Here is a 1,136,827-nt window from a genome sequence, read left to right as displayed (position 1 = left end):
ATAAAACTTATTAACCTTCTTCTGCACACACAGCATACTCATGCTAGCAGTTCACATGGCATTTCCAGATAATTCTGTGCATAGTGGCCTTGCAGGAGCAAAAGTTCTGCACGGTAGCACCATGAGCAAAAACAGAATTAATTTTTCTGCAACAGATCCGGAATAATTTTGGTAGAAAGTTCTGAATAATGCAAGGCAACAGAATGTTTCAGATAGCAATTCCATCTTGCTTCTGTCTGAGAAATTAAAATGTGAAAAGAAACATGTAATCCAGTGCTTAACAGATTAATTTAACGTGAACTGTTTTTGAAACTGGGTGACAAGTCATAGATAACGGTGATCAATATAGTACTTTTGATGAAAAAAACAAATTTCCCTGGTACGACATCACTTCTTGCATTGTTGTAGCAGCCCTTAAGCTAGGCATCCCCATAGCTGAAGAGAAAAAGGCATGATGTAAGGAAAAGAAATGATATCTCTAATTTTTTTTTTAAACCTCTGTGTTTCAAACTGAGGTTATTTCAGTCTCAGTGTTCAGACGAGCCACCTGAAGTTTGTTGAGTCACATGTGAACATGAGTTTTGAATTTAACTGCAAGTTACAATTCAAGGTTGTCTGGTTACTTACTTCAAGTAACATTGTTTTCTTTAAAGTCAAGGTTGAAGAAATTAATTTACTCCTGGTTCACATAGCAGCTGCCTTCAGCTTTTTATCAAATATATGGTGTTTGAAGACTGTCAGTGGAAGCCTCCCTGATGCTTCTGTCAATCTGTGGAATTCAAACTTTTCTGGAAATAATTGCTTCTAACCCGCAGAAAATATTTTAAAATGTAGCCGGTGTGCCACTTTCTTGAGTGTTGTCTTTCCAGCCAGCTTTCCAGGCGAGTATCACCACAAAGGTCCCTCACGTTGGTTGGCTTTCTGTCAAGGTAAATATTGTCACTGGGAATTAGGAGTAAAAACATGGGAACCAACATAGCTGCTCCTTCATTTGAGCCATGTGATTGTGTCACTTAGCTCGACATCTATTGCACAGTGCTGGTGGGATCTTGAGGTACATCTAATTAGAATTAAATGAGGCAGACATTAAACACTTGCAGTGTTTGTTTGATGTGCACTATTGATCTGATAGCAGTTGCCTGGAGAGGGTTTTACAAGAAACAGATATAAACAACATTGCTATCTAAGTTCTTCAAAATGACCGTAACTATGAAGGTGAAGTTGAGAGTGAGTTCAAGATGTGCTTTCTTTGGTTGTATTTGCCACATCCTTCCCTCAGGTGATGAAAAATAGGTATATTTAAGTAGTTATATCTCTGTCTTGACAGTATAGATGATGTTCAGAGATAGACAGAGATAGACACTACACATCTGGTGAAAGTTTTGCTCAGTGAGGAGAACTAAAAGGCCACTAAATAATAACACTATGAAAATAACATTTTGAACTCTTACACTGCTTCCCATCTGTGCCAAGCCATTACGTTTTCCGAAGGTATTTTCATTAAAGGGCAAAACTGGCTTAGGTTGTTACATTGTATAGCAGACAGGGATTTTGGTGGGTGGGGAAGTTTGATAACTCTCCCGAAGTCACAAGGGAAGTTGCTGACCACCAGGAATAGAAGCCATGCATGCTGACAGCCAAGTCTCTGTGAGCCACAAGACCATCCTTCCTCCTGCACACAGGGAAGCATTGGCATGAAAGGGAAGTACTTTCTGTGGTTTTAGAGAGGCCTTTCCGGTGATTCTGACACTATCAGCAGAAGGACACAAGGTTTTTATGTGAAGGTTTGACTGTATGGCTCAAATTATTGTGTAACTCTGGCTGCTTTCAAACTGGACTCATTTCATGAGGGTTGGCTAAATATTCCCCGTGCAGGAAGAAGGCCAAAGATTAATGTATCATTTTTGTAGAGAGTAATTGTTGAAGGGACTAATGAGGGGGGGGGGAAAATCCACATAATGCCTGTCCATCCTGAGGTGTGAAGCCCTTGGGTCCGTTGCTGTACCAGGCACATGTGCAAAGGAAGAGCTTGTAAGACTGGCAAGAAGAAATGTTCTTTAATGCCAGCTTTTAAATCTAGCTCTGGCATAAGTCATGGATAAGATATATAAATTATGTTCAGCTATTTATTTTATTAGCAATTCTCATATACTCTCATTTTTTTTCATAATTAACACCACTTACCGATTTTCAGTAGTTATTTGTCAAGCCATCTTATCTCCCTCCACTCTCCTTTCAGGCTGCACTGATAGTAATTCCAGCAAGAACCAACAGTGTAAGTACTAACACTATGTAAGCCAGACTGGAGAAATAGCAGTTAACACTCCAGAGCAGTACTTAGAGAGAGTCAGCTGCTCACTAGCCCGGGTCTTGCTGGGTGGATGCAGCTGAACTGTTTGTGATGGGGAGGGAGAAGGCAAGGAACACAGCCCTTCCTGCCCCACACCAGGGAATGGGTGCTGCCCTGGGGGGTGGTGATTGTGGAGAAATACCTTTTCCTTCCTCTGATAATTTCACCAGAACTGTGGGTTAGATTTTAGAAGTGTCAGGATGGCTTTTGCAGAGCCTGGTCATGGCCATATGCTAGGCTGTATTGATATTAAAAATTGGCTAGTCCGTCTTTCTGTAATTACTGGAAAGACAATAGTAAAATAGCTTTCTCTAGAACTTTGTTTATCCATATAAATGTTTTGGTAGATGAAGAAAGTTATTTACCCTCTTGTGGTATATTAAATAAACAGTGTGATTCTGCAGTAATTCTGTACTGTCATCTTGGAATAAGGTGGGGATGATTAAAAGAAGTGGCGTTTAGTCATCTGACAAAATACACTTTTCTGGCACATGAAACAGAAGGCAAAAAGATAATAAATTTAAAATAATTATGTAACATTAATGTTACAATAGTGGCCAAAAACCTTAGCTAGGTTGGAGGTCCAATAGCTTTAGATGTTGTGCAAACAGTAAGTAAACATTTCTGCCTTTAAAAGCTTACAAATGCCAAGAGTTTTTTTAGACAAGTCTTCTGTGAGTACATAGGGGTTTCCTGCTCAGATATGACTTGCAGTAGTCATCTTGAAATTGTGAAGGAAGCACAAACTAGAGTAAGTGCAAATGAAAGTTGAAGAAACTGGTGAAGAAAATGCATTTATGGAATAAAAAGCCAATAAGCACAAAAAAGTGCTGAGCACAACTTGTTTAAATGGAAACTTAGCTTGTATAGCAACTGGTAAGATCCCGAGGCATTTCAATTCCCAAATGTACATCATACTCTGGTTGGCACTGCAACTTCTGATGTGGGAGTCCACCAAGTTTTCTCTGAAACAGGCTGAGCACTAAGGTACATAACTCCCCCTCAAGCTCCACTGTGATTTTATTGCAGTGAGAGAAAAGAGACTCTTCCAAGTACTTAGGCCCAGATTTTTTGCATGTTAGATCCCTGAATCTTAATTTCTCAGTTCTGCAGTCTTTTAATAGTGAGTTTTCGATATCTTACTACATTAAAAAAAAAAGTAATCTGTGCCTTACTACATCAAATTGGATTGATATTTACATATGTTCCCTTCTGGCAGCTTTTCTTCTGTTAATGTGGCTCTGATTAGCTGTAAAAGATTGAAGAGATATTCTTGAGATAGGTTGTTCCTAAGGGCTGCTCTGATGCTTATCCTCTTATAGTATGGCACAGCTTGGAATGGCAATTTGCTCTTGGAACAGGTTGACCAAGGATCAGCTGCAGTATTAAAAGATTAGTACCCAATAATTTTCAGCGAGCTGTTCTGTAATAGACTCAGCATGTTGATGTGGATTTTCAGTGTTTGAATGTCTCCTTTACATAACATTTTATTTCAAATCTAGCAAAAAAAAAATTCCCTGTATTCTATGAATTTACACTCTGCTGTTAAGAAACACTTTGATTTTAAACTTTGTAATTTATGTAATGATATCCATGTTTGGACATCTGGACAACAGCTCTAAGAAAGCAAACAAGCCACTCTTAACTAATATGTTGCTGTGCTACCAGCCAGAACAAATGAGAAATATATGGACTCAGTAATAAGGAAATCAACCAGTTAATTTGTTTTCAAGGATTATTATCATGATTCAGTCTTACTTATTAATGACTTCTGTACGTACAAAATCGAATACAGCTGTTGTAACAGTGTTTGTATTTATCTAGTGACCCTGCTGTAAGCCCCTATCACTGATAGCATTACAGATCCACTTATATCTTTTTCCAAAGTGCTTAGCTGCTGCATGATCAAACTGATTTCTAATGAACCCAAGACTGTATTCTGTGCCAGTAGAGAGTTAGCAAAACTCAGAAAATCTTAAGAAGGTTGTTTGTAGTCTAAATGCACTGTCTCAAGGAATCTGAGAGAAAATGGACTTGTATCTTTAGTCAGGAAATCCTACCCCAATACTCTCTCTGTAGCAGTTTTTAATCCGCTGTTCTTCACAATACCACATGTATTTACTGCAGCACATAAATTAGGTTCAATGTAGGCTGCTGTTTATGGGATAACAACAGCAGCATTACAATTATTAGCATTTAGTTCATTGAGTGTATCAGCACTATCATTCACTGTTGCCTTCTCTATTCTTCAGAGTTAGAGATGAGGACTTGTGTGGGTCTTAAGCACCATACAACAAATTTTCTGTATAGGAATTTGTAGGCAAGAGGTTTGGCAGTCTGGTGTCTTGAATTCTGATGGATCTTTTCCCACTGCCTGGATACAACAGCACTTTGATGTTACTTTGGATTTTAGCCATGGTGAATGCTACGGCTCTGTTTTTCTCCTGTGAAAATATGGTGTTTTCTGACCAGTTCTAGTCAGGTGTTTAATGTTAACTTTTATATGTACCACCAGCTACGAAAAAAATGGAAAAATGCCTTTGCCCTCAGGGTGACTGTTTCTTTAGCCTATGAGCAACACAAGTTTTTGGCTCTGGGCCTTGGGAGCTGTCACAATGTCAGCAAGAGTTATGAGATGCTTACACTGACTTTGTACTGTGTCTACAGTGTCTCTGTGCCCAGGACACTGGAGTGAGTGATTACAGACCTTCTATAGATGCTGCAGCAGCTTCTTTTGAACTGCAAAAAAGTTGTGCCAGATCTGCTGAAAATAATTTGAAGTGTGCTGAATCTGCTCACTCGTGCTGTGTGTGATGAAGCTGAATGTGTGCCTTAGTTGAAAAATCTAGATCTGGTGGTGATTTAGGAGGTTTTGAAGCACTAGATATTGCACTCACAAGAGCTGATGTGTTTTCATCTTTTAAACAGGAACATCTCTGGTTCATGTATGTTAAAAAGTAACGCTATTTGTACCAATATGCATTTGCTTACTTTTCTATGGGTTGTTTAAAAAAGTCTGTTCCTGAAGGGTTGTTTTCCTTGTTTGCATGGCTGGCTTGTGAGGGCTTTAGTAGCTTGGTTCAGGTTTGCTGCTGCCCCACTTAGCATCTAAAACGTCTTGGCAAGGAGCATGAAGTGTTTTTCCTCTTCTTCCCGGAGGCTCTACAGAAGCTTCTGCATTGGCTAAGCCTGCCCCTTCACTGCAAGTTTCAAAAAGAAAAAGCAATTACCCCTGTTGACAGGCAGCCGGGGAGTAATGTGCCTCCTTGCCTCGAGAAGGTTCCCAGCCCCTGAGACACCCTTTGTGTAAGGAAGTTGGGCTCATAACATTGCAAAATAAAATCCACAAGGGTGCCATCAGCCTGTGATTTCTCTGAAGGTTGAAAAAGCAAGGAATTTAATGGAAGAAGCTCTGAAGTCAATAAAAGACTGTGTTTTGCCCTTGCTAGTCTTGGCTTGAGATAAAAGTAACTGTGGATGATGTATTGGATTGGTAGGAATCACACACAGTGGAAAGCACATTAGCATTTCAGATTTATAGTATTTCTAGTCCAGCACTATGTGTCGAATAATAGCCAGCAATTTCAGCAGCAAAAGTAAAATCCATGTGAAAATTGATTAAGTACAATATGTCTGGGAGGCAAGATATTTTGAGTGAGTAGTTGGCCTTTGTCCTTGCTTAAATGTTTTTAACCCTTACAGTGTTGTAAGTGGATTGTAGGTATACTTACAATGTGCATTGGTATTTGTGGTCAAACAGAAATCCTGAGCTAATGTTAGAACTTATTAAATAAGATGCAGGAAGAGATATATCAAAATGGATATATTTTTAACATGCAAAATAGATTTTGTTCATTGTATTCTAGAAGACAACCCCCCTCACACACATATTGCTAAGATAAATACATCAAGGTCAGTGTTGAGTTACATAAAACTTAACTTCAAGTCAATACTGTTTAGTCATGTTGTGAGTATCTGAAAACAGAGCTTGATCATTAGAAGACTGCCAAAATGTCTGTTAAGCATCCTTAACAGTCACCACTACTCTGAGCCTTACATTGAAATGTGAAATTCAACCTCTCGTGTTTCCTGTTTTGAGATGCAGTTGTTGAAGATATTTACTGTATGTAAATTTTACTGTAACTTAATGTATCTAATTGTTAATTACATATTGTCACCCTGCTGTACAAAGCCTTGTAACTGAATGTCAGGCTTCAGTAGCTTTTGCTGGGTTCAGCAGAAACTCTTCTCCCAACCTATTTTAGTTGCAGCAGCTGCTTCTCTTCTGACAAAAGTGTTTTTGAGGAGATGGCTTCACAAAGGCGCTTCTCCCACTCTCCCCAGGAGGCGAGTACCTGGGAAACTGAGCACAGGGGAGGGATTCCCAAAGGACTTAGTACATTGTAATGCAGAAGGAGATGAGACTTCTTGTGGTGGTCAAACCTGTACCTCTGAGAACTGTATTGTGCCTTTGAGCTTTGTAATCTGGAAGTGAAAATAGAGGAATTGCCTCCTGCCTCACAACTGGGTCAAACAAGTGCAGCAAAGGCTGCCTGCATTGTTTCCTTAATCATCCATCTGCCTGAGAGGACATTTTCAGTTTAAGGGAGCCTGTGGGGTATCTTAGGTCATCTTTGCCTCACACTGAGTCTTGTGTCTGCCAACAGACATTCACAGCATCAGGGCTTAACGTGTTTATATAACACTCAAAAGAAAAAAATTTTGGAAGTAACTGGAATCTTTCCTCCGCAGTTTTTTCAACTTCAGTGTTGCTCTGTCTCATAATCTCCATTTTGCATAATGATGTTGTGAGATAATAGAAGTTAAGAATTTTGGCCATGACCAGAACAGTTGTATGAAGAGTAACCTAAAAAAGAGGTTTATAGGCTGTTATATTCCCTCCTAAAATCATTGTGTGTTTACCCACCTCTACTACCACTGAAGTAATTAAAAAGAAAGAAAGAAAGAAAACCAAAACTTTGTCAGTTCAGGTGGAGAAGTGAAAAAAGAGGGTTGATAAGATATTGTCCTATGCACCTGGAGCTACAGTACTGAGAATCAGACAGATACTAAGGTAGAAATACATATTGTTATATACATGAATTGTAAATTGCTTGCAAACATCAACAAAATGCTTGATTGTAATTGGAATTGGGGAATTCCTTGTCTTTTCGTATAAGCAGCAAGTGATTTAGGTCCACAGGTGTAAGTGCTGATGGCTCTTAGGGGCTGCACCTGGTTTCCTCAGCGGAGCTATGTGGACAGCTGCTCCGAGGAGGCATCTTCCCAAGTTATTTTAGTTACTGTCTCAGTTTTCCAGGCTGTGTCTTTACCATCTTTCTTTGCTAGAATTATAACAGCAGCATAAGGCAGAGGTGTGCACTGTTTCCCAGCAGCCAGCCCTCACAAACCCCAGGCTGTACCTTCCTCTGTATCAGAAGAGCTGCCTGAATGCAAAACCAGACTTCTCACATGGCTGTCCGGATTTCTCACAGAAATTTGGTAGGAATTAATGCCGAGCAAATGTGTTGCAAAATTTTAGTACATAATGCCTGCACGTTGTGGTTGATCCTTGCTTGCCTTGAGCTGCATGCCACCGTTCTCACAGGTGCAGAGCAAGATATAGGAGTGGGAATTGCCACCAACTCAAAACCATAGCGCTTTGCACATAGGTGGAAATTACTAATCAAGGTGCAAAGCAACAGCTTTCAGAATGTGGTCTTGAGTTATTAATAGAACCATGGTTTTGCTAGGTCAGGAATGGCACAGCTGTTTAATTTTTTTCTTGTGCTCCAGCGAACCAGTAGAAATAAATTCGCTTTATTTTTTTAATCTTTCTCATAATCTTGTTAATTTTTCACTAGCTAGCATGCATCTTGGTGCTGAATCCTGGGCTCTGCTTTGATATAGCTAATGAAAAAATTGCCACTCCTATCTGCATCATTAGCCTAATGTTAGTTGACAATACTTAGTATTTTGCACAGTCACTCCTATCTTCAAAGCACTTAACAGTTATTAACTAATTAATCCTCACAACATGCCTGTGAGTTGGAAGGTAAATAAATATTAACATTCCCCTTTTAGCAAGGGGGAACCAAATAGGAAGATTAAGTGATTTGCATGGACTTAGTGGCAGAGCTGGCAAGAGAACTCCTGTGCTTTAATGCTTGTGCTTATCCTTCCAGCAGCACTGGCTCAGTGTGAATTAAAATCTTCAACATTATCCTGTGTAGCCTTTCTGAATACTTTAGTACCTTTTCAGATCTAAAGTTTATGTCACATCTCTGGTCATAACTGTCCTACTGAAGGATGGCTGCTGCCCAGTGGTGCAGACCTTCCCATGTCCCGTCACAGAAACTGGGCAATACCAGGCACCCTCCCTTGTGCCACCCCCAATAAATCCATACCAGGCCTAAATTTAGAATGAGACTGTTCAGAAGAAAAATACTGAGCATTCTCACTAGACCTGGTTTAAATATATGTAATACCTGACCACTGCTTTTATGGAAAGATATTATTAATGCTATTTCACTTGATACTAAATCAAAGCCGTAGCAGCAAAAAATGATCTTTCTGTGGAGACAGTGTTGTCAATCACACAGTCTTCAAGAAACATTTGTGAAACTGTGGGAATTCTGACTGATATGCTTAAATATACTGAATAGTTTAAAATGCTGTAAATTATTTTAAGCAGTGTAAATTTGTTGTTCACCAAGGCCCTATACTCTCCTCAAAGCTTCTGTGTTCTGAGAGATCACATCTTAAGTGACTCCAGAAGGCTCTGGGTAAGTTTTTACATTGACAAAGCCTACAAACAGAAATGTGGTCTAAATACTAGAAAAATGTTTATGTAAGTGAACATAAAGAATGTAATTTTTAATGGATATGTAGTTCAAAGCTCAGCTTCCACCTTATCAGCTTCTCTGCTAAGAATCACTTCCATACCTTTAGCAGAAGGTGGGGCACAGTAAGGGGAAATGCCTTGGCAATTGCTTTGGCTCTGAAGGTGTTGCATGAGGATGTGCTCTGGGATCCGCTCCAGCAGCTGCAAAATACTCACATAGCTCAGTCCTAGCCCTCCCTACCCTGAGATATCCTTCTGTGCATTCTCTATGCTACACTTTGGAGTGGGGAAGGCTCCTGCTGACAGCTCCCTGCCACACAGAGACACCCTGCTGAGGGTAAAGCTGTGATGGATTCCCTTTGCTCGCAGTCAGCTATCACGGGTGCACTGAATGAGGAAATGTGGCCCTGCCAACCATCATACCTTTCACTGTGACAGCATTTGATCTCTTTCTGTCTACTCTGAGGCACATCTTGGGGGCTCTTTCACAGCTGAGAGAATTAGTACCTTAATTTTACTGAGCTTTTAAACCTGATGGCAGAGATATTTGTGTCCTCCATTCCCTGTGGCATCACTCTTTGTACTGGTTTGTGATGTACATGCTGAAATGTTAATAGCTGCCAAGTTGTGGGACAGGGAGGTGCCAGGTAGCAGATTCTCATGTCCTCCAGTGTCAGTTTATCCTGATCATCACAGCCTGTCTTTAACCAAATTGCTCCTGTTTGCCGTTTTGATATCTGTGAGAAAATGGGTCAAAACTGAGCTCAATGTTTTGTTGAGATATTATCCCTGTTTCATACTTGTTAATTGGGACACTTGAACAAGATATTTGCTCTAACACAAAAATGGCAGTTTGGATATTTTTTTCCTGTTTTTCTGATTATAAGAATACTTTGCATTGAATGAGAATGTTGTGGATCTTTGTGTTGATACCAACTTTTGGTATTTCAGCCACTAGACCAAAAATTATGGTTGGCACATCCTAACTTGTTAGTCAAGTTCTAAGTTCATTTATCATATGCATCTATGTGGGATTATTCCCATCTTTTTCCCCTAATGGTTGCTTTGCTGATGAGCTGCTTTTGCTCAGAGCAGTATATCTGTTGCTTGTACTAGATTGTTTCTATATGGTGGCTGTGTTCCTCTATACAACCCAGAGGAGTTTAAGAGGATATTCACCTCTCACTCTTTAGACCACATTGGGCTTTTTAAAACTGCACTTCAGTTCCCACAACTCCCGCTAAGCATCCTGCTATTGGCTAGAGGGACAGGGTGTAGAGAAAACACAGTGGCTTTTTACAAAATGCTCTCTTGATTTCCCACCCACCTAACATCAGAAAATGCTTTTCTGATTCAAATACATATTTAATATTCTAACTTAAAAATTCTCTATGCTCTATTGAGCCAGTCTCAAATCTCCATGGAAGCAGCTTTATGTTGCTTCTTAAGAGTCCACATGGCTGCATTTACAAATGACATAATTTTTTCATGAGAGTAGGTGCTGTCAGCAGGATCTTCAGAAATTGTGGGCTGAACGGTAGCTTTATTTTCAACTCTTGCTATAACTAATAAATTGGTTTTTGTGGATTTTCAGGGGAGCAAAATGATCTCAGTGATCTTTCTTAGCAAGTTGTTCCTTTGCCTTAGCAAAGTAGGACAAGTATTTGGCAGGGGCAGCTACAGAGCTACCAGCGGACTCCAGGTCAGAGCTGGAGCTGTGGACTGTTGCAGCAGTGCCTGAGGCAAAATGAAAAATTTGATTAAAAGGAATTTTCAAACACATGCTTTTGTTCTGCAGATTTCAAAGTATGAGAAGGAGGGAGGGAGGTGTTCAGGTACCCCCTCACTTTCTGGGATGAACACTTGTGTGTTTCTTGTGTGTTTTTCAAATTCACATGAAGGTGAAGTCCTCCTCTGGCTGCCTCAGGACCAGTCATGGGTAATACATTATGGTAGCAAATTTAGCAGGTGTGCCATCTGTAGTCAGCTGACACAGTGAGTCTTGCATCCTATTTGCCATAGGTGATGCAAAACTGTATTTAAAATGGCAGTTGGAAAATGCAGAGTTTCCAAATTGTTTTCTTCTCTTTTTCTGCTGTGATCCCTGATTACCCCTGGAAGGGATGTGTAGATGCTCTCAACATGTTGTGTCTTTGTTTCCCAGGTGTGGCACCTGAAAGTATGAGACAGTGAATGCTGCCTTATTGTTTTCCTCACACAAGCAATGGTGGGACCATGGTAATCTTTCTTTCACCCTGTCCAAAACCAACTGCTCTTCTTGCTCAGGCACATGCTGCTTGGCCAATTATCCACAGCCAGTCATCCAGTTTTCCCCAGTTACTGGTACGTTTTGAACAAACACAGATGAGGGGAAGTATGAGACACCATGTTAAAACACTTCCTGCACAGTCCCCCAAAGAAAGGTCCTTGTGCAAATGCTTGACATACAGATCATATTCGACCTTTGATCATCTGTCATTTTATTGTAAGAAAGCATGCCATCATTTGCCACCGTTTAAAATAGACCCAAAGGAAGTCAGGGCTTAATCTTAACCTCAAACACATTGAGCCCTGTATTTCCTATCCAGCCATACACCGTGATATCTGGTTTCCTACACCTCGGGCCTGCTAAGTTTAGTTCCTTTCAGCCAGCTGCTAAGAAGGAAGGGAAACCGTGTTCGCTCTGGATAAAGCATTTGCTGTACTAAGCTGTAGACAGCAATACAGTTTTGAGGTTTCTCAGTTCTTTAAAAAAATATATTTTGAATTATTTTCTCTCTCAGTCTTAATTTGTTCTTACTCTTAATTTGTTTTAATTCTTCAGCTGTTCATACATTTAAATCTTTGATGACATGCTTTCTTGGCCTTCTCTAGGAAGAACTTGTGTGCTTAGGCATAGTCATTTAGCATTTATGACTATCATGTGGTTATACCATTGCTAAATTAAACATTGGAGCGTTATTCATTAATTAATATTCGATCAAACCCAGTGCAGTCACTCAGGTCTTTCATCTTAGACAGTAAATGAATGAGTGGAATATATAATGTACCATACAGAAATTGAGATTGCCTCACCAGAAATCTTTATTTATCACAGAAAGTAACTGCATAAAATAGCTGAGATAAAATTGACCTATTTTCCCTCTATATCAGTATGATTCCTTGTCTGTTTGCTTCAGGCAAGCAGATTTTTATCATGGAGGAACTGGCTGATTCTTTCTTGGGGGTAGTCTCAGGCCGTGCTATGAAAGCCCCAGACCTGTTTCAGTAGTGTGTCTTCTGAGGACCTTAAATATTCATTAACTCTATTGCTTTCCCCCCCTAATGTTTAGCAGAATTATGATAGTTTTGACATAACTGTAACCACTGGGTTATTGGGCCACATCTGGCAGCCACATGCCACGATGTGCAGATGGTTCAGCATCCACGAGCTGGAGCTGGCTCTTGAGGAAGGATTTGGCAGGACTGTACCCCATCCACACAGCAATGTGTTTTCCCAGTGATAGCATGAACTTCCTGGCAGAATTTTAGTTTTGGATTATTTACAAAGCAAAAGTCTTAGCAACATTAATATCTCTGTGAAACCTACAGGACTGAGAAAACTCACTCTTTGTCCCACCTGATTCTACTAAAAATTCCTCTTTTCTGTATGTCACACATCTCCAACATTTCAAATTATGGAAGGGGAAAATCCTTCTGATGAAAAGGATTTATAACACTGTTACAAGAGGCAGAAGGGGCTGAAGACCTTAATTCAGTGCTTGTCTGGAGCTGCTGTTTTTCTTTCTTAGAGTTGCACACAGTTTTATCTGAGTTGTTCTGATGTTTCCATAACGTTATATCCTTCCACCCCTGCTTGGTCCTTGCTTTTGAATGGCAGCACTCATAAATTCAGTTTTGAATTTGGTATCAGGATCCACTTACCTTCTCTTAGGGTGAATGAAAACATCCAGTCAAACCTAAAATACAGTAGATATAAGTAGAATATTGATGTATGACGAGAAAAGGTTAACTTCATCAAACGTAAAATGGGGTAGGAAATGTTATCCTTCATTTTTATTTTAATACATGGATGGATCTTATTTCTCCCCACCATCCCCTCATGTAATTATATCATTCTTCTCTCATTTTAAAGTGGGATAATTCGTAAGCTTCAACATTCCCTTTTTCAATTAGAGGCAAATTGGTCCTGATGTCTGCATACATTTTTTAAATGAATTATTTAAATGTGTTAAGGAAAAAGCAAAACATAAAGTTAGTACAGAGCATTGCCCTACAGATAAGGACATAAGATACACAGAATGGGGATGTAAAGCAAATGCTTAAGAAAAAGTTGTCTGGAGCGTGTAATTGAATTTATGTAATCCAGCCATGGAGACAGAAGAGCCTGTCAGTACTGCTGTATTAGTCTGCTCACAGATGGCTGAAAATATAAGGTGAAAATATTTGGACGCTCCGAAAAGGTACTGTAGCAAATCTTTGATCAGTCAGGACTACTTAATACAAAATTCAAAGCTGAAGGCCCTTCTGAGCCAAAGGAGACTTCTGTGATGAGGAAGCTCCTAATACACTGAATAACCTTGGCAATTAGTTGCCAAACTTCCTGAGATGCCCAATGAGAGTGGGAATATTTGTCTCATTATTCTCACAAGTGTGAAGATTCATAATCTGCCATCTCTCCTTTTTGGTGTATGTAGCTCATCTCGCTGGCTTTAATGCAAAGTACAGTAATACTCCATAAGGATGGCTAAGCAGCCCAGATTAAGGAGCTTTAATAAATGTTTGCTCCAGGCCCAGCTGTGTTGGTAGCAGCATCTCAGTGACACTTCCCAATTATTGTAGACTCAGAGAACTGTTTATTATAGTTATGTAATAAATTACAAAGGCATTGTGCTGTGGATTGCAGCAACATCTTGGTTTATATTGGTAATCTTAACACTTCATCTGTATTTCACTTAATGGATTCAGGAACAGACACCTCCATTCCCTGGGAAAAAAGATCAGCAGGAAAGCCCAAATCCATCCTTTTGTCTGTCATGTGTTGAGCAAATGGTGCTGACACCAGGAAATGTGCAGCACTTGACACGTGCATTCTGTAAGTGCTTGGATGCAGCTCACAGGCACCGTGTGCCGTCAGCGCTTCGGAGTGCTGACAGCAACCTGGCAGGTCCTCATAGTGGACTGAAAAGAGGATAAATGACTATAAAAAGCATATAATTGCATTTTTATGTGCGTAAACACGTACATTAGTGAAGACTTCAAAAAATTAGCAGCTATCACAGACTAATGTATTATTTAAGCAACTTTTTGAGGTGTAAATAAATTTTAAACTATTTTAAGAATACGGGGCTTTTTTAGGATGATAGTTCAGACTTTGAAGGTACCTGTGGGGAGGCAGAGGAGCTGTGCAAGTTGACTGGTGAGTTATTGTTCTTGCAACTTCTATCCCCTTTGTGACAAGAGATGAGTGTGGTATCCTCTGCCCACAAATGGAGGGGCAGTTTGGCAAACTGGAGCAGCAGGAGACCCCTGAGCAGGGCCAGTAGTTATGGGGTTACTAGACCATGGCACTAAGTGCCACATCCACTCTCATCTTAGAAACCTCCAGGGATGGTGAATCCATCACCTCTCTGGGCAACCCATTCCAATGCCTGATTACCCTCTCTGTAAAAAATTTCTTTCTAATATCCAACCTAAACCTCCCCTGGCACAGCTTAAGACCGAGCCCTCTTGTCCTACTGCTGGTTGCCCAGGAGAAGAGACCAACCCCCACTTGGCTACAACCTCCTGTCAGGCAGTTGTGGAGAGTGCCTTAACCATCATCCCACTGTCTACACCTTCTTTGGAAAAGACAAACCCAGGTTGTCTAATGCAGCCAGAGGCAGGCTGGAGTGAGCCAGGGCCTCTGTCCCACTAAGCTCTCCTCCAGTTTTACCTCTTCCTGTGACATCTGTGTTTTGGTTTGGTTGCACTCTGCCTGCAGGTGGGAGCGAGCTGGGGCAGCAGCCAGCTCACTGCCATGGGTGCTATGAGGATTTACCTCCCGGACTCCGGCACTCAAGGGGGTCCTCACAGAGATTGCAGAGAATGACCCTCAGAGCTGAAAAGAGTTTGATAAAAGATTTTTGAGACCTGTGTAGGTAGTGATGTGGAACATGTATGTGTGTACAACATCTAGCTATCCATTAGAAAAAACCATGAATGGACTTTGATGGCAGGGCAGTATTCCTGACATTACAGTGATGAGTTACTGTGCACATTGCATGACATCCATGCAGAGCCTTGAGCAACAGATGACTAAGTATCATCTGATTATCTGTTAATAAGAAGTCGGTGAATATGCATGTTTCACTAAGGAAGGAAATGATGAAACTGGGGCAAGATGCTTGGAAAGAACTCCATTTGAAAACCCCTTTTTCCTTTCCAGGGCAAAGTAGACACTGCTAACAACTTTGGTGGGGTTGGGAAAAGCCAAAATTATAAGGAAGCACTCTTTTGCTTTTAAGGCTTTTGGAGTTACGATAGTGAGATAATGATAGAAATTTTATTGTACGTGTTTACAGTGCAAAACTATGGAACAGGCAGAAGATTTCCAGCTGCCTTTAATAAGTATTGGGTAACTCAGATGCATGCTCAGCTGTGCTCTGAATTTAGAAATCAAGCATTGCTCCCAGCAGTGACTTTTTAAAAAATTGATTTTCTTAATGTAAATCATCTTCTAAGGTGACCTTGGGTGAGGCAAATCAATACAGGACTGCTGAAAGCAGCACTTGCTCTCAGCAGAAACACCGACGCCAGAGCTGGGCAGCCCCAGCCACCCTCTGCCCCATGGCAGCCCTGCACACACCTGACCCCGGCCCCTTGTCCTGGCCCTGGGGAGCCACCAGCCCCCTCACATGCAAGGAGGTAACATGGAGGGTGGTTTGAACACGTGGAGTCCTTTGGTGGTACCAAAGCAGCAGGCTCTCAGGGAGACACCGCAGATCTTCAGTGTCGGGCTGTTTTGTGGGATAGGCTCACTGGGATCCCCTGAGCAGGAGTAATGATCTTCAATTAGTCTGTAGGATCAGTCTGGCTCTGGCAATGCATCGAGAACGATGCACAGCCATCACTCACTGAAGGCCTCTGTTATTTTAAACATGAGCAGGGAGAAGAGAAGCTTTTATTACTTATACATATATGCAGGCTTAACTTGTTTATGACTTCAAATATTCCTGTGAAAAGCACAGGAAATAACAGAAATGTAAAAAAACCACAAGAACTAGATAGCCTGTGTATCACCATAGTTTCCATTATTTCCTGGATTTAACTAGCTCAGAAATGCTGCAGGAAGTGCTTTTTCTTGTGGTACTTTTGCTTCCTCTCCAGAAGAGTGGAAGCATTACACAATGGCATGTGAGAGGGACCTGCACCGCCAGTGGGTTGGGTTATGGGAGCACTGGATTTCTGCTTTCCGTGGCTGTTCCCATCTCAGCAGTGGAGGGGTGAGGGCTGAGGGCTGGTGTGGCAGCACTCACCAGCTCTCAACAGCCAGGAATGCTGGTCCTCTTTGGGGAGGGTGGCAGGGGAGCAGGGGGGTGGGCTGTGGGCAGGCACAGGGCTGGCAGGAGGGCCCTGGGATTGCTTCTCTCTTCTTGTTACTCAATGCTTGCAGAGAAGCTGATCAACCTGAGGTGGCCGCTTTGCAGCTTTGGGCCAATTTTTACTCTCAGTTAAATGGTTCAACACCCATAGACAGCTTCATAAACACCCAGGAGGTTGATCCAGTTCTTTGTGTGTACTTTATTGTTTTGACACATTTTGAGGTCTCATTTAGAGATGCAAAATGCCTGTGACCTCCCTCCCTCCAGGCTGCACACTGACCAGTCAGCATTTGGTCTGGTGAGCCAGAGCATACGTATTAAATCCCGCATTAAAGCTCTGCCGATAACATTGTGCTTATTAAATAATACAAACATTTTTCCTGTTTGCCAAACAGTGGGGATCCCTAGTGCACACTGGGGAAGCATGAACTCTAAAAGCCTCTATTCTTTTTTAATTAGGCTGTATCTAATTAAAATTATTGCCTGCCATTACTAGCATTTATAAAGTATTTTCCAACTCAGCATGACTCATGGGGTTATATGGAGACAGATTGCACTGCAGTCTATTTGGGATGTGTTTGCCTGTGCTGTGCAATCGCCCTTTATCATCACAGGCAGGCAGTGTTTGTCTGAGTTATTATTCGGTGTGTACTGCCAGCCATCCAGGCCTCCACAGTTCCTCTTATAAATTCACTGATTAGCCTACTTTGCATATATATGAAATCTGGGTTTGAGATCCAGCTTGGGGCTCTGAATGGACAAATTAATTTGAAGGTAGAAGCAGGACTGTCCCTCGAAGTTGCTGATGGGGAATTTAACAGCTAAAGATGCTGGGCTAGTTAAGGAGTCAGCTATTGCAAGTGATGTGGAAAAACCTGCAGTCTTTCTATTAACCTGTGTGGGAATGGGAACCACCACATGTGCTCCAAGCAGCCTGCTCAAGCTCAGCCCATAAGAAGTGACTGTTTTGGAGGGAAGCAAAGACCCTGGCAATGATATGTCATAGCCTGCCACTGGCAATCCTGGTAAAGCCAAGATTAGCCAGCAACACCCGCTGGAGTGGAGCCAGGTGTTCTTCCAAGGAGAGAGCAACCAAGAGCCCGCCTAGAGCAATAGGAAGAGGTTGTGGCCAGCAGAGGTTTTGCCTGCATTTGCCTGAAGAATAAAAGTATGTCTGAAGAGGGTGTGGAGGGTGGCTGAGCGTGGCTGGGGGGTTCTGGGCTCAAAGGGAAGCAGGCCAGGAGGGACCTGGACCAGCTGTTTGGTGCAGGGCAGGAGCAGTCTGCAGGCAGTGGTGCTGGCTCAGCAGTGAGGGATGGGGGCTGCTGTGGGACAGGGGGACACTTGGGGCTTGGACAAGTAAAAGGGAGCTGCCCATGGAGCTGAGGACAGCTGCCTCAGGCCAGGCAGTAGCACTTGGAGAGATCATGCTGGTTTGGCAGGATCTTGGCTGGAAACATGCAAAGTAATGTGTGTGTGTGTGTGTGTGTGTGTGTGTGTGTGTAAGCCCCAGATTTCCAGGGGCTGATTTCCAGGCATGGAGGACTGTGGGTTTGGTGGCTACAGGGTTTACAGCCACAGTTCAAAGGGGGGAGACATCCTCCATTCGGGAGGTGTGTCCGAACTGGAAGGATGCAAGGAATGGAGCAGAGTAACCCCCATAAGAGCCTGCACTCCAGGGGGCAGGGAGGCAGCAAGCAGTGCTTCTGCTGAGGGATGTGCAGGGCTGCTAACCTTCCCTGCCCTCCCCAGACCCTGCTTCATGCCCCCAGCCCCCTCACCCCCACTCCGGCTTTTGGCTCCCTCAGATCGGGTTTGAACGTGGTGCAGATGTGAGGGGTGAGCAGGGGGCGAGGAGATGGCAACAGGACACTACCTGAGGGGACATAATGGCAGTGGCAGCCACTGATGGAACAGCTGAAAGTAAAAGACTCAGCTCTGCAAATCACAGCTGAAGCTGTCGCTATGTCAGTGCAAGGTTTACAGTTATATTTCAGCCCTTGTTCTCTTTCACTTTCTTTTCTTCCAAGGGTTATTACAGTGCATGAAACGTAGGTGTCTTTCCTTTAAGTCAGTTCATCCCAAGTAAGACATGACAAGACATGGAATTAGGTTAAAATTAAAATCTTACCATATAAATTTAAGTTTTTAGTATAGGCTTGCCCATCTGAGATTATACCATCTTTATTCTGAATGCTGTACCTAATACAAAATAAGATGTAATACCTGCTCTGTGAGCTGATAATCTAAAAGGCAGGGCCTTTAAAAAGAAAAGGTAGTATTTTCAGCTTTATTTTATAGGTAAGGAACTGGGACAGAGGGAATCAAATTACTCCCATGTCATACAGACTAGGAATTACCATGTATTTTGAATTTCCAGTTTCATCTTAACCACAGAAACAAATTTTCTCTTTGAGTAGGGATGGTTTATTCTGGATGTTAAAACATTTCTTATATGGAGTGCTAAAATAATTTAAAGCTCTTGCTGTGCTGTGGTTGTTCCCTTGATGCCTAGACAATTAGCTTTATGTCTGCAGCATTTTCTTCTCCCACTATAGATCAAAATATAAATTTCTTACCTCATTCAAGACAGTCTTTGCTACGAGTCCTTCTTTTCTTCACTGTACCTTGAAGAACAGTTGCGTGCATCATCCAAATATGAGCTTTGCACTATTTCTGGTGTTGAAACAACATCAATAAAAACAAAAACATCAACCAAAACAAAAAATGTGCTCTTTCCCGCAGACGAACACCATGATAATTAATGTGAATACAGTTATTCGTCAACTGCCACTCAGTTGGCTTTTATGGGTCATTCCTGTGCTCTTTTATTTCTGTTTAATTACATGGTAGAGAAAGAAGAAGCTGAGGTTGTGCATGGGACAGGGCTTGTGGTTGCCAGCTAAGAGGGATGAGTTTTGGACTCATGTTTTCCTGCTGTAGAAGATGAAACAAGACAATGTTTCTAACATTGCTAACACCCAGGTTAGGTCCTTCTGCCATGACTGGCAGGTTGGTTTCCTCCTCCAAGTTGCTGCTAGAGCTGAGTTTTTTTTCTGAGCTGCTGCCCTGTAGAAGCTCATTTGAATTGCTGTGCTCATGTCCTGCTGGAAGCCTGATTTGCCTTCAAATTTAGGATTTGCATCTCAAGAACTGAAGGCAGCATCTTGGGCAGATTTTCGTAAGGGCAGCTGTTTTTACCAGCAGAAGGCACTGGGTTGGATTGTCTGGATCCTGATGCCTTTTCAGCAATTTGTTTCTCATTTCTTAACGCAACAGTATTATTCTGGATACCTGAATTTCTCACAGGAAAAGCACTGGGAGGAGTGTGCTAAAATTAAATTAGGGGGATAACAAGTTTATACTTGTTTCTTCTTCTCTTTCCCATGCATGGCTATAACAGGCAGGAAGTTAAGTGAGATCGACCTTCAGGCTGGGCTGAAAAGGTCATTCGCCTCTTTGCATGTCACAAAACCAAGCTCCCTCACACCTGAGGCAGGGTAGCAGCACTTACCCATTGCTCGCCTGTGTGGTGTCTGGGTTTGCTTTCCTTCCTGAGCTGAACTTGGGAGTTAAGGAGAGCTCACACACCAAAGCATAAAAGAGAATGGTAAACCTGCCTGTTTGGTTGCATCTGGTTTCACCGGTTTGCAGCCGAGGTGAAAAGGGTTTTCAGCCTGAAACAGCACGTTATAGCAGAGGAGTCACTTTTCAGTGCCATGGAACACAAAATGGTTGCAGCTCTTCTGAATAAAGAAACCCAGCTCACCTCTCCTCCAGCTCTGGTCTTCCATGGCACCATTGGAATGACAGACCTGCTTTAGATGGTCTGGGCTTTGGCCAAAACTATCTGCATCTGAAAGGGAAATACTGCCAGAGCAGTTAAATTTAGCCTTATTAATTATTCCTGGCAGCTCATGCAGCATCAATTAGAGAAGGATTTACATTCCCCAACAATTTTAGCATCATTTTCACTTTAAATCTGTTTTAAGTCCTAAATATGCAATCTGTCTATTAGAAGATGGTCACTTCCCCAAGTAATTTAAATTCGTGTTACTTTATGAATTAAAAGAAAGGACTTCTTTACTGTCAGAAATCATTAGTATATGTGCTTTTAGCATGTTTTTTTTTTTTGTTAGCTGCACCATCACCATACTACCTCTTGTTTGGTTACTTTTGTTTACCTGCTATCAGACTCTAGAGACCCTTTAACCCTAGCTTGTCTACTTGTCAGACTTAATGTGGGAAAAAATAGGGTTTGGTTTTGTTTTTTTTTTGTTTTGTAAAGTGAGGAGTACAGCAAGACCACAGGCTGTGTAACCACTTGTTTGAATTGCACAGGAGCAGGACAGCAATTTGAATGGCTGAAGATAACAGGAGCTTATACTCAGGTGTGGGGCTGCCCTGGCTGGTCCTGAACCCTTCCAGGACACGGGTGTAGCCATGCAAACCAGCAGCAGAGCTGTGTTGTCACCTTGTCCCACAGTGTGCTGCATGGACCAGTGCTGTGTGCCAGCCTCAAGCCCCGGGCGAGCGCAGGAGCTGCATCAGCCGAATGTCAGGCACAAGGCTTGGTCTGTGGGTGACAGATGCAGGTGGCATTTCTATGGTGGACTTTTCTGTCATATTTATTACCAAGACTGAAGGAATTTCTGTACTGGCACCCATAGTGGAAGTGAGCTTTGGGAATCAAAGAAGGCATTGCCAGCAGAATTATTGCTATGTTATAGCGGCATGACTATATCATTGCTGTGGAAAGTAATGTGACAGTCAATGAAAATAATTCAGGTAGCTAATTCTCCTGCCTTCCATGCACTGTCTTGTATTGAGTTAATATTAATAATATTAAGATTCTAGTCTTAGCAATGATAAAAGCATATCTCTGTAAGCCAATTCAGCCATAAAAAGGGTAAATGTTTATGTGCAGTAACTAAGCAGATGAGTAAGAGGAGCCCTCAAAGCAGAAAGTCTAATAATAATGTCTAAGAAACATTAAAGTCACTGTATAGAGCAGGATTGCTGCTGCCCTTGAAGTTAAACACTCACTTAAGCGCTCACATCTGCTCTGTGCTTGCCAGCATATTAGTACAGGGAGAGCACCAACTTGTGAAAAACACCACATCTTTTATAGCATTTCATAAATATTCAGAATTTCCAGACATAAAAGGACTAACGATTTTTTAATAGCAGTAGAATTTCTGTAAGACAGAAAAAACCCTCTGCTATCCAGGGATCTGCTGGCTGTGATGGCTAGGCATGCAAACATGCTCTGGAGACATCAAACATAGGTGTTATGGACACCCAGTACCTTGCTGTTTCAGGAAACTGCTCCATACCTGCACTAAGGTTTAAATCATAATTACATTGATAGCTGTAATAGCTTGGTGAGTGTAACTGTGAAGTAAATACAAATTTGTGTCTCCTGTGAGTAGGTAAAGCGTATAGTGTGTGCTGAAAGACAGAAACAGATGTTTCATGTTGCTTAGTAAACATGTTCCCAGGCTGTCACTTCTTCATCCTCTACATGGACCACAAGAGGATCAAAGTATAACATCTGTTTGTAAACATGATCAGGTGCAAGTCAGTAAAAGGAAAGCACTGCAGTATGGAATTATAAACTGCCCATTTATATGCTCATCTACCATAATAGAGTATGGTCTGGGAAGAACTTTAGCTAGAAAAATCATCCCAATATCTAACAAAGGAGCCTTATGCCTCCTCTGTACACTGCAGGCTCCTAGGTTATTTCTTTGTGGAAAACATACAAATGTATGTTTCCTTCACAGTCACACCTGCAGCGCCTTATTATTACACTTTTTGATGGCAACTAACATGAAGTAAGAGCTGGTATCTCCCAAGAAGCACTTCCTTTATCTTCATCAACAGCTTCATTTAAATATCTATTTAAATTTAAATGATCACAATGACAGTAAAAATAGTTATCTCCCTAAATTCCTAGCGTTTCAAGCAGTCCTTTATCAAATCATCTGACTCTGCCAATGTGTGTCTTGTGTAGCTGTCTGTGCTTGTGTGGAGGCTGCTTACATCTCTTCTGCTTTGGCAGCCTGTGTGTGAGGTGTGCAGCAGCACCCAGAGGGATGAGATTTTAGGGTCAGAAAGGTCAGGAATTAAATTATCTTGAGAATTTTTAGCTCTTGCTTTGAATCATTAACTAACTCTGGTAGTAAGAATGGACAAAAAAGCCCCCACCTGTCTGTTTGAACAGCTCTTTAAAACTCTGTGTGGTCAACATGGAGAAAGGACAGCTTTTAGCTGTAGTCTCCTTGAACAATCCCTAGTACTACAGCTGAAGATTTCATGCAAAGTTTGTTGTTATCTGCAACATTTGGTTGCAAGTTATTATCTGAGTTGGTTGTTGTTCTTAGTCAATGGGCTTTTAGAGCTAGAGGCAGCATCAACAAAAGGGAAAGTGATCCCTGTTTCACACCCCACATTGTACTTGGCACGGCCGAACAATGCAAGAAATGTACCAAATACACATGGTGAACAAAGGTTGGAAATAGGTTGTCACTCACTCTTCAGGCAGATCATGTGTCAAAGATGCAGTCGGCTCATGTGTAAAAGGACAAAAACATCCTTGGCTCCCCTGCAAATGCAGCAAAAGCATTTTCAGGCTCCCTGAAAATTCACCAGTAAAAGCTGTCTGTGCCCCAACAGATGATGGACAAATCCTCATCTCTGAGCTCATTGCTTGGCCTTGCATTTAAATATTTTCAGTTTTCATTTATTTACTTTTTGCTAGAATAATTATTTTAGTTTTTACTGTCCAGGTGGCATTTTACTTGAATGGCATACACTTGTGTGACACTTCAAAAGCCTTCCTCCTCCATTGCCACTTCCAAAGGTTTCTGTGCCTTTTGATTTTTGAGAAGTCCTGGGTTGGTCCTTGTTCTTTGATTTTTAAAGTACCTGGTTATTGTCATCCATTGTGTTTAGGACTGGAGGTCAATGCAGCCAAGGCGAGATCACTGATCAGTGAACACGGATTCCCTTCAAGGCAGCGCACATATCACTAACGTGTGTTAGGTGGCATCTCATACTAACAGTGTTCTTAGACATGGACTGTGGTCACTGCAAGGATTCAAATAATCTTTATTTTTGACATGAACTTTTTTTTGGCTTTAATAAGCAAAGCTCTTTCCTGTGTCTGTCCTGTAAAGCCAAAGATGGCTTGCTGTGAGCTCGCATGATGAAAGCCAGGATTATTACAGACTCACACCCAAAGTGCAGAGGGACCAGGTTAGGTCCCAGTGTCATTCCTGACTCTACAGCTTGATCCTGAGCAACACTTGTCTTGACTTTGTTCATCCCTGAGATGTAGGCCTGGCTGGCCATGCCCATGCTGTAAATGGTGTAGGAGCCTCAGGGTAAGGCGCAGCAGACATTCTGCCAAGGAAAACCTTACACTTAGAAACACTGTCTTTAAATAATGTGTCTTAGTTCTGTAAACTTGCAGTAGCATTACGTCGGATGCTATTCCTTGTCAGAAAGTTGAAGGTGGACAACCTATGAGAGATAGCCCAGTATTTCCCCAAGAATGATACAGCTCCATGTTTTGCAGCAGTATTCTTCAGAGTCACCTGTATCAGATGTCTTTTGTTTACCTGGCTGTGCCTTGCAAGGGACTGCAGATTGTCAGCTTTGGGATTTCTCTTGAAAGAATTTGCTGTGATTGAAGAGCATCGTGAAACCTCTTTTTTTTTTTTTCTGTAGAAAGATGAGGGAATTTGGCAAATACTGAATAACACGATCAAATAATTTACAAGTGTGACTTTGAGTTTGTTTCCTTTCCCTGAGCTATTTATGCAGCACATGTTTGAAGGCAAGCTGTGAGTATTATGCAAAGAAATCTGCTAGCATGCAATCTCCAAAAGGAGATTTAAGATTTAATTTCAGGCAGGATCTGGATCACAGCAGCTAATAGGAAGAGCTGTTTACAGTACTCTGGCAGCCATACTAAAATTTTAGTGTGTTTAATGCTTATATTTCCATGTTCCATTTCTGCTGTGGTGAAAGGCATTTGCATGCATGGACTGGCTGAATGAAATGCCCATGGAAATGAAGTGCCACATGAAATCATGTTTTGTCATGAGTTGCAGAAGCTAAGGTGAATGTAAGAGGGAACATGAAAGCTTCATCTCACCCACCAATGTTTATTGCCATAAACCAGTGGAATTCTGCTGGTGAGCTCTGGTGAACTGGCTGTTCTCCTGTGGCAGCGATGCCCCAGGACTCTGGGGTCTCACCCCAGAGCTGACAGGCAGCAGAGAGTGAAGAGAGAGGTCTGGTTTCCATCTGCCCACCCTGCACGAACATAAGTGAATGAAATTCTCTTTCTCTGGTTACAAACCTTTACTGTAGCAAGAGCATGAGATTAATGCAGTACCCTGGGCTTCACTGCTGAGTTCACGTAGTCTAGCCACAAAAAGTGAATGACAGTGGCTTCTTCTCCATTTTTGTGCTGTATATGGTGCATTCCCTTCAGCTACCTTCATCACCTTGCTGGTGATGAAAAGCAATAATGCTCTGTTTTTAAAGAACAATAACTTTGCACTAAAATACCCCTTAGTTGTGATCTCAGCTGTGGTAGAGAAATGCGAGCAGTACTCACTACTCAGTCCTCACTCATCATCAATATTATCTTTTCCAAGGAAACAGCTAGATTCCCTGAGATCCTGTGGGCTGTAGCTGACAGGGATGCAAGCCCTGGCAGCGGTGGAGAGCCAGAGGCCCAGGTTAAAGGTATTAAAGAGGCTCTGCTGAGCTGGCAGCTTCCTGCTCTGCCTGCCATGTGTGGCTCTGAGGGTTTGCCTTCCCTGCCTGTCGAGATAGAGGTAATTTTGGGGTCTTAAATCTCTGAGTACACAGAGAATTTGACAACTGCTCTGAGTTTCTGTTAGTGCTGTGCTTGGACAAAACCCAGTATTTTGTGACAAATGCCATAGCCAAGTGCATTCATTAAGAGAAAGTGGCTGCTTCCCCCTCAGAGGTAATGCAGTGTTCCTTCCAATTGTTCCCTGGTACTTGGCTTGTGCTCTGCTCACTGCTGGCACAGCAGCCAGGCATTGACCTGCTGCTTTCACATGTCCTTTCATGACCTGCCCCACCACTTTGTCCACATCAGTGTCTTTCAGCTTAGGTTATTGCATAATCTCTTGTGCCTGTCTCTGACCACCTCCTTTTCTTCTCATTTTTCCAAAGCCCTCTTTTATCTCACTTTCTTCTTTATTTTTTTCCTGGCTACTTAGGCTCCCAGACCCTCCTTCTGCTATGAAACACATGCGAGAACATAATGGCAATAGTCCATGGCAGTTGGTATGATAAAAAACTCTAAATGTTAGGATGATATTCCTGAAATTAGGGATTGCATGATTTACTTTTTTAGTTCAGGTGTATTTGAGCATTTCCAGTGAATGTGTTCAAATACCTGAAAATAGAATTCTTTCTGAGAAAATTACTATTTGTCTTGATGTAAACCAGCAGAAGGATACAATCCAATTAAAAGGGAGAACTCAGGATGTGGGATATCTGCATGGCTGAAGTCAATGTCAAAACTCCAACCGCCTTCAGTGGAGTCAGGATTTCTTAAATAAAGGAAAGGTGCACTGCTAAATCAAACTGCCTTGATTGCTTTCACTAGAAGTTCTTCTTGATTAGGCACAACAGAATTTGTCCTGTGGAAAAGGATCAGGAGAGGGAGAGAGCACAGCAGAAATCAGCCCTGGGAAAAAAATCTGATTTTAAGAGATGACTTGAGCTCATATACACAAGACCTTATTAAATGGAGACTATTCAGTAACACAGTTACAATGGCTATAATGAGGAAGGAGTTTTTCATTAATTATTCAGCAGAAGGGAGATCTATATTTTGCCTCAGACTGACACTTTTTACCATCTGCTTAAAACCTGTCTCATAACAACTATTATCGACATGGGTTTTTTTCTCCCCTTTTAGAGTAATCATTATGCTGAGCTTCTAGATTGTTTAAGGTATCTGACGTCCAAGTATGAGTCTGCTGTTACAAATAGTTGATACTTATAATTGCTATTCATTTTCCTATGTTTGACTCGCAGCTGATTGGTACATTTGTTTTTCTCAGTTGTAATTGTGATGCAGCAGTGGCCTTGATCTTGCTAACTGTTGTATCTGAGTTTAACTGCAGTCCTGTAATACCAATAGGCTCATTTTAAAAGGACATAGTGACTCAAATTCATGCCTAGTACAACTCTATTGAAATTAGCACTTTTCACCAGGGATGAATTTATCTACAGGTATCTACAAGTGCCCTGAACACCTAAGGAGGGGTCGTTAGCAGTGGGCCCTGAATGCAATTCCACAGCTGAGCAACCAGCCACCAAACTGCAGGCTTTGAAGGGGTCACTTAAACGAGATTTTCTGTGTTCCCCACAAGGCTTCCCACCCTTGCTCATAGGAAAAAATCCCAAACCAAGCCCCTCGAAAAAGCACATGTTCTGCCTGCGGTCATTGAGGGAAAACTCAGATCTATTCCAAAATCCATGAGCAGTGCATCTTGAAAATGGGAAGGCAATTCAGACATTCGCTTTCATAAGCACCTAAATTCCAACAAACACCCCTTATATGCCAAGAAATATTTAAAAAGTCTAGTTAATTTAAACAGAAATTTGGGGCTCTTGTATGGTGAGTGTTGCAGCAGAGGACTACTAGCCTCTTCAGTCCTGCATTTTTAGCGTGTTTGCAGTTGAGAAATGTGACATCCAAAGGGCCAATGACTCTGCAATCAGCTAATCCTTCATCCCTCCGAACACCATCCCACAGCGTGCAGCGCAGCCAAGACAAGATGGTAGTAAACTGGTCATACCATTGAAAATCTTCATTTAATTTGTAATCATAAGGGAAAATAGCACTGTAAGCATATAATTGTGCATATACTTTTGTATCAATTTTCTATCCTTTTTAAAATCCATTTTGTATTCTTTCCTCTCCTGTTAGTGAATTTGTAAGTTCTCTCTTTCTTGCACACTGGGCTGGAATTCTAACCTACGAGTTGGGACCTCATTATCAGACATTGACAATGCAAGGCAGTGCTTACTTAGCCAGCCAAACAGCAGCTGAATAGCACCTTATCAGCTGAGATCAAACACCGCACATTTCACCACCCGGGTGGCTGAAACGTGCTTCTTTTCAGATACCTTTTCAGATTCATTGCAGACTCTTTGCATATGCACCACCTGCAGACTACAGCTCCTGAGTGACTGCTGTCCATAATTCCGCTGTCTCCAGCGGCAGAGAATGAATGTCACAGCTGGTAGAGTTAAAGGCATCGATAATCACTGTAGTACCCATAATTCTCAATAATTCTGCATCAGTACAAATCGTTGTATAATTGCATTTATAGCGCATAGAGTGAAGAAAAAACCCCCAACCCCCTTTATTTCCATACGAGGATGATGCTGACAAACTAGCAGGGCATACAGATTTGTGGAAGACTTGCCCATCACCAATCACTCCAAGAACAGCCTTCAGACAAGTTTAACCTATCTTGTGTTCGCTCAGACACCCAACAGGGAGCTCCGTAAACCCACGTGAATCCTGTTTGAGGAAGTTAAGGCTCCCAGAGCAGTTAAGCTCTGGCTGGGCCACCTGGGCACCATTAGTTTCCCAGGAGACTAAAGACTGGCTTTGGGGGCTGCCTGATGGTTTGGCTGGCGTCATCCCGGGATGTGTGCTGCCTGCTTCCGGGACTTCTTGGTGGCGTGCCTGGCGCTCGGTATTCCTGCCTACTCAGAGCTGGTTCCTGCTCCAGGGACTGCATGCCAGAACAGCTTTCTCTGCTGCCAGACCTTTGCCTGGCCTTTTGCCCACGCTTCATCTACTCTTTGGCACCTGGCAACAAGACAAGTAAGAGCTAAAAAATCAAACGCTGTAATTCCACCTGCATTCATTTGTACATCCTATTTGTAAATCAAGTGGAGGCAATATAACACAGCTATTTGAGAATCGCTTGTGATGGTTTATTTTTCTGAACTGAAGGTGAAGGCTCATAGCCCCTGTACTTTCAGGCCCTAATCTAGCTGTTGTCACTGGTGCTGCAAATTCAATCCCAATGGCCTGAATAAAAAGCCCCTTATCTCTTAAACCTCTGCTGATCCTCAGTCTAGTGTTGACCCAGTCTCATTAGACAAGCAATACCCTGGGACACTCACTTATGAAAGGTTAAAAAAAAGTAGGTAGCAGAATGTGCTGAAATATTTATGTTCTTTATTCTTGAGGTGAGACAAGTATGGGTAACTTTAGAGATGAACCTTCACTGCCTGCTGAGTCTTTAGAAATACTTTGCCTGCTGAGTTCTCTAAAAATAAATTTGAATGTTCTGCTTGTTAAAAATTAGTAATATTTTTGACTTGTAAGCATAAAAGGAAAGTTTTATTTACTAAACTTAGATTAGTATGTATATACAGATCTAACACTGTAAATGTAAAACTGGAACAGCGTCTCAGAGATTCTATTTGACTGCCCTATTTATTGTAACAGTTAACACAGCATGAGTCTAGAGGCTGTTAGTAAATTGTGCCTTTAGGATATGAAAAATTCAATTGCCTAATAGTAGCAATTTTGAAATAAATATTCTATTAGTAATAGAGTTAGAAACATTACTCCCGGTATTCTTCACTGTTCATGTAGGTATTTCATGAATAGCACTTTTCAGTTCAAGTAGATATTGAATGAATGACACTTTTCAATTTTTCCAAACTTTAGGTAGAGTGAAGACTTTATGTGAAGTTTTTTTCCCTGGTTTTCTGTATATTCACACCTCATCCAGTGCACAGTGTTTCCTGCAAATGTCACGCTTTCAGTGATTGATCCCTTCTTTCAACAATGTGGGAAGATCTTTCTGGATTTTTGGTTTTGTGTCCTGAATAGACTATGAGAACACAGAAAAGATGTTTTCCTTGCTTTAGGGCTTACTTTCTAGCCAATTTCTAGCTTTTCATGTCTTGGTTCTATGCACTTGAACACCTTGACTTCTCATAAAAATATAACTTTTTGTCAGCTGAAACCACACAAATTATTTTCATCAGCATCTCTTTTCCTTCTTTCTTGAGTGAAGGGAGAGTTTTTCTATCCTGTAACCCTGTTATCTGATCTAGTTTTGCATTAAAAGCATCATCAAACTGTTGAGAACAACCTGTGGAAAATGAGAAATGGAGATGAACAGGGGAAAGGGTGCATTGCTTAGAGGTATTAAAAATATTGATGAAAATTGAACAGGACCTACTAAGGTGCGAGGAAGGTTATGATTTTATTTATTGTTTCAAGTTGTTTGGCTTCTTAAGAATTCTTTTTTGATACTTCAGTTAAAATACATAGAGTAGTACATGACAATTTCCTTTCTTTTGTCTGACCTAAAATGTTTTCCTTATCAAAAATACCATGGCTGTCTGCAGGCAGGAGGAGAGAGGCTGCCTGAGCCTGCCTTCCCTTTTTTTTCAGCACAAACAGGTGGCACATCAGCAGCTTTCTCCTTTTGCATGAATGGTTTTTAGAAAGCTGAAACTTGGCCTTCTGGAATGCGAATATCCTCTTTTAGGAATTCAGTATAGGATTCTGGACTCAGTAAAATGGGACAACTTTCTGTTGGCTTCTTCTGAAAAGGACATTTCTGTCGAGTGGGTGAGCCGATGCCTTCTACTCTTAAGATGATTATTTGGTAGTTATTTGTTAGAGCTAGGCAGTCTGTTTGACTGCTTTAATGTGTTATTTTGACATTGACTGGTCTGGGTGGATCTTCCCTTGCAGCATCATTGATTTCTCAAGTGTTCAAATGCATTTTACGTATTCAGGCAATTTTATACTAAAAAGAGTATCTTGGTGTTTGTTCTGCCTATTGGCATTTAGAATTCCTTTCGGTTTATAGCTAGCTATACATTTATATATCATGTTGTCTGTCTGCATTTTTCAGGATTTTAATGAAAAGCAAATACTCAGCTCCACTCAGTTCCATATGTTCTCTTAGCTTATTATTTCCATTTTATCATTTTGTCTTTTGTTTAGATTAATTTAGATTTTAAGTCACTTGTCTGTGACTTCCTCCATGCTAACTTGACACAGTTATTTGAAGTAAAATATAATTCAGATGGGATTGTTATTTTAGAATTGATTTTTTAAGTCTATCTGATTTGTAATAACCTAAACAAATAATTAAGAAGAATCACTGAAAAGTAGCACTGCTTTTTGACTTTCTGCCACAAAGTTCCCAAACTAATTCTGAAACTGGACCCTGTAGCTATATGATACAGCCAGATGCATCTGGGAGATCTCAACCTATATTGATGCTCACGTTCATCAGCAGCAGACAGGAATTACTGAAGAATTCTGGTCGGCCTTCCTACTCTCATTTACCTTTACTGCAAGTTAAGCAGGCCACTTAGGAAATGCTGCACTCTGGCCACCTCCCTATTATTCCCATCCAGCCAAAAAGAGAGCGGCTCAAGGGAGGCTTCTGGCCAGGAGCCGTGGTAGCCTTATGTATTTCTGAACAGGAGTAAGATACAAATGGCCAAGGCACAAGACTGCATGTTCTCACTTGCAGAGCATGTGGAACTTAATTTTCTGACCGGTATAACTGAGTGGATCTAATTGGGACGTGCTGAGCATGAGCTCAGGGCTGGCTCAGCCAAGACTTCAGTGGGCCTTTGGTACCCATGAATGAGGGCAGTTCTTTGCTCGGCCTTGCACTTCTTTCTGCCTGTAGCATTCAAAAATGTGCTCAAGAGCGATCGTCAGAAGGCAGGAAAACTTTCAGCACCAGAACTGATGAACCCATTGGTGATGGAGGGAGCAAGTAGGAAAAAAAAGTGAGGAGCGATGCTCTTTGGGAAGAGATCTACCATTTTGTTATTGTTGTCTGGCATCTCACACAAGCAGGGGTCTGTGCCTGGGGTTCATGGCCACTGCTGTATCTGCAAGAGTAATTTAAAGAGGGAATTTATGTACATTTGTTGTTTTCTTTTTGTATTTTATCTATTAATTTTTCCAAAACTGAGCAGTATAAGTAATTTAAATGTAGCAAGTGTGGTGACACCAGGAAGTAATTATTTCCGAAAGCTTGCAAATATGCCCTTATAAAACAAATTGAGGTGGATTTTTTTGTTCCTTTGTTTTAAATAAAGCAACAAGAAAAGAGTTGGAAAGTTGCCATCTTCATAGGATGCAGCATAGGATACAAGTAAAGAAAAAAATTTATGATAGTATCTCCAGTAAGGAGACAATTGTCTCCTGCAAGGAGAAATAAAACATGCAAAAGCTTGGGTTTTTTTGTGTGCCTTTTGGTGAACAATTCTCCTTCAGACCTGCTGTTCTTGTAGTAGAGATTTCTTTTTTTGTATTTGTCACTGCTTTGAAAGCGGGACTGTGTGTCTGAAATGTTTTCTTTATAGAAAATCAGAAGAAAAAACTACTACAGCAAATGGCTTATTGATGTGTTAATAAAAATGGAAGTATGTCATGTACATTGAACCTTTTGAGCAATCTAAGCTGAGATCTATCTGCCAGGACAACCTGTGATAGTGCAATTGGAGGAGATGGACTGAGATTACTTAAAATTGGCCTCCCTTTCAATCCAGATAGATCTATGGAGTATGAGGAGAAGAACAGGATGGATATAGGACAAACTTCCAGTATGTCTTCAGCATGGTTCATTTAAAATACTTCATGTTTGAGCTATAGAGTTTGTGGTTTTTTGTTTGTTTGTTTGGTTTTTTTTAATCTAGTAATAGCAGAAAATAAGCCAATGTAAAAGTAGCTTTTGAAGAGAAACAAATTTCAGGATTGAAGGAAAAGTTGAACCCCTTCCAGTAAATGACTGTGGACAATATAGGAAGGTGAAGAAGGTTGTTAAGAGTACTCTGAGAGAAGGAAAGTGAATGTGCAAATATTCCTGGACCTCAGTAGCAGTTAGCCTTCTGCTCTAGCAAGATTGTGCTGACCATGACTTATGACCATGAATCCATTTGCCCCTTCCCTTCTCTCAGCTATGTGACTCTTTGTAGAGAGCTATTTTTCTGGAATTTGCATGGATATATGGATTATTCTCCATGTGGAAGAATATCACTTGATTAAATGAGGTACAGCAGAGAAACCATTGTATTTTGAATGAAATTTGTTTCTTATATTGCACTGTAACAGTGCAATATAAGAAACAATTTAAAAGAAACAATTTAAAACTGCAGTGTAGGTTTTCCAGATATTTAGAATTCCAACCACCACCTTTAAAGGATATGTGTTCTTCGGATGTTTGGATTAAGGAGTGTTGGATTGCTCCTATTAACCATGTAAAACAGATTAGATCCATTTGAGCAATTAGCCTGAAGTGTTTTTCTTGGTGTTTATGAATGCGAACAGGGCTCCTTTTTCTGTATCTCTGCAAAGGCATCCCAACTGTTTATGTTGCTTTCGGGGTGCTGTACCACCAATCCTGGCTGGGGGCAGCTGAAGTGGGGATGTGGATAACGTGGTGCAGATGGTTTTCTGTTTCTTTTATCTGTTTTGTTTTTCTGCCTTCCACATTTGCTTCAGCGTTATGGTTGTTGTCAGTCTGAGAGTGGATAGCTTGTGGGCACAACTGAATTCTTACTCACTTATCACTTCATATTTAACTTGTCATAGATAAAAATATGTTTCTATGAGACAGTATTTTACTGTATTCTTGATCAAACTGCTCTGATGTTCATTTTGATGGATGATGATATCCAAATGATCACAGTGAAGACTGTTATTTTCAGTCCCTTTTGATTTAAATTAGGAATTAAATTCTCTCTAATTCTGCCTGGTTGTAGGCAGTCTGATAGTATGTTTGCATTCCAAACTGCCCTCTCCTCCAGCTGCTCAGGCATAAAACAATCAAATATTGCTCTGGGTAGGCAGATGTACCTGTTACTGGTGAGTGAGCTTTGGGCTGAGGTGGTTAAACAGAGAATTCACATCTCCTGAGAAATGGGAGCTGCATGACTCGGGCTGCCCAGGTAGCTGTAGAGCAGGAGGGACCTACAGGGAAGGAGGCACTGCTGAGGCAACTCAACCTGAAGTCACACTCTCCCATGTAGGAGTTATTTTAAAGAGTTAAAGCTTAGCTGCACTAGCAACAATCCTTTGGAATAAGGATTCTTCTTCTGATTGATGCAAACCTGCTTACTGCTAACTGGAGTTTGTATTTTGTTAAAGTGTCTTTGTGGTCTGACAGGCCAGGCCTGTACAAAGCAGCTTTGGGAGCTCTCTCTGTGCTGGTCAGACTTGGGAACCCCTTTGTTTTGCCAGCCCAGCTAACATAAGTAGAGATCTGAAAACCAAACCAGGTGCTTGCAACTCTGTGCATCTTCAAGTGGAACCAAATGCTGTTCCCAGATGACCTGTGCCTTCTAATGAGGTAGTAAATCACACCTGTCTCATCCCATCACCTGCTGGGATGAGACAGGTGTTACAGATCATGGAGCTGGATCCTACATTTTGGGCCATAATTTCCTTTGTCTTTTTGAGTGAATGCAACATAAAATGGTGAACTGTACTGTGGCAAGTCCTACAGGCCAGTGGTTAATACCACTGTCCGCTCAGGAAAATGCCTGGAATAGCAAGCATGCTGCCTGTTTAAAGAAATAAAAAAGTTATTCAGCATTTTAAGCTTAATGAAATGTGCAAATCACTTGCTAGGCCTCAGTTTCAGAAAAAAAATTCCCAGAACTTCTCTATTAATTCTTTCAGAAATTATTAAAATCTGAGCTCAGACAGCAATGTGAGGCTTTTAGCAGAGGAGATGTGAAAACCAGAGATAGTTGTGGACTGTCTTGAATAACCATGTTAGTGTTTTGCACTTGGAGGCTTTCTCAGCCTGGACTGTTTGTTGTTTTGTTTTTTTTTTTTTTTCCCCTCACATAAATTACACATTAATAGTACTTTAAAAGGGTTCTCTGCTTTAAAAAAAAAAAAAAAAAAGAGAATAATATTTTAGTAGAGGATAAAACCAGGTTTTGTATCCTTTAAAGTGATTTTCTGTTGTGAAATTAGGTTTGCAGGACTGCTTCAAAAATCCAAAGGAAATAATAGCTTTTGAGTTGTGGAGGATATTGTCAACTATGGGTGTTCATATTGTCTGGTTTTGGAGTTTGTCACCTTTAGTAACTTAAAACCACTTGTGGTTCTTTTACTTGAAGCTGCCTGAATGCTTGTTGGAAGCTATTACGGTTTTTTTTAGCATTCTTTAAAATGCAAATAAAATTTAAGTCAGTGGAAAATACTTTAGGGAGAACAGAGGTGAAAACAATGCTATGCCATGATGTGCTCTCTATAATTTCTAGGAGTAGCTAAGAGTATGCTGCTTTTTGCTCGGCGAAAGGACAAAAGCCTGACAACCAGGCAGAACGTGCCATTACGCTGTTCACACACCTGCCCGTCACCGCTGCGCCTTGTGCCGCAGGTGCGCTGTTTATGCCATCAGCGGGCGGGCGGACGGGACAGGGACCTTCGCGGACGGGCCCCCCGAGCTGCCGGCCGAGCGCTGGCCGCGGCCGCGGTGCCCGAGGTTCCGCGGGCGGGGCAGGGGCGGGCGAGGGGCGGTGGGACCCGCCGGACCCGCCTCCCGGGGCGGTGCGGACACGGGGCGGGCCGGGCCGGCCGCGGCGGCGGCGGGAGGGCGCAGCAGGAGCCGCCGTGGCCGCAGCATCGCGGCGCGGTGGCGGGGATGGAGCCCTGGAAGCAGTGCGGGCAGTGGCTGATCAGCTGCAAGGTGCTGCCGCCCAACCACCGGGTGACCTGGGACACGGCCCAGGTCTTCGACCTGGCGCAGACGCTGCGCGACGGCGTCTTGCTCTGCCAGCTGCTCAACAACCTGCGCAGCCACTCCATCAACCTCAAGGAGATCAACCTGCGCCCCCAGATGTCCCAGGTACGGCCGCGCCCCTCGCGGGGTCCCCGCGTGCTTTGCCTGCGGCTCGTGGCGGCGCGGAGCGGGACCCGCGGGATACGGGAGCGGGATGCGGCCGCTGCCCGTCTCCAGCGCGGAGCTTGCGCGCCCGCAGGGAGGTGAGCGTGAGTCGGACCCGGGGCAGTCCCCGCCGGGCGCCTTCTCCCTGCACGGGGTGGCCGCCCGGCCCGGGCTCGGCGCGTCCCGGGCGGCGGGGCAGGGCTCAGCTGCAGCTCCGGGCTGGCGGCTCCCGAAGCCCCCGCGAGGGGTCACAGCCTGCGGCGGGAGGCGGGTCGGGCGGGGGCCCCCCGCGCCTCTCACGTTGAGGTGGCCGTGCTAAGGAGAAGTTCCGGCAGTACTCCCAGAGTCAGCACTTCAACATCTCTGTGTGCGTTGCTATTTCATGTGAGCAGGTTACAAATCAAATTGACCCCTTGCTTCTAGTTTTTCTGGCTGTACCTAGGTGTGTGATGGGTAGGGAGGGCGAAGGGACCGGAGCCTGGGAGGCGAGGGCGGTGGAGCACACCGGGCGGCGTGGCCGGGAGCGGAGCCCGGCCGGAGCGGCGAAGGCAGGGCAGGGGCTGGGGTGAGCGGCGGGAGAAGCCCTGGTAGCGCCTGTCAGCTGCTCCTCCGAGCTTCTTGTGACCTATGGAGTTGAATGGCGAAGAGTGATTAATAATGAGAAATCGTGTTCTCGATAGCTGGCCTTTTATTTCTGGCTTTTTAAGTTGATATTTTGTAGTTATTATTTAATAACTAAGTATAATTCCAAATTCAACCCCGTTTAAATGCGGTTTTTAGTTCGGACTGATGTTTTGGTACTGCACCTCGAAGTTGGTTTCAGATATCGAGATAAGATTATATTAATAATTCAGGAAGAAACTCTATATATACATGACTTCCTGTCACTGCTTCGCTCACACCTATGTCTCGGCAGAGACGGTGGCAGCCAAGGAGATGTTGTCTGCAAGGAAGCTAACTTATGAGCCTTTCATGTGTTTTAAAACATTGAGAAACGGATACACTGTAACATTTAGTGTTATGGTTCCGTTTTAGGTTTATACAAATACAACTTACCATTCACGTTTAGGATACTGGCAGAAAGCAGTAGTGAATTACACTGCTTTGTCTGTCTTTGTCCATGTTTACTTACAAACCCAGTTATTTTGTATCTTTTTAATTCTTTCTTTTAGCAACTGTGTCTTGCTACCAAGGTGATGTTTTCTGTAAGCCCACAGTGCAAAAAGGGAAAATGTATTTCAGATACTCAGAGTAAAAACTCCCAGACCCTTGCACTAGATGTGAATGGTACAAAGGTTGTCCCCGTGTACTTGAGAGCCCAAGTGCCTGCTTAAATGGCATATGCAGAGGCAATACTTTGTCTGAGTGATGGAGCAGCACAGAGGGTGGGCTTGTCCGAATGGAAGAAATCCAGATAAGTTTTCTCTCTGCGTGGTTAAAACCTGTGAGAGTTCCAGGACTTGCTAAACAGGAGCCTTGGTTTATATTTTCATTGTAGTTAGCCTGATTGCTTCCAAATTGACCCTTTTTCACTTTAGCTTGCAGAGCTTTAAATACTTCATCTATGAACTGTTGGAAATGGTCTCCTGCCCTGCTTAGAGTAGATAAAAAGCATGGAAACAGATTCTTTCTTCCTTTTTTTTTTTTTTTTTTTAAATGAACTGTAAGGGTGTCCTCATGACATGACACAGTATTTTTGAGGTGGCTAACTCATTGAATCAACTTCAATTAGAGACTAATGTTGCATGTCTGACAACTATTACTTAATTTTATTTTTGATGAATTAAAACCATGGTGGTCTCCTGTCTACTAAAAATAAGTACCAAAATGCTATGCTGTCTTCTGTCTTAGAGTAGATTTGGAAATCAAGATTACTATTTATTTCTCTAAGTGTGTTTGAACTACAGATTATAATTGTAGATCTTGGTTTATAATGCATCTTTTGAACTTTGTATTTTGAGCTTTATATATGTGCAGTGTAGCTTCTGGACTTGTTTCACAGCTACGACAGTTGCCTCCTTGTCTGTGTGTCTGCTCTATGCCTGAGGAACCTGCACTCCATGGTGCTGTAGAGTGCTCTCTCCAGTGGTGCATTTCTCTGCTCTACACTGATTTCACCGTTTAAACAGGGGGAACTTTTGCTGGATCAAAACCTATAATGGATAACTCTATGCAGCATTAAATTTACTGGAAATGTTACCTTTGTGTTCTGTGAGTTCAGGATTTTGTGATTTTAGTAAGGGTCTGTGGGGTTTATGTAAAGCTTCTTGGAGGACACTCTTTCTGATCACTCAGTGAAAAATGTCAGTAAGTGTTATTAAAAATGTAGGTTGAAACTCTGCAAGTTGCTTGCAGTTTGTGGGAAAGACCGTAAAGAGCTCTTATGCAGAATTTATGCAGAAATCTCAGTGGCTTGGATCTCAGTTGGTGAGATCTGCTTGTAGTTGAGCCCTGAATTGTGAGTTTTCTCAGAATACTACTTGTCAGTAAACTAATACTGACATCATAGTAAATTTGCATCATAAATTTGCTGCATCATAGGATCTTGGGGTCTTGTAGAAAAACTAGCTAAGTCACCTGTTCCTTCTGGGGTAATGATTTATAGACACTGGAGGCATGGAGTGCCAGAGCAGAGTTGGCATTAGAATAGAAACTGTCTTGGCCGCTGATTTTGCAGTCCATCTGACCACGGTGCTGTGTCTGTACTGCTCAGCTGAGCTGTTTGAACTCAAATGGCCCTTATCCATCATCTTCTAGAATTGAGATGCAGTTCCCGTACTCCCTGATCTGATGTTGTTTTCTGCCACTAGGTCTTAGAATGGGTCATGGAATTCTTACTGCACAACTCGTGCTCAATAAAAACAGAGACTGAGAAGGGTAGGCTTGATGAATGGGCCTTGTTGAGGACAGACTCATTTTGGTCTTGTCTCTTACTGCTGTTCTCTGTGAACCGAGCTTTCATGTCTTAGGGGTTGTTGTAAATGCAGCAGCTCCAAAGAATGGGAAAGTGAGAGGTGCTGCCTCAGGCAGACCTGGGAGTAGGTGTCAGTTCTCTGACGTTTGAGCAAGTCTCTTTTGTTTTGTTACCTATTTATTTTTTCAGAATGAATGTGGCAGATCACGCAGTGATGCTCGTCAGCTTTGCTCAGTGGACCTTGGTAACCCCTTACAAGCTACATGAAAAGTGTAGTGATTGTGACTGATGCTGTGGCTTCAGATGCTGCTTTTTGGTGGAACATCATTCATTCAAACAGGAACACTATTGCTTTGCTTTGTAAGCAGTGGGCTGCTGATGGCTCTTGGGTCAGGAATAGAAACTGAGACTGATGATGCTCAGCATTGCAACACAAATGTGTGCTTGACCAAATGGCAGTAGGTATGTTCTCTTTTATGGGCTGGCTAGCACAGGGACCTGCATGCCTTTGTCCCACCACCAGCTATGAACCTTGTGTCATAACTGTTCTCCTGGCTGGGCTTTTTTATGCATTTGAGAGCTGTAGATTCTGCCCCCCTACCTTTTTGGAGATAACAATGCCTGTGCAAGAGGAATGTCTCGGTGGTTTTGGACTGCACAACATTGGGTTTAGAAGCTGTTTGAATGCTGGCTGTTTCCATTTGCATTACTGTAAGTTTATGAAAATATGTATATTTGGTTAGTGGAAGTTGTCCTTTGAAGAACAGAAGCTGATTCAGTCAGTTACACTTTCCAGAAAGTGAGCCTCAGATGTGAAAGTATAAACCTTGCATATATAAAGGATGAGTAGGATTGTTGCTTTGCCAGTGAACCTTTGTCCTCCAGGTTGCCAGTTCACTGCTGCCTGGCTCCTGTCTGAGAGGCTGGTGTTTGTGGTGCAAGATTGCCTGTGAAAATTGGGCTTTGTATGAGATTGGAAATTGAGGTTCAGGGACGCACATGCCTGGGTTTTGTTTGTTGTGCTCCCCCCCTCCCCCCAACAGAACAGGAAAGTGTTGGCTCTATTAAGAACTCCTGTGTCAAGGCCCAAAACCATTTTGCTCTTTGAACTCCTGTGAGCTAACACTTCAGATATTTCAACCTATGCATGTGCCATCAGAAAAGGAAATTTAAGAAATGGATCAAATAATGCCTTTTGGCCTTTAAGTGTAGGGCAGTCTGCTGATTCAGACTTGTGAGTTGGTGTTGTGAGGGTGGTTTTAGTGCAGACACCAAGACTAAACTTTGTAGCCACTGGGAATGGAGCTAGAAGAGGGAGTGTGCTGAATGCATAGCAGAGATGTGACTGGTGTGCCAGTGTGTTGCAGGGTTTCCCCCGAATTGGAGCATCAGTCCCTGGTGACAGTGAGAGGGAGGATGGAGCACTGTAGCTCAGCATCTGTGTCTTCCAGAGCTGTAGCCATTCACTCTCCTCAGATGCTACCTCTTGGCTAATGTAGGCTGGTGAGAATAATAAAAATAGAAGTGATCCATAACAGAAAGTACTAATCCTAATGTGTAATCATAATCATACAAGAACTTAAGTAATTTATCACCAGAAGTATGAAACCTAAATGAACAGATTATGATGGATTTGCAGAAGATGTCATCTGTTTAATGCTTATCTTTTATCTTTAGTACTTTGCAAACTAGTTTTGAAATGGTTTTTGCAAGGCATTTAGTTATCTTGTGAGAGATTGCTAAACAGGAAAGCAGCGCTTAATGCAATACTGGCATGGGAGTTTACTAAAAGGGATGTTGACATGGATTAAATATTAAAAATAACTATTTCCTATTATTCTAATAAAAATAAACAAAGTATCCCTAATTTAGTATTAAAGTTAAAATGTTTTCTAATTTTAGGGAGTTACTTTTTTTGGTGTGACCATGTAGTCCAAAGGAAGTTGATTATCTTTGTCATCCATGTAATATTTTGGTGTGACAACAGAGCTTTTGTGAAGGAGTTTATTTTTCTTGGTTACAGTTGTACCAGGTAGTCTCAGGATGTGGGTGTGCCAAGCAAGACATACCTCTCCATTTCCTCTGATCCTGCCTTTGGCTTGGAGCTTCCCTGTCCCCAACAAATGATAACCCCAGTCTCCTGTCCCTCGCTCCGTGCATGTTCATCCCACTTCTGTAAGCTTCCCACAGGTGGGGATGCTCCCCTGTGCTTTCCCCCATGCATGCATCTGTGCATCCCTTCCACTTCCCAGCATGTCAACCCTTGTGTGCCATGTGGCTCTGCAAAGGAGGAAACAGGAATAGTATCTTGACCCTGCATGTTACCTAAAGGAGAAAGATTGGGAGTGAATTGATGTGCTGACCTCTGTGCCTGAGGATGTAGTTTAGGATCTTAGGAGGGACCAGATGAGCTAAATAAGAAAATAAAAGGGATTTAGAGTGGTTCTTGTGACCTTCCCCAGGAGCCACAGGATATCAGTAGTCTGTTTTCCTTTGGCAGAGAGATCTTTGAGAGCACTGGAGTGCAAAATAACTTGTGGGTTTTTTGTTGTGTGAGGTGCTAGGATGTACCCCAAAGATACATTTAGATAATATAGTTTTTCTGAAACTGTAAAACTTCTTGGGCTTGAACAAGAGTTTAGAAACTGGTTCAGTTTTTGTCAGTGTGTAGAAACAAGATGTGTTTAATCCCCCCCTGCCATTTTCTTGAATTATTTGAAACTAACTGTATGTTCTCATAGAATTAAAAGAATTCAGTTATTTTAAAAATATTTTCTAAATTTTCAAATTTTGTCAGTCTCTTTGCTTACTTGCTGGTGCTTTGTTCTGCTAAACATCTTCTTCACATTTAATTTTATTTCCATGATTCTTTATCTTATGGCCAATACAGTTTTGATTTATATTATCCATAAAAGGTATGTTTATCCATATATGTGATATGTGTACATATACATATCCTGTATGTTAGACTTGGTAAAATATATTGAACAAATATTGTTCAAAGTAAAACCTTAATATGACCTCTGTTTTGTTCTAAGAAAAGCAACTGATGAAAAATAGTGACCTAGTTTTCCTAGGTAATTCTTCTTACCTTATGAAGATGGAGAAAATAGTGCTTGAAAACTGATGTAATGATTTTAATTGATCCACATTGATTCTTTCTGGTTGGAAGGGAAAACCACGGTTGTACTGTATGGTAAAGCTTATTTAACATATTACGTTTATCATACAGTTATTAAATGCAGCACACGCATCTTGCCAAGAATTGTCTCAAATGTCTCCTCCTGCACAAAATATTAGTGTGCTGGCAGCTGTCTAAAGCATTATTAGAAAAATATTCATACTGGTTTCTCGCAGAGGCTATAGTGTATGCCAGTAGTGGATAATTTAAGTTAGTGTCTGTGTATGGCATGCTGCTGCTGTGTCATGTGGGAGAAGCCAAATTATTTTCTGAGCCTTGTCCAACAAAGGCGGGAGACCCATGATAGTGGCAAGTTGAAGGACTGCTTATGAAAAGAAACAAATAAATAAAAAGGGTTCAAGGAAGGAGAGATGCATATGTAAGAAATAGGAGGAAATAATCAAAAGAAACAAATATTAACTAGAGAGAATGGTCAGAAGAAGTTGGAAGCTGTATTGAAGAGGGTATCAGCAAGCAAGACACTTAAAGCTTCTGAGTTTTATCCTAAGAAGCAATCTTGGATATGCTGTGTTATTCTTTAATATAACAGATAATGGCACTATGTTATAACATCCTTCCTTAGGCCTGTGAGTGCAGGAGGTGATTTTCCAGGCTGCAGCACCAGTGGGTTAGCATAATATAGTGGTACAGTTTGTGCACTGGTGAGATAGAGGATCTTGGATTTCTCACATGCCTCCCTTTCTGCTCTCCTTTGAAGGTCAAAAGAGTTGATTAAATCATAGTTGTAAGGGAGGAAATGCAGAGGGTAAGGAAAGAAAGGGCTGCAAGGTGAGAGAGAGGCGAGGCAGCTGCCAGGGTGAGGGGGATGATCCTGCAGGGAGTGTGGTGGTGCATCCATCCTGGCTGTGCCAACAGGGGTCTGGCACCTCCTGGCCCTGGCATAGCTGAGCCTGGGCTTCACTGGGGTGGGTGTTGGGGGGGAGGGTAACTGGGAGCAGCAGCTGGCAGGTTGGTGGGAGGCATGGGCAGGAAGGACTTTCAGAACACGGTTTGATATTGGTAAAATACAGGCAGGCAGGGAAGGAGACCCTTCTGCTGAAGTAACATTCACTCCCTGACCAGCAGCTGATCCATGCAGGAATAGGACAAGTGCCTGTGGGTGCAAAGGAAACCCCCTGGAGTGTGCTCCCCTCCATATGCCTTCCACGAGTCATTGCCTGTTGCAGGCAGGGAAGTACTGGCTCATGCCCTGCATTGTGTGGGTATCTCTGAGTACAGAGGAATATGTATTGTTTTATTAGATCACTGACAGTTTTATCTTCTTTAAGTTTTACTTGATATAGAGGTGTCAGTTTTTGAACTCGTTCCCTCAATACTAAAATTGTATCTATGGTTCTTTAAAAATCAGATTGAACAAAAACTCCCATCACAAACCTTTGATTTTTTTTTTTTTTGTTCTCCTTTCTACTGCTCTGAAACAATGTTGCAGTACTTCCATGTCATTCCATAATACTTCATAGCAATATTCTGTACTACCTTACATTGTATTATTTCAATATTTCAAAAACTCTTTTTCACAGAGGAGTACAAATTGATGTGTACTTTGTCAAATTGGCTATTAATTTTTTTCCCCTGCACTTTCCAGTGTACTTGGCATTATCTGGAGCTACCTTTTCTTTCCTCTTATTTTGCTTTGACAAGCCATGTTTAAGACTTGAGGCATTGTGAATTACCAGCTGTTTGCTAAGGCTTATGATGTGTAAAATGAAGTCTGAACTGACATCTTTATAGTAAGGTTTTGAATTTTTATATATAGGAGAAAGATGTTCCCTCAAAGCTCATTGAATGCTATTGGCTTCAGTTCACTACATTGTCAAGTGAGAACATATCTTTTGGAAAAATATCAGTCAATGACCCTTTCTTTTATCCTGTATTACACAACAATAGTGAATGTCTTGGTAACGTGAAACACTGAAGGACTCTTAGTAGGATATTTGTTTCTTTGTATATTCAGAACATGAAACATTAGTCTCAAATTTCATAATATAGTGCTATTGTAGCAATTTGTATAAAAGCCACTCACGTACTATTTAAAATGTTCTTGCAGACCTATGGGTATTGTTCAGCTGTTTTATATTACAATCCAAAATATTTTGGGCCTCTAAATTGCCTTTACTTTCAATCAGAATTTTATTTTATAATTGGTTAGTAGGTATTCAGTTCCTCTCTCAATACCTGTTTTTTCACTATTCTATCCCTCTAAAAGTCACTTGAAACTTATTTTAAATTATGCAGCGAATACAGCATGATTGCCTTGCAGAAGCAAACAATATATATATATATATGACACTGTTGCTGTAATAAAATATTTTCTGAAAAAAAACCCAGCAACAAAACCTCAGCCATCAAAGCAAAGCATTTTTAAAGCATGTTTTTAACTGCTAATGCTTAGCAGGACAAAATTATTTGTATTTCCAAAATCCTTAGATATGCCCTTTCATCCTTGATACCATCAATTTTACCTATTTCTTTCTGAGTTATATAAGGGTATGTACTGTACAGTCTGTAGTTAGGGTACTTTTTATCCTTGCTTGTTCCTTCATTCGTACTATTTCTGCATGGAAAGCAGCCTTAGAATCAACTCAAACAATGATTAGAGCTTGGCCCCTAAAAATTCTAATCATCAAAGCAGCCTCACTTCACTGTTGGGTGGGAAATTTGATACATTAAAAAATGAATGTGTAATTTTGCCTGCCCACACTAAACTAATAGTGTAATAACTACAGCATCATCACAGCTTGTGTAATTCCTTATGTCTTCCTTGCATGTTGGCAGTCAAGATTTAAATTATGCTTGCATGCTCCAGTGATTGACTTCAGATTCTCATCAACAACTGCCTCATGTAGCTGTGTTGCCTTATATCAGCTGATTAAAGGCCACGAGGGCCATGGTATTTTTCCCTCTGAATTCTTCAGGATCTATAAGTGAGTATGTCTGATTCCAGCACAGAGACAGTTAAAGGTAGATGGAGGACCACACCTTCCCTGCACTAATGTCCCCACAGATTTTGTGTGTCTGTGGATGGAGGTATGGTGATGACATAGTCCACCATGTGAATTGTAACTCGAGGTGAACACTCATTAATCTTACTTATCTCTGTAGAATTTAAATCAGGCTTTGAATTTCTTTTTCCTGGAAAATAAGTAGAGTGTAGGAAACACCAGAGAGAATGTTCAAACTATTGCTGTTGCCTGCAGCATCTTTTACTCTCAAAAAAGAGTGAGACTCCCTGAAGTGCCCTTGCAGGCTGCTGCCTTTGGGCTTATGGTCAGTTGATTTCTGGTTGGTTGAAAAGGGATTTCTGCCAAGGTTTTAAAACCTAACTTATATTGAGGTGGGTGTTTTGAAAACTTCTTAATGCTACTTTGCAGCTCAAGTTTCGCATTTCACAGCAGTACCAGTTTTGCTATTTCATGAAGTTGTGTGAGGAAATAATTGTTTCACTTTCTCTTAGTGATTGCCCCTCCATGTGCACAAAGTGCTGCAGGATTTCAGGTCGTATTGCATACCTTTCTGCTTATTTTTAACTGTTGTTGAAAATTCCTGCTGAGCTTTGATTTCCCACCCTCCTTTTATTTTTTTTTTTTTTTGTGGATCTCGCCTACGGTTTTGAATGCTTGATATGAAATAATAGTTTTTGGGCGATACCTAGAGGGCTTGTTTGGGATGTGTGTGTGTTCTCTTAGGGCTGTTCAGTTCTAGGGGATTTTGAGTGCATTTTTATATTAAAATCTTCAGTGGTCTTTAGCAGGTGTTTATTGTCCTGAGGTTTTATATCTTAAACAAGATTAACTTGAGCTATTTTGTTTTGAGTTCTGCCTGTCCTGATTTTCTTTTTATCCATCTCAAAGAAGTGCTTTGCCTTGATGTTAATCACTACAAGGAGTCATGAGAAAGTTATTCAGGGTCTGCTGTTCATTCGTTTTGCATTTGTGGCTGGCAGCACTGAATATGGTGATGCATCTTCTCTGTGGGTTATGCTGAGGCCACTGGTTTCACTGCAAGTGTGCTGAACAGATGGCAGTCTTTGTAAAAGCTGAGGTTTGACTTCACATTTGTTGTTCTCAGTGATGCCTTCAAGCAGTGTTGTTGGTTAGAAGGACTGTGCCTCAGAAAGCGCTGGTAGCTACTGTCACTGTACTGTTGCAGGTTTCATGAAGCTTTAAGGAAGTGACACCTGTAATCCTATTGGAATGTCTCTGGTTGTATCAGAGGCCTATAAGTTTTCCCTTTCTGCTGAAGACCCTGGTAAACTGATTAGCTGAGGTGAAAGGCTTTGCTGACTGGGATGGGTATGATTTGCATGTGTATGTGGACATGGTGATGGGAGAGGGTGCAGATGTGGGAATGGCAGAGCCATGCTGGGTACAGGGTGGGCTGCTCCTTGTGAGAAGCTCCTGAGCAGCAGACTGGAGCGTATTTCAAATTTGTATCTTCCTAGCTATAATTGCTCAGATTCATAGACCCCTGGGGAATCTGATTAATTTAAACTGTATGCATTCTCTTTTCTGAAAATGTAGGTTTTTGTAGCTTGTAAGCCCCATAGCGCATCACATTATTTCAAGAGCACAAGCTCTAGCAATATTAATGTAATGTGGATTATTCTCTATTGTTAAAAATACCTGCTGTGAAGTAAAACAAAAAATGACTTTTTAAAAGAGATTGTAAGTTATTTGCCATGACCAATGGGAGAAACATAAGAAAGCTAATTAAAAAACTCCTGAAACAAGAGGGGGAATGTGTTTTGTAACATTCTCTTAGCGCACCTCACTAGGAATAGGCCTGAGGAGTAAATTCTTACATCTGTAGTATTACAGTGGTTGTGAGTTCATGTGATCTCTGACTAGCAGTGAAGAAAGGTTGAGATGTTCTTTTTTGGGGCAGAATTGGTGTTTTGGTGGAATTTCTCTGTGTAGTTTTTCTGACTGTAGTTGTCATATTAATTAAAGACTTGGTCTTTCTAGCTCAGAACTCATGTCTCTTTCCATGCAATGGGAGGGCAAGCATGGGGAATGGCTTTCTAAGTCTTAAAAATATTTTTCCAAATTTGTGGCTCAACATGCAGGACCACAATTATATTTTGCTTAATTCTTTAGATTCGGGAATAACTCCTAAATGATGTATCTTTTAATTCCAGTGAGGAACAGTGATTTCATCTAATGTGTCTAATCTAAAATTTGTGGTTAAGCAGTTCAACAGGAAAATTAGTCCTCAAAATGTTTTGCAGCAATGCTATTCTTGGGAGATGTTCTTAAAACTATTTGGAAAAGAAATGTGGTAGTATTTAGCTTTTCCTGTTTAGTGCTGAATAGCTTTAGAGTTTGACCTCAAAATCCAGTGTTGCAGTAAAGTCACGTTAAAGTTTAATGAACTTAAAATGCCTTTCATCTTGATTTGAAAGAGCAGCAGAATTTGAAATGTGAGGATTTCTGTTGGATATTTCATTTTCCTGACAGGTCTGCTAGTGACAACCTTTTTTCAATTTTCCCCTTGAAAATGTGTTTCTCACATTTCTCTACCTTGACTCAGGTGGCTCGATCTTCTCTTTCAGAAACTCAGACTGCTCTGTGATTAATAAGAGATACTGCTCTGACAGGTCTGGGCTATTTTTTTAATTATTTTTTCTCTCTTCTTGTCTATAATTCTCACCCATTTTGACTCATCTCTGTTCTGCAACTTGTGCTCTGTCCTCTCAAACTGAACTGTATTACTTTCACCTTCTACATTTGCCTTCCCCCTCCCACATGTATTTCCTTCTCTTGCCAGTGCATCTGTTTCCTCTTTCACTTCTTTCCTGATCCTCTTTCTTCCTTCCAACTGTTTTCCCTGCCCTGTTGACTTCATCCCTCCCCAGATTCTCTGAAATATGCTTCCTACATGGGTAAGAGCTCATCTCCTCCGGAAGCTCTTTCCTGTGTAAGGGAGAGTGTTGGGCAGGAAGGTTCCAGTGGAGGTTACATTTTTAGGACCAGAGAACACGGAGGTTTCAAGGGATCAGACAGCTCTTGACCGATCAATCACATGTTGGGCTGTTTTAAGCTGCTTTTCAGTGACTACGTTTTGTAAATGGTGATTGTTTTTGCTTTTACCCGTTACTTTAAAAACTTCTGCCTCCTTCCCGTTGCAGTCAGAGGTTTGCAGCATATGTGAGGGCGTCCCCAGAATTGTTTTGCTTCTTTGCTCCAGATGGACTGGGCAGAGAACTCTGGTGGGGAGTGATGAGGATAAAAGCTGGTGCTGGAAATTTGCAGGGTGAATCAGACTGGAAACTTGGTCTTTTCAAAAGCAGCATCACTTCAATCCTGCCCTTGCCACCAGCCTCTGGAGGTTTGTGCCTCCATGGCAATGCTTAAGCAATATTATTCAGGGGCTGTGTCCTCAGGGAGCAGGTGGAGGTGGGAATGGTAGTTATTTTTAACCACTTTTCAGATTGATTATCAGTGTTGCTTGCAAGGCAGAAATAGGCCAGTCCTACCAGCCAGCACGCTCATCCTGCAGCTCCCTCATATTGGGCATCAAACTCCATGTTTTCTGTTTCTTCCTCCAGTTAGCTCCACTCACTCTTCAGAGACTGATAGACATGATAATTTTATTTCTTCTTCTCAAGCCGGAGGTGACAAGACTATTTACACTCAAAGTGAAACAACCACTACACTGTACTGTGTACACTGGTATTGTGAGATGCAAGCATCTGCAGCACAGTGGTGTCCCTGAGGGATTACCTTGATGGCTAATGGCAGCTGTAAACTGGTTAGATGTAAATATAAGAGTAACTCTATCAGAGATTCCTTAAACTTTTTTTTCATTTTATTCAAACTACAATTTTTCTTCAGGTTTCTGGAGTTTTGCTTGCTTTCTGTGGATGGACACAGTCTTTATAGGCCCGATATAATTCACAGCACTTGCAGGCAGAGAAGGAGGTGATGCCCAGCTGGTTTATTCCACTGAAGTTTGTGGATGTGCTGTAAATGAAAGCTCAGTAGGGTCAAGGCATAAACAGCGAGTAACTGTTCTGTAAATGTGCACCTCTTGTCCCCATTTGTTCATGTTATTTCTATGCTTGTGAGGATGAAGCAGTTCAATATTACCATTTAAGAGTTATTTTTTAAAGGTTCTCATGGGACTAAATGAAAATTTTGTCATACATTCCCCAGTTTAATGGAGAACATATATTTGAAGAATAATTATTGTGATACTCATCCTACTATACTGGCTGATTTTATGGTTTCATATGATTTGAAGTATGTAGAGCAGCTCCAGACTATTTGTTTAATGATGAAATACTGATGAGAACTTAATCGAGGTCAGTTATTTTTTTATTTCAGTGTTGGATCTTTCCTAACTTGAGAATAATTTTTCCCATGTACCCTTTCAGAATTGAAATAGCTGCTGTGAAGGAAGTGACTTTCTATTAGTTTTCTATCATGAAGGTTTTAATTGTGAAGTCTAGTCTGCTCTTTTATGCTTCCTTCACTTTATTCACTGTTTATAGTTGTGAGAGTGATTTTTAACTAGGGAAAGTCCTTTAAAATTTTTTTTTCTACTCTTAGTCATATTCTTTTCCAACCATTATCATGTCTCTCTATTCACTTATTGACTGTTAATGTCCCAAGGGGAAAGTAAGCTGGAGATTTTGAATGGCTACAGATTGGCTGGAAGGACACAGGATGACCAAATAGTTTGTGGGTTTCTTTTTCATTTGTTTTTTTGGTCAATGTTAAAAAAAATATTTTGGTTATGTCTACTCCCTTGGTATTAATGATAACACACTGATGGTTGCTTTAGGGTGACAAAAACCTTCTTTGGAGTAGAAGTCTTCAGCAATTAGAAGGAACAAATAAATGAATGGCAGATGTTTCATTGACGAAAAGAAGTGATTTCCATACTGTTGTGTTAGGAGGTTCTTGAATTTCCTATGCATGTTCTTCAGTGTCCTCTATTCTGTTCAAGAAATTACCACATTTAGCAGACAGTAACTTGACTTGTTTTGACAGACATGGAGATGGGACAATTTAATTTTTGCTACCTCTCTGCAGCTGTCAAAAAAATTAATCAGGAATACCCTTGAGTGGCAAGGCATAGTGGTATTAAAAAGGCAATGTCATTTGAGCCAGAGGATCTAAGACTTATTTTCTACTCCAACTCTCTGATGACATTGCAGGATTGACCTCAAATATATTATTTTCAGTCTACTTTTTAGCAGCAGTCGTGCTAATGGACCTTCCTTTAAAATATGCTTTGAATGTATCTCGGAGGTTTTAAAAGTTTAAAATCTGTTGAGGTTGAAACTGTTTCCTGCTGGTTAGATCTACTGATTTACAAAAATGAAGTAAAAACTATTGTTATGTTTATCACTTATTCCTTATGTAGGCTGATAAGTATTACCCCTAATATCCAATTGATGTGTTTGCTTGTGTTTTACTTAAAAAATAAATTCTGCGTAGAGAAGTTGCATCTCTTAACTCTGGTGTTGCTGTCATAGGTGGATAGAATGTGGACAGTTTATTGGCACCCTGCCATTCTTAGGGAGTCATTTTCTCTGTGAGTTACAGAGATCAAACTTCTTCAAACTGTAGTTTGTGTTGCTTATTGGTGGCAGGGTGTGCACTTAACAGGCTTTAGCAGATGTCTGGATAACTTGTGTCTCAAGTCAGAACTACTGCCCCTTTCTGCCCTGAGGAGACTTTTGAAACTGGTGGGAAAACTTGAGCAGAGTGGCTGTGGGAGTGTTTGCCAAGAATTTGTATGGAGATGCTCCACTCCTGATGGGGTGGCCTCTTGCTGGTAGCGGTTCTGCACACAGGTTTTGGTGGACCTGTGAGTCACGTTCAGAGGCTCAGTCACTTTTTGGTCAGCCGTGGGTGGCACAGCTGTTTGCAGCCTCGGAACAATGAGTCACAAACTCGTGAGTTTCCAGTCCTTGGTAAAGAAAATACCCCTGTAGCTGCTCTTGTGTTTTCATTTAGAAATAAAAGAGCAGTGCAAGAGATAAATAATTAGGCTGACTGGGTCAAGTACTTATTGTATAATGACTTCTTTCTTTTTAGGAACACATATTGAGAAGTAGCGTATTATTGTCACTAATAGAAAAATGCCAGTTCCTGAAAAAAGCAAACAGGATCTGAATACAAATATTTACTGAATAATAGAGCCAGAAAAGTAGTTGCAAGGGTCTATTCTAATTGTTTTGCCCAATTACTCTCCTGTCTTTGTTTCACGTAACCTCACTTATTCTGATCCATTAAAAGACCATTGCTCAATAATTTTTCTGTCTAGTTTTCATACTCTATTATCATCTTTCAACAAATCAAACAAGTCTGTCTTTTGCTACAGACACTCCATGCTGCTATTCTACTTATCTGACTGAAAGCCAAGAATCAACCTTGCAGTATTGTTGTGTCCATTTGTCTGAAAATCACTATTGTTACTTCTGTGCTGAGAACCATCTCCACAGAAGGGCAGAGGAAGATCTGTCATTGTTATAAATTCCCAATTACATATTGCATATATATTGATTTTGTTATTCTTTCTAATCTCCACCTGCTTTGCTGTCTCAATAAGCTATTATGTCTTTTAGAAGATAGTAACTAATCCAGGATCATATTGTGTTTCATTTAGATTTTGTTTTATTTGGCTTGAATAGTCTGTGGAACAAAGCAATACTGAACAAAAGCAGATATAAAACTAGGCTTCCTAGACAGAATTTGGACTTCTTAGATATTCTTACAGCTTAGCTCCCATGTTTTCATTCAATATGTTATTTAAAAAACACCTAAGGACTCATTTGTGTTAGAGTGATGGTCTGTTAGGCAATTAGTAAGCTGATGCCTGTTCAGAGGTCTGGAAATATGTTATAGCAGCTGCTTGTATTACTTTTGAATGTGTTCTTTTGTATAATAGGTTTAAAAAAATATTTGCCTACAGCTTGCAGGTAGATGCTTTCACTGTCCCTATGTTAGGTTTCTGTGTTTTCCTTTATGTATGCATCAGTGCTACAACCAGTAATGGGTTACTGCTCATGTAGAAATTTTTAGCCATGACAACAGTGAGTGTTGATTTTTATGTAGATTCATGCAAATAGCCAGTGTCTTGCTATGATTTTGGAGTGCCATTTTAAACTTAATGTTGTTGATGATCCTACATTTAAGACAATAGGGATGTATTTGTAACACCAAGTTAAATTCTTTGTCATGCTATCATACACTGCTGCGAAATAGCTAAGAATTTGATTTGTTCTGCATGTATGACCACCTTAGATTTTAATAGGATTAATTTTATGAATAAAACAGGTAGGATCCAACTCTCTTGATTAAATTCAGAAGATCAGCAGAGGACTTCCTAAGATAGCAGTTCTCAGGTCCTCTTGGTAGAATATTTCTGGCACTGATGTGTATATTATTTGTAAATTTAAAAACCGTGAAAATACAGGCATGAAATTAACAGTAATCAGTTACACAGCCCTTCTTCCAGGGTTGAGGAATACCTTTTACAGGTGTGTTTAAGAGTGGTTCAAGAAATTTTGCTTTTCATGAGGTCACCAATATATATATATAGTGTTGTTCTAAAGTCATTCAACTGTAAGTCAGTAGCATAAAGACTGGCATGAGTTCTTTTCTTTGAATTGATCCTTAACACAGTTCATCACCTATGGACACTTCGAATAACGTGCCCAAACTCAAAGCACATTGTACTCTCATCATTGGAATTATTATTTTGGTAGAATGTTCTGTAGTTCTTTTCCCAAGGTGGTCATGTAGCAAGAGGGTGAAAATATCTGGTGGCAAGATAATTGTACTTGACAAGGTATAGGAGGCAGAGTTCCCCAGGTGGTTATTGAAAGGGGGCTCTTGTGTGTGTGACATCTCATTCTGCCCCCTGATCTGAACAGCTGCTGCTGGGCTTCATCAGCACCCTTGAATTCTGTAGTCTATATTGCAGGAACTGCCAATATACAGTAAAAAGAAAGCATCTGCTGGTCTGCTGGTTGCCTTTTACACTGCTGAAGGATTTAATTATTATGGGAACTGAGACAATGCACTGGAGGCTGTGTGGAGGTGTTAAACTTGCTCTGCATCTTGGGCTTCATACTGCTCTCTTGTTGAAAAGGCAGCTTTTGTGTGTGCTTTTGTAGGGTCTCCCACATTAAAAGACCAGGTCTTTTAACAATTATGTTGAGTTCTTTACTAAACCTGCCTTCATGCTGATTATAATGAGCTGTTTGAAACAGCCATCTATGTTATGGTAACCGAAGAATAATTTCCTTAATTGAATTGTAGAAAAATATGATATTAGTATCTTAAGACTCAGCATGTGGTATGGTTCAGTAATGCAGACTTCTCACTGGTACCCACATACTCAATTTAAAACCCTGATCGTACTGCATCAAATTACTCAGCAGACTAAGAGTCCAGATAATGCTAAATTATACTCTGCTGCTCAGCTTTCAAAGTATTTGGTTTATTCAGAATTTGATTGTTTTAGGCTATCTAATAAATACTGACAGTTGCTCTAGGATTCTATTTTTTTTTCTTCTTTTCATAAATATCCTTCATTCTCATGAGACCATGCTCATGATTGTTTTACTTTGTGAGATGGCAAATGGATATCCTTTGAAATAGTTTTGGACTGTTCCTTGGTGTACTTCACCTGTTACTGTTAGGCAGGGTATCAGTATGATTTAGATGTGGCATGAAATGGACCACATATAGAGGTGACAGTTGAATTTCCATGAGCATTCACTCACTTGCCTCTGCTGAGATGATCACAGCTGTTGATTCATACTAGTGCAAGTAGATATTTATGCAATTTTGACACATCTCCCACACAAATTTGGGCTGCCTTCAATGATGCGTTTCATTTTGGCAGACAGCTTGGGGTGAGTGAATGCAGCCTTTTAGACAGCAAGTGTCTATGATGGTGTACAACTGAAATGCTTTGTGTCAGGTTAACCTTTCACTGTTTGCCAGCCTTCTTAAGGGAGGAAACCTACTGCAGCTTCATAAAGAGTCATCTGATTTCAAGTCGGTGTTGTAAATTAAGGTTGCTGATGGTAGATTTGTTTTCAAACTTATCAATTCTTGCATTATACCAATACTTCACTTTCAATTCCTTAATTAGGAAGGTTATATATCACTGAAGATAGGAAGGGTAGTTTGCCTGACACTGGCTGAATTTCAGAGTGACATAGTAGAAAACAGTTGTGTGTAAAAAGATGTTAGTCTCTACAGGTTTAGAGTTGTATTTTAACTGTCTTAGAATTTTTGGAAGTTGAGAACTCTTTTCTTGTATCCTGTTTATCACAGGAATTGCAGTTGTTGATCAAACCACTGTTTCATTTACTTGAGTATCTCATCATCATCACCTGGACCAGATTCTTCAGAAGAGAAACCCTGTAGATAACTGTGGAGGATGTAGCACGCCAGGATATCTTTACTTCCAATCCTGCAAATTTACTGATGAGTTTGTTTTCCATTCGTGGCTATTCCCACTGGTTTGTGATTTGGGTTTCTGGACTTATCTGTTCTACTTACTTGACTTGCAATCCTTGAAGTATTCCCTGAATATATTGGAAACCCCTGTCCTTGCCACGGAGAGCATGGTCTAATAAACTGCAAACCTTAAATGACACAGCAGCAAAAATAGAACAGTGGATTTTTCGAATAGGTAACTAGAGGACAGTTGTATTCACATTGGCAATTTGTAGAGAGCTGTAGTTCCTTCAAGTCTTGCTAGGAATTTATTCCCTGATGATAAGAGTTTGGAAAAGAATACACATATACAATTCCAGAAAATATTTGAGGTGTTTAATGAGTCATGTATGTTGACACTAGTGAATGTTAATAAGAATACAGTTCCTTTCTGTTGGAAATTGTAGACCTAGTACCTGATCTGTGATCTGCTGGTAAGAAATGGAAGAGCTCAGGAGTTATTTGGGTTCAGCTTTAATAGATAGTGACTAACCCTGTGAAGGTCATCAACCCCCCCACTTGTGTTGAATTTCCAAAAGAGTCAGTGTTGACAGCTTTTGAGACTTTTTAAGTGCTTAGAAAAGAACAAGTTAGTCCATGCTAACTTAAAAAATGATTTTAAAGCCACACTGCAGGTATTTGTAAAGGAATTATATAGCTGAAGTCCGGGTCTGACTTGCAGAGCCGGTGTCCAGGGTACTAGAGCCACAATTTATTCACAGAGGAGATCTAGTTCAAATGGTGATTTCAGTGCTGCTTACTTTTAGGTGTGGGATAGAAATAGGGAAAGGGATTGTGTTTCTGTAATGGAGCTGGAGTCAAGTGTGGATCCTTCAGGTGAATTGTGTGCCTTTAGTCTGTGTGACAGCCTCTTGTCACACCTTCATAGGGCTCCTTACACCCCAAAATTAATTTTCTTTGTACAGATATAGGGAAAATAAGAGGTCTTGTCATATTAGAGACTTTCTAAAAACCAAGCGTGGACATGAATAAAAGATACTAAGATACAATGGAAACTGCTTTTTAATGTGCCAAGCTACTGATATGGAACAGATGCTTTGGATGTTCTCTTTAGCACAGATGTGAAGATTTGTTTCATACTGTAGCTGTAAGGTTTTTCATGCTTTCAGTGTGGATATAATTTTTTTTTCTCTGATTATAAAAACACCGAGTGCTAATTTGTTTGAGGTTTTCTATCCCTTTTTCTTTCAAATGTATCAGCAAGGCTGTAGGCCTTAGGGTCCCCTCCCACCCTGAATAAGTTTAAATACTTAAGGTAGGTATGAGTTTTGAGGTTTCTGACAACTGCTAATTTTTCATCAATTAAGTTGAAATGTGAGTGATTAGGAAGCCTAAGTAGGGACCAATGTCAATACATCCAAGTAGAAAATCAGTGTCCTTTAGAGTTCTGCCTCTTACAGAAGCAGCTTTCCATGTTAAAATTGTACCTTACAGCACAGGGACCACTGTCTTACTTTAAATGCCAGTTTCATAAATAGTTTTGTCTGGAGCATTTTAACACCAAAATTTTAACACATTTGTTTTCCCGCGGTTTGGCTTTTATTTCGTGTTTCCCATAATTTAATCGATAGTGACTCAAGTCTCCTTTTATATTAGCATTCTTTTCCCCTTGATCTTTCTCTCCATTGTCTATTTTTATTTTCTTTTTAAACTTTTGTTACAGTGTGTGTCTGTCCCTTTCCTGTTCCTTTTCCTGTGGTCATCTTTTCATTTCCTTGTTGCTGTCTTCCTCCTATTCATGTTCTCCTCAGGACTATTTTCCATGTTCCCTTTGTCTTCCTTCTTTTTGCATTTGTTTGTAAGACACTGAGATCTTCAGTGAAAGACATTTTAGGGGTGTAACTTCGGGATATAAGGCAGGTAAGGCTAATTATTTGAAAAAGTAACTAAATACAGGAACCCCCTAGGTAATCTCTGTGTGCTTTATATGTTTAATACTGTGTTACAATTGCTATTTTTTTTGACGAATACTGCAGAATAGATTTAGGTAAATCTTGCTAGTGGGGAACAAAGGACTACTCTAAAAATTGCCCTTTGCAAACAGATGCTATCCTGAACTCTCCCACCCATGCCTCTTGCCAGTTACATTTAGGTAATTCCAGTAGTTGAGGTTTTATGGCCCAAATATTCCCATCTGTTTAGTGACTGTGTGCTTTCCTGAATCTCTCTTAGTTTTCATCTTGCAATAGTAAAGGAGAAAAGGTTTCTTGTGTTTTCAGGCAGCCCAGTGATTCCTGTTCTGATGCAGGTGATAGGCATCACCTACGATAGGTGTTTGGTCAATGTGTTTCTGTGACCACTCAGTAGAAGTTGCCACCTTCATGGCTTGTTGGAGTATTTAAGGGACACAGAGAATTTAAATGCTTCTTCACCCTTTCTTGCTCAGCACTGTTATAGTGCCAGCATAGCCAAGGAGAGAGCTAGGAATGCAAAACAATTCCTAAACTTCTTTTTTCCTGCCCTCTATTCACTCCATATCAGTACTAATAAAAGCTGAGCATCCTTTGTGCTTCTTCAGCTTTTTTCAAGTTTCAATTTCCATTTTCTTTCTTTGAAGCACAGAGAAGAACAAATGTACATAAACAAAACTTCATACTCAAGCCAAAATGTAATAGACACAATTGAATAGTAGTCAGGAATTTTAAGAAGAGCTTTGGTATGAATATTTAATTACTACATTAACTGAGCAAATAAAGAACATACTATTAATATTCATACAGTGTTAGCAGTGGTTCAAAGGAATTTAATATGTTTTATAGTTCATACAGCATTTTATGTATTGTGTAGGCCTTCAAAGAATGCACACATCTAGAAAGGTAATAACACTTCAGATCTCCTTAGCTATTCCTTAGACCTATGAATTAAGAAGTGTCTGTTGTTCTGTGCATAGCACATTTCTTAGTAAAATTCTTCACAGTATTGTAATGGTATCAGTCTTGAATGCTTTGTTACCCAAAAGTGGTTCTTAAGCAATTATACAAAGAGCTAAGGTATAGGCTGTAAACTGGTGAGATACTGATAATGAGCCTACCTCTTCCAGGACTCAGTGTGCTGTCTCCTCCATATTTATTAGTGTACCTGCTTTGTAACTTTTTGGAGAGCAGAGTTTAGGAGGTATTTAGCATTTGACTTCTTTGCTTTTGCTTAGAGCTTTAAAAATATTGATCATCTGAATGATCGAGATGGTGTTCGCAGAACGAGAGACCAAATGCAGAACCTAAAACTGAATTCCTTTGCTGTGGGTGATGTGTTTTTCCTGTGTGCATTGGTTTCTTTTTTAAATATAATTTGCAAATTAATAGGTTTTACCTAAGAGTGGAAAAAAAAAGAATAATGCTGACTTGGGGTATTGTGGCACTTAAATTAAAAAAAAAAAATCTCTGGAGACAACCTGGTAGCTTTCATTTGCTTACTGAAGATAGGAGCACTCCTCCTCTCATGTTGACTTGGTCTTTAAATTCCTTGTGACCCTTTTGCCTACACTCAGTAAGACTCTGGATTTAAAAAAAAGACTCTAAGAAAAGCTGCACACATGAAAAAGAAAAATGTTACAAATGCTATTCCTGACTCTGATATTGCTCTTTTCCCTCTTGCTGACTTATGAAAAGACATTAATAGATGTTGAATTAAGACTTCATCAGTGGGTCCATACTTCATTCACTTAGAAATCCTTACAGCTTTTTTTTACTGCATATAGTGATAATTACTCCTTTTGGCAGAGCAGAACTAATCTAATGTACTTTGGCTGCGGAAATCTGTGAAGAAGCCAGGAATGATTTCTGTGTTAACCCCGAATGTGCAATTTTGTCAGTATCACAGTGGGCCTTTGTCTGATTACCTAATAATCTGATGTTAATGAACGCACAGGTCTTAAAAAAAAGTGTCATCTAATAGAGGTATAAGGTGCTCCTGTTTTGGTAACCCTGCTTTTGGGATTGTTCTGTCAAGGATGGCATGTGCTGGGGAACCGTCCAGCCTGGCTCACAGAAAGGAGCCCTTGATAAATGAGCAGCTGTATCTCTAAGTACCTAATTTCCCCCCGTTATTGGATGTGATTGAAAGAATTTTAAGGAAGCTAAACATTTCCTGTAGGAGCTGATGAAACCCTTGGGTCTGTATCTCTAGTTACTGTTGCTTTCTCCTTTATGTAGGTTCAAGGTACAATTTTGGTCTTGCTGCTGTATAGCTTTGCTGTGGTCACAGTATCTTCAGTTGCTGACTAGAAGTTATGGCACTGCTTGGTCACAGTAGTCAGTTCTAGGATCTTTCTCAAATTTGGACTTAGCAGGATTCAAACAACATTTTTGTGGAATTGATATTGTTCCTATCAGCACAGTTATTGCAACAAATACTAAAACAAGTGAGAAAAGAAAATCTACAACCCTCAGGGCATTAACTAAGTTCTTTGAAAGAAATTTTGAAGAGATAAGTTCTTCTGTTTCGGTGCTTTCTTTCACTGAAACAACTTCACATATGAATCTTGGTGACAGAATGTAGAAAACCAATTCTTCCAGTTAAATCCATTATGGCAATTTTCACATTTCTCCTCATGCTCAACAGGTATAAGTGCATTATTTTCCTTTTTGCATACATTCTGAGGAACAGGATGGAAGTCAAACTGAGAGATTCCCAGCTAATCTGTTCTCATCAGCATCCCAGAAACAGACAGGGAAGGTCAGGAGCTCATGTTTTGCAGTAAGCACTGAGGGTGTAGAAAAGAGCATTTAAGTGTTATGGCAGTGATCTGTTCTATTCTTCTACCTTTTATCCTTGTATAATTCTGCTTTTCTAAGACCACAAATTACCAATAGAAAAACCTCCCATATTCACAAACCTGTATGTGACTCCTTGTGTGCAACATCAGGTTTTACAAATTAAAAAAAGAAAGCAATTGTACCTTCCGAGAAGTGCGAATTGAAGCCAAATTTGCTCATCTCATTATTTCCTATTTATATACTGGTTTCAAATGTCTGGCCTTTCCCTAACTATTTTTGCCATAAAATGCTGCTGTTATGTAAAATGCTATCACTTTTTGGTTTTGCCTCTAAGGCTCTTTAAAGACTAGGCACAGGCAAATAGCTGCAGCAGTGTAGTTTATAAAGTGGTGCCATTTAGAGGAGGAAGAGGAGGGGAAGATTTCTTGACTTTCTGTCACTGACATGCCTTGTCTCTTCCACAGGAGCTGAAATGGATTTAGTGGACAATGGGCTAAGTAGAGTCCTTTTTCCTGTGTTTTCACTCTTTCATCACATTATGATGGTGGCTTGGAGCAACTGGCCTCAGTTTTCATACAGTTAATGGGAGGCTCCTGATGTCTGTGTGGGGTTGGAAACACAACATGCCAAAAAACAGTGCAGTGATGAAGGCATGGGTATTCAGTGTCAGCAAAAGTGAATCACAATGGGAAAAAAACACCTTCCCTGACATTGAGTGATGGTGATCCATTTTGGTTTTAATACCCCTTGTACCCGAGCACCTGTTTAGACTGTCTTAGATCACTCAGGCTTTAGTATGTTCTCTAGTTTGTCCTAAATGCTGTATGAATGTCTGATCCAGATACAAATGTAAGGGAACTGCCAGCTTCCCAAACTTGTGACTAAATAACCATGCTTGTGACTCAATTGCCACAATAAAAAGGAGGTGGAAGTTGAAATGAATGCAAATAGCTTTTTTTTTTTTTTACTACTCTTGGTAATTAAAAAAAAGGTGAGTTAGAACTCTGTCTTTCCTGAACACTTGTCATTTCTTGGCCCTTCAGTTTTCACTTGCCTGACTGGTGTTGCTATGTTGGAATTTCGTATAAATGTCTTGTGGCACAATTTAATCATCAGAGCTCTTTGTGCTGGTTTCTGAATGCCTGTAGAAGTGCTTTTAGTACAAAGGATACATCTAGATAGTGTATATTATGGTCTGTACCAAACAGACCTGTATTCCATTGAAGTACTTCAGTGCTAAAATACATTTTCTGAGAAATACCACTTAGATTATATGAATAGAGGCTATATGACTATTATTTTCTTTCTTTTTATTTTTGCATTTTATCTTTCACTTCATTAGAGGTCTGGTTAGAGAATTCTGTCTTCCCTGTGGGCAGCTAGAGCCCTGCCTGTGCTTTTAGTGTCTAATTAGTCATTTCTATTCTGTACCCTTTGTAAAATATTTCTATGCATTTCTGTCAGCACACATACCCATGTCCTGTGTGGAAAAAAACTCAAAAAAAATGTTTCTTTTGTGTGAAGTGGCAAATATTATGGTAGAAAACAGCATGCTTTTTCTGTGGAACTTGATATAATTTGATTTGCTCACTCTCTTGTGCTTAAAGTTCAGACAAATGTAGCCCCAATTATATAAACCATACCTTCTTTTTTTAGGTGGTAGACATTTTATTTTTTTCAAACTTGCTTTTCATTTCAATGTGTTCAGTTAGTGCCTCTTAAAAAAATTAAATTCAGTGCAGAATGGACCAGAGGCCACTAAAACTCTAATTTGTTCCATAAAAACACAGTGGTTTATCACAAGACTTATACCATTTCAACAGCCCTGACAATGACAACATTACAGGTTTGTAGTAGTATGCCTTATGCTGTGAAACATCAGGATGATTTAGAAATATCTTGATAATTTATAGATGTTAATATTGAAAATTGTTCTCAGGATCCTGAACCCCAATCCCAGGATCACAGGATAGGTATGGATTGTGATTTCTGTCCCTCTGTGTGCTGGATGTGCTCTCCTCTCACGGTTGTGCCTGCAGGTGAGTGAGGGAGAAGTTGTGTTTTCCACTGGTGTTAACATTTTTGGACTGATGGCTTATACTGCCCTACTGCAATATTTTTACTGATCTGTATATTAAGAATTCTGGACTGCTGTCTCCTGATATAGCCCTGTAATTAAAAAAAGGGAGGCAGAATGAAAAAAGGCATCATGAACTTTTCCAAGGGAATGTTTTTAAGTTACGTTATTTTTTTTTTTTAACAAAGAGAGACCAGTTCTTGTACTGAAAGACAATGTTTCCTGTGGAGAAAACTTTGAGAGATCAGACCAAGTGAGAGGTACTTTGCACTTCTTGCATCTCTGAGAACTGGGTACCCAGCTGCTCTAATGATCCCTTGCGGTGTGCCAAAGGATAATGTTTTCATTTGAAAAAGAAACACAATAATGCAGTAGGTTTCCAAGTATCCCGAGGACTGTACTTACTAATGAGAGACTGAAGACTGATGGTGCCTTTTTCTTATTGCCAGCAAGGAGAGTTGTCTTTTATAGAACTTCCTAGATTTTAGCAGTATGCTCTTTTTTAATTTGGAGGTTTCTCTTACTAATTTGTACTTCTTCATACAGTAACCACAGCGATAAAAATCTTTGTTTTCAATGAGGAAAATTGTTTCTTTAGATGATTGCATTATAAAGTTTTGGAAATATTTCTGAAAGTTTTCTGGCTAATATAATCCAATAACTTTTCCAAAACATGAGTAGCGTATAATGAAGGGGTTTTTTAAAGTGTTTTTTTCTCATACATTTTATTGAAAAATGAATTAATTTAAATATTAACATGTTTTTGGTTTTAGTAGTCTCACAGTTTTATCCTTGTAGCTGCTGTGGTTAGCTTGATAGTTAGTAATAAGACTTTCATTTTACAAGAGAAAACTGATGGATACTGAATCATTAGATGACCAACTAAAACTCACTAAGCAGTCTTTGAACTCTCATGAGTTAGACTATTATGTCAAGATGCCTATTCTGCTAAAGGCACTGGTTGGCACACACTCATTGATGATGTGGTCCCTTCTCAAGTGCAGGCAGATTTGACAAATGCTTACTCTTTGGTTTCTAGAGTCCACAAGACATGTAATATAACTGCTGTGTTGTCATTCGTATGGTTATTGAATATTAGATTATAATTATATCAAACCTGTTTAATGTAATGGTACAGGTTAACATAATGAATTAATATTTAAAAAAAAGTGGGGGACAACAGGGGACAACAGTCTTCTTTGGTCTCTCTGTTAGAATATTCAAAATAATTTAATTTGTTACTTACAGTGTAGGTGCTTTAGCATTTCCTTTAAAACATGTGGGCTTGTAGTTTCTTGTAATATGCTTTCTAATCGACTCACATATAATTCATAGTAACGATAAATTAAACAAAAGGCCAATTTCACAAAACTGCCTCTGAATTTGAAGAAATTTGAAGAAACCAATAAATGTTGTTGAAAAAATGTTGCCATCTTTATCTTTCATTGTAGGAGTCCTCTGTTAAGAATGGTTGGAGACATTTTGCAGAAGGGAAAGGGCACTTTGTGCATAACTGCTGATCCATTAAACGGTTCTTTTAGCTCTATGGAGAAGCTAAGTGCAACTCACTAAAATGCTCTCTATAGCGAATCTAGGTCAGATTTTAGACCCATGACAGCTCCTGTCTCTCCCTTAACTTCTTGCTCTCTTTAGAGGTAAACAACTTAATGCAGCTGTAAGCTTTCTTTGCACTGGCAGACGTCAGCACTAACTAATCTAAACTCAAAACTTAGGCTTTAAAAAGGTAGCTGAGTTTTCCAAGTAAGGATCACATCTGTCAGTGGTTTTGAGAATTTTGATGTAAGAAAATAGATGGGTGTTCAAGTTTAATCAGTATTGTGCATTGGACAAACACAGTGGCCACTGATAGCTTTTAAGACAAATAATAAAAAGCCTGGGGAAAGCAAACAGGAAGCAGTCATCACTTTGTTTGTGCCACCTTGTTTTTAAAGCTGCAGAGTCCCGAGCCAGTTCCTCTTCTGGTTCCTTCTGCCACTCGTGGTGGAAGAAGCATGTATGTTGTACATGTCTTGGCCTTCTAACTTTGCAATTTTGGTGTCAAAATTATAATCTTTGCAAAACCAGATAAGCTTCCATATTGACTGAGCAAGCTAGACTAATTTTTAAAGTTCCACTAGGCATAAAAGCAGTCTGGTATAAATGCTGCATTGTCCTTCAGCAGCCCAGTATGTAGCCCAGCAGTGGCTGTCCCATGTGAGCTGGGAGGCACAGACTGAGGAGGCTGTTTGGAGTGGGAGAAAGGATGGAGGCTACAGCTCCACCTGGTACATCTGGGACCCTTTACACTTGATGTGCCAATTACCAGTCACAGGTGCCTTCCTGGGAGCTTTGGTTTGCACAGGGACTGCTTTTGTGATGCTTTGCAATGAGTTTGTTGGCTGTTGTCCTGATGTCCACAACCATCTACGAGAGCTGTTGGCTCTTGTAGCTTCTGTTGGTGAATCAGTGTTTTCATTTGTGTAACCTTGCTGTAAATCTGGTCTCTCACGTGCTCTGTTTTTAATGTCTGTCTAGATAGTTCTGTGTAAGACATGAAGTAGGGCTCCGTGTTGATGCTTTGTTGTCTCATGCTAAAGGTAAAGCAGTGACATATTTTGTCTGAGTCAGCAGTTTGGGTATTTATTACATGGCACTCAGGAAGGGTATGGCTGTGACACTCAATATTAATATCAGAAATACTGCTTTGATCAAAACATTGAGTTGGAACAGATAGCAGTTCTATAATCCATTGTAATTTAAGTAATCCTCATGAATCCCCTATAACATGGAGAACTCTAGGAACTCAGTTTTAATATTGAGTTGCTGTATCACTTCTTTTAAAATGCATATTGAAAGCACAGTACTGGGTCATTTGAAATACCATTGCTTATAAATATTGTATTTGCTTTTGAACTGTGGATCATAAAACTCTACAACAGCATCTTCGTGATACTGATGTCCTCATAAGTTGCTAGTACCTTAGAGTGCTAATCATTATCAAGAATAGATATTGCCCTTTTTAGCTCTTCCTCTTAAGTTATGGCAATGCTGTCGACAGCTACTACCTTTTGTTCTGGTAAGGTCTTTAAAATGAAAAAGTCTACAGGAAAATGCAATAAAAGCCTTTTAAGGAGAGCACCGTGGCAGAATCTTTATTCTTTTCCAGACTCAGGTGATCATTGATGCATGTGGATTCAGTACAGAAATCAAAGTGGTCTGAGTATCTTAAATCTCTACTAGATAAATTGTAAATGACTTCTCAACTGCAGATTTCATCTGCTCCTGTGCTCCAGGTGGAGAATTAGTATCCATAATGTCTTTAGTGTGTTAAAACAGGACACATGTGTTCATTAAACATTCAAACTAGACTTTTAACAACTGAAAACACTTGGTTTATACATGAAGAATAACTTTCATATATTGATATAATTTTATTCAGGTAAATTATTTTGTTCTATACTGTCTGTAGGGAACTGGAAAGTACATCTGTTTTTAGATTAATATGTATCTGGTAGCATATTGCCATGTTTCTTTGTTTATGTAAAATGAGAGAAAATAGTTTATGTTCTCAGCGTCTACTCAGAATTTGGTTAACACTTTTGAGTCTGAAGGGAACTTCTATGGCTGAATTAGAACCAGTGGAAGATCACAGCATAGTGTAAGTACTGACTTACAAGTAATTGTATCACTGAATTATATAATGTGTTTGTGACCAATGTGAGCACATAAGTTGCCAATAGACACACTTGACACTTAATATTTTTATTTTCTTTCTCCTAGTTTCTTTGCTTGAAGAATATAAGGACTTTTCTTTCTGCATGTTGTGAAATATTTGGAATGAAGAAAAGTGAACTTTTTGAAGCATTTGATCTGTTTGACGTGAGAGATTTTGGAAAGGTAAGGATCCTTTGAATTATATCCTGAGTAACACCTGTGTGCTGCTTGAGTATAGAAGACTTGTATGGCAGCTGCGGCGTAGGAGCTGTGACTAATGAATGAGCAATCATTACTGAAAAAACGGTGGGGAAGAATTAAGAAAGCAGAAAAATTAGATTTGTATTGCAGGGGCTAATAAAGAGTAGAGAAAGATCCTGTGTGGGAAAGTTCCGAGTCTGTGAAAAGCAAAGATAAATTAATGGAAAAGAAATGGTTTGAAAGATGCTGAGTTAAAGGTAAAGGAAATGCAAGAAGATGGCAAAGGCAAACTGTTGGTGAGTGCTATCTGGTGAAATCACTTTGGCATAAATAGTGTGGATTTGGAAACCCTGGGCCTGTACATTGGAAGACCACATGGCACAGAATGTGCTTCTTCAGTCTCAGATGCTTGACATTCACCCAGGTATTTGCCCCTGTAAACTTTTTCTTTGACAGTTAGTTGGTTTTTTTTGCTAACCTACTGTAAAGCTCAGACACATCTGTGGTAGGTTAATGTGGCTGTTCTAATTTACACAGTATATTTACAGTATAATCTGTAAGTTTGTGATTAGTTGCTCTATATGTAAAAGCTTTTTCCAGTCTGTTGCTCACAGCCTCCTACGTATCTATTTGATCTGTCATTGCCAACATGTGTTTAGTTCAGCTTCAGTTTCTTCTTTTGACTCATAGGGTATCATTACCCCAATTTCACAGGAAAAAGTCTAAAAATTACCTGAAGTAGCACTAAAAATAGTTATTTATTCAAATTTAGTATATTTGAAGCATTATTGCTTTTTTTAAGAGATCTTAAATTTACCGCCTAATTTTTATGTACTGCTTTTTTTGTGAGTAGGCATAGAGGTAAAGATGATGTAAGAATGCAAGCGTGAATCAGGACTGCAATATGATTGTTTTAAATGGCTCAGTGATTACCATTAACTAAAATATTGAATTATTTTTCTGAATCTTTTGTCTAGTTTTAAGTCCTTTGAGCATAAAATTAAGTGATCTGGTAATTCCACTTGTTCTTTAATTTCGCTGAACAGATTTTGTTCTCACAAATCATATTTAAGATAAAGCTTTTGTTTAAATATGGTCCTTTTATAAAAATTTAGCTTATTAAAAATGAGATTTTGTTTGATTGTGCAAGTACAGAAGATTAAAAATTAGTTTTTTTTTTTTTTGCACTAGCAATGTCTTATTTAGGGTGTTTAAGTCAGGTATCTTAATGCTTACTTCAAATCTTTGCTACCTATGCCTAATGCACAGAATTTTTAAAATATTGTATGTTCTAATTGACTGCTGAGAGTTTCACATTTTGTGCCACATAAAGATATCTTGCTTTTAATGTAGTCTAGTTTTGAAGAAATAATAAAAATTTTTTTTTGTTGCATCAGTGAATACCCCGTAAACAAGTTCTGAATTAAGGCTGAATTTAACTGAAAAAAGTGTTTCTGGTACTCTTTAATTGTAATTTTAACAGACTTCATTTTGGAATATAAATAGAATAATTTGGTTTAAAAAAATACTGTGTTCTATCCACTTACTTAATATTTAATGTCTCTTCACAAAGTCAATTTGGATGTAGAGACATGGTCTGTTTTTGTTTTTTGCTGTTTGTTGCCTCAATACAGCAGAAATAATTGTTCCTGGCACTGGTTTTCCAGTTTTAGTGATTTAGTGTCTACAAGCAATGGTTTCTCTAGTCTAGGTCACCTTTCTTGGAAAGCTACCAGGTAAAAATGCAGTGACAAATTTGAAAGACACTGCCGTGTGGGATTCTTTAGCGAGACAAACTCTGTATGTGTGGGAGCAGCTGCCTGTGCAGAGGTGGAGATGCTGAGTTGAACAAGCCTGTGCAATCCTGCAATAGGAGCCATGCTTTAGGTGCCTCCTGGCTGTGCTCTTCAGCCCTTTCCAGTGGGTGCTTGTGTGGAAACTCGCCACATGCGACTTGAGGTCAGAATACGCTGTATTTAGATGGGTGAGCTGTGTGTTTTACCAGCCTGTGCAAACGAACATGTGTAGACAGCTTCTGAAAGCACTTGGTGAGCTTGAGGCCACTTGGGAAAGTGGAAGGGGAAATGACAACTGTGTTTAAATTAATAAAATTGCGTTAATAAAATGTGTGCTAAGTTATTTGTGTGCCTTTAAGTGTGCTGTTTATACAGTTAGTGGAGAATATCTGTAAGTATCATGGGATTTCGATTGCATGTCTGATAATGTACTTATTACTTAGGAAATTCTGATTCTTAGTAACAGTAGTGAGAATAAGAAAGTGTATCTTTTTCAAGTTGTTCTTTGCTTTTCAACTTTCCCCTTCATTATATTTTCCTGTGAATAACAACTCCAGGATAGTTGTACATCTCCAGCTTCCTCGAACAGAAGTTGTATATATGCAAAAGGCCAAAAAAACAGTGCTGCAGATTTTTCGTGCTACTGCAACCATGTCATTCTGCCATTTCCAAAAGAATTATTTGAACTGCTCTCCCTAGAGGTGTACAAAATACAAATGATCTTAAAATGATGACAGGTGAAAACAAAAAGGGGAAAATATGATTTCGAATCACTCTTTTCCAAACTGATGCTCAAATAGGTGATGGAATGAGTGTGTGCAATTTCTACAGCCTCTGACACATTTAAGCATAGTGGAAGCTGTGTTGAGATGTCAGAAGCTGGCAATTACTTATTAGTGGTGAGAGGTAAATAAACTATAGCTGGGGTGACTCTGTAAACCCTATCTCTTACTTTTCAATGCTTCAATTGAATTTATGAAGAAATTGTTTTTGAATTTGTCATCTTAAGATGGAATGTTCTGTTTCATATGACAGATTTCAATGGCTATTTAAGCATGCTAGTGGAGGGAACAAGAGAAATGTGTCAACTGTAAATGAATGTGCCTTCAAGGAAATAAGATTGAAGGGAAAAATGAGACACCTGGTGAAGGCAACTGTATTTTTTTGTAAATATTCTGATTTTTTCAACTCTTTAAAGAAAATGGCAGAAAAACCCAGAGTGTGGTGGAAGTAGCAGCTGTATACTGCCAATATAGTCATAAAACTTAACAGCCTTGTGAAACACAGGTTACAAAATGTTTGTAATGGTGAAACTTGCATTTAATAGTTAGAGGTAAAGGAGCTGTTTCCAGATGCTTTGACATAACATATGAAAATTTGACTTGAACTTTGTGCTCTACTTTGCAGAGACTTTGATCTCTCAAAGATTAGAGAAAAAGCAAGGTGTACATGGAATGGATGGGAATCAGAGGGGAAGCTCTGTAAATAGCAACATGTAAATAGCTACAGAATAGGTTAAGAAATGAAAGCAGGTAACCTCATGAGTATGTTTAATGTGTACATTCTGTATGAATATTGATATCAGCTGTTACAAGATGAGGACTTTCTTCTGTTTCAAGTACAATAGCACAGATTTTCTTATTTTCAGACTGTGCTTGAAAAAAGAGGGGCTTCATTACATAGAAACAGGAATGTTCTTAAATCATGCTCTTTAAAACTATATATAAGTTGATTTTCCTGGAGATCTGCAGTATTCACCCATTCCCCCTCACCTTTCTGTCAGTAAATTTCATTGTTGCTGCATTGAGAGTTCCTGACAGAGCATGAAATGCCCTCCCACGCACTCAGGGTGCCAGACAGTGTTTTCGTTATGAATTCCACGCTGGAGAGTCATTTTTCACTACCTCAGGGTTGTCAGATTCTTCCTTTCTTACCTGTGTGCCAGAATAAGCAAATAATGTTGGTACTTGTTCTTTGGGCTCTGTGAGCCCTGCACGCTCCTGGAACAGCAGTCTTTGCTGCTTAGTGCACCACAACAAATTGTGCACTATTCTCTGAAGGAAGCTTGCAACTAATGTGTTGCAGAAATTGGAATCTGAGGGTTAGTTCTCATGTCTGTTATGGCAATAGATGCTCCCTGGTCTCAGAGAGCTGGATTTGGGGTCCTGTGGGGCGTTCAGATGGTGTTCAGATATTGTAAGAAAAAAACCTTTGTGTGCTCTGCTTTCAAATATTCTAAAGAATGTGTAACTGAGCATAGTGTTTTTATGATATAACTGATCTAATATGAACATAGCAGTAGACCCTCCCTAGTAGGGATCCTGTAACAGATGTCTTGAAATAATGTACAGTATTCAATTGTGATTTTAAAAAGACAAACAAGGAGATCAAATATCAACTGCCACCAATGAAATAAGTATTTAATTGTTTAAAAGCACATAACATAATGTGTAGTGTAGCTAACTCTCTGGTGACACTTAAAAGGCTAGTTTATGTAAAAACAAGCAACTGCTGTGAAAATACTGAGTGCATATACTCAGGTTATATAGTTTGTGATCATTTTAGTCACTCTCTTACTGCAAAGGAAATCCAGGCTATGATGCAGGAGAAAGTCATGCTGAAGTAGAGAATACTGGTGTGTTAGTATTCCCTCAGGTTTAACAGATTCTAGGAAGATTGGGCAGATGTGCAAGAGATACTCCAAAATCAACACAACAAAAAGCAACTGTTGCTATAAAAAGTTGTATACCCTTCCAGGAGGAGAGAGGAGGAAAAATCTTCAATAAAACTGAAACAGTTGAGATTATCCACAAATCTTTCATGTTTTATTCACTGAATTTATTCAGTGAGATAATAGAGCAAAATATATTCACTTTTCACTAATAAAGTCATATTAAAACTGCAGAACATGTGACAGTGAAATTGTTCATGACCAAAGAAGGGTAGGCAACATGGTTTTTTTGTTTGTTTGGCCTCCATCTTGTGTAAAACCTGGAGGCTTCCAAAGAGGAAAAGCACAACAATTTTCTGTTAGTACAGCAGACAGATGGCAGGAGTTGAGGGGAGAGGAGAAGTTGAAGCACAGTCTATGTAAGTTGTTCCATCCTCTCTCATGCTTGCACTATATCTAATTTTAAGGGAATCCCTCTCCCACTTTGACCTAGATTCTCCTGCTTGCTGCCTGGGTTCTCTGCTTATCTTCCCTCTGCCTGTGCTAGGATTTTGAGATTTAAATGGCACAGGTATAAAATCATACTGTCTCTAGAGCCAAATGGTATATGGCTACTACAGTTACTTGGGCCTATTGGTCACTGATATTTTAGTTACCATGTGAAAAGCCTTAAAAGGCTGTTGGCAACATTGTTTTTTCCACTTAACTTTAAATGGCTTGGTCTTAGATTTTTGGACCAATGTGCTGCTATTTTTGTCATCCACAGTGAAAATTAAATATTCAAGTCAGAGATAGAAGTCAAGTGCAGTTGTAGAGCTACAGGATTTTTACTCACTTAATGATCCTGCACTGCCTCTTTTGAGTTGGGGGCCATTTGCTTTCAGTTGATAATCCTCACGTCTGCTTGTAAGTATTAAATGTGAAGTAAAAAATGAAGTAGATGTCCTGGTGGTTTATTTTCCTGTCTTTTTGTTTGGTTTTGTTCCTGTTTTAATTATGTTTTATAATTTGTGAATGATGAAGGAAAAAAAGAGAACTTGGTGTCACTGCATGGTCTCAGCTCTGGGGAATACCATTCATTACACATCAGCCTTTTATTTTCCTAGCCAGGAATTGGGTAAACCCAGTGTGATCATTGGTTGTAGTTTCATAACTAATTTCCCCACAGCCTAGGTAGAGAAGACTTGGTCTGATCCATGGAGTCGTGAGCTTATAGCAAAGGCTTATAGTAAAGTTATGTTAACATGTACCATTACCATTCGTTGCTACCCAAAGTACCTGGATGTTTTCCCATTTTAATTAATTTTACCTCATGGTAGTCTCAGACTGGACTTAGCATTGAGTTCAGAACTTGTTTTATGAGAGTGTATGTTTTTAAGGTGCTCTCCATTTCAGATCTAAATCTGTGTTCTTCATTTATATACTAATTTTCTGGAACAGTGCCTTCTGACATGGTTGACTGCACATTATTGTTAAAACCATGAGAAAACACTTGCAAGTCGTGTTCAGGCTTTGCTTTGTCTCCTCTTTGTTTACAATTTATATTAATAATTCTAGGGACAGAATGAATGGTCTGGACTACACTTTCTGTCTGCTTGTAACATAGTCATATGTATTCAAATCTGATATTTCAATAAGCCATGTGGTTTCAAGTATAGTCTTTTTACAGGGTTGTTTTGAACACTTGACTACTCTTGTATCTTAAGAAATAAACCACTATTGCTATTAAATGATGGCAAGAGACAAAGTGACAGAGCAGTTTTGGTTATCATATTTAAATGTAAGCAGGTCAAGGACAGCCTGTGTTCTTGTCTGATGTGTTGAACTAGTACAGTATGTTCAGATTTTCAGGTAACAGGACAGCAGGCTGTACAGGGTGCTTTAGTGTTGATGCACTTAAGAATCGTAGAGTAGTTTGTGTTAGAAGGAACCTTTAAAGGTCATCTAGTCTAACCCTCCCCTGCAGTGAGCAGGGACATAATCTGCTAGACCATGTCGTGTGGTGTCTTGTCCATCCTGACCTTGAATATGTTCAGGGATAGGGCATCTACCACCTCCCTGGGACAACCTGTGCCAGTGCTTCAGCACCCTCACTGTAAAAAATTTCTTAACTTCTATTTAGTCTAAAGTTGCTCCTTGTCCTATCACAACAGGCCTTGCTAGAAGGTTTGTCCTGATCTTTCATTTAGATCCCCTTTAAGTACTGAAAGGCTGCAGTGAGGTCTCCCAGCAGTTCCATGTCTTTGCTGTGTTGAGAACTCCAGACCTGGATGCAGTGCTCAGGATCTCAGGAAGGTGGAGTGGAGGGATAGAATCACCTTCCTTGACTCTCTGACCATGCTTCTTTTGATGCAGCCCAGGACATGACTGGCTTTTTGGGCTGTGAGCACACATTGCTGGCTCATGTCCAGCCCCTCATCTGCCAGCACCCTCAAGTCCTTCTTGGCAGGGCTCTCCCAACCCCTTCACCCCCCTGTCCCTCAGCCATCTCAGGTTAATTATCATGCAAAATGGGGTCTACTATTATTGTTGAAAAATGCATACACCACAACATTGCTTTGGATTTAAGGACTGTATCTTCATGGTTTGTAGTTGGTGGCTATGTTTACTGTAAAAGTATTCATTTGTCACTTTAATATATGTCTTATCTCTTATGTTTGTTGGGCCTTTATGCTCTTATCTGGTTTTATCTGCCTCAACCCATTTTTCTTCTGTTACATATTTTCTGGTTTTGGACCTATCTAAATCAACCCATTTGATATACTTCCATTCTAGTTGTTTACTTGAGACTTGATTAAAAACTACAGTAGAGATTGTGAGAAGATGTTTGATCAAAAAAACCCCAGAAGTCTGTCTTGAAATAACCCATATAAGGCTGCGTTCGAGATACAGTAGGGTGCTTATTCAAAAGTAGTACTAAACTGGGCACCCCCTTTAAAATGGGAAATGATTTTGTGCATGACATAAATAAAAAAATATTAAGTTCCTTATTGGTTTATCCTTGAAGAGTTTTGATTACAACAAACTTAGCTTAATTACTATGGTACTGTTAAACTGTTCTTCCCTGACGTTCCTTGTAGTTCCTCTGTGCGTGGCCTTTTGTCTGAGCAAGAGACTGACCCAAGCAGTATGATGCAGTACCTGCTTTTCTTACTGTTCCCTGCAGTTCACTTCGAATCTTATCTGACTGCATCTTGATAAAAATCAAAGATTAGGAGGCAAAGAAGCACAAACAAATGAAAATGATACTAAGAACTGAAGAATCTGAAATGCTTATCAGTCCCCATGTTGCTTGCCAAATGTTTCTTTGTTGTGTGCATTAATGATGACAACAGCAGTTCAATTGGCTTGATATATTATTATGCATAGTTTTAAAATAGTAAATTTGATGACTTTTATTGCTCTATTCTAATATGAAAAAGTTAAATAATTACTAAGTGTAATTGCTAAAGTTCTCTAGTATTGCAAGATGTCTCTTAGCCCTACCCTTTCCTCTCTGCCTCTCTTCCCCCATCTCTCTCGATATCATCAATTTAAAACGTAATTGAATGGTGTCTGTGCTAAACCTCTACCAGAGAGATTTGGGCTGCTCTTGAACTCTGAGAGGCATGAATTGCAAGTTAGAGAGATGTGTCTTAAACCATCACTTAGGCAGTGTTGGAGTTTCCTCTGGAGAATCAGGCATGTGTAAGTTTTCTCAAAGACAATCTGCCAGTGACATCATGGGGCCACACCTGGGAGATGTTTGTGTTCTGGGGGAAAGCCAGAACATGACTCTTCTGCTCAGTCCTTAGAGTTCCCCCACTTCATGCAGGCAAGGGGGAGGCTGCCTTCAACTGTTTGTGGTTGGTAGTTGTGTGTAAAGCAAAAGTGTACTCGAGTGAAAAGTCACAAATAATAACCTGTTTTCAAAGACAGTGAAACCGTAGTTGCTGTTTGTTTCTTTGTAAGTATCCAAAAATCAGGGTCTATTTAACCTGAAGAATGCTCTGGTAGTTAGATTGGTTGTAATTTTATTCACCCGACTTGTTCTGTCCAGTTTCAGTAGAAAGTGAAACCTGAAGTGAATGGTTTGCAGCAGAAAACACCATTTGAGTATTTCATAAAAAGGTATGAGTTAATGAGAAATGTTCACAAAATGTGTTAGAGGGCTTACACTTAGCATGTTGGTGACAAGGCTAGAGAGGTGTTTGCTAATTAAGGATTGTGTTCTGCAGTTCTTAATTCTGACACAGTAGTTGTGTTATGAATAAATGTCAACTGCACAGCTGCACATGCTTTTGGAAAGGATGGATGCTTGAATAGTTCAGTAATGGAAAAATAAGTCAGAAGAGTGTATTCCAAGGTATTTATCTATAAATCTGAAAAGCTTATATTGTTTGTAGGTGATTGAGATCATCAAGACTATCTTGCTAGGAAAACTAATGCATCTTTCTGTGCAAACACTGAACATATTTAGGGATGTGGCTTTTTCTTGTCAAAACATGTTATAGTATAAATGTGGGATCTTAGGTTTTGGATCTTGAATGTTGTTAACTTTGTATGAAATGAGATTTTTTTTTTTTTTTTGGGAAAAGCTCTATTAAACAGATTGTTTGCATTTTCATGGCTTTCTTTATGAGATTTTGAAGGTGCATCATTGGTTATTGAATACTGAGGATTTAATTTCCAAAATAACCATTCCATAGCTAAATAATTCAGTGCAAAATTTTATGACAAATGTATTAGCTGATAAACTTGGCAACGTATTTAAAAACAGTTGTAAATAAAGACAGTTGCTAAGTAGAAAGTAGTATTACAGAAGAAATAAAAGTATTGTCAAATAAAATTATTAGCAAAAGTGAAATTAAATGGTACATTTTAGCTACTGCTAACCTCTACAAGTAAATAAGTTCTTAGATTTCAATCAGCTACAGTTTATGTAATATGCCAGCATAGATCTGAAGAGCAGTTCATAAAGAGTCTTAGATAATAGGTACACTGTACCATGCAGTGATGTAGTATGATACTGAAGGAGCTGACAAAAGTATATTATTTGAATTTTTTGAAAGGTACTATTCTGATCATATTTTTGCATGCCAATTTTAATATGATAAAATTCCCAAATTAGGGTTGCATATAGGTTTGAATAAGTTGCATATAGATCTTCAAATGAAACTGTGAATGTGTAAGGAACACTTTACAGAATTACTTCAAAAAACCAATTCACATAAGTATAGTTCACATAAGTATATTTCATTTCCCAAGTCAGCTTTAAGATGCTGAAAGGTTTGAAATGTTTCTAAAGTAGAACTGATTTGTGCAAAAATGCACCAGAGACATGGTGCAACCACATGATGTGTGGCTAATTGATACTAGCTGAGTAATTCAGTGTACTAGGTAATCCATTTTTTACAAAAATATGTGAATTACTTGAGGGAGGATTTACTGCTTGTGCCCTTGAAGGAGAGTAGAGCAAAAAATTGAATGTAGGTCACTGGTGGGTTGGGGAGTGTCACACAAATTCCCATTCAGCCTTCACTGGGGTAAGCTGCAGTCCAAAACTCACAGTGCAGTTTAAAGACATGCCGTTGATTTCATAGTGACTCAGTAGGGCATAATGTAGCTTTTCCTGCCTCCAGTACTAGACAAAAATAGATTAATCTTCCTGAGTGCTCTGAGGTACAACACTGTGTTTTTAACTGCATGCCCTTGGGCTGATGTACCTGAATAGACCTGGGGAGTTGCTTCTGGCCTTGGGGAGATAACTGGGAGGTGGTATCAGGAAACACCTCACAGAAGACTTGGAGAATAAAAGAGGGCACGAGGAAAGGAAACAGTGCCAAGCTTGTGGCAGCCCTGTCCCAAAAAGTTGTCTCTACTTGTCTAAATATTATCACTATCAAAGTCCTGGTAAGAGGATGTAGTTTGCATGCAGTATAAGGATCCCATACAATGTATTCTTGCCTTCAAAAGCAGGGGAACAAGGAGTGAGATTTAATCTCTTAATTTATTTTTTTTTTTAAACCTACAAGTTCTCTTTCAAATGCTTTCCTCACTTGGACAGGCAATAAATAAGAAATAAATAGCTGTTTGAAACAAATGACCAGCCAGAAATAGCTGTGCAGATTTTTAAGATTATTTACTTGGCTGTTGCAATGTCTTAAGCTTTTGTCTTATCTCTTGGTCACCACCAGTTTGTTTGAAAAGTACTATGTACACTTATGTACATATATTTACACTTCTGTTGAGATTTAAGCACTTGTGTATATGGCAGCCTCTCTTAGAACTTATTTGCTCTACTAAATATTGGTAAGTGAAGTAGTTCTGGGTTTGTTTTGAGACCAAGTGTTAACATGTTTTGATTTGGGGAGAACCTCCCTTAGAACTTTTCAACTAGCTAAAAAGAAATTTGAGACAAACTGAGTACTCTACGTAGTGGATGGATACAGTCTGTGATCTTTGGGAAACAAGTTTCATTATGAGTCTTAATGCCATCATACCGTTCTCAAAGTGGCAAATACATTTTGTATGTACATACATTTTGTATGTGCTCGCTTGGAGGCTGGATATAGGCTGGATATAAGATGGTTTTTCTCAGTTCCATATTTTGTGGTGAAAAGTGTTTGTTGAAAGCATGATTGCACCTTATTAGAAAATGAACAGGTTTTTCCTGGCCAAATTAGTACAAGGTTGCTTTAAATTAGGACGAATATTTTTATTTATATTAATATTAATAACACATTTTAGCATGTGGTTTTTCATTGAAAAAGAGAATTCTAAACCAGGCATATGATTTAAAATAAATAATTTAAAATCTGTCTCACTTTACAGACATTTTCTTTATAAAATTAAACAAATTGGAATATGAATTAATCTCTTTTTCAGACCATAGGAAAGAGTTCCTATATCTAACAATATGATATTAAGATAATATCAACCAAAACTTAGGGAAAGAGCTTGAATACTAGGAACTTAAGCATAACATGCACTTTGATTTTGAACTCTTACAGAGTAATTCACATTTACATTTTGGTGTTTGTTTTTTTTTTTTTTTAATGGAGATTTGCCACCCACAGATGGGTGGCATGAATTTGGAATATGTAGGAGTCACAACTAGACCGATTTTGAATCTTGCCTTTGTGTGTATTATTAATTAGATTAACCATGCTCATGCTGAATGTGGAGTTACATGGGAGTGCATGAGAACATTTCTATTCAAATTGTGGGACTTTTAGGTAGTTCCTTCTGTCTGTTGTGGAAGTGACTAGTCCACCTGTGCCTTGAATAGTCTGCTAAACATCAGGGAAAGGTGCTACTTTCAGACTTGACATTAACAAAGCAATAATCATACCAAGTAGCAGAGTGCTCTGTCCACGGGCCATGGGCTCTGGACAGCAGAACTCCCAGTTTCCTTCCTCTGTGCTTGGCTTTTGGTGCTGGCCTGTGTTCACCCTTGCTCTAACTTTACACCTAAAGAATGTAATCTGTATGATCATTTCTACTTAATTAATTATACTTCCATCACCTAGTGTTTAAAATTGTTTTCTTTGGTTAGTTACTCTTTACTCTTCATCACTGCCTTATCTCCTTTGTGGCTTTCATTCCTTGCCTTTCTCACCACTCTGTCTTGCAGTCTGGTGTATGTCCCCCTCCCTACAGTACTTCTTGGGCCTTTTCTATTTATGCATTTCAGATTTGTTTCTGCAGTGTTGTTTTGTGTCTTGGTTTTTACTACGAGAGTGGTCCTGTTATTCCTGTGCTTATTTAAATATGTCTTCAGATTTTTCTGTGTAGCAGGTAAGTACTTGCTATGCATAAGTAGGGAACTATAGCTCTCTTGGAATTCCTGCAATTCAACTTCTCTTCCTCTTGAACTTGAATATGAGGGTATCTTCCTTCATTTTTGACCTCTAAAGAAGGAAATATTCAAGTTTGATTTTGTTTACTTCCTCCTGTATCTGATTCAGAGCATGGTTTTATACATTTAACAGTACAGCGAGACCAGTCTTTGATGTTGTCTTGCACCAGCGAAACTCAGAAAAGGAAAAAGAGTTCTTAGCACTGATATTCTGATAAAGTTTTATTTCCTTTGTCTATACTAAAAAAACCCCCTGACCCAGTACTCTAAAATGAAGTTGCAAAGAAGCAACTTAGAATTTTGACACAAATTGTTCAATAAAATTATATTAAACAGTACTCAATGTATGAATATATGAACTGCTGTGATGTCTCGGGAAGTCAGACCTGTACCACATTCACTTTTCCTGAATTTCTCAAAGTTAATTTATCAAATTACAAGATGAAATTAACTGATTCCTCATTTGACACTCTACTATAGAATCTGAGAGGAGGGTTTAGCTTTTGATTTCTAATCAGATCAGTACTCACAAATGTGACTGAAAACTGCTAGTGGTGTTCGAATACAGAAAACAATACTTGTGTCATAGAAAACAAGCCAATAAAAAGTACTTGAGCATTAGCACTTTTTAGAAGCCTGGATTATGAACTCCAAGAGCTGATCAAGATCTTTATAGAGACAGTGCTACATAGAAAGTAGCAAGAGTCTTGTGCCAATGCACAGCTCTGGGCTGACCCAAAAGTGCTGTGCAAGGCAGGGAAGTGTAGTGTGCTCTGTGGTGTGTTTGTGCTTTTATGGTGCATTTCTGCTTGTGTGTGTTTACAGCATCAGAGACTCCAAGCAGTGCAGCCTGAGTTGTCTGAGGCATAAAAAGGAAAAAAGCCATGCACCCTCCCTCCCCCCGAGAGTGTTACAGATGTACCAACTTTTGGGAGTGAAACACTTTGGTGTGAAGTCAGACTGCAAGGCCATTGTGGTGACTCGAGTTACTTTGCGTGGAGGAGGCCACAGCTTGGCTGTTCAGACCCTTAAGTTATGACCACCCTGGCTTTTTTCACTGGGGCTGCTGGTGTGTGTTCTGCTGTAGCAGGTCCTGCCAACAAGGGCTGCCGTGCTCTGCTGCTCCTGCTGCTGTTCTGTCCGCTAGCGTCTGGGCAGCGCCAAGGGGCACAGAGAAAGGTCTTGTCAAGTGTATGGGTGTTATGGTTCAGGGCTAGTATGGTTTCAAATCTCTGCCTGGTTCAGGGGGGACAAATAGTGATATTTGCTGTAGAAGCTAATTTGGATGCTGAGGCATTGGTTTGTTTAATTTGCACACCTGTGCCTAATAATAGACAGTTTGATGCTAAAAGGCAGGGTTCATCTCCTGCTGTTGACGTAGATGGAGTATGTGCAAGTAAACCACCAGGGAATGTAGTCAGGATGTTTCTGGTTATGACTAAAAGAAAAGATGTGTCTCAGGAGAGTGAATAAGAGTTAGTGAGTATAAACTTTTTTTCTCCTTAGATATTTTTCTGGGAGTCATGAAAGATGCTTTATTGCATCACTCTGTTGAGAATGAAAAGCCAAAAAGCTGTTATTTTCTGAGTCATTTCCCAGAAATGGAAAGTGAAGATGAATACAGGTGCTGGTTTAGAGGCAGCTGTTTTCACAAACTTGTGAGAGAAAGTATTGCTTTTGCCAAGTAAAAATAATGTAAGCTGATGTAGAAATTGACCTGCTTTCTATGCAGGTTCTAAGTTAGAAGATTACTTGAAAAAATTTTCAGCCCTCCAATATGAAGCTAGGAATCTAAACTTATCAATATTAGATCTTGTTCTGCTGTTTGTGTGCACATTGAAAACGGGTTGCTCAGGCAGTGAAATTGGTCATTCCAGTAGGTGTGGTATCAGAGTAACTACTGTGTCCTTGCTTGTTTGCAAGTGCAGAACTCTGGGTATGCAGGGGAATTCAGCTATGAATTTGGTAATGTGAGGTAAAATGTTAAAAGCAGTCAGCATTCTCAAACACGTGTTGTGGCTTGGTGCCACTGTATGAAAGCTGTTCAGTAGGAAAGAATCCATCTGACAGTGCCTCAGACCTTACGATGTCTTTAAATTGATCCATGTTAGTTCACTTGGCAGACTGAAGTCTTAAGGGAAAAAAAAATGCCCTTTCTGTGAAGCTCCTCTCAGACAGAGGAGCCCTGAACTAGCAAGGCAGTGAATCCTGTCAGAAGCCCTTTTTCCTTGATGTTCTGTTGGATTTTAATGAGTTGTTCTGAAGCTGGAGACCATGTGGTGCATGTTGTGAGTGTCACAGGCATGGGAAACCTAACTACAACGGTAATCAAAGATCCACTGAAAAATGAAACTTGTACTACAGTAGCCTGGCCTGTTTGTTACATATGTGGCACTTAATTTTGACTGAGAACTAGACCTTCATCTTAGTATAAAATCAGTAGTTATCATTTGTTGTAGGCCTTAAGGGCTTTTCTCCATACTCTACAGTGCGAGTGATAATAAAAAATGTTGTATAGGAATGTTTTTAATGGCTATATTATTCTTGAACAGCAGTAATTAAAAATTTGCAAAAGTTAAATCTAATTTTAGAATAAATGCTGTGCCTTTTACTGAGCTGATACACATAGCTCACAAAATCCACCTTGTGTGTGCTCTGCATGCTGTAGGTACCTCAGCTACAGCAACAAGCTAACAGCATTAATGCAGCTAAAAGAGGAGGTTTATATGTTAATGGTTTTGTTCCTTTTTGTGGAAAACATGGGTCATCTTTGTAGAAACAAATTACCACTTTCTTTGTTCTCATTTTATATTTCATTTGCTTTTCAGGTTTGCTTTCCCTTTTCTTATCTTGTTTTCTATTTTGAGGTAATGTTTTTGTAATCTCAAACCCTTTCAGAAGCTGACAACATCAATGTCTTTGAATGAGATTCTTCCTCTTCCTCCATTGCCTCACGCTCCTTCCTTCAACTTTCTCACATCTTACTCCTTACATCTCTCATATTTCTCAAAACTTCAGTCTCTCCAAATCCTCTGACTTTGCTGTTGTCTGAAGATTACATTTCATGCATCTGTCTCAGTTAAGCATTGCTTTATTTCACTGGTTTTGATGCTGTCTCATCCTTACTATTTTCGGTATGAATGCAGTAAGGGAATTTCTGTGCTGTTGGAAATACTTGTAAGCAGTAAAATTAGTGCTTGCCAAGTAGAAAGGGAGATATATTGAGGGACACAATTTTAAGGAACATTACAGGTAATGTGAGATAAAATGACAAGCTGTAATGCAGAATAACTTTTTTTGAAATTTCACCATTAAGGCTGTTTTTCTCACTTTGTTTAATATTCTTTATCCTGTGTACATTTTAACCAATCTCGGTTTTAGATCTGACGTTTGATATATAAAAAAAAAGAAGGTAGAGATGTAACTCAGGTTACATATGAACTACAACTTTCAGTTTGAAATTCCCCCACATAGACATTTGACCCGCGAAAATTTAATGCTCTTTAACAGAAATATTGCTTTTCACTGAGACCATAATGCCTGTGACAAACTGCCAGGAGAATATTGGTATCCTTTGAGGTTTATCTTTGTTGTTGTATGCCAGGTAAAACCAGAGCACTTACACAAAGTTGGTTGGTTGCAATGTATTTCTTCCCAGCGTCATCTCCCCAAAATGACTTTGTGCTTTAGCTGCAAAAGACGTGGGGGCCTGTTGTTCATAAAGCACAGCATAGTGTGTTATCCAGGTGCACCTGCTGGCCTGCAGTTGCTGTTGCATTTGTGCAGTGTGGGCCACTGCTGTGATTGACTGTAGTGGAACTAAATAACACTTAGGATATTGTGTGTGGTTTGATCTCACTGTATTGGACTGAAATGCCCAACTAAATTGTGTCAAGGGTTTCATTGGACTCTTATGTGCTACTGATGTTTTTATGATGAACAGTTAGGACTGAAGTTGACCTTAGATGAAGTTTTATGACCTGTTACCAGTCTGGGATGTCTTCAGTTCTGTGCTCTTTCAGAAATATTTTCAAGCACAATTCCAGAACAAAGGTTTGGAAATGCCTGTAAGCCCTATAGAGTGAAATGGAGGTACAGTCCTATGTGCCCTAAGAGGCAATCTTAATATCAGAAGTTACTGCCTCTCCTTTGCTGCCTCTGTCATACCTCTTGATGTGGCAGAGCTGGGAAATAACAGAGGAGCTTACCTCCCCTTCAGAATAACATTTTAAGAAATTGGTTCCTCCCTCTCTCTGCATATCATTATGACATGACCATGCTTATGGTTGGGTTAGAACAGCTCAGACAGTAGCAAACTGAAGTGCAGGGCAGAAACAAGTGGGTAAAGAGCACAAGGCAGAGGACAGAACTTCCTGAAGTCGATAATGCTGGTGAAATCCCAAGTGACATCTTAACAGTAAACATAACTGTACGGCTAGTGATAGGTATCTGTGGTTTGCTCTTATTTATCACAGTATCTATATCTAAAATACATAGTATGATCCCCATTCACATATTTTAAGAACTCAAAATTTTCTTTCAACCTCCGGGCAAATGGAAGCTAAAGAACAACATTTTTAAAAATACAGAGAAATCCCACTCTCTCTTGCTTGTGCAGTTCTGCAGTGGCATTTTGGAAGTGTAGTAATCTTTCCGAGGGGAAAGATAAGTACACAGATAGTACAACCTGAAAACTACTGCATGTTCAAGGCAATAAAGCAGGAAAATAATTAAGCAATCTCAAATAAAAATAGCAAGTTAGTTTCTCTCATTCATTTTGTAATTTTCGGTATAAGGATCCAGCTCAAGGAGAATTGGGTACAAACATGATGGGAATGTAACTATTTCTTCATATTTTCTTTCACTACTGTAAGCATAGTTATATTTTTTCGTCTAAATGAACAGATGATTACGGAGAAAACCAAACCACAGTGCTTATCAGGTTTCTGTAATAGAAGCTGATAATATGACCATTTCCATTGTAGAATGTCTCCTCAAGTTTGATTTTTTTTTTTTAATTTTGTATCAAAGGTGTTTATTTTTAAAATGAGTGGAAGACAGTGGAATGTCAGTTATGCCATCCAGTTTACTGCGTATCCTTTTGTAGTGTTGAAGGCATGTGCAATGCTTTTCAGTCAGTCTGATCCAATCCCTTGTCTCTTCTGATGGAGTAGAGAGATCTCTAAGAGTGTGAGGCCTGAAAGATAGTTGTGGGCTTTTGTAAGCCTCTGAGTGAGTTGGAGGGTAATTGCATCAAAGAGAACAGCTCACTTCCTTTTGCACTGCCCACTACAGCAGGGCAATTTTTTTTCTTGCAGAGAATAAGGGGACAGACAATGTGTGTTTACGCCTCATAAATATTCCTATCTTCAGAGATTGTGTACTGGAGTAAATTCAGTTCATGATTCAAGTGGGACTCAGTACTGTTCAGCAAAACCAATGCTAATTGGATTTATATAGTCAATGGTTAAATTAATTTCAGAAAAGGGAGAAGCGTGGCAGTGACTGGTTCACTCAAGACAGGAAGAGAAAGATCTTCCTCTGCTTTTAGCAGAAGAGAGGAAGAAAAGCTCCATTGCACAGCCACCTCTGAATATCCTTCTTACTAGGATCAAAATGGATAAGGAATCAGTTTAAATATTGAAGTGAAATAACACAGTGGGAGTGAGGAAACCACATGTCACTTAAACTACAGGATGCATATCCAAAACAGTATTGGAGGTGCAATCAATAATGAATATGAAAGCACTAATTTCCTTCTGAAACATTTGTGTGCCAATATTAAACATCCAAAGTCAAGAACACCCACAGTGTGTATATAGATAGTGTATAAACTGGTGATTGCAGTTTAGACAATTTGCTTGTGCTTTTCAAAATGTGTAAAAATAGTCTTCTGAAGTCTGTTAAAGGGCAGTGGCAAAAGAAATGTAATTTTGGAGAACATACAGCACTGATATACGTCCATTCCTATTTAAAGAAAACTGTTCAACATCCAGTAATCGTTGGTAATTCACTGCTCAGTCATTAGGGATTTTGGAAAGAATGCTTATGTTTAGGAAAAAAAAAAGATTGTATTAAAAGATCATGTTCAAAATGCAGGAAAAAGCTGTTTTTTCCATGATTGACTACTGTTTTGACCCATATAAAATATGGTAAAAAGATCATGGTATCATCAATAAGAGTGCTCAGAAAACACTGAAAGCAAACACTTGATCAAAGCTGAATACAGTTTGAAGATGCTGTTTGTAAGTATAGGTTATCCTACACTATCCTATTCAGTCTCCATCTTTACAGGGGTAGTATGCTCCAAGGCAACTTGCACTCATGCTGTTAATTACAGTGTTCAAGTGCTCTGTTCATACATAACACAGCAGTACTTAAAGTAAGGTTGTCATTCTTTAAGCAAGATCTTAAAAAGGAAAAAAAAAACCAACAAAACAACGGAAAAACCAACCCCAAATTTAACCCCCCTGAAGGCATGGTGAGGGCTGGAAGGTATTCATAGAATCAAAACCATGAGCTGCAGACAGGAAGCAGCTGCTAGAACTCCCTCCCCCTGTGCCTGCTTTGGGGAGTCTCTGGCCCTTTTGGACAAAATGAACCAAGAGATGAGCAGGACTGTGCTGCTTGTGCAATTTGGACTTTTTCAGATCCCTGTAAGAGCAAAACTGTCAAGGGAATCTTTCATTCTTTTGTATTAGCAACTGTAACCCCGTCACTGACCTCAAACTTGGAAAAGAATGGGATTTTAAGCATGATTTGTGTTTAATGTGCATACATTTGTGTCCATAATTGGATATTGATTATTAAAGACTTGCTCATTATGGTCCTAATAACATGGCATTGAGTTTTACGGATTCTTGGAGAGCATTTGGTTTTGTTTCTCCTCCTTTAATGTTTAGGATTCACGTGTGCAGTTAGTTATGTCAGCCAGTCCCACTTTTCTAGTTCAGGAGTTTGCATGATCAGCCTTATCACCCCTGATAAAAGGGATAAAATGTTAAAAATGTTTGGTGTGCAAAAGGGGAAGGAAGGCTTTGGTTAGTGAGGGGTCCAAGCAGCCCTTTGCTGTTGTTGGAAACAACATTTATGTTTTTAACTAGTGACCTAGAGAAAAACGCTATAGATACTTTACATCTGTAATGTAAACATATGACATCAAGTGTTGCTTGCTCTAATTTAGAGATGTGAAAAGAAAACAACAGAACTTTGTTTTGGATATTTCTAACTTAATGTCAGATGTTCCGTTTTTACTAAAAGAGGTAAATATGCTTGCCCTTAACTTGTCCTTTTGGATATCAGGTCATCTGTTCTCGTATCTTCCAGGGTGGTTTTTAAAAATTGCGTTCTCCTGTCTCTCTGTCTCTGCCTGCCTTCCTGGTGCTCAGTTGCCCTCCTCACCTCTGGTTCTTACAAGGCTTTGGAGAAAACATTGCATCTTCTATAATTGTTGATTCCCCAGGGCTTTTGAAGTCCCAGCAGTTTGCATCTCTGTAGTTAGCTTATCTACAAACAGAAAGAGGCAACACCCAGGAGGTTTTTTTGTCTTGGCTACTTTTTTTTTTTTTTTTTCCTCTGGAAAAGCTTTCCTGCCACTTTGTTGTGAAGACACTGTGGAGGCACTGGAGAAAATGGGTACTGGAGGAGGCTTCCCTAGGGCAATGCGTGTATGATATGAAGGTCGGCATGCCTGCAGCCAGCAGCACCTCTGAGCTCTCCTCTCACAGCTGGGAGCTGGGGCTCAGTGCTCAGAGGAAATGTGCATGACTGCCAAAACCAGCTTTTACAGCAGTCTTACCCTTGCTGCTTCTGCATGAAAGCATTTGGCACCTGGTTGCAAACCTTTTTTTCCAGAGTTGCTGGCAGGCTGCTGTCAGTCACACAGACTTGGCTCTGGGTCGTGCATTTCTCTGCCATGGGACAGTTGGTCTGTTTTCCTTACTGCTACTATGCCAGCACTAAGCCTTGATGGGAAAGAGGGATGAATTAGTCCTCAGATGTGTTTCCTGAGGATGTAGCCCAGTGGAAATGGAAGAATGGACATGGAATGAGAGAGGCCAGAATCAGGGTAGCTGAAGGTGGTGTCAGTGGGAAAACAGGCAACATCCCACAGCCGGCGATTATCCTGGTGGAAAGTAAATCTGTTGTAAATCTGACAGTAAATCTGGCTTTCCTTTGGGTTGCACCTATCAGTGCTCTACACCTAAAGCTTGCATTTGATTATTTGAATGAGATGAAAATCGGTATTTGTTTAATGAGACCCAGACCATTACATGTCTACCTGCTGGAGGTCTGCAGTCTGCCGAGTTCCTAAGAAGATGTTGGTGCAGGTGCCAGTTGGTGTAAATTGTCTTTCACATCGTTGTGTCTGTATGACTTCAATTCTTCAATGCATGCTATCACAGTATTTAGTAAAGGTATATTTGCACAACTGGTATTTCAAATTTGCTTTTTGTTTTTAAGGGCCTGTTAGAGGTGCCAGTATGGAAGATGAAGGCTTGCTTTTAGGTCATGGTTTTTCTTCCTTTTTTTTTTTTCTTTGTCTCTTCTCCTCCCCCCCCCCTTTTTTTTTTTTCCTTCTTTCTTCCCCCCTTTCTTTTCTTTTTCACAAGTTTTCATTTGTTTTGCCTTTTGGAAAAGCCCTCATCCTTTCTCCTTCCCTAGAGGCTTGTAGTTTGATTAAAACTAACCTGAACCAAAACAGACTACTAACATAGTACCCGAACAAGGCAGATGGAGACAAAACGTTCAATTTAACTTATGAACATGCTTTACTTGGAATAATATGCTCATTAGATCAGCAGCTGTGTAATCACCCTGGAGTTGTCTAGCTACATCTCCTTTTTTTTTTTAACATCTGTTAACCAAGTCAAATGTAAATTTAGCAGTTCTTAGAGGTCTTTTGGTTCAAAAGTTAGTGGTGAATTAGTGTAAAATATTAATATATATTAATATGTCTTCCCCGCCTCCCCTTTCCTCCCCTCCAAATGAAGTATTGATCCAGGGCTGTCCAGAGCCTGGTAAACTCCACAGTAGCAAATGATAAACCTTCTTCCTTAATATAAGTAATTTGAGAATATGTATAGCATTTTTATCTTATCTCTGAGTGACAGAGACATAAAATGATGATTTCTCTTTCTCCTCCTCCTCACCAATCTGATGTGTGAGTGAAAACAGCTTAATGGAAACTCACTCAGCATGTGGGCACGACTAGCGTTTCTGGCTTTAAAATGTCCTGGATATGTGGCACTGAAAATTGGCCTCATAAGATTCCTACCCTTGTGATGCAGAGCACATATTACTTTGTGTTCTGTAGGAACATGGGAGTTCTATTTGCATTAACCTTGATTTTCATAATCTGCTAAGTGTATGCACATATCCAGATAATTAATATGTGCATGTACACATCTCAAGACTTCCTACCTTTCAATAATCCTAATTTGAGCCTCTAAAAGATTCTATGGTGAATTTCTCCTGTGAAATTAAACCCTCTTATATTTTTCATGCCAAAACCAATATACCCTTCTTTCAATCAAAGGTTTCAGGTTATAAAAGGAGGAAAAAAACCAGAAAATGTAACATAGCCCTGATAAGTAGTCTAAAGTATGTGTAAGCATTTTATATTCATGGTTTTCTTGCTGATAAATTTTACTTGGAAACCATTTGGAAGCTTATGTAGTATTTTTCTCATATGACAACACATCCTTTATTAAATGAGCAAATGCCTTTTTTACAGGCTTTCGAAGAAATTGATTCTTGAAATGACACTGGTTACTTACACTGATACTGCATGCACAAGTGAACGGTGCTAAGATCTTGTCAAGCATGGGGGGAGTAAAGCATCCTTCTTTCTGGGTAACAAATTACAGGTCTGCTCACTTCCCTGAAAAAGCAAATAGCAGCCCTGTAGTTTCCTTTGAGAGGGTAGGTATCTGAACCAGTGTTATGCAGCCATCAGGCTCTCTTCATGGCTAGAGTTTAGCTTAAGAGTAGGATCAACTACATGTAAAACAGGTATTTTTATAATCTTCTTACACTGCTACACTTCATTATAACTCAAAGTCAGCCAACCAACCAGTGCTATTTTAAAGTCTTCTGATAAGGGGGCATATTAATGTAATTACAGATTTAAAGTTTTCTTGAACATAAGAGTACTCTTCCAACCCAGAGGCTGGAATGGAGACAGATAATGACCAAGGAGCTTATCAGCTCCTCCGAAGGATTAATTTTCCTATATAGTTGAAGATTTTTCTTCCTCCAAAATTTGATGAAGTAAAATAAGACCTGTTTATGAAGAAACCCATGTGAATGTGTCAAAAAGTAGGTTGGTATTGGAAACATTTTTCGTTGGTGGATAACTGCTTTATGTTATGCTACTATGTTTCCATGTGTCTGCTAGAAAAATTCACTTCAAGGGAGGGAGTAAAGCTAAGTTTTCAACAAATTGCAATGCTCAACTACTAAGCTAGATGCCCAGACTTTGAAAAACTACCTGATGCATAATGCAGTTGTGAATTCTTGGTGACTTTTACCATGTCTTAAAAACACATCCTGATTTAAGTGCCTACATAGAAGCAACTGCTTTGATAATCTAACCACAAGTCTTTCTAGGTTTTACTGGCATAATCTATGAAACTGTTGGCATCAACATTTGTTGATCACAAAATATTTTCAGTTGAAGTAAACATCAGAAATACAAATATGGGCCTAGTCCTTACAGCAGCTGTCAGAAGCAAGGAAATGTTGCCTGTTTGGGGAGACAGTGGGTTGCAAAATGATTTACTTCTGTTTCTTCTAAAAGTGGAAAAGTACTTTTAAAATGTACTTCATCTGTTTTTTTAACTGCATGATTTGCAAGTTCTTCTTTAAAGAAACAAGATTAAAAAGGGACACCACCAAAATATAAAGACACATTTCAAACTCGGATGCACCACTGCTATGGGAAGAAGTAAAATAGTCCCTCTAGTGCACTGCTGCTGTAAGCAGGCACAGGAACATCTGATGTGATTTTCTGAAGAACATGACTGCAGGAAATTACAAAATAGTGTTTTGGCAGGGGGTATTAAAGTCCTTGCATAAATTGGAGACTCTGACCTACAACAGTAAGTCAAGTGAAACAATAATAAATAATAAGCTGAAAAAAATGCACTTAGAGTAATTAATGAAGTAGAGAGTTAATATGTAGTGTGAGCAGTGCCTGAAACATGAATGAGGAGCAGAGCCACTCACCAGGGTGTGGGCTGAGGTGTGCTTCCTCTTTCAGGGCCATAGATTTGAATTTCATGTTGTGTTTTGCATAAACTGGCTATGTACTGAAAAACAAACTTGGATGTTCATATCTTCTTGAAGTGAGCGTGACTTTGATGTGACTTCTAAAAACTTGCTTAACCTCTGTCTGATGGTGTTAGGCAGTGCAAAGGAGCTGTACTGAGGCGGGTGCAGTGAGGCTTCCTTTTATATCTGGAAGTATCTTGCTAACATCTCAGTGTTAGGTTCCCTGAAGGAGAGTTACAGTTACTAAGTTTTCAGTGTGCAGGAATGTAGATGTTGTAGAAACATTTCTTTTTTCATGTGTCAATGCTGCTCTTTACTCAGCATCTGTTTTTTGCTGACTGTTCCAAGTAACAGTGTGTGCAAAGGCTCTGCAGCCCTTTGTGCAGTTGTTTATCACAGAGCAAAGCCAGGCATGGAAGCCCTGTTGTTTTGAACTTTGTACAAGCAAGAAATGCTACTTTTGCACTTAAAATCAGATCCAGTTAAGCCTCATTCAAAGGTGCAGGAGCATCGGTCAGAGTCCTTGCTGTGGAAGAAAAGTGGGCAATCGTTTAGGGTTAAATGGGTAAAAGGGATTAAAGCTCTGCTGAAAGGAAGAGAACAAGGGAAAAAAAGCACATGAAAAGCATTAAATTGAATGTTATGGCCTTTAATGTGTATGGTACATAGTAATTTTGGAGTTCAGAATTGCACTATATTATAGGCTCCCTCATGCAACTGTACAGGGCTTCAAACTAGCACTGTTCTGAAAACCTCCTGAGTCTTTTCTTTGTGAGTTTGAAAATCAGACATTTTTCTGGATTTAATTTTGTTTTGATGAATGACTATTGAAATTCTGATCATTTATCTGACAACTCAGCCCATACATAACAGCAACCATGCACATGGACCTTGAAATTTGGGGATGCTTAGTTGTTCCTGCAGTGGCTCGGAATCAAACAACGGAAACTTTGTGTGGAAGGAGAAGCTTTCTTTTCCTCACTTTATGTTGGAGCAAAGACATTTACATGTATGTGATATGGAAATAGTGTGTTGCCCAGAAGTGGTAGTTTCATATGTGATTACTGGTGTGAGTATTCTGGACATTTTCTCAGAATTCTTTAAGGAAACCATAACTGTGAGAAACACACCCCTCAGTAGGCACGGTTCTGTTCCTTGACTGAGTACTGTCTTAAGGTTCAGTTTAGTAAAAGTAGTCAGTGGGTGAACATTACCTTTTCTTCTGTGGAAGTTATGTCTGTATTTTAATCTTAACTTAAGACTAGTGTGCTTAATGGTTTTAAGTTCTTAATTGTGTTATTTTGAAATAAAATAGTGATCTCTGCCCATTACCTTTCCCCTTTTTGTGATGCCAGTGTGGCCACACTTTGTCACTTAGTTCTGGAGAACGCAGTGTGTCTCTGGTGAAATGCTGACAGCTGTTGTGTTGATGACCATTTTCTTCTTACCAGATTATCCAGTGTTCAGTTTTCGATAGAGATCTGTCTGTTGGCTTCCTAGCTTGTTAGTTTGCTCTTCCTGCAGTGCCAAACCACCTCCCTTCTAAGAGCAGTGAAAATTATTAGTAGTCTTTTGTTGTCTCTAGTCATATAGTTCCTTTCTCTGTCCTTTTCTGGGTGCATATTCTTGTAAACGCTCCTCTGGCTTCCTCAGTGTGTGTGAGTGTCATCGTGTGTCACCATGCCCATCCCCTCCAAGTTTTCACATCAGTTCCTGAAAAAGGTTTTCTATTCCTCTTAATTTATAAATTTTGCTTTTGTTTGTGTTCGTATTGATAGCTGTAAAATGTGATTTGGCGGTACATTTTGGGAATAATATTTGCTAGTTACTTACCTAAAATTCATAGTTTCATTTGTACAGCTTGGTTTTTTGTGTTAATTTGAAGCAACCATAATTAGCTGTGAAGAGTAAGCTGTACCTCTGCTGGGTTTGATTATTCTAGATAAGTGAGAATCCCTCTAAGGAAAATGGTCTGTGTGGGTGGAACAGTTTGCAAAAGATTTTTTGTGTGCTGGGAAGTAACATGTTAAAACAAGAAAGGGATATTCAGTTCACCAGACTTGCCCCCCTTTGTTTTTAGCATTAAACCTCTTTTCCCGTGATTTTGCCAATTAATGTCCACCCATCTGTTAGATCATTTTGCCAGCTACTGAATTTTCAGTTAACTTCTCATACTGTCTTGTCTCCTGTGGCTTAGCAGTCCTTGCAACCCTGCACTGGAATTCTTGCAGGTGTGCAGAGGCAGGTTCTGGTCTGGTGTGGAAACCGCAACTCCCCTGCAACAGTAACACTTTGTAAAGGAGTGTTTTTTCCCTTTTGACCTTTTGATTACTGTGAAATAGTTTTTAATTAACTTTGTAATTCATTCCGTCAACTTTTATTCACAATTTCTAAAACTTATTCTAGACCATGTTGCAATTCTTCTGTTCAAATGGGAATATGTGCCCCAACCTTTGGTTATGTTCATAGCATATTTATTTGTTTTTATAATTCTTTGTCTTTGCTGTAAGGCAAAATCAGTTTTTCTGTGACATTCATTTTCACAGCAGCTTACATGAACCCCAAATGTGCCTTTCACAGGAGTAATATAATGTTAATTCTTAATTTTACTCATCTCATATGAGATATGATTCACTTTGGAGGCTTCGTTACTTCAGTTTAAACTCTGTAGTATGTGATTATTCTCTGTGGTTTTTACTTTGTCATTCTCCTGTGTAAACATGTAATTTTCATTCCTTTGAGAGATGCACTTTTAACTCTCTTTTATGGTCAGGATAGTCTTGTAGTTAAAATTTCAAAAATAAACAGTTGAATTTGTAGACACTATTCCCAAATGCCTGTGAAATGTAGAATTGCTGTACTGAATTTTGATACTGCTGATAAAAACCTTCTTTGGAGATTTCAACCTAATATGAATTTTAAGTTGAAAAGATCCAAGCTGAAACTTCTGGGAATTTCAGGGGAAACCTTCATTTGAAGCATAGAAATTCAGACAGGGTGTCATTTTGGGTCTTTTTCTCTCTCTAGCAAACAAGACTTGCCAATCTGATAGTTCCCAGTATACCAGAAAATACTTGTGACATAGAGGACATGCTGGGCAGAGTCAAAATAGTTCTTGTATTATTACAGTTGCCAGCAAAACAACTCCACCTTTGTGACTGTATGTGTGTGTATCCAACATTCCTTAATGCTTCCCTCTCTTTTTGCATAGCCTTTAGCACTTATAGGACGTATTTTCTTAGAATGACACCTTCCATACTGCTGCCATATTCTAAAGAAAAGAAAGCTTCTAGGCTCCTTCGCGCAGCTTTGGCTGTGGGGCCGATGAAGAGATCAGTGAGATCAATCCGTGCCCTCCCAGCCGGCCCTGCAGGGCCGCCTTCTGCCTTGGCCTCTGGCTCCCTCTGCGGGCCACTGTGTGCCGAAGCTCAAATCCATACGATTTTCCTTCTGGAGCTACAATAAGAATCCCAAATATTTAGCACAGTCTGTGAGATAAAATTTGTTTACAAGTGCATCCAGGTCCAATTGCGAATCGAATGTCTGATTTGTGACATATATCACCTGGTTTTAAATCCACTTAAATTAACTTTTACTTGTAAAGAAGAGTTCCCTTTTCTTCTCTTTGCGGTTCCGACACATATACCAGTACAAAAGCACCTAGGGCCAGCTAGGGGGAAATCCGTGGAAGTTCGGTGCACTCAGTGTTTGACACAGCCAGATTCTCTGTTTATGTAATTTGAAGTAGTGCTGCTGATAATGAAACAATAGAAAACAAAATGTTTTATTGCTTCTGTTCTCCAACTAATCACAATTTGTTTCTTTCCTCTCCAGGTGATAGAAACACTTTCAAAACTTTCTCGCACTCCTATTGCATTAGGCACAGGAATAAGGTATGTTATTGATGTAATGAATGGTGGGAGTAATGCCTCTGGCATGGTGCTCCTTGGAAAGGTTGTTAGAGGCAGTAAAGACTGTGTCCCCCACTAAGAATTTCTCTAGTTGTAACCCAGAATACCCAGTGGCAGCTAACCAAGGCTCTGGACCTCTGAGGAGTTACGAAAGGTATCTGCTACCTCTGGTACATTTACTGAAGTGCCTGAACTCTGTGTACTTCTCATGCTGAAACTTGAGGTGAACAAATGAGCAGCTGGTATTGCAGAACTTGTGTGATAGTAGTGACACAGGATCACAAGTCAAGCTGATGCAATGCTGATTTATGTAAAGACAAAGGGGTTTTCTCTTCTTTCTTCCTCCAAGTTTGTGAAATTCTCATTTTCAAAAAGAAACCAAAAAACCCACAACCAGACCTAATGTGACAGTTTTGCTGATTTTCCCCCCCACACTTGAAAAATGACAATGATGTATTAGTAGTGATTTATAACAACTCCCTCCAGTAGGATGTTTATTATATTAAGTGTCCGTTCACATATAGGAGTCTAAATACATATATACTGTTCATCAGAGAAAGAGAGAAACATACAAACACATTAGCATGCAGTGTGAAAATCTTAGAAACCAAACAAAATCCCACTGTATGACTAGGCTAGTGCTGTGTATAATTAATGCTATATTTCCTTCTATAGGCCCTTCCCTACAGAAGAAAGCGTTGATGATGAAGATGTCTACAAAGGTCTTCCTGATTTAATAGAGTATGTTGTAAATATTTAATTAATGATTTTGGCTTTCAGTTGCATGCTGTTATTTATATGATGTTATAGAACACATGGTGTTAATGAAAATGGGATATTTATTTGATTTAAAAATATTTTGTTAGCAATTATGCTGACCAGGAAGAATTAATTATGAAAGCTTGTTTGAATAAGCTTAGAATCAGATTCTATGTTTCATGGAGGGGGCTGGTAGCAAAGTAAATAAACAAATGTGTTTCTAAATTATCTTTGTACTATGAGAATGCTTTCAGAAAGTTGAAATATCAGTTGTAAGAGACCCAAGGAAATTTACTTGAACTTGCAAACAAAATGCATGTTTGGATCATAATTCAAGTGGATTGTTTCCCTAAAGTCAATGAAATTGTGCATATGTATGCATTTGCCTCTTTTGGGTGTTTGCAGGATTGTCAGGATATCCTTGTATTCTGTGGCTAGGACCTCTCAAGGTCCATTGGGAATCATGTTGGACAAGAGCTCAGAGCTCAGTGCCCCAAAGCTCGAAGTTCCTCCACACTCACCTCATTAGTGCTGCCTGGGCTCTGGACACACTGTATGTTGCTTGTTGCAATGTGGTGAAGGAGCTGCTGTTCATATCAGGGATTTGTTTCCTTAGTGCCTGTAAAGAAGGGAAACACCACCATTATTAGCATTGCTCAATTTACCACTTGCCCTGCATAGCTTGTCCTTGTTTCCTGCAGCTGTCTCATGGATAATTGCTTTTCACTCTGTGTACTTGAAGGTGCAGAAGGTAGGAGTTGCAGTCTCCTCTGAGAGATCCAAGTGGGCTAGAGATGATGTCCTCATCTCTTAGATGTGGTGGCATTAGCACTGCTTGAAAATAATCTTTCTACCAATTCTTAAATAGGTATATAAATTCAGTACTGGAAGACAGTCTTTTTAAAAAAAAGTTAATAAACCAAATAAATTGATATTCGTAACTCTTCTTTTGCATCAAATGACAAATATTATTAACTGAAATTTGATAGTTGCATGCTGTCTCAACTGTGGAGAAAGCAATTAATGACTAAGAAACAAAAGTGTCACTGAATGATGCAAATGGTCCACATTTTTTACTTTCTCTTAATTATTAGTGAGTGTATTTGGCTGAAATTAATTTAATTGTCCCTGAATTTAAATGGTGTCTGAAGAAGTCTTTTCAGAAAGAGCTGCAGTAGTTAAAGTACTCTGTTTTTTGCCAGCTTTTGTTCCCTGGAGCAGAGGTGGTAAAATAGAGTGTGTCTGCTGCATCTGACAGCTGCCAGTGGAGCTGGCATACCATCACTGTGAGCTGAAATGTTAGACTAACCTGTTGGTTTTTACTCTGAAGGATTTCAGTGTTGTCTTCCAAGAGGAAAAATCTTAAAATTGTCAGCACATCTGATCCAGTTTCTGTATTATTATTGTGACTGCAGTGCTTTCAATATCTTTTAGAGTTCTTTTGTAGATATATCCTAAAAAATAGGAGTAAAAGATATTATGGGCTTGATACTAGCACAAAGTAGGAAAAACTCTAGCAGGACTAACTCTAATGAAACCTGAATTAGCTGAGGGTAGAGTTGAGCCTTAATTTATGCCTTATTTTTGTAGTCTGGATATTAAGAGAACATTTCTGGTGAACTGTCTATAATTTTCAGTTTGATAGGTTACTTTTTTAATTTTCAAGTAGCTGAAAGTTGCCATGCGATAGTTAAGATACTGCCTTATGGAGTGGAGGGACAGAGTCTTAGGTGCTGGCTCTGCAGCCTTTAGTGTATTTTCACAGAATCACAGAATAACTGAATCTTCTGAGTTGGAAGTGACCCACAAGGATCACTGAGTTTAACTCTTAAGTGATTGGCCCATATGGGGATCACAAACCTACACCTTGGTGTTATTAGCACCGTGCTCTAAGCAATTTTACCCCAGATAATCCTTTCTTTAGGCAGAGAGAAGACCTGTAAAAGCACCTGGCATCCCAGTGGAGAGGCAGCTCCTGTTCACTGGATGTGTTGGGAGAAGGGTCAAAGAGAAGAGGACATCTGGATAGTAGCTCATGACAAAACTGTCCTGATGTATTGCTTTTGCTGTATGGTTTAGGTCCTGCGTGGTTCTAATTTCATGTAGTCTTCAGTATTGTGTTGATTTTGTACAATTGTATTTTAAATGCATTGAAAAAAGAAAATTAATGGACTTAATTTCCCTTAATGAGTTTTTTTCATTAGATATTCAAAGAGTTAATCAGTTTGTTTACTGTGGAAACTTGTTTTATGAGAAGTAGTCCCTTGCAGCTGTGCTGCAGCTTTTTCCTCGTCTTGTCTTTTCAGTGAAACTGGTGTCGATGAAGATGAAGACTTGTATGATTGTGTCTATGGAGAAGATGAAGGTGGAGAGGTTTATGAAGACCTAATGAAAGATGAAGCAGCACAGCAACCTGTATGTTTTCCAATTCCATGCTACTTTGGAACAATAGCAGTTATCTTTTTGAAAGTTGAAATTATCTCTTTATAGCTAGTTTCATTGAAACTTGACTCATGCTCAGCTGCATCCTGAGTTCTCATGTCCAGTGCTTTATCTCCTGTGTAAGACTTCACAGGCTGTTTTGATAAAGGGTCAAATATTAACTACGGTAATTTTTTTTGAAAGAAATATAATTTTTTTAAATGAAATACAGTAATTTACCTGTCTCGTATTGGCCTCATAAGTCACCAACGTGCCTGTAACAAATGTGGATAGAGCCTTCCCAAATCTTCGTTCGCGAAGCCCAGCCATGACAGTAATTTAAGTTGGCTAGTTATGAGTAGAAAAACTTACCATCTGTTTTAAAAGCAATTAATGGAACTGCTTACTTGAAAGTGTCTTGCCTCCAAAATTGTTAAAATATTGTGAAATGCTGTTGTTTGAGCCATAATTTGGACAACTTACTTAACAAGGACAACAGAATTGTTTCATACTGATGAATTTCCTGCTTATTCAACCATGTAGTTTTTGTTGATCATTAGGTTGCCATTATCTTGTGAAGTAAACTGTACCACTAAGTTTTCTCTAGCAGTAGCTGACCTTTGAAAGCAGTTCTTCTCATCTGTATTGCTACTTGCACATTATTTCTTATTCCCTCCCTCCTTTTTTTATTGCACTCAAATTCTAGAAGTTTATGGTACAGATAGAAAAATTGATATGTTAATTTCTGCCAAAAGTGTCTGTGAGAATGATCTTTTTGGGTTAGGTGAGCGCAAAACTGAAGCGAATGGTTTTAAGTGGAATCCCAGGATTTGTTTGCATTGCACATATGAGAGCTGGTGAACAAAAGCACCCACGTTTTGTGAATGGATATAAGATATTGAGTACAACAGTATTGGGGCAAATACTGCAAGGCATCTGAACAGTACTGGGCTCACAGAGGTAGAGGTGAAAAATAACTGAAAGTCTAAATAACATCAAATTCTAATACTTTATTGAGATTAATTAACTACAGTTAACTGTGACAATGTCTGCTTCCTCCTACCAAAGAACTTGGGACTAAAGACTTGAGATAAGGGTGATCGTCAGATGATGATGCTTGCAAAGTACAGTTCTTCTGATAAGATTGTATTTTTGCAAAATGGTTACTTGTGTCTGCATCTGATGAAGATGGCACCTTAACATTTGTTATGGGAAAATTAAAAAACTGCATGAGCTTGGTTTTCAAGAAGCATTTCTGAGATTGCAGCACGTGGTAGATGAGAGTGAGAAGCCATTTCCACCTGCAGGAGCTGCTTGTAGAGTCGTGGAGACAGAGAAGAGTAAAGGAGATTGGTCAAAGCAGCAAACAAGTGTGAGCAGTGACCAAGCTTTCTGTGCCTGATTTGCAACTTGGCATCTAGTTGAGGTGGTAGGAGTACATTTCCTACTCTACAGAGGTGATCAAGCAGTGTCATAGGGGCTGTATGTGGCTCATGGACAGTTTAAGTGTGGCTTGCTATTTGCTGTGGTGTGCTTAGCATGTGTGTCAGGTAGCTCGGTAGTAGAGAGAGGGAGTGGAAGGAGTCTAGCTCTTGAACACAGAAGTAGCTAATTGTTAAAATTTCAAGTTTAAAAGTTTTGCTGCTCTTAGAAGACAGAAGTGTTTTGTTCAAAAGTCTCTTTTTGTTTGTTTTGTTCCCCCCCCCCCCTTAAGTGGAAAGAACTGTAGTACTAAATTTCTAGTCCTGATTCCCTCTGTATATGAATAACATCTAGTCATCAGGTGTATTAACATGTAGCAATATGGATTCCCTACACTGGGAGAAAATAGGTAAGAAACAACCAGGGATATGCTGAAGGATAATACAAATCCATAAATAGGTTTCAGAAAGGATGTGATAGTACTATTGCTTATTGGTTTAGGAGAAAACACTTCGGATTAATTACTGCTTTTAATTGCAAGAGCCTGTCCAGTTACCATGTGAGGTCTTCAAGCTGACCTGTATATCTCCATATCTTCTAAATCTTGCTTGACACAAATGATTCCATATCTTCTTCCAGTTGTTTACTCTTTTATTTGAAATCAGATTTTATTGAGGCTTCAAGTTATTGATGCTAATGCTGTAAATCTGACCTTTGGTAAGACTGCTTGTAAACTATTTTTTTAGAGTTCTGGGCTGATAATTACTTCAATTTTCTATGAGTCTGGTGTTTACATGGAAAACTTCCAGGGTCTCTTTGGAGACACACACATACATATGTAAGAGCTGAACTTGGAGGTCACTGCACTTCTGATTTGAGGACATACTCCTATTGTGTCTGAAGAGAAACCCCCCCTTGAGAACTAAAAGGGAAAAAACTGTAAATAAGTGCAGGGATTAGACCGAATCCAATATTTATGGCAATGCAAAGTTGCTTACATGATTTAGCCCCATTAAGTTTAATGGAATTATTAACTGCTGAGTATTTTAAATAAGATTTCTCAGTCTGGATGTAAATTAAATGTGACCTTGTGTTTCAGCTTCCAAAGTACATGCAGTTACTTCAGCATTTTATGTCTAAACATTAACTTTTCATAATATTATTTTTATTTTACTAAAGTCATCAGCTAATTGAACATTAAAATATTCTAGGTTATTGCTGTCATCTTTGGAGGCTGCAGTACTCAGAGAATTCCAGGAAGCAGTTATCCTAATTGCATAATTCTAAACAAATAAAAATATTTGTTATCCATTAGGTGCCTGTTAATGACTTAAACTTGACTCCATTGTAATTGCAGAAATATACTGAAAATGACATAAGAAGCTGTTGTCTTGCTGAAATAAAGCAAACGGAAGAGAAATACACAGAAACTCTGGAATCGATTGAGAAAGTAAGATGTGACTTACAGCGTTGTAACATGCATTTTCATAGCAGTCTAGAAAATACAAGTACAAAAGCCAATGTTTATGTAATTTCTTTTTCTTGCAGTTTTTCATGGTGCCATTGAAAAGATTTCTGTCAGCATCAGAATTTGATACTGTTTTCATCAATATTCCTGTGAGTAATTGCATATTTAATGAACAGATATAAGGCTCAGAGCTGATTGCGATATATTTGTGTTGTATGTTACTGTACAAAACGATTATTTGAAATACAGTGCACAGTGTGTTTATGTGGATATTGGATGATAAGGGTGTGCACTATTTAATTTTTTCTTTCTGCTTGAGGGAATAGGGTAAGATAAATAGTATTATCCTGTCAGATAGTGAGTGATTAAAAGCTAATAATTTCTAGAAATGGATTATCTTTAAATAAATGCTGGTACTTTAGTGATGGTACAAAGTTGTGAGTGTTAAGTTACCTGTCACTGTGTCTTGACTATCTGTAGCTGCTCTGCAAAAGCTTGTAACTGCTCTGGCTCTGACATCATTGAAGACACTAGAAAGTTAACATAACTTGGTTTTGGATTTGGAATCTGGTGCTAGGCAGGATAAGGAATTCCTGTGTGAACTATCTAGGGGACCTCTTATTTGACTGAAGTAATCATGGTTTCTGTGATTGGTACTTTGTCGCATTTATTTTTGGCTTAATAATAATCTTATGACAATTTACATACATTTGTAGTTAATATAAGTATTCAGCATATGTCTTTACTCTGTCTGGTTTTAGAGGAAGACATCAGACATGGTCTGAAGTCTCTCTCAACACAGACAAATGAAAGTAATGTTCTTTTATGAGGCCTACTGTAAAGAAAGGGTCCCCTGAGTGTGGCCGATGGGCCACATCAAACCTGTATTGCCTATAAAATATCACCTCTGTTTTGACCATCTCTGGTGTGTCCAACAGGTTCTCAGAGTTGTAGGAGGAGATCTTGGGGGTTTTATTTTATCCTGTGGGAATCTGGTCTGTCTGTAAGAATGTTTTAGTTGCTGTTCCAGCATTGTCCTGATAGAAACTGAATTATGACAGTTATTACACTGATGATGATACCTGACCTTTTGCCACATTTGTCCCACTAGTAAGGTTTTCACCCTGACTCTCAATTGCTGTTATTTCCTGACTATTAGTCCAAAACACTGCCACAGATCTCGGTAACCAACTTGTCTTCTTGAATTACATCAGCTACCCGTAGAGATCTCTTTGCTTTTGAAAACAAATTTATATTCTGTCTTACATTAGTGTTTTTTATTCATTACAATACGACCATGATGTGCCCTACCTAAGTTACTGTAAACCTCTTTTCTAAGGCTCTGTGTGCCCAGGCATGTTGACTTATGTTTATTGAAAGACCTAATTCCAGGTAATGCGAAACACAAGGGTATGAAAAAGGCTTGCATGCTGTAAGCACAGAGAGGTCAACCTACTCACTACTCCTTGAAGATATGTAAGGGGATCACAGAAGAACAGTAAAAAGAACAAAACCTGTTTATTTTAGTCTAGGGAGACATACAGTAAAAGTTCAAGTTGTTTTACTTTGCTTTTTGTTGTCAGCATTCAGTATTCTGCTGTTAGAAGATGGTGCTTATTTCTGACTCCAGGAGCATTTCATAGGCATCCAATAACCTTAAAAGAAATATAGGACTTGCCTAAACCAAAAATACTTGCAAATGCTTTGTCTGATCAGACCTTGTCTGTGTGGCAGTTCCTCAGCAGGAAGGCTGGAGGGCAGTGGAAGCTTGTTTTAAAGTAAAAATAACTGTTACACAGAGCTCTGCAGCAAACTGCAATGTGGAGAACAAGTGCTGTGTTCTCAGAACAGGATGGGTTTTTCTCTGTTAAAGGGTTGTGGTGAAGAATCGTTTCCTTAGGTTGATGCTATATTCATTAAATCTTCTCTAAAAGATGTTTGCTGGACAAAATCAATTGTTGATGTAAAAATACTTTATTTTTAAGAAAAAAAAAACAAACCCATTACTTAGAAACGCTCACCAGTCTAAAGAGAGTGCCTTTCACTAGGGCTCATATTTCAAAGTTTTGTCCTATAAAATGAGTGTATGGCTCTATGTTTGTGTATTTCTATGTCTATTTATATATATGTGTATTTGTATGTACATCTGTGTATATGCATGTGCACTTATGGATGCATTTGAATGATATATAGGGACATACAGAGAGAGAGAGAGATGAAAGTGCATGTAACAGATACCGAAGTGTTGGAACCTACATTAACTGTGAATGATGTTAACATCAGTTTAATTTAAAGCCGTACTTTGAATTGGAGATAGAAACTCAAAAAGACCTGTTGTCCCTGTAGTATTAAGCTGTTTTTCAGGGATATTGCTTAGATGAGTCCCTGTGTGCTCCTGAGAAAATGTGCTCCCATAATATATCCTTTGGGAAGCATTTCTGTAATAATATCTTTGTACTGTCACTTAAGGTTCTGAGGGTATGTCCATACAGTTGCTAGCAACTGATTTTGATCTGTCTCAAGATTTTGCTCCCTCATCAGTGATGTGATTAACCTTGTATGTACTCTTAGTCTTCATCAGTGTGAAATGTTTTGACTTAGTTCACGACTCAAAATTGCATATTATTTTTGTAGTATATAATTTACTGCATTAAATCATCTTCAGTGGTTTTCTCTGTTAAACAGTCCTCTCTTTTTCCTTGCAGTGGCATGTACACTGCTTACAGATATCCTGATTTCAAAACTTTCTAACCTGTTTTGACTTAGTTTCTTGTGAATTCTCTAACAGTATCCATACAGTGTTAAGGCTGATGCAATCTTCTGTAGTCTATGTATAATAGTGAACAAGTAAGGTGAGTTGCAACTATAACCAGAGAGCAAATCTTTCTGCAATATTCTTTTCTTTCACTCAGGCATTAGTTGCGTGCTGTATTGGGAAACTCATTATGATTGCAGTTAATTTAGCATTAGGACATCACTAATTGACCAATGTAATGTACAAAACTAATTTTTCACAGCTCAGGGACATGAATCATTACTTCATCTTGTCACTAAAGCATTTACTTGACTTGCTTAATTTTAAAATTATCATTATAAAATGAAGGTGAATTAACAGTGCAAGTCAAAGCTAGAATAAATTAGTCTCTAATAGGTAGTTCTTGGAGTTTAGGTTTTTGTGTTGCAGTATGTAGAACATGTCACAAACCTTGAAATTAGATTCTAGTCTCAAATGATCTGTTTTCTGATTTATTGAAATTAATGGCTCTAACATGAAATAATTTATTTTTTTTTAAATTCAAAGCTTTAAGCCATTCTGTTTTTAAAAGCTTTCCCCCTCCCCCTTACTGTTTTTAAGGATTTGGTGAAAATCCACAGGAATCTTACACAGGACATCAATGACTCCATTGTTAACAAAAATGATCAGAACCTATATCAAATTTTTATTAACTACAAGGAAAGGTAAGATTTAAGCACTCCTACTAATTGTGCTAATCTGTGCTCAATTTGGTATTTTACTGTATTTTTGTTGTATGAATATTTCTGAAACAGGATTAAATTCCATGTCGGTGTCCTTATTAAGCTAGTTTTGGTGTTTTGAGCCTGGAAGTCAAAATGTAACATATTGTTATATGAACCTCCCTCTTCTTAGCCCAGTTTTGGCAATACTGTTACATAGACAAGTAACATCTATATTTCTAAGGAAACTTAAATATCTTATTTTGCACAACATTTTTTCACGCAAATAATCCCAGATATTTTATGGCATGTATCTGTATTGTTTAACAGACCAAAACAAGGATATATATTAGGCATATTTTAGACTAAAGAAAGCAGAAGAGGTCATAATTAAAAAAAGAGAAAGCAGGTGTAAAAGAGAAGAGAGAAGAGACTGTGCTCTTACCTTACCCTGCAGTCCAAAGTGTGACAGTAAAGCAAACACCCTTTGCCTTCAGGGTGTGAAAGCAGCCAAGCTGGTAACAGGGGAGCCCTTCAAGCCAACTGCCAGTTTGTTTTACCCACCTTTTCAGATCGTTCCTTCCACCAGCACTGAACAGCTGTTGGACTATATAGATGGACTTACATGCCTGTGGTACAGGGCTGAAAAACACTTGTACTGTGGGCTGCAGTGCTGACCTACCTTGAAGCAACCCTTGGGTTTTGGTTAAAAACTGGTTCATTCTGGGACCGGAGTGGAAAAGACCTGCAGGTGATGGGTGAAGGAGGACTGTTGCAGTCAGAATAGGCTTGTGAGAAATTGGACAGCAGCATCTGGAAAACGTTAGACAGGAGAGTTTTCTGAGGGAGGAGGGTATCCCAGACTGCTCATAAACAGACCTGTCTTCAGAGACCCTCTGTCTCAGCTTTTGGTTTGGAGCAGGACATAGTTATTTCCCAGGCTGTTAGACTTTCTGCTGCTGTAGGAGAGAATTAAGGAAGAAGTAGTTGTTCTGGAAAATGCTTATCTCTCAACAGTCATTCTGAAATGTGTGCAAAAAGGGGAACAAAGGGCACTGAGAAGAAATATCATGTTTATATTATAAAAGAAGGAAATAGACAGAGGTAGATTGTCTTAACTATATAGTGATTAAAAGTAATCAGAAATGGTAGGTTTTAAATCAATGTCATCACTTTAGTGTGAAAAAAAGAATTAAAAGAGTGGGTAAAAGTTAGGTGAGAGAAAAAGAAACCTAGGAGACTACAATGCAAGGCTCATGGGAACTCCCAAAAAAGTATCCTGCTGAAGAATACAGAAGGATATATGAAGTAATATATGAAGTAATATATGAAAAGGTGAAAGAAAAGAGCACTCTTTGCACTGGACTAGGAGAAGGAAGCACTCCATACTGAGGCAGGAAACTCCTGTCATAAACCCAGGCTCATTCAGAAAGCATTGCTTCACTTGACAACTGTTAAAAATTTCTTGAGGTTTCATGCACTATTATTTTGATTTGAGAGCTCATAGGATATAACCTGATAGAAACTATGGGATCAGTGTGGATAAACATACAGGTTCTTTAAAGGATGGCTGTAATTAATCTTATTAAGCCTGTGCTACAGAATTTATTCTTTACAACCTTAGAAATCTACGTTGTTATAAATACTGTTAAACAGTCTAACAGACTGTTGTTCTGTTAAACAGAAGTTACTCTGCTTTTTTAATGAATCCTATATTTATCAGAACATATATATATGTGAATATTAAAGGAAATTGCAATGATTTTAGAGCATTTTGAAGGTAGGGCAAAATATATTCTCTTGAATAATCTTCCTTATATTCATGCTGTCTATTGAACACTGGGTAAAATCAATTCTTGCTTATTTAGGCACTGCTCCTTTTGAAAGAAGGATTGTTAACAATTATTTGTGAAAAAATGATCAAGGATTGTTCTTAAGCAAATGTTCCTTTTATTCTTTATCTCTTGCTTTGACTTAGGTTGGTTATTTATGGACAGTACTGCAGTCAAGTGGAGATAGCGATATCGTGCTTAGACAATATCTCTAAGACAAAAGAAGATGTTAAATTGAAGTTAGAGGTATCAGTATTTTTTAATGTGCCCATATACATACATAAAATTGTGTGTTTCTGTGAATATGCCGTGCTTTCATTGAAGTAAAAAAACCTTTATGGTGACAAAAATTAGTTGGACTGATAAGTGAATGTGTTTCTGGTTCTTTTCATTCTTTTGGAACCTCTGATCAAATGAGTGTGTGCACTGTTGCAGTACACATCCTGGTGCTGATGTGAGTGCAGTTCTACCACTGACATTGGCAGAGTTAGGGTTTCCTTCCAGGAGGTGATCATTGGTGATACTCTTCTAGTTATCAGGACATCTCATCTAGAACACAGTTGCAGAATCGTGCAGGTTGGGAGGGACCTCTGGGCTGAACAAACCCTTGTCCCATGGCCTCACAAGGTTGTCTGCCATGACCCCATGGTCATTTCCAGCAGAACTGCTCCCCTGCTGAGCCCTCAGGGTGAGCATGTCCCCGGTGAGTGCGTACCAGGTGGAGGGCTTTGCCTTAGTGTGAGGTTTCTGTTGGACATGCTCTTCAGAGTGTCAGCTGCACCTCCAGTCTAGTGGTGTCTGCGGATCTGCTGTGTGTAATGTGTGCCTTTTCCTGCAGATCATTGCTAAAGACACTGAAAGGGGGGGGGGGCCCTGGGCAGAGCCCTCAAGAACTCTACTTGCAACTGTCCCTCAGGTCGTACAGGAAATATTAGTCACTGCATTTTTTGAGCCTCATAATCTAGTCAGTTTTTTATATACCTGGAGCATAACATCCCAACCTGGATATTACCATACTGTAAGAGATGATGTTGAAAGACTGAGAAAAGTCAAGGTAGACTCTCCCCACCCATTTATAGATCTAGCCATTTCATTGTGGAAAGCAGTCAAGTAGGTCAAGCATTGATTTATCTGTGGTAAATCCATGCTGGATATTCCCATATACCTCCTTCATGTGCCCAGAAGAGGACTTGCTCCACAAGTTTTGCAGGAATTTTTGCAGAGGCTGAAGTGAGACTGACTGGCCTATAGTTTTCAAGATTACCTTTTTACTTTTTTTATTTTTTTAAATAAGTGTATATACAGATATATTTTTTTTTAAATTGCATGGAATAACTGATTTCTGTTGTCTTTGTTCTAGTCTCTCATGCATGTTCAAATATCTAAAAACAAGTGCTTAGACCCAGTCGTTTTTTGCTTAGCAATTATTGCCATGTTAAATGTTTTCTTTCATTTTGTTGATATTCTTTATCACAAGTTTAATATAGTTACTTATATGTCACTGAATTGTCACGTATATCACGTGAATAGTTTTGTTTTCTTGCTCTATTGTCTTATTCTTTCTTCTGCTTTGAACTAGGAATGTTCCAAGAGGGCCAATAATGGTAAATTTACGTTGCGAGATCTACTAGTGGTTCCAATGCAGAGAGTACTAAAATACCACCTACTGCTCCAGGTAGTTTATTTTTGAAATTTAAAGGGACTGAGAGAAAACTGTGATTGTTTATTGTCAGTGGATTGTAAGAATGAGAGCTAAATGTCTTTATCAAAGGAAGGTGATTGATGTTTCCCTAGATTTTTACAAAATAAAATTCAGTCAAGTGCAAGGTTTCTCACAGAGATGGTTCTTCAGAGCTGAAGCATACCTGGGGAAAAAAGAATAAAATACAATTGTTTCCCCCATATCTGAACCTTTAATTCTTGGTATGTTTGAAATGATTAGTGGTACCAAATTATAATCACGGTACTTTGAAATGTGAACCGTTACCCCCTAAAAGAGGAAACTGGACCATACATATAGTGTACTTTTAAGATATTTCTTTGCTGTCATAAATTACAATTAAGCCATATTTATTTTGAAATGCTTCTTGTTATAGCCCACAAAGCATTAGCTTTTGCAGTTAGTCCTGTAATAAGGGTGGAGAGTCTTATAAATTTAATTTGATAGCTGTGCCAGGAGACTCATTAGTTCAACTGCAAAGAAATGTATTACTATATTAGACTGTCAACTCTGCTGATGCTTGTAAAATGTCATTTTAAAAAGATCTACCATTTCTATGTGGAGCATAATTTTGACTGCAGAACAACATGCATTCTGCAATATTAAATTCTTGAAATACTTCTGTTAATGAGTCATCAATATTTTGATCAGTGGAAAATTGGAAAAAACCAAAATGAGTGGCACAGTTTCTTAAAAAAATCTTGCGATGTGATTAATGATTTTATAATCAATGTATATTATGAAAAGATTATATACAATATGTCATTGTGCTGTGTGTGACACTATATTATACGTTGTACAAGAAAGAAATATTTTATGGACTTGGAAAGAAAAAAATGAGTAAATTATTCAAATTGTAATGTGAAGTATTGATACTTATTATTTAATTTCCCATGATTTTACTAACTTATGTGAGCTGAAATGCATGATTCTTTTCTCAAATTACAAAGATGGAATGACCTGTTTCCCCAAGATGTTACGTTTTCACTTCATAAAGCCCCAAAAGCCCCTGTATTTTCCATATGGGAAGTGACTAAAAGAATGCTTTGAACATGTACCTTTTGATTTCAGTATCTCTTCTGAGTCAGGTTTATCTTAGGTTTAATGAGACAGTGACTTCTTTTAAGCAGTGCACAATTTAGCTGAGGTTTTTTTGCCAGCATGCATCCATCCCTCTCAGCGGACAAGTGAGTGCTTTGGAATGGGATGATGTACCATACAGCAATGTACAAATGAACTCCAGTGTTTACCTGGGCTTTCAGCATGCACATACAGTAATGATCTGATTTGGCAAGTTTTAAGTGCTAGGCAGACCAAATTAGCTTCTCGTGATGGTTCATTAGCAGCTAAAGTCAGTGTTTAGGCTGTACAGCAATCATTCTTAAACAACTTGCCAATTATCTGTCTGCAATAGTCCCCACTCAGTGATAGGCTCCTCACTGTGGAGATGAAAATGCCAGTTCTTGGGTTGTGTTTTCTGGTTTTGGCTTTTTTTTTTTTTTTTTTTGGTGGGGATGAGCAATGACAATTTCAATGTATAAACTGACAAATAGCGAGTGGAAAGTTTTAACTACTCTGTCCACAGGAGCTGGTAAAGCACACTACTGATCCCATGGAGAAAGCAAATCTAAAGCTGGCCCTTGATGCAATGAAGGTGAGTACTCGTGGCAATGAAGTATTTATGTCTATTGGCACTTAGAATGGTAGCTCAGAACTGTATTTCTTGGAGGAGATAATGTTCTTTACACAAATCAAACATATTTTCACAAATCACCGTGAGCTTTGTGTGTCATGGCAAGTACATAGTCAAGAGCTTTGCTCCAGTCTAGGAAACAAGTTCAGTAGTTTTCTGAAGTAGAGGGTTTACGAAGTGGAACTTCCCCATTTCAGTTCACTTTTGCATGATTTTGCTGTCATATAATAAGATGAAAAACAGCTGCTTCAATCCTGTTGGTCTCACTTCTGAAATTTAGGAATATTTCTACCACTGTAAATCAATTCAAATCAAGGTCAGTAGTTTCCCAGTGAGATGGAGAGTTATCTTTGTTTACGAGACTTGTTTTTTTCATCTTAATATGATCTCTGTGTCTTTACCTTTGAAAGCAGTAGTGTCTCCCTGGAGGTAGAATATCTGTCACCGTACCTTCACCTGCAAGTGGTATAAACAAATGCTTTATTGAATAGCTGTGCTGCCTTATGTTTATTACGTGTTCTTCTGCACAGCTTCAGGAAGGAAGCACAGTTCTGCTTTAGTTAGCTTCATGGCGTGAATGGTGACATTCATGTGCTGGAATTGGGAAATTTTTTCAGTCTTTTGTGGGGAAAGGGGGAAAGAAGCCAACATGACATAAGTTACGTTTGCTTCTGTTGTAATCTGTATGGTCCACAGAAGATGCTGAAATCAGACTAAGTTAGTTTTGGGTCACACAGCTGTCTCATATTTTGTGACTGTCTTGAAAGCCTGGAATACAGACCAGCTTACAAATGAGATTTTGTTTTCCCTTTTTGTTATCCATTTTTGTGCAGTGAATGCAGAGAGAGGGACACCATGATAATTTCCTTTGGAGAGATGCCTGAAAATAGATGGCACTGTATTGCTTCCCTCTAGTGGCAAGCTGTACATCCTGGCTGCTGCTAATTGGCTAGGAAAATAATTCTGGTTTTTATTTATCCCCGCTTTTTCATTCCCATTTGCTGCCTTGCTTCATTGTTGGTGTCTGTTGGACTGAAAATCAAAGAAATCTCTCGCCAGCCTCTGGCTGTGGCAGATTTGTGCTGGCCGGCAGGACATAACCAGACAATTAAAAAACAAAAAAAACCCCACCCCCAATCCCTCCCCTTCCAAACCCCCAAAACCTCCAAGGTATGAGCATCTCTCCTTACGGTTGCAGCATTGTTCCCATCCTGATTTACTGTAGTCCTTGCCATTGTAGTTGAAGTAACAGTGTAGCACTGGTATTTTGCTTCTAACAACCCTGGTGTCTCTGCTTGAAAAGAAAATGTCTTTGGAAAAACTGCTTGCAAAGTGGTACTACCCCTAAGGAAAGAAATTTTTAGGAAGGATTATGCTGTTGGATTTCTTCTAGCAGCAAGAAAGGAGGTTATTTAATTTCTAAACTAACTTTAAAGACTGACGTGAATGTATCCTGCACAGATCCATTTGGGAAGCTAGCATAATGATTGTAGCTATTCATAGATTCTGATTAAAAACAGCTTAGGAAGAAGATGTATCGTCCTCCCACCCTCCAAATTTGTGACCATATTGAAGGGATACTTTAAAAGCAAGCTAGGAAGATCTGAATGCCTTTTCTAGCTGCTGCTCTCAGCATCTCTGACCTTACCAATTACGTCTCCTGCTCACTCCTCATCTCTAGCCATAAACAGAGAAGCCCCAGCAAATTGTCACTATTGCTTAAGCATGTTCAGAGCATTTTAAAGGCTTTAGTGAAATGTGGACGGTACATGTTCTGGTGAAGGGCACAATAATGATCTCAACCTGTGACTTCAGGTAGTACATCCCCTCTAAAGCCCCTTTTAAAATCTGCTGTGTAATGACTTCTCTCTGCTGTGCAACAGTAAGAGCAAAATCCTACTACTGGAGCTGCAACTGCTTCTCTTCTAATGAGCACACAGGTTTATGATACGTTTACACCTTACATTCTGGTTTTGAGATGCCTTACATACGTTTTCTGCTCTATGCTCTATTTACCTTCTATTTATGCTTCTATTTACCTCAGATATTCAGTGTTGCTAACTGCTTTTTCAGCAGTGTGCTGCAGAAATTACATTTCCATCTTTAATCTTGTAAATAAGACCTTAATGAAATTCAGAAAAGATCAGACCTTTTTTACTCTTTATTACTAGTTTCCCTCTTTCTTGATACTAAATGTATGTTTCAATAGATATATTGAAGAGAGTTGTAAATATTTATTTAGGCACCTAATTCTCAAGAATTACCTAATTCTGGTAATTCTTGAACATTAATTCAGTAATTTCAGAAGAAATTACTAAATATGCTGATAAGTCAAAGATAAAATTAGAAATAAATTTGTCAAAATAATGTATTAAATTAACCTGTTATAGAAAATTATTTTTCCCTCCTTTTTACCGTTGATACTCTAGGACTTGGCTCAATATGTAAATGAAGTAAAGAGAGATAATGAAACTCTTCGTGAAATTAGACAGTTTCAACTATCAATAGAGAACTTGGTATGTGATTTTTTTTTTAATTTATATGCCGTTTTTGAATCACTGTTGATCAAAACTATTGATAGATGCATTTTTTCCAAATTTCATATGAGATTATAAGTACTCTTGTTAATATTTAATGTAAATGTGCTTTGTTTGGTTTAGAATGACATGAATATTTAAAGTACAGAAATCTCTGCTATTTTGGGTGCCTGTAGTTAAATATTTTTGCTTAGTTCAAGATATATATTTGTATAGTGACTTGGATGTTTTTGTAATGGGTAAACCTTTCCCATTTGAAGACAAAAATAGAATGGACTGATTCTTTATAGCATTTAGTTTAGATGGTAGCGAGGAAAAGATGATGTTTTCTGGTCTGCATAGTCCTTTTTTTGGGGTAAAAGGAGTGAGTGGTCACACTTTTGCTGTATTGAATCATACATATTACTTCTGTTTCAGAATCATTCCCTCTTACAATATGGAAGACCTCAAGGTGATGGGGAAATTAGGATAACGACATTAGACAAACGTGGGAGGCAAGACAGGTGATGGCACAACTTGTGGTATCTGCTGCTAAAACCCTGTAAAGTAAATTTTGGTAGAGTTGAGGTCACCTCAGTGATTCTTGAGTACTTCCCATTCACTGTGCATTGACAGAGCTGATCTTCTGTTTGCCAAGTGAATTTGCAAAGTGATTAATAGAAAATTAGCTATTACATTATTATCTAAGATCACTAAGTCCCTGGCAAGTAGTAAGTCTTGAGCAAAAGGACTTTCAATGTTTGTTGTTTTATTAGTCAGTAGTTTAGTTCTTCATCTTCAAAATTTTAAGTGCCACTGGCAAAAGTGTGTAAAATAAGACTTTTGGTGTTAGCTTTCTGGAGTATTTTTAACCATCTTTATGCTGTATTTTTGTAGGCACATCTTCTTGTTTGATCTAGCTGTAATTGTTTGCAAACGAAGAGGTGATAATTATGAAATGAAGGAAATAATAGATCTTCAGAAATACAAAATTACAAACAACCCCACTACTGATAAAGAAAATAAAAAGGTAAATATTTGTTGCTAATTCAATTAAAATGTATACTTTTACTAACAATTTGAAGCTTTTTGCAGGAGTTTAGAATGTAAATACAATTTCTTTAAGAAACTTTGCTTTATATGTAAGCTGAAGTGAATATTTAGGAATTTCAGCTTTTGCTTATTTTGATGTAATTACATAATTTGAGTAAGTCATTCTCAAGGAACATAAAAATGTGATGTTGCTGTTCCCAAAATGAGTGAATTAAAGGACATACAAATGCTTTATTATTTTTTCATTTTCTTTTCCACTTTCCTTTCTTTAATACTGATGACCTTTGTATTGCAAATCTTTTTGTGCAGTGGTCTTATGGCTTCTACCTCATTCATATCCAAGGTGAAAATGGTTTAGAAGTTTATTGCAAAACTAAAGACTTGAAGAAAAAATGGCTTGAACAATTTCAGATGGCTCTGTAAGTATTTTTATTAAGGTAGAATCACATTCATTAGTCATGTAAGGATATAATTTAAATTATACTGAACTTCTTTCATGTGTTAATGCAGCGTAGTTATCTATTTTAGTTGACATTCTGAGAAACAGCTGATTGACATCTTCATGAATAGAGTATTTCCCTGAATTTCCTCTTGGAAAAGAAAGAGGGCACTCTAGACTATGTAGTACTTTCCAGCTTTGCTGCTAAAACTGTTTTAGTAATGCTGTCTTAAGCAACCACGGGGAAATATTAATTACGTTAACAATAAATATCTATTATAATAGTGACATTTTTTCCTCTCCCATTTTAATTTTTGACTAATTGAAGTGTGTTTCTGAAGGTGATGCTGATGGTTTGAGAGCGGATCCTGGCACCTTTCCTAGTGGCTTTTAACTAATTTATTAGTTAGTATTTGGATCAGGTTGCATGGCATATTAAATTTAGTTTCAAAAGGCTGATTTCTTCTTGTCAGAAAGGCAAACATGATTATTGACACCTCAGGTATTCTGATTAAATTTAAAACATGCGAACAAGGGAATTGGATGACAGGGTGATGCTTGGTTTATGGAAAGGAAAAATGTGAGGGGGAATGAGGTAATCCCAGTGCAAACAGACAACATTAATAATGAGGGTTTGAGATGTGGTTGTAAAGGTATGTGGATTCAGGAGAAAGACTGTTATGAACTGATTTGAGTGAAACTTGTTTATAAGCTGTATACAATTTTTACAAACCTTAGTACGATGAGTGCTAATGATTTAAATGGAAACATAAGGGAGGAGAATCTGGGCTGGACAGATATAATAAAGCCTGGTTATGAGGATTCCCATCTTGCTGATTTTTGTTGAAGATAAAAATAGCACATGTTTTGTAATGAAAACAGATGTTTATTTGCATGTGTGCCTCTTTTTGTCCCTGTGATCTCCCTGCTATACTTTGTGTAATGTCATAATTATACTTAAAACATATATGAAAAGTGGGGATCTCAGATTTATCAATTTCTGCATTGCAACTATTCATCACTCTTTGGGTGTCATGGCCCAGTGCACAAGAAAACCCAACCAACCAAACCAAAACTCAGGCAAGGAGCTAAGGAGAGACGGAGAGCGCTATGGCTTTTTTCCTGTTTCTTTCCCAACATTTCTATAGTTCTGTGCAGGACTGTTCCCCCTGCCCCTCTTCATGTGTGATGAGTGAGTGCAGATCTTACCCTTATGCAGTATAAGGTGCCAACCAGTACTGCAGCGTGTCTCTGTGACCAGGGGGTTATTGCTGCCGCTTGCCCTGTGTGAGCAGAGCAGACAGGACCTGAATGGTTGACAAGATCATGTGCCACTTCTTTCCTCTTTCCATTTTCAGAGGGTTTGGCCTTTGAAAATGGGGTGTGGTGTCAGCCTTGTTTTGCTTGGTTGGTTGTCCTTTTTGTAAACCCATGCCTCTATTTTAAGCTCTTTCTGTGTGGCTTAAAGCTGTAATGCAGAGGCACAGGAACTGGAGCAGCAAGATCAGGGCTGAGGTGCAACATGATATAGTGGCATTATTGCTATATCCTTTCTGAAGTTTTTATTACTTACCCCCAATTCCATTACATGGGCTTGATTTCATAGCACATTTCCCTCAGCACCTCTCCCAAAACATACCTTGGTGCATGTAACAATAATTATGTTCTAATGCATGTTGAGACATAAGAATTTGTATTTGGGAATAAACTAAGCCAAGTGTTTTGAACAGTTGCTTGGTTGCTTTGATTTGTTGTTTTCAGGGGTCTTATAGTCTACTGTGTAGATTACCTCTTCTGCTCTGAAAAGTAGCCATGACTGAAATTAGGCTCTTACTCATCCTACTCAGTTATAATTGCTGCTTCTATAGGCAAAATACGTCTCATTACTTAAAAATTTGACAAGACTTCAAAACCAGCACTGCTGAAGGGGTGAATGACATTGGGTTTTGATTATCAGAAATGATATTGTTTACTGAGGTCAAGCCAGTAATTTCAATGCAGTTTTGTTGCCTTTGGAATAGCAGTCTGTATGAAGTCAGTTTTGTGCAAGTGTTTATCTAAGAATGTAATAAGAGAACAAATTAGGATCTCTCTTATTATTTTTAAATTAAGAATTAACCCTGTTGCCACTACAACAGTCTTACAGGCATAATTGTTAGCTAGGCTGTACAATTTTTTTTTTGATCTTAGATGTTTATACCAGTGTATGAAGAACAGTGATGATAGTTATATTGACTGAAAAAGCACCTACCGTTGAGATGCTGTTGTTGAGAAGTATGAAACAGAGGAGAACACTGCTTTGCTGGCTGGATTTAGGTTTGGAGGGCAGGAATACATTAGGCATACTTGATATGGAAAATCTCTAAAGGAGGGATGGATGAAACCCCAGTGCAATTTCCAGAGCGTTTCTTTTCAGACGAGTAAGTTTCTTTGAGAAAGCTGGTTTCACAAAGCTGTGAACCTATTCTGCCTCTTAGCCAGCTCTGTAGTGTGTGGTGAGTTGTTTTGTCATGAGGGAGCTTGGAAATGCTGGGTTATTGGTCATAGGAAGCTGAGTAAATTGTTTTTGTTCATATGGAAGCTCTGTTGCTACAGTATGTATTTGCTGTTTTACTGAGACTATTGCTTTATTTAGCTATGGTGTGGCTGCACTGAGATTCTTGTTGACCTATACACTGTTAAGTTCCACAGCTGAGGCTGATCACTCACCTTCTCCCCCTGCCCCCCAAAGAAAAAAGGTTTATTGTCTGCAACCTTCAAAGTTGCTGGTTGTTTGGGAGAACTAGATTTTCTAGATCAGAGTAAAATGAAGCAGGACACTGGGGCAGCACAATTAATATTGCTGTCAGGCTGTTGAAGTTGAAACTGTGGTTGGACTCAGAAATCTGATTAATTGTGGAAGTTTTTGTAAAGCTGACAGGGAGAGACCAGCAGACAATGTTTTAACAGGGGCTATCATATCACAAGTGCCTGAGTTCTGTCTTGGTGTGCCTCTTCTTTCACTGATATGAATGGAAGTTCACATGCACAGGGGCAGTGTAACCTGCTTATTCCCTGGGATGAGATGTGATGCTTAACTGTGACAGTGGCCAATTTGAGCAGTTCTATTTTGTTCTTGGAACTTTGTTCATAGCAGTGGATGAACCTGTAGCTCTATAGGTAAATAAAAATCTTCTAAGATAGTGTTACAAAGACTTTACTGTACTAGTGGAATGCTTAAATTTGGTCAAGCATGTCAAATAGCAGTGGTTTAAATGCAGAGTCATTCCATATCCAAGATAATATTAATAGAAGTGTACAGCCAAATTACTGTAGTTAAATACTCATCCAAATGAGAGACATCATGTATTAAGTGAAAGTTTGTCAGCAGTGTGATGAAGTGCATGGTTTATTTGCTGTAACTAAGTAATTTAAAACTTCAAAAACTGATTGTGTGACTCAATTTTTTTGTGTTTTCTAGTAGCATAGCTTGTCTAATCCCTTTCCTCCTGTATTAAAAACAACCAGAAGTATCAGAACAAATATGTAATGTCTCAATATACCTTCAAATTACATAAAATGTTAGATCCTGTCATGTTATTCAGCTTATGGTAAAAGGTAGGAGTGTTGACTGCTTTTTTTTTTTTTCAAGAAAGCTCTTCTACAAATGCTTTTTTTGGTTTTAAAAATGCTTATTTTTAAAAATAGTTGACTGATATGTGTGTCAATGAATTTATGCTAACCATACTTTATTAAAAGAAAAATTCTTTGAAAGGTGAGGTTGTCCTCCTCTATTGTATACATATTTTATGTATGTACCTCAGTTATATAACTTTGGAACTACTTAGCTGACTAATTAACAGGCTTAATTTCTTATTATGTAGCGACTCCTATTCTCATCATTGTTATGATGAATTTAATTCTTTTATTTCCTCTCGAGAGGACGGAATAAATACTGAAAGAAAACTACAGCTGTCTCACGCCAGCACTTAACATTTGCTTCCACCCACTAAATATTTCTTTGTGTGTAGTTTATTTCTTGATCACAGTAGAGCATGGAGCAGGTGTGTGTTCTCTTCCTCACAGTGGCAGAGATCTTCTTCCATGAAAGGCCACAGATTGTTTTCCCACTGACAGGATTTGAATCCATTAGTGTAATATGACATACAATATCTTATGCTGGTTTGTGCTAGATCTGTTTTGTCATCATGATGCCCAGTTTGCTAATTTAATTAAGCCTTTCTCTAGTTTCTCAATTATGGTTTTAATCTGCTCTAAAAATGACCATCAGCAAACTTGACTCCACTATAGAACCGTCTTACACATATATGCAATTTAAAGAAGAATTTAGGCTGGAGGGGTGTGTGGAAATTGTTGACCTCAGTCTTCTGCAGGGCTTAGCTTGCTCAGGGCTGTGTCATCTTGAGTTTGGTCCTGCTGATTTTCAAGATGCTTGGAACCAATATTGCAAAGTCTCTTGCAACAGTGTTCTAACGTGCTTTTTAATTAGGCTTTACTCAATATCTCCCTTTCACAAACTGAGAAATGTATGAAAACATCTTGCAGGCAGAGAAACAGGCCTTTTGTCTTAATGTACTCAGTTAAAATTTCACCTTCAGTAACTGAAATAGCAGTATTAATATCATGTCTAATTAATAAAGCCTGAAAAATCAGTGGGAAACTCATGAATATTATAGTGATTAGGGTATGCATTAATTGTATGGAGTTTATGAATCTGGGGGGCTTTTTTGTTTGTTTTGTTTTAATACTGAAATAAAAGCTGTTTCAGACATGTATGGTTCTCAAAAAGCAGTGGTTTTAGTTTTAATCACACTGTACTTTGTTTTCGGTAACTAGAGAGTTTGTGTAGCAGCTCAAGTGTAGTCTAACATGTTTTTTAAAAATTCCTGCTTCGGTTCAACATAAATTCACACCTCATAACTCAAGGGACACAGGACGTATAATCCGATACTGAGGAAATAATCCCCGGATTCATTGATTATCAAACCTGGTAGGTGTGCAGACAACAGTTTAGATTAGGGGGACTACGTAAATTGTAGATAGAACTTACTTGTTTTCTTAATTTTAAAGAAAACTCATACAAGACACAAGGTAGCTGAAAAGTGTTCTCTTACCTATTATCATATGTATTTCCAAATTTGCTTTGCACTCTGACTAATGACATTGGTCAGATTCAGCTCAAATAGATCTGTTCCCTCAGTGCATTAATAATGCATGTGCATTAAGATTTCTTCTGAGAGAATATTTGAGCTCTGACATACTGAACACAGACATATTAAATTAAAGCTTTCTTATCAGACAATTTTAAAAGCCTTAGATGTCTACTGCATTTTTCAAATAACCTGCAAAGGTGTTTTACTTGTACCAACCTCACATAGGTTACCAAAGCAATAAACAAACATGTCTGCCTGGGCTTTTTCATCAGTATAAATATTGCAATACTGCAAAAATGAATGCCAAGTTGATGTCTGCCAAAGAGGAATGGTTGCCTGTTCTTTGCTGTGACTTCAGTTGGTTTTGATCAAGTGTTTTTCAGGGTTATAAGCAATCATTCACAACATATTTATAGTTATAAAATTTCTTTAGATTATTCCAGACACAGCAAGAACTGTGTGAAGATGCTGTATATGATTAAGAGCACAGTGTAAGGACAGCATAAAATGTGAAAGCAAACCAGAATTTATGAAAACAGTGGGTAAACACTTGGAGATGATAAATATACTGTGATATTATGTCTTCTGGTTCACAGAAGTCAAAGCTATCCCAGTCCTAATGTTTTTACAACTTACCTTACAACATGTGAGGTATATTACTATGAAAATTAATGTGTTTGTTTAAATTCCATGAAATAAATTTGTAGTGACACTACATCATAAAAATGAAGTACCACCATCTAAATATTGAGGGGTTTTGTGCAAGAAGATTTTTTTCAGTGTTAAAATATGGAATGCTGCATTACATGTTTGCCTTGATACTTTGGCTATATGAATAACTTCTCCCTGCAAACCAATGCAGCCTTTCTTCTTAGCAGATACAGGTGTTTGTCCAGTAATTTTAAAGTTTATGGCTTTATAAATTCTGTATTTTCATGTTTTTTCAGTCCAAAACATATACATTTGTCTTCAGCTAAGTGTAAATACGTAACAAAATATTTAAAGCTTATCAATACGAGCAACTGGTAAATTTGGATTTGTAAGACTTAGAACTTTCACAAATAAGGCTCAACCAGTGAATATTAAAGTATGTAAAGTATCGATGCTTTTGATTTACAAATACTGATGTATGACAGAGCTTTGTTCCGATCAGGTAGTGTTCAAAAATGTTATACGAGAATAGATTAACTCAAAGCAGTCCATCTCCCACGCTTTTCAGGGAAGTTGACTGATAAGGAAGAAAAGGAGAGCTATTATCTTGTTTGAAACAATGCAGTACGTTTCCAAAAAGTTAACAAGATAATTTCCTTGATCTCAAAAAAGCCACTCATCATATGATCAAATAAGCAAATTTCCTAGCAAATTCTTAGAAGTTGTGCTTTCTTGATCAAAAGCACAATTTACTTGTGATATGGTTAATTTAATTATATAACATGTCTTCTTGATGAAGACGCTTTGATGTGACAAACCAGAATGTTTGAGTATTAGCATATGGAGAATTGATTGATTGATTATTTCAGTAAATAGCATCTTCAAAGATGATTCTGAAATCTAACAGCCTAGCTGGAACAGAAAAAATGAATTAGCTGTAAGTAATCAGCATTGCTTCTGAGAAGAGAAGGTAAATAAGAAGCTGAAAATCATTCCTTGTGAAACGGCATTGCTCACCTCTAGTGAGAGTATACCTTAGGAATGCCATTTTTTTTCTTCACCTTTTTTGGTAAATAATAAAATCCTTGTAAAGATTCAAAAAGGAATATTTATTAGTGGTTTTCTGTCTGCCCTCTTATTTTGTTATTATGCAAATGCCTTTCTGATAGATGACAGCGTGTTGTATCAAGTGATGAGTTGAAATGGTCGTAGTTGCACTGAGCCAAAATGTTTCAAGTGGAGAGTGAGCAGAGTGCAAATGTGAGGCTGGTTCTGCTGCTTGTGGGGAGTGGGATTCTAAGGGCAAATCTGCTGCGTACCAGAACAGGGAGTGAAGTTGAACATCTCTGGGGACCAACTTTGCATGCAAGTCTTCATATGAGGTTTGGCTGAGAGCTTTTAGTTTTGTTTGATAGTAACATACATGGTTTTCTGTTTCTTCTACTGTCTGGGTTATTACTTAAAACATATGTAACAATGGCTATGTAGTATTGCTAGTAAAATTTTCAAAAAATTTCTGAGATACTTAGTACCAGTTGTCATGGCTAAATTTTAGGGTGGTTAAAATTTTAAAAGGAGGTCACTTTGGCACAAGCTGAGAAATTTAACTTAGGATGTCTTCATAAGTAATTTCTGTAAGCAACTAATAACTTAGAAATACTTATGTTAGATCTAGGTTTATTGATGCATTTTCTGCACTGATGTCGATTATTAGTACAATAAGTAAATCTGGAATGCAGATTTTCAGTGTCCTGAGGTATTAACCTGTGCCATTTTCTTTATAAGCTATACTGCATGAATACAGCATCAGATTTCATGTCACATACACTTGAAAATGATCTTCAGCAGTTTGTGCTCAGGGTGTCCATAATTCTGAACAGTTCTGTATGAAGCATTTTAAATTATCAGAAGCATAATATGGAGCGCAGAATAATATCAGCTCTGAAATGCAAAAGGTCTAACTTGAGGTTGAGAGTTGAGGAGAGTTCAAGGTATTGAGTTTTATCTGAGCTCCCTGTAGTATTTCTTCTTTTAATACTTAAAACAATTGCAATTCACTGCAGACTCTTTATCTGATATTTCGTGCATCTGCTTATTTGTTATGCCTCTGGGCTCACAGGTGGGCACACATATATTAACTATTCTCTAAAGCCAAGTTTTAATCAGGGGAAATGGCTACTTAGTTTCAAATATAATAGATTTTAAAAATGCCTGACTTTGCAAGCATGTGCTTACAACTGAACTCTGTGTAATTTCTTGTGCCAGGATTGCATTTCTTGAAGAGACTGATATGGGAAAATGATCTTCAAAACCTGACCTAAATAGCATTTCTGCAAAAAGGAGTCAAAACCAAAAAGAAGTATCATTAGAACTTCCTTGGGTGTTTTTCCCTTTTGGGGAGAACTGTCAACCCCAAAGAAAAGGCAGCTGTCTCACCATACTGTTATGCAGAACCTATGACCATTAGACAGCCTGTTCCCAACCCAAGAGCATCTGTATCTGGGCACTTGCTGCTGTTTTATGTCACTCAGAAAACTATTGTGGGATTGCTAGTGTGGGAAGAGAGGGTTCCTCTTCTGTCCAGGCTGACAGTCCCACTGAGCTATGGCAATCTGGAGGAACATCCCTGGGTCTAAATGATACCTGAGAGGTTTGTCATCAATCCTCTGAGCAGAATTGATGTCTCTTCAGTGCTTACAAGGCCTTTGCTTTCTTTGTATCTAACAGAAGTGATCTACTCAACAGTCTTGGTCAGCACCTGCTTTTGCTGATTCTGTGTCTTGTTTTGCAGCCAATTTTCTTTTGAAAGGAGTTTTCTTCATCTGTTTGCAAAGGGTTACTTTTGCATTTTTATTTTGTGTGAAGTATTCTTTCTTTTCCTGTATCTTTTGTGATTCCTGCAATTAAGTGGGTATGTGCTTTTTGTGGTGGAAAAATGGTGTGCATATATCCAAGGAATATCAAATGTTTTTCAGGGTTTTTTTTCCCCCTCCTGTAATACATATCCCCTTCCAGTTTAAGAAAACAATAAATTTAGTTTAAAAATACTTGAAGTTTGCGAAGGAGAAGTTGAGTTTTTAATTAAGTACTCCAGAGCAGCAATTCTTCTACAGTAATTGAAATGTTTTTAATGGGTATAAACAACACATTTTCAGTGGCCTAGACCCAGGGAGGGAGGGGAAATCTTAGAGGTCCTAATTGCTGAAGTCAAACTAATGTTGAAAAGCTGCCAGAGAAGCAATTAAAAGAAATGGTCCTCAAAATACATCAAGAAGGAGAGAAGAACAGGTGGAAGACAGCGTTGGACCTTGCAGGTTTTTTAGACTATAGTTTATAACTGGTAGCATTAAATGCAATAGTAAGTAGATTTGTAATAGAAGAAAGAGGAGAATTCTTCTTTGTGCTGTGTTCTGAAGTCTCTTTTGTTTAACTCCTTGAAGGAAGTGAAGCCACAAGATGGTAGATTTCCAGTGCTCTGTGCTGCTGGATGCCTTCTTTTTGCCTGTTCAGTGCTATGAGATTGACATCCATATCCAGGAGCTAAAGGCTCCATATTCTATTTTCTTCTACTCTTTGCATTTTCATAAGGCCCCTTTTTCTCTTTTGTACACTTTTTTCCCAGTAAAGGCTGTGTGGTTTGCGTTTTATTAATTTCCTATTTAATATTTAAACTTGCTGTAAACTTGCTGACCAACGTAATACTTCATTTTATAAATTATATTTTTGTTAGATTTGTTGACAGCCAGTAAGCTTTCAGTAATATGTCCACACAAGACAAACTAGAGACAATAGTTCTTAGTCTCTTGAAATATGTGAACGGCAAAACATTCAAGGGAAGATGTACTCAGTATGTCAGAATTTATGAAATAAGATTTTTTTTCATTGTTTTTATATTTAGAAATATGTCCTTTTTGGAAATGAAGACTGAGATTTTAATATGTTTATTCTCCACCTGGGAAAATAGGGGGAAGGAGCTCTTAGCCCTTTATTTATTCTTTTGGGATACATCTGTAGTAATTACATATATAGTAGATAAGATTGAGTTTTGTGGCTGAAAGTTTAGTAGTTTGCCTGTTGCATTTTATTTTGTAAGCCTTAATTGTGTAGAGGAAGTTTAACTGACAGTAAAAGAAAACATGTTTGTGCCCACCCCACTGAAGATATTACAATACAATTAATTTATTTAGTCCAACCTGTTGTGAAAGGCGCTCTGTTTAGTTTTTCTAGAAGGAAACAAGCATGTAAGAATGCTGATAAAAACCTAAATTGTTGCTCTGAGGGAACCAAATGCCTGTTGGATGCTATTGCTCTTCAGACACATTCTGATCATAATGTTTTCTCATTGGAATATGATTTTGATTAAGTAAAGAAGTGACAGTAGCAAATCTTATCTAAACTACTTGATATTAGTGACGTTCATTGCAGCATGCACCTTGGCAACATGTCAGACTGAAGGTAATCAAAGTTCAGTTTTGAAAAATGGGGTATAGAATTTACACTGGTGAATATGTCAAGATTGCCAAGGTTCACTGCTTTATTTTGACTTAAGTCAAATCTTTTGATTGTGACATGTTTGTGTCTTGAGGGTTAAGAATGACTTGAAGCCTTTGATGTGCTATTCCAGCCTCTAGTATTAGAAAACTGTAGTTTAAACTGTTTCATTTTACTGAAATGCACAATTATTGTAGTGTTTTGAGGTTGGATAGTTGAGAGAATTTATTCCTTATTCTATAGGCATAGAAATAAGCAATTTTGACAACACAATTTTGGACCATCCTATATCATTACTCTGTGGTCAGCTGTGCCATTAATCTAGGCAAAGATGATTGCTAGAATGAATTCTGACTGCAAAAGCTTGTGGGGGACTGTTGATACCCCGACACTCTGAAACCGTTTATAAAGGTGTTGCATTATGTGGGTGGCTGATGAGATTGGCCTTTGATCAACTTACTCTTCTGAGAAGTAAGAGTCAGTAGAAAAAAGTGGCACTGCAAATGTGGAGGGAATATTTTTAAAAGAGGAATATTTCACATGCACGAGGCGTGCTCCAAAGTCTGTGGTATCAAGGGCAACTGAAAAAGATACCTGGATAATTGTTTTCTTTACTGAACTCTGCAAGCTTTACAGACAAAGGGTTTGTTCAGAGATATGGGATTGACTGAAGGAGGTGGTCATTCTGCTCCTTGCACAGTGGCTCCGATGGCTGATGCAGAGACAAGAATTGTGTGTCCGAGTGACGGAGACTGGCAAGATTAGCACCTGCAGGTCTCTGGGTTGGTGGTGTAGCAGTGAATTGGTCCCAGTGGGACTAATATTCTGCAGGTAACTTTGAAAGAGAAAGCTTTGTTCAAAAGGCTCAGGGGCAGCCCAAGGACATCACTGTAGTGACTGGAGTAAATGTGGTTATGGGGATCCAGCACTGTGCAGGAGAGGGCACTCATGGTTGTCCCTTACAAAAACTCTAGTGCTGAATGGAGGAGAGAATTGAAAAAATTGTCCTAATAACAGATTCATGATGACATTTTGTCTCTGCTAGAGTGTAGGAGCTAAAACAGCCTCGTGAAAAAGTAAAAGAGAGAAAGGGAAACTACTTTTGACTACCTACATTGCTGTTGCTTGTAAAAATGACAGACAGTTTTACCATAAAATGAGGAATGTGTTCTCTGTCATTATTTACCTGAGATTAAGTATTTCTGGTGTATGGGTATCTTCCTGCTCTGGACACTTGTCAAGATTGTTTGACAGCAGACATAGAGGAAACATTTCATTTGCAGCTGGGGGCACCCTATGATAGAAGTTGTGGTTGGAGTGACTGGGGAGTCTGCAAGAGGGCTTGACTATTCCACTGTGATGGGGAAGGAACCTAGTTTAAACCCAAATTAGATTTTCTTAATTACTTCAATATGTTTGAAATTTGATAAGAATCGTGTGTGGGTTCCTTTTATTTTTTAGTTCCCCAACAAGAAATTCTTCTTTTAAAGAGGAAAATTATTATTTTCCTAATATTTATACTAATATTAGTACTAAATATTAGTATTATGCTCAAAATTAATGTTAACATAATATTCAGCTTTTTTTTTTTCTATGTCTTCCAGTGTACCCACAGGTTGGGAAGTAGAAGGGAAAAGATTTGAGAAAGATGAAATGTTCTGTTTACTGTGTTGTGAGAACTCTGGTCTGTGTTCTGTGTATCAGTGTAAGGTTTGCATGCTGTAACTAAACGAGCTTCTCTAGGGTTGGACATGGCTATGGAAAGTTGTATGCTATGTCATGACATTTTTTTCATTGACATTATCAGCTTTATTTACTGTATTTAAAAACTCAAAACATAGGATGTGATATTCAGTGTGGAAGGTTTTGTGGGGAAAAAATTTCCTATGGTCCTTGTGGTATTTGGACTTAGGCAGTCGCAGAGGAGTTGAGCTCGACCTCTAGTTAGAAACTTGCATGTGTGCAAGTTTGCTATTTTTCCATTACTTTTTATTTGCTGAAAAGAAAACATATTGAAAACTAAAATATCAACCCCCTAGATTCATCAAGTTTCGGGCTTTACATGGAAAGAGTTGCAGTTTGATATATACTGTGCAGTGTCTTGTCTCAGACTTGGCTGATACGATGGGTATTGTGACTGCAGAACTGGATGTGCCACAATGCAGCATTAGTGATCAGGTGCTAGAATGTGCAAGAGTTTTCCTGTCCATGGTTAGCACTGCAATCTGTGCTTTTCTACAAAGCTTTCCTTATTCCACCTCTACATTTATAGTAGACAGTACACATTCTTTTTATTTTAATGGATTTTGTTGTATCATTATTTATCTTTCTTTCTTGTGCCTCACTTTACAGCACTCTTTCTTCAGAGGAAGCATACAGTTTCTTATTTTGCACTGTTCTTTTCTAGTGCCTTTATCAGGATATTAATAACGGGAAACTGCATCCTCATAACTGTGAGTGCTTTTTTTGGAGCAGTGATTAAATGCCTTGTCTAACAGGAATCAACTGATAACAGTGCATCTAAATGTTAATATTTTTAGTATATTATTTCTTCATAAAGAGAATAATGAGATAATGGATACAATACTGATCTTTTTCAGATGTGATGGACTCTGAGATTTGAGAATATAGTTTCCTGACATGTAAACTGAAATCAAGCACGTGACATTTTCCCACTCCTGTTTGACCTCAGTCTGAGACAATTAGGATTAACTATCAGAATCAGAAAGGAAGAGACAAAAGAAAACTATTCTGAGTGGATGCAGTGACATGGTTCATTTTGAGACATCTTCTAAGTCTGCACAAAAAGAAAGGTTCAGCAGTAGATTAAGTTTCTTCTCTTGTTGATTCCCTCTTCCTGCACGGGATCCTCCATTATTTGCTGAGGCTCTAGTCCCTTCCAGATTCATTTAATCTGTGGCTGATGTACTTCAGTGGCATTCTCCTTTGATTCACTAAACTTTTGTTGTGAGGGATTTTTGGGCTTTTCATTTTGGGTGATGTGTCTTTGGGGGGAAAAAAGGGGGATAAATTATATATTTTCAGTGGCAGAAGAAAGGGCTAGCAAAATTGAAAAGGTCCTTTTGGCTTATGAATAGTTTCTGGGTGCTCCTAAAAGACATACTCAGGCTCATGTCTTTAAAGAAAAAAAAAAAAAAGCCGTTTTACAGGATCTTTGTGACAGCTTGGCCTTATCCAAAAAGGAAATACATGAAGTTAGATCTTGGTGAATTGATAGTGAATATGAAAGATATGTAGGTGGTGAAGAAGGAAAAGTTTTTTTTAGATAGGGAATTCTTTGAAGTAATTGCTAGTATCTTCAAATTACCAAATTAAAACCTGGTGGGGTTTAAAGAAACTGATGAATTTGCTCTTTGAGACGTTTTTGTGCTCCTTAAGAACTGACCAGTACTTGGAACCAAACTAGTTCTTCTGTAATAGCGGACAAGATAAAGTGAAGTTTGCATTCTGTTCACAAGTTTGTGTTGTGTTATGTTTTCAGTTTTGTATTCCTCTACTTATGCAAGTAGGACAAATATATCCAAGTTTTAGCACACAGTAGATCAAGTTGAAAATCTGTTGATCTGGATAAAACTTTCCTCTTTTTTGGGAGATTATATTGTCCAATTTAGACCACAGGTGCAATAAAACAACTTAGAATGGAAAAAGGTGAAGGGGCTTGTGACAGCTCTTCTGTGGGGCATAACTTCATTCTTTGCCATTTTAGCACTATGCTTTTTTCCTCTGAAGAATAATTTTTTCCGTTAAGAACTGTAAAATGAAACTGAATGGCTTTGTAAAATATAAAGAAACTCAAATGTTACTTTTAATATAAAGAAGAATGAATATGGTGTATCATCTTTGTTCTGTTAATAGGAGTTACATTTTCAGTAGTTCATGCATTTCAATCTTTGTGGAAGATAGCCTGAGAGAAGAATGAAAGAGAATTTTTACATATGGAAGGAAGTTGTGTAGTCATATGCATGTGTTAAACAACTGTCTGTATGAGGCTGTAATTTTTTTTCTTTTGATCCACTATGCTTATTATTTTTGAAGATTGATCCTGTTCTAATGAAATTAATGGAATTTTTTCTTTGGTTTGTTCTTGAAAAATGATCAGGTTGTTAGGATTAATTTGGTATGCTTTCAGTCTCTGCACATTTTGCTGATACTTTGAATGTGGTTCTGCAAGATACCCTGCTCAGAACCAAATGGTCACTCAAAATGAGCTTTTGTTGGGAGTGTGAATACTGTAACTTGTTCTAGGGAGTTTTGAGGATTGTTTGGAGTGTAGCCTAAGAAGTTTTGGCAGCCCCTTGACAAACACGTTGTGAAATACAGGCTCTGCCAAGTTGAGCCTCAAAATAATACTTTTTCTCCTGGTTTAAGAAGTTCTTTACCTTTTTAAGGTTAATTTTATCTGTCCCTTCCTGCTGTGAATGGGTCAAATGCCATGCCAGTCTCAGTTAGCAGCAGTTGTAGTATTGACATTTTGCATATCATAGCAGAAAGGGAGACACAAGTGAGGTAGTTAAAACAATACTGATTGTCAGGTTATTCTCAGGCATAAAAGCAAAATCTCATTTGGTTTTTGAGTGCAGTTTCATTTTCAGCACGTTCGTTTTCAGCAGGCAGATTAGAAGACTGACCTCTCTGACACTGGGTACTTAAACAGATCCTTTGAATGTGTTGGTTTTTTTTTTTTTTTTGTAAGCCTTTTCATTCAGTCCCAGAGAGATTGAAGCTTGCATGGTTATCTGTGTTTCATTGCAGTTTGTGACTGGTCTGTGTTTTAGTTTAGAAGTTGTTTATAATATGTAAAAATGAAACTTATAAGTATCTCCAACTTTAACGGGTGAATATGTAATTTTGTGTGTCAGAAAAGTTTCTGGGTTTTCCTTTGAGTGCTGTAGATTCTTGCATTCTTACCCTCAGGATTTTTTTTCCTTATTTAATTCCTATGCATCGTGCATTCTTATGTTCTTCCCATAAATATCTGGTGTTTTTCTAGCATCTTAAGCATTCCAATATAAATAATATTTAAAAATACATTAACCCTTGCTATATATATAGTCTTCTCTGATACAGTCTAGATTAATATTAAATTATGAACCTGGCTTTTCAGCATTACTGATTTTGACAGCGTTTAGCTAGTTTGGGGATGTTATTGAATTAAAAAAAAAAGAAGAGAAATCCATTGAAAACTCCTGTTGTCCTACACAGTCTTGGAAATGGGAGGAATGACAGAAAAAAATTAAATAGAATACTTAATAAAATTTAAATAAACCAGGAAACTGGTGCAACAAAATGATCAATGGGTCATTTTTAAATTATACACCTGCTTTTAAAAGGGAGGATAAACAAAACACATGTATGGTAATGGACCAGTGCTTTGTACATAAGTCTGATCTTTGGAAATGAGCCTGCTAATAGAGTCTTGGTATCTTAGTAGTGTGAATAGTGATCTTTTATTTTATTTGTTAAATTTCCTGTGTGTAGCAACAGCAGTACGCATTGGGCAACACAATTGAAAAAGACTAACCAAACCCCCGTGAATATTTTCTAATTGCTTTTGAAAACACTCGTGTTATCCAGTATATTACTGCATAGTTACGATCTAACTGTCCTAAATTTGCTGCTAATGTTTCAAATATGGTGGTTCTCAGGGTGTGAGCTGCTTTTCCTTGTACATTCACATAACAAAATATTTTTGAGAAGGAAAAGGTGAGCATTCTTTAGGTTCATAAAATGATCCTAGTTTATCAAACAGGAAATTTGTTTTGGTGTTTAGTTTTCTATTTATTGTGACAGCTAAGGTAGTTACAGGGTATATTTAAGAACTAGGTCTGCATAATGTTATAATTCAGGTTTCATTTCAAGGTGTATGGTAAACTCCATACTTCTGGTTCTTTTCAGTGAAAACCATTAAAGTATAAATAAAACTAACTGTTTGTGGGTTCAGATTTCCTCCTCTGAATGTTGCATTGTGCTCTAGATTTCATTAGTTTAATGCAAATTTTCAAACTTTTTTTAGGTCAAATATACGACCAGACTATGCGGATACAAGCTTTCATGAGTTCAAAATGCACACCTTCAGTCGTGTGACATCTTGCAAAGTCTGCCAGATGCTTCTAAGGTAAGATTGTAAAGGTTTTCATGAAGTCGTACCTAGTGTTTCTTGTTGTATTAGCAAGTTTTTGTAATCAAATTTCCAAATATTAGCAGGAGTGCTGTTAAAAGCTGAAAACATCCAGATGCTTCTCATTTGTCAGAAGATGGCTTTAGCATGGTTCTTATGTAAGAGTAAATGGCAACCATTTTGTACAATTTTCACCATGATGACTCTTCCACAGAGTCCCTTGCTGTAGACCAGCAGTTGCAAAGGCAGATAGAACATTGTTTCAGAAAATCAAATGATGATGATCCTTATAAATGTTTGCTATGGAGAGATTGCTTTGTGAGACAGAAAATAACTGTGAGGCATTAACAGGCATTTCTGAACCAGATCTGTAGACAAATTGAAGACAGATATTGCAAGGCTAGGTAAGGAATGCTAGCAGATAACTGATGCGTTCATAAACAAGGATTTGTGAGACCAACAAGCTAAGAAACTCCATGTATTCTGCCTCTTTCCTTTATGTGCAAATATAAAAACACACATGCTTTTACATTTGTAGTTTCTCATTCATTTTTGAGCTTTTATGACCTACCATGGTTTTTTTTGTAAAGATGACATGTCCAGTGGTATGAAGGAATGTGCTGACGCCAAATTTCATAGTGTTAAGTTGCAGATGCAAAAGCTTTCTAAATTTTGGCCAGTTCAGGTGCTCATAACTGGTTGCCCAGACAAGTTGTGGATACTCCATCCCTGGTAGTGTTCAAGGTCAGGTTGGATGGGGCTTTGAGTATCCCAGTCTAGTGGAAGATGTCCTTGCCCAAGGCAGGAGGAGTTGGAACTAGATAATCTTTAAGGTCCCTTTGAACTCCAACCTTTCTGTGATTCTATATTGCATATTATTGATATTTAAAAAAATATAACCACAGCATTTTAGCAAGGGCATCTGAGTATGGGTAGTGCTATTGTTAAGCACAGACATGGAATAAAATAACTTCAGGTATGTTCCTCCCTGTCATAGATTTTTTCCTTTAGCAGCCTTTTTCCTGAACAGTTAGACTGACCTGGATTTTCAAAGATTTTTTTTTTTCTCAAAACAATAAGATCTAAGTGGCTATGAAGAATGGTGCAGGCATTCTAAACTTGAAGACAGGAGGGCTAATTTCTGAATTTGAAGCAGTATAGCTGAGTTATTGTGTCTGTTACTGCACTACCTGCTGTTGCTGAGAAACAGCTCTCTTGCATTCAGGACACAACCCACATGGTGCTGTGTTATTCTCCATACACGTTGCTTGAAGATAGCTTGGGTATCCCCAAGTGCTGTCTTGTGGTATATAGACATTTACAGTTATTGGCAGCTCTGAATATAAACTGAAGTGTACCAAGGTATCTGTTTTTTAAAAAATGAACAAATTTAAAGTCAAGAATGTTTGCAATATAGCCTATAAACTCCTTAATGCTTAAATATATATTCAAACTTACAACTCTCTTGAAATGGATCTTATTTGTCGTGGTGCCTAGGCAAATCCCCGTTGAGATGAAACTAAGTGTAGATCTATAGAAGGATAGATGCATAATGGTACAATTTCAAGTGTACTGTTCCAAAGTTGCTTTGGATTAAATTGAAATGGAGATTGTTGTTCTACTAGTAGTCCAAAAGAACTATCTGGTTGTAACTTTTTAGTAGTGGCAAAAAGCGGATGAGCTGCTTGTTTGTCAGTTGTCACTTTTTCTCAAACCTTTAAGGACTATCATTATGCAGAACAGCAAATGACTTCTAATACCTTTGCCATGTCTCTTATGTCCTTTATGTGTGGAATTTGTCACCTCTAATGTATCACTACTTAATTTTATTTTACAGGGGAACATTTTATCAAGGCTATTTATGTTCTAAGTGTGGAGCTGGAGCACACAAAGAATGTTTAGGAAGACTAGACAACTGTGGCAGGGCTAATTTAGGTGGTAAGTCATTTTTATTGTTAGAATACCATTTTTAATTAGGACATGAAACTTGTTAGATATAATTAAGGTTTAATTTACTTCTAATTTGCGTTTATTGTAACATGCATACTTGTGAAACTTCCATTTATAAGCACAATTAGAATTGCATTTACGATTCATAGGGATTTTTATTGCTACTAAATTGAAATGTTCAGAAGCAAGAGAGAACTGTTACAGGTCAAACCCAATTTCTTTGTCAATGTTGTATACAAGAAGGAATTGCTCTCGTTTCAATTGTAGTCTGCTCATACGTAACACCTACTGTACAGGACATCATCTATCATCCTTGTGGTTCTCCCTTTATATCTATCAATTTTCATATTTTCCTTTCAGTTCCTAAAGCTGTATGCGTTGCCTCAGCTTCCTCTTTCATCTCTTTGGTTTCCATGGTTTCTGTCCACTCACAATATTCAAAAAAATGTGATTGATGGCTCTCTACTTCCCACATTTAAGGACTGGTTTTTTTCTTCTTTTAATCGATTCCTGTACTCTGTGAGTTTCTTCCCTGACCATTGTCACTTTGCACTTCCCCTGTTATTCTGCTCTTTGGGACCTTCAGGGCTCTTTTGACTTCAATTATCATTTGGCCTCCCTCAAATGACTCAAAAAACTTGACATCTTCCCTTTCTACTCATTATTGTACCTGTAAATTTTTCTGACATCTTCTGGATCTCCCCCTGCTAATGCTAAATGTTACCCTCATCTTTTGCCACTCCTTCCCTTCCCTGTACCTATGCATTTGGTGGCAGTGAGTTTGTTACACTATAGCTAGTTAGTCATGTAATTGTACTGCTATTTGTGACTCTTCCCTCTATGCCTTTTTTTTGATTGTGTTTGAAAGAGAATTCAATTTTGTATATGCTGGGGGAGTTTCTAGTCCTTCTCACTTCTCTAAAACATGCACATTCCTTTACACAGTTATTTCATAATAGTTTGTGAAGTTTCTCATGTCTCACCTCACATAAGCTACAGCAATCCCTTCCATTGGGTTATTTTCTTTTTGACATTAGTATCTACAATCTTTGCAAAATGCTGTTGCAGAGATAATCTTTCTCCCACGGCTTGAATTACATGATGACTTCATTCACTGTTCTTTACTAAGCTGCTGCTTCAAGATTTCAACTGTGGCTTGCTGTTCTTTTCAATATAAGCTTGTTTCTGTCTTTGTCTCTGTTTGCATCACTTCCTGACTTTTACTTGGCTTTTGGCTCGCAGTGCTGTTTACCTGCGTCATTCTTTCATGAAATCAACAGGATGGCAGGTATTGACTTTTGCTGCAGTCAGTGAACTTCTTTTTTCTCAGCTGCTTTTCTGTACTGGAGATCTTCCATGCTGTCCTGCAAGTTTGGACTCTTTAAAAATAATCTTTTGTAGATCTAAAAATCATTACAGCAATTACAGTATTTGTGATTGAGATCCTTTTTGGAACATAGTTTTTTCACTGAACCTTCTACAGATATTATAAAGACAATAAATATGTAAAATTATTTAAAAATTGAATGTTTTAAAGTAATGGCATTTAAATTATAGAGTGGAAAAACAAACACATTGTTCTTCACTGGAGAACTATCTTCTGTGGTATAAACCACCCCTACTTCTACGTTTCCCCTTTGCTTTTAATATCACTTCTGTAGTATTTATTTTAATTGGATAGCTGGCACTCTGGGGGAGCAGGAGTTTGTCTTTCTATTCCTCTGTAAATATCTGTGGACACATATGGTGCAACATGTATCAGGCCTAGGTAATAAAAGGTCTGATTTCTCGCAAGTTTCCTGTATACTTAAGCAATGCTGTGCACTTCATAGAGAGAACAACATAACAACAACAAAATCACATTTCTCCTTCTTTGTAAGTGGAATAAATTATAATTTTAAAAATTTTAAGGAGCAGAATGTTATTTTGGATTTTACTTTAAATCATCTTCCTGATATTTGTAAAATGATAGTGCTCTGAAAATTGGAAGCAACTGGTTTGTTAAGATACTGTTTTGTGTTACAGGTTTTGCTTACATCCAGGTGTTCTGCTCTCGGTGCTCTCTTCAAACTTCGCTTTCTCTTCTCAGTCTATTTTTTCTTCTATTCAAAGGCTCCCAGATTCCTGTTGCTCTAGTCTAAGACAGGAGAGTTGTGATCTTCTATGTGCTCATGAGGCAGAAGGACAGCAGCCTTTCCTTACAGCCTGCTCTGAGATCATAGCTGCTAAAATGAACTCTAAATTACAGCTGCTGCCATAATTCCCTCTTGCTTTATCAATTAATGAGGATGGAAAGGACAAAGGGCTTTGCTTACTTGCCTGAAAATGTGTCATCCCTCCACCTGATAGAGAGACTTTGGCCAGAGAGTAGGAAGGAAAATCCTCAGATTTTTCCCTACTGTTTTCTACTTTTACTCTTTATTTACCTTTTGAAAGAAAGAAGTGTTGATTGAGCAGTGCTGCCCATTCATAATGTGCACAGAGTAAGGAAAGGTTTTAGGAGTAGCTTTACCATTTTCTGCTTCCCTATGTGGCCAAGAAAGGAAAGGGACAGTTCAGACTCTCTGAAATATTGGTTACTGCAACTTGAGTAGGAATTGTTTTCCAGCTGTGCTGAGAAATGAGGTCTCCCATAAGTTACTTGCTGTGCCTGCTAAGTTATGAAATATTACTAAAGGAATGCAGACATAAAGACATCATGTAAAATTCAGTATTTTCACTGCATTTTGTGCAAAAAGTAGGCTCTACATGCACAAAATTTTAACATGGTTTTAATTTTGAATATTTTTTTAAAATATTTAGAGAAATTAATTTATTATAAATGTATTTTTTTTAACGGTGTCATTTGCTACTTCTCTGAGAAATCAGCCTGAGAGTGCTATTAGATAAGAAATTGTGGAGCATAGCTGGAAGGCTTGTAGCAAAATACCAGGAACACTTATTGTATTGCTGTATTTGGATTTTTTTTCTTTTTGTTTATTTGTTTCTAAGGGACTATTTCAGCCTCTTTCACAGGGTTTAATGGACATGAAACACAATTATCCTTTTGGGAAACTGGAGATTATTATTCCGCAGTCACGTGGTATTAGTTATGGCCACAGACTTGGAATATATGTGTATGTGTGTGTGTGTAGATATATGTGTTTTCTTTTTAATCTGGTGTTCTGTCATTCTGCCAGTGCCATTCCAGATGCTTCACAGCAAAGTGCAAATCCTCTGTGTGGTAGACAATGCCTGGGAATGATGTTCCTTGCTTGATCCTGTTACATTTTCTTTCTATCTTTTTTGATGTTTGAAGAGTTTTTAGGTCTTGTTAATGCTTTGGCATAGATCTTTCCTGTTTGGAAGTATCTAACTCAACAAATGTTAGAACAGTGAGTTCTCTATGCAGCACTTCTCACCTAGGGTTTTTGTGAGAAGAGTCAATAAAAGTCTTGACTGACTGCTTCTCTATGATAAATTATTTTATAACTTCTCGTGACCTCTTAATAGTATACTCTCTGAACTCAGTAGCTTCTTTTTTTGTTATCTTTTCATAAGTGGAATTTTTTCTATGCTTCAAATAATTTTCATTCCCATTCTGTAGACCTCTTGTATTTCTAGAGGTCTATTTGAAAAGAGGTGATCAGAGTTCAAAACACTGCAATGGGAATATACCATTAGGTTTCTCAAAGGTATTTGAGTTTTCCTCAGCATTTTCTGGTTTTGTACAGTTTGAGATTGTTTTCTTTATAGACCATAGCAGATGTTTTTTGCTAGCCTTTCTGAAATGATACTTAGAACCTCCCTGAGTGGATTAAATCTTTTTATATTTCATTCTGAGTTGCAGTTTGTGAAAATTCAAAAGAGAGACATCCAAAGACAGATGAAACCTTTTGAATGACAAAATTATTAAGTGTCAGATTTAGATGATACACTTATGAGAGAAACATTGACAAAATCTGAAGATAAATTGCTGTGTTCTCATGCTATGCCTTATACACAAATGTATGCCAGTTCTTCAGATGTTTTGCTTCAAAGAAGGCCAGTTCAGCAGACTGTAGAAATTGTAGTGATAAAAGATGCAGAGTTAATTAGTTGAATTAATAAATAGAACAAAATGTCTGCATTTAGCCCTTGGATTTTCTTGGTTGCTGTTCCTGCCCTTGTTGCTGTAAATCGGCAGTGCTGGTTGAAGTCTTCTATGTTTGTTTCTGTCGTTATTGATTTAACTTCCCCCCCCCCTTAAATTTTGTCCTGTGCATGCTCAAGTAGTCCTCTACATTTGCATGTATTTTACTGTTTTCCCTATCACTTAGTCTTTCTGTGAGTTGAAATCCTCCATGCCCCCTCTTTTTTTTCCCCTAATGTTCTGATGGACTCCTTCGAGTCTGATTGCACAATCTTCAACACAAGACTTTATGAAATCCTTGAACACAAGGATTTTAAAATGGATGCACATATTTCTCTGACAGGCCATTTACAAGGACATATGTGTTGTTATTTTCTCTGGCGGCTGATGAGGAGGTCTCCTTTCCCATGCTGCCTCTTCTGGCTTCTCAGCTGCATTCCTCTCTCTTCTTTCATGGCACAAGACAATTTGACTCATCTGGTGATGCTTTTCCACTAGTTGGAAGGGTTAACATTTGGGAATGGTTGAGTGACACACCTTTAGTAGACAAAAGGAGAAGCTGTATCCCTTATTCCCACTTCTATTGTATAGGTTGTTCTGTGCCCCTTGCAGTTCCTTCAGAGGCTTCAGGACTGATAAAACAGAATCACTCTGCACAGAACATACTGTAGAACTGTAGTCTGTTTCCTAGTCTAAACCAGCAGAATTAACAATTCATTTCTATTTCCAGACTGGAATTTTTCCAAGTCCATCCAATTATATTGAATTAAGTATTCTCAGGCAAATGTTTGCTGGTTCTACACACTATTGAATATTTCAATTAGAGAAACCTCCTATAACGGTTCTAGAATCTGAAAATATTTTGAATATTTTAAATATAGTGCCACACCCACAACATTTTCTTCTTTATATTGCTTTTCCCAGGGAGTGTTAGAGACATGTCTCATCAGGTCATAAATGGATTCAAAAAACATGAACGGGTCACTTTTGTAGTAAATTTTAGTTAACTTATGCATGATTTCTATCTTGTTCAGATAATTCCATTTGAAAAAGTACTGTATTTCCTTAGGTGGAAAAGAAGTTTCTTCCACTGTATGATGAACTTGAAAGAAAATGTTGCCATATGAATGGGTTAAGTTTAGAGTTGCTTTCATGTGGTAATGTATATGCCCAATAATGTAGTCCATGCTGTTTATGTAATAATTGCTTGCTACAGCACATTAGAGATTATTCATGAAAACCGTGGGGTCTTGACAGCTAAAAAGAAACCAGCAACTTTCACTGTTTACGTTTTTGCTGACTTGATCAATAGTTGCAAAGTTGCTGGCTTTCCTCCAAGCCTTCCATGTCAAGTGAATTGACAAGTAAGTGCTCAAATCACAGAAAGTTCATTGGAGTTATGCCACTTTTTTAGAAACTGCAGCAAAGGTTGAACTGTACTGTTTAACTATTGATTCTTGCTCAACCTGAACAAAAGCTGCTTAGGGGGCTTGATATTTTTCAGGGTCCTACACGATGATACATCTAGGTCACATTTCTAATTTTGTTCTGATTATGCAATGACTGGCTAAATTACTGTAAAGGAATAGGTAGTCCCACAACTCCTTCCAAGTGACTTACTTTGCAGTTCCCGAGTTTTAAATATTTTGAGCTTTCTTTTAAAATAGAAAGGTGAGTAGTTTATTACGTATCCTTTTTGTTTACTCTCCATGTAGTTAGCATGTAAATCCAGCTGCACTGTTGCATCCCTGAGGAGCAGTTTATTCCCATTTTCTGATCTCCCTCCCTCACTTACTGAGGCCAGCTGCTGCTCTTCTTGCTTCTGTAGTAAAATATAATTATCAAAATGTGACCCAGTGGTAACATGGCCTCAGTGAATAAACAAAAAAACCCCCAAAACTGTGCTATGACATTGAAGTAGCTGGCTGTCAGAACTGAGGACCCACTCGATAATTTCATTGGCAAATTAGTAATGAGCAGGAACTTGAATTAAAGTTGTCATGTGTAAAATATCTGCTGATGGGTATCCGCAGACATTACATTCTTTTTTTCTAAGAATAGAAATGAGGGTTTTCTTGCTTTTGTACTTGTGCAGTGTTTGAGAAAAAAGGTGTTTTGTGAGGAAACAATTCACAGAATTCAATACGAATTCTGAAATATGAGAGTATTTGAACTGTGTTGAAATAACAAGACAAGAATGTCTTACTTTTGAATAGGCTTTTATGTGGAAATACAAATACTGGATATTTTTTCAATTACTGAAGTGTTGATAGTGAAGCCACAAATGGTGTTTTGGTCCATCAGTGTTGGTCTTCTTTTTAATCCAAGTCTCCCACCTCCCTTTTAATGAAATTTATTTTGCGTGACTTATCAGGAATATTTATTACCTTCCTGTGTAGTTATTTCTTGAATCCATTTATTCAGTTATTTAACAGTTATCACAGAGTTTCTTAATTATTTATTATGAAAACTGCTGGGATGTTCTGATGGGATGCTCTGATCAGATGGAACTCATTGATCTAGCTGGGTTTGGGATATTTCCTAGAGATACAAATAATATTCAACAGCAACCTTTAAAAATCAGATTCATTCATTCCCACTGGAGGATAAATGACATTTCCATTTTAGCATTTTGATAATAGATCTGCTAAAATAAACATAGGCCTTTTTTTTTTAAAGGAAAAAAACAAAAAGAAAAAAAACCTCCCTGAGTCTGGATTTGAAGTTTTGGCCTCCTTTGCAAGTCCTTACCTCTTTGACTTCTCTTCATTTGAAATCATTCATAATACTGACATCAAACATTCAGAAAAGGTGGTTTTATTCGTATTTTGGCAAAAATTTTTTAAAAGGCATATCAAATTGTGAAATACCAAAATTGTATTGAATTTCAGCAGTACTTTGGCAACTAATTCCCTCAGGCTCCTTAGAAAATCTGAATATACTATCTGCATCTCCTCCTTTGGGCGGGCTTATTTTCCTTCTCTTTGCTCACTATAAAAATGCAAATTAATACTTTTGGAAAGGTTATAATCATAAAAGCGTTTTCTGTGGATGACCAGATGAGGTGTCTTTGGTGTAGTGTGAGAGGGGAAGCAGTGACTGAAGGTGTACGTGAGAAGAGCTCTGCCAGTGGTAAAGGCTGTGCTTGCCTGGCCCGGCCCAGCGTCCGCAGCTGGGGTGTTTGGTCTGGGCATGCCTTATCTTTGCATTAAGTGCTAGAAAGGCAGAGATTTTGTTTTCCCACACTTTACTGTTTAATGTAACCTTTTTTTAGCAGAACAAAATGTACTTGCAGTTAAACTTTTATTATTTCTTTTACTGTGAACGCGCCTTCCTGTTTAGAAGACATTACAGTAAAAGTTTTCAAATGTGATGAAGTTACATGAAGACCAGGCACGTGCAGTTTGGGCTTTGCCTCAGCAGCGCGTGTAGTGCTAGAGAGTGCACACAGGTAAATACAGCTGTGTGTGCTTTGCTAACGCACCAAACCAAAATCTAGAGTACACCCAAATACCTGTTATCAGATCACACACTCAAAGACATGTAAGAAAGATATCCCCTTTTGTGTCTTTTGTATGTGTGGTGGCGTGTGTATGCTGAATTGTTAGTCTTTACGCAGTCTTTCTGATCTCCTACAGGGTTTTATTTGTTTCATAATTTTTAAAATAGTACCATAAAACTTATAGTAAAAAAGGCAAATAAACCACCAATGGCTTCAGTCTATGATATGCTAATGCAATGCTGAATTGAACTTGAAGACATGAAATACAGAACACTTCGAAGCTAAAGGCGTATATATATATGTATCTCGATATATGTTGACATACTCTTGAAAAGACAGAGACAAGAAAAGGTGTAAACTCGACTTGCAGCGAAGAACTGTAGCTTTGAATTCCCAACGAGTCAGTGTTTACCAAGTGTTTTTGAAACGTTCTGAAAGTTTCCAAGGTGTATTGTCTGATCCTGCCGTGCCGCTGCCGGAGCGTGCCCCGCAGCCAGAGCCTGCCCAGGGCCGGGCGGGGTTTGCACAACGACCTGGCGCGGCCCCGGGCGCTGGGCGGCTGCAGGTATCAGGTAGCAAAGGGAAGGCAGCAGTGTTTTGTTTAATGCCACGCAGCACAGACTGAGATTGCTATAGCAAAGGTGTACAGTTTGCAGTCGCCAATAATGCCAATTTTTACTTATGTTTCAGAACACGGAAACGTGAAACATGAGGTAAGGATATTTTTCCTTTGCATGTGATGTTTGTTTTGTTTGTGATATAAGAGTTCCTTATTATTTTGTGCACGTGCTGTTGGAAAATATATGCTTTTCTTCTGGGTTTAGCAACAGATTTATTTAGAGTGCTGTAGAAGTTGTCTAAGCAACAAGGTATTCGTGATTAAATATGAATGTCTTCTGTTCAAAATGTGAGTTAAACTTGCAGAGATATGACTTAGTGCTGAAAGCACTGAAAGGGGTGGAGTTTTTTTTTTAAGCTACAGGTAAGAAAGCATACATTGCTTCACAACTGATGGTTAGATCCTTACTGTTCCTAGGCAAAATCTGGCAGTAAAGTTAAAAGTCTTCTTTTTTTTTTTCTCTGACACACCAGGCAGAGAGGGTGATGAAAGATCAGCAGGGAAGTGTTCACCTTTTTATGAGAAAAGATTGTAGATGCTGAGGTATCCAGTGATTATAGAGTTTATGTAATCTGGAGAGAATGTTAAAATGGGACCTGGACAGAGGAGCTGCTGTGATGCACATAGGTACCTTGCCATCAGCCCAACAAGGCTGCAAACCCACCCTAGGTAATTTTCTGGCCAGCTCCTGGTGCCTCTCCACTAACATGTGGGAGAGCACAGCAGCTGAGTTTTGACTGCCAATTCTGACAAAGAGATGCAGCACTTCAAACCTAGAGCATAATAGTTTCTAGCATCTATTTTAGATCAGAAGCTTATAGTAATTTAACTGCTTAAATGACTTACTGGGTAATGTAAGGATGTTATTGCTGACATGGCTGGTATGGGGGTAGTCGTGCAGGGCTGAGCACAGCAGTGCTCTCTGATGTTTGAGCTGTTGGGGTGTCACTGTGACCCCAGGTGGTGGTGGTGGTGGTGGGGGACAGGTCAGGGCAGCTCTGCACGCTGTGGTGAGCTGCTGGGCTCTGGAGGTGGGCTCTGGGCCTCAGGTGGGCTCTGGCTTCTGGAGGCCTGCAGGGGAATGGCGAGTTCCGGGGAGCTCTGGCTGGGGACTGGGGTATGCTGGCATGGCCCTGGCTCTGCCCAGGCACTGCTGCCTGCCTGCTCTCACTGCAACCTCAGCTGTGCCCCAGCCAAGAGCTGCCCAGCCTTCTAAGTCTCTGCCTGGAAAGGTCCGCTAAGTAAGGGCGCTCTAAAATAAGGGAGTCACAGCATGGTCCATTTGCCTGATGCTTTCCCAGTCCTGCAGCCAGCAGGCATGACTGGGGAGCTGTGAACAGGTCAAGTACTGGGCCTCATGGGCAAGGCTGCCAGGCTCTGTAAAGCTACTATGGTGAACGTATTGTGGTGAACACTATGTTCACCATCTAGCTGGATGAAAAAACATGTATACTGTTTTTTCTTGTGAGAGATGAAAACCCCTTCCTTTTTGGAGCTATTGATTTGCTGTTGCCTCTTGAATTGATCTAAAACATCAGGGTTACTTTCATTTTTACCAAGACTATTAAGTGCCTGCTTTAATTATCTCTGTGCTGAAGGAAACTTGAGCATGGATGAAGAACTGTCATTTTAGAAAACATGGATTTATATTTTGTACCAGTAATGTAAAGAATCTGCTGGTACTGCAATATGTTTAAGGGTATTGAGCATGTTTTCGTACGACTCAAGAACAATTTCCTTAAAACTTTTCCTTCTGATCCTGTCATGTATATGACTTAGGTTGTCACAGAGTCACTGTATTGCTTGCATTTCAGTTAAGCATTTCTTCATCTCCCTTTGGACTTCCTTTACCCAGTCCTGCCCCTTTCCCTCCCTTCTGTGGTTACTCACCACTCTGCATCAATCTGTATCAGCAATACAGCTTCCACCTATTAAAAACATGGTAGGATATAACTGAGCTTTTTGTTTTGAGTACTATTACCTTCATTGTGGCAGAAGTTTTAAATTTTTCTTCTTTCCACTACAGATGAAACAAAACTTGCATCCTTTCTTTAATTAGAGATGTGGGGTGCAGAGAGAATATGTCCAAGGACTCGAGAGTTTGAAAGCTGTTTTCAAACCAAGCTTTTCATTTTGCTTGCTTGCTACAGGGCTTGGTAATTTGGTTATGCCTCAGGTTACTGCTTTCTGGCTTGCCTTGGTGTGTGTCCTGCATCAGCTTATATCAACTGCGAGTAAATCAGAGCAACCTAATTGTTCCTTTTGTTATGCAACGTGCTTTTCTCTGCTTGGTTTGATTAAAAAATAAATAAATGCATGAGCCATCATGCAAGTTACCAGTTAAAACAAGCCTGCAAAAGCAGATCAGTAGTTCAAGATGTGTTATTTCACATTGAAATTTCCAGGGATCCAGATTAAGTGTCTTAGAATATAAAATGTAGAAAAAAAAATTAAAATAATCTGAATCTCGTCAGAGTTTCTGATTTCATACAACTCTGGTTCTTCCAATTGAAAAGAGAGAGAGAAGTTACTAAATGTATTTAAGTACTTGCCCAGAAAATAAGAAAATTAGGTATTCCATAGGGAATTCTAGATAGCTTCAGTATAAAGTAGAAATAGTCAAAGTTTCTACCTTATTAAACAACACAAGAGGCTTTGACTTTTGTGTTGGTGGACGTGATCTGGGGCAGATAATGCCAGACTGCATGGTTTTCCCTTATCCTATTCGTAAATTATTAAAAAATACATTTGTACATGTTATCAAAAATGTTGATGTATGAACAAACCTCCTATGAACTGAGAATCTTTTGAACCTAGTGTCAGAAAAAATGGGATATATGAAAAAACTGTGTACATTACTAAGAATATTTTTCAAAGTGTGATCTTTCTACAAGATAAAGATAATTGTGTTCGTGGTTGGGGGAAATAACTTCAGAAAACCAGCTTTGCCTAGTAGATTGTGGGAATGAAAGGAGTGTGATGTGCCTACATGAAAACATGTTTATTCATATCCTTGATTTGTATTTTTCCTTTGCAGAAAAGAACAAATGGAATTAGAAGAAGCTCTAGACACGTGGACCCAGGTTTGTGTCATGACTTTTTAGTATTTAAACATTAAATAAAAAGTGAGAAACCTGTAACTCACTTGTTCAAGTTGCATTATGAATGCTGTTGTAATGCACAGTGTTGAGAACTTTATTGCTGAAGTCATGAAGGTCTAAAGTGAGTGCTCTGTTTGTGATTTCAATAATAAGGTCAGCTGGTTGAACTCTAATTTTTTTTCCTTGTTTGTTTTTTTTTTTTTTCTTTAAGCAGAGCTTTGGTTCTATTTGAGCAACAAAATGCCTCTGGGCTCTCAGTTAACGTGACCTACCCTAATGTGCTCTGCAGCTTTAAAAGAAATAACTAAGTGATGAAAAGCAGACTGTTGCTTTTGCAGCTTAGGTTCTGTTTCTCCAATTTGCGGGTATTCTCAGCTCTTAATTGTGATGGTGTGCAGTGCTTAACTGTATGAGTTGTTCTTCTGAAATGCATAAACCAATTGCAGTTTTATGTTGAATTTCAAGGTGATTTTGTTCTTCCTGTTAGTTTATAGTAGATACTTTTGTGGAATCGTGGCAGCAGCAACCTGTAAGAAAATTAAATGCTTGCTTATAGACTATATACTCAAGTGGGTGAACATTTCCTCTGGAGACCCATTATGTGTCTGTATAAAATACTCAATGGTTTTCAGCGTAACTGTGTGATATTTTTAGTGTCATTTTTTACAGTAATTACATTTCTGTCCTTTATGTTTCTTGTATAACTTAATTACTAGAGATTTGTTATGCAGATTATTTGGAATAAAACTAAGCTGTGGATTATTAAATATTTCTAGATGTGGACACCTGAGAATAGTTGGAGTTAAACATTACATAGGATGGCAACTCTGTACACCACATTAGCCTGGCAGAGCTAAGTACTTTTCAAAAAGTAGGAATGCTGGTTGTGCCACTAGCATTGCAGCTGCCTTGGCTCTGAAAATCTCAGTGTTGTAACTATGAAGCAGGCCACACCTTTCTTACTCACGTACCTTTGACATGTTTGCGAACACGTATCGTCACTTTGTTCCCTCTAGCAAAATAAACCTGCTTCATGATTCTATAAATTGTTCTGTGTGTTGTGACACACATAAAAGAAAAAAACGAACACCTTGTAACTCTGAAAATTAATACAGTCAGAGGGGAAAATATCAAGCACAGGAATTAAATCACACAGAAGAGGATGAGAATACTTCTTTCAAGTGTTTGCTAACAAGACTGAGTTCTTCCCATTCAGTGCTGTATGTTGCAGTGAAGTGTAATATGTGCTTGCAGAATAGTCCATATAGGTCCAGATCTATAAACACAGCTGTCTCATGTAGAATTCAACTCTGAGAAGCTTTTGGGGATACTGGAGGGTTTACTGACTGTTGAAGTCTGAGAGAAGTATTTGCATGACCTTTATATGCAAGGATACTTTAAAATCAGTTTTTATTGAAAACTAAGTACCATTGAAATTACCAAAAAATTGAATTAATAGGTGTTTAAAAGCTGTATGTAACCAGTGCCTAAAATATGCTTCTGCTTCTCCTCCCCCCTCCTCCCCCAGTCCACTTACATAGAACAGTTCTGTGAATTGTCGGGGTAGTATTACTGAATAAAGTTCTTGGTGCCCATAATATTTTTGAAAGCCAATAGAATTGCAGAACATCTGCAAGATGTTCAGGTCCCTTTATTAGAGACATTGTTGAACAGGACTTCTTACAGAATTGTTTATGACATTACAAATGTTTAAAATTAATAGTAATGAGAAATGCATTATACTGTCAGTTTTCAAATGAAGTGAGCTTTTTCATTTACATTTTGCCAGTATAGGCATTCTGTGTCCTGCTGTAACTTGGTGGAGATAGCTTTTAAAGACATGAATGTCTTTGCTAACCACTTGGCATCTATTTTGCATAATCTAAGTACTGCTACTCATCAGATTGCACATTACCCTGAGAGACAGAAGATGCTATCCAGAGGGCAGCACTTGTAAGAGATCAGTTATTTCAGGCATATGTTATTCCTAAGAGCTTTTCAAGAACACTGGCACATAAATTTGCTTTGTTTTTAGGAGGTTTAGTATGCTGCTGCTACCAGTGTTGCATGTTATGGTGCTGAAGCATGGGTACTAATTTAGGAAGCAGATGTTTGCTGTGAATCAATGACCAGCACCTACAGTGTCTAAATATTGAGAGGAGTTTGATATCACCAGTAAAGACAATTATTTTGGGTTGCAACTTGTCAACATCATATTCTGTCATATCTGTCTTTGGCTGTTCTAGTGAAGAATAATGAATGCAGGAGGCATAGTGTAGTCAAGTTGATGTGTTGTGCTTCTCTTTTATGCCTATAAGAGTCAAATTCAACTTTTGCTGACACAACTTAGCCCAGAATCAAAAGTCATTTGAGAAGTGGTACAAGTTGGAAGATGGTCTAAACAAAACGTGACGATACTGGATTAAAATATCTCTTGTCTTCTGCTGGTAAGGCTCATTGAGGAAGAAACCTATCTAGCTGAAGTACTCTTAAAAGCAATAAGTTTACTTATGGATTTTTCATTTGTTTTTCTTTGAAGTTGGGTTAAAAGTTTTGACAGTGACAGTTTCTTCCTTGAGATTTTCCTTGTGCTGAATAAGAAAGAAAGGTAGAAGGAAAAATGATTAATGGATGATGAGGCAGAGAAATTCCTGGGAAATGAAAACAGTCATGAGAAAAACATGTGCAGATACTGTTCAAAAAGAGATGCGTGTAGAAACTGTACAAGTGGAGAACAAATTGGAAATCATAAGAAAATATGACCTTGTCTTTATGCTGTGATAAAGGCTATCCCGTCAGCCTGTGGTCCAGTTGCAGAGAGCCTCCTGAATTGCTTCATCCATTAAGTTTTAGTGGGACAGATTTTAAATAACCTTTCTTTGGATTAAGAAATAAAGATAATAAATGCCATTGACAGAATGAACCGGTTAATACATCTGTAGCTGTAGAGCAAGGAAAAATTTGGTGTACAGCTTGCATTTGACTATAGAACAACATGATTCTGCTTAAATGCATTTGAGAAGTGATCAGACTAGTGTCAGTTTTTGTGTAGAATGGGCATGTGAAGTGATAGTTATGTGACATTTTATTCTTGTGTAGGGAATGTCATGAAGACTTTTCTGCATGTGTTTAATTTTAAGCATTGTGATTACTAAGCATGTGATTTGCACTATTGACTTAAATTACAAATGAGCCATTCCTGTGTTATATTCATAAGCATAAATTCTTATTATGTGAATTCTTGAGAAGAATGATGCAGTTTGACCACTGTTTTTAATAGAAATAATTTTGTATGTATTTTAATAGGAGTAAAAATTACTGTCTGTCTCGGCTGTCGAAATAGTACAGTGTATGTTTGCTGTCTTTTTTTTTTTTCTTTTTTTTTTCGGTGTAAAGAGTCTAAATATGATAGATTCACAGCCTGGTGTTTTTAAAACTGGTTTTACCCTAAGCACTTCTGCTAATATAAACATTGGAACTTTAATCTCTAGAAGTGTGAAAAAGTGTGAAAGTACATTTTGTATCAGAAGGATAAACTTGGTAAAAATAGAGCACTAGAAGCCTTATAGTCAAGATTCATTGCAGATTAAACTCAAATCTGATCTGTGAAAGACCGTTGCCGAGCATGTTCTGACTTCTTAAATAGCTGATTTCTTTATAAGCATGGATTAAAGATTAGAAAAGCTTAGTTCTGAACTGAGGGACAGAACCAACATGTTTTTTTCTCTTCACAGAAAGTAAAATATTGTCTGCCTTTTTTGGGATGGAGGTACACATAGTACTAGCAAGTAATGTATGCGATGCAATTGCTTGGGTAGATGTATTTTTCAGCCCAGGGATTCAAAGTCCAAATACTAATTTTAAGAAGTAGTATTTGTATTTCTGGTTGGTGTCTGGTCCATACTTGCTTTGTGAAGCAACCCTCTAATGCTGGTTTTACACAGATCATAAAAAAAAGGATCTGAAGAGAATAACTGGGTTTATGGCCTGAAGTATATACATTAAACAGACAACAAACAAAAATCTCTGCATGGAGAAGTACAATATTGGAGATATGTTTATTTCATTAGATATAGTGGATATAAGCTACCATGTGCTTCATATTTTGTTGAAATTGGATTTTTGAGACTTTTAACTAGGTTGTGTCATTGTTATATGCATGTGATTACTAAGCAGTGAAAAAATAGTCAAGTGTTTGTGTAGTGTGGTAATGTTTGCATCTTGTTTTCACAGTAAAAAATAGAGGATAGTGTCATATTGGCAGTTTAAATTTCCTTTTCAGGTAAGAATGAAGTATATTAGACTGTGAGATATTTCAACAAATTCTGACACAGTGTGCTCTGTGATATGCAAGTCTAACTCTTATTTCCATTTTCAGTGCCACTCCATCCGTATGCTCAGCCAAAAGCAAAATCTGGCTCAAACTCAAATGCTGGGATATCCCAACCTGCAGATAATTCTTTGCCAAGCATGCAGTTGTTATAGATAAAACTACTCTCTTTAGCTGAGGATTTGAAGCATGTCTCTCATTTTCTTGTTTTATTGAGCTATCCAGGCAAGTCTTTAATAGTCCTGATAGACTGTTGTCTTTCAGCCCAGTATAGGGAATACTCAATTTCATGGGTGGGAAAAGATAACCTTCTGCAACATGAAGCCCAGTGCTGAAAACAGGTATTCAGGAATTTATTTCTCCATTTCAACAATGGCTTTATGTCCCTTTGTTTTAGTTTTTGCAATTTCTTATTACGGATAAAAATGCAGCCCATGGCTTAAAAAATGAGACAGAGAGAAATTACTATTTTAGAGACTTGAAGGAACTCAGAACATATATTTCTCTTGAAACTAAAGTGTTTCTAATAATTAACAACCATAACAAAGTGTATATGGTTTTGCATATTTTCCCTACAAATAATTTTGTAATGTTTGTGGAGCATTAGATTTGCTAAGTAGCTGAAGACTTCTCTACACAGTAATATTTTAAGCTACAGATCTGAAAATGAGCTTTGATTGTACGTATGTGACACATGTTTAACTTTTGTGTGGGTTTTATTCCACTTTGGATATTTCTTTCCTTCTCTCTACACCATCTTAATACTTTGTTTGAGGTACCTATAAAGAACACAGTGCATGTGTCCAGGAATCTTTGTGGCCCAGGTGAATTGCAGGTAAGAACTAGTTTAACAGGGCAGCTGGGAGCACATGTGCTGCAAAAGGAGCACTCCTTAACAGGACAGAGGCGATGCTTTTACTGACATGCTGTGTGATTCTGAAGATTCTGGAGTCCTTCTAAGGACTTGTTTGCTCTAACCTGACCATCTCTTAGTATTGATAGATATGTTTTAACATGTTTTACTTCATGTGGCTGGGGTGGTGTTGATGTTTGAGACCAGAGTCAGTGGATGTCCTTGTGGTCACAGCATCCTTATGAGCAGTTAATGGGACAGCTTCCCCCAGGTGGACCTCAGCAACAGGGAATTCAGAGAGATGCTGAACTGTGTGACCTAATTTGTGAGATCAAATTAATTTATCTCACGTGCTTATTAAAAATATATATTACATTCAAGATCTTTGCCCCCCCTTTTTTTTTTTGTACTACTGTGCTGATGCCATGTGCTTCACAAAATAATGAATTCATCTTTGTTGTGATACAAGAAAGAACATGTCTAATGTTTTGCACCAAGAAATTTTCCACTAATGCATTTCTGGAAGGCAGAGCAGAGTTTTGTCTTCCAATGAAGCATTTCAAATGCAGTTTAATGATTTTTATTTGGGTTGTTTTATTTTAAATTAAAATTATTTTTACATTCCTGTTGGGAAGAGGTATTTTGAGAGGTGCCTGTCCCCTTGGCACCTCAGCAGTGAGCTAACATTCAGAGAACATAGCCTTTAGCCTTTTCTTTTAATTAAACATCAGAAGACCCAGATGCCAAAGGGTGAAATGTATTTATTCTGTTCAACTCTTTCATCCTTTCTGGTTGGATTGCAAGATCAGTTTGTAGTTTAGTAGTTTAAAGTCTTTTGTCTTAGTGGATGTGTTTTTGGGACTGTCTCTGTATCTTGAGCAATTAACATTTTATTTTGCTCTTAGAGAAATAATGGTGTTTAATACATGCTCAGCCATGTATTAGCATATTTTTATAAGTTGAGGTGGGTTAAAAATACTTCTGTATCTTTGTCTTTTTCTGTATAAAAACATTGTCAACATTAACTGTTCTAAGCAAAACATCACTGTTTATAGATAATTGCAAGGGAGTTGGCAGGCAGAAAAAAAAAAGAAAAAATTAAATAGAAGTGGACAAAATGGGCATACAAGTATAATCAATAAAACAAAAAAATACAGTTTTATATTTTAAACATGCACAAAAATAGTACAGTAGTACTTAAAAAAAAAGAAAAAGGCATGTGCAGAAGTTATATGGCCCGAAGTTGCCTTTACTTTCCATGGCAAGTAGAAGGGAATTGCATAGTATTTTGCTAAAGTTCATTGGGACTTAGAAATCTCTTATTCATCTTCAAGAGGAATATTGCATTTACCCTTCTATTTTCCTATCTGATTTTAATCCTCAGAGTGCTGTCATTCTCAGAAGGCAAAACAAAGATAATAAGGCAATGAATGATTAAAAATAGTCAAAAGTTACTGAATTTTAACAGTACTCTAAAGCATATGGTTTCTTTTTTTGTGGCTCACTCATTTAACTAAATCAGTATTTGATCACTACTTCAAAGTAATTCTCACACAAAGAATTTGGGAAACATTGTAAAACTGAAAGCAGCCATCCCATGGGAGAAAAAAGACTACTGAAAATTCACACAAGAGAAGCTCCCAGAACTGCCTCTGCCTTCTGCCTGAGGAAGGTTTTAAAGCTTGGTAGAAGGGGCCAGAGGCGAGAAACTGATGCTGCTTTTCAGGGGAGATTTTAATATGCTCACTACTTGGAGATTTCCCAGAGAAGAGAACAATGGGGCTGAGTTGGGCTGCAGGCCAAGCTTGCTCAGGATCCCTTCAACAGTAGCCAATTCAATGGATGCTAAGGGATAGCATATGGGGTAAGATGGTGTGGTGCTTCCTGCTGTACCTTGTAGTTTCGTTTCTTAGCTCTTAACTTTTCTTCCATGTATTTTTATTACCACTTTTTGAACCAGTCTAAAATCTTGGCATTCACAACATCCTTTAACTGTCACTTTCATAATTAGCTGTGTGAATAAAACATGTCTTTTTGTTTGCTCTAAACCTGCTGTCTATTGCTTTGACACCTGTACTTTTTTGAATTGAAAAAATTAAAAATAAATGAAGAAATAATGAGTACTTTTTCTCTGGTCACTATTGTGCCACTCATGAGTTGTCTCTGTCATACCCCTCCAGTCACATCTCCTCTAGCCTGAAGAGCCATTGTCTGCTTAATTCTTCTGATACAGAAGCTTTTCTGTATGTCTGACCATCCTGTTTACTTGTTTGCATGCTTCTAGGTCCAAGAGTCATCAGTCTTCCTAGTTCTGTGTCTGCTCCAAGAAATTTCTTAGCATTGGTACACAGCAAAATTGGATTATGATATAAAAGAACCAACTATGAAGGATACTTAGCAATTACTCTGAGATCTTTTGTCTATATGGTGGTAGCTGTTTTACACTCCATAATCATGTATATTCAATCCATGTGTTACGTTAAGTTAAATCTTCCATGAAGGTATGAACAAATGATTTCCAAAGGTTCTTCCAAACAGTTATTCTCTGATTTTGAATCCTGTTGTTCAATAACGCTAACTAATTTTTTCAACAAGGAAGGTCCAAGCAGAGATTCCTTTGGGTGACCCTTTTGTACACCACCTTCTGTTTGAAAAAATATTGTTTCTGCCATTTATTTTCTGTCCTTTTGCTGTTTATTTATCTGGGGGGGAGCTTTGCCTCTTATATCATATGAACTGGAAGAGAGCCTCATAGTGAATCTGGTTAAAATTATTTTGTTAATCTGCATTAATATATAATCATGTCCATCAACCTCACTGCCTGCTTCAAAGACTCTAAACAATGCCTCTGACTTTCCTTTAAAAAGTATTTGCAGTCTTTACATTCTATTTATATATATACTTGCAAATTCTGTTTCTGTAGTAGGCTTTAACAGTCTGCCTTGTACAAATGTCAGGTATTGTGTTGGAATATCTACTGATTATAACTGAGTTGCTTGAAAACATTGCCTTCACACCTTGGTACTGAGAATGTTTTAAGAAATAACTTGTAGATCATAATTAACAGTTCAGCACTGGTATTCTTGAATTTATTTAGTACTTAGTATTTTCAAGTTGTGACAGTATAAAAATTAATCTGATGGAGTTTTCAGTAGAATCAATTCATTCACCTCTAGTCTTTTTAACCCTTAGATGTGGTTTATTCAGGAAAGAAAGGTAAAGTACCTTTATAAGGGATTCGGAGAAAACACTTGGAGTTCAGCCCTCATTGCTGCTCTTGCTGACCTGCAGATAAATAGAAGATGTGTTCAGTCTTGCTTCTCATAACCTGCATTTCTTAAGCTTCAGCGTATAACAGGGAATTAAAAAGTAACTTCATTATCTAATATCTTGCAAATGTGCTTTAGTCCATTAGCCTTAGATGTTATTCTTTAACCAGCCTGTTTGGAATAGGACGCATGGGAGAGCGGAGACCATGAGGCACTGTCTTTTAGTTCAGACAATAAAGCAGCATGTTTACTGTTCTTGGACTTTTTCCTTAATTGGGTTTGACAGTAACAAATAGCATGAAATACGATACAACAAAAGCTGCATGTATGGATCACAGCTTTCCTTCCAGAATAACATCATACTCCTGGCAGTAGCAGTCTTTCTGCAACTGTCAGGGATCATTTTAGTACAGTGGAATTCGCTTAATGCTAGCACATCCTCTACAATGTTTTTTTTTTAATTTCTGTGAGACCCCTATAGTTTTTCCCCTCCCATTTTTGGCTTGATTGCTCTTATCCGTTGTGTGCTGGTTTTGTTATTTGTCCATTTCTGGTGGTATTGGTTTAAATCCTGTCATTGTACGTCACTCTGCACATGGCTCTGGCATCTGAGAAACACGGAATGATCAACTAAGCTCCAAGAGCTGATGCTGGGATTTAAGTTTGTTTTCTTTGCCAGGGCAGTATTTTTGGGCGAAAGAACCGAGTCTGGGTGTTCCGCTGGTGTGAGTTTGATCTCTGATGATTCTTTGATGTAACTACAGGCTGTTGCCACAGGGTGTGGTGCTTCATTCCACCCAGGTGTTCCCTCACTGCCTTTGTTTTGAACCTAATGATCATCCGGTCACAGGCTATGTAGCTTCAAGGAGATAACAGCAAACTGGTCATGGGAGGCAGCAGTGGCAGTGGCGATGGGGAAACAAGTGGTTTTCCTTCTGACTGGGTTGCTGGACCAACTCAGTCCTGAGGCTGCACAGTTAGTGGGGTGTGATGGGTTAGATGGGACCCATATACTTTATTGCTTTCAGGTATGGTTTATGTCTTTACAAATTTCACACTTTTCTGGAGTATATAATCCACATTTAGATTGGAACAGGACATAGGAGGAGAACCTTCACTATTGCAAGGATGAATATATGAGTGTTTCCCTGACAGGAAGGGAAAGAAACAAAAATATTTAAGACAAAGCGTGGTTATGGCAGCACTGACATCTTGATGGGGAACTAAACTTGACTCCCATCTTTATTGCCTATGATAATTTACCGATAACATCTTGATTTTGCAACAAAGATCAAGGGATCATGGATGATTTTATTGTATGTTTTCATTTTTGTCTTTGAAACAACACTCTTTTACTGCTTATTATTTATTTTTCTGTGAGCCATCTTCAAGTTCAGGTCTTATTTATATGTTGGCATAGAAAATTAAGCTATTTCCATTTTTTTACTTTCTAAAATTTATACTAAAACCTGAAAATATTGTTCTTTGATAAAAAGGAAGTTTACAGAAACATTAGTGCATCAGAATAGAATGTAATTTTTTATATACTAGTCATGCTAGAAGAGAAAGAGTAATTTGTAAATGAAAACAGTGAAAACAATATGTAAGATATATACAGTTTTATACTGAGTGGATATTTAAACTGTAGTCTGAATGCCTTTGTCTAGGTATGTGGGCTGATTGAGGCCAGGGATACTACACATTCATGGCAAAGCTGGAGGTATCACAAAATACAATGCATTTTGAATTTCACAGATTGCCAGTGCTTTAAATGTGCAAAGTATGCAGCATAATAACAAAATACCAGGTATATACTGTTTAGAGATAAACAATTTTAACTACATTGTGGTGGTAACAGTGGAATACGTACTCATGCTTTTTTACTTTTATAACACAAATACTTTGTAATAAAGGCAAGTTTTATTCTCTTTTCCCAAAGAGAATAAATGATTTGCTGTAGCCTATAGAGACCAGAAATAAGTAGGTGTATTTTTTAAAAGCAAATTTGTTTTAGCCAAAGCAACAGTGTCTTTTCATTGCTTAGTATAATGCCATAAGTCTTGGCAACGTTTGTCTACTGATGCTTGCATGCAAAGAAGGTCTGTAAGGCCTGAAATTTTTTTTCACGTAAGTTAAGAACTATCAGTTAAAAAGTAAAAGAGGAGGTGTCTGCTATAATCAGGGTAGAGGCCACAGAAAAGAAAAATTGCTTGAAGAGTAAGATCACAAGAGTGTTTAACTTGAAAAGCTGAAGGATTATGTAGCATTATGAAGAGGGTGCATGCAGGCAAAATTACTTGTCATGTGCTGGAACCTGCCTGCTTTGCCAGTCATCACCCACTTCCCCTTTGTGTTATGTAATAATTTAAAATGCCTCTCTTGCTAGAGAATTTAATTCTTGTAAGTAACAGAAATGGAGACTAAGGCCTTTCATCTTAGAGGCAGATGCTATTACTCAATACTGAGCACAAAAGAAATTGCATGAAGGGTAATTTAATTTTCATTTTTGCAATGCTCGATGAATAAAATGTCAGCACGTTTGCAGCAATACGTGTTTTTAAATTTGATACCTGTGAAAGATTCTAGGTGGTATAGGTGTTTTCATGGGTTATTTGTTTTTAAAATTATTCAGTCTGTGAATTCTCAACAACAGAAAAAATGCCTATGTCCTGTGCAAGATTCATGACAGTATTAAATTCAGTTTCCAAAGTTGGGATCCTATTCTCAAGTCTTTTTTCTCTTACTGCTTGCTGCAAAATCATCCCATGGCAGGCAGAAATTAATATTAAAAATACAGCTCAAAATAATTACTTTTGTGGAATAATGGATTTCTACCTTCCCACATTTGTCCCTTTTTTTAAGAGCCTTTTGCTGCACATAATCTGTTGTCTGGACACACCTTCCTAGCTCATCTATAGTATCTGCTCAGTGCAAGTTGTTAGCTCCTCAGGGCAGGTACATGTTTGAACAAATACATGTGTTAGAATGCCATGCCTGTCTATGGCATTACATTAAAAGATGTGATAATTAACAGTGGTTAATTTTCATGCTGTGTGCTTTTATAAAAAGCAGCACCACATGTACCACACTTTTTAATTCATGTGCCAAAACTCCATTTTACTTAATTTTAAAGAAAATAAATAAAGCTTCTTAGTTTTGAGACAGGATGATTTTTAAAATTTATATCCCTAATTCACCTACTAGACTACATTGAAATGATGAGATTTCATTACTTTGTCAAAACAAATGAAACCTGTGTTTTTGAACCTGGTTATTCTTTATTGTTTATTCACATAAAGCATTTAGTGCTCAGCCATTTCTAATGTTTGTTCAAAGTGCTGAGCCTCTTTTCAATCTAGGCAATTCCAAAACTGCTTACACTCACAAGAACAGCTGCCTATGTCACTGCAGGTAAGGACCAGTTGCCTGAATAAACATTTGAAGTTAAAATAGTACAAAACACAAGAACTTATCCTTAACACTTTTTTGGAGGAAAACATGTTGTGAAAGGGAAACTGAGGTCTGTCAGTGAAATAAAAATAGTTTCACTCTTAATTAATCACAAAAAGTATGTAGCTATGACCATTATGAAGTCAGTGACTTTGTTAGCTCTCTTCCACTTTGTTTCAGTGCAGTCCTGGAGAGAGTCCTCTCCTTTGTGAAAGTGCTTAGGCTTGAGTATGAATACTAACACATGATGTTGGAATTGCACACAAAATTAGTTATTTTAAACATACTTTCTTGCACTGGCAATCCACAGTTATCAATCTAGGGCATGTCCAAGTTTTTTAAATTGATGTGCCAAAGTTTCTGTGTCAAATTTGGAAAGTAAAAAATAATGAAAAAACCTGACCACTTAAGTTGGAGCTAGTGGTACTTGATCTTTCTAGTACTTGGTACTTGATCTTTCTGAAAATGGCATCCCTTATTACTGCAGTTACATATGGATCTCCAAAAAACAAATATATATATTATAAGGGAAGACTGAGTGTTTGAAAGCTGTCCAGGACAGTTTGTGTGAGATTAGCTCAGTTAGTTGCAGCTTGGTGCTGATAATATCAAGGTTGTGGGTTCAATCCCTGTATGGGCCATTCACCTAAGAGTTGGCCTTGAGGATCCTTGTGAGTCCCTTCCAACTTAGAATATGCTGTGATTCTGTGAATATGCTTGCTGTGCAAACAGGAATGTGTTGGCATTTGTATGTCAGTAGATTCTTTCTGCAGTGTACTTGACTAATTTTCATATTTCTGTTGTTGTAATATTTTGTCCCCTGACTTCCCAAAATCTTCAGTTTCTTTTCCTTCAGTTTTGAGACGCAAAAGTAAATTTAAACCTCAGGACTGAATCCTTGAGAGTTGTGAGCAGAACCACCTTTAAGGGCAGGAGAGACAAATGGTCATCAGTTATCTGAGTAATAATAGATTTATTCCTTTCCCAAAAGGCAGCCCTTATGGGTTTCTTTTCTGAAGTTTAAAAACATGGCTCATCAGAAGCATTTTTGTAGTGCCTGTTTTTTCTTGCACAGAGTAAGCTTCCAGATTCCTTAAAATGAGTGACACGATGTGCCAAATGTCCCTGCTTAAGAGTGAAGTAAGAAAATGCCTTCTGTTGGAGTTCCTTTTCTAAATTAAAAAAAATGGTGCTGAAACTTCAGTTTGGATTTGGAATTTTCTTGGCTAAATGGTGCTAATAACACTAGGGTTGTGGGGTTTTTCCCTGTATGGGCTATTCACTTAAAAGTTGGACTCAGTGATCCTTATGTATCCCTTCCAACTCAGAATATTCAGCAATAAACTGTGAAATTACTTATTTCTGATAAAAATAAGTCCTAGCTGTATTTATAGGACCATGAAGCTGACCTTGACTTGGAAGACCTGAAAACTTAAAGCTGCTACTGAGAGCCTCAGTGAATGTCCATATTCCTGTGCCATTAATTTTATTAATGCTGATCATATTATCACTAAGCAGTTATCCTCAAAAACCTTTGCTGACAAAAACATTTAAGTGGAGTGAAGTCAAATACTGATGTTCAGAGCAGGGGGAGATGTCCATTTGTCTGTGCATTGTTTTTAAAGCAGAACAAACGACTAATATAAGAAAAATATGTAGAAATATTTCAGAAATAACAATCTCAAAAATGCAACCTTGTGAATTGAACAACATTGCTAGACTTGTTTATTTTCCTCGTAATGAACTCCTGCTATGATCTGCAATGCAGTTCCAAGTTTTGTGTGGATCTTTACTGGAAAATGGAGATACAGCTACTTATCAGTGGGCTTTTTGCTAATGATCAGGTCTACAAAACCCGAAGAAGCAAAAGGACTTCCTGAGTTGTGTTTTTCTGTTTCTCATAACAAGTTGTTGATCAGACTGTTAGCAGACAGATTTTTTTCCTCCCACACATCTTCATTTTGGTTGATGGTTGACCATTTTTGCAGAGGTCTCTGCCAAGAATACAGTTTATATATGCAGGATTAAAGAGAAATGGTGGAAAATTGAGTATTTGAAAAACTATAGATTTGGCAGGTAGCAAAGGACTGGAAGGAACCCCAAATGCTGCTTCAGTAAGGTTTTTAAGAAGGACACAGTTTTTGGAGTAGTTAAGGGAGGACAGTCACCGAAAGCAGGGCTAGGACTGTGAATTTTTTTTTCCCAGTAGTTTTATGTGTTCTGTAGCATAACAGTCCTTTAACCTTCCATTTCTGTGGAAGAGAAATGTGAACGTTTATCAGTTGTGGTTTGGAGTGCGTTACAGATTTGTCATCTAAATTATGAGATAGTGAAGATTATTTTCCCTCCACATCCTTCCCCCCACCTTTCCCCCGTGCATGTGAGTTCTCTGTTTATGGAAGAAAGCCCTGCCCTGCCCCTGAAAGGGTTGCTTTAGTTATGTGTCTATGTAAGCAGTAACCTACACAGTTGAGTTAAGGCTTATGGTAGCTGTTAAATGTTTTAATAATCAGCCTTCTGTAGTTTTTTCGCTTAAAATTGAGTCAAGTGGCAAACTCCAGAGTTGTGGTTAATCACAGGACAAATAGTAAGACTTAATGGAACAGTAATCAAACGCAAAGCAGTTAAAGAGAGGACAAGTGAAATACTCCAAACTGAGTCTTAGGCACTGTCAGCATTTCAACCATCTTACCTTTAAACTGAGAGAGGGAAGGTGTAGATTGGATGTTAGGAAGAAGTTCTTTACTGTGAGAGAGGTGAGGCACTTGCACAGGTTGCCCAGAGAAGTTGTAGATGCCCCATCCCTGGAATGGGATTCCATCCCTGAAAGCGTTCAAGGCCAGGTTGGATGGTGCTTTGAGCAACCTGGTCAAGTGGAAGGAGTCTCTGTCCGTGGCAGGAGGGTTGGAACTAGATGATCTTTAAAGTTCCTTCCAACTCAGCCCATTCTATTATTTTATGAATATAAGGCTTATAAGCAATAACTAAAATTAGAACTTCTAATTATGATGACATACAAAAATAATAACTTAAGACTGGGAGGATTAAAAGTTCAATTAAAGTGTCTTCTTTGAGGTATGTCTATGTACTTATTGTGTTAATTTTGTCCAATACTAATTATTTAAATCATTGCCACTCTGAAGACTGGACTTAAAAGACTGTGCTGCATCTTCCATGTATGTGAGATCTTTAATTTGTGTCATGAGTACTCAGCCTAAAAGTTAAAAACCCCTCACCCCAACCTAGTTTCTTTTGAACCATTAATAGACATTGTCAGAAAATGAATGTAAGTGGGTTTTTGAAAGTGATAATGTAGTGTTGCTTTTCTCCTGTCTCCTCACCAGCTAAGTCCTTCTAGACAAGCTTTGCTGTTGGCAGTAACTGTACAAAGCCATTGACTTCCACTGGCTGTGGAAGTCACTGATGAGGAATTGATAAATGCAAGAGAGGACAATCAAGTTTACTATTAATTCTGCAATAAAATTATTAGAAACAGGAGTTTTAAACACTGAAGGTAGCAGAGCTGATTTGAAGGATATACACAGAATGCCAATGGACTTTTTTTTCATATAGCCCATGCTCAGATTAGAGCTTTCCTTTAAGTAGCTTTTAGTATTAGTGGTGGACCTAGATGTTGCCAACAAACATATCAAAAAGTTGTGTTTTTTGTCTCATGAATGCTTAGATTGTGGGTATTACGGTCCATCTGCTCTTACACTGCTGTCCTTATCAACAGATCTGTTTTCCTCTTTCTCTTTTTATCATAACTCCTTGTTACTTTATTATCTGCAGTTACACTTCTTGATCTGACACCTTCTCAGTCTAACTTTACTTACCATGTTGTAAATACTAATTTTTTTCTTTCTTTGCTTTTATTTCAATCCAAGTTCCCCTTCGCTTGTGTCTCTTTAGTTTCTGCTGTTAAAATTATCTGCGATACTGTGGGTGTAAAGTAAAATATATGCAGGTATCTTCCGCAGGAATGCCAAGGCAGTGGAAAGGGTTCAAATGGGTTTTATTTTGGTGGCAAAGACATTAAAACTTACAAACCTCATGGCACTGCCAGGCAGCACAGGGTCTCAGAGGAAAGGCAAATTCCCATGCTCTTCCAAGGCTTTTTATCTGCTCTCTGTCCTCCCTTGCCCTCTCAGACCTGAGGGGGCCCTGTATATGTCTGCGAGCATTCTCTCTCTTGCATACCAGAGAGAGAGAGTGAGCTTACTTTCGGGTCTCCCTGCAACTTTCTCTGAAATTTAGAAGGAAAAGGGAAAAAAAGCTTCCTAAGTGAAAAACGAGTTCTAGCTTCCTGTTACAAATTCTTTTGAAAGCACAACTATCCCTACTGTGGGTCACTGTTCAGACATCTAGTCCACCGAGACACTGCCATGAATTACTTAGCCCTTACTTTTTGGTTGGGGGGTAAAGATGCCTGGGGACGTACCTGCTTTGAGATTTGAGATGGAATATTTCTCCTGGTCTTTACTATGGAAGGCTAAACAATCACTAAATGTCAGCTTGTTTCTCAGCAGAACTGCATTCCCTATTTTTGTAGCTACAAAGATATAAATGAAAAAGGGTTAAAGCGAGTTCAGATTCCAAACAGACACCCAAAAGATGGGTGAATGAAAACACAGAATTAGGGAGCCTTCTTGTTGTTTCCTATATGAAAGGCAAGTGGCACTGTCTTGATTCTGGAAACATCAAGATGTGACCTTGTCAGATAGTCTAAAATTCTGTTTCAGATTCAAAGCCTCATGAAGTCAGGAGGCTTTATTCCATTTCATTTGTGGGTTTTTGGACCGGGTTATAAATACTTTGTGATTAGACCATATTTTCCTTAGAGAAGAAGAAAGTCTTCCTTCATATTAAGTAGGAAGGGATATTTAATGCAGAGAAAGCTATTTTATGTCTTTGTGCTAATAGTATATAGTATATCCACAAATTCACCTTTGAACCCGGCTCTCCTGTATGCTGTGTCATTATTTTGTATGTTAAAATGATCCCTGCCTGAAGCCTAAACCACATTCTGCATTGCTTGGAAATAACAGATGCTGGAATCAATTTTGGCAGATAGAGGTCATCATAGGGCATGCATTATGCATGTTGTTAGCAAAAAATAACATTTTTGAGTCTCTGCATGAAGCTCTGAGTGTCATTCAATGTGGCTCATAAACAGAGAGATGCTGTAAGGAATACAAGTACTTTATATGGGTTTTTTTGTTTCATGTATGTACTGGGTATTCTAACTTATTATGTACTATGTTAATTCTAAAATGTGACCTCCTTCCTTGACTCATAATTATGAGATGAAATACTCAAAAGCATGGTATGGTTTATAAACGGTTTTATTTTTCTATAATGTAGACGATTTAGTACTTTGTAAATCTTGACTCTACCTTGCTTTCTGTTTTTCTCATGAGCTACAATTTAGATCATCAGTTTGTGTTAGTTCTGTGACCTAGAGCTAGACTATGAAGACTGTTCTTGGAATCTGGGAATTTTTCCTGGTTTTCAGTTATTTATTGGTGTAATAAATGGATAAGTTTGCTTTTTTATCGCAAAGCTGGAAACTGCCAGGCTCTTCTGTATCTTTAAATTAGAAAGTTTCCTGATTAAAAACTTTGTCATATGGAAATCTGACTTCATGGAAACCAATGGAATTAGTAACATTAATGATAATAATGCATGGATGAAATCCTGACCTTGTCCTTTGTGTTGGAATTTTACCTGCTTTTGAACATGTGAGCGAGTAACATTTTTGTACCAGATGTGTTTCCACAAGTTTTCTGCAATTGTCAGATACTGTCAGTAGTGCAACTATGTACCTTGCAATGACAGTGCCTTTAATGCTTATTGAATTTCACGTTTTAGTTATTAATACATAGTAGTTCTATACTGTTTCTGTCACAAATGATCCATAATCATACTCTAAAACACTTCAGGTTTCTGTAGCATATCACTTTTTCTTGTATGCATTATTATATTACAGCGAGCACTCAGGATTCTTAATGATTATATTTGTTGTGAATCCATGTGCCAATTAAAAATGAAATGTCAAGATAGACAAGGAAAATATTCTAGATCTTGTCTGTCTGAACTTCTGTAAAGCAGTTGGTATACTGCCTCAGAGGAATTGATCTGTTATGAGAGGAAGCTGAAAGAACTTGGCTCGTTTAGCCTAGCAAAATGAAGGTTAATAGGGGTATGATTGCTCTCTTTAGCTATAGTACAAAAATAAATGCAGGCAAGGAAAAGAACTATGCAAGCTGCTGCCTCTGTCTGGATGAATATAAGTTGGCCATGAACTAATTTACACTGAAAAGTAGAAGATTCTTGTTGTGGTTTAACCCCAGCCAGGAACTAAGCACCAAAGTGAGAAAACTTGTGAGTTGAGATAGACACTTTAACAAGTAAAGCAAAAGCTGCACCCACAAGTAAAGCAAAAGATGGAATTCATTCACTGCTTTCCCTGGTCAGGCAGGTGTTCAACCATCCTAAGGAAAGCAGGACTCCATCATGTGTAACAGTGACTTGGAAAGACAAATGCCATCACTCCAAAGTCCCTCCTTCCTCTGTCTTCAGCCCATTTTATATACTAAGCATGGTGTCATATGGTATGGCTTATCCCTTGGGTCAGTTGGGACCAGCTGTCCCAGCTGTGTCCCCTCCCAGATTCTTGTGCACCCCAAGCCTACTGGCAGGGTGGTACAAGAAGAAAAGGCCTTGACACTGTGCAAGCAAACCCTTTTTTCAGCACAAATTCAAACCATAGGTAGCCTCCTACTACCTACTGTGAAGAAAATTAACTCTACCCCAGCCAAGGCCAGCGCAATTCTAAATGCTCGGAGAATATAGTTCTAAAATGAACAGCAGCAGCAAACAAATGACTTTAAGGATAAGCTTGCTAAACAACTGACAGATTGATTGAGACGGTCCCTGTGTTAACAATGGATAGGACTTGATCCCTCTCACCCTACTGTTCTTTGTATATGTTAGGACATGAAGACTGACCAGTTTCCATCCAGTTAAATGTACACCAGCTCATTGTTAATCTGCTAAACTCTTTCTGAGCTACTGTAATCAAATTTGTAATTAATGGTGAAAAGGAAGGTAGGTATTCTGTTTGGAGCTCTTTGATTGATTCAAAGATTTAATTTAGTCTTTTGTTTCAGAAAAACTGATTTAAAAAAAAAGTTTAAATCATATAACAGGGACAGGTCCTTTTGATATTTTCATACAACAAGTAAAACGCATTAGTTGTGCACTCTCCACTTTTGTGTCTTTGATCAATACAGGCTGTCTATGCATGTCTGGTATTGCTGATACTGAAATGAATATTTTTATTACTGACTCAAGCACTCTTGTTGTTAGAGAGTGAATTTATCTTCAGTTGTTTTACTTTGAGGTAGAAAGTGCTTTTCAGAATCTGAGTAAAATCTAATGTGTGCTAAAATAATAAGAACAAAAAAATAATTGCACTTGTTTCTACATGTATTTTTTATCAGTGGCCTTAAAAATAGCATGCAGTAGCATGAAAGTAGTACAGAACAACATTGCAATATCATTGGCTACTGTATTGTTGCAATGTATCAGAATCCTAGCCATGTATCCCTCATATTCCAGATGCTGGTTTGTGTAAGTCTGGTGATAGTGCATATACATTGTGCTGGGGAGTGTGTATTTGCAGCAACAACATTGAGCACAAAGAACTCCTGAGTAGACCAAAGGAAAGACTTGGATAAAATTAGGTAGTAAAATTACAGTAGAAAAATAAGATTTGGTGGTCACTATAGTAGAGACCAGCTGTGGCAAATAAACACTATAGTTGTCACAGTTTCTGTAGGCATTACAATAAACAAGTTTTAAGAAGGGATCTGAAGCAAGTCAGTAAACTCCATTAGGGCTAAGACTTTAACCCAAAAGCCTATTTAAATGAATAGGATTATTTCTAGTGATGTCAAGAGGTGTTAAATCAAAGCTTCCAACGTTGTATCTGCCTAGGTAATTTTATCGTCAAAATTGCTGTCAGATTTTACAGAATTAAGCATACCAAATTATACACAACTATTCTAGGCATGATATGTTTTAACAAGATTAATTTTGTGTTATCTCTAGAATAATTCTGCTGGTTGACACAGCACAATTTTTTCCCCTGTTCTCTTGACCTGGTTTTCGGAGATGCCAATAGTCATAATTACCAGTGAAATAGAAATAAAAAGTGCTTTTATTCATGTTTATGATTAATAATTTCAGCAGTGTAGTACCTTAAAAAGACCACCAGGATTTGCATTCAGAAGTACATGAGTATTTCTTGAGCATCTTCTGATAAGATCAATATGAGTGTAGGGTTTTAAATATATTATATCTGCATACTAAAAATGTCTTAAACTAAATCACCCAATATAAGGTTTTATAATGTGAATAATTTTTTGTGCATTTGTTCTGACTTCCATGTATATCTCCAAGATATACATGCTTACAGTTTGTTCATCACATATGCAGAACTATCATGGGTATTGTGATGAGGGAGTTTCCTTGCATTAGGACACAGTCATCAGCTCTGAGAGGACACTTGTATGCAGCATTGCTTCTATTTGCCATGCAGTGCATAAAGCATTTCTTGATGCTGAATCAGTATTTGAAAGCATGACAGCCTTCAACTGAGAAACAAAGCAAGACCTAGTATTTGCATAAATGGAATAATGGCTTACTAATAATTAGGTGCTCATTTTAAGTATGCCAGATAACTTTCAGAAATAGTAAAACTTAGGGTGTAATTTCGGTTGAGTAACATAAGAGCTGGTATTACTTTACCTAATGTTTCATCAGCACTTGGGATTAGTATTTATTCATTAATACAGAGGATAGTAATTATTGAAGATGATCTCTTTCATGTTTTGTACAATTTAGAGGAGATCATGGTTATTTGTGTTTATTGCCTCCTAAATTACAGTAGTGATCTTGCAACAGAAGTAGATCTTTTGTGGGCCCACTGATCCTTTGTTTTAGAATTAAGTTAATCATGACTCTCCACAAGAAACATGTTAAATATGGCAGCCCAGCAACCTTGACTTTTCATGCTTTCACTCTTGCCTGTATTAATTAAAATATATTACAAAAACCTTACTTAACCAAAAACTTTCTGGTTAAGATTTTGAATCTATATGCTCACTCAATGGTAGTGATTTGAACATCCCACGTTCAGTTAAAAATAGTCCCTATAGGCATGAAATCAACTTTACCCCAAGAAGAAAGGAGGACTAAGATGTTTTTCCGAAGTAATTATTTTCTTTTAGGTTGTGCATGGTACAGTACTAAGTGCTAGTGCCTTAGTCATGTACCTGTTAAAAACCTAGTGTTTCTTTGCTCGATTGCTTTTGTGGTCTTCAGATTTTATCAATTGTCATTAAGTAAAAATAAATTTTGGCTTATGTTTTGTCTGTTTCTTTTCTTTTTGTATGTGTTTATGTTTGTTCAGGTTTACCAAAAATGCAAGTAATTCGAAACTACAATGGAATACCACAGCCAGCAGCACAGGATGGTCCACCATTGCATATCCAGATTGGGGACACTATTGAACTACTTAAAGGAGATGCACATAGCTTATTTTGGCAGGTACTGTATAATTTAGCAAATGGCTATATTCTTTTAGTCCAGATATTAATTTCTTATTGAACTAATAATTGTAATTTTTTTCTTTTTGAACAACAACAAAAAATCTTTTTTTTTTATCCGAACCAATGTCTAATTACGACTATTTTTACTTTTAAATTGCCAGTAGTTCCTATGTGGTGTAAAACTTCATTCTTGCAGTCTTAGAGTAAAAGCCCCAGTGAATAAATCTGCAAGAACATGACATTGGTGGCAATCCTTCTAGTGAAATTGTAAGAGTTAAGGAGAATGTTTGGCATAAACAGCAAATTCCTGTGACTTTTCAGCCGCTGCTTCTCTAACATGGCAGAACTAAAAGCTATGTTGAAAAACCCCAGTTAAGGAATATTAGGTTTATAGGGGAGAGAAACAGCTCTGCAAAACAGAGCTACACCTAAACTTCTTGAAGCCCTCTCAAGTCAGTTAAGTGATAGGATTTTAATGTACATGGCAAAAGTATATTCTATTGATGGCAAAATTTGCTGTTGCATGATTCACATCACTACTTCTGTTACTGAAATTTCTGCTTAATTGAGAACTATAAACATTGAAAATACTGACTTACATTCACTTTAACTATAAATGCATTAAAGTGTGTCTCATTTTTCTTGATTGCTTTCTTAATTGTTGATATTATTGGATAAATGGAAATAGAGCTAAATAGAAGAATTTTCAGGATATTAATAGAAGAACAACAGTTGGGAAACATCTGTCATCTTGAATTGTTGTTCCTGTGTTTGTCTTCATGATTTTCTTTTTTCTTTGAGGCTACAATAAGTTAATGAATATATATAAAAACTGCTTGCTCTGAGCTGGGTTATACTTTTTCGTTTTTGTTTTTTGGACTACAGTTAGGATTAAATCTTCTTCAAACTCTTCAGGTCTGGATCAGTGAGCTCCTCCTATGTCACTGTATCATTCCGAACAACATTTAATCAGGGGAAGTAATAAACAATAGAATTGCTTTATCTATTGAAAAATATGAAAATAGGTGTAATCCAGCCGCCTCACCCCCTCCCAGAAACCCCTCCAAACCCAACAAAAAAATCAACTCTGCTCCAAACCCCCCCAAACCTGTTATTTAGCACATCATGGATATTTCTCATCACTAGAAATAATTTTTTTCAAATGCTGATTGACAGAGTTTGGCCTTTACAGTTTTGTGTGCAGGACTTGGTTTTGCAAGTCCTGATATTCTGATCTGGAGAAGCATTTAAGCCTGCTCTTGACTTGGGACTGGCTAGAAGGTAATCATCTGACTAATACAATTAGTACAAGCCTGAATTATTGGCACCTTGTGGGACTGATTCTATTGCCATGTTCATACACATCTGTCAAATCAATCTACTGGAAATTGTCTTAATTGTTATTTGTGATTATCATGCTGAAGAATCTAGCTAGAATCTCCCTGTGTTTAACTAGCAGAAACCAGAGAGTGTGTGAGGCTTTTCCCCCAGAAGCTTTAGTAATAGATTTGAATCTTAATGGAAATTGTCATTTCCATTAGCATCATTTGGGAATATTTTTTTCCCTGTCTTGTCACAGACTGCTTAATGCAGATTTTTCTAAGTCTTTTAATGACATCTACATTTTAAAATGCATATTAAGGAAAAAACCCTGTGAAATGCAATTTGTATTAAAATCTGAAATAATTCAAGAGGCCTTTTAGAGTAATTTACAGCTGACCTGCAAGTCTAATATTACAATGGGTTTTTAACTTGACTGTTGCTCAGTTTAAAAATTGAAGTGATTGTAATAGATATATATGTGTGGTTTAGGTATAATTTTTTCACTCTTTACAGCTCATCAAATAAACAACACAGATTACTAAGCGATGCTTAAGCTATAGCTGAAGTGGGGTCAGACATGTTTTGATAGATGTTAGTATGTTTTATTCAGTGACTGATCTTATTGAGTGTGATGCCACTTGCTATTCAGGTATGATTAGTATTGAAAATAAGTATCACTTAGATGGCAGACTGTTTCACAGAGCTCTGCTTAAAAGTCTATACTTCAGAGGGATTTGTGTTTCAGGAGTAAATGGAGTATGGGGTGCAAAGGGTAACCTGTATTCAAGTAGGGTCAAAGGCAGCAAGGAAGTGAAGGGGCTAAACAGAGATTCAGATCTGTAAGACTGTCACTTGTTTGCACATAATTCTTTTTAAAATATCATTGCTATAAAGCATATTTAGCTTAAGTGCTGCCTGCCTGCTTTCCTCTCTCCTCTGCCTCCCTTGCACTTCTGTGTATATTTGGTAAAGATGGCAGTTACTGTGTGCGATAAATTGCTTAGTGATCTCCCTGGGAAAATGATGCACTCATTTATTGTACTTAGGGTAGCACCAATCAAAGAATGTTTTCATTTTTTTGTAAACATTCGTTAATTTTTTTAGGTTCAGCACCACCCTATTTGAATTTGTTGAATTCTGTTTTGTGTATTAGGGTACAATAAAAGTTAGTGTTACGGAAACAAAATGGACTAAAATCCTGAAGAAATTCCATGTCTGTTTATGAAGATTTTTCCCTTTTTAATGTTTTTTTTTTGTGTTGTAGCTATGCCACCAAAAATAAAAAATAAATGTATTTTTTAAGATTTTAATGTTTGTAAAGTACTCATGTTTACTTTCATTGCCAAATGCTGAGAATATATGATGTTCACAGTCAATATATTAAATTCAATGGAGGTTAGGCATTTTTGTGTCTTTAATGATCTGCTAAATGAAAAATTTTGTTTGCCAAAATACTCGTTTTGCTGCCCTCAGTTTATGTATCTGTGTTTAGAAATTTTAACTATGTGCTCTGTTCTACCATGAAACGTGATCTGCTTGGTCACAGCCGAATATTTACTAGGACTAGAAAGGTGCTTGTATTTTGTTGTTCTGTCTGGCTGAGGAGGTGTTCTCTAGTTGATGTTGAATTGTGAATTGCTGAGGGATGGATCTGTGATGATCAGGTCACTTCGGGTGCAAATTGGTGGTCCTGAAACTTTGGGGGGCCAGCAGTTGTGTCGCATAAATGGCTCAATTTAGGCCATTTCTGCAGCTGGTCTCCCATTGTGTGGATGGATCTATAGCATGTGGTGACAATATCATAGACAGAGAATTGATCTCTAGTTCTGTTGGTGTTCTCATGCCCACCTGATTTCCAGTGATTTGCATCACTTATGGAAACCCTTACCTTTTAGCATCTGAGTTGCCTGTTGGATTACTACCCTTAAATTCCCAGTGCAGTTGTCTTGATCTGTTGGGTGCTGTGAGTGCCACAAATCATTCTGGGGATCTGTAATGTTGCAATGGGGCAGCTTTCTCTAGATTGACAACTTAGGAGAAAGTAGCTTGAAAGGACATAATTAACGTTAATGAAGATCTCAGACAGTGGCAGACATTGACAGAACTGGGAATCACATCCTGGTTTCTGAGCTCCCTTCTTGCCTCTCATCTCTCAGAGCTCTCAGGTCCATCAACTATAATTATTACTCAATTATGTTAAAAATCCCAACAAAATAACAATGAAACCCACACAACTGTTTGGCAACACTTTATTAGAACAGCACTTTATTTTAAAGACTCTTGGATATACTTATTGTTCTAAATCCCTGTGCATGTATTATCATTTACTATTAGTCTCCATTATGTCTCAAAAATGGAAAAATTTGTGTTTTTCTTTTTTCTAGGGCAGAAATCTAACAACAGGAGAGCTTGGATTCTTCCCAAGTGATGCAGTAAAACCTAGCCCATGTGTAAGTACAATTATTTGTCACCTTACAGAAAAACTGCCTAGTTCATACCATTAATAAAGATTAATCTTACCTTCAGAAAATTGTATTTATTCTAGTTCTTTTGTGTTTTCATGGTATGTTCAATATTGCTTAAAACAGAGCATTCTTTTGGTTATTGAATGTAAATAGGACAAGTCAAGAAAACATGGTTTGATAAGCAGGTTTAACTTTTGGGAATATGAATAAATTAAACTGTCTAAAGAGTTTCCAGAATGTAGATCAAATACATTTTATGTGAAAGTGCACTTTCTCCCTTCCCCAGCAGTAAGGTGAGAATGCTGTGGCTCTAATCTATTCCCCAGTCACTTTGGGTTAGAGAGAGGGATTACATCCTAAGTAGTGAGTTTAAAAATTGTAAAACTAATATAAAACTTTGAATTTTGACTGCTTGGTAAATTTTCTTCTTTCTTTAGATTCTTACCTGCCTTTATTTCACACAAGAATGATGTCATTTTGGAAAAGTTTGGGAAAGCAATAAGAAAAATAATTTTGTAATATCTACTGAACAGTTTTGTGTACAGATGTGAAGATACATTGGTATACTAAACATTTGCCCCTTCTCTGCCCTCTGTAACACTATGCATGAGATTACTGTAGGTTCCTTTGTTGAGATTAATTGATGAAAAACCATAAAACCACTAATGAATTATATTTCTTACTTTAAAACAGTTTTCACTTATTTTAGTTTGATTCACAACAGTTTAATTTATTAATAGAATTGCTTTTGTTACAGCAATCAAGATATGCCACTTAAGTGGCTTATAAGTAGATGGAATCAGCTGCTAGTAGCTGCATTTTGATGTGCCATTAGGGCTTATGTTGTACCTTAGTTTCCAGAACAAATATCCATGTGATCCTAAAGGATATAAATACATTAGTATATCATAGGATATCTTTAGTACCCCATATTTCTAGAATTTTGTTTGAAGAGGGATGCACAGAATATTTGTGGGTCCGAGTTGTGTTATATTGGGTGAGAGAACAAATCTGAAATAAAGATGAAAATGTTATGTGAACTTAGCTTTCATCCTTCCACTCTTTGCTTATTGTTAAATTTGTGGATTTCCCACCCCTGGCTTGTTCAAGTGGTGAATTTCCCGTTCATGATGTCACTGTCCTGGTCACAGGCAGTGCCTGTTACATCTTGGCATGAGCAACTGTAGCAACGTTTCAGGAATTACCCCTATACTTTAAAGCAGAGGCAGTGGCATATCCAAAGGTAGGCAAAACACTACTGGGGTGCTCTGAAGACTGCTTTCTAGTGGGAAAGCTTTCTGCTAAATTTAAAATATACTGTTTAGAGGAGTATTGAAAATAACACAGTTTTACGGAATGAATAAATACTATTCATGAAATGTTACCAACCGGTGTCAGGATCAGAACAAAAAGATAAATTGATGCTTTGCCACTGTTAACTTGGAAGGATGAAATATAAACATCTTATTATGATAAATGATGCAGTTAAAGATACTGAAACATCAATTGGGTTTTAAACATGCTATAACTTTTACTGTTATTATGAAGTCTAACAGTCTTTACAACCCTCTGATATAAAAATGCCCAGAAACAGTATAAAATCCATATATCAGAAGACCTCAGGAATGAATATTGAATGAAAAACTGCTGAGCTCCAGAATATCTATATTCTAGACTTTTCACAACTGTACCTATAAACAATGTTTTCTTTTTCCAGTAAGTAGTGTATATCAGCAGACATTTTCTGCACCATATGATTAATTTCTTGTTCTTCCAATCTTTCCTCCATTTTTCTAATTTCTGTAGAGGCATTGGGTGTATAGCACAGTAGGAACCAAGAGCTTCTGGAATAATATTTGATTTTACTCTGTTTTGTGACAACTCTTGTTATGTATATATATATTTGCCCATTCAAAATTTATGAAAAGGATTACTCATCTATCATTTAACTGCTCTGGAGGATGGACTTAAACCATTTTTGAATTTTTATATCCTTTCCAACTTATTAGGACTACTTGACAAATTCAGAATATTTAGGAATATCTTACAGCATGTCAAAGCTTTGTAAGTGCCTAGAAGGCCTTGAAATGTGTCGTTTGGTTGCTCCACTAAAATATTTCTCACAGGAATTATTTGTCAGCATATCCATAACCTGTTAACTTTTTGCCAGGTCTCCCCATTAGAAGCAGAGATGCCTGGGTAGCACCATCAGTAGCTGTAGGGATAGGAAAGAGCCACTGCTGCTGCCTGTGGTAGTCCCTGACTGTGTGAGGTCCCCTGCTCTTCCAAAGTGTTCACATGCTACCAGCACTACAAATGCTGCTGTTTGAGAGCCCTTTGTCCACACTGTTTGGGAGTAATGCATATTTCTTTTTTCTCTCTCAAGAACTAGGCTAAATGACTGTTGTAATACCTGGATAGATTCACTGTTATGCAAACTGAACATGTGACCTTGGTATCATCACAGAGAATTTTAATGTGTTCCACACTAGTGTCTGCTTTATTGTTTGGAAAAAATTTGAGTTTTGGCCCTTTAAAATTCAGAATTTTTCTTATAAAAGCATTGGATCGAGAGGAATTTAAGTAAGGGATTGTATATTTAATTTGAAACACCAATAAGCAGTGAACTCTGCAAATTTGGTTCATGGAAATGAGTCTTAACAGGGCAGGGATGGAAGTTAGGTCTGAAATAAATTTCAGGTTAGCCAAAATCCTATCCTATCACAAGAACCTGAGTAGTTTTGTTAATCCCTGTGGAGAAAGAGAAGTCGGAGGAGCTACTAATTTAATTTCTAAGTAAGTTTTTTGATAACTTTCTCATTTCAAAAGTGTTCTGAGGTTCACTAAGAATGTACTTAGTGTTTCTAGTGAAGCATTTGTACTAAGTGCATTATATAACTACTGTTGGAGCTTCTTAGCATGAAGATGACAGTCTAAAAATGGTGAAATTGTAACAATTCTTGTTACAATAATGTGGTATTTTTGCGTTCCAGTAACTGTGCTTTTTTTGAGGAGGTTGCAAGATATGTTAACAACACAAGTGGTTGTAAATATCTTATTGCTCTTTATGTTTCCACAGCTCAGACTGTCTGCTGACATCTAGTTTACAGTATCCTGATGCACTAACTGCTTCATAGTTTCCTATTGCACTTTTTTTTTCCATCCAAAAGCTGCCTATTAGTACCTCAGCAGTACTTCTAGAATATACTACAGCTTTTTGGAGAGCTTAACTCAAAAATTTTGCATTAATTGACTCTTGCAACTTTAACTCTGAAATATTGTGATTAAATATGCAGGGAGGTTTGTTTGTTTGTTTTTCTCTTTAGGTATTTTTTTTTTAATATATGATTTGTTTTGAGTTTTTTGTTTGGGGTTTTTTTTAGGGTGGGGTTTTGAGGAGTGGGATTGTCCCATTATTGCAGTTTATTTCAAGTTCAGTTCTAGAGATTTGATGAGATCTTGGTTGATACCTAAGGTCAAGTTAGTGGGACTTGTAACTGATTACAATTTCAATCAATTTAAGTTTGTAGGCCTTTATAATAATATCTTCCTGAGTCGATCTGTGCTTGGAAGTCTCTGTTGAAAACATTCCATATATCATGAATAAAAAATTGTGAGAGGAATGTTACTGTAATTTCTTTCCTGTTAGAGTCCAGAAAATAATAAAACATTCTCTGGTTTTACTGGAAGAAAAAAAAAAATCATTTGCTTATCTAAGAATATATGGCCTTAAGTAATAAGTTTATGAGGTGTATGACAAGCTTTCACTAAAATCAATTTTCAGATGTTTTAGAAGAGTAGAGTAATACCAAGTTATTTTACACCAATGGGAGATGGTCAAGATGAAATGCTGATTTTCATGGGAATTGCTGTACTGGGCATCTTGTGCATGAATAAACATTATCTATGCACATGTTTATGCATACATATAACATCCATTTTGCAAGCTGATTGCAGTTTGCTTAATTTTTTAAATTTAGTTTGAGAATCGAATTACATGCTTATTAAAATACAGGACAAGAGTAAACCAAGTCAAATACAAATGAATGAGTGACGTCACACAAGATATGGGTTATCCTCAGGTTTCTCAGAAGAGTAGACTGTATTTCCCACTAGACAGTCTTTCTAAGGCCATACAATCCTGAATACATGAAATTAATTTTATATGCTACTGTAAATTGGTTACACATTTTAATTATACTTTTCAACAATACGTAACATTGGGCTATTTTGTGTATGAAATCTGAATGTAGGCACTGTCAGAAAAGCTTCCAGCAGTTCTATAAAGTAAAAAAAATCCAAACCAAACTGTCACCTAAACTATTCTGTACTACTTTCAGAATGATACGGGGTATTTGTCCTTTATTGTAATTTCTTTTAAAGAAAAGTCTTGCAGACTGATTAGATCATCTGTTTCTTTTGACCTGTTTCATCTGGATATTGACAGTTAAGTCATTGCTGTCTAATTTGTGTTTTTTAGAAAAAAAAAAGCTTGATCCTCATTCTCTTGTATCTTTTGATATCCTAGGTTCCTAAACCAGTAGACTACTCTTCACAGCTGTGGTGAGTTTCTGTCTTGTCTTAAAAGAATCTCTGAAAGAAGCAGTCATAGAAATCAACTATAGTGTTTACTATAATTGAAATTATATTGGTTTAACCTTTCTGGGCTTCAGAAGGTGGCATTGTGTAATGGTTGGGGAAAGCAACCCCATACATTGTCTAAAAGCATTTGTGATGTAATGAAGTGCTTAATGATTTTTACATTTTGTTTGCCAGTCTGTAGCTGTACAGCTTCAATCCAAGAAGTCTGAAATAGAGTAATAGGAGATGAGTATAGTATGAAGCATGGAAGTATATGTTAGATGTTAAGTGAATAAAAGAAGTAATAACATTAAATACATCTGGTATCATGAGTAATTCTGCATTTCCTTTAAAAAAACCCCACCAACATTAAAACTGCAGAAATACAAGTGGCACTTTGGGGTATGGTTTAGAGGTGGTTGTGGCAATATTGGGTTGATGGTTGGACTAGATGATCTTGAAGGTCTCTTCCAACCTTGATGATTCTGTGAAAAGGCTGGTGTATCAACCACTGCTGGTCTGAGGCTTAATTAGTGTGTGAACTCTTTACTGGAATTCAGTTTGCTTCTGGAAAAGACGTGGTGATTCTAAGAGAACAGAATAAGCATCACTTTTCTTCTTTCCCTGATTTTATGCTTTGTCATTTAGACATGAATTCTGATTTCCTCTAGCTTGCCAAAAGTGAGATCAGGATTGCATCTGAACAAATACTGGTTTTCCATAACAAGGCAAATAGAATGTTTAATATTTAGAATTGGTATTTTGAATTAATTTCTAATGTTTACTTTACTTATAATTTTGTTAGAAGAAAATGTCATTGGCATCAGTCTTTATCTTCTCAGGATTTGTAATAAATAACTGGTTTTTTTTACTTAAAACTCCATTCTAATTGGTAGTGATTTATTAGGATGAAATTTTACATGGTAGTGGTCTGTGATGATGACTGTGATGGCAACTGCCTTTATACTACTTTGTAAAATGGTAAGATAGGCATAATTTCCCTGGAAGCTAGATCACTTTCTCCAATTAACAGTTTAACCTCTAGCTTTGCAAGTAAATGTCTGCTGACAGCCTTTCATGACATCCCACCCAAACCAGCAAGGCAGAGCAAGGACACAAATCTGCTTATGCAGTCAGGCTGCAGAATCAGTGACTTGTTTGTCTTAGCTTTTAACACTGAGCATCAGCTTTTTCAGATTTTGATGTATTAGGCTGATTTTTTTTCCCCTGTGGATGTTGAGTCTGCCCATTGTACTTCAGTCTTTAGAGGTTACGCGTAATTATGAAACCAAATAAAATAGTGTGTTTGTGGAAGTAGCAAATTTTTGTGTAGGTCTTTTTTGAACTAATACACTGTTGGTGGCTGATTCTCTGGCCTTTTAAGATAAATCCCACTGGAACTCAGGGAAGTTCTAAGGTTCTGGACCACTGTTGTATTGTTTCACTTGCACAAATGATTCAGAAAAAACATTTGATTTTATGAACTTTTCAAACCAGTAGTCATTCAGCTTATGCTCAGGCTCTTTCCTTAGCAGACATTGTATTCAACATGTGCAGAACTACCTTTCTAATTAAAAATTCCCCCCCAACAGTGGAATTGTTTCATGTTTTATTCTTCATTCACAGGATCTGTAAGTGGTATTCAGTTGCAACTGATGTATTTTTAGGTTCCTGTCATATGTAGAATGCTGGGACTCTGTGTTACATGTTTGATAGACCTCTGGAGTTTGGAAAAAAATCACAAGCAATTTTTATTGTTCTCTGTTACAGGTTTGCAGGAGCAATGGAAAGATTGCAAGCAGAGAGTGAACTTATTAACAGAGTAAATAGCACTTACCTGGTGCGGCACAGGACCAAAGAATCAGGAGAATATGCAATTAGTATCAAGTAAGTGGGAATGGAATAAGATCTCCTCAAGAAAGCTTTCCTGTTTTCATTTACCTCTAGATAATATTTGAAATAAATAAGAAAAATTAACCTATACTTCCATTATGGAATTATATACAGCCTTTAAGAGAGTCAGTATAGGAAAATTGAAGTTCCTGACAAGAATATTCAGGATTGACAATAGGAAGGTAGCAATGGTTTTATAATGCTGGTATAGCAAGTGGGTCTACAAAAGTGATGGTCTAAGATATTGGATAAGAGTAAGCAGTGTTTGGAGTGTAATGTGATCTGCTACTATGAAGTGAATGAGAATGTTTGATTGACTCAGAACTTGTCAAAGCCTTTTGCATCTCAGACGTTTCAGTAAAGTGGTTACTAAATTCTGTGGCTGCAAATTATTATGAGGGTCTTATTTGCTTTCATATTGTTTATCAACATGAGTATAGAAGCAAGAAATACGTGGGAATTCCCCATTAGAACGAGCAGTTAGTTGTGACTTTTTTCTGATTACAGATTACTTCTTTAGCTGTACTTTAATAAATATATTTGGTTGATTAGATGTCAACTTTGTTTTGGCACAGATATACATTTTGTCTTAAGAATTTATTTGTATGGTGTTACTGGGGCTTGTCCTCAGGTAATTATTGATTGTGTCTGATTAAAAATGCATTTATATTCATAAGTTATTCATTGCCCACAGGTATAATAATGAAGTGAAGCACATTAAGATTTTAACAAGAGATGGCTTTTTCCACATTGCAGAAAACAGAAAATTTAAAAATTTAATGGTAAGCATTGATTAGATTTTTAGCAGTGTGAGATTTTTAACGTGTTGCTGTTAATGAGAGCTGCTTTGGTTTGTGAAATTACAGAAAGCTGTGAGAGTGAGAAATTTGAATTGTGTCCATACCTGCTAATAAGATACATTTTTATATTTATGATTTTAGCTCTAAGTGATAGTGTTATGTACTTAGAACTGTGTATTTATAGTTAGAACTGGACTGTCCTAACTGGAGTATGCCCTGCAGTCATGTGAAAGAGAGGAGGAATTGAATCCCATACATTAGCCCACTATGGAGTTACATTGAATCTTGAAAGGAGAGTTTGATGTCTTTGAAAATCTTTATATAGTAATGATCCCTAAAAATAGCTGGTTGAAGGTTCCTTTGCAGCCCAGCACATGTACAAATGTACTGCTGAACATAATGATGCTGGTGCAACTGTGTCAGAGAGCCCAGAAAAACTCAGAAAGGGCTGGTGTTTCTGGTTCTGGTGCACCAGACAAGGCAGAACAGGTAGTGGATGGGGCTATCTAAACTGCTAATAGCTTAGAAATATATATGGGAAATAGCTCTTTTCCATAAATAGGAGTTTGGTGTTATTACTGGTCAGTGAGTTTTGAATGTTTTGTCAGTCATCTTGTACTGGAAAGAAATTCCTTTATTTGAACTTTAATTTGAAAGAATTTCTAGTTAGCTCATTTTGCTCAGACAAGGCTGATAAACATGGTATCTGAATAAATTACCTTAGCACATTGGTAAAATTTTACTGCTTAAGCATTTTCTGATGCTTTGTTAATGGAAGCTCATTCAGCATGTTATATTTAGTGCAATCAATTGGATTAAAACTTATGCTGCAGCCTTCCTGCATGCATACTGAAGTACTCTAAAATGCTAAATAAAAATGAAGGATAATGCAAAACAAGAGTAGGGAGAGAAGCTTTAAAACTAGGAAGCCTTAAAAATTTAGCCGCTGATACTCTGTAACACCAGATCATCCTACAAGTGGTGAAAGATTAAATGATAATCTATGCTTTACCTGGCCTTATTTGAAATAAGTACTCATTAGAACGGGAAGAACATACATTTCCTGATGGAGAATGCACCAAGCTGTTTCTGTACTCTGTCTTCATTTCATACTTAAAAACCAGTGCTTAATGTTAGGGCTGGGGACTCTGAGATCTTATTATTGGTAGAAATCATGGTGTTGCTCAGATGCATGAAGGATGTGTCTACTTAGTCTGCAAACACTGCAAACTCATTGGAAACTGGTGAGAACATATGATCACTCTCAGGATCTTGACAAAGCATGTCAGCTGGAGTCACATGCTGCCAGGTATTTTCTTATGGCAGTGATGCAGTTTAATGCACCGGTGCAGGTTTCAAAGTAGAGCTCAATGATCAGAGACAGAAGTAAAGAACAAAGTTGGAGTAAAAATGAGAAAAAGAATATGCAGTGCAGCACAGAGTTGAGAGGACAAAAGACATTTCTAGTGTAAAGGCCTCATCACTACCAATTTAGCCTTGCTAACATTCAATTAGAAAAAAAGTATTTTATAATACAGTTTTAGGGTGTTATGAAGTGTGCCCTTGAGAGTTAAATAGACAAGTGGTAGCATTGTAGTGTAACTACTGTTTGTACATGCTGTGGAACAACTGCTTTGTCCTGGGTAGATGCAAGAGAAAAAGTAAGTGTCTGAAAGAAGAGAGGAACAAAAGGAGTCTGAGTAGAAGTGGGAGCTGAAGAGAGACAAAGCCAGCATCCATGGAAACCTTAAGTAGTGATCTGCACTGACACAGTGTTCTGTACTGCCTTGGAGGTAAAACAGTAGAAGAGCTCTTGTCCGTACTTTTCATAGTACATTTAAAAAACTTTCACAAGAGTAATTAAAATGGGGTGAGTGTGTCAAGCAGGCCAAGGTGCAGTGAAAGGTCAGTTCTGCTGCTGCTGTGAATTGTGGTAATATGGCAGACTCCTGAGGAACCCCATCCATGCTCACAGGGACTGCTTACTTTTATCTGTTTGTAAGCTTGCTACTGTGGTTTTGCTATGAATGTTGTAGAGGGCAGTTGTTTGTCAAGTGGTTTCATGCAACAATGGTGTTAAAAACTAAACTTTTAAAGGTGACTAAATCTTTGTGACCCAAAGTAATTTTTTTTCTCAGTTTTGGAAGCATTTCAGTTATTTTGCCGACAAATAAAATCTGTCCAATTGGAATTCTTAGTGTCTTACCAAACAACGTAATTCTTACAGACTTATGCTATGCAAAAAGATAACAAAAGTTTTATACCAGTTAACTTTCCATTTTTACAGAAGTCCTACTTTGAATCCTGCTTGCTTACAAGTCACCCTCGCTTTGTACTTTGAATGCCAGGATAATTAGTGATGATATGTGACATAAAATTTCATTGCTGACATTGTAGCTTGTATGATGTGCTGATATGAAACAGCAAAACCTTTCTGCTTTGCTTTTTTTGGCCTTTCTACTTCCTTGCAGTGCCTGGCAGGTGTGTGATTATGAACTGTTAAAAGCAGGCATAGATTTTGCTTAGCTTCGGACTCCGCCTTAGGAGCAGTTTCAGAATGTGCAACAGCTCACAGTGTTGAAGAGTGAAGTGCTCCAGAGTTCAGAAAATAATCTTCAGACCATTATCAAGAATTTAGGGGTTATGCATTAGATCTGAGGCTAAATAATTTGAGTAATTTTGTTTGGCTGGAATTAAAGTATCACTGATGTTGGCTAAGAATTGTGGTAGGGTTTTGTGGTGTTTTTTTATTTGCTTGTCTGTTTTTTCTTTGGTTCTGTTTGTTGGTGTGGTTTTGTTTTTTTTTTTTTTTTTTTTTTTTTTTTTTTTTGTTTTTTGTTTTTTTGTTTTTTTTTTTTTTTTTTGTTTTTTGTTTTTTGTTTTTTGTTTTTTTTTCATTTAGTTGAAGGAAATGATTAAGCACAGTACGATTTCCTTATTTTGACCTAAGCCTGACTTGGTCTACTTTGAATTTGGAAATCTAAATATAAGTAAGTGGAAGGGAGTGAAGGGTTTACTTGTGCTTGCATTTCTGAAGAGTGAAATTCCACATTTGAAGTATTATTAATCAATTGAAGTACATCTGCTTTGAATTGTCTGGTCTCTTTTAATCTTATTCTAGGCTCTGTGTACAAACTGTGTGATATTGACATTACTAGAGCAAATTCAAATGGAAGAGATAATGTCAGGGGTTGAAGATTGCAAAGGAATAACATGAGCCATGAGCTGTCAGTATTTTGATGGGTGTTGCCTTTTTTAGAGTAGAAACTCAAGTAACTTGTCTTCTTTGCTACATAAGCTATTTGAGCTAGTGTTATATATTTACATACAGAAATTTGTGCATATATATGTAAAATATTTCTGTGTGTAACTATGAATGTTTATATATATGCACATATATAAACACAGATCAAATTTTTGGATTGGGTACAAGGAGAATGTGAAATGCTGGATTTTTCAGACAGTGTGCACTGTCTGACACCCACCCACTCTGCCCCACCCTGAAAGTTTTACGTGATCAGTGGATCTGCGCATTAAGTTGCTGTTGATTTATACACTTATGCACAAACCACGTGCTTTATTTCAGATCTGTGTGCTTACAAATACGTTTTTAGGTAAAGGTCTCTTATCAATACAAAAGTAATTTGAGGAAACAGGCATTTAACACATCCTTAGAAAGCAGCTGACCTTGCCTTCTGCCTGACTTCAAAAAAGCAAATACATTCTCAGCATGACTTAAAGAAGCAGTAAATGTTGACTCTGACAAAAAGGTTTTACTTAACTGATTTTGATGAGGCTTTTTTTTTTTTTTTGTTTGGTTTGGTTTGGTTTTGGGATTTGTTATAAGTGGCGATATAAAAGCTGTCAATTTTTAGGGTACTTTATTTAAAAAAAACCAAACATGTACTGTTGGATGTTGTATTATGAAATAAGGTTACTTGTGTAATAAAACTGTCATTGACTGTACACCAGAATGTTGAAAAGTATGTGATTTCAATTTACAATGACATAGTGTTTTTCCTTTCTGAAAGGAACTCGTAGAATACTATAAGCACCACTCTCTCAAAGAAGGCTTTCGAAGTTTGGATACTACTCTTCAATTTCCATACAAAGAGTCTGAAAACTCAGTGGGACAAAGGAGTAACAGAACAGGTGGCAATGGTGAGGATTATAGATTTTTGTATATTACTTGCTGATATATATGTATATATGTATGTATGTATATGCATTAGAAAGACAAGGTACTTTGAACATCTTCATCTTCCGTTTTTGACATACAACCAATTACTATGGTAATGCTTTTAGCTAGGATTTTTTGAAGCTAAGCAGATTTGGATCTGCCAGGAGATTTATAAACATGTCTAGCAAGTTTGTCTTGCTGCCAAACTTAAAATCTTCCTGATATTCAAAAATCTATTAGGCATGCTAGTGAGAGATTAAACTGCATCTTGCCTAATTTCTTCAGACATTTGCATACATGCAGCCACAAGTGTTAAAATCTGTGACAATTTCTAATCCTTAAAAGGGGATTTAAATAAATCCGTCTTGTAGCATAGCCCTATGAGAGAGCATCTTAGTAATACCAAATAATTGTCTAAAAAAGGTAAAATAATATTTATTATATCATAATTATTTTATGCCTGTTTTTTAACATTAAATATTTATTACAGTCCAGTTACTAAGCTTCTGAAAGTTAATGAACTACTGTGTGATGTAAATAGCAGTTAAAAAGTTTACAGTTTTAGAAATAAACTGAGAAGGTTTACAATGCATGTGGTGTCCTTTATTTAACTTATTACAATTCAAGTGGAAGTTAGCATGATTTTTAGGACATGTACAGGTTCAGTGTCAATGATAAAAGGTACCACATGGCTGGCCTTTGGAAAGTGTATAATGTTTCTGTCAAAGAGCAAATATTAGATTTGCTGTTCTGCAGACAATGGCTGCATCTTTGTACTGCAACAGATAATAAGAGGAAAATAAAAATTAATGGGGATTTTAACAATATGAAGACTGCTGTGGAAGCCCATAAAGTCCAGTCTAGTCTTTGTGAGGATGGTGATAGCTTTGGTACTTTCATTTACTGTGTTTGTGAGCTTTTGTTTACTTGCTTGCTTCTGTTCCATAAAAATTCTGTAACTTTGGAGACTTTCTTCCTCCCCTAAATAAAGATTAGATAAAGATTGAAGATCATTTAGAACAGATGATTGTAAGAAACCAGTGTGTCTCTTTGCATTTAATTTACTCTCTCTCTCTATCTTCCAATTAATCTTCCTTCCATTTCTGTTCTTATTCACTGCTTCCCAGGACTCGTGTCAGTTGTCTTCTTTCTATGCTGAACATCTCCATTCTTGGTGAATTTTTCTGTCCTGTCCTTTCTTCTCCCTTTAGCTTGTGATCTCCTTGTGTTTCTCTCTTCCTTTTGTTCTCTCTTGTGCTTTCCCCATCCCTTGCCTCCTCCACAAGCACTGAGGCTTTAATTGTTGAGAGGACATGTCCTGCTTAATTTACTTTGCATTTATTTGAGTTATTAATGACTGTGAGCAGAGTCAGGTTGTTTCCTTTTCTTTCTTAGGCCAGTTAGAATGTACCTGTACTGTCCACCAATTTAAGTGTGAGAGCATTCGTTTCATCACTTCATGCTTTCCAGGATACAAGATTTATGGTACATCCTCAGTAACCTCAGTCATCATACAACAGGAAACATCTTCTTTTACAAGATCTTTTAGGCAGTATTGGAAAAAGCAAGAGAAATGAGTGTCATGGGCTCTCATTTTAGTCAAAGGGAGGAGGAAGTGCACCTCTGCTACAGTAACTATCAGCCCTTTAGTGCTACAAACTATGCTGCTGGAAACTGGCAGTTTTTGTTTTAGGCCAAACTGATATAAAACCCCTCTGGATTCTCAAACTCCTCATGTAAAATCTAGTAGATTTCCATGATTCTAGCTAGCTAACCTACCTAGATTGACTCTGAATGACACTTCCATTTAATGGCTTTCACAGGTTTCCTTTAAAGTATTAGCATGTTCCGTGAGTGTGGTGGTTTATTTACTGTTTTTGTTTTGTTTGTTTAACCAAAATGTCCATCTGTGCATCACGCTGCTCAGTTTTAAAGTTGTCCTGTTTGGTTTTACCGAGTTGATGTTAGAAAAACCTGTATCTAGGCTGTGTGAACCCTGCTATGCTGAATTGGAAAGAAATTGGGAAACTTGAGGCTGCAGTTTGGTTTAGTAGAGGAAGCAAAGAAGTCGTGGGGCAGCACTGGGCATGGAGTTGACTTCACAGCCCTCAGTGAGGATGGCCACACAGCTGATTTTTTTGACCTCTTCCCACATAATCTGAGTGCAAGAAGAACAGTTGTTGAAAGGAAGCCGGACAAAGTAGCTGAAGAGAGAGAAGGCACTGTCCTTTTTTTTTTTTTTCCAATTGTGCAGCTACTCAGCATGAGGCTGAAGCTAGTGAATATAATGGGCTTTGGCATTTTGCAGCTGATTTTAAGAGGGATTTAGGTTTGAACTTAGCATTTTGCACTATACTATTCACATGACTGTATCTGGATTTTTTCCATCTGTGGAAAAGACATCAGTTTCTTATTCAAAACAACTGATCTTTAGGGTATGTAGCTGACAGAATAAGTGGGAAAAGTATTTCTAAGAAGCATGAGTTGAAGCACTGTAGACTTTGACAGAGTTGTATAATTTTCTGCTGCCAAAGTCTTTGAGCTGCTGTGAAATTGAATGGCAATACATAATTGACTTTACTTCCCAGTTAAATGTGAGAATGGAGTATGTTATTTTTTTTTTTTTTGCATTTGTCATGTTTTCATTTACCCATTGGGGGAAAGAAAAACAACTGGCATTTCATTTTACTTGTAATTTATAATATGAATCATAAGCTATCTTGTAACTTCTTAATTTTTTGGGAAATTTGATTCTCCCTTCAGCATCTACTAGATCTTTAGAATAAAAATCTGTATTTTAGGGAGATAGTTAATTTGGCTTCCCATTTTTTTGGCTTCCCACTTGAATTAGAACTTTACTTTTCGGTCTCATGGTTTTGCAGAAGTCACCCATACTGTTCCGGTATTCATTGTGCACTTCTAATGTGGTTGTAGAAGTTGTCAGACATTTACTTTTCTCAATATAGAATTTCAAGTTAATTGGGAAGATTTTTGGGAAACGGTCCATTCTTTCTTCTTAATTTTTCAGTCCTAGGTTTTTCTAGACACAGTATGATCAAATTTTGTTTTGCTACACAGAAGAATACTAATTCTTACATTAGATTAGAGAGATGATCGACCATTTAATGAAATAAAGGCAAAAATGGAAGAAAGGTGGACATTATTCTGTGGAGTACTTCTTGGCACTTTATTCTCATCTGCTGATGCAGAGCACAATCATATTGAAAAATCTGAATCTTTATGAAATTTAGATTTTAAAGTAAACTAAATCATGAAACCAAGTGCTATTTGAGTGACTATTTTTCATTGTCTGTTGACTAGGAATAGGCGTATTAACTAGTTAAGTCATTCTACTGCTTAAACTATTAACTGTGTAAAACTATCTGTTGATAAAATAAATGTCATCCCAACCCTGAAGGGATCAAAATAAATCAGCCTTTCTGCTTAAAAACCAACACCAACTCCCTTATCAGTGAAGCTGAAAAACAGATCAGTTATCTGTAGAAATCTAGTAGGATTTCCTTGCCCACATAGGTTTACTTGTCCAGAATTTCACACATAAAACCAAACCTCCAGCTATATCAGAGAAAAATTAGGATGAGGTGTGGTCTGATAGGGACCAGGCACCCCTTAAATGCCATCTAATCTGTCTTTATTCCTGTATGCTGTTGGTGCACACTATCATTGTGCTTCTGCAGAAATAAAGGCAGTTATTTTGCCTCTAAGAATGGGCACTACTTGGATCAAGTGGTCCTTTTGGTTTGTGTGATGTATTTCCACACAGAGCTGTCACCTGGAGTTACTAGCTCCAGTATAAAGAAGTTCCTCAGGTAACCTCAAGCATTCCCAGAATAATCCATTTAGTATTAGAGGTGGAGAAAGGATCATCACTACTGAGGATCAGAAGGAAGTTTCCAGAACTCAAGAGGCCATGGAACATGTCTCTCTTGTACTATGAGTTATTAACCTAAGCTGCTGTTGGTTTGTGGTGTAGGATTTTTTTTTTAAAACGCATGACCTATAGTCAATGAATGTTAAAATATGGTATCAGTCCTGTTTATTTCATGTATGTTTGTAGTTTCATTGTCACAAACATATCTATTGCAATCCAGGTAAGATGCACAAAACTGTATCATTACCTCCACCGTGGATTCTTGCATAAAACAGCTCCAGTCGTCATTCCTGCAAATAGCCATTTTGAAGGAAAATTATTTTGTTTCCTGTGTAGTTACAAGAACAAATTCAAAGCAGCAGCTGTATGTGATGAATGTAACCCTGCTACATTTTTAAGGAAAACTCTTGTTCAGTAATTATAGATATTATTAGTCATAATTTAGGGGCTACATTATCATTTGTCTAGTTGAGATGGATGTCCCTTTCCAAATCACAGCTGGGAGCAAAGATCACAACTTTATTAGACATCCATACTATATATCTTCAAAAGAGGCACAAAATGTGAGAACAGGTCAATAAACTGTAATCTCACTTGAAGCAATTCTGGATCACTTCCTCTAATTTTGTACTTAAGAATACATTGACCTTAATTCTGTTGACAATAGAGTAAATGCACCTGTAAGCTTTCGCCCAAGGAAGCTGCTGTCAGGGCTAGGATGATGTGCTGGTTCTGTCTAGGCCAAACTTAAACTTATTTTGCTTGCTCAAGGGGTTTTTCTCAAGTAAGGGAAAACTGAAAATATGAGCAATACTGGGCCTTGGAGGATGTAGTTTAGCTGTGGAATTCCTATTGATGCTAATGATTATCAGGACAAAACGTGTACTTTTCCCTATGCCATAATATGGAACTCTAGTTCAACTGGTACTTAAATATTTAATTAAGGGCATGTAACGAGTTTTCCTGGGCTCAAGAGGAATTCTTATGTATGCATAAGTTCTTGCTTTTTTAATGTTAAGAAGTGGAGCACACAAAGAATTAAAAAAATTTTTGTTAAAACTGAAGATATTTGTAAGAGTCTGCAGTTACAATTTACTTCTCTGAAACCCTAAATGGGTGTCTCTTTCTGCTTAATTCTTTGAAAAATGTAAATGTTAAAAATTAAATCACAGATCCAAATTTTCTGGTTATTACAGTCAATTTCCTTGCAGACATCCTTAGTAGGGAACCTTAGTTTCCTTATTATCAATGAATTATATAGTTAAAAAACTATTATTTAAATCTTATGCCAATATTTCAATGTTCTTTTGCTTTTCTCTTTTTCTCTTTTTTTTCCTCTAAGCCCCTTCTTTGTTCTGTGGGTTTTCTTTTGTAACTCCTCCAGACTACAGCTTTGTTCCCCCTTCCTCCACTCCTTTCTGGTCAGGTACTGCTTTATTGCTTTTATATTTCTTCTAAATTTGGTTCTGTTGTTTCTGTGTGGAGCAAATGAGGGAAGGGACGAATCTAATACTTCATTTCTTCTCCAACTCCAAAAGCTGAGTTATTACATGTTATTCTTGGAGCGTAACAAAAATCAAACTCTTAAATTTTTGAATTATTATTGCTTATTACAATAAGCAGTTTGAATAGGTGTTTCAAAGCTCAGTAGTTGCAAGAGGTTCTATCAATGACCACTTGATCGTTAATTTGCTATGTAGTTGACATCTATGAGCTATGTATTTTTAATGTATTTGTTCAAATGCACAAACATGAAAATTTCACTAGGTAAATAATATATTCGTCCCATCCCTGCAGCAAACCATACTGCAGTAGCATCTTAGAATACAGTAGGTTTTTTTGTAGAGAATGCTTTCTTTAAATTCTGCATTAACATTGTTAATTAATTTTGCCCATCTGTTTTCTAAATATTGTTTTCTTTATTCTCATTTAACCATCTCTGGCTTTAATTGATGCAGTCATTTTAAACTAAGAGACTGCATAAAAATGCTAAAAGTTGTAGCAGTGGTAGCCTCAATTAGTGCATCAGTGCTGCTATGACTTGCTGTGATCTCTAAGATTAGCCTTCAAGGGGTGAACTGCACGACTGGACAATATCAAGAATTTCACTAGTAGGAAGGTGAATGCCTTCAAGGAGCATAAGGAAGGAGCTACTAATGTGGACAGTGCAGCATTTGCTTACATTACACTGGCCTACCTTTGTGTACAGGGGGTAGAGACATTGCTTAGGGTGTACAAGTCGGGATTGGGGCTGGTTTTTGTGCTAGAAAAAGGGAGGTGTCCAGAATGCAGAAATGCAGATTAGCCGTCAAGATCTGAGTAGGCAGTATCTTTTAAACCTGCCCCACAGAGGTCATCCAAATTGCTTAGTGTTTTGAGATGGATTCTTAGGGCTTTCCATAGTTTCTTGAGGGGAAAAAGGATGGAGATGGCAGCTCAGTAGTAGAATGGCTAGTGTGCTTACTTGTTCTGAGAGTGTCTGTGGTGACTGTCTCTTGATTCACACCAGGGATTTCAGTCTCCATGTCTTATACTGCTCTTTGATGCTTTTCCCCTTAGTTGTTCCCTGTTTTGGAGTCAGTTTCTTCCATTTCTCTCTTTATACATAGATTTTTCTGGGGCAGATACTTTTACTTCCTTTCAGTAATCACAACACTGAAATTGTTGTGATTTTGGTGTAGCTGTTTACCCTGTACTCATGACACTCAGCTGGACTGTCTGAAGCAGTCATCTGATTTGAAACAGAGAACACAAAGGAGTTAAGTTTTAGCCGTTCGTTAAAGGTAAATACTGAGTTTCTGTCCTTTTGGGTGAGGATAGGAGATGACATCTTGCATTCAACTGCCCAGTACTTACTGAAACTGGTATCTGGTCCATGAAAACAAAATGATGAAATGGCCTACAGTGATAGAACAGCAGTCAAGGCTCAGGGTTACTTTAAGCCTATCATACATTCACATATATTCCCATATGTGGTTTCCACAAATTAAAATTACATTCATTTTATTCATATGAAAAACTGCTTTATTGGAAAATTCTGCAGTAACTATAAGTAAAGATTCAATGTCTCACCTTTCGCAATATGCTAGGTAAAGTATTTCATTATATAAGCACAAAATATTAAAGGAAAATATTGATCTGTAATTCTTAATCAAGCTTGTCTGCCTGTTTGAGTAGGATTTCATATTCTGATTGATAAGCTACATTGCTTCATATGTTCTTAGTTAAACAGTCTTTTTAAAAATAACCAAAGAATGTGCTTACATTAAAAAGAACAAATACTTATTTAATGATATTACAAGTATTTTCTTTTTTTTTCAAAAATACCTTCAGGACTGCTTCAGTTCAGCTGATGTGGAAGTTGATAGCAGAGAGGGAGTGTTAAGCTGATTGCTTAACACTTATTGGAGGTGCTACCTGTGCCTGTATAATAGAACTGAGGTTTCGTGCAAGTAAATCTCCTGCTTCAGGGAGCATGGAAACTAATACACAAGAGCAACCCTTAGGGCACATGGCTGCAGATTTATGAGGAGGCCATACCACGAGGAGAGAGAAACAACTGCTCACAGCTTTAATAATAGAACCTTGACCTTTGTGGTATTTAAGCATGCGAGCTAGACCAGCCTGCTGTGAGCACGTGGAGCCTCTTTTGTTTGCACCCTAAATCCTTCATCAGCGTCTCAAACTAGTATTAAAATTCATTTGCAGCACATCTATCTCACTGTTAATGTCCAACATACTTTGTAAATCAAAGCTGACTATAGTTCCCTGTCATCATCTTCTGTTTGCAGGAGGAGAGGCTAGATTAAGTAAAAGTGAATTTTTCTCATTTACACATACTTTTTATTAACTTCATTCGGATTTCTCATTTTATTTCCAGTTAATTCTCTGAGTATCTCCCTCCCAATACACGAAGTTTGTTTATTATTACTTTCTCAATAGTTTCTTTTCTAATTTATCACTTTCTCTTTTTCCCCTTCTTTAGTTTCTCATTCACGTTCATTCTCCTGTTGGGCCCTTTGTTTCCATCGATTTCTGCTGTTAATCCCATTCTCTCTCTCCTCATTCTCCCTGTAGATATCCTCTTTCTGTCCTTCACTCAGTGTTTCTTCTCTCCCCCAACTATACAGATGTCCTTTCCATGTGCTGTCTTTCCCCAAGTTTTATTTATCCTGGGACAGCACTAATTGGGAATTCAGGGCTGATAGTCTCTACTCAAGTTGTGACTGTGTCACCAGAGAAATATGGTTAATGCTTTTTCCAAAATTAGCACTGTCATTTTCCTGTATTCCATCACTCATCTGACTTCCTTTTATATGTTTCCTATCATGAGCATCACTTTTATTTGAAAATATGAATGTTGGATTCTAAATTAATCTAAATTCTGCTACTTTCTGCCTCAAGACTTTTGAAGATATATGGTTTTGATTTCTCTTGCTTCTTTCTCCTATTCCTCTCTGGCTTTACCACTTGAAAAAGAGTTCAAAGTCCTCCTTTCCCCCAGATGTGCCCCTCCTTCTTTCTCTATCCTAATTGTCCTCGGTATTTTCCATCTTTATTATTCTTCTATGCATTGCTTCCCTCCTTAGTTCTTTTCTTCTCTGTTTTCCCAAATTTGTTCATCTTTGCTTCCTGTAATCTTCTTCCTTGCCCCTTTATCTCCTTTCTAGAATTTGAAATTATACCCTACTCCCTAGAATTACTTCTTTCATCCTGCAGTGGTTCTCCAAATCTGCCAGTGGTATTGCTGCACACCTGTGAATGGTTACTTACCTTACGATCAATAACTGCTCCATTTTTTTTATTTCTCCAAAACAATTGCTGCCCATGATGTGCTCTTTCCCTGTAAAATTGATTACTGCAGTGCTGGTAAGGTATAGGATATTACATTTACATCAGGATCTAAACAAGTAGTGTTTACATCTGACTTGCTTAGAGGGGAAAAAAGTATGTCTGAACTTTAATGTACTTAGTGTATCACCTAGATTTTTACAACATCAATACAGGCAATAAATTCAGAGGCTGATTCTGTTTTATATGGCATCCGTTACATAATTTATCAAGTGTCAGATAAGCATACTCTACATAAGCAATCAGAAATGTTGGACTAAACTTTAGTGACATGATATAAAAAAGGGGATAATCTGTTGTCAAAACAGTTTTTTAGGCCTTCAATTTTTATGATATGTCTAGTAATATTTTACACATACTCTTTGTTGTTGTTTTAAAATAAGTTGCTTGTATTGTCTCCATAAGCTAACAATATTTGAACATATAATGATTTTCAGGTATTTAATACTATTATGTAAAAGCCTATGTATTTATGACCCTGTGGGGTCACAAGAAATCTTAAACACAAGCAGAGCTGAAACGATCAAGTTTCAACATTTGCCATGTTTTGTGTTCCTGATTTAAATTAAAGGCAACTAGCTATGAATTTTTAGAATTACATAGTTGGGGGCATTGCTAAAACTAGAATCTTAATGGTATTTCCTAATGAAGATTGGGCATTTCTAAGAAATCGGAAAGGGTGCTGAGAAAACAGATGATTCTATGTACATTATATCAAGTCATCCACGATGATCATGTGAATTCTTCTGAAATCTTTTCAGTAGGAAGCTTGCTTGTGCTGGTGAACTCCAATCTACAGTGACTTAAAGGAAAACAGTGGCATTAATGAAAAAAAAAATCTAAAAAATGTTTTGTCCGAATGATCCAAATACAAAATGCAGCAGAGAAGTAGATGTTCCTTCTAAACTGCTCAAGTCAAAGGCCTTTATCTGTTAGGAACCGTGCCCACTGTCCTCTCATTGCCCTCACCCTGGAAATGTTGAGGATTTCTTTTGCAAGTTTGGGTATTCTACATCAGGATTGAAAACATAATTTCTGGTAAAACTATTTGGAAGAAGGGGTTGGTTTTTGAAATGAGGCTTTTTGAACCTTTGCTTTTTAAAAATATTTAACAGCCCTTTATTGCTTAAAATGTCAGGGCTTTACATTGGCAAAATTCTTCTATATATTGATGTGTCTTAAAATTTTAAAGTATTCATTTCACTGAATCCTAATTTTATAGAACAAATTCATTGGTGATTCACAGAATAAACTACTGAAAAGAGTAGATTTGCATCAGTCAATATTCATGCACATTGTGACAAATGATCCGTGGAAATTTCCTGTGGAAAGTCTGTACTTTTTTGCTCATGCTAATGTTAGCTTCCAGTTTGAAGTGCATTAATATTTAACTTGGGAGTTGTTTTTGAAAGAACAGCACTTTATTCTGTTTGTTTTGCTTCATTAGAGGTCTGAAGTTAAATCAACTGTAAATGCTAATAATTCTTTTGGAAAGAAACTGGTGACCTGTAAAATATGTTGATGTATGTAACTGGCAGCAAGTTTTATTATGAAGCACAAGAATACAATAAGTGCAAATGTATTTAGCAGTTTCAGGGTGGGGGATATTTTATTTAGTTTATTTATCTAGTTTGATTTTTTTCTAAGAATAAAGAGGACTATTCAAGAAAAAAATCCCCAAATTCCTTCAACTTGTACAGCATCCATCTGTGTTTAAATCTTCTTGGTTTTTGTAGTGCAAATGTTTACATAAAATGAATGCCAGTGTATGTTGTTGTGAAATCATTGTTTTATATTTTACGTTATTTTTATTTACATTAGTATGGTAGCCTTCAATTAACAAACTGTAATAATGTCACTGTCTGCTCCCTTTCAGTTCTAAGCCCGAAGGTGATAGGCATTGCCATAGCCAGGTATGACTTCTGTGCACGAGACATGAGAGAACTGTCCTTATTGAAAGGGGATGTTGTAAAAATTTATACAAAGATGAGTGCGAATGGCTGGTGGAGAGGTGAAGTAAATGGAAGGGTAAGACTATTTTTTTTTTTTCTTTCCTGTGTCTCATTTCTGCCTTCCCTGACAGTGATTTTGTAAAACAAATAAGACATGTTCCTACACGATAAACCTTCTTTATGTATTTGAATTCACAAGATGCAACGTGTTCTCATCTTTGTTTCATAGGAGCCAGACAGAACTCTTGCCAGGTAGCTTTCCCAGCATCTAAATTAATTGGTTATTTAATGTGACCTACCAGGCTGAACATTTGGACAAGATTATAGGGTTGGAAAATAACCAGGATTAATAGTACCGCTACAGTTGACCTTTCTTGAACTGTTTTGCACACGTATTTGGGGTCAAAAGCTCAGGTTCCTGGTGCTGTGGAACTCTCTTCAGCACTTTAACACAGAACAATTTCCCACAACTTTCTGCCAGACCACAGTGCAATGGACTCGACGACCCTTTTTATAGGAGTCTGCTGCTTTGATCTCTAAAGATGTGACTTACATGAAGTAAACCACATCTCTGCTAATATTTAGCAGAGATTTTTACGAAGTCATTTTACGCTGCACTGAGATCTGCATGGAAGTGAAGTTTCAGTTTTGACCTATAGAGGGTTTATTGTTTCAGTCTTAGTTTATTGCTTTTTAATGCAGATTAGTTGGAAGTATTTGAGGCTGCTGTTTCCGTGTGTAAAGAGCTGAGATGCAGGGTCAACGAATGCAAGGTGGAAGAAAGCTGATTGTTCAGAAGCTGGAAATGATAGTTGCAAGTCCAGTTGAACTGGATGTCCACATTTACTACTTTATACAATTTGGAGAACTTTTTTTTTTTTTGAGGTACATGAGCTTGGCTATGATCTTAAAATGAAGTGGACAATTAGACAAGAAGAAATAAGGAAGCAGAAGAAATAGTGATAATCCCATATGCATTTTACATGTGGAGGAAGGTGAACAACTCATTCTAGTGCAGCTACCCACGTTGTAAAGGATGCCCTGTTACATGCTAGTGTTCTTTCTGATAACTTTCATAGCCTGGACTTGAGATCATAAACTCACCTCTAGAGATATTTTGGTAAGGTAGTCTAGAAGAAAATTTATGCTGTTATTCTTTCTAGTCATGTTCTACGTTTGGTTTTCAGTGCTTTCATGAGTGTTAAATTGACTCTAAATATAAAGAAGTCTAAGTGAAAAAAACTAAAGCGAATAGATAAAATAATAAGAAATACATGACATTGCTTCACTGTATGTCTTATATAATCCTTATTTGACACATCATTAATTTCAGAATGGAGGTAGCATTATAACTTATGAAGTGTAACACACTGGACTCTGCTGTCCAGTTCTGTCATATGTAAAACTTGTTTTGATAGCAATAGAATTTAATTCCATGTAAAGCAATCAAATCAGTCACTTTTTCCTCTGTAAGAGGATTCCCTGGACCTGACTGAAGCCCGTTAGATGTTTAACTCTGCATTGAAAAAATAGCAGCATCCTGACTGTAGTAAAACTACTTCTGCTCTTGCCATTTTTCTAAATGCAAAAGTTTTTTAGTTTTTTTTCTGTGAAAAAGTGGGGTAGAGGTTATTGGTCTCCCAATTGTTGTATCTGCAAGTTATTTTTTCATTAAGGGTACTTACCCTGTCTGTGTCAGGTCAGTCAAGTTTATCTTTGTTACCTTGTTAATATATTGACTGAACAGATCCATCCTTGTTTTGCCTAGTTCAGCCGTTTTAAAAAAACCTCTGTGCATCTCATGGATTTTTGTTCTGCTTTTCCCCTTTTTAGGTGGGCTGGTTTCCATCAACTTATGTTGAAGAGGACGAATGAATTGAAATCTTTCCTCTGCTGACCAGCAGTTTCAGGGATTGTAAAAATTTAATATCATCAATGTGTTATTGGTCTTGATAAGTATTTAAACAGCAGCATCTTTGTCTGTCTGAACCTGCCAGTCTTAATGTTGGGATTTATACAGAAGTTTGGGCTGACAGATTATTACCTTACCCAGAGCTGTGCAAGAAACAACCTGCCAGTTTGCTGTCACTGGGCATCAGTACCAAGTCCAACCCTCACCTTCCCAAAAGATCTCTGGAAAACCAAGTTTCTTTGTTCCTTTTCATTTCACCTCATACTACACCATGAATACTAGCAATGGCTGAATATTTAATGCCTCTCTTCTATTAACATCTGTGATAGTACAAGGAGATGGAGGCTTATTATTCCTTATCATTGCATGGAGAAAGCAGATTTCAGTCATTCTGGTGGGCATAAAGTACAGTCAGTAGACTTGTCTTGAGACAATCAAACTGCTTTGCTTATCAGCTTACAAACCATTTTACACTCACAAAAGCATACTGAAGGAAGTATGTAGTAAACATGAGTAGCATTTATGCATATGTAATTAACTAACTACTACTTTGAGGTCCTGCCTAAGTCTTCTGACAGTCTGTTTAAAGACATTTTATAAAGGTGTAATGATGCAGTATTGCTTTAAAAAACATCCTCAAAGTGGAATTGTGGGACCTTTCTTTGTTATCTTAAACCTTTTTGTGAGGTTTTTTACTTTAGGCAGCTGACCATAAAAGTGCAAGTGAGGGTAGTCACGACAAGATGAGTTTTAAGATTTTTAGCATTAACATTTAATAAATATTGTAACCTATTCTAAAGGAGAATGGACTCATACAAGATGATGTCACTTCTCAAGAACAAAACTGTTTATCTTAACTTCTTGATTGATTCAGATGACCTTTGTATACTTACAACTCAAAACTGTCTTTTCCTAGTTAGGCAGAGAGTTTCTATCTCCTTTTGTGAATGCAAATAGAGCTTGCAGACTTTTTTCTGCCATTTCCTTCCAGGTTCCTTGGGGTGTTAATGGCAGTTCAGTGAGTAAGTGGTCTTGTTGCAGTGGTCTGAACGTCACCAAGTTAAAATGTGTCTAGGTTAGCTAGCTTGAAAGATCAGTCCTTGTAAAGTGGTGTCCACCTCTTGGTGAGGTAGTCTTTTAATAGAGGGGCAGAAGTGTTTTAGTTATAAGCTAAAATAAATTTGGGTCATGTCTTCAGATGTGCAGGTTTGAATATTAAATAATGTCAAGAATGGATTGAAAACGTGAAAGAAAATCAAGCTCTTAAATGCATTTGATTTCTAGGATAATGTTGACCAATCAAAAGAGTTAATTTATCCTGTCCCACATCCTCTCTTTTGCTTTTCCCTGTTCTCTTTTCACATAGGCATCTTGCAATTAGTGTGCACAGACACTGCACAACTTAATGCTGCAGTTTTTTCCTAATCTACAAGCAACATAATATCCACTATTTGTCCACAGAGCAGAATCTGCTACTACATTTTTGAGTGTCTTTTTGGCTGCCCCCAGTATTCTTTGCTTCTTTCTGACCTCCTAACCATCAAGAAGAATCAAGCACAACACACAGGATTCACAATAATCCGCTTCATCTCTTCAACCATCTTACCCATCTGCTACACCCAGCACACACTGCTGTGTGACAAGGTGAAACAGAGGATCTTCTAGTTAGAAATCCTCTACTTGTGAGATTCAGCCTTGCAGATGAAATTCTGCCGATGCTCTAACTTTTCAAGGATTTACCTCAAAATTATGTAAACTGTGATTATGTTGAGTACATTACTTGATGGAACAATTGAGAGCATTTGTAAATATGTAGAATATGCATAAAAATTTTGTAAATTTTGTGTACAGCAGTATAGACTAGAGTATACAGTCTTTGATCATGTTTTGCCATGCCGTTTGATTGTCTGTTGTGAGCTTGATCCTATATTCCTTAAGCAGACAAGTTGATTCTTTCGCGGTTTTGCCTGCTTAAGGGGTAGAGGAATAGGCTCTAGGTCTGTGAAGTGTTTAGTGCTTTACTGTCATATAGTTTTGAGAAGAGGCAGTTAGATTCAGTATGAGTTGAAAAATATTCAGCAGCTTGGGTTTAGAATAATTTTGAATAGTCTCTCCATCCTAAAATTGCTGTAAAGCTTTTAAGCGATTCCTGAGTCCAGTAGTCACCCTTTGAGAAGAATAAAAGCCATAGGTGAACTTTACTTTTGTGGTATTAATCTACATATCATAGTCTGTGTTTAATGCCCTGTATTGATTGAGTTAATGCTGCATCTTAAACTATATTTTGAGTACCAAAGACTTCCTAAATATTCTGGAGTGTCTCTTTCATGTGCTGCTTTTGCCTGTGTGGACGTTTTGTTGTCATGCATTAATGGAGTTACAGTACTTTAATTTGTACTATTTTGTAAATATGTTAAATATAATAAACAGATTAATTTTTTTTGTTTAATGGTGTCAAAATGTGTAGTTGGCTAATATGAAGGTTATGCTTCGTTTATCTCACTGCCTTCTCATTGTGAGAAGTTGATAATGTTCTGGATTTGTTTCCCAGTTTTATATAATCCTTATTTAGCTGTAAAACTGAGCTGTCAATGTAAACAGGATGGTATAGCTTTACTTGAGAGCTTTTTATTGTGAGGATAATTTGCCTTGTGCCCCTGTGCCACATCCAACAAGGTGGTGTTTTGTTTTATTTTTGTTTGTTTGTTTTGTTTTGTAGATTTTAAATTTTTATTATTTATTTTTTTTTTAGCTATAGAGTACCCTGTGGAATCAATCATATACTATGGATTTTTGTCAAAGATACTTGTAGGTTTTTTTGGACTGAAAAGAAGTGGTTCATAAGACGTTTTATGTATCATTTTTCAGAGCAATGTCTTTTTTCTTTCACCTTTTTTCTCCCTCTGTTATATGTAGATTAACATACAAATTCAGGCTGAATTGAGCTTGTTTGAAAATGCAGTCTGTCTAATTTCATGGGCTACTTAATAACCTTTTCATGATGTAACCCATTCACGCATTTTTTACAATGTAACATTCATTATTAATAGGTTTATAAAATAATTTCTGGACAGGTGAATTAATTCAGCAAGGTCAGTGATGATTCAATTGCAATGTTGTTTTTTTGTGTCCCTTCTATTTTTCAGTAACAGAGATTTTCTTGTGGAACTGCCCTTCTAACAGATAATTATTAAACTTAATGAGGCATTTACACATCTCTGCAGATGGAAGGCATAATTTTCCTGTCATCCATGAACATATCACATAACTTAGAGTCACACCTAATGCAGGATGCAAAAATGTGTCTCAATTAAATTCTCTTGTTAACAATATCACTCTCGGTCACAGACGTTCTCCTTTCCCTTATAAGCAAGAAGAGATGTGTGTCCTCCGATGGGTGAGAAATTGAAAAAGCACTGTAATTAGGGCATAAGAACCACTTGTGACTGTGTTCTGAATAATTTTTCCAGTTGTAAGGCTTAGAAGCTTATTTGAAAATCTCAGCTTGAAAAAAAATCCGTCTTGAACAATGAAAAATGATGCCAACCAGGATTCCTTTTCCCTTTGCCTCACAGGCAAATTTGAGATGCTCTGTGAAGGAGAAGGACAATTCTCATGGTTTTAGCAGTTTATAAAGGTGAAGACAGAGGTGCTGTCTAAAGTGGTGCTTGTTTAAACCAAATGCCCAGTCTCAGAGGCAGGCTTTGCTCCACTGGCTTAGATGTTCAGTGCAAAAATATTTGTTTCTGTTAAATCTGGTCTCTTAGCTAGAAATTGGGCTGCTGAGAGCCTTACATTACTATTTTGTCTGAAATTCAAATTGTTCTGTCCAGAGCACTGCTTATTTAATTTGAGTGACAGAGGAAGCACTCCCTCCCTCTCCATTTCGTTGCTGAGCATGGCATTATATGACATGGAGTATTTCTTTGGTTAGTTTGGGTCATCTGTTTTGTGTCCCCTCACAACTTCTGTTCATGGAGGGCATGGCACAGAGTAAGAAACAGAGAAAGCCTGGATTCTCTGCATTGCTGTTCAACAACAGCTAAACCCTCAGCAAGTTGTCAGCACTGGTTTTGTCACAGATGCAGAAACCCAAGACTGTAAGAACTGGAATGATGAAACTCAGCACCATCTTGGGCAGAGCCAGTAGAGGAGGCGTAAAGGGAAAGCGACAGGTGGAGATGCTGCGTGTATGTGTGATGCGTGGTCAAGTAGCAAGCTGCTTCTTGAGGTGTGCTGTGGAATTTTGACTCTTTCCTCCATGTCCACTAAGTGGAGGAAGGGTAGTTTTGAGTCATTTAACTTGATAAAGCTGTGAGATGAGATGTTAATGATACCCACTTTTTCACAAAATACTGAAATGTATGCTGCATGTATAATTAGCTAATAGAAATATAGAAAGGATTAAGCATCAGAAATTGAGTGTGGAAGGGTGATTCATTGCATTATCATAGCAACTTCCTTTTGAAGAACAAAGAGTCGTTTGTTTTTATAGCAAATGAGATTTGGGTTTCTAATTTAATTTTATAATTCTTGATCTGCTGTAGTGTATTCTGCCCATTCATTATAAGGATCTCTGCTGCTTACATGACTGTGAAGTTAGATTTTGTTTAATAACCCTACCGAAATGTTTGAATTATTGGTGATTTTTTCCTGCGTTATGATTTTCTACCTGATAATGTGCTTTTTGGAAAATATGTGAGTTTATTTTAAAATGTTGCAGTTTGACCTTAAGTAAACTCATAGTTACAACAAATGGCAGGTTCAGAGGTGGCTGTTTGCCAAGGGGCATGAGGCTAGTTTACTTCTTTCAGAACTGGGTTTTTTATATTAATAGGTAACATATGGCTTTAGGAAGAATCGAAATAGAGAAGATCAGAAAACAAGTAAAAAGCTGATACCACACTATATGTAGTAGAAACAAACTGGTGTTGATAAATTTTCTAAATGATATCCCAAAATATTAAATGTCTATTGATAGCATTGAATCGGAAGTAGAAATTCTCTGATGTTTCTGTATGGGAAAACATTTGCTAATGTGGTCCTAATTAAGGACCCTTGCACTTGGTTCCAGTCTTACCAGATAACTCTCCAAATCTGTCTTCAATTAACTGTCTTTTTTTCCCAAAGCAATTAAAAGGTTTCCTCAAGGTGTTGCAGTACTATTAGGCTTATAATTCTTACTCATGCATAAGGCTAATGAACATATGTGTAATTGAAGAAACATTTTTCTGGTAGTTTTACAATCAATGTCCCTGTAGCTTGTAGCTTTTAGCAATGTGGAATGTACCAGGAGATCCCCACTTTACTAAGTTATCATGTGATATACAAAGATCTCTCCTAACTTTTCTCCCTTCTCTGTTATAAAATACAGCTGAGGTGTGGTACAAGTCAACCTGTCCAATCTTGTAAGTATTTAAGTCACTGTAGGTTTTTCAGATGTGGTTAGCTAAATGTTTGTCAGGAATAGTTATATATAGTTAAAGATGTCCAAGATCCATACCACATGTTCTTTTGGGAGAAGTACCTGTCTGTAATTGCCTTTCAGCTGTGCAATGCTTCAGTCAACTGCTGGTGTTTACCAAAATGTCATAGAAATGTTATCCCAATATGTAAAGGAAAAGATATATGAAAGGTAATAAGGTGAATGTCCAACATAAAGCTAGCAGGCTGTTAAATATGCACAGAGTTTGAAAGTTTATGAATTGAAACAGTTTGTTCAGGAGATGCAGTTTAGCTCATAGTGTAAAAATGCTGTAGACCCATAGTCTTTAAGACTTGGTTCACAGAGAGAGGCATGAGCTAAAGAGCATTATTGCAAGTTTACAAGTTTATTTTTGATAGAACATGCTGTTCCCACAACATAGTAGGGTTGTCAAAATCAAAACTTTTCTTAAATATGCGTTAATTTCAGGGAAGGTTAACAAGGAAGGCAACTCAGGTACCATGTCGTTCTACTCAGCTCTGAACCAATGTCAAATGGAAGATGTGAGGAAGATATGATTTTGCTTCAATCATCCTTCCCTCAAATCATCATAGACTTCATTTTTATAGAAGAAACCCTGTTTGTTCAGTTCTTGGACAGAATTTGCAAAGGTACTATAATCTTGAAATCTGTCCATAAAAGAGAGAGCATGGCAAACAAACAATCAGTTTGACTCTACTCTTTTATAAAGTCAAATGATTCGATACTAGTGCTAAGACTAATTCCATCTGGTTTCTGAAGGTATCTTTTTCTCTTTTGACCTTTTTGAGATAAATAACAGTGTTAGCTCTTGGCATGACATTCTTTCTCTCTGTTCTAAATGTGCATAAAGAGATACAATGGTTTGTTTTACATGCAGCTGAATTTAGACTCACTTTTTGGATTGTAACTAGTATTTTTTACTTAAAGTGAAATGAATCAACAGGCAGAGAAAACAGAAATTTTATTTGTAGTCCAAATAAAATGCATTTGGTCACTAAGAACTAATAAACATACCGATTTTCTGTCTCTTCATTAGGAATGCACTGTGAAGAGAAGAGTTTTATTTGAATGTCACTGCATGAGCAGTTCTAATTGCTAATAGAATTCATCAAACAATCTAGTAGTATAGTGACATTAAGTAATAATTAATAGACCATGTGATATGTGGCTGCATGAAGTGACAATGATTAACCTGTGATACAGCAGGATGTGCCCAGAGAACAACTGGTATACAATGTGACACCCTTTGTTCTTCCTGGTGTCATTGGAGTTTGGACAGTCTCCACTCACAAAATAACCGTGGGTTCAAAATCCAGAACCTGTTAATGTGAGTGGTGTTTGGAGCATATACATGTTCTGCTGCACTTCAGCCTGAGTTTGATGTGGCTGCTTATTTTGGAGCTGATATGGATGGGTCCTTGTGTGGCTCCACCCTGCCTGCAAAGAGTTGGCAAAATGTCAGGATTTGCTCCACTGTTAGATTAATTTTGTAATAAGTTGTAAATCCTGTGCTATCTAGACACTGAAGTTATAGCTATATCTGTGTGATAAGATTATGTGACGTAGTGTGTTCATACAGAATATTCTTTGTCTTCTATGTGATTAGCCAGTATTGAGAATCTTACTGCTTCTAGGAGAAGAAATATGGGTGGAAAAACAAGTATTTCATTGGTGCAGCCACTATACTTACAAAGAGCATACAGATTTTTCCATTTTCCAGACCAAAAATCAGTTTTCTTTCCAGAGACAGACACTTCTGGCAAATCCTTTGTTTAAAAGCCCCACCCTTTTAATCTCATTTGTGACTTTTTTCTCTGCCTGTATAGGACTTCCCTGGTTTCTTATACTTTTTTTGTATCCTTTGTTTCTCCCTCTCTCCTCTAATGACATGAACAAAAGAACACTTCAGTGTTCTCATCCCTGTTTTAGGAAGCAGTACCAAGAGGCTTTTTGCCAGCCTATGTTAAGTTTTCACATGGAGTGTACCTTGCCTTGGGCAGTGGTTTCTTATTATGCTTATGAGTGCAAGAAGCATGTAACTTTTTTTTTTTTCCATATAATCAGTGTGAAAAATGCTTAATAGAGCACTAACTTTAACTTGTTGAAGTGTAGGTAATAAAGCAGCTCTCAGAATGCTTTCCAGCACAGTAACAAATGTGGTGCATATATATAAATATAAGAAACTTTATGGAATACAGGTAGTAGCAAATTCAGTGGCAAAACACACAGTCAAGTCTAATCAACATTTTCTCTGGGTTTTTTGAAAGCGAGCATTTCTAGTATATATTGTATTTTTCTTTTGTTCTTCTCAAAAGTTTTCATGTTCTATATTGCATGTTTTGATAAGAACAGAATTCAAAGTAGAATTACCATATCACTTACTCAATGGTGACTTTTTTTAATGTAGGAGTTTATAGGACCCTCTAGGTTTGGCTTCTTGTGAGGCTTGGAGGAAGTTTGTAGTAAGAGGGAAGTGAAAACTCATTTTAACAACATTCTGTTGAGTAATGGAACTTTCCAGAGGTGTTATATTATTTCAGAATATTTTTTATAGTTCTAATTAAATGATGCATTGTGATCATACAAAAAAATAGGTTGTTATAAGAGGGGGAAAATTTTAAACTGAAATATCCTTTAAATGTATCTGATTACTTTCAAGATTGGAATTCACTATTACACTTTCTAGCATAACACTGGAATCATGTTTTCTTTTAAGCTTCTGAGATGAAAAAATTGTCTGAAGCAGAGACCATGGAGGATGTAGAATATAGCCAACAACCTCAGAAGAAGGTCAAGCTTGACCAGAACAGATAAGTTCAGTTGTAACTGTGGATCTTTCATTCTCAAAAAGACATTGACTGGTACAAACTGAAGCCATATGATTCAGTCAGGATATTTGCTCTTGAGAATTATTCAGCTGAATGAGTTTTAGTAGTGATGGTGCCCGAGGCCATGTCTTAGAGTTAAGTCATAGTTCTCTGGTGATCACATAAAATAACTGTCCAGAAAATTATATTCCAGCTGTATCTCAACCAAACTGATCTTCAGTGCATAGGGAGGACCATGTCAGCATCTCTGTATCACGTGCATGAAAGACATAACCCCAAAGTTGCACGGAGACCTCAACCTCAATTACTGCAGTGGGAGGTAAGCATTCCTAACCCTGAGCCTAAAAGCTACAGTAATCCTAGTGTCAGAAGTAAAAGGTCAAGATCTATTGCTTTTACCCAGTCCATTAATGGAAATGCTTTGAGAACAACTTTTTGGAAGTTGGATACCTGATTTTTTTTTTTTTTTTTTTTTACAAAACTCTCTGGGATGAAGAATCTGCTGAAAAAAAAGTTTGAAAAGCATTAATTGTGACTACCTCCTCACGGTTTACTATTACTTGCTTGGAGTTTCTGACTCCAACAGTAAATGCAGAAGAAACCCAAGTATTTTCACATTTCTTCAATTCAGTTACAACTTATTCAAAGAGCAGCAAAGCCCTATTAGCTGAAAAGATACTGCTTTGTTTCTCTGTTCTTGAATTCTTGAAACTGAGAAGTGAACATCAGTTTTATTAAGCATGTTAGTATCATTAATTTAAAAATCCAACCCTCCACCTACCTACTTTCATAGTAATAAAAGATGCTCAACAACTGTCCTGTGTGTAACAAAGTCAGAAGGTTTAAACTAAGCTTACACCTCAGTCCAGACATACTAAAACCATGAACATGCAGTTAACAGTACCAAAGAGCTGTAGATCTACTGTAGAAATGTAATGCACTAACCAGGTGAACACAGGTTAGAAACTGGACAGTTGAAGTCTATGGATGCTCAGGCAATTTTAGTGACTTGAATGGCACCAGGAGGACTGATACTGCTGTTACAGTAGTCTCAGACAAGGCAATGTTTGCTTTTAAAGACACTGAATATTGCTGGGAAGTTGCAATTTATGGGTATTGCAGACAAGGATTTTAAGTCAACAAGAATTCTAAGATGTTCTGTCTAAATCCCATATAGAAAAAGTTATAAACTCTCCAGGATAATGGTTGTGATGAAGATCCACTTGCAGTGACTGGTTCCTTCCTCTAAGTATGGACAGAAATGCTCAAGGGCAGACTATTATTCTTTCAATGGCAGAAAACTTTTGACTAGTGAGTGATGCTCCATGGAGTGTCTTGGACCAGTGAGAGCTTGTTGGTTAGTAGTTAGATAAGTGTTTTCATGTTTTTAGAATTCTGCATGTACCTGAGAATCTCTAGTAGGTATACAGAAAGGATAACACAGCAGAAAGCTGTCTGAATGGTAAATGATCATGTTTATCAAATTTCTTTTATTTTTCTCTTATTTCCCTTTCCCTAATCTTCCTCTTAGGAGCTGTTGGAAAGCTTGTTGTCTTTTGTGTTTGTTATATTGTAAGATTTGCAAAGTTTCTTACCTCACAAAGAACATGGCTTAGTGGTTCCTATGTGCTGTATGAACTTCTGATGTGTTTAACTCACTTCCTCTGGGGAATGCAGATATGCTATACTGCAGTCGTGACTGTTTACTTACAGTATTCACAGTAACTATGAATTCCTTGTAAATAGTCAGTACTTTTCCCTGGTATTACATATAAATCAATAGTCTTTTTGCAGCTGAGCAGATCATGTAATTTCTAATATAACTAAACAAGCAGTGGCATGAAGATATTATTGCCTAAAAACAGGTGCTAGAACAAAACAAATGGTTTTATTGATTCTCCTAGGTTTAATTAAAATTTCAGAAAATTCCCACCCTGTCACTTCCTTTGGTCTCATGAGTCATTGATACAGTGTAGGCATGGTTTCCTTATTAGTTTCTGGTACTTTAAGAACAGGTAACATCATGCTTATACTTAATATTTTGCAGTGTTTATACATGAGAAAAATAGATCCTTGTAATCAAGACATCACTGTCCCAAAGGCTTTTTCTCTTTTCAAGTCTCCCTCTGCATAATAGTGTTGGAAATGGATTGATTTAGATATTTGGAGAACTTATTGCTGAAGAAAAGCATAGTATTTGTGTGGGTTGGAGTGAGGGCTCTGTGTGTGCAAGAAAAATTATGTCTGTGAGTACCAGTGATGAAACTATGGGTCTGAATGACAGAGTATTTTAAAGATTGGGTAGAATACAAAGAGATATTTTAAATTCACCTTTAGGAAAACACCTAAGTTTCCAACTATGGCAAAACAGGTAACAGTTGATGTGTAAGGTGATGCCTAAGTCAGTGGGTTTTGAAGAGCTGCCCTAATCGTATTTCCATCACCCATTTGCCCTACAGCTGGCACAAGGGTCTTCTGACTTGTGTAGCAATGGTTAGTGGCTTGTGTAGAAAGAACAATCCCAAAGTCTGGATTGCCCAGTACTGCAGATAGGTGAGCAAAATCCTATTTCTAGCCTCATTTGGATCCATTTTTCCCCAAGGGGAGACAAAAACTACAACCAGTGCATTTGAGTGTAGGAAATTAGACACTACTCTCTTATAAATGTGTACTGGAAGATGTTTGTCCGTTAACTTGTTATGCTTAGTGCAGTCCTATAGAGACAGGATTCAGGAGAACCTTTTGATCAATATTCCAGTCATAGCTGTGGTGGAAAAATTGCTAGCTGGAGAGGCAGAGATTGCTGCTAGGGCTGAGGAAAGGAAAGATCAGTTCAGGGGCAAGCTGCAGGGTACAACCTAAACTTATACTAGAAAGAAAGAGACATTTTAAAAGAATGACATATACTTCTAGCACACAACGTCCCTGTAAGAAATACAAGTCAAGTGCACCAATAAATGAAGGAGGAAAATGCCACAGAAGGCAGTAAATCAAAAAGTAATTGATTGGAATATTTAGAGAGTTTAATTTCAATTACTGGAAGTGAGACAGTGGCATACTGCAAATGTCTGAGGTTTGGAAGGAGAGACTTGGAGTACTTACTGTTCAAACCTCTTCTTTATTTCCCAGAAAGGGTGTGCTGGAGGAGCACAGCAGGTGACCCTGAGGGACGTAGCCTTATTCCTCTTTTTGGTACAGTGTATATAGCTTATGTTTGCAATAGTTTGACAGTTTAAAATTAGTTTAAAACTGAAGCATTAGGCCATTAAGCATTAGATTTGGTGGGAATGGAAACCCTCTAGGAGCATGGCTGTTCTCTGGTTAGCACTGAAGCTCTTGGGCACTGAGGGCACTCCAAGTCTCAAAGCACTGTAACTACCATTTCCATTTGCTTTTGTGGCTTGTACTGTACTGAATGCTTATTAGAACTAAAGCAATGGCAGTCAAACTACTGATAATTCCAGTAAAGTTACGCACTCCTGTCATCTCTCCTACATTTTTCACTAATAATTTCAGCTTTGATTTCAGTTATATTTTAACATTTTCCATTGAAATGGCAATTATTCCTTGTCAGAACCCAGCCATTACTCTTGTCGAAAAGACATATGATGCATTAGCTTAAGGGCAATTGCTAATAACTACAGAGGTGACATTTGGTTACATAGGATGGGCAAGTCTACATATATCTTTGTCAAGTGGTAAGAGTTTGCATGTCCTGTAGTTTGCACTATATGGGAATGCTGCTGAACTAATCAAGCAAAACCAAATCAAATTTCAGTTTGGCTTTGATATGATTTTGCTATAATTAACATCTGCTCTCTCCTGGTTTTATTGAAGACTTTTTTGTTGGTTTATTATAACTGACTGAAATAAGCTTGCTGAAGAGGGGTGGAAGGGAGAACATTTTGTTGCCATATAGTCTCCTTAAACATTTGTGATGACAGAGCTTTCTGATTACTGGGAGGCAGGGACCAAATGATGTTTTCTTGCACCATTTCAGCTTGTGCAAGATATCCTTTGCTTTTTTCAACCCTGCTGTCCTTCCTGCTTATGTTATGCTTGCTTTCACTTGTTACCTCTCAAGAATGATTTAGAACATGATAAAACATCCTTTGTTTTGTTTTATTGCTGCTGGACCCGGAGGCCAGATTTTGGATGCATTTGGGAATTCCACATCATTTCTGCGTCTTTGGAGCTTTGAAAATCCAGTTCCACTAATGCAGCTGAAAGAGGCTCTGGTGTTTTCTCTGTTATAACAAGAAGAGTGGGAGTTACAGTCAGCTGTGCAGGGGGAGGGAAATAAGCTACTGTAATGGTACGATGCAGATGTATTTTATTTTCCTATGAAGAGAAAAATTATTATGGTAAATAATATTATCTATTTATTTATTTAATACTGAAGTATGCAGTGTTCCTCCTGTCTTAACATCTGGCAGGCCTCCGTTCTCTAATGGAGTTTGACCTGATACATTTTCTGGATAAAATTGTGGCTACATTGAAGTCAGTGACAGAACTCAGGAAAGTTCAAAAAAAACATGCTAAATACAGATGCCTGTGTTTTGTAATTCTGCTTTCAATGATTAATATACAGGCATTGTTACCCCTGTAAATTGCCTCTAATTATGTGCTTTTTTGCCCCCTTTACCTCTGAACAAGGAGAAGGCAAACAATGGATAATTTTACTTTGTGGGTCCTTTTTGTTTTCTGCCTGGTCTTACACAAGATTTCTATACTGGAATACCAGTCACCACAGGAGAGTGTTAAACATTGTAACACTTTAAGTCCAAGCCAGCAATGAACAATGTGAAAATTACCTGAGCACATTGTACCCATAACTTCCCTTTAAGGCTTCAGGGGACTTATATGCCCACTGCCCTCTCTGTTCTGAAGAGATCCTCTGCTTATCAGCTTGTGCCTTTCCAAGTGAGAGGGTTGGATTTGCTAGTGTTTTGTGCATCTCCCTGTGCTGCTTGCAGGAAGCATGTCCCACACCCCTCTGGGTACTTACCGATGTACCTTCCTAATTCCTAGTAGTACCTGTCCAGACCATGCTGTCCTTTGGCAGTCTGTTGTCAGCACTCACCCAGGCTTACTGTGTGGGTGTAGTGCAACACCATAGCTTGTCTCTTTACAGGGAGTTCAGGGTATGTACAGACCATTTCTCCTTCTCAAATCACATGATTACTGACCAGTTCCTGCAATCACTTGCCTTCTAAAAGAAGTGTTCCTTATTTATGCTTTTAGCTATCTAAGGCAATCTAACTTTGGCATCTAAATATTTAAAATGTCCCTTTTGGAGGGTAGCAGCTTTCAGCTGATAACCAGAGTCCTTTGTTCATCTTTAACGCTATTTTCCAAGTAATCATCCATATGGAGAAGACTGGTCCTCAGATGTACACACTGAGAACCTAGTGGCAAAAAATCCCCATGGACAGCACTGTGGGTATACAGGATGATTTCTTCCGAGCTGTTATTGCAATGTTTCCACCAGCATGTTTCCACCTCAGATCACCTTGAATTTGCATCAAGAAAGCATATCCTTCATGAAGGAATACCACGTGTGTCTTCTGCAACAAGACACACAAGTTGTGAAGACAAACTGGCTGCAAAATTCGCACAGATACCGAGTTCCTAGAAGTGCAAGTACATATAATTTCCTTCTTAATAAGATATGAATGGGTAGTAAATCTTTTGTTTCTGTGTCTTACAAGAAGCCTCTCACTTGCAACCAGAGCAGTTAAAACAAACCCCAGAACTCAAAGGCTGTGGCAGCTTTTTTGTCAGTATTAAGTAAGGACCTTTTTTTTCCTTTTTTTAATGAACAGAAGCTGTAATTTATTGTAATGAGGCCATTTGAAAGCTGGGGGGCTGGCTTTCCAGCCAGTCCTTGCCCTCGGGGAGTTTTCCTGAACCTGTGACTGTTGTTTTCATCTGGGAACACTCATGTCCCCCTTTTAGGTTTATTCAGTCAGTGGTACGTACATTAATGAGATGCAAATTTGTAGTTGCCATGTCTTGAAATCTATGATCATTAAAGCTTAATTAACAAACAAGCAGAAGTTCTTATTTGTTGCGGTTCTTCTTAAAATTGTTTGTCACTGGAATCTGTTTCACAAAGAGTGAAAACTCAGAGCTGTTCAGTGAGCAGCTGCACAGCCTTACAGTACCAGCAAGGAGATGAAGTGGAAATTGTAGGCTGGAAGAGGTGAAAGTGCAGGTTTGTAACAGAGTAGAAAAAAAATTTCCAGCAATGTTTTCTGGCTCTCTCTGAAGATAATGAGTGCAGTGATACCTTAACTGCAATGGAGACAGGAGCAGACCCCTAGAGAAGAGTGGTGGGATCCATAATGTAACCCCCCCTGCTAATAACTGTTAAATAGCTTTGGTGTTGACTACAGAAATACCAGCTGCACATACTCTTGGCTGGAGAAAGAGTTGGGGAGATGTGAATATATGTGTGAACATCTGGTGTGGAAACTAATCAAATGCACAAATTATTTGTTGTTGATTGTTGTTCTCTATGCCAGTAAAGGAGAACAGGAGGTGAGTATCAAACCTCTTCAGGCAGTGTAGCAAATCCTCCTAAAAGGAAGAATCTTTTTCTTCCCTTGAGTTTCAAGTTATTTTTCTTGAAAATGAATCAATAGACCAACATTTTTAGGAAAAGAAAAAGCAGTTACTCTCCATAGAATGGGTGTTTCCCTTTTCCCCTCTGCCAGCCATGTACCCATGCTGTGCCTGTGTATATAGGCAAAACCACTCTGTTAGACACTTATTTCCTCCTGTTGTCTGCTGCACTCATGTTCTGCTCTTGCAGCAGGAATGGTTTTGTTCCTGTGGCAAAAAATCAAAGTAATATTTAACAATATAGAAGAACAACTGCAAATACCCTGGAAATTCTTATTTCAGATTAGATAGTTTTATAGTTTTGAGCAATATATCATCTGCTGTAGTGAACTACAAAAGCCAACCAAAGCTCTGCATTAGGTGTGGTTTGACCTTACAATTCTTTGCCAGTTTGTCTTGTGAGAACATGATGCTGACACCACATCACATCTAATTAAATGAAATTTGTGTTGCATTGCTTAAGAGCCATTTTGTATTTGCCTAAATTATACAGACATTACTATGCTTATGCATCTCTGGGTGGTATTCGGGTGTTTGGTTCAGCAGAGTGTTATGTTCCTCATAGCCACAAGATGTCAGGCTGAGGAGCAGTGCTGGGGCTTAGAGTACCGTGCGTGAATCTGCGTGTCTGTATATATATGAGTAAAAATGATGATGATGGTAATGATTAAATCTTGGATTTTTAAGGGCAGCTAAAGAAAGAAGCCAGACAATCGGTTCTTTCTAAAGCCCAAAGACCTTGGTACCCACTTTACTTAGAATTATTTAAAACTCTCAGCCCTTCTTGTTTTGTGCTAAGACTTGATTAGGAAGAAAGTCTGCACAGTGCCGAGTTCTGTCGCTGAATGCAAGGATTTGTAGTTTGCCCTGTTGTTTTGAGTCAATGGCCTCAGTGACATCAGCTGGGAGTGGAGGTATATGAATAATGAATCTGAAAATGCAACCAACATATGGTTCTACCCCCCACTTGCTCAGCACTGTTCTAAGAAGTTTAGAAAGTTCTAAGGTGTGTTAAAAACAAGATCTGTTTTTCTAGATTGTGCAGGGGCAGAGGGCAGGTGGCTGGTTGTTTGTTTTGGCGTTGTTGTTTTTGAGTTTTTGTAAGACTGGCTCCATGGCTCTTTTAATTTAGGAGAGAAACATTAAGCAGGCAGGACTCACTAATCATGACCTGACCTGCTCTTGGGAGCAATGGTGTGCAGCAAAAAATTTTAATTAGGGGCTAAACTAAAAATTGTTTACTTTTGTGAATGTTACTTGTGATGTTTTTAAAAAGTATATCTGTTTCCCCCTTTGACTTGCTAATAACCATAATTTCTTCTGTCCACATTACTGACTTTTTCACTAGCCCTCTATCCGTGTGTTTGCTCTCTCTACCTCCCTTCCCCTTGCCCTGGGCTGCTGGTGTGATCTCTGAGGTCCCTGGTTGACAGGGGATGGATGCAGTGGCTTCTCTGTACTGTGCAGGCTCAGCCTCTGAGAGGGGCAGATTTGGTTGCACAGATGAGCACCCCTTTCTTTCTGTGTTTTAATTAATACGGGTAACTGGTCAAGGCACAGGCTCAGACTGACAGAGACATTGGTTCATAAAAATGTCACAGACTGTGGGTATACACTCAGATTTTGCACAAAATTTCATCTTGCATTTGTGCCATCATGCCTTTATGTGCTGCAGCTGTCATTTTTGGTGGAAAAGAGTATTTGATGACTCTTATATTTAATATTTCCAAGGTACATTGCTTTTTTCTGCTGCAAAGGACCATATCAATAAAACAGATTCTGTTGATGAGGACTCGACGGTCTCTAAATCTTCTATACTAAGAAGCAGATAATGGGCAGAAAAACATCCTTAAGCTGTGAAAAAGTACTGAGGATAAGGTCGATTTAACTTGGAAAGTAATTTGCAAATGAGGAGGTGGGTAGTTACCTAAACACAGTTATTACCTGTGTTATGTTCACATAGTGTGCAAATACTTTCCTGTGTAGCAGAATAGAAATATTTGGAAAGCCCTTTAAGATCTTTGGTTAGCAAATACTATAAGCACATGAGCACGTATGTATATCTAGCTACATAATTCCAGTGCATGTAAGTGTGTATTATTTACATAATGTACCTACAGTTAAGTTCCTCTTTAAAGATTGCCTTTGTCCTGCTTGTCAAAAGTCTACGCATGCCATTTCTTCCAGGTTTTGTCATTTCGCTCCTTTAACTTGAGCATTTTTGCAGAGACTAGCTTTCCTAGCCCAGTGTGACAAGATTCAAGGATATGTCAGTTAAAAGTAATTGAGGATATGTGCTATATCTTGAACTGTGTCACATAGTTTGAAGACATCTATGTGGCAAAGAAGCTTTGAGACAGATCATGCAGGAAGAACGGTGAGAAAACTAAAGGGAGACACACTCAAATTTTCCTATGCTGGTAAAAGTACACACTCTGGATGGAATAGGAATTTTAAAGATGTGGGAGAGGGTCAGTCCCAATCTGTTACAGAGTAGTGACTCAAATTGATGACTCATTACAACTTTCAGTGTAATTTATGAAATGGATGTAGGTCTTTGAGTTCTTTCGTAAATGAATATGTGTTTTTGTCACTGAGGATTTACATGTGGTACTAACTGGTGAAGTGAGAGGGAATTTGAGACTCTTGCTTCTCAAACACTTTGGTAATTTTGATTTATACTGTTTCCTCAGTCTTCATTTAGTGTCAGTCGTGAAGCAACTTGGGGGACACTGTGACTTCCAATACAGATCATTTGGTGTTGGCTCACAGTGTGTATGTCTGGGTACTGGTTTCCTAATAATACAGTAGCAAGCAAGATACAGAGAACATGAACAAAAGCAGCTCTTGATTTGAGTCATTTTATCTCAGGTCCATTTAGTTGACTTAGTCGTGGAGTCATGACAAATTGGGCCGGAAAGGAGAAGGTTTCATATATCAGCCTGACAACCTGAAATATCATTATTTTCCTTGTGTTCTCCTGAACCCTTGCTGATTTTGTACTGCTGCATGTGTCTGTCTCTGTTCCTTGTTCTCAGTGGACACCAAAGACATGCTAGGAAGCCTTTTACCAAGTTTTAAATGTTTCTATAAGAAAAATGATGCAGGTTTAACAGCATGTGCAGGTATTTGTAGAAAAGCAAATGTGTTTCCCTCTTGGCTGTTTAGTTGTCTGTAACAATAATGTCATAAATAAATAATGTTTCCATGAGGGAAAAGAGGAGATGTTTATCAGATAGAATATGTGCCAGTTAGGATAACTCTGAACAAAATGTTAACACGGATTAAACAGGAAAACATGCTGCTGGCAAACAAATTGTTGGTGAAAACAGCTTCAGCTAGGGAGTTCCTTTCTCTGTTGGATAGAAGTGGTGCCTGCCATACAGACCAGCTTCTAAAATTAAGACATTTGTCACCAGAACTGCTGGGTCTGTGGAAACATTCAAATGAGAATAATTTAAGTGCTGCAATAGAATAATGCACAATAAATAGTACATGGAACTGTACAAATGCTGCAGATTATAGTAGGATCAGAGAGATAATGCCTAAGGGATTACTTTTTCCTTTCCTGAAATTATTTTTCAATCTAATTTAAAACCTGAGTCTGTTTTGTGGAAATCAAGGTGAGGCTTTCCTTTGCATTTAGTGGATTCTGGAGCAGGTTGTTAACAGATGGAAAACTGGTCAGTCCTTGGAGAATGAATCCTGATTATCAACAGGATAGAAGCACCATTTTCATTGAAGTTCTGTGTTTTCTCATACTGTTTTTTAAGTCTATTTGCTCCTTCTCTGAGACCTGGTTTTGAGATGTGCAAGGCTAGCTCATATTCATTCCACTTCCCCTTGGCTTCCTTTTCTAAGACTGACAGCTGGGAAGAAAAAAAACACTGATAGCTTTTAGTTTTCAATGTGCAGATCTCCATTAGCAGCTGATCTAAGACTGCTGACTAATTGCCACACAGGAGTTACCACTCAGAAACATAAGTCTGCAGAAATAATGACAAAGCCATGCCTGTTTTCATTTGTTTGTTTCTTTGGTTTTTGTGTTTTGTTTTTTAAAGTTGCAGAGGGCTGGATGACCAAGAGCATACAGCTCCCAAGTGATGCTGCCTCAGAGCAATCCTACCTTTTCTTAGCCATTTTAAGCCATTGAAGGAAAAGAAAATTGGCATATAGATTAGGAAGACAAAAATACACTAACGGGGACTTTGGTGTTATTAAAGTACATACTCTAAGTTCAGCAGTTGCTTACACTTCTTTTAAAATATGGTTGCCATTCTGAACTGACTTCTAATTTAGTCTTTGACATCTGTTACAGGAATTATACATTTGCTGTTTTTTGTCTCCCCCCTTAGAGACATTTTTTGCTTGAGAGTTGGCACATTTTTAATATCAGTAAATGGCCCTAATAATGTGAAAATGAAAAGCATGTAAGAATTCTTACTACAGAGTCAAACTGATTACTCTATGCTTATCTGGTTATTGTTTATTTATGTACTTTGTCAGCCCACTGCACTTGGTTTAAAACACAGGAAAAATCTGGTCTTTAATAAAAAGTATGCTTATTGGTTAAACTGGTTTAAATATTTGAAAAACAGAAGAGAGAAAAAAGTGGCAAGACAATGTTTGAAAGCATTAGAAGAAAATACAGAGACATTGGAGATAGCTGAATTATGAAGAAAGTAAGTACATTCAGTTGTTCCCTGTTGGCTTGAGGGTAATCTCTGCCATATTACAATGTACTGATTTATGGACTAATTAGTTGTACAAACCAAAAATATTTAAAGGAAATGTTTCTCTCAAGCAGCCAGCAAACCAACTAAACAATAGCAAAATGGATTTTGTGTATTAAAAAATTAAATTCAATATATATTTATGAGCCCATTCAAAATGTAGAGTCTTTTTGCTACCAGATTTCCAGTAAGCAGAAATATCTATGTATCAAAACCTAATTGTATCACTATCTAGGCATTTATAGAAGAAATTAAATGCCTAAGCTATAGGTATTTCAAGCCATAAAATGTTATATATTAATTTATAAAGTCATAATATTATTATTATGTGAACTTTAATTATTCAGTTAAGAGAAAATCAGACAAGGAGGGGGGAAAAAACCCATAACAATCTCTTTATTTTGGAAGAGAATTTTAATGCTCTATTTTTTTTTCTGTATGCATGTCTTTTAATTTATCAGAGCATTAAAATGCTTCCAGTTATTTTGTCTCATGTTTAACATCCCTTCAAAAACAGTAGTTGTGGTTTCCTTCTGGCCTTGAACTGAGGTGCCAGAGAGAAAAACCCAAACCAGCAGAATCACATGATTCTACTTTAAGTATTTAAGTATCACAACATTGAAACTCCAATGTTTTGGGAGATGTAATGTAAAATAGACTTGGATGAGATAATCTGAAGTAAGTGAGTGGCAAATACATGCAGATGGAAGACTATTTAACTTCAGATTTATGTAATTTGGAGTAGACAACTGTAGGTCTCAGTACTTATTGCTGTGGATGAGGTGTCAGAATTAATCACACTTTCTGTAATTGACTTGGTAAGTCTCTCAACATCTTCAAGCTTTGGTCCCCATGAATAAAATAGAAATATAGCATGCTTGCTTGCTTTGCAGAAGTGTCGTGAGGCCAACCTCAGTACAGTCTGGGACATACTCTGACACTGGATATTGTCAGTAAAAGAGAAAGCTGTCAGAAAATTGTTCACTTCTAAATCTACATAGTTTAGTCATCGTTCCTTACATCCTACTCAACAACAGAATTGTAAAAGTAGTTGTGACTCTATACCAGATCTGGGGAGGCAAAAGAGCACTGCCAAGACTAATTCATAGGTACCAATCCACCTACTTTTTGCCTGTGGGAGATCTCTAGAGCAAGTAATAAATATAATTTATGAGGGCATAGAAAAAACTCTGACACGAGGGAAGAAAGCAAGCTGTAGTATAGCAAAAGAAAGCAGTATAATAAATGGAACTACCAGAGTGTTCTACATGCCAGTTCTCCCATCCTAACAAGCAAAACTAATTAGGGGTAAGAGCTGTTAACAAGACATGCATTGAAGAGTCAGTGTAGCCATCCAGGGCATAGTTCAGTCTCTTGTGGAACATGGTGACTGCAGATGCCAATAGAAGGCCTGGAGGGAAATATTGTTTTCTGAACACATTTCATTTTCTGTGTCCTCATAAGAATTACATGTAATGATTTTGGAGGTGTGTGGTGAAGAGCAGATGTAACTGCTGGCATTATGCAGGTCTTGGCAAACAAGGTTTTTCTTGCACTGCACTTGCTCTGCTTTGGCCTGAGCAAGGTCTGTGATGTGTTGAGAAGCGTCTGCTTCATGCACACCTGGATGACCAGACTAGTGCTGTGGAGTACACAGCTGGAGCCAAGGTCAAAGCAGAGGTGCTGCTGACAGGCCCAGGCTCTTCCAGCAGGTAGTGAGCAGGAGGTGAAATCCTCAAGTGAAGATTGTCTTGTCTGTGCAGGGCTCAAGTCCTGCAATTTCCAAATCAGAGATTACAATGCCAAATTCTGTGCCTACAGATTTATGAGAATGCATGTAATATCTAGACTGGCTTTTCCCCTGAGATCCTAGTATATTTTTAGCCTGGGGACAGCTTATTTTCTCTTTCTTTTCACTCTCCCAATGTTGGGTTTTCCCCAAATATTGTAAGTCTTGATAAAAGTGAATTTTTTTCCCATTTTGCTTTATTTCCCTTTGGATTCCAATATGTGTCACATACACTTCTGTTTAGGACTGAGGTAAAATTTGTGTCTGATTGATAGTGAGAACAAAATTTTTAGTTCTACTTCATCTTGATCTTGCTGGTCTATGTCTTTAGGAACCTTTAGTTTCTACACTGTGCAGCTGAAGACTTCGTTTTAATATTTGAATTTAATTTTCTGTGAATGATTTTAAGCTCTATTGGATGAGCAAATCTCAACTTACAAATGTGATTGGTACTGTTTTAGCGTATTGGTTTTTGGCATATATGCCAGCTTTGAGGGGGGCATGTATTTAGCAGACCTGTTTTGCAGGAAGAATGTAATAGAGTTATTATGCATAAGGTCAGTAAAAGTAGCAAAAAGTAAACAATAAACTAAGTTATTTTAGTGCTTGAGGTCTAAATTTATTGGTCCATTTTTGTAAACACATTAAATTCTCCAACCATTAAAATGACTAATATTAAGCTGTAGGAAATAATTTATGAGATATCATAATAGTTAAAAACATGATTGCCGTCTTTAATTTATCATCCACTATATGCTATTAATTCTCATTAAAATGCCAGTATACAAATATTATCTTCTTTATGACCTCGGTGCTCATAACGCTTAATAAAGTGAAGAAAGAATGAAGTTAAGTAAGAATAGTGGCCTGTTCAGGCAAGGAGTACACTATTTAGGATACATCTGTTTGTCCTGCCTGTCACTTGTGAGGACAAATTCATTATAAAATGAGGAGATGTGAAGTAGTATTCTCTAATTAGTAATGTAGGTTATGCATAATAATATTATATGTATAGTAATGCTATACATAATGGCAGTTATAGCCAAAACTACTAAAAAGTTTTTCAATATTCTTGTAGTGTAACACTTTATTCATATTCAACGTGCTGTGGAGCTTGAGCATGTTGAACTTGTTCTTTGCCTTTGGTTTTTTGGGTTGTTTCAGGCAACTCCATTTACCTCTCTGGGTCACAGTTTCTTCATCTCTATTAAAAGATATCTGAAGTATCTGAATACTTATAGGCTGCAGAGAATAACAGTCTAGCCCTATTGTCTCGTCTTTGAGGGTTTTTGAAGTATCTCAGTAGTGATAAATGGAAGTGGTTTGACTTTGAAGGTCACAAGAATCTTGTAAGAATGACTTTGCCGCGTATTTTACTTAGAGTAAGCAAATACATTTTTTGCATTCAGTGTGTTTACAGAATTCAGTCACAGAGACCCAAGCCTTTGAAGGAGATTTCTTGGTACTGTCAATTGCAAAGAACTAATAAAGGCAGCAGTCAGTAATTTTGCATCTACAGTTATTTGCAGGTGCAAAGCTAACCACATTCCCTGTAGATGTACAAGGCTTGAAATATTTTCATTTACATGTTCAGCTAACACTGAATACAGCCACTGAGAGTTGTGAAAGCATCAGCTAGATCAAGGCCACTTTAAAATCAGGGAACTTAGAATATGTGTTGCACAAGATGTCAAGAGTAAGGGCCTGAATGATCTGCATCTTGTGATGTGTTTTTGCTAATTGTGTGGAGTGGTGTTGCACTTCGGAATGCAGAGAATGCATTAAAATCAAAACAACTGATATCCCAACCAGAAAAAATGATTTAAAAAAAAAATACATTCTTGCAATGGAACTGAATCAGAAATCAGTGAATTTTTCCTTCTTTTTTAGATTTGCACTAATCTTCACAATACTTTTAAGAATCAGGCAGTTTCTATTTAGAATTCTGAGGCTTCCAGTTTAGGGAGATTTTGGCTTCAGCGCTGGGGTGTGTATATATATATATTCTAGTTTTTACACTTAGATATAGGAATTCTCAAGTCCATTTCATGCATTTCAATGCCCTTAATACTGCTTTTTTTTTTGAAGAGTGCTCTGCCGTGAGCCTTAAACTGTAAAGGCTGCCAATATATAGGATCGAACTGATGTAATTTGTGAGAGGTCATGTTAAGATGTGTAAATGTTAGAATTAACTTACTAGTTATTTGTTCTCGGATGTCACAAATACCTGCACAGAGTAATCAAGCAAAAATTACATTATGTGATAAACAGAAAATACTCATCCAAAACCAGTCTCGTTTTCTCAAAACAAACAAGCATAGACCCAAAACCTACCTCTGACCTTCTTTTCCCAGAATACACTGTTGTTACTCCAGTTTCTCAACAGTGACTTGCTTCTAGTACAAAAAGTGCATTTCCAAAAAGTGACAATAGTAGGCTTGACCATGTGTACAGCAACTCCATCGGGCAGCATCGTGTAAATAGCAGGTGTCTTACCAACCGTAAGTGGAATGTGCGCATCTGTAAACACAGATGCAAAGGTTTTGACGGAGGGGCGATGCCTGGGTGTGTCCCCGGGTGAGACGTGGTTGCCTCTGCTGACAGATGCAGGGCAAACGCCATCCTGTGGAGCTTTCTGTAACCAGGCTGTCGCTGGTTCTGTGAGCGCTGTGGAACTCTGCTTCAGTGAACTTCCACGGTGTGATCTTTATCCCGGTCCTACTCAGAGATGAGCATTAGCTAGCAATGTGTGCAGGAATTCAAGCCTGAAGCCTTTAAATCTGCTTAGGTCTAGATTGCATAACATTAGTCTTCTCTGTACTCTTTGAGACTGTAAAATGTCTCAAGCAGGATTTCATTGTCTATATGTTTGTGTCTGTATAGATAATGATGGCCAAAAAAACAATAAAGGGGAACATATGCTTTGTACTGGAATTTTATTTATTGCATATGGTGGCAAAAATGGTGCCTCGGTGAACATACTGCACTGGTGATGAACTTTGATTTCATTAAATGAAATGCACCATATGGTGCAAAATGCTGCTGTTCCACTTGCTTGTTTTGCATATACTTACATCCTCTTCTTTCTGATACTGTATGAGGGTGGGAAAGGTATTAAGATGGTTAATATAAAATTTCTGATTTATAATACTTGATCTGCATTTTATTGGATAAATATTTGCATCCATAAATAATTAAACTTACAGTTTTTCTTGGGAATGAACTGATTATGTTTTAATATTTGCATCTGTAACTTTGCATTTGCAAGGACAAACATGAAGGCTAGGCTGAAGGTTGCCTGAAAATCTGGTCTTGCATATTCTATGAAAAATATTACTCACATTTCTCACAGGTGAATAAACCGCATGCATGGATGAATCTAGTTAATTCAATGGTTTAATAAACCTAGAATCCCAATGAGGTTATAACAAATCCCTCTGGCATCTTGGAGTTACGAGCAAGATGTACAAAATTAGATGTAAGCAGAAGAACTCTTTCTGAATTTGAGAAGTCTTTTGTGCATTATTTTTTTGTTCTGTTCACTACAGGAAATAACTTCTCAGTGGCTCAGTCATGATCAATTATTATTTGATGGCAATATCTGGGGTCAATTTGCATCTGACTAGATTTTTTTTTCCATTTGGGTAGTTTGTTTTTGAAACAATTAGGTAACACTAAGACAGATGCCTCTCTCTTAATTTCCCTGTGAGAAAGATGGCTAGCGTGAAGTAGAAATTTCTGCAACTACCTTGTCAGGGAGCAGCACCTTATCATAAGCTGCCCCATTTTCAGATGTTAAACACGTGTGGATCCTGGATCAGAACCAATTCTCTAGTTAGAAACACAGGAATTGCAAGCTGACAAGGACTGACTGATTTAGCAAAGCAACTGGAACTGATATGACTGGATCAATCTAATGATGAATGCTAATTTTAAGGTCGCTGTACTCTGAGCTATAATCTGGACAACTAAGCAATGTGAAACCTGATCAGTTCTTGAATGCTAAACCTTCTAGGAAAAAAATATCAGTCAGAAAATGATAATTCCACATTAGGAATCTTGCTGCATTTTGATACAGAACCAAAATCCTAGGTTAGTGATTGTGTTGCCCTTTTTCAATATCATGAATGTATTGTTATTTTACAGGAGAGGATACCCACTCTAAGAAACCTAAATATGTTGGAAGGGGTCTATATTTTCAGGTGAAAAAGCAGACACTGAGACTACATGTTATCATGAAGAGATCCTACTGTATGTTCAGGAAAATAAATCTGTTGTTCTTCACAGCTTCTGAAATGGGGAACAAGTTCTGCCTTCATTTTACACTGAATTTAATTTAAAAAAGCAGATAAAGCCATGCTGAGTGATGTAAATCTCCTCTTTCAGAGATGCACACATAATTTTAGAAATATACCTGGAATACAGTAGCAGAAACTGTTACTCAAAATTCTCAATTAGTGAAGTTCTGTGGAGTTCAGAGGAAAAAATAATGAAACTGAAGAAAAGGGTGATTGATAAGAAGATTTGCCACTGAATATACTCTTGTATAAAACTGTAATTTTATTAATAGGCGAGGGAGGATAAAATGCATGAAATGGCAGCTAAATACGTGGAAAGCCATATACTCTGCCCTGGTTTAGAAGATCATAAGTATATGAAATTGGAATGCAGCTGAATTGATTGTGACCTTACATTCATTATACTTCAGCACTGCTGGCAGAATCCCTTCTAACCAAATATGCATAACATGCTTGCTTAGCACTTTCACAAAGCCTTGAGTTTATAATGACAATTAAAGCACATCTTTTCCAATAATTACACAACCTGAATTGGTCTGTGCTAAAAAGCTTTAAAAAAACTTAAATTCCACATTTTAATATCAAAAATCCACTTAATTATAGGTAATCTCTGACTCTGTATGCCACCTGTATTAGCATTTATATTCCTCATTGAGTCTGCTCAATATAATTTTCTGTTTATTGTCGAGAACGTACTTCTAAAATATACCTGCAATCTCATGTAGGCCATGACTGGCATCCAGCCAAACACTTAATTTATCTGTGCCTTATCTTATGTAGTCCATAAAAGAGAGTGGCAGAGTGAACAGCAAACATTCTACATTCAAGGCAACAGCCTGAAGAAGCACCGGCTTGTTGTCATCAGCCTCTTCATAGGATTCTTTTAGAATTCTATTTCTTTTTAGAAAGGAAGACCTGGTTTCCCTACCCACTTCTGGAGGCTGAGTACTGTCCTGAAAAACTTGCTTCCTCACAGAAAGAGGTTATCTGAGAAGGGAGTGTTCTCAATTCTGGGCTGTTCACCATTTGGAAGAGACAGTCAGGTAGAACGTATTTCTTTCCAGACTTTTTCTTTTGCCCATTAATTGTTTTCCTCACTAGGCTATTATGTTGGTAAAATATTTATAAACATTATGATGAAAATTGGCAGGAGATGAATTCACACAGTCTTGCTACCTTTTGATTTTATTTTTTTTTCCCAGGTCTTTGAAACACTGCTGTGGTTTTGGCTTGCCTCTCTGTTCTTGCTGTCCTTTTCTGTCACACTCAGTAATTGGCCTAATAAAAGGCAGAAACAAGAATTTATTACACCCTGGGCAATACTTGAAAAAAACTTTATTTGCTGGAGCAGCACTTTTTACCTATTCACTGCTGTATATTTTGACATTCCTTCTAAATATTGAATTTTACTTTATTAAAAGTTAAATCTTGGCTTTTTTGTGATTGCTGCTGTTTTTGCAGTTTCTTAAGCAGACTACTACATATATAAACATATCATTTTAATGAAGCTTTTGGAGAAACAATATAAGCTGTGGTTATATCCACTTCATTATTGCCATAATCCGCAAAAATAGTGTGAATTAAAGACTAGCTTCTATGATACCTTGTAATTTGGTGTTGGAATAATGTCTGTGATTAATTGAGAGAACAAAGATGAGAGCTATTCAAGTTTTAATACCTTTTTCAGTCTTAGGATTTGATGAAAGCTTCCTCAAGTAAATTATGTCCTTTACATTTAAGGTTGCTTGCAGGAGTATGACAGTAGTAACAATAAAGCCAGGTTAGATTGTTATGATGTAATTTCCACTTTTGAATCTGGGTTTCTTCCACACTAGGTGGTAAAATCATAAATATTTTGTTTGTTTTTTGTTTTCTAAAAAGGCCTTAAGAAATAGCAATGCGTCATCCTGGAACTGTTTATGCAGGAATTTTTATTCTTTGAAATCTTCCAGTGTTAAAGCAACAAGAAAACATTTATAATGTCCTTTGGTGGAATCTTATTACACTTGTTATATATGTAAACTGATATTCTTTGATGCCAGCACGTTGCCCATACAGAGAAATCTCTGCACAATTAAATGAAAGGAAAAAGAAAAGGACTAAATAAAAAGTAATAGTTTTCTCTTATCTGATTAGAATTAAATACATTAATAAATTGTCTGGTAACACAAATAGGCAATAATACAAAAAATCTACATTGTACATTATTTCAAGAAAAATAACTTCATTTGAATACAAAAGGATAAATACACTTTTTGTCCTATAGCCACTCTTGTACAGTAGGTGAACACAGCATCTTACTGATGCAGTGCTTCTAAGGTATACAAGGATATGACTGGCTTGAGTTTTATTGAGGGGGCTGTTACACATGTGCATCACTAACATCAGACAAAGAAATCTTTCAACCAACAAGGGTTACAGAGCAACGTTCACTAAAGCACAGGTTGGGAAGGATTTGGGGACTGAAGCAGGCCAATATGGCAGCTTTTACAGATTTCCTTATATCCACAATGCACTGACAGCAAAGAATGCCTTTATTTGGTCGGTCCACACACCGGGCAGAGGTACAGTAGCGCACCATATAGGAGTAGCAAATGTTGTTTGAATTCTCTTCCCATTCTGGGGGCCGTCAAAGCCGTTTCAGTCCTGTGTAAGCTTTGCAGCCGGCATTGATTGATTTGACAGAACAGGCAGCTGCCAACGTGTCTTGAGCCAGAGGTGAACAGTCTTGACTCAGAGCCCTGTCCATAACTGATTGATATGGCTTAGTTCAGTTAGGCCTTCTTAGTCTGTATGTGGTTATTTTTTCTCTCCTTTTTCCTTTTTAGATTTCAGTAGCAAACGCTTGGGTGTTGTCCTGTTTTTGTGTGGCACGTTCATTTGAAGCAGTCTGAGTGTGATGCCATCCAGCACACGGAGCCTACCACGTGCAGAGTCCTGCTGCTGCCAGAAGAGCAGTCAGCAGTACGAGAGGCCTGTGTGCCATTGCCCCCTGGCCCGAGTTCTGGCCGCAGCCTCCTGGATCCCTCTCACACTTCAGCTTCTCGCACAAAATGCCAGTGTAAGCCGGAGGACACTGGCACCGCACGTTGTTGATGCACGTCCCGCCGTTCTGGCAATGCAGTAGTTCATTGTCACATACGTTTGCTGCAAGATAGCAGGGGAGGGAGGGAAAGAAAAGCAGAATAAATATAAGTTCATCTACAGGTGAAACTGCACTAAAACCGGAATTAAAGCTCTACCTCCCTCCTCGTCCTGTGACATGTAAACAGGGGATGTATTTTTTCAAACACTTGAATTTTTATTTTATTTGATATTTTTTCATCCTTTATTTTTTAAGGCTGTAGTCTTGGAGAACTATCTTGGCCACTTAAGACCACTGACTCTGATATTAATTATTTTATATGAATGATTAATTAATAACAAAATAATATGAATACTAATACATTCCTTGTAGCAATATCTGCATCTTTATAGTTATTGCTGAACTGAAACTGTAGCTGGGTGTGTTATTATTTGAAAGGGGAAATGTATCTAGAGCTTTTGGAAACCATGACCAGTGGTTACAAATGCAATATGGCTTTGCTAAAGTAAAATGATCTGCATGAGAAGGCAAGGTTTTATAACCAAGAACTGCATGTATTAATGATCTGAAAAAGTTATGCAAAAAAGATAAGGCAAGCACAGGCAGGAAATTCAGCATGCTATTGGATGGGGGTTATATGGAATACACATCTGGGAAAAAAGATAATGTTATTTCCATTATAGATCAAATATTTCATCTTAATTAGATTTGCTACTTTAGTTCATGGCATCTTAAAGCTATCTTAGATATTGTAGCCTGATAACTTCAGAGATCAGATCTGACAAAAGAGTTAAGAGAAAATAATACAGCCTGCATAATGTAATAGTATTTGACAAATTGACAGCTTTACTTTGTATTATTTAATTGAAGTATTTAATGGGTAAAAATGCAGAGGTATGAGAAACATACTAATTAAATGTATCAATCTGTGTTTTATTCCAGATGTTATCACTGGAATATGTGCTGGATTAAGCTCTGCCTTCCATAGGAGAGGCAGTTTTAGAAAACACCTTGAACCTATCTAGGTAGAATGTAACAGTAAAAATTTTAACTCAGAGAATTAGGGAAAAGATTATTTGGTTTAGAATGAGACTCAACATTATATGCTGTTTATGTGTACCTTAGCCTGGAAATACCCTAAATAATTCAGAATAGGGAAAATATTGTTAATTTTACTTTAAACGTTACTGTTTATTGCTACAAAAAAGTACAATTTTACAAATATTAATTCACTTATTTTCAAAAGCAACCCAAATATCAAAAGAATTACAATTGAAATAGTCCAAGTTCTTAAGTGATGCAATTCTACATAAATCTGTACCATTTTAGTGCACCAGTAACCTCACTAGTAATCTTATCTGTCCTGGCTTGCTTTCAGAAAAATAATTTTCTCACTCTAGAAGGACTCTCTGACAAATGTTCTGCATCCAAGTGGGACAAATAATAATGCAGTGTGTTAGAAACCTGTAGATGCAATTGAGAGAGAACAGTTAAATCATTATTTCTTTTAGTGATTCCTCTAGCAATCAAAGATTTTTACTAAGAACTATGGATTTTACATTGTTGTCCAGTTTCTGAATTGTAATGGAAAACTTGGAATATTAAGGTACAACAAACAACACGTTGATGATGACCCTATATCTAAATTTTAATCTTAATGTTCTATATATGCATTACAAAAAGTAGTGTTTCTCTTATGTATAAGAAAACAGTAGGTCATCACCTAATAAATGTGATGAGATTAACAACCCAGAAAATGTAACACTTAACAGGCAGAAAAAATGAAATGTCTTTGAAAAGTCAATATTTGTATTGCAACTCTCATAACTGAGACTGTATCTTTGATGTTGACTTTATTATTCATATTGTATATATTTAGCTGTCTCAATATGCAAAATCAAAGTACTTTATCTGATGGTACAGCTACTGAATCTACATGTTCTAGACTAGTTATTGCTGGGATGCTTCCTACAATTTAGGCAATGAAAATGGTGAAATATCTGTCCCATCAACGTAGACCATTGTTTGCCTTCACTGAGTGGGATTCAATAGTTCATTAAATCCCACTTAAACAGCAAATGAGATGTTTCACATTTTTTGCCTGGAATAATTTATCCAAATTTTCCCAAGGATGAAGTAAACAATATTTATTTATTATAAAACAAATACCTTCCCTATTTTTAAACTTATTTTGATGACTATAGCCTGTTATTCTAAGAGGCCCTTAGCCCAGATGTGGTTTGTAGTAAGAGGCTGCTGAAGTGTCGTTTTGCTCCATGCTGGCTGTTCTGCCTGACACACTGATGTGGGCTGCTAGCAAATGCCTCTAAACATTGCTGTCTACAAAATTCTGGATACAACATTATAGATGCTGATTTCTAAATCAGACCATTTCTTTCTCATTAGAACGTTTTTAAAATGTACTTAATGAACGGATGGATCAAAGGCTTCGTCGTTATTCCTGCATCCTTTTAAGTGTTTGCCCACAGAAACACATTAAGGTAAAACAGGTAGATTTTATTGTTCTCAGCAAACTACTGTGTAGCTGAAAATTCTGGAACTGTTAATCTTGTATTTTCAAGGCTTTCTTTTTCTTAATTTTGTGCTTGTATCTCTCTTGCACACACATATGTATGCACATATATGTATCAAGTAGATGGCCAATTGTGATTTGGAAGTTAAATGAAACAATTCTGAAAAAGTTATGAAATCCCATTATTTATTTTTTGCCAATTTTGTTTTAATTTTATTTTAACCAACTCTAATACCATTTTTACCTTCCTGAAAGCATGGTCAGGATTACTTTTAAAACTTTAATATTAACTAATTATGTTTATTCAGTTTAGGAATTGGATTAGCTACAGATAATGAGTGTAGAACATCAGCAGCACAAAGGGAAGTACTTTCACTGGAAGTTGAAACAAAATTTATGCTTTAAAAGTAGTCGGCATCCTGCCAAGTCCAAAGCAAGGCAAGTATATTAGTTGTTGTTATGAAAATTAACAATGTTTCTAATCTTAACACAGTATTTTTCTAAAATACATGTTATAAAACATTTCATTTCACAAGAAGCTCTAGGCTTTACCCAGAGAAGGCAGTGACCCAGGAGCTGCTGAGCAGGGCAGGAAGGGTCAGGATCTTGCTGCCCCTTGCTCTGTGCTGAAGGCCAAGGGGAGCGGCTGCAGCTGGTGATGGTGGGCACAGGTAGGGCTGGTGGGCACAGGTAGGGCTGGTGGCATGTGCCTGGCCATTGGCTTTTTTGTTTCCCCAAGCAGCAGCAGCAGCCGACCTGGCAATCCAGGGCTTTTCTGCCTGTTGCACCCCTTCTACTTCTCCTGCCTGCCATCACCCTGCCCCTTCTTATGCTCCAAGCAGTGAAATGTTGCCTCCACTGCAGAGATGTGTTGAACGAGCTCTGCCTTATCTTCACCATCACAAGTAATGAAAATGAGTTTGAACTCATCTGAACAGCATCAGGTATCAAGTTCTGATCAAAGAATGAAACACAGAAAAGTCATGCAAATAAAAGACCTAATTCTGAAGTCATCGCACATCACTGTTAAGACCTGTGTGCCTGAACTAGCTGTGAGATTGCTGACAGGCCTTTGTTAATTAGAAGACAGAGCATCAAACTGATCACTTACAAACCAGAACAGATATCTATTTGGAGAGATTTGCAGGCCTTTTTGGGGGATATTTCTGAGCACAATCTCCAGCTCTGTGCTACTGTGGGAAGTGAAATATTTAAAGCAAAATAAAGGAAATAGGTTTTAAGTTATTTTCACAATTCATCAATTTACAATCTAACTATTGTCTGATTATGGGATCCTTAAAACACTACCTAAAAGAGACAAAAAAAAAGCACATGGAAATGGATGGCCATTTGGATGGCTACTTGAAACTTTTCTGTCCTTGGGACTACCTCCCCCTCCCCCTTCCCACTCAAGAAACCCCTGAAATTAGTTGATACTTTTGGAAATGGAATAAAAAGGGAAAACAAGAGGAAAATACCAGTCTTTGAGCCTGCTCAAGTGGTTCAAGGGGTAAACGATGTGCTAGTATTTCATAGAATTTATATTGGTATTTAATGAAATACTGAGAGTAAGACTCTTTGACAAATGTCTACTTTCCTCTTAAACGTTCAAATCTGAATAATACATGAAAATTTCTGAGTCTCTCCAAAACTCAGCTTTAATACCTTTGCAGCTTCTTGAAAGCAAGGAGTTTAGACAACTGTGGCTGATTTTTAGTTCTGAAGCAGCAATACAGAGAGGGAAGCACAACTGCAAAGCATTGTTCTCTTTGATCTGGAGGGGCACCTCAGGCACAGGATTGTGCTGTTGGCTTAATGGTCTTTCTGAGCACTGTGTCTGGGCAGCTTCAGAGCACATGCACAAGGCTTTTAGTCTGCTGCTGCTCAGACAGAAAAACAATGTACTACTGAACTTAAATACAGTTTTGCTTAGACTCCTGTCTTTCCCAAAAGCCATCCAAGCACAGAGAAAATACATTTTGTACGTTTCTTTGTGCTACCTTTATTTTTGTACAGCTTGCCTACAGTAGCATCTGTGGGACAGGCTTCTGACGTTAAAAAAAAAAGCACATATTCAAAAGCACAACTTTTTTGAGCTGGGATAGGTGGTGGTTATTTTCTGCATCAAAATTTGCATTTATGATGACATTTTATTGTTTGTGGGCACACTATAAAGATTATTAATGAAAAAATCACAGAAAGATAACTTTTTATTAGAGGTCCTTGTTTCCTTTCTTGAATTCTGAAGACTTTAACTTCAAGCAATGTTTTCTATGTTATCTTCCATCACTATTTTTCTTCCGTGTGCTCTTTTTGTGGCATCATTTGTTACAGCCTTCTCTCTTCCTCTCTTCTCTTTTTAAAATCATTCCTTTACTTTTCTCCTTTTTGTTTCCCAGATCATGAGTATTATCATCCCTGGACAAGTTGGTGGGTTGACAGCTCTGAATATATTATACAGCATTTTTGTCTTTTCTAAAGCACTCGATGGCAGGCTTTGACCCTACTTGTGCTGCAGTGAATTTTCCACACTGTTTGTCAGTGGTTTGTGTGACTGGCACCACTGAAGTCACAAGAATTTTTTGACCTTGGATTCCACCCATTATTCATAACTTTGAGAGTGTGCAGGTCTTGTGGCTGAAGAAATTATTTTTGGCTGTTTCTTTCTCTAATGCATTTGTTTCCTTGGTACTTCTTGAGTAAGGAATGTTACTTGAACTCCTGTGTGAGGAAATTTTCAGCACGCACGCTAACAGAATATTCTGTCTGCATAAGTGAGTAAAAACCCAAGCACAGTGAAACCCATGTTTTCAGTAATGATGTTCATAGGTAGCTTCAATACATGCAGTGGTTGTCTATATATATAGAGCTGGGAACAGCATATTGAAATGTCATGAAAAGATTAGGAGGTTTCATCTCACTACATAAATAAGTTCAGTAAATTCAAGCCAAACACAAGCGATTTCTTGTCAAATACAGAATTAGTTCCTATGAATACTATGAAGAGTCTGTAACTAACATGCATTATTCTCTAAAAAAGTGATTATTTAATCAATAAATGGTAAAAACAATCACAGAATATAAAAGAAATTGCACTGAATGAAGAAGCTTGTGTATGCCTAATAAGACTATGAACATCTACACATGCATTTAGCAAACGTGCACAAGAAAACCTCTGCCACTGGGAAAGTATATTTTCCCTACAATTTGTCAAATAGACAGTAATAGAATTGGGAAATGCAAAACACTTAGTCTCATTCAAATACAAAGGTGTAAAATTGTTTCCACTTGTATCCAGTTGCATATTCCAGTTGAACATAAATGACTACAATCAAAATATTTTTAAATTGTCAGAGTTAGCAACAACAAAGTATCTCCATTATTTGGAAACAATCCTAAAAATACAATACATACTTATGTGCTGAAGATCTCTATGTGGAGCTTCACTGACTCATGAGATTTCACCCATATAAAGCAGATATTAGGGAAGAGGATATAAGGGGATGGGGAAAATTTTTAAGTAGTTTAACCTTTCTTCTGAAAGGTTACAGCTCTGGCTGTTACGGTTAGTGTTGCACAGCATATAGTAAAAACTCAAGTTTTTATAACTTAAGTATCGTATTCATTTGAATAACCAGTGGGTAATAAATGAGTTGAAGGTTTTGTCACTGACATTTCTTCCCCTGCCTGTCTTCCAATTAGAAGTACTGTTAGATTATTATTAGAATTTAATTTATTGTTACTATTTATATTATTGCCAAATGTCTTTACAATGTTTTGCTACCATGCACACACGTCAGTGTTGACCAGACTTGTTTGGTGGTTTTAATCCGCATACACACCTGATATGAAAAACAGCTATTGCTCTTTTAAATGAGATATTCCTAATAATTTCTTTGTTTGGAAGTGACAGTAATTCAACATTTGCTGTAGGAGTAAAACTACCTTCAGATACTGTCAAATCAAGACAAGGTAGATGCTTTGATAGCATGAAAAGAAAACTAGTTTGCACTTATCTACCAAAGCACATACTCAAGAAAAAAATAAATCACTGTAGACAAGTACAAGCCTAAAGCGTATCTTAGTGTGTCAAAATTATGGTCATAAAATGACAACCATTAATACAAAGATCTCTGGTGCAAAGTTGAAACAATGTTGTGATTAATTATATTGCCAGCAATACAAGGAAACAAACATTGACCAAGTGAGAGTAGTTTCAAAAGGCAGACATCTCCATCTTGACTTGTCTTAGAAATGCCTGGTAGAGGCACGATTGAAATGACAATTTTTTTATCAAACCTATTTTATTAAGTTATCAGAGAGTAAATCAGCAGGGGGTAATGGAGATACTGTGTCCACTGAAAATTTCCAGTAGATCATTTAGATTGTTTGCCGATGTGTAATTTCTGTTCTTTCTGCAAAACCCTCACTTCAAAGCTAAGCCAGTTCTAATCACATTGCAGGTGAAGTCTTCAGAGTTTCTACATGAAGATGCAGCTATGATTCAGAGTTCTGGCCAGCACACAGCCAGAGAATGGATGGTAATTCCTCTCTCCTGTAAATGGGTACCAATTTATCCTGGCATCCACATGGGTAAGCTTAATTGATTATGTTTCACTACTGAAAGTGCAAAATCCTCTACAGAATAATTTTTTTTTTAAACCATAGTATAAGGGTAGCAGAGGTAGAAAGTCATTGTTTTTCACAGGTTGTGTCTGTGCTTTCTCATTTTTCATCTCTAAAATCTGTGGATTAAATTAATAAAAGTAATGAGAAGACATACATCAAATCTGTCAAAAGGACAAGAGGGAGAACTGGGTTTTGGAATCGATACTCTTGCATGATGGAGAAGCCGTAGGAGCTTCGGTAGAAACTACACAAGATTGCATATTATAATGGATGAAAACAAATCCAGATTTAGTTATCTAAGAATTTATAGTTGAGCTAATACCTTTCAATCTTCCTTGGTTTCAGGAAATGACTGATTAACCTTTCAAGTTTCCTGATTTCGATGGTTCCAATTTTATACTTCTACAAAAGAGATGACTCCCAAAGTGGGGGGAAAAAATTTCCCTATTCTTTTTATTGCTTTACTTCTGGAGGAGCACCACTGAATTGGTATGTCCCTTATCATATTTTAAGCTAATCTCAGGAGAGCAATAAGCTACAATACAGCTTTACTTGCTTAAAAGGGACTACATACCCCTATCATTCATATTCCACTTACAAAGCTGTAAGCTGCAGTGCCATTATTTCTATCTTCCTGGAGAAAAATGAACATCCTTACATGATCTGTCTTCTCTTTCCTTAACTAGGAAGAGAAGCAATTGCAACTACAGAGTTTTTTTCGTCTGTTGCCAACAGCAAGGTCAGGGTTTGAATGTAACCACTATCAATAAAAACAGACTAGGCACAAACACTCCTCAGATACAGAAGATGAAGTCATCAAAATGCCCTATGAACAGTTGGGGGAATGGATTTAGTTCTCTAAATCCGACCAGCTTCTGCCATTAGCAGTGCCAGAGGGCATTTCAGACCTGTGGGAGATTTAAGCTCTGGGAGAGGTGGTGGGAGGCCTGGCAGAGGATGGCCCCTATGTCAGGCAGCTGTTGGCCCCTGGTGTGCTGGCAGGCTCTGGTTGTTGCAGACCCTCCAGCTGAGGCACAGCTTCCCTGCCAGAGCAGCTGTGCACTGCTGGACATGGCCATGTGGAAGCCCCTAAGCCGTGAGCATGACCTGTGAAAAGTGTCATCTGAGGTTCCACCAAGGACCCTTTGCCTACCGCTCTAGGAGTGCATTTGGACTCAGGCCCTTGCCTGTGTCCTTGCCCCTGTGACCTGGTGGGGTCTGCCCATCCTGGCCCTGCAACATTAGACCTCCTGGTGTGAGCCCAGACCCGCCTCAACACTGGAGGCTCGTTTGTCAACCTGCAGGCTCTGAGTGACCCTGTGACTGCCACCAGAGCTGCTCCGCTCCCCTGGTTTGGGTGCTGCAGGAGGGACTGTGTACTGGGGAAACTCCCTGTCCTGCTGTCCCCTACTCCTCTTCCCCCCCCCCACTCCTCTCTTGTTCCTGGCTTCATGACACTGTGGAACCTCCATCTACCATTCCTCCTTAGCAGTGGCACTAGACACCTATGGCCAGGCAGTCCAGTCCTATCCAAAAAGCTACCAGGATGGCCTGGCCTGAACAGCAGCACTTTCTGCTTCATGCATGACAAGTGATTACTTCAAACTTCCCAAGAACTATTAAACAGACCTGCAACAAGTATTGCTTTTACAGAGCACAAAAAGACGGGAGAAAGCCTGGAAAACAAACCAAAGCAGGATCATGCAAAGGTCAGCAATTCAAATACATGATTATGAATGACATAAAATGTTGAAAGAATCCTTGACTGCTAGGGTGTTTGACTTGTAATAATGTAATGGACACAAAAGAATGCAAATAGCTTCTCTTTGTTTACAGAGAAAAAAGTTTCTCTTCATGCTATTCTTCCAATGAACATTACATTGAAGACTTTCAGAATCCGTGAACTAGTCCCACACACTTACTACTTTATTTGTCAGCAAAACCAGGCAAGATAATCACAACTGAAAATACTTCCTAATGATTTAGGGGATTAGAATTATTCTAATAATTATTTTCCTAAAATTTTTAGGCAAGTGGAAAAAGAGAGTAACAGAATGTGTTGATGGCTTCTATTGATAATCAGTGCTATTTTAAAGTTATTTGTGATCTAAAAGAATATGAATGTTTCAAACTTTCTTCTCACTACTTTGCCCTAAGACCAATTGCATGGGACATACTGAACAATTAGTAAAAAAAATCTACTGGAAATGTATGTTATGATCAACTTCTAAACTACATAAAACAGCATTTGTAGTGGAAACATTAGCACTCTTTAACTGCACTGTGATAAATATCAAAGATATTAAAATGGGACAGGTATGTAACTAAAAAAAAGGAGCCACACATATGGAAGTGTGACTTATCAGCTATGTTACAGTGACCACAAAGAAACTTAAAGCCAAGTTTATATTGACATGTCATTATCTATTCCCTCTGCGTGCATTTTTCAACAGAAAAATTTAAGATATCAGTATAATGTTCTATAGAAAACCAAAACACCAATGAGCAAAGTTAATGGTGTAAAACCTCTGAGGAGATGAACGTGCAGAATTTATGTGAACATTAGTTACAATGTAAAGGCAAAGGTAAAACACTTACATAGTTCTTACAAAACGTATGAAATGAGGGATGGGGCTTTTTTTGTTAAAGTAACAATGCTGCAAATGAGGAGATCTTCTTTCCGAATCTACACTGATTTATTATTTTGAATGTGGGTGAAATGATTCAGAGTGCTTTTGTTGAGTTAGCTCTAGAACAGGGATAAAAACTCTGCCCTGTAGGTCTCTCAACGCTCTTCAGAGTAAGAGTTGTTATTGCCAGTGAACAATAGAGAAACTGATGCCAAGGAAAGTCAAGAGTTGCCTTTGCTAACAAAAGGAGGGAATGATGCAAGTCCTGTGAATTCCTGCTCTATTTACTAGATTGCACTGTTGATTAGATAAATGCAATAGCAGAGTTATTACTGTTTCCAAGGGAGTTTGCTGACATTAGCTATAAAAAGGTTTATAAACTGTGAAGTTTAAAAAAGGACTATGCAATATTGTTTTAAGTGTCATATGTGATTCCACAAGATGTGGAATGTTCTGTGGAATATTCTGACAATTAGAAACACCAATGCATGTATTGTACCTCCTTCTAATCTTACCAATCAGAACTTCAGCAGCTTTATATTCATACAAAAGGAACATGATAGAGATTTGTAAATGCTTTTTATCCCGTCTACTTTATCAGCCCTTTAAAAATATTACCTGTTATTATCTATTTTTTTATTAAAGTAAAAAAAAAATGACACTAACAGGCAGATTCTTATATCACAATTCCTGTCTGAGATATAATGGATGCTTTTCTGTGAGTGGGATTTTAATTGGCGCTATGCTTTACTTGTCCACTCTTATCATCAGAAAACAGCTGACATGTAGCACTCAGCAAAATTAAGAACTAATAAATTAATGTATCAAATAATTAAAGCTATTAACTGCTTCATGCTAGTTTTCATCAACAATATTTATTGCTACAGGCAGACTTGCTTCAGGTATCACTGTGCATTTATCTTCATGACAGAGCAGCCATTAGATGGGAAAACCCAGATAATAGATGCTCACTTTCCAACACAATCTTCTTCAGGCACACCAGTTTTCCTGCAATGTGCCACCCAGGTGTAACCAATGTGACAGTCTTAGCCTGTGTTTTACCTGAAAACATTTTTAAAAATGATTTATAATATCACACAATTCAACAAAAATGCCCAAAAGATGCTCACACCAAAACACAAAATAACTCTTTGTTTGTCTAATTATATTGCAACTTAGCAAGATTTAAAAGGCTCTAATTATTTATTTATCTTTTCAAAAGTGACGCTTTGGTAAGTACGCAGGTAGAATTCATAATTCGTTATTACACACTGACCAAAACAAATGAAGAATGCATACAGGTAACCTACATATTTTTCAAAATATTAATTTGCAGGCTACTACTGTTAAGTTATTGGAATAGTAACAGAATTGCACTAGTCTAATTTAATCAACCTTAAAGTTTTGCCACAATGTAGAAAAACATCTGAATAACAATAGACCTGGCTTAGACTTAGAAAAAGAGCGCACGGCATGTGTTTGTTACGGTTAATGTCTGAAAAGTTCTTTCTTACATGCAAGTGAGCTTAAAGATAATGTTTCTAACCATAGATGTTGATAGTGCTTGCTATGAAAAACTGTTAAGATAATTCAGGATATTAAAAAGTCCAGAGTTGAAAGACTCTGGTGAGTAAGAGCTGTTTCCCTCTGAGCTTTATATGGTTCTTGCATTACTTTTGACATGCTGATTAACGTACTTAAATTTCTGTTTATCAATTGTAATGCACAAAGTTGTTAAAATTTAATTATTAATGAAGACTGAAATAACCTGGGATCCTTGAGGAATAGATAACTGACAAATGTGATTTCACTTCAAAGTACTTTCTTTATATTAGTTAAAATTATTTTTTCCAATTTTTAGTTTGTCGAGTCATTCCAGAGTTGAAAAATATCAAATATATCTCCATTAATCTAGACCAAATAAATCGCTCTAACATAAATTACTCTAATCATGCTAGATATTTATTATTATTTATATATATATTTTTATATATATATTTACATATATAATCATACTCTATAATGCTATATATCTAAAGATATATTATATCAATATCCTTAAATTTAATGATGGATAGAACTAATTGTATTACTCAAAAAGTCTTCTACCTGCACTTAAGACTGAGAAGCCAAGCCCTTGGCCATTTTCTCATGTTCCTGAGCAGCTGTGCATATAGCAATGTTACAAACTCATATGCTCACCTCTGGTTTAGAGAGGGGAGGGTCACACAGGAAATACTCAATTTTTATGAAAATGTACTTTTAGTATGTTGTATATTCCTTTAAAACATAACGTCTGACTATATTTCTTTGTAGAACTCTCAGAGAAAAAGGAAACAAATTTCTGCTAAATAGAATTGGGATGATTAAGCTGTATTTCCTGACAAGTTTATCTCATGGAGCCCAGTGCTGTCCTCTGCCCCGGGCAACCCCCTGCCTCACATGCTTGTCCTTCTCTTTCAGCAGCCTTGGCAGTGATGGCAATGGAAGTCTGACTTAGTGGATCTCAAGGCCTTGAGAACTGTTTGTATTCCTCTCCATTGCCTCCTATGGCGGGAGGAGGTGTTTGCCTGTGTAGTGCCAGCTGATGGCTGCATGTGATAATGGAGGACAAGAAAAGGCTGGAATTCTGGCTGTAAATGCCAGCCAGCACATAAGGCCAAACTCTGATAGATTTGCCGTTTTGGGCAGCAGTGACTCCAGCATGGCTCCTGCTCAGGTTTGAAACACACATCCAGTGAAGTGAGAGTGAGAGGAGGGTGAAAGGCAAAGATTTTATGCTGCCTTTGTGAGATGGCATTTCTGGAGTGGTAACATGGCAGAGCTGAGTGGGATGCTAGTTTTCTGAGGACTGCAAGAAAGCTACGGAATGAGTAGCTGTTTAGCTAAAACAGAAGGAGGAGTGCTAAAGGGAAGTGCTTGGAACTGGAACAGAGGAATTTGGGCTAAAGCCAGGATGGGTGGGAGGAGGTGAAGGAGGTGCTCAACACATCTTAGCTGGCTCCAAGTTTTGTATTTGCAAAACAGTCAAGGTCTTCTGATGGTGCAGTGCAGTGTGGGCTGCAGCATCATTGCTAAGTTGTCATGTTGCCACTGAATAAAGGAGAAGATATAACTGGAGTACACTTCTCTAAGCATCTTTTCAGTTGTGTTTTAAATCAGTAACAGTTTTGCATGAACTAGCAAAGCTCTCAGGTCATTGCAGAAAAATTGTTGCAGTATATGGCTTTACTTTGATGGGTGGTGTAAATCTTGACCCAAATTTTCAAACCTTTGCAGAAGTTATGCAGTGTACGTGCAGACTCATGTTCCTCCCCAGCCGTGTACTGAATGGCACACGTGCATACGTAATTTGAGGCATTTCAAAATATCTGGCTCAATTTTTGAGACATTTGTGTGGCAATACACTATTGTAACCTGTCTATAAAGATATGTGGGATAGGACGCTCTTTCTGAGAACTGAAGCCTCCTTGCAGAGAGCTGTGCTTTGCTGCATAATGTCAACATAACAGAGCTGATTTAAGGATGCTATGTTTGCCCTCAATATTAATTTCCTTGCCCTAATGGCCTCAGTTTATATCTCATTGTGGGATTCTCCAGTTCTTGAAATCAGTAGGAAGCAAGCCAGATTTTTGAATCTTGTGAGAATCAAGGAGAATCTTCTTCTCCTTGGATGCTACTAAGTGCTTATTGCCTCATGATCAAAATGCAGCTTTAGCTCTTTAAAGAAACAACTACATGTGGTGAAACTCTCTTTACTCTCCTTGGAAATATAATTCTAAACTCTTCAAAGTAAGAGTCCTGTTTCAAGGATCTTTTGGCTTAAAAAGGAACTTCAATTCCCATTTAAAGTATGTGTAACATTCAGAGCTCAGTGATGCAGCATCTCATTAGCAGAACACCCTGTTGAACTGTCTCCTATGGATTGCTATTTCTATACTGAGGACACTGGAGTTGTTTGTTCCTCCTGCACTTGTCAGCATAGATGGGGACTGGTTAGTGTACATGGGTAACAAACCTGGTAGCTCTTTATTTTAGCCCCTGTGTACCCCTGATCTATAGCTGCTTGGTGCTATTTCTTAAGGCTTAGTTAAATATCTATTCCAGTGATGATGCCATTGACTGTAGTTCAACATGAGAGAACAACAGTTTCTAATCAACAAAACTATCTCAAAATCGTGCAGGGTTGAAAGAAATTGAAAGAACAATGCTGTTAATATTTTACATCATGGTACTTTTGTATGGGCTATCAGTTCCCTCTAAATTTATACTGACTGAAATATTACAGAATCACAGAATATGAAAGTATTTGCTTTCATAGCTGTTATTCATATGAATAGCTTGACTAAAATTTGTGCCGTAAAGGGTAGTAGTCAAAGATCTGACAAAAAGCTGGACTGACATTTTTAAGATCAAGCTTTTGTTCCTGATTTTGTCATACCATGTTCCTTGTCAAAATCTGTACTTGCATGCTTAACTTGAAGATATATTTGTAGTTACTGGAAGGGTTAGTCCATGTCTCAGGGGTATGGATCTAGAGGAAGAGAAGATGATCATGTAGACACTTATTAGAAAGAAATTAAAGGAGCTAAAGGGGTAGAATGCTTGCAGATGATTTGGTGAGCTTGTTGTATTAGAAGTGCAAAATGAGTATCAAAAAAAGGACTATTTAAAAGGATTATTATAAAAATTACATTGTTAACAGCAGAGTAAAAGAACTTTATAAGAAAATACATTTACAAAGGGTAAATATTGCTGTCATTGTGAATCGCAAGATCTCTTGGGAGAGTTGTATTTGCACATGTGTAAAGGAACTGAAAACAATAAATACTGAAGCCCTAATAATCAGCATGTGCTGGTGTCAGCAATGCCATCGGTTGCATCAGTGCCAAGATAGGAAGCATGGGCTATCTTTATTTGCCTCAGGTCAGTAGTTTTTATCTGCAGTTAAGTAGGATGGAGAGTACTTTACTTACTCCTTAATGGTCCTTTTAAGGCCCCTTCATAAAAACATCTCATCTAGGTGTGTCTGTGGTGCTACTGAATCTCTTTATTCTGTCCTCATAAAAACGCAGTGAGCAGGCAAATTACATAGAAGTTATGGCCACTGAGCAGGCTTAAAAGAAAAGCATGACAGATTTTTCAGAGGAAAAGCAGTCCTGCTCATCACTGTTCAAATGAACATTTAATAATTCATAACAACTGAGTTATAAGTTTCCCCTTCAATACGTTTCCAAATGTGAATAGATTAAATGGTAATTGCTATCAAGCTTTATGTTCTATTTCATGTACCTAATAAAAGTTTATCTAGTGGAGCTTACTTTGTATCTTTTTGATCTATTCCTAACTGACTGCAATATACTCTATTAAAATATTTATCATTGTGCTATCAAATATTAACCATTTTTAAATCATCTGACTAAAGAAAACAAATAATGTTACTTGCTTAAGTTTTCATGAATTTCCTAATATTTAGTTGTTCAGAACTCTCCCATGATATAGCACCAAAAATACCAAAGACCCTAGAATTGTATTCATTCTTTTAAAATTGGGTTGTTTTGAAATGCACTCTGCTCACATCCATCACTGCTGTCCGTTTTGGCTCTGCATGCAGAATCCTAGTTTTGTCGTCTGTAAAACGTTATGATTCTGCTTCAGTACAAGAGAATCTTAGAGAGTAGTTGGTTTTTCTATAGGTTAGTACAGAACACTTTTAAGGAAAACATTCTTAGGAAGTTTCCTTAATTATCCACCTGCTCATCCACCTGAAATTATGTGGCTTTGTCAGGTAAAAATACCAGCAACTTCCTAGGCTATGTCAATGAAGTAATGGTGGAAAGAGGAGAATACTTATCCCCCAGATGTGCTACAGCTGCAGGGCAGCCCAGCCTGATTGCCAGGGCTGCGTTGCTCCCCAGCTGAGCAGGTTATGCTCTCCCAGGGTGCCCCTGCTTGTTCAACCCATTGCTGATTCATATCACAGAACAAACACAGCAGAAAACTATTCTTTTTTTGGTTAGCGTCCTGCTGAGTTAGATCTGAAATCGTTCAATGAAAGGTCAAACAAGTGCCTGAGAGATTGCTGGGGGTGTGGGACTAAATAGTAGGGAATTGGGAGAAGAGGGATTGCAGCACTTGCAATTAGAGCAGTTTAGACAGCCATGAAATAGCAGCTTTGAAGCTGACACCTGGGCAAGATCAAGAGGCGAACACCCTCTTTGCTCCAATCCAATCCCTCACCTTGCAGGGGAAAAATTGTTCTATTAAAGGTCAGGTGTATAAATGGTGCTACTGAACCATTTCTTTTCACTTTGGAGAAAGCAAGTCTGATCACCAGGTTATCAGAGTAAATCTCCTGAAGAGCTGCAGTCTGTTAAGAGCCTGGTGCCTCTCAATAACACGGTAACTATGCTAACTAGCCCCCTTTTCTGAGCCTCACTCTCTGCTTATGACCTATTATTTCCTTTGGCTTCTCTGCACACAGGTATTACCTAATTCACAATCCCCATCCTGTTCAGAGAGGCCTCCCAGCACAGACACGCTGAGATAACGTTCTTGAGCTCTCACCAATGCCCCTCTAATCTATTGCTTCTGCAGTTTCTTCCACTTCCACAATATCTCATACACGTTGTAGGCAGTGGTGCTAAAAGCAGATTGAGACATGATCCCCAACTGAGACATGCTACAGTAATTATGTAGATCTGTATGATAACTATCTAGAGAGAGCATCCTGTGTTTTCATCTTCTCCTCTGTGCTCTTCATAGAGGAAAGGTGCCTCACTTAATCATTTCTGTTAATATACAGTGTTTGTGTTCTGACATGTTTACCCTGAATAAAAAATATCCTCTCCCAAGGGAGATATCAACCTTCTTTTCCTCCTTCAAATCCAGTATCTCATGAAAAAATAATACCATTCCATGATAATCATACTTTGGTGCACAATTTTCTATGTATCCCAGTATCTGTATGGTTATTCTGTGGGTTGTGTATTTTAGAAAGAATGCATTAATAAAAACATTCACATTGTCTTTTCTCAGGTTTAAAAGACCCAGGATATGAGGATGGCATTACACCTGTAAGTCATCAGCATGCTTCCCCTGAGGCAAGTGGAATCACTGCTCTGCATCATCTGAGGATCAGGACTGATAATGCTGTAATTTTGTTTGTAGTCTTGCCTTGCTTGTCTTACATCTGTAAACCATATTTTGCCTTGAGTTGCAGCAGTGGGATTCTGGATTGATTTAAGGAGAATTATTCTGGATTTGAATTTGGAGCCATTTGAAAGAGAGTCTGTTACTCTTGCATCCAAACCCCTGTACATACGCACAGTTTGTTTAGTCTGCATAACAGTCATGTAAGATAGGTATTGTGAAATCAGTATTTCATGTATAAGGACCATGGGCAGGTTGTTCCTTGGGGACAGCAATGTTCAGCCCCAACAGAGCTTTATCTTTTTCAATGAATTCTTTCTCTGTTTTACTTCCCTCCAGCTCCAAGCACAGCAGTGTGCTTATTGGTACCAGTCCTGGCACCAAAACACACCAGAACTGAAAGTGTACATAGCACCTGTGCAAGGGGGAAATCCCCCTGTATCCTGACCAGCTAAAAGCATTAAAACTGCTATTGGTAAAAAAGATGTAAAAAGATATAAAAATATATAGATGGCTCCCCACACAGGTGGTTGCAATGGTGAACTGGGAAGCAGGGCATCCTGGTTCTGAATTTCTATTTCTTTTTTTTTTGTATTTTTTCCCAGGCACAACTTCAATGTGTAGGTATTGGAGGACTCATCAGATTCATCTGAGTACAAACATGTATAAAAATCACTAACCTTCAATGAGGAGACAATTGCATTTATATATTTAACCTGTTTAGAAAGAAGTGCATGATGTATTTTTTTTTAAATGTTGTTTTTTTAACAAATAGGTGGTATATATCTTTTCTTCTTTTCTTGCTGATTGGTAAACACAATCTTCCAAAAGCAAAGGTTAATTTAAGTTCCGGGTTTACAATTTCAAGTTTGATTTTCTTTGGCAATTCAATCTGCATGACGATTTTGATCAAATGCCTCAGCTTATAACATTTGTAACACATGATAAAATCCACCCCAAAAAAGCTCATATTTAAATAATCATGTAATAAGTTGAAGGCACACTGTGACAGAACATGAATTATCTAACAGGCTGCAGACTAACACCAGTTTAGTCTGGAAGACAGATACAAGCACTGAGTGCAGTTTTAGCATTGAAGATAAGAGTGTAATCCTTTGCCTGTTTCTATTTAAAATCAATGAAAAAGGGTAAAAAGATAAATTGTTCAGAGCTTGATATAAGGCATGTGGCTGAAAACTCATTCGCTAATTGTTTAAAATTTGCACCATTGAAGGAAAATGATTTAAAACAGAGGTTCACAATCAGGTGCACACTACCATTGGTAACTCTTCTACTCGCTCTAGGCCTTTGTAGTGCTGTGGGTTCAATGTCTTTATTTAGTCTTTGACTGCATGAAGGGAGATAGGGAATAATATTAATCATTGAACCTTCCCTCACCTTTCCCTTGTGAGGTGATCATGACTAATGAAAATCTGAGCTATGCTGGTAAACTGATATTGGCGAAAGAGTCGCTTTTTCTTTGCCTGATTGGATAAATATGCAGCTGGTTTTGGAATCAATTCTTCTGTGAGTGAAATTAAAAGGTGTTACTTTAAAATGCTCCTGTATATATGCAACAGAATTTAGTCACCAGAAATGTTATGGCCAATAAATACAAAAGATGCAAGACTGTAAGCAGTAAACGTAGAAAATCAAGTGAATGCTCCTGCTTAATATTTTGGCTTCATCCATTTTTTAAAAGCTCCGGTGGTGGTTCTGTGTGTAAATGTTTCTACCTTTTGATACAGATTCCTTTTATCACAAAGCACTACGTTCAGTTTAAGACTGGTCCAAAACAACTGTAGTTGCTGGTTAAATTTCTTGCCAGGCTTGAAGCTTTTAATTATGTTCTTATGTTCATTTTTAAAGGAAATAGTTTAATTTCTATAAAACGGAAAAATCAAATATAGCTGTGTATTTTCTCATGTTCCAGGAATTCTAAAAGGGTTTCAAGACCAGACTGTTCTGTTCTTAACTCATTCCCTGTGCTTTGATCTATGTATGCATGCTGGTGAGAAAACCATTGTGGGTGCCTGGCAGGGAGGCCCCCAGCACTTCCCCGCACACACAGCGCCTGCAGCATCCACGGTTCTGGGGGAGGGCTGAGAAGTAGCACAAGGCACAGTTGCATCTATTGTACCTCTTTTTCTGAGGGCAACAAACCTTCCTGTACCAACCAGACCCTGCTGACCGCTACCCCTATGCAGCACAAACCCCGAATGCAAGAAGATAACAGCTGTTATCACAGTGCTTTTTATCTGGGAGGCAAAGTCTAAAATTGCATCTGACCTCTGTGTGCACAGAGACGCCAAGTGATGAGAGCTCTGCCTAGATCCTCAGAGGTTTTAGATTAGATCAGTAAGAGTGAGGTACCTAAATTAATAGTTCTGGGGATAATAGCTTCTGTGTCTTCTACCCATGTGTGGTACAAAGTAGACTCCAAACTGCAATTTATCAAATGATATATTGTGGGCCTTAGAAAACACAACAGGACTTTTGTGTTGGTTTTTTTTTTCCCTAATGGGTTTACTAATATATAAAATTACAACACTCCATTTACTTATAGAATCATACAAGTAATTAAACTAGCTATAGTATAGATTTAACTTATTTATCTACAAGTCAAGCTTCTGATTGCCCTAGGTCAATGGTTTTTATCAACAAAACTCCGTAATAATAGATTTTCTTAATAATGCCAATAGGGTATGTATAACAAAAAATATACAAACACATCTGTCTGTTAAGTGTGTGTGTATGTATCAGTCTTTGCATAAATACATTTCTATACAGCACAGGCTCAGGGAAAAACAGATCAAACAAACATGTTATGTGTCTAGAGAAATAATAATTTTGAGCTTGGCTAAGGCAACAGAATGAGTTCTTATTTTTCTTGAATATTGGGGTCTGCTTGCTTGCCCAGTCATTTGTTTAGATTTCAGTGGAAAAATAGTAATACATACTAGAAAATTAAATTAATTGGAATTCTGTTCCTCCATGATAAGACTTGAAATGAGATTTAAATCAGCGTGCACTTGGTAAAACGTGGCAATTTGATGTCTGTTCCATAAAACTGACAACCGCATCTAGTTGTTTTTCTTCTGAATTTGATCAGATAATTTGGTCAAAACTTGGAGAATATCTAAAAGTTACACAATCAGACAGATTTGTTCAGAAAATTACAACATAGTGAGGGAAACTCAATTAGTTTTGTCAGCAAATATAAAGGTACTAGCTTGAACTTCCAGAAACTGTCCAAAGCTTTTACAAATACTCTTGATTTAGCTAAATCAAGCTAATTATATGTTGGGCTCAAAAAATCCTCATTAAAACAACATTAATGTCCAAATGTCATAATGTCCAAACCTGAAAAGATAGGAAATACTGCAATTAGTAAGCAATTGCTCTGACAAACTGGTGTGTACATATATATATATATTTTTAATCATATGACTGTAAAATTTGCTCCACAACCTTCCAGATGTGTTCAATACCTCAGTTACTTAATATCTTTTTTAGACCCACTGTATGGACATGGTGTTTACTTTATTCAAATTCTACTGCAGAGAACCATATTGATTTCTTTTTTCATTTTTTTCCCCTATAGTTCCTGTCACTGCAATATTTCAATGCTTCACAAACTAATGTTTTCTTTGCCAGTACCAAAGGTAAGGTACAGGGTGGTGACAACCTTCTTCTGCATAAGGGGTGCAAGGCAGAGGGAGACCCTATGACTTCTGTGTGCTTTGTTTGGGAGATACCTAGGATCTGATTTGGCAAAAAATTAATAATAGAGAACTTTGAGACTTGAAACACTACTTCACCTGCTCTCTGCTGCATCTCTAAGTGCCCAATAATTTTGTGAATCAAAACTCAAGTACAGGCATCTGGAAAATGAGAATACAATTAACAACCATGTGTGAAAAGTATGGTTGAAATGACCTGCCAAACATAAAGAGGAGGTTTCTGGCAGAAGCTGAAGAAGTAAAATTTTCTCAGGTAGCACTGAATAGTGTTGCCCACGCAAATGTCCTTTTTCTTCATATACTCTCTTTAATGCTAATCGGTTAATTATCACAATCTTTCCTGAAACTATTTATGGTTTTCTTTCCAGATAGATTTGTTGTCACAAGTCCAGCTTTTCTACTTCAGAGGCACTCATCACTTGGAGAGGCAGCGGTAATCTCTAGCTTTACTCTTTGTTTGTTTCTTTTTAATTTATGATATAAGATTTGTATTTGTTTTAGAGTGTTTAGAGCATTTGTATGGCTACTGACCAATTTTATAATATTTGGCTAATTGGTGTCAGTAATTACAATTTCTGTGTTTCTCAGTCTTAAGAATCACAAGCAAGCTCTTGTAGAAATATGTCTTTAATGTGTGTGTGTAAGAATGGAGAAAGGCAATGAGAAAACGTGAAGGAAACACATAAGAGGACTCTCCAGAGCTTCTGGAAGTAGATGATCAAAACAGTTATAAAAAAAATGTTAAGAATTTACCACAAACAAAATTTGCAATAAAGGTCTAATCCTCTATATGTTGAAGTGGTATTTCCACTCATCTGTTTATAAGACCTGTAAACCAAAAGAGAAGCTAAATATATAACTAAGCATTGAAACAACATCTGCCCAAGCACCACTCAAGAAAAATTTCAGCTCTTCTTTTTAAGGATGTTAAGTATACCTCCATTTTTTTCAACCTTTAGCTTTCATCTAGTTTTCACTAATTATTACAGGTAACGAGCCAGTGTTTTGCAGTTATTGTCCAGGGACAGTTTTAAGGTATGAAAGGTTAACTTATTCAAGAAGCTGAAGTTTAGGACAGAAAAAAAGTGAATGTGCAGAGAAATCACCTTTTATCTTTTAGGAAGAATTTTGAATTTGAAGTTAATATGCTGATGTTTTAGTATAAAAAACTTATTTCACAGTTGTCAAGACGTGTGTTTACATAGCTCAGTGGGAACTCCTTGAGGTGTTAGTGAGAGAGAGAGAAGACACTGAAAGTGCATTGAAATAAATGGATGGCACAGTCAGTGTCCTCAGCTGGGAGTTTCCCAAAAGGTTCAGGCATTATGGCATTCTTACAGCTCATAGAGCATTTTGCTCATTTTCTGCTCTTCAGTAGCTGCACATGATAGCACACAGACCCATAGGCAGCAAAGTTGCATGAGAGGGGCGACTCTCAGAGTTACTTACGTTGACAGCCCAAGCTGTGCCAGATATATCCCGGCAGACATTTATCACATTTAGGCCCTGATGTTCCCTCCTTACACTCACAAAATCCTCTGTCATTACAGCGATCATGGACTGAACCAAAAGGGTTACAATAACAGTCTGCAGAAACAAGACAACACATACACACTGGATTCAGGTCTACATGTGGTGATAATTCATTCAATACCAATAAAGGGTGCATTTCCAGTGCTAAAGGTAAAGGAAGACTGTCTATTATGGATATCTAGAGTAGTGAATATAACTACTACATGTCCATTTATTTGTTTGCATATGTCATTTCAGGAAGAGACGTTTTATGATGTGAAGAGAAAAAGTAAACAGAAAAGATATAGAGGCAGAAGATACCATGGGTCTTTGAGGATAAGTGATTGTAACAGATTCTCTTCTGGCAAAAATATTTTTGACAATTTAATGAACATTAGAAAAGTTTTGTATAGTATAGATATATCAATGTGCCATCAAGGTGAAAAGATTCACATTATTAAAATAGGCTTATCTGTGTTACTCAATATTTTCACAAGTGCTGAATGTCTTTACAGGGCTATATAAATGCACTTTACTTATTTCCAAGATAGTCTTCCTTTATGGTTTTGAGCAGTATAATAATTTTTGTGGATATTTACCATTAAGTTGGTGAGATTGTATTTATCAGTGACGTTAATAAACCTGTTACGTATTCCACAATGGAATGCTTGAGGTGAGCACCAATATACAGTAAAACTTATCAGAACTGGCTCTATGCTGCCATTTTAATTTCTCTCACCTCCCAGCGTGCAGATGGAAAATGCAGTGAGGCTCATTCCCTGCTGTATATTTTTCACATGTGTTCAGCTAATTAAAGAATAAGTAGGGAACCCATTTCCTCCCACAACACTTACTGTGTTGTTCATTTACAGCCCTTTTCTTCAATGTGATTACAATATCTGTGTTCAGCTTTCAGCTACCTGAACGAAGGCAAGACAGTAGCTGGCAGAGCTCATTTTTGGCACTCCTGTTCTTCAGCTTGGTTATTTATATATTTTTTTCCTCCCAAATGAAGGGCTGTATATGTATGTAGACCCATGTAGACCCAGAGTAACTTCCCTGTCAACTGAGACCACAGACACCTTTTGGCAGCATCTGATCTCTGCTGCTTCTTCAATCTGGGCAACCTGCTGGGAGTCTGGATTTATACGTCTGTGAATCGGTACTACTTTGATGACTACCTCTGGCAATTGTTCCCCAGCATTACGTTAAACCTCAATGATATCATAAATGACAAAAAGGAGTGGAACTCGGAAGTTACATATATATATATATATATGTATGTATGTATCTATAATGGAAAAACTGTAACAGAAAAAATATTTCCAGAAAGACGTTTGTCATCTGTTGTCTCACTGTTTATTAACTGTAAATTACAGATGGCACTTTGAACATTTGGCATGCTGAAGAAGAATGCCAAACAGGGTTCCACAACAATAATTGAGTCAATTAGCTAGCAACATTCATTAATGAAGTTGAAAACTGACATGCCAAAAATACTGTGCAAGGCTGAGTATTATAGCACAGTGCGTGCCACTTGAAAAACTGGGAATTCTCATGTTAATCAGATGTATGAAATGCTTGTATAAACAGGCATAAAACTGAGATACACTTTGAATGCAGGAATTAAATTTTGCTTGAACAGTGTTTATAGAAAATCTTGAAAGACAAAAACTTGGAATTACATTAGAAACAGAGGGCCCAATTCTTGTTAAATTAGCTTTGTTAGATCTAATGTAGTTACAGTGATTTAAACAAGTATTTGTGAAAGAAATGTATAGCCTGTGATACTGAATGTTATAGATACATAATATTTTCCAGAGAGCAATACTCTGACCCTGAATGAGTGAAACCTTTCCTACTGAACTCTATCACATAAGCGTGTTGGTAGTACCAGGCCCAAACTGTGCTGTTTAATGGAAAGTAGATAGTAGAAAGACAGATTAAGCCAGGCTCTTTTACAAAATTACCAGATCAAATCAGAACACCAGACCCAGCAACCTTTAGTAACTGAATCTAGTCTTCATCTTTCCCAATACACAACTGATAACACAGTAATACGACCTACAGAGGTCCACAGAACATCCAGGATCATTGTCCAACGCAATATCACAGGCTGTGGAACACTTCCTAAGACCTTCCAAATACTTAAGACATTAAAAAACTCAAAGGTCACAATTTCAGTGTGCCCCTTACAGCAACAGGGCAACGCTCCCAGATCGTCCTAATAAGCAGACCACACACAGGTTCCAGGGTGGGGGAAAAAGCCCTGCAGATCTGAACTTGGAAGGAATTTTCCTCCTAACCTCTGTTTGGTGACTGTTTGAAAGGATGGAAAGATTAACAGAAGTAGTCATCTGTTTGCTGACATTCACTATATCAATGTGATGCTGCCAACAAAACACAATGAAAATAAGTAAAAAGAAGGTGGGCTGCAGGCTTGCTGCTTATCAGTCTGGGTTGACAGTGGCTAGAGGACAACCCTCGGGCGTCACTTAATCATTTATCATTAGGGCTTCTAAAAGTTTCACAGATGTTAATTGAAGTTTAAGCCTAACTGACTGCAAGGCTGGCTTTCCTAAAGGTGTGACAGCAATCACCATTTCAGTATTTATTTTGTAAGGCAAAGGCCATGTTTTATTACTCTGGGTCTACTTGGTGGTTTTCATGCTCTCCATGCTTGCCAGTGTGGGAATTCACTGAAATAGTTATTAGGGCTTTATCAAGAAATAAAAAACTTTTCAAGATGTTAAATTCTTTTTCATGTCAAATTAATGATTTTTAACTTCACAACACCTTGATTTATTCAGAAACTGCAGTTGCCCATGTGAGGTAATTTTTCCAGTTAACTTACAAATCCACAAATATTTGATATTTCATTTTAAGAAATAAAATTTATTTTGCTTCTAAAGAAATTAAGGGCATCGATAATTTAGATTTAAGCCCACTGTATAATGCATTGCATATAGTTCACTGGTAAAAACCTTCTCAGTATTTGAATTCTTTAGTTTTAAAAATTAAACAATTTACATTTTCTCCATTTAGTTAGCATCAACTAAGATTCACAGATTTGTTATCCATGTACTTACCATATATATTTATGAAAACTGTGTAAGCAGTTTTGATAAATCAGAGCCAAAGCCCTGTTAGCTGCCATTAAATTAGCTTATCCAAACATTTTTTTACCTTTCTACATATATGGCTGAAGAGGAAAGAATTAGCCTGGCAAAATGACTTTCATACGGGAAGATTTGCACATGTCACTGGAAATCTGCTTATTAAAATGTTCATGTCAACATTTCACTTGTACTTAAACCACAAAAAACTGATTTTAAACTCAGCAAAAAGAGAAATGAGCGTTTCCAATAGAGCAAGACTGTGCTTGACCTAGAAGGGTGGTGAATCCATCAACTCTCTCAGAGGTGAAAATACACTACATTTGCCAGGATTAAATCTCAGGAGCCCCAGTTCAAGAAAATATTTTAGGCACAAGCTTCTCTGTTTTCTGAAAAGTGCTTAGGTATCTTCCCCATTTTGCTGATTTTACACATGAAGTAGTATGAAAGACTTCTCAAGTTGGCAAATCAGCGAGGATACGTACATTAGGACATATACATTTTGTATGCAGTATGATCACTGTGACCATGAAAACTGTTTTAGTCCAACAAGAATGTTATTTATTTAAAATAATTACCTAATATGTAGCAAACCAGGGTTGGAGCCTACAGTCATTTCACGTGGTACAATTCTCATGGGAGCCCAAGGGAATTCTGCTTTCATTAAGGTGGAAAGTCAACAAATGTTTCACATTGCCTTTTTTTCCCCTCAGACTCTTTTTAAATTAAAGGGTTTTAAATTTTATTTCTGCAGAGTCTAGGCAACTGCAAAGTGCACACTTGTTTTACTAAGACATTCTAAATATATCAATTGTAAATTAATGTAAAAATTACATATTTTTGACTTCTCATTTACTTACTTCCTTGTCTTATGTAGCTACAGCTGCTGCCTTAGCATTTCAGTGTACATGGGAAAACAATGTACTGAATGAGCAGATGAAAAATTCCAAACAGAGTAATTTAGTCATATTCATTAGGCCTATTTAAGCAGCTGAAATTATACAGCCCTGGTGTCATACCAGTGATGTCTGTCATCTACATCAAACAAATATGTGGGACAGTGTTTTTTTCCAAGAACATTTGATTGTGTTAATCTCCTCAGCACAGTCATACAAAATCATGACTTGCCTACTAAAGTTCTTATTAGCTCAGACTAATTACTGTCAAAGGAGATCATGCATTTTCTGAATGCGTTGCCAAGCAAAGTTAAAAGGACACATGAAATGTAGTGCGTGGATGGATCTGTGTGTTTAATCACAAAGTAAAATGGTAATCTGTCAAGTTACAAACTGAAACAAATAATAGAAACCTAAATAGTTTCTGGCTTGAATCTCAGCAATGGATTATAAAGAATATAAAAATATAATTTATTAATCCATAGTCTATTTTGGCATTAAAATATCTGCTAACTACTCTTTTTGCTTCCTGGAAAATGGAATGAAAAAAATCACAATGATAATCCAAAAAAGGTCCTACTGATGCTTATAAGAAACATTAAATAATTAAATTCTCTACTTCTGTTTGTTATTAGAACAGTGTCTTTTGTGGCTACCTGTTAACTACTGACCATTGTAGAAGGCTTCCTTTATTGGCTATGTCCAGTCTTTACCTGAAGTGTCCTCATGTGTGCTATATATTGTCTGTGGTGACATGAGAATAATGCATATTCTTCTAGTGTGATAAAGATCTTAATGTTTTTACTAATATGCTTCTCTTATTATGTTCGGACATTTTCCCTAATTCTGCAATTTGAATATTTATAGCAGATGCTCATTCTAAAGCACTGTTTTTATCTCAGGATTCCTTTTCTAAATTGACATCATGTTGAACTGGTTTGACAAATTCTGTTCCTAACCTCAGGGATATAATTTCAGTTTCTCCTCTAAGTAGAGGGGAGGTAACACTGCATTTATAGCCCTGTGCCTGGGAGCAGAATTACCTGCAACATGAAATTTAGTGAATAAAACGGGTTAATAAATATCACTCCCCACATCCTCTTGCTGCAGCTGGCAACTTTTGTGGGTCTTCAGGCAAGTATTCAAGAGTTTGCACTAGTAATTGCAAAAGTTGGACTGGGAACAAGTCCATTTAAGACTCAACCCTTTAGTTTTCACATGTGTGACCCCAGCGTGGCTCCCTCCTGCATAAGGACAGCACAGCCAGTTTCTCAGGGACTGCTGGAATAAGGACCCTTAGACAGAGAGTTTCGTCGTCATATACGGATTCAAAATGCCTCCTTGGGGCTACCAGGGCAATGGAAATGAGGCAAGAAGTCTACACAGATGTTCTTATCCATTGAAAAAGCTCATTCTGGCTTAACTGGCAAGTAAGCAGCAGTGGTCCCTAGCAGCTGCCAGTGGCTGAAAAGGCACAGAAGAAAAGCCGCAGTTATCCCGGGACTGACCTATGCACACATTTTCATCGTCCAGCTCTGCAGAAGCATTTCTGAAGTAGCCCAGCCTGCATAACTCACAGTGCTGACCTCTAGTGTTGTGCTTACAGCTCACGCAAATGACCGTATTGAGCAGCTCGATGTAACTGCACCGGTTGGAGTGCCCGAAGCATTCACAGTCTTTCAAGGAAGAACAGAAATGTATACAAAATGTATACAGCAGCAGAGTAATAGCACATTACATGCTTAGTAAAAATGAACGACGAGCAGAAATATGAATGAATGGCACATACATGTTAATCAATGTAACATGGACAACAGCAGATGTCTATCTGCAATGAAAGTGGAGTTTGTTTCAGGCAGGTTAGCGTGACCCGACAACCATGGCATGACGTCGAAGGTTGGCTGTTGTTGGCAAACCTGATGGAACTGAAGCATTTGCAGTTGTAAACCTTTCAGGGTTACTGGAGGCTCTATAGTTTCTGCTGATAGAAATGCACATATTTTTGCACATTTGAGATGAGTATAAATCAAGACCCAGGAAAAACTTCGTCATATTAAAAATGTTAAATTCAGTGGACAAAATTGTCAAACTTCATTGTGCCTAAATCCACAACTGTAAGTAAAATATTTTTCCTGACAGAAATGGTGAGTATTCAAAAATGCTACTGAACTTGGGGTGCTATAATTGATAGGCACCTTGGGAACCAGACTGTTCTATTTCATGACTAAACAAATCTCTAGTTTGACAATTTTGGCCAGCGCCTCCTAAAATGATAAACAGAGAAGAAAAGGAAGGAAGAGTTGTTAGTTGAGAGCTACTTCCACTGTACTTTTCAGGTAAGCATTAACCCATTTTTGTATTCTGAGATGAAAAACAATTGGGCCAGAAAAGATCATGAAAATTCTGAAATGTGTACTGAATAGAAAGCATGCTTACTGCAGCCATCTGAAATGCAGTTGGCATGACAGTCACTTTTAAAAACCCCCTTCATTAAACATGGAATGCTAGTACCTTTTAGTCTTTAATCACAAGCAATGCTTGGCTTTATGCAGAATGAAAGAGAAATTAGGAATGTATCAATAACATTATAGAAGGCACAGCTCCGCTCTGTGGTGTAAGCCTGAGCACTCAGCCCACAATGAATACAGGAAAGGTTATCAGGATGATCAGAGAAGTAGAGAGTCTATTTAAAAAGAGAAGACTAGGATAATTTTGCTTGTTTAGTCTAGGAAACTGATGATTGAAGATATCAATGGGCTATAAATACATCATGAGTTAGCCTTCTGCCATCCTAATGGACAACACTGGCACAAGAATTGGGTGTTAACTGGCAGTTCAGAAATTTCAGCTGGAAATTACGAGATGGTATCTAGCCATTAGGGCATCGAGGTTCTTGAACATTTTCAATTTGTAGCAAAACACACTGATGCTTTAGAGATGTAGTTTATTAACTGGTGGAACAAATTACAGTATGTTTCCTTCAGTAACAGAGCACTGGATGCAGTGACTTGGAAGGGTTTCAAGGTCTTGAAGGTAACTTATCTTGCAATTAGATAAAGCTGTAGCAGAGGGTGTAAAATGTTTCCATACATGACAGAGGCAAAGTACTTTGTGCTGCCTTTCCTCTGGTATCCTCCTAATTATGCTGGGATGCCTAATGAGCCCACTGATTGTTGGAGGTGGGCATCAGATACAATATTTGTGCCTGTCTATATTTGTATAAAGAAATAACAGTCCTCGTACATTTTCTGAGCATGCTATGCCCACCTAATACATATATTTCTTTGGCTTTTTTCTGATGTAGTGGACTGTAAATAGACTGCATTTTTTCTTAGACATTTAGCACAACATATGTTTCAATCTTGAGAGCTGCCTTTCTCCTGCCAGGAAACATTAATTAATTTTACATATACGCATTTAGTTAACATGTATTTCTTGTTCTCTTTGATACTATACTTCTAAATCAATGTTTTGTGGTTCATGCCAATCTGATAATTTTGATGCCTATAAGTGCTGGAGTACAGGAAAACATTTGGTGTATCTGTCTCACTTGAGACAAATGAGTAGGGATGAAAAGTATGTTAATGTTTGTTGTCTTTTGCAGTTGGTCAGTGTGATTCAGCATCTCAAGTGAGAACTGGCTGTGTGGGGCAGAGAAGAGAGATGTAAAAGTGAAAACTAGCACTAGAAAATAGGAATCACAGAAAATTGTTAGGATTGTAAAAGTTTATGTGACTGGCTAGTGATAAGCAATCAATCTGATCTTTCTGAGTTTTGGATTCAGAAGCAAGGCTGTCTTAGTTTCTCTGTCTGACAAAGGACCTGTCTTCTACTACAATTAGACAATTTATTTTGGTGAGATGATACTGTATTGGTATGTTTGTCAGACTTGCTAAGCATTTTCATTCTGTAGGTGAATTTAGAGGAAATAATTTACCTTGTTTTTCAAATCAGTAACAGGCAACCCAATACTACATTCTTATGTTTCCAAAATATGCAGACTATAACAAAAATCAGGCTATGTTACACCGTCTTTGGTGTTTAAAGTAGCAGAAAGAAATGGAGAATATTCTGTGAATGAATGACTGCACTACTTCCACTCTGAAATTTTGATATGACCTTAATTAATATTACTACTACACATAATTACAAGCACATTACAAAAGCACATGAAAAAAAAGCTGCGCATTAAGTAATTCACTCTGTAACAAGACTTGCTCCAAATTATGATTTGGAGTGAAGAAGCATCTGATAATTATGAAGGACTTGGATGTACACACATGCTCCTAAACATATGCAAAATGACCACCCAAGTTCAGACGTGGGTCATCGATATTAAAGGTAAACGATGAGACCAGTTCTTGTACTTGGTTGCATTTATATGGGTACTGCTCTTGTAACAACTGTGCTGTGTGAAAGAAAGTCTTTGTCTGAAAGTTAACTTATGCTAAGGTACAGGAAAGCTCTAGGAGTCTTGATCTGACTAGTAAATGCTACATGGTGTAGAAAAAACCACAGTTAACTTGAAAACAGTCTAACATCTCATCAAACATTAATAATGGCAAAAGGAAAAAAAAAAGAGGCATGGCAAGTAATGATTAAATCAATTTTGTGGTAATGTTTCTTTCTCCCCTGCCTCCTCACCATTTTGCTAGTGCAATAATTTGCTGCTGTTGGCCTGATCAGTGAATCATTTTTACATCCCTCTGTGTTTACAAAAATAAGCTATGTAAAGAGTCCTCATATGATTGAAATGGAATTATTTTCTCTACTGGCTACATGAGGTGCTACACCACTCAAACATTGCACATAGAATTGCATTCACCATCATGCCAGCTGGGAAGCTAATAGTTGTCAGTGCTGTATGGCCTGTCTACCTTATCATGTGGTTCACCTTAACCAGAAAGTAGCCTGCTTGTTAGAATGGTCAGAAGCACAGCTTAGGTGTTTAGACACACATCTCTGGTCTAGCAGCCTAACCACTTTTCATGTGCTGGCAAAGTCATGCAATCACTGAAGGAGATGGGGAAGAAGTATCAAAATCAGGCTGCACATGGTTTACCAACAGTGGAATGACATGAGTGTCTCACAGAGCTAGAAAATGCTGCTTTCAGTTTTGAGTACCACGTGTCAGGAAAGACACAGATAAGTTGAATAACAATAAGGAGTGAATGGTTGGAAAACTAAAATCTCGGAGGAGAGGTAATGATAGCTAGATAGGTTTAATGTAAAGGAAAAAGGGAGAAGAGACCACCATGTTAGATGTGATCATTGTCTTTGGATGATTCAGGAATTGTCAAATCCCTTGCAAACTCATGGAAGCATTGACTCTATCAGCCTTTAAAAACTATTTTCCAATGTAATGATTCTATTGCAACAATCTTGATCCTCTTGCATAAAGTATGATAAAATTACCCATTGAAGGAGGCTCATGAAGAGGTTGATAATCTAATTGTTTTGTTTCTATAAATTGAATGCATTTTGCCCCATTACATCTTTGAGATGACATACTGTTGTTGTGAGGATGAGGTTCAGCTGAAGCTTCAGCTGCAACCAGTAAAACATGAAATGCCACCACATGAAACAATGGTAAACGCACATGGGAGGGTCTCATAGTTTATAAACTAAGACAGGTAATGCACGAGACAGCTATCAGTGTGACTTTCTAATTAAAAGCACAAAGCATATTTCAAGAAAAGTGCATTCAGAAATCATTACATTATTTTTTCTTTTTCATTCTCCAGTAACTCTGTGTTCCTCCTCCATACACTACAGCAACTCTGTGTTCCTCCTCCATACACTACAGCAAACAAAGGAGATTTCACTGTAACCTTAGAAATTACCTGCTTCGTAACAAACAGTATGGCTCATTACCATGATCTCATCAAATGGGTCAAACTAAGTTCAAACATTTTTTAATAACCCTATTCCTTGTTAATATGTATTTCATGAATAATGAGATATTCACAATAGCTACAGAAAGACAAAACATCTTCATACATACTCTTTACAGATAAATTGATGAGGAAAAACAATAAAGAGATCTCAGGGTTCAGACTGTGAATGACAGATATGCTAATGAAACGGGCTGCCTGTACATCAGAGAGAATATTGGCATGCTTTATTATGCCTATATAATTCCACTTTTTTGATGAAACATTGAACAGTTCAAAATGTAATGCCTACACTCTGAATTTGCACACTTACAATAAAATGAAGATGTAAGGCACACTTACAATGCATTAGAAGACATAACAATGCATTACACTCCATGGCATTTACAGATACTTTTTGAGGACATGGACAACTGATGTTTTCTGTATTGTTTTCCCTCAACTAATCTGCTTATGTTTCTTCTTTTACAATTTATGCATATCAGTGAGGAACACAAGACTCTAGTAAACATCCTTTCTAGGCAAGGATCTGAATGGTCATATTCATACATTTTACTCCTTTAAAAATAAATGCCATGTCACTTTATTTGCCAGACACGACTCTCTAAGAAGCAGATTTATTTTTCTTTGTATGGCCTGTGTTTACGCAACTTAATGCTTCTGTTCTATTCAATGAAGATGCCTCACTAGTAAACTAATGGGTACACTTCACAGATATTCCAGATTCATACAGTGCAATGTTTTCACAACACAGAGCACTATGGAAACACTGTATGAATCCTAGAATTCCTACCTCTCTTGTGGTTTGCAACTTGAACAGAAGAAACAGTTGACATAGCTAATTTGGGAGCAACTGGATAGTAATAAAATGAACAGTAAGTTAGAAAAGATATCACATAGGAACAAATTGAAAGATTAAAATAAACATCTTTATTTTCTAACTTTTAAATTAAATTTAACAATGGTTGTTGTTTTCTAAGGAAAGAGTGAAAGATAGAGAAAATGAGTTATATGCTACCAACTATTGAATCATTTGAGCTGTAATACCCAAGATCAAGACGGGGAACGTAATTCACATCGACACACTTTGGCAGTTTTGAGTTAGAGATTATTTGGTGATTTCTCCCAATCCATGACAAATGAGTACATGGTAACCAGAGTGGTCTGAAAAGGGTTTTATTGAATTTGTATGCGTATTTATTCTGGCCAAATAGTATGAACATGAACCCCACAATAAAACAATTAGATATAGGCAGATTGCTGTAATTATTCTTTTCATACACTATCCTTAACTGAAGTATTTAATCTACAATAAATGTTAAACACTAACAAATGCTGCAAACACGCATAAACTGAATAGAAATGCTTGTAACTTTTTGTGTTTTATGTTCCCTAACAAAACATCAAAACTAAATTTACTTAAACTCTTTATTTTTGGGGAAGAAACATTGAATAATTCTGTGCTGTTCGAGATGTATTTTGCAACAAAGTCTTAGATCACTCACAGTATAATTAAGCTATGAAATCCATTAGAAATGCTAAGTATAATTTAATTGGGAATGTTTTGATTTAAAATTCCTGTGAATAATGTAGGCTAATCCTTACAGAAAGCAGAGGAAAGGAGATCAATCTGTTTTTTTCTGTTTGTTTAAGGAACACATGCAAAAGCTTGGAAAACATAACATGGGCTAAATGAAGTTGCTGGAATGCTAAGTATCACTTTATCAGGGATATTTAGTTTAAAATACATATGAATAATCTGAACTATAGTACATTGTTAATTCTTGTTGAGAGCAAAGATTAATTAGTATTTTCTGTTTTTTTGGGCACATAGAAACTTGCACATATAACATGGTAGATTTTACATGCATGTGTTTTGATTTGGTCATTGTGATCCATAGATTTAATTACAGTCCTTCCAATGTAATTCCCAACACATCTTGTTCGGTTTAGTGGCTCTTTTTCTAGACTGCCTTTCCATTAATTTTATTCTCCACCTCTATGTGTTACAGCACAGAAAGGACACCTTTGAACAGTGAAGGCAAGCCACAGGCCAGATTTCTGCAGGGATTTTTGAAGAGGAAAGCGCAGTAAGTAAGAAGAACAAAAGGACATTATTTTTATAATGAACAATAATTCTGAATGTGAAGTATGGCTGAATACTTCTTCAAACAACAAAGAACCTTACTTTTATTAGTCATAAAAAGTAATTTGTTTCTTTCAATGCTAATCAATGTGCCACAGTCTGTGAGTAATTTTTCGTGTGGCGCTCAAATTGTAGAAAACCATGAGTCTGTCCTGCAGAGAACTTGCTTGTATTGTGGATGGCATGAAAGCTGAGAATGCTTCTCAGCTCACTTGGGAAAGCAAAATGGAAACAAGACATTATAAATGGGTTTGATGTAGACAATGACAATCTTTTACACTCAAAAATCTCAAAACTTACTCAAAATATAGACTGTGCTGTCTAAACAAGTCCAACATTATCTAGGGCTTTGTGTATATCAGTGCTGTGTGTCTACTTTTCCAGACTTTTTGCAGTCATGTGTACAGTCTGATTGCTGGAAGACTCCTTTTTCAGATAAGGTTTGTTTTATAGTTATTTTCTCACAGGATAGCATTACTTAGTATCAGAGAAAAGTGAACTGGATTATCATCGTTACTACTTTTGCCACCATGTGGGACTCAAAAGCAATTTCAGTAACTTTAGACCACTAGGAATTTTACAGCATCCTACCTTGGTTTGGTTTAGAAACCTCAAGGGAAGAAATATTCGGCCATATCCTATCAAACTTTGGAGGATCTGCATGCATCAGGAAAAATCAGGTTTTGTTATTTACATCTGTGTTATTGTTCTAAACAGGCAAGCATATGGACAAAGACATAGATTACAAACATCTATTACTGTACTAGTCTAAGTTGCACTTGAACAGTACATGACTCCACAGTGAACAAGAAAACAAGCAATTGATGATTCCCAAAACACCAAATGGACATAAAATACTGTGCATAACAATTCATCCTCTGTGGTTTAAAATACAATTTTTCATGATGAGAAGATATCCTAGGGCAATATATATGGTTCCAACACCAGGAACAAAACAGGAACATATTCTGTTAAATCTGCTCTTCAGAGATAAAATGACAGTATCAGACAAATATGGATTTCTTATCAAAGACACATATCTTACCTTATCATCCTGTTTTAGGGCCTTTTGAGTGAATTACATATCTGTTATAGGAAGAAATATATTTACCAGTAGAGTGGGCCTTTTCTTCAGCTCTCAAAGCTTTTTGTGTTTCCTCTATTTCCTATCACCTCTGCTGATATATTTTACAGCTTGATTTTTTTTTTGGCAAAACATTAAATGTCTACATTTCTTAGAAATCCTACATAACGTGTTACTTGCATGAAGCATCTTGTGTCCCAGCAAAAGAATTATCTGTGTTTCTTTAGAGCTTTATCTCCTTTGGTTAATGTGTTACAGGGCTGGAGTAGTGGGGAGTGACAATCCTCAGCGGAAGAGTGCTGGGTGTTGGAGCTGAGAATAAGTGAAGGGGATGGGGGCATTGTGGAGGAAGGAAAGAAAACTTTTTTTATTTTCCATTTCCATCTGCCTTGTTTTAAACATCAGACTTGGACCATGCTTTTATTATCTTCTCTGAGTACTGCAGTGGTTGTGCTTTCTCTGAGTCGAACATAATTTTTCTTAATGGTTACATCAGCCTACATATGGCTACATAGCTCTCTACATAAGAGAGCTATTCCTTCACTTCCATCTATGAGGAATTCAGTTGGGTAGTTGAGTAGATTGCAGTTGTCACAACTTGGTTGGGCATCAAGGGCCTAGGCTTATATGTCTTTGTAAAGAAAATGTGTTTCACTGTTATGTCCATCTTAGTGGGAGACCTGCAGTGAAGCTGTGGCAAAAAGACTGAGGCTTCAAACATCTGATATGGAAGGAGGACATCCCAAAGTTTCTTGTGACCCATTTGTCAAGGGTGAAGAGAAATTGGGTGGGTGAGGCTGTCTGTCTCCAAAGTCCTCCCACACAGAGAACAATTCAAGGAAAGGATGATGACCTGCACTGTGCCATTTACTGTTAGGTAGTCTTCTGCAATTGAATGGGTCAAGGTGTAATCTAATCACATAATTACATCAGATTATTGCATTTTTGTGCTTTTTCCTTATCAATCAAGAAAATAGAAAAACTGAGTTAGTTTGGTAGATTCTCAGTCTATATATTGATTAAAAATAACCTGCCTCTACAGGTCAGATCCACCAATTCACACACATAGGAAGTGCAAACACAACAGTCAGGGTGTATGACAAGCTGTACTTATTGAGGTGGCATGATAACCCAGCCCTTCCACTGAAAGACTCTACTACCATGCACTTGAGAGACCACCTTTCTCCTCCTGAAACACTGACTGACTGGTAATAGTAAATAAGTTTCAAGCATGCACAGGCAAATTATTTGCACAGTTAATTCACTGTTGAAATTCTGGTAGCTTTAGGAACACTTAGGCTTGACCTAAACATTTTAAAGGGACTGGACATTAGAGAATACATATAAAAATATATTAAAAAAGCAAAAGCAATCTTTATGGACTACATTGTCCTGCTGTTCCCTGAGCCTTTTTCTCTTTTAGCCCTTGTGCAGCATCAGAGTTATTGCAGGAAGCTGTTAACATTTCAGACTGGAGCTTCCAATATCCTCCTTGTGTTGTTAAGTACAGTGTGGCGCACCTAATACAAAAATTCACAGGTATAGTGGTCTTCAACTGAAAAGGCTTAGGTATTATCAGAGGTAAAAGTAATAGTGTCAAAGCTTTGTAATGCCTTAGGACTAACCCTCTGTAATATGTCATTTAGTAAACTGCAGGTCCTATATAGGAAATCAGACACTGGACATAATTGGACTCATATAATCAGTAATATTTCATATATAATCTATTCTCATTATAATTTCTCCAAGTAATCTCATGTCCAAATAAAACCACTGCTTGTAAGGCAGAAAAAAATCAGTGTTACCTATTTCTTAGTGATCCTGTAAATGTTATAGATCTGTGCTTGTTTTAGCGAACTTAAAATGGCGGTTGTGACTTACCACAAAATAATTAAAAATTCCCTGACCCTTTAAATTAGATAACACTGAGCTGAGTTTCTTAATGGACACCCAAAACAATAAAGAACATATTTACAGTGCCTGGAGATTACCAATTAAGCATTATAACTAGTGATTATTACTAGTTATTAGTGATAATTATAACCATCTTAGAAGGGACTTCTGGAGGTCATTTGTTTCTTATATTTACTCATGGCAGGGTCAACGCTAAAGTTAGATGAGGTTACTGAAGGTCATATCCAGCTGAAACCAGCTGCTGCTTGGTAATATGAAAGACTAATGAGACTTAATGCTTATATTATGTGATTTTTTTCAATCTTTGGTAAAGAGGATATCTTTTTCTCATATCCTTATTCACGGACTGTATCATCATCAAGATTACAGGTTTCTTGATAAAGGTCTTTCTCCATCTCTTGAATTTATTAATTTTTTTTAAGGGAGATGACTTTAAATGCTTTATCTAAAAAGATATGTGAGATGTCCAAGTCAAAGAATGTTGACTGTCATTCCCACATGTATATTGGAGCAGATGAGTCATCCTTTGAACAGCCACTGGGAAGATTCATTTAGCAGCTAGTTATTCTTTCACAGCAACCTGTGAAAATATTTCTAGTCCTTGGAGATTACCATGAAGGATTTTATTTATAGAGAAGTTGACTAGATAAACCAATCTTTTCCAGAACACTGCTATGACTGCACACTGTATTTTGTAATTAGAGTCATTATTTGCCAGAATAATTAAAGAATTCTGGTGTAGGTATTCTATAAGATATCCTATGTAAATCTACTGTAATATATTCCATGACAATTATTTGGGCAAACAAGGCTACAGAAATGTGAGAGTTTCTGAATGTATGTTTTAGTGTTATTATTTAAAATTGAAGCTACTGTAGCCACCTTTAAGAGTGGAGGTATGTGAGCTGTTCAGGTAAGCAGAAAATCAGATATGACATTTTATATTTGCATTGGAAATTTTTGCATTTTTAGTTACTATTGTTCTAAAGCCAATTATATGTAGAAAATAACTATGGGAAAAAAATCTTTCATGAAGTAAGGAAAAACTGATTCCATTATATTTATTAGATGTATGATAATTTCCTTTTTCCCTTCCCTATTTTTTTTTTTTTGGATACACACTATCAGAATTACTTCTGATACTAAACAACAAAAAATCTGTCTCAGTAATTCACTGGAAGTGCCGTCTGCGCCATGGGCTACATCATAGTTTCAGATCAGGGAAATAAAGGAAATGAACAGGTAGTTTCAGCCCAATTCCAACCAGGCAGCTGCACATGAAAAAAACCTGTCATGATCTCGGCAGGAATTCATCAGCACGTTGTTGGTTTCTCACTCCAACCAAGTAATGAGCTGACATTAAAAATAAAATGCATTCCCACTGAGAGGGGCTATCCTTCCTCAGGGATGAAGAGCAAGGGTGATAGAGTGCATGAACACAGTGATGGGCATCTGTGCTCTACAGCAGAGTAGCGCCTTGTCATCTCCTAAACTGTGTCTGCTGACCCAGCCCACAAACTATGCATTTGCTGTAAATTACTACTAATAAATCAGTAAGTCTTAAATCATGCTCACTAATGGCAAACAGGGAGCACTTGTGTTGGCAACTATAATTATTAATTTAATTTTTAATAACAATAAGGAACCCTTGTGAAATAATCTGATTAATGTGCTTTCTAACTCTCCTCCCATTTAAAACACAAAAAAGTATAAAAAAAATTGTCAATGTAAACTTGATGATTCAGTAGAAGTTCATGTTTCCAGCCATAGAAAGCTGCCCTTGCCACTGCCTTTTTTAAACCATGAGTAAGCAACAGTAAATAGCTGTTCTAGGATATTAAAAAATATATGCTGGGCACAGTGGAGTTACGACAGTGGTTTTAGGTGTTAATATTGAACAAAAAAGCTAGGAATAATAAAAAATAATGTTCACTGAAATCAATGGCATATTTAGTAAGTGATAGAATAATTGGGTGTGTTTATATCAGATTGTGTTCCACCACTTCTTGCAAGCATCACACTATCATTATTACAGCATTTCTATCTCCTTTTGTCTTTTTGAAGTCATGATAACCTACCTTACATAAAATTTGCCTTTCAGCACTTTCAATAAACTGCCAAACTGAAAGCATTGAAAGAGAAGAAATGCTGATTTTTTTTTTTAATCACCCCTTTATTTCATTAAGTTTTAAAAAAATACTTGCCAATATTAGGCAATCTTTCTTGGAGCAATGTAGGAAGTTTCATACCTGTTCCTTTGAAGAAAGGAGAATTCTGCATAAATGTGAAGATGTGGTTGTTTTATGGCAGCTCCTCAGCCATAACAGCTTTTATAACTGTTGGAACAATTTAAATGCAATTAGTCCTATATGTGTCCACTTGTTGTAGACTAAAAGAAAGTGATCTTTTTAGAGGATTTTTAAAAAAAGATAAATCTAGCTCTGAAAACTTTCAGATATCAGAAAAAAAGTCCATTGACTTGAATAAATTGTTGGCTGATTCTCAAACTAATGAGAGTTGAGGGAATTCTTCAATTTTAAGTATTTCCACTAAAATGTTTGTAGAAGTGCACAATGAATCAAAGCCTTTTTTGAATGAAATATTTAGGTACAAATCTCATGAAACACAAAGTAAACAATTTTGGTGATAGTTTCCAGGATTGCTCCTTTTTATTTGGATTGATTCTGTTTCTTCCTACAAAAATGCTGAAATTGGCTGGTCAGTTGGGATTATTATACAGTAATACACAACTGATGAACAAGAATTCAAGACCTTTTTCTTAATAATTGCTATGCTGATTTGGAAATCTCATTCTTTCCTTATACTCTGTGAAATAAACTGATTACATGTCTAAGGGAAAGAAAGAAAAAGGTGAGAGGGTAATATCTAGAAGTATATTTTTTTTCCCAGCAGTTTCTCCCTAAGCTTTATGGCTAATTAGATTTTAAAATATCTTTGTGGATCATGCCTGCTCTCTATAAACTTCCTTGAGTAACTGAGCTAAACTTGCATGTTGTGCTATGTGTTTTGCATGGGTACCATGGTACATATTGAAATGTTGATATCTTATTTTCTATAGTGTCCTATCATTTCATTGTTTATTAATGGTTAAAACAAAGATAACTGTCAACTGAATAATTTTCCCTATATTAAAGCAAATCAAAAAGCATTGAAAACACTATTTGACTGACAGACTGTTTTTAACTAACCCATGATGATGATGGTGAACTGGAATGAAGAATGAGAAAGAATACTAAACTGTCAGTGCCCGTGTCTACGAGACTGGTGAGAACAGCTCTTCTTATCTGTTAAAATTGGTGGATCTGGCAAAACAAAAACTGAAACAAAGGCTCTCCCAAATCCCATCCCAATAACCTGTCAGTGCTCCCTGGAGCAGCATTGGTGGTTTCTGACCCTGCACTGGAATCACTCTGCTGGGATGTTTTCTGCTCAGCGCTGGGGCCAGTTTTGCTTCCTGAACTTCAAGGGCGACATCCTAGTTATACAGAAAAGAAAATGGCCTTGTTGTGAATCCTACCAGGTAAAACTACCCATTATGTCTTTTATTTGGACTGTTAAATTTCTTTCAGATCCAGTGTTCAAATGAGTATATCATACCATAAAGGCTATCCATATTTTCTTTCAGCTCAGTAATGTTTTAATATTTTTAAAGCAAAAGATTCTGAGTGCTTCAAAGTACTAGAGTAAAAGAGGGAAAACAGATACTGTTACCGGCTTGATGTTATAATCAGTTATTTAGATAAAGTGATTGTCTTAGACTAGGAGCCTCATTAACAGTATTATTTATTAAAAGGTCAGATTTGGATAAAACGGAATTGCAATTAGAACATTTTGCTTGTATGTCCAAAATAATAGATATAGTCTGCAGACAATATTTAAATGTTCTAAGGAGATAAACATCTTAATGGTCTCTCAACAGTACAGCTTTCTGTAAAACTTGACCTCAAATAATAATAGAAAAGTAACGTAAAACCTAGTTATGCATGTTTATATCCCACTGACATATGTGGGTGTTGTGTATACGCTGTAGTCCAGAGCTTGGCATTGTAATAGCCTTGATCACATGATTGTAGATTTAATGAGAGAACTTCTTGGTTACTGCAAGGGGGCAAAATCAGGTCCAAAATACCTTGTGTTGTTATTAAAAAGAAAAAAAATCTGCCAGTATTTGCTCTCACAACCTTTTAAGACAGGTACTTACCACATTCAAATTTCATAACAAATATGTAAAACAAATAAAGCTACACTCATCTGTGCACAATTTTAGCTCCAGAAAAACAACTACTAGATTTTTCAAGGTTAAGAAAACAATAAAATAAGAGAGTGCCCATTTCGTCTTTTTTTTTTTTAACTTCTGTGTCTGGCATTCATTATCATAAAAAAAAGTTCTCTTCAATTGAAATTGGCTATAAAGAAGAACAAAACCACAGAGAACAAAGCAGAAAATACCGTTTGATTATTGTGATTGCATCTTGCACTTGGGTGCACGGTCTGCCTCTAAACTCTGACTCATCTGCCAGCAGCAGGCTTTAAGGTGATAATCACCCACACAGAGATATTTGCACATCATGTCTATCCTATCCTGTATCTAATTATACCCTTTATAACAAACTGTTTAGCATAATTAGTGGAGTTATGCTTTACAGGAAAAAAGACAAGCCATAGTTTAGAAGATTCAACTTTTTGAAGGCACACATGTTCAGATTAGTGACTTTGGTATTTGGTCACAATAATGAACATTTTGATGCATTGGTCTATGTAAAATTGTACAATCATTATTTTAGCAAGTAAAATAATGTACTTTTCAGAATATTTACATATTGTATGTAAGCATTGCTTAAAATTATGAAATGGTTTTGGGACTCATTAATTGCTAACACTTTCACCAGTATTTTTCCAGACAAGGCTGAAAAATGCTGAAAGGGCCAGCATTGTAATCAAGAATGCTGGAAATTATCAGAGAACCTATTATTCAACTGATAGACAACAGCAGGTACAAATGACCTTAATGGGAAAGCTCTGATTTTTTTAGTTGTTTTGTTTCCTTCTAGATGATCAGAAAGGATGTTTACTAATGACCACTCTTTCTGTGTGTTCAAACTTTATTAATAAGCTGCTTTAACACAAGATCTTTTGAGGTAAAAAAGGAATAGAGAATAATACATATATGTGCACACAGGAATATATTTATTTTTCTTTGTTTGTTTTCACTGCAGTCTTAAAAGTGTTAGATGAACATTACTGATGTTGGCATCTTCTTTGTATGCTGGCAATTTAGTCTTTCTAACCCCCTTGCCCCAACCCCATCCTCTTTATATAGTAGGAAAAGCTGGAAGCACACAAAAGCCAATACCCTCCCGTAAGTGTTTGTTGCCAGGCAAACTCAAACTGCATCTCCTAAGAATAACCTCCTGTCCCCAGATGGGGGAAAACTGCTGATATGAACACAAATACTGTATTAGCATAGACAAAAGAAAAAATCATGCAGAATCCATTAAAGCAGCCACAACTAATTAATCTTGTTTGAATTTGCGTGTTAATTGTACTTCTGTTGACTTCTCTTTGAGACCAGGATAAATTTATGGATTCTATCCTTGTTTAACAAAAGTTCTGCTATTTCTGTATTATCAGAAAGATGTTCAGAACATTGTGCAAGTAGAATTATTTCCCCCATGAGCTATTTAAGAAAAAACACATGGAAAAAAAAAGCAGAGTATCAGTATTTACTTGAAGAGATGCTCATGCTTCACTCTTCAGGAAGGCAAATAAATTTGTTGAATTCTACAACATATCATTCCAAGACATTTACAGCAGACTAATGATAAAGCATAGACTTGCAGAAACTCTTGTATTTCCTATGGAATTTTAAATGGAATTTTCTCCATTTGTAATAAATAAACTGTACTAATCACTCCAGTGTAAAATACAAAGAGGTCAACAATGCATCCTTTCAGCTCACCATTGTTCAAAAGGTATTTGAGTTTCCCTATTAAGTTTTCAAAGGCCAACATCTGCTGATGCTCAGAAATGGGAGATGTGGAGACGAAGGCTGTATGGAGTGTGAAGTGAAAACACAACCATATAGACCATGCAACACAATACTAAGAAACTATAGCACAACCAAACTCCAAAGACCTATTTTCCCATTCATCCCATTTCTATTATTAATGGCAGGAATATTTCTGACATAAATTTCTCTTTCATTTAGTTCTTTCTTTTTTGTTGTTATAAAATATACGTCTAAACACAAAGTTTTGAAAACAGCATATCACTATGAATTTGCAGTCATGCAAATACCAAAGGAGACACTAGAGCAGGAAAATGACATTTTTAAGATTGAAGGCTTTCATTTGCACATTATTGTCATTGATGCTGTTCCACTATTTCAAGCTGCAAAACAGATGCCGTGGTGTTCAGCTTTAACACTGCTCTCACTTGCAAGGGAGATAGTTTTGATGGCATTTAACTTGCTGTCTAGAGCTTAACAAATCAGTGCCATTCATAAGCTTAAGTAAACTGACTTGATTTATAAATTGATAGACCTGACCCTACATCATAAGAAGTGAGACCATTTTACCCAAATTATTAAAAACTTTTCAGTTGGATACTGGGCATGGCAAATTGCATTTTACAACTGTGATATTTTATAATTGAGATAGTTCTGCATTATACAAGTTGTGTCTAAACTATCTGCAAAGCTGAAGCTGTGGGGAATATTCTTTCAGTCAGCCACAACAGGATCCCATTTCTGCCTCCCTGCTTTATTTGTAATTAGCTAACGTGCCATGACTGTGTGCACTTCTTTGCTATGGAATTCAGCTGAGACCCACAGCTGAGCTGCTGTGCACTTAGTCCCTTCAAGTGTTATATTTAAGTAACCATCTATTTCATTGATATAGTGGTCCTTTACATAACAGTGTCACGGTTTTGTTATAGTTTAAGTATAATATTTTGGTCCTTTAATTGCATATAGGAAAGCATTTTTTCTGTGAAGGAATACAATTCTGTTTATTTTGTGGAGTAAAGCCAAGTTCAAAGACCACTAGAGGTAATGCAGATACCAGCAGATACGCTGTATTTGCAAATCTACTTCATAAAAACGAAAGCTATTACATTTATAAACTCTTCCATTTGCTCTTTGGATTTACACAGGGGTACATACATGAAAATTAATGGTCCTATACTGTTATTAGCAAACACTTTTTTTTTTCAAGATGCTCAACAAATATTTTCTGTGCAACAGTGTCTTAATTCTTTGTGTAACACTCCGTTTCATAAGACTCAGTCTTTATCTGGTGATAAAAACCAATCAGAAAATCTGTGGTTGAGTGCAGATGAGTTGTCAGGAGTGACATTGTCTCTGACCACATAATAACAGTTACATGTTAATGCAACAGAGGAAGGCCAGCATGGAACCCCTGCACTGTAGGGCACCTAGTCAGAGAAACATTATCTACAACAGAAAGGGATGCTGGGAAATTAGATCCATGAAGCTGAATGACAATGCAAAACAATACTGGTTTTATTACTTACTACCAATACTGGAAATACTGGGTATACCTGTAGAGAAAAAAAAAACACAAAGAAATATAGTTAGCTGTTTGCTGTAGTTGGTTGAACTATTACATCTAAGATTCTGAAAACAATTTTAGAATACTGTGGTGGCAACTGCCAATATATACCCAGACCTTCATAAATGCAGGGTCTTTAGATTCTTCAGTATGGGGCTGCAGGGACCACTAAAATGCATTGACAGATGGGACCTACACCAGCTCTCTGTACTTCATGAATTTGTTCAGAACACTTTTGTATTCCAACTAACCAGCCATTAGGTTTAATGCTCTAGATAAAAATATCAGTCATGCATGTATTATGCAGATCTAGGAGAGTAATTTTACCCAGGGATAGATGCATTGCTAACTGCTTTGGCCAGCTGCTTAAGTCAGTTGATACCTTCTGTTGCATTAATTGTATATAGCTATTTTTTCCTCTTTTACCTGACGGTTATCTAAATTAAGCTATGTAAAAGAAATGCAATTGAGTGAAACAATCTAATATAGTAGGTTGGCCTTATTGGCTAAGCCTCTCATTGATTTTTTTTTCCTCTGTTCATTTCATTCCTAAACTGAATTAATGCAAGGAAACCATTCTAGAGGCAGGTGACATTTACCATAAGAGGTGGGGCTGCAGAGGAGTAAAATTCCTTTACTGGATAAGCAATGTGGGATCTCATGTTGTATGATGCAGTCCCAAGATAGCTTCTTGTCAGGTCTGCCCTGAAATGTGTGTAGCACAAAAATATGGACATGAATCTTTCCTGAAATGCCATTTACTTAAAATTAAATGCCATTGTTAATGGACTATGGCTAGTCAGTATTTAAATACTGGATATTTGCATCTTCTTGGTTAAATACAGTTTGCCCTTTTTAAGTTTTATTGACTTTTGATGGCACGCATTTTGCTGCAGAAATCTCTCTGTTAATCTCTATTAAACATCTGCTATACTTCTTTCAACATCTATCTTGAAGTTCTCTCTTGGTCAGAGGTGGCCCCATTCTGCAATTTAGCAAACTGGAGTGAAGGAATGTCTTGAGGATTAACGATATTCAATGTACACAAGGTTGTAAAGTCAAGTTGGGAACACTTCTAACTCATGGCATGGCTAAGACAATGCTGAAGTAACAGAATTTGCAGACTGGGGACAGATCTGTTATGTTTCATCACATCAGTCCTGGGGCATATGTCAGAATTGCAGCTCTCTGGTTTCACATCCTATGGCACCTGTGGTCTGGCAGAGCACACTGTAGACAGCACCTGCTTCTCACCCAGCCCTACGCTCAGATGTTGTTTACAAACTTAATTATTTCCACTTCTGCTGAGATTAATGTGTATTTTCCAAAATTTTAGCATCATAAGGTATTGAAAGCTAAATGAAAATATCATCATAATAGAACAATACACTCGTAGTTCTAATAGTAACAAAAAGAGTTTTTTTTCAGTTAGGATAATGTAAGAGAACTTCTATCCCTTTCTCTTATATGTCAAAAAGACAATCAATTTTCAAATCATTTTCCCTGAAGTTTCAATAGCAGCTTGTTTAAACTTTTGCAAGTCACTGTAGCTGGTTTAAATTAGCAGGATCCGTTTTTGTTTATACACTCATGGAACCTACACAAATATTAGATAAAATACAAAACCTATGTTCTCGCACCGACACTTTCACTGTGAAATGGTATTTGTATTTCCTCTAGGTATACTCCCCCACCTCAAACCTCTCTGTCTCCTACACACACACACACAAATATCCTTTCCTTTCTCTCCTGAACAGATTGTAGCAAAAGGAGAGGTTTTCCTGCAAGTCTGCTCTCCTCATTTTTACTGTATTTCAAAATTTTCAATGAATTCATAGTGATAAATGCTTCCTGGGCAGAGAATAATGAACACAAGGTGCCTGCTAGTCTGAGGGGCTCTGGATTAACCTTGCAAAGGTGTCTTCAGGTTCTGTTTCAAAAGCTATTTCTGTCCTTTTTTTATTTCTGAGTTGGTGTGATCTTCTGTAACCAGACTGATTTTTGTAATACCAGGTATCCCTGTGTGTGGTGACTGGCCTTGATAGTGCACTACTTTATGCCCTTCTTACTAAAGAGAGTGAGAATGACACCTCTGAGTTTGTCTGGAAAAGAGCTGGTTATGTAGGGCCATGAAGCAGGATCTATTAACACACTGTGAAAACCGCACATATGATGGGAAAATTATTCTTAGAACGAGTGTTTTTGTGAGATGTGGAGTTACATATTGAGGCTAGCTCTTACATTCAGCTGAGCTGTATTTGGTGCAAGTCCTTAGGTAATGAGGCACAGGAAGTGTGATTCTTTCTCTCCCTCTCTGTCAGTGTGGAGGCAGGTGAAGGCCTAAGCACACATCTCCTCCTGTGCCACTGCTGCTGGGGACACCAACACACTGCAGAGTCATCCCACCACTGCCGGCCCTTTGGATGGAGCTGCTATGTTATGTGACATGGATCATTTCCAGTCAGCCTTGTATTGAAATCTGTGAGTACTTTGCAGCAGCAGTGAAGTGATGTGAAAAGGTTATAGAGATGAAGGATCAGGCCCGTTATGTCCCTTGATGCACAACTCTATTCAGCCAGGCATAAAGAGCAAATAAAACCAAGTGATTGAATTCACATATATTCAGTTGTTAAACCAAAGCAATGTTCAGTCTAAATTATCTTCCAGTTGAAATCACTGGGATGGTTGTTAATGGTAATAGTTTTAGAGTGAGGCGACAGTGAGTAAAGCGTGCAAAGAAAGTTCAGGGGTAGCTACTGGCCCCAAAATGGCAAACATTGCAGTAAAATGTCACTAATACTATTTATTATTTTTGACTTGACTTGAGGGTGGTGGTTTAGTATATTACATGTTCACTGTAAGTGCATCTAAATATATAGGCATTACTTGAGAGGAAAAAAAATCTGATGTTTTCCTTTTATATGATCTTTTGAATCTGCCCTGTAATTTTCTCGTTTCCCCTACTTCCAGAAATGGGTTGTTTTAGCTCTTAGCTACCATGGAGCTGGCTATTGAGAATGAAGAAAAAAGCAAATCACATGCTAGCAAAGAGAGACAGTTTTTGATTTCTTCTATAGTTTGTGTCAGTGTGAAATCCATAACACAAAGTAAAAGGATCAGGATTTCTGTGAGAAGGGTCAGACTGCTGCTTCCAGTCTCCTACCCTGCAGACCCTCTCAGCACCTTCATTGTCAATTCCCATGTGAGCGTCTGCCAGCAGCACAATTAATGTAGCCAGGCTGCACCTCTTCCTGGGCAGGGAGTGTGTGTGGAATAAAGGAATTATTCTGTCAATTCAGTCTTGGCTACCATCTTTCCCATGGGCTTGTCTGTCTCTTCTCCATCACAACTTAAATGTGCACCTGCCATATGACAGGGAGCTAGGGACAGGGCTCACAGCTCACTCACATTCAGGAAAATGGTGTCACCAAGAGCTCAGTGAATTATCCAGGTGAGATCAATACAACCCAGAGACTCAGAATTAGGACTGTCTCCCATGAAGGCATGGCTGGATATGATAGTAAATAATGCAGTCCAGGTATGAATCTGTATTAATTGCTGATCAAAGCTGTGTGAGAGCTTTTATGATAAAAGAGATGTCTTTATAACTACACTCCACACCACACATTTAACTCTTCAACAGGAACAAAATATAGAGCCTTTTATAGCAAAGAGTCAGAGCAGGCAGGTCAATGCCACACCCAATCTTTTGGTAGAATATCTGTGCTGCAGCATCACAGCACTCCCTGCAGTGAGTCTTTCTTCCCTCTGCAACTCCTTCACTGAGCCACGATTGCAATATCAGATCCTCAGCATCAATATCAGAAGTTTTGAATTCTCTAGTAATTTAAAGCTCTGAGAAGCTAGAAGATCCTGGCATCTCGTAACCCCTCAAAGGGAGTGATCATTATGATCACAGGACTAAACTTTTCATGTATTGCTAAACCTGTTTTCAAACAAAGAACCACACTCTGTGAAAGAAAATTCTTAGGAAATTTCACAGGTTTCATTCAAGGGCCCTGGAACTCCTGCTACTGTTAATTTTGCAGTTGTTTGCTCTGTAAAGATTGAAAATCTTTCAATGCCCAGAAAAAGAGCTGCTTAGATGAAGTTTGTTATCCCTCACCTCTCCTTTCTCCAGTGATATTACCAGAAATAAATGGGACAGAGGAAATACTTAATTATTGCTTTATTGGGCAACACCTTTTCAAATTTGGACTTTTTCTTGTTATATTTTAGTGAGTCCAAACCAGTATTGAAAACTCTGTCTGGGAAACTCCCAGTGAGATCAAAGGATTTTTTTTTTAAGTAATTGTAATTTATTGATAGAATATCAGAAACTTTGAAAAGCCCGAAACTTAGACCACTTATAGCACCTTGAGCATCTCAAAACAGAAACTTTGCCTTCCCATGCTGCTGCTGCTGCTTAAAGACTAGAACTCTCTTTCATTTCACCTCTTCACTGTATATGGCAAAAATAGAGTTGTTTGAAGCCAGTGACGTATGGAAGCAATTCATTTCCCAGCAACAGATGCCACCATAACCAGCACAAACAACCAACTCAGCAGGGTCATGCAAGAGGGTAGAATGCTGAAGAATAATTTTTCAAGCCCTATTTAAAAAAAACCCAACACATTATTTATAGTGCATTGTTTTTCAGTACACACCTGCAATGTTTTGCTGGCTATTGCACTGGATACCTAGGTGAACGGAAGTTAGTTTATCACTTGCAGTTTTTCCTGACATTCCTGTCTACCTGAATGCTCTTGATACACTGCAGTTTTGCCCTCACCACTAGGCTCCCCAGCCCTATACAACTTTTGTATATATGTTCCTGTGGCTTTATATCTTCTGTAAACTTCATGGGCTAAGATTAATATGTAATATAAAATGGGAACAATAAGAAGCTTTGCTGTTTTTTAACTTAATATTGATTCATATCTTCCTTTTTCTCTTTGAAAGATTTATCAAAAGCATCAAGGAGCAATATTTTACACCCTAAGTGTAAGTGTCCCACTCCTTCAAATTGAATTATGAAGTAGGCACTGGAAAGCTCTTTCCAGTTATTTGGGAGAATGGGACCCTTAGAAAATGGGACACTATCTACTTTGAGTCTGCTTTGACAGGACAGTAGGATGTGTGATCCTTTCAGTTAGAGGGATCCATGCTACTTAGATTCCTGAACAGAAAGGACAACTTTCTGGCCAACTTCATTTATGCTGATACTTTAAGATGGTTTTGTGTCAGCAAATATTTACAGGGAAAACTGCGAACCAAGGTGAGGGTAACCAGTGCAGTTCTGTAAGCGCCATAATTTTTGCCAGAAACTGTTTCTGTCACAGCTGTGCCACAGGGACGCCTCGTAAGTCTTTTCCCATTCGGGGGGGATTAAGGCTGTGCTGCTGTGATGGAAGCTGTACAGTCGGAGAGGGACCCACTGCAGGAGAAATTCAGTGAACTGACTGAGACTGCCTAACTCTTGACTGAAAAGAACTACCAGTGTTTCCCACATCCTGGTCACTTTTGTTTCATGTTGAACTATGAATTAGGAAAGTCATGTAACAGCTGGGAGGTGGTTTTCCCAGAGTGTTTGGGCACTTCTGGTACAGGTTATTGGTTGTGAAGGGATTGACACAAAGTGAGCAGGCTTTGATGCATGGCAGCTCAGTGCAGTCTTAAACAGCACTGTCTGAAGAGAAGTGCCAAAGATGATCTAAACAAGAGGAAGAAGAAAAGGGCTAGTGCTGTCAGACACATACAACTGCTGAGGAGAAAAGCTATCCTGTAATACCAAGTATAGAGAAGTTCAATAAGTTCACTTTGTGTGTCAAAACACATTGCAGAAAAAACTATCCACAGAATGTGGCAGCAAAATGGAATGAATGTAATCACAAAATAGTCAATAAAATAGAGTGAAAATATAAAATAAATGTTAGGTGGAGACAAATGCAGAAATACTCCATTTGTTAGTGCCAGTAAAAACAGAGTACTCACTATCTTTCACAGGTAAATCATGGAAAAATGTTTTGCATTCTTGTGAAAAACTCATGATGACTTTAAATGAGAAGAACACAGAAAACAGTTTTATATTAAGGTTTATGCTTTGACTGCAGAATAATCTGGAATGGCTTGTGTTTCATGAGCTGTACCTTGAAAAGGTATGATAAAGTCTTATTGGTCACAAAAAATGGCAGAAACAGAACAGTGAAAGTAACAGAAGTTATAGTTGGGAAAGATTTGGAAATGGACATTATGCTTCTTGTTGAAGCTGAGCAAATTTCCCAAGTTCAGAGAATCTCAAGAAAAAGTATCTTTTTATTTTGTGAAAAAGAGAAAAAAGTAATTTGAGTGTTTCATTTATACAACCATTTTTAACTGTATCTTATTTAAGATACATTCACTCCCTTAGATGGAAAAAACAGACTTTTAAAATTGGAGAAAGGATGTATTACTGGGACACTGTATTACTGGATTATATAAAGTGTCCCCAGGGAATTGAAGTAATATATGAAGGGAAGTTTAGGCTCAAACCAGATAAGTTACTTCTATCAACATGTTCCAGCAACTATTTACAGAATTCACACCTGAGTAGGGAGGGTATAATGCTAGAGCTGCATTGCTGACCACAGGATGGAGATGGTGACATAAAGTCAACAGAGTAAGGAAAATTACATTGGCTGTGCAGAGAGTTTACACAATACTGCAAAAGTTCATATGCTCCAACACATAAGGCCTTAAATCAGAAAGTGACAAAAGACATGAAGCTTTTACATACCATAAATGATGCTGCTTGTAGCAAGTAATCAGACAACCCACAAGAAGAGAAGCTGATTTAGTTCTGGAGTAGGTACATAGGACCCAAGTCAAGAAGTAGTTATCAGAGAACCACTTCTGGACTGAAAGTCAACATGTTTTTGAGAAGGAAAAGGATAAAAAAAAATCCACTGCAGTAATATTTAAGCTTGAGAGAGTGAGCAGCGAGCAGCTTAAAATGAGGAAGTTAGCTAAAAGAAAAATGAAAAGAACATCTAAAAAGATATAATGCAAACAGCATGGAGGCAGGCTGGAGACAAAGTGTATGAGAGACTCAGAATAATCACATATAACTCATATATTTTTTTTCTTAAATTATAAAAATCAACTCTCTTTTAAGCTAAAAAACCCAAACCCCAAATTGAAAACAGCAGAATGTAGATGATTTTGGAAAGACACCCTTCAAAAGTGTAAGTCTTCTCAATGAAGAAAGATGGGGGGGGAAAAGCATAAAATCTGTCAATTTAAATATAAACCACAGTATTTTGAGAATCAACTTTCTCCAGACACAAAAGTTAATAATTCTTTTTTTTTAAAATAACCACAGTAGAAGCAGGAGGCCTCCCAGAGAGATGACTAGGAAGACAAGCAATCAAGGTATTATTAATTACTATTATGGTTAATTAATAATTTAATATTGAATCAAATGGTTTAATTAACATTGAATTTAATAATTTAATTGAATTTAAATTGATATTGAATTTAATTAATTGTTTTCACTGATGTTCACAACAAAGAAGGTTAGAGAGATTCTCACAATCTGAGGAATCTTCTCAATGTTTGTCATCATCTGAAGTAAATGATATCTAACAACAAGAATTACCATAAGGAGATGTACACCTAAGAAGTATTTTGAAGGAACTTAAGCATGATGTTTCTGAACTAACTCCTGTAGCATATAACCTGTTCCTTATGCCAGCCTTGATGCCAGAAGAAATGTTTTAACTGTGGTACCATCTTAAAAAAGGACTCAAGGACTATACTATACTCCTTATAGTAACAAAATATAAAGCAGACAAATTTTTATGCTATTGTAAAAGAGCCATGTTGTTGTCATGTCTACAGTATTGTGTAGTTTTAGCCTAAGCAAATAAATAACAAAAAAAATAACACCATGGACCCAGAAGAGACGAAGAAAGCACAGATGACCAGAGATGTGACACAGTTTTATGGTAAGATGAAACAGACCAGGATTTGTCATTTAGAAAATTGGAGTGGATAATGTCACGTCTCTGTCATGATACATGGTATAACAGAGCTAAATAGGGGTGTGTTATTCTATGTTCCTTCCTATCTAAGGAGGTACAGGCTTAACCATTTAAAAACATTTAAAACAAACACCATACCTTTCACTCATTATCTCATTAAAATGTGAAATGTATTGCCATAACATATCACTGAGATCAAGCTTATATTAGCTGGGTCTCTCCCGCTGCTCAGCAGTGAGCAAACACTGCGATTATGATGGAGGGTCCAGCTCAAAAAGCCAGCTTATTGCTGGTGACTGAGAAGGCAAAGAATAAATCCTTCCTGCTTCTTCCTGTTTGCCATAAATTCCTGCTGCTGATCATTGCTGAAGTCAGGATTTGAGGGGACGTGGAGTGTTCGTCAGCTCCAACAAGGTTCCGTTTTCATGATGTTATCATCATAATAGTAATAATAATAAACCTCAGAAATGACTGCCTGTTATTTGTGAAATGTTTTGATTTTTGACAACTGGGTATCTGATGAAATTCACTAATATGTTTTTAACATAAAGTTGTTTTAACAGGCTTCAGACATCCTTTAGGTGGGCACTAATTCCACTGTTCCGTCTGGTGTGTGCTCAACTGCCTGGAAAGGAGGTAACTGACACAGCAAGCTGCATTTAGCAAGATCCCTGTTTTCATGTTCAGATGTACCTTGTCACTAGGTTAGATGAGAAGCAGCTGGAGTAGCAGCTGCATTTTTTTATGTATACATATATTTATAAAATATGTATGTATGTGTATACATATGTATGTGTGTCTATGTAAAAATATACAGATAAAATATACAGGTAAATTCACAATTTTTCCCAAACATAGCTTTAAACTATTAATTCTGTGAGCCACACTCACTTTTTGTATGTGAAAAAAGTGAATACTCTTACAAAATGTTTTTCCCCAGCTTCTTGGAAGTTCATTTTTTTTTCTGCTCAGTAAGAATTTTATCATAATTTCATGCCCCCACACTTCATGGTCTGTTACTTGGTCTATTACTCTCACATTTTACTTGATAAGGTCCTGCTTCCTATGATCTTCATTTCTGAGTTTTGATTCTTCACAGCTGCTGCTTTGAAGTCTTAGATAACATTCTGAGCATTGCACACTGTTCTTGGTTTTAAACTTTTCATTCAACTGCAGTTCATAGCTCTGTTTCTCCCAAATAATTTTTCAATAAATGTTACATTCTAATATTCTAAAATGAATGTTTTGCTTTTAATCAGGGCAAAACTGTGCACTCCTTTCTTAAAAAATAGCTAGTAACTTCTGTCAAAAGGTTTATTCTCATTTTCAATCCTTTCTTCAAAGGATTTTAAGTCTGTTGTTACTCAGTTCAGGAGGATTCTGAGTCACTGTGTATTTCATATGTGCAGGAAAGTGAGAACTGACGCTCATACTTGTCTTTGTGCCCTCTCTTTCACCACCATATTCTTTTTGACCTAATCCTGTCCAGGACCTGGCAAAGCAGCTGTCAGTAACTTACTCCTCTGGATAATATGAAAGTGTGCTGGAATAGTGAGTATGTGTGTTGTTGAATGGCTGTTAGCTGGAACCAAGCAGACATAAAACCTCAGGTTTAGCCCTTGCTTTCCCTCTTGATCTACAAGATCTAAAAGAGTGCAGATGAATCTGGACTGCAGGTCACCATCAGGTAAATATTTCCCAACCTTTAGATCTTTAGTTATTAATTTGAAAAAATTGGTCTGTGGGTTTTTTTTCACTTTCTTGAACGGACAAAATATGAGCAAGGACCTCATCTCACATGTTGAGCTGAGGGTGTTTCCAATCTCAAGGCAATAAGGATGTATGAATGGAGAGCCGAGGTCACTGTGGCTGGAGCAGTACTGCAGATATTTGCACTGTTTTCTCTCCTCTGTGTGTTTTTTCTGGGAAGAGTCCTAATTTTTTCATACCTTAGACCTTTCTGTGCAGTGTCCACAGATATGTCTATGGATACAAACATGCAGTTCTCATGTAAGTTATTTACAACCATGTGAGAGCACAGATGATGCATACTTAGAATTAACACTTGCAAATTGACACCTTGTTCAATTACACACACATAAAGAAATGACAAACTTTTGCCAGCATTAATCTTTCTTCAGAGTCATGATATGGGGCAGAATTATAATAATGAAATATCCTTATTATACAAAACTACTTACAGATATTAGCAGTGCCCTTAGGTATAGGCAGATAAGAACCAGGGCTCCATGGTCGGCCCTGGTAATTCTTCTTGCATTTTCCACAGTCTGGGCCAGTTGTGTTATGCTCACATTCACAAAGCAGTCTTTTGTTTTCTTCTTTACAGCCAGTAGCATGAAGGTTGCACTTACACCTATTTTTAAAAGGCAAAAATAAAACAAAGTGGGATATTATTTAGGGGTGAGGTAGGTTTGAGTTCAGATCATCTTAGAAAAGCATGTTCTACAGCAACCACTTGATCTCTGTGTTGTGGCTGTAGTATTGTTCTGCCATGCTTTGTAAATAGCAAGTTGTAGTATCTTCAGCTTGCACAGACCTAAAAGTAGAAATTTCACCACAGCTCCAAGATGCTGAATCCTTTCTTGTTTTCACTAATTCAGCTCCACTGAGAGCAACTAAATTATTCATAATTTTTACTACAGACTGGTCTATAATCTTGTAGGAATTCAAGAGTTACTCACTATTCCCAGGAACAAAACAAGTGCTCTGCTCATGTCCTTAGAGAATCTGGCCCAAATTAAGATCCAAGTTAGGCCCTGAGAAAACAGACTTCAGTTAAATATCCTCTGCAATGCCACACTTTGGTAGAAGGGAAGCTCACTATAATGATGTCTTGCCATTGTTGTTCAGAAACTAGTGTCTTGCTATTCTTGTTCAGCAAGTGCTATTCTTGCTCAGCAAGTACTATCTTGCTCTGAAAGGAAAAAAAATTTCCTGCTGTAATTTGATATAGCTGTAGTCGCTGAAGGTCAGAGGAAATATTTTGGTAGGCACACTTAGTTTTACTTGGGAAAGAACACCTAATTGAACCTTGTGACAAAATCATTAGATAAACCGGATTCTGCATCTGGTCTTCGAACAATTGTATTTTCTTTAAATTCCCCTCTTTCCCTGAAACTGGGACACTTACAGAATGGGAAGTTAGTTTCATAAACAGTAAGGCATTGTCACCTCTTTCCATCCCTTTCCAAGAGATGTCAAAGTCAGCTCAAATCTGTTTCTGTTGGGGGCTGGAGGGAAAACTAGTATTTAACGACCTTTCCTGTTTGTTTTCCTCATGATTGTATATTTAGTGATTTAAAGGGTTCTCATGTGGGCATTTGTCACCTGTTCCATACAGTGACCAATAATTAGAGCAAAACAACACATGGAATGACCAAGTGCAAATTAACAGCTGTCAAACTGACTTCCATTTGGAAGGAATATGACCTGAAGCAATTGGCCACGTACGTTTATATCCCCAGGGTAAAACAAGCTTGCAGTTGTCATAAGTGGCTGCTGGAGAGAATCCCTAAGAATATGTAATACAGTAGATGGTGGATCATTCTCCTCAATGCTAGAAATGAGACAGATGAAACTGCTGTTATTTGAGCAATGCTCATTCTAAAGAAAAACATGTTCAGCACCTTTAAAATTGAAATTGCCAAAATGTATTGAATATGCTAGACAACAGAAAGAGCGAGTCATTTTTATACACTGTCCAAAATATTGGTGCTTGAAGACTAAATCAGTTGTGGATTTTCAATGACTGGCCACTGCAGAATGAAAGATGCCTGTCTGGGTGTCTGTGGATGAGATATGCCTATTCACATAGAGATTGAAGATTTTGGTAAATGGAACTGCTATTAAGAAAAGCAATGGGTGATTTTACTGTCCACACAAATATGAAAATGGAAGACTCCAAACAGGAGAGATATACAATAATAACAAGACCAAAAAATAGGGTCAGAGGAGAAAAGCAGGAGAGACTGTGGAGTCACTAGAAAAAATGAGAGAAAGGAAGAGACTGGATTTCTTTCTGTAGGAGATTTCTGTTTTATTGTAGGGACTCATCAGTGTCAGAGGCAGCAAACTGTTCTAGGCAAGAAGAAAAAAAAATGGCTGATTCTGAGGAAAAGCTGTAGTTCCTAGAGCTCTGAAAGGGTGCTGCAGACTGGTAGGGGAACAGAGGTGGGGGAAAATAAATGTATGTCCATCTGCTAATGGGTGTAAATGTGCACAGCTCTTTTAATAAGCACCCAAAAATAAAGAATGGTTGTGTCAGAAAACCTTGTACAAAATCTCTTTGCACTTCTTAGATGCTGTGCTTGTCTTGTTCCTGGAGAGACAGACTGATCCTTCTTTGGTTTTGCTTGTAGACAGTGCTGACACTGAAAGAGAACAAAAAGCATCTATAGAAAGTAACGTGGATGGTACCACGTCTGGGGAAAACTAAGCCAGCATCAAATTCTGTGGTGTATGTGGAGCCTTTCTTTAGGAAGGCTGCACTAGGAACTGGGCAATCTGTCCCAGGGACCTCATCAGAGTGTACATATGCACAGTCTTGGAGACTTGCAAAGAGAAATGTCTGTTGTGCTTGAGGGACTGACTTCTCTGAATGACTGAAAGAGGTAAATGTGTGTAGCAGGGCTAAGAGATGACTAGAGTACAATAAAAAGTTAATTCTATCTGTAGGATAAGCAGTAAGAAAAATAGAAATATTTAAGGTTACAGAAAGAAGACTATTTAGGTAAAAGTACCATCCAGATGGACCATGAGAGAACCACTCTAGTAATGAGATACACTGTGGATTGTGAGTGGTGTGAAAACAAAGCAGCAGTCTGGGCCTTTGGCATTTCAGCTGTCAATCACCTGAGCACCACTGATCTGGTAGCTGACTTGGACTCCAAGCAGATCACTGTCAGGATGAGGACATCAGCTTCCTATGGAAGACTGCCCAAGTTCAGCTCTTTTTTAAGGAAGGTTACCTTTCTTTTGTACTCCAGAGGTAAGGAAATATTTTGTTACCTTATAGAATATCCATGATGATAAATTATTACTGAAAATCCTAGGTACCATTAAACACTTGCTTTGAAGGCAGTTCCTAGCTGTTATTGCTTTAAATCTGAGACAGGAACAAATGGTTTATGAGATTTACATACAAAGCACATTCAACGCCAAATTTCATATAGCCTTTGTTGATCCTCCCATTAGCAGAATGTTGTCGCTTTGGCTGCATGTATAAGAATGGAGGAGTTCTGAAAACCTAAAGAACTGATTTGACATCCTGTGTATTGAGTTCAAGATGACGATATTTTTTGTGCCTATACAGCTCTTGAAATCCAAAGAAAAAAGCCAAAGTCCTGTGTGAGGTATTACGTACACACGCCCAGAAATGCAATTCCTGGGTAGCAGTGGGTGGGTAGCAGCTGCTTGGCAGACCAAGTAGGTTTGCCTGTGCAAGAAGAAGGGACGACAGAGGGAGCTGTAATAAGTACAACAGGTTTGAGAATACAGGTTAAGGTCTGGCAATGTGGGAGGACGTATGCTGCAGCCTGTGCACTGCACTGGCAAACAGCCTAAGGGCAAAATATCATGTAAGGACACAGCAAATGTTAAGGGCAAAGTGCAGTTTTGAGATACAGTACATGCTCACTGTAAATGGCACTGCTGAGGTCTAATGCTTGTATGACTTTACAAAGAATGTCGGAAGTCCATGATTATAAATATCAACAACTCCATGGACAATTAGGTCACATATGGGGAGATGCAGGCCTTGAAATAGCTTTCTACCTGAAGGGAAAAACTATCTGCCTATTATGTCTGGTGACAGTTTTTCCAGACTTTTGTTTTTTTTATTGCTCCTGGTGGGGGGCAGCTCTGCCAGTGTTGAGCTTGTGGAAGTGAGTGCCTCTGCTCCACAGTACTTGCCTGCATTTGGAAACTTCCACCCTGATGTTGCTACAGCACGGCTGATATCCATCTTTCCAGTTCAACCTGTGAGGACTCTCCCTGCTAAGCAGCCTGGTTACAGCACACTCAAGAACACATTTCCCTCAACGTGCAAATTCAATTTGGAATTGCTGGAGATTGATATTGCTGTCCAACACTATAAACTCTAATTGTGTGGGAGAAAAAATTTGTTTTTCTGACCACTCATCTCTGACAGACTCATTATTTTGTCATAAAGCAATTGAAATGATATTTTTGGCAGTTACATAAGGCGCAAGAAGCACTCTGGCGTGCTGAAGGAGCAGTGCTGTTGTAGTGGGAGCCCTGGGTGTGCTGTGTTCCTCACAGACTCTATTTACATACAGACAACTGACATTAAAATGCTGTAAATATCACCAAGGTAATTGCTAATAGCGTGCTGACGCTCGCATGGGAGTGCCAACCAACAGACTGGGGGGCACGTGAGGGGATCGTTTATGTTGAAGAGATCATTCATGAGAAAGAAAGACAAGAGAAGCTCTTTGATACATTTTTAACGACTAGCCATATGTTCCTCACTTAGAAACATCTTTGAATCATTCTAGGTCATTGCCAAAGTTTGGAAAATCAACTTAAAACCAACTTGGAAGACTTCTGCCCAGACCCTTTGCTTTTACATGCCACGAGTTGGCTCTCTGCTCCCAGGTAAACAAAGCCTGAACTTGCAGAGGAGTTGGTATGTTTGCTCTTCACGTTCCTGCCCACATATTGTAAAATACCATTTTACTGCACAATTTTAATTAGGCATTTTAAAACACTCAGGAATGTTAGGAGCCTTAGTCAGCTTCTCGGTGCTAGCAACTACTTCCAGCACCTTGTTACAGTGGTCCTAAAGGACTCGGCCATGCTTTTCATGACATCAAATGTGTTAAGGCTGTCATCTACATTATGCCTCTCAAGCTTACTAATGACCTTAAGGCAGCTTCACCAGTGAGAGTTCTAATATGATCTAGACAAAGATGAAAATTCCACATTACAAATAGATTTGAAGTAGAGAAGAGATGTAGGTTGAGAAAGTGAAAGTCAAAATATAAACACCCTTACAATATACCATGAAATCTTTTGGGTAAAACCAGCTTTGCATTATTTTTCAGATTTTAAATTTTTGACTCTTATGAGGCAAATTCAGCATAACTTGAGAAACTGTATGTACAGGTAAATTACAAAACTTTTGCACCATTGAGTGTGCAAGGTAAACAACATGAAAATACTTAGATAAGTCTGATTTTCCTTTAATTTTTTCTAACAACTGGAACATGTTTTCATTGAGGCTCACATTTGCTGAATATTATTATTCATTATATCGTAAGATTTTTCCATGTCATGTCAAAAAAACCCACAAAGTGTGCTGGTCCTTATCCTAATTTCCAAAGCTTAATAGATTTTGTGGGGATGAAAACAAGTATAAAGGATACTGTCGTGAAGAAATAAAATGGCTGCTGGCCAATTTATTTCTGCAAGGATGCAACAGACAGTGAGAACACGCTTACATAAAAGTGATAACAAGACAATTACTGCAATCTCTGCTACCAGTGCTCACTGTAGGGACTACCCATCTGAAGAAGTTCTGAGCTAAAAGGGTAAAAAAAAAAAAACCTAAGGAGGGTTGACAATCAGAAAATGGCATGGGTTGCGGCTGCAAGTAGCACTGCTGAACAAATGTTCATGTGAAGCAGAAAAGTAAATGCTGGTTTCTATTCTCTTTTTTTTTGATTCATATGAATATCTCAGGTCCACGCTGCTGTAAGGAAGCAAACTCCAAAGAAGGCACTACATATTTTTCTGGAATTTAGAAACAAGATCCCTCTGGTCTGCTGGTAAAATGTAGACACTGTAGTGAGAGTAATGAAATGTGAGTCCTCTTTTTCACTTGTTTATTTCTGGAAATGCCTTCTGCTGGTCACCAGTCTTTTTCCCTGTCCTTTTCCCTGAATTTATCTAATACATCATAATCTCCCACTGAAAAAAAAGTCCTTTGTGGAATAGGGCTAAATCAATAATAAAGAATAAACAAATTCAGTAATAACAAATATAACGTTGTATAGGTAGATATATTATTCTTTCATTTGCAAAGCAAGGACTAATGTTGGATCAGGTTTTTAAGCTTCTTAAATCTGTAAGTAGCTTTGTGGCTAGAAAAGAAGTTTAACCTGCGCTCAGTAATCCTGCTGCACCTTAGTACCTTAGAATCCAGAGATTTACAGAAGCCTCTTCAACTTTATTCTTCACTGTTTCGTTTTCACTGCTAAATTCGGGAGGAAATTGAATTAGACTCCCACAGGCAGTATGGAAAATTGGGGAAAATAGCTTCTTATTCTCCCTCAGCTGAATATAATATATCTAGTGGGGAACAGCAAAGCCTAGGCACAGAACATGTTTGCTTTGCTTTCTCAGTGGCCTACTTCCAAGCAGTTCGGAGAGCTTGAAATTAAAAAAAAAAAAAGACAACAACAAAATCCAAAAGGGCAGCATAATTCCCTTTCCCGCAGTCCCAAGGCTCACAGAAAGCATTCAGGGCATAGTATTGCCCATTGTTTGCACTAAGCCAGCCCAACATTAAGAGAATGCAAGTGCTAAATTTAATATAAGATTTATTGTGTTCATAAGCTAGTAAACATTTCTATATACTATCAAGTAAATCCTGGCCAATACAAGTAAGAACTATCAGATCACTACTGACCAATTTATATCTCAACCTGTATTTGATTAGTACATTGTCTGATGCACACTGTCTTCTTTCTGAAGGGGAACATTAGTGGGACAGGTCCTTCTGCCTTGCTGCTCCTTTTCCCCTGCCACTTTCACACAGAGGGCCACAAGCTACCATACCTTGCCAAATAAACTGTAAATGTTTCTGAAATGCAGTAGTTTACCAGATGACATCCTTCCAGACAAACAGAGGCAACTGAAAATGTTTACAGGCTACATCAACAGCACTCATCACAAACACAGAAAGGAGAAGGCAGTAATACTGAGTAAATACTGAGGAGCAAACTCCTCAGTATTTAAGCATGTGAAACTGTTCTGATTTTGTGGCTAGATAAAAAATGTTACAGATCAAGAGATATGAAAATAATCACTTTCTTCAGTCTCTTAGATCCAAAGTCTAAAAATAATCCACTGTTGCTTATGTCTAGTAGAATAGAACAGCTAATTCTGAGTTATTTCAGTTTACCACATAAAAAAATACTCATCCTTAATATTAAATACTTGGATAAACCTAGCCAAGTGGAATGGGCACATGCTTTTTCTAACTTTGATTTCATATTCTCTAAGTGTTAAAGCAGAAATAAATGTCTGAACATATACCCGCTGTTAGCTGCTGAAGAGAACCAACTTCCATTCCCTTCCTAAACATTCATTTTTGCTTTTTTTTTCTTCAGAGATATTAGTTTTCATTGAAATGTGTCAATAAAGAGAGTGGCTATAAAATCTGCTAGGGTTTGCCAGCAGCATATTCTGCAAATAATTTCACTTGTGAACACAATTTGCCAGATTCTTAGCTGATGTAAATCCATCTGGCTCCTGTAGATTCAATGAATTTATGTTAGTTCGCACTGCCTGAAATGAGGCCTAATTTGTTTCCAGCTTTCATTCGTATTATCCTAGGCTTGGTGGCTGTATTTTTAGATAATGGCAGATAATCTTTTTATAATTTTCACTGGCAGGTCCAAGATCTTGAATAAGCCTGGGATGGAAACTGGGAGTTAGTGGAAGATAAGGAGCCCAGGTGTGATGTGCTTAGAGACAGGACTGCTGAGAAGGTAGGATGCTTTACATTGTTTCTATGCATCTATTTTGGTCTAATTTTTAACTTCATAAATAGGAAGCTTTTCTTATCTACATGAAGGATGCTGAATGGGAACAATGGCAGTCATGTCTCTCTCAGAGTGGAAGCAAAATCTCTTGTTAAGATGAAGACCAATAACGACAGTTTCTTCCAGTGCTACCAACTGATCATTTAACACTAGTGGTTGTTTGGTAGGTTCCCAGACTACCAAAGAAGAATTGAGATGTACTTAGAGTTTATATCCTTTGCTTTTTCTCAAAAATTAGTTTTTCTTTTTCCTTCTCTCTCACTTGAGATTTCCTTCTTTTTCAATGGAATCTCTTTAGTCTCACCCACTAAGTTGCTTTATTTCACACTACAATCAATGTCTTGATACATGGAAGGGATGAGATGGCAGAGGGGGAAGCACGTGTTGCAGAGGTACTACACAGCTAAGGTGTTCTGAGTTGTCATGATGTATCTCCTGTTTTCATTAGTTTGCTCCAACTATCAAGAAAAGCTAGGAGACACTAAAAACCTGAATAACCTCACTTCCCATACTGCTGTGTATCAGAGAGACAAAGGCTACTGGGACAGGAATGCACTCTCTCTCCACCAGCTGGAATAACAAAGTCTGCTTGGCAGTACCCTGCCATAATCCATCTGATAGTGCAAAGAAGTTAAGAAGCACAGCATCTGAGATTTGACAACTGCTCATTGCTATCAGGATATTAAGGAAGAAAAGATTTTATTATTTTAAATTTTTTGCTGCTGTCCAATATCCTGCTTAGCCAGCCTTAGTTTGCCATCCATTATTAGGCGGTAAGGCATTATCAACAAGTCTATAGACACAAACAGATACCCAAAACACACTTTCTGTTTTAATTGCTATAATACCACCTGGCAGAATTTAACCACTTTATCACAACAAGTGTAAAAGTCTGTACCACAACCTGGTAGATATTTAAGAATGTGGCACACAAACCTCAAATAAATGACAGATCAATATATCATTGCAAAGTTTTATAGCTTACAAATTTAAAAACAGAAATTAAGAAGTCTTTAGGAGTCACTGTTAGTTTTCTTTTCTCCCGATACAAATCTGAACATTAGACTGGAAATTCCCAGCATTTTGCTAATGTGCATCACCACTTTTAAGTTTATTGAGAAACCAATTTTCCTGGGTTTAATTTAATTAATAAATACCAGTCTTACATCTGCTCAGCAGCAATCCCAAGAAAGCTGCTCTAAGATGCTAGTGATTACACCAAACTTCCTGTCTTTATTTGTAAGTAGTATTTCACAGCATCAGCTGCCAGCTGGTATCCTGAATTCTTTTTCTCAGCACAACACTGAAAAAGAACAATTTGTTGTGTGGGAGGTCTAGAATTGTGGTCATTAAATTACCATCCAAGCGGACATGCCTACAATACCATTCAAAAATGTTGTTTAACTGTCTGCAGTGGGGGAAATTTTATTCTCTCACGCAGCAATACCCTAAAGTGAGCTGTTACAAATTTGTGTCCACAATCGATGTTGGATGGACCTGACTTAAGCAGAAATACCTTTACTTTAAGCTTAGAGAATGACTCAGGGTGTAGACCTATTGTGTCACAGTAGGGAATAAAGTATTTTCATGAGACATTGGCAGGAGAGCAGCATTTCTGCTACATGAGAAACAAGGCAGGTTAATTTCATACTGATTTTGGTAACTTTTTGAGAACTATAATAGAGAAAAGCAGCATAAAAATATCCATGGTGCGCGCAGAATTCAACACCAGGGAAACCAGTTCTGTGAAGCAGTACATCTGCTGCTCTTTTCAAAAGATTTTAAAGCATTTCTGTTTAAGAGACCTCCCATGGACTCATTTAAAAGCTCAAATGTGCCCCTAGTAGTCACTGCTGCAGAGACGGTATATATGGAATAGCGGCGTATGGACTGTAACTGGTTGCCTCCGAGGGAGAGACAATATGCCTTGTGCTACTCTGAGGAATACTCCTGAGAGGAGCAGTGGGTGTAAGCCCTGGCTCAGGGCAGAGACACCCTGCTGTCCTCAACGGGTGTCCTGCACAAGGACTGGCCCCTGCAGCAGCTGGTAGGGCGGGATCCTGCATGTGGGTAGGGAAGAGGTGCAGAATAGCCCACCTCACATACACTGATTTTTGGACACCAGGCATCACTTGACAAAGCAAGATCTCTGATAGCTTTAATGCAATGAGTAGCAAGGTCCTGTTCCTACTGCAGTCAGTAACAGGAAAGGTTTTTCTCTGGGTGCTGATTATCAGGATTCAGTGAGGAACCTTCTCCCTTGCTCATTCTCTGATAGGCATCTGCTGTGACTAGCTCTACTTTTAACCCCTCTTGTTCTGTTTAAGTCTGCAGGTGAGGGGATTTTACAAATCAAACAAAGCTCTGATGAGACTTCCACCTCCTTTCCAAAAAAACACCAAGACCATGGAAAAATTCTTTCCAAGAAGAAGGTGGGTTGTAGTTGAGAGAAAAGCAAACACAAAGCAGAATAATTTACAGAGGTTGTTTAACCCTTTCAGAGCTGCTGGTTCAAGCCAACTCATGGCAGCTCCTGTGATCCCCAAACTGGGCAGGCTCCTGCAGCGACAGGATTCATGCAGGACTTGCAAGGAAATGGAGCTGGAGCAAGGGATAGGAGCCAGCAGGAAAGATTTGGGCAGTTGATCAGGAGGTTGCACTTCTGTTTAAAAACAGCCAGAAAGGAGTCAGACTTTTCTCCAAAGATAAAAGGTCTATTGAAAATATCCTTGGTTTTTTTGCTACATATGTTGGCTGCCTTTTACTTCAGGTGTACCACCAATACACACAACCAGCAATAAAGCACACGTAGAGAACAAAGGCTGAGTTCTCATTCCAGTAAGTTCTGTTAATAAATAGCTACATACAACCTAACAGTCCCTGAAAAGCCCAGGATTCAAGTGCTTTAAATAGAAAAAGTCAGATTTCTTTTCTTTTATCTGTCTTTTTCTATAGGAGATATATTGGGGAAAGGTAAAGAAATATTTATAAAAGCACTCTTTTATTTTCAATATCACCATGAGATGTCTAGGCACTAACTGGACATTTAGAAAAACCAGGGTAAGTGAGGGCATAAGCAGAAATGTAATTCAGGTTGTCTTTTGAGACTCCTGAGAATCCAGATGTGAAAACTTTTCGCATATGATTTAATGGCCTCTTCACGGATATTTTTCCATTACAAATATGTAAATTATCATTAAATTATGAGGACACAGCCTAGCCAAAAACTAATGCTTGATTCCGATAAACAGCTTAATATTCATCTTTTCAGACTTATACCTAGCTCCTCATCTGCACAGAAGCCATTGCCCAAGATTTATCATTGCAACCATTCTGAAAGGCACCTTTTCACACAGGTAAACTGTGTCCTCCTGTTCCCCTCCAGTGGTTTGCTGTTCTGCTGGTTATAGCTGATATTACTCCTTGGTGTTCCCGACTTTAAGGCCTTGGAATCGCCCCTCTCCCTCTGCAGTGCTGCTATGGTTGCCAGGAAGGAAGGAGCGCAAGGGCAGCTGCCTCATCCCACTGCGCTCTGCCGGGTCCTGCCGCTGCCTCCACTCGATGCCGCTCACACGGGCGAAGGAGAAGAACGTGCTTACTGCGAGGGCAGGTTAATTGATCCCTTTTTGAAAAATCATGTTGCTGAACTTGAACTTTAAGGATAATTATAAGGCATAAAGCAGCTCTGTTCTTTTCTGGAGCGTGTTCCGAGGTATTCATGATTCAACTATAAAAGCCGAGGGTGCATAATGAACTGTTCAGAGCAACTAATGCTGACTAAATATTTCAAAAGTGGTTTTGTTCTGGTGTTTTCTTGTGTTTCATTAGGGTTGATTTTCAAAAAGCTTAAGCCTCACAGCTCCTAAAATAATTAGGAATTGGTAGTTGCTTATTAGCAAAGCAGACACTCCCAATCCACTTTAAAATATATACAACTTTTATTGTCCCTTTTTTATTTCTTTTTCTTTTCTTTTAGTTTTTCATCTCAATTGGAGGTCCTAACTTAAAAGAGAAAAGTTAAAAAACCAAACAACATTTCTCATTGTTAATCATGCTAGCCTCAATTTTTTAACTTTCAAAATCCATACAGTATAAGCTCCTTGTCCCAGAATAATTCCCTCTGGAATTATTATGATAAGAATTATTTGCAGTAGTGCCATGTAAATAATTGATTTTTCAGTTCACTGACTGAACTGAAAAAAACTGGGGGAAAAAAATAATTTGTGTCAAATGAAATGCGTTGTTTTATTTACAGATTTTAAATCCCATTTTAGAAATTATTTTCAAAATTTTTTTTTAAGCAAAAATATTTCCAAAGGAAAAATTGTGCCTTTTTTTGAGTTTTCAAAAAAGTTAGTCAAAGCTACTTATTAATGCGAGTTGAATTCTGATACTTTTAGCCATCCCAGACAGAATTTTCTTCTGTGAATAATTCATACTTCAAAAATACTAATCCTTTCTCCTGCTGAAGAAAACCAGATGACAAGCGAGCTGTGGAAGCATGCCAAAAGCACTTAACATCCTCTAGCTAACTTAGATACTGAAAAAGAGCTGTTGGGTCACTTTACCTCTAGCCTTGTTGGTATAACAACTGGCACAATGAAATTATTTGTTGTGAGTAATTTTAAACAGTTCAGGAAATGAAGTTCTAACTGTATCTTTTCTTTTTAATTTGGGAAAACAATTCTTCTTTCATCTAATATACTTCAGTTGCTGACTTGGTGTAGAGAAAGATTACTTTCTTTTTCAAAAATACCACATGACTACTGTTTAATTATAGACACTACTTATTGTTATCTTGAAGCCACTAAACTGGTTAGATTTGCAAATGTTTTACTATTTCATATTAAAGCCAGTGGAATTAAACAAGACAGGAAAATTTTAAAGGCTTTTTAGTATTAGAATACTTGAGATAATCACAGAAGCACAGAATATTCTGAGCTGGAAAGGGCCCACAAGGACCATAGATGGTCTGTGAGTATGATTCCTAATGGATGACTTGGTCTTCTTGGAGCTGGGTGGTCAGAGCTAGGCAGTCCTATTCATTGATCAGAAGCAGCTGGAAAGGAGCTCTTGAACCTCAAATGGTGAAAGGAGACCTGGCTTCTGGCATTGGCCTGGGAGCAGCAAGCAGGTGACATGCACAGGCCTGCCTATCGTGGTACCACCAACACTGGTTTTCCCCCAGGACCAAAGTAGGTCTGCCACTGGGGTTAATACTTGCCCTAACCCCAAACTCACATGACATGGGACAAGAGGCTTTGTGTACGTCTGTGAAATGGGGTTGATGACACTGCTTTGATAAGTTTAGGTGGCAAAGGGCTGGTAGTTTTAAAGCAAAGTCTTAAAATTCTGACCTAATGTCAGATGCAAATAAAATAATGATTGTTTTTGGCCTTCAAGTGCACTGAAACATTTATTATTCATGTTTGTTTTTAACAAATACTGGGTAAATCAAACAATGTTCACACAGAAGTTGCACTGTCCACTGAGAAGCTGCGAACATGTTTTTGTTGTCTACAAAAACAGACATGCTGGGAGGTCGAATTTGATCCAGTGACTATTATTCCATGTACCAGAAGAACTAAACAACTTCATTTATATTTTAAATGTTTCAAATCAATACTTCCCTTCATATTGTGTGACCCCCGCCAGGAAATTCTTATAACTGAAAATTTAAGGAATAGATTGCAAGTTATGAATAATGTAAGGCTGTCATAGGGGAAAGCAAATTGTGAAATACTGCTGACAGAAACAATCAGTACATGTTTATACTGAAGAACAAACTTTAGCAATTCTGTCTTGCATAACACAGTTTTTAAAATCCCATACAAACTTTTCAGTTTTCCCTGAAATGTCAACCAGGCTTCCTCAGCATCAAACTCCACTGGAAAATATACAGGCTGTTTGTGTTCTCAAAGAATGAGCTAATCTGGAAGTAAAATGCTCATATATATATATATATATATATATATAATATAATATATATATAATAAATAGCTCTACGAAAAATAATGGAGAACTACCAGATGCAGGTAAAGAAAGAGCCTGGATTTGAAAAAAAAAGTCATTAATACCGGGATGTCTAGCAGCATCTATTTCTCAAGCAGCAGGCTATTACAAGGAACATATCTAGCAAGATGGGACAGGATCTGATTTGGGGCACAGACAGTCAGATGGTGAACAAGAGCTTCCTTGCATTAAAGCATTCTTTAGGGCATAAGGAGAGTGCTGTTCAAAACGAATTGGGTTTTATTTGCACACGGACAGAGAGTTGCCATCAACTGAAAATAAGAAGTATTTGTCCTGAAGACCTGATGAGTAGGAAGAGACAAGGTGCCCTGAGAGTGTCCTTATAAGAATGCTTGCATGACACAGAGCTTTATCTTTAATGAACTTAGGCATAATTATGAGAAACCTGAATTATAAATAAAAAATCAAGAAAAAAACCACAATGACCACTTTATTAGAAAATATTTTTGGAAGTAATAACTCTGGGGATGAAGGAGTTGGTGTTTGTGTCTGATGTGTTTTATAGCTGTGTTCTCTCTCTCGGACAGAGTTGCAGAGAAGAAGGATGGAGAAAGCTCCACTGGGATTTAGGATGGTGCCCATGGCAGTCATCACCTCCTGTCCCCACCATTATTGTTCATTGTTGTTCCTCATTTATTCTCATGCCTGCTCAGCATTTCCTTCTGTTGACCTACACAAGCCAGGAGGGGGGAGCATTACACAGGACATAGAGTTGCCCCCAGATCTTGTTAAAGCTGTTCTCTGCTTTCACACCGAGCAAAAAACCTCAGGAGAGGAAAAGGGCAGCACTTGTGGATTTTCTGCTATATACAGATTTATCATGATATATAGCAAATGGACTGAACCAAATGACTTAGTGGCCAATATAATCATATCATAAAGGTAACAAGCTTCTGGCACCTGTTCAAGCTGCTTCTAACAGAAGTTGAATGTAGCTTTCAGAATACAACATTTCTATTCCTTTTTTTTTTCCTATGCAAATCACTCCTGTGTTTTGTCTCTGTTTTACCCCTTTATGATATTGTCTGGGTTTTCAGATGCTGACCTACCTCTGAAGATAAAGAACTTGATAAAATAAGAGAAAAAAAAGTCTTAGATTCAAACCACGACAGTCTGTAACAGGATTCTGTTGAGATGCATGCACTGCAGACTGTGAATTCCAAGAGCAGCCAGGACAAAACAGTTGTTGCCTTCTCGGTCTTACTGGCCCTGGCTCCTGTGGCTGCAAGGCAGGACAAGTGCCCTGGGCTGTTGCTGGCAAATTTCTTGGGATGAAGTCTCCCCTACACCTCAGGGCAATTCTTTCTCTTTTTTGTTTGACTAATTTAGTTATAGCAGCTGAATTTTTAAACCTGGTTTCTTTTAAAATCTGCTAAATTTATGAGGATATGAAAAAGTACACATTTTATGTGTTAGGAGTTAGAAGGAAGCTCCTGTATACAGAGCACTGAGTCTGGACTTTGTGTTATATTAACTATGTTTGCATTGCAGCAAATATTTGCACAACTCTCCAAAAGGTCTCTCTTCTGTTACAACATACACTCAGCCAAATTTAAATTGCAGAACCTTTTTCTTTGGGAGTAGGCCTTTTTTGTGGTCTTAATATGGGGAAGACATTTTTCAAAAGCCCTAGTATAATAAAACACAATCAAAATTTAAGAAATCCCTAATTTTTTCCAAGAGTCAGCCCTAAACCACCTTTAGGTCATTTAATTTTGAATGCCAAATGCCTCTAAAAATCTAATGTGATGCTCTTTGGATGAAGCCTTTAGAGCATATATCTCTCCTCTCCACAATTCACAAGCAGGCTCCATGTCAGCTACACTCTACTTGTGCATTTGTTAGTCAAAACCTGGGTATGACTGTACAGTGAGGAAACCAATGAACTGTGTTAAAACTATATATTGCACCTGCTTGTGGAATCATTCTGGTGGTATGGCTGTCTTGCATCCCTCCTCTTTAAAGCATCTATATTTTATGAAGCATTAACAGACAAACAAACAAACACATAGACCACAAAATCCAAAGTCTGCATTAGTCTCCAAAAGTAGCCATTGGAAAGAAGAGATATTTCAGAATCTGATCTCTCAATATAGTCATTCAGTATCTGTAAAAAACAAAAGTGCAGATGTATATTTTAAGACATCAAGTCTAAAACATGAGATATTTGTACCTGTCAGAATGGAGGCTGTTGTGGTCATCTACCTGAAAGGATTACTACTGGAAGGAATCACCACGTTGATAGTTACTTCTGCAGTGACTAACTGATATATCTGATGAGAAGGTAAAATGATACAAACTGGTTTGGGTGTGTAAGGATTCTACACTGTTGAAACTTTCTTTTGAGACATGTACAGTAGAGGAGAAATTAAATGTTATTTTACTTTTCCTTTCATCCAACTGTTTCTCCACTTCCCCTTCACCATTCAGGAAAAAATCAAACGGGAAAGGGGGATGAAACCCTTTACTTCTCTCCATCCCCCACTCCCTCTCCCATCTAGCTTTTGGATTGGGTTAAAAATTTTCAGTAGCAGAATATTAGCAATTAATGACACTCAGATTGTTTGATCTTTACCTCATTAATAACTATAACACACCATTCTGGAACCACAGCTTCCCACCTTTTAATTTTTCTCCTGTGTTGCAGAGAGGAAGTAGCTGCCCTTGCTGGCAGACTGCAATTCCTATGGGACACAAGTCATTAAAAATGTAACTGGCTCCTTGCTGTTTTGCTGTCCTGCTGGAAGAATTATTTCAGGGGCATTCAAAGGAAGGGAGGCATGGTTCCATAAGCACAGGATCTTTAATGAAGCTTGCTAAATGATAAGCAATTTTCTGCATTGACAAAGTATAATAGGTTTACTTTTTCTTTGTAAATTGAGATGTTCCTGCTGAAGGTTTCAATTCCTTCTTTGAGCCACATGGGCAGCGACTCCCCACGCACTACAACTAAAGGAGTCATGATCACCAAAGACAGAAACAAAGACAGTGAGAAATGAGCAGCTGGAGGGATGCAGGGTGTGGGAGGAGGGAAGGAGGATTTCTCAAAGTGGGTCACTGACAAAACAGATGCCTTGTCATACTGCAGCTCTGTCCCCTGTCCCAGCTGCCCTCGCTGCACCCTGTTCCTGCCGTCTCTGCTCCCCCAGTGGAGCAGAAGGTTGTGGGACCTTCTGTGCTCTAACTAGGGGGTGGAAATGGCAGGCTTTTTAAAAAAAATTTTCAATTCATGGTTGTGCTTACATGACACAATCAACAGCCTCAGTTCTAACTGGGAAGAAACAGCTCACAGTTCAATAAATACAATGAGAAAAATCTAAGGCCAATTAAAAGGGATCAGCCACTGAGGGAATGAATATCATGTTCCCTCTCCTGCACAAAATGCTACCAGAGTTTCCTGGACTCCACTTCATGTTCATGTGGCTTAGACTGACTTTCTGAACAGGCCTAAACAAAAGCTCTATAGAAGCATTACCAAACCAAAGAAGTTAAATTACTGTGTTTATGACAACTTCAGTAAACACCATCCCAAAGTCTAAAGATTCTTAATGCACAAGAGAGTTAGAGGGCAAAATGAGTAAAATCAGTTTTATCGAATATAAAAGTCAGAAACAATAAACGGTTCTGCAACCATTCTGTCTTTGGTAACTTGCATTAAAATATATATAAAGTGTTCTGGGAACTGAAGCAATGCTTCAGTTCAATAAAACTAATGCAATTAAAGAGAAAGAATCCTGTTTTTCCTCTGCTTGCAATTTCAAATGAGAGCTTCCTAAAACTTGTGACCATCGCTGGAATCCAATTCAGGACCTCAGCTTATCAAATTCCCAGCTCTGGCACCATGCCTGTGAGGAATTATAAAGTGCTGCTCATCACAACATCTCTGTCTATAAATGCTCCAGATAACTCTGAAGTGCAGACACCCCATTTTGAAACAGGTAAGTGTTCACTGTGAACCAAAATGGCGTCACCAAACATGTGCAGCCTTCAGCCAGTGCTTCTCCTTTTGCAAGGCAACAAAGGAAAACGTGTTAGCACGAAAGGTCTCCCTATAACATTTGTTTAAACTTGGAAAGCTTTGCAGGACAGCACACCCACACAAAGCCACAGGTTTTCTAGATCCTGTAGACCAAGCATCTTATTCTGTAATCCATTCCAGGGATGAGAAACTGCCAGGCTAATGAGCTCTCCTGCAGCCTCCTCCCCCTGCAGGTGCTTCCCTGGAAGGATAATCTTAAATCAGACACTGCCATGCCAGATAAAACTCCCGCAAAAAACACCAACCCTCCCTCCCAACATAGCTTGAGCAAGCCTCAGCAGCATCTGACTTTGATGCAATCACAAACTTCTTTTCCATTCAGACAGTCGGAGCCAAATTAATTCCTCAGCATCTTTAATGCTGAGAGCCATGTCTTGGGAATTTAGTACAGGAACATATTAATCTCTCTAATAGGTGATAGTGCAATATATTACTGATGGGGGAGCCAGTATGTCAGCACTGTGATAGTGACCCTGACCAGCAGATGACTGAATGGGTAAGGGGAGGAGGAACTTCAAGCTCTAGCTTGAAGGCACAGCCTCAACTTTGGCAGGCAGTTCTTCACTCTTGTCCTACTACTAATTTTCCAATGCATTACTTTGTCGCTTGGGTATCCAGAAAAGCTCATTACGAAGGTATGTGACAGCCCCTGATAATACATGTCTGTGGCAAAATAATTGATCCCTCTTTGCAGCAGTGATCTTTAATGCTCATAGGGCATGGGAGGTTATTAGATGGCAGGCACCTTTTGCTGGTCTCTAGTGTAATATGTTACCAGACAGCAATGCGCCAACTATCTATCACTTACAAAATAATGTCATCCCTGAAGAAGGGCCTGGCAGCTGAGGTTAGGGGAGGAAGAGAGTTTAATTATATTTATGGATGAAAAGATGTCCTGAGAAGAGTGGGCAGCCTGTTTATTTATTGGCTGTTCAAAAGGGCTCAACACAATATAAGAAAAAGATCAGGCTTTGCGTTACGGTGGTTCACATTGCTGTTACAGACTACAGCCTTGAAATCAAGTTCAAGATGAAGAACAAAATTACCTCTTACAATATGTGGTTTACTTCTGCAAATGAAAAGGGTAAGAGATGTATTAGTAATGCTGGCATTAGTGGAGGCAGCTGGTTTTAGCTATTTGGTATTTCAGGGATGTGAGTTTAGCATCGTTACTAGAAGTACAGGTTACTATATTCCTATGCTAACTTTCCAACAGTGAGCAGATGGTTACCCTATTACCAACCATTTGCATTTAACATATTGTAATGATTTATATACCACATGTCACCGAGCAAAGTGAAAACAGTAAATGGTAACTAATTAATTGAGTGTGAAGACGCATTTCTCAATGTATATATCCTTATTGTAATAAAATTTTATCTTTTTGGTTGTTAATAGATTTAATGTGCAGTGTAACAGAAATACCGGTGGCAGTTAAATGGGAACCACCATGTCACTCTACGTTCAGGACAGCATTGCTATCATTAACATTTGTAGCACTACTCCCTTCCATGCCTGTTTTATGAGTGATGGTGCACAGAGGACAGATTATAACCATCCACTGTGCTTCTCTACCAGTCTTTCTTAAATGTATTTCAAAGTACTTTATAAATCTTAATATATCAGATACTGACTAATATCATGGAACAACACACATCTGGAGAGGGTGGAAGTGGGCATGCTACATGGCAGAGAGGAAAAACACTGCATAACTACCTCAAAGGCACAAATAGATTTAAGGGAGAAAATGAAAAGAATCAAAAGTCTTCCAGGGAGTTTACAAGGAAGAAGCAGACAACTACTGACATTTTCAAAAACATCAAAGTCAGAAGATAAACTCAAGGGTTCAAAGAAAGAGCATAATTTTAGAAAATTGCCCTCCAGCACTAGAATAGGGGCTTATGTATGTACCATGTATTGCATTATCCACGGTATGTCCCAAGACCTGATCAGACTTAACCTACAGTATAAAGCTATGGATTATCAGTCCCTTCCTGAAATGTTTTTGTTTAGTTTTGGCTTATTTTAAAATGGTGTCCAACACCCCAGAAATGTCAAAATAATTGCCAGTGAAGTACAGCTATGTTACTCCAGAGTATAGCAGCATTTCCAGCATAAAGGTCTGGATGAACTGTTGTGAGAGGAACCAGATGCTGTTCACGGACAGACTCCAAAGCTCCAAGGACTCGCTATGCTGCAAAAATTAAAGGTGGTCTCACTCAGGAGTGGCAGCATGTCAAGAAGTTTCTGCTCCCTCCTAGTGTCATTAGGACACCTCTTGCTATTCAGTATCCTTTTATTTCTACTGTGTCCCACAAATCTAACCAGAACACAGCCTGTTTTTCTGTGAAGGGTTGCAGCTAACATTATGCTCTTCTGAATGTATCAGCAGCCAGACTTCCTCTTGGGAATATTACCTGCAGCATAACTCCTCATCTTTTCCCTGACCATATTGCTGCCTGCTAAATTCACAGCATTGCCATTTGTTTCTGTAGCTCTTTCCTTAATTTTCCATGAACAAGATTATATTCTATGAAAACAAAATTACAGCAGTGTTGAAAAATTACCCTGTTGTTCAACCCAGTTAACAAAATGTTAAACCCGTGCTTTACTGAGGTTTTTTGCACTACAGCCTGCTGTGATCAAGTAGGGACCATGACAATTCCCTTTGTACACGGGTCACTAGTACTGCTGAGGCACATTAATCCCAGAGATGGACTCAAGAGTGAATGGGAGGAAGGGTTCTCACAAACCCCACATAATGATACTATTAGACCTTGACCTTTACTAACTCCCTTTCCAGTTTCTGAATAGGTCTTTCCATGTGACTGTATCACTGGACTTGGGGGACCCCTGGTGGTCTAGTGGTTAGGATGCAGCACTCTCACCGCTGTAGCCTGGGTTCGATTCCTGGTCAGGGAAACTCCCCCAGGCAGATGGAGCTCATCAGCCCTGTAAGACCATCCATCTAAGAGAAGGTCACTCTAAACAAACCTACGTCCTGAGGATCTCACTGCCACTGTCCAAGCTTGCTTGGCCCCAGCAGATGAACTTCAGGATTAAAGGGTGGGCTCAGTTCAGCGCACAGTCTCTCACCTAAAAAATCCACTGCACAGGCTCGAAGGGTAAAGACCTTTCCCAAATCTTCGCTTGCGAAGACTGGCCATACTATCACTGGACTTAGCAGAACTGTCTTGCTTTACATCAGCCTTATTATGCAAAGATGAGAGAGCATAAAAAGGCTGAGAGGTGTGTTTTTTTTCCTGATTTCTTTTAAGCAGAAGCTGGGATACCCTTCTTCCTTCTGTACTCCTCCCTCTTTTCTTTCTTTCTTTCCTTCCTTCTGTCTACTCTTCCTTTCCATCACTTGTTTTCCTTTGTTCCTCCTACATGCATTTGAAGCTCTCTGGATTAGTACAGTAACTTCACTAACACTACTCTGGAGTTACAGGATTGTATCTGAAACTAATCTCATTTGAAACTAGTCTCGTTTCAATACTTCTCATAACACACAGGGAGTGATACAGAGCGTACTATGGCACTGTTCTAAAGGGAAGTAAGAGGACAGACAGCAAAGTTTCAAATATTTCCATATATCAAGAAAAGCCGAATGAGCGCTTATTTATTACGGATAACAAAAAGAGATTAACAGAGTGTCAGGAGAAAGCACGTGGATATTTTGGTTTCAACTACTACCTCCTGTGGCACTTCACACACTGAGAAGTGTCCAGGAAAAATCAGCTCCTAAGCACATGTAATTAGGTACTGAGATAGCAGGTAATACCACCATGCTGAGACCCATGGAAAGGATCAGAATGGAAACTTAAAAGACCCCAAATAAACACACACCAAAAAGTTGGTAGTTCCTGTTACTTGTGAAATAGTTGGAAATTTTTAAACTTTTAATGTGATAATATGTTGTACCACTGCAGCTTTAACCTCAGTCTGAAGGACATTCCTGTGCCAGGAATCATTTGTGTATGTGATCCAGGAGATCCTTAAGCTTATTTCAGTGTTTGCATTAAATTGAACTCTTTTCAAATGAAAAGCTTAAAGGAAAGAAAGTTTCTGCAAGCTATTGGAATCAATGAATTTATTCAGAAAGGCTCTTTGGATAGCTTTTCAGCATACAAAGCAACACAGAAAGAAAAATATTCTCATTTCTTTCATCAGGAGTTTTATCTCTACTCCTTTAATATTCAATGGCAAAATGAATTATACTACAAAAAGGCTTGGTGCATCTCCTAAAACCCCCCGATCCTGCACGATACTGAGCTTCCTTGAAAGACAGCTGGGGGAAATCAGTATGGAAATACTTGACATCTTGCAAAACGAGCCAAGAAAAGATGATCAAATGCTAGTGAGCAAGGGTGGTGAGTGAAACCTGGTGATTTAAACCCACTAGTTTCAAAAGCATATAGCAGAATGAGAGTCCCGGACAGCATTCAGGCTCTACTGCTCTGCTCCCCTTCCAGTCACTCTGACAGACCACACTGAGCTGATGGACAGGACATGTGTTGCTGTGATGGAGGGTGGAAACCAGTATTATCTGAACACAGGCAGGAGTAAAACCCACCCAGGACACCTATATTGAGTAAACCACTGGAGACTGCTCATGTGTGAATATACACTGTGACCATTTAATTATTTCAGTTCCTGATGATCCTAGATTTGTTTACAGAAAATGATGGACCATTTTCCTTAGTGACATATTACAATATATTAAAAAAGCAAATTGCATTTGGCAGTTAAAGATAAATTGACACACTCTTAAATACATACATTTCTTTTTCTTTCCTGTTCTCTAATGAGTTCATAATTTAATCAGAGAAACTGCTAGATTCCCTCCAAATACTAGTAGAAATCTCAAAGGAGAACAAGCTGCTTATGCAAGTGTTCCTGTAAAACAAAGACTATTCAAGTACAGTAAATAAATATTAGAAGCAAGAATGGTATTCAGTTGTCTCCTCAAAAGCTAGGAGCCTATGTATCTTAATATTGATGGTCTGGTTCTGGGCTAAACACCAATGAAAACATTTTCTATTATAAATAAAACGACAGCATTTCTATCTATTATCACTTCCCTAGGGAAAAGTTCTGGTTTTGGGTAAATTACAGAGGGATATTATGCCAAGTGTATGACAGAGTAACATGCAGTTTTAATCCAAGTAATCCATCCATAGACTGGATTGGCAGAACAAGCAAGAGGATGAAACCCAGCAGAGCCCAGCCTCCCCTGTGGGACTGCTGAAGGTGGCAGGGAGAGCTCCCCACTCAGGGGAAGGGCACTCACCCACCCCAAACCCACCACAGCCTCACTGAGCGGTTCAGGGTCATAACTGGCAGGAGGGGTATGCTGACTAAGAAGACAGAAAAGTCCCAAGCCCCTAAGTAGAAAGTATACTTTCCTTTGGAGTAATTTATTCAGATACTGAGATGGATTTAAATTTAGAAGAGATAATGTGAGAGCAAGAAAGTGTTAAAATTGAGGTTACTTTTCATTTGTGTACTGTGAGTTAGAGGTTTCTTTTGCTGCTGGAACAGGAATCGTAGCTGAGATGGGGTCAGAAAACCCTGGGGCTTAAATACAGAAGCTTCAAGGCGAGAAGAGTATATAAAAATAAATTCCAAAGGGCTTAATAATATTGTACAGAGGCTGGATATTCTGGTGTCAGAAAGAAACTGGTGGCTCTTAGATCAAAACATAATCATTCAAAAGCAATAAGAGCCTTTGTTTTAGCCAGCTAGTCATTCTGTTACCCACTGGGACAATGTTTTTTTTACTAGCATCCCAAATTACAGTTAATTTACAGTGTATAAATGTACATGTCACTAAAAATATAACAGTTAGAGCAAAAATACTTCAAAATTAACATTGTTAAACCTTTAGCAGTCTGATCCAAAATCTGCTAGGAACCTTTTGCTTGACTTCAAAGGAATTGTTATCAGCATTTTAGTGAACTACTTCTACCAAAAAAAAAAAAAGTTTAAAAATCGGACCTGTACCTCATGGCTTACTGCCAAGACTGTTCTTCACAAGGAGTCAGAGACAGGCAGAGCCTGCAGACAGCTCAAGCCACCTCTGCAGGCAGAAAAGTGAGAGAAACCTTCCTGAGGTTACTGCACAGGACACCCTCTGATCCTCTGCAGCAAGGCTAGACCAGGGGAAAAATGTCTGCTCTTTCTTAGCTTCCCATCCCAGAAGACTTTCTTTATGCATTAGTTGACCTTTCTAGTCGTTGCACCATCTTGCTTCAGCAGTTAATTAACACAAGTGCCATAATTTAATACAGTTAATGCTACTTTATGCCCTTTAATGTACCTTCCATTAGTGATATTATTGTAGTATTACCCTGTAAATTAAAATAAGATCAAGACTAAGAGAGGGTCTCTTTAATTAAGGTACTGGCACACTACAACGTCCATTATTCACTAGAAAAAATTACCCTGATTTAGTGAAGCAGACCATCAGTAAGTCAGAATTAGTTCACGTGGATTATTAGGTTTCTTGAATAATGTCAGCACAATGGGGTTGCTGAAATTGCTAACAGCCATGTTTCCTTTTTTCATCACCTTAATAAATACACAATGGAAGTGGTAAATTGAAGATGAATAAACAGGTGGTAATAGAGAAGGGAAGACGTTCATTGAGAGGACACAGGTCTTCATCACTAATGCAACATACATCAGCCTTATTTCACAGCAAAATGCAAACCAATGACAAAACAAACCCTATATTAAGTGGGCAAATCAATAATTCATTGTGAAGTATTAACCACCCCAGTATCCCATATATTTAACATAGTGGCTTTAAGATAGATGCTTTTCCCTGTCATTGTCCCTTAAAACACATTATGAAACAAATTACATTTTATGCTGCCTTTAGAAATATGCTATTATGAACTTTGGTGATTTTAACCATACTTAATCTACAGGTTATGTTTTTCAGAAAAAGGACTAGCTTTAAAGAGTGTCTGCTAGCATCACTCACCCGCTACATGTCAAGTTCCTTGGTAATGTCCCTTTGTATCCTATCTCCATGGAATAGTCTGAGCTATCTTTACCAAATATATACAAATATCTGGGTCTCAAAACCCATAATATGAAACATTGTAGCAAAATAAAATACATTTGTAACAAGGAGGGTTCACAAGATACTGAAGGAAACGGCACCAAATCCCTAAAGAGCTGTTCTCATTAGCAGAACAGTGATAAGAATTCACATGAATCTAATCTAGTGAGGTACTATTACCTATCAGATATTTCTTTTAAAGCATGTGTCCAATTACTGCAGCATTTAGACAACAAGCATCAGCATCAGATAAGTTCTCTGTACAGTCACGCTTCATTTCTATAGATAATTTTTCACAAGATTGCTGAGCCCCAGATGTTCTCAGAAGGTTTCTGTTTCTAATTTGCATGCAATGCACCCTTTTTTAATCCTTCAGATGCTTTCTTTGATAAAGCACTGATAGTCTAATTGAAGTCAGACTAAGCTCCAAATGGGTTTTCAGATGGGGAGCAGGCTTTCCTTAAAGCCTAAGGATCTTCAAATCCTGAGCTTTGATATGATGCCTCAGTAGAGCTAACCTATGTGGAACCCAGTGGAGAAAGGATACACATTAAACAGAACATAGGTGTAATTTTTTTTTCTACACTGAGACTAATTTTATCAAACTAATTAAAACAGTATCTTAAGCTGTTTACATCCACTTAGCCCTCCCAAAAGACTTCGGAAATATTATTTACAATGTAACTAATGAGTATTAAAAGAAGAATTCTTAAAACAGCAACATTTATCTTATACTTTCTAATGTTAAATTAGTGATCCTTCATGTATGGGTATGTATTTGGTGTGGATACAGAAGACCGTAACTACATACTAAATCTACAGTCCTAAGAAATGTATTTTGATGATTTTGATTTTTCACCACAGGAATAATAAAAATATAGTCACCAGTGTTTTATATAATCACAGTCGCTATTTTTTTTCACTCAGTTCTGTGTCTGCAATGAGAGCCCCTGGCCTTCCAAGGTGCATTAGCTTTTCCATTTGTTTTGATACTTAGCTTCTCTTAAAAAAAAGAAAAAAGTTTTTTAAAATGGAAGACTTCAACTCTCTACAGAAGAAACAGAGGAGAAAGATAAGGTATATTAGAGAGGTGAGTGAATTGCTAATAGAGATGATCCCATTTATTTCTTCGGAACAAACTGGCATCCAAGACACATGTAAAAGGATCACCCTCCTGCTTGAGAGCATCAGTCAATTGCTAGTCTGAGTTGGGAAGACAATTTCCTGATAGGAATGTCATCACAAGGTTATTATTTTTGGGACTACAGCACCTGACACTGGCCACCGCTTGCCCTAGAGGGAAGTCTTTGTCTTGACTCCAGCTGAATAATCATCTTTGTTATATTCAAATCAGTCTCTCTAAAACACTGTTGCTTTTTTTTCCATTTTAAATCAGCTTCACTGCATTTCAGAGCTAATTAAAGTACAAGGAATGGACTCTACTCTCTGCTGCCCTCCTTGTTCACAGCTGGACCTAGTGGGAAGGGTTCAGGCAAGAGCTGCTGTATCAATCACAGCTTACATTAAAGGCCTGGAAAAGTCAAATGATAAAACAGAATCTCTGTTTTTAGTTAACTGTTCTCAGAGCAGGCTCCAACTACATAAAAGAAGAAAGTGTCTCAATTCCAGGGTGAATTCCTGAGCCAACATATGAAGCAATGCTATCCTGCTTGTGAGACCTAGGGCTCAAGATCCAAGGCTAGTGCCTGAGAACATACGGGACTTTGTCCTGTGAGAGTCAGAAACTTCTAATATGACCAGAAATGGCCTTCAGGTGAGCCTGATTTCCAATGAACATGTCTTCACAGAAAATGTCACCATGTTTAGGGAAATAAACAGTTTTGAATAACTTCTAAAATCAAACACATGCCTGTTTCTAAACTTATATATTCACTTACCTTCCATATACTCTTATGTCTGAAATTGCATAAAAGTAGCGTGCCAGGTGTTGCTCATCTACATATATTTCACCCGTTGCTGGCCTAAGCAGTCTTATCCTCAGATCCGTGATGGTAAAGAAATCTCTTAACTTCTTGGTTGTGTCAAGCTGGCCATAAAGAGAAGCCATGTTATGAAGCCGAGGTCCAGCAAAAAAAGCAAATCTATCTTTAATTTCAAAGTGGATTATTTTACTATTTGTCATGTACCCAGTAGAGTATTCCTCTGTGCAAATGATTTCTAGGACTGTGTGCTGTGATAAATCCCTCACTGATTTTGGATCCATGTGAAAAGCATCTAAGCAGTCTGTGGCATAGTATTGGTAGGGCTGCCATGTTCGTCCATAGTCAAGTGATTTCTCCAGGATCATTTGGTCTGGACGGCCAGATTCAAAAGTGATAACTATGTTGTCTGTGAGCTCAATGGTTTTGTTCCAGGAGAGCGTAATATTAACATGAAGAGGCTTTGGATAATCCTTCCAAGTTGTGGACTGCCAAAACGTGGAGGGATGTCTTCCTTCAAGATCAAACATCAGTTCTGGAGGATGAGCCAGTTCTTGGGTACTTGCATCACATTCATTATTGCACATGTAGGGATTCCCCTGAAAAAGAGCAAAACAGTATTACAAGAGGCACAGTATAGGTGACTGTGACACATAAAGATGTTTCTTGCCTGAGAACTGCTGCTTTTTCTCCAGGAGTTAAACCAAGAGAGAAAAAAACAAATGCTTTCAAGTAATACCTTTATCTTAATGAGATTTATCCTGGCCGTTTTACCTGTCAAAGTAAATGTACAAAAGCAACATATAGAGCATCCCTGCTTCTGTAATATTAACATTTTTCTTAGTATATGCTAAAGAAAGAAAAAACCTTATTTACCCTGAATGGCTCAGACCAGGGATTGAGTCACAAAAGACTGAGAACAGTAGGCAAGTCTCTAACAGTTCAGTAACTCCAACTCTTAGAAAGTGCAGTAGCCAAAGAGAATTCCTTTTCAAAACAAGTATGTTCCTCAGAGCTCCACCCATGAAAGAAGTAATTTTTAGGGCAAGTGTTTTCTGGTTAGCAGTGCAGCCTGTATGTAGTCAGTATGAACCAGTATTCAGTACACCTTCAAGTTTCCTTTCACCCAGATGTGAAATTTATCATGCTCAACCATGCTCCCAGCTCAACGCCACCTTGTCTTAAAACCTTTGCACTTGCTACCAAAAGCCAGTAGAAAAACAGTCTCTGTCTGCTCTGGGGCTTGATTCAGATATCTGCCATCTTATTACAGGGTACTGAAGTACTTCAGGAAAGACTTTTCATGAGGCACCAGCTTCAATTTATCAGGACAAATAATCCAGCACTTGATTAGGTGGGAGATGTCAGCAGCTTCAGCTGGAACATTGCCAAGGTGGCTGTAGCTCTGAACTGTGGGTTGAGTTAAAAACAGCAACAAAAAAAGCTTGCCAATAGTGCACAGCTTTTATTGCTGCTTGTCCTCTGTAGCAAGGTGAAAGTGAATTATTCTCTTTCTGGCCTTTTGATGCATTAACTTGCACACTACAATCTTCTGCTTCTTCACAAAGGCTATTTTGTCTGCAGATTGGGGATATCTTGTAGCAGTTGCCAAGATATCAGACCCCGTAGGCTGCACTGAATCACGTATGTCTAATTTCACCTTTCAACAGTGCATTAGTATTTTGCTACTTGTTCATTCTGCGTTTGTTCCAGAGAGCAGCCGCTGCTCTATATCCTTCCCTCTGCCTGACATACAGATGGTGGAAGAAGCCATGCCTCTATTCACTGATGGTCAGCACTGCTGGGGAAAAATATGCACATCCCTATACCTAGCAGAGCTCGATGAGGTTATAAGTGTAGCTATTATTGTCATTAATCAGAGCTCCCTGCACCTACCTTGAAAACAGAAAAAGCCCCAATATGATGATCAACCTTTTCTTTTCTTATAATTACAGTTATGCTTCTCTCCACCTCAAAGCCTCAGGGCAATGAAGCAATTCAATGCTATCCACTGTGGGAAATGGGTTTCAAACATCAGTTTCCACCTTGGCCACTGCTCTGCTCCTTGACATACTCCCACAAAACACAAGCAAAAGAACTTCTGCACTGACTTTGCCCTCCCCACTGGCAAATTCCTCTTACCTGGGCTGGAAAATAGTATTTTCTTTCTCTCTCTCTTGTTAATACAGCTGAATGCTAAAACTGACAACAATTCACCGGGACTGGAAGTTATGAAAGAAAACTACAAGACAACAAAAAGGGTTATTTGAAAAACAGCATGCTGCTGACAGCTTCAAAGCATGCAGCTGTAACTGGAAATACTCTGCAAAATATTGTCTATAATAAGTCCCTGTTACAGCTCTGATTTTAAGCTCATGGTTGCTATTTCTATGCCTTCCTTTTGAATAAAACAGTGAAAATTAAAACTAAGTTTCAATAAGAATAGAGAAAACACCGAATATTTTAATATTTAGGTTCCATTTAATATATCAGATAAAAATGCCAGAATTTGCTAACTTACAAAGGCCTTTTTTTTTCCTCAGGGAAAATATACACGTTGTGAAATCTGTAAGGTTCCAGACCCTTTGGCTATATGTAAATACCAGTTTTTCAGAAAATGCTGAGAGTTGCGTAAATCACACCTGTCTGAGGTTTCCTAGAAAAATCTGGTCCCTTCTGTACCCAATGCCACAAAGCTGCCTGTGTACCTATAACCTATATGCTTCTGCCCTTGCTTTCGTAAAAGCAACTTCACTGGGAGGTCATGGGTGTTGAAACCCAGCAAATAAATGCTCCTGTGTAGCCAGTGCATTAAGCAGTGCTGAGGGATGGCTTTGTTTTCCTTTTCCACAAACAATCACTGAGTCTGTTGTGATTCTTCGTGTTAAAAACTAAAGCCGCTCTGATCCACTAGTCCCTGGATGCTGGAGAAGGCATGTTTTATGACTTCAGCGGGTAACCCAGATTGTATGGGATGTAGTCTTTCTTTCTGTATATTAATTGATTTATTTTGCTCTCTTTGCCTTTTATCTTTTGCTTTTTAGCAAAAGCTGAGGTGCTAACAGAATCAGAGAATAACTGGGAGAAGGGGCTCTAAAAACCCCACAAGGTAATGTGAATGAAGTAAGGTGATAGAGCTGGTTGCAATAAGTTACCTAAAAGAACGGCACAGTGAATGCGTATCCTCCCAAATAAATGGAATTATTGTTTTACTTTTATGGCACACAATTCTATTTTAAGAGATATATGATTTGATGACACCAAAATAACCTGTGTGAAGTTCAAGTACTCCAAAGAGAAAATTAGGAGAAAAATAGCTAAGCTGATATAAGCTGATAAAATAAACATCCTGAATTCTAACACTGGGACGAGGAGAGAAATTATGAGCTTAGGTAAGTTCCCCTCTGTCTGACATGGCAGTTGCTGATGTAATTTTGAAATATTTAAAATAATTATTGCTTCAGAGGCTTGGAGTCAGGTTCCCATTTTCTCTACCAGGAACTTGGCTTTAAACTGCTTCTAATTAATCTTAAATGTAATTTGCATGGTAAGTCATACTAACACTACCGAAACAGTGTAAAAGGGTCTTACTCTACATGAATATCCCTTAGTACATGTTATTATGAAAACAATTAATTTAAATGTGATTAGTTACATATTTTAATATCTTGATCTCTATAACAATCCTCTTTAAGACTTCTGTCTCAGTAAAATGAATACAACAAAGATAAACTTTCCCCAATTTGTGAAAACTAAGCTCAGTCTGTGTTGGGGACATCTAAAGGACCAGAGCATTAACAACTGTAAGTAATTTTGTGACTAGCAGGCAGCCATAAGCAGATCTTCATTTAAGCCTTCCAAGGAGCAGCTCTTCTGTTGGACAAGGTGGAAAATATTTATAACTTTATAAAATTATATTTAAGCCATTAGGAGAGTTCTAAATAATTAAACACTGATAAATAGTTCTAAACACTTTACTGCCAATTAGCATAAAAGGTAGCTGAGTCTTTCTCAACACCACAAACATCTAAAAGAAACCCACTATTTTCCTGTACAGTAATTGGAGATTGATATTAAATAGCTCCTTGCAGGCAGGCAAATAAGGTTGCTATTTATTTTGGTTTTGGCTGCTCACGGAATTAAAAATATTACCAAAACTACTGACATAGTCTAAAAGTTTTGGCTTTAGGAAGAGGGGTACCTGTTTTGCAGGCACAGCAAAGGCACATGGCTGTATTATGACTTGATTACGTTCAGCCCTGGCTGGAAAAAGCAGTTACCTGAGAAGCTGCTGAGTAGGGCTGACTGGTCCCAGTAGGGTTTCCCCTCAATTAGCTGGATTTAGTTTGTTTTAGCACACAGTAATGTCTGTTTGTGCCAGCCAGCTTGAATTTCCATAGTGGTGTCTGAGGTGCTCTGCAAGTGTCCCTGCCTGGGACGGGGCACTGGGGCTGGCCTTGTTCCCACTGGGCAGCACTGTCTTACCAAGTGCCTCCTTAGGAACAGCTCAGTGATGGATGGGACAGTGATCCCAGAGTGAGGATTTTGGTTAAAAACAGAGGTCTAGCAGTAGTATGACTGTTGAATGTCAGCAGGGGAGCCAGCAGCAGTGCTGAAGCTGCCATTCAAGGGTTAAAGTTTGAGTGCTGCTGCTCAGGTGAAGCCTCTGGTCTCTCACCAGTACAGCTCCTCAGTGACACCCACACAGGCTTATGGTTTGATTGAAGATATTGCTTCTTTCAATCTATTCCCTGTCCACACTAACACCTCATGGACTTTTTCACTCAGGAACAAAGACAGAGGGGCTTAACCCTTCTGTAGCATGAATATTGGAAGCTGTATCACAGATTACATGTTGTAATAGACACCTGGCTAAATCCCTGCGGAGGATTATAACTTGCGTTTTCAAATTGGGGAAGCCTGCTGAGGTCAAGCAGGCCAAGATTTTAAGAAGAAGCAAAATACATTTTCAAGAAGTGAATCACAGCAACTGATTTTTATACTTCTGCCTCAAGGTAATTAGCTCAGATGCACCAGACAAGAAATAAATACAGCCTGACTCACATTTGGAGAGAGGCTGTGTGGTAAATTACTGCATTCAAATCACACTTTTGGAAATAATAGAGTATTTCTGTTTTCCTTTTCAAGAGATCATAGAATTAGTTCACTTGGTGCCAAGCTGTACATTGTCGATGACTAATTAGACAGTAATAGCTAATAGCAGCAATTGATCTAATGCTTACATTTTGCATGTGGTTTCTAACCAGGAATTACTTGTTTACCATGAAAGAGCCAGATTATGAAACCATTAATTGTGGGATACTACTCATTAGGTTGTTGTCCTACTAAGGGTAAACAGTGTGGTGGAGGATTGGTAAGGCATAGGATCTGTTGAATGATAATTGATGTTATCAAACTCACTACATCCATTAGCTGGTTTGAGAGCATCTTGGTCAATGTCTGCAGAATTATTGTTGTGATGAAGACAGGAATGGCTGTAGACAAGAACATTTTACCATCAATAGCCTTTCATCACTGCAATGACAGCATTTTAAGTTAAAGTGATTTAAGTTAAGAAAGAAAAAGTGCTAAAATTTCAGTGGAAGATTTCAAGCTCTTTCACAGAGCTCCCAAGTGAGAGGCATCTGGATGGCCAGACAAGCACTTTGAACTCTGAGCTGCAGGCTGAACAATATAAATTCTTCAAAACCAGTAAAAAAGAAAATAAAAGCATATTTAAATCAATAACTTCTGGGGAGACTTAAAAAGATTAAACCAGAGAGGATGTGAATGGCCAAAAATAGATAATAATGCTTAACAACTTCGTGCAGTTTTAAGCTTGAAAGTACATTGCAGATTATGGCCCTGATCCTGCAACAAACTCGGTGCAAGAAGGCCCATAAAATTCAGATTTAAGAAAGATATTTAAGCCTCTGAAGATCTGGCACTTTGCCTTGTGGAACACAAACCTAGCTAATTAATCTTCATGACAACACCTCTATGAGGTATGGAATTTTATCCCAAATTTACATATAGATGCAGAATTAGAGAGAAATGGTTTAGCATGATGAACTCTGTAATCCCTGATTATATTGTACTGTTTCTTCCAAAGCCTTTTGGTAGATCATGTGAAGGCATTCTTGGCACTCAGAGTAGTTCTCAGATTATTGCCTCTCTTCAATACTATGAACTGAAAATGTATAATAGGAAAACATTTTAATATTTGCAGCACAAATTTGGTGCACTTGCCAAAGGCATTTAATTCCTAGCAGAACATTCTCTCCTTTTAGATACTTTAGTTACTTTTTGGAAATGCTTTTTCAATTTACTTTATGAGGCAAATGGAGTTTTGTTTCCTCTGAAATATCTCTACCCACTTTTGAGGGGTGAAAATTTTATTAATTCCTAGTGGGTGGCTTTATGCTTCTCAGACTATCTTTGACTCGGCAGCCTTGCTGATGTTATTTTGACCACTTGATCCTTCTGGCATAACCTTAAGGCAGATCTGCTGGCACTGATCCAAGTGTGGTTTTGGTATTTCAGAAGCTCAATATTGGTGTTTTCCTCCTGTATCAGCAGCTATCTGGCAATATAATCACTTTCCTATTTATAACACTTTCCTATTTATGCAGTGTCATGACTGTGTAACACTGGGACCCCACTGTGCTGAGCTCTGGCTGAACAATACGGCAAGTGTTCCAAGAAAACCTGAGTTTCTTTTACACCGGATGCATATCTGGATTTGAGAAACTGACATCCCAAGGTATGTAGAATTCCCTTCTCCCAGCACACTGGCTCTCATCCTGGGTAAGCCAGCCCATCCATGAGAGCACTCCTTGGACAAAGCAGTAGAGGGTATCAATCTGCAGCATCATGCTCAGCTCACATCAGTACATTTTCATCTGACTCACTTTTCCAGCCACCTTGCTGCCCTGCAGGAGTTCTGGGAAGGAAGTCATGCAGGAGATACAGGTGTGTCCTCAACTGGGAATAGCTTATACTGTCAGTAACAACCACCTTGGGTGTCTCTATCTTAGATTTTGTGTTCTGATACAGCTCTCACCTTGCTCAGTTTTTTATTATTTTGGACTATCCATGAATTAGAATGGGTAGTAAGAGGTAGAAAGGGTAGAAAGAATGAGATGTCTGAAAACTACAGTTGAAAGGTGTCATCCTTGGGCAAGGAAAAGCCAGCACAGAAGTTGGTCCATTATCATGAAAAGATGGTATTGGTGATTGCAGAGATAATGGAGGGAATTAAATCACCTTGGTGACAGCAGGAAGAATCAAGGTTCTGGAAACACTAAAATTAAATAAATTTTTAAAAAACTTTTTTAATTTATTTGTGGTTATAAATTGTTGTGTTCAGATTTTTGATCCAAAAAAGAAAATTGTGGAAAGCAAAACATCTGAGAAACTACGGAGGACCCCAGCAGGCTTTAATATCTCTGGCCAGCCCCACCTGAGCAGCAGGGGTTGATGTCTGTGACCAGCCTCAGCTGGGCCCCAGGCTCAGGCCCTATTAAAGCTCAGGCCGAGCTCTCCATCTGGCCTGTTCTCCTGGGTGGGCTACAGGGTTGTGTTGCAGTCCTGTTTCCTTCTGGCCTTCCTAAAGGGAAGGCTGATGGGCCACTGGTGTCCCCTGACACCACGTGGGATGGCATGTGTTGGTGAGGGCATAGCTGGTGCTGGGGTGGGTCTCCCACATCTGGGAGAACCCTCCACATCTGTCCCTGCACTGGGTGACTGTTCCTGCTGCTCCTTGGCCTCCTGCTCCCTGCTGATGATTGACCACTGTGGGCAGGGCTTGGCTGGTGCTCCCTCTCAGTGGGTGAGTTGTGTATGAGCGGTAGAAGGGTCTCTGCTGGTACATGACACAACTGAAGAAGTAAATGTGACTAGTTCTGTGTTTCTACTGCCCACAGGCAATAGAAGAAGAAATGTGCTTTGCTGGAGGCAGCTGATTTGTGATGGCTGTGGCTTCTGCAAAAGGTTGTTCATAGCTTTCTAACTGGTTCCCAAGAAAGCTCCACCTTCTGCCCCTGTGGCCCCCGCTCCTGTGGTAAGGGTTTTCTTGTCTTCCTGGTGGACAGCTCTGGACTGGTAATGTGGAGGCTTGTGAAAAATATTGATGCCGCAAGTCCTGGTCACTGAGTACCTTCAGGTACAGGCCATGAATTTCAACCTGATTTTTGTGTAAATCAAATGAAGTGAGCAGAACAGAGCACCAGTGTGGTGTTTAACTGATGAGCTACAATGGTGTTCCGTGCAAATCCTGTCCTATGCTAATTTCAGTAAATGCATCTTACTTGGACAGCTCTTTATGCAGAGCGTTCATCACAGCTCTAAAAAAGTCATGCACATACCAACTCTCATGTGAGGTTAGAAATGAGTAGTACAGAAACATAAAAATACTGAAGTTAATGAAAAATAAATGTACAATGTTGTAATTACTTGAATGAAAACTACATGGCTCTGGATATCTCCATTAAAGGACAACTATGATTATTGCATATATAGTTTAAATGGAATTTGAATGAAAACTTTTTTCACTGATCAGTAATTGTTATGGTAAGATGTTATATATAACAGGATGGATTTATACTGCAGTTTTTAAAAACCTTCTGTCCCTAATATATGTGGGCTACACTTCTCCATTATCAAATTGCCCCTTAAATATCTTAATGATAATGCTGAATGCATTATTTACTTATTGAGAAAGATGTACAAAGCCCCTTATTCTTTTTTCTCTTAGCTATGATATTTTTCAATCCAGAAGCTTTATAAAATGCTATGTAGGTCATTAACATGGCTTTAATAACTATCTGACTCTCCACCAAAGCAGACTGCCATAGCTTTTTAATACCATGCAGCTATTCTGCAGCATTCAAATACTTACAGAGTAGAACTGCTGCATCTGATTTAAACTTCAAAAGTATTTTACATAAGCACGTACAAAAATGTAAAGTCAAAATCAACAGACTATTTCTAAACAAGCAAAGCTTTTTTGTCTATTCCAACGTATTTAAGTATGGCGTAATAAGAAAAGTCCACACTATTACAGGCAGTTACTATAAAGCAAATTACATGAAGAAATTTTTTTTTTTTTTAAATAATGTCCACTTAACCTCTATGTTACTGATTTCTGTGCAGGTTTGAACTAGGTAGTAGAAGTCTGAAATGCTAATGTCCCTCTAGGATTATGTAGAAACAACTTCAGCACTTATATATGTAGTTGACACAATAACTCAAGTTACATGTTAGACACGGCAGATTGAACAACGATAGGTAATATGTATATCTATGTATGTATAATTAATGTTTAAAAATTTGGGAATTTTCAGATTCAGTAAAGCTCGAATTATGGTTACAAAGCAGTATCACATAGTTTCAAGTGGGTGGTTTGGAACGTAAGGGTGGGTGTAAGGCTACATGTACACATAGGGAGACAGAGGGTTCCCAGCCTCGCAGCTGCTCACTTACTCTCTTCCTCACAGCACAGCAAAACAGACTAGGGTCTTCCAGTCACTAAAGGTAATTTTGCACTAAATTAAAATGAGGCTACTCTCTAAAATGGCACAAACTTAACTCTCCTGGGTTTGAAGGGGGGGCCTTGAAAAAATTGGAAAACAATTTAAGAAATACCATTGTGCTACTTTTCTGGTCCAGCAGCTTCCAGCGTATCGCTTTCCTTCAGGGTTGTACCTTTGCTATGGGCTCAGCCCTGCCTCAAGCGAGCATCAGCCTGAAATGTGCTGCTTGCTCAGCCCTCTCCCTATTTGCGTCTCCCTGCACTCCTGCTGGGGAGCTGATGGTTTCTGAGCTAGCAGCTTCTCTCTAAAGACAGATTTCCTACAAACTTGGGGGATCCCACCTTTGTGCCTAGCAGTTATGGTGAGCTGGATGTGTCTGGAAAGTAAGCACTTTTTTCCCCAGTCTTAAGATTTTCACTGAATCAAGCCTCTGATCTGACATACTGCTTGGCCAGATGAGTGCTCATACTGCCAGAAGGGATGCAACAGCTGGGAAGGAAGTGAAGCAGTGCAGATAGATTGACTGGCTTAAGGGCAACATGAAAACACACCTAAATAGTGAACAAAGAGTGAAATTAGCCTGTGCTGTCATACTCATGTTTATCTGTTGAAAGGTCATTTACATATAAAAGTAGTTACTTGCATGTGCATGTGTTATTTATACTGTAAAGGACGACTCAGGGTGCATACATGTGTATTGGGCTTAAGCAAAACCATTTCTGTCCCCCAAAAAAGAATTTCAATACATATGTCCCCCCAAGGCATCATTACAATTTTATTTTTACGAAGAACAGCAGGATTTAGGACAACAGGTTTAGATTATTTCCTTTACGACAGATGTAAAGACCTGCAAATGCTACCCAGGTCTGCACTGAGGGTACTGCTGTTGCAAGCTCTACAATCTAAATTCAGGTATGAAGATTTTTGTTTCTTCTACTGGCAGGTGTTTTTTTTTTCCTCTGTATGTACACATACATGCAAGCATGCTTTACATTTTTAATTTGCTTTATTTGATAATTTTATTCTTTCGTAAAAGTGGAACTGTAGAATATGCTACACCTGGGAAGTACAGCAGAGTGTGATGGAAGGTATGTCATGTTATGTCCTTGTGACTGTAGGTTTTATACTGGTAGTCTATATTACTGAAGACTGAGATAGCCAAATGCACTGTATATCAGTGCACATATCAAGATATTCTGATTGACAGTTTACATAAGACTATTTTCATGCACTGAAACACACAACTCCTGTATGAGGAAGTTAAAAGGGAAACTAACAAAACCAAACCCAAACCTTAACCAGCCTTGTAAAGACAGAGTCCTTGTTTAAGTATTCATCCTCAGAAACAAGATCTTACCATTTATTTCCCACTTATAATTTCCACAACCCATCTGTTAAGATGCTATTTGCTTCCCTAAATGTGCAGCTACACAGTCATTCTGCAAAATCTCTGGGATATCAACTATAAATTATGGCCAGACAATGAGCAGAAGTATACTAAATCCTCCATGGTATTCATTAATGATTGCCTGTGACAAACCACTGTCAGCTTTAATAGTTTTCCGGGGTAATTCCTGCATCCTCTGTGGGAGACTTTTCAGATTGTTAAAGAGGATTCCTAAGTAGCACCAACAGTTAAGTAACTTTTGTCAAGTGTAATGCAAAACATGGAAAAAAAAATCTTTAATTTCATTTTATTTCTTCCTAAAGAAAGTAATCTTCTTAGAACAGATGGTTTAATCAAATACCTATACAGCCTAGACTGAGTAATGTGTATATTGATGAGAGCACTACCAAAATGTAAGTTGATGTTTTACTAATCATCCTAATGAGAGAAACACTGAGTACCATTCAATAAACAGTTAATTTCCCGAAGCTGAACAACCTTTTACTTTGTTATTATTGAAATTAGACAGCTTTGCTAAGCCAAGGTAGGTTGTCTTCCCCAACTCTGACAGTCCTTTACTTTGCATGCTGTCACACCAGTTTCAATAAGCCACCCATGTAATAGGATGTAGTGTACTAGCTATGAATAAGGGTAGCAAAACAGTGTCAGCTGTAAAAAAACTTTCAATCCATGTTAATGTAATGTTTTGCATATTAGTTTTTAGCTCTAAATCTCCAAATGACTTACAAGCAGGTGTGTTCAGCTGCCCACAAAGTTACAGCTGGGGGAGATTAGACAGAGAAGTGAAGTAATTAGAGCTCAGACAAGTGGTGGCTAAGCCAGACTCTTTTCCTTTGCTCCACAGGCCTTTTTTTCAAAGAGAATTTTTTTTGTCTTTGTATTAATTCTATGGCTAATGCCATAGAGAAAAGAGCCAGACAACAAATGAAAGGGACCAAAGAGACAGAAGAAATTCTTTTCTTGTTGGGGATGTCTCAGCTGTGCTTTTGGGACTGTCTGCATCTGTAGGCACTGTTCAATAACACTCCAGAGTGTTATTGATTCTGTGCTCATGGATCTCATGCAAAATTGTATTTCTACAATAACTGTAATTTTATTTCTGATTCTTAATGTCAGTATTATTTTTGACAATTTCGGATCTGCTCCTATATTACCAGTATGTCTACTGCTGCTTTTAATAAGTTTTAGAGCCAATGGATTAACACTGAATATCAAACACCACAATTAGAATTGCTGATGTTATGCAGGAACACTGCTCTAAATATATATATAAAAAAGTCTATCTTATTATCACTACAGAATCTGCACTCATTTCTGTTGTATTTGATAATTTTTGTTACAGAATTCCCAGGCTCAGAGGAGTCTTGTGTGTATGTGAACCATTTAAAGGAAGAATGAAAAGGAATATAAACAATAATGACAATTGTAAGTGAAATCCAATTTCACCTCATTTCTCTTAAAAGGTGGGATACATTGTTTTCCCTTCATTTGTGTTTGTCAGGATGATAAAATAAATATTTTTAATGAATCACAGTGTATACCTACATAACAGGGAATTGTTATAGAAACAAATTTAAATACTGAATTTCATTATACAGTGAAGAGATGTCTTATTAGTATTCACAATGAATTGTGTGATGTCTCTCCACATTCAAATTATAGCACATAGTGCTTTGAAAGAGAATGAAGACACTCATCAAATCCACATTAGGATACTGCTCCAATATAAGTAATTCAATGAAAAAACACCATTCAGTATCTTTTGAGGAAGGGTTGCAAACTTTGTGATAAACTAGTAATTTGTTCAGTTCTGTGCTGGAGATTGTCATGTAATTTCCTTTGTTACATATGTCCATAATAAAAAAAATAACTGTATAGCTCTGAAAAATATACAGTCACTTTTTAAAACAGTTAATACTAAGACTGTTATCTGCAAATTACACTTCAAGCATGGTGTGTGGTTGCGCTGTCTCCTAACAACCTGTCATTTTTAAAATTTATTTCATCATAGCATACTGAAATATGGAGAAGCCCAACTGGCTGGATAGCAGGGCTGCTAAAAGGGAAAGGAAAGCAGCTGCTCCTGTCCCATGCTGAGCAGGAAAGTAATGTCTGCATGATTCCTGCTGCTGCCTCAGATGGGAGACTCAGAGCAATGGGAATTGGGGGTGAAACCGGTCCCCAACAATATTTCATGGCCTCAGGTACTGTCCCAAATGCCATGGAGAACCTCCCAAGCCTGAATGAGAATATTCTACCTGAAATAAAGCAAGAACATCTCTAAGTGCAAGAAAGGCTTCTGATAAGATAAGTAATACTTTCAATTAACTCATCAGATGTGTAGCATGCAAGCAACTCCCTTGAACTGAGGCAAACTTGCTTCCTGAGTTGATTGTAAAGTAATTCAAATCCGGAGATGAAGAGGCTTCTTTCCCTCTAGAACTGTGGCAAGGCTGCTGCAAGGTGAGGTTTCTCTCTGAACCTCTGCATGCCTCCACTACAACCAGGAGTTGTCATCAGCACATTAACTGGGCTAACTCAGGCAACCTCGTTAGTAAGACCAGGGCAGCCTGGGCCATGTGGTGGTGCTTGGCATTTCAATGCTGTTTGCCTGTGTGGAGGTTGTGCTGCCAATTCTTTTTGCATGTTATTAAACCCCTACAGAGATTGAATCTGGGTGTGTATGCCAGGATGAGACGACTGTAACTCATGAACATTGTAGAATGAATATATCCTAAAAAGCATTTGACTTTTGGTAAGCATTAGGTGGAGAAGTTTCTCACAAGAAGAGACTGAATGTAATTTTTCTATAGTGGTAAAAATAGACTTTCTACAATTGCCTGCTGGGATGCCTGAAGGTAAAGTTTAAGGACAGAGATTTCTTTTATCCTAATACACTTCAATATATTACAGAGTAAGATGATAAGAGAAGCTCTAAGTATGCTGCTTTCCACTGTATCACCCTGGGAAGAAATAAATTATGGCATATTATGTTCCCTATCAGTTCTATCCATCACATGTCTTACTGAAGATGTGATGAAGAGAAACACCTTGGATAGAGTAATGCAATTAACTGCTGCCATTTGAAATGTGAAAAATTACATTTTTTTTATCCCACCCTGTCCAGTTGTTCAACTATTTTTGAGCAAAAATGCTGTTTTAGGACTTGCTGGTTGACTGTAGGACTACTTTCCAACAGACTCTGCTTCTCACAGTAGGTATAAGAAAGGTCAAAACCTTGCAGCAGCTGCCAGTATCCTGGCTGTGCAGCCCAGAGGTCAGGGATGCTCAGGGACAGGAGTGTACCAGGATAGCCCAGCTCCATCTTCAGCAGCCTCTGTGAGGGGCACAACAGCAACATGACCTCCCTAACACTTGGATGTGCTTCTGATGTCTGATGGTAGCTGGGCGAGGCAGCACCTGAAGCCAGAGAGGGATGAAGTTGCATTGCCACAGTGACAGATATGCCTCCACGTGTTCCTACAGGTACTCTATAATTTAAACAGTCTAGTACTGTTCAGCATTTATCCTTAAATGCAATTTTCGGTTCCAGTTTGTACTAAAGGCGCTATATGAAGTGCACTTACTGGAATGAAAAATATCTGCTTATAAAATGAATCAGTTCTTGCAAGGGTGCAAAAATAAAAGACCTCAGAGAAGGTGAAGTATTCTTTCCTCTGGCACAAAATTTAAGGCTGTGCTATGCTACAAGCCAAAGCCATATGCCTTTTTCTTTCAAGGTACGCAACATTTACATTTTTTTACCTAAAAAAACTTTGCATATACCATCTGAGTATTTTCAGGCCCTAATAATGTGTTTTAAGGATAAGAAATGGCATAGCTCTGCTTATAACAATGTCTTTAGAGAGCATACAAAATCACGCTGTTCCACATGGCTATGTGTGATATGTTAATGCAAAAATATAAAAGAAAAAAGCAACTTCAAAAGATATGCCCTTGGATTTTTTTAATTTTCATTTCTCCTAATTTTTCACTCGGCTTTTACTGAAAGTGCTGCAGTGAGATCAGTGAAAAACAACTCTTGATTTTAGCTTACAACTGAAGTGAACATAGAGTTGTAAGTAATTTTAAATGGATTTGAGGTTATTTTTGTGAATTCTGTTACACAGCATTTGAATACATTAGTTAAATAATACTTCATGGGCATGAAAATGCTGGAAATTCAGAATGTTGACCAATAATCAAAATGTATATAAGAAGAAAGCAAGTCTGTTAAGGTATCTTTGATTTTAATAACTCATAGTGACATAGTAAGGTTATGGAAATGACGTATTAGTGTAATTTATTCAAGAAGCTGGAGAGGTAACTTGTCTTTGTCATAGAAGCTGTTAAAGAAAAAAATCTGCTGTTTATCTCTTGCCTCCTTGCAAATGTTTGGGACTCTATATCTCAACTTATCTCTCTATATTCTGCAACACAGTACTGACTAGCTTTAAATTAAAAAATCAGTTCCTCCATCTGATATTATGAATAGTGAAGTTCCTCTCTAAAGTTTTATATTTCTTACACTGCTTTTCTGGACTTAGTTTTGTAAACATTATTTTGCAGATGTAAGAGTTAGAAACTTAGAATCACAACTGTGTGTATATATATATATATATATATATATATATAAAAAAGTTTGCTAATAGCTTTAACTCTGACTTAGCATTTTCTTTTAGGGTTCTGTACCCCCCAAACTTGGAGAAATGACCTGTATACAAATTGATGACAGGACTTGGCTGATGCCAAAATTTTGGATATGATGCTCAAAAATAGAAACTTCTGACTTTTTTTAAATCTGCAAGCACATAAGAAAACCATTTGAAACTGTATGTTTTATATATGAAGAGATATTTAAATATTCTTTTAGAAAATAACCTTATGCCACAGAAAATATTTTATTAGGACTTTATGGTTTATTTAAATTCTCTAAAGTTCCTTTCAATGAAGCAAATCCTATCCTGAGATTCAATTAATTTAATTCCTACACAAGATTTCACTGAAACCAACAGATGTTCTTACTGAATAAAACCTGAATAGCAATTGAATAAAAGCTCCAGGAGGTATCCCAGTGCTTATGAAGTCCCAGATCATCCTGTCACTTCCCAGCAGCTTTTAACTCCGCATACATTGCGCTCCTCTGGAGCTGGCCTGCTTTGCCATCAGCTGCTCTCCCCCAGTGTCAGTGGAGGAAAACGAGGAGGAAGTTTTTGAGTGACAAAAACTAAAAGACCCTGCTCTGCTCCTGGAGCTTGCAGATGTGGCAGGGCTTAGGACAAGATCCCTGTGGCATCCAGGGGCTGTGGGGACCACGTGAAACCGGGGAACAGAGGCCACAGCCCCACCTGAAGGCAAATAAAAGGGCAGTAAACAAATATGTGACTCAAGTAAGTTTGAAGAGTAATTGTGTTTCTCTGAGTGTAAGGCAAGTGTTTTCCATACCAGTGCTTGCCTTCTCAGGTATCACCTTTGTTAATTAAAGAAATGCTTTATAATAGAATAGTTGTCATAGATGATATAATGCTAACACTTTGATATCTTAATTAAATTACACCACAGGCTCTAAGTCCTTCAGGGCACCTTCATTTACGATCTCAATGTTTGTCAGTCACCACCCTGAATGGGATCATGATTTTTTTCAATACCTACACCTATAAATGCATGGCTTTATTAGTTTGAGTCTAGGCTAGCAGGGCTAAGTCAGGCATGGGACAATGCAACTACAAGAGATAGACTGAAAAGGCAGATTTTCAGGTTCTGACTAGCTTTTATAAAATAATGGATCCCATCATCCTGCAGAAGACTTTAGCATAAGTTATGTAGTAATGGTGTTCAAATTCTGATCCTGTACTAGATAGCCCACATTTGTCATTAAAAATCACGAATGTCAAAGAGTTTAAACTCTGTCTCATCCCACTATTCATTCTTATTCGCAGCTGAGGAGCTCATTTTCAGCTTACCCAGTGGTCCAAGGGACACAACTGTGTTGAATACCATAGGTATGTGTAGAGTGTTTATAGTTCAGTTACATGAACAAGATTTATGTAATGGTTTAAGCTAAACAGAGAAAGAACAAAGCTTTCTGCTGGGCTGTTGAATGTCTTAATTACTGTTATTTGTTTACACATTGCTATTGCAGTGGCATGTCACGGAGTGGTCCGAGCCCACAGCTTGCTGAAGGGCATTGCCCAAACAGGGATGAAGACAACCTCTGCCTGGAGGCATTCCCTATCTTGACAGCATTTTGATATATCTCATTGTCAGTTTTATTATTTTGTTGATGGCCAGCTGCTCTTTTCTCACCTTTACAATGACGTGCTGTCAAGCATGCACTGGTCTCAGCAAAGCTCAGGTGTTCCATTGTTGTTGTGCCTTGGAGAGGCGGATGCAGAACAGCCACATCCTACACTCCTGAGTAAATCCAAGTAGGAAAACTTCAGGAAGCAGCACAAAGAATTATATATATATATATATATATATGCATGTATATGTATTTGGTGCTGTTACTCTGGCATTTGTGATGGACAAATCCTTCATGTTTCTCTCTTAACTCCCACTGAAGGCTGTGGGAATCTTCACAACTGATTTAAATTGAAGCAGACTTGCTGCTAGATGTTCCCATTATGTGAACAGCAGCAAGAGTCTCTAATACAAAATTTTCTCACAATAGCAGAAAAAATAATGAAGGGACACACTGTGTCTGATGTAGGACACTGTGGGTAAAATCAGTCTCTTAATGATGAATAATTGTAAAGGTTAAAAGAATGACATTATTGCAACAAAAACTGTGCCCCTCCAATCATCTCAGATGAGGACTGATCTCCCACTGTGTTTTATTGTTTGGAGTTATTTTATTTCTGGACTTCACGTAATATTAATTACTCCCTAATATATCTGCATTTAAAAAAAAACCAAACACCAATTATGAATTATGACATTTAAAATAATTCACCAAGTGAATTTAATTAAGTTACAAACAGAATGTTCTGCAAATAGAACTGCTGCTTTGAGAGCAGGCTGCAGCATGCTGCCTGCATGGCATTAGCCAAACAGGCAGTAATGATGCATGTGTGTGCTAGACTTTGGAAATGAAACTTTTCTGAACCAGTGAAATACCAAGAATAATAATTGTGAGGCTGATCTGTAAGAAAATGTACTGTTCATCCATAAAGGCAGCACCCCAGACTGCAGTCTCCTTAGTGGTTTCATGTTTTGTATTTTTAAAATACTTCTTTAAAGGGCAGCTGCATTATAAGCCAAGTCAATGGTGAGAAGGCTGCAGGAAGGATTTATTTTTGGTTTTGAATCTGTAGTAGACCAGATGAGTAAGAAGGGCTGGAAGGCTTATTAATTTTTGGTATGATTCAAGATGAGAAAGTTCTGGTAAGAACAATACAATTCCACTCTTTCAGTATAGTTGCTTTTTCAGTTTTAGAGAAAACTCGTGGTTTTTTCCACTCCTCCGTGATATGGAAGAAGTTACATAAAAAGGACACTCTGTGCTATGTTTGTAAACTACTCCAGAGTTTTAGGGAAGATCATCTCCAGCTTCCTCAATGGTATCAACGGTGTCTGAAAAAAATCTCTGGAAAAATACACATTTACTCTTTTGTGCTGTGAAAATCCAGTTAAAATTGGACTATATTGCTTACATTCTCATTTTTAATGAAATGTTATGGGAAATCTGTGTCAGTCAGGATAAAGTGGGAGTAAATTTTGTGACTCCATTAAAGCTGCAGTAGACAAAAAACATTAAGAAATTATGTCTTCAAACATGTATTAGGTTATCCTGCAGTGTCTTTAATCAAAATCAATTTTCTCTGAAAAATACATTAAGACTTCAGAAGCTGAATATTTTGATACTCAAATATGTGAACAAAATTACGTTTTGGATCCCTGACCAATTGCAACTGATGCTGGCATCATTACTGGGATTTTTACTTTTCAAGATGCCACAGAGTGGTTAACTGCAGCAGAAGTGGGAAGTTTCAGGGACAGAGCAGCAATGCTCAGGACACGTTTTTCTCAGGTAGCATTTACGGGCACATTGCTGTTACGAACCTTATTCTTTGGAGAATAGAATGTGAATTATTTATCCACAGCTGAGAGCCTTTACTCCCCAAAGTAGTGTCCCTGAAGTCACCGCAACTGTATCTGAGAGCCAATTGTGTGAACCTCCTGTGATGCTGTATAAACGGGATCAGCGACCGGAGTGGCGTGGGAGTGCCTGCTTACAGGAATGGCACTGCAGTCCTTACTCCTGCATTTCTACAGGTAGGCTTTGGGGTGTGTCCTTGGCTAAGAAGGTAGTCTGAAAAGAAAGCCATTGGGGGGGACAGGAGGGGTGGAAGAGTACAACTAAATTTTGAAAAAAGTTGGTGACAACTGTCGAGAACACCAGATAAAACTGAAACAGAGAGGTGATAATGGTATGAAACAGGAAAGGAGAAGTGTGAAGAATGGAGGTCATAAGAAAAAAAAAAAAAGGCAAAAAGCAAGTTTAAAATAGATAATTTCTTTTTGTTACTGTTTTCCTTCTTCTTAGTCCTCAATTATTTCAGGTCATTCCCTGAATACATGTCATGGTTTAACCCCAGACAGCCACCAAGCCCCACACAGCCACTTGCTCCCCCCCCACCAGGATCAGGGAGAGAGTTAGAAAGGCAAAAGCCAGAAAACTTGTGTGATGGGATAAAGACAGTTTAATAGGGAAAACAAAAGCTGCACACACAAGCAAAACAAAAGAAGGAATTAAATCACTGCTTCCCCTGGCCAGGCAGGTGTTCAGCCATCTCCAGGAAAGCAGGGCCCTATCACGCATAATAGTTACTTGGGAATACAAACACCACCTCTCCAAACGTTCCCCTCTTCTGCCCTCGACTTTATATACTAAGCATGCTGTCATATGGTATGACATATTGGTCAGTTGGGGTCAGTTGTCCTGGCTGTGTCTGCTCCCGACTTCCAAAGCACCCCCAACTTCCTTGCTAGTGTGGCAGTACAGAAAGCAGAAAAGGCCTTGGCTCTGTGTAAGCACTGCTCAGCAACAACTAAAACATCTTAATTATCATCACTGTTTTCAGCACGAATCCAAAACATAGTCCCATACTAGCCACTGTGAAGAAAACTAACTCTACCCTGGCCAGAACCAGCACAATATATATGCCAGGAAGTCACAGCCAGGTCTTTCTTCCCTAAATGATAAAACGATGCTTGGAGTCCTGCTGGTTCCTCTTAAAACTGATGGAGAAGGTGTGCTGTTAATGCAGGCCTAATTATTTGCTATGAGTACACAGAAGGTCCAACTTACCAAGCATTATGAGTGAACTACCCAGAGGCAGTTTATTGAACCATGCCCAACTATGCCAGTGAGACTCTATCCTGTGTTGGTAACATTAGCACTTAAAAGTGTAGGGTAATAGCATCACATATTACTTGGAGTTTTCAGAGGTCTTGGCTTCTCATTCCTAACTTGTTCTTTCTTTTTTTTTTTTTTTTTAATCTGCACTAACATAGTCCAAATTGCATAACTAGGTTCATGCACAGAAAATCACACCTTCATTTTGCTGTGTATGAGGTAAGAATTGAGTGCCCAGTCTGCAGGCAGCAGCCTATCTACAATGAGGAATTTTGCACACAAGAAGAAAAGCAAAAGGAAAAACAAGGTCACTGTCTTAAAATGGGTAAAGAAAATGGGATGTAAAAGTGCTAGATTACAAAAAAAATTACTTACCATTAAGTCATTTTCCCTAGTGCCTAATTTTCTTTCACTCCTCCATCTTAGTAGACATTATGCTAAATGACAAAACAAATGGTAAAGACCAGGACAAGAACTTCTTCATGCAAAACAGCCAGAAGTATAACTTTGTAAGTCCTATTTTCCTTCCTTTTTGCCCAAAAGTCTAAAGATGCTCTTATAAAGAGTATATGTTTGTTACCAGAAGTGGGCTCTTAATGGAACTTGACCATAATTTATTTTTATGGCTTGTAATGTTAAGTAATTTTACTTAACGTGCCATTTTAAAACCTAAATGCATAAGAGAAGGAAAAGTATGAGACATAGCAAATGCACTAAGGAAGATTTATACATTTCCACTGAAAAATGAACTGATGATCTGGTTCACTGAAACTACATTTCTCCAGTATTAGGCAAATGTAGCAGGTAAGTCTCCTTCAGAGTTTGACCAATAAGTCTATCTGACGCCTCTAAAATATTTTTTTCAGATGAGGGAAAGATCCCTTAGTTTAATATCAATGTCCTTACTGGATGGACCAGTGTGAGGATACACACTAAGCACCACATTAAGAGTGGTATCACTACACAGCATTTTGTTTGCTGGATGCAAAGCAAGTCAAAACTAACTTGTTAATTATCTGTTTGGTACTATGGTGTCATATCCATCACCACCACATCTAGTACCCTCTACTTGACAGTTTATCTCAAAACTACTAAAAAGGGTCCTCATATGCTCTAAATCATTTCTGACTAGAGCTGCTACTGGCTCCACCAGGAAAAGTCATAGGAAACAGAGCTCCTGTTTGCAACACGACCATCTTTAATGCTTGCGAAGATCTTTTATCAGGCTCTAGTGATTGTATTTAAGTTTAAAAGAAATATTTTTTCTGCTTTATTAGCCACTCAATTGAAGTAAAGTGAGTTATATGAATGAACAAAGACAAACCTCTGTTGCAAAGTTATATATATCCTTATACCTTATTCCTATTATTATCTAAGCATTGTATTGCAAGTCACATTTTAAAACGTATTCAGAGCATGTATGATTCCTGATCTATTTATTTTACTTTTTTGTCTTCTTTTCAGTACCTTGGACTATTATTGTTGTAAACAGCTGTTTATGATCATGTGTTTGGACAGAAAAGATGAAGAACAGGTCAGGAAATATGGATTGTGAGTCTATCTGTTTACTGGTTAATTAACATATTTCAAGAGGGCTACAAGAGATAAAGGAAAATCTAATGGTTCAAATTTGCCTCTACCGTTCACCAGGTCTCCTAATTTAACTTGAATTTATTCTTGGATTCCTTTAAAGCTAAGGTTCCTAAAAATACCTGTAAAACCTAGATACTAATTGGAAGATTGTGCTTTTTTTCCACAGAAAGCTTCATATTCCCACTTCTGCCTCAAACCAGATAATTTCTAAGAGAAACATCAAGCAATTCATTCCATTTGCCTGCGAAGCCTGAGTCACTGCTGTGAAATGATGAGGTTCAAGGCCTGGAAACTTGGATTTTTGCAAATTGCATGACAGGTACAGCCAGGATTCAGGTGGGCTCTTTTATAAATCATTTGTCTCATCTACACAAATCTGCCAATTGACATTTTTCTGATAGATTTTAATTTCTTGTCCCTCATTTTAACTATGAGAGGTACATCAGTGCCTCATGCTATGTTACTATCTCTCAACTCAGGCACTTTAAAATAAATGCCTGTTTTATAAATCTTCTACTTTCTGGCTTGGTATTAATGCAGATGTATGTCGTGGCTTCTTGATGTGGCAGGTGTAGGTGTCCTCACTTCTCAGTGGCCCTGCCTGGCCTCAGTATGTTTGCAAACATTTAAGCCTAAAAGATGTTTTCCCCCCAGAAACCACAAGGTAAATGTAACGAGTAATCAATCTCCTGAACAGCAATCAGAAACCTCCTAACAAACATCCTACACAAACACCATAATTAATCTAAGCTATGACCTGAATTGCAATGGATATAATCGGCTTCAAATGGTGTGCATATTGTACTCATTTTTTTGGCTGTCACAGTCTGTTATATGCAATACAAACATATTGGTTTGTTTTGAAGAATACTAATTTCAGGAGGGAAATGTGACACAAATGTTGTATGCAGATCAGGTTTCCTGTTCTTACATGTTCAGACTAAAGCAAAACACAATGTCAATGTCAAAGCAGAACAAAAAGGATATATATACTCAGAAACTAAAAAAACCCAAGCCACCAAACCTAACACAAACCACACAGCAAACCCAGCCCTCTAACCACAAAGCCTCAGAAAGCAATTGAGGTCTGTGAACATTAAGTGGCGGAGAAAGAGATGTGCTTGGGCACAGGTTCAAATTAGGCAGTGTAAGCTCTTCTTTATTAATTAGGAGGACATCTCAGTTGAAAACTGCAGGCTGATCTTCAGTCAGTGTAAGTCAGCCTAGTGCCATTTCACTCATTTAGTGCAGCTGAAGATAGTAATGCAATTTTTTTGAGACAATACACTTTTTTGCCTGAATTAGTAGGGAACATTTGAAAATTTTACAAAGGAGTGAATTTCTTGTTCACTTGGCATCCATGTTCAGCAATAAAAGCGGGCAGGTTTCACTCCCCAGCAGGCAGGCTGGGAGGCTACTGTGCACAGTAATGTTTACAGGGCAGCATTGTAAAGCTGTTTTTAAATAGGAGCAGAGGTGTTTTCCCTAAGGATTAAAATAATGCACCTTCTAAGAGACACACTTCTAACAATCTTTTCTTTTACACAGATTTTCTTTTTACAAATCTACCTACTAAAATTAATGTTGGAAATGCCTAAAGAAATGTGATCAAAAAAAAGCTCCTCCTTGGGCAAAGACAGGTGACTTACTGATTGTCACTACTAAATATATAAGGATGGGATTTATTAATACTGTTTATTTATTTAGCTTGGCTGTCATTTCAAAATGATATGGGGGGAAAAAAGAAAAAAAAATTCTTTGTGCTTTTTCTGGTGGTAGCTCAAACTAGTTGAGATTGGGCAGATTCTCCCTAGGGACTGTCAAGAAATGATCATCAGGACATTTTTCTCAAATGACACTGAAATTGTCTTGTGAGTCATTAGATTCATCACTTAAATTTAAGTCCGCATTATGCACATTATACCAGGTACATGAAAAGGTAGGGCTGGCCAAAGGATGGCAAAGTCTGACAGGCAACTGTTGAACAGTTACACATTGAGAAGAAAATCGCTAATAATAACCTCGCTTCCTCACAAAGAAGGATCATGAGGAGCAATGGAAAAATAAGTGAAGAAAACCACAGAAGATGAATGGGGCTAGAGGGAATACAAGAACAGCAACACACTAACGATGGTTCAAGAAACACCTTAGCACAACTACTAAAATGTAAAATACGTTTTATTGAAGATTTTTCCTCTTCAATAATTATTTTCTGCGCTTCTCTGTGTTGTCACCACTGAGAGCCTGGTTTTTATTTCCTCTGCCATGGTTCAACACACACCTATGTTTTCTTTCTCCATACAGTATGAAAGTAAAAGACTTATTTTCCTAATTTCTCAGCTGTTGAAAGAGCACCTGTTGCCATTTCCACAGTGGCCTACACTTTTTTTGCCCTTCAACACAGAAGGAATCAGCAACTCCCAAAGCCAATTTTTTTTGCCCTCCATTCCACACCAGATGTAATCTGTAGAAAGCAAGCCTCCTCCTTTCCTCTGTCTTTCTTGTCTCACAGAGTTTGGCCACTTCCTTTGGATTTCTCTGTGGTCACTCTTATCTGTTAGGACCAGCAAGAGCTCCTTCTGCCTCCTGACTCCCACGGCATGGTTCACATCCAGGTCCTGCTGCCCTGGGGAGCGTGGCAGCCGCACTGTCCTCAGACAGCCTCTGGGATTTTCTCCTCCACGCTCCGAGGCATAAGGCAGGCAGATGGGCTCTCAGATGGTGACAGGGACAGCAAGGCACAGGATGTGCAGAAGCATCTCTCTTGTAGAGAGTGAATGGGAACAGACTGTGAAAGGGGGGTCAGGCATTTTCCAGCCATGCTTTGCACAGGACAGAAATTGCAGCTAGTGAGTTTGAGGTTTCAAAGCCTGGGCTCTGAGCTGGACATAAAATAGAAAATTTTAAAATTTCACTCAAAAGAAAATTTCCACCAATAATAATTTCTGTATCTAGCATATATAAGTTTTTAAAAATATTGACACAAAACACTTTATTTTGGGGTTTTAGGGAAGGAAAGAAAAAACAAGAAAAAAGTGGGATGCAGAGAAGTGAGAAATAGCAGCACTAGACAGACTGTGACTATTATTTGGGAGATTTTCACAGTTGTGACAAAATAAACCTGACTTTTTATTTCAACAGCTAACATCATATTTTAAAAACCAAATAAAGCAAGCCAGATCTACAGACTATCTCTAACCAGTTCAGTTGCTATGGTATAAATTAATAGATTAAGTATGTTGAGGGTATCCCTGCTGAAATGTAAAATGCAAGTGCTGAGAAGCTAGCCAAGCCATATGAAAGCATACCAGCTGGGCTGGGACAGGAGAGGAAGAAGGTCAGGAACTCTGGAGAGAAAGAGGATCAATATCAAACTCTTGAGAGGAATGAATTCGAGTCCTACAGAGAAAAAGAAAACTACCTTAGGTGAATTGTCAGAAGCAGCTGCTTGTTCTAAAAATAATAGTGCTTGCTCTTTTGCTCAAGTTTCTTTTTCTTCTCTTTTTTTTTCCTTCTCATTTCCTTTTCTTCTCTGCTTTCCCTTGATTGATAACAGAAAAAATTGGTGCCTCTATATGCTATTGCAAAACTGCTGAAATCTGGCAAGAGCAAAAAGGCTAGAAAAATAAAAGATTAAAAATATTAAAGTACATTCAGCAGCCGGGAAGCTGACCCAAAACTTCAGGTAACAAGTTCATGCAGGTGTCAACTTCAAGTTCAGATGGATCAGCATTTCAAGTGAATTTTCTGCAGGGTTTTTAGAGAGAAGGGTAAGAAAGAAAGTAATACAACTGTAAGAAAGCTTTCAAGCTTACTTTGGGCATACAGTCCTCTCTGCAGTTCAGCTTAATGGAAGAGATATTCAAATAGTCTAGATTTTTTTTCCTTCTGCAAATTTCTCAATTAGAAATGGTTTATTAATTAATGGAAATTAGGGATAAATCCCACTAACTAATCATAGACCTTCCCCTCTGAAAAATGGCTTGCTTTCCCCAGGCTTAGCATCAAGGAGAGCTCCAGTACCAGTCCTGGGCTAGGGGCAAGGTGCAGAAGGAAGGAGGGGAAGCACAATACTCACCCCATCTCATCCCCTACTCTCACATCTCTCTCTCTTTTCTGAGGCTCAGGTTTTGTCTAAATGCTTTGATACTCTTACCATAGTGGGGCCTGAAAAATACTAATGTCGATAGAGAAAATGAAAGCAAACCTGTACAAATTCTGCTAAAGCCACCGATGTTAGTCTGGATTTAACTTGTGCAAATCAGAGCACTCTATGGACCTGAACAGCTGAAGAATAGAAACTATTGTACAAAAGGCAGCATTGTGTAAACCTAAGATCTATAAAGTCTCTTCATTCAAATCTTTAGCTCTAAAGAGTCTCTGTATTTTCAACTTAGTTACAGCTATGAAGTGTAATGAGATATGATGCATGCTAAAGACCTCGGCTATCAATTAGTAATAGGCAGGAATGAAAGATGAATATCTAATGTTTCACTGATATGGTCTCCAGTGAGAACCGCTGGGTATTTTAAGTGCATGCCTGCATTCCTGGGGAAGACACAGTGAGCGGCTTGATGCCCACAGCAGTTGGCACCAAACAGTTGGCAGCTTCTTCATCTCCGTCTCAGGAGAGCACCCGCTGTACACTAGGGTTTGGTTTCATGTTTAAATCTCACACAGAACCTGCCATGGAGAATGACACTGATGGTTGTGGAAAAGACATTCAGCAAAGGCACCACGTCAGATGTGGTAAGAAAGAAATGTTTTCTATGCAGTTGAAGTGACTGCTCAGAAATAGGTTAAAACTCCTGTGGCATGGTCACTTGTGGATTCGATGGGGCCTGGGGGGCTGTGCAAACACTTGCACGGGCAGGAAGAGCCTGTCCCCAGCACAGGAGCACAATGAGTGTGGCCACTCTCCATCCCCACTTTCTTAAGCACCTCTGCTCAGAGATAGTTATATCTAATGGGGCTTAATGCTCTGAAGCTGTGAATGCAAGTGCATATCATAGATCTGTTGATATTCTAAACCCTCAGGTATTTAGACATTCTTTTAAATGAACAGCTCACATAATGTTTAGACACCTGAGATGGAGACCAATGGAGCTTTTCTACTAGAGAAGTTGTTTTTAAAGTACACTTCATTACAAAAAGCCAAAAGCCAGCAAGATTGTGTTCCTTATAAGGGTAACAGCAGCTAATGCATACAGCACAAATATATCTATTATTTACTAGCCATCTCAAGTCCTACCAGCGCCGGCGGCAAACCAGACTGAATCTTATCAGCAAAACTGCTTTGACACCAAGCTGATTTTCTCACGGATAGTTTTCCTGGATTCTCCAGGCTCTGCAATGAGAACTGGAGAAAAAAGCAGGATGGCATACAAGCTCTCTGCAAACAAGCCTACAGAAGCAGCCAGTGCTAATCATCAGAGCTGCTGGCACACTCTTAACCTTCTTGCCATCAGCTGTGCAATTATTCTTTTTTTTCAGATCTGATATAAAAGAATCACAGTTTTATTTTTTCCTCAAAAAGTTCAAGCAACAGTGATATGACCTTTAGGGGAATGCTATAGAAAATGAGAGAGATAATGGGTCCTTTGAAACAATGAATCAATGGGGTGAATGTATTTTCTTACATAATCCATCACCCTGATAAAATTTGCACTTGCTCTGTTAGGGAATAAATTGGCTATCACTCTGTGGTGGGAGAGTGGCACTCATGCACACTGCAGTCTTTAATGAGGACACACAACTGGGGATATTTTGAGCTCAACGATTTACATAAGCCAAGAGTCCTGTGCATGCAGGACTCCAGAGCAGTGGAGAAAGCAGGGAAGCAAAAGAAGGAATCGCCCAACTTTCATGTGTCCCCATGATGTCAGTGTTGAAAAGAAATGAATGGAAGATAAAGAGGCTGTGTGTGTCACCAGCCAGAGGGATGGCACAGGGGGCTTGCTGGGGCACTGCCACTTCGCTTTTCTGCCTGCTGGTCAAGAAAAATACACTGATCGTTGTGAAGAAGAAAACTTGCACTTGTTGTTCTTCTCTGACAGTTTAACACACCTTTTGAGAGATGTTTTGGAAACTGTTTATCACAACTGAGGGCTTTTAAGTAGGGTTTGTGGAATTTGGTGGCAGTCAACAGAAACACCAAAGGTAACTAGAGCAGCATTAATTTAGATTGTCTTGGACTGTAGATAATAGTCATACAGTTACAGTAACACCTTAATAAAATACCTAAATATTACAGGTATAGAGAGCATCAACCAATTTCAAGATAAAAAGAAGCATCTGCATATCAAGCCTTCTGTACAATCCCATAGCTGTCATCTTCTTGCAAAGCCAAAGTCCTTTGGGAATCAGAAATACTTCATGCTTTTAAAATCTCGATGAATCCACTATGAAAAGAAATCATAGCACAGCAGTATATGCCTAGGAAAAAATCTCCAAGCTACTATTCTTTTTAAATGCTGACAAAATTAATAATTCAGGATAATAAAATTCAAAATCATTGCACTTTTTTTGTCCTTATAGTGACATTATTAAACAAATAAGTAAACCAACACTCAAATTTATTTTTGCTTGGTTATTTGAGTGAGTTTTAGCCAATTACTGTGAAAGATAAAACCACCATATTACTACAAGCATAAAATGAAAATAATAATTTTTTTTTCTCTGCTTTCTCACCCTTTCATCATCTATATGCAGGACAGTACTTTGGATATAGTTCATCTCACTGCTGCCACTGCTGGTTTGCCCACCAGTTAGTCAGGCTGCTTCTCTTGTGCAGGGTGTCAAACAAACACAAGAGAAATGAACACAGTGGAAAAAAATGCTTTATGGTTACACTCATGGAAATTGCTGAGAGGATTAGGCAGGCATCACAGCTGAAACCGTTTTTGCCTTTTTAAAAAGCTAATGTTTCAATTTGATACTGTCACTTCAAAACAAAAAAGGCAAATTAACATTTCCTTGAAGAAAATAGTAATTTCTTAAAAGACTAGTCTTAAAGATGTTGTCTTTTTGGAACTGGAATAATTCATAGCAGAGAGACAACATGCTGAAAGGTACATAGTTTGTTAGTAGTAAATAGTAGTAAATACAATCCTGTTCTCTCTGTTCTGCCATTTATAGTGAGGCTGACTGGGCTGCCAGCTCTTCTGTCCAAGAATCATTAGCAATTCATCAAAAAAGCAAATGTCATTATACACGGGAAGCCCAGGGAATTATTTTGCATTTGATTTCCAGCTCTGATAGCATTGTTATTGATTAAAATATTCTCCTGCATAACATGAGCTAGACACAAAAGATCATTGTATTTTTGAACTTCCAATCACAGTAATCCTGAGTTGCCCAAATACTTAAGGGTTTAATAAAACTGAATACACAAACCTCTTAGGTCAGACTTCTAGCCTGTTAACTAATGACCTTCCTGGGAAGCTGCCAGACCAAGGCACAATTTCTGAAATACCTAAGAACACAATCCTAAAATCATTGTATCAGTATACTGTATACCAACAAAGCCAGGAATCCTTTACTGCAGAACTCTGTTTTAGGTAGAAATTATGAAAATGAGGAAGGAAATATTTCCTTGTGTTGCCTGTCTCGAGTAAATAACAGGACAGTGAGGTCAGCACAGTGAGGTCATGTGCAATCACAGCTCAGCCTCCCCGAGGGAGTGATACAGGGCCTTCCTGTGAGTACAAGCCTCTACCACTTCCATTAGAAACTTTCATTTTATGAGAAAAATGGCAAAAGACCAAGCAGGTCAAGAAGAAACATGATAATTTTGTCTTAAAGTGAAAAGGCTTTTAATTGTATTTCTTGAAAATGCTCCTTTATGCTTTACATAAAGCACAAAACTATCTGGCTGCAGTGCTGTGTGTACAACTGGGAGTTAGGCAGGTGTTGGTACACCTGAGGCGTAAGAAAGGTGTTCCTCTGAATGTCTCCAACTGACACCATGTGTCTCAGACACCCCTGACAGGACCTGTCATTGAGGTTGCCTACAGTACATGGCCAAGACATCTTCAAGGATTTCCCAAACTTCCTCAGGAAGCTTACAGTGCTGCAGAAAACAAAGACTCATGGATAGCTTTTGGTCCCCTTGAAGAATAAACAACATTAAGTCTTCACCTGAATGGGAAAGAGACTTGGCAAAAGACCAGGCCACAAAACAACTTTGACAGCAGTTTGCAAGATATCCAGAAGAAAGATGGGGAGTTGTTTCTGCAGCCAGTGAGACACTATATTCTACCATTTGTGGGACAGGCAGGGCTATGGCTTGCAGCAATTTAAGGCCACATACGGATTTAAATCAACACAGCTGCTGAAGAAACCAGGAAAAGGAAACAAAAAGATCTTATGGCTCCATGTGGGCATATCTGAGAGGATCAGCTGGGATGTTCCCACAAGGCTGAAATAAAATGAGTGTGAGGACTTGGTATAAGAAAGCACCAAGTTTACTATTCAATGGTTAGTCTGTCTGTAACTAGTACTGGATACAGAGGAGAACTGGTACTGAAGGAATCTGATCCCTCTCTCTGTAAATGCCAAACCAACAAGCAAACTGAAGGAATTTGATCCCTCTCTCTTGTAAATGCTAAACCAATAAGCAAACAAATAAACAAAAAATCTACCAAAAACCAGAGGAGCTTTGTTTAGATAAATGCATCCATCCAAAGCTAACAGATATGAAGCACTGCTGGACTCAGACACAATGACACTTCCAGCCCATGAAGGCCTTTGACATCTACTCCCCAGTGACTGTGGCTGAAGGGATGAGTTCACGGCCCCTCCCTGGAGGTCAGAGTCCCACAGCAGTTGGCAGACTGGACTGGCTGCTCACATCAGTGCAGAATTCATCAGTTTAGCTGACTGATCTGGCAGCTTGTGGTTAAGAGCTAAACCAGGAGACCTCAGGGCTGAAGCAGTGGGGGAGTCCCCTCTGTGGCCTGTGCTGAGGGGAAATGGGCAATAACCACAGCAAGGATGGAGAGGAGGAGACAGCAGCAAAGAACAAGCTATCTTGAGCCATGTGGTGAACACATCAAAGTTTAAAAGACACTTGAAACATCAGGTTCTGGGGAACTAGAAAACCTCCAGAGGTGGTGGTCAGTAGAGAGGACAATAGTGGCAAAGATTACCACCTCTCTTCCAGATGCCTCACTAGATCAGCTTCTGCTTTATTGAAATGTGTATTTAGCTTCAGCTTCCATTGCTGGAAGTGATGGAATCAATCTGAACTTTATCAGCAAAGAAGGAGGACTGTGGTTCCAAAATAAGAGAAGACAGGACATGTACAGACATGCAGATTACTGCTGTTTTCCACACCCTGCTGTCATAGCTCAGCTTTGTCATATTTAGCCATAGACAGGTCACAATTATTTTCTGTTTCCTTTTCTTCTCACCTAGTGAATTACGCTGGAAAAGTTTAGTTAATCAGAATTAACTTGTTTCTGCCACACTGGTAATTACATACATAACTGCCTACATGCTATATAAAAATTCAGTGATCTCAAACCTAGAAAAACACATGTATGTGGGCTAGGGAAAGAGTGGGCTGAGGACAGGTACAAACAGCATGATTTAGTTAGCTTGACTGAATGTTAAGTTTCTGTGTGTTATTCTAAGATACCTATTTATTTATAGGTTTGGATTTTTACCATATCAAATATGTACTTTTTTTATAAAATTAAAGTATCCTCTACTGAGAAAGCATCAAAAATCCCACTCCAGATATTTAAGGATGACAGTGGATTTGCTCTGCTTGATTTATTTATTGAAGTTTTATCCACCTACATCTTTCTCAGGTGTTACCGTTCTGCTTCCAGTTTCACATTTTAAAAGGAGTATTATCCATCTAAAAAGAGGCATTCTTAAATCCTATGTAATCTTCACACTAGACTGTTACTTCTAAACATGTGCCTAAAAATGCAGTGAACTAATATATTTTTCATTATATAAAAACACAATACTGCTGAATGTTCCATTTCTGATTAATTAAAGTGTGAGTATTGTAACATGCATTTTTTTTAACTCCATTTTTTAGGTTCACTTCTTTTGAAAGCCATGGTGCAAGCTTTGCCTCACTATGGACCCAGCTTTCAGAAATGAGGTGATAATTAGGTGTGGATGAGTCTTCTGTTTGAGAACCTCCACAAATTTACCCAATTAAGGTTGGTAATGCTGGTCGTTTGTTAACTAAGAGCTTAAGTGAGCATGTCAAGGTTAGTCTCCTGGTGTTGCTAAGCCTGTGGAAGACCGTGATGGCTTCTAGTCAGTTCTGAGCAAGGTAAGTTCCAAATTACTTGTTTTTTTTCTACTCTCCTAGAATTCTGTGGCTGTTGATTTATGGATAGCATTTTATGATTAGCCAGTATGTTTATTTCTAATGCTGTGGATACCTGTTGAAATTGCTGTATGCTACCCTCTGCTGTGTGTGTTAGTGTATGGTCCTGCTGGAAGTGCCCTCAGCAAGTGGTGATGGGGAGGTCAGAGGAGCACGTTGATAGGACAGAAATTGCTTGTTTGCTGTTGAGTTACTGCTGGAGCTGGTACTAATGCTGTGGATCTGTTCTGGACGCCCTCCAGTGGAAGTGCTTTGTCTGAGTTATGCAGCAGTGTTGGTTCTCAAAGTCTCAAAGCTAAGGGATTGTGGGGTTGTGTGCTGTGCCCTTTTGGTTCATCAGGGAAGGCTGCAGCATGCTGGGAGACACCAAATCAAAAAGCAGGCCTGGTGTGTGGGGCAGCTGCAGCAGCATGTGAAAAGTGCTAGAGTATCACCACCAGAATTTCTCTTTTTCTGATCTAAAATTTGACATGTACTGTGAAAGAAAAAGACTTTCAAACAATATGTGTTTTAATAATTTGCTAATGAGCCACTTAAAAATAAGTTTAAGTAATAAAGAACTCTATATTAATGAAAGGTTACCCCACTTCATAAAAAAATAGTAAGAGACTGCACTTGGTATCAGATGCTCTAAAAGCACCCGGCTGCCATACAAACTGTTTCCAAGACGTTACAAGCATGTGACTCATACAGTAAGCGATGTAAAATATCAATTGCCAAAACTTCCTTAGAAAAGCTTCTTCCTAGATAAATTTAACAATGTCCATATTGTATTTTGCTTAAAGCTGATTTCAAAGTATCTTAGCTTAAGCTTTGAGGAGTCCAGTGCCTACTAAACAATTTTTAAAGTATTTTCAGTGGTAAACTAAAGTTCTTTAAAGACTATAAAAGAACCTAAGACAGCACAATGCATATGGAGCAGAAACTTCTATGGGGAAAAAAATTTCATAATATGAGGATGCAAAAAGAACAGGACAGAAACATTGGAAATATTGAGATGTCACTCCATAAATCATTGTTGTACCCTCTCTTAAAATATATTTTTGCTTTCTTCACCTGCCATAGGACATTGCAGAAATAGAAAAGATTCAATATCGTGATAGAGATGATTAGATGTCTGGGCTGACTTCTACAGGGGGGAAAAATGAGAACTTGGTATTATTTAGGAAGAAATACAACAGTATAGTGTGACTTGCTCAAAAGCAGTAAATGAAGTGCTCTATTTGTTATTTTACCTAATGAAGTGAGGCAAATCAGTAAAGAGGCAACATATTTAAAATGTATTACTGATGGAGCTTAATCTTATGATGTTTAACTGAAAGCCTGGTCATTTAAAAAAAAAAAGGTAATGAACATGTGATGCAGAAATGCAAAACACCATTTAGGTCAAGCTAGATTCTGGATTTATGTTGGTTGTTGCAGACAACAGAACTTAGTATTGAAAGAGAATAACATTGCTACTTAAAACCTGAAAAGAAAAAAAAAAGTAACAACTCTGTTTCAAAAACCATTTTCAACTCTCAAAAGGTCAAATTCACCCCAGAACAACAGCTACAAAGTACACACAAGCTGAATTTGGTTCTAGATGTGTATGACTTTATCTTTCATCTCCAAGGTTTTACTGAAATTTATTTTTTTTAAATTTTTGTTAAAAGCTCAGACTGAGTTGTTATTCTCAGCACAGTCCAATATTCTTTAATGGGACTATCATATTTTATTTGTGCATTTTAGTCAAATGCATTAGTCATGTATCAGAGATGACCTTGTAAGGGATAACTTTGAAAGCAGGAGAACATTACAATATTATGAAAGGAAATCTAATTAAAATAATACAAGTTAATAAAGACAGAGCATTAAATAAAAAACAAGAAAAACATGCTCAGGGAGGGAGCTAACTAAATGGAAGTATGCAGTGAATATTGCCATTCTGAATTATTTTGCTCTAAGTATGTCCCTTGTTATGGGCATTTGCAACTGAATACAGTTAATATGTTCCACTTTGTCAAATACAGAGCAATCTATTTTACACTGTCTCCTTTTTTTGAAAGAATGAAAAAAAAATAAAATTTGCCCATTAGAAAATACTTAATCAATAGCAATTGCAAAATACAAGCCAACTGAAATAGGAAATAAAATAAGAAATTGCTACTTTTCCTAAGAAAGCTCGATGGGCTTGGTTATCTATTTACATCAGTGCTACAGGACTGTGAGACACACGTAAAACCCTAAAATGCACAACTTGCTACACAATGCAGGCTCTAACCCACTCCCTTGGATTTGGATGGAAAACAACTTCCACATGCCAGTGATGCTCTTGGAGGTGCAGAGCAGCTGTGGTTGTCAGTGACGCCGAGCAGAGCTGTGGGGAGCACAGGGTTAGCATAGCTAAGCTAACAAGCCCCGCAGGAGGGTCAGTGGCGTGGCTGTTTTGTTCTGGGAGCACAACAGGCTCGCCATCTTCTCTGTACAAGCTGATAGAACCAGGCTGGCCCTGCTCTCGCTACCAAAGGTGTGCGTTGTTGCGTCTGAGCCCAGAAAGCACCACAGGCACTGTGAGCACCGGTTCCTGCCCTAGGCAGAGCTGTACACGTATGATGCACAGCACATACAGGGAGACTCTGCTAATGGGACTGGAAACCCAAAGAGAAGAACAAAGAGATGTATTTATATCCACTGCCAAGGCAGAGAAAGAAAATGTACCTAATTCTGGCTCCTAACTTGCACTGAAAACTTAGAAAATGCCATCGTTACAGTTCTTATGTACAATATTGCCTGAGGATGCAACCATGGCAATTTGCACATCCTCAGGAAAGCTAGTGATTATCTCAATGTGGCCAGAAGAAAAACTCCCGACAAAACAAAAATGGACCCCCCCCAATAACATAAACACCCCCAACACATGATTCTGATTAAATGCTGCCCTCACTGAGGAGAACTGAGCTTTACATGCAGAAGCTATGCTATGTCCCAAATGAAGACTCAAGCTATTTAATCCAAATATGGTTAAACTGAAAATTACATTATCCCCTTTTTAGCCTAAATTATGGGCAGACCTTGGCACATGAAGCCTGACTTTGGAAACGTGCCGATCGCATGTCGCTGCCTCTTTGTGATGTGATTTGATGATGTGATTTCGATTAGCACGCGGCAGTGGGAGAGGGATGCTGATTGTAAAGAGCAATCCCATCACCTGACAATAGCTCTGTGATGAAATCTCTCACACAGATTAAAGAGGGAAGGGCAATAACTCATCAGAAAAAGCAGAACTGTCTGCTTAATTACTTGAAAAATGTCTCAGCCACTACCTTTTATGACACCTGGTAGGCATAAACATGTCCGCAGTTTTAATTAATTTTACCTCCTTTTTCATTGCACCTGTATAGCCTGGAGAAATGGGATTCTAATGAAATTACAATCAAGCTTTTCTATGGAGTTTGAAACACACTTTGGCAATAACCAGAAAATGAGGCATTTCCATGGATTTAATTAGGGACAGAAAGTGTACTTGGCAAAAATACTTCCCTACAATTATAATTATTCCAAATCAAGCCACAGTGTAAAGTCCCATCTCTTAATTCATATACATTGCTTTTTCGTGTCCATTTTAATTTAAAAAGATAATGGAGCAGGCTTTTCCCTGGGGTGAAGCGGAGTTACAGTGAAAATCCCTCTCTTGGCATTTTAAAAGCAGCAACAGCATAAGCTCATACCTTTGACCTTGCAGTCCTGTAACTCTCATTTAAAATTAATGAGTGAGACCCTTGAATTTATCCTGCTGAAAACAACACTTTTTATAATGACTTTTATAAACATACCACTAATTGTTCAGCATCCTGAAGTGCCAGCTCTGCAGAAAAAGGAAAGGAGCAGAGGTCTTTCTCACCACCTTTTTCTTTTTTTTTTAATTATTATTTTATTATTTTTTAGTTTTTATTTTATCTTTTGGGGGAGGCAGGAACAGGTTTGCTTGCATTCTTTGGGGACACTAGCTAGGAGCTGCTGCCTTGTCAAACACAGGCCGAGTCTGTGCTGAAGCTTACGAAAAGATACCTTGTGTGTTCCCTCTTTCATATCCCTCTAGGGAAGTCATGCTCATGCTGGTCTAAAGCAGATAAAATTGAGATAAAACCCTGAATACAAATTATAGATAGAAATCCAATGTTCTCTAACACAATAGTCAGTCACAACATGTAACCCTCCTGCAGCTGAAATCTTTCACTCCATTCTGTGAATTTGTCATGCATCTTAATAAAGCAAGCGCTTTAGTGGGTGAAATCCATGTGGATGAAATCAGGAGAAATTAAGGAAGCAGGATAAATACCGGGGGAAGCAGAATCCAAAATATGCATTAACAATGCAGTCACAGCAATGTTGTATTGACGTTTCTAGCACACCTCAAGCTCCACAGCTCGATAGTTTGGGTTGATGTAGGACCAGCACTCAGGCACCAGCCAGGATATTCAGTGTTCCACAGCACCGCTGACAAATACAGTGCAGGCCTCTAGCTTGGCTAGTGCTGAACAGAACATTTTCCATGAGCCCCAGCCGTAAAAACACAAATCCTCTGAACTGGTGAGGTGTGGTTTAAAGTTAGTGACTCAATATTATTTTTCTCTTGTCCTTAAATCTCCCATTCTGTGGACAGATATTTCATAGCAAATGTAGCTCCAGTTTCTCAAAAACTGACTGACTGATATTGTTTAGCAGATTCACACAGGCATTTAGCTAGGTCTTATTTTATGCAATCAAGCACATTACACTTGTTTTAATTTTTTCCTTCAAAGGCTTAACATCTGGAAGTGACAGAATTAATAACTCTATGAAAATGTCATGCAAGTATATGAAGTATTTTTGAAAGTAATATTGCATCCTGGCTATTCAGAAAAAAAAAATCAGTATACTGATGGTAGTCAGATGCAAAGTACCATAGCATGAATTTGCAAGGTTTTTGACACCATTTTTAGAAGCATTTTGGATTCCATGTTTTCCCCCATCCAGGTTGCCTGTGTTTATCAATTAGCATCACTGGAAAGCTCTCAAATATTATCACACATATAAAATTCTTTATCGAAAATGCATTGAATGGTTTGGGCCTAGGACAGAATGTGAGGAACCTGTACTAGTGCAGACTGGAACTACCAAACGACTCCAAGACAGGCATGTCTCGGAATGACTAGTATATGCTTTGGGAAGTGGGTATCTGAAATCCTCATGTGTTTAATTGCCCTGAATAAAGCCACAGAAAACCTGACATGCTGAGGCCAGAGAAGTGACAATATGCCACTTATGAGAAATACAGCAAAACAACAGATTCAAAAGATATGTCTGTTCCTTTGAGTATGTCACTCTTCCCAGTGCCTGTCATCCCTGAGCAGCCATTTTTGTCATGACAAAACACTGTTTGCACTGGAAGACAAAGTAGAACTTGACCCTCAGTTTTAAAAATGAGGTACTGGGGGAGGAAATGGGATTGCTGTAGTGCAACTGATCAGCAAGAGGAGAGAGGCTGTGACAGAAGTTGATAACTGTGAGTCAAAAACAGGACTGCAAAGAAGAAAAACCAGAATTGCAGGTAACATTTCATGAAGAATGACTTAAAGTGAGCAGGATCTACCTGTCAGGTGGATTAATTTGGAAAGTCACACTTAGGCTAAATATGTTTGCACTGTATTTAGTTGCACAGAACAGAGAACTGAGCTGAACTGTTTAGATGTTCTTGTGATAGTCACAAACCCGATAGCTTGGGTAGCAGCAGCCTAGCTTTGGCAGTGCAGTGCTCATCACGGGCTAATTGGCCTTGCTGACAGTGCACTGGCTCTGCCAGATGATTTATGGCTTCCATGCTACATCACTATCGTATCACTACCATACAGTCTTTCCTATCCATTCTCCCAGTTAAACTCTCATTCAGGCTCTCGCCATACCGTGTTTTGATTACAGCAACAACCTTTTCTCTGGCTTTGACAAATGCAATCTTGCTCTGTTGATAACCATCCAGAAATCCAGAATGCTTCTGCAAAGATCATTTCTCTAGCTCACTGCATGCTCTCGTCACATTCCAGAACCAGCTACTCCTTCTCCATCACATCAACCATCAGCTGTTTGCCCTCACTTTTGAGACCCTTCACAACCTATTCCTGCCCAACTCACCTTGTCCAGTTCAGCATCAGAAAGCCAGTGCTGTCCCCATATTGTTGTCTGGTGACAAGAGCCTTCAATCCTTACTTACTTATTTATTACACAGGCACCCTTGTACTTTCTCCCTTGCTGTTTTCACACTTGGGAGGAGTTCTCCATAAACATCAGTGAAATGAGATCATTAATCTCCTCAAAAGAGTCTCTGTTTTGCAGTGATGACTAGTGGAAATATGGTACTAAATACTAAGTGTTTGTCATGCTGGCTAGTGTTGAATCCTTACCTCCTTGTGCTTCACAACTTGTCTACTCTTCTTGTCTCCTTAAAAAGAGAGCTTACATTTGGTGCAAGAGATCATCCAGTTGCTTGGACAGCATGTAGTTAGCACGAGAATGACTCATAAATACATGTTATCCTAAATAATAGTTGTATAAATAATTTTTACATAATAATTAAATAATTTTCTATAGTGGTACTATAGAAACTGCTCACTTGGGAATCAAGCAGTTAAACCCCTATCTTCACTAAGTTTATGGAAATGATGCATCATTAAGTGCCAACGCAGAGTGTAATATTACTCTCCGCCTGACTTCCTCTGCAGACTCCTACAACATTTTAGATATTGTTACTGCTGTTATTCTCACATGCTATTTTGACATTCAGAGAACTCTGATTACCTTGTGACAAAGAAGGATAAGAGGCGTGAAAAGATTTTTAGACAAAGAAAATCTGAAAAGGGTGGACTGTTTAGCTGAAGAAGGAGATGGATAGAGAGGTGATACACAGCAAGTAGATTAAGTTGTTACAATAGCATCATCAACTTCTTAAAAAAACTACTTGGAATGCCTGAGTTATAACAGTAATCTCCTAAATTTAGCTGGCACGGCAAACAAGTGCTGTTCCTTGAAACTACCACACTGACCGACTTTCAAGAATTCTCTACAAAAGCAGGAACTTGAATGCTCTGTGATCCCCTCTAAAGCACTAAAAAATGTATTTAATTCTTTTGAAGGTACCTAGAATGAACAGTGAGATAGTAAAGGAAGTATGAATCATGGTTTTCCATAATTTTCTTATATTAATTTTCCTCTGGGAAAATCCTTAATTGCAGTATTCATTAGGAGCTTGTACACTAAAGCATTTAGAAGCAATGTGGTACTGTGGGAAGTTGCCAGCTCATCCATGGAACTAGTGTGAGATAAGGTACAGGTGTTAGCTCCTGTTCACTGCACATTCCTGCAAGTACGTAGATTGTCACAGGCACTTCAGATGAACTGGAAGATCATGGTATAAATCATGTTATTTGAATCAGAGATCTTCAAGTTTTAGAGAGTACCCCATCATGCATTTGATCCACTACATAAATATTACGTGCAATGAAAGTCCATCAGAGGCTGCTCATCTGCATTTCTCAGCAGCAGTCCTGCAACTCTGCTCTGTGCTTCAGCTCCTGGTAAGACACTGTAGTGCAATCAGCTACCACTGTACATGTTTATTTCTAGTCCTTGTAATTTAGATTAGTTCATGCCTCTCTGGGATTTCTGTCAGACACCCTGGTTACATGTGAGTCATTGCTCTGGAGAAGGGACCAGCTCCATGCACTCACAGATATCCACACTGATCACAGCAGAACACCTACAAATACTTTGGTCTGCTGTGAAGGGCAGGAAGCAGTGCTGATTTACATGCTATAAACTGAAAAGAAACAACATAAAGGGAGTATTTTAAACTCTAAGATAATGCTATTCTTGGCTGGCAAGATCCTTCTCAGATGCATAGCCAACAGTGAGCTATCTGGCTGCACGAATCCCCCTGCTTTTCTTCTCTCTGTTAAATCTGTGATTCGAATGCATGCTACAGTACTTGGGAACATTATGTAGATTTGCAAAACTTTCAGAAAGACTTCCTGTCCATTAGCCATTGGCTGCTTTACAAAAAGGCATAAAGATAGCATTTTCCTCTTGTAACAGATGTAATCTCCTTGCAGTGTTGTTTGTGCTGCTTGAAGCAAAGCAATATTCCCTTTCTCTTTTTACTGAGATAGTGGTATCTCTCAACATAAACTGAAAATATACTTGGAACTTAATTTGACTCAATTTTCAGACTTTCACATGTGAGGGATGAACAAATGTGGATCAGCTTTCTGTAATTAGTGAGACATGTTGGAAGGGCTGGATCCTGTAAAATCATCTGTGCTGCAAACAACTTGTTTTTGTAGTGTCAAGAAGCACCGAAGATCTGTGTCCAGTTCTAAGCCCCTCACTTCAAGAAAGACATTGAGGTGCTGAAGTGTGTCCAGAGAAGAGCAATGAGGCTGGTGAAGGGTCTAGAGAGTAAGTTCTATGAGGAGTGGCTGAGGGAGCTGAGGTTGTTTACCCTGAAAAAAAGGAGTCTCAGGGGAGACCTTATTGCTCTCTAAAACTATCTGAAAGGATGCTATGGACAGGTGGGGATTGGCCTCTCTCCCAGGCAACTAGATACAGGACAAGAGGGCTATGCCAGGGAAGGTTCAGGTTGGACATCAGGAAGAATTTCTTCACTGAAAGGATGCTTAATCATTCAACTGGGTTGCCCAGGGAGGTGGTAGAGTCACCATCCCTGGAGGTGTTCAAGAAACAACTGGATGTGGTACTTAGTCCTATGGTCTAGTTGACAAGGTAGTGTTTGGTCAGAGGTTGGACTCGATGAACCTGGGGGTCTTTTCAAACCTTAATGATTCTGTGATTCTATTCTATCTGCTCTTGACGTGACCCACTACACTGAAATTTTTATTTCAGTTGTCATTCTTGAAGCTTATTTGAAACAGCTTTACTTTTTGAATTTATGAACATACTGTAGAAACTGTTACCCACAGTGTGGAGTGAATTAATGCATTTGATTTCCAATTTATGCTCATCACAAATGAAGAGGGAGAAAAGTAGTCCTAGAAAGCATACCATCCTGATTAAGACTTGGAACAAGTCTAGGCATAATTCAGAGCATCCTAAAGGCTGCTCCAACTCGTGTTAGTTACACAAGTCCCAGTGTTCTTACTGTCTGAAAGGGTTTTTCTCAGGTCTGCTCCATGTCCTCCAGTGGCTGGCATGGTCCATCTCGTGAATAAGCTCCTGAAATGGGAGGAGGATCAAAGAGCATATAGCATTGAGCTTATTTTGCCAATCCTCTGACACTGGAAGAAATTTTGCGGTGCCAGTAAAAATCCCCTGCTCCATCCTAAAGCCTGCTTTTTTGGCTAATTGACATGGTGAAGACAGTATGGAGAAAGCCAATCAGGGTCTAGGTGCTTCCACAGTGATTTCAGTGGGCTTGCTCCAAACTCTCACAGGCACTGCTGAGGGTGCAGAGAAGCCCATGGCAGATAAAATAGGTGGTTCGTAATGAATGAGTCAGAGCTGTGCAGTAAATTCATCAGGGACACTGCGGCAGGCCCCAAAAGAGAAAGAGGTCTAATATCCATTGAAGAGTGCTGATAAAAATAAATTTTGAACAGATGCTCTCCTCACTTTGCACTAGACAAGGACATTTTTAAGGGTGAATGTTGTTTAGAATAATTTAAAGGCTTCTGCACAATGGATTATCCATTTTTTCCTTAACACACTTCCAAATAGCTACCCTGAGTTGTATCAAAGGACTGTCCACAACCATATTCCTAAAAAAATCATTAGGAAGTACTCTATATTTTAAAATCTGAACAAAGTGCTTTAAGAAACTTCACAGTGAAGCAGAAGCAAGCTGCTGGGTGAGTGGTGACAAGGTGTTTCATAACTGAGGATCTGCAAACCCTTGCTGACAGCAAGATCAGCACAGCGGGACCAGTGTTCAAGGAAAGATATTTTAAGTCTGGCAGAAATTTTACGGCTCTTCTACAACCTGAATTGTCACAGAATCAGTTAAGGCAATTTTTATTTCTGAAGGGCAGCATCTGGCCTATTTGGCATGCTTAAAAACTTCAAATGTGTGTTTTTCAAAGCAAAAAGCATAATGAAAATACATAATTCAAACTGGCAGAACACTATACTTTGGATGACATTTTGTAGTTAATAACAATTTAATATACCATAAACTGTATTTCTGCTGCACTTCAGTCTGATGCAACCTCGTAAAGCATCACACAGTTTAGAAGAGACATGCTAAAAGTTCATTTCAAAGCAGTGGTGCAACCAGCTTCTGCTGCTCTTGCAGGAGCAGTAGCATTTGCATTATTATTAGTGACTGGTTTTAGCATTTGATACTTGTAAATGGACAAGATTCTGGAATCATAAAGGAATATCAGGCATAACATCATTGTCATGGGACTGCAAAATTTATACTATGAATTTGTCTATTCACAAAATAAAAATCCTGTACAAACTTTAGAAGACTTGCACCAAATTTACTACATGGAGTTTGACTCGTGTCCCCATTCACATAAAAAGGCCTCCCTTGGGCTGAACCCAACCTTGCCTTGTGCAGGACTAGCTCAGGTTCCTCACATTCATCCCTCACGTTCCGCTGCCCTGGTTTGTATTGGGTGTCACTCATACTTTATTTTCCTTTCACAAACTGCCCAAACATAATCTGAGCATGTCTTAGAGAGCTAAGCTGTGCCTGAGCAATGCAACTGAGCACCAGCTGCCTTTGTTTGTCCTCAAGTACCATGATACTCCTCCACTTGGTACATTTTGGAAAAATCTTCAGTAGCCCCCCACTGTGCCTGGGAATGGCCAAACCCCGGGATGTGTACTCACACCACAGGCTGGAGGAAAGCCAGATTGGCTAATTTCTCATTTGTGTTGATGTAGTTAAGCTTCTTCCTAATGATATTTTGACCTGGGTAGAGAAAAGGAGCCATATGGCGTCTTCTGCCCCTGACAACAACTGCTGTTAGTGCAATCAGCACATTACCTGGGTGATTTGTTTAGATTCAGCTGTCACTAACTTGTGGCAAACTCAATTATAATTAAGTTGTGTATTAGGCAGGGTCCTAGTATAAACTGGTTTCATTTTCATATGCCATTTCGATTGTATTTTCTGTTGTAACCCTGCTTACAGATGAAGTGTCCTGACCAACTGCTCCTTGGGTCCACTGCCTTTCCCATCTTCTAATTCAAGAGCCCAACATGAATCTGTCTAGCATGGCACCCCCAATACATCAGACAGCTACAGCATCAGCACAGAGCCATGCCATAATTACAATAAAAATAATGCATAGTCATCAGTCTTAACACCTTATCTTGCCCAAGTCAGCCTTGAGAGCCCCAATTTTTTATTGCTTTTTACACTTGTGGTTCAATTATACTGCAAGCAATTTAAAATGGGGATGACATCTTTCCTTATTTTTGTACCATATCCAGCCCAGTGCAGCACCAGGCATAACTAAGGGCATTCAGAGTCAGAATAAGCCACCATTTGTTTTTGCAATTCGCTGTCCTAGGAGGTAAATGACGGCTCGGGGAATGGCTCTGAGTTTCAGCAGCACTTTTGAAGGTGTTTAGCATGTACATTTTCTCTAAAAGCACTGATGAAATAACAAATACTAGTTCAAGTCTTTCAAAATTCCCAATTCCCCCAGACTGTTTCCTGCGTTTAGTAACAGAATGAAAGAGCTCAATAGTGCTAAACCCACCCCTTCAAAATTGAGCTTCCCCCTGTAACACCCTGTGGGTAGAACAGTGATAACCCTTCCTTTTTACAGCATAGATTTCTGAATCAAATACTAATGCTAAGCTAAAGCTTAGAAAGGAATGAAACAATGCTGAAAGGTATCTATGCCTATACTATTTCTCACCTTTACTGTGTTAACATGTTAGTTAACAGAAGGCATGTAGTTCTTAAAGCTTACTGCTCAAGAATACTGAATGGCAAAAAAAAATTAGAGATACCGTCAGCTCACTGCAGCTGCTTTACTTTTGAACCATAACCTCAGAACAACAGGGAAAAAGATCATAATATTCCAATAAAAATAATGATTAGGTATTGAGTTATGGCTTTGATAAATACTTTCAAAATTGTAATAACAAACAAATTAGCACTCTTTTACTATGCAGTAAATAGCCACAATTCACTATTAAAACAACAAAAGGATGTAATTTCTGTAGGTATTTAAGGTAAGTGCAGGACAAAATACAGGGCAGCAGACAATGGAGACTTAATCCCATATGAACACTATTAATATCATAAAAATTCAGCAATTCGGCGAATTCTGTACATCCTCTGCCTGGAAATGGAGACGACCAGAATGAGATGCAAATCAGTGCATTTATCTAATGAATAATGCAAATGAGCGCTCCTCTTATGGCATGGCAGTCTGCAGGAATCCTCTCTGCCTCACCTCACATTTCGTGTGGATTTAAGCACCATGTGTCAGAAGAAATTAGAGAATGGAATTGCCAAGAAATGACAAAGCCTTGGAGCCCCAAGTCAGTGCAGACAGCTCGGTACATTAAGATGCATAGTACAGAAGAAGAGAGAGCAGACATCTCATTAAAAAGAAAATGTTGCTATTTTCCCTTCACCTAGTTAATCGAGTTGTATGACACTTTAATCTGCAGTTATTAGTGTGGCTACCAGTCAGAAACACCCTCTAAAATGATACCGAGGTGGGATCTCAAAACCTTGACAAAATCTTTCAGGGTTTGATTGGTTTTTTTTTTTATGCTAGTGCTATTTCATCTCTCTGATATCAGTTAACTGCATCAGCATTTTTCTTGTAGCATCACAGAGCATCCTGCATCTTATCCATTAGTCACAAGCCTTGCTGTAACTTTCCCTTAGCATCTAACATTACCCTCCAAAAATATTCTCAAGCAAACAAATCTGAAGGCATGCAAGCCCTGAAAATTAACTCTCTTTTTCCCTAATTGTTATTTTGCCTGAATGCATCTATGAGTCAGAAGCCAGGACAGATTTCCTCTGCTCCATTAAAACCTCTTAGCATGCAGACCAGCCATCCTCCCACAGCCATCATCAAGTCCCTCCTCTTTGTCATTGCATTGGGTCCCCAGTCTGGGGATTTCTGAAACAATGCTTTTCTGACAGGTATTCTCTTAAAATACAGAGTAGGTAGACACAACCCAACAAAACCATTTGCTCCTCAGACAGCTTCTCAGTTATCAGATACAGAGCGGTAAAGGAGCAGCTCAACCACGAAAAGGATATCCCAAGGATTTGGGATGTGGGGAGAGGACCCCTCATCACTGAGACACACAGAGTCTACAGGTCTGAGACTGAGATTTGGCTAGGTTCAGTTCATTTTGGGGTGGAGGAAAATTGCCTCTCACTTGAAAAGAGATGAGCACCTCTAAGTCCTGAACTGTAAAGCTGAGAACTTAACACAATCATTAAACTTTGGAGTGCCAATTGTATACAATGCAATCTTAGGGCTGTGTTCCTGTTGTTCACTGAGCTATATTGCGAACCAGCAGGCGAAAAATCACTGTTTTGAATCAGTAACCCACCAAACAGATAAATGTATGTATTAAACAAACAAAAAGATTAGAGACATATTACTACATGTCCTTTCAGGAAAGGTGAAAAAAAAACAAACCCAAAATCCAACCCTTTTTTCTCACAAGCTGACAAAGACATCATCTTTATTTTTAGTTGTGCTTCAGTTCATCAGTTGGAGGCACACTGCAGAAGATGCTAAAGCACTAGCGACATTGCTACTAAATTAAGAGCTTGCAGCTTCTTTTTAATATTTGAAAGCAAAGCTATTTCAATATTTTGTAATATTGGAAAAAAAAGGTATATTATATTGATGGATTTTTCTCTCGGGTCAATCCTAGTGAATTGAGGGGAATTGCCTGGAATGCAGGTCTACAAGGAATTTGGTGTGAACTCCATAAAAATGTGACTTGCAATCAATAGCATTTTCACTCTCTTAAATTAGAAGGACATGGGTAGGTTCTCTGCTCCTGTTCCTGTTGGCAGTTACCATGCCAGGAATATACAGAGAGTTTAGGTTTCTTATAGCAAGGGCAACTGTAACTATAGAGAAAAAAATACTGATAAAGCAAACTAAGCAGTTGATTTGAAGCAGGAAGACAATTAAAGCACAGCATTTCTGAAAGAGTAATAAAAATGTCACTGCAAATGACAGATTGTTACAAGTCCTTGGCTTCTTCCTAGCACTGCAATAGAATACGGTGTTAAATCAGTTCTGAGAGATTATTAGTGGTATATGTTATTTTCCCAAACTGAAGGAACTGAGCATCATTTCATAAATCAACTGCACGATAAAATTAGATTTTTTTACAACTTTACTTCTGTGACCCTTGCACATACAATTAACAAAGAAAATTACAAAAAAGAAGCAAAATAGTTGAAATGTGACTCAAACTGAGAAAACCTAAAAATATTCCACCGAAAACCCAAACCAAGTTGGGAAACAGCTCTTTTCTACAGTTGCAGATCTGCTCAAAGCCTGTGAGGTTCATGGATTGCACAATAAGATGTTGAGCCACAGGTACTGTAGGAAAAGACTCTTTCTCATTAGTTTCAGGTTCTGTAGATTCCCTGTAAAGTGTGCCCTTATTTTGTGTTGTGCTTACCTTCTGTACTGCTTTTCTGCATAAAGCCTTAAGAAACCTAGGGCAGAAAACTATAAATAATTAAAGTTGATAATAACTGAACCCAACTACCTGACATGTGGAGGTCTATGAAGCGCAGGGTTGAAATAAATATCTATGTTATCAGGTACAGCAGTATTGTAGGCTCAGGTATAAGTTTCTCTGCTTCATGTGTTTATGGGCCAGATAATGTCTTCTAACAAAGGCTGTGTGACAAAACCGTTAGAACCTCATAAGCATTTCTCATATGGAGAAAAGCTGATTTCTACTGGAAACAAGTTATCCAAGAATTCTCCAAGTTCTGCATAGAAATAGGAGGGATCTGTGTCATCTTCTGAGATGCAACATTGCTATATGCTTCTCTGAATGTGCCATGGGTTGTTTAGGGGCTGCAACACCTTCTGGGACACTCCGGGTGTGTGTAAGATACAGGGCAGCGTCTGCCACTGAGACTGGCATCACCTTGTAGGCCATCTTCCTAGCTCAAATGAGGTTTATTGCCCTCTTCTTCAGCAGCAGCCCTTTGCTATAGCTGCACTGCTACGTGTTCACATGTATTTCTCAGCAAAATTCTGTGCATCTGATCCTTGGTTCAGAGGGATATTTTTGAATTTCAAAAATATTCACTATTAAAAACAGTTTTTTGCAATTTATGATTTATTTCATCACTGTAAAAGTAAACTTGTTCTGCTCTTCCAGCAAGACTTCATACAGTTCATAATTATAAATTAAACAATTACTAATCCAGAGTAAAGGCAGTGACAGCAAAGGCTTGCTCAGCATGGCCGTTACATTTACTTTCTGAGGCCTTGGTGTTTGGCTAGGATGAAAGACAAAAAAACCCAACTGTGGCTTATGTGACAGGAGTTGAGAGAAGCTCGTATAGGGTGGTGTCATTAAAAAAAGTGTTAAAACAGGTAATTGAGAGCACAGCTGCCATTCATCTCTGCAGTAATTTGTGAAGAACATTATTTTTTTCTTGGTCAGTTCCTGTAAATCTTTTGGAGTATGAGAAAGAACTGGCCTGGCAGGAGGAGGATCTTGATAGTTGCATTAGTACAGATGCAATGACCTTGAGGATGGGAACTGAAAAAACCCCTGAGACTAAGGTTAAATCCAGTGGGGCCCTGCTGCTTTCTGATTTTTGTTTCTGATCTTATGCACAATTTCATCATTCCAAGCCCATTACTTAGCAGTATGAGGCCCTTAACAAGATACATTCACCAGAATGACATTTACTCCAAATTCTTATCCAGATTATCATTGATCAGAAGAGCTGAACGTGACCTGTAAAAAGACTGTGCCTGCTTTCTCTGACCTCCTGCAATGTATTCACTGTCTTAGAGAGTGTGCACCTAGGAAAAGCAGCACAATGAGGGGTTCTTATCCACGGATCCACATTTCAGCACACACTTCTCCCATCCTACTGTTGAACTATTTAATCTTTAAATTTGGAAAACATTTAGAAAACACTACACCCGTACCCCCATCTAAAGTCCCCAGATGAGGTCTGTATGGGTCTGCACCCTTTTCAAAGAGATTTTTACCCAGAAAAAGTAGAAGTCCAAGAAAGAACAAACCCATCAGCTCTGCTAGCTTCTTAAGGTGCGGAGCATTTAAGGTATGACAAGACAGGGATGCAGTGAGGAGGAAGGCAGGCTCTTCTGTTCTTTGGAACAACTCTTCATTTCTCTCATTAGTCTTTTTTCTCCCCACCATTTTCAAGAGCCTACATTTTGGGGTGAATGGAGAGAGAGGATGGCACCCAGGAGGGGTGCATGGACAGCACAAGGGGCAGATGTATGGGAGCTATCTTTTCCACTATGCCACTAAATGCACACACACCCCTTTACATCAGCTGAGGACTTGAAACAACTTGTAGAAGGAGGGGAAGCAAATGTGTATATGGCTTCAAAAAACCCAAACAAACCCCACATGAATTTCAGACATCAGTCCATTGTTTAACATTGAAAAATGGCATACTCTCTGTCAAGGCTTAAAATTTCATAAAATGTTATGCTGAAAATCCCACCTTTTCTGATTAACAAAAAGAGGCAACTTGTAGTGTTTTTTTAAAGTTTTTAGGTTTAAAAAGAAGTCTCAAAGTTCATAAATGATGATGGTTAGCTAATGTTCGAGTGCTGCAACCAATGATGATGCAATTATGGAGAACTACGGGAAGATTAGTAATAATAGTAAATAATGGAAAAGGACAGAAGACAAATAAGCCATGAGATACACAACACTGAAATGGTATATCTTAATATGGAAACCCTCTTATGTATTCTATCTGTGTATTCTAGCTGGCATTTTCCAGCTAGATGATCTAAAATATGCTTTCAGTGTATTCTTCTATGCCCCAAAACTGTACCCAAGAAAAGATGGATAATACCCCGTTATCCAAATCCTGTCCTGTTACTACAGACAATCTGCCCTGCACTGAAGCTCACTTTACATGCCTTTACTTAGGATGGTTTTAAGGTTTCCAGTTTGAGAGTTTCAAACCAGTACAGTACAGAGGATAATGCACACTGCTAAGGAAGCCTTATTTTGTCACCATCCTTTGCTGTTAGGAGGAGTCCTTCTGTTGTGCAAAAAAGGACCCATTAATTTCAGTGGAAGATCACATTTCAAGTCCTGTTTATGGAAAGTCAAACACTAGTGTTAGGCACAAAATATAAATGCTGATTCACTTCCACCTGCCTTTTAGTTATTGAAGGACACCTTTTTTAAAAAATCAAAACCAGTGCTTTAGATAACAAAAGCTTCTATGCTCTTAACTGTTTATTTTCAAAAGCTTATCTCACTTCTTTTTCAGAAAAAAGGGGTTTTTGGCTGCAAACTACTGGCAAAAATTTACCCCACAAATTTAGTGAGGAAAGCTACAATGCTTGAACCCCTTACACCCATTACTTAACACGTCTGGAAGTCTGAGTCAACTCTTGCAAAGCAAGACACCTTGCTAGGATATTTCTGCAGGCTATTCCTACCACTTGGCAGATCCATATGGTCAAGGAAGCCAAGAGGCTTGTCAGAGTCTGGAAGCCTGTGATAAAAATAGATGGGGAAAATAGCACGTGTAGAAAAAGTTGTTTTAGCAGTTAGAAAATTGCATTCTGTACTTTTCTTCTATAGCAATGCATATTGCTGTTTTTAAAGGAGGAGGGCTTCTGTGTAGTTGTTTGCTATTCCTCTTTATTTATTTATTTTTTAACTTCCCTCCTCCCCAGTCACTTGTAAATGTCACCCACAAGTAACTCTGTTTCTAATTTTCGCTAGAGGAAAGCGCCTTATGAGCAGGTGTAGCTGGTAAAAATCAAATTGATGAGCTAAAATGTGGCTTTTGACAGTTTTACAGATAAAAATCTAAAATGCACCAAGATGTTGGAAAGACACAGTACGTACATGTAAGAAAATGCTCCTTTCATCATAACGGTGTCTTCTTTTAAAGGTTTTACAACTACTTAGCGATAAAAATTCTCTCTGGGATGAAGCCTGACATAAAATATCCCTGATATAGTACAATTTTTTGCTCGTAGTAAACATAATTAAAATTCATTTGCACCCTTTTCTTTCCTCTCCTTTTTTGTTCCTAAATTCCACATAAACAATCTGCGTAAAGAACTAGAAGATAAGAAATAAACCATTTTCCAGAAAACACAACACAGCAAACATCAAAGCTACATGAAATCACTTATGCACGTTGCCAAGTCAGCTCAATGCCAAGGATTTTCATGTCCCTAGCTATATTTGTACTTGTAGATCAAGATGATGTCACTGCAAGTGACCTGTGAAAACATAAACTTCCATACTTAAAATGTGTATCAACAGTCATTGTTTCTACAAGTAAATTGGGTACAGAACTACTTCCTACATTTTAGCTAGGGAGATTAGCATTCCAGTGTACACAGGGATCTGTATCTCATCAGTCAATGATCTACATGGTGTCTGGGATATTTTTTACTTTTTAGATTCACCTAGTACTCATAGGCCTTGAAAAATGTAAAAAAATATTTGGTTTAATCTCTCACCTGGTTTTAGCTACTCCTAAACAGGTATGCTGTTTTATGTATCAGAAATGGCAGCTTTGGCAAAACAGTATCGGTATTGTATTAAAAAAAAAAAGTGTCAGTGGCACTCATACTAAAACTGACCATGTCCAGCAAATTCAGGAAATTCAGCCCTTTCTAAACTCTGTGGATAAAAACAAACGACAGGTTTTCATCCTTGCATAAGGAGGTGGGTAATTTCCATACTCTGTTAACAGGGACTGCTACTGTTTGTTGGTATGTCTCCCCCTCTGCTCCCCAGCATGGAGCAGAAGGGATGGAAGAGCATGATTGTTGTCTCAGTTTGTTCATTTAATTTTTCTTGAACAAATGAAGGTGATTTGGGCTGTATATGGGACTGGATCCTTTATAAGTAATATAAATCTCTAAATGTTAAAATCATTACTTGAGAGTCAACTTACTGACTTCTGCCTTCTCAAAGGACTTTGGGGAGCTCAGTAACCAAACTGGTTGTCCTGACGTACACTAGGTTTGTAGAACTGCTGGCTGAGTTCACTTGGCTTTGTTTCAACTAAGATGCTTACACATGGAAATTTTAATATATGGAAGTGCCTCAGGAACCTGCATTTGGTTTCCAGTGATTTTTAGCCATTACAAAGTATAAGCTCTGCAAGAAAGAAACATGAAACTCTGCGGTTTAGAGACATACAAGAGACATAAATGAAGAGGGAAAAACATGTTTATGCAGATAATTTGGACAAACTTGAGCAGCGTAAAACTATTTCTGCTTAGTTTTGCCAAGTAAATCCAAAATTCACACTCTGAGACTTGTCCATCACAGCAGGAAGAAATATAATATCACACTCCTTGTACACTGTCCTCAAAATAAGACAGCAGCCTGGAAAGCCTAATGCTGCACAGCTCACTTGGGGCCGCAGGACATCGTGCCCCCGACCAAAACGTGCGAAAGCAAACTGGCTGATTGCTGTGAGGGGGGTGATCCTGCACCACCGCTCCTCCGGTTAGAAACCAAAGGTCACTCTGCTGAAAAGAGGATTTACCACCCTGGAAAAAATTCTCAGTTCAGGGTTTCTAGCAAAGAAGAAACAGGGTCACCCTGTGCCGCTTCCCCTGAGCCCGAGAGGGATGTGCTGTCCTGCCCTGGTTGAGGAGCACCAGTCCGGATGCTGCTTTACTGCATTGGCTCTGCACCCCAACAAATCTCGTTAGGAGTCTTCCTATAGTGAGCCACAAGCTTGAGATCACCTCTGCCTCGCCAGAAGTGGTTCACTTTACAATAGGTTGCTAGTAAAGATTTTATTTATAAAGTAGTATTGTTTTACTGCAGAAGATGGCACTAAAGGTGTTGCTGAGGGGACATTTCTGGTCAGTTGCATTGACAGCAAGCCACTCAGATTCCCCATGGATGTCTGGGTATTCATTTTATAGGGAAAGTTGTTTATTTCTTTATAATATTGGTGTTGCTGGTTCCACAACCAAACAAGGCCAAGGCCAAGCTCCCGAAGTACTTGAGCAGCTCCCCCCAGATATCCACCTGGTGCTCTAGGGGGCCTGGAAGAAGGGGAGAAGGGCAGTCACCAGCTCAGGTATTTGTAAGAACCTCATCCACAGAGCCACAATCACCCCCAGAGCTGTTCCTTGCTTTTCAACATCAATTGTTATTAAAATAATTGTCTAAAAATATATACTATTCTCAGCTACATTCAGGGGGAGAAAAACAAAATAGAAGAGCAAGTACCAAATGGAATAAAGGCAATGTTAGAAAATGCTTAACAGCTGCTTTTATAAAGTGTCTTTATAAAATATATATCTCCTTAAAAGGATGCACTTCTACACATACTAGTGATGTGCTTTAAAACTCTTCAACTGAAAATATGTAGAAGTCCTTGACTTTGTTTAGGAACCCTGTTTTAGCCCCAAATATATAGTTTTAACAACTTATGTACTTTGTGGGCATGCTTTTGCTTTGTTTAAGGCTTGAAAACATTCCAGTACCCAAAGTGTAACTGAGAATAAAAAAAAAAAGCAACTGGCCAGAGTGTTGTTAATGATTTACTGGGGAATCTTGATGTGTGATAATGAATAAAATGCAAATCTGTTTTACTGCCAATCCTCAGTTTTGATTTAGGAGCAATTATTAATTTTTAGATTGCTTCCAGTTGGAAGAAAACAGAGATTTTTACCAAGCTATTTTTTTATTCCTGCTGTCGTTAATTATACCCCATTTTTTTTTTTTATCTTTTATGAAACCAAGAGATCCTTTCCCACGAGGACTGAGGCGCCTTTGAAGTGTCTGCAGTCGCCGCTGCCGAAGGCACAGGTAGGATGTCGTCTCCGCGCTGACCAGTGGGAGGGCGCTGGGGGGGACGGCAGGAGCAAAGGGCACGGTGTGTGCTTCTCGTGTGCTTCTCGCTTTCCTCTCGTCCTCACAGCTGCTCTGAGGCTGCTACCTACGGAGCTAGGTGGTGCTTCGGCAGGAACAGACATATCAGTGGGGTGGCTGAGGTGTCCTGCCCTACACAGGGCACAGGGGAAGGGGTTGTAGCTCGCCATACGAGTCTCAGGGTATTAGAAATGTAATTAAATATTCAGTAATTTAAGAGGAAACACCAAAATAAAAACTCTGCTCCCTGAAGGATAAGGTGCTTTCCTACAATGACAAAGCAACACTTGTAATAACTACATGTGCTCAAAAAGAATTCAAATTAGATGAATGCAGGTGCTGCAAATAAAGTCTGCAATAACTTTGAGCTGTACATACTTTTAAAATATACAACTATAAAAATGCACTTTAAACAAGATAGTAGCAATAGCCTCATCTTTAACTCCCTGCTCCCATTCTACCCTGCTATCTAATAAGATTACACAGACAGAATAAAAATGAAGAATTGTATATTCTTACTCAGCCCATAAAAGAAAAGAGCTTTTTTCTTAACAGCATCTCTTAATGATATTGCTCAACACTGTTTTAAAATGTCTTTCTCGAGAATGCATGTATGCATGCCAAAATGCTTCCAAAACCAATTTTTATTTCAAATTTTGATTTATACATTACTCAGAAAAGTATCTGTTCATTTAATTATTTTAGTAAACATAATAATGGTATCACTAACTATGCTACACAGTATTTTCCCTTTTTTAAGGAATATGAGCCTACTTGTAATTAAAGGAATGCTATATTAATGATGCTGAAAGTCTCAGAGGGAAAAATTTAATGTCCACCTCATAATATTATGCCAGAATTACATGTGCAGAAGACTTTTTAATAATCTTTGTTTCTTAATTTAGTTTTGATTGGCTATGAAATACAGAGGAGCACTCAAGGGCTCAAATTTCTACTGTCATCAGCATTTCTGCTCTATAAATTGTACAAATGCTCAGGACTCCCATCTGCAGGCTTCTTTTCAAGCTTCTGTTTACTCTATGAAGGAAATTAGCTACAGGAAACTATAATTGATGGTAATTTCATCATTTTTTAGCCCTTGGGATGAGGGATGGTGTTACAATTTTCTGTTTGGGTTTAGACCTTGCTAAACTGCAAATACAGGTCGGTAACATAAATTCATCTCTAGTTTGCAAATTACAGCAATAGCCACTAGGAGTCTCCTGGCTAAATTCATGATGAATTTGCACACTAATGCTGGCTAAGGTTTGGATGCAAACTTCGTGCTAAAGGCTGGATTTCAGGAAAGAGGGCTAGTCCGTGTGCAAGGCAGGTGTGAGTGGGGCGATGGGACCTCTGAGCTGTGAGCATCATGGGGTTCCTGATGCTTGTACCAGTTGTATAGACAGTAAATGCTTTAGAAATAAAGAAACCAGAAGCCACTCACGTGCTGTTCTTGTAGGGCCAAAGATGGTGACAGTCGGAAGAAGTCAGATTTGTTTATTTTTATGACTGGACAGAGTATTGTGGAATTGTTACAAGTGCTTACAAAGAGGGAAGTAGATTTCACCAACTGTTAGTTACTCCCAGGGATTTAAAGCAGATTTGTTTAGTAAATGGAAATGCTGCAAGCCACAAGAACTAGCACCACCAAGTACTTCAGAATTTGCTTACAGTATCTCTGCAAAGTGAATCCCGCAGTTCTGCAAATGCAAATAGCTTCTTTCTCTTCTCTCTTTTCCTTCCTCTTCCTTCCCTCTCCTCCCAGGCCAACTAAGCATAAGCGTACGGTGCCAGACACACTCTTAGCAATGCCAAGTCCTCAAAGTTCATGAATTACAGACCTGCAGCAATGGTCACACTGGCTCAAACAATGTGGCTGTTCAGTCCAACTCTGTGACTGACAAAAGATAGCCAAATTTCCTTCAAAGAATACCACAGAAAGCAGACATGCACCTTCTGCCAGCATTTGTGCCTCACTCTAAACAACTAAAAATTGCTTTAAAACATACAGGGAAGCCAGAGGTGACCAGTCAACCCTTTCCACAGGGAGCTGGTTATCCTGGCAGGATGAATACTAATTGTGGTAGGATGCTGTCACATCCTCCTTACAGACACATGCAACTCCATGTCTATATACTGTTCACTGCTCTTAGCAGTGAACCACTTATTTGTTTATAAGTTTCTTTCATGCATCTCTTCTCTTGAGCAAAATCCTTTCCAAGCTGTAAAAATCCTGAGTGACTTTAAATAGGATGAGATTTTAAACAAATAATAATTTGAAGGGCTATTTATTTGGCTTCTGCTTTTTGAGCTTCTTGTTTTCATTTCCAAACTTTTCCCTGCAACCAGAAGGACTAAGCAAATAAAGATGATGTTTTAAATGAAAGCTGAGAATCTCACATAATCATAGGACTCCAGGGGCTTGAGGTTTCAGAATAATCTCAAGAGCTGTCAGTACTGAATGTCACCAGAGACTTCTATGTTATTCTCAGAATAGATGCATAAAAGCAACTGTGGGGTAGTTTTCCTGCTGCGTGTTCCCCATAATACCTACAAATGTTTTTCTAGAGGGACAACCCAAAGGTACCTGCAAGTGGTGAACTACCATGTGCTGGGCTTAGATGCCAACTAGGAGTGGTGAATTTTGCAACAAATCTACGTATGCAAAACCCTGTTATACAGTCTATAAACTCAACAAGCTCATTAAGTAAAAATTCATAATGGACTAGGAGGATCATCTAATTCCATGGGGAATATGCTGAAATAAGTAGGAGGCAAATTTACCTGCCCATCTCCTCTGTATTGTATGCTTGTGCATGACTCCATTGTGTGTTATTGCAGATTATTATCATCTCCCTCTCACAGCCTGCCTTAGGTTCTACCATAATCTCCCAGCAGGACTTGGATGAACCTCTCAGTCTGGTTTGTTTCAAGGATATAATCTATACTACAGCGAAAGCTGACAGAGACTCAACAGCTACTACCTGAGTCCATATAGTCTGTGGTGAACAAAAAGTTACTAAGCCCGATCCTAGAACTGATATGGAAATAAAACAGAAGGCTGCTTCAACCTCCTTCTCATCCTGCAGAAACAGACTTGGCTGTTTCGTACCCTTGCTTATTGTTAGAATTATCAGAAAGGACCCTGACTTTCTCCAAGTCAGTGTTAACCTGATTTCAAAAACAAAACAATGATATAGATTTAGCAGGCAAATATTCAGTACTCACAAAACCAAGCATTTGTGTAAGTTGGTTTGGCACTTCACCATGCTGAAAAGAAACCTATGCATCTCTGTCACTTCAAATTTGGGATTTTTTAGCACAAGAACATGCCTAACATGAAAGCACTCTTTTTTCCACTGCCCACCTTCTCCAAGTATGTCAGTGCTATCTTCTTAACTCATTTTCTAAAACTGAAAATGAACACAAAAATAAAAGATCTCCTCAAAAATGCCAAAGGCATATGTAAAAGCTCATTTTGAAGGAAACGTCCAATTCCTACATGGAGCTATAGTACAGATAGCTGTGAAACATTTCTAGGGATGAGAGTGCTCTGCTGTGGCCATGGACAGTACCCTGGGAATATCAAATATTTCTGTCATTTTCCTAATGTTTCAAATAAGCCAAGCCATTACCAGTGTGCATCTAAATATAGTGTGTATGTACAATATACAGCTATACTGGAAACAAATGCAAGGGTTTACGACGTAGGAGTCAGTCACTCTAAACTCACGTCACTAAATATACACCCTCATTGTGCGGGCTCTCTCTCCCTCTCCTCCAGTTGTTTCTCTTTCTCTGCTTTTCCTGTGAGGATTGTTGTGCATCTTATGCATCTCACAGGCTTAAGCTGCAAGGGAGCTACAGCTGTAACCTCAGGTCATTCCCAAGCAAACTTTCATCCCACATCACAGCATTGATGACCTTGCGAGGTCAACTGTTTTCAGGAGGAGTTCTGGCACCATTTTTAATACTTAATCAAAATGTCTTTTGTTTGGTTGGTTCTTTTATGTTTAAAATCATTATTCTAACTAGAGAATGGACTGATAACAAAGGCCTTCAGAAACCCGAGGAATTACTTGAGAGAGGAACTGCTGCAATGTTTATCTCCACCAAAGGGAAAAAAGAAGTTTTGCTGGACAGTTTGGGGTTTTTTTTTTCATTAAAATAACAACTTTTCATATTACATGATGAGTTTAGTAAACATCACTGAGGGCTAAATCACAGCTATTACTATTCAGAGGGAGAAAATATATTTCAAGATTGAGAAAATATATTTCAAGATTAAGAAAAAAGAAAAGATGATATTATGTGGGGCACATGGCTCTTATTTGTTTCTAAACAGTGGCTGCTTGAAACTGCTTGGAGGTTTAGAGTGTCAAAGCCATGTCAGCAGAGATGGATTAGTGGGCAGAGAGCAAGTGGTGCAGTCAAAGGTTCATAGTGAATGTAATTTATTCATGTAGCTCTGCAATTTATCACGTGGCTATTACCATAATGTATGTGGGAAGCAGCTGCACGCGTGCAAATAATGCCCTAAATGGATGTGTGGTTGGATCTGAACTCCTTACAGAACAGTAGTGGTGGAAAATGATGCCACAAGGCATTTAAAAGCAAATTTCCTTCCTGCGGGGATGCTGTCACCCAGCAATGATGATTTGTACACAAGCAAATAGGTATCTTGTAGACTCTTCTCAGTTATCATAACCTCACTTACCAGAACTCCTTGGTTTTTCAAATCTAAATTACGTAGGTAATGTGATGTAAGTTTCTGGTGCTGCGTTAACAGATGTAAGTACACATGTTTTGTATCTCAAACTCATATTTTCTAGTCAAAGAACACTGTATTTTCCACTCAATATTTAACAGAAATATTCAATGGCAAATAAAATGAATCCTCTAAGTTTGTGAGGAGAAAGAAGTTGAAGATCTCCTTTAACTCAAATGACCTCTCACAGCACGATTTATCAAACACTTGGGAGCAGCACAGCTGTAAAAGATTGATATACATACATATATCTGTATATATAGTGTCTGCCTGGTTTCTCATACCTGTACAATCATTTACCATGCCAAACATTTCCAAATCCGGTCTCTAAATTTAGGACCATCTAAAATAAGGAGCTTGACTTTAGTCTCTTTTAGGTTGCTCGAATGCCTACAGTTCCAGTTAAGAAGAAAGCTGTGAGTAGATGGTGGAGCTGGCCCCCACTTGCAGGGGTTTTTTGCTGGATTGTCCACCTGCATAGGTACGGATCTGCTGTGTGCAATAGCAAGGCTCTAGCAATGCTCCCTATGGCTGTGTGGGCTAGCTGGAAAAACTTTACCAGCTCAGCTCCTACTATCACTTTTAAGCTTCAGCAATTTGAGTTCAATTGGTCTCATTGTTTGGAAACTATGCTTAATTATACCATGCTATGATGCTTTAAACTGATTGTATTGGAATCAGTTCACTCAAGTCTTTCTTGATGCAGGCAAAGACCACCCTAGCTATGGGTTAGCGCACTAGCAGTTTTATGCTGCTTTTGACACATTAAAAGTTGACCTAGAGAGACACTGAATTCAGGCAAAGTCAAGTCAGGTACTCATAAGCAGAACATCTCGTTGCCCAGCTTAATGTACTGCTCAGCATTTTGTTCAGCAGAACTTTTCACATTTTGGAATACGATTTTCTTGGATAATTTCATGTGTGCTCTAGGGCTTCCATTTTGAAGCCATTTATCACAAATATACACCCACTAATTATGCAAAACGAAAAGCTTGCCTTACCATTGCACAGAAGGTCTCAGGAGGATCTCCACATGTTATGTCTGGAGGATCCAGAGTCACTTTTACATATTTGATCATATCTCTGGCTTCTGGCTGGCAGGCCATGTAATCCCATACTTTTCCTTCTTCTGTGTAAATCTGAGTCTTACACACATCATAGTGTCCCCACACAGAAGGGTAGTGCTGCATCATGGAGGAGACAGTAACCCAGAGGGCGTGAAGTGACAGGAATCTTGACCAATACATTTCTAAATCCTTTTATGTCACCTTCGCAAGGATGTTCAGTGCTGGCTTACGTGCGGTCTATAGATTATACGTACATATACATGTATATATTTATAAAAAAGGTTCCAACTCAAACGTGAAGCATTAGGATAGGATGTTTATTTCACTATGTTAAAGACTTTGGTAGAAGCCACCCAGGCCCTGATGACAGCCTTTCACAGCAATGCAGCGCTTGTCCTTTGTCTTATAACTTATCTGTCAGGCTTCTTGTAAAAGATGTCCAATAGCAGATAATAATTTGTGAAGTTGCAGGTCTTCAGCTACACTGTCGATAACCCTGAGTGATCCTCTGTGTTCAGGGCTCGCAGGGGATGCCCAGACACACTGATAAATCAGTATCCGAAGCAAAAGGATGAGTGTCTACAGGCTGGTGTCTGTTTCCCATCAATCATTCTTTTCTTCTGGCACCAGCACCCTTTTAGAAACAATAAAAATTAGAGTTATTGTCCAAGAATCGATGCATTACAAAATATACGATATGTTGACATTTTGGAGGTTTGATACAATATAAAGCAAATTGGTATAATATGGATAACCTTTACTGTGGGTGCTGTGCTAGAATGAACAAACTACCAAAATCATTCACAGTAAAAAGTATTTTGACATGAAAGGTTTAACTCTTCTCTAACAAAGACAAATTTATAATGTTCCAGGTGATTTAGAGGTTCCTGCTTCCAAAACTGTATTTTTACCCTAGCAAAACGGGAGAGCAAACTACTGAATTCAACCACTGCCCAGATGGTGCAGGCAGGCAGGGGAGCAGGCAGCCCAGCACCGTGGGGCAGCAGCAGGAAGGTTCTTTTTTTAAAGTGACACAGAGTTGGGTATCAGGACTACCAGGTGCTGGTAGTTTCTTGGTCAAAGGACCTCAATGAGCTCCAAAAGCCTTACGCATTTCTTAGATTTTTTTTAAAAAGTATAACGAAGATATGGCAAGCACAATTCAATTTCCTTGAAATTCCTCATTTGCATTGGAAGAGCTTTGCTCCTTTTTTTTTCTTTGCACTGTGATTTACTGACTACACTGATGACAAACTACTGATAAGGATAATGGCTTATTTGTAGTTTATTATAAGGATGTTTTCCCCCTCTTACTTTCTTAGGTTTGAGTGTGGCTGTACCTGAGTACTCAGCAATTATTTCACAGCAGATATATGCCCTTTCCTCTCTTCAGAAAGGAAATAGAAATTCCCTTAGTTTGTAGCACCTCAGTCACACTATTACAGGTATAAAATGCTATATACAACTACCTAATTATATACTAATAATATACTATATACTATAGTTATATACTAACTATATAATGCTATCACAACATATTAAAATATATATTTCTTAAAAAACACAGGTAAAAATACAAATTATGTACAAGAGAAACGGCAAAGACAGAATAAGTGCCCTAACATGGACAAGGAAAATCAGGGCTAGGAACTCCAGCTTGTGCCTGGTGTCAGCCCATGCCACCCGAGGATGGGCAGCCAGGGCACTGGGCTCTCGGCAGGATGAGGATTTCAGCCAACTGCCACAGCACCTCTACAATTCCTTTGTCTGGATGCTAAAATCTAAGCAAACCCATCAGACAGATGTTAAGCAAAAACCGTAAGTCGCCGCTTTCTGCAGCCTGCTTTGCTTCCCAGTTTTAAATTATGCCCAATGTCATGAACCCTCCTATACTCCAAAACCACGGGAAGCAGTTTGTGACCTGGTAAGCTCCTTAGCATGTCACATTGGTAGTGTGCATTTTCAAAACTTATCTTCAAAGCTATTCGCAAGCAACCTGCCTATACTTAAATAATGCTTCATCCTAAACTGAGCTAAACTACAGACACCATGAAATGCCAACAGATGGTTGAATTGTGTTTCCATAGCAAAGTAATTTACAATAATTGCTGTATGGACGTAAATGCAATTTTCCATTATATTCATTTTATCAAGTGTTACCATATAACTCTCATGTATTTTATCAGAATACGCGGCAAATATCTGAATTTTCATGCAATAATCATTCTCAATTAGTTCAAACATATTTAAGCTTCAAATCTGAATTTGACACAAAAGCAGAAATATCTAAGACCAAATTAAAATTAAATCTTTTCAAGGAGCACACTATGTAGTACCGTTGTTTTTGTAGGAACCTTAGACTGTAGTTTTTTGTTTTCAATGGGAGCGTTTACTTATTATTTTGCACTTCAGTAATTCAGAGTACACTTTCCATATCATTCTAAAGACATCTCATACTCTTCCCTCTGGTCGGTCCTTTCCAATGTATTTTACTATTTTTAAGGGGAAAAAACCATCCCCAAGACTCCCTAGCTTAGAACAGTCATTGTAAAAAAGGGAAACAATTACTCTGCTAGAAAAGGAGCCAAATTATTTTAAATTTATGGCAAATAAAATACTCTTTATTGGAGAAGGCTTGATCATAGCTGGAATAATATTTTTCTGTGTGTGTGTAGAAAAAAGAAGTTATTGCATTTAATTATCCTTAGACAACAAGCTTACGTATTCAGGCAAAAAAAAAAAAAGAAAAAAGTTTGTTTTCTTTACTATCTTCCTTGCTAGCTCTTCAGTTACCAATAACCTTTTATAAATACTGAGACCCAGATCCACTAACAAACAGGACTGGATAGGACTAAATGTTAAGCAAGCCACTACCTTAACACACTGCGCTAAACTACTTCCCATATAACGAATTCTCATTAAAGTAAGCCAGTCATAATGATGGTCGTTACACAGAATTATAGACTATAACATCGATTGAATTTAGTGTACTGACAAGGAAAAAAGTGCAGGGGAGTGCAAGACATCCGAGCATTAAGCAGCTGTAGCAGTGTACGACAGACATTCCTGACAAGAAGCAGCCAATTATAGCTTAAATTTCTGGCATATAACCAGTTCTGATTAATAGTTTTCCATTACATTACAGACATATTATTAATGTATTAAAAATGTCAAGCTTTGGCAAGAACTAGTACGGCATGGCTCAGTTAGTCTGCAATATCTTCTTCTAATGAGCTTCCATTGATACAAAGAAAGATATTGACCAAAGCACATTAAAGATCATGTGCTGAGCGCTGCCGGGTTTTTTCTGATGGAGCTATACAATTTGTCTTGCTTATATTTATTCTTGCAGCGTCACTCACAATATGCACTCTACATTTCAGTGCTCTATTGCTAAGGAATATCTATTTGAATTATTCTGAAAAAAAAAGGTTTAGAATAACGTTTCTGAAGTTTACAGCTGTACCCTAAACCTCTAGCTGTGGGCAACACAAAGCAATGTGGGGTTTTTTTGTCCCCAGTAATGCCTGTGCATTTGACTTTCCAAAGAGGTAATCAAACAAATCAGGAATAACTAATGCTCTGATCCCCTCCACCCTGCAGTGCTTTGCTAGTTGCACACCCTGGGTGTTGGGGGGCCATGGAGGTGACAAAGAGGGATCAGCTTCCCTGCTGACTGAGAGCGAGGGAACGGCAAACTGCTGGAAGGACTTTAGCTAATGTATGCAAAGCCTCCAGTGCACAAGGCTCCTGGAGATCTCCTTTGTGGAGCAACAGTGGTATGAACTGCAGGACGTTCTGGGCCTTGAACATTCCCATGTGCCACAGCCTCTGCAATATGGAAAACATTGGGAGGCAACGGTGCAGAAGGCCACATCTGCTGCTTCTACGTTCCCCTCTGAGCACTGCTCCATCTGGGAAGTGCTGGATGTTCTGGCCACAGTGAGTATGTTACAGCCGTTTGAGAAAGAACAGCATGCAGCTGACCCCCAGACTAAAATCAGCTGTGAAGGAGCTCTGAGCACACCCATCCCTTTCCAGGTGGAGAAGTCATACCTCGCATAGCATGCTAATTCTGCTGATGGAGCATATACCCCCTTTGCAGAACAAATAAAATGTATCTTGGCAGAATCAGTGCCAGCGAAGAACTTCAGATCTCATCAGGTGTTGCTAGCAAACACTCCTTCCGTCACTGTGAAAATCCACCCCTTTCCCCAGATAACTCCCTCCACACAAACCACATCGGCTGGATGCCCTGCACGAGCTCCTGCTGGGAAGTCACTGTGCAATCCATAGGGGTGGGCTCCGGGCCTTCCTCTGGCAAATGCAGGTACGTGAAGGAGGTGATAAAATAACAAGCCATCACCTCTCACACTGCCCATGCATTGGATCAAGTGCACCCTGCCACCACGCACGAGCAGGAACGAGAGCCAAACCCAGTGATTACAGTGCATGGCGGCCCGAGGAGAACTGGCTAAAATAACGAAGGCAGGCAAGGAGTGCTGGCTGTCACCTCCTGGCAGCTGCAGAACAGATTTATCCAAAAGGAAACATGTTTCAAGTTTGTTATCTCTAACAGTTTCAGCAGATGAATGTATCCAACAAGCCCAAGTAAAAAGCTCCTTTGTGTCCACTCCAGGTATTAATTATTTAAAGTAAGTTTAGAACATAGGAAATAATGTGTATTACAAAACAGAACTAACTCTCATGCAACCTACATTTAATAAACCTCAAGTATTTTTTACCATGCTACACCTAGGCAACTTGAGAACCTGGTACATATTCAAACTGACCCCTTTCATAAATGCAAAATCACTCATCTATGCAAAGAAGGAGGGCACCTGTATTTAACAATATACATTATTTCTGTCAATACTTGTATGAAATGCAGCATACTCAAACAATTGCTTTGATGTCTTTAGACTCAAATGCTGCTCCAAACAAAGTTTATGTTCTATTATCCAGCTTATTTAACTATTTAGCAGAGAAAAGCTTTTTTGCCTCAGGAGAAATTTAAAATGTCAATACCTATTGGCTGAAGAAAAGAAAATACAGCATTCTGCTACCAAAAAACTGGGATTCCGCACTATATTTGAAATACTTTTGGTTTTCCCACATTATTTTTTCCTGAGTGACACATCATACTACCACTGCTATTACTTGCCAGGTATCATCAGCTGTCAGCATATGGAGTAAAATGCACTTCAGCTATTTAAGTTTTAGAGCCTTAGTACGTAGTTGCTTTTTTTCCTCCAGAATCTTTATGATGGGGGCTTACTGTCTTCAATATCTCTGTACCTAGCATGAATCTGTTCTGCAAGTATTTCCTCTGGGAATTTAAGTTAGCATTTGGAACAGTTAATTTCTTTTTTAATTATTATTATTTTTCACCCTCAATAAGGTAATACATGTTCCTCACACAGTGTATCCAGGGTACAAGGGCTACCAAGCTTTCAAGTTAGGGTGTGAGCTGGTGACTTTCTAACTGAAAGTTCTTAGCCTCAAAAATGAATGCCTACTGGTCACTGAATTTGTTCTGTGCTAATGCTATATTTTACATACGTAGCTAGAAAGTTGGTGCCGCTTCTTATCAGTGTCAGAGGGCTGAGGGTCGATGGCAAAGTTCAGAACTCTATCCGACTATCGCCAGCAACTGCTCGAAACTCTCTGGTGATTGTTCTTTCAAGGTCCAAAAATATGCCAGAAATCAAAGTTTATTTTTTTCCACATGAAAAAACCAAACCAAAACAACCCCCCCCCACAACAACAGCAAAAAAAACAAGCCAGGGGAAGCTCTGCTGTGGTTTTATTCCCTTTGACGGGCTTCCCAGGCCACAGCTGCTCATCCTCAACCGCATTGTCCCTAGGCAAGACAGTGATTTATTCCCTCTTTAAAAGCATCTCCACGGCTTGTTCCACTCACTGTCTCCGATAACATCTCTGCAGAAGTGAGGCTGGCTCCTACCACATCAGATGCAGAATACTGAAAAGTTGATTGCAGAACAATAAAAGTATATTCAGCAGAGGCCAAAAACGCAAATGCACCAACTTTGAGAGTATAAAAGCATCTGTTTTATCGGGTTCAGCCGATCTGCGCTGCTCACCGCCATGCGGGGTTTCTTTTGGGGGTTCTGCGTGCATGTGAATGTTTAGGAAAGCCGCCTGCAGTTTCCGATGCAAGGGAGCAACTGTTTCCAGGCTGGGTACCAGTGACCTGCCCGCCGCTCCTCGCCGGCGGGGCGATGCCCTGCGCCGCCGCCCCCGCCTTCTGCGCACCGGGACCGCCGCTCTCCCCCGGCCCCCGCGCGGGTGAATCCGCGCTGCGAGGCGGGCGCCGCGCGAGGGACGCGCCCCTCCCTCAGGGCTCGCGCTCCCACAGGACTCTCCCACCGCCCGCGACCCTTCAAAGCCCGGCCCGGTCCGAGCTCCGGCTCCGGCGGAGGAGGCACCGCGCAGGTACCGCCCCGACCGGCCCCAGCCCCGGCCCCCGCCGCGCTCCGCTCCGCGCGGGCGGCAGGGGGCGCGCGGCCCGCGCCGATCCGCCCTCGGTCGGCGGCCGGAGCCCGGCGGGGGGACCCCGCACACATCCCCGGCACACGCACCGGCCCCTCCGCGCCGCGCTGCCCCCACGCCCCATCGCGCCCCGGGCGGCGGGCGGGCGGTACTCACCCTGCGGGCTCGGGCTGCCCGAGCCTCACCGCGGGGCGGCGCGGAGCCGCCGCGGCGCCGGGACGCGCTGGGGCTCCCTCGGCGGCGGCATGAGGAGCCGCGGGGCGGGCGGGGCGGGGGTGCTCCTCCCCGGCAAAGTTGCCGGCGGGTCGCGGCGGGGCTCGGCGGGGCCGCCGCTGGCCCCGGGCACTTGTCGGCGTCGAAGTTTGGCGGGGCGCGGGCGGCGCGCGGCGGGCGGGCGGCCGCACTCCTCCGGCGCTCGGCGGGGCGGCGGGCGGGCGATGCCCGCGGGGGCTCCCCGCCCGCCACCGCCGCTCAGGGCGGGGGTGGCCCCGCTCGGGGCGCCGGCGGCCGCGGCATGAGGCGCGGGGCGAGCGGAGCGCACCCCTGGCCGGGGCTGCGGCGCAGAGGTCTCGGGCGGCGCGGCCAAACTTCGGGGGGCGGCGGCAGCGCCTCCTCACTTCGGAGCGACCTCCCCGCGACTGCCGGCGAGCGGGGCGGCGGCAGCTACCCCACCTCCGGGCCCGCGCTACGCGCGGCCCTAGCGCCGCCGCCGCGCCCGCCCCCCCGCCGCCGCGCTCCCCGCCCCACCGCCCCCGCGGGCGGACCGCCGGCGCCGCCTGCCCCGCCGGGGGGGCACCGGGACGGGACCCTCCGCCCCGGCCCGAGCCGGAGCCGCCCAGGAGCCGGCGGGACTGCGGCCGCTCCCTTCGCCTTAATTTTCCCGTTTTATTTCGGCTTCAGCCGGGTAGCGCACGGGCGGAGATGCTGTCACTGCTGCTGCCGTCCGAGCCCCGAGCCCGGTGCGCTGACTCCAGCGCACCAGCGCTTGGCCGCGGGGACAGGGCAGCGTCCCCTCCGCCTCGCCGGAGGGTCCCTCCGCAGTGCTGGGCGGGCCGGGGAAGCGCCGGTTCGTCCTGCGCCCGCAGCACCTAAGTGCCACCGAAACAGGGAGGGAGAGCGACTTGGGCTGTGCTGGTGTTGCCGTGACCGCCCTCCCCGTACCAGCCCTTCCGCGCTCCTGAAAGACGTGAAAACTCCGGCCCCGCGTTCTGCTGTGCTACCCGGTTCCCTCCTGCACGTCCTCTACTTCTGTCGCTTAAACGAGAGACCCACACTTCTCCCTTTCATATTTCTCCTAGCTACAAAACAGTACCTAAAACTAATAATGACTAGTGAGTCCCGTGTAGGAATTGTGCTTACTACTGGCAACTATTTGGTTACGGAATTTGACCGACTGCAGGTGCCCAGGAGCGCTGGGCAGTGGGATACTGGCTGCATTGTGAACCCTCAGGAGCCAAGTTTATCGTTTGTTTGCGTGTTTTGCATGTTAAGAGGTGTTAAATATGTTTATGTAGGCAACAGTGCTATTGTATTTTGTTGACAAAATTTTACGTTTACAGTGCCAGTAGATAACTAGCTGAAACGAGGCAGGGGATTTCTGGTAGAGTAAGAGATTTGTTCTCCATCTGAGCCGTGGAATTTGGTAGGTTGTGTAAATAACTGGCAGAAGCCATTAGAAAGGACGTTTTAATTCTTTCTCCTATGCCAGCTAAACCGGCAAAGTAAAAAAGATACCTTCTAGTTCCTCCCAGCATTTGTTTCTCTGTGTGGGTAGTGGTGTTTTGCCCTTTTCGTTCGTTCTCTGGAATCTTTGTGGCTGTCTTAGTGCAGGTACCACATACATGGAAAAGTTTTTTGTGTGGGAAAACCAGGAATGATCAAAGAGGTGGGAAAATTCAGCTTCAGGGATTTTCAGCCCCCATAGTAGTTCTTGCTTTGCTTGCAGCCTTCTGGTCCCTGAAGTGGTTCAAAAGGATAGAAGATGGAAATCAGTAATTTTTTCATTCCACTTGAACTGGAATGTGTCAGGCATCGCGAGTCCATGGGGTCTTTTGTTAAGAAGAGGGGCAGAGTTTCACTGCAGTTGGAAGAAAAGGGTTGTTTTCCTAATTACAAGACAGATGGAGGGCTGTACAGCAGAGTGCAAGAGACCATAAGCACTGAGCCAAGTCCCTGCAGTGGCACGTGTGGATGGACCAGCTCCACTGCCCGTGACAGCTGTGGGGTTTCTCTGCCTTGGAGGTGCTCCATGGGTGGTGGCTTTGTGTGGCTGTGGGCCAGGCTGCAAGGTGAATGGTGTGGGAGCACTCAAGGAGTGCTCTCTTGCTTTAGACTTGAACTGGGAGAGGATACCTGCTTTCCAAGTGTGGAGAGCGTAGGTCTTCATGTCCCAATAATGCCAGTGACAGTGGTGTACGTGGTGGAGGGCAGAGCTGAGTGTGCCATTCACACCCAGCCTGTACCTTGTGCTGTTCTGGGCATGTGCCCTAAACCTCGCCTACAGGGCTGTGTTGGAAGTTTTCTCTCCTCCACACAGACTCTTTGGCCTCTCTGCTGAGACCATTACCTGGCTGGTGGGACTGGCTGGCCGCAAAGATTAAAGGCAGGACTGCATCATCTGATATGTCAAACATCATTAAGTTCTTCATGCTAATGAGCCTCTTCTGTATCAAAGCTAGAGCAGCTGGTTTCAGTGCAGTGTCACCAAGACTGAGATTAGATGTGCCTTGCTGGTAAAAATGATGGCCAAAAATCAGATCCACTCTGAGAATGTGGCCAAATTCACAGCCAAATTTTAAACTCATCAGAAAAAAGGGATCTGATTTAAATTCTTTGTCAAAGGCTGTTGAAAGGATGGAAAAGCAGATGGAATTCAGCAGCCAGAGAAGACTTGTCTGTGTTGTTTTTGTTCTTTTTAAAGTCATAAGATGGAGTTAAATGGGGAAAGGACGATGCTTTTATAACCAAACTGAAAATATTGCACCAATGCCTGTATTGAATTTCTGACAACTCCTTTAGTAGTGAGTAATGATTGTTCACATGTAAATGGACTGGGTAACTTGCTGTCACAGCACCTTGAGGCTGGACTTTAGCAGGATTCCTAAAGCAGATTTGATATGTAGACAGAAGATAAGATTAACTAAAGTTTGAAAGGAATATTTGAAAACATACAGACCACTGCAGGTCCCACTGCTGCCTTACAGGATTGGAAATTGACTAACGGGAAGATTTAGACATTTGCTAAATACCAAAGGATGGAAAGTCACAACATGGGTAAAGTGTTATCTTGAAAGTGCTTCCAGCAGTATTTCTTATGTCTTCTCAGTAATAGCTGGCATTGGCCCCTAACAGAATCAGGGAAAAGGATTAATTTTTGATTACTGGCCTGAACATGGGAGCACCTATGCCTATTAGGACACTCTTTGCTACAAGGCATAATTTACACTGGAAGCAGCATAAATTGCTGGTACAGAAGTGATATCGCTGATCGCAAACTTTTCTGTGAAACACCATCTGAACTGCAAGTTTTTAACCAAGTCCTAAATCTAAACAAGCTTTGCATGATTTCAAGCTGTGGTTTGGCTATTTAGTGCATCCCCTCATGTGCTATTATGAATCTTTTATTACCTGCTCTAGTCCGAGTTGACCTCTAATGATACAGCAGAATTATTTTATTAATGCATTTCCCCACAGCAGAGGACTGCTGCTCTGGGCAGTAGCAGAGTACCTGGCTTTGCCTGAAGTAGTAAGTGTCCCTGGAAATGTATCCAAAGGCAATGGGAGCTTTCCTGCCTGAAGTCCAGTGTTTCAGCATAGTGGTATCTGGGGCCCAAAGTGAAATGTGCAGATGTGATGTGATGCAGCAGCTGAGGCCTGCTCTCTAAACAGAGAGGCTGATCGCGGTGGGGCTGCTGCCCTGGCATGGCAGAGGAGAGGAAGCAGTGAATGCAGGTGGTGGGGGCTGAGTGCCATCAGGGAAGGTCTTGCTGTGCAGAGAGTGGATTGGTGCTCTTGTGGAGCACTGCCTGCTCCATGTGCTGCTCTGCTCCTCCATTACACTGCATATGTATTTCTGACCTCTTTTGCTGCCAGCTGAAGGAGGTCTTGTGAAGCAGCAGGCAAAAGGTATGAGAGACAAGAACAAGAGTAGTGCTAATTTGCCCCTGCTTCCCCTGCTGAGCTGAGTCAGGGGTAGAAATGCCAAGAAACAGCAAATTCTCCCAGGGGCAGAGCTTGTCTGTCCACTTTATTGCTGCATTGCCCATGGTAGTTTAACCTTCTGTAAAGTCAATTGGTTGACTAGAATTTGAATTTTGGTCTGGGCTTCCACCTTTAGTGCCTGCAGCGTGTCATTTACAGGAGCATGACTGGAAAACTGTATTGAGATAAATGACAAAACCAAAAGGTTTCTGCATTAGAGTTGGAGTTGTTCAACCTGGAAAAGAGAAGACTCTGGAGATACCTTATAGCCCCTCCCAGTACCTAAAGGAGGCTAGTAAGAGAGCTGGAGAGGGACTTTTTGCAAGGGCATTTAGTGATAGGACAAGGGGGAATGACTTTAAACTGAAAAGGTGTAGGTTTAGATTAGATATTAGGAAGAAATCCTTTACTGTGTGAGGATGGTGAGGCACCGGAACAGGTTGCCCAGAGAAGTTGGTGATGCCCCATTCCTGGAAGTGTTCAAGGCAGGGTTGGATGGGGCTTTAAGCAACCTGGTTTAGTGGAATGTGTCCCTGCCCATGGCAGGGGGATTGGAATTAGATGATCTTTAAGGTCCCTTCCAACCCAGGCTGTTCTATGATTTGTGCAAGCAGGGAGACAAATCCTGACTCTGTTTAGTGAAGCACTGAAAACACAGATATCCCTAAGCAGTGTTTTGACACTGCTTGAGCTTCAACACAGCTCAAGGGCACAGGACAAGGAGGCTACTGAAAAAAATGTCACCCCTCACTCTGAAACCTCCATCACAGTACAGTTTGCAAGAGGTTTTCTCTGAGCAGGATGGATGACAGATGACAGAAGAAGCCTGCTGGCAGCTACAGGTGCCTTGTCCAGACCAGGGTTTCCATCACAATGCTCTGCACAGAGTGGACCCAGCTAGCAGCACCGGGAAGTTTTAATGGAAAAGGCTGGTGGAGGCACGCCTCTGAGTAAGGTAATCTGGGCAGCCAGCTGGGAGTATGATGTTACACTGATGCACACTACATAAAGAGATATGCCAGTCTGACTCCTGCCTCCATTTCCATATAGCTTGATAATGACTTTTTCTCCTTAGAGGGTAAGGAGATCTTTCCCAATCATATTTCAGGGCTGAGAGCTTCTTTGACCAGGACATCGTGGTCTGAAATCTTGAAATAGGGTATATATGAAATCTGGGAGGAAGACTACCTCATCAGCAGGGTTATTAATGTGGCTGGGACTATTTCGTGCTAGCTGAGAGTGGGACCCCATTACTCCTTCCTCAGGTCTAGGATAGAAAATGAACCATTTCATGGTCTCCTGGGAGCAGTGTTTTTGTAATTCCCATGCAGTTCCCCAGGGAATGCAGCAAAGGAGTTCCACAGAGTGTGCCCTCGGTGAGAAAACAAAGTCAGTTCTTTTTACACAAAATCTTGTTCTTAAGTATTGGACTTGTTGATTCAGAGATGCACGTAAATTATAACCTGGATTTCCACTTGCAGAATGAAAAATGTTTTGTTCTAATAATAAATACTGAATCTCTGCTGTTCCCATTTACATAACACACATGACACAATGTGTAAATCCTCAACAATATTTTTTCAGAATTTAGCAGCTTGTTTTTCTGCAAACATAAACATTTATTTTTGGTGTTAATAATTAATAATATGCCACATGCCCATAATAAATGCAAAATCTAATCTTGTATAGACATAAATGTGTCTGCCAAAGTGGTCTTTCTGTGCTGTAAATGACTTTCACAAAGTGGTAGCATATATTCTATTTTCAGTCACTGGTGTTTTGTTTTGTGAACAGATATGTCATTAAATTAAATGCTTTCTTTTGCAAATAACAAATACTTCACACATCTATTTTTTAGAAAAAAAAATGGTTGATAATTATTAAAAAAAGATAAGTGTCTAATATAAAAGTCTTTGCTGCTGTATCCTAAGCAAAATATAGACAGAAATGTGGAAAATGCCAGCAATGCAGGGAAGGAAACATCAGTTATGAGAGCATCGGTCCTCAGCTCTGCAGTGAAAAGAAGGAAATTACCTACTTGGGGTCAAAGTCACTCCAGCAGTTGGACAGAGAATGACTCTACACGGTGCAGAACCATATACTAGAGCGGTGCAGGGTAGCAGATATAGGTACATCCTTTTCTCACCTATTGATTCCTCCCTTCAGAGCCCAGTTTTTTCAGATTTCATCATTTCCTAGAAACCAGAAGCTGAGAAGCCTCCTGACAAAGCCTTAGGGTTGTATTGCTGTTAATGGCTGTCCCACCTGGGGCCGGCAGTGCGGCACGGTGTGACTACTCTTCCTTACGGTGTGGGCACAACTGGCAGCAGCTGCTGGGCTGAAAGCTGTAGCTGTGCTCATGACCCCTGCTTAACAAATTGGATCAAATTTTAACACTGATTTCTGGTACTAGGTGGAATGTAGTTTGTGACTTCATCTTCAGTGAAGTCACATATAACTGTGGTTTGCTAAACTGGACAGGAAATTGCCATCTTTCCAGAGTAGGCTGAGCTGACTTTTTGGGAAAGGTAGTGATATGCTAACACCAAAGGTTTAACAAAGCATGAAATGTTCTGTTAGTCGCTTTTGTACGTACTTCTTATTTATATATTTGTTCTGTTTTTATTTATACTATTCCAACCAACTGTTAACTCTTGTCTTTGTTGACACTTTAACTAGTCAGTTCATTAGTTGTGGTTAGTAGCGGTGATGACATGAGGGTCCTCAGAAATTGGCCAAACCTTCCAGAAAAAGTAAACCTTAATATTCCACCATGAAATAAGAGAGGAGATGGAAGAGATTTATCTGGAGCATTTTCATGCTATCATTATGCATTCTGTAGGAGACAAAGATCATAAAAGTCCAGGTGCTATTCATGAGCCAATACTTATTAATCAAATGCAAGTAGGGTGCTCTAATAAGGATGGGTTTAAAGTAACTGGGCTGGGATGACTCAGCCATCTTTATGGTGACAAACTCCCTGAGTGGAATTGTCCAAGGTGCTTTGGAGGAAAGTTTTCAAAAATTTCCTGTATTCTGAATTTCTGTCTGCTCAGTTCATCTTCTGCTTGGGCACTCTTTCTACTGGAAACACACAGGCATACAGAGCTTCACTGAGGCTTATGTTGCTCTAAAAGAACTGAGTTCTGGGTGAGCCTACTTACCTGCATGGGTGACCATAGGGTACAGCTGTCAATACAATTGATCCACAGTGTGCACAGCAAGGTTTTTTTGTACTTCCAAAAAGGCTTTTAGGAATGAAATATTCTATAGAAATGACCAGCACCAATGCAAGCTTCAGCCATTTTTCAAATATAATAGTAAACACAATATATTATAAATAGGAATAGATTGTTTGTCAAAAAATATTGAACCTGTTTTTGAAATGGAGGCTCTCTCTTTTGATTCTATATTTTGAAAATATTTCATATACTTGGGCTTTTTTTTTAGCAGATAGATTTATCAGGACTTGGAGTCAAGGTCTACTGCTTGCCTTTGTGTACAGAAACTAACATTGCTCTCATTTGAGTTATGCATCTAAGGTTGGACTTGCTGCATAAAGTAATACAGTAATTAACAGTAATTCATCATCTGTCATCAGAGACCTTCTAACTGTTGATACTATCCTAAATGTATTTCCTTTTAAAAACAGCTTTTTTAAAGACATGGAGGTCTCATAGTATGTATGTGATAACTAGCTGAAACAACCAGCTAAGCTGAATTCAGTTCCCAGATGGAACCTAATGTTTGGACACAATGGCTATTACATTTGCTGTGTTAAAGAACCAGCTATATTCTGTTCCCTCAGCAGGGCAAAATGCATGAGTTGAGAATTACTGGTTATTTACCCAATCACGTATGTGTTCCTACACAAATATGGACATTACTTAGTACCACTTTTAATTGGTCCAATATTTTAATATTGAATAGAAACACTCCAGGGATAATTTCCATTGTTCTGTTGTTGATGGATTCCTTTCATGAAGGAAAAACATAATTTAACATTGATGAGGGAGTTACAGTAGTGCTCTGACATGGGATAAAAACACAAGAACAATGGGCAAGGATAGTAGTACTTGCAACTACCTTATCCCTCCCAATGAAAGGGACAAATAAGTATATAAAAGCATTTACTACTTGAAAATTTGGATTATGAAGAGCAGTTCTGGGTGTTCATTTGATAGAAGTGTGGAAGTCCTGGAGGGAGAAGTAGGGAAAACTCAGTTTTCATGTGACCAAACCACACTTTTGTCAGGTAGCCATTAGCTGTGATTTGTGGTATACCGTTCTGAACCAGTGAAGGGCAGCACTATCCAACTGTTTCAGGTAACTAGATAGATCACTAATTATGTTTTCAAATTTACAATGATGAAAACATTGTGCTTGACTGGATTTGCTATGAAAATGGTTGTGTTGCTGTATTACTACAAAACAGTAACTTCAAGAGCATTTTGTAATCATCAGCAGAATTCTGCAGCTACAAATTAACAGCTTACTTGTAATGGGTTTTAGGAAAGGGCATTGCATTTATTGAAAAGATGAATCTCTTGCTACAGGTATGGTCAGTTCAATTGCTTTATTAGGTTACAGCATAGGGTCTACACATCAAAACAGATTTTAGCAGATTGAATTGTGGTTTGTATCAAAAACACATAAACAATACATAAACAATTTGTATAAAAATACATAAACAACAATACAGGTGTTTTTGTAGTTCAGAACAAAAAGAAGGTATGCTTTTCTACACAAATTGGTAGATGAGATTAGTTCTTTTATTTCTGAAGTTTCCTTCAGCTTTTTTTTAATAGGAAATAATGATTTGTGTGTCTGATACTCATATTTATACTCAATATAACAGGATATTGGAAAGAACTTTCATTGACAATTTTTTTTTTCTTCACGTCTGAAATCTAGTTGTAAACTTAGACAAACTCTTTCAAAGTTTTATCTTATTTACTATGGCATTTGGGAGGGAATAAAATTAAAATGTGGTCTACTATTTAGTCTAATTTAAATATTATAAACCCATGTGCACATTTAAAAATTACTTTACAGCTTTTTGGTTTTTACCCTCAAAATAATACCTTGACTTTCCAGAGGAAGCTATGTTATGCTACAAGTTCATGCTAACAATAGTTCATCTATTTACTTGTAAAAACAAAGCTATACATTGTTCTGAATTTGAAGCATTCTTCGTGGCTGTGGAAAAATTGGTGAATTTGTCCTGTTAGATGATTAACTGAATACCCTATAAGTGAAGATCTTCACTGTGATTTTATAGTAGAGAAAGGTCTCTCCATGTATATTCAAATAGCAGTCAACAGTATTAATTTGCAGCCTTATTCCTTTTTACAGAAAAAATAATTATTTTAATACTAGGAGTATTTTACTGCTGAAAAGAACACGAGTTCTTGACTCAGCTCATAAATGCAAGTGTGTGCGAAATTGAGCCTTAATGTGTCCTTCCCATCCACGCTGGCCAGCCATTCTGCAGTGGGCTTGTGCAGACCCAGGGAGGTGCCAAGGCCTGAAGAGAAATGGAAAAATGTGTCTGGGGTCTTCAGGAGCAGTTCCAGGTGGAGTGCCTCCCACTGACCCTGTGGACAGTACACTGCTGATTAGCTTTTTAGAAGTGATAAAGATTAGCGTAAAGCCCAGCCATAGGGCAAGCCACTGCCGACTAATCCAGAAGCCTCTATGTTAACCTCAAGAGTTTAATCCAAAAGCCTCTATGTTAACCTCAAGAGTTTAATCCAAAAGCCTCTATGTTAACCTCAAGAGTTTTGGGGTGTGACGTACGTACGAATAATCGTTGAGTATGCATCTGCTGTAAGCAAAATGCAAGCTTGTGAAAAAGTTTTACATAGTTGCTAGAGTTAGCAGAACTCCTTTTGCTTTATCTGGAATTATTTTTGTTGTTTTATCCACTCTGAATATTTGAAGTGGTAAAGTGAATTCAAATGGTGACACTGTGTCCTTGCAATGTTTTGCATGATGTGAATGCTTTAGATTTTTTAAAAAATGTCTTTCTGGCATACTGCAGGCCTTTCTGCCAAAAAAAGTCCAACTGTTGTGTAACAGAGTAGGAATTTCCCCACAGTGCTTCAAAGATAGAAAAGTAGGCACTTGGTCTGAGCAATTTACCTCGCTAGTCTGAGGGGATTAGATAGACAAGGATTCATTGTGTGTACGAGATCTGAGTTAGTGAGAATCCAGCTGGGAGCTTTATGGCTTAGAGGTTGGCTCCAGGTGAGTGATCTCTTGGGCACTGTCTCTGCTAAACCACATTTGGGAGAGGTCCTGGCTTTATTTCCTTATCCTCTTTTTTACACAAACGTACAACTCCTTCAGCCTCGCAGTACTGGAGAGAGGATGTCAGGGCCAAGATGACGCTAGTTGTTTTCTTTCTCTAGCAGACTTGTGTACCAACTTAACATAATTATCAGGAAATTCACATTCCTATAGCCAACACCATTTATTTATATTTTAAAGTTCACCTACATTGCACAACATTTATTACTATATTTATTGTGCAAGACTGTGTAATTAATTAATGAAAAATTCCCCTTCTCTTTTTAAGGAATTAAAATAATATTTTATGGGATGTGTCTGGGGCACTGGTTACAAATTAAAATGGCAACATTTGCTGCAATAATGGTTTTTATGTTGAAGAACCAGACCAATAGATCAGATTATAGAAAGACAAATGAATGAACAAATGAATTAAATGATTAAAAGCTGAAGATGGCACTGAAGTTTATATGTTTACTCTGGTATGTAAACCATCTATTGATCTGAAGTTTGATCAGTAATATTTACAAATTTATTCTCATATACATTGTTATGATTGTATTCTCTGGCATTAAGAGTGTGCCAGATTACCTGAGTAGGGCTCTGGCACTTCACCTTGAACAATGATTACTCAGGCTGCTGCAGCTTCTCAGACATCTTGGGGAGCTCTGCTTTCCATGCATTGGTAGGGCTTCCACCTGAGGGGAAAAAAAAAGAGCAGGAGGGAAAATGCTCCTCCCAGGTGAAATTATACCATATGGATGCGTCAGTTCTCTAGTGGTGGTGTGTGCTGTGTCTGAAAGCACAGCTGAGAAGAGGCTGAGGAGAGCTGGTGGGGCTGGCCCTGGGCCCAAGGCATCTGTGGCTGGAGAGGGAGGGAGAATAGTCTGGGGCTCTCAGCAGTGCCTCCTCCTTCAGGGCAGGGTTGTCTTTCTGAGCAGGAACAGTGGGGTGGGGAAGGCCACAGGGCAGTGACTGCATGAGTTTGGCAATTGGCACGAATAAGAGAGAGAAGGCAGAAGGAGATCCGACCCATCTATAAGGTGGACCCCTGTCAGGCTTGTGAGCTTAGACTGCAGGGCAGTGTGTCTCTGGAGATTTCTTTTGTTTGTTTTCAGAGGTCTGTTTCTTCAGGGCTTTTAAGAGTAAGGTTCCTGAGGGTAAGCATTTCTTTTCCTAATCCCTTGTTCCTCATTTCCTTTATATATGTTCTGAAAAGGCATTCTATTAAACATCAGACATGCGCTCCTTTGCATCTGGACATTTTGAGGGGTCCAAGGACTGATTTCAGGATCTAAGAGGATGGGAACTCGCTGTATTATGCTCCAAAAAGGCATGTACAGAGAGAAAAAGATGTGAACCTGGAGGTTTCTCTTATAACATAGATCTTAAAAAGAACTGTGAACAATAGGCAAGTAATTCCAGAAAAGCAAAATTGGATCAAGCTGATCCAGGTGTTTGTTAAGAGTGAAAAGCTCATGGGCAATGGATATGGTCTGCTGATAAAAGAGAAAGTACAAGGAATCTCTGAAATCAAATATTTTAACAGAATTATTTTTTAAGACTTTTATGGACAAACACATAAAAGGGATTAGAAAGAAAATTTCTGAAATCAGAAGTTAAATGCCAAGAGGATGCATCTAGCATCCATATTGTAGTTGATGCTAAAGCTATAGCTGCCTTCAGGGGGTGCAGGGTTCAGATTTGGCTCTTTCAGAGATGCCTGTCATGTGTCCTTTGGACCAGCTACCCTCTTTGGCTCTTTGATTTCAGCAGCTTTGTTTGCAGATCTGGGGCTGGGTTCTCAGAGACTGAGAGCTGGGAGAGCACGTTCTGATATTAGCATCTGTCCCACTGAGGAATCTGGCCACCAATTTCCAGTCCTGCCCAGCATTTCATGCAGATCAGAATCAACATCAGCTAAAGCTGTATCAGGAAGTAGTGGCCATGTATATCTTTCTGACTTTCCAGTTTGCAGTGCCCCTCTGTATTTTTTCCTAAACAGAAAAATGGTAATTAAAATTATATGGGGAACATACAATTGGAGGTTGAAGCAGTAGAGCACAAAGAACATAGTCATGTCACTTATGCAAGACTATAAACAAAAATACTTGTTCTCATTTTTCATATTTCTCATCTGATGGCTGAAATCACAGATAATATCCAGAATGAGAAACACTGTGCACTTGACTAGTACATATTGCAACTTTTAAAAAATATATTTTATACAGTTGTATTATTTTTTATTTGTAGATATTTATTGGCATGGATCTGAATGATATTTTTACATATATAAATGTGGAAATATAAATGTGCTGCTCTGATTGGAGTCTCTAGTGATCCTACTGGACCATTCCATAATGGGCACCACCAGCAGGCAAATCGGGTCACAGGAACCAGCAGGAAGGGTGTGATAAATACTCTTAGGAGAGTCAAGGCAGTACAGCTTATAACTGCAGATGTTAAAACCTGTAAGTAACTTTATTCAGGGAAATAATTTCATATTAGTTCTTAAGGGTTCTTTTGTCTTTCTAATTGCATTCTCATGTAAATAAATATGTAGGTTATCTTACCAAACAGATAACACAAAGTCTTTTACAATCTGAAATTTAAATATTTAGAGCTGTGTCATGTCATAAGTTGTTGCCTGAGCACTCATTTACTTCCAAGAAACTTGGTCCAGCTACCCTAAAACAGCTGCTTACTCCATTCAGGTTCTTATTAAAAAACTCTATTTAAAATAGGAATCTGAACTAGTTTTTGTTATGTTTTGGTTTTTTTTTTTTTTTTTTAAATTTTGTTTTAAGGCCCTGTTTTGCTCAGCCCAGCAGTCTGAGAGTCAAAAGATATGCACTTCTTAACATAAATAACATGAAATTTATTTGAAAAGAAAACAATTAGAAACATTGTTTTCTAATCCATTTCACAGTTTATTGATGCTGACTAGTGAAAAAAATACATCCAGAGTAATTTTGTCACTGGACCATCATAGAAAGTGTGATTAGTGTCATAATGAATAATAAACAATATGCAGCTGGAACTGCAGGGAGGAAGTGTGTGCATGACTGCAGTAGAGGTCTCATGGGCTAATTGTGGGTGTCAAGGTCCTCTTCCCTCCTTCAAATGAAGAAATGAGCATCTAGCAGCACAAACAATTGCTGTTCTGTTGTCTTTCATACCCAGGCTGCTAAAAGAGCATGGGAAATTAATTGAGATATGTGTCAAAAATGACACTAATATGGAAAGTCTATTTCCTTGCCATGGGGCTCTCTAGGATAACTTGTGTGTGGTTGTCTCACTGCAGCTGTGGTCTTATTATCACCATCGGATGCATCCGCTTGCTCATTTCTGTATTCTTTTATTCACCACAGATCAAAAACAGAAGGTCCATTTCAGCTGTGTGCATGTTCTCCAGTCAATGCAATAATTTCTGCAGTTTTCTCCTGCAGATAGGCTTCTTCGCTCCCATCTGCTGTGTAGATCTTTAAAGTGTTGTGGGAATTGCTTAAGCAACCTCGGTGTATCAGATGAGAGATACATTCACCGTCGAACAGATAGAGAACTTCTCTTTGCTTTTAACAGTTTTGAATCATTTAGTTAATAGCTGGTTAGTGGTTCATGTAGCTTTATGGCTTCTTGGCAGCTTCCTGAGAAGGTGGGAATCCTTGGATGGTGTTATTGCACCGTGGTTACATAATATATGTGATGTCATCCTCTACCGCAACAGTTGTTAGCAACCGTATGGAATTAATCCAGCAGCCTGGGGATTTCCGGAGAAACTATTCTAGTTTTGTCCTGGTGGATACTGAAAATATTAAGGGATAAATAGGATGAAGTTTGTGTTAATGTCATCTTTGCTCCACCCTGCATGGTATGTTAACATACATCAATCATCTGTCTATATCTGCATTTCTCAATCCTATTGCAAATTACTGGAACCAGCCACTCTCCGTATGTATTTTAGAAATTAGTCTCTGATTATTAAATCATGACTGCATGTTAACACACATTATTTTTATAAATCCAGTGCAGACTCCCATGCATTATAAATAAATTGTATTAACTCAAGTTCATATGAAATATTTATAAATATTATGGAAAGGGCTCACTTTCTGTGCATAGTTATTAGACATTTTAGATTATAAAAGATTGCAAATGGTCAATTATGTAAAATTATGAGAATACAAACTTAAAACTAGGCTCATAATCCTACAATGAGACACAGAAAACCAAGATTCCAACTGGGTTCAAGAAGAGTGGCATGCTTTATGTTTCTTAATTATCTTTATTTCCCAGTAGTATTGCTATTGCCAGAGCTCAATTTACTATGTGCCAATGAAAGAGTAATAAGTTGTAGAAACACTTCTATATCAGATGAGAGAGTTTTACTCTCCTCTGTTTTCAGAACATAAACTCATAGAGGACAGATGATTTTAGCTATACCATGTTTGACTCAGAGCAATTTTAGAATTTGGGCAAGAATCAGTTGTGAAGTAAACGGTTCTTACCAAAAACCCTTCTGGAGATGGACAATGAGGCTGTTGATGTCACTGAACGTTAAGCAGCTAATAGGAATTACAAATTTAAATATTTTTATAGACCTAGATCACTACTACTGAGGCTTTGAAAAGATAACCTAGCATGGTGATAAAACCCAGAAGCCACAGCAGGACTACTGAGGCTGCTGGTTCACAGTGCTCTAGTTTATGGACTAGGGAAGGACATGGCTGAGTGACAGGAAGAAGTTTTTAAAAATATTTGAGGTTCCACTGAATTCAATGAAAAGCATCTTTTCTTCTCTCTGAGAACCTGAGGAGACCAGTGACAAATATCTTCGAAACCCTCAGCCTGGTGGTCCGAGCTGGCCTTCATAGAGCTGCCCATTAATTTCCCCAACGAGGATTAGAAGCTTTTGAGATGTTTTACCTTTTTATTTTGGTGAAGGACTTCTAAGAGGACTCCGTATGGTCTTTTACATAAATATGATAAACTTGTTTACCCAACCTCCTCTCATCCACAGCTTTCTTCTAACTAAATCTAGGTTATGTCCCTAGTTAGAAAATTTAATTAATAAATAAGTTAAATGTTTGTGCAGCACCTTGAAGCTGTAAAGTGCTGTCTAAATCCCAAGCACTAGCAAGTCTCTCAATTACAATACAGCGTGTTTATACAAATATGTTTCACGTCCTCAGAACATTTGGACTAAGTGGAGCATATTTCCTGTTGAGAATAGATTTTGCTAGTTGGAAGCCATGCCTTATGAAATGCAGACTGCTGTCACAGCATCCAGTTCAGGAAAAAACCAACATAAAGAATCATAATTTGCTGCATTAAACCCACATTTTCTAAATATTTGGAAGCAGGAGTAAAACATTTCAAAGAATCTCTTCTTCCTGGTTTAATCTGAATTGTGTTGATTTGCTGATTACACAAGCACCTGCAAGTTTTATTATAGTGGCATTGCATTTGACTGTAGTTAGTGGTCTGACTATTTTCATTATGTATTTTTATGAGTTTATCGTTTGGACATTTTAAAATGAAAACATAATGGAAATCTAATAGAATTAGGAAGCTATTCTCTAAAAGAAGAGTTTTCTCCATAGCCAATGGAGGAAACTACCAATACTAATTTTCCAATCTCAAGCAAAGGAGAGTGCTGGCTTTGGGAACACTGGGATTTGCTGTGAGGTCCAGGACTGCAGACAGGGAGAAGCCTTTCTCTAAAGTAGTCTTCTGTCACTGTAGTTGCAGGAGAGATATAATAAGATGCATGAAAAGACTTAAAGAAAATGTAGTCTAAGTCACAGTTCTCTTCTCTTTTTACACTTAAGACAATGACTTCTCTCTGTATATACCAGGCTATACATTATAACCATAAACTTTCTTTGACTTAGATTATCTTTAGCATTTTGATTCTTGAGTGTTGAAGCTGTCAGGCAATGCCTCAGCAAGCAGAATCTATTTTTTCAGGGAAGTATTTCTCATCATTACAGTGCCTTTCAGCCCTAACTAAGGATAGTTTATGAATTACAATGTCGCTGCTAATGCCAGTAAAGAGGTCACATTTTGCTGTGATGGAGAAGAAAAATTGTGCCTAAGGACTCCAGAGAATGCACGTACATTTTGGGTAAAGAGCTGTTAGACTTCTAACAGCCATGTCAGAATTCATATGCTTGTAGTTGAAAACTGATACTGGATAATTAAGACCTGCCAACAGATAGCCTCAAAGATATGCTACCAAGGATACAGGATGCTATTCATGGCATTAAAAAAGCCTTAAGGTAGAAAACTCTGAATTGCTCACCATTAGGCTGGCTCTGCTGCCAATATAGTCAAAAGTAGAACTCCTGTCATCCTCCCCAGGAACCATGCTGCACTACTGACACACATGTCAGGTAATTTCATCATTAATTGCATGACCAAGTATCTCACTTGTAAATCTGACTCAACCTTACCCATCAGTTAAAAGTATAGATGGGCTAAAAAAACAATTGTTTTTGCAATGACTATCAAGCCTTCAGCGTTATGGAGTATTTTTGCCAAATTAAATTGAAGTTGCGAGGAGATAGAGAAAACTCCTTTCAGAATAGTGGTCTGATAAGACACAGCTGCTTATGCAGTGATTAGGAAGTCACCTAAGTGATAGTTAAGAGAATGATTCCACATCCTTGAGCACTAGCCTGCTTATGTGTTGCTTTCCATCCACTCCCTGGGAACAACAGTGCCCCAGCAGAAGCTATAAATCACATCAGGCAGGGCTGCAAGAAGCTGTCCTGGTCCCCATCATTTGCCCCTCCTCTGCAGGGTCCCTGTGTGCCCCACTCCATCCCACCTCCCCTACCTCTGGGCTGTGGGCAGCACCCACGTGGCATAACTGTTTTCATTGGCAAAAACTACCCACCCTAAAACTCTTCTTTTGCAGCTTCACCATCTTTTGTCATGCTACGTTCTGAGTCCATGATTAATACCCATCTTTCATGTGAACTGTTACCCTGAAAAGCACTTCTGAATGATGCTCAGGTCCCTGGGAGCTTCCCCATCCCAAGGTACTGCTATTCACTTTCTGCATTTGCTCTTCATCAGCCAAAGGCAGTTTATTCTACCTTTTTTTTTTTGCTTTTAGGTCTATTTTCTCTGATATTTTCTATCCTATGGAAATCAGATGATAGGCAGAACTACGGATGGAATTGAACTGAGTAATGCTGGAATTCATTATGCCAGACTTCTACCTATGTTTTGCATATCTGAAAGCTGGTAATGATTTTTTTGTGGATAATTTATCATTGACGCAACCTTTACTTGTCTCACCCTTTTGCCTATCTTGTCAACCGAGACCAACCCTGTAGAATAGAAAAATCCTCCACTTCCCTGGCCAACTCTGTACTGAGACCTGTTGGTTTCTCTGCCTGTGATCCTACACCTGCTGCATTGCTGGATTTCCCTTAACTATCTCATGATTTTTCTGTTAAATGCATAAGATGGTATTGCAGACAAGTCGAGCTCCCGTAACACAGCGGCCGTGGGAATGGGTTGCTCTGTTTTAGCCTACTCTGTGTGTTTATCCCATACCTGCTTAATTGCCTAAATGCCTGATTTTATTTTTACTTTAAATCTGACTTTGCAGGTGAATTTTTTGATGTGTTACAGAGTGGGTGTAGAAGCTTCTCTTCTTCTGTGGGTCTCTCTCAGTTGAGGTAGCCCATCAGTGCAGGCTCCCTGGTCCTGTGTGACCTCAAAGAACTTTTGTCCATAGGAATTTCAAATCATTGTTTAAGCTGATTAGTAAACAGCATTTACTATAGATACTAAAAGCTTAAGAGATCTTCACACTGCATAGGCTGTTATGCAATACCTACACTGTTTGTGGTTTTTTGTCTAAGATAATCATATGCCTTATAATTTGGTTCTCACCAGGAGCAATCTCCAGTGTTGATCAAATGTTTTCTGGTGATTCCTGAAGCTTTCTGGCTGACACCTGCAGACCCAATATGTATTTTTGGTGTATGGTATGCAATTTCCTTCTTTAGAATGACCAGGATTCCTAATATGGAGCTGGGAGATTGCAGTGTTTTGTTCCCAAGAACCAGGCTTCTTCACCCACCAGGTCGTCCAACTGGATGAAGTTGCAGCTAGTATCTAAACTACCTGTTTGGTTTGATGGGGAAGCGATGGATGATCACAGTGTGGATACTTTCCTTGTTTCTTTAGTAAATATTAGGACTTTTTCATGCTTTACTGGGTGAAATCCTATAATCCTTTACATGAATGTAATAGTACTAATGTCCATTGGATTTTGTTGTTAAAATTGAGCTGAATTTAATTTATTACATTTTATTAAATTAAATGCAATTTCTAATTAAAAAGTAGTAGTTCCTATGATACTCTTTGCATTCTTTGTAGCATGTGTGTGTTTTAAAGAAACATACAGTGTTTATTGAGATCATACTAGCTGGCATGAGGGTTACCAGACCAATAGCTTTAACTCAAATCTACAGTAAATAGAAGAATAAGCCCCAGGGTAAATATTGGTAGCTTTATAGCTCCCATAGCACAACAGGGATTGCTATAGGAAAGCAGTCAATTTCTGTACAGGCTTTCAGTGTTGGTTTTCCAGCAGTTATAGCAATTTGAAACTGAAAATGCACAAAAATATTGCTTTCACATAAGCAAAATATTTTCTCCAGCACTCTCGTCCAATTGCCTGATGAAGAAATGGCCAGTGAAACAAGTAAGAGATCCCCAAGCTACAGCTCTGTTGACCTGGCTGAGATTAGGCTCCCTGGCATGTCTGTGTGACACTGGGCAGTGTAAGACTCCCTGCCCACCCCAGCCAAGGTGTTGTGTCCACAATGCGAGGTGGGCTGGATCCCTGTGGGAGCAGGGGGTGCATCTCAGACTTTTCCAGAGGTGAACATTGCGTCTCTGCTTGCCCCTTTGAGTTGTCATGTCTAAAGACTTTTTAAAACCTTCCTTTGTCTGGTTCCAGTTCTAGTTCTCCAGCTTTATTCTTCTGGTACTATGAAATACTTATATATATATATATATATATAAAATATTCCCTAACCAAGTATATTAAGAGAATTGTACTTCCCGGTACTTATCAACATGTTATCTGGATGTGACTTCTGGATGTGAGTTACAGTACAAATATGCATTGAAATACATGAAAGATTTAGCTGTGGAAATATTCTTAATTAACAAAATTTACGATATCCCCTTCACTGACCAGTGGAAGAAAGGAATCAAGCATGGGCAAGTGAAGCTGTCTGATTTTGACAAGAAGTATAAATCGCACTTTCTTAAACTGGAATGCTTCCCAGTTTCCTACCCCACACTGAAATTCATAGTGCAGGGCCGAAAGGATCTTGAGATTGTCCAGTCAAACCTTTTCTTTCTGTTACACTGTTCAGTTACTCTCTGTTTGATGTTGGGCTCAATAGCTCACTGAATTAGTAATTAAAAATATGTTATTAATTTTTAGTTTGAATTAATCTGCCTTCAGCTTTTGGCCTTTGCTTCTTGTTACACTTTTTTCTGCTAGATTAAATGTCCCTTTAGTGCCTGGTATTTTTTCCCCACAAGGTGCATATCTGTTGTAATCAACTCACCACTCAATCTTCTTCTTGATAAGATAAACAGATTGAGCCGTCCAGGTTTCTCACTGTAAAGTATTTCCTCCAGCCTAAAATACTGTATGTGAGTCTCTTCTACACATTCTTCTTTTTTTTTTTTTTAACATCCTGAGCCTTACAAGGCTTCTTATATCTAAAAGGAGCAATCTACCACAAAAATTGCTTCTCCCCCTGCCCCCCCCCGAAGAACAATCATCATACAATGACCCTATGCAAGCCACAAAATAACAAGAGCTGGATTTCTTTTGACAGCATTCATTTATTAGGCAGTGAGGGCAGCTGAATGTATCTGAATCTTAGTGCTTCATTTTTGGGTGAACCAGATTGCAGTAAAATCCTCTGATTCACTGAAGGGGAAGGTGAACAGTGGCTCATGCCTCCAGGAGAGGCCACCTTGTCATGTCACAGCTGCTGCTGTGTTGGACTTAAACCTGGAAGCTTTGTGGAGGGAATAGGAATTGTGTTCAGCACCAGAACTAGGGATCATGTCATGGCCAGTCCTGATATACCAAACCTGGGAGCGAGTTCCTTTAAACTCAGCATATTCTATGATTCTGTGATTTGGTGATATTAAGCATATCTGATATCAAGCAGTAGCAAACATATTGTGGGTGCAGAGGGCTCGGGGGAGGAAGGCAAGTCAGATGAGTAGTGCTGATACTGCTGCCTTTGGGGGTGGGGAAAAGGGAAGGTTTATCCTGGTTGTGCAGGGAAGGGCTGAGAGCAGAAGGAAACTGCTTCACCACTTGAAAATGCTCAAACCCCTTGTTTACTACTCCTGTGGTATTGTTGGTAGTGATGTGGTCCAAGGTAGTGGTATTGTTGGTAGTGATGTGGTCCAAAAACCATTGCTATCAGCATTTGCATTTGCTATCAGTATGCTTCAGTAAGTTTTAAAAAAAATGTGATTTGCCCCAATTTGGTAACTACCTCACTTTAAAACACAGAATAATTATATAGATAATTAAAAAGGCAGTTTTAGGGCTAGTAAAAAGAATAGCAGAATAAAGGACATACCACTTAAGTTTCTCTTTGTTTACCTGGTGGAATCAAACTCCATTTTAGAAGACAAAGTAAATTACAGGTGAGTTCCTCCTGATGCTGTTTTACAGAACTTTGCTTTTCTGCTGTTTGTAACTGCAAACCTCCGCATGAGTGCAGGAAACTGCCCACAGAGGCTTTACTGCGTGGTCTAAATAACAAAAAATTCCTGCACTCTTATACAGGAATGCTATGTGTGGTGAAACACGTGGCATTCCTGCCTTCAGCTGCTGAAGGATGGAGGAGATGATGTGGTGGGATTTCAATAGTTGTCTATGACTGAACAGTCATGGTTCAATAGTTTTTCCCTGCTGTTAAAAAAAGCTGTTTAAGAAATTGCTAATACTTCATTTAAAACCTTGATCCTTTTGATGTGATGACAGGGGGTCAACCTTGGAGGCGGTGTCACCAACAGAAAGATATGAATGTTCGGCATATAGAAGTATTCATTAGTGACTCATAAGCAAGTATGCCTGGCTACTAATTGGAGATTTTGTGCAGAACGATTATATTTAAGGGCTCCATACAATCTAACTTATTTTTGTTCTGCTGCTTGTAAGGCTATCTTTTTGGCAGGAAGAACTCATTAATCAGAATCCTTCCTTTTGTAAATGACAGGGTATTGAGAGGGTGGGGAGAGAGGAGGGCAGGTAGAATGTGCATCTGAAATGCCAGAGAGATTTTGCACTGATACAGCTCATACCACCAAATAGCAGAAGGGATGTCAAAAAAGAGGAAAACCTCTATTTTAGTGCTCCTTATGTCAGTGCATCATTGGTGAAAACCGGCTCTACTTCTGCATGTGAAATGTGAAGTTGCACTTTTATGATCCCTTTCTATTTGTTTATTTTTTTAAGCAATGCAGCTAAAATCCAGTGTGCTTACCATCAAATTATTTGAATTAACATCTTAAATTTTACATTCTAAGCTGACTTCTCATTGTCTAAGGGTTCTTGTTGGAGTAAGGGTTTGTGGGGAGCTGTGGGGTTTGTGCAGGGAGCCTGATCCTTCTCCCACTGGGTATGGGAGTATCCCCTTTCTGCCCTTGTGCAGGGGTTGCTCTCCAGCTACCAGAGGCAGTGCAGCCTGGAGAGCCCACTGCCCAGAGCAGAAGTGGAGTTCACAGGGTACCTAGAAATAGAGAACAGCTACGTATGTGCCTGACAAACCTTTCCTTGGCAAGTTTCCCTTTGAGCTAAGGCCATTGCTGTTTTCACATTTTATTGTTCTTGAGCAAGAAACAGATATAACTTAAACAGCTTGAAATGTATCTCCGCCCTTTCAAAGGACTCAAATATGCATTCTGTGAAACAGTTTTCTTGGAACAGAAAACTTGGTATTTAAGTCTTTTTGCTTACTCTATATCATATGGTAAGAGGTAGAGATTTCACGTTTCTACTGGCAGAACCACTTTTTATCCTGTTCTGGCAAGGCCAGATTAATCTATTTTTTAAGATAATAAATATGTCATTGATCCTGTCTGCTACCATACTTTACAAATTCATTAACATTTTTCTATGTTGTATTATTGACTGTGCTACACAGCTATGCAAAGAGAGCTCCAGCCATTGTACTGTAAATCACTAATACACAGGCTGAAAGCAGTTGCTGTTAATGAGATAGCTCACCTACCACTCACATGTCAGAGACATTATTAAAAACAGTGTGATGTGCACAACTTTGGTGGAGGCTGAATTTGTGTCTGTAATAAATGGAGGAAAAATGGACAGGATGGTTGGCCACACACCTGAGCAGACTGTCTGCAATGCCAGCACTTTGCAAAGAACATTAGAGAAATTAACAGAGATGTCCTTCTGATTAACCAGCTTTTCCAAGTCTAGCATAAGCTCTTTACTCTTTGGAAGGAAATGCTTCCAAGGAGGATAGAGAATTGTTTTTAATGGAGGTAATCTTCTAATAAATTACTTCTGGCCAAGGGAAGACTTGGAGGGGCAAGGTAATCCCAGAGTAAAGTTGATTTAACTTCTCCATTATCCTCAGGAAGGCTCTGGGATTGGAGCTTTGAAGAGCTGTATGTGACATTTTTAAAAGGTTTCAGCAGAGGCTTAAACTCCTATAATGTTAAATATATTTTCTGAAGTGATGAGATTCTCATGCCAGGGGCAAGACATGAGGAATATTTTTGTGTGTGCACTAAAGCAGATGACATTGGCTTTTTGACAAGGTCACAAAATGCAAAAATACGTGGGTTTCTTTTCTTCAGAGTACAATCTTCTACTTTCTCAATTAGTAACAAGCAGAGTTTTTTCATTTTTCTCTGAAATTCACAAAAGGAACTTATGATATTTGTGCAGTTCCTAGTGGACATGACTGCACATCACAACTGTGTCTGATGCAGCCTCTGCCTGTGTACTTTTGGTCTGGCATGGAGCATGTTTGCAAGGCTCATAGTGTAGCTAGCTGCCCTCCCTGGCCTGTGCATAAAGAGAATATGACTTTGCAAGTCTTAAGAACCGGCACCTTTTTCATTCAGGTACAAGAAGAAAACCTGAAATTGTCATTTTTCGACAGGATGTACTGATTTGCATTACAAGGCTGGGAAGAAAACATGCACTTCATCTGCTTTGACAGTTGGCCTTCTGAATTACACTTATCAGCTGTATCAGCCCCGTGGCCTTTGGCAGAAGAGGAGCAGGGGTTGGTAGTGTTGTTCTTGTCGATCAGGGACAATGCATGGCTCCAGATTTCTGCATTCCCTTTGGCACTTTGGTGGCATTTATAAATATGACAGCTGTGAATTAGCTCAGCTATTTACAGGCTGGATTGCACATGGCTCACCGACAGGGAAGGTGCAATAGGTTTTTTTCTTCTCTTTAACTTACTGTGTGATTTCCACCAGGAAATCTATGGCAGCCAAATATAATAGCAGTCACAAGCCTCAGTAAGACTTATCTGTTTGCTTTGCTAATTTCTGTAGACAGCTATGCTTGCATCTGTGGTTGGTCTCGGCAGGAGGATCTTCCTTTACAGCTCCATGTGATTGTGTTATGGCATAATGAAGATAAAGGAGGCTACACACCTGAATTCCTGCTCTTACAGAGGACCATGTCTCTGCCTTATAGCTGTTCAGGTGCTAGTTGTGCTTCTACCTTTCCCATGACCTGTTTGATGGGTGTTCCCTGCTGGATGGGCTCTGTAATGAACTGCAATGCATGGTGAGCAGTTCATGTAGCTCCTGCACCATTACTTTTTCTTTCTTAGTAAGAAACCACTTTGCTTTTATTTTCAGAAGTTTCTTTCTATATTCCACCTAGCTTGAAAGTTTAAACTTTTGCTGAATTTTTCTGCTGTCATAGAAATGAGCTTTTCCTTAGACTGTGCTGGCATGTCTGTATATGAGGGTGTGCAGAAAGCACCCAGTGTTGTGATAGAAGAGGGGAGGGGAGCTCAGCTGGAAAGACAGTGGGGTAGAGAGCAGCCAGAGCCTCAAATCTGCCTGGGATTTGAGGGGAAGAGCAAAGGCTTCTAAAACCCTGCTTTGCCTTGCAGCAGGCTGTGTCCTGGTGGGGTTGAGGCTGGGCATTCACTCAGACTGGGACACTGAGTGGCTGTCATATTCTTGCCTACTTTTCCTTCTCATGGAGAGAGTTCCTGTAAGCCACCAAGAGGTTAAATAGGGAAGACACGTTCCTTCCTCCAGACGCTAAAAGGTTTCACTGCTGCCTTCTGTATCAGCCATGAAATTATGCATGTCCTTATTGACACTGGTGAGGTTCCCCGTGCATCACAGTGTCTAAGGGTCTTAAAACAGGGAGATGATTTCCCCCTTCAGCTCTGGCGGAAACCTGGACTTCTCTTGCCAGACTGAGACTCAGCAGCACCTCTGCAATGCCTTGCTGTGTAGACGTAATCATATGCCTCTGACGTTATTTACTGTGGGTTTGTGGTACAGATTAGAGGATTGGTGTGGAAAACTATTTTATGTCTTATGATTAAGAATTATTTCTGTGATAGATGCATGTTTCTACACACACCCCCTCTTCACATTGTTACAGTGGTCTCTTTTAATCTCTTCAATACCTCCTCTACAATTCTGCACAGTCACCACCAAAATCAGTTATCATGGAAAATCCTTCCCCTTCTGCCCCCTCCCATTGCTCAAATCTAATTTCAGCCTGGGAAAAAATGATTTAACGGATTCATATGGGCAGGGTGAATTTTGTGACAGACTGGTCCAGAGCTCCGTCCTGGAAACAGTCCTGTCTGTCAGCTGAGCCACTGCAGTATCTGTAATTTTTATGTATTAGAGATCTGGCACCTTTCTCTGGCATTTTATGCTGTGCAAAATAAGCCCAGCATATGGTTAGTGTAAATCGGAGGGCATAGGTTTGAGTAATGAACAAACAGTGACTATGTTAATTGGCTTCATGGGTATGGAGTTTGGTGTCTGTCGAGTAGAATCATCTCAGCTGTTTTACAATAAATAAATAATAAAAATGAGAGTCCCTGATTTGGCAATTTATTTTTTTTTCTTTTTGTCTTGGCAATGGTAAATATTTCTAGCCTCCTAATTATTGTGATTAGAGTTTGTGTGCAGCCCTTACAAACAGGTGAGCCAACATCTTTTTCCTCTAAGTTTTTAATGTAGCTGCAGTTGATAATAAAGATCAGCACATCCAAAGGTGTTCGTCAAGTTATAGCATCAAAACGGTAAGGAAAGCTGTGCTCATAAGAGCTGTAAATACCTCATAAAACCGAATATCAATTTTCAAAAAATAAAGCTTGCTATAAAAGGTAAACCCCAGAAAGATATATTTTACAATAAGGTATATTTTATGATTTTCTACTTACTACAGCGGTTTCCAAACTTGCCAGGCTGAATTATTTTTTTTTTCCTGCAAGTGTTTTAATGACCCTCATTCTTCCTCTGCCTGATCCTAACTCTGCCGCCCGTGGTCACCACCAGCTTCTGCACTGGAGCGACCTATGGCACCGGCAAGTGCTGAGTCAGCAGCAGCACTGCCTCCCTCGCCAGCCCTGCTCCTAAATCCCGGCTGGCAGAAGCACCCCATTGCTGCAGGGCTGAGTGTGTTCTTCGTCCTTCCAAAAATCGTGGGCCTTGTTGGTTGGGGAAGGTGGATCTGGCACGGAGTGGGAAGCTGGAACACCTTTGGGAAAGTGTTTGCTGCCATTTAGGTGCCTGTTCTCGGTGCAGGAAGGTCTTGCCAAACACTAGTGTTGGGATTTAGTGCAGAATGAAGTTGTGCAAAGTGAGTGCAAGCAATTTCAGCTCTCCTTTCACTAAAAAAAAAAAGATGTGGGAGAGGGAAAAGGAAAGAAAAAAGATGGTTTTGCCATGTGAAAGCTAGTTCCTTGTGAGAAGATGTGCTTTCTCAATGCTGTACAAGCACACTTCAGTTCTCACATTAAATTTTACAATCTGTGTTTTTGGGAACACAGAAAGTGATCCTCCAAATGAGGCACTTTGGCTTTTAGCTGTGGCTTTTTGGGGTTATGAGGATATTCAGAAATTGCAAAGTGTGATCTGAATACAGTCTACAGAGCACTTAAGCTGCCTTCATTCCTTGGGTTGGTTTTGAACACCAAGTACCTTTATTTAGATGCTGTTCCTGTAGTTTTAACTGTGAGTAAATGGAGGAATTTGATAGTCATATCTATCCTTGATGAAAGGTAGCTCTTACTTAAACATGTTCCTTGACTGGTTGTAAATTATAATTCATATGGATTCATGATAAGCGAGCTAGAAAAATTCTCCTTTCTGTCATACCCCTCCTCAATAATGTGATGATCAGTACTATGCTAAAAACCTTAAGAAATACCCTAAAAAATCTGCTTATTAATACAAGTTTTTATAATGGAGATATATGTATATTTATATATGTATATGTATATATAGGTATTAAACTTTAAGCAAAAGGTTAATAGTACTGTTGTTGTAGTGCTGATGTTCTAGGGATTTAAATGGGCAGGATTTTTAGGATACTGTTGCAGATCATTAGATCAGCAGTTTTAGTTGGGAAACTGGTAAATGCTGGTCTTAGTTCTCTGTCAGCCTTGTAGCAATACTTCCTCTTTACTGCAATGCTCACACTGTTGCTGTCATTACTTCTGCTGCAGCTTGGATTCCTCCTCTAATCATGATCAATTAAAAGCATATTTTTGTTACTTTACACTGCACCTTCTGTAATTATCTGTGGGAATGAAGTCCCGACAGTGGGCCCTCTAGCCAGGGGCATGCTCACAGTACATGTTACTTAGAGATTTCCTACTTATGCTTGTCCAGAAACTTCTTGATTATTTCTCAGGTATACTGCTCTTTTCTTAAAATTGAATTGCAGAGTTCTTCTCATCTCACAACTCATGCAGTAGGATCAGGGTAGCAGCAAATGCTGTAAATCCTAGCCAGTGTTTTATATCACTGGCTTATCTGCTCTCTGTTAGAGGAGTGCCTGTTTGTTAAGGTCCATGTACCTCCATTGGTGAGAAATGACTTCATCTGCTGGGAGTGCAAGTAACCTAATTTTGAGTAATTTTTAGAACAGATATGGCTAAAATCTCCTGTTGGCTTTGATATCTCCAAGATTTTATGAAATAAAGGAGCTAGGACTGTTCCACCTCCCATGCACTGACTTCTGTCTTAATAACTATCTGAAGACTAAGAGAAGAATTGGATGGCTGATGTCATGATAATGAAAAATTTATCTAAACATGAGCAGAGACTTTAAAAGCAAAAAAATCATGATCTACACTTCTTGTTTTGCCTCTCACGCAGTTTTCATGAGTTCTTACACACAGCACATGCAACAATAATGTGTTCTTTATACTCTGATAGATGACTGAGAACAGCCACTTACTCTGAAACCTGAGCATCAAACACTTTCACCCTTTCTAGTAGATAATTTTTAATTCTTTTCAAATAAAGTTGTGCAATTCAGGCAGTACAAAGCTTGGTAGGTAGCATGATGATGAAGATTGAACAACTTAATTGTGTTCTAGGTAGAAAGTGCCAAAAGGAATCAATGATATAGGAGGCAGTAAGAAGCACAACTCGGGCAATTACTCTCTTACTTTCCATCAGAGAACAGAGTACTCTGTGATTTAGTATTCTTGCATCAAATGTTTTTTCGTTTTCTTCCATGGAGGTGTTCATAGGAGAAATTCAAAAACTTTACAAATGTTTAACTACAGTTTCAGGTTTTCTTTAATATTCTTCTGTTTGTATGGGTATGTCTAGTGAAACACTTTCTTTTTTTGGTAGACTTTGGTCCAATGTGTAAACTGTATCTGAAAAGGCTTATTCAATTTAACAACTGTCTACATATCCTAAAAGAAAATCACAAAGTAAAGCAAATTAACTGCTTTTTGCAGGTCACAATTAGAAGCTTGATGCACAGCACTTTGCTATTCTAATACTTTTACCCGATTTTGTTTTTTTTAAAGAAATTAAGCATATACTTTTAAAATGTTTTTAATAACATAATATCTAGAAATTTCACAGTATCCTTCCAGTAAGGACATAGCTTACTGTTTTCAAAAATAAATAGAATCATACCCTTTATGTTACATGCTCAATGTGTTCCATCGAAGGCCAAGGGTTACAGTGGCAAATCTACAAGAAAAGAAACAATAATGAAGAGAAAAATCTTTGAAGAAGATAAACACAGGTTTCCATCTGGAACCTCTCTGCTGTTTCTTTTAGAATATAATAGATTTATAATAGATCTACTCATCCCAGACTGAGCTGATGGTCACCCCCTTATAAGTACTGTTAGAAATAGTCAAGGATACCATAACAGCACTTCAGTCTTACACATTATTGCTTTAATTGTATACAAAATAGAGTTAATAGGTATTATATCGACTTCTACATTTCAATTTTAGCTGCTCTGTGAATTAAAAAAAAAAAAAAAAAAAAGAAAAGAGAGAAAAGATGGAGAATGAAAAAAACACTTTCCTTACCAAGGCAGAAATCATTTCATCCGCTTCTGGTCTGGGCCACAGCAGTTCAGAAATATCACAGAACAATTTGGCAGAGAAAGAAAAAATAATTCTGTATCTGACTCTAAATCCAGCAATAATTTAGTTTATCCAAATTGAAATTTCTCCTGGATACTGTTATGTTTAACAGTCCTGCACTCTCAGACAATGCCGTGGGCTCTTTAGCAGTCACTGTCCCTGAGACCCTTGCTCTATGTTTCCCCCAGAAGCTGGGCTGTGCCCAGCAGCACAGCCACTACCCCCCGACACAGGGCACTGGGGTTGCTCCTGAAAGATTGTGTTGGGTCTCTGAGTCTTCTCACAGACTTTACTGGAGGAGAGTAGCAGGATTGCCCCTGCCAGAACTGAAACATCTTGTCACGGCTTTTGTTTGTGGTGTTACGATTCTCAGGTGTGCCAGGCAGGGTCCCTGCCTGGCAGTGGGGCAGGAGCTGGGGGAGAGGGGCTGGGGCAGTCCCCCTTCCTGGCCTGGGTGCACCTCAAGGCTCTTGAGGCTCTTGCACATTGCCTACCCTGTTGGCAGCTTTGCTTTTATAAATGCTGTGCTGCTCTCTTGGCAGGCAAATACTTAGGAATCAGCCCTTGGAGGGCCCTGTTTGACCATGACCACCTTCCCTCTTCCTATGCCTTTCTGAAGCCGAGCAAGCAGGAAGTTGGAGTGATGCCCTGTGCCAGCTGCCCGCCCCTTCTCTCTTCCCCGGCCTCTAGCCATGTTCCTGATGAAACAGTACTGCCGTGGCAGATCCTGTTTTTGGAAGAAGCTGTCTTTCCTGGTGGCTCAGTGGCACAGTTTTCAGGAGCTGTTTATATGGTCTCCTCTCTGCCTTGTGCATCAGTGAACTGCAGCGAGCTTTGAGTGTGGTTTGCCAGCCCCTGTTTTGCTGGTAACACTTGCAACAGTCTTGGCTGGATGTGCCTTGAACGTGAAAGGGTTTGTAGCCAGGCTGGGCAAGTGTCCCCTTGCAGGCATTGTAGAGCATTGCTGACTCTTCTGCTTTATTTCCCTAAGCTAATTACATGCAAAATGGAAACCTGTGCCTTTCAACACTGAGTGTAAACTCTGTATTAGTCTGGCACTGGAATAAACTCTGCACATAATCCTTATTAAAAAAGGCGGTCTGCTCAGGTGAGACATGGAGATGAGTATATATGGCAGCAAGAGGCAAAAAGTCAGAAAACGAAAGCAGTTCCTGTGCTCTTTCATTGCAGCAATTGACTGTTTCCTCCCAGCTCCTACCCTGTGCCTGAAACTGAAACATCCTTCCGTAGAAAAACAATTATAATTTGGTAGTACCTCAGGTTCAAATTAGAATGAAACTTGGTAGTTTCAAAATTTATGCAAGACAAAAATGTCCAAAAAGTTTTGGATCAGAGATGCCAAAGCAGAAGGTGCTTACTGCTGCATCAGTCAGGGGCAATTTCACATGTTAAAATCAAATCTCAACAGTGTTCCTCCAAGTAATGGTGGTGAATAGCTCCCATGTCTCTGCTGATGGCAGAGTCATTCCTGGAGTCCCCCTGAATCTGAGACAGCCACCCAGCTCCAGCCTCTCTTGCAGTCAGTGCTGGAGGGACAGGTTTACACGGCTCTGCCCTCAGATGTGAGCCCACTGCCCAGTGTGCCCTACCCACTTTGAGTTGTTCATGGGGAAGAATGAATATGACCTGGTTAACCTTGGCTTTCTTTAACTGCCAAAATGTGTTGGTTGATAAATGTTTTTTATGCTTCCTGCTTACTGACCAACAAATTGTGGTGGGGAAAACCTCTTGCAAAGCTGCAGAGTGCACTGATTGACACTGCTATGTCTTGGTTTACTAGAAGCAGCATCAACTTGCTCACTAATGACAAAAAATCTAAATTACACTTTGGCAAATGGTAAGGTTCCCTTGGATGAAAATCTCACTTGAGGAATGGAAAGGGCCAGGAAGATGGCAGCTTCCCTGGGTAATCATACGACGAGCTAAATTAAAAACACTTGTAATTTAACAAAAGAAAAATAGATTCACTGTTTGAAGTTTATAAAATGGGTAGGGGAGGAGGCCAAGAGAACAGCTAAGAGAAGGACAAGAGCAGTTTTTACAGTACTTAACTATAGATTATTTCCACCAGTGTACATATGTGCTGTGACTGTGATTTCATCTTTGAATTTTGGTAACAGAAACCAAAGTCTTGAGCATCAATGCCACGGTTGCTGCTTGCACCAGAATCTTGAGCAGGAATTAGAAACTTGTGCAGGGATGAGCACATATTCCTCCTAGTGTCCTCTCAACTCTTTTAAAGGATTCTGGATTAAATGCATGCTTAACATTTTCATATATTAATAGAATGTATAAAAAAAAATTATATTGCTGCCTATGTTGTTTGCACTGTACTGCTGCAATAAAGGTGTCAATATCAGGACTATACACAACAGAAGTCACTGTCCTGATGTCTTGGTTATTAGAATAGGTATAGGCCCACACAGGATGAAATGGGAAGTGCTTCTTCAAAACATGGTGATTGATCTTATGTTTTAATGCTTCCTACTATATATGCACTTGTTTTTATTACAGCATAAAGTACTTTTCCATGGAACAATCAAGAGAAATACAGCACATGCATGTGTATTTATCATATTTTTGGCTGATATACTTCTGGTGAAAATTAGGAACAGAAATAGGACTATGAATACTAGGGCAATGTGACAAGTAAATTTAGAACAAGTAAGCTGCTATCTGTGAGTAAACTTTGTATAAGGGTTTTCTTTGTAAGGATATAAGGATAACTCTGAAACAATTCCACAGAATTTATTAGGGTGAAAAACAAATATAAAATTGAGGCAAATAAATCCCTGAGTCCTCACTAGTTTGGGGGAGAATTTTGGAGGGTGCAATTTAGGCCTAATTCTCATCGGAATGTATGTTCAGGTATAACTGTTTATAGCTGAAGTCCAAACCCAGGAATAAAACCAGTGTGTGGCCTGAATTTATATGAATTATTTAATTACATCTGTAGTTATAAAAAAATTGGAAATAGTCTAAATTTTAAGGAAAACAGCCATTATTCAAATCCCACTTTAATGTAGTCCTTGCCAATTTGCCTTCCATAACAGATGCTACTTCTCTTGACAGTTTATTGTGGCCAAACCATTTATTTCTAGCCAGAAAATTAAATAAATTATAAAAGCCATAATGGAAAAAGATATATATTTTTATCAACAGAAAGGCTCTCTTTCCCCCCAGGATGATGCTGGTTGCACAGGAGATTGGGTGCATACCCATGAGTGTGTGCAGACACCCCCATTTGCCTTGTTTTTCACGTGTTCATTACCTTAGGACTTGTTTGTTCACATCTTTGCTCCTCTAACTTTTTTTTTTTTTTTTTTGTTTCCTCAAAAGTCTGGACATACAGGCACAGCCAAGCACTGAGCACTGCCTTGCAAGTCTGAATACAGGATCCTGGCAATGGTTTGCAAGAGTGAACAGAACCCTTCTGGCCGAAATGATCTGCGTAAAAGTAAGATATTCTTACTCGTGAGACTTTTACAGATTCCCTTTGTTACAATTACTTTCACAACATGACTGAAGAGATATTCTGCTAAGAATAAACTTGGTGCTTGCGCTGTATTATAATAAAATTGAAGATAATTTTCCACAGAGAAAGAGAAAGAGTAAAAAGAAACATTTGTGTCTTTACTGATGGCATAGCAAACTGCCAGCTGTTCAGCCTGCCTCCAGTTCTATACTGCTGTGTTACAAGGGAAGGAGGCAAAGGTTGCATGCACTTTGAAACCTTTAATTTCTCTGAGTAAAAAGCTCATTTTGCATTATTTGTAATTTTACACATTTCGTGGCTTGTCACAATCTTACTTGCATTTGAATGCAGTTTCTACGTGTGTTAAATGTAGCCTTTTTAAATAAGTGACATTTCCTGTATTTTACACAGTGACAAATTGCAATTGTCAAAGTAAGGATCTTAAAAATATAAATCACATGCATAACAGGCCAGTGAAAATAGGTATCTTGGTGTTTCAGCTCTTCTAAGGGATTCAAGCAATATGTAGTCCATATTCAAGGTGTCAGCAAAGACACCACTGGGTATCACGTAATAGGTATTGTTGTCTTATTTCTCTTTGTGCCTAAAACTTGGAGCTACAACTTGAGTTCAGTGTGTTCTTGGGTACTCTGAAAAGGCAGTCTTTGCCCCAAAGGGTTTGTGATCAAAGCCAAGCTTGCTCTGATTTTTAATTCTATATTTTCTGGAATATTATAGATAAGAATAAATTTTACTGCCAATGGTGCAAATAGTTTCTCTTGATTTTTCTGTATAAGCACTGAGCATATAAAGTGAGCTATTTTTTATCACGTTTTGGAAACATTTAACCCTAAATTTTCTGATTCTATCCCACAGCTATGCATACAAGGAACCACCAAGAACTGCAGTATATTTGCAGTATTATAATTTAGAAACTGCTGAACCAAGTTTTTCCCTCTGTATGCCAAGACAACGGATTTTACTTTCTTTGGCATGGGAAAAAACAAGGGAAAACTTTGTTCAAAATTTGTGAGTAAAAAATCACTAACCATCCCTAACATCATGGATAGGTGCAGGCCCACATTAAATTTAAAAAAAGCAAAACCAGACTTGCACACATTTAAGCTCCAAGATGATTCTAAGTAGTATAGCATGTCTCTATTGCATATTGCTTTATCTTGTTAATGTCAGCCTGAAAGAGTTCCAGGCAAATCTGTTCAGAAAAAGAGCACAGTATGTACGAATCTCTGATCTGAACAACATGGGATGCTGCTCACAGGTATGCAGTTTACAAGGCATGGAACATATGCTGAGTGAGGAAAACAAAAGGAATCGTAATCATGTAGCAATCAACCATCTGAATAAACAAGAATGCTGTAGACAAATGTGTTTCATCACTTAAATGATCACAAAGAGTGGAAATTAAACTTGCATTTTTAAAAGACTTTATTGACATATTTGGGGACTTTTTTGCCTCTAATGCCATTGTTTTATATTCTATAGCAGTACTATTCAAGGGGACATGAAACAATCAGTATAATTCATGCAGACAACAAGCAAAAGTCTTATTAAACTAATAAAAAAGTCTTAATAGACTCTAATTATAACAAAATATCTTGATCAAAATATCCCAACACCCCTAACCTGCCAAATCCAACCTGATTGCAATAGTAGGTTTGCCAGCTGTTCACATGGGAATGGGCCAGAATTCATCATTTAAAGTAATACCCAATTAATGCTATTTTGCAGCAGATGTCGAGCATTTTTTTCTAGACCTGAGTCTGCCTATAACTTCTATGTCGTGTTAAACATGTCCTCAGAATCCCATTTTTGACCTCTGTTTTAGTACAGCCCAAGCAGAACTTGCCATGAAGGAATAGCTGTGGATCACCCTGATGTTCAGACGTGCAGAAGTCAGAGCAGGGAGCAGCGCTGAGCGCCGGGGCTGCTGTGGGTGTGTAATACACGATCTGGGTCACAGCCGGTCACTTGCCTCAGCTGCACTAATTCAGCTCTGTGGCCTCCTGGGGTCTTAGGACAGCAGGAGGCCAAGGGCATAAGACTGTGGTGATTGTTTCACCTCGGTTTTGTCCATTTATGGGCCAGTTAGTTCAGCCTGTACACTCCTATGACTTTTATACCACTCGCGTTCCCGATCAGTGCCTGCGGAGAGGCTGTCTGGGGCAAGCCCGTGTTTTAGCCAGGCAAAGCAAAGTGAGTCAGCTGCAGCCTGCATGGCAGTGCTGAGCTGTATCTCAGCAGAGCTAGTGATGTGTCTCAGGCCTCCCACTGCAGGTAATTTTTGTTCTGCAGTCAAGAGAATTTGCTACAATTCACCCGCCTCCAGTGATTTCCCTCTGCTGCCCCAGCTCCCTGCGCCGAGCTGCCGTGCGGGCACTCCGGGGCTGGCACTGGCAGTGCTGCTCCTGAGCAGTTCAGGGGGCCTGTATGGGCTGTGCTTGCCAGGGATTGGCACAGTGCTGGCACACTTTTGTGTGCCATCGTGCACCTTTCTACCAAAACCACAGCTTATCCACTGTGCACAGGGAATTATTCACATGGATGTCTGTGGAATTATATAGAGAAGTCCCATTCTACAGACTGAGACAGAAAAAAACCACACCCAAGCATATGAAAAATGACAAGGAACATGAAATGGGTGAAAACTGGAGAGACAGTGGAGAGTGCAAGGATAGGGGAGGCAAGTCTGAAATGCTGCATGGTTTTATTTTCTCTCTCATCTCATCTGCTGTCTAACCTGTAGCTCTTACAGAAAGAATTAAAATACAGCTTGGCTTGTGGAAGTAAGGAGAGCAAGTTTTGAGTTGGATATGGCCTTATACATCTTGCTTTGCATAGGGCCCAAAATTCTAGAAGTAACAGTGTAAGCCATGGGTTGACACACTGGAGTGAAGCACAGAAATGGGCATGGGGGGATGCTCAGTAGGGCAGGCTTGATATTTTTAAAACAAAGTACAGTAACAAAAGGCAAGTTAACATGTGTCTGTATGCACATACCTGACCTTACCCCTCAAAAAAAAACCCCCTCCAAACAGAATTTTGCAAGTGTGACCTGAAATTTGAAGCTCAAGGAAAGACTTCTACTTTCCTTGTCTAGACATTATTCTGCTTCAGTTGAAATGTGGAAGGGAGGTGAAACAAAAGTGGAGTCAACCTATTTTGTAGCGGGAGCAAGATTATGCTTCTACAGCATGACAGCACCTGTTAAGGCTGATGTTCATGAGCTCCCTCTTTTTTTTTACTGATGCTTTTAATTATTCAATGGGCAGAGACTAAACTGTTTGAAACTCACAAATGCCATGGAGACAACGAACTTTGGGGTGTACAAATTGTGGGGATATTTTAAAGGACTGATTTCTGGAGTTTAAAGTCTCTTGAATTGAGACATTAAAAAAAGTGCTTTGACCAGGAAAGAGTATTTTTCTTTATTTTGAGCTTTCCAGCTTTTGTTAGCTTAAAATGTGCAGAAGTATAATAAAAATCTGTTTGGCATATACCAAGACGCTTTAAAATTTGGTGTAAACATACACCAAATAATTTCTTTTGAAGAAATTATTTACTTTTAGGAGCTCTCCCTTTCTTCCTTGCTCAGTTTATATGAATGCATGGGGAGAATTTAAAAAATGAAAACTTTGTGATGAGAGGATAGCTTGCTTGACATTTCTCAACAAAAACTGAGCTCTTGGTTTCAGGCTATTTTTCTAGCGTGAATGAATTTTTATAGTTACTTCATAAACCTTCAAAAATCATAGTTCATAGGGAAAAGAGTGATACAGCCTTGGTTATGATATATAATGAGTTGCCATTCTAAAAAAAAAATTGTTAACTCCTTCTGGGAACCTGTGACTGTATTGTGATGTTCATGCACCATCTGTTTGATTATATTCCAAAAAAACGTGATGGTGAAACATGTATAGTCTAAGTGTCAGTTTAGATTAACTTATCAGCTCCATGAACTACAAACACAGACACACACCTACGCAGCTAATCAATCTAGACTTCATTTGTCAGTACAGCGCATTGCATTTGGAGAGGAGAGAACAATTGCATATGTTTAGGATGGTTAACTTTGCAATGAGAAGGCTTTTCCTGATCTATATGTTTTCCCTGGGCTATAATTCTGTTTTGGTAATAAAATTTGGTGAGTGCTGATGTTGGCTTAGAAGTCTTGACTTTTCAATTGTGAAGACTTGGAAAACTTTTTGATTAGTCTTTGATTTTGAGGATTTGTGTCTTAAAACCAAAATAAAACAAACAAACCTCTTAAAAACATAGCTATGATTTTCATAAATTAGCAGACATCCAGGGGCTGGGACTTTGAACAAGTTCTAACAATTATCAATTATTTTGACAAGGAAACACTTTGAGCAGTAAGATAATCAGAATCTGCCCTCTGACACCACTGATGTGTATCAGACAGTAGCTTGGGCTGCGGTGTTGAACAGTTCCCCATCATTCACTGCTGCACTTCCACTGTGCACATGCTGAGCACTTGTGGGTCTCAAAGCTGGCAAGACAATCAATACAAGGAAATTTTATTGTTTCAGTATAGCTATCAAAAGTTATTGGCCAAAGAAATCTCAACAGCTGAGGATGGATCTGTTAGAATTACTGGTTAAAAATAGCGAAAAGGGTCTTCCTCCTCCCAGCTCTGCAGAAGAATGAGTGAAGCACAGGGATTTCAGTTAAAGTTAATGCCATGTTAACTGACGCACAGGCAGCTTCAGTTCTCTTTAATTAGTACAGCGTTAAGTGACAAAGTATTTAATCAGCAAGCTAACAAGTGCAGCAGCTGATTGCTCTGTGCACTTGTGTGGGGGCGTGACTGAAAAAAGTAAATAAAATTGCTTTCCTTGCTTTAAATGAAATGGGATTCCTAATTTTATTACAGCTGCAATTGGTTTAGAGCCATGATAGAGCAATAAAAATTGATTCTATCCTGGTTTATTCCTTTAACAAAGTATTTCATTTAAGAAGCTAATACTGTAGTTTAACTGTTTACTTCTTGAGGTATGAATTTAAGCCTTATTTCCACAATGTTTCTCTCAAGGGAATGATCCAGCAGTCTTATCTTGATGTTGTACTGTTGTATTTAAAGCACACGTATTTCTATTTGCCACTGATCAGATTGAAGATTGAGCCCTCTTTTCTTAGAAAGGTCTAGAAATCATGATCCAAGTACATAAGCTTATTAACTTTCAGTATTGCATCTCATTACATCGAGGTCTTAAGATAAATACTGTGAAAACCCTCCAACTGCTGCAAACCATTTACTGGCTTAGTAATGCAGATTACCATCAACATGTCACCCTGGGCTACACTGCCTGCTGTGTAGGCTGTGATCTTCCCCTTGAGGAAGGTCCAGTTCACAATTTCTGGGTTAGATCCAAAGCCCTCTGCATAGACCCTGAAGAGAACCTGTGAGTTCACCACTCTAATGCGCTGAACTAAGAACATGTTAACTGGCAGAGGATGGCTTTGTTGCCACTGAGCTCATGGATCTCACAGACGTGAGCTGGAAATGGCCCATGGGCCAGTTTCAGACTTGTTAGTTCTAAGTGAAATTATTGCTGTACCTGGAGCTCCAGACACAGAGGGGACCCCATGGGACCCCAGGTACCCATGGGTCAGAAAGGCAAACCTTGTCCTAAGAAATTTCTGAAACTAAATCAGACAAGAGGCAATGAAGATAGGTGGAGGAGCTCAGAGAATTAGTGGGTCTGTATTAATTTGTATGGCCATTAGTATGAGAACAGTAGGAACTCAAGTGGGCTTTGAAGTAAATGAACCAACTACTTTAATATTAGCTACTTTACTATTCAAGAACTTCCTTTGTAAGTCTCTACAGAAGGAATAAAGAGGCTTTTCAATTAGTTGGTAAAAGACATGACTCACAAACGGAAAGCGACCCCTCCTAGTTGTGTTGAAAATCCTAAAAATTCGTTGAGGTTGTTGTCATTGGTTCAAAGAACTCATAATTTCAGCTATAATTGATAATTTATACTGGGGGCCACCGCAGAAACACAGTTTGAGGCCAGCAATGGGGGCTGAAATAACTCAGGTGTCGGGGCTGAAATAGCTCTGATGTGACTTGATGGTTTGTGGAGGAGTGTGATGCAGAGCACACCACCACCCAGCCCTGGGGAGCCATGGAGAGTGGCTCATATCCACAGCTCTTCCTAAGACCATGCATGAGGTGGTGGAAGTCACCAAAAATCTGTAGCATTTTCGTCACTCTTTAGCAACAGCAGCACTCCTGTGAGCTTTGTTTTTCAATTTACAGTAGAGTGCTGAGAGAGGTTAGCTTGGAAAGACAGACATGGAAAACAGACCCTTGAATATGATGTTGACAGGTTTTATTTAGAAAGCCGGCATATGCACTGGCTGCATTCATATCTGCAGTGTTCCCCAAACTGACAGGCAATCTAGAGTATGGTGTATATTAAAGAGAAGTAGTTTTGAACTCAGATTTTGGTTCACTTCGTACAGTTCCTGTAACACTGAACATTTTTAGACAACTACTGGTTTTGTTTTTCAGTAAAACTATGGATTCAGTTTCTCTCATGGCTTTTTGTTTAACAGCTCACTGAAAAAAAATGTGTTTTAGCATAAGTCTGGCTGCCTACTTAGGCAAGTTTACTTGCATTTTTTTCTGTGAAAGTAAAATACTGTCAGAGTTGATCATAAAGCCCTGCCTGAGGAGATTATATGAATTCATGACAAAGTTGTTTATGGTTTTAATATAATCTCAGAAATAATATCCAGCAAGCAGAATACTCTACATAACTACATAAACAATATTCCCATATTCAGAATTCCTTTGAATTTCTCAGTGACCTTAGGAGGATGGGTTGATGCCTTCCCTTTGAGATGACAAACAGCCTGTTAATGGGACCTAATGTAGAGTTATTTCTTCTCAGTCACAAAGAGTCATATGTATAAGAAATATATGATTGAAAACCATGTGCTATGGACCTCAATCAAGTCCTGACTCAAGGAAATATTTTTGATAGAGGACTTAAAAACAATGCATGTGTTTACATGCTTTCCAGAGGAAAGATGGGCCGCAGAATGTGTGCAAGTTCTTTCTTGAACTAAGATAGAAGAAAATGCATGTAGTAATGTTTGTAAATCTTCCTAGAATGAGAAAAATTAGGAAACCTAAAAAACCCTGCTAGAAATAATTGTTGTAGCATAGTGGTCCAGAATCAAGGTGTTGCTAGATCTGTGTAATGAAGTGTACCAGGTTGCACTTTAAATGTTGCATTTTAAAAAAATTTCTTTCAGTTATTAAAGAAGTGGTTCCCACACAAGTCTTCCCCTTGTGTGTAGAGTGTTACTGGAGACCCCTATTACATAATTTCTTAACCTTCACATGCAAAATCTGACTGCACACAGAGCACACCATCACCACTGTGCTCCTTCATGAATGATCCTGGAACCAGAGGACCAGCTGCTGGGAAAGATGTAGATCCTGGGAAAGTTACTGTACAGTTCTGTAGATTACCTTAAATTTGTTCCAATAGTTAAAAATTATTAACTATTTTAGAGCTATTATAAAGTAGTAAATAGAGAAGCCTTCTGCAACTTTAAACTTAAACCAAACTCAGAGATTACTAAAAATAAAACAAAAATAAATGGAAATTAAAATTATATTGTACAAATTAAAACAATTTATATTCCCCATTGGTCTCTGTAATATTTGCTTTCTTAGACTTATATAGACTTATCAATATATCCCATGATATATCTCTTACAGAACTTCATTATAGTGATTCAGTGAATGCAAATGTGAAAAGAACAGAAAATAAGCATAGGGCAAAAAATGAATTATTAGGATTTCTCCTAAAGTAGGGGCTTAATGGATGTAAGTACTAGCACATGGAAATAACCCCAGGTGTTAAAGACATTTAGCTCAGGAGACCCAAAGTCTGGCAGCTGATTGACTCACTCAGGGTGCAGGTGAAGGTGATTTTGCTGTGGCCAATCAGGCCATTTTCCAAGTAATATCAGGGAACCCTCAAGGCCAAGTTGGAGATTTTAAGAAAGGGCTTTAGAAAGCAAGGAGGTTTTTAAGGGATGCAGTTATGTAGTTCTTTGGAGTATAAACTATTTTAACTTCTGGATGCAGCTACAAAGCCTGAATAGCTGGAGGAGTTACAGAATGCTGATTGTTTGTTGACTGGTAAGAGAAATGAACTTGTTGTTTTAATCCAAATCCTCTAAGTGTGTGTTCAGATAATAAATCCTGCAGCTATTGCTACTTCTGGTAGTTTTGGTGATCTTAAGAGGAAGTTCCCTGGAAGTGTAGTTTGAGACTGAGGCTGAAATACAGAAAATAAGGGTCAAGAAGGTTTTCACTTTCATTTGTCCACTAGGTGCTGTTTCTGTTTATAGCAAACGATTGCTCATAGTAAAGCAAAAGGAAGGGCTTTCTGTTGAGAAGCATGCTACTGCATGGTCTGAAAGGTCTTAAATGAGCTTCTGGGAACATGAAGAATTATTCCCTGGCAGGAAAAGAGAACTTCTGGAGAACCCTGGACTAGGAGAGAAGGTGTTAACAGTGTTTTGCCTGTTAACAATATAAGTATCTATCTGCTTTCTGTGGACTGAGTTCTGGCTGCACTAGCCATGCAGATATATGGCATCTTGATGACTTCACTGCCTGCTGTGCAAAACTCGGAGCTGGTTTTTGTTGAAAACTGAGTACAGCAACACAGTGAACAGAGATGCAAATAGAAGTGAGAAGTACAAGTGGAAATGATAATTTTGGAGTGATCCTTTCCTAGGTCTTTAAGGCTCTTGCTGTACTGCATTGAAATACCACTGGTATGTAGGAAATATTTTTAATATATACTTGTTTTTCTTTGGTTAAAATGAAATATTTAATATAGCATGTTAATCTGTCTATGTGGACAGAAGGGAGTAAACAAAAGGGGGACAAGGACAGGGAAAGGGGAGAAAAGAATCTCTGAAGAAGCTGAGGAGCTTTCCAAAAAACAAATAGTATGATCTACTTTGTGGCTAAACTGATTAGCTCTCTTATAATCACATCTCAGCTGATGAACTTTGTGATCTTCCTCTGTAGAGCCCTCTATGGCTGTTCTATTTCATTCTTTAAGAAGATTAAGTGGGTAATCCCGAAGCTCCACAAAACCACCTGTTGTTTGGGCTGCTGTATAAGACGGCTTTCAAGGCAATCCTTTGACAGTTCAACAGTAGGATTGTGAATAGGCTCACTTATTTGTGTACCTACTGGTTCCAGTCTGTGTGGAATGGTGTGCAGGTTTCTAGCAGCGTAAGTAGCTGACTCTCAGGAAAACTGGACCCAATCAACCTATCCTCTCTCCCGCTTTTCCTTCCCAGTGGACAGTTTCTGTCTGCAGCAGCACTGCTTTTGTTGTTATAATGACATTTGCAGAGAGTCTGTCTCTTTACCATCTGAATGTTCCTGGGTGTAAAATGTACCAAGTGTTGGTGAAGTCATCCACTTCATCAGGAAGGGTCCCTTGCAGCGTATCTAGAACAGAATTATTAATAAAAACAAAAAATAAGCTAAAAAAGATAAATGCATTGGAAAGAGAAAGAGGTAAAACCAGGAAAGCCAGTCAGCTGCAGGTTGAGCTATAAACAACAGTTATGCCAGAACTGGGTCAAAATCCTTGTTCTACATAATCTGCTGGGACACAATGGTAGCTGTTCAGGCTAGGATGTTTTCCTGCAAGCCACACTACCTGACCATCCTACTCAGATGTCACTCGCTACAAGTGAAATTCCTTTTAAGCCCACAGCCTTCGCTCCAAAGAAATGTAGGAATTACCTTTTTTTTTCCTCTGAAGAGTTCAGAATCCTGTGCTGATAGAATGTATTTGTAAGGTATAAGTTAAATATTCTGGATTTCCTGTTTTTCTGCTCTGCCAATGTTAAGAACACAGTCTAACAATATGTTAAGCTGGTGCTCAGTTCTAAACATCTTAATGATCTGATAGTAGTAGCCAGTAGTGTGGCTGTTTGTCTGCTTTGATTTAAAGACTTCCTTAAATGCATTGCTGACTTTGGCCTTTTCCACCGCAGGTTAATACATTATGATTAAAAATGAATAAGTTCAGTCATATCATCATCCACAAAACTGTCTTTGTTAAAATAAGAATCTTAAAATAAGATTCTTCTCATCAATATGTTTATTCTTTTCCCCCTAATGAAGCCTGTGAGGGGAGGAAAAATAATTTTCAAGTTTTAAATCTTATTTTAAGTGGTAGAAGTATTTCAGGAAAAAGTCTTATCTTAAGAATGTCTTAGTGGCTTTTCCTATGAAAATATAGGACAGTCAATTAAAGTAGTTCTCTGATGTCCTGCTTACATATCTGTCTTTCTGCCCTACTAGGAGTCTAGCAACCCTAAATCACTGTGTGTCAGTCAGAGGATTTTTCAGCATCTGGAGAATACATCCTGGGAGTAACAGTTGCACACTGCTCATGTCTTCCCTATGAGCCATGATGACAGGCAGAGCTTCAGTTGTATGCTGTGGTTTGATTACAAACACATAATTTTGTGAGCCATGGGTGCTGAGGAAGTCATGCAACAACTTGTCAGTGCTTTTCTGACTGTGGCAGTCTGATTGCTTAAAAAACAGTAAGCATATGATTATTGTGTTTGATTAATCTGTTCCTTCACATTCCCTGGAAGTAAAGGAGGGGTCACCAGACCTGAGCATAGATAAGTCACTTCTGGTTGCCCTTAAATGTGATCTCTAGTAATAACCATTAATGTTGGTGCAGCTTAATTGAATGTTTTATATTGCAAAATGGATCTGTATGATTAGCACTTTTCGTGGTTGAAATAGCTCAGTAGAAAATAATCTGAAAAATGTTTTTGACACAGTGTCTTAAGTGGCAGAGTGAGGGACTAAAACAAAAGATTACTGTTGTGAGAATCAATTTGATCAGTGGTGCTAGGGGTAGATGGAAAATGGATTAATCATCCCATTCCTGAGAGTGCAGGGCAGAGAGGGTTAATAACAGGAGTATTCTTTCACAGTGCTCTTCTGGCTGAGGAAGTTCAAGGAAACCAAATATGGGAATAGGAAACCATAGGAATATGATTTGATTGACAGTTTATTCATCAAGGCATTGATTGTTTCATGCCATTCAGCTTGAAGACAGGTTGTTGAGTAAAGGACAACTGTCTAATTAAAATTCCTTTGTGGTGCAATTCCCCTAGAAAGGCATGAAACCAACAGTCGAGACAGCAGAAGAATTTAAAAATACTGTTTTCCAGGATTTCAAAGTACCTGTTTTGCATGATCAATTTAGAAACTTAATTCTGGGGTTTTGTCCTTCTATGTGGTTGCTTAGGTGTAGCTGCCCTGTGAAGTTTCAAGGCAGGCAAATGCCTTTGCTTTCCTTTTTGCTTTTGGCTAATGGCTTTGTATTTCCTAATGACAACTTGCCAGGGAAGAGCTATGATAAACTGGATCTTCTCTCAAGATAAAGAGAAGATAAACAAACTAGAGAATTTACTCTGGTTTTGGTTGAGGAAGTGAATTCGAGTTGTTGATGGCTTCTTTTCTTCCCTAGAAATTCACACACAAACTTGAGTGGAAGAGAGCTTAGCTGTCTGAAGTGTATAGTCCATGATACAGGAAAACAGCTATTTTGTATGTAGCAATTGTGTAAACAGCAGCGTTTGTGAAGCGTTAATGAACATTAACACTCCAACACTCAGCATGCTGTAACTCAGCTTTGTAGTTGCTCCCATTGTACTGATAGTAATTTGCTGTCCAATAATCTTTGTAAGTGCAATATTCTCAATATTGGAGACATTTCCTCCTGTGTTACTCAAAGAATTACACAGTTTCCCAGCCGTCCTATCTCCCAAAGGAAGTGTTAGACTAACTAGACTGTCACAGGGATAGTAAAATCCCAAGTGTGTTGTATGAAGAGGGCTTTTAAGTTGTAAATTAATGCTGAGCAAGCGTGACTTTTTATAAATCTCAGTTGTTCATCTTGTAATCTGTAAGACAGTAGAGAACCATTTTTCTTAGAAGAGAACTCTAAATTTAATCTTGCAGAATTGCGGAAGAGTTGAGTGTCATTACATTCCAAAGTACTGAGATACAGGTACCACACCCTCACAGGAGACAGAAAGGGCTGTTGTATGTGTAAAAAGTGCTAAAGGAAAGTTAACTTTTCCCCCCGTGAATTACTAGTTTCTATTCTTTAGCTGGCAATGGCCATATTTTTTTATTGTAATGAAATATAAGGATAAAGACCCATGAGTGCTAAAGTGACTAACTGCATTAATACAGGTGTTTACATGTTCCAGATTATAAAAGGATCAAATGAGACTTATTTTAGATCAGCATAAAAGGATCTTTCAGTATTGTGGTCATTAATTCTGGATTTTACATAAAATACTTGTAAGTCAAGCAATTTTTCTTCATGTCTAGGTATTTCTAGAAGCTGGCTGCAGTGTCATTGAAGTGTTTATTGGAAATAGGGGGGAAATATGAGTTGTACAGCTTGTGGCTGAGAAAAGTCTAAAAGTTACCTCTTACAGAAACAAGACCTGGACAGATGAAGAAAATAAGTTATTGGATACTTTATGTCTTATTAATCTGTATTCTCTAACAGGACCATTTCTGATTATTTTGTTGTAATACTTTCATGAGGATGAAAGTTAACTACAAACTGCAATCCTCCTAAATCTGTAGGGGCTCTGATACAAAGCAGCAGATAGAGCACTGTTGTCAGTGGCAGGAGTGCTATACACACATCTGCTGCTAACTTTTACCTAAAGAAGTTGTAGCAAACTTCCCTTGCTGCATAAGCAAGATAGAGAAGAACAAGCCACAGAATTACAGGATTTGCTGAGTTGGAGGGGACTCACAAGGATTGAGTCCAACTCCTGGCCCTGCACAGGACCATCCCCAAGAGTCACACCCTGTGCTGGAGAGTATTGTCCAAACACTGCTTGAACTCTGTCAGACTTGGTGCTGTGACCACTTCTCTGGGGAGCCTGTTCAGTGCCCAACCACGCTTTGGGTGAAGAACTTTTTTCTAATATCCAACCTAAACCTCCCCTGACACAACTTCAGGCCATTCCCTCGGCTCCTGTCACTGGTCACCACAGAGAAGAGATCAGTGCCTGTCCCTCCTCTTTCCCTCACGAGGAAGTTGTAACTGCAATGAAGTCTCGCCTCAGTCTCCTCCAGGCTGAATGGACAAAGTGACCTCAGCCACTCCTCACACAGCTTCCCATCCAGACCCTTCACCATCTTAGTTGCCCTCCTTTGGACACTCCTATGGCTTAATATCTTTCTGATATTGTGGTGCCCAAAATGCCACAATATTCAAGGAGAGGCCACCCCAGTGCAGAGCAGAGCGGGACAATCCTCTCCCTCAACCGCCTGGTGATGCTCTGCCTGATGCCCCCCAGGACACGGTTGGCCTTCCTGGCTGCCAGGACATTGCTGACTCATGTTCAACTTGCCAGTGACCAGGACTTCCAGGTCCCTTTCCATGGCACTGCTTTCCAGCATCTCATTCCCCAGACTGTACAAACAGCAAGGGTTGCCCCATCCCAGGAGCAGAATCTGGCACTTCCCTTTGTTGAATGTCATATGGCTGATTACCCAGTCCTCTGATTTGTCAAGGTCTCTCTGCAGGGCCTCCCCTCCCTTCGAAGGAGTCAACAGCTCCCCCGAGTTTTGTGTCGTCTGCAAACTTGCTTAGTGTTCCTTCCAGTCTCATGACCAAGTCATAGGAAAGATCTGGATTTATCAGAGTATCTAGAAGTACTTACTTTTAATTTACTATTTTCCTAATGGAAGATGGACTTCAGTCCCAAATGTGGCAAACAAATTATTTGACTATATTTGGGAAAAATGTAAATAATTCTGTGGTGTGATTTATTATGTGCCATTGAAAGCAATTTTAATCAGAAGTCATAGTAAATACGTAATTAAAAATTTATCAAAATGTATGGGTTAAAATGTCACTTAGTATTGGTTTGTAACAGCTTCATTTGTCCATTCTGTACTTGGGATTGTATGGCAGGGCACAATCACCATGTATAGCACAGTGATTTATAGAACTGAGAGCAGACACTAATGAGAAAAAGCTTTTAAAATAAAGACTTCTATTATATCATTTATGTAGCTATGCCCATAAAGGTCAAAAAAAAAAAGACTGACCAGATAGGTTTCTAGGCTTAAATGTGAAAGTGTCCAAGCTTATATCCTTATGGATATAAGAATTATAGAAGGAAAGAGTTGGTAATAAATTTAGAGGAAAGCTGATCTTGCTAAGTGGCACTTCGGAACTGATATTAATTCTACAAGCTAAAGTCAAACTTGCCTTTTCCCTCCTTTCCTTAAGCAATGAGGAGTTTGGTCTTCAGCTAGTGTTTGGATTTTTTGTGTTGTAGATGAGCAAATACCGCTTGCATATGCTATAGAGAAATTGTTCAGGGAGAAGCCTGTTATTTAATACAATACAGGCAATAAAGTTTTTCATAAAAAATTTCTCTAAAGTATTTTTGTGGCAGTGAAGGCAATGCCCAGCTCTGAACAGTACAAGTTAGTACAGCAGTGCTGATATTAAAAGAACAGGGTTGGCTTTCATCTACTGCAGAGGTGATACAGCCCATCCTCTGAGTTATAGCATCAGCTTTTGTTCCTGTCTAGTAGCTGGGTAATATGGGAAGGCACTGGCAACCTGGAAACCAGTTCTACACACAAGTAGGAAACAACTGTGGAGGGAATATTGCTGCCTGCTTGTCCCAACTTGTGTGGACCTGCTGCCATGCCTGTCTGCTGGGAGTGATCTGGGTTTGAACCATACTGTTGCCTCCCATGAGCAGTTGTGTCTCTATCAAAAAGTCCTGCTTATGGTTTTGAGCTGAAAAAGGTTTTGCTAATAACAAAAGGAAAAGGGAAGAAGCAAATAAATTATAAATAACATTTCTAGTAGATAACTTCAGCAGCAAGGAATATCTTGCAGGAGAACCAGGTGATTTGTTATCTAGGTACTTTCATGTACAAAAAGATTCCCAGTTCTTGCATCTCTTTACAAAGGCATGTAAGGTTAGCTGTTTTTTTCCTGACTGACATCTAATAACTGACTCAGTAATACTATACTGTTACCAGAACACTGCTTGTAAGAGTATTGCAGGGCACTCTATGGGTTTAATATGGCTTCCATAAGTAATGCTGCAACAATTACAGTGCACTAGCTCAGAGCAGGGCCAACTTGGGGTCCTTCTCCAAGAGGGAGTTGAATGATGGTAGGTAAACATCCATGATTACAGAAACCAAATGAGCTTCTACCAGACTTTTTTCAAAATTCTACAGAAAAAGAAACCAGAAAAGGAAGAGCTGTGTTCTGGGACTAGTTTCATTGGGAAGGAATAGGAGGGCTTGTTTTCTTTTTTAATTGCTTCTAGCAGCAGTATTGGGTAGGAAGTTATGTGAGAAAGTGTAGTAAACCTCTTTGTAAACCAGGAATAGACATATAAACCTAGTTCCTACTTGTGGCTTCATGGCAGGAGTCGGAGGAATTGCTGGAAAGCCAGTAGGGTGGATGGCCTTCCATTTGGGTTAATGCTTCCTTTCACTAGAAACTCTGTACAAGGAAGAAGACTCATGGCCCAGTTACATATCATGATGAGTGTTGCCTTACCACCTGGGGAAGACCTTGCCTGCCTCCCCAGGTAAACTCTCTGGGGATATCACAGCTGAGGAGAGGAACAACCAAGTCTTTTGCCCAGTCTGGGAACCTGAGCCAGGCTGGAGGCCAGTGCCGAGTGTAGCATGATGAATGACTGCCCATCAGCTGGTAAAACCGTTGCCTTGTTCAGGTATTCGAAGATGTAGTTAGTCTTATTTTGGCACTGTATTTCTGAGGCAAGTAGTTTGGAAAGATAGTCAGAACCAGCCTTTCTGTGAAGAGCAGCTACTGTATTCTCAAGTACAACCTCTAAATTTTCTGAACCTCAGGAGTTACTTCAGCCACGGGGACCGTTTTGTGTGGCATAAAGCCTAGCGGGATTTCTTTGTATAATATACCATGGATGGGCTTTTAGAAGGAATATTAGTAGAAACAGTAATATTAATATACTCATTAGTTCACATACCTGATGAATTACAAGTTGTTCTAATTATAAAGCAATTTGTCTTTCTTTTTTAGAACTCCTCTCTTAGAGAAAACTACCAGGAGACTTATTTTCAGCTAATTAATAAAAAATGCAGTATGTCCAGAATTTGTTTTTTGCTTGGTGTTTGTTAGATTAATAATTTACTAAATATAGTGGAATGTGTTTAATGCAATTTTCTCCTCTTTAAAATCTTCTTGTATGTAAAAAAAAAAATCACTTTTATTTGTGCTTTCATGAAAAGAATCTCATTTTTCCTGGGGGGTGGGGGAAAGGCTTGAGCAGCCAGGTTGTTCAAGAATTGCTGTCAGGTTTGAAGAGCCAATGCAAATTATTTGCTCTTCATAGTTCACATCTTTGTAAGTACTGTGTCTCTCACCGTAAACTTTAACTGAAGAAAGTTTGGCAACAGTGCTGTGGAAAAACAGGTATTAGGTAGGTCTGGAAGTGTCAGTGAGTATGAGGACATCTGGGAAGCAGTCTGCTCTTGCTTTGCCTGTCCCCACATAGACATAGCAGAACTGCAGTGTTGGGTGGGCTGGGATCTGTTCCTTTGCTGCTCTTTGTACAGTGTGGGGTTGGGGTGATTCCAGGTACTAGTGCATGGACAGCTGGGTGCATCTCTGGCTCTTACTGGATTCTCCTGGCCTGCTGCCCTTTCCTGCTTCCCAAACTCTGCTCCTTCACCGTGCTAATACCATGAGCTGCTCCAGTCACTGCCACAGAGGCTACAAAGGATTGATAATAGTGCTGTTGTGGCTGTCAGCAGGTGACCTTCCCTTACGTGCCTCATGGGCTCCAGAGCAGATTGTGTCAGGGGGAAGATAAGGAAGGAAGGATATGGCTATCCACCCACCAGCAGCTGGGCTGAATCAAACATTGCATTGGACAGGTCTACTTCTTTCTCCTGGAAATATAAACAAGCAGTAGGCAGGAAATTAGCAGTGGTTAGCAGCAAAGGATACCATCTCCTTTTCCCTAGAGGCTGTCCAGCACATGATTTGCTACTGTAGGCTCTATGCTCAGCAGCCAAAAATTGTCACTTGGGGAACAGATATTAAGTATTTTTCCCTAATTCTCCAGAAGTCCTACTGGAAACTAGAATAGGAATTATACTCCCTGGTATGTAAATTATATGTTAATTAGCTCCAATGTTTAATCAAAACCCCCCAAACCTGTCATCTTTTCACAACTGGAATGCAGAGCAGAATATTCAGGTAAAAATAATTTATGATAGTAATTATGGTATAAACTGACTTGTCAGCAACTAGTTGTTTAAATTCCTTCTTCCCCACTCCAGACTTATCAAACCTGTAGGGAAATCACTAAGAAATACTTCTACCTGCTATATTCATACAAAACAGGATGCTGTGTTTCATTATACACTTAAATGTATAATGAAAAAAGGGCCTCATATGCAATGATTTGAAGTATCAAGAGGTCAACCAGTTTTTTGAAACTAAGCTTAATCTTTACTGGCAACATCTAGTATTAATTACTAATGCTCACATCTTTCACCATTAAAATCTGAATATTTATGCAAGTAGCTTTGAGACATCTAATGGCTCAGCAGCTTTAATTTTTTTCACTGTGTGTATTTCATTTTGTTTAACCATGAGAAAACTGTACTTCTGTTTATTATGGGCAAAATTGATTCAGAATAAATCCTGACAGTTTGAGTTACTTCTGAGCTTTTGTATTTAATGGAAACACAGTATGAAATCCCTTTCTGTGCTCCCTGTGTGGGAAGGGGGGATTTAACAGTGGGAGAGCAGATATCCCCGCTAATGGAAGTGACTGCATGGCAGGGTGGGACAGACACATGTTGCTTAGCTCTTTTTGCATCAGGACCCTTCATCAGCAGGGAAACACCAGGACCCACATAGCACATTGTTATTTAAGTGCAGTTCTGCTCTTGCTGCCTTACTACAGATACACTAAGAGTGGTTCCAGCAGGCAATATTAGCTGTTGTGCTAAGTGTGCAAGATTGTTGCCTTTGCACCAGGGCTTTCTGCAGACAAGATGTAGTCCCTAGATGATCAGATGTCCCTTCCCCAACCATCTCTTGATATCTCCAGGCAAGCTGAAGCTTGTATAGTAGTTGCAGATACTGCATTCAGAAAACAAGCATTATTTGGTTGAGCTCTTCCTCATTGCCACAATAACCTCACGGAGCAGCCCCTGAGGTCTGGTGCTTGCTGGAGTTTAGCTGAAATACTCAGTCTGGTGTGATCAGCGTGGATGCCAACTGGATAATGTATTTATTGCTGCAAAACTGGAAAATGGTCACCAATGCATTTCACACTGGCTAATGGACAGACACCACCTAAATAGAATGGCATAAACTTGGTTTGGGATTTAAGAAAGATCCATTTTGTAACCACTGAGAAACAAAGCATAAATGAAATGCTGAAGGAGGCTAGTGGAAGACAGTGCAAGGCCCCAAGGGAATTCCTTATAGGGGAACAGTTATTGCAGGAGAGTTCAGAAGTGGTAGGGAAATGCTCAGCAGCAAGGAGAGAGTGGAAAGAGTAGATGAACAGTCCTTAATAGGACTGTGACTATTAAATAGGAATTTCTGCCATTACTTGCTTTTCTACCTTATTTTTTCACTTTGACTCAACATGAATAATAGCTTAATAACTACTTTCATATTGGTATTCCCCTGACACAGAAGTACTATCAGGCTGGATGAGTTGTGAGAAATTGTGGACTCAATGCAGAGGTGGCTCTGAACTCAGGTGATGAAACTTGGTCCCTGCCCTCTGTAAGTAGTCACTCCTGCTCTCAGTGTCAAAGGGAAGATTTCTCCTCATCACTTCTCTGACACTTTTCAGTCTTTAAGACTGTTTTGTAAATCATGGATGTTGTGAGTATATCTAAGCTGTCTAGAGCTCGGGCTCTTGTGCAAGGAGATTGCTTGACAGGGGGAGAAATCCTTCATAGTCCTTACCATGCACTAACAGAAGACAGTGAGCAGGAAATGGTCTGATAGTTAAAACAGATGGTTTTCTCAGCAAAAGCCTTCTGTGGCTTGTATTCTCTGCAATTTTTTTTTTTAGTGGGACAAACCAGCTTTCCTGATATGACAGCTTCATTACTGTGCCTTGTGGAAACATGCTGCCACTTATACTAATTTTACCTTGTAAGAATATAACTATGAGAGCACATTGGTAAAGCAAAAAAATCAATGTTGCTGTGATTTAAGAGATTCCTTTTTTTTTCTGCATAAATGGTTACCAATAGAGGGAAGCAATTTGTAAAACTATACAGAGAATAATGACATTAAAATAAAGATAGACGTGTTCCTGCTTCTCCTGATTTTTACATACGCATACCATGAGCCAGTGCAGTTGCTGAACGAGTGCTCCCTAAAAGGGCCATTCTATGTCTACATGGTTTGTAAATGACAACAGTAAGGGGAAAAATAATGAAGACAAACTTATTCCAGAAGGCTGCAATAACAGGGTTTAGAGTCTGAAAATAGGGTGCATGTAAGTGAATGCAGAGCACTAGTGTTAGTTAAAGGCTGGAGACTGCTGCTAGCAGGGCTGTGGAGCTGGGAGGTGTGGGAGTGGGCTGGCCTTCTGGAGAGTCAGGGGGAGCCAAGGAGGTGGTGACATATCTGACCTTGGTTTGTGCAGAGCAAGGGAAGGAGAGATGATTTTGCCTTTCCTCTGAGGGCGTTATAAAGCAGGAGCATAATGATTCAGTGTCTTTTCCTCTAACTAGCGCATCATTTTACTTCGTGTAAATTGGAGATGAAAATAGATAATTGGTTTCTTTTAGGCTGTATTGACTTCCATTGAATATATCCAAAGGTTTCAGATTAGAGCCTGACTGTACACTGAGGTCTGTCTTCCTACAGTGCCACAAACAAGGTCTTCCTACAATGCCAAACAGTGTCCGTGTTTCTTGGGGAGGGGTCATAGTGGTACCTGATTCAGGCTTGTCCTTAGAGTTATTCTTTTTTGGAGTGATTTGAGGTCCCTGGAGGTCAAAGTACAGGAACTAAAGCTAATAACCATCCACAGGAATTCAGAAACAATCTCTGGAAATGGATTTGGTAATTCTCTGGTTTCACCATATTAATTTTCGAGAGAATAAGAATTCTGAAATGATTGTGTGTTCATCATTCACATTGAAGCACTATGAGACTGAACTCATTGATTTCAATTGCATATGTTTGCATGGTCTCTTATTTTGGGGAGGAGTTTAAGGTGAAATCTAATCTGCTCTGCTGAGAATATATAGAATTCAAAGATAAGGAGTTAATGGGGTCAACTATTGCTCACTCTTAAGGCTGCTTATTTGAAATCAGTTCAAGAATTTCAATGATGGCAAACAAAAATTCAATTAGTGCTGTGTGGTTCATTTCTCCAGAATGTCAGTTAATCCTTTTCATGGAAGGCATTCAGCATAACTATGCTCAGAAGCTGTGCGCTGGTTTCTCTGTGAAGAGAAATGACTGAGAAGGGACTGAATCACAATCTGTACAGTTTCACAAGTGAAACTTTTTTTTTCAATGCCACAACACTGGCAAGGAAGAGAACTAATTTGGTCCAGTGCCTTAATTGGTTTCTGTTGCAGATGTGTAGTAGGAAAGGACATGAAATGCTGTAGCTGATGTACAAGCAAAGAATGGTTTTATAGCCTTATATACTTATAAAACAAGCCATAGGGTCTAATCATTAGAGGTCAGCATAAGAGCTCTGCACACTCATATTCTAACAAGAGAGTTTGACTGGTGTATTTTATGACCCTGTAAAAAGGAGAAATAATTGTGTCAAGCTGTTTGTATCTCAGAGCTGTTTTATATCTATATTGGATAACATCTGGAAGGCAAAAGACAACCTTCATATAGCCACAATCAATTAAGTATGATTTTGAGTATTATAACTGGGAAGGAGAACAAAATATTCTGACCTTATGGACCAATGCATGATTTTTATAGGATTGTGCTGGTAGCTGTAGTGTCTCAATTACCTTAAGTAACTTTTCTATCTTTAAATATACTGAAACACCGAACTCTGAGCACCCCTACTGGAGCAGTGAATGTTGCAATGGTTCTTCAGCCTGATTTGTTTCATATTCTGTCAATCTACTGTCTCATTATTGACCTTTCTATAGTCAGTTTCTCTTTTCTTATCAGTCTTTGTCAAATTATATTTGATTTCCAATAGCTTCCAAAACTTCGGGACCAGAAATGTTCCTTGAAGGAATGTGATTCTCCTGAGACTGAGACTCCTTAGGGCGAGTCCCTGCCAGCACCCATCTCCTGTAGGACTTGATGAAAGTGGATGTTCCTCTCCTGCTGTAGGTCACCCATCTGCCTGAGTGTTCCTCAGGAACATAAGGAGCAATATTAACACATCCTTTTCCTGTGGTGGGTGGGCAAGAAGCACCTTCTCTCCTGCTTTGGGATCAGATCAGTGTTTGTTGGTGCAGCAGTTGGGGCTGACAGCATGTCACCTGGTCTCCCGTCTCACCTGGAGGAAGCCCTAACCCTTCTGAGGAAGATCAGTTCTCTCCCCGATACCCAGGGTCTGTCCTTGCACAGCAGTCAGGAGAAGGTCACATCCTGTTCACATTGAGGTTTTTTAGGCAGAACAGTACTTGCACATACTGTTGACATGACAGTAAACTAGGTAATACCACCACAAAGGGACAGAGCTCCTTAGAAGAAAAAAACCTGATATATAGTGAATGCCAAGGACCAAATATTTCCTCAAACTTATTTTTAATTAAAACACTTGACCTCTCTGAATAATGAGGTGGGAAAAAGAGAACTGGTCCTGGTTTAAAGTTACATGACACATTCACAAACAGTATTGCAGAGACTGAAAATGAGCATTTCAAATAAGTCTACAACATCCACGTAAAACTGCATACACCTGAGGAATTGCTTGTACCTTTCCTCACAGTTTTTTTGTTCCTCATTTAAACAAAATAAACCTTGCCCAGAATTCTGAAAGCAATAATTTTTGTCAAGGCACATTGAAATTCAGTTTCTTAAGACACTTTCAGTCACTTGACCCTGTAGTAGGAATCTAAATGACAAGTTGATGATGTCATGGTAACTTCTTATGTAATAACTGGTGAAGCCATGAACACAAGACCTAACTGACTAACCTATATGACTTCAGACCAAAGAGAAAAGTTCTTACTCAAAAACATATCTTCAGTAGCAGGGAAAACACAGAAAATTACTGTCGATGTAAATTGCATTTTGTATGAAGGCCATCTCTTTTCAAGTTTGCCCCAGCATGATAATCCTTCTTTATTTACTGGTGTTACCCTTTTCTTATTAGAGACCTTTAGTGAAGACTTATTTTATATTTCATGTATCATTAAAGTGACTTAAATGATCAAGGATGTGGTAGGCCTGACATTTATTTTTAATTACTAGCATAAAAAAAAGAGGCATCTCTATTCCACACCTGCTGCAATTATAAGAATATATTTTCTTAATTTATAAAACAAATTATGTGCTTCAGAGAGTCAGCCAGAGAGACAAGGGGCTGTTATTTTTGGTAGTCTCTGGATATTGTCAATGTTTATTAGATCTGACCGCAAAGGACCAACAGTGTGATGATGTCACTGAATTCATGACTTCGATGCAGTTTCTGGGAAGGGTATCTGCATAGTAGTGAAAACAGAACTGTAGAAGAAAAATACTCCGGAAGTGTTTTATCATAGCCTCATGTCTACACTGCTGGGCAGCACAGCGTCAGGTACTGTATCTTTTCTGAAAAGACAGGTTTGGTGAGAAATGCTTTATTGGTCACCAAAAACTTAAGCTAGAACAGAAAAGAAGCCCCTTCAGCTTATAGGCATCATTTAAAAACCACTTCAGTTGAAATTTTGATCAATTTAAAGCTGAAAAATTTTGTATGACTTAAAAAAGCTGAGCTATGTTTTGCTGAGCATTGCTTTCCATTTTTCATTCCATTTGTACGTAGAAGTCAGCATTAATTATAAAATGTATACATAATCACATTTTTATAAAATACAATAACTTCACTTAATCTAATCTGACTGCCTTTGTCAAAGTACTCTGCTTTAATAGTTCATACTCCCTTCTCATGCAGGCTGTCATTTCTTTTTTCTTTTTTTTTTTAAACCAAAAATCTATCTTGAAATAGTAATGGTATTTTCATGCTCTAGGCAAGACTGACTACAGCACAACAGTGGAATCAACTGGTTACAGCTAAATAATTCCTCTTTAAATTGTGGTGCTGTAGGTTAAACAGCCTCATCTAACAAAGTTGAGAGAAGCTTTATATACTTTTCTGTTTGGTGGAAAAAGGAAACCATCTATTGTAATATAAAAGAGGCTATTTCCAAAGTTCTTCTTCCTGTTCAACGGTTAACTAACTTCAGTGAGTTGTGCTACTGTAAAGGAAGTGAAGATTGTCTTACGTTAGGATTTTTTCTGTCTGGAGACTTCTTGTGATTCCCCTTAGATGTAAGGGGATTACACTCTGTCTGCTGAAGTCTGTGTAACTCTTAGTCTCTGCTGAGGCTTCCCCAGTTTATAACATGTCACAACCCTTCACACGTCTGAAGATTTTTACAGTACTGGGTGTCTAATTTGACATATTTGCCTCTTGTGACATACCAAGTGCAAAATATTATCTGAATACTTTTTGATAAAATAAGATATGACAGCAATTGGGTAATTTAGTGCAAATTCATAAATTTGTTGTTTAAAAGTTAAGTAATTAGTTAAAAGCTTTTTGATTAATGATAGCTAACAGCTTGTATGTATGAATATTATAGTGCTGAATGGCTGAATTCCAGGTGAAGTGATTGATTGTGTTCTAGGGGTGCACATATGTTCCTGGGTGCATATAAATTATTGTTAGTTGTGCAGTTTCACTAAAAGGATTATTTCCAGTGATATCTCTTCCATTTTAATGTCTTTGCCTTTCAGTCTGATTCTAGATATCCAAGTCTGCCCTGTCTTGCATCACTCCCTTTGTTCCCTTGTTCTCTTTCATGTAACTGTCATACTTCAGGGACATTGGCAGCAAGAAAAATGAAAAGAAAATATATTTTGATGTCTTAATGGAATAGCATTTAGACCAAAAAAAAAAACAAAACAAGACCACAACACTTCATATTTTAAGGAAGTAAAAGGTCTCCTGACTGTTGTGACAAGGCAGTTTGGGTTTTAGGGTAATGCTTTCACATACACTCAACTGCCACAAAGGTAAAACTCTTTGGATGTTTGTCTTCCATTTGCTTCAATTTGAGATAGGAATTCAGACCATATGGTGAAAGAAACTGGTCTCTAAAACATTCACACGACTTGTTCCTCAGGATGTAGACCTCTATATCACTTGATATTCAATGAAACTAGTGTTCTTTTGCTACAAAAATATTTCTTGAAATTTTATTTGAAGGTAACAAACTGAACTGCATGGGCTTAGCTTACCAAGTGTGTTGCAGCTGCTCTGGTGATTTTGTTAACTCAGATAGCCCACCTGGCATCTCTGGCTCATACCAAGAGATCTGTGTGAACACTAAGCCTCTAGGACACAGTCAGAGCCAAAGAGCTTCAGTGGAACTTTGCTGCATCTTGTTAGATATCACCTTGACCCCACTGGGGGTTTTGACAGGTAATATAAAACAAACTACGAGGGGGGCAATTTAATACCAAACCAGCACAGGCGAGAGGGAATGCAGAGGTGGCATCAGTTCAGTTTTGGCCCCAACCTCTGACTTAGGCAAAAGCTCTTTGGCTGCAACCCACACATAAAGAACTATATAATATATTCTCCTGAAAAACAAACCCAATGCACTAGACTGACAGCAATTGCTGTGGAGTGCTCAATTGTCTCAATGATGCAACTAAAAGGCAGCAACCAAGCATGTCTTCTGATGTTCTCCATGCCTGTGAAGCTCACCCAGGATTTGCCAAAGCCAATTTTAGACATAAAGGCATCCTTGTATCCTTTCAGGATTTGGCCTCTATGCTCAGACTGTCTGGAATTTTGTGGGGAGGATGCCTGTCTCCCGCAGACCAGACTGGGACCATCCACTAATTTCACACAGGGAGGAGAGCAGCTGTCAGACAGTAACTGCTTTCATTCACTGACCCTCTCCCTCTGTTATTTGCACATTACTGTCATTTCTGCCTCTCTTCTCCTGTGCAGCATATCTGCTTCTAGATGTTCAGAGCAGTTTCTGTATGCAGATCTGGAGCAGGTTTCCTATCAGAAATCAATATTTTAAATGATGTTTTCCCCAGAAGATTATTATCATTGTAAAATCAAAATATTTTGCAATTCCTGAAAGCTCCAAGAATATTCTGTGTATAAGCTGACAGGAAACCGTAATCAAATTGTCAAGCAATTGCTTCTACTGTGGCAAAGTGAGAATGTTAGATTACATGTGTCAGCATGTGAAGATAAAGACTGTGTAGTGAACAGCACGCTGAAGGCTTGATAGGAGATGGGAAGTTTATCGCTGTGTACTGTAACCTATTGTAGACAGTTCTGCTGCCTCAGCAGTCCTCAGTTTGCATTAAAAACTATGATCAATAAAATGCCTCAGTTTTGTCATTCTACCAACTTTATTTAGTCAATTAAACTGAAAGCTAATTGCTATTCCAAAGGGTTAAGTAATAAAAGAAGCGGAATACTAATACACGTTCACTAGTTGTTTACTGAATCTAATATTATTATCGCTGCTCTAATTTCTTCAAACAGGCACCAAAATGCATGCTGCTGTGATTATTTGAGTAAGAAGAATGGCTCATTTATTCAACATAAGCATTGGCTGCTGGTCTGGGTTTTTAGATGTTTAAAGATTTATGTTCAAATTATTTTTCTCCAGTTTTCCTGTCCTTTTACCTATTCTTCTGTAAACTCTTCAATCTTCCTGTTTTCTATGGTTGCTCTGTACAGTGGATATTCACTGAAAACTTATCACCCAAGTGTTTGGTTCTGAGCTTGGGGCTGTAACCCAAAACCTGCCAAAGACTTGAACTCTCATTAAATTCACTGAGAATTAATGACTCATCATCTTACAATTGCTTGGGGGAGCATGTTCTCAAACAGCCCAATCATTCCTGTAATAAGATCAGAAAGGAGATTTGCAGGAATGAAAGGTTTTTAACTCTGATAATCAGATTGTCATTTGTGGTGGTTATTTAACTGCAGCACAGAACAGGTAGTTAATGTCAGTTAATAAATTAATAACCTTAGAAAAGTACAGTATTTAGCCACTTAACTAGCACAATCTTCTTTGTCTAACTCTGAAGTAGTTTGTAAATCCCTAACAAAATTTAAAATGAAACAAACAGTGATACGTGATCGGAGAAGGAAAATAAATAGTATACAATCAGAATTAGATCACCAATGGTAGGTGAAACCAGTATTGTACATTGGCAAGGTAACAAAGTGAATGGACTAAATTTTATCATTTTGGTTAGCAGGAAAATATTTGGAAGGGTATTGTTTAAAAGAATATGGAGGGGAATATAATGGGGAATCACAAACACACTAGAACTGGAAACATCATGTTTATTTAATGCAGATATGAAAAAAAAAGAAAAAATGGATAAATTGTGACTGTTCAGACTGATTTAGAAATAGAGTTTTAATCTTTCTGGGGTAAGGCCCTGGAGCATCCTTCCAGCAAGACTAGTAAGTGGGAAATCTACTTTCACTTGTAGCCATATGACTTGATTTCCTCTGACTTGCACTAGAAAGGGCAAAACAGCCAGTCTTGACTGTGCCTCTGCTTTTCTGTCAGTGGGTGCAGCAGGTGGACTGTCATCTTAATACCAAAAAGGAAGGTAGATTTACTTTTAAACTGGAAATTAATGAGATATTGAGACAATCATGTAATGTGGGTTTGGGACTAGATGGGTATCCAATGAGTGAACTCCATTTCACTAGTCTTGCACACCTTATCCTAAAGAGCACATTATTTCTCAGAACTATTCTATGTCTGGTAGGTGCATTTAGTCACAGATTAGAGGGCAAAGTCTGTGCTTCTGTAACCAGTATATCTTCTCTGCTGCTTTAGAGTGTATAATTTGAAGAATATGTATTATGGAATGATTTGGTCTAGGCTTGTACATTTATTTAGTACCTACCAGGTGAAATGTCTAACTCTCTAGATTTGAATTCCTTTGCTCCTTCTGGGGGTCATATTTATAGCTGAGTCCTATCTCCATTAAAGTAGTAGGAAGACTACAGATGAGTGATAGTAACCTTTTTCATTTTCATATATTTATATTCTATTTCATGGTCTTGAAAGCTTATAAAATGCTAAAGACTTAGATAAACAGAAAGACTGAGGCTGTGACTGATCCAAGATTCAAGTGCAGTGCAAGACAGGGGAAAACTCTTACACTCCACGATACTAGTTTTTGTAAACGAGCACTTCAGTGTCTCATCTCTTCTTGATCCCTCTCCAAGATAACACTTTTCCTACAGTGGGCAGCAAGGTATATCTCCCCAGCATAAACAATTTGAGAATGTTATTGAAAAAGGCATGATTTGAACATGCATAAAAATGATCATATATGTTTAGTATTCTGGAAGAAGATTGAAGTTTGAGGTACAAAAAGAAAGTTAAGAAAACCCTGTGGTCTGAAAACTTGCTGTTGATGCAAGTTCAGTATGCACTGGTTTAGTGGTCTGAAACTTTTGTTTGCTAGCAATCTATAGGTCTCTTCATTAGCCAATTACTATTCATGTTCAATCACTGTTTCCTCATCCTAAAGGCTTATCAACTCTATTCCACTAAGCAAATCTATCCCTTCAGTGAAATTTGTTGATCGTCATGCACTTGCAGCTCAGAAAGGCAGCCGTATCCTAGGCTGCATCAAAAGCAGTGTGGCCAGCAGGTTGAGGGATGTGATTCTGTCCCTCTACTCTGCTCTGGTGAGACCCCACTTGTGCTGCATCCAACTCTGGGGTTCAAAACAAAAGAAGGACGTGGACCTGTTGAGGCGAGTCCAGAGGAGGCATAAAGGTGATCAGAGGGCTGGGGCACCTTTCCTGTGGAGAGAGGCTGAGGGAGCTGGAGCTGATCAACCTGGAGAAGAGAAGGCTCAAGGGAGACCTTATAGCACCTTAGAGTACCTATAGGAGGCTAAAACCAGGGACTTTTTACAAGGATGTGTCGTGGTGGGACAAGGGGGAATGGCTTTAAACTGAAAAGGGGTAGGTTTATATTAGATATTAGGAAGAAATTCCTTACTATGGAGGGGAAGAGGCATTGGAATACGTTGCCCAGAGAGGTTGTGCACTCCCCATTCCTGGAAGCATTTAAGGCTGGGTTGGATGGATCTCTGAGCAATCTGATCTAGTGGGTAGCATCCCTGCCCATGACAGGTTTTGGAACTAGATGATTTTTAAGGTCCCTTCCAACCCAAACCATTCTATGATCTTGGTTGACAACTAAGCAACTAATCAGTTTTATGTTACTGTACTTAAGCAGTGAATCCCCACCGGCTACTTTGTGCTGCCACACTGAGAGCTGCAAATAAATAGGAATTAAGTAATAGTTACTGTTGCTTTAACTCTTGTTTTGAAACTGCTTACTTATGGTTTATTTTTGCATTGCCCTCCAAACTGCTTATCTGAAAAGGCATTTAAACTGTTGGTTGTATTGCTGGGAAGGATAGCCTGCCAAGGGCTATTATGATGACAAAGTAAATGACAGTGACTGTACTTAGCCAACAGAATATTGGGCTATAACTTTTTCTTCAACAGTTTACACAAACACTATCTGAATGGAAGATGGCAAGAGCATTGAGGTGAAATGCCGTAGATTCAGAATTCCCCCTTGACTGGCTCTGCTCTTTCCTGGGAGGACCTTAAGTACACATCTTCCTGAAATGAGTCTTATATGGGATCCCACTTCATCTTCCTGCCTGCTTCAATTGCTTTGATAATGAGAAAAATTTTAGCATTAGAAGAATGTCTTTGTAGTATCACTCAAGGAGGAGTCTTTGTCATACATTTAATAATTTATCATGCTCTTGATAAGAATTCTAGATGAGTAGATAAGAGTAAACAGACTCAGGGAGACAGCCCTTTGATGCTGGTGTTGTTAATTTTGCAGCAACTGAATTGGTCTTCTGTCATTACAATTTAGGATGCAAACTTGGAAGATCATAATTTTGGGAAAGTTACTACTGCCAAATATTTTACAAAATGTTTGTTAATTAAGTAAATACACCTTTCCTTACTAACACATAAGAGGGGGAAAAAACTGTAGTGTTGAGACCTTAAAACATTTATAAATGAGGAGAAGAGTGAGCTGCAATCCCTATGCTAAAATTAGAAAGAGTTTTTTTGGAATATAACCAAGCCATTAGAAATGGGCAGACTAGTTCAGATAAAAATAGAATGAAACTGAACCTATACTTAATATTCAAAAATACTGAATGCTTGAGAAATTGATAATAATTTTTACATATCTCAGTAACTGGGATTAGTAGGGACTAGAAAGCAAAGAAATATGTCATAAATCAGGTAATTCTGGAGAGAGAAGTGATTTAGTGATCTAAGCTTAAGTATTTGGGAGTCTCTATGTGCTTTTTTTTCCTGATCATGTCTGCTATAGAGTTTAAAAATACCTATAGTAGGGATCCGTATGGAAGAAGAGCTCTGAGAGAAAAAAGTGCTTGCAGTTGCTTTTGAATGTGGCTGCATTTGGGAATGGTGCACTTTGTAATGCCCTTTGTCAGAGATAAAAAGAACGTGGTGGTTCTTAACTCCCTCTGCTATGCTCCTTATGAGACGTGACAGTGGAACTGAGTGATCTGTGAAAAAGGAGAGCACAAAATCTGTGACTTGTATCAAGTTTCTCCTCAATGGAATGAGAACAGCAAAAATGGCTGCTGGATGTTACTTAGTGTCTGCTTCTACCATATTGTCATACTCTTCTTTAGCTACTGCAGAATTCTTGCTACTGGCTAAAAATCCATTTGGGAGAGAGCAGACAATCTTAGCTGAGGAGATAAAGCAACAGCATTATGGAATATTTTAGGGAATTTGAGGAAATGGAACCAAAATCCCCAGGATCAACCCTCCAAGACATTTAACAGTTTTGGAGCACAATGTAAGGAAATGGTGCAGAGGGTTGATTTATTTGATATTATTATGCCTGTTGAAGAAAACCAGAGCTTAGGTTCTGGTCTAAGATGCAGTGGTAGAAGCCAGGAATTACTTTTTAAAAATAAAAGGTGTTACAGAAGTTTAACAAAATCTAATCTTGTGGCTCTGGTGATTTGGGTTCTGTTTGTGGAGTTATGTTTGCTTTTAAAACATATTTTAAAATGTCCAAGCATTTACCTTATTACTGTGAACTGGCTCTGCTTTTACCTGTAGGCAGATATCTAGGAACAGGCAGATGTGTCTGTTGATCCATTTTGACTAGACCAGTTTACTGCCCAAAGGCAGGAGAAGCCTGGCCCATAAATTGGCTTCTTTGTGCCTTTGTCATCCAAGTCACTGTTCCAAGAGCACTGATTGCCTGATAACATTTCTGGTATGAGGACAGCAGTAAAGACAGCTATTACAGAGGAAATGGAACTGAGCACAGCTAAGTAAAAAGCTAATTAAAAATGAAGGGGATGAGGAGCCTGGAAGAGGTAATGGTCCTACAAAACATATTGGTCCTAGAATAAAGGTTTACTTCTGATAGGTTTTCTTAAAAGCATTGTCAACATAGGTTCCTTCAGTTTTGTAGAGATCTTTCTGTTTTGGGTACCTTTTACAAAAACACTTTTACTCTGTAATTGTTGCTGTCTTATCTTCTCCACCTGGATGTTTTCTCTTCAAAGTGATTTTGTTTCAGTAACATAGCTATTCTATGGATCTTCTTTCTTGCATTCTGTAAGAACTCTTGCCCAGTGCTGAACCAGGGTTGAAGCTATCCATTATGAACCAAACACAATGCAGCTTCACAGACAGCATTATCGAAGAGGCACTTTGCATTATTTGAAGTACCCACTTTACTAACATGTGTCTATTCTCAAGAGTAATAAGGGCTGCATTTGATTCTCTGCAAACAATTTGATGGTCAGGGTCTAGACTCAGTTGTGCTGAGACAAATGCAGAGGAGCATCACGGAAGTCAGTTGTTGTTATGGCTTTGTATGGCTGGAACTGAGATCGAAATGGATTTCTCTGTATCACAAATAGGGCTCTCCCAAGCCAAATACATGGATTATATTTGCTGAGCACTTACTACCAAATAGAAGAAATAAGTATTTAACAACCTTACAGAAATGAAAATAGGATTTAGTAGTTTAAGATATTAACATTTTTTTTGTCAGTCTTCAGTTGTTTGTTTTCCCTTTTTCTCTAACACTGTTATTACTTGCAGCTTTCCATTCTATTTGGGCTAAAAAAAAAAAAAGAGATGAGAAAGAGGAGTAATATCTTCCAACATTTTTATAGTAACAGTTATGGTAATTTTAGAACATTGTCATGCCAGTTGGTGTGTTAAGGTAATTTGAAAACATTACAACAAGATGAAAAAAAAATCTCTTATGCTGATGATGGCTGATTTACTCACAGTGGAAGCCTGGGTTTTCATCACTGTTAGTGTACCAGGCCTGCTGTTACACCTGCCTCACTACTTCCCAAATAATATATGATGGGCTTTTTGGAAGAGGACTGGCAAACTTAAACAAGGAGTATAGCCCAGTATAATTTCTGGGTTTGGGACATTCTTGACTGAACCCCCACTGCTGAGACCAGAATCTGACCTGTCTGATGCTGCACAACAATGTGCTGCATTATTTTATTGAAGAGGACTGAAGGCAAAGCGATTAAAGGTATTTTGCTCCAAAACATGTAGTAGTCTGTGCCAGAGAGCCTGGGCTCTGTTGAGGCTGCTGAGACAGGCTTCTGGTATGCATTCTGGGCAAGACAGTGTCTCCCCCATCTTGTGCCCTGTCGCGCCTCCTTCCCAGGACCTGGCTCTCCTTTTCTCTCCTTTTCTCTCCTTTCTGTCTTAGTGTGGGCAGGAAGATGTGGTTCCTCTGAGTTGAAAAGAAGAATGTCACTTTTTCACTTTCAGAATTTTAATGAGCATGGCAGGTATAGGAGGAAGGCTGGAGCTGGCTGAGGGGCAGAGGTTGCTGTGGGATTGCCTTAGGATGTTGAGGTGGCACAATGGGCTGTGCTCTCAGCCAGGGGCTCTGCTGAGGAAGAATTCTAGCCCAGGAGACAGGAGACCTCATCGTCACAGAAACTGCTGAACCACAGGGGCTGATCAGTTCAGATGTGCTTTTGGTCCAGAGTAACCTCTGCCTTGACACCATTTTCCAGGAGAGAGCAATGGGGTGAGCCATGTGGCAGGAAGAGGAGAAAGGGGCCAAGAGTTTAAGATAAGGGCTTTAGGGATTTGCAGGGAATGTCCTCAGAAGTAAGCTGTTCCTGAACCAATGCTTCCTTACCGAGGTGAGAAATAACTGCTCCTTCCTAGTGAATGCCTGCCTCTGGCTTAATGCCAGTGTCTTTGTGCCTGTAGGGTTTAACCCAGTCAGCGGGCTCCAGCTCTTGACCTCTGGCTGTCTTGGAGAACCAGGGGGTTGGCTTTGCCTGTCTTGTTCAGCAGGACAAATGCAGAAGCTCTTGAAGGAAGCTGGTGGCTGGGGCGCTGTTCTCCTGTAAGGATGTGGATGTCCACAAGAGCCTTTCATAGCTACTCAGGGAGCAACGAGGAAGGAGAAACAGTAACAGTCTGTTCAAAAATTAAAGCTTAAAACATCCTTAACAGGAGAGTGGGAGTGTTTAATCTCTGAGTTTTACCACTCTCAGGAGACGAGTGGAGGAGTGAGGAAAGTACATCATGACATACTCTGTGACATGACAGAGGAAGGTACTCCCCTTTTTTCAGCATTGCTGAGGAGCACGTTATTGACTTGCACTCTGTTGTAGCCAGGTACTGTACAAACACAGCAACTCCCCTGTAAACTCCTTGGATAGGGGCTGTCTTTCGAAGCCAGGGAGTACAGACTCCTTGTTTTAAGCTCTGACAAGCTGGCTTTCCTGCAAGTCAAGCACTATTTCCATAAAAATCAGAAACAGGTGCCTGTTTCACATATTTTTCAAGTGGTACCTGGTTTTCCCTGCCCTCTCTAAATGTGTGCATGTGTGTGCCCCAGAGAGCTCAGCATCTTTTTCTGCAGTGAATTACCCATTGGACTCATCTGAAGTTCCTGTGGTTTCACAGCAAATAACTGAGTAAAGCATTCTCTGAGAATCAGTGATTTTTATTCTTTGTTACAGATCCTTAAATTTATACACTATTTATTCCAAAAAGGTAAATTTCTCGATGAAGATTATTATAAATATTATTACACACTATTTATTCTCATGATACAAGTGATAGCCATTCAATGTTGTCTTTTCCATAGCTTCTGGTACAGGGAAGAGATGAGCAAATGGTCCATTTTGCCTAATCTTTGCTCTGAATGACACTTCAGGTATGTCTACACAGTGTACAATTCTCATGAGAAGTGATTACTATGAGCAAAGAGATTTGTCTCTCCCTGCCCACCTCTTTTCTCTGATGGTTGGTGATAGTTCTTGGTTTGCAGCAGGTGACCCGATGGTACACATGTGTAAAGGTTACAAACTTGCTGCTGGGCAGCACCTGGCCCTGATTAATGCCTGCTCCTGTCAGTGCAAGCAGCATCATAAGCAGGAGCAACCTGTTGAGAGTTTGATCAGGTCCTAACAAAAATTAGATAGCTACTGTGGGAGACAACCTGCTGCATTGAATGCCCAGGATAGGATACTCACATCCCCCCAGCTGGCTACTGGACAGAGATGCAATTTCTCTTTTTCTCTTTGTCCTTTTGTTGTACTTTTTTTCCTCACCAAAATGACTTTAACCATTAGAGACAATGTATGCCATTAGCTATGGACCTTACTAATGAATCTTTGTGCATGTGAGCCTGTCTCAATGTTATGTGTGCTACAATTAGTGTGTTAGGACCCAATATCAGTTGAAGTCTTTGTTAGTGATAGTAATGCAGTAATATGATATCACAGAGCTCATTTGTAAAGGCTGTCAGGTGTTACTGTAGTGCCACATAACCCCTTCTAGAAGGACAGGGAGACCTGAGAATTTTACAAATAAACTGAAGAGGAAAAACTACAACTTGTATTCATTTAGAGTTAGAATTCCTGGCCAGTGCACACTTCAGATAGAGCAATAAGCTTTCAGCTTCCATGTAACTATGCACAGCAGGTCACCCGCTTGGTCTGTCTGGATTTAGATGAGAAAGGAGGTTCTTATCAGAAATCCAAAGAATGCTCTATGGACCAGATTTTTAAAAGAAAAGTCATTATACACAATGTGAGCCAAACTTCCTTCAAAAGCTTATCCCCAGTTTAGGCACCAAAACAAAGTGACCATATTCAACTGAAGAGCTCAGTGTTGTGTGTGCATGCAGAGTTCTGATCTCTGTGGCACTGCCAGGGCAGCGGGGGGCAGCTGCTTCTTGTGGATCTAGCCATCATGAAAGTGTCTAAGAATGACCTTGGCATATTGAAAATCTGTCTGTCCACAACTGGGGGTGCTGAGCCCTTGAATATAACTCCCTGGGCTCTCATATATGTCTGGCCCTGCATCTGTTTGATCTGGAAGGGCTGGGAGGCAGCTCTTGCTATGCAGATTCACATTCCTTGTTGAATTAATTTAGAACTGGTTATCATGTTTTGTAATTATGCTGTTAGAAGCATAAATACATTTGGGGGAGTAAGAAAATTATTATTAATTTGTTAATACAATATTACAAATCTCTTTGGTGTATTTTGCATTATTCTCTGTTTTGTTTGAAGCGTGAATCTTTTGCAGCAAATTATAGTTCACTTGATTAAATGCTGGGAGAAATTTTGCTTCCTGTCAGTGGACCAGCCTTTTTTACTAAGACAATGGTTTTTCTACACTTTTCACTTTGTCTAACTTCAGAGAAGTAAGTCTAAGAAATAATTAGGAGTATATTGCATCTGAAAAAATTTCTAATTATTTTTCTTTCTTTTCCATAGTTTTTGGCTTTTCTTCCTTATGATGTTGATAAAACAGCTCTGTTCAAACCTCTTTTAGCTTCAACATGTCAGGAGGCCACCACAGGGCCTAAGGGTTCTCTGTGGCAGACTGTGTTCTGCCTTTACCCAATTTATTATTTCTAACATTATTATTTTTAAATTTATTATTTCCTCTGTAACAACTCAAAAATTCTGGGATGTTTTAAGGAGTTGCTAAGAGCACAAGCCTGCGTGCAGGAGAATGCAGGCAAGCTAACAGCTTGGCTGATGTCATGCACAAAAGCCATTGGTACAATTGAGAACAAGCATGAGCCTTGCAATCAATTATTTCTTCAGTGTTTTTCAGAATGGAAGCCCACTTATGCAGGCAGTGGGTTTGTGCCATGAATACAGACAGTAAAACACTGTGATCCTCTGACTGGAAGAGTTCAATCCAGATGTGGAACTGTGGTTATTATTAATGATACACTTTACCCATTGTTATAAATAATTTGTGGTTTTGCTAAAACAGTGCTTTGACTCGTTGCAAACCATAACATACTTTCAGTATGTACTTTCAAGACTTCAGCTGTAATCTTTGAAAACTTTTAATTTTGTTCTGTAGATGTTTCCAAGCATTTTGAGTATAAACTGCCACATACAGATTATGTGGTGTGCATTACTTCTCAGTTTCTATTGCATTGTTGAATAATTTGCCACAATATAGCCAGTACAGTAATTGAGCAGAACTTACTGCTCCACTATCTCTGATTTGCAGTAAGATAAACACTGGGAGTCAGATTGCCTTCTGGCACAGCTTTAACCTCACTGGATTTATCCTAATGGAGAATATCGTCCTTTCTACAGAGACGTACATTAAAATGATCATATTTTTTTGTCTGTGGATATTCATTAACCTAAGGGAATGTCCTAAACTTGTCCTATGGTGAACCTTTTAACACTAGGAGGAACAGGAGTATTGAGAGGATGACATAGCTCTGATAAATAAATATTCATTCCTCTTGATACCTGGGGTTTGAAGATTAGGTTGTCCAGCTTAACCACTAATAATCTGCCATCCATTAAAGTCAAAGACCCCCTTCACTTGTAACCTGTATCCCTGTATAACATATACCACTCTCAAAGTCTGTGCATGCCATGAATAGCCTGTGTTGTATGAAAGTTACATATAGTCTCTTCTGTTTCATGATTTCTTTTTTTTGTTGTTGTTGTAGAGAAGAGAAATCATATTGCTCCTCATTTCTGCAGTTCCTTATTGAAGGGGGAAGATTGTCAGTGGAATAAGTTTATGGTCCCATTTCTCTCTTTAAATAAGAACGTGCAGTAAATGGTGGGTGACTTTGTTACTCAGCAGCATGTGTGGTCCTGGCTGGCACCTGGCGAGAGCTTTTTCTCTCAGAATCTCAGGCCCTTTGCAAACACTGAACAGTGCTGTTAACTCTATTTTACACACAGACACATGAAAGACAGATATTATTTACAACTTTTTATTTAGAAAAGTAACTTGTGATGTTTGGGTGCCTCAGTTTTGTTGTGGTTGAAAAATGACCTCTACCAAGAAATCCCATAGAATTTTATATTCTTGTGTACATCTGCATTTTTAGGTCTTAGACTGATCTTTCTAAGTAGATCACTACTTAAAAGGGTTGGTTTTGTTTTGCTTTTTTGTTAGCTATTATTACTGGGTAATACCTGTAAAAATCCCATTCTTGGGGTTTTAGTAGAAGAATGATAGGGAGAGACTTCATCTTAGTTTTCAGCAGTAAAATATGATGAACAAAAAATAAAAACAACAGTTTGGATTTGGTATTTCACAGAGGTAAGAGATTCACATCTTGTTTAATGCTGGGTTTAATGCTGACATAACCCAGGGGCACTTACAGAAGGCAGTGAAAATCCTGGAGTGCAATGTGGATTCAGGCTTTTACTGACTTGAGTACAGAATAGGTAATAAGTCAACATGGACATTGTGGACAAAGAAAACAAGAAGCGAAGGAAACCAAAATACCATTGAAAACAGAAACAAAAGTGTTTGACAGGCAAGAAACAAAGTCATGATTTCATTCATAGTCAGCCTTGAAATGAGAGGATCTAATCCCTAGGTCTTCTATTGTTGCAGTTTGATTTCAAATGCACAACATAAGGCTTCCCTGCCACTGTTTTTACATGTGATTTTGACATCTGATATAAAAATGTTACTAAAATACTTTACCATATCTTTTCAAAAGATGCCATCATGTCATCTTTTTTATTTTTTTTCTCCTGAATGGCTACAATTAGCTTGGAAAAACATCCATGATAACTTTTTAGAGATTGTTTTGACTTACGGTATTATTTTAGTTGATTAATAATAAAATAGCCATTATTGTTACTACATAAAAATCTTGAAACAAATTAAGTTTCATCTTAAGAATATCAGATAGCTCTGACAAATGCTTGAGACAAGTGTGTCCTGATTTGCTTTTGCTGTTGGCAAGAAAAGAGAGGGGTTAAAAAATTATATCTGCAGTTATTCCTTTCCTGGGGAGCAGACTTGAAGAATGAGTCCTGTGAACACCTGCAGCAACACTGTATTTTTCATATACTCAAAATTAGCAGACACTCTAAGTGCTTTTGCACTTTTTGTGGAGACACATCCTCCAGTGAACTTAGACAAGAACTATAGATATCCTCCAATAATGAGAGCTAGGGTATACCTCCACAGGTGATCTAATGTGCAACAGTCACTGTTTATAGACAGGAATCCTTGTCACATCTGCATGAGCAATGCTGTGCATGCTTAATGGGTACTGAGCAGCTTGTGAAATGGTCTGTCTCAAGCTCATCTATAGAATGTTTAGGGTTGGAAGGGTCCTTAAAGATCATCCAGTTCCAAACCTGGGTTCCTCAAGTACTTCGGGACCATACTTCTGCACTTCTGTCTTTGTTTTAAGCATTTCCATTTTGGAGGCATGTGACTGGAGGCTTGGAATTAGTGGCTCATTTGTAGAAAATGTTTATAAATGTTTCCTTATTTCAGGAACCAGGGCCGACTAGATCATCTGTAATCCATTAAGTAAAGAAAGCATTATTTTTTATTTCTTTAAAAATAGTCAAGATATTAATTGAGAAGCTTTATAACACCACCTTAAAATAAGCAAAATAGATCCTATGGGTGCATTCATAGTGTTAAACAGCATTTAACAAGGCATCTCCTATTAACATCAAAGGTTACTGTCTGGGAAAAAAAAAAGCAGCAAGTAATGGGAAACAAAATAAATCAAACAAATGCACACTGAATCTTAGCTATGAATCTGGCCTTAGGCAGTTTGGCACCAGTTTGCACCCTTGGAGAGCAGCTGCATTGCAGAGGAGCTGCTCTCTGATGTGAGGGTGGCTTTACAAGTCTGTTCAAGGCTCTGCTGCAGCACTCTGCCAAATGAGTTTCTTCTGCCCAGGGACAGGTGCTGAATCATGTCTCTCTTGGTCAAACAGAAGCCATCTGCTTCTGTACCAGCACTGTCCTTTCGTGGTGGAGATGTTGGCCTCTCCTCTGCAATGGAGAGGCTGCAGGGTAATTGTGATTCTTGATCTAAGAAAAGGGATCAATGCCTGAGTAGTGAATCTAATCCTGTGTTCTAAGTAATTTAATCTTTTTTTTTTTTTTGTCAACACTAAAGTAGTCACTCATTTCACTAACTAGCCACTGGCATGATATCTAAACCTTTGGTGGCGATATAAACTTATGCATTTGAGCAATAAGCGCTAGCTGAGAGTACCAGTTAAACAGGATGATAAAGTCAGGCTTATAATAATGGAGGAGAAATCCCGCCTGCCTGTGCATCTTGGTTGTTCCTACAAATCCCAAAATAGGCTGAAGGAGCTCACATGCAATTTTCAGTGGTAACGAAGTGCAGTAAGCCCAAACCTGGGTCCTGTGTGGCTTCATGTGTAGTAGCATTGTTTTTTAAACCATCCTGCTTTGGTTCCTTCTTAAAGATGCAAAAATGACTTGTGCTCAGGTACTTTTGTCACAGAAGTTTTTAAACCAAGGCTGAAATTCTGCAGAAAGGGTGTTTTTCGAGAAGGTGGTTGAGTGTGGCCTAAAATAAATGGCTGGTCCCAGACTCCCTAAAGCAGCTTGCTTTCCTTGGACAGCACAGGACGGCAGCGCGCTAGGCTTCAAATACTGACAAATATTTTTGAAATGCTACTAGCTGTATTAAAACTGCAAATGCTTACAGTAGCCCCATTTTAACCACTTACCTTTATTTTTTTTCCTGTAGTCATTATTTGTTCCCATCGGTTTCCTGTGGCTCAGCAGTTCTCTGCCATGAAAATGGTACACAGAAACAATATTGACAAAAAAGGGGAGAATAGATTGAAAATATATATATATATATATATGTAAACATTTAAGCATCCCACATTAGCTATTATCATAGAAAATGCCAATTAAACTAGTCTGCATTGATAACTGCTATATAATTACTTGAAAATATTGCAAACCAGCAACTTGATCTGTAAAGGGCACTGAAAAACAAATGCAAGAAAGCATTCTGGAATGGGAAAGTATATGTTTCATTTTAAGGATGTTTAAACAGTTGCACTGAATATCTTAGGACTCAGATACCTATTTAAATGCTTTACTAAATCATTACCTAAAGCTTTCCAGCTACCTAAAGTTAAGATTAAAAAGAAATGTGTTTAATAAGCAAAGGATTTTAAAACAATAAAATGTTGATGCTGGTTATGTTCCTGGGATTAGAGAAAGACCACTGGCCTTGGCCATCCATTGATTAATCCAGGAGGAATTAGATGAACTTTGGTTGTCACCCATCTTTTTTGAGATGAAGAGTAAACCCATACTGCTTACAGGAACTTGTTAAATATCTCCCTTTACCTTTTATAAGTACAGAGGTGTTCTTCCACTCTAGGGAAAAGAGAGATTGGATCCTTAGTTGTTTAAGACCAGCCTAAATTTTATATTTTGCCAGCCTGAACAAGGACTGATATCTGTCCTGGGCTGTTAATAATAAAAAAATACTTTATTTCTCAAAAGGATGCTATTTTTATTTATTGTAAAACAGTTTAGTACATTTTGTATGTAAATAAAACTTGCATTTGAATAGGTATTAATTCTTACTGACAGTGATGAAAGAAAAAGTAAGTTGTTCTTAAGTCATTTCTCGATACTATTAAAAATGGTTTGAAACTGTTTTAAAAAATGAGCTTCACACCAGAATACTAACCTTCCATAAATATTTTTGCCTATAAAACATTCAATAGCTAGAAAATTCTGGCAAAAAAAAAAAAAATTAGGTTGTTGTCAACCAGAGCAGAGTGCCTGCCAGAAATATTTAAAGCAGATATTGATTGAGATACCATCTCTCAGTCTTGGCAGCTAGATAACTTTTACACAGAACAGGGAAAGCCAAAAGGCTAAATTCTCTGAAGAGTAGGGTGTTCAAAAACCTGCCTAGGCTTATGACCTAAGAGCAGTCTCTTCAGAGTACTTCTGAGTGAAATAGTCTATTATTGATTCAACAGGCTTTCTTGCTTTCCTCGTCTTTAGTTTCTTTTGCTGTCCTTCAGTTCAGTCATTTGAGGCTTTTCAGGAAATCTCAGAGAGGAAGTGTGTAATCTCTTGCTTTGCAATTTCTATTATTCCCAATCAGAATACCGTGTTAAAGTTCTAAGAAGTTTAAGAACATAGTATTAATTGAAGGATGTAGAGCATTAAAAGAGTATTGTATGCATTTGTGTATATAGTGTGTGATTTTTTTGTGTATTTATAGATACACATATAAAAATATATCTAAAGCCCTGCAGTATTCTCACAAAGTTTAAAATGCATTCCAATGCACTATCAAGACTGAATGTCAATGAAACTAGAGAATTCTGAATAATGGAGGTGCATGGTTAAGGTCACTCCTGCCAACTTTTGTGCTGTTCTTGTTACTGGGACTATAAACAGCCTTTTGCATAGTTTAGGGGATTAACCTGAGAGGAGGAGAAGCTGCACTGTAATGCGAGAATACTGTTGTCTTATAAGGAGCTCATAGCAAGTTTGCCTGAAGCATAAAGGCAGATTTTCAGCTAAGGCAAATTGGTCTCTTTTCTTTAGAAAGCCGTGTATGAGCTGCTTGTGTTGGCTGAGTAATCGAAGTCAGTTTTTATGAAGAAATACTGGGTTCATGTGGCTGCTGCTGCCTCACGGCCAATGGAGTCTTAGTTGTGGTGTGCATTTTTGTTTGTTAGCTTGTTGAGGTTTTGTTGTTGTTTTGCTTTGTGGGAGTGTTGGGCTTTTTTCTGGATTGATTTGGTTTGGTATTTTTTGAAGAACAGCTCTATTCAGCGAGGATTGCATTCACTGAGGTCAGTCAGAACTGTAGCTCTTGCTAAGCTTCTTAGGAAGGTACAAACACCTCTTTGGGAATTGAGAAAAACGAGGCAAATCAAATGCCCAAAGACTTTTTTTTTTGTTTTTTCTTCCCTGTTTCTGAAGGACTGAGTTAAAAAATGGCAAACACAAAATGCATGTATGAAAAGTGCAACGGGGAAGAGCAGTGGAAAAGTTTGGAAGAGAGGGATGGGGAAGAAGCGGATTTGAGTTTTTTAATGGTCTTTCTGGTTATGATCAGATTTGTTATAATTTCAAGCACTTAAAACTATACAGTTTATATTTACTTCTTAGTGTTGTCTAAGGAGAGAAAATATTTTGTTATTTTGGATTCACTTCATTCTCAATTTCCTCCTGTTTCTATTGAAAGACCTTTATTTTACTACAGGTTTCTGGACCAGAAATATGTAAACTTTTAAGTATATGTTTCAGTTTAAATTGACCCTACAAAACAAAGAACTTGAAGACTTACACTAAAACTGGCTGGGTACATTTAAGCCTCCATCTTTAACAGCACATCTGTGCCCAGTGTGGGTTATTCTCTGAGCAACCCAGGGCAAGGCACAAACAGTTTTATGAGGGCCTGACTTGGAGCAACTCAGCCTGGGGCTTTTCCAAGTTGCCATTCCCGCTCTTTCTAGATCTTAGTGCTTTTTAGTCCCACCTCTTTTTATAGGCCTATTCTTCTTCATAGAAGGTGTGAAACATGTAGCAGTATTTCTGACACTTCTGATTATTTATTATTTACTAATGGTTGATGCTAAGTGGGCACACAGGACAGGAGCTGCTTTTTCCAGCTGCCATTTGACACAGTCCCTTACACTGTAAAATTTTCTAGACACTATGACTCCATGGGGATAGACTGGTTAATGAATTTTCCTATTTCTTACCATTTTAGTATAAATCTGTATACTGGGGTATTATTTTATAGTGCTATAAATCCATTTAAGTTATAATAATCCTATTAATAGCTGTCTCTATCTGCTTAACTCTAACATGCTTAGTAATATGGTCCATGGACTGAAGATCTTAAAATATAAATAATGTGTTGTATTCAATCCTCGGAGATAAAAGGTTCAGTAGATTTACTACAGCTGATCTTCCTTAAATTTCTGTCATTTACTAAATTCCTTAGAATTGAGACTTTGCATTCTGTATAGGAAACTTTAGAATGATTTCCTGGATGTAATATAGCGAGCCAATTATATAAATTCATTCTTTTTTTGGTGATTTGCTACTGACTGCTTATTGATCTTTGATGAAAAAGTGTTATGAAAGGAAATTTATGTGCCCATAAACTTGATGGCAACAGGATTTGCATGCAGGCATAACTACTGCTTGCATTCCCAGCAGAAAGATTATATTGCTTCACTCCACATGATTTGAAGGGAGAAATACTGTTCTACCTTTTAGATTCATGAATTTGAGGATGGGAGGGTGTCTGTGCATGTGTGCATGCATGGAATATACTCATCATATGGTATATTAGAGATGTTTACCTCTTTCATTTACATTTAATGATTGCAAAACATATCTTGAGTAGATCAGGCCTGGCAGTCCAGACTCTGTGCTACTGAAACATTTTCCATACAGGAAGTGTCCCCCTGTTTTTCAGGCTTCCCACATCCTTTCCACTGGGGCATTATCTTCAGTGGGCTTCATCTTTTCTCAGTTTTTCGAAGGGGGACAGTTGGTTATTATCTGTATAGTTTATTCTGGGGTTGGAGGTATCACAAATTGAGTTTTCTTTGAGGCTCTTACAGCTAAATATTTGGATTGGTATTGCTGAAAAACAGGGATTAGTTGTTGGATATGAATGGATATGAACATAGGAAGATGGTACTTTAAGGCTTCCTATCAGCATGGAGGACAGGAGATAGTCAGAAAACCTTTGCAGAAACCTCTGGTGCAAGGCTTAACCAAATACAATGTGGTATCAGCAGGGGCTACCATTCATTGCCATGGTTTAAAGTAGAAGTCATATGAAAACTGGGGGCTTATAATAACCTTGTGATCCATCCTCAAGGTGTTAATCATCCTCACAGTACATTAAACAGTCAATTTTATCTGTGCATCAATCTCTCACCCACAAAATGTTGGGAAAAACAACATCATAGTAAGACAGCCCAACATAATAATTAATATGCAGTATTAAATCTCTCATAAATGGGTAGTAAGGAAAAGAAAGCTCGATCATTACATTGGATTTAATTTGCTGAGGGAAACAGCCTTCACACCTGAGCCACAGTCACAGCTTGGTTTTCTCTCAATTAAATCCATGCTTGTCTAAAGCAATGAGGTTTTGGAGGACAAGATCAGGGCACATGCTAATGAAATTCCCTGCAGAACAAGGGCATTATGCAGAAACTGTTACAAGGCAGAGACTACATAATCTGTTTTTAAAATTCTCTCTAAAGCAATGAGTGTAAAGGCTTGGTGAACATTAGATATATACCATCCTATTAATAATGAGAATTATTTTTTCAAATTCTAAAATTATGAAAGTATATTTGTAACATGCTTAAGGACTAAAAATTGGGAATGTTTATATTTAAAAATATTTACTCATAAAATATGGGTATTTTTAAGTTATAGCATTAAAATATGGCTTTTTCTGTATGATATTGCCACTCGAGTACTAATCACGAGATTTATATTTCTACATTTACCCTTTTGAAATCTAAACAAAAAGTTGTTGCTCACTGCTATCCAGATCCTTTTTGAATTCTTCCCTTCATGCGCTATGTTGTTGGCCAAATCAAGCTATAGCACTATGATCTACTGCAATACTACTCTACTAATTAGGTTTTCTTGCCAGAATGTTAGAATTTCTGGCAGTATCACAATAGCTTCCAGAGAATCTCTGGGCCTTCCAGAAAGTTGCTGGTAGTTACTATTACTGATCATTTACTGAAAACTGTGCCTTGGAAGGACGGTGAGCAATTGCATTCAAGAAGACTTTGAGCTATGCCTATAAAACTGCAGAATATTCTTCTTTTTTTTTTTCTCAAATATGGTAAAAAGTTTTCAGGAAGTTTTTCAAGGTTCTTTATAAGCGAGTGCCCCTATTAAATAGTTCTCCACCATATGCTTATACATTCACACATTCCTTCCCTGAGTGTTTCTTAAATGAATAGAAATTGAACTGTTTCAAGTCATTCCTAAGTAATCCCTTTCTCCAGTGCTATATATTTGGCTTCTGTCTGTAGCTCTAAAGAGAATGTCATAAAAGAAATTTCAAGTAGCTTAAGAAGTTTGTTAAAGCTAATGCTTTAACATTTAAGAATGCTTTCTTTTGCCTTCAAAATATTAATTCTGACAGTGGTTTTGTTTATTTGTTGTTTGGTTTTGTTTTTTTCCTGAGCCCAAGTCATGAATCTCAAAATTTGCATTAGAGAAATACAGCATTACAGGTTTGCAACTCTGGGAATTTTATTTTTAACTGGCTTTACACCAGCTTCACTCCACATAGTTTATTTAAATAAAATATAGTATAATAAAATAATCATAACTGATTGGAAACAGGAAACCCATTTTCAGATTTTGTTTCTATGGAAAATACTGAATTAAAAATATTAGACATGAAAAGAGAGGGTCTAAGAAGTCGACAACTTTATCTTTTCCCTGCTATCCCTAGGTTTCTCTTGAGTTTACCTAGTTTTGTGCAGGGGGTCTAGATGACCTATTTCCCCTCTATCTCAGGATATTTTGTCAGCTATTCAGCTATTTTTATCATATTCTTAATGGGATCCAACTTGTACTTGTGTCATATGTCACATTTCTGTCACTGCTATTTTTTGTCTGGTTTTGCTGTTTATATATGACAAAAAACTTCCTAGCTGAGCCTACTCATTGGGCTCCTGTCCATAAACTGAATTTCAAAATAATGAGTTGGGTTTGAAACAGGAAACAAAACCCTTAAGAAATGATTAAAAAAATCCCCAAACCAAACAACCCAACAGAAACACCGCCATATGTTGATAGCCTCTTAGGATTACATCTTTCGAACGCACTGAGGTACTTCTGCCATGAACAGTGCTTAACTAGACTGTTTAGAGGTTTGCTATTTAGTAATTCAAGAAAATCTCCTAGTAATTTCCACTTTGGTGTGACTTTCTGATTCACGTGGGATGTTTTTTGATAACTTTCTGTGTGGGTTGGTTTTTTTCTTTTTTTTTCTTTCTGACCTTGTCTGGTTTGTGTAATCTGATGAGTCATCAAGAAATGGACTGTGAACTCTGTGCTTATGTTGTTTTATTTGCATATAAAGACCAAAGTAGCAGTGGTATGTTCACAGATTCATAGAATATCCTCAGTTGTAAGGGACCCATGAGGATCACTGAGTCCACAAAGGGCAACATATTGTTGTATTAAGAGCCCTGTCTAAATGCTTACTGAGCGCTAATAAGCTTGGGGCCATGACCACTTCCCAGAGGAGCTTGTTCCCGTGCTCAAACACTCTCACATCTCCTTTGCATTGAGTGTTCTGAGTGCTTTGTGTTCTTCCAAAAGTAAATGGTCCATCACTTTTTTCTTTCAAAGGTGCTATCATAACTACAGCATTGAAAATTCATGTTGGCAGAAGAAAATTGAAAATTATAAATTCTTCAGACTATGAAATGTGTACAAGCCAGTCTCAGGATGTTTATAAAGGCAACCCCGTCCTTGGCATATTGTGTTTATGCCACTTCCATGGAATTGTCTCGAATATCATAGCACTACTGATAATAATTCCCAGTAAGACCTGAAAACAAGCTTGTGTGGAATAAATAACTAATGCTCTCAGGGGCCCTGTGAATTCTGAGATTGATGGGTATGGCAATAGCCAATACATGACTCTGCAGATTTAAATATGCAAAGATAAGCAGAGTAAGAGATGTTAGAAAATTGGCAAAAATTAAAGACCTATTAAAAAAAAAGTCTCAAATGATGGAGTGCTTGTAGCATAAATGGATTTAATGATTAAATTTAAAAAACAAGAAGTGAATTAACTCCTTTTTCATCCTAAACTGAAAATAAGACTCAGGTGCAGTCTCTCTAAGTCAGAACATGAAAAACTGAAAAAGGACGTTCCCGTAAAGGATTTTGCTGTTGCGCATAAATCCAACCCTCAATCCCTAACCCCCATATCCAGTATTAAAAATTATCTTAGAAATAGAAGGATAATAATAATGTGATATTGAAGCAAACTTAGCAGTGTGACTGGAAGTCTGGCCAGTATTAGTGGTCACAATTAAGGAATCGGTTAATACAGAGTAACAGATCTGTGCAAAATGTTTCTATGTTAGAATTGGACATTAAATAGTTGGCATGTTTTTACTGTGTTCTGCTTTTCCCTTCTGATGCATAGATGTTGGGATAATACAGATCATTACTCTTTAATTCACTCTGATCAGAATTACCTCTAAGGGGATCTAAGAGCAGGAAATGGTGCCTTATACCCATTGAGGTTTGGGTTTCATTACCAGACTTAACCATGACAGACACAACAAAGTGGGGGTGGGAGTAAAGATTTGGTAAGAAATGGTCATGATGGGTACATAGATTATGGAATCAAGCTACGTGTGTGCTATAGCCTTGATGGATTAAGGATCTGAAGAAGAGTGTGTCGTTATAATCTCTGTCAATATAACTTAATATTTCAAAACTGTCCTAGTCTTTTTTCTTTTTTTCCTTTTTAAAATTTAAAGAATGGTCAATTATTTTTTTTATTACTAACTAACTAAATAAAATATGACATATATGGAATGATTGAAGGTGTTTTTTCATATTATGACAAATTCCATATCTTGGGAAGGGGAAAAAAGAAAACTAAAAAGTTAAGAGTAACTACGCTTTAGTTTTCAAAAAGTGAACCAAAAGATTATCCTTTTTTTTTTCTTTTTCTGTGGGATTGCAAGGACAACTGTCCTCCAGCCTTTTTCCTTCTGTAAGAGAAATCCAAGAAGAGGGCATGTAAGCTGGTAATTAAGTCTGCTTCACACTGTGTGGTTCAAAATGCAATGCTAAAGCAGAACAGAGAGAGATCCCTCTGCTGCACCTATTGAGCTGCAGAGAATTAAATTCTTTTTGAGCACCTAGTTATCTCAAAGGAAGGACTGCTTCACAGAAAAACCCAAGTAAAATCCCAATAATTACAAAAGCTCAGTGGTTTGTAAACAAGTTCTTGTAATGGGACTAAGGCATGCGCAAAACAAATTTCAGTTTAGGCATGGAAAGCAGTCTTCATGCTTATTGCCATGTTAGAAAACAACATTTGTGACTGGCCCGGACTACAGAAAGTAAGCTCAAGGTGCATTCACTCAGCTGCAACTGGCCGTGTTTTCCTATTACTATTATCAAATGAAACATTTAAATATGAAACGCAATATCGAAGAGTATTAGCCTAAAAAGTAAGAACCAAACGTAAATGCGTCCAAACCAAAATAATTTCCCAATACCCCCCTCTCTAAAGCAAAAGAATCCCCAAAACAATGAGGAGCCAGAATGAATAGAATATAAAGTGATCTTATTTCTGAAGAGATCATGAATAAAAATTCTTTTTTTCTAACCAAGAGACTACTTCTGTCAGTGCCTTTTCTGACAAACATTGTCTCTGAAGCCAGCTGTAGAAAGTTATAGCAAGATAAACTTGTTGCATAGTAAGAAACTGGTGATATTTTAATAATAAGCTTGCAAAAGAAGCAGCTCATAAGGAGTGGCACAGGCAGGTGACAACTTCAGTAATGATCATTTCTGAGACCCAAAGTATTACTGGAAACACTATAAGTGGCTTCTATGGTTCATAACTTAACTATGCAATACATCTGATTGTAATGGCTTTAATTTTATGCAGAGGTATGTAATGGAGAGAAGTGCATAATGGATGGAATGCAATGGGCAGGTTTTAAGGAGAGAGGATTATGAAGGACTTTGGCAGCCTGTGTTCAGCAGGGGCCCGTGTCAGTCCACTCCCATGTGAAGGGATCCAGGGTTGTGGCCCTGATAACCTGAGACACCTAGTGGGATGCTTGATATGGAATAATCTTCTCAAAAAAGAAGAAAGGAAGTTCAGGCTAAAGAAGTGATGTGACAGTAAATGCCCCCAGTAGTACTGGGGCAAGTTTTAGCATGTTCTTGCAATGGTACCTTGCCATTGCAAACTGGTAACTGATTGTTTAGGAAGTAAGGTTGTTGTACTCTGATAGGTAGAATTGAGGTACAAGGATTAGATGATTTGATCTGTATGATGGAAATTGTGAGGGAGGAAAGGAAGCAGGTAGCTGAGCCTAAGTTAATCAGGACATACCATGACATGTACCAAGGCTTCTACTGGACATTTGTGGGTTTTCTGCATGGACAAGGTATTGCACAATGAGAATATGTGGGTGTGAGGATGTTCAAATACATGACATGGACAGAAACTGGAAGTTGAATATACTTGTGGATTATCTAATTATTATGAAAGAAAGGGCTTATCAACATATAAGACAGTAACCTACAAAAAACATACTGTATGTATTACAGTTTATAAAAAGACAAGCTTTATGTCACGGGTATTGGTGCTGGGCTGTTGGATGGACAGACCCTACTGTGTAAACTTCACTTTCTCATTTGAGTTACTGATTGCCAATTGCTTAACAGCCATGGACTGACCCCTCTGAGGTGTCAGGGTAAAATTTATATGCTGTGAAGGAAATTAAGCCCTTGGACTTGTTTTACAGGGTACTGTGGGTGCTAAATATGATGGAGCAAATTCATGTAATTAAAAATCTCATGGGGGCTATTAATCTATAAATATCCCTTGGAGCCCAGGAAAGTGAGATTAGCTAGGAGTGGACCAGCCAGCCCTGATAAGGGTGACCTAGGTCCTGTTGTGAAAGAGTCAGAGCCCCAAAAGAAGAAATGATGAACTGTTATTTCTTGGATGACAGATGGGGAGGTGGAGGAGAAGAACTGTGCTTTTGCCGCATTAGGTACTGGATAGAACTTGCTGTGTTATATATGTTATATAATTATATCACATACAGTACTTAATAGAGTTCATGCACTAAATTAATTATATAGCCTTGCCAGATATGTTGTTTTCAATTACATTTCTGAACAGAGAGAAAGAGATGTTACTATGCAAAGAGCAATGGGTACAGTGCCAGACATGGAATTATTTTCACAGGAGCATCCTGACTGGGTGTGAGTAGGATGCAAGCCTGAAGAAAAGGGCATCAGAGTAACTAGAAGTTGAGAGGACTAAACTCTGTCCAACATTGCTTGGAGATTGCAGTGATTATAAAGAGGGTGGTTCTCAGCTAAAGGATAGGGAGTTCCACCAGAATATTAAATTTGCTGAACTTGTTTTTATATTTTGACTTTATAAGATTATGCAGTAGTAGCATAACAAAACTGAAATGTAAGAGAACAAAGAGAAATTGCTGTCGTGTATCAGGTTGCACCACATCATAACTTGTTACAATGTGGGAACTTCATTTTCATAGATTTTGTTGTAGTTATTTTCCCTATTCTTAGGCATATCAGCATTGTTTGTTGCTTCTGTTGTACCTTCTCAGTGTGAATTTCCCACAGCAGCTAGAACTTGGTTGAGACTTTAGTGATTAAGATTTTAGCTTGCCCTTTGTACTACTGAGCCCTTATGTCCATAGCTTTGGATTGCCCGTATCAAGACCATAACTAAACCAGCACTTGGGATCAAACCAGCAGGCATAAGGGCTGAAGACAGTAAGAGCTTTATGGAATCACCAACAACAAATATGTGAGAGCTATCAGATGACTAGCTAATGTATTAAAGAAAATGTGACTAAAGTAAGGTCTGGAATAGGGCTGATCTTTAGAGATTTTTGCCTTGGAAGGACAGGTTTTAAAGAAAAATGGACAAAGCAAACAAAGCCATATTTTTGTGTGTAGATATCTGAATTTCAAGATTTACATTTTCAATGTAAAATGTAAAGATCGGTTTGCTAGAATGTAAGGAAAAAAATTACAATTATGAAGAGTTTTGGTTTGTTCTTTTTCCTTTCAGGTAAACTACTAGACAGATATTAGTAACTGTAATACTTAGAAGGGTGTATGGGGTAGAAATCAGGCAGACTTCAGATATTTCACATACAAAAACTTTTAAAGGTTTGGACTTGATAAATTCTAGGCAGGTAAAAGTATCAGATTGACTGTCAAGTATGTGTTAGTTATTGAATAGGGATAAATCAGTGCTATATCTAGTCATTTGGCCCAAATCCAGTAAAATCTTATTTTATCAGATTTTTACTATATACTTGCTAAATTAATTTCTGTGAAAGCCACCAACTGGAAGAAGCAGTAGAAGAAGTACATGGGGGAGGTATGCTACAGCATATGCTCTGGTTCTGCCCTTGAATAGGATAGTTCTGAAAACAAATTATATAATGTGTTGACAGAAAACTATAATCCCTGAGGTAAATTTGGCTTTAGAAAATATTCTCCAAGAATCATTTGACAGGTCCTTTGAGAACGACAATATGGTAAGAATGGTATCTGATGCACTGTTAGCAGATTTGAATCTATCCAATCTCTTTTAAGGGACCTGAGGTATCCATGATTTATAGTAGATATAGGCAAATACTAAAATATTTGCTTAATTTTGAAGGGAAAGCTTTTCAGTCTACAGGGTTATGTTCTAACACATTTGTTCTTGATCCTATATCTAGCAAAACGGGTGCAATTCTGCTGAGAGTCCTGCTGAGAATTTGGTCAAATTTAGCTCTCAGCTGAACTGCTAGAATTCCAGAATAACTGCTTCAGTTAGTAAAGTCTATGTGAACTTGCACAGAAAATTACTGTTAGAAGAACCTGACTCAGTCAAGTATTATCAAGTGGTGTGTATTTTTTAAATGACTGGTATCAGACTTACAGTTTCCTCATTGATGTAAGCTGGAAATATAATAGAAGTGGAGGAGAGTGCGTGGTGCAGGGTCATGGCTCATGCTTCAATGGATTGTTTTCAGAGGCTCTTATGTGAGACTGTTTTAAAGAGAGCGCAGTTTCAACAAGGAAGGTTTAATACAGTTATTTTGGTACTAGCTGGATTCCACTGAAATGAAAACTGAATAACCCTTACATTTTAAACCCCTTGTTAGTCATATGAAGAGTATTATATACTACTATATTTACAACATACACCATTTAACCGCTCTTTGATATGTGAGCCTGGGATTGAGAAGCTCGTTTACATGACACTGTTATCATGACAAAGTCACGGACATGGCTGATCTCTGTCAGGACTGATCACACATACAAGTGTTCTATGGCTGACTAAGTATGTCTGAGGCTTCAGGTTTCATAGGAAAAACAGAAATTCACATGACAGGCAGTTTTGGGTGTTTCCTTCGTAAAAGGAGGCATTCAACCTCCCAGTGGGTTAATAAACTCCCAAGGGTTTAGTGGAATTTGTGAATAATTATTAGTGCCCTCCAGAGAAGGTGAGACAGTTCCGGACAAGGCCAGAGGGTTGGTGGCTTAAGCTTGCTCATAGAAACATGTGCATTACTTTTTCATACTTGGCTGCATGATAGCGCTGTTTGGTCTTTGATCATTCCACTGGATTAAATGGCAATTGAATACCACTGGGAAGCATTTGTTTTAGGTAAAACAGAGAAGTATCATGGTTCACATGCAAGTTCTTGCATGCCTGAAATAAAGGAAGATCTTACCAGTCTTTGGGTCCATGTTTTAGTTTATCCATACTTACAAACTCAGTATTTGATGAAATATTTTTTTTTGTTATTAGACACTTATTTAGCTCACTGAAACCAGCTATGAACCTCAAATATAGCCCAGCTTTGAAAGGAGTGCAAAAGGATGAAGTTCCTTTTACAGACCTTATATATAACATATCAGAAATATTCACGTACCAAGGGAAACTGTTTCTTCCTCCATAGTCCCTCAGGAGAGATATTTCTATTATTTCTATTTCAGTTACTATTTCACTAAAATATACCTTTTAAAGAAGTGGGAGCAGAACATTAAAGCACAGCAAAACAATACTGGCTGTAGTCTATTTTGCAGAATCAAAAAGATTTTTTTTTTCTGATTTTTTTTGTTAATTTTGTTTGTTCAATGTGAAATACTAAAAGGATTAAATCCTTCCTGGCAGTTTTAACAGGAAACTATTATTCCTTTTGATAATTTATATTTGCAAGCTGGCTTTTGCTGCCCATACATCCTCTTGTTGCATGGAGAGCTATCCACTTTGGCAGCCTGGGGCATCCTAAGTAGAAGGAAGTCATTTTTTTTTGCCTCATTTTTGTTTGACTTTTTTATAATTTTATATTTCTTTTTGTTTTCTCTTCTAGTTTTATTCTAGTAGTAACAACTGTTGCCCTACTAATACCCTGCCCTCCTCCAGCAAAGAGAGCAGAAGTTTTTGCTCTTGATGCTACATCCAGATTAGTAGTCAGGAATTATATTAGGAGCTAGGAAATTGTCACACTTCCTCCATTGTAACCAGTGTGTATGACCCTATCTCAGATACCACTAAACTTAATTCTCCCAGGGTATGGAAGGCTTGAGTTTGTCCTTTTGCCCTGGTATTGTGACTACATCTGGCTGCCCTACTGAGACAGCAAGACTGTCAGAGCATAAAAATCTTGCTTTGAGAAATGTATCCTGTGTTTGTGTGTTAAGTACTGGAACTTTAAAAAAAAAGTTCTTTTACTTTCTTTCACTGTTCTGTTCTTACCTACAATATGTTTCCACTCTGCACTTGTGAAGTCTTCTGTGACATTCATTTGGTCCTTGCAGGGAAATCTTTTACCTGCACAAATTCAAAGCAAGTCAAAGGCCACCTTGAGGAGACCATGGTGGATGAAGTTGTGGCATAACAGTATCATGCTCAGAATAATGATCCCGCTTCCATTTTCAATAGAAATCAGAGGTACTTCTCTGCAACGTAGAATTTTCATTCTGCTCACATTCTTTATTGATTTCCAGTGCTCGAATCTGATTTTATTGAAGTATCCTCCCCAGCAACTGTAAAATGTCAACATAGTTTACAAAATTTTCCATCTTTTCTATCATCAAATTCTATTCAATTAAATGTATAGCATCAGCAAACATTAAAACTCCAGAGCTTTCTGGAGGAAATAATGTAGTTGAGTTTTTTAATTTTTTTTTTTTTTTTTTTTTTACTGTCTGAGGACTTCATTCAAATGCAGTAGATAGATGTCAATGACAGACAGTCTTTCCAGCAGCTGAAAATAACTGTGGAACTGCTGAGTATTATTTGTGTTTTAGACCAAGTTACTCTTAGATAATTATTTAGCCAAATTATGTGACTTGGCAATTTATGTGACTCCCAGGGATCAGAGTAGCTGTGAACAGGATAGTACTTATCCACTGTCTATGCAGGGACGGATTTTTGGTCTGGTGTTTTTGAAATATCTTGATTAAGAGCTAAATTCTGCTGCTTTATTAACGTTAACAAGTACTGATACTGTGTGTTCAACAGCGTTTAAAGAATGAGACATTGCTTAGTGTGAAGAGAGGTGGTACAGTCATGCTATACAATATGAGCCATTCATTCCTATATCAAGAAAATCTAAATGTCATTAAAAAAAGAAATGAAAAAAAGAAATATTTTAATTTTTTTCTGTGTTTGGAATATTCAGCAAGGATCCAAATGATCCTTGGAAATCTATTCAAAAACACAAGTAAGCTGCAAAGGTGTGTTAAGATGACTGAGGACTGGCAAACTCACACCATTTGAGCATCTTAGTCCCATGGTGCCTGGGGCAAGGGTGTTTGTGTGTTTGTTGGCAATTAGTGAAACTGGTCACTACAGCTCAGTGGGTATGAAATGAAAAATTTTTCCTGCTGAACCTCACTCTTCAGATGTCATTTTAATTTTTTCCTTTAAGGATCACATATATTTGAGTCCTACCTCTAAAACTGTTCTTGTTCATTGCCTTAGTAGACAGCCAAGTTCAAGTCACGCTATAATAAATCAGGTACTTAGAAAGGAACAAACAGGTAATCTGAGTCAGAGCTCTTCTCTTGCAGCAGACACAGAGCATAGCCCATCAGCACATTTTTGTGGCTTCAGGCAAACATCATCAGACCCACATGCATTCCCTCCTGAGCACACCAAAGGGATGCCCCTTTCTGCCCCGGAAGAAGAAAAGAATAGAGATATAACCTCTAGAGTTCAGAGCTCCAGTTTCTAGCTTTCTGTACCACTTTCCTGACCCTGTAAAGGGATTTTGAAAAGAATTGCTTAGGTAGTGACTCAGACTTGTTGATTTAGAGTCACATTGGATCAGCCCACAGGAACTTGAGAGCAACATATATACTTTATCTGACCCACTTGAGAAGATCAGATTTAAAAGGAAGATGACTGAAATATGGCAAATGAGGGGAAAAAAAAGATGTGAGAGTCTGACCTATACTAAATTTTTCAGTGCTTTTTCACTTAAATTGGTTCACTTTACATAATAGGTCAAAGGAACTACGTAATCTTTGCAAGAAAAGCTTGAATTTTAACCTTTCTCTCCTAACCTGAAATGAGACACAAGCTTTCCTTTGTACCTTGCTGGTTTCTAATGACAAACAGGACACCCATTTTTTAGTTAATTACTTCATATCTGGGGTCTAATTCACTTGTTCAGATTCTATGACCAATTTAGACAAACAATACATAGTAATTTTATTTTATTAGCTCTGTGATCCATTTTTTATTACTCTGGACTTGATAATGATAATAAAAATGAGCGTGCATTAATAAATATTGAAAGGCTTTCAGTCACTCATACAAGTGATACATTTCCAAGTGACTGAAAGACTCTCTTCAAAGTCAGGGAAGAGAAACAGAGGACCACCCCATTGGAACTGCTGCTTCAGGTAAAGAAACAGCTCCTCATTTTTTTTATAAGATCTCTGTAGAGTCTTTAAAATGATGGAAACTTTTGTGAATAGTGTAGACAGTCTACTATTAATCATGTCAGGTTAGGTGGGAGGAATCCCAGGTCGTGTGTTTTGAAGATTTTGTTTATTGTGATACCTCCTGAAAGAGCATTTGTGGTGTTATTGACTCCCCTTCAGTTTATGAACTTGCAGCAGCTCCCAGACTCTTCCCTGCAACACGGTTGCCTAGGCAGGCACTTTGATTCTCACAGATCATCTCCCTTGCCCACATATAGCAACTTGTATTTGTCACTTTGGAATTCTGTCGTCTTTTTTCCTCTGTCAAGATTATTTCAAACTCTAATCCTGCTTGTCAATGTTACCTGCAGTCCCTCTTGGCTCTGTGTCAGTTATCTACTTCATTTTACATCCAGCTAATAGTAATTTTACTTGCATCATATTTCTAAAGCTTCCCTATGAGAATGTCATGCAAAACTGTCAAAAGCTTTACTAAAACCAAGGAACATGACACCTACTCCTTCTTTCCTGTTCACACAGTCTGTCTTGAAAGAAAACTGGGTTGGTTTGATGTTTGTTATTAACTAACACACTGGCTGCTGTTAACCTCCTTGCTGCTGTCCAAGGGCTTACAAATAATTTATAAGTGTTCTGGATTTTTCTGTACATTGGGCCAGTTCACCTAAAATTGTCCAGTTCTTCTGGTTTCCTCTTAGAATCCACAGAAAAAGAGGTCACATATAAATGTAGAGTTTATGGTATAATAGATCAGAAGACGAGAAGAGTGATGGCTTTTTTTCTTGGTAAAATTCTATTAGTCAGAATTTGGGTTTGTGAAAGGAAACTGCTCAGAGGCAGGCTTCTGTTTTGGTCAAAACCCTTTGATTTAAATGAAAGAAACGACTAAATAATTTGAATCTGTGGGCAATACTACAAACTTTTTTTTTTTTAAGCAATGTGGTCTTTTGTAAGAGTCTGGTTAGCATGAAAAGTTATTTTCTTTCAGAAAGAGCTATGTGATTTAGTACTAGTACTACAGGATCTAGGACTGCTGTTACAAACAATTTTGCCAACATCTGAATTGATTATTGCCTGATACAAAGCCAAACTTTTAATGTTTGCAACAAATAATACCTAGTTTTAGTAAATAATCTATATCTAAGAATATGGCCAACAGAGAGAAAATCCTATGAATTTTATTTTTTTCTGGTGCTTTGTTTTTCACTGGAAAATACTGATGCAAAAATGCCAACTATTTGCAGGTTTTTGCAGCAAAATAGAGAGGTAATGAAAATTTTCATGGGATGTTATAAAATTTTTTTTTGTTTCAGTAAGTTCAAAACATGCTATTGAACGCTATAATTTCAGGTTTGATACTAAATATACATTATATATAAAACATACCACACAATACATGCAAGATTTATAAAATGCTTGACAAGAAAGGGTTAAGATATTGTATTTGTTTAGTGCAGAAAAGAGAGTCTGGAGGGAGAAGTTTCCATAGTTTCTAAGAATTAAAAGGCTATGAAACAGGGAGTAATTACCTTAATTTTAAGAAAAGCTGATTTAGATTAAGTAAAAATGTTTTAATTATACGGATATTTAAAAACCAAAAAAGGCTACATGTGGAGGCTGTAAAATGGCCTTAACTGCAGAATTTTAATTGTAGGTTAGACAAATATCTTGCATGGACAGCATATTTATACTTGATCTCATATCAAGTTTTGGGGTGTAAATGGGATGACTTTTTAACGTTCTTTCAGCTCCTTTATTATTTTTGTAATAATTATCAAAGAAGTCACATTTAAATTAAATATTTTGAAAAAGATAAAGTGACATAGATCTGGTATCTTCGTGCATCAGTTGATTACAGAACTAAATCTCAGACTGCATTATAGAAGAAAAACTGTAATTTTTGACTAGACCTAGTTAGGATTTGGAGAAAAATTCAGCCTAGGTTGTATCTATTTGTAACAGAATTTATAAAGCCTAGTCAGTAAAATATACCTATTTTCGAAAGAGCTGTGACTCTACTCCTGCTCTGATCTTTCTTACTGCAGCTCTGTAACAGCACTGCTGAATTCCATTGAATCAGGGTTGCTGCTTATTTTCACCTTGTGAAAGTGGTTTGCTTTGGTTTCTTGTTTTCTTATCCTCTGTTTTGTCGTTACTGAAACCCCATGGATCATACCAAGGCCTTACCAAATTATGAAAGAAGAATTGTGTGTAAATTCCATCCATAGTGTAGGCAATCTGGTTAAATGCTGACATGTATCATCCCACTGAGTGAAGGAAGACTAGCTATTGTCAGATACTGGGAAAGGAAATTCTGAACATGCAAACCAACGTGAATACAGGAATATAATATGTAACAATGTAAAATGACTTTCAGATTCTCAAATGGACTTATGTTTTCTTACATGCAGCCCTGCTGCAATCAATATTGCTTTGTCTCTGTCTATTATTTAACACGTAATTTAGGCTTCTAAAAGCTGTAATTAAAAGCATTCTTCCCACAAATAGGTCTTGAACTAATTAGCTGTCTTTGATAAAATTTACCTAACCAAAACCAAATGACTTCAACTGTTCAGGGACACATGGTTGCATCTTGGATGAATGGGATCAATCATGTTTTACCAAAGAAAATTAATATGATGCATTATTATTTCTTGTTTTCATGGCACCAAGAAAGACCCAGGTGCTATTAAGGTAGGTAATAAAACAAAAGAGAATGAGCTCCAAACATAAATGATCCTGTTCTGCACAAAAGTGGATCCAGGCATAAGAAAGGAATGAGCTGAAAGAAAAGCAATAAGTAGTTCTTAGCCTGAAGACTCAGCAATTATTATGTGGAACCCATTAGTGCTGTGATGTACCAGGGTGCAGGATGACATTACAGGGCTGATCCTCTGAATCATTACAGAGGTGATGGCATCTCTGCAAAGCTGAGCATGTCTCTTCTGGAAGCAGTAGTTATTCCAGCTGAAGGTGGACCAATATTTATCAAAGGAGAGAATTTGAAGAATCATGCACATGTGTGTGCAGAATCATGCACATCACAGTGAATGTATGAATAGAATTGTTATGAATACACCTATCACGACTTTAATAGTCAGTGATTTACAAAGAAATGAAACCTGAACCCATGCTTTATAACTGCAAAACCAGCATATAGCCAATATAAAAACTTAGAAATAAAAATGCAAAATTGTTATTAACTGTAATTTCAGTACCAATTATTAGTGATTTATATTACGACACATTATTTTCATGGTATTAGGAAGAGTGTGTAGAAATATCATGAGCTTGCATTTGAACCAATCAGAGCTGAAAAATTAAAAAGAGTGTAGGACAGGAAAGAAACTGCATACAATTTGTGTTTTTAATACATTTAATCTGCTTTTTGGAATGCAGCTTTGTGAGCTAGAAATGAGGCAGAAGACAGCAGGGAAACTGTAGCCACTGACAAACATTTAAAAAATTAATAAATACCATAAAATTGAGCCTGTAACTTGTAGGATGTTTTATAAAACTTCCTGATATTTGTAATGGAGTTTTTGAGCTTTTAAGGGCATGTATTTTCAGCTTTTCTCTGTAGGCTTTTTCCTTTTTCTTGTAAACTAAAGTTTGACCTACTCAGAAAATCACCAAATTCTAGCATATAGAAGTTTGCTCAGAGTTATAAAACACTGAATGTTGTAAAACTGAGACACTGGGCAATATTAGCTTGAAAATCATAGGATTTAAAGGCAAATATGCCAAAGCAGGAGGGGGAAATGGAAATAAGGGGAAAAGAAAGTGTCAAATTCAGAGATGAAATGTGTAATTTGCCCTATATATAGTTTACCTGGTTGTTGGCCACAAGGAACAGATACCTCACACCTAAAAACCAGCACAAAATTCTGAGTGTAACCTTTTGTTAAAGCGCTGCTTCAGGTAATTGTCCCTGGTTCCTCCACACAGTGATTTGCAGACCTTTCAGGTGTTTCTTTTTTCGGCCACAGTGTGAGCCTTTTCAGTTCTCCTTGCCTTTGAGAAGAACCCTTACCTTCTTCCTTTGCAGTGTCCCTTTCTTGTGAATCTCTGGACTTGTGCCAGAGTGCATCGTGTACCGAAAGATGACTGATTGTATTGGGGACGCTGGTGCTGCTGTTGGAAGCATCGAGGACACGCTGTGTTTGTAAGATAGAAGAGGTGAAATAGAGGAACAGACTGGTGACAGGAAGACAAGCCACCCTGCTGCGTTGTTGTAGTAGGAAATCAAGGAAGTAGGTTTTCTGTGAAGCTTCAAAAGAATGACAGCTTCCCAGTTTTCTTCTATTCTAGATGCTGCTGTGGGCCTCTGAACTGGAGAAATCCACTTGTGAAATACCAAGGTTGCTTGTAAAGATTATCCTGATTCAGTTTCAGAAACTTTATCTGACCTTGTAATAGGGTCAGATAAAGCCACTAACCCCTATGACCCACCCAGGTAAGGGAAACGTTGAGTAATTAAGAGGCAAAACTACCAACACAAACACCTGACTTGGAAAACATCAAAGCCTAAGTGCTGCAAAGTGCTGCATAAAGTACTTGACACGAGACAGTAGACATTCTAGGCTCCTGCAGATTTATATTTTGATGGGCAGTAATTGTAATTTTGAAGCAGTGACAGAGCAAGTCACAGCAGGCTGTAGTGTTCATAAACTGCCATGTTCTTCAGATCACTGAAATACAAAATGTTTTCTGTTTTACAGAAACTGATTTCAGTAACATCATCTTGTTTTGTTTTATAATGGCACGCTGGGAAACAACTCTACCCCATGAGGGGTGTGGTTAAAATAGCGCAGTGCCAACTGTGATAGTGCTGAAAAATATCACTGTTTGTATATATGATTCATACATTGTCTTTCACAGGGTAGAGCAATATGAAAATAAATTAATAGTTTTAGCAGATAAATTATCTTTCTGCTCAGGAAGTCTACCTGTCTAAATGGGCTTTTAAGTAGACAGGGAAATAGTAATCATACTTTTCATCTTTAGTGATGGTACCAGAATAATCTAAAAATATGGATTTCATAAAACAGCTTGATGTTATGGAATACAGACAAATTGGATGATAAATATGTGTATATAAATTAGTTACTTCTCTGATTATTTAAAGGAGTAAAAATTATTGAGACTACATCCTCAGCTGGTGAAAATTGGGTTGGCTTAATTGGCTTAAGTAAGCAGTGTTGGTTTACTCTGGTTTTCATCATCAGATTTAGTGGTCGTAGCTTTTAATCAAAGCAGGATAAGCAACAGAAAAGTAATATGAACACTTTGTGCTGTCTAGCTTCAGAGCAGTCACTGTAATAGCGTTGTTTATTCTGTTAAATAACCCATGTACTACCTTTTAATATGATTACCTAAAAGAAAACCCCAAAAAACAACCCGCAAAAAGCAACATGGAAAGAACGATGTTGGGCTTCTCTTCTGGTTCACAAGCAAGTATGGTTCCATGCAAAACAGAGTCTGAAAACTTCTCAAGTTGGTTTTGCACAGCACTGAGGGCTCTGTGCTGTGCCTGGGCTTCGAGGGCCCTGTGAGGTGTTTCTGCCAGCTGGGGCCAGGGAGGGCCTGGCCAGGGGGTGTCACGGGGGGTCTGGTGCCTTCGCTCTTCAACTTCATGCATAAGTATTGTCTCTGTCAGCCCCAGGCCAGGTTCCTAGGAAGGGAAAAAGCAATATATAAGGTAATGATGGTCCTATAAAAAAAAATCTCTGACTTGAATGGAAATAGAAGTATGGAGAAAGTTCTGCCTGCTTTTTAATTTGCCCTGCTTGTGTACAGACTTTCAGGGTTATTTTACGTCAAAATTTTTGTTCTTTTTTTCATCTGCACTTCATTTTAAGTGCTGTTGGTTTTGCTATATATTTGCTATATATTTTGCTATATATTTGTATTCTTTCCTGCAGAATTAATGGACTTAGAAATATAGTAGAGCACTTTGTGTGGCAGAAGCTAAATTTAAAAAAGCTGTGACTCTTAGAAATTTCATTTGATTCAAGTCAATGAAAGACAAGAATTTTACTTCAAAACCTTTCTATTGCAAGATATGAAGGCTGACACATAAGTTTATTTAAGGCTTTTGAGATCTGGAAATATGTGTGGGGGTGGTATTCCTGTCTTGAACTTGACAATTTCTGAAAAGAAGACCACTTTCTGCTAGCAACCTTTTAAGACTGGGTTTTCTGTCCATGAGTTTCTGTTAAAAGTCTGACATCCATCTTGGCTCCATCTGTGGGATCCATGAATTAGGTGAAAGTGTTGTTTCAACCAATAGCATAATTATTTCATTATGACCTGTTTTTAAAAAAAAAAAACAAGAAAAATAATTGGGAAAGAATTTTTGCACAGAGCTTATCACATATGCCTTCACAGGCATTGTGGAAGTGTAATGCAGTAGGAGGTTAAACTTGCTTGTGGTGTACAGAATCAATATTTTTGTCCTAACTACTTAGTGTCAATAAATCTTGTCATAAGCCTTATATATGAAAACCTCATTTTTTTAGTCAATAACCCAATATCTAGTAAATATCTATACATGTTTTGTAAAATATTTCTTGAACATAACATTTCTTGTTCTTCCTCTGTTTTTAACAAGAAAGGAATTTAGCAAATTTCTACAGTGCTTAACTAAATGCAGAAGTAGTGTAAATAACAGCTTGATGGTGTAACTTTAAATGGAATATTATAATGCATGTGATATTTGGGGATGTGATGACTGAGTTACTTCTAGTTTTGTCTGATTTCTGTGTGTTATTGGATTCTTCTTTCATGCCTATGTCAAGCAGAAAGAAGTAGTAAATAGGAAATAACCAGGTGAAGTGATAGTGCTTCATCTTAAATCCTTATTTTTGTTTGCTCTTCTGCTGGAGCACCATCCCTTGGTTCAGCTTGGGAATTACACCATTCATGAGCTTCCTTATATCAGTGCAGGGCTTGAAATTAAGGTCTGTGGGGCAATGATAGTACGATTCTGCAAATGGTGTTGCCTCTTGACCAGAGTAAAAAAATCAGAAATTTTGTAATTTTTTTTATAATGAGTTCAGAGACAGAGAATGATAGCAGGTCAGTTTTCAGATCACCTTTGATGTCTTTGTTAGGCCTCTAGAAAGCAAGTCTATAGAAAGCAGAGTTTTGTGAAGTAATTTATGTGACAGGTATACTAATACTTGAAGAAATTATTCAACAAAGATAAATACTGTAAAAAAAAAAAAAAGGAAAACGAGTCCTGCAAGGAAAGAGGCACTGCTCTGCATATCAATCTGCACATGTTCATTTCAAAGCATAGATCAAGGAGGACAGAAAACCTGTGAAAGAGATCTTTGGGTGACAGCTAAAAAGAAGAACAGTGATGAGCACTATTGGTGTGATGGTTCACTATGAACTGCCACGCTGTAAAGACCAGGTGGAAGCTGTTGGCAAGCAGTAGACAGGGTAACCCAAGCCACATGATGGTCATGAGTGGGAAGTTTAAGTGGCTGAGCTGGGAAGGGAGTATAGTAGTGTACAAATCAGTCAGATTCTTTAAATCAAATGGTGCCTCTTCTTTTACTTCATAATAGAGAAGAAAGATTTAGGGAGAGATACTTTTGTAGACTTGATTGTACCTGCTAGATAAATTCTGGCTGATTAGTATTAAAGTCAGAGGTAGTTTGGATGAGGACAGCCAAGAAATGATAGTCTGTGATCTCTGAAAGCTGCTTCCCTTCCAGAGCAGAAACAACCTTATCCTCTCAGGCAAAAAAAAGACTCCAAAATGTGCAGTAAAGGAACCAGGGTATTTCACAAAGATCATTTTCCACTGTTACATAAAACTTTTAAGTACTTTTCTGAAAGGCTGGTCCAGTTGAAAAACAGTTACAATGATGTAGCAGATCTTGCAAGGAAAATAATTTCAGGATACCCTAGGGAAGCACAATGTTACTGCAGACAGGTGTAAACCTTCTTGGAAATTCATATCCAGAGGATTGCTTGGTGATCCAGAATCAAAATGGAAGGCCATGTTGAACAGTGCTGTTCAGATATTTGTCCTGAGTCTGATTATTTTCTGTGTGCATCTATTTAATTTTTTTAATGAATGAGCTAGAAGATAGAATAGTGTGCCAGCTTTTTTAATCTGGAGCACATCTGGGAGGGAATTTGGGAGGGAATTTGGATGTGTTGGAGGATGGAAGTAGAATCCAAAAATTATACTGAAAAATTGGAGAAATACTGTGGAGATGCTGGATTAAGTCTGATGGTTATGCTCTGTGGGAGGGAAAGCAGAAACAGCTGGGTACCAAGTTCTGCAGGAAGCAATGGTGGGCTTCCAGTGGACCATGACACGAGCATGGCTCTAGTTGGTCTAAAAAGGCAAACTTGCTAGTTTTGCTATGGCTGGAAAGAATTATCATAAGAAGTGTCAGTGAAACATGATCCAGATAAGGCTGTGAGACTGATATGAACAGAATGCACCCTGCCAGATGCATGAGGTAACCTGAGTCACTGAGCAAGCCTCAACTGCAGTGCAGTTGTTTGCACACTACAAGACAGATACAGTCAAAACGGGAGATACTACAGAAAAGGGAAGAGAACTATTTGGAATATAGAAATAAAAGCTTTACAAAGAAAAATTAATTGGGAAAGACTCAAGAGGGTCATCTCTTCAAAGATGTAAAACGCTCCTGCAAAGCGGAAGGGAATGAGCCATTCTCCATCTCCGCAGTGAATAGGACAGGAAATAATCATCTTACATTGCTGCAAGAAAAACTGACATTAGGAGTGGGGATGAATCCTGTTAGTGTGAAAACTAGACAGTTTTTACATGGGAAATGATTGCCTTTGTAGGTTGTAGAATGGCAGTGATGGAGACTTACAGAAGAGAAAGCTGTCAGGGCTGATGATGGGGCCCAGCAGTACAGTAGATGATTGCTTGAGATTGTCTTCCAGGCAAGTGTTTTAAAACATTCCTTTATCATTTTTATGATTCTATGAAGAAAGCACAGAAAAAAAAAATTAAAAATGAAGAGGTTTTGCAAGGCCCAAGCTATCCTTTTTTATTGCTTCTCAGTGTTCCTGTCTCTTAGGTCCTAAGTTACCTTGTATCTGATTTTACTGAGTTGGTGCTGTAGCTGTTAGTGATTGAAATGGAATTTCATAGGATTTTTTTTGCATTTACATTCAACCAAAGAGTCAGTCTCCCTATAATGACTACTTTTATTTACACAAGAAATATTAGAATCAGAAAGTTTGAATTTAGTCTGCAGTGATCCTACACTTTTTTTTATACATAGATTCAGGATTAGGATAAGCCGAACTTGCCGCATCCAGTTTGGGATATTAACCATTGTGCAGCTTAATTGTATGGGATTTATCCACATATTTATTCAGGTTTTTTTAAGATTTGGAGTTTCTAGAAGTTACCTATGTTCTGTCATGTCTGGTCCAATTCTGGCTTAGCTACTGTTTGTTTGTTTGGGGTTTTTTTATTGATTTTTTGGTTTTGTTGAACATTATGATAGAAGACTATGGAAAACACTGATCACTTGATTGTGTGAATCTGATAGATTTGCTAATCAATTTCAGCTGAACAACATATCATTGGACAATAAATCTGTCCAATGATTTCAAAAGCTTAACACAGTCTTTTTATACAAACAAGTGATGCTAAATGGGCAGCTGTTATCTAGCATGGAGGCAGTGATCTAAGTCCTGCAGAACAGTAAATCCACATTTTTATTGAAGGATTATTTAATAAAAGCAACAGGTCTTGATCTTTGGCATTTTATTACCCCATGCTTTTCAGATAATATTTCATTGAACTTGGTAAAGATTGTTTAGTATTTTTAGTCATTCACAATATGCATACTTCTATGTTCTCATGGAGGCAGAAGTGCATTCATCATAAATGATACAGAGTTTTGAGGGTATTTTAACAAAAATATCCACACCATACAGTCACTTAAAAACAAATTTGCAAAACATTGTTTTTCAACCAAAATGAAAAGCTGAATACAGGCACAATATTTCATCTGTGGCAGATTCCACTTTTCCTTCTTAGTTGCTAACATTATTGTTACGAGCTGTCATATATAGCTGAGCTCTCAGTGGTTCTGGATCCTTGTTATGGTGCATACAATTTCTGCAATGAGCTTCTGCATTTAGAGAAGTTGAGTAACACAGAATTGAGAGTTGATTTCTTGATTCCTTTTATGGTTTTTAATTACTAGAAGGGATCAGAAGTTGATTAAATTTAGATTTGGAGCAGGGTAAGTTTTAAAATTAGGATGAGGGAATGAATATTCAGAGAGACTGAGTTTAAAAGAGAAGCTTCAACTTCTGTGAAAAACACTTGGAGAGGGAGGAAGGGGAGGGTTTTTCCCCACTAATCCAGAACCTAATTTGCTACTGGAGGCTTAAGCACATCCTCACATCTCTGATATTTGTTACCAGCAGTTAGGATGGTTTTACTTCATTTTCTAAACCAGGCAAGGACAGTTTGGAGTAAAGCTGGGACTTACCCTCCTGGAGCCAGCTGTGCACCAGAGTGCATACTCTGGTTTACTCTGTACCTTTTAGGATCAGATGAATGCAGTTCTACTAGTAGGTGACCACAAAGAGCACTTAAAAATCAAGGCACTGATAACCAAACTTAGATTAGAGCAACTGGTACAAAACATTTCTAGGTGTGCTGACGCATTTCTGGCAGTCTTGACACAGTGCAGGAATACTTTGCTTTTGTGCACATGAAGTAGTTTGATGGGACTTTTGGGGTTCTGTTTTTTCATATTTTTTTTTCTCTGATGTTACTGATGAGAGTACTGAGTTTTACTGTATCTGCTAAACAGATTAACAAAACTGCTACCTGCGATTAACAAAACTGCTCCTACTTTCCATTGCTATAAGGATAAGGACAATCTGATCTATTTTGTTTATATCTGTTTATTCTTTAAAGTGAGTTTATATTTTAAAGGAATTGCAGAGTTGGAATTAATTTAAATAACCAGTGGGCATTGATGCTGCCTCTGCCACAGACAGAAGCAGGCGTATTTCTCTGGCTGTTTAAATGAAAGCAACTCTAGGTCCAGAAGTTCCTAATAGTGCAGTTTTGGAAGTGTGCCTCATGTTTATATTCCCTAAAAGTTTTATTTTGATTTTAGTATTCATAACCAGCCATTGATTTTTCCAACCTAATTTCCTCCCTGACGTATTTAATATCAAGCCAGATCTGCCATCTATCTACAAATCACCCTGGCTTTACAAGCCAGCTCTGCTATCCATCTACAAATCACAATGACTTTAGTCAGGAAATTAGAAATAGGCTTAATTTTTTTTGAAAGCAAATGATTCTTAAACCACTTACTTCAGCCCTCTCTTGTGACTCAACTTGTGATTCTGTTTGTTGCAGTTCCTGGCTCATGGACTTCACCAAGTTATAACATACAGCATATTGTAGCTGATTCAAATTCTGATAACCAGAATGGTTGCTTGCTTTTCTTTTTTTTTTTTTAAAGATAGAGTCTTGATTTTTTGGGTAATAATTCTATAAATATGCATTTTAATGACTAGGTGGAATCAAAATCAATTGTATTAGAAGGAGGGAACATATACTGTAACAACAATATCTCTTTAACAGAGAACTGGAAATTATTTAAAATTATTATTATTATTAATTAATTACTGTAATTATTTCCTAAATTTTCTTGATCTGATAAACTCCATAATCAAAACCTTTTTTTTAAAGTCCTCCCAGAATATATTACCAGAAGTAAAACTGCAGTTATAGTAAGAATAAAAATATTAAAGTTCAATGATCTTAATTTCTGACAGATTTTAAAGATGATTCAGAAGCATCATGATTGTTCCAGTTAAGCATATACCAAAGACATGGCTCCCAGTGTGTTTCAGCCATAGAGGGATGATTCCTCACCTTTGTGTTTGCTGCTGTGAGCAGACATTTATGAAGTCAGTATTTGGGGAATTTACATGGCCTCACTGTGCTATAGAATTCAACAGCAAATTTCAAATGCTCTGTTGATATTGATCAATGTTTAAGATCACATTAGAATTATGTTGTTATTATTATATATTAAATATATAGTATTACCTACAGAATATTCATCACGATTTATACAATCTCATGTACTCACACTTCAGTTTCATATGACAGTATATTTTTATGCTACTTTGGGGGTGGAAAGAGCAGAGAACTACTTTTAGAAGAGGTAGGTATGCACTCGGATTTTCTAAAACATCTGAAAAAGAGCAAAGTCCTACCTTTAAACTGTGAAAAATTTTCTAGATTTGAAACCGTTGTAGGGGATATCTTCATGTGTTTTAAATCACATAGGGTAAGGGACAGATTCTGTTTGTGTCTTTATGATGTTTTTGCTAAAGAGGTACCTTCCCTGCAAATAGCTCCTCTGTACCCTACTCAACATGGTACCTTACAGTGTTCACCCATCACAGAGCCTTGCAGTACATCACAGAGCTACGTGTTGTCAGAAGAGAATTATCTTGAACTTCTGCACAAAGATTAAAGCATAGTAGACAAATTGTAGAATTTTTAGCTTATTAAAAAAAAACACCCTCTAAATAAAGTCATGAAAGCTACAAAGTCTGAAAAACTGTCTGTGTCTGAGATATTAAGAATTAAGAAAGGTACCACTTGAAAACAACTAAGACTTACTGAGCAAACACCAGATCTATGCACCTGGAGTACATGAGCATCACTACCAGGAAATGTCTGTCTGTGGTGCAAATCAGCTGTAGCAGGCAGCTTTTTTGGGGCTGTTGTCCTTTCATTGTTTTTCCTGAATGACTAAATATTCTTACTGTTCCTTATATGACGTCATTGAATATTTTTACTTCTACTTATAGGTTGTGTGTATAACTTTTACATTCCTTATAAACTAAAGATGTCCTACGGAGATATTTACAAAGATAACTCAGTTTAGTTGTATTTTGACAGATTTCTTGTAATGTATCATTTATAGTGAAAGGAGAATTCATGTGATAGAAAAAGAAAGTTGATGCTCTACAAAGTGTGTTTTGCTGCCAAAAACTTCATGCATATGGACTGGCTCTGTGTTTTGACAGTGTGTGAGGGGAATACCAGATGTCAACTGATCAATGTATACAGCACTCCAAAAATGCTTATTTACCAATAACAAGTTGTGTTGTTTTTTTTTTTTCTATGAGTTGCTGGAATGAGCTGTTCAACAACTCCCTTTGGCTGTGGCTGGGGCTGTATCTTGAACTGAAAAGGAAAGGATGCTACTGGAGATAGAAGTCTTGTCTCCTCAATGGGAACATGAAGTCTTGGGAAGTTTGATAAGGATGTTGAAAATGCATCAAGGGAAGGTTTAAAATGTTGTTATAAATCACTACATAAAAAGTCAGTCATGTTCAACACCTCAGGATTTATAGATCAGAAGTATAAATTTTAAGCAAGCTAAAACTTTGTTATATAAAGAAGAGAACGGTGGATTTCAAATCAGTTGGCTCTACACCAAAAAGGTTGAAGATTTTAAATAGTTAGCAAGATGTACCTTTTAACCTTCACTCCCTCTGCAAAGCAGCCTAAACTCTATCCAGATCATTACATTAATCCTTAGTGGCCTCTGCAAAAATCAAAATTTCGGTTCTTTAGCATGCAAATGATACTATTAGTGCATGAAAATATACAGTACAAATAAGATCATCCACCTGTGTAGTTTGGTCTTGTTTGAAATCTTCAGCATAATTAGGCTATGGACCCATTATATAAAATGTAATTTAAAATTTATTATTGCAGTTAGATGACAACAACTAGCTTTATTTGAAGGATAAAAAGATCAGTCTTTTAGTCTGATTTATACTGCTGGAAAACATATGTGGACACACTGTAAACTTGTATAAAAGAAAAAAGTATATTGCCATGAAAGATTTTAGATTTAGAATTCTACAGTTAAGTTTTGGGATTGCCTCTTTTAAAACAGTTCAGGAAGGTCAGCTTTAGAACAACGGGGTTGCTGAGTGCTTCCCTCTCTTAGAGAACTTGGTGCCAAAGGAGACCTGGCAATGACCCTGGCCTCCAGCTCAAGTACCCTGGTTCACCTCCTCAGCTTCTTCCTTGGGTTTTCAGCAGCACCAGCTCCGTGAGAGGGACCTGGAGGCTCCCCACCCACGCTATGGGAGCCAAGTGCCTGGTATATCCGTGGCTGTGTTAAACTGCTTTCTTTTAGCTATCTTCGAGTGCATCTCAAGGAGGTGTCCCATTCTGGAGGACCTAAGGTCTGTGTACAGGGGGTCTGCTTGGCTGATGCTGCAGCACTCCAGTGTACCCCTGGTAGGGCCTGGGTTAGGGTTGGTGTCTTGCCTGTGCTCCCCACCCCTCCTGCAGCGTGGGGCTCACCCCCACACACAGCAGTTCTGGTTACCCAACAGCTACACCACTTGGTGAAAGGCAGCAGTGGGGTGTCTGCCACCTTCTTTTAATACAGTTATTATCAGTGGCCACTTGAGTCTGAGCCTGGAGCACTACCAAATTCAGCAGCCAGAAACATGTATGCCTGGGCCAGCAGCACGACCTGGGAAGGGGAGCTGAGCAGTCCTTGCAGGTGCTGCTCCACTTCTGGAGGCAAGTGCACATCACCATACTACGTATTTTTATCCTGGCTGTTGCCTTAGTTTCAGGAGACATGAGTGGCTGAGGAATGGCCTTGGGCAGAGGAAGCACTTGTCCCACAGTTATCAGCAGGGAGGTGTCAGCAAGGAGCAGGAAACTGCAGCTCCTGAGGGATGCATGAGGGTCTGGGCAGTCTGCTGTAATGGGGGAGAGTGCCTGGAACCAGCCTAGAGGCATGAAACTCCTGCAGACAAACCCCTTCTGTTCTGCTTCTGGTCCCTGGTCACTTTGGCCTTTCTCTGTCCAGTCCAGCCACCTTGGCTTTCCTCCACCTGAAAATATATTTTAAAATGTCTTACTGTATTGAATTTAGAAGCTCTTTAGTCATCTGCAGTAAAATTAGAAAGTCCAGGCAGGTCTAATTAAAACCTCAGGCCAACCTGGAGTCCTGTCAGAAACTGTCAGGTGGTTAAGCTTTCACATAGTTAAAATGAGCAAAGATGATGACATGAGTAATTGAATTATGTGTAGGGGAGGCTAGTGTTAAGTGACCTGAAAGACATCTCTTGTTGAATGGGTTCATATTCTGTTTTTGAGACAGATTCCATATTTTGGGAAGCTTTACTTCAAATCTATACAGCCTGTGATCACTTTTCTGCTTGATGAACCAGAAAAAACCCTAATGGAGTTATTGTTAAACTAAATCAAAATACTGTAATTGCTTCAAGAGAGTTGGAGTTGAAGTGCTTCAAGACTTTAGAATTTTAGGGAATTACCCTTTACTCAGGATTGGACATCTTTGTGATGTATTTTTGCATGCTAACTTTCCTTCAAATATTTACAACACTTTCAAGAGAAGGTGAACTAGAGTATTGTTGAAAAATAAGCAAGAATATCCAAACAACGCGTGCATGTTACAGTGGATTGCTTCCTTTGTCAGCAATATTCTGGCATCTTGTAAAATACTAATACTTCAAAATACTTAGCTCAGTAATCTAATCTGCTAGTATTTCTTCACTTATTGATTCTGATAACAATATAGCTATTCTCTCATATCCCAAAAGTAATATAACATTCTGTGGTAACCTAGAGCATGATGATCTAGGGAGGAGCAGAGAAGGCATGATTGGACAGAAAAATGTTCTGGTGCTCTCCAGCCTGTACTCAGCTCCTTACAGACCACAACAGTGAGGTCACCACTGATGTAATTGTGAATGTGTTTGTGATGGTTCTGCTTTCTATGCTGAGGTGATCTCAACACTGGGGAGAATTTTTACTAAGCAGTTACTTGCATAATGATATTTTATGAGTAGGTTTTAAAGAGTCCTGTCAGGTGGAAATGATTTTGACTGTTGTTTTACTATATAAATCTTTTATGAAGACCTGAGAAAAATTTTTCTTAGTTCTTTTCCTTAACAAAGTAATTTTAAATAAAAGGTAGTTATAGTGGTTTCAGTCTCAAATGTGCATGCACATGTAAGATCAATATTGTTTTGGGAAGCATATCTATGAATACATATGCAGGCTTGAAAAATATGTAGTTATCGAAGCTGAGCAATCTGAACTGTAAAAGTACTTTCCTTCTGGAAAGTAGGCAATTTCTTATTAAGGAAAATTATTGGAATTACATTTCTGATTTATTGATGAAATAATAAAAGCAAACATGTATTTGGTCACATTGTCTTTTTAAAATAGCTTTCTTTTACTTGTCCCCATGGATCCATGAAGGATACAGAAAAAAATTAGGAAAAAAATAGGACATCCTATTGTACTTACAGCAGGGAGGATTTTCAAGCTCATCCTTTCCACAAAGCAAGCAAGCAACATTTTTCTTACATTTGTAAGAAAATGATCTTATAGCTATGAAATGATTTTCAAAATATATGTGGTAGCATACCAGCAAGTCATGTTATATATTAATAAAAAAAACTTTGAAAATTTATAATATTTGAGTGTGAGGAAAAAAGCCTAATTTAGTTCAAAGCTTTACACAAAGCAATGCTCTTGTTAATGTCTGAACTCAAATTTAACTGTGTAATGAGATACAATTCAAAATCTATGCTTGTCTGTATTCCCAAATCTCGAGGATAAAAAAGAGGCACACTCTTATGTCTGAGATCTGGGAATTATGGTTTTTGCCCTATAAGATTGCACTGACTGCTTACTTATTTTTTTCTGAAGATCTAATGCTGTTGGCAAGTTCCACAACTTTTTGAACAATCACACTGTCATGGTTTGAGAGCCTCAAAATCTAATTCCCCAGTCCAAGCCCCCTCCCACATCTCAACCCAGTGTGAGATGGTTTCCAGACACCACACGAGACTCAAAATGCTCCAAGCACAAGCACACCAAGGGCTCTCCCCTACACACTCAGGCTGATTAGTGACTGCAGACAGTTGAGCAACTGCTGGGAGAGGACACTGGGACAGCTGCCCTATGAATGTTTACATCCCCGGCCCTGTGCTGATGTTTATTTACATTTTGACTAATTTCAACATAAATTATATGTGGGAGAAGAGGAACCAAAAAGCCTCTGCAATGAGTTTGGAAAATGTTCCCTGATTTAACATGTAATGAATGAGCATGTGTAAGAGGCAGTTAAACTTTGCTCATGGGAAGCAGTTGCTTAATTCAAACACAGCTTCCATCAGACATGTTTAGGTCAAGAGCAGCACCAGGTCTCTGTGAGATGGGAGGAATGCTTCTTCTCTGCTGTGGGTTGGGTAGATACAAAGCAGAATGGAGTATGTGGATTGTGTATAATGCAATTGTGGATGTGGTAAGATGGACCATGGGTGAACTAAGAGGTTCCAGACAAAACTATGAGCTTCTTGTTCATGCTGTTCCCCTTTCCTCCTCTTAGAGCAAGTCTTTTGGTAGGAAGAAGGGATTTAAGAAGGTCCAAAGAAAGTAAAGGAAATGAATTATCTTTGATATCACATGGTTCCCAGCAAATAATTTTACTGTTCATTGGAAAGAACTAGTTTTGGGAATGCTAAAGCTATGATTAGAGGAGCAGATGAAAAGAGGAATTTCTCTGAATTTTTATGTAGCTGGTATGGAGGTAAAGCATATTACTCCATGATTAAATTTAAAACTTTGAACTGGTTTAATATGGAACAAATTTATAAATTTCAACAATATTTCCATAGTTGATAAGCAAATATTAAATTCAAGTAAATTTGAAAAGAATGTCAGTATTCTTTTATGGAAATCAGTGGAAACAAGCTTCTCTTTTAATTTCGATTTTCCATGGCTGCAGAAGCATTTCAAAAATTTCTGTAAAGAGAGACAAGATTGTAATTTATAAAGAAAAGATTGAGTGGAGAAAAACTTATACATGAGAATTTTGAACATTTAGGAGAAATCTCTACATTCAGGGTCTTGTTCTGTAAGGTGTTGTGTTATTCAAGCATGGGGCAACACATAGCTTTACATACACATATCTAGATCATTCTCCCACCTCCTGCCTAGCAGTTTGCCAGAGGTACTATGCTTTATGTAAATGGAATGCTTTGTATTATTCTTTACTTTTAATGTAAATAACAGAACTTACTGTGTACTAGTACATGGAGAGAGTCAGATTGATATTTTATAGCCTTGATAAATAGCTCATATTAATAACCCTACTAAAGACAGCAGCTGCTCTCCGTGTGAATAACTTCTGTATGACTTGGCCATTTTTCTAACACTTGTACAAATAGCATGGAATATGTCAGAGTACCAGGAGGTCATATTAGTATTTCTTGAAAGACCTTATTGTGAATATTAATCCATATTAACCTGTGATTTGACAATATGTATTTCTAGAATGTTCCTTGAAGGAATGAATGAAAACTTGAAGAGGTTTTACAAAGATGAAGTCAGTGAAGCCTCACAACCCTGGTCTGTGGTACCTAGTATTATTGTGCTTAATGGATAAGGAAACATCTGGAGATACTTGGGAAAGTTCCAGCAGGCCTGTGTGACTTGCCCAGAGTGTCACAGGAGTCTCTGACAGAGAACCAAAATATCTTCTCATGCCTCAGGGAGAGGATGACTGTAGCAACACCTCCCAGTCCACACCTGCTTGGGAATGTGTGAAGGTTACTCTCTTCCTGGGTGCAGATCAGTGGGAACTTAGGGGCATTTTGATTTTCTCTGCTTTACCATAAAGGGGTAAATGGGATTTAAGACCCAAAATTTGTAGACTTTTTTTGCTGAACTAATCCCTAACAGATCACCATCCATGAGTAACTGCTAGTAAATTAACCTGTAGGCAACCTAAGGAATTTTTTTTTTTGCATCTCTGTGCATTATGGTGGGGATCAGCATCTTTGGGTTCACGTCCTGTGTCAGCCACAGGTTATTTTTTTAAGGTCATTTTCCAAGGAAACAAAATGGATTTTGTACATTAAATTTCATCATTAGTGAAGTTTTTTGTGTATTTATCTGAAGCTGAAAGTTTTAGCACTATAGTCAATCAATGCTTATATGTGAATTTCAGAGGTATATGAATACTAAATTGGATTATCCACAAGTGTAATAGGATGAGACTATAGAGTGGGTAGCTGTTGATACAACAGCAAGACAGTCCTATGAGTTAAGATTTCAATTTCAAGGTATTTAGAAATTAAAAAGGTATTCTCTATTATTTTTCCATTACAATAATTGTCATAGGCATCACAATGATTAATGTTTTCATAAGAATAATATTAATTACTTACAAGAGCCCAGTTCCTTACTAGACCCTCCAATCATTTTTTCTAGTTTACACAGTCTATTACTCTAGAGAGTGAAATCCAGAAGTCTACACTCAATATTTATGCAGTCTCAATTGAAAAAGAATTCCCAGCAGCTTCAAAAGGACTTTTACCTAAACCAATTTCTGAATAAGCACTTCAGAATCTGGACCCTAGTGGAAATATGTAATCTGAATTTAAAAAGAATTGCTCTGAGTATACAGAAAGCTATAATGTTCAGCAGCTGAAGAAGAGAATTCACAGCATCCTAGGTTTTAAATTATTAATTCCTATGAATTTGTTATCCTCTACTTTCCTTCAAAACTTTTTACTGCAAAAGAAATTATCCTTGTTGGCGTCGGGTTTCTGTCACTCAGGCTTGCAGTGCTCTTCCTCCAGCTAAGGAAACGGTAGGGTTTGGTTACTCTTTCCAAACCTGTCCCTTTCTTATGCCACACAAACCCAGTGAACCCCAGATCAACTCTAACTTGTTGTGGTAGATGAAACAATCATCTATGAATTTTATTTGTGAGTTAGCACAGAGCCAGGGCTCTTCTGTTCACCTCAGGTGAAGGCTGCCTTTTGACTACATTTGGACTTTAAATGAACTACTTGAAGAATTAAAATTATGATAAATATTATTGGGCCGTATGATAATGCTTCTGTGTTTGTTGTCACCTGCAATATTTCATGTCTTATTAAAGATAGTGTTCAATATTTGATCTTATCTAAGACTAAGCAAGAAGAGAATTGTGTAATAGATATTAATGTACACTTTGTCACCCTTCTTTGTCCTTCTGTCTTCCATATTTTCAAGCAGCAGTGATTTGAATTTTGCTAGAAGAGTATTCCTTTGTGTGAATTATAATTTTTCAAAGTAGTCTAAAATAAGACTGGATTAACATGGAATTTCCTGTCTTTTCTGAGTTTCTTTGTCTGTGACAGTATTCACTATGGGCAATAGAGCTCTGGTCCAACTAAGTGACAGACTTAATATAGGTGACACATTTATACAGAGCCCTGTCTGGGTCACCAAATTACTGATTTGATCAACTGATGATATCCAAAGAATATCTTCCCTTTGCCTGATGCCTTATGGAAGCATGTTCTCTCTTAGGGTAATTGCCTCATGAAGGTTCAACCTTTCTCCAAAGTCAGGGAAGAGAAAGGCTGTTAAGACAAATCAAATTAGCAAATATAATTGTTTGATTTATGTAACGTGTTGGTTTTACTCTCTAAAGGTTTCTCGATATATCCGTGTTGGAACAATGGAGTAATTCAGAGTACATTAAATTATTAAAAAATCAAAATTACCAAGGAAAACTTTATTTAATCAAATACTGTGCAACAAAAGCTACTGACTATGGCAATGGTCCCATTTTCCATGGCATGTCCTTTGTTTATATTTTATGTTACTTTGACTGCTAAATTTTATATTCATATGGGATGGAATGGGTGATAAAATAAAATGCAGGAGTAAATACTATCAGTATTTGGCATTTAGAAACCAAAATACGTCTATTTTGATTAAGCATGAATGTGACTTGATATATTTATTTCCCACTTCTAGAAGCATAACTCACCATATTCTTTTTTTTTGCAGAACTCAGTCTCACAAATTCAGAATCCCAGGTCCTAAATGCTTGGGGTTTAATGGGTTCGTATTTTTGTCTAGAGAAATAAGTCTTGCAAAAACTTGTGTTACAAGACCCTAGTGGAATAATAAGTGAAAAAATGGACAGAATGGTGAGGTAAGCATAGCCTGTGCATATTTGTTTAAGAATTTGGATCTAAATGTGTTGCTGAAAATAACAACATTTAAAGTGAATATGCAGTATTATTCAGGGAACCATTTGGTGCTAACACCTTTGCTACTTGGATCAGTCTACCACTCAGATTGGCAAACAAGTCAGAAAATGGAGCTTGATGGTTTCTGAAGTTAGTGAGAGGTCTGGTACTGAGTTTGATCAGAAAAAATAAGACCTTTGCTCCCTGCCTGATACTTTCCACAAAATTTCTGTATTTTGAAAAGTGCCGTGCTGAGACTTAACATCTTTGAAAATTTATGTATATTTAGAGAAGTAAAAAATCATGACATGAGAAAACAGAAAGAAAAACCCACAAAACTAGAATAGTCTTTAAGGCCATGAGGGAAAAGGCCTTTATTTATAGACAATGATTACGGTTTATCTTATGATAAACCGTTTTTAGTAGTTCTTTCAATCCCCTTGGTCTTAAATGATATCAGTACTACAGTATATAATCATCCTTTACACATTAGGAAGCTGTAAAAAATAACTGCCTTCTTCATACTTTTTGTAATAAACTTAAATTAGAAGTGTTCACCATTCCTTAGTACAAATAAAATAGGGGAACCACATTTTTAAAACAAAGTAATTTTTTCAAAATTAGTTGTTAAATTGAATTTCCTTTTTGTTATAGTCAGCTGATAAAATCAGCTAGATCTATGAAGAGTTCTCTTTCGGCAGCATATGGAATCCTTCATAATGACCCAAGCAATTAATGAGCAGTTACAGTTTCTTTTGACATGAGGCCATTCCTTCTGAAGACCATCTTGTCCTGTACTGGAGTCAATTAAAAAAACCTTTAAAGGACAGAAGCAAAACATAAAGACTGGAACATTACTGGTCATTTTTCATTAACTGTGTCTCTGCAGTATGGGACTCATGTAATGACCAAAAATTGCCTAAAGCCTCTCATATAAGCTATGTAGGTGTTACAGAATCAAAGTTAGCATACTGAGGGAGAATTTGATCCAAAATGGGAAGATAGGGAATGAGTTCTTAAAATCATACTTTTCTCTTGTTTTCCATAGATAGTCTGTGGATATTTTTAAATTCCTCCCACTAACCTGCCAAATCACAGTATGGGGTTACTCAGAGTCTCCTCTCCTTTGAATGTTTTGCCATATGAATACTTTACTCTTACCTCTCAGTGTATTTTGTTTTCTACTTTGTAAGTATTTTGCTAACATGTTAAACTGCAAGGAAACTTAATCATGTAAATGTGACAGAGTTCAGTCACAGGTCTGATGTCTTGTTCTAGTGGTACATTTCTTATCTGTATGGTTTGATGATGATAGGCATTGTTTTCTATCTGCAAACTAAAAGCAAAGAAAACTAACTTGTATAGATTGTAATTATAATGGATTTTTTTTCTCCTCATTGTGTAAGGATTAGAGCCAAATTGAATTATAATGTCTCTCTTTCTTTTCTTTTCTTTGCGTTAGGGATGGAGGAAGGTTAAACATATCCAGTAATGTTTTCTTTGTGGAAAGAATCTACCACAGAGTGAATTGCAGATGGAAATGAGTGACACCAAAACCCCTTTTATCCTGACTCATAGCTCTAGTATCAATAGCTATTATCCCTGGACTAGTAGTTTACAGTTAGTGTCAAAATGAGTTGACATGTTGCTGGAAGCATGAAATAGATCAGCTGATAATGAAAATTAGTGCTGGCCTATGAAGTTTCTTGATGTAACTATATTAATAATTCCTTTGAATGCAAATGATTTTGTCAGAGGCAGTTTGAGTATAGATGTTTAATGGGACATAGGAGATGAAACTGTTCCACTGCACTAGAGTAGCAGTTTCAGAGCTTTCTTGATTAGTTTGATTACTTTGAAATCCCAGCAGATTGAATGAATGCTGAACTCATTGTTATTATTGGGTCTATTTCTGCTGATTTAAATAATCTTACCTAGAAGTAATTAAAAAAAAACAAAACCAAAAACCCACACTAAAACCTGCACAAAGAAGAATTCATATTGTTTCAAAAGACTAAATAAGGAACTTTGGTCTTCATTTAAAAAAGTTATGGTAGGGTATTTCATAATTTTTCCCTTTTTGTGGTTCAAAATTTATTTAATAACTTTTCTGCTAAAAGACTCAAACTTAGAATTTCTTTACTATTTAATGCCTGGTTAAATATTACTTAATACCACTCATATTTTTATTTTATTGAAATTTTATTCTTATGTTCTATTAGATAAATTTAAGATATCACCACTCACTTTCATTAGGCTAGAGTATTTCCTGGATGATACTGCAGGTCAAAATGAACTGGTGCTTTTCAGTTTCATTTCAATATTACAGAAACCCTCCAAAGGCCTTTCTACCCTATAACCTACAATCTTCTTAAATGAAACTTCTTTAACCTCAGTAAAGACATAGGATTTTTACATAGAATTTAAATGAATTATAGAAAACATTAAATATGACTTCATATTTTCCCCCTTTAGTTTGCATTGAAGAAATAAAAGAGGCTCTGTATTTTGTATCAAGCCAAACCTATCTTTATAATCCTGTAGTTTCATCTAAGCCCACAGCAAACAGCAGATGCTGAGCAACATTTTATGTTCATGGTAATCTCTGACAGATTTACTTTAATTTGTCAATGATTTGTGTTTGACACAGACTTGAATTAGCATTAAGAGTATTAAAAGTACAGACAAACTTTTTATTTTTAAAATCAGGATGCTAAACAGGCAGGGAGTTGAATGCCTCTAGCCAAGACAATATATCAAAGAATGTTCCTTGAGATAGATCCAAAGATCGAGTGTTCTTGCTATGAGGGAGAAGAATTTGTTTGGAAAAAATATATAAATAAAGCCAGAAAAACTGAACTAAAAATGACATTTATTCCTCAAGAATGGGAACTGCAGTAAAAGATGACTAGGTTTGCATGCAGTGGACATAACCAGACTGAGACATGATGAATTAATTCACAGGCAATTTCTGTAGCAATCATTAAACACATCAAAGAAACCAGACAAACACAACAGAGGAGTGTCTTTTTTCATAAAGAGACTCTGGGAACAGCAGCTTGGTGTCTGGCAAAGGGTCAAATGAAAAAGTGACCAGATGAAGTTCTTTAAGTCCAAGATTTTGGTGACATCTCCCTCTCTCAGGGATAATGTTGGAAGCTTCGTTGGTTTCAGATCATCTCCATCTGAAATCAGTTAGTTATGGAGAGGGTCTCTGTTGAATACCACAGATGTTTAGAGGGCTACTTTTGCTTCCAGATCCAGCAGACCGCAACTGTGCAGTATTCATAGAAGAGAGGAGGATTTGTGTGTGTTTCCCAGCCAGGGAACTCGCCTTCAGATTAGTACTGTATTAGTTTTTCCTTTTAACTAGATAGAACCAAGAACTCGATGATACTATTTATCAGCATGTTATTATTGTGCTCCATAAGCCTGGCACAGGAAACTGGTCTGCCTGGTTATTGGGTGAATGTTTACTGAACTAAATCCGAAATAATGCTTGTTGACTTGTACTTGGACAAGTATCCAAATGAAGCTACGGCAAATTTCCCCTGAATAACTGCTTCTGAACTTTGTCTGTTTTGCTTTGGAGAAATATGGGTTGGAAATGTTTATACAAGAGCTATTTTGAGGTTCCATTAAAATGTGGAAAAAAAAGCAATGCCTGTCCCCCAGGTTTTTACAGGAAAAAAAAAAAAGCTATAATTTCCAGAAGCAAATTATAGTGGTTTTGTTTACCTATTTTCTTTTCAAGGTTGAAAGAATAGAACATACTGAAGTAGGGAAACCTCAGTGTTGGTGTGAGGTGAAGTACACGAGCATTGCATTTCTGCACCAATCACAACTAATAAGTTCAAAACCACATCAGAGAAAGTTGTACCCTTGACTTGAAATATAAAAGTTAATGCACTTGCAGTCACTTAACACTGTTAAACCACTTCCTGATCACATATCACTAATGAAAAAAAAATAATTTTAAGAGGACCCCTGGTGGTCTAGTGGTTAGGATGCGGCACCCTCACCCTGCCACGGCCCAGGTTCGATTCCCGGTCAGGGAACTCCTCCGGGCAGATGGAGCTTGTCAGCCCTGTAAGGCCATCCATCTAAGAGAAGGTCACTCTAAACAAACCTACGTCCTGAGGACCTCGCTGCCACCGTCCAAGCTTGCTCGGCCCTGGCAGATGAACCTTAGGATTAAAGGGTGGGCTCAGTTCAGCACACACTGGGTCTTGCCTAAAAAATCCACTGCGCAGGCTCAAAGGGTAATGACCTTTCCCAAATCTTTGTTCGCGAAGACTGGCCATGAATGAATGAAATGAATTTGTGACTGCAAGTTTGGTTATGTAAATTGTCAGATCTCTTCTGCATTCATACAGTATGAACAGATAGCAAAAATACCAATGTTGTGGTAATTTCTGCACTTTAGGCTAAAGAAATGCATATATTTTCCTTTTTACTCAGGAAGAATTGCTAGCAAATCAAAAAAGAAGACACAAGCAAACAGAAGAAGGAATATTTGAAGTAGTACATGCAAAATAATTATTCAGCACTGCAGACTAGTCTTTTGCAAAGCTTTAAATAATATATGCAGAGAGATTAGAAATCCCTGTGAGGAAGTTGTGAATTTTTTCCTATGTGCCCCTCCCCAATATTTTCTTTGAAGCTTGCTCAAAGTTATAGCATGGCATATCTTTTAGTCTAATGCAAAATGGTGTTTTTACATCAAAAACTGTAGCCAAGCCAATACTTTTCCTTAAACTGGTTGTTCAAAGGGGAAAAATTGTTAAAATTTGTTGTTTAAAAGCATACTGTTTCATGACAGTTTAGGTGCAATGCTACCTTTTTCATACTTCTTTTTTTTCCCAAAGAAAACCAACTCAGAATGTGTACATTGAGAAATTTTAAATGACCCTTTTGTGGAATGGTTTTGGAAATCAACATCTGTCCACACAATATATATTTTTAGAAGGTATTTTTATCTCTGTATTTCTTCCAGTGTTATATTTAGTGAAAGTATTTTTGCTCTACAACATGATAAAAAGATGAATATTTTTCTCTAGGATATGGATGTCCATCCCCTGGTTAAAAATCCAGCAATTCTTGGTTGGAAAGTACTAGTAAATAGCATAAACTTTTTGTGTTACAAAATTCTTTATCTGTATTACAAAGTATGTGAAGGAAAGTGCAGAATGATCAGGAGTTAGAAACAAAACTAGAAAAACAAAGGTATAAAGACATACTATATTAAGCCCTGAGGCAATGCACCTTATTTATACAACAGAGAATGTCTACAGAATAGGCAACCAGCACAACAGAGGTATGACTAATAGATAGGTATGAATCAGGAGATTTGTATTCTTCTCACATGTTCCTCTTCCCAAAAGCAGAGAAAATTAAAGAACCCCCCTTCTGTGCATTCTCATCCATTCATCCTTTTCAAATCTGATACTCACAGTTACAATAGTTAAATTTTAAATTTGGGCAACCCAGGGTACTAACCTTGCATGACTTCTCCCAAATGAAATCATGCCCTTATGACTCATTTATTTTCCCTCTTTTTTTTTTCTCTTTGAGGAAACTGTATCTGAGGTCTCTCTATAGCAAAATAATAACGATTTTTAAAAAAAATGTAGAACCTATATCTTGTTGCTGTCTAAACATGAAGAAGTAGAGCATGGGTTTCCATGTTGTGGGATCTGGATTATTTCTAGCTCATAGTTTTCCTGCTTCAATTTAGTTGCATGGAAGGGCATTTTCTTAATATCGGTTTTATAACTACCCTTGTGTGCCAATAAATCAATAACTAAATGCAGTGCAGTTAAAATAGATAGAAAAATTTGTTTTTAAGGTTCTTACAGGGAGGCAACTACTAGGAGTGGAAAACACCATCTCTGCCATGATAAAATACTCTCAGGAAAACAAGTTTATACAAGCTCAAGGTGACCAAGAATTCAACATTCCAGCAAGTGGCTTTGTCTCTAAAAATATCCCAGATATTTTATCACTAATTATCCATGTAGGTTCAGATCTTCTAGCTTTTTTGCACATGTAGTACTTACAGGTTACTTGTAGGGTATGTGTATAATTTTGAGCCTTTCACCAAAACACAGCCCCCCCCAAGAAAGAATATTTGTATTTGTTGTGCTAAAAGATATATATTGCTATAACCAGTTTGTGCATTTATGGCCTTAAATGTGCTTTTCTGTGCAGCTGGGGTTTGAGAAGAACTCCAGTGATTCATAGGCCTTGTGCTGGATCTTGTACAATAGCACATTAACTTTGGTGGAATATGTTCAAAGAACAGGGTCTTGACCTTGCAAATGTTACTGCATGTGCCAAGCTTCCCCTGTGGGACTCCCTGCATCTCCCCTGGATAATGTCCGAAACCATATATGGGAGTATTGATTTTGCAGAGGGAATAATGTTAGGATACAAACCATATTCTGCTACTTATCTGCCTTTTCAATGTAATGCAAAAGCACTGCAATCTGCTTTCAGCTGTGATTGGAGTTAAAAGATTAGTAAAGTGGGCTTGTATAAAGTATTTTTGCTTTTACCCAACTTCCTTCTGCTTAGCTGTTCTTGTTTGCTTCTGTAATTAATGCCAATGTGTTTTTCTCATGTTTCATATCTATGGTTGGGTAATGACAGACACAAATGCCAGATCTGATGAACCTGAAAGGGAAAGTAGGTGGGAGCAAATTTACCAAGAGCATTATTCTAGTTGACAGGTCTGCCTCTTGTGACATTAATAATGCTTCACAAATGTTGATATAAATCAAGATAAAGCCAGAAGCAAACCATAGACAGGATAGGGAACCATTGGCTCTGCTGTTTTAGCATCCTTAGAGCAGCTTTCAGCTGTGAATACCTTCATCCTTATCCCAGAAACCTGTACAACGAACAGGTTCCACATGTGCATGTATATAATGAATCACATCAGGCATCCCCAGGGCCAAATTAGCAAACTTGATTTAAAGTTTGATCCAAAACACAGTAGTTTAAAAAATTAAGCCTTTTCATGGACTTTGGTGGGCTGAACCTCAGCAAGTCCCTGAAACCTACTTTTCTAGCTACTTTTATGACTTGGTAGGTCCACATTTCTGGAGCACTTTGAAATCAAAATACCAACTTGGTCCTCCAGTTCTTATATAAAAAGGCATATAATAAATATCCACAAATAAGAATGTAGCTGGGATTCTTGCAGAGTTTATGTGCAAATTAAGTTGTTTAGAGGCCTTATGCTGCTTTTGCAAGCAAGGACAAATATTGGATCTTCTTGGCATTACAGAGCCCCTGTCTAGTTTTTTGTTGGTTGTGAAGTGCTCAGTCCAAGAGATTAGAGAAGAACAGAGCAATCTACAAGGTACATAGTGGAGAGGAATGACTGGGGAAGTGTTTGCAGTACTGTGCTGGAGTCTCTGCCTAATGACGAGGTGCCTTTGGGGAAACGAAGGGCGTTGCCTTTCCTGAATGTAGCATTCTGTTCCTAAAATATGTCTTCCAACACCTGCAGCTGCTGATTATGCTTTTCTGATGTTCCATGGTTAAGACAGCAAACACCAGAGGATAAAATATTTTGGCAGGAACTACTCTGCCTGCACATTTTCTTCCATGAAAGATGTACTAAGGTCAAAAGATTCCAAGGCAGATTTTGTGGACAAGAGAGCTGCATATTCCCATAGTGGATGGTGGATGCCACAGTAGTATAAAAGAAATTAGGATTATTTCCCCTTTTTTTTTTTTTTGGTACATGTTCTTACAAAGTCCTTGTTTTCCACTAGTGTATGGGATTCTCTCCTGACAGAGAAAATTTTTTAACTCTAAAGACATTTGTCCCTTCTAGATCGAGAGTCAAACTCTGGTCCCTTAACCTTCTGCCAGCTCCTCTCTCTCCACTGCTTCTTTTTCTGACTGGTCCACTGCTTCTTTTTCTGACTGGTCTCAGACTCTTTCCTCACTTAAGTCCCCTTGTAAATGGCTCTTCCTTGCTTTTATATGATTTCCGACAGCTTTTACTACTTTAATCTGTGTACAAACTGTTTCCTGGCAGCCTCCTTAGCTCCTACTTTGCCTTGCTAAATGTATAGCCTGCACTACAGCAGTATATATCTCTAAGCAAAGGCATGATCTTTTCAATTAACAGTGAAATTTTATATAAATTCTAGAGGAGTACTTCCCTCTTTGATGTACTTGGTGTCAGCATCATTTAGATCTGTGTACCAAAGAGGGATGTTGCTCCAAATCTGAACACTATGGATACTAAACGTATGGAAAGAATGCCCTCTAGACCTAGGTCTTCCCAGGATACCCTCATTTACTTCCACCAGGGTATAGAGAAAAAGAAATTAGATGGCTTAACATCTGCACTCTCTTTGCTGAACTGTAGTTGCTGCGTTAATGCAGCATTTGCACCTAGTAGAATAAATCAACTGTGCAGCTTGTTGAGCTTCTGATTATAATAAGATAGGACAATAACCTGTAAGACATGAAGCTGCATCTCCAGCAGTGTGATAAGACTCAGACAGAGGAAAAGGAAAAAAAATATTTAAAAAAATCCCTTTATCCTTGAGGAAAATGGACCTTGTCGAGACCTTGAAAATCCATTTGGCCATTCTACAGTAAAGCAAGAGAAGCAACCCTTACTGAATCTTTTTTGGACAAGATTTCTGATCACAACTATTACAGAATGCTGAAGCTCCATGGCATGAAAACTTCTCTCTACTTCTCTGTGTCTGCCTTGATGATAAATATTTGGAATACTGCCCTCGAAACACTTCTTTGGGTTGTACATTTTAGTACATTTTTTTGACATTACTAGACTTAAAATTTATGTTTTTCAGATGTGGGCAAGTTTCTCCTACATTCTTGAATTCGAACCAAGTTCCCTCCAATCTTAGTTTATCTTCAGCAGGTCTGTATGTTTTCAGAGAACAGACTATACCAATTTGAAATGGTTTTAGCCTCATTTAGAGTTGTCTACCAAACTAGGCCTTCTTCTGTTCCCCTGACAGTTGCTTCCCCCCTCACTTAATAAGAAAGAAGAATTTGTGACTTATTACTGCACATATTATAGTGTTAAATTGTCTTTTTCATGCAGACAGTCTTCAAAAATGTCGCTATTTTGTATTACTAATTTATTTTCTTTTTCTTTTTAATGTAAATAACCCCCTCCACAACAACATCAGTTGATGGATTCTCTTCATTTATATAACCTTGACTTTACCAGGTGCATTTATCCTAGAAAGGCCTGGCAAGCCCCAGGGTTCTCATTTTTCTTGTAACCTCCTTTCATTGGCATCTAAAGTGGCATTAAGCATACAGACATTTTGACCTTGAACACTTCTTGATAGAACAGAAAAGAAGACCCCTTAAATAATAAAAGAGGCAGTCCATAGTTTTATGATTATAAAATAAGATCCCATTTCTTTCCAAATGCTGTGGTGCTTTTTCAGTGTCTACATTTACTGTCTCTTTGGAGAGTTACATGTTTGTTTTTCACCTCCTGAAAACACAACTAAAGTCTAGAAGGCATTTTCTTTTTTAAAAATATACCCCTCATTTTAATTTCTGGGAATACCCATTCTCTTTCCCAATCTTTATCCTTTTGTTCTTTCAATAATAACCACTCCTCTTTTTCCTGTTACTTTTTCTTTCCTTTTTCTTGATGAAATGCTTTGTGTTTCCTACTGTCATGCTCCCTTTTGACTAAAGATCCTGTAGCATTTTGGATATTCAGTGTTAGTCCTTAACTGCTTGGTGCACAGACTTCATAAATACTATATTAGCTTTCTCTTTAACAAAAAGAGCCAAAATGTCCTATTTTTATTAAGAATACAGTGATGAAAACTCACATAATTTACCTTTGGTACAGTCTCTCATTAAGAGAAATTGAAAGCTGATTTTATAGTCTGAATCTGTACCTTGATAATATAATAGCATATGTCTCATTGACAGAACACAATGAAATATATTTCATTGATACGACACCCCAGTTTCATTTTAATAAGTAAAGAGTTCACAGTATTCCAGACAATTCATTCTGTGATCAAAGTGTTGTCAGAGACTTTTAAAAAATGTTGCCTGCTGGACATATTCTCCTACATTCCTCTGTGGTGCATAAAGCATTTAGGACTAATTACCATTGTCACCTTTAGAAACCATGGCTTGGGAAACTGGAAAGAGAAAAATTCAGATCCTGCCATTGGAGCTGTGTGGCAATGGCTTCTCTAGGACCTGGGAGCAGTAGCTTGTCTGTGCCTCTTCAGGATGGCCCCATATCTTCAAGGCCATGACTCTATCGCAGCACAGTGAGGCAGAAACCTCACTGAGAGACCTCACCAGGAACAAGTTTAGCATCTCAGGTGCCTCTTCTGGGGAGGGCTGCAAGCTAGAAAGAACTGATTGCTTTTAAAAGGGACCCAGATGTCTGGGTTTTTTGGGTGTAGCAGATTGGTACACATGACAAGAGGATACAGAAGGGTGGAGTGGGGGGTTTGAAGAGCCTGCAAAATTGTATTTTAGATATTAGTGAAGGTTTATGAGCCAATTTTTTGATGTAGTAAACTTTTCTTGAATGAACCTTCTCCTGAAGCAAACTCCTTGCCAGGTTATCACTGAGTGAGTTTATCAACCCTCAGAAAGTGATGACGGCACAGCTCAGTGGCCTGTGTAAGCTTCTTGTCCTTAAATGCTAATGTAGGAGAGTTTTATATTCTCCCTCTGTGCTTGTCTTTTTCTCCACTCAGTTGTTCATTCTTCACATTCTCAACTCCATTTTCGTCCTATTTCTCACTGGAGTTTCTCTCTGTTTCCTCGCCGATCCTTCATTTGTAGTCTCTCCTAAGCAGAATAACAATCAAGTTGCATTCAGTTTTGTACCAACCTTTTCAAAACAGAGTGTTCCAGGTGATTTGAAAATAAACAGCTTGAATATACTATTTACATATCTGTACACAGATATGAAGATAAATGAAAATTAAAGTATTTGAGGAATTGTTTTTAAAATGCAGCATACATATGAAATTACAAGAATAGCCCTTAGCCTTGAAAAAACCTTCACTGGAATTAAAATTTTACAGCGAACTAATCCCACTACAGGATGCCCAGCAGATAATATGTAATTTTTAATATTGCAGAATATGGACCTTACCATGATACATAGGACAAAACTACAGAGATTGGGTGTTTACCCTGTGCCATAAATTTATATCCAATTATATTGTTTGTCCATGTTTTTGTATGTCTGTTAGTTAGATATACATAAAGATTAAACATACAACATTTGAATAGGAATTTGTGTGCACATAGAATTCAATTCCACAATACCACCAGAGACAGTATCACTGTCTCCAAACTACCCACCCATCCTTCTTCAGCAAATAATTTGATAAGTGTTTAAGTCCTTCAGTTCCATTTCAAAGCATCCTTCTAAGCACATGCTTATGTACTCTTATATAGACAAAAGCGGTTTATAACCTGAATGAAGATATATGGGCATGGTTGCTTACCACTGAAGTCACTGAAATTTAGTTGTCGAATTTAGGCATCACGTGAGTATTAATGTCTGAAAGCTGAGACCTCATTTATACCTGCAAATTCAGTTAGTCTTTCCCAATAAAAAATTTTAGGTGTATAAAGCTTCATCTGCAATTCTAAAAGATATTCTTAAAATGTGCCCGTGTCAGAATCAACTCCCAAAGTTTTATACAAAGTCAGATACCTCTTCTAGTGTGTCTAATAGTTCTGAAAGAGTGCATGTATTAGGAGTTATAGGTATAATAATTCTGGCTTATTTCACTTGTATAACACTACATTTGTGAGCTAAAGGCCTGGATTCTATGGTGCATGTAACAAGACCAGGGTAAATCCTGAGAAATGCTTTATCCAAACTCATCTTCTCTAGATAATTCATTTGCATTAAAGCTACTTCCATGCTAATGTCTTCAGAAAAAAATTTTTCAAACAGCCATTTGGATTTTCATATGAAACAACTCATGCAATTTTACCTTCTCACACAAAACTTAAATCTCTCTTAAAAGACATGGTTAATTTTTAATGATTTTTCTCCAGAACCAGCCAAACTTTTTAAAATTACAGCTGATATTAGCCCATGAACGAATGACATCAATTGAAATGTACTTTTTTTTTCTTCAAGTTGATTGATGTAATTCTGTATTAAAGTGACCTTTTTTAGAAATGTTTTGACTGTAATGATTTCCTGTCCTTTTTACTCAGCAATCAGAACAGCAGAACTGGCATAAGCCTGTTTCAGCTGCTTGATGTTAATGCTTGAAGAGAAGCGAGCTGCACAGTGTGCACGCCTGTAGGATGGTGGCAGAGAGTACAGATAAGTGCCAGCACCAATGAGTCAACTGGGAATTTAAAATCCTAACTTGAGAGGTTAGTAAGGAAGAAAACCTGGACCTCACACAACTGAAAATACAAGTTGCTATCTTGAATTTAATTAGCGTACCTTAAATTTCTCAGCAAGAAGTTTTGTTCTCAAGTGAATTGCATTTCTGAAAAGTGTATGGGCTGATTCATGTTTTTATACAGGTAGACTGATCTTCATTGTGTTGGAAGTCTGGCATCTCGAAAAACTGTGATTTATGCTGTGAATAATACCTATTATATAGTTACAAAAATACACCTGCATCTGTAAAACTGACTGAAAGCTCCTTATATGAAATCATCTTACTATGAATGAGTAAAAGTAAAAAGGATGGCAGTAACCTTTCAGAGTCCCTGAAAGAATGTTGTATTAAAGATATTTTTTATTTAAAAAGGATAAGTACAGTTAAATTTTACTGCATGAAAACTTATTATAAAAAGCATAAGTTAAAACTTTATACTGTTCAGGAAAACACAGTTACAAAAAACAAACAAACAAACAAAACATCTATACCTACTTGGGAAAAAAAATAAGAGTAGCCCTAAAACCAAGGTGAGATAGGTGGTTGGATTAGATGCTCCATGTGACCCCTCTGGTTTTAAATTGTGTAGGCAGTATTGCAGGCTTATTTTCATTTGAACACTGTTAAATATCATATACAACAGGCAGAATACTGAGCAAGACAAACTCACCATGGAAGATTTTATTTTTTCCTTCTTAATTAATTTTCTTAGTTTTCACTGTAGAGAAGAAAATAATCTTTTGCATGTAAACCCCTGTTTATCCTCTCCTGTTTGTCGGAGGAGATGTAGCAACATTATTGCCACACTATTCTTTCAACTGTGAAGTGTACTTTTTCATAATAACTCTGTGATCTTAATATTTTAGTAAATAAATCAGAAATACAGACTATAACAGAATTAACAGGATCTGTTTAAAAATAAGGTTGTAATTACAAGCTATCCTGCTACCAGGATTTATTTCATAGAACATATGGCTTCTCTAATTAAGAGGAACACTTTTATTTTTTTATCTTTTAAGCTGCATATAATACTCTAAGTTCTATTCACATACTGCCAAACTTGTCAAATGTGCCTGCTTTTGCAGCTGAATTTTTGCTCTTGTTCAACCCCCCTTATTAAGGGCTGACATTACAAAAAAAAAAGGCACAAAATATAGAATAGTATTTGGCTTTGAAATTAATGCTGAACTTTCTTTAAAATTTTTTTCGTATTCTATCTCTTAAGTTTACTATCCTGAAGTTTAGTGCTTCCATCTATTTAAAAGTGTTCATCTGACATTTATCCTTCATTTATGGCTGCTGTCTCCTATTTTTAGGCCTATAGGATGATGCATTTATTACGTGATTATTGCCATGTCAGGTATTCTGAACATGAATAATAACATTAAGAATGGTCATGGTTGTTGCATTAAAGTAATAGAAGGTAGTTTGCCAATTTAGAAAGCAACATTCTGCCTTTTTCTCTATTGTCTACATAGTAAGAAAAATCCAAAGAGTATAAGTAGACTAACAATCTAGGAACTGTATTTTAGGAGAAAAATAAGCTAGAATTGACTTCAGAATTTTTCCTTGCTTTGCTAAATATACCTACTAGAAGGCCCAAAGCTTGCCAGCTGTTAATCAGAATGAATACTCGGTGGCCAGATTATGTTGTTGTTTATTGTCTGTGAAGAATGGAAGAGGATTAAAGGAGCATTTTTTTCTCATGTGTCTGACTTCAGCTATCAATAAGATTTTGGTGCTGAACCCAGTCTTGTTGGGTCATGGAACAGAAAGGGCATTCCAAATTATAATAAACTAGGAAAGAAATTGGCATAGCCCTGGACACCAGGCTTTAGGAAAAACGTCTCTCATTGATGCCCCGCTCTGTGTTCACTGCTCTTCACTGCAGTGTCTCTGTGAGTTGCACACTGACCAGCAACCCCCTACAGGGCAGGACCAAAGATGACACAGCTACAGACATAGCCCTAAAAGAAAAAAGGCCTCCAAATGCCTCAGTCAGGAGATCTGGAGAATAAGTTTTGACACGTGTTTCTTAAAGCTGATCCTATGACATCTTGAGCAGCTGCTGCTGATCCTCTGAGGCTTTTGACAGTTCATATAACTTCTGGAGTATTTAGCCTTTTACAGCTGGAAAGTACTGATGCCTCTGGGAATTGAGGTTAGATGCTACCCAGAAGTTTCCTTTGCCCTTCCACAGGAAGCAATGGATTTATCAACTGTCTTGCTTTGTCTGCCTCCAGCCTGCTGCCCTTCCATTAAATAGCACTTAGTGCAGAAATTCTGTTTTCAATGGGATTACTCATGTGAGTACCATTCTGCATAGGAAGAGGGATGAGTTGGCATCTAAATTGCCCACAACCTGGTTGTTATGACATGAAAGTTTATTGTCTTGGATTTACCCACAACTGTGTTGTTCCAAATTGTGGGATAACTCTGCTCAATAGAAAGATTTAAAAACAAAGCCAAAACCAACCAACCAATCAAGAGTAAAAACTTGCTCTTGTTTGAATTCTAATGTCCTTTTGGTTATTAAAAAACCCAAACCAAACCCCCAAGCAAATAAACCGTGCCCCTCCAAAAAAAAAACCCAAACCAAAACCAAAGAAAAATAGAAAAGTAATGGAAATTTCAGATTATTGATGGCTTTCTCTTATTATGTGAGGCTGTTTGTAAAGCAAACCTAGCCACAGTACTCTTATATTTATGAATTAATATGCTGGGCATTCTTGTAATGATTTTTTTTTGTAGCAACAAGTCGAGCCCATTTTCTTTATATTTATTCTGTACACTGGTATATCAATAAATCATTGAAATGATCTTAGTCATCTATTGCAACGTGAAGAAGCTATTCTCTGTTTCTGCTGTCAAATCTGCTTCTAAAGTTATCTGTTCACAGGTACATGAATACTTATATAGATGGCATTTTCAAGGCATATTTGGCCCTGGATTCTTAATTGGGAATAATATTTCAGTTTAAATTAGTTAAAATTGTTTTAATTTTGTATGAAACATTATCATTGCACATAAACTAACAATTTGTTGATTCATTTTGATCCCCAATAATGTTATCATAAGCAAAAATTATAAACAAGCTTAAACATTGATGGATTATATTTGAGAGCAGATCTAATAAGGTGCTCTTAGGTGCTAATTGCCATCTTAAATTGAAATCTGAAGAGTCATGTAAGATGTCTTTAAGCAAAGTCATGTAAGTTATAAATTTTGTGAATATATTCTTTAATGGTGTCAGTAAAGAGGAAGGAGGCATTGAGCTGTGTTCTTAACAACACTGGAGCTGCCAATGTGTACAGTTAAAGATTTACCCAATTATTGCAAGATATTATGGATTTAACATTTGATTCCTGGATCTGATCATGTTCCTTTTTTAACACCTCAGATTCTCACTGGGCAAAGGGCTGTAACAAACGTTGCACTGTGATCTGTTGAAATGTGTAATGATTGGTTAGTTTGCTGTAAAATGTACCAAGGTCTGCACAGGAATGGCACTTAGGAAGTTACAACATATTCACAAATAAGTGATTTTTTTTCAAAGGAAACCTTTAACAAAATCCTTCCAGTATGTTATCCATTCTCTGCAGCATCTTTAAACTTCATGCTCAGGGTCATCTTCAAAAGCTGAATTTGTGAGCAAGCATGAAACAGATTTGTCAAGCTGCTGTCCACAAAGTACTTAACAACCTACATGGTGAAAGGTGGAGGAAAAAAACAGATGCTTGTAACTTGAACTTCCATTAGATTTCAACTCTCAAATTGTTTAAAAGGGGATTATGTTGTTTAAATAAAGTAACATATAATTGGGACTCAGGAACTGTGCCATTTGATCATATTGAAATACTACAGAGACAATATTTTGTAGTGAATGTGTGTATATATATATATATATATATATCAGCAAAATACAATGGCTGAAATTGATGGCTCTATAGCATCACAGGGCCTGTGGAGTGAACTCTCCCTGAAAGGAGCCTTTGTTTCCATAGGCAACAGAGCTGCTGTGGCACTATGGATCAAACACATCCGGATTTACTTTTATGCCTCTGAGGTAAACAGTTGCCTGCTGCACTACATAAATACTGAAAGAAAAACTCTCTTTCAGTAAAAGACCTGACTAGCATGAACTGAGGGTAACTGCATGCTGCTGAGGGGAGCCTGGTGCAGGAGGCTCCTGGGAGAGTGCTACATGCACTGCCATTTTTGCCTTTTCTCTCATTTAGTGCTCCGAATTTTTTGTTGTGTGTTTCACAGCTTAAAACTGATAGAAAAAAATCTTAAATGTGATCGTTTTTCCTTCCCCCACATCCAGGGTTGTCTTGTTATAACGAGGCTGGAGATAGAATTATCAAATGTTTCTGCTTTTCACTGTTTGAAGTGCAGAATTAACTGCAGCCTCTTGTCTCAGCCATCTCAAACTGTTTTGGACACAGCTAAATGGAGAGTTTTAGAAGAAAGTACAAATCTTGCTGGTCTTTTGAAAGCATACCCTTTCCATTTTACCTGAGTGAAAGACATTCAAGCAACATGTTATAGGTGAAGTCACATGAATAATGGCCTTTAAATAAAAAAAAATAAATTAAATGTCTTCTGATTGTTGTTGTACAAGAAAAATTAACCATCAGGATCAAAGAGAAATGTTAGCTACTGATAAGTTATCCCTGAGTTTGCTGAGCTTGCTTAATCATCTAATTAAAATTATACCATTCCGTGCAATCTTTTATTTTACTTTGCATTTCCGATTTATCTTGCTAATGGTTTTGCTTTCTAAAAGGTGAGCTTCCAGAGGTGCAAACCACAGAGGCCTAGTACACTCCAGTGATTCAATGCAAGTGAAGCCTAATCCTGAGTTAAGTACATGACATTCTACAGATATTGCTGAGAGAATTTTTTTCACTGATTTGAATGGTATCCACTGTCACAGCACCGAAACCACTTTTAACCCATGAAATAATCAAAGCCATCATGTTTCTGTCTCTATGATATTAAGACTTATATATTTGTTCTGCTGCTAAAAATGCTCTAGTGCCTGCTTAGGCAGCTTAATGAAAAGTGAGTCCTTGACCTGTACCCAGAGGTTTGTGAAAGAGTGTTCAGAAGCATGGAAACTGTTGTCAGAGGCTGCTTCCCTCTTACAGGCATTGATTTGTCAAATGACTGACTCCTGCACCGCACAGATTTGGCACCATGCAGGTACCTTATGCTGAATGAGCTGCTCCCCTGCCTGCTCAGCCTCTCCCTTCATGACCATTCCACTGGGCCTCCTTTTGCCTCCTGTTTCTGCTGGGCTAAATTCTCTTCAAAAACAGGTGATGGAAGACGCCTTTCTGTCTTTGACTTTCTCTCTCATAAGAGGTCAGGTATGGAATATTTTTATCTCAGCTTCTCTTGTCACAGAAGTGCTCCTTGAATTCACGTAAATCTTCTGTTTATTTGTTCTGATTAAGGCTACTGAATAAATTAGTTATTGAGAGCAACATTGAAAATGTCATTTAAAGGTAGAAATATGTGATAAATCACAAAGTGAATATGTGATAATCACAGTGATGAGCACAGTCTGGATGGCAATTTTCTGAGTTCTGTGTCCTAGGCCTATACAATCTTTTTTAGTTAACATGAAAGCTTTTCAAGGTCAGCAGTGCCATACAGGTAATGATGAGCCCAGAATAGGCTTATGTTAAATGTGTCCTCAGTGTTCAGGTTAATCTTTTCATTTGTGAATTTTTTTCCATAAATGGATACATGGAAAGCCATTACCTGTGTTACAAAAGTGATTTTTGTACCTTTAAATATCATGATGGTTTATTTTTCAACTAGGAGATTAACTAATGCATTAAAAACCATAACATTCATTAGAAACTACTAACTTAAAGCACTTTATTTAGCAAAATGTAAACTCTGGGTACTTCCAGGTTGTACAGATGTAAAAAGGAGAGGGATAAATAAAAATAGCGCAGCTTATCTGCACTTTTACCTTTAATCCAAAATTACGTGTTATTCTTTCTGACCTAAATAGGTGGAAAAAATAAGTTAGTGAATCAAACAGATTACCAGTGTCTTGAAAGTGGAGATCAGTTTAGATACTGCTGGGCTGAGCCCTGCAGTCCTTATTTGATCTTCTGAGCTCAGCCTGTTACCTTCACTTTCCATTTATTTTAGTGAGATGCTGATTTTCGTTAGCATGAGTAGCATTTGGTGTTATTTTGTAAAGATTTACAGGGGCCAACATTTGCCAAAACAGTTTCAGCTGCTAGGAAATCTTCTATTGTTATTCTTTCCTCTGATACTGTTTTGTCTTAAACAGCAATCTGACTTGTTTCCTAGGATTTCCTTCTTATAGGGGTCCAGGTGTTATATATTTCCCTGTGCATGAAACAAAACATAATAAGATAAAAAATCACTGAAAAAATATTTTTAGCCTGTTTTTCTAGAAATAATATTTTTGCACTTCTGTATGACTGTCTAAACTTCTTGTCTGATAATTTTGAACCTTCTGACTGGTGTCAACTGAATTTGACACGAGGGAAGTAGTCCCAAAGATAATTGAGTTTGCTGTAGCATTGTAAAAATAAGGACCCATAAGCATTTTGACTGAAGGAAAGACAGCAGTGAGAGCTCACATTTTGTGAGAGGTTATAAATTCCCATTCCAGAAGAAAGGCTCAGATCAGAGCTTAAATCATGAGATACAAATCCACGGGAAACCAAGCTGCATTTATTTCAGGCTTCATTGTTTCACTTTTGTTTCTAATAACATCTTATGGGATTTAGAGATCAAAAATTTTTAATCTTGTGTATTTGTCATTATTTGCACTGTTTATTCAGTTTTCGCTGTCCAAATTTATTGATGAGAGGTTATTTTTCTCTTTTTACTTTTTGTCAGCATAAAATAAAGCTTCAATTTATGGGAGGTGCAAATCGTTGTATTTGCTCTTTAATTACTTATTTCTATTCTGTTATTATGTGCTTTAAAAGAATTACTCCACTTTTCTTTTTTTTTTTTTTTTTAGTGCAAAAACTATATCGTAATCTTTCTTTAAAAATTGATTTGAGAAATCTGCAACCAGTGAGCTGTGGAGGGTACTCCCCTCACTGACTTTGTGTCTTTGCATTAGACCTGGAAAAATAATTCTGAGCTGTTGTTTATTTACAATAGGCATCCTGCTTGCCCTAAACATGGGAAAGGGTTTGACATCAGTGCTGTTTCTCTCTACTGATATTGTGATTAAACTCCCAGATTTGAGCAGGTGTTTGAACATGCCAAACAAATCCTTCACCTTTTCCAGTCCAAGTCTTCCCTGACCAAAGGCCATCTTTGTGCCTACTATCCCAACAGGAAAGGGACCTGCCCATTCTGCAACACCTTTCCTGTGCTGGGGAGGGGAAGACCCCTGTGAGAAGACAAGAGAACCTTTGGTAATTTGCATTCTCAGTGACTGCCCACTTTGGTATAAAGTTACCAGTCTACACCCTTTTTCTTCTGAAATCACCTTCATGTGTTAGATAATGTCAAGTAGGTAAGGGGGACCATGAATTCCTGCTTTTTCCTGTATTTATTCTGGCAGGAAGAGCTGTGCAAGCGAGTGTACTCTGTCCTCTGAGTAGTGTTCTCTGAGTCTATTGACAGTATCATTGTAGGTAGAGACTGTGCTCTCTGAACAGTACTTATATGTGTGCTAAAAAATTAAGCCAGATAAATTATCCTAAAATGTTATCGTGTAAGTATATATTCAAAACAGTGTTTTTAAAACATTTTGCACTTGGCACAAGCATTTGTTCAAAGTGAGTAGGAACTGAGAGCAATCAAGCAAAGACTGGAGGTTTTTGGAGTAATCTGCATGCCTGTCATTTAAGTGACTGTCATGTCACACATCTGCTTTGTTATTGTTATATGTTACTGCCATTCTATAGCATACCACATCCTAAGCAGTGTGGTGAGTGACACCATGTCAGTCACCTTGCTGTCATGCACGGAATGTGGCTTGTAGTACTGAAACCTTCTCAGGCAGTGGATAAAAAATTTAAATTTGCTCCATGTTTTCATGGAGAGAATGCTGGAAGAGTAGGAAGAAAAGCATATTAAAGGAAAAATGAGAACAGACTTTCACTTGTTGCTTGCTTTCTGTTACCAGTTAGTTGTAGTCCTGTAAGCATATGTTTTGCACCAGTTTGGTACCCACTGTCCTTTGGAAAGAAGATACTACATATTGGAGGTATTCAGGAGCTGGGCAATTCGTAAGTGTAAGTCAGGGTTCTGACAGATTAGGTCTGACAGATTTAGATGCAGTGATAGAATGCTTACACGTTACACCTTGCTTCTCAGCTGGAAGTAAGTACCTGAAGAGCAGGGGCAACAGGATGCATGTGTGATGTAGCTCTTAGTCCAGTGGCATAGCTTGCACTGCTGATGAAGGTAGAAACTTCTAGGCTGGGAAGAAGCATCCCACTTTGTAGTACTGGGATAGAGGTGGGTGCAGGGAATATTGTAAATCACAACAGCTGGATGCTTGAGGCAAATGTGGACCTGCTGCTGAATGGGGCAGGGGATCTGATGAAGGACAGGGGAAAGGATCTGCTGCTGAATGGGGCAGGGGATCTGATGAATGACAGGACTGAAATACAGGAAATTCCATTAAATATAGGGAAAAGCTTTTTACAGCAGAAATGATGAAATACAGGAACAGGTTTTCAAGAGAGGTTGTGAAGTCTCTGTCCTTAGATATTCAAAACCTGACTAGACCTGGCCCTGAGCAACCTACTCTAGCTAGCTCTGCTCTCAGCCCAGGATCGGATTAGACAATCTCTTCCAGAAGTTCCTCCCCACTGTGCCCAGTCTGAAAGTCTGTGATTCTAAAGCTCACCCATCACATTCCCCAGCTGATAGACCTGAAGACACTTGTGCTTTCAAGTTTGTTTGCAAAGTTGCTTTACTTTTCTTTGATTGCAAAGAGAATATGACATGCAAAATACACTAATGGGCAAATGTTTGCTAAAGATTCGTACAACCTCAGGCTAATAAAAGAATAACAACAGTATGGTGCAAGTCACAAGCTGGCAGTTTTACAAGCTGTTTACTGGAGAGAAATTCTTTATAGGTACGTGTTCAACATTTTCTTACAATTCTGCAAGATAAGTTTCCTTTTTACTTATGCCTTTAGACAGATACACTGCCTTGAAACCAACCATACTGGAATTAAGTTTCTTCAAGCCATTACAAACTTCATACTTTTTTTAAATTTTCTTCTCTTAGAGACCCCTTTAAGAGATTTGACTTTGAAGCCTTTGCCCCCTTGAATATGATTGTCTTTTCAGCAGCAATTTGTAACACCCAGCATTCCTTTTCTACTGCAAATATGAGTGTAAGACTACATTATTTATTCTTTCTAAAGTGAGGAGGGAGAGTTTTAAACTGCTGAATTAAAACCTGCAGTTGCTGAGAGGCAGGAACAACTTAAGAGCTATTTAATTGTAGATGTTTTCCTCCTTTCCCCTTTAACTCTTTCCTCAGGGAAGGATAAACACAACAGGCAGTTGAACAATAAAGCAGCTGTTCTAGAGATAGAGACAAGGAGGGGTAGAGAAGGTCAGAATGAACTTTGCAGCTAGGAGGAAAAAAGACAGCCATAGTATCTGCACATCCTTAGAAAAGCAGGTATTTGAAATTAGTACATTGAGTTACTCTGTTCAAGCTTGCAAATGTGATGGACCTCACTCTTAAAAAAATTAAGTTTTGGTTCAGCCTTGGGAAGGAGTTAAAGCTGTTGCATAATTGTTACTGGGTGAGCATGAAATTCCAGCACTGCCCTGCACTGGCCCAGCCAGCTCAAGACAGAGAATTTTATGAAGGAAGCAGATCCGAGATAAAGGTGGAATGAAGCTTACAGGGGGTCAATATATCTATTCAAAGGGTATAGTCTCAGACCAGTCTATGATGCCATAGTTACAGTCTTACAGGTATTTTTTTACCTGAGAATGTCATCACGAAAAGCAAGTACAACTCTGGAAGTGGTACAGATGCTTTACAGGTACTTCAACTTTCTTGGAATATATTAATGAAATTATCAGCCTATGTAGAATGACAGAAAGGCTTAAAGAGACTGCTGAATTGGTATGAAAAACCCCCTCCTTAAGTGCTTTTTTTGTCCCTTCCATTATTTGTTTATGACCACAAAAACTTCTCCCTGTAGGGTCCCTCACTGTTGTTTCCACAGTAATATGGATGTAACCTGCCTCCTAACAGTGAATCTCCACAAGGTGTTGTCTCAGAAAACTGTGTAATCTAGAGAAATTTAGATGCCTTACACCCACAGTTAACACCAACACTAATCCTGAACTGCATGTGCTGCAAACTGTAGTGCTTGACAGCAGGGTGAGCTGTTTCTGTTGACTAAGAATATTCTACTTTTTATTTAGAGTAAAGAGTGGTTGAAAGGGACTTAGAGAACCACTTATTTTACCATTTTCCATAACTTCATGTTAAAAGCAGTACAAAACTGCAACCTTTTTACCTGGCTACCTGCAACTTGAGAGGGACAACCCTTGAAGCCAAGAGCTTTTGAAAAAGACATGGATAATATTAATGCTATTACCATGGTTGAAAGAGAAGTGGGCATATTCTTCTGTTGTTAGCTTTGTGAGAATGCTGTATTTTCTATTAACAGCATGAGCAGTATGTACTGCCAGCTAAGAATGACTTTTTATTTGTACACGCGTTACACACCATGTCTGTGAAGTGCACAGGCATTTTTGCATGACACTGCATGCTGCATTTCTGCAATTCCTGAACATAGCTGAAAGAAGGAGATTTACAAAGAAGATACAATTTAGGCACTTGCAAAAAGATTTTTCTTAGGTTCTCTTTCTGAAATGGAAGTTCTACAGATTTGCCAACACATTAGTTCATTATATGAGGTGTCTGATATTTTTTGGATAATCTGATTATACCTCTGGTCATCAGTCTGTTAACAAAAGTCAGAACGTGTACGAAAGTATTTTAAATATTATCTTGCCTTTTTTTTTTTTGTCTCATTTAATTGACTTCTCATGTATCAATCTGTAAACTAAAGAAAGTAGGGAGACAAAAAAAAATGTGGTGGTTTTTTTTTTTTTTAAAAAACCCACCAAATCCATCTCATTTTGATGACAAGTCAAATATAGGTATCACTGGTTTTGTCTGAACTACATACCTTGAGCTTGTTTCCTCTAAAGAAGAAAATTATATTATATCCCTAAGTAGTGTTAGTCTGGACAAATAAATAAACCTAGTTCACTCCGTGAGGGTAGGTGGGGGTGAATATATAACAATAGAAGATAAGGGAGACTTTTCTATAAGTGGCTGAAATATACTTGTGGAGCCGTATGCAGACACACTGCTGCTGTCACTTTATCTGCCTTTCCTCATGAAGAAAATCCTCAGAAAACCTGGATGTTTAGAGCCTTCAATTTGACTAAAAACTGGAATTGTCAATATGCTCTACTATAATCAACTCTGCAATGCTCAGTGACATGAGTCCTTGTGGCCCTTGCAAGTTGAACAAATTTTCTGACAGGACTTGTCCTTAACCTTCTGAGTCTGATGAGATTTTTATCCACCTTCATCCCATCTTTATGTGGCTTCCCAACTGCCTCTGGCCTTTCCCTCCCCATTGTTATGTTCCAGATGCTGTTGCCCCGACGTGGCTGACAAACCTCTGGGGAACTTACGAACAGACTGTACTAAATCAGGGCCATGTAAGAATTAGAAACAAAAAACATCTTTAACCAATGATGTAGTAAAAAAACCCCTGCCATTTACTGAGAACAGTCCCCACCCATAAAGAGCTGTTACCTTCGAATCCTATTACTATAGAAACGTGTTGTATTACTTTAATAGACCATTCAGGAAGAAGAAATTGTTTTCTTTTGAATCTACATCTCCATTCTGCTGTTACCTCAAACACAAAAATTTACTTTAGTTTCTTTGTAGTCCTGTGACTTATTTAAATAAGGCTGTGCCTGGAATTCTACTGTTTTTTATGCCAGGTCCTCACCCCTTCTGACATGCCCTTCTTGACACTAACAGGGTACAGAATTAATGAAAAGTGCACTATGTGTGTAAGTTCTTTCTTCCAAGTCTTTCTGTATGACTTAGGTTCTCCTTCTGCTCACTAGTTCAAGTGAACAGTTTTTCTTAGTGTGTGTACAGGGACCTTAGGTGGGCACACCGTCCATTACAGGAGACAGATCGTAACTGGGACATGCTACAGCAACAAGTGTGTTGTTAGGGCTAAACAAATTACCTCCCAAGTCCACATATTGAGTTTCCAAAAATTCCATCCTTAAGTGATTTAACATTTATTGATTGTGTGAACAATCTTAATCTGAAATAATACTACATAGCAGTTCTCTTCATAACAGTCACACGTTGGATTTTTCTGTTCCCTGAGTGCATGCATCACTTTCATTCTGGGATATAAATAAATGTACTATGAAGGAAAAACACTTTCTATTGATGACCAAGAATATAAACCATTGCTTGGGAAAGAATATTATTGCCTTAATTTTTTTCCTCAAATGGTATTATATTTTACCTCACTTCCCCTTGTACTTGGTTTATTTATCTTCGATAGCAGTTCTCCCTATCCTGAGGGATTAGGGTAGCCTGACTTGCCTTTCTTTTCACTTCTTTTAATGTCTCTGTTTCATGTCTGTATAAGGAGGAAAAGAAGCTCTCAAAGACTCTTGCTAGATTAACAGCATTTTAAATACTCAACTAACTTTTTAAAACCAAGTAATTTTTTATTAGCAAAAATTTGAAACACGGACACTTTTTCCCTATTTTATTTTCCTAAACCAAACTGTACCAGCTCTGTAGATATTTTATGCATAGAATGTCCCTATCAGCTTCCAGTAAGTTTACAAAGATGGTTCTCAGAAGGAAGGTAAAGATCAGATTCAGATGGACGTTGCAATATAAGGCACAAAGCTATTGAGCATGGTATGGTGGCACTGAAAGAATTCCTAATTGTAAGAACAATGTATCTATTAAACAGTAAGTAACTTCTAAGAAATAAAAATGCCAGTTTACTTATGGCTTGCTTGGAAAAGCACTAGTTTTTTGCTAACCAGTAATGCTGTGCTAATGAATTAAATAAGACCATTTCCCTAAACCGTTGTTGATGATTTGACAATATTATACTTGTTAAATTTTGGATTAAAGCTTCATAAATATTTTAAATATTTTAGCTCTTACAGTTGCTGTCTGTTCCCAGTTTGAAATTACAAGTAAGAGTTAATTCCCTTACTGCCTTACAATGATAAATATAAATAATCCATTGCCAGCATTATTCGGTTGCATTAGCTTTAATGGGTTGTCCATTTTGAATAGTCATGTTTTCATAAAACAGAAGTAGCATTCAAACATTGTTTAAAGATAATGTTACTTTTAAGTAGATGAGTGTTGTTATTACGTCTTTTTGCAAACAGGGAGAGTGAGACACAGAGGAAGACAAGATTGTCTTCCTCTATATATATGTTTGTGAAGCTGCTGACCAGTTATAGGTCCAGCTGAACACAGTGGGAAACTATTTTCTGCCTCTGGAAAAACAACCCAAATGACAGAGTTATGTGGGAATTTGCAACAGGGGCTGTCTCCACCTCATTCCCTCATATAAATATTATCAGTAAGGGCTATGAAAGGAGGGAGAGGAGGGATAGATCTGTTCAGTTTGGTGCCATATTCATTTGGGGAGAAGATTACTTGCAGTTATTTTTCCCAAAAGCTAAGTTTAAGACAAAATTTTTTTTTGAGAAGGTGAGCTGCTTGTTAATAACATACAGTTTTAAGAAACAATTAATGAAGAAGCACATATATTTAAACTGAAAATTATTTCCATATCACAATGTGACAGAATATAGTTTTAGTAATATATGGTCGCTCTGAGCAAGACAGTGACATTTAGTCATAATGCATACACCTAATTTGAATCAAGGTTGTCTGTGTTGATGAGAAAGCAAGTAGGAAGAGCCACAGTTGTCTTTCAAATTTTGATGGATATTTTGTGTTTGGGTAAGGCTCAAATTCTGTTCATATATATATTTTTATGGGAATCCATATAATCAGTGGTGTTAGATGAATGATAATAATATGTGTAGGTTTGTCCTTAATTACAAATACTTCAATAGAGAGAGGGCATCCAGAAGAGAGCAACTAAGATGGTGAAGGGTCTGGAGGGGAAGCTGTGTGAGGAGTGGCTGAGGGCACTTTGTCTGTTCAGCCTGGAGGAGACTGAGGAGAGACCTCATCACAGTTACAACTTCCCTGTGAGGGGAAGAGGAAGGGCAGGCACTGATCTCTTCTCTATGGTGACCAGTGACAGGACCCAAGGGAATGGCCTGAAGTTGTGTCAGGGGAGGTTTAGCTTGGATATTGGAAAAAGATTCTTCACCCAGAGTGTGGTTGGGCACTGGAACAAGCTCCCCAGGGCAGTAGTCACAGCACCAAGCCTGACAGAGTTCAAGAAGTGTTTGGATGGTACTTTTGGTGATGGTCCTGTGGACTCGGTGATCCTCATGGGTCCCTTCCAACTCAGCATATTCTGTGATTCAAATTTATAAAATATAACAAATATTTTACAATATGTGGTTTATGATTATTTTTTCATCTGGCCACTCTCAAGTTATTAAAAGTCACTTAACTTCCAAATTTTTATGTAACAAAATTTCTCAGATTCTTCATTTAGTTTCTGGTTTTGGATAATATTTTTCTGCAATCTTTCATTTCAGGTAGACACAGCAGGCAGATCTTTGTGATTAATTTGTAATACATATAATATCAAAACTGAGAACATGTGGGAAGAAAAATACACTCTTCTGACTTTGCCTATGAAAAGATTAGAATTAATTGTGAAGCTAAAATTCTGATTAAGGTCACCAAAACAATTCAAAGGGAGGCCTTTTGTGAAAGGGCTGCATCTTAAACCTGAAGGGAATTAAATAAATGGAGCTATTCACATATTAGATACTTTAAGATAAGTGTGTGCATAAATGTAAAGGACATGGACTTCTAAAATAAATTTAGACCCTTTCTTTTGATTTATTTCTTATAGCAACCAGAACCTGATCTTAAAATGAAGAAATAAGTCAGGAAATAGTTCCCCCCCCTTAACTTCTGGGTTTTTTTAGTAAAACATTGTTATTTGTGGTGTTTATATAATTATATTCCAGTGTAATTCAAGGATGTAATGACATTTCTCCAATGAAAGCATTTAAATAACTCAGGAAATTGTTTTACTGTTCTGTTTCCTGACTTAAACCCCATTTTGTCATGGTCATTTTATTGTCCAATCTATCTGAGCTCATCTAGATATATTCTACCCTATACAGAGCAAAATAAAATATTTACTAACTGGTCATCTCATATATGTGTATATATAAATGCACATCACATTAAAACTATTCTTATATATATATAGTTATTAACCATTCTTATACAAATATAATTATTATTTTCACCCCTTACTGAATTTTAGTTTATAATAAAACCAGAAATCTCATGCATAACACCAGAATGTGACTAGAATATAATAAAAAAGAGTAATCTCAGGTAAAGGAGTATCAAATAATAGATCTATTCATTATAGAATAAAAATTAAGAAAACTAAAAATGACTTTAATTTTTCTTGTAGTGCCAATCAAACAAAGTGTTTTTCTTAGCATTTGGGAATATGTTAAAACCATTTTTTGTGTTACAGCTCAAAAGGACTACTTTGTTTAGCTCCATAAAATGGAATAGTTTGGTATAAAGGTGGTATTTTCCAGTGAAAAGGGGAAAATTTACCAGACTTGCAGCAGAACTGAGTCTTCTTTTACCCTAAAGACCCTTCTATGAGTCAAGTGATAGGTTAACTTGTCTCATTTTTATCCAGACCTTTTTTAATTTAGTGGATAAGATTAAAGTGCAAGCTGAATACCACAGGTGTAGCTTGGGTTTTTAATCTGCTTGACTCGAGTTAATCTAGTTCCTGAATGGGGCTACTAATAATATAGTCCCTGAAATGAAATAGGAAACCTAAGTAGTGCAATGCTTTTATTCAGCTTTGAATAAATCAGAGAAGCATAAAATATACTGAAACAGATTAAATTTGATTCCTGCAGGAATCAAAGTTTAAGAAGTTATAGAAGAGATAGAGAGAAACTCAACAGAGGAGATCAGATACTGCACGGGGGACAGTATCTGCCAGGGTGCAACTGGGTCCAGAGAAACCACCTGGGGGGCTGCTACAGGGCTCTGAGGATTTGGCCTGAATAAACAGCTTAGTGAGAGTGATGCTCCTGGTGTTCATGCAAAGAATAGAAACCAGTGAGATTATGGTGCTTATTTCTGTGTTATCCTGCCCTGGAAAATATGTCACCATGCTCCAGGACAAAAATGAAAGGAGAAGCAGATAAATAGCCTGAAATAATTGCTAGTATATAAGTAGTGTCTAATTGGGCACTACCATAAATTCATAGGTGTCTTTTTTGTGTTAAAGGCACTTTAGACTTTATGTATTCCAAGCCAAATTCTTTAGCCTTTGGGTGAGCAAAACTCCTGCTGCTCATGGTGAGAGGTCTGCTCAGTTAAAGAGCACAAAAGCTTCATCCTGTGTTACACTGAGAGCTTTGATATTTCTGCAAGTTTTCAGATTTTTTGAGTTGAGGAGTCACAAACCCTTGTGTGTGTCATCAAGCCCTGGAAAGGCAGCAGAGCGAGCCCTGCCCCATGGCAGCACCTGCAAGTGGCACAGGCCCCAGCTGCACTGCACCCCTGGGCTGGAGATCACCTGGTGGGGACTGGAGTAAGAGAGGGAAGGTGAGAGAAAAAACCATTGTACTGGTGATAATAATTTCAGGATGTAATTCAGAGGAACAGTGGGTTTTGTAAAAGCCTTTCCTTGCCAAAAAGCAGCACTGGACTGTTTAGTTCACCCCCAGCCCTGGCTTGTTCTGGGATGCCACAGGGCTACAAGCATTGCCTGGAAAGAGCTCTGGGCATCTCTGAACTTGTAGGAGGGAGAGCCAGTCCACATGTTGCACGGTGACTGTGGTAGAAGGGTGTATGCATTAGCCTGGGTTGTAGAGATTCTACCTGAAGAACTGATAACTGCCCTCAAAGTTAAGTGTATCCTGAAGTGCTGATTCTGTGAGTGCTTCAAAGTTTTTCTGACATCTTACAGTTCAGAAAGAAATGTGAACTTAACTGATTTTGTTAAGAAATCTGTGTTTCATGATTAGAATAAGCTCTATTTCTTAGGTGTTGACTTTGAATTTGGCAAAATAAATCCCCTGGATATGAGCGTAACTGTGCTGGTGCAACTTCATCTTAGATTATTATCCTATTCAGAGTTTTTAGTATTTAGCTCAGCAGTCAATATATGCTTGCATGTTTTAGACAGTACTCATTAATGTATATCTAAATGCAGTCTTTTTTTTGTCAGTCTTCAAGTCAGGAAAGTAATCCCTTCTTTTAACTGTGTAATTTACAGAATTTCTTGAGAAAATTCTGAGGTCTGAACAAGCAAAACCTGTTGTAACATTGATGGGCTAAGGCACTAACAGAAACTTGAGTGCTTCTCTAATTTCCTTGAAGAAGATAACTGTAAGTATTTGAGAATCAGTGTAAATATACATCTTTAAATAAAAATACATGCATAATCATCTCATGGGAGTCCTAGCTTCCCTGGGCACTTGCTTTGTGGTGAACACTAATTACTTGCCATTAAAAAGGTAGTGGATATATTAATCAATTGTGTGCTGTGGCTAAACCCTCCTGCTTATTTACTGTTTAGATAATAATTTTCATTAAATCAAGAAAACATGCTGGTCCTCTTCTTAGCACTGTAAGAGTGCAAGATGTGACATAGTTTTTAATTTTCTATAGCTTAATCCTATTCTTCATATTTAAGAAATATAAATTCTATCACTGCTTGGCAGGTATTTATTACAAAAATCTTTAGAACTGATTTCTGTATAGGTGCATTCTTACAGACTGCATTATGGAAAGAAAAGGTTTAGGTGATAGATTAAGGTTAGATCTCATAGAAGAAACTGCATAAATCTCCCAGATGGAGTGATGTTAACTATTCAAGGCTAACCCCCCACTCCTTAACTGGTACAGATGTTTGTAAGTGTTGATTTTTTTGTGACCTCTGTTCCTGTGAGGAGTTCAAGTTTAAAAAGTGTGAAAAAATATTGAAAAGACTTGCATTTTTTAGTTCAGATATCATCTATCTAAAAAATACCATGTACGATGGTCTGTGGTGTCCCTCTCAGATAGAGCAGCTGGGGCCAAGAGGGCTCAGATTGTTTCCCTGTGTGATCAGTTATGACTTACTGTATTTGTGTTAATTGTTCCTAACTTAAATCTTAGTTTTCAGTGTAGTTGCTGGATTTATCTTCCATCCCTCAGTGAAAGATTTCTTAACAGAACTTAAACCGCTTTTTTTTCATTTGTTTTGAAGGGGCAAATGCACATTTACATGAGATCTGTTCAAAATCTGTAGGAGGATGAGACCCTCCTGGCTTCCTTTAATTCTGGATTATAAACTGGCTCACTCGTGATTAAAAGTGCATCACTGAAACTAAGTTAGTTAAATTGCTAAAAAAGCCATAGAAATCTCATTTAAATATCTCAGTAGGTGCTTCTGAGAGAATAAAATTTGTTCAAGAAACAAGAGATACTCCTAGAGTTACTCATGCTTGAAACATATTGCAGCCTGATTGTTAGAAAGCCCTAAGGGTAAAAATTGTGACTCCATCTTAGCACCTCTGGGGAGGGAACATAGCATGTTTTGTGTTGTTTCCTCACTGGAAAGTAAGTTGTGCAGGGTTCAACATCCACTATTTATGGGGGAGTCAATGAGCCTCATCAGATTCTGCCAAGTGTTCTCTGTCTTGCACAGGGCAAGTGGTTAGACAACACCTCACTCTCTGACAGTCGCAGATGTGATGTAGGCTTCAGTGTGTGAGGAAACAGAGTTCAAATTCCTTTTGTGTCTATATTTACAGAGCTTCTGTGAAAGTCTTTGTGAACAGAGCCTGGGCCTCATTGCCTCAACCTTGAGGCAAAAGATGTGATGGAAAAGGGGAGGCCTATAAAAGACACACCCTGGAACAATTGTTCTCACTCAATTGTTCTAAGGTTTCAAGTAAGTAAATAGTAAATGTAATCTATCAGCAAAAGCCATGCTGTATTTGAAACAAACAGGTGAGACATGTAGGTGTCAATGAGTACCATAACTTTGCTCTGCTAATGACAAATTCCACCTGGCTGCGGTTACTTGACTATTATACAAAACTTTTTAACTTACTTAACATACCTGCCAACTCACCCAGCTGTGCAGGAGCTGTCATTACAAACTTTCAAAGTCCATCAATGCTTTATAGGATTGCCCTTCCAAGAAAAGGAATCTCTACAAAAGTTATTGTTCTGACCACAGGGGCTGAGGGCAAGTTGGATACTACCTACAGTATATTTTTCCTTTCTACTCTAAATATCTTGGACAGAAAATGTAAAATGAAATTCATGCAGTAAGCACTTCTAAAGTGAGACCAGGTGCAGTGTTTAGAGCTGAATCAGGTGTGGATGATTAGCTTAAACAGGATTCAGCTGAATCTGAGTTCTCATCTGCTATCTATCCCATCCCACCACCCATTTCCTCTCTCATCCTCCATGCATTTAGCGTCTTACTGAACTCCTAATGTTTTCCTGCCAGCTATAAGAGCTATTTGGTCGTAAACGTGGCAGGCATGTGCTAATGTCTTTGGAAAAAGTTCTTCAATGTTTGACGTTTCCTTTGGTTATAGAACTATAAAGCTTCCAGAAGATGTGGTAAGTCTTTATTTCTGCTTTTTCTGGATTCACCTGAAACTCCAGCTGTGTTCTGCAGTTGTCTCTAGCAAGGTAAAAAAATTCTAGCTGTGTTCTTTTCCTGGCTTTTGTATCTTATGTTGTATAACAGACTTAAATACTTATTTGACAGAATCCTACACAAGAAAAATTTTGAACATACCATAAAGTTTTGGTTCTGTTCTGCGCTAGGCAAAAAAAGGTTTACTTGAAACTGTGCGTCTGCATCTCTCATGAGAGATGGTCCTGGTCATTTTGAATAGTGAACTACATAAACACATGGGCAGACTGTTTCTTAGTGTGAAATATGTAAGAAAACTAAATGTCAACTGTTTTCCCTGTAGACCATGAACAAATAAAAGTTCAAAGTTTGGTTATTAGCTTTCTTGCCCCAAATTCTCTGATTCAATGTCATCTATTGTGCTATTAAAATAAAACAAAACCCCCTTAATATTCTTTTTTTATATATCTCTTACCTAGAGATGAGCATTATTTTTAATGCAGATGCCCCAAATGACTTTATTCATGTGTGTGTATAAAGCAGGAATTGTCAATTCCAATAGATAAATGTATATTATGAAGGTTGGATTTTAATTTTAAGATTTGCACACTGGGTTTTTTTTTAAATTCAAAGACATAGTGTTTACTGAAGAGATGACTTCTTGTGGAAAAAAATGCTGTTTTATATATAGCTAATCAAAGAAAGGATATTCTAGAAGCTCCTTTTCAGAAATGCTTTCAAAGATTTTCTGTTGATGAAAATAATTGTTAATATTTAGAATTTAAATGTAGGAGTCCAAATAGAATAGAATGCATGAAAATAGTAAATTCATGGCTAGAGGAACTCTTAATATAAAGATCAGCTGATTATTTTTTTAAAAAATGGACAACATTTTTTCAAGTTAGGTTGGGGGGTTGGTTACTTGGCTTGCAGTAGAAAGCTGTTACTGATGGTACAAACACTAAGCAGAATACTGAAGCAGAAACTACTAGCATCTTCCTCTCATGGAGAAGGTAATGAACACATTTGTGGAGGTAATATTATCTGGAGGCATAGAAAAACTAATCTATTCCCTTGCTAAATGGGAAAGGTATTGGAGACAGCTCTGATGATATTCCTGTTGCTCTAGCACCATTATCTGTGAACTTTCTTGCATTTGGGTTTATCTGTCCTTTAAGAAAGCTATGGTTACCTTTTCCTGTGAAAATCCTTGTTCCTTCTGGCCCAGCAATCTAGTACAGTCAACTGCTTCTCTGATGTTAGAAGACTACAGTAGCTCTGACATCAAAAACAAAGTTGAAATGTAGCTTTTTAAAATAATTCCATGATCTCTTGTATAAAAGCATTTATATCTATGTTTGTGTACATTAGATTATATGGATGATGAGCACAGATGAAGTCTGTGTAAAAAAACAAACAAAAAACCCAAAAATAAAAACCCTCAACAATTGCTGGATAGACCTTGGCAACTAAAGCTTCTCTAATGACAAATTGCCATTACTTTTGTTGGAAGGTACTTGAAGGGCAAAACCTGGAAAACCTCAACATTTTGAACTACAGAAATAACTATGCATTTAGGTGTACACGACAAACATAAGATGTAAATTTAGCATTATAACCACTTTTTCTTTATACTTTTTGAACCCCTAAATTGGGGTTCAAATTCACATGGAATTTGAGATTATTTAGAAGCATGGGTGATATCTGGCATTGAATTGCTTGATCTTTGTTTTTAGGTGACTGGATTTTAGTTTATTTGGGGTAGTTCCAGACCTTAAATTAAAAGATATTAATCCAGTAGCTCTGGATACTGATGTATATATTTGAGTTAAAATGCTTCTCTTATTCATGTGGGACTGTGGCACAACCAGTATGTGGAATATTGATTCTTTAACTACCTCTGTAACTTGCACATGCCTGGTTTCTCTGCCATTTTCAAGCTGTTATGATGTGTGATTTCTTAAGGGTTAATTTATTAAAAAACTGTAATCACTGTCACTTTCTAAAAGAACAAGATGATTTGCTTTTGATTTACTTGCCTTCATTTTGTGATATTTTCACTATTGTATTCTGCACAGATGAATCCTATTTTCAGAATAATGATCATCTTGCAAGAAAACCTAATATAAGAGAACAACATCAAACTGACAGGAAGATTGAATGGGTAATATATGCCCTCTTCTTTTTTTATATAGGGTGTCTTTATGATACTGTAGCCTACAACTTTGACCCACGTCTTTCTTTTTAGTTAACCTCCATCAACTATTTAATATAACTTCACATGTTTGTCATATGAATTTGTAATTAATACCATTCTATTCCTCGTGTTAATATGTTCACTGAAAATGACATAGAAGGAAGGGCGCTTAGATCTACAGAGAATTAATTAGCATGTAATTTTCAGTATATCATCTAGTGTTAATTAGCAGTTAAACCATCTTCTAGTGCATGACCTGCTGATTTAAATACAGCATTCTGTTACAGTGGCCCGGGGGGAAAATGTCTTGAAAGGGTATTCTCTAGAAAATGGAGCTCTCTACATTTCTCTCTTTCTGTTTCTTTGTACCTTAGCATCAGATCTCTCTCAGCCCTTTCCACAATACAAAAGGCCATGTGCTAAAGTGATAAGAAGCAGCAATTTTGATATTAATCAGGAAAGATAATGATAGATTTAAACATGCCAAATTGATGTGCTGCCTGATGGAGGTGCGGTAACTCCGTTATAGGAGGGTCACATCCTCCCTGATTGGATCTCTAGCTATAGTAACTTCAGCTTTGCTATTTCTCTTTAAACACATAAAATTCTACCTTGAGCAGCTGTAATACTGGCTAGTTGAGCCATTCAGGAAGTCATCCAAAATCTCTCTTTAAATAGTTGTAGTGTTTATGCTTATGTTTCATGTGAAAAAACAAGTACCATATTATATTTTAACCATCTAACTTAATCTGCTTATGTTTTCCTTTTCCTCTTTCCTTAAGTAGTGAGTGATCCTTTAAATTTTTTATTTCATCAGTGTAAAAATATCTAAGGCTCTATTTTGTTGAGCACTTCCATCATCCTGAATACCTTTATTGTACAGCTTTTGAGGTCTTATTTTTCTATGCAATCCAATTCCCTTGACCTCAGAAGAGTATTCATTCCTAGTATCCATGCTCTATATTATACAGGCTTTACCCTGGTGTGTCATCAAAGCTATTGCTGTGAAGCGGTGAGTTTTAGTACTACAAAATTGAACTCTTCCACAGTGATAGAAAACAACTGACCCTACTTCTTCAACTAGTGGATGATGGATTAAGAGAAAAAACTAAGTGAGAAGTAAGTTTCTTGTGCTGCTTTTTGTGCTGCTGATTTGGTTTTTTTGGGGGTTTTTTTTGGAGTGGGAGGATTGTTTTTCTGGTTTTTTTTCCAAGGTAAAGTAATACAGTACAGAATGTTATTAGGCTGAAAAGAAAATAGTCTCTTGAACACAAAAATGACTTATCCTGAAAATGTCCACCTTTTGAATTTCTAAAACAAGAACTCTCTCAATAACCAAAAAAAGCAATCCCCTCAGTTGTCACAAGAATTGTGCAGATTCTCTCAATAGAAGTTATCAGATGTGCAATACATGACAGACACACAATATAATTGTCTTGAAAGACAGAAGTCTCAGATATTTGCAATGAAATTTCTGCGTAAATCAAAGATGGACTGTAAATCTGTTCACTGCCATTATGAAGTGCTTTTGCAGGCCAGTTAGAAATGACTGTAGTTTCTGATTAAGTGGTAAATAACTTAGTGAACTCTTCAGATCAAAATTTCCTCTTCTTTGCAAATTATTGCATTGTCCAAGAGCTGACTTCAACTTCTTCAATGTATTCATTGTTCAGTTCTCCTAAAAGACTGTCAGTATGGATTGATGAAGAATTTAGTGCTGAGAGCTAAACATGGCTTTAATTTGCTCTCCATTAAGAGTGTTGAAACTGCATTTGATAGAATTAATTTCTGACTAAAGATATATCCAACCTGAACTACTTTGGTGTTATAAAATCACTGCCTACTCAAACAGATCAGTCTAAGCTATTAGTGATAAGTTTAAGTACTGATGTTTCCCTAAACTGTGACACATTCAAACACTTTTTCCCCCAGTCATCTTAAATTGCTTTCAAAATAGCACTGGCCTTTGAAATTAAGCTCAGAGTATGGAAACTATTTGCAAAGCTTTGTGGTTTGATCCTTATACTGTTTCATGTGGTGTGTTTCTGGCCTGGCTGCCTCTGGAGTCCATTCAGCCAATACTGGTTGGGCAAGGAGGAGGCATCAAAAGGTGATTATCCATGGTGTACCTTACTGTGGGGCTGGGAGAGCTGTTTAAGGTGAATTGGTGGGAGAGTAGTGTTGTGCTCTGGTTGTTTATTTGTTCTTTGGCAGAATTTGGGATATCAGTGTTTTCAGGCATGGCAAAAGAACTGAATAGCTTCCTATTAATTGTGATTATAACATTTATCAAGCTTTGGACATTTCAGAGTTCTGATTTCTTATTTTTTTTTTTTTTTTATGACTGGAAAATAAAGTCTTAGTCCCACCAACTAAAAAAAAATAAATACACAACCTTTAAAATACTTCTAAACTTTTCTGTGTTCAAGACGAGTGGAGGGCAGTGTCTGAGACTGAGGGACACTGTTCTTACTCTGTTAAGTCTCTTAAAAAGTCAGGAGTAGGGGATATCTATTTTCACACCAGTGTTCACATCAGTATATATAAATATTTAATGATCAAGTCCAACTATGTTTTATATACAGTGAAGTAACACCAATGTTAAAAATGTTCAAGTATGTTCAAATAACCTGTGCTACTTCTTCCTTAGCACAGAATTAGCTCTCTTTGCCAGATCATAATGGATTTCTTGAAATCTTTTCTAATTATGAAACCTATCTAAAAAAGCTTGGGCCAAAGCTTACTAGAATGGTTCTTTCATTATGGTTCCAACGTTTTTTTCTCTGCAAAAATTTCCTGTAACTACTTCTCTCCTCTAAAATAGCCAGTCCCTCTTTCCCTGGTGTTCAGGGCCTATTATGAACCCTCTGATTGAAAAATCTTGAGTTCCCACTGTCAGCAACTGTTTCAATTCCCAGTTTCTAGGTCACATTAAAATACTATGATAGTAGCTTTTATTCATCTTTCCCTGTTTAAATGTCTCATTTTATGGGTTCCTGGCACGGCATTCACACTGAAAAGTGTTACTGCTTGTATGAGTAAGTGGCACAAACAGACTTTGCAGAAGCCTGGAAGCCATAATTTGCTGAATGATGAAAAGGGAACATAGAGTAAGGTTGGTCCAATATGCTCTGTTTCTCACCAAAGGCTAAAGTGTTGAGAGCAAGAAAAAGAGAATATTGCAAAGAAATCTTTGTTGACTGCCTAATGATCTAGAAATATAATGCCTGCTAAAGTTGAAGATAGTGGTTTTTCACATTTTGATGTTCATTGTGTCATTGGGGGCAAGATGAATCCTCTCGGTCTACATAGGAATGAATTAAGTTATTTGAATAGATTTTGCTGTAGTAATTCTCCTTATTGTGAAATGTTTCTGATTAGTTCCTAACTAGATGCTTATAACTAAACTACAGGTTTCAGAAAGAACTGGAATCTGAGCATTGCATGTGGGGTTACCAAAAGTAAAAAATTTACAGCCAATTGTCATGTAACACCCCAGTGAAGATGGAGTTCAGAAGTTTGGACCATGTCCTACTCTAATAAAAATTCCAATCTATGATTAATTACTTAGTGGATATATTCCTGTATTTATGGTGCTATAAAAGTTATTTATGATACTATGCAAAGATGAGGCGAATTCTTGAGAGCATATGCAAATTAAAAGTATTTTTTAATTGTGTAGTAAAACCTGTAATTATTAGTTTAGCTGGACAATAAAACCTGGGCTTTTGGAAAACATGTTTACATATTCTCTTGCTCCAGTAGCAAGAAACACTCCCTGGGTCAGAAGGTGCTCTTTCAAATGTTTAGGCAGTTTGGAAGGATGTAGGAGCGGAGCTGTGTCTCTTGAAACTCACTTCAAGAGCAAACAAAGGTAGCTGGGGCAAGCTGTGGCAAAGAGGTTGCAGGGTAGGACTGTGACAAGCCCTGCCAGGGACTTGTGATTGGGATGATCCTTATTAGTCAGAAGCTACTGTTCCATCCCAGGCAAGCCCTGTCATAATGAGCTTCCTTCCAAAGCCAGGTCTGTTACTGTTGTTCTGGAGTACGTTGGAAAATGGCTTCCCAAAATTGTTGATGTGTTTTCATTCTCTTCTGTAGCAGAGAACATGAGCTCAGCATCTGATTGATGAATGTAAAACTCCTAATCTTGATTTGAAGTCTGCACCTTTTAGATTTGTTTGTGATATTTCTGGTTTAGATTGGGATTGGTGTGAGAAGCTGCATCTACAATGAAGAACACACTTCTATTTCTGGTCTGGTTCACACAGACAGCCTGAAAGACTTCCGCTCTGATGGAAACAGGTCACATTTCATCCCAGAGCAATTGGAATGACAGTTACAAACTCTGTAGAAAGTTTATAACAAGTCTGCTGAGAGATACTCAAATAAGGAGAACTGGAGGCCAGCAATAGAATGTTCATTATGGCACTCAATGTACAGATCTTGATCAGATATAAATTCTACCAACCTTCCTCACTGACGCTAGCAAGTACTTTCATTAATAAGTAGCCCAAGTGCAATCCAAAGTAAGACATCAAATTAGAAGGAGAGAAAGTCAGGCCTCTCTCTGCCTGTCATAAAATTTGCACCTGTTCTTATGCTATTAATATATTCCAGGAATGGCATATATTCTACTACGTGATGCAGTCCTGTTTTTTCCTTAACTGTTCTTACACATGCAGATTGTTCTTCAAATTTTGATTTACTGCAAGCGTATTTTGAATGTCCTCTGTTATTTGGAGCTGGGTACTGGAAAAGAGAAATTAGATTGGAGCAAGTAAGATGATTGCCTATACTGGGGGCAATTTGAGTATTAATGAACTAGTGAAAAAGTGTACACTGTGTTTTGCTCTCTGGAAAATCCTTGACTGAGAACAGAAAGTGCCAAACTGCTTATGAGGCCCTCCAAAAACCAAAACAACCAGCATAAAGGTGTTCCTTTATGATCTCCACATAGTTAAGAGAATTTCTGAATTGAGAACCTCTAATGAAGAACCATGTGCTCAGCTGTTTTAACAGGATCAGAAACAGTAGTTGTGATTTAGGTACAGAGGAAGAAAATTATCTACTTTCTGTTTTCTGTTAAGGCGCCTTGGATTCTTAATCACTTGATGTTGGGACCAGTGCAGTGTTCAATTAATGCATTCAGTGCCTGTTATTAATCTGGTTTTTTCAGAGTAGTAAAACTATTACTTATTCTACTTTGGTACATGTGTACTCGGAGTTAACTCACACTGGAGGCAATCAAAACTACACATAAGTTTTTAGGGGCATAATTTGATATTCACAGTTTAAATGGGGACAAAATAATGACTGAATGTAGTAAAGTGGGAAAAGCTCTCTTTTCAGAAAACCGTAAGATCAGGTTAGTAGCACTTAAGTAATACTGGGGAGAAATTTAATTCTTTTTAGTAAGTCACAGTCTCTTAGGAGTCTGTCAATTTGACAGGATTAATCCCTGATTGTCTAAAATCAGATGGACCAACTGTGGTTCATGGATCACCAATAGTCCATGGTGGTCCATCTGTTATAAAGAGATCAGGGAAGAATCCATTAATCTTCAGGCAGCTATGCTTTACTATTTGTTTTAGGGACTTACAGAATCTTCAGAAATGATTCTTTTTCATCTTACTGATGAAAATAAAGATATCAAGCATCTGCCTGTCTTGCACTGCAATGTCTTCCTTTCCTGGTACCTTTCTGCAGGAAATTTGAAACGGAAAGAGGGGAAGTGAGACTGCCAAGACCAACCTTGAATCTCAAAACAACCAGAAAAATTTGAAGTTGCTTCTAAGAAGGAGGGAGGTATGGGACTCATAAGCCTATGTAGTCAGGAAAAACTAAATATTACAATTTCATAGGCATAACCAAGCACAATAGACTTCATTACATCTTTTCTCTATAGAACTGTCCTACTTTGATGCATAATACATTAGGATGATCACATGAGGAAACATGCTGGTTTGTGGGTGAGAGTTTGAGAGCACTGCTGGCCAGGAAAGGAGATCTGCTTTAAGAAGTGGCCTGAATATGAAATAGTATAAGATCTTCTTTTAAATACTGCAATTTCACCAGGGCATAAATACTGATTAGCAAAGAAGTCACTAAATTATTACACTTTACAATTGTGTTGTTTGGACATGTAACCTGCTTCCCCTTACTCAACACTGAAGTTCAGGTGCAGATCTTTGGTCTTAACTTTGCTAATTGTGACTCAGATACTTCTCCCGTAACTTCTAATAATTCTTTCTCCAGTCTTGAGGAGTCTTAAATAAGAGAATACAGAATTTCATACAGATATTTTTCTAAGCTCTTGGAGTTCTAATAAAGTGGTATTGCAAAAACTCTATGTTAAAATTTGAATGGTAGGAAAGAAAAATAGGGGCAGGAGGCAGTAAGAAAAAAGGACAATGGAGGATAAAAAAAAAGAGGAGATAATGGTCTATAAGCTCTTTGTGGCAAGGAAGAATTCCTGGTATATATGTGCAGACCAGCACACCTGTGGACCTAATTAATGCCTGTTGCTTGCCACTTAAGACATACTGAAACTGTTAGTAAGAAACAAAGAGAAAATGAGAGGAAGAAAAGACAGCATAAATACCTCCCTTGAGATAATCTAAATCCTGCTTTAGACTGTATGAACTTCTTGGAAGCAGAGACTGCTACAGCTGCATGGTGACAGTGGCCACAAATTGGGGTACAACAATGTTGGGATGGGGAAGGGCAGAATATCTTTGCCTTTTCATGTCCCATGGTAGTCTCATCATGGATTTATTACAAGCTGATTTAAGCTGTGGGAGCTGGTAATAGGCTTCAAGAGGACATGCCAGTGTCTGTGTGCCACTGAGACTGAGAAGGAAAGTAGAGCGGAGCCTGGTTTCTCTGGCTCTTTGCAGGTTCAGAATATATAGATATATAACTGATATAGAGTAGGAAGTACCTGAAATAGAACAACTGTTCACCGTTCAGCTAAGCATTGTTTTAATGAAAAGCTATCCAATTTTTTGGAAAATTTTTATAGTGTATTTCAGGTTTTATGCACTAAAAGAGTGTTCAGATTTTAGTTACAATTCATAATGTTACAAATAATTTTTCTAGGCATTGTTTTATAGACAGACTTATTTTTAAATGATTGTTTATATGTCATCTGAATTGTTGCTGTGAACTTACCTAGTGTCACGTTACCAAGTGTGAGAGAATAGTCTGATCTGTCTGAATAATGGTGGAGCTGATGTGAAAGCTGTGTAGACCAAGGACTTCAGGACATTTATCTGGCAGGTATCATGTCATATACACACCGGGAGGGGATCACAAATTTCGGAAGTGGACTTTGTTCTTACAATTACATTTAAACTCATCTTTTAAAGCAAGAGCAATATCTGATCAAACTTATAGCTTTGTGCTGGTGGAGGTACTCACCACTGATATGCAGAGTGAACTCTGATGCCTCAGTGCTTGTACATCACTCCAGTTCCTCCATATAGATGGCTTGGACAAAGAGCTACTGCTTCAGGAACTGCAGTAGAGATGAGTAGTATGGCACTCCCACTTTGGGGTCTGCTCATGTTTCACATGCTAAACTGGAGGCCTTGTTAACTTTTGGCCTAAAGGTAATCCATGATTTACAGAAGTTGATGCATATGGTCTTTTATCAGCCTCATTCACATGAAAGACCTATAATTTCACTCCAATTCCAGTGCATTGTGTATTAGTGGTATTAGGGATTGTTTTTTTCTTTGTGCTTTGAGAGGGCATAAGGGTGTAAAGGTATGTGAGAGTTTGTTATACTCCATACTATGCATTTGGAGATTGAGCTGGTAATGTTCTAGTTAGCAGTTTTACATAATCTCATTGACTCTTCAGCAGCTTTATCCTTTTCTTGCACTATAAATGAAAAAGACTCAGTCCATTAACATTTAAATTGGGGATACAGATTCCTGATGTAAACCGTTCTCAATGACATTAATAGTGGGCACAGCCCATTAGTGTGAGCTCATATTAGCAACATCTTAATAATCATGACAGAGCTTTTTTTTAAAGTTATGGGAATTTCACTGTAGCATATAATTAAATGTGTATGGAATTTTTATTGGTTATAATTAAGATGCATGATCTTTGTTTATTATAGCATTAGAAAGTACTATAATAGCTCCGAAAAGCACTGCTTGTCATGTGGTACTGCTTAATTATGGAAAAATACTATAACACTTCAAGTTGGGCTGATTAAAGCAATTAGCACAAAATTATAATTGGATGCTATTAAATTATATAAAAATATTTACAAGCCTCCTCATGACTATGGGAATAGGGTCTTAAATGTTGCTCTTCTTAAGATGATGATGCAATTTGTATTTTTACTCTTACTATACAGGAAAAGAAAATATTAATCTGTCAGCTACTTTTTGGGCAATGTTACCAGGAACTTTTAGGTGTGCATGTATTTAAAAATTTTTTCAAGTCCTTTAGAATCTGAAGTTATGTGTGTTGTTCTTATCCGCAAAAGCATTTTCATTTGTATTCCTCCAACCAAAAAGATGAGGTGTAGAAATTTGATCCTTCTTCTCTTACCAGATCCACAGTTCATGTTCCTGACTATAAGACTGCCCCATTGTGTCTACTGATTTTCACTTAATTTCAGTCTTTAGTACTATAATTATAATAATGTTAAATTTTTTCACTCACTTTTTATATGGGCAAATATGAAATGTCTGTTCATCCCTTCTTGTTATGATGGCTTGGGTTCTGTGTGAATCCCAGAGGTATTCAGCATTTTAGGGTAGCTGTAACCAGCAACAACACCTCCTAAAATACACAAATCAAGAGGGTTGAGGGAATAAGGCCTTTAATTTTTTAATTAAGATTATTCTGTTACCTTCTGGATTTTGAATCTTTGGAGTGCATTTAAGTACAGCTTCTCTTCACAACCAAGCACAAAAGGATCTCAAGTACTTAAAAATAGCAAATAAAATAAACTAAAATGTTATTGGAAGCGCAGGGAGAAACGTTTCTCTCTGAGCTGTCACTTCTTGGAAATATTTTCTTACTGTTTGCACAGTAACCTCTCCATTTCATTCTTGAAGCCACTACTCCAGGGAAGCAGGGAGACTTGATATGAGAACAGTTGTGTAAGCAGTAAGTAATGGGGAGGTTCCAACTGTTATAATAAACAGGTAATTACTGGGTCTCAAAATTATTCCTCCTCATATGCATTGTGCATTGAAATCTTTCATTCCATTTTAGTTTTTCCTAAAAGAAACTCTAAGACATTTCTACCTTACATCTGCCTCAGTAAGGAAAGTGGACTGATGTTTCAGCTCGGAGGTGTCCCATTTGTTATGATAAGAAATCATGTTTTCAGGGTTTTCATTCTATTATACTCACCAACTTTGAGCATTTGTGTAAGTGAGAGATGAAAATTATATGGCAAATTGTGAGATGTGACATTTCCCCTCAGCCAGAGATGTGTTCCCTAAAACTGTGTTAAAATATGTTGTGCTTTTCTTCAATGTTCCGTGTCAGTGGCTTGCTTACCACTAAATCTGTACTTTTTTTCCTGTGGATTTTCTGTTCTTCTCCTCTCAAAATTGGGGAGTCTGAGTTTCCATGACAAACAGATGCCAGCCATCTCCATCTCCATATGCTACACAAACAATTTAATCTGAATGTAGGTTAGTGGTTCTGGTGAGTTGTTGCAGATGTGGGGTTTGTTTATGTAAATAATATAAATCCAAATCATGAGGCTAAACCAAAATTCTTTCTATGTCTGCACATCATATGGGAACTTACAGGTTATGTAGACACCATCAACTAAACTGTCTCGTGCAAATGCGTCTTCATTTGTTATCATTTACCGTTGCTCATTAATAATAAGTAACTTATGGGTGTTCCCGATGATTACTTCAGTTTGTAATGTTAGGATGCTGACAATTAAATATTTCCTTTACTTATTTAAAAATATTACTTAACTGATGATATAAATTCTTTCAAATGAGATAATCTATTATCTGTGCATTTTTGTTACATTGGGTATCTCTTTATCCAAACTCAACTGTGGTGACTCTAAGCTGTGCAGGGTAGTTCTTTAAAAATAATGTCACTATTCATCTCAAGCCATAACTTTCTCAAAGCAACATCCCCAGTGAGGACATTCACTTACATTTCTCTGTGTGCGCAAGGGGACAGACTGGGCTGAGCCATGATGCTCAGCCAGGGTAGCAAGTGGGAGAATGGAAGGCGTAAAACCATTTTATTGGATGCTCTTCAGTCGATGAATTAATATACTTTGGAATCTTAAGTACTGCTTTCTACAAACCCCACCAGCATGACAAAAATTGAAGCAGCTAGAAAGATGGACTGATTCTGTTGTTTGGGTTGCTTTGATTTTAATTTTGTTTTTATTTTATTTTTGCACAACCTCAGTTGCGCCCTTTTTAGTGTCAGTTGCATATCTTTGTTGGGAGTAGCTCAGAGCAGTCACTACACAGAAATAGCCTCCTTGCTGGTCGAACAGCTTCTGTCTGTCTTCAGTGACAACTCATCCAAACTCCTGCACCTTTATTTCATCTCTTGTGCTTCTCTGAAGTGGCATCTTTCAGCAGTTCCTCTTTCAGGCTTGTATGCTCATCCTGGCACCTGAGGCCTTTCACAAAACAGTTTCCTACTGTGTATTTCCAATTCTGGTTATACATCTACTTTGAACTTGTGCTGTCTTTGATTTTTCAGAGCCAATAAGTGATGACAATGTAAATTCTAAAACTAAATCACTGTTGCTTTCTCTTGTAGTGCATTTCTTTGACCATTTAGATAAACAGGTTGTTGAAATTATTTATTTACTTTGCTCAGCACTATCTCATTGCACTTACGTGTTCTCTAATTTCTAACTTGCTATGTTTCTTGTAAAACTCACTATTACTAAGACAAATGAAGCTAGAATAAGAGGGCAGACATACACTAGAAAATCAAGCTAGCTAATGGGAACAAGAACAGAACCAAAGATAAGCAGCAGCCAGAACTCTAGTGAGAAACTCCTCTATTCACTCATATTTGCACTTTGGTATAGAGATTTTAACTTTTCTGCAGACACTGGCTTGATTTTTTTTTTTTAATTTTTTTTTTTTGACAGAAGTTTGTACTACTTTTTTATTAAATAAAATAAAACAAAAAAACTCCAGCTATTTTTACAGGTGTTAATGAAATAGGGATTCTTTGCATGCCAAGCTGCTGGTATTATGAAATTTTGCTTTGCAGCAAGAGCAGTAATAGCCCAGGGACTATTCTGTAATCACTAGATATACCTCTCCCTTATTCATGGATGAATTGCTTAAACGAATGTACAATAAGCCCTTATAAGATTTTAGGATGAAGTACAAACCAGCTGAGACAAATGATGTTGAGCCATCTAATTGCCTAGATTAACTTTTTGATTCTTACATTCAATAGCAAATCTGTGAAGACACAAAAACTTGTCCCCTTCTGCCTGTCTCAGATGTTCAGGTTTTGGTCTTCAATATGATAACTGGCAGTATCACAATGAGAACAGAATTCAGCCACTGATATTTACTGGTTTCAGCAGCTCTGTCTCACTGGGAGGGCTTTGAATTTTTCAATCAACTTAGCAACATACTCTTTGATACATTCTTCATTATTAAGCTAATAGGGAGGCTCGTGGAGGACTTTAAAATGGATTCAAGTGTGAAACCTGTAGGTAATATACATAATGAGGCCATTGCTACAGCTGTGCTGCTTTGTAGTGTTAAACTACAAAGAAACTTGAAATTGGCTCTGGCTTGAGTTAGACCTGCCCCTGTGAACAGCAGAGACATTGGGAATATCAAGAAAACAATCTGAGATGTCTTAATTGACTGAAGTCATCTATGTAAAAGTGATCTTGCGCAGCTGATTTGGGGGGAGGGGAAATAACTCTCCCCTTGTTTCCTTTTTTGTTTTTCTTTTTTTTCCTGAGACTTAAATGGCAACAAACCCTCTGATGTGTATTTCCCCCATCTATCTCTTCTGAGGTTCTGACTATAAACATGGTTTCTTCTGTCCCTTACTTGTGTGTGGGTTTGGGGTTTCCTTTCATGTATAAATTATCACAAGGCTTCTCATGGTAATATAGTAGTATGGTATGGATCTGCCTGATAGTGCTGACTGGGTCTCATCTTGCAAATACCTGACTGTTTTCAAATTTCCCTGTGGTTGTCAAAGACTTGCTGGTATAACAAGGCAATTCAAAATTAATTTTTTAACTTCTCCAAGTCAGTCCATGCATCTGTAATTGGGAAGCCATAAAACGATGTCCGGCCTTGTTGTTGTGAAAAGATGGATGTTCTTGTGGCTGACGCCGGTGAGGGGAGAGCAGAGAGAGGAAATAAAGACTTGATTCTTATCTCTGTCAAACACTTTCCCTGTCTTACAGCACGTCACTTTGTGTATCTCTGTAGGGATCTTGTAACTACTTGTACCTGTAGGGATAATAGCCCTTCTTCTCTCCTCTTATCCATCCCATTGTTTTGGTTTGTGAACTCTTACTAGTAAAAGACTGTTTTTTACACAGTGTGTATTGTAATGAAATGATATCTATATTGTTTCCTTCAAACTGTGCTGCAAATATTTTTGAGAATCATCTGTCAAAATATCTTAAAGAACAAAAAAATCATGGTGTAAGGAAAACAGTGTTCCCATGGTTCTGTGGTTTTTTTTTTTGTTTGGTTGGGGTTTTTTGTTTGTTTGTTTGTTTGTTTTTTTCTTGTAACCCACCAAGAAAGCACAGTCAGCATTTCCTGAATTAGTCTGTGGGATTTTTCCTTGAAATGTTTAATTTTGATATGTTGCATTTATTATAAATCTACAGAACTTTATAGTCTGTGAAATAAGCAAATTGTTATTGAATTTATATATAGAATTTAAACAAGCAGTGATAGAGAAATTTCAAGGGGGACAAAAGTTCTGAATTGGGGCACAAGTTTTTTTGTTTGTTTTTGTTTTAGGAGGTTTTTCTGGTAAGTTCTGTTTGGTGTATTTAATGCAGTTAGCATGGACAGTGTGATGTAAGTACATAGCTATTCCAGGTTACACTTACAGACTTGCAGAACTAACACACATATAATAAAGAGAATCCGTGCCTGAGGAAATGCAAGTGATTATGCAGTTGTGAAAATGATCACCAACCTGAGTTTACTTCTCTCAAACAATCTGGGAGACCCAGTAAAATAAAGTGTAGTTGCTGTAGTGCTGCTTGAGTTCATACAAAACACTTTTTAGGGTTGTATATTTGTGTATAAGGAAGGTTCATGTCTCAGGGAAATGAAAGTTTTGTGGCCTTTAAAGGACAGGAGGAAGGCATCTTTTGGGGTATCATAGTCAAATATAAAGAGAAGCCTAAGATTTATGTGACTTTAATCAGTCTTTTCTTAAACCAGTGAGCTTTTTGTCTTGTATTTGTTACTCCATTAAAAAAAAAAAAGAAATCCAAGCCTTGTTTCTGATGGAACTAGATAAATTCAGGAAGTTCTAATTCTGGGAGAAAATAAACTTTTTAACAAAGTACAATAAAAATAGAAGAAATCTGAAACTAAGACCTCCCCCTTTGCCTAACACAAATTCTGACAATTGGCCACACAGTGTCTTTAATATATTTTTTAAATGCCCTGAATTGTTCAATGAAGTTTTTTTTTCAGCTTTAAGGATAGGAGCATATCCCAACACTCTTGAACTGAAAGTTGCAATACCAGAAATCCCCTAAGGAAGTCTGTTCCTGCCATGAGATCCTGGGCAGAGTGACTTGAATAAATTGTGAATGCTTCAGGGCTCATCCAAACTGAGCGAACTCTGAACCTTTAGAGATTCACACACCAGTAATTTCTTTGATGTGAAACAGTTTCTGAGGCAAACCCAGGAAAATGTATTGTCTGTGGAAGCCTTTTGCCATGGCCCAGCTGTGGGACTGTGCCTGGCAGTGGTGTGGGAGCAAGACATGGGCAGATGCCTTCTACTCTGATGTGGGGCCCAGCCACTGCTGAGCAAAAAGAATGAGACTGGACCAGAAGTCATGTGAGTTCAAAGCAGTGCAAGGTTTGAGCTAATTCCTAATTCTTTTTGTTCTTTTTATCGTAGGAGAGAGGGAGCCAGGGCAGGCAGGTGATTGCCTTTGATTGCTGCTGTATTGCAATTAGAAAAACAAATTTGGCTGATTTTGTTCATTTAATTTTGTTTCATATTGTCTTAATTGTTACAAGACAGGTTAATCAGTGTGGTGTTTCCTACTGCTCACAGCAGCCCCAGCACATCAGCTGTCCTCCTTGGCAGCTGGTCTTGCCTTGGTGATTCCCACTGTTACTGGAAGCCTCCTTATTGCCCTGGACCTCTGAAGGAGTAGCTCCATGTAGTTTTAACTCATTCTGCTTCTCCTAGCTTTATGTTGCTGAAGTTTAGGTATGGAGGAAGAGAAGATGGGAAAATTACTCTCTTTTCTTTAAAAAACTGGATTAAATAGCAAGCAACTGAGCTTCTTGTGCCGGTGTTGAGTTCATGGGACAGTTAGTCCTGGATACCCATGTGCTCTGAGCTAGGCTAATCAACCTAGTGATTTTTGTTCAAGGAAAATAAAAACATGTATCTCTAAATATTCTGATTTTTCATATTTCATTGACCTTTTTTTTTTCTTTTTTTTCGCATTCAGCTTCAGATTCTCTGTCATGTGTAATGGGTAAACGCCCAGTATGAGCCCTAATCCCACCAGAACCAGATCCTAACTGGTTCTGTGGTACATGTGACACTGGACCTTGCTGAAAGCATCATCTTGTTTGTTTGGCCTTATTTACTAGCTGATGTTTAGCCACACACATCCCTCCCACACCCCTGTGGTAAAATTCAGTTGAAAAGAAAACATTTTCTTGAAGCTTTTGAAGTTAAAATTTTGCTTCATTTTGGCTACTCTTCTGCTTTGCTTTCTTCTTCTGTGTATCTTATCCTTTTTTATTGTATGAATCTGTGTGTGTATGTATATGGAGCCCAGCTGAAAGAGAAATTTCCACGTTTGCTTTTCACTTTTGGCTGTTTTTAACTTAAAAATCATAGTAGTCTGTCTTTTCAATGCAAAGATTTTGAATTAGAAATTGTCAGGGATCAAGTCATAGTAAAAAGTTAATGTTCCTTCTTTCTGCTTTGATCAATATCACTAAATAAGTCAGCAGCTTCAATTTAGTGGGAAGGGTGAAAGCTTCATATACCAGGACATTTTGTGACTGCACTAGCTGAAAACTAAATTAACATAATAGACCTTCTATTTGTGATTATTCTATTAGATTTTTTTTGGTGAAGAATTATAAGGGCATAAGATAAATAGTGGAAGTGATGGGAAATTTTGAAACTTTATTTCCTAAAATTAAAATGCTTTACATCAGGACTAATAAGTTTTGAATTTTACTGTAAAGATTGTATTCCATTACATCTGCTAGTTCTGACTTGGTTCCTTGTAGGAGTTGCAACACAAGTAAATTAAAATATGACTAAATATTAAACTGGGAAAATTCCATCTGTTCCTACCAGCAGCAGTTCAAAACCATGTAATGGACGTGGAAACATTAAGCAGGGACACCTTAGTAGCACACTTAGGAACACAAAGCTTGTAGCAACACGTACAAGTCCATTATTACTAGGAAGTTAAGGGGGGTTTTGACCTTAATTAGACCATACACACACCTGTCTAAGGAGTTTGTACTAGTGGCAGGTGAACTCTACAGAAGATTAAATACAACTTTCCCTGAACTGTAATTAAAATGAATCATGTTGTTTTCTTTTTATACGATACCCAGGTAATTTAAAAATGCAAATCTGAAATCTGCAATCTTGTCAATGGAATCCCCTAGGCCTTTTATTTTGCATCTGGATTTCTAGTTCTTACTATGGAGAAATTGGATTTTTCTAGGCTTTGAATTGGGAGCATGTGGTATCTTGCTTCCTCTGGGACAGACCAGCCACTACTAGAGCGAATTAGACCTTGTACCTGCTGCTGTGTACTGGTTTCATGAAGGAAACCTCTTTCCTGTGCTGGCACTGCTATGCTTTGGGTTGTTCTGAGCTGAACACTGTGGTTTATATGACTTCTTTTACCTGAGGCTCATAATTATTTTTAAACTCAGGAGCTGGACTTCTAACAAAACACACCATTTTCCTGAAGAATTGCCTTTAGTGCCAATGCACAGTATAAGCATTTTTTCTGCTTTCTGATTTTGTATCTATTGATGTGTGTGTAGAAAGAGAAGAAATATCACGACAGTTTAACTGAAGAATATGTGCTTCACATATTGATTTTAGGTTGAGTACAGGGGGGAGCTCTTAATGCTCTTCACTTTGTCTGTCATAAGCATTCTGAAAAAGTTGTCATCTCCAGCAATGAAGCTGGCCACACTGATTATGGTGTATTTGAACACTGTATGTTTTGGTTTTAACTTAGATCTGTGAAAGCTGGCCTCCAAATCTTTTTACAAGTGGGTTTTTGAGGTGAGTTTGTCCAAATCTGACAGAGGTTGCAGTTCTAACACTTATCATGTGAATTCAATGTGATGTCTTTGCCCTGGGCAAAATAACAAATTTTGAACAAATTCATCCCAGTGAGAATTTAATACTATTTTCACAAAGAAATGTACCTATTTTTAGTGTGAATCATACTTGGTTTTTTAACTTGTGAAATAACAGTTCTCAGTCTTCAGAAATATTTTACATTTGTAAGCACAATAGTGAAAATTTAGTGTTAAAGATTTCATTTTTCTGTGGAAGTTTCTTATTTTTACCAAGTCAGGTGATTCCTCTATCTTTTTTGTTTTCCCCCCCCTTCCTATGTGTTAGCTCTGGTTTGTTGATGATGTTTCCTCCTTTTGTGCCCTTTTTCTTTTTTCTTAATTGTTTTGTTGTTTTGGTTTTTTTTTGTCAATAAGTTAATCCTAAGTGCTGACAGAAGAGTTTTTGATAGGAAGTTTATCCTATCAGTTGTTGATAGGGCTCACTGTTAGTTTAAGTCTTGGGTCAGGGCATAATCCAAGATCTGAACTGCAAACAGTGTAGGCTGGAGTAAACAGATTTGACTATCTTATACCTGCCAGGGATTTGGCTCAAATATTTTGGCTATGATGAGGAAAAGTTATGTTGATTCTTAATTAGCCAAATTTGAAATATTTTTCATTCATCTTTGTCTTAATTCAGAGTTCATTATATTTTATATTAAATCCAATCACTACACTACAATAATGGAACATTTACTAATAGCTTAAAAGCATCTTATTTAAAGATAAATGGTCTTTGTACTGGAAATAAAATTTTAAATTGTTTAACTGTATGCTGGCATGCTAAAAGAAGGAAGGACTGTGTACAAATGGCTTTAGCATCAGTTTTACTAGGAGGCCTGCAATGAATATATTTATAATATATTAGCAGGGACTTTGAAAGTACCCCATGAATAATATAGAGTATCAAAATAAGATGGTGCATCCTAACAAAACAAACATATATTTAATATTGAAATTCATTTGTGAGTGGTGTGTATCTGTCATTTCCATTCATACAATAAGAATTCTCAAGGGCTATCATCTGCTCCAATTTTTTTTTCTCTGGCTCCTGTTCATGATTCCCAGTATTTCTAGCTCTTTTAGCAACCTTCTTGAAATTTTTCTCATCTCTTACAGTGCATTTGCCTCCCACTTCTTCCCTGCAAGGTGTTAATCATTCTTGGTGCTTCTACTTCACATAAGACGTTTACATGCTAATTTTCATTTTCCTTGATTTCTTAAAATGCTTTTTAAAAAATCCATATCTTTATGAAGCAATGGCATTCCGAAATTGTTAATACATTTTTTTGGTAAAATGCCTTGTAGGAAGCAAAAAAGGCAATAAAACTCTTAAGTGGCCATGGTTATGGAAATAATGTGTACCTGAATGTATGAGCAACTACTTCAGATTTCTGGGTACAATGGACAAATCCTCATCCTCCACAAACAATATATTAGTTTTTATCAGAAACATTCAATGTGATTAAAATTTTAGGAGTACAGAAGAAAATGACTTTTAGGAAGGCTGGGGGGGAAGAGTCTTCCTTCTCAACCTGCTTGCTTTCTACCAGACTGATTCCTACTGCATTGTGAATTCATGTCCTTGAAAACAACACCTGTAATGTGGGTTATGTTTGTGTGTGTGTTTTGTTTTTTTTTTTTAAATCTGTTTTACTTTGTCTGGTCCCAAACAATAGTTAGCAATAATTGCAGGCAGAGTACAGGACTCAACTCCTACATCCCTCGAATGCAGCTGGACTTGTGTCAGGTTTCCATCCAATGCAGTTACATTTCTTATGAATGAATTCTGAAATACAAGGTGTTGGTTCACTGTTCCTCTGAGCAGTTGGAATAGCTCAAGGTCAGGGTGGTGCACACAGGTAGGGAGGGAAAGGAAAAGGCTGGAGGAATGGGGATAAGGAACTGAGGCTGTTATTCTAAATCTTCAAAGCAGCTGCTCCCAAACTTCTCCACCATGGACCACTGTAGATCTTGTATATCCTTACAGTTGTGTACCAAAATAAGGTTGTTTACACTCAAATCTCAGCTCTCAGCATAAACTGATAACATGTTCCTTGCTTTATGTACTGTGCTGTGCTTTTAAAAATCAAAGGCGGTGGTGTTGGTGCTGTACCAGGGGAAAGTCTGTGCCACAGTTTGCCTTAGTCCTTCAGGTTGTGGGAGGAGGAGCGAAGGCTGGGGGAGCCTTGCCACTGATGTTAGTCACAGACCTGCTGGACTCTATGCTGGTGCTGTCACAGAGTTACAGAATATGCCCTCTGTGGAGGGGGCTGTTCTGTGTTTAAAGACAACATTTATATGAAATCAGAGTGTGATAGTTTTGTTATCATGAGTTTTGGTTCCAATTGTGCTCAACCTGTGAGCGGCTGTGGCCACAGGGGCAGCTCATGGGTCCTGGCCTGAGCCTAGGGAGCCCTCCCTGCAGCACTACCCCAGCCTTGGGCACCCTGTGAAACCCAGCAGAAGCACCAAAAATTATTATTTTTCCCCCTTCTGTTTAACTCTCGCAGTGGCCCTGCGAGGCTGATGAATTGTGTATTACTGCCGCAGGCTTATCCGCCTTAGCTAAGGTGGTTTTAGAGGAGCCAGCAGCTCCTTGGCAGGCTGTGCCCACAGGAGCTTGCTGAGCAGGTACTGCCCTGCCTTGGGCTGCCCCAGCAGATTTGGGGTGCAGACCTTGGCCTGGGATCTATGACTCCCAGATCCCCAGTGCTCCTGAAGGATGGGAGCACTGTGCTGACCAAAAGGTGCTCATCCTTCCTCTCAGGTGTGTTTAACAGCCAGTTATACATCCTTTGTTTTATACCTGGCTGTGTTTCTGTTTTTGTTTCTCTACAGTCAGTTACCTGCTTAAGAAAAGTAAATATTTTAGGTACAAGGCTTTAGAATGTTTCATGTTGTTGCTCACCAAAAGGTATGTGCTATATTTTTTCAACACTTTTGCTAAATGCATATATAACTTTTATTTTTCTATGAAATGGAATCTTTTCCCTAAGGAGTTAACTAATATCTGAAGCATTCTGAGGTTAAGATTTGAGAAGTCTTCAATATATGTCCCTGATTTTCTGACTCCATTGCTTATTTGTTTAGGCTGATGGGAATAGGCTTTGTCTACTGCACTTGAAGAAGAAAAGAAGATTTTTGTGCTCCTGGGAGGTGAAGGCAGTTCTCACTGGCATTTTAGTGAAATATTAAAGGCAAAGCAGATTTGGAGGGACACACTGCAAAGGCTGTCACAGTGATCAGAGAAGCACTGGAATGAGGAAAGGGACAACTAAATGTGTAGGTGGAGAGTCAGTCCATTTGTGCAAAGGTATGAGTAACCGAGGTTATGAATTAGTTGCAGATGGGAGCTGGCAAGCAAGAAAAGTGGAACAAAATTATATTGACATCCCTGTGTTGTCTAAAGACCACTACAAGACCATTAGTATTGCTGTGTAACCAGCAGGGAGGCCCTGTCAGGGTGAGATTTTACTTAGGCAACTGGTATTGATTTTTGGTCTGCCGCCAAGATGTAGGAAGGAAAAGATTTTTTCTTTCTTTCTTTTTCTTTTTTTTTTTTCTCCTTTTTTTTTGTCTTGTGTCCATATTCATGGATACAAAGCAGTGTGTCTGGACTTCGGATGTAGTGTTGAGAGTGGCTGTGAACTGTCATGACTGACTTTATTGAGGGAACAGACTGACTTTATTGAGGGAAGGATGATTGAATCATCCTTCAGACTTCTTGCCTCGCTTTTGCTCCTCTCTCCTCTCGTGTTTCCTATAAGGCCATTCTAAAAGGCAAAATTAAGAATCCAACACGTGATCATGGCTTGAAGCATCATGTATGGCAAACTATTTATTTTTTTTTACATCCTCTGAATGAATTTTGAGTGACTTTCAAGTATCTCTGAAATACCTAAACTGACAGCCCTGTGCTTGCTCCCAGGGTAGCAGCAACCAGAGCCATGAGGCTAAAAATGGGCCATGTGGCAGCTCTCAGGCCAGGTAGCAGCTCATGTTCTTGGGTCTCACTTTAAATGGCAACCTAGAAGGAGAGTAGCTTCGTATTTAGTGATACTTCTCTTCTTTATCCTCCTGCATTGGAGGTCTGCCAGTACCAGTTTCTCTTCTGTATTTATGAGTGCTCAATTTAACATGTGTGCAATAAGTTTATTTCCCTACTTTCTCAGAGAAAGCCAGGCAAAGAGAAATTTCTGGCAAGAAATTTTTTTCTGTGTGAAAAATGGTGGTCTACAGTCTGCTTGTAATAGAGACTGACCTGGCCTTAAATCACATAGGATCCTTCCTCATGACGTGTGCTAGCTTCTAATATATTGTTATTAACATGCTCCTTTAGCAGAGGAAATTAATCTGATAGAAATATATTTTCCTTCACTCTATTGCATGTGTAATAAACACTTAGTTAAGGGTACCTTTTCTTTAAAATTTAAATACCTGCGCACAGAAAATTGAGACTGCTGAACTGTTAGAGAAACAAGCACTAAAATAGAACAGTGTTGTTTAACTGCACTAGATGAATTAAATATCCTGTGCTATTGCATCCCTGTTCATCTATGTCCTTACCTTTCTCTCATGTTGTGTAGCCTACTTAAATGTCATTCTGCTATTTGTTTGACAGGAGATTATTCCTATGAAGGGTAGGTCTGACCACTGCTTGATTCCAAGGGGATAAAATGAAAACATTCCTTTGGGAATTTGGCCCTTTAATTGTGTGTATTTTTAAAACCAATTAGTTTTGATCGCTGAAACACAAAATTAAATCTTGGCATCGATTGTGGTCAGTTCTGTTAAGCCACCAAATTTTGTGTTGTCTTGTGGTATAGGCAGCTGTTTGTCCTGAAATTTCTTTTGCTGCTGCTTTATTTATACTCTTTCCTACTTCAACTTGGGCCACATAGCTGGTTGGGAAAAGAATTATAATCAAGAAAACAAAACTCCAATCTGGATAATATAACTTTTAAAGTTGTAAATATTTTTAGTTTTGCCTCATTCATAGTGATTAATTAGAACTTTTTGCCAACTCTGCGTGTATTTCAGTGTAAAATGGTGATTAAAGAGTAAAAAAGCCACTTAATAATAAGTTCTGTTGCAGTGCTAAAGCACTTCTGTTCTAAATCACAGCAGAAATTAAGTCCTTAGCTCATTGTTTTTCCTTGGCACTGCCTCCAGGACCTACTTAGATTCTCTTTAGCTTGACTTTTACCATGAGGTGGAAAATTATCTGATACTGTATTGGGTTGAATCACCAAGAATTATCCTTGTTTGTCTGTGGAGGGTATTAGCCTCTTATAGAAGAATGACATGAGCAATTCCAAATTAGAGCTTATTTGCTTAGGTCTGTCAAGATCCGGAGTATACAGTATTGTATTTAATTTTACTGTTGAATTCTTAATTCCCTCCCCACCCCATGACAACCCAACCTTTACCTGAGCTCAGTCTAGTTAGGCTATGAAGTAGTCAGAAAAAGGCTAGTGGGTTTTAGTTGCTGAGAAAAGCTGATGCAATATAAATAATGGTTTGCAACACTGTGTGTGCAATAATGGTTTTATAAGATGTAAGCTTAATGTCTATTTCCCTGAGAAATCGAGGTGTTTTATGAAGACTTATTAGTGTAATATAGAAAATTTTCATCAGTGCATTTTGCTAGAAAATGCTAGTGGAGGCTTGGATGTCACTTAGATGCGTGTTATTTGTGAGCGTGGCTGTTTTTTTTTTAATCACGCTTTTGCAAAACATCAAGGCACCATTTATTTCAGCAACATTTTCATACAAATAAATAACTTGAAAATTTTTTTTTAAGTCTAGAATTAATTTTAGAATACTTTGTACACCAAAGATCTTTCCTTTTGTCTTAACACACATGCATGCAGTCTAGTCACCCTTCTAAAACCTTGAATTTTGGGCTCAAACCCATAAATTCCTTAAGCTGAGCACAGTTTCTTGACTTTATGCAGAAACATTTGCTAAATTTAGAAATATAGACAACAGTTCCAGGAAATGCTACGTGGAATCCTTACTTTACAGCATTAGCTGACAAGTAAGTACCCACTTGCAAGCCAGTAAGATGGGGTTGTTTTCCTCGTTGCTGTTTGACAGCAAATGATTACAGATAAGCTATAGGGGTATCCATTTATTCACAAGGACTTTGTCTTGCAGCTGAAAGAAACATTACCAATTCAGAAAGCTCTCTATGTATGGCAATCAATTTTAACTCTCTGCCTTTCTGCTGATAATGGAAGCTTCTGTCTCACCCTCTGTCTGGCTCGTGCGAACTGCCTCTTCAACACGTTCTGAGCTTGACAAAGTTGTTTAAGTCACTTTATGGTAACAGAAGATATCGTTAAGCTGGGAAACAGAAAGAAATAAATACACAAGTGCCAAGCTGCCTTCAGTTATATCTATTTACTACCCCACATGAATGCACACAGTGCTTCATAAAACTCCAGCAATACTTTAATAAGTTACATGTTTTGGGAGAGGGAGAAGCCGTTGTAGGGACCGTGTTAAATAAACCTTCATGCTCAGAAGAGTACAGAACACCAATTAAGGAGACTTTTGATCTAAAACTGCCCTAATTTGCCATGTGAGCCAGGAGAATCTTTTATAAGATGGCTTATAGACTTTGTATGCTAGCTGGTGCAGGGTGACATAAACACAGGCAAGTGCATCCACTAGAGGGTATTGGCACACTATATAAGGTGGCACATTATAGATAACATCTAACAGGTCTCATTTGTTATGCCTTTGTATGAGACCTTTAAAAGTCCCTTCTCTTGTAAAGACCGTATTTCCCAGGACCTCTTCCATTTTCTGGTAGCAAATATGTTCCCACTATTAGCTCAATTGCCATTAGGAGGAAAAAAGGGTGGTAAGCTGCTCATCACCAAATTATCAAATGGCTCGTGCCCAGGTGGTGAAAATGTGTAGTGTGTGTGTAAGGTTGAAAATATCAAGTGCCTCATACAGGTCTGATTCAAAGTGCACTAGAGTCAATAGAAAACTCTGGTACTTCCATTAAAAATTAAAAAAAATCTTATTTTGTGGAAAACACTAAGAAAAATGAAATATTATCTGCAGTTAAGGACATAGTCTAGTGGTGGACTTGACAGTGTTAGGTTAATGGCTGGACTTGATGATCTTAAGTCTTTTCAAACATAATAGAGTCTATGATTCTATGGAATTACTTGCAGTGTTTCAAGTCTGTCATTCTTTTGAAAATTTTAAGGTCTTGGGGAAAAGAGCATGATAAATAGTGATTCAACTATGCAAATTTTGCATCAAGATGTGTTTATATTATATTAATACCTGTAAATTCCATGTCCTGTGAGAGACTGGGCCATATCCGTCACCAAGGGAACTTTCTGACTGGTATCAAAAGAGTCAGGCCTGGAGATGATAAAATGAGCCACGAAAGTGAAACCAACAACAAATATTACATTGTTCGTGTTACAAAAGCCATTGTCTTTCTTTCCCATGATGACCCACTGGCTTAGGGAATTGATGATAATGCATATGAGAATGTCAGGAAAGCATTTTAGTGAGAAGCCCTTTATGTAATATCTATTTTTATTCAAATTGGAGATTGAGGGATCAAGTAACAGGATGAGATATTCAAGGATTGATCTGTCAGAAATCATTTTATTGTTGTAGTCATTAATGAAAATGTTCTCCTTAAATATTTAAACATCCACAGCAGTATTAAAAATTAATCTATATACTGCGTACCAATACTTGCTAAACTTTTTCGTGGAAGGTAAATTTAAAAGAACTGGGTGTGTAAAGGAAAGTACTTGTTTAGGTAGCCTTTTTTTTTTTTCTTGTAGCATTGATAGTAATGTTTGAAAAATTTATTTAAAATTTAGGGAGGGAGAAAGGCTGCTTAAGTTTGCTGATTCTTCTTCCAAATTAGAGGTTTACAATAATGTGCAGATTCTAGTGCTCTGCCTAATCTAACTTAAAATTATCCAAGTTACAAGTGCAGGAATGTAAATATTTCTTTTTTTTAATGTTTTTCAGATGTGCATAATGCAATGATTTTAAAAAGCCCGCATAATTTTATGTAGAAATTTGTTAGTGTCCTATTTCATTGTGAACATCTATATATTCACTGTTTTCTATCCATTATTTCTTCTTAATGTGCTCCATTAAAGTTATCTATATATTTTTTTCACATAGTAGGCCTTGTTTTCCATTAAATATTTTTCTTCATTGAATACCACTTTTTATTGTTTATGAACTTTTCTAATTTCTCAGATTTACTTATTTCTGTCATCACGGACACATCGTTATTTCTGTAATCGCTTTTTAATACAAAATTATTTTCAAATTTCAAACCAATTTGTTTCAATTGCTCCAAAATAATTAATAATATAGAACAAGACCAATAGGCTTTACATTCCTTAAATAAGTTCTCTAATCCCTTTTTCACGTAATTCTGAGGTATAGCTAAGCTAGGCTGATGAAATGTTGATATCTGATAGTATTCTGAGGAAAGTGTTTTAGCTCTGGATATTTTGCATCTTTCCTAATACTCAGACTAAATTTTATTGTTGCACTCTGAAAAAAGTCGTAATTTTTTCTTGATACTAATTTCTGCTGTTAAAAAATGTGTCAGCTTCACTGATGTATTAACCCTCATTTCCCACTGTAAAGTAGGATGAACAATCAAATAATAGAAACAAAGCTGTATCTTCCAGCACTCTCTTAACCCAGAGAGTGCAGGGTCCTTACATTTGCATTTCTTTATCCAAAGGTAGTTTAGCTTTTCTGTTCTGCATTACAGTAGCCTACCAATAAAAAACCTCCTGAATATCACATTAATGGATTGAAAAAGACTATTGTAGCTGATGATTTTTTTTTTTTTACTTAAATTTGGTATTATCAATTTGGCATGACTTTAATTTTTTTTCTGCTTTATGACTCTCCTTACGTTGGGTTTGTGGTATGACGATGTGGTGTTTTTATTGAACTTTAGGTAAGTTGTGGGACTAATTATGTTTCCACTGAAAATTTCCTGGTAAAATCACTTTTTTGTTTTAACACTTTGAATTGCTGTAACCCCAACAATTGCCTCATGTTGATACTCAGATATAATGTTTTACTCATATAAATGTTTAGCTTTATGAATAAACAGCAATACAGAAATTCATCCCGTGTTAGAAAATAACAACTCTGTAGAACCATTTTCCAGAACTTACCTTAATAAAACAATGAGAAAAGCACACCCCAAAACCCCCAAACTATGGAATTTGATACTCTTGTTATCACTTGGTATTGGAGAGATGAATTTAATGTGGAAAAAAAATACTTCTGACTTACAGGGACTTTAGGTTTTTAGTTACTTGACTTGGGATTACCAGCCATATTATGGTGGTACTAAACCAACAACTGCTGTGATTCTGCCAGACTGAAGATACAAAGTAGGGCTGGGCTGTGCTTTTCTCTTTAAGCCTGCATTTTTGTGGGTCTGTCACACTGTACAGAGAGAGGTAAAGTCTTTGAGGAACATAAACAGTGGAGTATAGAAATGCGTATGGTACGTATGACTCTATGATACTGACATGCTCTTAAGGTGTAAAGCAACTGTTTAAATCTAAGTTTTGTAATCCAAATTTCCAATGACAAAAATGATATGTAATTTTAATATACAGACATTTATGGAAATAACTTCCTCTTCAATTTCAAACTACCTTTCCTCATTTTCCTTCCTTGTTTTGTGCATGTAGTTTTGTGTTTCCCCATGAAGATCTTTTTCTTCATCTTATTGTTTTCTGTGTTATTTGTAAGAAATTTTGGGCTGGATACTTTATACATGAGAGTAAAATTTTACAGATAAGTAAGAAAGTTACTATTGCTTCTACTCCAGTGGTACATTTCCTATAGCAGGTGAAACACTGCTACACACATTAAGCTGTACTAGATACATGGGAAAGAAAAAAGAGCAAACATAACTTCCATAACCCAAATTCGAATCAGTTTTCTCAAATGAAGCAATTTGTATTTGTGACACAGCCTAGAAATAAAAAGCAAGCTTTATGCGTATATATCTACAACTTAAAAAAAAGACTGTATTCAACATATTGGTGATACCTCATCTATAAAAAGCTTGCAAGGTGTGTCAAAAATATATATTTCTTTAAGATCTTACTATTTTTAGAGATGTTTGAGAGGAGGTTTTTTTGTTATGGGTTTTGTTTTTCCCCTGTCCCCCTTCCCAACTCCAGTGTCAATGCTCACATTTTGTATAGTCAAGGTTACCTTTGTATAAAAGTGATTTTTGACATACAGCCTCATGAAGCTTCTTTAGAAGGTCAAAGCAAGTGGAAAACTTTTTGCTCATACTTAAAGAAGCTACTCAAGTATGCATTTAAATCAAAACAAGACAGATGTTGGTGAATACATATTTTAGATGTTCTTTTTTGGGGATATTATGCTGCAAGAGCACCTGTCCTGCCAAATGAAAACATCACATAGGAATGAAGTGGCACTTGTGCTGGTTCAAGCATTTTAAAGCAGATATACTCAGCTATCGCTTAACAAAGCAGCATCTGTGGCACAGGGGAAGTTTGAAGTCATGCTGCTTATTGGGCTTGCTTAAACATGTTTGTGTCTGTTATTCCAGTTTGTCTGCCTGGTGCCATGAAAAGATGTTTCAGGGACTTTGGGAAATGAGGTATAAACAAGAGTTTTGCTTATTGAGCTGAGAGCTGAGACATCTAACACAGCTCCTTCTTAGGGCAAAGAATATAGGAATCACAGTGGTAAAATATGTGTTTTATCTACACAGGTGAGAGTGTGTTTGCATTCCTATCTCTGTATGCTTGACTTGGAATTCATAGGAATTACTTCAGTAGCTCTGTCATATTACATTTGCTGATCTGTAGGATTGGAAGGTGAACATTTCCAGGTTAAGGAATTATATTTTATTTATAAGAAAGTTCACTTACCGAAGGCACAGGATTCGTCCAGTTGTTGTACACTGTTGCACAGCAAGCCAAACTTTCTTATTAAAAACAGTGGAAGTGCAAGTGGTAATTTTGACCTTCTGTGAATATGTTTGATCAGGGACTATAGAGTTGGTGAAACAAATGTGCTCTTTGGTTATTAAATATCAGTTTGTTCTCCTTTTACCTGAAAAGCATGAGAAAAAGTATGTGTCCCATCACATTGTTTTCCTTTCATCTAAGAAATGTTTTTGTATATGCAGTATATTTCTGTAGAGGATGTCAAATCCTCTGAAATCAGCCTTTTTAATTTAGCTGTGTGGTGTGTAATTCAAATATTTAATTTAAAATCAATTTACAGTTGTACTTTGGTGAACTGTTGGTTATTTTTCTTCTCTATGGAATTATTAACATTATACATACTTTGTATAAACTATCTTAACTGTAAGTTAATGCAATGGTTTAGGTTTGTCGTTTAATTAAAATTGTTTCCGAAATGATACTGGTATGTTTACATTTATCAGAGGAAGAGTTATCCAGCTGACTTCTGGATTATCTAGGCTTTTTAGTTAGTTAGTTAACTGCCAGTAAATAGCTAAAGGTGTAAGTTATCATCAAATGTTGAAGTTTTTGGCTCTGAAGCAGTAGTCAGGATCATAAGTGTTATGAGATGTACTTTGTTGTCGACTCAGGGGACACCTGAAGTTAATTTCTCCCCTAGAAGCACAGGCTGGGATTTGCTTTCTATCAGCACCATAAAATATGAATGATTCTTAAAAGTATTCCTAATACCCCAAGCTTTGCAGTATACAAATACCAATAGGGTTGTTGGTAGTGCACTACTAAGATGCCAGACTTCTAATTCTGTTGTGCCTTGAAAGTAAGCAGCTTTGAGTTGTATAAAGATTAGGAATACCCAATCTGTAGAGGGATGTTAAAAACCTCATTTTGCCACCCTTTGAGTTGAGCAGCTGACCAGCAGAAAAAAACGTGCAAATATGTGTTCAAAAGAAATAGCCAACGTGTGGTCCTTGGTAGGAGTAAGTATTTGAGTCAAGAGAAGTTCTGATCTTTGCTTGCTGTTTATCATTGTATTGAAATCAACAAGGCAAATGCAAACATTCTTCATTGTGTCATTTTATTTTTTAATGTTTCAGACTTTTTTTTAACTGCATACTTAACTTTTACTAGTGATAAACTGAACACTGCAATATTGAGAACCTGAATGTAAGCAGTGGAATTAATTTTCTTAATTTTCACTGTCTACTTTAAGAAATAGTCAGAAATGGAAGGCGATAAATAGAAGGAAAAAGTTTGGGTTTTTTCTTTCACTTTGATTTATTGGAAGAAGACTTAGACCAAATAATATGTTACACGAAAAGTTTGGTGTAATAAATAAAAAGGTTACAATTCTGGAACAGCAATTTCCTTATTTAATGCTGTTAATGAGAAAAGTTGGAGATATTAATTTGTCAATTACTTTTGAAATGCATTAACTAGACACAAATAGCTCAGTCAGAATAGACACTGAATAGCTCATTACCCTTGCATATACTGTACTGCAGCCCTAACCAGTAAGCACATGCTAGTAAAAAGTGACAAGCAGTTTAAAATTTGCATGCAAAACTCTAAAAACTCTCAAGCTTTCTTAGGTTGGTTACACATACACTCCTTTATTTTTGCTCTTTTCTTTTTCCCTGATATGAAGCAGGTTAAATGAATAAATGCATCTGAAACTCTGTGAAGTGTATTGAGCTGCACTGTATATCTATAGTTCTAGCTATAATTAGTTTTTAGAAATACTGCAAAAGATAACGCAAATAATGAAATTAGTAGGAAATCATAGCAACTCTGAAAGGGATTCTGAGTCAAAAATCCCATCTAATTTCAAATGGAGCCTTGTGAAAGCTATCATCTCTCTCTTCTATTAAAAGCATTGGTCTGTGAGGGAGAAAGCAGAAAGAGGTGAAGAGATCTGGGTAAAAAAAGTGGAAACCTATAGTTTGAACACCAAGTTATGGATTACTCTTTGTTAAGATTTCATTTCTCCAGTATTCTACTTAGATAAAATCTGCAAATTTTTTCATTGATAAAAGCTACAGAAGAAAATTATATTAAAAGAAAGTCTTTACTGGTGATTTTGTGGTCTTCAGTTAATTGCAGTAAATGTTTACTCATGTATATTTCTGTTTGGAGTACCTACATTTAAATTTCTGTCAGGAATCCTCTCCATCAAGAAAGTGGTGTTTAATTATTAAGATACCTTGCAATGTGACCTGTTTAATAATATAATATAAACTCTACCAGTATTTAGTTTTTCCCTACCAGTATTCACACAAAAAGTTAAAGTTTATCCATGCGAAATTTTTGCTTCAAAATCAGTAAGCAGGTAAAATTCAGCAAGTCTGCTGCATTGCCACAACTGTTATATGACTTTCTTTTTGAAAAACAGAAATGTATGCAAGAAATCACACATATCTTCTGAAGAAACCAAAACAAGCTTCCTTTCACCATTCATTGTGTCATCTGATTTTGAGAGAAGAAACTTAAGCTTTGAAAGTTTCTAATTATTTTGCTTTGTAAGCTTATTTCAAAGCTGAGCTCAAAATGAAATGTGTTATAAAAACTTGTAGCTGCATGTTGCAAGAGATTTTTATCAAGAATTTCAATGTTAAAAACTCCAATCCATTAGAGGATATTGAAATTCTCATAAATATATATATTTGGATTTTTGGAACCTTATCTTGAAATAATACTTTCCCTCTACTGTGATTCAGTGCAGGGATGCATTTTACTTGAGCCTCTGTCATTGTAGCCTTGTCGCTGTGTCATAGAAAGGGTTTCAGCATACCATGAACTCTTTTATTATGTTTAGTGTTTACTTGTGCATTACTCCGAGGGTTGACATCAAAGAGCAATATGAGTACAAAGACTTTAAACGTAACTTTAAGAAGTCAAGCTTTATTTTATTGCCTTCTGCAATGTTGATAGCTCTCAAAACAAATCCCAAGTCGTCTCATGTTCTATGTGTGCATGCCTCCGTTTTCCACAATAACTGACATGCAAAACAACATCTCTGAAAGTAGAGAAAACACTGGAATTAATGTTGATCAGGAATAATAATTTAATTTACTAGAAAGAGACAAATGCAAATGCTGTTAATAGAGGGAAACCCTTCAGAGAAAGCAGGTGTTTTATGTTCTTGCTTTCTCCAGAGTCTTCTGGAAGTTCTTCTGCATCGGTGATTTCTGATCATGGCCTGCAGGGAAACACCCTTTTTGCAATTTGTGCAGTAGTACTGTGAAGTGGTACTGAAGTTTCATCCCTCAGCAAAATGAGATGTTCCAGACAATATCCAATTTGTTCCCAGGGCATTTCTGGGACAATCTGACAATGTCTCAGATATCAGCAGTGTCTGAACCACAGCTAATGGACCTTGCACCTGGAAAAGTGGTGTTTGCCCCTGAGTTTTTCACATTATGGCTGTCATAAGTGCAGTATTGCACTATTTTTTTATTGAATAGGAAGATAATTTTTGTTTTCTCTTGTGTCATAGCAGGAGGTTTTTCTTATTTATTTATTTAGTGGTAGTTTGACATGACACAGTGCAAAAATAAGCCTTTTGAAATTTTGGACATGTTGTGTTGCGATATGGAGACACTGATTGCAAGTCCAACTCTTTAATCTCTCATCTTCTCTTCAATCTAATTACACCAAAGTCTTTGTCCTGTTTGAACAACAGGATGGGCTGTAGACTGGTAATATGTGGGGAGTGGCTGCATATTTTAAATATCACTCTCGGGGCTGTAAAGCTGGGGGGAATAAAGAAACTTCATGCTCAGATAGTGTGCTCCAGTCAGGTGCACACCACTCTGAGCATCAGACATGCTTGGACAAGATTATGGCAGTACAGGGAGGGGGTCAGATAGATTTACAGCTGCAGATCACTCTTTTCTGTGCATATAACCACCTGTAAATATTGAATCCTTTGCATTCTAATTCTGTGTTAATGAACAAAGTCTGGTTAATGATGGTATGCTGCAGTTTTGCCCTCAAAGTCAATACAAGAGAAACAACTAGAGATTTTCTGTTAAAGTAATGATATTTTATAAATTGATTATTGATTAAGTTGGCATGATAGGGGGTTAGTTATGACCTTGTGATAAATGTCTGCAATTATGGGTACCTTTGTTGAAGGCATGATCTGAAATTTAATAATAGAGTTTTAGTAGGTTTACGTAAACTTACAACTTGATTTAAATTATCAGGCTGATCACAAAGAGGTCCATAACACATCAGTTCCTAGACTAATGAACCATACATCCTTGTCGACTTTAGTAATGTTTTGATAGTTTTTGCCTCAGTGCCTCTGAATTACAAGTCCGTAGAGATGTATTACTTACTGCTACAATAGGTCTCTCCCTCAGGATATGGTAGGTCACGTTTTCTGAATCTGAATTGGTTAACTAAACAATGACAACTTCTATAATGCTTTAAAAGAAGGCTACAGTTGTTTATTATAGTTGTAATTGCAATTTTTTTCACAAGGAGAAATATCAAAAGAATGACATTTTTCAATTTCATACATTATTTAACTCTTCCAAAATCACACTTTTTGAGTTCTTAAAATACAGAGGATTTATATAGCAGTGTGATTAATTCTAAGATGGTAGAAAACTGCTGTTGATCCTTTCTTCACAAACAGAAATGCAAAATAATTCAGGTTTTAAAATCAGACTGTCTTTACCTTCTAACTAATGAATATATTATGTGCATAAAACACATGCAACAACTGTCTTATACCATTTACTTTTTTGAGTTTGTCCTCTCAGCTAACCTTGTTTAGTATGGATATTTTTCATAAATATGATCTTTTTAATCCTGCATTATTTAGCTGGTTTTTCTATAGTTGGGAAAAAAGCCTGGATTGCTGTATGTTTGATCTTTTTTATAAATTTCTTACTGTTTTCTGGACTTCATAGGAAGAAAACCAGACAAATACAGGAAGGCAATTTCAAAAAATGACAGATGATATTAATATGAAATGTCTAGATTTTCTAATATTGTCTATTTTACCCCCTTTAGAGATGAAATAAAGAGGGACTTAAATGCATCCTTAACACTGAGGTCAGTTCTCCAATGAGGGTGGAGTATTATTTAATGTTTTTGAAGTATTGCATTACTTTATTACTATGTTACAGAAGGAAAGGCAAGGCAGGCTTTAGTAAACATTGTGACCTCCTGAAATGGAGACTCATTAGATTTACCTATGGTGTTTTCAAGTACAGAAACCATGAGGAATGTGTCTTTTGGAAACTTGCGAATCTTATGATTCCCAGGATGTTTCTCTAGGTAGGGTTATATTAGAGTGAAACATGTTTTATGATGCATCATCATTTAGTTACTCATGAGAAGGTTTGGGAGCAATGATCTTGGGCACTGCTGCGTTTTGTTCATATCTGCTCACATTCATGACCTCTGAAAGGGCTGTTGTGGGTGCTGGAAAAAGGAGGACTGCTGTGTTGATGATGTCATGTATGTCCACTGTGTTTTCTTGCTTCCTTGTGGAAGCTGAATGTAGCACAGGACCTGTTGTGTTCTTTGTTAAAATCTGTTATATAAATTTCAGAATAGGCATAATAGTCCATATCATAGATCATAATTCCCATTACTGCCCATTATGAATGTGTAGTTATCCATTCAATAGTCCTTTATTGTACCTCTGAATTAATTTTCAAAATGCAGCAAAATTCAGTCTGACTCATGTCCACACAATGAAGGAGAAGAGTGTTTTCTACAGTTTGTATATGTTTAAAATTACTCTCTTCTTTTTAGAGCCAGGTGTTAGTCCTGCTGAAGCCATGCAGGACCTCTTAAAAACCACAGCTTTTCTGTATTTCCCCTTTGCACTGTGTGCCTGATGCAGGTCAGTGTCTGAATGGTACAGAAGAAAAATAATGTGGTTCTCCAGCTCTTATGTACTTCTCCCAATCAACTTTTCTGCCTCTCATTTTATGCTATAGGGAACTTGCAAAATGTGCGACAGAGAGAGCTTAAAAGGAAAACCCTGATGGGCTGAAGTCTTGTTCTTTGTTCCTCAGCCCTCAGAGATTTCCTGCTTAAGAACATTTCCAGTTAGATTTAAGAGTCCCTGCAGCAGAACAGAAAACTGTGTGGGTTAATCAATTGCAAAGATGATGCAATGTTGGCTTGGTCCCTGTGCAAAGGCATTCGTGTTGTTGCTTAGTCTACAGAGCTTCAAAAGACCATTTAGTTATGGTAAATAATTGACAAATTATTAAACCTAAAGTAAGGCTGCAGATTAAGTCTAATACAGATGAATATGCAGTGTATGGGTCGCTCCACTTGGACAACATGTGCAGTGGTAGCATTTTTTTCCTTTTTTTTTTTTTTTTTTTTTTTTATTTCACACAGTTTCCTAAAGCTTCTTTGCCCATATTATGATCTACATACTTGTCATAAATTAAATAAGGGTGAATGCCTCTCAATTATGGGCATTGTTCTTTGAATAGCATCTTTATCTTTTCTGCGCTCAGAGGGGATGGGACGTGGGAGCAATAACTTCTAGTCTTTCCACAACCATCAGATGACTGCAGTCATGCTGTGGACAAAAAACTCTCACTTTCAAAAGTGACTTTTTTATTATGTAGAAGATAATGTAGCTTCACATCAAAGTGAAGTCAAAAGGATGGCAGACCAAGACTTTGACTTCACTTTGATGAAAAGAAAGGTGAAGTAAACAGCTGAGCTAGTCTTTGCAAAGATGGATCTCTTCATAGCAAGCATTAAATCTCAGACCACTTTAAATACGTTTTGTGCCTTAGGAAGCGTAGGTGTGACCATTATTGCTGTAATTTGTAATGGTTGATAACATGTATTAACTAACTCTGGTACAACTTGGCCTGTATTTTCAATACTACTATGTGCTACTAATTGCATGTAGTTGCTTGGCAGCTCATATAATGACTGAGAGCTGTGTCTAATGGCACAGTTAGTCCATGCCAGGTGTCCATCCTCCATTGCAAAAGTCTCAGTGGTGCTGTCATTGTCCTGTGTGACTGGGACCTCCCCCTGGTCCTGTCATGCTACTTGCTTTTGGGAGAGTACATTTCTCTCAGATGAAATTACAAAAAATATCAGCACTCATGTAGCTTTATCTGTGTTCTTGCTGGAACACTGGGAGGGTGCAGACAGAGTGTGTGAATGACCAAGCTCCGTATGAGAGTGAGTTAAAACATATGGAGGTGCTGAACTGTGGCAGTGGGGTGGATGCCCTCTTTGCCGGGAGGCATTTCTCTATATGTGGCACCAGTTCATCATCATGCTGGTATTATATTAAATAGTTCATTTTAATTTAGTATCAAAACAGGAAAAGATAAATCAGAAACATCAACCAAAGAAAAAATATACTTTTTTTGTTGTAGTTTTCTTGTCTTCAAGGGACAATGACCCTGCCTGTTTCAATATTAGCTCTCAGACTGTTTACTGTGTCCCCCCCAACCCCAGCCCACTATTCTTAAACTACGGGTTATTTTAAGCTTATTACTTTTAAATTGCAGAGCATTTAAGACGTTGCAGGCATGTAGAATTAGCTTGAACAGTACTGAAGGTCATGCTATAGAGAACTAAATTATAATGACAGCTGGATAGTCTTCGTGATAGTCTTTTTATCTAGCTAATGTATCTGATTCTGATTTTATTAAGCAGTGCTTGTTCCTTCCTACACTGGTAATAATACTCCAATACTTCAGCAGTGACATTTTAAACCTGCATTTTTTGTTAAAATTTTTGTCTTAGCAAACATCAGATTTATTACTCATCTAGTATAGTTTAAATGTATTTTACCATAAATTTTCCTCGAAGTTAAACTTTTCTGTTGTTTCGTTTTGCAAATGCTGTAATAATCATTGACGTGGTGATAGATGAACAAAAACACTGGAGGCATAGTCTTTATTTGTTACATGAAGTTTGAGAGAAGATGGAATTGGACAAAGAGATGCAACTCATCCTGGTGTTGCAGCTGTTTTCAGTTAATGGTGGCATTAAAGACTTCTCACATTGTAGTAGCTTGTTCAAACAAAGCTGTGCCTTATCACTGTTCCTCATGGGCTGGGAAGCACACAGGTTGGCAGTGGCTCCCTTTGGGTTTCCTGTTTTCTTGTGAGCATCAGCAGTGGTGTGTTCTTGTACAAAAAACACTCCGTCCTCCTGCTGTATGTAAATGGAATGATAGATATGAAACGTGAAAGCAGTTGTTCTTCACTCATTGCTGGTGGAGTCTCGGATAGAGTTGTGTTCGCTCCCATCCAGTAACCCGAACCGTGGCTCCAGGTATCATAGGCTTGCCTGTTTGGAGAAGGACTTCTAACGTTTTCCATCATAAAGCTCTTTGAGGATATTTTTATTTGTTAGTAGTTATTAATCATTTAATAGGCTGGTTTCAAAATCTAATTAATATCACAATTTTACAATTGGATATATCTGGAAATGGCACATGCAATTGTTCAAGAATTATTTGAAGAGTAAGGCAATTGGTATTCAAAACAATTGTTTTGTGAAGGCTGAAATCTAGATCCATTGAGAAAATCTGTAAAGAACAAACTGCAGATAGACTCCCTGCTGCTTCTCTTATGAAAAATCAAAAACAGAACAGAAAATGACAGCACATAATTATAATGAAATAGATCCATTTCTTAACAGTTCTATGGTGAAATTTTGTTATTGGCACTAATAACAATATAAACATTTGCATTCAGCTGAGGGCGTGCAGTGATATTTACAATGGGGTCAAAAATGTCCCTGATGAGTTCTCAGTAAAAGGAGCATTGCTTTAAATAAAACCCATCAGGCTACTGAAGAATCTTATGTTGCTATTGTGTAGCTTATTCCTTTTTTTCTCTTAAGGCCTATTTCTCTCTACAATGTTTTCCAGTATTAAACACTTCCACAGAACTTAAAGCTATCTTCCAAACATATTTTCTAATCTGTATTTTTAAACTGCCTTTTTAAGAACACAAATGCACGTTACAATTTATTTACTGATTGTTCCTAAAATTCTGAGTAGGCTCTTTGAACTGAAGTAGAATAAATTCACTAAATTGTCTGCAAAATGTACAGTGTTTAGTGAATTGCTGGCTACTAATGAATCCCATGAAAAACATACCAGAATGAAATAGGGTATTGATATGAAAAAGGAGATGTAAACAGCGTCAGTAGAATGCTGTAGCTTGATAAATCTGGTTTGAATTACCAAAAAAAAGAAAAGACAATAGGCCCGCTTCTGACAAGCAGAGCTGCAGCTGGTCTCTGAGGGCCTGGGTGGTACATGAGCCAGTGTTTTCCCATAGCAACTCCACCACCCAGCCCTTCAGAAAGAGCTGGTGTGAAGAACTGGGAGATGTGACATCCTGGCTTCAAGAGGTGCTGGTCATAATAAAGAACACCCCATCCATTGCACTGTAAATTCCAAGTGTTGATAATTCTATATGTACACCTAATTTGAGTAGTATGGGATTCCTTCTGCTGAAGATCTTGCTGCACTGAAAACATTATGCAGGCTTTGCAGTAGAAACATTCATATGTCAGAAATTCAGCTGAACACTTTTTGGATTTCTGTGTGTCTGAACTCCATGGAGATGATGTATCCATCACAATTGTACAGCTGCTGCAACTGGTAATTTTCTAATCAGATGAGGCATAAGAAAAAAAATTCCTCATTACATACCTTTAAGCTATTGCATTTAACATCATTTCATTACCGTGTGATTATCTTTTCATTCCGTAGATCATGTGATAATTTCCAAAGCTGTTTGTGTCTGAAAATGAAGTTGTGGTTGTGACATGCTTGGAACGGTCTTTCTTCAGTGACCTAAACTACTCAGCTCTGGTAAGTATTCACAACAATAAAAACTATTTATGAAGTGGTGACCAGTCTTCACAAGTTATCCAAAACAGCACCATGACAAAAAGGGTCTGTACTTTAAGCCTAATAAGTGTCAATGGCTGTGAATTTCTCTCTTTTTTGTAAAAGTGAAACTGGTAGGGTAACCTCTCTCTGTACAGTGGTTGCATTTATGATTATTGTATCCATTATAGAAAGCAAAAGGTGAAGTTGTGTTCTAGGTCTGTTGTTTTCAATTATCTTTAAGAAGGACATAGGGAAATAGTAGCATTTTCATGTCAGAAAAGTCTTTGTTCATTTGGAGGAGATCTGAACAACACAGAGGAACCTAGAAAGTAAACAGTAGTAGGAACCAGAGGAGTAGATAAAATGTGGAGAAAACTAAGAAAATTTTTGTGGTGTCTAAGAGGCATTTGAATTCTGTAAAAACTCTACATTAATAATTATACTGCTTGTTAAAAGGATTATAAATTATTAACAGCTATACATATATTACAGCCAGATAAGAGCATTGTGTGGTAAATAGTGGTGCTCATCAGGGCCAGTAGAAAGTGTTATAATCATTTAGAACTACTGATTCTGTAAGCAATCTGTTAAACAGACCACTGGTTTGCTTTTTAGTAAGCCAGCTATTAAGAAATAATTAATCTTTTAATAACTGCTTGTGGCGTTAATGTAAAATGTATCTGAGTCTTCTCATACTGATGCAAAAATAAGATTTATTGTAGTTTTTCAGACATTTTCTCCTTTCCCTCTCCCCAGTGTTGAGAAGGATGCTTTAACAGAGAAAAGAGATTGTTAAGTTATTAAGTTTTGCATATTTGGCTCCTTTTGTGGTCATTATTTTATGTGGGTTTAATACTTTGTAGGCTCCGTCAATTGTCTTGCCATAATATGAAGAAAATATGTTTCTTGTTTGAGGGGAAAAAGAAAGAAAGTATCAGTGTATGGGTGTGTAAGCTGCGAACAGCTAACAGCCAAAGGGCAGTAACTCAGCCAGAAATGGATATTGTAGCGCTCAGAGAGCAATCACCTTGGCAGTTATTTCCCTAAGGAATGAGATAACAACATTTTGAAAATACAGACACCCTGTATGTGCTTCTAACCAGTTTGCATTTTCCCAACCTACCTAATTGCAAATCAAACCAAAGTTAAAAGATTAACCTGCCTCATCTTAACTCTTTTGAGACATATGCATGTCAATATTCCTTTTCCTTTAAAAAGTATTTTCCACTGCCTTGAGTCTGCTTTTTGTTTACTACCCAACTTCCACAGCCTCCTGTGTGGTGGTGTGTCAATGAGAAAGTATCAAGCCTGGGGAAATGTGGCTGGAAATTCAGTGAAAATGAACGGTGTAGTGGGGGGCGGGGGGATGGGGGAGCTTTTTTCCAAATAAGCAGCAACCTCTGAGGGGACTCAGCATGCTCCCTGCTGGGAGTGTGGTGTTGGTACACTCTGCATTCTCATGTCTTCAACAGAAAAATGACTGAACTCGTAAGGGAATTGGAGATTTAGAAAAGCTCAAATATCTGCTGAACTGCTGGACTTTGTGTCTGCTTTTCCTATTGATTGACCAGTGGAGAAGGCTAGTGTAGAGAAATATGACAGTACAATGACATGAGATGAAATATTTTTTCAGTTAGGAATGACCTCGTAATTCACAAATGGCAGTATGAAGTGGTACTACAGATGAATTATATGGGGACATCTTAATGAGTAGGAGTTGTTTTTGATCAAGTTCTAGCCACTACAGAATTTCTAAGCTTGGAAGAAATGTATTTCCTGTTGCAATTCACCGTATGAAGACAAAATTGAGAAAGCTTGCATAGGTGGAGCTACAGGCTGCTTTAGTTGTTTATCCTTGAGGTAATAGTGCTGTTTAACAAGAGGGGTTGCATAGCACCATGGCATTCAAATGTTCAGGTGAGTTCAAGACCATGCACACTTTGTCCATGCTCCAACTTTAGATCATGAGCTGCTCTAAAATATATATTCATTTCTTGCAGAAAAGCTTGGGGATTTAAATACATCTATATTTAATTCCGATGATTTTTTTTAATTACATTTTCATAGACCTGATTAAGCCAAGCCAATAGGAACCATATGTGAGTCGCTCTTAAGAAATATGTAAGGTTTTTAGCTAAATCATTGCTTAGTTGAGGTTTCACTTTTAAAGAGACTTAAAGGACTGTTTATGTACAAGTCACATGACCAGTGGACATAAAATATGAAAAATATTAGCAAGAGCTTTTCTCAGATTATCTACAATGTTTTCTGCAGAGAGCTCTGTGAAGAATAGAACACTTTTCACAGTTTTGTCAGGACTCAGTAACATGGTTCTTGCAATGAGATGGATGTAAGTACCTTGAAACTGCTTATGTAAGAGAAGTAATTTCATAAAATCTGACCTTTATTACAGTTCTCTTCTTCATGGGTGACATAACGAGGTTTTGTTACCTGTGACTTTTATTAACTCACACAACTAGTCAGTTTGAATGATGCTCAAAATTTCTCCTTCAAAAGGCTGTAGGAATGCAAAGGCTAAACATGACTTTAAATGTGTCACTTTCTAGCAAAATACTTCCACTGTGGAAAGGAAACATAAGGTAAGCAAAACCTGCTTAACTTGAAGCTTGTAGTGGACTCTCGTATGGCTACTTCAATTCCCTCTGTGTAGACTGGAAAAGCTGCAGTATTTTCACAGCAAAATTTTGCTTTTACCAGACATGTACCAAGCGATGAGTTGTAACGGCAAACTGTTATATAAATGTAGCTTTCCCTCATATGAAGACAATGAAAGTTTTTTTTAAATTATGCAATATTTTATTTGGAATTATTTGCTGCCTAGAATAATTTCATGAGGTGCACCCTTTCATGAAAACCTCAATGTAAAGAGTCAGAGAAGAACCAGCAATACTTAGAAAGATAAGAACTTAGAAAGAAAGATCAAACTACTTCCAGGCCTCCAGTCCTAATTCCAGGGATGCCTGGAAAAGATCAGTTTTGATGTCATGTTGCTTTCCATTATTGCTTTAACTAAAAAAGCCTCTAGAAATAACGTGTTCAGTCAAATTATTTAAATCCGACACCTGAAATTAATGTTATAGAATCATTATGATTGGCAGAGGTAACATCACCAAGTCCAACCATTGGTAGGTTAGTAAAAGGTTATAGGCATTTTGGCAGTAATGGAGAATCAGGTCTTTTAGCACTTTTAGATTTGGTAATTTAAAACAAGTTGAGAGATCTCAACCTGAATAAAGTCACACAGCATATGTGAGATTCATTGGGTACTGCAAACCAGGCAGCATATGCTGGAGTTCACAGATGTGTTAATGTTGCAAGTAATACAACAAAAAGTGAGAAGGGGTCTGAATACTAATATTGATCTGGTTTTGCCCCTTTTATGTTTATTTAAAACATGTTTTCTTAGGAGTTAAACAGCTCTGAAGATGCACACCAAGTTAGGCCTGGGGAGCTAGGGGCACACTGCCAGCTGCCCTTGGCCCTTGTGGAGCCTCTTCCCTGCTGGCAGCATTGTGCTTCAGTCACGCTGGCTCCTGGCACAGATGCAATGGGGCAGAAAGCAGCACTCTAAAGTGAGATGAGCTGCTGTGTTGGTTTGTGTGCTGGGCTACTGAAATGATCAGGTGCAACTTTTCTAACTGCTGTGAGTGTGACCCTGATTGTCACTGCTTGGGAATGTGCCTTAGATTTGTGCCTTAGGTTGTCCTTTCATGGCCCTGAATAATGTTTCGTTTTACTACCTGAAGCTGATAACTAGGATATACTGACATTTATATGTCATATTTGGTCCAGATAAATGCTGGGGGGGGGGGCGGAATATAGGTGTGTGGAAACGTACTTTGAATTTATGATATATGTCTACATTCTCTGAAGGGTTGAGATTATCCTGCTATAATTATGTAGCTCATCAACTGGCCACCACTCATGGTGCTTACCTTGTCCATTGCTGAATTTGAAGACCCATACATTAATTTTAACTCTGATAACAATTGGCTGCAATGTTCCCTGTTGTCACTGCAGCCGTGGAGATCAGGCCTAATGATATGCCAAAAAATCAGTGACAGTTTGCATACAGGCATGGTTTACTCAGGTCTCAGCACTGCCATTCTCAGAAGATGAGGAGGTATTGAACTGTCAAACTGAGACTGAGCAGGTGACAGCTGATGCATTTTAGATCAGCTGCCTTCATGACTGATTTAGTAAACCTAACTGAGAGCAAGCAGACTTTTTCTCCTTCAATATTATACTCTTCTAAAGAAAAATAAAAAGAAATTGAAGCTGTGAAAATGTGTATTTTTATTTTTAAACACTACCCTTTATACCTTCTTTTCACTTTGAAACCTTTAAGTGTAAAAATTATAAGGATGCAAGATCTGAGAGGATTTTTTTTTCTATGGAATGAGTTGAGGTAGAGAAGTATTCTCATCCTTTCCACAGCTATGTGGCAATTTAACATCTGACTCTTTCAGTCAATCACTCTACCTGCTGTCTTCTATACATCATGCAACTTCTTTAAATAGGTAATACTCAAAATAACATAGACAAGCAACAACATGGGGAAACATATGTGATGAATGTAACAATGTATTTCCTTCTCTTCCCTGAGTTTGTTGCTTCCTAATTTGATAACATTGATTAAAAAATAAATGTTTATTTCACAGTACAGTCAGGGTTAGCCCAGGATGAAGCCATTCCATAAAACAGAGCAAGCTTCTGGCAACCTGTGAATACAATGTTGAGATAGAACAAGTGGCATTGCCACTGCAGGTAGGTGCTCATAGAGCTGATTACTCTACCATGAAAGAATTAAATTTTCTTGTGTGCACAGAGAGATGTTTATGGTAATTTCTGGTTGATAACACTAAAATTTGAAAGGTCTAATGGGGTTTTCAAGTGGCAAATTCTTTCTTGTCCATCACTGCTTTACAGAATGTCCTTTTGGCAAAGCAACTGCATACAGAAGAGGTAGAGGAATTTTGTAGATGTCATTTTGTTGGCAGTATCCAGTTGCTCAGAGCACTTTTTGTCTCTTGTGTCTACTGGTAGGCAAAAGGACAGGATGTGGGAAGAGACCTCTTTTCTGCATCTCTTCTTTGCCCTCTTTTTGACTGAAATATTCCCCTCAGAAAAGTTCTGCCATTGCTTTCTGTGGCCATGGGAATGCTCTGTTGTCTGATTTGACTAGCAGGGAATACAGTGGATAATATATACCTTGGGTTCAGAAGAAAAAAGATTTTTATGTCAAGAAAATTTCTGCAGTTTTTCTTGGACAGTGAAAAATGTAAAGATGAGATGCTAATATGAAGAGTGTGAAGTGTATTTCTAAGCAAGTTGGTAATACATTGCATATGTTTGTTTTGTGTGTATTATATTGTTTTTGAGAAATCATGTTTGTGTTTTTCAAATCTGTTAAATACTGGAAAACTGGAACACTGGAGCAGTGAGTAAACTTTGTGAATATAATGGTTAGAGATGTCCAAACCCTTCTGCATTTCTTTTATTCCCCCCACAAAGCTGCAAGCTGAAAATAAAAGTATTTATGCAGAAGTCACATAAATAGTGCTTTTCCTTCATCACCACTGCAGCTGGGACTGCAATATTTCTAGTGATGACTGACGTATTCTCTCACCTCTTTGTCCTCTCCTCATGAAAATGCTTAGCTGCTCCTGAGAAACGCGAGCGTCGGACAAAATGCAGAGTCCTGGGGTTTACCTTTGGGAGCTCTGAGGGAGGAAAGAGGCCATCAAGGAGATGAACAGAGCTGTGTTGGATCAGATATGCCAGTCACTAGAAGAAAGGTGATGACCCAGGAAGGTGGCAGTGCCAAATCACTGTGTGGCTCAATCCTTTATAGCACAATTCTCTAGTGGCTGTTGTTACTGTTTTCTTGGAGTATTAAAAGAAAGAGCGAGGGGGAGCGGTTGTAAAATGCTTTAGAAATTAGACTTTATATATATGTATATATATGGAGAGAATTAGCACTAAAAACAGCCTTAAAAAGGTAATAACCTCCAAAATACTTCACTATTTCCAAGTAAGTGTGTGCAGGGGGGAAGGGAAATATCTTTTAAATCTCTGTTATAGCTTCAGGTTAGAGAAATGCCTTACAGTTCTTGCTGCAGGCTCACTTCCTTATATGCTCAAAACTCACTTCAATATTTATTGAAATTTAAGGTTCTGTTATTGAATATAGTACCACAAAACATCATTCCAGCAGAATGTTTTCTCCACAGACTCCATACTACACAGTCCTGCATCATCAGAAAAGAAAAGGTCTGTTTGGATTATAGACAACAATAATGTTATCAGGAGGATACCTGTGAATTACTTTCTATCAATTTCTGTGGTATTATTTTAACTGTGTATGTATTTTTTAGATTTTGATTCTCTGTAGGCTTCTCGTGTTTTCTTTAAATTATTCAAAATATTAATTTTTCTATTGGTAGGAAGAGTTTTTTTCCTATCTCTTATGGGTTTATTAAAATCCATACCTGGCAATGCTGTCTCTATAAGCTACATTCTACTTGATTATTGGTACCATTTATGTGTGAATCAGGGACCCAGATGCTATGACCCTTCACTTAAATCAAGATGCCACCCTGGGACTGGGCTTTTAAGCTCTGATGGCTCTTAATGATTCAGCATCCCTGCCATCAGGGGAAGGAGATAAACACAGCAGTGAAATGGGCAGAGGGTGCCCTAATGAGGGTTGTTAATGAGGAAGATAGTTTAATGATGCAATAGAATTCTTTTCCTCAGTTCGCTCTTTCCTTACACTAGTGTATGGTTTAATACACAGAAATATGCACTTAGGATCTAGTCACCTGGAGAGAAATATTGCACACCTGGGCTATAAGTATTTTGCTTCCTATAACAGACAGAATGAGAGGTTTATCTGGGTGTGGGGCTTGGGGGGGTCATGAATGAGTGAGGGGAGCTTCCCTTCCTGATGAATTAATGAACATAACAGCTAGAGAGAACAGTCTGCAGGGACTGTGCTTGTGGCATCAAGAGTTCATCCTGAAAGAGAGAAAAACAGTGATTTCAACTTCTCATGTTATTTTGCTTTCTAGACAAAACCAGCAAGACATTGCAAAATCAAAGGCACGCTGGCGGATTGGGTAACCCCACCAGCACAAACGTGTTCCCATGACAGTGCTCCCCAGCCCAAGGCATTACAGACATCTTTAGTGGTATATGGACTGCAGCCACCCCCTTGTTGTAAGGCATCTGTTTGTATAGCTCAACGAGGAAGAAGGAGAGAGAAGCTCATTGCATTTGCAGCTAGAGTGACATATTTAGATCTTGCTCTAAAATTATCAAGTCGCTTCAACCTTCTTGTATTTTACTCTATAGACTTGTAGTTTTCAACCTTTTTTTGATCTGTGAACCTCTCAACCTTTTCCACTGAAGATACAGATCTCTGTATATTGAGTTAAAGCCCCACTGACAATCAGCTTGAATTTTTAATGTTTTCTTTTCAAGTTGTCCTTACAGATATCCCTAGATCTTGAGTGTCTGGTGGACTACCTTGTGAAAACCATTGCCCTGAGGTACCAGTCAGGTTGAGCTGAGCCTAAACCTGTTAAAAAGTTGAAGATTTTGGCTGAGAAAAAACCACTCTGTTGAGGGAAGAGAAAAATAGCAGTTTTGATCTGAAGAGTTAAATATTTTCAAAGATAATAGTATTATGTTTTTCCCTTGCAAATTTTAAGCAAGCTGAGACTTGGATGCTGATGTCTGAGTGCCAAGTGGTAAGGATGGAGCAAAGACAGAGGTAGCCGTGGAGGAGGGGTGTGAGTGATGCTTGCCTCTACAAGGTAGGAGCAGGTCACAGACCCTGAAAGACTGGAAATTTTAGACTAGGTTTTAGTGTATGATCCTTTGGAAAACCAAGCAAATTTTCCATGAGGACTTAGAAGTTCATTGAAAGAAATGCATTTCAGGAATCAGTGTTTCCTGACTGGACATTCTTTTTCTCAGTCAGGTGTTCACTCTAGCTGAGGAGTAAGCTCAGATGACCCAGGTATTTTAGCACTGAGCCTGAACTTATTGGTTGAAGGCCATTTAGAGAAGTAATATGGGAAGGGTGGCTGTCAAAGGGAAGTGCAGTCTGATGGGATGATGATGAGCAAATAATTCTAATTATTCAATTAACTGACTTTAAAAATTACTATAGAAGTTCATCAGGAAAAAAGGGGCAAATAAAGTCAGCACAGGAATCAGCCAACTAAGTGAACATCATGGTTTTATTTTCAGGTTTCATTTTCCTAGGAGAACTTATCATTGAAGACAGTAACTTTCTTTTTACCCACAGCCAAAGAATAATTTTTTGTTTGTGTTTATGTCTGGATCTTCCTGCTGGCTGTGAGCCGTCCTTTGATAGTATAGGTAGGGACAAGTTAGAATTACATGGTGCAGAACACCTGCTTGCTCTAAGATGCTAAACTGCTGCTTAATAGAAAACTTGATGTCTTACTCGTGTAGTTCTCAAAATGAATCTACTATTTTTTTGACTGCTGGCTATGTGTGATGACTTCTGTAATAAGGAGGAATGGCTAAAAATCAATGGAAAGCTGTTTTAAAACTTTCACGCGTGAATTGGTATGTGTGCTTGGCATAGATTCTCAAACAGAGTCAGAGGAAATTAATGGAAGGGGAAGGATGTTGGCAAGGAGGAGGTGCATTAAAGAAGCTTGGATTAGATGATGTTAGGTAAAGTGTTTTTAAGCAGCATAGGGAGTCACTAGTATTTTTTATTTATTTATTTGTTTGTTTTAAAGGAGGTGTTTTTTTTTTCCTGTCTGTACTTAAACAAATCCTGGGAAAACAGAGTAGTGCCAGGCATGTTTAGACTTTTGGGATCTTGAAGAAGCTGGCAGCAAATCATGTGCGTTTTATCAGTCGGCTTGTTCCAGAACTCTGGGGTCCACATAGGAAAGCAGATTTGCTTTTTGTATTTCTGGCAGACAGAGATGAATTGCATCCTTTACATGGCCAAAGGGGGAAGAGACGCTCTCTTTAAGGGGACAATTTATTTGGTTGTCTTTCTTTGACTGGAGCGTTGCTTTTAGGAGGAGGAGGAGGAGGAAGCTATGTTAGCTGGCATAGACTTCTTGGAAAAACATTACCTCAAATGATGTGGAGCCTGCCAAGTTGTTGGGAGAGGGATGAGACTGAGATACAGAGTGTCATATTGCTGTTCCACGCCTTGGAAACTTGAAAGTATTAAAGTGTCTAGCAAGTGCTATTAGACAACAGCTTTTGGAGGTCTGTGTAATGTAAACCCCTCCATTTTAGTAATGTTGAAGTGAAAGTTCCTCTTGCCTCAGAGGAACTACTACTAATGATATTAACATTAATATTTGCACTTCTTAAAGGGAGTGTACTCCCTTCCTTCCCTTGCAACATTGCTACCTAAGTTTATAGTTGGGTTTTCATATTTTATGATCTCATATACTCTGCTCAGCTTTCTTTCAGTGTTTGAAATGTGCCTATGATAGCGCAAAAGCCAAAAAGTATTTGGCAAATTACGAGCTGCATTTTGAGTGGTCTATACGTGCTCATGCAAATACATGTAGAAAGGGAAGTTTTAGTTCATGTGAATATTTGTATAAACAACATTTTGCACCCATAGTTAAACCTTGTAAATGGAAAAAACTGAAACCAGCTATCTTTGAATTTCATCTGTGGGTTTGGTGAGGAAATGTACATTTTAACAAAGAATGAAGTGAGGGGGAAATAGAAGAGAGAAAAGATAAAAGAAAACAGTGAAGAGGGAGGAGAAAGAGATAAACAGAACCAGTTTACCTGGTGAAAGAGTTTAGGCCTCTCAGCAGCCTTATTGGCATTTCATAAGGATTAGATTATGTTTTAAATATTGCATGATGAAAGGTGCTTCAGCAAGAAGCTTTTGGAAATGAAGTAATATTGGTATAGTACTTCATCTGTTTTCTGTAGAAATGAAATAGCTTCTAGTTCACTTGCACAGCAGCTCCCTGCACTAGTGGGGATAGACATCAGAAGTTTCTTGGTAGGGATGGTTTTGTACTTGTTAGGAGTGGGAGAAAACTAACTGCAAGTCTCCAAAGGGTGCTGGTAGCATTGCTTCCTTTAGGGATTTATCTGGTGTATTATAGGTAGAGGAAAATCTTTGCAAAACCAGGTATATTTTATGAGAGTAAGAGAGATTATGGCTGCCTTGGTCATCTGAGGTTGATCTTCTGTCCCCCCAGGTAATTTCCTATCTAGATGTGCCCCTAGATACCACGGTGAACTGGCAATTCAGCAACTGTTGCTGCACTCCAACATTGCTAGTTAAAATACAGTACAGTATTTGCTAAAATTATTAAAAACAGGTGCAGAAAGCAAAAGTGTGTTTGAGTAGAGAAATGTATTTGTGTAGACATCTAGCTTCCTAGTTGTTACTATCTTTCTTAAGGCAAGGAGATTTCAGTTGTTGAGAAAAATCTTAGGAAAAAAATCCTTTCTGGGTCCTTTTATTATGGGCCTTATATCAAATTGTAGACAGGCTGAGAAGTCTTTCAGGGAAGTGGAAATGCCTCAGGAATAGATCAAAAGGAAATCCCATTCTGTTGCTCCTCTCTCTCACCTACCAGAAGTTGGAGGAGTGCAGTCTGGTCACCACGCTGCCTCCCCAGCACGTGTGTGTGCTCACTGGCTCTCCAAAATAAGCATAACTGAGAGACAGTCCAGCTCAGTGCAGGAAGAGTGACAGGAGTATTTGGTAGGATGGCCAGTACAAGTGGCCCGTGACGGATACCTCTTCCAAGTTCCAGTGTGCAAAGTAGGCTAATGATGTAGCCTAATGTGTCGTTGGGAACTGGCAGTAGTGACAGGCTCTCGTTGCACATGGAGCAGCTCTGGCCAGGTCTTTCCTTTACTGCTCTGTGTGAATGAGCTGTAAGTGCACACGGGGCTGGTGCTCAGTTTCCTCTCCTTGCCCACAGCTGCCTGTTCCTCATTGCAAGCTCTGTTTTCGAGGCACAGCTGCAAGATCAAAAAGAATAATCAGACTTGTGACATAGGACCAAAGATTTAGTATTTTGAGAATCTACTCTGAGCAGTACTTGCACAAGGGTATTGTTAATTTATAGTATTTTGGGAAAAGGCATTAGCTGGAGAGCAGCACTACCAGTTAGTGTATTTTTAACTTGTAGTCTTAGTCCTTTATTTTTCAGCTCTAGTATGGGCTTTTCCCCAAATCCCTAGGTACATAGTTCAAAGAGATGAAGCTATTTGATTTTTGTCTCTCTCCTGTCAAGGAGCCTGCAAAATTCTTCCTAGAACCAGAGTGCAGAAGCTGCTAAATAGAATGATTACGTTACAGCATATGTGTACAGTTAATGTGAATGTAATTATTGAAAACTAAATTTAAGACAGAAGGTCTTGCCATAGTAGAAGAATATCATAGGTTGTAGGCAACACTCTTTGTATTTAAGTTTCCTGAAGAGAATTTTTCCACTTCTCTTCATACTTTACAAGAAGGATCTCAACTTCTAAGTGAATCATTCTACCATCAGTTTCTTCTACAGACAAGGAAACAGAAACAATACAAATACCTGTGCATTGGTGTCATCTGAGTCACTGATCAGCACTCCTTTGAACAAGGCAACGTAAAAATGTACAGCGAGAGTAATCTCTCCACAGGTTTAACAAATACATAACAAACAATGCATATAGTTTATAATATACATATATTCACTTTCAACATCCCAGCATATTCCTATGTTGTGTCTACAGACAAATGAAGTGTGTTGGGCAGCACTTGCAATGAGCAGTACATCCATACTCAATTCACAGAGTTCTTTATATCTAATGAGACCTTTTGTTGCTGTGTTTTGGAATTTATATATTTTTTTTCAGAATCCAGTAACTGGGTAAATTCCCTTATAAATTTGAGTGGTTTATGTAAGAAGATTCAATACCAATCAAATGTAAAGATGAGACTTGTAAAATGTTTTATTTGATGAATCCGTAGAGAAAACCTGTTACCAGCCTCAACTAATCATGATCTTTGAGTAAGACCTGAAGGGAGGTTCTGAGGCTAATAATAAATCAGTCATATTGTCAAAAATGCTTCTAGCTACATAGAATATTAAAGGAAATTATTAAATCTGGAGTCATGGAACATTAGAGCTTTAATATGGCACTGTACTGGCAAATTTCTGGGTTTACTAGGCTTCCAAACTTGCAGTGAGTTTAATTAGAAATGTTATGTTGCAAAGGAAATCAGAAAATGCAGGAGTAACAAAGTAGTTTTACTTTTTTTCTCATTTGCTGTACAATTTCTTTTCAATTTCTTCTCCCCCCCTGTAAGCATTACAATAACACTTTAGCATTTTCCATGGATAAACCATCAAGAGATGAGACTCGGTATTAGTTCCAGAAAATGTTATCGTTGCTGTTATCTCTGAAAAGTGACCCAAAGAAATGTGAAACACGAAATTTTTTCTTATGATAGCTTGTCTTCCATGACAACGTATAAAGAAGATGAGAACAATTTTGTTTTTTCTTTTCAATATGAAATATCTCCCTCTGAGAACACAGAGAAAAGATTGGCTATGTCCCCAGACTTTAAATGAGAAACGAGGATGATTAATCTCTTTATAAAAAAAAAAGACTTGTTCTTTGAATAACATGTTTGATTTTCAGTTAAAGAACTGTCGAATAGAAGTCTAAGCACTTTCAACAATTTCAATACAATTTCAAAATTTTAACTAATCTCACATTATGCTGGCTATTATAATTTGACTACCTCTCTTGACTTTTCTAGGAAGACCATAAGAGAGAAGAATAATTTTTCTGTTGTGATAAAAGATACTACTGCCCTATCACATATCTTCATCCACTTTTGTCTACCAGAATATCTCTAAATAAAAGCACTTTATTGGTTTTGAACTTTCTCTGGGTTTTTCTTTCAGAACAATATCCATCTTCAGCAAATTCCTCATCCAATGTCGTGTTGGAAAACCATCTACTTATCTGATAAGCCATGATGATTTTGGAATAATGCCACTTATTTCATTGGAATTGTAATTCAAATTGTAAGGCAATCTTTAAGAATCTTCTCTAGAATCACACTTGATTTCTGCATGTGTGTGTTTGGGGCTTCTCTAGACTGACTGCATCTCTAAACTGACTGCGTTTACTGGATACATGCATATGATATTTTTATTAATGTTAAGAATATATTATGAATTCTAGCATTATTTTGCAAACTGCCCATTCCTGTGTTGTAAAGGTGAGAATTAAAGCTCAGAAAATTCAGAAGTAGGTGGAGTGAGAAAGATCAGTCTGACAGGAACCACACACCCAGAGCCCTGAGAGTAAGAGATCAACAGTGTGCAAAGAAGTGGTAACACTGGATGTATTGTTTCCAATTGTTTTGTTTTGCTTTGTTTACATAAACTTTTCTAGTTCCACATTCTCCTTTCAGGAAAGTCTGATCCTTAATGCAATTATTTACAGATGATCTTTTATTTTAAACCCTGAGATTACCTCAGTTAGTTAGAGCATGGTGCTAATAATGGCAGTGTTGTTGATTCAATCAGTTTATGGGCCAGTCACTTAGGAGTTGGACTCAATGATCCTTGCGGGTCCCTCAACTCAGAATATTCTGTGATTCTTTCTTGAGGAAGATTTATAATGGAAAGAACTGCTGTATTCCTTTTTGAAATTCTACTTCTTCAGACTTACTTTCTTCTTTCCATCATTATAGAAGTATTAAGGTATCTCACTGAATGTTACTTAAATAGTAATTGATCTTTATACCTGTAAGTCCCCTTTCTGATAGCAACCATGTTTAGGGCCATTGTGAAACCTTTTTGACCTGATTATGTGATTTCAATCAGTTCTGCACTGAGCTTCCCAGAGTGGCAGCTGATGGAGTAGCCGTGGTTTAGAGGTCAATTCTTGCATCACTGAGATCAGCTACACACAGGCAGGCAGAGGTTGGTTTGGCCTTTCATGGGGAATTTGGGTTATTTCTTATTTTTCTTTTTCAACTTCCATCTTTTTTTTGAGACTGTACATGTTCCCAGTTGCCTTTTATATTCAGTACGAGTTCTTGCTGCAATCATCTCACTCGGAATGTCTCTTGCTGAATGAGACTTCAGTAAAGTTATCTTTTTGTACTTTAAATGTGAATTTCAGCCTTGGTTAAGCAAGAAATTAATTCTAACCTGCCTTCTGTACCAAACCTGCCAAATGAATGGCTATTAACTCTGGGCTATTAAACCCCAAAAAGCTTTTCTGCAACTTCTGGGAGCTGACCTGGAACTTCCTTTACAAAAGGGAATGAAAAGCTAATCAGAAGCTGCAGAGGATTTTTGTGGCTTTTTTGGGGGCCTGGGAATAAGGGAATGGATAATATAAATATTAGAATATCCTGTTTTCTGGTTAATTTTTTATTTCCTCAATTTTCTAGCAAAGGACTTGCCATTGTCTCTAGGTTCAAGGCAACCCAAGGTTTTCAAGTTCTTGCTAAAGATAGGTTAGATGAACTGACAAATTTCTGGTTGTGGGCAGTTGTACCCCCAGGCTTGGTTTAGCACAGCGAAGTTTTGTTTTCAGGGTTTATTTTTGTTTGGTTGTTTTTTCTGCATGTCACTCTCTGCAGCTGGAATAATTTTCCTTGTATAATTATGCTTTTTAATGTTGGATGTATATTCAAGAAAACAAACAAGTAAACCCTCTTCCAAAGGTAGGTAAATAGCTCTTACACAGACCCAAGACCTGCGGGTGGACATTCTTGCTTGCTGGGCTCAGCACCCCATGTGTGTGTGCACCTTCTCCTCCTCCAGCTGGGCCTTCTGGCTGGACCTGCCTGGCTCCAGCTCTGCAACTCTTGTTGACTGATGTTCTGTCCTGCAGGTTCTTTCCTTCTACCCCTTCGCTTCTATGATATTGAAAGAATTACTATGGTATTCTGAATGTAACTGGAAATAATATTTATTGTGTAGGCAGAGTAACCTATATCTCTACAGGCAGACTAATAGAACAGTGATATTTAACAGATACCAAGATAATTGATTGATGCTATTAATTATAGACAGAAACAGCTAGAGAAAAATAAAATATACACTTCAAAACTGTCAAGCACATGTAACACTAACATTACTCAGCAAAGCAGAGGAGGGATTGTTTTGGAGTGTTTGAACAGTGACTGTATGATCTAGTTGTTATCTCTATTATCTATTTACTAAGCTTTTTACACAGAGATATTCACTTTGCTCTGCATATACTAAACATTTGGTTATCCCTACCTAACACTGGTACACTGGAAAACCTTCTGTATACAAGGTGAGATGGGCAGGCTGTTTGAAGGCCCAGTGATTGACTGAGCTGTAGCATTCTCAAGGCTTCAAGAAAGGTTTTTACTTGACACGCTTTCCCGCAGGAGTTCACATTTGCTGTTTTATCTCTGGGAGTGAGCTTACTGACAGACACAAGCTGAGAGTCACACAGAAATGCCATGGGAGCTGCTTAACAGCATTCAGATGCAGAGATGGCATTTGATTCCCAGGTTTCTTTGCTGCAGCCGCTTTATAAGAAATCTAAATCGGGAAACTCTACAGGGTATCAGGAAAGCCGACCTCTGATCTGCATGCTCTCATCGTTAAAAACCCGAGTCCTGCTTCTGAAACAATAAGTAAATCTTATTATTGACTAACTTCTATTCATTTTGGTGGAATCTGTGATCTGGCAGAATAGCAGGTGTGTAGTCGTGCTACTGCGTGCGATAGGACCACAAGAGTTCTCTGACAAGGTGTTAACAGGTTTCCTGACAAACTCACTGTAGCTGTTTTCATTTAATGTAGGAATTGTGTTAGTCTAATTCCTACATGTTGTTCAGGCAAAATGTTCTGGATGTGTTTAAAAGCAAGTGCCAATCCTTTGAAACAGTTCCCAGTACCTGCGTTATAGACATCAAATACTCTGTTAGAGATAGCAGAGCTTAAAATATTTTTTGCATTTTATTTTTTATGCATTCATTTTAATTTATATTTATAAATATCTGGAGGTGAGTAATTGAAACTCAGCAGCAGTTTTTTTTCCTTTCCCTTTCGATGTATAGAGCCTTAAAAATCTAAACCGCCTCGCGAGTAGACATGCTAATGTTTGTGTTGAAACTTTGCCTTTCATTCAATGGAAAGGTAGTTTTTTTGTGATTCATTTGGTGCAGTGAAATTAAGGAAGTCACCAGAAATAAATGCAAAAACAAATGGCTAGATGGCAGAAACGATAAAAATGTAAGCACTGCAGCTGTAAGATAAGGTACTTTATGATGTCAGAAATGTGAATTGTTGATGAAGTTTGAAGTAATCCCTTTTTGCATAATATTTTAAAATTCTCATATAAAACAATTGATTTAAATGTGGAACCTTTGAAATACAAAGAATTAACCTCACCTTCCAGACAAGATGCTTAAGGTTAAAAATAATAGAAACATAAATCTTGTGTAAGACTTATTAGAAAAGAAACATCTACACTATCTGACTTAGATTTCTTTGAACCAAAAACTCCTATTCTGAAATGCTACCCTTCTGACAGTGTGACAAATTGCTGGAAGAAATGCTAAATAGTTAAATGGACAAGTGATGGATGGCCTCATAAGCCTTGCAGGGCAGCCTGTGTAAGATACTAATTGGTTCTGTGGAACTGGTTTTGGTCAATAAATTCACTTGAGATTTTTTTTGTGGTATGTGTGTGTTAGATATCTTTCAAGAATGCAGTGTTGTAGGTGACAAACCACTAGCAATGTATTAGGCCACCAACAACTTTATTTTTGTCTGTTATACAATCTACCTTCTTTCAAGGATATAACCTACTAAAAATCTATTATTGATGCACTTCTGTCTCTCAAATGCTTCTGAATTATGAGTTTATTTGGAAGCCTCCAGAATCTTCTGATGCTAAAAAATGCCCTTGTTAAATTTTCCACAGTGTTTGCAATTGCTCTTTTTTTTTCCCTTCCCCTGGAATAGATTCTGCCCCCATTGCTCACTTTGAGCGATATTTTCTAGTTCAGAGAGTCTAAATATTAGTGAACTCCCCTTGTGAAAAATATTGTCAAGGTGAGTAAAGGCAATTAGACTCTGGACTTTGGGACCTATGTCAGGAAAGATCTGAGCTGCCAGTTCTTGGTCTAAACTTGGAGATAAGGGAGTAACTGAAAATGTGTTTGAAATTAAGCCCTAGTTGCCCTCTGTTCTGAAATCCCTAGAGTTCACTGAGCTCTCCTGGTTAAGCTGTGGCGTGGGGAGAGGTATTCATAGTGCTGTGTCTGTGCCTAGCCCAGAGCATCCATGTCCTGGGCAGGGGTTTAAGTTTGAGCTACAGGTTACATCTAAGCTTGAGATGACTGAAATCCCAGGAGGTGGCTTTGCACACTGTTGGCTGATTCACAGCACAGGGTGCTGGATGGGGTGAACACAGGCAGCTGGACCCACATCTTCATGGGCAAGACTCCAGCTGTTACACTGCACCAAAATCTGGAAGAGGAGCTGGTTGCTTCTGTTCTGGTCCTGAGCAGATCAGCTGAAGGGTTGAAAGTGCTCACCCCTTTGTTTCCCAAGGATTAGTGGCAGGTTTCTGTGAGCTCCCACCCAGCAGTCTCAGCTGCAAACCCTGTGAGAGACACCTGCCCTCTACTGCTCTGCATTGGATTGCACAGCCCATCCTGTGACCTGCTGCCTTCACATCACTGCCAGGCACTGAAAAAAGCCCTGGAGCAATTCTTTCAAGTCCTTCAGTCCTTTGTTGAATCTGGCCCAAAGTGATTTCAGTGGAAATATGAGATGTAGAGTTTGTTTTTAGTTGCTTTTGGTTTGGAGGTTTTTGATTGCTTTTTTTCCCTCTCTCAGTGTCGTTATTTTGTTTCTTGGGTTGTTCTTTTCATTTTCATTAGAGCTAAGAAGAAATTTTTTTCACGGATGCTTAAAAAATGCAAACAAAACTGAAACCAACCTCAATAAGTGAGCCAGAGGAAGGGAGAAGGGTAGAGATGGTTTCACAGCTTTTTCCAGATAGCAATTTCCTGTTTTGTAAGTTGGAATTGATTAATTCTGAAAGCATCAGGGTTTAGAAGGCTAATCTTTATGAGATAAAGGAAAAAATCTGAAATTAATTTAGAATTTAAATAATGCTAAACATAAAAATATATTATGTCTTTCTGGTTGCTTTGCAGTCTTTCCCATACTCGCATATATGAAATGTTTCATAATTAAACTCTGTATTTCAACTGCTGTATACTTAAACCAGATTTGACTGGTAACACATACTAGCTACCTTAGTGGCAGTGTTGAAATAGTTAGATAGAGCAAATGAGGTATTTCTAGAGTGATCTGTAAGCATTAAGGGCTGCACTTCTCTCAGTGCTCATACTTAGGTTGTCTAATATATATGAACTTCAAGAAAACTTTCTGGGAACACAAATTTGTGCAACTGCCTAATCATAGAATCAACTGGGTTGAAAGGGACCTCTGAGATCATCAAGTCCAACCCTTGATCCGCTACCGCTGTGGTTACCAGACCATGGCAGTGAGTGCCACATCCAGTCTCATCTTAAAAACCTCCAGGGATGGAGAATCCACCACTTCCCTGGGCAACCCATTCCATGCCTGATTACCCCCTCTGTAAAGAATTTCTTCCTAATATCTAACCTAAACCTCCCCTGGCACAGCTTAAGACCATGCCCTCTTGTCTTACTGATAGCTGCCTGGGAGAAGAGACCAACCCCCACCTGGCTACAACCTCCTGTCAGGGAGTTGTAGAGAGTGATGAGGTCTCCCCGAGCCTCCTCTTCTCCAGGCTAAACAGCCCCAGCTCCCTCAGCCTCTCCTCATAGGACTTGTGCTCCAGTCCCTTCACCAGCTTCGTTGCTCTTCTCTGGACCTGCTCCAGCCCCTCAATATCCTTCCTGAACTGAGAGACCCAGAACTGGACACAGCACTTCAGGTGTGGCCTCTCCAGTGCTGAGTCCAGGGGAAGAATCACTTCCCTGGACCTGCTGGCCACACTGTTCCTGATCCAGGCCAGGGTGCCCTTAGCCTTCTTGGCCACCTGGGCACACTGCTGGCTCATGTTCAGCTTCCTGTCAATCCAAACTCCCAACTCCCTCTCTGCCTGGCTGCTCTCCAACCACTCTGTCCCCAGCCTGTAGCGCTGCTTGGGGTTGTTGTGGCCAAAGTGCAGAACCCGGCACTTGGCCTTGTTGAACCTCATCCCGTTGGAATCAGCCCAACTCTCCAGTCTGTCCAGGTCCCTCTGCAGAGCCCTCCTGCCTTCCAGCTGATCGACACTCCCCCCCAGCTTGGTGTCATCTGCAAATTTACTGATGGTGGACTCAATCCCCTCATCTAAATCATCGATAAAGATATTAAATAGAACTGGGCCCAACACTGATCCCTGGGGGACATCACTAGTAACCAGCTGCCAACTGGATGCAGCAAATTTATAATAAATAATGTAGTTTATTAATAGAAAGGATTGTGACTATACACAGAACAAACAAATGTTATGCAGTCTCTGATATGCTGATCTCTGTTTATGCTTGTGTGAAAGCCCAAGATAGACTCATTTAGGACGTTGAGTCATAAAGTTTAACTACTGAATCGACCAAAGATGATAGAGTAGAAATTTTGTGTGTAACCGAGACAATTTTTATAAAAGAATTTTACTGTATTTTTTTCAAGTTAATTTTGAGCTTAAGACTTTGTACGTTTTTTTGTGTTCTGTAATACAGCACACTTCGCTAGATATCACATGTAATTAATTGTTTACATCAACCTGAAATACCCACAATGGAACCCCGAAAATGCTGTTACAGGTAATCTAGAGATCTGCAAGTGATGCTGTGCCAAGCGAAGAGGCCTTGCAGCACAGAGTACTCCAGTCAGTGGTCACAAGGCCATAGATTAATTGTTGTGAAGCAGATTTTCAGGTTTAATTACCAACATTCTTTTGCTTCTAGATCAACTGGAGATGAGAGTCTAATGCCCATCTGGACATTAAAAATCTGGCCTTTTAATTCTTAATAAACTTAGATGTTGCAAGTGTGAAGCATACAATCGGGTGTAAAGAACCTGTGAATTCCTGTGGAAACCTATTCGTCACCTCAGAAAGGAAGGGTGAGCTGTACCTTGGATACAGTTGACGAGGAAACTGCTCTAAAAGCATCCCTCATTATCCAAAGTTTCCCAGCTAGACTTGAGTTTTAAAACTTGAACAGTTTTAAAATCAGAATTTAGTTTCAAATAGCTTATGAGACTCACAGGTGATGAGCTGCTACTTTGTCACACTTGTATATTTAAGAAGCCATGTGTTTATAAATTGTTATACATCTGTGGGAGACACTGCAGCTGCTCATAATTTTGACTCTAAGAACTCTGCTAACTGCTGGATTCCTTAACAGTTTAGAGTCATTGCTTAACCTTTCTAAAAGATATTCTTAAGGGTTTATGAAAGTATCTCTTTTCAGAAAACCTGAATGTGTGATATTAGAAGAGAAAATGGAGAAAATGAAGGAATAAAACTGCCAAATGTCAAACTTGCAAGGACCTACTGAAATTCAGGACCAAATCCAAGTTCAGGTAATTTCTTAAGTTACCATCTGTTCTTTTCACAGGTATCTTTTATATACTATAAATATACCATACTGTAACAGCTTCCCAACTGTGAAGAACCCATTTGCCTGACTGTTCTTTTAATTCCTCTATAAAACTTTGGTTTTGAAGTTGGCCATCTGCCTAGATGCCAGTGCAATAGGCATTAATAAAATACAATATAAAGAATAAATTAAAACATCTGCAAAAATTAATATGAAAAAGTTCTATTTGGAACAGTGGGAAATACAGTAGCAAAGAGAGACTGAGCAGCCTGAATTGGAAATCCTAATTTTGAGATATGGAGCTAATGAAGGAGGCACTTGGGAGCTGTCCAGCAAGTGCTTGCATGCTTATAGTGTTGGACTATAAGCCTGTGAGTAACCCCATTTTTGGCTTACTTGCACATAAACCCAACAGCAAGTGTGTTATCTGAAAGAAAAAGTTTTTACATTCTGGTACAGCTATATAGTTATGGAAGATTTATTTTACTATTGAGTATAACCCTTAGCAGGTGCAGTTTTATTGGAAAGGTAAGAAGACTCTATTTCCCTGGGCTACAGTTTAGAATTGTAACTATGCAGCCTCCCAGAGCTAGGTCTGGGCTACATGTGATTCCTCCTTACAGAGAAGCAAAGAGCAGGCTGCTTGTCAGGATTTCCCCATGAAGTATTTTATAAGCACGTATGTGTATATTTTACCCTTGTAAAGAGGCAGCTGGAAGAACCTGGAGTTGTCTGGGAGTGCCAGGTATTGAAACCTGGAGTTGTCTGGGGGTGCCAGCCTGCTGCCAGACCTAAGTGATGTATTTCCTGCAGGCTGAGAGTGTACCGTACTTTTAATATAGGCAACATATAGACTATACTGATTATACTGCTCCAGCAACAGCAGCCTGGCTTGGGTTAAGCATGGGGAGAATTAGGGAGACGATCAATGCAAGTTCATCTTGCAGGTTGCAGCTGGTAAAGAAAACAAGGACCAATCTGGGAAGTTCAAGCTGGACATAAGGAAAAGCTTCCTTGTGAGGAGGGTGTATGGCACTAGGAAGGATATGGTGTATTTCTTCATCCTTAGAAGCTCTTGGGACTTGTTTAGCCAACGTTGTGGCTGGAAACTTCTGGAAACATGTTCCAACTCACTTGTTTGAGTCAATATTTGCTCAGATCAAAGCTTTCTCTCTAGCAGAGATCAGGACCAGGCACTTAAGAAAAAGCAAAAGACAAGGCATACATATTTGTTCTCAATATTCTACTATCACCTGGCAACAACAGGTCAGGTATCTCTCAAATAGAAAATGTTGTCTTTGTATTTATTTAATAAGTATGAAAAAGTTTAGTTGAGACAATTTTTTTATCCAGTAATTATTTCAGTTCTGAGATATAACAGAATTGACATTGTTTTAGGAACAGTTTTGGTTTTGATAGTTAATGAATGGGTATTTTTATGAGAAAAATATTATGTATTTAATTACATTTTTCTTGTGCACTCTGTCAGCTCTGTCTTTTTGCTACTTTTTGGGTAGGCTGGAGAGGATATTCAAATTCCTGTTTGTTGGTCAATCACTTGATTTCTTCTGCACTGTTTCTCGGACCTCTCTGCTCAATCCCTTATATTGGCTAGCTTGGGAAAATGACCTTTCACATTCTTGATCAGCCACGTAATCTATGCCTCAGTTACTGGAGTAAAACCAGGTGGTTGTTATATAATTTCTAGCATTAAATATGGGCATCTCTGATTCAGTCTCTTCTGAGGCTTAGCTGGGATTTTAAAGTTTGCAACATGTTTCCCAATTGCCGAGCACTGTATCCTTTGTGTGTCTCCTCCTGTCCCATGTATTTCTTTAAACTGGACATTGTTTCTAGGCTTGTTTCTGGCATGCCTCAATATCTGTCTGTTTGATTACATCATTTTAGAAATCTGCTGTGATTATTGCCTAATCACTGTGCTCATCTCTTGGCCTTCTGGAAACGGGGATTAACCTTGTGTGGCATTTTTAAACTAACTAGCTATGGAATATGAATAATTTCTGCCACTGCTAAAAGCCTTTGAGCTGTATGACATCTGCCTTCAGAGGTGCAAAGCCCTTCCTTTCTCCCTCCTGTTGCACAGCCTGATCTGTGCCATGCCCATTTTGGTGTCATTGTCTCTAGCAGTGATTTCTGTGGGACAAACACTGTACTGTGCAGCACCAGTGGATCAATGCCGCAGACTGCAATGCCTTGGGTGCTCACAGCAGCCACTTGTTGCACCTGGTCAGGCTGCACATCCACCCTCAGCAGAGAGCTGAAGGGTCTGGCTGGGCAGTGAACATCAGTCACCTCTGCTGGGCTCTGCTAGCAACTAATTTCATGTAGGGGCTGCTGCCAGGCCACTTCCTGAAGCATCATGCCCAAGTGCAGCACTGTGACACTGGAGGAAAATGCCCTGTTTATGCTTTGCTTTACTCGCTGGTTGCTCATGCTCAAGCCTCTGTCTATTCCTCTTATGCAGCAGTGTATGAAAAGTATCTCGAAGGTTTCTCTCTGTCTAAAAATCTAAATCTAAAAAGATACCGCATGCCTCTAATTATGATCTGAACATCTCTCTTTTAATTTGCTTTTGTCTGGGCTTTTTCTTACCAGCTCTTCATCCCTTGAAAAAAAACCAAGGTCCCTTTGAGATGACCAGAATGTTTCATGTAGGAAGCATCAGTTGTGTATATTCAGTTCTAATTCTAAATATTCAGAACCTAATCAATTCCTTACAAAGGCTTATGGGAACTTGGTGGATATTCTGCTTACACACTTATGACCAGAAGCATACTTTAGGAACTATCAGATATATATATGTATATAAGTACACAGATACATCACGCGCTTTTTTTTTTTTTTAATCCTTCCCTTTTTAGCAGCCTACTTATATATTTGGTATCATAATGGTGAAAGGTTCATAGAAAAGTCTTAATGAAGACCAAGGATGGAGACAAATAATGCAAAAAAAGAAAAACAAATGAAACAAAATCATAAAAATCTGATCCAGGAAGCTGAAGCCTCATATGTAAAATGGGAAAGACCACTGTGAAAAGTAGCTATTTTCTATAATTTTTTTGTGTGTTATGGATAACTTTTAAAGTTATTGGGTGGGAGGTATTCTTGTGTGTGCAGGGAGTCTTTTACTTCGGATAACATAACTTTTACTGTCAGTGTGTGTTGCAGTGGCAGTCAGTACCACTGCGCTGGTTAAGGGTCTGTGAGGAGTATTTCTGTTATAAATCAGAGATTATATCTCTGTCTTCTCATATTGCATCATCCTAAAACTTGACAAGTTGTCAGTGGAGAGTCAATTATTTCTACCAAAACATGGAGAACATAACTTATATTTCTAAGGTATTCAGTGCCATTAGAGTGTATAGATTTAGGAGAAAGTGATGAGGTTGTTGGGATTTTTTGCTTTATTTTGCCCCCCTACTATAAAATTTCCATGTTGAAACTAAAAAAGTGGTGTTTTTCTTGCTGTTAGTTGAAAATGAGGTTTAATTGTATCTGTCGTTTTCAAGGGTGAGGGAGAGGGAATGACACAGTCGAAGCCCTAAGAGAGCTGAAAAAAACCAGTGGAGCTGGCCAGAAAATACTCTTCTATCCTATGAGGGAGAGATAATATTATTTCCAGTTTGCAGGTTGTTGTTGATTTTGAGAGCAGCTGGTGTTAGAGGAAGAGGCTGCATTTCCCAGGGATGACTCACTGGATCTCACGAGCAGTGGGGATAACGGGTGTGAGGAGAGCCCGGAGCGGCTGTTAGGGCTGGGAGTCCAAGACTATCAGCTTGTTATTTTTACTTTGCAAACTCCCAAGAAAAGGGTACATTTTGGAAGAGTGAGACAAAGACTAGGGAGCTAGGAGAGCAGAAAGCGTGTTTGAAGGGGCAAAAGGGGTCTGTGAAGAAGAGGGAAGGTGCCTTTCAAGTTGTCTGATAACGAGTTAAAGGAGTACTTTGCATCAACAGTGAAATGCATTGAAGTGATATGAATAGTTTAACCAATTGAAAGTAAGTGAATTGCAAATTCAAAATTCAGATTACCCTGTATTTCAGGATAGGTGTTTAGTTCTTTATCGTGAATCACCTTTAGCAATGCTGTTTATTGTAAATGGATGATAACAGTTTTCTTATTAAAAATCTCCAAGGTAAAAAAATTCTTTATTTTCTCCCTTGCTGTGAAATTGAATTTGAACTTTCCTACCTCCTTCCCTAAAAAATGGAGGAAATGAATTTGAATTATTTCCCAGAAGTACACTTCTTGGGAAAGATGTGGGAGTTGGATTCACGTTACCATAGTGGGGTGTCTCATTTGCTGCCTTGGAGTCACAATGCTTTCTTCACAGATCTCTGCAGAGTAAGCAAGGTTAATTCTTAGGACATGGAAGAGCCAAGTTCAGTTCTCTGCTCTACCATTCTTATGTGTCTCATATGGCCTTGTACACCTTTCCTTAACCTTGGACTCTGCCTCAATAATCCTGTTGTAATAGTTTTGTTTAATATTGGTCAATGAAATAGAAATTTGACTAAGAGTTGGAGAGATCAAGCTAGATTGTTCATACCTCACATCACTACAGAGGGCCACAGGGCTACTGACCAACATGCAGAGTGATTCTTAGTATTTTGAGGAATATTCTGGTTTTAGAAATGTTTTGTGAACTTTCCCAGTAGATATTGAGATACATTTGGGTCCCCACTAGCATTATTAGTATTTTTATTAGAACCCTAAATGGCAATTGCAACTACGTACATACAAGTCTTCAGAGAATTTTCAGAGGACTTAGTAAAATTTGTTTTCATTCTTAAATCAAAGGAAATAAATGAACAGAAGTATTTATTTCTCACAATCAGGTATGACTTACAATTTACATCATTATTCTGCTGAAATGCATGACATACTGAAAACAGACTGACACCATGTCGTTTGTGCTGAGTGGATGGGAAGCAGAAACAGTTTGGGTTTGGCAGGTTGCAGAGCCTGGGTGGTGAGGTCAGGGTTATCCCTGATGCTTTGGCTGTTGTATCTGTACGTATGTCTTGAAATCATGAAACCATTTTCTCTGGTTCCTCTACCTTGTTCATCATTTTCCTGAAGAAGAGTGATCAGCAGCTTAAAAGAATGAGGTGAGAAAGTCTGAAGATATTAAGTAGCATCTCAGACAAGCTGCTGGAGTTCGTGAGTGCCTGGGGAAGCTGCACTAGTACATTTATCCAAGGAGGTGCAGACACATTCAGGTTTTTGATGAATATGACAACCAATACTTGTTTGCTTAACAGCTGGACCCTTCTTTGCCAGCTTCATCACCACTGTAGCAGTGTTTCATACATGTGCCATGTAGTGTAAACACCAGATTGCCTCCCTGCCTGCCAAATTCCCAGGACACTGGTGCCTGTGAAGTCGCTCCGAGTGCACTGAACAATCATGATGGCGTTTGCTCTGTCAGCATTTGTTCACAGGACCTGAACGTGTTGAAACAAGAGTAGTGCATTAACAGCTCAGTGTCATAGTGAGGTTGCCACTGTTAGCATGATCTTACACCCTGCAGAAGGTAACACTGATCTCAACAGGGCTTAAAAGAGAGCCCATCACAATTAATGAGGGTGTTAACCTCCTTCTTGGAAGATGGCTGAGATCCACAGAGACTCCTTCTCATGAAATGACAGCAGCTAGTAAGAAAGAGAAATAATTGCTGAATTTTGAATCTTGTGGCTATTAAGAGCTTCTGTATACTTGGCAGTCAAGCTGCTTGTATAATGGATTTGCTCCATGTTTGCCGTTGATCCATTTCCTGAAGTTCCCAAATCAGCAGACTATGGCTATGCCGAGATCTTCTGCGTGCATGTTTGATTTGCATTTTTTTTTTGTAATTAGGTTTTTAACTTCAGTGGGCTTCCAGGAGTACCTTTCATCATTCTTATATTAGTTCCCAAAAGCTTTGCTTTTGGACATCTTTTGTGTCATTTTCTCCAGGGATAATATTTGTCGGCAGTTCCTATTTTTGTAGAGAGTAATAGATGTTATATGCAATTGCACCTGTACGTAGAATTCCCTCCCCTTTCATTTCAACATTGCTTTTTTACTCCTGGGCTACCTGGCAATCCTGAAGAAGTCATTAGCAGGCTTAAGAGCTCTTCCACAAATTCTTAATAATATGAAATTTTCTCAATTGTGAAATGCCTCTTGACAACAAAATTGAATCCACATCCTAATTGGAATTTAAAATAAGTTCAGTTACTGGTAATCTAAACAGAGGTCCCTAAAACTAAAATGGCTGTTAAAAAACATAAGCGGACAGGATGTACACAACTGCTCTGGTTAGAAACAGTGTAATGTCATCATGTGCTATTTTTTTCGTATTATCTCCCTATAATTCACAACACTGAAAACTTAAAAGTGAGAAAAAAGAAGTGGGAAAACTGAAACTCTGCAGAAGTAGAAACTCAGGATGCACAGCAGAAGTTCACACTCTTTCCACCTTGGTGTGCTAACACTTCTGATTTGAACCGCTAATTGCTTTTGTGCCTTTAACTCTTTGGCAACCGTTGCTTTTAAGTGTCTATTACAGTGGGGAAAAATCATGACTTATTATGAAAGGACTGAGGGAAATACTTTATTGCCTTTTATTTCTGATGTCTTTTTATACACAAAAATTTAGACACTGTATCTTGCTTAAAAATCTCTCTCATACTGGATTTTCAGCTTAGCTGAACAGCAGCTACTTCTAAAAAGTGACTATGTCCCTATGATACCTACCTTCTAAACAAGGCTCCTGCAGTATAGACTCTGTTATTGCCTGAGAGGAAACTGGTAAGAGGGGAAAATTTGCATTTCTGTTATCCTTGTTTAGCCAGAAAAAAACAAGAACATTAGCTGGATATTACTCTAGTCCATACAACATAATCAGAGTTAAGTAAAAAATAAATAGTGCACTAATTTACACCTAGTGAAATCATACAGTCTTATCTTGAGATGCACTGAGTTTCTCCTCAGATTACTGTAGGTCCAGGGACCTTAATATATTTTCAGGCCAGGTTTACAGGTTTTACACTGGAATGGTGATAATGAATGCAAATATGGCCTCAGGTATCAGACCTTAGCTTATATTTATGGGAGGGGAAAAAAAAGAACAGTAAAGATAAATCCACTTATTTTTATGATAACAAACTTAAAATCAGAAAAAAACAAACTAAAACCCTCATTTCGTATCGTCTTTTCCTGGATTTCTTTTTTATTGTAAATCCCTATTTTTAAATAGGCAGTAGTGGCTAACTCAAAAGAAATGTGTTTGCATGACTTAGAATCTAAAAGTGCGTATTCAGTCATGCTATATATGACAGTTTTCCATAGAGAAATTTTATGTCAGGGACTGTATGTGTGAGTGATCTGTAAGAGAAATCCATGTTTAGCGTTCAGCTAAACTAACTCTTAGATCTTGGTAAGTTGTCTGCAATTTGTGAACTTGTTTTCCATCTGTGTAGTGCATAGACACAGGCAGCAGCCTACGGAGCCAAACGGGAATTTCACTGCTGTGAGGAGTCTCTGACATGCTGATTCTTGCACTGCCTCGTTGGCAAGACTGTGAAGAAGATACATGACCAATGTAAGAAAAAACAGATTATGACATGCATTAGGCTTCAAGGGACATAGTTTACATCAGCCCTGAGAGATTAAAAAAAATATCCAAAAATAGGATAGGAAGACATAACTGGCTCTTACATTGCTCCTTACTTTTATCTGTGATGTACATTTAGCTCAGCAGAGGAACGGGCACATAGCAGTGAAACTCTTCACTGTAGACCTGTTTTTTCATCTCAGACTCTCCACAGAGGACAACTTGGAAGCAGAGACACGTTTGTGTCTGTGTGTGCGGGTCACAGACTGCTTTCTCATCAGGTATGTTTTACAGGAATGAAGGCACAATTAACAGAATTGGTATGTTTTCCTTTTTGACATTTTTTGGTCCTAATTAAATGTAGTAATTATAGAATAACTCAATTGCTTCTTCAGCATAGTTCTGATGTTTAGGGATAGCCAAGACTTTTAAAGGTTCTCAATGCCAGAAATACCCATTTTGTTGACTTTTTTCTTTCATTAGTGTTATAGGTAGGTTTTGACCTTATGGGACAGAAGAAATTATTCAGTTTTGTCCAAAAGATGATGTCAAATCTGGGTTTCATGGAAGTTCTTCCTTTTTGTGTGTGTTTAGGAATGCAGTGGGGAAGGAGAGAGTGAGGGGGTATCACAAACCTCATTTTTATACCTTTTTTAAGGAAAAAGCCTCCTACTGCCCTGAAAAAGTAAAGTTAATTATTATACTGGGTTTGAACATGTGAAGTGTACATATAGAGATTACTAGTGAGCAGTGCATGCCAGGTGGTAAAGAAAAGCAAACCTGTGTAAGCTGATGTAAATTCAGTTAACAATGGTTCACATTTTGAATGAAAAAATTTCAGAGGTCTGCAGACTCTCTGGACTAGTCTGTTGCCTGGGAAACTGCACTCTGTAAATTAGGGTAAGGGGAAAACATGGTTATTAGATATGTATTTTTTATAATTATTACCATAATTTTCCCAATAAACGTACACACCAGGACTTTGCAATGGACTTGATAAGCCTTTTCATGTTTATACAGCGCTGAAAATAAGGTTGGGACATTTTTTCGTAAGCAATACATGGTTGCATAGGAGGTTAAATACTGAGCGAAAAATAGTTCTTTTCCAAGTGTGTCAGAGTATGTGTTATAGCTATAAAATCTCTTCCTGTTGGTATTAATGACTTGCTCTGTCTGTCTTATATGCAGAATGGACCACTGGAGGAATGGTTGAATCCCTCCCTCCCAAACCTGGCATAATTGAAAAAGCCAAGAGAGAATAAGGATTGCCTGAACTTTTATAGCTCTAATCATTTCTTATCCTGTAGGTGTCCCCTCTTTTCTTAGCATTCGTACTTTTCAAGAGCATGAGCTTAAATTTTTATAAGGGATATATAGCAGACAGATTTACTTAATATATGGTAAAGTACAGAGCATCGACTTTTGAAATTGTTAAAATAGAATACTTAGTCAGACTGGGCACTCTAGACACTGAAACTTGATTTGCATACTATTTGAAAATGAGAGTTTTGAAATATGTTAAGAACATAAGATAATAAACGCATCAGTGTGAATCTCCCCTAAACAAGAGAAGAAAGCAAGATCATGTTAAAATCCTAAGCAGTGCCTCCTGCTTTGGCTAATCAACATGACAAAAAGAAATTGTTTTTGCAGACCCTGGTTCCTTGGGAGGCACTAACAGGACATCCTTTGCACTGGGGAGGATGGAGAAAACGAAGGGAAATGTACCTTCTAGTTGAAACTAGGTACTCTTATAGAAATGGTGACAGCTCAAGTGAAAATGAGTTTCAGGGAACTTCTTTCCTCTGAAAGTGTCTCATGAGATACCTATTCCAAAATAAAACCATAAGGATATCTTTTATAAGAGCAGCCATGCCACTGTCTGGACAGCAACAGTTAGATCCAGTACCAGAGCACATGCTCCCAGTCACTGTTTCCAGGTCTGGTCCTTCAAGAAGCACAATGCATGGTCAGACCAGCTTTTCATGTTTGTGGTCCCTTTCTTGGCCTTGGCACACAGCTTCTGGCACTCTGGGTTTCCTTGCAGCTGGGATAGATCCCTCAGAGGCCACCTGCCTGCTTGGTTGTGATGTCCTCACTTGTACTGACCACTGGCTTTGCTCTCTGCACTCTTAGGAGAGCTGTAGGTTGCTCAAGAGCTGTTTTTCAGCCTCATCTCTATGTTTCCTCTTGCTGGGCTTTTGCTTTTAGAGGTGAAAGGAATTCTTTGGCTCAAAAGGAATTACCTTTAAAAGTGACTCTGGAGTGTTGCAAGAGAAATTGCTGTTTTTGTATTAGTGCCTGTGCAGCAGGAATCCCAGACTCTTACTCTGACAAGTTTCTATGAAGAAACTCACTGAAAAGCTAATGGGTTTTCTGATAGTAAATCCCTTTTTCTGAGGTTAAGCCATTCAGTAACTGTGGGCACTGATCTCTCTGTCAGGGTTTTCCAGACATGGCCTCTGCCTAAGTGTCAGGTTGCTGCTGGAAAATGAATGCTTCAGTCCACAGTAAAGATTATTTTCCAAGTCAAATGAAATTGTGGAATTGAGTAGTTGACATGGGCATAGTCTCCAAACTGTCACACCTGTGTACAAAAAGTAATAACACAGGACACAGTGCACTCTTCTGGACTGCCAGAGTTTATTTTTAACTCTGTAATTGGGGTAAGTTAGGAAAATTTGGTATTCATTACCACTCAGCTTCCTCCTCAACTCCCTGGTGGTAAAGATCTACTTCTCTTGGTTGTTATTGTACTATATTTACTTACACTTATAGACTTTTTTTTTTTTTTCCCCTCAGACTGATTTATTATTTTTCTGCATTCAGGAAAGTTATGTTATGTTAGATAAGTGTTAAACCTGAACTGCTCCATCTAGTTCTACCAGTGGTCCAGAGTGGTCCAGAGTGCTCCCCTTAAGAAAACTTAGCAGACTGTTCCCCCAAAGAACACTTAGCCGTGTAACTATATCTTATAGTTTGTTCTGTCATTTTTTTCCTGTGGGAAATTTGCATAAATGTTGCAATGCTTTTCTGTGACAAGATGTTGCTTATGTTTGTGCAGGTTTGTTATTTCTGGGTGTGTTAGAAAAGGTGGTGTGGAGAAGAGAGCTGGCTTGCTTCCTTGGCTGTTCTGAAATTTCATGCCAGTACTAGTATTGTTATCCTCTCAGGATTCTCATTTGCTACCCAAGCCATCTTTGTTACTGAGCATAGTTACTGACATGATAGAATACACTTGTTTGTGCTTTGAGAGGTACTCTTAAATTGTGTTTTAATATCCAAGTCCAAATGGGTGTTTTGGAGATAAAATCTGAAAACTTTTGGATAGCTTGATGTTTCCATAGATCTTTGTTGTAACACCATGTATAATAGCTTGTGGACAATAGCAAATGATAAGTTAAAGAGTGGTCTTGATTTGTAATGTAATTGTCTAAAAGTAGTAAAGAAAGTCAGTTAAGTTACTTAGTAGAAGTGGCTTCAGCAAACTCCAGATAGATCAGTGTAATCCGTTGAATACATCAAAACCATTAGTAAGAAGTTCCACATCAAATTTGATTTCAGGTGCCTTGTTTAGCTTTGAAATCTATATTCTAGGTTTTGAAATACTTATGTTACAAATTTTCCTCATCTTTGTTGGTAACATGTAGAACAAAACTGGTTTTTCTTTTACTGAAAAAGGGTGCTTTAGTGATGAATGTTGCTCAAATATTAACAGTTTCACAAACTACAAGTTGTATGCAGCTTTCTTGTTCACAGTGTCATTTCTTTTAAACAGAATCTCAATTTATGATGGAGAATTTCAGAACTTTTTAAAACTTTATTTTCTAGTGCCATGATCTTTTACTTAAGGCTTTGTTACTATGCATCTCTAGGCAAGTATGGACAGGTCTTATTCCAGCTTGTTTAATCTTTTTTTATTGAAACTACTAATTCTATCATATGTTTATGATGTCTTTAGAAATTTTTTTCTCTGAAAAAATGCAATATATTGAGTTTCTAAAGAATAAGCTTCAAAGGCATGAGGAAAAAAAAGGCTTGGGAAATATAAATGATTACTTGGAGCACATATAGAGAAGCCATAGTGCTGTGAGTTGACCACACTTACAGGGAGATGAGAAATTTAACATGAAAATATGCTGAAGAAAAAATACAAGAATATCTTTTTTTCTCTTAAATTATGAAAGAAAAAGGTAAACACCTTATTAAAAAATCCAGTATATCTCTCAGCCAACTGAATTGCTTTCTGGAAACACATTCATTCTGGGCTCTGTAAGCAGCAGTTATTAGCGTTCATAGTCAGTTTTATCCAAGAGATGTATTCTCCAGGAGGCCTATACCAATAAAACTCTGCTTCAACTAACTTTTACATTCTGCTTATACATGTCCCATTTGCTTAGAGTGTCTCAGCTCTTGTTCCTAAAATGATTTTCAGAACACCCTGTTTTTCACCTCCATTTTTTTGGCGTATCAAAATTTATTCCTTGAAGAAGCAAGGGTTGAGTCTACCTGAGTCTCAATCAGTGTCAAACATTAGCATGTACTTAACTGAAAACTCATTTCTTATCTTGATTTAATTGTAGAAATGGAACAATGGAATAATCCAATCTATTCATTATTCTAAATAATTCAAATTACTTTATTCAGATTCCTAAGAAGTGGCTGTCAGCAGTGTGGGATTTGAAATAGCAAGTATTGCTTTATGCTTAACAAAACACAGATAACTGACAACCTCTTCAAACAGGGAATGGTTCATTTTGTGATGCAAAACAGATAGCTTGGTTGGGAATAATATTGTGTATCTATATGCAGGATTAAATCCCAGGTAGAAAGCATAGGCAAATGAAAAAGATCGTATTGCTAGTCTCCTTTTTTCCTTTCAGTAAAACTGAATATTTCACAGCCCTCAAGAGAGTAAGGCAAGTGACTGGTTAATGCATTGGCAGCATTTGACGTAGTTTATGACTATTTTTGAACTTTCAGCTCCCTTTTTTTAAACGCGAGCAGATTGTTGCTGTGATGGAATTACTTTCCCTAGTAAGAATCTTGTGATAGGAGATTTACATGTTAGAGAACAGTGTACCTCCAACGTAGGTAAACAATATTCCTGACACGGTTGATAATCAAAGTGCTCAAGAACTAGGCAGTTTTCTTCAGCAAAGATTGCCTTCATCCCTTTTGTCAGTTATAGGAAAGGCTTGATTTCAGTGTTCGGGTTTCTTTTTTTTAAATTTATTTGTTTAAAGTGGTTTGATATGCACATTATGAGAAGCTGAGATTTGCATTCTTAGAACTTGTGGTCCATGGAGATAACTCTGATAGTCAAAGTAATAAGATGGTGCTTAGGAGCTTATTAGTCCAGCTCTTTGGTATTGCACTGTATCACAATGGTGAGTTCATCAGTATCTGTCATTTGTAAACCTGCCAGCATCTTAGTGCATGAAACGTCAGTGAAACATTTCTGGGGATGCTGCCAAAAGGAATGGCTTCATGCATTTGGCCCTTTTCCTCCCCTCTGGATGGTGCTTTCTGAGATGACTGCTGGAGATCAGCCCCGGCGATACACACGTATCTGCCAGGCGTGGATGGAGGCACACATGGAGGGCAGGTTTACTTGTTCAAATAATTTCCAGATGGGTCATAGCGGCACCTTGCCCGTCAGCTGGGCTGCCATGCTCATTATCTAACTGATCCAACAGCCACTTAGCACATGAACCCTGCTAAAAGGAACTGTTAAACTGGTGGGTTGAGTGAACTCCCACTGACGTTACATAGGAAATGCCTTGACAAACATTTCAGAGCCTCAATGAGCTAAAAAACAATCTATGCATTTTGAAAGTTGCACTGAAGGGGAATATGATATTTTTGTATTCTTGCAATGAAAGCTTATACTTGAAGAGTTGTTTAAACTCGAATCAACAGGCAGGAGAAGAGTGGGTGGCAGCTTTGTATGCTTGGGCACAACTCCTTTTGGTGGTGGGAGATCTTTTGCTGGCAGGTGAAGGGGTTTTGCCTTGAGTTGTCCAAGAAGGTGCTGCCAGTTCACTGTAGCTGGTCACATTCAGTTTTACTTGGTTTAAAGTATATTTGTCCAAAGCTACAGGCAAATACTAATCCTTCAATCAACTGTTTTATTAGATAGCAAAAAATCCCGAAGTTCATAGAACCACAGAATAATGTACTGTGGAAGGGTTTCTAGAGGTTGTTTCCAGACAAATTCTGAGTGTCTCCAGAGATGGATATTTCACAACTCTTCAGGTCTTTCCCGTTGCTTATCTTATTGTGAAAATTTTATTTAAACCACAGTTGCATTACCACAAAAGTACAGTATTCCCACATTTCTTGTTCTAGTACCCTTCTCTGTCAGCCAAGGGATTAAACAGAAAAGCTAATAGGGAGTAAAGAAGCCTTTAAATGTGACTGTAACCTGGACTCAGAGGATATTAGATCTTATTTCAGTACAGATTATTTCTTATTTCCTATAATTCCACAATAGGCTTTTGCATTTTTCTATTTAAACTTCTAATAGCTGCATCATGATTCCTAAATAGTCTACTAAAAATAAAAATCTATTCTGCCTTGGAGAGGGAAAAGAAGGGTACTTTTCAGGGTGGCAAAATAATTTGATTTTGATGTGATTTCTTTTTAGATATCTTACTAAGTACTAGGGATTTTATGCATTTTTTTAAAATTGATCTTGAAAGCCAATTTTTAGTGGAGAGAATCTGGCAAACACATTAAAAAAAATGAAGAGCTTACAAATGTATACATGCAGCAACATTTGCATAATGTTCTGTTAGAGCAACGTAGTATTAACACTGAATTTAAGTGACCAGGATAACTCCAACCATATTTATTTGCTAAAGGTCTGGAATACCTTTGTTGAGAAGTATAAAATGGCTCTGGAATGGTCAATAGTGTGTGCAGAACAGATGAGATCATAATGGAAAATATGACCAGGTCTTAAACAATTTATGTGGGTTTAGGTTTTTCCTTTATTTCATCTATTTGATTAACCTCAAGTTAAGTTATAGACTTTTTTTCCAGGTAAGATTGTTGATGCAGCCACATAATAATTCTCTATAGTTACAGGTAAGTGTTGAACACTTTCTGTGATGATTAGGTAAAATAATTTTTTTTTAGAATAAATTAACTACAAGAAACAACTATATGATTTTCTTAACAGCTTAATTATGCAAAGTGTTAGTACTTTATGTTAGCCAATTCAAGGTTTCCATTATTGCTGCAGTGGAATCAAAATTGCAGTATTTGAGTCTACAGTGAACACTGAGGTTTTGAGGAGGGGAAGATTTGATTTGAGGAATGAAAACCTAGAATGATGTTGTTGGTCTCACTAGAAAATGTAATTCCTTTGAACTTGTTACATATCACTAACAGGCCTGGGAATCTGACAATATTGCAAAGCAAATGAGAAAATGCTTCTTCTCCAGGTTTTTGATTCCTGGTCAGAAATAGAGGCTTTCTGATGACAAGTTGCTCTCTCGGTGAGTGTGTAATAATTTTCAAACCAGTTGTGTGAGCCCAGCTACCATCTCAATCATCAAACTTGAAAAGGAAGCCACCCACATTTACTAAAGTGTGTGATGAGGTACGGAGATTATGAGTGAGTCTGAAGTCCCACCTGGAAAAAAAAGAAGCATTTTTTTTAAGATAGCCAGAATCTGGAGGAGCAAGTGCAAACATCTAACTTTTGCCCCCACAGTCGCCATTCGTAGGACTACTTTGAGGCTCTTTGGAAAACTGAAATCAAGTGCACCTGGGATTTTAGAGATTTGGTGGATTAATTTACAGAATGCATTGAAGTAATGATGTTAATTCTCACAACAGCATCACTGGAGTTGCTCTCCAGACAACTGGAGAGATTTGCAGAGATTTGGATGATTTTTCTGAGTAGTGAAATAACATGAAAGGTTTCCGGAAGAAATGTGATCAAAGGAGGCAGGCAGGGGCTTGGGCTGCAGAGTGCCTCTCTTGTCTGCAGCAGAGGAGACAGGAACCAGCTGGTTTGGCCACAGGAGCAGTGCCCACCATGTGTTTCCACTGATAGCGAAATGGTTCAGCAGGCTGGAGGGCACCTGGTGTTTAGAGGATATATCCTCACCTACTACCTTCTCTGGTGACCTCCTCTGACATAGACTTGGTGTCACTCCCTCCTGGCACTGAAGACAACCTGCAGCCAGGTCTGTGGTCTGCCCTCTGCTGTCAAGCCTGCCTTGGACACCAATCCTGGCCACTCCATGGAGTGGTGGCACAAGGGAAGCAGGCAAGAAAGGTTACTTGGGGCAGGAGGAGAGAGACAGGTTTGCATATTGACAACAGACACTCAGATGTTGCTTGAAATTCAGACTGAAATATGATATTTTCTAATAGAATTTTAAGAAGTTACTAACTTTTTTCAGTATTAGATGATTTTTGGGGTTTTTTGACTGTCATCTTTGTCAAAGCATTGCTCAGTTCTGCTTAATCACAGCCTTTTTGAGGGCATCATTCCTCCTAGAAAAAGTATACAAAATCCTTCAAGGCTCTTCAATGAAGGTGGATTTTGTCTGTTTTGGTTGGTGGCCTTAACTTACTGTCCTATTTTTCTATCTAGTCCCTGAAGAAACTTCATAGTAACTGTGATCCTAGGCACTCTGTGCTCAATAGCTAGAGTGTAAAAATCTTGTTGACAGTGTAGACTAAAATCTGTGTAATCTACCTTATAAAAAGCTACCTTTTACAAAGCACAATTTTGTATTCTGCATTTCTGTGAGGGTAAAAATTCAAGGGGAAGCTCAAATGCACTTTATGTGTTCAGTGGAGGAAAAGCTTCTTGCTAGTATTCAGTCCTGCCCTCTCACTGATTCTGCTCCCCAACTCTTTTATGTTCAAGGAGTCGTCCTGCCTCTACCTTTCCATATTTTCTGATCTCCCTCCTCCGTACCTGGATATCCTGTTTGGGCAGTAGCAGGAAGAAGTCCCAACTCATGCACGTGTGCTCCTGATGAAGCACCATGTTCCAATGCCAGCATCTGTGCCGCAGGTTTACGATTGCTGCATCGATCGGTGTCTCAATTTAAATGATTTATCTTTGCTCTTGGCTTGCTGCAAGCTTTTCCATGAGCTACAAGGAAAACTGATTTTATATATGTGGCTTTTAACAAGTTACTCGGCTTGTTATTCATGTTATCTGAAGGAAATGGGACCAAAACTGAGAAGCAGAGCAGTTGGTACTAAGGTATGTGCGGAGTCCTGGAGCTACCCTGGTAGACTGCCTTGGTGGGGGTGGCTGAAGATTGTTGTTCCCTCTTCCCTGCAGCAGCTGAGCCACACCTGGGTCCAAGGTATATGAACAGACTGATGCGAATTAGTCTGCTTGGAAGGATGTGTTGCTACAGGTTTTGGAAGGCATAAGGTTTGAGGTATTTTAAAGCTGACAATTGAATAAAATCCCTAGTGATTAATCCATTTTGGGGATATCAAAATAAGTATCTTTTTCTTATGTAATCAATCCTAGCAGGATAAATACTTTGTCATCCATTCCAGGCAATTTACTTCTGTGATTGGCATCAAAAAGATGCTCTATGGTCAATATAATTTGCGTATCACACATTTAGCTGCAGTTGCGCATACTTTTTTCATTTATTAAAAACTATGGTTCTATTTTCCTTTTTATTTGAACTCTGAAACCTCTTTTTTTTCTTTCCTAATTAAAAAGTACGTTGTTGAGACTGACCTGGAATTACGTTAATCAATAATGTTACACAGAAAAAGAGAACAAATTATGCCTCTTATTTGCATAGTGGACAAGATCTAAAATGAATTCCTCAGGTTAATGAGTGTCCTTCGGGTTGTTTGTGAGGATATATAGCCAGTGACACCAGTGTGTTGCCAACTGAAAAGCAGTGCTCAGAGTCAAAGAAAAGAGATGAAAAAATCAGGAGGAAGCTGGTTGGGGGACTCCAGCATGAGCTTTTACCTTTAGTGCATTGATTTTTGGCTGCCTGCATTGAGCTCCAGCACAAGCTGAGGATACAAATTCAGATTTACCCTTGCTTTGAGGTTCAGACTCAGTCTAATCTCAGCTGGGGTTTTGGCTAAAATGCAGCTGAGTCCCCAAATTTCTGTCATGCTGACATGAGGTTATCTTTGTCTTTCTCAGAAAGAGAACAGTGCTCCCCAGAGGGAAGGAAACATGAACACCCTGTGCAAGAGGTTATGCAGCTCTGTTAACTTAGAAGAGCCTGAATCTTAGATGAGACAGTCATGGGGCCAAAAATTGCTAGAAGCAGGCAGTTAGAACAACATTAAAATGTCTCATATTTTCTATTCTTTTTCTGCTCCATTACCTTTATCCTCTTGTTCCAGGCATTTAGCTTCCTCTTGCTCTTATTAGCTTGCTGTGAAATGGTAACATGGCTGGAGGAGCACAGGTCACTGCCACAGGTGGCCATTCCTGCATGGAGAGGAAAAAGGATAGGAGGAATCTCGATTTGGCTGGAGTGTAAAGTGGTAACAGCTCTGCAAGTAGAATTGCTTTTGGAAGCTTGTAGTGTCACTGCAGTTGGATGTGCATTTATGGAACTGGTAAGGGGTAAATTCAAGGCAGAAGAGAAGACCAGTTACCTCCTCACTCAGTGCAAAATTTCCTATTCCAAACAGCAGGAAGCTGGTGCTACTCAAAGTTCAATTGAGGACATACAAAACAAATGTTTAGTTCTTAAGCTTCATCCTTGCTAATGAACTACAATAACTAACTGAATTTTACCTAAACTGTGCACCACGGAAAGGTCATAAACTACTGAAGAAGAGCTTCTAATACAAAAATTAAATGATCTATTAGTACATTTCACCCAATTTTTACAGATCAAACACAGCGCTATGACTCTTGCTTTTTTTCTGTTTCATATGCATCTTCAATATTGCAACATAAGAGATGAGCTCATTTAGAGGGTTGCTCTGAAGGAGGGAAAGTTCAATGGTCAAGTCAAGTAGTTTTCCAATTCACAGTACAGTGACTTGTGGAGACAGGCCACTCTTGCTTCCTTGTCATCCAAGGATCTAATTGGAAAGGCATCTGTTTATAGTACAGTTGCTGCAACCTGTGAGGTTCCTATCACTGGTGCTCTGATACCCCTCTCTCACCAGTGCAGCCTGTTTCTGGGAGTTCAGAAGCAGACGGGCCTTTTCATCTGCTGGAACATTATTGTGTTTATCAAGGCTTGGCATACCAAGAGCTCCATGTTTGAGGACAGATACTGGGAAGTTAGCTGACCATATGGGATGAAAACAATTGGCCTGATTCATGAACAAAATCAGAATTTGGATCTTCTGTGCATCACTGTCTTCTGTATGTGCTGTTAGACTGGGCACATAGGGCAAGGCCTGACAAGATGGCATGAAGGGATCAACAGGTTCCTCCAAACTGAGCAAGTGGAGTGGTCAGGTCCTGATGCAGGAGGCAGAGCTGCAGTGGAGTGGAGAGCATGGACTGTGTGAGCTACCCAGCCAAGCCCTGGGGCACAAGAGGAGTCACTTCCCTCATTGCCCTGCAGTCTTCTGAGGCCAGCTCTGCTCTCCCAAACTTCCCACGGGAGGCACAGCTCTTCTTACCTGCTGTGACTCTTTCTGAGCCATTCACCATGGAAAGGTAGCAAATGACTGATGAAGAGCTTCTGATGGCTATTTGGAGGGTAATGATTAGGAACACTTTAGGAAATAAATCTGGTCTTCAGCAACTCTTTATTTCGGCTTAGAGAAAGGAAAATGCTGCACAGGAAGCTATCTAAAGAAATGACACATTAAAGGAAAGCATTTTGTGCTTGAATAAAAACCAGTATAACTAAGTAACATCTACATGATCATATTGGACACTGGTCTTTAGATCTCAGTCTGCAACCCTAACCCTAATTTATTTAAAAAACATGCTCTGTTCTCTCCATGGATCTATTATGTCTCAGATGACAAATCCTGAAGTGGGAAAGGTAATGAGATGCTATTCCAGAATTACATATTTTGTATTTACAGAGATCTTCACTTTTTAATTTTTTTTAACTGAGGTTAACTGACTTTTTCAAACAACTGAATAACTTACGTATTTTTTTTTATTCTTGATAGATATAGATTAAATATGATACATACTTTTCAAAACAATAACTAGTTTGAATTAATTTTGATTGAGGACATTCAATTCTGTAAATAATTACTGTAATTTCATGTCATACTTTGGTGTTTTGTTACCTCAGGAAGTAGAAAAATTATGTCCTCATTTGGCCTTCACAATTATTTCCTGCCCTTTCTTTTGTGTCACCATAATGCTGCAGGATAGTCTCCCTGCTACCATTTCTTGTAGTCAGTGAAGATGAGAAGCATTGTTATGCTAATGGTCCTTTCACCACAATATCTCTGAAGATTACAGTTGTGAATGATGCCCTTCTTAAAACAAGTGCTGCTTCCCCTTCTGACCATATAACTTGCCCTTAGCTATTACTAAGGGGAACAGTATGATAATTGTTCACTGTATTCATTTTCCTAAACCCCTGAATTATCAAAAGAAACATGATTGGTACCTTTTCTTTAAATGGCAAAAATTTTCATAAGATGCTATGTAATTGAAATTGCATATAAAAACATGTCAAAACCCCCATGCTAATTGTGTCAAAAATCATTTCAGAGTGATGAGATGAGGAAATGATGCCTGCCATGGACCTTAAGTCACAGGGGATGTCTACGTAAGTAGGTAACTTGAGGTGTCAAACTGGTTTTAGTCTTTAACCTTCTGTAAAATGGCCTGTTACCAGAGTTTGTGACCTTAGAACCAGAATGACTTACAAATACAGGCCCTGCTTTTGCAATGCCTGGGATCCAGCCTCTCTCCCATATATCTCCTAAGGGACTTTGTGCATTGCCCTTGTAGGGTGGCTGGGACCTGGGGAGGATGGACAGGGTGCTTCCACAGGAGGAGCTGGTAGATGTGTTGCTGCACAGGCAGCTTTGGGAATGAGAAGGCTACAGCATGTGAGGATGGGATTTCAGTGGGGAATGTGGTCTTGGAGAAACGTTTAATGGGTGTTTGATTCCAAACACCCTGGCCTATGGAGGACTGGGGGCTTCTAGCTTCATGCTTTGTTCAGTCAGTCTGAACACTAAATGTAGCTGAAAGACAATTAGATTCTGAAAACACATTCAAGTAAGGTGTATATGTTATGGGTGGAAATTTCCACCTGTGCTTTTGGTTATTGAGTTTATTATTTGCATCCAGTGAAGTCTTCAAGTGTGTCAGGGGAGGAATTACTGACCTGAAAAAGAAGGGCTGAACAAATCTTTTCTCTGTTTCAGTGGCAAAACTCAAACCAAAACCAAACCACTCCACCTCAAGCCAAAGAAAAAACTGCACAAACAGACTCAAGGAAACACCAAAAAAAGGTATAAACCAATCCTACTCCCCCTGTCTCATCCTCATCCTGTGTCTGTTATTTCTTGTCCTGATGACAGCATTTCTGCCTGCTGGAAGTACCACTGAATGCTTTGTCATTTAGTGAGTAATCCTGGCCGTGTTCAGGAAATGGACCACACAGGTGTCAAGTGAACCGGGGTGCCCTTTTCTGGACATGGGTATAATTCCTACCTAGCTGGGAAAGAGGACTTGCTATACTGAAAGTCAGCAGTTTTACCCAGCTAGTTTATGAGGTCTAGTCTGTTCTTCTATAGAGGCAGAATATACATTAATTATTAGATAAGCATTTTCTCGTATGCAGAGAATATTTGTTTATTTAATCTACTGTACATGCACACAGTTATATCTCTGGGTTTCTTTTGTAATTTTTTATATGGCCTTTTTTTGCTGTGTAACAGCCTTCTTCAAACTATATTGCATCTTGCCTATGATCTATAAAGCTAAGAATTATGGAAAAATTCCCAGGGATCTGTAGACTTCTGAAAACTGATTCCTACTGTAGAAACTCAGTGAATTAAATTGCCCCAATGCCTGTGATTTTGAGAGTTTGTAAGCCTTCATTCTATAGAGGGGGAAAAAAATGACACATGAAGTAAGGAGAAATTGCTCAAGCTGAAGCCAGCAGAGCTGCTGTGCTTTACCTATTGTTCTTCAAAAGATGTTTGATCCTTAGATAAAACACTTGTTAATACTTTCAAGAATTCAACATAACATCTTTAAAGATTTTCTCTTTTCTACAGTAAAAACCTAATAATATGTCATAATTTTACTTAAGTGTTAAACTTCTTTCAATATCTGGAGCTAACTATTCACCCTAGGCATTCAATAACACCAATGTAACACAGAAATCGGGAATCAGGGAGTAAGAGGAAGAAATAAGGCTGAGGAAAATGAGATGGAGGTTTAGCATCCTTTCAGAGATTGGATTTAACTCTCTGACTCTCTGCTAGCAACATGAAAAAGATAATCTTTTTATGTCATTGATAGGCAAATTATGGGGAATGTGGAATGCAGGGCACAGAAAATAATTAGAAAAAGAATTAAAAGATGAAAATGTCCTTTTAGATATAAGATCATATTATTGGATAAACTAAGGTTCTGAAAACCTTATTTTCTCTTTTTCTTTCTTTTCATTTCTTTTTTTTTTTTTTAATCAGTTTGCTGGAAATGGAGCAAAGCAGAGCAAACAGAAAAGAGTGGAAGGGTGTTAATTGAGACCTGATAATTAAAGTGAAGCACAGTCAAGGAACAGATATTCTTCCAACTTTCAGTACGAAAATGATGATAGGTGGCACCTATGGATGCTCAGAGCTGTTTTGATAACCCTGGGAAGCTGCAGTGAGAGCCTCGGTGACACACAAGTCTGTGCCTGACAAACACTAGCAGGTGGGGAGTTTCATAAAACTGATTTTTTAATTGATCTTTTTTCCATCTTTGCCTCGTTGTCTGGGCTGTTGATGAGTATAAAATGGAAAGAATGTACTCCCTTGGTGACAAAAAGTGTGGGTGAGCAGGCAGCGGTTCAGGGTAATGGCAACAGTGCCTTGTGCCAGTCACAGCAGAGTGCTGAGAGATTAAATCAAAATAAATGCAAGCTAATTGAATGCAGTGATATAGGAGGTGAAATCAGAGCAGTATAAATTTAGGCTTAAGATGGGGATTACTATTTTACTTTTTGTCAGCTCTCTCTGGATTGCCAGCGTCAGGAGCTCGTTCAGTCAGAAATGAAAATAAAACTGAAAGACAAGTCACTTTCCTGTTTTGCTTTTAGAACAAAACGGTTTTGCAAAAGATTTGCAGAATTTTAGAAAAATAATATTTTGGGACAACTTATGCTGAACTGAAGTTGCTTGGATTTTCTCTATTTTTTTGTTTTAAGTAAATCTGTAGGGATGTGTTGTGTTTTTCTGGACCTTGTATTTAAGAGAAGAACTTGAAGCAAGGGATGAAGGGTTTGATTTGAATATGAATGTCTGGCAGAGTCTTAGCAGCATGAAAGGGATAATTTTAGCAGCAGCTTTTGAATAGACTGGTTGGGTACTAGCTGAGATGTAAGTAGGCTAGACAGGCTATAGCTAAGATCAAGGATGAGGCAGGGGAAAAAACATGAAAGGCAGGTAAAATTCACCTGTGTGCAAAAAAGTCTTGAAGAAGCATGTATGACTTTCAGAAATACCCACATCCTCTTTTTTAAGTTTTATTGGAATACTAGGTTTTTGGGCAAACAGAAATTTCACTTAGGCAGTCAGGCTATATTTTATGGTATATATTTACATGCATGGTGCATTGAGGGGTCTGGTGAGGATCTGAAACACAGAGAAGGTTATCAGGGTTCTGTTCAGACATGTCACCAGATGAAGGAAGGTGATTTGTAGTAAAGATGAACTTTAGTATGTGGAGTCAGAGGTTATTGCAGGATACCCAAGAAAAGAGGAAAATACACACAACATTGTCTAGATCCAATGACAGATGTAAAGCAAAGATTTTGAAACTCTTTTTCAGATCTTATCCCTTCTTGTACTGTAGAAGTAAAATGTCAAAACAAATACAATGATTAGTGAAAAAGTGAGAACAATGAAAAGTGTCTAGCACTTTTCCCTCTTCTTTTGTAACAAATGCTTTTTAAATTCCACAATGATGACTTATTTTAGAAGAAAATACCATACAATGAAAGTTTAGTAGGCATAGCTTAACAGTGAAAAGGGGAGTGCACTGTAAAAGACTTAAAAAATGTTTCCAGCCAAACCATTTGGCAGATGAAATATTTTTCTCCACTGCTTCAAAATTTTCTGTCAGATGCACTTCACTTTTCTTGCTACACAGAAATTTTTATTATCTTTGATTTGAAAACAAACAAATAAAAACTTTTGTTTATTCACTTCCAGGTCTTACTTTCATTGTATAATGGGTGAAAACTGAAAGTATAAAATACTCTTTTTCTGATGAGTGCAAATATTGAGATCTCTCAGTCCTCCAGTGAGAAAGTTCTGTGTATTAGGGATTTTTATCTGTATGTCACTCTTGTTTCTCAGTAAGAAGACAGTCAAAAGTTTCACTGCTCAGAGGCTGAAGGCCTCATCCTTCTTCTGATCACAGTTTAATCCAAAGTGTTTTGGGAGTTGAACGTATGTTAACCATGTTTCTGTTTTGTTTGTTAAAACATTTAGATGATCTATTTACTGTGTTGGAACTAACCAGTATCACCGCTTTTAGATCTTTTGGTGCAAAAGGAGGAAAAAATAAAGACAAGGAAATAGGGGGAGTTTGCAGGCAGAGTAAAGAAGTGGAATTAGAGCCATTCACTTTACTGGAATTTATTTGTTCCCATACATCTTCCTTTCAAAAAATGCTTGTGTGCAGATGTCAGGACAATAAGTCTCGGTCAGATCTAGCAACAATTCCCCATATTTGACCTTAGAGTCCATCAACTGTCCTTGACAGCTTTTAGAAACTTTAAATAATTGTGAAGGAAAATTGAATCACCACTCACTAACATGGAATAAGAATGCTTCATTTTTGATGCACACTGGCTATAGGTTTTGGAGCCATGTCTTTTCAATATGCTTTGTTTGACTTCTGGAGATATTCAACTGACTAAGAACAATTCATACCACAGCCTAGAAAAAAGTATTCCTATTACACTCTTTGTTTTACAATTAGCCTTCATAGATTTTAGTAGCAGGAAGGTCATTCCTGCAGCCTAGATTAGGTTTCACATACTTGTCATGTTTAGACAGCAAGGTTTAAGTTATTACAGAGATGGACAGTAGTATAAATTGTCTGGCAGTAACCTATTCTGGTGTATACCGTATATACTATATACATTTGCATTGTAATAACTCCTTTATTAATATCTGAGAAAATGAAAATAAAATCAGCATGTTATCTGTTTAAAAAGAAGGGCAAGATTACTTCCTTCAAGGGTCTTTCATCACTTTTTTAGTAGCTTGAGATACAACGCAAGATGTGCATACTGTGTGTGGGAAAACAAAGAATATTTTGTCTTTTACTTGAATCTTCTTGGCTTTGATAACTCCAAAACTGAACAGGAGCTTTGGAGCTGTATTGTTTGATAATATTTCCATAACATTTGTGACTGTCCAACTTTTTTGTGAAATGAAAGTCAGGAAATCTGACTGAATGCATTGTTAACTTTCAAGAGCCTACATTTTACTTCTGCAAAAGCCCTGCGACATTTCAATCTTTAAGTATCCTTGTCATTAAACTGGGGCAGAAAGAGAAGGAACAGGAAAGGAACATAAAGGGTGACTGAGATTTAAAATTTCCCTGGAGAAGATGGGCAAGGTACTCTTTGGCCTGCCAGAAGCTGAAATCAGAAGAATGACTGTTTTTAACACATTGGGTATGATTTAATTCCATCATCATCATCATCCAGATGGAAAACATGCTGACAGGCTTTGAGTTACCACTGACAGGAACAAAGGGCACTGGGATTACAGTGTGGTTAGCTGGCACAAGAGCACCTTTAATAACTAGCCATGTTACTAGTTTAGTGCATTAATTTGTGTGAAGAATTAGTATTGGCATTAATAATGATATTTTAAATTATTTTTTTTTATGTCTGGCTTTCTGCTAGAGTGCTGTTTTTAGTATTGTATGCTCTTTTTATTACTATATTTTAGGGTCAAATTCTGTCGTGTAACCATCCAGATGGGTGGAACTACAGGCAGAATTATTTGGCTTTTAATGCATAAATGAAAGTCTTCCAGAAAAAATACTGAGCTCATGATATGATTCTCAATTATTAAGTACTGAGGAAAAGAAGGAAATAATATGTTAAAAATCAGTGTAGCCTTAGCGCTTTTGTATTTTTCTTAAGAAGGTTTTTTGTTTTCTCATGGTATTTCAGATGTTGTGGTTATATTGTGGTCTTCTTTTTCAGCTGCCCTAATACCCAGCTCCCTTATATTTTCCTCATTCTATAGATGCTCCAGGGAATATTCTGTTTCACAGCAATGCATGTGCCTCCCTGGCTGTACTGTGAAAAAAATGCATTATGATTTCTTTTGAAAAGTCCATGCATTTAAACATGTAATGAGGTCGAGGTGTTCTTTACAGATACTTTTATAGTGCCGTGTCCATGACCTGATATTTCCTAGAAGAGCGAAGCAGACAGTTAACCATTTATTAGCTCTGCACGTGTATGCAGCAAGAGATTACAGTCAGTCACCACATTATTAAACCAGTCTCAACTGATCATTCAAGCCTTTTATTTGTACATAAAAATAAGACTGGAACATTTGTAGCTATCCTTCCCTAGACATCCTCCTCAGGTCTTGCGGCAGCCAGCAGTGCTCTGGGTTTTGGCCCTTGGCTTAGGGCTGTAATATTTCTGGCCAGTTTATCTCACCTTTTCTTATGGTGCTATTTAAAAGCTGGTTCAACCATTTTGCCACCATTGTTAGTTTGCTGAACTAATCCTTTAATCCTATTCATAGTTTCTGTTAGAGGGTGAGGTCCTCATAATCCCTTTGGGAATTTTTTTTCCCTTTTATGATCTTGGCTGGTGTTCAGCCATTTATGAGTGGTTGCTAGCCATATATACATAGTGAATTTTTAGCTAAATACAAAGGGAGTAATTGAAGGACTTTTGACTTCGAATTTGACTTTTCTGTCAGTATGAGCTCAACAAGTCATGCTGCATGGCTTTTTTGTGACTGGTCCCTCAAACTGCCCAGTTACATCTCCAGTAGTGGGAGGGTACGTATAATTTTAATGAGGGCTTGGAAATTTCTTCACAGATAGAAAGCAAAATATCAGAACTAGAGGATTTTTAGGAGATGCCATTTTTACATGTCGTATTACTACTTTGTTGGCAGTAGATCCAGTTTAAGTAAAAGTTCCCAGCTTCTTAGAACATATATGATTTTCTCTAACAGTGGCTGAATTAAGAATCTGAAGCTTTGCCTCCCCGCCAGGCAAGCTAGGAGATCCTGATCAGTGTCATTTACTGCCAAGAGGGAGGAAGCAGAGCTGACAGGAGTTCTCCCGACAGAACTGCTGGCCACCAGGACATGGGCTGATGGTCTCTCTAAATACAGTCTTTTTTTTTCTTTCAAGGAAATGCATTCTGAAATTTCAAGCTTCACTCTTTTTCCATTTTCTAGCATGCAGGCCATTGGCAGTGTTATATTTATTTTGCAATTTTGTTGTCTTGGCAGAGAATTCAAAAGTGTTTGCATGCCTCAGTGGACCAACGATAGACTAATGATGTGTAGCAACAGTAAATGTTTTTTTTCTGCACTGCAATCATGTTTCATAGGTGCCATGCTGGAAAATGAGATCGCTGTTTGCATCTACTCCTGTAGTTCAGTTGTGGATATGCTATTCCCAAGGGAGGCAGCTCAAACATAGAGTGGAAAGAGCCCAGGGACAACCTGGCAGTTTTAGCATCACCGTTTTTCCCATTGAAGTTGTTCTTTTGCCTGGAAATGTATCTTGAGCCATAACTGTGATTGTGGATTGCACATACTTTGAGTGCCTGGCTGTGCTCCAAGCTGTGGACAGCTCATCTTCAGATGATCTGATAAAATGGTGTTGCAACGGTGCTGCACAAGTCTTGCACTTTTCAACAAATAGGGGTCTAGAGATGCTGTGTTCAGCACAGAAACCTGAAGTCCTTCAACTGAATACACTCTGAAATCAGTTTGAGCTTTCTGGGTAGCACTACAGGAGGAAAAGCACCAAAAAAAAGGCCAAACACACAAACAAACAAAAAAAGTCCAGAAAGTTTATTTTGCCAAAAGCTATACACGTGCAGAAAAACTTTGTACATATGCCTGGCACAGTGCATTCCCTGCCTACAAAACTTATTAGAATGAACAGCTGGTTAATGGAGATGTGTTTTTTCAAACTAAGCTTTAATGCCAATTAAAACCAACACTGGCTTATTAAGAACAAAACTACTACTTTTTCTAGAAAATTTTTGTCGTTCTATGGCAATCAAGAGAAAAGACAGAAAATATATAAAGCTGGCAGGTTATGAAAATTGAACAATGAAACATACTTTTCTAAAGCTCTGAAGAATTATAGTCTCAAAACTATCTTAAGTACTTGATTTTTGACCTACCTTTTTCTAATAGCTCTCTCAATTTTCTTAGAGCGGTTTTGCTTTTAAAAATATCTGAAAACTTGGTAGATATTAACATAGCCATGTAAAAAAGTTCCTCCTTAGAACACAAAAATCTTGAATGATACATTATGTTCCACTAATCAATTTTTTTTCCATTTCAGATAATGGCTTATGAGATTTTTAATTTGAAAACTTAGGACAATTTGAGCAAAAGAAACTCCCCCCAAAACTTGGAACCATCGAGGTACATTGCTTCTGGCATAGAAAAGAGTGTAAAATACTGATACATTACAAATGATTTCAGACTAAAGTCTGCACTGACTGTCCAAGAGCAGCAATTCCCTTATCTGGGCTGAGATCCCTGGGCACCAGACAAACAATCTGACCAAGGCATTGAGGCTGAATTTTTCACATGTGGGGAAAGGCTTCAACTTTTCCATTCCTATCTCATAGATCAAAAGATCTAGTTGAGCACCTCTCCATGCAAATTTTTTGAGTTGTTGAGTTGTAGTATTGTGAAACTACTCCAGAGCGTACCACAACGAAATTTCCCATTTCTTTTTTTTTTTTTTTTTTTTTTTTATGACAGAAAGAATTAATGTTCTTTCAATCTGAGTGCTTTGTGAGAAAACATGTATGTATGACACAGAGGAGACCTGAAGGTCTCTGTTGTCTTCAGATAATGCTGGGGGGAGATCAGGTACAGTTGCATGAATTTTGTTGTTAACTGTCTAATCTTGTGGAAATATTAATTCAACTGGATTAAATATCTGATTGACTTTATCAGTCACGTGACATTCCAGGCTAGCCTTACGTTATAACTGCAGAAAGTCTGCCATGGAAGGTGACGAATGGATTAAGGATGGGAATGTGTTCTGTTCATCTCTCAGGCTTAATCCTCAACCTTAAATGTGTACCACATGATAATATTGCATGGTATGTGACGTCGCCATTGGAATCTTGCTGAGGATGTAGCAAAGTGAGTATCCCACAATGTTACCCAGGAATAACAGTCACAGGGTCACTTTGGGTTATATTCTTCCATGTTTGTGTTTGAGGTCACAGAAATAATTGGAAAGCTTAGCTGCAGAGTATGGAGCATCCTCTGTTAGCATAGAATACAGATCTAAGCACTGTCTACAGAAACACCTAGATACCAGGGGTGTGTGTGTGTAAGAATAACTGCTTAATTATAGAACAATAACAAACACATCTGCAGGGAAACACAGAATTCACTGCAGAGAAGTGTCACTGTGATATAATCTACATACGTTAATTGCTAAATAATATTTTATATTATGCAAATAACTAAACAAAATACAAACATGCTGTAGCCTTTTAATGAGGAGTTAAAGGCCTATGACACCTCATAGGAAATTCTGACAAACACTATTTAGAAGTGATTATGCCTCTATGCTATATTTTTTCAAATAGTTTCTATTATTAGGAAAATTTCAAATGAACTGCAGTCTTTGTTCTCTGATGTCTAGTTTTCAGAAGCCTACATATAGCTTTCTGTGTGACCAATCCAAAGTGAGCAAGAGCTATGATTATTCAGGTAAGCTGTTATATATGTTGATTTTCAAAACTTTTAGTGATAAACTGTTTGATTTTCTGCATTTTCCTTTTTCTTTTCATTTTTTTCCTCTGGTACATTAATCTTCTCCACTATACTTATGCTATAGCCCAACCACAGCCATCATATGTTCTAACAGACATAGCTCCTCTGGCAGTAGGCAACATTTCCACCAGTTTAATCTTCTGGATGCTTCTCAGATCTCACTAGAACAACATATGGAAATCATACTACAACTAGCTATATTTTTTTGATACAAATTTCTAAAGAGAATGTGTTCTGTTTGAAACTTGAGACGAGGGGAGATAAGAAAAACAGAATATAATACAATATAGGGAAAAACACTTATCAAAAAACCTTATGATCTGGCTTCTAAGCTTCCCTGTTCTAATTCAGCAACTAGTTTTTTTACATACAGCAAATCCTTTTACTGGATATTTCTTGTTCTTTAATGACTTCACTACAGGGTTGCATGGGTTGATAGGAATGCATTCTCCAAAAATCCATTAACATGGTTCTTGACTGAACGTGGTCCAGGCATGTTAATCACCATTGTTCTTCAAGAATGTTAGATGATTTAAGTTTACTATATGTGAATTTCATGTCTAAGAATTGATGGGTTCCTTATTTATACACAGGACTGGGTACCTTGCTGGAAATTATGGTACATTGTTAGTTTAAAAATCTGCTATAGGAAATGTGACAAAGATAAAGAAATCTCTTTAATGTTGGCAAAGACTTATATATAGAAATTAAAATTATAGTGTCGTCTGTGCCTTTCTTCTCTAGATGATAGTACAATTCAAAGAAACATCCGCTTTTTTCTGTTATATGTCTTCTTTGACTCCAACACATGCATATTAAAGAGAAACTTCACATTTTTTGATGTGATTGCATCAGAAGAAAAGATATAGTATGATTGATGCCAGTGGGGTTTGACAAATAGCAACTGTACAGAAATTATACAAAAATTTCCTTCCATATTTCCTCTCAACTGTTCTGCCACTTTGATGAAATGGTAATCTCTCTAATCCATTTCTCCAGCTAGAAGAGTGTTTCAGAAACATACCCTTCCCTGCAGTTATTACCATGATGGAACATTTATTATCCAGCAAATGAGGCATCACATTCTCTGATAATTCTCCTAAAAAATCTTAGCGATAACTGCCCTTTATTGTGCATATCAATGATCAATTAAAATATAAAAAAAAGTATTGTATATTCTGAACAGGACAAAATGCAAACAGTTTCACTGATCAATACCCAGTGCAGAAATATGTGAAATCTTGTGTGGACAAATTTCTTCCCTGTGCTGGGGGGTGATTTGACATACCACTCACGCCCTAAACTGTCAAGGCTGTGGGCTGGAGTCATGAAATATTGTTTTCACATACATGAGCCCTGGTAAATTTTGCCTTGAAAAACATGTCTGTAAGGATTATGGCTTTTGGGCCTGTGTGTTCCCAGGCTGTTATAGAAGAGTGAGAAACACAGCTATAAAAAATGTGTTACAAAAAACAATAAACAAACAAACTCAACCAAAAAATAAACAATATAAACAAAAAATCCACCCACAAACATCCCCCCCCCCAAACCAAAACAAAAGCCCAAACAAAAAACATACCCAAACAAGATACTACAAAAATCATCAGTAGACTTTGTACAGTATCAGTCTGTTACTTATTTGCTTTATTTCAAAAAAAGGTAGATCTCAAAGGCCGAATCCACATGGGATCTCCAAACCCCACCACACTGATTTAATAATAATATTTTTTGTTTAGTCACTTATATTTTTGTTTAGTCAGCTTAAAACTAAAGGTATTAATGATAGTTTTTTTCTGTGTATGAACACAGTGTTTTTTATAAAATGACCTAAGAGTAAGATCAGAAAACATTTGCTGAGTGACATGGGTTGTTTGCCTGTCTTTAATCTCATTTTATTTTGTGTATACACACACACAAATGTATATATGTGTGTGTGTGTGTGTATCAGCTACATGCAAATGCAATCAAGTGTAAAACAGTATTGTTTTGATAACTTGGACCAATTTTTTTATTGGTTTCCTGAGAATATTATGTTCTCATATCCATATTGTTTCTGCCCTCTGCAAGTGCCTTCAGAAATGTTTTTTGGCACTGTGTAGCTAAAAAAATCCTCACTGAGAATTATTGTTCTGTTCAAGAGAAATTTTCAAACATGGTTGAATATTATCTTGAAAATGCAATTTTTGAAAAGTAATGATAAAAGTCTTTGTTGTGGATTCTCTTCCTTCCTAAGTCTGATTTTTTTAAAATAAATTTCAACTATACAGACCAATACAAAGCCATAATTACATAATGAGAAAATTTAAGTTATTTATTTGTTTAACGTTTGCTGCTTCTCTTTCTTTTTTTAAGCTCAAAACAAAACAGCAATTTCTTTGCTTTTTTCTTAGCTAAGTCAGCAGGTTACACGATGTTATTTGTATTTTGCACACTTGCAGATTAATGTTTGAACACTGTTGCACCACCTCTTCAACCACTACGTTAGGAACCAGCTTGCATTTCATACTTGCAAATATGTAATGTTTTTACAGAATAAATCACGGATGGAAGCAAGACCTGTTCCTGAAGAAATGTTTTATTCAACAAAACTTGCCCAACTTGAGCATTTTCCAGGTAAAGAATTTTTTTTTTTTTCAAAATGTTGCCTGTTTGTGGAGTAAGTGACCTAAGAAAAGCCTGCTGAGTCAAAAGTGCTTTATCCCAGTGTCATTTGTGAGAAGGGAACAAAACCTAAAATAGTAGTCAGGTTGGAATCAAGCTTACCTGATAATGCCAAAAATTACATTTTACAGGAATATTTTTTATGGCAACCCCCCTGCCCCACTCCCCCAATGATCTCAAATCCAAACAGTTACCATAGTAACTCATGTTATGGTATATTATTTATGGACATATTGCAACATAGAGAGTATTCATAATGTGTTGCTTTTTTCAGACCGTATGTTTCTGGTTGTTCACGTAACATTTGCACAGCTGAGTGAAAATGCCAGATCTTTTCATTTGTAGCAAGCTAACATTTCTCTATACTCTCAAAAAAGTGCAGAACGATGTATTTTTGAGATCACTGAACAAAAATAATTGGTTTTATTGTATTCAGATAATCAGTATAATACAGCAAAATAGTACTGCTTTCTTTTTTTTCTCACTCCCCCATTTTTAGGGGGTAAGGGGCAGGGGGGTTACACTGCAGCCACAAGTAGTCTATTCAAGACCTGCTGATAGAAGGGAGTGGTGCTTCATAAGGAAACTCCAATTGAAACAAATGCAAAGAACACAAAGGTATCACATGACTGGCTCTACCATAGTTTTCCATATATGATTTTTAGTAGTGTTACTTATGATGTGAACATGTAGATTAGCCTGTAAATGCAGATTAATTTTTTAGCCTGTGTTTATGAATTATCAAACTAATTTTAATCTTCAAGGATTATCTTCAGACATGTATTTACTGAAATAAGTACCTATGCATTTGGTAGAAGTAACTTTCTATGCTTTCTACTCACATTTTGAGGCACAAAGAGCAGCTGGATACTTTACTGTTAAGGAATACTAATGAAACTGGGTCACCTGGCTTTGCCAATCCCAGCCAGAGGATTGTGGTAGGTGCTCTGTTTCTCTCTGCTCTCTTTTCTATACAAATACTGTCTTAAAAAAATTAAGATAGATGTTGATATAACTGTATGCGAAAGAGTGCTATTGAATCGAAGGGAACAGCCTGGGAATCTGCACATCCAGGTCATTCTGAAATGTTTTGTCTGTGAAGCTGATCTCATATGTGCACCAAATTGAATATTTGCATATAAATATTTAGTCACCTGAGGTGATTAATTTTACTTAACACTAATTTCTGTCATACAAAACAAGTTTTTCAAATGTGGTATTCCTCCAGCAAGTGCACTAGTTCACAGACAGGAGCTTAGCTATCAGTTGATATTCCCTTTTCTGTTTGTCATTTTCGTCGTTTGGCACCTGTAACTATTTTGAACTCAATTTATGTCACTTACACATGAAGTGTGTGGCACCTAAATGCCATAAATCATGCATATGTATCATTGCTGGTGCAAATTTGCATCTGTAATTATCTGTACTTAAAAACTGTCGTTGTTATGAGGCCTTGTTGGAGACTGGCTGAAGAACATGACACACTTCACCCATCCTCTACATCCAAATTACATTCTGTCCCATAATTTTTCTATTTGAAAGGTTATTAAAATACTTTAAAAGAAAAATTAGGTAAAAATTGACATGGATGAAAGATAAATATTCTGTTTGCAAAGAGCGTTTGTCAGCTTCCCTCTGCACTGCATTTTACTTCAGTTGTGAATGGACTTTTATGAAAATATATAAATATTTTATTGAAAACAGTCCTGTATCATTTACTACCCTGACCATGCAATTAGCCCGCTAATGGACAAAAAATGGGTGTTTCCCCATAGGGATTTTATTTCCACCATCATTTACCTGGATCCTGCTACATTCTGTTGATAAATATTCTTATAATTCCTCAGTTTTTCACTGGGGAAAAAAAAGCAATAATCACTAGGCACTCTAGACATAAAGCTTCAAATACAGTGGTTGTGGCTGTACATATCTGAGATTTTCCCACTATGCTTATTTTTTTATATGAAGACAGTAAGTTCAGTCAGGTAGGGATGTATTTTTGCCCATCCACCGTCTGATTATTGATCCAGCTTCATTGCCAGAAACTCATATTTTCTGAGAGGGAGGGGGAAAAAATCTTTATGTGTAATCCATGATTCTTTTGTTAAATTGTCTCTGTGATAATTCAGTTGTAAATAATTCTAGTAAGTACAATCTTCTCACAATGGCAAAATATTTTTTTTCAATTAAAACTGCTGATGTTTAAACAAATCTGGTTTGGGTACCGTGTATACAGTTGGAACTGTGGTCTGAGTACTCATGCACATGTCACAGGCTTTTAGTTCAATTATTTTGAAACACACTTGATTGGAATCCTTGAAGTGAAAATTTTACGTTTTCTCTCTGTTTTTTGTATCATTATTTTTTCAAAGCTTGCTCTTCTTACTCCAGTTACAGTCTTTGAAATAGTGTGTTTCTATAGCCAGCTGATAGAGTTTATGGTGATTTTGAAGTTGGGAGTACCTGCATTTACTTCTAGTATGTAGCTGGCTGTTGCCAGCTGGTCCTTTTTTCTCATGTGCTGATGGGTATTACTTATTTTTAACACCACTATTTTCTAAATGATAAGAGGAAGAAGAAAGAAATGGTGAGGGTAAATATCACTGGCTTCTTTGAGATTTTGTAATAGCAGAATATTAAAAGTTAAGGAAGGAAAGGTAAAGGGAAGTATTAAAAGAGAAAAAATAGAGCAAGTGAAAAAAATTGAGTTGAAAGGAAACCTATCCACCCTCTGCATTATAATATTAGTGCTTCACACACTCCAAAAAGATAAAACAGAAAATTAAACACTAGGTTTACAGTTCAAAAATTTGGAAATAAAAGTCATAAAGAAATTAGAAATTAAAATTATATTTTGGCTGTACATGTGTTTCCATTTTCAGTTGACTTCTGACACCTGACATATTTACCTGTGCATTCACAAATAAACCATCTGCCAAGACCTTTTTTAAAGCCAGTTGACCTGTATGGCATTCAAGCTTTTAAACCATCTCTAGGGTTACATTTTGGGGTGCATTTTTTGGGGAGGGTGGGGAGGGCATAATAATTCTGTTTCCTGTAGTGAGCAGTGTTTCAGTCTTCATACAAAATTGCTGAGCTTCACTGACAGGAATGTTTCCAAAGGGATGTCACCACAAGAGGAGCTCTTCAATGTCCACTTCAATGTAAAATTGGAGAAGCCTTAGCAGAGTTCATACAGACCTTCCAGGTGACTCTTTCAAACTGCTGTTTTGCATAAGTTAAAAGTACTCATGCAAAAAAATGCTACAGAAAATGTTTAAGAAAGCACACTAATTCTCAAATGAAACTTGGTAGAAATGTTCAGCAGCTGGTGTACAATCTGAAAAAGGTTCTTTCCTTTATTAGAAACACATATTGTTGGCATTCCCATTACTGCCAGAAAAGGTTATGCTCATATGAAGCAAAGAGAAGGAAAGAAAGAAGATTAACAAGTTTTTCAGCTTTCCATTTCTATGAAATAATGTCTATTGAAGAAAAACAAGACTAATGTTCATTGTATAAAGGGAAATGCCTTTTTTTTTTTGATTCATCTAGTCCCAAAATAGATTTTTGAACTTGTGAAGGGGTTTATTGTGGTATTTTGAAAAACTGAACGGTTCATTGAAGACAATTAGCTGAATGCTAGCCTTGTATGTTCGGGAGGGCAGGACGCAAGAAACAAACCAAAACCCCAAACCTTGAAGGTTCGAGGCTTAGGTTCCATTTTAATTGTTTGTGTAGTTCTGCCATTGTCATCTTGACCAATCTGGCAGGTGAACACCAGTAGAGCTTCACTGACCTCAACTTTGTCATCTATAAATTTGTTACCAAATCTAAAGTTTGGAATTGCAAAAAGAAAACATGCCAGTAAAACATATGCCTTTTAAATTCTAAATAAGCAGATATACATTTAATTTCATTTTCTAATTTCTTCTTCCCTTTCCAGGTTGTTTTTGGGTTTTTTTTGTGGTAGAAGTGATGAAAGTCAAAGTATAGTCAATGAAATTAATTACATGGCCTTAATAAGTTGTCTATACTGAACTAATTTTTGTGATACAAGTCCAGTTATGTCATTCTAAAAATCATGGTGAGTATTTCTATGGTGCTGCTTCCTATGATATACAGAGCAGCTAATTTTTTGAACTTGAGACTAAGTGAACCAACTGCAGTACAGATAAAGCCATGTCTCATATAACCTCATTACCTTTGTCACATATTTTACGTATGTCAGTTGATCACTAACCGGCACAAACATAAAGATTAGAATCAGTGCCATTATTCTTACGGCTAAATTATATTTGCATAGGAAACTCCTTTATTGTCCCTCTGACACACAAAGACATCTGACCTTTCAGCATGGGGACTGTAAACACAAACTATAAACTGGGAGGACTCAGCGAGAGAGACAAGGAGGAGGATGGAGCCATGAGCCTGACCAGCTGTATTCCAGGAATGCTGTGACCACTAGTGGATATTTCGAAAGTTTAAGGAAGAGCATCCTTTCTTTAGGGTTTTCAGGTTCTTTCTGTGCCTCTAATGAGGTGGGATTACTTGCACTCCTGCCTAGTGTTATGCAGTCTCAGGACCCATAATTGAACCCCTCAAGGTTCAGTTTTATCTGAACATATTGTGAAGACAACTTATTTGAAATGCTACCCTTATCTTAATTTTGCTGCAGACCAGTTTTTTTAGTTGCAGCTACCTTCCACTCTGTTGTCAAATAATTTGTAGTTAGATTTGTGCCCAATCAGTTCAAATAGAGATGTCTTCCCTTAGTCACTTAGATCCAATTTAGCTACCTAGAAGAGTGACTCTTAGCATTAATCACTTAACTAATCAATATCTTTTCAGGGTGGCTGAATATGGATGGCAGATGGAATCTTCCTTCCTGAAGGCAGATGAGTTAGAATATTTTGGCCAAGCTTATAAAATCCCAAAGTCACATTGTCTTCATTGGTAGCTAAGTTAAGAGAGACAGGAGATGAAGTTCTGTGACCTTTTGAAAACAGGCAATTACAGTTGCTGGGAAATTAGCATATATGAAATTTGTGTAGAGTTGCATAATTGAAGCTGTACGAATGGATTAACATTGATACTACCATTCCCCTGCACATACCTTTAGCACAGATTAAATTTATTATAGATCTTCTGAAATGTTTTCTCAAATCTGTGTGCTAATCTGAGTGTTTTTCATGTTCTACCTTTAGTAGATAAAATGAAATATCGGGGTAAATAAAGTAATAAAATATTTATTCTAAGCTGTTGATGACAGCATCAACAATGTATTAGAAGCCAACCCCAGGAAGTACTGATTTCTATCTCATCTGCTTCATGTGAATCTAAAATAAACCATTAAAAGGTAAGGGATATGTTAATACAGTTAAGTCAGTGTAAAACTGGCATGAAAAGAAGATGAAGATGTAATATTGAACCACTGGTTCAGAGCAAAATACAATTCCCGTTAAATGCAAAAATTCTTATGGCTGATGAGTAGCATCTGCTTCTGGATGCAAGTTATTCCTCTGGTCCTGTTCACACCAACTGTTGAGACACCCTTGTATTTTGTGTATCTTGAATATTCATGTCAGGGAGCTGAAAATATCTGGGTGCTAGAAACTTAAAAGAGCAGTTCTTAGGAGTTATACCAGGAGTTCTGCAAGGTTGTTTAAAGTTATCATGCTATTCCTAGTATGCCTAATCATATTTTTTTAGCCAACTATACATGGCAATTTAATATGACTAGGCTCTATTGTCCTCTGCATGACAGGGCATGGGAAAGGGTTAAATCTCTCAGGTTGTGCTGCATGGATATAGGAAGTTGCAAAACTGCAAATATATGTATTCATATAAATATGTGTAATATGTATAAATTTAAATATTCATATCATATGATATGAATTAACAGAATTTTAAGGTAAGAAAGCACAAGCTCCTGCATATCCAGCTGCCTCATCATTCCTTTTCCATCCTGGCTGTCTTGAAATGGCTTTAGATATATAGATATACATATATATAGTCACAGAAGTAAAACCTCTATTGCACTGACTTCCTGCAGATTCCTCTTGTATATCATATACGTGCTTCTGTTTGACACTTCTACAACCTGATGCAAAATGTACTAGTTCCTGTAATTGGTTGATAGGTGGAGAAGCCACTGATTGATAGGTGGTCTGGCTTGACTGCTAGGAAGCACTTCATGTTCACGTTGCATAGCTCACATCTTTGTTTCCTGTATCACTGCATCATGATTATGATTCTAATTAGTTTTTTTTAATCACGATCAATACACCAAGGAGAAGCATCAGACAGCTAATATGATTTATTACAGATTCCAAGAGCATTTGTCTCAGATTTGACATTTCTGCTGTCTCCAGAATGGCCGTGCCCACTTGACAGCAGCCTGTCAGTGCTGTTGTGATTGCTCTATGCAGAGACTTTAACTGCCAGCTTTTCCTGCAGGCTCGCTGAGTGATCGATCAGCACTACAATTACAGCAATGTGGAATATTTTAACACTTGCCTATGGCCCTGTCAATTATGAAAGGGTGGGGTATCAATACATATTGCAATCTGGTGCTGTACCATTTAAGGCTCAAACAGAAGATAAAAAGTAAATGTTGGTGACCGTCTTTACGTATATCTTTCTCTCTTTTGAAGCTTTTTTCCCTTATAACTGCTGTTTTACACATGGCTCTGGAGGAAGATCAAGAGCTGTCTTTGAAACGTTAAGGATTCTTGAAGGTACCGTAAGTACTGAAGTAGTGGTAAAGAAATGCGGTAATGCTAAGGATTTTCATAAACTGTCTTTCAAATGTGGGAAGGCAAAGGTCAGGTGAGGTGATGGTTTATTATTATTAATGAATATAGGAGCAAGAGAGGATATTAAGGTTTTGTTCAAAACATACAATATTCTGCAGCTGAGTTTCAAGGCATCTTCTTTTTCAGAACCTCTAATATAGGTGACTTGACCCTGGTTTTATTGATTAAACTTTTATTCTTCCCCAATGAATAATTTAAATCATGAGCTGTAGTCTGGCATGATTAGCAGGAGCCTATGAAAGATTTTAAAGTAATAGACCGTATACTTCTCCTACTGCATTGGATTCCTTCTGCATCATGCCACTCTGGATTGAAAACTTTATATGCAACTTGGTAACTTGTTTAGCAGTTCTCTTTTTTGAGAGACCTAATAAAACACCAGAATCTCTACTTTTCTCTGGAGAGTTATTATGGAACCGGTTTTAGTTTCCTGCTTGCCATGTCAGTCTCCAGCCTTGCTGGAGTTTCTAATTTGTGCTCATAGTTTAGGTGACCTAACACAGGTCTATCAGCTGTGCTGCAGTAAAGCATTCCAATGACCTTTACATGTCCCTGAATGAGATGTGTGCCAGTCCTGTTGGATGGGGAGAAGGGCAAGGCCCCTGGTTCACCCCAAAGACTATTGCAATAAGTCGTGTTATATCACAGGGAATTTTTATACAGAAGGCATGGGTAAACTTATATTGTAACCTGCATAGCACAAAAGGCTAATGTTGGTGACCTAATATTCTGACTTAAATCTGACCCTTAAAAGCAGTTCTGAGATTCTGTATTTGTCAAGAGTTAATTTGACATTGCACATAGCAGTCATTATACTCTCACTAAGGTTTTTTATCCTCAGATTTTTTTTTTGGTTCACACTGATATACCACAACATTAATTTTTGAGTCCTGAAAGCAATTGTAGATCAATGTGGTGACTGCATGACTGTATTACATATAAGAGAAAGAAAGATATGTGCAGGTGACACTGAAAAGCAATCTCAAATTGTAAATGATATTTAGAAATATGACTTGGAAATATATTAAAAAACCAAACAGAACAACAACAACAACAACAAAATTCAAAAAGTTTCCTTTCCACAAATCCATAAACAGGCACTCAGATCACAGAGCAAGGAAAGTAAAGGACATGGTCTGCTGTCTCAGGCATGCTTGGTTTCCCAGCCACGTGGAGGAGAAAGAGGAGGAAAAATAATTTCTTGGGACCGAAGTGCTGTTAAGTAGAGGAACCACTCCAATATTTTTTTCCTTCTCTTTATTTCAAATGATGATTGCATTTGGGTTGGTTATTTACATATATATTACAGTCTCTGCCCTATTACAAACTCTATATTTCTTAAATCCTTTGTGGAACACTTCCTTTAGAAAAACTTTTGAAATCTTTTATTGGACTGTTTTTCTAACCAAATAGAAGTATATATTTAATAAGAGTATATATTTAATGAAAATATAGTACATTTTTCCTGCAAGCTGTTTAATGCATGGGCACATTTCAAGCATTAGAACTTGGCAGTTTCCAGATGGATTCAGTTTTAATTCAGTCTTAAACAACATCTTGTTAAATATTTTTAGGCATTTTTAGAACTTGCTGGTTTGGGGTAAAATCTGCCGCAGCAGAAAGCCATTTCAAAGAACAGTTATTAGGGTAATCCCAGTCTTAAAATTCTAGAATTGATCTGAAGATGGTATATTGAAGACAATATGCTTCAATAAATGTTTCCTGGGAAGAGAAATATTTTAAAAAGAAATTGTATTACTCAAAGGTTAAGACAGGACAATCCTACCTCTACCCACCTAAAATTTAGGAGGCTAAAAAAACAAAAGAAATGGCATGTTCATGTCTGCTAACCTTCATAACAACTACAGTATTGCAGTATTCCATTTGCAAGGTTATCACTTTAGAACAGATTTCGGAGAATAACAAGCATCCATATTTTCATCAAATTGTCGGTCTAATATGAAATCAATTGTGATCTCAGAGGCTTTTATTTTTATTCATTGGAGGATTAGATACATGAACCAGGTATTCTAGTGTGTGTATATGGGAAAGAGGATTATGCCTTAAGTGGGTCACAGCTGATACGAGGCATTAAAAGTACTGATGAGATCCAAAGATGTGGTTCTCTGGAAGCAGTCTGCTGACCACACTGTTTCTAGTGATGCTTCTCAAGGAATGTTTAGCAGTGCCTATCAGCTCAGCTTTTCTACAAGTTACTGTTTGCAGTGTAAGGCCTTATCTTCAATCTTTTCTGATGGCTCAGGTTTAGTGGTTTAAAACTTTCTGACAACCATTATCCTTCAGCAATTTTTATAGGGGAAGAAAGTCTCTGTCCTAAATTTCAGAGCAGGCCTCTCCCATATCTCAGCTGTGATGGATAAGGTTTACACATCTATGAACTTGTGATAATACACATTTTAATTTATCTTCCTAAACCTTGGCAGACCTATAGGACAATTTATTAATCATCTAGGGAAATAGCAGAAGACCTCCTTTCATTTGGAGCCTGGGGCTGTAAATTGTTCACTTTTCCCCAATGATCTGCAGTCACTGTGAAAATACTTAAAGAATGGAAAATAAAATACCACGCAGAGATAAAAATGTGGTTTATGGATTGAATTTGAACTTGTGATATTGGTTGTTATGTATATATAGGTTTTTTTTTTAATCTTTAGTGCTGTAATGGACTATAAGTGCATTTGTACATTGAAACTGTAAAAAAGAAATTGATCTCTTTTTACAATGATTTGGTGGTATTTTAATACATCTACATCTATTCCAGCTGTAGTAAAGACAAAGAAACAAATTCTGTGCTGCTTTTAGCTAGCACATTTTTAGTACCTGAAGCTGAAGAGCCAAATGCAGTTCAAATGCAAGACATTGGATGATTTTTACTAGGAACAACATGGAATTGGATCTAAAATTATAACTTTAGCTGTAATGAACTTTATCTTTTCCTATATGTTTGGGAATTTGGATGCAAACCAAAAAACATGCCTGGATTATAGAAACGAAAGTCAAATTAAGACAGTTAAATTTGAAGGATGAAGGTTAATAACTAAAATGTGTTTATTTTTAAGGGGGAAATTGTTTCTGGTGCAATGTTTAGACAAGTTTAGGATAAAGGCACCACTTTCTAATTAAAATACTTGAAGTTAAAAACTTCAGCATTGCCTGTAGATTCCTTACTGTGCCTGGGGACTTTTTCCACTTTCACTTGAACATGTGAGTTTCTGCTAGTGTCATCTGAGATTAATAAGCATTCTCATTAATTGGCATTAATTTCTCTGTTTTGTTTCTTCATGTTAGTAACTTCCTGCAAGCAACAAGTAGAGTTTTCATGGGTTTCAGGATAAAAATGACAGGTTTACATTGTCCTGCATCTGAAATGTAATGCTATAGTGAATAATTATTGTTTTGGTTTCATGATTTAGGCACCAAATAAAATAAAGTTGTTCAGTTTCTGGAGTAGGGAAGAGTTTTCTCTCATATTTTGAAGTGAAATTACCAAACCTTTGATCTAAAATTGATTTGTAGAATTATATGTTTTAAAAGTAAGTATTTTAAAAATTTTCTCTTTTTCAGATGAAACTTAATAGTAAATTTGAGTATTTGCTGAATTAGGTAAATAGCTTTAATATGTTCATGATTCTGGAGTTTTTTTGCAAACAAACCATTCATTTGAACAATTGTGATTATAGTATCAGATAATTTTGGTAGTCATGTTCGTTTCTGCCTACAGGCTCATGCAGGATGTCCTCATCATAGTGATATCAACATTTTCCTCTGGACCCATCTTACCACATTAAAAATGTTCCTCACATCCCAGCATTGGCTTTGAAAATTCCGTAAACCTAGAGCATTTCCCACATATATTTAGGTACTTGTGCAACCTTTTGGTATAAAAACTAGATTTTTAGATTTTATGTCAGCTTCCTTATATTGTATGAGCTTAACTGTGTCAAAACTATGAATTTGTTAAACTGAAATGTTTTAGTGATCACCAGTAAAAATAGGTCTGAAACATTTTTAAGGACACTGCATATGACTTCTGTTCCCAGCCTCTTTGCACCAAATGGAATCGTGGTGAAAGTGTTTCCTGACTGCTACAGCCAGGAGAATGTTTGTAGCCTAATCAGGTGGCAGAGGACATTGGTGAGATGTGATTATAAATACATTGATATCACTTAGACAAACATGTTTTTATCGTGTTCAGGAGGAACGCAGTGGCTTATGGATTTTCTGATAGATGGGACTCTTCTCTGCCAGAAGGTGTTGACTAGACAGAATTAAAATATTTCAGGGAAAATGGTAGATTGGTAGAAAATGGCATTTCACCAAAGTTTTACTTTAAAACAAAAAAATCAGAGCTCCAAATTAGTTCTGATCACTGTGATTATTCATACTAAGACCATGTCTCTTGGTAGCCCCAGAATAAGGTAATATTCACAACTCTTTCTTGGTAATTGCAGAAATCTTTCTAACTATGTGCAGCTTTCAGCTCTTTAGTCCAAAAATTCTCTTTGCCCTTGAGTATTTTGCTTTTGTTGCTGGTGATTCTTTTCATATAGTGAATGGAGGGAAAAACAAAATCCAAGATGTGGGAGTTTTTTTCCTGTTCATTAATAAACGATCTCTTTTGCCCAAATTAATTGCTTTATATCTTTGAAAATCCCTGAGAATTAATATATTATTTTCTTCCTGCTTCTATCTCTGAATTTTTTATGTTTGTATCTGACAGAAAGAATCCACCTTGCCCAAACTCAGAACTGAAAATTATGAACTGCTACAGTGAAGTCTTACAGTAAAGCTCTACCTTTAGGAGCAAGAAACAATTATACTATCTGTTGACTCTTACAGGAAAGAAACAGCAATACGTCAGCCATAGTCTACAGATGTTATTGGTTGAAATGACAGTGAGCTCCACAACAATATACTGTGAAGAACTAGAAATCATAAAGTTTTTAAAATCATGGATTTTTTAACGTATTTTTAAAATAACCTGACTGTTTTAGTTAAAAAGTTATGATTTACTGTGTTAATAATTCAACCATTCTCACTTTTGAATATAAGAGGTAGATATAAAAAGTGTATGAATATTATACCACGTTTTTGGACCATATGTGTATGAAAGGAATTTTATTAGAAGCTAACCTAATTAAGTTATGTAATACCCATGAAAATGGTGTGGGTAGGGGAAAGGGATCTTGATTTATTGTTTCACTATATCAATTTAATTTCCCAAGCTATTCAGAGGGGGGAGGATGGGTTCTAATGTAGGTTTCTAATTTCTGTCTATGATAAATTTGCTCTTAGGTCTGAATATGGGATACATGTTAAGACATTGATGGGGTGTGTTACTTAAACCCTGCTTCACATTTCTGCCTGTTTGTAATGGATCCTACTGGCCTCCAGAAGACTTGCACTAATTAATGAGTGTCAGCTGAGTGCATTGGAGACTGCACTTTTTGACTTCCTTGTTGAGCATAACTCCTTTAGGAAATTACTTTTAGGGAATATTTTTGTGAGAAGTTTTTGGCCAAATCATTTCAGCTGACTATGGGTTTCTACTAAAATGATGATGCCCTTTGGGAACGTAGTTTTCAGAATTGTTTGTGTCTAGCCTTGAGAAATAAAGAGGACAAGCATCAGGAGAGGCAGTGACTTTCATGACCATTAAAACTTCCGTGAACCTTTTAGAAGGATTTGGACCCCAATCACAGAGTATTAACTTCAGGGGCAATTATGCAAATTTGCTTTATCATCTGAGATATTAGTTGCTAGTTCAGGTTCCCATGAGCCATGTAATCCCACTGCATGAACCTCCTTTCTCTTCCTCTCTGCCTTACTTCCCTTCCTGTAAAATCCAAATAGGAACAGCCAGTTGTTAGATCTGTAAGGAGAACTAACCATAACTCCTTAAATGAAGATGTGCAGTGTTCCAATAAGGGGCAAGCAGCTGTTATGTGCTGATATATAAAGAACTTAAATGTGGAGAATATTGTTAGAAGAAAGCAGTAAATATAGCATTACAGAGTCAAAGATCAGCATCATCAAAATATGAAACTGTGATGGCATTTGGGATTAGTGCACCCAGAACTCATGATCAATTTTTGTGATCCTCTCTATTGTTCTGTCTAAATACTTTCTAAAGGGAAGGAATGATGAACTTAGTATTTTTGAGTGTGTAGCATGAAAAAGTAGAAGGCTCATGGCAGGGATGGTTATCTTAGCCTATTATGTGAGAAATTATTCATAATATGTTCAAGAAATCTCAATATTATAATTCCTTGTTTTCTATGTTGTCTAGATATCCATGGAGTTTTCCAAATATTAGTATATTTCCTGTCACACAGGGCTGAGTATTGTCTTTGAGAAAAAGAAAAACTCTTGTCATTTCAATAGGATAAGCAGATTCACGTTTCTCTAAATTCAGGATATAGATGTTTACTGCAACTTTATTAATGCTCTCCTAGTGAATGATTTTGTTAGCTACAAATACCTCTAGGGTATTTTGGCTGAGTGGTGTAATCTCTAATATCACTCATGGAGCAAGGAAGATGGACTCACAAACATTCCTGAAGCCAACCATGACTGTGTTCCCATGGTTTTTGAACCATAGTTGGTAGAAACTTTTGATAGCTGCTAATAATAATGACTTCGGTAGAGTTGGCAGTCCTAAAATCTAATCTGAACAAAGTTTTTCCTTTCCAAAGTTACAAGAGGAAGAAAGATACTGAATGCATTAGTAAGTGCAAATGTTTTATTATTTTAAATTGTACTCTCGCAGTGGGTAAATCAAATTTCATTACTATTTAGAAATATCTGTACAAACTGCATGATGCTATATGAGAAAAGCAGTTAGCAATCATTCATTTTATGGTAAGAAATGGGCACATAAATAATTTGTATTCATGTTAACTGAAGGACCGTTTTCAGGGTTTTTCTTGAAGCAACAGCAACAAGTGTGCCTGTTGCCTGTTGTGAAAATCTCTAATATGCTTTCTTACGGTCACTTGTTTTGATTGAAGAGGAATTGCCAGAGCTGCGAAGGCAAAGTGAATGCTATTATAGAGAACGCTTTAAGCACAGAGAAAGAATAAAAATTAAAGTCCTTATGTGAGCCCTTTGTACGTGAGGTCTGCCTATTACTTCTACAACAGCTGAGTGAACATCCATGAGAGCCATTTATAATGTGTGTGGCTGCGTGCCGGCTCCGATTGCACACTTTGATGATGGGTTAATTGAATCATGTCAGGGAGGGCAGTCCTGGCCATGTAAAGAGACTGACAGGATGATGGTAGCAGTCAGTACTTCATTACTTAGAAACAAAATCAGAAATTCTTCATCTTAAAGACAGGAACTACCGAGCAGTTCAAGAGCAAACAGTTTAATGTGTGAGGGTATGAGGTAAGGAGCTTTTATGTGTAAAGAGCTTCACTTAACCCTGTGACAACATTTCACTCTAGATCTGTCTGTGGCATCAGAGCAGACAGGCCAGTCCTACCCTTTCATGTCCAAGGATCTTTCTCACTTTCTTTAAAAGCAACCTTTTTACTCTTTCTACATAAATCATTATCTTTATGGCACAATGTTTGTGAAAGCGAACAGCCATGTGTGTTGGGTGCAGGGGCCCAGGTGCTGGCCGTGGGGGCTGAGGGGTGGCTGCTGCCGGGGGAGACCAGGACTGGCTCCAGAGCAGCCACACAGCCGGGCACCACTGAGCCCTTGGGCAAAGCTGGTGATGCCTCTCTGAAAGCATATCTAAGAAAGGGAAAAATGCCCCACAAGCAGTGAAGAGTGATGGGGAAAAAAGTGTGAGCTGAGTTTGGGTTTTCTGTCTCTGTTTTCACCTGTGGATTGAGTTCACTAGCTGAGGAATATTTTCTATAGTTAGCACTTCTCAGAGGAGAAAGTAAAAATCACACAGACTACAAGGTTCAAAATTAGTTTTGGTTTGTTTTTTTTTTTTTTTTTTTTGGTTTGGTTTGGTTTGGTTTTTTTTCTGAATTGGAACATATTAGGTATAACTCCATATTTCTCATTTTACTGTTATTTCATTTTTTTGGTGAAAACCATTGGTTCTCTACAGGAAATTCCAGAAGCTGTGAATGCTGGGAAGTGCCCAGGAAGGTGAAGAAGATGCTTGAGTAATCTGGAATGAGTACTGCCACACTTTATACCTGGATACTTAACCCCTCCATCTCAGATGTAGCCATACCCACCAAAGGAAAAATACCTCTTTTTTCCTCTTAGCCATGGAAGCAGGTTTGGCTGTGAGGTAAGGTCACAACAACAGGCTGGGATTTTAAGTCTTGTCCAACAGGTACTCCTGGATAGTGCTGGTTATTCCATTGATGTCCTTTGCTGTCCCTTTTACTATTTGTTGTCGCATTTTTTTGTCAGCCTTTTACCTCCCTTTCTCTGCCCTGATCTCCTCCCAAAATAAACAACCTACAGCTAGATATTTCTCTGCCATTAGTCTCAGTTTGCTACATCTGAGTAATTTCTCATGGTATATTCAGTTTTCTCTCACGTCTCAAATTCAAAAATATAAATATTCAGAAAAAGGAATAGGAAGAAATTTTCAGAAGCAATGACGCATAATTCCATTACACAAATGGAAGGTCAGATTTCATGACAGACTTCGTCCCCCACCAAGGAGTTATTTTACAAATCTTACTACTTATTTTACTGCTTTCATACATGCTGAGTTCTTCTGAAAATATGGTTTAAATGGTCTTTGGAGCATCCTTTGTAATCCATAGACTGGAACAGGAAACTTCTAGACTGAAAGTTTGAAAAGCCTGCTTTTACTATCGTTTTCAGTAGTAGTGAATGTCAGTATTCAATCTTGGCTTCCTCCAGCTGGCCAATACAAGTTTAGTTTCTTATCAGCTTTTCTATTTTTATAACTTATTGGATTTGGATGAGTATTTAAGATTACACATGAATTTTTCCATTTTACCTTGCATTCAAGAAGCCATGCAATTTTTGTTACCTGTCCAGTTGTTAAGGGTTGTTCATTGAATCAGACTTTTGGAAATTACAGCTCATGTAAAGACGAAAGGATGGCATAATGCAAATAAGAAGCAGCACGATAGATTTTGAAAAACTTAGTTTTAACTTCCAAATGCCTCTATCTGGTGGTTGTTGGTGGTGATTTTTCCTTGACGGTTTGTTTATTTATTTAAGATTAGATTTAATTTTAGATTTGAGGCCCAGATCCAAATGATTTCTCCCATAGCAGCCTCAAAACTTTCATCCTGAAGAGGATGAACTAATAATGAGAACAAAATTCTAGTGGTATTTGCTTAGGCTACTCTTTCCTCATCTGTGACTTACCAGCATTTACCAGGATTTACCACTGTTTAATGAGTGCTTTTGGTGAGACCTGAAAGACAGAAGTTATCTGTTTTCTCTGAGAAACTCATGCTCTGACTATTTCTTCTTCTGTTTCTTTTGCTTTCTATAGGAAATCGTTTAAATACTTTGTCTTACCATGTGAATTTCTTTTCAATCCTCTGGTTATATTCTGAGCCCCTTCATTTTTTCAATAACCTTTCTGTGATAAAGTGACCAGAACAGTGTTTGAATGACTAACAAAATCACTGATGTATTATCAGATATGCATAAGTTTTGATATTGCATTCTGTCCTACTCTTTGGACAACCTAACATATCTTTGCTCTATGATTTCTTTACCTATTGGAGAGAAACTTTCACTGAGCTCGCACAGTGATAATTTGACCCCTTTCTTGTGTTGATTTTTGAGATAAGAGAATTCTAATTGGTGTAAAATAAATTTAAATTTTTCTCTCTCTTATTCTACATTTCTGGACTTGCACCTTTCACTTCCATTGTGTGGCCTTTTCCTGGAAAATGAAGAGTCTATGATATCAAAACATTTCTCAAGATTACAGAGATTACATCAAAACCTTCCATAGGAGTCAGATCTGGCAGGAAATCTGGCCAGATTGCATAGTTTCTAGCCAGCCTTTTCAGCTGCCACAGTGCCAGTCTAGAGAGCTGCCATGTAGCTCCTCCCAGACTCTTCAGGCTGTGCTTATCTTAGGAACATTTCCTTTGCGAGACTGGATGTTGCAAGTTCTGCTCTCCCAGGCTGCCCCAGCTTTGGCTGTCCCAGCTGCAAGATAAGCTGACATCTCCCTTGTGGACCTGCACCTTACACTGCCATGCAGAGGAGAGTGGCTCACATTGTGCCCACTGACACTCCATCTTACAGCATGTCCAGCAAACAGTATTCCAACACCAGTAATTCATTCCTTCTTTCTCTCCTACCTCCACAGTAAATTACTGACAGGTTTCTAAGGGATATTTTGAAGTAAAAGAAATCAGCCACTTCAAATTGCTAAACAATTGGCCCTTTGAAAAAGCAGGTCTTTGGCATCACTGCAGTGCACACGTTCAGTTGGTGGAAGGATGTGCTGGGCTTTCAGTGGTTGTTTTGGGTCTGGAGTAGAAAACTGTTTGCAGGAAGTTTAAATCACTGCTCATGCTGCTCTGGTAGTTCTGTAAAGAAATATCCTTTTTCTTGGTTAATGAAAACAAGCTTTTTCATGAAACCTATGAACCTTTGACAGGTTTCTTGGATGCCTCAGTCTGGAAGATCACCTGGCTCTATTGTTGTGTTTCATGCCCTGAGAAATCTAAGGTTACAGAAACTATTTTACTAGTTGCATCTTACTTGATCATGATATGCCAGATATTTCATTTCTCTTAATCAGCCTTATAATTGTTTGCTGGGCTCATATGTAAAACTTTCTCATATGTTGTATTGATATGTGTTATATGTCACATATAACTCCATAATTCCATGATATATTTGCACAATTTTTAAAAACTAGAACACAGTATTCATTATTTCCCATTCCTCTGAAACAATGGCAGTTCAGTATAGCTGTTGATTGAATTACTAAGTTACTCTGCCCACGTGGGAGGATAGTGAAGGAACATCTTCCAGTTTTAAGAATGAAAAAGATAACCGTGCAAACACTTTTGGAAGATAGAGGACTGCTGAGACTCTTGAGACATAATGCACAGGATAGGGCTCTCAAGCAGAATGACAGCGAGGAAAAGGTTTGCATAGGGAGAATGCCGTGAGTTATATTTGTGAGCCTTATGGGAATAGGTGAACAGGACCTTAAATACTTGTGAATAAATGTTCTCATGGGTTTATTGCCTATTGCAAAGATATTTTATGTATTTCATTGTGCAAAAAGCTATGATATTGCTGGAGAACATCTATTAAGGAGGAGGGGGAGGTGTCATTTACAAAAAATATGAGCAAATGGGCCAGCTTCTCATTTCTCTCTTGCTAAGACAGGAAGGTATCATAGAAATGCATCAGTCCACAAGCAGACTTGTGAAAATATCCCAAAGTAGTCAAATGTTCTTTAGAGTCATTTGATGTTTATCTTCCTTGAATTCTAGAGCTGTAGACTCTATATAGAATTTGTAGTTTTTGAATGACTGGGATAATGTGGGAAGTTTTGTAATTTTTCAGGCAAAATGTTGGAATTTTTGGTGGCATTTTAATCCCGGGAATGGAAACGTGAATTTTATTTAAGAGAATTCTTTTTGGCTTCACAGCATCAGGTTACAAAATTCAGCATGATACATCATGCTAGTAACAATGTTTAATACAATAGAGACAAAATCTATTGAATATATTTAATTGGCAGACATTTCAAGAAAACCACACAAAAAATTGCTACATATCTGGTGTGTGAGTTAGCCAGTTCTAGACTAGTTTTAGATTAATGTAATTAACATCACTGTCATACTTTTCACGATTGATTTTTCTAAGATTTTGAACCAGAAACTAAAACTAAAAATAAAAGAAGCATTCTATTACATTTCATATTAACTTGAAAGTCAGGTCTAATAGTTTACAAGTCAAATAGTTGTATGACTAGGTCTCGTTATCCTCCAACCATCTCATATTTTAATTGATTTGATTTTTTGGAGATAAATGTCTTGTGTCACACAAAGCAAAACAAAACATAATGCAATTTCATCAAGGATCTTTTGTAATTGCTTATCACACATGGCTGTACATGATAGATAGAAACAATAAAAGAATAAATGAAAAATATTGAAGCCAAACCATGTTAGAAAAATAGTATTTTGGCTGCTTCTGAAATGTAGTTTGTTTTTTTTTAAATTTTTTAAATTTTTTTTTCTTTGCAGTATGCCCTGACCTAAACACTCAGAAAACATCAATCTCTTCAGGAATGCATTAGGAACTGTGGGATAGAATTGATAAAGAGCTTACTTTCCACAGATTTAAAATCAATAGTGGAGACTTAAAGGAATACAACTGCTGGCTGCTGCATAGGGTGTAAGGCACACTTCTGAGTGCCTGGAGCAAGGTCATCATATTTATCCAGTGAATTCTTGCTTTTCGTCTTGTTTGTTTTATTGAGACAGTGCTAGGAGAGCAGGTATAAAGCATCTTTTTAACTTAATGAAAATACATTATCTAAAAAGTGGTATAGTTTAAGAATCAGGAAGTCATAAAAAACTAAATTTAAAAAATAATTATTTACATATAATATAAGAATTTAAGATTTGTGTTTCAGAAACAAACTTCAATTTGTACGCCTGGATAGCTGCCCCAGATGTGCTTGGATGTGGTCCACCTGTAATAGGCCTTCATTCCTTTCTAAAACCCAAATCATACAGATGTAACTTAAAAATGTATCTGCCATCCCTCTGTAGCCTCAGTTTTCTAGTATCAGTAGTTCACAAAATACTGTTACATCTAGATGAATGACCAGTCCCTCACTTTCTGTAGTCTGTGATAACCCAGACCCCCCAGTAAACTGAATTGTTGTTGGCTACAATACTGTTGTCTCATCTTGTCCCACCTGGTGCTGGGGAACCATTTTTTCCCTTTAAAGAGAACCTGAAAAAACCTTATAACAAAATGAGGAAACAGATGTTGAATAACTGAAGTAGCTTTTCACAGTCTTGTAAAACTCTATCCTTACCACTGAGCCATGCAGGCTGGAAGGCACCTTCATAAGTCTCTAGTCCAACCTCCTGCACAAAGCAGATGCAGGCTTTGTCCAGCCAGGCTTTTGGTATCTACTGGGTGGGAGCTGCACTGCCTTTCTAAGCAATGTGTTCCCAGAGTTTGACCATCTTCATTGTGAAAATGCTTTCTTATAAATCAAGATTTCCTGTGTCCTAACTGATGTCTGCTGTCTCTCCTCCTAGAGCTGTGTGCTTTTGTGATGAGTCTGAATCCATCTTTTCTACACTTCTCACTGGCTTGTTGAAGACAAAAATGGGGTCTCCACACAGGCTCTTTTTAAGACTACATGAACCCATTCGTATCACTCCTTTCTCATGTGTCACATGTTTCAGGCCCTAATCGTCTCAATGGCAGAGCTTACTGCTGTACATCATCACATTTTGGGTTTTTTTTCAGTAGCAATAGAAATATATACTTTGTCTGTAAAAAAAGTCCTACTACTTCTAGTGTTTGAAATGTGTTCTTTACATTCACAATATTTGGTATCACAGGTCAAAATGGAAAAACAGTTGTCAATTCTGACTCCAAGATGCAGGATATCTTTTAACAAATTTTCGGTGTCTGTGATAAACTCCAGACAATATTCCATGTGGCAACCTAATACACTGACCCCTCATGAACACTTGTAGCAGCACATTTTTTATAGTTTTGTGGGATTTTCTTTGTTTACCTCATTTTTCTGACACTGTAAGATGTGTGGGTTACTATCATGTTAAGGCTTCCTTAATGTTGTCTATTCATGGGACATGCTTTCTGAGTTGGGGACCTGCTTCTCTGTGGCTTACAATTCCTGCAGACATTCTTAGCATTAATATGTGATGTTCCTAAACTAGTGACAGAAAGGAAACTTATGTTTACCTGACCCCACTTCTTGTGCCTTAACTTATATATTTCATTTGACATCTGATTTTGGTCTCAGTTATAAATACTAGTTGTTGTGTTCTCTCAGGCTCAGAAGTTGTCTTTAAGTAAGGGAGAGTGCAGAGTGATGGGTGCTCCACTGTGATTGCCAGTTGCTGGATCTGAACTAAAAACTATAGCTAAGATCATAACTAATTCTTATTAGCTACAACTTAATTCAGCTAAAATGAGGACTTGTGCTCATAGACAATGTCTTTTATTGCTCCCTGAATTCCTAAAAGTAGGGAAGAAAAGGGTTTGAATATTGTAACTTTTGTCCAGCTTGTATACACAATAGCTGCTAAGAGAAACTGTCACACCAGTACACTATTGTGAATCATTGTTTAATGTGGTAAAGTCCCATTTTCTTCCATTTCTGAAGCAATATAGTTTATTCTTTAACCACCAGTCAGTTGCTCTCCTTTATTCTTTCAGAGACTCTGCTTGTTCAAGAATAGTGACTGCTTTTAATGTTTGGAGTTTTGCTGTTTGGGAGGTTTTTATTGTTTATTGGGGGGGTTGTGTGTTTTTGTTTGTTTGGGGAATCATCTGTTTAAAACATGAGACCATTTAAAATGTATAAAGTTAAATAAAATGAACAGTTTAGATCCCTATCACCTAGCTTCACATTTTGATTGAGTTAGTTTGACTATTTGCATTCCATGAGCAGATCTGGTATTTTTTTTTCTCTGCTGTTTCCATTGCTCTTGTTAATTCTACTGCTTTGGGCCATGTTAAATTTGCTTTTGCCAGGAATCATCTTTGAAATCTCTCATTATTAACAGAGCATTCATTCTCTCAGTTTGTCCTCTAGGACATTTCTAAATAGGCAATTTTCTGTTAGACTTTTAGGCTGTCACATACACAGTTATTGTATCATACAGCTACACTATCATATTGCCTCTTCCTATAATGAAATATTTCACAATGATGTTAGGTTTGATATGTATTACTCTTTTACAACTATTTGCACATCTTCTGAGGTTTTATCTCCTATTTTTTGAGGCTGCCACAAACTGCTTGAGACAGGATAAGTTTAACACTTTATACTTTATTTAGGAAAATTATTTGTTCTCTGTAATCTCATATGAGGAAAAACACTGGCCTAGGGTTTCTATATATTGCTGCCAGTCCTCATTTTCTGCATTGAACTATTCATTTTTCCTACAAACTGCCACTCTTTTGTTTGTTTTTAGCATTTATATAAAAAAACCTTTAGTTTAAAAAAGCAAACTGTGCTTACATCAATGAAAAGAAATTCCTGCTCTATTTCAGCAACATGAAAAATACAGTAGAGGAAAAAACTCTGTGTAATTAAACAGTAAACAGAGATGGAAATGGAGAATTACTACCTTATGTCTTGCTTTTTGTTCATTTCCTGAGACACTGTTTGTTAACTTTCTGGAATATTTTGTTCTGGGTGCTACAAGGTGCTTGACCAGTGCGCCTTTGGAGGAGGTATCCTTAAAATAATTTGTTTAATGACCCTTTTCCATCATTAATTGCAATTTGGAGGAGTCAAGATATAAATGATCTGGTTTTGAAATTATTGCTCTAGTAGATCTTTTGATGATTTATATGTATTTTTATGTCATTTTTTCAGCACAAACTAGAAACTTGCTCTGCAGGGCTAGTATGTCTATTTATTTTCTCTTCTGCAAAAGTCTTTGAGGTAGATTTCAGCTTTTTTGAAGTAGTTCATGTTTTCTTTCTGTTCTGAGTGCAACCCATCAATTTGCTTGGAGCTATGAATATCCATAGTTCTATTTTATAGGACAATACCAAGCATGAGTTGTGGAATATACTGGCTTTAGGTCTACCAACTTGTAGGCTCTAGAGCAGATAAATCATTACCAAAGCCCCCAGTCTGGTGGCTAAATGTAGTCCATGAACGACAGCAGCTGAGATCCAACTACAATTCTTACAGTCTCAAGACAACATCTAAAGATCAAGAATGCCAACAGGAACTTTGTGCAATAAGAACTGTTATTTGCTGCAAAATTTAGCATATGATTTCTCTGTTCATCCCAAATTAACAATTATCCATTTGCTGTAAGGGTGTTATTTAGGAACTGTCCAGATTAAATTGTCTTTTCTGAACATGTAAGGGAAGCCTGAGATCTGGGCTTTGGCTGGGAAAATTTTCTGTGTCACCTTTTCATCAAATTAAATATTTGAACTTGGGATATAACAGTGGCTGGATATACCTCTCAGTTCACAGTTGCTATCAAGGCCAGTGCCATCTCGACAGGCCTGCTTTCACGCCCTAAACCAATGTGGTTGGTTGCTCAAATCTTATGTGACTTAAGAGAACTCTTTGGGACTGGACTACAACCTTTGTTGACAATGCACCAGTCTAAACCTCTGTGATGCCTTCTCTGCCCCACTCCACTGAACATCTCAACTAACTTGTTTGGCTCCCTACCATAAAACAGAGGCAGAGAAAAGTTCTCCTGCAGAAAGGTACTAATATACTGATGGAAGCAGCTTGTCCTTTCATTTCTTTAAAAGTCATTTATATTAACCCCCTTGAAACTTCCATTTAACCCTTCCATTATCAACACCTCTTCTGGCTTCCAGTCTCTCTTCTGTCTCATTTTCCTCCAGCTTAGCCTTTGGGGTCTTTTTTTACTCCTAATTAATATGTAGGAGCATTTTAACTATTGCTAGTTTACCTTATAGTCAGGTATCAGACTCCTCTTGTATTTCTAAAGAAATCAAGTTCCTATGTCACTTAGTCTTCTGTCATAATTCTAATCCCTTTTTTGTGTATCTTTTATCTAGTCATAGGTAATATATATTGCTGAAATATGGTAGGAAACATTAAATTCCTTTATTATTTATCAGAAAGAAATATTTCACTATTTAAATGATAAAATTTAAAAGGATCAAATCTAAACCAAAGCCAGCCTGTAGTTTAGCCACTTGCATGGGGAAAATCATTTAAAGTTATTTATATTTTATATTTCTCTGCTCAGCAGTTTTTGTGGGTTCAATATTTCAGTGATTTACGTGCACCTTGGGCTGTTTTCCAGGATCTCCCAAAGGCCTTTTTAGTGACCTTGGGTAAGTTCATGGCAAATAAATAATAGAATTGAACCTAATATCCTTTACAAAGGAAACCAGTGTGGCTATAAGTATAAATGTTTATGTACTCATTTGAGATACTGCAGTGAAAGAGATCTGTTGACCACAAAACAGCATTATTTATTGGCGTGGATAAGATTGAATGATGAAGATGCTAACACTATCTACTCAATCTGCATACTTGTTAGTGTGACATAAACACAACACTTCCCATCAAATACACTCTTCCTGATATGAATCAAGCTCTTTTATTACAGTGTTTTACACTATCATCAATCTGCCTCCCTGGCCTTGACTGCCAAATACAAAATGCTTGCTGATTTTCAGGAATGCCACTTGATAGAAATCTGCTCTTGGTTTAGAGTAATGGACTATCAGCAGAACACATACAAAAAAATATTTACAAGCATTTAGAATTGAATTTGGGGTCCTTGCTTTGTACCAAAAATGCAATTCAGGTACGTGCTCCTGCAGTGAATGGGCTTGCACTAGGTATACACACAGAATTTGGACCTTCATTCATCATTAGAAATTAAGTAAAGTGTTCATAGAGAATCACTATATGAGGCTTAGTTTCACTATCAGACATGGGAGGGTCTGTTGCAATTGAGGATTTTATCTATCTGTGCACACTGCATGATACCTGTATTTTCTTTTTTTCTCTGTTTAAAATGTTGAACATTTTGGATAGGCAATCCATACCAATACAGGAAGACATCATTGCTAGCCATATATAGATTAACAAGAACTCTAAATAATCAAAGAATTCTAAATAATCAATAAACCCTATTGAAGAGAATAATCAATCCAGTTGGCAAATACTTTTGGCACTAAAGCTCAAGATAGGCAGTTTGGAGGTTTTAGTACCCCCCCAAAAAAAATCATTCTTCTCTTGCAGAATTCTACCAGAAAGCAAAAATCCTCTGTTTAGTTGGCTTTATTACTGTTGTTTTATGTTAATGAATCCATGTGTCAGTCCCATAATCTCTTAAGCGACTATGTCCAGTGCTGTACACCAGGAGTTGAGCAATCAATGATCTTCACCTTGTGAAAAATCACAAAAAGTGTGTTATGTGTGGGAGGTGCAAAAAGTCAAGGTTTGAAATACAGAAGCAGCTGTTAACATCACACTTTCCTAGGTGTTTTGTGATGATAGGAAAGCTGACGCGCTGTGAGATTGTTGGCTAGAAGGGTACAGTAGCGTGGAAGATCTATTTATGTTTAATGCAGACAGACACATTTAATTGGATACACTGAAAAAATTTAAGACACTGAAAAAATGTGAGAATTGTTGTGCATTTTGTGCTCGAATTGAAGGAAATCAATGCCAATAAGATCATTGCATCCTTTTTGAAGGAATTTCTTTTTTCTTGAATGAACTTAGGATTCTTTTGAACTCAGAGACATTAAATTCTCTTCTGGAACTAACCTTTATGTGAAATGAAAAGGGTGGTCTTTCAGTCTTGGTAGCAAAGCAGGACCTTAAAAATGTGTAAATAACTTTAGAGTTTCCCAATGGCTGACTGTAAGCAAATTACTGATACTCCCTGTGTCTGTTTTATTTGACTAACAGGAAAATATTAAATTTATATCTCTAGCGTTGCAAACTTCATCTGTTGAGAAAGCTTTGTTTTTATTGTGTGTGTAGTAAGGGATCCTCCCCTGCGTTGGAGGGTATGAAGCAGCAAAGAAGGAAGAAAGCAAATCAGTGTCTAGGAGAAAATAGATAAGATTTAATTTAGATGCCTTAAATCCCATGTTGTGACATTTTCTTATTCTTCTTCCCCTGCTTGAACTCATGCATGGGCATTAACTTCTTGATGAAGCATTTTGTTTAAGACTTCAGGGACCACAGAGACCAGGCAGGATACCCCACTAGCTGTTTGGCTCCAAAGCTGATCTATAACCATACTGCAGGCAGCAATACTGCTGTTACCAAAAAGAAATTCCAAAGAAGCTCTGTGGCTGAAATGTACTTGTTTTTGTATTTTTTTTTTTAAATAATCTATTCTGGAGGAAAGACAAAGACATCTGAACATTTAAGTTAATCATCCATTAATTTTCCTGACAACTCCATCTTGCAGATGTCACATTACTAATGGTCAGCTTTAAAAATTTGAGATGTAATTGTCCTCTAACTCATGGGTGCTGAAGTGTCCTTTATTTCCACTGAGGAATCTGGGTGATACCGGCAGAGAGAGGGGTAGAGGAAGACTGTGAAAAATCTGTATTTATATTTTCATTCCATTTCCTACTTTAGGTAGTTTTTATGTGGCCTCCTTGCGTGTGGCCCTATGATCCATTCTCATTTGAAAAACACTCAAGATTTCAAATGGAATTTGACTTGTTCTACCTCTCTGGGTTTTTGGGGTTTTTTTCGATAACGTAGTTTGAAGGAATGAGCCAGGAAATAGTGACGTAACTGTTGTTTCTGTTTGGTACTATGTGAAAGAAAATTTCTTCGTACCTTAAATTCCAGTCTTTGAATTGGGCATCATAATGTCTGTTTTATACAGCAGGCTGCATGGGTTAACTAATGAGCTTGGAAAAAACTATTACTGAGTTTTTGAAGAAAAGTTATATCTGTACAATACCTGCAGAAATTGTACAGAGTAGCTGCAGTCTTACATCCCAAACTGAGGACTGAAAAAATAAAGGACCAGCTTAGCATTTCAAACATCCTCTGAATGAGAGGGCACAGAATGACCTGAAAGATGACTGATTTTTAGAAAAAAACCCTGGTGATAAAGTTGTATATCATCATACTTCCTCTTAGTATGTATGATCTTCTCACACTGGTTTGAAAAAAGTCGAAGTAATTCAGTTCCTCTAAAGTATAAATTGCTGACAAAAAAACAAAATCAAGGACATCCATATCAGTACTTTAGTTGTTTTTATTCTTGCACTGATGCAAACAAAAAGTGTTAAGCCATTTGCAGTCTGCCCATGTGTGTCATTCCCAGTAGAACAGACACCTGAAGGGTTTGATTTTAAAACACCATTTAGATGGGAATTATCTGTTGGTCTAAGGTTGTAGCTTTTGGTTTTAGTTTTCTCCTTAGGGGAAACAGAACATAAGTGACCAATGAGAAAGATCTGTTCTTCTGTTCAGAGAAGAGCTTCTCTGTTATGCTGCCAGTTCAATAACTTGACTGTGTTTGTTTTATTATATATATTGCTATTTAATCACTGGATTCAGTTTTAATCTTTCATTGGTTCTTTTCCAGATGGTGCTTTGGAGCTGCTTATTAGCTCTATCCTTATAATCCTAGATTTTTTCTGTTAAACTGTTAAATGGAAATTTAGCTTTAAGACTTGTGGGAATTCATGTTGGCTACAACTGTGTTATCTGTACAGCTGGCTTTATATGATCCTTGATCCTAGTGGAGAATTGAGAGTTGAGAAAGGTGGATTAGGAGAGATGCTGGACAGCAAGCGTTCACAGCTAGAAAAGTGAGCATTTTATTTTAAATGCAGTTCTAATGGCAACTGGGTTCATCTGATATAAGGACAACGTGCAGCAGAGACAGCATACAGCAGACAGTGTAACTGCATCTGATGGATGGAATTGGGGTCATTTAGGGAATTTCTTAACCTATTGTTAATTTTTCTGAATTGAGATTCTGCCATAAACATTATTAATTCAGTTAGCATTTTAGTTCAGATTGCAAGTGGAAATAATCCCACCACCTTTTAATTTAATGAAAAAGGAACTAACTGTTAGAAATCATAGAGGCACACTGAATAGACAAATTCCACTGGGAAGAAGGAAAAATTATTCCGTGAGGGTCTTCATCATGGGAAGACTTTGAAAGGAAAATGCATGTGAGAATAAAGTAGATCTAGGTGACTTCGAAGGTGATTTTGCCAAGTGCTGATAGGAGACTATGGTGTGAACCTTCCTAAAGGCTGTGGTCTGGAGAAGTAAAATATTACTTCTTGTGGTGTTAGTCTTTATACTGTGGTGCTAATTAACCAAGTTCATCTGACTAGGATAACCAGGAGCAGTTCTCATGTTGGACACAGAGGGTCTGTCTTTACCAGGACTTTGTGACTCTATATAAATCAGAGTCCCATTTGGCTCAGCACTAAACATAAATGTGCTGGCACCAAACCCAACACCACAATACAGTGGGGCAGTAAGTGTTGCTGCTGTTGAGAAATGTGAAGTGAACAAGTGAAGAAGTGCCAGAGACACCACTCAATGTACTCACACAGGATTCAGATAGTGTTGTCACTGTTGACTGTGTTCAATGTTGGACTGATCTTTGAAGTATTTGAGCTTTTTCAGCTCAAAGAGTTAGTTAAGTAAGTTAGATAACACGAATTTCCTTACTGAAGCTATTTTTTGTCTATCCCAATAAAAAGGTAACTCTTGAAACAGACACCTAGAATAGGCTAAAAAGATTTTCTGCTAAGGAGATTTAAGTTGTTCTGCAGTGCAGTCATGGATGTGACTACAGAAACTGCTAAGCAAACTGGATACTACCAGTATGATATTAGACTGTACAGGACAAATTTATCCTTACTGACTTCTGTGTTGTCATGGATACATTGCCATTGGTACCTGAGCTAGATACTTTAAAACTAGCTCAGCTATGTCAGTTGTATTGTGATTTCTGCAAAGTTTTGGTCTAGTCTGAAAGGGAGTAGAAAAGGGATCTTGTATGGTGCTAGTTCCAAAGCAGCAAAAGTTCTACTTTCCTCCTTCTGTTACCTCTGATATTACTGGTTTAATAATGAGAAATGATTTTGTTGTAGAGCATTGTAGGGCACTTTTAGGGTAAGATTTTTCCTGTGGGACATTTATTTGCATTAGATATTGGACAATATTCTTGATGGAAGTGTACTTCTTTGATACTTTACTCCCCACACCTTTCTTATTCCACCAAATCTGAGCATAAACATTCTGGAGAAATATACTTTAAATATTTGTATTTATTACTGTAAATGGAAATCACAGAGCTAAATCCTCATGCACTGGACTAAATATTTACCCTTCTGTGTAGATTTTAAGTATATTCAAGGACAGAACAATAATTTTCAATGTTCAGAAACAGTAAAAAGTGCCATTAAAGAGCTATGGACATTTTCTTATTATTGTGTAGGAGAGTTTGAAGCTAATATGAAAAATTGGAGTGGGTTCTAAAACATAAAAATAAATATTTTGTGTCTTAAAATATTTCAGTGATCATGTTATAATGCTGTTAATTGCTTGGTTATCTATTAGTCCAACCGACCTCTAGGAAGCCCTTTATATGTAGTATCACATGTTAAAAACCATTCAGCTTACTGGAACAGCCCCTGATTAAAGAGTTAATAGTATAAAGGGTCCAAACGGACAAAAATGTAGGATATTAAATGAAACTAAAATGAAATAAAGTTTCTTGCCAAAGTCATAAATCTAGTCAGGTGAATAAGAAATGTGCTTGTCGCTTTTTACTCCCTGTCCAGCACCTAATACACAGGCCCAGACTGCCATAGCTTAAACTGGGAGCCACTCAGGCAGACCATAAGGAATTGCTTGGGTGCAGAATCACAATGACAGGGTTACATGGCTCCTAGATTTACTATGATTCTACTTCTGGCTTCCCAAATGGTGCAGGAAGGTCTGTGCCTTTCATTATTTCCACATGTCTGTCCTTTACAAAATGGTGTCAGGAGAAGTCTCTGCACCAGCCCAGGGGCTACAGCCGGAACCCATGAAGCACATCAGCAGGGCTTGGACCCACAGGCACCACAGAGCAGAGAGACACCTGACCATTTGCCAGGAAATGGGAGGCCAGGTCACCCCTGCACCCTAAAGGAGGACCTCCAATAGAGATCTAACTCGTACAAGAACTTCTTTCCCTTTGGTGGTATTTTGAAGATGACAATGGGAAAAACATCAACAAACTTTCCCCAGAGTGAGACTCCAATTCCCTCTGTTATAGTCTATCCTGCCTGCTCTTGACAGGGTAAATCAGTGCTATTGCATTTAAGGATAAATTACATAACTTTGCATATACCTGTGCTAGCAAATGTGGCTTTTTTTTAATAGAAAAATTGACAAAAGGGCAAGTTATGACAAGACTAAAGTAGATTAAATGTGGAATACCTTGCTGAGGTTTTAGCTCACTAAAACCAAAACTATGTCTGTGATTTACTAAGCCAGGAAAATAACTTATAGTTTACACTTGTTTTTCTCTTCCTTTTGAGACCCAGGGAGGCTAATACTTTTATAATAACTGTTTATTGAATGTCTCACTTCATGATCCTGACCTAAGCACTGAACAGGAGACCACTACAGGAAATTTATGCCTCAAACCAGCATAGTATCTCCAACTATTATTGAATTGTAGCACTACAATATAGCTCACAATAAAGCTTGTAACAGTGGCGAGTTCATTGCAGATCTTTCTCTTCAAAATCTCCTGCTACACTTTTAAATCAATTTCTAACAGGGAAACATTTTTTCCCAGGGCAGTAAGTAAAATGTTTATGGCAAAAAGACTCCTCTCTTGCCCCGCTGTGCCTGAGCAATCCAGGAATTGCAGTAGATCAGGAGTCCCTTGCTTCCCCTTTGAGGGAAAGGATGACTGGGGATATACTCAGTGGTGGCCTTGTCCACCACACAAATCCTCCTCCGGGCTAGATGACCCAGACTTAGAGTCCACACAAATATTTATACCTCTCAGTGATGCCCTTAAAATCCATCCTGCCATGGACAGTAGAGCTGTATTTTGTGCCATGGGATGAAGTTTTTGTCAGTTACAATATAAAGAGGAAAGATTATATAATTAATAAAGATTTAATTTTATGGTTACGGTGGGATTTTTTTTTTTAAATAACAAACTACTAGCTGTCTTAAATCAAACTAGTAGTTGTAAAACCTGGGAATGGAGAGAAATTCAGATTCATCTTCAATTTCTCTATTCTGATCCTATCTTAAATAAGCTTTAGTTTAATATCAGATCTGCCTCTGAAGCCAAACAAAAAAAATCATAACAAAAACCTCATACAACACTTGTACATCTACAGTAACATGGAGCTAGTTTGCTAATAATGAAAATAGCTTGAGGGGTTTGGAGAGGTAAATTGTATTGGTAGCTAAGTGAAAAGTGACAGTATCTATTTTTATGACCAGATTTGCTCTGAATCAGGGAAAAACCTCTGATCTGTTTTAACAAGCTAGACTACAGATGTAATCTAAATAAATTACATTTCTTATTCATGTAAGGTTCTTTCTCTCTAAGAAATTTAAAAGCCATATTTCTTCTGTATTATTATGTAGTGGCTGCTTACCAGGATCATAATTTTTTCTAACGCCAAAGAAAAAAATGAAGAAATTAGAGTTAGGCATATTGGCTAAAGGAAAGAGGTTGCTCAGTACAGATTAAATTTTTAGGGGATTTTGATGTTGCCTTTTAAGAGCATGCACAGAACCTTGCAGTTCGGTTAGGTCTGATTGGTAGAAAGCATGTTCGACCTTCAATGCAGTATCCTCAAAATCAAGTTGCTGCCAAACTTTGCAAAATCCCATTGCAAATCATGAAGTTGTTAAGCTTTCTCATAACCAACTGATTTTTTTTTTTTACATTTGAAAAATGCTCTGTATAAAAAATGGATTAATTATTTTTCTAAAACTATTTTTAAAATTACATTTGGAGGGAGAACTTAATCTCAAATATTTAAAGTGTAGTGTAATGAGAGCAACTGCAAGATAGTTACATTGAGAAGCGCTTTCTTATAATAACTATGGGTATTTCTGTGAGCTCTATCTATATTGCAAATGACATAAATAAAAAAGTAAATGCTATTCTCCCTCCTTTTTTATACTCTTTAAATGTTCCTTCAAAGAAGATTAATTTAATTTGTTTCTATAAGAAAACTAGGCTATCAGACTGGTGATTTAATGGATAAATGTCTGTTCAAATGATTAATTTTACCCTGGGACTTCAGTAAAGGCTCCAGCTCATTGTGCTCTGCAATAGTACAGTACATTTCATAGCTGTGGGCTTTGATGGAGAACAGCCTGCCCTCTGCTCCAGAGAATGCCTCTCAGGGGAATGTTCACCACAGTACTTTAGATGATAACCACTTCCAGAAAGTGTAATGGATGACAAAAGAAACGGCAAGATAGTTTGACCCATGCCAGTTTGAAGGCTTTAAAATTACTGACCTTACTCTAAACTTACAGGTTTTTAGTTTTTTTACTTCCCTGTGTAGAAAATGGAATACGGGTGTGCTGTGATTTCTACCAGAAAGGCTTGCAGCAGGATGCCCTGTAGCTTCTCTGTAAGTAGAGTTTCTTACATAATGTGTTTTGGTGAAGGCAGAAATGTAGATCACTGCTGTGGAGTTGTTGCCACATGAGAGAGATCATGTGGTAGAGAGTTGGCTCTGCTTTTGGATGATTATAGAGTTTTGGCTTCTGTTACCATCTGCACAACCAAGAGCGACAAGTGTGAAGTGATGCCCTGTACACATTCTGAAGTTGACTTTAAACTTGCTTATATAGACCAAGTTGTGTTGTCACAAGAATATTCAGTGAAAGTCACCCTGCAATGAGACCATGCTCTGTGCTGCCATGGCTACATTGCTCATGTTGTCTCTGTGAGCAGCTCTGACATGTCTGCTAATTTATAGATATAGAAGTGACTGCAGTGTTGATACGTCTTTTGGGTTTTCCTTGGTGCACAATATGGGGACAGAATTACGTGAGATACACACATTTCCTTTACAGCAGTACTGAGAAATTTTGCTGACCTAGACATGAAATACGCTTTCTTGTTTTTTTAATAAGATGCCATTAGAAAGCCAGTATTTCACTCATGCATAAAAATGCTACTAAAAAAGATGTCAGACTTTGTGATGTAGACAAATATCAGCCCGTCTCGACTGGATGTACGAAATTTATTGTTATTTTTTGACTTTAAGGTATCAACATCAAGTGCAAAGAGTTATTAAGAAAACAGTATTCATCAAATGTATCCATTCCTACCAAACTTTTCTATAATACCTTTACTGACATTTACAGATTTTCATAGTGTGGCAGACATAATTCATTTCTGGGTTTAACCACTCCAAGTTAATGAGGTTGTTCTAAATTTGTGCTGATAAAATCTTTATACCACCTCATGCTGCAGTACATGCCTTATATAGTGTGCAGAGAGGTGGATGTATATACATTAGCTCAGCTTATTTATTTGTCTTTAGATTTATGGTGCATAAAGCTTAGGATCTAGTATTTTTAATACTTCAATAGTCCTAAAATGCCCATAACTATAAAGGTAAATGACCTATGAAATTATATACTTAGCATTTGTAAAGGAATAATATGTTTAGAGACCCAATGAAATAAATCTATCAACATAAGACTACTTCAGAGAATCTGATTTCCATGAAGATATTTTTTCTACATAATGTCAGGAAAGTTAATTTAGTTAGGCAAAAAGCCCATTAGAGGGATAAATGGGGGAGAGGGGCAAATATGCATATATTACTTGAATTAAACAAAGGCAGTGAAAAAAATTCCATTTGGCCAACCCAGCCAATATTTGATGTAATACAAATTACTAACAAAATTCACTCAGCAATGAAAATAATTTGGGATTTCTGAGTGTCTAAATATGGAAGTGATATAAATGCTTCTTTGAAAGTGAAAAAAAATTCAAAGTACTTGAAGTTTCCACTATTAAGTTATTTTATTTTCTTGTGTGCTAGCTTTTATTACTAAGCTCAAATTTGTTTCAAAGCATTTAAAAATGCAGGAATTGGTGGGGAAGAGTGAAATGTTTATACTTATGTCATCTGAGTATTTTTTTAGTAATTGCAAAAGTGGCAGTATCTAAGACATCAGTATGAAAGAAAACTTTACATTAGTTTGAACAGTAATATAGCAAACAGCAACAAGACTAAAGTATATATGCTACAATAGATACAAAAAGCTCTTACATCTAGAGGTATCACTTCTGCCTAAGGTAGTTTCTGAGATGCAAATTTTGAAACTGGGGAGACACGCTAGGAAACTAACCTATAGGTCTGCTCTGGTTTTAAAATTTCCCTCTGACAACATTAGTTGACCACCTTCCAAGTCAGGGCGGACTAGGCAGGCAAGTCCTTATCCTGAGGGGTCACTCATGTGTCAGCTTCTTGCATTGCTGGGAATACCAAGGTCTGAGTTTACAATAATTTCACCAAAACAATTGAGGACTAGGAAATTCCATCAGACTAAATATTATTCTTGTACATAAAGCTGGACATGTGCTTAATGCCTTTGAAAAAAACCCACAAAACTAAGTAGATGAAGCACAGGATTATATTACTTGACTTAGAGTAATTGACCTCCTGACTGTGTATTTTCAGAATATATTGATACTTGCTATGTGTAAGCCACCCTAGTGAGACATGTCATCCATTTTGGGCCAACCAGTGCACATGCTTCTCTTTTAAGATTAATATTTCAGAATTAAATATCAGATCCAATTCAATAGTATATTCAATTCCAAATATGAACATACCCTCAGAGAGTGAGAATAGAGGGAAAGGTCAAATGATATCATCAGTTGCTAAGAACAGCTACAGGGTTTGAGAAGTACGCTGAAGAGAAGGGAATGTTACTTGAACAGGAGCCAAAATTCTGCACTGTGGTGAAAAATTTTTCTTTAAGTTCTGAGAACGTTATTTCCATTTTGTAAGGATCTTTGAGAATTGCACCATCCAGCTTTCAGGGATTAAAAGCAACAGCAGCCTTTTTAATTGTTAGAAATGCTGGTGTTAAACTTCAAAGGAATAAGACCTATAAAGACGTGATCAAATGGTTAATTAAGATATATGTTTGCTCTCATCCTTCATTTAGAAAAGGAAAACGTTGTAATGGGATGTATTCCTGAATGGTGTAGCTATTATGTTATCTGCAATTATGTAGTAAGATTTGATATTTCAGGCCTATTCAGATACCTTTCAGGGTTTTTCAATACAAAAGCAGTTTAGTCCCTCAACGTATCTAATAAAGTGAATTCATTGAGATGATGTGTTGAAGATTAAAGAACTAAATCTTGCAATTATTGCAGTCATAAAACATGCTATGTAATAAAACTGAGAAGCATTTTATAGAATGATTTAGCACATTTGGTAGTCAGTGGAAAGAAACAAATGAGATTGGTCCTAATGGACTTTACTTGAAAATCAAGGAAGTCAAAGTGAGTTACGAAATCAGGGCGAACAAGGCACGTAACAGCCTTAAATCTCTGAACATGTCTATAATGCAATGCAGATGCTTGCAAGCATTTCTGAGGTAAAATTGGCAAAGTAAGCTCTTGACTGTGCGAGCCGTGTATCAGCACACCCCTGAGCTAAGCAGCCCACTGAGCGACATGCTGGGGAGTCAGGGACCATCTTTTCCTGAAGAAAACAGTTCATCTTAGGAGATGTGTCTGTATAGGGGTCTGTGCTTGAGCTCTATGGACAGACCATCTTGGACATCACCACACAGCTCTCCATCCTGCCATGACAGGTATTCCCTTGGTTTCCAAGTTTTATGCAAACTTCCAAAGAATAGAAGATTCCATATATTCTCCACAGTGTTTATTCATTTCACATAGTAGCTTTCACTACTCTCACTGCCATTCCTCTTGGCAGCTCTTTTAAAAAATGTAACCTACTCAATTGCCATCTTTCATTATAATCCCAAATTTATAAATAGAAGAAAATGACTGCTTTAAAAAAAATCAAAGCACTTGGCTGACTATCAGGATGTGTTATTACAAATCTCTTTGTGTGCTGTGAAAGGGCTTGTCTTTTCCTTCCAAATGCTAGTCTAATTTTCATAATAATGATTTTAGCTTTGCCTTCCTTTTTAAAAACAGCGTTAAATTAAAAAATGAGTATGTTCCAGCGGTCAAATCTATTGGTGGCAAAACATACTTATTGTTAATGGGAGTATGACCTTGTTAAAGGCTGAGTGAAAACTGAATGATGTCCTTACAAAGAGAAAAATAATGCAGCTTGTTTCTGGCATAAGTAGGGGGAGGGGAAAAGAGGGGAAGTGTGAGCTATAAACAAATCTGTGCGATGGAGGCAAGCTTGGTGTCTAACAGGATAACTGTCTTATGTACAGAAATGACAGCAGGAGTAGTGACTGATAGAACTGAATGATTGGCAGAAGGGAGGCTGCTGTGGTGACTTGAAAAAGCAGTTTTTCCATAGTCTGTGCTCTTCAGTATCCTTGGCTAAGGAAATAAATCAGTGTACACTTCCTAAACTGTATAACCATGGTTTTTCTAAATGGGAACTTAGCCTTTGAATATCCCTATACACAGTAAGGGAGAACCTTTCTCTTGGTAGTAAATCACACAGTTAAAAAATTTTTGAATTTGGTATGCAGAAAAATGATTCTTAGGTGTTGGAAGATGAACTTCCATTGGAACTACACTGATTTACATGAACTGGCAACGAGGACTTTAACTTCAGCAGCAATGGAAAACAATAATAGATGTGTCAAAAAATAAATTATAAACAATCACAGTAATTTCAGATTTCCTATCTGAAGTTAAAGCAAGTATATAAAATAGCAGTGAGCTAAAAATATTTATTTCCCATAGGCTTCAAAATGACCCTGTGGTGAGATTGATTTGTATTTTTAATGGAAAAGAGGTATAATGAGGGAGAATTTTTAAATTAATATTTTTAATTAACATTTCCATCTTTACAGAAAAGAGGGAGTGTGTAAAGAAGTGTTAAAAATTAAGTATGTGGACATCCAAAGAAGTAACCCTAACTTTTAAATATGTAGTCAAATCTGACTGAATCACAGATGAATTCTAGCTGTGGATTTTCTTTTCAATTATTCACTTGATGTATGGGGGTTTAGGTGGTGATCAGTGGTAAAAATTTGTATTGCTTGTGTACATCTGCCCAGTATGAAAGACGGCAGATACCTTGTTTCCATGCAGGGGCGATGAATGGTTCACAACCGATTGCACACGAGTGGGCAGAGGGGTGGGAAGGGATGCTGGGCCACCTGCAGGGCTGCCTTTGGCATTCGTCTGACCACAGCTTGAAGTTGTGCTGCTGGAACACCCAACAAGCAGCACCAAATCATGCTTGCCCATGGGAGTGTTTTAAGGTGAGGCTAGAGAGCAAAAACTGTAACACATAAGTAAACCTCCAAAAAAATGTTTCTTGGGCTTTTTGGCAAACTATACACTAGCATGTAGGAGCTCAGTGTTTAAAGGGACAGTTGTATCAGTATCTAAGGAAATAGTCAGCATAACTGGATATCATCATTGCTATGACAACAATTTTTTTCCAGATCAGTGGAGAAAATACTTCTTCCAAACTTGTGTCTCTAAGTTGTAAGTAGACTTATTTATCCTCTGTTTTATTCCCTCCTGTATTCTCAATGTAATTAACAATGAAGCCTGTAAAGAGCACTTGTAAAGAACACAGCATAACAATTGGTGAAGTAAGTGGGCTCAGCAGTTCATATATTGACACAGTGAATTCAATAGAAAACTAATTAATAATAATAATAATAATAATTAAAAAAAAATAGTAGTTTACCCTCTATGGCTTATTTCATCAAAGAAGCTCAAAGAGCTTTGCAAATATTAATTAAGCCTCAGAACACACTGATAAGCATCTCTCTCTTCCTCTCATTTTCTCCCTGTAACTAATATTAATTTCTGGATTAAAGTGAATCAGACCTACTAACCAAGAAGAACTGAAAGGTAAAAATATCCCACCCTGTTTTAAGATTACCCACAGAGTCAAGGCCTGCACAGGTGAAACCAAGTGCTGCATTTGATGCTATGCAAAATAACCTGTGCACCTGCCTCTGCACTCTAATATTTATGAAATTTTACTTTGGTTCACAGTGTGTACAGCCATCTAATCAGATTTTTTAATCAACATATAATCCTTTCCTAATCAGTAAACTATATTGATTGTTCTTACTACTACATTTACAGTCTAACGCACAGATTTAGTCAAAGTGAATTGAATTTTTTTTAATTCTAATTTTAAGAAAATATTCCCCAAAACTTAATAAATAGTTCATATATTCTAGTGTGCAGGAGGCTGGTCTAGGATCTTGAGATCTAATCCTATTTGCAAATGCTTGAATTGTAGCTTTGGAAAAATATTTTAATCTTATTACTTCAATTTCCTGCTTTGGAGAAGAGATAAATAGTATTTGTTTATTTTCAGGGTTTCCAGAAGGATTATTTAAATGTTGTTTTAAAGACAGTGTAGCTGAGTGCACTGTCTCAGAACAGGAATAAGGCAATTATCTGTTTATTGAGGCTTATATTTTTTTATTCCCTAATTTTATGAACTTGGCCTGGCTGATCTGGGCCATTCTATAGAAGATAAGATTTTGATGAGAATTTTTTTCTACAACCTTATCAGAAGCTTCCACTTCCTGGTCTCACTTTAATCACCTAGAAGAATGCAAAAACCCTAATTATTTTCCAGTGTAAAGTCAAACCTTGTCAGGCTTTTATAGTAAGTACACAATGCCATTTCCCAAGTGCTGTTTTCTTTGGTTCTTGGAATACCAGTTCGTGTTTCACATTGCTGTTCCTCACCTCATAATCCCTTTGTATTGTTGGGCCCCACACAGTTCTTCTGTCCAATAACTTACCTGCTGAATCTAATCGTTCGTACTAGCTTTTGAAATGCAAGAATGAGTTGGTTTGATCTCTGCAGCCTGACCTGGTGAAGGGGAGAATGTCTAGATTGAAGTTATTCACAGAAAACTGTTTGATCTGGTTTGTACAGTTGTTTCAGACAGGCGAATGATTTCTGCTCAAGTAGACAACGGCGTGGTGCCACCGGACGAGCTGCGTGTGCTTGTTCAGAGCTGTGTGAAAGTCACTGGTTTGGCAAACAGTCCCTGGCGTCAGTCACACTCGTTCTCATCTGAGTTTTACGCAGAATTTCATTTTCTGACTGAACTTGAAGGTCTTAAACTAAAACTCCCCTGAACAGGGAAGCAAATGTGAGAGAGGGGAAGAGAGGTGAAGTGATCCTTAGGCAGCCTATTTCTCTGACAAATATTTCTCACCCATTGGAAAGTCATGGCACAGGTTCTGACGCAGCAGCTCTTGTCAAGAAGTCAGGAGTGTAAACATATTTGTCCTTGTTCTCCTGTGGACAATTTTAGAGAAATGCAGTATTGCTTAATTCTAATGAATTATGTACAAATATTTGATTAGTCACTGCAGAGTAATATTGCAGATGGTATCTTTAAATGCAGGAAAACATTTGAAATTCTTTTGCTACCCATTCATAAGCCCAGAAAGGAGAGACTGTTCAAGACAGGTACCCTTCCAGTGCCTGAGTATGTACTTTTAGTCTCCTGAAATTTCTATCTTCTAAGGGCAGTTAGGAGTCTGACTTTGAGAAATGCAGTTTAATAAGACCTGTGCTAGTGAATACCCAAGTTACTTGGGTATTTACCACCTGGGAGTACTCTCAGTGTCTCACCCACGGCACTCAGAACTGTATCCTGGAGAAATCTCTCTTTCCAGTAATATTTTGAGAAATTAGGCTTCCTGACAATGCTCTGAACTGCACACAAACTGGTTGTTTAAAGCAGGTGGTCTAAATATGACTTTTGGGTCTAATTCTCCGTATTATGCTAGAAAGGGGGAAAACATGGTATAGGGAAAATCTGAACTGAAATCCATTCTAGTTACTATCAAGGACAAAAAAATGGCAAATAAAAGAAGTCAGAATCCATTTTCTGGATGGATTTTCTGAAAATATGAACATTAATAAGGTTGACATTTTCTGTTGCATTAGGTGCCCAAATAAGAATAATTATCTTTTAAGGTGATTGCATTTGTTGAGATTACTCATTTGTGCAAAATTAGGTACCTTAGTGATTCTCTCCAAGTTTGTGGCCCAAATCTGTGATATTAGGAATTTTAAGCATATGTTCATGTATTTTAAAGTGTATTTCATAAAAAGTGTATAACAAATAGTTCCAAAAATTATTCACTGTTACATGAGTTCAAAGAGTAAATTTACAGTTATGTTTGCTCAGAACTTCTGTACTTCTTTGTAAAGCTGTAAATCAAAAATAGAAGTTCGCATAAGGACTGCATTCTCTTGAAGTGGCTCTTGCAATTTAGAAGTTTTTTTTAAAGAATCTTTTGACTTTCAAGGATAAAGTAAAGAAAAATTTCATCAGTTTAATTTACTGTAAAAAAATCTTAGTTAGCTCTTGCAGACTGTTGCATCTTACACAGAGATCAGTGTTGTAACCGAACACCATGCTAAAAGTGGTGCACATTTAGCAGCCACTTATGAATATAGTATCCAGCTAATGATTTTGTCATCCATTTCTCATATTTTTTCTGATCTTATAGGATAACTTATTTATAGCACATATATAAAATTTACTGTTTTGACTGAAGCACCTTCACAGAGCCATCTTTCAGCAGTTCCTTCAGGTTTCAGGTTTCATCACTGTGCTATTACTGTGGGCTAATTAGCCTTTCCCAACAGAATGCTGGTGTTAGAATATGAATGAAGTCCTGCAGCAATCCCTTTCAAGTGTGGGATCACTGGGTTAATCTCTACATGAAACAGTGTGGTTACTGAATGGAAGAGCTGCCATGTGGGCTAAAGCTGGCAGAGTCAATATATTTTAAGAGATTTAGTAAGACACACTCTTCAGAAGTAGCTTCACAAGAACTGTGTGGTCTGCAATAATTTAATAAATTGGAATTACTTTTATATCTAATTGGAGTGCAGCTTTAATTTCCATCCTTTCCATTTGCTGTATAACAAAGACCTAAAGTAATTGAGTGTAATCCTGGGCTGTCACCCTGGGAGCTGGCAGAGCAGGGAGGGTGCTACTTCAAGAGTTTTCCTGATATATTCCAACTACTACAGAAACATTAAATGAACCCCATTATTAGCCTGTGGTTTCGTTATCTTTTCTCTGACAGAGAACAGCAAACCTGACACAGGAGGCTGTACACAGATCCTGCACAGGGATCTGAGTTCAGCATCAGCAGGGCCCAGTTGTGATCTGAGAGCTGGTTAGGCTGAGGATCCTCTCCCTACCCCGTTTGAGTTTTCAGTCAAGGGTACACACTTGGCTTCCCTTGTCTGCTCACTGTCATGCTTGTCATGTTTGCATACTGTTAATGTTTTGGGCATCCTACAAAGTGCTAGTAACTGAATTCCTTCCACAAATGCCATATGTCAAGTCCTCTAACGCTAAGATTCTCACGTCAGTGATTTTGCTTTGCTGACTGTCCCAGACTGGCAAAGGGGCTTGCATCTTTGTGCAGGGCACCTGGGGAGTGGTAACAAGGGAAAAAGCACATCAATTTTATGAGCCTTTTCCTCAGGGAGAGCAGTCCTAAACTGGAGCTGGATGTGTGACTTGCGGCTGGAATGAAAGCAGAGAGAGAGAATGCGGTCCTTGTGTCAGAAACAACATGGGCATTTCTTACCGGACAAGTATTCTCAGTGGCAGCTTGCTTGATGTTCTTTCTCAGAAAAGTCATTTTTATGTTTATTTTTCCATTAAATGGTCATTGTCCCATCGAGTTATACACTCTCCGTATTGCTAGAAGGAGAAAACTGTAAAGCGATTATTTCATTTTAAGTAAATATTCTTTGCTCTTATGTTTTTCCACTCTGAAATCATAGTTCAACCGCAGTGACTGAAGTGGGTCAAACTTGTTTTGCCTGATTTCCAAGTAAACTTAACAAAGTGGATTCAAACATCTAACTGAAACATTATTTAGTTTACCTTCCACTTAGAAAGGGCTGTGAAAAAAGCACAGAGAGTGAAAAGACGGACCTCTGGAAAATATGAAAAAGAAATGAAGGCAGAGGAGAAGGAGGATTCATTAGTACCCGCATGCAACTTTCCATAGGTACACAGGCTGAGAGCAATCATTAGGTATCAGTTAAGTAGCCTAGTGAGCAGTTTTTAGCCAGAAAACAGAGTTCAGCTTATTTATTATTCAAGATATTGCCTTTTTTTTTTAAAAAAAACCTCAATACAGACTAAAAAGAAACATTAGCTGGAAGAGAAAAGCTGCCAATTAGTAACAAATCTTGCTATGGGTCCTAGCACCAAATTTTCATCTGCTCGTGTCCTGCTTGTTGTTTCCCATCTCCTTTCTTTACTCTTGCAGTTGAGGAGGGCTTTCATGGAAGCACCTCCTTTCATTTGCAGCAGGTGAGAGATAAGGATTTCTGATGGGATACCTTTCTCATACAATGGATACAAATTAGCAGAATTATGAGCTTTCAGTGCCAGAGGCTACAAGAGGATGGGTAGGGGGCACATCCTTTTCTGAAGGACCCCCAGGTAGTCTTTCAAATAACTCCTTTGCCCTGTGCCCCTCCTGTTTGCTCCCTTCTGATAAAGTAGAGGAAAGTGAGATGGCAGCCTGCTCTTTGGGAAATGTGTCTACTAGGGTAGCTGTGGAGGGCTACATTTGACAGACTGACAGGATATGCATAGCCAAGATATACAATTTCTGCAGTTTTTACTTTAAAAAAAAATATTTCTTTGTTACTGTGTAACAAAGATACCAAAAATATCCTGAGATTTTTTTCTTGAGAATTGGCTTGTGTTAGAGCTAATTTCACTACACCTGAAGCATTGCCGTCAATTTTTCTTTTCTTTTTTTTTTTTGACTGATTAGTTTCAGTAGAATTGTCTGTTACACATTTATTTTTTTCCCCTTTATATTTTTCTCTGACGTAGAATGAAAAATTCTTCTTATATGGAACAAGTGTACAGGAAGAATTAGTCTCCCTATTCAGTATGCAATGTAATTTAGTACTTGTATTACCTGTTCTGTAATTGTGTATGTGTGTACACAGCTAAGTATGTACTTCTCAGTAGGGATTAACCTTCTTATCAACATATGATACTGTAAGTCTACAGTGTTTGCATAATTTTTAACCAAATTGCTAAAATTCTAAAATCTGGTGATATAGAAAACTTAATGTGTTTTTTAGCATGGTAAATGTGTGTAGAGGGGATCATGAGATCAACTGGAGTGCTGTTTATGTTGTCTTGGCTCCCGTGGTGCTTTGAAGTTCAGCTGAGCAGGGCTGACAGTACTGCTTTGTGGTACTATTGCCAGTTCTGCTGCTCTTCCTCCACCATCTCTAAACAATGTATTTGGAAAATTGACAGATCTCTGTTGAGTTTTAGCCCTACTACATCTTGTAAATAGTAGCGGCATCAGATGATGCTTTTTATATTTTTTCTTCAGTTTCTTGATAATTGTACTGGAAGCAGTCTGCAGATTTTAAATTTGAGCTGATGGATAAAATTGTGTGGCTGAAGAGACACAAGACAGGTTTGAGGTTTGCAATAGGTTTGTTCAGCTTCCCGTGCTAAATGCAGGAACATCAACCATGGCGAAATAGCATTACAGATCTAGGTCTAATGGGCTGGCAAATGGATGTTTCCTGAGATACTGAGAGATGGGAGTTTTTTTTGGTAGGAAATATTATTGTACTGTTAATCTGAAGATGTTATGGCAAGAGATTTAGTGTCTGTTCTTTGTGGATTTAAATAGGAGGATTTAATTGTTCCATTTTAATTCATTTCATTCTCCAGCGTAGCTTATAGAATTTGAAGAGCATGAGAATGGATGAATCAAGTTTTATTGTCTTCTACACTGGCAGGTTTCCTATGGTGGAAATTTTTTTGTGTTGTCAACGGTCACAGATCTAAACTTGATTTTTTATCGTTTTCATTCGATGAAAATGCAGTTGACAGAGAGAGAATACTGTCTGAAGGAAAGGAAAAAATTACTTCTAGGGGAAAAAAAGGAATGCTATAAGCAGAAGGAAAAAGCAGCAAAACTCTAGTGGGACTACTTGCTAAAGATAATGTTATTACACATCGAAAGGAAAGAAAAATCTTTAAACATGTAATTTCCATGTAGTGACTCAACCCAAGAAAAGGAGAAAAACTTCAAAAACCCTCCAACTTCGTCAACTGTTTACCATTTTTGATCTTTAGAACTATATTTTTAATTTTTATCCTGAAGTACCACAAGAACCATTAACAGAGCCATCTTATATATCTCTTTTCTTATAATTTTTGTTACAGGTCATGGTTACAATGAGATTGAACGAATGGAAAAACACTGTCCACACACCACGCTACACGTTGTCTGTGGCAAGTGATTTACAAATAATGGTGTAGCCTGAAATGAAAATGAGTGATTTCTGGCTGCAAATAGCAGGCATTTACTGTTATACAAAGGAGAGAATATCTCCAAAATCTCTTATCTGAAGCTCTGCAAGTCTGGCAGGCTAGTGTGCCAAAAGAGGATTAAACCACAGGCACTGCAGAGGCAATAGTCATGTGTTCTGTTCCTTCCATGGTGTGCTGAGAGAATAATTTGGCTAAATATTGGAAACATATGATATAAGGAATAAACTCTGTTGACTTCAAGGCATCTCTGTCAGCCTTTAAAAGCAGTGCGTCCAGTTGTAACCAGGCTTTTCTGAATTCTGTAGGCATACATTCAGTTTCATCCAGGTTTAGAGTCTGTGTTTTTAACCAGATAAATTTAATGCACAGAGAAGTATAAAAAGACCTTTCAGATAAATACTCAAGACTCTACTTAGGTCTTACGCTTTGCAGATTTCAGTACCATTTTCTCCAGAGAGATCCAATTCAATAATGACATCATTAGCACTGCCTCTGTCTCCCACTGATGCTATAAAATCATTTATAAGATCCAGATGATCAGTTGTGCATTCAAAAATGTGTGATATAGAAAATGATATTAACTCACAGTGTTTTATTAAAAATGTGTTGTTGAATTTTTTTTAAAAGAAGAAACCCATCAATGAATATTCGGACACCTCTGTTTAAAACAAAACAACAGAGTAACTTCTCATCATGAGGAGTCACTAGAGCCTTATGTTATAGAAATAGTAAAAGTGAGAAAACTCATGGGTTGAGATAAAGGCAGTTTAATAGGTAAAGCAAAAGCCACACACACAAGCAATGCAAAACAAGGAATTAATTCACCACTTCCCCTGGGAAGGCAGGTGTTCAGCCATCCCCATTCCCAGTGATGGAAAGCAGGGTACCATCACTTTTAACAGTGACTTGAAAAGACAAATACTCCTGTGCTGAGCATGACTCCCTGTGGTCTGGGATATCCCTTTGGTCAGTTTTGGTCAGCTGGTCTGGCTGTGTCTCCTCCCAGCTGCTTGCACATCCCCAGTCTCCTCATTGGGGGGTGTTAAAGGAGCAGAAAAGGCCTTGGCTCTGTGTAAGCACTGCTCAGCAATAGCAAAAACATCTCTATATTATCTAACTGTGTACAGCAGTCTAAAATGTAGTCCCGTACCCATGACTCTTAAGAAAGCCAACTATTGCAGCCAAAACCAGCACACTCAAGGCACCATTGAAAAGAGTATTACTGGAAAAAAAAGGAAGTCCTTGCATGCACATATACAATGCAAATGATTCCTTGCTTCATGAAACTGAATAGTCTGGAAAAATACAGTGTGACAGGAGATGACAAAGAAACAGGAATGTAATTATATTTACTATAATGTGGGCCATTTATAATTTTTTATTTTTTTTTTAGAATGTCTAATATTGATGCACCCTTTGGCTTTCTGTATGAACAGGCAACTTTAATCTGACTTTTGGTGTATTTTGGTTGATACTTAAATTTTCCAGTTTGTAGCAAGGAAAACTATAGCACAGTGACTTTTATGGAGGTGGTAAAATATGTATTTTATTCTTTCTTTTGAAAGACTGATCATCATTAAAGCTCTTCTTAGGGCTTTAAAGCAGATTGCCCAGGACATGAAACATGAGGTTTTAAGATGACATTGCTGTGCTGTAGAAAGTCTTTATAGAAGTGCAGGTGTAAGAAAAATTTTATCTGTGATTACCCTATCAAGTCACATTTGTCTGCTAGCTTTAAAGCTTCTTTTAATCACAGGTCATAGTCTTTGATGTGCATGGCGACTTTTCATCCCTTTTCCAAAATTTTTTTCTCTGCCTTCCTTACATGCCAAAATCATAATTCTCAGTACTGCTAAATCCACTCGTCAGACATTTTTATTTGGGTACTCAGGAAGAGTTTTACAATTTTAACTATAAGTTATTTCATTTAAATTCTAGTCTTAGTATAAAGAGTGACTGGACTTTTGTTTTTAACCTTTGTCTTTAAAATATTTCTCACTATATGCCTAAGGTTTGTTTTTATTGCTTATTGGGTAATTTTGTTTTAACTGCTCATTACACTTCTAAAAGAGCTAGCAAAACTTTTTAATGACTTGTTAATTAAATGGTAACTCCTCCAAAACTTTATAAAGGACCTGTAGGTAGGCTAAATTCTGCCTTTTGGACTAGAGTGCTGTGGACATCTTCCCCATGGTGCTAATGCTTCTCCACTCCTTGTCAAGTTCCCATCTGTCATACCTGGTGCTCTTAATCTCATGCATGTTGCTCTGATTTCACTGGGATTACTTTCAGTGTAAATTGTGGTCTAGCATCAGGTAGGCCATTAGGATCTTAGTCCTCCCTCACTCTATAAGGATACATCCAGGCAGCAAATGAAGCACATTTACAATGAATCAGCATTAGGGGACTACAATAATTTGTCACAAACCTTCTGGGTCTCGTGGTCAAAGCAGTGACTTGATATGATTTTGGAGCATGTGGCAGAAAGGGCAACAAACTAGATGGCCAGTGTATGTCTAGAAAGGCACAATGCTATGACTTCCCTGCCTATTTAAATTATCTGAATTTGTCCTTTATTGTAAGACATGAACTTGTTGAGGGACTACTAGAATTTTTGAAAAGATTGACTCTTTTAATCCTTCTGTTGTAATCATCCCTAACAACAGGAGCTTTGGAAAGTAGCTGTGCATTAAGTGTTTATTGCAAGACAGCAGAAGTTATGCATTTCATTACAATTGTTCAAACCTCAGCCTAAATATGGAAAATGTAGTGGCTTTGCAAATCTCAGATTCATTCAGTCAGAAGTCTTTGGCACCAGGGATCAACTGATGAAAACTAGAGAAACAACAGGTGGCTTTGAGCTTTTTCGTTTCCTTTTTCCTACCCAGTTGACAGTAGAATCCTACAATAATAGAGTGAGCTACAATGGCATCTAATGATTTTCTGGGAAGCAGGGAGTACACTTCGGCAGGGAACCAGAAGCCATGTCATACTGATGTTTAATATACTGAAGTTTAAAACCCAAAGCCCCAGCAGTTGGTGACTGAGACATGCTGAGGAAGAAACAAGTACCCCTGCATTTATTCACCAGCTTATATTTTACTAAAATTTATAACATCCTAATTTCAAAACACTGAATAAGCATACATAAATGGGGAAAGACTTATACTGATTTTAATCCAAATGAAGATTGCAACCTGCAGAAAGTTATTTCTTGGACACTATGTCAGACGTCTTTGGCTATTCAACTGAAGCAAATTTCCTAGGCTGTTATTTTCAATAATTTTAAATGAAGGAGACTTATTTAGTCTTTTTTAAACAAAACTTTAAACAAAATATATTAATTAATAGAAAATTTAATCATAAAACAAGCTGTGGAGCAACATAGAGGCAGAAATGCCAGCCTTTCTACCCAGCTGCACTTCCTGGGACACCTGGAGGCAGGGTCAGGCTGCACTTCCAGCTGCAGCTATCCATTTGGCAGTTACCTACAGGGAATCACACCTGATGGCATGAACTGATTTCTATAAGGCACCCATCCAGGGTAGAAGTTGCGTAAACCTCAGGGCTAGTACCTTGTTGGATGGCTTTGGTATCCAGGTTGCCTGCAGAGGGCTGGCAAATACATCATGATATACAGATGATCCTCTGTCCCCTTGAGGAGGGAGTATGAAGTAGGAAATCTAATCTACAGTACCCAAAATTGTGCTAGATGCTTGTGTTTTGTGTGCCAGGACCTAGTGTCAGAGACAACCAGATAAAACCATGAAAAACAGAAAAAGAAAAGTCTGTTTTGGACAGTACTACTTAGGTCGCCTGTTATAAGCCTGGGATTAATTCTATTACCTTCAATTAGAAAGAGGTCAGGCTCATTACCAATGATCTTCTATATTTACTTCTTCCTTACAGAAAAAAAAAAATCATCTATCTAACTATTTTTATACATTTGGAAAATGTCACATTCCCCCCGTGCATTCTTCTATTTATTCACACAAAAGTACTCCATCTATATATCAATATCATTAAGAGGATATACATTTCTCTGAGTAGAAGTCAGACATGTTTGAATGATACTGTAAATGTGGAGTGGGGGTTTTGGACTACTTTTTTCTACCTTCTGGGCTTCAATAATGCACACAATGAATAAAAACATGTGGTCTCTATGCTGTGCCTGCAAATAATGTTTGGTGTTGTATCAGAATGGAATGATATGTTGAATTATTAAAATATATTTATGCATATTCTGATACATAAAGGAGTAAAAAAATCTATTAATATATATTTCCTCTATATGTAAAAGTTTAGAGTGTTTTTATTGTGCGTTGGTGGTTGCCAAATATGAGTTCTAAATGTTTTATGAGACCAGTCAGCAGTAAGAGCTTGTACTCTTAAAAGAGATGAGTTTTTTCCTGCTGTTATAAACCTTATTACCCTTTGTAATAATTACCTGATTTAGCAGGTTTTGGGTGTGGGAATGGCAGTTACAGCTTCATTCTGGAAAAAACCTGTGGATTTTTCATTTATTTGAAAATACTCTGTGTAATGTATCTTAGTTCCTACTTCTTAAGCTTTGAGGAAAAGATCAGGGAGGTCTGTGGAACATTAGGGACATAAGACTGCCACATTGACTATAACTCTTAATGTTTTAATATTTTTATGGGTACTGAATCATTTTGAATTGCAGGCCTTTGCATGCATAACTCCTTATACATGATGTTGATAATATAGTCCTACATTTTAGTGACAGATGGATTGATACAATTTGGATGAAGATGTGCTAATTTGAACAAAGTGACAGGTGTACTTTATGCCTGATGCAGAAAGAGTATGATATATTTGTTTCTAGAAAGGAAAGAGTCATATGGTGTGTTAAATACATTTTTTTATACGGGGGTATACTTTTTGATGTGAAAATCTGTAGGAGTGACTTGTTGGTATGTGAGTTGTGTTAATAACTCTTTCACAACTCTTATTGTATATTCTGGGTAGGTAAACCTTTTGTCTCAGGTTTCTATTTGCAAAAAAAATATCTAATTATCTAGTTAGACTTACTAACAGAGAGGAAATGCAAACCAAATTTCAATACCATGTAATTAAACAAAATACAGTATTTGGGTTTCGAATCTGATTGAAAGGATAAATTATGTCATCAACAGTGGAGTACATTCCTAGCTGTATTTATTTGATTTCTGGATAGATTCTTGAAGCTTTTTGTACCGAGTGAAGTGCACCACTGGTAGGAAGATTTATTGTATTTCTTAACTCTTAAACATCTAGCAACATTCTAAAACCTGCAGAGAGGAATGAACCCCTAGGGAGTAGCAGGGGTACTTACTTCTCATGGGGGAGACCCGTGTCTGTAACTTTTGTCTTCCCCTGAATCCCCAAAGAGTACCCTGCCCGTCAGCCACTCATATTCTTGGAGTTATTCCACTTCCCCGCTTAACCACAATCTCTCAGGTGTGAGATCTCAGCTGTCTCAACCACCACTGCGTTTTAAGTAAAAATCTTCTTTGCCTGAACAAGCAGAGAAGATATCCAGACCTTTGCAAAAAAAAAAAAAATTGTAATAAAGCTCTACTTCCTTGGATAGGATTAAACCTGACTCCTTTTTATCCGTGACTGGTGCTTGTGATCCAGGAACAATAGCTTTTTTGTAGTTAGTCTGTGTTAGATGTTTCTTGGGCAAGTTTGCAAATATCTGTAGGCCAGGGAGGAAAGCTAACCATGCAATATCTGTGCACACATCAGAGGCACCCATTAGCACCACCTGACACATTAATGAAGTGTAAAATTGAGAATGTGAATATTTGTTAATTGAGACGTCAGTGAAGTTTTTATAGTGTCAGCTGTTATTCTTCTATCTTTTTCTTGTAGGTGACTAGGGAGCAGTAATATGCATTTAAGCAATAAGAATGAAGATAAATATATAGTAAATATGAAGTGAAAATAATTTTATAAAAGTACTGAAATAGAAATACAGTGAAAAATCACTACATATCTACCCTAGATCACTTAGAAGTGGTGATCTAGAAGGAACAACCTTTCTGAAATCTAAAGCATTACACATCCTTGAGTTTCTCCTTTTTAAATTTCTTTAAAAACTTATGGGGAGATCTAAGGCTTTATCTCAGTTAATCTGAACGATCTCAATGTGGTGCTTTAATGTTACATCACAGACAGAAAAACTGTAAATTTAACTACTATGCCTTTTCAAATAGGAGTTGTCTTTTGTCATACAAAGTTTTCTTTTAGGAAATAGTAGCTTTTAACAAATGAATTAAATGTTTTAAAATGTTTACTTTAAAAAAACCCAGCAGATGTAATAGAAAAATAATATATATATATACATATATATATACATGTATGTAAGAAGTCCATTTCAAATTATTGAAATTCAGACAGTAACTGGGGAGGGAGGGGAAGTAGGGGAGAGGCTTAGGAAAAAAAACAGGAAATCTACTTCTCACGTATGCATCAGCTCAACTTCTTAAATGGTTAGTACATTGGTTTCCCATTGCAAACGTGAATTACAACCCTGTTTCTGTTGACAAGTAGAAGTTGTATGCTGATGATATCAGTCTTTCTTTTCTTTGCTTATCTATGGAAATGAAATTTGCGATACCTGCTGGTATGGGCAAGTGATTACGACACAAGTGTAGTGTGAAGTGTATTTTCTGAGCTGCGCCTCCGCTTACAGTCTTGTATTTCCTAACATCTGATCACTGAGTCATACATTTGTTAATGGGAGAAAAAATGAAAAGCCAGTCTTCTTCAACTGAATTGGAAGAGTGAAGCTGGCAGGATCATACATCTTCCTCTCACTGAGGATGATACTTAGGGCTGAATTGCAAAGAGGGGAGGTTAATGATTGGAAACAATAGGAAATGTAGCAGCAGATTTGATTTGATCTTCATTTGCGTTACATCTTTGTCTGGTTTTCAGAAGTTGTTCTATTCAGATTGAATGATTTTGTCCTGAAACAGAAAGGCTATTTCATACATGGGCTTGGTGACTCCAAAAGGTGGAAAAGAGAGTCCTGTTATCTGAGGCTGTGTTTCCCAATGGAAGGGTGCCTATGATCCTTTTAAAATGAATGGCACATTTGACTTGATGTGGCACAAATCATGTTCTCGAGTTGTATGGGCTGCCCAGTGCACATAGTCTGCCTCTCACAAAGTTGGAGAGGAGGTTCTCCATTTATTATTAGTACTTGTAACAGGTAATTGTATGATTTTAATAGTGATTACTCAAAATTAATTAAATCCTTTGATCATCCTTCCAATCTTTGAAAATCTTAGAACTAAATGAAAGATATTCAGCACCTTAACATCTGTTTTCTGGAAGTCAGTTATCACTTACTCAGCAAATTGTTTTGGTCAAGATATGTAATCTATGTAAATAAACACAAAATAAGGAAAATAATTATATTCAAAGCAGTGATAGTCTCAGCTTAAATAATTAATGTGTCATTTTTTTAGTAACTACAGTGGGAAGTGTCAGTAACACTAAGCACCTATATAGAAGTCAGCAGATGTTCATACTAACCACACCATTTTTTCTAGAATTTATCTTTTTCCCTTTTTTTTTAACTATTAGACATATTATTTGATATGTTATACAATTGTGATAAGAAGAATATTGCCCTCTGTTATAGTGAATAGAGAAATAACTCATTAACTTTATGTTAGTAATACACAAGTCTCCATTGTTAGGATAGGTTCTCTAAATAGATCTAAACCAGAAAAAATAAGCCTAGCATAACTCCTGAAGTAATTTCACATTATTCTCAAATTATCCATAACCTTATACTCCCTGCTTTATGACTGCTGTGCACAATTACCGTTGTAACTGTGAAGATTATTTTCTTTATTCATTTCAATTTCACAAGAAAAAAAATTAAAATTATATGATTAATCAAGATACATTGGTCAATATCAGCAGCTTTAAAGGTGTTTTAAGCTTTTGATTAAGTTACCCGGTCAGAGCGTTGCTGCACTCAGAATTTCAACAACAGTGCTGTGTCAATACATGGTCAAGAACTAAGGCTTTGTTGTTCGAACTAGCAACAGAACTGCAACAGAAATTTATCTTCCTGTAATTGGCGAGTTCATGGAGAAGGACTGGAATTATTAACTAAACATCTTAATAGAAGTTAACTCACCTACAGAATTATTTGGGTTTTTTTCAGATCTTTCGGACTTCAGTAGAAAAAAGTATTTTCTATTATGCTTGAAAGAAAGGCTGGCTGGTAGATATGACGTGGTCAGATGCCTGAAGGAACACTAATTATCTCTCTAGTATTGTGTTGCACATGATAGCAGGAGGCAAAATCTGTTCTCATTATGTTTTCATCACTACAATTTGAAAAGCATATCTCTTGTGTTCCTTCACATAAAGCCATCAAGTATTTTAAAATGTTAATGGGTCTTAATGAGGATAGTTTCATACAGCCTTTTTGTGGTTTCTTTGGAAATTAACTATTGTTGTGTTCTTTAGATCACTTGTATCATTCATTTCGGTGACTTATGAGAATACTACTAGTAATACTGCTTCATTTCTTCATACTGTTACAAGCAGGTTTTCAGATATTGACATAAATCTACATCCTTTTCAGGTGGTGAAAATTACCCTGTTTGCTTCCCTCACCAGAGAGCTTAGAATTTCAGTTTTGTAAATTTGCACATTGCTCTTTTATTTCTTTGATTTTTGATGGCTTGATCACCTTTCAGATAGAGGAGGAATAGGCAATTTCTCTGAATGTATTTGCTATTCTGTTAGATTAGGCCCTTATGAGTATCTGATCTTCTATGCTTTCCACCCTTGGCCGTGATTCTAAGCAAGCATGTCAGATTCCCCATCTGTATTTTCTGGTGCTAAGATAAACTTGTGTTTTCTATCAAGGAAAATACTATACATTGATGCTGTTATGTATGTGAATATCAAACTCTCATCACCTGCCTCTTCTGTTGCAAAATGTTTTTCAAGAAAAATATAAAAGCTACTGCAAATCATGGTGAAAAGGCTTTTGATTTTTTTTTTTTTTTGCTATAATATCTCTTGCAGTGTGTCTTTGCTATCTACTTTGGATGCATGTTTTTAAGCATCGAATATCACATGAAGTGTTAACATTTGGTAGAATCTTGCAAATTTAATCTGATTTTCATGTGGGTTGAAGAAATCAATAGAAAAATATGTGTTTATGTAAAATGTTTTAACATCAAATAACAAAGGTCTGTTGATATGGCAAATGCAGGACAAATTCAATAGGAAATACAAAGGAGATGCAGAGAGATTTGAAAACATTCTCATGTTGCACAGTGTCGTGTTAAATCATATTTCATAATGGGAGGATAATGCAATGATAACTGCAGATGATGTCCCAGAGGTAAGTGATTTGGGAACAAGTATTAGCAGGACTGTCTTGTCAATACTATTTTGTGCTACTGCCAGTTCTGAGAAGAAAATATAAGCCATGTTAAGATGTATGCATGATTGTTATTTGGTAAAAGAATCTTTTCCTGTAATGGGATATAACTTGTTTCATGCTACCAAGCTTACATTTCTGGTCTGATAGAATTGCTGTAGAAAATTACAGATCGCCTGTGTTGTTATACTGCACCAGCTTTGTTTTTTCTGTCAATTAGAATGACCGAAATTGTTGTTTATATGCATCCTAAGGATTTTTAGATATGAAAGGTGAAGATAAGTGGTACCACAGGGTCAAATAAGACTTTAACTCTATCACGTGCTATTTTTTCTGATTTAAATAGTAGAAAAATACAAAAAGAATTGCCAGCAATATCTATTTGATTAACTCTTTTTTTCTCTGTGAAATTTCTTTAACCATTTTCTTCTCCCAGCCAGAGCCATTAATTTTACTGAGTATCATATTTGAACTTTGCTAATGCCAAAATCTTCCTTCTTAAGTCTTCAAATGTTTTCTTGAAGATATATGTGTCTGTTTGGATACACACTTGGGCAGAGTTATGAAACTGCAACTTCTTCATAGAAGGAAATCAGATTATTTTGTGAAAATTATTGGAATTAGCATGGTCCACTTGGATCCAAGCTAAGAACAAAGCTTTATGGCATTTGTGGTACTCTTTTGCTCTTTTTCTTGTTTTGTTTGCTGTAGTCGTTTGTTTGATTATACTGAACTGTACCACTAAAAAATAAAATGATTGAGCAGCTATGTTTCTAACCATCAGTACTCCAGCACCAATAATTAGAATCTCATATTATCTAATGCCATTAATTTCACATGTTCCCAAAGTGCTTTAGTAACCTTAAATTTGGATTAGTTCAGTTCTTCCTGGAAGAAACTTTGACTAAGATCAAATAATCCTTACTTGCTTAAGACAAGAAACAGTAAAGTATGTCTTATTCAGATGGGAACTTACAGGGGACTTTGGGGAAGGGGCACTTATTTTCTTATTTAAAATTCAAGTATGACATAGCTTCTACTGCACATACTCTGAAAATGCAACAGACAATTTTTAATGATCATGTAAGGGCACACTGATGTGATGTCTTTTCCAACAGCAGTCTCTTTCTACCACACTGAATATCTGTCTAAGCTAAGTGCACCCATCCTCTTGGCTCCTGGGAGCAGAGAGGGCTGCAGTCCCCCTGGTTGATATACAATAACTCATGCTTCTTTTCAGTCTTTTAAGTGAGTAATATAAAAATTTAGATAGAGGTTGAGGATCAACTTTGAAATACAGATGTGCAAGCTGATATGGATTGGGCTGAGAATTGTAATAGCAACAAAAAGACAATGTACTACAGAAAGTGCTAATACTTAAGTATATAGAGAAGATGCCAACCTAAAATTAGGCTGAACTATACTTAAGAAAAAATCAAGATTTTTCTAAAGCTTTAAATAGATTATTTTTCAATTTCTAACTCTGTCATAGTTGGAGACTGTACAACAGCCAGATCCACAGCTTGACCTGCTATTATTTCCTTAGGAGCCTTTTATTTGAACACAGCATCCTTCAACCATTCAAGAGAAGACCTTGAACTCTGCTTCTACTCATAGCAGAGGTTATGCTGAGAATACTTTTGATAACATGTCTTTTCTTCTAGGGATGCTTCTAGAACACATATGCTACTGGTTTCCTTGGAGACTGACATACAGTCAGCACAATGGTTCTATAGCACCTGTAAATCAAACTTCAAAAGGAGACACTGTCCTTGTTAGTGGAAATGGTATGCATGATGGTGAATGAGAGAGTTTTCCGTTCTACTTGTCTTCCAGAGAATGATGGCTGTAGTGCTATAGAGAGACTGAGATTGTGTCAGATGGTGAAGACTGGGTAGACTGTGTAGCAGACTTCAGGCTGCCTGGAGATTTTATCAAAATAGAGCATAGGACTGTATTTAATTTTTAGAGAATAAGGCCCTTTTTTGCAAGTGATTTTGTGAATGGCAATAATTGTATATGTATCATTAACTGTTTGCATATGAAAAGATACATTAGTAATTCTGATAAGTTTGGGCATCTATGTAGCAACTTCTTTTATCACAGATCCTGTAATCTTCATGTATTCCTTTTATGTACCCTTCCTGCATGAAGAGATTGGGCCAAAACACTGTGAGGAGGTGAGTTTGGTTCTGTTTTCCACAAGTCAAACACTTTATATTTCTCCTCTGTTTTTTGCCGGGTGGTTAAAAAATATGTCCTAGTGGTTTCCTACTTCTTTTCCTTATTTCAGTGTTTTAAAACGTTATTAGCTTTGCCAGTTAGAAATTTGGTCAACATTCAGCTTCCCAGCTCTCACACAGAAACAAAATTAAAGGACTCATTTGCTTTTAGATTAGCCACTAATTCAAAAAGGTCTAAAAATAAATAATTGGAGACTCAGCTTGGGAACAGGTGATGTACCACAAGTGAGGCAAAGGGCTTCCTGTTGGAACAGATGCATGGGAATTCAGTTGAACAAAACTTGGTCAAATAACAGTGTTATATATAATCCTTATTATTCCAACTTTATGTAATAAGTACTGTTACTGCCAATGTCAACAACAAAATTTCCTGTGACTTCACTTCTAGTGTCAAGTTTCTAGAGTAAACCCACAGCTAAAAATTGCCAGCAGCAGATACAAACAATTTAAAAAACATATCAAATGTCCTTCACAGTCTGAGCAAATTTTAAGAGCATGATGCTCAAATGTTTGATTTGATAGTGCTGTGGGCTGTTCATGTGCTGAGCCTGCTGACTGAGGAGATCCTTTAGACTGCTTATGCTTTGCTTTGCAAGGGAGGTGGGCAAGGGAACCCCACAGTGAGAGTAAATGGATATTACAGCTTATCATGGCATTTCCGAGTGAAAATAGAGGGGCACAGTCAACTACTCTGTGATTTTTATAATCCAAAGCTTCAGAATCTGGTATATTAATGACTACAACAATGAGTAAAACTACAGTTGAATCGCATTTGATCAAATATGATGTGTAGCCATAGGGCAGTTCTAATTCTTGTGTTGTTTTCGGTGGTCTCCCATTGTTCTTCGATGCTGTTAGGACATGGCCATATTTTCTTCTCTGCTCTGACCTCCCTCAGCCACTCCTTATAGTCTTCTAGGAGTTATGCAGAATTAATCAGATTCATCTACTAAGAGGCTTTATCATGTTTGCATGATGAAGTTGCATATCTGCATAGTGAGTTAATCCTCACTTTGCGTTTCCTCCCAGACACTGCAAAAAAATGCCTGATTCCAGTTTATGTTACCATTGAGTGGGTACAGGTATCAGACCTTTTGTTAGCAGGTCAGCTTTGCCTCAATTCCTGGAGTAGCAGCTGTCCAGCCGAATTGTTTTGGACAGCAAAACTATCCAAACAGCAATGTCTCCCGTGAATTATGTGAAGTGCATCATAGTTTGTAATGTACTGCTAAAGACCATCCATGGCTCTCTTCTAGAGGAAGAGAGGACTACAGAGCCAGTCTACCAATACACACTCTACAACACTCCTCCGACATGATTTGGGACACCTGAACATAGATCATATGGCAGACGCACATCTGAGTAGGCACTTGGAAAGATCATTTAATGTCCTTTGGATGAAAGTAGAAAGTTAAAATTTGGGACTCCAGAAAACCTCAAACATCTTATAATCTTCTTGCAGCCCGAAAATGAGGCACTAGCAGAAGGTAGGATATAGTCAGATGAATTGTTTCTCAGACCGATTTCAGCATGATTAACAGGAGCCATTCCAGCCTCAAAAGAGCAATGCAGGAAGCACAGCTCAACTGCAGTGAAATCAGCAAGCTGTCCCTTCTCATTTACCCTCTGGGTGCCGTTCAGCCCTACATACTTTTTTCCACTATAATTTTATTTTTATCATTGTTTGCTTTAGCACTCAGTGCATGTGCACACACTGTTGCTAAGAACTCTGGTATGTGACACTTATCAGGACACAAGAAAAAATTAAAGGTGCTCATCACAAAATATATAGTTGGTAAATCATTGACGTAGACTGAAAACATAGAGCCCCAAACCCAGCTTGTCTATTAGATTCAAATAAGACATACCTGATGGTTTGGAGAACCTATTATGAGTGTTGCCTGGGTGAAATGCAAAAAGCTCTCTAGAAATTAATTATACCACCCTCTGTGCCCTGATTTTGTAGCTACATGAATCTGGGATATTTGTGAACTTACATGCACACTCTTATTGTTTTTATTTTCTAGTCAGAATTACACCTTCTATTATTCGCCTTCAAGTTTTTAGGTTGTTAGGTATGAAAATCATTAGCACATTATAGCACACATGAAACGCTTTAAAGAACTTTAATTAAATGTTCAGCATAAGAGGGCTTTGTCTTCCCTTGATGTACAGACTAAACTCCCATTAGCATTAATAGAACTTACATGTGTTTGATGAAAAGAAAATGGGACCACAGTTTGTAGGGGGAAAACTTGAAAGAAAATTAGTTTCTTAATTATAAATAAAATCTACATTAATAATGTTACAGATATGCCATGGAAAAAAAAATCTGAAACTCACAGTTTACACTAAGTAAAAAAATTATTTTAAATTAACTACTTAGATAGTAGTAGCTTATTTCTAATTATTTTATTTTTCATGTATTCGTATATTTTGTAGTATCCACAGATTTTATCTAGGGTGGTGTCTTTGTTATTGGTGCTGTATAAATATGTAATGAAATTACTGACCCAAAGATATTGCAGTGTTAATTTTATTTATAGCCCAAGTAAACCCTACTGTCTATGACATTGAGTTCCTACATAAGCAAAGCATTTACTATCAATTACAGATAAACTTCAGTGAAACATTAAATAAACTAATCTTCCTTACTAGGATTGGTTATATGAGTTAACCACTAATATTTAGCCCTGTTTATTAATTAGTACTCCTAATGTGCCCTTGGATAATCATGTATAGTTGGAGCAGTATCTGTCACTTAGCTCAAGTCAAAGTTGACAGAACAAATCTAATTATTTCAATTGTTAGTTAAATAAGCATTTGGATTCTTGAAATTTTTCAATTCTATCCTGCCAGAAAAAAAGGCAATTTTATTTTCTACCTGACAACTAGATGAGCAGGACTAATTCACAACTGATTTCAAGAGTAAAGAAAATTTGTAGTATGTATTCTGGGATGTAACAAGATACAATTCTGACCCTGAATCAGGAATTTCTATAATTTTAAAAGATTGTTTCATGATTGGAATAAAAATCTTGTAATGATGGAATATTTCTGAACACTAAAAAAATATTTTCAGTGGGTGATGACAGTTTACTGCTATAGTAAGGAATACTTTTACTTTTTAACATCTTATACGGCAACAATTCTTTAATTTTTAAAATGCAATTTTTTTTCTATGGTTACTCTTTCATTTCTGTGTATTTGTTAATTTGCACAATCTATGGGAGAACATCAAAACTGGACCCATAATTTATATGAAATAATGTCTCTGTTGGCCACACAATTTACCACAAAGGGAAACAAATATATGATTCCACTTTGATTTTTGTGCCAAAGGATTGTGGGGTGGGTTGATCCCCTTGGTGTGGCTTATTAGTTAAATATCAGGGGTGTGGAATGCAAGTCAGTGTATAGCTTCTATAGGAAGCATTGGCTGCTCAGAGGAGGCACCAATGTTCTTGGGGAAAATTTGCCAGGACAGGACAGGCACAGCCTGTGCTCCTGAGCTCGGTCATGTGGGACAGACGGAAGGGTTATGGACCAGTGAGAGACTGGTAGTTGCAGCAACAAAGAGGAAGCTTTAGAGCTTTTTCTCTAGTGATTATGCCCTATTGCAAGGTTGGAACTCATCTGCCTAACTACTGGACTAGATCCAAAGAAAGAGGAAGCCTTCAGAGGCCATATGTTGCATTTTTAAAAAATACCAGGTCAACAATTGCCAAGTTCTTCCTGTTTATATCTCAGGGCCTTCTAGGGAGCTTGACATGTCTGAGTGATTCATGCATTACTTCAGCTACCACATCTGATAAGCCAAACAGAACCTCATAGTTAAATTCTCCCTTTCTGCACTGCAGCTACTTTGTGCTTTTTGTGGAAACCTGTTGGGACACAGTTTCTATTAAGCTCTCTTGTACCTCCTGCAATTTGCTGGCAAGATGGTTGCACTAGGGGGATGCTGGTGGCACATAGCAGCTATAGGATTCCTCCAGTTATCCTCTACATCCTTCCCTGTTTCCATTTGCTCCTTAAAGCAAGAAGTTGTAAAAGTAGCAACAGAGAGTAATTTAAGCAATTCTGCTCTACTGTGCAAGTCCTATTAAACCAGCAATATGATACACCTTAGACTCTCTTGTTTATGGATTATAGAGCTGGGACAGAACACCAGAACAACAACAAAAAGATTTCTTTGCAGCCAGCCACTGGCTCAGTCAGTAACAGGGATGGGTTTCCCTGGATCACTGAAGCCAGCAATGACTGGGGTCAATTTCTGAGCAACTCTGTCCTTCATAAAAGTAATTTCTGTTTTTCAAAAGCTTTCAATATTAGACACAAAAAAAATCAGCCAGCAAGACAGAAAAAGAAAAGAGTTCTCTTTAAAACTGCTCATAGAACTGAGCTTCTAAATTATTGTATTCATGCACTCCTTGCTGCTGGTTGTTCTCAAGAATCAGCTAATTTGCCCACAATTTGCTGAAGACAGAAAGTAATATAAGTAAAGTACGAAATTCCAAAGTACATTGCTGACTTACAACCAGTTTAGATAGTTTTTACAAATTGTTTACACTATTATTCCCAATGCCAAATAATTGAATTGCAAAATTCCTATTGATGCTGTTGTAACTAATATTTTGCTCTCCAGGTATGTGTATCTCGGTGTTGTGAACCTCGGCTGTTGCTTTTTTGGGTCTTATTTTGTTGGATGACTTGCATACTTATTTAACATCTTTTTGGAATTTTTTCTCACACTGTGAACAAGTTTGGTTTAAACAGATGTATAGATGGTGACGCGCAAGTTAAACCTCTGAGCTTTATTTTAATAAATCTGGCATAAATACTTGGGATTTAAAGATTTCCTTTCAGTACTGTGTCGTTAATGGATCTATATAGCTGTCAGTTTTCAGTATAGCTCTTGAAATCAAAGCTCACTAGCTGACCTGCTCACAAGAACTTGCTTATAAAAGCAAAAACTTAAAAAAATGCATTAGAGGATGAAAAAAAAAGATAAAAATAAATTAAAATAAAAGAAATAAAAAGAGGGGGAAAAAAGGAATTGGAGGCATCAGTGGCAGTGAAGTATTACTTAATCTTCTTGATTTTTTAGGATAGTATGGGCACTGAAGGAGAAAAAAAGGCTGCACACACAGAGTTTGATTTTGGGACTTGCCCACTGACCCTTTTTGGTGTTCCCCTTTTGTTCATATTCTCTGGTAAACAGCACCCGGTGTTTTTCTGGTAGTTAACCGGAATTCCCAGGATCGTCCCAGACCAGTGCCCTGATCCCACACATTCACACTTGCATCGTGTGGTGGCTGTCTGCAGCCACGAGAGAAAACCACACGCTTACCCTGCAGGCTGGGTAAAGTGGTTTTCTGCTTTGAGACATAACATTCTCTCTCTCAAAGTGCTTAGCCAGGGTTGGTCCTCTTTTTTGACTCTGATTAACTAAATGCAGGTGCAGAGTAACTCATCTTGTTCCCACAGACTACTGCTGGAACAGATAGTGTGGTTTTTACGCTCATCACTAAGCAGCAATTGCAGAGTTAATTAGTCTTCAGTGTTAGCAAGTGGGCGGCATTTACTTTTATAATTATAGGTCTGTCTCTAAAAAGGAGATAGCACAGATCATGACTGTGCACCTTATCTTTTGAGGCAGGAACAGTAAAGACTCTGTAAATGGGTTTAAGCAGAAAGTTAACTAAAAGCATTTTGCTCTGTCCCAAGAATGTCATTTGTTCTAATTATAGAATGGCAAATATCAAGTAGAAATGATGCTGTGCTGGGGTGGTGATGGTGACTCAGTGTTCGCTACTCACTGTAGAGCAGGCTGTCAGAAAGTGCTGCTTTTCTGACTCACTGCATCTTGTAAATGAAGAAAGAAACATGAACTATATTCATATTATATTCATACATGCCATGTTATTTAATTCTAACAGTGTTTGGAGTATTTGCTCAGTTACTGAGCCCTTTGAAGTGTTAGGCCTTTACTTAGTAGCAATGCATAATAAAGTTACTAGTATTTTAGATATGCCTGTGGGATTAAGTGCCACACTTAAGCAATAATAAGAATAATAGCAAAGAGAGTATCTTATTATAACGGAAATGAAATCTCATCTATGACTCTTTTACATGAGTTTCAAACAAATACAGAAGCACATACACAACACTGAGAAGAGTTTTAATAGAAGACTTACAATAAAAATAATTTCAATGATTCTATTGTGCTAATTCAACAAAGAAACAAATAACTAATAATCTGGTGAAAAAATATTCTTTTTGAGAAATACCTTTTTCTAAAGAAACTTATCTCATTTCCTTTTACATCAGAAAAAGAGTTGTAATTCTGTGATTGTCATTTGTTATGATGTAATATAAACTATTAGCATCTATTTTAGGCTTTATATAAGAAGAGTTTTATTTGTAACTATCGTTTCAATATTTGCTCACATTTCAAGGATGCTGAGCAAGACTCATCACCTACATGAAGTAATGGATAATTCTGAGCTTTTTCAAAGGGGGCTTTTTACACTAAATTTCCAAATTTTTTTACAGTATCATACCTAGAGTAATAGGGAACTTTTTTCCTCCAGTTTCAGGAGCTACTGATTATTTTGCTATAAAATTATCATAGATATTTTGTGGAATTCTACTTAACTCTGCTTTTGAAAACTGGCTGGTTTTTTACATTGGTGCTTTAAACAAGACAGTTTTGTTAACTAATTGTATATTTTGTTGAAGAGACAGTCAATAGCTGAGTGGTATAAAACTTTCCCTCAAGAGCCCTATCACCTCTTCTCAAAAATCTTCCCCTTCCCGCACACCATAAATGTAACACTTTAGTATTTTTCTCCAAATTTTAGAGTACTGTCCATAATAACCAATATGCTGGAAGACCTCCTTGGAATAGGTCTTGAGAAAAAATGTGTAAGGGATTTATTTCGTTTTGTAAATGGAGTGTATAGGAGGAAACTGCAGAACAGATGGAAGAAATGCTATTACAGATTTGCCAACAGTGCGATCAAAGACACAGCTAGTTAGTGCCTGGCAATATTTTGGCTACATATTTTTGTTATTTGAGAAATCTCTTGCTAAGGATGGGTGAACTGGTTTTAAAAGTGAGATAAGAACTAACATATTTATGTTACTTTCCTGTTTTATTGCTTATTGTTCATTACATCCTGTTGAAGTTGAGTGTAGTGGTTTGGTAAAGGCAACATGCTAAAACACAGACCAACTCACTGAATGGAGTCATTTAGCAAACTGTTTACTACTACTAAGGATGGAGCTCTGAGGACCTTTAGTCTGTTTTCTCCTTGCTTTTTTATTTCTCTGGTTGTAAACTGGGCTCAACACTGAACAGTTCAGAGGCTGATCTTCAGAGCCTTCCTTTCTGCACTATGGATGCTTGGATTTAAATGTGCATAATGCATATGTGTATATGTATATATCCATAGCTATTTATATTTACAAAAAAAGTTGGGGAGCTGCATTTTAGCTTAAAACAAGACTAGCATACTGAGAAGAACCTGAAAAATAATATAAATTATTCTTCATTTTGCTTTAATCTCATTAAGACTGAATGCACAGTTTTGAAAGTGCTTTTGAACTTTCAAAACTGAATGTGCCCAATTCTCAACCATTAACTTTCATGCAAAATCTACTTACTCTACAACTAAGGCGTATTTTTAGTTTCTAGCTTCCAGGTTCTTTAGAGCCACTTTAGAACAACAAATTCACTTGGTATTATTTTATTTGTATTAATTATTATCAGTAATCATCATGTGCCTGTTTAGCTGTGGAGCTACATTGTCTGATGGTCTCAGTCATGTCTCATCAGTATTCTCTTTAATGAAAAAGCACAGATGTAATTAACAGTGATTTAAGTAAAATAATTATACAGATCACCTGTGCAGACACACACACAAAGAATCCAGCTCTCAGCAGCATTGGTTCCACAGACATAAAAGCAGGAATATGTAGGAACAATCAGTAATTTCAGGCTTACCAAAAAAATGACAGAAAAGTAGATCCCAATTTCTAACAAATCCAGGGAAAGGTTAACAACTATTTTGACGGTGGTGGATAAGGGAAGAAAGAAAATATTAGCAGCTCTGTGAATTTTCCTGTAATGTTGGGGTTTGGGTGTTGTAAAAGTGTTTGGATATTGTGGAAACAGGATAAACCCCTAAAGGATGTTAAAATGATGAGAAATTGCTGTAAGAATTTTGTACTACATGCTTCCAAACATGTCCTTCATATCAATTTTTTTTCTTGTACTTCATTGTAGAATAAACATTTTTCTGGTCTCATCTCTCATATTGACATGTGTTGCTTAGCAAACAGCTGGGGCCCTTAAACGTGCTTCACCCAGAGGTTGTCAGTGCTGAGGGGGAAAGCACAGGGCAGAAAGTTTGAATGTGCTTCTGAGTTCAGTGAAATGACCAAGAATAAGAAAAGGGAGATTGAGGGAAAGATGATAAGGAAATCAAACAGCAGATCTTTACAAAAACGTAAGCATGGAAATCCCAGTGTGCCAGCTTGGCCCTGCAGCTGACTCAACACACCGCTGGGGAGTGCAGTCTGATACCTTGACACTGACAGTGCTGCAGCTTGTCTGTCGATCCCTGCTCCCTGGGATACGGATTTTAACACCTTCACTCCTAAAACAGTTGGGACAAGGGCTGTGGGTCATATCACCTCTCTTAACTATTGCACAGAATGGCTTGTACCAATTTGCACCTGTTAAACCTCAAGCCTCTATTTCCCGGGAAAGCCTGCAAAACAATTTGCCCAGACAGTGACAGAGTTCTCCCCCTTCCCACGCTCCCCAACCTAACCCCGCCCTCCATTTTTCATGAAAGAGCAACATTAAAGTGTGCTTTTTATAAACGTTACTGGTATAAATCACATGCATATGCTGAATGATTCTATTAGCTAATTTTTAATAACAAATCTCTTAAACAGAATCCCAGAGAATGCATTTGTTTTAATCTCTCAGCAGTCAAGCAAAACTATGTATTTTACAAGCTTTCATGAACAAATGCTTAGATTGAACTATAATTTGCATGTTAGTACCTGTGTTGTTTCTGACTTTAATGACTTAACAGTTTTATGCTATTATTCAAATTGTGTTTGGAGTCTTTTATCAATATTTTTCCATTAATATTTTTATCAATATTATATTGACATTGATGGGACCTTGCTGATATTGTCTTCTGTTATTTTGGCAATATAGGTGTTCCACTTTACGGCAAAAACTGTAGACCTGTAAATTCCTGAGAGGAAAAGGAAAAGAATCCAGGCTTTACTAGACGTTTGTCAACAGTTTCTGTAAAGGCTTTGGACTAGATCATCTTCTTCAATCATTATAGGTCCACCAAGTTTAGTTATGCTACTCTGACTTGGGTGATTTTTTTCTTTTTGTTGGTTTGTTTTTGTTTGTTTCTTTGTTTTTGGGGTTTGTTTGTTTTTTGTTTTTGTTTTTTTGTTTTGGTTTGGGTTTTTTGGTGTATATTTCCTGAATAAAAACATCCCAGTGATTTCTTAAACAGGTGGATTTTGATTACCCTTATGGTGATGCTAACAGCCTGCAGGAGGTCTGCTGTCAGAACAGTGGACTGCTCAGTTAGAGGCAGCAGAATTCACTCCCACAGATATTTGCCGCTAGCATGGAGAAATAAGTTATTTTAGCCAAAGGTATGGAAGACAGAAGACTAATGGAAGACTATTCCTCACCACGAGTAATGAAAGTGTGTATTACTGTGCTGATTGCTCAAAAAAAATTCCCTTGCTCAAGTAAAACAATAGGAATTTTGAATTAACTTTGTTAGAGTTTGGTTTCTTAACCTATGGCTTTGGAAACTTTTTCTACCTTTTCTGTCTTTTCAGAAATTCTCAAAGGAAAAGTCTTTATCTGCAACAGATATAATATAAATTTTAAATAACTATTACAACACAATTCTCTGTAACTGCTGACATGAATTTCAATGCTAATCTCTGAATATAATGAACTTCTGTCTGTTATTTTACTCTCAGATTGATGCTTAGTTCCAGGTATCCAGTAGGGCAGAAAAATAACTTATCAGCATTCATTAGATACATGAAACTCTCTGGAATATTTCCTGTTGCCTATGAAAGTTGCTTTCTAAACTAGGAAAGGATGTATGAAAGGAGAGAAGGCAAAACAGAATTGGAATTGGATAGGGAGCCTTTCACATAGGGGTTATTAGTTATCAAGAGCTATTCTTACATGATGGCTCACTGGTATTCTATATTTAATACCATATGTGGCTGATCTCATCATTGCTTCTTATTTAATAATTTAACATCTCTCAACTCTTTTATTTTTTTAAAAAGCTACTACTGTTGGGACCTTGGTTTCTTGGTTGTTTTGGTTTGGGGGTTTTCTTATCAAATGTTTCACCAAACAAAAGTAACATTGTTTTTCCACGACTATATTTTCAGATTTAGACCCCTTTTCTTCACAAAGTTTGTGAGAAGAGCTGGTCTGGAGAGGATAGACCACATCTCAAGGAGAAGGGTGAACAAAGAGTCTCTCCTATGCCCTTTGCCTCCAGGACCCAATGGCAGTGCCACATCAATTTCTGGTTTGCTTCAGAGATGTCCATAAGTATAGGTGAGCTGCTAACCCTCCTCTTGTTCTATAACTGCACTTCGGAATAATTTGTTTTCACTTAGAGTGATTTGGTTGATCTGAGTCAGAATGGATTTTTTTGGTTTCAGCAGGAGCTCTATGCTTTTTTTTCTAGATTTCCTCATAACAATACCAAGGCAACATTAGATGAAGCAATTCCAGCAATATAAAACTCAAGAACAACTGAAAAACTGAAAATCAGGTGCCAGAACTGTGTCAGACTTATGATTCCATTTTCAGACCTTCACCCATGATCCACATTTTCTTAAATGTTGAAAACAAGAATTTTGTGTGAAAGGATTATTTCTGAGGGTAGGATGTTGTTTCAAACCAGTAATATCTTGCAGATATCCAGCGAGTAACATCTATGTTTTCTATAACAAATCTAAGTTCTTTTCCTTAACAACTAAACAATAACATCCTCACCTCTAAGCATCCTTCACCCCCCATGCCTATCTTTGAAAAGCATGAGACTGACAGATTTAAAGAAGAAAACATGTTATTATTTTTCAGGATACTACTCCAGTAATAGCTAAATAAGATTCCCCATATTGATCTGGACATGAAAACAAACACCGAGATGGCTCTGTTAACTTAATGTATGCATTTAGTGTGTGAATTCAATTAACAGGGTCATAAAGAAACAGGGAAAGATTAACTCACCCTCATTTCTGGGTTACAGATGTAAAGAATGAAGACAGAAGACTTAAAAGGAATCTAATTTTTGCCCTTACCATATTTAAGTCAGGGTAGAGGACTTGTAAATATGCCATGAACTTTAGACATTTCACTGTGTCTGGACTTCTGAAATACAACTATTCGTAAGGGATTTTAGAATTCTGAATGTTTTAGAGGCCCTGAACCTCAGAAATTAAGTATGAAAGTGTTCACATTCCTCCTTACTACTAGAGTGACTTCCTAAACCGCTTTGTATAAAATTTCTTGTATTGAAAAAATATACATGTGATAAACCTGATCCATCAGGCATGTTAAAGTGATGTTGGTTCCTAAGGTAAATTCTTTAATTTAAACCAATTATCTTCATTAGATTTTAAGTGGCAGAAATTAATTAAAAACTGCTTAATTTTAGGGGCTTTTTATGTGATAAATGCTGTGAAATTATAACTATGACTTCAAAAATATAGTAAAAGAATTTTAGAATTATTTTGACTCCCTGGACTCAAACTGAGCTTACAGGATGCATTGTGTTGTTTCAGACAATTTTAGCAAGGGACATGGAACTCTCTCCTCCTGATATTTCTCGTATATGAGGGTAAGTGTAGTCAATGAACATTGTGTTTAAAGGACAGTTTCAGTTTAAAGGAGTACAGGTCTAGCACCGTTCTACAGACCTGATTGTAGATTCATTCCTACTTGTTGTTCTTGCAAAATACATATTTGTAAAGATATACTTGACTAGAACATATAAAAAAGTACCTATTTTATTATAGAAGTTTTCTTTGTTTTAAAAAAAGTTTTTGTTTTATGTAAACTTTTAATGCAACTGAGCAGAACAAAATGAAACATCAGAATATTTTTGCTTTAAGGGTAAACAAATTTGATATTCCTATATGAATTCTCTATAAAAGCAGTTGAAATGAACGATCACGCAACTTTCACAGAAAGAAGGGTTTTTAGTACATATAAACCTCTGTAGAGCACATTAGTTATGTTTCTATGGCTCCAGTGCCTTGTATTTAGAGGGATTATTTCAGGGACAAAAAAACAATTGAATTGTTTTGTGATGTAAGGGATCATTGCCTAGTTAACTTGCTATTGAAAGAAGCTTGTAGCATACCCAGGAATTCCATTCTAATTCAAGCAGAAGAATTAAAATTTTAGCCTAATGATTCACAAAATAAGAATTTTTTTTTGGTTATTATTATGAACTGATGTGTTTGTGGGTGATTTTAGTTGAACAAAATTTGGTCTAATGCATAATTCTAAATAATAAAGATTCAAATACTAATTACTAGGATGTACATTTAGGACAGAATTAATACAGAGAAAATTAACATAACTCCGAATATGAAAGAAAACGTAATTGAGTTTACATTATTTATGATTTTGAAGTGCAAATGATGAGGCTGAAGAATCCATATCAGTAAATCTGGGTCTAACCAGGTATCAAAATAGGGGAGGAAAAATTCTGAAAAAGGGTTGCAAGAAAAAAGGATCCACAGGTAACCAAGAGCTGTCTGAAAAACCATTAAATATCTTTCACATTATAGCCTCTCTGCTTAGGAAAATTTAAACCTCATTATCAGGGTACATGGTTTATCTCTATGACCCATTCACGTTAGTGAGGTCTTCCCAGTTTATAGTAGCAACAGCAAAATTGTGGTGTTTTAGGACACTGAAAGAGCTGTTGCCATGGGTGAGACAAAGATTTACTCAACAGAAAATCAAATGCTGTAGAAGTTCTTTGGGGTTTGGTTTCTTTGTCCTTTTTTACTTTTGGAGGCTCATTCTTCTATTTTATTGCTCTTTGGAGAGTTGTTTATACTGTAAATTCACTTTTCCTAAATCATTGGTCAAGTAGTGGTCCTTCTTTGAGCTGCATAATCCAAATTAAATGATTCCTGTGTACCTATTTGCCTACCCTCTAATCTGCAGTAGGAAAAACTCCATTCACTTAATGGGGCTACTTCAAAATCATACCTGAGATTTTGATGACTGACAAAAATAAATAAGAGATCGTGAGCAAAGGAAAGTATGCACCACTTGCCCTTCTAAAGGCACCTTGAAGATATGGATTTGATTGACTAAATGTCATCAGCTAGAAGTATTCCCATGTCTTTGTTTCCAGTGTTGATATCTTTCTACTTTATTGGGTCTTACTGTTCTTACCTGCATTCATAATATAGGTGCAACCTAGAAAAATATGCACATTTTTTTTGCCTGGTACCCTTCTTTTTTTAATTTTTGCTGCACATTGAATTGAGCTGTTCAATAATCCATCTATAACAACATTCAACTTTCCTGTCTAAGTGGTTACAGCACAGTTTGTTTGGGACATAGCAATGTGTAAAAGTAAATGACATTATTGCTTCCCAGATGCAATTATTGCTTTGCAGATGGATTATCTGGCTTCTACAAACTTCAACCAGACCAATTCTAGTTTTCTGACTCTTGGCCAACATTTATTTAATGACAAAATATTAGCTTTTATCAGAAGTTGAATCACAACTGTTTATAAAGAGAGGAATCCCATACCACAGTGCAAGAGGAAGTCAAACTACTTTTGTTGAGGCACGGTCTGTGCTGATCCACTCTTCTGCATTCACAATTAGCAGTGCAGCAATGAGAACGGTCAACCACCTCTTCAAAGTAAGTGATGGAGTCTGTGAATGTCTGTTCTAGTCAGTGGACTGAAAATGTATCTGAGTAGAATCTCTGCTCTAATCTTGTATCTGTTTTTTTTCTGCAGGAATCTAATCACTGTTAGCTCAGAGATCCACCTAAATCTAGCTGTCTATTATACTCCTGTGATTAAATCCTGCAGTTTTCTGTGACAAATGCACAGAGAGGTACAATCAGTAAACATCTTCACTCCAGCTGACTGAATAGCTATTTGCTCTTAGGTTGATAGGTTTTTGGCACAAACCTAAAGTCAGGATCCATAGCAAGATGCTTTCAAGTATCCTTTCCTCCTTCCTTGTCCCACATTTTCTGGTGCTTTCTTGTACTTGATGTACTTAAAAACATGTATCTGCATATTTCACATTGCTTAACTAGTTATTCTAGAAGATCTTTCATTCCATGATGAAATATAGTGATTCTTAATTTCCTCCACCTTTAAATCATTTTCATATTGGCAGCTAAAAATATTCCCCTAACAATACATATACTATTTATTACTCCAGTGGAGTAGTTCTAAATTTTCTCTAACTCCTATCCAATTCCTTTATCAAATACTGTATTGCTTCAAAAGGTTATTTTATGAAGTTGCACTTTTGGTTATATGTTTTCTATCAAATGATGTAGGAAATACTGCAAATAGGGGCAGACTGTTCATGTCCATAACTGGGGAAAAAAATTTTCACAGTTCTGACATCCCACTGTTCCATTTATGATCAGGCAATCTTGATAGTTCATCGCTGAATACACTTGCATCTTCTAACATTTTGGGCATTATTGTGTATGAGAATCCTACTCTGCTTCCTGTTTTCAGTAAATGTCAGACCACAACTGTGGAATAAAGTTGAGGATTCTTTGCTCCTGCTCAGAGATTTCTCAGGTCTTGACTTTCTAAAGATTTGTGGTTAATTGACACTCTCTGAAACTGAAGCTCTGCAAAGTACAAATGAGAAGCTTGTATTTAAAAAGTGTCAAATAGAACTCAAAAAGCTTTAGCAGAGAAAAAAGCTAGGGGTTGTACCACCAATGTCTCCAGGAATCTGTACAAATATGACCTGTTGGTAAACAGGAGTCTGACTTAATTAGACATTAATGATTCTTGAACTGAAATTAATTTAAGAATCAAGGAGCTGCAGTGAGCAGACTGATGCTATTTCATATTACCACCTGAATTTTTGTATGAGTAATCTTTTAAAAATTAGACTTTCCAGTTGTACAGATTTAAGATAAAGTGACTCTGAAAACCCCAGAGTACTTTTGTAAAAGTATATCTGGGTGTTTTACATTATTTTAAAATAGTTGTTAAAATAAACTAACCACTGCAAAGTACAGAATGCAAACACAAATGGTACATGTACTAGCACAGTTCTGCCTATCTGTTAGTGCTGTATCTGTTGTCAACCACAGGCTGACAGAGCAAGACTTAATCTAAAACTTGCTTATTTAGTTGCATTAAATTCCTCTTCTGACCTGCAGCTGAATAGCCCAGTCATACAGGATAGATATTTTATGTGGTGCCTTCATCCTATCCCATTAGACTGAAGATTTGTGCTTAATGCCAACCTGAGATGGTTGAATGGATTTTAAAAAGTATAATTCTATGGTTCTTATTTTGTTCTTTATATTTTACTTTGGTTTCTGGTAATCATTCTTGGTTTTGCACACTGTTTGCACCTCACTCTGGCTGCTGAAGAGCAGCATTCATTCTCCCATAATATACAGGACCTGCAGGTACAAAGACAGCTATTTGCAGCTCTTCTGCAAAAATGGAGATGGAAATACTATACTCTTTCCTAGCAAAAAAAATATGGAATTAAACAAAAGAAGATATGAAGGGTTTACAACAGAGAGAGCGATGCAACCATAAAATATCCAGAAATGGAGAACTAAAAACCTTGACTAAAGCAGGCTTTTCCAGGGAATATGAGAATAGATTTGCATGTGGGGGGGTATTTCTTATCATTTTATACTATTCATAAAATCTTCCAGGCCACGACGGAACCTCAGATCTGGTCTTCCCGACCCCAATTTGTTCAAACAAATGGAAGGGTAAGCAACACAGACCATAAACATGCTGCTGCTGCCCATCTTGCATCATGTTTGTAATCAAAAATCTTCACAGTAAACGTGTGAAACTATCACCTGTTTCCTGGACCTGATCCACGTTGCATGTAACAATTCTGTTCATGTTCCTAAGGTAATTTATTTGGTGTGAACTATGTCTTGCAGCTGTGATAGTCTTTGCCTCAATTCCTGCTCCAGAGAAGCTCCTATGGCTACTTAATGATAGGCTAGGAGAGAAAATCTCAACTAGAAAGTACCAAAAAAATTGATTTAATTTGTTCTATTTTGTCTTCCCCTAAACAACCCCTTTCTCCAACAAGCCATTGTGTAGGGGTGAAATTTAATATCTGATATGAGAACAAGCATTGGTAATCTTACGACAGCACATGGGATTAGGAACAATGAAGAGATTAATTTGATGAGGTTTGTTCATATCTTCTCTCTAAAACCTTTTCTGGGAAATTCTAAAGGTTTTTTTTAATCTGTGATTAAATTCCAATATATCTCCCACAGGGTTCCTATTTTCTGTTTACTTAAATAACATGTGTTTTATATAAGAGCTGTATTTTCATTTTTCTTTAACCTAAAATGTTTCAGTTGGGTTATCGGTGTAGAGAGAAAACTTATTTTAATAACATCAATGCTACCTTCTCCAACATATACTGCTTTATATTTTGATTTTCTAAATGTTTTACTTTATTATGAAGAAATTGAGAATACTGTGACACTGAGGCCAAACAACCTTGCCATGTCATCACTGCAAACTGTGAGCAAGAGCTCAGCAGCCCTGTGTGTGTCAGTGGTACTGGATTGTATTGCCCACAGTTGGATGATACACTGGGACTGTGTATCCACAGCATGCACTCCTCTCGGTGTGCCAAGATCTTAGGTCTTCCAAAGGATCCCATATACCGATAAGGCATCTCTCTCCCTGTAATGTGCCCATATAGCTGTATTTCCATGAGCACGTGAGCTGTCCTACACGTGAGCTACATGTAATCTTTGGGTATGCAACTGTGGAAATGTTTCCCCACAAGATAACTGCTCTGGAATCTCTCCACTTCTGATTCACCTTCTAAAATCTTGCTCTTTGCTCAACTGTTTTCAGAGGTTGGGAGGCATCCACACCTTCTAAAATAAATGTAAAAGAAGAAAATGAGGATAAGATGACAAAAAAGGGCAGTGAAATAGAAGAGGAGAAAACAAACTGATTTTTTTTCTGAGATGTTAGGTCTCCGAAAGATATTCAGGTAATCAATTTAAAAACAAAAAAGATAATTTTGTGAAATTCCATGATCTTGTAATAGAACAAATTTATGTAGAAAATACTTAATAATGAGACCTGCCTTATACCTTAAGACAATTGATTAGATACCTATCTTGAAAAACCATATTCAGTTACAAGTAATTTTAAAATATGCATCTGGGTGAGACTTTAAATTTGATTTTTTCATTTATTTCTTTGATGTGAAATAAGAAAAAGAAAATAAACAAAAGAACAAAAAACCCCACAGTTTGTTTTTGACTGCTGCTATCAACGGGGAAAAAGCCATGGCCAGTTACACTAAGTGAATGTTCCACGTCCAGTGAAACAGGGAACAGGATGTGACATTAATTAAATTCATGAATTTTTAAAGAATGAGTTGATTCAAACATCAATTTGCAGAATGACGTAGCAAAAGAGTCCAAAAACTCTTTCCTGAAGGGCTGCATAAACACTCAATGGAGACTGCCACTGTGCCTACTGGAGACAGAAAGTAAGGTGGAGGACGGGGAGGGGGGAGTAGGACTGGTGTAATAGATGTTAAATGAAGTGTGACTTTCATGTGGTTGTGGCCTCTGGTCCTTTAGTGTTTGAATGCAATACGTTTTTTTTTAGATGACAAATGTTAGAGAGCTGTTTATTGCCCAGGGTGATTTAGGTGCCAAAAGACATGCAAATGAAGGATGGCAAAGAAAACATCAGAGCGAACATGAAACTATTAAAGGAGTGACAGTCCACATATACAAGTACAGAAATAAAAACAAAATTATGTTAATATCTTCCTCATTATTTTCTCTGGAAATAAACCTTTACTCATGTGTCCTTTCTTTTATATCCTTTAATTAAATGTGCTTAAATAAATAAAAAGCCCTAAGCATATGTTATGACTAATGATATTACTCTAACGTCAGTTCCCCAATAGCAATCGTAGCTGAATTGTTAGTACATTTTCAATGAGGCCATGGTTCTCATTCACCAGTTCTTGTGAAAAAGGGTAGCACTGATTCACCATATAGATTAAATGATTATTACAGCAAGTTCTAGGTTATAACAGTGTGTATGTCTATGCATGTCAGGAGGGTGAATACTATTTTTTTAGTTAAAACAAAAGGAAGGAAACAAGTATTTTGGAAAGTAATATTTTGTGTCACATTTTGTAATATATAAATAGATATAAATAAATATATATAATGAAATGTATGGCAGAGTTTTCATGTATATCAAGGCCAACATTAATACTAATATTTTAAGTTATTTGCTCTATCTCTGCTAAAATGTGTCTTCCCTTGTTTATGATTCTATAAAATAGGATTGTCTAGCTCTGAGAAAAAAAAATAGTGGAGTAGTCTGCCCACTGGTACAAAATAGACCCAATTTTACCTTTTTGTAACCAGCCTCATAATTCTGAAAAAAATAGAATAAATTTTTAGTTAAATGTTATATTTAACATATTAGAAGTGCAACATATATAAAATTTTATAAAATCTCCACTTCTTCCACTCAGATTCTCCATAATACTCAAGGCTAAAAGCTTTTGTATAAAGGTATAACAAGTTATGCCTTATATTTGTATTATATGGGGGTTGGGGGAAGGAGAAGGAGCCGTTTGAACTACTGGTGAACTACTTATTGTAACTCTAACAACTTTCCTGGGAGTCTATTAGCACTGGCATTGTCTGCAACAGGACATTTTATGACTTTATTATAGATTCTCATTTACTTTAATGCAGAGACAGAATGCAGCTGGTTTGTTCCATATTTAGCAGTTTAACTATTAATTGTCCTGGCTCTCACCATGTCCAAGTAGTAACACTGAGTGCATTCAATTATACACTAAGAAATCTCTATTAGCCAGCATAAGGGTCATTAACACAGCACAATGAGTTTAACTAATAAAGTTGAAAACAACTAATAAATCTACCTGTTTTTCTTGTCAATTAAAATCTGCATACATACTATGACATTCATTAAAAATTAAGTAGATAGATACAATCAGAGATAATCATGCATGCCACTTACTACTGGGAACATGACGCATTGTTAATTCACAGGAACTGAAAACCTAATTACTTCTATCACTGTAATTGATGGGCTTTGTATGTACTGCTTCATCATATAAATTAATGTGAAACAAAATTTCCTCTGATTTATTGGCACTTCTGAAATAAAAGAATTGTAGTTAAATATGCAGAATTCTGCATATGTATGCTGTTGGAAATTTCCATATTAATGTTTACAATCTTTCATAAGTTTTTTCAGCATAGTATTATAATATGGTAATTAGTTCATTACCTAATTGCCTAATATGTTATTGACCATGTAGTAAAATTAATTTTTCATTGGTGAATATGTTCACTGACCATATGACCAAACATCACTATGTTTGAGATATGAAGTAGCTTAAGGTATTAAATCATCCTAGAGTAACCTAATACTTCAAAAATACATAGCCAAGGATATATTTATATTCAAACATTTTTCTATATCTATGATGTTATTGGCATTTCTTTCCTTACTCCCTTTTAAGTACATTGAAGGTAGGAATGCTACCTTCCATGTCTAACTTATTTTCTAATATTACTGTAAATTCAACAACATTGGTCAGGTTAATCTGATGGTAGCATGACTGATAAAATTCTGCTCGCTTGATGCTATGGACATGAAATACAATTCAGATTAACTTGCTGAAGTGAATGTGCTCCAAAATTATGTTGTGGTTTGGTTGTTTGTTTTTTGTTTTTTTTTTTTTTACTTTCAGCTCACTGCTGTTGATTTTTTTAATATATTTTTAATATATTGAGCCAAATATTTGCTCTGTTCTTTGAGGTTCTGTTTCTAGAATAAATGAACCATTTGCTAGAGAGGTGACTATCTTCCCTGGTAACTGTAAGGCGGAAAAATTTTGGCATTGTGGTGTGGGTATTTTGACTTCTGTTGTAACCAAAACCTTAAATTAATGGTGGTGTTTAAGCCTTTAAGCAACACTGATTAGGCTTCTCTTCTGAATAACTTGGGAGTTGTCTCTTGTCCTTTCTCCTGCTCTTTCTGGCCTTCAATGAAGTAATTCAGCAAATGAGTATCTCTATATTCGGGTTTTAGAGCACATTTGGAGAGTCTATACTTTACAGCTCACAAAACTGACAGCTGGAAAGAAAACACCTTGTTCAAGTGAAAAATGAATTAATCTTATTATGTGTAGAATTTGAGGGCAAAATTATTTCCCATATTCAAGCTAGACCAGATGTCTTTGTGCTAGGATATGTAAGGTGTATTGAACTAAGGCATGTTGTTTAGGATTGGTTTTGTTGTTGTAATGCATATTTTTAGACCTATAAAGATGTGCTTTTGATGAGATTGAGTTGCTTTCCTTGCCCTTCTAGGTGCACTATTTAATCTGCTTTCTATGTTCACTTACTATTCCTGTATTCCAGAAAGCACAAAAATCAGTTACTTCTATAGTTTTATCAGTTCTTCAGATGGAAAGAGTTGAAGGATAGTGTAACTAATTGTTTAATGGCAGCTAAAGATGGGTTGACTGGTTTTTGCAAATAAAGGACCCTGACAATCAATGGAGACCTGTCCCATACATTCTGTAGGTGGTTGATGAGTCCCTGTAATTGTGTATTACAGGATAATGATGCACCATGTTTGATCCCATGAGCCCTTTTAGAGCAGTGGAAGCAGCTTAGATTAGTGTTTACAGAAGAAATGACTTACTCTATCTACACCTTAAGTCACTTTTCTTTACCCAGAAGCTGCAGAGCTGCAGAAGAGAAAGAGCTCATTCTCAGATGCTGTGAGAAAAAAAAAAAAGTATTAAAAGTGGAAAAAACAGATGTCTCTAGGCTCAAGGGAGGGGGCAGAGTTTGATTTTTTTTTTATTTGTTTCTGCATTTTTTAAGATTGTAAACAAAAAAATCAGTTTGTATTACCAGAATAATTCACTAAAAAGGAAATGCAGAAATGCAATCCCTTCCCTGGTTTTATTCATGTTGTAAAAATAAGTTGTTTTTATACACCTAGATAAACCTGGAAACTTGTCTAAGAATATGCTCTAATTCAGCTGAAAGTTTCACAGATAACTGAGAAGACAATAATAAGAAAAGGAGATATTTTTCTCTCAGTAATATTTAAAAACTGTCTTTGATCTGTGGGATTTTATCATTTGAACAAATAAGGAAGAATATATTCCTGTGAGTAGGTATTTATTCAGCTTTAACAAATACTGATTTAAAATGTAAAAGATCTGACATTACCCTCTAGAGAAATCATCAAAAAGATTTACACTAAAAGCTCATAAACATTTACCATGGAAACATCTTTAAGAGGCAATGCTGTAATTATAGGAAGAACATGGATGACATAGCTGTGTGGAGACCCACTGATGTCTTCACTTTCTAAAACGTGATATTACTTTAGAATTTAAGCAAAGATTTTATTCAATTTTGAGAGGGGGAAATAAAAGAAACAAAATTGACTGTTCTGGAAAGATTTTTCCCGTATTTCACTTGTCAAAGATTTGTAAAAGCCTAGGTTATGATCTCAAGAGAAAATTTTGAGGAAAAAGAAATAGAAAAAAGAGTTTTGTAAATATATTAGTAATTTACCCATAGTTTGTTGTTTTTATTCAGATTACTTTATCTAAAATAAATACATATGAAAATACTTTCAAATTAAGAATTTGCAATAAACTAGGCTTATTGTTAGGCACTAATAACAAAGTATAGAAATATCAAAGAACAAGGAGAACCCATAGGCTGTGATAGTTGACAATGACTTTTTTCTATCAAACTCATTTAAACAAACATAGATATTTGAATGGGAAGGATTGGTGCTCAGTAATGGCAATAAAGAACTGGGATTTATTTGATGGATTTCCTATTGGCTCCTCCCCTAACCATGAGCAGATTATTGAATTTTGGTGTCCCAATTTCCATGTTTTTGTTTCCATGTTTTTGTCCCATTTCCATGTTACCAAACCACGATAATTTCATCTGCCTCTTCTGTTTGGTTGCATTTTCCAGCTTACAGATTTCTGTAGGGAGGGCATATGCTATATGAATATGCTTGTTTAATGGAACTTTGGAGTTTCTAAAGGCTATTCTGATACAAACAAATAATTATAGTTTCAATAACATTTGAAAAAAATTTAGTGCTTTAAATTTCACTATGATTAGTTTTACTCCAGTATTTCTGTGAAAAAAACCACATAATAAGCAATTAACTAAGACATTTAGCACTGAATTGCTTTTCCATGGCTTCCTGCTTTCATCAGAGAAAAATATGTGATTTTTTTTTTTTGGCTTCTCTTCTCTGCATTCAAAATGGATAAACTATATTGATAATTCTTCATAGTTTGTACTGGTTGGCTCTCAGGAATTGCACAGTCATTAGCTCCTGTAACTACATTGGTAATACTAAACTTAAGATCCCTCTATTTTGTTCCTAGAATGTCTTTATTACACAAACTGGTTAGAATAGGTTTATTTCATCCAAACTGTGAATATTTTGGCTAGAGTGCAGAATGTTTTTTGAAATTATTATATCACTCCTTATACTGCTTGAATGCTTCAGTAAGTCAGATTCAGACTTCAACTATTGGCACTACATTCTGTTCGCTGTTATCTATGAAAAATAATGTTATTTATTAATAGAATTTCTTGCTGAAAGTAGACTCAGCACTTTTTACTAAGCCCACAATCTCACCAGAGAACACTTTAATTCCACTGTAGCTCAAACTAATTCAAGACAGCACAGTGTTGGAAACGAGCATATCTCTAAAAATGAACGTCTCTAAAAGTACCATACGTTTGTGGGAAAATTCTTTTAAATGGGATTTTCTAATCTTGCAGCCTCAATCAGAGATTTGACAGATAGCAAAAAAACTCTTCCAGCTACTCCTAAAGATGCTAAATTTCTGGTAGATCCTACAGCTATTGTTGGATAGAAGAAAGTAACAACAATATAAATAAGCATTTCAACATAGAAAGTGAAAAACTTTCCTGGAGCCAAAACAAAAGCAAAACTTCTAATGCTTTTATGACTGAAAATCTGAAAAAAAAATTAGTTGCTCTGAAGGGGAGAATACATTCACAAGAAATTCTCTACTTCACTTCCTGCATTAAGACCCTGGAATGTTAGTCTTTCTTGCTATACGTTCCAGCCTGGCTGGACTCAGAAGTTAAAAGCATGAAGATCTATCTCAGCAGCATCTCTGTCTCCCATTATAGTAATATATCTAGCTTTTTTTTTAAAAAAAAAAAAAAGAAAGAAAAAAAAGGGCAGCATATTATATCTATATGGCAAACTGCTGGGTTCTCTGTTCTGCTGTCAAAGCCTTCCCCAGCCCGTCTGAGTGTGTCCTCTGATAAAATTTATTTAAACTTCACAGCCTCTCATGTAATACAGCAGAGTGCCAAACATTTCTTCCTGTTTTCAAAACTCTCTTCTAACAGTTTCCTGTCTCAGAGCTCTGCTTTGGACTTAGCTGAAGAGATCTGTAAGTCTGTATATAGTTGTGTGACAAAGACTTTGGTCTTCAGGCCTGTGGGTCTTCAAAGTATTATCTGAGTAAGAGTAATTTATTTACATTTACTTACAATGTCACTCTCCCTTGACAAGAATACTAAGTAGGCTAGATGACCGTGGTTTTATGTACAAAACCAGTGATTATATGCTAATTTCTGTCCCTTTACTGAAAGTCAGTATCTTCAAAGTTGAGACTGAAGAGTAGAAGATTCCTGAGAATCCTCTACCTCTTCCTGCAGTGCTCCTATTGTTCCACATGATTATTTATCTTCATTTTCATTCTAGAATATTAATCTATTAATCTAACTAAAAATTTCATCTGCTGTATGTTTCTGAAAATATTAAGAATTAACAGTAGGGTTCAAAGTGTAACTTGGAGGATTTTATTTTCTTTTAATTGTCTTTGATAATTGCATGTGTATGGACCAGTATCAGGTGTAGCCACATCTGTAGTTGTACAAAGAAGTGTAATTTAAAGGGAGTTATATGATTAGGAACCATTTAAGTGAGGATACAGTTTCAGAAATATTTGCAGGTTGAGACTTATTTATTTATTGGCATATTGTCATATATATTGTTCTAATAATCATGAATTCAGTAATATCTTGAAGTCTGCCACAAAATGATCATTTAAAGGGAACAGACCTTGATCAAAATGAGACATAAAGAGCAATGGAGGAGCAGAATCAAAAACAGATTTTTCACCTTGAAGGAATGATAGAATAAGCTTGAATGTGTATTACAAGGCAGTGCATGCACTTTGCTGATTACCAGAAACTGCATGGCTCTATCATATGCAAATGCAGGAGATTTTGCTTGATAAGGGTTTGACCTGATTAGGATGCAGAAAACCCAGCAGCAACGCAGGAGTCATCAGCAGGAATTACAGCTGGAATGAAAAATCAGGCTGGCATTGGAGAGGGCATAATACAGGGTTGTTCATCTCTGCCATGTGCCTTTGCACTCCAGATTGGTCATAGAGCAGTGCAAATTGTGGCACATGCTATGCATAGAGCTAGGCATGAGATAAGCTCCATACTGAGGGCAAATTTTACAGCTTATTATTGTATCATTCTCAGTGGCATTGATATTTGCCATCTGTTAGCTGAGGGCTGATAAAAATAAGGTTCAATCTATGGAATGATTATCCAACAGAGCAAGGTAAAAATGTAGATTGAGATTAAAGAGGTTTTCAAGGAAAATATTCTAATACTGAGATATTTACTGAGATGAAGTATTTATAATGATTTGCATATTGGACCCTATCCTAAATTTCATTTCCATACCTTGTAACACCTAAAAAGCCACAAAATCCAACTAGGAAAAGCTGTGAGGCTAAAACCAAAGATTTTAAACTATGTTGACTTACTAAAACAACAACAACAACAAAAAGGAAAAGTAATCACTTCAGAAACACAGTATTGGTCTGACCTGAAACATCAGTGTTGAGGTACTTTGGTTAAGAGAACACAAAGGAAGAATCCAGCAAAGGGATTCCAGAAGAAAGGTGTTGTGTGTGGAATAGCAATATGTAATTTGCAGGTAAGAACCTCAAATAAGTTAAAATATGTTTTTATGTTCAACAGAAAAGCAGAAATGAGAAAGGAATTTGCCCCATTGGGTAATATTGATGAGTTAGAAGGTCATGAAAAAGGTTAGAGCATTGATTCAAGTCAGGTCCTGGAGACAGAATTTATAATGTGTCATATCTTAATTCCTTTTATTTAAAGTGTTTTTACTTCATAGTCTGCAATGTCTGATTTAAAATGCAAAAAAGAATCAAATATAAAGGGGCAAGTCTCCTGAATGCCTGTTAGTGCCCAGACACAACAGGCATGCCTGTTTTCTGGTCGCCATCATTTAAGCTTTGCAAAGATGTAGAGTGAAAATAATAAAAAAAGAACCCATCTAAAAAACCCCAATGTACTATCATTTACTTCAGGCTTTTGTGCCTGGAGTGGTCACATGAACATTGAGGGCCATGTACTTGCCTGAGTGCAGGTGACTAACTATGAAAACTGATATTCTTTAAAAAGAAGGGAAAAGAAATATTTTGCAGACAATAAGAACTCCATGATAAAAATAACTCCAGGGAAACAGCACTAATGTGGCATTTGAGAAGTACCAAGCTCTACAAACTTCACTCTCACAGTTCTTGGTTTCCAAAGCTTATACACTGAATTTTGGTAAAACTTTGTCTCCTTGATCTGACTGCTACTGCTTCATTTCAATTAAAAAAAGGTGGGGTCGGGGGGCAGAAAGTGAAGAAAACCCCACCTTTCTGAATTCCAGTGCAAGATTTGACTTGATAGGGTAAAACATAATATTTCAGGAAATGTTGATTTTGTTATTTTGTTTCATATCATTATGAGATTTATCCTCATTTAAGGACAGAATAATCTGTTAATAGCCCCTAATAATCCTGTTATTTTCCATCACAAATTAACATAGAGCTTGAATTTAAAGGAAATGTTTCTGCAACAACTCAGCAGGAAACTGTAACAGCCTACCTTAGAATTCCAGGCTTACAAAGAGTAAAGCACTGACTACACAGTCTGTTCATGTTTAAAATGTGTTCTTTGGGAATTAATTGAAACATATATTCAATGTCCAATAATGAAAAAAATTGCAACTTAGCAGCTCCTTTCATATGTTGAAGCCATGTTAAATGCTTGCTTTTTGTTCTCTTTCCCAAAGTACTCTTGTATTTTGCCCTTAAAACCAGTGGAACAGAGGTTCTTTACCATTTTTGGAAATCGTAACCAGTACAAACAATTATTCTGTGATATTGTATGAGTTCTACTGATGTTAAGCCTGATATCATGATTCATCAGTGGGAATCATGAATAGTTACATCAGTACAACTGAGACCAGAATAAAGCCCTGACAACATCTTTGAATATAGCAAAACAACACCATGAAACAAATACACACCTAAAGAGCCTCAGAAATGTTTCTGGAGTTCCTTTGATATGGGTGGGTCTTTTCAGTATTAATATTTGCAAACCTGGGATTAAGGCACAAGGGATCATCTCACTGTTTTGGTCAAATCACATTCTAATATTCAGAAATGTGTGCATAATCTGCACCCTGGAAAAGCTACAGGCAGACAAGTTTTGATAGCAGACTGCATTGGAAATATCCTCCTTCTTTTTAAACTTCTTACGTTGTTGAATGTTGTGACAGCTTTTCCTTATTTCAAATAATCAAACAGTGGTATCTGTCTGCTAAATAAAATAATATGTATTTTTTTTTAAAAAAATGATATTACTTCTAACTTAATTTTAAATTGAATTCATTTTAGGTTTTGTTCACCAACACTTAGATATTGTAAAAACTCAGCCTGTTAATACTCTAGAATTATTTTCTAGAAGAAAACCACAAAGGGCTTTTTATTGTGCTGGTTTCTGCCTTTCCAAGCAGTCTGCCTTTTGCATGAAAATGGCTGCAGTTTCCTTGGCAATATTCTTAGGAAAGCTGTTTCCCTCAGGAATAGGAGAGCATTTAAACACATTTTTAGCCAACTCGCATTTTACAGATTGGAAATTTATCTGTGATAAATGAAGGTCAGTATTTGGCCTACAGGAGAGCAGAGCAAAGGGATTTTGTAGTTGAATGGCTGTCTTTAATGGGGTTGTTTTGTTTCTGGAAACACTTTGTTTGCATATTTCTAGGCTTTCCAAAGTCTTCCAGTGCTGTCAGGTGTCTCGCAGGGAAGCAGAAGTCACTTCTTCCATCCTTCTGACGGGAATGAAGAGGGAGGCCCATGGTCAGCTGTTCCCACTCCCATGTCTGTCTTGGTAGGGGCTCATGTGAAAGTGCCTTGTTGAGAAAAGATGAAGAGCCTGCTTCTTGCCACTGATCCCAAATGGACATAGCAGGGAAATTGTGGCTCAATCTGTACAGTTTCTGGCCTGTTCAAAGGGAGAAATGTCAGTGCTGCAGTTTAAAGCATGTCATAAAGTCAAAATCTGCTTCAAAATAAGAGGAGGGGACTGCACAGCTGATTTCTCACACTCCCTTCCCATGTGGCCTTTAGTGGGCAAAATGTACTTTAATTTTAGGTATGACGTGCAGCCTTAATACAGAATCAGAGGTCTGTGAAGTATTTCTGGCAAGTGCTGCACTGGATCAGCCTCACACATGCACATGCTTTGTTGCAGTGTTCGCAGAATAGATACAGACCTTGCATAGGATAAATTTATCTCTTTAACTTCATCAGCTGTGGATGTCAAACTATGGGTTATTGGTTATTTTAAATGCCTGTTATCTCCTATTGGACACCAACATGTGGTGGATGCCACACTAATGAGACTATGGAAAATATAGCTTGTACTTTGCTTTTCTCTTAAACTTTGTAGTCCCTTTTGCTTTAAGGCATTGAAAGAATTTAATGTAACAGCCATTTTGGGCTTTGAACAAGAAATTAATATCTAGAATCGTGCATTAAACATAAGTCATGGTGCTATTCCTTCTTAAAACCCATGACCTCCTCTTTCCTCAAATCTGCACTAATTGCGTGTTAGCTATACTTAAAAATTAGTAATAAAGAGTTTGGCTAGCTAATTCTGTTCAATAAAATAAAGATAGGTCCACTTTTTATTATCTGTCATTTATGCAGAAAAGTAAAATCCATACGGCAGTAGAATGAATCCCAGGATATAAAACCAAATAAAATATGTTTATTATATTTAACTATCCAGTGATTCAGCAATGGTTTGCATTGACTTTGGTCTGGGCCTGATAGGGAAAAATGTGATATGTTGAAATAATAGAAATTGTAATTATTGTTATCATCATAATTGATATTAATCTATCTCCAGGTCCTGTAGCTTGTGAATCATATTTCTTTATTTTTTTAGTGTAGATAATGTTACTATTCATACGTTAATATAATTTTTCTTACATTATTTTAATAGAGATTTAGTCCATGACAATACATAGGAAATTTTGAATATCAAAACATTGATTGGGGGGAAAAAAACCTTCAGAAAATATAAGATTTTTTTGTTGTTGTTGCTTAGACTGAGACAGTTGTTATTCTGTTGTTTATTAGTTCAGACTGGGACAGTTGGGGTTTGGCCTTTGGGCAGTTAGTTATAGGAGTTGTGTATCTTTTGAATTATGATTACATGATTATAACAATTGGAAGTATACATTAGTCATGGGGACTGTAAGCATTTAGAAAAAGAAGGAAACAAAAGTAACTTTACAAGATGCAGATGAGAGGAGTTTTCTAATTTGCCTACAATGGATTTTTTCCCATTTCCTCTAACAGTGTAGGAAAAATAAATAAATAAGTTGTAGTAGAGAACAATTGAAGTGTAATTATTAGCTGGAGCATATTTCAGGAAACATACCAATGTATTTCCCAATTTTTGCTTGGATCTCTTTTTTCTACCACTTAAGCCAAAATGAGTGTTCCCATTTTCTTCAGTGGAAACTAAATCAAGCCAGGTATTTTAGGTTTATTAAACACTTTCAGAAAAAAGAAAGCATTGAGGATGAGGCATCAGGTACCATCTGTGCTATTCACCACTGAGAAGTAATATAAGATAAAGATTCAGGGATGACAACCATTTTAATCTATGAAGTTAGTATAAACACCATTGGAAGCATGCAGTCAAGTACTTCACAGCTTGGAAATGTCAAAACAAATCTGGAACCTTAAAATTTCCCCATTTTTCTACATGCTTTGTGTGTCTACGTAACAATGATGTCCCTATTTACATGATTACTTACAATTTCCCCCAACAAAACATCTGATGTGATCATTATTTTATTATATGACTAAGATCTGAAAAGACACATTTTAGAATTCTAGTTGAAAGATCTGATGTACCAGGAACACAGAGATCCTCATCAACTTACATTTTAATTGGAAAGATGGATTTTTTAATCTCCAAACCCTAATTCTGAAAGCATATTGTATATTAATAACTACCTTTTTGTTCAAAAGCACATATGAACAAAGGCGTTTTGAAGTTAAAAATGCAATTATTTTCAGTGGAGTTCACAAATTTGTAAACTGTCACTCTGATGTTGCAGAATTTTCTTTGATGGATTGGATTATTTTTTACAATATTTGTCTATATTGGTCTATTTGTTGGTCAGCTCAAAAAAACAATAACAACAATTGTTTTTTATTTTTATTGACTGTTTTATGACAGTAACATGGAAATATCCAAAGAGGATTGTGAAATAATAAAGATAGGAACAGCTTTGCCATGGATTTACATTGTAGAGTAGTTAAGTAGCATAAAGCCTGATTCTGTTTTGTAGCTTGATTTCATAGTTTATTTCTGATCTTATTTAAGAATTTTTTTTTCTTTTTGTAATCCATTTTCCTTAGGACAGTCCTCAAGGAGAGAAAATTGGACTCTGCCAAACTTCAGCTGAAAAATTCACTGGATTATCCTTATTTTGAATACTTTCTCACTATAAAAGGTAATCCTTGGAAACTAACAGATCAGTTCTAGAACTTTAACAAGATAACTTAGAACATTGTCTGACCCTAAACCTATAGTAAATTCTTCTTCCTTCCTCTCTCACTCTAAGTTTTTACATTGAAATTATGCCTACAAGATCTATTTGAAGAGACAAGTTACCGTGAAACCCTGTCCTACCGTGTCAGTAGGGAAATATGCACGTGTGAAGGGCTTTAGAGAGATTCATTCTGCAGATTCTTCTTAGCTGGCTCAACAAAATGCAAGTTCTAGGCTGCAACTGTGGCATAGGCTATAAGGAGGCTTTTTATGATGAAATTACTTTGATATATAGTAAGCTTTAGCAGTGTGGAATTTTTCGGACAAAGAGATAAGGAAGGGATAATAATAATAAATTGGAGATGGATTTCATTGAATGCTCACAATTGCATTATAGAGAATAAAAACATTTCATCTTATTTAGTTTTCTTGGAAGATTAAGAAGCTAGAGTCACTTGGAAAGTTCACAGGGCCTCATATCTTTTGTACAAGGACACCTGGGAAGGTGAGGCAGCTTGGGAGTGAATTCACCTGCCACCCAGAGCAGAAACCCATTTCCACTTCCCTCCATCTCTAAGGTCCCCTCCTCCTGGCTGGTAGTGAGTGGGCAGGGGATCCATTGCTCCTTGTGAAGTGAATGGTGGGCCTATTTGTCTATGGTATTACAACCATTAGTTTTTCTTCCCAATATAAAACCATTTTGAAAGCAAATGGAAAAATTAAGTTTTCCTTGCAAAGAACGACACAGTTTTTATTTTATTAGCAAGTTGTCCACTAGTCAACTTAGACAGCATAACACTGTAATAATTTAAAACTATATTCTACAGCTTATTCACAGTGGGTTGTTTTGCTATGCCACATTAAGGTTTAATTTATGGAAGTATGTTTAGGTATTATAGGTTTGCTTTTTTCATTTCGTGGCTGGAAAAAAAGATAACAAAAGATGGTTAGGAGAAGGAAAAAAACAATATTCACATGTGCTGGATTTTTATTCTTATCTACCTTTGCACCCCAAATTCAGTAATATGGTAATCCTGAATTCTTTATACAAGCCTACTGAAATGTCCCTTTCCTCTCTTTTTTGTTTATAGGTATGCACATACTTATACACGAAAAATAATATAATCACAGAAAAACATGGACCAATTTACCAAACTTTTGGCTTTCTTTTAGCAATGCAGAGAAGTATTCATTTATTTTAATGGTTACTTTTTTCCATTTCTTTTGTTTAAGTATCTTTTGCTGCACTTTATTTTTCTTTTAGTTGCATACTTCATCCTTCTAAGTTGTTTTTTTTTCACACCCTCTTCATCCAGTTAGTAAATGCCTTGCAGAACGACAAAATAGAACAGTTTTATTCCCATCTATTTTTTCACAGCTCTGTTTGAAGACACTCTGGCCCTGATTTACTACAGTGTGTAGGCTCTTGTGCCTATTCAGCAGAAAACTTGGAACTTAATGTAGGCATTAAATAATGTCTGTGTGTTTTGTATCTGGTTGAGTGTGGGCAGCAGAAAGGTGAGCACTTCCTGTTTGTATAGTGCTTCTTGTGTTTGCATAATAGTAATATAAAAAAATGACAGTAACAGCAAAACCTGTTGGTTTATGAAATAAACCTAAATATTCTAAAAATACAGTATGACAAGACATAACCTACCATCTGCAGGCTTTTTCAGTCTAACTGCTTATGTCTGAACACTACATGACTGGGTTGTATTGACATCTATGGCTTGGAAACAGCTTCGTCGTTCATTATGACTTCCAGAGTTATGATGACTATCAACTGATTTCATCCCACTTGTTCAATACTGAGTATTGTGCTCTGGAATAAATAATTCACGCAAATAGTACAATCGGAAGGAACTAATACTATAATTTTATTTTTTTTTACCTGCAGGAATGATTTCTTTTACAAGTTGCCTAACAGTATGTATTTGTACACAAATGTTTACACATCACAAGGCACAGTGAGAAACATCTTTATGTATAAGCTACATATGAATGAAATTCAGACTTGATATTTCTGACAGTCAATTCTTTCACAACATTTTAATCCCATAATGACCTGCCATCATTGTTTTTCCAAGACTGACAAAAAATTACCTCCTTTGAAAAAATGGCTTGAGTATGTGAAGTCCCTATTTAGACATCCCATGCACCTCCGAGGCATTTGAAATGTTTGATTTCTTGTCATAGACATTTTAAATGCAACAAACCCTCCACTGCAGTAAGTTGCCTCTGCCAACAGCACCATGGCAAGGAAAATATTAATGTTTTTAATGATATTTAAGGTTTAATTATATAGTTGGCATGTAGAACCTATGGTGATGGGTGAAACAGAGAGGGGGTGTGTTTTTCTGTTGATATCCATGCTATGATATACTGCTGCTGCAGAATTTCAGTAAAATTATTTGACAATAAGCAAGGCTAATGTATGTTCTAGAATCCAGAATTCTAGAATCTAGAATAGATAAAACTAGTATTGTGTCAGGTACTTCCTAGGATTTGGATTAATAATAACCTTCTAAGGGAAAATAGGTTTCTAAAAAACTTTTTGTTCTCAAGGTCATTCCAAACTTATTTTTATCATAATTTTTTTTAATATGAACTGAAATTTAGTTAATGATCTCTAAGCTAAGAGATGAAGAAATTTCATAAATGTCTTTGTCTCAAATGCCAACTTTTTCCAACATAACATGTTAATTATTTGATTTGACCCTTTTCTGGAAACCTTATTCTTCTCCTCCAGCTGTTTCTGAGAGTACTTTAAGCCAATATAGATGTAAATCTACACTCCCCTACTCCTAAATATGTTCTATTCCATTTAGTAACAGGACAATTTGAAATTAGTTTATTGCAAGTTGATCATACAAATCCTGTTAAAGGTAACTATTTTTAACCTCATAAGCTAGAAAATCAAATCCCTGGAGCCATTTAAGAGGCGATTCAGTAATGCAGAATGTACTAACAGGTTCTTCTTCCATGCATTATCCCTGGGTTCTGATACATTTCACATGTGTCAAATATGGTGCAGGCCAATTTTTTGTTGTTTAGTAAATATGTAATAATAATTTTAAAAATAGGTTTTGTTCACTTGTGATGATTTTTTGAGTTTGAAAGAATTGCATCCCTGAAGCTGTCTGTTCAAGTTGTGGTTTGTGACAACTGAACTATTATTTGACCTAATCAATCTTATCTTTGCTCTGAAATATTTGTTTGAGGTCATTGCTTCTGATGGGATATTAAAGTAAATGTTCATGGATCTGGTTTGCTGTAAAAATTCCTTTGCACCTTCATATCTATTCCATGAAAACTGGTAACTTTAATGCCTTTGAGAATCTGATCCCTCAAGGTGCAGATATCAGAGTCATTTGTAAAGTGGACCAGAAAAATTAATATATTTCAATCTTGACAGATGTTGAGTTTGTACCGACATGCTGTTGTTGGCACATGTCCACACTGACCAATCCATTTCCAGGAATTATTCTTTGATTCAAAACTAAAATCTATTTTCAGTACATTACTACATGTACTGAAGCTCTCTTATGAGAGATACACCAGCACCTGCATTTTCAAATAGAAAATAAAAATTGAATAAAATAAAGTGAGAAATATTCCATAGGTCTCACTGAAATGTAAAGTTATCTGGAAAACAATATGATTTTTGTGTTGTGTCTTCTACCGTTGGGACAGGAAATCTCAATGAGATATGACTAAAAAAAAAAGGGATTCTTTGACATGTAAACTCTGCTAATATATTGAAAGGTCCTTTATATAATATTAGTTTTAGAGAATATATAACATTAAATGTCATGGTATAACTAGAAAGTAACAAACCATGACATGTAGACTGAGAATAAATGTTGCCCTTAGCTTAGCATGTAACAGGTTCTGACGAACCCTCTCAATGTCCTGGAAGGGTAGACCATTTTCTAGCTGGACTACTCTATATTAAAAACTGCTTTAGTGCAACTTAGTATGTATCTGTTTTCCCATTTATTCACTCATCCTGTCTTATTCTGTATCATTGAAGTACTAAAAAAATTACTTCAACAGACATTAGCTATACTTTTTCATATCGTGCATTTTAGTTAAGGATGCTTTCTTGTAGACTTCCTTGGGAAAGGGCATGAGGAGTTTTTTTACTGTAGGTTAATTCATAGCTTTTGTCTGATGGCATTCCTGACTCTAGTCTAAAAGTGAAGCAGCGTTATTTATAATTTCACTAATACAATATTTTAAATTGTTTCCTGTTTAGGGATTAGACATCCTTTATTATACCATTCTAGGGAATTATCTACCCATCTATCACAGGGAATACTGTATGTTGATGTAGATGATGTATACTTCTCTTGTATGAGGGACTTATTCATAACACAAGTAATTTTAGCCATCTGAAAAGTGTACTAACCTCCAAAAAATGTGTTGTCACTAATGTCTTATGACCATTAGCAAACAGATTTTATTAATCTCTCGATCCATGCATTATGGATGCATATGGGTGAGCTACTATGTGAAGGGTATCACATCAGTAGAGCTGAAAAGAAACCTTTACTTATACCATAGAAGGATGAAACCATTTCATAACTTAAGGAATTCTACCACTATATGTTTTTTCTAAAATATGGGGGTTTTAAACAAGGATTGTTTGTTATTTCTTCTTCTGCATGTCTTTTGTATTCCTAAAATTTTATACTTCAGTATTTACTTGTATACTTTTAATTGCACTTCTCCCTGTTTTTCACATTTTTAACAATGAGTTACTTCCACTGTAGCTCAAAGAGGAATGTGTTCTCCCTTTTACCTACAACTCAGTGTATTTGTAATGTATTTTGTTGCTATCTGACTGGTTTAGATGCAGAAATTTGTAAATAAATGTTTGTCCTTAGTATATTAACACATGAACAGCCATGTTTGTGGTATTTGAGTGTGATTAGCTCTTGAAAAATTCATCAAATGTCCTGAGAACTGCATTGCTTTTTAAAAATTCATACGAAGTTTTGAAGAGTGAAAATGGTTTGACAAGTAGGCAGGCCACAAAGAATCTGACACATCAAGGGAGGAAGATCAAACAGGAATATAGCAGGCATATTCATACTGTAGGCTGTAGAGCCTGGCTGCACTCCAAGGAGGTTGAAAGAACAAGTAGACATGAAATATGGAGAAAGAATAGAGACAGGAATCTCAAGGTGGGGAAATGAAAGACCATTTGACATTCAAATAGGATTTTTTAAACATCTTTGACATGCAGTCAATAAATTCACCTCTGCTTTGCTTATTTAACTAGATCCAAAAGTTTCCTTACAATGGAAATGTATGAAATGTATGAACACTGTATGAAATTTTCAGGAAAATATCTCTCATTTAGGAAGGAAATACTCAAGGGGTTTGGGAAGGGTCTCAAAATAATCATTGTGGCTTTGATGTGGGGTTGTGAGTTGAATAGGCTCTACGATGAAGCCATCCCTGTTACCTGATAACTGTGATGTAATCTTAAACCTGTAATGATTTATTTCTACTACACTAAACGTGAACTCTATCTTTTAAGTACTGGTTATTAAAAGATCCCATTATTTTTATTTTTTTATTAAAGATGCTTTCATATTTATGCAGAGAAAGTCTATTAGTTATATCTGTATGAGTATTCTTATTTAGAAATTAATAGGAAACCAGAAAGAAAATGTTTCATTAGTAACATTTATTTCTTTTGTATTAAGCAAGCATTTAGAAACATGTCATAAAAGAGATATCTATGTAAGTGTCAGCGTAAAATATGCTTAATGATGTTTAACAGTGCTTTAATCAATGGCTATACCTGCCAAGCTACAGGGATACTCATCCATTCATAACATTTACCCATATATGGTATGTGAATAGGACAGAAAATTGTTCTTTTGCCTTCCACACTTGTTTGCCACATATCTGTTATGCCATTGATGCCATCCATCAAGGAATTTCAAAGGGCGATAGGTAAAAGAAAACATAAGGCATTCATCTCAAGAGGCCTGATTCTGTTTTATTAGATTCTCCCTAGGTTTTTCCCATGCTTTGAAGCAGAGGTAGCAGCAAGGGATCAAGCAGTAAAAGCCTTTTAAAACTTCAACCTCCTCTCCAGCTGGGTTTCAAATCAATTCTTTTCTCACAGGGCCAGTAGTAGTGCTGTATGAGTGTAGGGTGCATTGCAGTATTAAAAACTCAAAAAAACTTAGCTCACCCTTTCTTATTTGAGGGGAACTTTACTGGGCCAACACAGCAGACAAAGCATCTGTGAAATTACAAATGTCAGAATATATGGTTTGGTTTCGTTTCCAGAATTTTATGTGTGAATCTGGAAGAATAATCAGAATATTTTATTCTTGAAGGTGAATCTCCCACATCTTCTTGGAGATGCTTATGCAGCAGTGACTGCAGAAAACTGGGCTGGGCAATTCTCAATGCATGCTCTAGGATGGAAATAAATAATTTTATCCACTTGATAATTTTGAGAATCCTGTTATGAAATGTTTTTGAATTTCATTTTTATAGAAGATCTAAATGAGTCAGAAAATTTACAAGACCCTCACAAATTTGGAATGTCTTCTTTCTCTTGTAAATCTCTGTGGTACTCCTACAGAAAACAAGCCAGCCTGTAGTCCCATAAGCTATTTACATAAGAAATGTACTCTGTGATTCTGACAATAACAAAACAATTAAGTGACATAGCTCAAAATATTTGAGCTATGTTTCGGTGTATTGTTTAAAGTAAAAGGTATCAGAAGACAGAATCCTTCTATTTTGCTTTGTAATTGTTTGGGTTTGTTTCTTTCCTCTCGGCAGTGGCTGCCTGGCCTCTGGAGGTGCAGGTGTCCGCTTTGTGCCTTCGCTGAAGGGCAGCTGGGACAAAACTTCAGCGGGCCAGAGTTTGTGCCGCAGGTGCGCGGCGGGGGCCGGGACTGCCACAGCTTCAGGTGTGCTCAGCCCCAGCCGCACCCAGGCGCAATTAACGGCCTGATTAATTAATTGCCTGCAGCTGAGGTGGGAGGTGGGGAAATGCTTGGTCCTTCCTTACAAAGGGAGGTCGCAGGAACAAGGGCTCTTGTGCCTAAGAGTTGGTGCTGCTCCTCAAGCTGTGCAGTTCTTGATACACTCAGGTAATTTTTTGTTGTCCGTAGGAGAGTTGCTTAGTTTTAATCTTAGTGAAGGAAAATTCTCCATAGCTGTCGGATCCCATCACCCGAGCTGTCGGCTTTGCCTCCGACTTCGGGTGGTCCCCGCAGTTCCGCGGGGGCACAGGGACCGAGTTCCGCGGGGAGCGCCCTCCGCCCGCTACTTGCTCCGCTCAGCTCTCTGGAGTCCTGGGCTTTTTTCAGAGTGTATGTGGTGGCTTGTGTATTGTGTATATATACATATACATATATATATATATATATAGTCAGGGTTTTTAAATACAGGAGCAGTTTTCCTGTTAGATCTCTGCAGACAGACGGTAACCTCTCGGCTCCTATGGGATGCGTTCGTACCATAGCTCTGTGCATGGTACCGGCGCTTCTGTCGCCAGCACCGCCCTGCGAGAGCTCCCGGGACACGGGGCTCCTGGCCCCGGCCCAGGCGGGAGCGGCAGTGCCGCCTGTCCTGCGGCCTGGGAGCCCCGAGCCCGAGCGGGAAAGCGATGGGCAGAGACTGACTTCCTCGTCGTGCCGTTAATGGCTCTTCGTATCCTTATTCTGGGAGGACAATGACTGTTGTTCCTGGTCATTATCTCCGTGATCGTTACGATTCCCGTCTCTTCTGAGCTTTTATCCTAAATAGGTTTTTCCCGCAAATCACCTCTTCTGCTAATGTGTCATTGGTAGCCTCTCGGGAGAGCCGAGTCACGGTAGGTTAGCCGAACCCTTGGGAGCCCTTTCTTTGCAATTAACTCAGCTGTGTGCCAGGTTTTCATTAGAACACGATAATCGGTAAGCTGAGGTATTGCAGGACGCTGCACTATTTTCATTGCTTATGATTTATTTTCCTCTGAAGGAGTGGTCATGTTGTGTAGGTCATTTCTGGCTGGAATGACAGAGAAGCTGTGCTACAGTGAAGTGATTTACCACAGTCATAACCACGTGTGTAATATACTTCTAGTCTCTTTGTCATGTATGCTACATGTCATGAAATATTACTGTCGAGTGTTTAATATACCAGAGCACAGCAGGAGATGATATCAGATTAATTACACTCGTGGAGTATATAAATCATGGCTTTGAAGCTGCAGTTGTTCAAGTGTATGTGTTACTTTCTTTGTATGCTACTTCTAAGGGTGTCAGGTGAGCTGCTGCCTGCACTGCTTGGGTTTGTTGCTTTCCATAGAGGTCAAGTACTCACATTTCTCAGCTTTACTGAGGTTTCCCATCTTTACCATCTTTGAGATAAAAGCAGTACGAGCTTGTTCTAGAAAAATATATTGTCAGGCCACAGCAAAGCTGAAAGCAAGACTAATATTGTAGTGCCATTGTGAAAGTTCATGCATTGGGGTGACTGTGGTGTTGTCTTCTCTTCCAGTGAGTTACAGCTCTCACTATTACAGCCCTCCACTGCATGCATTTTAGAAGACTTTTTGTTCTGGTTGCTTCTTCCGTATTCTGTATCTGACCTGTACATTCAGAGTCTTGAAGGACACTTTGTACTTTTCCACCAGCACTTGCTGATCATTAGAATCTGTCCTTCCTACCAAGGGCCTTAAGGTAACCATCTCCTACTGCACTTTGGTTCCTTTTCTGTTTTCCATTCCTTAAGACTTTGAACAAAGCTAGGGTCCTGTAAGCTGGGAGCTTCAAAGTACCTCTATATCCTTCTCTCCCTTTTTGTTTTATCCCTTCAAGAATTACATTAATATTCCAAACTTTATAGTACCCCTTTGATACTGAATTTAGACTACACAAAGGGCCAGATAATGGGATTTAGGTCTAGCTAGTGTCTGCTGAAAAATCAGTAGTGAATTTTTCACTGGAGAAGAAGGAATGTTTTGGAAGTGAGAAGGGAGTTAAGCCCTTTCCTTCATGCTTTGTTGCATTTGTTAGCTGGTTTCAGGGTTGTGCCAGAAATTGTTACACATGTCAGTTTGCTTCTTAACAGCAATTCTGTTTTGTTACCAACTACATAAAATTGCCATATTTAGAAGAATTTGCATGTATAATATGTATTTCACATTTAATTCAGGGAGCATGTGCTGCTTTATTCATAACTTCCTCTTGCTAACAAGTTTTAACCTGTTTTTACATGAACTGTTACACTGGTCCCCTTATTAGCAAAACAGAAAAATTCAGGTATACATACCTAACCCATGTGCTTAGCCTTGCAAATAGCAAACACTTGCAAGTCAGTGCTTGGTTAAATCTGGTCACAACATGTATTTTACAGTACATGTGTACAGAGACCTTCTGGAACACCTTTGTGTGAAAACAAGGGGTGAAAGCTTCACACTTTGCAGCAGGCAAGATTTTGACCATTCTGTGATGTGTATGTTCCTGATGAACTACTTCTCTGTATCTTTTTGCAACTCTTTTTCTTCTTCATAATTTTTCTTCTCCCCCCCCCCCCCCCCAAGACATCTATTTATGACACTTTTTACATTTTTATGACCAAATCATGGTCTGGTTTTGTAATCACTAGTTACCTTTAGATGAAGACTAAAAAATAATAACAACCTGTACGTACTATGAGAAATTTCTCATGTGCCAATCTGTTGAAGTCCTTATGGTCTAGGCCATTAATACCAGAATTCTTTTTCTTGGACTTGGTAGCATCATAGCCAAATTTTACTAAATCAAAATTGATCCTTTCAAAAACCATTGTGCAATACTTCCCTAGAATTCAGCTGGTCTGAACCATCAGACTCAATGCAGCTGTTTTCTGTTGAGTTCAGAAAACAAAACTTTCACAAATGTGTCAAGATATTCAGAACAAAATTAAGCCATTCATGCAGTCAGTATCAATGGCACTAGTTATGTTCAGGAGAGTCTTGAAAGTCCATGGATAATCACCTGTCAAGGGGAAGAGTAGGATGGGAGCTGACTGTCCACTATGTGTAGCCAGAACTCCTCCTTAAAAGTGTTTATTATTAACCTCTACTCACTTTTATGAACTTAAACTTTTAATGCACTGAAATAGAAGCTTCACAAATGTCAAAACTGAGCATCTCTGTAGGGGATATTCCTTTGTTCTTGAACAAATAAAGGAGAACAACAAAAGCTTATAACAATTGCTCAGTATGATTCGATTCAGGCTCAGGCCTGTGATTGTAAAATTCCATACAAAAAAAAGAGTATGCACAACTACTGTATTAGGAGGATAATAATTTTTGCAGGGTTTTTTGGGGCATCTTATGTGTACAGAAGGAGCAGAGCAGCTTGTTCTCCTCTTTTTTCAATGAATAATTAAGTGTTGAATTTTTCTAATTTTTATAATTCAGGAAAAAATGACATTAGAGGTTTTGAAAGTTAGAACTGTTTGTGTGATGTTTGGGATATGTGTAAGATACATTCTAATGTTTGTTCCTAACTGTGGTGAGCTGATCCTGGCTCTTGAGTATGAGGATGCACTGGTCTTTTGTGCCTGGGATACCTCATGTTGTAAATGCTTGCCTTTGGCCTTTAGTTCTGTAACCCTACGTATTAACATGTCAGTATGACAGTCCTTTACAAATTGGGACACACCTTACTGCTTTTATATTTTTTTTATTTATTTAAAATTATTCTGACTTTGCTGTGAAATGTGGTTTTAATTCCTCCACCCCATACATAGGAAAAAATACCTTAATAAGAATAGAAAACTATTGTTTAATGGAGGAGGATTGTGTTATTAATTATGAAATAAACGGTATTCCTCGATGGTATAAACTACCTGTTTTTCCATTTCCAAATCTGAAAAAACTGGATGTCTTGGCAGCCTTTTGGCCCAAAATTACATTTTAGCTTATATGTTTTGGTCTCAAATTAGTTTTTTCCACAGGATGGGGTTTGGTGCTTTTGTGCAAGATTGTGTTTGACTATTTGTTTTGGATTTTTCCAGGTAAAACTCCTTTCTTGTTTGTTGTGACCTTTTCTGTTTCATCCAGTATGCTTGCTTTCCAATTTCCACACTTCTTGTGGAAATGTCTGTTTTCCACTGCTATTGCTTCATTCCAGTATCTCTGATTACTGAAGTTCTTTCATCTGTCAATATACACCACATCTATTATATCCCTCTGACTGTGACTTTCACCTCCTACTTTTTTTTCTATTGCTGATGACTTTGTCCTTGTAATGATGTTGCTTGATTTACTATTGTTAGCTGTTACTCAGCCCTCAAACTCTACTTCAACTCTGTCTTCTTTTCTTCAAACTCAAGAACTGACAGTTTTTCATGTCTTTTTAAAGGATAGGCTATAAAAATTAATTTGCTTAATCTACAATTACTTTAAATTATAACAACAAAAATGGCTACATACCTGTTTTCCTTTAAAACAAAATTGTTCTAAAATAAACCCTATATATATATATATATATTTACAAATACTGATCATTCAGTGTCATTTTACCCTAATCCACCCCAAGGGATTTTTTTAACAAGAACCTGGGTTACGCTTTCCTTCTATGTTGAGTCTTTTGAGTTTGTTGCTTTTAAACTTTTTAAAAATGTCTTATTTCTGAACTTAAGTGTTGCTGTAGTATGCTAACACTTTACACGTGTGTAAAAAGAGTCAATACAGGATTGCCTTGTGTGTCTATAAATTTTCATACATGGAGGCAAAGATCAACTGTTCTTTTCTCATCAAAATATAGTAGTTGATATTGCACTGTTAGTAAGTAGGTGCCACTAAACCCTACTAGTAATAAGAAGAGGCTGAATAACAATTTCTTTTGTAAAGGAAGCACAGTAATTTGGCTGTTGCTAGACTACATTATATATGTCTTATTAGCAGAATGCAAGTGCTTCCTGCTGATTATAATTGCAGATGGTGGAGCTTCTCAGGAATTAGCTTTCTTCAAGGATAGAAGAGCAAAACTAAAATTCCTGGATGTGAAATATTCCTCAGCAGACACTCTGTCCAACGTGTTCATAACACATTGTTTACTCTTTAAAGTTCCTTTAGCTTAGCATTGGAGGCTGCTTTATTACCTTAATACTACTCCTGAGATTAAATAAATACTTCTTTTAGGGAGTGCTTTTTTATACCTGAGTAGTGCAGGATCAAAAGTATTGCTTGTACACTGAAGTCATGCAAAAGCAAAGTTATGCTCATGCTTTACTTCTCCCTAAATCCTTCTCTGCTTACTTGAGTTTCTGTTAAAAATATATGCAAATGAAGCACGTCTGGGATTTTTTAATGAGAATCTAGCAGGTGCGAATCTCTTACTTACCTGATACAAATTATGATTTAATCTTAATTTACATAATAGTATTTTAAAGAAAACCCTTTCTGCTAGTGTGGAATTTGGGCAAAAATCTGCTCTCTCAGTCTGAGAACTGATTTTTTTTTTTGTGAAGATTGTGGTTTAAAGTATCCATCTAGTGCTTAAAGAATTTTAGCTTTCTTGGCCTATAAACTACGTGCCATTGCCCTGAATTCACCAGTGTTTCATAGAATCATAGAACAGTTTGGGTTGAAAGGCACCTTAAAGATCATCTAATTCCAACCCCCTTCCACACCCCCCGCCAGGGGCAGGAACACCTTCCACTACATCAGGCTGCTCTGGGGCCCCATCCAACCTGGTCTACCAGGGATGGGGCATCCACAGCTTCTCTGAGCAACCTGTTTCTGTGCCTCAGCACCTCACAGTAAAGAATTTCTTCCTAATGAGTAATCTAAACCTTCCTAATGAGTAATCTAAACCACTTTCAGTTTAAGTCCTATCACTGCATGTCCTTGTAAAAAGTCCTTCTCCAGCTCTCTTGGTTCCATTAAGGTACTGGAAAGTGCTATAAAGGTCCTCCTGGAGACCTTTACAGACCTTCTTCTCTCCAGGCTGATCAACCCCATCTCTCTCAGCCTGTCTTCACAGCAGAGGTGCTTCAGCCCTCTGAGCATCTTCGTGGCCTCTTCTGGACTTGTTCCAACAGTATTCCAAAGTCTTTCTTGTGTTAGGAGCTCCAGAGCTGGTCACAGAGGTCTGGGTGGGGTCACATGATGACCCAGTCTTTTCCAACCTTAGTGATTCCATGGTTCTGTTGTTCAATGTGATGAAGAGTAGAAACATCATTGCTGAGAAGATAATGGCATTGGAAAGGGTGATCATGTTTGAAATGAATACAAATATGCATTTATTGGAAATGAGGACTGTTAGCTGTTCTGTGTTTGGTAGGCATCTCTAAAACATCAGAATGAAATATCTTTGTCACAGGTTCATTGTTGGACTTAAGATGCGAAGGTTGAAAATAATTTTGAGATCTAAAGTCACTTAATACAGTAATTTTAGTATTTTCAGCATTCATATTTGGCATAGCTACAAGGAGTTAGACTGAGTAAGAAATTAAAATCTGTGAATAATAAGAAAGAACTTCCAAAATGCAGGAGCAGGGCCAAGACATGCAAGAAGCTTAGAGAGAAGCATGTACTAGGACAGTACTGATCCTGATGGCAGCTCTGTACTCTCTGGGATGGAAATGGAGCTAAAAATGGTTGGTTAGGGACCAGTGACAGAACTAAACAAGGACAGGAAGAGAGGTCAGACAGAATTATTCAAGAATGTAAAAATTCTAATAGCCAGGGGAAGCAGCACTGGTTCTCTGAGTAATTACTCGTTGGTCACTGAGCAGTATTACCAATTGTCCTGCACCAGGGGTATGCTGATTACTTTTTTGTTTGTCTTTGGAATTAGTTGGAGGTACTAACAACAAAAAACTTCTTTGTGTTGGAAACAATAATACTCTTTCCTCATGATCTCCCTTCATCAGTGCTCCGTATGTCCCATATATAACACAAATTATTACCATCATCACTACTACTACTTTTTGGTCAGCTTTTTGTAATTTGTGCTACAGTGGGCACTGAACAGCTCCAATTGCCGTCCATAAGGCAAAGTTAGATCAGCTCAAGATCAGAAGTTGCTTATTCACCATTTCAGTGGCACCAAGAGAGTATGAAGATACTTGGAAAACTCAAACTTTTCTTATATTGTTCTTTTTTTCTTATCCCTCAAAGTGTTAAAATTTTTAGAGGGACAAACCTGTAAAAGATCCCTGCTTGTCTACTGGCTGAAAACATACGCCTTGTGCTTTAAGTGTGATGTGTAAAAAGGATGACTGGCAAAATATATTTACTACTTAAGCTGAGTATTAGTTTGGGAATGAAACATGTTTTTCACTGTCAATATGTACTGGGTTTTAAATGCATTAGGGATGATTATTCTACTCTCAGTGGATATTGAGTGAGAATTGGTGGCAAGTAAGACAAAGTAAAATGTTTGTGTAGAACCAAGCCAAAAATGAGTGACTGTATATATATCTCTCTTAAGCCTTCTGCTCTGTAAGGCCAACTGTTCTTGTCTTTTCTGCAAAGTAAACTTGTGTCACTTTAGGGGTCTGAGGCTATTGCAGGAGAATTCTAATGAATTAATTTTTTTTTCATTTTTTCTTTTGTTTTCTGAGTAATTGCTGTAGTTTTTATATTCTACAGTTAAAAAAGAAATACTATATTTTATACTGGGAAAGCATACTATTTTTATAAAAGTATAATGTTATAACTTGAAAGCTATCTTTTAGAGTCTTTGGAATTTTTTAATGATATTTTCTTACTCCTTGTGCTGGAAATTCCATAGTGTATCTTCAAAGACACTTATATCAAAGTTCTCTTCTGTTAAGAGAGATGGCATTGGTACCATTTGTGATTAGGTGACAACCAGCAGTCAGTGAACTAACATTATTAACCCACTCTGCAGAGATAATCCTCATAGACTGTTAGTAGGACAGGTTGGGTTTTTAGATGTGTTTTTACAAAGATTGCTTTAGTCATATGGTGTGAATAAATGATATAAAGACATCACTAAAATTTGTGAGTAACAGCAGTTGAGATGGTAATAAATAATAAGAAATTGTTGCAGAATTCGGTATAATTTGATAATATTTTGTTGCAGTCATGTGCATGGTACTGTGTTCATTTTTTGTACTATGTCAGTGCATTCATGGGGATACTTAGAAACCAGTATTTGTGTCAAGGTTTATGAATATACCCTCATTCTTCTTAATAAGTGTGCATTCCTTTCAGATGTCTGTTTTAAGATGCAGTACAAAACAATATTACGCTGAGATTTTTAAGCCCTCCTGTGTTGTATTATCTGTATTTTTTCAGTTTTGAGCATTCCTTATTTTAGGTCAAAGATCTTGTTACTCCGTCTCAATCAGTGGTTAGCTAGTCAATTTTGTACAGCAAAAATGATTATTCAGCCTGGAGGTCAATAGTACAGAAGTATTATAGATCACATTGCCCTGTCCTAATCAATTGAACTATATTAAACAGTTCAAGATTGTAATAATACTTAAGCATGTTTAGGATGTAAAGAAAGTAGACTTTGGGACTTGTACTACGTAACTGTGATGGGATAGATTATTCTGTGTTTTATTCAGGAGTATCAAGAATGTATAAGTAGATTGCCACTGTGTCCTGCTGACTGTAATTGCACAAAGGTGTTGCCCAAAGACGGATAATCCTGCCAATATGTCAGTTTGTTACTACTGACTGCAGTGATATTCCTACTAATTTGCACTGGCCTGAGTAAAGGGGAATTTGACCCACGTTTCTTGATTACTGAACCAGTTTGTTCCTTAAATGCAGTTAGTGACCCTGTTGCTGCTGCACAGCAATAAGAACTCATGTTTTGTTATAATATTCCTTGAAATATTGTAAGAATATTGATTGTTTCCACTGTTCTGATTTTTAAGAACCATGTTTCAAAAAGCTCCCTAAACTTTCTAATCTCTTTACATTGACAGACTTCATAACACTTCATTACCTGACTTTTATGCACAAAAGTCCTTTGAAGAGTGGAAAATAGAGAGGCTTCATTTTTAAGATTAGTCACTTTTTTCAGCATCCTTTGTTTCACCAGTTTTAATACAGTCTATCAACCCTGTTTATCTCTTACAGCTGACTCTTACAGATAGCTTGCTGCAAACATATGTAGATTGTCTAAGCTTTTCTCTGCTAGCATTTTCATACAGCTTTCTATGTTTACTGCAGAGTCTGACTTAGATTCAAATCTACTAATTACCAGAGTCAAGAAAGTCATCAGCTAACTGTCAGTTTTACATATGTGTTTGCTGAGGCTCACTTTCAAAATGAAACCCACATTCTTTTCCAGATATCTTGCTTGACAGTAATTTGCAAAGAATTTAAAATAGATGCCCTGCTTAGAAACGAAATTAGCTCCAGTGTCTGGTCTGGCTTTACAGACCAATATGCACATGAAGATTCTTGAGGTAAACAGAACAATTTAAGTATTCGTGACTTCTTTTGAATGGGTAAATTTTATAAAATCTAATGAATTGTAACCAGAATGTGATTTTCTTTTTTTTGTGAAGTACATGTTATTCACATCTTAAACAGATACTGACACTGATCTCTTGCCTTGTTTGCTGTTACCGAGGGACCAACTTAATTGTGTTGCTTCATCAGGTGTCTTCTCCCCGTTTGTACTTTCAATCAAAACCATAGTGTGTACTCTTGCTTATATCTGTAGATTTGTTGCCAATATGTGAGACATGGTTTATATTATACTCTTCTTTCCTCTGAAAGATGATGCCTATGAAAATTAAAGCTGATGCCAACTTTGCCCTTTCATGGGTTAGCTGAGGTGTTTGAAGTGTGCAAAGAGAGGTAATAAATCAAATGGCCAAACTGCCAGTTGCCCTGTTCTTTATTGGCAGCTGTGTCTCTCAGTTAAAATATCCATCAGAAAAATCAGAGATCTCTTAATAACACCGACTTTATGTGCAAGAAATGGGTAATGTTTGCTGACATGATTTCTTATGGGAAGCATGTATCTTAAAATATCATTTTGAATTGTATGGGAAATACATTAAAGGGGAATAAATTACTTGTGAAATCAGCAAACGTGTTATACCTAAGTCCACCATAATTCAGAGGAGCCCAGTTTTCTTGTTTTGGGTTTACTTCAATACGGACTGGAGGAGAAATGTGAACCCATCTATTAATGGGGAGAATAATATCATTTTCCTTTGAAACTATGTAACTTTCTTCTATAACTGAAATTATAAGCAGATATTATTTCTGTAATTTGCTTTCCTTCTGCCTATGGGTTCACCATGTGAAGACTCTGAATCTCCCTGAAAAATACCAATATAGATCAGACTTTTGCTCTTTGTTACGTTTTACATAGACTTGTGTAATATTCAGTCATTGTTCTGTATTGTGTTGGTACAGGTTATGTTTTTTTTGGTGCTGTGAAAGATTCTAGCACACTTTCTGGCCAGCAATGAAACTGGGTAACTTAATTAGCCATGAGTATTTTTGGGTACTTGGATTATTCAGATATTCTACTTACTGTACAAGTGAAAGCATAAAAGCTTTTAAACCTGACATTCCTGTAATAAAAAGTCTGATTTAAGTAATAGTTTCAAGAATTGCAGAAAATGCTTTTCTATACTATTAGTTTTTTTGTTTTTTGTTTTTTTTGGTTTTTTTTTGAAAGAATTAAGATGTAATCATGCAGGCAAATGCAGAGTATGCTGGTGTGTACGTAAGGAACCCATTTACTGAATCACTGTCATTTTAACAGCAGGGAACTTAACTCCCTGAGGTGGTTCTAAAGCATTTCAGGTTCACTGAGTCAGGACTAAATAACACCCAGCTGGGTAAGAACAAACACCTGTCAGATAATCCAGCTAATAGTTGGTTTAGTTATCAGTGCCCTTCTCTACCTGCTTCTTCTTCCCAGCCTTTCTGAATGTATGATGCATTTCCTACAATATCATGTTTAAAAGCTTCAATAATCGTGTAATGGCAGCAGATGGAGGCCTTTTATATGTTGATTCCTTTTTTTCCTTGGTTTTGGAAAGATGGCAAAAGTTTGCATGATGAAATCCTGTTTAGAATGTCTCTTTTTGTGTGTAGATGTATTTCAGATGGGTTTTCCTCTCTTTGGAGGAGCATAATTCTGTCAGTGTTAGTAATTGCTTCTGGAATACGTCATCTTTTTCTTCAGTGAGAATATAAGTATGCAAACTGAATTCTTCAGTGAGTGTGCTGGTTTCATAAAGATGGCTTTACACTGTACATTTAAGGTCAGTGATACAAAGACAAGCACATGAAAGTTGTAGATCATGAGTATAACGAGACTTCTAAGTCTGCCTTTGTAATTGAGATGACTGCATCCTTGCCAGGAAACTGGCCAAACAGCTTATGATCAGCTTTTTTTAAAAGTTGTTTCAAGTATGTTTCCTGTTTTCTAGGTATACAGGCAGCCCTAATTCTGGTACTTGCTAAGTCTTTAGCTAGTTTGCAATCTTCCTGCTGTCCTAGCATAGTTTTGTGTAATGTATATTTTACATTCTGCTGTATCTGGGTGCAGTATGGTATTGTCAGCTTTGTCAGTTTGATCTTCAGTGTTGCTGTAAAGCATGCCACTGTTAGCTAATCTGATTGCTTAATTAGCTGAATATTATTAACCTTGTAAATTCAAATAGAAGTTTTTCTATTACAAACTGTCCAGCGAGAAAACTGGTTTAACTATTTTTAGTCTTTTTTATTGAAACTTTAACCAAGCTGAAAATCTGTCAAAGTTCAGTCTGAATCAAATCAACATAGTTAATGCTTAGACTATGCTATTTCTCTGCTCTATTGTGCTGAAACATGGCATGCAGTCCTTGAATTTGGTGTCTGATTTGCAGTGTAGGAAGTGGCTTTGAGAAGACTATGGGCAAATGCACATAACCATAAAGGGAAGGAATACCTTGCTGTCACCCTGAAGAAATGAGAAAGTGGTACTAATGGGTTCGAGAGACATTATCAAAACATACTGTTGTGCTGGCAGAAAGGGGATGGCAGTAGGCAAGATCTGATGGTGGGTGTAAGTTAAAAGGTAGCACGTGACACTTGGCAGTGGCAGACATATGTTGTAGGCTGATGGAAGCAAAGAGAGGAATCCATTGTGTGTATATCATATGCTACCAGCCTCTGATGCTCCCACTGAAATGCCTCATACACCTTCTGTGTAAGTTTTCTCTTGTAGCTTCTCCTAGTTCTCCATCAGAATGGAGGCTTTTCCTTCCTTGGCAACTTTCAGTCCTTCAGTCCCAACAAGTGTTCTACTACCTGGCCTCTTCATAGCTGAGTTCAAGGCTACTCCTGTTCTCTAATGTTTGTTAATTATGTTTCAGCTCCTCAGAGGTGTTTAGGTGGGTTCTGCAGCTGGCTTCTCTTCCATATCCCTTCTTTCAAACACGTGTCAGTAAGTGGTTTCATACAGTTGTGTTTTGCTTATTGAAACATCTCTTAAAATTTAAATCTTCCTCAGAACATTATTCTGTAACAGCAATAATGCAGGAGAGAATAAATGTGTCTCTGGAAAACTCTGAAATCTGATAGGCAATCCCCTGGGAAAATGTCTTATTAGTGCTTTTGGAATATAATTTTGCCTTTACTGTGACAGAACTGTGAACTTAGAATTGTAAGCAGCTGATTAGCTGATATAGGATGTTGTACCTTGCTCTGGCTCTGCCAAGTCATATTATAATGGTGTTGGTATATTAGGAGCTATGAGCTTCAGTATCATGGAATTTGGATGAAATGTCTCTGACAAGCTGACAGACAAGGCAAAACCTAATAAACAGCTAATCCCAAGACAAGTTACCTGGTATCTGCTGAGGCTGGCTAGGTGTGCATGTGAACAATTGACTCCCATGTTACAGCTTCTTACTCATGCAAACATACTTGTATTGCTGTTGATATGCCAATAAAAGAGATTATGCTGCAGAAATCACTTTGTATTCAGCATGTAATTACCTTGAACTCTTCTGATGGTACAAACTGAAGATATCTTCCCTTATGGAAAGCTACTAGTTAAAGCTGAAGATATTATGCACAAAGTTAATCAGGATGAAGGCTCTAGGCTCATGTATTCACCATGCTTGGTGAGATGCATTTTTTTTTTTTACCATTTTTTGATATATTCTCTGTGACATATCATTGATTTGTCATTTGCTATCTTCAGGATTTAAAGGTACGTAATGAATCTTAGGAAAAAAATGTTGGAAGATGCTACTTATATCAAACTTGATATTTCCCCAGTTAGAAATGCTCTACCTGAATTTCACTTTCAAGTAAGAGGCAGGTGTACTGGCTACAGGGCACAGTTCATTCTGGGCTGTGACTGAGCTTTGGGAATAGTCACATTTAAGGTGTGACACTGTTACCTTGCTCCAGAAACAGATTAAGAGCAGGATATGGAGAGGTGCACAGCTCTTGCATTAATACACCTACAGAAAAACTAGAGGCAGGCTCTGAAAGCCTTTGTGCAATCGGGAGGGGTTTGTTTCCCAAATGCAGTGCCAGGAGGTGTCTTGCAGTAAAACAGTAATTGTGTTGTCCTGTGCCTGAGTGATGTTCAGAAGAAGCAGAGGCATTTCCCTGCTGATACAGTTGCTTTGCACAGGAGTTTAATACAGTGGAGGTGTCCTATCAGTTGCAGTGTAATGTTGCATCATCATCTCTTCTTTTACCATATAGTAGCAACATTTCTCTTTTGTTTGATCTTCCAGAAAGGTTGGATTTTCTTGTTTTGCCACAAAGGGTTGTATGGCTTTATAATATGCTGGAAAAACTAAGGTCAAGAAGTTAAATCTGTGATTCCTCTAACATTGAGAACATAGGTTTGTATTGGTTTAGTTAAGTGTGACTTTTCAAGGAGATGAATCAGTAGTGCCTGGTCTGCACTGGGGTAGAAACCCATTTTACCCCCTGTTACTACTAACCACAAAATAACTTTGAAAGCTTGAACCTCTCATTGCACTTTTTGTAATCTTACATCAAAGCCTATTTCCAGCTGTGCTAAATAATACTTTGTTTTATCCAGATATGAATTAGCCTTAATCATTCCCCTTATTCTCTGTTCTTTCTTGACCTGTTGGAATTTTAGTCAGTAGCAGAATTGCTACATGCTGATAACTCCATTGCCATTTTGCCATTGACTTTTTATTCTTTTTACTAAAAAAACCCCAAGCACAATCTTTTGTGCTAATTCTCATTTTGAAGCCTTGAAGTATTCCCACAGGCTCTTTGCAGATAACTTGTACAATTTTTATCTTGCAGGCTGTCTTCTTACAAAACCAAAACTAAGGGCTGGGTTTTGGGGTGTGCTGCTGCATGCCTACGGAAATGGGCTCACACGAATTCTCCACAGCACTGTTAGAGCTGTTCTGTGAGGACAGAGATCAGGATGCTGTAGTTTTCAGTGTTATACAGGGTCTTTCAGATTCACAAAAGAAATTTAAGTGCCCGGGTACCACTAGTGAACTGACTGTGCCACATATGCCTTTGATGAAGCTAGTTAAGCTGTTGGCAGGTGTCTTGGAAACTTGTTCCTCTGTAATTGAGCATAAGCCTTCCTAGACACTCCCTTTCTTTACTCAGCAGTGTCCATTCAGGAACTGAAATTAACTCTATTTTCTGGCTTAGATATCCTGCTGATCTTTATAATTTTTGGGCTTTCACATTTCAAAGCAATGATAAATTAGACTTTTGATACTAGAGCACTTTCTTTATGTACAGTAGATGCTGTGCTTTGATAATTGTTTTTCTAATTTTTTTTCCCATCTTTGCAGTTTGAGGCTGCTTGGCATTGCTGCTGATGGGGTCTAAGAAACAACCAAGGATAATAAGTTCAGCGAAACTGATTGCTAGCTCTGTACATGAGACTGAAAACACGCTGCCATGGTAGTGTGCCATATGGTCTGCAAAGTCTTTGGAGATTTTGGTGAATTTTCCCAGCTACCAGCCGAAGACCACACACAGTGGTCCTGTACCACAAGGCCACAAGAGTTGACTGGGCTTGTGTTGGCCTGAGCTGGCTGGGGCTTATTTTCCTGTGCCCAGTGGCCGTGTGCCTGTGGCTTCTTAGGGTTGGTGTGGCACAGCCCTGGGGGGTTGGGTATGTGGCAATGTGCAACCTGGCCTTGGCATGTGGGCATCTGCCTGGCTGTGGTCACGGCAGAATGTGATAAGAAAACTTGTGGAAACAAGTGCCATGTGGCCGAGACTGAGCAGGAAGAGATGTTTCCCACCGGTTCCTCCTTAGGCCGTTGGACACGGCCAGCTGTAGACCCAGGGATGCACCGGGGGTAGTGAATGCACCAGGTTTTCTTTGCATAACATTTCTCTCTGTAAAAGGCCTTGTCTTTCTAAATAGTATGAATTTTTTAGCTCCATTTAAATGTCGTCCACTTTTACCCATAATAAGCTTTTGATTAACTCTAGAACTCCTCTGTAATTGCACAATGCTGAAGAAATAAAACTACTCACAGTGTTTGCTCTTTGCACATATCTAGTCTTTTGGCACAACAACCAGTAGTTTAACTGCATTATTTATTATTTCACCTGATTAATTACCTAATTATTTTCTAATTTCTAAAAAGAGGTGATTCTTTCATGCTTCTATTTTTTTTTTCATGTTTCTATTTTTTTTTTATTTTCTGAAATAAGCTTGGTATAGTTTAATTGGGTTTTTTTTTCAATTAGAATCTATTGAAATCTTAATAGTTATCAGAGGAGTAACATAAGAGGAGTTAATTGTCTCTTCAGACTTTATTGTGAAATATGTTTACACAATACGGAACTCTTCATCATTCATTAAAACTTTTTATAATTATATACATGTATTTTAAAGTATTTTTCATTTAGTGTATAATCCTGAAGGTATAGATTTGAGGGAGGAACGTTAGCATTTTGAATTAAATCTTTCTTAACCTCAAGCCTCAAATGAGTTCTTGAAGGATTTAAAGATTTGGATTATCAGAATACAAAAGGATGAAAGACAGGGTGACAAATACTAAGGATAATAACAAAGAACTGCCACTTTAGCTTTTTAATTCATGTCTCTTTTTAAGTACTTTATACTTCCTGCTGTGAAACAGATACTGCTACTGTATAATAATAAGTGTATTTAAAGAAAGACCCATGAACTATTCTTGTCCTGTTTATTGAAACATTTAAAGGTGTCTACATTTTAAACTATTGGCATAAGAATTTTGAGTGAGTTGCTGTGACAGAAAGTTACAAAATAAACAGCTGCTTTGAAATGCAGTTTTGCATTGGATGGATGGATCCTGTCAACAAAGGTCCAATTGCTTTTCAGAACAGGATCCTTCCTCTAGCTTTGAGCAGGAAGTCCAACTGGACTGGTAGATATCATGGCATCTTGGATGTCCTTTACACATTTGTGCATGTGAAGAGAAAGTCTACGCACAGCACAAGGCAGAGGAAAAAGTGGTTTTTTGGAAAGCAGTCTTTAGTGGGAGTGCTATTCTACTGATCTGCTCATGCAGTATGTTACTTGCATTCAAGAAATGTTGGTCTACCATTTTTGTGCAAAGCACACTGCAAACAAGTACACTTTCAGGAAGTATTGACCTGAAATAAATATCTGTGAAACTGATTTATCTGTACATGCATAAATTTGACAACTGAGATTTGTTCCATGTTCATATTTAATCTGTGCAGTCCATGTATGAGTTTCTATATGTCAAACTGTGGATAGAAGTAAAACGTGGAGCACTGGCAATTCTCAAAGCTCTTGTAAGAAAAGTACAAGTTGGGGAGTTATGTTGTTAGCAAGAATTATGTATAGACTGAAAGAATGTCCATCACTCATTTTTGTGAATAGTCATCGTGTAACAACCCTCTGGTTGCTGCTTCGCTCTAAAATCACAATACAGGGTAGGTCCTGGCTAGTGCTTTACATTATTGATCTTTCTTGTACCTTCCTATAAAATACAAAGATATTTGGGGAGTCTGTGTGTAGTACTACACGTGGTAAAGTTACCAAGCCACTGACGCGTTTGAGGTTTTTTTTGGTTGCTGTTATTACTTCAAATCACTGCTTCTGAAGTGAAATCTAGCTTCACTTATAAGCGATCTCCAGTGATGTTTTTATTCTGTCTCAATGATTATGAATCCTTTAACTATATTTTAGTGGATAACAGCAGCACAATCCATGCTGTGTACTCCTACTCCCTACACCATCTTAGTATATTCACTCTGTACCTTTATATTAAAAGAAAATTACTGTAGGGGAACTGCCACTAATGGTGTGAGACTATTGTGTGGTAATTGCACAGTGTTCTAGAAAGTCCCTTGTGAGGCCTGGAAATGAAGAGGGCAGAGCTCTGTCTTGGTGGCAAAATGTGGTCCCAAGTGGGGCTTTCTGCAGTGGAAAACTCTTGTTCAGTTCATGTATGAGTAAATTATACAATTCGTTTTGTGAAGCCAAGATTTCTGTTAGGCTTGTCATCTAAAAATAAATGAGCAGAAAACAAATAAGTGTATGCTGGTTAACTGTGTGCACTTCAGTATATGTTCTATATTCCTTTGATTTGAAAAGCTCTGCAGTGACTGTGTTCCTACTCCCAAGTGGCAGACCTCCTGGTGTTTGTTACGTTACTGTTTATATTTTCTTTCTAATTTTAGTTTGGACAGTGCATGTCAGTCTTTCATCATTAGTTTCATATTTTTCTCTAAGTATGAGTATAAAAACAATGCTTATTTTCAGCATCTAAGGAAAAGAGTGAATGAGGTTCAGTACCTCTCATGTATGGCTATATGCAGACTGAGTAAATGGGCTGACAGGAACCTTGTGAAGTTCAAAAACAAGTGCAAAGTCCTGCACCTGGGAAGGAACCATCCCATGCACCAATACAGCACTGAGGGCCATGGCACTGGAAAGCAGCTTGGCAGAAAAAGACCTGGGGGTGCCAGTAGGCACCAAACTGAACATGAGTCAGCAATATGCACTTGCTGTAAAGGTGGATGATATCCTGGGCTACATTATGCAAAGCATTGCCAGCAGGTCAGGAGAGGAGATCCTTTTCCTCTCTGCAGCACTGGTGAGGTCACACCTGGAGCTCTGTGTCCAGTTTTGGGCTTTTCAGTGCAAGAGGGAGATGGATGTACTGGAAAGTCCAGTGAAGGGTCTCAAAGGTGATGAAGGGAGTGGAGCATCTCACATGTAAGGAAGGGCTCGGAAAAGTTGGAACTATTGAGCCTAAAGAAAAGACTCAGGAGGGATCTAATCACTGTATATAAATACCTGAAAGAAGGGTACAAATGCAAAGTCCTGGTAACAGGACTGGAGGCAATGGGCACAAAATGAAACATGGTAGGTTCTATCTGAACGTTAGGACACACTTTTTTCACTGGTGAGGGTGACTGAGCTTTGGAGCAGGCTGCCCAAGGGATTGTGCAGAGTCTCTATCCGTGGAGACACTCAAAATACACCTGGAAAGACGTATGGATAACCTGCTCTAGATGACACTGGGCAGGGTGATTGGACCAGATGACCTCCAGAGCTTCTCTTTCAGCCTTGTGGTGCCATGAGGTCATGATGTGTAATTCTGTGATATTAAGATAGTTGAATTATAAATGGAAATTTCTGGAAATAGGTAACTGTTTTGCTAACTGTTCTAATTAATTGTTATTTGACATTCAAATTGAAAGTTTATGATAAATTTCTGTAATGATTATTAATGTTCAGTATATATATCTTGTTAAGCTTGTGACTGTCTAAAATATTTTAGCTTTTAAATTGCTATATGTGCTTTGGATACATGACTTTCTTGGATATGTTTGCTGGTGCCTGAGCCTCCAGATGATAGCAATGATTCCAAGTCCCTCAGGGGCAGTTATGCAAGTCTTATTAGCCATGAGCAGTAATAAATGCTCTTAATGCATGCGACCAGCTGGAATCCTGAAAAAATCATTCAGGATATTCCTGCCTTAAGCTGATAAGAGTGATTGCAGTTCCTTTATATATATGTCAGATTTAGTTTAAATAAATTGACAATATGTTAGTCATAGCACTTGGGGTTCTCCACAGAATGAAAGACCCTTAAAAATATTTGGGTGCTTACTCTGTGGTTCAGTCTACTGTGATTAAACTGCTATCAGGAGTGCAACTGGCAGAAGCAGTTAACATGACCTCGAGTATAAATGCTGCAGCAGCACCTTCTTCTCTAGACTATGCATGTTGTGTTTCCTGTCACCTTGAACTCCAGAGTGGGCTGTCTGAGACTTTAACTTGAAACAGCTCAAGATAGTCTAGAGGAGCTTAAAAATGCAAGAGACAACATTTTTAAACAAATTGCAAAAAAGAGCTTTAGGAGCCAACCTCTGAAATGAGCTTGAACCGATGAGAGAATCCTTATGTTATTTCTTGTTCCAGTTGTCCTCTGCTTGTCAAGAACTACAGCCAAGTCTTTCTTAATTTACATGTATTTCTTAGTTAGAAAGATATAAAGGAGAAAATATGGTAGTAGTTTCAAGGCTTATCAGCTTTCCAGGTGTTTTGAAAAATCATGGAAGTGGTTTGCAAAAACATTGTGTGTAGGAAGCAGTAGGTGTCAAGTTAGCTGCATCTTTACTTCTGATAATATAAAGCAAACTTGAAAGCCCCCTATAGTTGCTATTTTTGGTTCAATATATTAGCCCTTATGATGCATACAATCAAGGCAAGATTTTACAACCATGAGCAAAATTATACCACTAGGATATTTATTTTCTTGAAAGAATTTCTGTTGGGTTTAACTTAAATTTTGGGGGTAAAAAGTGCATTATTAGATTTTCATGTTGTGCCTAATTAAATATTTATGTTAAAGTTACAGTTTATGTACCTGTACAAAAGTAACAATTGAGAACAGCTTTCCTCTGGTTTAATCAGTAAACACTTATCTACCAAGTGAGCATCTATGGGGGCAAAGGGAAGTTGTGGTTTCATCTATTAAATAGCACTTTTGCCATTATCACTTGATGATAGAACTTAAAGGGGTAAAAATGACAGGACTTTTGCCATTTATGTAGGCTTGTATTGCCCTGAGTAGAGTCCCAGGAAGAAGAGTGGAATAAGATGATGTGTAAAACAAACTCACATGCAGGAGATACTCCCCCACTTCTGCTTAAGGACAGCTGAGACTGTCAAACCTTTAACTCTGAATGATGTGGGAAAGGAGGAGCATAGCTCCAGAGGATTAGCTAGATGCTAAGAAGCTTTTTTTGAATAAGTTATCTGTATTAATAATAAGACTTTTTAATAGACATATTGGCAATGATGTTGCTTAGATTCCTCTAATGAGACTGTAGCCTGGACTTTTGAACTCATAAAACACTGCTGAAGTACCAGCATGTTCTTGTATCTATTTAAACAATGCATTTTCTGTTGCATGGTTCTGAGTAATGAAGTGCAAGAGATGTGACAACATACCAAGGGAAGTTATTCCTGACTTGTTCTCAGTGAAGCTTAACAGTTATGATTAATTCTTACATCGTTTCCAAAGGTATGTGGAATAGCTTGTCCATACTTAAAAGACCAACTTGCCCTGTCTTCATATGTATTTTTAAACTGAAAAAGTAACTTATAGTTACTTTCCATTTAGATTGGAAAAACCCTAAAAACCTGATATACCATTTGTTTTTAATTATTGTAAAAAGGAAAAAAAAGGAAAATTACTGTGACCAATACATTTTCTAAGTGAAGTAATTTACAGCAGTAAATATTTACAGCAGGATATATTTTGTCAGTGAGTATTTCTATTGTTATTAGAAATTGTTAGTTTATCTTGACAGTTGTAACATAGTAGGAATATGTAACACTGCCAAGTAACAAATGTATTGTTTAGCCATGTTGTCAACTTTTAGCTTTTCAAGCTTTCAGTAAGCATTAATCCCCTCTTTCCCAGTAGCGTGACCAAAGAAAAGTTATGAACATCTGTGTGAGAAATGAAATGCAGGAATATCTAGGTCCTGATGCAGTATGACACCAAAATATGTGCCTGTTTGTAAGACTGCACAGCAACAATCACTTTGTGAAATTATGATAATGTGACGTATTAAACTTGCATGAATTGGTGTTTAACTAAACATAGAGCACTCTGAAAAAAAGACTTAGAAAGTAGGTAGTCAAGTGCTGCATTAACATTGGCTGGACTACTTGTAAGCTACCACTCTATTAATAGATTGCTGAGAGAGACTTGAAAAGTTTATAAAGCTCATTATTACAAAAGTGAATTGAAGTTCTTATTATTTCCACTCATAAGTTCCACTTATTCCCACTTGCTGTTCTCGTTTGAGCAGCACCTTCCAGTCCCGGCTGCTGGTACGTTTGCAAATGACAGCAGAACAGCAGCGGCAAGCTTTTACACTACTTTAACCTTTACATTGTGTTTGTTTGGAGAAGGCAACCATTCCATTTCTCTGTTGCTCACAGAATATTAAGGTTGCAGACAGGAAACAAAAAGAATGCCCAACAACTAAAATATGAAAACTCTGAAAAGGTCAAAATAGCATGGTTTAGGACTGTTTGTATGCTTTCTTTCCAGCAGATGACAACTGACCAAGTACTAATAAATTACAAGCTATATATATATTTTTAAATATCCATATGAAAAGTGTCTCAGCAGTCAGTTTAAATGGCACTTTTTCTGTTCTGCTAGCTTTTCAGTTGTCGATACGCAGAAGTTATCAGATTTAATAAAGGCATTTTACTGCTTTAGGGTTTACTACTACTCCATTTTCTTGGCACATGCATGTTTTTATATGGCAAATGTGGCATTGTAGCAAAGACTTTTGGGGATTGCTCTTAACAGTATGTATGGAGTTTCATGTAGTATAAAGCAGCATAGATTAACACCTTTTGTTTTACAAAGCATTGATTCTCTGAACAGCAAATCACCAGCAGGCTACTTGCCCATTCAAATACTGTACTTCAGTTAGGCATGTTAACCCATATGAAATAAGCACTTGGTGTACCTATTCAAATGAGAAATGTTTTAGAGGGGACAAAGATAAAGAGCAGAGTTTCATAAAATTGATGAAAGCTGAAACCTCCCTGAAGATATCCCTCTGCAGCAAGCTTGTGTCATGGATACCTCAAAACCTCAAAGGCTGTGGAGGCTTTAAGTCTCAGTAGGCAATGCTCCTGGCTACTGACTTGTTGATTAATGTCACAGTGTTTTTGCCTTGTTATTCAATCTAAGTCTCTTGCAACACTGAAATATTTCTGTGCATGGTGGTTAGTGAAAACAATTTACTTCATCCTGGTTGTTTTCTTTTGTCTTGTTTTCCTACGGTGTTCTCTCCTGCAAGTGAAAACCGCCCTGGATCTATATGTATTTGTATCCTAATGATTAGAGTGTGATCCCACCCAAGCTTATCATTTGAAACTTTCAAGTCTAGTGTTAAAGTTTGTCTTCCAGCCTTCTCTTTTTAACAGACAGAAATAGATGCCTTCAGGAGGTAGTTTGTTGCATTTCCCCGGGGTTGCCAGGCTGTGGCTGTGGAGGTGGACTAAACCAGGAGCAATGTACCTTTTGGACCTTTTGGGATGATTATACATGTGTGAGACTTTTGGATGTGTACGAAGGTGGTGTTATAGACACCTTAAAGCTAATGGGCATAGAAGGTGTTTGTAGACCCTTAATTTTTATTGCTCTAGATTCTTTTAAGCCTAGTAGACTGAAACAATTGTTAATTAGTGAGTGTTACTTCTTTAAATGTCTTTTTTTTGAAAGACCCAGGAAGTATTATATGCTATAATTAGTTCCATATCACTTAATCAGTGTACAGCACAGCATATCTTGGAAAAGGGTTTATTGCTCCCTTCCATTTAGCAAAGCAGTCCTCTGACAATGTGAAGGTCTCTGATGCATAAAGAATTAATACATTCTTCCCAATGAACTGTATCCTGCTAAACTGCTGACTTTATTTTGGATGCGTGACCTTTTACCTTCTTCAGTGTTAGCTCACTTTTGTGTTGAGATGAAATGAGAACAAAGCCCTAAAAGAGAAGGTCATTAAATGCAGATGGTCTTCTATTTTAATGCAAACATCTGAGACAATAACCCAGCTCTTACCAGGAAGATCGTGTTGTCAGGGAAGAGGTTACCTTGGCAACAAGGTCACCCTGCAGGGCCTTCCGCGTGGAGTGATGGGGCAACACGTGATGGCAAAGCCTCAAAGATGATGAAAGAGCAGGAGGTCAATCCCTCACACTTCTCAGTGACTTCGCTCAGCTCAAGGTGAGTTACTCCAGGAGTTTCATAAACCTGGCTTTCTGAATACAAATGGTCTGTGTGAATTGCCAAGGGCATGGAGAACCAGAAGAAAGGACTCTGGAAATTGTCATCAAAGACTTTTTTTTTTTTTTTTAAGAGGAAAGAATTATTTGTGAAGCTTGTTTGTGGCTACATGCTCATAGCACTGAACTATGTATGCTCCTGGAGAAGGATCACAGGCCTTAGATGTTGAGAAGGGAGACTCGAGATGCAGCGAACACAGGGACGGGTGAACTGACAGTGGGTTCCAGTTCATAGCTGTTGGTGCCAGGGCAGTGTCCTTAAGGATTGTGTCTAGCAAACCTAAGATGAGCTGGAGCACAGGCATTTGACAGTGAACTCATGACAAGCCAACAGTGTGCTTAAAAAAAAAAAACAGACACAAAAAAAGGGATAGTTTCTATCTAAGGAACAAAGGAGAAAAACAAAACAGAAAAATTGAAGATAAAGCATATGTGTTTTGGAAATGATAGTTTGCACTCTTCCGACTTACTCCTTAATTAACAGGTGGATCTTAATCACTCCTTATGGTTATCTTTTATGTTTTTATTTTCTTTACCAAGCCATTAGTTTTGTCAGTTACTGTTGGATTGCTGAGTCCGGAAGAAATTCACTGCCATCCTTAAGGCACTTTTGTTTCAGGATTTTCGGTGAGGTAAAGTCATTGTGTTGTTTCTTTGTAATTAGTATGCCTGCTAACCATGTCTGCAGTCTAAACTAAATTGCTCAGTTGGAAGCTAATGAGACAATGTAGTGATCTTATTCTGTATTCAGTGCTCAAGTCTGGGTCTGTTTTTCAGTCAAAGAATTGCCAGCTTTTTCCATTTTGAAGGCAGCATTCTGCAAAAGTGTAAACGACACCACCTCCTCTCTCGCGTTGTGCAAGACTGCATGTCTAACTGCAGCAAAGAGAGAATTGAACTTGTGACTTTGTTAGTGAGGAAATGATGTTCTTGATACTTTCCTCGGTCCTCCTCACCCATCACCTCGGGAAAAACTAACCTACTCCTCCACAATTCAGTTGTTAAATGAAGATATTGCAGAAAGACACAGTCAGTGCTGATAACAGAAAAAGCAAACTGTTTAGGAACTGCTAAGTTATTCTCTGCTACTCTTAATTTTCAAGGTCTACTTCCTTTTTTGTGCTGGAATTAGTGATGTAGCTAAAATATCATCTCTCAGGATTTACTTATTTTTAACTAGTGCCATGAATATTTCTTTTTTCGAAGTTGTTGGAAGGTAATGGTCATATATGCAATGACAATTGCAGTGACCCTAGATGTGTTTGAAACTGTTTTCATGGCCATGTTTATACTTCTGCTGCATTTTAAAGACACAAAGGAATTATGATATTGCCAAATTGATGTTAGCTGATGTTCAGTGAGGACTGTTCATGTCCAAAGATGTGCATGTTTTCATATATTTCCTCCAGGTTTGCTTCCTGAAAAAGTTAGCTCAAGATTTAATTGTACTTACTGTGTGCGCAAATTGGATAAAAACTCAAGTTACTGTATGTGCACCACTGTTTTTTTTTGAGTAACTAGAAAACATTGAGGAATGCTGTGAAATTCACAAAGGAAAAGTGAATACTGGAAGCTCCAGAAGGAAAATTATTACTAAAGAAGTAGGAGTTTAGGCTCAAGTACTCAGAGCTTTCCTTCTGAGTTTTCACCTCACCTTTCCATCTAGTATGTTTGTACATTTTAGTCTAGGCACCTGTCATTTGTTCACCGTGAGAATTCAAGGAACATTAGTCACCAAAGCAGCAGCAAGTACTTGTGCTTGATTTTTGTCTAAATAGTGTCTTCTGCCTCAGCTTGTGTGAAGAGGAAGGGTCCATGAATTGAAGAATTAATTCTGAAAAAAGGTGAGTTGTGACTGCAGTTGCAGCAGCAGTTGTACTACAATTAAAGAAAATACTGGCTCTTAAATGTGAGTCTAGAAATAGTGTGCTCTTTCTCCAAATGAGCTGCCATTGTTGTTCTGATTATAAAGATGGCAATTTCTTAAATGGCATTTAACAAAACTACTAAAGCAAGATAACAAGATAACAATTTATTGCTAAAATACTAATTGATATTTTGAAAAGCTGTAACTTCCTTGCATAAGCACTTTTGTCAGATTCTAATTAAATACATAGACATTCTCTTGCAAATTTAATTTAATAACTTAACAACATCTATTGTGTCTCCGTAATTGCTTGACTGTGTTCTCCTACATATTATTCACCTAGAGTACATAACTTTCTAATAATTGATTGCTGTACTCCTATGTAGTCAGACTAAACAAAACCTTGCATCAGAGGTTTTGTGTAAGAGCCCAAACTGTATGACTCACAGCAAAGCTGATGGGCAAATCTGATTGTCAAGTTGCCACCCCAGCCATAGTCATCAATAGCATGCTCAGCTATGCACCACCTACTGCAGCTGTGACCACCTAATGAAGGCTGCTCGGTGACAAATCTAAAATTGCAACAACTAGTTTTCTGTTTGGGCAAGGTAAAGTAATAACATTTCAAAGTTACAGGTATTTGAAAAGGTCCAGCATCTCTCACCTGTAACTTGCTTTTCTTCGAAGCCATAATATTACATAGGACCCATAAAGGAGTAGTAACGAGAATGACTAATGATCTTCCACCCACATTGCTGGCTGTAACTTGGGCTCCAAGCATCCACGCTGCACTCTTGAGCTCAGTATATCTCACAGCCAGCTCGTGGCTTGTGCTTCGTGTGTCTGTGTTGAACTCGGGTCTGTGCAGATGTGGGGTGTGTGCTGGAGCACTGCTGTTCTGAGTAGCTCTGGTGCGGACGCCTTCTTAACACTTGCTTTGGGGCTTGAATAGGCATGTAGGCTGGCACATTGGGGAGCAGGGTCAGACACCTGGCTGCCTGATGGCAGTGGCATGCTTTTAAAGAATGTTTTAAAGAAGTGGATCAAAAACTTGTATTAATAATGATTGTGTAATAGCTGAGAAGGGAACTTAATATTTAGCCCACCTGAATGTTGTCAACCTGTGTCTTAGGTGGTTTTTCTTGCTATTTATAGAATATTTAAGGAACATAGGAAAGCAAAATATGATACTTGGAAATATTACGTTTCTTACCTTAGTGTTTAATATCTTTTTTATTCTGTGGGAGTTCAAGTTGATTGCAATAAAATAGCTCTAAAATGGTAACTGTTGACAAATGTACTTTTGAAGTTCTGTATTTGTATTTTTACAATACTGTTAGACTCTCATCTTTAGCAAAGGTGACTTTTGATGTTATACAAGACTGCTAATAATTTATTTTTAAGGTTGCATGCTAAATACAACTGTACAACTTGATTTGGTAAACATATTTGCAATTAAAAGTGGCTTCAATTGTTCTTATTGCATAATTACTGAAAGCATTAGGAAGCTTCTAATATGAATTGGGCAATTTCATATGGATTAAGACAGGCTAGATGGATTTGGCCCTTGGAGGAGAAAATGTTGCTTGTAGGCAACTTTCTAATATTTCTTTCACCGGCTGTTAGCTGTGTTTTCATTCTTTTTTTTTACCTTGTTAACATTCCCCATTTTCATAACTGTAGCTGTGACTGCTGCTTCAGGAACAGAGCAAACTTGCTTCCCAGGCTCAGAGGAATATCTTGCCTGTTGACAACAAATTACTGTTCTGTCACTTGTGGGTGCACTTTTCCCTGTTGTGAGTTAGTGCAGCATCTTCATTCTCTGTGTTCACCATTAATCTTTTCCTGTTGGAAAGCAGGTCTGTGGCTGTTAAGGATCTCCTGCATCTTTCCAGCCTCTCAAGGGTTCTGGGACACTCTAAATCCCTGGGATAGGGCTGCATTGGCCCTGTGAAAGTCAACCACATGAATGACAGGCTCCCTGTTTAGGACAATGTGCTTAGTAGAAGAATTTTTCAAGATTGTTTTTATTCCTCCTTTTACCTGAAAATAAGACTTTTTTTTTTTTTTCTTCCCTTCATTCAGTGTCTTCTGGAGCCATATTTATGGGTTAAAGTGTCCTTTTGTCTTATTGGAAGCAGCATTTAGTAAAGGTTTGGCATTCAGATGATTAAAAACATTTGAATGCAAAATTATCTACAACCAGTCTACTATATTTAAGTGTAAGTTTGGAAGCAGAAACAATTGCAAATATTTATATTAATCAGAAGACTTTTTTTTCTGTCCTCTCCTAGTTATGGTCCCGGGAGGCTCCTGATCCTAATTTAATTGTACAGTATGGAGCTATACTTTTCATTTTGAATGAGCTAATCAAAAGATTTAAGTACTTACTTATACTACTTCGGCTGTATTGAAGTTTTTGGGAAGGATACTAATTTTGAAAATGAATAAATGTGCATGCAGACAGACTATGCAGAAAGTGCAGTTAAATCAATACTACCATGATTTATGTACATCAAGCTTTTTCCCTCCAGTTCACCATTGGGAAAAATCTCCAAATTAACAAAAATGAACACAGATTTACTTCTAGAGCACTGTATGTTGCAGACCTGTGCTTTTGGTGAATTCTCAAGTGAGATCTGTAGAATTCAAATTATAATTTGAAAAAGAAAACTACTTGATCAATTCAGTATAAATAAGGTAGGATTTTATAATCCCTAGCATGATCAATGTTTTATGTATTTTTGGAAATTAACACTGCATATCTTTGTGTTAAAACTTTAAACATTTCAATCAGTATCTGTAGGTAGAGGTACTCAAAAAATTGCACAAGTTAAAATGATATCTCTGACCCCAGTTTTGAGGGAGAAATTATAATTCAATAACGCTGTGAAGTGCAGTGCAACCCATTTTCAACAAAGGATACAAGTCCCATCTAATTTGCAAAACTTTATTCAATCTTCATGGGTAAAGGCAGAAGCTCCTGCAGGACCAGTCCCTAAAACACCTTCCAAGAGAACAGGGAAAAGCAAGTTCTCTTCCTATTGATCTATTTCATAAATATAAAGGTCATTTTTTTAAAAATAATATTTTGAAGTTATAGTAACAAAAGTCATATTTATGTAGTCTTTAAAAAGTTCTGTTTTGATATGCAACTGAAAAAAATACATCAGTGTTGTGACACTATTAATACTGAGTGATGTTAGAAATGTATGGTAGCTTCTTTCTTTTCTTTTTTCTTTTTTGTACATTTTATTTCCTCCTTGCTTCTTAGGGCTTGCAGACAGAAGAAGTTGCCTACCTGATTAATCGGTTTAGAAGTGTATTCAGTACTATCTACCTAAACTATGCACAGCATTGGAAGCATACACAGAATAATGTAAATTAAACAAGCTACCATTGATGAGTTTTTCAGACATATCATACCTGTAAATCAAGGTTTTATGTGCTACAACTACGAGGCCTCTGTATTTGCTTTTGAATCCTTTTTTTTGGTGAAGCAGTCTGAAATTCTTTCTGCGAGTATTGTCTCTGGCTAACAACACTGCAGGTGACTGAGCTGCAGTTCACTGAGACCCTTTGGGGCACGTGTAGCTGTTCCATGGCACACCCAAATGGTGTCCAGAAAGGCACCACATCCAATGGAAGTTTCTCTGGGGAAAAAACTGTCCATATGTGGATCTAGATTAATCTATGTCATGAATAAGTACAAACAGGACTGTCACGACAAGCAGTAGTATGTGCAGGGAAGGAAGACCACTACTGAATGTGCATGTCTGGCAGTGAAGGCTGTGAGGACTATCAGGTACCAGATTCAGTGCACATCACTTTTTACTAGTTTTGCTGATGCACAGAAGTGCTATTTGCAAAGGCTGAACTTTCTTCTAGATTTTGTTTTGAATTTTATGGGACCTATTGAGGTGGTGTGCAACTCAACAGGCTAGTCATCTGCAGCCGAAAGCATGCTTGGCATATGTTCCTGAATTTTTACTCTTGAAGGTGTTTTCTGATGGCAGCACTGTAGGCCCTGCAGGTTTCTGTTTGGCTTCAATAAGTCCATCTGCAAAGCTGTATATTTTGGAGCACGTTACTCTTATCTTTAACATTAAGTAATCTTTCTGCTTTCCCTTTTACCTTCTGTTCTAATTAAGTTCTGAGTACTTCCATTTTTGAGGCCACAAGTGCAATAAGCTTTTTATTCTTTGTGGAAGGTGTAGCAAGTTTACATGTTGTTGGGCTTGCACTGGGCCAACTAAAGTCAAAAGTAGCTAATTTGTAGGAAAAGTGATATTTAGAATAAAGTCAAATTACTATATATTCAGTGTCTATGCATGGATGCATGCATGCAAAGAACTAGATATTCCCTCCTAATTTTGAGTGATGAGTCATCTGCAGATGACTAGGGTGTGGTTTTTGGAGCTGCATCTACCTTAAATTATAACTTCAGCTGGTGATAGTAAATGAAGCAGCAGCAGCCACTGAGGGAAGTGGTTCAGTCAGCCTGTGTTTTCTCTTCCTCTGAGGATTGCTTGTCTTCCTTCATTTGTTGTGTATCCAGCCTAGGGTAACTTCCTGCTTAGACACCTGACACAACAAACATTATTATGTCTTTTGGGCTAAACCAATTTCCTTATACCAAGTCTGAAGCAAAAGTTGCCTGAAATATCTATCCTTTGTGAACAGCCATGATTATTTTGTTTTGATTCAGCTAATTACATTTCCAGCTCAAATAACTAAAGATCACTGCACTGGATTCTCTCTGATTGAATGTTAACTGCCTTATGAATTTTTAATTTTTGTGATATTAATTGATTGCTGCTTCATCCTGTAATTTACTGATAGGGAAATTTTAAATAATTACTTTTCAGGCCAAACTTCAGAATGTATTTGAGTACTTTGCAGCAAGTTTTAGTTGTTTCAGAAGCAGCAAGTTGTTGTGACCAAATTCAAATGGCTTATCACTAAAAATTTTCAGAGAATCAGTTTACATTTCCTAAAGTAAGATCATTTGAAAGCCTTTAGAAGCATCGATGTAGTCCATTTGAGGATTTCTGCAATTGGAAAACTAGTAGGAAAAAAGACATGTAAAACTTCACATTCTTCTCTGCTGGAATGCAGCCGTTTGGGAGCAGTAGAAGATTCATCATCCCTTAATAAAAAAACTCATCACCCAAATTGGTTTTCTTTTAATTGTTCTGGATTTCTAGAATTGTCTTTGAAACGTTTTTAAGAACAGACACAGTGGCAATGTCCTGACTTCATGTAAATCAGTTGCAAGATTTGTAGGAGAGAGAACTACAAACTATTTGTTCAAGACGTTAGAGAAAATCTGCAGAGTGTTTAAAAATGAGGACAAATGGTCAAAGTACTGCACTTTGACTGCAGCTTAAATGTGGACTTTATGGCTGTTGACCTTGGAGCTGACAGTTCTGGAAGCAAGCTGTGCTTCTGTAGGTGTTTCTTTTAATGCCATGTTACCACAGAAGTTGTGTTGGGCTTGAGTGGGAAAACCCAATGGCTGTGCTGTTAAAGGACCAGTTTCAAAACACTTTCTGGCACACTGATATTCAGGGTACACAAAACCCCTCTCACAGCTGCCACTCTGTAAAGCTGAAAGACTAGGTCTTGATGGTTAAAGCAGTATGAGCACCGAAGTTATAAATCTAAACTAAAGTATCTACAAAATTCTGTCTGTAACCCAGCAAGGATTAAATACAGGGCAACCTTCTCTTATTTCTCTGGTATGTTTTTAGAAAGCTTTTAACAAAACATGTTGCTTATGTCAATTCCATATCCGTTTCGTGAAAAAATTATACTGTGTTCACAAGTTTGTCTTCTACAGTTTGGAAATACTGAAGAAAGAAAAAGATAATAGCTGTTTACACTAAATTAAGGCTTGAAGGAACTTTTTTTTTTTTTAATTTCAGGCACTAAAACTTGTGATTTCAAGCAAAGCTGAGAGATTAAATCCCCTGTCAGTTGAAGAATAATTCATGCTTTATTTATGAGAAAATGCAAATATGCTAACTAGAAGATTATTCATCTTGGGATGAATATTTGATCTCTGATGTACCTTAGGACAGGCAAAACTTTTCATCTAGAAGAATCACACTGAAGTGATGGCCAGAAGTTCGAAGTTTGGTTATCCTCAAGTGTATAAATGAAGTATTTATAAATTTGCATAAGTAGTATTTTTGTTAGTTCTGCATTAGACAGCTTTGAACAACTCTAGAAAGCAACAGGGCTTCTTGTTATGTTAGACATCTGTGCTTCAAAATACAACTATTATATGAAGGGCAAGTGGTTGTCTTAGCCCAGAACTAAAATAAAAGAGCCTTCATTAGGTGAAAACACAACATGCAAAATGCAGTTCTGTGACGGATGCTCATTTCCAAAGACGGACCAACCAAGTGCTAGTGTCCACATAGCACTGAAAGTATACCTTACACTTATTGGTACATTTGGTTTGGGGTTTTTTGGTCAGAAGAGATGGATTTTGGCTGTGATCATGTTCTTGCGGCTGTTGACCTTGGAGCTGACAGTTCTGGAAGCAACCTGTGCTTCTGTAGGTGTTCTCCTGTATGGATATCAAACAGGCTTCACATAGACAGTATGGATTGCATGTGCTGTGTATGAATGGCAGCTGTTCAATACCCTTTCGTTATCCAAGAGTATTATGTGTGAAAGGTCAGAAGCTCGTGTATCTTAAAGAAATAGAAGAATGATACGTTCAAGACAAATATATGTTCATATGTATTAATAAACTGTAACTGGCTGAGGTTTGAATCCAAGCTGTTTTGCTTCTGAGAAATTTGGTCAAGTCATTTATAGTGGATAATCTGTATGATGAATTTCTTCTCTTTTCCTATTAACAAATCTTCTATGAGAACATAATATATCTTCTCAGATGTACTTTTTGTTTTAATTGATCATTTTCATTCATTCTGGTGGTTGCTTTGCAGCCATGAATTACTTGAAGATTATTAGTGTTTGAAATGCATTGATGGATCTCAATTGAACTTTCACTTTGTTATTTAGGAGGGTAATTTTTTTAACATCCAGGTGGAGATGAAATTAGTTTTTGGTGTGATCCTGCAATCTATAAAATCAGTTTTGGTGTGTGTTTTGTTTTCAGTGTGGGAGATGCAGAAATTTCCATGAAACCTTTGGAACCACTGTAATTGATGGCCAAAAAAATAATTATGCAACACCTTTCTCCTTCACCTATGTGTTGTCAATTGTTTCTAATCCTTTTTTAAAAATAAATGTTTAAGGTTAGTGGAGCAAAAGATTACTTCACCTTTCTGTATAGCTTTCTGTTTTTGGGGATTTCTTTTAACAAAAAAATGCATTACTTGGTCCAGGAATTAATACAGTACCTGAGAGCTACAAGATAAGTAGAACAAGAAATCTACTCTTTAGAAAATTTTATCATGGGACTCCTGAGAATTTCCTTTTGCTTTTTGTAACACTCTATATATTTTGCTATTAGGGAGCAAAATTTTACATTTCATTTTAAAGCCCTTTATGGATTCAGAAGTTTATTCAGTTCTAATGTTATCAAGTATCCATTACAGTTACGAAAATCACTGTGGAGGGCAGGAAGGGGAAGGAAATGAGAATAGGAATGTATTGATTGCATCTATGTAAAAAAAACCAACCCAAAAACTCCAGCCAATAAATAGCAACAACAGTCCCCCATCCTCACAAAAATAACAAAAAGAACATTAGTTAAGAAAGATACATTAAATATAGGACCAGCCCTTTCATGTTGCTCTTGGAATGCTCAGGTGAAAGATGAAGTAAGTATATAGTGCCTGAGTAAAATAATTTATATGAAGTTAGTTTTATGGGTTGTTCCCTACCATATTTCCCTCTGCCTCCCTTGCTCACATGCAAAGGTGCACAGTCTGCAGATCTTCAGAGCCCACAAAGTTCATCTCTTCCCCTTTATGCTGAAAATGATGACCAGAAATCAAATGGGAATAGTGAGTTCAGGCGGGGGAGCTCCATCTGTGACTCATTGTTTTTCATCATGTACAGCAGGAAATATCATCTCAAATTTGAAGCCTGCATCTATACTGAGAAGTAACAGATGCCATGTGCAGAGACCTGCATCCAAATATATGAATTTGCTTGCTGTCAGATACTTTTGTTTGTTGAAAAAAATGTTTGTGATGCAGTTGCTTAGTTTTTAGGAAAAAAATTAATTATGTCAACACAGAATAAAGTTATACTAGTTGGTTTTGCAATTTGTTAAACTAATAGGATTTCTTCTGGTGATATTCTTCATATGCATTCTCAGCATATCCCATTATAAAGTCCCATGAAAGCATTATAGTGTGTGCTGCAAATGTTTATTGCCAGTATGATAAATTGTTTAACAATGCTCAGACAATCATAACAGATTTACTGAACAAGTTTAAATCTCATATTTTAACAGAAGCCCTCCTGGAACCCTCAGAAGAAGTAAACAAACCTTCAAACCATTCCAGGCACATTAAAAAAAAAAAAAAAAAGACAGCAGTTGGTATGTCTGATATCTTTATATTTTTCCTATGATACAACTAGGAAATCATCCAAGCGATCTATTTAAGATATTCTGGTTTTTCCTAGTATTTGCATAACACAAAGTGATATTGTAACGATTCTATAACAAGGCATAATAAAGCAAGGTCAATTATGCACAAGGAATTTAGTTTTTCAATGTGGTCTGTGAAAGCTCACAGCTTTTAATTTATGCTTGTTTATATTGTTTCTTGTGATAGCATTGGCACCTTTGTGGTGGCAGGAGCTTTGTGCTTATTCATCTGTCGGGACTTGTAAGTAATCAGAAGAATTTTCTAACTTCAGAATAAGACAATGAGACTCTCTTTGTGAGTATTTATGCATTGGAGGAATAAACTTATATGAGCATTAACTTATATCAGCTTCACATCCCTTGTATTTTATAGAAAGTTGAATCTTTCTCTAAACCTATTCCAAAGCATGGTGTTACAATGCAGGTTCACTTTGGAAGGTAATGTGCCTTCACTTCCCTTTTGTGTTCAAATTCATGGACCAGATGGGATTCATTCAGTGGTGGTGTTAAGAGATTGCCGGTGTGATTCCAAGGCTGAAAGGTCGCAGTTAAGGGAAGTCCTTGACAACCGGAGAAATGGTTACATTATAGCCATCTTAATAAACTATAAAAGGAAGACTTGGGGAACTTAGTTCATTCACTGGAAAGGTCATGGTAAACATCTTTGGAATGCCAGTTGCAAATATAAAGAACAAGTACATAATTAGTAGTCAGCATTGATTTACTAATGGAAAGCTGGGTTTTGCCAACCTTATCTGTTTTCTATTTCAAAGGGCCATCAATATGGATGAAAGGAGATCAGCGAAGGTATAATATGGTTTGACCTTGTTATGACTGGTTTGTTTTGCTGTGTGCTCATGCAGAAATTTGAGAAGTATGGACTGGATAATGGTAGGCTGAAAACTGACTTGTATGGTTAGGCTGAAAGGGCTGGTGGACAGCAATGAGCAGAGTGCCCCAGGACTTGATGTAGAGGCCAAATTTTTTCTGTAAGAGTTGTAACATCAAAGAAATATTGGTAGCAAAAGACCTCTGGAGCTTGATATTGTCTGGAAGAGTTTGAGCTCCATCTTTGATGCTACCATCAAAGCTTGAAGGCACTTTTGAATTGCTCCTTACCCTCTTCTCAAACAAAGTAAGCTCAAGTCCCTCAACCTTTCCTTCTAGATTGTGTGCCCGAGGCTCCTGTCCACAGTGGTAGTGCCCCAGTGCACCTTCTCAAGCTTCTGACCGTTCTTTTTGAATTAGGCTATCCAAAACCAGGCACTGTACTCCAGATGCAATCTCACCAGGGTTGAATAATGGCCATAACCTGTGTTTTGAGAGGTCTAGGTAGAGCTTTAGGGAGATAAAATAAAAATTGCTAGAAGAGTAGTGCAGCATAGAGAGAGATTGCCAGACATTCTGGAATCTGTGTGCTTGGAGGTTCTCAAGACTGCTACTCGAACCTGTGACTGATCTGATTTAGTGATGATTATACTCTAGTTTACAGTGGGAGATTGGACTAGATTACTCTTTGGGGTCCCTTCTGAGAAGCATTTCTATGACAGTATCATTCATTCAGTATATGAGCTGATTTTCATATTTAAATTCCTGTTTTCTACTTTGAATTTCTTTCTTCTATATTGTTAAGTGGTACTCCAAAGAATTGAATGATAGAACTAAATATCTGTTTCAAAATCATATTTCAAATTAGTACTGTTCAGTTAACTCTTGACAGAACAAAATTTCTAGTTTGAATGAACTTGTATGAGATTTTTTTAAAATAACTCAGGATGATGTCAGCTGATCAGTTCATATAATTCAAAGGCACATGTCTTTTCTCAGGAAAAATTCCATTAAAAAATCCCTATTTTTCTAGAACCCTAATCCAATTTTGGAAAAAGGAGGGTGCCAGTTCACAGAGTGTATATATTTCTTGCTTTTGTATGCTGGGGATGTGTTGAATTTTTTTATAGTTTAATTTCTTTTCATACTACTACTTGAAGTCTCAGATTTTTTTTTTCAAAGGAAGTACTAATTTCATTACAGCTGCAGGAAATTCCACATTGAAATCATTAGGCTTGCAGGGAATGGAAATTAAAGAAAAATTTGATCTGGAATACTTTCAAATACTCCCAATCCTCATAAATAAATGAATAAAAGAAAACCTCAGAACTGTGTAGAAGTTCATATGTGTCTGCTTCTGTGGGAGCCAATATGGCTGGGGTTTTCCAGTTTCAGGGCATAGATTTCAGTCATTGGGAAGACTGTACTGTGTCAGGCTTTGAGCAGCAGGCTGGGTTGAGGTCCCTGCCAGCCTTGGTTATTCTGTTGTGATCCTATGGAGTGAGCCAGGGGACCTTCTGTATTTGTACCCTTGGATGCTGCTCCTTGGAGGTGTCTTTGTGCTGCTGGATACCTTGATGGCAACAAACTGTTCCCCAGATGTTATGTGGGGAAGTGTGAAGGTGGGCATTTAACTGTCAAGCACCTTTTCCTGTGTCCTTTCAGGGTATCTGCTGTTTGCACATTCTTACCATGTAACGTGAAGGGATGCTTGACACTTTGCAAAGCAGAGGAAGCAGCAGCTTTCCCTGGGTTGTTTACTGTGTAGGACTTGAAATATAATACTGAGTGGGAAAGAGCAAAGTGAAGTGAGACTAAAGCAGGACTACAGATAACATCTCAGGAGCAATTTAGATCGGGTGTGTACTTGATTCTCTTTAAGAAAAATAAATCTTCCATACACATTTCTGTAAGCAATGATACTGGGGGTCTATTGTATGGGGAGTGCTAAGCAAAATATTAGCAGGGTTTTGGATGGAAAATGAGCAAAGATGTACCAGGACTGTCAGGTTTTGGAGGAGGGAGTTTGTGGAGGCCAGATGAATGGTGTCTCCTAAATGCCTTGTTCCAAGCCTCCTCCAGCTGTGCAGTGTGAGTGTGGGTTGCTGGGACAGCTGTAGGTGTAGAGAGAACCTCAAATAAAGAGCAAGACCTCCTTAATTTATACTTTCTGTTCTCTAGCTATGCTTCATGTATACTCTTATACATAATTTTTGGTTATAGTGTATGAGTTCTTATATGCTGCAGTTCCTTACCATCTGTGACCATTTTCTGACTAATTTACACCCACCTATATTGTTCCTTAGCCCAACAAATCAGCTTACTTAAATATCTGCTTTTGGGGCCTTCCTCTCTTTAGAAAGAAAGCAAGCTGTATTCTGATTTTTCTACATAGCAGTCACATATTGTAAATGGAATGCGAATAATTTGTTTTTCCTCTGCTGAACAAAAGATACTATGTTTGTTCAGGAACTTATTAAAAAAAAAAGCATATGCCAAGGAATATGTAGCAGTGAGATAACACATGCCTCAAGGAACTCTGTGAGGCACATACCTTTGAAAATATTTTATTTCTATATTTCTCTTAGAAAAGAAGTGTCAAAATATGGAAAGCTAATAGAGAGCTCTCACTAATGCACCAAACAGACTTTATTTACAACATATTTGCACATAGGTCCTTCCAGTCAAAAAAACCCATAATTAATGCCCTGGAATACTGGTATATAAGTTTTAGTGCTTTTGGAGGTGAAAAAAAACACAGGATAGAGATAAGAATAGAAAATAAAGAGTCCCAATGTGCAAACACTTGCACACAAAATTTGTTTCCATATGTATGCTCTCATATATTGGATTGCATGACTGTGACTCAAGTATGTCTTTATTAATCTGGGGACAAATGGCTTCAGAATTTTAGAAAAATTCTAGCACCTTTAACTAAAGGGAAAAAACATCTGCTTGTTTTAAGTATACTATATCTTTATTTACTATCTAGCTATTTTGGAGTTGTTTCATCTCATCCTTCGATGGACACAGACAATAAGTCCTGTCCTGTCCTTGATCACACAAAATTAGCACTCAACTGTTTCTTTGACTAATCCTGAAATAATATTTTATACGGACCTTGGCTTTTTTTCTCCTTTTCTTCCTCCCTGATCTCCAACATAAATTTAGTGAAAGGGGAATTTAGCCACATTTCTGAAGAGATCCTTTGGAATATCTTTGTTCCAAAGTACTGACTACGAATCACTGCCATGTATCATACATATATTAGCTGCTTTGTAAAATATCTCTGTGTATAGAGATATAGTAATTGATCACTGGTATTCTTAGCTACTGCTTGACTCAGTTTGTGGCACTCTGATGGCTTCTTGTCCTTTCTTCTGTTTTGTGGGCAGTGACAGTTCACCAGGAGCCCTCGAGCCAGTCTGTATGTGGGATGCTCTCAGCTGAGCCATCAGCCCAGTATCTATCATTGTCTTTTTACCTGTCCAGCCTTACCTGTCTGTGCTGCCTTGTAAACCCTTTGGGTAGTTGCTGATGACTGAAGAACTAGGAACTGCCATTGAATCTTTGTGACTGCCTGGAAAGAAGTTATCAAAGATATGCAGAAAGGAAAGCAGGGTGTACAGATGATGGTAGCTTTCTTTCCTTCTTCAGGTCTTTTCCAAGACTTCTTCACAGCAAAGGAATACATCTTCCTAAATATTTCAGTGTCTAACATACTTGTGCCTTCACTGGAACATCTGAATTATTTTGTAATGTAGATGTTTTGCAACAACATAAGTATGATGTTGTCTTCTGCATATCTCATTTTTTTGGGTGTAACAGATATCTAGTTGTACTGATCTCAGATATAACACAGATAGGAGAGATGATATTGTAAAATAATTCTTAGAGAACAAGTTTTCCTAACAAATCGTGGAAGGCTGTCTTTTTTTTTTCCCTGAAAAAACACTATTTAAGTTATTTCAAAAAGCCCAGGAGGTTTTAAGCAATGTCACTGTTGCATTACAACAACATCAATACAACAGTTACATTGCATTTTGTTTCAATTATCTGGTTTTGGGGATTTTTTGCATTTTAGTTCAATTTGCTATTTGTAAATTCCTGTTTTATCATATTTTTTGTGTGGTCATCCTGTAATTAAGCAAGGTGTGTGGGTTTTTCTGCTTGTTTGCTTGTTTGTTTTACCCCTCTGACTGGATAGTGTGGCAGTTTGAACTTATATTTCAGTGTAAGTTTTTCCTTTGTTTTGCTTGTGTTCATTAGCATAGCCCTTTGGTACTGAAGGCAGTTTCTTTAAAGAGAGAAATAATATAAGTGGAGGTGAAGGCTTTTTCGAGATCTGATACCGCAGAGAGAAAAGTATTGTTTTTTCACAACCCCCTTCCTGCTCTGGTAGGTTGTATTGTAAGGAAGCAATTACTGATCTTAATTCACCCTGATGAAGCACCATTTTGTAAGATAAAATAAGGCCTGGTAAGCAGCACTTTTCTTCAGAAAAAAGAGTATCTGTTGTGCTATTGCCAGTTTAGTGAATGAAAGATGACTTTCATTCCCAATGGTATTTTGCAAGAGCTGTCTGAGGAAACTTGGGAGTTTGCAGGATGAAGCAGGTCACAGAACAGCATTTTTCTAAGTATGATTTGAAAGTAGACAAAAGAACTCCTCCTGTCTTCAGGCTTTGCTGTTAAAGAAGGAGCTGCTGTACCTGGTCTGCAGTGTGTTCTCCAAGAATCCATCCAGCAAACTCTGAAGCTATCCTCAAGTTCTTCCTGTGCAGGAAGCTGGGGTGCAAGGAGCTGAAAGAGGAGCATGAGACACAAGACTCTGTATTTCCACATAACCCTACACCATATAAATTTGCCTCCTTTGAGCTATCTCCAGGATAAAGTGCTATCCAGAGATAGGAAATCGCAGTTAATTGTGTTCTTGAAGGAAAACAGTAAGTAATGAGAGTTATCCAGATGGAAGTCTAGGTCTTCGAGACTCGGTTTATCTGGGTAAGCTCTAGAAACTGAGCCTGGAACAGAGCTAAATTTACAATCATCCCTCCCAATTTCCAAATGTAGTGCCTTTTGCAAGTGTTCCTGCCTCTTGCTAAGGATGAGACAAAGCACAGATGAATGTGTGAGGGATGCCACAGTGCTCCCCACCACCATCCAGGCAATGGACACAGGCTTTGTTATTCCTTGAGGCCGTTGGAGGAATGTGCTGCAGCTGCTTATGGGAAGGGTAGCATAATACCATATGTAGCATTGATAAGTTGCCTTTCCTTGGTTGTGATCTTATTTATATTAACAAAAAAAAAAACCCAAACCCTCAGCCAATTCTTAAACTGGATCATTTTAATAATTGAGGCAATTAAAGTGCAAAATGCAGTTGAGGGGGAAGTGTTTCAAGACTGCAGGTAGAATCTCTGCATGTAGGAGAAACTATCTTACTGGTGTTGAGTATAGTAGATAGGGTTGTGTGGTGAAATCTTCCCCATGATTCCTAGATTTGTAAGGCTTTTCTGAAGGTTTGATGTAGCCTTTGCTTTATGGTAAAGATTCTTGAGTACTTAGGAAGATAAATAATCCTTTTGTATTATCTATTCACAAGTTTAAATGCAGATGTGCTCAAATACAATAGTGATTTCTTGACTATGTAAAACTAATGACTGCACACAGCATTCACACTGCTAATATGTTATGTAATATTTAACAATCTTGCCCTTACTTTTGTATCTTTGTTTAAATCTTCTACCTCTTCAGCACTTCAAAGTATCTTTTAATAGTGATTAAAATGAAGATTTGTATAACACAGACTTAGGAAGAAAGCTTGAAAGAGGAGGTAAATGTAACTTTTTTTGAGATTTTTATCACCTTTTTTTTTTCTTCTGTCATTTTCATTTGCCTCATTTTCTGATTTCAAACTAGTTGGACCTGGTTCAAATACTCATGTTATTTTGGCGATATTTATGGATCAAAAGAATATGATTTCCATGGTAACTGCTCCAGGTTTTGAGCAAATATCAGCTTTGAAGGTGCTTTTTCTTTTTTTGGTTTGTATTTTGTGCTTATTTGATTAACCCCAGGAGGAGTTTAGATCTTGTTTACAAACAGAGAACTTAATTTAAAGAAGAAAAGCAAATTTCAAAATAGAATGGAGTGTTCAAGATATTAGATCCAGCTGCAGAGTTCTATCAGGTTCTTGCTTTGTCCTTGAGCGTTTAAACTACTACAATTCTATAAAGCAATCTTTAGCATAAAAATATGATGTTGCTCATAATTACGTTATTTCATAGTTTCTAAATAAGACTTCTGAACGAGTTTTTCGTATTTATAGTTCTGTGGGCCACTGGCTCTTCATTTGATAGTGATGCAAGTGGTGTGGGTAGATTGACAGTGAAAATGTAGCTGCTAAGGTGAATTGAGAGATAAGTGTTCTGAATGGGAAACTCTGTAAGCACTGATGATAATAACTGAACCTGATTGTTGCTTGCTTGTAACAAAATGCTTTGGGACAAAGTTTTCCCATTTTGAATGCCTGGTCTGCCTGCATGTTAGCTGCTACCTCTTGCAAATCTTATCTTGAAATGGCTGTAATATCCCTGCATTCAGTGTACACAGCACTGGATTATTTTAGAGGAGTATTTATTGCTCACCATTATGAAAAAGAAAAAGTATTAAACTCAGGGATTCATGAAGTACATATCAAATTTTGATAAGCATTTCATGAATTGTCAAGAAGTCGTTGATATTAAGAAATACTGAATTTGTGACTTTAAAGATGAAATAATTCTTCCTAACTCTCAACTTTTATGACCATAGTTCAGAACTGCTGTTGTGCGCGTATGTGTGTATATTGTTGCACTTACATTCGTGCATGTGAGCAGTTTTGGGAATACCTGTTTGTCAATGTAACATTTGTTCTTTGTTATACCTTTGTGCTAGTATGTCAAGGAATGAGGCAGGGCACTTCTGGGGTACAACACAGTGGGATTATCTCATGTGTAAGTTTTAACTACGTGTCATACATGATCATGAGAAGGCAAAACTGAGGCTGCACAGGCATTTCCTACTTCTCTTGTATGCAGATAAAATGTATTTTAGGGAAAATTAAGGTAATGGTTGTGAGCAGCAACACCTCCCTTTGTGTTTTGGCAAGGTCAGTAATCTTACTTTTGGGCATTGCGCTGTCAGTTGCTAATTCCTGGGTTGTTGAAGTAGCTAAAACTGGTGGAGGCATAAAGATTCTAGAGGTGGGTTAAGAGTTGAAATCTGTGTAGAAGAAAGAGAAACTAGAAGGGGACTTCCACTGTGGACCAGTCCAGTGCCAGCACTGAAGACTTAAGCCCATATCCCCTATGTTTTCCTGTCTGTGTAAGTGCACATGGTGTACCACTGTGCCACTGGGCAACAGAGCTCAGTGACAGCCTCCAGAGTCACAGCACTCTCCTTGCTTCACTGTTGTACCTGTTCTGTCTCTTCATTCTTTTTCCATTATGGGTTGCTCATGCATCCACCAAGGCACTGGGCAGTGTAAGCAGTACCAGCCTAGTTGGTTTTAGTTAAATCCCGCTCAGAACTTTTCTGGTCCAACAATGAAGCAAAGTCACAAGGACAGGTTTTTTGGTCTCTGCAAGGAACCACTCCCTAAATATCCTGGTTAGGGTGTAGGGAGCTACAATATTGACTAATTTTGATCACCAGCCTTTAAATACATGTGGCATATGCATGTGGTTTATGGGATACTGGGGGGGGGGAAGGCTTAGAATATTTTTCTTCATATTTTTCTATATCACCACCCACGTTGTCAGCTGCTGTCATGTTTTTCTGGCTTTGATACTGTTATTCATTAAAGAAGATAACAGATTAAGGTAGCTTCAGCTACTCAGCTTCTTGTAGTCTTCCAGTTTGTGTGCCATTTTGTGGTATCACGTGACTGGGAAGTCCTGGATGATAACACTAATCTTCTTTAAAAAGCCAGACAGCAACAGGCCTTTCCAGTTTTGTTTTCTAATTTTATTTATTCCTTTGCTACTCAGAGAGCTAGAACATGACTGCATTTACAATGTATTTATTTATTTTCTCATACTTACACAGAAATGGAAACGCTTGACAAAGTGCTATGAATTTTTCCCTACTCTTTTGTTTTTGTGAGGAAATCAAGCTGATGCCCTCCTGTGAGGGGCCTCCTGTACTTACACAGAGCATTTAGACCTTGCTAGATGGAGACACTGCTTTTATTATAGATACCACTTAGTAGGAATTAATGCAAATTGTAGCTAAGAACTGCAAAAACTGACCAAACTGTTTTAGTTATGATTGTTTCACTAAATTTCACTAAATTCAATTTGAATTATGATATTAGAATGAAAGATAATCAGAAAATTTTCCAAGATTTTAACAGGAAGTGTGAAATCAAGATGAGTAACATTTCAAGAGTCTGTGCAATCAAGCCCCATGTTGCACTGAGTATCTTATGATTTCAATTTGTCCATGCAAATATACTCTAGTTGGATGAATTCTCACAAAAAGTTTTGTAAACTCCGGTCAATCTATTACAGATCAAGAATTGCAAGCTTGTACTGTAATGAAAAGATAGGAAATTTCTTTTTTGCAAATTGTCCACTGTTTTAACACTCTGAACAGGATAAAAAAAAATTGCTGCTGCTTCAAAATTTTATGTGAACATTTCTCATAGTTCTAGCTGTCAAGTATTTCTGGTCTTTTTGAGTGGCTCACTTTCACATACTTTGTAAAACCAAGAGCAAAGGTTTCATAAAGCTTTCTTAGGATGGCTTCTTTAGCAATGTCTTTTTAATATTTGAGAATTGTAAGTGAAATTATGCATAGACATACCTGGTTGATTCAGTCTGTATATTTTGAATACTAATTTTATCCTGCTAGGGCTATTTAATTCAACTGAGTTACCTTTTGATGTTTGTAGGAGTGCTGAAGTAAAGCTGCTCTTTTCTAGCTTGGGAGCTGAATAACTTCTAGAGGGACATTCCATGGGGTGCTGTGCCTTTCAACTCCTTGTATGGTAAGGGGGAACTGCAGATACATAGCACTCTGGTCATGTCAAGGATAGCTTTGTACTCTGTTCTTTTCAGAGTTTGTTTATTTCCTTGCTACATGGTAACATTTTTGAGTCTTGGCTAGAGCATCCTTTTTCCAAATACATATAGATGTCCCAATTTCAGTAATGGATAAACTAGTAAAAAAAGTGTTTGCAAATTCCACTTAAGAAGTGTTTTACTATTTCTGTTGAATAGATGTTTCAGTATTCCAGGTCTACCTACAATTGAACTCCTAATAAGTGGGATGCTTTGCCTTCAGGAGAGATAATAGCATACAGAGGTTTAACCTTGAGGTCATTTAACTGAGTGCTGCATGATTTGCCACAGATTAAGAGTCATTTGTATGTCATGGCTTCAGTGGCCTGTATGAAATGAGTTAATGGCTTCAGTTTGCTTCACAGAGGAGAATTCTCCATCTTACAAGTGTCAAAAGTTATTGATGGCTCTTCCAGCAGACATATTAATGTTTGTGAATGGAAGCAGATGCCATCCTTCTGTGCAGGAAGGACACAGAAAAGGGAGAATAGAGGCACTTCTGCTGCTGCTGTCCCTACAGATGTACAGTGGGTGCTGGTGCTGCTACACTGTTGAGACAAAAAAATGCTTCTCCTATTTAAATTTGAAAGAAAGAAAAACAGCAACTAAAATGCCTAAATAAGGAGTAAATGATGACTAAGGAGTGAGAGCTAAGTTCTATGCTGTGCTGAACCTCTGTTTGTGCTACTCTGGGGGTCCCTGGCACTGTGAAACCAAGTGTGGACCAATATGGGTTTCCCTGGGCTTAGAGGTGCTGTAAGCCCTTCCCAGCACTCTGGTTCTCCATGACATAGTCTGTTCTTGATTCTGCTTTGTTTCCCACTCCTTGGTTATCAGCAGTGGCTAGCTCTGAGCAGTGTCCTGCAGCCTGGCTGGGCTTGCTGGGCTGGGCTAGCTAGTGGTGTAACACTGCTGACTGCAGCTTGTTTGCTGCTGTTTGGTCACAAATACTACATTACAACTAGTAGCCTTTATCTAGAAAGGTGTTCCACTTCTTTCTAGTTTCCTGTTGAGAACTACCATTTGCTCATGCAGAATCACAATTGAAAATGTCAAGTCATTTTGAATTTGCCAGATCAGGAGAGGAGGGGAGAAAGCCCCATAACAGAAATAACTTTTAAGAGGGTGAGCCAAGACAGGCATTTAACTCCTCTTCATCGTATGGTTTTGTTATGTAATGCTTTAAATAGAGAAAAGAAAGACAGGTGGCAGTCAAAGAGCAGGAGAGGACACCAGTCACGGGAGAACAGGACCATGTGGTCCCCATTTAGTGGAGATGACTAAGAGGGAAGGAATACAGCCACAGATGTCATAAGATTAATGGAGAGGAGTATGCATTTCGGGTTGACCCAAATTTGAGATTGTTAAGAACAGATAGAGGGTTCACACCATATGATATCTTCTTTCCCCTGCTCTCTCTCATGGTGTTTTGGATTTATTTTGCTCTGTGGCTTGGGCACTGTTGTGATTTCTTTCTCTCAGGGTTTGGCTGTCTATTACTTTCAGAGACTATACACCTTTCATTTTTGTTTTAGGTTTAATGTCATCTAGGTGTTAATGTAAAATAGTCTGAGATGGTCGTGTTTCTCATGAGTCATAAAGCGTTAGTTGTCTTGTTTATGGCGGTGATACTGCTATGAGACTGTGGAGATGCTGTTTCACATTAACAAAACACATTTACAGCCCTACAAGCCTCAAAGTTACCATGTTTTTTAAAAGGCAATATTTCACTGGCTTTAGGCATTACTTTGTGTTAGACCAGAGTAGCTTCCTGTGAGAGTCCCAGATAGCCATTTTCTTGCGTTCTTGCAACAAGGAGTTAAAGTAGCAGCAGTGACACAAGAAAAATCAGCTGATATAAGCCAGTGTCAGATTTGTGCCATTTCAATCCATCCCCTTGAATCTCTTGCTAGTTGTCTTTGCATTTATACTCTGTTCTTGCTATGGGAAGTCTGTCTACATCACTATGTTGTTTTGCTTGAAAGGTTATAATGAGACTAATGGGCTTGATTCTTCAGACTGTTAAGTATTTCTTGTGTTGTGCTGTACACCCTCAAATTCTAATGCGTGAGGTACTCAATAGGTTGTAAAATCCTACCATTCTAGAAAAAGAAATGCATTCAAAGTGTTTTGCAATTCTCTGATGAAAGTCACTGTAGCCTATAGAAGTGCCAGGTACAGTTATTATTATTCAGGCAGAGTACCAGTAACATCTATGATTGCATTTCACTTGTTCCTCAAAAATTTAGAGAAATGGTTCTCTGTCACCAGAGATGAGAAGAGTTTTTGTATCTCTATCATTCCACACTTTTTGCCTGTTAATTATTTGTCTCTTTGTGAAAAATTATTCTCCCAGGTTCCTTTTAAAATCTTGATAGGTAGAAGTTTATTTAAGAATTAAAACCAGAAGCAAGTATTTTACTAAGATTACATATCTATTTTATTTACTTTTTCTTCTCCTAAAGCACAAAGTCTCCATGAATAATTATCCTATTAGTAGTTTTTAAGTCTTGATGTAGCTGGAGTTTGTTGAAATTTATTTGAACTTTTCTCAAGAAGTAGCCCTGTTTGAATATTTTAAATTAACTTTCTCAAAATTATCTAAGTGTGGAAATTCTTTCGTGCTGCCCTTTGTCATACATTTGCAGAAATGTAGTTACCCTTTTTAGGTCCAGCTGTAAAAGTCAGTTTTATTACAGACTGAATGCTCTGATACAGAGGACTTGGCATCTCAATCATTGCAGTCAGTGAGAAATAGAGCCAATGCCTTAGACTCTTTCTCTAGTCAGTGAAGAGGGCAAGCAGCTTCACAGGGCAGTTTATCCCCTACAAAAAGACCATTTTTAGGATGGAGTGAGTTTTTCTCTGGAGGCACTTAGCTTTCATGACTAAGGAGATAACATAGATAATAAACCTAGGCTAGACACCCATGTGTCAATGCTAAAAATAATCTGAGTTGATTCTCACCCTAGAATCATGTATTAGCACAACTGAATAATGTGCTTCTGGCATCTGAGTTGAACAGGACTGTAATTAGTCTTTATCTCTGAATTGTTACTCAAGCAAACCTTTAAGGGAATTGTTTCTGATTAATGTTGTGGGACCAGGATCTGTAAGAATCTTGGTAGGAGAGACTGTGATCTCTGCTGCTTTAATGAGTTTCAGTTCTGAGATTCATTACAGCTGAGCTGGCCTTGTGAGTTGCCCTGAAAAATGATTTCTCTCTGAGTATGCCACCAGCACTGAGCTGGATAAGTATTTGCAACCATACTTTTTTTTTTTTCCTAAAAGTGAAGTCCACTTTTGTTTCTTTTAGCATATCTCTTGGTCTCCCCTTTGCAGAATGTGTGAGAAACAGGACTAGAAACATGCAACTATATTCTTGGCTATGTAAATCAGAGTAACTTCATTGAGTGACAACACTGTCCTACTGTCTCATTAAAAGATGAAAGCCATGACTGAGGTCTTTCTTTACACTTGCGTGTATGGTTCTCCCGCTCAGGAGATTTGTTCTTGTAGTCTAATACTGAAAATGGGGAATCCTTTGTGTGTCTGCTTTCTACTGTTGATATAGATGAAGTAGGCATGCCAAGAGGATGTATAAATAATTTTTAGAAACATTTCGTGTTTGAATTGAAGGCAACTGAGAATTTAATCTAAATTTAAAATTTATCTGTACTGTAAATATAGTACTAATCATCTTCTACAGTGCATAGCCTGACTGATGTCTGATTCAGGCTTTATATCATAAAGTACAGTGAGAGTTTTTTTAATTTGCGCTTGTTTTTCCTGAAATCAAACAATATGTTTATACACAGTCTTTTTTTTTTTTTTTTTTTTTTAAAGCACTGTGTGCTTTTTAGCACAATGTGTTAGTGTTATTTTTAAACCTCCTGTAATGGAAGAACTTTATCCTACATCATTTAGTCACAAAAGGATGTTTTGGGTTTGGTTTGGGTTTTTCAGCCTCATTTAACATTAGCTTAACACTTAATTTTTACGAGATCTGTACTCTTGTATCAGCCAACAATGGATCTCTTCTGCCTTAATAATGTGCTGCTGAGATTTGAAGTTTGGATCTAGAGTCAAGTGAGAACGCTAACAGCCAAAGGCTGGGAGACATTTGAGTTCTAAAGGTTTCTAGATTGACCTTTACAGAGTTTTCTACTGCAATAATCACATTAACGTGGTACTTTAAATAGAAGTTAGAGATTTACTGTTACTTCCATCTTTGTTTTCTTTTGTGTCCAGGAAGGCTGTCTGACCAAACTCACTTTGAAAAGTAGTACATTTAATTTCCCTTAAATAATGAATGGGAAAGATTAAAAAAGCAACATTTTTCCCCCTTGACAACTGTCTATAGCAATGGCTTTCACGAAGTTCCCTGTTTTTATTTTTCACAAAAGGAAAGCAAAGATTCGATGCTCAGAACATCTCAATACAAGATGCAGAACACTGTAGTTTTCTGAATGGGATTTTAGCGCTGTCTAGGCCTATTTACTGCAGTGGTTTCTGGCTTCTTCCCTCAAAACTATTCTAGATGAGAGGAATGTCATTAGGAAGCAGTTGCCCATGTAAAACTAGAATTTGTAGTGCTGTTTACATTTTCTTGCCCAAGAGAATTGTAGTAGTATCTTTGAGTGTGTGTACACATGACTATAAATACTCATGTGTAAATTACTATAAATGTAATCTTCTGCTCTCTTAAACTCGGGTTCTTTTAATTTTCCTTGCTGCTGTTTTACAATTGTCTGTTCATCAATAAACTGCTAGGAGTGACATTTTATAAGCTAATTGGAGACTACAGAAAGGAAAAAAAAAATCTTTAAACATTGATGGAGCTGGCTGGTCAAACGTCAAATTTTTCTACCTCTAGTAGTTGAACAGGCAACTTCCTTTTTCTGGGCTGACAATTAAATGCTTCTCCACCCACGTGAATAAGTAGATTGACAGAAAGACACCAGGGAGGAAGTGTGCATTACATAGTTAATAGGTACTGAACAGAAAGAATTAACCTGAAGAGTCTTTAAAAAAAGAAATATCATACCAGCAAATCTCAAAATATTCATGGCAAGGAATTACTTGGATCCCTTTAATTTTATATTTATTTTTTAAATCATGTAACCTCTATGGTATCAGTGCTATATATAAGGCAGGAATATTGGGAAGGGTGCTAGCTAACTCATTTACCTGAACACTCTGAGCTCAGGTTTAAATAGGCTGTCATAAGTATTATTTTTTATTCGGATTGTTTTATGTTCTAATCTTACACTTTTCAAATACAAAATTTGATATAAATGTGAACAAACCCTGAGCATTTATTTTGAATTTGTTTTCTGATTTTAAAATGCAAGATATTCATAGAAGTACTTACAAAGGACTGTTATTTCTCTCTTTTCACCTCACCTGTAGTAATAGTATATAATTTAGTGATAATCCAGGGAAATCTTGAAGCTGTCTGATTTTTCAGAGGGCAGATGTCCTTTGACAAAAGTCTGATTCCTATGCATTACCATCAGGCAATCTTGAAAAATCCTAATGTTTATTTAGAACAGCAAGCAATTTGCAGTGTGCATGCAGTTGTAGCATAAAGCCTTGTAAAAACAGGTATGGTTCACAAGATGCAAAGTGTGAAAATGAACAGTATGATATGAAAGAATAAAAATGCTTGTATTTCGCAGTTCAGCTGTCTTCTAATGAGCAATTCAATTAAGTCTGGCCTTGTTAAGTAGGTGCTTGAAAAATAAGTCAAGTGATGCGGTAATTACGAACACAGAAAAACAAATCCCTCCCTCTTTTAAAGAGCAATCAAAATATTTATGTGGAGAAGTTACTATTGTGGAGCTTTTTACAGGTATTCGAAAATCCTTAAGCAGCTACCTTGAGGAAAAACCCGGTGTGCAAAAACACAGGGTTGGAAGTTGTGAGGTGACATTCAATGCACGTCCATCAGTCTCTCAGTTTCAAGACTCCACAGGGGAACAATTTAAAGAATATGTAAGTTTGTAATAGGAACAAATTATACTTCTACCGAATTGTAAGCAAATTGAGCATAAAAAGTGAATAATGGCATTTCACAGTGGGTATTTGTTTCCAATTAATGCAGGAAACTTAACCAGCTCTAAAGTAATAGATGATACCGCAGTTGGACATTAGTAATGAAAACTGATTTCTGGACAGTGCGTTGTACATCTGATCATGAGAACATTGGCTTTATTTAGTTGGCAACTTACTGGATTGCCCAACATACTTTTGTTTTGCCCATGGTCAACAATTTTTTCTCTAGGATAGCAACATCAAGTTAAAGAGCAAGAGCAAAACATAGGAGGCACTGTCTACAGCGTTCAACAGAGCAGCATTTGGTTTAACTTCAGCAATGTCACAGGGGTTGAGAGCTCATTTACCCATTGCCATGTGGAATTTGTAAAGCAATCTGTAAACAACAGCTTCTGTTCAAGTAACTTGTCCGTTTGGTAAAATTCCGCTTGCTTCGGTGATAAGAAAGAGTTGGTCTTAGGTTTATCTCCCTTTGTCTTTCTCCCTGTCACTAGTGGTCACTGGAACACTTCACTCTGCTTCAGTCAAACATACCTGATGAGATAGGTGGTACCCGGTTTTTTTGTTGGACTCAGTGGAGCCTGTCCCTGTCAGAGCTTTACTGAGCATCACCTTTGAAAAAATCTGAAAGTCTGGCCTGTGCTTCAGCTAAGAGTGGCATGGTGGAACAAGAAAAATTAGGAGGTCTTCACATGGCATCCTCCTGCCCCTCCCTAGGAAAAGCAGAGTACTACACCTTTTAATGCTGGTTTACCTCATGGAGGAAAAGGTAAGCCCAAAAACGTTGGAAGAAGTAGTAATGCTAGACTGCAGCAGCAGAGTCTACATATTTCAGTAAAAAAAATTGTAATTGTGCCACTAAAGGTTTTTGCCCTTCTGTTTTAGATAAAGAAGCATCTCTATATTATGACCATTGTAAACTAACATCCATAACTTACGAATCAATTTATTTAGTGTAGCTGTGGTGCTCCTAACAACAATTTTCTTAGAGGTTAATTCAATAGAAAGAAAAATATATTGTTACTACCATAAAAAAAACCAAACCAAGAACTGATGTTTCTGAGATACATTGTATGCTGTATTGCCTCTATCACACTGTTTATCTGCTTTTTGGCCATGTCCAGCACTTTCAGATTTGCAGAAGCACATTTGGAGAAACCCTGCAGTAGGTTCTAGTGCTGTTATGCTTGAAAGTCCCAGATGAGAATTGAAAACCTTTGACTTATGGATGTAACTTGTCTTTCTCCTGAGTAAGAAATGGTGTGAAATTGCTTAGGAAAACTCTGTTGAACAGTAGTTCAAGGCTACGTTTGCTGACTTAATATCTAAATTTTGACTGCTTTTGTCTTTTAAGATACGTGTGTGCACAGCATACTACAGCCATGTAATTGTACTGTTAATGGAACGTATTCAAGAACCTCCAAGAGATAGGCAATAACAGCTGAATTTTATGAAGGAATCACAAAGTCAGATTTGACAAAATCTGTTATTTGACCTTACGTAAGCAAGAATTTTAAATTTACTCTATAGCTGTGATTGTCATGTAGGTGAGTATCGTGACTCTGTACATGTGCACTTAATTGTTTCCATGGATCTCTGCATAGACAGGACAGTGGACCAACTGGAAGGGGTTCACAACTTCCAGCCAACTTCAAAACAAAGTCTTAGACTAACAGGTAAAAATGTTGGACTGTCCCAGAGACTCCCTCTAGCAGCTCCTGCTGTGCATTGCCCAATTTGTAAGAACAGATTATGTGTTTAAATGTGTTGATTAACATCCTGGGTGGACAATCTGGCAATTCCAGTGATTTCTCTGCAGCAGAAGCTGCCTAGAATTGACCGAAGTGAACATAAATAATCTGAAGTAGTCAGTAGAAACTGTGCTGTGTAGATATGGGGAACCAAAAAGAAACAAGTGCAAAACTCCACCAAAATACAACAGCTCTGAGATACTAAGAGTAAAGTTTCGTTGTCAAAGCCCTTTGGGAGTCACTGTGACAGTAATTTCAATGAGACAAAAGGTTAGTTCGTGTAGATGACAGAAACAGCTCAAATGGCTTGACTTGACTTTTTTATCTATGTGAAGTGTTTCAGATTACTTGAATTTTATGGGTGTTCTCTTCTCCAAATGTACCTTGCAGTACCACTGTGACTGTTGATTTCTGCTCCTTTGGGAAGAAAATTGTATAAAGTGTCTTATTACCAACATTTAATTGACATTTTATTCATATAATTTATTTCAATTGCAGGACTTAAATGTCATTTAAACAGCAATTATTTTCCCTATATTATATGTTACCAACTACATTGCAAAACATCCTGCATTGCAATGAGTTCATTTAAAGGAAGATGATTCTGATCAGGGAAAGAATGTTTGCAGAATAATTTGGTAGAGTGAGACTACCAAATGGATCGTGAGGTGGTTTGGGTGTTTCTGATCCTGTGAAGTCAATGTAAGGCTATTAAAATACTTAAGATAGGATAACCTGTACTAGAGAATAGGGAAATCATGTATGGTGTGGGACTTAAATATGAGTCCCTGACTGCTGAGCTAAAGTGTTTTGACAGTACACTGAAGCATCGAATCCATTTGATTCTTGCTCTTTCTTCTGAAATTATTACAAAATACTAGTAGTGATTATTGTATCCTAAGCACTTTGTTGCTAGGCACTACCTTGAGCCTGGTGGTAAGTTCCACATACATCATCAGGTAGCTGAGATTTTTTTTTTAAAAATGTAGTTCAATTTGTAAGGGAAAATTACTCTGTAGACAGTGATCAGGAATTGGAAGTCTCACTGTTATTGGTTGTACTTTGCTTTTTTTAACTGTGGACAGATCTTCAGAGTTTTCCACTGGGGAAAAAACCCCATGGTTAAAAGATAGGAACTTAGTTGTAACATTCTAACATGATTGCAAGGATACTTGAAATAGTGACGCAGTGGTAGTGACAGAAATGCAGCAGCAATGTTAGAATAGCTGAGGAAAAGTGAATAAATAGTTTCTTCTGTTTCTTTATGGGATGGAATTAATGACAGAATCATCATGCTCCTCAGGAACAGAAGGTGCAGGTATTGGGTTTTGCTGTGATACATTTGGGTAGTTAATAATCCAAAAAAACAGAGGGAATGGATTGTCCCAGAGTTGCTTGTGGTTCAAACTGCATGGGTCTTATGGAGCAGCCTGCAACCTGTGCAGGTAAATAGCATTCTGCTGTCCTTGACAAACTTGTCTGGTGACATGCAAGTGGTTTATGTGTTTGTGGGTTAGTTATCCTTGGGTACAGTAATTATCTCTAGGCTTTGCACTAATGACATAGTCGTTATAACTCTCTCAAAGAGGGTGGTACTGAAATGACATCATATTTTCAGATTTTAACAGATGCAATTTAGGTGCGTCACACATGAGGTTAGTTTTCTGTCTGGCAGTTGGTGAGGTATCTGACCAGGCTGCCTTTTGCTGTCAATCCATCCTTTTATTTTTTAACTTCCTTGAGCAAAATATGTTGAACTTTCTAAAATGATCAATTTTTCTCGTGAGTTATTCCTGGAAGGTGACAATTGTTTTATCGATACAAGATGCAGTCAGTTGCATTTCAAGTACTTTCAGAGCTAGTTTTCTGATCACAGTCTCAGGCAGCTTTGGTTATTGTGTGTGTTTGATTTTGGCACTTAGTGAGTTATTAACAGTAGATGTGTAATAATGAGTAACTTCTGCTGCTGCTCAGGAGTGGCTGAGCTTTAAGCCCAACTCCCCATGTAAACCAGGCCACATTATAGACAGAAGTGCAGGAAGATTGCTGGAGAGGAGGATGACTGTCCTGTGGTCCACAGCTGGCATTGCAGCCAGCTCAGGGGGTTGTCTCACACAACAGCTGTCCTCAAAGAAGAAAATATAAAGGTTGTCAAATAGCTGAAGATACATGGACATCTCTGTCACTCACCACCCCCCTCTCGTTGCAGCAGATTTGTGTACTTGGCAGAACCAGGGGTTTTTTCTTTTCCTAGTAAAATCTTGATACTGCTCCTTAATTTTTCCTGAAGACTTGTTCCAGCAAGGGCAATGGATCCTTTTCTAAAGGATTTTTAGCTGGTTTTTGGGCTTCTGAGGGCTGCCAAAACTTTAGTCTCGAGTCAGTCGTTGTTATGGTAGAAAGTATGCTGGTGAAAGCAAAGCCTTCTATCCTTTGACCCAAAATCATGCTTTGAGGGCATAACCAGTGTATTACCCTGCTAACTGTCCATATGTGTATACAAAAGAGAAAGCACCTTGTAAACTCTGAGAATGAATATGTCATGTAGTAGAATAAAAATATTTGTATTCTCATATAGACAGATACTCTTCTGTGGTAATTCCAAAAGCAGTAATGTAAAGTAACCTGTTCAAAGTAATTGAAAATTTTAAAACCACTTAGGAAGCTTAAGACATTAGTTTTTAATAGAATTAAGTACCAGAGCTTCGTTAAAAGACCCACCTGTTCCCCTAGCACAAAATAACAGTGTCAGATAAGGTGACTGGAGGTATTGGAAGACAGTGCCCAAAATAATACTAGATTTTGCATTGTAACTTAATTTTAAATTGATGATTTGGTGTTGCAGTGGTTGTGTCACTGATTTGATGGAAAGCACTGCTTAGCATGCTCAGAATGACAGAATCTCAAAAGCAGCACACAGTAGTGCTGGTTAGGCAGTGATGGGACTGTGTGGTGTAGGCATGGCAGACTACCCTTCTCCTCTGTTCTTTATTGCTGTAAAGTAATTGTATTTCTATGGATGGTCAAAGTACAGATGTTAAGGCTTAAAAGAAAATTAATTTTTTTGTTCTATTAATAAAAATAGGTTTTATTAATTACAAAAATTAAGATACGTGATATTTCCAGTGCTGTGTTTCAGCAACCACATAGTAATGAATATGTGTGAGGAACCATAAATTGGATGGCCTGTGTTTGTCTCTGGGTGACTGTACATAGAACTCTGTTATGCCCTTACCTGATTCTTTGCCTGCTCAATGCTTACTGCACTGCTGAGGGATGTTTATTTTCTTTTAGACCATTTTATAAACCTAATTAAATGCTTGTAAACTGTAATTATTTAAACTTCAGCCAGAAGGGTTACGCATTAATAGAATTTGATCTTTTTGGACATACTAAATTTGATTCAAGAATTTTGTTTTCATCTTCTATATTTCCTGAACTTAAAAGTGGAACAATGCCTCTGAAAAAATGAAATAATCTAAATTGCAGTCAGGTAAAACTTAGGCTGTCTGAAAATAAGGACAGAACTTGGCAAAAACATTTCTTTTCTTTGCTTAGTCATTCCAGACTTAGCTAAAATCAGAAAATAACACAATGATGAATTTTCAATAGATATTTTAGGCTTTTCTTACTGTTCATGGGGAAAAAAAAAGAAAAGAGAAAGCAACCAGCCATCTCAAATAAAAGCATGGGATAGATAGATAAAGTTTGACCTGATTAGATTATATTTCCTAGTGTATGCTTCAAGAATATCAGCAGCTATCAGACTCTCACTTTCAAAACTTCAGCTCTCTCCATTTAAAAAATTACGAACCACCCAAGAAAACATAAGTTTCATTTTAGCTGTTGATATCAGTCAGAGCTCATAACAAACCACTTAAAACCCAGGGTCACTTCCAAACAACTTACTGTATGAAACATGAAATTCTTTCTTTTTGAAGGAATTCAGATTTGCTTTAGAAAGATAAGGAAGATGTACTGTCTAAGATGATTTTACATAAGGACTTTGGGGATTTTCCCCTGGGAAATGTCACAGTAGTTTCATATCAGAGTTCCATGCATAGTACCAGTTTTTAATGCATATATCTGTTTATTTTATAGACTTCTAGCTATTATTTTCAACAATATACATTAAAATGTGACCATCTTGCCATTTAGAGTGGACCAGTAGGTTATATTCCTGCTTATCACATTGGAATAACTTTTTTAACATTAAGCATAGGCACATCTTTAATGCTTTATTTATTTACCACATCTATACAATTTCAATAAAATTCTATGTTAATTTAACTGCAGTCTGTATACATGCACTGAAAGATGTGCTTTGCTTCACTAAGGGATGAAGCTTTAACTGAATGGAAATATTATCTCATTATTTTCAAATATTTCAAATAACTGAATGGACCAGCATTCCAATGACAGGAAAACATTGTACTGTCCTTGTACTGAAGTGTACCCAAGTCCTTCATGCTAGAAACATTTAATACATTTGGATGGATACAGAGAGCTGTAATGCCATATGATGAGATAGAAATGGGAAGAATGGCACAAAACATTGAAAATTAAGAGTACTAAATATGGGGTAAATCTCTTTTTAAGAGCTGCCTGTTCTTAAGCAGATGGGAGAAAAATTGGACAACTTAGCTACTTCCAAAGTATTAACTCACATCCTCCTTTACATCATGAATAAGGAATATTTTATTCATTTTTCTAGGAAAGATTCCTACAGGTATGTACCGTTCAGGCTTGAATATACAGGGTCCGTGCTATGGACCCTTTTACTGATGGGGTGGTCTTAATAGTAATGGATCAATGCTGTGCTGATGGGCTGAGAGGGCTGTGCAGGCTGCACTGTTTGTGTGGCTGAAGGCCTGCAAACAGTTTGGTGGGTTTTTTTGTAGCTGTGCAGTGGGAGTACAGGAAGCTCAAGAATGTGACTGATAAGCAGCCAGGTAATAGACTCATGAGTAGAATGTCAGAAATCCATCAAAAAGAAAGCAGAGGTTTACACTAGGCATGTGTGGTCTTGAATGAGAAGCAGCACAGGAAATATCCAAACACGACAGGAATATAAGCATGAATTGATCATGTTGTGCTTTTAATGACTGGTGTGCATCTGTATGCTCAGCTTCTAAGAAATTAACTATTTCAAAGGTGTGTTTCAGTTGAGTTCTAGTAAATACAGTAGAAGATTTGGTTGATGCAAAAGTTTTTGGTTAAAAATTGATTACGGTATATAAAGGTGAGGTGTGGGCTGGATTCTTTAAATCTGTATACTCTATAGTTCATTTCCCCTGAGAGCTACTGAATGACTTGTACAAAGTGCGCAGGCTGCTTCTACCACCATTAGCATTTGGTTTAAGCATGCTGAAGTCATATCTGGCTTTCAGAAGTTTCAGGGTGGACATACATTCTGATAATGTTTTGATTTCTACATTCATAACAATCTGTTTCTGTAACTCTGCCTCTCCCATGGATTGCTGTTTTGATGTTTTGGGACTGGGAAAGAGAAGGAGGAAACTGAATACTAGCATGTACCCATTTTTGTTAGGCTACAGTTCCTCAGGTCCCAGCCCTCATCCTGAAGTGTGACCAAGTTTGAATTTGGGTCAGGTTGTTCAAGGACAGTTGAGGTACAAATATCTCCAAGGGTGGCTATTCCTCCACCTCCCTTGGCACCTGTTTTACTGTTCATTAGAGATATATGTCTTTTAGTTGGTAAGCAGCCTGAGAAGGACACATCACTATGGGTTCTCACTGGGTATGCCAGTAGTTTTCATTTTGTGGATCTTGCAACAATCTCCAGGGTAATTAGAATCATTTAAATGTTTGGAGTGTTTTATGTTGTTTACCCTTTTTTTACTAAAGGTCTTCCCTAAACAGGTGTATCCCTATTGTGTTTATCTTGAGCAATTAAAAACAAGCTTATGCCTAAGCTTTTTTTCCACTGGCTTAGTTGGAGGGTAATTGGAACAACCAACCTCCATTAAAATGGGATTTTGAGACTATTGACAGAACTTTGTAGTTATGCAAGTGAAGAGAAGGATAGTCAGATTTCATACTTTAGGACTCCTGTTGGTGGCTTTTTGAATTTTATTGTAAACCTGCACAAAGTTGCATGAGTAAAATCTGCAAGAAACAGCCTTATACTGTATTTTTATTGAGTTTAGTCGGAGTGTTCTGTTTGTGTGGTAACAAAGAAAGGAATGCCAGCCTTCCAAATGCTTCTATAAGCACACCTTTTTGCACTGGCTATGCCAGGCAAGATTGAGTGCCTTTTGTGCAGATATTTGAGGCTTCTCCATGACCCCAGTCATTCCTGTATCCAGTGAGACGACAGCAATGCTGCTTCAGTGGACTACTGAAGAACTGGCACATGCTACTCTGTCTTCTGAACACACATCTTAAGCAGAGGAGAAAGAGATGGTAAAGGCACTTTTCCACCTCTGCAGCAGGCAATGAATTTGTTCCATTCTGAATGTGAAAAGTAGACCTTGCAAAAAAGGTTTCCCATAACACCTCACATCACTGCATATCATGAACTGTCTGTTTGAATTTAAATTACAGTCTTGCAACTTGTTACGTTCTCCAAAAGTGGAAGTGGCAAATTAATATTGATAGGGAGTTCAAAATTCCATCACAGATAGTGATGTCATCTCACTAGGTGGTGCTACAGAATCATTTTGCCCAGAGTGAGCAAAACTGTGCTTTGTGTGATGATTAATGGCTACTGTATTTCTGAGAAAAAGCTGAATTAGATGCTAGAGTTCTTGTCTGAGAGAGTTACAGGTTTTGTACTTAAAACTTTTTAATGAATAATTGAATCTGAACTGTAATAAATAATTTTAGCTGAGGAAGAATTGAAGTAAGAACTAGGAGTAAATTATCATTATATGTATATGTGTGTTAGGTGCAAATAAAGCCCATTTTCAATGCTGAAGTTAAGGAATTAGGTAAAGACAGAAAATAAGAAAAACAAAGAAAAGACAGAAAAGGGTGAAACTAGGCTTCCTATGAGCAAATATTTTCAAGATTTTGATGGGACTCATGGTCCTGTATCACCATGATGGAGATTGACTTTTTGAAATATCTTGTTTTGGAATACTCTTCATTTGAATTGCATCTTGCAGCTTTGCTGTTTTCTGAATATTAACTGTCAAATTTAAAGGGTGATGTTCTTTACAGACATTTAATTATCAAGCAATTTATTTATATTTCTATAAAATTTGGGACGCAGAGAGGTAGGTTACAAACTGATAGCAGTGGATTATAACATAAGCAGTAGATTATAACATAATGATTCATTGTCCAAATGTGGAGTAGTCTCAGTACATGCTAAGCATAGAAGCAGTATTGTGCATTACTATTACAAATATTTCACATTTCTACCCTTATAGTTCCCCAAGGTGAGGTACAACTAGTCAGCTCTTGCCCTAGAATGAAAAAGAGGAAGTTTGCTGCTGAAAACACAAGGATTAAATGACAGGACTTTAGCTTAAACCAGGTCCCTGCAAAACCGAGGAACCTAGTGCAACACATTAACTAAAAAGTCAGTCAAACATAGAGATGGGAAAAGCGCTTAGCAGAATTATTGAACTCACTGAGCATGAGCCTATCAGTAATATCACCATGCCAGATGGATCAAATAGCAAGTCAGAATATTTTGAACATAGGGCATAAATACTCATCACTATCTGCAGAACATCAAAGTTCATGGGCAGAATTAGGCAAAATGTGCCAAAGAGGCTGAATACCAAGAACACCTACAAGTTTCACTGAAAGTCCTTGATGATCTGGTATACTTTACACTACATTCTGAATATAACCACAACCATAATTGGACATACTTTATATCTCTGAGAAGGATTGCTACTATGAATGCTTAGCATACAGCACAGTCCTGACTGTGGGTTGACTGTAAGTGACTTGTATGAATGTGGAAACCATCTGAGGTGGGACTGATTTAAACATGCAGTATATTGCAAGCAGTGATTGGTATGCTGTCCTGGATCCAGTTCCTGGGAGCACCATAAACACATTAAGTATAGCAGAGCAGAACTGGGCAAATAATGGATTTTTTTGCTTGACTGTAGAAACAAAAGGAAAGTAAAAAGAAATTAAGAAAAATAAATCCATCTGAAATGGGTTTGTGGTTTTTTTTAGAGGCACTTTGACTAGTACCACTTGGGGGAAAAAATTTATAAATAGTTGACAAAAAAGAATTCTTTTTAACTCAATTTTTGTAAAGTTAAATTTCACATAATGCTATTTGAAAGTGAAAAGTTGTGAAGTTTTATCTTGGAAGTATATAAAATTGCTGGTATTTCCACAATTTTTCATTTGAAAATGGTTTACTTGCTTCATATAAACAAGTGACATTTTTATAGATAATTCTTGTCCTTGCAAGTAGTTGCAGCTCTGCCTTGTAGTGAATATGATATTCATTAATGGAAATAGAGCAGAATACAGAATGTGAAATGGGCTATTTGAGATAAAATTGCCAAGGGATGGCTAACAAGTTTGTCTTCTCTGCTGTTATTAGGGCTGCTTCATCATCCTGCTCTTATGACTTACGCACTTTGATGCATGACATGATTTCTATGATGACAGAAATGCAGAAGTTATTTGTGTAAATGGTGTAATCTTATTGTTTGGTATATAGCTTTCTTCTCTCAAATACTCCTCTCTAAAACCAGAACAATTTTTATTGAATAGTTTAAAGCTGCACTTAGTGTTATTGATGTTGTAAGAAATCATAACAATTTTGAGTTAAATATGAGGTTTCTGTTTATTTCAGTGAGTATGATGATCCTTTTTAATCATCCTTTAACAAATAATCTTGCTCTTCTTTTCCCTGAGTGAATGAAGAAGAGCTATTCTCAGGGGAAATTGTTTTGATCTCTAAGATGTTTTGCATATAATGCTGAAAATATTTGTTTATGGACAGAATTTATCAAAACTATTGGAATCTAGCTAAAAGTTAAGACAAAGCTGCCTAACTTTCAATTCCAGTGTAGGACAGAAAATCAGTAGAATTGGATGGCAGCCTTAATCTGGTTTAATCACAAGGCTGAACTCAGAGTGGTACTCAGTGGTCCCATTATAAGGCTCTTTTAGAAATCCTTGTCCAGCCTATACAGCTGCTCTGACAGAATATATCCTCTGCTGGAGGGGAAGAAAAGATCCTAGCAGGATAATAACCCTGACTTGTGACAGCTCATGTTGTTAGAGATCTTTCTAGGTTTGGTCTGCTCTCTGCCCTTTGCCAACTGTCCAACCTCAGGGAACCCAAACCCTGTGATCCAACCCCTGCTCCTGCGCTGGGATCTCTGCTTCCAGCATCGTCACCCCGGCCAGGTATGGGAGACTGTTCCTCTGTGCACCAGGTGTGCTAGCCAGGGCAGAAGGACCAGATTACTCCTTTATTTCTCAAATAGGCAAACTGCTGATTGCAGAAGTGCAGGGCACTGAAACTGGGAGTTTGGAGGCGGGCCAGACCGGACCAGATTTGGTGCCTGAAAGGAGTAAGCCCGCTGCATGCCAGGGACGGTTCTACTGACCCTGAGCTATGAATTTCACTACAGATTCAAGTCTGAAGGTGACTCACATGCCTTCAAAACCCTCTGAAATCACAATTTCTGTTCTCCACAGCCAAACCATCAAGCTAATGGTGCCAAGAGAGGAAGATTTAGCTTAGTTGCTATGGCAAAACTAGAGAGGACACAAAGTTTATACAAAAAGTGTGTCATCTTCAGTGTCTACTCCAACTTTCTTTTCTTTTTTTTCCCCTCTTTCTTTTGTTCCTGACCCAGGAAAGATTTGAGAGAGAATGAAGAAGGGGTTATGTATATGCTATTATGTATACATTTTTGCAGTAGATGCAAGATACACAAAATGGCATTTAATACAAATTAATAGACTTCTAGAGAATTAATTTTCATTATGAGATTACTCATAATGATTGCCAATTTGGCAGCTTCCTGCAGTGCTTAGTACTACATCTGCTTAACAATCCAGATGATAGTACTGCAAACCATACCCAGATTATTTGCTGAACCTTGGAGCAAGTGACCATGAAAATAAATATATTACCAAAAAGGAATACTGCATTACAATGTCTGTGTTTTCTGTTGCAGTTTGTTTGACTTGGCTTATTGTCTTGCTTTAAGGAAAAAACAAACACAAACAACAAAACAACCAAACCCAAAATAACTCAAACTTTTCGTTATGTTCTCTTTTTACAGCAATAACAGTAGTATTTACCTTAAAAAAAAAATCCAAAATGCATTAGATGATTGTCTAAAGCGCTCATTGCGATATTGTAGGAATTTGTCCTGGGCGAAGCATTATCCTGGTGTCACAGACTTCATTCCACTGATTAAGCTGTAAGTAAGAAATCCTGTAAGGTTACCTGACTGAGAGAGAAATCTGAATGGTTTATAAACTAGAAAGCCCTGAAGTATCTTAAATTTCTTGATGAAGTTGTTGAGAATGTGATCACCGATTCCTGGGTTTAAGCTGCAGATTGCATCAATCAGAGAATGTGAGTGTCATATGAATAGGTCCTTTCAGCTATGAAAAATAAAACTTCTAGCAATTAAGTTTTGTACTTTGGTTTAAGAAAACTGTATTTTCCTAATGTAAGCAAAATCTTAAATCTTTGTTGCTTTAATGAACCTTTGGAAGTTTTTCATTTTCTTAGTTATAGATCTTTCTTAGAAATGAACAAAACATGAGGCATGACTTGCTCTTTTTGCTACGTGTCACTGACATCTTTATTTTTTAACCTAAAGGAAGTTTTTTCTTTCTCTGTTTGTTTTGTGGTTTGTTGTTTTTTTAGTGGTGGTGGTGGTTTGGTTTTTTGCTTTGGTTGTGGGTTTTTTTTGGGAGAGGGGTTTTGTTTGTAATGCAAAATATCGTGTGCAAAACAGAATACTGCAATCCTGATGTCTGCTGTGGTTTTCCATCATAGCATTATTTATAGGAATGCTACCTGAATTCGACGATGACTCATTATGAACATTTCATTTTTGTGTGTAAATTGCCAAGTAAGGTTACAGATTTTGAAAGATCAGATGATCGCTCAAAACTTATTCCAAGATTGACGTTCTCCTACAATTAAATCCTGAATATTGCAGGAAACACAGATTTTTACAGACTGGTTTGATCTGTGTGGTAGTGTACAAACCATAAATGTGGAGAAGTATTTTATATATGAAATTAGTGTAAAGAGAAAAGAAAATGGGTGGATTTAAATCCATAGTCACCATCCACGGTTCATAGACCTGCCTATTCTTCATAACCTAAACAAGTTGTCAACTTAGTCACTTACCTAACCATAATATTTCTTTGTCTCTTTTTTCCGAGGTGTTCTAGCATCAGTTGTTATGATACGCTGGCTATTTATTTCACTTAATTTTGTATAATTATATTCAGCCTTTCTAAAGGTAAAATTCCAAAAAATAATTTGGGATACCCCTCCTCCCCTCCTCTAATAAATTTGCCATAGGGGAGGCTTTGTAAATATGTTATAATTCTACAAATATTCAAATTCTTCTGTATAATTCATCTACTTCTTTCTACTTGGCCACATGGAACTTGATCCTGTGATATATATACATATATCCTTATGCAACCTTCTAATGAATAGTCTTCATGTCAATCCCATTCCATGAGTGGGGCTGGTAAAGAACACAGTTATGAAACATTCCAACTTGTTTATTTGATCAACTCAACAGTTAAAGTCAAGAAAAGTTTGATTTGAAGCATACTAAAATTTTTTATCGGAATGTCATTGCTGTCATTGTATAACATCTACTGTGGAAGCAGTACAAAAGATAAATCAATCTTGGAAGGAAACAGTAATATCTATATTGATATGAAAACTAGTGATCTTTATTGGGAAAAATATACAATTCTTTATTTTGCAATAAAACACATCAATATTTCCTTCCTTACATTTAGCAAACATGAGATTGATATTTTAACGTAGCTATTTTTGAACAGTTTTCTGTATAACTTGAAGGCACACTCAGATTTTTTTCCTGGTTTTAAAGAATGACAGCAAAAGCACCTTTATCTGACATTTAGGATGATTAAATTTTGAAAAATCACTTGGCATATTCAGCATGACTCCACAGGGTACTTTAGCTTTATAAGGCGATGGATCATGTTAGCTTAACTTATATTTAAGATTTGCTGGCCTGATATTATTGTGTTAGGCAGTATTGCTGAAATGGAAACATAAAATTTTGCTGCCAGGAGATCAAGTCTGTTCCTGCCCTACACTATAAATTAGTTCCATAAAGTTTTAAAAGGCAGTATTTGCTGTAACCCAACTGGTGTTGTAAGCCAACAAATTGTGCTTAAATGTATAAAATTAAATACCAGACCAAAAATGTATGCATTTCTTTTTTGCCATCTTACAAGCTATACAAGACATGCTACTATTCTAAAAAAGAAATTAACTTCAATTGAATATGTCTACAAATATGAATAACTTTCATTCTTTCTAAATCCATGCCACTGATATGAAAACAGATTTGGGAGTATCAAAACTTTCTCTTCTGGGTGTTGGGTTCATTGTGTCTTAATGAGTTGAGTCCAAAGCAACACTGTGCTAGAAAAAAAAGTCTATTCAATATTTTTAAGAAGTCATGGATCTGAAATTTCATTTGAGAAGTTATGATGGTATTATTAATATGAAAAAAATTTATTAATTTTTCTACTCTTCTATGCTTAAACATTTGAGCAATGCTACTTACTGCCATTGGGCTTGGATTGAGGTGAGGATGCTCTGCATAACATGTGAGTACAGCCTCCTTTCTGACTTCGCCTTGTGAGTAGCGCAGGCATAAAACCGGCATGGAGATTCCTGCAGATCCCCTTTGCGTGCCTGCTTGAACCATTTGAACTTCCTTAGTTTTCTTTTCTCCACAATGGGGACCTGTTGTGCCACTTGATTGAGCAAAAATAGCTTCTGTTGACATGCAACTGCTGAGGGTCATGGAAAAACCTTTTTTCTTCAAAAGAGAGAAGTAAGTTTGTCTCAAAGCTGGGAAACAGGCATTTGTCTTTGTCCTGAGTAACAGACTTGCTGGGTGAAGAGAATGCTAGGTTTGCAGCTTTTCTAATCACAATAGATTTGTGGGAGAGAGAAGCTAGCAAGTCCTTTGATTGCAGTAGTGTAGCAAAAAGGACAAGAAGAGCAGGAGTTAAAGTGAAGAAGATGGTCTTGCCATCTTCGGATCAGGAAAATTCTTCTAGCAGCCTGTCCATTTTCTGTTGCCTTTTCCCTCCATGCCTGTACAGGTTTTGAGACAATTGACTGTCGTATGTAGTCCTTAGGCTTTATGAATAGTATCCTATTAAGAATTTTGCTGCTTAAGTGAAATATTAATCAAGAGGACACCTCCAACCTTAGTGTGGTAGTCTAAGAGTGGGGCGACAGGGCTCTTGCTGCTTACTGCAGAATGCACAGGAACCTGAGGAGCACACGGAATGGGCTCTCCTACCTGTCACAGTGGCTGTGTTGGGAGGTTAACTTAAATTTTGGATTTTTTTTCCCCAGTCCTTTCAAAGCTGAAGGACTCTCCACAAATTGTACTGAAGCTTCACAGGCTCTCAGGTGAGGTACAGCAAGGAATTTTGCACCATGCCTGCAAAACTGACACAAAGCGTTGGGTGCCTGTAAGTGTTCCCAGCAAAGGCGCCAACACAGATTTGAATGAGTGGGTTTTTTCCTGCCTGACAACAGCAACAGGACTGCAGATGGAGCAGAAACCTATTTGCAATCTAATCAAATACTGTGAATTAGTTGAACTAATAGAATGGTTATAAGGCTTTTCAAATCCATATTAATGCCTGTTGTTTGTCACGTTTGGCTGGGAAAGACAGGCACAGGGAATGCTTTTCAGAGTGTCTGATGGGCATTGGTTAGAGCCAGGGGCTGTGCAGGGCCACAGTGGAAATGAGCTGCAGCTCAGGCAGTGACCTCTCTTCTGACTCTTTCCTTCCCAGTGCTTTCTGCACAGCACAATGCCAGGGTTGGTAAATTAGCCAGAAACTTGCAGTGCACCAATAAATTAATGCCTGCCTTGCCTTATGGTTGTTTATGAATCAATTTGAAAATTGCAGTTTCACTGCTGGTCTCTTCACTGGTTTACTCCCTTTGCAAGTTTGTTATGGGAAAGATGAAAAATTTTAAACTGAAGCTGAAATATCAGATTTCAGAAAGAATGCAACTTGGTACAGCATTTGAGTAAAAGAAGCCTGGAGGGTCATGCAAATATTTCAAAGAAGCTGAGCATTAATACAAGTGATAAGTTGTTGAAGAAATGTATCTGATTGCTTGTAACATCACTTATTATTAGTTAATTAAATATCCTAAAGGATCAACACACTTTACGAAAGCTTATTCACTGAAATAATTGAAAATAAATTACAGTTACACAAAATGACAACTACTACAACAGGCACCATCCAGAACTACAATCCTCTTTTCCCAGCTTCACATTTAGTGCCTGTACAAACTGAGACACATGAATGCTGCCAATACTGCCCATTGTGAGAGTTTGGGTTTTAGTTCCTTTGTCTTTTTGGTTTCAAAGTCTATATGAAAACTGGATGATATTTTAAAGCTTATTTCATCTAAGGACAGATACCTGGTGTATTTGCATGCCTCTGGAGGCCGTGAATCTGAAGTGAATACTGAGTACCACAAAGTTCTTGTGATAAAATCAAGAAAAATGATTACAAATGCTGAACATGTCTTGTATGTTGCAGCCAGCCTAAACATAATGTTTGACTTCTCTGACTTAAGTTGGCAACTGTTCAGCCTGGGTATCCTGGTGTTGTCCGTGGTAAGAAATGTGTTTTGGTGTTGTTTCAGCACCAGTTAGAAAGCCATTCCATGCTATAGACTTCATATTGTACAAGCCAAGAATTCTCCCAACAGAGAAAAAAGGAATTTAATCTTGATCTGCAAAGCAGCTGCTTTGGGCCGCCCGTGCAGATTGTTTGGTGTTGCTCTGAACTGTTGCTTCTGAACTGTTGCTTTGCCAATGTTTTTGTACATTTTCAGTCAGCTCTCTGAAGGAGACTGACATTAGTGGCCACTTAATAATTGGCAAGTGCTAACATAATTCTAAAATGGAATTTCTGTAGTCTGATTAAATTGTGTGAAACAGTACAGATAAAGAGAGCACAAGTGAATTAGGACATCACTCAATCTGAATGAAGTTATCAACAGTCTGGCTCTGAATGATCTGTATTAGAATTATTTCTCTTCCTTGTTTTCTCTTTTATGTTTTTTGTTTGTTTTAACCTTATAAGTGTGTATATCTGTATTGCCAAAACTCATTTAGCAAATAGTGATATACTTTTGGCATTGAGTCTGATACAGGAGAAAGGCTGAATGACCAAACTGAAAACCTAGCTCACAATTTTCAATTATAACTGTATTATATCTACCCAGAAATAAAGCATATCCTGTGCTTCATTCACAAAAAAAAAAAAGAAATCTGTTTTCTGTACCCATGATTTGGAGAATCTAAAAAATACCTTGGCTTATTAAGTACCACTGTTAGATCAAATGCCAAAATCTTGATGTCCTTCTACCTCTCCATGAAGCTTGTGTAGCTTATACCAGCTTGAGACTTGTTTCTTGGACACCTGTGTGTCCGCCTGTTCTGGATCCAGGTGACATGGACTGAATTTTGCATGATTTAAAGTATGAAAGTGATTTTACAATGGTTATCTCTTCCAAAGGAAAAGAGAGACAAGTGGCTGAACCAGTTGGACAAAGCTATCTGTTCCTCTTTTTTGAGAAGTACATTCAGTGCAGGTAGCTTGGTGCAGCTGCAGTAAGAGCTGCACATTGAGCTCTGGGTGGCACAGCCAGAGTCCCAGGCAATGGGCCATGAACTGCTGCCCCTTTTCATGGCAAAGGGCACAGGGACTTGTGGCCCAGGCAGGTGACTGGACACTCAGAGACACAGCAGGAGCCAACAACACCCAGACTTTCTTTCCTGTGCTCAGATTGTGGGGATATAAAAGCCCACGAGCTCCTTTGTTCAGAGTCCCTCCTCAGAGGCACCAGCCAGAGCTGTTATTTTGTTATTTAGTTATTGCACCAAGACTAAATTATTTGAAGGATCTGGATATATGAGACTCTACTATGAGAAACTTGGAGTTGAGCTGGTGAGGAAACCTGGACTGTGTGAGTATGGGTGTGTAGGGAGTCAAGTGGGGCATCCATCGGCTCACTGGGGCCTCGGTCCCAGTGCAGGTGCTGCAAGTGTGACTGTCAGAGTGGCTCCTGATGGTTGGACAGGGGAGTGTCCTTAACATCTTAACCTGATCTCTAAATACCAAGGAATGATATTTAAAACCTCAGTTACATAGACTAAAATATATAATAACAAACTAGAGGAAGCACTGCATAGCCCTGTAAAACTGCTGCTTTCCCAGCCACCTTTTGTCTTCCCTGTTCAACTTGTCAACCATCTCTTTTTAGTAGTGCGGAACAGAAAGTACTGCAAGGTATCTTATCAGACATATACTTTTCCGATGAAAAGCCTTCAGTAGCATGTTTAAAATCCCTTGGATTTGGAATGCCAGAGAGCAAAAAATTGTGTGAGAAAAATCCTTTATTTATACCATGTTTCTGGAAAGGTAAAATTGTATATAGAGGGAGCCTTACTGAAAAATGCTGGTGACTTGAGAAATCAGTAGCTCCTGTGCTTTCATGTCAGATGTTTTTTGCTTATGTGTATGATCAGCTGCTGTCTGCTTTGCAGTGAATTCAGTGTTATGTACAATAGCACTAGAAATGACAGTATAGTTATTTGCCATGAGAATTTGAATTATAAGGAAACAATTTTGCAGTCTTTCAGTGTGAACGGTAAATGACAGGCACACGTGTTTTTTCTTCACTCTTCCATTTTATCAGCTTTAAAGTGTCTATTTCTATTTAAGAATTGAATATATATTTGTGGAAGAAATTAATAAAGTTTGGGGAACTAGAGTTCCATGTGCTGTATCATATTGGTTGTATAGTAAATAATTTGAAGTATTCAATTTCTCTTTAGGGAAGAAAGTTCTCTGACTTGTCTGACAACTATTTAAAGCAGCCCAGAAGCCTATGCTGTGGTGACCTCTTTGTAGAAAAAAACCCGAACAAAGCTAATATCCTTTTTGTTATTGTTTTTCAGTTAAAATCAACACAACTCTACCAAAGAGATAGATTACCAGTAAAGGTTTATCCTTTTATAATTACTTCAAAGCTCATACCAGACAAACAAAAGTCATTATTATTCAACCCAAACAAAATGGCAGCAGATTTTCTGATGCTGAATATTCAACATACCCAAGTGTAATTTTCATCTTGGGTTAAGCATGGATTATCCATGTGATAGTGCCAAGCCCTGCAGTGAAATGTGCAGCAAGAAGTGTACTGTGTCTGCACAGTAGTCCTCCATGGCAATTTTTATGGCTGTCCCTGAGCTTGCAGAGAATTGAAATGCCCACAGCTTTCGAGCAAACCCTGTATAGAAACTTGAATTGTAACTTTAAGCTAATGTATCAATTTTCCTTGTTTCTTATGTTATTCGCTGTAATGCTATTAATGTTTGGGTTGCTCGTGTTAATATAGAACAACTCCAGTAAACTTTTTTTTTTTTAATTAACCTCATTAAGTAACTGACAAAACAAGTAAGCTCAACTGAAATAGTTGTGTATAAATAAATCTAATAGCTGCTGTAACGTCAGTTCTGATTTGATAAAAGAAATAACTGTAGAATAAAGGCAGGCTGATTTTTTTTTAAGATAAATTTTTAAATTGTATCCTGTTACAGTGAGTCAGGACTAAAAATCAGTTATATTACAGATAGATATTGAGGAATAACAGCTGATTAACAGGAAACAAAATATGACTGATAATCCATATTGACAAGAGGTTTCAAGGGAACTATCACAGTGATCCGAATAAAACACATAGTATTAAAATATCACTATGAGAATAGATTACAGTATTACATCAACGATTTCTAAAGGTCTGAGTGACAATGAAATTGAGATGTAAGGCAAAACAAAATGTCAGGTTCAACTTACAAAGTAACAAGGAGCAACTATGACACCCTTGAGAAGCAGGTGGTTCAGTGTCAAATGAAGAACATAACTAATGAAAAACAAACTGGGGGAAAACTATCTAGGAAGTAACAAATTTTATCATGTATTAGAGGATTTTTCTATGTATTACTGTGTGTTGTTCCAATGACCCCCCCCACCTTGATCACTCCGTATAGAGAATTTATTTTCCACTGACTATGCCATCTTTATAGGGGAATAAGAAATCTTGGAATTGTTGTTCAGGTGGTTGTAATCTGTAGCTTACTGTTGGCAAGATGCAATATGATCTCTGTTTTCCTGGACTTGTCTGCCCAAGTCACATCACCTATGAGAAGCAATTTAAATGGCTTTGATTTATATCAAATATGACCCAGTGGTTATGGAAGTGGGATCCTCTTCAAGTTGAAGCTCTTTCCAGTTGATTTTCACATCTGAATAGGATAGTCTGTTCATCTTCTTTTTTTGTACAATGCTCTTTGTACATATATTAAAGATTGCAACAGGATATTTTTTTTAGCACTGGCTCCTCTCTTTTTTATTTATTTCACAAAATCCTTTTGATTTTATTTCTCTCTCCCCTCCCATAATAGCGTGGTTTTTATCACACAAAGTATAAGAGTAAATTATCACTTTTTCAACTGTGTGCTGGTATTTCTGAAGAAAAGGGAGCAGAGAGTTGAGTTAACATATGATCCTGAAAATAAATTTTTGTGGCTGTGTTGAGTTTTGAGGATAGACTGGATGAATGGGCATAACTGCAGTTTCCAGTCTATGTTTTACTAGGCCAAGCACTCTTTACGCACTTTACAGCAGGATATAAAATGAGATTAACAAAGCAGATCCCTGAGTAATACTTACTCTTGAGTATTGTTGCTAACCTGTTGCTATTTCCTCAGTAGCATTTAGAAAACAAGCATCTCGACCAGCAAGTATGTTCTTATTTCAGTGCAAGTTGTGCTACTTGCTGAGTGTTCAATAATGGTACCTGTAGGTATAGAAAGTAAGGTCTTGAAGTTTCTGTACAGCATTCAATTCATAGTAACCCCAGGAAACTTAAAAAAAAAATCTTTGTCATAGAAATTAGCTACTGTAATTCAGGAGAACAGCAATAACCTAAGGGAAAAATGGTATCCATAATATTTTCTTTCCACTGTAAACATACTTGAGCAGTAGCTTGAAGTTAATAATAATTTCATTATCTTATGTGTATTAATATACATTTCATTTTCATGCTGGCAATACATGAGACTATATAATAAATATATAGGATGTAAATACAATCCTTTTCCCCCTTGTTTTCATTTAAAAACTAAATAGAATAGAGTTATATGGTTAGAGCTATAACATTTTCAAGCAAATTATCTACAGGAGATTAATTTTGCTACTAGACCAATCTCTTATTCCCTTTGGAGTTCACCAAATGGAGGCAGCTTTTAAAATGGATTAGTTGACCAGTTGAGTTAATTCTGTGGTTTTACATATTCAGAGTACCACAAATCAGATTAAAAAATGAAAGTATTAAATATTGTATCTGTAAAACCATTACAAGGTTTATTAAGATTGTAAATAGAAATTCAAAAGAAGTTATAGGTTAAGAAGTTAAAATTTTAACTCTGACTTAGTTTCTTTGAAAACAGTGGCTTTTGACAAAATGTATTGAGCCATAAGGTTTTCAAAAGCTGTTCATATTTGCACTTGAGCAATATTCTGAACACCAGTAACATCTAAATGCTGCTCCAAAATGCCTTAAATTTATAAAGTCTTGAAATGTGTTTATGAAGACAGCCCACCTGCATTGATTTGTTGAATATTCAGCATGAGAAAATCCTTTGCCATTTTGTTTAGCCTGCATAATAATGACTTTTGTTTGTCTGGTATGAGCTTTGAAGTAATTATAAAAGGATAAACCTTTATTGGTAATCTATAATTGTGTTGATTTTAACTGAAAAACAATGACAAAAAGGATATTAGCTTCCGTGAACCAAACATTTGTAATTAATTCGGAGGATTGGGGAAAGGATTAACACTAATGAGGTGAATAGTATGGATTACAGGATCTACATTTTGTCCAATTAACTTCAGAATCTTTGTATTTAGATAAAACAATGGTTAGGGTAAATAATGGCTAATAATTGTCAATCATATGTGAAATACACAGTATACGTTAGCGGAATGTTCATGCAAGTTGTCAGGTAAATTAGGATTTGACTGTCCTGTACCCTAGACCTGTCAGCAGCCTTTTTACTGACATGTGGAAAGGTGAGCTGTGTGCTCTCCCCCTTCTGGGACATGGCTACAGTTCATTTTGGATAACGTGAATGAGAAAATTCTGCAAGAGCTCAGTCCAGATCCTACACAGGTAATTTTTAACTCTGGCAGTACAAAGTATGCAAGAAATACGGACACTTTTCTTTGGTCCTTTATTTGTTGGACATTAATTTGCTACATAAAAGGACTGATCCCTTAATTTTTTTCTAATAGTAACAGCTATATGAGAAAACTATTTGTGACAAAATCTTATCTCCTTGGTAGGTTACACCTTGGAGTAGCTCCCTTCACCTTTTGTACAAAATAGTGTTGTGGAGTTTGTTTTGTTTTGTTTTGTTGGTTTTTTTCTAAAGGAAGTAAATTCTTGTGAGGTCCAATGTTCTTTTTAATAACTTAATCTTCTTAAAGCATTTATTTTTATTGTACACAATAAAACATATGTGCGAAAGGAAACTTTTCCAATAGCTAAACCTTGTGAAGGAAAAATCTGTTGTTGAAACTATATGTATTTTCTTTTCCATCTGAAAGCCCCAAAATTTTGCGTATATGATCTCTTGAAATGCCATATGACTGAAATCCTGTGAAAAACATACAACAAACATTCTTACAAGGAAATTAGGGAGCAGGTAAAAAGAACTTGAAGAAATGTAGGTAGCTTGAATCTTAACCATGGAAAACATGCTTTCCAGACCTCCTGATGCTCACTGTAGACTTAAATGATTTGCCAATTTTTGTCCTTACTTGAGATGTTTTTAGACATCCTTTACGAATAGTCTTAATTGAATTTGCATATATACTTATGATAGTATAACTACAAAACCAATAGGCAGAAAATTATTGTTTAAGCAAACCTTAAAAAAAAATAGGAAAAACACCTCCCACAATACTCTATATCTGGACAATGCTTAAATGTTCTAAAATAATATTAAAAAATTATACATAACCTTAATTTAGGCAGTATCATAGCAATATAGAGGCAACTTCATCCAGAACTACTTTCTTTGGAGAAGCTGGCCTGATCTGCCCAATAGATGAAAAGAAATTTCAGCTACTGTTCTATCCAGTAGAAATCCTTAATTGTTTTGTATTGTTAATTATAACGGAATAACAACTAGCAATGAAATAGACTAAAATTTATGTTACTTTAGGGAGTTTGGATTGTGGATTTTTAGTTTTTTAGGGGAGGGTGCGTGTTAAAATTTCATGCATAAGATTGATTATGTTTATAGAAATTGACTTTCTTATATTGCAAATGTTTGCCTGGAGGAAGCTGGATTTGTTTTCAGCTACATGCAGAATATAATAATGAAAATATAATCAAGAGTTAATGAATGCTCAATGTATTAAAGAGATCAAAGAATAGTGTGGTGAAATGAATTTTTCGGATTATGTTTTTTTTCTGTTTTTTTGGCTGATTACTTGTGAAGGGAGTTAACACATAAAGGATGAACCATTGCATAATTAATTTATAACTGTAATACTGCATATACTCTAAACAAAACTGTAAAATTAGAATATTAATGTATGCAGCGGTGATTATGTCAAATTCTTTTTTGCCCAAACCATGTAATTATTTAATGCAGTATTTAGCTGTGACTAATGCTAAAGGGAAATAGAATATGAGTGATTTAAAGTGTTTATAAATACTTGTCTGTGATTTTTTTTTTTAATTGTTTTAACTTGAGATGATTTTAGGAACCCTATTTACATCTTGGTAAGTTCTTTATTATTCCTTTTATATCTTCTCAGAGATAGCATGCCATGAGAGTAAAAAAAAAGGTGATTTTTTTTCTGTTAAAAAAAAAGAAAATGAGAAATAGTGGAATTTTATACTTTTAAGGTTTTCATAGATTTCCGTTAATGCAATTTAAATTCACTCGTAAATTATTGCTGATTATTTCTACAAAGATGAATTCTGTGAAAACAAGAAGAGAATCCATGATTTTTTTATATTGACTGAAGCTCTGGATAGAAAACAAGGTGAGAGTAGAGAGGAGTGTCTACCTCACTTGAGTTAGAGGAAGCTTCAATTCTTGCAGATTAAGACAAATCACTTATAATTGTAGGAAGTTTAAAAAATTGTAAATTCTTTGAAGGTGTCTAAGTAACTTAGACATTTCATGTTGAAAAAGAAGTGGACCAATATCCAAATTTGTGAGGACATTGCTGTAATTTTCCAGTACAGAGCTAATTTAAATGATCATTCCAATAAATCCAAAGGTATTTATGTTAAAAATTAGCAGCAGCCTAACAAGAAAGATTGATAATGGTCACAATTTCCCAATAATTAATTTAAACTTTTCTAGATTCGTGTGCACAGATCTTAGGCAAGCTGCAGCAGTACTGGGCTGGTATATTTTAGTGGTGCTTTTAAGAGTTGTCTTGAACCATGGGCCAAAACGACCAAATAGTTGTGATATTGTTACACAAACAAATTTGAATCTATACAAATATTAAGCCAAACCAGAGCTTTGTGTTTAGGCAAAATGTTTTGAACTGCTCCATCTCTGCAGAGTACACTTTAGTGACCACTTAGCTCACCAGACCTATAAACAGACTCAACTTTTAAATTTTCAACAATTTTTTACCAAGGGGTGGTTTTGGTTGTGGCAAGGGGTTTCTGTCATGTTCTTCAGAATTCAATGAACCTGATCAAGGTATCTTGAAAGAGGACACCCAGACTGCTAAGCAAGTTTTGAATTAGTTGTAGGACCTGTCTAATTAGATAGTATCAGTTCTGTTTTGACTTTTCAAATATTTGCAATGTAAATGTTTGAAATTGCTCTCTATACATCACACGATAAATATTCAGATCATCATTTGACACCTATTGCTAGTTTATAGTCTACAAAATGATTGCAAAGTGCTGAAACATTTTCTTAAGCCCAGTAGAAGACAAAACAAAAAATAGCAGAACTTTTTTCAAGAAGGTGTGAAGCAAAAGGCTCTGAGGATTTTAAACACCATCTAATTAATTCTAGTGCCTGTCATGCTGCAAAATGCACTGTATAAGATTTCATTTAGCAAATTCGGTTTTATTTTTGATGTGTAAATACGATGATGCATGCAAATTATATCAAATAGTAATTAATTACTCTGGGATGTTCTTTAAATATTAAATTATGAAATAGCTCAGAGAATAAGGGAAAATTGCCTTGCTTTTGCCTGTAGCTCTGGTCTTGCAAGCTTCACTAAAGCTGTTGTTCGAGGTCTACAACAATCATAAAATGTGAATGCCAATGCAAATTCTATGCTTTCATTGTTTAAAGGAGACATTCCTGTCATTGTTTTTGTCAATAACTTGAAAGCTGGTTAATCTACACCTTCCCACCCATGGGAGAATGATGAGATCATCCTCCAGCTGAGGCTTATTACACTGATGAGCTGAAGAAAGTAATCAGAGGACCATCTAAAGATCAAGAGCTTTGCAGTGAAGACAGAGGAAGTCCAACAAAAATCATGCTTGGAGACAAATGCATTTAACTCAGTGAAATTTTTTTTGTTGTTTTTAGTCAATTCCCATTCACTGCTGACCTCTGCTGTGAGGTATGTCTCTGGTTCTTGGTCTTTTCACGATTAAGCAGCATTTACATTTGGTCAGGACTTTTGAGGAGCATCAAGCTGCTGTTGTGTATTTGCACATAAGAAAGTATGCACCCCATAGGTGTATATTACTGTCAGGGAACTGGAGATTGTGACAGGAGTCTCAGAAAACTGACAAATGGGGCCGGTTTTAAATTTGTTCACTAATAGCACGTCTTGCTAATAGTCAATTCTCCGTATTAATCGTCATGACGAGGTACATAAAACTTCTAACAGTGATATTTGAAGTTAGCTGTAAGTGCACTGTACAATGGAGCTGGCTCGGGGGAGCTCCTGTATCGCTGTTGCTCTGGTTTATGGTCAGTAGTGGTTTGTACCCGCGGTGCACACAGTGCTCCAATGCTCCCGGTGGGGCCGCAGCAGTGCAGGTGGAGTACTGATATTTGAAGTTGTTAAAGTGGAAAACAGTTACCTGTAGCTCACCTCAGGTGAGGTACTTTATTATTTTTTACCTCTTAAGCTTAAAGAAGAAATAATTTGTGCGAATCAGGTGTGGAGAGCCAGTTCAGTGGATCTAGTTCCATGCAGGAGTAGGGTCTCAGTACGGAATATTTGGCTGGGATTTAAAAAACATTTCAGGACTGTAATGCTCAAAGGGATAAACACTGTTTATTTCTGTCACTGACTGAGATAATGACTGTTTTTCTATTAGTTAAGAAAAATGCAGGGCAACAGCTGACTATTATTATTTCTGATCAACTGACTGGAAGAGTTTGTGAAGATTTCATATTACTTTATTTTTCTTTTTGGACCAATCAGTGATCATTTAAATACTGTGAAAAGAATTGCCTGAACTTATTGAAGTGAGCAAATAATTACACCTACTTTTAAATAATGCTGCTGCAGAAAAGCATCCGACAAGGTTCTAGGGAAGCACCAGAGTAGACTTGTCCTATTATCGTGCTTTTCTTCAGACATTTGCTGTTTGCCATTTATGGAGATGAAGTGCTAGGTTAAAATAGGCCTTTTCTCTAATCTGGTATGGCTGGCTGCTCTCACATAAGCTATGTAAAAAAAAAATTATTTACTGACAGAGGTATTAGTATTTTTTCCTGATAAAGAATCTTTTTTTTTTAAAAAATTAGAATTCTCAAAGTGGCCTCATAATACTTTGTAAATTTTTGCTTTGATTTAAAACTACCACTAGACTCTTACAAATTTTAAATTAGTAAAAAGACAGATCCAAATGAAAAAAGGAGAACATGAAAAACCCCAAAACTTTTCTTATAGGAGGAGTGGATTGCCTAAAAAGTAAAGAGATTAATTTCTTCCTTTCAACTTTAAATGCTGATATGTACAACAGGACATAAACCAAAAGGGTTCAGACAATAAAATGAAGTGATTCCAGGGAGAAAAATTAACCAAATGAGGAATGTTGCTCTTGGGGATGATCAAACTGAAAGTTTCATCATGGGACAATATAATTGAGAAGCATGGCATATTCCTAATGTATCCCAAGTGTTACAGTGAACCTAATTCAGTGTTAAAAGGATTCACACCCACATTTGTAGGAATTTTTGAAGACTAAAGTTTGTAAGAGCAGGATGTGTCAGAGGCAGAGATATCCTGTCTGATTTTCTTTCTTTGACTGGGAAATTGCTTCCTCAAATACCTTTAGCAAAATGAGCTAAATTCATAGACCACCTTTTAAAGAAAGGGCGTTTTATAATAGAAACAGCAATAGTTCTAATATTCAAATTAGTATTCTATCATATTATAAATATAAATGGATAGTTATGGAATTTGATTATGTATGGAAGCTCAAAAGTTTTCTTATTCTTTCATGAAGTTGAGGATAAAGATTTTGGTATTAGTCTTTTTAAAACATGAAAATATACTTATTCAAGGTGTTGTTCTGTTTCTTACATTTATACTCAGTTGCTTCCCCTCCCTGGAAGGACACAGAATGGCTCCTTTAAGTATTAAGCATTTGTTTACTGAACAGTTGCATCATGATATATGAACCAATTATTACATTTTACTGAATCCTATCCTAAATGGCTGATATTTGTATTATATTAAGCAGAAGAGGTGCTTCATTCTACCTGAGATTTTGCAATACAGTCCTTTATTTTTTTGAGTGCAAGAAAACTTTGATTTCTGATTCGTTAACTTTAGACATCTGATTTTGTCCTTATTCACTGTTTGTACCTCAGGTTTTTTTTATTTGATATTTGAAGTGCTGGTTCAGTTTTCATAAAAGTCAAGTGGAAATATGACCTGAACTTCAAAAGAGCTGAGAGTCAACTCTTAAACAAATAAAGCATTAAGTAAATATGCATTTAAAATGCCATACAAATTCCATCTGTTTTCTCTCACTATTGTGAAGACTTTTTCTCTGTGGGTAAATATTTTTTATATATTATTAATTTAAGTCAATTAAAAACAGTTTGAGTGTTCTATCAGACTTGAAACAAGAATTTACTTTTCCTTATCAAGCTAAAGAGGTCACCTAGACACTCAGGATTTTTTTTGTCTTTTTTTTTTTGAACTGCAGTTTTATTTAGGCATGTGTGCACATGTACTTAAAATTTTGTAATAAGGCCTATGTGTTCTTTCAAGGTTCATTTTTATTTTGCTGCCTCAGCCTTTCAGGTCTGAACAAAATGTTCTTCCAGTATTCAGAACAGCTCTTCAGACCCTCACAATCCTTAAAAACTCTCTTCATTTTATAACAGATTCTGGAAATATTTGAGGGGTTTCTTGGTATTTAAAAAAAAACATTACTGATGTATGGTTCTTCATTGTACATGTGCCTCAGCTAAGCCAGAGAGATCAGGGAAATCTATTTGGAGTGACATTATGGTGCAGTTATTTGCCCCATCATTTCTGTAGGGCTTCCACATCAAGTTCTGATGGAGTATGAATGTTAGCAGGGGAATGATTTTCAGATAGGTAGTTTACTTAGGCTTGGGGAAAAAACATGTGGCAGAAATTGCCCTGGACCCTTCCCTGATGAATCATTGTGGTTCTCACTATTTTTAGGGCTGGTTTCATAGGGTGTGTTTGATTGACACATTGATGTCAGGTCCTGTACAGTTTACAGCTACTGGGATGAGAAAAAATGAGAAAATACTTGCAGACTTTGAGAACTATCACTGTGGTCTTGAGCTAATTTTGCAGTTCTAAACACCAGGAGGCAGAGTGGTAGGCCTGGGAGGAAGGGTGGATTGGTTGCCCTCCATGTTTTCAGAACAGCAAATCTAAATGAGAGGCTTCAGTATCTCCTTCTGAAAGGGGCATGTTACAGTGCCCCTGAACCCACTCCACGGACCCAGGAATACCTGAAGATTCTCACTTATGGGCACATAAATGCATGGGGGTTTGTCCTTGAGTCCTACTTCCATGTTCATGTTGTACTCCACCTCTATGATCAAAGCAATACTCTGACGATCAGAAATTGTTTGTGTTCTAGGTAAAATTCCTCTGTTCGTGACCAGGAGCGAGCAGATCTAGGAGCTGGATGGCTAAAGCTTGATTCTTACTGTCTTTATAATACTGCTGCTGGAGCATTTGAAATACCAAGTGGGTGGCTGTAGAAGTGATCTTCAATGACCATGTTTCCCTCTGTTATTTTTATTATCAGCTTAGCGCTTAGACTCTTTCTAATTTTTTCCTCCCCACTGCACTTTTCATGCCTATCACACTGTTGTTTATTAAATGAGTTGCTCTAACTACCACTGGTCACTAATAAGCACAGGTTTAGCTATAAACAAATCATGGATTTTTTTTTTCCTGAAGTATCTCTAAAAGTGATAAAACCTGTGATGAAACTAAAATCTTTCTAATACCTATGTTACTATCAGGAGAAATCGTTGTAATGACCAATAATTCTCCTTTACTCATTAATAAAGAATCTTTCATCACGTAATATTGAATCAACAGCAGATATAATCACACTGTAGAAAGGGGAGGTTTGCAGCAATAGTTGACACTAAAAGTAAAACATGTATTTTCTCTGGCATTAGTTGGCCTTTATTTGCCCCAGTAGGACACGCTCCATGTGATTTCTTGCAGGCAACATCTGAAACAGCTGAGACTGTAGGAAATCTCTATTGCTCTCTATGGAAGAGAAGTGATCTGATCATTTTTGTGGTTGGGGGTTACCTTTTCTGGGTGGGTCTGTGTTAGCATTTCAGCTGACACTGGTACTCTTCTGCTGTGGATTTCTTGACTATTCCTCACTACCTTCATTTGGTTCCTGTTGTAGGGCAGCCCTGGAGCGTTCTGAAAGGAATTTCTTCCCAATGACACTAGCCCAGAAGGAGAAAGCAGGGATGTGCAAGCAGTGGCAGTTCATGTCAGCAGCAGAGGTGTGTGCTGTGTGAACACTGGACACTTAGCAGCCCTGCTTGGCAATGCAGACATGACTGCTCCATGAAGTTCTATTTTTTTTTTTAATTGCTGTCAGCTGCAATTGAAAATAGACTAAAAGTCGGTTCTGCTATGAGGTCAGTGAAGTTAGATATGAAATAAAAGGCTTCTTGTGGAAGCGGAAAGCCCTAACTGTTTCTAGGACAGACCTTCATCTTTTCATTTGCATTAAGCATTTTCTTTTTTGGAAGTTTCATGCAAGGATTTTTATATGCATCACAGGATGCATTCTACATGTAGTTATGTGATTTCTTCATTTGCAGACACTTCCATCTCATCAATGGTATGTACACACCACGTGAAATGGGAAATGCTAGTAACTAATGGGCATTTTTATAGAATAGCAGAATAAATAGGCACATAAAGCTTTGCAGTGGTTACTGCTGCCTTTTAGCTGTAGTGACTCACTGGGGTACACTTCGAAAGAGAAATGTGGGGTCCAGAAGTAAGGACACAAAATCTTTGTATGTAGAATTACCAAGGCATTGTTGTGTTGGTGTTGTTTTGTTTTGTTTAGGGTTTTTTTTGGGGTGGGAGGGGTGGTTTGTTTGTTTGTGGGGTTTTTTGTTTGGTTTTGTTTAGTTTTTATCTGGAATGCTATTTAACTTGTTTCATTGTGAAAGTTCCTTTTCCTTCTCCAATTAAAAAAATATTCATAATTTGCACTCTCTGATTTTCCACCTAATTTTGAGATCTTTGATTTTCATCTTCTTTCTAAATCTCATACTTAACTGGTTGCTATAGCTAAAGAGAAAAAAAAAAAGTCCGATTCCAGTGTTTAGGGGAATTTTTTTAGGTAACCCAAGGTAGAAAAGAGGAAAAAGATGCATTTTCTCTTTTTGCAGATTAAATACTCAATACATACATTACCTAAATTGGCAAAGAAAGGGATATTGCTAAGCACATTTTCCTTTGATTTTAGTCCAAAATTGATAGAAAAGGACAAGTTATCAAGAAATGTATTGCAAAATGGTTAAAAATATTTACTTAAGAAATTCAATATCCCAAAATGTCATTCTTGTCTCTAAAAGTGAACATGACTCTTCAGATAAATCCTGCTGCTGTGCTCTGGTATCGTGTCCTACATGCTGTGTCTACAGAACAACCTGAAGGCATTTATACAGTTACCATGGTCAGAGAATGGATTGGGATGGAAAAAATAATTATAAAAATAACTGTTGAAATCAGCCAGTGTGAAACTGCTAACTACTTCTGGGTGCACCATGAGAAAGACATTTTCCTGTGCCTTTAAATGCGTGACAGCAAAAATGTCATTTTAAGGCAGTTCTGCTCTTTATCGTGGCTAGCATATAATCCAGTTAAATATTTGAGCTTTGAAGGTCTGTCTTTGTGCTGTCTCCTTTCATATAAATGTATTTCCCCTGTTAATTTTTTTAATTATTTTTACTTTGCTATTTTCTTTTAGGATTGTTCTCTGGGTGGTCATGTTACAGCTTCTAGAACAAGATTCCCTGTATCATTTTAAGGAGATTTTGTTTCAGTAGAAGCAAATGAGAAGTGCTAGTTTGTACCTGAGTTCTTCATGCAAAAGCTCCACTCAAAACAGGGATGGAGTACCACAGAAAAACAGTAAATACAGACTGTATTTAAAAAAACCCACCACCATTTTTAGGTGTAAGACAGACCCTGGTCCCTTTTTGACAGCTGTGGCTTATTCTTTTAATGAAGAGATGGTCTGTATTAAAAACTTACATGTCAAATACCTCTTTCTGCTGATGATTTGACAGAGGCAATGTTTCATGGATGAAGCTCTGCACAGGTGTGTATTGCTTGTTGGACATTGCTGTCAATAGTTCTTTCAAAGTTTTAATACAAATTATCACTTTCTATAGGAAACTGGAGTAGGACTGGTTGATGTGGGGTGTGTGAACAATGTATGTGGATGCATATCTATGTCTTTATAGATAAAACATTCTGGATGAAGTTTACCTTTTGAAATTCATTAGTGCTGTGGATATATCACAGAACCACATTTTTAGATTTACTCCTTTAGGTACTGAACTGGTACTTCTAAAGCTGCTTAAAAGTTTGTTATTAACTCTTTATTTTCCTGATTGTTTTATTGACATCTGCATGCCTAATTCCATCAGCTACAGCTCTCTTTGAAACAGCAACAGTTTTCTAGAAGTTGAAAGATGGTGTGTTTTAGAGCAATACTCAAATACATGTTTTAAAATCATAATTAGAAAACAGCCATGAAGGGCATATTCCTTTAAACACCACTGGTGTCCCAAGAAAAATAGCCACTGTTTCTAACAGCAGGATTCTGAAGGATCTGGGCCTGTGCAGAAGATTTTCTGGGAATTTTTTCAGTGTTCCATTTTTTTTTAATTATTTGGGACCTTCCAGTGTTGGTCTTTGGGATCCATTTGTCTCAAATGATGTGGACTAGAAAAAAAAGTATTCCTTACTTGGTACGGGTGTAGCTCACGATGTTTCATCTCTATTTTACTTACTTTCTCAAGCCTAATATGAGATTCTGGAGTTTGATTTTGACTTTTATGTTCCTTTGAAAGTGTTTAGCAATATTCAAAAAAGAACCCAGCTATCCATAACTCATTAATTTAATTTTAAGGATTGCTTTTGGGGTTTTGTGGTCTATGTGCTTTTTCTTCTTAGAATTGTGCATCGTAATGAAGCATAGTAGTTACCATTACATTAAGATGAACTGAAGTAAGGATTCATTTCTGCCAGTGCTAAAAGGTCAGCTTCACAAAAGTTTTTGTTAATGAGGGCTTTTTGTTTAGAGTTTTTTAATTAATAACTACTTGAATATCAGGAGTTTTGCTTAGGTGAGTTGCTGTCAGACAATAGAAAGTTGCGGAGTTCTAGTGAAGTGCCAATTATAAACATTATTTGACTTCTTAACTGTGACACTATCAAATTGTTTCAGAGTTTCTCTTCCGTTCAGTCATTATTTCTCAACAGTGTTTTGAATTGAGGCAAACAAATGTACTCAAAATTCTTCATTCATAAACCCCACTAAACACTTAATGGGACCAAGCTACTGCCCAGAGAAGGCTTTTAGATCTATTGAGGATGGGGCATGATGAGACCAATTTGCATCAGTGTGACTTTAGTTACAAAGGAAGCCAGCTAGGAAATAGTCCTGCGCTGTGAATGTAGTGGTATGTGATAAGTGTGTGGTTGCTTCACACACATTTTATCATGGTGTCTACAGTCAGGAGGAAGCTCTGTTAGCTGATGATGAAGCCTTTCATCATTTAATATGAGCCAGTATGGACTCCTACCAAGTTGTTATCTCGGCATAGAGGTGTCTGGCCTGACGAGGCACATTGTTGCCTTTGCCATGAGAACTGTGAAATACGAGAGCCCCAAGTGCACAGGAGGTCTCTGTGGACCTGCTTTTCTTTGAACAACCTCACCAATGTCCCCCACTCCAAACCCACCCCTTTAAACTCAGGTTCAGGCCTCATGCATTGGCAAAGAGAGTCTGTAAGTACCTGTCTTTTCAAGAGAACTCATGACTGGTTTCCTGCCTTCCCCTGGAGAGGGCTGATGGGAACCCCTGGCATTTGCTGTGCCCAGGTGAGTGTCTCTGCAGAGGGCAGTGGGAAGCAAGCTTGGGAGCCTGAGGGAAGCAGGGCTGGGCATTCACCCCCTCTGTGCAAGGTGCTTTCTTGGGGCAACTGTCTACTTGGCACAGAGTCTGCTCTCCTATAAAACAATTATATAACTCTCCCCTCACCTCCCATACACGTTTCACTAGGTTGGTTGGGGTTTTTTTTGTGTATGTGTGCTTTTTGGTTTTGTTTTGTTTTTCTAAGCTATCATTTGCACCCCTGGATAATTATAGGACCTGGGTAGCTACCACCAAAGGGTACAATTCAATTTAAAGAAAAAAATATGTTCAGGCTCCTACGTTGCAGATGGTCATGCTGGGCTGCTGAAGGCCCCCGTGGCATTATGTGGGCTATTCTAGACTGTGAGCCAAACATTGTTACTGATTTGAGACCTAAATGATTATTTAAATTTAGACTGAAGAAGAGATTAATTTTTCTTTTAAGTATGCTGTCAGAATTAGTGCAGGTTCATTCTTCTCTCTGGTGTGTCTTCTAGTTGGGAAAGACCATCTGTTTGTCTAGAGAAGTCATAAAATAATATTCAACGTGAGATTTGCACTGAAATCCTGACATCTAGTAACTGCAGTTATGAAAATTATCTGAATGTGCCTAATTCATTTATATTTTAATTCCAATCCATCAGTGTCAGATAAAATGAGTTATTTTTCCTTCTATTCCTGTGTGGCACCTATAATAGCTTAATGCTGTGTGAATAGTAAAATGGTAAGTTTTGAAGTCTTGCTGCTATCCAGGGGCTTATTTTGTTGACAAGGGCTGTCCAGATGAAAGGTGTTTTTAGAAATAATTAAACTTCATGTTTCTGTAGCTAATGATTATATTTCATTTCTTTAAAATCATTTGCCTATCAGAGTTGTTGGAAGCTGTATGTGAAAAGAATATGAATTAGGGATAAAGCAAAAGCAGATAAAAAGTTCTGGATATGAGGCCAGTGATGAGACTTGAGAAGAAACAGATTCTGTTGGCTAATCCAATTGAGGCACTTTCCTTTTTGTGTTGCAAAATTGGTAAAATACCTGGAAAATTAATAAAGCAATTGCATGTTTCTACTTCACTCATCCTATTAAACCAGTGATTGCACTGTTCTTTCAAATAGTCATTTCTTTCTTTGCAAAGGTTGACTACCAACTTTTAAAAATATATGGCTCAGACACATAGCTTTATAAGACACTCCTAGACTTTATCTTAAGCACTTCTTAAAGAGTTTGTATAAAGCAGGCTTTGTGTGACTTTCAGAAAAGATGTCTCTTTGTTAGTGTCAGGGAGGTACTTTTAGGATAATCCAAGTTGTCTCCTTTTAGGAAGAGTCAAACATCAGAAAAGTGTGTCCTTCAAGTGCTCTTAGGATTAATATCTAGACAAATCATGGTATCATACTGTTTTCCATACTGCATGATGATTTCTTTTAAATAAACTTCATTTCGGGTTGCTATTTCACCAACCTTTGTGCTTTTATACTTTTAACTCCTTTGTTATGTATGGCATTCCTAAATCCATTAGGCGTCTGAGTCTGTTGTCCCTCCCAAATAGCAACAGACATGTACTCCTGCACTTTTACCTGTAAGGAAACATCCGGGTCTGAAGTCAGGTTTCTAGGAACAATAGTCTGCAGAGTTTATCTACTTCTTCAAGTAGTATCTTCATGTCTTGAAACTAATTTTGCCTTGAATACACCACAGGGTGTATGCTGTATGTTTCTTCATAACCTCCCACTAATAAGTGACAAAAATACATAAAGTTCATAGCCTGTTAATTGTAAAAGTCTGTCTTTTAAATGTTTTCTCATGTAGCAAAGTGAAAATTGACCCTTTTATTGGCACATAAATGGCAGCTACAATTAACCGTTTCTGGAACATAACCCTTCTTAAAACTCCCATTTGAACTCCAATTATTTTTACTATTCAAGACTTGCCTCCTCGAAAGGGCATTGATCTCATTATCAGCCTAAGCACCTTTGAAGATGTGGGCTAAAGTGATTTTATCATTTGCAAAACTGCTCAAGCATATTTGAAACAACCTAGCCATACAAGCTGGGTTTGATTTAGGCCTTCAGCAGTTTGCAAGGAGTCTTGAATAAATAGATGTGAAGTGATAAACAGGGAAACAAAAGAATTCTGCCTTGTTTCATGTCTGCTTTTGATCTGCTATTGACAGAACAAAGGAATATATTGTAACTATATCCTCTTTTAGACAAAAAATGGAAATATGACCGCTACATCGCAAAGATTAATTCAAGAACTTTTAATGGGTGAAATATTTTTGGTTTTATTGCTTCATACTCAGGTGTTTTCTTCATAATGCCAAAGGCTTTACACAATGTTATTTTTATAAAATATTCAGTGACAAATCTTTTAATCTGAAAGCTTGATTTTTAGAGGACTTTTTATTCCATTTCATTAATTTTCACTCTGCAAACCCAGAGGTTCTAACTTTTGTTTTACAAGAGAAAAGTGAAGTATATTTTATCAGTTGGTATGCTAAGCTTCTTTTCTTCACTTGTCTCTTTACTGAAAGTAATACAGCTATTTTTCCAATAAAATATCCTTGTGTTAGTGGAAAGCAAGTGTGGCAAGAAGCTTTGTTCTGAAATTCTGAAAATGAGATTGATTTTCAGTAAATGGCTAATTTGCTATGAGCATACTAAAGCTCTTCAAATAGATATGGTTAACCCAGAAAAAAAAAAGATAAATTCGCAGTTTTTTAATTTTTATGTTCTGACTTTCATGTGGATAAACAAAGGCTTGTTTTCCATGAATGTAAACACAGCTGATAGCAGAGAAACAGACTCATAGCACTGTTATACTGTGGTCTGCTGGTCATCGTGGTCAGTGCAGTTGCCTCTTTCCTATGAAAGAGAGATCTGGGTCTCCGTCTGAGATGGATTTGAGACTATGTCAGGGCGCACGTCTGGTCTGGGTTTAGAAGGACTAAAAGTTGGCTTTGATTTTGTTTTCTATTCCACCAAGGAACAGTAAAGTTGGTAGTTTCTTGAATATTCTGACAACCATCTCTCAAATGTTTTTCTACACTGGTTTTCATGAATCAAAGAAGGTTATTGTAGAAACCTGCAAGACAACTACTCCCTCCTTTAAGGCTGTAAAGAAGTTTTACAATGTCATGATAATTTGAAAGAAACACCAGCAGAAACAGAGCTTAGTTATTGAGAGTGAGTTGACAGTGGGGTACTGTTTCTCATCACAGTCATCAGGACTTTATCCTCTTTCCCTTTTATGCTCCACAGAGCAAAGCCCCCCCACTACTTAAATTCCATTATTCTATAACATATTCATTCTAGTGCAAAATACCAAATTTTCCAGAATTTTCCTCTAAAGAAGTACCTCTAATTCTGTCATCAAATTAGAGAATACCCACTGTGTAATTGAACCTATGACTATGACAGAAATAAAGGTATTTTGGAAAACGGACACAGACTGACTGTCCACTGTACATTGCCAGCTATTGCCCTACAAATAATAATAATAATAATAATAATAATAATAATAATAATTATTATTATTATTATTATTATTATTATTATTATTATTATTATTATTATTTTCAGATTCAGTCAGCTGCCCATTTATGGTGGCCATTTTTGTAAGTGAAGAACTCAATGATAGCTTGTTTGTTAGAAAATTGATTGGTTTTATTCTTTTAGATCAGAAAGAAAATGTAATCATCCCTTCCAAAAGGTAAAATAAGTGTCCGATCTACTTCTTGGCTTGCTTTTTATGTACTATTGGCAAAACAAAAGCACATGAAATAAGAATTTCTTCTACCAAACATCAAAACATCAGTCTTAGTTATATCATGCATATAAATTTGATAATAGCTAATTAATCAATCTCATGTTTGCATTCCCTGAAAAGAAATACTATTTTCCATTCCATTACCTGCTGCTTTGTTTCTACAGTTTCAAGAGCCAAACCTCAGGATATGATGGTTCAATTTAACTAGACCTAGGTTTGAGTCTGGGACATTTCTGATTTTTTTGTATTAGTTATCCTCTATTTCAGTGTACTTTTCTTCTGCCTTTACTCCATATTATCAAAATAAGTTAAGCAATCCGAACTGCAGTGAATTATTCTCTTTTAAAAAACTCAGAAACCTAAGTGACTTTATTTATACCCACTGTAAGCTTCTTTTCTTTGTCTAGTTTTACTGAGAAAAATACCTACACTGTGTCTAGAAAAGATTTTCAAATACTGTGCTATTCACTAGATACTTAGGGACAGTACATTTAGAACTAGAGTGGATAATGTGTATATTTTTCTGTGTGCTTCTGGCACTATCCGTTCCACCAGTGGTCATGACAGGAAATAGCTTTGATAGTGAAAACCAGGGTTTTATAAAATACTTACAGATGAAAAAAGAAGAATGACTCTTTCCTTGCCATTTCAGAATCCATTTTCTCTTGTATATATAGCAAGGGAGTGAGTTTATTAAACTGAGAAATGTTTTACTCTAAAAGTGAGGTAGCACAAGAATCTTAATTGGCGTTGTATTATTTAGCTTGTATTATGTACTCACACCTCCTTATGACAAAATACGTATTCTTTAACCTACATAACAAATGAATAAATAAAAAAATAACAAAAGAATAAGTTCTAGAACTGTAGATAGCTTAGATTCACGTGCTAAATGGCCTTGTCTACCTTTCTTTCCAATATTAAAACCAGTTTTAATTTAGAGTCCTACAGGGCTAAGATTTTCAGACATTTCTCTATTGGAACATCCTTTAAATGTGCTGTTGACACTCAGTCCTTTGATAGCCTCTCCAAATAAAAAGAAACTCTAATTTATATAATTTTTACATATAATTGTCAAGATCAAGTGAGAAGATTTCAACAGATGGTTTCTTATGTGCTGTATATTGTGGCTTCAGGATAGCTCCTTTAGCTCTTTATGTTCTAGTCTTCCTACTGTTTTCTACTTAGACTATAAAAACTTTAAGGCCAGACCAATCCTGATATGTGTTTGTTCAGTTTCCAGCACGGTGAAAGAGTTTTGTTGCCATCTCTAAATTTGACTGCAATCAACTAATTAAAATACACAATGGCCCCTCTCCCCAGTTCAATCTATTAAATGAGAAGTAACTATTTCATCTCAAGAATCTTGCCTAGTTATGGTTATGGTGTGACTGCTGAAGGTAACTCAATAATTCAAAGAAACCAACTTACTAACATTTTTTTTTACAGATTCTGTCCTCATGCTTTTACCATTCGTAGAAATGTGTTTTACCAGCCAGTGTCTTTGTTTCTGTTCAGGTCTCAGGTGTCCCCAAAACACTAAAACATATTTTGACATGCTAGTGATGTGACCTCCTGTCATCTTTTTCCAAACCACTGGTTCATTACTGTCTCTGATTTGTGGCAAAGGGGTCTTATGGGAAGGGTCCTGCTGTTGCCCAGGGGTTCCTGTGTTCTAATTTTGGTGGTGACTCTTCTCATTTTTTCTGCATTCAGAGGTAAAATACTAGACCACCCATTAAAAAGTAATTCATAGATGTCTTAAGGGAAGGGAGTTCTAACACACATATGCCAACAACTAAATGAAGCTTGTTTGGCTCTGTATCTGACTCTTTAGCTTTCAATTAGTTTACAGTTTTTGTATCACCCTTTTCTGAATTTCAGAAAAAATTTTGGTAGCAGGCCATCATGTTTCATTAATCTTCCTTTTACTCTACTTTCCTCCCAATATGTGATTGTTCTGCTACATCTTATTTAAAGAGAAACTTAAATCTAATATTTACAACAGTGTGTGAGATTTGTGATACCATCTTTGTCACAGTATCACAAAGGGTGCTGGTGTGGCTCACACTGCACAATGTAGGAAAGTGTCTACAGAAGTGGCTATCACTTACATAGATAAAAGGTGCGGATAATGAATTGTTAAGTACTATATTTTTTTGTGATAAAATAAATCAGCCAAGGTTCCATTGAAAAATTTGGGCAAAATTTCATTAATAACCATTCATAACACAATCCAGTTTGTTGTCTGTACCACTAAACCTATATATATATTTAACTGGAGCTCCGAATCTTGTACTTTCTGCCTCTATCTCAAGTCCAGTAGAATATTCTGCAATGGGATGTGAACTTCATTTTCCATATATGATGATTTAAGAAAAAAAAAGTACATGTTGACTCTTTCAACTTTGCCTTGGTATCTCACTCCCACTGGAAGCATAAATACCACCACTTGTTTCTTGCTCTATAGAACCAATGCGTTGCTAAAGAAGTTTTGTGTAAAATGTGAATTTTTAAAACTTCCATAATGTCAGTTTATTTTTTTTCAGTACAAGCCAGAGCTCAGAAAATATTCTTTTCTCTTTCCAGTCTTGTTTCAGTATCCAGTGAGAATAATAGTAGAATCTTCTTACTGGTGAGTTTTTTTCTGGGTTTGGTTTCGAGGTTTTTTTTCTTCTATCTGAATTAGCCAAGAACTGCCAGATACACAAGCAGAACCTGCTGCTAAGCAACAAAGCTGCATTACCTGGAGAATAATATTACTCTGCACTGAATGCTGACAGAATTGGGAAATGGTCTCAGAGGAAGGGGATCTGTCACCCTTCTGTTAGAAACCTGCAAATGCAGGTGGTAACAGGGATTAGCAGTCTAGGGGTTTTCTGGCTTAATAACTTACAGACTTGTGTCTTTTGAAAACATACATTTCAATTGAAGTCTGGCTTATCATAGCCTTTAATATATTAAGTGTTATGAAATCTACAGACTAGCAATTTTGAGGAATACAAGTACAGTCTGTCAAGGTAAGAACATTTAGTTTAGTTTTTATAGTATTAAGAAAATTCTTTAGAAAAGCCAAACGTATAAATTGCCTAAAAGATGAATTTAAAATCTTTTTAGTTTAGTACCCAGAGATATGTAGGTCAAAAATAAAGACTGTTTCCAGCTATGGGTAGCAGGATATTATTCCACAGTAGATGGAATATCACTTAAGAGGAAAACTGAAAATGTATTTCTCTGACATTCATTCTAGTAATAGACCGTTTTATGTATTTCAATATATACTACTTTGTAACATGTCATATGCATTTTTCTCTTTATATTTTTCTTTAGGTTTGATGTTGCACTGGATAAACATCAAATCCATATCTTCACTGTCATGAGTGCCTGTATATTTTTAGGAACAAGTTAAAATGATGGAGATTCCACTTCCCCTTTCTGAAGCCTGGTGTGTTATGCTGGTTGATTGTCCATAATGCCCTCAAAATAATAAGAACCAAAATCTCTCACTTAAATGTTTGCTGCAGTCTAAATCTTTTTTTGGCCTTTTCACCAAAGACATAGGGAACAACTTATTTATTTCCTCCTGGAAATGTTGGTTCAGTCATGATGCGAAGACACAATGTTGAAGTAGAATTGAGCATCACAGCATGACTGTGCTAAATATTAAATAAATTAGTAAATTACTTATAGTTACTTCCTTATGTTATTTCATACATAGTCAATGCTCAGTGAACGATGCCTCTTTCCAGTGGTGCTGTGTAAAACACAGAAACAACCAGTTCTATATCTGCTTGAAAATACATACCCTCTTTTTCTGAAAGAATAGGCTTAGTATCTTCCTACTTAGTGCATTTCACTGCTGCAGAATTACCTGTTGAGCCAGCAGGTCCATTAGTCTGTCCTGCCTTTGGACAGCCCTTCATATTCGGCCAACATGTGGGAGTGGGCTTCCCAGATTTGGAGGGCCTGTGGCTACACCACAAACCACTCCAGATGCTCTCTAATCCAATGTGCAAAGGGATTCAAACAATTATAACCTTCATATAAATGAGTGCTAGGAAAGCAGAAAAGCTCACCCATGTGTGTTGTGTTTTCACATGTTTGTCGCTGTTTTCGAAAGGTTGTAATGGAATTTTTGTGTAGAGGGTGTCCTGCAAACATCAGGCATCAGTTTGTGCCTCAGCAGTGGCAGCCAAGTTGTAATTTATCTGACACGCCTTTGTGACTTTCCTCTCAATTCTAAAGTAAATGGCTTTCTCACATCATTCATTCAAATGCACAACCAGGTTATCAGTAGCTGCCACTTTTCTGCCTAGCAGCACAAAAAGGACATAAAATGCCACTTGCCTTTAACACTGATCTTTATGTGTTTCTCTCAGCATGTCCAGTGAGTCTCCTGGCTTCTCCTTAGCCCACCTGTGAATCAACCTCACAGTCCTTATCACTCACTGAAGATGACATGAGGGGGAATAATATTCATTGTAAGCAGGTCATATGGGAGTTAGACCCCCTCTGAGCATGTAGCCAAATCTATCCTATTCTCCAGTAGGAGTTGCTGCAAATTCTCCTGGTTTAATTGTACCAACCTTGAAAGCATTAGTTTCAAAGAATTTTAATACGAAGTGCTGCCAAACAGAACTGGTTTGTGAGACTCTGTTTTCATAAATAAAGTGGGGAATTATTAGTCTGCTCCTAAGTTTTAAAAATACTCTGTAACATTGGGCTCAGCAGTTCACAGGTCATTGGTGACATTTACACTGAACAAAGAATCCCTTTTTTGTATGGTTGGCTTTCCTCAACTGCACTTGCTTGCTGTCACAACAACTCCGTTCAGTTTGGTTAAGGTAGAGTTAGCTCACTCCCCAGAGATATGCCAATGAAGTATATTTAAAAAAGGTGATGTGAACTAAAGCCTCAGCCTGTCTGGTTGCAGCCATCGTAGTTTTATTTACTTGATGTCTTGACCATTTTGAGTTTAGTCCACTCTTTAGGCAGGGGGTCAGGTCCAACTCAGTTAACTGTTTTTCCTGTTGGCAATTAAGTAAGAGTCATTGCCCTTCAAAACTTCACTGTTTCCATCTTCATCATGAAAGCACTCCCAAGATTTGTTTTTCAACCATTATTGCATGTTCTTTGTGTAGAGTACTAGGTATTTGAACCAACTTGGTTTCCTTTGTAAGAATTATTTTGCATTTCATTTTGATTTCTGACCTTTTTCACAGACACTGGTTTGTGTTATGATTGTGATTCTGATAGATGGAGACATTTTCTAAGTTGGTGGGGTCATTGAAGGGACATTTTCTTTTAAAAAAAATTTTTTTTTTTTTTTTTTTGCTGCTATTGGCCCCACAGTACACTCTTCAGATAGGCATTATAGGCAGTGGCTTCCAAGCATGAAGAAACATTCTAAAGATATCAAAGTCATTCTACTTTCAACCAGATTAACATCATATCTTTCCAGTGTCAAATTTCTAATGATCATGTGAACAGTACTGTGTCCAGTAATTTATTCTGGCCAGTGTCTGCTGACAATCCAAGAATAATTGCCACCAAGACTACTTCATCCTTCTTTTTCTTTTAAAAAATATTCAATATATACAGCATGGACAGGTCTATGCAATAGAACATCACCATGTTAGTACCATTGTTCTGAATTACGAGGGCAAAATTTTCAGTATTTTAAAATGAACACAAAACCTGTTTGGGACTGCAGACTTCTGTAACCTTGAAAACTCTGATATATGTTCATTTGAGAGACAATCAATTTATTACAGCAGTGTCAAATTGTTTTGGAGAGAAAGTGAGTGATGCTGTTTGATTTGTTAAAATGTATTTATATGACTTGTCTGCTGATGTTATCACTCTTAAACTATTATTAATAATGGTAGTACATTTAATGAACATTTTCTTGTTTTGTAGCTCTTGAGAACTTCATTGAGCATGAAGTCTTGGATTGTGTTTAGACAGTCTTTGGTTTGGAGAGATCATACTCAAAGGCCTAATGGAGACAGGTAAAGTTGTTACCTGCTAAATACATTTCAGAGGGCTTTATAAGAGGGTTCCTATTTATAGTCAGTGCATTGAAGGATTAAGACAGTTTTGAGAAGGCTCTAGCAAGTAACTAAAGGTAAAGATGATTTGGGAATTTATTTTCCCTTTTTGTTTGAAATGACAAGTATTAATATTGAACAACATTGATTACACTCTTCTAGAGAGCATGTTCTCAACATTAATTATGGGCATTAAGCTTTAACATTTGTTTAAAAGAGATACAGGTGAAAAAAACATCCATCTTTTGGAGGATTGCCCTTGTCTTTCAGTGCTGCTGGTTGTTACATATATTTAGCAAGATGTGATTTTTCCATGATTCTGTTATTCAAATAACAATGATTGAAAAAATCCAATTGGTGCTCTTTCTCTCTGATTTGAAACATGAGTAAAATACTTTTATAGCTTTCCATGGCTGTAGTAAAGCATGTGCCTCAGAGACAGAATGTCATCATACTGCTCATTAGGACGTGGGACCACACTCATCTTAAATCCCAACATTGGTTTTTCACTGTGCTATCTGACTTAACCTCTATTTCACTGCTACATATGGCTGCTGGCAAGAGACTGAACTTTAAAAGGAGTAGTAAAAGCAGCTATGTGGGAAGACTGGCGTCTTTTAAAATATTTTAGGGGTTATTTTGTAGATATTTTGCAGAGCAAGTGTGAATCTGATGAATGCTAGAAGAATACAGTTGTCACTAGATGTACCTTTGAAACTGTGCAGTGGGCTTTGCTGTTTGCTCTCTTAGCACCACGCTTCAAAAGTGGTATTTTGCTGTTGTCTTCAGCTGAGTTGCACAATAAATGTGTATACAAATGCTTTTGACAAATAACTCATGTTTAATTCCTCTGACACTTTTATTGCAAAGCGTCCCTGACACTATTAGCAAACCTTTTTCAGCTTTTTGGGGTATGTCGGTTTTTCCACACAACAGCTTTGGTTTGGTTTGTTTTTGTTTTTTGTTTGTTTTTTTTTCACAGTGGACTGAAAATAAAGCATTTTGAATGTTTTCTTGCAATAGAGTTGTTTCAGAACAGATGCTCTCAATTCAGAAGTCTTGATTTTTCATCAAAAACTTTCAAAAGATTTCTGAAGTTCTGTACTGAAAAGCATTGTAGGAAAACAAAATGTTTCCATTACAGTTTTGGTTTCAATGAAAGGCCATAGCACCCTCTTCTATAAACTCTGCAAACCATTGAAAATCTTTTCGTGGAACAAGAGCTTATTTCTCATAAAGACTTAAATCATTATGGCAAAAATAATCCATTAAAGATAACGAAAGTTCATATGGAAAAGGGAAAAAATCCTATGTCAACAAATAATGGTAAAATGAAAATAACTCATCACAAAGTGAATAAGTAAGGCTTCGTGGTGGGATGTTTTGTTTTATAGACCAATGTTACATCAAATGTTATCTGAACCTAGCTGAGCACATTGTCCCTCTAAGTTTGTGGCTATCAAAAGAGTTTTTAGCACTGGAGGTAGTATGTGACTCAATATAAATTGGGAAGGCTGCTTCTGTAGTGAAGTGGAGCCATTCATTTTGGACTCACATCTTTAAATAATTGTACTATGCATTCCTATTGCCTGTCATGGCAAATGAATGTATGAAATCCATGTACTGTGTAGAAGAGACAGCAGGAGAAATATTTGAAACCTACTTTTCTGTTTTAGTGTCACACGCAATCACAGAAAAAGGCAACACCCATGAACAACTTAAGTACTTAATGGTCTCCCCTTAAAATTGTAGCCTGATGTTAATATGTCCTGAAATATCTTTAATTTTTCATTATATTTTTAATTACGCAAATTTCTATAATACTATTCTTATGTATAAATATTCCTTTCCTTATATGAAGGTATTAAGGTATGTAGAGGTCAGATCAGTGTATTGCAGTGAATCACAGCTGAGAAAAACAACAGTGTAGCTCAATGTGTTTTTAACTGGAAATGGGCAGTGAGAGCTGCCATGGACTGAAAGGACAGCTGGCATGGCAGCATTTGACATCCTGTGGGTAATTGATTTTGAATGCTTGACAGATTTTTATAATGGTGCAGAGGCACTTAGACCAGCAGGTAACTGTTGGGAATAGATTGAGTGGTGGTGAGCCCATTTTCATATAACTTTTACTTGAGAATCCTTTAGACACACTTGACATCAAAGATATGTTCTCTTTTAAGTTCAAGCGCTTGTCAACTGCTACACCCTCTTTCATCAAATTCCAGAAAGGCAGAACAACATAAAACACCTGTAAGTTATTTAATTAAGTGATCATTGTTAAAGATGAAATTTCAAGTGCAGTTTATATACAGTAGCAGTGGGAAATATAGTATTGGCTGGGCAACCAGCCTTCAGTTTTTATGTTCAAATTATTTTTGTATGAAACCCTGAGAAGAGGAACACTTGTGAAATTGATAGCAGAATTAGATCAACGAGACCAGCAGTTATGACTAAAAGACAAGCTGTTTCTCTATGTTTGAAGTTTTATTTTGTAATATGTGTTGAGTGGGCTGATCAAAACAATGCAACAATTCTTAGAGAGATACTGGTTTTGTTTTCCTTTTGCATTGCGTGGCTGCAAATTGTCAAATTAAAGAAAACAATTACATCTCTAAATAGATTTGATTTTAAACTACGGTTCTCCACCAGACCAGGGTTTTAGAGAGGGATCAGTGGAATCGCTTCATTCTGGGATTCTGAATTTACTACATGGTAAAAGAGTTTGCATTTCATCATGAAACATAATGTAGTCTCTGAAAATCAGGCTTCCTCAATTCAAAAACGACCCCTCGCTGTAAAAACCTAGGTCATACATTTCTAGACTTTAGTCTTCAAACTGGTGGAAAAGTATTTTGTTTTTCAAGGATGTTTTTTTAACTCATTATTTACTACTAAAGGTTTAGTGTTTTTTATCAAGTCCATTAATGTTGGAATCTGGGTGGGTATTTTAATTTGAGACTATAAAATATCTCACATAATACACTGTAAATATCCAAAGTAACTGCTATGTTAAATTAAATAGACTGTGCCAAACAATGTTCATAATATTTTATTAATGGCTGTGGATTGGATCTAGAAATTTTTACAGTGGTTGGACTGACCATTCATCCAAAAGATACAGTCACTTAATTGTGTCTAAGCAGCTGTCAATTTTGTATGCCCTTAAGATGTCCCTTTCTCACTTGGCTGATCACATCATGTTCAGAGCCTTTGAAATGTTCAGACTTGAACCAGAAGGGAAAATTTTGCTTGTGACAAAACTGCAGTGTCTTAACCATTATGGTGTATGTCTACAACTTTATATTTCTCTGAAAAAAAATTGAGTTACAGGAAAGGACAAAGTAAACTTTCATAAAAGCTGTGTATTTTGCAGTGGTTTGTGTATTTGCAAAGTAATTTTTTCAGTAACGAAATGAGATATTTTAATAACAGATTTAAACTGAAAGAACCAGCATTGCTGTGCTCCTTAAAACTTAATTTCACCTGAGATTATATTTTTGAACAAAACCATGAGATAATAGCCCCCTGGAGACCACAATTTTTAAAGAAATAGACTTTAATAGCCTTGGTATTTTATTTTACAAAGTTAATCAGACAGTTTCAAGTCTGGCTACCCAGACCCCCTTAGTTGTACAAACTGTTCTTGATTTCCTGTTGTAAAAATGTGTAATGTTTTATGTCAGAGTAAAGATACAATGTCATCTTTTAGTGCTATTTGCAATTATTGGAGTAAAAGAGCTAAAAAAAGATAAATCAAGAGATAAAATGTTACACTAGAGGAATATCTTGAGTGATCCTGCAACAATAATTTATTATGGAAAGCTGAAAAGTGGTGTGGCTCAGATAATAACTGTAGCAGCTATTACAAAGAGCTTGAGTGATTATACATTTAACCTGTTCATTAGTTTAGAGCTCATAAACAGCCACTTAAGTATTGCAGTTAATCTCATCAAATCCAGTATCATCATCTTCTAAAGATTATTTGTATACTAGAGATTTCTTGGCTCATTGATGGGTGATATTTCACTGCCATTAGTATTTATTAAAACTATCTCACCCAAAAATTAGTTTAATATTTATTTTTAATAAAATAATAATAATAATAACAACAACAATAATAACAACAACAATAATAATGATGATGATTTTTAATATATTTTTTCCAGTTATTTAGAAATTAATTTCTTGGTAGTTTATGTTCCCTAAAATGGACCCTGAAATCTCAGCTAAAATACTGTTGTAAAATCCAAAAATCTGCATGATTTGAAGGACATTTATTAAAGAAAAGACACAAGTGAGTCACCCACTAATCTCCTTTTGGTTTAATAGTTCTATTGTGCACACACAAGAAAGCTACAGACAGCCCTGTGATTTTAGATGAATAAGGTGTTGCTCTGGTTAGGTCTTGGAGACAGTCCATAGAAAATTAGGAATAGTCCACAGCAAATTAGCCTCAATTAGCTTAAAATAGTATAAGATAATATTTGCCACTGAAAAAAATCATTAATAAGACTAAAGAATGCATTTCCAACAAACATGTTAAAGTAAATGTACATAAAATGCAAAATGTGCTCTGAACTGTGTGATGCTGGCCTCATTCTTGGTTGTGTTATGCTCTATTAAAATATGCAAGATGCATGAACTATTTTTTTCCTTTCTTTTAAAGCAGAAGTATATATGTATTTTCCTCTGCATTTTTTTGGTTTTACTGCTTAAATAGTTGGTGTTTTTTTCCTTAAAATAAGGGAAATCTTACTGTTAGCCATAAACCCCAAAAAACTAGGACCTACTTGTCCTCTGCAGTTAAAAACTGTGGAAATCCTGTGACTGGAGACACTGTTTCTTGCATTAAAATATGACAGAGTGGTAATATAAATTATAAAGGAGGGCCAGCTCCCACTGAACCCTGTCTAAGCAGAATTTAGCATACCTGTCATAGTCCATTTCATTTTCAGGAGCATTATACATCTGCTGCCTCCCAAAAGATAATCTTGGGAAACCAATTTGTATCAATATTTGACTTACATATTAAAAACTTCTATCCTGTCCTAACTACTCCAGATACTGATTTAAATATACTGGGATGTACCAATATTGCAACTGTGTGTTTTGGCTGGTAAAAGTAAAGATTGTCTAAATTCATGGCTGCAAAATTTCTCAGAAGCCAAATGTGGTGTGCTATATCCTTCATAAGTTATTTTGGTTATCAAAAAAATAATATCAAGATTATTTAGATCTGATTTCCATATTACATTAGAGTAGATGGATTTGAATATCACAGTGTTGATTGGAAGCTCTTATTTATAGTCCTCCTTCTGTATGTAAATACATATGGTTGTAGTTTGTACAGTTATAGAAAATAATTATTCTTTAAAGGCACATTTTGAGTGCTGGCTCGTGGGAATCACTTCAGACCTAGTATAACTTTTCCTCTGTGGGAGGTTGTGACAGATTTCTGATTTTGCTCTTCTAGACATGCAGTCAGCTTTCTTGTTTCCCTCATATGGTTTACAATCATCATTTGTAGTCAAAAGGTGGAGCTGAATCCATTTAGAGGAGTTTAGAATATGCTAGATAAATCTTTTAAAATCACTTTTAGAAGGTACATCCAATATAGATCCTCTCATGTATTTGTAGGTCCTGCAGCCTCAGTACTGATGAAAGTGATTTCTTAAGGCTCAAGGTGAGTTTTGAAGAGCTGTAGTTTCCTTCCAAGCCATCGCGGTTTCTGTGCTGCAGGACCATGCGTGTTCCGCTGGGATTTTGCTCTTAGCCATCAGAAGCTGGACACCATAGAAATAACAGATGAGTTCTTCCATTCTTTTCCCAGAATCTTTTCAGTGATTAGAAACCAAACTTTTTCTTCTTCCATTTCCACCTCTCTGACATGAGCTATCAGGCAAGGAAAAACCCAGTGTTAAACCTTCTAACCCAAATTTTCTCCTCTCATTTATGTCAAGCTAAGCAAATTTTCCAAACGCAGATCAGCAACATTTGGTAATTTTTCTCCTTCTTACCCTGAACAGGGGATTTAAATTATTTTTATATATAAAAGGCAGTTCTCAGCACTACACAGACTTCAGTATTCATACAGTGTGTATGCAAATAACATTTGTAACTGTATCTATGAATACGGTTATTTTTAATTTATGTATATGTTCTTCTGTCTAACCCTTGATATTAGTTGGAAACCTTTTGTAGTTGTTAAATGGAATTTATTGCAATTTTATCATTTATTATATCAAGGCAATGGTTGCTTTCCCTATCCAGAATGGCCTTACACCACTCAGGTTTTAGAATTATTTACTTCACATGATCACAACACAGTCATTAAAGTTGGAGGAAATATAAATTTCTGCCTTGCCAGGTGGTAATGCCAGGTGAAAAAGGATAGGAGACTTCTAAGCTCATTCTCTTCCAAAAGTCATGCATTCCCACTCAACTTTATTCCCACCTGCCAGCTAAGACAGATTTTTCAGAAGTTACACCCTGTATTGCACAGAGATAAGTGGCCGTATTTTAGCAAAAGTTTAGTGTAATAGAAAGTTCACCTCTATTCTGTGTCTAAAGATTTAAAAATCTCTCTGAATATTTTTGGGCAAAAACTGTTGCCTGGGAATTTTGTTGGTTTTATTGTGACCCAAGGAGTTAGCATCGGACTGGATTGGGATTTCAGCTGTCAGTGGGCAGCTCACAAGAGCGATTGTAACTCACACGGCAGCAAGGCAAAGCTACTGCAGCCTGAGACTCGGGCAATGTGATTTTCCATAGGGGAAATCACAGGCTGCACAAGATCAGCCAGTCTGAAGGAAGATTTTACAGTTCACATCAGTGCTTGCTGCTGCTGGCTGTAGTTAGGGCAGCTCCTCAGTGCAGGGCAAGCCCTGGCTTTGCACTGAAGAGGCCTCAGATGCTCCACGTTAACCTCAGTGCAATTTTTTCCTATTCAGTCTTCAATTTGCAGTTTTGACAGTAAGATCTATTGCTCAGTAAGAAGTATTTCTCTTAAGAGAATCATAGGCTTATTTTTCAGGATGATGATGCTGTTGGTGCTGTTTATTAGACTAGGATACACCTCTGGTTGTAGGTCAATTAATGTAACTTACTACTACAAATGTGTTTAACCTTGAACATTTGACTTATTAGCATGAGTAATTTCTTAGCATAAACATCTGTAGGGGCTAAGTTGTTTTTTTTTTTAAATGAGCTGTACTATTGTTTTAAGCAAACTTCAAGTGTAAAGCAGCAGTAGGAGAGTTTCTACAATGTAGTTTTCATTCAGAGAGAATAAATAGATTTGTGTCACTTCCCAGAACATACCAGGTAGGGAAAATGATGCCTATTTGGGTGATAAATTAGGTGCTATATACTATGACAAGTGCTCAAAATTCCAAATGTATTTGGAAAAATAGCTCTAATGATAAAATAGGACTTTTAGGGGCTGACTAGAGTCTTCAAGCAACCATAAGTCTGGTGATATGCATTGCCTACTTGATTTTCTTTAGTGCCACAATTTAGTCATGCTTCAGATCTTACCGAATGTGCCAAAATCTCTTTGTTAAAAGAAACTGTAGAATGGGCAGCAGAAAAGAATAAGCATACTAGGTTTTTCTGGAATAACCTGATGCCTGAGTTAGAAAAGAGATATTTTCTTGATTGAAATGTGATCGAAAAAAAAAAAAATCACAGAAGACAATTTTTGGTCAGATCTTAAAATATATGTTGAAGTTTGTTGCGTTATGCAAAGTAATATGAAGAAATAGTCACATGGTGAGAGGGGACTTGAGTTAACAAAAGACAAAACCATTTCTACTAGACTGATGATCATCGAAACATAAAATAATGCTTAGAAGTGATACTCAATTCAAAATCCACTAGCTTTCCAAAATAAGCTTTATCACACCCTGCTTTCTCAAATATAGCCAGAAACTGATTTCTCATTCTGTTATTTATAACATTTTTGTAACAGTATAACTCTCCCAATCATATTGATGAGGTTTCTCACAGTTTTCTTCCTGTTCTTATGATCTGTGGTAACTCTGATGAAATCAAATGATTTTGTTTCATTTGTGTACATGTAGTGCTGTTAAGTTCTATGGGGAAACACTGATGCAAGATTAATATAATAAAGTAATGAATAAGGTTATGAAATTTAAATTACTGTTTTAATCTACTTTAAATGTCTTCCTAGCATGAAAGATACAGCTCTGGAAATTTTCCAATTAAAACAAACAAGCAAAAACCCAACCCAAAGAATGAACAAAGGGGATGGCAGTTTATGAATTTATGAGTTTATGAATCAATGGCTTTAACCTATTCAACACAGTCCTCTCATGGGCAGTCTTGTGTTTATTCTTGTGTATCCTGGTCTACAAATAAAACACAGGTTTAACATATATATACTCTACACTGCAAGAGTTGAGTGTGTAATAATCCTTTAGATAAAATAGCTGTTCTCAGTAGCCAGCTTGCTTTGATTAGTGATCAGTTATACTTGCTTTTTTAAGTTAAGATTATTCCATTTATGTTAGTCAATTAATTGTTCATAAGTATTTTATTTAAATAATATTGTTAGCACAAGAAAGCTAGAATGGTAATGTGAATTTTCTTATAATTGTATGCTCTGTCAGGGTTATTATTGCTGTTATGTGGGACAAACACATGGGACAAACTCCTTCTGAACAGTAATGACCCTTTCTCATGTAAAAAGTAGATCCTGACAAGCAGAAAATCTGTGTTTGTCATCTACTCTAGGTGTTAGACGATATTGCTAATGAGATTTATCAGGTGTTGTTTGTCTTGGAAAGCAGAGTGAGATCCCAGTGTGGAGTGATGCTGTCAGGACATTTCCCTATTTAGTTTACACGTACTGACCTAGCCAGAAGCCCCAACATGAGTTAGTAATTTTATGTTCATTTCTTCTCCCCAGGCCTGGGTTTGGCAAATGCTGCTAGTGTGGTCACAGTGGTAGGGTTGGTGGGATAATTGTGCCACCTTTGAACATCACAACTATGTTTATTTTGTGCTAATCTTCCCACAGTCAAGTTAATTACAAGTCCGGATTAAGAGCTCATAGGCCATGTTCAGTTCAAGGTTGTATTTAATTCCTTGGGATGGGGAATTCACCCTGGATGGGTGGGAGACTGAGTAGGTGGCTAGGGCTGACTCTACACATCTACCACCTGAGTAATCTAAGTGCCTGGAAATTTTTTTGTGGAGCAGATGACAGACTGACAGTCTCTGCAGTGAGCTACTAAGTGGACTTTTTGTAATTATGTGTGACCAGGCTACAGTTATAAAAACCAGTGATCTTAATGTGGTTGAGACCTGACTGAGTTTCGAAGCAATTTTAAGTCCAACTTACTGTAATGTTGAGAGTGGATGATTTCATTTTAGTGCTGAATACAAAGACAGAGATGCAGATGGATTTTCAAAATTTATGCTGGTTTTGTGTGTTATTCTACTCGACTGTGAAGGTGCTACATATTCTGCCTAGAACAGTCTGATAATATACAATTCTATTTCTCATAGGAACTGAATTTTAATCAGAAAGGAAAAAAATGCTCTAGGGAATGAAAACTGCCAACATTCTTTAGTCCTTGAATTAGGAAGTTACATAAGCTTTGCAACTCAGTGGGTGTATGTCAGCGTGGGTGGATCCCTGAACTTACAAAGGAGCGTTACTGAAATAAGGTGTCGGATCAGAACAACTTTATGAATGCAATCATTCCCACTCTTAACAGCAGCCTCTTCAAATTATGTGGGATTTCCTTCCCACATCTTTTAAGTGGTGTTTAAGAAGTAATGAATTCTCTTTTTTTAAAAAAAGGCAGTAAAAGTAGTTGGAATCAATTCTTGTTGTGTAAAGAGGTTTAAGTCAAATGATACAGTTATAAATTGCATCATAGACCCATCAGAAATTGCTTCTGTATATATTCCTCCCCATTGCTAAGAGATGGCCAACAACTTAGAATTTCCTTTTAATGAATCCTTAGCCAGATCATCCATACTGATGAATTTGCTATCAAAAGTAATGCCTACTATGTTTGAGTGTTTTCTGAGTACACTGAGCTTTTATCTATTTCAGATCCTAAGAACTGAATTAAATGATCCATTGAATTCAGCCAGCTGTTAGACAACCTCGTTCGAAGCCTAAATGTCACAAACTAATTTTTCTCTTAATTGTTGAAATTTGTGAGACCACAAATCTCTCAACTGAACTTGACTCCCAGTGGCCAATATTTGAAAAAGTTACCATCATGAATACCAGCTCTATCTCTTTTTATGTAATAGGAACCAGCACTGCTGCATTTAGCATGATGACAGAGAATCCACAAAAATGGTCAATTCTTCAGGACCATTTGCAGCTTTACATATATAATTAAATTCATCAGTTTCTCCCAAAAGGAAGTCCCTAAATAATTCATTATACATATCTGGGTACACTTCCCATTACAGCCTTCAAGAGAATCACATCCCATTGTAGTTCATTAAATACTTCTGTAATAAAAGTCTTCAAAGGACTTGAAGAGATGCTTGACCCTCATTTAAACTGGAAGATCTTGGATTTTTATGTGTTATTTGTGTACAGGATTGACTGTATTTGGAATAAGAGGCTCAGCGGGGTTTGAATTTGAGGATTTCCCCTCCCCTTCTTGGGGAGGAACCACCTGTGGGATATTAGCAAGAAGCTTTTCAACCATGTCTTTGCCCTTGCTTTTTTTCTCTGACTGTAGTAGGATGATTTTACTTCCACTGCCATTTTGACCAAAGAGTTCTCTGCTTGCCAGTAAATTCCTGACATGCACTGCACTGTATCATCTCGCTTCCTTGTTTTCTCTTGTTCTGCCTCTGCAACCCCTTTAGCTTTAATTTTCCTTTAGTTTTGCTAAATCTAATGTAGCTAAGTACTTGTTTTATTTTCCTATTATTCATCTCCATGATATTTGGGCAATTTGAAGCTTTTTATCTTGGTTGCAATGAAAATATGTTTCATCTAACTCAGATTTCTCCCTGTTACTCCTATTTCCTGCCTAGTACCATTTCCATTGTGGTAGGAAAGGTAATTTTAAAGAAAAAAAAAAAAGGAAATCAAGTTTTGTGAAGAAAATCAGGATTACCATGCTTTCTCTCAGCGTCTGCCCAGTTGTTTCTATAAGGCTTTGGGCAGAGGTGATGCCTTGTTCATACAGCACTCTTGTATTGGTTCAGAATTCTTCTCTGTAGAGGTCCTATTTTTTTCTCATAACAAAATTCATAGTTGCATTAATTCTTTGGAACAATCTTCCATTTCTGTATATCTGTTTCTCTTCCATCTTCAAATATAGTAAGATTTATTTCTTCCATTATAATCCTTTGTTATATCTTTCTTGGTTGTTAAAATGGCCAAGTCCTCCAGCTATAAGGGCTCTATTGAGTCAGTGATCAAATCAGTGGTGTTATACCACCAGTGACAGGGATTTCTTGCCTTCAGAACCTGAAATCTGTACACCAGTAAAGGCTGTCATGGAATAATAAAGTTTCTTTGGGTTATGCTTCTAATCACTATGCTGGAGGTGAAGGTTTCTCAGTACTTGATGAGCCTCAGACACTTGGAGAGCTTTGAAGACCTCCACCGCTGAAGAAGATCTAGCATGCAATATTATTACTAATATCGATGTATTAATCTCTGACAATGAAAAAAAATCTGTAATCTTCTACATTAAAATCAGTTTCAAGGGAAATTCAGAAAAATGAAGCATGTTTTTTAAAAAATGAAGTTACTTTGTTTTAAGAATTTCTACTTTCAGGCATGTAATAAAAGCAGGATAGGTTTTTTGTGAAAAATGTTGTAAAAATATGGAGATTTCTCACGTCTAGATCATAGTATTATTTCATAAGAAAAGATTACAAGCCTCCAGAATTAATATCCTATTCAGCCATTGAAGGCAAATTAAATGCAAATGAAACTCCTCAAATAAACGCATAATGCTTACTACATTGAGGTTTCAAAATACATTTGTGATGCTGAGTAGGAAAAGAATCAAACTTACACTGAATGTACTGTGCAAATGCAAATGTCATCATCCATTTCTTTTCGTGCTTTTCTGCTTTGTGCTCTTTGTTTTGCAAATATGGTAATTGTAATGCAGTTGTATTAAAATTGGAAAAAGTCATTGAAATTCACCCAGCAAATACACTCTTCTTCCAAAGTCATTTGACTCAAAAGTGTAAAATGGATTTTGAATTTTAAGTCAGCAGTTTTAAAGCTTATCATGTTACATTTATATATTGTACTATGTCATGAATGAGATCAGAAATACTGATGTGTTAGTATGGAACTACAAAAAAGAAGATAAGTTTTAATCTCCAATTTATTTTTTATTTTTTTATAAATGGAAGGCCATCTGATGATGTTTCTTTTGGCAAGGCAAATGTTGGCTTTCAAGGCTGATGGCTTTCAAGAATTCAAGTAAGGCCCCTGGCTGACTGTTTGCTTTTGATAATCTCTTTGCCTCTTGACTCTGTGTTCCTTAGACTTCTGTTTATGTACATGTCTCTTTCTTAATGAGGCTTTGCATGTGAGGCCTATAAAATTACATTCCACATATATTAAGTACATAAATTAAGGAAAGTAAATACAGCTGGCCTTTCTGTGTGTATGGGATAGAATCACTGAAATGTATGATTGCTGCAGGTAGCCGTTTTTCGGTAGGTGAACTTTTCCTTTGAGTCACTGTGGGTAAACCAGTTTTCCAGTGTGGTGGATCATAATCTATCAATGATTCTGCTGTCTTTCGAGGTGTTCTCGTTTCATTGAGATGTCAACGTGAGGGGAGTTCAGTGAAAGGTTTACTATGTAGCTTTCCTTTCAATTTATTTTGTTTTTAGTGCATATGTGAAGGGACTAGATCTGTTTGCAAATAAGTTATAGAGAAAAATAATGGGATTTTTTTTAATCCAGTATCAACAGGAAAAGTTAAGAGCTTTCAGTTTAGTATATTCTTAATGGTATACTCCTTTGTGCCAAAATCTGTTTTTAAGGGTTAAATTATATAAAATGTGTTAGATTAGGTTGGTAGATGCAGTTAGTTTCAACAATATTCTTTCTAAGGTCTACATGAACCTGTAATTTTTCCTTGTTTTTTTTTTTTTCAGGCTAATCAATCCTTTATTAATTTTTGCCAGACTAAACCTGAAGTTCAAACAACATTTAAGATCCCTAAGTAGAAAAAGGTGTGCACCTGGCTTTATTTAGAGATTTCAAGTCCCATTCTGCAGATATAGTGATGTTTATGATACCATCAAGCTTTGATCATATTGGTTAATCCAATTTAAAGATGTTTAGGATTTTTTTGTTTAACCTTCAGCTTGAGATAGCTGGTGGTGGTGATTTCAGAGAGAGGGAGTTGATAGCATATTCAGGAGAAATACCATATGCGAACATTTGCAACTATTACCATTTAAATAGCCTGTGTCAACCTAAACAATACACAGGGGTTTGGATGACATTTTTCGTGGGAATTTGATTCCAAGGATCTTTACGGTATGATGAGTACATCATCCGAAATGACACATTATGGAAGTATTCTGAGCTAGGGTGAACACAGATCTCAAGCAAAGCATAATAGGCAAAACTACATCCCAACTCGGAAAGAGCAAGAAATTACAAATAGATAGAAAGCACTTTAAACAATTTCCTCCACTATGTACAGCATTGTATTGTGACATTCATCAGAGGAATCTCATCTTCCCAAGATGCTCCGAATTTTCTGCAGCCTATTAGAATAGGTCTACTTCTATTAGGGGCAAATTTAATGGACAGGTAGGGTTTTCATTCTAGCTGCATCAGTACTGCCACAAGAATATCTCTATAAATTCAGAATTCCTGAGTTCCTTGATCTGTAAATATCAAACAGTTGCTTACAGGTACATGCCTGAGTATCTCCTTAAGGTTAGTGTTTCAAATACAGCTAGGGAAGAATTTTTAGGATTGAGAATTAGGGAAAGTTGTAATTTTTGGCTTTTTCTGCTTTTATTACATAAAAATCCTCAGTAGATTTTTTGAGAACCTCCAGAAAAATAAACCGAAGTCTGAAAAAAATAAGGGCTGTGGACTTTCAGAGTTATAATCTTGCACTTGCAATGCAGGAGTGAACAATGCTTGTGATCTGCTCCTGCAGTGTTGGGTTGCAGAGAGCTGCGAGCACAGGGCTGGAGGAGTCTTGATGCCCACCAGAGCCAAGCACAGGCCAATTGAGAGGGAGAAGACAACTTTTGGTATCGGAACCTGCTGTCTAGGTTGATTTTTAGAATACCAAGTGCATGATAAATTATAGCTTAACTCTTAATTGTGTAAGTGTGACACTTTCATAATAAACACAGGCTGCTTGGGTTTATCTGAAAACAATTTTACATGTTTGATTCATTTTATTCATGGGGATGGTTTTTGTGTCATCTGCTGAGTGGGTTTGGTGCTTTTCCCCCTTTTTTTCCAAATCTAGCTCTGAGTGCTTGCAAGTAAAGAAGAAAACAGACACCATTGTGGGAAGTGTGCCTCCAAAATGTTTCTTAAAGCTTTGAATATTTTATTTTTGTAACAAGAAAGATCTCAAAGACTGAGGAACAGATTTTTCTGTCTGTGTTCTTTATCTACAAAGTTTTTTAATTCTTTACCTAAAAAGATTTGTTCTCTTTTAATAAATGGGCAAGAGTGCATTGGTCAATACTAACATTTCAGACACAATTTCTGTTTGCAGAAAGTTGTAGTGCTCCAATTGTATGAAAGATGATGTGTAGCAGAAAGCAGTATGGACATTGTAACTTGGACCTTGCCTTTGGGATACCATAGGAGAAATGATGTGAGTGACAATATTGACAGTGATGTTGCATTGTTATTATTTATGCTAAGTGTCCTATCCTTGGGAATGTCCCTGGTTTGGTATTTTGCCAGTGATTTGTTTAACAGGGCTATATACCATTGAATTACTTTGTTTTCTATATCCTTGGTGTAGCTGTCAGCCATTATCTTCCTCTAAAGTACTCTGAAAAAATCCCCCTTACTTTTACTTTTTTCTTTTATCGTTTGGTCACTTATCTACGGAGAGAGATGTGTGTGTGTATACACATATGTAGGAATACACACCATGTATCTGGCCATTAAGAGCTCTGGAGATGGTTGTTCATACTTTGGCTACTTCCTATGAACTGATTACAGCTCATTGATAACTGATAAAAGCTCATTGCAATATTAGGCATGCTTATGATGATCTTCCAATTGAAAACTATTCTGATGTACATCCATATCTTGGTAGCAGATGTTGTATGACACGTTCAAACAAAAAAAAAGGTAATGTGTAAAAATGGTACTCAGCATTACTGACAATGTTAAATGATGCAACCCCATCAGTTTTGAATCAATTTGGACTTTATCATCATTTATCTTAAACTCTGCTTCAAGCATCTTCTAGGTGTTTAGACTGCAGAAAGATAAAATGCATACGTATATATTGCTGCCTAATAAATCTCTTTCATGTTTTTTACTTGCAGAGACAGCGTAGTCTGACCTTGGAAAAGGGCTATAATCTACTGTCTTTATAGAGATGAGAAAGCAGCTTTGACAAGTAGAAGTTAAACCCTAGATGGTCCAGAACTATCTAGCCATTGCTTAATCTTCTTAATATGGTAAGACAAATCCCATTCTTCATTTTTATATTAACATATTTCAATTTTATTACACTTTTTAACTCTTAAACAGAGCTGTAGAAGCTTGGATAGAAATGCCAGACAAGCACACATATTCAGAAGAAAATGAATTCCTCAGCTCAGCAAGCTCACAGGTTTCAAAAAGCTGATTTTAAATGGCTGTGAGTGAGGAAAAATTAGGGCATTGAGCAAGCCTACGTAACTACTGCAGAGACAATATAATGGGAGTGTAAGATGAGAATTAATTACTATTAACAATAAAGTACATTTGTTCTGAGTAGGACTTGCTGTCAAGACAGGATTCTAAAGTGGGTACAGGCTTAGAAATGGCCACTTCTGATTGTTACTTGCATCATCAGAAAGTTTCATATTTTTGGAAGCAGCATATGATTATCCCCAGTTGTTTCTGAAAAGGAAAATATTATCTAAAGTTTAACCTTCATGAGGTGACTGCCGGTTATTATAGTCTGTTACAGTGCACAGAGACTGACCAGAAGGATACCACTTTGAAAACTGTGTCTGGAAATGCAGATCTCTTCTTTTAAACATCTCTTTTTCATTATTCTCTCCCAAACTAGTATATTTATAACAGTTACAGTTCTGTATTTGAAGAAATTTTCTTCCACTGAGTGGGTTACACAAGCAGGCAAAGAACTGAGTGGTGATTGAAGTTGGTCAGATTGATTACAGACACAGATGATATAGTCAACAATGCATACCTTTAATTTGAAGAATAGTTAAATATTTTATGATGAACTTTAAAAAAAATCAACTCCTTTTCCAAACATAGGGACAGAGAATTTGTGGCATCTACTTGGTGCGTGTTTTGGATATTCAAAATCTATAATTTGAGCTACAGAGTTGTTGTCAGCTGTTTAATTGCTATAATTAGGCTAAATGATTTTTCTAGGAAACTTTTTCACTTCTGGGCTAATTTCTTCAATAAATTGCTTTTCTTTGGTTAAAAAAAAGAAAGAAATTACTAATAACTAGTAAAAATTCAATATTTACTGAGATATGTAAAAATTCCCAGAATTAGTAATATATCATAAACAGTTAAAATCAAAATTGATTCTGCTCAAGTGAGTTGTTCTGAAACCATTTCCCATGTTTTACTAGCTCTAACATTTAAAATCCTATGTGGAATAAAATCTCTGGAAAACGAGAAAGATTTGCCATTCAAGTCAAAACACATCAAACCAAGCTTTGTACCTTCACTGAGTTTCAGAGGGAGGATTTTAAATCTAACTTCTCACACATATTGGTCCTATTCAGCGTGCTTGTAAATAATCTTGGAAATGGCTGATTAGTTATGAGGTACAGGCTGTTTGTTGCTTGATTAAATTTTTTTTAATGCTCAATTTTAAAGCTGACTCTAAAGAAGGAAAACATGTTTTTTATGAAGCTCAATGGCAGCGGAAATTCAATTGTGGTAAATGCAAAGGAACTAATGTATTTAAATATGCATTTTGATTTAGTAGTTACTATTCAGGAGGGAGATATTGGCATTGTTGTGATTAGTTCAATAAAGTTGTCACCTCCGCAACATTTAAAGAGGAAAATACAGTTCTACAAAACACCCAGGGAAAAAATAAGATAAAATAATGAGTGTAATCCTTTTGAAATCTAGGTTGCATTTTTATCTTGAATATTAAAACAAGAGGGGTAAAAGTTCTCAAAGGAACTAGAAGAGCTACAAATAACAAGAACAGTAAAGACGGGGAAGGGTTTCTTGTTGAGGAACGATTAAATCATTATATACTTCTTCCTTGTAAAAGAGAGGACTAGGGTTGTGGTAAAGGTCTAATAAGTGACAAATGGCGTAGAAAAGGTAGTATTTTTTATTAGTTCTTATAATGTAAGGATGAAGGTGGATTGAATAAAATAATAATTCAACAGTTTTAAAACCAACAAAAGGAAATATTTGTTTCATAAATGGTTACTTAAATTATGGAATTCCCTGTCCGAGGGTGTGGTGGAGATAGTAAATGTGAATAGGCTCAAATGGGATTTGATTACTTTGTGCTGTAATGAATAAGTTTGATTTTGCGAATTTTAAAGAAAATGCAGTTTTCAGATGTAATTCCTGCCTCTGCTTTCAGATATAATATCCTTCTGAAAATACATGCTATTCTGTACTCTCCTGGTTTCTTAATAGTATTTTTGAACCATGGACCTTTCTGAAACAAAATATGGCTGTTCTCGTGATCGTCAGACATTTGCAAACAGGATTAATTTTATCAGTATAAACAGTTTCTTTATGAAGTGTGATATTAAATGCTTGCATATGTTTACACTTTAATCTTGTGAAGTGCACCTGCAAGACATCCATGCTAAAATGTGCTGTGCTTGAAAAGAACTCTTTGACAGTCCATGTGCTTTCTCAGTATGTTCATGCATATGAGCTCTGCTGCACACTGCCAGTATTTTTGGCAGTCATGGGTGATCATAAGGACAAAAGTGCAGGTGCAAGTTTAGGGACTCAGGTTTTCTACTGTGTGGTTTCATGTTGCTTTTGGTCAGAAAGTTTGATTCTGATAATGCAGCTGTATCAGCTGTCATCTTGAAGTTAGGGCTAATAATTTTGATTTGAAAGTAAATTAAAGACACAATAATATGGAGCTTCTCTTTTCCTGTTTGGGATCTTGTTGCTGCATTCTGTTACTAAGTTGCAGATCTGTCCCCAAACAGGAGCTGTACCCTGATACGTGCACCTGCATTTTTTCCTTACCTTTGAAGAAGCAATTTAACTGAGGTTGCAATGCAATGTGCTTTTGCAGTTTTTAGGTGGCGTCTATGCCTGTTTCATATTTTTGCTTATCAATTTCAGGACCAAGTAATTGTTAAAAGGTTTTTATTTTTTGTTCTTTGCTTTTGTGATCCATAATAGGTGATCTGTTGATTTATGGTAAGTGATATAAGTTTGTGGATGGCTGTCAGGTTTCTCAGTTTACAAGATTTCTTTTCTTGTCAAAAAGAGCCCCAAGGAATGCAGGAAAATGGGCTGAGGAAGAGATAAGGTAACAAAAAAAAAAAAACAGAAGGAGGAAAAAATAAACTCACTAGAATTTTGAAATAGCCCATGTGAGAAAAGCCATTGTCAGCAAATTCTACAGGGGTTTTTTGGTACAGAATGAGCAAGAAATATATTTCAGAAATGCAGGATGCACTCCAATTCCCTAAAGCCTCTCTTTTCTACTTTGGCAAAATTTTACATGTCTGGCATGTCTTCCTCACAGCAAAGATCATGGAAAGCCAACAGTGGCACAGCCGGTCCCTGGCTGGTTTGTCGCGAAGGTGGAAATCTTAATTAAAGTCCTTCATCATTATGTATGACCATGTCCTTGGAAGGGGTGAGATGTTGCATAGAATATTCCATGTCAAGGACAACTTCAGAGAACACTGGTCAGGGAGTACAAGTTCTTTGGAGAAGGAGGTGTTTTTAAAATAGATAATGATATGCACAGTTAGAGTTTGGGAAATTTGGCCTTTGCTTTGGATTTGCAATACTTTGGGCATTGTGCCTGTAACTGTACACATATATACTGGAATTTCTGCCAGTCACCTGCCACTTGGTGTGGTAACATCCAGACATTCATCTTGCCAAGTCCCACAGGACTCCTCGTTGCTCTATGCTTAAAGATTTAAACCAGATTAAAAAGCAACCATGAGAACCAGAGCACAAAAAGAACCCTTAAATATCTGTGAAGCATGTGCTGGTCTCTCATAAGTGGCAGCACTCTTTGGCATCATACAAATGGTCTAAGTGCCAGCAGACATCAGCTGAGAGTGAGAACAAGCTGGTGATGCTCACTTCAGAGAGCTTCTGTGGGACACTAGCTCTATTGGTAGCTTAAACAAAATGTTCCATTGACTCAAAAAGAGTATTTTGCAATATTGCATTGCAGTATTTCAAGCTGGGATAATTCTGCTTGAATGGTATATATAATTTTATTTTCCTTGTGGGAAAATTGAAAAAAATGTTGATCCGAACCATTCCCTCTCATAGAATCATGAAACTACACTTTTTAATGGTTTGTTTAACAGAAAAATGCTCAGCTTAGTATCTAGGAATTTGAGATTAATAGCCTTGGCTAAAAATTTTCTCTTGATCCAAGTAAAAAAATCTTTTACTCTTTAAACATTGGCTTAGGTGTGTTGATATATATGAAGAAACAGTGCTTTTAGGCTTCTGAATTTAGAGATGATTGATTCATATGGGTAAGAGAACACCACTTTTCATAACCAAATTATAGAGGTGAAGAACTTCCAGTAAAATATTCCATATTTTCCTAGAGAAGCTTTAAAAAGTCTTCTCCCTCAAATAGATTTATCTTAGAGGATTTGTATAAGCACAGATGTTTGGCTCATCCATTTCCTTTAGTGAATATGAAACAAAATCCAGAAAGTCCAGATATTTCTTTTAAAATGTATTTTACCCTTCCTTGGGCTTTTTTTAGTCCCACATATTTCTTAAATCTTGCATTTGGAATGTATTTGGAAAACTTGTCTCATGATAGAAGACATGGCCAACTCAGTCACACAATGGCTGTGTTAGGACAACTGGGTGAAGAGATAATTTTATTGTGTACTTATATTTCTCTAGATACCGTTGTCTTATGCTGAGAAACAGCATAAGTGGGTCTAGCCAAATACATAAACCAATGATGCTTTTTGTTTGGTGTTTGTTAATGGGATCTGCTGGAATACTTTACTTCTATTGTACAAATAAGGAATGTGCAGTAATTCTCAGAAATATTTCACTAGCTTTTCTGTAGCTTAATGAAATGAAACCTACAGTGTTTTAATCTGGTTTTTAATTAATATGTCTCCATAAGAACAAATCCAGTGGGATCTTACTGACAGTATTGACTCTGGTGAGACTATGCTACATATCAGCAAACTCAAACAGATTTGAAAGAAGATAGTAGTTAATTTTTTCATTTATTCTGATAATTTTGAATTCTCAAAATTATTTTATCAGTTTGACAATGCATTAAAATATCTTTCCTTTTTATTCTTGCAAATCTTTGCACATTACAAAATGTGTGTCTGCTCAGATATAAGTACTTTTGGCTATATTTAGCTTATTCTCAATATTTCCAAGGTCAGACCAACAGCAACATTCAAGGATTGAAGAATCAGATTCTGATTTGAGCCTCAGCAGTGTAAACCTATGCAAAGATATGACATTTCAGTGGCTTTACTTTGACTGTGTTTTTGAGACCAGAATATGGCTTTTATTATTACAAAGAATACAATTTTGTATATATATAAAAAAAAATTGACAAGCTCAACCTACTAGAACCATAATTTAATCCAAAATTCATTAAAATGAAATTCCACAGTAGAAATCTCATTGGCATTTCAGGCACAGACAATAACTGAAAAGTGCTTTTATATACAGATTCATACCAACAGCTTTCTGTCCAGCAGGTGACTTTGTGCATTAAAAGGTTTGTAGAAGTGGAGATTGTAATAGGATGAACAACCTTGATAAAACACTTTGATTCTTGTCTTTGAAATTTTTCCCCATTACATTTACCTTAGCTGGGGCTGCTGCAGTTCAGGGGATGTCAGTGCTTCTATTGTAAACTCCTTTCATGGGGTTTTATGACTTCACGATAAAAAATAGCTTTTGTCTGAAATACAGCAGATTTTTTTAATAATTCTTTGTTCTGTTTAATAGTGAATGTTAACTTGAGAAAACACATTTGTTGTAAATGAAAGGACAATCTTCGGCTCAGTAGTATCACCTCAGATTAATAAAAATGACAGTATTTTAAAAATCCAATTTTGTTTTCACAGTTAAGGTTGTTTGTTTGATTACCTTTTTTGCATTGCATTTTGTTTAGACAGGGAAAATAAATGACATTAGTTGCAGTGGGCTGGTAATCATTCTCACTCGTAGGTCGTTAGTACCACAATATTTAAGATGCAATAGCTGCAAGGCAAGTTTGATGAAAACAACTGCATGTATTGGAATTTTCTGAAAAGTTTTATATCGACCCACTTTTTGGTCTTGTCTGTGTTACAACCCAGCAGGGTTCATCTGCTTGGCTCTGATTTCTGCCCTCTTGCCTGTGAGACTGATTGCAAAGAGCCCCGCTGTCAAAGATGCTATCTGCAGTACTTCCTTTCTCCTGATTCTGAGGGCATGTTTTCACAACCAGGAGCTGGAAGATGAATGAGCCAGGAATTCAGGGGCCTGAGCTCCCTTCCCTGCCCTCCTTGTCTTGTTTCCTTGCAAGAGCCCAGGCTTTGCCCTTTCTTGTTTCTTGACTTGTGACCATGCACCTGACTTGTTTGTTGAGTTGTCCTGGCTTTTGGGTGTATGTTCTAAGCAGTGTCTTTGCTGTCGTGTAGCTTAGCAAAAACACACTGTAATGGAAAGGTCAGTCACTTCTGCCACAGCGACCTCAGTGCTGTAACAAATAACCTTCTATGCAGAGGTACGAGTCTAGAGTTAATAGGTTTGGTTGGGATAGCTATCAGAGAATGGTGATTCTTCCTTTTCAGTCTTAACGTGTTGAAAATCATTTTGTTATTGCATGCAGAGCAAACTGAGGCATCAGCTTTTGAAGGCTTTTTCTTTTGAACCTACTATAAGAATTCAGGACTCGGGAACAGACAAGTCTGGGGAGCAGAAGCAGCTTGGAGCTCAGTGGACAGTCGAATGCAGGTCCCCTATGGGACAGGTTAGCATATGGAGGTATTTACTCTTCCGGTGAATGCTGGGAAATTGGTGCATTTTTCTCTCCTTGGTGAAAACACAGCAGAACAAAGGTCTGCATTTGCTCTTGCTTTAGTACTCTTCAGCTCAGATCTTCAATGTCCTCATTTTTGTCTTTATAAGCCACTTTGTATGAGGTCCTTACTGTGAGATACAGGAATGAGCACCTAAATACTTAGTAATCTGTTACTAAATATCTGAATCTTGATTATACTGTTTCCCCCACATTTACTATGCAGAATTAACTACTATTGTTAATTTAGAATGATTATACTGGAGCTCTCTGTTGGAGAAGGCCCAATCAAAGGGTAGCAATGATAGTATAAGGAATAGCCTTCAGGCACTTAAAAAAACCAACATCTCATACAGCATGGATTGTGTCACTGTTACTGTTGCCAAACAGGAACCACTAGATTTGACTGTGAAGTATTTTTAAATCTGCAAATCCTTTAAGAGATTTTCAAAATGCCTATTTCATTGAAAACTACCCTCATTTCAGATTTGTAGACTGAATATATTGTTTTTGTAATCCAGAACACTAGGCAAATTTGTTTTCTTTTGTGTTGGGAAATATTAGAGGCAATCAAAAGTGATATGAGAGATTTAACTAGGAAAGGTTTAGATTTGTGATGCAAATGAATTCATGAAAATTATCCACTTGTATTGGAAAGTAAAAATAATAGCATATCTGGGATCTCATTGTTCAAGAACTGCCTATAAATACAGTGCATTATTGCTCAAGCATTGCCAGGTTATCTCCATATTGCTCAAATTATGTGAAAGACTTTTCAGTATCTTTGGAAAAGTGGTATGAGAAGACCTGGCTATTTTGACTTTTGTTGTTCGCTTTTGCCACATACAATGCAGACCGAAAGAAATCAGAGTTGCATTGCTAGAGACAAGTAACATCTAAAAATGAGCTTGAGAAGGGATTTCTTTGTTTGTCATTCCCTTCAAATATATTGTAATTAATCACGAAATTCAATTCAATTGTGAAATAAGTGAAGAGGGAAATCTCCTTTGTACATAGCCTTGTCAATCCCTGACACCTCGCTGACCCCTTGATATTGCTTGAGCTATTGTGTCATTTACAAACCGTGCTCCTTACACCGGCACTTTGAAGGAAAGGTTGAACAGTGTGGTGGGCCCTACCTGCCAAATACAGTTAGGAGGGACTGTGACAGTAGCCAGGAGAGAGAGTCTCAAAGCATAAAAGAGAAACAGCCTCCAACAGCTGTGGCACTATCCCTCTTCCAGTGGTTGCTTTATGAAAATTAATTTATAGTAGAGACTGAGATGTTCATACCATGACCACTTTCCCTTCCTGTGGTATATCTGTTTTAAATTTCTCTGTTGGGCAGTGGGATGACTTCAGTACAATTTTCTCCAATCAGTGACAGCCTATAACTGAGTATCCGTACTTTCTTTTTCTGATAACAGATGCAGTAGTTAATCCTTCAGCAGAGAAAGTGCATTTTAATTTTCTATACTCATCTGTATGATCATTTTAACTATAGCAGTATTGACCAGAAGTGTGCTTGATAAACTTTTTTTCTCATCTGGCTGTCTTTTTTTTTGTCTCAGTTTTGTTTGTTTTGCTTTTAAAGAAAGGGGTAAGTTTTGCTTAGGTTTTGGAGAGAGGCTGTTTTCAGGGTGGAACTTCCGACTATTCTGCAAATGGAGCCTCTCCTCAACCATCAGTGAAGGAGGGTTGAGCAGCCATGATTTCAGACTTTTTCCTTTTGCCAGGTTTCTCATGTCAACTGCACTGCGTGCTTTTGTGCTTGGCATGGGTCATTGTGACAAACTAGGTTTGGATTTAATGATGGGAGATGTCACTTATCAGTTAAGAGTCACAGAATTTATTTTTATGATGTTTTGTTCCTTTTCAGTATAGCACTATATGGCAAGGGCATTTGTTCTTTCCAGATATGATTAGGTGACTTCTCCGTCTTTTGTGAGGCTGAAACTGCAGATATTTTGGGCTGTGTATGTAAGCCTGTATTCTTTAGGGAATAAAGTATAAGAGTCTGTAAAAACTCCAGCTAATGAACAGTAAATTCATCTGGCAAGTTATTGTCCTTTTCACTTGGTTTATTCTTAGTCTACAAAACTTAGTTTAGAATACAAATAGAGAAGAACAGATTCCCTTGACTCTCTTGTCCCCTCTTCATGTGTTTCTGTGGTACAGAAGGGTTACAATTGCATATAGTTGTCTCTGTTTCAAAACAAAATATCATCTAGTCTGTCAGCAGGGAAAGCATCATAGATCATGTGAGAGTTTCTTTTGATAATTTTGCTGTAGTATGTGTCTACATGAGAAGAGGGGTTTCTGGGCAATCTGGGATTCCTCAGTTCCTGAAGGCTTACTGGTGTCGTAAAGTCAACACTTATTGCATCTCTGGTAATGTTCCACATACTAGTCTTGTTCTGGTTTTCAGTGTCTTAATCATCCTGAAATAGTTTGAAAAGGATGAAGTTTTTTCTTCAACCCTCAAGAAAATAAACAATATAGCCAAACTACTAGAGTGAGAGAATGCCTTGGCCCATCAGGTGAAGGTGTTACAACAATATGGACTATATACAATAGGACGTGAATGTATCATGATCTTACCGTTCAATTACCTCCTGCTGACCTGCAACTGACTCCGTTTTAATTATCACCTCCTGACCTCTTTAATGTAAAATTTCCATTTCATCAATTATTTACACATATTTCAGTCTTCCTGCAGGGTATGAATTTGACTGTACTGGAAGTTATTTTATCTGTAGAAGCAGTATAACAGAGAGAGTTGAACAACTCGTAATATGAAAAGATACTGGTTTCTCAATCCATTTTAGCTTTAGCTTTCCTCTTCATACCATTTACTGGCATGCTATTGTAATGCTGGAGCATTTGGGTTTGGTTTTCTATTTGGTTTGGGTTTTTTTTGGAGGGTGTTGCTGTTATTGTGGTGGTGTTGTTTTTGTTTTGGGTTTTTATACATATCTATCCCTGTGCTGTCCTACATGCTGAATAACATGCTCACAACAAACCTTCACCCTGTGAAGTACCTGGTCGGGTACTGGAACAGGCTCCCCAGGGAAGTGGTCACAGCTCTGAGCCTGGCAGAGTTCAAGAAGTATTTGGATGATACTCTCAGGCACAGGATGTGACTCCTGGGGATGGTCCTGTGCAGGGCCAGGAGTTGAACTTCGGTGATCCTTATGGGTCCCTTCCAACTCATCAAATTCTGTGATTCTGTGATAATGATGTGTGACTTATATCAAACACACTTTCAAGTGGGCATTCCCATAAACCAACCATCAACTCCCAAATGTTTATAGTTACTCTTTTTTTTTCTCTCACAAAAAATCATAATATTACACTAAGTAGTTTTTTTAAGTGTATTTTTATTAGGAGGGGACAAAGTACTTTGTTTTTACATGGAAATCTCTTTCTGGTTATGTTTCTTCAATGAGCACATCTATTCTCTCTTTTTGCAGTTTGTTTTCCTGTCTCTAAAACTGATCCTGGGTGAGTTGTATGGCTCAGGTAAACCAGGAGAAAACTGTAGAAGTCAATTCAAGAAGAAGCCAGAATGCTACTGGCCCAGAACACACTTCATGTATTGAACATCTTCACTTAACTGTTTAGCTCTCCCTCTCTCTCTTCATCTAAGGCTTACTGTAAAATGCTTTCATGACTTGAGCATTTTCAGAGGAGTTAAGATATGTCAAAGCTGGAATACAACAGGGTATGCTCTGCGATGAAATGGCTTTCTTACAGTTTTGGAGATTTGGCTGAGGTTCTGTGAATATCTATTCCTTATTCCTATGCCTCAACTTCATTTTTGTCTTAACATTATAGAACATAAAATGTCCAGAACGAATGAGCCATATTATGAACTGGGTTGTTCACTGAGTGCCTTAATATTTAAAAGTTTTATATTTCATTTCACATTTTTAATACGTAGTCATAAAAAGTTAAATCATTTCAAGTGCTGCAAATAATCATTTTCTTAACTGTTATTAAAATATAGTTTAAAAAATATAAACACATCAAAAAATCAATGCAGCATTAGTGTACCAGCTCTTTAGAATAATTTGTTTCCTTTATTTTCATGCTTACCTTTTGTTAAGTCTTCTTCTATATCTCATGCAGTTGGAGGCTGTGTATAGCCCAGCTTTTTATTTTAATGAGACTGTTAATATATAACACATACTTGCTTAAATCTTAGCCTCTATTTCTCTCTGTGTATTTTAATGACTTGTTGGTTTACTGGATGATTAAATGCTGATATGTCTGTCCCACAGATCTGTTTAAGAATGTAGTTTTATTAAAATATTTAATGTAGATTAAAACATCATCGTATATTAAACTGCAGTTACCATCTCCTTGGAATATTAAGTAAATGCAGATAAATGACACAGTATCTGAATATATGTGTAAAGAAAAATAATTTCAGCCATTTTCATCATGAGTTGTGAAAGGAGAAAAATACCTTATGGTACTTTAGATAATGCAGTTCTGAAACAGACCCTGTTGCCCCACTTCAAGCATAATCCATATAATGGCTATATTGCAGTGAGGATAAGATCATCCTATAAATGCACAATCTGCCATGTTTACCCAGTTTTTTCCTTTCCTAGTTCCTTTTTTAAATCAGACTTAAATAGATTCCCAGCAGTAGTTTATCTGTGCTATATCAGAAGACAGATATTTTGGGTTAGTGAGAACAAAAAGCCCTATAGGTAGTAATTGCTGCTCTCGCATGAACCATTAGCAAAGAGCATCTTATTCCTCCAAATGCAAAAGAAGAAAAAAAGAAGAGGTTATTTTCAAGCACCCCTGCAAATAGAAATCATCCTAAACTATGCATTTTAAGAGGGAAAATACTAGCATATGTAATTAGAAAGGCATTTGCCTCAATGATAAAAGAGGTTTTTTATAATGTTAAAATCCACTACTGTTGACAAGGATAGCTATAGAAAGCAAGTAATGTTCCATTTAAATATCAATTGTGACATTTATTAATATTTTAGAAACGAGGGAGCATGTCTGTAACAATCGAATGCTATGGGAAAGCAGTACTTTACCAAGTGCTTCTTAAAAGAGAAATATCGTCGAGCTCTGTATGGTCTGACCGTGTCATTTATTTTAAACATGTACACAATGTATTTGTTATCAGCATGTCTGGATGCACTTAAATAAATAGTAACGTAGGAAAAATGCTTCTCAAAGCACTGAGAGGAAGCCATCTGAAGATGTATTTTGTATGTGCTTCTTAAGAGAATGATTCTGATGAAGGCATCTAGAACTTCCACAAGCATGCATCACCCTGATAAGTAAGGGTATGCATCCAACATTTCCTAGATAACATTTCTCCTCTTCTTTGAACTTCTGCAGAAACTTGTGGGCTAGTGATATGTGTTGTGTTGTGTTTTTCTTGTAAGGATCAGCATGTTTTCTCCAGTTCAGGCAAACAGGGAAGCCTGTTGCAGAAAGTTATTTGCTGTTGTTGTTGCCTTTAATAAGCAGTAGTGAGAAGGTAAGTAGGGAGGGAGGCTTTAAGACAGGTGTGGGAACATGATTTACTCCTACTGCTCTCTGCTAATCCAGCAAAATAGTTTTATTCTTATAGTGTTTTTCTCCAGCCCTTCATGCAAGTCCGTATGAACAGTACTTGTTGTAATAGTGCTTATTCCATCTTTAAAGAGTTAAGATTTCCCAAATGTAATTTTTTTTGTTTGCAAGCAGTAAAAAATATAAAAAAATAATTGCTGAAACTGTTTTCACCTATAACATCATCTACAGACCTGACTTGCTCAAGCAATCTTATTTCAAACTGTAGACAGGAGACACAGAACCAGAAAAGAACAGGAAGTCTTTCCAAAAGGAAAATATTACATTGTAAGCTTTGAAATAGGGTTGAAATTCATGTAGTTTGAATGAAAGAAGTGCATCAAACAAGTGTTGCCTTGTTAAACATTGCAAGGTAATGTTATTGTATTCTGAATATCTGACAGAAAAAGATCAATTTCTGGGACAAGTCAAGGAGCACGCATTGTACTGTTTCTCCAAGTAAGAATACCATTTCTCTTCTCATTATATATGATTTTTTTGGGGGGTGGTAATTGTTAGTTTGTGTCAGGGAAATGTGACTTTCACAGTAGATGGAGGTGTGCTGTCTGAAGGCAGTTTTAGAGGGATACAAGTGCATGCGAGAGTTCTGCACAAAATCCAAATGGAGTAGGACATGCTAGGTGTTTAATTTATGTAGTCCCAGAGAACCATTGGCATACCTGTCCAGCAATATGTGGAAAAACTGTCTTTCAAAGTAAAAGCAACTTCTCAACTTTCTTCACCATTTAACTGTGGCTGAAGCTCAGAGGAAGGTTGCACTGAATCTTACTCTTTTCAGGGAGTTTTTACTGACCTTGAAGTCTGCCAGCACTGGTGTGTGTGTCTCAGGATTATATTTTGACCAGAATGATGTGAGACATTTGCAGGTAGATAGATCAGTTTTTGAGGAGTTCCTTCCAAACACTGACAATGTGATTTTGAAGTTCATTCATGATCCCGAAGCTTTCCCTGAAAGAGTGCTGTTTCCACAGTATGACAGCATGCATGGATGATTGATTGCATCTTGAAGGCAATTAAAAGTCCTATCTACAGTTCAGGTTTGAGCTTGACTGCTCAGCTCTACTTTAGGATTAAGTTTTCTGTGTCAACTGGTAAGACATTAGTCTAACCAGGACTGTGTGTGAGTCTTCAGCTTTGTATTGAACTCTTCTGATTCTTTTTTTTTTTTTGATTGGTTTAATTTTTACAGAAGGAATAGTTTGTCACAGTTTTCTGTCATTATTTGTGACTAAGTTCCAGCTTATTTCACTGATAACTTATCTGTACATTAGGGTCAAACAGTGTTTGAACATTCCCCATCCATTGTCCTAATTTTCACAGATTTTTCAGTTCTACTAGATATTTAACTTCTCCCTTATTCCATTCGGGATTTTATTAGGTCGTATTATTTCTACTACTGCATCATTTTCCGGCAATTGGTAAGAGGTGGGATGTTGGATACGCATGATTTGCTCAGGATCTGAATTCTGGCCAGAGCCTCAACATAACAAAATAATTGACTCCAAATGAGCTTGGACCAATGACTCTGAAAGATACAGTTCCCCATCTGTGATTCTGCTTCTATTTTTGCTCTTTTCCAGCTAAAATGTCTTCTGAGAAGATGAATCGCAAGGGAGCTACTACCCCTCATAGATCATCTCCACAGCGTATTTCTTTTCTTGGTTTGTAAACCCAAACAATTGGGCTTTATTTGGCATGTTCATGAGGTATTCGTGAGCCTTGTAACTTTAACTGTTTTAAATTTCCAGTCTTTCTAATAGTATCCTTCTCTTTAGAGGGTCCTTTCTTGAAATGACGATCAAATAGTGAGTGAATTTTTGTCCCTTTGCAGTGAAAACAAAAACTCTGTTTACTTCAGAGGGTCACACACCATTCTGTCCTCTTTCTTGAGCTGACAACCAACCATCAGAAGTCAGTGACATTCCATAATGCACATTTCTTAGCTTCCTGTGACTGTCCCTGGTTTGGCTTGAGAAGTAAAGAATCAACACTGCAGAAATTTTCTTGTAGTGACCTGCTGGGGAAATAACCCAGGCACTGGACCAGAAGTTCTTTATATTGGGGATGTTTCTTGATACTGGGGATGGAAAGACTTATGTTGAAGAAAGGTAACTCATGGGGATCTGAAGTACTTGCCCTGTGTTTTCTTTTAATAGGAATAATATCATTCCTTCTAGTGAATTTTAGGTTTCTGAGCTGACATGAATCACCCCATGTCCTTTTATCAGCCTGCAGCATTATGTGCATTTTGGAATCAAACAAAATCTCCCAAATTTCTTTGGCTGTAAGAATCTTTTAACACCTTTTGAACTGTAACCTCTTTAGTTATGCAGGGAAAGTAATTAAGAAAGAAGTAAAACCAGGCTGCTAACATTGTGAATTCTCACTGCTTAAGTGACTTGAAACTCTTGGTCTTATAGCCAGTTTCCAGATATTCTCTCTTTATTGATACTGATCAGCTGAATTACAGTGTGCTCTATCAAACCCATTTAGGACTGCCATACTAAGAACTGTACAGACACATAGGGGACAGCTTCTGCTTCAAGAAACTTGCAATAAACTATTTTGCTTATTGATAAATACACAAATGGTATTACTTGCTCAAGGGTATTCATCTGGTCAATGAAGAAGTTGTGTAACCATTCTGCCCAACCATTAACCATTTTGTTCCCTCACAAAATGGAATATAATAAAAATAAAGCATTTATTTTACCTTTCTAGGGAAAAGATACCATTCACTGCCAGTTTACAGCTTAGTGAGAAAGAGAGAACCTGGCCTCTCCCAGGAACTTGGCCTTCCACCATATATCTTTAACTTATTCTCTTGTCACAGGCTATAAATTGTGGGTAATAATAAACTTGGTGCTTACTTGCTGCTGTTATTTGGGTTTGTAGTATTACTGTGTCTGAGAAATCTTTCTTCTGGTCCCAAAGAAAGTGTTTGCCATATTGTTTGCATAATTCTGATTTAATCTTTTCTCTTGGTTAGTATTCTGTTCCTTGGTAAAGTTCTGTACCATCTAATGGATTTCTGTCTGCAAAGGTGAATCAAACCTGTAGGTGAATATAGATTTTCCCTCCCTTGCTAACCTGGATTTTCACACCAATTTAATCATTGTGAAAGACCAATTTTACTCTGTATATTAAAAAAAAAACAAACAAACCGAAAACCCTGACATTTTCTGCATTAAACAAAGTTACTTTGCAAGAGCTGCTTGATTTTTGTTTCTTGAAGGGCATCATGAGCTTTCCATGATATTGAGAAATGCCAACTTTAGCCATGCAAAGGATAAACCTATTGGTGCCTGAGGCAATGCAAGTAAAGAACTTGCCAAACTCAAATGCTTACACTCTTGGGAATATATCCTAACCATGGTAATTTCACGAGCGCATTCCATTGCCCCATGGCTTATTTATATAACGTTAAGATTTAAACACAATTAGTATAAGCATCCTAATCTCTCTAGAGACTCTTTGCTCATAGTATTGCTTGGAGCTTGTGTAAAATAGTCTGGAGTATTTTATCTTTTTTTGTTGTTGTTTTTGTTTGCTTTTATATTCTTAAACTGAATGAAAAAGGAAATCTCAAAGATAAAGTATTTTCTTTCTTCTTGCAGGCTACTACACTCTACTGGTGAAGCTGAGGTAGGCTGGTTCTATCCTGGAGCAATATGATACAATTTGGGTAGCTGTGGTTGTATGCAGTAATTTTTTTTTTTTTAATCATCATATGATGAGAACATTTTAATGTGCCTGTGTGGGACTCTTTGTTGCCATCAGGTGTAATTATGCTGGGAGAATGTAAAACCAGTGTTCTGTTTGTTGCGGTAATGGTCTGTGTCTACCTAGGAAGACTCAGAAAATAGTTGAGGTGTTTTTATGCTTCTTTAAGACTTAAATATTTCGGGACCTGATCCTTTGAGAATTTTTTTTGTGTGTGATACTGTGTCGTTTTTAGTCAGGCAAGGAACAAATGCTGCAGCTTCACCCCAGAAGGCATGGTAGCTGGCTAAGAATACAGCTCCTTCAGTGAACCTGCTGGTATTCTTTAACTGCCCTCATAGTTTCCCAAGTTTTGATTGTGAAGTGGGTCTTGAGTGATCACAATAACTGGGTGAAAGGAGGAGTGGCAGCAGTGGGGTTTGCCATATTAGCGAACACGACGTAAGTAATGATGAATTTGGATTGTAGCTTTTGTTATGTGTGCTTTGTTAAAACATCTGGGCTGCGTTTGATACTTACTAGTCTTTCAAATAATTTCACTTTTCTCATGATACATTCATCACTAATGGCTAGCAGAAGAGGCTCAACTTTCTAATTGAGCCCTTTTAGGCTGCTGATAGGAATTCACACATTGACTCTTACGTGCTTAATTGTGTGAAAAGTGATTTTAATGGATAGACACTAAAAAACTCATAGCCTCTCATAATTGTAAAAGACTGTCAACTTATGGGTTGAGTGTAAATTAATTCGCTTATTTTCATCCCTTAAGATAGTTTAAAAGTGGGGATGGGGCATTGGAATTTGCTGTCAAAATTTCAAAGTAAATAATAAGCATAACAAACTGGGGAACAAAGATGTTAACTCCATGAAATCTCACAAGTGAGAGCTTAATGTCTATTGGTACACGGTAGAGATTTAACATGGTAAACATGGTAAAGATTCAAGTCAGTTTAGACATTGTATAGGAGGAAGGCCACGTTAAAGAGGGTTTGGTGTAAAGGTGATTTAACAACAATAGAAATTTCTCCTAGTCTTCAGTGAGTTCTGGACTCACCTTTCTCTGAATTTACTGTATTCAACAGCAAAAGCAATCAAACTTTGAATAACCTAAAAAATTCACAGAAATATTTCTCCATGTTTTTATTAAATAAAAAGTGAATTTGACCGTTTAGATCACGTGTGAAGAGAAAAGCACACAAATACAACAAAAAAACCCCATAGACAATAGACCTAAAGGAAACCTTTATCTCAGTAATTCTCACTAATATTGTTTATGGATGGTAACAATGTTTGCTGAAAAGGTTTTCTGTTTCTGAACTGCATGGAAGAAACCTTTAAATAAGGACTGTACATCCTTAGTGGAACAAGAGGCAGTGAATTGTGGTGGATGTTAGAAACCAAGAAGAAAGAAGAAATTGGGAACATGGGGACAGGGGAAGTGAAATAGGAGATGAGACAAGCTTGATCTTCCGATGCTTCTCAATATAGTTTTTGGTACTGATCTTTTCAGTCTAAGAAAATCTAGTAAAGGGAAGAAATGCATTAAGACCTCTGCTGCTCACATTGATGTGGAGATAACATCTGTTTAGTGGTGATGCAGGACATAATTGCAATATATTGCCACAGAGAATATAAAGTATAGTTTGATCTTTGTGTTATCACATTCCCAGAAAATGATGATTCCCTTCTGCTGCCACTGACTTCAATAGCAATGATTATCCATTTAATTTGTGACTGATACTATGAACAGAGCTGATAACATTTAAAATCCCTTTCATTTGTTTAGCTTAGGATTCTGCTGCTGTGATTTATCTGTTGGCTTTTATTCTCCCATCCACAACAAAAATATGTGTCTCAAACAAAGATTTATATGAAATGACTTTGCCTATGACAACAACCAGATTGTAAATGAGATGTGACAAGGCAGAGGGTGGATATTCTGGTTTAATAACTGCAATTAATCAATCGATCAATCACTCTATGTCCCTAGGAAAAATGATACATTATATGGATACAGATGTCTTATTTTATGATCTGTTGCATTGCCCTTGGGAAAGTTCAGGTTTTTCTATGTGATAATCATCTGCTGAGAAGTGACAGTGAATTTAAAATACCGCCTTTACAGTCCCCCTAGATTGGTGGATCATCAGATTGGATGACAAAATCAAGAGTCAGTATAGGTGATCTATAACTTGGTTCTATCCAAAGAGAGTAAGAGAAGTTTTGCTGAGGTTTTCTGCACATTGACTGTAATAGAGCAAGATAAAATTTAGACATTTTAAAATATCCTTTATGATTACACACAGTTACATGAACTGGTGAATACAGATAGAGAAATAAACTAGATGAACAATTTAATAGAAAAACTACCCATGTGTATCTTTTGCAGAAATCCTGGCTTAATCTGAATTACAGGTATGGTTACATTTTGTTCTCAGCATTAAACATGGCCCTAAATCTAATTAGTTTTTCTTTGAACTTGAAGTGTGATTTCTTGCCGTGAAATCTTGAAACCCAGCAGCATGAACTGAAAGGTAAGAGTTTTTTTCCTGACAGTGAATGTTTTGCCCCTTTGTCACTAACTCTAAACCCCCAGATGTTTTAACATAATGCAGATACTTTTTTTGTTTGAATGAGCCTTGTAGAAAACAGTGTGATTAAACAATTGTCTGTATCACCTGCAGCCTATTTTTTCTTATTTTTTTCTACAGATTTTTCACAAACAGGATTTTTAGCCTTATTACAGCTTATCTATTCCTGCAGTTTTTTCCCCTCACCTGGAGTAATAATCCTCTATTTGCAGCACTGTCAGCATCCTCACAGTAACCAGCTGTGATCTCACAGACAGTAGTGGATTATGATTTCTATTAAAGAATATATAAAATTTTAAAACCAGCACATTTTCATGACCCAATGTACATAATAATGAGAATTAGTTTTGTTGTTCATCTAGATAACAGAAGTGAAATCCAGTTGCTTTGAATGTTATGGTACCTAAATGGAAGAATACTTCCCATGGTGTGAGCAATGTGTTGTTGACAAGATTGTATTCTCAATTTTTCCAATGAGGAATAACTATTTTCTTGCTGCTACTAAGCTCTGATTTTATTGGATATATAGGATAGATAACAAAGATGAGAAATAAGCAATTGTATTGCTTCAAAGAAGCAAAGGTAACCTAGAGTGTGGAGGAACTTATTGTGAACCATTCCAATTTAGCAGTAGTTTGTTTTCAGTAACATTAGTGAGTCTTGTCAAGACAACTTGCTGTTATTTAGGAGCACAGTTGTAAATTTTTAAGAATTTGTTTTCTAATATCTTTTCATAAAGAGTATAGTGTGATTTGGAACATTAACCAATCCTGAATGTGTGAATGGGAAAACCTTCAGAAATCAGTGTTTCAGAGGATGGTGTTTGATTAGGATAAAGTAAGAAAAGTATATTAACACTACTTAGAAAGGTATATTAAGATATTTCATTTTGTTCTTTCATGCTGTAACAGAAATTAGAGTCCAAACCAACATTTTAAACTCTAATGTTTAAACAAATAAGGCATTACTGTCCTCTGTCAGTGACTAGTTAAGAAATTTAAGATATTGTTCAACTATTTTCCTCAAAAATATGTTTTCACTGAAAAGGAGGTCTAGGAGGCACTTAATTTGGTCAGTCTTCAGTGTATTTGGTCTGAGCAAGAATCAACTGATAATTTGTAGCCTAGCTTTCCAAAGATTGAAAGAGAACAGTAGTAATTGAGGGGCAAATAGAAGTAAAAACAATCCAAAATGGTGTTTAATTTTCAGGAACCTTCTTAAACTTGCATATTTACTGCCTAAGAAGCGGTCTTCATTGTAAGTCATACTTCATGTGAGATGGCCTGGCAGATTTGGTGTCAGATATTGTTTCTGTGGAATATGTACAACTGCTTCAACTGGTGAGCAATCAGATGCGTCAGGCAGATGCTGGTAGGACCATCTTTAGCTGTGTTTTTGTTTATGTTGTAAGCCTCCAAAGGTAGAGGAACTATTAGATTTAATGGAGAACTGTTAAAATGCAGTACATATGATGTGCTAGTTAAAAAATTTATTGAGAGAATCAGGTAATCCCGATAATATTACTTCAATAATTTGAAGTGTAAACAGTATTTTTGAAACATTTACAATACCTACAGTAATTTGTGTTGGAATTTTAACGCAGATTATTTTGATTTGCGTCAAGAATATGGTTTGGTTCAGCAGATCACGGAATAAACTAGAATAATTTGTAAACTGCTTTTATTAGGTGAGGAGACATTCTCAGAGAAATGACAGTAAGCACTATCAATATACCTGTTGTGTGGAAAATAAGCCAGTGGAAATGTGACGGGTGATTCATCATTTCTGTGTATGGAAGACACCAACTCATGACATATTAGAAAGACTTAGTGCTGCCTCAAGAACAAAACCCTGCTATTTGGAGCAGCAATTAATTTCTCTTACTCGTTAAACAATCTACTTGTGTTACCATGGTATTTCTAGACACAAGAAAAATACCTGGACTGAGGGGGTAATTTGCAGAAAAGAAGTTAGTTGATTATTTTAGCCCTTTGCTTTATTTGCTTTGTCAGTTGAATAGGTCAGCTCAATGGAATGAAATTTTAATTCTGGAATTTTATTCCCAGATATTCAGGGATAATTCATAGTTGTTGTCCATATCCTGTTAGTTAGGTACAGTTGCTTGGATACACTGCGGGATCCTGTTTCTACTCCTTCTTGAGTATGCAAATGCTATAGGCTATAAAAGTATTTTTGATTATGAGCCTTTGTACATATAAGACTGAAATATCTCCTTCTGTAGACATTAATGAAGAAAAACTTAATTGTATGAGTGTCTTCAGAAAGTACCAACAAAGCTGTTTAAAAATAATAATAAGAAATGCAATGGGTATTGACACCCTTTTGTGAGTGAAAGGATTCATTATTTTTCAGAGGGAACTGCTGACCTGATTTTTGACTGGAAAATTTTTTGGGGCATAGAGTTCCCCTCCATTAAAAGTACAGGCTTCCTCTTCTTTCTGAAATAAAGTTAAAAGATGTGCAGTTTCTTCTACCTGAAAGGATTTAGGAAAAAATGCATTAGGAATCCCAAATTTTTTTCCCCTCTACCCCAAAATATATGCTTTCCACTAAGAAGTCTCCCCAAGTCCATAATGATAATTTTGAAGCCTTGACTGCCTAAAGCCTACTACTAAAATCTGTTCTTTTGTGTAGGTAGGAAACGTCTTTTTCCCACACTGTTTGTTCAGGAGAATCGAAGCATAAAGTAGCTTCAGTAAGATATTTGCACATTTAGAAGACAAGAAGACCTCTGAATTTGAGACTTTTTTGTGGTCTTGAGTATATTTCAGAAGCCTATTAATTTTTCTGTCTTTACTCTCTCTAATGCTGTCTAAATGCTAAATACTTGCTTTAGTTGCAAAGGCAGTAAAAACTTCATGTTTGTACAGGGTTTTTTCCTAGACGAGTCACTGTAGTTTTGTTGTTTTTATTCTTATGACCTAAAATAATATTTTTTGAATGTGTATATTGAAATGAAAACTCACTTCAACATAATATTTCCTAAGAGAATTTTTGTTGCCTCCAATCCTTTACCTGGATTATGGTGCCTGTGCTGTAATAGCATTCTTTTGTACTCTGTATATGTGTGTTACACTACAAGCAGTATAGTTGTTGTAAACAGTTCACTTCTTTGGTACAAAACTAACCATTATCTGTGACCAACCAGAAGGTACTGTGTATATATAAGAAAATCCTGGATTTACTTAATATGAGAATGGGTTCATCTACTGGTCATACCAAAATTTTCATTATTTTAAACTACCTGTCATTTATGTTAACTAGGATGTGCATAAGAACCATTCTTAACGACTTTGTGTTGTTTCAATTAAGTTGTTCTTAGATCAAATCAAATAATGGCAGGATTTGTTGATCTGCAAAACTGCCTTCCCCATATGGATTGGTATGAGATTATCCCACCAGAGGTTTAGTATCCAGGAAATTAAAAAAATATCTGAATGACTAAATGTTTTCAGAAGTAGGAAACATCAACGATAATGAAACTGAGTCTATTTTAAAATGCAAGGCATCCTCTTGAAAGCCAGTACTAAGCACGCTCAAAGAAAACATTGTGCACTAAACACTGTGCATTATGATTATGAAACTAGGTCTCATTTAATCCATCAATATTTTGGTATGTTTAATATTTAAAGAGTCTTTTAAAACCATTATTCAGAAAACGCTGGGATAAAAATTATTTTAGAAGAAACAAAGCATACAAGAATGGAAGTTAATTTGACCTTTACCACTGTATTGTATTAGTAAGAGAAATTCAATTGCAGCAGTAGTCTACATATATATGTAATCTGCATCTTTTCAAAACAGGAGAATACATCAGAGCATTTCCCATCATTTTGAGACTTACACAAATCAATTCCATAGTAAAATATGAAACTGTAATAAATGCAGTTATGCATCCCAAATATATGCCAGCTCTGTTTCCTTATTCAATACAAGGAAATTAAGATGGTTGAAGGAAATTTGTTTTCTCTGTAGTGAGTGGAACCGGTTTTAAAGAGTACTTGCAGAAGCTGGCACTGAGTCATCACCTTTGTTTTCTCATGATATAGGAAACATTCCTTTATCACCTTGATTGATTTGAATATATGTTTTCATATATAAGATTTAGTGTATAAAAATTATTAGAGGAAAAAGATATATTTTAAAAAAGGTAATATGATTTGAAACGATATCTTTCTGTCAGAGTCTCTGGGACTGTGTTTCATGTGGATCGTCCTTAGCACATGTGATTTTTTCACATGGTGTCACCATTCCAGAAAGGCATTCAGGCGCCACTGATTTGTGTAAAGAAACACGGGTTGGATTTGCACTTCTTTTACCCCTTCCATGTTCTGTCCTGCGTTATTTCAATGCTGTGTATCTCACAGTCCTAACGGCTTTCAAATGCCTGCTACATATCTTATACAGATGTTAAACAATCTTGTGAAGTCATGTGTGTATGCGTACCCAAACAAGTCCCCATGTATATGGCAAATAATAGCACAGTCAAATTAATGCGAAGAGTTTGAATAATCCTTTATTTGTTTATTGAAATTTATGGTATGGACTTTAATGAAGACCATTATATAATTCCTACCCCTTAAATATGTGTTACTTTATTTGTTATGAGGATACAGGATGGAGATATCAGGATGATGTTGAGTGTAGGGTGCTATCTCTATCTGTTGGAGAATGTAATAGTGAAAAGGTAAGCCACTACAGTTAAAGGTCACCTTGGAAAACCTCTGCTTTGTCACATGAAGCCACAGGAATAATTTAACCTACTAATAGAGATCTCCTTAAAGTAATTCATATAATTATACATCCAAGTTCCTGTGAATTGGATTACTTGCTATTAGTTCACGGTGATCTCACAGTAACCTGTTTTTTGCACCCCGACTCACAGCATTTCTTCTAGAGCAGGGTAGGACATTAAACTTGTCCTTTTTGAATCCAGAGGCTACCTAGAACAAGCTTAACTTTAATGAACTCCTCCTCTGGGATAGTACTTTACCTTCAATTTCTTTTCTAGACCCTGAAAACTATTTCATGCATTTTGCAAGCTTAAGGTTGTGGTGTGTCTCCCAGGCCTCTTAATGTTTATGATGGTGCATATTTGCTTTTTGTTAACAGCAACATAAGGGGAAATAATAAGAATTAAGCCTGCATACAAGTTGTCTAGTACATGAGTTGTCCCTTCTGTCCACCCCTACACCCTTCCATTGAAGGCAGTCTCTCCTGCCTCACAGTGGGCTACTGGGAGAAAAGACAAATGTTTTAGTATGGCAAGGGTAGAGAAGTCAGAATTTTTACACTGGAATTTTTTTTTCTTTTGGACTTTTAGTGTCCAAATAAGACCTGAAGATAAGAGAGCACTGCTTGGCCATCTGGGTCTCTTTGGGCCTTATTACATGAAAAGTCATTACATGGCTCAGGCCTCAGGCTTTCCCCTTTGGCAGTGGCACAGTGGTGTGAAGAGCTGTACCTAGAGTTTCTGAGCGAGCTGCAGAGGGGTGTGGCGCTAGATGAAGGCACACAAGTTAGTTACACAGTGTGAGATACAAAAAGCTTAAATGATCATGGATATCTAGCAGAAATTTAATGGAAACCAGGCCAATAATCTGTACACTACATAAAGAAAACAAGTAGTAAATGGATTTAAACATGTTCAGATTCTAAGTTGCCATGCACGCACATTTCTACAAATAATAACGTGGATATTGTGAATTCATGTAAAGGTCACTTAGTATTTCCTTAGTAAAAAGGAGAGGAAAAAAGTGACATTGCAACTCTTTGTATATTATGAAAGACTTTTTCTGTTTGACTGTTTTCAAGTTCTCATATATATTCTGCTTAACATTTGGAGCTGACTATTTATAGAGTAAAAACTTTGCATTTTAGAATCACTATTTATTTTCAATGTTAATAAATAATTAAATGCAGGAAGCAAGAAAGGAAGATTTGTTTGCAGAATGTGGATATTGTTTTAAATAGTTTTTAAAGTGAAAATCAGCTGAGTGTAAAAACAAAACTTTTTTACCCCTTTTTACTTTAAATTATCTGTTTCATAGCATACCGATAAGGAATAATATAACTCCTGGATTTTAATAATCTGATCTGATAAGTAAGACAGTTTATGGGTATATGATATTTATCAGTACCTCAGTAATCTACTATAGTTTGGTAATATAGTTTGTGTTTGTTGCAAAATACTCAAGAGGTTATGTAAGAGGCTAATACTTCTCTCTGACATTTGGAGCTGTGCTCTGCATGTTTATATAACACTTATTAATGACTTAGGTTTTTCTGACAGGTGCCAGTTTGATTGCAGCCACTTTGCAAAAAATTTGTAAAAGCTGCAAACTATGAATGAAATGTTTATACTGGAAGGTTGGGTTACCTGGCAAATCTTTCAAGTCTGCTTCCATCAATGGGAATGTGGCAGGGTCTTAGCAGCTCTTATGGCTCTGTAAGCTACAGTATACCACTAACAAACCCCAATCAGGACTTTTCTGTCAGACTGCTAGTTGCTGGGATCCTGTTTCTGTCAGTGCCTGCTTGGAGGCAAGTGAATCCATCGACCTGAAGCATGTACAAATGCTTTTCAAATTTCATGAAGATTCTGTATGAACAACCAAGGAAGAGTAGAAAATGCATTTCATTTTCACGCTAGGTCACTGGAGATGATGACCATTTGAGGCAGCACAATGCAGCCAAATGATTGCCAAGGAATACTATTTCATTGACAGCAGGTGCTCCAATGTAATACTCAGCACAAGTAGTAGTTAACACACTGAGAGGGAGAGTGAGTTGCATAGGAGTGAGTTGCATTATTATCTGGCATTGTGGAACCAAGTCGGTTGTGTCTGGGGGACTGTACGCTTTGTTTATCAGATAACGATGAAAACTCATGTTTCTGAGTCTTGCTGCCACAGGTTTTGACACAGTATTTTGTGTAATTTTGTCTTTTTGTAAAGGGAGGTGACACAGAAAAAAAGGCCAACCTTCTGAAGCAGTCTCCTGGTGTGTGCGAATGTGTGTGCAAGGCTATGTGTGAGATCTCTCCAGAATCACCAAACTGAGAGCAGTGTCGGTGCCTGGGATGACTCATTCTAAAGTGTGTTCAGGTCTGCACTTTCAGACAGACTGAGAATTGGGGTCTCTTTGAGTGTGGAAAACTCATTGCTCAGACTTTGTTTAGTTTCTCCACATTGTAGAGAAGAGAGAGTATCTTTGTGCCATTAAACGATGTGGATGCCTGGATTTTTTAAAATATCTGGCCACAACTAGACTGAAATTGGCAGGTGACACACAGCTCATCAGAAAATGCAGCTGTGTGTAATGTTTAGTGGATTTTGGTCACTAGCTGAACCCACATTTCTCCCAGTGTTTGGTAATATAATAAAAATATGTTCTTTTGCCTATTGAGAGGTTTGATTATTATTGATAATCCTGTGTAAATCAGCTGCTGGTCTTTTTCTTCTGCAATGTGGATATCTATAAACTAGGTCATACCAACCCCTACTAGCTATTTCACTAGCTGACAGTCTTGCAGTAGAGAACAAGGTTAGGATGAACACAGAAAATGAATTTGTCTTTTATCCTTGCAGGAAGGCTGCCCCTGCCAGGTCTGGGTTTATCTACGTGGCTGGTCAGTGGCAGGAGTTTGTGCTCTCTCAAGCTGATTATACTGAGCTTGTTCTGGGAACAAAAGGGTTTGGTTTCTGTTGATGTCAATCTGACTCCTTTTTAGAAACACTAAATTCAATCAAAAAAAAAGTCCTTATGGCATGCTTTACCTTAATCTTTACCTTTATGATGTGGTGATTTTTTTCCTTTTTTTAAAAAATATGATTATTCATTTTTTCCTTTGATTGAATCTGACTTGATCACCTCTATGTCTCATCAAAAAGTGTTTCAGACCTGAGGACAGCTTGACTTCTCCAAGTTCTTCCTTTGAACTTTCAACTCTAGATTTTAATGAGCATCCATCTGATTCTCTCAAGCTGCAGCAAGTTATTATATCTACTGTGGTATGGATTTAATTGTGTGCTTTCATTTCTGTGCTGAGATTCCTGGAATCTCTGTAACCACTTTGATTTAATGTATGTTTAAAAACTGTGAGAATTATATTCTTCCCTCAGAGGTAAGGAAAATGTTTCCTAATTCAGGCTGAAATTATGAAGGACAAAGGAACATGAGGGGGCAGTGAACATTTGTAGTCTTTCTGATCCATTATTGTTAAAAATTTCAGCTACAGTATTACAGAGACATGCTTTGGTGACATGTCAGTGGATTTATCATCACTGGCATCTTTGGGTTTAAATTCCATTAGGTGTCTGTAACCTCTTCCCCTTGATTTACTTTAACTGGTATCATGTCTTTTGATAAATAACATTATTACAGTGTTTATGCTGCTGGAAGTCGTGATTTGCATAGCTGAAAAACATATACTTTGATAAAGAGGAATTGCTCTTAAGGCTCTTTTATTGGCAAGAAATCTACAAACGTCATTAAGATTCTTTGATACAAATCTCTGTAGTTGATTTTAGCTGTGTGGAGGAAGAGTTCCTGTTATTGCCAAATTCACTGCTGCTGTTCTATTACAATAAAATCTTATTTTGAGTGTCATTTATATTATTTTCCTTCTACATATTAGTAGAATGTATTTCGGTTTTGAGTTTTTTTCCTCATGAAATTATTAGCGGTTCAAATAAAAAAATTATTGTATCACAAAGAAATAATTTATGAAAAGAAATGTTCATAGGCATAGCACTGATAAAGCAACAGTATATTAGGGAGTTTTTTCATAGCCAGTTAAAATTATTTTCTATAGTTCTTTGGAAATAATGGAAGGAAGCTGCTGTGTAGCACAAATTAAAATACCCTTCAATATAGAAAAAACCTCAACTTTTTATTTGCCTTCTAGTAAAAGTTTGACTTCAGAAAAGGGGATCATAATTTATAAAATCAAAATATTATGAAAAATGTTTAAATTTCTCACAAAAAAATCTGGAAAATGCAGGGACATCCATTTGAAACAAGAATACTGCTGAATAGAAGAGATTGGTTGAAAGAGATTTTTTTTTTTAATTGGGGAAATTCAATTGCATTGAATTTCCCCAATTAAAGTGATTGTAACTTTCCCCCATGAAGTGATGAAATTGCTTTTCTAATTGAAGCATCTTTGTCACTTTCTATGTAGCCAGCCTACTATGTTAACTCTTTCTTTGATACATTTTTTCAGTTGAGAAATCCCTTTGAATCTGATAGTAACTAATTTTTTATTATGCAGTGATTTAAACACAGCACTCTTTCAGAAATATGTCGTTCCCCTCATTTAATATTTATATCTAAGAATCATAATTTGTTTTTTCTTTTCATGGAGATGATGTACAATTTCATTTGACATTTATCTTGATTCAAGGACAGTGTTAATTTGTTTCTACTTGGCTTTGTAATATCTGTCATTCAGTGGAAAGGATTGTCTGCATCTCTGTAGGAAAGAAACTAATTTATTGACTTGTATAATTCTACTTTACATGGAAAGATTTTTAATTTCCCTTTACGTGGCACTATGTTGTTGATGATTTTATTTCAGATTCTGGATTATGCGCTGCTGGTTTATTAGCTGACATGTTCAAATGTTGTCTTTGTTTACAAAGCATTGCTGAGGTATGTTTTCTCCTTTTACTTTCTGATGATCTAAAGTTCAAATTTTCTATTTCAGCTAAGTTTAGATTTTAGTATGTAGAAGTGTGAACATACCTTTTGTCATGTAAATATAGTTTTCTGGATTTGTTCCGTGTCTGTCGATTATGATAATTTTTAAGCATTTCAAGTCCTTTGCTGGAAGGACACAGCATTATTGATGGTTTCTTTCCTTTCAAATCTAGATACACAATTGAAGTTACTTTCCTACGATCACTAGCACAGCAATGTCCTTGCTCTTTCTCCCTTGGTCTGCAGTCTCTTATTATATCTGACTTTATGAGAAGATGTGTGTTTTGCATGTGTTGGATATTTTTGTTTTATCTAGAATTGGTTTTGCCAAGACTACATTCTTTGACTGGAAGCTGACCACTACTAAGTTATTTGTATCCATGAGACATCCTATGCCTTTACCTTCAAGACCTCACATTTCATCCCATGCTTCTCCTGGATTTTTATTCTAAGGTCATACAGATAATTCTGTGCAAACTAAATGTTTGTTCTTATCTATTAGTTAAAATAGGTGTCTGACAATAGATGGTACACTATACAGTTGTACAAAACAAAGAAAAACAAAGACAAAGAAGGGTTCATTAGGTCCTTACACAGTGTTTTGCAGATAAACAAGCTAAAGCAAAGCTCCAGGCAGCCCCAGCAAGGTCTGACAAGCCCTGAAGCTTGCATTGTTAGCTTAGTGCAAAGCCTGTTGCTGGCAGCAGCACCACATGTACTTGGTTGCAGGGCTATACAGAAAATATAAATTGATTCTTCATTTCCATATGAAACCAGAAAGATTTCTGGTGTTGTAATGAGTTTTGGGGAGAATCACAGGTGATGTCAGACTAGAAGACAAAGCATACTTGTTTCTCAGATGGCACATTCTTGAGGGGTTTCTCAGCCTGTTTTCAAACTCTCCCTCTGCCTGTCCCAGTCACTCTTTAGCAGTCTCAGTTCAGACTCTCAGGTGGGAGACAAAGCACAGGAAGCTGCTCACAGGACACCAGCTGACCTGATGGATCTGAGAAGCACACACAGGGAGGGACAAATGGGCTTGCCCAGATGAGTAAGGCAGCTCAGCTCTGCTGCTTGGAGCAGAAGCCGTAGTTATGCTTGTACATCTCCTCAGCCCCAGATTCAGGCTGTTTGTATGCTCTGCTCAGGGTGTAACCACCTCCTGTGTGAAGACAGAAAGGATTCTCTTGCCTTGTATACCACCATATGTCAGTTGTATGGAATCCAGATGAATTTGATCATTCTTGCTCTATTGTTTTGGAGCATTCAGTTACAAAGGATAACAATTGCATGAAGGATTGGTGTATGTTAGTTAAAAATCTTTATTCTTCCTGTATAACAGGAGTCTCTATTGTTTCTCTTATCTAGAGAAAAATCTTGTCTAGAAATAATTAAAAGTTATAACTTAAGGAAACTCTGCTGTCACTTCTCAAAAAAAACCAAGAATTTGGGTTTCTTCAGGAATAAACAGGGAAACCTGAACTTTTTTATTTGTCAGCTACAGGGAGAAATATTCAATTCTTTCCCTTTTGAAATAAGCAAATCTGTTGGTCCCAGGATGTTTCAGGTTGCACAGTAGAGAAAGGGAAGAAAATTAATTGGGTTATGTGCAAAGTAACAGGGTAATCTGAACTTTTCTTAATAGGAAGGTTGCTGTGTAGCCAGGAAATTACTCCAGCCTAGTAACAAAGATGAATTGCACCACTTAAAGTTCAAGATAATGCTTAACTATATATGTTATCAGATTATAAAGTCAGTACTGATGTGGCCCCTCAGTATGCATTACATGCAAAAGGCCTGCAGGAAACAGAGGCTTCACTGGGTTCTGGGGACTGCCTAAAATATTTTCATTGTTTACACTTAAGTGTGGTCTCTTCTTAACCTTTTCCACAAGTGCAACAATTTGGTGTTAATCTCCAGCATTGTGCAGTCCTTAACAATGGGGCACCTGCTTATGTTAAATACCTCTTTTTTTCAAAAGTCAAAGCTGGAGATTCATTCTTCATTAGCTTTTAAAGGTAGAAATTAGTTTGGAACTACCTTTTAAAATCTTCCAGTTGCTAACATGTATCAGTATACATCTTGCAGTCAAGTGCAGAGAGTAAGTGCTTTGCTTTTAGCTCAAAATATTTCATGTTGCTTCTTTTCTAAAGCTTTTTTTTGAATTATAGTTTGCATTACCATTGATTTCATGGTTTCTCCACTTTATTTTCAACTTCCATGTGTTAATTTTAGATTATTTCAATTGGAGGGCCTTAAAAAACTCTGGAATTGTGTTTCTTACCTATTATTTATACATTTGGACATGCTGTATTACAGAGATAAGTAGGGATTTTATTTTAGTCACTTTTTAAATTATGGTCAGAAAATACAACAACTTGTGATTTCTTTCAGTTCTTTCTAATTAATTGTGTAGACTTGCTAAATGATATGCCTGTTGTTGATGCTTATAATTGCATATCAATCTATTTATTTTTCAATGTGACTTTAAAACAGAAGTTGCTGTGGAATACTGTGATGATGGTCAGTAACTTCATGTTGACAACTCCAAGGAAATTCTGTAAATTGGTAGACATGACTAGTAAGTAACAGAAAATACAATATTCTCAATTTGTGTTTAAATGGGGAAGATAAGAGAATTTTTGATACTAAATTTATCAGAAGTGGTTGTAGTTGCAGTTCTTTATCCTGAATCCTCTTTAAAACCTTTGTTGCCATGTAACAAGTTGTGAATTATGGCTATCAAGCCTGGGAACAAAGGAAGAATTTATGCAACTCATTGTAGAAACCACATAAATGAAGTACTCAACTCCTATTTATTGTGGCTCCTATGGGAAGAGAGTTGTTATATTTTATATATCATCAGAGATGTTGTATGATGCATACAGTATAAAGATGGGTGTTTGTTTATTATAGTTGGAATACTTTTTATTTCAGGTATTTTTACAAGGTCTCAAAATGTAGCATACCTCAAGAGTGTGGATATTCTTGCAATTTTAAGCATTCCTTCCTTAGTTTAAAACAAACAAACAAAACCACAGAAGACCCAAAGCCACAAAAAAACCCCCTGTTTGTCCCAGGCTGGTGTACTGTACCAATAAAATATGATCTCCATTATAATAACCTACTTTATGAAGATTAAATGGTTTTGCAATTCAAACAAGGTAAAATTGGTTTAAAGCAAAATCAAACACTAGTTTGCTAGTTTAGGATTTGAATAGTGGAATGAGAAATCTTTTTTTATATTGCTATTGTGCACTGGTCAGCTAAGAAGTAATTGCTTTTTATAAGGCAAATTTGCTTTTACTTTTCCAAGGTAATGAAATGAACCTGAAACATTTCCTTTGAAATCAAAGTCACTATCACTCAAATGTCACCACCAGAATTCCATCATATGGTTTCAGCAAATACATAATGAGAAAGTAGTGCTTGGAAATGATTGACAGGATTCTATTAAAAGGCTTTACTACACATTCATCCATAATTATCTGTGTTGTAAATCAATAGTGATTTGATTTTTTCATATTTACATGTTACTAACATGTGCAGAGAGAGACAGCTGGATGCTGTTTAGAGAATAGCTTCGAGATGTAAGTTGGAACCTGCAAATCCATTAAAGGAAGCAGCTCTAAATTTTATTTTTTTTAATACCTAATGAAGTTCTTTTCAAAAAAAAAGTATGCTCATTGGCACAAGAAAGTCTTAAAATATAATATGCAAAATTATTCAAGGAAAAAAATAATCTAAGATTGAATCTAATCCTTAAACAGATATGTGTAAAGGTCTAAAAAAGAAATTGTTCCAAAGAGTAAAGATATTTTGTTGCATAAAATCAAAGCTTCTTAAGGGGAAAATTATGTCAAATATAGTTTAGCTCCTCTGCAACCTAACCATGAGTTTGGAAGAGAAGACTTCATTTGTGATCTGGAAAATGCTTTCTAAGGGCAGAGACAAGGGATATAAATTCAGTCTCAGTGAGAGGGCAGGATACTTTAAGCAAAATAGACAGATACTAGAAGGAATGTTGCAGTGGGGCCGTAGAGCAGAACAATTTTCAAACCCATTCCAATGATTTTGACATATTTCATCTTGTAAACAAGAGCAGAGTGAGGACTGTAAGTTAAAATGTGAATTAAACAAACATGGTTCCATGCAAATGTAAAGCTATTATGGTATTATCATGGGAAACTGTATTTAAAGGGTGTTCTAAAAGCTGCTCAGTGACTGAGAAGAAAAACTAACAGATACAATAAATACCACTATGGCAACACAAACCCAGTGGCACAAACCACATGACTCAATATTTTGTATATTGGGGAAGACTTAAGTGGCAGAAGGGGAGGAAAACGCTTTGTGCCAAATGCTGTTTTAGCCATTTGAATTATCAATGACTTGCAAAGCTTTCAGTGACAATGGACAAATCTTGCAAAAACTGAAGTGCAAAATGGTAACAGTGGGTGTTTGCTTTGTAATGATCAGTCCCGAGAACAGAATGACAGTTCTGTAAAGGCTTATTTATATGTAGCAAGAAAAGAATATACTCCACTGTGGAGATCTTGGAAATTTTTACATGAAGTTTACATGCTAGACTCTGCGTTTAACTAAATATAAATAATTTCCAAATGTCTCTGTATCCCAGAAGACAATTCCTGACTCAGTTGAAACCTGAATACTACCAATCAAAAAATATTAATTTGGACTTCATCCAGACTGAAAATGAAAACTCTATCACACCTCAGTGCAAAGAATTTGACAGTACTCTGCTCACTTACGAATTGTGATTGAATGAATTAGAGGACAAAATAAAAATGGCATAATAGAATAAAAATTGAGAAGTTTACAGAATATTCAGTGAATTATATAGAAAAACCTAATGCCACATATTATAAACCCCCTTTTACTTTTGAAAACAACAAATAATACTAGTTTTATTTCAGAGGAAAGTTAGATACAACTCTATAATGTTAGGTAACAAGGTTTAACCAAAGGAAAAATACAGAAATAGAGAAAACACAATGTAAGAGTGAGTAATTGCAGAAAGCAAGTTAATGGAAAAGAAAGGAACATCAGAAATATCTAAGATTTGGAGGTTTTGGTTAAATTATAAATTAAAATATAAATTATTTTCAGACTATAGACTGATAATTATATTGAATTGAATTAACGTACTTGAAATAATTAACCTGTTATGTTACATTGAAATGGAATAGCTGTGTGCAATTACCACAACCCAGCTGAGGATGAATTAAATTTAGACATCTGTATCACGCTTGTGATGGATGATCCAGTTAACAATACATGGGATATAAATACATTATAAAAGTATACATAAAATTTTTATGGCAAATAACTGAATTAATATAACAAAGAAAGACATTCAAAAAACCCACTTAATTTTCAAAGATTTCTTTCTAAAGGGTACCTTAAGAAGAGCTTCAAAATTGATATTTTGGTGGTTCTTTTTCAGAAAAATAAAAAAGGTTTCTTTCAAGAGATTAAAAGAGAATTAACACTTTTCCCAACTGTTATGACTCAGAGTCTTCATCTTTCCTTCAGTCAATGCAAAATAATAGAATGATTGAGAAAAGGCTTGAATAATAAAGATCTGAAAGTGAGAAGTATAATTAATGACTGCTGAACAGGATTGATGGAAGATAAATCTTTCCAAGTTGACTTGACATAATTTTTAATGTGATTTTGGCTGATACAGGCAACGGTGTTTTATGTGATATATTCATGTAAGCACTTGTTTCAGATGTTGGGTCAGAAAATGTAAGGATGCCAAGTCAAGGTGTAGACCTCGAATAAAGTGACGTACTAAGTTAGCAGTTTCAGCAATATTTGGGCTATTTCAGAGTATTATTTGGAGTAGTTTTTCTCATTGATCAGGGAGAAAAATATAAAGTTATTAAAAGTGATAGTGCTGTGACAGGAGTATGTGGAGGAATGATGAATAACTATTACAAAATTATACTGGTGCTGATCCATAGTCAGTTGAATGTATACTGCTAGGGTGATGTTGTGACTGAAGGATAATATAGTTTTTGGTGTCAAAACAGAAAGAACCAAATTAGAGATGTCATTTTCATTTCATTTGTCACCTTTTTAATCAAAAAAGAATAGTGTATTCAGCTTTGGATTCACCAGCTCAAAAAGATGCCAGTAAATTGGGACAGGCTCATAAAACCATGAGAGTGATGGAAAACATGCCAATATTTCATGGGGAAAGATAAAACATATTCCATGCTTGTAGTCCTATATGGAAACAATTTGTAAAGAATACTCTACTAATACTACTTGAGGAAACTGCCAAAATACAGTAATGTTGTTCCACTGTTCAGTTCATAAAGTACAACGAACTTTTTTTTGTACCTCTGTACCTGGCACAGTAGAAGAAAAGTGAGGCTTGATTCTGCCAAACAGTGCTCCTTTAGTTAAAAAGTAGTGCACAGCCTTGTTCTGTTTGGTTTTGGCTCCTAGTTGGAAGTTGGTAGTTGCCCAGGCGGAATGGGTGATGGTGGTGGTGGTGGTGGTATCTTCACTTTCTCTGGACAGACTGTGCCAGTGTGGAGAAAGGAGAATCCACCCAAGCAGTTCTGAGCTAATGCAGATCTGTGTGTACAGTGGCGTGTGCAACCGAGTGCTCAACCTTCAGAGCAACCTGTGCTTTCAGAAATAAAACAAATAGGTTTCTGTGGGTGTTAACCGCTGGATCAGGTTCAGTGTGGTGGGACCTCTCATGTAGATAAGTCTTCAGTTGATTTTGAAGTTTGTTGGCAGTACACATGGTCTTTCTGAAGATTAAAGAAATTTCTGGAATATTTCTATAAATGTGCTCATGCTTCCCCCATGCTGCTGAGTGTGGCCATATCTCCTGGGACAGATTTCCTTTTGGTCCTTATCTGAGGCCCTTTAATAGTAAAATGATTTACTCATCTTATAGGAATTTACAAAGCTGTTTACTTACTGGAATATTCTAGTTCAATCCCTCTCGCTTGTTTTGCAGGAAAAGGAAGACACAAATCTGGATCCTTTGAATAAATTTGCATTTTTTTCAGTAACTCAATGAAATAATGCAGATTTACACCATCTGTCTTCGCTGTCTGTAAGGATGGAAACTGTCTGAAATCTGCCTCCAAGACAGTTTAAAAAGTGTCTTCTGCAACAATCAAACCTCCTAGATTAATTGTTGGAGGACATTTTTCTGCTAGTATAGGTAGAGGTTTTTTTCTTCTTTCTATCCTGTGGAGTTTCTAACATGTGGAGTTATCTATGAGGGTAGTTCTTGTGAAGTTTTTCACTTGGAATCATAAAAGTGAAGAAATCAGACCTTCCTTTGTGCTGTAAGCTAATTTTTTTGTGTAGGAGAATATGGCAATAGAAGTGGTAAAGCGTGTTCTATATTAGAAAACTCTTGATTTCCACAATAGAAATTTTAATTGAGTTTTTGGTAGATTGCATGTCCTCAACCCTTGATAAAATTCCATGTGTATTTATATACAAGAAACCCGAAGAAAACTTACAGGAGTGTGTTTTCTTTGTTCTTCAACAGTTTGTTAACATATTCACATTTTTGGTCAACTGTCTTGGGAATCAGTGAGCTGACATAATATTAAAACACTGGAGTGCTGAGTCACACTTGCAGGATTCATGGTGATGTTTCTGAAACTATCAACTTTTAGAAACTTTGCATAACTTAAACATCAAAACTGCATGTTTTTGTTTGAACAAATGTATTTACAAAACCATTTTATAAAGATTTAATTCAATGAGACAGGCATTTATAGTATATTAATGATATTTACATTGAATAAATTGAAGAAAATAGAGGACACTACAGCTTCTGTTAGGATATATCATAGCTGATTTTTGAAATTAGGGGCTACATGACAAACTGATACCAGATATAAATTGGATTGAATCATAAGTAGCTAATATTTTCAATTGTTTACTAGTAAGGAAACGCTTCTGTTGGAATTAAAAAAAAAAATCAAACCATCCTTAAACTGAAGATACAGCTCCTGTAACCTAGAAGTGTTTGTAATTCATGACGCTGAAAGCTTGAGTATTCCTCTGTTGATTCCAGTGTTTACTCTAATGTGGTTTCATGATTAAAAGTATTGGCTGCTTTCACTAATATGTATTTTCTGTAACTGTTCTTAGTCTGGCAGGAAGTTTCATGCTCTTTAAAGGTTGAAAAGGTTTTCCTTTTCATCCTTTTAAATCTGATGATCAGCAAATCTTTAATAGATGAATAAAATCCCAACAAATCAACCAACCAACCAAAATCCACTTGCTGGAATTAGTTCTCTTGTGGTTGAGAACTGTCAGGGATATTTTTGTGAGTCACATGATGTTTCCACAAAAGTTTTTCCTTGTTACTTAATTGATAGGCTGTGCCACAGGACTTGAGCCACAACACTGTGCACTTTGTAATGGTGTTTGTTTGGGGCTGAATGTAATGCTTCTGGTTCAGTAATATGCTGTCAATGCACTTTTTTTATGAGTAAATGTGGTGGAAGGCATGAGGCAGTGAAAAAGTGGAGAAAATAGATGCAGATATAAAAGCACGTAGCTCACTTTCGAGGTTTGTTTACTAAAGTCAGTTGTTGAAACTGCTCAAAAAAGGCCTTTAACCCAACAGTTATGAAACACTTTCTAAAGCGAAAGAATTGTGTAGGATGGATTCTTCACACTGCTATACTTCATCAAGGGGTTCACTTATGGTTTAATCAGTCAGGCTGGATAGTCTAGAAGCCATTCATACCATGCTCAGTGTGAGGCTGCATCTGTATATAAATGAGTCTGATTTAAATGATGCTTTATATTTTTTGATATTACAGTAAACTGCAATGCTGGTAATAATATAAGGACACCTGAAGATACAGTGAAGGTGATTGGATCCATTTTTTCTGTTAAAACAAGAGCATTAATCACAAAACAGGTCAGGATTTTAGTACAGTATAATGCTTCCTCAGAAGAAACAGAGGAATCTGTTTGGCATTTGGTTTGTTTCTCTGTGGGTAAGTAGTAATGCAGCACAGATTGGCATCAGCACCTTTCCTTTGATTCTGTAGCCTTTCAGTTACAAAGGAAAGAAACAAGCAGTGGGATAAGGCAGGTTGTTGGCATTAGGAAGTTTGAACCTACTCTGTGCAGTTTGATTCCTCCATAGTACGGTGGGAGTTGTACATAACATATAGTTATGTGTGACTTCTTAGAGTTTTCTAGCTCGTGGAATACTATGATACTGACATGGTATTGGAAGAACGGCTAGAATGCTATTTTACAGGTAACACTTCTATGGTCCTTTTACTATTAGTTAAAGGCTTTGCTTTTTAAAGCTATATAAGTTTGTTTTGTATCTCATAAGTATTCCAACCACATTAATTTTGGTATATATTTTAAACTGAAGTACTGTATTTTTTTGCCCTCATAAGCAGAAATGGTTGGTGGTATTTCTTATCTATGGTATGCTGTCTTATCCTGATGTTGTGTTGGGATAGCTATTGATTTCAGAGTACAGTATATTATGAGGCTTAGCTTTCTTTTTAGTCCCAAAAAGAGCAGAACAAGAAACAAAGGTTCTCTGCAAAAAAGAAGGAGTAATTACTGTGGAAACAACTGCACAACCCTGCCATTATCAGAAGAAAGATCTGTGTCACAGTCCTCCTTTTGGCAAAGACAGGGTCATATGCTGCCTGTGTAGCTTTTAGATTCTCACTGTCATCCTTGAATCTCTCTTCACAGAGTGAATTGTCTAAAATTGGCATGAATCAGATCACAAAATTTCTAGGATAAAAAAAGTAGATGATGAATTCTTTACTGTGGCTTACCATTCTTTCTTGTTCTGGTTCAGTCGAAGTGTTCTCATGTGAAAATAGAGGAAACTCTGGTCTTTCTTCCTTTGGTTGGCTTCTTCATTTGAGAAGCTCATCGAAAATCCACTGACTTTTTTAGAGGTCTTTTACCACCTTTCTTAGGCTGAGAGAGCCTGGGGTTATTCAGCCTGGATAAGAGAAGGCTCTGGGGTGACCTAATTACTGCCTTCCAGTATCTGAAGGAAGCCCACAAGAAAGATGGAGAGAGACTTTTTGCAAGGGAATTAACGTAGTGATAGCACAAGTGGAATGGCTTCAAATTGAAAAGGAGTAGGTTTAGATTAGATATTAAAAAATTATTTACTGTGAGGGTGGTGGGGCACTGGAACAGGAAGTCCAGAGATGTGGTTGATGCCCCATCCCTGGCAGTGTCCAAGGTGGGGTTGGATGGGCCTTTGAGCAACCTGGTCTAGAGAATGGTGTCCCTGTCCACAACAGGGGAGTTGGAACTTTACGATCCCTTCCAACTCAAACCATTCTATGATTCTATGAAATTATCTGACTCATTAATATGTTTTCCAAATATGTAATACTCAAATATATACATATACTACTTTTTCAAAGGAAGAATTAAAAGATCAGTGATATGCTACCATAAGCAGAGGAGAGTCTTCCCTTCTCTATGTTCCCTAATGCTGCAATCAGAACTGTCTTGTTTCCTGAAGCAATCCATCATGTTGATTTACAAGTGCTTCTACCATCTGTATTGTGCTAATAGGAAGCTCATGGCATCTGTCCTTGCGCTGAAAGCAAGCCAGCAGCAAAAAACCCCATGATTACTAGGTGATGTACAATCAGTGGATAAGGGAGGGGAAGGTTGGGGAAGATTCTGAACAACTTCTGGATCTTAGTCAGTGAATTAGAATTATTTTATTATCTTTTCATAAAAAGTCTCTCATCTCCAGGTTAAGATCGTGCAATACCTTAGTATTTAGATTGATCACAGTGTATTGCGTGTTCTTGGCTGTATCACAAATGAGCAGGAAAAATTTAATTGGTGTGTTGTTTCTTTCCTACTGCTATGTATGTGTGTCTGCTTTCCTTATGGGCCCAGCTAAAACTGCTGGAGTTAGCTCTACCCTCTTCACTAATCACTGTGAAGATGGATGACAGATGTGTGGACTTCTCCTTTGGATCCTCTTGTATTCTACTTCCTACTGCTTTAGTGAATGAAGAATTTGATTTCCGAAATGAAGAATTTGATTTTTCCATTCCAAAGGCAAATCTTTTTTGAATTCTCCCTTTTTTGCATCCTTTGTGGATTTTTCCCCCTCCTAGATTCAAGATCTTGGGATCTTCTATGTGAATATGATGCTGCATTCTACTCCTGTTTGTCTCCTGTTATTTCTCCATATATGTTTGTCTCCTGTTATTTATCTGCATAAAAGCCTCTAATTTTTAAGTGCAAACATGTTGGGTTTTTTTTTCAGTTGAAGTTCTGTTCAGAAACTGTTATTTTGTGAATAACACTGCAAAATGCACCATAGCACTTGAGAGGACCATATTTTGTGTCCTTTGAATGATTCACTTCTGGGTTCTAGCTGATACAATGAGCACAGAGGCTGCTAAGAACAGTAGGCACTGAAGTGAAGGCATAGTTGTTTGAAGTTCTGTTTCTTCAGAACTGGTTATGGTTCAGTATGTCCCTCTACTAAATAAATGTCAGGATTAAAATATGCTTAATTCTTTGTTGCATAATCCTCATTTACAGAAAGAAACCAGCATATCTCTGGATGAGTACAAGGCATTTAATAATTGTTCAGTATGCTACTAACCACTTGACCAAGAAAGTATCACTGCTTCTGTGGACAGGCACACTTTGGGCCTCAATTTTTGAATGATTGCCAGTGTCAGTGTCTGATTTCTGTAGTTTGAGCTTAAGTGATGTATTTTGAGTGGTCTTTGATTTTTTTGATGTAAATCAACAATTTTAAACATCTGTTTCTCCCAGTAGGTTGTGAAAGGAAGGGTCTTAAGGAGATGTAATGCTTTAGTAGAATTTATGATCTCTTACTGTTCCTGGGGGCAGTAGTGAACCATTGAGCATTACAACCCATGGGTTTACCTTTCCCAAGTAGCATTGTTTGGTGGTTAGGGTTTGAAGTATCCTTCCCCCCCTAGTGCTTGTGATCAGCAAGAAATGATGCAGATAGGGTAACATCTGGCAGTACCAGTGGCAAAAAACCTGGGATAAATATGACTGACTGTGATACAGAGTTTTCTTAATAATGTATGCCATGGCTGTGCTGTGTTCTGTTAAAAGATAAGCAATTTCATATAGCTGACAGCTTGTTTAATCTAGATTGCCTCTTTCTGTGAATTAATTTGTATGGTCCCATGATGAGGAAATGGCTTGTTTTGCAGAGACTAGTCTGCTCCAAATGTCTGCTACTTCTATAACAACAGGACAGAAACTTGAGGAGATGAGTTCTTTTTAATTTCAACTAAAAATTGGATTTACTCATTGAAGTTAAAGGTGTTGCGTTCTGGAACAAAATCTTCTTTGGATTTCTGTCCAACAACCAGGGAGGACATAATTCTTTGCAATGTAAACAAGTAATCCTACAGACAGCAAAATTTCTTTGGAAAGTAGATATTTGTCTACCCTCTATTTAGTCATCTGTCTTGTTATTCAATTTTATTGAGAAGCATAGGTATATTTCTTACGTAGTATTTTAAAACTGTAGCTACTATAATTAAAAACAAATGCAGGAGTTCAGCAAGTAGTTAATTATATTTTGAGAGCTGCTTTTCGTAAACTGCTAAAGGCAAGTATGTTTTTCAGGATCCCTCTATTCTCTGTTGAAGCTAAGAAATATCAACCTTCAACCAAAGACTGAAGTTAAAGCACAGGAGCTCTTTCTTTTTTTTTTTTTTTTGTGGTTGTTGGTTTTTTGTTTGTTTTTTTGGTTTTGGTTTTTTTGTTTTGGTTTTTCTTTGTTTTTTATTATTTTTATTTTTAGTTCATATTGAAATCCTTTGCATGTTTTTGAAGGAAACCATGTTGAACCTTTTAATTAAAAAAACCCACAATTATTTTGGTTTTCTTTTACATGACAAGTTTCAGAACTAAAACACATTTTTTTCTCATGAATGAAATAATACTTTCTAACCTTCTTTGTACTTCAGCCTTCCATATTTGAATAAAACCATGGAGAGATGAGTGAGTGTCATCTGTCAGATGCTATTCACTAATTTTGGCAGGACAATCTATTGAAGTGCTTTAGGTAACATTAAAACACGTGGCATATCTAAAGGAAAAATAAAGGATGTGATACTTGACTCCAACTGAATTAAATGGCATAAACAAATTAATCGTTTTACCTCTGAACTCACTCTGCCAATGCTGCAAATAAGAGGAGGCTGGAATTGTTTTGGGATTTTGAAACTATTCCCAAGGCTCAAGCTGTCTGAAAATTATGAAAAGATTTTTGCAGGTAACAGTGTTAAGTAAAAAAGGGTACTGCGATAAGATATCATCAACAGACACTAGTATCTGACACATTAGAATCATTATTGTCTTCCTAATTCATTTGTCCTCATTTCATGATTTAACAAGAAGCCGGAAAACAAACTTGAGCATCTCCTACATTTCATTTAGTTTAGGAGGAAATGTGCTATTGGGTGCAAAACATATACTTGTTAACTGTGTGTATTTCTGGTTACCTGAGACCTAAAGGTGAATGTGACTTGTACTCTATTTTTAGGAATAACTACTAATCTGATGAAAAAGAAAAAAGTTTTTTTTCATAAATCTTGTAGTTTTGTATTTCAGTATCATGTTTAAATAATTGGAGACAGAAAGTATAACAATTTAGGTCCCTCTAAAATATTTGTTTGGATTACAGTAAATAAAATAATTATTATTTATTTATCATTGCCAATTTTCACCTTATTAGACAATATCTACAATTTGCAAAGTGTCAAAAATATATAAAAATACGTATGAGTAAATCAGCCTGCTTACTTCATCACTCTTAGATTTTGATTCAAGAGGCTGACATTACTGCAGTTTTTTGGGAACTATAATAGTCAAAAACCTCTACACTGGCTGCGGATCTACCTTCTCTCAATGCCTGTGCTCTGCTACTTTACACTTCAAACAAACACCACCTATCTTATATCTTTTTTACAAACCATATTCTGTTGCTAAATTATAACTTTTGAAAGAGAGTAAGACTTGACCAAAGGAATTATGTGTGTTTAGTGTTTAATGAACTTGAAAATTCTACTTGCCTAAAGCTTCCTTGACAAAAAGTGTCTTTCGAAAATCTCTAAAGGTTTGGTGGGTTTGGGGTTTTTGTCTGATTTAAATAAAAAGCATATTTAGCAAAGTAGATATTTCCTACATTTAGAAGAAAATTATACCTCAAATTGTTTTATGTAGGAGTTTTCAAAGATGTCTTACATGTATTGGGTATTTAAGACTATATTTTAAAAATTGTGAGGGAACAGGCTGATATATTTCCATTGGCACCTGTGAAAACCCCAAACAAAATCCAGATTCCTGACTTATATCAAGTATAATGCAAATGACAAAAGTAGCATTACATGTGTCATCACTCAGTACAGTTTGGACTTTTGCTGAGAGAGAATGTGGGAAATATTTTGCTGGAGCTGCAAATGTTTTTCACGATAGGTATTCACAGAATAACTTAAGATGATAATACAAATCTTGTATTCTGAAGGAAGAGCTCTTATTTCAAGAGCATAGAGTTGAAACTTCTGGGATTTTTTAATTTGGCACACAAAAGGGCATGTGAAGACAGGAGAATCCGTAAATAATGCTAAGGTTCTAGGCAGCCTGCCATTCTGACAGCATATTTTATAAACAACCATAAATAAGACTCACTGCAACATATCAGAGACAATTATCCCATGGCATCAACACCATTGCTCTGATTTACTGGGATCTTTGAAGAAAAGAAATACTCACCTGTCATGCCAAACTGCAGAACTCTAATATGGTTGATATTTTTCCTTCAGAGCTCATTATGTTTGGCTCTTGTTTTCTGTGATTTTCTGCTTGTTTTGTGTTTCAAAATACAGTCAAGACTGAATTTAGATAATTGTTTTGGATCAAAATGCCTGAATGGCTGCAAGAGAGTATAGATGCAAATCCTGTTGTGCTGCTAAATAAGACTAATGCTCTTATGAAAAGTGCTTTTCTTCTGCCTCTTCTGAGCAAAACCCTTTTGTTTGGAAGTAACTCAAGGAGCAGAAGCAAAATAACACAGGATTAGAAGGTTAATGGAAAAGTGGTGGTGCCTTAGGGCAGGATTCTCAAGAATGGGTTATGAGGTGTGTTTTTATGCTGCACTACAATGATGTTCATGTGTCTCTAGAGCAGAAGTGATGTGCTACGAGGAACAGCACAGTAGATTGACTGGTAGGTTCTACAGGTGATAAACAGCTTCATTGGCAAAGGGGTGACACTAGGAAAGCTTTCTAATAAGGGTTGCATTATATAAGGCACAAATTCTTATTGGAAATTAGTAGGAATGACAGCAAACAACAGACTTGGGAACCTTAACATTATAAACCATAAATGGAAATGTCTAGCACACTGCCTTGGATATCTAGTACTCTGAGACCCACTGATCCTGTGTAATCTTTTAGAGGAAAAAAAAGGTTTGATATTCTGAGGCATTTTCTGGGGTGAAGAGGTCAAACAAAAGTTTAGAAGTTACTTATGGTACCGTACTCCAACAGGTGATGTTTATGCTCCCATTTTTTCCAGCATCAGGGACATGTAGGCTGGATTCTATTGGGTATGTCTGCTTTGCTGTCTGTGTACTTCCACCATGCAGCAGGGTGGTGCAGATGCTAGAACAGCATATCCTTGATAGCCTAGGCCTGAGTCTGTGACTGCCTGCATGGGGTTTTAGCTCAGTGTATGCTGAAGGTCTTAAAGCCATTCTCTCTGGTGGTGTGTATTGGTTATTTCATTTGTTTAGGTAGGGGGGCTTTGTGTGGGATTTTTTTATCGTTATTGTTGTTGCTGTTTGGTTTTGGTGACTTTTTTCTGCGGCTTTTGGGTTTTTTTTGTTAAAACTGCATATCAAATCTAGATAAGTCACAACGACAAAATAAGTATAGCCTTGAAAATTTAAGACATCAGAGTTCTTAACATGCTTGCTTATGAGGCATTCTGCAGCACTTCTTAACAAGAGAAAGCTTGACCTAATAGCTTGGCCAGAATGCAAGTTAAGCTGTTTCTTTTGTATACTTCCAGTTCTGCAGACTGATGTAGTCTTTGACCAGTGTTTTGAAACGCTCTTTAATATCATACATAACTTGAAAGATATATTTCTCAGGTGGATCAATTGTATTCCATAGTTCATGAATATTTTGAAGAAGGGTTTTGGAAAATAGAAGAGGTCTGTCTAATGTCACTGTATTTCAAAGGTGGTGCTGTTCAAAAAAAACAGCATTATTTAACCAGCCCACAGCATGCAAAATTCAGAAAGTAGAGTTTCATGATGTATGGACACTTGACTAAACAAGATCTTCTGTCTTGCAGGAAGTATGTGTCAGTAAGAAGTACATTCGGCAAATTAATGCAAATAGATGGTTTTTAAATGGTAGCCATCTGGAGTAGAAGCAATATTGTAATCAAAGTGTCATGAGATTAATTTTGTGTGTAACAGATAAAAGGTCACTCAGAACTGTCTGATTTGTACAAAAGTGACTGTATTTTCTGAAATTTGAGCATTCTTGTAAATATAAAACAGTCACTTCACTTTGTAAATCAATAATCACAAAACATTTCCTTGTAAATACAGTTTCCTTTATCACTTGTCGATTTCTTCTTAATTCTTTATTTTACACACATCTCAGATTTCCCTAGTCCCAGTGATATATTTGGGGTATAGGCTGATTAGAATAAAAGGCTACTAAAAATAGTATTTGAGGCATGATGCTGCTGAAAGTTAGTTTGACCAGTAAAATGGGCAGACTAACATACCTTGATAAAGAGGAATCCTAGATAATTACCAATGTGCAATTTGAACTTGTTCTTTTAGATTTGTTTCTGATTACAGAAGAAACTCAGGAATTTTTCTGGTAAATAAAAGGCTGGGCTGTTTCTTGGCTTCACAGGTTGTTTGTTTATGAAACAGATTAAATTTACAATACACAGGACTTTTATTGAAAACTCACAGGATTTATGATTAAAAGCTCGTGCCATGCTTTTTTTCATCCTGCATGCTGCTGTGGGCACTGGAATGCTAACTTCCAATTGTGCAAGATATTCCCATAGGATTTTTCTAGTATACTCAGTGTTTAATCTTTCATAAGACTCTTCCAGCAGATGGTTTCTGCATTGTGCATACTCATTGTAATTTCTATGAACACAAACATTTAATGACTTATCTCTGAAACAAATCCAGAGTTCCATACTGGTTTCTATTGAAGCTTCTAATTTAAGGAGACATTTGACAACTTCTTACTTCCCAAATGGCTCTTTGACTGCTGAAGTCCAGGAGCTGACTTTTTCTTGAAACAAAATCACAACCAGATGTGAGTCAGATGAAAACTAGTTGTCAGAAGTAACTGAATAGAATTCAACACCCCCTGGATTCACTGTTTATCTGGACTACACCTAGGTAAACTAGTTCACACTGGAGAGATACAGATTCACCAGGTCAAAAATAATTGAAATTCTACAGAATACCAGTTGTCTGCCTAATTTTTTTTAAAGTCCATATCTGGACTTTAAACTGCTAAAAAAATACTTTATATATGGCTTTGTGCTGCTAAAAATAATTAATGATTATTAAAATTATCAGTAGAAAATATTCAGAGAAATATGTGATTTTTGAATAGACACAGAAAAGAAACTCTTTTTTTATGTCCTCCTAATATCTTTTTTTCCCCATTTCCCTGATTATGGCATGTGATTCAGGGAAAAATGATTTTAAAAACAATCTCTTTTTGTTATACTGATGTGAATGATGTTCTAGTGAAAATTATGTGTTAAGGTATGGTGTTGCCTAGCAAAAATGTCAGAACTGCCTGTGGGAAGTGCAAATCATCGAAGAAATTTATTGTAATTTTTTTGACAGATGAATTCCAGAGAAGAGAAGAAATATTAGAGAGGGAAAAGGAGAATCTAGCGACTGTCTTTGTATAGCAGTGTATTCTGGCTCAGCCATTTTCTCAGAACAAGAGTTACTTGGCTGATGTTTAATTGAGAGTTAAAAAAACTAGGTTACAATTTCAAAGCAATGCCTGGAAGCTAGTAATTGCCTCCATTCCATAACCGGAAATGTACAGAGAGCTCTTTGACTTTTGTTATGTTCCACAACTGCACCAAACCTCTGCCGTGGCAGCGAAACAGGGCACAAAACACCACACAAGCACTGGGCAGTGCATCGAGCAGCACAGATGTATCCGGATGTATCCAGAGGCAGAAACTGAGATCCCAGAGCAGGGAAGCTGTGTTTGAATGGCCATTTTGGTATGTGGCTTTAGCTGGGTTGGTTTGGGGCTGGCAGCAGCTCAGGTAATCCTTTGCTTATTTTCATCATGTGGTATAGCTGTGCATTGGAGTTAGGCTTTTAGTCATAGTTCATTTTGTAATAATTTAGACTTTTGTCATTGACTTTGAATCATAGTAGCATTCACACACCCAGAACAACCTAGACTCTGAACCATGAACCCTATATTGACTGTTGCCAGTACAGAAATTTACATTTATTTCATTCAGCCACTTGCTGTTTGACTCTTGTGTTCAGTAGTTTTGCACCATTTTAACTGGTAATCTGGAATATTTGAACGACTCCAATGCAGAAGTCTAGTTCAGTGGATTTTAAATTTGAGGGAAAAAGCCCCACTATCCTGAAAGTTGTTCAGGGAAAATTGTTGGCTGCTAGTTACTATTTATTTACAATGGGGAAGTTCAGGACTGAAAATATTTCAGATTCTAGATAGCCAGTGAATCCTCTGTAGTTAAAGACAGATAAAACATACAGACAACATCTAGGATTCTCAGATTCATAGATACCTGTAAAGGTTGGGGATAATATACAGGTAAGTGAAAGTTCTGATTTTTTTTTTTTTTTTGTTCCTCTCATGTTTCAGCCTTAATGTCTTAAGTCTAACAGAATTGTCTTTTATAGCACAATCTCAAGATGACTTCTGTGTGGTTTTGAGTGCAAATGAGGTTAGCTAAATAAATAAACTTGTACTTAGAAATGCTTATGTGTAGTATTTTTAATATTCATATGCTGATGATTAAGCAGAAGATAGAGTTCTAGCTATTGCAAGCATGTGCATAACTGGTAATATTATTGGAACCATTAAACTCTGTTGGTAAAGTGGAATAAATTAAATTAAAGTGTTTGTTCAGTTTTCCTTGTGTGCTCAGACTCCAAATTTAGCATGTCTTAAAGACTTTTTGAATTTTGTTGCTGTAATATTACTGAAGTGAAAGAAGTATAAATGTCAAACTATTCTCATTTACCCTTGCTAATACAACATAAATGTATAGACATTATGGTAGGGATGCAATAACTGTGTATGTTAGTAACAGTTTTTCCATACTATTTCTTTTTTGTTTTTCTGTTACAAAGATTCGAGAGGGTCTTCCCCCAGATGTCTTTGTTCAGCATATTTTACTTATGATGGATCTTTTGTGTACTCAAAACTAGATGCTGACTTCTTAAAAATATTGTACTGTTATTTCGTTCAAAGAAATAGGATAAGAAAAGGTTGTGAAAAAAATTAAACTGTATTTTTGAAGGTCAAAATGCTTAGTATGCTAATAGAATTACAGTACTTATAGAATAATACTTAATGTCAGTCTTTTTGAAGTTTATTTCTGCTTTTCAGCTACTCTTCTTTTGCTGACTAATAGCATGAACAGAGTTTGATACTTTGGTAATTTTCCACAAGTCAAATACACAAGATAAGAGTATCAAGTGTTTTTAGTGGGTTGAGCAGGATCATGAAGTAGAGGGTAGAAAAAGAACTGTGTAGTTTTACCCAGAACATCCTGGGTCATTTTCTTTATTTTTAACACAATATGTCACTAGATCCTATTTTTCAGAAAAATATTTGAAAAGAGCAAGACTGCCAAGGTGTGGCAGGAGAAAACAGAAGTGAGTGGCTAAAATATACATGAAATAAAAGAATTTTGATTCTCTGTGTATTGGGTAACTGCATTGCACAGCAAACAAATTCTGTGTTACTTTTGCTTATGGAGAAGTCCTTCCAGATAATCAGGAGACACTTGTAGAAAGTTAGCATGTGATTTCTTGCTACCCCCATCCTCTAATTTCTTTCAGATGTTCTTATCCCGGTTTTCGGAATTTGTGGATGGGCTGTGACATCACTATTAGCTGCAATGATGTAGTGTGATTTTTCCCTCTACTGCTAAACTCCACTGAATCTTGGAAGAAGTGCTTTTCCAATGGAAGCCCACATTCATGCAACACTTTCTGCCACTTAGAAACTTTTGCTGGTGTCTGTCATCGCATGATCAGACTGTTGTTGCTCTGTTATGCCTGTCCCCTCTAACTTCTTACAAGTTTTTATTTATAGAGAGGCCAAGAAGGCTTTTAAAGGTTTAAGAAACCCATACTGCTCTGTAGAGGAGAGAAAACTTGCACTGGACTGGCCTCTCTTAATCTCTCTTCTCTGAGTAAATTTTTTTAAAAAATTCTAAGCGGGTTTTTACGTAAAGTAATGAGGATTGAAATATTGGTGCAGGAAATACCTTGAAAAGAGAAGGATCTGACTGGAGTTGGGGGGTTAAAAGGAGCATGAGGAACAGAGCAAGGTGTGACCCTGGCCCATCCTAAAGCACCCTCCTGTCAAGGGCACAAACCTCACATAGGACGCTTTGACCCAAGCGACAACCCCTTCTCAGAGGAGTAAAATGTTACAAGACCTTATGATCCTGGTAATGGAAGACAGAGAATTTGTTACAAAAATACTCAGATGTTCGCTGATACTCAGGTCGCTGTAAAAATGAAAGGTGGGGGAATGAAAGAAGGGGAAAACTGGTGAAATGTGCAACCAAAGGTGCTGAGACAGCCAACATGCAATGTCCTGCTGCAGTGTCTGAATGCACAGAATGTGAGAAATAGTGGCGTTAACTGCCTGGTTAAACTAAAACAGACTCAGCAGTGATACCAGTCATAGGTAGAACTGGCAGAACAGGTCCAATAAGAGGGATAACTTTGAGACATGAGCAGAAAGCAAAAAGGCAAAAGGCGGAAAAAAGCAGGTTTTTAAATAGAGCAATATGTACTGCTCTCACAATGTAAGTAGTTCTCACTGGACTAGGATAGAGTTAGCTTTGAAAGTCAGAAGTTAACCCTATAATAAATGCTTTTAATTCATTTGTTAAAAACTGTATTTGAAGTGCAAATGAGAAGGAAAAAAGGAATGATTAACCCTATGTACAAGTGTCATGACTACTGTCACTGTTGAAATAGGTTTGTCATAAAGTAAAGATGGAGCTAAGGTTAACTAACAAGAATAGAAGATTAATAAAGTGTTTTTGAAGGCTGTTGAGAAAAAAAGTATTAAATAGCAATAGTGCATTTAATAATACACATTTCTGAAACGAACACGCTAAATAACCTTGATACAACCAGAAGATCTTATGGTGAGAGATCCTTTATATCTGTTAACTAAGGTGTCAACTGAAAGTCTTAACTATTTTTCTCTTCTACTGATATCACAGCAAAGTACTGCATTCTATCTCCATTCAAACTCTATTCAGCTCTCATTCATTAATTATTATTGATTGCTCTTTGATAGTTGTTTTTAATTTTGTTTTATTAGTTACATGCACATTTGAATAAAGAAACCTATAAGGGTTTTTCTGTCTCAATTGTCATGGCTGAAGTTGTGCATAAGTAATAAGGAAAAATATACCTAGTTTCAGGTGTTTCTCTATTCAAACAACAGCAACCTTGTTTCCTTGGGTGAGGATAGATGTTCTGTGTATTATTAATAATGGTAATAATTACTAGAATCCCAATATACAAAGCTTTTTTTTGTAGCATTATTATATAGACTCTATACAAGGATAAAATTTATTGTGTTCATAAGAGCAAGTGTAGATCTGTAATACCAGGACTTCACTTTGTGCTGTCCTGGGATATTTTAAAACCAATGGTGTGGAAATTCTCAGTTATGGAAATATCAAAACACTTCATATGCATATAGTATTTAATAGTTTTTGAATTTGATAGGAACAGTTCTTTTTAATTACTAAGGGTATGAGTTGGTAAATTTGGAACTGTGTTATGATGTTTCTGAGATATCTATGAAGAAGAGCTACTCACCAAATGAAATATTCCAAACTGTCTAGAGAATTTGCCAGCAAACAGCAGTTTAATGTATGTGTGATATGTGTGAAGGTACTAGTTTTCAAACTTCAGTTCTGGAATTGGTGTTTTCTGATCAAACTATAATCATATATGTGGAAACCAGTTATGCTTCTATATTTACTCAGTGCTTAAAAATTTTTATAAATTACCTTGTTGATTGTGACCTGCCATAATTGTACCCTGAAATGTAATATTGTGGTCTGCAACAACTGCAAGAATTTTGAGCTTAACTTTACAACCTTTAGTTGTAAGTTCTATAATCATAGTGTTGTTGCTGATTGTAAAAATTGCATTGGCTATAAAAATCAATCACTTATCAGGTGAAGTAACGGCTGTGCATGATGGAAAAGAAATGTGAGCCTCACTTGAATCTGTGCTGTTTGTCATGAGAAAAAACTAGACAGGAAAAAGTAAAGACACCAGTAAGATACCTTTCTCACTTTTGATCCAGAATCCTTAGGGGTTGTGGAGTTAGCAATGTCTTTGCTGTGCTCCCGAGAGACTTCCTGTGGTTCAGTGACTAAGCAGAGGGGATTTGAGCTCAGTATTTTTGTGGTTTCCAGTATCAGACCATAGATTTGTCTTGTCCTGGCAGATTAAGGCCCCAAGAGCTGTCAGGAGTTGCGTTGGCTAGAGCTGGTTGGGACTTCTTTTCCGGTGGCCTTGTGCCAGTGGCCTCCCCGACTGTAGCTTTGGCTTTGTGAGTGCCAGGGCTGGCAGCCCTGGGATGTCGGGGCATCACAGCTCCAGGGGTCAGTGAGTGGCAACCCATATCCTGGCTTTGGCTGAGACTGGGGGAGTGGCTGGCATCCAGTGGGAAATAAGCAGAAAGTGGTAAAAACATGTAAAGACTAACCTAAGTGTAGACAAGACTTTCTCTCACAGTGAGGAGATCTTAATTCCTTCCCTCCCTGCCCCTTTCCTCATCTTGTAAACATCATATTCATCCTGGCAAAGACATTGGCATCCTGGTGACTGATCTGGTTGAACACTGGGGTGGTTACCTTGTATGACACTCCACCATTCTTCCAGCAGAATTTGAAGCAACTTGATTTAGTGTGGTTTAGGCAGTTGATCAAAAGCTCTGGTTGTAACTTAGTGGTTGTAGACATGATGCAATTAATTAATTATTTTTTTGTTCTTCTTTAAATATTACCTTAAACTTACAGGAGATACTTGCAGCATAGACTAGCAGGGTAAACATACTACCTTGTATGTCTGGAAGGGGAAAAGTTCTGTTAGGATGACAGATTGTACCCGATGTCATTCTTTATCCCATGTGTAAATTGACAGTTTTTCCCAACTCTTGAAATTTAATTTTTTGCCATTCTGCTTATGGGGAATTAACTAACTACTTGTATGTACAATTCCCCAGTGAGTCAAATGTGCACATAGGAGTGCTTATGGCTTACAGAATGCTTTCAACAGAAGTGCCCAAGCCTTTAATGGCATGCAAGGTACACATTACACTCTTAATTACTATTCTCTGTTGCTGTGGATAGATGTTTCTCTATAGTTTCTGACTGAGGAAAATTAATCTTGGTAAGAAACAGTCAGGTTTATCACTCGGTGGTGTTCTTCAGGTAACAGTTTTCTCTCTTCCCTGCATATACATTCCTTAGAACAAATATCTTGTGGATATTACTAAGTTCTAGGATGATTGTGAAAGATGACAGTGAAAACACATACTTTTGGTCTAACAAAAAATTAAAAATAAAGGAAAACTTGAAGTATTTCACAAGGTCAGTGCAAAAATTGACTATCTGTTTGAAGAATGCACTAAAACGTTTGAGTCTGTGCTATTCAAAGGATCAGGTCTCATAACTGCTGTTTTATTTTGTGGACTTGTGTTCAAATGTGACAGAGGTCTCAAGTGAAATTTCTGGATTTATTTTTAAGCACATTCTTAAAATGAATCTTTCCTAAATATGCATGCTTTTCTAAATAAACTTGTGTGGTGTTTAGGCAGAAAGTAGAACGAAAGGAATAATTTTAAAATCTTCGTGCTTAATTTTTGTTTTTAGAGACTCAGATTTTTGGGAGGCTTCCTCACTGAGAGCTCAGGTCTGCAAGAAAATGCAGGATGCCACTTTCCTTTGTGTTACTCTGATTCAGAGACACCAGTGTACATGTGGCTTTGTATTTATTTTACCAGAAATCTTAAGGTGGTTTTTTTTGTCCTGAGCCATCATGCCACAGTCAGACAAGTCCTCTCTTGCCTGGGACTCTCTGACTGACAGCTGTTCTGGGAAGCACCATGAGCTCTGCTCCCCATATAGCAGGGCTAGAGCCAGGAGATAAAGCTGAGATTTACATTTCCATCTCCCCTCACAAATTTCATTGTTATGTCAAACTTTCCTCCAAATTTTTCCCTCTCCTCCCTATTTTTTTGCAAAATTAAAGAAAATAGGTGGTTAAGATGGTTGTGTTGGAGCCTTGAGGCACTGATAAGCCTAAATGGCCCTGAGGAGCCACCCTGAGGCCCTCCAGCACCTGCTGGCTGGGCCCTGGGCCACCAGCGCCCACCTTGTCCCTGCCCACGGCTCCAGGGTCAGCAGTGCAGCCAGACCCAGGGCCCCCAGCCCTGGGATGTCTGCCCAACCTGATCCTGGCTCCAGCACAATTGGTACTGGTGTTAGTCTAGCCAGAAAATGTGATATGGGGCAGAGTTTGGCTTGCCACTAGATTTGCTCAGTTGTCATTTGAATATCATCAGCTGTGTTAAACACATGTGTTACCAGCTAGCTGTAAATTTAGTGAAACTTGGGAATATTTTCACTCACAGGTTTGCAATTGTACAACAAATATGCTAACTGGGTTCCTGGCATGCTGGGAGCGTGTTTTAGAGGGATTAATTAATGTGAGGATAGCATCCTTCCTGGCAGAGGAGGGAAGGATGGCTTCAGGAATCAGCGTCAGCTGAAGAATACATTATCTGTTTGCAGATCAGCAAAGCATGTTATGCCGTCAGGTCAGGAGCAGCCAACTTTATTTCCACACACCCCCCCACTACCGAACACCTTAATTAGAGGAACCTTCCAGAATCTTTTGGCATTCTGAAGTTGGCCGTAGCGTGGTATGCATTTGCAGCATCTTAAATGAAGTAAGTTCCAGGGTTCTGGTTTCCTGGATGAAAAGTCGGTTTCTCAAAGCAGTGACTCACAATTAATGAACAACTATGCGTCAGTTATTGACATTCCCTTCAGAATATGCTGCACAGCAGCAAGATACTTTCTTCTTCTAATAAGGCCTAACGTGACATAAGGTTCTATCTGAAGGACCTTCTTGCTTTATTAATCTCATTATGACCACTTGAATTGCTACATCCTCTGTAATGATTAAAACATTTGACTCCCAAGTGTGACATTATAATGAGGATGGAGTTCACAGAATAAGGCATTGTATAATTCTCAAAGGCTGTCAGCAAATGGAAATATAAGTCAAACTCCTCAGTGTAATTTCCCTACTGTTTCCATGGAAGAACAAACTCAAAAATTTTTCATACTTATGTATGCAGGTTTCCAAACACAACTAAGTATCTTCTCATGGAAGATATGTTTTTGCATATTTAAATCTTAAAAAATATAGATGCCTCAAGGACCAATTTTAAAAGGAATATGGTTTACCTATGTGAATTGCCAAGCTAAAATTGACTACTTGTAATGTAGTATACCCTCCCCTTCTCTCTGTGTGTATATTTTTGGGAAGGATTGGGGCTGAGTCACTAGCCAAATTCCAGTCTGACAAATTATATATTTTCTCTTATTCTTTGCACTTCTCCTGTATTAGAAAATTTATAAATTGTTCTACATTTTCTTGAACATACCATTGCTCAGTGGGAGCATATGATTAAGTAGATATTCAGAATCGTGTATTCATTAAAAAAAAAATCTTCATCTCTTATTAAAAAAACTAAGATGTCCTGTATAAAATTTGGAATAAATCTTGTTTCTAAGTAATAAGTCTAAACAAGAGAAAGATAGGAAACAAAATTTAAGTCTGTGACTTTTTCTTCTGCAAGAATCTTGAGGGAGAAAAACTCAGATATTCTTCAGCATGATGGTCTAGAATAAAAACACATGACACATTGGTGAAGCAATCCTGAGGTATGAAATGAGTTAGTAACAGCAACTGAGAATAAGACTTTATTTCTGAAAGTAATAAATCTTTCTTGTTTGATTTTTCAGCTGTGTGGAGAGAGTTGTGTTTTTTCCTATAGAATGAGTTAATCCAACATTTTCCTGGTTCAAGAGAAATTTCTGTGGGTGCAATTGCTGCATTAAAAGCCTTCAGCCTTGACTCTACTCACTGTGATTTTCTGCCAGCAATTTGTCTGTCCCAGCACCAGAAAACCAGTGACTTCAATTAACTGCACATTCAGTTTCTTTTTTACACTGTCTTTTTTTGGTCTAATTACCTACCTAATGGATATATCCAATTCCCCAAGCTATGTATTGTTTCCTAATCTTAGTGAAAGCAGGAAGGGACCATAACAGAATACCATTTAATTAGAGAAAAAAGGTTAAGATTTGAATGCAACTTGAAAAAATGTGGAATACTCCTGCCTTTGAAACCTCCTGGGAAATATTTCCCAGGTAGTCAGGGAACCTGGGGTATATTTGCTTCAGGTAAAATTGATCTATGAGGGACTATGTCTAGGGCTAGAAACCTGCTGACATTTCAGATAGACTTCTCTCCGTGTTAGGTTTTTACTGCTATTTTGACTTTGAATGAGTCAAATTTTGCTCAGACTTTTGCCTTTGTCTTGCTTTTTAGCAAAATTTCTACTGTTCAAAACCATTAATGGAAGGAACAAATAGGATAGATAAGTGGAATCTAATTACCAGTGAGGTAGAGAAAGTGCCATCCATCATCTCAGGTTTAGTCTTGTGAGAGACGGTGTGTAAGGATGTTAAAAACCCATTAGGACATCATTCTCTGCATTCCTGATCATTTCATATTGTATGTATTAGAAAAGAATGTAAAAGACACTTCTTTTTCCCTTGCCCCTGATTACTGAGGTAAAAACACAGGACCGAGAGGGTAGACTGTGATAAACTATTACAAGAAAACTAGAAAAACCTGCTGTGATATACTGAGAGATTTTTTTCTGAGAAACATTTTTATTATTAGTTACTTGTCTTCTAAGGTCACTTTCCTATTATGCTGTGCGAGATCATCTGATGCACTGAACTAAAAATAATTTCTTTTATTTATTGCATGGAAGGGATTGTGAGTTTTGAAAGCTCTGTGGTTTGCTAATTATATCATTGTCATTCAGTTGTCAAGTTAACTGAATTTTCCACTTGGTCTGGGATTGGGTAGAATTTGTTCTCGTTAGTCTTAATAAGAGAGAGACAACAATTGCACCAGAAGAGGTCATATTCCTCTTAATGTTCTTTGAAAACATAACTGCTTCAGGTCATTACAGCACATGTGTGTGATAAATATTTTATCACTGTAAATTGGGCTAAGGCTGGCTGTTTTGGTTTCGGACATTGACTCAAATGGCAACAGTGAGCCTTACTTTCATATTTCTGCATAGTTTTCCCATTCCATTTTAATTTCATAATTATATTAAAAGTTTTGCTTTATCTTGTGTCACGGAAATTCATACGTGATATATAAGGCAGTTGCAGTGTTTCCAAGAAGATAAGAAAGCTGTTATTTGGGTCCTAGGGGAAAGGTTTTGGAAGGAAAATCATGGATGGAATAAGGAGGTCTAAGCTTCATTTTCCTATTCTCATTTCTTAGTAGGTTCAACCCGAAGTTGTAAAAGCACTGATGCAAAACTAGCGTGATGCCTTCTCCTATACGTTATGGATTTTTAATCAAAAGGAGGGACTCTAGGCTCAAAATTCTTTGTTGCTATAGAGAACTAATTTCTTTTTATCAAGAGTCCAAAAGTTGATGACTATTTGACATATGTTCTAGAAGTTGATGATATATCTATGCAGCCACCAAAATCAGGTAAATCTGAGCAATCCAAGGTGTGCTGATTCGGTTGTATGGAAGCGGATATATTGTAAAGTTATGAGGGTAATATTTTCTCACTTTATTGTGATTTTATCTGAAATGGTCAGCCATGGTAGTCAAAAGAGAATTTAAATTTATAATCTCAAGAAAACAAATATATAAAATGTGGAAAGGAAAAATATTCCATGCATTAGTTGTGAGTGGTAGACATGATCTTACATAGTGCTATTTATATTCTATCTATACAGTAAGAACTTCCTTTGAGGTGTATCATTGCCAGTAGTTGGTCCTGATTTGTGCCAAAAGTTGCTACAAGCCATCATCTGCTATAAACTCTTTTCTATATAATAATACTTTATTTAGCTATTTTTTTCCACATAAGGCATGCTGTTTCTTTATCAATAGAGTTCTCTTTTAGTTTATTGCTGTCTTTACTATTTAATAATTATTTATTCCTTACCAAAATACTGGTATTATTAGAAGGATAAACGTGCTTGTAGAGTGAACAGAGTACCTTGGAAGTATTCAAAGAGTGTAATGTATATACATAGTGTAGTTTTTTGTGCCTGTAATGAAATGTATTAGAAGTGTTGGGACAGTGCCATTGCAAGGCAGTGCCAGATACCAGAGGCAAACAGAATGATTTGCTACTTAGCTAATCCTATAAGATAGGTAGTTGTGGGCTTGCGGCAAATATTCCATTGGCAGTGGAATATTTCCAACTCCTTCAAGGTTGGAAACCAGAACTACTGCACCTTAATTAATTTGCACTACAAAATTCCCACTTGAAAATCTTCTCCAAAAGGTGCTTAAGGTGCTTCGGAGGTTTTTTTTTTCGTTTTTTGAGGGGCGTAGGACCCATAATTTATTTAACTCCTATTCCTCAATATCACTGTTTTAAAGACAATTTAGGAGTCTAAAAAGACAAGGATAGTAAAGTTCATGCTGAGAAAGGAATGAAGTTCGTGGAATGAAGGGTTTTTTATATATACACGATACTGCTATTCAGATGGAGTATTTACCAAACTGTAATACCTTAAAAATGGACCTCAAAAGACTTCTTCAAATAAAGATTAAAAATCTCAAACAAAAAAAAAAATCCAAACAATAAAACTTCCCAAAACCCAAAACTTCCCAACCAAACCAAAAAACCCCACCAGATCCTTTGTGACAACACAGCAAACATTTACAATTGTGTAGATTATAAGACTTTAATTGTCCAGGAATACCATATTTAACATTCCAGGTATATTTCTGCTGGTTTAGGGCTGAGTTTTTGCAAGTGCTGTCAGTGGTGGGAGGAGCACACGAGTGGAATGGCTTGCTTTCTGTTACCTGGCTAAAGATTGTTTTAGTTTGCTGCAATACTCTGCTGTTTATAATGCTGTGGAAATAGATGTACTTTTAGCAAGAAAAAAGAATGTGATGGTTCGACCTGTGGAGTTGTTAGTAGTTGTCTCTAAGGAAATAAAGTTCTTAGAGAGAGAAACTTTACATTGCTATTGTCACAACAACATGCCGTTCTTTGTAAGGCAGGAATAAAGTAATGACCATCAAGAGAAAATTAGTGTATGGTCTGGGAGAACAAGATGGTTTTGTTGGTATTTTTATACTTATTGAAAAACTTTGTTAACAGTAAAATTAATAGCTCTAATATTTTTAGCTGAGACTGATCAGACCACACAATGTTTTGTCCTTATAAGTTTAAAGTTCTGTGTATTGAAACATAAGGGTACTCACTCTTTGCAAATGGTTTACTTACACTTGGGAGACTTTGCTCTGCATACATACTATATTATATATTTTATATGCAACATCTTACAATGTTTTGTTAAGACAGCAAATAGTCTACTTAAATGTGCAATTTGCATTCTAAAATTGTTTGGAGAGAAATGTAGGGGGTTTATATCCATCTATATCTATATGTATGCAGGAGGACTGTCAACGTGGTAGTTTGCATTTGCCAAATAATGATGCTTTCCTATTAACTAATGGAGTTGGGACCTAAATAACTTTACTTTTTAGTTAAGTCAATCAGAAATTAGCAAAATATTAAAAAAGTTGCCCACGCTATTTTGCTTTTCCTATTTGTAAGTAGGCATTACAACACAGTCTCAAGTCACAAAATCATAGGACTGTGGGAGATCTTGATCTCCCCCAGTTTCTGCTGTGCTCCCAAAATTAAATTAACTTTACTGTGTATTCCTAAAATATATTTAGCTAGCATTTTTACAAATGTTTGCAATTACGAAGAGTCAAAAGCCTCAGCTGTGAGGCTATGATCTCAGACTCTAATTTCATTAGGATAGCTGTTTTACTTATTCCAGTTGCTCCCTTATAATACAACACTGATTACCTTCCATTTTATTGATCTTTATGTGTATCTGAGTTTATTTACTATGTGCTATTTCAAACTTGGCTGTCAAGGCAGAATTAATAATACCTGAGGTGTTTATCAAAAGGTTATTTTTTGGCTAATTTTGATGCATTTCTTCAGTCCCACTGTAATTCAAGAAGCTGATATCTGTATCTTATAAATTAAGTAGTTATAAATTCAAAAATATCCAAAAATTGCTGACTCTTAAATTTAAGACATTTAGGATCCTTTTAGAGTTTGTTCTCCACCTCCAAAGCAGTTCTTCCACTGACCTCACTGAGCTGTGAGTGCTCATTCTGCAGATCTCTCTAATCTCCCAAATCTACATATTTAGAAAATGAATGGTCAATTAATGCCTAAATTTTAAGAAGTGATCCCCACCTTGTGATTTGGAAGGTAGTATTGGTGCCAGAGCTGTACATCTGGCTTGTACTCTGCTACCTGCATTGAAAGAGTACAGCCAGGAGGTGATTATGGTCTGCATACATCATCCTGGGCTTGGGAACCGATTCTGCCTCTCTCTCTGTTATGGTCCCCTTGGGTATAGGCAAGGTCCAGTCATTTTTCAGACTTGTGTAGTAAATGTCCATCTACTCCAGTTCATGGAACAGCAGTTTTCTGAGAGTGCCCAGGCTGATTTTGCAGTATGATCCAAAACTCTCTGCCACAGCAGAAAAGTAGATTTTATTGTGTCCCTCTGATTAAACTCCTGGGTAAACAGTGTGGAAAACTGAACCCTTTACACAAGTTTCTACGGAGCTTCTCTGACAGAAGAAACGTTAATCTATGGCTCTGGAAAGAACAGGTAAGGACAGGTACTCTGGCTTAGCTCCTGACCATGGGGCCCTCAACATAGTAAGTCTATATCTTCTGCTCATTCATTTCTTATGATTTCTCTTATATCCTGCTTCCCTGCAGCATCTTTCTTCATTCATTCATCTCAATATCCTCCAGGGACATGGTCTGTTTACTTCAAGTCAGTGGTTCTCTGTGACAGCCTCCAACAAGAGCTCTGCTCTCACAGGCTGGTTTACTCTGTTTCTGAGGCTGACTGGAAGTCAGCTCTTTGCACACTGCAGGTCTCAGCAGACCTCTCCTTGGATCCCCTGTATTACAGAACTACCTCTATCCCTTCTAGTTCATTCTTTTACTGTCCTGATGTATTTTTGTCCAGGGTTTAAGGTGAATTAGATTGCATGGCACCTGAAAGAGTTACAGTCACATCATGACAAAAGTTCATCTCTCCTGTGGTAATTGTTCCTCAGCATCTGCCTAGCTAGTTCTCACTAAATTTAAGGATTCACATTCTCACTTCGTGAATATATCTGTCAGATAGGGTTGACTTCTGCTTTACTTGAAACTACCTCTGAGTTCCATGGGACTAAGCAGGACAGGATCTAACTGTGAATGTGATTTGTAGTCTCTTTGGGGCAATGAACAGGCTTTTTTAGTTAACTCCACCTGTTTTCACTTCTGTATCCTTGTGATTATTCTGAAGGAGAGTGAGATGTGGTAAAAGCCCTCAAAATTTTAGTACCTGACTGGCTTTTTCTGTGCTTTGTTCCCCAGTTCTTACCTTCTCATGTAAATAGCCAATAAGAGCTCTATTAAAAAGTTCTTTGATCAGGGTCAAAGAATTATTAAAGCCAGCGAACTAAAAGTTGAATTGGCAACCAGATGCTTGGAAGAAATGAGCACCATTTGGCTCTGAACTACCTTTAACCAAGATTTAATTAAATATTCATTACTTCAGAGACTAGGAAAACTCAATATGACAATCTTAAGGGACCAATAGTAATAAAATAATGAATGAAAAACTCTAACATATAAGCCAAAGTAGAGAGTATATCTGTATCAGTAAAAAAAAATCATAATTAAAGCAGTCATTTAATTTTGAACATGATTGTTTTGCATAGCCTTTAGAGAAAAAGGATAAAGAAAGAATCCACTGAAAAAATACTGAAATATGTCTGCCTGTGCTCCTACTGGATGCTAAAGGTGTTATAATGTCAGTTATGAGTGCTTTCTGTGAATTTGTGTCAATCATATCTTGCTGTAACCACTGTAACTTTTTATTCCTTATTGGCCCAGTTCCTTTGCTATCACACCAATGTTAAATCCCAACCCATCTGGTAAGTTACAGAACATCCCAAAGGTCAAGGGGCTTCTTTTGCAAAATATACCCAAATCCTAGTCCTAATGAACCTTCTTCCAAATTGCAGATAGTTATAACTTGATTTTGTTTCAAAGCAAGTAATTTACATGAGAACCACTTGGATTCTGCAGCAGAAGAATATTTTGAGTTTTAATTCAATTATAATTTCTGCAGAATTTGTTTTAATCTTTGTTTCATGATAGCAAATACATTTTAGTAAATTGTGCACCGGCTCTGGACAACTCATACAAATTTTAAAACTCATCCAGGAGTTCAGGTGTCAAGTAGTTATTCTCCAAATGTCAGCAATTTCTGAAACCACGTTTGTCCTGGCATTAATACTTTTACTTGCACTGTGCTGTGAGATACTGACATTAATCTATTAAAGCCACACTTTCTGTAGATAGTATCAGATTGGTGCTGAGTGGTTGCAGGTGTTGTTTCCTGCTGTTATGTGTATCAAACTGCTGAAATTGTCATCACCTGTGAACAGCTTAGGCCTTTTTGAAGTACTTTCACTGATCTCAGTGAGGTTTATGCTGGCCTGTGGAGGAGAACAAAGAATACTGCTTTTTAAGACAATATTTTGGGTATTGTTTGCATACTTTGCAATACCATCTACTTTTCTATTGAACAGATTTTACTACTTCTTTTTTATTACATCACAATAATGTAAGTATATTTTGAAGGCTGAAATATGTGTTTAACAACATGTTTTCTTCCCATCTAAAAGATTTTTTTTGTCATTTTCTGAAATGAAAACATTTCATCTGACATTGTTTTACTTTATCTTTTAAGGATGTAATTTACTATGCATACTGCATAAGGCATTTTCTTTTCTGTATGTTATATACATATATGTCTAGGAATAATGTAGTCTTGTGACTGCTATTATCTCTTACATTCATTGTTAAGTATTTCATTTACTGCCATGCATCCCTTAGGACAGAGACTGTTTTATTTGACTGGATTTTAGAATCTATTTGATGAATTAGGTCCACCGAGGCACACCTCTGATGTTACAGGAGTTCCACAGAAAGTACTGGGGATGCAAAGAAATGTACACACATAATTGTGGTTTGAACATCTGCTCCTAAAAATGGAGTAGATTTAACCTAACCCAATGAAGAAACACAGAAACTCTATATTATTCCTAGCAACAATTGTATATATATTCTTTAAAGTCAAGCCCATGCTTTTATGCTTCTCCATAAATCTGCTTTAGTCAAAGAAGGAAGGGATGTGGGCAGAATATAAAGAGATGGTAAACCTAAGTAATTTTTAATGAACAACCATCAGATTGTTGTGCTTTGAAGAAAATATATGCAATGAAAATTCCTCTAGTCATGTGCTCTGGGCTGTATATGGTCAATACCACTTCACTGATGAAAGACTATAAAGGGTCTATATTTTCCCCACAGCTAAATATCAAACTAGTTTATAAATAACACAAAATCAGAACTTGGACCCAAGTATGGATTCTGCACTCTCTCTGAAGAGGAGTTGTCTGTAAAAAGTAGATCTTGGATTTGACAGTAGGACTAAAGGTTTTTTTGGGCTCTATGTAGAGAGCCTAAATGATATGAACAATTTTCCAAACATGCATCAAACATTGTACATTAATCTGTTTACACTTGGTAAAATATAGTAGTTTAGTTGTTTTGATTCACATTATTTGGCTTCAATAATTTATTCTATTAAAAATAAAAATCATTTCACTCATTCTCAGGAAAAGAGCATTTTTGTGAATAAATTCCATCAAGATCATTAACAGAAGAAATTAGATTATTTTTCAAATAATATATTTTTCAAATAATACGTCAGTGAAAAGGGACAAGGGTGGAATATAGAATGTCTGTTTAAAACTGATGTTCCATTAGCAATATTATGATTCCAGTGTAACTGATGGCTTTACTTCCATATCATCAATATGCAAAACAGTAGTACCTTTCAAGGTATTAATAATAGTGTTTCTTATTACAAATTATTTCAGCAATTCTGAAGAAAGCAAAAAGAGAATCTATTTCTAAAAGCAAAAACATTTCTCTGGCATGTTCAAAGAGGGCAGGAAACTGAAACCTAACTGAAGAAGTTTTGAAGGATGTACATTTGACGAGAGGACAGATGATGTGCATGTTTTATTTTATAAATTGGCACCTTCTCTACTATGTTTATCTTTATTTATATCACGTTCCTGGAATATTTTAATTTAAATATTAATGCTTAATATTTTCTTTTCATTTACTATTGAAGAAGAATAAATGTTTTCTAGTAGTTTTAGATCTTCTAAAGTAAGGTTTTAGGTTCATTGCAATCTAGTTGGCTCAAACTGGAAAAAGAGATGACTTCTATGATACAAAGACCTTCATTATGGATATATACCATGAATGCGTATTAGTAATAATCTTTTAAATAGTTTTTTTGCATTGGCTCAAAAACTGAAACATCTGCAGGAATTTAATGTTTTCAGTTATTTTCGTGTGGAAACCACAGGTCTGTGAGAAACACTGGGTTTTAGGAGCTCGCAACTATGAAAGGAGATATTTAAAATATATACACATGATTGGAGGACTTTAACAAGTTGAACTACATCACAAAATTTATGAACTCTCTCTGTTGACAAATGAGCCACCAAAATTTCAGTGGATTTTGAAATTTGAGATGGACATGTCTGCCTGATGGGAACAGCCTGGACCTTATAACCCAGTAAATCCCTCTGTGTCTGTGCCAAATACTACCTACTTATTTCACAGTTTGTATTGTATACTAGTGTGTAGAATTCAAAGCCCTCCTTCTGTCTGAGCATTTCTTGTTCCCTGTGTTTGCATTATTCATCTCCTTTCTTTATATGCTCCCAGATCAAATATTCTTTGTAACGATCATCCTACAAGCCAGAATCTACAGTGGTAATAGTACAGCCTTTGCTCTGTCTAAAGAGTAAAGAACACTTAACACTTTACAACTCTAACACAATAGAACTATAATAAAACAGACTGTATGGAAAAAAATAATTGATGAACTAGAATAAATCATATCATTGATATGATAAAATTATCATAGGAGCAACTGGTACATTACTCAAAATTAATTAATTTAGAAATATTTTCAATATATTTCAGTAGAACTCTGTGTACACTGTGGTTTCCTCTACCTCTTTTGAAAATTATTTCTCTTCCCTGTCACTGAGAGTATAAATTCTGTGTAATACCAACAGTTAAGTTTCTTTCAGCCACAGGTGATGCATGTCACATGGTTTATTACCAGGCCAGCTTCGTTTTCAAAAGTGTGATAGTATTATTGTTCCACAATATTATCATTTTTTGTGGAGCATCCTCAGCTGCATGGGTTAGGACACCTCATAAGGTAACCAGCTGGAATTACTACATACTGATCTGTCTCTATTAATCTCTGGTCTGTCATTGGCTTAGCTTGGGTATTTTATAATTTTTTGTTTTAGTAGGAAATTATATACTTTTCCAAATAACAAGATGTTCATGGTCATAATTTAAAATTAATTGTGTCTGCTAGAAGTCCTGAAAAATTTGACCTGGGATAGAGGAGGCATTTTCACCAAAGCAGTGTAGGACTTTATGTTAAAATATTTTGAATGGTTCCCACAAACTTCATAACATCTAGATGTTGCTGCTTACAGCCGCATTTGTAGACATCTGTTCTTATCACTGTTATGCTTTCCATTTATACTTTGCAGTTGACAATATTAGTGATACATGTTTGATTCGGTCCAGATAACCATCTGTGAGCTATGGCCTGAGTATTCCCTGACTCTGTTGCCTTCCCTACCGCAGTAGTACTGCATAGCCCTATCCACTGGCAAAGGAGAATGGTTGTGCTGCAAGTGCTTTCAAGGAAGGGGAGAGCTGATTCTACGAAAGCAGATGAAAGCCTGTCTTGTTTAGGCTGGAAGAAGTGTTTGCATGCTAATATGATTGCATTCTATAAATAGATTGGCATTAGGAGGGAGGAAGAAGGAAAGGGATTTTTGTGTGTGTGCATGTTTAGGCAAAAGCCTAGTTTGCAGTGTAAGGATGAAGTAATTTATTTTCAAACATTCATATCTAGGTTGGAAATGACAAGAAGTATTTGCTACCATGCTAACATGGAGATATGCTCAATACTCCCCTGAGAGGTGGAAGAAGGATTACATTGCAAGACTGTTAGTGATAGTAAGTGCTCATGGCCTCCAGAATAGATTTATGAAATATTAACTTTTTTCTGGAGGTGTGGGGTGGGTTGTGGAGGTGGTGAATTTTTCTTATTGGTACCACTGTTGTCTGCAAGAAATAAGAGTCCTCCTTCCAATTATGTATAATGGGTTTCCAGTGCTGCTGATCATCGCTTAGGGAGTGTTTTTTAGTTTGTTTGTTTGGACCCATTAAATTTTTTTATTGCATTTTGGTAATGTAAAATGTAAATTACTGACCCGTCCTTGATTTTCTATCCTACTGAAATCTTTCAAATAATCTCATGTTAAGAAATTTTAAAGAATTTTTTTTTTAAAATTCATTGTCCTTAAATTGCTGTCACTCACATTCTGGAGGTGTTTCCGTATTGTTTTCATTTCTCCAAAGAGTATAAGCTATGTCTTTACCTTTAGAATATTTGTGGTGATTACATTCCTGAGAACATGTCAGAAAACTCTTGACTGTTGTAAAAAAGCAGAGTAAACAGTGCTTCTCCAGCATTGCCAATTCTTCATCTGACAATGAAGCTGTTCCATAGGGTAAATTATAATGGTTTGAGAGTTTTACAGATTAGTTGCATGCTATGCACTCTATCACTACTGGAGAATACAAATTACATCATTTGAAGTGACTGTTTCCATTTTCTTGCTTTCAAGGTCAATGGGTATTTGGGCCCACTTGATACCACTTACTGAAAATTCTTTCTGAGAGGCTCACTTGCCATTGAGATAGAAGGTTTGAAAAGCTGCACAAAAATGAGCACTTTTCAGAGATTCTATATTAAATTTGGAAAGTGGATTCTCATTAAATAAAACAGTATATTTAAGTACAAGATTGGGAACTGGGAATTTACAACTCTTAATTTACTACGTAGTCATTCTTGAGATCACCATCTTACATTGAAGTCTGTGTGCATGGACATGTCCCTTTATAAATAACTGGAGAAACCAAGGGAAATCTCACTTATTTTTTCTGGATATGCAGTGTTTAGTTTTAGCATGCAATGATATGCTAAATAATCTTTATCATAAATAGAGATAAAATATTCATTATGACATTGTTTTCCTTCCAATATGTTTTGAATATACTGTATTTACAAGTAGAAAGCCTTTTATGTTAATGTACATAATTACATCTGTATTGCCACTGATCATATTTGGGTTTTTTTCTCACATTGAAAATAATTTTGGTCCCTTGTAAGATCATATATCTGAGAATGCTCCAGAAAGACGAGATTCAAAAATTAAGGAGATTTTTTTCTTTTTTTTTTTGTTCCTCGTTTTTATAAATCATACAATAAGAATGGTTTAGGCTCGAAGGGACCTTAAATATCACTTGTTTCCCAACCCCCTGCCATGGGCAGGGTTGCCACCCACTAGATCAGGTTGCTCAGGTCCCCATCCAACCTGGCCTAATGTTTTAAGATCATTTCTGCAAGTTTGCAAACACAGATCACTCATTTTCATACTAAATGTTGAAGTGATGTAGCTTAGTAACGATAGCAACTGTGCTGTTTATGTGAGGGTTTGCCAAATAATAGTGCAATTCCAGTGTAGTGGTAACTAATTTCTTGTGATTCCCCCCACAAACAGAATAAACCTACTGCTACGCTGCTGATGATGTGTATCCATGTGTATCAGTTTGATAAAATGCCTGTAATAAAACCTGAGTTGATTTCTAAACTGAACTAAAATCCTCAATCCAGGGATTGAACTAGATACAACCAGCAGCACAGACACTTGAAAAAGAGGTAAATAGGGAATGTGTTACAGTGAGATTATATGAATTTTCAACAGGGCCTTCTTTGATAGCTCTACGGAGAACAACTTTGCGTTTCAGTAGACGCAAGTGGAGATGGGGCCATCCAACTGCAGTCTAATGTCAGAGCACTAATGCTAAATGCAGATTCTTCCTTTGGTTACTTCCTTCTCCTTGAAGATAGTTGAGTTGCAACTGTATAGGAGCTTGTTTAAACATACAAATTAGTATGAAATTTGTAGGATGAACATACAAAGCATACTAGTTCTTTATTCATGCCATCATACTATGTTAAATTTAAGCTACTTTGAAAGTTTATTATATTAATCATTAAAAAGGCACTCTTTTCTGGAACAAAAGTAATTTCATATGTGAATAATTTGTAATAGCATATGCATAAGGAAATATGTAAATAAGTTCACTTTTTAAATCCGAATATTGGTGTAGGCATTTTATCTGGTTTTCTTTGAAGATTATCTTTCAAGCTGTCTTTGGATTTGCCAGAAGTCTAACACCACATTCTTTTATTTGATCATTTATTCTATTAGAAGTTACACCAAAAATTACCTTTGTCTTTTTTTAATGTTAATATAATGAATAGCTTCACTAACTTGCACATAAAAAAATGCCCCAATTTGATCCAAGATGGGGATATACCTGATTCTGGCTGGGATTTGGTGTGGGGTTGTACTAATCAGATATATGGCAATTCCTTCCTCATCCTACTGAGGACCCCAGACAAAACTGGCAAATGGGGCAAACAGAAGAGTATAGAAAACAAGACTACCAATGGTTTAGCAAATCTTTAACCCAAAACTCTTCAAGAATATGAATGGTCCTTTATCCATTCCTCTGCTTTGGGATTCTCATGCCAGAACAGTGACTGTGGAGCCATGCTGCCCCACCCCACTTAAGCAATAACCACTAGTGGTAGCAGTGATGTATGCATCCAGCTGAAGCTGGACTTTGGGGAGACAGATGGCAACACAGTAGCCCAGGGCTGTCTTGCACCTTGAAGGTATGCAGATATAGTTATAAATCAGTCATCTTACTCCATAAATAGTGGACAGCCCACAGCCAATTGAGCTCCCCTGCCCAGAAGTGTGCTGCACACTGGGATCTCCCCTTGAGTAGGGATGCCTCTTATGATTACTACTCCTTGAATCTGAGACAATCCTTATTGCATCAGATACTCAGTAAATGAACTGGGAATAAGAGCACTGTAACTTTGAAATCTTCGCTGAGTCATAGAAAGGATTGATTGTGCATATATAATCCTTTAGACATAAACCATTGACCAACCAGACTAAGTCTGCCTCCAACTGCTCATGGACTTCTTTTTGAGAAGGTGTTTAGAACCCTACAGGGTCCTTTCTGAATGTCATGACTTAGTAGGAGGGTCTCCCCGACTGTTTTTTCTGACCCTGTCCTCTTTACAGTAAGTGCTCAGGTACCTTGTCATTGAATCTTGTTAAACCAATGTTGCACTTACCACTGAACATTGTTCAATGGTAACAATTCATTTTCTTATATCAATCAAATACACTGATGCTTCTGTCTGGTGTGTGAAGTACATCACTCCTTGTGTGACTCTTCCCTGCAAAAAGACACATATGGGCTAGGAAACCTAAGGAGTTGTTTTCAGTAGCCCAAAGATGACTGTGGATGAATGAGAGAAAGGAAAGGAGATGCCCAGATTTCTGTGTATATCTTTAATGATTTCATGTACTCCTAAAATGTGGATAGATATTGCTCTGGAGAAAAGCCAAAACTGGCAGAATTTTGACTAAAAAATTAATTATGGAGCTTAAGAACTGCATGATATATGCCTGTATATAAAGGTCATTCAGTCACAATACAGAAATGGGAGTAGAAATTCAATGAGGGCACAAATTTATGGCAGAAAGTCATGACCCTTTCATGCCTAGCAGAGTAGAGGATAATGAATTTCTTGTGGTGAAAGCCACTGTGCCCAGTGGAATAGGCAGTGGCGTGCTGTACCATTTGTAATGTGTGTTGCGATTTCAAGGGAGGCAGCTATTTTTAAATTCTCTGCAAGTGTGAGAACTGTTTCAAAGGGTAAGTGTGCAAGTATTTGTCCTCCTGGTGCAGTGGAATACCAGAGTCTAGGAACCAGTCAGTATGCAAACAGTGGATTGGTAAACATAAAAAATGTATACACATTGCAAATGTATATAATAAATGAAATGTAGTCTTAATATGCATCTCTTGTCAAAAGTCTGTGCTGTTCTTCTTATCCATTTGACTCAGTGGGCTGCTTTATTTTTCAGTATTTTATCTCATTTTTTTTTCTCAGATTTTTACTAGATTTACGGGTGCAAAGTTCTTCAGTCCTTGGGCTGAAAACAGGTGAAAAGGCAATTTTTTCACTTATTTGGACACGACATATTGAAGGATGTTCAGTTAAATTTTGTTGCATTTGCCAGTAAACTCAAATTTTATCTAGATCTGAGAAGTATTACACAACTGTAGAACAGTAGAAATATATAGGTAAGTTAAGTAAAATTGCTATGTTCAGGACTTCAAAATTTCCAAAACTGGTTCAGGCAGACTTTAGATTAAAAATTAAAATAAATAAAAATGAGGCACATGTGTGCAGAATAATTTCTCTCACCATCCCAAATCTATGTGGTATATGCTTATTACAGTTAAAAATAATTTCCTTGCATAAGAATTCCTTCAATAAGAATTGTAGCTGTGCTTTAATAATGTTTAGAGTCTTACTTTGCTTATATCTGTGGATTTTTCAGAAAAGGATTCTAATATTTGACCAAAGTTTAATTTCATATTCCCAGATCAGCTGAGTAACTGATTTTCAGCCTTCTCCGGGGTGAGTTTTGCGCAAGTTTTAACCTGCATGCATTTTTGATACATGTGGAAATTGACTTTCATTTCCTGCCTGCCTAAAATAATTCCATGTCTTGCTAGATTAATGCCATACATCATATTTACCTTAATAAGTTAAGAAAATGTCTTCAGAGACGTCTCCCTTAGAGCTAAAACAGGAATTGGGTCTTAAAGATTAATCAGTTACTGGGTAACTTGCATTACATAAGGTGGAAATACAGGCTGGAAATAATCATGTTTAAAACAGCACATTTATCCCTTGATATGATGTATTTTCATATGTTAATAATTTTTTGTTTTAAACTTGGATAATTACCATTGGGGCCAGCACATGATGTCTATTTTTGATTTCTTCAGAAAATATTATTGAATTTAAACCCAATTAAAAAACTCTTGGTCTGTCACCTTCTATGATTTCCTGATCTGCCCTGCAGTTGTGTCAAATAACACACATGCCAGTGGCACAGACCAGCTGACTGATTTTCCCCAAATACTTTATACAATAATTTTTCATTGCTTAGTTCTTTTGCTTTCTCCAGTTACAGATATGGGTATATAACCAAATGGTACCTCTCAGCCTATTTTGTCATTCTTATGGAGAACAGTAAAGAAAAATACCTATTTTTTCAGTGAAAGGCGATCTGCAGAATGGAGACATGGAGCTGAATGTAAGTTAAAATTTTGACAATGGATTTATGTTATTTCAGCAAAATCAACAGTCTTGAAAGGTATGAGATCATATGAAATACATGATATGAATTGTGCAGAAGACAGCGGTGTTGGTGAGTTTCATTCTGTAATGGATAGAGAGGTTAAGACCGTAATCCTCTCCCTGTACACTAAAGTTTAAGCACTCCTGGTGGAAATGAAAAGTTAGTAATTTATGGTTTAAATTTACACCAACATAAGGCTTACAGAGTTTAAGTATTTTGTTGAACCTTTGCTTTAGTTCCAGTTCAGATCTGTAGTAAACTGCAGAAAGGAGTTCTGTGTGATTATTGGGTACAGGATGTAGTAAACTCTATGCTTTCCTTAATGGTTAGGTGCTCACCTGAATTTAGCTTGTGAGACCAATACTGTGAGGCAGTATTGAAGAAAAATTGGCAGAAGGAAGACAAATGAGTAAAAGCTTTCAGCACTTCTTGTAATGCTGTACTGTCAAAGACCATACTCAGGATTTTGCAATTTGGCATGTGGAAGATGTTGTTCAACATGCTTAGCTGCAAGTACTGCTGAAGTGCTTGCATGTATTTAGATGTGAGATATTTGTTGCTATATCTTCACATCCATGAAGTTTTCACTGGCATAAATAGAAGTATTCAGGGAAACTAAGGTCACAACTTTTCATTGTGACCTTATCAAGGAAACTCCTTGATTTTTTGGGGGATTGTAGATTAAGTTCTGGTAACTTGGACACTAACTGAAGAAAATATCTTTGCTGAGTATGTTTATTAGGTGTTAAATCCCACCCTTGTAATCATCTGCATGTCTTTTTTCATATGGAAGGAGGTTGCATGATTACTGTGCTGTTGTACTATTGAACTAGTTTGTGTTAATAATCTTGCCCAAAATGTATTTGTCTGATGCTGTCCTCATATCTGCAGACTTGATAATATTCATTTTATTGTGATGATGTTGTGACATATGTTTTCTTGTCCATTGCATGCTTATGACACTATCAGCTAGATAAATTTATCTTGATGCTGAGATAAATTTATCTTAACTTCCCCTGCAAAACCTGTGCATGCGGGGGATGTTCTCCATCAGACCTGGATTTTATCTACAAGTTGAAAAGAATAAGAATATAGCACTTAAAAGCACTGTTTGCCTTCTCAAAGGGCTGCAGGAAGCCTCTTTGTAGAAATTGTAAAGCTTTTCAAACAGCTTTTTAAAGGTTTTGTGTGTGTGCGAGAGGACTTTGTCCTCCTGGCTCTTTTATGTAAAAAGCAGGCTGCGTAAAACAGGGGCAAATGCTTTAAAAGTTTTACTGCCATATATTTCTTTGCCTAGGAGGATGGAGGACTTTATTATATACTTTTTGTTTTCCTCCTTTATCTCTCACAATATGTTCTCTGGTCCTTGGGCTCTGTCAGAGGGAGCGGTGACGTTCTTGAGATGCATCCTGCCAATACTGGGTCAGATGGTTAATAGTGGTAGATTGGGGAAACCATGCTGCCTGTTTCTCACACCTGTTTTGCATTTATATGAGCCATTGTTCTGTGTGGTTGAAAGAAGAGCCCCAGCTGAAAAATATCTCACTTGCTATGCATTCAAACCGTTTTAAACAAGCATTTGGCTCGTTTTCAGACTGTATCCTGCTGTAATTTCTCCCCTTCAGGGAAAGGGGGAAAGTTCTCCTGTATAATTACAGCTGTCATTTGGCAGCAATAAAAGGATAACTATGAGGGAAAAATCTTTTCTACAGAATACATATAAAACCAAAATATATTTTGAAACAGATATGTGTAGGTGATTTTTTTCCAAATTTTTTCTGTAGAAATACCCACATAATTTGGAAAATATTATATGAAATTAAAATAATGTAATGTGTACTCATACAGTGTTTCCTAATTGATACCTGCCAAATTATATTGTGCAATTACAGGTTTATATATCATATTTAGAATTATTAATCCACATGTCTCTGTTAAAGACTGGTAGTGTATTTATTTTACGATTACGTATTTCAGATTACATATGACAAATATTTTACAAGAACTGCACGACTTCCAATTATTCACAACCCTGAGCCGATGGAGTTGTAGACTGTTAAAAACTATGCAATAAAGAGCTTCTGGCAGGGAAAGAGACATTTTCCTTAATATAAAATTTATCAGTGACAAAAATAATTCTGTGCACTTTATCTAGAGGTTGAGAGAGGTTTACAGTGGGATATACTTTTACCAGTTGAGGAACTGACTTAGGTCTAAAGTAAGAAGCTTTCTGTCTGTCTTACAATACCGTGTTTGTTAACTAGAAATTATGATATCAAAAAGAAAGTCCCACCTCCTCCACCCTCTGCCCCAGGATATAAGAAAGCAACCTTAGATTTAGCTCGGGTTGTTTTTCTATGGTCATCAGTTCAAAGGTGTTTTTTTTCTGATTAGCTACGATTTCTTAAACATCTGTGGACTGGTGTTGATTAATCTTGTCATGAGGCCTTACCCCACTTACCTTGTTGTTGTGAAAAAATTATGTAGGAAATATCTTTCAGTAGTAGCAGTGAATGGCATTAAGATCTTCTGTTTTGAGTACTTGTAATATCTGCCATAGCAGTCAAGGGGGGGGAAGTAGGCCTTCCTTCAAAGGATGGTTTGGAGTACTTAGATTTCTGTTGGAAATATACGTTGGAGAGATGATCTTTGGCAGAATTAATTAGGGCTACTAGTCTCTTAACCAAGCAGCATCAGTACCCTCTAAGAGCTTGCAGAAATCACTTCAAAACCAGAGCAAGTTTAACAGGGAGAAAAGGTTTTAGACACAAGTTAGGCTTGTAGATTAATTGACAGGAACATCTCAGTCTTTGTGTCAAAACTCTAATTGAATTTGGTTTTTTTTCCTATTCATCTTCATGTCACTAGGGATATATGTGCTTTATTCTGCACAGTAAGCACCTCTTTACTTATTTTCAGCATACAATGTATATATGAAATGTCCTGGAGTTGTCTTCAAAGAGAATCATCGGGTATGATTGTGGGGAGTGAAGCTGAATATCATGGAGGGAGGGGGATTGTGGATATAGTAGGTATAAGAATGACAAATCAGTAGGACCATCTTATATTTCCATAAAGTTTTTTTAAGAAATAAAAAAGTCAGTATAAGGGTAAGTATGGAAAGATAATCATGTCTGTTCTCCTTTTAATTTTTTAATTCTTTCCTTCAAGTACATGTTTATGTTGTCCTGGGAATTCAGGTGAGCCCTTTTAAGCAATCACCACCACAGAGGTGGAAATGTTTATCTCTCAGCTGGGACACGATGTGTTTCATCACATCAGTCTGTTGCAAATGGCAGGCAGCTTTGTCTTCAGAGCAGCAAATTCTGAAGAGAAGCAAGTTCGTTCGCTTGGTATGATGTGAGTAGTTCACTACCTTTTGAAACATCTCTGAGGGAAGCAAAGGGAGTGGCAGTAGAACTGTGAATATAATGCTGTTATAATCACTAATCTCCTGAGGATATTTATATAAGAGAAAAGAGAAGATACGTATAGAGAACAATACTTGGAGAATACAGTTTGTCCCAACCTATCTTTTTTATTCATACTAATGTGTATAGTCACCACCAAAGCTACAGTTTTCACATACAGATCCATTGGCTCACAAAACAACTGAAAACAGAGCAAAAATAAGTTTCCTTCCTGTATGTTTCCAGATTCACCTACCAAATGGCTCACATCAAGATGCAGCTTTGTGGTCAGTTTGTACATATGTTTATTTGGTCTACAGAAATTAGAATCACTCTCATGCCAACTACTGTCTGCCCCTAAGGGTACAGTGGAAGAACGGATAACTGATTTTAGGTAATGGTATCAGGGTTGTGTTGATGCAGTTCACTACAACAACATAGTCTGACACTAAAATACTCCCTGAAAAGCTGTTTTGCATTATGAGAATACCAGTGTGCTTACATAATACAAATTTAAAAAAAAATATGTTTTAGTTCCATGCAGGCTTTCATAAAAGAGTATGGCTCTGAGTTATTTGTAGGAGCTTCAACTTATCTTTACTTACTTGCAAAATATGTGTCTTTAAGTATTATAAGCTTTATTTGGTCCTTTACTACATGATCTTGTCCATTTGTCACCTTCTTCCCCTTCTTTCGATAAAAGCCCAGTCCAGCTTTCATATAGAAGACTCTTCCACATACTTCCTTGAAGTGTGGAGCTTCTCCTGTGAAGCAGAGACTCCTCTTCATGGTTACTCCCAGGGGTTAAGAGAGGGATCTGCCTGTTATTTTGTATGGTGAGTTATATCAATCTCTACTTAATGATTGTTTGTTTTGTTAGCTTTGATGCAATTGCTTTAATATAATTGCTTTGTTTCAGTGCACTATACTCCTTTATGTTATCTACAAGTAGATTTTTAGCTTTTACACTGTGTAGTAAATAATTGCAATTCAGATCTTCTGTCTGTTCATTTGTCATAATAAATAATTACTTTTATATAAATATATCTGTTTTGCAACTATAAAAAGCTGTGGGACAAAGTGATTTGATCACACTTCTGTAATTCCCTTAATTCAAACTGTTGACACAGTCCAAGGCTAAGATAGGATTCAACTGCACCTAAACTCTTCTCTGAGAAAGAGTTTAGAAAGCAAGGGACTCCTTTCTGCACCTTGTGACTCAATGGCAGAGCTTCTTTAATAACTTTGTCTAATCTTTCCACTCACTCCCCAACAGGCACCAAAAAAAAGATAGAGTTTATATTATAATGGCATTAATTTAGTTGGTCTTGAAAGGAATCACACAATATTTTCAGACTATAGGAGGTCAGGATTTCTTCTCTTAACTCTTAACAAATACTGTGAAGAATGTTAGGAATCTGATACTAATCTGAATATACTTTAATATTTATCAAACACATATTTTTTGTATCTGTTTTGACCTATCAGGAAATCATTTATTTTAAACTTCATCATAGAACTTTAGGGAAGCAAAGAATTGGATATGATATTTCATTGAGAGAATGTTTGTGTAGAGCACTTAAAAGGAATGTGAAGTGCTGGCTAGGTACTCTCTTTAGGAGAGGAAACTGTTGACAAGTAGTTTTCCTCAGGGATCCATTTTGTGATCAGTGTTCTAGAGAAGCACTTCATAACTTTGCCTGAAGTACCACCTAGCAAAGAGCCATGTCATGTATTTGTTCTCAATTTTTAAACTGCGTGGTGTGTTGATCTTATCTGCTTAGAGTAAGCAGTCCTTCATTTCCAGCTGGCAGCTTTTTTTGTTTTGTTTTGTTTTTTGGTAGAGCAGCAGTTAATATATAACAGGTACCTTTTCATTGTATTTTATGTGGTGCTGTATCACAGTGGGATTCTCTATCAATTGGTCTTCTTTCCACCTCATTTCTCTTTTACTTTTGTGTTATGTCTTTCTGTATCTTTCATATCATTTTTTTCCTCTTTCCCAATGCTCCTAATCCTTCTAGAATTCAGCAGTCTTTGTTTCCTCTGTTCTATAAGAGCTTGGACTGCTGAAGGTGATGGAGGTGTTTTCATTGAAATCAGTGAGCACAATTCAAAATTGAAGCCGTGACTGTACAAAGGGATATGTAATGGGACAATACCTTTGGATCTTGGTGATACTTAATTCATGATGTCTACTGCATGAAATTTAGATCTCTTGAGGTACTGTTTTGTAGGCAGTTATAAATAGTGCCACTACTGACAGGTAAACTGGTATGGCCAAACACAAGCAACTGTGAGAGAATGAAAACTAAGTACGAACAGATGATGCGCACCTTTTAAGCACCCTCAGGCTCCTAACCATAACTTAATCTCTTATGCCCCCATGAAGACAGGTAGTTGACAGAGAGGAATGCTGTAGCTATAAAAAAAATTCAAACAAAACACTGAAGTTGATGTCAAAGGTTATTTTCCTCATAATATTTCCATGTGGTAAGAGATGAAGTGATACTGAAAAATGTTGTGGATTTCAGAATGCAACCATCTTGGATTTTTAACTAGTGAAAATCAATGAAGTTTCACTAATTTCAAAAGGGCTAGGAATGTTTTCACCATTTGATGTTTTGTGATAAGGTCAGCATTTATATAACAGCTTCTGAATGTTTAGTTTGCACAGAAGAAAAACAATCAGCTTCATTCAGTATTCATAAAGAGTTTCCATACTATAAATCAGTTTGAAAATCCAGTAATTATTTTATACAGAAGAGTAATTTAAAGCTTTAAATTAGTAACTTTGTAAATAGTTAAGTGTAGGTCCTGAGATATCCTGAAACAAATGGCCTTTTTAAAAACAAAAAAACCCAAACTACCCCTCTGTCATAAATGTAGGTTAGAATGGCTGTTAGAATCATGTGATTCCTCAGACTGGTTGACTATGACTATGCTGGTGTTTTTGTTAAGGAGTTCCTCTGTTGTCACTTGCATTCTTTTTTTCCTCTGTTTTTTTCCCGTTCTGTGAGGAAGGGAAGTAAAAGAACCATAATGTTTAAGGCAATTAAGTAAACCACCTACAGCTAATATAGACAATGTTCAGAAGTTAGTCACAAAATGATGGGGAACTTGCTCAAAAAATGGAGGTTAAATCTCTCTATGTATCAGAAAAGAGCTGGCTAGGGTCACAAATCACAGATATATAGGACAAAACAGTGTGTTTCATTCAGAAAAAAAAAAAAAAGGTTGGTTGAAATCTCTTTGAGTCCAAATCTGGAAAACTATTTTTACCATTTATCTTTCAGCATATTTCTCCTCCCTTCCCCTTGTACCATGCTAGTCTGGCAACCCAGAATGTACTTGAAATGCCTTCCCTTACTGTCTAAAATGATAGCTTTTATTTCAGGACTTGGCTTATTATTATTTGATTCTATAACCCCTTGAGGCCAGTATTAGCAGTTGGTGTCAGGAAATCCCAATTCCCAGTGCCAAGGGGTTAATTGCTTTTTCCCGTTTGATCTTTTTATACCCACTTTGTATGCTACCTGACCCTTTTACCATCTATAGAAGGTACACATACTTTTCTTTACTGGCCTATATCTTGAATCTCCCTATAGCTTTCCCCACTGCTGCCTTGCCAATTTTTCATTACATATTTTTCAACCAAAAAAGTTGCAATTGACCTGAATTTTTCCTTCTTAGGCTGTCCAATTTTCTTGGCAGGAAATGTGAAACATACCATCATTGTACTTCCAGGAACTGAAATAGATTGATAGAATGCACAGGCAATATATTATAAAGAAAAGAAAGTTGAATATGTGTAGACCTATGAAATTGGACTGCTGATGTATTAAATTTGGAGACCTTTGTTGCTTAAAAAATAATTTTTGTGTCTTTTTAAACAATAGAACTAAAGTGGGGGAAATGGGGGTGGAGGGAAGAAACCCTCAAGACTAAATTAGGAAGTAGGCTTATCTTCAAGCAAAACATGATCAGATTTGTCAGAAATATTTGCCTTGTCGAGGCTTACACTACATTAATTGAAAATGTTGTTTTCTTACCAGGTTACAAGCATAATACATTCATTTCTTTAGGGCTGCTTGGTTTAAAATAGGAATTATATTTATGTTTTCTTCATATTCCATAAAGCTAGAAATCAAGCTGATATTATGCCATAGTACTTTTTGAAATCTTTTCAGTTATTTGTCAGCAATTGACATTTTTTTGACATACTTTAATTTCCTTAAGAAAGTGAGAAAATATTCAAAGGAACTGAAAAAAATTAAAAAAATATCACCATATACTTTCGTGGTTATAACTCTGAAAAATACTTATCTTCTGAACTGTCTCTGAAACTATAATGTACCACTCCAACTTCCAGATTTTTTTAAAATAACTATATCCTTAGTAAAGTAAACCATCATAAATAGGAAGGAAACTTGAATAGTGTATCTGCATGGAAAGGTCAATATCAGGTCTTTAGTATTAAAAAAAAAAAGTAGTTCAGATAAGGAAAAGCAGTTCTACCAGCACTAAAAGTTGCACACATTCTCATGTATCTGTATCTCGTGAAATTGGTCTCAATTTTCAATTTTTCCTGCAGTTTGTGATTTTGTTAAATGTTTTCCATGATGTTTATCTGGTCTGACAGAATGGGAACTCACACATCAAGATTTTTCCTTTAGCAGGGTGCTTAGGTCTTGTCACTACTCTTTTAGGCTACCTATTTTTCACAACAGCAGTAGATATTTGATTTTCTTGAAAACCCTAGTGATATTCAGGTTTAATAAAAATGTATTGCCAAGTTAGTAAGGGATTTTTTAAAATGGAAGTGAGAGAAAGAAGCATGCAAAACCCTAGTACATTCATGTGAGATTTATTGATTTCAGAAAATAGATTAAAAATAAGAGTGAAGTTTTAGCTTTATGGATCATGATGTGTTTAAAAGCTTAGCTGAATTGTCCTAGTTCTTTGAAACATATTCAGTAAGAGTGTGCAGGTGTTTCAAAAATGTAACTTGAAGCAAAATTTACATGCTCTTGAATTTTAGTATGAAGATTAAAACCTGCAAAGTTGGTAATCCCACATGGAAGTTATAAACTTCACAGACCTTTAGACTGGTGAATTTTGTCTATTTTGAGTTCTTTTATCTCCTCCTCAGCTACAATTTTCTTCATCTACAGGAAAGGAACTAGTGCTTTATCACCTTAGAAGAGGCCTTGTTTTCATCCTGGCATTTGCCTTTAAGAGGCCACAAGGACGGTGCCTCTTTTCAAAGATGAAATTACCTGTGCTCTTTTCACTGCTGAGCTTTCTTCCAGCTCTTGTTCTGTGAGCAGAGTACATGGACTCTTATTCTTCTATTCAAGTGCTGCTGTGCTTGGTCCTTCGAACTCTAGGACTGATTTGTTGTCTTAAAGAGCATGTGGACCTTAAAGGGAGTTTGCATGAAGCCTAAAGGACTTTCTCTCTTTCAAAGATGAAAGACTGCAGAGTAGGATCCTTTCTATTTTGCCTGCTTTGCAGTATGAGTCTGCAGGAAGAAGAGGGATCTTAGGTGGGATGGCCTGTTCCTGCCAATCATTGTTTTTACTGTTTCTCAGGATGTTGCATGAGTCAGGTCAGACCAGGTTCCCCACTAGCCAAAAAGGAATCATGAAAATAAAGTAGTGATTTTTTGGAAGCAGGTACACTGTGACATTAGTAGACATGTTTACTGTTTTCCATAGATACTAATAGTGTCTGGAAATAGACTCCTTCCATATGAAAATGAAAAAACACAAGCCCTATCTTACAGCCATTTCTGACAGCCAGCAGAAAATAGTATCCCATGAATTTGTCTGTATTTCCAACAGTATAATCCCCATCTTAAAAAAATTTTCAGCTTGGCTGCCTTAGCAATAGGTCAAGAATCAGGCTTCTAATACTTTTCTCATTCATTATCCAGGCTTTTATCTTGATACACAATAATAACTAGCCTAATTTCCCTTAGGCGCCTCTAAGTTTTGCTGTTATGGAAGTGCAATTGCTGTATCTTCAGATCTTTTGTGGATGTCAGTATATTTTTCTCTCAAAATGCAAACTGAGAAATACAATTGGTAGGAAAAATATGAGGAAAATAGAAATGTTTCATTTCTACTTCTTGATGCAATATTTCATATCTTTAATGTTCACTTAGCTCAGCAGAATTGTTTATTGAATTTCTTTTCCAATGGGCAAACTTAAAACTGCATTTTCTAGAAATTATTGTAAACTAGTCTGAAATGTTGCAACAAAAGTTATAGTGGAGAGTTCTTTTGGACTGACAAAACCAAAAAATAGAAAGTATAATAGTGAGTTGGTTTGTCAGAAATGTCTTGCTGAGTGCCCAGGTTGTTTTTTCAGTGGCATGGAGCTGTACATTTTAAGTGTTATGAGATGTGGGTACCCATCCCACTGGGCTTCTAACTCACAACTAAACCACAGCCACAAACTGATTTATGGTAAACTATCATCTAAATAACTGACAATTCTGAGCCACTGAATTACCCAGTTTGCTCATCTTTTTAGCCTTCATATGAATAAACAATACAGAAATCACTGCTGGATTGAGTAAAAGGGTAGGTGAGATGCAGTGCTCCTGCTCTGCGTGTTTAATCTGCTCTTCTGACTATTTCCTTGAACGTTGCTAAAGAGGGGTTTGATTAATTATTTATTTTTTGCCATAGTAGCAGATTGCAAGTTACAAGATCAAGGTACTTATCAAAATCTCTGAGCTTCTGTGTGCCTGAAAGCCAAGGACAAACCTACATGATTCCCATGGACTACAAACCTCTCTATTGTGTGCCACATTCACACTTGCCAAGTTATTACCTGAAGTGTCTTGTAGATATTCCACATCTAAACTTGACTTTGATCTTCTATTATTTTCATTCCCATGACCTCTTTTACCCTCTTGTCCAATTTGAAGGACGTCATATCTGTCTGGCACCAAGTGGTGCCAGTACTCAGGAGCCTGAGTAAATGTTACAAAATAAGAGCAGCTAATTAAAAATCTGTAGTGTTGACATCTGTTTAATATATGTAATATTTCCATAACTTGATAGCAGATCACCTTACAGTAACAAGGGTCTAAGTCAGACTGTTTAAATAAAGTAATAATGAAGTATAGTAATATGGTTGTAAACTTGGAACTGTTCCAAATGGAGCCATAAAGTGTGCTAATTGGTTCTGAGAATTGGAATGCAGTAAAAGTCAAATTTTACAACAGTGACTATTATACAGTGGAATTAACTTGGCTACTCTAGAGGTTTAAAATATACCTTACCATTAAGAGACAAAGTCACAAGATTATAGGGATTTTACTCGACTAACAGAGAGATTGACAAGTTCATTTTCATTGTTGAAGAGTAAGATAACAAGAACAACTTAATTAACATATTTAGTTAAATGAGGGGAATGTACAATGCTATTTGTTTGAACAAATTAGTAGTACCTACAGGCTTGATTAGGTAAGATGTTGGAACACTACCAAAAATTTAAAAAATGACTTGAGTCACTTAAAATATACTTAATTATTTGTTCTACCATTGTTTAATCAAAGTTACAGAGCAACTTAAATTCATTAAACTCATTAAGTTAATAAGAAGTACAGAGATTACTGCTTCGACAGTTGAAACATCTGTAATTTTTAAGATTATAAAACACAAGTAAAATCATTTTGTACCAAAGTAGTAATCTCAATGAAATGCATCACAAATGTCATATCTATTTAAGATATTTCTGTAAATTTTATACAAAAAGGAGCTGGTAAAGGATTTCAGTGTCTACTTTTACTTGAGGCACTGTTTTCTGTAGCAGGAACTTCTCAATCCATTCAAACCTTTTTTCTACTGAAGTTTGGGTGGGTTTTTTTGTTTTTAATATTTCTGGGGTTTGATATGACATCTTATTACAACTTAATGAAAATGTCACTATTTTGCAATATTTTCTGTATCTGCAAGATAATGATTATTGGCATCTGAAAACGAACCGACAAGTTGATAAGTCATGGTTATGGCAATCCACTATAGTAGTCTTAGCAGCTCAGATCACTGCCTGCCCAGTTCTGTATCTTTTCTGATGATGGGAAATTCAGACTTAGAAGGTAAATGCAAAACACATTTTACTGGACAGCTCTACTAAAAGTGATAGCCAAGGAGCAGTAGACAGGGAGTATTTGGTTCATCCCCTGTTATTTATTCTCTGAGTCCGTTCTACTCTGAACTAATTTTCTAACATGAAATCCAGTGTTAGTAGTTTAAATAAAGCCAGTCTCTCCTGGTAGGTAGCTCAGCAGTATGTGTTGGAACAGAACTTTGGACTTCATAGATCTGGTTTCTGTAGAGGCAGCTGCTATTAATAACCTATTTCTTGATGTGGAGAAGCTTTCAGATATGGAGAAACACTGGAGAAGAATAGCAAGAAGTAGATGCAAGCAAGATCTTTTACTTTAAGTCTCTGAATTCTCCATAACTGAAGTAAAACAATTTAGAAGAATACAATTTAAAGGATGAATCATAAAAGTTGAAAAGAGACAAACATTGTTTGCAGTTGTCTTCTTAAGGTGTACTGAAGCACATGAGAAGATAACTGTAATAGGCAATTTCCATTAATAATTCAATTGGAAACAGGTGCAACAGTCGAAGTATTTAAACTACACAAAGATTATGTTAGTTTAGTATCAATCAACAGCTGTGGAGTAATTGCCCTTTTAAAATCTAGTTATAAAATTGTTGGCAACAATAACAATAAGCCAAATCTATAACAATCTTGCTAATTTGATACTTGTATCACCAACAGATGCTCAGAAAAGCAAGTTTTCCATTGATAACTGGATTTGGGGGTAGCTTTGCTGCAAACAAGTTATTGTTGAAATGACTAAGTAATAAAATGCATTGATTTAGTCTGCTAAATTTAGATAAAAGTTTAGCTTCTTAATGTACTCAACTGTCAGTGTAATATGTGAAAGGAAAAATTATGTGTGAGCTGTTTGTTTTTAAAGAAAATCTTTGCATCTAAATATTGCACAACTTGTAGAAGGAATCTGATTCATATCAGATTTACTATAAGGAAAAGTTATATGATGATTATATGATTCTTAAGGTGTGCCGAGGCTGCAGATGCAAACTTGTTAACACTGTCATGTTACATGTACTGCCAGAAAAGATAATGTAAAGCTGGACAACATCAGTTGTCTCCATGTGTGAATTAAAAAAAAAAAAAAAAAAAAAAGCAAGTTTATTGAGCTGTTTGTTCAGAAGTCTGTATGGAAAGCATACTTTAGAGTGTGAATTACTTGAAATTATGTAGTTTAAAAAGGTTTCTGGAGGAATTTTGCAGCATGTCAGGAGAAAAAGCACATTTTCAAGACCTCAAATCTTTTTCAGCAATGGGATGACTAGAAACTAAGCACAGGAGCTTATGTGCTCCTGTGGGGAGGGGAGGGGAGTGGAGCAGTTGCAAACATTTTACAGAACAGATGCATCGTAATGAACTAGTCCTTGTTCTCTTACTGTGAACTAAAACCTATACTTTAATATGTATTAGATATTAGGAAAAAATTATTTACTGTTGAGAGTGGTGAGGCACTGGAACAGCTTGCCCAGAGAAGTGGTGGATGCCCCATCCCTGAAAGTAGTCAAGGCCAGGTTAAATGGGGCTTTGAGCAACCTGGTCTAGTGGAAGGTGTCCCTGCCCATGGCAGGGGGGTGGAACTAGATGTTCTCTTAGGTCTTTTCCAACCCAATCATTCTATGAATCTAGGATTTACTTCTCTGGTACTTAAAAGGAAGAGGAGAACATTGCTTAATTCAAAAGTCCATATTTTTATCACTGATTTCTTACTGTATCATAGAGATAAGTATCGCAATAAGGTGATTGGAAGAGCCATACTTTAGTTTTTTGAGAAAGTCAAAGACTTTCTCAAAGTTTTTGAAGTTATTGAAGCTAGTGTTACCTTTGATAGGATATAGGTTGACTTACTGTTAAGAGCATGTAGAACAACGTGACTCTTGATATTCTGCAGTATCATAGGCCAGAAAGTACTGTTGCATTTCCAACTTGAAACTGTCTGCATGGACTTGTAAACTAGTAGAAAGTAGAGAAGTCATGATTACAGGAAATAATGCTTCATTTTACCTTAAATGATGCTGGGTCTTGCACTGTCCTAGTCATCAAGAAGAAAGCTTAGTGATGAGATCCTGTTTCACTTGATTTGAAAAATAACCTCTCTAGAACAGCAAGTGATAGCATTTCAAACCAGCAGGTTCCCCAGGATTGCTGCCTTGGTCTGACTGGCACTCCTCTGGAAAGCTGAGAAACCAATTGCTGCCATATTTTCACCTCAGTCATAAGAAATATTGAGAAAGGTGTTTAGGAACTCTCTTCTGTAACCTTCATTTGTTTCTCACTAAGAGAACTCTGCCTGGTCTAAACACCCCTTTGTCCTGAGGCTGTGCAAATAGCGTTCTGTGTCTTGGCTGTGAGGTCTACCACAACTGGAACAGGAACAAATCATCTTTTGGTAATGACTAGAATTTTCTTTTGGAAGAGGGAGTGGAAAAAGATTTTTTTCATAGAGTTTGCAGGAAACCTTCTTGGTTTCCTCTCATCTTGCCATCTCTAGAGCAAAATGGCAATGATTGCTGAAATTAATTTCTTATTACCCTTTTTTCATGGCAATGAAACTCATATGCACAAACAGAACAACTTTGAATATATATGAAATATTTGAGTATATTCTTTGTCAGGTTTCTCTCCCCCCCCCCTCAATTTCAGGTGATAATTTTTTTTTTTTCTGATTTATAGTTAAATTGCATTATTTGGGGAACTTCCTGAAATTAGTACTAGTTTTCCTATACAATGTAGATAAATCACTTTACCTTTTTGAGAAAACAGACTTCAACTGTCTTATTAATTTGTCTTTCCCAACCTATAGTTTTTTTACATCTCTTAAAAGACATATAGTAGATTGATGGCACATATTGATTTTTTTTCATTTTGCTTGTTTAAAAAGATGTTTTGCTATTATAAGTCAACTTAATTTAACAAATTAATCTGAATACAGGAATCAGGGGGTATTATATGATACTTTAAATATTATGAATTTTGATTGTTTAATATAAAATGTCATTGTGCATTACTCCAAATTCTTACTTTTTTAGTAAAAGGCATCAATGGATTCTATGATTCCAAATCATAGAATCCACGAACTTAATCCTTGTAGATACATTCGCAGCTTCTCCCAGTTACTCTTTTTGGATCATCAGGTGAAGCAGCTGTAGGAAATAAAAACTGAGGTTGTATTTTAATTAATATCAGTGAAGAAGAGATACAGAAATAATTAAATCTGAATTTCTGATCTGAATGTAAAGTTACTTTGAAGCTGGTCTTACAAGGAGGTAGATCCAAATGGGAAGACATTACTAGTATTATCAAGAAGATGTTGCCAGTGCCGCTGATGCCAGGCTGGTTGTGTACAATCAGACCAGAAATTGTTTCTGGGTTTTTATGGGACATAATTTGAACAGGAGTTTGGCTTTATTTCCTTTCTGCCTAAATGAAAATGTATGCAAGGTCTAAAATCAATTGGTTATCACAGAGGATGTTCAAACTTTTAACTAAATAACCGCTTTCTGGACTGTTATATTTCAGCAGCTTTATTTCCACTAATTCTTCTGCAAAATAAACTCTAGTTTTCAAGAAAAGGTTGGAGAAATACATCTCTATGTTGCAAAGAAGTGACACTATTTCTTCTTTATCATCTTATTTTATCTTCAATCCCCAACTTTTGTTTTAGTTTTCCTCTCAGGCTACAAATACAGTGCAGAATAGCAATGAGGCAAAATTCAACATAAGACAGTCATTTGCAGATAACTGCTTTGGTCTCTAATCAGCCAAAGTGTGTCTATTTTCAGTAGATGAAGCTACTCTCTTCCACTTCTCTTCCATCATGAGAAAGTAAAACATCTCTTGTTTCTAGCTTTCTCTCTTTTCTGTTTAAGATATTTAAGGAAGTTTAAGGATTCAGGGCAGCTACTAAAAATATACCTTACATTTGCCTTCAATCAATATTTCACAAATATAAAATAGTTCAGATTATGAAGAGATAGAGGTTGTGGATCTCTGCTCTTATCTGCTATAGACTACAAGCCATCTTGGAAAAGTTTGGTTATAGAAACAAACTGCTTGCATCAGTAGAACTCCAGAAACCATTCTTGATTTTGATGAGATTCTTTGTTTAAACAGTGTCATCTGATGAATTATAAATGCCAGTTATTTTCTGAAATAGATCTTACTTCTGTGCTGCAGAGCCTCTGATGCTGAATTACAGTGTATTAATCACTTCATTTCACCTTTAAATCAATTTTCCTTCTGAAATACTGTTTTTCATAGCCTTATGGAGAATAGCTGCCAAACGCCTCTAAAAGAATTTGACCAGAACCACACTAAAAATTCATTAGTAGCCATGTCTGTTGAAATAAGTAAGAAAGCCCACTCAATTAGTTTTGCTGGTCTATGATGAAGAATTTCATTATCTGTATGTGTCACAATGGGCTTCTACCAGTATTAAGCCTCACATTGACCCAGTTTTACTGGGTCAATTGACACTGGCACTGCTATACAAGTACACATTGGTTGCATGTTTTGTGTGATACGTTGGTTTTGCTGTACAAAAATAAGAGATCTCATGACAATGTTGGACTTATCATCAGACTTGCTAGTGTGGACAGGTCTGTGTTTTTTAAGTACAGTTAATTTCTTGGACATAAGAACACAAACCAGATTAAAAAAAAAAAAAAGCTTCTGAAATATAATTTCTGGTAAGGGGGACTATAACTTCCACTATAGACACTGCAGCTGGAAAGCTCAAGTTTTGTCACTGTTACCAAGACAGTCTCTGGCTGCAGACAGTGCAGAATCAGTACCATTTATTTTCCTGCTATTAATGAGTTCTCTTCCTTTTTGATTAGAGCATTTTAACAGTTGAAAATGCAGCCAGACTCAATACTGACCTAAGACTGATCTCATAGTCGCTTGTTAGGAACTCAGCTGAGGTAATCTGGGAGTTAAATCTTTTAGGCCATGAAAATATATTTAGATAGGACCAAATAGCTTCACTCCTCTTTTCAGGCTTACAGCCACTACATAGCAAGTAGGGTTCTAGTACTTGTAAGCAACTGGAGAAGTCAAGGAGGATTCAGAAGAAACAAAAAAACCCACTTTTTTATTTTATTTCATTTCATTTCTCAGACCCTCTGAGTCTTGCTTTACTGTAGGGAAAATACCCTGGCTGGTCTAGTTCTCTACCTGCCTAGAGGCCTTTGCTGCCCCCTGATGTTACCTTTATTTTTTTATATATACAAAATGGAGATTGAAGATAATTTCCCCTTAATCCTACTGGTCTTTTCAGTGTTTTTCCACAGTGTCAAGCACAGCAGAACTCCTGTCTCAGTGAAGGTCTGTGTGTGTTAATGTCATCTGTTAGTTTTAAACCAGCTTCTGAAAACCCAATTCCCAGAAAAGCCTCCCTGTTGTCTAGTGCAGACAAAAATAGGGATAATATTTTTATATATTTTCATAATACTTTTCCTCTTCAGGATGGATGTTTTCATGTGAGGACTGTGAGAAGGCACGAGCCTACAAATTTCTGCCTAAATCCTGAATTACATTCAAAAAACCCACCATACAAGTAGACCCTCTTTCATGAGATAATTAAGTCTGTCTCAACCAAAAAAAAAGTTATAACCTAGTGCCTAAAATCATTCCATAATAAACAGCAGGGCAGACACAGTAACTACAGTTGACAGATACTGAGTTATTAAAGTAGGTTGAATAGGGTTTTTTGGTGTACACTAACAGATTTACACTTATTTCATGAAGGAAATAAAAATAACAATTTTAGCAGTCAAGATTTCATTCTACGGGCTTTAGGTGCTCTGCAGGTAATTACTACCTGCAGCAATAGTGTGATGTGATGAAAAGCTTAATTTACAGAAGGGATTTTGAGAATTTCTCCAGAAGCTTTCAAGAATGAAGATGCAGGAAGAAAAAGCTGTCTTTGCACATAAATGAACTTTGAATCTTCATTTCTATTTCTCTTGTAGGACAGCTGCTAAAGATCACTACTGTTTTTGCAGCTGGTATGATTGTGAAGTAGGTACATTTCTGAATGAGAGGTCAGAAACAGCTGGAAGTTTGTGATCATTTTCACGTGCACAGGACTGCATTAATGTAAAAAAATATGCCCAATAAGCATCTATGCCGGATAAGAAGCTCTACAGATACCTTAAAATTTGAATGTGGAAAAACCCTGCATACTTGCAGTTCTGATTTTTGAAGACTCTGTTTTTTGAGCACAGGAACACGTGGTGTTCCTGTGAAGGAAGCATAGCTACAAATGGCAATGTTTGTAATCTCTTATTCTGAGAAAACACTCAAAGGAAAAAAATCAGTATGAAATCACATTTTTATCAGTGAATCACAATCCAATGTCGTTAATATATGTTATAATAATTCATATACAAGGTCATTAATTTTCAATTTTTCTTATGTTTAGCTAAATCTGTGTAATGAAAGAGGGAAAGGTAATAATTTGGACAAGAAGGAAATTTATATTTTCCTGCCCTGCTATGAAATTCTGCTTCTCCTCTTACTCTGTGAGCTTGCTTGAGTAGCACAGAATGAAAAGACAAATAGGATTTGTTATTTTGTTATGAAGTATCATTATACACTGCTTTTATTTACCAAGACATACCTTACAGTTTTATATGTAGCTTTTACTAGGCAATTAACTGTAGTAACTGAAGTGACTGTAGTAACTGTTTCAGGAATTAAGCGTTATCATTTTGTGGTCAACTTGAAGTTCTCCATTTTGTTCTGTACTACTCCTGTGAAAAGGGATGCAGATGACTTTGAATAGGCAAGCTGGAGAAATGAGGTTTAGTTAAGCTCATGTGACTGAGGCTTATGATTATGGCTTGATGGATACTATATGGGATCCTCTAGCTGTGAGGACGACTTTAAAACGTGTGTAGGAATTTGTAGAGACACCATGGCAGACATGCAAAACTGACAAGATGCTTCTAAGCTTTCCTTTTGTGCCAAAAGGTATTAAAGTCTGCTGAACTCTTACCCCAGACATGCTGAAGCTCTCATCAGAGAATCATAGGACATCTCAGTTCTGGAGGCACCCTGAAAGATCACTTAGTCCAATATTTTGTGGAAAAGGGAGCCTCGGTGACATTATCTAATGCCTTGTCCAGTTCTGTCTTGAAAACCCCAAATGATGGGAACTCTACCATGTAGCTGGGAAGGTTGTTCCACTGACTGATTGTTCTCACTGTAAAAAAATTATTTCTTTTTTCAAAACAAAACCTCTCCTGGTGCAACTTGTTGTACACATTGCCCTTTGTTCTCTCCATGTGGTTCCCTGTGAGGAGAGACCTTCCTTTCATGTTGTAGCTGCCCTTTAAGCACTGGAAAACTGTGATGTGTTCCCACCTAACCCTTCTATTCTCCAGTGTGATAAGATCTAACTCCTCAGTCTTTCCTCAAAAAGGCAGGTTCTTCAGCCTTTGGTAAGCTTCCTGGCCTTCCTTTGGACCCTATCCTGTCTTTTTTTTAATTGGAGGGACCAGAAAAGCACATAGTACTCTAGACAGACAAAGCCTGACTAGTGCTGAGTAGAGGGGTCAACTGGTTCTACTCTTGTTTGTTGATTTGATGATGTAGATTGTATTGTTGTAATATTTCTACAGTGAAGTATAAGTGATAAATATGCTTATAATTACCTGTTATGAGAAAAAAACTTCATAACCTCGATTCCCAATCTAAGTCTATCTAACTTGGTTGCCAAAATCAGGGCTATTTTCAGCTAAGAAATACATATTCTGCATCATAACTAGGTCATATATGACTGTGAGAAGGAAATAATGTGGTAAGTATAAAAATAAATTTATAGCACCTAGATTGTGTGGTGACTGCTGCTCCATAAATATCCTCAACAAAAATTAACATATTTCAGGTATAAGTGGAAATATACCGAAAAATGAAGGGAGATGACCAAAAATAAAGCAGAGGAGCCTGTCTAATAAGAAAATATCTAACAAGAAAATACTGAAGAGGATAGGAACTGCATGACTTCACAATCCTACTTCCCAGCACAGTTAGAAAAGTAAATAAAACTAGAGAGGAGTTATCATAGTGGTCAACATTAATCTTTGTTAAAAGACCTATTTCTAGTGGCATGGAAGAATTTTGTATTCCAGCAGCACTGGGATAATCATCAGCATTCTTGATAAATCAGATCAGGCTACAGGGTCAATCTCCATTGTGATGAAGTCTATTTCTACCTAAAGAAGCAAATGATCCAAACCTTATTTCTTTTATAAAGTCATACTTTATTGCTAAATCAAGAATTTGACTTTGGAGTTATTAACTTAGTGGGATTGTCTGAATTCTTTTCAGATTTCCCTCAGAAAGAATGTGAAACAAGACACAAACAATGGTTTTCTGATACTTAAGGATGTTTTTATAGAACACTTGAACAAAATTGCCCTAAAAATAATTACTTGGGCTTGTACCAGTTACAACTTTGTTAATGTTTGGTACCAAGCATAGGAAAGAAACTCAGACAGGAAAAGAGAGAAAATGAGAACTCTGAGAGACAAAATGATGCTTTTTTTTTTAGTTGAGAAAAAGAGAAAATAAAATCCCGTTGAGAACTAAGTGCAGGAATAAAATTTGGTGATGCATTACGCTATCATTTTAAGAATCTAAACTTTGCCATCATACATAATTTATTAGCAAGATGCAGGATGAATTTTGTTGTACTATTCCTATGTGCTCTGAGTAGTATCAGGTCAGATTTTATTTCAACATGCATGCAAAAAGAATCCTAAAGTGAATTCAGAGCATTTTATTTTTTAGTTATTTTTTTTCGGTGTTATAAGTAGTAAATTACAGATCCAAGAGGAGACATGGTTCTTTATGAGGATTGGTGCTTTTCTGTTTCACTGGGGTTTTTCTTTCCTTTTTTCCCCTCAAAGGGGAGAGGTTAAGATTGTAACTGACTCATATGATATTGATGTTATTATTAATGCTGCTACATGCTTGGACACCACATTTAATAAGTATGTGGCCTATTTAATAAGTATGTGTATGTACATGTGGGTTACTTTTCTAGTAGATTTTGCTTTTGTATTATATAGGCCAAAACCTTTTTTCTCAATGTATTTTGCCTTTGTTTTCAGATATACCATATATAATAGGTAGCATACATAGCTCATTTACTGTTCTATAAATTTACCTGATTAATATATTCAGTCCTATTTAGGTAGCCAGCAAGCAGATCTCTTTTTATTTATTCCTCATCAAAAAAAACCCGTGCCCTGTCAGAAGCTTAGTAATTGATCTGAAATTGGATGGACAGAATCATCCATACCCAAATAGCAGCCCTTTATTTTTGTCAGCTTTTGGTTTTCCTTTAATCGATATATTCAGCAGTAATAGAAGATGAAGTGGTCAGGTCTGCACTGGCCAGTCTACAAAAATTCAGTATATGGAATTTGTAAAATTGATTCTGTCCTGGTGTGTAATGTTTAAAATAAATTAATTGAAAGCTTGATCTGCACTGTGGAAAATTCTGATTTAGTTACTATTACTCAGATTCAGACCAGGTTTTCCTTGCAGTTTGTGTTGAGAAAGTTAAAGGGAACAAGGAGAGCTTTGGCTTCAGAGAACGCTCAAAATGGTGATGGGGAGGGTTATTTTTGTAACCTTATTTTGGAGTCAATTTCATATGACTGAAAATATCCTGCCTGGATCTGACAATGATTTTTAATTTTTGGCACCAGGAGTAGTAATACATATTTGAAAAGTGTATAGCTTTACACTGTATTAGTCCAGACATAGAAGTGAGAAGAGAGTTACAGAATGTCAGGAATATTCTGTGGCTGCTTCCTTTGTGAAAATCTAATTTTTTTATTTTTGAGGTTTTACATTTGCATATAGACTGCCCAAATAACAAAAGTTTCTGAAATATTTTTTAATTATAAATTGCCTACAATAAACTTTTGTTTAGTACCCTTTTTTTCTATAGTTTAATGCATATTTTCCCCTCAAATACTTGGTAAAATATTTAAATGTAAGTGAGAAGAATAAGTTTCCCCATTAACTCATATACAATTCTGCTTTTCACCTATGAAATTTCAAGTATTTATTCACTAAGTTTGTGTCCTTCAACAAATGGAAAAAAAAAACAAGCTAAATTGTTCCAAAGTACCTTGCAGCACAGTGCCCTCAATCTGAGAACATTAGAAATATTTTTTCAGAGTGCAAGGCTCAGTTAAACTGTATTATTTCCTAGGGTCTAGAATTTGTCCTCAGGACTTAAAATACATAATTTCAGTTAACCTTTATGAAGAAGGTGTTAAGATACATGCTGTTTTTGTTCAGGAGAATGTGTGCTGCTTTGTTTCCTGTCTAATGGAGAGACTTTTCCTGAAGTGTATTTTCTACTTAAAATAGTTATTTAAGGAATGAAAATTCATTCTTACTTTGAAAGTATGAATAATGAACCTATTACATAAAAGAATAATATTAACGTATTAAATTGAAAATTATAAAAATGTCAGTTTAGCCTTCCCCCCCCAAACATCAAATAATATTCAAACTGCATGCTACTAATGCTACCCCTTAACATAGAGATATTAAAAAGCATGACCTAGAAGTGTGGAGTTTGGGTGTTGGGTTTGTATTTTTGCTTTTGTGTTTTGTGGGTTGTGGTGGTGTTGTTCTTCAGTTTGTGGTGGTGTATTTTTTTCCTTTTTTTTTTTTTTTTTATTTTTAAGTGAACAACTAAAGGTCACTGTGGCAATAAATTAGTTTGTTCCTGTGGAACAATTTAAACAGCTAACTCCTTGCCTCCCTCTTTTCATTCTGTACATTCCAGTTATTCATACAGTATTTCAGCACAGCCAGAAGTCAAACAAAAAGGTCACTACCCAGGTTACTTGTGCTTTGGTCCACCATCCAGTCAGTCTGCCTGCTGCATTACATTGTCAAAGTTAGCCTTTCTATTGACAAGCATATTGATTTCCTGATTAATGTACCTCTGTTTTATTGGCATTTACTACAGGAGGCATAATTTTAATGTTTGTATGATCAATAGCTCCATCAGCACCAAGAATTCCTACTGTTAGCTTGCACAGCTCTAACTATGGGGAGTTGTATATTTCTTGATAAATACTACATGGAAGTTGTAAACATTAGAAAAGCAAAGAAAATTGATGTTTTCTGTATATTCCTGTTGTATTTCAACCCTAGGAGAGAATGCAAAAACTTTCAAGTAATTCTCTGTAGGAAAGGCAACCAACAGGTACTAGCTCTCTGGCCTGAATATAAATGTATGGGAAGTAATTACTTTTAGAATTGCCATTGTTTAGTCACTTTTTCTCAAATGTGTAAATACCTATAAGGGAAATTCCAGATTTTATTCAATTTTAGATTAAAAAATGACATTTTAAATACCCTTAGTTAACTTCATTATAGGAAGGGAATTCTGCAGCTTTCATACATACTTCTAGACTTTCATCTGTCCATAAATTACACAAGGTACCTAAAGGCATCTACTCAAAATGTAGTAGTTTTTGCCTCGGAATTTTAACAGACTTTACAATCTCCTGCTTGTTGCCAAATAATTTCTTTTCTTCCTTCTGCCTGCCCACCTGCCCTGCTTCTGACTTTTAAAACCAGAGAATGAAGAGACTGAGGGGTTTTTTTCCACACAGATGAAGTAATAAATGTAAATCGTCACTTTTTTTAAGCTTTGCAATTAGGTAATGGTAGAATGACAATAAATTGTCCCATTTACTAGAAGCTTTATCTAAATATTTTTCAGATTAGATTCCTTCATTTCATTAAAATTTAGATTCCCCTGTGGTTAGCTAGTTTCTTGTGTGATGTAAAGGAGGTATTTCAATGGCTTTTCCCAGTATCTGAGAAAATGTTCTCCTGAAGAGCACAATCTTGTATGAATGCTCTGGTTAAATCAGTGCTGGGTTATCCTTACAGAGAAAGGAAAATGATGGTTGTTTTTTAGGTAATTTATGCAGCATATAGCTTACAGCCTGTTCTTTCAATCAGGGATCAGAACAAAGGCTATGTATCTTGAGAGACCGAGTTCCCACCATTAATTAAGAAAACTAAAGGATGAAGTGAAAGCTGTTGCAAATTTCCCATCTGCCAAAAAGCAGATATTCTTCCCTAAATTTTTTGTCAATAACGACTAAAATAGTACCAATAATATCCAAGAGTTTCCAAGCAATATAAGTGTTTTGATCTTTTGGTAGAAATTTCAGAGGCTGGAGTGTTTATCACCTGCCTCCAGCATTGACATATCCCAGTAGATGAAACTCTAAAGCAAAAAGAATCATGGTGGGATGATGAAATCCACTAAAATTAGAGTTATGAGGATCACTGAAGAAAGTGCTTGTGATGTGCAGCTAAATCCTGTGGTAAATGGAACTAGAAAGAAATTAGGTCAGTAACGAAAGTTTAGTTAGCCATTAGTGTCCCCGATTTGTCCATGAAACTATCTTCAAATATGCCTGTGTTCCTGAAAAAATTCACCAACCTGATGTCATACAAATCTAGAGATATCTATGCCTTTGGAAGTTCATGGAGCAGTAGTGGATGTTTGGCTAAAACAATAATAGAATATTATAAGTAGGTTCTACTCCTGATATCTACCTCTGTGGTTGATTTTAATAGAATATTAATTATTCCACTTGCAACAGGCCAGCTAGTTTGAGTCATAGCTTTCAAGTGATTGTTTAAACTATTGCAAACTCTTTAAAGCCACAAGGATCCCTGAGGGGATGCTGATGCTGCCTTTTATGTCAGTGGCTTTGGGTCCCAACTTCTGATTCTTTCCCCTCTTTTGTTGAGTAGAGACTTGCTGTTCTGAGGTTTCACAGATTTATTCTGAACGCTCTGGGACTCCCAGTTCTTCCCACGAGTCTGTCAGAGAATGATAGTTACCTTCCTTGTGGGCCGCAGCAGGGCAAAGGGGCACAGCAGTTGATAAGGGACTGTGTACCTGGTGTATGGACTCAGGCTTAAGTGCAGGTTGGGCTCTTAGGGTTCACTGAGGGAAACTGTGACAATTTAAGCTTTAAACTAAAGGATAGTAAGGCCTTAAATGCTTTCTTTGATTAAATATTTGGTTCTAATTTTGTTTTCCTCTATAAACTGTATGAGTGTATAAACATAAATTACCTAACCAACTGAAATGTGTGTCCCTGTGTGCATCCACGTTTTTGTTAAATAAAGGGTTTTAATGTATAAAACTTTACCTGAAACAGTAATGTAGAGTGATGGAGTTCAGGTTTCAGGAAGTAATGACTCTTTTTGGCCTTAAGCATCTTATTTAACTTCCTTGTGATCTATATAATTTTGTGTCACATAAAGATAATTTTATCTCCATTTGATCCTGAAACAAAAGTCTTGGGTAAACACAAAATTAGCATACAGAATTTTTTTTTCAATGTTTCACTTTACCCCTTTTTTATATTACTTCAACACAGGTACCAATCAAAAAGATTTAACTGAAGAAGCAAATTCTCTTTATTTCATAAAACAGAATATATTTCCTTGCAAACAGTTCCAGTAGAATTCAGGAAAAATGGTACTTAGGTTTCATTTTAAGGACTGGTAATTTAACCATCTTCTAGCCTCAGGGTTCTCCACTATTCAGCTTTCACTTTTTTCACTTTTTTAAGCAATCACTATAGCAACCCAGTGTTATCTGATGAGCAGTGCACACAGAGGGCAGATACCTATACATGCAGCATAAGATTAAGAACAAAAACAGAGAGCTAGGTAGACCAGTGAGGTACTATATTAGCCTGTCACACAGAAGATCTAAGCCCAAACTGCAGTTCTGAAGTTCATTAGCAGGGACAAATTTTTTGAGATGTCATCCTCCTTAGTAGAAATTTCAACTGGATTGGTAGTTTCTCCTATAAAGTCTTCTCTGGTTGAAATAGCAGTGTAGCTGATGGATTCTATGATTGCATAAGAGTTGTATGAAAAATTGATAAGGTTTTAAAAGCTGTTTATTTACTTTTATTTGTAAGCACTGCAGTGGCACAGGTATTGTAGGGGTAAAATTATGTATTCCTCTTGACAACTGAATTTAACCAAGAAAAGATATGTAGGGACAATCTGAGACGAGGAAAGATAAGCTTTAGATAAGTTAGATAAAGGCCTGGATTTGAACTTAACTAATACTCCACAGGCTCTGACAGACTGTGTCAACTTGTGAAACCTGCAGTATCATAATACATTAATTCCAATGACTCAGATCTTCAATCTTTATTCTTGTTGATTAGTCCTTAACTAAATATTAATTGTGGCAAAAGACTGCATGGGAATGGAGTAGCATCCAAAGGGCAAAGCAGTGCTGTACATTGTCCCCCCAGATTTGTGGAGTTAATGAAGCAGTAATAGGCTTTGTATGAATGGATCACTTGAAGAAAAGGTGCACCTAATTCACCTGCTGGGTACTCCTGTGGTTTTATCTCTGTTCAGAAGGAATGTAGTATTTTGATTGCATGATTTTTTTCCCCCTCTTTCTTCACCTGCTGGACAATAGAGGACTTTCTATCCCTGTACATCCCAGGTTTGTTCTTACAGCTCTGTACTGATCAGATATTCTTTCTGTATGGTTTGTGCCAGGGAGAGCAGCACTGAGAGCAGGGAGAGGTCAGTGCTTAGCTACTCTACACTTTCACTTCAATGCACAGCTTGTTCTAGTCAGGGATTTTGGTTTCAGACATCATATTAGTTGCAAAAGAAATACCTGAAAACTTCTATATAATATGTGAAAAGAAAGAGGAATTTTCAGTGTTTCATATGCTGTTCTAGACCAATATGGACTCCCCTGTGTCTGTGGTACTAATTCTCTGTGCAACTGGAAAAGTGCAAAGTGCACATTTTTACTTGTTACTGTGAAAGAGGGGATATGTTTTAAGGAATGCTTTTCAAAAAATGCTTTTTACTTGCTTTAATTATGAGTGACAGAGCTGTGCCTGTACGCATGCCTCGATTGCAAAGTGAGGTTAATTACACCTCATCCTTCACCTCCTGAATAGACATTATTTTACATCAATTTATACTGCTATTTTTCCCAGGGGAGGTCATTGTATTCTTCAGCTCAGCAGTTGTCAGTTTACCTTTTACTCCAGGCTCTATAAGAGCTAGGGAATTCAGGGAAATTCTCTTGTGGTTTCCTGGAGGGGCAATGCATGCACTTGCCTGTATTGGGTCCCACTGTCAGGGGAATGTCCAGGTTGGGTATTTCCTTTGTGGTTCATGAGATGGGGGTGTGCGCCCAAGTTAGGCCAACCAGAGGATTTGGAAGAGAAGCTCTACTTCTTTGCAGTGTGTGTGAGGCCCTGCTAGGCACTTTCTGTACAGTACACAAACATGGTAGCTCCCATTCCAGATGTCCATGGATGACTGGCACGTGGATCAGGAGGAGAAGACAGTAGGTAGTTCACTATGAATCCTTTAGCAGGTGGCAGTGTGGAAGCAGCGATGACAAGGAAACAAGTAAGTGAGACGTGAAAGGTCTGTTATTGACAACTTTAGCTACTTTTTTTCTTATTACCTTGAGCCTTAGCTATGTTTTCTCCTGCCACATATCTGAGCTCTCAAGGCTTGTGACTTGCTCAAACACTGAGCTTTGTTTCCCAGTTTTGTCCTGCAGACCTGTAAGGAGAGAGGCGATGTTAATCGAGTGGAATTTCTCATCCCTGAGCTCCTGTGACAAAAGCTGTAGCACAAGAAGCAACTATGTAAAACTACTTGCAGGAGTAGAGGTGTTAGGAGTGCCTTAGCTGCAGGAGGAAAAAAAGTAGTTATTTAGCCAAAAAAGGCTACTTTGTCCTTGTATTTCAGAGAAGGAAGCAAATTGCATGGTGGGAAGTGGTATGGCTGTATCAGGTCATATTTTGTGGGGATGTAAATAATTGATTGAATAAGGTCATCAGTTTACCATAGTATAAAGAACCTTTGTTCAGAACTGTAAGCTACTTGGTGTTTTATACTATACAGAGTTCAAGAGGGAAATCTCAGACCAGTTCTGGAGCAAGTAAAAAATTAATCTACAAATTTGGCAATTGCAGAATAAGTAAGATCTTTACCTTTAAAACCTTTTAAGCATAAGGTAGAAAAGAATGGGTTATCAAAATATACCCAAGCATTTATGAACAGAGTTTACAACCCTCCACCTCTCACCCTGCAGCAAAATCTGTATACCAAAAAGCTCATCTTTCTAGTAAAATGAAATTTCTTTTTCAAATCTAAGCAATATTGTAAGACAATGCTCTTTTAACACTTCTTGATCCTAAGTTATAGGGGAATTTAGGCTGCTGGGAATGGTCTGATGTATATAAAAGAGGCTTTATTCTTCTCTATTTAAAAACAACAAAACAAGCTCCTCAGGCTCTGCTCTCAGCCCAGTTACCTTATGCTTTTAATTGAACATATGAAATCAATATCAATTTAGCAGAGCTGTAAGAATCTTTGACTTGAACAGTAGGTATCTGATGTGAACAGCAGGCATTTGATGAACAGCCTTTTAAGGGTAGATGCTCAAAGATCAAATGTTTTTAACACAGAATGCAACAAACTATAAATGCCCTTATGAAAGGTGGAAGGAGAAAGGGGTGCTCATTCAGTGGTGGGGTCAGTTTGGATTGCTTTTTCTGCTGAACTTTGGTCCTCAATCTTTTACCCTTGCAACTGAAAATGCTGTGGAAACCTATAAGGATAAACAGTATTGAAACTTTCAAGCATGATTTAGTGTTACTAAGGTAACCAATTGTAATTAATTTTAAGCACCAGCTGGCTTATGATGAGCATGAAACCTGACAAAGGCTCTCAGAAGGTCTGTTTCTCATTTTCTTAGCTGCAGTAATAAGAATATGAGAACTTTCTTTAAATAACACATCTACAGGAACAAATCAAGGCACAGATTTGATAATGGTCAGTTAAAAAGATACCTGTTCCCTGGGAGAAGAGACCAACGCCCACCTCACTACAGCCTCCCTTCAGGTTGTTGTAGAGGGTGATAAGGTCCCCCACGACCCTGCTTTTCTGAGGGCTAAACACCCCCATCTCTCTCAGCCACTCCTCATAAGGCCTGTGCTCCAGACACTTCCCCAGCTTCATTACCATCCTCTGGACATGCTCCAACACCTCACTGTCTTTCTTGTAGTGAGGGGCCTAAAACTGAGTGCAGTACTTGCTGCAACCTCACTAGTGTTGACTATGAGGAACTTGATGGGCCATGGTAACGGGTTAAAAAAATATGATCATTTAGGATCATATTTTAATTTTTTTTCTTTCATCTCATAGCACTGGAATTGTTTACTTTCACCACTAGTTTGTCTTGAATCAATGTTACGCTTATTGCATAATTCCTGGACTCTACCATCTAATGGTTTGGACAATCATAATGAATTAAAAAATATAAAAAAGTTCTCTTCAAAATAGCCAAGGGGAAAAAGAAGATAGGTTTAGTAGACTTAGTGTCCAATTAAAAACACAGAAGAAATCAGAGTGCCCACATATTTAGAAATTGAACTAAGTTACTGACATGGCTTGATCATTTTGCTTTCTGAATGTCAGATTCAGTCTGGAGAGCTTGAGTTATTCTATGTGATGGGGTAATACAACATGAATGCAATCACAACTGTAGTGCTTTTTCCTTCATTTTTAAAAGAGAAGGTATTCAAAGCCAAAAAATTGCCAATACTTTATGTGAAAATAAATATCCTACCTTAAATTAAGAAGTTATTAAATTCAAGTAAGTAAAATTGCTCTGTTTTTCATTTGGTTTTGATGGTGATCTCCTTAATCACAACTGAAAGCTTAAGATTAGTGAAAGCTAAAACATTAGTTATGCTCAAAAGGAATGTCTTTGAAAAAGAATTTAATTTCCCAATCTTACAAATGCAAGCAATGCTGTACTGAGTGTATATATATCCAAGTCAAAATTTAGAGTTTCAAATAACTGGGAAAGATTCAGCATGGTTATTGCTACAGCCTTCTGCAAGACCTGTTATAATCTGTTTGGATTACCCTGATTCTAACCTTGTTTATGCTGGAGTACATCCACAGCAAACTAATGAATGATACTAAGACTATGGAAGATAGTGAAATTAGAGCCAAATCATTCCATAGTAACTGAGATAAAAATCTGTCCTAATTATTGTTTCACTTGCACAATATGTCCCTAATGAGCCACATTTCTCATGTCTTTAATTTGCCAGTAGGACTTTAGTATTGGAAAGTTAATTTACACAAAATGGTGATTTTTTTTTTTTTTTTTTTTAGGCAAGAGGCAATTGCAAATAGTCATTCCATAGGCAAGGTCACAGCCTGAATATATAGGACTAGAGGTAGCTGGCTGTTTACTGGCTGATGCAGAGCACCCTCTCAGGTGAGTGCTGTGCTCATCCTGTGGCTCTCCTTCAGGGCCAGACTTGGATGTCCTGGGCAGAGCCTGGATGGCATCAGGCAGTTCTGCACAAGCCTGTCCTTTAACTGATATCTCTGGTGACTTACCTGTCTGGCTGCATTCAAACTTAAAGGGAGGAATTTTGCTGAGATATTTTCTTCCTTCTTTAGTGTGTTCCTTTTCACTATTGTGAGAAGGGGATGCACTCTACTTAAAACACTTTATCCACATTGCCTTGAAGGGGGGAAAATATATAATATTTTTTATCTATATCTCAGTTGTCCTTTGTTCTTGGTAGCTTTTCAGAGCAGCAACCTGGAACTGATATAATTCTTAAGGGTTTTACTGTTGGCAGATTTCTCAATGGCAGTGGTAAAACAGATCCATCTTACTAGTTTCATTCTACTCTTATATTGAAATGTAGAAGCAATATCAGAAGCTCTTGTTATTAACTGCAGTAATACAGATTCTTCTCCAAACCTATGTCACAAATAGTATTCTGGGTTTAAAATCTTTGAAGTTGGGGATTTTATATTGGTGCAGGTTGGCAGAATGAGTCCATCCCTGTGCCACAACAACTCAGAAACAGAATGTGCAGGAGAAAGAAGTGCAGCTTTTTGGTTTGCTTGCTTAATTTTGCATGTAAGGTTTATGTTTAGTTGGGATATTTTTTTTTTTTTTAAGTGTGTGTATTAGGTTTCTTATAGTCCAGCTAAAAATCAAACTTACTTTCAAAGCGTATTTCTGAATCTAAGTATTTAGTACCTGTTAGCTAATTATGCTTTCAGAGCAAGAAAATTTTGAAACCCATATATTTATTTTGAACAGTGTTCTCATCAGCAGTTGATTTGTCTTGTGTTATATTTTTGTTGTGAATTTAGAGAAATAAGAATTGCTCTATGCAAATAAAACTGTGTCTGTACAGACAGATAATTTGCCAGAATACAGCTGGAATATCGTTTGCCCTTAATACCTAGTAGTTCCTATGTTCAAAAGCATCTGTTTCCTGACTTTTATGAAACTTGTGTTATTTTTCTTTTTCATCTCTAGTCCTCTAAGGGAAAATGCAGAAACTCAATCAGGTGGAACCCTACTAAATAGATTTTGATTGGTTTGTCCACAATTATGAACTGACGTGGGATAAATCAGTAAATCAGTGTTAAATGTCTTCTCGTTTTAAGTGAGGTGATGTTTATGCATTCATTCAGAAACTGGCCTTCAAATCCCACTAGCAAAATGCTCACCTCTGATGTAACAGTGAAATACAGTCAACATATGATACATGTATTTTCTGTAATGAATTATTTATAAGGGCAGATGGATTTTTAATTATTTTTAGTGCAAGGTTGTGTGAAACTTGTGTGTGAGACTCCATGTGATGGCTAAACAAAGAACTGAGAAACTTCTAAAAACTTTGAAGGATAACATTTGAGGGCTGAGAGCATTTGTAGCCTGGGGCTATGCCATGAAACAGCCACTGCATTAGTCTGCCTCAAAATCCACAGCAGAGTTTTAAAGAATTGTTATGGGAGTATTCAGAGGAGTAGGGGGAAAGGCTTAGAAGTGTTTGACTTCTGGTATTTCTGCATACATACAGGATAAAAGGCATTAGATCATTACCATATCTAAACCGGTTTCATTTTTGTGTTACAAAATCTCTTTGGATTTTTATAAAAGGAATAGGGATGAAAAGATCGAGACTGGGATGGCGAGTGTAAAGAATCCTTCTATTTTCATACTAGAACATTCTAAGAGTAGGACTTAAAACTGTTTAGGAATGATTTTCAAGTTCAGGATATGTCCACATGTTGAAATAAAGAATTTTTAATAGGTTGCTCACAAGTATAATGACACGTACTTAATAAAATCACACACACATAAATCAGAATATTAAATTTTGTTATCTAGATTTTATTTCCGTCTCATTAATCCATGCCACTGAATTGCATTTTCTCCATGTTTGTGTCTATTCAGTTTTAAAATGAATCTTGGCAGCACCCTCCCTGTCACCCATGAAGCTTACTCTCAGTGATTGTTTCTTAATAGCCCTCACATTGAAGTTGTTTACTGCCAGCAGCTGAAATTAAGGGTAGTGCCTCAGCCCAAGAGAAACAAAATTTCCAAATTAGAGGCACAGCACATTTCATTTCTCAGGCAACTTTTACGTCAGATGTTCTCAGAAAGCCAACAAAAGACATTTTAGCAATTTAGGTCTTGGTAAATAATTTTAAGTTATTTGTTTATTAATTCAGGTTTAGTAGTAAAATGTGGCTTAGAATCAGTTAGGATTTCGATGTGTGTCTGTAACAGGAGCATGAATGCGAGAAGATGCTGTGCAAAGCTGCCTAGGTGGTTTTTCTGCTTCTTTACTCTACCCTACAGTGTCACTGGTATTTCTGTCCACTGCTGTCTCTGGAACAGGAGATCTCTGTGTTTGTGTACTAGAAGAGGCTGGGGAAAAACAATCTTACCAGGGACTGTTGACGTGTAGTGAAGCCCGGTCTTAATATGAAACTGCTGTTATACTGGTGTGGTTGGCTGGGATTGAAATGTGTAGTCCTGTAGCATAGTAACAGTGTATTGCCATTGCTACCTACAGGCCCTCAGGCTGAGGCTTCTCAGATTTTGTCTGTCTGAACTCATCATGACTTTCTTGGAGCTTTGTTTTTTCTTGCACTTGCTATGACAATTTGTTTTCTGACCAGGTGTTTGTGCCTAATTTGTTTTACCTATGCATGTCTGAATACATATTAAGCAGAATAACTGCCTTTGAAGAATACACTGGCTATAGTCCTACTGGAGCAGCTGCTGAGGTAGCCAGTCACCTTCTTCCTTCTTACTGCTTTTTGGTTCCTTGTATTTAGAGTGGGTCTCATTGTTCGGCTTCTAGGGTCTGTATCCCTTTTCCTGCTTAGAGCAGATGTTTTACTCAGGGAAGCCTTAACAGTGTTTTGCTAGAGTTTGCACTGCCTGTCACCAGTAACTCCAGCTGTATCACATCACCACATCTTATGCTCACTGGTCCATTCTAGTCAGCTCTACAAAGAATGCTGAGAAAAAATATGCTGCTGCTCCTTCCTCAAAAATCTGGTCCTCTTCCTGTGGCTGAGATCCAGTAATTCTTGCTCACTATATCAAAAAACAGATTTCTGTGAGTTTTAGAGTTTTAGAAGCCCCTTGCCGGCATCCACATTAATTTCCTTAGACAGTGGTTTCATGATCTGGGTAACCCACACATATCTGACTCCAGAAGGCTCATTCTGCTCTTGTAGCCCTTTCTCTTGTGTCACATCAAAAGGCACTATGACTGTCTGTGGAACTGCATTCAGGCAGACTGAAGTTTTTTATATTTACTTTTTGATGGGGTAACCTTTCTGTTGAATAAGTTGGATGGTCCAGATCCCAGTGTTCATAATCCTAGGGGTGGTTGGTGATCTGTGGATGAGATCAGCCATCCATAGAACAACTTCTAGTCAGATTGTGTAAGTCCCTTTTAGGAAGCAGAGTCCACTCTCCTCATAAAAGAAGGCAGTGACACTTTGATTTCTAGGGGAAAAGATGAGTCAGTAAAATCTGTACTATGTGAGAGAAGTTAGATAATTTGGGAATCCGAGAATCAAGTACTAAAGAAAAGGGTGTGCAAACGTTTTGCTGCCTCCCTTTTACTCCTCTGAAATGCATATTTTTTGTTGTTGTTAGGATTAGTTTGCTGTTATTGTTTTGTTTACATATCCTAGCAGGATGTTACACAGATTTGATGAACTCCTAAAATCCTAATCCTCTGAGTCACCTGATGCTGCACTGCATGTGGTGATCATCCCAGAGAAAAAGACTCAGACCCTTCCCAGCACAAAACTGAAGTTTCTTGCACTGCTGACTCAAAAGCAGAGCAATCCTACAATGTGAAGCTGCTTTAGAAATGAGAGACTAACTGGACTTTAGGAGGAGATGATTTTTCTCTCCATGCTTAACAAAGTAATGCACTTTGAGATTTATTTCTCATCTCTAATGCAGTTTTGACAGAATAAAAGTACAGGATGTACCCGCTTTTTTTACTTTTATCAGTGTTTTTTGGAGCATAGCATAAGCACAGACTGAAACAAACACAAGTGGAAGAGCAGCTCTCAGAAATTTAATTCCAGCCTTAATTCCTTACCAGCTGCACATACTTTAGGAGAAGTATTCATAGTAGAGAGAAATTCTTCAAACTACCTTAGAAGAGTTGGAAGGTAAAGATCTGTGGTAACACTTTAGAATAGGTGACCTGTGGAAATGAAGGAACTTTGTGATTTGATCCAGAACAGAGTGGGAGAGGAGAGAAACCCCTGCCTTTTTTCAGTCTCATATTCTGTCTCTCTCCCCGTCCTGTCTTGTTCAGTGCATGGGATGAATGGCTGTGCTCATCATTAAGGGGTTGGTAACTGTCTCCACCTCTGTCTTTGTAAAGAAAAATTTTTACAGGCATAAGCATTGCAGTGTCCATGTGCTTTCTAATATCCTTCGGTCAGCAGATAAGACCAAATGCCCATGCAGACAGAACCTTGGTATCAGTAGTGAAATAAACTCAAGAGAGAGAGAGGGAGAAATTACTGCTGATTTATAAACATGAGAGTTTTCCTTTTCTCCCTGCTCGTTAAAGAGAAATAAAATGTGTACTTTTTCAGATGGGCCTAATAGGTTTAGAAAGATTTCCATAATTCAAGGCAGTGGTGTACACTTAATAAATTTTTTCTTAGGTTGTATCTATAACATTGGGGGTTTCTTTCCAGATGAAAGCTAAGGTGCAAATGAGGCAGTATTTCTTCCAAATGGAGAACAATGCTGTTCACAAGGTTTGCTTGCATGGACTGAAAGAGAAACCATTGCAGAAGACCAATGAGTTGCCCCATATTTCTGCGCTCTGAACAGCATGCTCTAAGGTGTTTACAGAGAAAACCTGGGGGTTGGCAGGGGAAGTGCTGGTGTGGGAAACAAGAGCACAGAGAGCCAAGCTGATTCCTGGGCTTGGGGTCTGGTGTAGCATATGGCACATTTTCTTGAGCAGAGCCCTCCTGTTGGAAATCTGGGAAATTTTCATGGTAACCTTATTTCTCTGTGACTTGGAGCTTCATTATAGTGAGGGAGGGTGGGCCTGCCTGTAATGCTTTTTACAACTTCTGATGGAAACTCTTTTATTGGGGAGAGGTCTGCAAAGTCTGCATTCATTACAGAATCAAGGGAGGACAACTCGATAGTGAGAGATATAGATATATGAATCAGGAGTTGAAGCGATGCTGCACTTGGTCTAGATAAATACCTGTTGAGGGGGATGAGCTTTCAGAGTAGGTGGGTGCAGTGTGTGTGTGTGCAATATTTAAAATGTTTAATACTACAGGCATAAAAGCAGAGTGGAATGGGCTGGGAGAAGGAGAGTTGTGAGCACCGAGGAACTGTAAAGAGCAGTAGAAGAGGAGACTGAGAGTTAAATAAAGAAATAGTGGTAGAAAACAGGGATGGGAGAAGAGAAAATTTCTTTTTGTTATCTGTTTTCCCCTGAAGTAAATAGGCGATGTATCCATTAAAAAAGCTTTAATTTATACTTCAGGGTTTACTGCTAAGTGTTAATATCTATGATGTTGCTAATCTAGCTCCAGCATCTTCCTTTTTGCGGAGCAAGAACTGTAATTCATTGTTTTACTGTATTTACTTGGAATTTAGGAATATATTATAGGTAATGGATTGTGAAAAAGGAGTGCTCAGTATGTTAAAGACTGTGAAGTTTTAGATCAGCAACTCATCAGGAAAAGTTTTATTTTATATTTGCTATGACTGTTTCTTGCCATAGATAGATGCTAAAATATGTTTACAAATAGTCTCAGAATAATGAGGAACTGATAATGCTGAAAATTTGCAGCCAATTCAAAAGCTTTGTTTCTGAACAGTGTGTTTTCTGTATGTGTCATGGCAAGCTTTTTCCCCGAGGTCACTGTTTTGGACAGAATGATTCACCTCTACTGCAGAAGATTACTTTAAATGTAAATCAGTTACATATGCTGCTTTCTGGTTTCTAGGTGTAAAAAATAAAGCTACTCATTTTTCCTAACATGATATAACGTGATGGATATAGGGTTCCATCCAAACACTAAAGAACTTTTAATGTCAAGTTTTTAGTGTCAAGTTTTGTCCCCTAATACTGCAAATTCCATGTAATGTAATTCCTTTCATTAATATAGTGAGCTTCATATTTAAAACAGCCAGGAAAATTGTGAAAGACATCACTGATCTAATGATTAGGATTTTTCTCATTTCTAACCTACATTTAGGCAACAAGCTAATACCTGTTTTATTTTGTTTTGGTTTTTTTTTTTTTTGTTGTTGTGTTAGCATTATCCTTTAGCATCAAAGTAGTTCTTCAGAGCTGTGTATGCCTTGGCTCTACTTGTAACAATTCTTTTGTTTAGATGTTTATATTTTACACCTCTCCCCAAAACCAACCAACCAACCCAAAAATCCCTTTATTTTCAGGTCATTATGTTCCTGTTTAATCTCTGGGTTTTGTTCTACACCAGTTCTAATTTAGATAACTCTTTCTTGAAGGCATTTGATGAATGCATTACGCATTGATCCAGAGCATGTCTTGTACAATTATTTTTATTGTTTGGGGTATCCCAATATGGTCATATTAGACTCTCTTGTGTCTGTATCACAGTTTTATGATCAACTTTCTTTTCCTCCACATCCTTTCTTCAGATGCTTTCTGTGCATGAATTCCAAGTTAGCCAAGAAAATTAATTTCTTTTTATACTATTGAATGTTTGTGCTTCTACTGCAGTCCTCAAGATTTTCATCTCTGAAAACTTCATCTTCCTCTTTATTAGAGATACTGTTGCTTTCCCACTTGTGTCCACACCATTGATAAGAGTACTAAATGAAATACTTCATGAGAGTAATCCTTGAGGAATTTAAAATAACCTGCATCTTACCAGATGTGTTCCCTTTAGCTGCTGTCATTTTACTTCTGCCTTCAACTCTTAATTCCTTTGCATGTTTTAAGTTTGGCTACTAATCCTTGCTTTCTGACTTTAATACCGCCTCTAATGTGACACCATCTGTAATGCGTTCCTGCAATCCCGTTAGATAAGATTTTCTTTGTGCCTCACTTATGTTGTATTGAAAATCTATTGAAGAAAAGCTGTCAGGTTAGCCTAGTGTGATCCATAGCTGGGAAAATCACATTGAGCTACATCGTGTTTTCAGATTGAACTAAGTTTTTAATTTGAGCTGTTGCATGGTCTTGAAGTCAATTTGTTGCACGGTGGATGTTTCGGTATTTTGTTATTTCTTTGGTTTGTGTTTTCTTTTTTGTTTTGTTTGGGGTTTTTTGTTTGTTTTTGTTTTTGTTTGGTTTTTTTTAAGGGGGTGGTGTTTTTTATCTCTCAGTGTGTACTTTCAAAGGGGCAGTAGCATTAATGAAAATTACCTCCAGGAATAAAGGCATTGCAGACTGCAAGGCTCCTAAGTGGCAAAATTAATTTGTACTGGAAATTAGATATTAGACTACTAATAACAATGCTAAACCACTTAAGTATATCTAAATAAACATGAGATTTACTCATATTAAATAATACTGGAGTAGGATTTTTTTTTCCTGTGTGTAGTACTAGTGATGCAAATGAAATTCAACAGATGTAACTGAAAAGGCAGAATTTCGTCTGTTTAAGTTTCACCTGAGCCTTAGGATACTACAGGGAGAGCAATTCTGGAGAATTTAAAATTTTGCCAAAGGTCAGGAGATTTTTTACACCCCTAGAATGCTTCCACTTGATGTAGTGAAAGTTGTCACAGTAATGTTAAGAAAACCTAGAAGTCCCACTTGTTTTAAAATCCTTGCTGTTGAAAGATAATGTCAAAATTATTGCTGTAAATTTACTTCTTCCCTCCCCCACCATTTCAGTTTTCTTTAAACACTGTGCATTTGTGGCTCAATGCAAATATTCCTAGCTTAAATTAGAGCACACTATGCCAAGGGTATTTAATTACAGGAGATTTTGCTTCTATGTAAACATTAATTTAGTGATGCAAGGCAGCTGTGTATGATATTAAGTAACTTACTGAGTAGGAATAATTGATGGGAAATGGATTTTAATCATGTTCTTTAACTTTCTGGAAAAATGCTACTTCTTATGCAATGAACTGATGTCAATACCATGATCATGGGATACCCCAGAAGGGTTCGTACTGAGTACTCTATTACACTACACATTATATATTCTATGAGATAGAATTTAGGAAGGGAAGCAATTGTGAGTACATCATTTGCATCTCCTACAGTATTTGATCAAATAACTGTCATTGACCAGACACTCACTTCCATAGGGAATGTGCACATACAATGAAAGAACAACGCAATCTGCTGCAGGTCAAAAAATAAACAGGCTTCACTATGGCCCATTCTACTTACTATTCTATTTAACATCCCTTTCATGGACTTTAGAAAAATTTTACAGACTTTTGAATGCTATGAGGTTTTTAATTCATTTAGAGAGGCTTGAACTTAAACCAATAAATTTGTCCTTTTTTTTTCCCCAGTTAGAAGTAAGAAGTGGTATCTTTAAAACTGTAGTTGTAGTGACTGCTGTATAAGCATTTTTAACAACTTTCATATAGCTGACTTGCTTTTGGTTTGGTATTCTAAGAGGAAGATTAAGAAATAGTATTTCAATTTGTGGTTGTTATACTGTCATTGTGTTTATTGCAACTTGCTCTGCCACCCGATATGCTGTGAATTGATCCCATTGAAAAGGTGGGATACCTGCAAAGTTAATTGGTATCGCTCTAAGATTCTGTCAACTGAAGTACTTATTTCCTGACCTAAATCAACTCGTTAGGATTTAATTAAAATTATGGCATTTGCTGTTTTTTCTTATTATCTTGAACCAAATCAAAGTTTAATGGAACAGAAAGAGGCACAGTATTGAGACAAAAATAAAACAAACAAACCAACAGTGCAATGTGATGTTATAAATATAGGCTGGCTCTTACTTAAGGATATGCATTTCTGGTATGATGAATGAATGTCAGTGTTTGTCACATGGATAATAGAGACAACATTTATACGTAAATGTTTAAAAAAGAGTAAGTTTCCAAGTCATTGTTTATATAAAAGAATTTTAAATTCTCAGTCTTCAAATTTGTTGAAATGGAAGGTTTGTTTGGGTTTTTTTTAATTAAACATAAAACTTAATTCAGGCATTTTAGAATAGTTTTCTAAAGCATAAGAAAAATAATGTCTTTTTAAAAGAAGCACGGCAATTGCTTTTGCATTTAATTACCTTACGCTGCCCTTTGCTTTGAGTTTCTATATTTCTTCCTTTCACTATTCATAGAGATATTATTAAGTTTTACAATAAATAGAAAGTTGGCATGATTTACAGTCTTACTCCAGTTGATCTCTGCATTAATCTATCTCAGTTTGGTCCTAATAGTTGCTATTCCCAAGAATGATGTGAAAAGGTGATAATGGTCCTTAGTGATAGAGACACTGTGGTATGAGAATAGTTGTTGCTAGAGTTGCTTGGTACTTCTGTGCTTAGAGGTAGTTTGAATATTATTTTTTAAGTAATGACATAATGCTGGTTTTGCAGGAACTGACCCAAAAGGGCCTGGAAAAAACCCAAACAATAGAATTAGGGTGATTATAGTCTAAGAATCTCTGTGTTTTCAGCCAGTTTCTAAAATGGGCCCATTGATTTCTGGAACCCAGTCAACTATAAAGTGAGTCTATACTGGAGGAGTGCTACTCAAAGGTGGGTAACCTTTATGGAGAAACCAACTTGCTGGAGTGACTCAGAGGCACATTTTGAGTGGCTTGTTGGTGTAATCTTTATCCCTACTGTTGTGCTAATAGTCTGTGTAATGCTTTGCTTTGTGCTAGATGTGTTCCTGTTTCCTGCTGGCTTCAGAATTCAGCAGGGATCAAACCTTGCGCCAGTGGTTCCCAGGGAATTGCAATTGGCACATTAAATCACCAGCTGCAGCATTTACCAAGTTTCTTAGTTTCCTGCTGCATTAATTTTCAGCATTTTTTGACAGGTAGTTTATTTAGTGTGGAGTGACAATATTAAGATAATAACTCGGTTCACTAACTTTAGCTCCCCAGGTGAGGGACAAGAGTGGCCACAATATGATCTAGCACTTCTAAAAGCACACTTTTCCTAAGAAAGTATATTTTTGTTATTTAATTTTGGGAAATAGGAAAGGGAAGATCCAAGGATCAGACACGCCAGTATTAGTAGTCTTACTAAAACACAGTGTCTCATTTCTGTTCTCAGTGTTATTCATTACAGTATGTTTTCATTGCAGATAAAGTTATACAAACTTATTGCAGAAGACAATACTTTGAGTATGAGTGGTACTTATTGATTTTTCTCCCCAGACCTGTCTGAAATCAGGATTAACATATCAGAATATTAAGAGACTGAATGGTGTCACCTGTTGCAAGGACATTTACAAGTTACCCTGTGACTAGTGGGTTGGGATGTTTTCCGAGGTAGGTACAATTCAATCGCAGCTGGTTTTCTTGATTGACAGTCTTGTTACATTGATCACATGTACATCACATTGACAGATGTACTGGCTAAAGGCATGTGGAAATTGCATCATGACAATATTGGCTGAAACCACTGTAAATATCAGCACTGATGGTTTGCAATCACATGGTTGAGAAGGTACTAGTTTTCTTAATTCTTGTGTGCAAATGTTTATACCGTAATTATGAGAATACTGATAGGAACACAAAATTTGTCATGTGACTGTATCACCAGAAAAACCAAGATGATATTTTCCTGTACCTTGCCAGAGTTGACTATGTCAGATGCTCCAAACTTTGACTTTCTTTATATACACTTGCACACCTGTGGTATGAGTGCACATGTATGCATACATGCTTTACATATAAATTCCCAGTACCCAAGGGAATTAAGTAATCATAACTGTGAAAAATTTCTTGGCTATACACCATTCACCCAACTCCAAGAAGGAGAAAGAGTGAGAAGAAGTCTCGGTGAGCAGAGACTGGAACAACCCTGAAGTGAATTGCAATGAAACCTGCACAAAACCTCTGCAGGTAAGCCCACTGGGATTTGCATAACTTGAGCTTGAGCCATGGCACATTGGGCCTCTTGTTAATACAGCACAAATCTGGACCTCAGACTGTAAAACTACTAAACCATGTTGATGACTTATATTATTTTTCTGACCGTTATTACAAGTTTCTAGGCTGAACAAGTACAAGGTAAAGTCTGTGCTGCTTTGTGCTCTCCTGTGCACTGTAGCACAGTGTGCAGCTGAGCAGCTTCTCAGTGAGGTCTCTAAACAGACCCCTCCCTGGGACCAGCAATTTGGTGATAATTTTTGCATTTGGGCAATCTTTTGCCTTTTTTTTTCTCAGGCTTCGGGAAGATCATGCTTGTTGTCTTCTATTCTTACTGAAATGCGGCTCTAAAGTTGCGAAGTATAGGGTTGTGCATGGGATTTAATCATTCCCTCAGTGTGTCCACCTAATTGTTATGGCGTGCAATGAGCATTTACCATTTGGTTGGATTAATCAGTAATAAAAATTAGTCTCCTCAACATCTACTGAGATTTAGTGCAAGATTTTTTTATCTTTCAAACTTTATTTCCAAAATAAGCAACTCACATCGATGTTTTTCTCAGTCTTTTCAAACACTTATGTTTAGAGAGATTAAATTGAGTTAAATGGAATTTGTACTGAAATTTTGCACTAGTTACCATCTGTATGCAGCTATAATTACAACTCAGTAGTTACTTGTTGATTTAGAATGTGGCAGACTATGGTCCTCTTTCCAATAATTTATCTTCTCTGATGCCAAGAAGAGACCTAAAGGCAGTTAGAAACTGTTTTTGTAGATAGTATTAGTGGTGATATTTTCAGATCTGATTATTTGCTGAGTGGCAAGTCAAAGATGAAAGAACCCCTTCAAAAAGTCTTTAAAATGTTGCTCTCTAATGTTTTTATTGTTTACAGTTGTACATATGCTTAGTTTAGTTGTTAGTGTCAAAGAGGAGTTGCAAGCTGGCACAGAAGTGTGTGATTCTTTCTTTTATTGGAATGACAATATGGTGTTTTGTTTCCTGTGAGGACAAAGGGGAATGGTGAACCTGCAGCACATAATCCAGCTACTGCTGTAACAGACTTAATAGTGGATATACGGATTACTGAGACCTGAAAGAATTAATATCTGAAAAGGAAATTATGTTAAACTCTGTATTTTCTCATTTATTTTGCATTCCAAATGATAATAATAATAAAAAAACCCCTTTATATCAAGGCTAGTTACGTAAAGTTCAAACAGACAAGCAAACTTTAATGGGAAATTGTAGTGGCTTGGGAACATGGTCAGTTGGTACCTTTTGTAACCAATGTAAGAAGTCTATACAGAGTCTACTTTAAAAGTTAAAATAGGAGCATTTATAACCATCTCTGAACATCCTGGTATTACAAACTACCCAGCTTATTTGTAGTATGTGGTTCACAATTCTCAGTTACATAAAAAGAAATTAATATACCAGTATACAATAGATTTTATTAGTTCAGATTTCTGATTTAATTAGATTTTTTTAAGAGGTCATATTGCAGAGTGGGGATGAAATTCTAACGCTGAAACTGGTGAAGTGTCACATTCAGTATAGTTTGCTTTTGATTATTCTGTGTTCACTGAACAACAGCTTGATCTTTCCATGTGACCCTCTCTTGTAGAATTCTTCTCTCCTGTCTTCTTTATGACCTTTTCCTGTCATTTAATTTCACTGTACACTTTACCTGGCAGATTCTGAGTATTTTCAACACACAGCTCCACTTCTGTTTTACATGTACTATGTATTTTACATCTGATGGCTGCAGCTGTATTGTGAATTCTCTTTTATGTTAAAATTTGATTTGTATCAGAGGTTTTGCACCAATGTTGCTATTGCAGAAACCTCAGTGTGGAGAGGTTATTCTAAACAATCCCTACATATTTTGATCATGTAATAGTAGTCACGAGTTGTGTGTTTTAGTTGCACTAAAATGAGATGCAGGTCACTAAATACTTCATCCAAACCCCCAAGAAGTAAGAGAAAGACTGTTGGCTCTGTAGAAATCTGGAAAAAAACTGCTGGGGATAACTGTTTTGGAAAAAAACTTCAAACAATAGCAACAAAAAAAGTACCTTTTTCTCAAATTAGTGTTAGTGCCAGATTTAAGTTTGACATTACAAAAAATTAACGTATACAACACACTTAAAGAAAATTCTAGTTTCCATTTACCAAGTTTGCTTTTTCCATGTAAACCTTGCACAGTAGAATTGCATGGATTTGCTGAAATTAGAACTTCTCAGTTAGTATGGAAAGGAGGGAATTCCTGCAACTTTCTTCATGAAGTTTTAATAACAGTTTAGGTAGGACTGGCCATTCAGCTTGTTTGGTTTTGTTTTCTTTTCTTTCTCTGCTACACGGATCAGATAAATGATCAGTCTAACCCAGCTTCTGCCTGCAGCAACAGATGATGCTATTTTGGGAAAGCACTCCAACTGGGCCACTTTCTGCTGTCCAGTCTACTTCTACTCTACTCCTCACCTCCCTCCAGCTGTAGCAATCATGTCAGAAATGTTGCAGGTTATACAGTGGAGACAAAACAGTGGAAATGACACATGCAGCTATCTGGAGTTTATTTGAAAATTTTCCTTTTTTGTAGTAGAAAAACTCTTAGTTTTTTAAAACAAAGTGATGCAAAACTATCTTTCAGTTCACCCTCATAATCTTTATTACCTTTCACTTACACACTTTTCTTTTTAACTAAATATGTTCCTCTGACTTTATGGCAAAAAAAAAATCCCTTTTGGTTAATTCTTGCAGAAAACATTCCTTTAAAATAACTTGGGCAAAAGCAGTGCAAGAAGAGAAGTACAACACAGATAGTTCAGATTCCTGATGGGGGAAAAAAAAAAAAGAAAAAAGTCTGTACCATACTTTCAGGGTTCCCAAATTTGTGCCAGAAAAGTTTTGGAAACCTAGATTTCTGCCTTTGGCCATGACTCTAATTCTCCTTGACAGGCTGAGCAGTCAACTCTGAATTGCAGTGGGGCCCTGTCCAAATTCACTGATGGTGGCAGAAGGCTTCCCTTGAGATAGGCTCTGGTGACAGAGCTAGGGAAGCTGTCTGCCTCTCGTCAGAAGACTGCTCTGAGTGGAGTACTAGGGCAGTCTTTGGCCAAGAGGGAGAGAGTGGGGCCCTATGGCCACCTCATTAGAGCACTGCATCTGCTTTGGCTTCAAAAGATGTTTGGAGATTTTGTCCCTACTGGAAATCAGTGGCAGGTTCCCAGGACTTCACAAATTCGTGCCCTAACTATTGCCAATAAAAAAAAGACAAACACAAACCAGTCCCAAACAAAAAACACACTAGAATATTCAATTTTGTTCTAGTAACTTAAGATTAAATGTTATATGCTATTTCCAATGCTCCTGTAACATTAAATAAACATATTTCCTTTGTGATGCGACTGAAGAGTGACCCAGTGCTATTACTAAGGTGTTACTGAATTTAGGAGATACTACTATCTCTTGATAAGCAAGCAAGAATAATTTCTCCAGAGAGAGTGTGCTTTCAGAGAACACATCTGGATGCTTATGCAGAAATAAGTATTAGCTCAGGCCTAAATTGAGTATAACAGTTACTCTTGGTGAAGTAATAATGAGTTTTTGGTAGCAGTTTTTAATGCTTCAGTTAACCTGCTTCAATTACTTCATTTTTTATGCTGATTATGTGCTAAACAGAGATCTAGGATTTGTCCTCTCATTTTCTCAGTGCTAAGTAGAAATCAACTATATTCCTCTCTCAAGACATGTGAGGGGATGATGAAAAAATTGGCAATAGAATGACACCTTTTCATCTGGTCTGCGTGTTTCTACATTTTTATAAAAGACTATTCTACCAAGTGTACAAAAAAATTAAGCCCTAAATATGTTTCTTAAGATGCAGTAACATGGGTGTCATCTCTCCAGTGCTTATCTTGTAAATGCTTAATAATATGATACTTAGTTGAAATGTGAAACTCATGGGTGGTATTTGTTTATCTCATTTGATAATATTTTTAGAAAACTCTGCCTTCTGGCATCTACTCCATGGAAATGTTTTGAGGGGAAAAAAATACAGCAAATAAATTTCAACTTCAGGTCCTGCTCTAGCATCTTTGACAGGTCTGTAAAAACTAATTGATGGATAATGTCATGAACACCCAGAAGGAGTTGCACAGTAATGACCACGATCATCAGGCAGAATACTTTCTCATCAGTCTCAACCAGGAGAGAAAGGACTGTTATTTTAACACTATAGAAACATTTTTAATGGGATGGGGTTCTATACTATATGTTTATTTACCTGTAATACATTGATATATATTAGGGAAACAATTTCCCTTAATAATGTGCCTAAAGACTCGAGTCTAGAGCTTGTTTGTTTAGATGTGCATCTTTTCAACTACTTTGAGCTTTTTCATCCTCCAGCTTTTCTCTTAAATGGGACCCATAACTGATAGCTAGTTTTCCTCTCACACAAAGTTGATTGGACTAATTCTATAGAAACAATCTCATGTCTTTGAAATTTGTTGGCAAACTTCCTGAGAGGTGATACATTATCTGATTTGCAAACATGGCAAAAATGGTGTGGCAATTTCAGAGAATGTTTCTTATACAGAATAAAGAAACAAACAATTTTAGAAGTTGAGGCCCTTTTTCATCACTGTTGACTGTTTTGTTCTTATATAGCCTAATAATAATTTACTTTTTAAATTACTTCAACTAGTTCTTTATGTACTGCATGGAAATAATAGGAAACATTTGTTGTAGTGAAAATCATCTGCCTGGCTTTTCAAGCAGAGCTATTTATCTGTGTCTTACTGCACATCCCCACCAGAGCTGAATGAGATGCTGATTAGCCTTGTGCTCCTCTGTGCAAGATAGTTGGATCTGTAGTTCCATGTGTGTGCACTGTACCCTCATGGTGTCTGTAATTGTACTTGGCATATATTGTTGAATCTTTTCTGGAAGACTGAGTAATTTCTGAATGCTCAAGTAACAACAGAAGAAAGATAATTTTCCTCCTAAAATAAATGTTTATGTTTAGTCAGTGAACATTCCTGTATAGTGCCTTCCAAACGGAAGGGGAAACATAGCTCTGCTGTCAGCTGCTGTAAACCTGCATTTGGTCACACAGAGCTTTAAGATCCAGCACTCCCAGTGCACCTATAACATGAACATACAGGGAACCTTTGTATGTTCCCTTTAGGCAGCCTGGATAAAGATCAGCATAAGGCAGCCCATGCTATGAGAGAGGCAGTAACATCTCTAGAATATCTTACACTCAAAAAAGCCAAAGGAAGAAAACTCTTTCCAAATGAAAATGCTGGTGTGCCTCTTTCAGTGTCTGCTTTGGAATCTGTCATAGGCATACCTGGGTTTCTCTCTTTTTTTTTTTTCTTTTTTTTTTTTTTTTTTTTAAGGAATGCATTTAAAGCAGCCTGTTTTGGTTTTTGCAAGAGTTTGGTAATATGTAGTCTTGCTTCTTGAAAAGTGGACTTGGAGGAATGAATACACTGTATCTTCTTGGAGTTTGGAGCTTCTGTAATACATTCTGCGATGCCCAGCTGCTAAAAAGTTTAATCTTCTTGATAAACTGTTTTTTAAGGGAGGTGGGTCTTTGTATCCTGACTGAGGCTCTTGTCAGTGGCTGGAGGTTTGCAAAAAGGGTTTATTCATTTGTTTCTGTTATCTGGAATTTGCCTGTTCTTACAATCAGACAGATGGGTAAAATAGAGATATGGATAATAATAGATTACATAGAGTAATAGATATTTTGTTCTGAGCAATAATCTAATGGCACACTGTCATGCATCATTTTGCTAAGCCTCTAGTTGACTCTTTTTACAATTGCCTGCAATTGAGACAGAAAATATAGCTCAATTAGATAAAAAATTAATTTTGAATTAATTATTAATTATTCAGTGCTGTCTTGCAGGATTGGAATCTGTCCAGTGGGTACCTGGAAGTGCCCCTTACTTACACATATGACACCATTGCATCTTGTTGACTGAATTCAGCACAGTTGCATTCAAGGAAGATGTGGTATATATCCATTCTCCTCTAAAGAATGTATTGTTGACAGCCTGCTGTTCTCTGTATTCTTCCTGTGCATTGGACTGAGATTTTTTCATTTCATGCATCATCATTCACAGCTTGCTGGAGTAATTCCATGAAGTCAGTACATATCCTTCATACACACAAACAGAAGAGGAAACAATATATTTTTATGTTGTTTTTAAAAGTTGGGCACATTTGCATAGACTTGATTGTCCTTTTCACCTGCTAATGAAACCTATTGGGCAGGAAGGGAGAGGAAAAAACCTCTAGTTATTTTAAAGTCCTTGTAATCTTGGAGTCCATTACTAATTCCTTACAGAGTTTAGTTTTCCGTATGGTTTTTATCACTACAGTTAATATGGAAAACAACCTTGATTTAAAAGAAGAGGTGTAGTCTAGCCGAAACCACCTTGATAGTGCTTCACCTCTAAGAGTTAAGACATTTAAATAATTACTTCTGACATAAAATTTATCTTGGCTTTGATCTAGATGTGTATATGGACGTGCAGGTTCATATTTTACTCCGTACTCTTGTCTATTAGTTCATGATGATTGGCAAGAAACTGGCTCATTGCTCTAAGTTTTTTAGTGTGAGAAGTCCTCAGTTGGTGAGGAGGGAGGGTGTCATGGATGTGGGGCAGGAAACTACTTTTCTGTGGGCTTGACCTTGGCATGCCTTTTACTACCTGGTGTAGCTTTAAACATCAAAATTGCCCTCAACTGTATGAGTAAGCCAATATCAAGTTCGCTTTTTTGTGTCTTTGTGATGGGAAATATAATGTCTTGTTTCTTTAGTCAAGGTGTGCTGCTTGCCTCTCATGCCCCAAGCTGTAGCTGCAAACCTTTGGCAGCAATGTCAAACTGAGGATCTCCCACTGCTGATTTTCCTTTCTGTCCCTTCCCCAAACCCTGACTGTTTGTTCCTGTCTTAGTGATATCCCATCAGTTGTGGAGGCATACTGAGAGCAGGGCATGAATGAAGAAATAGCCTGCTGTGATAGGGATGGCACACAGGAGGAATGATTCCTTGAACTGCCTGTATCGCTGCATGTTTCTGAAAACTCAGCACCACTGACTGGGAGATGTAGAAATATAATGACCAGTGTATCATCAGAAGAGGAGAGGGACACGTTGGTGTTAGTAAATTGTTACATGTATACAAGGATATCCATTCACTTCTGTAAAAAAAAAAAGGACAGCTGAAAACTCTCATGAATTTTGCCCACAATAGAAAGTGTTAGAGTTGAACTGAGACTGAACTGCATGGTCTGGAGACTGATAAAATAAACATGTGATTTAGGTGTTGATTAAAGATGTATGTGTTTATGAGGGAAAACAGCAGGAAGGTTCTGAAAGGCAGATAGAGAGTAATGTGGAATTTACAGCATCAGTGCCATGTTTCAAAACAAGATGGAAAGGAAGGGGGCTGTTTTGGGGATCATTGCTGACTGCTAGAGGCACAGTATTATGATAAATCTTGCTGGTATGAGTTTTTCTTTGTTTAAGGAAAATTAGCAGATATATTTTTTATTATTAAACACAACTGCATCAAATTTATGTGAGATTGGTCTTTCTAATTGGTCATATGAAAAAAAAAGGTTTGTTTAGATTTTGATTTTTTTTTTCATCTGTTTTTGGAAGTTGGATGTAATTTTTAGAAGCAGTGTTTCAAACATTCAGCTTTTCAGGTTAAACTTAATTCAGCACTTAATACTGCTCACTTAGGATAGGCATTATTACCTGTGGCAAATGTGCCCTTGTTTCTAGAAGCCATATTTTTCCTGTACATTTAAGGGGGTTTTGTTTGTTGGGTTTTGGTTGGGTTTTTTGGCTGTTTTTTTTTTTTTTTTTTTATGCTGAAGTCCCTGGATGGTAAGGTTTATTAAAAGTCACATGGCAGTTTATGGTGGTACCAACTTCTAGTAGAGCTTCTAACCCAAGACTGAATTCTGCATTGCACTGTCTTGGAAAGTACAGGCAGTGCTAGAAACTGGTATTTGTGAGTAAGCCTCAGACCCTGTGTGCTGTATAGTGCCCAAGATGATGTGTGGCTGATGACTGGTCACTGTGGTACCTGCGCAGGTGGGAGCCACATGACCTTTGTCTGCACATCACAGGAAAAGCGATCATTGTAAGTCAAGGCACTTCTGTGCTTCAAGCTTGTAGAAATAATATATACTTAGCTCTATTGATATCCTGACAGAAAAGAGAATTTCCATATTCTTAACTGCTAGAGTTTTGCCTTAACCTTTTTTCTAAACTCAGCTTAAGTATAAAGGGAAATGTGAGTACATATTCTTGTTGCTGTTCCTGGCTATCCATATTGCGCGTTAACATTCTGAGCTGTCCACAAATATTTATCTAAGGGAAGAAATAAATCCTTTTTTTTCCAGTTTCAGCAATATTGCTTGAATAATGTGGCATGTATAGATTGCACTCTGCTCACTTCAGCAATACAGCACTGCAAGAAACGATCATGTACTGTTTTGAATGCTTTTTAAGAAGCTCAGTGTGTCCTGATAAAGACTAATTTGTTAAAGTGTATAAGAGAACCAAGAGTAGGGACCAAAAATATATCAGGAATTGCAGGCTTAGGCTTTCCACAGCAGTAAGATGTCCCTCACTAGCTTCCCAGCTGAAAAGAAGCTTCCCCTCTTTGACAGTCTGTGGCGGGGTACTGCTGGTGAGGGTGATGGGCCTAAAGTGAGGTGCTGCACGCTGAGACGGTGTTGTGGGAAGAGGCACCAGTATGTGGCCCTTCAATGTACCAATACATCTTTAAGTAAGATAGAGCCTAAAGATGCTGGATCTCATAATTTTTTAACATTTGATAGTTTGCATGTGACCAATACTAATAGAGAAGTTGAACCTTAAGTATTAGTTCTTCCTTTCTTTTTTCTCAGCTGTAAGGTAGTTTGATCTATGCAGTGGACAGTTTGAGGTCAGATGAGAAGGTGGGACCTGGTATCTTGTTACAGAAACCAAGTTGCAGTTCTGCCACTATATGCCTGTGAGCAGACTCCCAGACCATCACTTTCCAGCCTTGGGTGGGATCTGATTTCTGAAACATGGAACCAACTAAAGGTCTGCCTGGGAAGTCATAATGACTGCTTTCATAAAGGTTGCAAATGGACAGAAGTGTTGCTTATACTGTCTTTATTTTTATCTAAGCCATCATATTTTAGATCAGGAATACTTGCCAGAGACTTGCAACAATGTGAAATGAAATATACCTTACCTCTTATTCCTCACAAGATAAGCTACTTCCATAAAAATCCCAGCCCATAGATGGAAACTGTACTTAAATTTATCCTATAGCAGAAAGATCTTTTTCTTAGTTTCTTTTTCAACACTAATGAAATGTGATTCTAAAAGCTCGATATTGTATTTTGAGCAGGTACATTCCAACTAACCTGTCAAAATTAGTTCTATAATACTAAATCTTACTTGTTTTCTAAGCTTCAATTCACTTAACAGTCATGACACATTTTGATTTTTAGATTCAATGGGAAAAAAAAGTATAAGTGAATTATTTGTGTAACATTTTTAAACATTGAAAAAATGTCATTAGTTCTACTTTCAAGGATGATCAGTCTGTGTTAGTAGGCATAGGATAAGGCTCAAGGAAATGAAACCAAGTACCATATTGAAATTACAGTGAGAAATTACCTCTCTTTAAATGTTCCTTCTCTTTTTTTGGACAGTTTTTCTCAAGTGTGAGCATGAATAAAATATTAAATCATCATTTAATACTTTCAGAGGAATGCAACACAGTAAAAATCTGTAACTAAACTCCAAACATTTTAACCAGTCCTGTATAATAGAAATATTTTAATAACAGTTTATGTTCAGTTATAATGAGACGTGCACACAAAACAAGGTAGATTAAAACTCCAAATCCAAATTCTGATCTTAATTAATACCAGCATAAATCTACAGTAAATTCACTGAACACAATATTACACCAGGATCACTGAAAATAGATTGGGATGTCAATGTACCACAAAATACTGTGCTCTTCTCGCTCATTTAACACAGTTCCATTTGTATAATAATGTAAAGCTAATTGTCCAGCCCTAAGTTAGCACATTATATTGGTCTGTAGCTCCTAATTAACAGAACAGGCTTTTGAGTAATTTGGAAGTAGACTGTGTTTTAAGTTCACAAGGAATTTAAGATGTATTAAATTAAAGGTAACATCACACATAAGTCATTAGAGTGACAACTTAATTCCATATTCCTAAATACTCGATTTAGCAGCACAATTCGTCATTGCCAACTCCATAAACAGCTCTCACTCATGAAGAGATACCTGCAACCCTTCTCCCCCTCAGCTGCAAGGGCAGCTCCTTCAGGAAGGGCCTGGAGCGTGGCTGGGCTGTTGCCAGCTGAGCTACTCTGGATTAAAATATAGAAATTAACCTAACCTCCTCTCTCCTGCCTCCCCAAAGGCAACTTGTGCTCACAGATTAAAATCTGACAAATCATTAGAGTGCCAAAATAGGTAGCATAAATTTAGAATAGTTATGTCACATTTGTAAAATACCGTTGCTATATTTTATGGGTAAGAGCAACCCACAATTAACTGTCTTTGCAGAGTCGTAACAGTGCAGCTGTCAAAAGCTTAGTAAGAGAGTATTATTTTTGATGAAAAGTCCTTGTCTAAAGCTTTTCTACAGTGTTGCCAGAGTTTTTCAACACTCAGTGCTAATAAGGCACCTTGTTATCACAATGACACAAATGCTATTTTGTTCAGAGTATGTGATAAATATGATTGTCACATCTTATAAAAAAGAAGACTTTTGTGTCATTTTAACCTATCATTAGGAGACAAGGCATACCATAATTCTTACTTTTGTTATGGTAATCTAACAGCCACTTAGAGACACAGAAATTGCTGTATTAGATGTGTCTTGGAATCTGATTCCATGATGAGAAGACAATATGTCTGCATGTCACTCCTTGCATTGAAAGGGTGAACTCTTTTTGCAAAATCTGGACAGCACTGGTTCTGACCAGTCCTCTTGTGATTTTGAACAGCATCTCTCTCAAGCCACTGTAGTGTTTTTTTACAGAAACTTCTAAAAAAACATACTTGGAAGTTCAAATTTGTACTAGTTATTAAGAAGAGGAATAGCACATTTCAACAATAATATCTATGGGTAACCTAGGGAATTTGAGTTTTCCTCTCCAGTAACTTTTCAGTGGAAACCAAGTTGATGCAAAGGCATATTGATGCAAAGGCATATTGTAGAACTTCCCCTTACTACTTCTTGTATTTCATGTACTTTGAATAGAAAATAGAATCTGAACACAGATCTGGGCATTTAAACTGAAGCTCACCTCTTTTCCACCTTTCTTTTCCCAGGAGACATGGGAAAGTCAAAACAAAAGTGTCTTAACTCTTTCTCACTCGTTTCCCAAGACAAGAATCTACATCTCCAAAGTGATTATTCTGTTCAAAATGTATAACGTACCGTGGGGAGGGTGGAGATCTCCTTCAGAGTTGACTATGTGTGTTTATCCATACTCTTATCACTATCTGGCTTCCCAGTGGATCCCTGCCCAGCTTCAGCTGACACCAAGTTGTGGGTTGTCACCCAGTGACCCACAGCCCTCTCCCAGCTCTGGCACTAGCAGAGCTGAAGCTACAGCCAGGGAGGCTATGGGCACAAGGCCACCAGAGACAGGACAAGACCCAGTCAGCTCTGCCCAACACAAGCCCTGAGAACTCCTGGGGCCCTGCTCTCCAGGACAATGCAAACTCATGGCCTTCCACTAGCAAAAGTCACATTTACATGGCCCCATCAGCCATACTTGTGCTGTATTTGAGACAACTGTTGGCATTGGCATTAGCAAGGACACATTGAAAATTTAAAAGAAATTGTCCTGTGTAGCAGCCTAAGTGTGAGAACTGGAGTGCTCCCTTACAACCAGTCTTACCTCACATACGGTATTAAAGGACTAAGTATAACATACTCTATTCAGTTGTGTTCCTTTAGGACCGTTCAACTGCAGAGAAGATTCAGTATATTTTGTGGCTAAAGCAGGAGACATTCAGTAGGTATTTTTTCATGCTTGCTGTGGCAGAGACTCTGTGGAAAAAGGCACTAATATTTTTTGTCCTTCTACTTTTCTGTAATCGCCCAGGCAAAACTATAAGAACAAACCAACCCTACATGTCAAAATGAATGAAAATAATTATTTATGAAAATAATTTTACATTGACTCATCATCTGGTTTTTAGGTTCAGCAGAAAAAGCTGAATCTCCAACACTCTAGCTGTGCTAGATGACAGGAAGATATTTGCTATTATATTTTCTTAGAAAAACTCAGGAAATGATTCCTGGTGCTCCTATTTCCTATGTGGGTGTTCTAACCATTAGAACCTGGCAAAAGGCATCTGGAAAAAGGCAAACAAAAGGCAGACTGAACTTCATTCAGTCTTTTAAAAGAAGGGAAGGGAGTAGGTGCCTCATTTTAGAGGAAGTCTGGACATGAAGTTCTAAGAGAGAAATGCTACCAAGGGGAGGACACTTGACATTCTTCTGTTCTTATTTGCTGGTCATTGAAGAATATACAGCGTTTAGGCAGGTCAGCATCTGCAGTGCAACCAGAAATGAGTTCTGCCATATTCCTCCATTCCTCTCTATTGAGAGCCTCAGCAACATGTTTAAGGTTCTAGAATTTTTTTACATGTCTATATTTCATCCCCTGTTTTATAAGTATTTTTATTAGATCTAGTGCTTGGCCTCTCTGTCCATTCCTGAAATCAGAGGATAAAAAAAGAATGTGTTTGTACTATAGAGGATGTATGCAGCAGATGTAAAGCATTCAGACACTTTGATAAAAAAATAGTTATGGAGGAAGATTAATATTTCTTAGCAATAATAATCTAAGATTGATTTTGTGGCATGTTTAGAACTAAGAATATTGATTTTGAAAATGTATGTTAATGTTCAACCTGAAGTCCAGTTTGGACTGAGAAGACTAAGAGAATTGTGCTGGTAAATGTGATAGATACAGAGAGGTGTGGTGTTTTCTGGCTGAAATAGTCTTGAAGGAACTCAATCTTGCAGTCTGGTAGCACAGACATTTGGTATGCTACAGCTGTAGTAGCATGCCCAGGAAATTTATTGTAAATTTAGTGTGACAGTTCTTAAGGTGGCATTAAATAGAAATTAGCAATTTGTAAAAGTGTTTTGCAGAGTTTTATCAAAGGAATAGAAGATACACAGGACAATAAAGCAAGTTTCAGGAAGGGTGTTCTAATTAAACTTCTGGAAATATGATTGTTTTGATTCATGTGAGAATCGCAAATAAGAACTGCAGGAACAAGAGGCTCACTAATAGTCTGAAACCGAAGTATTGTTTTTCTCTCCCAGTATTCAGCACACTAAATTTACTTTTATAATAGTATCATATTGTAACTATGGAAATTAATTTTTAAAAATGGACTCTCTTACCATTACATAGAAATGACATTTATGTTTCATGAAGAATTATTAAAGATCTGTACTAACAGAGGTTTTTAAAGTGCCAATTAGGTGCATTTTTTGCTTTTATTGGAATGATGGATTTTTAAAAATCAGTCTGGTCATGTCTCTGAACCCTAAATTATATAATTTTGTTTTGTAAGTTTTATATTAAAATTCTTTGATATTATTTTTAAATTGAATAGAAATAAAAAAATCTAATGAGATACTAATTTTTCAGTTTATTCAGTCACTGCTTCTCTTTATTACTTCTAGCGTGCTAATGCTTGTGTTCCCTTTTGTGGGTTTTTTAGTTGACCTTTATTTACACTCAATTTTATAGATGCAATTTAATGAAGATTAACAATATTTACATCTGTCTGTAAACTGAAGGGGAAAAAAGGTGGGTATTTTTGGTTTGTCCTGAGGGCAACTAGGAGTTCAGACTTGTCTCCGGCTGGTCTGTGCTCACCAATGTAGGTGACTAGCTGGGGAGTTTCTGGACCATCTGGGGAATTAAGTATGCACACAGGCATTGCTCAGTCGTCCAGTTATACAAGTATAACCAAAGGATGTATAAATTCCATAGCTCTTACCCTAGTGGTAGAATTGGTCTCATCTGTCACAGTTAAAAACCAAGCACAGGTTCTTGCTGAACTACATGAGTGTACTTTCGCAGTAACAGAAGATGGATAAATGAGAAGAAATTGTTTTCCCATTATTTCAAAGTGAGGTTTTAATCTAAGTTATGAAGGTTCTTCAGATTTAAAGGTTGTATCACCTCATGATAATTTGCATGTACTTTAAAAAGATGCACATTGGTAGTCAATGTACTAGTCAAGCACTTTCAGTTCTTAGCTGCTACCATCTGTGATCAAGATGACCTTGGTTCTTACCCTTTCCAAATGAAATATATGGTTCTTTTACTGAGATTTCTCTCGATAAAAAGTGTGACTGTAAAGCAGTTCAGCATTTTTGCTGAATGATAATCTGCTTGAAAACAGTAGAGAGCTGAGGCAAAATGAGTCCTCAAGTGTTATGTGTAAGAAGTGAGAATCCGAAGCTGAATTTCTGCTCTCTGTGTCTTGGCTTTACATGTACAGCCACCTTCAAATGAACTGTTCCTTGTTTATTAGTGAGAGTAATTACTGTACTTACAAGTAAACTTGTGATTTATCACTCTTAACTCAAGTGCTAACATTTTTAATTACATTAATTTAATTATATTAAATTACGTGGAAATTAATTACATTACAGTATTTAATGTAACTTTCTGACTTGTGGCTTCTCAAGCAATTGCAGAGACAACTAATTCATTTTCATGAATATTTTTGTATGTTTTTATATTCCTTTTCCATTTGGAATTTAAATGGCAATGGGACATAAATTTAAAAGGAGGGGGGAAGATCTTAAAAATACTTCATAAAGTAGTTAGAAAAGCTCAGATCTTACTTGCTTCTCAAGCTCTAGTGGTCCTATCCTGCTCTCAACTCTTGATTACTTACTGTAAAATTATTTTTTTATTACAATTTGGAGCACTAGAGTAGATAAAGACACATTTTTCTAACACATGATTGCTTGTCAGCAATTGTTTTGGTTATTACATAGGAGGTTCTAGCCTTAAGAGAGGATATTAAAGTAGTTCTTAGTGAATTCCATGGGAAAAATCCACAGAACTGGCAAATTAAAGTTGATGGTATTCCTGGTACATTAAATACAAGGTAGATTTTGATGATGTGGCATCTTAGTACTTTTCACATACAAAGGATGGTGGATAATGGGGTGATTAGTGAACATCTGGAATTTTTGAGCTTTCCTCTTAGCAGAATAATTCTGTCAGTGCATATGTAGAGGAACAGAACTGTGGAGCTCAGGAGATATTTCTGGTTGCAACTGAAATCTACCACTTACTAGTAATAAAGTGTAGATGGGCTTTGCATAGCATAAATCTCTCATCACTTAGTAGTACTGCATTATTTTATCTTGTGCCATATTAATTCATGTGATTTGATCATCTTTGGGGTTCATGCTGTTTTTTAATTCTGCTTATGCCTTAAATTCATGTAAATTTCTGAAAGGTACAATTTCTTTAGAAATGAAATTTTGCTGCATCTTAACTCTTTTCTGTAAATTGACATGCTCTTTCTGATGCATTCTGACACATTTTCCTGATGTTTGCTAGTAATAGTTCAGTGTGGAAGGAGTAGGGACTTGGAGTCTGTGTTCCTCTCCTTAAAATATTCAGATAAAAGACAAGTCCATATTTTTATGGCATGGTAGGAAGTTCTGTAGGAACTTCTGAATTATGCTCAGCCAGGACCAACACATCACTGTTCTTTCATTATCACAATAACTTTAAGAGCAAGAGTACATTGGAGACAGTAATAGGGGTGTTTCATCCTAAATGTCAGTGTTTGTGTTAGAATGCTTGATATCTCCATTTTGCAACAGTTCACCTGTCAGTGTATTTCTACCTAGCTCTGCTATTTAATTCTCAGATACTAAGAGAAAGATATTATATAAAACACCGCAGCTTAGAGATGGTAATAAAATTACCTTATTTATTGCTTTAGGCAGTTAGTGAAGCTTCTTGAAAAGTCTTCAAAAGTAATTCAATAAGATAATAATAATTTTTAAAATCCCTTGTATCTATTAATATTAAAGCATTTGCTATACTAAGAGGCATCTAGTGGTATAAATGATAGGTACAGGCCCTAATGGCCCAATCCAGCAGAAAATGAACCTATAACTGAATTCAGCTTATTTTATTGCCAAGCTTAAGAAAAGTTGCAACTTGCTTTCTGTGCTAGGGTTTGTGAAATTGAACTAATTCTGTTAAGGACATTTTTTCCTGTATTAATAACAGAATTACTTCTAAATGCTATAATAATACACGAGGTTTGTATAACTGATCAATCCATGTTAGCAGCTACACTTGGACTATATGTGAGGGGATTAAGAGAATACTCAAACTGTATCAAAGGGAGAATAAATGAAAATTATTTTTGAGTAAAATTGGGCTTTGTAATACTTGCTAGAATCCTCACCCAGAATGTCCTGAATTGTTTACACTGACAGGTCAAACTTTTTCAAAAGAAATTTAATAGAGTGTTAAATTTTAGAAGAGGGTCTTCAAAGACATGTAGGTTCTTTGTGTTGACTTTTTGGAGTGCTGTCTTGGATACTTGAGGACTGCCATGGTATTGCACGTGAAAAGGCTCTCAGAACGAACTGGAATGATCTGTTTCAGGTTTCTAACACAGACCAACAGTTTAAACCTTGGAAAATAAATTTGGGAAATAAAAGACATGCCAATGCAGTTTAGGCATAGTTTGATCCCAGCAGCAGCACCTTTTATAGCTGGGTTACTGCACCCTGCTTTGACTGATCCTCCTCACTGGGTTTAGAGTGCAGCTCTAAGAGAATGTATCTTTTGGAGCACATTCTGAAGTGGCAGTGATGCTGTCACTGCACTGAAATCTGCCAGTATTGTCAATCCAGATGTCTCTGCTCAGCATGGGTAAGAAATATGTTCAGGCGACGATTTCCAATATGACCTAAAACTTTATTTAGAGTAACACGAAATGCTGCTGACTGCAAGCTAAACTAGTTAATTTATGGCTCCCAGACGGGTTTTTATTCAACATGTTAGTAATTTTTAAGATACAATTTATCTTAATCACTAATTAAAATTTTTTGAAGAAAAGTAGTAAACGTAATCTGAACACAACTAAAAATCTTTGTCTTAATATAGACCTGGAATTAGCTCTGGCTAATTAATTTTTAATAGATTACCATATAAAAATTAACCACTCAAAAATGTTTCTGAAAGGGAGTAAATTTCTCTTTGTTTTTTACAATCACTGCAGTATCACAATCACTCAGTAGCTTCATCTCTGAGTCAGATTGCCTCCTCAGCTGCATCTTTTAAAAAGTACTAGATTCTTCCAGTACGAGAATATGAAAATGATCAATGCAATGATGTTGATGTGTTGTGGCAGCATTTCTAAGTTGAAATCTTTTGGGTTTTTGGCTGTGCTGTTTTGGCATACACACTTCTGTTGAAAATCTGGTGCCTGATTAAAAAAATAACAGCAAAAGAGGTTGAACCTAGGTTTTGAAAAAACAATGTTGTCACACCTTCACGGAAGCAGCTGGAAATATTTTAAACTCCATTTAATTCATTTTAGCCAAGCTATTTGAAAATATGCATGAATGTGACTGCGCCTGCTGTTGCTCGCATAGTTCTCTTCCCACACTTGTTGCATGCTCTTTTTTTCTTTTTCTAGTGGGAAAAATGGGCAACAGAACCTAAAAATATGTACAAAAGCTGCTCAGTGAGAAGACAGACCATAGGCTACCCTTAGCAGCAGGACGGGATTGTGGATTTGGAATGGCAGTAATTGCCGAGTGTAAGATTCATGTTGGTCTGGTGAGTACAGGTGCATATAAAGTGGGTAAGTAATAGCTGCATAGTGATCAGCTAGGGTTAGAGACATACAGAATTTTTCTTTCATATAAGAGATAGAGCAACTGAATTATTTTGCAAATGTTTGTTTCAGTTCTGAAACCTGCTCCATGAAAAATGTGGGGTTTTTAAATTGTATTTTATTTAGTAAATTTCCTTCAGGATTTTCTTAAATTTATTTTAAAAAATCAATAATTTTATTTATTTTGTTCCAGATTTTTAGAGAGTAGAGGGGAGAATTTGAGCCCATTCTTTCCAACTAAGTTATATTTATTGGGGAAAAGTTGCAAGTCTCCCTGCTGAGCCATGGTTCACAAGGTAAATAGCAAATGCCAGAGATTAAGTGATGGTTTTCCCTTGTTTGGTGCTTAAGAGAAGAAATAGGGTTACTTCTATGTTTAACATGGGCTAAGTAACGCCACTCTTACAGTGTATCATTCTGTGCAAGTGCTTCAGTTCTTCAGTATGGGTTTCTTGGGAACTGAGCATGTCAGAAGTGAGTGTTTTAAGCTTGATGCCCTTTTTGGCTAAGGGAAATAATTCTTTCTTGTCCTTTTCTTACTTCAGACTGCAGGTTTCAAAATTCTCCCACAGAAAAACAATCTGGTAGGTGAGGAAATGTTCCTACTGAATATCTTTCCAGCCTGGCTGACCACATAAAATGCAATTTCATGTTAAATGCTTGATTGCTGAATATCTAAAGCAAATATTAACATGATGATAATAATATTGAATGTTACCTGTGAGTGAATTATGCAGACACGAAACATAGCAGACTTCCTGAGGTAAAATTTCCTGTAAAGAAAGCTGATGTAGAGCTAAGAAAACCAGAATAATTCTGTGCACATTCCATGTGCAGACAAGAACCCAATATGCTGAGACAGGGCTGCATGTTTTTGTTGCTGTCCTTTGGATAACAAACAAGCTCTGCTTCATCAGCTCGAAGCGACATACACAGAGGATTATTGCTTTAGGAACACTTTACTTCCGTACGCAAAGGGAATAAAAATCTACTGTGACTTTTTAGCAACAGCAAGAGAGAAACTTAGTAATGAAAGCTTTAAATTAGAGGGCTGGAGACCAAGCCCACAGATGAGGTGGGGTTTAAGAGAAAGCGGTGCAAGGGCTATGGCATCACTGGAATTACAAAAGCAAGGTAGATCACATAACTGAGCATTCTGCCAGACAACTTCAGGGCATTTTAAGAAAGTCAGGAAAGATGACAAAGTGGGTTGTGGTGAAAGACATGGAGGTAGGAGGTGATAAAATTGTTGAGAACTTACAGTCAAAATTGTAGAATGGTGTGGTTGGAAGGGACCTTAGAGATCATCTAGTGCCAACCCCCCTGTCACAGGCTGGGATGCCACCCATTAGACCAGGTTGCTCAGTGTCCCATCCAGCCTGGCCTTCAGCACTTCCAGGGATGGGGCATCCATAGCTTCTCTGGGCAACCTGTTCTAACCCCCTTTAACTACTGCAAGGACACAGTGAGGTCTCCCTGAAACCTTTTCTTCTTCAGGCTGAACAACCCCAACTCTCTCAGCCCGTCTTCATAGGAGAGGTGCTTCAGCCCTGTGATCATCTTTGTGGCCTCCTCTGGACCCACTTTAACAGGTCCATGTCTTTTTTGTGCTCAGGACTCCAGAGCTGGACACAGAGCTCCAGATGAGTCTCACAAATGCAGAGTAGAGGGGCAGAATCACCTCCTTCGACTTGCTGGCTACCACTTGTTTGAGGCAGCCCAGGATGCAGTTGGCTTTCTGGGCTGTGAGCACACTCTTGTCTCATGTACAGTTTTTCATCCACGAGGATAGGAATTATAAATCAAGATGAGCTTTGTAACAAAGTATTTCTTCAAATTTTAGACAATTGGGCATTTTCAGGTGATGGTGACTTGCTTTTGAACAAAGTGGAGCCTATTGCCTTACTTTCTGAGACTTATTGACTCTTGTGACTTGCATGCATGTATTACCATCTAGTGGGAATAAAATCTCCAGGTGCTGTACCATCTGTTTGGAAAAACTGCCCTGCACCTGACTTTTAATTTTGCAAATGAAGAGCAATACTCAGTATCTGGGGATTATTTAGAAAAGCAAACTTATTTGAAAACACCAATGAATATCTCTCCTTTCTAGTAAGGAGGCTTTTTTATTTTGTTTAATTTAAAAATTGCACTAGAATGGAAAAGACTTTCAGTTCCCTCTTCCTACTGCAGAAAAAAAAGTCTAAGTGTTTCCAGGAAACAATAATCATAAGGGCTTTAGTAAAATTAGTTTGGACCTAATATTTTACAAGTTATATTACTGTCTTTGTTAGCAAATACAATTTCTTGTGCAAGCTACATTGTATAATCATCAACATATGCTAGTTCCAAATTCTAAATAGCCTCTACTGAGATTGAGTAATAGAGTTGATTAGAAATAATGGTATTTTGTTTATACAGAGTGGTTAGAAATTGCTGGTGTAGGTTTTTGTCTTGTATTTTCTGTACTTCAGCATTTTTTTCCCTGAACCCTTTAAATTTAAGTATGTTAAAAGACTGCATGTGGTCTCTCAACAGGGATTAGAACTTTTGTTATATTTAGTACTGCCCATCCATACAATAATAGATTATCCTACTCCCATCTGAATGGACAAGAGACACAAGTCTGGTATTCAGGTAGTGGTTTTATCCCCATTTGAATTAGGGATAGAATTGCTCTTTTGTCCATTTTCATCTGTAGAAGTCTTTTACTTAAGGCTCAAGTATTGTTACACAAGGGGTGAAGAAACATTTTAACAAGACAGTGCCAAAATCTGGACTTTGATTTGTTGGTTTAGTATTACAGTGAATGTTTGCGGACAAGCTCAGCACTGAACCCTAACTGACTCCATTTTTTGTTAGAAATTTGAATTCCAAGGTAATTTTCCCTTTTCACTTGAGTTTGTGGTGTTGCATTGTTCTTGAAGGCAATGAAGTGCCAGTTTACTCTGTTAGAGTAGCTCTACACTTACGTGTCCTACGGCGTTTCTCTCAATGTACTTGTGGTTCTATAGGTCTATATGTGGGAGACCACAGAGATTTAATGAATGAGTGAGTTTCTTTCTTCAGGTAATGTTTTCTTCAGTCACTTCTGAGTAGCTGGAAAAGTTGAAATAGAAAGTTTTACTGGGTAAGATACTAGTGGTAGTACATAAATATCACATAAATATGTAACTTAACTGCTTTTGATGTAATAAGGTGTCTCCATATAATACAGACTCAGGTATGTGATGCAGAGTGGACTATTTATATGTATTAGATGCTTTTTCATGAAAAAGCTGATAGAAGGCTAAGGACATAAGGCAGTGATTTTTAGCTGTTGAGTACTAACAGCCCTCAAAGCAAATTGAGTCAGTCCTAATGTAACCAGTAAACTAGTTTCAGGAATACTAATACCAAAGAACAGTTTACTGTGATCACATTGCCATCTAGCACTAGTCCCAGACATTCAGAAATATTTAAAAGGCAGTACAGTACACATAAGTGAAAAAAAATCATTTAAACCATGCATTACAGTAGCATTTAGTCATTGCTACCATTCCTAAAGCTTAATCTCTCTGATATATGTGCTTTACCCAGTGTTTTTTCTGAATTACTCCTTTACAGTCTGAGGGGGATCACATAAGTACTAGGCTAATCTTGAACTTCTTGATCATGCATATTTTGCTGATACCAATTGAAGTTTTGTCCAAATCAAACCAGAGTAAAAGTCTCAAGGTGTATTTTATACAGAAGAGATAAACCAAGAACCGGGCTATGTGATGAACATATGTTTCACAATGTGTTTAGGTTTAGTTAAGTGTGATATTGGCCTTGGTCTTCTTGGTTCATTTGCAAATTAAATTGTGTTTAGAACTCCAGAGGAACCAGAATACAGCTGGGCAAACAACAGTTTGTTGTTGCTGACAGTTTTTAAAAGATCTTTCTAATTTTGTCAACAATCCAATGACAACAGCAGGTTATTAATTGTACAAAATATGTTCTGTTCTTACAGTAGTTTTTATTCATTTCCACCAAGAACAGAGATAGTGATTTTTCTCTGTGTTATAAATATATGAATGCATGGACCTTATTATAAAAAATGTGATCTAGTAAACACTGAACTTATAAATGCATTTTTACAAGACTAATTTATCTAAATTTTGAAAACTGATGAATAGATTGAAACCAGACAAAGACTTGCAAAGTGTCAGTGTGAACACCTAAATGTTTTCTTTTTGAAAGTATAGCTTTTATTTCCATTTTGTTAGATATATATACTGCACAGGAGCACTGAAACTATTAATGCCAGATGTGATTGGTTTCCAGCTTTTTCCACATAGAAGTATGATGACATGTTTTATTTTCTTTAATTATGGCACAATTACTTGCTACTCACATTCTTTTTATTATAAACTGAATTACACTCTTCGCCTTTTCTATTACTAGTCTGACTTTTGCCTTTCAAAGTCTGCTCTCCAAAGTCTGAAATATCTAGAATTTATCCACACTGTTATCTTTGCAAATCTGAAAAATGAAATAGGACATGGAAATACCATTAGCAATATTAGACATTTAGCTAAACACTTTTAACCAATGGAAGCTTATGATAGTGTCAATGCTATACTTCATTAGATAACACAAATTGAATATATCAATGCAGTAAGCCATTAACATTGTGCAGAGATATTTTTAGACCCTGCAGCTGTGCTTCATTCAGATGTGTCTGTCATCTTCTTCTTCTTCCTATTTGAATCCCCTCACTGACCTGTGCATTGTGGTGGTACCATGAACTTTCGAGCCTATAACTAGTAGAGTGGTTTTGTGGTAAATAAAAATGCAGATCTAAACTTTTGTCTTATCAGGCAGGACCACTTGAAGTTTCACCTTTCAAAGTACTTTTGTCCTTTTTTTATGTTCCCATTGCAGGCTAAAGTGTAATGGACCAATTAATAATTCATAAAATACTTGGCACAATAAAGGGATTTACTTCTGTGTCAGATTGTTTTAAATAATATCAGGAATCCTGGTACTGACTTTTGAGACAGTGTAAAAGCTACAGTATCAGATCATTTTTACATTTCCTTGGAGGGATTGTGAAAGAGTATACTGCACCAAAAAGGCTTTTAATGAGATGTGTCCCTGAAGGGAACAATTAGATAAGCAAGACAAATTCAGTTTTTGTCACAGAACGCAGTGATTTGAAACAAATGAGAACATGGCTGAACATCATTTTGGGTGAAATGGTATATATATGACCAAGGTTTTATTTCATCACTAGTGTATGAAATGATGCGCAAAGAACAGAAAATAAAAGGGTGTGATCTAATATCCAAGGTGTAAGCTTCCTATTTATTCATTGTGGTATTCCTCCAAGAACATTAGTAACAACCTTTTAAAACTACTGATTACAGAGGAAGATGCTGTGCATATTAACAGCTGGTCTTCGCCCAAGAGAATCTACAACCAGACTGACAAAAGCAAAAAAAGAAGCAAGTCAAGGGGAAAAAGAAAGGTAACTGTGTTTGAGTAGAATGATAAGGATACACTTGAACTAAACCAAGTTAACTAGATGACATTGCAATGGAAGAACAGAGTTGTTTAAAGCACCTCTCACTTAACCAACTACTTTAACAGTCTTGGAAATGGGAAAAGTGGGAAGTAGGTTATATTGTGTAGGAATCTGCACAGTAAAAGATATCTGAATTTTATCTCCTTGTTTTAAGGAACATGTATAAAACTTTGTCCACCAGTTGCTTTGTTCCAGTACAGCTTCTTTCAAGTGAATTGACTTACATTGTATTTACACCACTATAACAAATAATAGAATCTAGGCACTCACCAACCTAGATTACTTCAATGAAAAGTAAAACCACTTTTCTTATTTAGAAATTAATGCAGAAATTTGTATAATTCTGATTTAAAATATTTTTTTCCTAATTAAAAGGTAGCCAGTAAAGTGAATTTTCAAAGATTTATAAATTTTTCACTCTACTTAGAGGAACAGCATAGCATTACAGTGTCTGAACTGATTTGGCATGAAATAGTAACTGGGCTTTCCTAATAAAAACATTTTATCATTATTCTCACAACAAAAAATGCTAAGAAATGTTGGATGTAAAACAGTGTTTGAAAACTATGGCACTAAATTTTAGTGCAGGAAATATTTAAATTGGGCATTTAGCTATCCATACATTGAGTTTATAAATCATGTCTGCTGCAAGAAGATTTTGAGTATTAATCAGTATGAGCAGAGTTACGCAAAAAGTAATCTAAAAATATTACGGGGTAAGATTAAACATAATTGCAATTATGTTTAAAATGCTTGAAAGAATATAATTTAATTAAGGGTCTGCCCTTGTTTTTTTTACAGTATTAGCTTTGGTTTCTCTTCTTAAGAAACATTTGTGACCCAGGTGCCCCCAGCTCCCAATATTCAAGGGTTTTTAAATTCATATAAATTTGGTGGTGTCAGCTGTGTGTTGCCTTCATTTCTTTATATGTTGATCTCCAGGCATCTTGATTCTGAAATTTATCCAGGGTAGCTGACCTGATTTTCCCAGTCCTAAAATGAGACCAGAGGAGCTGACAATCCTTCACTCCATAGAGGAAGAAGCACGATGTTCTCCTTTGCTTGGGCCCAGGGCAGTGGAGGTAGAGGAGAAGGACTGTATCCTCACACAGCGTTGGTGTCTGTGATCCTTATTTAAAACCTCCATCTGAGAGGTTTTAAAAGACATAATATGTGATAATGTCATACATTCAGTGCACAGAGCTCTCATTTGGTTTAGCATATGTAAGTGGGCATTACATGCCTTTAAAGAGATTTTCAAGAAGCCTTTATTTTTTTCCTTCCTATGATTGAACCTGAATATAGTCCTCATAAAGACATCAGAAAGGTGACTGGTACTATGGGAGTGGTACCTCTAAATCCTTTCAGCTGGATCTTGCATCAACCCCATGTGTTCAGAGAGGACAATTGTGATGTGCTTGTTATTTAGAAAAGAAATCAAAAATCTCTATTAATAGATCAAAAAATCATGCCTCTTTACGGTGCAGTCTGAAAAGAAAAGATAAATAGGATGCTGTAGATGTTTCTCATTCCTACACTTTTTGGTGCTATTCATCTTCGCTTTTAACCTCAAAGTATATTTTATTTACATATCTGGGAGAGTATCCTGGCAGTGGGTTTTCCTGGTGGTAGCAGTCCTTCCTTATTATTTCTGTAGATGGTTAGCCTTTTGGAATTGCAGCCAAAAGCATTGCCTTCAGCATAATTTTGCCTATTACTGTTTCACATCTTGACAGTACTGGCTTAAATAATTATTAACTAGGAGAAAGCAGAGAGGGCAGTAGTTTAAATTTTTGAATTATCAGTTCCAAGTCATATTAATTATTCTGAAAAGCATTCAACAGCTTAATAAGACAAGGGTTTGACCATAAATGTTACTTTCATTTGTTTGTATTATTTAAGACTGTTGTAACTGGCTGCTTAATGGTCTGTGTCATGTAGGTGTATTATTATCTCTCATTGGCACAATTTACTCAGTTGTCATTAATGGCACAGAATGGTTTTCCCATCATTTTCTCTTGGAGTCCCAGATACAGAGCAAGATCAGTGACAGTTTTATCAGTGAGTTACATTAAGCTGCTCTTTGCCACTCATGAATCAATGTATTTTCATCTCAGACTGGTCCCTGCTCTACATATGTCAGTGCCACTCCACTGTCTCATTTGCCAAATGAGTAACAGAGTTCTCATTAAATTAATGCTGTGATTTTTTGCACTGGATTACTGGCAATATGTTCAGTTTGCTCTTTTGATTTTACTGAAAAATGACTCTCAAGTACCAAAAAATAAATAACCACTGTTAAATAAGAACTAAAGAAAATAAAATGGTATTTAAATTATAAAATCAGTCATGGTCCTTGACTGAAAATTTAGCAGTAATTGAGGAGGTTATAGGCAGTGAAGAACATTAGTTCAGCTTCCAGATCTACAGTGTGGTCACTTGTCTTTTTATTTGTGCTAAGTAGTAAAGTGGGTAGAAGAGAACTAAAAACAGCTTCTTAGTGACTCTTGTCTGCATAAGTCTGCACCTGACAGGGTTATAGTCAGAAAAATCAAGGCAAATCTGATATATCTCTGTGAGCTTTAAAGGAATTAAATTTTCATTTTCTGTCTAAAGAAATCCAGAGCCCCTCAGTATTTAACCCCAGTTAATCAGTAGAAGGTGATGTGTGCTCTTATTTCATCTTAGTGTGGAGGAGGGTAAGCAGAAGGAGCAGCAACCAGTTTGCAATATTCTAGTCATGGAAATTGGCTGGAAAAGTAGGAAATCCAGCCATGCAGCCATTCCTTTAGCCCTTTCTGGTTTGAAAGCGGTTGTGTGTCAATGTTTGTTGACCAGTGGCCAAATGTGAGAGTTAGTGCCAAGGGATTGAGCTAAAGGTTCTTGCAAATCAGTGTAAAATAAAGTAAAAAGAATATTAAACTCTTAAAGAAGAGATGGGGAAGGAGTGAGAATGTTCTTGCAGGTTTTGGCAGTCAACTTGTGTTACCAATCAGCACAGAAGCAGTTAGAAGACGAGTAAAGGAAGGTGAGCTTGTAAAAAGCATATGGTATGACATGAAGGTGATAGAGTTAGAAGTCAAGTGTGAGAGATGGCTCTGAAAAGAGCAAAGGCTTTTGAAATTAGGTGATTTCCTGAATCACAAGTTAATTACTAATTTAATTTAGATTAAAAGGAGCAATAAAAGCCATAAACATGCAGAAACAGGTTTCTAGATTTATTGTGAGGTTGGGGGTTTTTTTTATATCAGGCACATTACCATGTATCATTAGTCTTGATGCCCTATCTGAAGATTCATGACCTGAGAATCCCTTCAGGTTTTACCTGTCATGTTGTCTTGTTCTGACACCACAGCAAAAGAGTTCTGTGTATACAGGGCTGCCATGGCTGGCATTGCTAAACAAGGCATTGCTAGTGCTGGAAAACTTAAACAATCCGAAAACCCCAGATTAATATTACAGACATCTCCAGTGTAGAGGATATTTCTTGTCTGGGGAAACTGGTGTCTTGCAATATTTCAGAGAATCACAGAATGGATAGGGTTGGAAGGGATCTTAAAGATCATCTAAATCAGCATTTGATGCTGTTAAGAATATCATCTAGAATTGACAAAGAAGCAGGATGAAGGAGTATATGCTCTTTCTGGGAAATTTTAGCATTTTTTATGACTTATTCAGAAGTATTTGTGGCTAGCTAGTAGGCTACATGTTTTGCTGTTCTGATCAAGATCGGCATTTCTTTACATTGTCATTCACATTGTAATTCACTTGAAGAACCTACCATTTCAAAAATGGAATTAAACCAAGGATAGATGAAGAAACTCCTAAAGTAAATTTGGGAGGTAGTGGTTAGTTTTTGACAACTCAAAAGAAATAAAAATGTTAAATATTTTCTCAGTTTCAGAAAATAAATGACCATAGGTCAAATGTCTTCCTTTAATTTTAAGGGCTACTAACCTCTTTATGCCAGAGTCTCCTAAGGGCAGGAGACGAGGTCATTTTCTTACCCTTCTCTGTAGCAGCCAGGAAATATGTACATCTGCTTCTTCTTCAAGATGCTTTACTCTGCAGGAGATGAGACACCTGCTGTGCTGCCCAACTTAGTATGTGTCATTGTCAGATTCCAGCTTTCTGCACTGCCCCTTTCTAGGGACTTATAATGCGGTTGCATCTCTTCAGTGCCCTTACCTTTTTGAATTGAACAGGATAATGCACTGAGGGAAAGTAAGTTCTAACAGAACTCAGAATATAAATATTGGTTGGGCATGCTGGGCATGTGATCATTGAAGGAACATTTCAAGTTGTGTGCTGACCACATTATTCCGAGCAATATCTCATAGCAGACTTGTAAATGTTACTAGGTCATTATCAGAGAAATTATTTTTCTTCTCCTCCTAAAATTAGGTTATCAGAGAAACTTTCAATCAGATAAAGACAGGAGGCTGGTTTTAATTTTTTTCAAATTATCACCTACCCATTTACTGAGTTTTTTTCTGAGTGTCTGTCAAACCACTAAATTAACTGAATTCTATGCAGCGTAATATCTGACATTTGAAACAAGTAAATGTAAAGATCAACATGGGCCACCACAATAAGAGCATGTTGAAATTAAGTTAATAAACATGGGACTTCTGAGGCATATTTTATATTTAAGTTTTTCACCTTTATCTGTGATGTCATAATAGCTTTTACGAGCGCCTTCTTCATTTTCCTTTTCAGAAGTGCTAGAAAATTGTAAAATGCATAGTTAGAAATAAAGGAAAATAATTGGAAATCAGAATTCTTTAAACTTTGAGGTAAGATGCTAATTAGCTCATGCACTGGAACAGGTTGCCCAGAGAAAATGTGGAAACTTCAACCATATAGATTTAAAAAGCTTGCCTGAGCAAGGCCTTGAGCAACCGGATCAAACTTTCAAGCTGCCCTGTGCAGGCCTTCAGATGTGCCTTCCAACTTCAGCTTTTCCATTCATCTGAACCATAAAATCTGGCTTAAACATTTTGAACAATACTTCCTTACTGTGCTTCTCATTTGCTGAAGTCTTTGTAGAAGCATCTGAGAAACAGGGTTGTCATGTTTAAGCTGTTGTTGCACGTCTCAGTTAAACTGATGGATGACAAAGCAACATGATCAAAGGAACACTTACTTTTGTGTGTATTGATAGGGGTCTATAAAAGAGTGTGGAAGAGCTTTATGATAAGCCTGTATTACATGTAAAATAATACTCTTTCTTTTTTTTCTCCCTTCAAGACATTAGCATGATTTACATTTATAAGGAAGCAACATAAACTTACGTATTTTATTTCTATTATAAAATGTTTATTTTTTTAAGAGGTGTCTTGCTGTCCAGTTTGTTGCTGAATGCTCTGAACTGCGATTTTTAATAAAAGTAAGCAACATCTTTCCTAGAAAGGAATATTCAAAAGTAATAAAATTCTTTTCCCAGGAAGATGAAATTTTGTTCCTCATTTTATTCAATAGTAATTGGCTTCCAATTGTCAATAATAATATAAACCATATGAAAAATTCTTTTTAAACATGTTGGCATAACAGATGTTTGCTCTGGAATTTTCTCTGGCATATCAAGAAAACTGATAGTTGGGTCACTTTTTAAAACATCTTTCTGGAGAATTCATATCATTCATTTTGTAATTCTGTAACTGTGTTTTGTCACATCAGCCTTCTTGTTGGAAATAATATTCTCTTGCTTAATAGAACAAGAAATTACCCTTGAGATATTTATTTTGCTATAAATTTTCTTGTTCAGTAATAATATGCTGACATTTCTGCTGAGAGAACTTGATGAAATCTTGCGGTTTTGACCTATCCTTGAGAATCACTCCTGGGAAAAGTGCTCACTACAGCAGAAAATGTTAGAGTTCTGGTGTGATGATGTCATGTTAAATTCATTAGAAGTACACAGAAATTGAAATTTTGTTAGCCTCAGAAGAGGATGAAGTATGAACCTCTGTAGTAGAGAGGAAAAAGATAAGTGGAAGAGAAAAATGACTTGTTCTTGCCTGGCTTCTGACATTCTTGAACTTATGTTGTCAGTACAGATAGAGAAGACCAGTGAGCCTTCTTTCTTCCGTCACCCATTTTGGATAAATCTCAGTCTTCTTCCACTTCAGTTTCTAGCAAGTGCTTTATTATGGCATAACTTAGGAGTTTTATCATTAGTCAGTCATTTGATTTTCAATTTTAATAATCCCAATATATAATGAGAGTTACAGAGTTCCTAAAAAAAAGCCAAAAATCCCCGTATTCAAACTGTATTCTAGGTGACCTTCTGCACCTTAGTGTTGTATTCCCAAAATCTCAGATGTATTTAGGTGAGCAAGGTAGGATCCATCAGTCTAAGCAAAGACATTTCTAGATCAACAAGTTCATATTTTAGTCTCCCAAGCAGATTATTCTCTAACAGAGATCAGCTGTGTAGTTTCACTCGTTGAACTGTGGTGGAATAATCAGCACAGGTGGTAGCTGTCAGAAGTCAGGTGAGGTAGATCCTTCTCCTGTCCTTTACACTCAGGTAACTAAGGTAATGCTCATACAAACAACTCGTCTAGATAAGAAAAACCTTATGCTATATTAAGCTAAAATGTTTTTTGAACATTGACTTGGGGTCAAAACTAGATCACAAAACATAACAAATTGGTTCACGTGTTCAGACTCAGTTATGAGAGCCCTGAGGCCTTTTAGGCTCTGTTTCTGACTTTCTTATCTGAACAGTGCTGTGACACACACTCTGTCCTAGACACCAAACTAGTTTTTCATTACAGAATGTTCTAGCATTAAGCCCAGCAATTTCGAAAGTACTGATGGTATTTCAGCTTGTCTTCATAAAGGGGAAATTACTTCTGAAAGCAGAATGAAAGAAGAAGAACCCTCCTTCATTGACATGGCTGCATCCAGAGCCTTTGTTGAGACTTGCTAGAGAAACACTTGAGTGTTGAGAAAGGCAAGACCTCAGTACCTTTACGGGGCTCTAACACCTGACAGATGAGTTGTAAAATGTACAGAATATGCTCTCACTTGCAAGTCCTATGTAAGAAAGATAGTTCTTACCTTTTTTTTGTTTTAATAATTTTTATTACCAATGATAAAGTAATACCATTTCAGAACACAATATGGAAAAGCATTACAGTTTTTAAAATGGTTCAATTACTGGTTGCTGAATTACCTGACGTGATTTTTTTTCATTCTTTGAGATTTACAGGGTTTGTTTATTCCTTTTTAATGTAGTTGGCACAACCCATGAGGAAGGGTAGATATCATGTACCAGTTTGTTATTCTTTAGCGAATGGTTTGGTTACACGTCTTGGAATGCTGCTGTTAAGGAGAAATTACTTGATTATTGCTGGTGTAAAGTGATATTTTTTCCTTTAAGCTTGTGATTGAAGTAGATTTTACTTTTGCATGGTGCCATGTCACTGCATTTTAAATCAAACAGTAATACTGGTTTTTGAAATGCCATATTCTCTGATAAAAAAGAAGTCTCGATTAAGATTATATTTCTTTAGGACCGACTGGGAGTGAGACACACACCAGTATCCAGATTTGGGGATTTTTTCTTCTTTGTACAGTGTGAGGGAGAACATTTAATCTAAGCCCAGGCAGCTGGGCTTTATTTTAATGTAACCGTGGGCTCTGGTTGGCATTGCAACAAGCAGAGTTTTGTTTAGATCCTGGGTTTAAACCCAGCTGGCAACTAAGCCCCTTGCAGCTGCTCACTCACCCACCGGTGGGGTGGGGAAGAGAATCGGAAGGGTAAAAGTGAGAAAACTTGTGGGTTTAGAAAAAGATAGTTTAATAGGTTAAGCAAAAGCTGCACATACAAGCAAAGCAAATATAAATAAGCTTTCCCATGTTAAATAATCTGCTTTTCTTGAGTCCAGTGTATTTTCCTTTTTTCCTCCCACTTCCGCTTTTGTGTTTTGCTTTCTTAGTCAATATTATATTTTCTATCTGTCTATTTTAAATGAAAGGGAGAAAAGAGGAAAGTGGAAAGAGAAGCACAGTTCAAACAGTACATTTTGGCAATGGAGTTAAAGAAAACTTAGAATTAAGAGCAAGTCATCCCTCCCAACTGTCCCTGTAAAAATCAGCATTATAATCTTTCAAAAATCTGTCTGATCTTGACATCTACCTAAAGCTGTTCCATTGAAGGGATCATAAGTTTCATGCACATTTAATCAAACTAAGCTAAAAATAAGAAAAGAGAGATGAGCTGGCTGAACTGTGATTTCTTTTCTTCTATGCAGCTACTTGGGTTCAAGTAGCATACAAACAAAATACTTCATTATTGTATGTCAGAGGCATAGGATTAGATATTACAATGCTTCTTCCAGTAACCTTGTTATAGAAGCTGTGAACTGAAATGAAAGAAAAGGTTAAACATATTTCTTTGTATTTTTTCTTAAAGTAGGCATACAGCAAAATCAGAAATTTTCAGTAAAGTTCAAAATACCATTACGGAAAAGCTGATAAGAGTTTAATTGTTTTTCATTCTTAATGAAAAACCTAAGACAAGGTTTGAAATAATTAATAAAAAACCTCATTGTTGTGTTTTAAAACTTGCTATAATGTGATAGTTGCCCTTAGACCTGGTCTGTTGTGCCTTGCTATCTCCAAGGAGATGTAGACATGGTTCTGCATTTCTTCTTTTTTCTCTGTAAAGTGTTGTATTTAATATGTCTGAAGTGTAAATGGGTAAAAATTGCCTGTGCTTATCTAAAATCTGGAATACTAAAGTTTTTCAGATATAAGACAGAAAAAGTGTCTAGTGAGACACCCAGAATTTCTGAAGTCTTTTAAGAAATGCAACAATTCTGCCATTGTGAATAGTGCTTTTTAAAAATACAACTATGAAACTATGTTCGTTACTATGCATTTCACGCTGTATTACTTGTCATTCCATTTATTAGTTCAGAAATAACCAGTATCTGAAATTCATTTCATGACTAGTATTTGCCACCAATCTAGTTAATTCCTTGTGATTGCTACAATTGTTTGTAGGGTATTTTAATTTATATGTTATTGAAACTTGCTTTTTACACTAAAGTCCTTGAGATTCTCAATTTTGTTCGGTGCATGGTAGTATTTCTCAAAGACTCTATTCCAATTACAGAACACTCTCAAATCTAGTCTGAGAAGCACTAAATGATAAAGGGAGGAAAGTATCTTCTGTAGAGGGAAAAAAAAACAAACAAACATACTTTTTGATACTGAACAAACCTTTCAGTGAGTTTCCTGTCGTGACACAGTCACAAGAGTGTTTTGATGCTGAGAGATTGAGTTTCTCTGTTGTATGAAAATACTAACTTACTTTGTTGCAATAAAAAACTTAAACAGTACTGCACCAAAACTTTATACATTGATACTTTCTTCTGCTACTCTCGGGGTTCATACCATCTTGCCTTCTCAAAAGCTGAAAAGAATATTCAACATCCTCCCTCAGAAACTGCAGCTTGAGGAGAATGAACTTGTACAGTGTTGTGTGCTGGTATTTGTATGTGCTATACATAAGATGAAGAAATCTGAGGACACTAAGGCACCACTGGTTGCAGACTCCAATAGGGTTGGCTGTTACTTGGGCTTAGCAAAATGGCCACAACTCCACTTGTCAGAAATCTGTGAAGTGAGCATGCAGAATACTGCATTCTGTGGTGAGAGGCAGCTTTTCCTGGCAGAATTACTCATGCTAGTGTGAGCTGGAGCAACAAATCCAGGTATGAAGGATCTCCCTGTCTCGTGGGAGAAGCAGCATGATCCAAGCTGAAACACAGGCTCTTTGAGGATTTGATTCAGGTAAGAGAAATAGTAGTTTCATTTGGCCTTATTGCAATTAGGTTTGTTTTGATTTCTTAATTTTAATGTGTTTTTATTTGCATGCTGTCTTAAAATATCAACACTGCTTTTATTGTATGTTTCACTGGCATCCCACTAGCAAGAAAAGGTATTATGAAGAAACATCTTCCTGTATGTGTAAGTATTCCTAACTAGATGTACAGTCTCCTTCTGAACTGTTGACCGCTACTCTTTGGGAGCTGTAGTATTGGCCTGATAAGTTATCTACATAGGTATGTTTATGTGTAAATTCAAATGTTAGTCCCATTGATATCAATCTGTATGTGAAAATCTGTATGGAGATAGTACTTTGTCCTATGGCAGCCTCTTGGAAATGCTAGTTTAGTTCCATGGTTGCAAGAGGACGTATTCATGAATATGATCAAATATGTTGATGACAGAAAACTCCACCAAGCCAAGTCAGGCAGATCTGCTACCATTTATTAGACCAAAAGTTCAGCAGTACTTCTGACAGTTTGTTATACAAAAAGCTTTCAGTTGTGCAGCTTCTGTCTGCTTTTAAGCTGTGCAGAAATTTCCAAATGATAATAATTCCTTCCTTGAAATTATATTTTTTGGGTATGGCAAGTCTTTCAACATTGAGAATAATTAGAGTTTTGCTTTGCTGGTGAACTTGCTTCCTATTGCCTGAGAACATCTACGGAGCAACTTGCCAAGAAGTTTGTTGGGATTAAGAAGTTTGGGAAAAAGAGAGAAAAGCAATTTTACCTTTAGGAAATGTTTCTTCAAAGACACTTCCTTTCATCTCATCTCTGTGTTTTTCCTGTCCTTCATGGTGTGATACTTAATGCCAGGGAGATGTGAGTCTTTTTCAGGTAGGTTTTTTTGAGAACTGAATTTGACGACGTAGTTTTGTTTAGAGAAGGGGCTGTGCAGGCAGCATTTGCATGTTGGTATACTTTTAATGAAGAAAAGCAAATCCTTATTAGTTGGAGAAATAGTATAATCAACTCTGGAATGCCTGTTCTTATCCTTTCATAGCACAGACTATGAAAGTTTAGAGGTTTGGAATTGGATCATGAGATGCTGTGATGGGATCGAAGTATACATGTTATTCATCCATAACTCCTCAAGCCTTTTGGCCTACAGATTTCTCTGCTTAGTCTTATTCAGAGCTATTTTTACTTTTGAGAATTTGAGAAAATTCTTTTATAATTTTTAATTATGCTGGAAAATAAGGATTTCCTAATTCCAATTCCTAATGAAGCTGCTTGTTTTAGATTAAAACAAACAAACAAACAAACAAAAAAGAACACACCCACCACCACCCCCTCAAAAAAAACCCACAACAACAACAAAAAACCAAACAAAACAAAACACAACCCCCCCCCAAGAAAAAAAAAAAAAAAGCCCCTCAAACCTTAGTACTAAAGTCTTAGTCCAAATAAAATTGGTGAAAATTTAGGTAAAGCATAATTCTATTACATATGACTAAACACAGGCTAAGAGCTGCAGTTCAGAAACATGCTGGGCTGATTTCAAGATGATTACAGTCTCTGCTGCAGTGCTCCATATATGACATGAAAAATCATTCTTTTTCTGGATAGAGAAATAGCAGTCTTTTCTTCATCTTCTTTGCCTTGGGAAGTTTTTAGAGACCAGGTTTTTTGAGGATTTTTTTTTTTTGTCTGTTGATGGGATAATGTTATATGTAAGCAATCCAGACTGAAAGACACTGGTGCCCATTGCACTTCACAAAATAATGTTTCCATTCTCATTTCTTTAGTTGTTAGGTAACTTTATCATATGCTAACGTTTTATGTGATTACCCCACCTACTCTAGGCCAGGACCAATTATAGAGGGCAGTGTGGTTACACGCCTGCTCCTCATCACAACACATATGTGAACTGGTGGGATGATGGTACACTAAGGGTAAGGGGCACTAGTAGAGTGTCCCCGTGTGCTTCCAGGTGAAGTTACTGCAGTTCACAGCAGCCTTTTTTCTGTGTCCTTTTCAGTTCTTGACAGCAATCAAGAGCTCAAGCTGAGCAAAGAAACCCTGCAACAAGGGTGCAACACTGTAGTTACAATCTGCTTCTAAGTACCCTTCTTTCCCTGCCTAATGAGTAGGGTGGAGCGAGGTTTAGTCATTTAATTTTAACACAGAAAGTTAGGTATGGGCAGGGGAGATATTTAGAGGAAAGTCAGGTGAAAAAAGAGTAATCATGGCCCATAGCTGTGATATATTCCATATTTTTGTGAGAAAAACTGAGTAAGAGAAAGAAATCAGTAAGTACTACCATACTAAAGCCCCTCTCGGAATGCAGTGCAGCATTAGTACAGAATTGGACCTTTTTCTCTTACCATCAAAGTGGGTTCAAATGCACTCTAGCTCTTTTCTCTCTCCTATATTTTCTGCTGGAGAAATAATAGTACCGAGCAAGTCTTGTTTCCTTAATGGTTGCTGTCATTATATCTGATAACTATCACAAAGAGAAGAAACGATTTGTTTTGCATATTGTAGGCTGTTAACATCCTCTAGTTGTCAACTTCCAGAATACTACAGACAGGGCTGTCACTCTGTATTACTTTGCCCCACAGCAAAACAAAGGTACGTGCTGTGCTCAGTGTAAGGCTAAAGTGACAGAGTCCTTTATGCAACTAAAATAAATACATCCCTGTCACTTGGAAATCAGCAGTGTTCTCTGGCATAATTTTACAGGTGCCAGTGGAGGTTAAAGGAGGAAGTGAGAGAGAGCAAGCTTATTGACTTCCCTTGCATACAGATGTATCTATACTGATTTTAACCTTGCCCATAAAAGATCAAGCATAAAATTATTTCCTCAGAGCAGCTGTCTTCAGAGGTTTGAATTAACATAGATGGAGAGTGCCATAGAAAAAAAAGTTCATTTTACCTTAATTGGATTAAGATCAGTCTCACGCATACTGCAAGGGTGAGGCTTCACTTCAGTACAAACTGCTGGGTTGACAGAAAAGGATTAATTTATGTGCCTCTTCTCAGGTTGTTGACTAATAATGTATTGATTGTACCTGTAAGATATGCAGAGTGTCTGTCAGAAAGGAAGGCACTCTGGAATTCAAAATTGCTAGCATATCTGACATGATCAAAACTAGATTAATACCATTAAGCAGCAATAAGTAGGCTGCAGCATGTATCAGATGCAGAGTTTTATGTCACGAGTCTTGGAGCAGGACATCATAACCAGGCATAATTCCCAACCTCAGCAATGAGTGACTGATTTGTGTAGTTCCTGACATTTTTTTCTGCCTTTTTTTTTTATGTGTTCCTGCAGAACATATTGAACTACTACAGTTTAATCCCAGAAGAGCCTGCAGGTGGTATTGTCCTTGCATTGAGGAGTTATTAAATTCTTAAGGTCACTATAAAAAAGGTTCCATTAAATTGAGTTAATAAAAACATTGGGCAAAGGTTTGCTAAGAGTGCAGGAATCAAAGCCTTGGGAATTGGACTGTCTATTTTAACATCAAGCTAAAAGAATATTTTAAACGTGTAGCAATATAAAGATGCCAGAAATGCTTCTTCCATTAAGTTTTGCCGTGGGTGGCATAGAGACACTTGTGCTTTGCTGAAGGAAATGTCCTGATTAACATTCGTGTATTTTCAGGAGGAATGGGCTACAGCAATTTTCACTGAAGAAAGCTTTAAACTTTCTACAAAGAAATACTAACTCTGTTCTATAGTTGGCTTTGCATATTTATGCATAGAGAGACACAAAGATAAATAGGCCTACATAAAAATGCAGATTAGATATATAGATCCATTGGTGATCTGTTGTTAACCCCTGTTTTATACTTAAAAAGGGTGACTGAGCCTGCTGTTTTTCCAATAATACTAAGATATGTTGAATATTTGTACTCTGTGAAGCTCCTGAAGAAGAGGTGGATTTAAAACCATTTAAAGCCAATTTCCCCAATTTCTGGGATTAAGCATTTTATGAGAAAAATAATGATAAATTGGACTTTTCTTTTTAATATGTTATGACTGAGGGCTTCATTTCTTTAAATGTTAGCATAAGATTTCAACTCCACTGAGGTAAATAGTGAATCTTCCATTTACTTCAATGCAATCCAGATTTCAGCACAAGAAAATGCATGTAGTTTGCTGAAGTGTTTTATTGTGGCTTTAAAATGAGTAGCTGATGTTATTTTCAACTCCAAGATATCAAGATGTGATGAATTAAAAACTTTGTTTGCTGCATTTATTGGGCAATGAAGTAAAAGGAAATCACTATATTAGCAATTCATTTAGAACTAATCTCTCTAAGGCTTTAGTTTTGGATGATAGAGCATGCAGTAAATTACATATTTAATTATATAAAACAATAAATTTCTTTCATATGGTGAATGAGAGTTGCATAGGATAGTTTCAAGTCATCAGCTTTTTCCCTCATAAAGGCTGATAGAGATCCATTTATTTGTAATATGACTCCTTTTTTTCTTATTCCTTTTTTAAGTGAAATTTTTAGCCTATATAAAATGTGGGGATTTTTTTTTTAAAGGTCTATTTTGTAAACTGTAAGAATTTGTATGTTGGCTGGTTAGAGTTTGAGAGGTTTTAAACATGAGGTATAAAATTGATAGAAATTCTGCTCACAAATAGCATCAAATTCCATGTATTCATGTTTAGCTTGTTGCAAAAAGCAAATATCAAGCATAGCAAATGCTTTATTGTTTAATGAGCGAATACTATGGGACTTGATGCATGGCATGTTAATAATGAAAATGGATATAAATAAAAGAGTGATAAACAAAACACAACTCAGAACTGTGTTACAGGTTGAATTCCACCCAATCAGACAGACTTGATCTGGTAACCCCTGTGGCTGCTAAACTCAGGAGCTTCCCTAATTTTTCATATACATTTTCAAAAGGATAATTTTTCACTGGATGTCTCCTGTTCCATTGAAATATGTCATTTTATCCCTTGTCCTCAGTATAACCCCATATTAACTCAGACTACATAAGACTGAAATAACATTTTTTCCCCGTTTCCAGTCACAAGTGCATAAATCTCAGAAACTTCTACAAGTTAATAGATTCTCTTACTGTATTCAGAAAGCAAAAGTAGCAATTATTAGAGAGAACATATGGCAGGTGCTTTAAAACTCCAGGGTGAAAGCAAAGCATATGACTTCAGCTCATTATAAGTATTTTCTAAGTTGTTCTTAATTGCTCTAATAATTAAAATTCACCAAAAACTGTGAAAATGCCCAAAACTTAAATAATACATTCCTAATGCATGCATTGCAATATTGCATGCAATAAAATATTTATATGTTTTAGATTTCAGATTAAGCTACTTAGTCATATGTGTGGTTACAGAAATTTATTTATATTCATTTTACTTTTTCAGCTTTTTACATTTGTTTTTCAGTTAAGAAATTTTATGTTTGAACATTCAGGTAAAATGTAAATAAAAATGATTTAACCAAAGCTGTAATTGGATGCAAGAGTAATGTGCAGTAAATGACAGCTATGGAAGTGATGTGAGTAGTTATCAGTAATGAGAATTCTATCAGTGGTCAATGAACAGTGTTAAAAAGTTCTGATGAAATAGATTAGGAATGATCTTTAAGATCCTGAGAGGTCTTATTCAATCTGATATTTCATCAAAGCCACTGATGTTAAAAAATAACTTCAGGATCAGACAGTGAGGAATATATGTTAGAGGCAGAGCTTGAACACTTTTTACTGAAATATAAAGACTGGGTTTGTAATAAACAGAGTTATTTTTCTATAGGAAATTGGATTCTTAAATGCAAACCTTTAAATGTTTAGTGGTATTAGAGGTTAGGTAATACCCTTGAGGAAACAGTTATTTTAAACATACAATCTGAAATGCATGGCAGTGTGGCCATTGCAAAGTGCTGTTCAAGAGAGGGTTTAGTTATTACGTGTTTAATCAATCCTAGCTGTAAGGAAATTAAGGAAGTAGTGTAAACAGAAGAAAACACAGCTCTTTGTTAAAAGTAAAAAGAGAGAATTACAAATAGCTGAGTTTTAGGAGGTTTACGAAAAAGTTCTTTTGTGGGAGTTGAAAGGGAAGGAGGGGGAAGTGATTATCTATGAGCAATATTTTATTACAGCCAAAAAGACCTCCAACCCTTTAATTGAACAGAAAAATTAAAAATTACATTATGAAGCTTAACACTCTATCTAGAATGACTGTCCATGTAGCCCAAGTGTTGCTTGCTGGGCACCCAGAATATGAGGAGATTATAATTAGTAATTAGTAGACCAAAAATGTAAGTATCGTCTCTGCTTTGTAAAATTCAGTGAGTATATTTTTTGGGTACGATTGAGGTGCTGTAGGCCTAAAACTGTAATTTCACTTTCTCATTTACCACATAATTTGTGAATTTGTGGATGCATTTCCCCCTGCACCTTATCTTTACCCTATTCACCATTTTTAGCCCTCAGCAGAGGAAAGAATTCGCCTGGGGGAGGAACCTACTGATTAGGGTCAAAACCCTATTTTTAGACACCTGCAGAGCAGTGGATATTCTCCTTTACTGTCTTTTGGGTTCTTACACCTGTACCATTCCTCCCATCCCTGTACATATGTTATTGTCTCTATTGTCTCTATGCAGTCATTTGGACTCTGATTATATGCTTAAACCTGTAGTAGCAGATCTTTAACTGATCTACCACCATGTTTTGTAGGAAAGAGAGGCTTGTAATATCTTCTGTACAAAATTACCCTCCTGTAAGATGGAACCCGAATCACTGTGAAATACACACCTTGAAAGTAAGGTATGGAGTTGTATAATTTATAGACTGTCTTGGAAAGTATTTGCAGTCAGAGGGAAGGGGATGCTGCAGGAGCAGCCGGTGCTGAGGTGTTTGCTAAAGGGCTCATGCCCAATTTTGTGAGCTTAGAGCTCCCTCAGCCAATGCCACTTTGGAGCAGATGCAGGTTTCAGGCTTGGGGATCTGTAACTCAGAGTCATATGGTTCAGCTGGCAAAAAAAATGGTACTAAGAATATAGTAAAACCATCAGAACTGCTCATAGTTTTTCCTGGTTTGCAGGAGGAAGTACTGTAGTTCCACCTTTTCTAAACTTGTGAGTTGGTTTGGGGGTTTTATCAGGTTTTTCTGGTTTTATAGAAATGGTGATTATTTAGGGTAGAATGTTAAGGTGAAAACATGTTAAATCTTGAATTATGCTTAAAAACTTCTTTGCTGGATCATTCAGTCAAACTTACAATAAAACACCTGTTTTATACTTAGTTTAGCAGCTGAACTAAATCTGTCATACGTACAGCTGCTTATAAGTAGGGAATTGCTATCAAGTCTAGAGCAGTTTGTTCACAGCTGTTGAAAGTAAAAAAAAAAAAAAAGGAAGAAAGGTTGTCCATATGCAAGATTGCATCAGTCTGCTTGTTTTGTTTATGACATGCAAGACTCTTAGTCAAGGTGCCTGTTCCCTTTATGTGCATCCTGTCTGTGCTTACATTGCATGGAACAGTCCCCACTGTAGCTTCAATTCAACGAGGAAACCCTCTACCTGTAGGTGGGACTGCACATATGCCACTGGAATGGCATTTAATGAATGTTTGAAAGATTACTGTGGATCTGTGCAGGGTACAAGAAGAAACTGAGAAATCTGAGCAACATCAGAGGTATTTTCTGCTTGATTTACATGAATGTGACACTGAGAAAGTTAGTATAGCTTATACATACCAGAAATTCAGAACAATTAAGGAAAATGTTAATGGCACAGTAAAAATTGTCCTGTGTTGTACAATACCATTTTAGCTCAAGAAGAATGAAAAACAAACAAACCTAAGACTAAAAACAAACAAACAAAACAAAAACTAAAAGCAAGCAACCAGCCTTGATGAATACTTTAATTTCAGTGTCATTTCCATAGAACTTTTCTTGGAGGATATTTAAGCAAAATGGAGAATAGCACTTGATTGTGTGTTTTTGGGAATGAGTGAAGTTCAACAATATGCCTCAACTCAGTGAGCGAAGTGCAGGACTTTTGCAATGACACCTAGGTTTATATATGAGTTTGGGTTTGGCCACTGTTCTCCACTACCTTAAATCCACTACAGGATTAGAAGATTGCATTGATTTACTGTCAGAAAAGACTGTGGGTCTGATTTTGAGTGGTAGTTGGCACTGTTAAGTTTCCTAAAAAATATAGGTTATCCCTTGCAGATGTTTGCTTAATGAATGTATGAGCTTAAAGTACCTATGGATTTGCAAAGTTATTAAAAAACAGAAATAATGCTAGAGAAGTAGAGTGATACGATTTATAGGGTCTTGGGGAAACAGACTACTGCTTTATTTAAGTCTGAGTACATGTCTTCATTGGCAATCAGTGGGTACAGGCAGAGGTTTAACTAAATAAATGTCATTTATACTACAAAAAATTGGGTAACACCTTTGCTCATAGCTGAGAACTGCTTTTTTGTGGTGAGTAAAATCACTTGTCAGCCAACACATACTGGGTTGAAAGAAAAGGTTCTTCACTGGCTAAGTTACAAATGAGTAAATTTTGGTTAGTGTTTAGTCTTGACTTTGTAAGATGAGTAGCAGCAACTCAGAGAACAAAAAGAGAAGTGTTGTGTGACAGGAAAGTATTGAGAGACCAAAAGATGTTAGAATGGTGAATGCATAGAAAAAATAGCTTAAGATAGAATTATAATGGATTTATAACTAAAACTGAAATGATGTGAAACTGAACAGCCAAAGGACAGATCTATGTGTTCGGAGTACTCTCTTTAAAACTGAACTGTGATCTGTTTAAAGTCTCTCATTGTTCAAATGGTGAAGAATTTAGATATGACACCTCTTCCTTCTCAAATATCCCTTCTGATCCACAATGAAGAGAAAATTAGGAACTGTTAGGACAGAGCATCTAAAAAATATATGTGGTCTCATTCAGTGAGTTGATTCCTTTTTATAGCAAATTTTTTTGGAATGTCTGCTGGGTGTCATTGAGTAAGCAGACCATGAGTAACTGCTGAAAGCCAAGGCAAGTGTTCTGCTGGGAACACAGCAGTATGCATCTGTTTTGAAAAACAGAAAGTGATTTGAGAAGGCATTTAATGCATGCCTAGTTAATCATAAACTGTCGTAAAACCAGGATTAAGTATCGTATACTATGCGGAAGAGCACTGTAAAATTTGAATACCTGATGATTACATGCAAGCTCAAACTTCCAAATGTATATGGTAAGTAATTTGCTTTTCTGCAGGCAATTTTAATATAGAGTATGTTTTTGTCTAGATGGGAAATAGATGAGAACTCTGTGCCCATCAGTAGACATTCTGAGGAAAACTCTGTAGCAGTAAAACACTGTGAGAACATCAATATAATTAATATCTATATAACACAAGAAATGAGCATTCAGTGAATTGACATTTCTGGAGAGACCCAGTGTAAAAGCAGTACCTAGTTTTGTTGCTGGGGAAGTGTAGCTTAGACCCACAGGAGATGTGGGGGACTCTGCTGTTTTGAGCCACACACCGGGAGGACGAAACCATGACTTCAGCTGTTGCTGCTGCCAACCTGTTGTGTGCATTACCGGGAGTGAGAAGGTGCCATGGCCCAGTAGGGGCAGCTGTTGTGTACTGCAAATTGTGGGATGTTCATATCCCTTACAGAGCCAATCAGCTGCACCAACATGCTGTTGTATTTAATTCTTTCACATGTTTTGATCCTTTCTCCCCCATGACCTCTCTACATCCCAGTTATAGCTGGTATGGTTGTCATTGCAAGTGCGAAAAAGTCACAATTTACCTGGATTGGATTTTGAATTAATTTAAAGCTTAATGGCTATGATTATAAATAATTTTAAATGTAGAAGTTTAAAGATGAGTGAATTAATCTTCTCAGAAAATACTTGTTTGTTATAATTTTTCAATCAGAAGACTTTTTTAACACATTTGAGGTGCAGATCTTCATAAAAGGCCCTTATGAATGTACCAGTCAAACTTCTAGAGAATCAGAAGTCAAGGTCTGATGATTATAATTTTTTTCCTAATTTAAAATAAAGGTATGTAAACTACTGACAGGTAACTCAAATGTTTTTCTGAGGGATTTTCAGTGTCTTCCAAAGTAGCAGTAAATCTTTACTGTTTCATGCATATCTCATGGTATCTCAAATCCATATGCAATAGTTTTTGTTTCTAAGTAGTGAAGAAACTCGTGCACTTTTAACCACATATTCTGTAGTTTTAGAGTTTTATCACTTAAGTTGTCTCTTAACACTGTAGTGCTTTTCTTAGCTAATAAGCTTAACATTCAATCAAGGTCATCACTTTTCCTCTTTTTTCTTTTTTTCTTCTTTTTTTTTACTCTGACAAGGCTCTGCTTTCATTATTAATCACATATATATGAAAAATTCGTTCCTTAAAACATTCATTCATATTTCACATCTTTCTACCCCGTTCAAAACACAGTGCAATAAATTTTCCAGCAGTGGTTTTGGGGCAATTACTGAATTCCCCGAAGTTTTCATAGGTATCAAAGTTATAAAAAAAATAAAAAAGATTTTTCTAAGTACTGTTAGTTTTCGAACAATATATGGTATCATGTGCTTTCCCCCACGGGTGTATATAAGTCTTAACTTTAGACAGTAGGTTTTGCTGACTCCATTTTATGCAGACCAGAATTAAAATCCTCCATGTGGCATATTGGTTTCTCTTTCAAGGGCAGGATTTATAGAATGTCAGAGCAGAATTTAATTTTAACTCAAAATTTCAATATGATCTATTACTGTTAACAAACTTTTAAGACATTTCCAGTTAGAAATTGTGAATTAGGCTGTGTGTTTTCTTCCTAGCCATCTACTTTTCCTTACCAAGCCTTAAATTAGATATTTCCTTTCTTCTGAATAGAAAAAAAGTGACCTAAAATAGGTGAAATGTGTTGATAGTAGCACACCTGTGTATGGCACATCATAAACCATAAACACAAAAATTACAGAAGTCCCAGCTCCAGGTTCACTGAAATTTTTTGTTTGTGCATTGTCCTTGAGTTTCTAGAATACTACTTTCACTTTGGCACAGTAGGGGAAAAAATGCTGATTCTGTTGTAGTTTATACTGGTTAACATTTCATGAAACTTTCTGCCCCATGCTAATGTTGGTCTTTGTGTCAGCCCCGTTCACAGAAAAGCCCCTGCCATTATTGTTGTCTATGCAAATGCTTGGTATGAGGCAACTAGTAATTGAACATTCAGGGAAGCTTGTTTAGATATACATTTCATGATTGTGTCTAGGCTTAATATGAGGCAGTGTCAAATTCAGGTCTAATTCCACTTATTTCTGAAATTGTTAGTTTGAATTATTAGACTTTTTATTGCAACACTCCTTGGATTTCACGACTTTAACACTGCTTTCTGCAGTTTCGTCCATAGGACTTATATTCAATAGGTAACAATTTATTTCTGTATATATAAGTAATATATAAAGATACACTGAAAATGTAAGACATTTCAACCTTTTATCTTGTAATTTATTATTTAAAATAGTCAATTAAATAACCTTAGAAAAAATCTTCTGACTTCAAGCTTTTATAGGTAGCTAACTTTGGGCATTAATATTTAAATTATATGGCCTAATGAAATGGTCACAGGTAGCATCCACAATAGGATGAAATTTGAGAATCTTCTACCCATAAGAACTTTCTGTTTGGGTGGTTTTAGTGGGGTTTTTTTGTGTTTGTTTGGGGGGGGGTTGTGTTTTGTTTTGCTTTAATTCCAATAAATCTCTAATAGACAGGCTTAGTTTCAGCAAGCTTTATTTTGCTTTGAGGTGTTGTGCAGAAATTTTCAATTAATATAGATTGCCACGGTAGCTTGGAGATCTTTGGAGAATACTGATTTTTTTCCCCCTCAAAAATAATAATAAAAAATCTTTTACCTTTGTGGTCCTTGGGTTACTTTTGCAAAAAGGGAAATGGTATATTTGATAGCCATTAATACTGGCTTTTTAGGGCAGGTGATTCATTAATGCAGGTTTTTATTTCAGATTTAATAAGATTTTTTATTTTGTTTCTAAACACCATTGTTTAATCCCAGAAGACCTTTGCTGAAACAGGAATGAAAGAAGTTAGCAGGTGTTATTAAGAGAACATGTCTGTTGCCTTTGCAAAATGCCAAAAGTTGATTGCAGACCAACTGGGGAAGACCTATGAGATCCTGTCAGAGTACACAAAAGGAATGAACCTATAATTAAATTACAGTTAAACACAGATGGTTATTTTACAGCAGGTGCTCAACTTTGAAAGTGTATCTCTGGACTATTTTTGTTCCAACATGGTGTTTGGTCCCTGTTGGGTTTCTGACATCATTTTGTGGTTGGATAAAAATATACCTTTGTTTTATTTTTTTCCCCAGGATACAAAGCTATCAAATGCTGCTATGTTTTAAAGGAAAATTAGAAGGAAAACCATGAACTTGAGATTAAATATAGCACAGGGAAAAATAAATATTAAATTATAAGAAGTATATCTGCATGCCATTTATGACTTCTAGAGGACTATCAGGGACAATTAAACTAAGAGTTAAGAATTTGTAGTTACTCAAGGTGAAATAATCACAATGCAAATATTATAACAAAGTCTATTTTTATTTATTTTTATTTATTTATTTATTTATTTATTTTAATGCCAAAATATCTTACACTAGAATGTTAAATCATTGCAAGGTATAGTTATATGATTTATTTATGATGTAAACATTTCAAGGACTATGTAATTTTCATATATGACCTAAACCAGCAGATACAAAAGAATGCTTCTTAGAAGCGCCTCAGTATCACATGCTGAGATAAACATAATTTGCTTGAAAATCAAATTTGTTTTCATATTTCATTTTAAATATGACAAAAATCTATCTCACAGATGTGCACAATCATGGGAACATACAAAAACTAGTACTGTAGTAACCTTTCCTTTCCATGAGTGTTCAGATAGTGGATATAGGCTGATACTGAGTGAAGTGTTAGTGAAATTTATGAACCTATTATTACTATGATATTGTATATTGAATTAGACTTTGGAAGTTTGATTTGTCAAGGTATTTCCCAAATAACTCAGGTTAATGGTTCAGCTTGGGTATATTAATGAATGTCCAGAGGACATTTTACTTGCTGTAACCAATCGGGTCAACCCATATAAATAAACCATAAATAGAGATGCAGGAGTTACAGAATAGTTTCAAGAGCAGTTTAGGTAAGCTTTCCAGTTCTCTTGCTGTTCAGCTCATGTTTTTAATGTGCACCTCCACGTTCAAGAACAGAGTGAGTTTCTGCAGCCCTGAGGCTGGAGAAATCTCATGAGATGTCCAGAGTGAGAGGAATTTTGATGCCTTTACCAGTTCAAGAGCTGCAGAACAAAAGTAGTCTGTATTCACTTGGACAGTAAAATGGCTCCTTTCTGTAGCTGATGAGCTTACTATTTCTGGATCTCTAAATATCTTTTTTGCAGGAGGAGTCTGTATAAATATCTTATTTTGTAAACATCACAGAAGGATGTTTTCTGGTAGTATCCCTTTTGGCTTATTTGCTTAGCTGAGTAATGAAGGTGCAAGTAAAGAAAAAGCAATTTGTTTAGAGTGGACAGGTCATCGCTTATAAATGGCTAACCCCTCTTCTTTTAAGAAGAAAAGCCAGGAATTTTTACTACTACTACAGTCATTGGTCTTAGCAAGTCAATAGTAGGTAGGTGCTGTGCATGCATGGTAAGGAGCAGTCTTCATCCTGGAGAGCCTGAAATGTAAAGTTAACAAAGCTAACGAAGCCTGTGCACTGCTGTCTTGCTTTTCTCCTCTCCTTTTTTCCTTCTTTCCATCTGCTTTCAGTTAGCAGGGAGGAGTGGAGAGCTACACAGGCACTTTCTCATTTTGTCATAATACCCAACTTTCCCATCATGGAAAACCCTGATCCTGATCCATCATGTGGCCTCCCTTGCCCCACATAACTCTGTTTTGCTTTCTACCACACGAGAACTGTGACACTCGTCAGGTGTTGGACAACCATTCCTGGGGCATGTCCTCTAGAGACCCACCATAGCACTGGGCCTGGCTTTGCTTACTGCTCTAGCTCAAATCCTAGACTGAGTTTAAGGCAAGACATCCCTGCTTTTCCCAAAACAGAGGGGAACATATCTGGGCATAAGGGCTCCAAACAAACTGCAAGTTGGCTTTTCATCCCTAACTCTCTACAATACACTTTTAAACTCTGAAGTGTGGAAGTCCTCTACATTCGCTTGTATGTAAGCGAAGTGCTTAGAAAAATCTTATTTTGCAAATAAAGTAAATCCTGCCTGAAAGAATTTTTTAATATTTTTCATTCCATTTTCACCTTTAACCAGTTTCTGTGCTAACTAGTGCTGTTATCTTAGTTACAATTTAGACTGTTTTTTATCCCTGCTGTCACAAGACAATGTGTCTAATAAAACCCAGTATGTTTACAATTTAAATTGGTAACTTTCAAAGTTATACTTTACTGAGCTTTAATGCTTGGAAGGAACATCATAGAATTTTGAAAAATATAAAAACCCACAGAAATATCACAGCATTTTTAGCATTATGTGTTAAGGGATGTGTTTGTTTGTTTTATTCTATAACAACATTTTCTATTTTCTGTTTGTAGGACACATCCTTAATCTTATATTTTTTTTAGCAGATCAGTAATATTAAGACATTGAGAATGAAGATTTTCTTGTTATACATGAAATATGACAATTTTGCTTGAACATTAATACATGAAATTCAGTGCTTATTTTTGAGATTTAGGATGAATTGCAGTATTTATTCTGCTAGTTATGTGAAAAAACTATGGTGTTTTGAATTAGTATTATACAATGTTGGCTAGCTGTGCATTGTTTCTAGTTGAGATTCACCTTTATGGATTTTAAATTAAAATGCTTAACCTTATTGAGGCAAACATTATACTTCTATCATAGGTCAATACAACAAAATGGAAAATGTAATGGTAGTGTGGCAGAAAAAATATTTATAGCATAATAAAATACAAAGCTTTTCTTTTTCTTTTTTAAAATCAATTCACATTTTTTGCTAATATTTAATCAGTCATACTGACACAGTGATTTACTCGGCATTACCTCTGATGCATTCCACTGAGGCTTTGATTCTTAAATTATTTGTCTTTGAACTCACCATGACCTATATTCAGTCTTCTGTGGCTGATGAAAATTACTCCTTTACCTTTCATTGCTGATGACTTAACCACCAAGAAAAGAAACATGCATTGACATTCTTAATAACTTCAATAAGTTAGTCTTAAAGTATTAATATATGAGAACTCTTTTGTCTGCATATATGTTGTTGCTGTAGTGAAGAGCAGCCATGCAGGTCTCATGACTTGCGAGGGTTGTGAGTGCAGCCTGCCATACATTTCAGCTCTGGTAGCAAGGAAAATAAGAGATGCTGGAGTTTGCAAAACTGATCGCCATCAAACAGTGGTCTCTGTGGGAAACTGTCAGGAACAAATAGAGCAAACCAAGTGTGTCACAACAGCAGAATGATAGACACAATCCAATTACTGTAATATTATGCAAGATAAATTGAACTGTTAACACTAATTTGGATTCTTGAACTTTCTAGTCTGTTATTTCCCCTTTGTCATCTTGGTTTTTTCCATTTAGCTAATGGACATTCTTTCTATTACACAGGAGGACTTTTTCCTCTCTCTACTTACTTTTGCTGCCAACTGCTACATCTCATATCTGGGAAAGAACAGGTGTGTGAAAAATACTGGATTTGGCAAATATTCATTTCAATCACACATATTTGTATAATTTTTAATTAATTACCATACTTCCTGGGATATCTGGCAGACATTATCCACAGATTTTAAAAGACTAAACAAACAGGAATTAAGACACAATTTGTGTCCTGGACCTGCTTTCCTCTGATGCTGCTATTGCTGTGATCAGTGACACAGCAGTAGTGATGGAGGTAATGTCTGATGAGCTTTTTGATGTGGTCATGTGTCTTATGCACAGAAGGTGTAACTGGCTGTAATGAGAAACAAAAGGCAAGGAATTATGGACGCTGTTTGGCTTCTTACTTTTTACAGTGTAAACCACCCTCACTCTTGTAGAAATGCTGGTTCTTGAAACTGATCTCCTCTTCTTAAATCTTGGCTCAGCAAATCCCATGAATGAGTGTCTCTCAAGTCCACAGTCAGGCTGTATGGGTTTGTGATGCACCTAACTCTGCAAATCTTTGTGTCCCCCACTTAAAGAGCATTGTGAAATCATGTGTCTTATTGGCACAAAGTCACAGGAGATGCTGGACACCCACTCTGAGTCCTTGCTCACCTGACAAGAAAGAGCCAGATAAAACATCTTGGAAGGAAACACTAAATTACCTCTTCCTTCTGAAAGGAAAAAGTGGGAAGTTTTTTTGTGTGATTTTTTTTCTGTCTCCGAAACCAACAGACTGATAGGAAGATTTGGCCAAAGGTGGTAGGAGGTGATCAGAAGACAGAAGAGGAATAACTGAGAATCAACTAACCCATTAAAGATAAATAAGTCTATTGTGATGGAGTTCTCAAAACATTGAAACAAGTTGTCTGAAGGCTGTGTATGGAGTGCCTGCATGGAGAAGGAGGTAGGAAAGGTAAGTGCATGGCAAGTAAATGCACTTCCAGCTTACTTTTGAGAAAGCCTAGGGGGCAATCTCCTTCTCTAACCTGTCCCCATTTGTTTTATTTAAAATTACTGTTGACAACTGCATTTCAAAACTAAGCTACCTTTGCCTGTAGAATGCCCTAGCCTAAATTGTCTATTGTCCTTTGAGCCCATCATGTTAGTCTTTTTTGGGCCTTCAACTTTTCCAAGCTTTTCACTTTGCCAATCCTTCCCCTCAGAAATCGAACCTGTCTCAGAGAAACGGTTTCCTGAGTAATTGTTAAAGGAACAGTATACATAGACTCATGTCTCTCAACTGTGGTTAAACAAAGAATTTCTACATTAGTATATGTATTATACTTTCTTTATCTACAACAAAGCTGTAGTTAAAGAAAGAATATGTACATTAAAGACCAAGCACCTTTCCTCGTTGCCAAAAGTCTTGTTTTCTGGTTGGCATTGCAGTCAAAAGTCAGAAACTCTCAGCAGTTATCAAGAGATTTTTTGTATAGATGGATCCTGTCATATCTCTAATACTTGTCTACCAATAGGAAGGATCTCACACTCTTTTTAACTGTAAAAGCAGTATGTTTTTCTCCTTTTCCTCTCTATACAGAGTGAAACTGTAAAGACACCCTACAAGCTGGATCCTTCAACATTTCAACGTGAACTCCTGGGACTACTTCTCTAATTTGTAAAATGTAAAAAGGCTTCAGTGCTTTATCAGTGAGACGCTCAACAATCTCTGCCTTTGTATCTGACTTTTATGAAATGTTATACTCACTTTATTATTATATTTTCTCATTGTTACCTTTAATTAAATTGTAAAGTTGTCGTCTTTGTGTACTTGGCTCCCAAAGGAGGAATTATAGCTAGAAAAACTATTACTGACAATATTGTCAGAAGAGAGATGTGGAGATATTATGTTCATGGTAATAATGCAAAAGGAATTCCCAAAGCTGACTTTTAATGTGTATGCCATTCCCATTCAGAAAGCAGGACCCATAGCTCTATTCTTCTTTTGGGTAAAAAGAATGACAGTGTGAGTTAATTTCATCTGATTCCTTAGTGTCATCAAACCTTCTCTAAAATCAGCTCCATGTAAAACACAAGTGCAACCTTCAGTCTGAGGCTACGGGGGCCAAAACTGTATGCCAAGCAGTACACCTCCCACTGCTTCTGGTGACTGCTTGTTACCAGAAACAGTGCACATTTTCATAAGGAGAGGAAGAAAATTTATATTTAAAGAAGTGAGCTTTTTCATTAAAAGCAAAACAAATATTTAGAAATCTAATTCCTTGGTTGTATCTGCGACTTAGGAAAAATAGACCTAGCTTTCCCTTTTCTACTAAACATCAGAGTGGTATTTTGAGAGGCATCAGGGAGCTGAATAACCACTGCCTGATTAGGATGCTTGTAGGAAGCAGTTTGTCTGGGTATAACGAGCACTCTAAGGAAGCAGTGATTTCCAAGTTGATTCTGGGAACATATGGACTTATTTGTACACAGCATATTGAAATGTAGTGCATGAAAATGGGACAGGACAAATATCCCCTCCATATCTATATATTACTATGTTCAAAGTCTCGTTTTGTGCAAAAAAAAAAGGGGAATGCATCAGGTATACAAAGCCCAGAATTTATTGTTAGTTTAATTAGGAGTAGGATTAAAATACAACAGTGATTACTAGTTCAACTACAATACTACTACTATTCACAGCATTATGTTATTTAGATATTTTAGCTACATTTAAAGATTAGAAGACAAGAACCCTTGAATACTGAACTTTTCTGCTTTTTGGTGTTATGCTAAACCTGCTGCTGTTTTTCCAGGTGCAGAAGCTGTCTCAGGATCAGGATCACAGTGCCTTGTCAGCAGCCTGTGGTGGTCCTGCAAGGAATTACATGTTACTGAAGGAGGATTCTTCCCTCTCTTTGCTGTAAGAATCATGCTGATGTTCATGCTGCTCTCCAAAGGTTTGGCTGTTTCCTTGTTTTTTGAAACACTCTATGCTTGGCTCTTCATTGGGCTCAGCTCAACATTCCACCTGCTTAGCTGGTGGATAGGTTGTATGATAGGTTTTGTGCATGCCCAGTAATCGTTTTCCTCTTACCCCTAAAACTGGTTTGAGTAAATGTCATTCTTTATGTCAATAGTCCTGGGCCCATATATGAGATTAGAGAGCAGAGTAGGATGGCCCTGCCTGGGAAAAGCTGTGAACTGCACAAATGGGACTTTCATTCCTTACCTGCTGCACGCAGCAGTCTGCAGAGGTGTGTGGCATCAACTGGGAATCAGATAGCAGTTTTTAAACCTAAATAAAGATTGAACATGAACCAATATATTTTTTTAATACAATCCTTTATATCCCATCAAATATGAAATTTTTAATTATCAACTTGGTTTATGCAGAGAAAAAAGTATGATTTAAAAGCTTTTTTTTTTTTGAGCAAAATTTGCAACTGTTTTTTCAAGCCTCAGGAGGGTATTAATATTTTCATTAATGTGAAAATAGTAATTCCTAGCAAAGCTGGGGATAGTGCTGTAAACATAATTAGAAATTAATTCCAGAATAATGCTCAGGCACAATAGTAGAAAGCTCATACTTTGTTATCATGAGTAGGTGTCCTATTGCTTTTAACCAGCACATATTTATGTAACTGAGTATTTTGTGATATGTAACTGAGCGTTTTTATGAAAAGAAAGAAACTATACTACCACTCTCTTCCTTCTTTTGAGATATATTCTGATAGACATTCACTAGTAGCTGATTTTTTTCAAATTAATTTCTGCAGTTAATTCAAGTGAAGTTTTGGGGGTATGAAAATAAAATTGTGTTTAATTGAAAATTTTCATATGTAAAGAAAAATAATTCACAGATACTGTATTTCTAAATAATTTCTTCTAAATCTAAATGAAGCACCTAAATTAATGCATGAATGGTTTCTTAGCCAGTTGCTAGCTGTATTTCATCACTTTTTTGTGCTGTGTAATAAGCAGAGGTTACAAAAAGTGTGATTTTGTAGAATATAGTACATCAATTTCAGTCTGCTTTAATTTGGTATAGTAAATCACTACTGTTTTTGTAACTTAAGTAAAAAGTTTAAACTAATATTAGATAATTTTAAAATACATTTACATCAGTGGCAATATTTTAACAATATTATTACTTGCAGCAGCTTTTAACTACCGTGCTTTGGGTTGTGTTTCTTTGAATAAAATAGATCCCTGTAATATCCATAGTAAGTTGTATAATGCTTGGAGTGTAGGTTGAATCACTGATGAGGGGCATAACATGTTCTCAAAGGTAATTGGTTGATGAATCCGCAGTCTAAATTTATACAATTTGATTAGTTCCACTGGTAGGTAATTGGTAATTATATGGTACACAAAATGTCATTTTCTTCCATGCTTCATCTTTCAATCTTACTTCCCAAATAACATTTGTTGGAATTTAAAACCATAGGCTAACATGAAAACAGCTTTATGTCCTAGATAATGCAATGGAATAGAGAATTTGGATTGATTGATTGATATGATTTTGTATACTGATGGTAAAAATTAATTTATTCCTTTTAAAGAAAATGTGATTTAGGTTTATTTTTCACCCTAACATTTTAAAAACAGATCATCTAAATTGCAAACCCTTTATCTTGCAGGAATAAAGCATGCAATGACGCTGCCCATGTGGTTTGTCATGCTCAATTTTTATTTTTTTTATTAAAAACTGTTCTCTCTTTAAGGCTTTCACAATGGATTATTTTGACATATATGAAAATCTTATTAAAAGTTTGAGATATTGATTACTGGTTAGTTATAAGACAAATGACTGTAAAATTTGCCTATTAGCTTAGCAGAGCAGTGGTGCATGTCCCATTCTTTCAACAGGATACGACAGCAGTTTCATTAATGTGGAGACCAACAATACCCAGAGAATACAAACATTGTCTTTGGACTGTTTAGCTTCTTGAGTCCTTACTGAATGCTCTTCTAAGATGTGGTTTCCATTGAAGGTTTGAAACTGAGGAAAGGCAGCATTTCTTATAGGGCAGACTAAACCTCTAGATTCTAAACCTGTCTTCAGAATGTGTTAGTGAGCAATTCATTCCAGGGGGAGAAGTAGAATTGCAAAATAAATAGGAAATAATCTAATAGAGAAAAGAATAGAGTGAAATGAGTGTGGAAAAAGTTACATGATTTGGGCTTTAAAAAGCAACAAAGCCCAAGTACACGGAAAGTTACACTAAGTTCTTTAATCCCCTAGTGTTTCTTTGGCATTGTATACTTGACTAGGTTTATTTAAACTCTTTGCTTCCACTTCACTCATAATTAAATAGCAACAAAGGGAAACAAAGGGTTTGAATCTGCAAGTTCTTGTACTACACATATTCACCTGTGTGCTAACTCTTCATAAATCATTACCCCATGAGGATGGCAGTACTCTGAACCCATTTGGAGCAGACATAAATTACTTTGCAAAGTTAAAGTCAGTAGAGAAACAGGTTATACAAAGCTTATATATTTTTCTGATTCAATTGATGTGTTTAAACTTCAAACCCTGTATAGGTGAGGAAAAACTCCAGTAAGGATTTGCACATCTTTATATTGATTGTGTAGAAATCTATTTATGAAGCATAGTTATTGAAGGAATGAAAAGCTGGATAAAGTGAGAAGAAAGTCTGCAGCCTAACCTAAAGCAAGTTATGAGTGCAGAAATAAACCAGAAGTGTGTGATGTTAGCTCTGAAGTGAGTATGTGATTCAAAGCACATACTGTGTACATGACATTAAGATTTAAATTAAGATGGGGACCCCCAGTGGGATGGTTCCCAGGAAGCAAAGAGAAAGGAAGACAAAAAGTAGACTTTACTGGGCCTTTCCTTGTTGGAATGGAGAAGGGCAGAGGAAAGACTTGCTGCTTGGTGGTGACTAATGTCTGAATGAAGTGAAAGCTAACTTCATTGATACTCCTGCGAAGCAAGATTTCCTGCCTGACCACGCAGCTTTACTCTAAAATCCCTGCTCTGTCTGGAGGCAGCTGTTGTGCCACGACCCCAGATGACATCAGAAGTACTTACCACTTGGTTTTCCTATTTTACACCTTCTCCAGCCTACTTGGAAGTACAATGCATTAAGAAACTTAGGAGGAGCACATCAGTGGAGTTGGTGACACCTTTGTGCATAGGGATGCAAAGGCCCAACTGTAGTGAGTCTGAAAATGTAGAAAGTGTGGATGATCCCAAATGTTAGTAATAGTGGTTGGGTTGTTTTTTTTTGGTTTGTGGGGTTTTTCGTTTGGTTGGTTTGGTTTAGTTTGGTTTATGGGTTTTTCATTTGGTTTTTGTTGTTGTTGTTGTTGTTTTGTTTTTGTTGTTGTTTGGGGGTTTTGTTTGTTTTGTTGGCAGTTTTTTTGCTTTTTTTTTTTTTGTACAATCCTAAAAAAAATGGCTTCAATTCTAGTGGAAACACTCACTATCTGCATCCAGTCTTGCAACCTTCTGAGGCTTCTTGGTCTGTCTCACATATAGCTTGGTGCTGAAATGAGCAGCATCTAAATATCAACTAAATGGCTAACTTAGGCAATGGCTTGACTAAAGTTTAAAGGCAAATACATTTCAGGTCGGGTTTGCACTCAAAGTTGGAAGGTATCTTAGGTCATCATAGTGAATAATGACAAGACATTGTAGTTTGTCCAGTGGATATTTAAATGAACATTGTGAGTACCAGTACATTGTGTTCATGGTTTGTAGCTGATTTTGTAAGACACTTAGCAATAAACACCTATGTATTTGAAAGGAAGAATCAAGTCTTAAACCACTTTTGGCTGGCTAAAATAATAAAAACCAAGCAATACAGTGCTTTTTAGTTGTTAGAGTTTCAAGGAAAGAATAAGTACTGCTCAATGGTACTGTTATCTATTTGACTCTCAAAATATGCACAGTATTAAATAAATTCTTCAATATATTAGTATTTTCTTGGTTAAAGTAAAAGTTCTGTTCTGCACAGCATGAAGCACACGCTTTTAAAACATTTGTCAGTCTTTGAATAAAAAATGGATAACATTCAGCAGCAAATCTGATAGCTGAAAGCACATTTAAATGCCAGTGGTTTATTTCATTTAAATTTAAAAAAATGAAATTCACTTCTCCTGCCATTATGGGAATCATCTAAGGGACTAAATTGATGTGAATAACCTAATTACTGTAATGTCAGAACACTGTTTAAATGCACAGAAACTTTTATTTAGACCAAATATCATTGGAAGGTAGAGGCAGGGCAACTGATACTTTTTGCTCACTGACTCTGCTGTCATTAGTTTGTGTAGAGTGAGTGGCAAGGTGAGAAGAGGGTCAGGGCTGAACCCTTCCCAGTTGGGAGGCTGCTGAAGGAGGCAGCAGGGTTTTCCGTGCCCACACACTAGTCCAGAGCCCCTGAGGGACAGTGACATCTCCCAGCACCCACAAGCAGCCACAGATGTTATAGAGCTCCCTGGTGTTTTACTTGTTGAGCTGGTCTTGATCTACAGCTCCCAGATCAACTGGGTGATGAATGAAAAGAGCCACAGCATGATAGATGCTCGTTAACTTTTCAGTCATTATCAAACAGTTGTGTCTGTGTAGGTGGCTCTCATGTCAAGAGTGATAGATAGCAAATTACTAACAGTGTACCCATGTCTGACCTGTGTAGAGCACCCCGGCTTCTTTTTATCTTCATGTCTTCTTTAGCGCACACAGTGGCCTTAGAAATCTAGGTGTTGCTGTGCCTGGCTTCTTTTATTTGTCTAAATTAGGGTATTAGTTTTTATTTTTTTAAGTTAACTTTATAGTAAACTTACAATGAGACTGTTACTATGTGTTATGAGTCTATCTACGGGCTGAAATGTGCTGTCTATGGAGTTGGAGATACTCTGATTTTATGAGGTGGGATTTTCACTTGAAGGAAAATGTAGTTAGTGCTATTATTTAAAGAAATAGCTGTTTTTATAAGTTCAACAGCTTATAAATCTCTGCTTATGCATCAGTGCTTTCAAGACTGCATTGAATCTTCAAGTTGGCTTTGTCTTGCCTTTAGCACTGAAAGTTTAAATATTATGTCAAATGTTCACGTCTGTCTCTCCTTGTATACAGAAGTTTTTATTATCCTTTGATATATCCTTATGTGTTTTCTCCTTTTTAGAGCTATATAGAATTATAAAGAAGTGCAAACACAACATGTTTATGTATGTTCTGACTCTACTCTGAGGCATGTTGTTTATAGCAAGTTCGTGTTTAGAAGGACTCAGCTTATGTTTGTGAAACAGATGTTCTTGCCTGATATTTCTATGTAGAAGGTAGTGTTGCTTAAATAGGTTAAGGGTTACAAATTCTTAGACGTAGCTAATGATGAGCTTCTAATTTGCTTCTCTCGACTTCTGACTTTATTACTGTAAGTTTTTTGAAGAGGGGTCTGGTTTGTTTTGGGTGAGCTTGTCTCAATAGTTAAAATATTTTACTGCTTCAGAAGGCAGGTTTTCAATATATATAGGGATCATGATAATGTGTCTGTATACATATTTATCCAGTTTTTCTATCAACAAGCCATTTTCAGTGCCACAGCCAAGCCTCTGGAAAGTAATTTTTGAAATAGCTACATTGCTCATCTCATTCACTGCAATTAACATCGCTTATTCCTAAGATTGCACAAGGCAGGAGTTGTGTAACTTAGAAGTTATAATTAACAACTAGATAAACAAATGTCACAGAGCATGCAAGTTTAACAAAAGTTTATGGGAGCTTATTAAATGCCTTGTGATATGTAGTATCTGCAGGAACTGGGACAGGAGTGACTCAGGAGATTTCAGTTTGATGTTCAAAGGTGTATCACATTTTCATTTTTAGGATAGGGATCTGTGTATCTAATGCAAAGAGTACATTATTTCCTTTCCTTCCTCTTGGTCAAACACCTGGTTTCTTTCAATTTGTCTTGTTTGTGTCCTATTGAAGGAGGAGTAGCAAGATTTGCCATTTCTTTGCTCATGGATCAAACCAGTCCTGCAAGTTGGCCAAGCTCTTATATTTATGATGCACTTGTTTTTCAAATGCAAATGCTTCATACATAAAAGTATCTTTGCAAATACAAAACCATCAGAATGACACTTGTATTGCTCATTGGATTAATAGGTTAATATTTGTACTTTGTGACAGAGACAGTAGGCAGCACATTTTTTAGAGTAACATACTATTCATGATCTGCTTCATTGTGATTGTAAAGCCTAGAGGTATCTTTTCTTCTGAATTTGTGTAGGATGGCCAGTGTATTTGTCCTGTGTGCCACTCAGGTTTATTGTCAAGCTCTTCTCCCTTGATCATCATAATAGTCATCCTTATATTCAGAAATTTGTTTGTTTCCTGAGCAATAGATTTTCATGTAATCTATATAAAGATGCATTTTTTTCCCTTCATTGCAATTTTTTCTACCTAATAAATGCATTTTTCTGAGTTGCCTTTGCTAGCTCTCTTGGCTTAACCCACTCCAGGCATAAAATCCCAAATGAAACCATGCATTATGAATGAATTGTGAGAATAAGCTGTATTTTGAAAAGCAACCATTTCTAGGTGCCTTAATGTGTCTTAAAATGAACCATAGCTAAGCAGGTTACTTAAGAAACCACTTTCTTCCCAAGACTAGATCCTTTTTTTTTTTTTTGCTACAGTGGCGCCACTCAAGCATAAAGAGTTTGATTATGCAAAATAGATAATATCTTATTGTCAGTGCCACAAATAGAAAAAATAAGAGAAGCAGCAATGCCTATGACTTTTCCTGTTCTTTGTACAGAAAACTGTGGATTTGATTCAGCAGACAGGTGTTTCCTTTCAGGACTGTGCAGGACCAATGCCCTGACAGAATTTCATGTTTCAAATGGCAAAGTCAGTGTGACACAGACCATGGAGCAACTGCAAATCACAGGTTATTATATTTTCTTGGTTTAGGGTGGAAGGGAAGGTGAACGGCAGGGGTGGAAGGGAACAGTGCAAAATTCCATCTGTCATCTCAAAACCAGGCAAACTTCTCAAGACTCTGTTACTTACTGTGGGAATCATGATTGGCTTGATTTCATTCCTCCTCACGGCCGTACAGGAAGAGTTTCCCTCAGTTAGTGTCCCAGACTCTGGTCTGTGAAGAAGAGGAAAATGAAGAAGAGAGTAAATTGTTTTTTATGACCTACCAGTTGGTAGATTCTATCCCAGAGGAAGTTGTAGATGTATAAAAAATGATCTCAGAGGACCTGTGAAACATAGACTAAGGACAGTAGACAGTAGATCATTACAGAGGTTGCAAACAACATATTCATGTCCTGAATTAGATTCATGTTAAGGAAACTGTTAGCCAGAATATTGAAGGATAATGTCTTTGAAAAAGCCACTTTACTTTTGAAGAATGTAATTAGAGATTATCTCTTTTTTTTCTGTCTCTCATCCTTTTAATCCTTTAAATTTTTATGTATGCAAATGTTTGTGTGCCCTTAAGCCAAACTGTAATGATTTTTGTTGGAGATGAATCCAAGATCCCGTAGATTTTAGGAAAGTCATAAATTCTAAATTGTTTTTCCTTAGCCTGGCATATCAGGAGTCACACCAGAAGCACCTGACCTGCTGTTTCAGTCCGCACTGCCTGTGCACGGTGCCTGCTGCTCTGGTGGCAATAGCATGGCATTCAAAAGCTACCACTGAGGGGTCTGGTGTGGCAGCTGCAGCATGACTATGGGATGTGGGGCTTGCTACAGAATGTGGCCAGAAGTGTTATAATGGGGTAGTTTGCTATGAATGTATCATATGGTTTACAGTCACCCTTGCTGTTCATTTCCATTACCGTAAGCATTTAGAAGCAGACAAATTTCTGGCAGTGCACAGATGTTATTCAACATTTTGCTTGTATACTCAGGACTTTTTTTTGTGTTGTCTCTGAAGATATAGTATGCAATAATGTGATACAGGCATCCTTTTAATTTAAGTATCATAGTGAGTGGTTTGTTTTGTCAAGTAAGCAGTTTTCTTATTTACTGTGTCAGTAGAGGACATAGTGTGTTATCTGTGCAAATGAGTGCAACTGTTGTGATATCAACTGTGTTTTGGTTGAGTACATTTCATTATTTGACATTAGAATATCACATCCATATAATATCTGATAGGTCCATTGGCCTTTGCACAAATTGAATGGAAGGTGTGCCAATGTCCTGCATTAGTATGGAGCTGTGCTTGCAGCTCATGTTCTTTGTACTGTTTTCATTGAGGAAACTCATAGTCGGTAGGATTTCTCCCTCCAACTGTTTAAAAAGTACAGTTTCAGAAAGCCTCTTAGAAATGATCTATTGTGATCTAGAAAGTGAAAACTTTAAGTCATTTTATGATAAATCTAAGGAAGATATGGCAGAGATTTCTTTCCGTATGTTTTCTTTCTCTCTCCGTAGTGCAGAAAAATAAGGAGTGCGGTTACAGCCCTGAATTAACACAAAGATTAACAGGGAAATCTGAGCCCAACAACAATCCTTTGTTATGGATCTTTCCTAACTTCCCTGTTGAGCTTGCTCGTATATCACTTCTATTAAGAAGTAGACAACAGGTGAAGTTCACCTTTAGTTGTATACTTTTTGCGTGAGTCTCTGTCTTCTTTTTGAAGGGAAATAAAGCTATATTCATGCATTTACAACTCTAGCTGAAGGTACAATTTGTACCATCCTGTTTTAAATTAGATTTCAGTTTAAAGTGAAAGCATCTTGCTGGATTTCTTCTGTGGAATGTTTAGGTGAGCGAGTTTCTTTCAAATTGTGTAGAGGGGTGACCTGATGCAGGGCAGGTACCCTTTATATAGAGGTGTTACAATACTGTCTCCTTGTGAAAACATTATTTTAGGCAGTAGCTTTAAAATTTTAGCAGTGGGTGTTGACTGTATTTCTTGCATTTTTAAAAAAGGCTAACAGCCAGTAAATGACGTGACAAAGAAATGGCAGCTGCTCAAGGCATCATGCTGCTTCAGCAGTTCAGGTCACTGAGACTGATTTTCTAGGATGGTTTTCAGAGGGACCACCCCAGGACATTGTAACAGATTCTCTTCTTATTAATTTAGTACTTTAGATAGTGAGCAAATGATAGGGTTTCTTCCCCCATCCTACAGTAAATGTCACATTAACAGACTCATGACCAAATCTCCCCAGCTGAGGGGGGTCTTTGCTACAACGCTGTTGCTGACATTTCTGACAGTGCCTCCTGCCTTGATGTAGGCTGTTGGTGGAGCTGTGGCATAGTAGGCACTGGGGACCATCACTACATAAATGTGAAAGTGGAATTCTGCAAAACAAGAAAAAACTTGTTTCTGTTAGAGTAAGAAATGTTCTGTCACTGTTTGTAGGCACTTCAGTCCTGTCATCAGTTTAAAGCTGGAGTGCAAAGGACAGGACACACTGTTACGTTAAAGACCTTCCCATAAAAAGGTGAGAGATCAGATGACTCATTCTTCCATTGCTAATATCAGTTTTATTTAAATGCAGTTCACTCTATTTCCTTCTTACAGAGTAAACAATCAGAACACAGTGGAAGAAAATATGCAACTGGCCCCTGCATTGCATACTCAGGAAAGGGACTGGCCCAAGGAACCAGCTCACTTTTTAAACACATGAGTTTTATCTTTCTAAAACCCTTCGGGACTTAAGTTGTCAGATTTTTTAAAATTGTGCTTCTTGATAGATAGAGGTGGAGTTAAAATGAAGGAAAGATGTTTCTGAGAGTGTAATTCAGTTACGTTATTTGTGTTTCTATCTTTCCATTCTTGTGACTGGAATATATTGGGTTTCAAAGGATATGGGAAATAGTTCAACTCGAGGTATAATTGGAATGAAATGCAGAATAAATACTTAAAGGTGTGAGCTTTTGATTTTATTTGGTTTGATTGGAAGTATAGAGAAAGCGACCAGTCAAGCTCATGGAAAAAAATCCACTAAGGGACAGAGCTACAACCTGTGCTTCAAGAACTTTCTGAAAACTGTATTGTTAAAGGATAAGAGAATTTGAATGAAATATCACTACACATTTGCCTTTTCTGATAATCCACTTCTGGCCACTGTCAGAAAAAGAATACAGGCTATATAGAGCTTTGTTGTTACCCAACACAGCTGGTCTCATATTCTTATTTCATTTAATTTAATTTCATCCCATATGCTGCCAATAAGACTGTGGACCTTTTTCAGAATATATCTCTGAAGAGCTCCTCACAGGAAGATTTTCTTGTTTAAGAGTTATTATCATACACAGATTGTTCTTTATTCATTTCTAGGCCTTCAAGAATGTTAGCAACTTATTAAGAATTTTAATCAGAGTAACATATTGATGACTTTTTTAAACTCCTGAATAATTTTAATATATCTTAATAATGAATGATACTAGTTAATTACATAGAAGAGAAATCAGATCACGGTATATAAAGGAGCTCATCTACTGGCTAATTCCCTAATCTGTGGTTATAATTAGGATTTGGGATTACTCTCTTGTCTAAGGCAGTTTACATAATAAAAATTTGAGGGACCAGTGTGATACAAGATAGGAGAGACATTCTGTGACAGATGTACAAATCCTAAGCTATGTTTTGCATAGCACACTGTCCTGGTATTTGCAATCACAGTATTGTGATTTGCCATATCTTCATTTTTTCTTCTCATATCATAGTTGCACCAGCAAGAAAACAGTAAAATCATACAAATTTAGCACTTAATATGAACTTGTCTCATCATTGTTATTACCCTCTGACAGTAAGGTGTTCTTTCTGAAATTATGTGCTTTCTTCTTGTTGAACCTGACTAAATTTGATCCAAACTTTTCCTTCAAAATATAGTCTGCCTTTGGGAAAAAAACTGTAAACTTTTGGCATCACACAGATAGTGTAAGCGCTCAATGTTTTTATGTGTGGCTTTCAAGGCATAGAGAATTCTTTACTAAATTTCCAAATGGTACCAAGCTGACAGGGGATCCAAGCACTTTGTAGGACAGAATTGCATTTCAAAATATGCTCAACAATTGAAAAATCGGTCTGATATGAAAAACTATAGTTAATTATGGAGAATTCAAAGTACTACTCTTAGGTTAGGAAATTCATGTATAAAGGTTAGAGAATGACCCATTAGATAGCAGCATTTCAGCCATAAACCTTGTGATTTGCAAGTGTCCCTTTGTAAATCATAAACTGATCATGAATCAGTAATGTTCTGCCATTGTGCAAAGAGGCAGTCAGGCCTCATTCTGGGATGTGAAAGCTGGGAGTGTATTCAGAAATAGGAAATAATCCTTCTGTTCCTCTCAGTGTTAATAAAGCCTCTGTTGGAGTCCTTTTGCCACTTTTTGACATAAACTTCAAGAAATGTAAGGACAAACTAGGGAGCATCGTGTGATGCAGAAAAGGAAGGATCCAAAGTCTAGAAAATGTAACTTATGAAAAAAGAAATAGAAGGTTATTGTGGGTGGTAAGAATAGAGATGACAGAACTTGAGACATGGTAGATTTTCAAATGCTTTAAAGAAAACTGAAAAGAAAGACAAGAAACTCCCCCAACCTCCAAGGACAGTTGAGCTTCGGTTGCAGAAAGTGAGATTTATATAAAGCCTTAATAAAAACTTCTTAAAGTAAGGACAGTGAGAGATATTCTCTCATATAAGTTTCACAGAATACAATGAAATCTCCATCACTAAGGGATTTTATGAACAGGATGTACAATCATTTGCCAAAAATGGGTTAGGTATTTTTAATCCTTTTGTTGTGGTAGAAGTTTGAGAGTAGAGAACTGCTTGAAGTCTCTTCCAACTATTAAAAAAACAGCAAGGAGTAAGAATTTTTCTCTCTGAAAAGTTATGTATTTCTATTTTATAAACTCTTTTGCAATAATGAAAAACTCACAGGTCCTACTATCAAATGTGACATACAGTTTGCAAAAGTACACGTACCCTGCTGAAGAAAAATTCAATTTAGACTTCTACCATAAACATGCTTTTATAAATTTCCCCTTAGTGATATGTATATTAAAAAGTATGAAAAATAAATATGTTTAAACAGCATTCATTGAATCTTTCTCCAAGGGAAAGTGTACTATTACGTGCTACCATGATACAAGATTATCCTTGAGTTTAGAAGAGGAGCAATAAACAAGTTATAATGCAGAGTGGAAGAAATACCTTAGCATTTGAACTGATTTAAATACTCCTGAAAGTAGCATCTTTAATGCTTAAATTAAAGAAATATGCCTCTTTAAAACTGCAGCTCCTATTCAGACAGCAAATTCTTGAGCATCTGTGTTAGCAGCAGGATTTACATCTTCCCATATAAGCAGGTGCTGGGGGGAGGGCAAAAAACAGTGCCCAGGGGCTGAAATTCAGTGCAAGTGTAGACTTCGACAGTACTGCAACACATACATTACAAGAACTAGAGGCAGCATTAAAACTTCAATTAAAACTGTTAACATTCATGTCATGGAATGAGTGTGTGGCAGGTCACTTTGTCTGACATTCTTGCAAATTATATGCACTGGGCACAAATACAAGATGCTATGGTCCTGCTTTTCCACTGCAAACCATTTAAAAGTTTGATGAAAGGAGAAAAAAGGCCAAATAGACAGCATTACCAAATAGTCTATCCATCCCCTCCAGCTGTTTACTAAGGCCCAAAGGAAGCTCTCCAGTTGGAAAATATGCCCTTCAAATTACCAAATATGAGATTTTCTGTTCAATCATTGTTTTAATGTTTATCACAAAGACTGTGGAAAAACATGATCTCTCTTTTTGATGGCCTGCTGTCATTTTTGTGCTTTTTTTTTCTTGGCATAAAAATTGCATGTTTGTCTATGTGCATATAGTTGAGCACAATGCTTCCTACGGAGCATTTACCTGAATCTTCAATAATTACAGCATTTTGTTCATTCAGCTGTTTCCATTGCTGGCAGAAGTTATTCTTGAGGGAAAATCTTAGCATCAACAAAATGTGTTTCTAGTTAGATTATAAAACCTTGGTGGAGTTGATCAGTTGGCAGTCTTCCAAATCAGAATCTGACATGCACCTGCTTCATTTATTTGTTTTATGCACTTCTCATTTAACATACTGTAATGTTCACTGAAAGCAATCAGGTTCTACTGAGCAAATTACTAATGTTTCCTTTATTTAGTTCAAGAAACTGCACACTGTAATGTCAGGCTGCAGTTACAATATGAGAATTCTCTCCAGAGGATTTGAAAATAATTAGAAATATGCCTTTTTTTTTCAATAAAAATTCTCTAAAACAGAAGCCTGCAGGCACTGATGGTTTGGTGGCTAAAATTGCTCTGGGGATAGATGACTATTAAAATACAGGAGAGTTTAGATATTAAAGACAAACAGACCTACTACAACTTCAGTTTGATCTTTCATGTTATTCACGTGGATAAATATTAAAAACCCAAACACAAAAATATACAGAAAACTTGGGGTTAAAAACTAAATGTGTTGTTTAGACTAGCTTGAAAGACATATCTTCTTCATTTGACATTTCTCCTGAAATCTTTTATCATTATATAATCATCTTCTGCCTACAAACAAGTCTGCATGATGTTTTGAATCCAGAACTCCTTCTAGTCATTCTATTTGAACCCATTTTTTTGTCTATTGTTGTCTAGAGTTGCTTGAATAAACAGAATGTTAGTAAGGAAAAAAAATACATATACTCAGTGAAACAATATAAGATATATTATTAAAGAAAATAAGCAACAGAATTTTGTAGTATGGATAATGAATTTGTTTCTCAGATGAATCTGTCTAGAAATAGCAGTGGAAATCATGGGTAAATTCCGGTTTGCTTACTAATGGGAGCTTTGGGTGATACCTTTTATGTATGTAGGCATGTATGTGTAATACATACAAAGTACTTATCTGTCTATCATATTCCTAATTATTATGATAATCTGGGTACACTGCTGAAGCTATAATTTGTGTATATTTGTAATTTTTACAAGTTTGTTTCAATTATCTTTGAAAAAGTTTTCTGTCTTACTTCAGATTCCAGTTGATCTTCCTTTCTAATTAACCTTTGTCCCCTACTACATAGACATAATTTTTAATTGTTTAATTGCTTGTAGAGCAGGGACATTTTTGACTCAGCATTCAACCGTGTCCCAAAATACGTTGTGTAATTTGGAGCTCAGGGTGGTAATTCAAAAGTGCTTTTCTGTGCAACACTGTTTGAACTGCAGCTGCCTGCCTGCTGACAGGTAGGAAAGTCCCTGTCAACAGGATTTAAAGTTACTGTCATGTTTACACAGCCGCATAGAAAAGGTTGAGAGAGTATTGTGATTTTGTTGAAATTAAGTACCAACAGTTACTGGGCCATAGCAGTATGTATTGGTTATGATTAATGTTTGACATCTGCATCTTTTTGAGATATTTTAGCCACTTTTCTTGTCAGAAGAAAAGTGTGCTGCAATATGTTTCTAATCATGGAGGTTTTTTTCGGTGTGCTGAGGTTTCTAGTGTTGAGACTGAGCTTTAAAAGTCATGTAAGCATTTAGTTCTAAACCCTTGTAAGGATTTTCACTATATCTGAGCAGTTGGGAATTCTGTATTTTAGTGTTAAAAGTCCCACTAGACTAAACAAATTTTTGAACTATTAAATACTCTCCCTTGGTGCTATGTTTTCTACTTTGATCCCCTGGTAGCTCTCAATGAGTAGTACCAATATGGGTATGTTAATGGAATTGTTTCCCCTGACATATGAAAATGGTTACCAAAGTTAAGAAATGGTTCAGGCACATAAAGGTTTTGTCTTGGATATTTTTGATTCAGACAGACACTGAGATATTAGGAACAAAGATTCAAAAATGTAAATACAATTATTGACAAAGTTTACATGTATTTTATTAAAAGTTCAAGAATGAAAAATACATCGGTCAGATTCTGCAGGAACTTTTTTATCTTTAGTTTTATTTTTAATTTTTTTTTGCTGTTTTCTGTATTTCTGTGAGGTTTCATTCAAAATGTAGTTGTATCTTTGTGGTTAATTTTTTGACAGTTAATTTTTATCTTGGAGCACATAACCACCACGGCCAACTCAACTGTGTAAAGTTTAACTGAGATATGTTTCAATGAAGTTTAATGAATGTTAAAAAATTTGTCTTGTCCCTTCAGAAAAGCATTCCCAAGGCACCTAAACAAAGTGACAGAGCTGAAGAGCTCTAATTCAAAGTACCTGGAGTCCTTCAGGGCCCAGGTACCTTCACACGGTAATGTGAAGCATCAGTCAGAACAGCAGGTACCAACACTCTTCTGTCCTCCAGCATGCTGTGTAGACATAGCTATTCCTAAAGAAACCAACTTATACGATGCTTCTTTATTTCTGTTTGAAATGAACAAACATTGCAGTAATATTTTTGAGTGAGTTTGATGGATGCTGTAAATGCTGTTCATGTGGTAATTAGTTGGAGAATAAGATTAGGTGCATGCATGTAATAGAATGGTTTGGGTTGGAATGGACCAATGATCTAGTTCCAACCCCCATACCAGGGACAGGAACACCTTCCACTAGACCAGGTTGATCAGAACTGCATGTAACCCAGCCTTGAACACTTCCAGGGATGGGACATCCACAACTTCTCTAAGAAATGCTTAGGGTCTCTCCACCCTCTGAGTAAAAAATTTCTTCCTAACATCAAATTTATATGTACCCTCTTTTAGTTTAAAGCCATTGGCCCTTGTCCTGTCACTACAAGCCCTTATAAAAAGTCCCTTTACAGCTCTCATGTTGGCCCCTTTTAGGTACTGGAATGTACTATAAGGTTTTCAGAGCCTTCTCTTCTCCAGACTGGACAGCCCCACCTCTCTTACTCTGCCTTCATAGGAGAGGTGCTCCAGCCCTCTGATTATCTTCATGGCCTCCTCTGGACTTGCTCCAAGAGGTCTATGTCTTTCTTATGTTGGGGACCCCAGAGCTGGATGCAGCACTCCATGTGGGGTCTCTCAAGGGCAGAGTAGAGAGGCAGAATCACCTCTCTTGACCAGCTGCTCACGTTGCTTCTGATGCAGCCCAGGATACAGCTGGCTTCCTGGGCTGTGAGTGCACATTGACAAGCTTCTCATCAACCTTGACAGTCCTCCTCAGGCCTGCTCTCACTCTATTCTCAACCCAACCCATATTTGTGGTTTGCATTGCCCCAATTCAGGTGCAGGACCTTGCACTTGGCCTTGCTTAACTTCCTGAGGTTTGCACAAGGCACTGTGTCGACCACACCACACATCTTGGTATCACTGGGAAATGTGCTGAGGGTGCTCTCAATCCCACTGTCCATACCACAGATGGTGAAGAAGCTGAAGAGCACTGGTCCCAAAACTGATCCCTGGCAATGTTTCCTTTCTTGAAACCTCGAAAAGTATTACAAGAAAGGAAGAAGAGGAAGAAAGGTGCACACACTTAGGTAATGCTAATTGTGCTTGGTGATTGCTGCCACAATCACTGAAGGGGCATTGAATGTACCTCACTAGAGTAGTAAGAATACATTTTGCTGGGCTCTGACTTTGTCAGAAATGTATAAATATCTTATGACTCTTTTGAAATAAAATACAGCTCTTCGTGTTACCAGGGTTGCATTTTCTGACTTTGATGCCCAAACCTGCCTTGAGTTATGACCCTGTGTAGGTGGTCATTGCCCCTACTGTCTTCCAATTCAAAATATGACCGGACATTGTGAGCTGAGTACTTCAAGTTCATGGCCCCTCTCAGCTCTGTGTGAGCCAGGCTGAACACTCTAAACATCTTGCTTTGTTTCCCAGTGTTTTCAGCATACATTGAAATGACTCTAAATCAAAATGCATATATCTCAATCCCTCTGATATCTGAACTAGTTTGAAATCCAGGTCCAAATTTTGGAATTACTGAGATTTTGATCCGGAATGTATATTGATCCAAAATACATAATTTTATATTTATTTGATATATCCAAATATGTAGAATTTGGATATAATATAAACTTACCTCTCTGCTAGGACTGTCCTGTTATTTTCTTGTGGGTTTTCTCCTCTGGGAAAAACCCAGGAGAACATGGATAGTAAACCAGAAAATGCTCTCTGTGTACATTCCACTGTTTTCATTTTAATAAAGTATCTTGATGTGAGCAGTTTTCTGCTGGATTTTTGAGGAGCTCTCATAAATATTCTATTTTAGTCACCTAATAAATTTGAAATTTACCTCTGTGTTTTACTAGGTGTCATAATCAGTTACCAGGTTAATAATCTGTAATGACATCACTACCAATGAGTAATACTTTCAGGTTAAATATCTGGAGTTGATGACCTTGCAGTCAAGGAATACTCAGGAGGTGCATTCTGAAAGGCTGAAAATTTGTCTCCTTTACTGTTTTCGTGATTTGGTGCTGCTGTGTCTACTTTATTAGTGATTTATATTTCACTCCCCTGTATGTGATATACTTGTGCTAGAAAAACAAATATGGCTTTTATTCTAGGTCAGAAAGGAGTCTCTTAAATTATTATAAATATATCAATTATTCACAGTAATTGTTTTCACAGTGAAGTAATTATAACCCATCCTTCATTTATGTGTCAATGAAAATGATACACGTTAGTTATAATAGTATTAACACTGTTTTGCTTACAAGTTTTTTGCTGCACCATGATTTTTGTATGTGTAATATACTGAGGGAGATGTAATCTGAAGCTATGTGGTTTGCATATTAATGCTATGCAAAATGTTAAAAATTAAATTATTAATCTGTTTCAGCATTATTGTTCATGACCTTGTGACAAAAAAATTCTTAGCATGCAAAAATATTAGAAGGGCTAGAGGATGCACAAACAGGTAAAATGTGACAACTGACAAAATAGTTAGGAACTAACCATGTGTCTTGTGATACAGACATCAGGGAGCAATGTTAAGCACTTCGTCATTCCTTCCCTCCAGTGTCTGATCTTTCTGATTTCTTCTTTATTGATTTCAACTAAAGAAAATATAGAAGAGTATAGAGGTGACCCGTTTTGTTGACAGATACACGTGTTAGTCTTGTACTCCCAGAAAATAGTTTAGACATCAGGAATAATGGCTTATAGGTGAGAGATAAACACAATTTCCTGTGATTTCTAAACCTAGTGAATCAGCAGGCAGAAGTTAAAGACACAGTATGCTTTCATAGTTTCAGTTGTTTATCTTTTATCCAACAGACTGAAGATTTAACAGGACACTGGAAATTCTAAAAAAAATCAACAAACCTCCAAAAAAACCCAACTAATCAGCAGCCATCACCACCCCACCCCACTTACTAAAATTATTAAACTTTTATTGCTTTGGGAACATATTATTCACTGTTAACAAAGCCAGTGACAAAACACCCCTCTTCAGCCTTGTGTGATTTTATAAGCCTTATCATTTCATAAATTTGAAGTAACTGGTGTCCTGCCTATGTGTGATTATTTTATAAAAATGAAAATTGGGCATAAAGTGTTACCATTTAGATGAGAATTTCAGCCAGGGGCACTAGTAAAGGATTTTTCAGTCACATTCCATATACAGTCAGTATCACTTCTTTCCACACTGTAGTTGTAAAATGTCAGTGGCAGTTATTTGGAGAATATGTGGAATATTGTCCATCAGGGAAACAATTCTTACATTTGTTTCACATGGTAAAAAAAGCATGCCAAAGCAATGAAGTAAAAATACAGCATCTGAAACTGTGAAGAACTGTTGCATGGTGATATTATTATCATTCATTTTGATACATAAACCAGTCATGTCCTACTTTCATGTGGCTTCCTTTGTTTATTTAGAAAAATAGTCTTTTCAGTTTAAGTTACAGCTTTAAAAATGCACGAAATCCCCTTTCCTTTATGCCCAGCTAGTCAGTTTTCCAAACTATTTACTAAGGAGGTGTGAATTGTGGATTAAAAAGCAATATCCATCTTCTTAAGAAAAAAAGTCTTGTGCTCCCCTCCCCAGGAGAGAGTGTCCTAGATGTTCAGTGTATTTCAGTGCGATATAGTTCCAGGGCACAAAAAATGCCGTATTTTATTTTATTCCACATTAGAAGTGATTGTAAATGAGAGTTCCAGATGATTTACAGCAGGGGTTTTGAGTTATGCAGCAGTGTTGGGATTATATATAATGTGTTTGAGGCAGGAGATTGTACCTGGTCCTTAACAAATGGTACTGAGCACTTCCTGCACATCACACAGCCTGACCAGTTGCCATTCTGATCCTTGAAGATCAGATACTGTGGATACAGGAACATATCCATGAGTTGTGGAAAGTGTAGGTATTGACATTTAAAAAAAATAAAATCTGTCAGTGCAGTTCCTAAACAATATGAATTAACTGTTTTTTAATGTATCTACTCATCTTTCAGTGCATGTTCAATTCTTACGCTCTCCAGTGGTTAACTTGCCTGTTTGTTTGGGTCTACCAGAGGATATTTTTTGCAGGTTTATGGCTTGGTTTTTTCCTATAATTCAGGTGGAAGCATTTGCTATTCCTCAGAGCAAAGGCTTTTTCTCTGTGGAAAGCAAACAACCTTTTGGCAAGTCAACCTCTTTCCAATCTGCCAGAAGTCGCAATGGGATACCACTTTCCTCAGAAAAGATTTCAGTACCTTTCATTTGTTGTAAAATTGGAAACAGAATTCAAGTGCAAAATAAAATTAATGTCAAAACCTTTATCAGCTCACCAACATCTCTGCAACTAAGGACCTAATAAGCAAAAAGCTACAAAACTTAATGTCCTGCCTTCTGCAACCTCTTTTTTAATTCCTTTAACAGAATACTCACTAAAACGTTTTGTATAATTTTTCTCTGATATAAATTGTTTCCAACAAAGAAAATATTTTTTATTGATATAGTGTTGTTTAATTGTTTTTAAGTGTCTAGTGCCCTTTGATTTGCTTATATCAAAGTAAACCATAAATTGAAAGTTGATTCATAAGACTCTGTATATTCCAATCTTTGTGAATTTCTATTGCTCATTGCTATTGAGACTGGAATGAAAACCTATTACATGCAGAGATCTAAATCTAGAACTCTCTAGAACTCTATAATTATCTCTCTAGTAATTAAAGGGGAAAGCGAGAAAATTTTGTAGTTTCTTCTATGGTTACAAGTGCCATATTAGTCTGGGCCTTCTAATTCAACATTACAGAATTTAAAAAATGAAACAAAAAGCTAATATTAAAAAGTCAGAAAGATTGGAAATGTGAAGTTAACCAAGTAAGCTTAATAGAGACCCTATTTCTCTGTGATTCTTTGACTGATAGTGTTGTGGCATTTTTTTGTGACATAAAGCTTTTTAGAAATATGGATTTTTGGACTTGTTTTTTTTTGTTTGATTTTTTTATTTTTAAGACTAAGACTAAAAATTTTTCATGTTACAATTCTCAAACTAAAAACAAGAAAAGCTTAGATTTTTACATATAAATAAATCTGGTAATAATCTTTATTTTATGTGAATAAGTTGTTTAATTGCAAAACATCCTAAAAAAAAGTCTGTAAACCCACATTAAAATAGAGAATAAAGACATAGGTTAAAATTATGTCTATTTCTATAAGTCTTTAAATAACACTGCAGGAAGCCAAACACCTTCTGTTACTCTTGAGCTGCAGCATGTGGGTGCAGAGTAATGACAGAATATTTTTAAAGAAGACATTAGTCTTTAGTTAACCTTAGTGAACCAGTTAATGAGTGAACACATGTTAAGGAACCAATTAAAATCACAGGAAAATCTACATGGAGCTAAAGGAAAAAACCTTCTAGGACCTGTAAAAATGGTTTCTTTAAGCTTTCTAAGCTGGGGTAAAAGATCATTTACTTCAGTTGCACCTATGCTTAGCAAAAGAATACTTTTTGTCCTTAGCATCTCAATTTCTGGTGGCAAATTCTCATTTATAAACCAAAATATGGTGAAGTTCATAAGGTAATAACCCCAGGAAAATTGTTTGAAGAAACATTAGTTATTTGTGGACTGTGGATAATCTAAAAGCCCTGATATTTAAGAACAAGAGTGGTGTTTCAGAACCTTTATATGACACTCCTAACCATCAAACACAAGCGGGGTTTCTTCCCCCCATGTGTGATTGTTTCTCTTGAACCAGAACACCTTTCATCAGAGATTTCAATTGCTGTTAGGCTTCTGTCTTTACAAAGAAACCAGAGATGCATTAGTAGACATCTACACTCAGGGTGGTCTTGAGACTGTGCACTGCAAAGCTGGATTAAGTGATTAACAATTACAGCAGCCTTAAATTCATATAATGCCATTTGTATATTTGTTATTATTATTATTTATGATAATTAGCTCAATTAGATCTGAGAGCACAAACATAAATACATGATCCATTTTGACTTATTAAATTATGATAGATTATTTGTAATAAGTAGATACACTTGCAATAGTACAACATGAAGAAGTGATTGACAGTTAAATGTTCCTATGAGAACACATTTAGGGACCAGGTCTTCCTTAAAACCAGTAGCTTCTCAGGAAAGGGGCTCAGATTGAGAGAGGAGCAAAAGTGAGCTTTTCTGTTTAGCTAGACTTTCACCTTAGAAACCATGAGGTGTATGACAAAACTCTTAAATTACTTCGGTGAAGCTGTGAATTAGATTTTTGTTCTTAATATCTCTTGTGTCCCTTGCCTAAGATATTTTTCATTTTTCTGGGTTTGTTTTTAGTTTCCCACATGCAGTAATTGACTCTATGCACTAATTTTGTATTTTATCTTTTATGACAGATACCTTTTCACTCTCATCCTTTCTCCTCATATGTAGGGTAGCTGCTCTGAAAATATTTCTTTAGCCTTCCAGTAAAAGAATACAAGGTAAATATTTAGGGTTTGACACCTACTTCAGTTATGAGAGGCTAAAAACTGCAAGAATGAAAAGGATGAAAGAACTTATATCTCTTCATAATCCATGAAGTATTCTCCAGTTTCTCACAAAGAGTGAAATCTATTAGGTTTTGAAGAGTTAAGGACAGAATTCTACTGTAAACTTTTGTTTCTCCTGTTGGTTGCAGATCAATTGTTTTGCTGTAAATCAGGTAAATAATGTTAAATATTTTACAACTTCAATGACGTGAAGAAACAGTAGATAACTTTCTTTTCTGACACATTTTTCCCAGTGGCCTTTCTTTTTGAAACTATGTTAAAATACCTTGACAAAATCACTGTGCAACTCAAAACTTTCAATAAGAAATAGTTGCTTGATCATTTGTTGTTTGTTCTTTTTTTTTTCCCAGAGTTAAACATTCGAAGTTGTTTCAAGTACCTTTTAGAGAACTGTATGAAAAACACGGAACTGACAGTAAGTGAATTGTTGAAAGTCTTGCCATTTACTTGAGAATGCTGGAATTTTTCTCCTGGTGTGGTCTGTAGCAATGGAACTCCAAAAATTTTTTCAAATTCAACTTTGATATGGGTGGCAATAAAGACCTAAAATTACTAGTGAATTCTGTGGGATTTTCTGTCTTAGTCATTTTCTGTATGACTGTCTGCACCAGCAAGCAGCATGACTTCAATAGAGAAGATGTGTGAGAACTATTCTGTTGCTCTGTAGGGCTGATCAAATGGGACAGAGAACTGACATTCACAGCCAGTCAGTTTGGAGAGTTTTACTTTGGACTTGCTCAGTCTGTTATCAAGGGCTGAATCAGTTTGACTATAGGCCCTCTTCACAATGCCAAACAGGTGGCAAGTAGGGGCAATTTAGAGATGTGATTAAAAAATGCACTCCCGACCCCTATTAAATTCCCAACATAGGTGCACCCTTAAATTGTGTTAGCTAATGAAAGGGAATCAGAAAGCAACCGCCCCGGATCTCATTGATGAACACCCAGAAATACCTATGACCCCTTGGTCTTTGAAGGTATAGCTGGGAAACATCTCCTAATTGACAAGGAGACAAGAGAGTCACATTATTTTAGTCTTTAAAGAAGAAAATATTTAAAATCTCCAGATCTTTCTAAGAAAAGGAGATGAAACTTAGTGTCAGGGGTTGTTTTGGGTGGGGAGAGTGGGCGTAGTTCTGCCAAGTAAATGAAGCTCAATTGTAGTAGCTTGTGGTATCCTTACTCATGGGACATGAGCAGTTACCCTGCTAAGTAGTGGTCAAGACTAAAGATCCACTGACTGAAAACTTCATGAAAAAGAGCTCATGTGATTGTACAAAGGTGGTCCCATGTAGCTGCAGATTTGCTCTTCTGTTTGTATACTGAAGAAAATAGGTTGACAGTGTTGGCATGAACAGAATGCCATGGCTCCGAATTTCAGACCCTTCTAGTCCTGGCATTAAATTTGGTCAGAGACTGTGCTGCATTAATGATAAATTGATGGAAGTTGCAGAAATAAGTGCATAAATAAGGACTATAGGAGTCCTAGTAATCCAAGTCATAGAGCTCTCAGGAACTCAACATGGGCCAGTCCAGTTACATGTTATACTTCCAGGAGCTCTGCAAAGAAGCTAAAAGTTAAAGACTTTAAGAATCAAGTTGATTACTTTCTTGTGATCATTTGCATTAAAGAGTTAGTTTGTAAGTATCTCTGAATATCAAGCTGTTTTTCATAATTGCTGCCTGCAAAGCATATCATACCACTTACCCAGCAGGGTCATAGCAGTTACATCCTTGCCATGGCTGGTGAAAATTCTTCCCAGTGAATACAGTATTCTTATTCTTTTCACCCTTTTTGATCTTTGCTTTTTTTCTTCAGTGGTTATTTCTGGAATTAATATGATTGCTATTCTTTGAGTGCTGTCAGCATTCTACTGGAAAATATAAATGTCTTCCCTCAATAAGTGATAGTTAGTAACGCATCTCTGTGTTCAGATACTTTTTTTCTGTACTTCATTTTCATTTGTAATTTTATCTTTGAAGTCTGATGAATGTTTCTCATTGCAGTTTGGATGCCACTGGAGATCAAAGTAAATCCTATATGAACAAGCTTTTAATTTGACAGTGTGTGACTGATTGACAATGAACAGAAGAATGTCTTAAATTTTTTTGGATGACAGAGTTGTGAATAATTTAATCCAGAAGATATAAAATTATCACTTACAAAAGTCTTAAAGAGGTTTTTCCTCTATTTTTTCTTTACATGAAGTACTCCTTTACCCATCTACTAGATTCTAGCATGTGCTTAGCTATCATATCTTGAAAGTAGGAAGAATTTTGGAAGTGAGTGCTTATCATTACTATCATTATTTCTCCACACAGACACTTTAAGAACTCCTATGCAGTGATTTTTTTTGTGCAGCTGATGTTCCTACTCATGTATAAAATTTTACTTATCCTAATTTTTTACCCCAATTTTTGCAAACCTTCAGTTTGCAAAGATATTTTTGAATTCCACTATATACTTGCAGTCCTTCCCCACCTCATACCATCCTCAGCTCTGGCAAATACACACTCATTAACCAAGTCATTAATATTCTCAATGAAAATGCTGGACAAATATAAACCCATGAAGATTTCTGCCAGGTAAGCGTCCTTTGTTTTTGGTAACAAACTATGAAAAACTAGGTTTGGGCTATGGTCATTCAGCAAGGTTTTCCACCTGTTTTTTTTCTTTTCACCTGGTATGTGTACTTGTCAAGTGCTGATGAGAATGTGAAGTGAGATGCTATAAAAACTTTCCTAAAATCAGAATGTAAGAGGGTTTATTTCCCATCACTTAAAAGTGGAAGATCCACGAGCCTATTGAAAAAGAAAATTTGGTGCTGACATATCTATACTGTCTGCAATTTTTTCTGTACTACCTTCTAGATGGTGACAAGGAAGTAGATAATTGATTGCAGAAATTTTGGACCAGCTGAATCTTTATTTTATAATAAGGCATTTTTTAAACAGAGTCAATCTGTTTTCCCATCTTCCATTGTCTGAAAGCATTGCAAGTCCTCAGAGATAACTATAAAGAACTCAGATATCACTTTGGCCATTTTTTTAAGTATCCTAAATAAAACCGAGAATATCCCAATAATCTGGAAACAAACTGCCTTTCAGACTGTTTCCTAAAACATGCTTCAAATTTCATTAAGTTTTTAGTAAATAATGTTCAAAAAAGCCACAGTTTTTTTAATTGTGAAAGTCTGAAACATTCCTTAGTGGATTTAGTGTTACAGCTACATTTGTATGAATGTTAAAATGACCCATCAGAAGGATGCAATAAGAATGAAGACATAAACAAGTTTTCAGTCAAGAACTTAAGAGAAAATGAGACTAGTAAGTCAGCACTGCATTTTATATGGCTGCAGGAAATTATTGAAAATAGACAAATTTGTATTCTACCTCTAGCTTCTTTACTGATTATTGGTTTTATTTAGTATTTAAACATCCCAGTCTTTATAAGGTTTCTCTGGCCATTAATGCATACCTCTTGACATCTGCAGGACACATTAATGGAAAGTATCATTGATGCAAGTGTTTCCTCAAGGTGTAAAATCTAGAGAAGGGAGAAAATGATTAGTCACAGTGACAGAGTGAACGTTTGGGAATCACTTTTTCTGTGCATATCATTAAAAAAAATCAATAAGATGAATATATGGAGTCCAATAGTATTTACTGTAGAAGAACAAGGAAAAATAGAACAACCATACTTTGCATTACTAAGATTTTGCTCTCTGATCTAGTCCTCTTGTGTGATGAAGCTTCAAATGGCTGTAATAAAGGTCACCTCTGCTGAGCAATGTTTGTTCTCTTCATAGTTTTAGTGCACATCCATGCCTCATGCCGAATGACAGGTGGTTTGGTTTTAAAACCACAAATTTACCCTCACAAATTGTATTTGGAAAATGAAATTATTCCATGCATTCTTTGCTAACCTGACTTTTGCATGAATAAACTCTGTTTGTTGTACTTTGGATGATTTTGAGAATATAATTTTCTCATTCAGCATTCATGTATGATTTATTGAAAAATATCAAAAAAATATAAATCCAAATCTATTAACTCTTCATCCTGTGTTGTTTATGGGAGATTACAATGCTGTATTTTCTCGCCACATGTAGTGATATTCTCACAGCATACATTGTGACTTCAAAGCTATATCCATAACTGCTACAGATGCTGTAGGAATAGGCCCAAGTTAATTAGTTCATCTTATTCTTGTATCAGATTTAACATGCATATGAATTACTTACACTGTGAATCTCATTTTTATCTCTCTTCAAAATGTTAAGGTAATGTTTTTGGGTTGTTGTTGGATTTTCCCCCATCCTACAGTATTCTTTGCTACAGCAGTATAGGAAGAAAGCTCTTGCAAATTCTTCTCTGTCCCAAGTGAGGAGATGAAATACAAATGGATTCCAAAGGCATGAATCATTCAGCATTGCTGTGAGTACTGATATGATGACTACTTCTTTTGTGTATGTTAAGAATTGAAATATGAAATTAAAAAAAAAGTAGGTTGGGAACAGGAAGAGCTTAGTGTTGGGTACTGAAGTTTGGCTCAATATTAACATCTTTAGCACCTTTCTTATTTCTGTACTCCCATTTGTTCTGGAGTGAGACTCACAGGAGGGATTCACAGACTGGTTCAAGCACTGGCCTGCATCACTAGCACTGGTGGTTTTAGTATTGGAAATGGCAGCTTCTAGCTCTGTGGTAGATCATGAAGCATTTTTTAAGTTTCTTACAAAACACTGTCTATGACAGGATGATCTCCTGTCCTACAGAATCAGTGCCATCAAGACTGTGCTTTAATTTCAAGTCCTCTCTCGAACTCTGACTCTAGGTAACAGGAAGGTGCCTAATGCAGATTTGCAGTTCTTAACACTGATCCACCCCTGAAATAGGTGTCTCTCAGGCCCTTGAGCAGTGGGCACTGGTTTGGCATTTTTTTCCCCTCACTCTTTTCTTTAAAAAGTGTTAACTTTTCTTTGTGGTTCTGGGTCAGCAATAGAACAGCAGTGCTGTGCAGCTAAGAAAGGATTTACGGTCCAAGTATATGGAAATAAATATCTACGTGACCTTTAAGAAATAAAATTATATTTGTGAAGCCATCAGTGGTTAACAGAAACCAATAAGGAATGTCTTACTTTTTATGACAGCCTTACAAACATACAGAGCCAGCAGATCTCCTTGAAATCACAAAAAATGTCTTGTAAAAGTGTCACAGGTTCAGACCAAATTCTGATACCTTCATAAATGAAATGTAAAACTTTAAAAGTCTAGATTTCTTTTTAGTCTCTAATGAGAACTCATCTCATTAAAAATTAACACCTTTTTATTATACCTAATTTACTTATAAATCTTATTGTCACCCATTATCAACTCTCACAGACATCTCAATCAACCTTATGATTAAATCTGTTTTATTCAGGCTATTCCTTTTCCACTGATTTTAATTCTACCTTAATGACTTTCTTTTTTTTCTTTGAAAATTCATTCAGCTTTTGATACTTTCTCATTGTTTCATGTATCACTATTTTCATACCTTTAAACTTGACTATTTTTGTAGTTTCCAGCTGGGTCTTTTTACTACAGGTATGCTGTGTTTGTTGAGGAAAAAAAAAAACCAAAAATCTCCTAACTGTATAAACATTTTAGTATCCATGACTGTGTCTTGTAAAAGGTTTTTTTCTTACCTCTCATTATAGTTTATGTGCTAATAATTAAGAGTTGCATTTTACATCTCACTTCCATGTTTTTGCTAAGCAAATGGGGCTTTAGTTGTGACTGACCAGGTGAAATGACCAGAGGCAAAGAGAAGAGTCAATCTATTCCCTGGTGTTTTGATGTGTCAGAAAAATATTATAAGTGCATGCTAGAACGTCTCCTGTAGAATCTGAATATGAAGTCATTATTTTAGTGATTATCTCCTGCTATCTGACACATCATATGTACTAAGAACTAATAATAAATTATAAAAATAATAAATGTTAAGACATCTTGCAAATAAGATTCATTCTTATTCTACAGAGGTCTATATGGCATACTATGTGCATTTCTAGGACAAGCCTCTTCTCACTGTCAGGCAAATGAATTAGTAGGTACTTGCTCTCCTCCTGTTTACATATTCCTTCTTTGTCCTGTTCTTGAACCTATGAATTTCATTCTATTTAAAGGGAGTTAAGCATTGTTTCTTCCAAAAGAAAAGATTGTGACAATTATTTCTCTTCGTTGCAGTGATAGAAAACAAGATATCTCAGTATACCTCAGTGCACTTCTTCCTGTTAAATGGGGGTTCAATGTGGAATTCACCCCACTGAGTGTACTCACAGGAATATGGAGCACTACTGCTGTTGACAAGACAAAATCTCAGTTAAGGCAAACATTTTGGGTGTTTCAATAGATGTGTGTTCTAAGAACTGAAAGTAAGTTGTTCCACTAAGAGCTACAACAAAAATAAAACAGTATGGTAATAAAACAGTGGATGGTATTTTTCAAGAGGTTAAGGAAACAACAGCAAAAGATGTTACTTTTAAATTATTTCAGCAAATGCATGCTTAAGGTTTTTTTGTCTAAATTCTCCATAGGTTAATTTAATCTTAGGAACCCTTTAGGTAAGTAGTTTTAAGAATAAGTAGGCATTTAACACTTACATTTATTTAAGCATTCTCCAGGACACTTGAGCTTTGAAACATACCTTTTATTATTTTTTTTTAATCCAATAATAGCCTATTTTGACATCTGCATCTTCCAAACTCCTGTCAGCCATGAAAAATGGTAGTTAATTGTTTGTTTAATTTTTACTGCTTTTGTTTGTACAGTAGAGAACTGGCTATAGAGAACTATTTCAAGGAGAAACGCTATATTTATACCATCATTCATTCACACTGCTCACGTGGTGTGATATTGTTCCTTTATGCTCTGTTGTTGTTAGTCTGTCAAGTTGGATGAGGTAATAATCATAACACAAGTTTCTTGTAAAAAGCCTACAAACCTTCAAGTCCCCATTGTACGCTACTTGCAGTAGTAGTTTTGATATTTCTGTCTCAGCTTGCATGAGCAATATCACATTACTTGAAATTGTTTTCCTACAATGATTCCCACAGGTAAGGGCTCTCCACAGCTTCGAGATTAGTTTGTTCTATTTGGCACAGATAGGTTTTGCTGCAGGAGCTTGTCAAACATAAAATAAAGGAAAATGTTTGGTCTTGAATCCAAATTTTTCCTCACTTCTATCTCTCCAAATCCTCCCTCAGTGATTCTGACCTTTTCAGACAGATGGCCGAGACCTGAGCATATGGATCCCATTTGAATAAAAGTGAGATGAGTAGATGTCTTTGCTACCTATGTGACATGAAAGGATATGTTTCTATTACCATTTTCACTTGGAAGTGAAGTAAAATTCAAATGCTTTGAATTTAACAAACATGCCTGCTTAAAATCCTTATTTGCTGACCTGTGGGTCATTGCTGTCTAGACTGCTTCAGGCTACTGCTGCTATTTAATTCATAGACCTTTTTAAGAGTTGCCTCTCTCTCTCTTATTAATAAAGGAATTTTGTTGTTCATTGATAGTAACTGGAGAGGTTAGATTTATGTCCTCTGCTTTTGGATACATTGTTTCTACTTAATAATTCCATTTCTTTTTGACTGAGTCTTTCATTCAAATGAGGCTCTAGAAGAATATCCTGACAGTGTTCTTGAGCAATATTTTTCATCAGTGTAAATAAAATAAAATAAAACTTCCACTACTTTGTTTTCTAGGGGAGTAGACTCTTCTGCAGTACATTTTGAAGGTTATGCAAAGAAAACCTCAGCAGGAAAACTTGAAAATCCTGCCCATTCTGGAGCATTATGGGCTTACCTCTGTGATAGCTCCCTGTAGTCAAAGGCACTTGAATATCAGTGCTCTCTGTAGGAGAGCCCTGGTTACCAACCAAACAAAAGAAGCCCTTCAGCCATTGTGTTGGGATACACTGAGTGACTGGAGACAACACCACAAGTTTGAATTCTACACAACTCAGTAAGAAGGAACTGGAGCATTTTATAAATCATTTCTAATTTTCTAACAAAACATACGGTGCTAGATTTGCAAATCAGGTTCTACTGAGATTGTACATTAAAATATGTTTCAAATACTCCTCAAATAGTTAGAGATTTTTGAAGCAAAATGAGGTGTCATAATTTAAGCATCTTATGCTGAGGCAATTACGTGATTTTTAATTTCATAATGGCATAGTGTATATACAGTATATCTAGCAGTTACATTTAAAAAAAAAAGAAAAGAAAACTTCATTTTGTTCATAATAAAGTGATGACAGTGGTGTTAAATAAGTAAGTTCACCGTGAGGTTCTAATCATATAATTGGCATTTATTCAGAAACATAATTCTCTTGAGATGGCTTGATTGCATTCATTATCACCACTTAGAGACTTCTTAATGTTTTTATCAGCCTAATTCAAAATGCTAAATTGGAGTACAGATGTTAGAATTTGCTCCTAAATCAGACTGCAGTTTAATTTTTTTTGTTTGGAGGTTTGGTTTTTTTGTTTTTGTATTTTAAACATTTCTGAACTTAATCCTGTCTTGAATCTTGTTTTGAAAACCTGTGTCAGCAAAACCAGACAAGCTTATTTATAGAATTTTATATTTATAGAATTAAAATAAACTAATCTGAAGCTAGTCTATTTAAAGTACTGACATTCTCAAATCACTTCATGTTAGTTTGACTAAGAATTAATTGCTTTACTGCCATGCATACCCTGGAAGAGTGCCTGTCTACTGATTTACCACTTCAGGAACTGGCTAATGACTTCTCAGGCCTTTGAAAAAAACCTCTCTGGCATAATTGTAAATTAAATGTTAGTAGGTAACAGAAAAATAGCAGTAAATGCCTGCCAGTGGCCATGCAAAGGACAAGGAAAATTAACCCTATCCTATGGAGTAGGAAGAAGTGCCTGATACACTTGCTGTTAGTTCTTCCAGTCAGAACATTTCTATACTATATATATTAGTATAGATATGTGTGTGTATATATATATATATATATATATATATATATGTATTTAACTAGCTAAATTTCCATTTACTCTTTGAACTTTGAAGTAAATAATCGTTTACCCTTTGAGAAATCCTTGACAAACACCAGCTACTTTATAGCACTGCAGAATGACATTTATTGAGCAGTTAGAGATGATTAACTGTGCTTCTTTTGACTGAAAAAGGAAAGCAATGGTGTAGTTCCTTTCTGGTGGTGGTAAGCTTTTGAAACATTCTGGAATTATTTTGGACAAAAGCAATAATACACTCATAAAACCCCTACTGAGTGACTTTAGATAAACCATGAGTTGATCTTGGTGAACCCAATGTTAATCCTATCAGCAGAAAGTCATGGGAATCCTTTATTGATTACTGGTATATTCCCAGTATTGATGTCAGTAGAGGAAGGTGAAAGAGTTGATAACCCAGATATACACAAACCTGAAAGTATGTCAGCCTGGCCCACACTGGGCCTCCTGCTGTTACCTCTGGGTAATAGCCCAGAGGTAAAACTTCTGCCCTCTCTGGAGCAGGGGACTTCTTCAGTTTTGCCTTGTTTAGACTCAGACTGCATTTTATGTATTAGGAGGTGTGAGGAGAAAGCCACACTCATCTGGTCATTGCAGCTAGTGAAGAAGGGCTATGCAAAAGCAGCAAAACCTGGGATGAGTGCACTAGGGTAGAGAGGAAACAAATGCAAGGCAAGCCCTCCCTGGGATCAATTATCCTTAGCTAGTGTGCACGTTTTACACTTACCTATGTTATTTGAGACAAAGGCTGTCTGTTTTTCCTGGGTCTGTTCAATGCTTGTCATAACACATCCACATTCTGGGTTAGTCCTTGGGCAAAACCATAAAAAATTATATCATCATATAATAGCTGTGGAAATGCATGCCAGTATTGTTTATTTTCAAGTGTGAAGTACACAAATTACTGTACCTTAGACAATAAATAACTTTTTTCTGTGAATACGAGTTACTAGTACTGCTAAACAAAATACCTACAGGGTACCTTTAAGGTTCAGTGCTTGAGCAGAAGATATCCCCAGCATTATTGACCTCATTCTTCTTCCCTGCTTATAAAAGAAAAATCTAGAAGTGAAATTTCCGTGGTGGCAGCTTCATTTAATTTATTCTGATGAGTTTATTTGTCCCCAATTGAACTTTATTAGAATTACATAGGAAAGGTGGTTAATTTGCCTGTGTTCATTTTGAAGAGGGTGCTTTTGCTGCATCCTGTTATATGTTTGAAGGAGTTTCTCTTTGACAGAGATTACTCTTTCTGTTATTAACTTCTGTTAGTTACTTTCTGTTACTGTGTTCAGTATGCTGGTAATATTTCAACCCACTGAGGTTCTATAGAAATGTAAAACAGGGATCACAAATCATATAATTCAAAAGGAACTCTCCCTAAGTGTACTACATGTAGGGTGGCCGTTCTGTGTCTTCTTAAGGTGTCAGAACTGGAGTTGTTATTTTACACAGTTCAGTATCCCAAAATATTGTTATCTTTGTTGACATTGTTAGTGAGACAGGAGCACATTTTTCTAGGGAAATTGCTTAGGTAACTCAGTTGTGTTAACTATATAAAAGTATTTTGACAATATATTCATTGAGTAGTCCTGGATTCCTTATGTTCGGAGTCTTAAAATTCATTCCATGTGCCAGTGGTATGTGGATATGTGCCTTTCACCATTTCTGTAAAGAGCATCTGAACTTAACCAGGTTTTGAATGTTTAAAAATGTCTGAGTACTCCCAAGACTAGGAATAATAATCAGATTTAAAAATTGTGTCTTGTGAATATTCATTGAATTGGGCATGTTCCAACACTGAGCAGGACTTTCCTTAACATTAGACCTCTTATTTTTTGACAACTGTCTAAAGTCTGAACTCCAAATCTGTGAACACAGGGATTTATTTTCCTCAGTATCACATGATGCTGATGCCAGCATCCAGATAGCAGAGGAGGAACTTGTAATGATGCAGTCCTGAGGAGTCATGGCAAGATGTCTGGGAGAAGGAGAACTGTGGGAGGGAGTGGGATTACATTTGCCCAGAGTGCTGAGTGCACTACAATGGCAGAGACACAGAACAGGTCCGGGAATGGGGAGGTAAAGGGAAGGAGAAAGGAAGACTGGGAGTCATCACTTAAGGGAAACCGGGACTAGGTATTAAAACAGATGGGTTTACTCTGCTCTTGTTTCTGATTAATAATGTGTCTATTCAAGGAAGCTGATCAAGGTTTCCTTCCCAGTCTTAATGTGCCTAGTTTCTGATGGTTTAACATTCTAACCTTAATAATCATCTTTTAATTACAAATCAGTGTAATGTGGGCCAGCACATATATGAATGCTATTTCTAGAAGTAATATCACAAAACAAATTAACTGGTAAACACTAATGTTGTTCTCTTGAAAGATAATTTATGTATCTAGTGATTCTCTTACAGAATCCCTGTCTGGAGATAAAACCCAGGGGTTTAAGCTATTAATAAAGTATTTGACTCCATCTGTTTAATTAGAAGGTAACCTGGTACCTGTCTCCTATTCACACCAAAGCTTAGGTGTTCTTGATGAAAGTTTCTGTGTGTAAAGTTGCTGTGTCAGGACTGCAGGTATCTTGAGACTTGATGTGTCCAGATCAGATATGTCTCAACATGCATTATCTCATTTCCCTTACTTTTCAGGAGTGTTTCTGAGAAAAACAGCATAGTTTTGACTGCTGTCATCTGAGGAGCTGCAGTACCAGCATAAGGTCATTTTCCAAGCTTGCTTGTGGAGGTATTGTGGTGAAATCATTGGGTGAAATCATGGCTGTATAGAGGTCAATGAGAATTTTATCAGGAATCAGATTTCCCTTGGCAGGTATACTGTCTGGGCCAGAACCTGTGAGGTTTTTTGCAGGGCACAAAAATAAGCAAGTTGGGAGGAGCTGGGAAAAAGACAAACATACAGAACCTCTGCCCTCTCATCTGTTGCCATCATGAGCCTGCACACTGTTTTGTTTTGAAGTACATTTTGAATCCATGGGTTCAATATCCTATGAAATACCTTGAATATAGAGATTTTGGAGCTGGATTCTTTGCTAGAGCTTCCCATATGTAACTTGATTTTATTGGTGCCTGTGCTTCATAGTCATATCTGTAAAAGAGATGTAAAATAATGGTAATCTGTCAGAGGTGTTATAGCCTTGAGCTAGTTGAGAAAAAGTGCAGTGCATGGAAGAAACTGGGAGATAACTCACAAGTGATCTTTTCAGTCTCCGCTCAAGTAAAGAACTTAATTGTGTCCTTAAATGCAACTAACTTGCATCTGTTTGTGAACTTAATGTAAATTCAGTGCATCCAAAAAGTTAGGGAGTTTTTAAATTCCTTCGTTGCTTCTTTTGCCTTAGAATGTATACGTTGGCAGATCAAAGTAAGATTATTTTAGATTAAATGCCCAAATAAACAAATTCAGTAGACATGGGTGCCCAATGTATGCTGTTATTATTCTGCTAGTGTCACAGACTGAGAAAGTTTTCAGGAAAGTATTTGAAAAGAAATTATATATATCAGATAAAAACTTTCTACAATTCTTACCAGAATACATGCTAGCATCTCATAAAGCATAGGAAGAAAATTCCCAATTGGCACAGATTGAAAGCAAAAATATTACTGATTTCACCACTTCTGCAAGTGCTTTAGACCAGTACTACTCTGGTGAAGCCAGTGGCCATACTGTAGCAGTTTCATGAGCAATTACTTCAGACTCCACCTAGTGTTGTCCTGTAACTTGAATGCCAATTAGTGTTTGGAGAGAACTAATTATTCCCTGAACCACATCTGGTTAAGCTTCAAGTGAAAGGAGAATATATGTAATTTCTGTTTGTCTAAGATCACTCTATGATGCAAAAGCAAGTGTATGATGTGAGGATAACTGAGCAATTCTTTTCAAAAGTGCAGTCTTGCTCTGGACTAAAATGCTTATGTATATAAGCTTTCCTGCTTTTAAGCGGAGTCCATCTGTGTAAGGATTATGCACCTTATTTTTGTTGCCAGCTAGTGCTTTTTTCTCTCTGTGTTTTTCGAAGGAAATGCGAGACTATAAAATATTAAAAGAGACACTGATGGTTTTCTGTTTAGGAAGAATGTTGCTATTTTCTGTACATTATGTGTTTCTTCTGGGGTTTGGTGTCCTTTTTTTTTTTTTTCACATGTTGTTTGGGGTTTTTGAATTCCTCTAATTGTTTTAGAAGCATTTTGAGATGTAAAATATTTAGTTCAAGTCTTTTATTTATAGGAGGGTCTTAGACATTTGTCTCAGACAAATGACTGGTCACTGAACTGCAACTAGTGATATAATACAGAAAATCAGAAGCAATATTTTTTCATCCTTTCTTTCAGTTCTCTTGTTTCAAATTCTCATGATTAAAGATTTTCAAGATTTTGAACATTCATTGCTAGAGTATATTTTATACTAATCAAAGACAAATACCTACAACAGTTTTCAGTGAAATCTAACACTTATTGAAAAGCCTAACTTCATGATCCATAGCTGCATGGTGGGGGTTGTAATTTGTATTTTATGTTATTTGGGAATATTCTGCTTCAGATTTAAAAATGAAACAAATTATATGCCTTGCTAGTAAAATATGGTAGAATATAAGAGACCATTCAGTTAAAAGCAATATAAATATCCAAAAGAAGCATAAGAATTCACCCTTTTATCTTTGGAATTGTGATTATATGCTCACTAGGGGCTTATTCATTAAAATGGTAATAGCCATGATTTACTCTCTTTCCACAGTGAGAGCAAAGTGACCATGGAATAAAGTAACAGGCAAAGTGATAATCCAGCTGTTTCTTGCTGCTTTTACCTTGAGCATTACAAAATTCATAGCAGTAGGAAAATATTTATAAAGATGGGATTGCATTTTGGTGATAGAAGGAAGGATAGGTAAAACCATTTATGAATAACTTTTAAGGCCAGGGGGAGTAAAGCAGAACGTCTTTTGAAAAGGTTTTAGCACAGTTAAAAAACCCATGATTTTTTTGCCATTGCTGGTGCTTTTTCTCTGTCCTGACAGAGCAGGACCCCTTTAGCTGTTTGGACTTGCATTGGCCTGAGTTTGTAAGGCTTGTTTTCCCATGTCCAGCAGTCTCATGTCTGTGGCCTCCCCAGCTGTAGCAAGAGCCAGAGCTGGGAAAGGACTGGCAGCAGCCGGGGGGCAGTGTATCACAACCCATGACCTGCATGTGACTTTCTAAACAGCTGTGAGAGAATTAAAACCAAGACTGCAACAGTTAGATTTAAAACTAGAAAGAAGGGAATTGAACAGTTAAAGCAGAGGATTGGTAGTAGAAAGGATAAAGGATTAAATGGGGGAGAAAGAACATTACTACATGAAATGACAGATTTTCCCCTGAAAAATCTAACTTTTGACTTAAAGTTGATTTAGAAATTTGAGGAACTATTATCTATTCAGAAAATTAAAGTCTTTCCTGGGATAGTGGGGAGGTTAGGTAAGAATGTGGAACATGAAGTTTAAGGAAGTCAAAGGGAATAAACTGAACTGGTTATGGAACATAACCATGCCCAAGCTGGTGCAGTGCTGTAGCTAAGGCTTAGTTACATAGGAGTACAGTAAAGAGGAGAGGAAAATGGAGCAGACTCTTAGCCCATGGAAAGCTTCATAGTTCGAAGTAGCTTTCATTTTCATAGGCAAGAAATGTAGCCCATTAATATAAAAATTGAATATGGGGAAGAACCCTCCACAGAATCTGTATTTTGGAAAACTGGTTTCTTTTAGGCAGAATTATTTGTATTGTTTGAGTCCATACCCCACGGATGCCTGTAGGAGCACCTCTGATTGTGGAGTTAACATTTTCATTCACAAGCAGCAGTGGCTGGGAAACGTGCAGAGTGTGCCCTGTGGCTTCTGGGCTTTTTCAAAACCAACTTCATGGTTAATCCGTATGTACTTTGTGCTGTGTGTAAAAGAAGTTGATCTTTTTAAATTTAAGCTGTTATTTTTCTAACTATCTGACAACCCACATAAATTCACCACCGTTTTTATGGTGCTTTTCCATTATTTTTTGTTGCTTGCTAATTACTTTTCTTGCCCGATTTCATTTGCAGTTTGAATAAATAAACTGTTTGGTTCTGCCTTCAGGTTATTGTAGGAATAGTCAATATGCAGCTATAATAAAATCATAAATTTTTTTGAACAGGCAATTTCGAACATACCCTTCCACAGAGTTTTAAAGTTCTGTTATTGTAGAAACAATGTGCTTAGGAGCTGCAAAATTACAGTGTTAATTTCTGAAGTTTGGAAGACATTAAAATCAAGCATAGCTCTACATACTCTACAGGTAGTTTAAATATTTGTGTGGCAACTTTGGTGAAAATGATTCTGTTGTGTACTGAAATGCAGAACACTGAACAATTTTATCCCCTGTTTATCTAAATTTAGGGAAGTTTTACACCTTGATCAATGTACTGTGAGGAATCAGACTACATGCTTACTGCATAATGAACCATTTTTATCCTGGGTAAAATTTTATAAGCTAACTACTTCCTTTTCCGTGATTCTACTTCTTTTAAACACTACTCTAGCTGATCCTATAAAATGTCATTATTCCTTTTCCCCCTGCTCCCCTTTGAACCACCTGAGATTATCTTTATTACTCTGCTGGAATTTGTTTCCAGGCATGCTTAAAAATCTGGATAGAACAGGTGAATCACTAACTTTGGTGTAAAATATCTCAGAAATTGCATGTTGCCTTTAAGGACAGGTGCTTTCATAAGAAATAGGACTCATTTTCTCACTTCTGTCAGGGTGGCAGCAAAGTTAGGTCCTGCTGGGCATGGCAACAATAAGAGGAGCACAGTTTTGGCACACAAACTTCACTTTCTTACTTATTCTGTTAACAATTGATAAAATAGCTGTTTCCTACACAGGTTCATTTACATGACAGTTACACTGCTCTCCTGGGATGCTTTTTTTTGTTCATACTTAGATATTTATTATCGTTTCTACACATTCTGACTCTTAACCTGAGTGTTTGAAACTTGGTGGGCTTTGCTCCTGCAGCCCACTGAGCTCTTGACCACCCTTGGAACATGTATATCCCATTTTCTCAAATACTTGATTTCCTCTCTGTGTCCCTCAAGACTTTGTAATTAGATCATAGAAAAGAAAATGACAGCTCCAAGTAGCTTTGCGTGTGTAAGCTTGAAAATAATCAGGCATTAATTTAATTTTGTATACTATTTATATCAATGCAAATATATTTGCATCTGTAACACAAAGCAGTGGGCATAGATTAGCTGTGATTTGATATATCAAAGCACCAAGAGGGATCATTACCAACACCATAAAGGCTAAAAATTACTTAGGTATATCTAAATAGTCACAGAGATAATTGCTTTTTAGCTGCCATACAGCTCTTTCATATTCTTTAGAGGTTGGTTTCCTAAGCTATATGTATTACTACATTGTGCAAAGGCAGTTGTATGAGCTGTAAAGGACAGAAATGTATGAAAGATCTTATAGTATATAATAGTTAATAGGCCACTAGTGGCTACTGCTTTAAGAATAAAAATTAGGACGTCTCCTGAAGAGTAATACACATCTGGTTGATTTTCTGTGGGTGTAACATGACCTTGATCTCTGGACTAGAAAAAAGATCATGGTGGCAAAGAAATTAATTCAGCTCGGTAAACCCATATTAGTGGCAGTGGATGAGGTAATTTGTCAGACCACAGCTGAATTTGCTGACTAAAATTTCCTTTCTTCCTCCTCTTTTCTCAAAATAACAGAGGGCTAGTAGGATCTTTGGCTGTTGCATCTAGAGATTTATAATCATTGATGTGTGCTGGGTGTATAATGTATAAATGTTGGGATTAATCTAGGTACATATTTCCATACCTACCATAAGTAAAATATTTTTTCAAACACTGAGTTAATGGATGTTTAATCAGCTTGGGAGGGGTTTTTGAGGTCAAGGTCACACTTTGTATTCAGTCAGAAAGTTCCTTTTTGTCTCTTTGTTTTAATGCAAACACTTCAATATGTGTTTCTGTTATTAAGCATATGTGTCAAATAACTGGCCTCCTACAATATGATGGGCTTAATCTGTTTAAAGGTTGAAAGCCTGAACTTGTGAATCCAGTGAATGGTTCTGGAGTCTGAAATGTCATACAAATCCTAGACCTGGGAATGTTTTCTATGCTGCTACCTCATGAATGATGAAAGTGTCTATCAGCCTTTTAAACCTCTGTAGGGTTAGAGAGGGAAGCAGGGGGATGAATAACCTACAATATGCTTGTAAATTATATGAATGACTTCTCTGTTGATATGACATTCCACATCTGGAGGCTACAAATCCTTGTGGTTGTTGTCCCTGTGATTGCGAAACACAGTATTTATCCAAGCTAGTGTGTGTCAGAGTGTATCATGGCTAGTTTTCCATAAAGGGACTACCTAGGCATTGGAGGATGCAGTAAGATTTCTGCCTTCATTTTCTCTGTTACAACCTGTGATTGTGATTGACTGCAAAAAGTTGCAGTGCTGTGCTTGAGCATCTTGACATATAGGATATTCCAGCTCCCCAAATAGCCTTTTTCTTCCCTTTTTACAGAGAGTGATTTTAGAAGAAAACACCAAGGACCAACTGAAATAATAGGCAGAGAGGTGGCCACACTTTATTCTGTGCTAGGAGGCATCATGCAACTGGTCCACTCATGTATTATAAAGTATCCAAAGTGCAGACAAAAGATGCAAGATGGAAAGAATATGGCAGAAGGGCCAGCCAGATTTCTGGAATACAATGACTTTTAGAATGCAGAGGTCACTCAAGCACCCAAAAGCTCTAAGCAAGCAAGATCTGGTAGATCCGGTCGGGGCAGATAAAGAAGTTACAGCATTACCAGATTTTTTTTTACCCTCTTGCATCCAGTACATATATTTGTTAATTATCATCTGCTTTGTAAATATTGTTGCTTGCTTCTAATGGCCTCTCAAAAACATTTGTTCATGCTCTTATCTTTGCCTGTATGGTCAGTTCCACTATATTCATTGTGGCTGGAAATCAAACATTGGAACTGAGCATTTATTTTATCAATAGATCCAGGTTTAGTTTTTTCTAAATATGAAGGTTTTCTTCATGTCATGCTTTCCTTTAGTGATTAATGCATGATTTGATTCACCTTTCCACAGGAACATTTTCATTTCTGATTGACGTTTAAAGTGTAAGTCTTCTAGCAACAGCATAGGACAAAAACTCTAGGAGACAGGGGTTTTTTTTAAATATTAAAAGAAGATGTCACTGGAAGTAAAAAATTGTAAAATTGCTCCTGCTTGTGAACTGTGACTAACCCAAGTGGAAGCAGTATTTCCAGTAGTTGGACTTGAAAATTATTTTGTAATTTAACACTCTCAGGTGTCACTGTTAGATAAAGAATCCTATTCAGCATGCTATAGCATGTCCCTGGCCAGTGTGAAAACCTGAGCCTGATGGAATTCTGATAGGTTGAAGTTCCAGGACAGAAGTCTGATTCTACCTTTTTTTCCCCTTTTGGCTACAAGGCTTAGTAATTATTGTGAGATTTTTACATCTTCTACCTTAGAGGCATATACATTTAAAAATAGTGAAGTCAGGTATAAAGTCATTCGTAAGTAGAAGTTTAAACCTTCTTGGTTCTGACAGAAGTTATCTTCTCCAAAGCAATGTAGCTGGCAATTTAAAAATTTAGGATATGTTTTAGAGATTTCTGAAATTACTGTCTACTTCTAAAGTGGAGAAAAGAAGCCTGAGTATATCCATTTGCTTCCTGATGACTGACAGAAGATCTTGGAAAATGTTGACACACTACTGGCAGGAGCTGGCATGTATCCTAGGAGGGTATACAAAACTTTAGAATTAATAAGAATTAGTATCTTTGCACCTTCCTGCTTTGCTGAGGTAACACCAGAAGCACCTGTTCACTCTCACTGTTATGTGGAAGAGAAAGAAGAAACAAATAAGAAAATTGCTGAAATAAAAGGCAGCACAGCAATTTCCACAGTGACAGCTTCCTGCCCAGGAGCTGATGGTAAACACAGTGAAGCCTCCCAGTTGTCCCCTCTGCCAACAGGGAGATGCTGGTACCTACTCAGGAGCTCTGCTCACAAAGCTCAGCATCAGCAGTTTCTCTGCCACGACTGCATCTGCTCAAGGGCCAGCAAAACAGTCTCATGTTTTATTGAAAGTGGCTAAATCCAACATAAAAATGAGAGATGACAAAATTTGGAATGAACCTAACCCTCCATAAAACAAGAGACCTATAATAGCTTACTGTGTCTATAATTTTTTTTTTCTTTTCCTCTGGTTTCCTTTCTCTTCCTTTTTTATGTCTTTTAGTCAATCTTTTATACTAACCGTGTTTTCCTCCAGGCTGTTCTTTCTGTAATTTTCAGTCTTCTTTATTTGTTTCCAGTTTTTCCCTCTAAAACACTCTTTCAATCTTTAAGACATTTTCAAATTCCTAATTCAGTTTTTCTTTATCAATTCATCTATTTAATATTTTGTAGGGATGCCCTTTACTCTGGCATTTAAGTGCCATTCTTCAGGATTGAGCATAAAATCTTCTCCTGACAAGAAAAGTTTGTAAGTTATTTCTAACTTTATTATAACTATTATTTAGGCAAATATATAAAAAGAGGGTACTGCTGTGGTCATAATGATTATTTCAGGAAATCTAAATTAGTCTTGAATTTTGAATTAGCTTCCTAACCCTTTACTTAACCTTTTCTATTTAATGTGTAGGCAAACTTCAGTGTTTCTGTAGGATTCCATGGAAAGAAAATCCTTCTCTCTACATCAAGGACTTCTCAGAATGGCAGATCAAAAGGTAATTCTGTTCTCTAATTCCATCTTCAGTATGTATTTGTTCATTCTCTTCTACTTGCTTTTATTTTACCTGTCCTCTTTGCATTTTATGGTGGTTGACTCTGGAACTTCACTCCTCACAGTGCTAATACATCACTGGTTAAGAAACTGAAAATAAAAAACAATTCTAGATTTATATCATTGGACCTAAAAGTGGGCTTGGTCATCTGTGTCTTTCTAGGTGGAAAAAAATCTAGGAAGCTGTAGTAAATGGTAAAAAATAAAGTTTTCTCCAATTGTTTATATTGATAATCATTGCTAACTAAATAATAGGGGAAATGTAAAAAAATCTTGTTCATATTCAAAGCTCTCATCTATTTAGTCTATGGAAAAATAAACCAAAACTCTGCAAAAATATACAGATAATTATATTGCGACTGGAGGCCAACCAGAGCACTTACTAGGCAACTGTATGAGAAGTATAAATATATTATAAATCTCAGGTCCTGCAGGGATTTGCCAGCTAAAAGGTGGTGAGACAGAGAAGAAGGTGCTTGGGCTAGAAACTCAGCTTAGTAATGGAAACTGAAAGTGTTCAGTTCCAGGCCTCCCAGGAGCAGCAGTCATACTGCCCTCCCTGGTGAATCAGATTCCTGTTTGCAACATGGAAGAGATGAGAACGACACAAAAGAGGAGAAAGGGAGAAAGGCTTCACTTTGGTAAAGCTACAAACTGTTACGTATGAGAAAGTTTTGAAGACACTTCTCAGAGAAATAGAAAATCACAGATGGTGCGTCTGTATTATCACTGCATTGAGAATTTATCTAGAAATACCACAAGATCAGCTTTGAAAAGCCTTGTAAAAGCGGCCAGGAGCACCTTTTTCATGTAGTGGCAAGCAAAGATTAAGGGGGATGTAAACTGTGTTATCTAGTCCAATAAGCAAGCAAGATAGTGATCTTTAGCATCTAGAGTAGATTTTAATGGATGAGGTTTCAGATGTGACCACAGACAAGAAGACAACAATGATTCATTCCAGTGTGAGGAGAAGAGGTGGATATATTAGTTAATAGTCTGGAGGGGCAGAAAGGTTAATTCCAGAGGGCTTTACAGGAAGAAGCCTCATGATTTCTATTTGGTCTATGCAGATGAGCATAACACAACACAAGGTTAAAGTTGAAGATAAAATTAGAAGTAAAAGCAGAGAAAGAGCTGATGGTGATGTTGACTATAATAATTCATGAGGGGAAGCTGAAAGGACATAGAGAAGGATTTGATAGGAAAAAAAATTGGTGAACATAAGGCAGGAGTATTCTAAATGCCAAGCAACAGCTATGTTTATGTATGTAACTGTAATTGAACCATACTCTGATGACAGAGTAGCATTCAAATAAAATTAGCCAGCAGTTGTAGCGATAGACCAGTTTAGGCTAGAACTTGCAATGTTGATATGTTCCTTGGCATAATATTTATTCAGAACACATAGAGGTAATATGGATATACTGATAAAAGTATTTCATTTATACCAAAATTTTAGATAAAAATATATATTTATGCTTCTAAAAATCTCTTTCTGCTGTAGTCAAATTTAATTTCTTTTTTTTCTCTGTTTTCTATAACATATGTAAGTAATATTAAGGATGTCTGTGTATGATAAAATTTTCTGTATGGAATGCTAATAGCTGTCTGTGCATAAGCTCAAAAATTGGTTTATATATTTTCCTCATTTTACCTTTTTTTTTCCTCTTTGTTGCTTGTCAGGTTTTTTTCTAGATTAATTTAAATATGAACAGATGGAAGTTCTAAACTAATATTAAACCACTGCTTCAGGGCTAATTACTACATAACAGAGTCACACTCCCAGCTCCTGGCAGTGTAAGCTTCCCCCTTTGTTCACATTCACTCACTGGCCTACAGTTGCTCAGGGGCCTTTAATCAAACCCTCTGGTCTAACCATGAAAGTATCGAATCATAAAATTTTATTAAATACATTTAAAAATAGCATGAACACAGTTGAATATGCTACACATTATTTTTTATAATAAAACCAAACAACATTTATTCTGCCTTAACAGAAGCATTGCAGTGCCCCATTACAGGAGGAATAAGGAGGAATCTGTGCACAATCAAATTTGGTATTGTTTTTCAGTTAAAATTCCACAAAATTTCCACTTTTATTATAAAACCCCCTGGTGTTTTGTGGTAAAGAGCCTCTTAGCAGGGAAAACATTAGTTTTGTTGGTAATTTACTCTTTCACTGTCGCTTTATGTTCCTTTCACTCCTCTTTCTCCTTCCATCACTTTTATGGGCCCAGGTGTTTTCTTCTTTGACATAGCTCAACTCCACTGTGTGTGAGTCTCATGATACTCAGAAAAGTAAATAATGCTGTTTTGTACCTAACATCTGTAGCCTATGACATTTCTGAGAAGATGAGTTTTTCACCAATTTTGCTTCAATTTTCTGTTCCCAATATGATGAAAGGGAAACAATCCGTCAAGAAGGAAGTGGGAGATGAGAAAATAGACAGAAAGGGAAAATCAGTGGAGAGCAGTAACAGAAGTTTTACACATTTTTTCAGTTGTAGAAGAGAAAAAAGAAATATTGCCAAGCAGTAAGAATGACACAGAAGGAGCCTTCCATGGGGATGTTACTTGCAGAAAGCATATTTTACCTCATCAAGGCTCATTTCTTAATTTAGTGAGAACTTCCTTTTGTTTCTTGAGTAGAAGAAGAAAATAAAGGCAAACATGACTCACAGCCCCCAGGCATGATTCCATCCCATCATTTATATATGGGGTTAAAGAAAGCAGGATCTATTCTTTTAATTACCAACCTGGAAGCAAGGCCTCATAATGAGACTCTTTACAGTCAACAGTTCATATAGTTGCATAGAATCATATAGTTTCCTAGATGCATATTGCCAGCAGAGTGGACCCAGTTATTTGTAGAGCAAATTTCTTTCAGTCCAAAAGCTTTCATTGTTTTTGTGAATTGATATATCCTGCTCAGGTTGTCTTCTGCCAAAATATATTTTGGAAATGTTCTGTGACCTCCTTTATCACCATTTCTAAACTGTTCAGAGTTCTCAGCAGTTCATGTAGTATAGTAGTATGGCCAGTCTTCACGAACGAAGATTTGGGAAAGGTCATTACCCTTCGAGCCTGCGCAGTGGGTTTTTTAGGTGAGACACAGTGTGTGCTGAACTGAGCCCACCCTTTAATCCTGAGGTTCATCTGCCGGGGCCGAGCGAAGCTTGGACAGTGGCAGCGAGGTCCTCAGGATGTAGGTTTGTTTAGAGTGACCTTCTCTTAGATGGATGGCCTTACAGGGCCGACGAGCTCCATCTGCCCGGAGCAGTTCATGTAAATGAGTAAATAAAAGCCCAAAGCTCACATTACCTCCAGTGTTGTTAGGGTTATTTGAGTGAGTTTTGATTTTGCTGAGCAGGAAGGACACGAAGTGAATGATTACTTTCTGAAGAGATTTTCTCTCTAGTGTGAGTAAGCAGTTATGGACAATTGTTAAGAAAGTTTATGCTGACGTTTACTGCTTGATATGAAATCTCTGCTTCTTTCTTCTGTTGTAGGCATTTGTGTGTTCTCAGAATTACAGAAAACTGGGATGGCTGAACTCTGTACCTGAAGCAGTGTTCCAAAATGTCACCTGACCAGGAGTCCCACTGTCCTCTGACTTTCCACCTTCCTGTCTATACCTTTGCAAATGAGGACTATGTAATTTCCACTGTCCTCTAACTTCTCGGGTGTAACCTGCCTCTCATGTGCAAACTGCAACTATCTGTATAGAAACCCTGTACACCTTCCAAACACTCAAGTCTTCTGTCACAGTCTCTCACATATGTAATTTCTCTAACAGCAGCACGAAAGCTCAGAGCCAGGACCTTCCAGCAGCAGGGACTGTGGTTCATCAAAGCTTGAAAAGCTACAGCATCTTGCTTGCTTGCGTTTTGATTCTGTGTGTCAGAGACTGGGGCCTGACATGGTCTGTGCTTCAAAATCCAGAAAAATCAGAGACCAGTGCTCACATAGGTCCTTCTACAAAATCGGTGTTCCAAAAAGTGGCCTGAAAACATGACTCTGTGCACCTGTCACTCAACACCTTATGATAGGGAAATGCACCTTTAAATGTGGTACTCTTTGGTTTCTGAATCAAGGTCTGATTGGCTAGTTCTAGCATGTTAATATATAAGCCTACTGGAGAACATGAATGGAAGTAATTTAGGTGATTTATTTAGGGCTGGCCTCAGGCACTGACTGTTTATAGTGATACCTACAATAGCTACCTAGCAATTGCCTTTTCAGACTTAGGCTTCTTTAGCTGAAATACTTTTAAAAATCTGATAGAATCTCTAGTATTAAACAATAGTTTCTCTTAATGCATTGGAATTTATGCTCATACTTCTCTTACTGAGAACATGTCAATAAGCCAACATATGGAAAGAGCAGAAATGCAACCTTGTTCATTAGACAAGCTACAGGAAAGGCTGTAAAAACAGATCATTCAGTCAGGCTGTCTCTGATAGACTTTCTATTTTTCTAGCAATTTCTGGCTAATGGAGTTGCTAGACTAGAGTCTGATGTTTATTAGAATATTGTGGGTTTTCCATAAATACTGCTATTAACCCCCCCCCCCAAAAATCAACAAAGACATGCTTTGTGATTCAAGAATATTGTGCAGTACGGAACTTTTACTTAAGCATTCTGTGTGATAAGTACTTTGAATAGTTTTGGATTTGTTGTTTAATTATATAATTTTATGCTCCATATTATTTTTCTTAATTCTGCTGTATCTTTTTTAAGGTGGAGAGAACCATTCATGCAATATTCAAGGATACAGGTAAACCAAGGGGTGATGCAGTGATCTCAGTGGCAATTTCTGGCTAGCTCTTTGGTTCTGTTTTAACAACTCATAATCATCATCTTCCTTTTTTAAGATAACCTTTTCATTGACTGCTCACAATAACTTCGATTTCTTTTCTGAGTGTTGCCTAATTTAGGTACCATTAGTGTATGCCTGTGGTTATAATTGTTTTTCTTCTAGGTATGTTACTTTGAATTTTTTGATGCTGAATTTTATCTGCCATTCTTATCTTTCAGTCACTCTGTATCATAAGATCATTTTGACCTCTTTGCAGGTGTTGACTCTAGTACCTTGAATAATTTTATTCCATCATCAGCCTTCATCCTGTCATTACATAGGCCTTTTCTGGATCATTAATAAATACGTTAAGGGACACCAGTTCTCCAGATACTTGTAGGTCTCCACAGCTAAGTCCTTCCCACCCATTATAAGAAGTGATCTTTTCTTATCAGTTAGATATTAATTTGGGGATTTTTCCTTTTACCATAGAAGAACTCACTTTGTCTTAAGTATTTTCTGGTCAAAATTGTAAACTTTATTTCCAAAATTCCTGTAAACTAAATTCACAAGTTTGTCCTTCATGTGTTTGTGGCTTCCCTAAAGAAATTTGAATTGGTTTCTGTGATACAATTTTTCTGTATAAAAAATACACTATGTTTTCTGCACTGTATCATATTTATCAAGGCATTTTCTAACTCAACATATTACAGGAATTTCTGCCTGGTGTTACAATAAGGGTGCTGGCATTGATTCTGCTGAGAGCACAGATGAGCCATAAATGCATATTTAGGACCCTGCTGTCAGTTTGTTCTACACTCTTTAGATGTATGTTGGTGTTCTTGTATTCAGCACCTGGAACTTACTATGTGATAAATGTAAATATTTGACCATTGACTGTGGAATACCATTCATTAGTTATAAAAGATATCACACATTTAAGATGAAACCTGACAATGACTACTTTGGGAAAGTCTATCTTCCCTTATAATATCTAATTGAGATTAGTAAACTGAATATTACAGATTATTTCACAGATGACAAACCAAAAATTACAAAGGTCAGAAAATAAAAATCACTCTTCGTTTTGCAGCCTTTTTTTTGATATTTGATGTAAATGTACTCTCTAAATGTAGCATATCCAGTCTGGCCCTGTTGACCCAACTTAGCTGAAAAGATAACAAACTCGAATTACCCGTGACTTTTCCTCAGTTTTCTTGAGACACAACAGTGTAACCCTAAAAGGCAGCATTAACCAAGAAATAGAGGACATCACTGAACTCAGGAAACATACTAAATCATTCTTGTTCCACAGGCTACATCTAATACTGTCTAAGACCTTTTATAATTATTTTATTTAAAATTCCTTTATCTCTTTGTGGTAACTGTTATTTTGAGATGAATCTCATTCTATGGACATAAAAGGATGCAGTTTATTAGAATGCACAAAAATTATTGAAATAAGATGTGTTTATTCTGAATATATACTCAGATATAGAACATGTTTATGCTAGCAAAAATAAAATTAAGTACAAATGGTTCCGAAGCAAAAATAAATTTAAAGTGATAAAACGTGATGTGACTAATTTGGTAATAAATAACTCTAACATCACTGTAAAATATAAGAAGTAAAACTATCAAGTAGCTTGTAGACTTTATCTATGAAACAGAAAGTTGAGTATATTGTCTTATTTATTTTCATCTTCTAACCTGTCAGGATAGCATGATGGCCTTTTGAAGATGTAGCTCTTGAATAAGAGTCAATATAAACCAAACTGTGTGGGATTATATATCTTTAGCTAAATGGATGCAATATGATACAGATCATTAACTCTAAACACCTCATCCATTCATCTTTACAACATACATATTGAGGTTGCTGGATGAGAAATGTTCCTGAGGGTACAGACCATTTTTAACAGTGATAGAATAGTAAAATAAGTTAAAAAATCAAGTTCTTGGGAATTTTATGTGAATTAATTTTTAGTATAAATAACATTTGCTACATATACCCCTTCCCACAAATCGTTAGCATATATCATGCTGAAATATAATATGGGAGTACATTTACTTTGAAGGGATGAAAAAACATAGAGTAGAGTGTTGTTTTATTTTCCTGGTGTATTATACATTATATTGTACTTTTTATCTTCCCACAAAGATGACTTCAGTAATACAAGGAAATGGTTCTCTAGCATATTACTATCTTCACCTATTCATGGTAAGTTACAGTATGTCATTACTGTTACCTACAATTCATATTAAGATAAATCTCATAATCTTCCAGGAAAAGGAAAGCCCATATTTATAAGCTTCTGAGGCCGTATTTCCCTTTCACAGATAAAAATTTATTTGGTAGCAGAAAACGTCCCAGAACTTTCAAAATAGAGATTTGCAACTGTGGTGTATTGTTAAAATTTAGTACAGCTTTTACGTATAAGTGCTTCACAGCTGTATTTTATAATGGAAAGCATAATCTACATTTATAGATCACCCTGTGGACTTTACACTCACTGTACCAATTTATTCAGATTTCTTATTTGAACTGTAAAAGCATTTTTTCCTCTCTAGCTAAGGTTAGAGAGGAACAAGGATTCATGAAATTCAGAGTTGTGTATGAAGACAGTATAATGCATAACAACAAACGAAGTTAAAATTTATTTTAGAATAATGGATACCTGCCTAAACCCAGGTTATTTCTCTTCAAACTTCATGTAACTACAGTTATCTTTTACATTATTGTTCATAAAGCATTCTTTAAAAGAAAATGCAATATTTATGTCATAAACTTTAATGGAAATGTTCAAACATACTCAAAATGGCAGAATTAGACTTTCTGGTTTTCGTCTAGGTGCTTGGCTGGTCTTTTGCCATTATTTGTTGCTCATATTAGACAACAACAAGTTTTATCAGAGTAGCCTCTGCTATGCTTTGCATAATCACTGCATGGATGTTTTTAAGCACGTATCCCTGAAACAGAAGAGCCCTGAGTTCATCTCATTTGTACAAAACCTCTAGAAGTTACTTGCAATTTAAATCCAGGATAATAATAATTAAAATAACTGCATGAGGGTTTTCCAGTGTTCATTTGTATTGTTTTGTATTACCTTTTGTCTCTCATGTTTACAGGCTGTATATTTGCAAGTGAAATCCCTCTTTAATATAGTCTTTGCTTATCAAAGAACCTATTGGATTTCCCCAGTGTAAGGGTTTAATAATAAGAGTGATGGTTAGGATTACAAAAATGTCTTTTCTACCCTCAAAGCATCTCTTCCCAATGGCAGATAGGAGGAAATAATCATTGCGCCCAATGGCAGAGAACAGGTAAATCTTCAAACCTTGTGGCTCTATTTTACTCCCTCATATCATCCCCTACTAATATTTAATCCTTTCAAAAATCTTTTGACTGGTTCTTTCTTCTCCTCTGAGCTTCATTTTCCTAAATCTTTTCATGCCTTTTGATACAGGTAAGAAGATTAGACAGGCTTAGGAGCAAAATTTCTTTCTTTCTTTCTTTCTCTTTTTTTAAACACATGAAGACTTCAGGGTGTCTTTTAAGAACAAGCTATTTTCTGAAATTACAGTACTTGTGTCAGCAGTCTGTACAACCACGTGGCATTTAACTCCTAATGCATTGTCCATTTATCTGAAGGAGTCATTCCCTTGAGTTTGTTGAGGTTGGGACCAGACCCTTTCCATTTATTGCTCCCCATATTTCATTTCTTAATTAAATAGAAGTGGTCCAAGCACGAGTTCCGTGAGATACTGAATTTCTACTGAAGATACATAAAAAGAACATCTGTTCAATCCTTCATCATGTCCAAGGCTCCCAACAGCGGTATTTGTAGCACATGAAAAAATATGCTGCCTTTTTCAAAGGGGGTGACCATGAGGCTTTAGAGCTGGCCTAGGTGTGTGATGCACAGGACAGCTTCTCCCAAAGGAGCCACTGGCTTCCTCTTCAAAATATGCAGAAAATTGCCTGGGCAACAGCTACAAGAAAGAAGAGGAGCTTAAAAAGCTTAATTCCCTTGATTTTGCCTCCAGGCTACAACAGCTTGGGCAATGAATGCTGCAGCCCTCCATGGCTGCAGTTGGCACAGAGCTGTGCCGGGAGGAGCTGCAGCAGGCTCTCTTTAGGAGTCACTGAATTGTGGCTTCGGAAAAGTGCTGCTCCACCACGTGCACTGCATGTTTTGTTGAGTAGTCTCATGCCCTGTGTATTTCTGGGACACAAGACAGCAAGGTAATAATACCTTTAGTAAAAAAATCTGTCTTATAGCACAGAACGGTGAAAGAAAAACTGTTGGAAGGCAATAGACATGTTGTTTCAGGATTTCAGTTTGTGGTTCAGCCTGAATTTCTGTCTGACCTTGGACAAACCTGGTTCCTTTGCTTTTTGGCTTCAGGGAAGAATAAAAAATCCCAAAGGTAATCTGCAGATGAAATCTATTAGTGACTATGAGATATTCTTATGCAAGTAAAAGCCCTAAGAGTGTTTAGGTACACAGTATGCTTCTAATAAATATTAATGGTAAAGGTTTCTTTAGGTTTCAAGTACTATTTACTCAAAATCAGACTCCAAAGTGTAGAGAAGGCAGATGTCTACCTGTTCACAAATTGTTTTGTTCTTGTGGTTTCAAATATCCCACAGAAGTTCTGAGTTAAAGTTTACATGTAAGTGGTTCATAGAATCACAGAACATGCTGAGCTGGAAGGCATTCTGTAGGATAGTAATGCTTAACAAATTTTTTTGTATTAGCATCTTAATCCTGATAATGCAATTGCAAGCCTATTGCCTGAAATTTTTAAGTGGTACAGGGGGCCTAGCTCCCTGAAATTGGGTGATCCAAAAAAATGGTTGGATTTTCAGTATGTTTAGCACCCACAGCTCCTACTAAATAAACTTCATTAACTTATCAAAAGACACAGTGGGAACATCAGCACCAATAATGGAACTAAAGGATTCCTGCCAGCCAATACAACATTCATGCTACTGATTTCTTATTACAGTGAAGCCTGTTAGCAGGAAGAGTTCAGCATACACTGAAGATCTTAAGCATAAATAATAGAGAGAAAATGAGATTTGGGTTGATTGAAGTCAGTGGCTATATTGATCACAATTCTGCTAGGCCTTCATTTAACCCTTTGGGATTGGTTCCCATGTGCAGTAAGCATTTACTTGCCATTAATAGTAAATAATCTTTACAGAGTATGGAAATACTCTTCAGGCTTCTAGAATGGCATGAAATACACTTAGAATGGAATCAGACCCCTATAATGTATCTATAATGCACAGATAGTGTTGTTCTCTGTGGAAAGTTACTGATTAAAATATTTATGTGTCTACTACAGGAGAGTATTCCTACACTAGAAGCAAAGACATAGTCACAGTAAAATTAAAGGAGGGATATGGAGTAATAATGTACAGTAGTAACTGGAAAAGAAAGTTGTGACATCCCATGGGAGGATGGTAATCAAAGTAGGTTAAAAAAATTAAATATTTTTATTTTTACAGTATGTAAAAAGTGAGAAATCCATTTAGGATGACCTGAACATATTTTGCAAAGGGAGTGCTGTTGGAGCAGAATACCAATGATTCAAGAATGCTACTCATATCCATAATATTCAAGATCATGAGAAGTTGTTTATAGTACACATACTATTGGAATAGCATTAATGTTAGAGTGTACAACAGTCTAAGATTAAATTTATAGAATGTTCAGACATTGTGATTTTGTTTTAATATTGCTAAACATAGATCTTTCGAACAAATGTGATTAGTTAGACTACATGTTACGTATTTAAATCACCACTACTCCTCTATTTCACAGTAACTAAGAGCTCTGGGCAACAATAAAACGTGAGTAATGACCCTTTCCATTTCAGCTCTGTAAGCAAGAGGTAGAAATGCTCACTGCTTATGAGAAAATTGTGATTGGGGAAATGAATAAGCGGTAATTGTTCTGCGTTAAGTAAACAAAGGAAACTATCATATTTTAATGCACTTTCCATTTTATTACAGCTCAGTCGGATATTCTAATCAACTGTGACAGGAACTGAATGAATTGGCAGCACCCAAAGGTGCTGTTTATTAATTTATCATAACAAATAATGATGGTGTGTCAAAGTAAATTATGTCACTTCTTATGTTGTACGTCTTTGTATTAGAATACCAGCAGTGAAAAGAGATTTGTTCACTTCTCCTTTTCAAAGTTAAACTATCCATGTGTTGTCTGGTTTTATGTTCGCTCCCCTTTTCACTATAATTCAGATTAATCATAGGGGAACTGTGTAGGCAGACAAAAATAGACACCCACACATATGATTTCCCAGAACCACTCCCAGACTCCAGTTTCAATATTCTTTAGCTTCTGCACTGAGATAGTTAAATTCTATGGAGATTAGTTATTGTCTGTTTTATGTAACGTTAGCGCTTGGAAACCACCCCAGACTTTGCTTTTTGAGTAGAGGTTACGTATATGTGTATGTGTCTAGATCAGCATGTAAATACGTGTTATGTATATACATATGTGTATGTATACATGCACACATAAATTCATAGGATAAGAAATCGTTCTTAAAGCTAAGGGATGGCCATCTATAAGGACAGAAAGAAAGAATTAATTTCTTTTCATCCCTGAGGACCAAAACATGAAACCTTAAGTGATTTGCCCAGTGCCTAAAAGTAATGTAGTGTCACCCAGAAGAACATAACCTACATCTCATCCATTCCAGGCCTCAACTGTTTCAATGTACTTTTCCTCTCCAGTAACATTTCTAATTTGTTCCTCCAGCCTCGTGTGCCAGTGGTACCCTAATTTTTATTAAATGTCTTTTTGAAGTCAAATATCCAAATTCAAAGTTGATGGAAGGAAAAGCAATTTTCCTGGGTTTGACTGTATTGAACTGACACCAGTTCCCTGATTAAAAGTTACACAACTGAATGACCACTTTAGTGTCTATTTTTAATATTTTTCAAGTGTAAACTTTCAATCACTGAATTTTTATTAAATGGGAATGAAATTTGACCCTGAATAGATGAAATCTTTCTGATAAAGATGAAATAAGAGAAAAAATAATGCACATGTGTGTAATGTGAATATTATTGCCTTGAATTTTCCAAACAAAATCTAGTTTACTGCCAGATACAAAAATTAATTTGCAATACTGTCCTAATAGCAAGGCACAAAAAGTGTTGTATTAGCTGGTTTGCTATTCTCAGAGGTTGTTACAGGATATTTCTGCAATGCACACAATTTCAAAAGTAGTTGGGAAGAAACATGTCTGAATATTCACTTTTTTTGTTGTATAAACTTATGTCCAATGTTCATTGTAACCGCAGTTAAGGATTTGAAAATAGGCAGAATACTCAAAAATAAATGTAAGCATGCACAATCTACTAATTTGCAAAAGGAAATTCCAGGGGATTGCATCTGTGAGCCTGCAGAATGTTCACATTAACACTAAGATCCTCCCACAGATCCTGAATTCCCCCTTACCTAGAAGTCAGCAAAGCTGCTTTTCTCCAAATATGTCTACAGATCTTGTTTGGAGTCAAGACCTGTTTCTCAGGGTTACTGACATCAGGGCCAGGACCTCACTATTTTCCTAAACTGAGCTTCTGCTTTCTGCACTATCAGCAATAGAAAGCAGTGGTATCCCCAGGCAGGTGATGCTTGGTGATGATGACAACATCTTTTCAGATCAATCTTTTCCAAGTTCAGTTGAAAATAAGTAACATGAATGGAAAATAAATATTTTTCCACTCAAATCAAAGTGATTGTCTGTTGGTAAGTTATATGAGTATCAGTGTGCTACTATATGAAGTGATTACAAGGAAAAGCAATCCAATAAATTGCAATTAAAAATATGTTCCCAGAACACTTGGCTACTTTTGAAAATTCTGATCTTAATATGCAAACAACTACATATATATTAGCAGAAAATGTCATTGGTACACCCTCATAGCAAAACTCTAAAACCAGCTCATTTTATAGTTAGTTTGTGTTTTGTACCTGATTTATATATTCCTTTATTATAATTTCTATGTTATCAGGTAAAAGAGAACAAGAATGTTTCAAAATAAAATGGAACATATGTTTGGTTACCTTAGCCTTATTTTGCAGAATGATTTTAATATTTTTTTAAATGCACAATAGTAGAGGGAAAACTGTTAATGCATGAGTGTTTCGTCTGGATAATCCACTGCCAATTGATTCTGATAATAAGCTTCAAGAACTTTGTTGGAGGTTCATCCTTTGGGAAATATATCTAAGAAATCTTAGAAGGCTCTAATCACATCCTGTTAATGCTTAAAACCTGATAAAAACTTCCTTGTCTTGACTGTGAAAGTGCCACTATAAGCAGAAAGAAACGTGGCTGCATTTTTTTCTTTCAACCAATATGGTTAAAATTTACAATGCATAGCAAGTTATCCCACTTGGAATTACACTTCTGACCAAAAGAACAATTCCAGCTTTCACTGGATTATGAAGTGTGTAGAAATCATGATGATGGCATTATGACTACACAGAGGGGAAAACAATGGAGAACAATAATGCAATAGTTTGAAAGGCATAATAAGTTTGGATTATGACTTCTCCCTTTTTAATATTTCAGATCTACTAATCTTTCTGTTGGTGGACATCATAACTGAATTTCCCTAAAGAATTAACAGGAACTCCATGAGGCCAAAAGTTCCAATGAAATTATTTTTGCATTAGATGTCTAAGCAAAATGTACCTGTAGAATTGGGTTTAAAAGCAGATGATGGCAACCACTAGGCAAATCAGCAGAGCTGATGAAGAGTGACTCAGATGTGTCTGCTTGTTGTGCTCAGAAGGCCATTTCTTTATTGACTCATTTAAAAGGAGAGCACCTCTAAATAGCACTGCATGTCCAGAGCTACTCAGCTTGAAAGTTCCCATTAATTTCTTTACATTTTAGGATTAGGGATATGAACAAAATCTGTCTGAGATGAATTAATCCAGTGTTATGAGAGAGAACATTCTTTAATTGCACTTTAATTAATTGCATTTATGCTTTAGACATGGAAATTATTGATGCTTAAGATGAAATCTGAGAATTAATAGGACCTGAAGTATTTTGCTGTATTTATTATTTCTGACAATTCATCACTTTTTCAGCTGTGACAACTCGAATGTACTGCCATGAATCTTCATCTATCTAACTAGATCATAAATCTTTCAGACTTGAGCTATAGATCTTGGTCACCATGAAAATATATTTTGTTTCTGTGGATCTTTTATATTCATAAAATTTTATTGTATTTTATATGATTTTACTAAGATTTTACATTCACAAAAAAGAGGGTGATTTCTGTTGGGCCTCGAGTTATTGCTAAATTGGCACCATTAACATCTGTTATTTAAATTAAAGTAGACAGGTATGGATGTGTTCAGAACTTCTTTGGTATTGTTTCAATCTTCATCTCTTTTGTCTTCAGATCCACTGTTAGACCAAAGTACTTTGTACAGTTTTTCCAAGAAGACTTGGTTGGAGTCCTCAAGTATTTAATGAAAGATTGGAATAAGAAAATAGGGAGAAAAAAGAGTTTAACAAAACTTCCTACAACTACAGGCATTTGTGGCATTTTTTGAATCAGCTGCTTGTTTACTTTTTATATTCTCACATACATACACACACAGAGGCTTGCAGCTTTAACAAAAGTAGGATTGTTAGTACAATGCCATTTGAGTCAGTGCTGTATTGTCAAATATGATTTCTGCATCTGCAGTTAACCCCAAAGTGAAACAGATCTGAAGTACAGATCTTTAAAGAGCTTACCTAAAGAAAAAATCTCCCAAAGCAATATCCCGTAAGACCAGACGTCACTCTCGAAAGCATAGACGTAATTGAAAATACTTTTGGGTGCCATCCACTTCACAGGCAGAAGAGCCTTTCCAGGCAAAAGGGAATAAATTAGGACAATAGACATAAGGCATACAGAATTTACAAGATTAAAATTAACCTTTTCTATTTTTTATATGCTTTAAATACTTTTAAAATCAAGAAGTATTCAACCACAAATGAAAATCTTGACATTTTAGTTCCCAAATGCTGCATCACTACTTATTCATCTTTCTATGGGTTTACTGAACTGATGTAGTTCCTTGCACTCTGATTTTCTGGTTACTGTTTGATTCCTTCTAAACCCAGAGAGTGGTTGGGTACTAGAGCAGGCTCCCCAGAGAAGTGGTCACAGCACCACACCTGACAGAATTCAAGAAGCGTTTGGACAATACTTTCAGGTACCTGGTTTGACTCTTAGAGATGGCCCTGTGCCAGGCCAGGAGTTGGACTTCATGATCCTTGTAGGTCCCTTCCAACTCGGCATATTCTGTGATTTGCATTTGTCCGTCTTCCTCTCCCTGCTTTGCCCTTTCCTTGTCTGACTACCAGAGCTGATCAGGCCTCTGTCCTAAGCTTTGTCCCGCTTTGGAAGAAACCAGACCTCTTCCTTTCAAGGGGTCTTGCAACAATCTGTCCAAAGATGTATTTCAACCATACTACAGAGAATAGCCTTGATGTCTTGTAAGGAAAGGAAACTAAACAAAAGGAGGCAAACGGAGATGAAAAGGACCAGGGGGGTCAGAGATCCACATGCAGCTGATGGAGGAGCCCACGCTGGAGCAGGCAGAGGCCTGTGTGGGAGCAGGGTCCTGGCAGGGACCTGCTGACCCATGGAGAGGGGAGTCTGTTCTGGGGCAGGTTTTCCTGGTAGGACTTGTGGCTCTGTGGTGAGTGTAGCTTATCTGGATAGTGAACAGTGGAACCTTCCTGCAGTTGAGGTGTTCAGTGTCTCCGTGTGTTGTTCTTTCTCCCAGGCAGGATTTATATATTGTTAGATAACCACTGTCATGAAATCAAGTTGTTTTTTTTTCTGGAACAACTTGCAAAAGCAAATAGCATATTTCTTTTTTTTTTTTTTTTTTTTTTGGAAGTATTGAGCTGACATGGGTCCTTTTGCACTCAACTTTGAAATGCACTACTGCTTAAATGGTTTACTTTGTTATCCTTCACCTTTTAAATGAGCAACAAGGTAAGGCACTTTTCACAAATTAAAAAAACAAGTTTTCCTTATTAGTGCATATCCCTTTTTCAGTTACATGAAAGCAACTATGCTATGTTTGTAAGCATAGTTTCTTGCACTGGGTAATTTAGCAAATGTCATTGAGAAAGGCATATTTTGATCGCAATGCACTTAATCTGCATATCAGGAGAACACTTGGCCTTCACCCCTTCCTTCTACCCTATTAGTCTTCTAGCCTTTTTATCTCATCCCTCACACTGAATAATACCATAAACTAGAATACCAAAAAGAAACAAAGAATCATTATTGAATAAGATAAATTCAGTGCCACTTCTGCTAATTCTAATTTACTTAGAATTTAGTGAGGATTATTCTGTCACATCATCCATCACAGACAGACATTAGGATGGGAGAGAAGTAAGCAATTAAAAACATGTTCTTCATTTCAGGTATTTTGTGATTTCTTGTTCAGTTAGTTTCCATTGACTGTTCCGCTTTTTCTGTCAAGTATAAAATAATTTGTCCATTTTTGAGATTAAAATTAGTGTTCCTGAAAGAGCTTGCATTGACAGCCACAGAGAATGAAGTATAAATATATTTTACTTCTAGAACAAGTGCTGCATTAACAATGACAGCTGAAGCTTCCTCAGGCTGCCCCATTATCACGTGCTTCCACCTTGGCCTGTGGTGTAAATGCTTACTGATTAAATCTAATATTTTTACATTTGAGTTGGTGGACTTTCACGTAGCACTGTCCACCTGTAGCATTCCCTGCCTGAGGAAGCTATCAAGCCAAGTGCTGTGCAGGATTGAAGTATTTTATATGCAGTAAGGACAGTCAGAGCTATGCAAGCTAAGATAATAAGTGTAATCAAATTTCATACTCCAAGGAATACACTGATTGCCTCAGGGATCAGTAAAAATTTAACTCCATATCCTTAGCTTTCGTGCTACTTCATGCAAGCAGAGCAGCTGTAACAGGGCAGAAAGTCCTCTAAGGCATCAGTTGTTGTCCACTTTCTGTAGCAGGGTACCAAATTGTATAGACCAGTAGTTCAACAAACTAAAACCTATAGAAGAGAGAAAAATCTTTGATGTTATTCAAAAAATGACAATTCAGGGTAGGAGATCTTCTACACTGGAGCAGTTTAAATTAAAAAAAAGGTTTACTTGAGACTCTTGTGTTTCTTCGATTTGTATCACTTCATAATCCTAAATACTTAAGTTCCAATCTCCTAGTTAATATTTCTGCATGGAAATGTGTGTGTGTAAAGCTGTTGGCATCAATCAGGTATTCTCTGTGCCAAATCCTGGGTCATGCAAACCCTTCATCACACCACTCAAATTGGGGAGCTAAAGCACCAGCATGACATCTTGTCATTAATTATTGCATTCCTTTGTTTCTTGATTTGTGAGATATAAAGACTCTGTGGGTACTTTTGAGCAGGCTATAGATTCATTTGTGAGCCACAGCTAAAGCCACCTCCATGTTTTTCTGTCCTTGTAAGGTTGCTGGGGAATCCTGCTTTCAGCCCTCTTGGTGTATCAGGTTGGTGTAGAAGGTGCAATGTGTGTGACTGATGTCTTTGGCATGCACTTGGGACAAAGATGAGGGTTTAGTGTAGAGGTACCCAATTTCTGATAGTCCTTTTAAACATAAATAAGGACAAAGTTGTAAGATAACAGCAAGCTCCTTGGTAAAGAGCACTAGAGGGGATTTAATGCTTAGAAATGTTATTGTTGAAGTCAGCCTGCTCGTTTGTGACAAGTGTAACCACACCTGGTGAAATAAGTGCATTTTAGTGATGGTACCGATTGCCTGCAGGTGTTACTGTCCCTGACAATCCTCCCCTGCGCAGTGGGTGTTACTGACCCTAATTGGCTCCACCTGGCCCTGTTTAAGGGCCTACCAGCCTCACTCTAAATCTTCTGGACTTTCCTCGGGATTTCCAAGGCTGTCTTTAGACCTGACCTGACCAGCCCCTGCTAGTCCATGGATTGGTGAGGTCCCCGCTCCACCAGCGTTGCCCAGGTGTTTGCTCGCCCTCCCTGGCACTGCAACCCCGCTCCCAGACCTGGTGCATGATGACTCAAAGGCATTGGAGACTCCTCGAACAAGAAGGTATCTCCCTCTTTTTTTGGCCTGGTTTTGAAACCTGGTTTTTTAGTGTTTACCTCGTCAAAACATGGCCTGAGGTCCCTTGAAGTGATGAGGAGCAGTAAGTCTCCCGGGGGGAGGGGGGGTTTTCAGGTCTGCATATGCCTGGTTTGGTTTTGGGGCTCTACTGGTCTGTTTTGAGCTGACATCCTGAACCATGAAATTTTCTGAAAGGCTTTGCAATTTTTTTCCTAGTTTGCTTTTATTCCTAAAAAAATGCTCAGCCTAGTTGGTTTTTTTGCGTTTCTTTGACTGTAAAAGTATGTGGGTTTAGATAGTGTGCTCTAGGGATGAGGTGAAATGTTAGCTGGGATTTCTGGCCTTCCTTACATGTTATAAATCAAGACAATTTACTTAAGTCAGTGATGTTGTACCAGCATGAAGGTAGCTTTTGATCAAGTCTGATTACTGTGCGTTACCTTTTTACTTACGTATCTTCTTGTTTTATCATTGATAAATCTTCATTTAAATTTTGGTCTTTGCTTTGTTAGTTTTAAAAGAAGATGTACTAGCAAGAGCATTTGTAGAGGTGCAGATACCTTGAAAGATGAGGTGATGGAAAGCTCAGACTAGTAGATGATATTCAGGGCTCAGAGAAAACTGTGGCTATCTGTAGACAGAAAAGAAGGGTGGAGGGATAGGAGAGGGCTGATGCTGAGAAGATGGTCTTTGCTGTCTGGTGACTGCTGGCAGAGGTGAGGATGAAGTACGAGTGTTGTAACTGTGTACTCAGTGTGAATGCCATGAAGGTGTCCTGGTAATGGAAATAACTTGTGTGCTGTGGATTTGCAGAGGAGAACAGCAATAGAAGGACAGCGAGTAAGATGTTAACTGCACTGGACTCGGAAATGCAACGTAGATATTGAGCTGAAGTGAAAAAGGGAGAAGTAAAATTAGCTGACCTAAAAAGGGGAATGCAGAATGCTGAAAGTGAAAAACAAGGAGACTGCCTGTCTATAGAATACAGTAACTTTAATGGAAATGCATCTTTTCTTGCTGTGGACCTGTAGGTACCCATCTGAATACCTAAAGAGCAATATATCTAGAGTAAAAAGCTAGCTCTTCCCTGGTCTTTGCTAGAGGAGGTATATCCTGTAGGTCTGAAAGCACTGTCCAAAAGATAAATAAGACTGAACCAATGCTAAGTATTAATATTCATAATACTGCCTTGTACTTTAAGGGTAGCTTTGTCACTGGTTTTATTATCACAGTACAAAATGGCAGCATGCTGAATGATTGCTGTCAGTGCTTTTTCTCAGGGCTCCCTATGCTTCTTATGAGTCACTTGGTAGGTCTAGAATGTTAGCTGCCACAGTTACATTTGTTGTTTAGATTATTCAGGTGTGACTGGGGGAACAGAAAGAAGAGTTTGCTGGTGTATCTTCTTTCATGGTAGTTGCAGCTTGTGCTGGCTGGACAGCCTTAAATCTGCTATTAAAATCACCATCTTATACTTTGTATTTCACAGCTTCTGTACTGAGGATCGAATCACTTGGGTGGCTGCTGCTGGTTTAATAGCATAATTGAGTAGTCTAAGCAGCATCTTAGCAGCTGCTTCAAGAGGCTTTAACCTCCATGTATACACATTTCCTGGGATTTTGTTTTACAAAGAGAGGGATTATTGTCATATTCATTGTAATCACTCTAAGTACTGTAGGCCTGATTCCTGACTGCCTTGTACCTTCTGCAGTCACTTACAGCTGTCTAAAAGGACTATAGTATATGATGATATGGCTGAGATAATATTATATTTGCAGAGAGATGGATTGTACATTGCATATGGCAATGGACAACTAGGGTACGTGTAGAATGAGTAGAAAGTCAGTGCAAGTATTAAGTTATTGCTGAGGTCTAAGTGGATACATGATAGAAAAAGGCAGTGGAAAGGGAAAAAGGCAGCGGAGACATTGTAATTCTAAATGAGGTTTCTATTCAAATCTGATTTCATGCCTGTTGTAGTGCTTGGGCTTGTTGGGAGTTGTATTGATCCTCAAGGCAACCCTTTCTCTAGACAGTGCTCTCTGCCGGGGTGTTTGGTTTTGAGCTGGGTTTTTTCCCAGATCTTTTTCATCAGATATCTTCCTCTCTCTTCAGTCTGCCATGCTGGGAGTGGGCCATGTGTTTGCAACTGGTTGTAGGCAGATTTTAGGTAAACATAAAAGCAAACCTGATACTGATATTTGCAACCAAAATGTGTCTTCAGTGCACTTAAAAAAAGGAAACAGTAAACAGACTTCTGCTAGCTGCACTAAAGCTTGGATTAAGCTTGCAGAACCCCAAAGTTTGAGGTAGTTATGGCTATACTACTCCAGAGGTAAAGTCAAACTGGCAAGATTTCTCCACCCTGAGAGCCAGCTCGCTGCAGACAGAGCAGAGTACGAAGAGCACAGACACCTGGAGGTTCAGGCTGACACCTGAACCCGAGCATACAAAATAACCCTTGGCTTATCATTAAGACAAATCCCTTTTCCCCCATGTGTATCTGGTTCAACCTGAATGTTCTAGTTGTATTTCCACTCAGGCTGTAAATAGATATTCTTACAAGTGCCAGGGAAAAAAAGTTGCTTCATCTCTTAGGGGCAGCTTTATATGTCACTGTCTGTGACTCTGATAGCACAAAATGTCTCTGTCATAAAATGTCAAATCTTAAGTATGACAAATAATCCTAAATTATATTAACATTTATTAAGGGAAAGGTGGAGAATACATTTCAGAGATTTAGTACGAGTTTTACTAAATTTCCATATGAAGAAATCACTCTACTATTATTATTGTTTGAAAGTACCATATTTTTAAGGTTATGCTGTTGTCAAGGCAAAAGGTTCCATACTGCATTTTCAACCAAGCCTGACTGATTAAGGGTGTTGGTAAGAATATGTTTTCCTTCCAGAATCTTAATTAGGTTGACTTTAACTCACGACAGGAGATTCTGCCAGCTGTCAGCTACTGCTTGGATCTCTTACTAATTAAAACTCTGAGGAAGCTTATTAAAGGTGTTCAAAAAGCCAAATCTCCCTTTAAAATATCTCTGGCACTGCAACAAAGAGTGTATGACAGTGATATTGCAGCAGAGATAAATTGTCTTTTGCTTTTCATCTTGGCAATACACAAGTTATGTTACTTGGCTATGTAGGCCCTTCATTCAAAGCCCTTACCTGTCACCTCCCTGAGAATGGACTAAAAGGAATTTAAGGTAAAATTTTGCTGGTATATCTGACATTCAGATTTGCTCGTACGATGAGTATAACTGATACTGAAACACTTCTCTTGAGATTTAATTTCTGAGGCAGCAACTTCCTGCAGTTTGTAAATATTTTCAGTGTAGAAACAGATGATGATAAAGCTTCTAATTAACAGAATTGTGGTGCTGCAATTCATGTTCTTAATTAGATGCTGCAACTGGGGTATATCGGTACTTTAAAGGTTTTCCAGTGTACCTGTTTTAATCATGCTTAAAAAAAAAAATCCTCCTTTCATACTTAGTCAATTTTTTAGGCCAACAAATATTCTAAACCACTGCCAAAAATTTTTTTGGCAGCATCCCTTATTCCACTGGGGACCTGGCAAAACAACTTTTAACTTTTGTACGCTGTCTACAAAGGCAAAATTTTGCTATTTTAACTGTATTTTATCTTCTCGGGTGTAGATAGATAAAAATCTAAGATGATTTTGCAGAAAGAAAATTACTGCAACAGCAAGAGATTTCATATGGCAGGGACATTGAATGGATGGGAAACAACATTTAGTTTTCTGAAGGTCACTGAACTTCTCTCAAATTGTTGTAATTTTGTGCAGACATGGATTTCCAAGTCAGTTGCTGGCTTCTTCGTAAGGAAGTTAGGGGCTGTGAGAAACACTTTTGTGAGAGAGAGAGCCTCTTGGAGAAGTTATTCTCAGTAGATGTCTGCAAAGAAAATTAACTGGCCATAATAAGTTCTCCCACGTGTTTTGGAAGGTAGCATGTAGCAAGATTTCTGATTTGTGGAAGAAAAAGCTTAGAGCTGCTGCCAAGATTTGAGATAACTTTGGGATTACTCAGAAGTATGAGATGTGGGATTTCTCCAGAAGAGAAGTCACAGTCCCTTTGACTTCGTGTATGACCTTTCTCTGCTCCCTCAATCATTCATGGTGGCAGGTTCTGCTGCTGCTTCTGTTGCCCTGACACCTCACAAACGTTTAAGGAAGCTCCCTATTTTTCTTCTGGGTGTTTAGTCCCATGCCAAGTGTGATGTTATTGATGCTCAGGCTCTGATTATGAATGTTGCTGGTGCTCCTTTTTACCAGCCAGGGGAGCGTCAGGCAGGACCTGTCCAGATGGATGGGTGGTGGGTGCATCTGGCTCAGCAGTGCAGTAGCTGAAGCAACAGTCATACACTGATTTCTTTCTTCTTGTGAGCTGTCTTCCTCTTCCTATGTCTCCCTTAAAATAGATGCCTTTTTTGCAAATAGCTCCCAAATGTTCATGCTGTGGTCCTCTATAATCCTAGATACTTATTTGCAGATAGGAATTGATTTTTTCCCAATGTTGCATTTTTCATTTACTTATTCCTATTCCATGACAGACTTTGAGTCAGTGTTGCATTTTCCCACTGTTTCCTCAATTAATCATGATGTCATGTCAGCGGTACTTATTATATATATAAAACATAGCTGTAGTTTTTATAAGGTGCTAAAGCAATTCTTCAGGCATTTAACAACTGAATAGGTTAATTAAAGGGTAGGTTTTATTAATTGAATTTCAGACAGTGGGTTCCATCATATACTTTCCTAAAAGATAACATGATTATTGAAACCTCAATACCTAATCTGCTTGGATATGTTCATCAATGGAAAAAAGAATAAAAGTTGTGGGGGGAAAAAATGCCACAAGAAGCTTATTTGAGCACTCTCAAAGGGATAGATTAATGTCAGACCTTTATAGGTAATACTTTGGGTTTAATGCAATTCTGTTCCTTGATTCAATAACAGAAGCACATTCAAGAATGAGATTATAGATTTTTTTTTTTGGGGGGGGGCGGGAAATCTGCTTGGTGAGTTTCTGTATGTTTACACAACTAAGTGTTTTTACTATGAACCTCTTCCTTTCCTCCTCTAAAAGAAATATCATGGCTTCCGTCTTGCTATTATAATGGATTATCTGATTTTTTTTCTGAAAGGTACACAATTACTTACTAGGCATCTGGTTCGTCTAAGCACATTTGTGTTTGCTGGTTTTGTGTTACGGTTGATTAGAAAACAATTTCCTTCTTGAACTGTGCAGAAAGAAAGAGTGAAATTTTATATTGGTAAAAACTTCACTAGAAAGGCACTAGATACTCATTCATGTGTTAGTTGACCTTGTCATCTGGGCATACTAAACTATGCTAACACCATAATATAGGTCTGTCAGAATCTTAATTTCATAGTGTAGAGTTATTTTTAGTTATTATCATCTGGGAATCTGGTAATATTTCATTGCCTAAAAAGCAAAATAGATCATAAAATTATCAATGCATCCATACAAAGTTCACATGGCAAGCAATCACGTCTGGACTACTGAGTGGTACATTTGGTAACTCTAACAGTATGTGCTTAATTTGCAGTGTTTTGATCTAATTAAAACTGCTTGATTAGAACCTCAAAATGACAGTTGTGTTATCATTGAGTGCTGCATCTTGCCTTACATCTGCCAGGAGAAGTTTGAAATCATGTTTATGTATAAATCTGTATGGTCAAATGTAAAATGTGTGGTTTTACATGGGATGGGTTGGTGTGAAGTCTGAAACTGTCAGATTTTCTTCCTGCATCCAGGTAGGGCTATGTGCCACTCCAGTCCCTTTTAGCAGCATATTTCCCAGTCTTCACATCAGTACAGATCCCAGTGTATTTCATCAGATTATATGTTGCAGCAAGGAGACTTTACCTTTTGACCTGTGATAGTAATACAAGGTGTTATTTTTCAAACACCCCCTCTCCCCCAAAAAAACCCACAGAAATTGTGAAATTTGCCAAGGTACTCAGATAAGATACAAACTACTTTTTTTCCCCAAGCAACATGAAGACAAATAAAATTAAAATACAAAAGATATTGATCTCTTTTATAGGTAAAGTGTTTTAAGTGATTTAAGTTCTAGACTTTAATCACTGCGTTTTACGTAAGTTTGATCTGAGGGTTTACCACTTTGAACTAACTGTTGGCTGAGAATGTTAACAGGGTGTCAGTTCAAAGCTTTACTCTAAAACACATCATCTGCTTTTTAAATTAGGAATTTTCTGCCCAGCAGAATGGTAGCTCTGCTTTCCCTGCCTCTGTGGAAGCCCTGGTGACTCAGGCTGGTGCCTGCCTCTGGGAACGGGCCAGGAGCATGTGGGTCAGCAACCACAGCAGCAGAGAGACTCTCCTTGTCCCAGTCCTGACTCTCCTGTGCATGCAGAACATGCACTCTCCTGTGCGTGTTCTGCCCTGTCCTGTGACACTATTGTCTTGGCCCATTGTTGTGATTTCCTCCCTTTACCCACTGCCGGCTAAGGATACCTGCTGATCTTCTTGCCAAAGATTTTCTTCCCAGTACCCCTGTGAGGGAAGGACATTTTTGTTAACATCAAGTATAGAGGCATAAGATGGCAGGGTATGGGGTTTGGTTGCTTGTTCCAGGTATCATAGACAGTGAGCAAAGTCCTTGCTTCTGAGTTCTGAATGCATACTCAGACACAAGACTACCTTTGTTCTGTGCTGCACTGAAAACTCACTGCTCTTGCTTTGAGAGGAACACTCCAAAACTCAATTAGGGCAGTACTGATAGTCTTTTCTAGCTTCCAACTTCGGGAAGCAAGAGAAATCAACAGCAAGAAAACCCTTGTGAAAGTAATACCTTACTCACCACGAACAAGCAGTGTCATCTATACATTGAATTATATCCACTTGGACCTTTTTCTGTTTTATGATCTCTTATGAGGAAGGAGTGATTATCCCTCTTATTTTGGATTGTTTGGTAGTCGAGTGTTTATAGATTCTGTGCAAGAATGATTTTCTGGCTGCTAAGCTCATTTGCTCTTATTGTGCATGTAAGGCATGCTAATAAACCAGTGAAGGGGACCATGGTAGCATTTAGACAATGATTAATTTCTTAAACAACAATTTAATACTTCAAATATAGAAATATTAAGACTGTAATTCATCTAGATTCAACTCTTCAGGTACAACTTGGCCCTTCAGATAGTTCATCTTGTTGCATCAGAAAAATAAACCCAATACTAATCATGTTGTGTTCTTGAAGAAAAATCTATTCATAGGTTATATAGGAATAATGAAAACCAGAAAATATCATGCAGTGTTTGTATACTGGACAGTGTTGTATTCTAAGAACATGTGCCATAAGAACATCACGCGCCAGTTTTAGAGGAATATCTGTGGAGAGTTTACCATTTAGATGTTTCCAGTAACATTTTCATAGTTTTAGTAAAACTTTGGGGAAAAAAAAGTGGAGTCCTTTTGTTTTCTTCGTAATGCCTGCCTTGGCTTTTTCTCCTCTTGACTTCACCATTTAAATTAATGTTCAGAAATGCCTTGAAAAATAAGGGATACATAGTGTAAGTAGTTCACCTTTTCATCTCTTTTCTCTAGTTCATATGTTCAAGAGCAGGACAGAATGGCTTCTTTGAGTTTTGCAGCCTTTTCAGAACATTCTAGAGCTGAAACCAGTTTCCGTAAGTATCTCTAAGTACTGGGCTACCAAAAGGCTACTAGGATATATAAACAAGTTTATAGAGCCCAGGGTATGCCCATTTCTCTTTTATATGAGGAGAAAATTTTCTCTGTTCAAGGAGATATTTCAGCAAAGTTCTGCACAGACTACACCATAGGAAGGCAAATTGTATATACGGCGTTTGAAGGCACACTTCTAATTAACCTCCCCAGTTACTCTGTTATTCTGTTAGTGTAATTGTTGATGTTACTGAAGAGATAACAAAGTCCTTTGCTTTTTATAGAAACTGTAATAAATGTTGTTCTTCTATTGAATTATTGCCGAGATACATCATCTTACTGCTTTCACTTTTGAAGAACTGTACTATAGGAAGAAACTGATTTCTTTTTATGCAAGAACTTCAGTTGCTGGAAGAAATCAAACTAGAGAATTAACTTCTTTTTTGGCAATTAAGTTGCAAAATGGGAAATGTTGCTGTTACTGTATATAAAGGGATTGGTAAAGAATAGGTTGCTCCTTTAGCCTTGCTGTCTAGATAAGCAAAGTCTCTGTTACCATCAGTTTTCACTGTAAAGGCGTATATAAGTTGCAGAGGTGAAAAGGACAAAGTATTTGTTTACGGTCTGTTTAGATGTTACATAAGTTTTCAGGTGGTACTTCAAATACTGCTTCTATTTTGGTAAGCCTCCTATGCTAATGAATATAAGAACTTCCTGCTTTCTAAATCATGGAGTTTACAATATAAGTATCAATATCTTGCACAGTTTCCCTATTTCAGTTCTTTCCCCTATACCTCTATTTGGTCAAGGACCTATTAAACTCTTACATTAAGCTAGAAACTGAATGGTTTTTTTCTCCTTAAAATTGTTTTCACTCTTCTATTAAAAACAAAGGATCAAAAATACTTGTAAGAAAATCCTCAATTGTGATAAAATTGTATGCAGTTGCTAAGTTCACCATCACATTTTCTTTTGGGGTGAACATAGAAAATCAGGCATAAACATATTTCTCTGTCTCTTGTACTTTGAGAAGCTATGTGATACAACTCACACCAGGTGTATTTAGTTTTGCAGATATCTGGAGTTATACTAAGGTGTTATGGGGACATACAGAGCTGTTTGATTTGTGCCATATCCTTTCTTCCTCATCCTCCCAGTTAGCTTTTAAGGTCTATAGCACCTCTGCAGTTAGACAAGCATCCCTGCTAGCAATTTTAGCCTTTCTATAGAGATTTCCACCTATACTTGCCAACCCTCTTCTATCCCCTGTTTTCTCTCTGCTTTTGCTAAGAGCAGGATGTATTGAACATAGTATTGAGTGCAGAATCACTTTCAAAATTGGGAGTGAGTGCAGTAATCCCAGATGTGTTCTCTGGTGGAGAGATTGCACCTATAAATCCTGGTTCTAGAAGCTTAAGTCGCTTCTGACAAAGGAAGAAGATAGGGAGTTCCTGGTTTAAAAGTTTGCAAAATCCTCTGTGTATCAACAAAACGAAGGGGACAGAGAACCTCAGTGCAGTGGTCTACTATCTACAACTTGTGGAAGATTTTACTTGTAGTGTCATAAAACCGATACACTTTGAGAGGTCAGAAATCCAGAAAGATATATGTCATAGGGTCATTTAAAGATCATCTAAAATTTTTTTCCTGTTCAGATTTAGTCTAGAGGAATGGAAAGGTACTAACTTTAAGAGCCTTTTCTCCTTCCTCCAAACCAAGTCAAACCAAAGCTTCAGAAAAAGTGACCAAGGGGAAAACATTTTGAATAGTCATTATGATATTAAGTTACTGTTGTGTTTTCATGTTGGAATCCTTTATGCCATAAAAATTGTTAATAGTAGAAAGACAGTTGTGATTCTGTGTTAGCACCGGATCACCTGCTAGTAATCAGTTAACCCAAAGTGGGTATGTGTACAAGATGATACTCCTGTAAAGTAGCCAGAGCTAGGCCAGTTGCTGCTTTTTAAACAGGTTTATGCTGACAGAGAGAAGTTGATATGTAGCACATGATAATTTTCAGAGCAGCATAAATGATAGAGGACTGATTCTAAAATTTTGAGACAAAACTTCCTATCTGAAATAGCAACTCTTGTAGCAGTATTTTTACTTATACTTATTGGCCATAAGCATAGCCTCTGTCTACATTGGCATGCGCAGTATTTAGAGCAAAGTACACAGATGTTGTACTCTGGCATGTGTCAGTAGTTCTGGGTCTAATCCTGTGCTGGTAGCTTGTGTTCTATAAAGCTGTTGGTAAAGTAATGGTGTATTTGAGCCTGTATGTATATGCGCGTATGTATACGCACACTTTGGCCAAAATTCTTATTGTGCAGAGACCGAATACTGAAGTTTAATATTAGTAGCAGCTGAACAGGCCTTATGTTGACCCTTTGCACAGGGATGAACTTTGCCTAAGCAAAAAAGGATAGTAAAATGTCACAGAAGTGTCGCATATTTTGCCTATATTAACTACATATGGAATGTAGAATCAGAATTTGTTCAGCCTTTTCTCTGAGGAAAAGGAAAGGAAAAGGGACTGAAAGAGTGAAATGAGATTATAAAACAGATATCAGTGCTCAAATGGGAATGTGACCCTTATTCTTTTTGCTGAAGATTTGTGCAAATGTTAAGCAGCAGAAAGGTTTAAAGTGCTCATCTCTGTCATGTACAAGCATAATATTTGATGACTAAAGTGCAGTGAAAGCAAAATAGGCGATGGATATCAGACAGTCAGGATAAAACCCAGTCTTAGATCCCAGCGACATGAGACATACAATCGCTTAAGGCAGACAATAAATAAACTTTATGACTGTCTTCTATACATGACACTTGTTATTGCCCCGAATGTCCACAGTGGGTTTGACACTTGCAAATTGATTTGTGTTAAATGACACTTTTTCCCCACAACTTCTATCTTGTCCCTACTATCCACATAGGAGACCTCCATATCCAGATCTAGAAAAATTGATTCCAAATTTATTGTCTTGATTATTTTCTGTGTATTACCATAATTTGTTATAATTATATTGTTGGCATGAAAAGAAGATCCATTCAACCAGGAATACCCAACTTGTCATAAAAGCTAAACAGACTTATTAATCTTTTTAGTTATTTTTAAAGCAAGCACCAGAAGGAACTGCAATCGATTCCAAAGGTCAGTTCACATTAAATGAGCTTACAGATTTAGGCATTTTTCTCTTATGCAGTTGGTGCTGGTGAAACAGAAGTCCACACATAAACTTGCATGAGCAGCTTGCATTACTTTTTAGGTATTGATAGGGTGTTCAAGGTGCACAGATTGTTAGACAGATACCAACAGAATGTAAAAAATAGGGAGATTGCAGTGCTCATAAATACGTTCCTAATGTATAGTACTATTGAAATAAACCTCTGCAGACCAATGTTATTACTGTTCAATAAAGATATCTTTGTGAAACAAATAATAAAACAATGCCACTGGCATAAATAATAAAGATTATGTGAACAGATAAAAGATTAGACATGGAGAAGTTGCTGTCAGGTGTTAACATTGCTGCATCAGCATGAAAATTCTGTTTTCTCTTAAGAAATCTAAGCAAAGAGCATCCTATAACATGTGGCTTTTTTTGTTTGTTTGTTTCCTCTAACTTGCCTCCTTTCTGCAAATGTGCAATACAAATGACATGGTTTTACACCTGTGGTTAAATGTAACAGGAGTTTTTGGAAAGGTGGAGAAAGCAAATCAAAAACATGATTTAATCCTCTATTAAAAAATACCTGGGCCTGATCTTGCACTTTGTTTCATGTTTCACTTTTTCTAAGTGCCATTTTAGTTATGCATTGCAGGTGCAGATTCCAGGCTTATCCATTGCCATGCATACAGGCAACAGCATCAGTGCTCAAACTCATAAATTTTGGGTAGAAATAGTATAAGCTTCTATCACTCATGCTTAAAAGTAATTGTTTACCAGTAGCAATCCCAGTGGTTGTATGACTTAGTTTTCCAAGCCTTTAAAGGAAAAATAGTTAGTCATTGAACCTTGGATAAAATTCCATCAAAGAGATTACTTTCTCTAGTTAGTGGCTGTATTAATTTTTCAGAATGTTCGTAACTGTGTGACCTATGCCTTCCTCTCTTTCAGCTATGTTTCAGGAAACTGATTAGCTAAACTGTCTGGGATTTTGAGTTGTTAAGTTTCAAGAATTGTGGGAGTATTAGCATTTTTTTCTTGTACTGATATAAATTAGATATTGAACAGAGTTGTCTTCGGAATAATTAGGTTTTTCATATCAAAACTTCAGTGCAATCAGGAATGTCCAGTAACTGGAGACTAGATTCCTTCAAAATAACTTAAGATGCAAACTGTGAGTAGGTTTTGGCCTTTTCTATTTTATTTGTGCTTAGGAGGTGAAAAGAACTTAGTATCTTTTATTGTATGCATTTGGGCATATGAACTGATTTTCGGTGCTGGTGTTCAAACTGCCATTCATTTTTTACTTGATATTATTAGATAAATATTTAAACCAAATTTTTCTAATGTCAAGCAATAATATCTTGGTTACAAAACTGGTTCACTGCTAGGAAAGGTGTGGGGTTTTTACCTCAGGGTAGCTATCACACGTTAGTTATTCTTAGTAAAAGATCAGACGGAATATGGCATGTTCCTTACACTGCACCATAAATAGATAAGGTCATCTGCAGGTGTGGAGCAGAGTGAAGACAAGGTCTATAACAAGGTCTATAACAAGTTTTGTTGACCAGAAGCACAGCAAAGACAATACACCAAAGTGCAGAGAGCAAAAGGGGGAGAAAACAAAGTAACAGAGATCAGTACTAATACACTTCTGGGAGCAGGTGACAGTGAGAATGATGAAAGTCATGATTTCAATTCATGTTAATTAGCTATCTGTAGGCAGGGGTGGAAGATCAGTAAGCAACCCACCTCTTTCAAAAGATTTATTCTGATGCCCTATATCTTAATATGGGAAAACCTCTTCTGTCTTAAGGACATGAAGAGCACTTTGCTTGAATTAAGTCACTCACTGAGGCAATTACCTCCGGTGCAGGCACATGCTGCAGTGGAGTGGGAGGTTGCTCCGTACAGCAGGGGTTCCTGAACTGGAATACCCCAGGGGAGCACAGAGACCCCCCCGGAGCTGGCAGTTCTTATGAGAGCAGCTGACAAGGCATGTGTGGGACCAGGAGTATTGGCAACCACTCCCCAGTCCCACAAAAGGCAGTCCTAGGGAGTGTGAGGGACCAGGAACACTGTGACCTGGCTGTGCAGGGCACCTCTTTGATAGAGACATTCCACTAACCAAGTGGAAAGAATTGAAATTCCCACAACCCAGCAACCAGGCACTTTTCTGTGACCATCTGCACAAGTCAAGGACACTCATCCTTCCTGCCTCTTAGGGGAGGATGGTGGGCACTTGTTTGAGAGCAAAGGCTACAGCTGGGGTTCTACACCAACTACCCTGGTGGTGGCTGATCCCTCCAGACAGAGCTACTGAAGGAGCTCTGCAGTGCTGATCTCAGACATCAGAAAGTGCCGAGTTCCTTCTTTCGGCTCAGGGATAGGCAGCAGAAAAAAGAAATCTTTGTGATGTTTAAACTGGTTGCAAGACTGTAGGGACTGCAGACAGTGATTCAGGATTTTGATGTACCTGCAATTGGAGGCTGCATTCTTACACAAAAGATGATGGTAATTATTTTTATTAAAGCTTCTACTAGTAGTTCAATTGAGAGATGTTGAGCTGAGCACATTATCTTTTTGGTCTTACTATCTGCAAGCAGAAACATAGAGTAAAGCAGCAGTATAGTGTTGCACTATATAGCAGCATCAGACTCTTTAAACTCAGGACCTTTAGCTCTTATGTCCCTGCTTGAGGGAAAACCAACCGTATTCTAACCTCAGCAACAACTTTTACAAATTTTTGGTTTCCTTTTTGGCAGAAGTTCTCAAACAAAGCTCACAGCTTCACCTAATTCTGCCTTTCAGAATCTTACTTTTAAAAAACATGTTATTTTTGCTTGTTTCTTAATTTCCACAAAGACAGCATTTGTAAATAGTGTTACTCATTGTTGATTCTTGTCACTAAAGAAAGAAAGGATTGGAGGATCCATTAGAAGAAAAGGCTTTTGCAGCCCTAAGTACAGGAGTTGTCCTGAGGGCAGTTCAACACTTAGACCATGCAGGCACCAAACTCTAAAAATATTAAATAATACTAAAACTTTATCTTTCCTTTAAAATATATAAATCCCTTCTCTTTACTCCTAGTTGTTGATGAAAACTTTATAAATATCACTTAACTGTGCAGTGGCAAAATCTCCTTGTGTTTTTAAGGGAACATGATGACAAAAGAGTTGCTGAGAGGTCTGAGTTGCTTCCTGCATCTGTGATTGCAGGCCACCGAGCCCTATGCTCAGCTGAATTTTTATAGCAGTCAGAAATCAGATGTGTGTTAGTTTCTGCTCCAATTAAATCAGGAAGCAATGCTCCAAGAACTATGTGCAAGGAAGGTGTGATTTTTATGTACTTACTACTTCACTTTACTTTAAACCTGGCTCAGATTTGTTTTTGACATGAGGTGCAAGCCATGGTGCAGACCAGAATTGCAATCTCTGAAAAGTAGACAAGAGCATGGTCCCATTATCTTACAAAGGCTCATCTTCTGCCAGATTATCTTCCAAGAAACAGGGTATGTTAACCTGGAAATGGGGTGAGTGAGACAGCATTCTAATACAGTTGTCTCTTTTTTTCTGATATTAAAACTGTGTTTTAGTACCTTTTAATGACTGTGTCTACAGCATTATATACTTGGTACAATCATATATATATTTATATATATATAATATGTATTTGGTACAATCATGTAGAAGCTTTACTTTCAGGCCTGCTCTTCTATCCAAGACATTGTGAGATTCACATATAGCTCATCCTTTTTAGCCTGTGCTGCTTGCTGCATGTTCTATACCGGTGAATGATTGGATTTGCCAATCTAAATGATGCTCGTTTCTTCTCTATCCTGTGAAAAGACTACAGATCAAAAGGCACATACTCTGCCAGACCTTCAGGGAAGCTTCTGTAGTGTTTAATAGTAGAAAATGGGGGGGGAAAAAAGTAGAAAAACCTAACTTGGATGAGCACACACTATGGGGATTAGAGATAGATCAGTATCTGAAGAAATGTATTAATTCTTCCTATCAAAGATAATGGTTTTGCAACCAGAAGAGCTCTCCTTTGACATCAGAGAAATTCCCAACAACTGGGTTAGGCTTTAAATGGCTAAATTTAAATTAATTGTGTCTTGGCTTACATGACCAACTTATTGCAGCTCTAGGTAGACACTTTCTTTCAAATGCCAGATTTGGAAATCAAGACTTGGGGTTCTGTGAGATAATCTTGAAATCATTTTTCTCAGTTAATATTAAACACAGGTCATCCTAAATTAGCCTTCTGAATCTACTCCCATATACCACTTCAGACCTATTTCTTTTTTTTTGTTGTTGTTCCTACAGCATGTTCTTATTTCTCCACTCACGGGGCACATGTTATGAAGTTTTTGCTACATGTTGTACTGGCTCTACTAGGAAACAGGATTTACACAGATGCTATTTACTGCCCACTAGTGTACACACACACACGTATTTGAAAACTAATAGTCAAAGTTTCTGTGCTGCAATGCATGAAATCTTAAAATTGTTGGCAAATTATCTGCATAGAATTGGGTGAAAGGCAGTTGAATTTCTTCTTTCACAAATCCTTTTCTGTGCTGCATATCTTACTTAACTGGTAAGCATTTAACCAGGATGGCTGTCTTATTGGGACATCTCCCAGGAAACCAATTTAGCCTAATGATAGTGAATGACAATGACTGCTGTTTAATTGGGACATTATTAGCCAAAATTCAACTTCTGTGAAAAGTAGTTGGCTGGTGCAGTGAGGTTAAGTAGTGTTTAACCAGGTGTTAAATAGACCTACAGGCCCAAGCTCTCCTCTCTGAAGAGGAAGAAGCTGGATTTATTTAATAAATTACAAAACTTGAAGTGGATATTAGTTCTACTGGTCATGCTGTTGGTATAGGACAGCATAATGCACATGTTCATTTTTAAAAAGCAGATTTGAAGTGAGCCAAAAGTACCTCTACAGGAGAACCTGCAGCCTGAAAATGGCATGCACTGCACAGCAGTTTTGAGTGGTCTGTATTTTTTGACTCTCCCTCAGTGGCTCTGGGCTTTGTGCCAGTACATTCTTTGTACTCTGGGGAAGGTGCATCTGAGAACTCGTAACAAGCGATGTTGTCCCAGCATGGCTGAATAAAGATCCACATTGGTTCTGTATTTGAAGGAGGGACACAAGGATTGAAAGATAATTGCAGACTGCAATTGGGTGATTCAGCTGGTGGCACTGCCCAAAACAGGTGTTCGAGTGGCTGGTAGCAGCATGACAGGAACAGGGTAGAGCCCTGAGACAGGGTGCAAATTTAGTTTGGGATTTAGTGGTTATTAATGGTAAGTGCAGAAGATCTAAATGAAGTGTACTGTTCTCTGGTTGAACATATTACATGTTAGTTTAACTCTTTAAAATATTTGGGAGTCCTCTATCTTATCTCCAGTGGCTGTCATCACATAAAATGGGCCTGTGCTTGAAGTTCTTTGATGTCTACCTCAATTAATGTGGGCTTAACCATTCTGTTTACCTGTTTTTCAGCCATAATATTTTAACACTAAAATTCTCACCTTTCACTTTCTTTTCCACTTGAATTCCTATGCTATCCCCACAATGGAGCAATAAAGGCACATTCCTTTTGCTTCATTTATATTTAGGCCCTGAGGTCATTAATTCTTAAATTCAGTTTCAGAAGCATTTCTTATTTAAGCATTAACATTGGATCATACTCACATTTCTGCCCCATTTAATCGAACACTTTTAATAAGAAAATGGTGTCATTAGCAGAGCATTTGTTTCTTCCCTTCTTCCTCTGCTGCTGCTTGGGATACAGGGACCCTCTCCTAGTGCTATGTCACTGTGGTTTAGGTGTGCAGTCCACTTGCACACCTCAAGTCTGTTCCCCTGGGGAAGGGTGCCTGGCCCCCTTGTGACCCTCCCTGCTGCAGGAGGGCTTCACAGGGCAAGAAACATGGGGAAAACATGCCAGGGGTTGCTCACCATGGCAGTCACACAACAGGACATGTCTATGATGCTCTGTTACCAGAGTGTGGGGTGCCACGAGGTCCTTTGTACCCAGGTGTTCTGTAGAGCTCTCTGCAATGGGAATCTGTTTTGGGATTATCCACAACTTCAAAATAGTAGACTGTAATACAGCAGGTCTTCTCCAGTCCTGTATTTATATAAAAGTTCAGCCAAGTTCTACAGTGGCTAAGAAATGTATGGAGTCCATGGTCTAAACTCACTTTGTTTCCCTCTGGAGGAGCTTTGGTGCAGCTTTTCCCTATCAGCAAGCCACCTATATTTGCAAGAAATGGTGACTCTTTTACTGTTACTTTGCTTTCAGAAATTGAATCTTGGAAACAGGATGACTCTGTCATCCTGTTAATTAACTTCATGCATACACTTTCCAGAAAATATAATAGAATATAGTTAACAGAGAAAGATATTCCAACACACAGTTCCATTGTTCAAGAAAAATTTCTTCTGGTGAAGTTTATTTTCAAAATCTCTCTTCCTAGAATACTGTGAAAAGGTGACATAGGCTTTTTTCTATAGCAAACCCAAAAAGTTTCAAGCTAAAAAGGCTTTTCTGGTGTTTGTTTAAATACAAAATAAAGGAAAACACACCACCTGTACAAAGCTAACTTATGAAGTCTGGAACGTACAAAAACTGTGTCTGTGTCAACTTCCACACCAGCTAACCACTTGATTTTAACAAAAACCCAGATGAAGCCCCATTTCCGATTGTTTGAGAAAGTAACCCTAATTACAGGGTTCCTACACGTGTTTCAGTTAATACAGAGCTGAGCTTGCAAGCTTTGTTGATTTTTGATTCGTACCGTTCTGTAATGGTAAGTCTAATTTGGTCCTGCTTTGTGCATTGTCTGTCAGAACAGTTGTTTTCTAATTTAGATGTCCTTTTTTTTTTTTGCCATTTACTTTCTGGAATAACAACATTACCATTGAAATAAAATAATACTTGAAGTGTAAATTGATAAGGATCTGCTCCTGAAATACTTGTTATAACCCAAGACTCTATCTGAGTAAAGAGCGCAGAAATGTCAAGCTCTGTCCACAATGGTTAGATAGAATGCTTAAATGTAAGAGCAAGTCTCAGGATAATTCATGATTTTTATATATAACTTTAGTATTTGAGCTGTGTGTGTTTGCACACAAGGATGGTTATACAAGTCCTAAAGTTCTGATTGTGCTTCTCTACTGTTACAATTCTTTCATTTTTTTGTAAATTAAAGTTTTATCAGGCTAGCATCAGACTGAAAGATTTACTTACTCAGGACCTTCTCCTGAGCAGTAGGGGAGATGAGTATTGCTTATATGATGTCCAGTGCAAAGGTGGATGACAATATCATCAGGGAAGAACTAGATGAACTTGGCGCTTGTAATAATGGCAGTAAAATTGTAGTTCAGTTATATAAAATTCAAATTCATGCCCTTTGAAGTAACAACAGGGATTTCTGCACTGTGTGAAGATCATCAACTGGAAATGGCTGAGGGAGGAGAGAACTTTGTGTACTTCTTCAGAGAATGAGGCACTAATGACAGATAAGTGTGATCATTCAGGATGCATCAAAATATGGGTTTTTTTCTCAAGGGATAAAAGGAAATGTTAATGCTGCTGAGCAAAATACTGTAGTGACATTCCTCAGAAAAGCTGGTTGCAATTCTGGTTACCCAGAATCATTTCAGAAGATGAGTTCAAATGGGAACAGATAAAGGAAAAGTCTAGTAGTATGAATTGGGTGAAAAAGAAACTAAAAATGTGCAACCCTTAGACCTCTGATACACTTGTAGAGCTTTTTCAGCTATTGTTTTGCTCTGCTGGGAAGAAAAAAGCTATTTAAATTCAGAACAAATGAGTGTTCTGGTAAAGGATAAACGTTTGGCTGAGAAGTAACTTCAGAGGTTCTCCAGCAGCTTTCCAGTAATTGCAATGGAGGTCTGCAAACTAATGGGTTTAAAAGTATTGCTGGATCGGTTTGTGAGTATAGTAAGGTAAGGTGGCTGTAGTCATGAAGACAAGGTGATATGAGAATCAGGGGATGCTTCAGCAGGAATGGGTTTTTGACAAGTCCCAATGTCCTCAAGGTTGGTAACTTCATGGGGAAAAGGATCTAATCATCCACATACCTTTGTTCTCCTCCAGCTGGGTGCCTCAGCGCAGAAGTGGCATCCTGAAAGCCACCAGTCACTGAAAAAAACAATCCCATCCTGTTCTCCAGCTGTTCCCCTTGAGCTTGTGTAGAGGCTTGTGTGGTCCCACAATAAGCTCCATTTAAGGTGTTAAGCTGGAAGGCAGCTAAACCTGTAAAATATTCTCTGTGTGAATGATTGGCATACATGAATCCTCTCAAAATGGAGAGACATTAATGTTGTTAATGCAGAGGGGATACATGTTACAGTACCTAGTGAAGAGAGAGACAGGCTGGAGCCATTAGGCCAAAACAGCATTTTCAGTATAAAAGATGCTCTTAATGGCATTGTACAAGCTTGCTAGGAAAAGATTGAGCTGAAGTACCTCTGCCTCTTTCCACCCACAACCCTCCCCCCACCCACTTTCCCCATTCACACATTTTTCTACTAATAGTAGCAACTGAAGCTCAAAATTTAAGGATAGAGCTCAAAGCTGTTAGTGCTGGCCCAGGAGAGGAACATGGTTTATAACATGCTCCTGCCATTAATGTGTGTTTGTGGCTATGACACTCACAGCAGGTGGCCGTGGTGAATCTGACTGGAGTATTCTATGCAAAAAATAATTTTTAACGAATTCTGATTCTTTAAGTATTGTAGAGTGATTTTTTGCTTTCTTACCTATTATATTAAATTTAGGTTGTTTATCTGCAATTGTGATCACACCAAGTGAGGTGTTGGATTAGATTTTATGAATTCTGATACACAGCATTTACTGGTTGAGCAGAAGTGCCAGTAATGTAACTTGCAAGAACAGCAATAAATAAATCTTTCAAAACATACCCATGTATTAGGAAATGTGTGCCAGGTTCTGAGCAAGAGATGCAAGCTGTGGGGTTGACCATAAAAGGCACTGAATTCCTCCTGAGAGGCAATCATTTAGCAATTCTCAGGAGAATATTGGCAACTTATGGGAGTGCAGTTAGAGACAAGGGGAGAAATAGAAACATCATTTGGTGGTCAATAATAATGGTGTTTATTCATAATTACAGGAAGATCTAGAAATCAACAAAGTAAGAAAACAGATGAGCAGGCAGGCTAAATGGAAGGAACTAATCCAGCAACTATTTATTGAGCTATGAGCGTGACAAATTAAGGGCTTGGAAAAGCACAAATTAGTTTGGCTTCGGGGTGGTGTTACACAATGGTTGAGGTTTAACCTAAAAACTATTCTCAAATACTTATTTTTTTTATGCTTAGCTCTTTTTATCCCAAGTATGATTAGATGTATAAAAAATATGTATATTCTATGTAATTATATAAAGTTATATAGAGATATATATGTGTCTAAATTACATAATAACAAGAGAACTACATACTTATAGGCATAGTTGTGTGTGCTGGGATCTGCTTTAGACCTGAGGGCAGTTAGAGAAATCTCCCTAGAGCTGTTTCTCTGTTCAGGATTGCCCTTGCTCAGGTATTTTCTTGCCATGTTTCCATATTTTCACTGTTGTGGGATCCATAGTAATGTACCTGTAGCTAGGACAGGGTCCACTGATGCCTTCTCCATAACTTTCATCCACTTTCTAGCAAGACCTCCTGTCTCAGGAGGAGGAAATAGCAAAGGTTTGCAGTATCGAAGTACACGTCTATATCGCTTCAAATTGAGCCATTTAGGGGAAAAGCTGTGAACTGGGATCAAGTGCTAAATGGAGACATGTACATGGAGACTATACAGCTATATTATAATTTTTCCAAACTGTTCCAGTATATGTATAATATTGTAGTAGTTATAGAAAGACCAAGACAGAAATCCATAAAATTACAGACTTAGATACACTTGTTTTTTTCCTATTGAATGATAAAGTTCAGGAACTTACAGTAATATGTTTATTGTGCAGTATAAGAGTTGGTGCAACAATAAGTACCCCTAAATTTGTTGGACTTTTATTAAGTCAAATATAATGAAAAACTCAAGGCAGGTAATTAATGCAGTGTCACCTTGATAAATTTTCCTGTTTCCTTTTAATAGTAGAAGTGCTGGATGTGGGTATTTTTTCAGAGGTGGGAACATGGTCTGCTTTATTTAAAGTACAGTTAACAGTATGACATACTGCAGAGGTTTAACCTCAGCTGGAAACTAAGCACCACACAGCTCACTTAATCCCCCCACATCAGGAAGGGGAAGAGAATTGAAAGGGTAAAAGTGTGAAAATTCCTAGGTTAAGATAAAGATAGTTTAATGGGTGAAGTCACATGTAAGCAAAGGAGAACAAGGAATTTGTGGAGATGATTTTACATCTATGACTGCACCCACATGCTTCAGTTGCAAGTCATCCCTCCAATACCTGGCTCCTCCATACCAAGTATTTTGAGCATCTTACATCAGAAAATGCATCTTGCATTTTGTGATGCAGACTTATCCTACGCACTGGTCAAGTTAAATTTCTGGTTTTTTTCCTTGCCCTTGACAATCTCAGTTTTGTGTCACCTTATCTTTTAAAGATTTTTTTCAAGCGAAATAATTCAGTATAGCAGTCATCTTTACCTAGAAAACAAGTCACTATTGAAATCAGATTTACATCAATTTGTCAAGTATCTCGTATGTCCCAAAATGGATATTATTTGAAGTAAGAAATGTTACAAAGTGTGTTGTTACTCTCTAAGATGAAAATATGGTGGCTCTACAGGGAGGCAAGGGGGAAGATATAGCTGCCTGCCCTAAAGGAGAAAGTAGGGGAGAGAAAGCAAAAGCAATTTCTCAAATGTATCCATCACCTACTAGCAATAAATGCTACGTTAAAAAAAACGGAAATTACTAAGGGAGAGTAATTTGTCTAAATATATTGATTAGGGAGTTTGGAAAGAATAGTGGAAGAGGGAGGGGAAAACCTGTGTCACTTTTAAGAAGAGAGTAAATTGATGAACGTAAGGCTTTGAGATGAAAGTTGAGAATTGAAAGTGAGCTGCTGAATCTAACATGGGCTTGGTGTCTCATCTTAAAATATAATACATATAGAATTACAAGACAGCGGAAATTCTGATAGCAGGCATGTCTATCCCCTTGCAACGAGTACATTTTGCCTGCCTGCCTTTCTCTTTATGAAGATTTTGGCATCACTGAGGTTACTTCTCACATTTGTTTTCTCTCTGTCACTGCAACAAATGTATTCTAATAGTTTTTTCTTTCTCTGTTATGTGTAACTCATTCTCCACTTATTTGAGGGAGGAGCTTTTCTCTTGAAGGGCTAACATCTTATTTTGAAAGAGGCATTTCTTATCATGCTTCAGTTAGTTGACTTTTCCCATATTGCTTGCAGTTCATCTGATTGTGGTATTTTGCAAACTGCTTTATATGGCTTCTTCTATAGTATATTGAAAATTATTATCACTTACACAAAAGCATATTATGAATTCAAAGGCAGGTGCACAGTTTATGCAAAGCAGTTACATAATTTCTTTGAAATGTGGCACCTGAATTTGGCATTATGAATGAGATTGACAGTCAGTGGTAAACTGAGTTGGAAGGAGTTCATTGTTTTGCAGTGAATTTTAAAGACAAACTGAAACTGCTTATATGTCTAATTATGGAAAATAATGAAATTACATATAAAGCTACAGTTTCTCATGTTCTCAACTGCAATAAAAGAAATGTTTTCCTATGCTGTATAATGTGTGGAACTTACATCTGTGAATCTCAATCCACTTGCAAAGGAGATTGAGTTCAAGTATACTGCTCTCCAGCTGTGCAGAAAGCCTGAATACACTCAGTTTGTGCTAGCATGAGTCTTTGCTTTCTAGGAAAGATCTTAACCATTCCCCCAAAACATTGGGACCCTTTTCAAAGGAAAATGAAGTGTATAGTACAGTTGATAGTGCTGGAAAATGGATTTGCCCATGAAGTTTCTGTTGTCCAAGTGTGGTACCTCTGTTGCAAAAATGGGTAATAGGGGCAATTAACCATTTAATGGCATAGAAATGCTCGGCAGACAGGGAAACCAAAGCAACCCTGCAGAACCTTCTGATAACAAACAACTCTTGAGAGATCCCGAGTTCCGGCTTACCAGTGTCATAAATGTGGCTTCTGGTTTAGCCTTAGCCCCCCTGCCCCTTCACCATCAAGAATAAAAATCTAGGGAATTACTTTCCCATCGGGACAACGTGATAAGATACTGCCATCTACAGGTCACACATCTCCTCTTGAACTTGTACCATGCACAAAAATATCTTTGGAATTTCTGCTCAATATAACCCCAGTATTTCAGACTTCGTTCTGAATTCCAAGTATACTTGTTAAACCGAGTCCATGGGAAACACATGCAGCTGCAGGATATGTAGCAAAATTCCTGTTGTGTTTGAGCAGTGTCTGGATACAGGTATTTTGGAAGGCTCTGAGAATTTAAGCTCATGTCTGAAAATATTTATGCACGTGCCCTGAAAAGTACCTCTGAATTCTGGAGGGTTGGTCGTGAACAGAAAAGCTAATTGTTTATTCAGTATGTACTCACTGAGGCCTGAGGTTGTTACAGACTTCTGTGATCCACTACTTCCCTCCCCACTCCCTTGCCCTCCTCACCATATTAAGATCTTATGGCAAAAAAGCAGAATTATGATGCATTATTTGACTGTTAAGCCTTGAATTTGACCAAAATGTTTTAATAATACCTTAAAGATAACCACCATATTCAATGCTTCTATGATTTTAATCAGTTGGATGATCAAAAAAATCAGTGTGCTAGAAGAACAATACTACTGAAGTTAGCATTAGCCTAAAGATTTTTAAACCAATTTATTATCATTTCTATGGCTTTTCAAATGTCCTCAGTTTTAAAGTACTGGTTCACTCAAAGGATTTGAGGAAAGATTTGAAGCCATTAACTCTATATCAGACTTTGTTTCAGGCTTAATTGATTGTTAAGGGATATTATAGAATAGTCATGCTCCAGGAAGTAATGTGCTAGAAATAATCCTCCCTGAAGAATTCTATGGTTTGATGTATACTGCTGAAGCAGGAAATTGTGACCTTTTATTAAAAAGATAAAAAGGTTGAAAAATAAGTTTAACTTGTGTTGTTGATTTTGGAAGCGGAGTCAAGTATCAGGAGAAACTGTTTGTGGACTTGTATCTCAACTGCAGAACAACTTCTTGATTAGCTATTGTTGGAGTTGTTACAATAAATCAGAGAAGGAGGTCTGTACACTATCTGAGTAGTGAAGGGGGTGAGATATGGAGGGTATTGGTGTCCCAGTTCAAGAAAGCATTTAAATTATTACCAACAAGTAGGTCCTTAGGTCTGACTTTACCAAAACGTGTTTCTGAACTGCAACATGCTTGGAAAATACCCTTCTCTGTGTGTGTAAAGCTACTGGAGTAGTATGCAGAGCATCATAAACATTTGGCAATGAATGTCTTACTACATTATACCATCTTGCCTTTCATGAACACTGCGTGCCATTGAAATGTCACCACTGAAAAATAATTAAAAAAAAACTAAACAGTTTTTACCTCTGATTTTCACAGATCTTTATCTTCAAAGCTATGTTACTTTGTGCCTTTGAATATAGCTTTTGAGGGAAAGATGGCTAAAATCTGCAGGTAAAAACATTTTAAGATTGAAAGAATCCATCATGTGCATGCATGTTGGACACTTCTAGAATTTTGGTACCTTGTAATCTATCTTGAAAATAATTGGTGGGTTTTAGAGGTACCAAATACCTGTTTCTAGCCTTAGTTGCTCATGATATGTTATTTTGAAATACTTGATACCAAAGGGGGCCTCCTTGCTTGATAAAGGTTATTTTAGTGAAATTGCACAGTTGAGAAGGCAGCTGGAGGGGGCATTTTTCTCTTCAGTTATTTTTAAATAAGTTGTATGTTTGTTGGGAGCTGAACAGGGAATGTGACTGTGTTGGATAAAGGAGCAGCAAAATGGGAATGTTGATCTGTCCAGTCTTCCCTATGACTCTTCACTTAGTTTTGTCCCCTAACTACACATGTAGCTGTGGACATTTTTAGTTCCCATTTAAAATGCTAATCTCTATTTTTATTTTCCCTTAGCCATCTCTTCTCTCTCTTATCCTGTCTTTTTCTCTTTTTATGATTTTCTTCATGATAATGGTCAGTCTTTATATGCCTTTTCATTTCAAATAGCTTAGGAGTTCTTGGAAAAAGTTAACTTGATGTCAGAGGTTTTCTTGACACCTTGACCAGAAACAATGTTACCTTTTGCCTCATTGGATTTTTATACTGTTTCATCACTAGTAGTTTGAAATCTGAACCTTGCTACACACAGGGCTACTGGAAGAAGCTCATTGTTTGTGATTTCAGCATCTTCCATGTCCAGTAGAAATACAGATTATTTTTTGGGGAACTCATGTAGCCAGTTATGGTTTACATTTAGCCAACAACTTTCATCATCTGGAATTGTTATGCTTTTTCAGATCTATTAAATTATCTGAATTAATTGCTGTGAGAAGTCCATGACATTGAGTTCAATGCTTGTCATCAGATTTGGAAACTGGTGAAGTCCTGGCCTCCTGAACTCTGCTGAAACAGGTTTGTCCCCAGGCAGCAACAGGCATATGGCTGACAAGGTGCAGACAAGGGAGGGTGAGTCCCTGCAGAGGTACAACAGAGAGGAGCAGAGCTGTGTATGGTGGAAGGAGAGACTAGAAGAAGACAGGTTACCTGATATACTGGTAAGTAGAGAAGGGAGAGACAGTCTGAAAAGGTAGAGAAGAGAGCTGAAGAAATGAGGATTTGAGAAGGGGTACAAGGAGGGGTAGGCATGTTTGAGGGAGAAGGTGATGTCTCCTGGGAAGAGATCTCACTAAAATGGATTACTGAGTGCTGATCCAGCATGTTACACACGCTCTTAACTTCAAACATATGAAGTCAATGCACTTAGAGTAAGTGCATTTTAGGTATCTTATCAAATCAGAGGCTGAGTGTGCAATTCCATGTTTAATTTAGCCCTTACATACATTTAACTCTTCAGTGGGATTTCTGTGAGCTTTATCTTTTAGAAAGTTTGCAGAAACATGTATGTTCTTGTATGAGAGAAAATTCATTCAAAGTAACTTCATTGGCAGCAATAATGTATGGCATACTTCTTTGTGGAGTTGTACCTTTATCTTTTGGTAATCAGAGTAACAAACAAGTGATTTAAGCTTTCTCCAGAATACCTGCACCATTTTGATTTGTGCTGATACAGGATCTGGTCCAAAGCCTGGTGAGGCTAGAGAAAAGGCTTGTTACTTTCACAGCTGTAATGTACCCAGAGGCCCAAATGACAAAGGAGAGCTTTTCAATACCTGAAGTGAGAGGTACATTATGCAGCTTTAGCACTGGAGTGTCATAAAACTTCAAGAACCCCCCTCTTCTTTTTTTTTTTTTTTTTTTTTTTCAAATTAGAACTGTTTTTATTGCAATTATAGGTTTGTAAAAATACAATTATTCCTTCCACTCTTAAAGGGAGAGGTTAACACTTTCTGAAGTTAACAAGATCACTATACTAATTATTCCCATCATTATTTCCATTTATAAATGCCTACATCTCTTTATTGCTGCTGCTACTGTTGTCTCCAGGGTCATTTTCAGGACCATATTCAGTCTAAAGATGTGTTATTGAAATGCATATGAAGCAGGCCTGTTCTAACAATGTATTATGCCAGAAGGACAGAACTGGATCCAGTTAAATTTCTTCCCCAAACTTATTACACTTCTTAAATGACATTTCCAGATTACTACTATCAAAAGTCAAAGGAGAATTTCCAAGTCAGAAATTGGAGCTAAATACTCAAATCTAGGAACTTTCAAGAATTTACATCCATTAGTCTTACTTACATGATCCTACCCGTTGTTGGTGGGATTGGCAGCACTGGACACAGAGCTTGAAGCTGCGAATTGTCGGTATGGTTCAAGGAATTCAGGAAGCCCAACACGGACAACCTAGAAGGCTTGAAGCTGCCCTACAAAGTTAGTATGGAGCTTCAGAAATCAGTAGACTGATTTCCAAAGATGCTGAGCATGGTGCATTTTCCATATTCATCATGGAAGAAAAAGCACCTTATGAACAAACACTCAAGATTTGGAGCAGTGCTCTGCAGTGGTAAAACTAAAGATGCAGAAGAAAGATATAGTGAGCTGTACAGGACCCTTCAAATGCCACTGCGAGTAGTAGCTCTGTCATGGTTCCATGCCAAACTTAAATTATGTGTAATATTTTTAGCAATGAAGACAAGTTTTTCTAATTTTTGTTTTTAATCTGGGATACCTCAATCCAGTGGCAAGTATAAAGGGTAAAAAATCAGAAGCAAACTTTACTTTTTATGTGATTTAGTGGAAAAAAAAAAAAAAAGCTGGCCTTCAGGATGGGCACAAAGTTTTCAGGTCAATTTCTAAGTGTTTTGTGATCTGAGGTCAATAGCAACTTTGTGATTAAAAGGTGGTTTAAAAAAAAACAACCAACACTTTAAGTCTCAAACTCTTTTAATGTTCTGCATGTTGATTGACCCCATAAAAGCTTTCATTTTCTTGCATGTGTATAGGCCTCAAAAATTGGACCTAAGTCTATTTTTCTTCACCCTATTCTTTTATACAGCCTCAGCACCCGTAAAGCAGCTTTTTCAAAAGGCCAGTATTACTCATTTCTCTTTCCAGATGATAATTACTGGAGTTGTTAAGGGTGAGCATGACCTGTGTGGTCTGTTGAGACTCCTAGGGAGATGAGGAGTGTACAGTGCAGCAGGAGCCCCAGTTATGTGATTGCTGCCTTCATCACAGTGCCTGCCCAGTTCAAGCATCAGCTGACTCGTTTGCTCCCTGCCTAAATTGGAGCTGCTTCAGCAGTTGCAGTTTGTATTCCAGAAGTCTCACTTTCACCTCTATATGCCAAGATCTGTAGGTGACTGCTGCAGGAGTTTGAAGGTGTTTCAGCTGTTCTTAGCCAGTTGTTTTGCTTATTTCCTGTTCTTGCAAAATAATTTTCTACATGTATCAGACAAATGCAGAGTCTTTCCTGTACTGGAAGGGCTGGATTCAGGCTTGATCACTGACACCAGTCACACTGTGCAGGTGTTTGTTACCTGCATCTTTATGGGAAAGTTCCTTCTTGTCATATTCAGAAAATGCGTCTCTGAAGTCAATGACTGTCGCTTTTTCTTTCATTCCTGGTGTCTCTGTTTTTCTCTTCTGTTGCAAATATTTCAGTATATCCTGTCAAAATAACAATTTACTTTGAGACACATTGTTCTCACAAAAACTTCCATCCTAGAGAGTTGGTGGCTGCTGTGTGCTGACTGTTAAGTATTACCCACTAACAGAGCTAACCCTTATTGTAGAGTCACAATACCTATATTTGTAAACCAGCTGCAACAGGTAGCCCTGATATATTTTCTTTAATAAGATTTCATCATGTTTCTATGAGCAACTGAAATAAATTGCTTTTAAAAAAGTACCATAACACATTAAATGGGGCTATGTGCAGTTATCTTCTGTCATGTGATATAATTCACAGTCTTACAAAATGCAGGCTGGAAAACCACCCCTAGGCATTTAAACTTTTTTTTTTTCTTTCCTAGCCTTTGAAATAGCAATTTAAACAGATTATATAGCCATTTAAAACACTAGTCTGGTACAGATTTTTTCCTTCTCTAAGCCTGATTTTGCCTTCTTTATTAATATCAGGAAAGTATGCTAACTTAGAAGAAGTTCAGTGAATTTTATATAAGCTGTATTTTATGAGGATACCTTAATCTTTCTTGGCTTATAAAAGATTGTGTGTATGTGGTATAAAATATATTTTAATAAGAAGTTTGATGAAATCCTTTAGCAAATATCAAAAGTGAATTATTGAATAAATGGTATTGATAAGGCTATTCTATAGACACACAAAATTAGCATAAGTTGTCTCCATTTTTATTTGTTATATATTATAATTGTCTCATTGAATTGTCAATACTGTGTTCAACAGAACATTAAATGTAAATTTTTTCTACTTTCAATTTTTTAAGATATAAAAATCTGTAAAACTGAATCTCTCTCTCAATGCTTGACCTGTGGAACCACAGGAAATACTCCAGAACGAAGGATGCTCAGTCTTTTTTTTTTTTTTTTTTTTTTTTTTTTACCTTCTGTCATCTCCAAAAGCAGCAGGTTTTTGGCCTAGTGATTTGACACTTGGTTTTGAAGGAAAAGCCACTAGGTTTAAAATTCTATTCCAAAGGGGTTAGACAAAGCTAGATTTGCAGACTGTCATCTTGTAATATTTTAATAATATTTTTTGTCAATACAATAGCTGATATAAGAGAGTTTGTTTGGTTTTTTCTTAAATATGCCTGTAGTGCATTTCAGCATACAACATGACTGTTTTGTCTGTTACTGATCTCAAGCACAAAGTCTAGGTCAGAATTATAACGCATCAGTCTAGAAGAGTTTGTCACTAGTATTGCTGCTTATGCTAGAAATAGTGTCACCTTTCCTCTCCCTGAACGGAGCCCTGCAGAGGGACAGTTGACTTTTGGCAGGCTCTAGTGTTGCTGGCTTCAGGAAACCTGATTGGGCTTATGAACAATTCACAAATCATAAAATACAGTGTACTGCAATGAATGTTCTAGTTAGAACATTCTATGCAGAAGTTCTTGAAAATGTCCATAGTTCAAAACAAAATTGTAAGAAATCTGTTTTCAAGGTTTTTTTAGCAGCTTAGTTTTGATACTGAAAGCACTGACATCTTGGATGTCTCTTGTCTTGAATTGGTCTAAAACCAGTTAATCTGCTAGTGCCAATAAGTGTGTTCAAAGGGTTAAAAATATAAGGAAAGTAGACACCCAACAGAAAGTAGGTAGTAGAAAGTTTACCCCACCTGTAGAAACATAAGAAAACTATTTTTGCTCCTGGTTGACCCACTGTGAAATATCAACAAAGTGCTTGGAGATCCAGAGCCCAATAACTTTAATGAAAACAGAACCATGAAATGTGATTTCAAATAAAGCTTTCAAATGAGGATAAACCACTCTTAATACATGTGGCTTAATAGAATGTAATTGTTTTAATCAGTGTTTGACATACACCATCATTAACTGTAGAGATAATTTCTACCTAGTTTAATAGGATATTAATCCCACAGCTATGCAGCACTGTGTGGAAACTGCATGGTATCCAAAGAGTAGTGTCATTTTTTTCTCCTTTCCCCAAAAGCCTTATTATGGAGAGAGAATTTTCGAATAGCTACTGATATAAGAAGTTGCTTTTATTTTATGTGTAGGAGTTTAAGCTGATGTACCACAATGCTTCAGCAGTGCTCACATTTGCAAAAACAGACTGTCCTTCAGACATCTGAGGCCCATTCAGAGGCATTTTTCTTTGCTGTTTCACTAACAGAAATCACTGAAGGACACAAATCTATCTACTTTCCCTTGTACACAGAAAAAGCCTCCCAGGCAGAGGTTTCAGTTCAGCACATTCATTACCTTTTAATTGCTTCTAAATTGCATTGTGACCTGCTGCATCAATAGCTAAATCTAACAGAAACTAGCACGATCTGGGCATATGTGTTGTTAGAAGCTTAACTGGCAGTTGTTTTGCTGCTGGAATGCATAAAGGACATGAAGGACAATGTCTTTAAATATCAGCTTGTTTGTACACCAGAAATGTTCTTTTGGGCAGTGAGCAGCATAGAACCTTCTATATCACTATCAGATGTGAATATTTGTATTAAGTTTTTCTTCTCACTGACTAAATGTTAAACTTTCAATGTCAGGTGTGGTATGTAAGAGCTTCCATGGAAAGTGTGCTTGCATGCAAAGTAACAACTGAATAAAGCATTTTATTTAAAATTCTAAGCTGTGGTATGAGAATCTCCCTTGGAGGAAAGCTAAGCTTGAATATGTTTTAGACTGAACCACAGCAGGCCTGGTGCTGTAAAAGGTAAGCTGTCATACCAACCACTGTGGAAGCTAAGGTATAAAAATCATTGCTCTGCTGGAAGGCTTATTCAAAGCTCTTTTGCAATCACTTATAGAAAGTAACCGCACCATCTTACCATCTGGTGATTTCAGCCAACTAGCATGTGTGTGTTATTCCTTTTTTTACTCCTCCCCACCACCAAAAAAAAAAAGTACAGTTACTGTGAGCTTAAGTGTGGTGTTCACTGTATTGCAAGTGCACGTTTCCTTTTCTTCACCTTTTACATTTAACAATCCATGTGTATAGAATAAGTGCGGCTGCTGTTCCTTTACAATTTCAGGAGGATGTTCTTTGTATCTTTTTTTTTTTTTCTGAAGCAGTTATTTGGGTAACAGTGAAGAACAGCGGTATTTTTAAATGGCATCTTCCTTTGAAATTGCCCTACTTTAGGGATTGTGTCTGTTATAATGGCTTAACACCAAAGGCTTTTGTCCACTACAGAGACTGCTGTGGCTTCATTTTGTAAGACATTTTCCACTTTAGAGATAAGCATCATTTGGATTGCTCCACAGGCTGCACCAGTCTTTGCAATGGGGGACGCTGGTGAGAGACTCAAAAGCAAGTGGTTTGTATATACTCAGCTATTGGTTAATGTGCACTAATACAAACGTTTAGATCATTCCTCTGCTGTTTTCAAGTTTTGAGGTCACTGTTTATTGAACTCTTTCATCAGAAGAGGCTTTTCCCAAGCATACTGGGAATATTAGAAATCCTAGATGTCCTTGAAATGACATAGCATCACCCAGTTCCTCTCAGGTTGTCATCTCAGTTATCTCTTCTTTTATGGTACGAGAGAGACCCCTGGAGGCAACGAAATGCTTGAAGTGGCACATGGAATAAACTGGCAATGCTGGAAATGAGAAATAGCAAGAGGTTTCTGTGCAGTGATTCTTGCTGGATGGAACCACCGGAGATTGTAGAGGCACATCAGTAGGTTTCTACTGTAGAACAGATCAATAGCACATCCAGATAGAGGTGAAGTCCTCAGGCCATACTCCAGTTTAGCAGCACTACTTTTCAAGTTGACATCTTAATTTCATGTATTCATCTGAGTGTAGAATCCTGGTAGGGTACTGAGAAATAAGCATGAAGGGTGGTGCAGCTGCAAATGATTTTTGCTTTCTTTTGGACTACATCTACCTCAACTATGGCTGAACACCTAATGCCTGCAAAGCCTTCAGGAAATGTTGCAGACTGAAATGAAATGTTTGGGTGGAAATAATACAGGAGACTGTGGTTGGTTTTTGTCTAGTTAGAGGCATTAATGAAATTATTAAGCTATCCAGATTTCCATTATGTATAAGGACAAATGCTGCCTAAAAATCTGTAGGCACAGTAATGTAAGTTATCAGATTACGTGGTTAGGCTCTTCAATTCTGACCTTAAAAGCATAATATCTATCAAATATATAAAGCGTTGCTTCAAAAGTACTTTCAAATTTATCATAAGGATAATTAAATAGCTTATTCACAAGCACTAGCCTGGTTAAAGTAAAGTATTAGAGATATTAACTATATCTATATTTATCAACTACTTCTCTTTCAAAAGCATTTTTTCTATTTGCTACATTAAAAAAGTGAGCGGGGGGGAAAGACCACATTTCCACTCTGTGTCTCGGAAAGCTCTCCTGGTACAAAATATGTCTTGGACTAATGCATTTCAATAGAGTTCAATGGAGTATTTCACTGAAAGGTCTATCTCTATTTTTCTCCTAATATGGTAGCTTTCAAATGTTGACAGATGTGATCTACTGCAATGCTCTATAGCTGTCTGATTGAAACCAAAGATAAGTTTTTGCTCTCCTTCAGCTGACCAAAAGTTGACTGACCTTGCTAAATAGAAAGCTAAATTCAGAAGCTTTTTTTTTTTTTTAATGGATACTAATGTCTTAATTTCTAAGGTTGGATGAGTCACTCCCGGTTCAGGCTTTCACAGGGATTAGTCATTGCACCGTGGGTCTCCACCGTTCCCAATAAACACCATATGATGTTGGAAGCAAGGACTCAGTTTGAGCTCACTGTCATACTTTGGCTCTCCCTGCAGGAAGCTGGCTGGGTGCAAACAAGGTTGGACTTGAAGTTACATCTCTGACTGCTTGGCATGAACAGAAGGAATATCTTTTTGCCTCTACCTGTTCATTTATATACCTTGGACCTACTGATTTTTCCCAATGAGGCATGGGTCACTAAAGGCAAAGCTTAAAAGCAGAGTTTAGGCACAACAGTTCTGCCTAAACACTGAATAGCTGTTGATTGTGATAAGCACAGCACAGTTTATAATTCACAACTGTGATATCGAAGTACTTCAGGAAAAGTGTTCAGACCTTCTGCTGCCCAAACAGTTTTCGTATGCAAATGAGATAATTTCCTTTAAGTTTTCAAATGTTACTTCTTGTATAGACTTTAGGTGCTCTGGCTTTTTTTATAACTATCACCACATGAACTGAACAAGTGGCTCCAGTATGTGTTGGGTGTAGACTGGCATTGCAGTTCACATGCTAACCCCTCTGCACCACTCTTGAAATGCTAAAAATTGTAAACTTACCCAGCAGATAGTGCCACTGAAGGGATTTCCTTGCTAATGTGCATCTGACTTGTAACTAAGCCAAGTCTCTTTTGTCCCACTTCTTGGCAAAGGGGCAGGAAAGAGAGAAGTATTCTTGCAGCGAGATGATGTGAAGTGGTGTCAGGTCCCCTTAGGCAAGGACAGATCTTGAAGCTCTTTGCTAACACCAGGACCAGTGTAATAGAGCTGCCTTGCTGACACTTCAAGTTGATTCAGGCTGAGGCTCAGGGGTGCTTTCACTAAATGTGAATTAGGCTTGGTTTTTTGCCTTCTGACAATTAAAGAGGTGACATTTGCTTTTCCAAGGTCACAACAGAAGATAAAGGGATACTGAGAAGAGAACCCAGGCGTCCTGGCTCTCATTCTATACATTAGTCTCAAAACATCTTTTCTTCCCTTTCCCCTTCAAATTTATCTTTTTTGCTTTCACACTGTTGTAGAGGTTTTGCTGCACTGTACAGACTGCCAAGATTTGAAAACAGTGTTGTAGGTAATGAATAGTATCAATTTTCTTGCAAGTACTGTGTATATGTAGTATAACCCTATTAACACTGACAAGCTAGCTTTTATGATTGCTGAATAAATCCTGAAGGCTAGGTCCTAAGTAAAGTTAATATCTGACACATAGATATTACCCAAAGGAATACACTACTCTTCTTTGAAGTAGCTTTAATCTTTGTAGGACTGTGAATGTTTAATACACACCATAATCTGTTATCAGAAAATATTCATAGGAAAGCTCAAGATATGAAAACAAACTGAAACTTCCTGTAATTTTCCTCCTTTTGATGACTTTTCAAAATCTGAAGTGGAAATGAGACACTACGTAGTCATGTATTGCATAATGAAATAAGCATGCACCAATAAAACAGAGCATGAAGAAAATTCTGAATTATGGCCATCAGTGAATCAACTTTGCTTCATAAAGTCCATGTGTTACCATAGATAATAAATACTGTTGAGTGTTCTGAGCCTACATAAAAGTGCTCTATAAAAGCACCTTGGATAGTTTTCTGTCCTGGCAGTGGCAAAGTGAAGTTGAATATGTGTGGATAGCAGAAGTAAACTCCTGTAATTCTGAGGACAGCAGGGGTCAAGATGGATCCCTCATCCTAATTAGAGTAGCCTCTAGACTGCTCAATTTTATGCTCAGCTGCCTGTCTTCTCAAGAGTCCACTTGGAAAGGGAGGTTTTCTAGGGCATAGCAAAGTATCACTGCACCTGTGAACAAAATGGGAATAGCATATGCAGCATATTATGTTACTTGGGGATCATCTCATCCTGGAGAAATTCTTGGGGGGATTACTAGATTTTGGTGGAAGTGAAGGAAGAGATTCATCATTCTGTATCAACTCTGAGAGTTAAAATATCTAACTTCACTACTCCCCACAACCACATAAGAAATAGAAAGGAAAACTGAGATGCTCAAATGCCTTTTTACTGTGGAGAAGCATTTTAGTCTGTTATAATATCTGAATGAGGTTATAAAACTAAAGCAATGTACATTTACACATTTAGGAGTGAACCAGGGGATTTTTCAATAATGAATATTCCTTGGTCTGCAGCTATCGATAGGATATTCAAAGAACTGCATGAGATTTCCTTAGTACTCTATATATCAAGTTTCTCTGTCTCTTTGGAGTTGTGTTCCAGCTTCAAACATGTTTATTTACTCTTTTTTCCAAGTCTGCATTGGTCCTAAGCCTTATAGTCCTTAGAACCATTACTTATATTTCCTTTATCCTAGAAACATAGTAAGCAAACCATTGCAGGTGGAGGCCACAGCTAATAGCACCGGTCGGATGTGTACAGTTGGACATGACTGTATAAGTCCAGCAGCTTGAGCCTAAGTACAGGCAGCTTTGCCTGCCCTCCTGTACAGCATGCATACTAATGCATCATAACACACATTTGCTAATTGGTTTTATAGCTTATTCACTTACTGCCTACACCAATCATTTTTCTTGCTGTGCTCCAGGCTGTGTTCCCTGATTTCACATGTCTTGCTGTGTGACCTTGGAAAGGGCAACACTGTGAATTTTGAAATTGGATTTGAAATTAACTTTCTTTGTGGACTTTTTTCCCCTCACTATAGTCTTGCAAAAGAATCACCTTTAGGCTTTTGCTAAAATAGTTTGACTTCTAAATTATTGAGTAATAAATTGCACATTCTAATGTTATTTCTTCGTAGCTGCAACAGAATTCTTTGTAAATAGAAGAATCATTTTCTTGTGACCTCTTTATGGTAAAAGGATGAAAACCAGTTTGTCACACCAGCACAGCTTGATTTTCCCGTCTACTTAAAATCCCCATGTTCTGTGTGAGTACATATTTTCAAGAAAGTTAAGAGGTGGTTGGAGAGGCCCCATGGATTATGGGAAAGTGTGGGCAGTTGATATCCAACATGTTATCAGCTAAGTTGGGACTGTCTGTTGTTTGGGGCAGTGCCATCATCTCTTTGTGTGATATTGTAAGAACTTAAATAGCTAGTTTGTAGTTGTGTACTTATGCTTAAGTACAGGTAGGTGATGTGAAACCCATTCCAGGAAACAAATTTTATGTCTGAGGAGGAAATTCTAAATGACTTTGAGAGAAACATTGATGGAATTAGAATGTACTTACAGGTTATTTTTTTAAAAATTTGTTTTTTCCTTTCAATATAAAGCTCTTTAAAAAAGTAGCTCAGCAAATTCCTGTCCAGAATATTAGTGAAAACAAATCCTTGAAACAGTCAAATAATCAGTTAATCTCCAAGTAGGATGTATGATGAATGGATATTTCATTGTTTGGATGATCACAGTGAGGTGAGACAGTGTTCTGTCTTCAGTGAATTTGCAAGACTCACGCTGTCAACTGGACTGAGATGTAGCTTCCAAACCTCCTCAACCAATCAGAATATTCTTCTTTTGCCTAAATGAGCGTCTCAAAAAAAAAATAAAATCAAAGAGCACTCCCAAGTGTAGAGAAAAATGAAGCATAGAAAATATATTGGTGGGTTCTTGTATCGTTTTATTAATGTTATAACTATTAAATTTTTCACAGGCAAGATACTGTTTTATATTTTAGGCAGTAAAGTGTTTTAATTTTTGAACTGGTAGGGAATTTTACTATGTAAAAAACTTTGTCTAGCTCTATATTTGCCAAGAGTTAGGATCCAAGTAGAAAAAGGTCACCAAAACTTAAGTAATTCAAGCCTATCATCTTGTGCTTATAACCCCATAACATCTCAGAAAAGAAACTCATTATTGATTGTGCCTAAGGCTTAGGATAAAGTATGTCTCTGTGTAGTTAATTGTACCCCACGGTACTGCATCATTTCTGCTGTGGCAAGCTCAATTTAGTTTTGTGAAAGTATTACCCAGTAAGACTTGCAGATGGGGCTGATAGACATCCATTAATTAGGTGACCATGGGAAATGTGGAACTGTCCGATTGGGAAATGGGACTTTGTAATGAATTATGTCTAGATGTGCCAGTATTAATGGCATCTCAGCATTTGTTGATATGTACCAGGGAAAGTAAATCAAAGAACTATTTAAATAGGTTCAGCTGAACTTGTGATTTGCATTGCAGATATGTTACAAATGCCTAGTTCAGGCTCAGATCCTAATCTGTTTCAAGTCATTGCAACATCAGGGTCACAGGAAGTTTGAGACTGAATCTTAGCTATTTATGTCTAGGCATGTATCAATAGTGGAATGAAGACTAAAAACAGTGTTTGGAAATATTAAAGACTTATAAGTCTATATTTTTCTTATTGCAGTGATAAACTTATTAATTTAGTAGTATTCAGTGTGGATGAACTCAGCCCCTGTGCTCTTGTAAAAAGGCAGAAAACACTGATTTTTGTAGGACCATCTAAGCTTCTAATCTGGCAGAATTTCTTAGCATGGGAATTGTTGCCTTTAAGAACCATTTTAGCAACAAATCCATATTTCTGCTATTCTTACTGCAAAGTGGCTTGAGATGAAATGCTGTGTATCGCACACCAAAGCTGTGTTAAAGTACTGCTGTGACTTCTAAAGTGTATGACCTCCAAGGAGTTGCCAAAAACCTCCTTATTCTTTAGAGTAAGACCCCTAAAACCTTAGTGTACCACTTGATGACGCTGTATTGAATGATAATCTTACAAAGTGCCATTAATGTGAATTTGTTCTTTTATATGTATGTCTTTTCTCCAAATAATTACTGCTTGTGAGTTCTGTTTTTCAGCAGGGTTTACAGTCTAATAGTATAACAACTGTAATATCAGTTTCTCTAGTTGTATTTTTCCTGATGTATATTTTACTGTGGTACTGTGGAAATAGAGTGGAAAACAGTTCAAACCTAAGGGGTTCATGCCCCCATGACACTGTTTCTGCACTAGCTATTGACCCTCTGTGGTTAAAGCTCCTTTTTAATAATGACGGTGGCTAAACAAGGACTAGTTTGAGCAAAGGACTTCATTGTTGTGAAGACTATTTTTTTGAGCATAATTAGAATTAGAAAAATTGAAATGGAATAGATGTCTGTAGTAAGCATATAAATTGTTTTTCTGAAATAAGCAATCCCTTGTACCTCTTTCTTTATAGAACAGAAAACTGGTAAACTGGAGATGTTATAATGTTTCAGAATACTTTAGACTTTATTCTTCTCATTTTTAAAGTGTTCTGTGGAACTGTAAATTACTTTGTCTCTTGTTTTGCTCAAAATAAGTTATACAACAATAAACTTTGCCAAGAAAATGGTTGCAAGTGTAGCAAATGCTCTTTGATATTACATCAAGTCTTCTTAAGCAAGTTAAATTATTTTTTTTGACTCTTAGACTAATTAGTGCCATTACAATTTATTTAGAAAAAAGTAAACTGAGTAGAATTTAGAGAACTAGATTTTTGCTCAGTGGATGGTTTCCATGAAAAGCCCACACTATTGCAGAAAATTCCTATGCACATGGTAGCATTTGAAGAAAAATAACACTACGTGAAAACAAATTCTCAGATTTATAGATAAAAAAAAAAGTCTATTTTGCATGTATCGGTTAGAAGCTTACGGTTTTAACTCATCTAGCATGCATAGATAGAAAAACACTGCTTTGACAAGAACTAAATATTATCTTTGTCCAGGGCAACACCTACAGCTCTTATATCATTTTACTGAACTGAGTGGTTTGTGGACCATGTATTATTTCCCAGGATGATAAAGCAATAAGACAAGAACATGAAGTAATGAAGAAAATAAATTGGCAGTGATTCTATAGCTGCAACTCTTATGACTTAATTGTTTAATGGAATTGTGATGAAGTTCATACATTCCTAATTGGAGGAAACTATAAACTGATAGGATAATGTAGCACTGCAGCTGTCTGACTGATTGCTATGTTCAGTCCATGCATACAAAATTTTAGATTAGCTTATTGATTCACTAGTTGAAATGCCTACCATGTGCAACACTAATTTTTGTTGAAGGAAAAAGTGAAAGGAACTTCAAAATGTCTAATAAAACTCTTACTGTTTTGTACTTATTGACACAATGCGTTCATTTTTTAGGTGTACTTGGTTTAATAAGTCCGATGCTGCGTGTTTAATCTTTTCCATCTTTAACTTTATAAGCTGTTATTAATTCTTCACTATCTCTCCATTTAGACAAATTCATCCACAGTTGCAAACTATGTAGATGTTAGAGATGAGTTTTTCAATGCAGCAAGAAGTAAGCAAGGTCTTGTAGATCAGAGAAAAAGAATGGTTTATAACCTGTTTCTAACAGCTTTGAATCTGTATTTTATAGAAGAAATTTATTGCTTATTGTTCTAAGTATAGTTGAAAAGCATTTTCAAAGACAACAGAGAAATAAAAAGTGAACATTGCCTAAGTAATCCCCAAAAAAAATGATAAAGTATCATGGTTTGCAGAATATAATGAGAGGGCAAGTACAGGTTCCCCTTGTCTAGTCATCATCTAGTGACCAAAAGTGTCTGAAGAGGATGATGATGTTTCATAAGTTCCGTGATAAATGCCTGAAACCCAGTAAATGTTTCAGTCAACACATTGGGATGTTCCTGAAGACTTGCACAACCAGTACCTGCTAATTTTTCATAGGCCCAAAGTGTGTTCTGCTTCCTGTAGTATCTTGAGAGCTGTTATCAGCTCTTCATTCTTCCTGTTATGATGTTTTTATCTGTGCAGGAAGTATGGAGCCATCTGCTCCACATGCTGTGGAGTGTAGAACAGAGTAGCTTATCTGTCCCAGGCACCACCTATACAATAATTGCAAGAGATGCTGTAGGAAAATACAGTAGTAAAAACAATGAAAGACTTTAAAGATTCCATTTACAAGCTTCCAGTTATTAATTTCAGCCACTTTTTTTTTTTCAATGTAGCGAAGGGGATTAGAGCACAACAGATTCATTATTTAAAAGCAGAAATTTAAAAGTAACTCAAAACACGCTTTTTTTTTTTTCATGCACTTAAAACCTCTTGCACAAGTTCTCTGTTTTGGGGAAAGAAGTTATCAAAATATATTTAAAATTAAACGTACTGGAGCATAGGCATCTTTGAAAGAGGAATGCAAATGGATTTTTAGAGACAATTAAATTAGGTACCTGTTGATCACTCAGTCTCCACAGGGCAGAAATTCCTGTTGATTTCTGGAGGTTGCTTCAGCACAGTGCTTGCTGCACTCCCCTATCTATGCAAGAACTTCTCACCTTTTCTCTCTAGTGCATAAAATCAAATGGGAAATGTATCTGCTTAGGAAAAGGTGACAATTTTAAGTAAGAATATGGTTGATTGTTCAGGACCTCTACAACTACAATAGTGTTCTATGACACTCAGCAAGAAGTATAAAATAGCCATTAAAAAGTCAGTAGGAAGGAGTCTGAATAAGAAATTGATTATTTTTTAATTTAGCAGAATTATGAAATACGTAGTGTAAATTTATACTTTTTTTGTTAACTAACAGACTTGTGGCATCTTCAGCCAACACATCTGACACAAAGGGTGTCTAGTTGTGATGATGCCTCAGGGAACAGAAGGAGACATTTTAAAATTTCTATGAGAAATCAGAATAATTGGAGGGGAGTGGGAGGAACAACGTCGTCCCGACACACTCATTGGTGGTGGCACACTTTGTACTAGCCTTTCTTGGTTACACTTCATGAAATATGACTCAACATTAAAAATGTATTAACAAAGCCAACCTGTAGCTGTGTCAGGGAGCATTTACAATTGCAGATCTTTTAAATGAAACTGCTAAGTAAAATACATTGAACGAATGAATAAAGATGCTTGTTACTGAAAAAACAGATAAAATGAGAGGTAACCCACTATATTAAAAAACATTCTGGTTTTGTCAATAAAACTTCATAAAATAAAGGTATATTGTGCTTTGTGAAACTCCCAAATTCTGGAAACTTAATCATACATTCATTCTTACAGTTACACTTCTCTTGATTGTACCTCAATTCCTTTGCATGTTGAAGTAGGTTTTATAGTTGACTGACAGACTTGGATACATACATATTGACAAACCTGGAAAGAATAATATTGTCCAGAGGAAGTGTGCAGCATCAACTGCTGTAAGTTGTAACTGATCTACTGTAAGTAACTGGAGTGCTGTTGATCCTGAATTTTCCATCTGATGTGATATTTTACTTACTATTCCTTGCCTTGGTATCTCATCCAGTTATTTTACATCACGCTGCTTAATCAGTCCTTCTCTAGCCAGAAAAACAACTTAGGGTTACTGGGTCTTCGTTCTGGCATCTTTCTATACTTTCAGTGTGGAGCTTCAGCTGCGCGCACAGCTGTGGGAAGAAACGGGAGGGGGACTATCATTGAAAGCAGATTATGGTTTACTTCGCGTGTGTCCTGAATCTTTTGTCAAGACAGAGAAAACAGTAGTGCCAATGGATGAGGGGGCTGCAGAGACCTTAATGAAATGCTAGTGATCAAGTGGTTTTATCACATAACTTTGTGCAGCCTGATTTAGAAACCTGTTCCCCTTGCGTTAAAGTCTACATTGCATGGCAATGCACTGAGGTCAATAATACGGGAGTCTTCACCTAGCTTGCCATTTGAGGTCCTGAACAAACCAAGAGAGAAGGAATTATAGCGGAAGAACCCCTCTCTCTGAAATAAGCATCCTCCAAGTTGTTTTGGTGGCCTTTGTGATATGCTGCTTAAAGATACCATGTGGTACTCAGTATTTTATTTGTATGCATAGCACAGTTGTGAGTAATAGGGGCCAATGAACAGAATTTCTTTCTCAAGTCATGACCATGCAAAGTTCTGTTCACAGTTGTACATTTCTGGTTGATCTTGATTTTTAGTTTTTCACAGTACATTTCCTTTTTTCCTAATAACTTCTGTCTGGTGCTGAATTCTGGCTCATAACTGAGGGTTAGATGCCCAGTTTGTTCTCAGCTTCAAGTTCCGTTGCATCGGTGGCGTGCCAAAACAGTGGCCAGATACACATTTTGCCAAGTAATAGTTAAAGCACTTGCTAAAACCATGGAAAAATTTGGCCTATACTTGGCAAAAACCTGGAGATATAATGCAGTTGGTCTCCTTGTATCATATTAACTCAGGGCCCTTGTTCTTGTAGTTTAAATATAATTCCTTCTGGCTTATAGCTTCCATGCAGTATCCACAGAGTACTGCATGTGGAACCTCAATAATTGACTTCTTTTGCTGTTGACAGAATTTAGGCTACATATAGTGTACAGAAAGAAACATTATTTGTGTAGATATGATTTAATAACATTCAGCAAGGTTTAGATTAAACCCAAGAGGCTTTTTCTGTACTAGGCGTAATGTAACTACAGCAGGAGTAATTTCAGTAAAACCATGTGAAAACAATTATTTTTATAACTCTGCTTCGTCCCGTAGGAAAAAAGAAATCAATTATGCAGTTCCTGAGTGATTTTTTTTTTATTTATTTTATTTTGTCAACAGTTGGATATGTATCTATGAACAAAAGATATAGGTTTTTTTCCATAATTCTAAATACTGTATTTAATTTCTTTCTACCTAATTAAAATTCTAAAAGGAAATTTTACCGTAGAAAGTAGATGCACATCCAGCACAATAGGTGATGGCACTAAGTTTAGGATATTTTCCCCCATATTTACAGGTTGATCTCTTCAAGCTGGGTCATAATATGCCTTGTGAAATCTTTTGGCTGCCCAAAAGGTCTGTTTGCAACCTTGCCACCAGTACAAACAAATTCATTAATCTGCCAGATAACAAATTTTCAATATATCATGCTCTTTGAATCCACTGACCTGTAGTCATAATACATACACAAAAGGCAAGCGCTCTTTCCCTGTAATGTACAATCAAAAGCCAGAGGGAAAATGGTGTGTTTTATTGAAGAGCATTAATTCTAGCTGGGCACATTGTCAGTAGCTTGACTGCTTTCTGGGAACACTTAGAAATGGTTCCCTACGCAAATTGGTCTCTGAGCAGGTATGTGTTCTTAAATATTTCTCCACCAACCCTCAGGTGTGCAAGAGTATTGCTAATTTAGTTGTGATTACTTACATAAGTATGGTGTAGTTCATTGAGATTCCACTCCTGCCTTCACACAAAGATCCATAGCTCTTTTATCAAAGTGCTGGTCTTATAATGGCAGTTTCACAGAAAAGAACAAAATTAAGGAAGGCATAAATCTATTTGACCCGCTGACACATAGTCACACTCATAGAGACTATTACAAGAGACATAATAACTATGTTATTACCAGTGGGAGTAGAGCTCTTGTGGCAGATAGGATCCTATTGTAATCCGTCGTTAATTTTTTATATGTATCCAAATCATTTTCAGCAAGTGTTCTGATAAGTTAAAGTAGGAAGCAATTAAACACCTTCTCTATCCCCTTTCAGCTTACACTGCAGTATTTTATTTTTCAAGTGGTACTTTACTATAGAGAAATATGGTTGACTCACTGCCTCATTAATTGACTGACTCTTATGTTTTTTACTGGAATTAACCAAATGCTGTTTCCCACATTCTGTATTCATCTGGTAACAGGATGGTAGAAGATCTAAGAAAAATAGCTTAAACCAAGCAAAACAAAAAAAGAAAAACAAACAAACAAACAAAAAAAAAACAACCAAAAAAACAAAACAAAAAAAAACACAAACCCCAAAAAACCAGTTCTAACAGCAATAATCTCTGTAGATTTCTTTGTAAATATATATATATAACTTTGTTTAAAATAACACAGTAATAGTAATGGAAAGTCTTCTGATTCTGCCACTAAGAATAAGACTTTGGAATATGGCTTTGTAGAGGAGTCAGTAAATTACAATGAACCTACACTGCTCCTATTAATAGGTCTAGTTGTAGCTCTGTGATATGGTCTCCTGAGCTGTGACCTCGCTGCCTCACAATACCTTTCCCTGCTGAAGAAGTAAAATAACCTGGCTGGTTTCATTTGAGCTGGACTCACTAAGGTACTCTGTTCTTGAGGATCATAAAGACGTGGCTTTTCAGTGAGTGAGCAATAAATTCCAGAGTGGAAAACCTGCTGGAGGTGCTTTGGTTCTGTATAAGTGCTGAATTACAGAAAGTTGCAAGAAAACTTCAGTAGAGGCATCTCTGAGTAGTAATTTGGCTTTAAATATCAAATTCATCAAGCTTTCTAACCCCTAAATAACATTCCTTTCAAAATCAGGACTTTACTAAATTTACAGAAGTAAATTTAGGAGCTAAGCTGTAATTGCATCTGAGCAGCCCAGGGCCAGAAAAAGATTTTTAAGAAGTGCTTTGTATGAGAAGCCTATTAAAGGGGAGCCTAAGCAGTTTATCTGATTGTGACAAATGTAGAATAAACAAACAGAGGTGGTGTTGAAAGTGCCACTGTACCTGAATCTGAGGAGAAAAAGAACTTTATACTGATTCATGTGCAACTAATTCTGTATGCATGCTTTGTTATTCACAGCTTGCTGGAAAATGTAAGGAATTTGAAATAGACTTGATGCAATTTTCATGCTGCTAACATATGATACCTTTTTAGACAGCAGATAGGGGAAAGTTGCAAGGTACTTTTCAGTTTCTGAATGTCATGACTTCTGTAGGCAATCAGGAGCTGATTTCTTATTCCTGTGAGCACCTGTGCACAGATGAAGGGTCAGTATTTTATAGCAAAGACAATAAACATCTGGATTAGGGATGACTGTAGAGATAGAGATAAATCATACGCTAAGGGAATGGAACAAAGAAGTGTTTGAATGTGGGATTCTTGAAGTCAGGTATTGCTGAGTAAGGGTGCACTGTTGCAAAGGGTGTAAGGATGAGTGCTTGGTGAGTACAGATGAAGTGGGGGATAAATATATCTGATTTGTGTGTGTGTCAGTGGTATCTCTAGCTGCTACCAGCAATATATATACTGAGCACCACCATCCCTTTCCACAGCATCAGCCATGGCTGGCTGTTGCCAGAACTCGAGAAATGCAGGTTTGGGAACCGCTGAGGTTTGGGATCCTCTCAATCAATATCTAAATACGTCTCTGTGTGCTTTCTATTTGGAAAAAAAAAAAAAAAACAAAAAACAATTGGTACGATCAAATCTTTTTTTAATTGTTCCTTTATAAAGAGTGTCTAAGTTACGCTCTTCCGTGAATACAGTAGACATTTTCCTTGGTGCAGTTTCTAGACATCCCAGTGCCTTCTCATGTTCTTGCTTTTCAATGTCTTCTCCCCTGTTGGAGCTTTCTCCTTCAGTTCCCATTTTTTCTCTTATGTTTTTAGTTTGATGTGCCCACTCCTGTATGTGGAATTAGTCACTTGAGAAGTGGTGCTTTTCTCTCCCAGTTAGTTCTTGCTCTGTTATTGCCATGTAACTCTATCTTTAATAGTAGCATCTATTATTTTCTTTATCTCACTCCATAAAGAAGCTTAATTGTTTTGTTTCAGGCTTTTTATTTAGCCTAACTGAAGAGAATACTAAGTACACGGCAACTTCAAGGTCTGGGATTGCCTATAGATCAAAGACACTTATGATGCCAGCCACTAATACTTTCTAGGAGAAGAGGTTGTTGGGCTAGCTGTGTATTAATGCTTCTTAGCAGGCAGATGTGAAGCAAATCAGCACAGGGAGATGCTTGGCAGGGTCCCACGAACCACCCAGTGTGTGAGTGTGATTCCGCTGGATCGGCCGGCCTGGCTTTCAGTGGGTAATAAAGCCCAAAGCAACCACTGTCTTTGTGTGTTCGTATTTTGCATTGCTCCTACAGCTACACAAGGGTAGCTATTAACTTCTTTCAGATAACCTGTTAAAATTACAACAGAAACAACTTTCTGGACTTGTTGTAACTGGAAATAAATTATATTAAAGATAATTTATATTTGAGGAGTATTGTCCATAAGAAGGTATTTCTTATGCATCAATGTGATTCTTTTCACAATATCTGAGATCTAGGAACACTGATATAGGTAACTTATAATTTGGACAAAAATAGCAGGGAGATGTTCTACCAGGAAAATTAAAAATGTAGTACCTGGTAACTCAAAATTTTTTTGCCGGGGCTAAAAAAAAAAAAAAAAGAAAAGAAAACTGCCATGATTAAAGTATGACTGTGTAGCTGTAACTTTGGTGGAGCTATCTAGAAATTGTTTGGTGTTCTAAAGCGACTAACCAAACAAAAAAAACAAAGAAAGAACTCCAACCCCAACTGAAGAGGAAAAAGAAACCCTGCCATTGAAAAACACACTGAGCAGCAGTGTTGAAAAAGGCTGGTTGAAAAGGATGAGGCAGAGCCTCAGTCTGTAAACTTGTAACTCAGTTCAGAAGTTTCAGTAAAACTATTTGTAAAGAAATAGTAATTCTTTTTCTAGAAAGAAATTGATTTTTAATCTGACAAGAACTTTTTGTTTGCGGTAGTGATTTAAAATGGATGATAATACCAGGAATAAGGAAAAAAAGCTTGTAAGTAGCTCAAATGAAAATGTATCAAAAAGCCCCATTCACTTTTTTTATTAGATACTGCCAGGTACCTGAGGAGCATTGATGTGGCAAATCATTTTTTTTAACTGAATATATTAAAAGACTTTAAATTGGAAAAATAAAACCTGTAAGGACCTAAACGGAACAGAATGTGGAATATACAAAGCCTATCTAGGAAATAATCACCAAAAGTATAAATCATCAAAGGAGTATCCCAATTATGTGGGTAGAAGTAAATAATCTGGACAACATAGCACAGAAAAATAGATAAGTAATACTAATTCTAATTATACAGGAATAAAAACTGTATCCCAAGACAAATTACAATGTGTATTGAGTATGTCCTGAACTTTTACAGTGATGTCAACCTTTTTGATTATTGTTGTAAGTAATTTGGGGAAGGATATGAGGATAACTGTAGTTCTCTTCTATTAACAGCCAGCAATGGGTAAACTACAGAACTAAAAACAATACCTAGAATTTCAGCTGAGAAATGACTTACTTAAGAAAATTCATGTTAGTGTACATATTTTTATCTTGGTTTTTTTGACTTGTGCATCAGAAGAATCATTCAGAATCCTCTCATTCTGATTAGATGTGTCTGTCTTCTGGGTTTTTTTTGTTTGGTTGGCCACATCTGAGTTGTAGAATGAGAAACCTGCTGTCATTTGATGACAGTAAGTGGTGTCTTATGTATCAATCAAGGTTTGTGCAAATATTTTAAATGGGACTCCAATAAAGATAAAGAGCATAATGATAAACCAACCCCTTCGTGTCATGAAAAAGTACCTTTTATGTACCTTAGAAACCTGCTAGCTTGTAATTAACACATACATTTCAGAGATGGAGAGGTAACCAATCTAAATTTTGCTTATAGTAAGTTTCTTCACCAGCACATTGTCTTGTACATAGATATGCAGTATGTATACGTATTTACCTCCGTGTAGGGACTTAGCTCAGGGATGGACACTGCAGCACTGATATCAGAAATGATACTTCAAAAGTTGTTTTTGCTAGTCAGTGCAGTATAAATGGCTTAGCTTATTCAAAACAAATCATTAAAAGCTTTCTGGTTTGCATGGCGGGGTTATTTTTGTTCTCTTCCTTCCTTTCTGCCATCTGTCTATAAACTTATTGATTGCCCCGGTATTCTCTGGTTTTGCTGCTGATGCAGTGTATCAGTTTCCTTCTTATTACAGGGACATTTTTCCCCCTGATCTTTGGAGGACATTTATGTAAATTGAAACAAAGATTAGTCATAATGTTGATGTAAGTAAGGGAATAAAACTGCATTGATCTAACATTGACTACAGTTAGGAGGAATAAATCACACCCCAGAAAAAAAGGGGAGAGGTCAATAGTTTTGAAACATTTTCTTATTTCATATAATTTTGATACATTAAAGTCTGGTTATGTTTTTCCTATGTTGTTATTATGCTTACCAGAAACTATCTTGACAGGATTAAAAGAATATTGTCAAAGGCCTGTTGAATATTTTTAGAGAGATACTTTGAATACTCTGCTTTGCAGATGCAGGTAGCCTTCTGGATAGGCAGTTCCTATCAGACCACTTAAAAAAAGAAATGTTGGATCAGGCTCTGCATAACTTAAATAGCCTTACAATTCTATAAACATGGAATTAAAGCAACTAGTTCTTGTGAGGTTTGTTTCTTGATTCCTTTTAAAGTTACCTAGCAAGCTCTGTTCATTGAAGAACAAAGCAAGTATGACCTGAAAGTCAAGGTTCAAATTAGAATAAAGGTAATATATTGGATACAGAAAAGCTGGTGTTTTTTGAAAGTACCCTTGCTTAGGTGGAAGATGTCTTTCTGAAATATTTTGTCGGATTATTTTTTTCATATGCCAATTTTACATAAAGGGCCTGTTCTCATATGATTGATCTAGTTATCTGAGGGGTAAAAGCCCAGAACATAACTTTGAAGGACTGCCAATAAATTATAAGTGCAGACCATCCTCTACTGTGTTTTCAAATCACTCTTGTCTTAGCACTTTAAAAGTTGATTCTTCTCAATGTAAACATTATCCTTTTCTCCTTCTAGTATTTTGATGGAAGTCAGGCAAAACTGCTTATTTCTAATAAAGGATATTTTCAGGTCTTAAGGTCTGCTGATTCAGTCTACTGTGCTACATCTTGTGGCAAACTTTCTTCTAAGGCATGGTGTTATGGAGGTCAGTGCTCCAGTGGTGGAGCCAGTCCTGTGTCACAGTGAAGCAAAAAAGCCTAACTGGGTTAGAAAAGGTACAGGATGGGTAGCTCCAACTCAATAGTGCCTAAATTTCTTATTATAAGTTATTTTAGATTAGGGTCATCTTGTGTACCTTGTAACAATTCTCTTAGTATCTGCTACTAGATCACTTCTGACTCAGTACTGAAACAGAGCCATCTGGTCCTGTATAGTCATGAGCATCTCTGTTCCAGTATTTTCATTCAAGACCTATGATTTACTACTTTTTAAGGTCATATAACTACAACTGGAAAGGAAGTCTTTGGCAGTCACCAGAACTAATAAAGCTCTTGCAGAACTCAAAATTCTCAGAATTGTGGATTTGTTAAAATCAAGTATATGCTAAAGGAATCATATATTGGTTCTGATAGGGATAGAGTTCTAAATCCTCAATCTCCACAGAAAAGCTGATGGATAAATATGAACCTGAATCTTACATACCCTTGAAGGATGTCTCAGGGGCTTTCCTTCTTTCACTCATGAACTCTACTTGAAATGGTCCTAATTCATCCTGGTGAGGTATGAGAACTCTGTGAGATGCAAGAGAGTTTCACATCCAGATCTTTCTTTATTATAGTCATAAGATACTTGCTGTTTTGTTAATATCTTGCTTAACAGTCTGCCTTTGCTGAACTATGAGGAAGACAAAGCTTGCGTTTTACCTTCCTCATTTAATATGGTTGGATTCACCAAATAAGAATGTGGCCATTAATCTTGAGAGAATATATATTCATGGACTGTGATGAAGAGATCTGTCTGAAAAATGTTAATTAGTTCTTCTCAAAATGGAAATGGAGAATTTTGACAAAAATTTCTATATATTGTATAGAAATATATATATATTCTTAATTTCTATATATTTGGAGGACCCAAAAGCTTAATCTAAAATAAAATTTTCAATGTTTTTGAATTGTGGAATTGAATCATTCGGTTCCATAAGATTTTTCTTAGTTAGAATTTTAATTAGGTGACTGGAATTACCTTTCAGACTGGGGGTTTCCAGGAGAACCTCAGGAAGTTTAAAATGCTCGAAAAACATTGTATACCTGCATGTTTGGGGGCCTGCCCCCTGACTGGTGTACATGTTCTGAATTGCCCCTTGCTACAGGGACATGTTAGGTCTCAGCATACCTGGGCATGTTACATGTAGTCCTACATGTAGAGGTTGCATCATAACGTAAAAAAAAAAAAAAAAAACAACCAGAAATCAAACAAACAAACATAAAAAACCAACAAAACCAAACAAACCAACCAAACAAAAAAAACACACAGAAAAAAACCCCACTACTCTTTGACTTCATTAATGAAAGAATTTATTTTTTTAAATCACTTCAGGCCAGATTTGCATTCTCCTTTCTAGAACTTTTTCTTTCTGAACAAGCATAACTAAAGAGGGCTGTTTCAGAGAGATATTTTTAAAATTGCAGTTCTCTTGTAAGGAGTGTTAATGTGCAAGTAGCTTTTGGAGAAACTTCTTTTTTTCATTTTTTTTTTCGATTTTTTTTTTTAATTTATTTTAAGCTCAGGAAATCAGGGGCTTTTGAAAGATAGCTGTTTGGAATATTCTGTAGTCTAATCTTGTTTGTTTTTTTTTTCTCTGTCCTAATAGAAATCTCATTTGTAGTGATATCAAAATCCTCTTCCAGCCAGCTGGTGGAAGAACAAATTTTTTCTGTGAAAAGCCTGGGCACCTTGCAGTGGTTCTCTTAACAGATGCTTTGTGTTCACATTGGGAGGGTGGGAACATCAGCTTTGACGTTCTTACCTGACTTGACCTTGATAATGAGTTCTCCTTGGAAGAAAGGAAAGCTTTGTTCCCCAGCTAAGGAAAATAATAAGGCAGCTTTATTTTGTCAACTGAATACCTCCAGGTTCTGTTACTTCAACCTCTGGAAAGGAGAAAACAGTGACTGCTGTTGCCTTCCAGTGCAGGACTGTAAGGAGGGTTTGTCGAGGGGCTTTTAGACCCAACTCTCACTCCCTGACTCTGTAAATGAGAAGTACTGGGAGCCAGAGAGAACTCTGTGGTTTTCCTTCTGAGGGCATGTGGGGAGAGGAACCCTGAATGTTATTTCATTCTTCTCTTCAAAAAAAAGGGTTATAAGTTAGTAAGTTATGGATAATTAGGCAAAGCTACCTGCTATAGCATGCTAAGAATCTACCTAAAACATAACAACATGGGTACATGTAAAAATGTAATGTATTCCATTTCTTTTTCAAATGAGAGTATGAATGAGCTTGATTTTGCTTTGTATACTTAATTGTAAATGTGCATTTTTGTTTGTTTGTTTTGTAACATACCATGAGAAACTGATATTTACAGCTATGAATTTTTCATAGTAATCCGTATCAATTTCTCCAAATTGTCTGAGATCAGTAAACAGAAGATATTAAAGGGGCTATATCTAAGATCTTCATTGACCATAATAAGACTTTTAAAAACGTAGGAAACCAGATCAGTTCAGTCATTTGAGCATTTTTTTTCTCTAATACTATTTAACAAAATATAAAATGTTGCTCAGTAAAGATCATTTCAACAACTGTGGTGACCTGAATCACACTAGCTCTAATTTGAGTAACTGATCATATTCCATAACCAGTTAAAAGCCAAGAATTTGTTACAGGGAGAAGCAGGAAATAAAAAATGCTAGTAAATAACATTGTAAACAGGTTTACATGATCACACTTCAGTGGTTTTGATTTGGTAAATAGCACAATGATATCAAATTGAACTACTTAGTCATTAAATAAAGACATGTGACCTATTCAAGGTAACTCTAATTAAAATCCAGTGTCTGTGCACTGCAATTTACTGCATCCATTGCAAGCCTTTTCCTTTCAAAACTTATTATAGTGATACAAAGAGAATGTGTTTTGATTTTGGGGATGTCATATTCATAACTTTGTGGTGCCTAATGCCTGTTCCATCCTCATGTCTTGCCTAATTTATCCTCAAAAAGTATGTTTGCTCTGTGGTTTGCTCCCAGCCCTTCTCAGTGACTTCACCCTCTCTTACCTGCTGCATGCCTTAGTTGTGCTCGTCTCAGAACATTCTCTTCAGGTATGTTTGGTTTTTTTCAGGGGGTTGTTTGTGGGTTGGTTTGGTTTGTGTGCGGTTTTTAGGGGGTTTTGTTTTGTTTTGTTTTTTGTAATGTGGCTGTATTAGTAAAATATTTCTTGGGTTACTGTAAACCATTTGAAGTCACATGGTCTTGTTAATGAGGTAATAGCAGCTGATCTTGTTCATCATGTGTTTGCTTTAGAGTTTGCAAACTGGATAAAAAAAGACATTTTAGCATCAAGTAACCTTACTGACTGTTATTGCAGTGATGGTGTGTTTTCAAAAATATTGTTACACTAACATTTGGCACACCTATTCAATATGGGACACAATAATATTTAAATGCTTTAAGGGAAAAGTTTAACAGTAAAATGAAAAATGCTATATATGGTGTGGTGTGCATGGCCAGTAAGTGCAGTTTGCAAGTGCATGTGTAAGGTTTAAGAATAAACCAGCATATTTTAGGATTAGCTTCAAGAAAACAGAAGCGGTTTCCCTGAAAAAAAATCTGTGATATCTGTTGTTCATTTTGCTTTGACGAAGCCAAATGGATTGTGATTGTAACAATCAACTGTTAAGATCTGCTTCTTTAATGTAACTTCTAGAAGTTACTAACAAGTTACTGGCTTATTTAATTATTAATAGTAATTTAAGTAAGTATTTCTTCACACAGCTTAGATATTTAAGCCCAGGTTCACTTCTGTCTAAGCATAATTGAAGGCAAGTTTTGCAACTGCTTGGCATATACCTTTTCCAGCAAAACCAGGAACAGAAAATACTAGTATACGTAATGACTCCCTACCCCAAAAACCCCAGAAAGATATTTTGATATCTAAATCCACACTTTCAGATGCATCTAGTGACCACTTTTAGTTGTACCTGAAGATCAGTTGCAGTAGTGACACAGTTTGGTTCTAAGCATTGCAATCTCTGCCATAACTAAGGGGGTTCACTTCACATACTTTGTGAGCAAATTAATTTCCTGCTTCTCTTTCTTTGTAACAACTGGTTTAAAATTCTTTTTTCATGTTTCCATTATTCTTTTCTTGTTCCTTAAAAAGATAAACAATTGATATTTTCTGGAAATCCAGCTCTATCAGGTTTCAGTGTCAACAAACATGTCCTGATGGTAAGCAGTAAGATTTGGCTTAGAATTGAATTTCCAGACCTTACTTCTGTAGTTTTTCTGTAAGCAAGTCACAAAGTATGAAATTATAAGGTAGTATCAAATAATTTCTGTTGCAGTTGTTTTATTAAGACAATTCCATTTTCTGACTTTCCCTCATCCCATTTTTAATGTATTAGCTCAAAATCATGTTTTTCTATCAAACAATAGTGGAATATAATTACTATTTCAAGTGTAGTCCTGTTTTACATGCTGGCTTCTCTCTTTTTTTTTTTTTTTAATAAAGTGAACACTATTGTGTTTTTGAGATAGATTAAAATGAAAGATTTTCTGCTTTTTGGGTTTTCATTGTCATAGAGCAAGACTCCTTCCTACTACTTAGTCACAAGGAGACACTGTTTATTCAGACTTGGATATAAATCCATAGTGATTTCTCATAATAATATAAGGAAAGTTGTTTAATAGTTCCAGCACAAGGTAGCTTCTGATCCAAGTGAAAACATTCTCCAAAAGCAGACTCTGTTTGAAGGTCTGAAGTTTGGGGGCAGAAGAGCATGGTGCACAAGTTCCATAATTTTTCAGTGTATTTCAGCTAATTTTGTATTCCTGTTGATTTAGAGTTTGGTTTTTTTTTTTTTTTTTCAAATTAATGATTTGTGTTATTTTCCATGAGGTACTTGAAATTTCTGAAAATTATTAGATTTTTTGATCAGTTTGATATTTTTAATAATCTTGCTATAGCACTGCAAGGATCTCCTGGTTACTTGATTGAATTTTGCTGTTGTAAATAACTGTGCCGTGTTATCCATTTTATAAACTAACTATTATGTAGATGTCTTCAGTTTTGGAGCCAAACCTTGGTTCACTTCAATTGCAAATCATTCCTCCTGTAAAGTGGCTTCACTCCATTCCAGTTTTCCTCTCCTCTTCTTTCAGGACAAGAAAGACTGGTCACTGGCTCCAATCCTTTCTTTTGTTTGTGGTAAAGTATCATCCTGAGTGGATGAGAGCTTTGTCTTTTGCTGAAATAGCCTAGAATGTCAAACCTTGTCATTGATACATAGAGGGAATGAGGATAAAAGGAAAAGATTATGATAAGATTGTAAAAAGCTATATAAATTTATTCCAAACCTCAATGAATAAAGCAAGTATGAAAGATAACTGTGAGAACACTAAATATACTGGGTACTATAAAACACCTTAAAGATTCTGTCTAACACAATTCAAATTTCTATTTAAAGTTACCTGTTGAGGGAGAAATGACAGAGGATGTGGTCTTTTTGAGAAGAATGAAGAACACAAAAGTGTCATTCATATTTCTTCAAATTTAACCTTACTTCTGAAAGGAGGAAGTATAAAATATCAGCAATCAAATTAATATTGAACTGTGCTAGCATGGTAGATTTGATGTTTTCCATGAATAGACATCTTGTTTGACTGGAAAATACCTTGTCTTCTATTTCTTTTCTAACCTGTTGGTTTCTTGCTGTCAAGAAGTGCTGTATTTCTGGTATTTCAGCATTAATCTCATACTATCACAAAGGTGGTGCCGTTGGCTGTCAGGCCTGCACAGTCTCAATTGGCAGACTTATCTGTCTTCAGCAGGATTAAACAGAAATATGTCTCATTCACATGATGCTCCAGCCTTAGGCTGCTCCAGCCCCAGGAAACTTGAGTACATTAGCTTCAAAGAAACTGTCTGCAACCTCTTCTGACAGCATATTTTACAAAGTACCCTCCAATCTATTCCTCAAGCTGTTTTCCCTGTCTCTTTAATATTTATTCTTTGTATTGTATAAGTACTTTACCACTTTTCTTGTCTCTGGCAGTTTTGTAATAGAAAGTGTTAGACCATTCTTTTTATAAGTTTACCTTAGTTATGTGCTAATATATTTCAAGATATTTTAAACCGGTGCATTGCAAATGGTCCTGTACTTGTAGCAGAAGATATACAAGATATACACTGGCATGACAGGATAGTGCTTATTAAAGACCTTCCCCAAATTGCCACTGTATCCTGACATGAACAGTTTTCTTTAAAAGAGTTAGTATGCTCCATGGCTTATTTGGTGCAGAAAATAAGAAATAATGTGACTATCACCTGTGAAACTCTTGTCTATGGCTTACTTAGGCACCATTTCTGTTATTGCAACCTTATATTAAAAGAGTAAAACATAACTTCAAAACATAGTTATCTTCATGAGTCTGTGTACATGCAGTCATTCTCGTGTTATATGCACACACTTACAACTGCACATATATATCCTCAAATGAACATTTTATTTTCTAGGAAATAGCATCTCACAGAGCAGTTCTAGTTTGCATGTAAAATATTAGGCCTTAAATTGTGTTTATTCTCTTTGGGTTAAGCTATGTCATTCTTCAAATGGGTTGGTGCTACATATTATAGCATTTAGTGCCTTTATGAGCTACTTTTTATTAGGGATTGCATTGCTTATAAACTGCATTTTCCTAATAGTAACATAGTCTGCCTTGTATTTTATGTCACTTCAATTTATATGTACCTCAACAACAGCATATCCCACCTGAACCATGATAGCTAAATAAAACTGCAGAACTTGAAATTAATAATATTGCCCAAAAAAGTTGGTATCTAGGTAGTGACAGGGTTTCTTACTGTTTTGATGCACCAGTGAAATGAGATCTGCACCTTACTATGAGAACATTACAGGTTTTCTTGCTCTGACTACATGAGGCAGGCAGGGGTACAGGAAATATGACTGAATGCATCATGAGACCATGATGCCTTCAAATTCCCAATTCTAACTGCAGCTGTTCTTACAATGTAAAAATGGTTGTACAGACAAACATGAATGGCTGCAATGTGCTGTCCTTTTCTGCTGTCAATGCTTTAATGGAGGAAAGAGGAAAGCAGTATCCTTCCAAGGGGAATATATTCAAATTGTACACCAACCAAGAAACAAACATAGGCCTCCCTACAAAACTTTTCAACATGAAATACAGTGGTGTTTAGGGCTGTAGAGTCATATATCCCCATGAATACACACAGCTTGTTTTTTCCTTTGTGCTTAGAAGAGGTTACCAGAAAACAAAGGTAGATGTTATGATACATGAGGAGAGATACCTACACAACTGACTGCTGCAGTATTATTGAAACTGTTCCTTTGCTAACATACTATGTTAGTGAAGTTATCTGATACTGCTTTGGACTTCTCATGTCTCCACCAACAGCACAGATGCAAAAAGGGGCCAAGGAGTCTTTTTCATCTTCAAGCCTGCTCAGCATAGTTTTGTGGATAAGAAGAAATGATCCTTCTCTCTTGGTTTCTTGTTGCTGTTGCTATTGGAGTTTCTTTTAAAAACAGAGAGACTCTAAATATTTGGCTTCTTTGAAGTGGTTCCTATTATCCATGAAATTTCATATTCAGAGCAGACATGAAGATACAAGAGTAGCTTCTGTAAATTTATGTAACTGTTTGCAAATATGTCATTTCACCACTGACATAATTTTTCTATAACAAACATTTTTTCATGGCTAGGCTTTGCAAACGAAGATTTGGGAAGGCTCTATCCACATTTGCTACAGGCACGCTGGTGGCTTATGAGGCCAATACTTGACAGACAAATCCAATTGCAAAAGGCACAGCAGAAAGACTCCTTAGATGGTGTATTCTGCTATACACGGTTTTTTCTGCGTTGCCTTTTTTCCTCGAGAGTGATCCTGCGTGTGTTCTCGAAGGAGACAGCTGTCTCCAGGCTTCCCAATTTGAGGCCAGAGTAGACCAGTTATGTTGATCAATATGGCCAAGGCTGAGATGTTGTTTCAGGGAGTCCTTGTATCTTTTCTTTGGGGCTCCTCTCATGCAACAGCCAGTGGCAAGTTCACCATAGAGCAGGATCTTAGGGAGGCGGTGGTCCTTCATCCTTGAGACGTGCCCTGCCCATCGCAGCTGTGTTCTCAGTAACATGGCCTCAATACTTGTGACTGCTGCTTGTTCTAAAACAGATGTGTTGGTCACATAATCTGACCAGCGGATGTTTAGGATTGTACGGAGGCAGCGCTGATGGAAGCGTTCTAGGAGACGCAGGTGGTGGCAGTAGATGACCCATGATTCAGAACCATGTAAGAGAGTAGACAACACTATGGCTTTGTAAACACTGATCTTGGTGCTTTTCTTCAAGTGTTTATTACGCCATACTCTTTTGTGGAGTTTTCCAAAAGCACTGTATGCCTTTGCTAACCTGTTGTCTATCTCTCCGTCAATCTTACCATCCGAGGAGATGAGGCTACCAAGGTAATTAAACTGTTGGACTGATTTGAGCTCTGATTGGCCAATGGTGATGTGGGGATGATGGGGGACTTCCTGAGGTGCAGGTTGATGGAGAACCTCTGTCTTCTTTAAGCTGACTTCCAGCCCAAAGAGCTCAGCAGCATCTGCAAACAGGATGTTAAACGCTGCAGGGCTGCTTCTGTGTGGGCAACAAGGGCGGCGTCATCAGCATAAACTGTCTGCAAATGTGTCATTTGACCACTGACATAATTTTTCTATAACAAACATACTTTTACAGCTAAAACCTTACAATTCTAGTCACAGAGATGGATATTATAAAGCATGTACAGAGAGTAATTATTTTGTACAACTTTGACCCAAAAGAACACAGTGAATGTGTTCAGGATGTTTTGAGCTGAATGATAATTCTGATGAAAGTTTGTGGGCTTTTTTGGTTTGTCTTTTTTGCTTTTTGGTTTTTGGAACACACTGGGTAACGAGGAAGCAAGTTTTGTCAGGAATGCATCCATAAACTTTTCTATGCAAAAAAAACCCTGTATTTTTCTGATGTAAGCTTTGCAATTCACTCCTGCTCATTCAGGCTTTGCTCAGGATTTGCAGCTAAAGATTTCTGGCTGATATGCAACAGCTAAGGACAGACTGTGACTTTCTGAACAACTGCAAGACTTAACAGGATAGCAAGTCAAAAGGAGGATGTAGCTGCCAGGGTTTAGTGCAGAGAGAATACAGAAATGGCACTGGTGCTGAGAGGTGTTGCTAAGTTAAAATCTGTGGTGTTCAGAAAGGTAATGAGTCAAATTGTGGGACGGGGAGAGGACTAGAAGCCTGCCAAGATGAAAGGAACAAATGATGGGAGGGGAAGTAAGTCCATTTTAGCTATTAGAATACTAATTCAGAACCAGTATAGGTCAAAGTTTTATCGACACTAGAAGAGACTGTTTTGGCCTGAAGTTGTTTTAGGAGCCCTAGCTGCAGTGTTCGAAGAACTATTTATATGGAGGATTTATCACCACAAAGGGAGCTTAGATACTGTATGTCTACAAGGCATTTTATATGAAGATTTGGGTGTTTCACAGTATGTGAACTGGATGATTAATTACTTAATCTACAGAATGTCATTAATCAAGGGGTGTGGTTTTAATGAAGTTCTCTCATATGCAGTAATTAAGCCAGTTTTCCTATTGATATTTGTCCTTTATTCTTTAACTTCTGTGAATAATCTTGTTTTCTGCAGTGCTGGTCCCGAGCTATCTGTGTGCTGGATGGCTTGCCATTTCCCGGGTGTAGATTAGTCAGTCAGTAGCTGCAAGCCGGAGATGAGCCTACCTGCTTTCCCATCTGTGGGAACACTAATTAGAGTTTTCTTTCTCTTTCAGGCATCATTTTTTTTCTGAAACTTGTAGGAACTTAATTATCTCTGAGAATATTTCTGTCCCCTACCCTGTGTTAGTTGGATAAAATTAAACAGCAGAGTTTCTCAGTTATTAGGATAAAACCAGCGAAACAGGCAGTGCAGTCACATAAGTTTCATTGCCCTAGGAATCTGGACTAAAAGGTTTATTTCTCTTATGGCAGCACTTTGCTGATAGACCCACACTAGTCTTAAGACATACATTCTGGTCATGGGCAATTCTTTCCTTCTGTCGAGTATACATTTTCATAATACAGTGGGACAAAGATCACATTCTTTCCATAATCAACAGCAGAGATATAACTGCATACACTGGCAAGATGGATAGGATGGAGTACAGATGCTGCCCAAATATTCATTCTCCTTGACTTCATTGGGTTATTTTTAAAATATCCTTTCAGTTAAAGTTACATAAAGAAAATGGTTTTGAATGGCTTCTTCTTTCACTTAACCTTCTTAAAGATACTCAGCAATGAGGTTTGCCTAAATGTCTGTTCTGTGCTGTTCTGAAAAGAAGCTGTTACAATGTTGACTAGACCTTCATTTGTCCTTTGTCATATGTTAACATCAGTAATGTTCTGATTTTGTGACTACAATATAGTTCTCTAGGGAGTAATTTGCCCCAGTTAGACCATCTGAAAACAGTTACTTCATGTTCATTATCCTTCAGTATTTCAGCTATTTCTTCAGTAATTAATGCTATTTTAATTAAAATTTTAGATATATCTCCTTGTATGTACCTGGGTATAACCTAGAGGTATCCCCAAATTTGTATGTTCTCTCTTTGTTATTTCAAATTTCTCCACAAACGTCCCTGATTATTAAAACAGTGAAATAGTGAAACTGAAGCTGTACAACTGGAGGGTTCCTTACGTTTATTCCACAGGCTAGAGTGTGTAGCTAGGACCACTCAGGATCAGGCCACATACTTATTTCTCCCAATAAACCTCTAAACTGTAGTTAATATCAAATTCTGTACATCTGCTGATTTGCTGAGTTTTGGCTGTTTGGCTTTTTGTTGTTGTTTTGGTTTGGTTTTTTGGTTTTTTTTTTATTATCCTGGCAGCACTTCGTACTATAAAAGTTTGCACAAACACCCAAGAAAACCTGACAACAAGAAGCATGCAGTACAATAAAATAAACCATTTTTCTCAGCATGAAATTGAAGCCACTCTTACGGTTGCAGCTAAACAAGCACTTAAAGAAGTGTTTAAATGTTTGAATTAAGTATACTGCTATTGCTCTGGCTAGGTCTTTGCTTTGCATGTCTAAATGGATTAGAACAGAGTTTGACTTTGTTTCTGCCTTTAAGACTTACAGAAGTGTATTATTTATGACAGCTTCAACATTCTGCTATATGAAATTCACTTAATTTGAAATATCTATAAATTACTATCGAGGTAAGAGTTTTCTTCCCTACATAAACACGTTCTAATCTTCTGAGGCTAAGTATAAGAAGGTAAAACATGTCTTCTCAATAGTAGTGATGCTTCCGGTGCAAGAAAGATGTTGAGCATGTTTTCTTTCTTGTTTTCTTTATTCTGACTAGGAAAGTGAGGTTAATAGCACACAAGAAAAAAAGCATTTGACATCCATTATAAAGTGTTGTCTATTGCTACTATGGTAGCCCAGTATCAGAAAGTACTTGAATTGTTGCTACATCATTAAGGTTCAGAAAGTAATTATGTTCTACAAACCATTTCTGTGTTTTAGAAGGAAATAGCAAAATTTTACATTAGGACAAAACTTTCAAAAGTTTTTTTCTTTGTTGTTTTAACCTTTCCTCCACCCTAAAAATCTCTCTCTCAATATCAGCCTGGAATCTGAAATTCAAAATGGGTTCTCCCTGGCACATATTTCATCAACAATGAACTTTCTGTAATCAGAGCTTGGAAACATGAAGACACACAGCAGTTTTAAATACAGTGTCTGGGGAAAACAAAAACTAGCTAATGGTTGAAGGTTTGAACCAGCTGCCTTCTGGAGTCCAGGGAGCTATAGGATTTGCTGATGCTTCTGTACTTTGATGGTTTTGTCATTTAATTCCCTGTTCAAGACCATAAATACTTGTAACTGATAGAGACACACTTCTCTCTGCCTCCACTTACTTTGCTCCTGAAGGAAAAACAACTCAATCCCAGGATGTGTTCTTTGCCCTCTACTTCCCTTCTGGCTTGGCAGATGTGATAAGATTCTCACCTCTTCTAACAGTCTAACACTCAAATTTGTGCTCAGAAAAGATAGACACTTTGCAGAGGAAGAGCAACCAAATGCACAGGACTGGGTGATTTCAACACATGAGGGAGCTTAGGGGGAGACTGAGCTGCCTGTCCTTGCCTCTAAAGCATCATGTTATCAAGGTCTTTCTCTAGCAGCTGTTGCTTTGTCAAAAGCTCACCCAAGCACAGCTTCTCTGTATATGTCCTCCTTTCACCCCTTCCCCAAAATCAGGAACCCCTCCAGGTGCCTTGAGCTGCTACTGCTGCTGAGAGCACGGCTGGCTCAGGCTCTAGGCAGGGCAGCCCGCTGGAGCGATGGGCTGCCTGCTTTGCCCAGGCCTCACAAGAAGATTTTTTGGTAGGGCACCTGTGCCAGGCAATCGTGTGGCAGTCTTAATATTTTACAGTCCTCAATCTGGTGAAATAAAGAGTGGTTTTACTGTGCTAGCAAGAAAGAAAAACCTGCATTACCCTAGCTATGGCAGTTTTAAGAATTACAGTCCAGAAATAAGATTTCTTGTTTGAGCCTGCCTGAACAGTGCAAGCCAGTTGAGGATTAGGACTGTCAAAATATAAGCATGTACTCTTAGTCAGTCATCTTGGTGAGAAACAAGTAGGAACTGCAAGGCTGACCGTTCTCTCTGCCAGGCTGTCCACTGACCCTGCCTTGCCTGCACAGGATGCATCGCAAGCATGAACAGATACGAATGCAGTTTGCAACTTCTGATAGTCATACCCTGTCTGGTTGCACCCTGTCTCCTGTTTTGGACATAGTTCCCTGACCGTTTCTTTTGAATGCAGTTTGTTTCCTGCTCCTGACTCAGTTTTATGCTACTGTTTCTCTAGATACCATATCACTTGTTCAGTCAGTGCTATGCTGTATTTTTTCTTATTCTTTCTCTTCCTCAGCCAAGAGAAGAAACAACTGAGTGTTCAAGTGGAGATGACCTTAAGACTCATTGCTATAATAGTAGAACAGATTGTATTTGCTGTAGGCTACTGAAGTATGTGAACTGTAGGCAATGAACAGGCAGTGTCCCCACTCTGACTATTGTGAACAGGGCAAACTTGTGTTCTTGTAGAATAAATGAAAACATCAAGATACCCTGAAGAGATTTCTTTCAGAATTTCCCTCTTGCAAAATTTCAGAGTTGCCTTGTAACTTACTGTTTATTGCTGCAAATGCCTTGCCTCACCTCATATTTGTGAGGGATGCTTTGGGTTTTGTGTGAACAACTAAACACCCCTATAGCCAACTGTGCACTGCCAGAAAAAGAATCCTTTCCGATCTTGTCAGAAATCCTATCTTGAAACATCCCCCATTTTCTTATTACAAATAAGGTGGATTTTAAAACCCCCTCAAGATTCTTCCCAGATGAGGTAAATCCTGCACTTCCCATCAGTTTGCCTCTTTGTACAGATTTCATTCTTCCATAGTTTTTACTTAGCTCTTTCTTCACTTTTTTTGTGAGAGAATTGTGCTTTTCCAAGTGCTTGAACAGTGACTGTTTGGCTCTTTCCTTGAGGTCGGTGTAACGCTGAAGCTCTTGTTCATGCAGTGGCAAAGTACTCTGCATGTAACCAAGAACGAAGGAATGTGGGGAGAGTGATGGTGTTCTGATGTGCTTCTTGTTGACATCTAATTCTCTGGATACTCTTTGAAATAGTTACTTTTCTACAAAAGTGACACTGTTGCTTTCATGAACAGACTTCTTGATGTGTCTTGCTCAGAGGAACTTTTAGTAGCCATACATTATGTACACATGTGCATGCCTATGCATAGAAATATAGTTACTGAATTTATGGCACAAGCTATTACAGCCTTCCTTTTTAAGCACTTGCAAACGAGACTATGAAAATTTAAAGGCAACTACAGTGAAGCCACTGATTGACTAATACAGAATTACTCAATCTATGTCTAACCAGCTTGATCCATACAATCGAGACCGAGATGAAAGGTTAGTTTCTGCTCTTCTAGTAACTAGCCTTGCAAACACCTATTTTAAATTCTGTCATGCTGAATTACATGGCTCTTATCATTTTCAGATCTTTTTTGAAAGCAGCCCCAGGTTACATGCATATTGGATTACCATGCATCAAAGAGATTAAAATAGGTGTTTTATAAAGATAAGGACTTTTTTGTATTCTACTTGCAAAAAATTGCATTAAAAAGACCCTTTAGAGAAAACGAAAAAGGCTCAGAGGAACCAAACTGGAAGAAGCAGCTCATAGAAAACTGCAGAATGGCTGACAATATACACTAGTACTTTGTTTCTGGCTTTAATGTGTGTTTTATATCCTCATGAAGAAGCATAAAGTTGGGCATTAACATGTGAAAACAGAAACTACTTACACATTATTGACTCATTTTATAGTCTTTTGAAATTATAAAGAAAATCACAGTTACTTTCAGATGGTAATTTTCTCAGGTATTCCTCACTGACAGACCCGATGTGAATTTATCGGTAACCAAAAATCTTTCTAAGTAGCAACATGTGAATTTATTTAGGGATTTTACAGGAAGAGTTGAGATTTTTTTTTTTTTTCCATCTTGAGGTCTGAAAGTTTGAAAGTTGCATTTGATCCTATTACCTATTTATTAGCAATAAAAAGTCCACAACATGAAATGGTGAAGAAATTATATGTTGCTATTCATAAAGCCATTTCAAAGAGCTACCTGTACAGGAAGGACCAAAACCAATTAAAATGTGAAAGAACAGTAAGTTCTAGAGGGGAATTCTTTCTGAAAATGTCATATATATGTGTCTGCTTATTTCTTGTATTTGACTGAGGGAGAATCCAAACTCCAAGAAAGGCTCTTGTACTTCACATCAATAATCATGTTTTTTACAACTGACAGATATTTGATGTGAATATGAGGAACCTAGGAGGTACAATGTTTGATGGAAAGGTATTGAGGGTATTGAGTTACTCAGCTTGGGTACTAGTATTGAGTTACTCAACTTGCAGGGTAAAAGCATGAAACAGTGTGAGCTGTATCAAGTATAACCCAAAAGAGGTTATCTGCAATTCTTTATGTTCTCTATACAATCTAAACAAGACTGGTTTTGGAGGCTTTATGACTTGTACAATCTGACTTTACTGAGCTTAAGTTGATTAGTAGTTATTTTTAAATCACATAAACTTCCAGATGATTTGAATATTTTTATTTAGAACATTATAAGAATCAAATGTTAGTCTGTTTTTCCAGTGTCATAAACTACTAAAACTAAGGAATCAATATTAGAAGGAAATAGATTATAACTAAGATACTAGAAGGGAAGGGGGTGCAGATGTGGGATGGAATTCATATATTATTCACCACATTTTGGCAAAGAAAAGAATATTCAGTTTTAATGCCAAAAGTGAAACAGTGAGAAGCATGTAGACTCTGAGTGGCCTGATCTCACTAGCCTCACCACCATGCATGGGATGGGAGAGAAGGCACTGTCCTCATCTCTCCTAGTAAGGGTTGCAAGGAAAGGAAGAGTCCCCAACCCAGTTCCTCTCAGTAAAACACATCTGGGGGAGAGAGGAAAGTGTTCTCTGTTTGTGCATCGGTGTGGTCACAGAGAACGGGTTACATTCTCAGTGAGGAAGAAGATGGTTTTGTACACAGTACCTGTTTACAGGACTCTACCCTGTTAGGCTGATGGCTTTCTGATAGTGTATGGCCTGATCCTTCCCACCCCTGCTGTGCTCTCTGCTTGCAACAGTGTGCTTTGCTGCGTGGATGCAGCTGCTGTGTTTTGTACTATGCTCCTTCTCGTGTGTGGTTCTGAGTACATCCCCAAGCTATAGGCTCATCTATGTAACTAACATGTCATTCAGATTGCACTTCAAGACCGAGCACAGCTTATCATCTAGTAGTGATTAATTGCTAAGAATTCCCAGTACCAATCAGTCAATCCTCCCAAATCAACAAATTTAATGAAGATTAACATACTGACCAGTCAGCTTTCCTAATGTAGCATATAATCTTAGTAATGGTCTGTGCTTCCCACATGTATGACCCTATGTTATAACATAGCAAAGGAAAAACATAACATTTGACTTTTCTTAAGCATACCATCATCTTGTGAGCCTACGGATAGTAACCCTGGACCCATCTCTCAGGGACTGTATTCACGCTCCTTGGCTTCTCTAAAATGACTTCTGACAAATTTACCCTTCTTAGGGAAGCAGTCTGCCTACGGGTACAGTTGGTGCTGGACTTTGTGCTATTCTGCAGCTTTGGATGAGGCCAAGACAGCGGGATTTACAGGGGAGGACCTCGATTTCCTGCCTGTTTTTCAGGTAATATTTGAATATGCTGTATGAATTGCTTTGCACCCACAAGCCAATAGTTAACTCTAACACAGAAAATACTTCAATATCTTTGAATATAACAATTTCTTGTAACCTCATCACCTGCAGTGTTCATAAGATCATTATTTTAAAACTACTATCTAGCATACCGATCTGGTTACTAGATATGATAAATTAACCTTTGCAGGAACATTTGGCATTAAATTTGGCTCCATGCTCATAAAATAAAAACATAAAATTAATTCAATCAGGAAAATGAAAAATTCTAAAATTCTCAAAAATATATTTTTCACACTGATGTTTCTGGGAAAAAAGTAATAGGCTGTGTACGTGATTCTTCATGTAAGGAAGTCCATGAAAATGAAGGTGCTGAATCTGAGCTAAAAAATATTTTTAGATTTCATATGAAAATAATACAGTAAGGAGTTTTTTGAAGTCTCCCTTACTGTTATTCTGGAATTAGTTACAAGTTACTATTGAACTATAGTTCAATAGGTTTCTTTAGTTCCTTATTTCTCAGTTGATTTATTAGTATTGAGGTAGGGAAGTTGACTATTTACTTCCATCGCGTTATCTCTGAGCTTATAAAAAGTATTGTATTCATTTCTTCTAAGTGGTCTCTTAGAAATTTTGTATCTATATTTTGGACTTAGCCAGAGTGAGAAATGTATTATATAAATCTTAAATGCATTATTAGTTTTAAATAAGAAACTTCCTGCTAGATTCTTGAGAGATTTTGGGTGTGAACTAAGGTGACAAAGGACTTTAGGGTCATTAACAAACAGGAGACCTCACTTGAAGCTTTAGTAAGATTTGTCACCCAACAAACTAAAGTACCTTTTCCTTCTGTCACTTCCTGAAAGTTCGTGTCACTTAAGGCTTTCAATCCTCTACTTGGTGCTGCTGAGTCCTAACCCAAATAATATGTCCACATGATTAAGATGTATTGATTAAAGAATTATCATATCATGTGAGGAATGAGCATCAGAAGAATTAATAAAAGCCAAATATCTTTTTTATGCTAATTATTTTCAAAATGGATGGCAAAGGAAGAGAACCACAGAATGTATGTCAGCAGTTTGGTGTCCTTGGTGCACTGCATCAATAACTCTCAAAGATTGTATGACTCTTTCATTTGTGGCTCTTTCATTTGTGGCTCTTTCATTTCATATTTCATTAGACTTTATAATTCTAATAGTCATTTCTTTGAAATAAATATACTAGTGCATTGAAATATTGGACTTCATCATTTGGAGTGTAATTCAGCTTCTTCTAAAATGTCATGAAAATCCTATGGCAGCACAAGAACTATATTCATGCTTCAAGAGATAATTTCACACGTTGCTGTCTGGTTCTTTACAGCTACCAACACCTAGCTGAACAAAGGGTGTCTGACTGTTCAAAGGGCTGAATTTTGCTAGCTTTCCTCATAGATGTTGCTTTTCTCAATTTTCAGGATTTTAGTGCTGGTATTATGGGGGGAAAACTCTTGAATCACAAGTTTTGAAAATATTACATGGCTAAAAGCCCCTAGAGAGATGAAGGGATGAGTGATGGTTCCTCTGCAGTGTACAGAAATGGCTCTTCTGATAGAGTGCTAGTCCACTGTGGGAAGAGCAAGACCAAGATGAATACTGCTGGGTGCAGGGACTGTCCTCAAATCCTTAATTTGCTCCTTTCCATAGCCAGGGACTGGGAATATGAGTAACTATCCAGGAGGTTCACTCCTGTTGTTAGTCTGACGAATCCCCTGCACTATAAATGAGGCTGACAGACTGAGAAGCCAAGTGCAGATCAAGAGCCCGCATTTGGCCGTGCTGGGTGTAGCATCTCACCTGCACCATTCTATCGCACAGTCATGCAGTCACAGATCTCTTGTTTTGTTCACAGCACTGGTTCACTGTGTGAACCTCAGGAAGACGCATCACTTAGGATTAGGTTGTCCTACTTACTGATCAAATGCTAATGACAGTACCTGTGTTAAAGAATAATAAGTAGCCTAAAGGAAATATAAGTATTGCCTTATAACAAGTGATGATAAATGCTACTCTTCATGCTTATTACAGTAGCCAAATTTTACTCAAATATTTTCAAAAAGAAAATTTTGGTATCCCAACTTTTTGGCAGTATAATGTTCCATCTTATTTCAGTTTGTCCGGGTATTTTTCCTTCAGCCTAGTCCACAGAAATATTCCTGGGTTTCCAGTAGCTTTTCATCAAGAAACCATAATTATCATTCTAGATTTTATTTCAACACAGTCAAAAACAACACAGTTTTTATCTGAGCTAGATGATTATGCAAACAGAATGCCAGTTCTGTTACTTAGGTTTGCTGTTGTTGGAAATGCTGTTAGGATGTTTAGGTAAACTGCTTAAATAGTTCTGAAATGTGCAGTAAAATCCAAACATATGTCAATTTTAGCCCCACTATTAGATTCTCTTGTCTCTCTTCCTACTCTTATAAGAATTCTGAAAAGCACTGGAAATACACTGCTGGATCTTTTTTTTTTTTTTTTTTATTTACCAGACACATGTAAATGAATGTCAGTGTTGTTTTCCATTAAGACCAGAATAATTTTAAAAAGAAAAGCAGGTATTGCAGCTATGCTTAATACCTAAAGAGTTACAGATTTGGCAGTAAAATGGGGGACCTTTGGTTCAATACTGAGCATGCCTGACAGTAAAGCTCTGCTTTGACAAATGATTAAGCATGCTGAAATGTACATTGCTTAAAGCATCTGTGGTTGAGTAGCACTTTTTTAGGGAAGTATATCAAGGGATTAAAGTAAAAGAAATGAGTTTTTGTCATGTGATAATAAGTCTTTAGGCTTTCATTCCTGTTGCATTCAGGAAAAATATCTGAGTTTTCATCTTCCCTCTTCTCAGATTACTTTTGTCTTTGTATGACTGAGCTACATATTCTTCTGAATAAATTCTGAATGGCTGGTTAGCAGGAAAATAAAAGCAAGCCTGAACATTTTAGAGCATTAAATTAAGGACAAATTAATAGGATTTTTGTGAACGCTATCTGTATTAGATTTCAGTAAAACCAATTGCACAGTGGAAGTGTGAAAACTTTGATTAAGAGTTAATCTTTTGTAGTACAGATGGCATTAAGTTAGAACTTACTACTGGAGAAACTGGTTCAGTCTAATTTTCAGAATGGTGATGATTTTCCTCTCAACCAGGAAAAAAATCTCAGTAGATGATTAATTAATGGTAGGTTTTGATCTTCTCTGATTGGAAGAGCAAGACTAATAAGTATTTTGGAACAAAGAAAACAGCAGAGCAAGAGACAGTTTGTTTTTATTTAGATTTGTCTGTCATGAAATGCACTTTCAAAAAGCACACTGGAACAATAGAAATTGAATGTCTGAACATGTACAAGTAAGTAGGTGCAAGAGTTTTTACCAGCAAACATAAATCATCATCTTTCTTTGAAATTTCAGACTGGGTGATGTCTTTCAGGTGACCCAGGTTTTGACTATATCATGAATATAACATAGCAGAAAATTACTTCGACCTCAAAATAATATATCCAAAAGAAAAATTACTTTCTCCAAATGTTGTTAAAAAGCACTCCATGAAAATATAGCACAGGGAAGAGATGAATATAAGGGTTAAAAACCTGGAAGACCAAGCTACCTGTGATCAGTCCACTGACTTTTTTTTTTAAGCCACACTTTTTCAATCACACTAAAGTGATGACATTGTCTATACACTTTATTATTAATGGAAGAACCATATACTTGCTGTGTGCTATTATGAAAGAACAGTACAGGGCAGTTGAAGGAGTTACATTTTCAAGTGCTTTTTAACTTTGCCAGAACAACAAGTTCACTGATGTGAACCTTCTCTTTTTCTCTGATTATTTTTGCTTTCTCTTTTCAATTTCATGTTAAACACTGCAACTGATATCTGATGCACTGGTGTAATAAAATAAAACAATGGAGATAAATCATAGGCTGTATCTACAGAAATGCTGAGGTTTTATTTAGGCTTGATGAACTGAGGAAGACAGAAATGAGGCACTGGGTCACGTGGTCCAGGCTGGTCTCGTATCTTTAAGCAATTTGTCACAATCCTAACATTGGTTAGAAAATCTATGCAAATATTGTTCTGACAAATGGTGCTTGGTACAGGACCTTATATTCTGTTGCAAAATGCCAGAATCTATTTCTGCTCAGCTTAGAACACCGAGTTCTAAGCAAAATGCTGCCAATACACATGAAAACCTGTTCCTACACTGAAACAATCACTGGTTTTGCCTCATAGGTGCTCTTTAGTTCTGGTATTCTTTGAATAGATACAAACACTTTGTTATAATTTAGAGGGTCCACACATGGTCTTTGGTGAAGAATTAATTTTTTTCACATCGGATGAAGTGTTCATTGGATATTCCATGCAATACTTGATCTCCTCCCTCCCATGTGCTGCTGAAGGCTGTTGGAGTGTGGGAATGTCAGTGTCACAGAGGATTGGGCATGACTTCCCTTCCAGCAGTTGAATTGGGGTGATACCCTCTCGTGGGGAGTAAGGTGTGTTATTTCAGAAATCACAGAGGTGATAGGAGATAATCTTGGAGTTCCAATTACATTTAGCTTAGTCTAACCAAATTATGAAGGGCTTTTCCACAGCTCTTGAAAGAAAACAGTAGTGTGTAAATGAAACATACTGACAGTGTGATTTGTTACCCCTGAAAACCAACAAATGAGCTATAATATTCAAAGTGCAAACCTATGCACTTAAGTAAAACCAAAAATTTCAGCAATAAGCTCGGAACTCTTTAGCTGAGAAGGCCAGAGGAGCAGAAGGCCCTTGGAGCATTAATTAATTAGAGATTGGCTAGAGGCCAACTGTAAGTTGCAGCTGTGAAAAACATAGATGTATCAGACGAACTTCAGCTGAGGTAAAGCCAAGCCTTATCTAGAATACTAAATACTGATATAGTTAAAGATTTTGGAACATTTGAAAGATTTTGGAACAGATGAAGTAGAAAGTTTTAAGACTGATGTAAATGAGGGTCTCAGCAGTCCCTGCTGGACTCCAGAAAGGAAAGGAGGAAGAAAAGGTCTTCTCTGGGTTACAAGTCTGCCCTTGAGGACTTGCTCAATAAACAACACAGTACCTTGCAACAAGAACAGTCTTGAAGGGATTGTAGTGTCCAAATTTGCTTCCAGCTTCTTCTACTGCTTGATCTAGGGTTGTGGGACTGTGTCTTTTCCCATCATATGAATTCTGTCAGTCAGGAGAGGAGAAAAAGCTCAGCCTCCGTGTTGATATCTGTACAACATCAGCCTTTTAATCTCTATTTAAGATCCTTTTGAGGATATTCTGACAAAACAAGGACTGGACATAGATCACTGTCCAGTGATCAAATCAGAAGAATAAAAACAGGGAGAAGAAATAACTTCAGGAAACATACAAACTAACCAAAACAAAACAACAGAAAAAAAATGCTATCTGAAAATCTAGATTTTCAGAGCCTTTAAATTAATACATATATAAAGGGGATTATATAAATGTTATACTATTGTAGGAGTTTGCACTGAATGGCACTGAAAAGTCCTTTGAGTCATGTAGACATAAAGTACTGGAATTTAAAAGTTTGTATCACAAATACAAACAGTATTTGTTTTTTTCTGTAATGGAAAAAACAACTTAATATTTTCCATCAGCAGCACATGACACACCATGCAACAGGCACACTTCAGTTTTATAGCAACCTTCCTGTAAGCTTTATCCAAAATGGTAATTTCAAGAAGCCCCAAGTCCCAGATTAAATGAGGTTTGGTACTTAACTATCATCTTTTTTGGACTATCTTTGGATAGATTTGCAAAAAGCTAGAAATGTTCTATTACATGCTTGTGTTCAGTAAGGTACCTAAACTGTTGATGTTGTTAGTGCTTCAGTAGAGCAAAATAAATTGGTGATTTGCTAAACTATCAAAATGCATGGATTATGTAATACAGAGGGGATAAAGGTTTGCAAAGTATAGATCCAAAAAATGTCTGTTGCCTTCAGAATCAAATGCAGACTATAATGCGTAGAAATAGTCTTCAGTGGAACCAAGAATGTCATAGATATTGAAAGCATAGATGTCTATAAAGCACTTGGGACAGGGGCCTTTTTCCCCCATCATTTCCTTCCATTCTTTGAACAACCAAGGTCTGAAATTTAATTTTTAGAGCAGCAGAAATCTATCATAGATGTCAAACTGTATAGGACATTTAATCAGATAACTTTTGCAATCCTATTACAAGTTAACTTATTCCAGATGCTGTATTTTCTGTTTGAGTGAAAAATAGAAGATGTCCATGCTGGATGACAGATACAATGAGTTTCACAGCTTAAAAGCCCCAGCAAGCCTACAGCACTATTTGAAACATTGAAGTGTCTCGTACTTTAAAACTCAAGTTAATTATGGAAAATAGTGATATCACCAAGAATCTATTTGTTTTAAGTATATTCACATCAGAAGCTGAAATATACTCTGAATATGGTGATAGTAGTAAATGATGTAAAATCTCTATCTGAAAAACTCTGAGTTGGTATCTTCTTGGTTTTTGTTGCTAGCCTACTGTTGAACCCTTTCAGGAGAGGAATGTTGGAGTTAGAGATATTAGAATTGTAGATTCCTATTTTCAGGGGAGAAGAATGTTTTTCATTGGTTTGGAAGTCTTATTTTATTGCCATTGTGGAGGCACTGCACACTAGAGACTGTAAGGGGTATTTCTCCCACCTGCCCAAAGGTGAGGTCAGCTGGGTGACTGCAGATTCAAACACTGCTCCCCCCAAAATCCGTACAGTGACTGTGGATAGCAACAGGAGTTTGATGTTGATTTTAAGCGTTTCTGTTTTGTTTCATTCTGGGATGCCTAAGAGGATTGTTCTGTTTGTCTTTCCAGAAGTTTTATTCATAGAGGATGTTATTGGTCCCTTTTAGTGTGTACACAGAGCACTGGGAAAGGTAGATATTAAGGATGGAAGCATTGCAAGTGCCTTCAACAGGCTGCCCTGAGCTTTTTCATCAAACCTAAGTAAACAGTTATTTATTGTCCCCTCCATGACTAGTTGCTTACAGTCTGAATAAGACTTAAAAGTATGCTATTGACATGCAGAAAGAAATTATGGTAATACAGTGTTGGTTCCTAATCCCTTATTTTGAGATAAGGGTTTTTTTCCTCTCATGTTCAAGAGATTTGACTTTTTTTTTTTATTTTTGAAATGTGAAGTAAAATTACTACTAGGTAACCTATGTCATGGCTCACTGTTTCTGTTATAACAGCTTTCCTTTATAAGTACTCTTTCTTCCATATGAGAAGAATCTGCCTTTGTCCTTGCTGTACAGGTTATCTCACATTTCACATAGGGAAGGTGCTGTGTGTGGGTAGTTGCTGTGAAGCAAATGTCTCACTTCAGGTTGGTCTATACAAACATCCTTCTGAGGGGAAGCCCAAAAATTTGGTGTTCTTTGTTTTCCATTAAAATAAATTTTACCTACCTGTCCATCAACTATCCAATTTTATTAATTTCTTTGTTTTCTCTAGTGCAAAACTGTGGCTCTTACCTGAAAACCCCTGTGCTTTGGAGATTGTGGTTGTTTTGATGTCTCTCACTCTCTGTTTCCCTGTTTTTTAAAGAGAGATATTTATGTGTATGCATTTGGAGGCATTTTCGAAGTAGCATATTGTAGACAAAATTATAAACATTTTATAGTTTGATATATTAAAGCACAGTAAGTGTGTGCAAATCTAAGCTTGCTGCTTGTTTTCTTAATCAATCTTGATTTCCCCACTGACCCTCGTTTTCTCTCAGTAATGTAAGAAGGGACAGAAATTTTTTCTAACCATACATTTACTGACAAGAATGTCTTGTCAGAATTACTAAGTATGAAGGAAATATTTATATAATTGATTGTTAAATGCTCAGTTAATGCTGAGTATTGAAATGTTGTCTTGTTTGCCTACATTTTTCTTTATTACTTCAATATCTTCCTATTATTGGCATTCTTAATATACGCTGTCTATTTTTATACTCTCTATTGATAGTTAAATTAGGATATTCTCAGTGAAGGCCAAAGTATTCTGAGATTATAGTCTGTCAGTGGTGATTTTTTATTTCTTATTTTTTCTTTTCCTAGATCTTTTTGAACAGTACAATTGAAATTACCCTCTCTAATTTTGGCACAGTAAATCATGGAAGTTCAAATTACCTAAGGTCAAAAACCTTTTTCCAGAAGGACTTGCATACTAAATGTATTAAGAAACACGTTGTAACTTTTAAAAGGCAAAGTGATGAATAAGTTATCAAAGGAAGTTTTAACAAGAGTGGAAGTAATATATATCCCAGAGGAAGCTATTATGAGCCCATTAATATCACAAGCCAAAGTTTTACTTACTGAATATAATCTAAATTGTATTGAACTTGCCAACCATGAAGGGAAATACTCAGTTGCTGTGGTCTCGTGGTTGATTCATTCCTTTGATTTCTTCAAATATCTTTCTTCCTCCCCTCTTTGTTTACATGAACAGTTCAAATTCAATTATATAAGCCACAGTGATTTGGAAAGTCATTGTTCATAACAGGGTGATGTTCCTTGATGCCTGTGAATAATGGAGAAAATTTCCTTGATGATCCAAACATGATGCCTCCAAACCTTAGGGTACTGGGACTTGAGCTATACAGTACTCTGTGTAAATGTTCTTTTAGACCTTCTGACCATGTCGGGCTTTGGATGCACCTGCACAAAAGGCTGGGAGCAGCATGACCAGCACACATGGCTCAAGCAACTGCTGCTTGGTTTTGCTGGAGTTGGTACTTTGTCAGTTGAAGGTATGCTAGCACAGCCTGAGAAATGATGGTCGAAGCACCTCACATATGCACGAGCAAGAAATGGTGGTAAAGGGAGTAATTTCTCTGTTTTGCAAGCCAGGGCGGCCTGGTTGAGTGTGGCTGATTGTGGTGGTGTTGGGTGGCACAACTTGCCCCCACCCTCATGCCACTGATGCTGCTCCATCTGGCAGACAGCTGTTTCCTCCTGAGCTGTCTCACCTGAGCACAGCGACATGCTGGGACTTGCCCAGCCCGGCTCCAGCGGTTTAATGACACGTGGATTTTCTTTCTCATTATTTTTGGTAGAGAGGTTAGCTCAAAACTTAGAGGTATCCCCAGAATAGATATTGTGCCACAGTTAACTACTAATAGCACGGATTTAACCTGGAAATAGCCTGCTGTTTGTTCTCACAAAACCACAAAAGGTATGTTGTTTAAAGACGCAATTTTGCATTTTTTTCTGTTTGGGAGAGAGATATGGTTCTGATATATTTAAGAAAAATGTCTAAGTCAGAGAAAAAGAAGTTTCTCTTTGGACTGAATTGTCTCCAGAAGGTAGTAGAATGTGGGCAGGACTGCATGTTGGCACTTTTCCTCCCCCTGCAGGTGGTTAAAGGTTCTGGCACTTTGCACAGATTTGCTTCTAAACCTGGTCCCTTGTAGTGTTTCTCATGGAAATTTTTCTTTTTTTAAAAAAAAAAGAATATTAACTTGAGTATGTCAAAAATTCCTCATGGCATATGAATGTAGTCCTTCAGTTATTTCTTATTTATATATTTCTTGTTTGTGTGCACTTGCTTGCAGTGAGCAAGCATTGTAAAGCACACCAGCTTCTGAGGGTTGCCAGTCCTGAACTCCCCGCTGCTGGGAGCTGAGTCAGAGAAGGGGCTAACTGAGGTAATGTCAAAGAGTTCAGCAGTTCCCATTTGATCCCTACCAAATATCCTTCACTTGCAGGTTGAATTTATAAAGAAGGACGAGCATGGACTACACATGAAGCAAAGAAACTAGAAGCTTCATGCTTTGCTCAGGCAAATTCTCAGCACCCAGGAGGTATTTTGAGGCACTAAATAATGATCCCTAAATTGTGTCATCCTTTACTAGGGAAGCAAGTTCATGCCACTTCTCCTCAGTGAGGGAAGCTTTTCTTCCCCCCCACCCCTCATCATACAGAACCAAATATAGGCCATATATTTTACCTTACCGGTTTTTTAACCAATCCAATCTGAAATATTTATTAGTGTCTAAATTACATTTTGGTAGGCCGTTAGCCCTACCAAATTAAAACATTGTCCTAAGATACATAAGAAAAAAATCAATTAAATAGGATGAACTTTCAGACAATCCCACCCCCACAATGGAGAGAACAAAGCTGAGCATTGAGACAGTTTTGTAACAATTAGCTTCAGTCAGACAAAAGCTTTTGAAGGATTCTACATCTTTATTTATTCTTTCTGTTATGCCTTTTTAGAGTGGTGCATTCAACAATCGATCGTACAGTACATGCCAAATAGCCAAGCATCCCTAGTAAGTACTTATTATGTATGCCCTTCACATTTTCTGGCAGCTTCAGTTCTATGACTCATTTTATCATGAGCTTCCACTTTGATGGCCTGTAAACTATCTATCCATAGCTGTTAAAATGACTGCAAAGTTTGAAATCCTTTCTTAGCACAACTTAATTCTATAACCCAATTAAATCAGATGGTGTGAGCTGTTTCTTGAGCATTCCTGCTTGTGTCTCATTTTGCTCTATCATCAACTTTTCAAATCCTAAAGTTTCTCCTTCCTTTGCTTCTTTGGAATGCATCTAAAGCCACTTCATCAGGAAAATGTTTTTGATAAGCACTTAATGGTTAAAAGATTTAAAACAGAGTTTTTAATTTGTTAATGAAAAACATGGAATGCATTTTTGGATCCTTATAAGCATGGCTAAATTAGATTAACATATCCTTCTGGGTCAGATATGGGGTCTAAAATGTCTGTTTATCCTTGCTGTTGCTTTTCCAGAGAGAACCCTCTGCTTGCACCCTGCATATAGTTTTTGACTGCTGTGTGTCCATGTAGAATTAGGTGTTCTGTGTGACACTGTGTTATAGTAGATGGCACAGCTCTCTCTAGTTTACATTAAAATGGTCACGCTAAACAGGGTGATCATGTCTATCTTTAAGTACATCCTGATTCCATTTCTCCTTTGATTCCTATGCAGGAATCTACTACTTCCCACTGTTGGAAGCAGAACGGCAGGTCTGCCCGCATGCGGCAGTTCTGCATTGCAGTTTCAGATATCCAGCCATATGATCCCAAGGACACAGGAGGAGCTGTAGTTATTTAGTTTATTTGTTATACCTAGGCAAATGTGAGAGCAGGTTAACTTTTGCCGTCCACTTCCCAGCATTCTGCTGCTCAGTCTCCTACCTGCTTAGAGTACGTCCAAGCTGACTGCTGTTTTGCAGAGTTCTTGAGTCACAAATTTGATTTATTCAGTGTTTGGTCTCAACAGTAAGAGAAATAACTTCTACACAATTTTGAGAACTTTTCTTATGTTTTGATAACTTGAAGCAATACATATTTCAATACTAAGAGAAGTTTATATATATATATTTATATATATATATATATTTGAGAAGACATCAACCCAAGGTTGGCATCAAGTCCTTTTTTTTTTTTTCTCCAAGAGATGAGTAGTGACATCAGGCTGACTTATACCAGGCAAAAAAGGGAGGTAGTGTCAGAGCCAAAGTGTAATTATTAATAATCCTGGGTTCTCATACATTTAATTGGAGCACAGCTTTTTCTTGTTCAGTCTTTAGTGCTAGGGAAAATAATTGATGGAATACTTGTCTTCCTTGATTGTATTTGGGTATCATCTCAGATAGATCATAAAACTTTAAACTCTTCAGGGATTACAATATATTCTCTATTCAACCACCAGGAACTGTGGAGTTTTTAATTGACAATATTGGGCAGAATCACAGTGCTGAAGAGAGATTTTAGGGATGTCACTGTTCACTAGTATTTTCTATTAGTTGAGTCTTAAATGTGTAACACTTATTTGAAGAGTTATTATTGAAATACAAGTGTGGAGGCCAATTTGTGACCTTATTCTCCTACTGAGTTCACAACATTCAGAGGAATCAGGATGTACTTTTATTGCTGTGTTTCCAGATTTGAATTTATATCACAAACTATTTGTAAGTTAACCCACTTTCTGTCAGAAAACAAAACTTTTGTAAAATAAAAACTGCTTTATGTGAAAAGCTTTTTTTTAATATATAAAATCAAGTAAAAATTACTTATGATCAGGACTCTTTATGAGAGGTGACTAAGCACAGGAAGAGAACATTTGGAATAACAGAGGATGTACCTGTAGTTTCAAATGTAAAGTATATTTTATAATTTAAAACAGAGAAACCTGGAGGAAGTAAAATACTGGTTATTTAAAAGTGATCATATAATCATGCTTTGAAACCTGTGCATGCTTAGGATTTTCAAATAGACCAGGTCTGTGGAGTTTTATTTTCTCGTTAATACACAGGGAATTTATGTCTATTCTGCCAGTTTAGCATTAATCAGAGACACCCAAATAATTCTCTTATTGCATTGAGGAGATCTCATGGAGTATAAACCACCAATGACTTTTTTTATACAAGTGGAAATGCAAAAATATCTCTTTACAGACCTGAACATTTAAAATGACAATGCTGCACTAGCTGTTTATGGTGCATGACCAATAAAACAATTTAAGGTACAGTTTTCTCATGATCCAAAAAACTGGTGATATGGAGCAATTTTTTTTTTACTGTTATTCAAAGTGTAAATAAATACAATATTAAATATTCATAAAATAAACACTAGTCACTTATGAAGTCATCTAACTGCAAATTAGTTCATTATGTACTTAGTAAATTTTAAGAACAAGTACATAAATTCTCTGGGTAAATGAATCAAAGCAATTTTATTGTCTCCTTAAGGCTGATACAAGCCACTGGAAGCAGAAGTCTTGTCTTTGGTCATGCTTTGTGCAAATAAATGTATAAAAGATCACCTCCTAAATATGTATGAGTAACATAGTGCCACGCTTGTTAGGATGATGAACATAAAGATGTCAAAGAACAGCTAAGTCTAAGGGAGAAAAATAACCGTATTACAAGAAAGTGTTAGTGCCAAAAATACAACTTGAGTCTTTGGGTTTTTAAAGAAACAGGAGTTTCTAAAATTCCACTGAACACTTGTGCAAAAAGGTTTTTGGTAAATCTGGCAAGTGCCTGTATCTAATCCAAACTCATTACTGCTTCCCTGCCAACCTCTTGGTGCACAGAGCCTTAGGTGTCATATCTTTGCCATACTGAGGACCTTTCCATCTCCCAGTTTGTAGCATGCCTTCCACTCCCGGTGTCAGAACTTTGAAAGAAGCTGTTGTAGCAGTGTTTTGTTTCCAGGGCCTGTGTGACAGGATTCTTTCCCTTGTTTCATGCTGCTGCTCATTTGCTGCTATTCTTGTGGCCTTTCACCTGCAAACCCTAATGCTGTTTTTATGGCAGATTCTCCTGGGAAGCAGTTACCACTCTTGTGACACTCCTGTGCCTTTTCTTACTCATTATTTTATGAGACTTTTTTTTTTATTTAGACTAGAGATGAACCAAAGCTTAGTGCAGAACACAGAATAATAGGTGTTTGAATATCTGTTCAGTATTACCTGTGCACAAAAGCTGAGTAACCAACTCAGCATGCAACACTTGTGTCAATGTGCACATTAGGGATGCTTCAGTCACTAACATCTTTATAAATGGCAACTACCAATGGGGAGTTTTAGAGGATGCTGATGAAAATTGTACAGTGCTGAGGAAATCGTGGCTGTGTTCATCGTCACCGCTCTTGGCTCTGGAGAGAGTAGCCTGAGGAAGATATTGTCCAGTGAATTCATCGCCACTCATCGCTCACCACTGGGGAGAGTTTTCCTTTCTCTTTTCTCCTTTTTTTTCTTTTTCCTTCCCCCATCCCTCTCTCTTTCTCACCTCTATGTGTACACTAAGGTAACTTTGAAGTCTTTGAACTCTAAGTGTATGCCATGAAGTATAGACCCTGCTATGCACCTATGTCAGCATCTTTTGTACAAACTTTCTTTCCATGTATATGTGAGAAAAAAGGTGTACAGGGCGACTTTTAAGAAACAGAGAACTGTTATTTATGCAGCAGTAAATCTGGAGGCTCAGGCTAAGTTCAAGGTCCTACTGTCTCGGGCAGGTCTGAGCACATAATGGGTGTGTGTACATGATGCAGTGCAGTACTAGGCAGAGATATCTGAGAAGCATTTTTACTACATGCTTGCTCAGGTTTTTGAGTTTTATAACCTTTTCATCCTTTGCATAGAAACCTGTACATAAAAAAGTTATGGTGTTACTTTATAAGTATTAGGATAATTAATCTGTTAGATGTTAGGACAGATAATCTGTTGGATGTTTGATAAATTACTATTCAGCTAAAATGTATGTATTTTTTTTCCTGGTATAATTACAAGTACACTATGCAGGACTGCTAGATACCCTACAATTAAATTCCTCTCAGTTTGATACCTCCCTTTTGGGGACTTCTTATCCAAATTCCAGATTTCTATGCCTTCAGAATACATTTTTAACTAAATATAGAACAGGGTCATGATCAGCCTTGGCTAGCCTTTAACAATATTTTCAAAAAGATTTTTCAGAAGGCTGGAATGGTCAGATGTAGCTTGATAATTCTGCTTTTTCTCTGAGATGAATAAAGGAAGCTCTTAAAAAATATGACACAATCTAATCTTTTGATGTCCCTTAACTCCAAAGAAAATGAAATCGTTCCAGAGGGAGGTCCAAAGAAACTCCAGAAAGAATTTGGAAAGCTTTGAAAATGATAACCAGCTGGTTGTGAAGCAGCAGGCTGCTACTACATGAAAGTGCTGCAAAGCTAATAATAGCCTGGAAATAATGGCTAGCTAGCTTATGCTTTCAGAATATCTGGCTGAGTATATCCCCTTCATCTGATACCTAAATATTTCAGCTCAGAGACCACCTGTGTAAATCATCAAGAATGTGAGGTATAGAGGCAAACCATGTAACGTGTTCTTCACACTAAATAATCCTAGCTTTAGTTGAATAGCTTTTAACATACAATATGTGATTATATTATTCTTGTTTAAAAAGAACACTATGTCTCTTTTCTCTAAAAGATGGAATGGTGTATAGCTTATAAAATGACATTTTGACTATGTTTAGAAAATTATGTGCCGTACTTAGAATATCTGCTCTGGCGGTACTTTGGCTCAGACAGGACACGTACCTATATAAGATCTCAAAGCTTTACATCAGTGCTGGATCATTCAGTCTTTGATCCATTACCCATGTGAAGTACATTACTGCTAAATGTTTTAGAGACTGACTCTTCAAGCCCCTCTCTGCCTTGAGGTTATATGTGCCCTATGTAACATTAACACCATGGAGACAGAGATATCTGTCCTGAATTAGGTCAGAAACCTGTATAGTATAGACATTTTTAGATCCTACTTAGCCAATAAGGAATATTGATAAATATTTCAGAAAGATGGAACTGCTTCCCTTTTTAGTTAGTGCTATTTACTATGAAACATGCTTAGCTTCTTTGCACAGTGCTCAGCTGTGTCACATACCCTGACATACCTGTGAATATTCATGCTTGTTACTTTGCCCCAGAGGCAACCCAATAAATACAAAGGAAAACTCAGAGTAATAAATACAAATGGGGTTGGCTTTACTGTGCTTTTTTTTTTATAATGAATTGTGTCACAATGTCTCTGGTTGCATGTGAGTACCTGGCCTGTCGCTCTGTTGAAGGGGTGTGTTTATCAGGTAACACAGGTAGCGGAAGGCTAACCTAGAGAGCTCAGGACATGTTTTTCCTTGTAGACCAGCCAGTTGGTGGTATGCAGGTATTCTTTTGGACTGGATATATCACTCCTAGTATGTATTTTGGGCTGTCCTCTAAAGAGGATGCCTCAAGCTGAACTAGTGATATTGGGTGATGAGTCAGAAATGAGCCGCTCTTACCAGATCCCAAACGGGGTTCCATCCCACTGCTGTCTTCAGAAAACAAGAGGGAATGAGAGAACAGTGGATTACAGTTTACAACTAGGCAACTAATATAGGTTTTGTTATACAAGTGCTTTAAATGACAGACAATGTGCTTGTAAATAGAGGCCAGAAGTCTTGGCTTGAGCATCTCAGCTCTTTCAGTATATAAACAGTGCCACAAGTGCTGCTAGGCCAAATACTTGGAAACTAAGTAGGTATTTTGAAAAATTTAATTTGTAAGGAGAAAAAATTTACTGATGTGTCTACTCAACACTGAGAAAATGTGAGCAGATTAGCACACATTGTAGAATGCTTTGAAATAAACACTGAATAATAAGTGGCTAAGGAACTAAAGAGACAAAAAAAAAAAGAGAATGAGCAACTGAATAATAAATAAAAAATAGAGATCTAAAAGGGGGGGGGAAGCGAACATAAGCTTCTTCACTGAAAGGTTGGTTAATCATTGGAATGGACTGCCCAGGGAGGTGGCAAAGTCACCATCCCTAGAAGCGTTCAAGAAATAGTACTGTGATTAGTTGACAGGGTGACTTTTGGTCAAAGGTTGGATTTGATTATCATGGAGATCTTTTCTAACCTTAATGATGATTCTATGATTTTGGTAAACAAAGAGATCTGTATGTTGGAAAGGAAATGAAAGTTTGTAATGCAATAACCAGTCAAGTTAAAATCGATGGTTTGGAAGAGGAACACAAAGAGTGCTTAGTTAACTTTAAAAGGCCTCCTGATTTCAAATGCTTTATCCTTTCTTTTGAAAGGCAAAATAATCAGACCTCACTATACAATATGATATCTGTAAATATAAGGTAGATTTTTTTTTAGAGATGTTGAATAGCTCTGACATCCATTACTATTGAATTAGAAGAGCTAAAAATAATCAGTATAAGGATCAGTAATATTGATTTCAGAATAGCAAAAGAAAGGGCTCTCACATATACATATTGTATAAAGTTGTCACTCTTATTAGGGAAATTAAAAAACAGAGGGAAATATGTTTAGTCACTGTGCAAATGCTCGAGCAGGAGGAAGAGAAAATTGTTTTAAGGAATTTTTATTTCTTCAGGCATAAATATGAGACAAAATATTAATTGAGGTTTCACTAAATTGAATTTAAGTTTGCCACATATGTATTTTCTATGTTTAAAAATATGCCAGCAGAAATATAAGATGGATATGGCAGAAAGCCAGACAGGAATGAAGCAGCAAAAAGTTCTAGAAAGAAGTATTAGGATTAAGCAGGTTTAATTATAGCACTATTTGCTTTGTTCCACTAGGATTCTTAATCAAAACAAGACACTTTTTCCCTTGATCCTTCATTGTTATTGCATGCACACATACATGTGCAATAGTTAATTAGTGCAAAAGTGGCACGGAGCTCGTTTCCTCCCAGTCTAATCTTGGATTGTGATTAATGAAGAATATAAAAGAATGTGCCTGCAAAAGTAGGAAATATCTTTATATGTTTTAATTCCAATGGAAAGCAAAATCAAAGTTGTATGTGTGTGCTTTATAGTGTTTCTTCAGTGTCTCCTCTTTCTTTGAGAAGCAGTCTCTTGGTAGCAAAGTTTTCTACTGGCTTGGAAGGTACTCTGGCAACAAAAGCTTGAAAGAAATACTTCTGGACTTCAGTAAAGCTTTTGATATGCTATCACCTGGGAAATCATGCACGTGGAATAAAATGAGGACCAGGAGGAAAAATCTAATGTGACTGAAGAGCTGCTTGGAGAGCAGATATATGGAGAAGTACTTACTAACTGGAGGAGTTCCTTAAAGATCTGTGTTGCAGTGGTCCAAAGAAGTAATAAAATAGTATGGTGATGAAACTGCCTGGAGAAAAGCAAGCTGGAAGGCATTATTAGGATATTAGACATAAAAAACCAAAATTACTTGTTTTAGTAAAATTATAGAAGGAAAAGTAAGTTTAATAACACTAGCTATTAATGCACATTCAGGGTTTACTTATAAGCACTTCAGCTGTACAACAAATAGTTCTACAAACTGAAGGTTCTCATTGTTTGATGATGAGTAGATTATCTGAATGTATATTTATGCATCTCAGTTAACTGGAAGTCATGAGTGTGCCAAGGGCATGAATAAACACAGTGGCCTTACTGTGTGTCAGACAGTCTGGTTTGAGTAGATATGTATGGCACTAAAACAATCTGTGTTCAAAGCACTGTTAAGTTTTTACCTGAAATACTGTATATAATTCTGGAAAACTGATTTCAAGCTAGAGTGGAGAAGAGCTGTGGTATCTAACAGTGGTGGCAGGAATACTAGCAGCTAGCATGGAGTGGTCCATAAAGAGATGATGCCCACAGAGCACAGCAGAGCTGTGCTGCCTTGCTAGCTCAGTCCTGGAAGCTGTACTGTGTACCCACTACAGTACACAGACAGAAATGCAATGCTTTAACTTACTCTTTAAATTGTAGTGGAAAGTCAAGGTGTTGTTAAAGAGCCTGGTAACTAGCTGGATTTGTTTCAAAAATTAGCTTCTGATAGATTCTTGTTATGAGGTGTGATGTTCTGCTGCGGAGACGACTCAAGGGTTTCCCACTTTTTGATTTGCTCTAAAAGGGGTGCTGTTGCCCCAAAGCCCAGCCCATTCCCTGTCCTGTACTGTGCGGAAAGGTTTTTGCAATGGTATCTGTACAGGGGAATCATCAAGCTTGTCAGGCACCATCTCTACTCTACTATGCCTCAGAGACATTCAACTCAGGTCAATGTTTTACCTAAAGAGGGTTAAATAAAAAGATCTGTTTGATTCTGTATTGATATTAATGAATGACTCGGTGTTACATTAAACAGTGACTCCTTGGGCAGCACATCTTTGTTTCAGTTGATTTCTGGCTAATAGTTTTGGCTAGCATTGCTTTCTCTCACCTTTCAGGATTGAATCTGTCATGCCTATTAACTGTCCCTTGATACAGTTTTGTGTGTCATAAAGGGCCTTGAAACTGAATTTGATGTACTTGAGAATAATCTTAATTCTTTTATCCCCCTTGTGTACAATTTAAGGAAACAATGGTATCTGTTAAAAATTTAGAGGAGAAAAGCAGTGGATTTACAATCCCTGGGAGAAGGTTGTAAACTCTTACTGGGGTGCTTATAAAAGGACATTATCACATCTGAAAAGCAGAGGCAGTAGAAAACAACCGTCAGAGCTGTAACCTTCAGGCTGCCTTGTCTCCTTCAGGAAACTAGTTTTGTATAACCTATATTTTTTATGCAAGAAAATGTTTTTTTTTTTCTCTTGTCTGACTTTTTTAAATTATCATTTCACATATAGTGATGGTGCAGTAGAGCAGACACAAATAGGTTTGCAAATAGTAATCCTAACCCTGAACCGATTGGCATCCAGTGATATCAAATTTTTGATAGCTAGAGAGAGAGAACTAAAAAGACTTTTACCAGCATGTGAATGCTTTATGGTTTTAAGTTAGAATAGTTGAATGTGTGCATGAGCCTCAGCTAGGTGTGCCACGGCTGGAAGGCAGCATAATTGCATTGCATAGCCTGCTCTAGGATAAATTAATTGTCAATCTCAAGCAAGTTTTTGTTGGCCTTGCTTTCACATTGCAAAAGAGGAAATCATCATACTTCCCACTTTTTTTCATGACATTAGAAGAAAAAAAATAGGAATGAGACATAGAGACTGAGCCATCTAGTATTGTGACTTGTTCAGGTTGTGAGTGCTGGTAATAAGGCTCAAATCCAGCACCAGGGACGGGTAGCTGGTAGAGATATGCTATCTATAGTATATAGAGGGAACTGCTACTAATATTGATACAAAATAGATTCATATGAAGGAAAGAGACATAAGTCACCTGTTTACTTTGCTGTTTCCAAATATTAATGGCCATTACTATACCTTTTTTCTGGGCAACTTAGCCACTCACTTTTAAGCATTCATGGCGTTGCCTTTATGGAGTATTTTATGCTTTGTCACCAAAATATATTCAAAAGATATTTGACAAATTATCATTGAAGATAACACTGAGGATAAACCCAGTGTAATTGCAATTTCTCTCTAACAATATTAAGTAAGAAAGGAAAATAATTATGATGTTAGCAGTTTTGCTTATAATTATACAGCATACTATAATATTATAAAGGGTGTCTGCCCAGATACCTCACTATCTGTGTGATATGGCATCAGTGAATTATTTGACTAAATTTGTTAACATGACAGCAGAAAGGATTCTCATTAATACCTTTCTATCATATTTAGGAAGAATCTTGAGATTGAAAACTTTATGTGTGAGCTGGAAAAGTATTGTACTCACACCAGTAATTAAGATATCTCTTTGGTTCTTCTGGTCTTCTAATGGTCTAATATTGAAATTCCAGCTGTGTGAAAGGCTTGTACCACTTTGTAATTCTGACTTGAAAGAGCTGAATATTTTTAATGTTCAAAAAATAATAGTCTTTCCCTGAAGAAACTATTAGGTGTCTTTCTTCTGCATGTTTTTTCCCCCTAGTGTTTCAGTTCTTTCTAATCTTCAAATCTGTAACAGTTAATATTGTCTATTAGCTTGATTTACATCAGATAAATGGTGATCCTTTTACAAAGCAAAGCCATCCAAATGTATCTGAAGGTATTGCTTCTTGGAAATACTTGAAGTTAACAACCCATTCTTAGCTGAAATGAAATGTCCTTTATTGACACTCACCACCATTTATGTTCATCAGTCAATTCTTATTACAAAGACAGTTTATTTATAAGCAAAAAAAACATAAATATTTGAACATCAGTAAACGTCTGCTGATTTGTGATTGACTTTCTGATAATTTACTGTGCTAGATTTATGAATCAGCACTCTTTTTTAAGAGAATTGACCCCTCTTTTACTTGGCATTGTTTGCATAAGGATTTTTAAAAATCATTTGTTGTATGCCTCTACCAACAATTTTGTTGCTTGAGTAGAGGGGCAGAATCATCTCCCTCATCCTGCTGGCCATGATTCTCTTGTTGCAGCCCAGGATATGGTTGGCTCTCTGGGCTGCAAGCGCCCATTGCAGGGTCGTGTCGAGCTCCTCATGCTGCTGCTTCTTATTGTTAAGCTTCTTGTGTTGCTTCAGTGTCGCTCTAGAGCCAGGATTGGCCTTGCTTTTTCCTGTATGCGCATAAAACTGACTCAGTAGTATCCTCTACTTTCTTCATCTATGGCATCTTCTGTAGCAAGGAGTCTGTAATATTTTCTGTAATATAATTTCTATCAACCCAGAGCTTCTCAAACTGTAGGAATCTGTAGGCTGAGACCTTTAGATTTTGTTTATGAAAGCTACTTAAATAAAAATAGCTTCTGTAATCCTCATGTCCATATCTAGTAGAAGGTATATCTTACTTTTAGGGAAGATGCAGCTGATTTTCACATTAGTTTTACAAAAGGTATGAGATATGCATTAATTTTCATCTCTGGACTCACATAAGTAATTCCAGATGCACTGGATTTATGCATCAACTGTGTAAGACACAGTCTTCCAGAGAATACCGATTGGTGCACACTAGAAATACCATAAGGAGGGAACTGGAATAATAAGGATAAAGATTAGGTATCAAACCTATTAAATTTTGTTTCACCACTGAAGAATTATCATAGAAAAGCTGAAAATGAAATTAATAGGCAGTATGTATTTGACTTTTTAGACAGAAACACTGGAAATTTTTTATGTAATTTTGCCTTTGTTATATGGCACAGAGAGGCTCTCCAGTAAGAAAAAATGTATTATAATGCATTCAAGTATCCCTTTTAAGAGAAACAGCTGAAGCTTGACATATATATGTTCTTGAAACATAATCATACACACTAAGCCTCTCTGCTGGCATTCTGCAACACTTAAAGTTGTTGCAAATAATTTCAGGTTTCAGTATGATGAATCCTCTATTCTAATCCTCATAATCCTCTATTCCAAGCATGTATGATAAATAAAGAAGAATCAGTTTGGTTGCAAAGATGTCTGAATCTCAACACAAATGCACTGTAGAAATGGTTACCCCAGGTAATGAGTCAATAACAGCCATTTTATATATTTATATATTTATTTTATATATTTATATATTTATTAATATCTTTCCTATTTCCAGTATATAAAATAAACTGGTTTTTGGGGGGCAAACCTTTTTAACCAGTTAACACTCTTTAACTGTATTTATTTGAGATAGACTCAAAGCATGACATGGACCTGGACACTGGGCCTGCAGTGGTAGTCAGAATCTGAATCATGTAAATGGTCTTCAGCTTAGCTATAAAGAGAACAAAGTGAGAATCCTGAATCTGAACTCATTATAATTTTGAAGAGATTTTTATTGTACCTTTAACTTATGACTCCTGATCTCTTATTTCTGTAGTGTTCTCTTAATTAAAGATCTCAATCTTTCACAGAAGTGGTATTTATTCCTTATATGAAAACACTGCATGAGTGACTTTCTGTAATAAGACTGATCTGGAAATATGTATCATGATCTATTTGTACAATCTCTAAAATTGTGTTTGTTTTCATAACCCTTAGAAAATATAGGGTATTTCTTCCTTACCACTGGATTCTTTTATATACTTCACGTATATCTTACTGTACCTTATGGCATACCTTGACTCCTGTGGGATATTCTGGTTCATGCTGAACTTTAGTCATATCAGCTGTCCAGAGTCATTGTCTTTTCTATCTCCTCATTTTTAATATCTTCCAGTGTGAAGTGTCAACTGCTCTGACTTATGATTGGTTATTCTAAATGATTTTTCTGCTTTTATTCAGTTATTTTCATCATCACTGTATTATGTTCCTCCAGGGAACACCTGGTGCTTTGGGTACAGTGCTTTGCATGTGAATTAGACTATTCTGTTCTGTATGAATTTTTGTAATGTGTTTATTACCTCAGGATCTGGGCACCTCCCAGTGGTACATTAAGTAACCAAATCTGTCACAGCTTATTTGCTTCCTTTTACTCTCCTTAGATTTGCAGTAGAATATTTTCCTTTGGTATTTTTGTTGCTATTTTTTAAATGTGAGACATGTTTACTTGTGCTACAGAGAGATGAAACAGTTGTCTCTTCCACTTGGGGCAGAAATGTTGAGTTCTTGGATCCCAGAGATATCCATCCTAAAGTAAATTCCCAAATAAATAGCAATTACCTGGCTTTCACAAAGGCAGAGTTGTGACTTTTTTAGTAGAAAGGTAATAATTACTACTACAGGATGATATAGAAACACAACTTTTGGCTACTCAGAGAGTACTTTTAATCATGAAATTCACAGTATTTTACTGATGATCCTTAATGGGAAAAAAAAAATAAACCAACTAACTTGCCATGTAGCAGTGTGCCTAAAAATGTTTCCTGGATGTCAAATCTAATTTCTGTCATAGATATGTAGTCAACAATATTGCTCAGAAAAAGGGAAAAGTTTTGTTTCTTAAAAAAAGTTTTCCTTTCCTTGACTTCTCTAATAAATTTAGTAGTGGCTATCTTTTGTAAATGCAATTATATATGCAAGTTACAGCTTATTTACTATAATGTTTTCTTCAGATGTACTGTATTGGCTTCATCATTGTTATACAGTCATATGCAGTGGTATTATCAAATGTGACATACTCAAAATGTGAAATAACTGCAATGAAAACACAGATGAATACTAGAAACTAATCTTTTTTTTCATGAACGTGATGCATTATTTGTTTTCCAGATTTTTGAGTTAAAATATTATGGGGGAACTAATCGATTCATAGCTCTCAGAGGACTGAGTCAGAACTGGGTTTGCATTTGTTATCTGATAAGGACTGTTGATGGTATCATCTCTCTCCATCCCCTGAATAGTGAACACGAAGGCTCTTCCTGCTCAGAAAGGCTTATTACTGTTAGATTGGCTTCTAAACCAAGCTAATACAGGTCACAAAGTGTAGTAAATTGGCAGCTGCTCTAACTGATGAAAAAAATAATTGCAATGTGAGGCAGGAGAAGTTCTAAACTAATTTTTCCTTAGCAGAAAATAGGTGTTATGAAATGCAGAGAAAGCTATGTTAAAGTAACCTTGAATTTTTGCCTTGAAGCCAAAAACAGCTGGAATTTTTAGTCATGGTAATGGCTACATCTGAACAGTTGCATAATGAAGCTTCAACATCTAAAGAAGCTTCATGCATATCCCCCACTCAATTCAAAGGTGTTATTTTTCCAGGAAGGAAGCCTGTATAGCTAGGGCTTTGTTTTGCACCCTTCAGAATGATGTCCTTGAGACCTTTTTAATGCTTTGATGTGGGCTAGAATGGTGAAAGCTGTGTATCTGAAATTGGCACATAATATTTAACTTCAGGAACTCAAAATCAGGTCACTGTAGTTTCAGAAGGGCTAACATTGAGATCTCAGCATTTATTGTGAGTATAGTCAGGAAATGAAAAAAAAATCAGGCAATTTTGAATATTTTTCTCAAATTCTTATATGGAAAGAAAATATGTCACTTGCTAATTGGACAGGATATACAAATTAGAGTACAAAATATGAAGAAATATTTAAGTAATAATTCATATTGCTTTATATTATGAAGATCAGAGTCTGTTGGTGGGAAAGGAAATGTGAGCAGGGTCAGAAGGTGTTAAACAAATATATTGCCAACAGGTAAAAGACCTGATATAATCTGAGGAGCAAAATTCCTTGGTTTCTTTCATCTCTGTGATTTTCAGTGACCGAATATGAATTGTAAATGTTTAGATGATTGCTAGGCAGCATAATCTCATTGCGTATTCTTCACCAATTCTAACGATAATGCCTTTTAAAATGCCTGCAGATTGTTTTATCGTAAACTTCAGTATAATTTCCTTTCTACAAGGCATAGCATTTTGGTCTAGTAGGAGGAATACTTTCAAAAACTGAGGTAAATATCTGATGCAGCTTAAGGATACACCCTGAAGCAGAACGTAGTATTTGCATAAGAAATGACTGACTTATCACATAAATTTTCCTGTGTAATTTGCTATTTTGCCTCCAAGGGGCATGTAAACCTGAAAGAGAGAGAAGTCAAATGTAAAAGAGGCATTTCTGCTCAGAAAGAGCAGTCTTATCTGAGGGCTTAGTATGTTGTATTCTGATAGGAAGGAGTTCGTCTCTCTGGGATGCATGGAAAATTTTGTAGGCAACTTATGCAACTTCTCAGTTAATGTATTGAAGATGTATTCCCTGTTATGTTATGCTGCAAAAGTGTGATATCGTTATATGTCCTTTTGCTTCTTAGAAACTGAATTTCAACATCAAGGATATTAAAGATGACAAAAGTCTTTCTATACAGTTGAATTGCTAGGAGCTGGTAATGGTTTATCAGAATATTGTATCCTGTTTTAATGTAGTGTAAGAAATAAGCTGTTTCTAAAAGGATGAAGAACTTATGTACATGAGGTAAAAATGTGAAGTAACTACAGTCACCCATATCATTCAAGGTGCATATAGGAAAAGATTGAAGAAAAATAGTGACTAGATGATGTTGAGCATACACGTATATAGATTACTTGGAGCTGAACATGCAGCTCTAAATTAATATCAGCAATGAAAGAAAAGTATAAAATGGATGAGCTGGTGGAGCTTGATACAAATCATCACTGTTTTAAATAGTGCTGGTTGTGGTCAGGAAAATTGTAAAGTATCTTTCTACTCATTATATTGTATTAAGCACATGGGCTATTTGAGAGGAACATAGTTGTATGCCATTGGTGAAACATCAATGTGATACCTCTCTTGCTCTTGACAATTGAAGGGTTTCACATGTGTAAGCCAATATTCATTTGAAATCATTTAAAAAGGGCACCAAGTTCAGTGAGCAGCAGATCAGATTCTTGCTCATTGACCATCAGAGACGTTTTTATCATTGATTCTCATTTGCTTCTCTCAGTCAATACACTACGCACAGCACTATCTGAAATATCCCTCTTTGCTAAGGTCAAGTGTCTTCCACATGTCATCAAGTTCATGACAGGAATGGGTCAGAGGTGATTGCTGCAGAAAGGCAATGATCACCTGGGATTCATTTGAAGAACCTTGAGGTTAGAAAGCACAAGGAAGGGTTTCTTTAGGAATTAATTTTTAAATTGATACTTATTAAATTCAGTGAAGGATAACCAGGCTGCATCACTGATCTCTTTGTCTGCGCAGTGTGCATATTTCTTTGCATTTATTAAAACTGTTGAAAACCAGGAATTTGCTATTTCTGTAGGATTGCCTGTAGTCATACACTGGAGAAAACTTATGCAACTGTTAGCATCCATTTTGTGGCTGTAATCTATTTGTAAGATGCAGACTCTGTTTTCTACTTATTTGGCATTTATGCAGAACTCGGTGCATAAACACTTAAACTCCACGTGTTCCCAGTGGAGTCAGTGGGCTTACCTCAATGACACAGAAAGGAAAATGTAGCTCTTGAAGTATCTTCAGAATGGTATTGTCTGTGTGACTTATCACAGTCTGGGTTTGTACAGTTGTTGTGCTCAAGCAACAGTGCTCAATAAAGAGAGGTTCTGTTGAATAGCTGGAAAGAGTCTTTCTGGACAGGCTTTTGAGAACCATGCCGTGTTGGTCTCTGCTGGAAGCCATATTTTGCATATCTTATAATAGCAGCACTTTCTGTCAGTGCCAGAGCTGTTGTAGTCAGTCATCATTCATGGAAATGTAAAATCTTTTTAATGCCAAGTGGTAAAAGGACAATGACACCAGGCTCTTTGCAGTGCATGAAACATACGTATCCTGAGCATATGGAAATATCTGTAGCTGCAGATGGCCATCTCTGGCTCCTTTTAAAGTGAGTACTTGAACATTTATGCATCAGAATGTGTTTCACTAGAAACACTGTAAGATGGTAGAATATAATATTCTTTCTGTCATTAAGTTGGGCATGAAGTCTCAGTGCTACCAACATATATTATGAGGCAAAGTGATCCACCAAAGAATAAAATCAGACTTCGCCTTATTAAATGGATGATAAAATTGAGCAATATCATTTAAAAAAAATAAGTGTTAGGGAACCAAGTGAAGATTAAGAAATGCTGTGCTAATTCAGCTATGGCAATCACATAAGTCAAATTCAGCTTTTGGAGATGTTTGAGTGGAATAAGAATCTTGTTCTTGTAATTAAAAGGAGTGTCTGCAAAATCTGAAGCAGCAGTATTATTCATACTAAGGTTGAAAATATAGATCGAATGCAGCTGAAACCAACTCAGCCTCAAACAGGAGCTTTGTTGTTCCAGACAGAATATACAAGCAGAGATTACAAAGTATAGTTGCAAAGATCACACTGGTGCCACTGCAATACATACTTTATAGAATCAAAGCAGAACTTGTATCTGGCTGCCATGCCAAAGGTTGACTTGTTTGCGTTGTTTAAAAAACTTTTTTTTTTTTCCTTTGCTGCATGAGGTGGTGGCATTGTTTATCTGAGAGATGGATCTAACAGCTTTGTAGACTGCAGCATTAGGGCAATCCTCTGTTTGCCTGTTGTGAACAGTGTCTACTTTACAATGTTTGGCCAATGTAAAGAAACCAGTTCATGAAAAAACCCTCTGCTTTCTGAATGTCTGCCTGCACATCACTCTCCCAGTAGTTTTTCCTCAGGAATTCAATCTGTACTGGTAACACAAAGCCAAATTTTGAAAAGTTTCTGTTGACTAACATGTAGATGGATAGACAGAGGGGCTTCTGAGGATGCCTGGATGCAAACTCCCATAGAAGCTTGATCAGAAATAAGCTTTTGATTGTGATCTATCAAGAATTCCTTCAAACTAGGAAATAAAGCCAGAGAGGAGCCTTAAATAGTGTCACCAAAAAAAAAAAAAATCAGCTAGTTTTCTCACAGTAAAGCAGTGTGAGCTAAGCCATCTTTGGCATATATAGTCTGCTTCCATCGGCTGCTTTGTCCTGGAAGAATATGCTTTAATATTGACTGTTCATCTTTTCAACATCTGCTTCTTTCTGTCTTGTCTCATCATCTCTTTTTTGTTCTCATCCTTTCACCATGAAAGGATTATTGTAGCTGAATATCTTTTAAACACATCCCATTCAGATTCATTTGAAACTCACCATTACGGTGCCTTTAAACCTTTACTTAAAGCTTTTAAATCATCACTATACTGATCACTGCTAGAGACCAGGTATATCATAAAAACTATGTGCTAGGAAAAATTCCTAATGCTGCAGTGAAGTCAGCAGGGGTGGTGCAGACCATAGACCTGTTTCCTTCTGTAAGTGTAGCAAATGAAATACCAATCTCTGCAATTCTAGGTGGCTGAAATTGGAGGGCTTTTTTTTCTCTCATAATTATAGTGAACACTTGCACTGTCTTACCTGGAGTTACGGTACTTGGCAACCTTGGAAATCCAGTCCCTGCATTTCACTGTAAGAAGCCCTTCAGGGAGGATCATTTTGAGTTCATATATTTTCCATGGGCCAATAAAGACTTGTTCATATTGATGAAGTATGTTGAAGAGATGAGTGTTGGCTTGCAGGCACTCAGCATTCAAATGTTCAGCTAAAACTACTCAGAATTTTCTGGTGTGGAAATCAGCCTGGAGATATACAAGGTCACTTAGTGTGTCTTTGATCTCCTGTGGCTACAAGAAGTTCCTTCTCAGATCATTTCAGTATTCCTATAGCAAGAAGAGAAGCACTGATAGTAAGCAAGCTAAACCTGTAACCATCTTTCATCCCTCATATTTCAACATCAGATGCATTTGAGTTAGGCACGAATTTCCAAATTTCAGCTAGTATGGTGTCCAGGATATTTCTTGGTGTTCCCTTAATAAATTAAAAAACAAACAAACAAACAACAAACCAAAGAACAAAAAACCAACCAAGCAAATGAAATTACTTATGACAAACTTGCCATGAGTATTTGATATGTGATGTTTGACACCAGAATTGACTTCTGGTTGCAGCTCTTCACCAAAATGAAATGGTATTTTCTTTATTCTGCCTTGCTTTTATTTTTGGCTAGGTTTACTCTGATTTTGCTAGTTGGACTGAAAAGGAAGAAAATTAGTGGGCTGTTTTTTCCCATAAGGGAGATGTGCAGGGAAAATATAGGATTATTTTTTTTTAATGTAAATTTTCCTCTTTGTAGTCCTCAAAATCTGTGTTGCTGAAAGTACTGTTCAAAGTAAATCAGTGAAATTTTGTAGGAAAACTTAAAGCTTTGTGCAAAGGTAAATTTTATGTTTTCTTTAGAAGGAAAGTGTTCTTTCTAAGGTGTATGATTCCTTCTGTGCCAGAGCTGCAAAAAGGAGTGTGGGTGGCACACTTTTTCTATTCTTGTACCATCATGCTTCATATTGCTTGAATTTAGTCATCTGCATTTTCCCCTGGTTAAAAACCTGGTCCCAAATTTTCATGACACTTTGAGGAAATTCAGAAATAAGCTTTTTTTTAGTCCTCTTGATAATCTTTTCAGAGTATACAAATGCTCCTGCACACTTTTTTAATAAGTACTTTTCTTCAGTAAAATATCTTTCTCTAGTCAAAGAAAAATGTCTATCCTTTTCTTTCAGTAGATCTTTTATCTTGGAAACTTCTGCTTACTTGAATGTAGTTGCATTATTTCAGTGCTTATCAATATTCTCCACAGATTATTAATAGTTAATCCCTTTCCTATGTAGACACACACTAACTCACTGACAGTGCAGAACTATGCTTCTTCCTACTAAAATGTAAGCCAGAAAAACTTTCTTGCTTAGACTCGTTGGAATATTGAATTGATTAATAGAAATGTACTTTGCAGAACATCTGCCCTTAACAACTGGGCTGCAAAGGGATGCCATCTCCATGCAGAGAGTACAGCTGGGTATGCTGATGTCAGCTACTCCACGGGCCATTAGCAGTTTTTGTAATCTGAGCATTTTTCTTGCATTATGTGTAACTACCTTACAGTTACTATTCTGCCTGCACAGTTTAAGAGGTCCTTGTTATACTTAAGACCTGTTACAAACCATCTGGTTTTCTCCTACTAACCTGCACTTTCCACGCTTATAAACCAATATCCTGAATGTATCTGATACATTCAGCTTTTCTGATCGAGATCTCTTAGAAAACTGCAAAGTAATAGAAAACTAACAGTGTAAGAAAACTCTAGAGTGAGGCTTCCTTTTATGTAATCTAAACTGACTTTTACCTATTTTGCCTTATGCTGTTGGTTCATGATTGTCCTGTGATCCATTACAGATAATCTGGATAATTTTCACTGTGCACTTCAGTATCCAGAAAGGTCCACTGTAGCTAAGGGTGGCAGGAAGGTTTCCTGTAGCTGTGTGTAATATGATAAGAGAACAGGAATATCTGGTTCATGTGCAGAGCTACCTAGAATATAAAGTAGTCAACTCAATCCTCCCATAAACCAGAGAACATTTCTAAGTTTCGTCCTCTCATGTGGGAAAAGGTAGGAACAATTCCTGTCCACTGTTGAATTATCAGTAAATGAGACTGCAGTCTGTGAAAAGGCAAGCTTCTAAGAAGCTTCAAAAAAGCCTTTTACCCCACCTTTGGCATTAATTTTGTTTGTCATTCAAGTCCTACTCTTTCTATTATTATTTCTATTATACTTTTGATATTCACCACACTGACAATGATAGCGGTGTATAAGTGAACATTAAAAAAGCATTTTCTGCTAGAAATTACATCCTGTCTGTGGCTGGAAAAATTGTATATTAATTCTTTCATGGGCATCAGAGGTATCATAGAATTGTAGAATGTCTTGGGTTGGAAGGGACCTTAAAGAACATCTATCTAATTATATGAAGAAGAAAAACTATGAGTTGTCACAGATATTGTCTTATGATAGAAGAAAAAAAAAGGTTTCTTATAATGATGGTAGCCTAACATGAGAAAAATATTTGTCTTCCCATTGATTGTGTATCCTAGTATCTGATTCTCGGATCATTTAAAAGGTAATGGAGTCATACCATATGTGTGGTATTCGAAATTTTGCTTAGTAGAAGTAAAATAAGTCCATTGCCTGAAGCTGATGCGAAGTGAATCTGAAGTTATGCCAACTGGGAGGTACTGTTATAAAATTGCACCTTTCAAACTGACAGAAGACAAATAGTCTAAAGAACTCAGAACTATTTTCTAAAAAAACCTCATTTTTTTTAATACATCACTGCACAATAGTGAACAAAAAACATATCAAGTAGGACTAGAAGAAGCTTTTATTTACAACAAAGAAAACTAACCACAGTGTAAAAGAGGTTTGGATTGATATATCAAGTGTTGGCATGTGATAGATGGATTTAGCACAGATGCATAGAACATAGATTCCAGTAACATAATGAAATGTATGATTTTACCCAACTTGCATCACTTTTTACATTTTTCTTTTTGACCTGATACTGAGGTGGAGAGCTTTAATTAAAATGGATTATTATAAGTGAGTCCAAGCATAGGAAGGAAAGATTAGGAAGCAGCAGGCAACCAAGGAAGAGCATAATAACCAAAGAAAGACTCATTTTTTTGAGAGAAGAGACATCATAGCTACCACCCTAAATTCTCCTGTAGTATCTTTCCACTGAATAAATAAAGGGAGGTACATTATAAAAGGCTACACAGGTCAAAATATGAGTTTACTTTTAATTGGAAGACTTTATCATCTTCTGCAAAGATTTAATTGCTTAGGCTTTTTCTGGTTTAAAATCTATATTAAAGTGAAGGAAGGGAAAATACAGGGAATATCTAAAAGAACAAGTCATGCATATGGATGTGACTTTCCTAATTTTGAAAGTGGAATAGTATCATTAAACAGAGCAGGTTAATAATTCATATATGAATTTATTATTGATTTGTAGTGTGAAAGCAAGCTAGATTTCAAACCACAAAACAAGTCACACCCATCAGTGGGAAAAGTGTTAATAAAATAAAGGATTTTCATTTAGAAAAGATAAGAGTTTTAATTCTTGCTCATGTGCTCTAACATCTCTAGAACATCAAGAATTTTGTAATAGTCATGGGAAACAGGGGTCTTTGCCCTCCACAAGCACATAGGGAAGAATATAAATCAGAAAAGCTTTGCTTTACTTTTTCCCCCCACAGCTTACCCAGATACATTAGAAAAAAATCCTATCTAAATAGGACAAAAATTCTACTGGTTCTGGTTTTCTGACTGGGGTTTGCTTTGGCATTTTTTTAGCTAATGAATGCAACTATTATGACTCTGGTATCTACATCATATATAGTAAGATACACAAATAACAGGTCAATTTGCATTCATTTTATGTTTGTTGTTGCTATTTTTCAATACTTTTGTCAAAAAGTCTGAAAACACACACTCTGGACTTTTCATCTTTGTCACTAGCACAACTGCTCTCTTCCCAAACTAAACAGAGAATGTAAAGGAGAGTTTATTCCTTACAGAAAATCTCAGAGGAAATTTTGTTGTTTTTCTTCTTAATATCATGCACAGTTACAGCACATTAATTCTGGATTAGACTGAAAGCCACTGTTTGCTGTGCTGACTTTCCTTAAAATATTACCTTCTGGTATCTTCAGGAGGAGTAACATCAAATTATTATGATGATCCAGAGGGGCAGCAGTCAAACCATACCTAATAGTACACTGTCTAAACACTGTCATTTATCCATGCAAACACAGTCATTACAGGACTCCTCTACAGCAGAAGTTTTACTTTAAATAGCTTCACAAACTTTGACATAATTTCTTTTTCACATGAGATGTGCAGAGGCACACCTTTGCTCATGTCTATTATTACCTACTCAGTGCAAGAGCATACAATTTTCTCGTCCATGCAACCACTAGAAATGGTTAACGGGGCTGTGAATGCAGTTACAGAGAAGTTTAGTGTTCTACAATTTCACTAGAAATACTACTAGTTATTTCCTACTCATGTTTTTTTTGCACACATTCTTATAAAAGCAATGAGTGTGAATCATTGCTGTCTCACTAAACTTCTTTCATGAGCTCTCTGGAAAATAATTGTAGCTCACAATAGCCCATGCTTGTGACTAGTACCAGGTAAATCATGTAAATTCATGTTCTCTTTTACAACACACACTACTTTCATATCCTGTGTCTTAAACTTAGACTACAGCCCAAAATCTGATTAATATAATTTACTGGATTACAAAATTGGTGGAGATGTGACAGCAACAGCAGAGTCTACATAACAACTGTGTGAAATCCTGAAATTAAAATATACTTGTTCAAATGTGCACAAAATAAGTAAAAGAAATCCTACAGTACTGGACAAATGGAAGTCTAAAGCAGCCAAAACAAAAATCCTTGCATTTTCATGTCAGAAATGTGATTTACTGTAGGTATTTTTTTTTAATTTATGATCATATGATATGAATTTTTAAGTGTGGGGAGAGACAGAGAAATCTTTGAAGTGGTCATAGGGGCCCTTCAGTAACACATGTCACTGAATATAGTAACTCTTTCTTTGAACCACTTGCAGCTTGTAGGCCTTGAAAAGTCACTACATTTTTCCATGTAACCCACAATGAAGATCAGAGTCAACATTCAATCTTCATGCCATCAGTGTGTATTTGAGATAGAAAGTCAAATTCAGTTATGAGTTTATTACGATTATTCATTTAGACCTACCCTTTTTTCTTGACTAGGGTGATTGTAAATTGATTAATTTTCAGAAATTTCAGTACTTTATAAAAAGACTACTTAGCTAAATATGTTCAGTGACATATTTAGAGATCTCACTGGGCTTGACAGTTGAAATTAAAGACATGGTGAGATTTACATCTTGTAATAAAAAGCAACTGTTCATGAATACTCATGATTGCTGTAGTTCTGCCTCCAGACTTCAGGTGGGTCAGTGAAATACTGAACTCTGTAGAATAAGCATCTCAAACATTTTTAATTTTATATGCTACAGATTTTAATATTTGTGATAACTATATTACAGCAGTGGCTGAAAAGCTGACTTGGTGCTCAGGGCGTTTCTGGCTTCTCTGCCTGATCAGTTTTGCTGCCCTGCTTTGGCCTGGAAAGAGCAGTTACTGTATATTGCATAATTGCACAAATTCCTGGAGCTAGTAACACATGTTATATGCTGCTGGAAAGTGTGAAATCCACACTTTCCAGTGCTAATAGCTATTTGTTTATTTTTAATTTCCTGGTTCATGAAGTGCAACTTCCCCACCTTGTATAATTCAGAGTGTACTACTGCCTACTCGCTGTAGCCCACAGTTGTCCACGTTTCCAACCGTCTGGTCTTCTAGCACATGAACACAAGGAAATTGTTTCAAAAGTACCAGTGTAGCTAGGCAACTCTGCCATTTCTGTCTTTGAATTTTTATATTCTTTGGATTTGCTAGCTAGAAACATAAGAAGATATCACATTATTAATGAAAAAAAAATTAGATCCATTCCCTACAGGAGTCTTCCATTCTTAGTTGATGTCCAGGTTAAGACTGATCTTGTTTCCATACAGAACATGATCCAATCATTTTTTTTCTTCAGTTAATCTGCCTTTCCATTAGCTCCTGAGAGTAAAATAGTAACATACTAATATTGTTTTGGCTTCATGGCCAAATACGGATATTTCTTCAGGCTCATTTGTTACCATTCATCTAATAGCTGTTTTAAGGTTTATGAGAAAAAATAAAACCTACCACAGGGAAAATCTCAAATATGGCCAGCAGCTTTTGCCAAATGGTTCACAGCAGCCCTGCAATTATCTTATTGCTTTATTTCTCAGAAGGGAAACACTCCTTCCTCAAGCTTTTGCTGTAAAAATTGTGGAACTCCAAAAAAAAAAAAAATTGCTTCTATTTTAAAGGTCTGATTTCACATGAAAATTATATGCATTGCAAAATGTTTTCATGGTAATTTACTTGTCATAAACGTCTATTGTACTGAAAAACTCTGCAGGGAGTTGGATGGATTTATTCTACATATAGAATTTGTAAAAAAGACACAATGATAATAAAAATAGAAATATTATGACTTACTGAGAACCCTCAGATACAGAGATTGTTTTTAGCTCAAATGTAGCAGCATTCTGAGGTCTGAGTTAAAATCAGGCTTCCTAACAGGGATTAGGTACATGCTATTGTACTTTCATAATGAGGAGAGCACCGAACCAAACAAAAATATTATGCTGTATTGACAGAAAACATTCAGAGCTGCTGCACATAAAATAATACAACAAATAACACATAAGGCTCAGAACACTGCTGTGTTTGTGCCTTCATTGTTCTGAATGCAAAGCTTAGCTTTGTTGCTGAAAAAGCAGTCCAGAAAGAGTTGCAGTGGCCCGAGCTCTGCTCCACTTCAGTGTGCACCCAGAGAGAGGTCCTTGGAAAGTCCTTCCCAGCTTTTGCAGTGAAATGTGCCCAAGGGGCAGTGGCTCTAGCGTAAAATCTGAAATAACTTGATTTCACATTTTTGCTAAAGTAAGCCTGAATCCAACTCTCAGCTGTGCCCATCAGTCAATATTTTCAGTTACTTGGGGGAAGCATAGCAGGCTTTGAAGTGGAGGAGAGTCTTTTCCAACGTAAATGATTCCTTACTGCATTTACTTAAATGCAGTTGCTCCTAACAGACTGTGTTACTGGGTGGTCAGATACGATGGGAGGGTGTTTGCATGTATGCTCACAAGAGTGCGCTGTTTTCCACTGTGTTTCCTTTTCCAAATGCTAAAATTTGGGGGGTAATACTCTCTATAATCTTGGGAGCCTTCCATTTATTTGGGAGAAAGTGAAGGCATAAAAATGGAGTTCAGAAGTAGTATTACTATTGTTTAGAATTGCTTGGGAATTTTTCAGAAAAATGCTAGAAACTGTTAGTTCACTAATCCTAACCATTTTTCATCAGAAAACAGTCCTCTGGGAAGTCTATTGTAATAAATTATTTCATTAAAATGTATAATTCTGATGTTTCCTGTGTGGAACGTACAAAGATGTTTAAGATTAAATATTCAGTTGGGAAGTATTTTGAGACTTTTTTCTCTTCAGACTTTTTGGAAATGTGGATTTCCTCTTTCAATGTGAAAACATCCAGGACTGGAAAACCTTTACCTGTCACATGTTATTTACTGCATATTGTTGGACAGAAAGATAATTTAATTAGAGGCAAATCATGTGTATGAGAGAGAGAGACACTCTGTCCACCGGGGTGCTGGGGCTGGACTCACTGCTAAGATGGGCTGCCTACATCCTTGCATGGGCAGTTGCTGAGCTCCGGCTCTGCAGGGGCCTGTGGGCTGTTGGGGCAGGGGGGCTCTGCTGAGGCTTCCTTGGGGAATGGGGGATCCTTCAGTGCTGGGAGAGCCCCCAGCAGCCTACCCCCAAATAGAAAAGGACTAGATGACCATCTTCCTGGCATGAGAGTTGTGCTCTGCTATAGACCTGAATTTTACTTCCTGAAGGCAGGGATCAAATATGAGTTATTTTCCCTTGGTGCAACAGTACTTGCTGGGAAGAGCTGAGCCAGCTGCTAGGTGGATCTGAGCTGTGCAGCTTCCCTGCACTTCATCATGACTGCTGCAGTGTTTATCGTGTTTACACTGGGGGATAGTCTGAGTAAAAGCACTCAAAATAACAGGCTTGCAAGTGTCCACAATGGGATCATACCTGAGTTGTTTGATGTTACAGTAGGAGGGAACCCAACTGTATGAGGGATTCTGTTATTAACAGACCTGACATAAAAATCTTCAGCTGATTTGATGATACAGGTCAACTTCAGTAAAGCTCCTGCAGACTTCAAGTGCTGTTTTCTTGCTGAAACCAGTGCTAGTGGCTCAGGATCAGCCTCTATTTTACAAGTTGGCAGCTGAAGCTACAGCTCATCCCCCTTCTTGCTGAGTTCTAATGTTTTACCAAAAGCCCTGAAACAATGCACAAAAGTACTTGCCTCATTATATAGCACCAGAGAGACTTTTTTAGCCCCTGCATATTTGGCAACCACAAAACAACAGAGCTGGCAGCGGGACTGTGCTCTGTATTCATGTCTGCTTAAACAAGCTTGAGTAAAGCAATACTTAGATCTAATAAACCAGGTAAATGTCATTCCTGTGAAGGCTCTTTCCAGAACGAGATGATGCACACTGCCATGCGGCAGGGTCATGCCTAAACCTCATGGAGGAGACCCAAATTAAATCATATCTCCAGAAGCTGCTGTTCCCTAGATACCAATATGAAAATAATCAATTTCTAAAGATAAATTTTCCCCATACCTCAAAAGTAGAGTACATCAAATGTTGCAAGAAGCAAAAAATAGTAGCTGTAGAGATGGTCTCAGAAATTTCAGTGTGTGTAGAGGAAACCCAGAGCAGTTAGCATATTTTTTACCTTTTTGACAGCACGTAAATGTTCTGTGGCAGACAAATCTGCAGGAAATAAAATTTTATGATGTGCTGTAACTATACTGGTTATATATCTATACGCTACTGGCAGACTATCAAAAGACACACATTTTCAGTGTTTCTGAATATGGCTTGAAAGCAACTTGACTTCTGTAATCATAAACACTGACAAGTGTACTCTGCGCATGTGGACCAGATGATGTCTCTTTTCATATTAGCATGGTGGTGTTGTACAAGCAGTCCAGTGAGATCAAAATGAACTGAGTAGCAAAAGGAATTTTCTATCTTGCCTAAATATTGGTTATAAACTATTTGGCCTATAAAAGGAAACTGCAGCTCCTGTTTTCTATCCTATTAAGTTACTGTTCAAAATAACAGTAAGCAGTGTTGGCAATTATTTCCTTTCCATTCTGTGCATCTTAGTAATATGGAATCGGATTCTCTTTTCATTTATCCTAAAATAATCCCTAATGGAGGGGCACTACTGACCATGAAAGCAATGATAGCTAGTTGCAGACATAAGATACTTTTCTTCGTGTGTGTACGTATTTATGTTTACAAGAACTCTGATGACTCTATACTATCTGTGCTGTATACTCTCCAGGCCAGTACTGTCACGACAGAAGTACATAAACCAGGTGTAAGCATATCCTTCAAAAACACTTCCCCTTTTCAGTTCCTATTCCTCCCTTCTAGAAACAATGGCTGTGGTTTCTAGCTCAGTTGAAAACCAGGAGTAATTCATGATTTCATTATCTTTCTTTATGGAAAGGTAGTACAGCCAAGTAGAAGTTACCATTCCAGAATAAGTGGGTGATGAAAAATCAAAACCAAGCATATCAGCGTAATGAAATCCAGTTGTATTTTTGGGTTCTATTTTTTAACAAAGGCAGTACATTTGTGTATGTGTACATAATTACCACACTAAAGAACGCATTTGAAAGTGGGAGAAAGTAAATGTAAACAATTTGACTCTAATGTCATTGTCAGGACCTTAATCACTAGTGTAAAATGTCCTCGTTCTGGTTACTGTTGCCTGGTTTGACGGAAGTTTTTCTGTCATAATGGATGATATGGAAAATATTGAATGTTTAATGCTCTTTTGCTGCTGACTTACAGAATGCTTTATTCTAGCTGAATTTAGATGAACATAACTTAGTTGGTTAGAGCACAGTGCTAATAATGCCAAAGATGATTCCCATAGGGGCCATTAACTTACCAATTGGACTCAATGATCCTTGTGGGTCCCTTCCAACTCATTCTGTGATTCTGTGAACTAGATGTTTGATAGTACTCAAACTAACAAAAAAGGATTAGAAGGATATTCCAAAGGTAAGGAAAGAATAGATTTCAGGATAATTTTAGGGAAATCAGAAGTATTAAGGTCAACAAAGAAAAGAAAGCTTGCAATTGAGCCCTCAAGGAACTAGTTAAGGCAGTCTTGAGAGACAAAAGAGATGAAGTAGAGAAAAACAGATCTAATATCTATATTTAGAGATGAAGTAGAGAAAAACAGATCTAATATCTATATTTAAAGTGAATGAGCTATTGTATTGTCATCTGACTTGAATATGAAAAAAGATATAGAAATATTAAATAATAGCATTGCAAGCATCAGAAGACTTACAAAGTTGTGGAAACACATTAGTGTGATGCCAGATAGGATAAGCCTCATCTAATTTGTGAGCAACTGGTTGGGTGGTGGGAGGCCATAGATGAGACATATCTTGATACTGTCCTAGACTTATGGAAAGTAAACTAACAAAACCAATACAAAGTAGATGTGTTCAGCTGTCATCTCCAACCAACGGTTCAAAAAGATGATTTTCTTCTTTGTCATCACTGTACTTCAGTACAGATGTCATAGTAGTCAGCATGATAAGAAAGTTTCTTTCTTCATGCTGGCAAGAACAACAGCACCGCAGCTTGTATTCAGTGTGGCACTGACCCCCAGAACATGGAAGACCCGTGTGCTGGTTATGCAGGTACATAATCCATTTGCTCAGATTTTCCCTCCATTTCCCTAGTTCAGGATCTTGGCCATGTCTGACTTACCATGGGCAAAGGCTGCAGGAAGGAGTAGGCTCTCCTTAATAACACTTGATCTAGAGCCTGTGGCCGGGGCCATCAAACCAAAGGCCGAATTTAGGATTCTGTCGCTGTCTCTGTGACACATCCCTAGCGGCCCGGGCAAGGCATATGGGCTCCTGTAACTATGGGAATGAAACCAGCCTCAGTGAAAAGCCTAACCTCCATAGTGGATACTATGGGATATGGAAGGGCTTGTTGGGATCATTAGTGGAAAATTTCTCTGCCACTGATACTGAAAACAGTGAAATAAATAAAATGCTTTTCAGAGAGAAAAATATGGAGTTCACTGAGACATTCTGTGTACCAATTTTCAGCATGCTTTCTGCATAATTAGCATGCTATTAGAGAAAATAACTAGAAGGCACCTTTAGAAATCTTTCTTGCTCAGGGTGCTTCCATATACAAAGCTGAAAGTACCATGGCAGATTTTAAACAGCAACTGCTATTTATGATGGTACTAAAAAACCTCCTGAAGTGAATTTTTCTTTAAGCTTCTCAACTTAAACCTTGACTACACATTGTTACTGTGATATACCTGTGGATGCCTAGCATTAGCTTAGTCAGGAATGCTGTGTTTAGCCTTTTCTCAAAGTCAAGTCAAAATCTACTGTGAAAAACTGCACACAGTTGAATGCATTAATATTCCATAGGTAAAGACAGTATATACCTGTACACCGACCTCTATTTTGAATCAGTTTTATAGCCTTAAATGATTAGTATCTGAAATAAATGATTGAATATGCCTTGAGGGAAAATGTGTGATGAATAAAAAGATGACAAATGCTTCATTTTGTGCTGAGATCTGGAGGAGATTTATCTTGTTTAAAAAAATTTCTAGAATGAAAATGAGGTAATAATCTGAATTTTCATTTTCAATTAGCAGAGATACTTGCAAAGAAGGAGTTTTCCTGGAATGTTTAAGATCTTCTCTAGCATAGAGGTGTATTTTGTGTCTCCTGTCTGCTCCTCCTTTTATCTGCATAAAGTTGCACATGTACATTGGAGCTGCTCACTGCTAGGAAAAACTTAAGACAAATGTTCCCTGTTCAAAAGGGACTACATTTACTTCACTATGGCCAGCCCTTACACTGTAAAATCATTCCACTCACCTATGATTTGAAAAGATGACCTAGGAGTGGATCTGAAATCCTTAGGAGTGCTACTAGATAATCTATATGTATCAGGAAAGACAGTAGCATCCATTCAAACCCTGCACTGGTTTTAAGCATATATTTCTTGTGAGGCCCTGACAATACTGTATAATTAATACATACAGTAGTAGTTTCTCTCTTAACTCTGTGGGACATAATATCCTTTAACTGAAAATAGGGGAAAAGGTGAAAGAATCACCTTTTTAGACCTGCTGAGCAGAACCTGAGAAGATCAGCATCTCCTGCCTCCTTTGTAATGGAAGGTATTTCCACCTTTTGTTTGTAATTATCTTAATTTGTCTGCACACTCATAGAATTAAGTATAGTGCTGGAAAAGCACAGGCCTTATACCATCCTTGTGCAGGGGGACTTTAATATGTCCGACCATTTTACTGTGCTGCTGGAATAGCATTAGACAGCTTTTCTATTCCCAATAAGCTGAGCCAGTGGTATCAAGGCTTCTGTATGTTTACTTCCCAGACAGATGGAAAAGGCAATTTCAAACAAAGTAGGCAAAAACTTCCATTTTGGAAGGACTTCTTAAAATAAATTCTTATTTGATTAACAGTAGAACCCTTCCTACTGCTTTCTGAAAAATTCACATGCTTTTAAAGAGAACAACCAGAAGTCACCTTTATAAACCTTGGATTCCTCTGTGTGGGAGCCTTTCTATGATTTTTATCTGCCAGGGGTTCAGACCAGTGTAGTTCATTAAAGGCAGATTGTTCCCATGGAGGGTGAATCTCCTTAAATTTAGGAAGTAAAACCAGGGCATTTCCATAGGCCTTCATCATGGATGTGCTGCTGACCCAGCCCCTGAAGAGCAAACCCCACTGTATCATGCTTCCTACCCTACAGCAAAAGAGCTGGGCCAAAAGCAGACTTTGTATTTTTGTCCAAAACATAATATACACAGGACATATTTTGAAGGTGCACATGCCAAGGCCTGGTGCACTAGGCACACCAGTGGAAGAAAGCATGCGTGGCTGACAAATTGTCCAAGCTGTATCCTTAATGCGACATCAAAACTCCCATCTGTAATTTTCCTTAAAAATCACATAGCCGAAGCTCATTCTCTCTCTCTTCTTCTTACTTAAGTAGGTATTTTGTGCAAAGCACAAATTAATTCACTCCTTATCAGTAATTTTCTAAGGACTTTGCCTTTTCCTGTCAAAACAAATCCTATACTTTATTCCCTTACACTACTATGATACTTACAGTCTTTCCCATATGCTGTTAGCTGCTCATTTATCTTGCACTAGTGATAGTCTTTTTACGTGACCTGTGGTGTGACTTTTGTTGAATAGAATGTAAAACAGGAGTTGATAAAGAGCGTTTTTACATCTGAGGGTCATAAATATTGAACAGATTCCCTGTCATGCTTGTAAAGAAGAGCGTCACGCCTCTTTTGGTTTCGCAGTCAGACTTTCAAAAGCAAAGGCCTACCAGGAGTACTGGAGTATATGTAGAATGCTTCTTCACACTTCTAAAGGAGTACAGAACGATTTGTAGAAATTTAACAATAATAAATACAAACAGTTTGAGCTTCAAAATGCTACATTAATGCAGCGCTAACACTGTAATATCAGACACTCAAAATCAGAATATTTTAGAGGGTCGGGCTGTTCTAATTGTAATGTGGCTGAGCTGCATATCCCACATTACATATGGCATATTTTAATAGTAAGAATGTATTAAAACTTACATTTTAAAATCCACTTTTCTTTTTCAATGTGCAAAGCTTATGTTAATGATGAGTGAGTGACAAAGTCAGATTTGAAGGTGATCACTTCAGTGGTAATAAATTGTCAAACTCCACAGTTTCACAACTCCTTTTTTGACCATCAGGTTTTTCATTTAAATAAACATTAAGCATGCTGACTTGAAGTAATCAGTTCACTCCTCAGAGTTAATCAGTTGGCTCTTTAAATAATCTCATTTAATCTCTCGAATTGTAGGTTTTTTTATTTTTCCGAATGAGGATAGATATATAGGTCTTACATATTTTTAAAGGCAAATAAGCATACTTAGAGAATTTGAGGGCGTCAACCAACTTCGAGATTGCTCATCTGTAGCTTTCCTAATCAAAGGGTACACTGAGAAATAGAAGTGGCTGAGGGATAATTCACACTTTTTGTTTGAAACTAACACTGACAATTCTGTGTCAGCTTGATTTGTTTCGTGGGTGCTTCAGTATTACCAGTTTGTAATTTGTTATCTGGACCTAGTAAAATGCATGAGGTATCTTTACTTTTCTCTGCGTACACATAAAGCAGCATTAGTGCCCATTTCAGTTCAATCTAGAGTCCTGTTTTAAAGATATATACATCAGACTTTTCATGCTCTTACCATGGTCTTTAAAGAATACCCTTACCCCACATCTCACCCTAAGGCTCTGCAATTCATCATCTTCACTAAGTCACTTAAACCTTTCTTTTAATCTTCAAATATAATTTGTATCTCTTTGAGAGGCTGAATTCAGCCTAATTATAAGATACTATCTGTCCTAAATGTTACTTAGCGGCGTTACCTGAGCAAGGACAGCATGTTCAGATTTCAGATTTTTAAAAGTGCGTGCTTTGTTATGAGTCGAAAAGTGGAAGAATTGGGGACTATTGAACTCCTATCTATTTCATCTACTGAAGGGCTTTTCTCTAGTTAAAATGGGGATCTCATTAGCAGAGACATTAATCTATACTTTGTTTCATTTTTTCCAAATTACTCCTAAGGCATAATAAACTAATATTTAACATGCTTATGTCCAAACACAGTTGATAAAAACAGTCTGTAGTGTGACACAAGTTGAGTTTTTTAACAGAATTATATAAAGTCTTTGACATTTTAAAAAATTTCATTGTGTTAGAAATAGTAACATTCTTCCCCATTAGAGTGACTTTTTCATCAACAGCAATGATTGATAGAGAGAGTCTATTCCTGCTAGAAAATAACTCCATTCAAATTCCGAATCTAAATAAGACGCTGGAGTCTTAGTTGTACACATGTATGTATTTCCCCACTCTGCACAGACAAAACAGTGCAGAAAGTGATAATCCACGGTCATGAAAGTTTGGTCACTATGCCTGTCAGAGACACAGCAAACTGTCTGTATCAATACAGCTTTCATTCTTGAATTTTAGGTAGTCACTTTATGTTTCAATTGAGCAGCCATATAAATTTAACAGTAACCAGGCAAGATCTGCTACTGACTTGAGCAGGTGGAGGAAGATGGTCCTTACACATTTTGTGCCTGAGTACCAGACATGAAAAGGCAAGCACAGAACAAGCCATGAGGGCCAGCCTGAAAGATTCACTCAGCTGTTGCTGCAAGAACAAAACTGTGCCTTAATATTTATTAAGAAAGTTAAGACAGAGGTGAAAATTAATCTTTCAATACAGAGAAATGGCTGAAAAGTTTTATTTTAAACTTACTAAAAGCTATTTGCCCCTCGGCTTGTGCAAAGCAGGAAAGTATCATCAGAGAAGGAGAATTTTTCAAAAAGTTATCTGCAGAAAAGAAACAGAAAGTTATGATGGCACTCCTGGCATAACCTTACCAGGTGCTTGTACTGGATCTTACTATAGTAATGTATCTTATCTGATCCAAATCTAACAACAAATAGTTTTGTTCTCTGTTCCTTTATATTTTGCTGCTGGCTGCATATAAAATTGAACATGTTTCGTTCAAAGAATATTAGTATCTAGACACCAGTTGTCCATGCACTCACGAAAGAAATAGTAAAGGGTATTTGCTTCAACATAATGGCTTCATTAAGCAAACAGAACACAAATAGCTCAGTATTGTAGAAACAAAGAGAGTTTTCATAAGCTGAAGAACAGGATAGGGACAACTGTTCCAGAGTCACGGAACAAAACTGGTGACTCCTTTGCTAAGCAGCATCACAAAATCAAGCTTGGTATTATTAAAATGTGTCTTGTCTCTGTAGTTGTGTAAGAAATGGTGTAAATCTTTGGAGCTATTTTATTTTTATCTATCAAAATAAAAGGACTCTTAATTCACAATTTATGAGCACTCCAGTAAGTGCTCCTGCAGGCTACTGTGACCACCTTAACAACCATCAGAGAATGCTAAGCAGAAACAGCAGGGACCCTTCTACACATAAATAATTATTTTCTAATATCACTTTTTAATTTATTTTTTTAATCTTTGGATTGTTAAGTTCTTTGCCCTCTGCTACACAGGATGTTAGCTGGTCATCTCCACACTGTTGTAAAGATAAAAAGACTGGAAATAACATCTAGACATCTTCACTGCTCCATGCTGACAGAGCAGAGGCAGCCAGTATCGATTGCCACATCTAACTAGTAATAAGAATGTAAACTCAGCCTTGTGCTGCTTTCCATCAAGGCAATGCAAGTCAAACCTTCCTTTTGCACAGGCCTGCATTCATTTCTCCAGTTGTCAATATGTCCTGATAGAGCTTTTAGAGACTTATCAATATTTAACTGCACTTCTATTGACTCAGCAATTACAGAGTAATTGATTTAAGATTGATTATCATCATGTTAACAT

At 37.3% G+C, this 1,136,827-nt stretch overlaps 2 protein-coding genes and 3 long non-coding RNA genes across 16 annotated transcripts; 4 read left to right on the top strand and 1 right to left on the bottom strand.

The window, feature by feature from the left end:
• Nucleotides 1-35,413: 35,413 nt before the first annotated feature.
• Nucleotides 35,414-201,166, top strand: VAV3 (vav guanine nucleotide exchange factor 3). Of its 2 annotated transcripts, XM_051793401.1 has the most exons (28): nt 35,414-35,715; nt 64,931-65,047; nt 92,481-92,539; nt 93,233-93,298; nt 95,623-95,731; nt 98,517-98,609; nt 98,708-98,776; nt 101,983-102,086; nt 104,062-104,161; nt 105,495-105,590; nt 107,221-107,289; nt 109,758-109,844; nt 110,283-110,368; nt 110,742-110,874; nt 111,207-111,316; nt 127,666-127,767; nt 129,608-129,708; nt 138,024-138,046; nt 140,990-141,035; nt 162,434-162,570; nt 166,280-166,345; nt 170,889-170,923; nt 172,712-172,828; nt 173,529-173,616; nt 177,666-177,795; nt 183,049-183,132; nt 188,434-188,585; nt 190,343-201,166. In XM_051793401.1, exons 1-28 carry the CDS (start codon nt 35,512-35,514, stop codon nt 190,382-190,384), a joined length of 2,625 nt encoding a protein of 874 aa, XP_051649361.1. In that variant the 5' UTR covers nt 35,414-35,511; the 3' UTR covers nt 190,385-201,166. The 2 variants fall into 2 exon arrangements, with proteins under 2 accessions (XP_051649361.1, XP_051649370.1); XM_051793410.1 differs by lacking the exon at nt 183,049-183,132 and having other exon boundaries at nt 35,415-35,715; nt 190,343-201,165.
• A 16,907-nt stretch (nt 201,167-218,073) lies between these two features.
• On the bottom strand, nt 218,074-715,300 carry NTNG1 (netrin G1). Of its 11 annotated transcripts, none has more exons than XM_051800381.1 (10): nt 715,291-715,300; nt 365,752-366,172; nt 360,124-360,823; nt 300,962-301,602; nt 274,312-274,484; nt 264,052-264,078; nt 254,091-254,156; nt 246,968-247,135; nt 241,385-241,522; nt 218,074-219,310 (listed from the first exon to the last, which is right to left on the bottom strand). In XM_051800381.1, the coding sequence occupies exons 3-10, from the start codon at nt 360,367-360,369 to the stop codon at nt 219,084-219,086; spliced, it is 1,686 nt and encodes a 561-aa protein (XP_051656341.1). In that variant the 5' UTR covers nt 360,370-360,823; nt 365,752-366,172; nt 715,291-715,300; the 3' UTR covers nt 218,074-219,083. The 11 variants fall into 11 exon arrangements, with proteins under 11 accessions (XP_051656341.1, XP_051656400.1, XP_051656332.1 ...); XM_051800440.1 differs by lacking the exon at nt 715,291-715,300 and adding an exon at nt 252,147-252,206 and having other exon boundaries at nt 365,752-366,761; XM_051800372.1 differs by lacking the exons at nt 365,752-366,172; nt 715,291-715,300 and adding an exon at nt 366,859-366,967.
• LOC127477058 (uncharacterized) lies at nt 239,444-271,499 on the top strand. Its single transcript, XR_007906832.1, has 7 exons — nt 239,444-239,857; nt 240,304-240,368; nt 241,486-241,618; nt 253,366-253,443; nt 259,653-260,038; nt 266,411-266,570; nt 271,450-271,499. It is a non-coding gene; the product is annotated as an uncharacterized LOC127477058 (long non-coding RNA).
• Nucleotides 597,644-601,932, top strand: LOC127477067 (uncharacterized). Its single transcript, XR_007906835.1, has 4 exons — nt 597,644-597,704; nt 598,216-598,283; nt 600,878-600,959; nt 601,858-601,932. It is a non-coding gene; the product is annotated as an uncharacterized LOC127477067 (long non-coding RNA).
• Nucleotides 715,301-767,843: 52,543 nt separating the features above from the next.
• Nucleotides 767,844-805,025, top strand: LOC127477056 (uncharacterized). Its single transcript, XR_007906831.1, has 5 exons — nt 767,844-773,898; nt 775,386-775,739; nt 787,251-787,342; nt 802,123-802,224; nt 802,913-805,025. It is a non-coding gene; the product is annotated as an uncharacterized LOC127477056 (long non-coding RNA).
• Nucleotides 805,026-1,136,827: the final 331,802 nt, after the last annotated feature.

This window comes from Manacus candei, unplaced genomic scaffold, assembly GCF_025592945.1.
Source record: "Manacus candei isolate 608988 ecotype Guabito, Panama unplaced genomic scaffold, ASM2559294v1 h1tg000005l, whole genome shotgun sequence".
Lineage (NCBI taxonomy): Eukaryota > Metazoa > Chordata > Aves > Passeriformes > Pipridae > Manacus > Manacus candei.
This window is presented reverse-complemented; position numbering and strand designations above follow the sequence as displayed.

Excerpts from the sequence above, each read along its gene's own strand:
- VAV3 (XM_051793401.1), top strand. The coding sequence starts at position 35,512 with ATGGAGCCCTGGAAGCAGTGCGGGCAGTGGCTGATCAGCTGCAAGGTG. Across the intron at positions 127,768-129,607 it reads GTCTGCCAGATGCTTCTAAG|GGGAACATTTTATCAAGGCT; the intron begins GTAAGATTGTAA and ends TTTATTTTACAG. Across the intron at positions 129,709-138,023 it reads TGGCAGGGCTAATTTAGGTG|AACACGGAAACGTGAAACAT; the intron begins GTAAGTCATTTT and ends CTTATGTTTCAG.
- NTNG1 (XM_051800440.1), bottom strand. The coding sequence starts at position 360,369 with ATGTATTGGTCAAGATTCCTGTCACTTCACGCCCTCTGGGTTACTGTC. Across the intron at positions 274,485-300,961 it reads GACATAAGAGTATATGGAAG|GTGTAAGTGCAACCTTCATG; the intron begins GTAAGTGAATAT and ends TTTTAAAAATAG. Across the intron at positions 264,079-274,311 it reads TAAGGGCACTGCTAATATCT|GTATACCCAGTATTTCCAGT; the intron begins GTAAGTAGTTTT and ends TTTTCTCTACAG.